At 44.2% G+C, this 1,076,358-nt stretch overlaps 2 protein-coding genes across 2 annotated transcripts; both read left to right on the forward strand.

Annotated features, from left to right (window-relative positions):
* The first annotated feature begins 114,456 nt into the window (after positions 1-114,456).
* Positions 114,457-694,066, forward strand: TMEFF1 (transmembrane protein with EGF like and two follistatin like domains 1). The gene is made up of 10 exons (XM_078687711.1): positions 114,457-115,257; positions 409,170-409,279; positions 430,897-431,026; positions 571,363-571,389; positions 636,401-636,497; positions 662,564-662,712; positions 675,526-675,591; positions 685,919-686,042; positions 691,435-691,593; positions 692,841-694,066. The coding sequence occupies exons 1-10, from the start codon at positions 114,612-114,614 to the stop codon at positions 692,923-692,925; spliced, it is 1,593 nt and encodes a 530-aa protein (XP_078543837.1). The 5' UTR covers positions 114,457-114,611; the 3' UTR covers positions 692,926-694,066.
* Positions 694,067-695,199: 1,133 nt separating this feature from the next.
* CAVIN4 (caveolae associated protein 4) lies at positions 695,200-807,284 on the forward strand. Its single transcript, XM_078687712.1, has 2 exons — positions 695,200-695,714; positions 806,542-807,284. The coding sequence occupies exons 1-2, from the start codon at positions 695,304-695,306 to the stop codon at positions 807,199-807,201; spliced, it is 1,071 nt and encodes a 356-aa protein (XP_078543838.1). The 5' UTR covers positions 695,200-695,303; the 3' UTR covers positions 807,202-807,284.
* Positions 807,285-1,076,358: the final 269,074 nt, after the last annotated feature.

Consider the following 1,076,358-nt stretch of genomic DNA (forward strand, 5'->3'; position numbering starts at 1 on the left):
AGGGGATTTATCTCCGCTTTTTTGGCTTTAAAAGCCAAGAAAGCGGAGATAAAATTATCTCCCTATTACCTAGCTGTCGCTAACACCAGTTAGCGACAGCTAGTAGGAGATAGCGACCATCTTGGGCCCCACTTTGCATGTCAGTGATATTTATCACTAATGACATGCAAAGAGGGCGTGCCAAGATGTTAGCGACTGGAAACAGTCGCTAACATCGCTATCTCCTATTACCAACTTTTGGAGATATTCGCGCTAAGCGAGAATATCTCCAAAAGCTAACACCTGCCCTGAGCAGTTCTTAGCCATGTTATCCAATGGGAGGTGGATAACATGGCTAAGAGCATTAGCTCGGTAATGCATGAATATCGCTGACTTTTCAGCGATATTCATGCATTGCGGCCGTTTTTTATCGCATTTGCGATAAACCTTGGTAATACCAAGGTTTATCTGCGATAAAAATCGCCGCAGCTCAGCGGTAAAATTTTGTCTCTAACCAAGCAATAGCGATAATTATCGCTATTGCTTGGTAATATGCCCCTGTATTTTTTAGGATTATAAGTACAGACACTAACCCACTCTATGTGGTGTCAATAGCAAAGTTCCTGCTATCCATGTGGCAAATTCGTAGAAACCTTTTAAAAATGAGATTAGATCAATAAGAATGTTACATTTTTAAGAATTGTACATATAACTTAACGTTTTAATGTATTTTTAAACTGAGAATTTTTCTTTTAAATGATTTATATATAATTGTACTGTTGCATTATGCCCAAATTTCTAATGTACGTAACTAACTCTCACTTTTATCCCACCCTGGATCTGTAATTGTTTAAATTGAATGTGCTTTTATGGTTATGAATAACCGCAATAAAGTTTTGGGGGATTTGGATAAATACACTCCGTTCAATTGCATCATAGGACACCCATTCATTTCAATGGATTTTCAAATTACCAAACCAATTGCCTAACAAGTAAACATTATTTTATTTTCAATTACTCTAAGGCGTTTATAACATCTAACCCCAAGACAAGACTTTGACAATGGCTATAGCTGGTGACTTTTGAAACTTGAAAACAACTTGAAGTTATGGCATCTTGTGAATTTGGGAAAGAGAGTTTACAGCTTTGTCCCTTTTTGAAATTCACTTTGTGTGAGCAGCATCCATAAACCAGGGCTTTTTCTTCTTGCTTCCACCATCGTCTTTGCTTCCTCGTTGTTGCTTGCACTTCTGTCATCTGGACCCCTCCATGGCCTCCGCTCCCCCTCCTTTCAAGACGAAACTCACCCCTTTTGGTAGATTTGCGTTCAGCGGTGACAGGATCTTGATGAGAGTGCCAAGGAAGTCTACTTTATACCTATATTGTGCAGCAATTCACACCTTTTTTTAACTGTTTACCAAGTCCACCCAAGCTGTTACACAGCCCTAAAAAAAGAGACGCTGCTGCAAAACTCCACAAACAGCCTGTCATTGTTTAAAAAAACACAATTTACAGCCTGCAGCAAATATTTTGATTTCTCCAGGTTTTCTGTGGTTTTTTTGTATGACGGAGGAGTAATTGTTATGCATTTATGATGAGTTTAATTCTCATGCTTGCAGTTTTGTAAAATGTACTTTGCGCTCAACCTGAGCACCAGTTAATTTCCACATTCATATTTTGTAGTTGTTTGGAGATTAAATGATTTGCCTAGGATCACAGGATGTTGAGCCAACGCCAAGGCTTGAACCGGGGCCCCCAGGTCTGAAGTCAACAGCTCTGACTGCTACAACACATCCTTTTCTCATCTCTTTAGTGCGTTTTCTGGGACAAAGCCAGGAGCACATAATTCCCTCCAGAACCTCATCTAGCACTTAGCCTCTTCACTTGTGTTGCTTGTTTGCATTTCCTAACACTCCTTACAAGTGCATATGCAGGCCGTCTCTCTTCTCCCCGTGTCTTGCAGTCTCCTTACGGTCACACCCTGGTGCTCCCCCCCTCGTTTTATTTATTTCTGTTTCCACGGATACAGCTCCCATCTTTTTAATATAATTTGCCTCCATCCAAGAAACTAATCTCTGGGTCTTTTAAATCGTTTCCCTTCAGACTACAGGGATGAACATTATGGGGCAGATTTATGAGGCACTTGCGCCACGTTTACGACGCTGTTGCGTCACGCAAGGCGGCGTAAACGTGGCGCATCCCTACGAACGATTTACAACGTGACGCATCTAGGCAGATGCGTCACGTTGTAAAGCCCTGCGCCGCTTGTGGGCGTTCCGGCGCAGGGTGGGCGTTCCGGGGCAGGTGCGCCTCGCAAAAGTGGCTGAGTGAAATCTATAAGATTTCACTCAGTCACTTTCAGGCCAATGCTGCGTCAAAAGCCTGCGCCTGCTTGAAGCAGGCGTAGGTCTTGACGCAGCATTGTTAAGATGGGGCACCCCCGAGCCTTGCTGGAGCTGCGTCGCGCTTGCGACGCAACTCCAGCAATGCGCCAACTTTACGGCACAGATGCGTCACGCATCTGTGCCGTTTTTGCCCCATGGTGCGCCGCATTATAAATGCGGCGCACCATGGGTGGCGGAGCAGTGGCGCACTGTGGCGCACATTATCTGGCGCATCCCTGGGGATGCGCCAGTTAACATAAATCTGCCCCTAAGTCCTCTGTGCAGAGGCACACATGGGACCCCCGTGGCATGACTCATCATTTATCGCTGTATGATGTCTTTCCAGTCAGAGCAAGGGGCAGTCAGTGACACATGGTTCAGTTCATCTCATCTCGGTACCTGGCCTCATCTGCATTCACACTGTTCTTATCAGGTACATGTTTTTTTTTCTTTGTCCTCCCCCATTTACCTAATCTCCCCGCTTTATAATACCACCAGTAACAGCACAATATATTGCTTTTCTCAATGTACAACTCATAACACTTTAACAGAGTTTCAGTAGCTTATATTGCACAAATTCTCATCAAGCTACAATTTACAACAAAAAACAACTTATTATTATTCACATAGGCGAAATCTATTGCATTTACCAATGAGGTTAAAATTAGGCGCACAGCTCAGTCAACAAGACAGAGCTGTCTGTCAAACGTATTTATTTTTTATTATATTTTTGATAATATAAAAAAATGCTCCCCTCACCCGGGGAGTTGTTTCCCATGGCAAGGGGGGTCATTAGACAGCTTTTACTGCCCCTTACTTTAAGGGTTTTCCTGGTGGTGACAGGCAGGGAAAACCAACCTTTATGTCGATCCATCTAAATTTAATGGGCGGACATAAAGGTCAGCCTCCAATGACCATCAGAGAGGTGTAGCCATAATGAAGACAGAGTAGTCTCTACCATGGTTACGCCTATGGCACACCCGCATCTAAATTTGGCGAATGAACCATCATTTTGGGTGTAAGGATACTCCGTCACTTTTGCCATGGAGTAGCCTTACCACCAGGTTTAAATCAGCCCCTTAGTCTTTTAAGTCTCAGTCCACTACAGGAATACACTTTTAAAGTTCCAAAGGACCCCAGGGGAGGCACTTCGAGACTCACAGGGTATCAGGCAGAGACCAACAGCAGGATCTAGTCCAGGTCCAGTTGCCACTTGTCAGCTTGGTACTTCCAGGTAAAGGTCTCTTGTAGCTTTTGTGTTCCTCTAACTTGAACAGGCAGTCGGCCCTATAACCTATGGAGTCCGCTTCTATGCCCTGGGTGCAAGAGGGAGCATGTCCAGTGCTTCATGACTCCTCTCAGGTCACAGACAGAAGGTTCAGTCCTCTTCTTATCTTCAGTAAGTCCTGGAAGTATCCAGAAATGGGTGTCTGTAGGTGCTACATTAATGCATTGTATTGCTATTGGGTGAGAATGACTCCTGCGCACACTACCAAAGGGGTAAAGGTTGCCATGGCGAAACCTACCCATTTTGGGCATTTTCAAAGTGCCAAAGTCTTGGGCCATACTAAACGTGGGCTCTGTGGGCTTTGTGTGTGTGTGGGGAGTGTACTATGGCAATTCTAGTGTCCTCCTACATCTAACACTAAAATCCAGTTTGAGGCAGCCACCGTCCCCGCAGTAACCCAGAGACAGATATCTGGTAGGACAAAAGCAGAGCCCTTTAGCAGCCAGACAATGGTTCCACAAGAACTGTGACAGCTTCCTCTTCTCTCCCCTTTCAACTGTGTCACAGGTGCTATATGTATACCCCACATACCTCTATTAGGGTTTGAGACTGTAGTGTCAAAAAGGATGCCCATAGCTTCTACCTTGTATATTCTGGGGTGTTCAGATGAATAATCTCTGGCAATTCATGTCAGCCTATTGTTTACTCCAGGGAGGTTTGTCCCACTCATAAACACCTATTCCGGGCTAAATATTGGTTGGGAGAATATAGAGAGGCAATGCAAATTAGCGTCCAAGAACTAAATTCAGGGAAAAGTCACTTTTCCCTACACTTTTAAAAAAATCTGATATTGAACAGTATTTTTAATAACTATTAAAAATAGTTGTCTCCTTATATTTCTCGCTCGTCCCATTTCACAATACAATATTAGCATCTAATATCGCTTCCCAGTGTTTGGCTATGGGCCTACCAGGCATACTACTGTTAAACGTAGCTTTTGGGTGCTAGTCACTGTAAGGACATGTTAACTTTAATTTTCTGCCTGTCCTACTTTTAAATACCATACAACCTGCCTTGTGAGTTACAAGACTTACATAAGGGTGACTTATTGATTTTTAAAAGGGAGGTTTGTCCTGTCGAGAGGGTTATTTTTGACAGGTCAGATCACAATTTTTACACTTCTACAGTGAATCTACAACGGTAGGCCTGATGCTATGTTTGCACTACCACTGTAGTTGATTGCACAATAGGTGCTAAAGTCCCCTAGTGACATTTAACTTACAGGCCCTAGGTACACCTTGTAACATGATGATACTCCGATACTAAATAAAGAAGAGGAAACACAAGTTTGGCAGACAATACTCCATATTTGGAAATGTATCCTGTCCACCTAATTCAACATAAAACCCAGTATAATTCAGAGGGTTATGGAGATGCAGCAGAAATTACCCTCAGATAATTTGCAACTCTGTCTTTTTCTCCTCTTATTCCCCTTCATGCTTGTTCACAGCTGGTTGCCAATCGCAGAGGTGGGGATTAGGATGAGAGGGTGTTGGAATCCATATTGCTCCTGGAAGGACAACATCACTAAAGCACAGCTTCCGGTCTTTACAGCTGCTTGTATTCTCATGCCAGACCAATACCATATTAAGAGCAAAAGCAATCCAATAACACCACAAGGGTTGGTTACAATAAGAATGACCATATCTAGGAGAAATCTGTGGTGATTTTTCTCTTTCTCTTTCTTCCCTTGCATTCCTTCCCCCCATTCAAATGGGCACACCTATCTCTACTTCAGGGTTCACTTATGAGAGAGGGCAGGATGGGATACACATCACTTCAACAGGACTAGATACACAAGATTAGTACAAATTCCAAAACATACTTGACATATTGTCAGGCGAAGAGTTTGTCACTACATTCATTGTCTGGAACTCGGGGCTACGTATTTCTCTAAGAAATGTCTCAATTAGCCAAATACAGGCCAGTAACTCCTTCTCTTCTCTGTTACTGTGTATCTTCTCTCAATGTCAGAGAGTGTGTGGGAAGCGAATGTAACATTCCTTATTTCATTGCCATGCCTCGGGGATAAAACCCCATCGATGCCAGAGTGGAGAAATGTTTGCCCCATCCAACATGCACATTACCTCGGTTATATTAGGCAGAAGCTGACAATCTACAACGATATTAGCATTGACTGCTCTGAGGCCCACACACAGCCTCAATGAAGTATCTGCCTTATGGATCAAAACTATCAGAGATACCCACTCAGAAGACTCAACCTCTTCTACAACACCTTCATTCACCATCTCCCTCAGCATTTTCTTCAATTCTTCCCTCACATTGATAGGTACATTTCTAAGTGTTTGCACCTCATCTGCGCTCAGATTGCTGCAGCAACGAAGAATAAACGCACACAGCATATGTTGAATAATGCAGGTTGCAACCGCAAGTCCACGCGGTAAGTTTCAAATGCTGCCCTGATTAAGCAATTGTATATTACGCCATAGCAGTTCCCAAAGAGTCGCTTTGATACATTACCAAGGTGGCGCTGGTACACCGTTCTTCAGTGGGGACACAACACAGCGTCAGTTAGGTGTTTGTTAACTTTCCGTTTTATCAGTGGTGCCATGTACTTCAAAATAGTTTTTTCCACATGGTTCAGCAACACTGGGTGCAATGCATACAACACTGTGCCATGTGCAGCTAAGTAGCTGGTTTTGCTTCAGGTAGTCACCACTTGTAATATTGAAGATTAGAGGACTTCAGAACATCAATAACAATCCAATAGCAGTGATTTAAAGGTAAACATGTCTCAGTAGCTCAAGTTCAAGTTTATTTTATTTGATTTGGTTCTCCACTGAGGACCACAAATATTTAATACACCATATTCAATTTTAAACAGCTTTGTTAAAAAGTTTTCATTCTAATATAAAGTTAAAAATAGTTTTAAAAATGTAAAAAGGTTATAACATACAAATTCATTTGGCGGAGCTTTACATAGGATGATCATTTCATGAGCTGTGTTGATTCTACATTATGCGTAAACTGGTTGTAGAAAACTTTTTCTTGCCATAACAACTGTTGCATTTGGGCAGGTGAACAATAGATGCTCTAAATCCTGCTCTCCACCGTTACACAGATTACAAATAGTGCTTTCTTTTAAGTGCCACCCATGTGTTACTGTTTTTACAGGAAGTATTCCTATTCTGAGCAGCACAATTGATCTCCTAGCCCCATGGTTAAGATTAAATTTAATATACTGTTGAGGTTTCTTGAAAACAATAGATTCAGCGACATTTTTGTAAAGAGGCAATTTAAAACAATGTCGAACGTCAAAGTCAAAGCTGAGTCTAGGGGTAAAATGTTTTAGGAAGAGTTTCAGGTGGGCAGGTGTCCAGGATAGTAGCAGTTTAGTATTAGTCTCTGAAAGTTTAAAAGCAGTTAAGACATTTCTTGTAAATACGTGCTTCGATGATTCGCGGTCAAATGTTTCTATTTTAAGCAAGGATCGTAGCGTTCCTTCGTCTGCATGTAGGAGGTTGTATGCCCACCTGATGATGTTAGCAATTCCTCTGGCACAGGCACTAGTTAATGAATACTCTAGGCGAAGGGCTTGTACTGGTACAGCCTGGGACAGTTTCGTGAGTTTCCGTAGGATCTTACCTTCTTTTAGATCTAAAAAGCCCCATTGGCTTATTGGTATGTATTCCAAAGCGTATGATAGTACTGGTGGAATCTTTACGCTATATACCTTAAGCATGGAGAAGAAGTGTCTTTGTCCAGAAGTGGCGTACAGTCTTAAAAGTGCTCCCACATGCATATCCGATTTCCTGGTCAAATTCAGAGTGTGGGGCCTGTTCTGTAAAGTCTTAGTAAAGATTCGACCTAGATAAGTGTATTCATTTACGACTTCCACTCTTTTTTCCCCTTGGGACCATTGGAATTTGATGGTCTTTTTCCTTCCTGAGAACGGGACTATTTTTGTTTTCGCGATGTTCGGGATTCGATAATTTTCCTCCGAGTATTTGTGAAGTGCCTGGAGGCTCCTTTGCAGTCCAAATGGGGTTAAATCTAGTAAAATTATATCGTCTGCATATAACATTGTATGTATTTTGTGGAAGGCAATTTTTGGTGGAAAGTTACATATCTGCTGAAAACGTTGAGGCAAATCACTAGGATACAGGGAAAACAGTAAGGGAGCAAGAAGGCATCCTTGCCTTAGGCCATTTGGAGTCGGGATAGAACTAGTGAGGCCCTTTTCCCTTCCCATTTGAACCTGGCACCAGGTTTTTGTATGCAATGATATGAGTATGTGTAATAGTTTGTCCGGGATGCCCATTTTGCTGAGTTTTCTCCAGAGTGTTCCTCTATCCACTCTATCAAATGCGGTGGAAAAGTCAATAAAAGCAGCGTATACGACCTGAGATTTAGCAGTCACGTATTTGTCTAAAATGGTTTGTAGCACCGCGATGTTATCTGTGACCGAATGCTTAGGTCTAAATCCAGCCTGATATAGTGGAATTTGTCCGGATGAAAAGGCCCAGTCTTTAAGGTGATCTAAAACTGTTGCAGTAAAGATTTTTCCTGTTGCATCCAAGAGGGCTATTTGCCTATAGTTACCAGGCTGTAGCCTTGTACCCTTTTTATGTATAGGTATTACTATACTCCCCTTCCATGATTTGGGGATTTCTCCAGTAGTGAAGATATAGTTAAAAAGGGGAGATAACATCTTGCTCCATTCTTTGGGGTTGCTCTGGAGGACCTTGATCGGTATTTGATCTGGTCCTGAGCCTCCTGTTGATCTCGCCTTTCTTATGTGTAGCTCAATTGAGAAAGGGCTAGATACTCCACTATTTAGAAGTTTTATTTCTGCATTCATAGTGAGATTATGGATCGTTTCTGGATTGGTATTTAGTTTGTATAAGTTGGCAAGGTAAAGATCCCATTCCTTTGGGGGGACCGGGATAGCTTGTAGGGCTTTTTTTGTGCCAGTTTCTTTAGCGATGTTCCAGAAGGCTCGTTGGTTATTTTGCTTTGCTGCTATCTGTAGGTCTACCCAATTTTGGTCTTGTGTCTTTTTCTTGTTTTTTTCCTTTTCTCGCCTGCGTTGATTTTTTATTTTGTTAATTTCTAGCTGTTTAGATGGAGAATATTCTAAGAACTGTTCTCTTATCAGTTTATTCAGGAGTTTTGTATTGGTCGCTAACTTTGGCCTTTTGTTTTGATTCTTTGTTGTTATTGGTTGCATCGATTTTTCCTGCAATTTTTGTGTTAGCTTTTTGATGACCATTTCAAAATTTGTTATCGGATTTGTAGAAAAGGTTACTTGCAGAAGTTGCGTTGAATCAATTATGTTGTTTATCTTGTTGAATGCAGCCGGGTTCCAATGAATACGTCTTTGGCTTGGGTTTGCCAGAACTGTGCTATGGTTGTACATAATTCGATTTGTCCAGGAAGATTGTATTCTCCACTCTGTTTTTGCTTGTAGAGTGGCATGATCGCTACCATGGCCGAAGTTAATTTTGAGTTGTACAACTGATCCATATAGGTCATAGCTACAGATCATATAGTCCAGAAGTGAGGGACTACTATTACCCTGTCTTGTATATGAGGCGGGAATGTCGCCTTCTACGTTGCCATTCAGTATTACTCCATTTAACATAGGGAGTGATGTTATTAGGATTTTTCCTCTTTTATCCGCCTTGTTTTCTTTAGGCAGTAGTGGAGTGGAGATACCCAAGGCCTCTTCTTTGTGCCAATCTGCCCATTTTTGTAATGACTCATTAGATATTTTCCCGTTTAAGTCCCCCATAATAAAGAACGCTGGATAGCCTTGGTTCTCTAATGTTTGTTCAATGTCTTATAAGAGTTCTAAAGCGAGTATGTCCATTTTTGCTCTGGGGGGATGTAGATGTTATAGATTAGTAGATCTTTTAAAGTTTCTAAAGGATTTGTCCCGTACTTGATCTTAATACATTGGTGGTTATTTGAATTAGTTGGTATTACTTCTTGGGCCCATTTATAGTCTTCATTTAATAAGATCGCTATCCCTCCTTTCGCATGTCCCCGTTCAACTTGCTCTGCTATGGTATCGTATACAAAATATTTCTCTTGGTTGAAGTTTTGTGTGGACCACGTTTCTTGGCGGGCCACTATAGCTGGGCAGTTTTTTGTTATTTCGGTCATTTTTTCTTTAGTTTTTCCCGCTATATTCCAAGAGGTGATCGTCAAGCCTGTGTTAAACAGGAAGTTTATTGACCTTGGTTTGTTTATTAGAGTTCAGGTCAATGAGTATTCCCCCTTTATTGTTTCCTCGCTGGGGGTGTCTTCACTCCAGACTTCTCTTTTACCATTCTTTATGGAGACATATAGATTTTCTGCAGTATGGTCTGGGGACTTGGTCATAGTGTTAGAAGTTTGCTTCAATCGCTGCGCTTTAAGAGGTTCTTCTGTTGTGGGTTTTTTGTGAACTTCGTGCTGTAATACTGGGGTCAGATCGTAGCCATATTTATGAAGGGTCTCGCTCTCCTTCAATATAATTCCTGGAATTACTGGAGACCAGAACTCTACAATTGCTGTCGTTGTTTTCGTTTTTTCCGGGAACGTAACTAATTTTATTTCATTTCGCGCTAGCGATTGTAACGGTTGGATCTTTTGAAGCAGACTAATAATTCGACCACGATTAAGTGGAGCATCGTCTTCCGGAAATAATTCTGTAATTTCCAGAAATTTAGGCCTAATTATCTCTGCTTGTGAATGCTTTTTCTGGATAGGGACAGTTCTTTTTGGGGTGTCTCTTGATGCAGGGCTTAACGGACCATGTCCTCTTAGAGAGACATTTTTTGCGTTTGGATTTAGATTGCTCAATTGGTTGGTGTTAACAGTTTGGGTAGATACTGGTGATTTCTGCTCCTTTATTTTCGAGATCTGGGAAGGATCTGCTCTTTCATCTTTATCTGATAATCCTATTGATGAAAGGGGATCATTCTGATATCTTATTTTACGTGCTTTCTTTTTCACTATTCTTCTTTGCACGTTTCTCCCTTTCAGCTTGGTCCTCTTTTGTTTTCTTATGCCTTTATTACTTTCTTGGCCTTGTGTATCATCGCTGGGCAGCTCAATCTCAGCAGTTGTTTTGCAATTAGGTATTTCAGGGCTATTCACAGTGGGTTTAATTTTTCTTTTTGTGAAAATTGGGTAGTACGCTTTAGGCTGGCTATGTGGCGTTGGTATGGTTTCCTCCTTAAAGAGGCTTCTGAGGGAATAAGTCTGGTTATTATCCTGATTGACCTGAGGTTTCTTAAAAGGTTTCCTTCCGGTTTGAGTTGCAATTTCTTTTTTTAAAGGGAGGAGCATTTCTGTTGAGTCAGCTTTTGGATTATAAGAGTTTTCCTCTTTGCATTTACCGCAGACTCCTGTTATTTTAGTTGATTTCACTTGCTCTTACTTCTTTTTTCCCTCTACTAGAAATTTTAATATTCCAAGTTGAGTATCGAGGGTTTGGTCAGAGTTTTCCAGAATATTCCCTAGGTGAATGAGAACCGATTGCAGAATATTTTGCAGGGTAAACAATGATTTGGAGACTGGGGTGTAATTGTTAGAAAAACCTGTATTTTTGAAGAGAGACAGGTCTGGCGATTTTTCTAGATAGCCCTCTAAGTCAGAAGGTTTTTGCGGAGTGCTATTCTGTATATTCTGAGTCTCCTTTTGGGGTCCCTTATGAAATATTAGATCCTTGATATTTATGTCTGGGCAGGTGATGTTATATTCTTGGGATTGTTGTGTTTTAGGTGAATCTGGTATTATTGCGCCTGACACATTATGGTCAGAGATTGAGTCCTCTAGGGCTATTTGAGTACTTTTTTGGGGAGCCTCAGGGGTTCTTAGACTTTGAGTGTTGGTTTTATATGATCCGTCCTTTGCTTCCTCTTTACTCCCTCTTTTTTCCTTGGTTATCTGATCTTTTGTTGGTTGCCCTTGTTCATCTGGCTTTAAATTTACAAAGTACTTTTTAATCCCAGGAGATACTGCAGTCTTTCCTGCTCTTAGCGTCTTGCTAGTACTCCTTCTGTTTGCCTCTTTCGTTCCCATCCTTTTCATAAAGATGGTTCTTGACCTTAGTTTTTTGTAAGCCATGACTGTATAGGGAGTCGCTTAGTGTTGTTTTGGTTATAATTTTAATCGTCTGAAGTATAGCGAAGAGTTGTTCCCTGGGGGTATTGACCCGCGGTGTACTCGAGATACAATCCCCTGCTGTCCCCTTCTGTTGATCCAGAATTAAAAGATGTTTTTGCCTAATTCCGAGTAGCCCAACCGGAGGGGTGGGGCTCTAAAGTGTTAGTGGACCGGTGCGCCGCTCATGCAACACTGGGACTAGCTCCCAGTTCCCGTTCCCTGTCTCCGTTTCTCGCGTGACTGTAAGTTTTCAAGCCAATCCAATCAGAATTTAGTTACTAGTCATGCTTTGCTTGGTCAAGGTAATTATAATTCTGCTAGTTATTTTCGCTGCATGTTAATCCAGTTAGTTTTAGGTCTGCTTCCCAGTGGAAGCTTTTATAGTACACCACCCGGCCGAGGGAGGTGTTTTGTAGGTACTGTGGGCCGTTTAGGATGATTGTACAAAGTCAATTAATGATTTTATGCTCCTTGCAGTTAGTTGACAGAGTCCTTGGGCAGCTGCAGTTAAAGGATAAAATGGTTGCTCTACAAGGCTAATCCTTGCCGAATTAGCCACGTACCTGGGACAGATAGTGAGTCCTGCCGCGTCCTGGATTCCTTTTCGGGCTACTGCCACACCTGGCCGAATCCGGGCGGTAGGTTGCTGCCCCCCGCGGCTACTGCTACATCCGGGGGTCCCCGGGGGACCACTCGCATCGCCTCCACTCACAGAGGGCTCAAGCTACTCCAGCCGCACTGCCCGCTTTCCTTGAGGCCATAGAAAAAAACAATGTTCGCGGTTGCTGCCGCGTCCGGGGAGATCAGGCGGCTCCAGCCGCTCCCAGAACCGGTCGCTCCCAGGACCCTCTTCGCGGCTCCTTCCGTTGGTCCTTCCGCGGCCGCGGCCTTGATACTTTAGGCTTCCTAGTTGTTCCTAGATGTGCCTCGGAAGCGGGGTGAGCTCACTGCTATCTTCGCCTTAATTCAGGAGCGCTGCAGGCTTTCCCCCGTTTTTCCGCACCGGGAGCCGAATGCTACCACCGGTGTCTTCCTCATCTCGTCACTCTCCACACTCGAGCGGAGTTTGCTCAACAGCGACCTCTACCTCGTTACCAGTCTGTTAGCCGGTTTGGGAAGCATGTCTCAGTATAATTAACACATATAAAAATGCTAATGAGATATAACAGAGTGACAGCCAGAAGCTTCATCCTAGGGCAGATCTACAACATTTTGTTCGGTGCACTAAATCAATCTTCTGGGAGGCACAAAATACAGAATACAGGTGTAGCTTGCCAAGGTCTTTGGGTATTACTGTTGCTAAATGTTTCACCACTCTCACTTGTAGCATATCCAATAAGTATTCAAGTGAAAGTAGTAGTAGAAAGACTCTTATTTCAATAATACCAGGAGATTGCAAGGGGAGAAAGGTGTAATTGGTTACTTCTAACCAGTGGTATGTAGCATAAAAAGCAAATGATATTTCTGTTCACAAGTCCTAACACCTCCCGTATTTGAGTGATTGAAGGCTGGACTCAGGGGATTTTCCTATCAATGATGGACAAGTGGTTGGGGGACCAGTTTGCATCCACAACACTTTCAGTTGGAAGCAGGACCCAGAAATGGCAGCAATGAGTAACCTCCTCTAAAAATTACCATGAGCAACTAATTATGTCTTTACTCTCTTTGCTTTGAAAACAAGACTTCAACGTATGCGAGGAGAGAAAATGCAAATTCTACTCCTGATAAGGCCTCTATGGAGGCATCCAGTTCTTCAGTAACGTTCTTGGAATTTCTTGATCCCACTTCCACATTTCAGGGGATTCTAACAAATACCCTGTGTAAGCCTCCCCATTGGATACTGGCAAGACACATCTAGTGGCATGGAGGGATACAGGTGAAAGGTGGTTTGCTCCTCATTCAAAAGGACAGGTCTTTAGGTACTACTAAAATATATAGGCCCCCTTGGAGATGGTAGGCTTGCTTGTGTGCTTCTAGAAGTCTCAGTCAAATGCAGGCAGATGTAGTAAATTACTGTATTGTTTTCAGAGTTACCAGAGGAAGGTCTGATCTAGAGGACAATTCATTTCTTTAGATCTCCCATTCCGCTGGTTGTGTCCCAGAAAATGGTATGCAAGTTCCTTAAATGGGTATGTTTGGCCAGTGCACTGTAACCCAAGCTTATTCAACTTTGGAATGTTATTTTGGTCCTGTGCTTTTTTCTTCTTTGCTCCCTTGTGAAAACCTGTCCGAAACAAAGCTTTAACCAAGATAGCTATGTTATTTGCATGATTTCCTGCAGAAGAATTTTAGATGTTCAGGCACTATATTTTCCTCAGATGGAATATTGTTTGCCATTGTCTAAAGGAATACATTTAAAAGTCAATTCATCTCCTACGCAGTATTGACTTTCCTAGTTTTTATGTGTTAAAGCATCTCAAAGCATATGAAAATGTGACAAGGGAAGTAATACCCAGAAGGTGTCAGTAATTTTGTCATTGCACCAACAAAGCTGTTCGCTCTGGATTTGGTACCCACTTTAACCTGTTGGATGAGATTCGTGATGCACGCAGGTTTCATAATTGTTGAAAGATTTGTGACACAGTCAGTGAGTTGTAGACTGGGGACAATAAGACATCAGCAGACTGTTCAATGCACTCTACTGACAAGAGGTTTTACTTCAAATCTGTGGTGGAAAGGTCCATGATTGTGATGAGCATAATTATCACATCTGGTCTCAATATAATATAACATTATTTAGCTAAAGTGTTTGAAAGAAATATATTCTATTTAGAACACCCAATATTGAGATACTTGAGATGAAACTCCAAATCTGTATTTTGTATATAAATTATGGAAATTCTTAGATGTTGTTTTTTAGGATTGGGTTTACAGCTGGGTTTTTGGACAATATTCTATGGCACTAAAAGTAAAGAGAGGAGATAGAGTACAATAAAAAAATGAATTTCTAGTATGGATGCCTTGCAGCAAAGAATAATGACAAAATGATGGATGAGGGAGCTTTTGAGGATACCATTGACAGGTGATTTGCAAAGAGATATCCACATGGTGTCATTCACATTTTCACAGCCTCTGGGGAAATATAACTTATAATGTTTTATTCTTACTGTTAATTTATCATGTGTATACTGTCACAGAGCTGACTTCTGGCGGGCAGTCTTTGGCTGCGGGTTGAACCAGATGCCCAGGTTTCACGTGTTTTGACTGCCAGTGGTAGGGGGGCTCTTCCAGTAGCCATAGTGCTCCTGGCACAGGAAGTGCCTGAGCAGGAAAGTGCAAGAAGCTTCCAAGATGACTTCAGGGCACTGTAGAAACTTCATGTCAGCAATCAAATCCAGACCAACATTAGATAATTGGAGCAAGCAAGCAACAATCAGGGAGGAGACTGTCGAATCCCAGAGGATCCTAAGGAAGGACTGGAGTGTTGGAACACAGAACAGGAGACCTGGAAGCATTGTGATACAAGGAGCGGACAGATAACCCTACTTAATTGGTTACACAACAGGAAACACCTCGCAGGAAATCAGTCCGCCGTGTTGAGTTAGGAAGCTCCTATAGAAAACAACGGAATAACTGCCATTTTGAACAGTACAGCTTATCTCAGTGATCCCTACCAGTGATCCCTACCAGAGGACTCTGAGAAGAGGAAGCCACGGTATGGAGACGTTACAACTGCCTCCAGAATTCCCCCAGGCAGAAGACTACCACAAAAGGGTAAGCCAGTGGATTGGTCGCCTTGAGGTGAGTGAGCGGAGTGACTGCCCCAGCCCGCTCGTGTCTCCATGGTTGCTCCTGTTGTCTTTATCACTCCTACGGGAGAACACATTTCACCCGCCCCTCATTCTGTCAGCTCCAGGCGTCGGACAGGACGCCACATATACTGGCTTCTGTATTTTCAGTGAAGAGTGCTAAAACATAATCTTTTCCTCCATATCCTTAGCAGAATCTAAACTTTCTTTCGCAATATGTAGGATAATTGGCATCAGGAACAAAAACTGCTGTACCATGAAATCGAAACTCTAAATCAAGGAATCAAAAGTCTACAAAGTACAAAGAACAATGCATTTATCTGAAAGTAGGGCAGCAAGCAAGGCCAGGTTTGAACAGAACCTCTACCGGTAAGAAACCAAGGAGCATCTACTTCACTGGGATAATCTAGGAGACATTTTATGAGAGAAGAACAGTTTAATGCTGAGAGCCAGGAGTGAGCAATTGTCCAGTTGCTCAGATTTACACGCCCTCTTAAAGAGTGAATGATATCTGGAAATTGAGAGTGAAAACGGCAACATAATTTAGGAGACATAAGGCAGGTGGTGGGATCGCCAGGGAGCAAACAATCTTTATTTGAACAAAGACGGAAATTAGCCAGGAAATTGGATATCTGTGTGAACCTGTAGGCCACATCGACAATATGTGAGTAAGTAAATAGATCCTGTTTTGCTTTCAAGTCCTGAAGTCAGGACCTTGAAATTAGGACAAGATAGGTCCCTGGAAAAGCCTCCCCCTGGTAGCTTGAAAGAACACTGACAACCAAGCACAACCATATGGCCAAACTACTCAATTGGTTGCCTTCCAAATCCAATACGAATGCTAACTTAAGTCTCACATACTGCAAAAATATGTTTCAACCCAAGATTAGTCTCTAGTTCTACTGCATATTCACGTTGGAAACTATCTTTTGGGAAGGACTATGTTTGGGCTTGGAATATGAATGGCAATCCATGCCTTCGTCCATTCTTTCGCAATTGAATTGTTCCATGTGGCTCGTTAGGAACACACAAAGAATGCTTTATCCGTGATATTTCACTTTGCAGGCCACCTGCAAGTAGTTCATTTGAAATAAGCTCTTGACTACATGTGACATAAAAACTACAAGGAACAACTACCATACTTTCCTTATTTTTCCAAAGCCAAATCATTCATCAGTGCCTTCACATGCCCTGTCGGTAACCTATTAAAACCTCGCCACAACCTTCTAGTTCCAACCCCTCCATTATTTTGAAGAATGCTAGACAACTGCATTTTAAATGCCACCTTTCACTGCCGGTAAAAGTGGACTGATATTACATAATGACACTGAGACAATCGTTCTGTCTCTCCATTGTTCTTGCTTAGATTTGAGGGCACTCTCCAGCCCTTGTGGTTATTTCTTTGCTATAAAAGTATATCATTTGAGTGAAAGGAAGCTAATGGCTTCCCTTTCAATGACCACTATTTTGGGATAAATTGCAGCTAAAATGTACTCCTCCACTTCCCCTTCTTCGAAAACAAATCCTGCCTTAGCTTGATAGAGCTGAATGGCACAATCATCATATTGTCTTCCGCAATTCATTGGCTATATTATACCACATAAGGGATTAATGGTAAATATAGTAGTTGCTCTTAAATAGTGTGCAAGTTTTTCTGATATATTTTATTATGTTAATTTGGACATGCTATTATATTTTGTTGTTTGGTTAAGTTGTGCTATCTTTTATTTTGTTAGCTTAACTTATGCAATCTTATATTTCTTAATGCTAGAGTAAACTATATACACTGTGTTCTGTTACCTTACACCATGCTGTTCTATGTTACCGCTTGTTATGTGCATTTCTATAGTTTATATCTGCTTTTAATATGGCCTTGTAGGGCAGTTGGGTGCCATTTTTAGGTGTGGCGTTAGCTATGACCCTTTGATTTTAATAAAGTGTGTATAATATACTTACATTCTCACATACTTCCAGTCACCTCTCTTAAATAATTGGTTGTTTCACATTTTGCTTGTGCCCACTATAGCATACATCAAGAGGCAGTGGGTCAGCCAAATTAAGTCACTGGTTAACTGCACTTTGAGTAACTGCATTTTGCCCTCTCACAAGGAGCACATCGGCATGCAAGCTAGTTCCCTTCAGTGCTAGTGTTTTTGTTTTTACTTTATAACTACTTTTGTGTTGCCTTAGTGGTTAGAGCCTGATGTGACAGCAGGAGGCTTCTGATGCACATTCCTTCTTTATCAGATCCCATTTCCTGCCAACACCGTTGTTAATTAATTTTGGAATGTTTGTGTTTTCTGACTGCTGCTATTTCACAGCACACGAGATTGTGTCCAACCCTTATGAGGCCCATGGACCAAGGAGTAGCTGTAGGAAGACCCCGTCAACCCCATCTCATCCACAGCAGCATCCTTGAGCATCTTCAGCGACCTGTATCCCTTGCATCAGGACCACTTCCATAGGAGTCTATGGCAAGGGTAGCACACAACTAGATGGGAAGCAATTCCTCTGTGAATTCCCCATTTGGAAACAGAAAATGCCTGTGCTACATACTGTGTGTGATCTGGACACACTGTGCATCTTGCTCAGCTTGCGACTGGGAATCTGCAAACGCTCAACACAAAATAGATTCCTGACTGCCAAACAGTGCCAACATGTGTCACAAGCTCCTTGAGTTAATGCACTTGCACTGAGCCTTCATACGAAGAAAGTCTTTCCATTTGAATGAAAATAGTGGTAATGGGCTGCAAATCTGTACGGTCTACTTTTAGTGAAAGAGCATGTAGTATGATACACAGCAAATGTGATAAAGAGGTAAACAACACCAGTTTCAATGAGGCGCAATAGTAGGTTTTAAACCTAGAAGTAAAAGCCAGTGTTGGTAATGAGGAACAGGTACTCCTACCCAGTCCTCGCCACTGTAAGGATCATGCCAATCCAGAAGTAAGTTGTTTTGGTTGTTTTTTAAGAGCACCTCACACCCAACTCCACTCCATCAAGATCCAGACTCAACTGCCTTAAATAGAACCCTCAAGTCACCTCCTCACTTAACTTGGAATGTGAGTAAACATTCTCTCCTACAACATTCTAGACTAAGAATACTGCAAAGGGGATACAAAGGCTTGGAACTGACTGAAGACTGCTTTTTTTTCTGGAGGCAACCGTTTCTGAGGGCCTTGCTCATCCCCCTGACTCGCTCCCTGCTAGAGTTGGTCACCTAAAATACCTCAAAATAACCCAAATTGATACATACCGAAGTTTTTTTCTAAAAAAACATTGGTGTTGAAATTGTTGAATTTACCAATGCTTGTTCACATTTAAGTAAAAGGTGCATTTTTATGTACATTGTAAAGGCTGTAACCCTGGAAACCTACAGTGGATCTTTTTCATTTTGGTGTCTTAAGATACATAACACTCTAATCTATTTTTATAAATTGGTGTCAGATTTCTTGAGTATCTCTTGGATTTTTTCTTCAATTGTTTTGGTGCTGCTTAAATGCCTTAACCTACCGGTCCTAGAGGGGTGGGTAAGAGCATAGGATGGTGAGGTTGCACAACCACACCACATAATACACCGCATTTCCATACACATACCTTCATTCTTTAGTTCTTGCCTTCTTTCTTTCTCGTTCCTTCTTTTTCTTTATTTCTTCTTTGATATTTCATTCTTGCCTTCTTTCGTTCTTGTCTTTTTTCCTTCTTTCCTTCTCTTTTTCTATTCCTTTCTTTAATTCTTTCTCTCTTTCCCACTCTCCCTCTCTTTCCTTATCTATCTATCTATCTATCTATCTATCTATCTATCTATCTATCTATCTATCTATCTATCTATCTATCTATCTATCTATCTTTCTTTCTTTCTTTCCTACTGATTGACTTTTTTTTAGTTCTCTTCGGTGCCAGAGAATACTATGGTACTATGTGTTGACCAAAAAACCTTTTGCCTGTATCAAATGATTTTTTTTTTAGATAGAGTACCCAGCATGTTCTCAAACAATAATATTTTTCAAAAACCATGACAAAACAAAACATGAATTGCCAGAAGGCTGTTGGCCAACTCCAGACCTATTGGCATAGGCAATGTTTGTTTCCGCTGTTTATGGATGAAAAGTTAAGCTGACTGAACCTGAATAACAAAAAGACACGTCATCTTATTGATAAAGAAAATGCTATTGCCTTCAATTTGCTGCTATATGAAAAATCCTTGTTACTGAATGGTGTTTTTATTTATGCAGTACATGATAAAGAAACAATATAATATTGTGAATTATAAAATGCCAATGATGTGCTTTATTTTCTCGGAAACCCAAACTAAAACCATTGAGCAATTCAGAACATACTAGAGCCATATAGCACCTAGAGACAATTTGTTCACATAATGACAGTGCACTTTATATTAGGTCTCACTGGCTCACTGCATTTTTTTAACCTAGGTGCAAGTCTATTTGGAATTGCAAAAAACAACAAGTGATGGACTGAATGTGGATCAATGTCACACACTCCCCCAGTCAAAAGATCTGGGCCCAAATCCATCGTTTTTTTGCACTCCACACCACCCTGGGTCAGATAATGGCTTTATGCAAATCAGCTCTGACCCTGTTGCCCCATGGGAACAGTCCAGTCCGAACTACAACAGCCATATCTTTCCCAGACCGGAATCAAGCATCCGAGGACCGGACCGGTTTCGAGGTAACACCTCTCTTCAGCCCGGCTAGCTTGACTCCAAGTGGTGTGGAGTGCCTGGGACCCACGTCTGGGCATCCCCAGCGCACTTAGGGCGGCAATTGCAAAAAACAACAAGTGATGGACTGAATGTGGATCAATGTCACACACTCCCCCAGTCAAAAGATCTGGGCCCAAATCCATCGTTTTTTTGCACTCCACACCACCCTGGGTCAGATAATGGCTTTATGCAAATCAGCTCTGACCCTGTTGCCCCATGGGAACAGTCCAGTCCGAACTACAACAGCCATATCTTTCCCAGACCGGAATCAAGCATCCGAGGACCGGACCGGTGTGTGACATTGATCCACATTCAGTCCATCACTTGTTGTTTAGTCTATTTGGAATGGCAATTTCCACAATAAAATATTTTAACTTATACTTAAAATAGTTTGTACAATTCCTGCCATTGTTAACTTCTGCGTGGTCTATTAAACCACCAGAGTTAGGGCCTGATTATGACTTTGACAGTGCGGCGTCAGGTCCGCACCGCCGCTGCATCGCCAAAGTCGCGGTTAGTCCGCCCTCTAGATTAGGAGTTTCCTCCTCTCTGGAGGGCTAGTTTTTGGTGTTCTTACGTTGGTTCCTCAGAAACTGGGCACCGCAATGGGTACACCACAAAACAGTCCCTGCATAACATGGACTGAAAAGTCCATGCTGTGCAGGAAGTGGGGTGCATGCGCACAGAGAGGCACAATTTCTGCCCCCCCTGTGTGTGTCCTCAGGCAGAGGAGGCACTGGGGCCCTGCAGGGCCCCCTAGGTTTCCTCTCCGCCATGGTGTTCATGGAGGAGGAATCTCCATGACACCGCCGGTGAAGAGGAAACTCGTAAAATGCTTGGCGGGACCGCGGTGGTCCCACCAAGTTTATTGCAGCCTACTGACCGCCGCAACACCGCCAGGGAATGGCGGTTCCCTGGTGGCTGCAGCCGGGCTGTGGTGGTCCGACCGCCTGGCTCCTATTTGGGTGGTCGGGAGACCACCACTGCCATGCCCCCACTAGTCCGGCAGTCCATGGATCGCCAGACTCATAATCGGGCTCTTAATGTTTTCACCTTGGGTTTTCATAGCCCTGTAGTGTCTTGTAATTGTTTGGAGACCACTAATAGCTTGCAATACCTATATTTGAAGGTATTTATATTTTTAGACACCATCCTATTACCACATAATGTTTTTATTATGTTTTCATAAAATGTTTTTCTTTCAATTATATCTTTTGCTCCACAAGCAGGTACATTTTAAACATAAAATAGCAGCTTTATCGTTACGATGTAGCTTATTTAACTGGGCCCGGTGTGCGCCTCTCTGAAGGCAGTTTGTATCATTACACCGTTAACTTGGTTGAAAAAATATTTACATTCTCAAATTAGCTGACTTGGCCTCTGTAGTAATCATAAAACAAGCACTGGCAAATCCAATAAGTTTAGCCCATTGACGAGCTATTGGTTTTACCAATCAGATGGGGGAAGAATGGGAGTGGACAACAGGAGTATGCATGAGGGTGGAGAACGGGAGGGTGGGTGTTAGTTAACAGGATGGTTGATAGTGGATGGCTCAGAAAAACAAATGAGAAAAAAGTAGACTTTCAGTTTTTGTTCAGCAGTCTGTGCTGTATTATGATTCAAATAAAGACACAATTTGAGTTCCCAGGAAAAATGCATTTAGGTATCAATTGCCAAGTAATTTGCTCAGAACACACAGTATAAACTAATATACAGTTAAATGTGCATTGTATTGACAAAACACTAATTTTAAGGATCCCCCTCTACCCCTTAAAAGCTTCCTGCTCCACCTGCTAAACATACTGAAAGCTTGTGTTTCACACCAATCTCTGTGCTATCACTGTATTATGGTGGAGTGGGTGCAGTTTTATCACAGATTCTGGCATACCACAGGCTGTATTTCACTGCCACCATTTACAGTAAGGAGATCGACCGTCCAGAACTGGTAGAGGAATGGTCACTAAGACCTTAGATGAAGGAACCCATGGACATGCACCTAAACTTCAAAAGCAGAAAACATGAGCTCCCTTTGCAGTCACCCTGCAGACATGGAGAAGTGTGGTGCAAGAACTGCTGCTTGGGTCTGGCACAGATACGAATACCGCACTCTGTTCAACAAGCAAGCTGTTTAGAGCACTTCTGAAATGGGGCAAAAAAAGTGTGAAGTATAAGTGTGTGTGTGTTAGAGAGAACTGTTACAGGTGTCTGGCATGAAAGCATGCCTCCAAGTTTCATAGCCGCTTTAGGGTAAACTTTACTGTAAAAAGGAAAAAAAGCACTATTACACGGCCAGCGATGATCATGTCATAGTGCTTTTTTTTTTTTAAGTCGGGAGCACCAGACAAAGGCAAGGCAGTGAGTGGGAGAGAGAAGAAATAGTAAATGATTCAAAAAAGAAAGCACAGAGAGGCAACCCAGAAGTAAAACAGCATAAATGCTAAAAAAGGACAAGATCTTTCGAGACTCTTCAATGACGTCACTCAAGATTTTTTAATAGTTGCTTGATTTAAAAGTAAAAAAATATATACTTTATTCGTCAGCTAAGAGTCATAAAAGCTTGATTCAAAACAACGAAGCGCCGATGCAGCCAACACCTTTCACCCTTAGGGCTTCCTTAGGGCAATAAACAACCGTACTGCGATTGAATGTGTGGTTTCTTAACTACGCAGATGGTGAAGAGACCTTTGAACCTCAAATTGATGAAGTTAAAAATACACTATAGTGTATCACTCGTCCAGTCCAAAGCGACACTAAGATGTTCACTGTGGTAAGTCGAACACTAGTAGCAATAAATAACCGCACTGCGATTGAATGTGTGGTTTCTTAACTTCGTAGATGGTGAAGAGACCCGTCGAACCTCAAATTGATTACGTTTAAAATACACTATAGTGTGTCACTCGTCCAGTCCAAAGCGACGCTAAGACGTTCACTGTGGTAAGTTGAACAATAGTAGGTTCGTATTCCAGGTAGTAGGGAATGTTCAAACACCTTGAGTGGGACGCGATCTTTCACGCTCCCACCATTGGGAAAAAAAAAGAAATAGTAAATGATTCACAGGGCAAGAAGTGGATAGACAGCAGAGGGACACTAATCAAACTAAATGAATCTGTGCTTGGTCTATGCACCATAGAAAGAAAAGGAAGTGACGTACGGCAAGCAAAGCCTAATTAGAAAACAACGAATATGACTAACAATGATGCCAACGAATGGTAAGCAATAGGCGGGTTCCAAGCCCATTATTGATTACAAAAGTCTCACTAGCCCAGTGTATTGCTACGTCTATCAGATAATACACAATCTCCCACACAGTGGCTCAAACACGGCGAAGCAAAACATAAACCACATCAATACCTATAAAAGGGTTTTACTTTACAAAATGCAAAGACTCTCTTTTTAGAACATGACTTGGGCTTTTATTTATGCAATGCTCTCTAACAGAAAGGCTTTCCCAGATGTCAAATGAACCACATTCAAATATATATATCTATAGATATATTTTCATATGCAAACAATAATAACACACTTGGTACATGCAACAGGTAAATGCATGGATAATAACATGACTAAACAAGCAGCAAATAATATAAGATAAAACTCAAGCAAATATACTGGATGTCCTGCAAGATATCAGAAAGATATATACACTGAATACATCACATGATTACTTTGGATGTGCACTCTGACCCATTTACACATCACAAAGAAAACACCTCAAATGACCACAGCCACTGGAACCAAGCATCACAATGGTACTAGTCAGAAACAAATCACCTCACCCGATCATTCACTCGACATCCTTGCCAACTCAAGCTTGGGGGCCCATTCATAGCTGGGCTTGGGCTTGGACTCTCGACTGGGACTCAGGTTCCGTTCATCTTACTGCAGTACGTCTACTCCGTAAGTGAGCTCCCACCTTGGCTGTTAATAACCCTCAGCTTTATAGTGTCAAAACACACAGTAGAAGGTTCGAGAGTCTTCTCCCCTGCGCTAAGGAAACTTACTGTAACTGGCCAGGTTCCAGGCACGCATTCCACGGCAGGAAGGAGTTTCTACGGTCCTGGTATATTCTCATATGTTCCAGCCTTTATCTTAACGAATGCCTTCCAGGGTACATTAAACAATCTCTCACAAAAACAATCCTTGAATGTGATTAACCCAAACAACTTGATGGCCTGTCTGTACGTGCAGAAAAGCTCAAGCAAGGCAAAATCAGAATTTAGGATGACATGAGGCCATGTCAAAGCCAATAGTAAGAGCTTTATAATTCTTGCCAATGTACAACGCAGTGCACATTTGTGCACCACTGCTCATAACACTGCACTTCAAAACCAAAAAGTGCATTCCACACCTTACTATCGCTCATGTTTTCAAATGTACATCCCACACGTTCTGTTCTTGGCAAGGCTGTTCTACTATGATACCTCCCACTGTAAGACTGCAAGATTACAAGAAAGAAACCTTCAAGAGAAACAAGGCATATGCAGAACGTCGTACATTCAGGCTAGGATAAAATAACACACCAAAGTCAATTAAGATGATGGTAGTCAAAGGTCATCACATGGTGTCAGTCAACAAGAATTTCTCTAGCACTACACTCAGTCTCACCCAGACTCGAACTACAAACAGCCAAAAATACATTTTGGTGATTCTGTCCTGTGACAAAATGCATCAAGGTCTAATGAGAGATCATGCCTATTTTTCTTATGGTCATTTGCAATGTATTAACATTTGCAACAACGGCAAGCCAATACTGTTCACTGAATGTGCTATAGAACCAACACTTTATCAAAGACAGACTCTGCAGTATTCAAGTTGCAGCTGGCCTGATTGTAATGGAGTTTATTGGACGTTTTCAGCGAGAGGTGAAGCAGCTTAATTTCCCTCCGCCCTTATACGCCACTTATTCACTCCGAGTTATGTAGATTACCATTTATTTAATTTGTGTGCTTTAAGTTTTCTAATAAACAAGGGGGATTTCAAATGTATTACTGAAATGCTCTATGGTAAAAATCCATAGAATCATTTAATGTGTGTATGCTAATGTTGAAGGTTTACTAGAAATGTAGTTCTTGTTTATAGAATGTTTAAAAGGACAACATGCAATTATGTGTAGTTCTGATTTATTCTACATAATGTTTCATATATGTGTTGATTATGAATGTGCTTGCACATGCATTCAATCGTTAAGTGCACTCTAACTGCCAGGCTAACTTAGCTTGATTACTCAATTTAAATGAGAGAGACCCCTTAAAACCAGGGGAATAGGGTACTTGTCAACAGTGAAGTAGAGTTATCCCTTGGCACAATTCATTCATTCAGCCCACATGTTAATTTTGAACACTTTGACATTAAACAAGATAAAACAAACAAGTAAATATATAAAAAACTTGTAACAAATTTATTATTCTGTTAAAAACAAAGGAGAATCACATATTAAAAAGTATGGTAGTACCATATTACAAGTAATATAAAAGAAAAGGGGAAAAGGGGGAAACCTTTTTCCTTAACAGTATTAGATCAAACCCGACAAAATATATCGACAAAGGATAACAGTATGAAATCCAACTGACAGTACCAAATGGCTTGGTCAGATTATACTACAACACATAAGAGAGAGACACATAAAGACAATACAGTTTTGTCATTGAAACTATAGCACACCGAGTATCTTAATCTCAGACTACCAATCTTGGGCACATATACTTTTTGCACTATACAAAATTGGCACGGTTACTCAATTGTGCAGGTTATATTGCGTCGACGCGTTTCGATGGCTTATTTCATTTTCTTGCCATCTTTTTCAAGACTGTTTTGTTAAGTCTCTCTTTATCAGCGGCACTGGATGGTTGCCTTATAATTTGGAAAGTCCTGCGAGCAAACATATTACTGTCAGTATTTATTTTCTATATTGCTGATTTAACCATTCATTAAAAAACAACCTCACAATGCAACTAATGTCTGTCCATCTGGGGTACTGTACATCTTATTTATACACATTTATTTAAGTTCTATAGTGTTGAATCCACAATCGTTATCATTGTTCTTAAATAACACATGCAACTTTATAGGGTTGACATTGGTCTCATCATTTCTAATAGTCATGGCACCTACAATTGTCCAGTATTATCATGTGTGCTTGTGAACTTAATCTTAGATATCATCCTCCCACTTGTAAGGGCCAAATCCTTCCCCATGGGCTTGAACTTGTTGGCAGATACCCGGGAGTTTAGCATATTGAGTGTTACGCTTTCAGGCTCTTTTTCATTGTTGCCTAATTTTCCTTTTCAACCAAAAGGGTGCGATATATTATTAACAGTTGTTACCTTTTATTTCATATTCAAGGAGGACTTCTCTGGTTGTCCTGCATCAGCATGTTGCAAACCGAGGCTATTCTGAAAAGCAATGAAATATTTTTTCACTATGCTTTTTAAGCAGAACAATGCCTGTTCCTTACGGCTACTGGTATTAGCCTAATTATTACCTTAGTTACTGCTGTGGGATTTCTTATTATTTTTTCTTTATTTCCAGGTGATGAGATCTTACATCCAGCGTACAAAGGGGATATCTGTAATAGGGTTTAGTGATTTTATTTTTATCATGCATCTATCTCTTCATGGCTCATATCATGTGAGCTCTTCTAACGTTTTATTTATTCTACATAGTATGTTTTACTAACTAAATACCCAGATTTACCTGTTTTTGTTGATATATTCTAGTTCGATATCTGTTTAAAATGACGCGCTGATCACGACTGCTTGGTAGAATACCCACGCTGTTTTGTATCTTAGCTTGTATCTGGAGACAAATAACAGGCATTGTATAATTGCAGAGCCTGAAGTTTCTAGACTTATTTGATCTTTTTTACCTATTGAGTCTGTTATAAAACCCACCTTTCTCCTCGAATTCCAGCGTCTCAATGGGGTGGATACTTCGCTGCGCCAAATCTTTTTTTATCATATCTGCGGGGTTAAAAGGTATGCAAGGGCTAGAGTTAGTTTGTACCCTTGCAGTCCCTCTACGTTTGTATCTTAGCTTGTATCTGGAGACAAATAACAAGCATTGTATAATTGCAGAGACTGAAATTTCTAGACTTATTTGATCTTTTTTACCTACTAGGCCACTTGGAGGGTGTAGAGTTGTGTTCAATCTATCGCAGCACTGCCGCGGGTAGCGGTTTATAATGGAGGGGGTATCTTTCAGACGGTGCCTGCGACATCAGCGTATGTGCATGATCAATGAGCAATTGCGTGCGCGAAAAATCAGCGCTACGGAGACGCTGAGACGCTGAGACGGGTAAACGAAGAACTGATCCACACCAGGAGCACTCTAACGGATGAAGCGCCCCCAACTAAGGACACGATCTGCTGTTGCAGGTGACAAACTGTGCAATACTAGGTCAGCCACCAGTGGACCTTGTTGAATTTTGAGACTCAATTGCTCATTGATCATGCACATACGCTGATGTCACAGGTGGATACCTTCACCTTTAATAGTTTGGCAAACTATAAAATTTATAACTATTAACCAGCCACCAGTGGGCCCAGTTGGACCCCCGGAGCAAGCTAGTGTGTCTCCACCGTCTGAAAGATACCCCCTCCATTATAAACCGCTACCCGCGGCAGTGCTGCGATAGATTGAACACAACTCTACACCCTCCAAGTGGCCTTGTAGACCAGTGGGATACTCTATTGGTCCTGATGAGAGTCCCCCTTCCAACTCCTGATTGGGACTCGAAACGCGTTGGCCCCTATACAGAGTGTTGCTCCCACTAAATCTAAAAGCCGAGAAAATCCGTGTTTCAATTGGTTTATACATATTGTGCTTTATCAATCAAGTTGATTGTGATTTATTTCCATGTGTATATATGTATAGTACATTGTACCCCATGCATTGATTTTTTCGAGTAACCTCTGTCATTTTCTTTATTCTTCTTCATTTCTCCTTTAATTATTTTTTCTTCCCTCACAATTTCCGTTCTGGTATTTTCACAAAAGTTTAATTTGCCAGATTTGTGTATATATGGATGTTTGCTGTTGATTGACTGTGATATGATTGACTAGTGTGAATGATTTTTGTTACATAGCTATTTGGTGTAGTACTTGTATATAGATGTGAAACTATGTCTCAAATAAAAATGTTAAACTGAATAAATAAATTGCTATTAATTGGTAACAGTGCAGGTTGAAATGAGCTTTCTTCTCTGTTGAATTAATTGTTTTCTAAATTGGGATATCAGTTCAGGCCCATTGATTATATGTATAAACATTTCGAGGGTTTGCAGGTTTGTACAAATAATGATGACCATAGTGATTATAACAGTACATTTGTTCATAATTTGATGAACCTTCTAAGTATTCATGTTTTGTAAATTTTGCTGACATTTCTAAGTCTGACATCACGTTATTAATAGTCTCAAAGTCCCAAGCATCAGAAAATGTGCAGGGTGAAACAAAGTCACTCAAGGAAACCTTGAATTGATGTGGAATCGTCAACTGCTCTGCAGGGCCAAAGATGTCATAATCAGCTCTGCCCCAAGCTATACCCCCAGGTATAGGAATGGCTCTGATGTTCACTGATGTCAAGTCTCTTTGTTCACAATGAGATGATTTGTGTGGCTTGAGGAGCAAGCTGATGTTCTTACTTGCTGTGTCTATTTTACTATATCTCCCATTAACAGCATTCCCAAAGTTAATACAAGAATTAGCCAAAGTAGGAGAAAAAGTACGCCTAGCACAATCCAAAGTTCAACCCATGGTGAAGTCAGATAAGCTTTTCCAAGTTGCTGAAAAAGTTCTGTTACTTGTTCTTTAAAAAATGTATTTGCTGCCGTTGTTTGAGGCTCACTGGGATCCTGGGAAAACGTACCAAAGTTAATGAAATAGGCAGAGGCAGTTCTGTCAATGGTAGGTATTGCACCAGGATTACTTGAAATCACTGCAGTTACCGGATCCGTTGTCATATTAGTATAGTCAGATGCTACAACATTGTAGACAGGTGTTTCTTGACGAACTGGTATTTGGCTTTTAAGAGGTACAAGTCCCATGGCTTTGTTGCATAGTCCTTCTTTTCGCACTGCTGATTCCTCAAAGGTGATGAGTCTCTCTGTTTGAACCTCTTGGATAGTAGCCAGATTTGGTTGTCCGCTACATCTTTGGAGTCCACTGGGCCTACTACTTATGATTGGCCACATGATGTGGTTTTACCAGGTCGATAGACACAAACCTATTCTCCTTTCTTCCAGAAAGGGGCAGCAGTAACACTGTTCTCGATCCGTGAATTACCTGCACAGGTACTGGTTTTCTGTAAGAAGGCCCGAATTCCTTCTTGTCCGCGATCTTTTCTCTAACTAGATCCCCAATCTTTGGAATCCAGGCAGGCCTTGCTGGGATGGGTGGTTCCCCTTCAGTGGTCGTTGGCTTCTGTACTGTGTTGCTTTGACTTCTCCTTGTTTCATTTAAGTCCTGCAAAACAGCCAAATGGTCTTTGATATCAAAGGGTTTTTGTTCTACCACTGAAGTGTGACGATCAAGGTTCTGGACAAACATTCTAGTACCAAAAAGGATTTCATATGAAGTGATTCCACCCAGAGAATTTCTTGGCAGATTATTTAGACTATGTTGGACACTTATTAAATGTTTGACCCACCCGTCACCCGAGCCTAATACCCTAGCTGTTATAGATTGCTTTATGTGCTGTTTTTTTCTTTCCACTACAAAATTTCCCTCAGGATGGAATGGACTAGAATACCGCAATGCAACGCCCAGATTGGCCATGGCCTCCTTGTAAGCTTGAGAGCTAAACGCAGAACCCTGGTCAGAATGTAGCGAGCCCACTGCGTATGTGCCGATAAATACTCAAAAATCTTTTATAACAGTTCGGGTGTCAGGCGAGCTCTGAGGCCACATCCAAATGAATCTGTCCTAATAGTTGTGGGACCGCATTTGTCCATAGGGACGTCTGCGTGTAGATAGTCTAATGCTGTCTAACAATGGTGTCTGTGCTGGGCTGGCTACCCTGTAGTCAGGTATCTGGTGGCGTTCTCTGCTGCGATCTCTGTTGCAGTTATGACAATTAATTGCAAATTTGTGAATGTGGGCATTTATCCCTGGCCACCAGTACGTCTCCTATAATTCTAGTATAGATTTAGAGATCCCTTGATGTATCAGACCCTCTCCCAAACGTGCTTCGTGTATCAAAGCTACTCTACGTCTCCTGTTTGGAATTACTCTATTCCCACCTCCAGGAATTTGAGCAAAAGGAACGGAGTTGGTGTCAATTATGTATGAATATTCGAGTGGATATTTCAGAGGTAACACTGCACTGCTGCCTTTGCTTGTGGCATTGACAGCTAGCATTATTTCGCTGTCTATTTTTGTTTTCGAATGAGTGATTGCAGCTACGAAAGCCGTTTGCACAGCTGCCTTTGCAGCTTTATCAGCCAATGAATTCCCTGCAACGTGAACGCCATCATGCTGATGACTCAGTGTATGGATCACGTGAGTCTTTTGTAGTTCTTTCTGTAAATGAACTACTTGTTCCCAAAGCAACTTGTGCTTGATTGTGCCACCTTTTGCATCTTTGAAACCATTTTGAATCCAGTTCTGCAAGTATTCATTGTAAGATTGAACGCAGTAATAGGAATCGCACATTATAAGTGTGGGGAATTCACGATCGGTATTTTCAAGTGCCATCTTGAATGCTTGTAGTTCAGCTTGCTGAGCTGTACAATCTCCAAGTGATTGAGTTTTAGTGACCATAGGTCTGAATTTACCATCGCGCCAGCGACCTTTAACAATCGCGCACAAAGCACTATAAGCTTGTTTACCCTCAATTGCAGGTTGTGCTGATCCTTCAGTATAAATTATACATTAGTATTGTTCTAGAGGCAGAATCTCAGTGTGCAGAGGACATTCTTGTACGTATTGTAGAAATTCTTGAGTTTTCAAATAGGGGTCAAAAACGTATTCAACGTCTGTTGCAGCAAGAGAATTAACCCATTGTATCCATCTCGGATGTAAAGCCTTTGCATTCGGAATGCTTGCTTTTGTCACTGCCTATAAGGCAGGTACAGGAGTAACAACCATTATGCGTTTTTTCTGTGCGAGGGCTCTTTCTTTTGCTACTGCAGTTTGAACTCCTGTCAGAATTTTTTCTGTTGAAGTGAATTTCATTTCCGCTTGTGTGTACAAGTGTGATTTATAAGCAATTGGTACTTTTTCACCTTCATTAAAGGTTAACTACGTGAATCCACATCTTCCTGGGATGATTCGGATTACAAGGTTGCGTACGTTTACGCGTGTCTGTAAATGTGTTGTTGCTAACATATCTGTTTGCACTGAACGCAAAATTTCTGTGTGTTTTTGAGTCCGATTAGTTGTTTTGAAATCAGGTTTGATTAATTCGTAGAGAGGTTTAACCCTTTCTGCGCAGTTTAGAATGTATGTTCTTCTGAAATTTAGGAAACCTAGAATTGACTGTAAGGTTTTCAGCGTTTTTGGAGGTTGGAGCAGCGCACACTTTTCTAAAAAGTTTGCTGCCAGGCTTTTTCCTTCACTTGATAACTCATATCCTAGAAAAAGGACGTTGAGGTGGGCAATTCTTGATTTCTTAAAGTTGAATTTATACCCTTCAGATGTGAAGCCAAGTATTATGGTGTTCACCCTGTTCAAGTGCCTGTCCAAGTCATCGTCTGTTAGATAGATGCCATCGACATAAGATAATGCCTCATCATCATACGTTTGTAGTAACTTCGTTACTCTGGCTGAAAATAACCCCGGACTATTCTGGAATCCCTGGGGGAGACGACAGAAGTGACGCTGTGTCCCTATAATTGAGAAAGCGGTCAGGTACCACCTTTCAAGTGCAATGTTTTGACAGAAGAAACCGTTAGAAATATCTAATGTGGTTTTATATTTTTTACGCACAATCTTACTCATTAGTGCTGCACTGTGTGCATTCTGTACTGCAAATGTTTTGCAACAAGAGTTTAAATGTCTGTAGTCCAAAACTAGACGATATGTATTGTCTGGTTTGGAGACAGGAAACAAAGGATTGTTGATTGACGAGGTGCATGTTTCAATCACCCCATGGTATTCAAGTTGATCTAATATCTCCCTGACCTGTTTTTTAGCTTCTTGCTTAACTGGATACTGCATTTGTGCAGTTGGTTGAGTTTTCAACTGGATTTTATGGTGAGGAGAATCCTCATCCCATCCTACATGATTTGTATATAATGCTGGAGCCTGGGATACAGCCCATTTTCTGGCATAGGTCTATTTTAAATTAATTGGAATATGATTGGAGAAGGCTGCCATAATGATGTCTTTGAGGAAACATCCTTTACAATGGAACCGTTACAACGCGGTACCGTTACAACGCAGGATTTACAACGAAAGTCGTTACAACGACTTTCGCTGGAGGGATCTCTAGGATAGGGGATAGTTTAATTTACTATCCAACACCTTCCCTACTATCCACGGGACTGGAGTTAAAATAGTAAATTAAACTATTCACTATCCAGCGCCCCCCAACGCAAGTCGTTGTAACGACTTGCGATGTTAAACCTGCGTCGTAAAGGTACGCGTTGTAACGGTACGCGTTGTACCGTCATACACCCATGTCTTTGCCATGTGAGCACTCCCTGAAAAATTTTGGTGGCCAGTGTTTTGTCAGCTAGAAGAATGTCATAACCCTTAGAGAGCTTCTGCCAAGAGAATGCTCTTATTTTCCTAGTTATGCCCCCCTCCGTCCGGAGCGTTACTTCATATAACTTATGGGTTACACTAACCTCGGTATCGGCAGTTTCAACTTGGATGTACTCATTCAAGTCCACTGTCTCCAGATGATCCTTCAAGATCTTGCAAGCTATGGTGACTTCTGCTGCACTGTCCAGCATTGTCTGGGCCCACTCCCCGTTCTTGAGTTGTGTCCTCAAGATCCTCGGCATGTCTGATTTTTAGACCTGCTACCTTCCTTTTGGTGAATTGGGTTTTCTTATTTTTTAGAACGTGTTGATCGTCTTTGGACTTCACGCGACTTCCTTGTGTTCTGACCGTCCTCTTCTTTCTGATTTCTGTGAGGAAGTCTGAAAGGTACGAGAGGAACGTGTATCAGTGTCTTGATATCTATCGGGTTTTTTAAAGTTATCCCTATTCCTGAGGTTATATCTCTTTTCAGAGGGTTCCTTTTGAGAAGACCTACCTCGGGACTGGGAATTCTTCTCGTTAGAAGTTTGTTTAGTATCCTCCCACTTCTTTTTAGGAGTAGTGAGAGTGTTTTTAATAAAGACCTTTTCAGGACTTTCTGTTAGTTGGGGTTTGACTGGTTTCCCACCCAAACTATCTCTAACTAGTTCTTCATAGGATTTTTCTATTATTCTGGCCAGTTCATTTGGTTGCTCAGTTACATCATTTTCTCTTATTTTTTGGCGGATCGCCACGGATGCTGCCTCACCTTTAATATTAGCTAATATTATAGCTGAGACCTGCTTGAAATCTTTCAGTAATTTCATACCCAGATTCAAAGCAGGCTCTGCCCTGTATTCATTTTGAATCTGTTTCAGGACGTCTGGTATTACCGCCATAGACGGAACACCATGTGTTTTTGTGTAGATTGCAGCAAAGACTGTACCCCAAGTGTCACAGTCCTCCAGGTGTGGTGCGATCCCCATTGGGAAGCAGATTGTTAGAATCCTGTGTTTCTCATGAGGGATAGTATCAGGAAATACTGCCTCGAATTGAGTAATTTTTGGAGCTATCCAAAATGGAATTTGTTCCCTTTTTGCGGCCAATTTACCAATGACCGATTGTATAGTCGGTGGTGTGATTTTATTTGTGTTCCCCTGGTAAGGGGTTTGTTGTGGAATCCTTATAGGAGGTTGGACTGTTAGAGTCCGCATGACATATTGAACCAATTGTCTATGGATTTTGATAATTTGTTTCAGTTGAACTAATAGTTCCACATCCGTCATTTCTTCAATGTCAGGATGTGGTGTATAGCTGGCTAGTACTGGCCATGTTGCTCCTGGTCTACCTAGTGGACTGAGCCTGGTAATGTGATTTTGATGTCATAGGGCGCCTTTAAACCAGAGCGCATGCTCTTGGTAAGTTAGTGTAATTTCAATATCCTCAAAAGGAGTGTATTCCGTTGGATGTTCCTCTACTTTGTAGAAGTGAAACACATGTGATACTGGGTTTGCTTCAGGGAAGAAAATCCATGAATAGAATACCTTTGTCTGCCGATATTCATGTGCCTCTATGACAAAAATTACCCTACCACCTCTTAGTGATAGGCCATTTGTTATAAGCTTTATAGTGATGGTTTTCCTTACGTTTTCGGGATGATTACAGCATCTGGGTCATCTTGTTGGAAACCTGTAACGTCTAAGACCGGTTGGGCTGCCGTTGCTGCAGCTCCACCAGTCGCGTTGTTGTCGCCGTTATTCGTCATTGTTTAATGAAAGTTTGCAGAGCAAGTTTCAAGGAAACGAAGATAAGGTGTACAATATTTTGGAACACTGTATTCTTCAACGTTGAACAAACTAAAAATTAATACATAGGATTTTCGCCCTACTCAGTTATGGTGGATATTTTATCCTTTTACCCACTCCAGACGGCTATTGGAGTATTTTACGGGGAAAAAGGGGTCTCTGTGAAAAGCACAACTGAGTTACTCTAGTATCTAGCGTTAAATTAGTGCCTTCCCAAATGTTTGGCGCCAGGTAATGTAGTTCCTATATTCCCAATAGGCTCTGTGCATTGGAATAATACATCCTATAGATTTGACGTAGGACGATAGGGCGACAAGGTCTCTATCGAATATATTAAACTTAATTGTGAGTGCCAGCTAGCTCAGAGGTTACTAGAAATTTTCTCGAATAAACAAGAAGGGATTCGTTTCTGACAACTGCATAACCATGACAACTTTGTTTCCCCAAGAATAAACGTATCTTCAGAGTCGTGGAAACAATGGTAGCATAGCAAGGATGGTTTCTTACACTAGTTTAACCTCCACTTTCAGCCTTCAGAGTCCATGTCCGACTTTGAAGGATGGACGAAATTCCAGCGGTCCAAAAGAGAGTGGTGGTAGGAGTGACTATTAATAGGGTTGTGCATTGCAGTGGTTTGTATGTAGCTTGTGGGTAATATAAAAAATGTGGTGTTAAGTTGAAGTTGTTATTGGCTCTGACGTGACCTAAGATCCAGGGATGATAGTAAAAGTGAAGAAGACTCTGTATTGTAATTTGCCTGCTAATGTTTTATGGGGTTTGTAATGAGATGTCGTTGATAGCTCAGTTGAGATCGAACATTATCTTTGTGTATGAAATTGAGAAATGATCAATGCCAGGAACCTTGTGCAGAGGGAAATTGTGCTGATCAGGGTGATGTCCCACAGGTCGAATTAATTTTGAACATGTGTTAGAATAGAATCATTGCTTTGGTGAAAGCATTCTGTTGATTTCTCTAGTAAAGCAGACAACTGTTGTTGATCGATTATTTGTATTGCAGCATTTGTGTGTGTGAGGGGAAGAGAGTGTGTTCATGGAAATTGTAAAGGAGTGTGAGCTGCAGCAAGGAACACGATTTGCATCATAGTGTATCGTGCTGACATTGGTGGGTTGGTGTAAAACTGCACTGTCATTGGTTGTTCATGTCATTGAATGCTGTGCTGTTCATGGTCAGTGGGCTAGTACAAGAATTTTGAAGAAAAAAGTTTTTTTGTGTTGAAAATATTTTGATCCTCATTTCTGACTAGTTTGTAGGGGAAAATGAAATGTTTTAGGATATTACTTGATTTGGTGAGAAGAGATGTGACAACACCTGTCAGAGAGGGAGAAGAGGCCCCGCCTGAAGATACAGCAGGTCATTATATGGTGGTAATGTAGGGCTTTACACATGTATTTGGCTTAGTCAATGGCACTAGATCACAGAGAAATAAGGTGCACTGGCGTTTCCACACTACGGTATGTTTAAAGTAAGAATAATTGAAAACCTAGAATAATTTTATATGAAATGAAACCGTTACCTAGACCTGCATAGTTTGAAGCACTTATTGCTTGGGAGTGAGCAGTGTATACCAGAGAAAGGGAGAAATATCAGGGCAGGGCTAGAAAGGCAGTGCGAACATATGTTGATGCTAGATGGGATGCAGAACAGAAGAGGTGGAGAATGAACATGAAAGAGGGAGCTAAGTTATACCCTGTATTGACTGGTGAAAAACGTGGGACAAGGAGGAAAAAGAAGAAGAGGCACAAGTCGAAAGGATCAGGAGAGAAGATAGTTATAATGACCTAAGTGATAGTCTTATGGATGTGTTACTGTCAGAACGTCCACCTCCGTACAATGAACCTCACATGATGAGTGGGAAAGGCAGTAACATGAGTGGGCAGACAGAAGTGGCTACCCCCCCAGTAAATGAGAGTTCCAATGCGATGAAGACTACTTCTGTGATTGTTAATCAAAATATGATGGGAGGAAGCTCAGGAATGTGTGCATCTAGCGCCTCCACAGCTCTCAGTGCTCCAGATGCTCTTACTGTTCCGATTAAAATCGGTCCAGTCGTTCCTATATACAGTCGTAATTCAGCAGGAAATGGGAGATATAATTTAGCTTGTCCAGCTAAACCACAGGGTTAAGGGAATCTTCCTACAGGTGCAGGGGCAGGTAGATTCGTTCCATTAGTTCCAATTAATGTGAGTTCTCCTTTTGGTGCAAGTGCAGACCCATTGATGAATCAAACTGGATTAAGATACTTAAGGATCCCAGGGATTACCAGAAATTGACAAGATTATATGGGAGCCACTTTAAATGAAAATAGTAGTACACCTAGAGAGGGAGGAATGCCTAAAGCTCCTGGTGGCCCGTCTAATTTGAGTGTCCAAGAATTGGACAAGTGGTTGGGAACCTTTAATGAAGCGTCAAATAGAAGAGGGAGTACAGAATTGAGTCAGGGAACAATCAGGTCAACAATTAAGGGAAAATTGGTGGATGTAGTTCAATTGAAGCTAAAGTTGGACAAAATGATAAGTGGAAGTCTTGAATTTGCCTGAATAGATGTCTTACAGCGAAATTAGCTTTTGTTTATGAGCAAGGATTTTACTAGATAAGCAAGATAAGCTCATGATAAACTTATTGATTTAGCAAAGACGTATGAGGTAGACCTGGAGCAGACCAAGGCTTTGCAAAAGTGCTGCTGGCTTTCTTTCTCAGATCAGGACATAGAGAATATGAGAGTACCAGGGTTGAAAATGCAAATTCAGGAGTTGATTCAAAGTATTCGAATTTGGAGTACATTGGATAAATGGGAGGATAAATGGCCAAGGAAGAAGGGTACCAAAAGATATATGGGGGAACTGCCTCCTGTAGGAGAAAAAAAGGAGTAAGTACCACAATTTTCCCATTACAGGAAGTACCCAGCGGAGGGTATTTTCATGTGCCATTGAGTAGAAGTGATCTTGCGTCATTCACAAATGACTTTCCTCAATTGAGAGCAAAGCCTGTGGAGTGGTACAAAAAAGTTGATCAATGTGTGATAATTTGAAAAGTGATGTGGACTGACTTGAATGCCTTGTTTGACATTGTTGCTCGAAGTGATTTGTGATCTGCATGCAAAATAGCTACCGATTGGCCTTAAAGGGAACTGGAAAGGGATGCAGTGACACATGGCCCATCAACTGTTGCAATGAAAAAGTATGATCAGGTAATCACATAATTAAATGCTAAGGTGCCGCCACAGGATTTTGATGGGGTTAAGATAGATAGGATGACCCAAGAATGAGTGAATGAGTACGCTCTTATATAGCGCATGGCTACCCTGAGGCATCCCAGCGCTGTAAGACTAGAGGACAAGGAGAAGACGATGAATGGAACAAAAATGTCTTCAATAGCTTCCTGAAAGCAAGATGATTAATTTCAAGCCTGATGTTATCTGGGAGTTTGTTCCAACCCTTGGCTGCCTGGAAGGAGAGCTGGCGTCCGCCCATACGGGCTCGCTTCACCCTAGGTACTACCAGCAAATTTCGCTGATTAGATCTCAGGGATCTGTGAGATTGATGACGGCGAAACAAGGGCTGAAGAATAGTAGGGCCGCTATTACCGATGGACTTATGCGCCATGCACAACGTCTTAAACATGATTCTTTCCTGAATCGGCAGCCAGTGGAGTGATCAAAGTGCCGATTTCGCTGAGACACGTCTAGGTGAATTCATAAGCAGCCGAGCTGCACAATTTTGCACAGATTGCAGGATTTGAATGGTACCTGCTGGAGCACCCAAATAAATAGCGTTTGCATAGTCCAGCCGCGATAGGATCAGCGACTGGACCAGCACGCATCTGGCCTCAAAAGGAAGGAGGGACAGAACTTTCTTGAGGACCCTGAGCAGTCCATAGCAGGTAGACGCAACCTTCTTAGCCTGGACCTTAAATCCCAGGGAGGTGTCCAGCCACACCCCCAGGATCTTTATTTGGGTCTTTAGGATAGGAGGGGGACCCAAACAATGTGGCCACCATGGCTCAAGATTGATGGGGGCTTTATAACCCAAGAGCATAATGTCGGTTTTGGCCCCATTTAGTTTTAGGAAGGAGGCGGTCATCCACTCCAAAACTTTGGTGAGACATGGGGTCAGATTATTGCTCCCCTGATCTACCGTGTTATCCCTTGCCAGGGAGACAACCAACTGCGTATCATCGGCGTAGGTGATAAGCTGAATTCCCCAGGGAAGCACCACCTCAGCCAGTGGTCGCATGTAGATGTTAAACATGGTAGGACTAAGTGAAGATCCCTGGGGAACGCCGTGATACAATTGCAGTTGGTCTCATGAAAAATCCTCCTCAAAAACGGAGAAACATCTCTCTGCTATTTAAGGGCCATTCCGGAGACCCCTGCCCGGCGGAGACGAAGAAGCAAAAGTGGATGATTGACAGTGTCAAAGGCTGCGCTGAGGTCCAGCAGTACCACCGCAGCGCAGTCTCCGGCATCCACAATTCTCCTGGTCGCCTCCACCACTGCCACCAGGGCAGTCTCCGTACCCTGCTTGGCTCTAAATCCCGTCTGAGAGGAATGGAGTGCACCCGAAGTCTCAACAAACGAGGAGAGGATCTGATTGACGTGTTTTTCAGCTATTTTACTAAGGGCCGGTAATAACGAAATGGGCCTGTAATTAGCTAAGTCTTCAGGGTCCAAGTTTTTTTTTTAGAAGGGCCTTCACTTTCGCCATCTTCCAGATGGGGAGGCACCACACCTGATTCCAAGGATGAATTGATTACCCGCATTATGGCCGGGCACACCGTCCTTGAGACTTGTTTAAGTGCTGCAGGCGGCGCAGCGTCCAGAGGGGAACCCGATTTAAGAGCACCAAGGAGTCTTTCCACAGTGGCCAAATCAATAGGCGGGAAGGCGACAAGTCCTTCAGAGGCGTCTAAAGCAGCCTCCTCCGGACACCCGTCCTCGCTCTCCATAGGGTCGGTGGCCTGTACTGTTGGCTCAAAGCCGGCATAGATGTTAGACACCTTGGCAGCGAAGAAAGCGGCCAGATCATTACATCGTTTCTGGGGATCGAGCGAGGCCGTAATGGCTGGGGGGTGACCAGGGCTTTGAATATTTTAAAATGTTCTCTTGGCCTATTAGCTGCTTCCTCGATTTTGTCCTGAAAATACTGTGATTGCGCAGTTTTTAGTTGTTTTTTGTATAGTCTGAACTCTGACCTATATTCATTTTTGGAGGCAGTGGCGAAATCTTTCCTCCATTTCCTCTCTGCCCTTTTGCAGCGTTGATTTAGCTCCTTGAGTTCCCCAGAATACCAAGGTTGGTTGTTTGGGCCAGTCCGATGGCTGACCACTTTTTTGGGAAGAGTGACATCTAATGTCAAGGTTAGCCACCTATTGAAGGCCTCATTGGCAATGACGGGGTTATCATGAGGAGCCGGAAGAGACCTCTTCAAGGCAGCCTCGCAGTCCTCCACAGATAGCCTCGACCAGGTTCGGCTGACTTTCTTTGAGAGGCTGGCTATATGATTTTGGTCCGATGGAGCCCAGACAAAAGAGAGCAGGGCGTGGTCTGACCACGGAAGAAAACTGGGCTTGTCGCACCTGATGTTACCATGATTGGTGAAGAGATGGTCTAGTAGATGTCCTGCTGTATGTGTAGGGTCAACCGCGATTTGTTCCAAATGAACTACTCCCAGAGTGTCCAACAGACACTGAGATGACGCGGCATCTGCCTCATCAAGGTGTATGTTGAGGTCGCCTAGGATTGAGAAATTGGGTTTACTGCTGATGGCAAACGAGATCTTATCCAATAAATTGTTACAAAAACCGTGGTGGTCATCCGGAGGTCTATAGACAAGAATGCCTGCAAAAGTGCAGGAGGGAGAGAAGGATAGCGAAAATCCTTAACTCTCACATTCCAGAAGTGGACTCTCTGAGGTTCTACAAGAAAGAGTGTTCTTAAAGATAATAGCCACTCCTCCCCCACGTCCAGTTTTGCGATCCTGCCTAATGATGGAATAGTTGGACGGTAGGGCCCGGACAACGTCCGGATCTGATGCCTCCATTCGCCACGTCTCTGTCAAAAATAGGGCATCTGGGTCACGTTCCTCCAATAGCAGACGAATTTCCACCGCATGCCTCGGGAGGGACCGGCAGTTTATTAAGGCAAAAGAATATGGTATCATTTTGCCGTTCGCTGGCCTTAACTGTTTGCAAAGCGGACACAGAGTCCCTATCTCCTCTAGAGGAATGCCAAAAGGACAGCTGACGGTTACATTACCTCTAAGTTCCATCTGCATCTCCCCACTGTAACGTAGGCGTACCGTAAGGGGAGATCCCATCTTTAGTGCCCCTGCCAGGTCCTAGCCCGGCCTGGCACGAGCGGGCACAGACGGGCTTTCCTTGGGCACTCCTTCGGCGCGAAGAGGCGCGTCTGCTGCCGCGTTCGCTGCGCGAAGGATAAACTAACTCATTAATATGCTTCAGCGCGGGACTAGCGCTTCCTGCCCCAAAGACTAAAGCGGCAACCTGCCTCCTCCCAAGATGGCCGCTGTGCCTAGCCGGCCACCTCCAAGCCCCGACCCCACTTCAGCTCCTAACCGGCTGAGATGAGGGAAATCAAGATCCTTAATGCGGCGCTAGAGAGTGTGAGCCAGATGGCTAATAATGAGGGAGTACAATAAGTTTTATTAAAAACAAAGCGGCGAGGTGAAGTGTATTAAAATAAGTGCAAATCAATCTAACTCCCGGCTTTTCGCCTCAGGAGTGGAGCAATGTTCCTAGGTCTAACCAGAAGAAACACACCAATTCAATTTATGTGCTTCAGCGCGGGACCGGCACTTCCTGCCCCAAAGACTAAAGCGGCAACCTGCCTCCTCCCAAGATGGCCGCTGTGCCTAGCCGGCCACCTCCAAGCCTCGAACCCACTTCAGCTCCTAATCGGCTGAGATGAAGGAAATCAAGATCCTTAATGCGGCGCTAGAGAGTGTGAGCCAGATGGCCAATAATGAGGGAGTGCAATAAGTTTTATTAAAAACAAAGCGGCGAGGTGAAGTGTATTAAAATAAGTGCAAATCAATCTAACTCCCGGCTTTTCGCCTCAGGAGTGGAGCAATTTCCCTAGGTCTAACCAGAACAAACACACCAATTCAATTTATGTGCTTCAGCGCGGGACCGGCGCTTCCTGCCCCAAACACTAAAGCGGCAACCTGCCTCCTCCCAAGATGGCCGCTGTGCCTATCCAGCCACCTCCAAGCCTCGAACCCACTTCAGCTCCTAATCGGCTGAGATGAGGGAAATCAAGATCCTTAATGCGGCGCTAGAGAGTGTGAGCCAGATGGCTAATAATGAGGGAGTGCAATAAGTTTTATTAAAAACAAAGCGGCGAGGTGAAGTGTATTAAAATAAATGCAAATCAATCTAACTCCCGGCTTTTCGCCTCAGGAGTGGAGCAATGTCCCTAGAACCTAAAGAGACAGTTCATGCATTCTATGAGAGGTTCTTGCAGACTTTTAAACAGAGTAGTGGAATGGACACATTGGAACCTAAGGATATGGGACAGTTTTTGTCCAGATATGTGACAGGATTGAGATCTGAAATTAGTCTGATGATTCAATAGCATTTAATATGTTGGCAGAATAAGTGCATTTATGAAATTTTGCATTATGCCAAGTACTGCCACGACGAGATTGAGATGAAACCAAAATGGCTCAAGGAAAAGTTGAAGATTGTGCAGAGAAAGGCTGCTAATAGATGTAATCAGAATCAGCCCTATCTGGGAAACATAGCCCCTATGCAGGGTGTTTCTCAGCACAGAGCTCCTATGATGCAAAGTGAAGGAGTTTTCCAGTCATAGGGCAGAGGTCAAGGTATTCCTATTGACCCACGTACTGGGATTGATGTAGCGACTTTGAAAAAAGTCTTATCCATGTCTTTACTGTAACAAATTGGGGCATTGGAAGCAAGAATGTTGTCTTAATCCAGCAAATCAAGGATAAAACGTAGGGTTTACCCAGCATCAGAATAGTAATCCCATGCAATCACAAAACGGACAGTGACCCCAAAATTTCAATGCCCCCCAAGGTCCGATGATGCAAGTCGCACAACCCCTGATGCCATAGCAGAATGCCAAAAATCCTATGTTGGACTCCAACCAGATCCCAAATTTGAATCTAATTTCCTACCAGAAACACAATATTGCTCAGCAGCTTCATGTCTTTGAGCTGATCAAAGGATATGGCTCGGACCAGTCCTTCTGATGGTGCCCGAGAGGGGAGAAAGATTGTGTGCTTGGCACAGTCTTAGAAGTAGACCAGAGTGGCCCTGTGTAGATGCTGAAGTAGATGGCCACCTTGTCATATATCTGATTGACAGTGGTGCTACGCAATCTACTGTGAGAACAATGAAGGTTCCAAACCTTCCCCTCTCAGAAAGAAGAATCCAAGTCATGGGAGTTGCAAATAAGCAAATGTTTTGTCCTTGACAGAAGAGGTCCTTGTAAAAATAGGCTCTTTGGCTGAAAATCATCAATTTGTGGCATGTGATTCTAGCCCTGTGTGATTGTTGTGCAAGCTAAACTAACTAATTTATATGCTTCAGCGCGGGACCAGCGCTTCCTGCACCAAAGACTAAAGCGGCAACCTACCTCCCAAAATGGCCGCTGTGCCTAGCCGGCCACCTCCAAGCCCCGACCCCACTTCAGCTCCTAATCGGCTGAGATGAGGGAAATCAAGATCCTTAATGCGGCGCTAGAGAGTGTGAGCCAGATGGCTAATAATGAGGGAGTACAATAAGTTTTATTAAAAACAAAGCGGCGAGGTGAAGTGTATTAAAATAAGTGCAAATCAATCTAACTCCCGGCTTTTCGCCTCAGGAGTGGAGCAATGTCCCTAGGTCTAACCAGAACAAACACACCAATTCAATTTATGTGCTTCAGCGCGGGACCGGCACTTCCTGCCCCAAAGACTAAAGCGGCAACCTGCCTCCTCCCAAGATGGCCGCTGTGCCTAGCCGGCCACCTCCAAGCCTTGAACCCACTTCAGCTCCTAATCGGCTGAGATGAAGAAAATAAAGATCCTTAATGCGGCGCTAGAGAGTGTGAGCCAGATGGCCAATAATAAGGGAGTGCAATAAGTTTTATTAAAAACAAAGCGGCGAGGTGAAGTGTATTAAAATAAGTGCAAATCAATCTAACTCCCGGCTTTTCGCCTCAGGAGTGGAGCAATGTCCCTAGGTCTAACCAGAACAAACACACCAATTCAATTGATGTGCTTCAGCGCGGGACCGGCGCTTCCTGCCCCAAAGACTAAAGCGGCAACCTGCCTCCTCCCAAGATGGCCGCTGTGCCTAGCCGGCCACCTCCAAGCCCCAACCCCACTTCAGCTCCTAATCGGCTGAGATGAGGGAAATCAAGATCCTTAATGCGGCGCTAGAGAGTGTGAGCCAGATGGCTAATAATGAGGGAGTACAATAAGTTTTATTAAAAACAAAGCGGCGAGGTGAAGTGTATTAAAATAAGTGCAAATCAATCTAACTCCCGGCGTTTCGCCTCAGGAGTGGAGCAATGTCCCTAGAACCTAAAGAGAGAGTTCATGCATTCTATGAGAGGTTCTTGCAGACTTTTAAACAGAGTAGTGGAATGGACACATTGGAACCTAAGGATATGGGACAGTTTTTGTCCAGATATATGACAGGATTGAGATCTGAAATTAGTCTGATGATTCAATAGCATTTAATATGTTGGCAGAATAAGTGCATTTATGAAATTTTGCATTATGCCAAGTACTGCCACGACGAGATTGAGATGAAACCAAAATGGCTCAAGGAAAAGTTGAAGATTGTGCAGAGAAAGGCTGCTAATAGATGTAATCAGAATCAGCCCTATCTGGGAAACATAGCCCCTATGCAGGGTGTTTCTCAGCACAGAGCTCCTATGATGCAAAGTGAAGGAGTTTTCCAGTCATAGGGCAGAGGTCCAGGTATTCCTATTGACCCACGTGCTGGGATTGATGTAGCGACTTTGAAAAAAGTCTTATCCATGTCTTTACTGTAACAAATTGGGGCATTGGAAGCAAGAATGTTGTCTTAATCCAGCAAATCAAGGATAAAACGTAGGGTTTACCCAGCATCAGAATAGTAATCCCGTGCAATCACAAAACGGACAGTGACCCCAAAATGTCAATGCCCCCCAAGGTCCGATGATGCAAGTCCCACAACCCCTGATGCCACAGCAGAATGCCAAAAATTCTATATTGGACTCCAACCAGATCCCAAATTTGAATCTAATTGCCTACCAGAAACACAATATTGCTCAGCAGCTTCATGTCTTTGAGCTGATCAAAGGATATGGCTCGGACCAGTCCTTCTGATGGTGCCCGAGAGGGGAGAAAGATTGTGTGCTTGGCACAGTCTTAGAAGTAGACCAGAGTGGCCCTGTGTAGATGCTGAAGTAGATGGCCACCTTGTCATATATCTGATTGACAGTGGTGCTACGCACTCTACTATGAGAACAATGAAGGTTCCAACCCTTCCCCTCTCAGAAAGAAGAATCCAAGTCATGGGAGTTGCAAATAAGCAAATGTTTTGTCCTTGACAGAAGAGGTCCTTGTAAAAATAGGCTCTTTGGCTGAAAATCATCAATTTGTGGCATGTGATTCTAGCCCTGTGTGTTTGTTGTGCAAGCTAAATTGCATAATTTACAGCATACCAAAGGTCATAGAACTTCAGACAAATGATGAGGATACCGCAATCAAAAACGCAAATCAGAATTTAGATGTTACCATGTTCCCAATGGTTATAGTTGATGAGATGCTTTTAGATCTTAGAGATGCTGTGAGGTTGGAAATCTAGGATTTCTCTGCGTAGGACATTGTTCTCATACAAGGAGTTGAGTCTGTCCACATGAAGGTAAAACCTAATGCTGAGTACCCGAGAACACCACAATACAATTTAACTCCAGAAACATTTCCTGGTTTCACTACGGTGACTGAGAACCTGATCCAACAAGGGATGTGTAACTCACCCATTATGCGCTTGCGGAAGCCGAGCGATAAGTACTGCATTGTGCAGGACCTGAGAAAGATAAGTAACATTGTAGTTCTTTGTTGTACTGTGGTACCAAATCCAGCTGTGATATTATTTAAAATTCCATGTGAAGCTGAATGGTTCACTGTTATTGACCTTTGTCAGGCATTTTTCTCTGTACCGCTGCCAGAGGACAGTCAGTTCCTCTTCACTTTCTGGTGCGGCAGTCGTGTTTTGGCATGGTGCCAAATTCAAGGGTACAAAGAGAGTCCTTCCATCTTTAACCAGATTTTTAAAAAGAATCTGGAGTCTTTGATCATGCATGGTATTCAGTGTTGGTCCTGTACATTGATGACCTACTGATTGCATTACACACTTGAGAAGACTGTAAGACGGATACTATAGCCTTGGGGAACCATTTTACCAATAATGGACATAGAGTCCTCAAAAGAATTGCAGTACTATTTCACAGAGGTCCTGTATTTAGGACATCGAATTGTGAGAGGTGCAAAGAAGCTGTTACAGGAAATAATCTCGGCAATCATGCAGATAAATCCACCAATGACTCAAAGGAAGTCAAGGTTTTTCTGGGAGTGGTGGACTGCTGTAGCCAGTGGATACCAAGCTTTTCTCTAGTGGCTAAGCCTTTACAGAGGCTGACACAAATATGTGTTGGATCCAGTGCCTTGGGACAATGACTGTTTGGCTGCGTTCCTGGAGTTGAGAGAAAACTTCTGTCGCACCACGGCACTAGGAATTCCTAGCTACAATAAAGTGTTTTCACTTTTCGGCAGTGCAAGGGAGGGCTGTATTCTCTCAGTGCTAACACAAAATCATGGGGGTTCTTGTAGACCAGATGCCTATTTCCTGCTTCATTAGATCCAGTAGCTGCAGTGCTGCCTGGGTTTCTCAAATCCATTGCGGCTAAAGGTGTCAATTTAGAAAGATGTGAAAGCTTTGTGATGGGCCACCTATTGAGTGTTTATGTCCCTCATTCTGTTGAAATAGTGTTAATTGGAACATGTACACAGCATCTGATGAATAGCCACCTTATTAGGTATGAGCAAGTTATTTTGGCAGCTGAGAACGTCACTTTAAAAGTTGTGCTGTTCTGAACTCTGCTACTTTGTTGCCTTTCCTGATTGTGATATTGATTCTGATAAAGTAGAACATGACTGTCCCGATGTTACTGAACTGTACACCAAACCCAGACAAGATATCCAAAATTAACCACTACCTGAATCTGACTATGTGCCGTTTGTGGATGGCTTGTGGTTACAAGACCAAGAGGGAACTCTGAGAGATGCTTATGCAGTTTGTCCTGTCTCAGTGGTGGTAGAATCTGCCTTGTTAGATGGAGTATTTTCCGCACTGGAAGCTGAAGTGATTGCCCTTACTAGAGCATGTTGTGTTTTGGATCAGCTGAAAGTGATGATTTTTACCAATAGTATGGGTTTGGTGTGGTGCATGACTTTGGACAGTTACCGTCACAGAGGGGGGTTCATGACCTCGTCAGGTTCCTCCATCTGCAATGGAGAACAAGTACTAAGCTGTTGGCGGCTTTGCAGTTGTCTGCACAAGTTGCAGCTGTGAAATGTTCCTCACATTGCAAAGGAGATGATTATTTGACCGTTGGCAATAGATATGCTTTTGAAGTTGCAAAAAAAAAATTTGCTCATAATGCTTGTAATTTTAGTGGAGAGTGTACTAATGAGGGAGCAGATAAAATTGATTACAACCTTTTGCTAACACTTGCCAATTCTTGAGAGGAAATTAAGAGGTTGCAATAAGACATGCAAGAGACAGAACAGCAGAGTTGGGTGAAGACAGGCTGTGTAAAGATAAATAATGACATTTGGGTTACAGGAGATGGAAGACCTGTGTTGCCTAGCAGTTTCTTTCCATCTATAGCCAAGCACACTTATGTACTGATGCATATAGGTAAAGATGGCATGGTTAGGTTGTTTTGGCAGATATGGTTCAATCCCTAGTTCAGATTGATGGTGGAAATATTGTATCATAGGTGTGTTTTTTGTCAGCAGATGAAAGTGGGGAAAAGGACTGCTGTTACACTAAGTCACATAGGTAGGTCCGGAGGTTCCTTTAATAGTATGCAGCTAGACTTTATTGAGATGCTTGTGTGCAATGGGCTGAGATGCGTCTTGGTGGTTTTGTGCATTTTTTCTCATTGGATTGAAGCTTACCTGACTCGAAGGTATGATAGTCCCACTGTAGCTAAGCTGTTGTTAAGGGAACTCATCTCCAGGTTTCGATTTCTAACTTGTCTGGAGTCAGACCAAAGAGCTCACTTTAATAATGAGGTCCTGAAAATGTTGCGCGTAGCATTACAAATGGACCAGAGACTACATCGCAGTTATCAGCCTGAGGCTTCTGGCATTGTAAAACAGGTTAATGGAACGCTGAAATCCAGATTCGCTAATCTGCGTGATTCAATTTTTCTGAAATGGCCTGATGCTTTGCCTCTTGTATTGACGAGTCTTTGCAGAGTTCCTGATTGGGGACAGGATCATCATCTCATGAAATAATTATGGGGAGGGCTATGCAATTGCCAGCTGTGCCTGACAATGCTCTTGTGAATATCTCCTATGATATGATCTTAGACTATTGTAAGGGGTTGGCTGACATGGTGCATTCTGTGTCTCGTATAGTAATTAACAAAAGGGGGGAGGGAGAGGGAATAGTGGATTCTGTCTCCCCTGGCAATATTCATAAACAAAATGGAATCCACCCAGTGGAGTACGGTTGTTACCACAATGGTGGGGAGCAACCAGTGTTGTTAAAATACCCCTCACACACCAACAGGCCCCTTGGTGTCATGCTTCATCATCGGGGTCTTCGCAAACAATTTGCCTTCTTGAGACCGCTGGTACAGGCCACCGATACGTATCTCAAGGATACTAAAGCCGTACTCCAATTGCTAAGAGACCACCCTTTTAATCCTGACTCTCAAATTTTACTGAGCCTCGATGTGGAGAGCCTTTACACCAGCCTCCCACACGATGAAACTCTTAACATCATTGAGGAAGTTCTATATAGCAAACAGTGGCATTACCATACCCCATGAGGCGTAGTGATGGAATGCATCTCGATGGCCCTCACTAAGAACTTCTTCGAATATGAAGGCACCCTTTACTTGCAGCGCCATGGGACCAGCATGGGGAGCACATTTGCTCCAAGCCTGGCAGGTCTCTATGTACACCATCTGGAGACTACCAAAATCCTTCATCAAGACAACCCGTTCAGGAGTAAGATCCTCTCCTGGAGACGTTATATTGATGACGTCTTGGTCATATGGGAAGGAGATAACCAATCTGTCAGGGATTTCATGCAATGGATTAACAGCCAGAATGATTTTCTGAGGTTTACCCACCAAATGTCCAATAAGTCCATGGTCTTTTTAGACCTTAACATCTATCATGAAGCAGGCCACTTGAAAACCGAGACACACTTTAAACCGACAGCTAGGAACTGCCTCCTTTGGTTCGACAGTTTTCATCCACGTCACCTAAGAGAAAACTTACCATATGGGCAGTTCCTACGCCTACGTCGTAACTGCAGTGATGTGGGGAAGTACAAAATCCAAGCACTGGATCGGAGTAAAAAACTGCAACAAAGGAAATACCCAGATAAGATCATCAACCAGGCTATGAAAAGAGCCCGGAACAACAACCGGGAAGCTCTTTTGGATGACAATTCACCAAAAGAGGAAACTGGTAGAACAGTCTGTGTCACGACATACAGCCCCGTGTCGAACCAGATGTCTAAGTTGGTGAATAAACATTGGCGTATCCTGACAAGTGGGAGTCTAGATCTGGAGAAACCCATCTTTGCTCACAGGAGAGGGAGAAACCTAAAAGATATCTTGGTCCATACAAGACCCCAAACCAATGTAATACAGCAAACAAGACTGCAAGGACTACATGGGCACTACCCATGTGGCAATTGTAACAACTGCCACCTTACTGAGAAAAGCCTGAGTCTTGAATTCAGTAACGGCGAAAAGTGGGAACAACGTGCTGTCACGAATTGCAACAGCCGCAATGTGGTGTATCTCATCACATGCCCTTGTGGAAAAGAGTACGTGGGAATGACCACACGTGCTGTAAAAACTAGAATTAATGAACACAAGAGTAATGTGAGATGCAAAAAACAGACAACAAAAATGGCATCCCATTTCCTTGAAGCGCAGCACTGTGTAAATGATATACATTGGACCATTATTGAACAATTGCCATCAGAAAGAGGCTTATTTGAGAAAGAACAGAGATGGGTGTTCCGTCTGAGCTCAGATGTAACTGGGTTGAACGACTCCATTCCATGGAGCCAACTACGTTAAAAAACCCCTTGTACCCTACTGTAAGAGCCTTTTGCCAGAAATACCCTGTCAATGCAAACGCCCTCGCTATCATTCAACAAGAAACCACCATGCAGTGATAACTACACTTGCAGTGAGAACTACACTTGCTGCTTAATGAGGTCCTTTTAATAATGATGAGATTTATGATTAATTTCATACCCTACTGTAAGAGATTTTTGCCAATATATCCTGTCAATGCAAACGTCCTCGTTATCATTCTAAAACCCTTCATGCAGTGATAACTACACTTGCAGTGATAACCACACTTGCTGCTTAAAGAGGTCCTATCAATAATGATGAGATTTATTTCCTCCCCAAATAATGAATGTAATTTTTAAAGCCTTATTTCGAGCCTTGAATATGTTTGGCAACTCGCTCGAATATACTTTCCATACCCGAGGTTCAAAACATCCTGGCCGACACACGCGCGGCACCAAAACCCCTTTCGCGCATGCGCTACGGGAAGACACTGTGCCGGCGCGTCCACCGCGATGCACATGCGCTGTTGGCTATCACCGCTCTCCCGCACATGCGCGTTGGCACGGGAACGCCCTACCCGATGCGCGCAGATGCGGAATAGAAACAAAGGGTTAGGCCCTGATATGGGCCCGTTCCGCTTTCAATTAGGGGTTAATCGGAAAAAGCTAGACTATAAAAAGGCTCACTCATGACCAAACAAATCACTCGTCGGAGCCGCGTGGAGGGGTAGGAAGCCAGACAGCCCTATAAGTAACCGTGAGTGTGTGTGAATGTGTGGAATATTGAATGGCGTGACAAACCTTTATTAAGATCGAGGAATTACAATGCTTTGATTCATTTCCTTGAATACCTCACAGGTTGCCATACTGGGTAGAACGGACCCCCTCACCACGTTTTGGCTCATGAGGCCATTTGACCTCTTCCCATAAGTAAGCAATACATCAATGTCATAAACTTCCCCTCTAAAGGGCTTTATCAGAAACTATGAAGGAATGTGTGTCCCTGTCTATATGTTGTTCGTTTTTTCTTCTTTTTAGGGTTCCTGGACCTTCATTTTTGTTCCTGGTTACCCTTCTGTGTATTTACACAGTACTAGCTTAAAACATGTATTACACGATGTTTTACCAGACCCTTTCTATTTACAGGTGTCTTTAATCGCCAATTGGGCGCAACGGACCTTATAATATTAAACACAGATAGGTACATTTTCACCTAATCTTATTTTTGTAGAGCACACTTTTATATCTACATACATGTGAGTAAGGTGGGGATAAGTAGTGCACATCCTCGTCCGGAAGAAGGAGTTTTTAACTCCGAAACATGTCGACGCACTAACATGGTTGTCTTACCCTAATCAGTAGATAACAACCACTCTAGCACTTTTTTAACGATACCAGCCGGAGACTTAATAAAAAAAATTTCAGTACTCACGTGCCAGGTATCTTTTAATTTTTTCACTTTCACCTCACCACTCACATTATTTACTCACACACACCAAACACATAGTTCACAGATAAGTGCTCCTACGTAGCCGTGAGTCGTAGCACGCCGCATCCCGTAGAGGTTTGCGAAGACCCCGATGATGAAGCATGACACCAAGGGGCCTGTTGGTGTGTGAGGGGTATTTTAACAACACTGGTTGCTCCCCACCATTGTGGTAACAACCGTACTCCACTGAGTGGATTCCATTTTGTTTATGAGCATTCTGTGTCTCATCAGGTTGAAGTGACCACAGCTCCTGCTCATCAGGAGCAGTGCCATGACCTCATTCCCGGTGATTGGGTTTTGGTGAAAAAAACATGTCCGAAAGAGTTGCCTGGAACCCAGTTGGTGGGGCCTCTCTTAGGTGATCCTTGTCACCACAACCACTGTAAAGTGCAGCAGGCTACCCAACTGGATGCATGCTGCCCTCATTTGGAGAGTTCAAGTACCCCTTGATGAAATTACAGCATCTCTCCCAGAAATACCAGTGGGGGTCAAGAGGTCACGGGAGCAGGTTTGTCAAGCTGATGGGGACCAGCCAGAGTCTGAGACAATACTTGATTGGTCTGTGGGGGTTCTTATTGAGATGACAGATGGTGTTGGTGTTAGAGGAGCCTGCCCCTTGGTGGTAAACGAGGCAGAATTAGACACTAACAAAGCACCTAGTGCTGTAGAACCACAGGTGGCAGCAAGTTAACGCTGGCCCGGAAGGCAAGAAGGAGAGAGACTCAAGTTGCCAGCTGGACATGGACTTCCAATTATTCCTAAAACATCGGTAGAATCTGATCTGCGTGGTGACGAAAGTGGGGGGACCGCTTTGAAGAAGTTAAACAGATCGAGGTTGCCTTCTTGGGGATATTCTCTTGAGTGGACATACCTGGTTGCAAAAGATCGAGAGAGAATTATGAGAATAATGGGACAATATTGGAGGTTCATCTGGTCTTACCGGACTTCCAGGAACCATCATATCTACTATTACACCTTCCTGTTCCGACAAGAGTTGGCCTTGTGAGACATGTTGTCCTGGATATGATTGATTTTACTATGTTGGATCCAAGTGACTTTCCTGTGGAATTGGATGAACTGTGTTGTTCTCTTTTGGATATCATTTTCAATAGACTGTTTGTCAACTGAACATTTGGAACTAACTGTTAGTGATAAGACACGTTTATAGATTCGCTTGGAAGAGTTCAAAAGACTATGTAGGCCCGAGTAGAAAAAGAATAAAATTAGGGTTGCTTTGAGAAGAACGTGGAGTGGGGTTAGGGCATTTTACGAACTTTGGTTTTGCTTTAGCACAAATGGTGATTGACAGAGAAGACTCTGCTGCTGCTAATCTCCCCCCACTGGTCTGACTTTAGAGAAGTTATGGAAACTAACCAATATTATCTCAGACATAGGGAGATACTAGGGACTACCTTGTTGATTATAGTCGTAGTACTAATTTTGTTGCTTGTAGGGTTTTATTCCCCTGCAGTTAATGCCATGGAGAAAAAAGCAGAAGCTAAACCGAAATTATCAAATGTCGCTGATAGAAAGATTTATTCATTAGATGGTTTAGACTTGCATACCGAGTTAGCTAAAGGGGATTACAGGGTAAACACACACACTAGATTCCTTTACGAACACCATGGATGCAAGGGATTGCTACATTTGCATGCAATTGCCTACATCAGTGTATGCAGGCATCACATACCACAATATAGCTTTAAAGTATGGTGTTTCTTGTAGTTCGATACTGAAACTTTTCTATAGGCAGAACTTTTTACAGTATTATCATTCGAATTATGATTTGGTTCTTTCAGAAGTTCCTCTGTTTAAACATTTGAATCAACATGCATATTCTCAAACAAGTGACACTGTTCGAGGATATTTTGTCCCTGTCAAACCACGAGACACAGCTTACGCCCATTTAACTTGCTTGTTGACTGATGTTGCGAAGAAATTCATAGATTTAGTAGAAGATAGATTCCAAACAGTACTAGCTAATGTCACTGGGTTGACTAAATAATCACAAGAGGAGGTAGATCATCAAATAGCAGGAAGTCCAGGAGCAAAATCTTTATGCTGGTAGCATAGAGGGAAATTATGTATACAGAATAACAAGAGTTACATACTTTATTTGTAGAAAAGAGTGAGTGTGATCATACTTTTAAAGCTAGAGCCCAATGGGAATTGTAGCTAGATGGAGACAAGCCTGAGATACCTGGAATTTACTTTATTTGTGGCAAAATGCATTTTTCATATTGCCCAGTACATGGAATGGCACATGTTATTTAGGTGTAGTTTTCCCCAAGATATATCATGTAGAGAATGTCGATCATCCTGTATGGGAACAAAAAATAGAGACCCAAAAGAGGAGCTGGTGCCTGAGAAATTGTTGGAGAAATATTTGGCACAGTTATAGGGGTGATCCTGAATGATATTACGATTAGAAAGCTGTCCACTGTAGCTGATAAGTTGTCTACTAGTATGGTAAGAGCTTTGTTCTTGTAGATACTGAAGTGGTTCCTATTAGATTGAAGGTTTTGCAGAATAGACGAGCTTTAAAAATCCTGCTTGCAAAGTAAAGGGAAGTCTTCTTAATGTTGAAAGTTCAGCAGTGTTGAACTTATATTCCTGATAATAGCATGGATCTACAGAAATATATCAAGAGTATTACTTATTTAAAGAGATATTTGAGTGGGTTGACCATGACGAGGGCATGGGAAATAATTGGAAATGGAGTGGGAAACTAATTTTAAAGGTTGAGAAGTGGAATAGTGAGTTCTATTTTTAAATCACTTGTGATTATTGCCCTTTGCGCAATAGTGCTTGTGGTGTCCTTTAAGGTGTACTAGATAGTGAAAGCAAAGAAGGGAATGAAGAGAAAGAGATCAGGAATGGAACTAGAGGAGAAGCAGAACAGTTGTTATTATGATATGAAACATTTGGAAGAACTTAGACAGAAGGCAATTAAGACCACAAGGTTTTAATTGGTTATCTGATAAGATCTAACGAATATTGGTGATGGCTTGATTCACCATCAGAGGGGGGATTGGAGCAGCTTAATTTGGCTCCACCCTTATACGCCATTTAGTCATGCTGAGTTATGTAGATTAGCATTTCTTTAATTTGTGTGTTTTCATTTTCTAATAAACAAGGGGGATTTCGAATGTACTACTGGAATGCTCCATGGTAAAACTCAATTGAATCATTTACCGTGTGTATACTAGTGTTGAAGGTTTACTAGAAATGTAGTTCTCATTTATATTTATACAAATGTTTAAAAGGGTATTAAAAGGGTAACATACAAGTACGTTTAGTTCTGGTTTATTCTACATGATGTTTTATATATGTGTTGATTATGAATGTGCGCTGACATATATTCAATCATTAAGTACACTCTAACTGCCTTGTTAGCTAAGCATAATTGCAGGCCTTAAACTTCTGAATTTTAATGCTTAACTTTCATGTGAGAATTGTTTGCTTGAATGAGGCTTCAGTAGTTAGAGCAAGGCATTGTTTGTTTGAAGAGATAGTAAGGTATGGGAGAAATTCTTCTCAGACTACTGTAATGCTTTATTGATTTCGGCTAACGATGCCTCGTTAGTCCACTTACAGGTAGTTCAAAATAAAGCGGCACGGTTGGTACTGAATGCCCCCTACAGATCATCTTCGAGTCCGCTGTTCCAGCAGGTCCACTGGCTTCCGATGCGCAAACAAATAAAATTCAAGGTTTGGTGCATCATCCACAAGGCGGTGTTTGGCAATGGTCCAACATATCTTATGGAGAAACTTAGACAATATACTCCCCTTAGAGACCTTCGATCCAGCTCTAAATCCCTTCTCAAAGTTACACAGATTAATAAATCTAGGACTGGGGGAAGGCTTTCTTATATCTTGACCCCCAGAACTGGAATTCGCTCCCTATTACATTGAGGCAGTGCCCGGACCATCTTCTTTTTAGAAAGTCCCTGAAAACATTTCTGTTCTAGACGCCTCACACAGTACCAGCACCTTCTTGTATGTCCATAAGCACAGAGATACCCCTTTGGGGTGATTCAGGCGCTATATGAATAAATAAATAAGAAGACGTGTTAATGAGGTGGAAGATGAGTTCTCTGGATGGAGAGTGGACGCTCAAGGACAATCGAATGTGCTTCATTTAAAGTGTGGGAAAAGAAATGGATGTTGCTAAATTCTACATAGGGCGATGGAACAGGAAATTAATGACACTAGCTACCTTGAATGCTTTGTATGCTAATAGATGCAGTATCATTAGTTAGAGAGCGGAGACCTTTAGAATTTCATGAGGTACAGACCTCCTATTCGATTCACAGTGTATCTTGATGCTATACTTTAAGACTTGGAGTACTTTTACGAAAGACTCCTTCATGCTGACACCTGTTCCTTGTTTCCCATAGCTTATTGGGGTTTCTTAGAAATTAATATAGGGTAGGATAACAAACTGTATTTGAAATACTAAGGCTAGGGAGAATGATTGAATTCAGCAAATAAACCTTCAGATTCTTTTTCTTATATTTTCTGAAGTTTTACCTTGGTTTTTAATAGTAGTATTATTGTGATTTTTTTCAAATAGTACTTTAAAGGAAGGTCTCTATTACAAATCTTATTATATTTTTATTACTGTATGTTTTGAACATGGGTATTGTAATTGTTTGTATGTGTACTTTTATGGTCCTAGCGGCCGAAATGAAGTTCATTGTATCGTATCGAAATTCATTAGGATATTGTGATTAATTCTTGTGATACTATATTTCTATGATATGCTCTTGAGACTCATCTATATCAGCTTGTTTCTGAGCCTGTAATAAAACCCTTTAACTTTCTTCAGTAGTATTATCCTTATTGAATGACTGATTGTTTACATTAGGATATGAAATTAAAGATCATTCCCTCTTACCTCTCATGCCAGTCAAAACCCTTTATTCGATTAATTAAAATCATAAAAGACAAGATGAAAACATGGTACATTAGAAAATCTATTAATATATAAAAATAAATATATGTACAGTTATTGCGATCAATGTATATTTGATAATACAATACAAAAAAGTTCATCATCAGATCGATAAAATTGATTTGCTAAAACGATTCATCCATGTAGAGAGCCCACAAAGAATATTATGCCCTAACAAAATGTATTATTAATCCGGGCAGCGGCCACCAGAAAACTTGCAACGCAGAAAATATCACGCGTGCTACTAAGCATTTGCAAGTAAAGCAGGGCAGGCCTCACTTGTACAAAACCTATTTCTTTTAATAACAGGGATAGAATTTTTTTTCGAATCTCAGAATAATACTCACAAAACATGACAAAGTGCATAGTGTCTTGTATGGAGAAATTATCGCAGGAGCATGGCGGAGATTTTTCTGGTGTTCCCCAAGATGGAAAAACTCCTAGGGTGAGGTGGATTAGGTTAAACCGAAATCTGACCAATAAATGGTGATGAAATGGCTTGGTTAAAATTTTTAGATATGGTTCGATAGAGGGAGAAGTTAATAGAACATAATTAGCTTTGACACACGGTTTCTTCAACTCCTGCTCCTCCCGTTCCAATTCTAACATGCTCAGAAAGTTATACTTCATCCAATCTATGTCCTCCTTTTTTATGCATTCAGGTGATGTGTACAATTCAGGTCGGCCGAGCTTGATGAACGCCGCTCTAACGTACATCAACCAGGGGACCCTATTTGCCGTGTCTAATACCACACAATCACTGAGGATCGTATGGTTCAGGGTAATTTCCTTATTCAACCATGTTTTCACCCAACAGATCAACTGTGCCATTTTTAGTTGATCTGATATATAGCCCAAACCTAGTTCTGTGTGTAGGGAATAGGTTGGGGTCGACTGGGGAACTGCCAGGAGAGATCTTAAGAACCTTTTTTCTGCTACTTGAATCTTATACTGAGATGTGTACCCCCATAGCGATGCACCATAGGAGGCGATCGCCAAACATTTAGATTTGTATATCTTCAAGATTGCCTCCATAGGTCTTGCTCCCAGCCGTTTAGAGAAACCTAGGAGAGCTGAGGTAGACCTTGCTACCGCATTACTCTTAAGCTTTTGTTGTGGGCCCCAGGTACCTTTCTCATCGAAAAGGACACCAAGGTAGGTAAAAAACGGGACCTTCGATAGTTCCGCACCATTGCAAGAAAAAGATTTTAGCTTCACCTTCCTGCATCTAGTACTGGCCACCATGACATGTGACTTTTTGATGTTAACTTTTAAGTCCAAAGAATCCATAAATCCGCCAAAATGATCCAGCAACCTCTGGAGACCCAGACCCGTACGTGCCAATAGTACTGCATCGTCCACGTATAGGAGAACCGGAATAACCGATTCCCCTATACGCGGTACATCCAGAGTAGCCCCACCCAAGGACTTCTCCAATGCATTAATATAACTGGTAAAAAGAAGGGGGGCCAGAATACAGCCTTGTCTGATGCCCCTCTTTGAACTAAAATGGTTAGTGCACCGTCCTTTCCGGGTAACCCTAACTGAAGCTGAGAGGTCATGATGCAAGTCACTTAAAAAGTTGACCAGCGGTGGGTCTATACCTATTTCTCTTAAAATTGCCCATAGTTTGGAGCGATTGACTAAATCAAACGCTGGGGAGAGATCCATAAAAGCCATATATAAAAACCCTTCCTTAGCCACTGTGTACTTGCATATAAGGAGATGAAGGTTCAGACATTGGTCCAGGGTGCTCCTATGTTCTATGAATCCATATTGGAGGTTTGAGAGGACCCCCCTGCCATCTAGCCAATCCCTGAGTTTATGTAAAATGACTCTGCCCAGGATTTTCACTGCTGAGTCTAATAGAGAGATTGGCCTATAGCAAGCGGGGTCCCCTCTGTCCCCCTTTTTGAATATAGGAACTATAATCGATTTTGCCCATGAGGACGGGAACCCTGCTATACTAGAGGCATTAAAAACATTGGTCAGGATCTTGGCCCAAAATTTAGGGTAGGTACTATATAAATCCGCAGGCACCCCCTCAGGGCCTGGTGCCTTATTTTTTGACATATCTCTAATCGCTTTTTCCACCTCACTCTCCTCAAATTTTACAGGGTTTACACCTTGAGGGGTGGAATTAGCACCTTCAAGCATTACTAAATGCTCCTTGTCATAAATTTCCCTAAAGTGTCCGAGCCAACAGTCATCAGGGATGACACAATACATGATTGAATTCTCTTGCTCAGAGAAAAACGGGTGATTTATAGTTACCCTAAACTTCCTACTATCCCGCAACACTTCAATTGAGAGGTTATCCCAAGCCTCCTCTTTAATTTCTTGTTTGCATTTTGTAATAGCTCATTTATATTTCTTGCGATAGGATACAACCAGGGCCCTGTCTCTTGGCACTAATTTCAGCGCCTTGAGAAGGGCACCATGGGCCTTAGAGCAGCTACTATCAAACCATTGTTGTGCCATCCTTGGTTTATCAGTGATTTCTACCTCTAGATTCTTCACAATCTGACCACATACGGCCACATAGGCTCCTATGATTTCAGCACTCGGGCCGAACTATCAAGACAAATTGCCAGATTTGCATCCGCCTTGATAGCTAGCTCCTCAAAAAAAGCTTCCGGGACCATCCTGTCCCATTTGAGCCTTCTCCCTTGGTCTTTTGTAGACAGGCTTCTTGCCTCCCCCCCCTGGAGCCCCTTGAGCCACTCCGCTCCCCCAAGTCGGTCTCAAGGAGCACCGGATTATGGTCACTAAATGTTAAAAGCACCACACTGTAGGAAATGGTCTTACCCAATACCGCAGACGATAAAAAAAATTAATCAATAACTGTATTGGCCCCTCCTCCTATGAAGGTGGGAACCCTCTCTCCCCCTTCATCAGAAACTGGTTCAAATAGGTTCATATTAGCTAAGAATTCCTCTAGTGCCTCTCCCTGACTAGTATGCTCAAAATGAGGAACCACTGCACTGGGTGGCCCACATGGGTCACCCAAGTAACAGTCCCATTTGCATGGATGAATATTAAAATCTCCCATAAGGATCATTTCGAAAACAGTGTTCTGATTAAGTTTATAAACTGGCAAAAATTGGTCCAAAGCACCAAGATGCTCATTATGCTGTGAGCCATCTTTAGAGTTATACAAATTAATTAATAGATACTTTTGCGAGTCTGTACCAGTCCATTCCACTATCAAAATATTGCTGGAGTCTAAATCAAGCCTTTTAAAAACACCTTTAAGATTGAGTGAAATAAGGAAGATTAAACCTCCCTTCAGCCTTCCCACAGTCCCTGCGACGGCAGGAACGACAAAACTTAAGTATCCATTTAAACTAAAACTTCTTGCAACATCCCACGTTTCCTGCAAGGCAATAACATCATACTGCATCACGAAATCCACCCATAAATCATTGGTCTTTTTATGTCTTACACCCGCCACATTCCAACTAATTACCTTACATGAAACTATCTGGTTAAACCCGCCCTCTAGTCCGGCCTGGGGTTGGTTGGAAGCGGATTGTCAATCATTAGAGTGCAATTGAGTCAAAGGAGAAAAAACGATTTGAGAGACCTATCTCCATATTTGCCTGATGCGGGGGGGAGCGAGTTGGTAATAGAGCTGAAAGAACCCTCTCTCCCCTCTGTGGTGACCCCCCTGCTGGCCTATTCCGAGTCATGTCATCTTGTGCGTGTAAATTAAGGGTTGACCCCCCTACTAGCCTATTCTGTGTCGTGACATCTCATACATATGGCATAAAAGGCAAAGAACCCCGAACAGGGAGTAACTAATGTCTAGTAGGGTTTTCTGAGAACGGCTTAGCTGGAGGATAAAAGTAGCCCAGGGGTACGGGTCTAATACCTGTGTTGTCCAACTCTGAGGCATCCCAGAATAATCTATCGGCGATTTCCCGGGAGTTAAAATTCACAACTACACAATCTCCCTTAATACGTTTAGGCCGACAACCAATCCAGTCTACTCTTCTTGCCATAATAATAGCTTTAGTAATGTCTAGACCTCCACTACTATGTTGTGCACACCAGTGGCTGGCTAACCTCAGGAGATCATGAGTTAATTCGTTCATGCCATCCCTTAATGGGGGAACCCCCGTTAAAACAGCCACCAATGGGGCAGCATCAGGCGGCAAATCTAGAAAAATGCCCTGTGGATTCTTCTGTCTAGATCTAGGGGGAGACAGTCTTTGGGTATTACTGACTCCGCTGCAGGTGTTCCCTACACCTGCCTTATTGCGAGAAGGGAATGTGTTCCCAGCTATCTGCTTCGGACTCATCCCCCCTAATTCCTGATTCCCCCTCTGCAATTTCTCAGTCCCACGATTATCTGGGTGGATTTCTTTTACCTGGGTGGGGCACCCTTGTTGGCATATATATTGTTTAATAAAAGAATCAATTTGTTCACATTTTTTTAGCAAACCCGCTACACAGGTAATAAGAGTGTCCATAATGTCTTTAGCAATGGCCACTAAAGCAGGCTCCAAACATGCTGTAAACATTTCTTCTACCATACCAACAACATATTCCCTAACGTTAGGGTCCATACATTGCACAGAAACAACCTGTTTTTGTCTCTTAGGGAGTTTCTTAATCGGCCTGTGCTTGCACCGTTGATTTTGCAAAGGCACATCGGGGCTCTCGTACCCCTGGGGCTCTGGAGCCACCGCTATATCAGTCAGACCTGGATGGGTTTGTCTGCTACAGGTGGATTTGAAATCACAATGTTCGGCTCCAGGGGTATACTAGAAGTCTGATCCAAGCCTAGGGCGCCTACCTCGGTGCCTAGAGTAGGCGGGGCCAGGCCCAGTTCTTTTTCTGCATTCGCAATTTCTTTCGAAAGGACCCCCACAGCCGATGTCAGATATGATATTATTGATTCATATTTCCTCGGGACCTTAGCTTTTTTCCCCTCATGTTCACCCTGACATTGCTGTTTTCGCTTATCCATTTGTGGTGGACAGAGGGGTGGCCCCGCCCGGCCTCTTCTGGCCCCTGACGGCCACAGACGCCCCCCCCTTTGCCCGGGCTTAGCCCGGCGCCGCCCGCGCGCGTCCCGCGGGGCGGAAAGGGATGCTGATTATATCCCGTAGGAAGGGGGCGTGGCTGGATGGCGCTGTTGGTTCCTGGGACAGCAAGTCCCTTGCGCTGCTTCTCCCGCCACCCTGCCTCGTTCGTCAGGGGTCCTGCTGCCTGAGCGTAGAACACTTCTGTAGCAATGTGTGCGGCAACAACAACCCACAGCTTGAAAACAAATCCCACCGCCAATACCTCTTACCTCTCATGCAAGTAAAAAGGCTCATCAACCAAAGAGAGAAAAATCAACAGGGCTGTAGTGTTCCCAGAAGCATATCCCACAACTGCAAGTCACGGTGCAAAGAGGGGTGCTCGCCTTTGAATAGCATGTGCAGGAGTCTACAGTGCTCTGCTTTGTGCAATCACACATTTCGCCCCCATACCGTGGCAGAAACTCTTGAAAGATGAAAACTAACTGCATGGTTTTATTGAGAGGCATTAAGTAGTTTCAAAGACGGAATTACTGGAAAAAACAAAAACATTGCGCCTTGAAAAAAGCAAGGAGACGCTTTCACGGTGTTTGTATTCACTGTATGTCAGTGTCTGGAGGTGTTTTGTTGCTCTTACTATCGCCCCTGGCAGCGCATCTTCAAGAGCCTGCATACCTATATAATACTCTGGCGCTGTGTACACAAGCTCTCCCTTTGATCTTTAGATTAAAAGGCGGCTAATTACAAATTGTGTAATAGTATGGTGTAAATGGTCCTGGAATCCCTGCTTTGGAAAGCACATGTGGTGCTGTAAGTAGCTTTGCTTTTCAATGAGTAATCTTTATTCAGGTAACACCCGACAACATCTGCTACTTTACAACTCTCAGATTTCATTGCGCTGGCGAAGGTGCTGTGGTAATCAATGAGGAAGTCAACGGGAACGACTATTCTTTGTACATCCTTTTATAATGTAAATTCAGGACCTGGACTCACATAAGGGAAAATAATCACACCTAACAAACCCAAAGGATATGCTCAATTAACCTCCACTGCGGAAAACTGACTTTTAAATGTGCCTAAACTTTCTAAAAATGAAAAAAATCTACTTTGCAACACTGGTACTTTGGGAATAATAAGAAAACATCTGGTCTTTGTTTAATGAATTTGCATGCATGATAAGAAGTGTTTTTTTAATGCTGTTGTGTGCCTAATTCTTTTTGCATTTTGTGCGCTTAATTTATTTTTTGTAGTTTTTCTCTTATTTGCTTTTCTTCTTGCACTGACTGATGACAAAAACAATCTTTTCAGACGAGAGTTATTTATCATACTTAAAACAATTATTTTTTTATACTTGCGGTGAAATCATACATTACGTTTTCAAAGAAGCGATGGAGGTGAACCTTTGTATTTTTTCCCCAGTTCCAGCTAATAAGTTAAAGAACTGTGCTGTTTTAAGTTATTGCTCTTTTCTTCTAAAAGTATTTGTTATCTCCTGTATATATTGGTAGCGTCGTAAATAAACTGATCCGGTCATAAGAGGCAGATTTCTTGGGCCAAGTCAAATGCAAAGTGCCCATGTTGGAAAGCTGGAGATTTAAAGATATAGGGTTGATCATTGGGAAAAAAAATCCCCTTTTCTAAGGTCTGTCTCCTAGGTAATTATATGGTGACAGGCACTTAAAGACAAATTCTTTGAAGTATGCATCCCATAAACACACATGCTTTCTAAAGTGAACTGATGCTGCTTTGTACTTCACAAGTCCGTTTTCACTATTCTCTTCCTGTTACTCACCTCTCTATACCACAAGTAGTTTATTCTAATGAATAAACTGCTATGTCTAACCTTGAAAACACAACTGAAAGTTTATTTGCTTCTCATTATAAGTTATTTGCAATTTATGCGTTTTGTAAATTTCCCTATTAAAAAAATATAATTGAGTTAAGTGCATGTCTCTGTTTGGACTTTAGACAAATTATTTGTATGACCTTAATGGATGGATCCACTAGTGGGCATTATCTGAAAATATGTTGTGTTGTATGTCCTTTACAAGATACTATGCTTGTTTTCAGAATGATATTCTTTTATTGTAGAGACGAAAGTCCAAGATCACCCTTTGCTGTGCACTTAGACGCAGATACTCTCCATTATTTTGCCCAAGCTTGTATCTTGTGAGGTTGGCCCCCTTGAACTCTTCACAGGCCTGAGAAAATGGTAACACTGATAGGTTTTTTGGGGGGTGAGTAGTAGCAGTATCAAGGAATGATATCCTCTGGCATCCACATATAAAATAAATTCCATACCTCACGGCAGATGGGCCCTGTTGACAGACCTATTATTTCCACTAAAACATTTACTTAGAGACCCTTTGGGTCAGACCCCTGTTCTTCTTTGATTGGCTATGCTGTCTATCTCAGTTATTAATGGCTTGTCACTCTATGTTTGTGTTTATTCTGCTCAGGAACATTTTACTCTCACAGTATTCTGATGGGATGTGGTGTACCCTTTCACTGCTAACCTGAGGTAACTCTATTGTTACCAATTCAAAAGGGACTATTTTACACCTGAAGGGTACACTCAATCAAGCCTTTATCACATAAATCCATTTTGTAAGCAAAGCCATCCTTTGTTCTTTTTTTCCTGTAGAAGACATTTTCTTCACTGTTTTATCATCGCTTGAGAGGAAACCTGAACTTAAGATGGACAAGCTATTAGTCTGTCTAGTTTCAGTTTGTCACAATCTGAAGTGGGCACTGTAATCTAGCGAGACTTTGGATCCAATGGATGTTTACCTATGTCTATTTTATTATGTCTTTATACTTTTTCCATAGAACTTATCTTTCTCCTAGCTTAGTAGATGGAGAGGGTAGGGGCCCAAAGGAGTCCAGCCAGTGGCTAGGTCCCCAGAGCGCAGGATTGTTGCCCAAGACTAGGACCTCCATTTTTTCGCTATTGAGTTTTAATGCATTTTTATTCCTCCATAAGGAAATATCCCTTAGGCCTACATGAAGCAACGAAGGGTCCTGGCGATGTGCAACTGATAAGGAAAAGATGATCAGAGTGTCATCAGCATATGAAAATAGGGTGAGCCCACACTTCTCAATAACATTGATAGAGATGTATAAAGTGTGAAGAAGTTGGCATCTGGTTCCATTATTTTGTGATGATAGTAAATATCATCAAAGAGGGGATTGATAGAGCAAGCTTCGCATCGCGACTTGCTCGAGTCATGAACCTCGCCCGTGTGTAATCAATTAATAAAATTTGTACGTCTTACTAATCTTTTATTTTATATTCGAACGAAGTAGAGGAAGCTTGCGTATGTGTATTTCTAATACAACTAATCCGTGTCTCTAAAACATGGCCGCCGCTTGGAAAATTGCTTCTGCGCATGCGTCAGTCACACTCACGTGACCTGACGTAGTTATACGTTTGGTGGGAAAGGGTGCGCATGCGTAATATACAGCTTTCGTGAATAACGTGGTGATGCTCTTGTGAGTGTGTATATGTTGCTAACATTTAAACTGCATAGTATATTTTTATAATGATAAGTTTAAAGTACACAACCCATGATGTGTTTTTCATACCGTCACTTCTATGTTTTAATTTGTTTTCGCTTACTTTTCATGTATCCTCGACTCGGAGGGGTGCTGGGCTGGGGAGTCCATCTTGGAGGGTATTTCTGCGCAGAATCACTAGAGGCTGCCACGGCATTGAACTCAGGCCAAAGAAGGTTGATGCCAGAGCCACCCTGGGAAAGGGCACCTTCACCCAGCAGAAGCATCATGATTATGTTCTATTGTATCGAAATGTATTCTTTTTCATTGTATTCTGTGCGGCTTTCTCATGGGAACCCCAATCTCGCTAGGCCGTACCCAGAGATGCAAAGTAGGCCTCTAAATAGTCTGTCCTGATTGGTGTGTTACCCAAACCCTACCTTAGGACCAATCCAAATTGAGGGATTCTGACACTTTGCAACATTGGGGGGTGGTACACCGTCCCAAAACAGTATATCTACCCTGGGTTCACCTAGGGAAATTGTCCGACTTGTCTGGTTTAGCTGACCTGTCACTGACCCAACGCACTCAATAGGTGACTTGATACAGAGGAGCTGCGGAGCTCTCTGTCCGAAATTTGACCATAGACTCTGAAGGTTTTACTGAACCTTAAGTGCTGGCGAAGCACTTTGCTGGGGAATTCGCTGACCCAACCGGGGTCCTGATCGATAGCTGCAGAGAGGGTGGAGCGCAGGCGTTGCTTCCGAACTGCGGGTGCTGGTCGTATCCTGGTGGTCCTGTCCTGATTCCTAATCTGAGGGTTTCCTGTCCTGTCCTGGGTGTCCATTCTGCACCTGCTGTCCATTGAGGGGTATCCTTCCTTGAGGGTTTCCTGTCCTTAACTGACCCGTGGCCAGGGTTTGGTTTCCACACCAGTCTAGGTAAATATTGCTCTGAATCTTCTGAATCTTGCACCTTTCTGAATTTCTGTCTTTTGCTTTAATAAAGACATACCTTTGCATATGTTAATTTTCCATGCTTTTTCCGCAACCATTGAATCATAAAGTCATTTGCTTTGGTTTCGTAACGTGTTCCTATGTTACCCTACCTGTTAGAAATTATATTTTGCATTGCAGTTTGTCATTTCCTGATATGGTCTAGAACCTCCTTACTTAAACTGTCTAAAGAACTCTTGCCTTAAAGCATAGCGTGTCTCTCTACATAGACTCTCCTATAGTTATATAAATGTCCCGAACTCCTGTCTCATATTTTTGAGATAATTCTAGAATACTAGTCCTAATCAAAGCCTATCCCATCTTTAGTGATTCATCTTAAACGTTCTAAATTCCTGATCCTTCATTTTGAAGGTGTCCTGGTTCCATTAGTTTATAAATGGTTGCATTGACTTATTTGCTATTCAGCTATGTACTTTCTGTTATTCTGATTATCGATTGCTTAATTACTGTGAATTTGATGATTTCTGAATTTTACTAAATTAGATAAAGACTTTAAACTTCCAGTTGTCCGTGGTCATTTTACAAAGAGTATTGAATGTTATTTGTGGGGTTTGTATTTTGCTGCCTTTCCTTTTACAGCTAGCTCCCTGATCCATTGTGGTCATAGGTACCCGTGTTGGTTGATGGTAAGTCGGGTACTCTGAGGAATAACGAAAGGAACTCACAAATACCTGATAGCAGACCGTGAGGTCATCCGATCAATGTATATGGTGATTTGAAATTTATGGGCCCGAAGCCGGAAGTGGCGAAATTATTGGTCGGGTGACCCGCGCGCTCTATCAGTATTTTCTGGTAGCAGAGTTATGGTTAGGGAATAGTTAAAGGTTAGGTAGGACTAGTTAAGCTAAGTCAAGTCGGTAGCTGCTAGTATATTGATGCTGCTATAAGAGCGGCCATTTCGGGGGACTTGATCACTCTCTTGAGAATGCGCTGCTTTTGAAATATATGAATTGTTTGAAAATTGTTATTCTTGTTCTTATATTGTCATATGTATTAATCCATGCGTATGTAAAACGTTTTGTTAAGTGTTGTCGGAACTCCCCGGGGAAATTGAATGGCAAGTGGTGAATAGAATCCTTTGCCCTGAGGTCGCAGGCTCAAGGAAAGTTAGGTGCAGGTTAGGTAGAACCAGAAGCACTAACTAGGGTTTTTCCTGAATACATGTGTGAATAAATGTTAGTAACGAGGTTCATTGGCAAAATTCCCATAGTGGCGTAACCTAATAAGGGTCACATCGGAAGAGTAGCAGGTTCATCGGAGCTTGGGTGAAAGCAAAGGGGTCCGCTGGGAAACCTTAGACTCGGATATATCCCGGAAAGAGTGGATGGGTCTAGGGAAGTAACAGGTTCACTGATGCTAGAGTGAAGGGTGGGCGGAAGAGATCTACCCGTAGTGTGTGAAAAGTAAATGGAAGTAGTTTACTTGCAGTAAAACAACTCTTTCCTGTCTAGACACTTGAGCACTGTGGCGAATGTGTATTCGTTGTAAAATAACCAAGCACTAGCACTTTAGAAAGAAAGAAAGTTTCCGTTACCTTGTGAAGGGAGGGAGTCAGTCGCGAAGCGTCTCTGACGTCACTCCGTGCCGCGCTGAGATTGGTAGAAACAGCGGGCGGGTAGCGGGGCTGGAATTGTGAAGGAGGGGTGAGCGCCGAAGCGTGAGAACTGTCTCACGAAAAGGCCGCGCACCCATTGGCCGAAAATATTTGAACTCGTGCACCCCATTGGTCGCACGGAATTACAAGACGCATTCTGATTGGAGGTAATTTTGTAAACAAAGTTAGGCGTAGGAATCGTATGTCGCACTCGTATACTCCAGAGACTAGACCCGATCCAAGAAACCTAGGGTTTGAAAGGGATCAGTGGAAGGCTAATAGATACGGCATTATGTACGGAAATAAGCGAAAATTGTCCCTTGTAAATAAGGTAAAGAATTACTTCAAAAAGGACAAGCCGATCAAAACTAGAGAGGGCATTGTTATTCCCCCACCAAATACTCCCGCCTCTTTCATGATGTTTGACAGAGGGTACAATACATGTGTGTGGTTAGAAAATTGGGTGAAATACACAAAAGACGACGGAATAATGGCCTTTCCGTTAGAAGGTACCTTTAATGGTAGGATCCTATTCAATTTAAGAACCCGAATGAATGAATTACATCCCAGACCGAGACTAACGCAGTATGAGGCATTAGAGGAATGGGAGATCGAGGCTTTCCAAAGAGAGAAGCCCGAATGGACAAAGGGCTGACAAAGTATTACCCAAAACTGAAACAAGAATCCCGAGACAAAAAGATGAAACAGTGGAGACAGAGCATGATTGTTGAGGGTCTGTTTCCCATGATGCCAGCAGAAGATCCTCCTGGGGGGGGGAAAAGGACAGAGAAATCCAAACACTGGGGGCCCCTAGGAGAATCAGATGACGAATTGTTAGATGACATATGCATGAGAAGTCCGCCTCCTTATAATGAAGGACACCGACCTGCGAGTGCAGGAGATATTCCCCGGAGACCTCTACAAAGGGAAGAGGTCAGGTCCGCAAGTGTAGGAGGGGATTATCTAATTCCTCCTTATACTGAGAATCTAGGACCCGTAGAAACCAGAAGTATTTACCCCAGGAGACCTGTAGGTGGGGAAATGGGATATTCACGGGAAGGAGATTTTTGCCCTCGTCCCCCCTACGGAGGTGAGGTGAGGTCCTTAGGTTCAGGAATGCCATTATTACAGCCCCGGGATGAGGAAGATCCAAGAATCCTAGGCACAGGAAGTTTGTTTCAGAAACCTAATTATGGTGGAGGACCAAGTGAGACACATCCCACTGCCCCGAGTTATGCTCCCATTCTAACCCCGCAGGTGTTACATGGAAACACTTTGGACAGGTTATTAGCAGAAAAAGAACGAGAAGCGCTAGGAAATCAGAGAGCTGAAATAATACGGAAAATGTCACAGCTAAATGCAAGTCCTGAAGCCTTGACGATCCCAGTAACTATCGGACCGGTGGTTCCATTGTACGGGGACCGTCAAGGAAGTCCGAAAACTCCAGTAATTACTCCTGTCATTGCACCGACCAGACCAGAACCCTTAATCATAGATGACCAGACAAGTGAGTGTGAGTCGGAGGTCTCGCTGCTAGATCTGCCCGTTAGAAATACAGGAAAAAAGATACAGAAAAGACATAATCCTTTTAACGCGAGGGAAATTCAGATGGAATCGACCTCAGGTACGAAGAGTGTCACATTGGTGACTCCTGAAGAAATCGAAAGATGGAGTCAAGAATTTGAAAAACAAGCGTCCCCAACGAAACCTTTAGATCTCTACAAGCTGAGAATAGAAATAGAGGAATTGATGGCAGGAAACGTAGGATTAGACAGATTAAATACCTACTCCGAAGACGAAATGCTGTTTATCTGCAAGAGTCTCACCCGAAATACCCGAGTACTTCATGAAAAACTGACAGACACTGCTGCTAGCATGGGAATAGATATTTTGAGATCGAAACCGCTGCAAAAACCATACAGGGCAGATTTCTCAGACAAAGATTTGGAAAACTTGAATATGTCGGGGAAGAAAGCACAGGTCAAAGAATTATTGACAGTATTGGAAAAATGGGGAGATGTGGAAAGGTGGAAAGCCAGATGGGCCAAGAAAAAGGATGAGGCCAGGTCTAGGCAGGCAACTCCCGAATTCTTGCTAAAAGAAGCTGAAAAACCAGAACAGTTATGCCCTATGCGCGAAGTACCAGGTGGAAAGTATGTGCACGTTCCATGGTCCAGACAGGATATTGTGTCCTTTACTAACGATTTCCCGAAATTGCGCGAAAAGCCAGTTGACTGGTATAGGCAGGTAGAAAGATTCGTGAAAGTGCAAAAATGCCTGTGGAAAGACCTGGATGGGTTTTTCGATATAGTGGTCCCGGTAGATCTATGGACCGAGTGTAAAATAGCCATAGCTTGGCCTAGTGAGGAATACCCAAGAGATGACAAAACAGGGGAACCATCGAAGGAAGTAATGAGAAAATATGAGCAGGTAATACAGCATCTGAAACTAAAAGTGCCAGCAAAGGAAACTGATTGGACCAAGATAGATAGAACCACGCAGGAAAGAGACGAGACAGTGCACTCCTTTTATGAAAGACTGTTGCAGGTGTTCAAAACATACCGTGGTATAGATAACATCGAGATGAAGGATATGACACATTTTATTTACAGGTTTGTAAATGGTTTAAGACCCGAAATTTGTCAATGGATAAAAAATAACAAGATCTGTTGGCACACAAAAAAGATGGATGAGGTCCTACGGTACGCAAAGTACTGTGAGGACGAGATGGCAGAAAAGAAAAAGGCTCTCAAGGAGAAGGTTATGTGGGCTCAAGTGAAGCTCGCAGAACAGCAGGAAAAACAATTGAATAAAATGGCCAAAACTACTCAGAATCCAAGTCCTGGGGGTGGGGGTGGAGGAAAGCCCCGGCCCAAAATGAGCAGGGAGGAGGCTAAGAAGAAATTTCCCTGCCACCAGTGCGGAGAAATTTGACACTGGCGAGACGAGTGTCCCTATTTGCAGGATGATAACTCCCAAACACCTGATTTAACTCCACAGACGCAGAATGAAAGACCAAGAAAGACCCAACAACAGGTAAAAACGATTCAGTTGCCCCGAGCACCAAAGCAAGTATTTAAGGGAAAATCCACGCAGGGTGATGACGTAGAAGTCTGGGGGAGCAATGAGAACAGAAATGCAGCAACTTCGCAGTATTTACTAAATGATACCTTCTTTTGTGATGACCAGTACTGACGGGGCCTGAGGGGGGAGGACGAGGAGTGCGTACTTGGCGCCTCCTTGCCGGTAGACCAGTCAGGACCATACATTGAAGGAAAGGTTGACGGAAATGATGTCACTTTTCTGTTGGACACTGGCGCTACCCGTTCTACTGTGAGAACAGTGGACGTTCCAAACCTACCCCTCTCGGGAGAAGCAATCCAAGTAGTGGGGGTATCTAATCAACTGATTAGTACTCCTGTTACCGAGCCCATGGAGATCTCAATTGGAAACTTTAAAGAAATGCATAGATTTGTCGTTTGTGACACCAGTCCAGTGAACTTACTGGGACGTGATTTGCTGTGCAAAATGAACTGTACCATCTTTTGCACACCAAAGGGTGTTGAAATTCAGACCCCAGATGAAGATGGCATTTATAAATTAATGTTAATAAGACCTGACTCAGAAATTAAACGAATGACTATGCAGGATTTGCCCAAAGAACTCCAAGAAACAGTGAAGCCAGAGGTATGGGACTTTACCGGGAAAGATGTAGGATTAATGAAAAACGTAGACCCCATACAGATAGCAATAAAGGACAATGCAGTATACCCTAATACTAAACCCTACAGAATGAATGCAGAAGTGAGAGCAGGTGTTGCCCTGGAAATACAGAAATTGCTAGAAGGAAACATCATACAGGAAGTAATGAGTAGCCCATGCAACTCACCGATTATGGGCATCAAAAAGCCTAGTGGCAAGTACAGAGTAGTTCAGGACCTAAGAAAGGTAAACAAAATAGTGGTTCCTTGTTGTCCTATTGTGCCGAACCCAGCAGTGATTCTGTATCAGATTCCCTGGGATGCTGAGTGGTTCACTGTGATAGACCTATGTCATGCATTCTTTTCCATTCCCTTGCATCCAGACAGCAAATTTCTTTTCTCATTTGCTTTCAACAGTCACGTGTATGTCTGGAACAGGGTCCCCCAGGGGTACACAGAGAGCCCCTCTATCTTTAATCAGATCTTGAAAAAATGGTTGGAAACTTTGGTCTTACCTGGAAATTCTGTCCTGGTGCAATACATTGACGACCTCTTGGTGGCGTCCAAAAGTCATAAGGACTGTGTGACTGACACCATTGCCCTACTGAATCACCTGAGTGAGAAGGGACATAAAGTGGCCCCTGAAAAATTACAGTTCTGTTCAAAATCAGTGAAATATCTGGGGCACCAGATAGAGGAAGGCATCAGGAAAGTAACGTCAGAAAGAGTCAGAATAATTCAAAAGATGCAGTTACCCCGTACTCAGAAAGAAATCAGAATGTTCCTTGGAGTGATAGGATACTGCAGGCAATGGATTCTGGGATTTGCAGTCCTAGCTAGGCCTTTGATAAAAATGACCAAGAGAGGAACACCGGATATTGTAGAATGGGATGATGAAAGCTTAACAGCCTTCACAAAATTGCGAGATTGTCTGTGTACAGCCCCTGCATTGGGAATGCCAGACTATTCCAAGGAATTTGCCCTGTTCTGTGACACTCGCGATAATTGTGCATTGTCAGTCCTAACCCAAGAACATGGCACAACGAGAAGGCCTGTGGCATATTTCTCTGCCACCCTGGATCCAGTGGCTGCTGGATTACCAGGATGTCTGAAAGCAGTAGCTGCTACTTGCACAAGTTTAGAGCAGAGTGAATCCATTGTCATGGGGCATCCTGTAACTGTGTATGTTCCACATGGAGTGGTAATTTTGCTAACAAGAACGAAAACTCAGTATCTTACCCCTAGTCGGCTGACTAAATACGAGAGGATTCTCGTGGGTGCTGCAAATATAACGATTGTCCGGTGCAACATTCTGAATCCCGCCACTCTGCTTCCCAACTCAATGGATATGGAAGATGGGGAGGAAGATGAGCATAACTGCATTGATTTAACAGAATTTTGCACAAAACCACGCCCAGACATTAAAGAAACACCTTTGCCTAAACATGACATGGAATTGTTTGTGGATGGTTCATGCCTAAGACATGAACAAGGAGGCCTGAGTGCTGCCTATGCGGTAGTCTCCTTAACCAAAATTGTAGAAGCAGGTTATTTATTTGAAGTAAAGTCTGCACAAGTAGCCGAATTGATCGCTATGATAAAAGCCTGCAAATTTGGGAAAAACGTACGCCTAACAGTGTATACTGACAGTCAGTACTGTTTTGGAGTTGTGCATGACTTTGGCCAATTATGGCTACAGAGGGAGTTCCTGACTTCATCAGGTACCCCTATTCGAAATGGAAAAGTTGTTCAAGACCTTTTAGAGGCAATCCAATTACCAAAGGAATTGGCAGTGGTCAAGTGTGTTGCCCATAAGAAGGACTTTGACCCTGTATCATTAGGAAATGATTTCGCTGATCGAGTGGCACAATTATGCGCCAGGGATCGATTGATCATAAATCCAAAACGGGCAGGGCCCGGAAACAGCTGCCAACTTCGAGTGTTTGAAGAAGTGCCAACATGGGATGAAGTGAGAGAATGGCAGCAGGCGGCACCCTGGCAAGAGAGAGAGTAGTGGAAGGAAGAAGGGTGTAGACCAAGACGTGAGGATGGTGTCATCTTGGGCCCAAATGGTATGCCTGTGTTACCCAGACACTTGCTTGGCACAATGGCTAGACTGATACATGAGGGATCACACATTGGTAGGGACGCCATGATTCTGGTATTCCAACAGACTTGGTACAGCAAAAAGTTCAGGAAAGTAGCAGAGTCCCTCTGCCAGAGGTGCCTGTCATGTCAACAGATGAATCCAGGCAAGAGAACAATGGTGGAACTAGGGGAAATTGGGAGGTCAGGGGGTCCCTTTGTGAGAATACAGGTTGATTTCATCACCATGCCACGTTGTGAGGGGAAGCGTTATGTCCTTGTCATTGTCTGCCTATTTTCAAAGTGGGTGGAAGCTTACCCTACTCCCCAAAGTGACGCATTGACAGTAGCAAAGTGTTTACTGAAAGAACTGATACCTAGATTCGGGGTTCCAGTCACTATTGAATCAGATAGAGGCCGACATTTTCAGAATGATGTGATCGACCAACTCTGTAAGGCATTTGGGATCTCGCAAAAACTCCACTGTGCATATCATCCAGAGGCTTCTGGAGTGGTGGAACAAATAAACGGGACTATCAAAACAAGACTAGCGAAATTGTGTGATGCATCTGGCATGACCTGGGTAAAGGCCCTGCCTCTGGTTCTGATGGGACTCCGAAGTATTCCAGACCGAAAGACAGGCCTGAGCCCCCATGAAATTCTGATGGGAAGAGTGATGAGACAAGCGTGGGTACCAGGAAGCAAACTGTTGAGTATTACTGATGATTTGGTGCTTGAATACTGCAAGAGATTAGGTGACCAAGTACGTTATATCTCTCGCCAGATCGGAGAAGACGCCGTCACCAATCCAACTACTCCTCTCCACAAACTGGTTCCAGGGGACTGGGTCAAAATAAAGAAGCATACTCGGTCGAGCTGCCTGGAACCAAGGTAGGGACAGAAGCGCCAAGTAATCCTGGTGACGACCACAGCAGTGACGTGTGCAGGTGTTCCCCATTGGATTCACGCCAGCCACACCCAGAAGGTACTACCAGACGAGGAGCCTGGAGAAGAAGGCCGTCCAGCAGAGGGGCCTGCAGAAGCAAGACCAGAAGTAACTGACGACGTACAGCCCAGTACCAGTCAAGCTGAGGGGTCCGCAGACGTTGGTCCAGGAGTAGTTGATAACGAGCTACCAAGAGTCCAGCCTGCTGAGGGGTTCCCAGAAGTTGGTCCAGAAGTAGCTGATGACGAGCTGCCGAGCATATGGCCAGATGGGTGGATACCCTTGATTGACCTCACCGAAGACCCAATCAGAACAAGAGAGCGAATTTGGGAAGGTAGAGAGTGGAATAGAGAGGAAAAGCAAGGCACAGGCGAAGAACCTCAGACTATTGAGATTCACATCAAACCTGAGGAAGGAGAAGGTCAGACAGGGACTGAGCAAGTAATTGATACACCTCCACTGACTCCTGATGTCGAAAAGGGACAGACTAGACATAGTGTAATAATTCGAGCAGAAGAAAATCAAGGGATCGAAGTGCTCGAACAGGATCAGACAGGGTTAGAAGAACGTGTTCAGGAAACAGAAACAGAGACATTTGAAAAGCAAACACAAAACTCTCCTGAACAAGGCCAGTTTAGTAACCAGGCAGAAGAAATAGATACGAGCCCTGGAACTAGTCAGGTAGGAAGGGAAGTAAAGGAAGCAGAATTGCCACCAGCAAATGAAAATAAAAGGGCAATAAAAGAAAACGAAGTCCCAGCACCAACTAAAAGACTTAAGAAAAGAAAGCACATTGAGCCTGGATTCATAAAGAAATTGAGACTAAGGATAAAAACGGTAGAAGAAAAACGTGCAGAAGAAAGGAGGAGTTCTCGCATAGCAGAACAACCAGAAGACACTTCCAAAAGAAGGAGCGATCGAATAAAAAGACAAAACAAAAAGTACAAGTCTCCTGAATGGACGCTCGTTTTGGAAGAATTTGAAGATCTTGATATAACTGACGAAAGCGACGGAGAACCAGTTGCTGAGTACTCTGCCGAAGAAGAAGACGAGCCACCGTGAATTTGCACAAAGTAAGCTACTGGTGCAAAGAGACAAAGAGGGGTCGAGAAACTTCTTCTGAGCCAAAATGTCTGATTCAAACGTGAGTGGTAGACCTAGTCGCAGTTGTTGCAAAACATGCTGCAAGGTATGTGTATGTAGTATAATTATAGTGATATTAGTTTGGATAGGACTAACAGTTTTCATTCCTTTTGCGGTGAGCAAAAATACTAATATTGACCCTACTGAGATTGTAAATACTGATATTGAAGAACTGACAACACAGAGTGTAGCAAGACATGAGAGAGCACTCAAACAAACAAAACAAGACTTAGAAGCATCAGATGAGGGAGGACTACATTATCATGAAGTTAAGAATAAGACACATTTAAATGTTTTCGCAAACTTGTTAATACACTATGTAGAGACTATGGAAATTGAAGATTGCTATGTCTGCATGAAGCTACCTACCTCTGTAGCTGAAGGCGTGACATACCATCACTTGCCCCTGACATACGGAATATCCTGTAGCATTTTAGCAAGCTTATTTTACAAAAGAGGACCGTTACAGTACTATTACTCTAACAATGACGTGATCTTTTCTGAACTTCCTATACGTGGGAACCTGAATCCTGTACATACCAAAAGTGACGTTACTCGCTATATGGGTGAATACTTTCTGACTATAGGTAATATAGACATAGGTGACGCACACAGAGATAACTTGACCTGCTCTTTGCGTGAGCAGGAAAAGATGTTCCTGAACATGGCAGAGAAGAGGAGAATAAAAATAAAAAGAAAGGCAGATGACGAAAAACAGAAAACGCCAAAATGGGCTGAGAACATGGAAGGCACCTCAAATGGCGGGGCGGGACCTGCTCTGTTGCTGGATTTCGAAAGGAAAGGAAAGCTATGTCTTCACCGCGAGAAGACTAGCTATTATAATAACATTTTCATTGGTTCCAGTGAATGTGAACATAATTACAAGGTAATTGGAGGATGGGGTTTCAAAAATGGGTCAGAGCCTGTGTTTCCTGGAATTTATTATATATGTGGAGACAAGGCTTATTTCAAATTGCCGGATCACTGGTATGGAAGCTGCTATTTTGGCATTGTCTTCCCGAAAATATACCATGTGAATGAAGTTGCTGGAAGCAGTGAAAATACTAATGGCTTAGTGCGTAGTAAAAGTGAAAGCGTAGGTGAAATAATGGGTAGTATTTTCAGTGCACTGATACCTGGAGTGGGAGTGGTTCTGAACACTCACAGAATTTGCAAATTGTCCACCATAGTGGATGTGTTGTCTACGGACACAGCTCATGGATTTCTGCTGGTCAATACCGAAATGGTTGCGATCAGATCAATGGTTTTGCAGAACAGACTTGCTCTTGACACCTTATTAGCAAAAGAGGGCGGAGTCTGCCGGATGTTGAAGGCGCAACATTGTTGCACTTATATTCCGGACAAAAGTGTGCAGCTCAAAAGATATGTGAAAAACATTACTAATTTGGAAAGAGAACTCAAACCACTCGAGGTTGACAGTGCCTGGAAGAGACTGGTAGATGGTCTCTCAAATGTAGGTCATTGGTTTGCTAGCTTAGGTAAAAGCTTATTGTTTAAGGTACTGATGCCAATTGGAATTATAGGTCTTATCCTATTTTTCATATTTGTCTGTTGCAAATGCCGTAAGCACACCGGAAAGCATCAAGTGAATGCCAGAGGAGTGAAACGAAGTGTGGATGAGCTTGAATTAGAAGAAATGAATAATCAGATATACAAAAAGGTGAAAAATTCTCACCCTACCAAAGATGAGAAAGAGAAGCTGAATCGCTTGTTGGAAGAGATAGAGATGTATAAAGTGTGAAGAAGTTGGCATCTGGTTCCATTATTTTGTGATGATAGTAAATATCATCAAAGAGGGGATTGATAGAGCAAGCTTCGCATCGCGACTTGCTCGAGTCATGAACCTCGCCCGTGTGTAATCAATTAATAAAATTTGTACGTCTTACTAATCTTTTATTTTATATTCGAACGAAGTAGAGGAAGCTTGTGTATGTGTATTTCTAATACAACTAATCCGTGTCTCTAAAACATGGCCGCCGCTTGGAAAATTGCTTCTGCGCATGCGTCAGTCACACTCACGTGACCTGACGTAGTTATAAGTTTGGTGGGAAAGGGTGCGCATGCGTAATATACAGCTTTCGTGAATAACGTGGTGATGCTCTTGTGAGTGTGTATATGTTGCTAACATTTAAACTGCATAGTATATTTTTATAATGATAAGTTTAAAGTACACAACCCATGATGTGTTTTTCATACCGTCACTTCTATGTTTTAATTTGTTTTCGCTTACTTTTCATGTATCCTCGACTCGGAGGGGTGCTGGGCTGGGGAGTCCATCTTGGAGGGTATTTCTGCGCAGAATCACTAGAGGCTGCCACGGCATTGAACTCAGGCCAAAGAAGGTTGATGCCAGAGCCACCCTGGGAAAGGGCACCTTCACCCAGCAGAAGCATCATGATTATGTTCTATTGTATCGAAATGTATTCTTTTTCATTGTATTCTGTGCGGCTTTCTCATGGGAACCCCAATCTCGCTAGGCGGTACCCAGAGATGCAAAGTAGGCCTCTAAATAGTCTGTCCTGATTGGTGTGTTACCCAAACCCTACCTTAGGACCAATCCAAATTGAGGGATTCTGACACTTTGCAACATTGGGGGGTGGTACACCGTCCCAAAACAGTATATCTACCCTGGGTTCACCTAGGGAAATTGTCCGACTTGTCTGGTTTAGCTGACCTGTCACTGACCCAACGCACTCAATAGGTGACTTGATACAGAGGAGCTGCGGAGCTCTCTGTCCGAAATTTGACCATAGACTCTGAAGGTTTTACTGAACCTTAAGTGCTGGCGAAGCACTTTGCTGGGGAATTCGCTGACCCAACCGGGGTCCTGATCGATAGCTGCAGAGAGGGTGGAGCGCCGGCGTTGCTTCCGAACTGCGGGTGCTGGTCGTATCCTGGTGGTCCTGTCCTGATTCCTAATCTGAGGGTTTCCTGTCCTGTCCTGGGTGTCCATTCTGCACCTGCTGTCCATTGAGGGGTATCCTTCCTTGAGGGTTTCCTGTCCTTAACTGACCCGTGGCCAGGGCTTGGTTTCCACACCAGTCTAGGTAAATATTGCTCTGAATCTTCTGAATCTTGCACCTTTCTGAATTTCTGTCTTTTGCTTTAATAAAGACATACCTTTGCATATGTTAATTTTCCATGCTTTTTCCGCAACCATTGAATCATAAAGTCATTTGCTTTGGTTTCGTAACGTGTTCCTATGTTACCCTACCTGTTAGAAATTATATTTTGCATTGCAGTTTGTCATTTCCTGATATGGTCTAGAACCTCCTTACTTAAACTGTCTAAAGAACTCTTGCCTTAAAGCATAGTGTGTCTCTCTACATAGACTCTCCTATAGTTATATAAATGTCCCGAACTCCTGTCTCATATTTTTGAGATAATTCTAGAATACTAGTCCTAATCAAAGCCTATCCCATCTTTAGTGATTCATCTTAAACGTTCTAAATTCCTGATCCTTCATTTTGAAGGTGTCCTGGTTCCATTAGTTTATAAATGGTTGCATTGACTTTTTTGCTATTCAGCTATGTACTTTCTGTTATTCTGATTATCGATTGCTTAATTACTGTGATTTTGATGATTTCTGAATTTTACTAAATTAGATAAAGACTTTAAACTTCCAGTTGTCCGTGGTCATTTTACAAAGAGTATTGAATGTTATTTGTGGGGTTTGTATTTTGCTGCCTTTCCTTTTACAGCTAGCTCCCTGATCCATTGTGGTCATAGGTACCCGTGTCGGTGGATGGTAAGTCGGGTACTCTGAGGAATAACGAAAGGAACTCACAAATACCTGATAGCAGACCGTGAGGTCATCCGATCAATGTATATGGTGATTTGAAATATATGGGCCCGAAGCCGGAAGTGGCGAAATTATTGGTCGGGTGACCCGCGCGCTCTATCAGTATCAACTAGAGCATGAACATAGATGTTAAAGAGCAAGGGGCTCAGAGTAGATCCATGAGGGATGCCAGAGGTCAGGGCTAGAGTCTTTGATCTTGCATTGGCTGAAGAGACTTGGAAGGTGCGATCCTTTAAAAAGGAGCTCACCCATTCCAAAGCCAGGCCTTCTATGCCCAAGGCCTCAAGTCTGCCGATTAAAATAGGGTGATTTACTGTGTCAAATGCAGCGCTCAACTCAAGCAGATGAAACTCCCTCTGCAGAACTGGCCAGCCGGGGAAGATGTTTTTCACACTTCAATGCCTGTTTCGATGCAGTTCAGTGACAGCTTTTAAAAGCTGCTTATTTGATTTTTTTGGATCTGTTTGGATCTGGTGACCGCGGGGCAGTAATTGGCAGACAAGTCAAAAGGGTGGGCAATGGACTTCAAAGCTGAGGGCCATTAGCACGGACCTCTCTTTTTCCCTATGACAGGCACACCGGTCGGTAGGGACACAGAGTTTATTTCTATACATTTTTTTAGAGTTGTTGGGATTTGGAGGTACGAGCATTGTAGAAGCAGAGTGAGAGCTTACGTCTGGGGTGTCGGGTCTTAAAATTGCAATTAATGCGCAGCTTGCTTTAGTGGAGGCAGGGTGGGCTGGCATCAATAAGCTGGGAATGTTGGACTCACCTTGGATTCTGCAGTGGTGGTGCCTGAAGAGACCTTCTGCTGGGGGAGTAGCGGTAGCTATTTTGGCCTGCTCTACACCAAAAAGAAAAGTTATGTGGGTGGCAGAGGAGGCAGGTGCGGGACTTGCGGGACTTGCAGAAGAGCTGGGCTGGCAGCTCTCCAGGGCTGAAAGTCCTTGCCGGTCATTTGTTGTTGCCATGAAGAAAAGGAAATGTAAAACAGAAGCCTTACAAGCTTGTGAGGCTTCACCACTGGTCTCTGGTGAGAGGGAGGGGAAGTGGTGGCTGGCATCTATGGGGAGTGGGGCGCAGGCAAATGGGTGGTGGGTACAAATAAAAAATAAAAAACACCTGCGACAAGTCTCACCCCTTCCTCGCTGCATGTCTTCATCCTGCAGCACGAGCCCTTGAAAAGTACCTTAACCAATCCTGGCACTGCTCTAATGCTGTGAGATGAGAGCTCTGATTGGAGGGAGTGGCCTCACTCACTGCTTCCAAGGACACTGGAGCCCTGCACTTACTCTAACCCAGCTGTCATAAGAGAGCTGGATTACAGGTTTGAAATTGTGTATATCTGGCTGGCCTTGACAAGAAGGTCTGCCAATTAGACATGCGCACTTTGAAAAGTGCAAAGGCAGCCCACCCTCCTTCCTGCTGCAGTCACTCTGCAAACCAACTTTATTATCATTTTATTTTTCAATTCTGGGGTCATTTTCACCAGTGGGGCTAGGCTCCTCCCCTCAAACGGAGGAGCCGCCCCTGGGGTGGGGGCCATGTGCTTGGTACCTAGCCAGCTGCCACTGCCCAGGGAGGATGTTCACAGGGCTAGCAATGACTCAGGGCTGCACAGAAATTAACAACACCACATGGGCAGGTCCGGTCCATTGCAATACAGAGAGGACTATGAGGGAGCCAAAGCAGGGGGTTGTGCACCGTGATAGTGCAGGCGCTGATAGATTATAAAGAGCAATGGTGGTTTGGAAACAAGCATATTGCGGTGGCCCAGAGGATTGAGGAGTGAAGGAAAGGTGCCATCTGTACAGTCTGGGCCTGCCATGCAGACAGCCCTCCTATTGGGTTTTGATGAACATATGAATGGCAGGAAGACAAACGGGGGAACTGGGATTAGGGGTGAAATACCACAGGTGGCACAAATTGGGGAAGGATCCTTGCCTGTGAACAGTGCAGGGCATATATTCAGCCAATACATCACTGGGTTTGGGTCTCTGAACACAGTTCAGGGAAAGAGGAGGCACAGATAAAGTGTTAGGAAGGGACAAACATTCCGGGTAATCTGACAAAGTGCAGGTGGTCAGCAGCAAGAGGCACAGATAAAGTGTTAGGAAGGGACAAACATTCCGGGTGATCTGACAAAGTGCAGGTGGCCAGCAGGGAGTCTAGTGAGTTTCAGTTACCCTGCACTGAAGTCTGAACTTGTGTCAGTGTGGCTGGTTGGGGAACGGTATGGAAAAACAGTCACTAGGAGTGATGAAGGTTATATGTGACCTCCTCTCGGAAGAAGGGCATGTACCAAAAATTATACGATGCTGAGGTTGGGGATGGTGGTGCATGAGAGTGGTTGCAGGGTGGATGCAGGATGTTTGTTGTGAGTGCATGTAAACACAGATGACACCATGCTGGACTATGATGAGGAAGAGTTGGAAGAGGGTGAAATTTGTGATGGGGATGACAGGGAGAAGGATTGGTGATCTGCGTTTTATGATTTGTGTCTTGAATCCAAAATGGTTAACAAAGGCAGTGAAATTTGTGTTTTGTAAAATGGAGTGCCTATGCAGGAGAAGTCGAGAGCAGTGTCTGTGCAGACGGAAATGCGATTATCGCCTGGATGGCAAGCTTTTTTGTGATCCCCAACCTTTAAGCCGGGTATGAACACGAAGGTAGTGTCAGGAAAAGTTTTTGTTCACTTGGTGGGAATATGTTCCGATGACGCTTCGGATGGTAAAGAGGTGAAATTGTTGAAGGAAGTTATCCATTGTATAGGTGTGGTCGAAGCTGGAGGAGCAAGTGAAGAAGGCTGCAGCTGCTGGGGTGAGTGAAAAGTGGACTTGATGGTGGCTGTTGGGAAGAAAGCAAAGGAGAGCTGGGAGGTTAAGAATTGCACTTTACGGCGTTGGCTAAGCAACCAATTTGGAAACATAATTTTTTTTTACTTCTACATCGGGGCATGAGGGCAAAAGAAGGGTCAAAGGCACTGGCGGCTGGTTGGGAACGAGGGGTTTAGAAAAAAAAGCCTTATTGTTGCTGGTTGCCAGACGCCACCTCTCCTCTGACGCAGGAACAGGAAGCGCCCAGGCTTCCAGACCCCCCTAGCCAATCCACCCAGGTTAAACAATACAGCCAGTGGAGAACATGCAAAGTGCGCAAGACAGTTTGGCTGGCCCAAGACGGCCGGCCAAACCGTTATGCGCACTTAAGGTGCAGCAGCAACCACTCCTCCTACCTCTCCCAGGCAGTGACAGGCCCAGTCCCGCCCTGCCCCAACCTGGATGGCTCCTTACAGAAGAAGAAAATGATAATAACATAATGCTACTAATGTTGCGTTAGTATCATCTTCTTTTTACATTTAGTGGGGCGATGCTCCTCTGCCTTTGCTGAGGAGCCGCCCTCGGACAAAGGAGGAAGAATATGAGCTTTCAGGGAGTTCCAGGGTGCTAGTTATCATAGATAACTGGATTCACTGGATCATTTCTTATTTATGCCAGCATCTATTGGATAAGATTTCATGAGCGCTGTGTGTTCCTGTTTAAGTATATTGATGTTGTGTGAAAGGCACAATTGACATTTATTGGCAGGTCATGGGAAGATATGACAAGGAGATCAGGGTCTGCTTGGCAGACGATTCAGATGGGATATGGAGACAGCTGGCCAATAAGTTGTTCTTACAGATGATGGCTCCAGCTAGCCCTGGACCAATGACATATATGGCTATTGAGTGGCCAATGATATATAAGACCTATTGGGTGGTACTACTGGACAAGGAGAGGGCGGACTGAAGGGTTTTGTTGGGCTTTTTACATAGGAATTTGTAATACAGAATTCTACTGTTTCTGGCATGAATAGTCCAAGTGCAAAGGGAAGCATAAAGACATGCAATGTGAACTGCAGGCAGGAGCTACTGGGGTGCAAGGAAGTCAAGGAGAAATTGGCAGACCACAGTACAGAGGCAAGGGTCAGGGATCCGTGACCGCCTTGGGAAAGGCCTTGTATGCCAGCTAAGTTAGGTATGCTACGTCACAGAATTTGCTATTAATTCAAAGCTTTGATTTTGGGTTAAGTATGCGTTATGAGGAGCCAAGAGATCTAAGATAGGCAGAGAATTTGTGTTCTGTGAAGGGACATGAGTCTCTGTTTTGGTCAAAGGTAATGAAGGAGATTCAAGAGGGGAGAATGGGGGGCGTGGTTTGACGCCAATGGAGTGAACAGCAATCTTTTGCGAGCTCCCGTCGGCCAGCCAGCATCTAATATCATCCTGACGCCCGAGTGGGATTGGACCCCCCTTTGCACCCCCATGGCTGTATAAGGGGAGTGGTGTGTATCACAGGTGAAGGAACCCTGGAAGAACGGCCGAATTTAGCGAAATTGACAGATCCTAGTGAGAGATGACCGAGCCGGGGAGAAAAGCTAGATGGCAGCACTGATCGGGCCGCGGCTAGTTGCTAGATAACATGGGGAATATCTTCAAGATTAAAGACAGAGAAGAGGCCCTAACAGACAAACCTATGGAGGAGAAAGGGAAGGCCCAAACACAGGCTGAAAACCCCAGAGACCATACATTGCAGGACATTCTACAGGCTATCACCTCACCCAGTGAGTGCCTGGAAACCTAAATTGATTCACTGGGCCTGGACTTGGGCCTACTTAGAGAAGATCACAAGGAGTTGGCGGACGGGGTCAAGGCAACAGAGGGCCAACTCTCAGAAATGTTGCTGGACATGTTAATCATGAAACAGCGGCTAGCAACACTCGAGACGAAAGTTTGGACATTGGTGTCCCGGGCTGAAGATGCTGAAAATAGGTCTCATAGAAGCAACCTCAGAATCATAGGCCTGCCAGAGTAAATAGAAGGCCGCAACATGTTAGCCTACCTGGAAAAATGGATATGGAAGGAGGTAGCGCCGGACGGCCTATCAAACTTCTTCGCCCTAGAGTGGGCACACCGAGTCCCGGCGAAGCCATCTATACCTGGAGTGCCACCGCGGGTGGTGATAGCAAAGTTTCTTCATTTTAAGTATAAGGACCACATCCTTACCCAGGCACGCCTCAAAGGCGATATTGAGGTGGACAACTCCGTGGTGCGAATCTTACCAGACTTTTCCAGGGAAGTCCAACGGCAAAGAGGATCCTATTGATATGTGAAGCAGAGGTTGCGGAAATTGAACTACAAATATGCAACACAATACCCAGCCACGCTACGAGTCACAACTGAGAAAGGCACAGAATTCTCAGGACCTCGCAGGAGGCAGCTGACTGGCTGGAGAAACATGAAGGGATGGCGCCACTAAGGGAACTGGAGAGGAGGAGAAGGAGAGAGAATCAGTCTAGGGTTCGGCAGACCATGAGGGAGAGCCTAGCTCCGACACAGGAAGAGGCACAGCTTGAACACCAGAACGCAATGCATGTGGTGGTGTTGATCAGCGGCAAGGGGGGAAGTCACGTACCCCCAGAGGGCAGTGAGACGGCAGTGGACTCCGGCTCGGAGCATGGATCCAGGGAGTCCGAGACATCGAGCGTGGTGCTCCCTGTTGTAACACCTCAGACGGCAGACAACATCGCCTAGATGGGAGGAGCAGAGTTCCTCCTGGAGCAGGTCTCGAGTAGAACTTGATGCATTTGACGCAGCACTGAGGTACAGGGATTATTGGAAGGGGGCACTGTAGGGGTCCCGGTGGAACAGTGGAACTGAGGGGCGGCTGCAAAGACTGGGAGAGCAGCGCATGAGCAGCCTTCCCCCCTAACAATTGAGTGATCGAACTGCAAGCAGTTACTTGCGGGCCTGTGACCTTAGTTTGGATGAGGAGTGTTTTCCTGCTTATCCTGGGGAGTGGGAGTTGGGGACAATGTTTAATGTTGCCAAGGTGGGAGGGGCACCTTGAGTTGCAGCGCATTGAAAATTGCGAGGGTTCGAGTGGGGAGAACAGCCGGAGAGCGGCACATAAGGAGGAAGGCAGACTGGGACCAATAACACCTCCCAATGGCTGATAAGTTCAAGTACAAATGCATGACTTGGAATATCAGGGGCATGCACACAATGGCGAAACACCACAAAGTCCACTCACACATACGAAGGAGGGGAGCCCAGATAGCCTTGCTACAGGAGACGCACCTCACACAGAAGGAGGGACAAGCCTTGCACAGACGGTGGAGGGGCCAACTTTTTTACACTACCTATTCAGGGTATGCACGGGGCGCTCATATGGATCCAAGCAGGGGTCCCATTCCTACTGATGGACTCCCTGGTGGACCCGGAGGGTCCGTATGTACCCATAAAGGGGCGACTAGAAGGTCGGGAGGTCAGTAGGATTAGCGTCTATGCCCCCAACACAGAGCAATCAGCCTTCTTCGCGAGACTAAGTCCCTTCCTGACGCAATATCTGATGGGCCCTACCTTGGTGGGGGGGCTTTAATAGATCACACCCGTCACTGCGCACTTTCCAAGCAGCGCGCGCCTCACAGGCATTCAATGCCTGGAGACAGATTTGGCGGCTCCTGGATGCCTGGCGGACCTTACACCCCCAAGATAGAGACTACTCCTTCTTCTCAGCGGTCCAGGAAGTACACGCACTACTGGATGCCTTCCTGTGTTCAGCAGATGCAGCAGTGCCATGTCTCAGCTGTGGAGTATCTAACGCGCGTGATTTCGGATCATAATCCGCTGGTCCTTTCCTTGGGATAGATGCATCTCGTATCAGCAATACCTATGTGGTGGCTCCGCCCGGACACGTTGGAAGACGTGGTCTTCCGTGAAGAGATCAGGGTAGAAATAGTGCACTTTTTCTAGGCCAACACGGGGACAGCCTTCTTTCCAAATGCTGAATGGGACGCCATCAAAGTGGTTCTGAGGGGCCAATGCAGAATGCGTAAAATGGGAGTTAGGTGTGTCATCTAGGGAGAAGTGTGAGGAGCGGAGACAACCCTTAAGGGGCTGGAACAACAGCGGACGGGACGCCCAGAGCTCCAGCAGACATTATTAGAGGCCAGGGAAGAAGTGGTGAAGCAGACAGAGAGGCTTAGATGCTTCGACTACAAGAAGTACCTAGAGCCCGCCCACGCTGAACAGGGCAAGTCAGGAACACTCCTGGCATGGCTAGCGAACCTGGTGAGCAGGGGCCCACCACTAGTGGAAATAGAGGATGAGATAGGGGTCAGGCACTTTGCGCAGGCAAAGATGATTGAAATATTCACCAGCTACTACACACAACTGTACAAGAGTTCGAGGGAGGGCGATCATTCAGACGCAAGGGAATACCTTGCAGACCTGCGGATGACACTACTGAACCATGAGGTGGCGGAGGAGCTAGGAGTGGATATAACGCAGCGGGAGATACGGGATGCCATCAAGGGCATGGTAAGGAACAAAACTCCGGGCACAGATGGCCACGTGGGGGAGCTGGCCCCGAGGCTGGTCACCATGTATCAGGAGGCCCAGGGAGCGGGACTTTTGCCCGAAAGTTTAAGCAAGGCCTTTATTGTCCCAGTGCCTAAGCCTGGGAAAGAACCACACGACTACACAGCCTACACAGCCTACAGGCCCCTACCCATGCTGAATATGGATTATAAAATCCTGAGCAAAATTCTAGCGACGCTCCTTCTCCCACATATGCCAGACCTGATCCATGTGGACCAAGCAGGGTTTATCCCTGGGTGTAACACAGACATAAATGTCAGGCGACTCCTGGCTGTCATGGGCTCCGCTGGGTATGACATGCATGAGGCTGCGGTGCTCGCAGTTGATATTGAGAAGGCATTTGAAAGCCTTGAGTGGCCATACCTCTATGAGCTCCTGAGCTCCTGAACAGGGTGGGACTAGGAGGGGGATTCTTGGCATGGGTACGGCGATTGTATGCATCCCCCACTTCCCAGGTGTGCACCGGATGAACCATTTCTCCCAGGCAGAAGGTGGAGAGGGGTACGAAACAGGGGTGCCCCCTATCGCCACTCCTGTCTGCATTGGACATGGAGCCACTTGCATCCAGGACATGAAGCTTGCAAGATTACAATGGTCTGAGCACAGGAGGGGTACAACACTCTATAGCGCTATATTCAGATAACGTCTTACTGTTCCTTAGCGACACAGCGGGTGAGTTGAGAAGGGCACAGAGGGATGCTGGCCCAATTTGGTGCCATGTCTGGTCTCAAAGTTAACTGGAGGAAATCCAGCCTTTACCCCATGATATCCAACGCCCTCCGGCCACCTGACCACAAACATCTGAAATGGGAGCCAAACTGCCTGCAATATCTGGGAGTCAAAATATATCATGAACCGGCAGAGCTGCTGGAGGGAAACGTGGATAGAGCAATCAGGTCAGTGAAGACTGCAATGGAATTTCGAAGTATGCTGCCGCTGTCGGTGGCAGGGCGGGTGGAAGTTCTGAAGATGGTAGCACTCCTGCGCCTCCTGTACTACTTTGGAGCCCTACCGGTGTGGATCTCAAGAGCAATGTTTAAAGATCTTGACTCACTGATCACGTCATTCATTTGGGGAACGGGACGCAGTAGAGAAGCGCTGAACTCCTTGCATCGCCCAACAGTGGAAGATGGGCTATTGGTCCCAGACTTTGAGGGTTACTATATTGCCACCCAGTTGTAATGGCTGATCTAATGGCTAGCGGCAGGACGCGACCCGGAACGGGAACAATATCCAACTGCGCCGGATGCCACAACCCTAGCAAAGATTTTCCCACTGGTCCGACGGAACGGGTCTGACGACACCTTGGAAACTAAGGTGGTGATATGATGCTGGGCTAGATACTTACGATGGGTGGGTGCCAGGACTCCCTACTCCATGGACATACCAATCACAATGCTGCGATTTCTGCCACAGGGAGGCCACTGGGCGGGTTGGAGGATTGGGTAGAGACGGGGCTGACAATGATGGGCGACCTATACTAGACCTCGACACTGCTCCCATTCATAGAGATGCAGGTGGCATTCGATTTGCCAGAAGGCCACTTCCTAAGACATGGGGCTCTCACCAGAAGAATTTGGGCAACACTGAGGTGGGGGAGGCAGGGTACCGTGGACACTGGCAGGATGTAGGTACGTTGTACTATCAGCGGGACGAATTAAGACAGTTTCTTGCCTCTACAAGGCAATGAGACAAGATATACAGAGGCCACTAGAGCGCTTGCGATTACAGTGGGAGGAGGATTTGGGTAAACAGATCCCAGAGGCAGAGTCGGCTAGGATCTAGGAGTGGACCACAAAGGTATCTAGGAAAGCGCAATTCAATATGATCAATTTTTACATATTGCACAGAGCGTACCTAACCCTGTCCCGCATTAGAAGATAGTTTGGAACAGATGCAGCAGTGTGCCCAAGGTGTGGAGAGAGAGAGGCACATATAATTCACATGTTCTGGAGTAGCCTCACTCTACAAACCTTTTGGGAGGAGATCAGGCAAGTGATAGGGGATCTCATAGACAAGGAGCTCCTGCATATCCTAGAGCATTTCCTATTTGGGTGGTTCCCTCACACAGACAAAAGCAAGACGACAGGCAAGTTTCAAGGCCTGGCCTATGTCCTGGCCAAAACAGAAATAGCCAGGAATTGGAAGGCGTCATGAGGGCCAAGGATTGTTTCCTGGAAGAATTAGCTAGAGAAATGGGCGAGGGCGGAAGGTAGACTCCTGCTCCGGGAGGCTAGTCAAGGGATAAGTAAGGTAGACAGGGTAAGAGCCTGGGAAAATCTGGTGAGCGAATTGACAGCAGATAGGCAAAACAATAGCGAAGGGGGCTCCCCCTCCCTGTGGCACCAGAACAAGAGAATGACAGGCAGGGGCACATGAGCCAGGGACGATAGACGCCTCAATCTGCTAGAAGCAATGCTCGACACACAAGAACCCAATAGAACCTGGAAACAAGATCAAGTTCACCTAAGTGCAATTCAAGGGGGGAAGGGGGATAGTTCTGTTTAGGGAATGTTAAAGGTAAATGCACCAGAGAATATTAACAATGTGTATTATGTCCTAGATACAACTCGCACAATGTCTATGATTGTACATGATGTTTTTGAAAAACAATAAAATCTGGTTGAAAAAAAAAGTACAGGGCACAGGAGAGGGCAATTCAAAGAACCAGACACTAAATCACATTAATGTCTGGATTAGGACAATAAAGGTGCGAGCCCTATCCCACAAGTTGTGAAATAACACTTTTCAACACCTGGGTTCCACTGGAGAGAAGGTCACCAAGACTTCTTGTTGCTGGGACCCGCTCTAGGGACTTATATCTGCTAGTCTCCCTGCTAGGTGAGGGGCCATCGATCAAGAAGTAAAGACCACTTCCCCTGAGCCTGGAGCACTAGCCTTCTGCCTGTCTGCCAAGACCAGTGGATCCTTTGAGGAAGAGGAGAGTACCTGCAGGACTGTCGCCTGTATGTACACTGAAGTTGGTGACCGTTGTGTGCTACCATGAAGCTAGGGCTGTCACCTGTGTGTGCCTAAAGTCAGTGACCCCTCATGTGTCAGGAAGGGGGCCACTGTGAACGTAGGGCCGTGGCTCGTGTGCAAGCTAAAGTCTGTGACCCTATTTTGATCAGGAGAGGGCCACCGTGAAGATATGGCTGAACCTGTGTGTGAGCCAAAGTTGGTGAGCCCTGTGTGCCAGGAGGGGACCACAGTGAAGTTTGGGCCCTTGACTGTGAGCATGCTGAATTTGGTATCCTCCTTGTGCCAGGATGGGACCACCGTGAAGGGCTACCTCCCCCTTGAAGAGCCTTGGACTGCTCAGCCTCCTCTAGCACTTAGAGGTAAGTGCTGAAAGGGGTAGTACTTGACTCTGTTACTCAGGGTCAAATAGTAGGTCGGGCCCCGGGCAGCAGGAGTAATAGGCCACGACCCCCAGGGTTGGGCCCAATAACCCCTGCTTGCCCTGTGGCACTCTGAAAGGGGCACTAACAATTAAATACTATATTCTAAATGACAATCAAATGTTAGGGAACATATAATTTCACAAGAAGTGCAAGTACAATGGCAGACCACAGGTTCACACAAACTCCTCTCATGAGTGATGCTTTAGTATGTGTAAACGAGACTGTCACCAATCTGCAAAGTACACAGGACAGGATGAGACTTCTTTGCATTGCAGTATGAACTGGGAGAGAGTTTTAGGAATGGGGCAGTTCATTATCCATGGAGCCAGGAATGCAGCTTCTTTGCAGGTGTGGGCCACTGTAGGGCTACAGGAAACACAGAACACCAGTGGGAGGAGGTGCAAATTGAAATTCGCAGAGGCAGGGGTTGAAGTCCTCATTAAAGAGGCCACTACATACCAGACCAAATGTCTGTATCCTCCATGCTTCCCCACACCAAGAAAGCAGTCTTGTGGAGCACCATCCTGGGCAAGATCAATGCAATAGCACACACAGAGTACAGTGAATAATCAAAAAAGGCGTGCATATGAAGAAATATTAGCAGAAACGTAAGGCAGCCATGGCAACAGGCAGTGTACCTGAGAGTCTGTAAAAACTCACGGTCTCTGAGGAACCAGTTCCCTCTGTGATTGCCTCTGAGTTGACCTGCTGACTGCAAGGCCAGGACACAGCAGACTTGGAAGAACAGTCAATTCCAGTTAAGCAACGCATCAAGGTATGCAAACACATTCCATGAGGGGCTAAAAATTATACTCTGGGATATGATGATGGGCCATATTGTTGTTACTGAAAATAAAGTAACTTTCCTGGAAAAAAACAACTATTAAAGATTGAAAGCATAACCTGTGCGTTCTATTCGGAAACATCAATCTATGTTGCATGCTGTGAGTACCATGGCCCCAAAATATTATTTTAAGGTGGGTGACTTGACCACAGACTTCTGAGGACATGTCTGAGGACTGCCCTTTGAAGAAAAATCTTGCTGATTCACTCACAAAAGTAAATGTTCTGTACCACATCACACGAATGTACATGTGCTTCGGAGATAACTGGGGGGGAGCTTAGAACCATTCTCATCTGCTTCCTATGTTGTACTGTGTGAAGGAAGATTAAATAGCGACCTAGACCTTGTTCTTCTGCCACATGGCACTCAACTAAAAGCAGTTGTCAATGCTGTTGGTAGCCAGAAAGTAGGACAAGAGAACTGGCAAATTCAGTTCTCCTCAGATGCTGTTCTCCGTCACCCAATGCGCCTATATTGTACAGTGGTCTTCAGGAGCCCAGCTGATTTCGCCCCCCCTCTCCAAGAATCATTGTTCAGCTGATCTGCATAAGAACTCTGTGCACAATACATATCAGAATAATGAAACAAATGCAAGGGGTGTGGCAGAATTATGGAAACCATTCTTCTCCTGCAGACAATGTACATGTGCTGCAGAGTGATGTTCATGAAAGTAGCTAACTATGTGTTTCTTTCAGTTTCTTTCAGTATCACTGCAGAAAGGATGGACCCAAGAGCATTGTGTACACAAAACTGTCACAAGAACCCATGGTATGTGCGACACCCTTTGGTATGTTTTTATTTAACAGTACTTTGCATGTTGGGATATTTGGATATTATACTAACAATGTTAAAAGTAAGCCTACAACTTCCAGAATGCAATATGCCACTGTCTAAATAACAGGATTGACTGATGAGGGCACACACGACATCAAGCTCATGCCAGCTTTGCTGGTGCATAAGAGAATAATAAAAACAATATTAATTGGTAAAGTGTTCAGCTAGAAAGCAATTTAAAAAGTGTTTTTTTATAAAAAATGAAGATGTGAAAAATAAATGGAACCCATTACGTCATATTCATGGGCGTGCATGGTTAGCGAATTGACATGTCTCCACCCCTCCGCTTCAACCTAAGCTCCAGTGTACTACATCATGTTAGAAGCATTTTTTCCAAACACTTGGATAAAGCTAACTTCCTGACCAAGTCCAGTTGTAAGATAAATGTCCTCCAAAAATTACACTCACTCTTATACAGGAAACACATTTCATCACAAGGGAAACCCCTGTGTCCTTTTCATATGAGGCTACCATCATGCTCTTGCTGGAGAACATTACATAGCCAACATCACAGGAAGCTGATGATGCCATTGCTGATGTGTTCTCAATGGCAACTATCAGAGCTTCATTTTTCAAGGCTCCAATATCCAAAATACCAGTAATAATAGTTCTTGAAAACAGAGTTGAGATCCTTCAATTTGTTCGGGGCATCATAGAGAGCCAAATGCATACATTAACACTAAAGGAGGATGGTCTACTTGTGGAACTCCAACAACTCATAGGCAGCATACAGTCATTAGGGGTCCTTGAAGATAATAGGTCAACTAAAGCTTATCAGAAGCCACTGGCTTTCATTTCTGCTTTGGTCTGCAACTCCATTCTATCAAGTCACTTTTAGATGACATCAGGAAATCCTTATGTCCTTTCCCTGGCTGATAAGACCAGTGCCCTTGTTTGAACCATTGGTTTAATAGTTTGCCAGAACAGATCATGTATACGACAGATGGAAAAATCTCAGGGTAATATGATTTCAGCTGTGCACAGAATTGTTGATGTGCTTGAGATGATGCAATAATTCTCACACACTGACGGTTAGGTGCAATCATCATATATGACGTTATTCGGTCATTTGAACAAAACATCATCAAAGTATACAAAGATAAAAACTTAAATAAATATGCGATTAAAAAATAGTATTAAACCATTAGAAACATAGGTACAAAGGACATCCCAAATCAAATTAAAAACAAACGCATGAAAATACATAAATTAATTCGACCTAATCAAGTTAAAAGGGACACTATGCAATGACCAGACATTTGGGGTACTATACAATATGTACCAACTTCATGTTTTGAGATACATATACAGCATGTAGAGGGAAAAAGTTAAAAAATTACTCCCTTACTATGCTAGAATTTTTTTGCAAATCAGCCAGATGGCAAATAAAAAGCGACTAAGGGCAAAAACTATTGGCCCTGAGGTATCTGCTTTTAAAATCCTAAATGCAGTCCGGTGCTGCCTAGGTGCAATCAAATGTTATGTTATCTTATGTAGATTTGTTGAGTTCACTTGTCACACATGAGGGTATCCAAGTGCTCAAGCGGGTGTTTAGGTCAAGCTAGAGTAGGTGTGGTTGAAATAAAGGAGAGTTAACTGATTCTTTTGCTATCAAGTCTGGTGTGCGACACGGTTGCGTTTTGGCACCAACCCTGTTCACTCTTTATATTAATGACTTTGTGGAAGCATTGGATTTCCTGGGAAATTATGCCCCTGAATCGTGTTCCCATAAGATTGATTTCTACCCTATTATTTGCAGACTATATCATCCTAATATCAAAATCCATTTCAGGCTTGCAAGCCATAGTGTACACGTTCTTGTGTTTTTGTAGTGAGAGGCGGCTGGAATTGAACATTAGTAAGACAAAATGTATGGTCTTTAACCCATATAGAAAGATGAGGGTGAATATTATGGTTAAAGAAGCTCCACTCAAGCAAGTTCAGGAGTTTGTCTATCTAGGGGTCTGCATAACAAATAAAGTTAGTTGAGTGGCACGGAACAATATGAGTACACTGGAGCTCCAGCAGGAGGCTGACGCAGTCCTCAAGCTGTGAAGAAGACCCATGCCGGTCCTTTAATACAAGCAATGGAGATCTATAACATAAAAGTAACGGTACTGTAATGTATGATTCAGAACTTTGGAGGCTTGCGAAAACCGGCCCTTTCGCTAAAGCTGAAAGTAAGTGTATTAGGTATCTCATAAATCTCCGCAGAGTGGCCCCCGCATTCCCCAGCGCCTTGATATGAGCATTTTTCCAGCTAGCTTCACCTTGCTATCTAGACTCCTGCTTTATTGGCTGTGGCAGGAAACTTCAAGGCAGTTGATTAAGTCGCTCCTTACCCAAAAGGGGTGGGAGAAGATATCATGGCTCACTTTTATTAGGAGAATGTTGCAGGAGCAGATCTATGGGAGAACCCAGATCTATGCAAGCAAGTCTCACTCCTACTTATAAAGGAAGGCTATAGGGACTATCTCTGGGACAGAGAGATGAGGAGCATCAAGTCTACTAACTTGACTGACACATTATTAGACTGAAAGCCGGCCCCCGCATACAAGCTATTTCTTGATGTCGTCCTGTGGGGCCATAAAACACAATGTTTTTTGAAGAGATGATATGGTGTACTACCAGTTAAAAGCTTTCCAGCAAATTGGGCGGGTGATAAAGTTTATAATGAAAGATGTCCTTGATGCAATCAGGAAAAGGAAACGTTACATCATTTAGCTATTTTTCTGCAATGCATATTTCTGTTCATGGGGGAAATGGCTTAAGCCAGTATGCAAGCTACTGGGCTTTAGACAGTATTCCACTGCCCTCAGAGCCTTGCGCAAAGATACCAGATAAGTAGTTGTGATTGCAGTATCCAAATAGCTTTGTGCAGCATGGCACGTACTGCTCCAAGGGGAACATCTAAGAGGAAAGGTTGTAGATGTAGGCATTCCCCAGTGAAGGGAGGCCCAGATGAAAATGGTTATGGTCATCAGAGTACTCTGGTACCCTACATAAGAAGATATTAACCCCTCCGCTGCGCCGCCAATTTTGCGGAAGTGCGGCACTTCCGCAAAACGGGCGGGGCCGCGTCGGCCATTGGCCGACGGCAGCACCAGCGAGGTAGTGCAGCCGTCGGCCAATGGCCGACGGCAGCATGGAAGGGGTTAATTGACCACAGCAAGCACCAGCACTGTTTGTTTTGATAAGATGTTAATGTGATATTTTAGTATATGTATTAAGTAATGCTCATGTGCTTACTTTTTCTAAATTTGTATTTTATCAGTTTTATCATGTTTGTTTTTTAATTGTGTTTTAATTCTTGTGATTATTTATTACTGAGAAGTATTGTTTCTTTATTGTGGATTGATGGGTCCTTGTGATCCAAAATAAACTAATGAATGAATGATAATAGTTCCATTAAAGCTAATCAGAAGCCACTGGCTTTCCTGTCGGGTTTGGTAGGAAACGCCATTCTGTCAAGTCACTTTTAGATGACATCAGAAAATCCCCAGGTCCATTCCCTGCATGATAAGACCAGTTCCCTTATTTGAACGATTGGTTTAATAGTTTGCCATAACAGCTCACGAGTACGACAGATGGAAAAATCTCAGCTGAATATAATTTCAGCTGCGCACAGAGTTGTTGATATACTTGAAATGATCCTACAATTCTCACACACTGACTGTTAGGTGCAATCAAATGTTATTTTATGTAGATTTGTTGAGTTCACTTGTCACATAAGAGGGTATCTAAGCTCTCACACAGGAGTGTAGGTCAAGCAAGAGTAGGTATGGGTCATCCGGAGGAGATCCACAGGGTTAATTGAAGACCCAGGTCTTCAACTTCTTGCAGAAGTTGAGTAGTGAAGAAGAGGTTCTGATGTGTTAAGGGAGGTTGTTACAGGTCCTGGTGGTACTTCTGTGGATGCGTGGGATATGTGGGAATGAGAGAGAGATGTAGATCACCGTTGTCATATGGGTTGGTAGGTGTAGGTGGTGTTTGAGGCAGGTAGGTCCAATGTAGAAGGCCTTGAACGCATGGGTGAGCAACTTGAATTGGCAGAGTTTATGGATGAGGAGCCAGTGGAGCTCTCTGAGGTGAAGCTAGGTGTGGGTGTGGTGAGGGAGGTCAAAGATGAGCCAGGGGGCTGCATTCTGATTGGTCTCTGTATCAAGCTTCAACAGAATCCTTGACTGGTGAGTGGCAGGCAACAGTGGAGGGTCAAGCTGATCCAAGTTGCAGTGTGTAGTGTAAGTGACGTCTAAAATCCTGAAAAGAAATACACTCAAGACACATAAGACGTAATATGGCTAAGTGGCCATTTCATTTGTTACTTTTTACTGTTGAGATCTGTGGATATGGGTATTTGTGTCATGAACATTGGGGCACTATGCATTCATATTCCACATTCCTTTTACCAATTACAAGTAAAGAGGTTGTACAAGATGCCCTGTCTCCACATGAGCCCATATAGTGAATCTACCATTGTTTGGTCCTGTATTAGTGGTGTCCTCATGAGACTGCACATCGCTGTCAGGATTATCCTCAAGAGTCATTCCACCTCGCTTAGCTAGTCTGTACAATGTACATCCAATACAATATTCAGGTGGTAAAGGAACCATTGCTCAGACAGGCTTAGGCATCTGAAGCTGAATTTGAACATGCAATATCAAAATATGTTATGGGTCTTCCTGTTTTTTTGTGTTGGAAGAATCCTCGGCTAGGCTCTTGGGACTGGCAAAGTCAGGCATCAACCATGGTGCAAATGTGTAACCCTAGTCACCTGCGGTAGTGGAATAAGTACAGAGTATCCGTCGTACCCTTCGCCTGTCATCTCCTTGTGTGTTTCGATTGCCATGTTTGCCTTACCCAATTGCTAGTAGCTCCTGTCTATACTAAACATCCATGTATATAGTGCCTTCATTTGTATGTCATGTGTACAGTCTACTACCTAGCAACACCATCGGTGAGGCAGTATTTGGAACAGCAGAATGCCTTTGCAGTTTTGAGCATGTGTTTGCAGTTTCTATATACGTGTGCCATATCACCAAATGGAACCCATGTAATGTACATGCAGTTGGTGGCACCCATGATGTACGGGAAGTTATCAATTACACAGAATTCTGCTTTCGCTTAGACCTGGGGAGTGATGGTTAGGACCGCCTCAAACACAAATCACAGTAATGCAGAAACAGCAGTTCTTCTCAAAGTTTTTTGCAGCATGAGCCAATTTTTAGAACAACATACTTTAGCGACCCACCTACCGATATTGGACAGGAGACGGCACTATATTTTAAGGTAACTAAAACATTGTGTGGTCATGTATTGTTATTTACAGACAGCACATTTTTCATTGAAATGGCCACTAGATTTGTACAGACATACAGTTTTACTGGTAAAACTATATAGCACACAAATGAAAATGTGTGAGAATCGAGTTTCTGTGAATAATTACCACATGTGCATCATCAAGTAAAGCTTCTTGTATTTGTTTTGATTCTATCAAAACCTCTGTTTCTAGTACACCTCAGAATTACAAAAAATGTGCTTTATGTTTTTCCTATCTGCTTAATGCACATACTTCATCTATAGGTATTTACATTTGTTGTGTGTTGCAAAAAAACGACAGTCTACAGCCTTTCCTTTCACACTCTCTGTACTCCAGCAAGATTGTCACATAATTAATTCTCAAAACTCCTCTCACTTTGCAGAGAAAGAGAAGTAAACACCAGGCTGATTTGCAACATTTTGTGACAAACCAACGACTTCGACATTCATGGTCTGGAATGATACTGTTGCCTTTAGGTGCAATACAAGAAGTCTTTTATCGTGCACTAGAGCTGCATGTGATTTACCTGTAGTAAGCTCAAAGGAGGGTGCAATTAGTTTAAGGAGGCTCAATATTGTATCGTATTTGGAAGCCACCAGGCTCCTTTCCACGTGACAATGCCGTAAACTGGCACTACTGCCCAGATCAGATGCTGCATATTCTAGGCGCTATGCTTTGATTTACTACACACTGGGGGGCGAAACATGGCACATCCCCAGTGGACTAATTTACCTCCTCCTCCAAGTAAATGCCAGTGAGCCCTTGCAATGCATACCTGCCAACTTGCAGAACAATTTCAGCGTGAGAAGGGGGCGGGGCCTCGTGCCGATAAGTACATAGGTGAGACTTTTGAACCCCACCCCACCCCCAAGCCCATCCTCCCCCTCCTGGCCCAAGTTCTGTCTTCGTGCTAAGCTTGAGCTCGGTCCTTCTTCGGCTTGCATATAAAATCCGATACAAAAGATGCCCTGTAGAATTCTGATTAGGAAAAACAACTTTCGGGACACTCCTATGACTTTTATGCCCTTTGAAAAACCCAAACAAAATGTTCCAAGATCAAACTTATGTGCATGCATAGTTTGAATGTTTATTTTGTGTTTTTTGCCGCAAAAATATAATTACGGCTGTTTCGCCGACTATGTAATAAAGAGAGCGAGGAAAGGAGGAGAATGAAGGGAAAGATGGGGAAACAGAATGCTGATTGGTGGCGCACGGCAGGGCAAGAGATAGATACACTGGAAAAGGTAGAAATATAGCAAAACTGGGGAGGCACGGGGATTAGAGACAGAGGACGGTTACATGCGAAGAGATGCAGAAGAGAGAAAACGACAACTGGCGAATTGTCATTTATACCAAAAAAACACATAACATAACCCTACTAGTCTGACTCTGTCCGATCACATCCAAGCAGAAAAGCTCTCGCTGGCAGAATTCATTACTACTGGTAACGCTGCTTTTCATAAACACGTTCCCCTCATTTTTGAAAATATAAATGGGAATTCAGTGTTCATAAAAGGACACATGCAAACTGCCTCACGTGGGACTTGTGCACGTCCAAGAGTGAGGCGTGGTTGGGCGAGGCAGTGACAGTGACTGGGGGTTGCTGTGTCTGTGAGGTGTTCCGCCCTGGGCAGCTGACCAGGCCGACAGCATCAGCACCGCCAGGCGTGTGGTCCGGATGAGTTTATTTTGCTGCTCTGCTGGAGGTGTGTTTCACGCCGGCAGCTGCTGTATAGGTCCCGGGCACCCCGAGCAACACATGTATAGAAAGGGATGGATGGAGAAAAGACCCCTCTGACCCGGAGACACACACGTGCCCCCGTGCTACTGTCGGCTCCTAGAGAAAGAGGGGGGCCGCCCTACGTCTCGGAGCGGCACATGAAGAGAAAGAGGGGGGTGTTCGTCACGTGGCCAGCCTGTCTTCCTTCAGACCCTCCTCCCGCCCCCTCCTCCTCTGGTCTTCATCCTTTCCACGCACCCTCCTCCTCCTCCACCTCTTGGGGGGCGTGGTTTGACGCCAATGGAGTGAACAGCAATCTTTTGCGAGCTCCCGTCGGCCAGCCAGCATCTAATATCATCCTGACGCCCGAGTGGGATTGGACCCCCCTTTGCACCCCCATGGCTGTATAAGGGGAGTGGTGTGTATCACAGGTGAAGGAACCCTGGAAGAACGGCCGAATTTAGCGAAATTGACAGATCCTAGTGAGAGATGACCGAGCCGGGGAGAAAAGCTAGATGGCAGCACTGATCGGGCCGCGGCTAGTTGCTAGATAACATGGGGAATATCTTCAAGATTAAAGACAGAGAAGAGGCCCTAACAGACAAACCTATGGAGGAGAAAGGGAAGGCCCAAACACAGGCTGAAAACCCCAGAGACCATACATTGCAGGACATTCTACAGGCTATCACCTCACCCAGTGAGTGCCTGGAAACCTAAATTGATTCACTGGGCCTGGACTTGGGCCTACTTAGAGAAGATCACAAGGAGTTGGCGGACGGGGTCAAGGCAACAGAGGGCCAACTCTCAGAAATGTTGCTGGACATGTTAATCATGAAACAGCGGCTAGCAACACTCGAGACGAAAGTTTGGACATTGGTGTCCCGGGCTGAAGATGCTGAAAATAGGTCTCATAGAAGCAACCTCAGAATCATAGGCCTGCCAGAGTAAATAGAAGGCCGCAACATGTTAGCCTACCTGGAAAAATGGATATGGAAGGAGGTAGCGCCGGACGGCCTATCAAACTTCTTCGCCCTAGAGTGGGCACACCGAGTCCCGGCGAAGCCATCTATACCTGGAGTGCCACCGCGGGTGGTGATAGCAAAGTTTCTTCATTTTAAGTATAAGGACCACATCCTTACCCAGGCACGCCTCAAAGGCGATATTGAGGTGGACAACTCCGTGGTGCGAATCTTACCAGACTTTTCCAGGGAAGTCCAACGGCAAAGAGGATCCTATTGATATGTGAAGCAGAGGTTGCGGAAATTGAACTACAAATATGCAACACAATACCCAGCCACGCTACGAGTCACAACTGAGAAAGGCACAGAATTCTCAGGACCTCGCAGGAGGCAGCTGACTGGCTGGAGAAACATGAAGGGATGGCGCCACTAAGGGAACTGGAGAGGAGGAGAAGGAGAGAGAATCAGTCTAGGGTTCGGCAGACCATGAGGGAGAGCCTAGCTCCGACACAGGAAGAGGCACAGCTTGAACACCAGAACGCAATGCATGTGGTGGTGTTGATCAGCGGCAAGGGGGGAAGTCACGTACCCCCAGAGGGCAGTATGACGGCAGTGGACTCCGGCTCGGAGCATGGATCCAGGGAGTCCGAGACATCGAGCGTGGTGCTCCCTGTTGTAACACCTCAGACGGCAGACAACATCGCCTAGATGGGAGGAGCAGAGTTCCTCCTGGAGCAGGTCTCGAGTAGAACTTGATGCATTTGACGCAGCACTGAGGTACAGGGATTATTGGAAGGGGGCACTGTAGGGGTCCCGGTGGAACAGTGGAACTGAGGGGCGGCTGCAAAGACTGGGAGAGCGGCGCATGAGCAGCCTTCCCCCCTAACAATTGAGTGATCGAACTGCAAGCAGTTACTTGCGGGCCTGTGACCTTAGTTTGGATGAGGAGTGTTTTCCTGCTTATCCTGGGGAGTGGGAGTTGGGGACAATGTTTAATGTTGCCAAGGTGGGAGGGGCACCTTGAGTTGCAGCGCATTGAAAATTGCGAGGGTTCGAGTGGGGAGAACAGCCGGAGAGCGGCACATAAGGAGGAAGGCAGACTGGGACCAATAACACCTCCCAATGGCTGATAAGTTCAAGTACAAATGCATGACTTGGAATATCAGGGGCATGCACACAATGGCGAAACACCACAAAGTCCACTCACACATACGAAGGAGGGGAGCCCAGATAGCCTTGCTACAGGAGACGCACCTCACACAGAAGGAGGGACAAGCCTTGCACAGACGGTGGAGGGGCCAACTTTTTTACACTACCTATTCAGGGTATGCACGGGGCGCTCATATGGATCCAAGCAGGGGTCCCATTCCTATTGATGGACTCCCTGGTGGACCCGGAGGGTCCGTATGTACCCATAAAGGGGCGACTAGAAGGTCGGGAGGTCAGTATGATTAGCGTCTATGCCCCCAACACAGAGCAATCAGCCTTCTTCGCGAGACTAAGTCCCTTCCTGACGCAATATCTGATGGGCCCTACCTTGGTGGGGGGGCTTTAATAGATCACACCCGTCACTGCGCACTTTCCAAGCAGCGCGCGCCTCACAGGCATTCAATGCCTGGAGACAGATTTGGCGGCTCCTGGATGCCTGGCGGACCTTACACCCCCAAGATAGAGACTACTCCTTCTTCTCAGCGGTCCAGGAAGTACACGCACTACTGGATGCCTTCCTGTGTTCAGCAGATGCAGCAGTGCCATGTCTCAGCTGTGGAGTATCTAACGCGCGTGATTTCGGATCATAATCCGCTGGTCCTTTCCTTGGGATAGATGCATCTCGTATCAGCAATACCTATGTGGTGGCTCCGCCCGGACACGTTGGAAGACGTGGTCTTCCGTGAAGAGATCAGGGTAGAAATAGTGCACTTTTTCTAGGCCAACACGGGGACAGCCTTCTTTCCAAATGCTGAATGGGACGCCATCAAAGTGGTTCTGAGGGGCCAATGCAGAATGCGTAAAATGGGAGTTAGGTGTGTCATCTAGGGAGAAGTGTGAGGAGCGGAGACAACCCTTAAGGGGCTGGAACAACAGCGGACGGGACGCCCAGAGCTCCAGCAGACATTATTAGAGGCCAGGGAAGAAGTGGTGAAGCAGACAGAGAGGCTTAGATGCTTCGACTACAAGAAGTACCTAGAGCCCGCCCACGCTGAACAGGGCAAGTCAGGAACACTCCTGGCATGGCTAGCGAACCTGGTGAGCAGGGGCCCACCACTAGTGGAAATAGAGGATGAGATAGGGGTCAGGCACTTTGCGCAGGCAAAGATGATTGAAATATTCACCAGCTACTACACACAACTGTACAAGAGTTCGAGGGAGGGCGATCATTCAGACGCAAGGGAATACCTTGCAGACCTGCGGATGACACTACTGAACCATGAGGTGGCGGAGGAGCTAGGAGTGGATATAACGCAGCGGGAGATACGGGATGCCATCAAGGGCATGGTAAGGAACAAAACTCCGGGCACAGATGGCCACGTGGGGGAGCTGGCCCCGAGGCTGGTCACCATGTATCAGGAGGCCCAGGGAGCGGGACTTTTGCCCGAAAGTTTAAGCAAGGCCTTTATTGTCCCAGTGCCTAAGCCTGGGAAAGAACCACACGACTACACAGCCTACACAGCCTACAGGCCCCTACCCATGCTGAATATGGATTATAAAATCCTGAGCAAAATTCTAGCGACGCTCCTTCTCCCACATATGCCAGACCTGATCCATGTGGACCAAGCAGGGTTTATCCCTGGGTGTAACACAGACATAAATGTCAGGCGACTCCTGGCTGTCATGGGCTCCGCTGGGTATGACATGCATGAGGCTGCGGTGCTCGCAGTTGATATTGAGAAGGCATTTGAAAGCCTTGAGTGGCCATACCTCTATGAGCTCCTGAGCTCCTGAACAGGGTGGGACTAGGAGGGGGATTCTTGGCATGGGTACGGCGATTGTATGCATCCCCCACTTCCCAGGTGTGCACCGGATGAACCATTTCTCCCAGGCAGAAGGTGGAGAGGGGTACGAAACAGGGGTGCCCCCTATCGCCACTCCTGTCTGCATTGGACATGGAGCCACTTGCATCCAGGACATGAAGCTTGCAAGATTACAATGGTCTGAGCACAGGAGGGGTACAACACTCTATAGCGCTATATTCAGATAACGTCTTACTGTTCCTTAGCGACACAGCGGGTGAGTTTAGAAGGGCACAGAGGGATGCTGGCCCAATTTGGTGCCATGTCTGGTCTCAAAGTTAACTGGAGGAAATCCAGCCTTTACCCCATGATATCCAACGCCCTCCGGCCACCTGACCACAAACATCTGAAATGGGAGCCAAACTGCCTGCAATATCTGGGAGTCAAAATATATCATGAACCGGCAGAGCTGCTGGAGGGAAACGTGGATAGAGCAATCAGGTCAGTGAAGACTGCAATGGAATTTCGAAGTATGCTGCCGCTGTCGGTGGCAGGGCGGGTGGAAGTTCTGAAGATGGTAGCACTCCTGCGCCTCCTGTACTACTTTGGAGCCCTACCGGTGTGGATCTCAAGAGCAATGTTTAAAGATCTTGACTCACTGATCACGTCATTCATTTGGGGAACGGGACGCAGTAGAGAAGCGCTGAACTCCTTGCATCGCCCAACAGTGGAAGATGGGCTATTGGTCCCAGACTTTGAGGGTTACTATATTGCCACCCAGTTGTAATGGCTGATCTAATGGCTAGCGGCAGGACGCGACCCGGAACGGGAACAATATCCAACTGCGCCGGATGCCACAACCCTAGCAAAGATTTTCCCACTGGTCCGACGGAACGGGTCTGACGACACCTTGGAAACTAAGGTGGTGATATGATGCTGGGCTAGATACTTACGATGGGTGGGTGCCAGGACTCCCTACTCCATGGACATACCAATCACAATGCTGCGATTTCTGCCACAGGGAGGCCACTGGGCGGGTTGGAGGATTGGGTAGAGACGGGGCTGACAATGATGGGCGACCTATACTAGACCTCGACACTGCTCCCATTCATAGAGATGCAGGTGGCATTCGATTTGCCAGAAGGCCACTTCCTAAGACATGGGGCTCTCACCAGAAGAATTTGGGCAACACTGAGGTGGGGGAGGCAGGGTACCGTGGACACTGGCAGGATGTAGGTACGTTGTACTATCAGCGGGACGAATTAAGACAGTTTCTTGCCTCTACAAGGCAATGAGACAAGATATACAGAGGCCACTAGAGCGCTTGCGATTACAGTGGGAGGAGGATTTGGGTAAACAGATCCCAGAGGCAGAGTCGGCTAGGATCTAGGAGTGGACCACAAAGGTATCTAGGAAAGCGCAATTCAATATGATCAATTTTTACATATTGCACAGAGCGTACCTAACCCTGTCCCGCATTAGAAGATAGTTTGGAACAGATGCAGCAGTGTGCCCAAGGTGTGGAGAGAGAGAGGCACATATAATTCACATGTTCTGGAGTAGCCTCACTCTACAAACCTTTTGGGAGGAGATCAGGCAAGTGATAGGGGATCTCATAGACAAGGAGCTCCTGCATATCCTAGAGCATTTCCTATTTGGGTGGTTCCCTCACACAGACAAAAGCAAGACGACAGGCAAGTTTCAAGGCCTGGCCTATGTCCTGGCCAAAACAGAAATAGCCAGGAATTGGAAGGCGTCATGAGGGCCAAGGATTGTTTCCTGGAAGAATTAGCTAGAGAAATGGGCGAGGGCGGAAGGTAGACTCCTGCTCCGGGAGGCTAGTCAAGGGATAAGTAAGGTAGACAGGGTAAGAGCCTGGGAAAATCTGGTGAGCGAATTGACAGCAGATAGGCAAAACAATAGCGAAGGGGGCTCCCCCTCCCTGTGGCACCAGAACAAGAGAATGACAGGCAGGGGCACATGAGCCAGGGACGATAGACGCCTCAATCTGCTAGAAGCAATGCTCGACACACAAGAACCCAATAGAACCTGGAAACAAGATCAAGTTCACCTAAGTGCAATTCATGGGGGGAAGGGGGATAGTTCTGTTTAGGGAATGTTAAAGGTAAATGCACCAGAGAATATTAACAATGTGTATTATGTCCTAGATACAACTCGCACAATGTCTATGATTGTACATGATGTTTTTGAAAAACAATAAAATCTGGTTGAAAAAAAAAGTACAGGGCACAGGAGAGGGCAATTCAAAGAACCAGACACTAAATCACATTAATGTCTGGATTAGGACAATAAAGGTGCGAGCCCTATCCCACAAGTTGTGAAATAACACTTTTCAACACCTGGGTTCCACTGGAGAGAAGGTCACCAAGACTTCTTGTTGCTGGGACCCGCTCTAGGGACTTATATCTGCTAGTCTCCCTGCTAGGTGAGGGGCCATCGATCAAGAAGTAAAGACCACTTCCCCTGAGCCTGGAGCACTAGCCTTCTGCCTGTCTGCCAAGACCAGTGGATCCTTTGAGGAAGAGGAGAGTACCTGCAGGACTGTCGCCTGTATGTACACTGAAGTTGGTGACCGTTGTGTGCTACCATGAAGCTAGGGCTGTCACCTGTGTGTGCCTAAAGTCAGTGACCCCTCATGTGTCAGGAAGGGGGCCACTGTGAACGTAGGGCCGTGGCTCGTGTGCAAGCTAAAGTCTGTGACCCTATTTTGATCAGGAGAGGGCCACCGTGAAGATATGGCTGAACCTGTGTGTGAGCCAAAGTTGGTGAGCCCTGTGTGCCAGGAGGGGACCACAGTGAAGTTTGGGCCCTTGACTGTGAGCATGCTGAATTTGGTATCCTCCTTGTGCCAGGATGGGACCACCGTGAAGGGCTACCTCCCCCTTGAAGAGCCTTGGACTGCTCAGCCTCCTCTAGCACTTAGAGGTAAGTGCTGAAAGGGGTAGTACTTGACTCTGTTACTCAGGGTCAAATAGTAGGTCGGGCCCCGGGCAGCAGGAGTAATAGGCCACGACCCCCAGGGTTGGGCCCAATAACCCCTGCTTGCCCTGTGGCACTCTGAAAGGGGCACTAACAATTAAATACTATATTCTAAATGACAATCAAATGTTAGGGAACATATAATTTCACAAGAAGTGCAAGTACAATGGCAGACCACAGGTTCACACAAACTCCTCTCATGAGTGATGCTTTAGTATGTGTAAACGAGACTGTCACCAATCTGCAAAGTACACAGGACAGGATGAGACTTCTTTGCATTGCAGTATGAACTGGGAGAGAGTTTTAGGAATGGGGCAGTTCATTATCCATGTAGCCAGGAATGCAGCTTCTTTGCAGGTGTGGGCCACTGTAGGGCTACAGGAAACACAGAACACCAGTGGGAGGAGGTGCAAATTGAAATTCGCAGAGGCAGGGGTTGAAGTCCTCATTAAAGAGGCCACTACATACCAGACCAAATGTCTGTATCCTCCATGCTTCCCCACACCAAGAAAGCAGTCTTGTGGAGCACCATCCTGGGCAAGATCAATGCAATAGCACACACAGAGTACAGTGAATAATCAAAAAAGGCGTGCATATGAAGAAATATTAGCAGAAACGTAAGGCAGCCATGGCAACAGGCAGTGTACCTGAGAGTCTGTAAAAACTCACGGTCTCTGAGGAACCAGTTCCCTCTGTGATTGCCTCTGAGTTGACCTGCTGACTGCAAGGCCAGGACACAGCAGACTTGGAAGAACAGTCAATTCCAGTTAAGCAACGCATCAAGGTATGCAAACACATTCCATGAGGGGCTAAAAATTATACTCTGGGATATGATGATGGGCCATATTGTTGTTACTGAAAATAAAGTAACTTTCCTGGAAAAAAACAACTATTAAAGATTGAAAGCATAACCTGTGCGTTCTATTCGGAAACATCAATCTATGTTGCATGCTGTGAGTACCATGGCCCCAAAATATTATTTTAAGGTGGGTGACTTGACCACAGACTTCTGAGGACATGTCTGAGGACTGCCCTTTGAAGAAAAATCTTGCTGATTCACTCACAAAAGTAAATGTTCTGTACCACATCACACGAATGTACATGTGCTTCGGAGATAACTGGGGGTGAGCTTAGAACCATTCTCATCTGTTTCCTATGTTGTACTGTGTGAAGGAAGATTAAATAGCGACCTAGACCTTGTTCTTCTGCCACATGGCACTCAACTAAAAGCAGTTGTCAATGCTGTTGGTAGCCAGAAAGTAGGACAAGAGAACTGGCAAATTCAGTTCTCCTCAGATGCTGTTCTCCGTCACCCAATGCGCCTATATTGTACAGTGGTCTTCAGGAGCCCAGCTGATTTCGCCCCCCCTCTCCAAGAATCATTGTTCAGCTGATCTGCATAAGAACTCTGTGCACAATACATATCAGAATAATGAAACAAATGCAAGGGGTGTGGCAGAATTATGGAAACCATTCTTCTCCTGCAGACAATGTACATGTGCTGCAGAGTGATGTTCATGAAAGTAGCTAACTATGTGTTTCTTTCAGTTTCTTTCAGTATCACTGCAGAAAGGATGGACCCAAGAGCATTGTGTACACAAAACTGTCACAAGAACCCATGGTATGTGCGACACCCTTTGGTATGTTTTTATTTAACAGTACTTTGCATGTTGGGATATTTGGATATTATACTAACAATGTTAAAAGTAAGCCTACAACTTCCAGAATGCAATATGCCACTGTCTAAATAACAGGATTGACTGATGAGGGCACACACGACATCAAGCTCATGCCAGCTTTGCTGGTGCATAAGAGAATAATAAAAACAATATTAATTGGTAAAGTGTTCAGCTAGAAAGCAATTTAAAAAGTGTTTTTTTATAAAAAATGAAGATGTGAAAAATAAATGGAACCCATTACGTCATATTCATGGGCGTGCATGGTTAGCGAATTGACATGTCTCCACCCCTCCGCTTCAACCTAAGCTCCAGTGTACTACATCATGTTAGAAGCATTTTTTCCAAACACTTGGATAAAGCTAACTTCCTGACCAAGTCCAGTTGTAAGATAAATGTCCTCCAAAAATTACACTCACTCTTATACAGGAAACACATTTCATCACAAGGGAAACCCCTGTGTCCTTTTCATATGAGGCTACCATCATGCTCTTGCTGGAGAACATTACATAGCCAACATCACAGGAAGCTGATGATGCCATTGCTGATGTGTTCTCAATGGCAACTATCAGAGCTTCATTTTTCAAGGCTCCAATATCCAAAATACCAGTAATAATAGTTCTTGAAAACAGAGTTGAGATCCTTCAATTTGTTCGGGGCATCATAGAGAGCCAAATGCATACATTAACACTAAAGGAGGATGGTCTACTTGTGGAACTCCAACAACTCATAGGCAGCATACAGTCATTAGGGGTCCTTGAAGATAATAGGTCAACTAAAGCTTATCAGAAGCCACTGGCTTTCATTTCTGCTTTGGTCTGCAACTCCATTCTATCAAGTCACTTTTAGATGACATCAGGAAATCCTTATGTCCTTTCCCTGGCTGATAAGACCAGTGCCCTTGTTTGAACCATTGGTTTAATAGTTTGCCAGAACAGATCATGTATACGACAGATGGAAAAATCTCAGGGTAATATGATTTCAGCTGTGCACAGAATTGTTGATGTGCTTGAGATGATGCAATAATTCTCACACACTGACGGTTAGGTGCAATCATCATATATGACGTTATTCGGTCATTTGAACAAAACACCATCAAAGTATACAAAGATAAAAACTCAAATAAATATGCGATTAAAAAATAGTATTAAACCATTAGAAACATAGGTACAAAGGACATCCCAAATCAAATTAAAAACAAACGCATGAAAATACATAAATTAATTCGACCTAATCAAGTTAAAAGGGACACTATGCAATGACCAGACATTTGGGGTACTATACAATATGTACCAACTTCATGTTTTGAGATACATATACAGCATGTAGAGGGAAAAAGTTAAAAAATTACTCCCTTACTATGCTAGAATTTTTTTGCAAATCAGCCAGATGGCAAATAAAAAGCGACTAAGGGCAAAAACTATTGGCCCTGAGGTATCTGCTTTTAAAATCCTAAATGCAGTCCGGTGCTGCCTAGGTGCAATCAAATGTTATGTTATCTTATGTAGATTTGTTGAGTTCACTTGTCACACATGAGGGTATCCAAGTGCTCAAGCGGGTGTTTAGGTCAAGCTAGAGTAGGTGTGGTTGAAATAAAGGAGAGTTAACTGATTCTTTTGCTATCAAGTCTGGTGTGTGACACGGTTGCGTTTTGGCACCAACCCTGTTCACTCTTTATATTAATGACTTTGTGGAAGCATTGGATTTCCTGGGAAATTATGCCCCTGAATCGTGTTCCCATAAGATTGATTTCTACCCTATTATTTGCAGACTATATCATCCTAATATCAAAATCCATTTCAGGCTTGCAAGCCATAGTGTACACGTTCTTGTGTTTTTGTAGTGAGAGGCGGCTGGAATTGAACATTAGTAAGACAAAATGTATGGTCTTTAACCCATATAGAAAGATGAGGGTGAATATTATGGTTAAAGAAGCTCCACTCAAGCAAGTTCAGGAGTTTGTCTATCTAGGGGTCTGCATAACAAATAAAGTTAGTTGAGTGGCACGGAACAATATGAGTACACTGGAGCTCCAGCAGGAGGCTGACGCAGTCCTCAAGCTGTGAAGAAGACCCATGCCGGTCCTTTAATACAAGCAATGGAGATCTATAACATAAAAGTAACGGTACTGTAATGTATGATTCAGAACTTTGGAGGCTTGCGAAAACCGGCCCTTTCGCTAAAGCTGAAAGTAAGTGTATTAGGTATCTCATAAATCTCCGCAGAGTGGCCCCCGCATTCCCCAGCGCCTTGATATGAGCATTTTTCCAGCTAGCTTCACCTTGCTATCTAGACTCCTGCTTTATTGGCTGTGGCAGGAAACTTCAAGGCAGTTGATTAAGTCGCTCCTTACCCAAAAGGGGTGGGAGAAGATATCATGGCTCACTTTTATTAGGAGAATGTTGCAGGAGCAGATCTATGGGAGAACCCAGATCTATGCAAGCAAGTCTCACTCCTACTTATAAAGGAAGGCTATAGGGACTATCTCTGGGACAGAGAGATGAGGAGCATCAAGTCTACTAACTTGACTGACACATTATTAGACTGAAAGCCGGCCCCCGCATACAAGCTATTTCTTGATGTCGTCCTGTGGGGCCATAAAACACAATGTTTTTTGAAGAGATGATATGGTGTTCTACCAGTTAAAAGCTTTCCAGCAAATTGGGCGGGTGATAAAGTTTATAATGAAAGATGTCCTTGATGCAATCAGGAAAAGGAAACGTTACATCATTTAGCTATTTTTCTGCAATGCATATTTCTGTTCATGGGGGAAATGGCTTAAGCCAGTATGCAAGCTACTGGGCTTTAGACAGTATTCCACTGCCCTCAGAGCCTTGCGCAAAGATACCAGATAAGTAGTTGTGATTGCAGTATCCAAATAGCTTTGTGCAGCATGGCACGTACTGCTCCAAGGGGAACATCTAAGAGGAAAGGTTGTAGATGTAGGCATTCCCCAGTGAAGGGAGGCCCAGATGAAAATGGTTATGGTCATCAGAGTACTCTGGTACCCTACATAAGAAGATATTAACCCCTCCGCTGCGCCGCCAATTTTGCGGAAGTGCGGCACTTCCGCAAAACGGGCGGGGCCGCGTCGGCCATTGGCCGACGGCAGCACCAGCGAGGTAGTGCAGCCGTCGGCCAATGGCCGACGGCAGCATGGAAGGGATTAATTGACCACAGCAAGCACCAGCACTGTTTGTTTTGATAAGATGTTAATGTGATATTTTAGTATATGTATTAAGTAATGCTCATGTGCTTACTTTTTCTAAATTTGTATTTTATCAGTTTTATCATGTTTGTTTTTTAATTGTGTTTTAATTCTTGTGATTATTTATTACTGAGAAGTATTGTTTCTTTATTGTGGATTGATGGGTCCTTGTGATCCAAAATAAACTAATGAATGAATGATAATAGTTCCATTAAAGCTAATCAGAAGCCACTGGCTTTCCTGTCGGGTTTGGTAGGAAACGCCATTCTGTCAAGTCACTTTTAGATGACATCAGGAAATCCCCAGGTCCATTCCCTGCATGATAAGACCAGTTCCCTTATTTGAACGATTGGTTTAATAGTTTGCCATAACAGCTCACGAGTATGACAGATGGAAAAATCTCAGCTGAATATAATTTCAGCTGCGCACAGAGTCGTTGATATACTTGAAATGATCCTACAATTCTCACACACTGACTGTTAGGTGCAATCAAATGTTATTTTATGTAGATTTGTTGAGTTCACTTGTCACATAAGAGGGTATCTAAGCTCTCACACAGGAGTGTAGGTCAAGCAAGAGTGGGTATGGGTCATCCGGAGGAGATCCACAGGGTTAATTGAAGACCCAGGTCTTCAACTTCTTGCAGAAGTTGAGTAGTGAAGAAGAGGTTCTGATGTGTTAAGGGAGGTTGTTACAGGTCCTGGTGGTACTTCTGTGGATGCGTGGGATATGTGGGAATGAGAGAGAGATGTAGATCACCGTTGTCATATGGGTTGGTAGGTGTAGGTGGTGTTTGAGGCAGGTAGGTCCAATGTAGAAGGCCTTGAACGCATGGGTGAGCAACTTGAATTGGCAGAGTTTATGGATGAGGAGCCAGTGGAGCTCTCTGAGGTGAAGCTAGGTGTGGGTGTGGTGAGGGAGGTCAAAGATGAGCCAGGGGGCTGCATTCTGATTGGTCTCTGTATCAAGCTTCAACAGAATCCTTGACTGGTGAGTGGCAGGCAACAGTGGAGGGTCAAGCTGATCCAAGTTGCAGTGTGTAGTGTAAGTGACGTCTAAAATCCTGAAAAGAAATACACTCAAGACACATAAGACGTAATATGGCTAAGTGGCCATTTCATTTGTTACTTTTTACTGTTGAGATCTGTGGATATGGGTATTTGTGTCATGAACATTGGGGCACTATGCATTCATATTCCACATTCCTTTTACCAATTACAAGTAAAGAGGTTGTACAAGATGCCCTGTCTCCACATGAGCCCATATAGTGAATCTACCATTGTTTGGTCCTGTATTAGTGGTGTCCTCATGAGACTGCACATCGCTGTCAGGATTATCCTCAAGAGTCATTCCACCTCGCTTAGCTAGTCTGTACAATGTACATCCAATACAATATTCAGGTGGTAAAGGAACCATTGCTCAGACAGGCTTAGGCATCTGAAGCTGAATTTGAACATGCAATATCAAAATATGTTATGGGTCTTCCTGTTTTTTTGTGTTGGAAGAATCCTCGGCTAGGCTCTTGGGACTGGCAAAGTCAGGCATCAACCATGGTGCAAATGTGTAACCCTAGTCACCTGCGGTAGTGGAATAAGTACAGAGTATCCGTCGTACCCTTCGCCTGTCATCTCCTTGTGTGTTTCGATTGCCATGTTTGCCTTACCCAATTGCTAGTAGCTCCTGTCTATACTAAACATCCATGTATATAGTGCCTTCATTTGTATGTCATGTGTACAGTCTACTACCTAGCAACACCATCGGTGAGGCAGTATTTGGAACAGCAGAATGCCTTTGCAGTTTTGAGCATGTGTTTGCAGTTTCTATATACGTGTGCCATATCACCAAATGGAACCCATGTAATGTACATGCAGTTGGTGGCACCCATGATGTACGGGAAGTTATCAATTACACAGAATTCTGCTTTCGCTTAGACCTGGGGAGTGATGGTTAGGACCGCCTCAAACACAAATCACAGTAATGCAGAAACAGCAGTTCTTCTCAAAGTTTTTTGTAGCATGAGCCAATTTTTAGAACAACATACTTTAGCGACCCACCTACCGATATTGGACAGGAGACGGCACTATATTTTAAGGTAACTAAAACATTGTGTGGTCATGTATTGTTATTTACAGACAGCACATTTTTCATTGAAATGGCCACTAGATTTGTACAGACATAGAGTTTTACTGGTAAAACTATATAGCACACAAATGAAAATGTGTGAGAATCGAGTTTCTGTGAATAATTACCACATGTGCATCATCAAGTAAAGCTTCTTGTATTTGTTTTGATTCTATCAAAACCTCTGTTTCTAGTACACCTCAGAATTACAAAAAATTTGCTTTATGTTTTTCCTATCTGCTTAATGCACATAATTCATCTATAGGTATTTACATTTGTTGTGTGTTGCAAAAAAACGACAGCCTACAGCCTTTCCTTTCACACTCTCTGTACTCCAGCAAGATTGTCACATAATTAATTCTCAAAACTCCTCTCACTTTGCAGAGAAAGAGAAGTAAACACCAGGCTGATTTGCAACATTTTGTGACAAACCAACGACTTCGACATTCATGGTCTGGAATGATACTGTTGCCTTTAGGTGCAATACAAGAAGTCTTTTATCGTGCACTAGAGCTGCATGTGATTTACCTGTAGTAAGCTCAAAGGAGGGTGCAATTAGTTTAAGGAGGCTCAATATTGTATCGTATTTGGAAGCCACCAGGCTCCTTTCCACGTGACAATGCCGTAAACTGGCACTACTGCCCAGATCAGATGCTGCATATTCTAGGCGCTATGCTTTGATTTACTACACACTGGGGGGCGAAACATGGCACATCCCCAGTGGACTAATTTACCTCCTCCTCCAAGTAAATGCCAGTGAGCCCTTGCAATGCATACCTGCCAACTTGCAGAACAATTTCAGCGTGAGAAGGGGGCGGGGCCTCGTGCCGATAAGTACATAGGTGAGACTTTTGAACCCCACCCCACCCCCAAGCCCATCCTCCCCCTCCTGGCCCAAGTTCTGTCTTCGTGCTAAGCTTGAGCTCGGTCCTTCTTCGGCTTGCATATAAAATCCGATACAAAAGATGCCCTGTAGAATTCTGATTAGGAAAAACAACTTTCGGGACACTCCTATGACTTTTATGCCCTTTGAAAAACCCAAACAAAATGTTCCAAGATCAAACTTATGTGCATGCATAGTTTGAATGTTTATTTCGTGTTTTTTTGCCGCAAAAATATAATTACGGCTGTTTCGCCGACTATGTAATAAAGAGAGCGAGGAAAGGAGGAGAATGAAGGGAAAGATGGGGAAACAGAATGCTGATTGGTGGCGCACGGCAGGGCAAGAGATAGATACACAGGAAAAGGTAGAAATATAGCAAAACTGGGGAGGCACGGGGATTAGAGACAGAGGACGGTTACATGCGAAGAGATGCAGAAGAGAGAAAACGACAACTGGCGAATTGTCATTTATACCAAAAAAACACATAACATAACCCTACTAGTCTGACTCTGTCCGATCACATCCAAGCAGAAAAGCTCTCGCTGGCAGAATTCATTACTACTGGTAACGCTGCTTTTCATAAACACGTTCCCCTCATTTTTGAAAATATAAATGGGAATTCAGTGTTCATAAAAGGACACATGCAAACTGCCTCACGTGGGACTTGTGCACGTCCAAGAGTGAGGCGTGGTTGGGCGAGGCAGTGACAGTGACTGGGGGTTGCTGTGTCTGTGAGGTGTTCCGCCCTGGGCAGCTGACCAGGCCGACAGCATCAGCACCGCCAGGCGTGTGGTCCGGATGAGTTTATTTTGCTGCTCTGCTGGAGGTGTGTTTCACGCCGGCAGCTGCTGTATAGGTCCCGGGCACCCCGAGCAACACATGTATAGAAAGGGATGGATGGAGAAAAGACCCCTCTGACCCGGAGACACACACGTGCCCCCGTGCTACTGTCGGCTCCTAGAGAAAGAGGGGGGCCGCCCTACGTCTCGGAGCGGCACATGAAGAGAAAGAGGGGGGTGTTCGTCACGTGGCCAGTTTGTCTTCCTTCAGACCCTCCTCCCGCCCCCTCCTCCTCTGGTCTTCATCCTTTCCACGCACCCTCCTCCTCCTCCACCTCTTCCTCGCGGCCCTCCCCCTCCCCTCCTCCGCTCCCTTTGTTGTTGCTGGAGCTGCTCATTTCCACTCTCGCTGTGACAGTATCAAAGCGGTGCCAGGACTCGGCATCCCAACCCTCCCAGACGGAGACAGGAGCCCCGCAGCATGCCCTGGAGAGGCACCGGGCGCTGAGGGCAGACCAGCGGGCCGGGAATGCTGGAGGGCCACCCCGTGCAGGAGGAGACAGGCGGTGGCGCCCTGTGCTCCCTGTGAGACCCCAGGCCCGCAGTCCCAACCCCCGGGCCGCCATGGCGGAGGCGCCGCTCTGCTCCACCTGGGTGCTCCTGCTGCTGGCCGTGTCCTGCGTGCCCGTCAGCCTGGCGTCCAACCCGCCACCCAGCAACGAGTGCCAGGGCGGCAAAGGCAAAGGGATCAACTGCTCAGGTACAGCCACCCCTGCAGAAAGCTGCATGGGCTGGGTCACGCCCAGTTCAACCACCCACCCGCCCACCCGCACATCTGCCCGACCTTTCCCTGTCTGCCGCGATGGAGAGCTGCCCATAAGCCCGTCTGTCATTCTCCACGTTTCTACCCAATGTGCATGTTGGTTCATTTCCCTTCCTCGCCTTACTACTATTCAGCTGCCGACACCCCTCCCCGGGCTGCCATCCATTGAGCCACGCGCCTCTTTCCACAGTCCCTCTGGTTCCATGTGTGCCTCTCCTGCAGCTGCGGTACTTTCTAGTTGTGCATGTTTTTCTGAAAATGTGAAATCTGCAATGTATTTCTTGTGTACCACCGGTGATTCCAGGCGTCTATGTGCTTGTTCTTTTTGAGCCCAAGACATAAATATTCATGCTGAGTCTTTGCAGGCTGACTTGGAGTTGTACAAAGGGCTGGCCTAGCAGGCGGTGTGCATGTGTGATGAGGAGAGACGCTCAGTGGAAAGAGCTCTGCTGGTGTGGTGTCCCTTGGAATGTCCACGCCTTCTATGTACAACGTGCAGGATCATGCTACAACGGGCGATCTATTACCCCAATACATGCAGGTAGTGTTTCTGCAGCTCCTGCTGTGGTTCAAGGATTGTTCTTTCTCAATATGAAGTGAGTTTACAATAATTATACCATGGGACTTACCATGGGCATCACACTATCCCCACCCGCCTACAGTAGACAAACCACTGAATCTTGTATAGAGAATTTTGAAACATGTCTCCAACTAGCCAGATGATAGGGGTTGACATGATTGTGCCTCGGTGACACTAGGGTAAGCAACACCTTACGAATGAGCTGGAGTCAAGTGATCTGTGGATTGGCCGCCAAGGGAGGGACTGGGGAACCCCTCGTTGCATTTATGTTTGGACAGCGCTTTTAGACTAGCGCTCTCACCGCTCTACAAGCCATGCAAGGTAACAAATACAAGGAAAGTGGCTGCTTTGTACCCCAAAACAATGCTGTCACCGCCCTACCCGAGCAGGCTCCAAGCCGTGATGGATTCTGGTATCGTCTAGAAGGAAAGGAGTTCCAATGGTGGTGGTGCTGAGACGAGCTGAGCTCCCATAATGCACTTATGTTTGAGCAAGGACTGCTGAAGTAGGACACAACCACAGTACAATAAAAAACACTACACCAACGCTTTATTAACTAGACTAAACGCGCAGGAATTGCAAGATCTCATACTCCAAGAAGCCACTAGCTTCGGCCCTGCCCTAGCCTCTTCTCGCCTTGAAGTGGCCTCATGTCATGTGTGACACCCTCAACAGCGTACAAGCCTTAAAAAAGAAGTGGGGAGACTAACCTAGTTATAATCAGAATGCAAGTGGCATCACAGCGTGTGACATGGTATCGCGTGACATGGTGACGCGTGACATCACAGCACAAGACATCACAGGAAGTGGTATCATAAGAAGTGGGATCAGATCTTAAGCCATCACATATATGTTTAACATGTGTGTCATGAGTACATTGGAGCATATTTCGAGTATATAGGGAAACCCTCCCGATTTAGGCAGAAGATTCACACTTTTGTAAGTTACACATAAAACAGTGTTGCCTTTTGTCAACGTAAACTCCCTCTACCCATAGTGTCAGTGCTTTAAGTGGGCCGGTACTCACCGGTACTGAGTACCGGCACTTCCGATGTCAGTACCGGCACTTCTCTGTAGCCAGGGAGAGTACCGGTACCCTGATCCATGGCACGGCAGGCTCAGGTTAGGTTCCTGCTCCAGGGCAGAGGCCGCTCTGCTTCCGAGGAGCTTGTAATTAACTCGGCTGAAGTATCCTTCCCCAGAGTTGCTGGTGAAGATTTCAGCAGCGCCCATTTGAATGTCCCCAAAATGCAGGGGTGTGAGAGGTCTTGTGTCACGCTGTGATTAACAGGACATGGTCTGTAGACAGACCCTGCACTGTCAATTGGGTGCGCAGCGACCATTCGGGTGAAAGTGCCATCATGACTTTCATTTTGTGTTATGAGTTAATCTGTGTTTTTTGACAAACACATTTCTCATGTGTTTTAATATGTGCTGCAACTGGTACAGAAGTCTCTATATATGATGATATTTTGCCCTTATCCCCGCCCCTAGCCCCACCCACTATTTTAATGAGTACCTGCACTTATTTTTCCCCATTTAAATCACTACATAGTGTTTTAAATGAAAAAATTGTGGTAATTATATTATTTCAACGCCTCCTCAGGGGTAGTAAGCACTATATAAATGACATTTATTTTGTGTAAATATAGGGAAAGAACAACACATTTGACATTATTATAGTGAATGCATATCTTGTAAACAGGGACTGATCAAAGTATAAAGCTGCCTCTCTTAAGTATGTGTGAAGTGCTAATAAGGTGTGAGCCTTTGTTTCCCATCCGCTTCATTTGCATCAGGTGTGAGGCTGCTGACTGCTCCCAGCCAGGAGACTCTAACAATAGGAGCCCTGATGACTCCTCAGATTCGGCCTTTGTTATGGGCCCAGCAGGAGTCTGAACTTAGAAAGTCCCCCCCCCCCCCCCCCCCCCGCCTGCACGTTGTTGCAGATTGAAAGCAGACAACAATGCGCAGGCGCTGCTGAATGTGTCCTGGTGTTTGCAATTCTGAATATTTTTACAATGGGGTCCAACTTCTTGGCAGGGTGGACAGCGTCAACCCTGTGAAAATAGTGGGTGGGTGCCGTCCACCTGTGAGTACCCCCGACTCGTGCCCTGGTCTTCAACCATTGCTGCACTTTTAGTTTAAAGTTCCATGCATGGTGTGGGTTTTGGGCCTATGCTTACTACTAGTCACAAGAAGCCATTTGTTGTTTAAAAAGTCAGAAATGGCTGAATGTGCATCACATGCCTTTGGACTCTTTAATAGGGGTGTCAACATTGCTGCTTTTATTTAATGACTGGGCGAGGAAAGGGCTCACATGTAGAAAGATGGGTTAAGGCACTTAGTGGTCACAGAACACCTGTCATGGGATGTGCCTATGTCTCAAAGAAGCTAATTTTCACCAGGATCATTTCCCTGAAGCAAATTATCTAGGGCTGCACAGCGGATTTTAGCAACAGTGTGGAGAGAAATGTACCAAACCAACACTCACCCTTATTTCTAAAGCAAGCGCAGCATCCTTTCCAGCAATATGGCTAGACAAAAAAATGGGTACTATGGCCTAATTTGTTTTTATAATAAAAAAAAAAAGAAATTACATGGACCAGAATATGATGAAAAGCAGGGACTGGGGAACCACTGACATCTAAAATTGAATAGACAAGCAGAGATTTTGCACACTACTCTGCTCCTGAACATTGCCACCCATCACTTTCTGTGTATGGCCAACCAGTGCAGGGGAAATATGTTTTATTTTACAGAGAAGAGTTTGAAAGAGTATTCCTGTCATGGTCCCTCCCATCCTAGAGAAAGCATGCCACTTTCAGTGATTCCTCAGCATGGTCCCACAATTAGACATGCTGGATAATCTGCCTCAAATCCCCCTGGTTTCAGACCACTGATACACAAGCTACCTCAGGTCAGGCATGGGTAGTTCATCCAATCCTGCTGCCTTCCTTTGTGGTCTCATACATGTTGTTTGATTTTTGTCAGTATAAGTTGATAAAGCCAAGCACCAGAATGGAAAGAATCAATACAGGCATTGATAAGCACCCACGTCTAACAGATGAGGTATTCCTCGACACTGGCACAAGACACATTATCTATATGCCAATAGATAATTCTACAAGTTCGGAAACAAATGCTAAGTTCAGAAGAGGAAGGCAATCCACTGAATGAATGCCGCTGGCTGAACAGTATGGTGGAGAAGATTCCGCCTTTAGATTTGCATGCAGATCTAGCTCTTCATCTAGACATTTGAAGATTTTCCATTAGCACCCAAATCTATATCAGTTATGGATGTATGTCGTTACTACGCATGCTTTTACAACGCATGCCTTTACCACGCAGGTTTTACAACGCAAGTCGTTACAACGACTTGCGTTGGGGGGCGCTGGATAGTGAATAGTTTAATTTATTATTCCAACTCCAGTCCCCGTGGATAGTAGGGAAGGTTTGGGATATTAAATTAAACTATTTCCTATCCTACAGCGCCCCCCAGCGCAAGTCGTTGTAACGACTTGCGTTGTAAAAGTTGCGTGGTAAAGGTACTACGTGGTTAAAGTTGCGTTGTAAACCCTGTTCCCCTCAGTTACAGAGTGAATAGGGCTAGTTCTATGAGAAGGCACTGTTAAGCAGTCACGCAGGGCACAAGCAGCATATGGGTGTCAGATTGCGCCTAAAAAAGCAAGCATGCATCATTGTCATGGAGAGGTGGGAGGAGGAAGGAGATTGGTAGCTTTCGTAGGTTGACAACCCCCCCACACTGGTAAGTGAGAACAAGAATCGATGAATGCAGTCATACCGAAACTCTTCAAAATAATGTCTGTGTTGGGAGTAGCCCTCACCTATAGCACCCTTGCTGCGGTTCCACATCCACTGCTCCTCTGCTACTTCTGGGAGTACCTCCCATTCCTCACAGCAACTAAACTTGCTAAGGTGCTCCCAGTTATTTATGACGTGTTAAGCAGTGCTACTCTGCCAGTTTCAACTTTTAAGTTCATAATGTAAAGTAGAAAAAAAAACTCAAGTCCAAAATGTATTGTGCATCCAGCTCAGTCAGGAATAACTTAAGCTTTAAGGTGTCGCTCATGACGCAGGGCCAATCGGGGAGGCAGCAATGTCTGCTAGCTCCGTTTGGCCCATCATATTTCTCAGAGCGGGCAGGAAGCTCAAAGTTGAGCCATCCTCCAGCTCCAGAACTCCTATTGCGTCACTTTGCACCCACTAGTTAGGTGCTGTGTGTGGTGGGTGTTTCCAGACTTTAGATTCAAAACCTTCATGTGTTGCACAGGACCAAGACATACAGGTCGCCATGATCAAGAAAAGTCCATATTGTTAAAATCAGCAGGGGGAGCAGGATAGGAAACTGTTTTTTTTGTGCCAGCAGCTCACATAATGCGTTTTCTTACTAACAACCCCTGGTGCCACGTATGGGTCCTTGTAACAAAAAGGCAACATGTGTGGTTTGAGCAACCAAATGTCTAGCTCAGAATCAGGTTGATCCATTTTACATCAGGATTAAAATGGCTGGAAGTAAGAGCCAATGGCCCTCATTAGGTATCATTCACTGTCAGTGTGGACAGATTGTAAAGTATACAGCTGGGTGGTAATGAAACCATGTAACTACTTTCCTCTACAATAGGGCAGCACTTCTGACCTGCAGACGCTTATGAAGGGTGCCAGGTGGAAATGGATTGACCTGGCGACAAAGGGCTGTATCCTGAATCCATCTATCTACCACTGGTACCTACAAAAGTGAAGAATTTTGTTCCCTCCCTGGGTACCACCCACCCATGACTGTGGCCCTTTAGAGAGTGTACAAGTGCTTCTCAAGAAACCCACTAATTTTGAGAGAAGAAAAGCCTAGTTTCATGCTTGGCAGTTTTCACCAAGCACCAACAATAATGAATTGGCAGGTGGAGCTGGGGAATCTGATGGCGGGAACATATTTGCACAGATCATAATCTCAACACTAAAGAATTCCCAATCACCCCGACAATCCAGCTGTGCCTCAGATGAAACACTGCTCAGATGAGCAGCCCATCACACAGTGTTAACTTCATAATGGGCTGTCTTCACAGGTCTCTCTTTTACACAGTGTAATTTGAATACAAAAGCTAAAGAGAAGCAGTTGTAAAGCAAATAGGGATGGCTTTAATGTGCTATCCTAAACAAATGCAGGCACGCTCAAATGCAGTTGGCATGTGCTGAGTGCACACAAGCTCTTTATGACTTTAAAGTCAGGCTGTTTTTGCCAATACTGGGAAAATAACAAACAAGGAATGCTTTTGTATAGAATGCATATAGGGGATTAGGACCCGAATGTGTCACACAATGGCACGAGTGAGTGTACTTTTCAAATGTAAAATAGTTACTGATACATTCCAATGGAAGCATTTCCTGAAAAGTGGTATGATGGAACACACAGCCAATCACTTGAGGTGAGAAAAATGCATCTCTGGGTGGACCCAGAGTCCATTAAATGTATATTTTAAAGAATTGGTAATAATAGGTATTGCAGACAGCTGCGTTGCCAAAGAAGACCTGAACAGTGGGAGGGTCTTGCCTTCTTTATTCCAAATGAGTTCTTTATCTGTGATGGGAATCTAATTTAAGTGGCTGCAGCCCAGAGATCAGGGACAGGGGGCACAAATACACTCCCACAAGGATCCCATATGAGCCAGCAGGGCCTCACACTTGGATATCACATTTCAGTCGCGTTTCTCATTCTGAAAAGTGTTATAATTTACAGTTTTAGTTCAATTGAGTGAACCAGGACTAGCACGTCCGAATGCATTAGGCCATTAAATGAATTTAGAGTTCTATAAAGTGTAGTCTCCATTACTTCATCTAATATCTTTAATGATGACGCAAACTGAAAAAGGAAAATGCATGCCTCATAAGATATTAAAAATAGCAGGATAACCTTGAACTTCTTGCTGCAAACCAAGATCCAAGGGGATATTTTTGCATGTGCAGTCTTTACTTCCAAAATGCCCCTCACCAGCAAAACAGTTTTTCTATTTTAAAGGTTTCACAATAGGATCTTAAAACGATTTTCTGCTGCATCAGAATTGTTGCAGAAAATCCCTTTAAGAGCAAAGTAGTTAGACTAAAGTGGATCTGAAATAGCCCAATCAAATTCCATCTCCCACTCCACTCTTCATTTGCGGATTTTTTTTTCTCATTAGGCAAGATATTATAAATCTTTGATCTATGAAGCAATGTTATGGATATGTCAACCCAAACTGAATGAAGGGAACATTTTGTCGGACTCTACATTCCCTGAAGCGGTTGCTTAAAGTTTTAGCAGTTTCAAAGATTCTACCTCCTAAAATGATAAAGGGTGTTATGATTCCATTGCCATTCACTACCTCTATGATAGAAACAATCTACCCGTCAATACAACTTTTCCAATACAGTATTGTCCCTTAAAGTGTTTTTGTTATGTTGCCTCAAATTAACAAGCGCATTAGAAGGTACATCACATCAACACCTTTCAAAACATTTATTGGAGAAGACCCTGCAAGATCAAACTATTTAACTAGCCAAATCCAGTTTAACATTGCTGGAAAAGTAAACATAGTAGGCTTGCTATTTATTGATACATGATAAATATCACAATTTTTGTGTATTAACTTTGGGTAGTAAAACTCTATGCCATGCTGGCCAAAACATAAAAACAAAATTATATTCTCCTAAATTTGTGAATTCAAAACCTCTATTTTTGTAATAGATCGTGCATTTGTCTACAGAAAGCAATAATTTGAGTTTAGTAACCAAGTAATATATTTAAAAAAAAAAACTCCAGCTTTAGCTGAATGGAGTTCCCACCTGTAGCACAAACGTTTTGGAAGACTTACTGGATTCTCAGAAGCGATTCATTTTGACAGGATTTATTTTTGCCCACCATCTCATACTTAAGTTTTGCCACCATTAAAAATCCAATGGCAATTCTTTACATAATTTCCCTAGTTTGTCTTCAAAATCATTCAACATTTCCTTGTCTTTTACAAGATATTGTTGCTTCTGCTCCTCTCAGAGAGTCAGTTTATTGTAGTCTTGCTTGTAAATTCTCCTTGAGATAGCCATCATCATGGACTTAGACCAACTGAGCAACCACATTTTTCATCCGATTGTTAAACTCCACAAAAAAAACTGTTGGGGACGAAAAAAATCAATAGCATCTGATCTCTAAACAATAGGCCTTTGCATTCATGCCCCCTGTTTGAATTCATCTTAAGGAATTCATTTTGTCAACTAGCAATATTTAAAAGCTCAAGTGCCAGAATGAACAGTTGTGCTGAAAGTCTAATGCTATATCTAGGATCGTTTAAACAATGCACTTCATTAGATAAAGAGACTATGAAAATGTGCTTTCACTCTCTCTGAAGGGCACCAATATCAAAAATTTCAACATTAAGGCTTATTAATATATGATGACTTAGTATATACGGTGGTTAATTTGTAAATAGATTTGTGCCGGGGCTCTCGTCAGCAGGCAGCTTGCACCAGCTCATCTCTCCTGTTAGCGCCACCTAAAACAGACCCAGCTACTAACTGTGAAAGTGGAGAGGCGATGTGGCATAACAGCCAGAGCTGCCGACTTCGGAGCTGGGGAACCATGTGCGAGTCTCAACATGGGCTCAACATCCTATGACTCTGGGCAAATCACTTAATCATCTCCCTGTGCCTAGCATAAATGAATGTGTCCTTAACTGATGCTCATGAAAAGCGCTGCTGTTGATAATTAAGTGCCGGTGCTAAGCACCAGAAACCCCCGGCTCAAATTAAGCACTGAGTCCATCTATGGTAAAACGCTTAAAACCGCGTACATGGCTGACATCATTATAATCTCTCATTTCATTTATATTTCCAGAGTGACCAGAATCAACTTCTTATTTTATCTAAAAATATGTCTAATTTAAATGGGTTAGGGAAGCAACAAAAACGATAGATTTTACTCAGTTTTATGTCTGCAAATAATGCTACTATGAAACTGGACTTCTGCCTGAAAAGCGCATAGTGAAACCTGGATCTTGGAAATCTGTAGGTTGTCTCAAATTGATAATGTTTCTTATGGACTTCAAAAACAACAGACATTTGTAACATAAGAAAAACATTTTTGATGCATGCTTTTTGTTAATTGGAGGTTTGTCATCTGAAAGTGGTGATAATTAGCTTATTTAGATTACCTTACTGGTGCATTACTGTATTATACTGCGCATATCTGTACGTCTTTTGTTTTATGGATTGTTTTTGTTATGAAGTGTGACTATACATGTTTTATGGTTTCAGAATGGTCACTTTAGGATCTGTAGTTTTCGTACCTTTGCTTGAGTATTATATGAAATTACTTTATACTAAATTACTTTATATACCTTCAGTGTCATTTATTACTTAGAAGCATATCGTTCTTCTGTATCCTGGGATATATCAGTAACAGTCATGTGCTTAAAGAAAGAAACTACTCAGGGATGAACTACAAGGATATGATTTATGTATCAGGCTGGTGCAATAGCTCAGTGCATAAATGCTCTCAGTGCCAAAGTGGACCGTGAGCCGTGACCGTGAGCTCGTGGGTTGAAGTCCTGACAGGTGGGCTTAGTCATCCTTCATGGTCTCAAAATAAATATCACTGAGTTGGGCATCGTATCACCTGTTATATGCAGCTTAAATTGACGGTTGATTTAACTCTAATATAGTTATTAATATCAATTCTATTACATTGATCACACAAGGTATTGCTAGTATTTTTGTCATTAATATTGTTAATGGTTTTAGCTTTATTATTTGTATTATTGGTATTGTTTACTTTAGTGACACAGTTTATTGAAAAGATTGCTAAACACGTGTGTTAAAAAGTCAGCCCCTATCGCACCCGATGCCCAGGCTGCTGGTGCAGGGCGACTCTTCGTTCTCACCTTGAATAATTACCAAATAAGGAGACGGGCACTGGAAGTAGGAAAACAAGAACAGAGTTTATTACTCATGAGGAGAGCATGTCCTTTGGGACACTCGCATGGTGTCTTCGGGAGGTGCTCTAACAAGTTTCTCTGAGGCTTCGTCTTTTATACACAGGTTTATGGCACACAGGCATCCTTTATTACAATCAACACATTGTATAGTATGGAGGTATTCCAACACGTGGCTACAGTAGGGCCCTTATTCTCCATGCAAATAGGAGGGGGCTATCATGCGGCTGAGTGTCCTGCTGATTCCATTGGAATGTGTGTGCCTGATCGAGTCTCAGGGGGTGGGGTGGCCATGATCAATAGTAGCTTCTTCCAAGAGAGACGAGTGCATAAAGTAGTGGGCAATAAACCGTATCCTCGGGCTAAGGGATGACCAGCGGTCCGTGCAAACATTCAGGCTCGGAGGAAGAGGTCATCAAAGGAGGGGTATTCACGGAGGGACAGGAGGTGTTGGTCAGGCGCGGGGTGCGATTCTTAGGGACAGAGTCATGCGGGAGGGGTGGGCTCATGACTCGCGCATGTGGGAGAGGGGGCAGTCAGGGTGCATGGGGGAATGCTTGCAGGGTCAGGGAAGTGCGCTGATGAGCGATCGTGAACAGGGAGACCATGGTACCTAAAATGGCTGTCATGTACATGTGTGCATGGATCTATGCTGGAGGAATAACACACTCAGTGTTTTCGCAATATCCGTTCTGCTTACAACAAGGGGTGCTATGAACACAAATGAACGCTGCTTATGTACATACACATTGCTATTTTTAACAGTCGCCGCTTTTTACATAAGCAAGTTCAATTTCTACCTAGTCGATGTGATTGGCGGAATGCAATACATGTTAATTTACACCTGTCGGGTTCTTCATACAAGCCTAGAGATCGGCATAATGTTTAGTCGGTGTAGAACCAAGAAAAATGTTCCGATACATAAAAATCAGCTTCACATTTTCTCTCTAGTGACATCAACATACAGGAAGAACGCTCTGATACCTTCCGACTTGTCAGTACTTATAGGGGATTTTGGAAAACTAACCACATGAGTGACCAACGAAACATTTCTTAAAAGGCAATACAAAATGGTTGAGGGAGGTATTCAATTTGATACAAGTAATTTAGTCAAGGGGCGAATAGAAAGTTCTGGAAAGGGGGGAGGGTCTTTGTCGCAATGTCTTTTAACATAGTCCGTCTTCTTTTGTTGGCGCTGCTGAGCACCGGCGGTGGAGCTATAGGTCCAGCTCGGAGTCGTCCTTACACGTTGCAGGGTGCGATCAGTCCTCTGCTGTTAGATCACAGTCCTGTTTCCTAACTTATTGTCTTAGGGGTGCCTTATGCTGGGCACCTGCGTGTCTTTCCTTTTCCGTGACAAAATCCCAGTCCATAGTCAAATTTTATATGAAAGAGTTTGTTGAACAATCGAGGGAGGAGAGGGCGGAGTGGGGCCAGATCTTCGAACACACCAAGGGACCAAGGGAGCAAAGGACAATGAGCAGGCAGGCCCATCAGTCGGAAAAAGGGACGGGGACTTCAGGCACGAGTGGGTCAGCAAGTCGAGGGCTTCAAGGCAGCCCCTTATTCCTTCATCAGCTGAACTTGAAAGTTGTGCCTCGTCTCGCGTCTCGTTGCTCTGCGGCTCCACCTTTGGTCGTCACACGTGCTCCATGATCTGTGGCCAGGCTGTGTGTCACGTCCAGCTCCTCTCCTTTGGCGATTGTATCTTTAAATGGGTGAAAAACAAGTTGTTAGACAAACTGGTCGGGAGAACAGATATACATCTCAATTCCTTCCCTATTCCTGAGTAGGTGGGGGATAGGTTCATCGGTCACAGTCAGAGGTCGTTATTTATGGAGTCTGTAGAAGGGCATTGCATATTGAATTCATAGACTTGTTTGGCGTTCATTCGCGATATATGATAAGAGAAATTGAACTTTTGTATACAATGTATTACGTTACAAAAAATCGAGTCCTTATGGAGAGACTCGTTCTTCCCTTTAACCCAAGTATCGACAATATCACATCTCCTTTCGGGGTCGGCTAATTCTTGCAAGCAGGGGCATTATCATAGGGTTGATCGGGGGCGAGTGGGTGCTTTTGGACAGAGAGCTAGGGTCGATCGGGGGAAGTGGGGTACTCTGGACATCCGCACTTAGGTGCAAGGGGGTGGGGCAATCGGGACATTGGGGATCGCATTTTCTAACGAACTGAGAAACAGAAGACCATTGACGTTATAGTTCCCCTATAAAAGGCCAGATTAGGGGACATCCGTCGTCTTACCCGTCCTTTCCTTCATTACCAACTCGGGTTCTATTGTTTGTAGAAGGGAGAGGTAGTAATATGGTAAGTCTCAATCGTTTTGGGTTTGGTCAATTTTGCTGAACACCTTTGCGTTCGAGGAAACCCAATTATGTTTGTGTCGGAGGGACACAATGCCATTATACAAGAAAAAGAGGAAACGGGGGGCTTCTGGAGAGAGGGAGAGAGAGAGAGAGAGAGAGAGAGAGAGAGAGAGAGAGAGAGAGAGAGAGAGAGAGAGAGAGAGGGGAGAGAGAGAGAGAGAGAGAGAGAGAGAGAGAGAGAGAGAGAGAGAGAGAGAGAGAGAGAGAGAGAGAGAGAGAGTCGTACTCTAAACGAACCATTCGGTACTCGTATGTCGTGAGGAGAGAGAGACGTGTACAATAATGGTCCATTCAGTGCGCACACAACTTAGAACGGCAGGGGTTAAGTAATACGTAAACACAAGCGGAGGGACGACGTAGATCCATACATCACGTACACACAAACTCAGACGGGGGAGACAGTACAGGTATTACATAAAAAGATCCAAGACAAAACATAAAACAGTTATTGGCCACAATTATCCTTTTCTGTGAGCTGAGCATCTTTATCATCCTAAGTTCTTTTTACCTTTTTCTTATCTTTTATTCGTTGGCTGCCTCTTGCTGGTGACTTTGATTATACACACTTACGCCTTTGGCAACTGGTCATAGACTAACCTGGTCGGGCTAATGCTCACGGAGGTTTATTCGAGTCATTTTTAGCAAGTGCGTTTCCAGGCTGAGACAACAGTTGGTGTCAAGTGGAGAGCAATGGGGCAGCTTTTAGTTATATGCCTATGAGGATGCGGAAAAGGAGGTAGTAGGTTTTCAAATATTGGCAATATCCCTAGTCCTCTCGGCGGAGGATACTTGTGTAACCCCTACCTCGTAATACCCTAAACGTTTCCCTACTTAGTCAAACGTAAGAACGCTTAATCATGTGTGTACATTATTCTTCTTTACTTTATTCGGGGTTTGTCGTGGTTAGGTACTATAATCAGACCCCTTTTCCCGTCTCTTCGTCTGTTGGATCGCCGTTTTCGTCGGCATTCCGAGGTGACCTGCAGAGAGAGAGAGAAAAGGAGGGAAGGGAGAGCAAGCTATATTGATACGCACTCGCGCGCATAAACCCAGAAAGGTTTTTACTTACTGCGTACTCGGCCTATTTCCACAGGATGCAGTCACTGCCAACTGGGGCGTTTAAGCCCAGGTGGACTGTTAGTGTGATTTTTCTTATACAGGTAGCATATAAAGTGTGGGCTAAATACCTGGATCTCCAGCGGTTGCCTTTGGCTGTATAAAAAGGAAAAATACACAACTAAAATTCGACCCTTCATATTTGTAATATTTCTACGCGTTATACCTTTTTCAGCCCTTTATCTAACCGAGCTTAGTCATTCCACCTACATTTCAGTTATATCGAAGAATAGGGATTATTCATTCAAGACTTTATCAATTTACACGGACAACTATAGTTGCTTTCTCAAAAAAATCTTTAATAAGAATGTCGATGTATAAATACGGGCCTACAACCCCGTGGACCGGCCACGGAGCAGGCTGGAGCGGAGTCGGTGGTCGTTTATTTCACAATAAAAGTGCGAAAAGCGCAATAAAATCATGTCGAGACTTCAGTGTGAGCGAGTGTCATAAGTGTTGGGCTTCCAACTTTCAATAATCATGATGTGCAAAATTTTAAACAACAATTCATTGTCCGAATGTTCAATCAATACCCATTTGATGTCAATTCGCCGTCTGAACACATAATCAGTACCCATCCAATATCACTTCATTGTCCGAACCTATAACCAGTACCCATCCCATATCAATTCATTTCCCGAACTGACAGTATACATCCTGAATCCATTAATTGTCCGAACATATAACCTGTACACATCCTATATCAATTCATGTGGTTAAAAAAACCCTTCATACATATCTCATGACACCAGGGCCGAACAATCGGGGTACAACAAGGAGTTGAAAGTTTCATTTGCATCGGCGCCATTTTTTAGTGCAGTCAGGCAGATTCAGGCATAGTCTAAATCTCTACTAAGTCATGGTTGGCCCAGAGCTTCCTTTGGCAGTCCTAAGTTCCGTTAAAGGGAAAAAGAAGGGATCGGTGGTTTGAACCATCAGTCAAAAAGAGGGGGAGGGAGGCAACAATGTTCCTACCGGGTCATACTGTGCTTCCACCGGAACTGATCCGAACTGTGGTCTATAGGACTCTAGTCATTCAAACTGAGACTGGCGCCAGCATGGGAGCGCCGACGTCCTGCGGCTACGTTTCCATCGTTCCGTGGGCAATCATGGCAGTCACTCCCCATCGGGGGTATTTGCGGGAGTCGGGGACTCCCGTGGCTCCTCTAGAATCTTTAAGGTTGTGGAGAACTATGACGGTGGAGTCAACAAGTGACCGGGCCATTCCTTCATGCTGGGCCCGCTCTTGCCAGGTCGATCGCCATTTTGAGAGTTCGGCAGCTACCGGCGATCGCGGGGTCAAATGAGCGGACGGGCTCCCACCTGCCGGGCGAGGCGTTGCAGCATTGCCACAGTGGAAGAACCCTTTTCCGGGCGCCTGGAGCGCTGAGGGTGCAGTTGGGAAGCCTCCACCTGGGGAGGCGGGAGAGGCCTGTTCGCACCGTCTCTCCCTCCCAGTGCACCCCACGGCGTCTCGTTTGACATTTGTTATGGCCGGACCAGGCGATGAGGACGGGGGGGGTCGGAGGCATGTGCAAGACATCCCCCCCCAGAGTTGTCGCAGCAATTATTGAAGAAATGTCTGGCGTGTTGTCGCTGCCATTACGAAGGAGAAAAGAAACAATGTCCCGTCCGTCTTTGGGCCGGGCCTCCGGTGGATGTCGGCCGGACGCCCCTTGCTCTGGCCCCATGAACGGGCTCCTTGGCTCATCGGCTGCAGCCGGATCTCGTCGGCCCCGGCCCCCGGTCGTTGGTGGCCGGGCCGGGAGAGAATGTGGCGGGACTACCTGCAACTCTCAAGGGCCACCGCGGCCGGACTGGGAGAGAGAGGGGAGGGTCGAGGACATAGACATTCCCCCCCCTGCAACTCTCCGGCATTGTCAAGGCAATCCCCTGACCGGATCCCGCTGGATTCGGCCTCTCCTCCGGCTACACCCTACGTTACGATCTCCTGGCCGACTGTTGGCAGCAGGACCCGCCTTATATGGGTTGCTTCCGGCTGGGCGTGGCCGCAACCCTGCTCCACTTTGGAAGTTTCTAGAGTGGGGGCGGATGTTCTGCTGACTTGCATTTTCCCCAGTTTATCGTTCTTATTGTTTTCAGGTTTCTTATTACGGGTTACTAAATAGGTTTTACCATTAAGTATTGTTATCGTTTTCCTTGTTCGTTATTTAATAAAAAGTTCGTTTTTCATCAGTGGCCTACTGAATTCGTTTTCCTATTCCCTTCTTTCCAGGTTGTTTCATGCTAAAGTTTTTCTGTTAACAGGTTACAGTGATCACTTCGTTATTATTGTATATGTCCTTTTTACTAGGGGTGTTCTCTGGTCAGGCCAGGTGACCTACCTCCAGTAAATGGTCCGGGTGAGACTGGCGTATCAGTCAGTGGGGAGTAGATAGGTATGACAGATTACAACGGGGGACAAAGGTCCGCATTACCTACCCTTCACTACTTGCAAAGACTAGAGTATGATGACTTCTGTGCTTGTTTGCAAAAATAGAGAATACCTCCAAAAAGAACCAATTCCAAACAGTCAATGTTTGGACATACAATCAATCAATGAGGAACGAAATAGGTACGACGTGTTAAAGGTTTGCGTTACCTACCCTTCACTGTCGGCAAAGGGAGAGAGAATATTCCTATTCTTCCCCGTTTGTAGGCAGAGAAGATCCTTAAGAGAACCAACTTCGAACAATTTAATGCTCGATTCAATCAATCAATCAATGGGGAGGAAAAAATAGGCACGACGTGTTAAAGTTTTGCGTTGCCTACCCTTCACTATCTGCAAAGATTAAACAGAGTATGGCGACTCTGTGTTTGTTTGCAAATAGAGAATCTCCCAGAAGCAATCAATAGGCAATACTAGTATTTTCAAACAATCAATCAATTTCGCAATTTGTCGTGTGTCACGACCTTACCCGGACCGGACCATGTGGACAGTTCTTCGCCTTCCTTTTTCCAGCGCCCGATCGTTCTCTTTCTCCATGTTTTTACCGCAGCATTCCTGTGGGATTCCAGTCAGGACAATAGGTCACTTGAGAGAGGTCCGTTCGGAATCGGTGAAGCTCATTCAATCGGCAGCCGGACGAGGGCCCTCTCAAGGCAGGTATACTCCAATCATTTAGATGTTCACCCCATCGTCTGGACCTCTCTTACCGGACCTTATGTCGCTGATGGGCCCCGCGTTTTGGGCGCCAATTGTTAAAAAGTCAGCCCCTATCGCACCCGATGCCCAGGCTGCTGGTGCAGGGCGACTCTTCGTTCTCACCTTGAATAATTACCAAATAAGGAGACGGGCACTGGAAGTAGGAAAACAAGAACAGAGTTTATTACTCATGAGGAGAGCATGTCCTTTGGGACACTCGCATGGTGTCTTCGGGAGGTGCTCTAACAAGTTTCTCTGAGGCTTCGTCTTTTATACACAGGTTTATGGCACACAGGCATCCTTTATTACAATCAACACATTGTATAGTATGGAGGTATTCCAACACGTGGCTACAGTAGGGCCCTTATTCTCCATGCAAATAGGAGGGGGCTATCATGCGGCTGAGTGTCCTGCTGATTCCATTGGAATGTGTGTGCCTGATCGAGTCTCAGGGGGTGGGGTGGCCATGATCAATAGTAGCTTCTTCCAAGAGAGACGAGTGCATAAAGTAGTGGGCAATAAACCGTATCCTCAGGCTAAGGGATGACCAGCGGTCCGTGCAAACATTCAGGCTCGGAGGAAGAGGTCATCAAAGGAGGGGTATTCACGGAGGGACAGGAGGTGTTGGTCAGGCGCGGGGTGCGATTCTTAGGGACAGAGTCATGCGGGAGGGGTGGGCTCATGACTCACGCATGTGGGAGAGGGGGCAGTCAGGGTGCATGGGGGAATGCTTGCAGGGTCAGGGAAGTGCGCTGATGAGCGATCGTGAACAGGGAGACCATGGTACCTAAAATGGCTGTCATGTACATGTGTGCATGGATCTATGCTGGAGGAATAACACACTCAGTGTTTTCGCAATATCCGTTCTGCTTACAACAAGGGGTGCTATGAACACAAATGAACGCCGCTTATGTACATACACATTGCTATTTTTAACACGTGCACTGTGAGGCTTTTTTGCATAGTTCATTGGACAATAAGATCAGGAAGGGACTTTAATCGTAGAATGCCCTGAGTATAGCACCCTTGCCGGGTTAGAGAATACACCCAGTGTAAAACCGCTTTCCTTATGCCAAAAGTGAGAGGGCAGGTGTTACACCTTATGTCAGGGGAGATACGTGTTCGGATATAACGTTAGAAAAGTTAACATAACAGTGAAAACAAATGAGCAGAAATTCAAAAAGAGAATAAAATAATTTACCACAATGAAGCAAGCCTTAGAAAGAGAAGGACACGTGCAGGATTATCAAATGACAATTATTCTTGAAAGATACACCTGCACGGATTTAGTTGTTCTCAAACTTCAAGTTCCTCTGTGGATCTCATCGAAGTGTCTTCAATTTACAGGTTACTTACTAAACCTGAAGCCAGAAAACATTCTAGCCATTAAGGCTTTTATTGAAAAACGAGAGCAGTGGATAATTGTTAAATGAGTCACTGGGAAGCCGTTAGTTAAATAATAGAGCACTCTCAGGCCAAGTGCTGATTGGCTAAACTAGTACTACGTCTGTGCACCTGATTGGCTGGCCTGCCACCTAATTGTTGACACAACCAGAGTCCACAGTGCTTATTTATTACCTTTTGAACTAGTGCCGGTGGTGTAGTAAGATGGACTGTCTCGGTCCTTGTGTCTAATACCTGTTGGCTGAAGCCCAAGAAGGCAACTCCCCAGTAGTGAGCAGGACTGTGCTTCATAGCACCATGGTCAAGCCAATTCATTGTGAAGACCCGGTAACCGAAAATAAAGAATACAGTTTGGAGAAAGTGGCTAGATTGGTGGCCTGGTGAATTTATCACACAGAATAGTTACTGTCAAAGAAAATTAACAAGTAAGATTGTAAACAAGAAAGCAATGATCCCCATAGTACTCAAGATGAAGCATGAGCATCAAAACCACTCCCAATTCCTTTCTTAAGGGTAATCATTGACTGATCTACACATAAAGAGAAATTACAGATTTGTAATGTGCTTCAGCATACTCATGGGTGCTCTTGAATCATTCAGCGACTGATGGCTAAAAACTGGGTAGCTTACGACTTTACAGTAGAAATTTTACATTTTATCTAAATGCCCTAAATGGGAGGCCCAGTAGTGACCAGGCCACATAGACGAGAAGTGAACACACCTTGGTCCAAAACTATGCAGAGAACCTGCATGTGCTATGTATATCCGAAGAAAGAGCATGCCATCAAACCTTGTGTCTGAGTATTCACAACTGAACACTTGTCCGTGGTGGAAACAGTGAAAAAGAATAACAGGTAAATGCAGAGGCAAAGGAAAATGGGGAATAAAAAAATACCCTACAGAGGAGTGGTATACATACCTACAACTGTGAGTGGGATACAGTTTATTGGGTTTACACAGTTAACTATGAAAGAAAACATGGGCACCTTGTTGCGGGCTGTTTGTTTCCGCATGTTTGTATGTTTAACCTCTTACATGTACAGTATGCACTATTTACACCTTTACTTGTTTAACTTGTCTGCTTCTCAGTACAGCGCACTGATACCCTGACGGGTCATGTTCACGCTATATAAAACTTTTCAAATAAATAGGCTTCAGATTTACATTGAAGCAAGTAAAATTTTGTTTCCAGATAATTTGTTTGCACTGTCCAAGCTCCAGGAGAGGGAATTACTTCTAGGCCAAACCATAATTTCCTGATTAAGTATTTACGTGCCGATTATCTTGTTTCTTACGAAGGCTGGGCAGTGGCTCAGTGTCAGTCAGCTGCCCTCTTGACTCCTTGGTCCTTCCAGTGTTTGTAAATCTGCTGCTGTAGACCATGGTGGTAGAATTGTTATTTACACAAATACAGTTATAGAGATACAGTGGATAGATTCTGAAAAATTGATCGAGGAATGCACTGGGACAGGCTCCATATAATTTCATATCCTGCCTATTGGCGTCTATTTTAGGCTTTGGTGCCAGCACCTTTTCCTCAAGGAGCAACACATCTGTGCCATTCAAGGTATGGAGGTCCCTCTCCGTCCAACGTTTCTTATTATTCTCTTCTCTAATGATCACTGTTACGGGCTTGAGCTTCTTTCAGTCTTCCTTCTGGGGACTTTAGAAATGTTATTTCCACGACACTCTGGGAGTGCAGAGATTTGTTAAATGTCAATACTTCCCCTTTATTATATTATATTATTATATTTGTATTAGAAGTAAGGGAGATACTGGCACACTGTTCTAGGCTCTCTAAAGTTTGTTTGTATGTCTGATACAACCACAAAGGTTTTATTGCTGGACTCCAAATGGTATAGAACCGTGCACCATACTGCACCCTATAATCTACACCATCACGTTCAGCACAACTTCCCGAGCTTATGTTGTTTCCTCTCCTTCACTCCTGCACAATGCTTACGTTCATAGTGGGACCCACAACAGGTCAAAAGGCAGTGTTTCCATGCAATCTGCTGTTAGCCCCTTTCCCAGGGTGCATGATGCTAACTCTCCCAGGCCACCCCTTAAGCACCCTATACAACCACCTACTTTACACCAACATCTATGTCCGCGGCAGTCCCACACACTACACAATAAGAAACCTACACTGCCACCCACAGCCCTTCTACATCTTTACACCACCTACAAGGCACACTCTCCACTGCCTCGTGCACCTTACAGCAAGGTCATACCAAAAGTGGAAGTTTGTGATAGAAATGTCATGTAAAAAGCATAACCTAACATTAAGGATTTAGGATATTATAGGGACTACAAATGGTCCTGAGATCTGTTTGGGCAACTTCTAACTAGAGGAGGTAGTCCTAGAGTGCAACGTTATAACTTTACTGATGAACAATAAGATCTCAAAAGGAATCAGGAAAAGTAGGATAATGAAAAAACAAACCCATGTAAGATCAGTATTTGATAAAGATACAAAAGCAATGCCATTGGATACTTCACATATAGCTTAGTCACTAACAGAAAGATAACAAGCATTGGCATAGCCAATAGGTCTCGCTTAAGTATTTAGTTATGCAGGACAATATCCTTGGTGCAACAACATCAACTGTTGCATGGCTAAACACTTATTAGGTTCAAGGTTTAGCCATGCAACAGCTGATGTTGTTGCACCAAGGATATTGTGCTGCAAAACTAAATACTTATAAGGTGCCAAAAGCTAGACCTATTGGCTATGCCAATGCTTGTTTTCCTTGCAAGAAAGTGTCACTCGAAGTCGTTGAAATGTCGCTCATAATTACATTGAAATTATGAAAATGTCACACATAGCAATCTGAAACCTTGGCAGCTATGGCTAGTAGATGAGAAGTCTTTATTAAGCATCATACATCATCATAGTTTCCAGCCTGCTGGTGTCAGCTGTAGAACCTTCGAATGACAGTGGCGAAAGAACATTGTGGGGAAGGGAAGGGTGGAGAAAGAGACGGATTAGATCAAGTATAGTAAATGAAAACACTACTCTTCTACTGAAAAATGAAAAAATTTGCCTTATGTTCAAATGAGCGGTGTTCCCCAGGCAGCAATTCAATGCAAGCTTCCCTGAAACGTGAAAGCGCGTTCTTTGTCACAACCGTTACACGATGAGCTGCAGCATTGCAAGATTTCTTATTGATGTAGAAATAAACTCTGGCTGTTCATACTCGCATGCCACCTAACAGGCTTATTATGGGCCGAAAACTTGTTTTAAGCGTTTAAAATCTAAAATGTTTGGCAATGCCAATGTTTGTTGTTTTCTCTGGTGGGCAGCACGTGCTTTCCCAGATGATCTGCACGGTTGGTTGTGTCGACAGCACATTGGCAGGATCTTCCTGCTGGGTCGTGCGCACGCTTTTCAGGAGACTAGCGGGCCATTTGGTTAAGGCATCTAGACGTTTTCATGTTTATGGTGAGCTAGTCAAACCGTGTGTGTGTGTCGAGAGGGCACGTGATTGTTGTAATGACCGCCCCTCCCTTAGCAGATGCTCCGTTGCATCGACGTTGCCCTCATCTCACGATGCCCCTTTGTGCAGTGGTTGGTTTTTTGCTACTAAGCCTTATTGTTTCTAAAGGTAAGCAAGTTCCAAAGAAGCTGGGTTAGAAAGCAGTCTGTGTGGGTACATGTAACCTTCTTGGTAGTCAGTAAGGACTGCCGCCAGCAAGCGACTGCTCTAAAGCAGCGTGCGTGCGTGTAATGGCCTCGCAATTGCACGTCTTTAGTCTGATGTCACCTTGAAACAAGCATTGGCCGCGCGGCCGTGAAAGTGATCGTGATCGCAATCAAAGACAGGTGGCGGCTGCGCGTGTGCACGCTTGCGTACACTTAAGCTTGAGGCCACCAAAAGCCTGTGGTGACACTTTCAAAAGCCGCTTACTAAATGTCTCGCAGTGCAGCGCATGCTCTGGCTCAGGTGAGACCTAAAAATGTGAGAGAAGCATAAGAAGCACAGGAACATTTATAAAGAAAGCTCACCATTTAAAGTAAATAGATAAATATAAGTCAGCAAATAAATAAAAGAGGCACTTTTGAGGCAAGAGACTTAGGGCCTCATTATAATGGTGTTCGGAACGACACCGATAGGCTGTTGGTGGTGGTTCAACCACCAACAGCCCTATGGTTTGACCACTGCATTTCGATGCTAGTGGTTGGACCATAGCAGTCGGAGTCCTGACTGCTGCCTTCGCCAGGATCTCAGATCCTGACAGAGTGGAGGTCCAAGTAGCCGCCCTGAATGGCAGTAGTGCCGAGTCAGGCATCACAGTCAGGATTTAGATATCCCTTTCTGACACCCTGTTCATGACCGGAACACTGCCATGAATAGGCTGTTGAAAAGGAAAACAACGTGGTGCATGGCACACGGCCCATTGACGTGCAGGAGGTGCTCTGTATCACGGCAGCTTCTGCTGCATTGCCTTTTCCTTGGCAGCAGCACAAGCCGCAGTGATACGGAGCACTTTTCGACCATCAGCATAGCGGTCTAATCGAAATACAACAGTCGGACTCCACTTGCTTGTCCGGCGGTGACCAATGCACTAACGGGCGGTGGTCCGACTAACCGATATCGAAATCAGGACCTTTCTGTCTGAAGATATGTCAGACACCTAAGTGCATCCTGGTTCTGCGTAGAAATCAAATTCTGAGCAAGATACATGTATTCTTGGGCCTCTGACTGCAATAAAAAATGTAAACTCTCTTTATACAAATCAGTGGTTATGTTGCACACTGAAAAGTAACACGATTAATAATAAAACATATTGAGGAAATCCGTGGTTATGTTACACACTGAAAAAATAACACTATTAATAATAAAATATATAAATTAGAGATGAAAATGTGGCACAATCATCTTCTCATTATTTTTCAAGTGCCACTCGATGATGGCATCAAGAAGAATCAAGTCTAGTTTATAACTCTATCCAGTGATGAATCATCAAACTACACGTCCAAAGATACACTATGTTTTATCACTAACAGCACAAGAAGAGCCACATATGATGAAAATTACAAAGGGACAAAGGATTATACAAATATGAGGAAAAGGCCTATAAAAGAGAATAATGGGAAATTCACTTACACCAATATCAACCACAATAGTGTTCAACATTCTTAACATTCATGTGTAAGTTGGAATGCCCTTGATTTTGAGAGACATTTATTCAACCTTGAATTAGAATTGAAAAAGTAAGGGGTTGTCATCAGGGTGACACGTTTCACCTAGTCAATGTGTAAGTTAAAACTCAGTGACTGTATACTATATTATCAATAGGCTACAGAAGGTTGAAAAAGGGAGACAGAGCAATGGACTAGTGACTCCTAGCAGATCAACGTCAAACAATTACAGGTGAAGCATTGCGATTTCCTTACAATGGCCCTTAAATTCCAATATTGGATTATTGAAAAAGCAGTAGTCTCAACATTGAGATTTAACACGTTTGAGTGTATTTATCTCACTTTAGGAGAAAAATGATCTATTAACAGATATACATTTTCAGTATCCTAATGCCCCTATTATTTGTGTCCCATGGGATCTCCGTGCAAATATCTTAACAGAAAAGGTCTTGGACAAACTTAAAATCACTTTGAGATGCCTTGAGCAATCCCATGGCAAATGTTAACAGAGGAAAAATCTGATCTTCATGGGAAACTGCTACAGTGACTGTTTTGACTAATCTGTTCACAATAATCTGTTACATTCACTTAATTTATTCATAATATATGGAAGATTACAGAGCATTCTTCAATGATAGTATGCTATCAATATTAAATAATGCTATTAATCATTCCCTGTATATTAGTCTTGTAAATAAATTAATAGTATGAGAGGTGTGTGAGAAAGATCATCATCTAGTCAGAATCGAATTAAATATGACTGGTAATCAGTGCGGTCCTGTGACCCTCTTAGGAACATTGGATAGTCATAAAGTGAGTTGTATACAAAAGACTCCATCGGCACTACTTTAGTGCTAAGATCAACGTATCGATATAAATCTTGTAATTAACTTTCTCGCTTATGTGATTGAAGTATAACATGTTTTCATAATAAGCATCAGAGTAAATATAGGGAACATTTAAAGTAAATGACTATATAAAAGGAAAGACGTGGTTTATCAAAGAAGTATGATATGCTTGGAAAAGCCTAAGTAAACGTGTCTGATGAGGTTTAGGTTAGATTTTATCATGCAGTTCATTTTTATTAGAAGACATTCAGATCATTAATAAACAGGAAATAAAACATTTCCCCCCCAAATATATGACTTAACATAAAAAAAAAGCTGAACACATTTTAGAATTCTACAGTAAAGATATTAAGGATATGTACATTTGTAAAATAAAATAGGCTACTAAGTAGCCTTGTCAGATAGACTATCTTTCTTCTTTATACAAATGTAAAACAAATGCTTGAACTGCTTTTCCAAGAGAAGAAGTGATAAAAGAACAAATATCCACCATTAAACAAATGTTGGGGCAGAGTACATTAGAGGCAGGTCATCTCCGAATTTTGTGCAAATACACTCACTGATTTTGGCAGTAAATCGTCTGTGTGCTCAAAGAATTCCCATGGTCTTTATTTCAATTAAATCCATTGCAGCATTATGTGTCATACCTTTTGAGTAAGGTGATAAGAATTGCCTTCAAATATTCAATCATACGTGAATCATGTAAAGGTAACATAATGTTTCTCAGTTATAAGAAAGGAGACTCCTACTAAACAACTATAAAATGATTGCCTCTGGGGGTATAATAGGAATCATTTGATCTGAAAGAATAGGTGAACAAAAGCAGATTGTGCTGAAAGAATAGATTTGTTTTTAGGAAGGATAATTCAATTGGAGTTTCATTTTAATCACACATAATCTAAATAACAACTATGCCTATTAGAAAACCCATCAATGTACGCAAATTTAGTGGAAAATATGACAGCTTTTGACCTGGTTAATAGCAATATCTTATAACTAAAATAGGAAAATGGAAATTCCCAAATTATTTTTTTACCTTACTTATCATACTGCACATGGATAAATGCACCTGGGTACAGACTGATTGCAATTGACCGTCTCTAAATGAACTAAAACGAGGATGTATATTTGCACCAGTCTTATTTATGTCTCAAATGCCCCAAACATCTGAAAAATGTACTGGCATTGTAACTGAAGATACATTTGGAAGAATAAGATGACGATACCACGTGTTGGATCAGATTTTGATGGGCCTACAAAAACGTTGTGAGCAAACAATTTGGAAATTACGAAAGCTAAGATTATGTTGACGCTCTTAAGGAAAAGAACAGTGAAGCAGATGATTATCTGGTGATCAGACTTCTTTTCCTTGGCGGACATCTGCTTATTCCTACTTTGCTTCTAATGTGTTACATGCAGTCTACCTTAAGTCAATTATAACTCAAGTAGAGATTGTTGCAGTGCCTTTAAAGAGGATGCAAAAAAGGCAATACCTCATTAAAAGCACGGAAACATGCATACTAACTAAGCTTTACCGTCAGTGATGTGCCACACACACTGCATTTTACATCTTCAAGCAGCTGGAATGTTCATGTGGAAATCATGCTATAAGTGAGCAAAGGTACGCCTGGGTTCCCTCAAGGATAGGTATGTTTATTATTCTTAATGGTGATTGTATGGCACTTAATATAACTTGCAAGAGAAGGTGCAATCATGTACACTTTGGGTGGCGTGGGGGTGGCCAGCGAAGAAGATGCCCACGTGGGTAGGACCTCCGACAGCAGAGATCCGCACTTACAATCGCAGCCCATACTCTGCCAGGAGTGGTGCAATGATGACCAGGGCTCCCGCGGTGCTGATAGACTGAGCAGCGCCCAACCCTGGAAGTTGTAGCAAGGAGAGCACTGAGGAAGACAAAGGTTCAGGGGACCGTAAGATGGCAGGTGCTGCGGGTGCTGCTGAGTAGTATTAGTTGCCAAAAGGCAGGGGAAGCAGCCTCTGGGGGAGACGATACTGCAGTGAAAACAAAGTGAGTGCAGCTTGGCGGCCCTCAGGAGCTGAGAGTGTTGGCAGCGGGGTCGGATCACAGACTCCTGGCATAGAAGCAGAGCTGTGAGGCCCCACAAAATGGGTGGAACATGAGCAGCACGCTGGGGACCCTTTGGGTCCCACCTCAGGAGGACACATTGCCCTGCCGGGTGGTCCAGAGTTGGGAGACAATAGAAAGGGGGCACTGTGCAGACCAGGATTGTGGCCCGAGCTTTCAGGGGCACTGACCAGCAGGCTTGGTGCCTCATAAGTCTCACTGCAGTGTGGAGTGATTGGGGTCCCCCTCCCAGGCAGATGTGGCGATCTAACCTTGTAGGCCAAACCATTGGTCGCTGCCACCCAGGAGACTGGGCGGCTCCCGTGTGCACCCCAACACCTTGAAAATGGCGCAGGACAGTAGCTCAGCACACAGAGAGAGGATTCTAGCAGCGATTTGGAATATCAAGACTGCCCTGGACCACAAAATGGAGGCAACGGTTATGAATGTGGAGCTCATAAACACACACCACAAAAATTTGGTAGACAGGGTGAAGGAGGATGAGGATATGATAATGCAGGTTGAACTTATGACTGTGGATCGAGGAGCCAATATACAGCAACTGTGAAAGGACAGTGACAATTTTATGGCAGGCTGGAGGATGTAGAGACTGGAGGACGCAGAGGTTTGCTCCCGCTGCTATAATGGGTTCCCTGAAAAAGTGGAAACATCTAGTCTCTACACTGTCGAACAAGCCCACAGAGTCCCTGGAAGGCCGCCAGTGCTGGGAGTGCCACCAAGACCAATAACTGCATGACTACTTAATTTCCATGACTGCAATTTTATACTGCAGGTGGTGCAAGCCCAAGGACCATGGGAAATTGAGGGAAGTCCAGTAAACATTTACCCAGATTACACAAATGCCTTCCAGTGAAGGGCCTGACTAGCAACCGAAACAGGCCCTGGCAAACTGATTGGCCAGCCCCCCTGGTGGCGCGGGGGAGCGGCCGAGCTGTTTGCTAGGGCGGGTTTCAGCCGATTTTGTTACAGGGATGCAATTGAAGACAACAGGGTAACCCAGTATCCCTCGGAACCTGGGTATTGACGATATGGTCTACAGTGGAGTTCCGTTGGGTAGCAAATAATTACTTTAAACATGCAATAATGATATAATCATTCAATAAAGAAAAGGAATTCTTAGAAACAAACACACTACACCAATTCTTGATAAAAAGAGTGTATTTATATTCTCTTTTTTATATACATGTCAAATCTTGCTCAGGAAGAGCGGGCTGTCATACAATACAAAAAGAAAGTGGTTGAACCAGAGCCTTCAATTATTTGTGGTTGCACTGTTATAGGACATGAGAGATTGGCACATAGACGTTTCGACCCAAATTTCTGTATTCTGAGGACATCACGTTGGGTCTTGTTCAGGACAAAAGTAGGGTATGCAAAAGCCTAGTAGTGTAGAGACACACTCCTCCAATCTTTAATGGAGTGCAAGTGGGGTGTCTTGTCAGGGCATCAACAAGAAGGAAAGAAGTGTAGGCTCTCTTCCTAAAGGGCCAAAGTCTGCAACAGGAGGTGGTTATTCGAGGAGAACACCACTTTGTGGGTATAGGGAAACCAAGACTCATCTTGTGTGCGAGCAGGTCTGGTAGCGTGTTTCCCGGACCGCAGCGTTTTTAAAAATAAAACTTTCTTAGTAAGGCCGGATGTAGTCACGCTGAAAAAAATAAAAACGGATCTTCCTCCCGGTGTTGTCTTGTCACGCGGTTGAGACGACACCGGAGTGAAGATCCTTTTAATTTTTTGCCGCTTCTTTCATTATTGTTGATGCCCTGACAAGACGCTCCACTTTTACTCTATCCAGAATTGGAGTTAATGGCCAGGAAGATTGCACAAATGTTTGCAGACTTCTAAGGGAACTGTCTGCCCCACACATCCAGTGTGAGGAAAAGGGGAATCTGGTTGCCTTTCTTAATGATCTCCTGATCCACAAATTGGGGAGGGAGACGAGAAAGCTCTTGGAGGAGGAAATCCATGAGGGCGGCATTGCGGAAGCCCTGACTCAATTGAAGAGTGGGAGGATTGCTGACCCAAATGGATTGCCTGATTAATTTTTCAAATGCTTATGAAGCAGGGTAGGGGTGGTGAAGCTGATTATCACCAAGCTTTGTTAGTCCAGAGAAACGGGAGAGCTCCCTCAAGATTTGCAGCGCGCAACCATAGTTCTTATTCACAAACAAGGGAAACCGCTGGAGGACTGCTCCTCCATAGAGACCAATATTCCTCCTCAAGATGGAAATGAAAATCTAGGTGAAGGTGCTCGCTAATCGCTTAATGCAGGTGATACATGACATTGTGTCCCCAGACCAATTGAGTTTTATGCCCTATATGTCGATGTGGCATAATCTACAGAGGGTTTTTGGATGCTTGGCAGGGAGACGAGACTGAGGAAACAAGCAACGCTGGTTTCTCTGGATGTGAAAAAAGCATTAAACTCCCAGGATTGGCCACATATGATGGCACTGCTGAGAAGGATGGGTTTTGGCCCTTTCTTGACATTGGTGTGGTTGTGCCACACCCGCCCATTTGCAAAGGTTCGGGTAAATGGTATGTTTTCAAGGGACTTCAAGTGGAGGGGGGACTAGGCAGGCGTGCCCCCTCTCCCCCGCGTGTTTGCAGTGGCGACAGGACCAGTTGGTGCGTGGATCCGCCAATGCACCCTGGTGAGGGGGCTCCAGTTGTATTATAGCTAGGAAGATATCACCTCGTTATATTCAGCTGACATCTACTGTATTTAGCTGAGCCTGAGAACTCTTATCGAAAGAATTCTTAGAATTCTTGACATATTTGGTGGGTACCCCGAAAATCGCAATAATTAGAACAAATCCTGTCTGTATCCTTTGGTGGGGTGGCAGCCCCACGAGGGAGGGTTTCACGTACTTGGGGATGTAAGTAACTCAAGATCAGAAATCATTCTACGAGCGAAATCTGGAATGGCTGTTAGTAGGCTATCGATGAGAAGTACAACATTGGCACTCACTGCTGGGCAGAGTGGCACTTTATAAAATGATTTAATTGTCTAAGTTTCTCTATGCGCCCCAGAACTTTGGATACCCTGACTGCTTCTTTGTGATGGTAAGGCCGGAACGGGGCTCCTGCAAAGAATGGGAGGGGGTGATGAGAATATCACTACCCACGTTTATGAGGAAGTTCTTTGATAGGGGCATCATCCTGCCAGACTTGCACCTCTACTACTGGGTGACACAATTGGTAGGGGTTAATTACTGTTGCTTGAAAAAAAATGTATAATTTGAAAAGTGTCTGAAAAATAAGCCTTCAGGGTCACTGGCATTGAAATCTTAGAATGTCCTTTTCTTCTTACTGCTACCAAATGAATCATGTGTTGAGATAAATCACTCTATCTTGAAGTCTATGGTAACATCTGTCTCTTCATCTGTATTGGGAACTACAAGATGTAACACTGCCTGGGTTAATGCATACAATCTTATAATTATAGTGATATTGATTTACAAGTTGATTTTATCAACTGCATGCTTATCTGAAAACATTTTGTCTAGTCAATTTTCGAGGTGGATTTAAAATTCAAGATATGGCCATTTACCAATTATGCAAGTTACTTGGATCTTGGACTAAGTGGTTGATGAAAAAGAAAGTTTGCTCTCTGTGTAGACAAGGATTGAAAATATCTTATTGCTCGTGGTGCTCTTGCTCAGTATTGTTGTATTCTGGTACTACTGATTTCAGCGTATTAAATACAGCGAAGGACGCTCTTGCATATACAATATTGCTTTTTGTTATAAAATACGTAAGCACCATAATGTTTTAAGGAACTAATGAAATGTTGCTTTTCACGTATATTGAATATGTTTGGCATATTTTAAACTTTATATGTATTTTAATGGCCAGTTGCCAGCATATAAGTTATAACTATCTTGTATGTTGGCAGAAGTAAATGGATGCAAGAATGGAGTCGTTTGGGGGTCTGCGGATGGGTGGGTTGCTTCAGAAGTCCTTGAGCACCAGTACTAATTAGAGACAAGTGAGAGATGTAGGGGGATTGCCAGATGGCTGCAGATATGTAGATACCTATATGAAATAATGAGGACTGGATGTCATTGTTAACCAGCTTTATGATTCTTATTTTATCTTCTAAAACGTTTGTTTTAACCAATGATGGGATTGAAGTTGCATCACAATATTTGCAAAATTCTCTCAAAGGGCTGCCCATTTTTAAAAGAACCACAAACGTTTTGCCTCTGTTTTTAAGGTCTGGTGCTTCCATTTTATTGTTCTTCTCCTTGATGTGCCCTAATAAAAATACTATTTTATCTGACATTCTGTTTGTTCTGCAGGGCATTTTGTTTAGAAATGGTAAACGCAGACGCCCTAAAGCGTAAATGCCCCAGGTTCTAAAACATAACCTTCGTGATAAGTATAGCAGAGTTGTGCCATATGGCATAAGAAGTCTCTATTTGTTGTTGTAAAACATATTCCCCCAGATTCATCATTGTCCTCTTTTGCGAGTCCTTAATAGCGATTATTAAGGAATCGCTATTAAAGACTCCCAAAACGGGATTCATGTAGAAATCGCAATATTATTTGCGATTTCTACAGCTTCCTTATTTGCTAATCGCAAATAAGGATGCGTTTCAAGGGTGCCAGGGGTGTCCAAAGGACACCCTGTAGCACCCCTGAAATGTAAATGTAGACTGATGTTGCGCACACACATGTCCAAAGGACATGTGTGTTTGTAACATACAACTTAGTAAAATGCACTAAATGCTTTAAGTTTTCGCTAATTACCACGAAGTCAGACTTCGCGGTAAATAGCGGCCAAAAATAGTGATTTCGCAATTCTAAAATGGTTCATGAATTGCATTTAAGGAATCTCAAATAGAGATTCCTTAAATGCAATTCCTCGCAATTTAGCGATTTCGCAATTTGCGATTTTTGCATTTGGGGTGATGAATCCCAAATGCAAAAATTGCGCTCGCAAAGGGCCAGATTCTCAGAATCTGGCCCTTTGCGAGCCGATTTTCAGTTGATGAATCTGGCTGATTATCTGTTATCAGTTTAATGCATGTGCAATACGCAAATGCCTTTCCTAAAACAAGTTGTATAGCCTTGGACTCAGTTTTGATTGTGCCGTATGTGGGTAGGCCATTTTCAGCATGCAGAATTCTACCAACCCTGCCACAAAATGTGACGTAGCATTGCAGGATAATTGCAGTGGCCCATGTCTTGATATACTGAGGTCGAGCAATGGCAAGTTTCTCAATTTGTGTCTTAAACTGATGACGGGGCAAAGTTACGCCTTTGGTGAGGGTGATTTAGCAGGTGCACCTTCGTGTAAATAAGTTCTTTAACAGCAAGTGTGTGCATGGCTTTCATTCTAACAGAATGGTCCCTGCCTCTGCTTCTTTCTACTGGTGCAATTATCACTTCTTCTGATGTCATAATTATATAATTGCCTAGCGCTTACATTATTAATATCCCATAATTGACTGTTCTTGGGTGAGTTGGCTGCTAATGGCGCTGACACATTAACCTATTAGCCTGTTTACATGACTGTAACAACGTGCACATAATTTGTGAGCCCACTCCCACACAATTGAAACCGCATCAGAGCCGCACAGTGGAGAGCTGTCTGCTCTGGATGGGCCAATGAGAAAATAAAAGAAATACTCCAATTAGGTTGCGTGCTCTTTCTGCATGAAAGGAAAAGCAGGGAGGTGCTCGGTGTTTGCACGTTAGGTTTGTGTTTAGCCGGCACTAAACAGCTTCCGGGTCAGGTCACATGTAGGTCTTGTAAAGATCACGAAGGAACTACCAAAAGAACAAAGAGGCGGCATACATTAAGTTGAGCCACACTGATAGGTGAATTAGTATGCTGAAAGCAAGTTACTTTGACTTGTGAAAGGTGATTGTATTCCCTTTGTTAAAGCAATTGTGTACATTTTATACAGATGGAATGGGCGACACTTCACAGGAGCATTGGTTTCAATATATATGTGTATATAGTAGTTCTTGATAAACTTGTGGCACAAACTTGGCTTTTGGAAAACATAATAGATGTAATTGATCCTTAAGTCGCAAAGTGATGATTCCTCCAGTTGAGTTGTGTTTTTAATGGGTTCCATGTAATGAAATGTGCAAGTAAACGCAGAGGCGTAAAAGTGGCATATATTGCTCTGCTCAATGTTACTAGGTGCAAAAGAGTAGGAGAGTCAAAAAAAGTTGGATAGGCTCTGCCAGGGAGAAGGAAAGCAATTCGAAGTGCCAGAGGAACTATGAAAAACTCATCGAGAAGAAAAAAGTGGACACTTTACTGTACTCCTTACTGATGCCTGTGACACTGTAGGCCACAGTCTACTGCTTAAACAACTGCTAAAGTGCTTGTGAGTTTACCCGCTGTCCAAGGGTGGATTAAATCATTATTTCAAAACACTGAACACATAGTTTTGGGTCCTATACATCATTAAAGACGAGTGTGTGCCCACCAGTGCCCCCTCGAATTCCCTCTTCCACCATGACATGCGTCATTCAGCCGATAAGATTGCAAGTTAAGAAATGCGGAACCAGGATGTACTGTTGGAGTCTGACTGCATCTTTGCAATCTAGTAACTTTGTAACCACAGTAACTACACAGGTAAGTCAATGATTACACAGTCTGGGAGACTGGCCACAGCCAGCAGGACACCTATTTGTGGTCCTAGGATGAAAAGACAAGTTCTCCGATGTTCCACAAGGTCTTTGATGGCATGTGCCTGATGACAAAGTGTAGAAGGTCCTCATTTTCAGTCTTGGTATGCTCCTTGTGTCTTTTGCCCATGGCCACCCATATCTTTTTAGGTCAGGCCTGGCCAGCTGGATTACAAGGTCGGTAAACATCGTTTACAACGATGTTTTCACAACGCGGTACCTTTACACCGCGGCTGTGACAACGCAAGTCGTTACCACGACTTGCGCTGGAGGGCGCTCAAGGTCTAAAAATAGTTAATTTACTATCCTAACACCTTCCCTAGGGTCCACGGGGACTGGTGTTAGAATAGTAAATTAAACTATTCGAAATCCGCGCCCCCCCAACGCAAGTCGTGGTAACGACTTGCGTTGTCACGGCCGCGTTGTAAAGGTATGCGTTGTGACGGTACGCGTTGTACCGTCATATATCCTACAAGGTCAACATTGCTCTTAAACAGCTCAGTTTCTGAAAACAACTCTATGTAGGCCTCAGACAGTTGTGTCTGGCTCCTGAGTTTGCCTGGAATGATGCATGTTCCTCTGCACAGCAGGCAGTGTGTATCGCTCTTCTTCCAAGACAAACCTTCAGAGCTTTCTTCTAGAACAGAGGACGCATTCTGACCTCGATTGAGTCCAGCCACAGTGAGAGTCCTGTCCCTGGGAAACTTAGATGCACATATTATTTCTACATCCAGGTAAAGTCCACGTTACCAGTTGTATGGGCTAGTGTTTATTCTCCTTTCGGGTGCTGATGGAAAGTGAAAGTCAGCCAACTCTCAAATATTCTTTTGAAATATAAAGTCTCCTTCGGTCTGAGAACACTGCATCTTCCATGCCTTCCTTTCCAAGCTTTAAAGGAGGGGGGAGGAAGGCAGAATCAACTGGTCAGACTGTATGGATTAGCGTTCCCTGAAGCCAGACCCTCTGCCTAGGTCTCTAGGTTGGTAGATGGCCCTCAGCAGAGCCAAAGGAGAGAGGTGAGCTCAGGTACTGTTGCTTGGCTGAGGTGAGACGGATAGAGAATGGTTGCATATTCCACCAGCCAGCCAACATGTACTGGGTGTCTGGGACTGATCTAGAGCAAAAGAAACACACAAGTTGTTCTGTCCAAACAGAAGAAAAGAACTACTAGATTAAAAGTCAGCATTTTTAAATATATTTCCCTTTTTCCTCCATAAGACATGCTCTATCAGGCAAATAGTCTCCAGAAAAAACAGCAATCCTGTCACATGTCAAAAACAGCTCCAAGCACTACACAATGTGAGGGAAAGTATGTTTTTCAGTCACGGTGGACTGCTGATCTTCTTGGTGGTAGCCTGTAGGTCTTCTCACATCAAGGGGCACAAGTTAAAAATGTGGGCTCTCCCTCGTTAGAATCAGTTGACATCAATTGTGAGCCTCCCATGATTTGCTGTGATGGGTCATTAGTCACCCTAATATTTGGTCATAGCCCATGACAAGCAGAAAACGAATCCTGCTGGTCAGCAAATTGACGGACGCCTATGATGGACTGATGGTGTGTTGAGTCCACTGATGAAAAACACAGGTCACAGCAGAAAAGGACTGAAGGGGGAGGGAACGGGGGTAATGAAGGAGCAAGTTGGGGAAGCTGGTGGGGGAGGAAGGCAAAAGAAGCATACATTGAAGCAATAAAGAGGGTGGGGGGGATATACACGAGGGAGAGAACACATGAGCGAAGGAAGAAGCAGTTGGGAGAGACAACACACAGCGTGGGGAAGAGAAGAACGTGGGCGAGAGAGAGCAACACAAAGTGCAGCAGAGAAAAGCACAAGGATAAGAGAAAGCAACACGTAATGCGGAGGGAAAGAAGCGCACAAGAGAGACAGCTGGAAAATACATGCACTCTCATGGAGTGCTTAAGCAAAAAGAAAAAAATTGTTCTCTAAAAGTGAGCAGTGGAGGGCCACAAGTATAGAAGATACTGTGCAGAGAAGGGACAAACAAGATGGACAAGGAAAGCCATTGAATAAGATGCAAGCAAATTAGTGTGACAATAAGACGAACCAGTGGTAAGCAATGGGCGGGCTTCAATCCCACTGTAAGATCGTTGTAAGCTGACAGTAGATCTTCAGGCTCAAAAGTTGACGCAAGGTCTTTTTCAACCAGACAGATTGCACAGTCTAGCAGACTCGACCTAAAAACGATGTTAACGTGGTCATAGGCGGATGTTTGGCGATAAATACAATAAACTAATAAATACAACATAAAGTTAGATATTTTGAAACATTATTGCTTGCCAATCTTTGGATTTTTTGGGTTCTAAATAGCCTGAAACTGCAGCATCAGAAGTAAGCACTGATTTGTTTATTATGTACTGTTCTTTGCTATACATTATACAACGTGTCGCCTATTTTGGCGCTCTGCTGTGCCAGAATATTATTTTTGTATGTACTAAACAGCGCGTGTTTATTATCATTAATTTGTACCAGCGTGGGATGAAGAGGAGTTACTAGGCACACATGGTAAAACTACATAACGGTCCAGCATGAACTTTTAAGGACAAGCCACAAACAGTGATGGGAAATAAACTGAAGGCAGCACAGTTAGCCCAATATCGACCTTGCACTGTGAAGCAGTAAACGTAGAGACCCAGAGTGGCCGGGGACAGGGCTAATTAAGCAAACGAGTTTTATGAAGCAACAGAGAACACCAAACGAAGCTCGAATACAAAACAGCGGCCCTTGAATAATAAACAAAAAGACATGCCTCACAGCATCAAGCCATCTTCGCACTAGCTACAGGCAAGCAATAGACAAGGATCAAACATATGCATGTGTGTATGTGTTTATGTGCGTGGTATTTGCGTAACACACCACAGATGTGCAGAACTGATGGATTTATGGGCGCGTATAATGTGAGAGTATGGTGAATATGAGCACTGTCAGCAGGGAGGAGAACAACCACCATCAACAGGGTGCGCCCCCCAGCATGAGAGTACTGCGAATGTGGGTGGTAGCTGTCAGCATAGAGGAGTACTGTCAGCATAGTGCCCCATGAGCATGAGAGTACTGTGAATGTGGAGTAGTATCTGTCAGCATGGGACGTCACAACCATGAGAGTACTGTGAATGTGGAGTAGTATCTGTCAGCATGGGACGTCACAAGCATGAGAGTACTGTGAATGTGGAGTAGTATCTGTCAGCATGGGACGTCACAACCATGAGAGTACTGTGAATGTGGAGTAGTATCTGTCAGCATGGGACGTCACAAGCATGAGAGTACTGTGAATGTGGAGTAGTATCTGTCAGCTTGGGACGTCACAAGCATGAGAGTACTGTGAATGTGGAGTAGTATCTGTCAGCATGGGACGTCACAACCATGAGAGTACTGTGAATTTTGGAGTAGTATCTGTCAGCATGGGACGTCACAAGCATGAGAGTACTGTGAATGTGGAGTAGTATCTGTCAGCATGGGACGTCACAACCATGAGAGTACTGTGAATGTGGAGTAGTATCTGTCAGCATGGGACGTCACAAGCATGAGAGTACTGTGAATGTGGAGTAGTATCTGTCAGCTTGGGACGTCACAAGCATGAGAGTACTGTGAATGTGGAGTAGTATCTGTCAGCTTGGGACGTCACAAGCATGAGAGTACTGTGAATGTGGAGTAGTATCTGTCAGCATGGGACGTCACAAGCATGAGAGTACTGTGAATGTGGAGTAGTATCTGTCAGCATGGGACGTCACAAGCATGAGAGTACTGTGAATGTGGAGTAGTATCTGTCAGCATGGGACGTCACAAGCATGAGAGTACTGTGAATGTGTAGTAGTATCTGTCAGCATGGGACGTCACAAGCATGAGAGTACTGTGAATGTGTAGTAGTATCTGTCAGCATGGGACGTCACAAGCATGAGAGTACTGTGAATGTGTAGTAGTATCTGTCAGCTTGGGACGTCACAAGCATGAGAGTACTGTGAATGTGTAGTAGTATCTGTCAGCTTGGGACGTCACAACCATGAGAGTACTGTGAATGTGGAGTAGTATCTGTCAGCATGGGTCGTCACAAGCATGAGAGTACTGTGAATGTGGAGTAGTATCTGTCAGCTTGGGACGTCACAAGCATGAGAGTACTGTGAATGTGGAGTAGTATCTGTCAGCATGGGACGTCACAAGCATGAGAGTACTGTGAATGTGGAGTAGTATCTGTCAGCATGGGACGTCACAAGCATGAGAGTACTGTGAATGTGGAGTAGTATCTGTCAGCATGGGACGTCACAAGCATGAGAGTACTGTGAATGTGTAGTAGTATCTGTCAGCATGGGTCGTCACAAGCATGAGAGTACTGTGAATGTGGAGTAGTATCTGTCAGCATGGGACGTCACAAGCATGAGAGTACTGTGAATGTGGAGTAGTACCTGTCATCACAGAGCAGCATGAGTACTGTCAGCATGTAGCATAATAAGATTGAGAGTACTGGAAATGTGGGGTTGTACCTCTCAGAATAGAGGAGCACAGTGAGCCTTGGACGTCATGAGCAATAGAGTTCTGTGAATGTGGGAGGTACCTGTCAGCTTGAAGGAGTACTGTCAGCATAGGCCCGCATGAGAGTACTGTGCATGTTTACTAGTACCTGCCAGTATGGGGTAATACGTGCATAAGAATACTGTGATAGTGTGGGAGTACCAGTCAGTAAAGAGTAGCACTGTCAGCATGAGGTGTCACGAGCATGAGAGCACTGTGAATATGGGTGGTACCTGTCAGCATGGAGTAGCACTATCAGCATGGGGCATCACGAGCATGAGACTACTGTGAATATGGGTGGTACCTGTCAGCATGGAGTAGCACTATCAGCATGGGGCATCACGAGCATGAGACTACTGTGAATATGGGTGGTACCTGTCAGCATGGAGTAGAACTGTCAGCATAGAGCCGCATGAGACTACTGTGAATGTGGGTGGTACCTGTCAGCATGGAGTAGCACTGTCAGCATAGAGCCGCATGAGACTACTGTGAATGTGGGTGGTACCTGTCAGCATTGAGTAGCACTGTCAGCATAGAGCCGCATGAGACTACTGTGAATGTGGGTGGTACCTGTCAGCATGGAGTAGCACTGTCAGCATAGAGCCGCATGAGACTACTGTGAATGTGGGTGGTACCTGTCAGCATGGAGTAGCACTGTCAGCATGGGGCATCACAAGCATGAGACTACTGTGAATATGGGTGGTACCTATCAGCATGGAGTAGCACTGTCAGCATAGAGCCGCATGAGACTACTGTGAATGTGGGTGGTACCTGTCAGCATGGAGTAGCACTATCAGCATGGGGCATCACGAGCATGAGACTACTGTGAATATGGGTGGTACCTGTCAGCATGGAGTAGAACTGTCAGCATAGAGCCGCATGAGACTACTGTGAATGTGGGTGGTACCTGTCAGCATGGAGTAGCACTGTCAGCATAGAGCCGCATGAGACTACTGTGAATGTGGGTGGTACCTGTCAGCATTGAGTAACACTGTCAGCATAGAGCCGCATGAGACTACTGTGAATGTGGGTGGTACCTGTCAGCATGGAGTAGCACTGTCAGCATAGAGCCGCATGAGACTACTGTGAATGTGGGTGGTACCTGTCAGCATGGAGTAGCACTGTCAGCATGGGGCATCACGAGCATGAGACTACTGTGAATATGGGTGGTACCTATCAGCATGGAGTAGCACTGTCAGCATAGAGCCGCATGAGACTACTGTGAATGTGGGTGGTACCTGTCAGCATGGAGTAGCACTGTCAGCATAGAGCCGCATGAGACTACTGTGAATATGGGTCGTACCTGTCAGCATGGAATAGCACTGTCAGCATAGAGCCGCATGAGACTACTGTGAATGTGGGTGGTACCTGTCTGCATGGAGTAGCACTGTCAGCATAGAGCCGCATGAGACTACTGTGAATGCAGGTGGTACCTATCAGCACGGAGTAGCACTGTCAGCATAGAGCCGCATGAGACTACTGTGAATGTGGGTGGTACCTGTCAGCATGGAGTAGCACTGTCAGCATAGAGCCGCATGAGACTACTGTGAATGTGGGTGGTACCTATCAGCATGGAGTAGCACTGTCAGCATGGGGCATCACGAGCATGAGACTACTGTGAATATGGGTGGTACCTATCAGCATGGAGTAGCACTGTCAGCATAGAGCCGCATGAGACTACTGTGAATGTGGGTGGTACCTGTCAGCATGGAGTAGCACTGTCAGCATAGAGCCGCATGAGACTACTGTGAATATGGGTCGTACCTGTCAGCATGGAATAGCACTGTCAGCATAGAGCCGCATGAGACTACTGTGAATGTGGGTGGTACCTGTCTGCATGGAGTAGCACTGTCAGCATAGAGCCGCGTGAGACTACTGTGAATGCAGGTGGTACCTATCAGCATGGAGTAGCACTGTCAGCATAGAGCCGCATGAGACTACTGTGAATGTGGGTGGTACCTGTCAGCATGGAGTAGCACTGTCAGCATGGAGCCGCATGAGACTACTGTGAATGTGGGTGGTACCTGTCAGCATGGAGTAGCACTGTCAGCATGGGGCATCACGAGCATGAGACTACTGTGAATATGGGTGGTACCTATCAGCATGGAGTAGCACTGTCAGCATAGAGCCGCATGAGACTACTGTGAATGTGGGTGGTACCTGTCAGCATGGAGTAGCACTGTCAGCATAGAGCCGCATGAGACTACTGTGAATATGGGTCGTACCTGTCAGCATGGAATAGCACTGTCAGCATAGAGCCGCATGAGACTACTGTGAATGTGGGTGGTACCTGTCTGCATGGAGTAGCACTGTCAGCATAGAGCCGCATGAGACTACTGTGAATGCAGGTGGTACCTATCAGCACGGAGTAGCACTGTCAGCATAGAGCCGCATGAGACTACTGTGAATGTGGGTGGTACTTGTCAGCATGGAGTAGCACTGTCAGCATAGAGCCGCATGAGACTACTGTGAATGTGGGTGGTACCTATCAGCATGGAGTAGCACTGTCAGCATGGGGCATCACGAGCATGAGACTACTGTGAATATGGGTGGTACCTATCAGCATGGAGTAGCACTGTCAGCATAGAGCCGCATGAGACTACTGTGAATGTGGGTGGTACCTGTCAGCATGGAGTAGCACTGTCAGCATAGAGCCGCATGAGACTACTGTGAATATGGGTCGTACCTGTCAGCATGGAATAGCACTGTCAGCATAGAGCCGCATGAGACTACTGTGAATGTGGGTGGTACCTGTCTGCATGGAGTAGCACTGTCAGCATAGAGCCGCGTGAGACTACTGTGAATGCAGGTGGTACCTATCAGCATGGAGTAGCACTGTCAGCATAGAGCCGCATGAGACTACTGTGAATGTGGGTGGAACCTATCAGCATGGAGTAGCACTGTCAGCGCTGCGAGGCCTCAGGGTAGGTTATGCGCTATACAAATGCAATTTTCATTTCATTCATTTCATTTCACTGTCAGCATAGAGCCGCATGAGAGTACTGTGAATGTGGGTGTTACCTGTCAGCATGGAGTAGTACTGTCAGCAGAGAGCCGCACGAGAGTACTGTGAATGTGGGTGGTACCTGTCAGCATAGAGTAGCACTGTCAGTATAGAGCCGCATGAGAGTACAGTGAATGTGGGTGGTACCTGTCAGCATGGAGTAGCACTGTCAGCATAGAGCCGCATGAGAGTACTGTGAATGTGGGTGGTACCTGTCAGCATGGAGTAGTACTGTCAGCATAGAGCCGCACGAGAGTACTGTGAATGTGGGTGGTACCTGTCAGCATAGAGTAGCACTGTCAGTATAGAGCCGCATGAGAGTACTGTGAATGTGGGTGGTACCTGTCAGCATGGAGTAGCACTGTCAGCATAGAGCCGCATGAGAGTACTGTGAATGTGGGTGGTACCTGTCAGCATGGAGTAGCGCTGTCAGCATGGGGTGTCACAAGCATGAGAGTACTGTGAATATGGAGAAAAACCTGTCATCACACAAGAGCATGATCACTGTCAGCCTGGGTCATCATGAGCATGAGAGTACTGTGAATACGGGGGAATTCCGGGCAGCATGCAGGAGCAATGTCAGCTTAGGGTGTCACAAGCAAGAAAGTACAGCAAATGTGGGGTAGTACCTGTCCTCATACAGGAGTACAGTCAGCATGGGGTGTTATGAGCATGAGAGTACTGGGAATTTGCTAATGTGCTTGTCAGCATAAAGTAGCACTGCCAGCATGGCACATCACAAGCATGAGAGTACTGTGAATGTGGGGTAGTACCTGTCAGCATAGAGGGGGACTATTAGCACAGAAAAGTACAGATACTGTCAGCAGGGGGTGTGACAAGCATGAGAGTATTGTGACGTACCTATCAGCATGGAGATTTTATTTATTTTATTTAATGCGATTTTATATAGCGCGAACATTATCTGGAGATGTCAGAGCGCTTTACAAAAGAACCAGTTGCGTTACATTAGGACTTTTAATTACATGAGTTACATAAGAGATATAAACAGGGAAAAAATTGCAAATGTACAAGTGGGGCGAAAGGAGGGTAAAATTGCAAATGTACAAGTTGTAAAGTCACTCAAGGAAGAGATACAAACAGACAAACTCTAAAATCACATAGGAATGGTAGTAAGTACAAAGGTCTACTACATATACTAGAGGTTAGAGTTATATATAAAAGTGGAGTGAAAGGAGTAAAAAATTGCAAATGTGCAAGTTGTAAAGTCTCTCAAGGAAGAGATACAAACAGATCATCTTTAAACTCACATAGGAATGGCAGCGAGTACAAAGGTCTACTACATATACTATAGGTTAGAGATAAATGTATATTCAAATTGCAAATTCACTCAGGATTACAATTTAACAGCGATTAGGCTTGGACATTTATATATTACATATTGCACGATCACTGTCAGGAATTGGGTGTCACGAGCCTTGAGAGTACTGTGAATGTGGGTGGTACCTGTCAGCTTATAGGAGCACTGTCAGCATGGGGCGTCATGTACATGACAGTACTGTGAATGTGGTTGGAATCTGTCAGCATAGAATAGCACTGTTAATATGGGGCATCACAAGCATAAGAGTACTGTGAATGTGGGTGCAACCTGTCTGCTTTTAGGAGTGCTTTCAGCATGGGTCCTGGGCCGGACTGGCCATAGCGGGCACCAGGCAATCCCCCGGTGCGACGCACGGGTGGGGGCTGGTTTTGGGCCCCTGGGGGCCGTTTTTGGAACAGGAACGCCCCCCACCCCTGAGTGGGGGGTGGGGGGGTGGGGCGGGGGCGAGCACTTTGCCAGGGCCAGTTGTGGTTCCCAGTCCGGCCCTGCATTGGGCGTCATGTGCATGACAGTACTGTGAATGTAGGTGGAACCTGTCAGCATAGAGGATCACTGCCGGCATGGCACATCACATGCAAGAGAGTACTGCGAAGGTGGGATAGCACCTATCACCATAGAGGTGCACTGTGAGCGTGGGGCATCATGAGCATGAGAGTATTATGATATGGGGTAGCACCTTTCAGCATAGACGAGCACTGCTTGCGTGGGGCATTACAAGCATGGCGAATGTGGGAGAAGTGGCAGCAAGTGAGAGCTTAGTCCTCATGGGGAGCACAGTCAGCACGGCCCACTGTGAATAAGGAGGTGCGATGTTAGCATGGGAGGAACCTAAATCTAGGAGGGTGGGGTTGTTGGCGGCCTTTTGGAAGGTTTGCACTATGCAAATGCCACATACATGAGTGAATAGGGTGTCACGTCGTCAGCATGGGCTCACTATTTATGTGGGGGAGTAGCGTCAGTATGGGCTATCATCAGTATTTTTCTTTTTTTTTGCTCATTTATGTATTTATTAATTTATTTACTGCAGCATGCGCTTACTGGCATTTGGTACAGAAATCACGTATATAAAGGTAGAAATAGTACACAGCCTGAACTGTAGTTACATTAGTCAACATAAACTGTAGAAGCTAGGTAATGCATTTGTGCGTAGATGGCAGGTTACCCGGTACACCCCAAAGGTGGACTTGATACATTTTAGAATTGAAGTGCATCTGTATGCACTCTCCGTCCCCAGTGTCATCGGGGGGCTCTTTAGACTGGTCTTAATATCATTAAGTGTGGGACAGGTGCGACTGTCAGGGGCAGGGCACTCCAGTGACTGGAATCAAGCAAGGTGAAGAGACTGGACTCTAGAGCAGTGGTGGCTGGCAGGGAGGGGGGATGGCGGGAGTGCAGAAAAATAAAATTACACTTACCTCCTCGCCACTTCTCTCCTCGTTGTCCCTCCGCTCCGGCCGGAACAGGAAGCACCCAGGGTCCCTTAAGTCAATCACAACGCTGCAATACAGTGTTTGATTGGCCTGAGCGCCATGATTCAGCGCTCAGATGGAGACTGGGAGCCTGGGCATGTTCTCCACCCAGCCTGGGGACTGAACATGCAAAGTGTGCATGACTAGTTGTCCTGCCCGAGACGGCCGGCCACTTACAGAGTGCCCACCACTCCTCCCCATGCTCCTCTGTCAGCAGAGCAGCCCGTCCCGCCCCGCCCGCAAAGCTGCCACAGAAGGAAAAAATAAAATAACAACATTGGGTTATTATCATTTTCTTTCTTCTTTATTTACACTGCTGAAAAGCAGTGGGATGATGCTCCTCTGAATTAGAGGAGGAGCTGCCAGTGGTCTAGAGAACGCCCCGGGGATTTAGGGGTGAGGGAGGAATATGGATATGAAGGAGCAATGTTTTCTGTGTCAGTGCGAGGCCAGGGGCGTAAAGCAGGGTCCTTCTGTGCTGCAGGGTAGGCCTCACTTTTCAGCAGGGCATATTCAGCCCAAGGTCTATGAATATTTGTGAGATATTAGAGAATGAGGGGCCACCCGCCTCATTCTGGAGGGGACCCATCATTTTGCGTATGCCACTGTGTGGGGCAAGGTGAATATGAGGAGGCTGCAGCATGGAGTGCTGTGACTGTAGGGTACACTCAATGTAGGAGATCACTGTTCACATGAGGAAAGACTGTCTCCATGGACAGCAGTGCCTGGGCGCGAGGCGCAATTAGAATGGGGATTGCAGTCCTTGTTCAGGGTGTGCCTTAGACAATGCCCACAAAGAGTGAGACACGTTATTCTGATCCCAATCACCTGAGTCCTTGTCAGGCTGCTCATCACTGCTGGTGTGCACCAGAGCTACGGTGTACCTGCATGAGTCAGGACAATAAGGGGGCCAAGTTATACGTGGTTTAGCTACGATGAGGAGGTTAGGGCCCGAGTCAGCATCAATCCAGACAAGTCTCTGGGGGACATAGACTCGGACCAGTGGTTACAATGGATGTCTTCCCCTCATCCGCCAGCGATGAAGCACACGACGAGTGGCCCATCGGTCGCTTACCAGTCTTTTCAGCAGCGTCTCTTTCAACATAGGATGGGTTATGATACAACAAGTTCAGGAGCCAATGCAGGGGCATGCTGGGACTTTAATAAAGGTTTCTGCATGAGACAAATGTTGAAATTCAAACTTGAGTGGTCAAAGTATGGGGGAGACAACCCATCATGCAATGTTTCACATTGGCAACCCCAACAGAACAGTGGCAGCCACCATAAGAGAGGAGGCAAATGTACCTGCTGGCCACAAGGGCCCCTACGCCAGTTAGAATAGAGAAGTTGGCCCCCTGGCTACAGGCCTACCTGGATAGGGAGATTGCTTTACATTTGGAATGGGGTTTCACAGAGGGTTTTCACTTGGGATACCAAGGACCACATGGACGCAGGTGGGCAGATAATTTCCAATCAGCAAAAGCTTTGCCACAGGTGGTATCTGCAAAGTTGGGAAAGGAAGTTGCAGAAAGCAAGATTGCGGTCCCTTCTACATTTGACCAATGCCGGATTTTATTGTATCTCCATTGGGTGGGATGTATGACGTTACAGCGCATGCTATTACAACGCATGCCTTTACGACGCAAGTTTTACAACGCAAGTCGTTACAACGACTTGCGTTGGGGGGCGCTGGATAGTGAATAGTTTAATTTACTATTTCAACTCCAGTCCCCGTGGATAGTAGGGAAGGTGTTGGATAGTAAATTAAAACTATTCCCTATCCTATAGCGCCCCCCAGTGCAAGTCGTTGTAATGACTTGCGTTGTAATGGTTGCGTCGTAATGGTAGTGCGTTGTAACAGTTGCTTTGTAAAGGATGTTTCCCCCATTGGGTGTGGTGCCAAAGAAAGTGGAAGGGAAATTCAGGATGATACATCACTTTTCTTGGCCAGAATGGGGGTCAGTGAATGATTTAATTTCTGCAGAAGATATGAGAATGGTGAATCCACCAGTGGATGATGCAGTGCGGTTAGTCCTCCATTGTGGGAAAGAGACAGAATTGGCCAAGTATGACACCAAATGGGCTTTTCGTCTTCTACTCATTAATCCGTCTGATTTTTCCTTGCTGGGCATGCAGTTTGAGGGGGCCATTTATGCAGATAGGGTGTTGCCCATGGGCTGCGCGATTTCCTATGCGCTCTATGAAGCATTTAGTACCTTTTTGCAGTGGGTTTTTTCCAAAAGGAGTGGTCATAGAGAGGTGACTCATTATTTAGATAACTTTTGGATTTTGGCCCGCAGAATTCAGGAGAGTGTTTCAGAGCGTTGAGACATTTTGAGGATTTGGCTGAGGAAGTCGATGTTCCCATTGGCACCAGTGAAAAATGAGGGGCCGAGCATGGTTTTGACCTTTTGAGGCATTGACTTGGATACACATGAGTTATTGGGGCAACTACCGCAGGACAAAGTCAAGGAGATTCATCAATTCATGGATGAGGTGATTGGGGTGCAGAGTTTGGTGTTGAGGTTAATACAGAAACTTTTGAGTCTCCTGAACTTTGCTTGCAGAGTAGTACGGGTGATAGGAAGTTTTGCCGCATCCCAGGCATAGCTATGTTCATCGCGAGTCTGCCCCAACACAGGGCGCAGATTTCACTGCAGTTGAGAGCGGACTTATGCATGTGAAGGACCTTTTGGGAGGATTTTGATGGTGTGTCCATGCTGTTTTTGGATAATGACATGGATTGACAGGTGCAAATCTTTTCAGATGCGGCTAGAGTGCATGGTTTTTGCCTTTTCTGGGAAGGGAGATGTTGTGCGGAGACATGGCCTGAACATTGGAGGAGACAGGGAGTCAGCAATGCCTTTTTTTGTGTTTCTTCCCTCTGGTGCTGTTGAGGGAAGGGTTGGCTAACAGAAGAGTGCTTTTCGATGTGGACAACATGACTATGGTGTACTTGGTGAACAGGCAGAAAGCTTGCAACCTCAGGTTTCTGTGCTTATTGCGACAATTTATGTTGAAATGTTTACAGTTGAATATTGTTCTCTGAGCTAAGCATGTGCCTGGGGTGAACAATGATGTAGCGGACTCCTTGTCTCGTTCACAGTGGCACAGATTTTGTCAGCTGGCCCCAGAAGCAGAGGACAGAAAGATACAGCTCCTGCATGAAATTTAGGCATTGGGGGCATGAGAGTGAGCAGTTTGGTGGGGCACGCCTTAGCAGTGATGACAACGAAAGGTTATCAGCTGGCTCGGAGGTAGTTTAGGAGTTTTGAGTGGAACTCGCAGATGGTGACAGAGCATGAGTAAGGAAGCAAGGAAAGGAGAGTAATCAGTTTTGTTTTGGATTTCATTGAGAAAGGTTTATCCCCACAATAATCTCTGGGAAATTGGCTGGAGTTTCCCTTTAAGGCAAACTATATTGGGGAGAACACCTGGCTCAAGGAGAGACAGTAGGTAGGATTATAAAAGGGTGTGATAGAGTGAGGGGCACTGTGTCTCGACCGCTGGAGGCCGTTACGTTTGAGTTGTTGCTATGCATATTGGAGGTGTTACCAGCATGTTGTTATGACCATTTTGAGATTGTGGTTTTTTAGGTTATGCATATTTTTGGGCATTCAAAGTTTCCGAGTTACTAGGCTCAGCAGAAGGCAAGAGTATTGCATGATGACATCCGACCGGAACGGAGACAGTTGAGGATATGGTTGCGGAGTTCAAAATCTGACTAGGCAGGGAAAGGTAGATGGGTGTGGCTCAGTGAAGGGGTAGACGAGATGATTGTCCGGTGCAGGAATGGCAGCTGTTTTTGTTGTGGTCCTGGCAAAGGCAGGATGAGATTTTCTGTCTTGAAGAGAGTGTGGAGGGTTACGGCTGTCCATTTTTTCTCAATGTTGCGCAGGACTTTATGGCAGGTGGGATTGGACCCGACCAGATTCGGGACTCACTCTTTCAGATAGGAGTGGTCACGGTGGTTGGCAGTTGGGGTGGGATTGAAGGAACATTCAAAGACTAGGTTGTTGGTGATCTAGGTGCTGTGAGGGCTATGTGCGTAAACGAGTGGCAACAGGGTGATGTAGGGGGCGCGTTTAGGGGTGGGAGCAGTACTAACAGCTTGTTTTTTTGCCATAGGATGTGTGAGAAGTCCATGGTCAAGTAAGTGGATTGTGGGACTTTTTTATGTAACAGGCAGCTAAATACGCAGATCTAAGATTGGAGCCTTGAACTACTTAGTGGCAGGCACAAGTTGATATGGTGGGAGAAATGTATAATGCGTTGGGTCTACCTTTAGCCTTTCTTGGCAAGCCTGGTTATGCAGTGGGAGTGCCTGGACATGTTGCTTATACACCTGGGAAAAAATTATCTGGTTAAGTTGACCGAGCTGACTCCATTGCAGCTTATGAAGGAGGATCTTCAACTGGTCAAAAGGCAATTTTAAGGGACATGTCTGTTGTGGATGGAGTTTGTTCCTAGGAGGCAATGGCAGGGGCATTGAAACATCATGCCATTTATAAAGGCAGGAGGAAGTTCAACAGAGCTATGAGGGTCTGTTGTATAGGACATTAAGTTGATATCCCATAGAGGATCAGTTTATGTTTTGCAATGATTGGGTGCATTTGTCGTATTTTGGGAATGCATATTATTTGATGGAGATGAGGGATTTGGTGGGGAAACTGTGGAATGAGACGATCTGATGCAAGGGAGTCTATGAGTAGGGAGGCAAAAGATGCTCTGGGGGGCAGGAAAATGCCCTCCAGGGTTCTACCTGTTTTTGCAGTAGTTTGGGGGTATGGTGAATCAGATGAGGGTGGAGCCACCCCGTGGGGGAGGATAGAAGCACACGGGAGGGGAAGACGGTGTGTGGGGCTTTACAACAGGACAAGGAAGTTGCATTAGAGGATGTCTGATAGGATAATTGAGAGAGAGACTGGGAACCGTAAGGAGGATGGAAGGACAAATGAAAGAACGAGGAAGAGTGTTGATACTTTGAAGAATTTAATGTTTATGTAAAGTTAAATTAAAGTTACTATAGTACTGCAAAACCTGTCCTAAAAAGTAGCATTTTACACTTCATCATGGATTGGCGTGTGGTTAGTTCCCAATACAACTGTACATGGTTAGGCCAAGCTAGCAGAAGAGGGGGCATCTGAACTGTGGTACTGAGTATGGACAGGGTGCCAGCATGACATCACAAGCTCCAGTCGGGTAATGGAAAGGACAGGTCCCCTGAGGGAACAGGCTTTCAGAGTGAACTATTGTTGGTAGCATAAATGAGTTGAGACCCCACAGTATTCCAGTTGGAGACTTTATTAATGTCTGATCCCAAGAGGAGTCTAAGACCAGGTCTTTGCACGTCCGGAGTAGCGGACAGAGTCAAGAGGAGCCCACGACCAGGTCCCTGCATGTCTGGAGCAGTGGGCAGAGTCAAGAGGAGCCCACCACCAGGTCCCTGCATGTCCGTAGCAGCGGACAGAGTCAAGAGGAGCCCGCGACCAGGTCCCTGCACGTTCGTAGCAGCGGTCAGAGTGAAGCGGAGCCCGCGACCAGGTCCCTGCACGTCTGTAGCAGCGGTCAAAGTCAAGAGGAGCCGGCACCAGGTCCCTGCACGTCCGTAGCAGCGCTCAGAGTCAAGAGGAGCCTGCGACCAGGTCCCTGCACGTCCGGAGCAGCGGTCAGAGTGAAGCGGAGCCCACGACCAGGTCCCTGCACGTCCATAGCAGCGCTCAGAGTCAAGAGGAGCCCACAACCAGGTCCCTGCATGTCTGTAGCAGCGGTCAGAGTGAAGAGGAGCCCACAACCAGGTCCCTGCACGTCCGTAGCAGCGCTCAGAGTCAATATGATCCCAAGACCAGGTCCCTGCACGTTCGTAGCAGCAGTCAGAGTGAAGCAGAGCCCGCGACCAGGTCCCTGCACGTTCGTAGCAGCGGTCAGAGTGAAGCAGAGCCCGCGACCAGGTCCCTGCACGTCCGTAGCAGCGGTCAGAGTGAAGCGGAGCCCACGACCATGTCCCTGCACGTCCGTAGCAGCGCTCAGAGTCAAGAGGAGCCCGCGACAAGGTCCCTGCACGTCCGTAGCAGCAGTCAGAGTGAAGCAGAGCCCGCAACCAGGTCCCTGCATGTTCGTAGCAGTTGTCAGAGTGAAGCAGAGCCCGCGACCAAGTCCCTGCACGTCCGGAGCAGCGGTCAGAGTCAAGAGGAGCCCGCGACCAGGTCCCTGCTTGTTCGAAGCAGCGGTCAGAGTGAAGCAGAGCCCGCTACCAGGTCCCTGCACGTCCGTAGCAGCGGTCAGAGTGAAGCGGAGCCCTCGACCAGGTCTCTGCACGTTCGTAGCAGCAGTCAGAGTCAAGAGGAGCCCGCGACCAGGTCCCTGCACGTCCGTAGCATCGCTCAGAGTCAAGAGGAGCCCGCGACCAGGTCCCTGCGGGAAACATCCTTTACGACGCAACTTTTACAACGCACTACCATTACGATGCAACTTTTACAACGCAAGTTATTACAACGAATTGCGCTGGGGGGCGCTTTAGGATAGGGAATAGTTTAATTACTATCCAACACCTTCCCTACTATCCACGGGGACTGGAGTTGGAATAGTAAATTAAACTATTCACTATCCAGCGCCCCCCAACGCAAGTCGTTGTAATGACTTGCGTTGTAAAATCTGCGTCGTAATGGCATGCGTTGTAAAAGCATGCGTTGTAGTGTCATACATCCGGTCCCTGCACGTCTGGAGCAGCAGTCAGAGTCAAGAGGAGCCCGCGACCAGGTCCCTGCACGTCCGGAGTAGCGGTCAGAGTCAAGAGGAGCCCGCGACCAGGTCCCTGCACGTCCGGAGCAGCGGTCAGAGTCAAGAGGAGCCCGCGACCAGGTCCCTGCACGTCCGGAGCAGCGGTCAGAGTCAAGAGGAGCCTGCGACCAGGTCCCTGCACGTCAGGAGGAGCGGTCAGAGTCAAGAGGAGCCTGCGACCAGGTCCCTGCACGTCAGGAGGAGCGGTCAGAGTCAAGAATCTTGCTGCAGCTCCCAACGAGCCAGAACCTGAAAATCGGCCAGAATCAAAAGGCAATAACCAGACTTACAACTACTACTGTGCATCTCGTGATGCATAGCAAACTCATATGTATAGAACAATTAATCACAGTGAAGCTTTCATGGAATTGTGACCAGTTCCTTGATGTAAGGGGGAGGGCAAAATAAAACAGGCGGTCTCCGAACTAAAGACGCACAATAATATTAAACTACAACTAATAATAATACAGCTGCTGCTTCTATTACTATTACCAATAATAAGAACAAGTAGCGCATATCGTTATCATTATTGCTGTTGTTGGTGTTATTGTTACATGTGTAAATGGTGGTCCCGAAAATGCTATCGAAGTTTTTTCTTCATGTTTTACAAGTATAAACGCCTATCTATAATGGCGAGACGGCGGGTGGTGGGTGAATAGGAGAGGGAGTGTAGATTACTGGGCTGGAGAGAGGGGGGCTTGCAGGCGCTATATGAGCAGGTGTGGGAGCTGTGCGTCTCCTGTTTTGTTGGGATACATTGAATATTGAGCGGGCGTGTGAGGGGGAGTTTTCAAGTCAGGGGTGTATTTTGAACAGATGTTTTCCTCTCCCGTTCCGTGTCCGAATCAGCTTTTGTTTCCCTGACAATTGTGAACAATGTGCTCTCGGCAGATGGGCTGCCCATTTACATGGAATTCTGCCTTTTTATCTGCCGCTGTGCGTCGACACGGAGATGTTTGTGTGTTTGTTTACAGTGCTGCGTGCGCAGGGGGGATGACTGGCATTCATATCACGCGGGAAGCTCCGAGTGACGTGAATGTGTCAAACAAACGACGTTAGGAATAAAGCGGCTTTGTGAGAGCCAGGCGGCGCGGGGCGGGCTGCTGGGGACCTCCGACTTTAAAGGGGATGTCATTCTCTTCCACACGTCCAGGGAGTGTGGACCCCCTGGAAGAGCAGACTACATTATCAATGGGGCCCTGCCCGCTTGGCCGCTTCACTTGAACACAAACAGAGCCTGGCTGGCTAGGGCAGTGTGAGGAGTTTCTAATCGGTGTCTACAGGGAGCTTCTCACAGCCAAAGAAGGAGTAAGAGCAATACGCTATAATTATTTTCCATGCTTCAAAAAAAATCTCAACATTCAGTGTACCCTTTAATAATTTCGTGTATAGCTAGGCAAGTTTAATGTTTTAAATATTACAAAAGATGTTCTGAAAAATTAGTGGTGGCAGTAGACTTAGTTGATGCATCGCTGACTGAACTTCGTTTTCAAACGTCCATTTAGTTTATTTTACATTTCCTCTACATGACGTGCGTGCTATGTGCGATCAAAAAACGTGCGCACGCAAAATATTTTGGATAAAAAACATCGGGATGGGTATTGCAACGTCTGTTTTAGAATATAGAGAGCTCGGTAAGTATGTGCGTGCGGCTTAAGGAGGGAGACGGGAGGTGGTGAGGGAACTGAAGACGCTCAAAAGATTGAGGGAATAGAAGATAAAGAAAGGAGATGCGAGCTGGGAAGACAAAGAAGGGAGAGTTGGGGAGAAAAACTGAGCGGGACATGGTGAGGTAATGGGCAAAAGGGGCGCCGGAACGGCAAAGAGGAAGGGGATTTGAAGATTCCTCCTCTTCCAATAAACACTCCACTATTCTGCTGCGCGGAGGACGTTTTACAGGGCAGCCATCTCTGTAGCAGCATGCTCACTCTGGGCACCGTTGTTTCCCAAAGCACATTTCCCCTCGTAGAAGATGAAGGGAAACTGACAGTTTGCTTAAAAAGGAGCAGAATAACTTCATTACGCGTACCGTTGTGCGCCCATGAATAGAGCCGGGGGAGGGGGGCTGGTTCTTTGTGAGGCTCACAGTCTGGAAGCATTGGGGGGGTTGGCGCGAGGGGAAGGGGAGGCGAGAGATGAGGCGAGGCTGAATGAATCTGCAGCATCAGCACCGACGGCGTGTGGCCTGCTCTCCTGCTCTAGATGTGCCATGGCGGCCACTGCTATGGAAAGCCGCAGAACCCAAAATAAACAACAGTTTAAGCAGTCAATTTCTGCATAGACCTGCCCCACAGGCCCTTCTTCTCCTCACTCATCTCTCCCTCATCCATTCCATACACCATCTCCTCCTTATGCTCCTTGCCCGATCCTCACCCCCATCCTCGGCCCTCCTCCTCCGCTCCCTTTGTTGTTGCTGGAGCTGCTCATTTCCACTCTCGCTGTGACAGTATCAAAGCGGTGCCAGGACTCGGCATCCAACCCTCCCAGACGGAGACAGGAGCCCCGCAGCCCCAGAGCGCAGCATGCCCTGGAGCAGGGCCGGACTGGGAACTCAAAGCAGCCCTGGCAAATGTCGTGAGACCAGCCCCACTACGTTCCATAGCTAGTGATGCCCACTCACTACAAGGAGGGTTTGGTGGGGTTCTCCACCCAAGAAAATGTGGGGGAAATGGCAAAAATGGTGCATTCTACAACACATTTTTAGGTCTCGCCTAGGCGGTGCTTGCGCTGTCTCTTCGAGACATGCTGTATTCAGGATATGTCCATAAAGCTCCACCCGCTTTCCGCCCATCTTTTTAATTGGCTTATGTCCATGTCCCTGTACGTTGTAAATGGCCTCCTTAGTACCGCCTTGTCTTTTCTTGTAACCGCCCATGACACACACCCTGTTACATGTGTTGTTACTCCCTAGGTTTTGATTACAGCTTCAAGGCACTATTTTCTTGAAAGGCTTCACTCAAGACACACACTTGGTCCTAAGCTAACCTGGCAGTCGTCAAGTTGCTCAATAGAACATCTCACATTCATATGAGACGTCTATAAATGTCATATCATCAGCTCCGCACAGAGTACAACCTAATCCAAAATGAATGTAATAATTCTTATGTCACATTTCAAAGCTACTAATTGTATATATCATGGGTACTCACAAACTTTCTCTCGGGGGCCAAATTTACAGTGTGGTTTGTGTCCGAGGGCCACACCGGTGGGGGCGGGGTCAGTGGGGGAGGGGGAGGGGCTAGAGCACCAAAAAAAACTGTGACCATGAGGTTGAACACAGGTCCCTGTAGCGGACGCCTTCGTCCACTGAGCCATCAGACCCGGCATACATACATCTCCCTCTCTCTCTCTCTCTCTCTCTCTCTCTCTCTCTCTCTCTCTCTCTCTCTCTCTCTCCCTCTCTCTCCTTCTCTCTCCCTCTCTCTCCTTCTCTCTCCCTCTCTCAACCTCTCTCTCCCTCTCTCCCTCCCTCCATCTCTCCCTGTTTCTCCCTCTGTCTCACCCAGACTCTCACTCCCTCTCAGTCCCTCTCTCGCCCTCTCTCTCTCCCTCCCTATGTCTCACTCACTCTCTCTCTGTCTCCCTCTCTCTCTTTGTCTCTCTCGCTGTCTCCCTCTCTCTCCTTCCCTCTCTGTCTCCCTCTCTCTCCTTCCCTCTCCCTCTCTGTCTCCCTCACTCTGTCTCCCTCCTCACTCTGTCGCCCTCCTCACTCTGTCGCCCTCCTCACTCTGTCGCCCTCCTTCCTCTATCGCCCTCCCCCTCCCTCCTCCTTCCCTCTGTCTGTTACCCTCCTCCCTCCCTCCTCCCTCCCTCTGACTGTCACCCTCCTCCCTCCCTCCTCCCTTCCTCTGTCTGTCACCCTCCTCCCTCCTCTGTCACCCTCCTCCCTCCCTCCTCCCTCTGCCTGACACCCTCCTCCCTCCCTCTGTCTGTCACCCTCTGTCTCCCTCCCTCTCCCTTTCTCTGTCTCCCTCCCTCTCCCTTTCTCTGTCTCCCTCCTTCTCCCTCTCTTTGTCTCCCTCCCTCTCCCTTTCTCTATCTCCCTCCCTCCCTCTCCCTCTCTTTGTTTCCCTCTGTCTGTCTCCCTCTGTCTCCCTCCCTCTCCCTCTCTTTGTCTCCCTCGGTCTGTCTCCCTCTCTTTGTCTCCCTTTGTCTCCCTTCCTCTGTCTCCCTCCTCCCTCTGCTTCTCTCCTCCATCTGTATGTCGCCCTCTCTCTGTCTCCATCTGTCTGCCCCCCTCCTTCTGTTGGTCTCCCTCTGCCTGTCTCCCTCCCTGTCTCCCTCCGTTACCCTCTCCCTCCCTCTGTGTGTCTCCCTTCCTCTGCCTGTCTCCCTCCCTCTGCCTGTCTCTGTCTGTCTCCCTCCCTCTGTCTTTCTCCGTCTGTCTCCCTCCCTCTGTCTGTCTCAGTCTGTCCCTCTCCCTCTGTCTCCCTCTCCCTTTCTCTGTCTCCCTTTCTCTGTCTCCCTCTCTCTGCCTCCCTTTCCCTCCCTTCCTTTCCTTCCCTCCCTCGCTTCCCTCTGTCTGCCTCCCTTTCCCCCCCTCCTTTCCCTCCCTCCCTCTCTCTTCCTCTGTCTGCCTCCCTTTCCCTCCCTGTCGCTCTCCCTCCCTCTCCCTCCCTTGCTCTCCCTCCCCCTCCCTCCCTCGCTCTCCCTCTGTCTGCCTGCCTTTCCCTCCCTCCCTCGCCCTCCCTTTCCCTCCCTCCCTCCCCCTCCCTCCCCCTCCCACCCTGTCTCCCTCCCTTTCCCTCCCACCTTTCCCTCCCTCTGTCTGCCTCCCTTTCCCTCCCTCCCTTGCTCTCCCTCTGTCTGCCTCCCTTTCCCTCACTCCCTCGCTCTCCCTCTGTCTGTGTCTGCCTCCCTTTCCCTCCCTCCCTCGCTCTCCCTCCCTTTCCCTCCCTCCCTAGCGCTCCCTCTGTCTGCCTCCTTTTCCCTCCCTCCCTCGCTCTCCCTCGTCTCCTTCCCTCGCTCTCCCTCCCTCTCCCTCCCTTTCACTCCCTCCCTCGCTCTCCCTCTGTCTCCCTCTGTCTCCCTCCCTTTCCCTCCCGCCCTCTACCTCCCTCTGTCACCCTCTTCATCTCACCCTGCCTGTGTGTGCCCGGGCTGAGACAGCTTCCGGGCACACACATACACAGCCGCACCCGAGCACTTCTCAGGTCTTCAAAAGACCATTTGTATGTTAATGAGGCTTTGGTATTTCACCTCTTAGCGCCCCTGCAGCTCCACTCTGACTATCACTGAAATTCCCCGGCCCCGACAGAGCAGTAGAGTCTCGGCGCGCAGTGTTTGCAGACACTGTTTTTTTTTTTTTTTTTTAACACGGGTAAATTGTCTGCAAGGTCCGCGGGCCGCCCAGGAAGGCTTGCCGGGCCGCTGGCAGCCCGCGGGCCGTACTATGAGTACCTGTGGTATATATGGACATAGCTATCTGAATGTACTCGTAGTACTGTCTTGCATGCAATGCATAATGGGTAGGGTGCATTTACCATATCTTCTGCAGGGTGCAGTACCATATGTGACCAAAAGTCTGCAGTGCTGGTGCTTGCTCACACTGGACCTCTAGGAGCAGCTTGTGGTACTGCACAGAGACAAGCAGTGCTGGTACCTTGCTCACTAGGGACCTCTAGGAGCTGCTTGCGGTACTACACCAATACATGCAGTGCTTGTGCCTTGCTCACTAGGGACCTCTAGAAGCAGCTTGCGGTACTGCACCAAGACATGCAGTGCCCTTGTTCACTAGGGACCTCTAGGAGCAGCTTGCAGTACTGCACCGAGACATGCAGTGCTGGTGCCTTGCTCACTAGGGACCTCTAGAAGCAGTTTGCGGTACTGCACCAAGACATGCAGTGCCCTTGCTCACTAGATACTACTAGGAGCAGCTTGCGTAACTGCACCAATACAAGCAGTGCTGGTGCCTTGCTTACTAGGGACCTCTAGGAGCAGCTTGCGGTACTACACTGAGACATACAATGCTGGTGCCTTGCGCACTAGGGACCTCTTGGAGCAGCTTTCAGTACTGCACCGAGACATGCAGTGCTGGTGCCTTGCTTACTAGGGACCTCTAGGAGCTGCTTGCAGTACTGCACCAAGACATGCAGTGCTGGTGCCTTGCTCACTAGGGACCTCTTGGAGCAGCTTGCAGTACTGCACTGAGACATGCAGTGCTGGTGCCTTGCTCACTAGGGACCTCTAGAAGCAGCTTTCGGTACTGCACAAAGACATGCAGTGCCCTTGCTCACTAGAGACCACTAGGAGCAACTTGCTTACTGCACCAATACAAGCAGTGCTGGTGCCTTGCTTACTAGGGACCTCTAGGAGCTGCTTGCAGTACTGCACCAAGACATCCAGTGCTAGTGCCTTGCTCACTAGGGACCTCTAGAAGCAGCTTGCGGTACTGCACCAAGACATGCAGTTCCCTTACTCACTAGAGACCACTAGGAGCAGCTTGCGTTACTGCACCAATACAAGCAGTGCTGGTGCCTTGCTTACTAGGGACCTCTAGGACCAGCTTGCGGTACTGCACTGAGACATACAATGCTGGTGCCTTGCGCACTAGGGACCTCTTGGAGCAGCTTGCAGTACTGCACTGAGACATGCAGTGCTGGTTCCTGGCTCACTACGGAAGCATTTGCAATGTACTATGCAGGGGCGTAACACAGGCCCCCGCAGCACACGCGGTGCGGGGGGCCCCGAAGCTCCATGGGGCCCCCTCGGCACTGCACTCTGTCCAGAGAGCTCCTAATTGAGCCTTGAGGGGGCCCCATGGAGCTTCGGGCCCCCCCGCACCGCGTGTGCTGCGGGGGCCTGTGTTACGCCCCTGCATAGTACATTGCAAATGCTTCCGTAGTGAGCCAGGAACCAGCACTGCATGTCTCACTGCAGTACTGCAAGCTGCTCCAAGCACCCCCATGTACAGCGCCCTGTCCAGGCGCTCTACGTGGGGGTAGGTGCTGACAGGTGATGTTCCCACGCTGCTCAGATACCATATCCATATGCGTGTCGAACCCACGGGAACAGTCTGCGGGGCCCTAGTAGGTTTCACTTAGGGTCAAATCCCACAGAGTAGGACCAAAGGCCTGCCCGTTTACCGACCTACCAAGGTTGTATACTTTCTATGCTTTTAATATTTTCACTTGTGTGCACTGTGTAGTACGCTACCGATAGGTCCTGAAGAATTGCCCTAGTGGCATGAAACATGTCGACCAATAAAGAGGGTAGAGTTAGTCAGCTGGACTAACTAGGCAGGTTTCAACTCCCCCTTTTCACCCTTTTACTAAGGGAGCCAGCCACGCCATTAAACTCCCCCTGTGGACTGACTCACCTTTTTTAAACACCCTTCACCACTTTTTCACGACTACACCACACGAGAACACTCACACATCCGCTCATTTTTTCGGCCGGGACAAAAGATCTCCACCAAAAGTAGTACCCTCGGGTACTCCGTCAGTCATTGCAGCGCCGGTCTGACGTAGGAGCAAAGAGCCGATGATGAAGCACGACACCTAGCCGCTGAGTGATGAAGTATGTCACTTAGCCTGCTGGATGTGTGAGGTTCTTTTGTCCCACCAAGGGAACCCCTTAGTTCCCTGCTGGTTCACTTTCCTCTTGGTCACACACTATCACAACAAACGCTGGGGAACTCTGTACTTCTAATTGTAGATTACTGTCGGGACAGGTACAGTGGACCCCATTAAATATCGTCCTATCAAGGTTCCCCCTTTTGTATTGATGGCTCCTCAAAGATTCCCTCACTATCACCCTCCAACAATGCACCTCATTTCTCCATAGCCAGTCTCTCATATGTATTTTATTTCCTTTATAGCGCCTCTCATAACAGATTGTAGTGTTGGCGCACCTAACATCAAACACACAGAGAAAATGAATACATGTGTAAGTGAGTGTATAGAAAATGTTACATAAGGCAAAGAGCAATACAAGGTTTAGGCTTTTTTTTACAAGTGCTTGGGCTAGAGATAGACAGATCAGAATTCAGAACACAACACAGTGGTTAGGGTTACGTTTTCAAATAAGAATCATTTGTTCCCAGATACAAACCTTTTTAGCAATATTAGGATAATGAAAGACTGGGAAAAAACATAATTTTCTAACTTGTGCCATGCAGTTTGCAAGCAGCTCTTTAATGGCAGTTCATAGCTCACTGTGCTAGAATACGACTGTAACCTATGAACTGCATAGTAACAAAAGGATCTCAGTGACAAAAGCAGAAACCCACAGTGCTATGCACATAAAATACACTTATATGATCTGCGTGCTACAGATTCTTTGCAGCAGGCATGTTAACCCACTGCTCTACCTTAGATGAGTCAAAACTGCCACTAGACAAAACTCCAGCTCAGCCCAGCAGGAAGATTAATCACCAGAGATATCTTGACACTTTTATTGTTTCTGAAATGTGCTCGATATACAAGGAACTCTGCAGCAGGTGCTTTTAAAACAAGGAACTCTGCAGCAGGTGCTTTTAAACCTATACCATATATCAAAACACAGGGAGGCAGGAAATGAAAGTAAGCACTGTGTGTATTATGCAGGCCTGCTAATTTTGTTACTGGGGGCTAACATTACAGCACTGCTGTAAAACCGTCACGTAACAAAGTAGGCCCCCAGGAACAAAACCGGCCCCAAACCCTTCCAGCCTCGGGTGGGGGGGGAGGGTGGAGGGGCGGGGGGGGGGGGGAAGGGGGCAGTCAGTATGGCCAGTCCAGCCTTGACCTGGTGAGGCACCGTGGGCTTAGGGCAGACCTGCGCACAGGATTTAAGCACCTCTCGGAGCGGGGTGGGCGGGGAATGCTGGAGGGCCACCTTTTGCAGGAGGAGCCTGGCGGTGCCCCAGCCTGTCCATGCTCACCAACCTCTAAGCCTATCACAATGACAGTCCTCGCCTATGCGGATAGATCCTCCCACGCCAACAGCAATCAGTCATGCCAATATCACTAAGTCATATCAAGAGCATTCCGTCAGCCAACTGCACTCGGTCAAGCCGACCACACTCAGTAATGTCAGCAGACCTTCCCTTATGGACAGTCAGTCTCCAGGTGGGGGATGCTTCCTCTTTCTGACAGTTTTACTCATTTTGATATTCTGCCTACGTGCAAGCAATTTTCTCTTCTCCGCACACCCTCTTCCATGCCAACACTTTATTATGAAGCTGATAGTCCCCAGACTTGGTATCAGTGTCGCCCCCTCCCCCATGCAGACTGAGCTGTTACTGCCACTAGTGCACCCACATGAGACACCGTGATCTTGTTGTGTTCCGCCACATGGAATGTGCCTCTGTGGGATAAAATCAGCATTGATCTTCCTCTGTTCCTTGCCTGTTACTTACAAACAAGATGAATTGAAGCTGCATTTATTTCCTTTCTCCATTCCTCAAACCATTCAAGCCAATAATGGATTCCTTCTTTTAAATCTTCAGAACCCGGAACTGCATAGTAAATCAAGGGTTCAGGGTCTACTGGCACATTATAGGAACCCCTCCAATCACAAAAGGACCAAAAGTAGGCATTATGTATCTCCTTGTTAGTCAAGAACAGACTTTGCAAGCAATCGATGCCATGATGCTTTGCAAAACAATTTTGGTAGCACAAACGCCAATTTCCCGAATTTGACCAGTGAAAATCGTTGTGGCTCAAACCCAAAGAGTATAACATCAATTCCACTTGAAACGGAGGGCCTTATTCATCAAGACTTAATCTGGTGTAAATCAAAAGAGGTCCTCTCCCATCTCTGATTTACATCAGTCATTTTAAGTAGCAAATACATATGGGGATATTGGGAGCATTTTCACGGTGCACTTGTGCACATTTGAGCATAAGCTTTTTATAGAAGCTCTGGGCATTTACAATGTGTCCCAATACAGTATTTTATGCATACAATATAAGGTGGTTGTGTGAATCTGATATGCTCAGTTGTGTCATCTAATTGTCTACAGAGCAAATCTTCGCGAATCTGTCCCTTGATGTTGAGGTGTAAAATGTAAGCATCACTCTTTTTCATCAAGACAATGCTATTTGCTTTGCTATTCTCATTCACACTGTAGTTTGTCTTGTTTCTTTCTATTCCTTCATTTGTCAATTCATCTTCTATCCTTCTTTCTGCATATTGGTGGTCCTGCTGCTCTTGGGTGACAGCTTTTTAGTGCCACCTGAATTCTAACCCACAGATCAAGCTTTACCCATGTCAGCAGACCCATGAAGGACCTATCCCTTTAACCATGAAGTGGAGACTTTGAAATCTGTGATCCTTTTTGAATTCAGGCCAAGACTTTTTGATTTTACTAAATTTATATTAATATACTTACTTGTAGGGACTTTCAGCTGGACCTCTTCTTCCATTGTCTGTTGTTGTGTCATGCACATTTTTCTTCTGCCCATTACAGCATACATCATGGGGCAGTGGGTCAGCCCACTTCAGCCATTGCCTAACTTCCCAATAGATATTGGCCCTCAGCCCTAGCCCAAGGAACACATCTGCACACAATACAGTTCTCTTCCGTGCCAGGGACTACTATGGCAATGTGTGTGCTGTTAGAAACTAAATAATAATTGTTCTTTCAACTAATATTTCTTTTATATTGTCCCCAGCATATCTATAAATATTAAAGTTTTACAAAAACCATGACAAAACATAACAGTATTGACAACAAAACATTCTGTGACAAAAGCAGAACTCTGGTTATGCGTTTTTAACGTTTTGTTTTGATAAATGTCTCTTGTGGCTTTTAGAATGCTAAAACAGATCTAGGGTAAAATGAGCTGTAACATTAGAAATTGAATTATGTGTTTGTGATCGGTTGATTTGTCATGCTCATGCTTCGGCAGGATACCTATACAAGTCACCTGGTGTTTTCAGTGGTTCACTGTCAGAAAGAAATAGTCTTCAAATAAATCATGTTAGTCATGCATTGCACGGACTGACAACGTTTAGTGTGTCTTCTATATGTCACATATTATTGTATGGTTCTGCGAGGCTGAATGTATATGTAAACACTGGCTATGAACATAAATAAAATATTTTCTTGTTCCCAATGTAGGCCCCAATAATGCTGAATGAAAAACGATAAACCAGCATACCAAAGAGAAGTTCAATAGTAAATATCAGAAGGGCACATTTGAGCACATTTTCCATTCATCCATTAATTCATGTACATAACGGGACAGTGCCTGGTGTCATGCGTAACCCTTTTAGCCAGTTATAGTTTTTTAGGCACAGGACGTGGAACTTGTAGATTTGCTTTTATCATTATACGCATAGAACTGAAAGATCCAAGCATGCCAGATGCTGCCGGTCAAAAACCTAGGATTGCATGCAATGTCGCAGGTGACATGAAGTTTCTTGGAGCCATGGGGCTGGGATTGAGTTCTGTTGTCTGTATGTGTGAAGCGATCGTCGCTGCGAGACTCTATTGCAATCATTTCTGCTTTCAAGGAGCCAAGGGAGACAGGAGACAAGTGATGTGCACGTGCGCGTAAACGGATCAGGTCGCGCGCGCTTCCTGTCTCCCATGGCTCCTTGGAAGCAGACACACGCACACACACATACAGCCCCCGCTGCCGGCGCGCATACACACACGCACGCACACACACACATAGAGAACCCCCCCTGCCGCGCATACACACACGCACGCACACACATAGAGACAACCCACCCCTTCCCGCCGTGCGCACACATACAGAGAGACACACACCACCCCCCTTCCCCCGCCGCCGCACACACACCCTTAGCGAGTGCCCACCTCGCTTCTACATTTTTATTACTTACCGAGGGTGCCCACCCCTCATTTGTCGACACGAGAACCCACCGCCACGGCAAAACCGGAAGTCCGGCCCATGCCCGCCTGACTGTGGGCGGGGCCGGGAGTGACTCACTTTCTCTTCCCCTGCCTGGGGGAAGCCATTGCCCGCTTTTCCGGTCTCCCGAATGCCGAGGGAGACCGGAGATACCCAGAGAAGCCCCGGGTCCCAGGAGGGGGCCCAGGGGAAGGGGAACGACGCCCGATGCTAGCGCCGGGCTCCTGTAAGGAGAGGGAAGCCCCGCTCCAAAAGTGTCCCTGCCGGTGTACGGGGGCTCTCCTAGTGAGGAGAGAGCCCCGTGGACCCCCGGCATCAGGGAGCAAGCCCGGGTGCCAGGAGGGGGCCTGGGTGAACACACCTGGCGGCGAGACCGCCAATTGCAGCGCGGGGCTCCCAGGAGCCCAGGGGAGCCCCGCAGGAGAAGTGCTGCCACACCACGGGAGGAGGAGCCCCCGCCCACACAACAATCCATCTCTTCAATGTTCGTGCGTTAATGTTGGAAATCTGCACCGTAATTACCCAGTAGGGTTTGTAAAACAGTGATGTAATTGTGTAAGCTGGTTAAAGTCTGATTTACGTTTTGAGTGTGATGGTAACACAGCAATACATTCATCATAAGAAAGAAATAATGAAGCCTGGGTAGTGTGGCTGCAAATATAGTGCAAAGAGCAGTAAGTGTGATAAGCATTATCTTTGAAAGCAGGCCCATTCTCCACCCTGTTACTGCGTGCGAGCCGGACTTTATCAACATCGCCAAACTGAACTAGTTTTATTAGAGAATATATAGACCCATAAGCTCCTACAGCTTTCCAGGCCGTCTCTTGATTGGGTCGGCCATGGCAGGGCACTTTGTACTAGATTCTTTTATAGGCGTGCTTACCTTTAGTACACATTGCATGTATGTCTTCAGCTGCCGCCGTACCACGCCTGTTTTAATGTGGCCTCCATCTCAGATTGCGACATGGCTCCTCTCAATAAATCACTTGAGTGTATTATGAAGCAAGGCTGAATATGCCCTTCTTTTGCTCCCCAAAACGTTAGCTTTTAGTAATGTATCTGGATTCAATATGTTTTCTTCACATTTCATCACTCGCCCTCCTGCATTTATAGGTCGAAACATACTGGAAGTCTCAGAAAGCAACTAAAAAGCATACTTCAATGACCTGCTCATGCTTCACAAGGGAAAGCTCGAACCCTCTCTGACGGCAACTCGTGCTCAGCTACTACACATGTCATGGTGTCCCTATTATCCATCACTTGCGGCCCTCTCCTGTGCTCGCCTTATGCCCCAATAATGCACAGATCTGTGCATTCCTGAACCATGTCACCGATTAGTCCCTTGATGCAAAACACATGCTGCTCACCTCATGCACAGCACCAAATCCTCCCCTGATGCACAACTCCCAGTGCTCTCATGAGGCACATGGCGAATTGTTCTCCTGAGGTGCACCACCTGGTGCTCCGCAGAGGCATAATGCCCAGAGCTGCCTTGAGCACTCAACTGGTGCTTCTATGAACACATCACCCACAGGTCTTCTCGAGGGTCTTCAGTAAAACTCTCCTGAGGTGCAGCATCTAGTGCTACATAGAGGCACACCATCCAATGCTTCCTTCAGGCATGTCACTAGTGCTTCCATGCACATATCACCCAGTGCGCTTCTCAGGTGCATCTCTAGTGTTCTACTGAGGCGCATCCCCAGTGCTCCATTGTGGCACATTGTCCAACATTTCCTTCAGGCACATCAGAAGTGTTTCCTTGAACATATCACCCTGCGCTTTTCTCAGATACATCACTAGTGGTCTATAGAGACAATCTTCCCCATGCTTCCTTCAGGCATGTCACTAGTGCTTCCGTGCACCTATCACCCAGTGCACTTCTCAGGTGCATCTCTAGTGTTCTACTGAGGCTCATCCCCAGTGCTCCATAGCGGCACATTGTCCAACGTTTCCACCGGGCACATCAGAAGTGCTTCCTTGAACATATCACCGTTCTCTTCTCAGATACATCACCAGTGGTCTATAGAGGCACACTTCCTAACGTTTCCATCTAGCACGTCACAAGTGCTTCCTTGAACATATAACCCAGTGCTCTTCCCATGTACATCACTAGTGCTCCTTAGAGCACACTGCCCAGCGTTTCCTTCAGGCAGGTCAGTAGTGCTTCCTTGAACATATCACCCAGTGATCTTCTTAAGTGGATCACTATTGCACTCCTGAGGTGGATCACTAATGTTTCAGAGGGGAACACCACCCAAAGCTCCCTTGTGGTTCATCACAAGTGTTTCCCTGAACATATCACCTGTGCTCTTCTCAGATACATCACTAGTGGTCCATAGAGGTACACTTTCCAACTTTTCTTTCAGGGTCGTCACAAGTGTTTCCCTGAACATATCACCCAATGCTCTTCTCAGGGGCATTGCTAGTGATCTCTTGAGGTGCATCGCTAGTGCTCCGTTTGTGCACCTTGCCATTTACTTGCCTGCCATGCATGACACTGTGCCCTCATGCACATTATCGTCTGTCCTTCTTTGTACATAATCCTGCACTGTTGCACCCGCCTTATGTGTCTTCTGCCAACCTGGGAACTGTAGACATGTTGATGTGTGTGCAACGTGCTTGGATATCATTAGACGTTTGTGAACTCGGGTGCCTGGAGTGGCTGGTCTGTATGAATGTGCCTGTTCGTGTCCTGGTGTTTTGCCTTTCTCTTCATGCACAATACAAAAGGCAAAACCTGTTGAGTTTGGCAGTGTTCCTTCAAATGCTGCTTCAGCAGTGATAGCTTTTTTGTGTTGTGAGAAGGGGCTGTGCAACTTGTGTGCACATTCTGTAACATTTATTCAAACAGGGTAAAGGGTTACTGTGCTTGTGGCATTAGCTGTCAACTCAACCAGACCATTTGACCAAACACTAGTAAATCACGTGTTAAGAATAGTGTAAGCATCCGGCAATTGTGTACTTATGACAACAGAAGAAGCAGGTCGATTGTAGCTAATTCACTATTCCAAATAAGGGTCAGGTGCGCCATTAAGCATAAGTCAGCTGTTGTAAGTTGCCCAATGGCACCACTGCAAGAGGACACAAGTGTACACCACAGTTCATAAAAATGACCTGGAAACGCCATCTAACTGGGCCAACTAAGCACTCGGTGCGGTTCACAGAAGTCTGGGATGGGGACGCAGAGCAACACTGACCACCCACTGCGGGATTCAGATCTTTTTAGTAACTTATGGACATCTAGAGACTTCGACAAATGGGACCTTATAGGTATATCAAAGATTGGTGACCTCTGGGTGAAGGGACGGGTTAAATCATTTCCCACCTTGCAACAGGAACGTGATCTAGCCCCCACAGAGCACTTTAGATATATGCAGGTTCGACGCACATTGCAGTTGTGCCTCCAGAAGGGAGTAACCCCCCTGATTCTTCACCTCTTGAGGATAGAAATTTGAATGGATATTTGCCAACGAAGGCCTTTTCACTCACTTGTAAAAAGCTGGTGAATAACTCCTGTGAACCCCTTAAAAAGATACGGGAAAAATGGGAAAGGGATGGCATTATACTTGATGATGAAGATTGGGTAATAGCTGTCACCTCACCACGGGAAGTGGCTGTCTCAGCCAGACTGAGGCTAGTGCAGCTTAAAATACTGCACCGTTTCTATATTACAGGGCCTTGCTTAGTGCAGATGGGGAGAGCAGAGGATGGTAAATGCAGAAGGGGCTGTGGAAGTGAGGGAACATTCCTGCATAGACTCTGAGAGTGCACACACGTACAGAGATTCTGGAAGAAAATTCACGAGGTAACGGGCGAAGTGCTTACACAAGATACCTCCTTGGAGGCCAAACACTGTCTCCTGAATGAGTGGGAGCCCACTGACCTAAACAACAAATGCATCACGTGGGTTACGCTGGGATTGATGATAGCGAAGCGTAATATGGCACAGAGGCGGGGGGCAGCAGGCACCGACCGGGTCCGCTTGGAAGAGGGACATGGATTGGTGCATGTTCAGTGAGAAGACTGTATACGTGGCCAGGGGAAGTCTGAAAAAATGGTCCCATATCTGAAATGACTGGAATATGTATAGAGGTAATATCTGAATCCCATCAGTTGTACCAGCTCAGGTTGAACACATGTTGACATGATACCAGTTACCAAATAATATGCCGTTGTACATACATACCTGGAAGTGACCGTATTGCAATGTAAAGAAGAATGTACTGAGATATGCCCTGTGATGTTGATTCTTACTGTTAATAAGAAGAAATAAAAAATAAATGGGCAGGTTACCTGGGGAGAGAGAGATAGCTAAATGGCTACGCTGTTTTCCTCTGGTTCTTAACATTCTTGCACCGGATCGGACGAAGGTCACACCTTGCTTGCTGACTAGAAAGCAACGTTTTACCTTAATATACTCCAGCTAAGTCGTTCTTTGGAGAGGAGACGGAGTCCTTTTGGGGCAATATCAGACAGGAAAATATACTGCCCATGGGTATGCTAGCAATTTCACCACCCAGAAGTATTATCACAAAATGACATTTATTGTAGCTAATTCTGTCAGAAGCTCAAAATTGCCCCATAGGGTATAAAGGGTGTTAATCACTGAGCGTTAAGTTTAGTGTGACAGTTTGATAAGGTAGGGTGACACCCAAGGAGGATCACAAGGAATTTTGGGAGTTAGTACTTGCTTTCCCACAAATATAATTGAAGGGAGCAGCAGAAAGCTATACCAAGAACACTCAGTGCAGTAGGAGTTTCTCAAAGATGAGGTTCTGAACATAAAACAGTATTGGTTGTGTGGTGTCTGGCTAATAACAAAGATGTGAAGGGAAGTGGACGCTGGAACATGCGCTTGACTCACAACATTGTACATTGGTTTTTATATTCCATATTTTTAATATTTCACCGTTGCACAAATTTGAGGGCTCTGAGAAATAATTTGCATAGAACCCCACGACGTTTGATGAAGAGACAAAGGAGGGACCCTGGTTTCTATTCTCCAAGTTATCAAATCAGACAGTAGATCACGTCACAAGTAGAGTGTGTTTAATCTCGAATATTTTAATAATATTTTACTCATATACGTCACTGTGAAGACACAGAGGGTACAACATGGGTCCTCATCCAGCGTCTGAATTGTACCTCAAAGCACTTGTCTGCCCTGTAAAGTTAGGAAGGCTTTGTGGTGTCCGGGCGGGCCTGGTGCTGAGGTAGGTGGCAGAAAGCAATGCCACTGGGTGTGTATTATTGTAAAGTAAAGTCCACATTTGTAAAGCGCACAACCACCCGTAAGGGTCTCTAGGCGCTGGGGGCCGTCGGGAAGATTAAGCGAGCTATTGCCCAGAGTCACATGGTGCTGGGCTAACCTGCCGCCGGAGCCGGGGATCGAACCGTGGTCCCCAGATTCCAGCTTCAGTCGCCCTGGCCGCGGCGCCACACCTCTTCCACTAGTCAGCCTTCACTTTTAGCAGCTGGAATTGATGAAGCTATGCCCGGCTTTCATGAAGCAGAATGAAGTATAAAAGGAATTAATAATTATGTGTGTTAATAAATATATATAGCAGAGACCACGTCATGTGGACGTTAGAGTGCTTCACAAAGGTCAATGAGCTACAAAGTGACAAGATGGTTCACTGATTTACTCCCTTCCAAGGTTCAGTAAATAATCACACCTATTATCTGCCACACTTAGATACAGCAGAAGTGCCATATAAGCAGGGGCTTCTCCTCCGTACGGAGTAGCGCCACCCCCTGCTAAAAGAGGAAAAATAAAATGACAATAAAAGCATTTATTATCATTTTATTTTTGCCTGCCCGACAGCCGACAACACGAGTCTTCAGTGGGGCAGGATCAGGCAATCCTTTCATGGCAGGGGAGGAGTGGGGGCACTTTTAAGTGTGCATGTCAGTTTGGCCAGCCATCTTAGGCCGGCCAAACAGGCATGTGCACTTAGGTTTCTCCAACCCAGCTATGTTACACAGCTGGGTTGGAGAAAAACTGCAGGATCCCAGGCACTGTCTGAGCTGCAAATCAGGTCGCTCAGACCAATCCCAGTGCTTCTCTCATGCTGGGAATAGTATTCCCAGCATGAGAGAAGCACCTGGATTGGCATCTGGGAGCCTGCGCAGTGTGCAGACGAAGTCGAGGATTGTGAGAGAGGAGAAAGGTGGTGGCCGTTCGAGCGGCAGACAAGTGCAATTTTAATTGTCTTCCATTTAGATTGTTTTCTTCCCCCGTCTCGCCAATAAGCAATGCAAACAGCCACCTTTTAAACCTAGTTATTGTAAAAAAGAGCTAAATACAAACATAACTAGCATACAACATGCTGTATGCCTCACGATGGGCTCGGAAGAAGAAGCAGGAGATTGTAACCCTACAGACAGCCACATGAGTGAGATTTGTTGGAAAAAATATCACTATGGTCTTTTGGAGGGGCAACGATTTGGAATTAGACAAACGAAATTATCCCTAATTCTTAGGGTGAAGCAGAAGCCTTCTTTCAACTTTTGATTTTCTATTACATGGAAATTCAAATGCTGGGATTTACCACAATTTTACCTTGTTGCTCTCAGCTGCTAGATTTTGAACCTGAAAGTAATCAAACCATTGAGTGAAGGGTGACCTTGACTGAAGACAGGGAGGGTTTAAGTAGAGTATCCCAGCCACATATGTGAAATGAAAACCAATAAACGACATTGGGCCTTATTATGATGTTAGTGGGACCGCCACCGATAGATTGTCTGTGGCAGTTCCACCGACATTTAGTATAGCAGTCTGACTGCCACACTAAGATGCAGTCGGTCGGATCGCAGTTTTCGGAGGGACAGAACGCCGCTTCTGATAGGCTAAAGGAGCCCGTCAGGGCAGCGGTCGGACCATAATCCCTACAATGAAGGCGGTGCCGGCGCAGGTACCGTCGTGGGGATTACTACGTCTAATTCCCACAGCCTATTCATGGTGGTCCCGCCACCATGGAAAGGCTTTTTGAAGAGGACTTTGTGAACCCCTAGCAGGGCCCCTGTCCCCCATGTGCCTCTGCTATGTGGCCAGGCACACAGTGCATGGATGTTTTCACACATGCTTTTGCTGCTGCAGCTTGTGCTGGGCCCTTTTCCCGGACGTAGCACTCCCTGCAATAGTAAAGTGTATGTTTCAGACTGCCTATACAGTGGTCGTATTATAATATGGCGGGTGGAACAACCGACTACATGTTGGGCGGTCTGCATCCTGCAATGATGGTGGTCGGGCGTGGTCATCCTAAGGCATGAGTGGATTACTTTGTCAGGGGAAAAAGCAGTGGTGATTATTTTACTCTGTGAGGGGGGAGAGAACCATGAGAGCCCATGGTGAAGCCTAAAGATGTAGCGTGCAGTAGAAAGTCGTGGTACCTAGGAGGGAATTTTTACTTTCCCAAATGTGAGAAAGGAACAAGGGAATGCAGACTAGCACTGCTCTATCCTTTCAAACGGACATGACCCACTGTGTTAACCTTTGCAGAGAGGTTTAGAAGGACGAATAGGCAGGCACTGCTAAACTTTTCACCTGGCCCATGGCATGGTCCCCGGTGGTCGCCTTATAGGTGGCTGGCGGTGTCATTACTGTGTTCAGCATCATGTGTGTTGGAATTAGGAAGCCTGAAGCCATTAAAGTGAAAAAACACGGCATATGGTTAGTTTAAGAATATTTCGGTGGCTTCAAATCTAGAAGTTGCAATTTAAACGCAATACCATATATAGTAGATTTTTGACGTTCTGGCTCATATTTTTCATTTTTTTAAAGCACTACTTGTGTTGCCTGTGTGCCCATTATGTATCTAATTTAAGATGGTTTTAATTTCGCTTTTGAAAGTATCAATATCAAGTATCAGTATTTTGCCCCTTTTGTCTAACAAAGCGCCTCTGTCGCTTGCACTTTGTGTTCATTAGTTGGTGGAGATGTATATCTTCAGCTGTGTGGCTTGACAGGAATTGTTATTGACATATAAGTGTCCTGGCGTGATATTACTATCCGTGACACTGTGCAAGGAGCTTTGAATACAGCGCTATGCTATGTAGTGTAGTGTGGTTTATTACAGGGCTACGCTAGTACGTTCTTGAACGTGGTGTTTTCTCCATAGTGATTTTGTTGACTATTTCAGTTCAGCTTCAGTTACACATCTTGCGTTGCGTGATCTGACGCTTTAGCTCCCTTTATGTACCATGAGCCTGAATACTTTTATCTGGAAAAATGTCTGCATCTGAACGCAGTGCATTATGCTAACTAAAACAATAATAGCAAATGGGCCCGAATTTGCTAGCATTGCCTTAACTTCCCTTAAGAATGTCTTATTGTTTGACCAGTGTTTCCAGCTACAATGAAAGCTTCTTGTTAAGCAAGCGCTGTCTTGGAGCGGCTATTTCTGTTCTGGCAGCTCGATAGCTCATTTGAATATTTGATTGAAAAATGCTTGGGTTGAGAGCCATTTCTTCTGTCAGTGTCAGAAAGTGTTCAGCTGCAGTCACTTACAAATGATCCCATTTCATGTAGCCTGATACTGATGGTCCATTGCCACCTTTCTAGAAGTTTGTTTTTCCTACTTATATATCTGTAACAATATTAGCAAGCTAAAAAAATCATTAGGAATAAAAGAAAAACAGTGACTATAATTTCATGCATGAAATTCGTGTTTTGAAATAGTCATAAACCATACATATGTTCCAAAGCAGGTCTTCAATTCATTTAAATGAGAGGGTGTAAGCAACGTTTGTATAAGACTCTTCTCTCTATGGATATTGCAGATCATTCTGAAAAGGTTGCAGTTTTCTCGGTTCCTCTGTTGTTATAATGGTGCTCTTACAGAAAAAAAAAACGAAAGACTAAATCCACAAGGAATATGTGCATCAAACTCTGTGGGAGAATAACCACTGCTCGGTCATAATAACAAAGCTGTCTTGTTTACAACATAAATTTCTGGCAAAGCCAGTAGGTCTGGTGTTGGCTGCCAACTTTCTAGCTGTGCCAGTGCTTGTTGTGTCATTGCTTTAGTAAACATTATTGTTAGGGATCTGCGGAGCCCTGCCAACATCAAAAATACAAAAAACATTGTCTAAAAGCAATGCATTTTTTTGATCTCCAAAATCACACACTGACAGTTGTCATAGTAGTTTGTCGGCCTCACTGATGGAAGCTACTTTGTTTGCTGATGTGCTCTATGTGAAAGAGTAGAATACTGTCACTCTTTGGGAAATTAGGTAATGGCTAAAGGGGGGTGGTCCATTGCCCATTCTGTGCACTGTAGTGGGTGGAAGAAATGTCAGACTGGCACAATAGCAGGCCAATGGATGTTAGGGTGCATTAAAAGACCCTGTATGATAGTATATATATCACTTTAGTAAAATCAAAAAGTCTCACATAACACCAAACTTAAAAAAGAACACTGAAAGAGTATGCTACCCATTTTGACACACCATTGATCGGTTTCATCATATTTGTATGAATCATAGCATTTTCCTAAACTCCCTCCTTTCATCAAGTAACCACCCTTCTAATGTCTCTAGTAAAGCGGCTTAGCTTTTATCCTTCATTTTAAGACCTGTTTGTCATCTGCAGAAGAGCTGATGCGACGTCATGAGAATAATATTAATGCAAATGGATTTAACACTTATCCTTTGCATTCGCACCATATTACAGATGTGTGCACAGTGGAGAGGGAGCGGCCAAGAGGTGCATTGTCCGTGCTCCAGATTGAAGGGATCGCCTGTTAGTTGTCAACCCCCCCCCCCTCCCCCCGAAGGATTCGTATACCGGGGTTAAAGAGGTCCCCTTGCATCCCTCTCCACGCAGGTGACGTAAGTGCTCCTTTAAATTGAAGCTGGGTCTCCGGCTGCAAGTGAAAGGCAGATCGGTGGCTTCAAACAGCTGATCTGCATTTGGCTGATTCGCTGTTCAGAGAGTGGTGTAAGATCGCGCCTGCGCTCTGAACTGTGCATTTGCTGTAACAGGCCCCCGTGTCCCCCGGTCTGTGCTCAGCGAAACCGGGTGTGCGCGCGCCACGGGCCGGACTCGGAGTGAGACAATGACATCAATTTGTAATGCTTCCCAGGGGTCACCAATTGGTATCCGGCCCGGAAATAATAAGCAAGTTGTCAAAGGTACTTTGGTCACCCATTTCCAAACAAGTCTGAAAACAATACTCTTCTCCGTGGCTTCCTTGCTTTTTAGACATGGTTGCTGCGTCCTACAAATGAATACGAATTGTCAAAGAATGTATGTTTTACACTGTCTTTCTTGATCTCCTGTGCTTGCCATGACGTGATAATCTCTGCTACCAACGCTTCCCCAGTTTTCACGAGACAGACAGTCTTCACACTCTTGAGACCCTCTCCCCTCCTGCTTCGCTCCATTTTTGTAAAGTTATCAGACACTTTCAGTACCCTGCAGGTGAAACTTCAGCGTGACTTTCTCTATCACCCTAGATGCTTTAGCAGCCAATAACCTACAATCTACAGTGAATGAGATAAGGAAGTGAGACCCAAACGTAACAGAAAGGTGTGTGTTAGTGTTGGCTCGGATATGCCCTTCAGTTTCTGTAGTGCCATGAATCGGTGATCAGATAAGATTCCTTAGAGGCATGCTCCTACATTGTCTTACCATGGCCAGTGAGAAGTACTGGAGCATTGTGCAGGGAAGGCCAGGGTTCCTCACAATTGCATGAAGGCTACTAGATGTAATTGATGGCCATCACTAGCAGTCGCTTGTCCTATTACTCTGGATAGGCTACAGAGTGGTGTTTGTCAACATCTCAGCTAAACACTTACTTTTTACTTTGCAGAATTGCTTCCGCTGAGGTTGGTGTATGTAGTTTCTGTTCAAAAGTGTCCATACATCCTCCTCCACTTGATATAGGAATTCGATTGGCCAAATCAAGCAGAAACACCCTTCCGGGGAAGGAGTAAAAAGCCTCCCGCTTTTCCAGTCATTTCATTTGTTTCATCCACATCAGGGTCCTGTTTCTTTCCCAAGTTATTCTGAGCGCATTTTTGCCACAGGAAGGTCTCTAAGGCAGTTGATTATCTTTATTATTGGGACTTGCCCTGCCCAATCTAAAAGCAAATAACCCAATGTGTGGAAGTACAATTTAGCCACAGGCGTGTGGGAGTGATAGTTACATAATCCAAATTAGTCTGGTAGAAAGAGTGCTACATCTGAGGTAAAGATCTTGTAGTTCAGACGTTGAGCTCTGTAACGACTGGTGACTCCTTAACTATTGTGGAGAATCTATAAAATAAATTATATCCTCTTATTTTACACGATTTATTATCATAGCCCAACACTTGATGAAATAACTAGGCCGTTATGGACATATTCATATCCTTGTGATATTCCCTTCCTCCTGAGTGGATCCAATTAACCCTTTCTAAAGATTGTCTGTCCTTCACAAAACTTCCAATAATTTACACAATATATGTGTTAAGGCTGAGCAATTAGTTATGTGCTGGTGAGGTGAATCACACTTGGTTCTTCTCATTATATTATATTGAAAGGATAACAGCCGAGGGGGTACAAGAGGCAATGTTCAAGGGCCCCTGGCCTTTCCAGTCTCAAGCCTATGGATAGCTGGGAAATATCGGACCCTCGACGTCACTCATAAAATTATGCAGGGGTCTCCCTTTCGTCCCAGCATGAAGGCTCTGGTTTGCTAATTTAGGGTTCTGTCATAAAAATATATTATTCTCATATTACTGGTTTTAAGATGAGGCAGCGCGCGCAATCATGGCCATCTATTTCCGTCCACTTAGCACATGCTTAATTGTGGTCTCTAGCCTTTTTCGGAATCAATAAATGTCTTCGAAAAATCCCATTCGGCAGCGTCTTTGTGTTTCCTTTAGAAATTTCTGTTTGTTTAATCATCCACCGTTAATGGCATCCATGCGTTAATGCACTCTAGAGCGCCAGGGAGCTTTCACGAGCACTCTGCTGTGACTGGAAGGCCGCGCGCCATGACGAGATGTCAGCAGAGACTCTCCCAGCTGCACTGTGTGTCTGGGTCCAGGCTCGAGCCGGCAAGTGAATGAAGGCATCTTTCAGTGGAGCAGGGACGAAAGGCCATTATCTTAAGCAAAGCGAGAGGCCACGAAGCCCCGCCCTTCAGAGCCCTCTGCACCTCTGCAGGGTCTAGCCTCCGAACTGCGCTGGTGGCATTTTGCTAACAAGCATTTGCAATGCAATAGGTCTCGCAATTGCGAGAATTTAAGCTATTGGCATTGTAAATGACAATGCCTTTTATTGATCACTTTTGCTAATTAACACATAAATAAAAGGCATTGTCATTTGCAATGCCAATAGCTCAAACTCTTGTAAATGCGAGACCTATTCAAAGAAGCGGCCGTTATTGTCCCGGGCTGCTCGGAAAGTTAAAGCAAACATGGCGCGCTGAATGTTGCAGGAAAGCATGTTGTGCCTGCAGTAGGAGAACTCATTGAAGAAAACAGTGCTAACAGACTAAACAAGCATTGGCATAGCCAATAGGTCTCGCATTTGGGCTGGATTTTGGGATCTTGGCACTGTAACTGGCGGGAGGACGCTACAGAGAATCTCGCCTTGCCCGGAGACTGTAACTCCTGGAAGCAGTGATGAAAGGTCCTTTGTCCCGCCTAGTATGAGTATCAACGAGAAGGAGGAAGTAAAGTCCTTTCTCCTGCCTATTATGAATATGTGGCGAGAAAGAGGAAGTGGGACTGTGGTTTCGTTTCAGGTTTAGGGCGCAGCACACCAGGGGTAGGCCGGGTGAAAAGTACCACTCGAGATGTTGCCGCCTTGATTTGTCAGGCACACTCTCTGTATGGCTGGTAGGCCTTGAGTAGGGCACTGTGAGTCCTGAAAGGGCTGGCACAGAGTCAGTTGCGTCGCACACTCTTGCCGTTGAGGGACCAGGGAGGCCGGGATGCTCAGCTAACAAGCATTTACAATGCAATGGTCTCTGCATTATTAAAGGTAGAGCTATTGGCATTGCTCATGACATTTTTGTTGTGTGTTTTAAAAAAAAAAATCATAAATAAATGGCATTGTCATTTACATTGCCAATAGCTTAATCATGAAATAAATGGCATTGTCATTTACAATGCCAATAGCTTAATCGCTCGCAAATGCATGACCTATTGCATTTACACCCACACAGAGCCACACACACAAAGCCACACACACACACACACATACAGAGCCACCCACACAGAGCCACCCACACAGAGTCATTCACATAGAGCCACCTACACAGAGCCACCCTCACACAGACAGAGCCACACACGCACACAGAGCCACACACAGAGCCACACATGCACACAGAGCCACACACACACACACAGAGTCACACAGAGCCACACAGCTACACAGAGCCACACACACACAGAGCCCCCCCCACACACACACAGAGCCACGCACACAAACACACAGACAGAGCCACGCACACACACACACAGACAGAGCCACGCCCACACACACACACAGACAGAGCCACGCACACACACACACAGACAGAGCCACGCACACACACACAGAGCCACGCACACACACACACACACACAGACAGAGCCACGCACACACACACACAGACAGAGCCACACACACAGACAGAGCCACACACACACACGCCGTTTCTCTGCCCATCACCAAGCCCTCTTCAGGCGGAGTAGTCGACCTAAAAAACAAGGAGAGGGTAAGGGGGGAAAGCAACACATTTTAATGTAATACAAACTATACTCAATAACTCATTAATGAAACAAGTTGTACTATAGGTAACCATATACTGGATAATGCTTTAACATTTGTGGTCCTAAGTTACAGATTCTAATTAAAATATTGGCATTCAAAGCAGGCAGGTTTTTGTCAGGATGGGAAAATTAAAGCGCTCCAATTTGGAGACGAACAGTTTTATAATCTATACAAAAAAAAGTAATAGACCAGGATCTATTAGTATTGAAATTAGATTACTGCCCACAATAAATGGTTTAGCTCAGGGACAGCAGGAAAGACCCATGTCACTTCATAAGATGTACATGTAAGAGCAAAACCCAACGACAACAATCGGTTTTATGACCTCGCATATGGACTGCGCATTGCTCACGCTCCAACGGGATCAGCACGCATTAGATCCCGCCCATTTAAGATTGGTTACAGGTTAAGTCGCTGAGGGTAATGGCAATGTGAGGTACAGTCGAGTACACAGACTTATTTATGGGAGTGCAGCGCACGACTGTCGGCAACAGAAAGGGCTAGGGCTAGTTGTAATGTTTGTAGTTTTCAGTAATCTTACGACAACTATCACCCTAAAATAATGTTTTACGTTACAAAAGCGTGTTCACGTGCGTTCCGAGTAACTTTAACGATAACGGATCTTTCTATGAGCGGTATTAATAAAAGATATTCTATCCGGCTCGTGTTCAAGGATATCTACTATGCTTGAGAAACTAGATTCATGCAACTTGATGCTATGCTAGCCTGCAACGTTTCCAGTAGTTGATAAGCCCTAAACAACGTAATTAGTAAATACTCATGTCTGTCCTCAGTGCTTTGATGTTTTTGCTACCTTTCCCAATTACTGCCCCGGCATTCTAAATGTAAATAAACAGTTCACGAGTAAAACAAAACTAGCAGAATAGGTTCAATAAAAGTACGATCAGCGGCCATTTCTATCGTTAATATACCTTGCTTTGGAGCAGAATGCGCAATTCTACCATCTCGTCTGTATTTCTGGATCTTTTGAATCTCTGTTCTTCCTCCATGTCCTCTGCTGGGTGCTTTCCTATATAATAGTGAATTTTCTCGTTAATGTCTTCTACTATTCTTTGACGGCTTCTAAACCTTCCGGGTAAGAACAGTCACTACACATGCAACCCTTTTATTACACTGTAGCATAAATCACATTACCGTTGGTTTCTGTGTTGGAGAATTCAACTTCTTGTTCAGTCTCCATTTTCTTGAGCACCTTCTGGATGTAAACTTAGCCTGTTGTAGCAAAAGTCCGGTTTAGAGGTTAAAACACAGCCTAAAGGAATCGCGCATGCTCTACAGGCGAAGTACTGCACCTCCACATGTAGAAAGGCACTTTTAAAGCACCACATCGGAACACCCAAGCAGGCATACAATGCACCGATCAGACAGCCCTCTTCATACAATGTCTTACGCCATTACACAGCGCTATTTTGTCTTCGTGCAGACGGCAATAATGGCGGCTTCAGTAAACGCGACGGTACGCTACAATGAGTGCCGCGTCCGAAGTGCTACAACCCGTAGTATTTGCTGTAACCAGTACGGATATCTTCGTTAACACCAGTAGCGAGGTCCGATGAATTACATGGGCGGTCTCGAGGCAAGGTTAGTAATGGCTGAGGGCCGCCATTACCCTGCTACAGTTTACACACTAAAGAAACATGGCCTCCAACGCCATCTTACGTTGCACGCACTGCACCAGCGCCTCACGCGATCTGCCCGGCAACACAGGCCTCGAACCGTGCGCAGAGACAACAAAAAATACTCTACCAAGGAAGCCAGAATTGTTGACTAGTGTAATTCCCTACGCTCACCAACGTCTTGAGAACAAAAAATAGTAATACGTTAAAAGCATTATATACACCCGCTGTATACCAGCGAAGCAATAGACATCAAACAGAACAAATGCGGAGCCGAATCCTTTATAAGCCTGAAATGTACTAATAACACCGTATCGTCCACCAGCATACACGCCGACTACGGCTCACTCAAACACCAGTAATGAAAGAAAAAAAGCCTTCATGGTCTTGCCAAAGTCTAAAGCATTCGGAGTAAAATAATTTAAAGTACAGCTTCTTCCTCTTTCATAGCAGCGCCAAAACATTCCCAAAAAGATGGTAGCTCCCTCTTACCTCACGCACTCGCTTAGGCCCACACACTCTCAACACGGACTGAAGTAGAGAGGAAATGCGACTGCCACTCAGGAGAGGTGCCTCCACACGTCCACGTTTCTCCAAGGCGAGGCAGAAATGCCTCGGAGAAAGCATAGTCTTTTTCAGATTTGGGGTAGTGGTTTACTTTCTCTCCTCTTCCCATTGGCTGGAAGGTAAAATTCCAGCCAATGGGAAGAGGAGAGAAAGTAAATAGAAAGAAGCTTAAAAAAACGCCCCCCGAATCCGAAAAAGACGGGGCTTGAACAGAGTGATGCCCCTCTCCTCCAATGGCTGGCCTCCGTTTAGGAAGCCAGCCAATGGAGAAGAGGGGAGGGTTCAAGCCCCCTTACTAAAAAACAATAAATCTTCGGAGCTCCGCCCACACTGCTTACAGCAGTGCGACGAGTCCTCGACCTAATAAAGGGCTGGTAGAGGTAGGGAAAGGAGCAGCTGATTCTGAAATGCCAGTAGGGGTGGGCACAGTGAGTGCCTTGCCTGAGGTAACCTACAACCAACAAAGTGAATGATCACGGGGACGCGGTCTGTGGTGGGGGAGGGGCGGAGCGAGGTGCGCCGTAAGGGTGCAGAATCCTGCCTAGTGTAAGTAACAACGAGAAGGAGGAAGCAAAGTCCTTGCTCCTGCATATTATGAATATGTGGCGAGAAGGAGGAAGTGGGACTGTGGTTTCGTTTCAGGTTTAGGGCGCAGCACACCAGGGAGAGGCCGGGTGAAAACTGCCACTCGAGATGTTGCTGCCTTTATTTGTCAAAAAAAAACCAAAACAAACACAGTTGATGGACAGAATGTAGAACAATGTCATACATTCACCCCAGTACAAGGATCTGGGCCTAAATCCATCGTTTTTTTGCACTCCACACCACCCTGGGTTAGACACTGGCTATATGCAAATCAGCTCTGACCCTGTGCCTCATGGGAACAGTCCAGTCCGAACTACCAAGCCATGTCTTTCCCAGACCGGCATCAAGCATCCAAGGACCGGTTTCTGGCTATCAGCCGTCATCAGCCTGGATAGCTTGACTCCAGTGGTGTGGAGAGCCTGGGACTCACGTCTGAGCATACCCAGCCCACTCGGGGTGAAAAATTGCAAAAAAAACCAAAAAAACCCACAGTTGATGGACAGAATGTAGAACAATGTCATACATTCACCCCAGTACAAGGATCTGGGCCTAAATCCATCGGTTTTTTGCACTCCACACCACCCTGGGTTAGACACTGGCTATATGCAAATCAGCTCTGACCCTGTGCCTCATGGGAACAGTCCAGTCCGAACTACCAAGCCATGTCTTTCCCAGACCGGCATCAAGCATCCAAGGACCGGTTTCTGGCTATCAGCCGTCATCAGCCTGGATAGCTTGACTCCAGTGGTGTGGAGAGCCTGGGACTCACGTCTGAGCATACCCAGCCCACTCGGGGTGAAAAATTGCAAAAAAAACACAGTTGATGGACAGAATGTAGAACAATGTCATACATTCACCCCAGTACAAGGATCTGGGCCTAAATCCATCGTTTTTTTGCACTCCACACCACCCTGGGTTAGACACTGGCTATATGCAAATCAGCTCTGACCCTGTGCCTCATGGGAACAGTCCAGTCCGAACTACCAAGCCATATCTTTCCAAGACCGGCATCAAGCATCCAAGGACCGGTTTCTGGCTATCAGCCGTCATCAGCCTGGATAGCTTGACTCCAGTGGTGTGGAGAGCCTGGGACTCACGTCTGAGCATACCCAGCCCACTCGGGGTGAAAAATTGCAAAAAAAACACAGTTGATGGACAGAATGTAGAACAATGTCATACATTCACCCCAGTACAAGGACCTGGGCCTAAATCCATCGTTTTTTTGCACTCCACACCACCCTGGGTTAGACACTGGCTATATGCAAATCAGCTCTGACCCTGTGCCTCATGGGAACAGTCCAGTCCTAACTACCAAACCATGTCTTTCCCAGACCGGCATCAAGCATCCAAGGACCGGTTTCTGGCTATCAGCCGTCATCAGCCTGGATAGCTTGACTCCAGTGGTGTGGAGAGCCTGGGACTCACGTCTGAGCATACCCAGCCCACTCGGGGTGAAAAATTGCAAAAAAAACACAGTTGATGGACAGAATGTAGAACAATGTCATACATTCACCCCAGTACAAGGATCTGGGCCTAAATCCATCGTTTTTTTGCACTCCACACCACCCTGGGTTAGACACTGGCTATATGCAAATCAGCTCTGACCCTGTGCCTCATGGGAACAGTCCAGTCCAAACTACCAAGCCATGTCTTTCCCAGACCGGCATCAAGCATCCAAGGACCGGTTTCTGGCTATCAGCCGTCATCAGCCTGGATAGCTTGACTCCAGTGGTGTGGAGAGCCTGGGACTCACGTCTGAGCATACCCAGCCCACTCGGGGTGAAAAATTGCAAAAAAAACACAGTTGATGGACAGAATGTAGAACAATGTCATACATTCACCCCAGTACAAGGATCTGGGCCTAAATCCATCGTTTTTTTGCACTCCACACCACCCTGGGTTAGACACTGGCTATATGCAAATCAGCTCTGACCCTGTGCCTCATGGGAACAGTCCAGTCCGAACTACCAAGCCATGTCTTTCCCAGACCGGCATCAAGCATCCAAGGACCGGTTTCTGGCTATCAGCCGTCATCAGCCTGGATAGCTTGACTCCAGTGGTGTGGAGAGCCTGGGACTCATGTCTGAGCATACCCAGCCCACTCGGGGTGAAAAATTGCAAAGAAAACACAGTTGATGGACAGAATGTAGAGCAATGTCATGCATTCACCCCAGTACAAGGATCTGGGCCTAAATCCATCGTTGTTTTGCACTCCACACCACCCTGGGTTAGACACTGGCTATATGCAAATCAGCTCTGACCCTGTGCCTCATGGGAACAGTCCAGTCCGAACTACCAAGCCATGTCTTTCCCAGACCGGCATCAAGCATCCAAGGACCGGTTTCTGGCTATCAGCCGTCATCAGCCTGGATAGCTTGACTCCAGTGGTGTGGAGAGCCTGGGACTCACGTCTGAGCATACCCAGCCCACTCGGGTGAAAAATTGCACAAAAAAAAACCACAGTTGATGGACAGAATGTAGAACAATGTCATACATTCACCCCAGTACAAGGATCTGGGCCTAAATCCATCGTTTTTTTGCACTCCACACCACCCTGGTTTAGACACTGGCTATATGCAAATCAGCTCTGACCCTGTGCCTCATGGGAACAGTCCAGTCCGAACTACCAAGCCATGTCTTTCCCAGACCGGCATCAAGCATCCAAGGACCGGTTTCTGGCTATCAGCCGTCATCAGCCTGGATAGCTTGACTCCAGTGGTGTGGAGAGCCTGGGACTCACGTCTGAGCATACCCAGCCCACTCGGGGTGAAAAATTGCAAAAAAAACACAGTTGATGGACAGAATGTAGAACAATGTCATACATTCACCCAGTACAAGGATCTGGGCCTAAATCCATCGTTTTTTTGCACTCCACACCACCCTGGGTTAGACACTGGCTATATGCAAATCAGCTCTGACCCTGTGCCTCATGGGAACAGTCCAGTCCAAACTACCAAGCCATGTCTTTCCCAGACCGGCATCAAGCATCCAAGGACCGGTTTCTGGCTATCAGCCGTCATCAGCCTGGATAGCTTGACTCCAGTGGTGTGGAGAGCCTGGGACTCACGTCTGAGCATACCCAGCCCACTCGGGGTGAAAAATTGCAAAAAAACACAGTTGATGGACAGAATGTAGTCAGGCACACTCTCTGTATGGCTGGTAGGCCTTGGGTAGGGCACTGTGGGTCCTGAAAGGGCTGGCACAGAGTCAGTTGCGTCACACACTCTTGCCGTTGAGGGATCAGGGAGGCCGGGATGCTCAGCTAATAAAGGGCTGGTAGAGGTAGGGAAAGGAGCAGCTGATTCTGAAATGCCAGTAGGGGTGGGCACAGTGAGTGCCTTTCCTGAGGTGACCTACAACCAACTAGTAAATGATCATGGGGACGCGGTCTTTGGTGGGGGAGGGGCACAGCGAGGCGCGCGGTAAGGGTGCAGAGCGCGAAAGCAAAAGTGAAAGCAGAAAGCAGGGGTGCGCACGCGCGCGACGGCAAGCACGGCAGCTGTGCACGTCGCGCAGGTGTGCATGTAATAGCAAGCTGTTGGCCGGCAAGGTAGCGCTTTTTTAAGCAGCTACTAAATGTCTCGCAAGAGTAGCGCATGCGCTGGCTCAGGCGAGACCTAAAAAAATCAACCAGTGTCTATCACTAGATAGGCCCTCTAGCTGTTTCCGTAGTCATAGAAAATACACCAAATGCTGTTCAACAAATACCCTTTTCCCCAGATGTAATCTCACAACACTATGTATAGTTTAACGCTTTCACACAAACACCTTTAAACTTAACAGGGCGGAGTATTGTTCAACTGCCCTCGGATTGCTGCTGGGCCTCTCCTGTGCCCGTCCAGGCGTGCCCATCCTCACATCCATGATAACAGATTATGAACGCATGGAAGAGGCTGCCAAGCTATAAATCAGCTGCGGAGCTTCTCTGAGTGGAACTGAAGCATTTTGTAATAACGTCACAAGCCCTCAGATTGATTTATAACTCGGCAATTCATCTTTCTCTTTCCATTAGTGCTTCTTTTCCATATTCGAAGACTTCTTTTCTTTTTATTTTTTTGTGGAAGTTTTTCTTCACGAAGTACACATTATTGTCGAACCGTTAAAAAAAAAAAAATGAAAATGGGTTACGCCAGGAGACAAAACGATTTCTGTCTGTTTGATGTTGAGTCTTTTGAAGGCAGTGATTTATGAAGCATTTGTCAGCAGGCTGCAGACAGTCGCAATACGTTAGGCGCTGGTAATGTCTACATATGCGTCCTGCGCTTTACTTCCTTGCATATATGCGTGATGGACATTAGGGGTTCAAATGGGGGGAATATCAACGTCAGTTAGGAGAATCTGATATTTTGGGGTATTATATGAACAGATGCAACATGCTTCCACAGCAAATGGGAGCAAATCTGCACCTTGGTTGGTACCGGAGAAAAAGTGCCCAAGTGACTTGACTTTTAATCCAGCATTTCTAATCGGTGCCAAGCACATTTTCTAAAGCGCTGACTTAGGGTCCATCTTGATGTTAGAACACACAATTATCTCACTCTTCCCGGACCAGTTATTGCGCAACCACGGGCGTAGTCTCATGATCTTCTCCCTACAAATGAATGATCGTTGTTTGCAGAATGAGTATCTGCTGGGGTCTACAAACAAACACGGAATTACAACTGCAGATAATCCACCAGGAAGCAGGTTTTTCTGCTGTTGGAAGTTTGGGTATGAGAAGGAAGCAAGAAGTGCCTAAGAGGGGCAGAGTGGTGGTGATTGGGAATGCTGGAAACATTTTCGAAGCCCGGACTTTGTAGCTATTGGGACACACTCCTAATGCATTTTCGCAACCTATGGACCATGATCAGAAGAAGCATGCATATGCCAGAAAATGGTTGATATTAAGGATTTTCCAAACGTGCTCTTTGGGAGTTTGTAAAGCCTACAAAATGTCAGTACATCTGTGAATTTGTGATTGTTTGTGAGGGAGTTTGCTTGATTGTTTGTACCTGTAAACTTGTTTGTTGGGAGGATCGGGGTATGTTTGGGGCTAAAAACAGGAAGGTTAGAGGGACCCTCGCCCTTGCCTAGTGAGAGCTATAGTGAGCATCTTATGAGCATTCTTCGAGATATATCTGCTTTCTATACACAGCAGAGGTCCATCACTGACATGCATGTGGGCATTCTTGGTGACACACTGGTTATCGAGGCAAAATGATGGCCCATACATGGGAGGCTTGAGCGTCGAGTTTGTACCAGGGTTGGATTGCGGTGAAGGACCGAAACGTGATGCAGTGCCTGGGGAGCAGGACACGGCAGCGACAAGAGCTGCGGCAGGGACGGACAACTAGGGAGTGGGACAGCGATGCCCACAGACCCAACATACTGAGAGGAGACATCATTGCCTTCTGCTTGAAACCCAGGTACATGTTGATGTATGACGACTGAGGTGGATGAATGTCTGATATTGGCCCTCTGACTAACGCGGGGCACACACATGTGAGGATCCATTGAGTATCTCTGGCAACATCCCAAATCAGGCGTGCATTGGCTTGAGTGTAAAACAGGAGTAGGAGAGGTAGATGGTGAAAAAAAACCACCCTGGCAAGATGTCAAATCTGAAGGGGCCAAAACCTACGCAACAAACAAAACTTGATAAATACACACAGTCCATAACAGACACTGTAATGGAAATGGGTGAGATGCATGGTCAAAAGCAGCTAATGGAGGGAGATGGCCCGACTCTGCAAGATATTATGGCAGCAATAAAAGGAGATACCCTGATGAAGATCTCAATTTCAGAGATAGAGACACGGGCCATATGTATCAACATTCCGTTTTGCGATTCCTAAATAGCGATTTTTAAGGAATCGCTATTTAGGAATCGCAAAATGGTATGTATTTAGAAAACAGCTTCTTTTTAGCGATTTCTTAAAATTCCTTAATTGCGATTAGCAAATTGCTAATCGCAATTAAGGAATAATTTCCCATTCATTTCTATGGGCCAGGAGGCCCATAGGAATGAAGGGGAAATGTGCGATTAGCAATTAGCTAATCGCAAATTGAGAATATTTTCAAGGGTGAAGGGGTGTCCAAAGGACACCCTGCTGCACCCCTGAAAATGACATGTGTGCGCATATGGCGCACATACATGCCCTAAGGGCATGTACGAGCATCACGTGGCACCTTTTGTTTTTAAATAAAATGCTTTTTAAAAAGAATTCGCAACTTACCACCAACTTGAAGTTCTGCGAATTTCGGCCTTTGCGAATGCGAATTTCAATGATACATATGGCGCACTACAGACAGCCCATTTGGCTCCTTCACTAAAGTATGATAACTGAACTATAATCTTCTTCCGGTCTTTATGGTGAAAGTTCAGAAAATGCAGCGCTCCTTCCTGGCTGACCGGTACAAAGACATAAAATATGCAATGCTATTCCCGGCCAGACTTTGAGTGGTAGCTGAGGGGAAGTCATGGTTTTTTGAATCACCAGATGAAGCCTGGGAATGGCTGGAGGGTTGGAGAACCTCCGGCATCAAAAGAGCCAACCTCCAAAGACATGTAAAGGGACAAGAGTGACGACAAGCGGATCCGAGACAAAGTGAAGGTCCAAAGCTAGAGGATGGGCAGAGAGGGCCGGAAAATATCTGCAGGATCCATAAGCAATCGGTAGAATGTAAGATACTTAAAGAGATCTGCTGCAGACTCTTTATAATATGTAAAGAACACTTTTGAGACTGCAAATCCAGCTGATATTTACTGGCGGGATCCAGCACTAGGACAATAGTTTAGATCGACTAATCTTTACATGTATATTGTTGGTTATCATGAGTTCACTATAATCAAGTATGAATCTGATAGACCTACAGTAATCGGTGTTAAGATAGCTTAATCACTACGCGCTCAGGGGAGGGAGCTTCGATTGGTGGATGGCCTGCTTGGACACGTTCCCCAAAGTTGTCTTATGTGGGGAGGGGTACACAGGCACTCTGCAACGTTGGGGGGGTGGGCAGTTCTAAGTCCACGTTGCAGGGAGGGGGTAGGGATGGGAGTTTACACTAGGTTGAGTTACAGAGTTTTTAGATGCTTAAAGTTAAGCATGAAAGATACAGTTCAAAGTACATGTCCTGAGCAAAAGATAGATGCAAGGCAAGAAACCCCACAAAAGATGACATGTTTAGTTGTTGAATCATCCTGCAACCAGTAGCTTCTGGAGGCACTGAGGAGACACCGTATACTCCCGTATCCCCAGAGCATGTTCCCTGGGATCCTGAAATGCATGGTAATCAGACAACAGCATCCCCCGTAATTTTAAAATCCTCTCTTGGAACGTCAATGGTCTGGGGAACAGAATCAAAAGAAGGGTTATATTGCAGTACCTGAAGCAACAGGCACCGGATATTGTACTTTTGCAAGAAATCCACATACAAGGGACCTCCTACTGTGCATTAAATAGATATGGCTATAAATTGGTAGCCCATGCCGGTTATACCAGAGGATCGAGGGGAGTTAGAATTCTTCTGCATCAATCCCTCCCTTTCAAAATGCAAACTGTTAAACATGACCCACTGGGACGATTTGTAACCCTGTCTGGATATTCGGAGGGCAGGCCTTTGAACATTATGTCCCTCTATGTACCTCCAAGACTACATTCTCCCACTATTGTAGACCTGGGGTCACATATAATAAACCTACCTGAGGGAGAATTACTTATAGGGGGCAACTGTAATGCGGCGCTTTACGGAGACTGTGATAGATGGTTAGTCAAACAAAGGTAAGCTCCTGGGAAATCCCTAGAAGAATTTCTGAGGGCTGTGTGCCTAGTTGATGTGTGGAGGGTGCATAATTCCACAGCCCGCCAGTATACTTTTCACTCTGGGGTCCGTGGAAGTCTATCCCATATCTATACTACTATTATAAAGAGAGAACAGAAACCTTTTGGTAAGGTAAACTCGGGAACCACAGCGCCAATCCACACACCCAATACATTGTTGTAATCCTCAGGGTGTGTAGATGGACATAGGCTGCATAAAATAAAATAAAAAACGTAAATTAAAAAATTAAACTTTAAAAACAAAGTAGTCCCCTAAAAGTAGCGCCGGCCACGACGTAGCGCTGGCCGCGACGTAGCGCTGGCCGTGACCTAGGATGTCCGCAACGTGCGTGATGACGAAAGGCGGGGAGGAGCGGTGACGAGCAGCGAGGAGTGGCGGTGAAGTCCGGAGCGCGGGGAAGAGCGGCGGCTCAGGTAAGGCAAAGGCGTGGCGGGAGGCAGGAGGCGGGAGGTGGAGGCGGGAGGCGGGAGGCGGGAGGCGGAAGGCGGGAGGCGGGAGGGAGGTGGGAAGTAGGCGGGAGGCAGGAGGCGGTCTCGGAAATGTCGTGGCGGGCGGGGGCGGGAGTGCACCCAAGCCTAAAATGTTGCCCCCAGCCCCCTTCTGCCCCGGGCAACGCTGCCGCAATCCGGAAATGCTGACCCCAGCCCCCTTCTGCCCCAGGCAACGCTGGGGCGGGCTGCTAGTAGACTATATATTTGGAATGGCAGACCAGCTTTCAAAGTCCTGGGGGGTGGCTCACCTCCCGAGGGGTATCTCGAACCACTCTCCACTTATTGAACTGTATGGGAGTGCCCCTTCCTCCAGGGGACAGGGGTACATTGAAATTACTGATTAAAAGGGAAGGCTTCGCTGAAACGACCTTTAATTATTTCAACGAAAATTAGGAGTCCGTGGAATCAGCCCAAATGATGTGGGAAGCATACAAGGCAGTAATTAGGGGACAGAGACTCTCTTTAATAGCCGATCACAAAAAAGAAAAACAGAAACAACTGGTTTCAATAGAAGAGGAGATTCGGAAATTAGAATCAGAGCTAATATTGACAGACTCTCCAGATACTAAACACAGATTACAGATTAAACAAAAAGAATATAAAGATATTGCTGAAGAAGCAGCAAGAGTACAACATCAAACCACCCAACAACAAATATACAAAGTGGGAGATAAGGCGGATAAGCTGCTAGCGTGGTTGGAGAAACGGGAAAAGGCTACCAAATGGGTGTTCGTAATTATACCAGATGGGGGACCCCGCTTAGAGATAGGCAGGATATAACGGAGGCCTTCGCAACATATTTCAGTCACCTATATATGCCATCAGAGAGTTCCACTCAGATTGGGGCCCAAGAGCTGCTGGTCGCTCTCGGTCTGCCCTCCTTAGATGATACAGATAGGGAAAGTTTGGAGTCAGAACTGACTGAAAAAGAGGTGGTACAGGCAATTGGGGCTCTGAAGGCAGAAAAAGCAATGGGATATAGCGGCCTACCAATCAAATTATTTAAACTAACAGCATCCACAGTCGCCCCTTACCTGGTGAGGATGTATAAAGAAAGCGTAACATGAGGTAGCCTCCTGGATAGTCAGAGACTCGCCAATATCGTTGTAATACACAAAAGTGGGAAGCCGCCAGAAAAATGAAAGTCATACAGACCCACATCCCTGCTGAACCCAAAAGTTAAAATTCCCGCCCAAATCCTTGCAACTCGCTTGACTCCCCTGTTGCATAAATTAGTCCACCCCGATCAATCGGGCTTCATGCCGGGTAGAAATACAGCGCTTAACCTGCGGCGCCTCCATGGAGTACTTGGGAGGGGTGGGAACATAAGGGAAGAGGACGTTATAATGATATGCCATTTGATATGAATGAATGGCCCTTTATATTTGCGGGCCTGGAGAAATTAGGATTTGAAAAAAAAAAACTTGTGGATTCGGCTCATCTACTCCGAGCCCCTAGCACAAGTCACAGTAAATGGGGTTTGATCATCGATCTTCAAATTGCCGAGGGAGACAAGGCAGGGCTGCCCACTCTCACCATTAATATTTGCTCTGGTGTTAGAGCCACTGCCAATATGGTTCAGAGGTAATCTGTTCAAAAGGGGACTTAAATAGACAAAGGATTGGGAGGGCAGAATCTCCCTGTATACACATAGAGTACTGCATATATTCACCCTGTTTCAGAAATACTCAGGATATGCCATAAACTGGGACAAGTCGCCAATATATATCCTTTCCGGCCCTGGCACCAACATCCCCAAGGTCTGCGTGGCATGAAGAGTAACTTAAGGGTTTCAATACTTGGGAATCTGTGTCACCACAAACCCGGCAGTTTTTTACGAACACAACTTAGCTCCCTCTCTACGTCGGCTACAGGAAGGCATGCAACATTGGAAGACACTTCCCCTATCGTCTCTCGGTTGTGGAAAAACAGCCCCCTTTCGAGACCCCCGATGCTGTTCGGCGTAAAGACACCTTTAATCCAATTGTAATCTATCAAAATAACGAGGCAGGCGCTGGATATTGAAAGGCAAGAAATAGGTTTATTTCTCGAGAAGAGAACCACGTCAACTGCAGGCACCGGGATGTCAGAGGGAAGTGTTCTAACAACATCTCCGTGGCCCGGACATTTATACCCATTTCGTACACTTTATTATATGTAAAAAATCCCTGGAATTCCTGCCCCGGAACATTCCCACACAAGCCCAATGATGATTGACCCGCACCCAGATGCAACAGATTGATGTTATTGCGCAGCTGGACATTCCGACGGGATCTAAGAATGTGTGGGATCAGTCAGATCTAAGGGTTCACGCCATTGATTACATCAGCCCTTTTGTTGGTAAATACAAGTCCTGCGGGTGTGGGTAATAAACCAGGCCCACAAGGGTCGATTAGTGCCTGGGGTCGGAGTGAGAGGGCAGGTGCAAGGAAGGAGGTTATCAGGAGGACTCTCTGCGCAGGGGTGGAAGAAAGGGTTGAACAAGCTTGAGGGCGGGAAGTGGCACCGGGGCATTGTCGGAAGGATAAGGTTTTATGACCCCAGTGCATCTGTTGAGGCTTGGTCGCAGTGTTGGGGTATGATTACAAGGCCAGGGTGAAACACGGGTGACCAGTGGTGTATGAAATGGCCGTGGTATCTAAAATGGTTGCCGCTTACTCGCTCGCAGAGGTCTGTGTCGAGCAAGATGGCGCCGGCAATGTTCACATTATAGATTTTATTTTCCACACGGTAAAGCCTCCCATACAAAATATCCTACAGAACACTTCATATCCCGTCCCATCAAAATATTTTCAAGCTATAGAATCGGAGATACGCACACTCCTCTGGGACAGTGGTATCCCCCGAATAGCACTGGCCAAACTGACAAAGAGCTATGATGGAGGAATCGCCCTCCCGGCAATTCAATATTACTATCGGGCAGCTCAACTTACAGTAACAAATTACTGGGTACATTTGCCACAAGCAGAACCAGCTTAGGATGGACAGACATAATATGGGACCCGGGAACCATCATAGAGCGATCTATGGTGGGAAACAGAATGCACCACAACATACACAAACGTCAACAACAATTACGCTATGGCACACTGCATCACCGGCACTTGGGTGGAAAGATAAGATAACTATGGCTACTCCACTCTGGGAGTTGGTGCACCTTGGACTGTTAGTAAAACAATCTGGGTTTGACAAATGGGACCTCATCGTTCTCTCTAAGGTGGGTAACTTATGGTCGAGAAGGACGACTATACCCTTTGGTGACCTTCAAAGGGACTATGAACTTAACTCAGGAGAAACGTTTCGATACCTCCAGGTACGAAGCGCATAGCAAAGGGCCATTCCTACCGGCAATGAGCTCCTGACCTCCTCCACCTTGGAGGATAGGCTCTTGGATGATTATATAAATGAGAAAACAATATCACTAATCTATAGATAGGTACTAAACAATTTACCTGACAACCTAGGGGCGCCTTGGGCTAAATGGATAGATGACATAGGGGACATGAGTGACGAGGAGTGGCAGGAGGCGCTGGCATCCCCTCCGGAAGTGGCTATATGCTTTCGATTTAGATTAAAACAATTAAAGATCTTACACAGAGCATACTATACGAGTATGACACTACTTAAAATGGGCACCTCCAATTCACCACTGTACCCCAGGATGTGTGGTCAGGTGAGAACTTTCACACATCAATGGTGGGACTGCCCAACAATCTGGAAATACTAGGACAAAATAATATCAAGAATGCTAACACTATGTGGGAAGGAAGTGGTGGCCAGGCCATGATGGTGCCTCCTAAATGTCTGGGGACAACAGAACTTCATGGCTAGAGAAAGAACCTGGGTCGTCCTAGGATTTATGGTTGCAAAATGCAATATTGCGAGGACATGGAAGGGGGTGACTTGGCCTAGATATCGAGACTGGGAGGCAGATATGGATTGGTGCATGCAGGCGGAAAGAGTGGTTTATTACAAGAGGCTGTCTGCAAAAATGGTCATAGATCTGGGGGGATGGAACAAAAGCAGGGGGATGATATGCATGCCGCTCAATGGATCTTCCACACAAGGGGAGTAGTAGGGGCAGAGAAGCACCAGATAAGCAATCGATAATGGTGGTGATAGTAACTTTGATGTTTGTCTTGCAATGTGTAAGAATTGAAACTGTGAACATGCACCAAATGTAAGGTTGTTTACTACATTCGCTTTGCGACCAATTTTCAATAAAAAGAATTAAAAAAGATTTGTGAATAATTCAGGTCTACATGACTTCCAGATTTTGCCTCTGATTTGTGTGCATTTACAAAATGTCAGAGATCAGAAGACCTAACAAGAGCACACAGTGAAATATGCACACCTACCTCTTCCTGTCTACCAATTTCTGCTTTCTGGAAATGCCACTTTGATATACATGAGTTTTTCTTTTTCATTGGGGAAAATGTTGTTTACCATGTAGAAGCTCCTTACTGAACACACAATGAAATTTGTGAATGTACTCATTCCTTCCCCACTCTTGAAAGTTCCTTCCTCCATTCTTTCAGAGAAGTAGTGCATTTCCAGTGTGAGAACTAACCACAAAATTTTTGTAAAAACCTCCAAAACTACAAGTACGTTTATTAGAGATTTGGTTACATTCTAGTTGAATTGTTCAAAATATATACAATTGAAAACAGCTAATTTGTGTTTGTTCGCTACATGTCTAGCTGTAAACATGGTATTGCAGCAAATCCTTGGTGCTAGTTTATTTTTCCAATCATAAGCACACTTTGCGATCAGAAATCTCGTTCTGTGAATCAGAACATGGAATTTTGTATTCCAAAGTATATTTTGGATTATGTGGAAAAACACATTTGTAAATGGGACCCATAGTCCTTTTTATTGGCTGGCTCAACAGACAATTATGTGAGAGGGGCTTAGGCTTCGTCCACATTGTAGAGCCCTCCCCAGTCTGTGTGCCCGCCAATGACTACGCCACACTTAGTATTACACATCTTTATTCGCCTGCATGTAACATTCTAAACCAGTCTTCTTTGCATTCCGCTCTAACACCTAAGTCACAGCTCTATGGATTTCATCAGGAACAAAAATAGTTCCATCCTTTCTAACTAGCAAACTATTACACCTCCCCCTCTGTTAAATATTTTTTTTTTACAATATATATATATAGCTAGAGCAATAAATATCTATATCTATATTTATATACAATTGCATTTCTTCCATCAATCTTTTTGGCACTTTAATTGTTTGACCTGATCTTGTTCATGGAAACTGGGAACTGTCATCACCAATGTTCAGGATCTGTGTCAACGGTGTAGAGGCAACAGCAGTCACTGATGTTTCAGACCCAGTCTCTTCTTCAATAGTTAGATCTGCTGAACGATAAGTTAAGTGACTAAAATGAGAAGAGTCTCTGGTAATAGACTTCCTGGGCAGTCATCATGTGTCCTTTGGTAGACACCACTTGAAAAGGTTCTGCTTCAAATGGAGCATCGGATTTTCTTCTATGCATCTGGCACACAAACACTTGATCTCCTTTCTTAAAGACGATGTTCTTCATGCATTGTCTTTGGTCTGCATATGCATTCATCTTTTGTTTGTTAACCAAGTCCTTCTCATGATTTGCTTTCTAATCTTTCTTTCTCTGATTGGTCCATTGAGGTAACTTAGTTTTCATTGCTTTCTTGAACATCAATGTTGCAGGACTTTCACCTGTGGTCGTGTGTGGTGTTGAACAATAAGCACTCAAGGTAGAATTCAACATAGTTTTCAATCGAGCTTCTCAGGAGTAGTACACGTACTGCTTTATTTAGAGTACTCATAAAACACACAACAAGACAATTGGCATGTGGCCACAAAGGTGTTTTCTTCTGATGCTTTAAATTTCAAATGCTCCAAGAAATCTCTAAATTTGCGACTGTTGAAAGGCAAGAGATTGTCAGACTGCACTATGGCTGAACACCCTATGTCGCAAAGATGCCATCTACTCTTTCAATAACTTGTTCTGGAGTAGTAGATGAAAGATATTCAATTAATGGAAATCATGAGTATTAGTCCATAATCTCCAGCAGGTGATGTCCATTGTCGAGTGGTCCTAAAAAGTCAATGGTTATTCCCTTCCATGCATGCTTTGGGAGTTCTGATACGTTCAAGGTGTGGAGAGTAGTTTTTTTTTAAAGGCAGTTGCATAGATGACAGGCCTTTAATTACTTTTCAACCCTGTCATCAAGATAAGGACACTAGACTTAGTCTTGTAGAGCTCGTTTTGTGGCAACGATTCCACAATATCCTTCATGAGCCACTTCAATTATATTCTGTAGTAGAATCTTCAGAATCAGATTTCCTGACCCTCGTAGCATAACTTCTTACTGAGTTATGGATAGTTCATCTTTGACATTTTTGTATTTTTTCAAATTCACCATCACTGGTAAGCAGTCGCGTGTGTTGGTTCCATGACTGATGTGTAATTATATCCTTCAACTTTCACATGTCACTCTCATAGCAATGATAATCTGGCTAACAAAATGCCAGCTGGTGTGTTTGATTTTACAGTGAAGTTAACAAAGGCCTCATCCGTCTTGCATGGAGTAACATGACCTTGGATAGGCACTCTGGAAAAGTAGTCAGCAGGGATTTGATCCTTCCCTGGACGGTGAACAATGGTACAATTGTATTCTTGTAACTATAGTACCCATCATTCAATGCGAGGAGGGACTTGGATTACCAAATATAGTCAGTATCGCTTGATGATCAGTTACCAGCGTAAAGCTTTTTCTATACATTAATACATTTAGATTTTCACAAATCCATACCAAAGCTAAACTTTTTTTGTGGTTGTGAGTAAGTACGCTTTCTGTGTGACACACTTCTACTTGCATATGCCACAATATGTCTTCTAGCATTTGGGTATCTGCTGTTCTGTACAAGGATAGAGCCTAACCAGACTGGGCTAGATTCAAGAACAACTTCTGTATGAAGCCTCAGCTTGAAGAATGCCATATCAGTAGGATTCTCAATGGCTTGTTTGATTCTTTTAAAGCTTTCCTCACATTCATGTAACCAATGAAGTAAAACATTCTATTTTTTCAAGTCTCTTAATAGCGCAGTCTTGTGTTTATCTGGAACAGTAACAGGCCATGCCAATAAATTAATGCACCACATAAACATCTTGCGGGAATCAGCATTTGACAGCACTTATATTTTAGCAAGATCAGGTGTCATACACCTATTAGAAAAGATATGGCCAAAGAATTTTAGCTTTGTCTTATGGAACTCACGCTTGTCTACATTCAAAGTCAAACCTGCTTCAGCAAGTACACAACATTCTTGTGTTAGAGCTTTAACGTGCTCCTTTTGTTAAGCTTTGAAAACCAATATGTCATTGCTGTAATTGAACGCATTCATGGCAGTCTGTATGATGTACCCAGTGACATCTCGAAACAAATCTGCAGAGGATGGTACACCAAACCTAAGGGGCTGATTATGACTTAGGCTTTGCGGGAGCGGGGAGGCACGCCACCGCCCTGCTCCCGCACCGCCAAAGTCGACCACGGATCGGAATATAAGTTGTAATCGGGGCGGGCTGTCCTGCGGCGGCAGGCCCACAGCGCTGTCTTCCAAAAGCTCATAAGGAAGCCTAAGAACGGCAGCGCAATGGGTCAGCCACAGCGCAATCCAGCACAGCATAGACTGTAAAGGCCATGCCGTGCTGGAACTGGGGGTGTTTAAAGACAGGGGGTGCACCATTTGCCCCCCTGCATGTACCCCCGTGTAGTGAGACACCACAGGGCCCTGTAGGGCCCCCTAAATTTCCTCACTGCCAGCAGTTTCATGGTGCACTCACCGCCATGAGACAACTGGCAGTGAGGGAACTCGTAATATGCTGTGGCCCTGCCAAGCATATAGCTGTAAAAATTGGGGGAGTTTACCTAAGCCTCTATTGTAAATTAAACAATAAATGTTTGCTGCGGATAATCAAAATTTATTAGTCTATCCTGACATTGAATTCGTCAATTTCTTTCAACTGAATCTTCACATTCTTTTATGTATAGACAAACCAAAGATCGTCATCAACTTCATGTATTGCCATATAATGACACATTGCACAAATAGAAAACAAATCATAAATATTTACAGTGAAATAAACACATTAGTGAACATATAATTCAATAAACAATTGCAGTGTGCTCACAATTTCGCTAAAACATGGAACTGTTACTCATTATTACAGTCTCAGTAATCAATACAAGACCACCGATTTGAGGAAAATCTTGGAAAATGTATCAACCCAATACAATCTCGATCCGCTTATGTGCAAGTCAGAAGGATATAAGCTAATTAATATACATGAATCGCTGGCATTGAATGTCATTGAAGGGAAAATGCCATAGCATATAGCGGCTTCACACTGCCAGGGTTCACGGATCCCTGGCGGGTGCGATGCTTCTATGGTGATTTGACCGCCGTAGTTGGAATACGGAGGTCAGATCACTGGTGCAGCGGTCCTAACCGCCACTGCACCGACCTCGCGAGTTTGGCGATTTTATGGACTGCCAAACTCATAATCAGGCCCTTAGTCTTTTGTATCAAAACAGGCCAACATTTATAGAAAAGGTTGTAATGTAAATACAATCTTTGAGTTCTAATTGATGATCAATGCAAGAAAAGACCTTTGAACCTTTGCGCCGTTCTCGTTCAATTGAGTGTTTACCTGACACATGTCAATGCATATGCTTACAGCTCCTTCAAGGTCCTTTTCAGGCACTACAATTATGGGAGAAACCCATGGTGTTGGACCAGTGGAACGCCCAATAATGTCATGGCTAAGTAATGATTCACGTTCTTTTTTAACAGCTTCTTGCAAATGAAATGCAATTTGTTTATGTCTCTGTGCAACAGAATAGATGTCTTCATTAATATGTAAGTTTCCCTTCATAGTCTTAAGCTTTCCCAAACCATTAAATAACAAAGGGAACTGACTTACTATTTTTTGGTGAACACTCTTGTTGTAATTCACTGTAAACAGTCCCATATCAGTGGCTGTGCTGAAACTGAGTAGACAGGCACTTGATGCTGTGCCTTGAAGCACATGGGTGGTGCTTGCACCTTTGTTTTCTTTTGTTTCATTGTTACCTCAAACGAACCTTGACTTTTTAAAGCTGTAGATGCAGCCCATGTATACACTTTAGTTTTGATGGCGTAAATTGCGTAATTGAGAAAACTCATTGTATTTATTCTCAGGCATAATGTTTATCTGTGCACCATGGTTGATAATGAAAGGTATTGGACAATCATTCAGTGTAATCTTCAGACAATGTTTGAATGAATTTGGTGATTTGGCATGTCGGTATTTCTTTGACTGACATTTTTCCTCACAAGTGGCCAATACAACATGGGCACGCTTTTCTGCAGTAAATCATGACATGGTGCCATTATGGTCTTCACTTACACTTGATACTGATACGAAAGAACTGTTTGACGATGATTTAGATGATGATCGACTTCGCTTAGTGTCAATTTGCCTTAACTGATGTCACCGTTTGGCCTTATGGGTGGACGTCGAACGTTGCTTCTGGTGACCATTTTATCTTCACCCCATGATGCATGTACTTTTTCTTCTGCTGTGCAAACCATCACAAAATGTTTTTTCTTTCCACAGCCTTTACATAAATGTCCAAGAGCAGGATATTTACCTTTGTGTGGAAATGAAAATCCACATATAGAGCACAACTTCTTTTTATGTGTAGACGTCACTTTGCGTCCTTCAGTCTTTTGTTTTGGCATACTTTTCACACTCATGATTAATTCTGGGCAGCTCCAGTCTCCATGTCAGCAGCTTGTCTATCAGCACGCTCTTCAGCTCTGGCAGCCATTAACACTCGCTCCAGACTAAGAGTTTCTCTAAGCATTTGTCTTCTGAATTAATCTGACTAGTATCCGTCAACAACTCTCAGATGCATAGCTTCTTTATTGTTGAATTAATTGAACTTACAATGTCTGATGAGTGTGTTGAGTATCTCTACATATTCATCAATTGTTTCAGCATCTTGCAGGTGTACTTGCTTGAAGATGTATCGTTTGTAATCAACATTTAGCATTGGATTAAACTTGAGGTTCAACACTTCTTTAATCTGACGATATGTTACTTCTTCTTTCATTCGCAGCATTTTGTTTATGACTTCTTTTACACCATTATCAGCAAGATTTTTGAAACTTGATAATGTTTTTGTTGTCAGTCTCTTCAAGTGCATAAATGAAATCATCAAATGTCTCTATCCAAGCAATCCATCTATCGCTGATATTTTGCTTTTTGGAGGTATCAAACGCTGGTGGTGGTTTCAAGAAATCGACAGTGCTGTAGTCATCTATGGGAGTGACTGACATTGAGGATGGAGCTCTTGCTTCTCCCTTTGGCTGTTCATCTTAAACCTGATCATGTGAGCCATCTCTAAGGCTTGAGATGTGCCGACCTCTGGATCATATTAGATGACTTTTGGAAAGACAGCCTCAATCTTAGCCTCCAAGAACACCCTTTACTATTCCAAAGATATCAGAGACTGTGGTGATTGTCATGCACTGGTCAAACACAACACCCATGCTTGGTCTGGGTTGCCATGCTTGGTGGTCTGGTCATACCCGCTCACTTTTTGGGGAGTAAATAATGGTTTATTCTTTGGAGGCTCTTTGCACGCTCTTGATCTTCATCACTTTCTAATTATAGCATTATCTTGTAATCTGTGAATATCAATAGCTGCTCTTTGATAACCTGGTTGTAGCTATTTTCAGCATTAATTTTCCACATTTCATCTGGTTTTATCCTGCACAGCAGCACTGTACATTTATGTACAATCTGGACCACCAGGTTCTCTGTCACTGATACATAGATTTCTTTGAAATATTTTTGTTGTTTTTAACTTCTTTACTGTGGCCGGAGCCGCGCTTTGACTCCACACGCTTTAAACGTTGGTTCCGTACTTCCACTGCAATGCACATTGCACGCACAAGCAGTTTGCTTGGACCACAGCAAACTCTCTGGGGGAGCACTGTCGATCTTCGGGTTACTTATCCCTTATCTCGTCTCCAGTTATAGTGTCCTCTCCAGCCTGGGCACTCGCCAATGACAACGCTACACACTGAGCTTAGTATCACATGTCTTTATTTTTCTGCATGTATTGGCAAACTTATCATTCTAAACCAGCCTTCATTGCATTCCGCTCTAACGCTTATATCACAGTTCTACGGAGTCTATCAGGATACAAAAGGGTTCCTTCCATAATTTCTAATTTTCAAGACACTATATGCATATTGCGAGCCAGGAGTGCATGTTTCAATTGGGCATACAATTGGGAGGTCAGTCATTAAATTACTTGGAGTTTTAGGTTTGCCTTGACAGTGCACCTGTCACCTGACCTTTTAATATACATCAATATTATTCTACAGTTATTTGCTTCCATACAAATGTATATCCATTCCCATGCTATTTAATTCTTCACATTTGTTATGTTATGTTATGTTATGTTATTATGAGCTTGTAGAGCGCGTTATCACCCAGGGGTATCTAAGTACTATCAGCGGAACACACAACACCAGCGAGGACACAGAACCACCCGATCAAAGGGGCCCCCATGCCTCCAGGAAAAGCACAGTCTTCAGATTCTTCCTAAAAGAGAGGAGATTAGTTTCTTTCCGGAGTTTAGCTGGAAGGTGGTTCCATGCCAGAGGGACAGTGCTGGAGAAAGCTCTGCCACCCTTGGATGCAAGATTGAACCTGGGCCAAACCAAGTTACATGCCTCAGCGGACCGCAGGGCCCTACTTGGCATGTAGTTAATAAGTCGGTCCTTGACATAGCTGGGGGCCGAGCCATAGATGGCCTTATGTGCGATGCAGAGGCTCTTAAATTTCGCTCTCTGGGCAATTGGCAACCAATGTAAATCCTGTATTAGGGGCGTGGCCTGGGTTCGCCTAGGTTTGTTGAAAATGAGTCTGGCAGCATAGTTCATTACAACCTGTAGCCTAGCCAGAAGGTTTTTTGGTTGGCCATAATATAAGGAATTACCATAGTCAAGACGTGCCAGAATCAAGGCAGAAACCGCCAGCCTAAGAGTAGAAAGCGACAGCAGAGAGAATAGTTTCCAGAGCTGGCGCAGCAGACTAACACATGTGCCCACCACTGCCGACACCTGCTGTGTCATGGATAGCAGGGCATCAATTCTGATGCCCAAACTTTTTACTGCCACTGCCGGTTCCGGAAAAGGCCCCAATTCTGACAGCCAGAACAGATCACTCCACGGATTTGCCACTGTAGTGACTGCCAGGACTTCGGTTTTATCCGGGTTGATTTTCAAAGAATTATCTAACATCCAGTTGATGGTAAACTTGAGGATGTCTTGCATTCTCAAGTAAGCCGTAGATGAATGATCAATCTGGATCAGAATTTGCGTATCGTCGGCATAATTATAAACCCTGCAGTCCATCAGGTTCAGTGCTGCTATCAAAGGCTGCAGATAGATGTTAAAAAGCAGGGGTGAAAGGGCTGAACCCTGGGGCACACCACGAGTCAGCTTGGCTGGTTTAGACACTAGATCCGCTAGTTGAACTCGCTGTGAGCGATCTTAGAGAAAGGAAGTCAGCCAGGCCAGGACCGTGCCCTGTATCCCTTGATCCTTAATCCGCGATAGTAATCGGCTGTGATTAACGGTGTAAAACGCCGCGGATAAGTCCAGAAGGACCAGGGCACACAGAGTTTTTTTGGCAGCCCTAAGTTTCAGGTCATCCAGCACGGAAAGCATAACCAATACCGTGCTGTGATGGGCTCTGAAACCAGCCTGATTGGGCTTGAGTAGATGATTGCATTCAAGGAGTGGGTGAGAGAGTGTAGAACATGTTGCTCTAGAATTTGGGCCAGAAAAGGCAGCTGAGAAATTGGCCTAAAGTTCTTTAGGACTTTTGAGTCAGCGCCTGGTTTCTTTAAAAGCGGAACGACCCGTGCTTCCTTAAAATTTGAAGGGACTAGTCCCATCTCCAAGGAACGGTTCAGAAGGGCGAGAAGTTTATCCTCCATCCCAAACCATCCCAGCTTGAAAATGTTAGGAGGGCAGGGGTCCGCTGGAGAACCTGATTTCACCCGGCCCATTATAGTAGACAGAGACTCCTTGGTAAGGGCGGGCAGCCTAGTCAGAAGGTTCGTTGTCTGCCTAGGTAGAATAGAGGGGGGCTAACTGATTTCTGCCATTAGGTCCTTAATCGTATCCATGAAAAAGATTTGAAAATCTTGGCAGTCCTTCTGATTAAAGGTCGGATTTGGCCCCTTAACCGTCCGCAGGTCGTTTAAGACTTTAAACACTTCTTTCTGCGGGTTAGCAGCCTTCGAAATAGTTGCCTCATAAAATTCGGCCTTTCTCTGGCGGATGGCTTTTTTATATGCCGCGAACTGCAATGTATAAGCAGCACGCGCACTGGGCATGCGGGTGAGGGATCACTGACATAATATCGACGACACAAATATCGAGATACACAAATATCGAGTCAAAAATATCGATTGACAAAATATCGACTCCCTATCTTCAAACAGGTAAGTACCAAAATATCGACTCCAAAATATCGACTTACAAAAATATAGACTGTCAAAATATCGATTTTTTTAAATGTCTTAAAATTAAGTTAAAACTAATATAGTAATAAATATATTTAATATAAACTTAGAAATAATTAATAAAAAAATGTAATTTTAATAAATAATTTATATAATTTAAAAAATTATATCACCAAAAATGACACACACACATATATATATATATATATATATATATATATATATATATATAAACATATTATTAAATAAACATATATAACATTTTAGAAAATGTTTAAAATGTATTGTTACAACTATAGTGAGTTCAACATTAGCAAAAGTGTTGGATAGCGTAGAGGTCAAATTTACTACTCCCACTCCAGTGGGTGCAACAGTAGGGAAAGCGCTGGATAGCGTAGAGGTTAAAATTACTATTCCCACTCCAGGGATGTATGACGTTACAACGCATACTTTTACAACGCCTACCATTACAACAAAACTTTTACAACGCAAAAACTTTTACAACGCATACATTTACAACGCAAGATTTTACAACGCATATACCTTTACAACGCATACCATTACAACGTAAGTATTGGTAAGTATATAATAATTTTTTGAATATAAATTAATAAAAAATATAATATAATTTAATATAATTTAATTTTATTAAATAAATTTAATTTAAATGTAATTTTACTTTATTTTTACAAAGTACCCCTGTACCCCGAAAACCCAAAACTGACCCTGAACCCTAAAAATACCCCTTTACCCATAAACTGAAAACTGACCCTGAACACTAAAAATACCCCTTTACCCGAAAACTGACCCTGAACCCTAAAAATACCCCTTTACCCCAAAAACTGAAAACTGACCCTAAACGCTAAAAATACCCCTTTACCCAAAAACTGAAAACTGACCCTGAACCCTAAAAATACCCCTTTACCCCAAAAACTGAAAACTGACCCTGAACCCTAAAAATACCCCTTTACCCCAAAAACTGAAAACTGACCCTGAACCCTAAAAATACCCCTTTACCCCAAAAACTGAAAACTGACCCTGAACCCTAAAAATACCCCTTTACCCAAAAACTGAAAACTGACCCTGAACCCTTAAAATACCCCTTTACCCCAAAAACTGAAAACTGACCCTGAACCCTAAAAATACCCCTTTACCCAAAAACTTAAAACTGACCCTGAACCCTAAAAATACCCCTTTACCCAAAAACTGAAAACTGACCCTGAACCCTAAAAATACCCCTTTACCCAAAAACTGAAAACTGACCCTGAACCCTAAAAATACCCCTTTACCTAAAAACTGAAAACTGACCCTGATCCCTAAAAATACCCCTTTACCCCAAAAACAGAAAACTGACCCTGAACCCTAAAAATACCCCTTTACCCCAAAAACTGAAAACTGACCCTGAACCCTAAAAATACCCCTTTACCCAAAAACTGAAAACTGACCCTGAACCCTAAAAATACCCCTTTACCCAAAAACTGAAAACTGACCCTGAACCCTAAAAATACCCCTTTACCCAAAATCCCAAACATATAACCTTTTAAAAATAATTATATACTTACTAATACTTACATTGTAATAGTATGCGTTGTAACAGTATCTGCGTTTTAAAAACATGCTTTGTAAATGTATGCGTTGTAAAAGTTTTTGCAATTTAAAAGTTTTGTTGTAATGGTAGTGCATAGTAAAAGTAGCGTTGTAAACGTTGCATACCCACTCCAGTGGGTGCAACAGTAGGGAAAGTGTTGGATAGCGTAGGGGTTAAAATTACTATTCCAACTTCAGAGAGTGCAATAGTAGGGAAAGTAAATACTTCACAAATATATATAAATAACATAAATATTAATACCAATTACAAATAATTAAAATATTAAAAAAGTGTATACAAATATTAAATATTTATTTATAAATACAAAATAAAATTATTTAATTATAAAAATTGCCTACTCATACTAATTAATTACCTATTAACAATAAATTAATTTACAATGTAAAAATTAATAAATTATTTTCAATTACCAATTATATTTTAATTAATTACTAATTAATAATTAATTAACAATTAATTCTAAATAAATATCAATAAATAAATTAACATATTTAATAAATTATAATTAAATTACTTCCCACCCTATTCCCCTATAAACACACAACCCGCTACAGAAAATAAATTACTAAAATTAAAATATGTATCAATTAATCAATTATAATTAATTACCAATTATATTTTAATTAATTACCAATTAATAATTAATTAACAATTAATTCTAAATAAATATCAATAAATAAATTAACATATTTAATTAATTATAATTAAATTACTTCCCACCCTATTCCCCTATAAACCCACAACCCGCTACAGAAAATAAATTACTAAAATTAAAATATATATCAATTAATCAATTATAATTAATTACCAATTATATTTTAATTAATTACCAATTAATAATTAATTAACAATAAATTCTAAATAAATATCAATACATAAATTAACATATTTAATTAATTATAATTAAATTACTTCCCACCCTATTCCCCTATAAACCCACAACCCGCTACAGAAAATAAATTACTAAAATTAAAATATTTATCAATTAATCAATTATAATTAATTACCAATTATATTTTAATTAATTACCAATTAATAATTAATTAACAATTAATTCTAAATAGATATTAATAAATAAATTAACATATTTAATTAATTAGAATTAAATTACTTCCCACCCTATTCCCCTATAAACCCACAACCCGCTACAGACTTATATTACACAAAAAATAAAAATTATTATTAACTTACCTTAAATTCGATATTTTTGTTGTCTATATTATGTCTAGTCGATATTATGTCCATTCTATATTTTTGATTCGATATTATGTCCATTCTATTCGATATTAATTTTCTCTAGTCGATATTTTTGTTGTCTATATTATGTCTAGTCGATATTATGTCCATTCTATATTTTTTACTCGATATTCTGTCCAGTCGAAATAAAAGACTCGATATTATGACTGTACACCGCGGGACTTATGCCAAGCTCTCTCGCATTGGCGGAGGACTTGTTTTTGTTCCCTAAGGGCATTATTAAACCATAGTGTTCCCTTACCCTTGTCTATCAGTCTTATTTTATGGGCTGGAGCTACTACCTCAATGGCCTCCTTAAGTATAGACAACAGGGAGACACTTTCAGTTTCCAAATTGTCCACCATAACCGGGGGGTAATCAGTCTGTGATAGAATGGCTGGCAAATCAGAAGCTTTGACCTGGTTCCAACTACGCAGCATTTTCAAATCTGGTTTGACTTTTAGTTGTCTTGTAAGGAGAGGATATTGGCCTTCAATCAAATAGTGGTCCGACCAGGAGCATGGGGAGACCACTAGCGGGGCTGTGAGCGGGCAAGATGACCAGACCAGATCCAAAGTATGGCCCCTCTCATGTGTAGGCTCCCCCACCAACTGAGTAAGTCCCAGAGATGCTAGAACCTCTTCAAAATGTTTCGACTGGCTGTCCTTCGGGGTTATTTCCCAATGAAAATTAAAATCCCCGAGCACCACCAGACCTTCGTAGCGGGTGCGGAGATCATGAACCAGTTTCAAAAAGGGTTCCATGAACCTAATTGTTGTGCTAGGTGGACGGTATACTAAAAGGATTACTATGCAGTCTGTGGGAGAGCAGAACTTCACACCCAGTACATCCGCACCTTCAATGCACTCCGAACAGAGTGTTTCAGTTTTCAGGGTGTCCTTGAAGAGGAAGGCAACGCCACCTCCCCTAATGTTATCCGATTGGTTGGCATAAATAGCGGTGAAATTAGGGGGTAAAGCGGCCACCAGATCCGGCATGGATGATTCGTTAAGCCAGCATTCAGTGATACAGAAGAGGTCCAAGTTATCATCGTGCAAAAGGGAGAATACCTCAAGGCAGTGCCTCTGTAATGAGCGGGTATTGAGTAATGAGAAACTACACCCTTGACTGCTCATCTGCTTTGGAGGAATAGCCGGTGATGGGGCCCTGGTTATGTTCTTGGGAATTGCATGAAGTCTCAGTAGCCCCTCCCGCTCGAGTTTAGATATCACTCTATTGGGTAGCGGAAGGGCTACAGATTTCCAACACGATAAAGTCTGCCTTGAGTATACCAAGGGGGGGACCAGGGGTCCTGGCCCCTGGGCCCGGCCTGGCGCGGACGGGCACAGACGGGCTCGCTTTTGGCGCGCGTCCACTGCGCGACGGCGCCGCCATTCCCTAATGTAGTAATCACACGGGAAGGCCCGCCTGCTCCGTCCCCGGAAGTGTGTCACTCCGAGGGTAGACCCGGCTATAGGTCGAGGAGCCCTCCACTCAAGGGGCACAGGCCGTGGTGGAACGGGGCTGATGACCACAGTTTAAACCAGGAGAAGTGCAGAGTGAGTATATAAGCACACACACAGTACACTTAAACAAACAGTTTTAAAAGAGTAAAACTCTGATCGATTTTAAAATGGTAACAGCGACTGTGCACAATGGCAAATAAGGTGCAGCTCTGAGCAAATAAAAGAAATTATGTCAGCAGGCTGTGCAAAATTTAGCAAGAAACAAGCAGGGCGCTCGGAGATAGAGCAACTAGCGCCTCACCAGAGAAGCGCGTCGGCTTTACATTACCATACAACATTCTTTTAAAGCCAGACCTATTGGCATTGCCAATGCTTGTACTGTCAGGCAGACTAGAAACTTCAAGCAGTTAGTTTGTCTTTTACTAAAAGTGCCACTTATTTTCAATGACCACCTCAGGCTTTATTTTTGAAAGTGTATCTACTAAGCATGTGGGGAGTTCACATTGATACTATAAAAGAAATACAATAATAATTAGCAATTTCATTCAATTCATGTGTTTAATTTCCGAGTGATTCTTTTTAGCAATCTTTAAATTAATTGTCAATGAGATTTCCCATTATCATCGGCCCCTGTTGTCAGATTGCTTACCCTGGAAGCACTGATTCAATTTATGCAGAGCACCACAAAAACAACTATTGCAAAACATTATCAAAATTAACATTGAATGAATTTTATTTCAAATAATATTGCTCAGAAAGGTGATTGCTTGCTTCACTGTGGATTAAACTTAGTCAGCCATCCTTTGAAGGTTGTTAAATTGAATGGCACTAAACAAGAGTAATGTGCTCGGATCATGGAGTCTTGCTTTGGTGGTATTATAATTTGCCAGTGATAATAACTATATCAAATTAACAGTTTTGCTGTAGCGGTAATTAAATTTGTCATTGTTAAACTTGCCTGGAGGTACTAAATATTTACTTTACAAAATGCTATTGAATGAAATGGCACTGGTAAAATATAGAATTATAGATGGGAAATTATGAATAATTTGGATGTTTTTCATCTCGGGTTTCTGAGACGCATCAGCTACACAAATAGGGCTGAGCTGGAACTTTCTATAATGTCACTTTGAGCTTTAACCAACCTGAGCTGCAAAACATCATCTTTGCTCATAGTTGCCGATCTACATTTTATATTACCCAGGGCCTCCCATTTCATCTCTCCCTGTGCTATCAGTTGTGCTGATGTGCGAGAATCATACAAAACAAGGAATCTTCTAGTTCAGCACATTGTCTTGCGTCTTGCATCCTTACTCACCCCTAACACTTACTGGCAATCAGTCTTGGCCGGCATGGCCCATGGGTGGGAGGGTTGTGCGGGGAGGGGGCTCGTGCAGGGGAGGGGGGGGGGGGTTAATTTAATAATAAAAAATAATAATAATTAAACTTACCTTTCCGCCGGCCGGGCTTATAGGGAGGCCATTTTCTCTATGCAGCCTGCATGGAGAAGGCCAGAGTGCAAATGACTGGTGTGGGCAGCCCAGGAGGCCGACCAAACAGTCTTTGCGAAATCGGGATTGGGCAGGCACACCACTCCTCCCCTGCTCGCAGAGCAGCCCTGCCCACCCACCTGCACACAACCAAACATAAAATGGTAATAACTGAAAGGTATTACCATTTATGCTTCTGTTTCTCGCTCTGCGAGAAAGGAGTAGGGCGACGCTCCTCCGCCCTAGTGGAGGAGCCACCCCTGCTTGCAATGCCCCTTCTCCCTAAACCAATTAAAAAAGAAAATACGCCAACCATCCTGCCACCCTCCCATACTACCCTCAATACTATCCACCATTCTGCCTTCCAAATATTAAAAAAGATCTTATATCCTGCTATCCACCCGCAATTCTTTGGTACCCCCCACCCAAATTAAAAAGTCTTTCAAATGTGAAATTCCAACCACACCACCACCTCTTTTCAGTAGACCTCCCTGCCGTCTATTCAAACAGAACAAAAACACCTGGACTCCTGCCAGGGCCAGACTGGCCGTAGCGGGCACCGGGCAATCACCCGGTGCGCCGCACAGGTGGGGGCCGGTTTTGGGCTCCTGGGGGCCATTTTTGTTACAGGGCCATTTTTAGGTCTCGCGACCTATCGATGCGCGCAAGCGCATCGAGCGGAGCGAGAATTCAAGTAGCCAAAATCCTCGTGAAACCAAGAGCTTCTTGCCCTGCAGTTTTCTTTAAGTTCACGTGAATCACGTGACAGCAAGCTCCTTCGTGCACAAGCTTGCCTGAGCCTTCTGCCTATCAGCCTGCCAGTTCTCCTCCCCTAATTATTCACTTCACTTGTGACTCCCCACATCAAAGCCTCAGCCTCCCTCCCTTGCCATTTGCTTCCTAACCAGCCTGCCTCGCATAATTGCATCAGACCCGACACTTCAAAGGAATGCGCCCCCGAGAGCCACTTTCACGGCCGTGCATTTCTCTTCCTTCTTTACCTCATGTGAGGAAACAGCGCCACTCGCTGGGCAGCATTGGAACATGTGCCTAGGCTGCAAAATAATGAGGTGGAAGATGTGCTTATAAGGTCCCACAAGCGAGACCTATTGGCAATGCCAATGCTTGTTGCAAAATAGCTGCGAAATCGGCCCTGTAACAAAATCGGCCAAAAACCGGCCCTGGCAAAGAGCTCGGCGCCCCCGGGGCGCCGAGCTCTTTGCCAGGGCCGGACACTATGTGCACAGACACTGTGTGCATGTTGGGGATAATTTCTCTGGATTCGTGTCTAGTAATAATTATGATTGTTTGAGTCGGCCCTGCTAACTATTATACCTGCATTTTTAGAATGAATCACTTTGTAGGAAAGAGCTATGTATGACATGGTGTATTTCACTGACTGGATCACTGTTCTGAAGGGATCCCTTGACTTTTCACTACCTTTACTTTGGCTTAACCATGTAGAAACCTTCTGATGTGGGACCAATCATAATTCGTGGACATTACAACTGATTTTAACTTATCTTTGGAATCCACATTAAACGCAATTAGGAATTCCAAGCCACAGTTTTAAACTTGACCAGATCCTTTTGCCATCTGATATCAATCTCTGGAGCTTCTTGACAAGGTCACGTTCACCCTGACCACCAATGATGAAGCATGCCATGAAATGTGGGTGTAGATTCCTGTCTATAAGAGTGATGCACTTAGGCACAAGGCAAGTAGGTGCAAATCAGTTAAATATTTAAATTGTTGGCTGTACCTCTTTGTGTAGAGTTCTGAGTTTTGGGAGGTTAGGATAGCAACATTAATGCCTGTCTCTGCCTCATAGTGAGTAAAAAAAGCATGTGCTCTCCTTTTTGGTGTATCAAAAATCAACTTTTGTTTTCCAATGTTGATATACCATGGCAGAGATTAACTGGGTTCAGGACCAGGTATTCAGCTAATGGTTTTCAAGGTGAGCCATACTTAACACATTACAGCAAATGGAGCTGGAACTAAGTACTGACACTTTACTGCTAACGATTCCATATACCACTGGCACAAACCTGTTTTTGTAAGCTGGGCCTCATTACTTACAATATTTAGAAATGGCAGAACTTCAGTATCAGAAAATCAGATCATATTTCCTTACTGTTTCATTTTGTTGCAAATACTGAAAACATCTCGAAATTGTGATGCTGACACAACAACACCCACATTAACTGTGAAAGGTATTATGATGTGAGTCGGAGGGACTTTTTGCATTTTCCTTACAGTATATAAATATTTGCCTTTGTACATTAGTGGATTAGCAAGCTCTAATTTTAAAGATAATAACCAAACCTAAACTTGGCGAACTGTTTGATGTATGCTAAAATCCGTTTCAAAACAAATGGCGAGATTATATCTGTGCACATGGTGCGAGCTGCTATTGCTCAGTTTTTAATGATGAAGATTAGGCAGAGGCAGTTTCATAAATCATTGAAAAGGGAACTCCCAATCTTTGGCAATAAAAGGGAGGCATGTTAATAAAAATGCCTATTTTGACAATTAAAATGAAGTAGCACAATTAATCTTTTAAAGCTACTTGACACACTAACTAAAATTGTTGTATGGAGGAATTATTGATCTATTTTCCATTAGTTTATGGTAATATATGCATAATCAGCTCTGATGGACAACATGTGCGGTGATGCATTCATCAAACAGGCTATTTTCAGTAAACCTATCCCTTGTTTTCTACATATGAATATTCCATGCCATTTTTACTATCACAAATATCACATCATCTGTTTCTTACCTTTACTCTTCCCACGTGCGCTCCTGGTAAATAAATCTAACAACTTTCTTTGACAACTTCTGAAATATACAATTTTAGAACGTATTTTGATCCGACCGTTATTTATTGTAACTGGAACATTAGTATTATTATTATTATTATTATTCATCTATATCAAAAACGTGTACTCGTGACATGAATACAAAAAGCTCCACCAATGTATTAGTGGTATTTAAATGTCGTAGTAATTACTTCCCCTGTCCATATGAATATCATAGTGAATACCTTAAATAAACACAACTGTTTCCCGAAGTGCTGGGGTGCCTGTATTTTTGTATTGCATTTACAGGATCAGACACTATTTTCCTGCTAGGTGTGAGCTGCCGTATAGCGTATAAATGTATAACTATATGTATATATATTGTTATATATTTGTGCTCTATACTCCAATACTGCAGCATATATATATATATATATATATATATATATATATATATATATATATATATATATATATATATGTGGATAAATGCCACCTGCGGATTTATCTGTATTCCGGCTCCCACAGGGTCTTAATGTTGCACAGATCGCCACACTCCAGCAATGGGTACATGGTGCACAAGGTATATCCACACATATAATAAAACACTGGTACAATAATAAATTAACATCACATCCCACAGCTTACTAACCAGCTACCTACCTACCTACCAACCACATATTTACTAATAACCCCACACAATATCTCTTTTCTTCAGTCCTCAGTTCTATCCTACTCCATTCTCACTACGGAATTTGACGTAATAGGTTTTCTTCTTTACTAGAATTTTATTAGTTTTACATGTTGTTCATCACCTAGAACTATATTGGTCACTAACAGATAACTCGCAGTTGCCTCTTATGTCACTACTCTCCACACTAGTTGAATATTAGAAACTAATGGACTACCCTCAGCCATCTGTGTAATAACTTGGTTCGTTCCTCTCTCCACTCAAAATGCATGCTTGTTGTGCATACTACCACCCGCAGTACACTATTGTACAAGTATTGTTCAGCCCTTGGCTTATTACTTACACACCCCAGCTGAAATCAGCCATAGACATGTAACACTTGTCTTAATACTATCACAGAGGCATAGCCTCATACTCTCTGGTAATTTGGCTGGCCCTCTTGTGTCTTCCACCACCTAACCTCAGTTAGATTCACCTAGGTACCCCCTTGGGATACCCAGATGCTTGCTTTCACACTACAGACTAACATTATACTATCTACTTCTCTCGCTCTATGCGCTCTATTGCTCCCTCCTCCTTTCTATTCTCTTCTGCTCTGCACTCTATGCTCTTTCATCTTATTTCCCATTATCCCTTCCCTCATCTCATTTACTCCTCCCCCTCCCATCCCCCATCATTCACCCCCAAACACCCGCTTCCTAACCTCCTCCCCATCCCTCCCCCCAATAGCTGCCGGCAACCCGCAAGGGATATTACCGCTTTGAGCCATAGCTCATTACAATGCACAACATAAAGATACTCTCACTTAATGTTAAGGTATCAAACAACTGTACAAAATGCCCACACATCCTGGACTATACACATAAACTTAAGGTAGACCTCATACTCTTACAAAAAATTAAAGTTGCACTGAACGAGGCCACTCTCTTAAACAAAGCATGGGTTGGAGACGTATCATGTGCCTGGGGCTGTTAACAAAAAAAAAATGGTGTATTTACCCTCATCCCCAAATCTTCTGGACTCACTATCACCTCAGAAGCAGACCCTGAAGGCAGGTGACTCTTTACTAAAATGGAAAAAGACAGTACCATCCATCAAAATGATGATCACTACCCTTACCAATTATTTAATCCGTATGCCTCCCGTCTACCTTTCAGACACCTTCTTTGTGAAAATAGATTTAATCCTCAATAAGTTACTATGGTGTTCCTAAAAAAACTCAGGCTCACACTAAAGAAACTAAGGCTACCAAGATAATTTGAGGGCCTTTAAATTACCAGACCATAGGAGATACCACCAACTTGCTTTCCTAGCGAAACAAGGAAGCCATTGGCTGGAGAACTTTCAATCTAATAAGATTACGCTTTAAATAGCGCAATGTCGATCCTGGATTTCATATATGGTCGACTGGACACCTGCAAAACTATATAAACTCAGACTTTGACCAACAATCACCTGCTGGAGCTGTGAGAAAGTAGCAGGCGACTTGAGACATATGTTATTGTACTGCACTTTTGTTGAGAAATTCTGGGTGGATATTAGTAATGACATCCTTCAAATTCCACACATTAAATGGACTCCTAACCTTCATTACATTAGCAATGTTCGTGTATAATTCAGAGCGTCGGAACGCCCAGGGAGAATACTGATCTGGGGGAAAACCTCAGCAGACACCGTGTGTTGAAGCTTTGTGGCTGAACTCTTCCCTGCTCTGTGATATGCATGCGGATCCAAGATAGCGACCACTAACTGATGGGGCTGATCCTTGCATTATCGAAGCTGAGAATCAGTCTGGGAAGCGACATCAAGTGAGCCTCGAGCTGTGAGGAGTCGGGCCGGTGGCTGTGCAGCGGGGACCCCTGGGCTGAGTCCCATGACCCAGATTTGCACTGCGAGGGACTGGGAGCCCACTTTAGTTGCCCTAAGTTGGCAGGGTATGCTCAGACGTGAGTCCCTTGCTCACTTTGCCACTGGATTCAAGATAACCTGGCTGATGAGGGTTATGAACCCGAAACCGGTCCCAGGATGCTTGTTTCCGGTCCAGGGAAGACATGGCTTGGCAGTTCGGGCTGGACTGTTCCCATGAGGCACAGGGTCAGACTGATTTGCATATGGCCATGTCTGAACTGGGGTGGCGGAGTGAGCTAAAGAATGGTGATGGATTAAACCCAGATCAGTTGACTGGGGGTGAGTGTTTGATTTGCTCAAATGCTCCGTCCATCATCCCCTTTTGTATCGCTTTAGGACCAACATCAGCAATTGCCCAGCTGAGAAGAGCTCGGCTCTTAGACGGAGCTGAGGAGTGTGATTCTGCTGGTGGGGAGCCCGACCGGAGCGTGTCGAGGACCGGTGGCTACCTGGACTCCCTGGGGGGAGTCGAATGACGTGGGGAAACGGCGCTGGCCCTCAGTGTGGGTCCCTGATCTGGGAGGGCACGCTGGGCTGTGTGAGGCGCCCTGGTTGGGCTGGATTACAGGACCCTATGGCCTTACCCATGATCTTGGCGCCTGGAACGGGACACACACAGCGGTGCTCCCTGCAGTTTCTCATTAATTAATCTCTTTTGACTGTCTGGCTCCTTTCCCCTTCTTGTTCTTCCTCCGTTGGTTTGGCTCCCTGGTTTGCTTTGCACTTGGCACTTGGCACTTTTGGACTGGAACTTGTGTGCGCCCTGCCATTTTGGGATTGTCTCCTGCTTTCACTCTCTTCCTTGGTCCGCCATCTTGCGGAACAGCAGACATTCTACTGCCCTCCCTTGGTGCTGTGACTGCATCCCCCCTCCGACCCTACTTAATGGAACTCTGCTCTCATGGTTTTTGGGCCCTGACCTGGGTGCATCTTGCCATTTTGAGATGATTTCCATCGATGCCCACGACCCGGGTCCGCCATCTCTTTGATTCTTGTGCTTTCCTTTGGTCCACTGGATTCCAATCTTCCGACCTTCAGTCATTTCTCTTTTACTGGACTGCCTTATATCTTTCTACCCCTCAGGTCCCCCTCTCTCCTATCACCAATCTCAGCCTCCAACTCTTCTCCCCCACCTACCGCTCTCGAGCCCTTTTTCTTTTTTCTTTTTATTTCTCTTTTCACTCTGTAAATATGTGATATATACTTGTCCAAGCCTAATCGTTGGTAAAATGTAATCCTGAGCAAATCTATTTGTATATATATGTATATAGAGATAACTCTAACCACTAGTATATGTAGTAGACCCTTGTATTCACTACCATTCCTATGTGATTCTTATAGTTTATCCATTTGTATCTCTTCCTTGAGTGACTTTACAACTTGTACATTTGCAATTTTTCTGTTTGTATCTTTTATGTAACTCATGTAATCCTAAGTCCTTATGTATCACAACTGGTTCTTATGTAAAGCGCTCTGACACCTTCGGGTAATGTTCGTGCTATATAAAATCGCATTAAATACAAAAAATAGTCGGCCTCAAAGTAATTCTTTCCAAATTTAAGGACTCTTCCAAACTCTCTTCCCACAGTTTGTGGGAATGGGCCATTTCACCAGAGGGGCAATAAACTCACTAAATGCATATTTAAGCTCTCCACCAATGAAAAACTGTAAAATCTGGCTCAAATTAGACAATTATATATCAAACAAGTCCCCTAACTAAATCAACACCAATGGTTGCCACTAAACTACCTCCCCTTTTTTGCTCACCTCCCTTACCCAGTCCCCTCCTCATCCATCATTCACCCACTAGCTAACTAACTGCCTTTCTGCAATGATCCCTTGATTCCAATTGCAGCCTTGGTCACCTCTTCTTCTTCTCTCTTCTTTCAGGCCTTCCTCTCTGCGCTCTCCAAAACCCATGACCCATTTCGGGTTCCCCTCAGTCGCCCTTCACTGAACAACCATACCCTGTTAATATATATACAATAGACAATTGTTCTTAATTTCCCACACTTACAGTATTACTGCCATCCTCCGAGGTTTATGAGGCTCACTCAGCGTCTAATGTACTTATGTACCCATACAATTTGTTTGGTACCCATCCATTGTTTGTCTTTTGGCCTATTCTGCATGTCTTTTCAGCTGTACTTTCTTGTTCATACAACAATCTAATAAAACATTTTTGTAAAGAAAAAGAGACTCGGGAGAGTCTACATCATGAAAGATTTTTTCACACTATCGGTGCGTCCTCACCCCTTAGCCTCACTTCTGATATATCTTTTTAAACATTAAGCGGACAGAACTGCAATGCACACTTATCAAAGCCAAATATAGCACATAATAATTAGAAGCACAACTCTCGCTGTGCCTGTTATGTCTATTGTTCATCAGTTTCCCTGGTGATTGCTAGAGGAATAGAAAATTAGACATCATGTGGTACAAGCTTTCCCGCATTAATGTACCTTTCGATGTGACATTTGGAAACTCGGACTGCATTTGTTTACCTTTTTTCTTGTTCTCTCTCTCTCATGATTCTCTCCTCTCAAGTCTTCTTCAGCAAAGGCTTCTGACTTTGCTTGCATCTGAAGCGTGGTATTGGCCAACATCCAATGTTCTTTTGTTCCCACTTTTCTCTCACCTAGCTTCTTTGTAGAAATTTTTGAGTAAGTCTGCACTTAGCACATATCTAAGAAAGTGGGTTCTAGTCAGGAAACACTTCTCGCAGCATCACCCTCTAGGGCCAGAAAAAGAAAAAGCATTAGCAACGTCAATAGGTTTGGCACTGGCTGTCAGCACTTTGGCTTTTCAATGCTTGTTTTGTTTTGTCATGGTTTTTGCAAAGGTGTATTGTTGGGAAGGCTGTTAGGTCCTCACCGATCTAATTAAAACATTGTCTGAAAGCAAAAATATTTTTGGGTCTCAAAAGCACCCATTGCCATAGTAGCTCTTGACACTTGAGGGAACTGCATTGTGTGTGGATGGGGTGGTTTAGAGAGGGCAAAACACTGTCACTCGGAGTGCTGGTAGCCAGTGACTGAAATGGACTGACCCAATACCCCATGATATATGGATGTATGCTGTGGTGGACGGAAAAAAAATGTGACTGACACAGTAACAGATGCCCCTATATGAAAGTATGTTATACATATAATTTTAATAAAAATCAAAAGGTTTTTGCAATCTCAAGACCTAAAAATGATAGCATGGTCTTGCTTCATTGTCACTTGTGCATGAAGCAAAGCCCTGAGGTGTAAGTCCATCTGATTGTCAAGGCAATATTTTGACTTTATGGCTCATTAGTATGGACAGTACACCCACATTTTTGTGGAATATATAGAAGTTACATTTTATGGTAATAGTGCATGTTTTTGAAGCTGGAGCCATATTAGGGAAAACGTGTTGCCAGCACAAATAGTAAACTTTCGGTGCATGAGATGAAAAACACTGTTCTTTACATGGTCAATTACTGTGTTATTAGGAATTTGGATGAAGTGACTTACTGTAATGCACAATTTTTCAACAGTGATCATCCATCATCATAATCACTGAGGGGTAACGCCTTATGTACATGAGGGCACAGAATGTTGACAACCCAGTGAGTACATGGTGCACCTTATGGAGCCCCTGTCACCCAGTTGTAGAATCAGAGGGTGGCAAGCAGTAGCGGCCCATGGAGGGAGCTCCGCAGGGCGGTGGGGTGGGGTGGGACGGGGCAGGGGCAAGATGGGGCGTAGTAAACTCCGGCTCATGGCCGAGTGTAGTATTGTAAAGAAATAAATTAAATAAAACAAATTTCATTGCGTGCACTGAAGCGCATTTGGCGTTTCAGTGCGCGCAATGAAATGTGTTTTATTTCTTTCTTTACAATACTCCGGTCGGCCGTGAGCCGGAGTTTACTACCCCCCACCCTGCCCCTCCCCACCGCCCCACGGAATTCCCTCCATGGGCCACTACTGGTGACAAGGAGTGTAGAAGTGAAGTATCTTATTTGTCTCACTGGTGCAGGGCCACCCTTTGTCTACGGATTCACATAATGAGGATTGACACTGGAGTGGAACAGAACACAAGTTTATTACATCTCAAGAGAGGAGTACCATCCCAAGTGAGGGGGCTTACAAGTTCAGGTTAAAACACAGTATTTATATATTTTGGCACAGTAAGACAAGCCCTAAAACCCCTTTGTCATTGTTACATAATGCTTACACAACCCCTTATACAACCCCTTTGTATAATGCTTACATGCTGAACTGTTGATCCTGGTAAACCCCTACCCACGTTATCTTTGTAAATAGGCAAGGGGGGTTACAGGCGTTGGTGGGCTTATAGATACAACTTCTTTGTGCTCTGGCCTTTTGGCAGGGCAGGGCCACTACTCTGGCAAGCAAGCATTATCAGCACAACCAGCTTTTCGGTGAACATTTAATTCCTCACTTTGCAAAAGTCCTCGCAGAAACACAAAATGGGGGCTGGTAGACAAAATGGAAGAGGAGTAGAGGCTAACTTAACAGAATACATGTTTTACTGTTCAACAGGAGGAATGCATGGATAATCTTGTGGACTTCCTATAAGGAGTGACAGGCTGGCAGAGGTGCACATAAAGGCTGCACATACCTCAGAGTTTTCCTTGGTGCATGGAAAGGGGCTGTAGCTGTGCAAACTGTTTTTATGATGGGGAACATATGACCTGGCATTTTATGATGACATTCTTTAACCCCACAGTCTCTCATGGGGAGCCCACAAGAATGCCTGTGCCAAGTGATGGGTAATTCATTGTCTCTCTGAATGTGTGCTTGCTCACATGACCTGGCCAATTATTTAGTACTGCAGCATATGAACATGAAACTCTGTCGTAAGCAGTCACGCTGCCGGTTGCAGCTCGGAACACTCGAGATTTCAATCATATATGAAGAACAGGTAGGCTTCTACATTTGGTGAAAGAATACGCCTCTGGAATACCTGACTTCTGCTGTGACCAGCTGCCTTCACCCTCGTGAGGAGGTCTGAGATCGTAAGGACTGGAACGAAATGCGTAGGCTGATGTCCGATTTTTACTATGATAAAAAATAAAGAAACTTGATAGACTTATTCATAACACTGTGACTTCGTTCCTGGTGCACCTTCCACATTTGACAAAATGAAACTCTGTCATGTGACTGCTCCTGGTGGACGACATCACTGGTGCACCCTGGCAAGTATATCCAACTGTAAGTTCTGATCAAATTCATTTTGGGAGACTCCACAACAACGTGCAATTCACCCTCTGCAGTATGAGGAACAGTGAAAGTGCTATGTGGTTCATAATTCACAGTTGAAGACAATAAACATCTAACATTACTTTGAAATATCTGAAAATTCAACTTACTCAGGATTTGATAATTTTGAAGCTTATACTTTCAATGTAGAATCTTGTTTCATTCAGCTTCCTTGATGAACATTCTGAAAACAGTTGGGTCACCTTATGTGCAGTCTGCCAGCCCTCAATGACAGTCAAAATAATGCCTGTGAGAAAGCTTGCTGATGTACAATTAGGCTACCCTGTTTTAGATTTAAACCTATAATAACTGGTAAAACCCCACTAAAAGGGTAACAGCCCTCATCAGTGAAAACATACAAACACTGATAAACACCTATATGATAACTAACTAAAATTCCATTGAAGGAAATTGAGAGAGAATGAGTCTTCTTTGTTTCTTCCTGAATTGGTCGACACAATGTAGCTTTGTTATACAAGGTAGCAGCAAGAAACACCGGTGTATGATTCTTCTTCAGTTTTCTTGTTTAGGGATTTCATAAAAATATTGCTTCTTCTTTTTGTTTCTTCCAGTTTTGTGTGCTTGGATTGAAGATAAAGGGGATAGAAGCATGTTTTAAATAGGATCTAATAATGCTATACATTGTTGAGAATTTGGCAATAAAAAAAACATATTTTATCTTTTGACAGTGTTTGATTCATGCACTGATGGTGAAATAACTGGCTCCTAAGAATCTTGGCCAAAACGTATTATCACATTTACCCCAGACACCGACTGGGTAAAATCCATTGACATATCAGCTCTCTTTTCTAACAAGTTAGTACTGATAACAGATGACCTGCCAAATACCCCAGGCTTCAAATATTCACTGCAAGGTGTACTGTCAGACACCTTTGAAAAGAGCAGTGAAAACGTGACACTAGATGTACCACATTCCAACTAAATTCATACCTGAAATGTTTCCCATTGTTATGGGTTACACTTTGAGCTAATCCTGACTTTTTACTCAACTGCACTTTACTGCTGGGGTTTTTGAGCTCATAGGTACAAGGTTAGCATCAACATTTCAAGTCCCAGAATACAATGTGATGTCTGTTAAAAGGTCAGCACTGACTTAAAGTGAGAAAGTTTCCATGGTAATATTTGGCAGCTATGAATGTTCACACAACAGTGGCACCATTTTAACAAAGTCAGGCACAGAGTACAGAAAATAAAGCATAACGTTTCAGGTGCCTTAGAATGTTTATTAAAACATTTGAATGTAGCAACCTTACTTTTTAATCCATTGATAGTCCTGTGAACCAGACAGAGTTCTTTCTGACAGAGTCAGCCTGAGTGTTAATTGGATATATGACGTTACCACGCGTTCTTTTACCACGCAGACCATTACCACGCATTTTTTACAACGCAGGACCCTTTACCACGAATACCTTTACAACGCAATACACTACAACGCAGGTACTATTACAACGCATACCATTACAACGTAAGTATAGGTAAGTAAATAATATGGTAAAATAATGTAATTATTAAAATTAATAAATTATTATTTTAACATTTAATATTTTAATTATTTATATTAATATTTATTTATTAATTTTTAAATATATATGTTAAAAATACCCCTGTACCCCAAAACCCAGCCATGAAACCTAAAAATACCCCTGAACCCCAAAACCCAAACCCAGCCCTGAAACCTAAAAATACCCCTGTACCCCAAAACCCAAACCCAACCCTGAAACCTAAAAATACCCCTGTACCCCAAAACCCAAACCCAGCCCTGAACCCTAAAAATACCCCTGTACCCCAAAAACTGAAAACTGACCCTGAACCCTAAAAATACCCCTTTACCCAAAAACTGAAAACTGACCCTGAACCCTAAAAATACCCCTTTACCCAAAACTGAAAACTGACCCTGAACCCTAAAAATACCCCTTTACCCAAAAACTGAAAACTGACCCTGAACCCTAAAAATACCCCTTTACCCAAAAACTGAAAACTGACCCTGAACCCTAAAAATACCCATTTACCCAAAAACTGAAAACTGACCCTGAACCCTAAAAATACCCCTTTACCCAAAAACTGAAAACTGACCCTGAACCCTAAAAATACCCCTTTACCCAAAATCTGAAAACTGACCCTGAACCCTAAAAATACCCATTTACCCAAAAACTGAAAACTGACCCTGAACCCTAAAAATACCCCTTTACCCAAAAACTGAAAACTGACCCTGAACCCTAAAAATACCCCTTTACCCAAAAACTGAAAACTGACCCTGAACCCTAAAAATACCCATTTACCCAAAACCCAAACCTAAAATATTTTAAATAAAATTATATACTTACCAATACTTACGTTGTAATGGTATGCGTTGTAAAGGTATCTGCGTTGTAAATACCTGCGTTGTAATGGTATGCGTGGTAAAGGGTCCTGCGTTGTAAAAGTTGCGTGGTAAAGGTAGGTCGTGGTAAAAGTTGCGTGGTAAAGGTTGTATACCGTGTTAATTAGATGTGAGTGTGAGTGAGAGTGCAATGCACAAGCTTTCTATTCTTAAAACAGTCTAACATAAATTAATTGAACACACTGCCAAAGGGAAGACACCACATTTCTTCTCCTTTAAATTAAATATGTGTTGTACAAATACTCTGGAAAAAACACCATTGTTGTTTGTTTGGGGGCTTGGGCAGCTGTATAAACATTGATTTCAAAAGGTTTAGAAAACACTGAGAAAACACCATAGTAATCCACAAAAGATAAACACTGAAAAAGGATAACCTGGCAGCCGGAATGGCTCGCGGGTGGTGGGAGGAGGTGCGGGCGAAGGGGGCAAGGGGCGCAAAGTAAATGTTTTTTTAAAAAAAACAATTACCTTGCCACCTGGTACCACATCTCTCCCTAGCCATCCTCCATTGGACTCCAGGAACAGGAAGCAAAGCCAGGCTTCCCTGCTTTGCAGCATTGTGATTGGTCTGTGCGTCCTGTTTCAAAGCTCAGCCAGGGAATGCAGGCCTGGGCATGCTCTCCATGTAGGCTGTAATGCAGCCTGCGTGGAGAGCAGGGTGAGTGCGCATAACTGTTTGGCCGGTCCCAGAGGGCTGGCCAAACAATCATGTGCACTTAGGAGTGTGCAACCCACTCATTCCCTGCCTGCTCTGAGAGCAGAGCAACCCCACCCACCCTCAAAGCAGCACGGAAACATAAAATGATAATAACTCTAAGTTATTATTATTTTATGTTTCCTTTATTTGCACCGCTTAAAGGCAGTGGGGCAACGCTCCTCCGCCATAGACAAGGAGCCGCCACTGTGTGTAATGCATTCTTCCAGGAATTAGCAAAGGCCTGAACACAGCCCCATTTTCTGTGCAGCAAAAAAACAATCAGTTATGCAGAAGTAGACCAATACTTAGGAGAGTTTATGACCATATGTTGGATTGGTGTCACTACAACGCATGCTTTTACATCGCATGCCTTTACAACGCGGTTTTTACATCGCATACCATTACAACGCATAATGCTTTTAGGCGCTGGATAGTGAATTATTTAATTTACTATTCCAACTCCAGTCCCCGTGGATAGCAGGGAAGGTGTTGGATAGTATATTAAATACATTCCCTATCCTAGAGCGCCCCCCAGCGCATTGCGTTGTAATGGTTTGCGTTGTAATGGTTGCGATGTAATGGTAGTGCGTTGTAAAAAATTCGTTGTAAGTGATGTTCCCCCCATATGTTTAAGCACCAAGGGCCCAATTCACAAAGCCCATTCTCTGAAAGTTAGAATTTAGATCCCATAGGATTGCTCGGTGCTTGTAGCAAAGATTGGACTTTTATGGGATTCAAAAGGGAATAGTAATAGTAATAATGAAGCATTAATCCACTTCTACAGACTAAATGACAGGCCACAAAAGTGCCAGGGCTCTGACCAGGAGGCCACTGCAGCTTGCACCACCCTTCGCCCCTGTCATTGCTGCGAAAACAACTACTAACCATCTCTCCCGCATGTAAATGCGACAGTTAAAATAATTCCCGGTCCCCAAAGCTAAATGAATGGTTGGGAAGGCAGGTGTAGGCAATTTTTTAATGTATATTGTTTTCCTAAACAACTGTTATGCTGCTCATCTCTAAATTACATGAGCCGCGCCACCTTGTGGCAGACTGCCTTAAGTGTAGTGTTGACAATTAGGTGCTGGTGCTGAGCACCGGAAACCAATTAAGTGCTGGCGCTCAGCACCCGCTCAAATTAAGCACTGCAGGCCACTGCAGTACCAGACGTGCAGCTCAATGCACAGACTCACTATTGACATACACAAACACAGACGATAAGTGATTCTTTGATAAGCACAAACATACACTGATCACATGCTTGGGATATGTGGAGGTTTATGAGGTACAGCCCTGATTGAGAGCAGCCCAATGGCATAGCAACAACATACATACCTACGTTAGACAGCAGGACACCAACAGGACACCAACAACCCATGCATAGCCATTACCAAACTACCCTTGCCTGGTGATTCATTGGAAGGTCGCAAATCTCTCTCTGGTGGACAAACCAACCACTTGCAGACGATAATGCAAGCAACATCTCCAACAGTAGCAAGGGGCAAAATAATTGCTAAACTTGTGCGATTTGAAACTACATAACCTAACATTACAGCTCATAAAATAATGTTCCACAACTTTACATATTCTTACATATAATACCATAGAGTAACATTATACAACAGAACAGACAATACTAATCAAACAAGTGCGTTCCTCACGCAAAAAGGAGGCAGCAGGGGGAGGGGCGAGAGGAGGGGGCGAGTGAAAGCGTTTCACTTGCGAGAACGAGCAGTGCCAGGAGCGATAATTGCTACCATATGGCGCCACGCGCTCCCGCTAGTGAATCGCCACACGTGCATGCGTTGCCATTGAAGGCAATGGAAAGCGTGCGCGTTTTTGGCTGAAAAGCCAAAGCGATTGCAAAAGGTCTTTTTGCCTAAGCAGCGCATGTGAGCTGCGTAGGCGAGACCTAATAATGGAAGATGGGAGTTGCCTTCCAATCCAGCACTGCCCAACATGTGAAGAAGGAGTTTTAGTGTTGTGACTGAGCTCCAAGACGCACTATTGGCTCTGGCCACATTGATGGAGAGTTTCATCTCAGGCTAAGGTTAGCTCTACATTTGGAGACCTAGTAGGAAGCTGGGATTTGAGGATACAATTAGTTCACCATAGAACTCTTTGAGAGTGTTGGGCCATTATACTTCACATGTTAGTTCCAAGTCCTGGCACCCTCATTCCTGGCTCTTCTTCAGCCAGAGGTGATCTCTGATGGAAGCAAGGGAGGGAACGGCAGTATTCATGTTTGCAGAAGCTTCGCCTTGAGCCTCAGCAGCTGCTGTCATGAGTCAGGGGAAGAAAAGCTCTCAGGAGACGTGGGGTATCAAAAAACATCTAAAACTAATTTTAAATGTAATGTTAATTCTGAACTAAACAGATCTCTTAAACACAAAGAGCTGATTAGACCATCTGAACTGAATAATGAAATGCTATTTAACGTTCGAACACAGTGACATAAACAAGACAATAACTGCAAACAGAAATGCTTTGCAAAACGTTTGGTGCACTGTCACACACTAACCAACTAATTGTCAGGCTCGACAAATGTTCGCGAGTGTCAGCTGAAGCACGCAAAACGGGGTTACAGTCGAGTTTTTTAAAAACAAAACAATTACAATCTATGGCGAAATATAGCTTGAGGATAAAGATTCCCTTGTCAGTTTGTGGTAAAATACTTTGCTGTTGAATACGTAGTGTCACGTGGCAGAAAAGGCGCGCAATAGATCTCCCATCCGCCTGCGTCATGTGCAGTGCAATTTGCTGATTTATAGTGTTTTTTAAACCTGTTAATGAATGTTGATAAGTATAACCCAGACAAACTGTCTGCACCATCACTAGATTTTATCAAATAATGCTTTTCTCTTTTACAAATTATTTCGGGGACGCTCAGCTGATAAATTATTCTTTCGCTCTTACCCCCCTGTCCGAATCGCATCAGTGTTCGATGAAAGCGGAGTGAAAACTAACATTGGTAAAGCCAATAGGTGTTGCCTGTGAGCGCTACTGACTTTGGCAATGTTTTAGAGCCATTCTGTATAGCAGCGTGGAGGCTTTGCAGTGTGGCTAACTAATTGAAAAAAAGTGCTATGATGCAGTAAGGGCTATTCCGCTCCTTTTTGGGTTTTTTAAGTGCATTAGCGGAGGATGCATCATAGTGCATTTTTAGTTATTATTTTAGCCATGCTGCATAGCAACCATGCTGTTATACAAAATGAATGTAAATCATTACCGTGGCTGAGCCCATGCTGTACAGCATGAACAAAAGACAATGGCACAACCAATAGTCTCAAAGGTGGGATCTATTGGCTTTGCCAATGCTTGTTAGGTCCCTGCACAAAACCCCTGTCAATCTGAGCAAATCATTTGATTTCTCCATGCATGAAAAGGGAAAAAATATGATATTTGCCAAAAAATTCCTAACAAAGAAAGCAATTGCTCTCATATCTTAGTGAAAAAGAAAAAATACAAGTAGTGCCTGAATCACAGCGCAATCAGGTGAAGGAGAGCAATCAAGCTGAAGCAATCAGTACTTGGTCCATGCTCCAGCCGATTGCAGAGGAAGTGAAGCCAAATAAAACTGACAATGAAACTAAGCCCTTTGCTGTATACAATATCACTCGAAAGCAAGAGCTCATACAGCGCATGTGCTGTTGCAGGTGAGACTAAAAAACATCTTGTCAACCCCCATTACCCTGCATTTCAAAAACGAAGTATTAAATACAACTCTTTTGAATGAGAAGGACAGGTGAGTTATTGATATGCGAGTGTGACAACTCCTTCACCTCCAGACATCCTTTCATGGTCACTCACTGGCTTTGAACTTCACAATTCCTCCGTTGGAATGCACCATCGAGAATGGAGAATGGAATAAGGAGCGTACCAAAACATATTAAATATGTTAATGACAGAAATGGCAAATTAATATATTATTTAAATATGAAGCCTGCTGAAAATATAACTCACTTCGACTGTGTGGTCGCTTACATGTGGCCAGTGGTTTAGGTAAGGTGCCATCCACTTTAATACAAACAAGAAGCATGTCTCTCAATGCCCATTAAGTAGTAAAACACAGCAATAATTTGGGTGCAATTGGCTCCTCAAACCACTGGGCCCAATGCTTAATTTTTTAGGTGGCTTTAGGTGATGGGGATGGTCAATGATTTGTGGGGCCTCCTTATAAAAACTTTTGCCCCATGCCCTTTTTATGATTTAATCACTGCCCGGGCCACTATACCACTGAATCTGCTGCACTAATGTGCGATAGGGTCCTGGCACACCCAATAGATCATATTCTAATGCACATGCTTCTTCTAGGTAGAGGCCCTCTACTCTCACCCCCCCCCCCCCCTTGAATTCTGAAAAGGCACACAAGACACTGGTCACCCACTGACACCAGAGGGTGGAAAGTCAGAGAACACTTGGAGACCAAGTCATTTGATACACACTAAAAGCATAGCTTTCATTTACTTGGACACAAATCAGCACTTGATATCAATATCAGCATCTTATAATTCAGTCATAAACAAGCTAAAATGCTGTACAGCAGTGCAGTCACCATGAAGCATAAACAGCTTATTCTTTACATCACCATTGTGGGGCAGCTGCAAAAACGTAATAACTGTTTCAGCTAGAGCCACACCATTATATATCAAACAGAGCCGTAACTCAAAATCATACATTTCATAAATAGTGTACTGCTTTTTTTAGGGACCCATTGTGATCCATAATGGCCACCCCCAATAACTGGTAAACTAGATGGCACCCAAGGGCAAGCTTAAGCAACTGGACCACCAGAAGGTAAGTCCACTCCGAACCATCATTGTACCTAGCCTCATCTAGAGGGTCTAGACCACCGGAAGGTCAGTCCCCCCAATCCAGAAAATGTCATATTTAGTCTGAGAGAATCAACATAGTAAAATAAGGGTAGCTCTTGGTTATTAAACCATAATATTTTGATTCCTCAAGCCACACCATATAGGTCAAGGCGATTTGGGTGGGTGGGTGCACCTTTCAGCATGGTGTAGAGTCGAACATAGTTCTACCAGATTGTTGAAGGGGAAAATAGGAAGAAAGCTCCCCACTGCAACATCAGGTTAACACCCAAATGGAGCTCCTCCGTGATGACTTCTGGTCAAGGCCAAGGTGGCCCCATCCCATTTCACTACCCTTGCCACCCTATTCCCCCCTTTTAGCAATGCCCGTGCATGTCAGAAAGCCAAAATTCTCAATCCCCATGCAATGAAGGAGGTGGTGCTATGCAGGTAAAACCACCTCTCAACCTTTATTGGGCAACTAATGCAATACCACCATTTCTTAGATTGTCTGTCCTATGAGCTTTATTTACACGTATTTTGATTTTAGCTGTAGTGTTATTAGGGGTTGTGCTGTAAAACTGCAACACCTGTGCCCTCCTTGTCTGCCAATGACTGTAGCAAAATGTTATGGTAATTGCGGGATGGGAAGGAAGCTATGCAGAATTATGTACTAGCGGTATTAGGAGAACTCAGAGAATATGTTCTGGTATTTACACGGTTTATTTATTTATGTATTAATTTACATATTAGGCAGTTTTTACAGCACCCTAGCACAAACACTAATATTATGCTGCTTCACATTTGAATAAAAGCAAAGTACATTCTAACCAAAACATGGAGTTGAAACTGATGAGGTAGGAAGGTAAAATCAAAGACTTCAGCGAGAACACATTTTTGAAATGTGGGTTTTCAAACACTATATGAAGATCTAGAGAGAGCATTTCGTCCTAAGGTTGAAAGACAAAGCTCCATAAAGCATAGCAGTGCCAATGCCTGTGGTGGATTGTTGTGTGCTGATCCTTGGCACGTTAATACACCATGGGTTCCTGCTTCTGGGCTTTCGTTGTGTATCCGAGATAATGAGCAGGTTTGAAAGACAGGCAGATCTATTCGGATGCATAATTTAGGAAGCCAGTTTTAAATGTGATTCTTTGCTCGATATGTAGTGAATAGAGGTTGATTATGTTGGGGGGGGGGGTGTTCTACGCTTTTATTGTTGATAATATAGGCCTGGTTGTACAGTGTAATATGGCCTGCACCTCTGCATAATATGTACCTGGCCTTTCCCTGAGGATTTCTAAGTGCCTGGAGAACTGCCCTCTTTTGAAGAAGCTATGCTTTGGTGGCAAGTCTTTTCAGTCGGTCTGCTACCTGGCAGAATGACTTTTCAGTGATATTATAGTAACAACAGATCTTACTTAAGATAATAAAAACATTAGACCCACATATTAAATAATGGGCCAATTGACCAATGGGAGCTGCAGTGCTCTAATACCTTTGGTCTAAGTCCCTTTAAAAAATCTTGAATTTTAATTTGATGTGGAAACTATTGTAGAGAGTGCTAAATGTTTGGGGACTTTGCCTAGGCACGTTTTGTGAAACCCCGTCTAAATTTCATAAAGTTTGCCAAATTTTACAACAGGAAGTGAGCGAAGAATTCTGTTAAAAGTAGACTTTTTCTGGAGAAAATCGGATCGCAGTATTTTTGCATCATGTTCCACCAATAGGCAAAGGTGTGTAAAGTTTATAAACTTTTCAACATCATTAGGCGCAAAACTGTGAATTATGCTCAACCTTGCCTTCTGAATTTGATTTCCGTGTACCTCTATTAACAAAGCAACAAAGTGGTTTCGAGATTCTTAGCATTATTATCTGAACTTGTTCACTATCATATCTATGTAGTTCCTCAAAATAGCTCACAGTGAGAAGCCTCAAGTTCTCTATTTCAAACGTATGTCTTTAGTATTTGTGAGGACCGGCGCAACTCCCGCTGATGGAACTTCACTCTAGTGGCAGAAATCGCCACGTGGAGAAAGCCTTGGCCTAGAAATGCACATGCCGGGACAGGGAGGCAGATGAGGGGAGTATTACAAACAGAGAACTTAAAGAGTGCTAGCAACAGTCCAATCAGTGGTTTTCAAACCGGGGGATCCCCCCACCTTCTGTATACATTTTTATATATCATCATTTTTGGGACGTTCAATTACTTTTTCTTAATTTCGCATACTTACTTGTTATATGGTAAGAACGAAGGAACACTTACTTCGCATCCTGAAATATGGTGAAAATGTGCTGAGAGGCACTATGTAAAAACAACGAGTGGCAATAAGTATTGCACGTCTAAAAGCGAGCACAAAGTAAAAATGCAAGTATTTAAAAATAGCATTCACGTGTTTAAAAAAGTAAGTAAAAAAAATCACATGTAAAAAATTAATTTAAAAAAAGTATCATGAAAGCAGAGATTGGCCGACCAGCCCAGGCACTGAAGTGGATCTACATTTTACGTGGATGGGTACATGTGCCAGAACCAATCCTGTACCTCACAGTGCAGACAGCCAATAACTGAAGAGGGCTGACCCATTGCCACGTGCTATAGGGCTGTGGTGGGTAAATGCAAAATGTGAATGATATTTTTAAAGACCTGTGGCTGAGGAGGTATGACTGAAAGTCCCTCTATGTACCTATATATCTATGTATGTCTTTCAGGATTATTTTAAACGTAAGGGTAACAAAGCAAATCAAGCTGTCTCTACGCCAGACCCAATAACAACTCATGATTATTCATTTTCAGGCTGTAATGTCATAGGCTTTCATCTTCTTCCGAAGTGTCCTCCGAGATCCGCTCTGGGAACCTGTGGCGTGGATATTTCACTTGCTTTAGACCAGTGGTTCCCAAACTTTTGACTCCTGCGGACCCCCATTGAGTCACCACTGGAAGCCGGGGACCCCCAAGCAATTTGTAAGATTTAAAGTTCAAACATTAGAACAGTAATTTAAAAAAATAAACACACGTGTGCACACAAAACAAATACTCGAATTAGTAAGTATTTTAGGGGCATATTTACAAGCCTCTATCACCATGAGAACGTCACTTTTTGCGACGTTCCCATGGTGATAGGGGCTTCGCTTTATTTACAAGGCAGCTGGCTTGTAAATAACACCCCATTTCACCCAATGCTCAGCGTGAAAGGGGTGGGCAGTGGGTGTTGCGGTGGGCGTTCCACTGCAACACCCATTAATTTTGACACTATTAACAAGGGCAGCATAAATGGGAGGCAGTGTCAAAATTAAGACCAGGGAAACCTTGTCTTAACTTGGCGAAACAAGTGGAAATGCTTTTATTCTCCTCGTTTTTGCAAACTCCTTTGATTGTTTATGTTCAGGAAGGTGAACCTTCTTGCACATAAACAATCTTTTAAAAAAGTTACATTTTGTAACTTCCATGTGCGCTGCATTAAGCAAAACATATAGAAGTGACCGAACGGCATTTAAAAAATGTTTATGTGCAGGAAGGGCAACATTACTGTACATAAACAATATTTCCCTGAACGCAGACTCCCTTGCACTATGGTGCAAGGGTGCCTGCATTGGTGCCACAAAGTTAAGTTTAGGACGAGCGCAGGGGAAACACAGGGCTGCATCATATTCTTGTAAATATAGGTGCAGCCCCGCGTTTCTGAAGTGGCGGAGCGTGTCGTTAAGCCAAGGAGGCTAACGAATCTCTCTGCCACTTCTGTTGTATTTTATATTGAAAGAATTTGGAAAAATGAAGAAAATTAATGGGAAGGTTGGTGCCGCATCTCAATGACTAACTTTTAAATGGTTGGTTTTATTTCGCAGTATGAGGCTCCTGCTCCTGCCAGGGCGAGACTGGAAACCCAAAGCAGCCCTGGCAAATGATTTCAGACCAGTCCCCATAGGGTGCACACCAAGTGCAGTGAGTGAGCCTGGCCACTACAAAGGGGGCTTTGGGATGCTCCCCCCAAAAACATTTAGGAAACAATGGTGCAGTCTACAACACAGTTATCATTACATATTGAATTGTATTAGCTTTGAAAGAATAGTAAATTTAGTCCTTACTATGCACCAGAATACGACAATCTTTTTTGGGGTTCTTCAATGATTCCCCCACTATCACCCTCCAACAGTACCTCTCTTCTCTCCATAGCCCCTGTTTCACATGTATTACATTTTTTTATAGCATCTCTCATACCAGAGAGAGCACTTTACATCACACACATATAGATACAGTGAATCATACATGTAAATCAGTGTATAGAAATGTCACGGAAGGCAAAGGGGCCTACAAGGTGTAGAATTCACGTCATTCATACTGGTAGGCATTTTTAAAATAGTGCTTGGTCTGGAAAAGCACACACTCAGGATTCAGAACATAACACAGTGGTTAGCATTGACTTTAACAATAAAAATGCATTTCCACCCAAATAAACCTTTTTAGCAGTATCAGGATAATGAAAGACTGGGAAAACATGTCACTAACTTGTACCTTGCAGTTTGCAAGCAGCTCTTTGATGACAGTGTATAGGTCACTGTGCTTGATTACAGTTGTCACTTATGAACTGCACAGTACCAAAATAATCTCTGTTTTTTAAAATGCGTTATACATGTTCTTTGCAATAGGCATATTAACCCTCTGTGCTAGATTAGATAATTCAAAGCTGCCACTTGACAAAACTCTCATCTCTCTACAGCAGGCACATTAATCACTGGTGTTATCTTGACACTTTTATTGTTGTTTGAAAACTGCTAATTATACAAGATACTTTCAAGTGCTTTTAAAACTGCTGCCTGCGGACCCCTTGGGAATGTGTCACGGACCCCTGGGGGTCCGCGGACCACAGTTTGGGAAACACTGCTTTAGACAAGAAGCCGTCTCCCTCACAAAGTCTTTTTCTGCAGCCCCATACAACTCAAGCACTGGGTCATGCGCGAGACCAGATTACCGCCTGTGGAAGTGATTAGCAGGTCCACTGCGAGCTTCCACTGGTGAGAACAAGAGGTCACCACGGTTCACCGCGTTGACACACTGTAATAAGATCCGTTCCCAAAGGTGGAGGACAATTTCGCAACCAAATAAAGTGAGCATGCTGTGCTTCCGTGGACGCTCGTAAACTGTACTTAAGGTTCCCTTTACATCACGATGTCTCTCTTTTCAAACGGAACGGATCATTTGGAAAACATAAAACCGTACCCCGTGAAGGCCTTCTTCTGAATATGACAGCTAGTGTTCCTGTTTTCCTTCCTTTTCCACTCGCCTAAAGCGCTCTGGAATGTATTTTTTATGTGAGCTCTATAACTAAAGTAAATGAAATGAATACTTGGATAAAACTTAAACGGATAGCTAAATAAATCCCGAGGTCAGGACAGAAGCACCAGTATGGTGGTGTCTAATTGGTTTACCCTGATCAACATTTCTACCAGTTTTTAGGTAAAAACCTACCAGATCGCTGTGCTAACCACATCGAAGGAACTTTCGGAAAAACTGGCCTGGGATTGCTCATTGATTACCATTGGCTTTGTGGTTTGTAACTCGCGTTTTCTTGCTTTCTTTTTGCTACCATTATTTGTTTTAGGCTGTCCAGCTTCAGCCTGTTCCTTTTTTGGCCCATACCTTATTTAGTGTATCCTTCAAGTGCACCCTTTCTGTAAACAGGCCTTTAAATCCTGTTCTTATCTTGTCACATTATCTTTGCCTTCAAGGACAGAGGTCAAATGTCAGGCTCTGTCTTCTGATGGAGCTTGGTTTTTACTTTTCTTTCTCTGTTTTCAAAGGGAGAGGATTTATTTGACAATCACGCTGGGTACTGGGGCAATTCTGGAAATGTGGTGTGGTGGAAACATATATTTTAAATCACTAGGTATTGACATTTCCACACATTATCATTTGTGCACTGCATACTTTTATCAGTAAAACTGTATGTCTGTGCAAATGCAATTGTCATTTCAATTGAAGATGTGTTGTCTGTAATGGCAGTGTGTTACCACGTCATTCATATTCCACTTCACTCTACTGTGCACCACTCCACTCCATGCCACTGCACTCTATTCTGCACCACTCCACACTACGCCACTCCACTCTAAACAACTCCACACTACGTTACCGCACTCTACTCTGCCCCATGCCACTCCACACCACTTTTCTCTACACCTCTCCACTCTGCATCCCTCTACTCTGTTCAAATTCACTCTACTTTGATCTACTCTACCATGTACCACTGCATTCTTCGCCACTGCACTTTACATTACTCTAGTCTCCATCACTCCACTCTATTCCGCACCACTCCAGTCTATGCCCCTTCACTTTATGCCACTCTACTCTGCACAGCTACACTCTACACCAATGCATTCTACTCTGTACCACTCGGCTCTACACCAGTTCACACTATGCCATCCACTCTTATCTATTCTGCATCACTCTACTCTACACCACTGCACTCTATGCCACTGCATTCTATCCTGCATCACTTCACTCTCCCGTGGACCACTCTACTCTAGGCCTCTGCACTCTTCTCTGAAACAATCTACTCTGCACCACTGCACTCTATGCCACTGCACTCTATCCTGCACCACTTCACTCTCCTGTGCACCACTCTACTCTATGCCACTGCACTCTTCTCTGAAACAATCTTCTCTACACCACTGCACTCTATGCCGCTGCACTCTTCTCTGAAACAATCTACTCTACACCACTGCATTCTGCGCCATACGCTCTGTACACTCCACTCTACGCTACTCCACTCTGCGCCACTCCACTCAATGCCTTTGCAATCTATGCTGTACCACTCCACTCTGCGGCATTCTACTCTATGCTGTGCACCACTGCACTCTATGCCAATGCAATCTACACCACTTTGCTCAAAACCAATGCACTCTTTGCACTACTGCACTATGCCACTATACTCTACTCTACAACACTTTATGACCTTGCACTCTATGCCACTGCACTCTACACCATTGTACTCTACGTCAATGCACATTAAGCCACTCCATTCTACTCTGCACCACTGTACTCTATGCCACTGCTCTCTACGCCATGCGACTCAGCACCACTTTATTTTCACCACTGCACTCTGCGCCACTCTACTACACACCATTCCACTCTATGATGGTGTGCTCTACAACACTGCACTCTCCGCCACTGAACTCTGCCATTCTACTCTATGCCACTTTACTCTACCCTGGTCCACTCTACTCAATCCCACTCTATGGAATGCACTCTGTGCCAATCGACTCTAAGTCACTCTAAGCCACTCTTATCTACTCTGCACCACTGCACTCTATGACACTCTACTCTGTGCCACTGCATTCTACACCACTTCACTCTATTCTGAAGTAATCTACTCTATGCCACTCAACTTTACGCAACTCTATTCCACTCTGTGCTATTCCATTCCATGCCACTCCAATCTACCCTGCATCACTCCACTCTACTTGTCAACACTCTACGCCACTGGGTTCTACATCCCCGCACTCTGTGCAAATGCATACTATGCCACTTTACTCAAATCCAATACACTTTATGCCACTATACTTTACTCTACAACACTCTACTTTATGCCGCTGTACTCTATGCCACTGCCTTCTACACTATTGCACTCTACATCACTGAACTCTACACCACTCTATTCTATTCTGCACCTCTGAACTCTTTGTCACTATCTTCTATGCCACTTTAATCTGCACTACTCTACTCCATTGCGCTCCACACTAAGGCACTCTATGCTAGCCTACTCTATACCACTGCACTCTATAACACTCTACTCTGCATCACTGCACTCTCCAACATTGAAGTCTACACTCTGTGCCACTCTATTCTGCGCCACTACACTCTATGCTACTGCACCACTCAACTCTATGCCAATGCACTCATACACCTAAGCAGTCTATGCCACTACACTCTATGCCAATGCACTCTGTGCCACTGCACTCTACGCTGATCCACTCTACACCACTCTAATTACTGTGCACCACTGCACTCTGTGAAGCTGCACTCTACACCACTTAATGCTACGCCTCTCTACTCTGCACCACTCTACATTATTCCAATGCACTCTACTCTACTATGCACACTGCACTCTTCTCCGCTCACTTTACACTATTCCAGCCTAGGCCACCCCACTCTACTCTTCCCCATTCCACTTTATGCCATTGTACTTTACGTCACTACTCTATGCCACTCCACTCTACCCTGCACCACTCTATTCTACTCTACACCACTTCCCTCTACTCTGAAACAATCTACTCTACGCCGCAGCACTCTTTTCCACTGCACTCTACACCACTCCACTCTATGCTGCACCATTCTACACCACTCTACTCTGCACCACTCAACTCTATGCCACTGCTCTCTATGCCACTGTACTCTAAACCACTGCACACTATGCCAATGTACTCTCCATAACTTTACTCAAAACCAATCCACTGTATGCCACTGCAATCTACACCAACTACTCTACAGCACGCACTGCACTCTACGATACTATAATTCAATCTGCAACACTCCACTCTACACCATTCTCCGCTACGTCACTGCACTCTCCGCCACTCTATTCTACTCAGCACCACTGAACTGTACGCCACTGCTCTCTATAGCACTCTCTTGTGCAACACTCTATGTCACTGCACTCTATGACAGTGCACTCTGTGCCTCTGAACTCTACACCACTGCACTCTACGACACTACAAGACTGCATTCTCTGCCACTGAACTCTACGCTACTCTGCTCTGTACCACTGCAGTGGCGTAACAAACCTTGAGGGGGCCCCCTGCAGGGTACGTGTAGGGGCCCCCTCCGGACTCAATCTCTAGCTCCCCAGCAGAAGTGCGGTGCCGATGGGGCCCCCTAGAGGGTGAGGGCCCCCTGCACCACGGGGGCTGCAGGGGCCTGTGTTACGCCCCTGTACCACTGCCCTCTATGCCACTGCACTCTAGTCTGTACCACTCAACTCTAGGTTACTCTACTGTACTCTAAGCCAATGCACTCCACACCACTGCATTCTATGCCACTCTCCTCTGCATCACTCCACTCTATGCCACTGCACTTTACACCATAATCTTGTCTGCACCACTGTATTCTATGCCACTCTGTGCAACTATACTCTATGCTACTCTACTCTACACTCTATCCTGCCCCACTCCACTCTATTTTGAAACAATCTACTGTACGCCACTGCACTATACGCCAGTCTACTTCACCCTGCGCGACTCCACCCTGTGCCGCTCCACTCTATTCCACTGCAATATACGCAGCACCACTCCATTCTCCTCTGCACCACCCTACTCTACCTCACTGCACTCTATGCCAATGCACTTTATACCACTTTACACCAAAACAATGCACTCTACGCCACTGCACTCTATGCCAATTTACTCAGCACCACTGTGCTTTACATCACTTCACTCCAGGCCACTTTACTCCACTCTACGATGCTCCACTCTGACACTCCACTATATGATGCTTTACTCCATTATACTCTACTCCTCTCTGACACTCTACTCCACTCTATGCCACTGTACAACACTACTCCACTCTACAGTTCTCTATGCAAATCCACTGTATGCTACGCCACTCTATGACACTACCCCACTCTACGACACTCTAACGCTCCACTTCACACCACTTCACTTCACTCCACGCTTGTCAACTCTACCCTACAGCACTCCACAACTCCTTATGCTACTCCATATGCTCAATTCTACTCCACACCACTCTACTTTACGACAGTCAACTTCACCCCACTCTCCTTTATAACACCAACTTTTAGCCATGCTGAGCAGCAGCCACGCTTGTGTACAACATGGCTGTAACATATTGGCAAAGCCAATCGTTTTTACATAGGCAAGCCCTATTGGCTTTGCCACTGCTTGTTTAAAGTCCTTTCACAATAATCGAGGTCCAAATCTGTGAAATTTAACAAGTCATCTTCCACACACCACAGATGAAAAAAGTGAGACACAGCAAATGCTAGCAATCCACCTTCCACCTTTTTTTCTGGCTTTACCTGCACAGTGAATTTCTAAAGGTGTATAGTCTAATTTCTCTCTGAATTGAGAAAAAATGCAAATTTAACTGATATTGCATTTTCACTAAAAACCCACTCACCCCTCTTTACCAAAGTTTGCTTGTTGAAAGTATTTTATTGGCAAGGATTTTGACAATGATTGCTATGTGAAACGGGAACAAATATTTCACTATAAAGTGAGATTCTTACCTCTAGTTGTGTTAAAAAAAATAAAAAGAATATGTAATTCCTCTGGAACGAATGTGCATGCAATAAAGCTCAGTATGGGTGTTGTCACATCTTGACAGTAACTTTCATCCTAATTTGTTTATCGACAATATTATTGAGTTAAACTAGATAATTATCCATATTTTCCAGACCAGATGATTATGAAAATGCAAATTTTATTAAAAACATAGGAATGTAGATTTTTTATTATCTTAGCTTTTTCTCCTGGAAAAAACGAAATCATGAATAACGTTCACACATAAAAACACGTATAATTGCATAATCCTTACAGCCTGACCCATGTCTTTAGCAAACCCTAGCCAAACAGAAAGAAACATTTGGAATACCATATGAAACTATTTCCAATATTATGTTCAAGAAGCTAAAAATTACAGCTGCAGCTTCAGCTAAGCTTTTCAGGCAAAAGCCATATTGAAGAACAGCACTAGGACCAAAATGACTTCATTCTGCGATTCGTAATGTAACAATCAGGAAGTGTAGTTCGATAAAACTGAAGCATAGAACACAACAGCCACAGAGTGCTCACCTTTCAGAATTACCATACATTTCTTAATTTGGAGATACAATGGGCCCGGTTCACAAAGAGCCTCTGTAATTGTGGTGGAGGCTCTTCAGTCGTGGCGGGGTCTCCGCACTCGTGGCAGGATGGCTGCACTGCAGTTTCTCATCGCAGAGATCGCGCCACGGGTGCAGAGATCCCACCACTAGTTTGTAGATCCTGCCCCAAGTGTGGAGCCTCCACCGTGAGTGCGGAGATCCCACCGTGAGTGCAGAGATCCCACCACGAGTACGAGGATCTCACCCCGAGTGTGGAGCCTCCACAATGAGTGCGGAGGCTCTATGTGAATTAGGCGCTTAATCTTAAATACGTTGTTAGCAGTAAGTGTGGTGAATATCTACACCTACACATGAATCCAATGCACACTGTCCTTCACTGATTGCTAACAAAACCATGAAGGCTCCAGTTTCGGAAGCTACGGTTCCGCAAGTTCAACTTGTATTTATGACCAGAGGCGTGGCGTGGGCATACGCTGCCAGTTTAAAATAGCCCTTTTTCCCTATAAAATGGCTTGGCTGCTCTGCCAACCTGTTCGTTAGTTAAAGTGACCCATGGTTGAGGTGAAAACAAGCCATCCAATCAGCGCCTTGGTTTGATTTAAAGGAAACACCTGCTCCCTTCACGATTGAGCCTACACGATTTTTATTTCCAATTTCTCCCATGCTGTTCAGGCATAGTGCCTGCTATTGACGCATTTCGATCGCGTAACCGCGATCTTAATTACATATATATATATATAGATATGTATGTGCAAGCAATAATAACACACATATAAGTAAGCAAATGCAACTGTTAAATGCATGGAATAAAATACAAGGAATAATATTGATAATACTGGATGTCCACTGCAAGAAATAGGCACTGTTAAATGCAAATAATCTGACACAAGGAATCAAAAAGAAATCATGAAAATATATAGAGATATATATACTCTAAATACATCCATATGATTATAACCACTGGAGACCCTGAATGTGTACACAGGCACACTCACACATCACAATGCCAATAATCAAAAAGAATACCTCACCGGCTGCAAACACTGCATCTTAGCTCACTCCTGATAGGAGTCAAGAGACTCAGCAAGCCGGGAACTGCTACACTGAATTAGACGCATCCATCGTTCATTCAGGTCAAAACTAAATCCCGCTTTTCAAGTCAATAAGCCCCAGTTTTATCATCTCAATGAACTAGAAGTTTCTGAGAGGACCTCCTCTGCACCAAGGAAACTTACTGGAGTTGGCCACTCTCCATGCAAGCATTCAAAAGGTAAAGGAGTTCTCACGTTATTCTGCGTTCCCACATGTTCCAGCCCCTTATCTTAGCAAAGCTTGAGAAAGTACAAAACATCTCCAAAAGTACAGAAACTATCTTGAACATAACTAGCCTAAACAACTTGAGTGATCTGGGGTCCTGCCTGTTTGCACAAAGCTCAAGCTAGACAGAGTCAGAATTCAAGATGGCATAAGGGCATGTCAAAGCCAAAAGTAAAAACGTAATATAACTTATCAATGTACATACAACACAATGCACATTTGTGCACCACTGCCTGTAGCATCACACCCTTCATTTCCCAATGTACAACATAATGCACATTTGGGCACCACCGCATATAACACTACACTCAAACAGAAGTACCTTCCACACCTTTGTCTCTCATGCTTTCAAACACACAGCCCACACGTTGTGTTCCCCGCAAAGCTGTTCTATTCTGTGAAAACACTGCCACTCTTCTGCTACAAGAACACACAAAATGAAATCTTCAAGGCAAAATACACATGCAGAAAACATGATGTCTTACATTCAGGCTAGGGTAAAGTAAAACTCCTAAAGTCAATTAAAATAATGATAGTCAAAGTTCATCACGCGGTCCCAATGTATGGGAGTGCCTCTGGCACTACAACAGCCCAGGTGTTTTCCCTCTTTCCCGCTTGATGCTCCAACCCTTTGTAACATTCTTTAACCATATGAGGGAATTATAAACTTGTAAAAGAATTAAATAAAATATCATTCAAATCCAAAACATGAGCTATTTTGTTGTTGCTGTCCAGTTTCAGTCAGACGAATTGCTTTAAGGTTATGTAGGGTACAAGCACTCAACTTGGTGTTCACGTGTACTCAAAGGGATCCGAAATTACAACTAAATACATTGGTCACAACCATGGCAACTAAAGGGCTTCAAATTCCGAGAGTCAGTCAGCATGCTACCCATTTCAGAGTTCAGCAGTGGCTGGAAGGAAGAAGGTCAAATATTTTTTCACAATGACCCAGAGTTCTCTGGGGTGTTAAAAACGAGTGGTTTAAAAAAAAAAACCAGCCAATATTTAAAGACCTAACCTGAAACTGCAAAAGTACTGAGTTGAAAGACAACCTTTGTTTCCACTTTTTCCGTTTCCTAAAACTATTTTTTGGGGACAAGTTGTGTTTGAAGAAAGAGTTTTCTGAAAACATGTTTTATAGAGGAACACATTAAACGTATAACACAGTGAGCCAGATGCATCGAGGCTTTTTTCCAAAGACAGAACATAAGGAAAAGCCTTTAAAAAAATCTGGCCCAGTTTTTCAAACACAATGCATTATTAAACATTGCATCCCAGATGGTGAGTTCAGAGGGATGTGAAAGTCATGTATTTTGGGAGAATACAAAAAGACAGACAGATGGTGTCATATCATCTGGGAAGAGAAGTAGGCAGAACTCAGATTATGATGTCTGCAAGATGGAATACCAGCAGCTGAGTGGAGTAATTGAGATATTATTCGACGTATTTACTGAGGTTAACATACAGTACATGCTGGTGACGGTGCTATGTTTTTGAGCAAACTGTACAGCAACATTTGTATTGCCTTTGGGAACCGCTCTCCCTTCCTATAAGTGTACATGATGTCTACTGTGCAGCTATTGGGGTAATTGTGCTAACACCATATTAGCAGGATAGAAAAAAAGTATTATATTCTGAGGCTATTTAAGCTGCAACTTTGCAAGCAGTGTCCACGGTTTAGACTTATATGGTATACAAATCGTAAACGGAAATGTACATTACACTGAACACTCTGATGATATGTGTGTTAAAGCCTATGAAAGGATGTGTACACCTGTATGCTTCTGTGGGTCCTGCATGCGTGTGCTGTCAGTACACATCCACGTCTTTTTCTGTTCATGCCTTTATGTTATATATTGGTATTGTGCATGTGTAATGGCCACTTCAGCCCTAATTTCTGGCCATCAACTTTTATGACCGGATTTTGAAGTACCTGCAAGCTGAACCAGGATTGTGTTAGTGAATATCAAAGCCAGAATACCAAAGGGGAAAAGAATATATTTTTGGAAAAAATATAGAGGAGATTTGCTATCCCTAACTCCACATATACGTACTTTGCTCTTTAATGAGATAGCTGATTTGCTCCTTCTAAATAGTCTAACGGAGTGAGCCTGATCGGTGAGCAAGCCAACAGAAAAATAATGTGCAATATTCACCCCAGGAATTTAAAATGACCTTTTCTGAAATAGATCGTCTCTTTTCTTAGACCTACATTTTCCCATTTTGAACAATTTTCAATCTGTTTGAGCTTGTATTTTTTCCACTTAAAAATCCATTGTACCGAACACATTTTAATTGACTGATGTAATACGAAATCTTTTAGGCCCAATCGTTCCTCTTTTTTTTAGCATTCTAATTTTAGGGGGGATTTCGTGAGAAACATTGGGGAAAATGGTTGAATTCTGTGTGGCTGAACTTCCCTCTTTGAAAAGCATCTTCTGGTAGAAAAGTTTAAAACAACAGCACCGGAAAAAAGTGGTAAACTGAGTGCTAATGAGATGCATGTGTATTCACAGATGCTGTCCTCCAAGGAAAGCGGCACCTTCGGTTTGCATACTAAGCAGTCTGGGCCCTTGATACGTGCAGGGATAGGGACAGCTAATTCGAAGCTTTTCGCACCTTTTCATGCACAGACTGTGTGTGTGTGTGCACAAATGAGGGTTAGCTTGGGAAACTACAAATTCAGAACATTACAAAGAAAGTAAACAAGCTATTATGGCACGATCTGCTTATGGAGACTGGCTCCAGAGAAAGGTTTGAAGTGCTCCGACTCTCACTCCTTCATACCGCCTAACCTTTTATGCACAAGAAGCATAGACATACCCTTGGCATTGGGGGGGACTAAGAGAGGAGCTTAGCGTGTGAGGCGTGGATAACGAGGAAAACTGACAAATGGGCTCTCGTTATGAGTGACCCATAAAAACACTGTATTTCTTCCCCCCTCTCCAGACTCCCTGGGGTTCATGAGTTTTTGCAAGATAAAATGCTGATTTACGTGTGTTTCTCCGCTGTGTACCATCGGGAGACCTCCATTTTGAAGCAGGTGAAATCAGCGAGTAGAATGTCACTGAATAAGGGTGTTCTCACTACAGTCGTACACTCACAAACTCACAAGTGGATGGTGGTAATTCCCTACTGCATGGCCTCTCAGAGTACACCACTGTCACCCATTAGAGGCATCGTACACACCACATCACCTTTCTTCCATGGCCTTAATAAATATGATCGCATCACCCTATCCCGATGAAACTCAATTGGCTCCTCTTGTTGGCCTCCATTATCTTTAAAACCAACAGCATCATTAACAAAGCCATCATGACCACCACCCTCACTTATCTTGCAGACAAGCTCACCATCTCTGGTTGTTCTTAGCATACCTGCAGAAGTGTAAAAAAGAAAAAATGGCAGCAGGCCTTTTCCATCTATGCATCCAAGACATGGAACAACGTCCCCAAATCCAGGATCACCCCAGCACTGCTCCAATGTAGGAAAGAGTTGATGACTCACTTCTTTAAAGAACATTACATCACAGTGTATTAGCCGTCCGCAACCCAGTTTTGTCTCCTATTGCTCGTTGACTTTATGATTGTCTTTGATCATGTACAGTGCTCTGCTGCCTTTTCACTAGGTTTGCACTATAGAAATACCATATGCATACACTCATATTTCCGGTGGGCCTGGTATCTCGTTTACCTGGCCCATGGGAATTAATGAGCCACTCGTAATGAGGGCATAAGACACCTCTTTTTAGGGCAGTGGGAATGGTCTTCCCACCCGTTGCTCAAGATTTGTTTTTGAAAAATGTTTTTCATGGTGTGACAATATGAAAATATTGTAGAAGATATTTCAAAAAATCACTCAAGAACATTAGAAAATGTCACCATTAAGCAGCATGACCCCCCCCCCTAATCATTACAAAGTTGTCTCACAGGCACCAGCATTGCCCCTGACTTGAGAAATATTCCATAACATGCAAAATATTGCCCATTAGGACACACAATATTTAGTATTAACTATCTCCACCATATACATTGATGAAAATGTTAGGTGTTGAGGAGGCTTGTCACAATGTAGGCCCTCCCACATACATAATCCTTGGACTCATGGGAGAATAGCAAAATGTTGAATGTGTAGGACAGAGGTACTTTTTTCCATGAAGCATGGAGGCAAAACTCCCCCCAAAGGAATGAACAAAAAGGTTCTCAAATTAACACTTTAAGTCCAGGTGACATGACATCCACATATTCCACACTAACTCTGGAATGCATAGGGCGTGACTATCACGTCCTTGCATGAGGGCCAGCTAAACCATAATGCACTTGCACCAGAAGACCTCATTTTACATACTGAGGCCTTGGACTGCTGAGGAAGGGATTCCACTGCAGCCTGAGGCTTTTTTGTTAATGATGTTCACAGTGCATGTTGTGATGACATCATCACTATTGAACTTTAAAGTTGGAGCAGTCATTCGAATTCTTCTGCTTTCACTCTGTGCAGTGCTCAATTCAAAGACTGTGTGAACACAATAGCACATTTTGAAAAATCCCTCAGACTCAACTGATATTATGGATCATCCCAAATTCGCAGTGATACGAATAATTCTACAGCATAGGGCAGCTGCTCTTCAAAAGCTACAATGTGCAACAGTTTGTAGACCTTTCTCTCCTGCGTTGGAAGCACAATCAGCTGCCCTGTACCGGCTGAGATCTGAGGATATGCAAATGTTAATATTGAATGCAGGGGAAAATGCGTTTGCCAGATCCCTCTTCAGTTTGCTGCAAAGCACTCCCTTGACTCCCTTGATCTTTTATATCGAAGACTGAGAATTGAGTACTTGGCCGCTTTCAGACCTTTCTTATTTTGAGTATGATTATGGTCAACTATGTAAATTGGCTCCTTGTAAGATTAGCCTTATCAAAATTTTTAAAACATGGTATTTCTAACACCTTATCATAGCTTTGTCATGTACAATTTTGGCTTCACGCATTAGAACTAGAAAATTGGTGATTTGACCCTACACCTTTTATATCTTCTTCTAAGGATCATTTAAACAAAGTCCTATTGGGACTTTGTGGTGGGCCAGATACAAGTGACTGCCCCGGCGGAAGCCTTACATCCAAATATTTGAAAATTAATTACGTGAACATTTACTTTACCACATTTTGGTTATTTTCAATCCCCAACCTGCACGGAAAAGAGTATTCAAATTTGAGCTAGAAATCTTTTGTGTACAAAATATGAAGGCTTAAGTTCGAACTGCGAAAATGGCAAAAGGGCTCCGAAGAGGGAATGTATGGGTCCTTGCCTTTGCGATTTATTTGAAATGTTTACAGAGCAGATCTTGTAGACCTGAAGCTTTTTTCTTTTTATAGAAAGCTCGATTTTTTTGGGAAATGTTAGAGTTTTCTGAAATAATACACATGATTTAGGTGGTTTGTGTCACCTGTTGACTGGTGTGGTGTATATCAGAGTTGACTAAAAATAACTGGAATCAATATGATCCCCAATCTATAACGTGCCCTGCAACATCGGCTTGTCCAGGGTGTTCACTGTGGTGGCATTATACACTTATAACGCCACTGATAAGTCCCAAAAACGCTTCAGGAATCTTTAATAAATAAATGTTCCCTGTCATCGGTAATCACTTGTACCTACAGGATTTGACCCTGGGTTATTGATCAAGTTTGCAAAAATCATTTATAGCCAGTAACCCTGAGGATATAGTGTTTCATAACCAAGTATGAATGTTTTTCTGAAGAAAGCTTAATGATTACAGTGAGGAAGTCAAAACGGAATATATGGCTAGAAGCAAAATCCCTTTACCTTGGGTTTTTATTTAGGCCCGCAACCCGACCTGGCTACCATAAAGTATTTGACCGTATCTATAGGATCCATTCGGTAGAGTGTGTAATATAAACACTTGTAAGTAATTTCTTGAGTTTATTTGCACTTGTTGGCCTTTTTGAATTATGATTTTGTTTTTCCAAATTGTCATTGAATTACAATTTTTATCAAGTTATTAAATAGTATGCTTGTCTGTTGCAGTATTTGGTAAATAAAATGTCAAATATTTGTTTGTAAAATAAACGTGTTTTGCCCTGATGTTGGTGTTAATAGACTCAATCTGAGTGAAAGTTGCCCTGTAATGCAATCCATAAATAACATTGTGTATATGAATAGAAGAGCTGATTTAATTCAAAAATAACTCGCGAAAACCACCACTAATGGGTTTTTTTGTGTAGCAAGTTGAGTATTAGGGAATGTTGATTCAGCAGCCTTACCAATCTTTCTGTTAGTTTTGGGATCTTCAGTGAATGCCAACATACAGTTGTGAAATTGCGTCAATACTAAAGAGCTTGTAATTTCCACATGATGCATTGCGTGGAGTAAGATGAAGAGCCTTTATTGCAGTGATAACGGCATATTGACACTTTCGACCAAGGCATAGATTTGGAATGGAATGATGTGTTTAGCTTGAAAAAATGTCCATGTCTCTTGTCCTCATGGTTGTAAGTGGTATCATTCTCATATTCTGTGCCTATTCAAAGGGGGATGATTGCTGAGCTGGTTCACCAACTACAAACAAAGTCAGTCTTACAGCCATTCAGACAAAGGAAACATTCTTGCATTAGATGGTGAACATAGTTTAGGCAAATTGTGATTTTGTTCTGGTCTTCCTTGGTTTTCTTTAGATGAAGGCATTTTTGGGGGCCACTTGAACTAATTTGAAATGTGCCCAATTTTGTCCAAGAACCTGGGCAAAGGCTGCTTTGTTTGTTCAGAAGCTCTGTTGCTGGTGGTTTTGAGTGTGTAATGTGGGGATTTTGGATCACCTTTGCGGTCATGCTCATATGTCCATTTTGGGCACAGAAGTGCAATTTGTCTCAAGTTCCCAACAGCTGTTCAACTTCTTAAATAGAGCTGGAAAGGATTTTGTTAATGTAATTTAAAAGGGTATAATTTAGCAAGCAACCGATTCTAACTAGCATACAACTTAGAAACCATCTCTGGAAGCAGAAGATATTGAGGTCAGAAATTTGAGATTTTAACTGAATAAGGAAACATTCTGAATTCCTAGGCATAAGCAATCTACTGAAATGTTAATAAGGGCAACACATCTCATATTTGGATAGTATCATTCTTTATGTCTTCTTCATTCATTATGGCTCATATTAGTAATGTTTGATCGTGTTAAGCATTTATGTGGAATTGCTGAGTTTAGGAAAGCATTATGGGCCGTTGATTATGGATTCTGCTGAGCTATGCCTGAAATCCTAATCAATTCTCTTCTTAGTTTGTAACCACAATCGTTTGTTTGTGAGGATGGCCAACTCAGAGGCTAGTATTTAAAAAAACATTGTTGTCTTTGGTCACAGGAATCAAAGTACACCAACTGCTATAGAGGTATGTACATCGCCCATATGGATGAGGTTCATAAGCTTGGCCGTGAAGCTGCGAGTAAAGTGGCACAAAAGCCAAAACATACCCTACCTCTACTGATGATCGCCTGTTGTTGCTGATGTTCCACAATGCCTGCAGCGTTAGGACCTGATTTAGATCTTGGCTGACGGGTTCCTTCGTCACAACCGTGACGGATATCCCGTCTGCCAAAATAGAAATCCCCTTATATCCTATGGGATTTATATTTTGGTGGACGGACTATCCGTCACCGTGGTGACATTGTAACACATTCACCAAGATCTAAATCAGGCCCCTAGTCTTCCAATAATATATATGACATACCTTTAGCAGATATGATTTTCCTATACCTCTGCAATGACCATGTGCATGCATTTTCATAGTCCCAATAAAACATATGCTTTCAAGGTCCTAGAGGGTATAATGCCTGTGGCATGGGTTGGTATGGCTTTACCAAAAATGTCAAATATACCTCCAGAAATACATTCATTTTAGCTTCATTCCGTAAATTGTTTTTTTTTTTTCATTCACAGTGGGCGGTACACCTAATACATAATGTATTTTCTGTTCTTAAAACATTGAAAGAAGCACTAACAAGACATATGCATCATAAATATATTATAGAAATACCTACTTCACTCTATTACCTACTTTTGTTAATTACAGTAGCTGCATTACTTCAATGCTGCAATCATATTTTTGTTTCATTGGGAATTTATTTAAAAAAGAAAGGTTAATGTGATCCCAATTGTCTTTTTAAAAATGTTGATTTGTTCACCTCCATTGTGTCTGTAACTGGCTGTGGCTTTGTTTGAGCATGCGTGTAATACGGGGCTAAACAAGCATTGACAAAGTCAATAGGTCTTGCCTATGCAAGAAGAATTGACTTTGTCAAAATGTTCCATGATGCATACCAGTGTGGCTGCTGTTCAGCATGGCTAAAAGTTAGTGGTGTGGATTGGGGTGGGGTAGATTGGATTGCATTGGGGTAGAGTGACATGGGTTAGATTGACGTAGAGAGGGGTGGGGGTAGAGTGGGGTAGAATGGAATACAGTGGATTGGGGCCGATTGGAGTGGTGTATATTGAGTTAAGGAGTGGGGTAGATTAGCGTCCTAGATTGGAGTGGGGTACATTGACTTGGGTTAGATTGGGTAAGTGGGGTAGATTGAGATGGAGTGCAATAGATTAGAGTGGAGTAGATTGAGGTAGATTAGAGTGGGACAGATTAGAGTCGGGTAGATTGGCGTAGGGTCGATTGGGGTACAATGGAGTGATAGATTAGTGTGGAGTGGGGTAGATTGGAGAAAAGTGGACAGGGGTGAATTGGGGTAGATTTGAGTGAAGTGGGGAGAACTGTAGTGGAGCCGGATAGATTGGAGTGGAGTGGGGTGAATTGATATGAGTTGGGCTAGATTAGAGTGGGGTGGAGTGGGGTAGATTGGGGTAGAGTAGAGTAGATTGGAGTGGAGTGGGATAGGTTTGGGTGGAGTGGGATAGAGTGGAGTAGGGTAGAGTGGAGTGGGGCAGACGAGTGGAATGGGGTAGATTGGAGTGGAGTGGGGGGGAATGGAATGGGATATATTGGTTAGATTGGAGTGAAGTGGGGGTATATTGTGGGAAGAGTGGAGTGCAGTAAATTGAAGTGCAGCCAGGTAGATTGGAGTGAGGTAGATTAGAGCTGAGAATATATTACCATAGTTAGAACCTTCTTGCTTACGGAACCTGAAGATTTAAAATAAATACGAAATATATTTGTAAAATCGGTATAGCCATGATCTCGGGTAAGGGTCGAGGGGATACCTCTAGTTAGGTTTTTAGTAAATGTTGTGTGCCTAAAGAGCAACCAGTTATATTTACTTTGCGTGTGTGCTGTTTCACTGCTTCCTTAACCATATAAAGGATTGTTTTATGAGATACAAAACATACAAGAAAAAGAGAAATGCCTGACATTAAAAAACACGTGAAACTGGAAGAAATGAGTTTGCCATCCAGTCCTGGCCTGGTGCCATTTTAAACATTATGCACATAACACCCCGGCTCTCCAAACAGCGCAATTTGAAAGCCCCAGTGAGTATAAGTCAGCCTGTTCCACCTAAAGTAATATATTTGTGGTGGGACCTCTGTTTCAGTCCAAATCCCACAGCTATTGCTTTTCGGCTAGATCCCCAGAGGCTGAACCTCAATTAATAGGCGTCCTTCTGACCACACACTGCTGGAAGCGCACATAGCTATTTCCTTAGGGTGGCTTTTACTTGTGGTATTTGTAATTTTAGGAATCTTGATGGTGTGTGCTTGGTTGCAGTCAGTGTTGCTCAACGTAAGGGGCAGATGAACTTCAAAGCATAGAACTGCTGTGGTTTCAATGTGACTAGCATGTATTTTTGGTTGGAAAGCTACACTTGCTGTACTGTGAACGCCCGTGCATTGATTCTTGGAAATAAAAACATTGCTTTTCTTTGAGTTGAGTTCTAAAGTATACTGCACATCAAGTTTAGAGCTGTGCAAAGAATCTTACAACTCTCCAGCTCATTGTCAGAATGAAACTTCATGATTGCCTCTTGATCCCAGAGTTTCTCAACGGAGAACCATAAGCTGCCCCCGAATCTTCTGTGCTAGTCCCGTGACGTTTCAATCAAATAATATGCCTTTTAACAAATTCCCAGAACATTTCTATAGACGCATCCATCCAGTCAAACTCATTTAGTCATTTATTTACCAATGAATCAGTAATTTTGTCTGAATATGTCGACAATTTAAAATGAAGAGACAATCTGGATGTTTAGGCCTAGACCATAATCGAAAATGCTTTTTTTCATTTTTATAATATGACGTTTTATATGCTCTGAGCCTTTTTGGAGTTAAAGACTGGTGAATCACATTTAATGTATTCTCTTTGTCTGTAATTTATTTTCACTCCCAGTCCTTAAAGTAATAATCTGAGGAGAAAAGTAATCTTTCCCGTTGCTCACACACTGCCAAGGACCTTTTGCCTCTTTGACAGAGGTCCCAGTGACACAAAGGCCAGGCGGGCTTGAGGGAGGATGGGGCTCGTGGGAATGGGACCTCTCACATCCCAGCCCTACTTGCATCTGGTATCATCCATAGAATGCATGCTAGAAATTGCACATCAGGGCACCAGGACTTCCTCCATGTTGTTAACAAGTTCACTGGGTTGCTTTTATCACTGTGGTGACTAAAATGCATAACAAGCATTGGGGTCTTGCCCATGGGTGAGCTATTGGCTCTGGCAATCAGGTGGGGTGGCTAACAGGGGTAGAGAAGAAACAGAGATGAGGTGGCTGGAATTGGGAAGAAGGGACAGGGAAAAAACATGGAGTAGGTGGGGATAAGTAACATTGAGAGTATCCCCCGGTTTTAGGGTGCCTATTTCAATGACGTACAACATTGCTCCATCAGTGAGTTGACTTCAACCTTTTTTACGAATAACGCACTACATTCCTAATGCCTTGCCACTGTATTTTTAAGCAGAATAAATGGACTCATGTGCAGCCCCTCTGCTTTTAAAGCACTAGTTGCAAAGGCAGCCTCAAATTGTGAACACCTTTCCTATAAGCTCCGGCTGTTGTACATTCGACCTTCACGCAAGTGTCCCACCATGCATTACAGGAACTGTCTGCCACACCAGCGCCTGCATGAACGTAATGAGCCACGATTAGAGAGTATGTGCAGTGTGCTGGGTATCAGCCCTGACCCTCCTGTGACAGGTACTCTCAGGCGCTCTGGTCTTGCTAGTGGATCGGACGTTATTAGGATCAAGATCAGCAAAGGAACTTCTTATATTGCATGCCAACATTTTAACAAGTCGTAACCTTTGCTTGTTTTCCTGCAGCTCTCTATTAATTGGACTTGCAGTATCTTTCTTCAAAGATGGTGGCTTCTGTGGCATTCTTTTTCATTGTTCAGAATTAAGCCAATCGAGGAGCACAAACGATTAGAGTGGGCAAAAGGGGGGTAAACATTCCCTACAATATGGGCATGTACAGCTCTTTGCATATAGCCAAGGAGCATTTTAGGAATGTAGGAGAAGCGAAAAACAACTGACACTGTGAAACTATTTATAGTTTAACTATCTATACTTTATATATTTCAGTTGTGTGTCTGTAATTTCAGCCATGCATACTAAAATGTATGACAGTTTACTTCCCAACCTAATATTAATTGTTTTCCAATCATGAACCTTATATACAGAGTTGGTCTCCACATTTGGATGTTATGGTAATCTGGCAAATGTGACGATAAACAGGTACAGATCTCAATGCAACATCTGTCACAGCAAATGTGAAGCGACTGAACACACAGATGGGCAGAAACCAATAAAAAAAATAGTGTGCGTACATGAACAGAAATAGACATACGCGAAAGGATACAAGTAATAGGCCTCTGCTCCGTGAGAGGGAGCAAGAGACGAAAAGGAGGGACAAAAAACAAAGATTACACAGACAGGAGCAAGCTTTTGGGAAGGACACGCGAAGAAGCGAATCAAAAGCCATGGGCGGGCTTTAAGCCCACAGAGTGAATACAGCATGTCTCGAAGAGACAGCACACATGCTGCCTAAACAAGACCCAAAAATATGAAGCATGTCTTGAAGAAACAGTGCATGCTCTGCCTAGACGAGACCTAAAAACATGAAGGGCTTTTGCCCCATTGCAATGGCAATAGAGCAACAGGTTCCCGAGACATCAGAATTGCTTGCTTTTGTATTTCACATGGCTTTCCTAATGAAAGTGTTTATTATTGCTTGAGCTTACCAATCAGCAGCTACTGATAAAACTTTACAATGGTGTCCATCATTTAGTTTTATGCACTATGAATAGTAGAGTTGTGCTAATTAATGATAGTGTGTCTTTCTTATGAAAAGCTAGTCATGAAATATAAATACATTCTAAAAATGAAAGAGAGGACGAAATGCTGATAAATGAAGATGCATCAGCAGCTAATGGGAGGGAAACCACGGGGACCATTAGAAAATGATTGGTAACGTTTGACTAGGAGTAAGCATAAATGACTTCTGGATGTACTGTTTGTCCAGTGGCGATCAGACTTAAACACCCAATTGACACTCTGGTAGTGCTGCAAAATACTGTATCACAGTACACGTGTGCTACCTGGTTGCTAGATTGCATATGGCATCCACCATTTAATTAGTCACTGCCTGTCTTCTCTGCATCACTGTAATCAACAACTTATTTTGTTCCTGCCTGAGGGATAAGTCCTATATGATGGACTTTTTCACGGAGATAAATAAGACCAGGGCCAGATTACAGCCAGATTACAGCCACCCCTAGCTGCTGCTGATACTTCTTTGCATCAATACAGCCCTTTCTGTAAGGGGACCCAAGTATTTAGATAATGGTATAAATACATTGTACTTTTATTGTCGCAAATCAGTAAAGTACATATCAACCAGATCATCTTTACCTTTATCGAAGCATGTGCTCTTTGTTTCCCTCAAGTTTGTGTTTGTATGTATCCTGTTGTTTTTGATTTATATTGTGCCTACTTTAATATTCTTTCTTTATTTCATTGTGTTTCAGTTCTTAATAGAGTGCCTGCCTATTGAACTGCCACCTCTTAACACTAGTAGCTTTACGACTTCTCAGATTTAGATGCAGACCCTATGTGATCCGATACCTCCTGAAGGGTGGGTGGGTTTATTCTGCGGGACCCTATCACTGACGATATAGAGTGAGAGGCTATGTGGTGGTTCTGGCGGTGCTGTGTCATATTTATTTATGCAATTCAATTGTTTAATTTTGGCTTTTTGCGCTGCCTTGTTATTAGACAGTTCGGGCATTTCGCAAAGGCCTTGGAGTCATCACTTAAATCACTTCAATTCAAACTGCTCAATTTTTCAGTAGCCTATGTCAAATAAGCTGGTCTCAGTGCAAAGCCTGACCATCCCATTTGGGAAAAGGTGGCACAATTATTGGCTGTAATCTTAGTATATAAATTAGTTAGTTAGTGAGTCTGGACTAAAAACTAACCTCGCTGTCCTAAACAGGTTTGATGCACACTGATGTTAGACTGAACTAGTTTCCTTCACTGTGGAAGACTCTGGATGACTTCTGAGGGGCTACGCAGGGAAGTGAACCTTCTGCGGTTCAGAAAACTGTTGAAAACACTGCTGTTTGGTAAAGTTCTGAGCGCAATGTAAACTGGTAGCTGTGTCTTTCTGATGTGTTGTGCCAAGTTATTGTAATAACATCGATTTCCGAGCGCTTAGAGACCTGTAGGTGATTGGGCGCGTTACAAATCCAAATTAACAATAACAATAACTTCTGCCTCTAGTTTTATCCAGGTGCTACCTTTCACAAACCAGCCCTACAGTTACACCATACACTTACACAAGCCCCTACAGGCTAAAATGTCATTGTGCAGTACCAAATAATTCTACCTTACGTAGGCTTTTCAGACCTATCTATCACAACACATTCTTCATCTACTCACTCTTCTGGAGTGGTCTTGGTTTCGAGGTGCATGGTCCAACTCTTTGTTGAAGTAGGCACCTTTAGGTCTTAAACTATATATGAAAAGATCTCTTTCATAATTTTAAACTCTTCAAGTAGGGGTGTGCTCACAAAAAGGGGTGAAAGCCATGTAATGAATTACAGGGTGTACGTGGCGAGCATTGTCAATTTAATAAAAGCAGAAAAGATTTATGAGAATATTGTAATCTGCTTCTTAGGAGGGAACCACAGTTGTTTCCTCACTGTGGCACTTTCACGTTTTTTGGTGAAAGACGTTCAAGGCGCATTTATCAGGCTACTTTAAGTGCTGGGTGATATCTTCACTCAGTGGGGTGCCTTGATCACGCAGCAATGCAGGTAGTATACTGCAGCATGGTGCACTGGAGCTTCCCAGGGGAGCACCGTTTATTTAATGAGGTGCTAGCAGGACACCATTAGAGACACCGCTCCATTTGGGCTTCACTGAACAGGCTTTCCCACCAGGTACAACATGCGTAATAAGGCCCTTGGGCCAACTATGAACTGCGCCTGTAAATAGGGCAAACTAGTCTGAACTGGTATCACCATTATCTGCAGCCCTTTCACTCTAATGACCTGGACATTTTGGGGAGTGTCTGATGGAAACATTGTTTCCAGTGATACATCTTTAAAAATGAAAATCTGATGGAAACATATCTGACCATTAATGGGAGATCATATGCATCACTGATTGTATTGCTACACCTTGTCAGTAACTGTTGGGGCTGTTTGCAATCGCCTGGTAACCCAGTTACTGTACATTCTTATGCTGTATATAACTGACCCTAGTCTCTTATGCATGGGGATCTTTCCACTGGCTCTCATTGAAGATCATATGCTATGTAAACTCACATAATCGACTCACAAATGCATACCTTAATGTACCTCTAGAAACTTACTACATAGGATAACAATTCGAATTCTACGCTTTTGTTACTCCTGGTCTCTGCTCTTGGGAATGACAGCACCGAGGTTTTCAGGCATTGGGTTTTTCAAACTTGAAACTCTTTTACCTGGACATTCAGATCATACCCACTCTGTACTCTCAGCAGGTGACGATTATCCTAATACAGAACTTAAGTTCTTTGCCACGAAAGGACAAGGGAGCCAACTAAAAGTAATGATCCCCGTAGAAGAGGAGAGCCAATCACAACTTTTCATTTGAACAGAACATGTGAGCCAATCACAACGTCTGATCTACCAGGACATGAGAGTTAATTACAAATTCTAAATTCTAAATCTCTTAGCCATTGTTTTGCTATCGGTAAAAGTTGCCATTAGTTTATTCACCATCCGACTAGTAACTGGAGATTGAACTGTCAATCGACGTGTATAAAATTGTAACTGTAAAGAACTAGATGAAAGTTTTAAAATGAATGTGAAAAAGACATATAGAAAGAACTGTGCATTGGAAAATCTCCACTTGGAAACCTTTTTATTGACTCCACATCTTGCAGCAAGTTCTAGCGTGCTCGAGGGACCTAATTCACACACCATATTTTGAATTCGTAAATATTCCTAATGAGCTTTTTCCTGAGGAAGCGTTTGAGTGATAGCTGAGTACCTCAGCCTTGCATGAGCTGGAGGCTGCACACAATGAGCAGAGCACCCCGGTACCTCATCCTTGCATGAGCTGGTGGCTGCACAAGATGAGCAGAGCATCCCGGTACCTCATCCTTGCATGAGCTGGGGGCTGAACACAATGAGTAGAGCATCCGGGTACCTCAGCCTTGCATGAGCTCGAGGCTGCACATGAGGAGCAGAGCATCCGGGTACCTCAGCCGCATTAGCTGGGGGCTGCACACAATGAGCAGAGCACCCCGGTACCTCAGCCTTGCATGAGCTGGAGCCTGAACACAATGAGCAGAGCATCTGGGTACCTCGGCCTTGCGTGAGCATGAGGCTGCACACGATGAGCAGAGCATCCGCGTACCGCAGCCGCATTAGCTGAGGGCTGCACACAATAGGCAGAGCATCCCGGTACCTCAGCCTTGCATGAGTTGGAGCCTGAACCCAATGAGCAGATCATCTGGGTACCTCAGCCTTGCATGAGCTCGAGGCTGCACACGATGAGCAGAGCACCCCGGTACCTCAGCCTTGCATGAGCTGGGGGCTGCACACAATAAGCAGAGCAGTCTAGTACCTCAACCATGCATGAGCTGGAGCCTGAACACAATGAGCAGAGCATCTGGGTACCTCGCCTTGCATGAGCTCGAGGCTGCACACGATGAGCAGAGCATCCCGGAACCTCAGCCACATTAGCTGAGGGCTGCACACAATAAGCAGAGCATCCCGGTACCTCATCCTTGCATGAGCTGGGGGCTGAACACAATGAGTAGAGCATCCGGGTACCTCAGCCTTGCATGAGCTCGAGGCTGCACATGAGGAGCAGAGCATCCGGGTACCTCAGCCGCATTAGCTGGGGGCTGCACACAATGAGCAGAGCACCCCGGTACCTCAGCCTTGCATGAGCTGGAGCCTGAACACAATGAGCAGAGCATCTGGGTACCTCGGCCTTGCGTGAGCATGAGGCTGCACACGATGAGCAGAGCATCCGCGTACCGCAGCCGAATTAGCTGAGGGCTGCACACAATAGGCAGAGCATCCCGGTACCTCAGCATTGCATGAGTTGGAGCCTGAACCCAATGAGCAGATCATCTGGGTACCTCAGCCTTGCATGAGCTCGAGGCTGCACACGATGAGCAGAGCACCCCGGTACCTCAGCCTTGCATGAGCTGGGGGCTGCACACAATAAGCAGAGCATTCTAGTACCTCAACCATGCATGAGCTGGAGCCTGAACACAATGAGCAGAGCATCTGGGTACCTCAGCCTTGCATGAGCTCGAGGCTGCACACGATGAGCAGAGCATCCCGGAACCTCAGCCACATTAGCTGAGGGCTGCACACAATAAGCAGAGCATCCCGGTACCTCAGCCTTGCATGAGTTGGAGCCTGAACCCAATGAGCAAAGCATCTGGGTCCCTCAGCCTTGCATGAGTTCGAGGCTGCACACGATGAGCAGAGCATCCCGGAACCTCAGACGCATTAGCGGAGGGCTGCACACAATAAGCAGAGCATCCTGGTACCTCAGCCTTGCATGAGTTGGAGCCTGAACCCAATGAGCAGAGCATCTGGGTACCTCGGCCTTGCATGAGCTGGAGTCTGAACACAATGAGCAGAGCATCCGCGTACCGCAGCCTTGCATGAGCTGGAGGCTGCACACAATAATCAGAGCATACCGGTACCCCATCCTTGCATAGGCTGGGGGCTGCTGGTCACAATGAGCTGAGAATCCCGGTACCTCAGCCTTGCATGAGCTGGGGGCTGCACGCGATGAGCAAAGCATCCCGGTACCCCAGCCTTGCATGAGCTGCAGCCTGAACACAATGAGCAGAGAATCCGGGTACCTCAGCCTTGCATGAGCTCGAGGCTGCACACGATGAGCAGAGCACCCGGTACCCCAGCCTTGCATGAGCTGGAAGCTGCACACAATGACGAGAAAACCAAAAACGAATGAGCAGGCTCTGCAGGCCATTCAAATGAAGAAAGACAGGCAGAGCCTGTGATTTAGGAACGAGAGGTTAGGTAATTACTTACCATTGTCTTTGTGGTTTATAACTCACATTTTCTTGCTTTCTATTTGCTGACTTTATTTGCTTTAGGCTGACCAGCTGGAGTTCTTAGTGTCACCTTTTCAATGCTCGCTTTTTGAAAGTAGGCCTTTAAACCGTGTTCTTATCTTGTCACCTTTGCTGTGCCTTTAAAGACAGAGGTCAACTGGCAGGCTCTGTCTTCTGAGGGATCTTGAAGTTTATTTTTCTTTCTCTGACTTCAGAGTGAGAGAATTTATGTGACACTCTTGATGGAAAACAAAAGGCTTTTTTCCAGCACAAAAGGTGCTCACATTTCAGAATATAGCAGAATTAGGAAGGTAAAAATGAAGTTTATTTTCTTATAATGCTGAAGTGTGGTGGAAACAAATAATTGAACACCATCAAAACACATCAATACACTAGGTGATTTCATTTCCATACATTATCACTAATGGCTGTATACTTTTATCAGTAAAAGTGTCTGTCTGTGCAAATGCAATGGTCATTTCAATTGAGGATGTGTTGTCTGTGATGGCAGTGCACAACCATACCATTTATACTGAACTTTACCCCACTCCAGTCTTCTCTGCACCACTCCACACTTTGCCAACCCACTCTTTAACAATCCACACTGTGTCACTGCACTCTACTCTGAACAATTCTACTCTATGCCATTTGACTCTACTCTTCTCTTCTTTAATTTGCATAATGCTACTCTATGCCAGTACACTCTCACCACTCTACTCTACTATGCACCACTGTCCTCTTCGCCACAGCACCCTTCACCTCTCCAGTCTACACAAATCCACTCTACGCCACACCACTCTATGGCACTCTACTCTGCAACACTTCACTTTATGCCACTGCACTCTACGCCAATGCACGTGGTCTGTACCACTCCACTCTATGTCAGTGCACTCTATGCCAACTGTAATCTACGCTGCACCACTCCATTCTGCGCCCCTCTATGCATCTCTGTTCCACTCTACTCTACACCACTGCACTCTACTCTAACCACTGCACTCTTTATCAAAGCACTCTACACCACTTTACTCAAAAACAATGCACTCCTTGCCAATGCACTCTTCGTCAATCTACTCTGCACCACTGTACTCTACTCCACTCTATGCCACTTCAATCTACTCTGAAACAATCTCCTCTAAAACACTGCACTCTATGCCACTGCACTCTAAACCACTCTACGCCACTCCACTTTATTCTGTGTCACTCTATGCCACACCACTCTACTCTACGCCATAGCACTCTACGCCACTCTACTTTAAACCACTTCATTCTACGCCTATGTACTCTACACCATTTTACTCAAAACCATTGCACTCTAGGCCACTGCACTCTACGCCAGCTATTCTGCACCACTACACTCTAGGCCACTATAATCTGTACCACTTTAAGCCACTGCACGCTATGCCACTCTACACCATTGCACTTTACATTACTGCACTGTACTGCATGCCACTGCTCTCTACAGCACTATACTCTGGAACATGCTTCAAAAGTAGTCATTTGGTTGTTGCCTCAACCTCCTCCTGAAGCTTGTGACACCTGTATTGTGCTGTGCGCCCACACTCATGCCCCCCTGCCCGCTCGCTGGAACAATGACACTTGGATCTCCCTCGAACTGCCTAGAACTGTTGCTGAAAACGCTGCCGCATAGAGACTTTGCATGTCACTGAGGCATTGGAGGAAATTGGCGGCCTTTGGAGAATTGTTTCCTCCCTTCTAGGTTGCATATTGTTGGTGGTATTAAGCCTGCTCGGCTCGTGCTATGGCCAGAGTCAAAGTCAGAGCTGGCAGGAGCTGGTAGGAGCCCAAGCCATTGCGGCAGGGTATTGCCCTACTGCCCTATAAGCTGTAGTTTGCTGACAAGGGCAGGTTATCAAAAGGCCCTGAACAGGCAGCAATCCGCAAAGAGGTCTGGGGAGAATTCCTGGGAGTTGGAGTGCTTGACTTAGTTCCCAGTACTTGGAGAGGGAATTTTTAAGGGTGCATAACCGAAGCAAAAGCAGCTAGCTAGAAATATCTTGTACATGGGGTGGCGGTGGTGCAGCAGCAAGACTCCAGTCCTTGGGCGCAGCAGGAAGAGGTAAGTGAGCTTATTTTTATTCAAAGGGTTTTACAATTGGCTGGAATCTCTTTTGCAATCTGTGATAAGGTCGGCCAGTGATACCTCCTCAAAGGAAAAAAGGTATCAAGCTACCTGTGACTGGAGAAACAAAAGAGCCGGAGGGATGGCAGTCAATAACCCCCCTGACATTCTGGGCTCTCAAGGCCATGTGGAATGCTCTGCAGCATTTGGAAATATGCATTCTTTAGCTAAAATCCTGGCAGTTTCAATCAAGGACTTCCTGGGAATGCACTTTAGATCCATTGCAATACAGGATTCTGCAAATAGAGGTCATGTAGCCTTCCCGGTATGATGTCCCTTGGAAGCATTTGATGTCCAGGAAAAGGAGGCTTTAAATTTTATTGGAAATGTTGAAGTGATACGCCTATGTCTTTCCTCCTGTCTCTGTTTGTTCTGCCCCTCTGAGTTGAGCTGTGCAACCTCTGAAGAGGGTTCTGTGAGGAGATCAGTGGAGAATAAAAGTAATAGGGAAGAACCTGTTAATGGTCTCTCTCAGTGTGTGTTGGATGCTATGCCTAGCATGGCCGGTGTGTCACTTTATGGTGGGGCCCATGGGACAATGGCCTCTTCAGAGGCAAATATTGACTCCTCATTGACTGGTAATTCACTGATGTTGGATTTTCTTTTTCTAAGGCAGAAAACATTGCAAGGTCCTTTAGAATCCTCCCTAACTACAAATGAGTCCTCTGAATCAGAAACGTGTATTCTTATGGAGATTCTGGGCTAACTAAAATCTATTCATTCCTGCATGCCTACTCTTGTAAGGCTGGTAGCCTTGCAAACACTGGAGTTCGGTGAAGAGGTACCGGTGAAAGGGGATCAGGGTAATACCACTGAGTATGTATCAAGAAGACCCATGCTATTGAGCAGATGGAATCATGGATGGGTCTGGAACTGGCGCTTAGGTTGTTAAATGTAAGGAAAGGCAGGGGAAAGGGAAAAAAAGCAAAGAAATCTTCCTCAGAAGCCTAGGTTACTGATAGACCAAGTTATGCTGTCTCAATTTGAAAAGAGTCAACGAGAGAAAAGGAGAGCATGCTTAGGGGGAAAGGGTGTGTTAAAAAGAGCCAAGGGTATAGTAAAGGAGGTCCTAGACAAATCAGCTAGGATCTAGGTCCCCAATCACAGTATTTAGCATTCAAAGCAATAAGAAGGAGGTTAAGAGCCCCAAAGGAACCGGGAATCTAGTTTGTATATACATGAGAAATCACTCCATATACACAGATAGGAGCCAGAAGACAATGAAGCGCTAAGGCTTCCCAACTACTAGACACCTAGACTTATAAGTGGCCCATAGTCAGGCCCAAATCCCTCGCAGGAAGCCAAGAGTAAAGTTTTGTATTTCGATGTGACCCTGAAAGAGAAAAAACTAAGTTAATGGAAGCTTTTAAATAGGTCAAGCTTGTTAAGAGTATTCTCAGCCTGTAAGGCATTGGAGGAGTTTACGTCAAGTGATATAAAGCAAGTAGCCGTCAGAGAGACTAATGGAGGAAGAAAAATCATCACAAAAGTTGGTTTCAGACCCTTAATCTGTTTGGGTTTGGTATTGGAGGCTAGTCAGTAGCAAATTATGCCCGCAACTGAGGTTGAAACCTCCCGACTAGAGTTGCCCCTATTGGTTAATTTCATCTCAATTCGAAGCAACTAAATATGGTAATTGGACTGGAAGTAATCCCGCCCCTCCCCCGCTTGGTGGGTTACAGTCGGGCCCCTTTGAGGTAACTGTCCCGTTCCACTAAATACAATGAATTTTAATAGTTACTGTGAAGATAATAAATTTAAGGTAAATGTGGGAAAAACTAAAATAATAGCCATTAGGAAAAACTTGGAACTGTTTTAGTGGCATCTGGGTAATGGGATGGTGGAGGTGGTATCCTTGTACAGATACTTAGGTATGATGTTCCTTAAAAAACTGAACTGAACTCTACACAAAGATCTAATGGAGACGCAGGCTGTTTCAATGATAGGAGGCCTAGTATGTTTAAAAAATACTTTTGGCAGCCCTACTTGGAACATCTTTTTAACTGCTTATAATGCAATAGTACCCGCTCAATGCCTATATGTGGTTGAGTTACTGACCCTTAGTACGGAAGCAAGCTGGGAGAAGTGCGAGGGCAAATATTTGAAGAAATTATTAGGCCTCCCAAAAAGTGCTATGGGCCCGGCAAATAGATTGGAAGTGAATTTGAAGGCCTGGATTTATTTGGCCTACAAATCAACCCTGTCGTTCTGGGACACACTTTGGCCTTCGAGGTCCACTGTGCTAGCAACATTAAATTGCAAGGAGTGAGCTCAAATGGGCAGGGCAGGTCAGAAATAGAGTAGGGAAAATCGTCACAGTCCTAAAAATTGACAAATTTAAGTTGACTGAGGGGTCTCACCTTTCGAAAGGTGAATTAACAGAGCCCTGCAGAAGATCATCTAGGTTGTGTGATTTGGAGTATGTAAGGAGGAAGCCCTCAGACAACTATATGTTGGAATCTTGGAAAATCAGAGGGTAATCCAGTACATGGCTACACTCCCAGATGCCCGGCTATGGCTATTATTATAACAATATTGGGTTGATTTGAATTTTCGATACCTAAGGCCTGGAAAGTTTGATGCACTTTTGGATGCTGAGAATAACTGCAGGTGTGGAGAAAGGTTTCAAAATGTTCATGTTAATTTATTACTAGATTATTTTTCTTTCTGCAAGATTCATCGGATTCTAAATCCACTGTTAATAAAGTACAACATGACCCATGGGAACGAAGCACTTGCACTTTTGGTGAATATGGAATTTTTAGATGTAGCATGTGCCTTAGCAACATTCTGAAAAGTAAGTTTTAACTAACATTGCAATGCAGTTTTAAGGTGTTTTAGGAGTCTCAATGTCACATCTTAGGGCTGATTGCAAGAATAGATATATAGTGATACCAGTTCTGTTACAATCAACTTTTTATTGTAGATCTTGTCGGAAACAACAATAGGTTGCGTAGACATCGAATTGATTGGGGGAGGGGTTGGGGGTCGTTTTTAATTGATAATTTTAATGTGTACTATTGTATTATTAAGACCACTGTCTAAACATTATTAAATTTTGACTTGGCTTGACTGCAGCATTCTACTCTATGCCACTGCACTGTATGCCAATGGACTCTCTTTCACTGCCCTTAATGCCACTGCACTATATGACTGCACTCCCCGCTGCTGAACTATACTCTACTCTAGTCTGCATCACTGCACTCTATGCCATTGCACTCTACTCTGTGCCACTCAACCCTATGCCACTCTACTGCACACTACGCCAATGCACTCTATACAAATACACTCTACGTAACTCTAATCTGCTCTGCATAACTGCAATCCATGCCACTGCACTCTATACCACTCTAGTCTACGCCTCTGCACTCCATACTGCACCACTCAACTCTACCCTGCACCACTTCAGTCTATGCTCATTGCACTCTATGCCACTGCACTGTGCATCAGTCTTCTCCACTCTGCGCCACTCTGCTCTATGCCATCGCACTATGACACAGCAATCTATGCTGTGCCACTCCCCTCTACTCTATGCCACTCTATTCCATGTCACTGCACTCTACACCAATTCACTCTACAACACTTTCCTCAAAACATAGGCAATTTATGCCAATCTACTCTGCACCACAGACTTTACGCCTCTTTGCTCAGGCCACTTTACCACACTCTACAACACTCAACTCTGACACTCCACTCCATGGTGCTGACACTCCACTCTATGATGCTCTACTCCAGTAAACTCCACTCCACTCTGACACTCTACTCCACTTAATGCTACTATGTGACACTACGCCATCCTAAGATGCTCTATGCAAATCCCTCTATACCACTCCATTCCACTTTATTGCACTCTATTCCTCGACATGCTACACCACTCTACTCCACTCCACTCCATGGTACTCTATGTTTCTCCCCTCTATGACACTCTACTCTATGGCACTCCTCTCTATGACACTCTACGCCACTCCACTTTACAACACTCTACTCCACTCCAAGCCATTCCACTCTACTACCCTACTCTATGTGACTGCACTCTATGACAATCTACTCAGCTCTTTGCCACTCTATTCCACAACATTCTAGTCCACTCTACACAGCACCCTTATGCCACTCCACTCTGCTCTACATCACTCCACATTTCATTCCATTCCCCTCTGCGATATTCTTCTCCACTCTAACACGTGACTCCACTCCACAACACTCAACTCTATGACTATCTACTCCACTCTAAACCTTTCCACTCTACGACACTGTACTCCCTCCACCACACCCAATGCTATTCCACTCTACACCACTTCATGACACTATACTTCACTCCATGCCACTCACCTCTACCCTAGACCACTCCATGACTCACTTCTCCACTTCATAACACACTACTGTACTCCACAACACTCTTCTTTACGACAATCCACTCCACGCCACTCTCCTTTACGCCATTAACCTTTAGCCACGATGGTGTACAACATGCCTAAAGCATATTGGCAAAGCCAATAGCTCTTGCAAAGGCACGACATATTGACTAAGGCAATGCTTGTTCCAATATGTCACTTTCACTAAATATGTTACACCGTTTTGTCTTTTTTTGGTGTCTACATTTTTTTTTTATCACTATCATCTACTTGAACAGTGCCACATGCCATACACGGTTTCCTTCTTGCCGCTCACTAAATATAATTAATTGGGAAGGACTAGTGAGCCATGCAAATGGAATCTGAGTCTTGACTTTGCCTAGTTGTTTAAATATGTCAGATGAGGCTGGCATCGGTCAAGCTATCTCTTCACTAGCATTACTGTGGTCTAAGGTGCTCTAAGGCGAGTTAATAGCCAAGGCTCCAGTAGGCTCAGACCCCAAAGACCTAATTTTATCGTCAGTAACAGTTAAAAGTTTTATGCAGGTGGCATTATTTCCATTAAAGGCAACAGAAGAAAAGATATTTTTTTTATAGGCAAGATAAATAAAAGGAAAGTAACAGCTGTAACTTTGCTCAAATAATATGTGAGTTGGTGGTAGATCATTGAGCAAAATATTAATACAGACTAGAAATGTCATTTAAGTTGTTGATAAATCGCTGTGAGCAGACTTTGGTTTGAGGTACCACCAATGTGTGGCATGTGTACAGGTTTGAGGGCATGATTCATGTACACTTCAGTAGTTGGACTTCTGCCTGGTACACCATGTTGCACCCATAGAGACTAGAGTTACAGCAACTGCAGTATACGTGCTCGGGGCAATATATTGAAGTCATTATTCAATTTCTGTGAAATGTATTCTTGGTTATTATGCTTAGGTATGATGGTTTTAAATCTGTATGACATTTTCACAAAAATGTGAACATTTTACTGTTCTGTTCGTTTCAAAGCTATTCCCGGATAATGCGCCTCGGAACACTGATGGATAATACTGCTTTGTTTAGACAAGTAAAAAAACGATTTGCGAAAATCCAGATCATAATGGTAAAATTGGACGGAAAGTCTGAGGTAAACTCCAGTCAATTCACCCTGCTCATTTGCAACCATATAGTTTGACATGTGTTTTTTTTGTTTATCTCAAAACAATGTCTGCTGTAAAAATAGCACATGACAGCAGGGATTATGTCCACTCTAAATTAGTCAAACATACATAAGATTTATATTTTTTCTGAGAAAACTAAATACAACATATATACATAACTTATTGAGCCGACACTGAAACTGGGTACCATAAAGAGCAGGAAATTATAAGAAATACAAAACCCAGGCAGTCAAATCAATATGTATCCTCCCACATGCCCGCGGTCTAAAGTGAAAGGAAGGGAAATGCTATGCTAATTAATTTCAGCACAATGCGTAGCAAACCCTGGATGACAGGAACACGCAATCAATGAATAAACCTGTCAAAGAGCAGGGAAATTGTGCAGGGTCCTTCTGGAGGTTATCAATTCAGAGTTTCAGTACAATGAATAACAATGTGCTCAAATTTGCATTTAAAGATACACTTTTTAAAGAGCAATTATCCACTGTGTAGAAACAAAGAACTATGCCCATCATGAGCAGGATTTTTGTTCCAAGTTTGTGGAGAATGTGCAACAAAACTACCATTTAAACCAGAGGCTTTTGTGGTGTATACACTGTGTAATTGTTACCCAAAGAAAAAGAATGATTAATTACATGTGTATGATCTCGTTGCATGGTATAAGTCACTACAGATGTTTGCCTCAAGCCTCACCCCAACTCAGTCGTGCTTTGTGTTTGGATTGGGCCCTGGCTTTGCCCAGTCCCAGACCTAACATGGCCGACTTTGTGAAAAGCTGCTGTGCAAAGTTCGAGCACGACCTAACGGTTAACATTTCTATAGCAAGGGGCAGAAGGTTTCATTTGCACAGACTTGTGCAAGGATCTGTCCTTTATAATGCCACGTGCATGAACCATTCACAGAGCCTAGTACTGGATACATTTGCCCTTTCTGGTGTTGAGTGCCAAGTACATACGTACTAAGTAGAGCGTTCATTCAATTCAACAAGTGTATCATTAAAGAAGCTTTGACAGAAGAAATGGTAGATCGAATGTTGCATCTTGGCTTGAGATGACCTTCCTCTTGGAATTTGCTTTAGAGCTAAACAATAATTTTGCCAAGGGATTTTTTTTGTCCTCGCTTCCATAAATGTTTACAAAATAGACGTGAAGAATGTCCTCCTGAATCTTTAAAAAAATATTATTTTTAGTCAGTCTAAAAGTATTCTCCTCCCACCACCTCGTGTCAACACTGTAGCAGAAACTTTAGTTTTCTGCACGTGGAATTTATAGCTCCAGATTTACAAATGAGGGTCTCTAGAACTATGCCCACAGAGAAATCAGATTCCGCTGGTAATGTCATTGCATGAAGTGACAGAGTAAGTGAGCTGACAACATTGTATATTGTGGGAGATTTATAGTAATTTGAAGGTGGTGCCTAAATTATAAATCTCAGTTATGTCTCTTACTGTAGATGTTCTAATGTTTGCATAGTTTAACTAGGGTTTGTTTGTTAGGAGAAAATTATGAATGTAAGTTTTAACTACAACTTTTGAATTTCTAATGTTTTTGTAGTTAAATTTGTGTTTGTATAGAAAAAAGAAATAACGTTTTCCTAGCTAAAACCTATCCTTAACCTTTGTTTTTTTTCATAGAATTTCAATTGTTTTATTTTTTATTAAAAATATTTTTCTAATCGTAAAGTGTACTGTCATCCAGTTGAATGTTGTTAAGTGAAGTGTCATATAGTCAGTAAAAGTGAATGTCGTAGAGTGTAGTATCTTAAAGTGTAGTGTCGTAGAGTGGATTAGAGTGGAGCGCAGAAGAGTGAAGTGTTGTTGTGTTGTACCAGGGGAGTTGCATGTTGTACAGTAGAGTTAAGTATTAGACAGTGGAGTGTCATTGACTGCAGTCTCGTGGAATGGAGTGTCATAGAGTAGAGTGTCGTTAGATCGAGTGTCATAGAGTGACCCAGAGTAGTATTGGGTGCTATAGAGCTGAGTGGCATACAGTGTCGTAGAGTGGACTACAGTGTTGAAGAGTGGAGTGTTTTTCAGTGCTGTCTCGTACAGTGCATTGGAGGAGAGGCACGTAAAGTGTAGTGTTGTAGAGTGTAGTGTCGTAGAGTGGAATGTCCTACAGTGGAGTGTGTCAGACTGTCAGAGCACAGTAGAGTGGAGTTGAGATGAGAATAGTGGAGGGGCATACAGTGGAGTACATTCTTCTAGACTGGAGTGGGGTAGAGTGAATTGGTGTGTCACATAGTATAGTAGAGTTTCATGGAGTGAAATGGGGTGTCTAAGTGGAATAGAGTGGTTTAGAGTGGACGGGCATCTGGGGCCAGATGTAGGTAGGAATCATTTACCGATTTTTAATTACCGAATTTTACCGATTCGGTAATTAAGAATCGGTAAATATGAAGGGTGGACATGTAGGTCCATCCAGATGGTTTTTTTACCGAATCGGTAAAAATCTGTATTTACCGATTCGGTAAATACCGACCGGTAATGGCCATTCATTCCTATGGGCTTTGAAGCCCATAGGAAAGAATGGGCATTACCGATTCGGTATTTACCGAATCGGTAAATGCCGAATTCCACAAGGGTGCAGGGGGTGTCACTTTGACACCCTCTAGCACCCCAAAAACATGTTCGGGTGCCATGTGGCAGGCATACCTGCCCTAAGGGCAGGTCTGCCTGTCATATGGCACAGGTGTGCATGCACACATGTGCATGCACACCGGAATCGGTATTTTACCATCAAATAGAATTGATGGTAAAATACCGATTCTGTAAGGCTTGTGGGACTCTGAAGAGTCCCACCTACACCTCATAATTACCGAATCAGTAAAAATACCGATTCGGTATTTTACAGATTCTGTAAATTTACCGATCGGTAAATTGACCGAATCTGTAAAATATGTGGCCCTACATACCAATTCTGATTTACCGGTCGGTAACGGCCGAAAATACCGATTTTCGGCCGTTACCGACCGACCTACATCGGGCCCCTGGTCTTTAACAGTGGAGTGGCGTACAGTGATGTGGTGTATGGTAGAGTACAGCGGAGTGTTACACAGTTTAATGGAGTGTCGCAGAATGTAGTGTTGTGCAATGTAGTGTCGTACAGAGGAGTGTTGTTTAGAGAAGTTTTTTGAGTGGAATGTTGTCGAATAGAGTGCCAAAGACTGGTTTAGAGTGCAGTACAGTGTTGTAGATTGGAGTGGTATAGACTGGAGGAGGGTGGAATAGAGAGTTGTAGAACTGAGTGTCGTTGAGGGGAGTGTTGTATAGTACAATGGAAAAGAGTGTTGTAGAGTGGAGTGCCGTGTCATATAGGGGAGTGGTCTGCCATGAAACGGCGTGGAGTGACATGTCAGACAGTGTCATACAGTGTAGTAGAATGGTGTACAGTGTATGCATATAGAATGCAGTAGTGTTTCCTATTGTGACATACAGTGTAGTAGGGTGTTGTAGACCGGAGTTGCATACAGTGGAGTCGAGTGTAGTACAATGGAGTATTGTAGAGCGGAGTATCGTACAGAGGCATACAATTGGGATAAAGTGTCGTACAGTGGAGTAGAGTGAATTGCCATAGCGTGAAGTGTAGTAAAGTGTCATAGAGTGGAGTAGCTTGTCAAAAAATAGAGTGAACTTGTGTGTCATACATTGGAGTGGCATATAGTTGGGGAGAGAGTTGTAGAGTGCAGTGGTGTACAGTGGAGTTGAGTGTTGTAGAGTATGTTAGAGTGGGGTGGCAGAGGCTGCCATAGTGTGTAATTGCATAAAGTGACACACAGTGGAGTGGCGTACAGTGGATTAGTTGATCAGAGTGGAGAATTGTGTAAGGAGTAGAGTGGAGAAAAGTGGGGGTGGAGTGCAATACAGAGAGTTACATAGAGTGTTGTTCAATGGAGTAGAGTATTGTGGAATGACAGAGTGGAGTAGAGCGTTGCACAGTGACACATAGTGGAGTAAAGTGTTGTACAGTGAAGTGTAGGGGTATAGAGTACTGTATTTTTAACGTGGACAATAGACACACATATTAACAATCAGCATTATTGATTGTGAAGTTAATACACTAAAATAAGTAGATTATTTGGAGTCTAACATGAGTCCATTCAACAATGCAACTCAAAAAGAAACACTTCAGATTTCAAACCTTAGATTGAAGGGACATTTGCATCACATCAACTGGTCTGGGAAGACTCTTTTGAATATTAGGGTCGAGACTGGGGACAGGTCTGGGTGGATTCACCTGCTAAAGTCTTCACAAACCTGTGATGCTGTTATATTCACATACCTATTGCAGGTTTTTCGCCTCTCGTGAGACATGAAGATTTCCTCCAAGCAAGGACGAGAGTTAATTTGTTTCCAGGGTTGAGTTAGGAATTGACCACAATCATTTTTTTTTTTAGAAGGAAAAAATGTATTAAATGTGCAAGTGCAGAGTTGTGCGATATTTATACGAGCGATATCGTTCACCTTATGTAATTTTGACATCCCTAAACTTTATATACGAGAGTACTTGTGGAAAACAGCTATTGAATTGCAGGGTTGTGAGCGAATTCCATGACAGTTGCAAATTTTCTTCAAATGGAGAAGTTACACTACTGAGTAGATTTACTTCTCTCAAACTTGGTCCATAATTAAGCAGGCCCTTAGGCATAATAAAAAATAAATTTGCGTTCAATATACCTCGATTAATATGATGACAGTTATGGCTAAAGCTCAGACTTTGCAAGTGACAGGCTACTAATTAAATATTTTAGAAAATATTGTGGTATGAAGACGTTAAAGAGACTGAGAAAAACAAGGGATCTTGTCCAATGCAACTGCAATTGAAGTCCATTCGATAGTACAACTTAGACAAACTTCTCAAAAATGCCATTGTGAATGTGTTTGAAAATCCACATTTCAGGAATCTCACGAAAAGTGTATAAATAGGGTTTATCCCACATCCTGATCAAGTCCCTACTTCAGAAGTGCTTATCTCCAAAACATATGCAGGACTTAATGACTTCAGAGCAATATAGCCTGAAGACTTTACTAAGGTCTCCTTATTACATTTTATAGTATTAAATTAAACTTGGGATTGTGTTTCGAGGGCACTTTCAAATATTCAAATAATTAGCAATATTAAACTTGCAGTAACATATAGATACTCCAGAAAGGCCTTCCAACTTCGAACTACATTTGTATTCAGGGAATGACATGCTGAATATACTGTGTGGCCCTGACGCCATAGTGTAGAGACTACAAGACTTATTACAATTTGTCCATTAAATTGTGATCCCTCCTCAACCCGGATGAGCATAGATCCCAATTACAAGAGATTAAATGTTTATAAAACCCAGTAATTACCTGGTTCAATAAAGATCACATCCTTTAATTTAACAGAGGGAAAATGCAGAGGGGCTGATTACAATGTAGGGAGGTTTGCCACCGCCCGCATGGCGTTGGCGATCTGCCCCCCATTTCCCTGTCACCTTGTGCATGACAATGCACACAGTGCATTCCCAGCATTGTGGTGGGCGATGCTGTGAGCACCGCCCACCACAATGCTGGGTATAGTGGATGCCACCGCCACAGTTGCAGTGGCATCCTAATTGCAGGTGCGGGACCGCCGCACCACTGGTGACCGGTCCCAGCACCGCTAGGGTGGCGGGCGGACGTAAGTCACACGCCATCCTAATTGGCCCCATAGTATTTACTGAGACATGCAGATTTTATTCAGGAAACACCAAAATGCTATTCCCCAATAACTAATAATGAGGGATAATCATTACATCCAATAAATACTGAAACCCTCGATGTCTGAAGATCCATTAGTCAAGAGCAAGACATATTTGGAAGTGTGGCTTTTTAAACATTGAATAACTAGCAACAAACCAAATCTGCCTTCCAATTCTACTGATTGTGAATTTCTTCTTAATAGTACATACAGCAATTTGACTAAATTCATAGTGCCTCCAATGCCTCACCTGACACTCATTTAGTGAACAATTCTGTTTTCAAATGTCAGATACCAGCAATGATCCCTCTAACAATCATTGCTTCAGTAATGAATCCAACACGCTAAGCAACCCTGATCAAACCAGTGTCATCAAATGTGTTCCCATCACCTCTCAGGATGTGATTCATCTCATTCACTCCATTAAATCAGGATCTCCTTATGACCCCTGTCCTCCCTTTATTATAAAACAGATTCCGGAACCCTTAGCTTTAAATTTGACCAACATTTGGAATGATATGTTTGCGACAAGAATCTTTCCCACAATTTGAAAGAAGGCCTCCATTCTTCCACTTCTTAAACTCGATTTGAACCCTGAAAATCCAGACTACCTTTCCCTGCAAAGATTGCTGAGAAAATTATTAATACATAACTGACCCAATTCATCCAGACTAACCATTTATTAGATTCCACACAGTTTGGGTTTAGACCTGGACAGAGTACAGAGACTGCACTGGTTAAATCCACTGATAAGTAAAGCACCGCTCTGGATGAGGGTAGCAATGCAGGCCTCATCCTTCTTGACCTATCAGTGGCTTTTGACATGGTGGCTTATACTATCTTGGTCCACTGTCTCAAATCACGGGGCATAAAAAGCAGAACCCTCGCACTTCTGGACTCATTTTTGAGGAATGGAGAACATACAGTGATGCTGGACAGTTTCACTTCTAAACCGTTTTGCCTTCCTTGTGGGGTCCCAAAAGGGTCCTTTCTTAGGTCCTTACTCTTCAATCTATATATCACTGAACTAGCTTCTCTTATCAGATCCTTTGGGTTTTCTCCCACTTCCTACACAGATGACACACAAATTGTGCTGTCATCCTCCGACAATGCTAACTATACAGCCTCTCAACTACAGAACTGTATGAGAGCAATTGGTGTCTGGATGGCCAAACACAACCTTAAATTAAACTCGGCTAACACCAAGGTCATCCTTTTCGGAAATAATCTACAATTCGGGATCCCTACCAGTTGGCCTTCAGAAATGGGACCACTCCCATCCCCAGTCTCAAAGGCCAAACGTCTGGAAGTTATAATTGATGACGAGCTTAACTTCAGCAAACAAATAAACTTAGTCATCTCTTCCTCCTTTAACACCCTTAGAATTATTAGAACATTCTTCCCTTCATCCCCCCCCCAACACTAAGAACACAGTAATCACCTTGCTAGTATTAACAACAATAGTTTACTGTAATGGCCTGTCCCTAAACCTTCAAGAACAATACCTGAACAAATTGCAGACCTTGCAGAATGCGGCAGCCAGACTACTCCTAGATCTACCTAAATTTCACTCAGTTTCTCAAGCCATCAAGGGACTCCACTGGCTGATGATTAGAAACGCATAAAATTCAAGGCACTTTGCATAACCTACAAGGCCCTGCATAATACTTGCTTGCCCTGAACACTTGAAACAAACTATAGCAGGTTTCGAACCCATCAGAAACCTTAGATCAAGATGAACAAAGAAGGTTATCTGTTCCAGATTTAAAAGAGTAAAATGGGGCGGTAGCAGCTTTGTCTCAGTAGCTTCTAAGCACTGGAACCTTCTACCCACCAACATCAGAGCCGCCCACTCATTGTTAGCATTTATAAATCTCCTAAAGACCTGGCTTTTTAACAATTAGTCACTACTACAGTCTCTGTTCTCGCTTATGCTGAGCCAGCTCCAAGACACCTCAGGGTATACATGCGCTTTACATGCCTATTAACAAAACATAATGTAGTGAATGTATTTTTTTCCAAATAGGCTAAATCTTTCGACCAGGTTATCAACAAATCGTAAATATTTCCCATCATTTGAACAAGCATCCACACAAGTAAATCACTGTGTTCACCGCTCTTGTCTGATGACACTGATGCCCTCCGTCATGCGAGGAGAGCTGCTTGACGATTGGCTGTTTAAATTCATTCTTCCTTCAGGAACTTCAAATGTTGTATGGGTAAAGTAACAGTTAAATGAAAGCCTTGTGATAACAACGGTCTTTTAAACGCTTATTAGTGTAATCTAGAGTCCAGAACACTGGTATTTGTCAAGGCGACATTTCCTCTAATGATTAATGGGGAAATTGCTGCTGAATGTCACTGGGACACATTCATTGTCAATACTGGCAATTCAGATTCAAATTGAATTTATGGTACTCAGTAATGTGACATCATGCCAGTATGTACATAGTATTACAGCACATTCATATTAAACTATAAGTGTAATAGTACTCACTTAACACAAATGCATGTGTAATATATTTGAAATTGTTGTAACTGTCACAGGTTTAAACGTCTTAAAAATGCCTTTGGATGTGACTGAGACGCTGGGACTTGATAATCTAGGAGAGCGGCTGGCATTTGAGCATTCTGCTCACATTTGGCATTTCCTTATTAGGGTGGGAGGCAGTAGACACTTCTGCGGCCCCTTCTGTAATACCTTGTGCTTGGGTGCAAGGCTCACACCTGTGCCAGATAAAGACAGTGTTCCCTCATTTGCATACCTTCCAAAGGCAGGCATGGCCCACCTGCTCTGAGCTGTGCCGTGGTTTGAGACACTGCTCTGTCCACCCAGTGCCCTCGCTGGGAGCATGCAGCTGATGTGTACGCGGGCACCAGATCTCTGGTGCATTTGTATCCCCACTCTCAAACAAATGGAAAGCTTAAATGTTGGTTGAAGCAAATGATGCTGTGTGAAGCGTGTTAGGCTTGTTAAGTTTTTCAATATGTTGCAGTTTTAATAGAAATGAAGAAGGCTTAGAGAAATGAGCATTGCACACCTATGAAAAGGTGCACAAACATGCATTAGAGCACGTTATAGCATAAATGTGTCCTTGAGAATGGATCTGGTCAGGCTTTGAACACTTTAAGGTTAGAACTATTAGGAGCAGAACAGCTTCAAGGGCTGCATGTATTATTTATAATCAATTTTGAGAAGGTTTGAAGAAGGGTTTGGAAGCAAGTGCCATGCTAGATTCCAGACGAGTTTCAGAATGGGGGAGAGCCAGGCAAAAGAAACTCAGACGCCGACAGTTAAGTGCTCTTCAGGAAGTCCTTGACGCGCTTCACGGAAGGACCACTCACAAACATGGCTTAAGCATCCCGTGAAAAAGGGATCATGTTCCGAGTGATTTCAGATCCATGTGGATGCATTTTTTCCAATTTTGTCTGTGAAATCACAAGTGCACGTTGAGAAGTGGTCTGATGTGATGCCAGGATCAACGTAATTGTTGAACCTTTCATGGTTAGCTCTGCACAACCCTCTGTTCATAATATTATTAAATTTGTGAACCTTCTTTGGGAAGGAAATTGGTGTACTACAGTGAGCTTTGGGCTTAAGAATGAAACGGCTGCTGTAGAAAAAGTACTTGGTTTGATATATGAAGAATAGTCTAATACTAAACGTGAAGAGGAAGGATTCATTGGATCCTTATAATATTTTCTTAACTTTTTTTAAATTTAAAAATTAAAGTAACTATAACTCATAAAAAGAATTAAATCACTTTTAATTCATTTTATACCTCACATAATCATTTTTAGTACATAGCAAAACATTTTTTTTCCTTTAGGTGGTATTTTTTTATTTTGGACTTCAGAAAAATATATTGTTTTACATTTCAAATATTCAAAATACATTTGTAATTTAAAATCAAAGTTTTTATTCTGTAGCATTTTTATGTTGTAATACATTTAAAGTAAATTTATAAAATGAATAAACATTAATATTTAACATAAAAATGCTTTTTTCTTATTTGTTTTTAAGTTTAACATTTTTTAAAACTTTTCTCTATATTTCACAGGAGGGAGCTCTCCACCCTGATTGCGAACACCTTCTCCAAGTGTATAGAATATCAAATACTTTCATAAAGTTTCTACTAGTAGTAAGATTATGGTCATATTTGAAGTCGCACTTGTTTCAGTGGGCGGCAACATGCAAGTATACACTTCTGAGTAACTTTACACTTGTAAATGATGAATGGCCAAAAGTAGTAAAGTTACTCAAAAGTGTAATAATAAATCTACTTTTAATAAATGTATACATGTAGATTTACCTTTGTGAATAGGCCCCCCTCTAGATTCATAAGCAGTGAGACAGAACAATGAAGGAATTATGTGTGAAATACATCTTTAGTGGAGAATTCAAACAAATCATATGGATGGCCATTTGGACCATGCATCTGGCCAATTATCTTATGGAGAAACAATCTGCCAAGTATGTTGGTGAATGGTGATGAAAGAAACAGAGACATCCAACTTACCTGAATACTGTCCACAAGGCTTTGAGGCTAATTAAGGGGAGGGCAGTAATGAGACATACTCCAAAAAAGAAGGATGTCCTGTCCACCCTCCTCTGAATTTCACTGCTACATTTAGAGAGAAAATCATGGCACTTGATGGTGGAGCTGCCATCAGCACTGCCATTAAGCACATCCATTTAGCAGAACTGAGGCCGGTATCGCTCTTTTGCAGGACCATCACTGAAACCATGGCAATCCTACCCACAAATCTGGTAAAATGTCCCAAACATGAAGGAAGAAAATTCCCAGTGTTTCATCAACAATTTGTATGTGGATATTGAAAATGGGTCCAAGCTAGGGGCCATTTTAATTGCCCACAATTGTTAAGGTAGTGTCTTATGCACAAATAGAAATTACTAGCACTGGCAGTCAAAGCCTAAATGTTGCCCTATATTTTGAAGTGACAGAAAATACTAATCATTACAGCAGGGGATCTGACAGCCTGCTAATTCTCACGTAGTTTATTCTGTGAAGCAGGCTATATAAGAGCACTACTTCGTTCCCTGACACACTCACTCGCCCACACAGTCAGTCGCTGCCATTTTTTCCTTTACTACACACTATCATATTTGTAGAGGGATCTGTGATATATTAATTTGTTCACTATTTATATATGGGATAAAGTATCCTCTCTCGTACATTATAAGGATATTGCAAGGGGAACATGGCTTGGCTTCTCAAGATGGCGGACCATAGCTAAAACTGCTCCGGAGTGGTGAGCAACAGAATCCGCAGTTATCCTGTGCATCCGAGGTGCCTCTCCTGTAGGCTGCAAGGGGACAGTAATGGTGAAGAGCCAGGTTGGCTGTTGGAGCAGGCAAAGACAGCACAACTCCTGAAAGAGCATCTGCCTGGTGGCCCTGGACCAGCGCTCTCCCATTGGAGCTCCCTCGTGGCCTACAAAATCAGACTATCGGCCTGGAGGAATCCATGACTGAGTGGACCCGATGCCCCAATAGAGATTATCAGGCAGCCCCCAAGACATCACTGAGGTACCCAGGAACGAACTAGACCAGCAGTAACACAGGTAAGGGACATCAATGCTGAATGCAGGTTGGTGGGCCCAGGGCAGCCAGGCCCGCAGCAGCACAGGATACCTGGCAGTGGGAAGCCCCTATAACAGATAGGACGCTGCAGAGCCGACAGGACAGAGCAGCTGTAAACTGCGTACTATAAAACATGAAGGCCCGAGGGATAGAGCTATGCCACAACACCACTCACCACAACAGAGCCCCAGGCAGGGGTAAGGGCAAAGGTGGCCCCTTGGCAGATACAGCTTGTTTAGACCTGGGGACAGACACTTCCAGGAGCAGAGGTGAGGCTGAGACCCCAAGGGCTGGGCTGCCCAAGTGCGATGCAGAGATCCCCCAGAGGACAAAAAGGACACCTCCCCAGAGGACCTGAGATGCAGTAGTCACTGGGGACAACATTCAGCTCATAGCCATGGGGGAATTGAGGAAGTCGAAGGCTGGGTGCTCTGGAGGCCAACCTTCTGCGGAGTCAATCCCACAGCCAGGGAATCCAGTGCCAGATTCCTCTGAGTAATCCGCAAAAGATGACTGCAAGAAGTGACACCTTGGCACGCCCATATGAACCTCGGTTTCCACCATCCACCTACAATAGACCAGGTACCCAAGGGCGCGGCTCAAGCTGAGAAGAAGACAGTTGAGATGTGGAGTCATGTCGGATTGTCCCATGCTGCAGTGAAACACCCTGACTGCTTGCCACAACTCACAGTACTGCACTGCCACTCCCCAACAGGAAGTCGTTGCCTTCTTCTGAGCACACAGAGCTAGCTGAGCCAAGTCACATACAATCTATGCAACCCCCAAAACCCAAATTCAAACCGGATGCCATATTACAAGGAATAAAGACGTCTAGATCCTCAGTGGAAACAAAGATTGAGGAGCTATGAGCGAAACTCGGTCTTCTCCACAACAATCAACGTAACCTGACTTCCAGAGCACTCCCTAAAGTATATTACACCTCAGCTGGAGGTCCAGGGAAAATGCACCCAAGCTGTTACTGAAAGAGTAAAACGTCTTGATAGACCGACCGGAAGGTTCAGAAGAGCAGGAACTCTGCAACAACATCCGAGTGATGGGACTCCCAGAAGGATCCGAACACTCCAACATGATGATCTCTTTCCGAGAAGGTTAAATATGAACCTTCACCCCTGCACAGGATCTGTCACCATATTTGTCCTTGGAACGAGCATATCAAGGCCTCCCTCACCTCCTGCAGCCTGCTGCCAGGCTTAATACATCACCTTGTTGTTGCCAAACTCCTCTATTACAAAGATAGGGATGCTATCCTGAGAGTGGCCTAACGGACAGGCCTACTAGAAATTGAAAATAGCAACGTCTCAGTATTTACAGATTATACAATCATGGTGCAACAGCAGTGCTCCTCTTTTCTTGGAATTAAATCCAGGATTCAAGACCTCCATCATTAATACTTGCTGCTATACTCAGCAAAGTTAAAGATCATCCAGGATAATCAAACTTTATTCTTCATGGTACCCTCCTCAGCCTAGGACTGGATTGAGCATCACACAGATGCTGGTGCACACCCTCAGAAGGCACAGACTTTGTATCAAGGAACAAACAAAGATGTGGATGCCAAGGTTGCTGACCCAATTAACTACCTGATGTTCTCAAGATGCCCGCTAAACAGGAACTACAAAAATCCTGGAGAAGCACGTTCAGTCGGTGCTCTCCAATTTTTTGGAGTCCCACGAGATCTTACATGACTCCCAGTCTGGCTTCCGTTCAAATCGTAGCACCGAGACCGCGCTCCTTGAGGTTTCTGAAACCATTAAAGGGGTGTTGGACACTGGGGGCAAAGTCATGCTGGTGTTGTTGGATTTGTCGGCGGCTTTTGACACCGTCCCCCATGATGGCCTGCTCGCAAGACTCTTTGAGATTGGTCTTCGGGGGACGGTGCTCAGATGGTTTTCGTCTTTTCTAGCCGGCCGCCGGCAAACGGTCTGGACATCACCTGACACCGCTGTGATGCCGCCTTTGGGAGTCGGGGTCCCTCAGGGCTCTATTTTGAGCCCGACCCTGTTCAACATCTTTATGACCCCTTTGGTGGCGGTGGCGGAGTCATTTGGTGCCCGGATCGTGTCGTATGCCGACGACACCCAGCTCCTCTTCTCTTGCGAGAGAGGGGCTGACTTTGACGGGGAGAGTATCCGGAATTGCCTTGGGGCGGTGTTCACATGGTTCCAACAGAACAGCCTCAAGTGCAATTCCGATAAATCTGAGGTACTCTTCTTCGGGTGCGATACGGAGCCTAGCTGGCAGGCCTGGTGGCCCATCGACATGTTCCCTCCGTCCGGCTCTTCCCCCATGGCTAAAAACTTGGGGGTTAAGATGGACAAGGGGCTGACGATGAAAGCCCAGATTCTGGGGGTGACCGGCACCTGCTTCGGCCTTTTAAAAATGTTGCGGAGGTTTTTGCCTCTCTTGTCAGAGGAGCACCGGAGGCTGACTGTACAGGCTCTGATAGGCTCCAGGTTGGATTATGCCAACATTCTTTACCTGGGCCTACCAGAGTATCTGCTGCAGCGCCTTCAAGTTGCGCAGAATGCGGCGGCCAGGGCCATTTTTGGTCTAAACAGACGCACCAGCGTCTCCGGGTTACTGGTGACGCTGCACTGGCTACCTATGCGCAAACGGATCGCCTTTAAGGCTATGACTTTGGCCTACAAGGCGCTCCACGCCGTGGGAGCAAAGCATCTCCAAAAGAGAGTGGCCTTTTACCTCCCGGCTCGTGCGCTGAGGTCGGAATCTCTACTTTTGGCGGTTGTCCCTCGTGTTAAGAGAGCCCGCCTGGGCGGCCGCTCTTTCAGTTTGTTGGCTCCACAGATGTGGAATTCGCTTCCACTCCCACTTCGGGGGGCTACTACTCTTCTTGATTTCAGAAGAGGTCTCAAAACGTGGCTGTTTACCCAGTAGGTTTCCCAGCAGTTCTCTCTTTTTTGTCTGTTTGTTTTCTACTCTTTTAACTGTGTTATGTTACTGAATTAGTTCTCCTAACCGAAAGCGCCGGGATACTCTTTTTGAGTAACCGTTGCGCTATACAAAAGAATAAATAACATAACATAACATAACAAAGGGAGCAACAATTAGCCAGACCCACGGCCTTGGAGTTCCACCAACCTGCGCCCCTGCAAATATCAGATATTAACCACCACCAGTGAGGGTAACATCAATACGAGTCCCCTCACTGTCTGGAATTTGCCACAGGCCACGGGTCACCCTGCACCCTGAGAAAGGATCTCCGCTTGATCCCTGCTACCATTTTATCTTTTCTCAACTCGCATCAGTCCTAAGCCCGCGCGTCACACAGATTTTCAATAAATCCCTTGATACTGCAGTATTCCTGGATCTATGGAAGGAACCTAGTGTATTTCCACTACTAAAAAAAGCTGGCATGGATTTCCATAACCCTGTAAATTACAGACCAATTTCCCAACTGTCATACCTGTCCAAAGTATTGGAGAAAGCGGTCAATAAACAATTGGTTAACTTTTTAGAAAACAATGATCTTTTGGATCCATCCCAGACTTGCTTTAGATCTTCTAACAGCACCGAAGCCACCTTACTTGCAGTATCAGATCCTTGGTGGATCAGGACAAAACTGCCGCCCTGATCCTCTTGGATCTGTCAGCAGCTTTTGATACTGTATCCCACGATCTTCTGCTGAGCATCCTGCATTAAAAAGGATTACACTCGAAAGTTCTTTAATGGTTTAACTCCTTTCTATGCAATACAACACAAAATAATTCAAATGGGCCCCTTCTCTTCCAGTTCCAAAAAACATCAATTATGGTGTCCCGCAAGGAGCCTCCTTAAGTCCAACCATTTTTAACAGGCCACGTTTAAGCTACTGTGTTATGCACACACAGCGCTACATAAGTGAGATCCCGAATTCTGCAGGACAAGATCGAATTCTATATTCCCACATGAAAATTGATGTCTGCCATCATGCCCTGGCCAGAATCAAACACATCAAGAAAGCTAGGGCAGTGGTTTGCTCTTATTTCCAGCCTGGCAGGGGTCCACTGAAATGAACTTCCCTTAGATCTTCACCTTACGAACGACAACTTGTCGTTCAGGAAGAAGCTGAGAACATGGCTGTTCCCCAGGATATAAGTAGTAGCATCTGCAGCCTCTTAACATAATTCCGTTTGTTTCTAGATACTTGGGCTTCCACTACCTCTTTCTCAGGAAAACGCTCCCTAAATGCCGTGATATCCCTTGGGATGAATGTTGCACTCAATAAATACAAATACAAATATACTTTGATGCATTTCTCATCCCTGCTGACTGACATCTATCACTGCTCTCCACGCAATGGGGGGCTGGACATGAGTCCATCCCCGGCCAGTGGCGGGGGACATTACAGCCTTCATGGGTACCCTTCCCCTCCAGTGCCTGACTCTGCAGGATACTAGGCTCATGCTGCATGGGCACGTGGCACACTAGCAATCAGCAGATAGCCAGACCAGTCACAAACACGAATTCCATGTTGCCTGTCTGAGGCACCATTCTCTTCCATGGTATTTCCTCCTAAGTCACCACTTGGCAAACCCCCCCCCCCCCTTCACTTACACTTACAAAGTGTTTACCTAGCCCTTGTTTAGGAGTGCAGCCGGTTTATGCAGGCCCCTCCCACTGTTCCGTTTTTGTTATTATGTGAATGCAGTTAATTCCCTCACAGCATGAGCATATTAGGATACCAACTCGACACCACATGACTGTAAGAAGCAGGAAGCAGTAGACCTGGGGAGCGTGGCAACATCCGAGCATGTAACAACATACCTCTAACACATGACACACCGACCACAGACATGATTCTTGACCCTTGGTGTAAGGGGGATGCACACAGCGAGCCACCTGTAATCAGTTTACTCCTACTTTACAAGGCAAAGCGTGCTCATATATTGCCTCGAAGAAACTCACCTCAACAGTGTAGACCTTCAGCAGCTGCATAAGTGCTAGAGATGCCATATATATAGCACCACGTACTCTGCAAATGCATGAGCAGCACTGATCTGGCTGTACCCTGGCATGCCCTTCTAGCCACTCACCACTGTAATCGATGGTGAAGGCAGGTACACCTTCGTAGAGGGCCACTTGGATGGCACCCAGGTGCTCTTAAGATATGTGTACACACCTAACTCAACGTGGATTGGCTTTTTTTGACCTTTCTGTCAAGGATTCTGGCCCAATGGTTGGACGTCCAACGGAAAATAGGTGGGGATTAAAAATACCGTCCTTGATGTCTATCTGGAGAGGTCACATCCACCTCTTCCTCAAGCACCTGCACAGCTCCACTCCATGCAATTTGCCCACTGGGTCTAACTCTGGGCATTTTAAGACACCTGGGGAGAACTCAAATCCCAACCTGAAACAATGCTTACACTACATGGCCCCTCACAAACTATACGTTCTCATTGATTGATTTCTCTATTCTGCCTCCATCCTCACAAAACTCAAACATCTCAGCACTGGAGTGTGAAAAACTCAATACCCCATCACAGTGGCAGAGGTGAAAAAAGCAATCCATGACTTAGCCAGGAATTAAACACCAGGCATGGACGGACTCCCTCTGGAGTACTAAGACCACTTTTCAGTCCATCTGGCCCCTACACTGGCATACATATATTACAAAGACCTTGATACTGGGACCTCCAACTGTCTTTATGGAGGTCCCTCATTTCCTCCCTGCTCATGCCCGCCAGGAACCTCATCCACCTGTTTTCATATCGGCCCATTGCCATTCTAGGGGCCAGTTATAAAATACTGGGTAAGATACCAGCAGATCGTTACATCAGATACTGCCCATTTTCAGACATTCAGACCAAAATGTTCACCAGACTCGGCATCAGTAGATGTTTCCTAGTATACATGAAGTTGCTATACACTGACCCAGTCTCTTGGGTGTGAGTAGTCTGCCTAATCTCTGCTCTTTTCCCAGTTGCCTGAGACACTCATCAAAGGTGCCCCCTAGCTTCTTTGCCATTGCCATGGAATCCCTAGATATCTGCCTTTGAGTGGAGGATTCCATTAGATGGGAGGACTCATGCAGTGTCGTTATACGCCGACAATATGCTGTTGTACCTTCAAAACGGCAATGTTGGTGCTGAGATGATATACGCAATCCTCCAGGTCTTTGAAGATGTGGTGGGCTTTCCAGTGAATTGGACAAAGTCATGTGCCTTTCCCCTCTGCCACAGTGAGCCACCGCAAGAACTCCAGCTATGCAGCACCCAGCTGGCCTGGAGAGGGGAAACGGTTCAATATCTCAGAATCCAGCTAAACCATTCACATTACGACCTATTTGCCAGCCCTCAAATCCCAAACCATGTTTTGGAAGTGGCTACCCCTGGCATCCCAGATAAAATTGCCCTTTCCAAAATGGTAACTCTCACCCGCCTATTGTACTACTTCATCAAAGTACCAGCCTGTCCACCCAAACGTTTCCTCAAGAGCTGGACTCCACGCCCGTGAAGCTGATCTGGAATGACAAGTGGTGCTGAACAGCTCTCAGCAAACTCCAACTACCAGTGGAACAGGTCGTATTACCTAGCTCTTCAACTCCTGTGGGTATCATCCTAGTTAACAGGAAAATACTTTTACGAAACCAGCCCCCGAGATGGGCCTTTGCCGTTGGATATCCTTCACCAACTCCTGCTGCCCGCAGTGACACTGCACCGCTAGCTGTCACTATATGTCTGGGTAGCTCATAGATGTCTAGCTCCGATTTTCGAACTGATGCACCACATCCTGCTGTATGCTCTCAAGATCCCTTTTAGAGGCCTTCCAATATTACCAGGGTCCTGCATCATAGAAGACTTAACCACCTGGCACAACAAGTCTATTGATACAATAGTAAACCTATTCCAAGACCACCACCTTTTAACATTCGACAAGCTAAGACAGGACCACGGTATCCCTCCTGGTCATTATACGGTTGATGACGAACCCCCCTCCAAGCCGTTGTACACACCCTATAAATAAGGGGCTCTGGGCAACACTTAATCACATGGTTAAACAAGGCCAATCGGGAACACATAAGGGTTTCTCCAACATCCCTCCAGCAGGTGTGAAGCATGATATAGGGCTCCCACACCAAGATTCATAATGGGCAATGGCACTTGATTTGCCACAAGGCATCTTCCGCAACCCAATATTCAAAAGCATCCAATACATGGTTCTACATAGGGCGTATCTAACACCGTCCAATCGTATCCATATTTCCAATAGCAAATCTCACACTGCCCCAGATGTCAGCCCAACACTACAAATCTCCAACAGAAGCTCTGGTTATATGCTACCCAAAAATACTATTGACATGATGTCCATGATACCCTTGCCACAATCACTGAACTCACTAACCTGAACACATGGGCGGCTTCTGCCCTGGCGGTCTATGAACGAGGGAAGAAATAGATAGTTCTGGCTCGCTTCATGAACCTAGCCCTACTACTTGCCAAACACACCCTTACGCTGCACTGGAGAGCACCCCTGCTGCTGGCACCCGTATGGTGGCACAAGGCGCTCCTCCACTGGGAAGAGGCCAAAAGCACCAATGTACACTAAGAAGAGGTGTGCCACATCCACAAAAAGCCACATTGCAGCGGCGTGGGACACCATGCTAACACAGTTTCGAGAACTAACATGTGTGGAGCTCCCCCTCCCCCCTCATAACGATCTAATGCAGGACCGCCACAGGGCCCGCCCATCGCCCACCCTGCCAGCCTGACCCTTAACCTTGGGAGTAAGCATACCCCTGGCCAATGCACACAGCTGCCTCCACAAATGGACAGTAGGTAACCCCGCTGCCGGTTATTGTCCCATCACTGGTACAACCTGCTCCCAGCACCTTTCACTATCCCCCTTCGACCACAATACACATTGCTCACACTCATGCTGATACATAGTTATCTCCTCACCCCAGAGTTTCCTTTTTTAGAGGTACACATGCGTCAAGACCTATTACTTGAGTTTCTAGTGCTGTCGACCCTAGTTATGTCTCACTCGCACAACATACCCACTGCAATATCTGATGTGGATCCACCTCAATGTTATGACACCCAGATCTGACACACTCCCCAATATACAAAGTGGTCTAGAACTCAAGGTTTACCACATTGTACTGAACTGTAATAGTTGTAATTCATGTACAAATGTAACTCTGACAAGTTGTGAAAACAAAAAACTTTATTAAAAAGAGTTAAAAAAAATAAAAAGGATATTGCAAATTACTGAGGAGTTCGATAACCGTGTAGAGAAATTAAGCCGAAGGTCACTTTGCTTTATAAAGTCATGGAATTTTGAGGTGACTTGGAATATCCTTATCATGTATGGCAAGGGGTAAATTATTCCTTATAATACATGACACAATCACGTTTCCCACAAGCCACTTAAATCCTTGGTGGGTAGGTGTTTCACATGAAAGAGAGAACATACTTGCAAACATAAAGAATAAAAATAGAATGCCTAGAGCAAAATGTAAACATCAAAAAGCTGTTAGATATTAGTTGCAAAAAAAATGAGAATCAGCTTAATACAAGCCAGGTTTTCTGTTGTTGTTTTTTTTAAAGTCGCAATAGCTCGGAATTTGTAGAAGCATTTAGAAAGTTTCTAGCTTTTCTAAAATTACCTAAGGAATGCAAAAATTAAACATGCTGCATTAAATAGCTCCATTTTGCTTGTCATTGTACAGCTAGAGAAACAGGAAATGTTTAATTTCTGTTTTGTAAACAGCTGCTTTCATTATGCTTCACAGCCTGCCACCACCTTGGTTCTGGCAGCAGGCACTGTGATGTCAGAAATGTAGTGTAAAAAGTTATTACAGTTGTTTTTTTTATATTTATTTTTTATCTTTATCATATAACAACACATGTCATTCCAAGTTAGGCATGAAAGTGCATGACGATAAACTTAGGTTGTTGCGTATATTAACTGTGAAACACTACCCCCCTCCCCTCCCCATCCTGACCACCCAACCTCCTCAACCACGCCCCCTCTAGAGTCCCCAAGATAAACAACCATCAGTGAGGTCGACCAAAGTGCTCACAAATGAGTTCAAAGTCCAAAGTTCGGCATTGTACTCGCCAAGCGAGCCGGTGTCCCAGGATCGTAGGCAGATGGTCATTTCGAGTCAGTAAGATCCCTCCAGCCTCCCCCTCCCACATGTAACTCCCATGCTCCGCAGTCAGTCACACCCCCTTTTCCCCAACGCATTCACACCCCTGATTCACTTCTCTAACACAGCCTCAGCACTGAGTCCATCATGTTCCTCCTGAGTGTCTGGGCCCAATAAATAAGATCGCAGAGGGCCCCAAATATCCCTGGGTCGAGACCTCAATATCAATTGGTCTGCATATACATGTAAATGTTCCTGCCATGTGGACATGTCATTTATCCATCCCTTAAATGTAGGTGCTCTGCCCCTGCCCCATCTGCAGCCCACTTGTCTTCGAGCCAGAAGTATGCCCATTACCAAGAATTTGTGGTGTGGCGTTTTTATATCCGCAACCAGACCCAGCAGAGCCCTGACGGGAGTCGGCTCAAATAAAAGACCCAGCATCTTGGTTAGTCCTGCAAAGACCTCCCTCCAGTAAGTGGCCACTTGGGGGCATTCCCATGCCAAATGTATGAAATCAGCTGGGCTCCGCCTACATCGGAAGCATCTATCATCGTCACGTAAATGGAGCCTGTGCAATCGCGCTGGGGTGTGATATAGCCGATGTAAAAATGTATAATGTAGCAGTCGCAGCCACTGCTGCCAGGTATCGCCTCTGTCTGAAGACATGCCATTTCCCACTGGTCATCAGTTAGGGGTTCGGTCAGGTCCGTATCCCAAAAGTTATTACAGTTGAGTGGCTTGTGACTGGGTCTGTCACACATCGCCTATTATAAAGAAATTGGAGGCAGATTTTAATATAGGTGTTGCAAAAACCCATGCATTATAAGTGGATAAACATCATGGGTAAAACAACACTAGCAGTTGATCGTTCAGTAACATCTATATGCTGTGTATGGTTGTTTATCGTATAGTTGCTTACTCACACACACCAAAAATAAAATTTGCACTCAAACAAAATTGTGAGAAAAAAAACCTCCACTTATTCCTTTTACTTTGTTTTGTTATCAGCATTTTTCACTCTCCCTGAATAATTGACAATACGTGGCATATTCATAAAATGGCTGTGATGGTACATTGTTCAGCAGTTTCTGTCACAGTATTTAATTTAAATGCTATGATACAACTAGAGGTTTATCATGGCGCAACGAAACTTGAGGGAGGCCCCCTGCAAGATGCATGGAGGGCCCCCTCCCGGCTCAATCAGGAGCTCTCCGGCCAGGCTGCTGTGCTGAGCGGGCCCCGTGCAGCTCGGGACCCCCTGCACTGTAGGGGCTGCGGAGGGGGGAGGGGGGGCTATGTTGCGCCACTGGTTCATGTTGCCTAAACCGTGTTCCAAGGTGGACACCTGAATCCAAATCTACCCATTATATGCTGCCGCAATTAATTTGTACTATCATTCTTAAATATAACATAAACTAACATAGGTATTGGTTTAGATTACATTCACCCTTTGGGGTCTTTTGGCACTGAATAACAGATGTATGTTGCTACCCAACTCAATGCTACTTATTTATGCAGATTCCTGGTCTTAGTCTACTGAGCCATTAGATTTGGCTATAGATTTGGCTAAAAATATGAGAATATAATCTCAGAAATAGATACACATTTCTTTTTAACAAGAAATCACACAGCATGCTTTGCTATTGCTGGGGGTTCTAGTAACCTAGGAGCACACAATGACAAAAAACGGGCCACCCCTGTAACATTTAACCCCTCTCTACACCCTGTGCAGAACTGTAGATTGGTGCAATCCGAACAGTATTCCTCAGTGATTTTGATTTGGCTTGCTATTATAGAACTGCGCCCCTCGGCAATATTTCTAATTTCACAATGGCATGTTCTTCAACAGAGCTGAATCAAAAAATAGCTGATACGGAAAGGGTCAAGCTTGCTGTGAGGGACAAACAGGAGGAAAGCAATGGTTCAATATTGATGTGCCTGTGTGTGATTGAGTGCCCTGTCAGACTGCTGCACGCGAACCCAGAACAGAACATGAATGACAATCCTGAAATTACACAGGACCTATATGGTCACATTTTTTTTGTTGGGTCGGACCAATAGCTTATAGCCGAGAATACAGAGAGGCATGAAGGACTCATCGGCGAACAAACCATCAGGTAAGCTGCCACGGTTTACAGTCTTGACCAGCCAGCAGATTCAGCAGTTTGTTCTGCAAAGATCTAGACTTGTCAGAACAAGAGAATAGATCTGTGATCCCAGACCACCCATTTAAACTATTCTTGAGCTGTAAAAATACTTAAACAGCACTCTAACCATGAAAGCAAAGCTTAATTTGAGCTGGTGGTTCCCACTGCTGGGCACCGGCACCTATTTGTCAACACCAGCACTTATGGACAGTCTGCCAGATTGTGGCACTGTTTGTATACTTTAGAGAATAGCAGAACAGCTGTTGTTTAAAATTCAATATACATTATAAATGACTAATACCTGCCGCACTAGCCATTCTTATAGCTTTGGGACCTGGAACAGTCTGAGTTGTCACACTTGTAAGAGTGTGAGGGTGAGTAGTTTTGTTGAAAATGTTATTTGTGACAAAGACATAACTGGATAGACAAGAGGTAGGAGAAAGATTTGGGTGTATGACATAGCTGTTTCAGGGATAACCAGACAAGTATTTTTACAGCTACATAGGTCACATTGGATTTCTGTTATATTAAGTAAAGTCAGAAATGTCATACATATGGCAAAAGAGATACATAGCGTGATATGTAGTTGTGGTAGGGTACACAAACCAGGGTAGATGATCGAAACGTTAGTACGAAGATGCTGATTTGTTAGAGACGAATAGCAAAACAAAACCCCAAAAGAGAAGCCATACTGTAGGGTTTCTTCTTGTCTGCTGCTCCGAGTGCATTTTTTATGCTGATTTGTACATAACGTGCTTATGTATTGGTGATTGAAGCCCAGTATGCTTTGACTATCATACAAAGCATCTTGCCTGTAGCACTTTGCTCCATAGGTAGGTAGCTAGTGTAGGGATTGATGTGGGATCTTTGAGCCCTGTCTTGCTTAGGCCAAGTTTCATTGTTCAGATTATACCAGCTAAACTTATTTCAAAGGCTTTTGGCGGAAATATTTCTGCATATTGTTAATGTACTACAACAGTCCAAGCATTATAGCACCAAGCTGTAAAATAGGTTATCTTTGTACCTGATGAAAAGCAAGCTGAACAAATGTAGTTAAAGACACATTTTTTCATAAGCCTTTTCAGCCATACCACAAATAGCTTGCTCAGTTTAAACCTGTTGTACATAGTTCTCATCTTTATAGTGTCTGTGCAAAAGCTCATGGTAGCCCATGCCATCTTGTGCAGCTATGAAGTCCTTTATCCCCTATCCTTTTGCTCAAAACAGATCAAATAGAAAATGTTATAACTAAATGACTCTTCACCTACTAAAATATTCACATTGCTGATACCTACCTTAACCCATTAAAAAGCAACAATGACAAAGCCATTTTGTTTTATACCTCAGATATCTTGCATGAGAAAGGTCTGTCGCTCAAAGCTATCCAACCTCTTTATTTTGAATGACCCCAAGTGGTCCTAAGCTTGAAGTCTTCCACATTGTCCATGCCTCCTTAATTACCACTAATATCCATAATAACAGAACAGTAATCCTTAAGGTGAATAACTATAGGTTTGAGTCTTTTAACTAAAATATCACCAAACTAACAGTTGTTACATGTCACAGATCCTTTCTAGTAGGTTAATCATGCCATCCATTGGCGTTTGGCTGGACTGTCACAGCAACACCCAATGCTCTCCCTCCCGCCCCACTGCGATGTTCCATCAATGCTGTCCCCCAAAGCACCTGCAATTTGATCTATACTGTCCCCTATCCCTGCCCAATATCTTGTGCTGTCCCTAAGCCCTGCCAAAGCCTTATCAGGCGCCCTCATCAATGAAAGGTTTGCAGTAAAATATGCCTTGATATTTTCAACCTCATCACGGCAAAAGGCTGACACTTTCAAGACACCTTGAAGTCTTGGTTCAATGTTTTTCTAGTGGCTGGTATCACTAATGTTCATTTCCTGGCCTAAACTTAAACACGTTGATAGAAAATAGAGTGTAGGGAAAAAGGTGGGTGGCCTGTTCTGGTTCATCATAGTGCATTCCTGCTCAAGAAGATTCAAGGGCCATCCACCAAGCTACACAGAGTTTCACGAGCGGCGGAGTGGGTTACCTCACGGACTCAGTGCGAACGGCATCTTGCACAGTGCAAGAGGGTGCTGTCTCTTTGTGCTGCTCGAGTAGAAATTCTACTTGAGCATCAGCTTCTTCAAAACGACAGAAGGTTTCTCAATGCAAGCGCCACCGACCATCCGCGATCGCCCGTTTTGAGAAATCTCGCTGGGAAATGATCTAGCATTGGATTTTCCTCGCTCCGCTTGCCAACTTACCTTTGGCGAGTGAGAGCGACAAAAAACTTTTTGGGAAACCTGCGAACTCTGCGGAGCGCGGAGTGCGAAAAACTCAACAAACTCTGCAAATGGAATGGAGTTCACCCCAAAGGCTTAATCACAAGCCAACCCCCCTCTCGTCAGTACCGTCATCTACCACCCACCCGAGAAATTACTCACTTGCGTCCATTTTGATCTCCTTGATCTTGTCCAACACATTCTAACAAATCTCTGGCGAAGCGCAAACTGCTGAATATCTGGGTTAATGATCATTCTCATGCTTATAGTCAACGCATTATTGAAGACATGGATTCCCTCAGCTTTACCAAGTTAATCAACCAACCCACTCATGAGTGAGGACATTGTTTTGATCTGCTGTTCTTTCGGAAAGGCGAGATCCTCCTCACAGGATTTAAACAACTGTTGTAGACCACTTGAGTTCTACTTTGGTAGTGAGTATCACAGCCATTTTAAGTACTCTCATGACATTGGACTTGTCATTTTTTGCGAAAGCTGAGCAAAATGCAGCCTGATGCCTTCAACAAACCAACTGCAGAAGCAGGAAACACATACAATCTCATTATAATCATCTTTGTGTGAAACTAACTGAGGCCCTGGATACTTTGGCTCCCCTGCAAGACTAATAAACTGTACACTACCTGCCTCTACCAAATGAAATGTCAAGCTTTAAGGTCTGAGGAATTCAGTTCTGCTTCTAACCAAAAATTGGCAATTTGGGTGTACTGTTTGATTGCAATCTATAAATGTAACCCCCGATTACATGTGGTCTTCCAAAAAGCATTCGACAATCCACATCTTTCAAAAGGAGGTCCTGTCATTGCTCCACTTCTCCCAGAAATTCCCCCTAATGCTGACTTTGTTCTTGTATTGCATGGATTATTGCAACAGCTTATACACAGGCCTCCTTATGCATCTCTGACAACATTTCAGAGATATGAAAATCATGCTGTCGGCCTGTTGTGTTTGAAATATGATCAATTTACCCTTTCCGGGAATCCACTACATTAACTCCCTATAAGAGAGAGAGAGCGAGCTACCATCAAAACTCTTTTCCTAGTTCAAAAGGCAAGCCACAGGTGGTCACACAATTACCTTCCAAAACTGTTTGTGTCCAAATAATCATCCAACGGGCTGAGATCTGACAGCACGGGTCTTGTGAATACTTTTTTTCCCAACATATTTTCATTGCCATTTATATTAATATCCATCCATAATCATATTTCAGCAGTTAGTAAATGATTTTAATACAGCACTTCTTTGGCATATATATACCATGTTCCTATAATACCTTTGGTTATGATTTGAAGAAGTCATAGAGAAGGTTATCCATGAAATTACTTGCACATGAATCGTAGTCCCATTCGTCAAAGTCTTATTTCGGCTGTAAGTTTTAGTAAAAGATTATTTCAGTTATGTTTACTATCACATATTATATGCCAGTCTGTAAATATCCCACAGATTACAGATTTTATCACAATAGAAAACTATACCATACTAACTATCTAATTAAATAACTGTGCAGTGGGACCAAGGGTTGTGTATTTGCTAATAAATTGAGCAGGCTGTCTGGGGCGTGTGCATGGGAGTCTGGGGGCCAAGAGAGCACCCGACCTCCAGGGAGTCATCCTCCACGCGTCAGGCCGTGGGTTCGTCACATCCCCAAGTGTTATGTGAGGGCTGGGCTATGTGTGCAGTCTCTGTCTGGCCATTGTCGTGGGGTATATCAGGGTCTGTTTGCGGTAATATTTTTATGTAGGTCAACTCAGTGTTTTTATTTAGGCATTTTCCCTTTGGTCATCTTCACTGCTCGTCTGTGTTCCATCTTCGCTCCCCCCTCTGTCACTCCTGTCTCTGTCTAGATTTTCCCATGCCACCAGTATCTCTTTCCAGAGGTCAGCAAGGGGGCGTTGCCTCAATCCTCGTGCCTCTTCCCTCATCAGTACTCTGCCTCCTGCCCTAGCCCAATGGGTTACATCTCAATTCCAGGCTTCCACAGCTGGCCTAGATACAGATTTCCAGGCCAGTGCTATTCTTCTCCTGGCTAGAGCTAAATCTAAGAACCTGTTTCCCGCTTTCCTTTTAGGAGGGTGAGGGAAGAGCCCCAATAAGCACACTCCCATTGTTGGTTCTAATATGTGCCTCACAGCTGCACCCATGAGTTGTATTGTTTCCTCCCATACTTGTAATCGCAGCTCGGATCTTGGGGTCTGTCACCAGCCCTCCCAGTATGTCAATTATTTGGTCGTCACGGATTTGGGGGCGCAGCACCTTCAGTAATTCCCTCTGTATATCAGGGGATATCGGCGGAGGGTCTTTATATAGTGATGAATAATAGTCACAAAATAAGACATTAATGGCCTCAGGGCCGTAAATTGAGTCGCCCTCAGCAGATGTAATTTGAGTCATTGGGGATCCCGCATCTCTGGTGTAATAAGCTCAACCAACAGCCTACCTGGCCTCCCCTCTTCTTCCTGCACCTTGGTGAGATAACTCCTAAAGCTGTGACACTGCAATAGGTCAAGAGCTTGATAATATGAGGTGCATGTTTGTTTGAGGGCATCTGTTGCGTCTGGTCTGGTTCCTTGTTCGTTGTCTAGTCTGTGTAGGTCGCCTTCTAAGGTTTCCAATTCCCAGTGAAGTTCTCTCTAGGCTCCCACTGTTTCCCCCATATATTTCCCCCTCAGTACTACCTTGAGGTTCTCCCACTCTATCAATGCATTGGAAGCAGTCTGTGTGTTGCTGTCGAATTATGAGTCTATGGCCGTGCCTATGGTCTCTCTGAAACAAGTATCTTCAAGAGGCAAAGTGTTCAACTGCAACATTGGGATCAGCGGGCGGTGTCCCTCCGGCTGTAGGGTTAGCAAGAGGGGGCTATGGTCAGAGAGCGAACGTCCCAAATATTCTGTGTGTATGACTAAGCGACTCAGGCCCGGTGTACCTAGGAATAAGTCCACTCTGATGTGCAAGTGATGTAAGAGCGAGTAATATGAGTAATCTCGGTCTCTGACATGTGTCCTCTAGATGTCCACCAGTCCCCATTGTCCCCTCCAATCCCGGAACCCCACAGCTGTTTTATGTATTTTGGCGCTCGGCAATGGGGGATGAGAGTGATCTAGAGCCGTATCAGCTACACAATTTAAGCCCCCTCCTAGGAGTACCCTCGGGGTTAGCACGGCAGTCAAGGAGCCTAAAAAGCCTCTGGAAGAACGGCACTTGCTCTTGATTAGGGGCCTATATACTACCCAAAGTGTGTTCCTGTCCATAAATTCTGCCCTTCAGCACTACATATCTCCCCTATCTATCTATGAGTACCTGCAAGGGCTCGAATGGTATGCCAGCTCTGATCCAAATCAGCGCCCCCCTCGCCTATGCAGAATAAGAGGTCGCAAATATCTGCCCTCTCCATCGTCTACATAGCCTCTCCCCACTGGTAAGGTGTGTTTCCTGGACGAGTGCAATCGGCACCCCTCTTCTGCGCAGATACCTATGTATATTGTGACACTTAGTGGCAGAGCCCATTCCCCTAATGTTCCATGTCAACAATATTAGCGTAAGCCATTCCATGGGCATTGTAAGAATCTAAGCATCCTTATCTGCCCCCGCACCCCCAGCCACAGAGGTATTAGGCCAGGGCCCCACTTGCACATAAGAACCCAAAACGTGGGTATGAAAACGAAAGTTCCCAGAAACCAAAAAACTCCCTTCTCCCCAGAGCAGCATGGCAACGGCCAGCCACCCAAAGTACAGGCAAATGGTCCAAGTCTTCGGAAGGCTCCTGCAAATGGTGGATGGAGCTTTCCACGGGGGCAGGCTATCGTGGTCAGACCACTGTTTATTTTACAAATTCCTGTGTCCGATGTAGCAGCGCCGGCCCATGCATTCAACGTTTCTGATGGTAGTGTCTTTTGTCATTGTGAGATGCCTCATGATGTCTTCTCCTTTTGGTCCCCTAATGTGGAGGTTCTGTTTGGCTAGAGGTCATCAGCTTTTCTAGGGGTAGCATCTGGCATTATGGCACTGTTTGTTTGTGAACTGTCCGAATCTGAGCTATCAGTTCCTTTGAGGGATCTAGATACGAGCTCTGAGTCAGTTGGTTTCATGAGGTCAGCCCCCGCTTGTACTGCTACAGCTCTCTCCTTCACAGTTTGGGATAGGCTCTTTTTTTTGGGTGGTTTCCGTTTTGATCAGGATTGTGTTTTCTTTCCTAGTTTCGCTATAGTTTGTGGGCACTCAGCATGGAATGTACCCGGGTCTTTACCCGCTTTGTAGAATTCAAACCATTCACAGGCACTTACGGGTGTTCGCAAAAGTAGGTTTCCCATTCAGTAATATGCGAAGCCGAGCCGGGTACATCAAAGAGTATTGTAAGTCTCCATCCCTAAGTGTTTTCTTTATCTCCAAGTATGAGTCTTCAATAGTATAGTCAGGAAAAATTGAGACCTTGGAGATGTCCACGGTGAATGGACCATCTGTACGTACCTTCTGCAGGAGGATATCTCTATCCTTGTAGTGGAGGAGTTTCGCTACCACTGCGCACGGTGGACGCTCCTGTGAGCCAGTTCCAATGTGTAAAAAGCAGAAAGTTCCACAGGTGCAATGGTTGTATGAAGCCACGGTTGGCCCACTATTCTTATGTTATTCCTCCTCTTACGGCCTTCCGCATCCTCAGCCCTACGTTCCAGTATGTCAACCCGCTCAGTAAGTTTGCTCACCTGGTGGGTCAGCTTTTGCTGCACCGGGTATAGTTCAGTTTCACCCTCTTCGTATGTTTGTGATGCTCGGCGTGAAGCAGGCCCAGCACAACCGACACTGTGCTGATGTCCTGGTGCAGGGTAGCTTTGGTGTCCGCTATCGCTTCCAGGATTTTAGTTAGTTGCTCTTGTACTGGGTCGGCCATTGATTGCGGGGCCTCCAAGACCTGTGCAGTGTCTGTTGTGTCTTCACCTTTATCTGAGGGGGCTCATGACGCTTTGTTCTGGGTTTCCCCATTTTAAGCTCTTGTCCTGTAGTTAGGGTGTCAGCGAGGTTTTCCTGTGCACCCAGGGGGAGAGGCTAATCCCTAGGCACCAAGGCGTGGTCGACCACTGGGGGGAATAACTCCAAACGAACAATATGTGGGCTCTGTGGAATACCCAAGGTAGGGCTAGTTCTCTTCCCTCTGAGTTCCCCCTGTTCCATGGGTTATGGGGGTCGCAATTGAGTTTGATGTTGAGTGCTGCAGGCAGCGTAGGCCTTCCCATTCAGGCCACATGTGAGGTCGGATGAGTACTCTCACACTCCAGTTCCTAGATCCAACGAGGCACACCGCTGCGGTTCCCCACCCCTGGCTAGTGGCATCCGGTGATTCATCTAGCGTGCTTGCCACGATATGCACAGTGGTCCTTTAGGTCTTGTCTCCCTCTGCATGGGCCAAATCATCCAATGGGTTTGAAGTCTTTAGTGCAGGCCATTCCAACCACCTGAATTCCTCCTTTCATTACGCGGTGGTCGGCGCAGGTCTCAACTTCTCCCTCTGTCGAGGGTCCCAGACCAGCACAGGCCTCTCCCCTCAGTCCACTCAGGCAGATCGGGCCGTCGCTGTTTTGGACAGTCGTGTGGCTCCCCCAGACGCATCACCTTTTTTCCAGCACACCGCTGTGGGCGGGGTTACAGGAGCTGGTCGGGATAGCTAGTCTCTCCTCCCTCCCGCCGCAGATCCGGGGGTACGCCCTAGAAGCAGGCTTCAGCTACCCGCTGCTCGCCTGGTTCTGGGCCAGAGTCCTGATCAGTCTCCCAGCACTCACGGCCCGATCTCTGGCAAAGCTTGTGGGTCACGGGGTCCGGGCAGTCAGTTCGGCAGTCCTTGCGGGCCCCAGCAAGACACAACCTCTCGTTACCAGCAGGGAGGGAGGGTTGTGTCTCTGCATCTGCCGATCGTGGCCGCCATTTTGCTATCAGGGACGCCGGGGCCAATGAAGCCTCGTAATGATGTCTCTCGTTCTCTCACCTCACAGCAAAGCATCTCAATCGTTGCAGCAGCCTTTCCCCTTCCTGCGCCACCGTTTCAATCTCGGGGGCGCGGGGGTCGGGCTGGATTATTGCAGGATAGTTGTTGAGCCGGCACTCAGCTACAAGCTCACATGTCTGCCATTTGTGGCTCACAAACCACGCCCCCATGGGTCTCGTGAATACTTGCCCGGCTATAGACTGTAGACTGTGCAATTCCCTGAGAGTGTAGGATAGAAATTTCTTAAAGAGTGACCTATTCTCTCTCACATCTGGATAACCCAGTCCTCTCCATATATTCATAATGACCTTATCCTTGAAGTCATGGTTGGCCAGCCTCCTAAGGCCTGCATGCTTTTCTCACCCTTTTCTTTCATGACATGAACCCTGATTTAGAAGTGGGCAGTCAGGGTACTCCACCCCAAACATGGCAGAGTACCCTGTTCAGCTAACTAACAAACTGCCTACTCTGTTTAGTGTTGAAAGGGCCATTGGGTTCCTGCCGGTGAAAGCCCTGCTGCTGTGGCGGCTGGGAATTTTAGGAGGGAGGGGGTCAGAAGGGACACACATGCATACATGCACACTCACTCACACCCATGCGCACGCGCATCCATTCACAACACTAATTTCCAAATGTTCAAACATACACGCATGCATGCACCAAATATGAATTTAAAAAATCACACTTACCTGAAGCTTTGCCTCAGAGGTCCCAAGAGGATTGGGGCTGCTGCCTTCTCTCATTGGTTGATCTTAGGTCAGCCAATGAGGGAAGGCAGCAGTCCCAAGCATCAGAGGTCCAGGGGGTTTGGGACTGCTGCCTTCCCTCATTGGCTGCCCTAACCTCCCAACCTCGTCTCAGAGAGGGATGGGGCCGGTGAGTCTGCTGACCCCTCCTCACTCTGTGAAAAAGTGTCACTGATTGACACTCAACCCTGGTCACTTCAAGGCTTAAAACTGAGGCATTCAGATCTGAGGTAATGAGTGATGCTACCCTGGGTCACTGAGGGGGAGGGCCTCAAGGCCCTCTGCTGAGCTTTCGAGGCCACGCACACAGGAGCTATGACATCCTCAGCCCAGCAAAGTTCAGCTCAGGCATTCAGGAGCCTGTACATTTAGCGCATGTCTACCTCCTGGCTGCCTGACCTGAAAATTAAGAGTGTCTGGCAGGCCGACCTTTGTTCAGCCTGACAAACACTGTTCTTGAGGGGCAAAAGGTGAGGGTGTGTGGCCCTCAGCCCCAATGGACCAGCCACGGCTGCCCTGCTGACTCTGCCAGGAGAAACCTTAAGCAACAGGCCAACAGACTTGGGACCATCGGTCTAAATGCATCAGACCACCGGGTTATTTAGAGAAGCTGGTCTAATTCATTATTTTCTTTTCAGGAGACCACTAGGAAAAGCTTTGCAGTCCCAGAAGGAAAAACAAAATTACCCCCACACCCTGGAAAAATTATCCCTACACCCTGGGAGAAAACTCCCTGGGGGTCAGGGTAATATTTTGTCTTATAAAAACAGGATCTTTCATTGGGGGTTTGTTTTTGTCAAACAAAAATATTTGCTGAGCAGTGGCATGACATATGGTGGGCCCTCAGCAAACTTTGACTGCCTTTAGAAGAGCTACCGTGATGGCAGCTAATCCAAAGACATGGAGACCTCCAACGAGCAGATGGAGATCTCTAATTATGGGAGGCGGTAATCCGCCTAGGCAGTGGAGGTCATTTCCTTCACTCTCCTGGCAGATGGCGGGACACCTGCCAAAGCCTAAATAAGGGACCCTAGGCCAGATGCACGATGTAAAATTGCTTGTGCAAACGGGTTTGCAACTCGTTTGTGCATGCAATTTTAGTCTGGGCCATGTACTTACAATATTTTGTGAGTCGCAAATAATTTGCGACTCGCAAATTAGCGTATTGCGACTCGCTATTAGGAAGGGACGTTCCCTTCCTAATAGCTACCACAGAGCCATGTAGGAATGTTATGAACGTTTTGCAACCGCAATTGCGGTTACAAAACACTCGCAAATTACCGCCCTCTTTAAGAGGGTGGTTATTAAGTCACAAATGGGACGGGGAGCCCAGGGGACCCTTTCCCCTTTGTGACTGGCTCCAGAAATATGTTTTAAGGGCAGCCTGCCATTAAAAAATTAAACAAAAACGTTTTTTGTTTTTTTCTTCAAATGCATTTCATTTCCCTTTAAGAAACACGGGCTGCATTAAAAACAAGCATTTGCAATGCAATGGGTCTCGCATTAGGAAAGTTTGAGCTATTGGTATTGTAAATGGCAAAGTTTTTATTTATGTTTTTTTTTTTTAATAGCTAAATTAATAGCTTTGTCATTTACAATGCCAATAGTTATAACTTTCGCAAATGTGATACCTATAGCATTTGTAATGCAATATGTTTTGTATTTACATAACTTACATGGCATCCCAGAAGCGCAACCGCGCTACGCCGCCGGCCTGCGACCAGGAAGTCAGGCAGGCCGGGCGGGACAACCGGAAACAGGAAGTAGGAGGGTGGGAGCCTACCCCGCCTCCCACGGAAGAGCCGCGATTGTTTGCAGCACCGGAGCAGGCAGGAGCCTACCCTGTGCCCCGGTGCCGAAGAAGGGAGGAAGAGTCCTGCTGCCGGTGAGTGGGGCTTTGTGGCTGGCCTGCGAGGGCGGGGGGGCATGTGTGTGTGCGCGCGCGCGGCGGCGGGCTGTGTATGTGTGTGAGCGTGCGTGCGTGCGTCTTGGAGTCTGTGTGTATGCGTGTGTGACTGTGGGGGAGGAGGAGGGGGTTGCCTGTCTGGGTGCCTGCGTGTCTGTGTAAGTGCGTGTGCGCGCGCGTGTGTGTGTGTGTGTCTGTCTGTGTGCATGCATGCATGCGCGTTAGGCTGGGAGTATGGGAGGGCGGCGCAGGACGGAACGTGCGCGTTCGCGCACACGAATCCAGCCTGAAAAAGCTTGTGCACCCTCTTGTCCTCCTTCCCCCCAGACTGATCGCTATAGGTCTCCAGCTGGACACATGCATCCTTGCGGATGCATTTTGCCAGCGAGACCCAAAAAACAGCTTTATTTAAAAGCAATCCCAGACATGTTGGTCTGCTGAGCCCAGCAGACCACCATCCCTTGCAGGGCCGGTCATTTCCAATGGGCTAACAAATTGCGAGATGCTCATCAATATTCATGAGCCTCGCAATTGGCAACCCCATTGGAAATCGCAAACAGTGTTAAACACTCTGTTGTACATGCAAAATAGCACCTCACAAATTAATACTTGATTTTCTCAATGCTTGTTTTATGTCAAGACAATGTGCCATGCATAGGAATTATTCAAAACTAAGGACCTAAACTACAGATTGACCGGCAGCCGTCCATCCATCTTGGTAGCGGAGGATATTATGTCTGCCCTCCTGATAGACCCCCACCCTCCATATTGAGAGATCACTTCTGACCCCGTGGGGATCTCTGCGCAAGTGAAAGCATTTAGAATTTAGTGACTGCCCCCATCTTTCAGGTGGCTGCTTACCAAGTGATTTTTTTTTCTAAATCCCAAATCATGAATCAGAAAAACAAAAAGAATGACCGTGACACCACGATAGCTTCCTTCCAGGCAGGGTGTAGAGGTAATTGATAGGTTTTTCCCGTTAAGGGACCTCCATGGTTTCCCAGACTGCCCTGAATAGAAGAAAAGAACATCAGACCACTCTAGGTAGGACAGGGGCTCCAAAGTTCTTACACTGATGGCCCCTATTCTGCTGTCGCAAACCAGATGGTGCTCCCGACTTATAATTGAGTTGGTGAACCAACACTTTGGCGAAAGGTGTACTCTCCCTCACTTTGATAGAGTACCCTGTCTGCCAAACTCTAATTGGGGCTCGAAGTTGCCAAAGGTCTACCAATAACAGCTAGTCTGTTAAACATGCAGGATTTGCGTGGACAGCGTTTAATCTCAAAGTTCAGACATTTACATGTAGAAGTACCTGTAGATAATTTTACAGCTGAATTCAACAGGAGTTGTACAAATGTATAAAATTATTGAAGCCTTTAAAAACCCTTGTCAATTATCTACTAGTTTTTTTATTTTTCCTATGGTTTGTCTGGTCTATGTTACTAGTTTTATGCTATAGTCTTTGGACCAGCACGTTTCTACCCTGAAAACAGTCTTTGATACTTAAAGTTAAGAAACTTTGCTAGTTTTTGCTCTACACCTCTAACTTTTGGATATGAGCAGGGCCGGTCCTAGGGTTTTTGGGGTTCTGAAAAAGAACATGTGAGGCCCCTCTAATTGGCATGTGACATCACAAGAAGTGATATCACAGGAAGTGATATCACAGAAATTGATGACACAGGACTATTAATCTACTTTGGCGTTGCTGAAGTGAGCTAATGTGGCTATTAGTAACAGGGGTAACAAAAATAAATACCTAAATAAAATAAGTCTACCTATTTTAAAACTGTATTAAGTGGATTATAGTAACATTGAATGGAAAAGCTAGGCACAGATCTCACAAAGATGGATTTCCTTGCTCAATGTTAACTGATTGTTTCCAGATTAGTGCATGATGAACATTCGAGAGCATTGTGGAAAATTATTCGAATGGCATCACTATAGTAAAACTTATGCAACAGGGTATAGTTAAATAAAATTGAGTTCAAATATATGTGCGTTTCCATTTTTATTTGAAAGTTTATAAAACAAAGGTCAGAACTAAAAGGTGCGGCAGAGTTCTGTAGGAACAAAGCAAACCATGCATTATAGAAAAGCACAATTCCTACATGTGAGGCTGCACCAAAGAAGGGTGAGAATCACCCCTGTACTGAAAAGGCTGTTTAAATTATGAGTTTGTAGAGTCCTCAAACTTATATATAGTTTGATTTATTCATTTAATTTGGATCTTGTACTGAGGCATTTATGATGACAAGATGAAAAGGCAAGTTCCAGAATGCAAAGACATAGCAGGATGAGCTACTCACATGTGAAATAAAAAAGCAATTTGAGGCCTTCTCTGGTTGAAGTTTGTGCAAGTGAAAGTTACAGTTTTCTTAAAAATCCCTTTTACTGTGACTGGAAAAGACATTTTGATGATGCACGTATTTGGGAACCATTAGTGAAGCCAGTTGTGAAGATAAGGCAGTGGACAACTTTGGTGAGAGTGTGGTCACGCGTGTGTTTGTTGCAGCAGTATACCAGTGCTGTTTATATCTGCTGCTGCAATGAAAGTTTAGGCAATTTTATCATCTGGACAAAGAAACAATATCAGTAATTAGGTTCTGCTTTGAGAATACTGCAGAACAGCCCAGTCTCTTAGCTGGAAACTGCCCTCTTACTCATCCCCCGGAGGATTGGTCTTATACTCTTGGAGTCATTAAGAAGTTCCCACATCACATTGTGGTGGGGATGTTACTAAAGACCTCTCGCTTTAATTGTGGACTAAGGATGTATTGCTGTGATGGATCCACTACAGGGAATACATTATGAGAGTGCTTAAGTGGGACTTAAACTAGGGAGTCAGGCGTTTGTTTACTGGGGCTTTGCAGAGAGCTCCACCGACTGACAGAGGTCATAAAGGTGCTTTTCCCTGCAGCTCTCTTGAAGAAAGCACCGAAGATGCACTATTACACAGGTTAGTTTGGACACTTTGCCTATTACTACAAAGACAATTTACATCTCAAGCACAGAGCATGGCAATATAAGGCTCTCTCTGGCACATAAAAACTTTAAAAAACACATGCTACAGTTTACAATTATTAGTGTAACATTCAAGTAGCATTTGGCTGTCACTCAAAATGTCATATTTATGATGTAGAGATGCCACACATAGTCACACTGCAAATATAGAAATGTCACAAATAGGCAAGGGAGTACCTAGAAAATAAATTAAACCCACCTTTCAATCAAAGCTCTTATGGCACAATGCAGGTGAAGCAAGTCATCGCTACCCTACCCAGAAGAGCTCTCTTATCTCTTCCATTCAAGCATCTATCCAGTCATCCTTTTCATCATTCAAGCCACCTACTGATATTCATTTCTCCTTTATTCTGTCATCCATTCATTCTACCAGTCCATCCATCTGTGTGCCCATCCATATCCAAACCTATCCATCCATCTATCCTTTCACCCATCCATCATCCTATCCTCTCCCGTATCCATCCATTCACACTTTCACTACATCCCTTCCCTAACCCCTCCATCCATTTACCATTCCACCCATCCACCCATCATTTCACTTACTCAGCCACCCATTCACTTATCCATTCATCCTTTCACTCATCCATTCCTCCACCTCCCTTTCACTCATCTATCCATTCTTTCACTCACCCACCCTTACATCCATTCTTTTTATTCATCCATCCACCATTTCACTCCATCCTTCCACCATTTCACTCCATCCATTCATCTTTTCACTCTTCCATCCACCCTTTCACTCGGCCTTCCATCCTTTTACTAATTCATCCACCCTTCCAGCCATTCATTCATTCATTCATCCACTCACCCATCCATTTCCCCTTTCACTCATCCATCCTTTCATTCACTTGTCTATCCATCCATCCTCTCATCGTCCATCCATCCACACTTTCACTCATCAAACCATCCGTTTGCCCTTTCACTTATCCATCCATCGAGCCTTTTACTCATTCATCCATCCACCCTTTCACCCAACCATCCCTCTTTTCACGTATCCAGCCACCCTCCACCAGTCCGTTCATCAAGGGGTTTTCGAGTCATGCATGATGCACAGTGCCAGGACGTACATAAGGTGACTGTGGCATGGCATTGTGGTTCCTGTTTTGCTGTTTTTATAGATAAAAACTTGGGCCAAGGTCTTTGGAGCACTTTACATGAGTACCAATAACATTTCAAAAGGTCAGTTTTTGGGGGGGGGTGTGAAGAGATTTAATGATTTTCCCAGCATTGCTGAATTTAGAGCTGAAGCCAGGACTTGTACCTGGTTCCCTCTTCCATTAAACGAATCTATGTGCTACGAGGCCCAGGGGAGGGAGTTTCATCCCCTGGGCTTCACAGCAATAGTCTGCTTATCCCTTCCCCAACACACTGCTCCTTAGCTGATAATGTCCGGCTTGTCCTTGGAAGAAAGGGGACCTTCTATTGCCTGGCAACACAAAACAGAAAGGGCAGGCAAGGCTTCAGGGCAGGTGTATAAGAGAGGTGCTGCGCCACCCTTGACATTGTGAGTCAACACAATTGTTGGCTTTGGTGATGTCCACTTCCCCACCCACCGTTTCCCTTCCCCCACCCCTGCACCCTCAGGATTTCCACCACACCCTTGGAACAGGGCGGTCAACACACCTCCCTTAAAGAATTTTGATGTGATCGGATAGGGGGGGGGGCGGCACTGGAGGACAAACAAGGTGGGCTGACCAATAGTATGGCATTAAATACAGAGGTTTGGCCCTATGTTTTCGCACGCGGGGCTCTGGACCCACACTGCCCATACCCTGCACCGGCCTTGGTTGTAAGAGATGGGGAGGAAACTATATTCTCTCTCTTTGTAGCCCGTGAATAGAAGGCGGAAGCCATCACATTACACGTTTATGTGTTCAATGCATTCTGCCAATTAATTTACAGCTGATTTACTAGCAGAATTCCCTAATACCTTTCTTCAGTCGTTAAGCAACAGGCAATTACTGAGATGTATTTCGACACCGTTTTTAGTCTTCTCTTGTTAACGGTGATACGTCTCCTTTGCAGTGCTATGACAGTGCCAATAACTGCACTCTGCTGATGCAACCTTTGGTGCATTGTTGCGATTTACAGTCTCTGTGATTATTCACCGGTGTGGCTTCAATCTTGTCTATACTGCAGAGCGGTGCTAGAGCAAAACAACAAACCGCCTTCAGCACCACAGCAAGTTTTCACCAGATCATGCACAGAAACATAGAATGTGGTTCCATTACGGGGGAGTATGGCAAGCTGATACTTCACTAGGGTACCGATCAGCTTTACACTGGCCCTGCTCAGCTAGGCAATTGAACAGTGCACACATGGACCCGGCTTTTTAAAGATTTGTGTCATATGCTCACAATGTCTGCTGGAACCTGAGGGAGGTAAGTGAGCACTGTTTGATCCTCCGTGTCCAATGTCACCACCGCCTGACCTAACCACTAATCACCAACATGACCACTAATAGACGCTAAATGTAAATACTACCAGTTTGGACATACCTAGTTAGAAAATCTAACCACAATACTAGCACCCCTTCTAGACCTTACCAACAATAACTATATTGACAAAAATTATATTGCACTAAAATTGTAGCTGATGACCTTCAGGTGACAGGTATATCTATACATTAGGTTTCTTAAACCACTTATGCGCCAAACACATTTTTTAAATGTAACATGTAGACCCTTTGAATAGTATTCCAGAAAATTTAGAACATGTATTAAAATATGTATTTTGCCTGCCGGGTCCCCCAAGTATCTTTTGCTAACTACTTGAGCCTCTGTGCAATAAAGAAAGGCTTTTGACTATATAAACACCAAACAATTGTTTTTGAATGCTTTGTCTTTGTGGTCATTCTTTTATATATGGAGGAATTTTTCTCTCCTAAGGCATTTTTTACAAAATGTGGAGATAACTCCCATATTCCACTACCTATACCATATATATATCACCTAAGTTTGGGGGGATCCGTGCAGTGGGGTCGAGAAATGGGGGCACGAAAAAAGGGCGCGTTTGTAATTTTAATTCTCATAGGAATGCATTGTTGAACCTAAAGCACGAACCACTGGACGGAATTACACCAAATTTGGCAGAAATGTAGATGTTGTCACACAGACTGTGCTTTTTGTTATTTGGTGCAACTCTGTCCAGTAGTTTTTGAGAAATGTAAGTAAAAAATTATACATATATCTCTGGCCCCGGATATTTTGCGGTGGCTTCGCGATTAATCGCGGATGCTTGCGCCATCTGGAATGATGCGATTGACTGGATGCAACCTGAACAGAAAGTTCAGCTGCCATTTTATCACTTGGGAACGGTTCCTGGAGCTGAAAATGTGTGTGAAAGCTAACATAAGGGGTCAGGGTGGAGATAATCTGACCCCATGTTTGAGAAATGGTGAAGATAATCTGACCCCATGTTTGAGAAATGGGTATGTTAGTGACACAAGTTATGTCACCAAAATGGATTTTTTAATTGCGCATGATATTCGTGATGACGCCGCGAGTGCCAGTGCGGCCCCCATGTACCATCGTGGGGATGTCGCGACTTTCGTGACGTCTTTGCAGATATTGGTGGAGATATAAAAAATATATTTATGTTTGTACACACTCGTCGGTCACTGTCACAGACTCATGTACGCACTCACAAACTCACTCGGACACTTATACACCCATACACATACCCACTGACACACTTATACATCCAGTCACATACCCACTCAGATACTTATGTACTCACTCTCATACCCATTGAGGTACTTATGGACCCACTTGCAGACTCATTTGGAGAGTGAGCAACCATGTACAGACTCACTCATCCACTCAAGGCTCATTCACCCATTCACAGACCCATCCAGACACTTGCCCTCCCAGTCACAGACCCACTCAGACACTCATGAATGCACCCATTCACTCAGCCTCTCAGCGATTTATGCTCTGACAGACCCATTGAGACACTCCTACACTCACTCACAGACCACTCAGACACTCATACATCCACTCACGGACCGACTCAGACACTCACACACCCATACATTCTCAGTCACAGCTACAGATAAGACTGTATGCAGAGTTTCAGGTTGCTTAGAAACACCCTGTTCCCTTCATCTGTAAAGTGAACTCCATCACTTCTATATATTCAATGCATGTTAAAATTCAGATTGTTGTTATAGATATAGCCCATTTTATGGTCTCTGAGGAAAGCAGAAACAGTTTTATTAACATGTTTCCTGGCTTTGTTAATCTGTGGTTAGAATTGATTTGACCAGGCAGGCATGGGGTCGGCTATGGAGATTCCCGCCTCTCCATTGCTCAAGTGTGCGAGACTCCACCCCCAGAGGGAAAGACCGCTGTGGAGATAAAGCGGTAATGGCGGAGAGCAGGTTACGCAGAGAACGCGAGCCGCACAGGGGGTAATGGATTTGTGAGCCAGTCTTTGGGAGGCCAAGTCAGCTTCTTGCGCTCGCTGTCAGGTGTGATCGTGAGCGCGACCGAGGGAAGCAAAGAGTGCCCGGCTTAAGGAGAAAACCGGCAAGGATATCACGCTGCTTTCGACCGGTAGGAGAGGTCAGAGCTGACTGAAAACATATGCATCTCCGAGCGATAATAGTAGGGTGGTGTTTCGAACTTTCCTTGGACATTTCCTTGGGACATTTGATGTTGCCAGTGGTCTACGGGTGAGCAGCTGGGGAAAAGTTAAAAGAGCCCAAAGCAGGATGGGTAGACATTTAAGACAAGTGAATGTGGTGGCAGCTGCGACAGGATTGAAGGCGAAAAAACGCAAAACACTGCCTAAAGGGATATTAGCCCTGGCGAAAGCTCGGGGCGCCTTAAATCGCTCCGGATCAATCTCAAGCTCGGAGAGCTCTACAGAAGAGCTGACGGAGCCACAAGGATTACAAGAGGAGAGGGATCTGAGCCTAGGAACCAATGGAGTACACAATGGAGTACAAGAGGGACCTAATGAATCTCTCATACCAGCTAGCAACAAGGCTGAGTCAAAAAATAGTAAAGATTTTCCATTATTCGCTAAAAAGAGCTCTCAGCTTATAAAGTCCCCGCAATTCCATCTCCTTTGCAGTGTTGCAAAGGGCTGTTATAGACTGCTCTCCAGCACTCACTATAACACCACAATCCATGCAGAATGATGCCATTCGAGAAAACTGTGGAGACAAATCTTTAAGTTGAGATTGGACTTCTGAAGGGACTCTCTGCACTGGTGTTGTTGCAGCTGCTATTGGAGTTGAGGGTCTTTCAGCCTTGAGCTGCCGTCTTGCTCCTTTTACACTAATGGTATGGCATGTTTTTAGATGGTAAAGCATGGACGTAGTCTCTCAATAATATTTTTCATTTGTACTCCTTGACAACGTCTTGTGACATATTGCGTTATGTGCAAATCTACTCACTATGAACTCCTCTTAAAGTATGTTTAAGATAGATAAACAGGCGTGTTCTTATTATTCTTTTAGTTGAAAAGTGTATTGTTCAATGATATTCCTTCATTTCCTTGTGACATGATTTTCTGTTTTGTTTTTGATTTTTTTTGTGGTTTGTAAAGTTTAAAAAAAATGTGTTCTCTTTTTATGGTAACAAAAATGGCAACTGGGACGGGAGGAATTTGAAAAATGTGCAATGAGAAATGTGCAAAGAATATAAAAGGGCAATAAATTAGCATGTATGATTTTTGCAGCATTGTAATAGCTGTAACACACTGCTCACCAGCACTTATAACAACACTACAGTCCATGCTATATGTAGCTATTCTTGAAAAATCTGGAGCCATATCTGTTGTAGTAATCTGCACCTGTGAAGGGATTTTCTGGCCGGGAATTGTTGGTGCTGCCACTGATGTAGGGGGTTCTTCAGCTTCCCTCTGCTTGATCACCAGTTGGAGATGTTTTCTATGATAGGTTTTAAGATGATATGACATGGACGTCGTCTCACATGAATAGTTTTTGTTCATCCCTCTAAAGAGGGTCTGTCACAGATTCTGCATTGCACTAGTTTTCCAGCAGTATTTGCTTCCTCATGAATGTGGGTAACAATGGGTAGTTTGATGGGTGTTTGGTAGTAATGTTCAATTCGTGAGTTCAGATGTTGAAAGTTATTTTTTAAACTGTTGTTTTTTACAAATTTGTTGTTAAAATAAAGTTAAACCATTATGTTATTAAACAGCGGAACTCAAAACTTTGTGTAAAATATGTCTATATATCTGTTTTACACTTTGTCATTTGTATTCGTGACTACTGATGTCATTGTGACCTCCGGTGTTGCTGTGAAGAAGGAAAATGCATTTTTGTTGTAGTTATTTTGACAAATGAATACAAGGGGAAAGTTAAATTAGTGTCTGACTAAATAGCTACACTGAAACTTTATGTAAAAGAAGTCTATATATCTGTTTTGGACTTTGTAAAAAAAGTTTCTGCAGTGTGTCCTTGTCAATTGCATTCATAGAATCACACAGGCATCACCTATGCAATCATACAATCACCTTGGGAACTACAGATTCGCTTATGTAATTACCCAGACATTACACACTCACTCACAGACCCATACAGCCACTCACACACCCAGCCACCAACCTATACAGGGACTCACACACCCACTCTCAAAGTTTACAGGTTGCAGTTAGGAAATAAAATTAAAAATGCCTTTGAAATTCACAGAAAAAAACATAGGTAACAGGGACGTTAAAGTTAGGAATTCGTATTTAAAAAACCTTAGAAATTCTGTGAAAAAAATAAAGGTTACAGGGCCATTACAGTTAGGAAATAGAATTTAAAAAACTTTAGGAATTCACTGAAAAAGGTTACAGAGACATTATAGTTAGGCAGACATGTCACTCGTACAAAACCAGAGAAATTCAGCAGTTATATTTGGCTGAGCTAAGTATAACTCGTGCCCCCGCAATGCACTTCTTATGACGTCACATATTGCATCACTCACGACATGGTCAGTGACGTCACTAATGACATCACTGATGGCATCATCCAGTGACTGTGTTTTTAAAATGAGTGTTAAATATACATATACATATATATATATATATAGCATGCGGCCTCTGATGAAAGAGTCTATCTCTGAAACGCGTCAGGCGAGGCATGCAGGAAGATTTTATTTGTCTTTCATCTATGAGTGTCCCTGCGCTTTCAAAACTCCGTCTGGAGAGTGCATTCCGAGAAAGGCAACTTGTGAAACGTAATATATATATATATATATATATATATAATATACATATACCAAGGTGTATTGATGAATCAGTGGGTGTATGAGTGCCTGTATAGATGATTCAATAGATGTGTGACTGACTGTAAGTGAGTGATTAGGTGTCTCAGTAAATGTATGGATAACTAACTAGGTTGTCTAATTGTCTGTATCAGTCTGTCAGATGGTGTCTAAGTGTCTCTATGGGTCGGTGAGTGAGTACATGAGTGGGTGTCTGGGTGATTGGTTGTCTGACTACCTGTATGGTTGTATGAGTGTCTGTGTGGGTTGATGAGAGAATATGTGAGTGCTTGTGTGGGTGAGTCAGTGGGTGTATGGTTAGTAAGTGTGTAAGAGAAGGGCTGGATAAGTGACTAGGTGTGTGTATGGCTGTGTCAATGAGTGAATGGATTTGTCAGTGGTATATGGGTAAGTGAATATGTGAAAAGCAGAACAGGGGAGTGTTGTATGAGTGACTGTATGTGCAATTGAGGGATTGTGATAGTGGCTGTATGGGTTAGTGAGTGTGTGTGCGAGGGGCTGTATGGGTGAGTGAGTATGTGCTAGAATATGTATGAATAAGTGAGTGGGTGTGTGTATAACTGTATAGGTGAGTAAATGGATATCTGATTGACTCTTTTTGCACATATTTATGTACAACCGATTTGCAATTTCTATGCTGAAATTTTGCACATATGGGCATTCGCGTGATTTAGGTATTTCAACATGATATTTTGTTGTTGGGCACTGAAATATGATTATGTACAAGCACTTTATATTTATGTCATATATTTTACAAGCGTCTGCATCACCGACTCTATTAATTAGAATTTTATATTAGCAAGTTGGCTATGATTTTAATAGTTAACTTTCACTTATTTGCACTTTAGATTTAGTATGCACTTTAGTCCGATATCAGGACATAGTAGTTTGCACTATGCACTTTTTGATAGACAATTGGGATTTTTTAATGGTTTATGAGTTGGCAACCTTTTGTTGCCAAACATTATTTGGGCACTTGCCCTTTATTGCTGATATGTACTATAAGCATACAATGTGATGTAATTGAGAAGTGTCCTATAAAGTGACAATTAGACATATATAAAAAACGATTACCCTGTGGGAAATGTTTTTTCTTATCAATAGATGCTGTATTTATATATAGGATCATCATCAGCCATTGTTAAAAATCTGAAGTCTGCTGTTTAGCTCCATGAACTAGAAAGGGTGGAGATTATATCTGTGCAAGTGCATTTAAGTCACGATTGGTCTCGACATGTCATGTGATCAAGACTGGGGAAACCCGATAGAAACGCGTCATGTTGCAGTTTGGGAAATAAAGTACTGAAGAAAAACTTTCCTGCGTGGTGGTCCGTTCCTGCATGTTTGCCGGAGTAATTGCATGCAGTCAGGTCTGTGTGTTATATATATATATATATATACATATATATATATATATATATAGTATACACACATCCGCTCAGTATGACGGGTGCAAACTGCATGCAGCAACTGATTTCTGCGACTACAAGTATTTGTTTCATGTGACAAATGCCAGTCACAACTAGTTTCAGGAGCTTTCTAAATTCACATTTTAAGTCACCAAGACTGATTGACATTGTTTTCTCCCTGCTGCACAGCCGAGAGACCGATTTTATAGGCAAAGACAGCAGAATAAACATATGTTTGAGATATAGAGCTGTTGCGGACAATGATGTAGAAGTCGAGATTGTAGCTTCGTGTCACTCTCCCTCAAAAAAAATTTCATTTTAGTTTTTTTTCACTTCTGTCCCATTTGCCTCCATGCTCTTCTCCCTGAGCTTTTTATAGCTCAGTAGATAAAAGTCAATTGCATTTTTCCAAACAAAGTCCTAATTAATTTTCAAGAAAAACTCTGACAATCAGAACCTTGATCAATATATGCTTTTATTATTTAGTGATCTTTCAATTGTGAAGCCCTGACAGGTTAGCGAATAATTGGCAATAATGGGGCCATATCTGCCCGCTCCTGTGCTTCCATTGAGAAAAGTAGACAGCTTGGTTAGGGTGCCACCAAATGGTGTATTCAAATTTGTACCAAAGGTCTGAAAATTAATTTTTTTTCTCGATCTCCTGCTAGCTCCAAAAAGCCTTCAGTCAGTTTTGATATGTTAACTATCATGATGAGCCGTGTGCAACTTTGGCACCAATTCTTACTCAAGTCCCTCCCTTTCAAAAATACAATCCGACTTCTAGTTCACTGTGAGCAACAGATCTGCACCTCAAACATATGTTTATCCTGCTGCCTTTGAATATAAAATCAGTTTCTCTCTGCTGTGCAGCAGGGAATAAACAATGTCAATCAGTCTTGGTGATTTAAAATGTGAATTTAGAAAGCTCTGGAAACTAGTTGTGCCTGGCATTTGTGATATCAATCAAATCCTTGCAGTGGCAGAAATCAATTGCTGCATGCGGTTTACACCCTCCATACTGAGAAGATTTGTGTACTACTGTCAAACAATATTCCTTGCAGCCTTTATGATGTTGCCATTCTTCGGTGAGTGCAGCTTTCTTTCATAGCATCTTCCCTGTACCAGTAGCTCACTGGGTGTGAAGTCCTCTTTCTGACAAATGCCAGTTTTCAAAAACACAGAAAGGCAGGTTTATAGTATACAAGTAAAGTACAAGCTTAAACCTCGACCCCAAACGTGTAAACAGGAGGCATTGCTTTTAAGAGTCTTATAACAACAATGCACTTTCCAGACAAATAAGCAGAAATCATGTACTTTTTCCATGTGCAATTATCTAAATCGATTTTTTGTGTTTTAAAAGATAAAATGAATAGTTGTTTTATACATTTTAGTTGATCTTAAAGTTGATGTGGGTTGACCATATGAATTTAACTGCTTTTATACAATTGTGAGTTATTAAGGATATTGTATCCGAAATAAACTATTCGAATCTAAATAATGTACTGCTCTCTCTGCTTGACCATGGCGGACCATGTGTTTTGAAAGAGATACATTTTTGTATGTTTTATGGCAGACATTTTGCAGGGTACTGGCTAGCCATAACGTTTAGGCAAACCAACACAGTCATGGAGAAGGCAAAGTTTAGGACCATAAACCAGAAGGTCCTTTTACCTATTTAGTGACTAGAACCATATTTAAGTTTGTTGGAATTTCAGAAACACAACAGAGAGAACAACGAGATATGCTTGATTATAATTGCGAACAAAGAAAGAAAAATGCACACACTCTGTACTGCCAATTACACTGTATGAGGAAGGGAAATAGTAGTAGATATCACAACACATTAGAGAAGATATTTTGCACATGTTGAATGAATGAATAAATGTTATTGTATTTAAATAAATCACTTGCAAGCAATAATACTGTTGAAACAATAAAACGTATGATTATCAATTCCGCAAATCAAAAACAATTGATCTTTAAATCACTGAAATTTTAAGTGGGGTTCCGGCAATCTTTTAACAATTTACAAGCAAGATCCCACAAAAAAATAAGCTTGGTAATACAAGAGTCAGTTTGCTGCATTTCATTGCTTCTTAAGTTGACCTTACATTGGCTTCTTTGAATTTGCTGCTTAGATAGTTTCTCCGTATATGTAATAATTTATGACATAGATAGACAATGTGCTACAAGGTCTCTACCTTGTAACCAAATAGCCTGCAGCCTGACAGCTCAATACTCAATTATTTCCATGAACCCTCAAGCTGTAGTAACAGGAAATAGATCGAATCTTAAGTATTTCCTTTTTGTTGAAATTCAGATTTATATATACTTGATATTCTCATAACTAAGAATCTAGTATTAGTATTTTGATAAAGATAATATATTATTAGCTTGTTTGTAATTCCTGAAGGTATTCCTTATTACCTCTTCACATTTGGGGAAGCTCACAGTTAGTAGCAAATTCAGTGGAGGCTGGTCATATTCCTGAAAGAATTTTCTAGTGCTGATTACATTTAATTCTGTGTTGTCTTTTTGGTAAATGTGTAATAATAGAGCAAATATGAATCCTTTTAAGATGTCTGTGGTAGCACTCATGCAAGCACAGACATAGATATTTTCTGTGGAAATATGACTTGCGAGCAATACGTAAGATTAAATTCCAATATAATTTTGCCCTGTAGTGTTGAGGGCTGGAAATTATACAAGTATCTGATATTTTGAATTTAAATCTTATTTAGCTTTGTTATTCTTTTTTAGTTAAGTGCCGGGGATACATTTTGAAATGCTGGTATAGGTTTGTAAATTCAAGGCTGCAATTGACAAACCAAAGGCTCTTCCACCATAAATCTTCGCAAATCTTATGATATATTTGGTTATAATGTATGATTTTTGTTTCATACGCTCTTTCCTTGTTAACTTGTCATCAATAATTTAATTTGCAATCGTCTTTCACTTTATAAACCAGCAATAAGAGGTAACAACAAGTAGTTGATAATTATTTGATAATTTGTTCCATAGTTCGCCCAATCTACTTTGTCAAAGTCCTCACTATAGTCTCTGTTGCATTTTGTTAACTGTGTTATTTGCTAACAATGGAAGGGCTTATAAATTGTTGGTTATAGAACATTCCTTCTGAGAACCAGTTTGGATTAACTGTAAAAGATTTTGTTCTGTTGTCCTGATTGATATTTATGCAGGAAAAAGTTTGCAATATTTTTTACCTTCTGCTTCAACAAGTGCTAAGAGAAGTCAGTTTTTGGCTTCATGTTTAGGTCTCTTTTTGTGAATTGGATAGATAAGTGAACATTTCCACGATCGTAGAATCTGCCCAGTATATAAGACTCTTGAGAATAGTTTAAGTAATAATGTACTTCTGAGCACAGGATTTAAATACTGGTATTGGTATATCGCTCTGGCCAGCCGCTCGCGTTGACAACACTTTTTAATCAAATTGCAACTTTCATTTCATCAAATGGTAGGGTTTTATTGCTATATGCTGGTCCAATCAACCTGTTACACAACACAACATCACCATGGAAGCAGCTATTATCATGACTCCTTCTATTTTCATTAAATTGAATACCTTCACGTCCAATAGTACTGCCGTTTGATACATATGCTCGAATGAATGAATGAATAAATGAACAAATGTTCATTTATATAGTGCACAGACGCCAACAGTCTTCGAAGCGCTAAAATAGGAACATGGTAATTGCCTTATTTAATGCTGTTTCCTAAAGGTACCTATTTTCTGGCGTATAAGGCGACTGGGCGTATAAGACAACCCCCTACTTTTCCTTTAAATTATAGGGTTTGGGCTATATTCGCTTGCTCATAAAATGACCCCGGCGTATAAGACGACCCCCGACTTTTGAAAAGATTTTCAAGGGTTAAAAAGTCGTCTTATACGCCAGAAAATACGGTAAGCTAAAATTGTGTCTGTTGTGGGTGAGCGTGTCAGATTTAAGACGATGGGATCTGTTGCCATGGTCTCACGATTTCCAACACAAGTATGGCCAGAAAGAGTAATGCAGTTCCAGAAGATGAAAACTTGTCGGGTGCAACAGATTAGACGTGAAATATGCCTGGCCAAATTTTTGTGAACTATTTGTAGCTAGGATTACGGAAGGCCGCAATGCAATTAATTCTCGTAGTCCAGGTATGATGAGGTGATTGGCTTCATGCTGTCTTACTAGCATTCAAAGAGAAAGGGTTAACAATCTTCAGAAGAACACCTCAAAAGAAAAGCTCAAGTTTTTTTTGATATGGGAATCATGCAAACGAGGGGGACAAAAAGTACAACCAAATTCTGCATTTTCAGGCGTCAGCGGTTCAGCATTATCAAATGGTCACCAACTAAACTGGGCAGCCATGTGGAAGGTACACTCCATTCTCATCGCAAATTTCTCGAAGTATTGATCTATACCTAGTAAATGTTGCTTTCAGCTTTGCAGGTGTGAGCACCTTGACTTAAACACCGCAGTGAAGCAATTATCTTATCACTCGTTTTCCAGCCACCCCCACAACCTCCATCATCAATACTAGTGGAAACACAGCCCGCCTTTGCACATACCTAGTGTTATGTCTTTAAATGAGGCCCGACAGGCGCTTCTGAACAATACTTGGTGCCATGCTCAGGTGTCCCGCTCCTTCGGAAATGCCCTCCAAGACCATATCCAGCACAGAATAGAGGCAGCCCCATCTGAAATTAGGAAAATCATGCTGATGTTCATAAGCCACTTACTGGCCAATTTCATAGCTATGACAAGGCTAAACTCTAACTTGGTTAATCGAATATAGCCATGCGTAAAGTGCTGAAAATCAAAAGAACTTAAGGATGCTTTGCAAACAACAGGAGCGTTCCTATAATTCCATGTTTATGGGATTCAGAGGAGGTCCAACACCGTCAGTCCGCCCCGCCTCTGACGGCCATGACACATTAAATGAAACCAGCGTGGTAATAAAAGCAGAATTTTAACCTTAAATTAATAATCATAGCTTCGTATGATGGTGTGTAATCTCGTGATTGCCTCGGTAAAACCACTTGCAAACACATAAATAAAACCAAATACATATTTTTATATATATATCCTGTGATCAAGCTCCGCCTGCGGAGCGAAACGCGTCAGGGAGGGCACTCGCTCTTGCACTTTAACGAAAATAAATATGGATTGCTGGCACTGGAATTCGTGATGTGGCTTCATTGGTGTTTGTTACTCGACTAAACACCTGGTACCGGAGTGGAGGTCTACGCCTGGTGTAACCGCTACCTTTGGCGGTCAGGTTTCTGCGTTTAATATATATATATATATATCTATATATATATATATATATATATATATATATATATATATGTATATATATCAATATCAATCTCTCACAAAAGCACAAAAGAGACATCCTGGAGCAAAATACAAACACCCCAGAGACAATGTCAAGCATGTAGAACTAGGAACAAAAGTTACACACACAAAGAGATTCACAAATCAGTCTTTTCTCACTGTCTACATGCAGGAAATATATGCATAACAGGATAATAGCTCTGTTTCAACACATGAATACCACGTGCCATGCACCCTCAATGCCTGTCCAGCTGACAATCAGTGGTCAGTAATTTTCCCCTTTGCAATGAATGACCCACTAGTGGCCTCTAGAATCCACTCATGAGTCTGTCTCATGCTTTGAAAGCAAAGCTTCGGGCTCGTGCTTATCATGAAGAGAGGACCGCGCCAGGGTCTGGGAAGAGGGCCTGGAGCCCCTTCACGTCTCTACAGTAGACTCTCACCCTGGAAGGACTCCTCCTGGAACCTATGGGACGCATTGGACAGCAGCTTGGCCACATATGATCCACCATGATACCCTAATAACTGGACGACCTATGGTCCTATGACTTATATGTCACGTCCATTATGTTTGCTAATACTGTCGGATTTGCTCCTGTAATATGCTCCTCTCTATACTCTATAGTTATTCACACTTTTCTCTCCTCTCACGCTATCCTCATCCTACCACAAATGTATAATCAATAAAGGGGTGCCACCCGAGATATTTACCATGTACCTCTTACCTTGTACCACACAGGATGGTTACCCATATGAAGACATCCCTCTGTACTATATGTATATGTACAAATACCAAAAATAAATATTTTTTCAAAAATTAAAAAAAGAACTGCACATAAACCTACCTGCCTCCTGTTTTCTTATTCATAACAGACTCCCACCCTGTTCAAGCAGCCACCACATTAGACGCCTTCACCAAGACTATTAATCAAGAACCCATATCAAAAACTAAAATCAAGTCCATCTTGTAATCTAATATATGCTCTGACACTTGAAACCCACACAATTACACTTACCACATTTGCTTACATACTACATAGATGTAGTGGAAGAGGTGTGGCGCCGCGGCCAGGGCGACTGACGCTGGAATCTGGGGACCACGGTTCGATCCCCGGCTCCGGCGGCAGGTCAGCCCAGCACCATGTGACTCTGGGCAATAGCTCGCTTAATCTTCCCGACGGCCCCCCAGCGCCTAGAGACCCTTACGGGTGATTGTGCGCTTTACAAATGTGGACTTTACTTTTTACTTTTTACGTATGTATATACAAAAAAAACCCAAAGGTTAGCGTGACGTTAAAGTTGGGTGAAAATTTGAGTGACAACGTAATGTTTTAAACAAACAAAATATTGATATTCACCACGTATAATTATCTTTGGTTGTGCTCTCAAGTAACTATAGCTCGCACTCCCGACCTGCACAGAGTTGTTATGTTATGAAGATTTGTATAGCGTACTTATCAGAGAGGGGCTAGCCAGCCACTAGAGCAAATGTGTAGGCTGATCGAAGCACCTAGTTGAACAGCCAGGTCTTCAGCATCTTGTGGACTTTGAGTAGAGATGAAGAGGAGCTGGTGTGATGGGGAAGGTTGTTTCAGGTTTTGGCGGCAATGTAGGAAGAAGAGCGTCCTCCTGTTTTACCTCTGCTGATACGTGGTATCGGTACGAGGCAGAGTATGGCTGAGCACAGTTGCCTAGTTTGATGGTGGAAGTTAAGGTGCTGTTTGAGCTAGGCAGGTCCGGCTTTGTGAACGGGTTTATAGGCATATATGAGCAGCTTGATTAGGCAATACTTCTGGATGGGTAGTCAGTGTGGATCTCTGAAATGGGGTGGTGTGTGTGTGCTGCAGCAGACATTAAGGATAAGTCAGGTGGTGGCATTCTGGGTATTCCAGAGTCTTTGTATCAATCAATCAATCAATCAATTGGTATTTGTAGAGGCTACAGTGTTGCCCCTAAGGGCATCTGGGCATTGAGGGGCATTTTCTCCATTGAAAAGCTAAGGTCTTGAGTTTCTTTCTGAACCCTGCCAGGGAGAGAACTGTACGGAGGTGAAGGGGTAGGGCGTTCCAGGTCTTGATGGCATTGTAGGAGAACGAGCAGCCCCTGCTGCGGCTGCAATAGATGTGCGGGATGAATGCGAGGGTGAGTGAAATGGAGTGTAGGTGTCTTGCGGGCAGGGGGAAGTTCAATCGATGGTTGATGTAAGCTGGTTCTTGATTGTGTAGAACTTTGTTGGTGTGTGTGATGATCTTGAACTGAACTGACATCTTTTCTGAATGAGTAGCCAGTGGAGGTCTCTGAGGTGAGAGGAGATGTGGGTCCATTTGGAAAGGCCGAGGATGAGTCTGGCTGTGGTGTTCTGTATGGTCTGGAGTCTTTCGAGTAGTTGGGTGGAGATTCAGGTGTAGAAAGTGTTGACATAGTCTAGTCCGCTGGTGACGAGGGCCTGTGTGACGGTCTTTCTGGTGTTGATAGGTATCCACATGAAGATTCTGCGGAGCATGCAGAGGGTATGAAAGCATTGGGAGGCGACTGCATTAAGTTTTCGTTTCATTGTCAATTGGCTGTTAACATAGTGTGCATGTCTGTCGGTGTGGGCTTTGGTCCAAGTTCTACTGGCCACCAGCTGTGGTCCATGCGGAGGTGTTCTTCCTGAAGATCACTGCTTCTGTTTTGTTGGAGCTGAGCTTGAGGCAGCTGTCTCTCATCCATTTTGTTACGTTTGTCAGGTCGCTACGAAAGTTGGTTTTGTGGTTGTTAGGGTTCTCAGTGAGAAGGAGGATAAGTTGAGTGTCGTCCGCATAGGAGATTATGTTGAGGTCATGGGATCTGACAATGTCTGCGAGGGGGTAATGTAAATGTTGAATAAGGTGGGGCTGAGGGATCATCTGTGAAGTACGCTGCACGTGAGGTCCTTGGGTGTGGAAGAGAAGGGAGGCAGTCGGGTGCCCTGTGTGCGTCCTGAGAGGAAAGAAGTTATTCATTTGAGAATGCTTTGCTGTGTATTGGCAGTGTGGGGTTTGTCGATAGGGGTGATGGAAGACGGTGTCAAACGCAGCAGAGAGGTCACGGAGGATCAGGGCAGCAGTTTCTCCACGTTCGAGGAGAGGTCTGATGTTGTCTGTGGCGCCGATCAGCGCGGTCTCAGTGCAGTGGTTCACATGGAGTCGAGATTGTGAGGCATTAAGTAGTTAGTTGAGTTCCAGGTATTGGGTGAGCTATTGGTTGATGGCTTTCTCAAGAACATTCGATGGGAAGGGGAGAAGGGAGGTCGCTCTATAGTTATTGAGGTCCTTGAGGGCCAAAGTTTTTCTTCAGTAGGCATTTGACCTCTGCGTGTTTCCATCTATCTGGAAAGGTTGGTGTGGAGATGGAGGTGTTTAGCATGCTGGTGAGCTCTGTGTTGTTAGGGTGGGGGTAGGGGTCGGTGGGCACCCTGGAGTGGATGGATAACATGATGGTAGAGTAACCAGGTGGTTAGCTTTCAGCTGGTAAATGCTGATTGCCTAAGGTTGTCGAGGCTGGGGGTGGTGGGTTGGGGGTTGAAGTTGTTGTAGATTGTTGCTATCTTGCTGTGGAAGTAGTCTTGAGAGGGATTCGCAGAGTTCTTGGGAGGGGTGGATGGTGTTCTCTGTAGCTGAATTCCTTGACAATTTTGAATAGTTCCTTTGTGTGGTTTGTCATGGTGTTGATGCGGTCGGTGAAGGCTACACTCATGGCGTCCTTGATTAACTCGAGGAAGTCGCTGAGGGCTGCTTTGTTGACAGCTCTGTCGGAGGAGTCCTTGGATGCTCCCCATCGCTTCTCAAGTCGGTAGCAGTTGCGCTTGGTGGTTCTGAACTCTGTGGTATACCAGATGGCTTGTTTTGCGGCTTTGTTGGTTTGGACTGGTTTCAGCAGTGATTTTATCTGCACAATTGGCGATCCAGGTGGCGACGTTCTGGATGGCCTGATTGAGATCTGCTGAGGTTTTCAGGTTGTGGGTGCTGAGGGATTGGGTCTATTGCGCCTTAATAAAATAATGTTTCCCCAACTGCGGTGGGTGGCACTGTGGTGCTTGGTAGTTGTATGTTGAGCTTTGCCAGAGATGGTAAAGTGTACAATGGCATGGCTGGTTCAGGTGAGCTCTGAGGCATGGGTGAATTTGAGTCTGTCGCTGGAGGTGACAATGGCATCAAGTGTGTGTCTGGCTTTGCACATGGGTTCGGTGAATAGTTGGCTGAGTCCAATGTTGTAAAGGTTCTCTAGGAGAGAGACAGTGTTGGTGTTATTGGTGTTAATCAAATTAAGATGGCCAAGCAGGACGTAGTGGTTGGAGTCAATGGCCAGGTGGGCAATGAGGTTGGAAATGGCATTGCAGAAGGTCATGAGTTGATTCAAGATGCCAGTGTAGAGTGCATTGCCATAGTTCAGTCTGCTAGTGATGAGGGCCTGGTTGACCGTGAGTCTGGTCTTTGTGGGGAGCCATTAGAATATTTTGTCAGAGCATACGTAGGATTAGGAAGCATGAGAGTTTACTGCATTCACCTGTTTGGTCATCGTGAGTTTGTCGTCCAAGACAATTCTGAGGTTTCTGATGTGGTCTGTGGGGATGGGCATTGCTCACAGTTCGGTTGGCAACCAGGAGGAGTTACATAGAGAGCTCTTTTTCCCAAAAAGCAGGACTTCCATTTTGTTGGTGTTCAGTTTTAGGCAGTTCTGTTTCATTCAGTTTGCCATGCTTGACATGCAGGTTATAAAGTTGGTCCTTATGGTGTGGTTGTTGTCTGTGAGGGAGAGGAGGAGTTGAGTGTCCTCTGCATAGGAGAAAATTTAGAATTTGTGGCAATTTTATAATTTCAAATGCAGTGATGTTATCAATGATGTTATAGAATAGGAACCCCGAGTGCTTTTACAGCCTTGGAGTGGGCCACACTCCCACTCCCCTTTACTTTTGAGTTACAGTCCAGGTGATGGGACCTCTGGTACCTTTACAGGCTTGGGGAGAGTTTGTGAGACCCCTCCCCTTTTTAACAACAGTGGACCCAGTGTATCCATGCCCTGCCCCTTATATCTATTTTAGAAAGCATTTCAGGGCAGGGGATTAAGCCTCCGGTGTCCTGTAATGGCTGCTGAAAATTTTCTTTCATGTTGTGGCCAGCCAATCAGAGCGCTCTCTTCTGTGGAACTCTCACTCCCATGGGAATGAGGAGGCACAAAGGAAAAAAAGACCACTAGGCCAGAACGCTCTATTTTTAAAATGTTTTGCGAAGATTCGTCAATTGGTGCCAAAGTTATTAGTAAACCAAAGAAGGCATTTCCTATGGAAATACAGATCTAACTATAACTACCCAGTGGCAAATGCCACTTAATAATATTTATATATGCGTGTGCATGTGTGTATACAATTATATATATCTATATATATATATATATATATATATATATATATATATATATATATATATATATATATATATATATATATACAAAATAGATTTTTTTTTACTGGGAAAAAAAAATCATATGTTAAAGTGATATTTTTCATGGCATCTGCTTAATGAATGAAAGCAAAACTTTCTAGGAAGAAGCTGAGGTAGCCGAGCATTTTATTTTATAGTTGGGTGCGGATTTGTGACACAGCACCCAAGTTATTCAAAGCACAAAAAATGTTCTTCTTAGGAAACCATAAAAATATTTTACACATCTAACAGTTTTCTGTAAAATATGGGCTCCCATACTTAGAGAACTGTGAAATATTGTTTTACATTTCAGAGTTCACCACGAATGACACTTCGTTTACACGACTTATTTGGGAATAATATCCCCATGAGTTAAACGGTTCTTCATAAAATCTAATCAAAATTGATTGTTTCCTGTTTTTACCATATGTCTTTTAGATCAATTTTTATTCACTAAACACGTATCAATGTTATAAGGATGGTTTTGATAGCAAACAAAAAAAATAATTTATTTTTTACACCCTGATTACTGCTGGAGATATGTTGTTTGAAAATCATGTAAATAACGGACTTCTCTTGCCTCAATGAATGCAACTCAATTTAATCAGCTCAGAAAGATGCAAAACTAGGTCGTTCCTACTGGGAATAATATAACTGGTGACCACTGGTTGAAGCTACGTTATCTGTGTATGCTTACAACACTGACTGCTGGCTCAGAGGAAGCTACAATATTTTTTGGCAACGCACCAAAATAAATTGTAGGAGAAACACAGCACAACAAATTGTCACATCACATTAATTATATGCTCTGGAACTTAATTATTGATCCAGTTGACGCTGCAAAAGATGGATTGACCCGGTTTTAATGCCAAGGTCGTTTGCTTTTGATCTTTACGCTCCCAACACTAAGAACGGCTGCTAGACTGGATTAAAGCGCATTGACTGATACTGTGGCTACCGAGCTAATTCTCTTGTCTGCAGACTGATCTTTCCATAGCGGCTAAAACGTGAATTCTGCTTTGAAAATAGGCAGATTAGTGCTATAAGACGGCCATTTTGCATTAGTGTTATATATGCGGCCTCCTGGTAGAAGCGCAGCCGTAGATTTGCAGAGTTAACGGGGATCTGTCCCTCTTAATTACTCGGACGGCCAGGACCATGCATGCCGATAAGCAACCTGCGGCTGGAAGGAGGGATGCGACGTGCATGCACGCGAGCGCGTGACAGGAGGATGCCCTATTATCGTACAGTGGGTTGCATAACATTGTCAGGAAGGTCAGGTCACCGAAGCAATTGGCTAATGTTTGAGAGACCGAAAAGCGTCTCCCTGGAGAACAGGCTGCTTATGAAAGCACTCACCAGGCCTCCATGGGAAAGACACAGAAACAGCCCAGCAGCTGACAAAGTAACACCAGCTCAGACTGCTGCAAAAAACCTTTCACAGCCATGAAATGTGCCACGTATTGAAAAGGTTTGAAGAGAAAGTGATTAATTGAGCACGGTCACCTGCAGAGCTCGCGCTGTTCTGAACTGCATGCGTGAGTAGTTCATGCAATCCAGGTGTTTTTTTGGTTGCATTATGGTACTTGTAGTACGGAATTTATAATCTTGCATGAGAATCAGAGGTCTCCACTCGTAGCGGTTCCTACCTACGTGTTCTTTGTTCCATTGCCTAGCCTCTTCTAGATATAGATTACAGTCTTCCTCTTTTGCAGGATGTGAAAAAATGGGCATAAAATAATTAAAAAAAAATTGGAACCAGCCTGTGACAATTGGACTTTTACTTCACTGTAATTAAACTTAATAAAAAGAAAGCAAAGTCTCACAAAGACATTTCGGATGTTCCTTATTTACACGTGTGCAGCTGTAGGTGTACTCAGTGCTCACAGCAAAGTACAAAACCCTAGCGGTATGTTTTAAAATGCAACTTAAATGCCTGAGCTGATGAGTTGTCATATATTACCAGTGATTCCTGTCACTTGGCGCTTGAATGTCGTGCCTGTTTGTGAAGTTAACAATACTATTGCAATATTTAAAACATGTTTAAGACATTCTCAACTCGTCCATTAATCCTGAGTTAACATAAAACAATTAATATGGAAAGGCACTTGCTATGCAGTCATCAAGTCTTAAAGTCACCAGTTCTCTATCGCGTTATAAATCGCATAAAATGTTTCCCCTTAAACAATTAATGTATTTAACACAAAAGTAGGGAACCAAAAAGAAGGATGTGTGCTCCAAAAGAGAAAAATGTAATTCTTCGAAACTGTAACTTTTGAAGTACATAAAACAGGGAATTGTAATCGTGGTATACACCAACAAATAACTTTTGTGATTTCTAAAAAACTCAACCTTAAGGCTTGCAGTAGAAGGTAAAACCATGATTTGCCTTTCCACATCACTTAGTGTGACGCCATCATGGTCGAAAGTCATGTGACAAGACTTCCTGTTATATCAGAAGGGTTCATAACCAATGTAATGTCCCATACTGTTTATGGCATAAATGGAACTGAAGGAAAAGAGCACCCGTTCCCATTTGTAATACTCGTGGAATTGTGGTAAATTGGTGTCTATACTTATTAGTAGCACAAGACAATTAAAAATCTGAGGTGAGTAAACTGCTCAGCCACAGAATTAAAAATTTGCTAACATTCGTGCCAAGAATTTTCAATTCTATTTAGGACAGGAGGCGAGGATTATGCTTTCTCTATTTCTTTACTGAAATAAACAGCAGCCAATCAGCACACAGTAAATAAAAAACTAACTACAATACCCATGAACCTGGGTAACCATAGAGTACATAACAGTATATAAAGGGTCATAGAGGTCACAACTCCCTCTTTCTTTGTCCAGAACCATCACTACAGTAAAAGTTCAAAATGGCAAACTCAAACAATCCACTAAGGACGTCCCGCGGAGAGGTCATCATCAGGTTGGAGTGAGGAGGAAACATCTGAGATCCACAGGAACAGCAAAAGACCAACCAACAGGAGAAAATCGAACCACACTACATTTAAGGTCGGAGCCTGGAAGAAGTAAAACAGAGCCGTAAAAGCCATCCCAAAAAGGAATAAACACAAAATCCAGGACAGGGCGGGAAACATTTCAGAGAACAATCAACATTATGGCACAGCAGAAATGCGTAAAACAATACAATCAATCATAAAGCATGAAATAAGGGTGGGATAATCCTCGCCTCCTGTCCTTAATAGAATTGAAAATTCTTGGCACGAATGTTAGCAAATTTTTAATTCTATGTCAGGACGGAGGCTCCGATTATGCTTGTTCAAAGCTCATCCACCACCACTGAAGCAACACTTACAATAGGTTTAAAATAGAATTGTTTAAATACAGAGTCAGAAGACCAATCAGCGGCCTTCATGATGTCATGAAGACTGACACCCATGGAAAAAACCTTGGAGGCCATAGCTCCCCGTGTCGAATGGGCACCAAAGAGGGAAACATCAATGCCTGCTTCCAGCATGAGCCATCTTAACCACCGTGCCAGTGTAGCAGGAGTAACGGGCTTAAAAGGTTTCTGCAAAGCAATCAGTAATTGACCTTGTAAATCAGAACGAAAAGGTGCAGTGCTTACCTCGTAATCTTTGATACATTGGACCACACACAGCTGAGGATTGTAAGGAAAAAAAGGATACGTAACTGAAGACGTATTACATTTAGTCCGTCTCGATAGAGCAAAAGTAACACCCTCCGGGGAGAAGGTGCGACCTGCCAGGTCCAAAGCCCGAACATCCGAAACTCGCTTGCAGGAAATCAAACACAACAACACAGTCAACTTAGCTGAGAGTTGTTTACGGGTCAATAAAGAATTAGAAGGCCAAGACTCTAAGAAACGCAAAACAATGGACACATCCCACAAGGCAACATATTTAGGGCAAGGAGGTTTTACCATCCGGATGCCTCTAAGTAATTTAGATATCAAGGGATGTTCCCCAGCGGGTTTACCATCAATAGATACGTGACCCGCAGAAATCGCAGAACGAAAATTGTTAACCGTTCTATAAGCCAACCCAGAAGAAGCGATGGAGGCCAGAAAATTGATAATCAAAGCGAGATCTTCTGTAGCGGGATCCACCGACCGTTGTGAGCACCAATCACACCAGCGTTTCCAACTTGATGCATAACGCTTGCGTGTGCTGGGGGCCCAAGCTTCACTGATAAATCGGGTAGCGTCCCCAGATAACCCCGGGACCTTCCAGCGTCCCCCGAAATCCTCCATGCTACCAGATGGAGTTGACCCGACAGAACCAGAGGGTGCGGTTTGTGAAGAGGGTCCAGCAACAGATTCCATTTGAGAGGAAGAAGGAGCGGCGTCGAGCAGCTCATCTCCAGAAGAACCGTAAACCAAGCCTGAGCCCTCCAAAGAGGAGTGATGAAAATGAGCTCCGATTTGAACTGTCTCGCATGGGCCAGAACCCGTGGAATCATCACGAACGGTGGAAAAGCATAGCACAGGAGAGGAGGCCAAGATTGGAGAAATGCATCCGTGGCCAGGACTACGGGATCCGGACGCCAACTGTAGAACCGGGGAACCTGAGCGTTGAGGCGAGAGGCAAACAAGTCGAGGTGACAACGTCCCCAAATCTTGGACAACATGCGAAAGATGCGAGGATGAAGCTTCCAGTCGCTGTAATCTCTCAGATGACGAGAGTTCCAGTCCGCAATCCGATTGTCGCGGCACGGTAAGTATTCTGCAATAACTATGATCTGACGTTGCAGACAAAGATGCCAGAAGTCTTTCGCAATCTCCGCCAGAAGTCTGGACTTGATACCCCCCAGTTTGTTGATATAACGCACCGCCGAGATATTGACCATTCTGAGAAGAATGCAACAATTCGTCTTGTGAGGAGAGAGACACCGAATCGCGAAAGAGCCTGCCAGAAGCTCCAGGCAATTGATGTGAAATGACAACTCTTCCTGGGACCATCGACCTCCCGTCGCAACCGGACCGCACCGGGCTCCCCAACCCCAAAGGCTGGCATCGGATTCGATCACTACATCCGGGGTCTTCCCGAACAACGCCCGGCCGTTCCAAGAATCCATGTGGTCCAACCACCACAACATCTCTGCTCGGGCATCCTCTGAAAGAGGAATGTGATCCGAATACCGAAGACCCTTCTGCAGATGTCTGATCTTGAGACGCTGCAAAGCGCGGTAATGCAACGGACCCGGAAAAATCGCTTGAATCGAAGAGGACAGAAGGCCTACTATTCGAGCCACCGATCGTAAGGAGACAGTCTGCCGAGCTAGGAGCAATCTCAAGTCCCTCTTGATGGACCTGATCTTCTGACCTGGTAAGAGAAGCTGACATGAGACTGAATCTATTCGAAAGCCAAGGAAATCCATCAATTGAGACGGAACAAAGTCGGATTTCTGTGGATTTACTAGAAAACCTAGAGATTGTAATAGATCTATGGACCACTGCAAGTGAGACTGTAGAAGAAGTGGGCACTGTGCCAAGATGAGTACATCGTCCAGGTAAACTATTAAGCGAACCTCGCGCGACCGCAAAGACTCCATCACTGGACGAAGAAGCTTCGTGAAGCACCACGGAGCTGATGAAAGGCCGAATGGAAGGACCTTGTACTCGCACCAGGTCCCGAGCCACTGAAACTGCAGTTAACGACGATGAGGCGCGTAAATCGGGACCGAAAGATAAGCATCCTTCAGATCCAGGCGAACCATCCAGTCGCCCTCCTGAAGCAGGTCCCGCTGAAGATGGATACCTTCCATTTTGAAATGACGGTACACCACCCCGCCGTTGAACTCTTTTAAGTTGAGGCCCAAACGTGATCCTCCTCCCTTTTTCTCCACGAGAAACACATTGCTGACGAAGCCCTGCGGGTGAGGCGTCGTGGAGACGATGGCCCCTTTGGCCAGAAGAGAAACGATCTCTGCGGAGATGAAGTCCCGATCTTGTTGGGAAAAAACAAGAGGCTGTAGCTGATGACGTTGGTGAGGGTGCGTGTAAAATTCTATTTTGTAACCCTGCACCGTCTCCAACACCCAGGCATCGCTCGGAATTAACTGCCAATTTGGGAGAAAAAATTGCAGTCTGCCCCCCAAAACCACATCTGAAGCTAGAATCCAGCTCACCTGAGGTTGAGGAATCCTGTCGTCCGCCCTGGTTACCTTTGTAGCCTCCTTTCCTGTATTGTCCTCTGCCTTTCCGGGAGGGATAGAAATTGGACTTTCTGGAGGAGAACTCCTGGCCACCTCTCTGGGACTTGAACCCTCTCTGAGTGGTTTGATCAGAGCCACGGCCGAACAAGCGTCCCCTTCGTCCGGCCCTGCCGAAAACCGGGCGAAAAGCCAGACGCAAGTTGGTTTGGGCTTTATCCAAACAACTAAAAGTGGCCACAAACTTAGTGAGCTCTTTAAGAAACGGGGAACCGAACAACAAACCTTGGGCTTGAGGCCCCGACTCGGAAGAAGCCAAGTCCATGAGTTTGGGATCCAATTTCATCAGGATTGAGCGGCGACGCTCAGATGACAAAGCACAGTTGGCATTCCCCAGGATGCAAATCGCACGCTGCGACCATTGCACCAATTCGTCCGGATCAAGCAGTGCACCTGATTCTTTGGCCCGAAAGTTAAAATCAAAAATTTTGGTAAGGGGACCCAGCAGATCCAGTAACTTGTCCTGGCAGGACCGCCAGGATTGGTCTATACCTTTCTTTGGGTCCTTGGAATACTTTTTCATATATGTGACCATTGTAGGGTACTCTTCAGGTGTGTCAGCAAGCTTATCTGCGAGGTCCGGGCGCGGACACTCCGAGCGCAAACGCGCACGCACATCCTTCTCAAAAGGTCGGCGTATATGGCTTTGCATATAGTCTGCCACTTCAGGGGAGGGCAACCAGGACGAAGAATTGGGGTGAATAATATCGGAAGGATCAAATGTAAGCACCTGGGGCATTGAGGGGGCATCCACAAAATGCTCTTTACGAGACTTCTTCGAAGGTGGCGGCTTCGTAGGCTCAGAGGAGGAAGAGGATGATGAGGAGCCATCATCTGAATCAGTAACTGGGGTGGAAAGGCCAGACGCAGCTGACTTTTTGGATGGACGTGCGGAAGACAGAGTCTTGGCTAATTTTGCAAAGTCCGAATGGTGAGGGTTCTTGGGAGATTTTTTAGCGCGTTTAGAAGGAGGAGGCAACCAACTCTGTTGAGCGACGTAATCCGACAAATGTCTTTTCAAAGGGGCAATTGCCTGAAAGAGAGCTTGCCCCATATAGTCATCTACAGAACCAGAGGCCTCGTCCTCGTCATAATAGTAACCCTCTTCCTCATAAAAGTCTCCCATGGCGACAAAGTCTGCCTTTCAAGTGCCCACAATGAGGAAGACAGGTGTTCTTTAAATAGCCACGGTCAATTCAGGGGGAGTGGGACCCCAAATGCAAGCCAGTCAAATTAGCAGGTCAAGAAGCCTGACTAAATAAAGATAATATATATATATAGTGGAGGGAGGGCTTGCAAAGAGCAACCCACTCTAGGCAGTGCCTATGCACATAATAACAACCCCACTATTCTCCTAAAATGGGGCGTAGGTGAAGGCAAACTGGCGACAGGCTGTGGGCAAAAGCTGTGAGGCAGACGCAGCTGTATTATCTGTGCTCCGTGACAGGAACGGCAGCAAATGTCAACAAAGCTGTCGCGTATGCGCGCTGACAGCTGCCTGCTCAGAAGAGAGATGCGTGAACGAAGCGTGCGGTCTCCCCGCCTTCCGTCTCCCGCTCCACTGAAAGGAAAAAGCGGCGCAGCAACAGTGCGCCGACAACCGGGAGGTGACCACATGCTCCCCAACGGAAACGGCACCGGAGCAATCCGCAGAGCGGCCGAAGCCGAAACGGAAAAAAAGCCGGTAAATTACAGCGCAAAGCGCGGGCAGAAGCAACAAAGGCTATGCAATATTAAACAAATGCAAACAACGTTTCAAAGCAGAAGAAAGAAACATGCACTTAACTGGCTGCGGCAGCAGCAAAGAAAGAGGACCTCTATTACCCTTTATATACTGTTATGTACTCTAAGTTTACCCAGGTTCATGGGTATTGTAGTTCGTTTTTTATTTACTGTGTGCTGATTGGCTGCTGTTTATTTCAGTAAAGAAATAGAGAAAGCATAATCGGAGCCTCCGTCCTGACATAGAATTGGGAATCTGGATAGCTTTGGCACTTGACGTGTGTAACATGTTTTGATTGTTTTAGCTTGTTTTCCTGTGTTTGTGAGGATGAGTTGACATGCTCCTCCTATAGGCTTGCTACTGAGTTCGCAGGCTGTGCACACATAGTCATTAGCAATAGATGCACTGTGTCATTCAGAAGCACCTGTTTGTAAAAACAACTACGTTATATCAGCAGGAGTGATTAGTAACCTTTTAACGTAAATCAGTGGACAAGCCACCATCAATATGACTCCTTCACAAGCACAGTTGGTCAGTTGCTAACTTTTTCAGTTTTATAACACAATCCCACTTCTGGTCTTGCCATGAGTAAAGCAGCTATGCTCCCAAAGAATCAGTGGCCCCAAAACACGGAAACAGAGAGATTACGGAGACCAATACAAACAAGCACTGGAAAAGCCAATAGTTCTGGTGTTGACTGTCAGTTTTTATAGCTTTGTCAATGTTTGTTTTGTCATGTTTTTGTAAAATGTTATTGTTTGGGAAGTTGGTGGGATCTCACCAAAAACAAAAAATGGCCTAAAAGCTTAAACATTTTTTGGTCTCAAACAGCAAAATCGCCACAATAGTCCCAGGCACTGAAAGGAAATACTTGGTGTGCTGAAGTTCTCCATATGAAAGAACAGAATGCTGTCACTTACAGCCATAACATCCAATGAATGAAGTGGGCTGACCCATCCTTCCAAGCTGTAAGCTGTAGTGGGTGTGATAAAATTATGAATGACACAACAAAATGAATGAACAAACAAATTAAAAAAGAAAGGATCTTGTATAGGGCACAGCTAATCCAGGAGTGTCCCAGCGCTTAGGCAATCAAGACTGAAGTGGATGCAGAGAACAGTGGGAGTCCTACTCTCCATATGGTTTGAGTAAATATTTTTTCAGCTCCGTCCTAAATTTTGTTTCCTCCATAATAAATCTCAGGTGCCCAGGCATCTGGTTCCACAAGCTGGCCACCTTGACCTGAAAGGAGGAGGCTCTTCTTCGCTGCTTTTTAGGTCTCGCCTAGCTATCGCGTAAGCGATCGCTATGCAAGAGATTTAGTAAGGGGCACCAAAAAATGCTCCCAAAGACCTTTGGAATGCGGTTTATGGCCAGTGCATGTGAGGCATTCAAGCGCGAAGCTGGCATCTGGCATCGGACTTGAAAGCAGCAGACTGCTTTCGCCAGCGCGCGCTCGGCCTCACTTCCTGCTCTCCCTCTTACAACAATTAACTTTTGTTATCGCTCACACCCCATATGCTCGTTCCCTCCCACCCTTCCTTTGATGTCCACTTTTCTTGTTGTTTACAAACCATTGCGTTGGTTTAGTCGCTCACAATTTCCGAGTAGAAAACACGCACATCCCGCATGACTGCCCTTCTTCCTGTTTTCATCATTCATTCATACTGTTCTGTGACTAAGAACCCGAAACGCACTCACCCTGAGAATGGAACGCGCACACTGTCGCAGCAGAGCGTGCGCGCACTGGTATGAGAGCATGCATACTCTAGTATCAAAGCACTTACACTGTTGCACGCCTCACACTGCTGCACGCCTCACACTGCTGCACGCCTCACACTGCTGCACGCCTCACACTGCTGCACACTGCTGCATTACTCACACTGCTGCATGCTGCACACTGCTGTATGCCTCACACTGCTGCATGCCTCACACTGCTGCATGCTGCACACTGCTGCATGACACACTGCTGCATGCCACACACTGCTGCACGCCACACACTGCTGCACGCCTCACACTGCTGCATACCTCACACTGCTGCACGCCTCACACTGCTGCATGCCTCACACTGCTGCATGCTGCACACTGTTGCACGCCACACAATGCTTCACGCCACACACTGCTGCACGCCACACACTACTGCACGCCACACACTGCTGCACGCCACACACTGCCGCATGCCTCACACTGCTGCATTACTCACACTGCTGCATGCTGCACACTGCTGCATGCCCCACACTGCTGCACGCCACACACTGCTGCACGCCACACACTGCTGCACGCCTCACACTGCTGCATGCCTCACACTGCTGCACACCTCACACTGCTGCATGCCTCACACTGCTGCATGCTGCACACGGCTGCACGCCACACTGCTGCACGCCACACACCACACACTGCTGCACGCCACACACTGCTGTACAACTCACACTGCTGCACACTGCTGCATGCCACACACTGCTGCAGGCATCACACTGCTGCATGCCACACTGCTGCACGCCTCACACTGCTGCACACTGCTGCATTACTCACACTGCTGCATGCTGCACACTGCCACATGCCTCACACTGCTGCACGCCTCACACTGCTGCATGCTGCACACTGCTGCACGACACACTGCTGCACGCCTCACACTGCTGCACGCCTCACACTGCTGCATGCTGCACATGCTGCAGGCCACACTGCTGCATGCCACACACTGCCACACGCCTCACACTGCTGCATTACTCACACTGCTGCATGCTGCACACTGCTGCACTGATACGAGAGCATGCATACTCTAGTATCAAAGCACTTACACTGCTGCACGCCTCACACTGCTGCACGCCTCATACTGCTGCACACTGCTGTAGTACTCACACTGCTGCATGCCTCACACTGCTGCATGCTGCACACTGCTGCACGACACACTGCTGCACACCACACACTGCTGCACACCACATAGTGCTGCATGCCACACACAACTGCACCCCACACACTGCTGCACACCACACACTGCCGCACGCCTCACACTGCTGCATTACTCACACTGCTGCATGCTGCACACTGCTGCACGCCACACTGCTGCATGCCTCACACTGCTGCACGCCTCACACTGTTGCATGCCTCATACTGCTTTGCGAGTGGGGTACTTGTGGATTTTGGATTCTGGTGTTTTGAGCAAGTGTGACTCCATTATAAGGAGCTGTAGGAGCGTCATTTCACCGCCCTGCTTTCTTTTGCCTCGCTACGATTTCCACGTATTTGTCCCTCCATTTGTTTGGAATACTGGACACTACATGCTTGTGACTCCCCTGAAGAACCCCGGGCATTAGTTTGAGAGGATTTCTGCCTCTTTGCCCTCCCCTTGTGGGAGTGGCGTATTTATCGTTAGTTGGCCTGCAAGTACCCATGTCCTGATGAAGCCATAAAGAGATCACTGGCAGAAACGCGACCGCGACTGCGTCGACACTTCTGTGTTGAAGGAGTCCCTCTATCTTTATGTTGATTTTGTTCCATCTTCCTGCGCCCTACATTAAGTTAGTTTTGTGAGAGAATTTTCTTCTCAGGCGTTAATAGGATTCCCTTTCTGATCTATATCACTCATAAGTGGGAGTGTATACATTTTGAGAAAGGTTTCAAATGCCTTTCTTAGGGTACGCTGTTGTTTGTATATTGTATATGTTGTATATAGATGTTGTATATGTGTATAATTTGTGATGTGCTTTCCCTTAGATTAATTCTCTGTGCCACTTTTTCTTGTGATACGTTTGTATGTCCATATCAAATTATGTTTAATTATATGTGTTTATATTAAGCTGTAAAGAACAAGATAATTTAATTTTTCTTGGTTCTAAATATTAAATGTGAAATTTATCCCTGAATACCGTTTTTTCTACTTTCCTCATCTTTTTGATGACCCCTGCTCCGGTATAGGAGGGTGATGTGGGCAGAACCCCTTTAGTATTTCCCAGTCATACTGCTGCGCGCCTCACACTGCTGCATGCCTCACACTGCTGCATGCTGCTCACTGCTGCATGCCACACTGCTGCATGCCACACACCACACACTGCTGCACGCCACACACTGCTGCACGCCACACACTGCTGCAAGCCTCACACTGCTGCACGACTCACACTGCTGCACGCTGCACACTGCTGCATGCCACACACTGCTGCACGCCTCACACTGCTGCACGCCTCACACTGCTGCACGCCTCACACTGCTGCACGCCACACTGCTGCACGCCTCACACTGCTGCACGCTGCACACCGCTGCATTTACTCACACAGCTGCATGCTGCATACTGCAGCACGCCTCACACTGCTGCACGCCTCACACTGCTGCACGCCTCACACTGCTGCACACCTCACACTGCTGCACACTGCACACTGCTGCATTACTCACACTGCTGCACGCCACACACTGCTGCATGCCACACACTGCTGCACGCCACACACTGCTGCATGCCTCACACTGCTGCACGCCTCACACTGCTGAACGCCACACAACAGCACCACATCACTCAGGGACACCACCATATCACTCTAGGACACTACCACATCACTCTAGAACTCCACCACATCACTCAGGAACACCACCACATCACTCAGGGACACCACCACATCACTCAGGGACACCACTACATTACTCGGGGACACCACTACATTACTCGGGGGCACCACTCAGGGGCACCCCCACATCACTCAGGGGCACCACCACATCACTCAGGGGCACCACCACATCACTCAGGGACACCACCACATCACTCAGGGGCACCACCACATCACTCTGGGACACCACCACATCACTCTGGGACGCCACCACATCACTCAGCCCAAGCACATCATCACTCAGCACCACAACAGCATCACTCAGCACCACAACAGCACTGTCCTTGCTTGCTACCAACAAGCATTGTCATAGCCAATAGGACTCGCATTAGGAAAGTGTATGCTATTGGCTTTGTGAATAACAATGCTATTAATTTATATATTTTCAAAGCCACACATATTTAAAAAAATTGTCAATTACAATACCAATAGCTCACACTTTCCTTTTTTTTTATTTTTTTTTAACGTTTTTTTGAGGCAGCAAGCAGGAAAATAATATACAAGTTACAATTCCAAAATCATACATTTTGCGTCATGTTCCATTACTGTCCTATCCAATTTGTTATAGGGAGCCAAATATTCCTTCCGAAAGTTTTTTTCCTTATACCCTTCAGCTTATTCAGAGCAGTTTCTAAGTGAAACATATACAAAAGCTTTGTTTGCCACATTATAAAGCTAGGTGGTTCCTCATCAAGCCAATGCGATGTAATACATGCACGATATGCAGACATGCAAATAAATATAAAACGTTCCTCGGAGTCAAAAACTTGTTGAGTCGTGCTCTCTTCACATCCAAAAATAATCAGTGGCGTTGTTAACTTAATCACAATACCCAGATTTCCTGAGATAAAGCGCTCTATATCAGCTATCAGTTGGCCCAATTTTGGACATAAAACAAACATATGTGCCGCGTCCGCTGCATAAAGGTTACAACGATTACACTTTGTCCCCCTCCCGGAATTCCATTTGGCTAATTTGCCCGGTGTACGGTATAGCCCAAAAATTGACATGTAATGCTGACTTATTAGTGAACCATTCAGTAATACCTTGCCGGCAATCGCCAAGCTTCTTTCTAAATTAACGCACTCAACTCCCAGTTTAGTTTGCCACATGATGTCTTTTAATTCTAAATCATCCTCTGCTTTCTCCATAAATAGTTGGTATAAGTGCCCAATTTTCTGCCCATCCTTGATTGCTTCAAGCAAAATAATTTTTTCCAATACCAATGTCGAATTAGATATTTTCTGAGCACAGAAACTTCGTATCTGTTGGTATTTAAAAAAATCGGCTCTCGGTACCTGATATTCATTCCTTAAATACTCAAAAGATACGAACTCGCTTCCCTGGAACAGGTCCCCCAGATTCTTAATCCCCAGATTATACCACCTAGAAATAACTCCATCATGAAAAATTTTAGGTAAAATAAAACACACTTTCCTAATGCGAGACCTATTGCATTGCAAATGCTTGTTAAAACCAGGGACTGAGAGGAGACTGGCATTACTAGAGAGCTGGGGTCAATAGGCCAATGGATAAATAGGGCTGCCTGCAAGCCTGTATAAATATAATACATCATATATAATTTTGTTAAAATAATAAGATCTTGGTTAGTGCCGGACATAAACATCAAAATATACCTTATTTTTCTCTTATTTATTAGGTACACTATTCAAAGGGCAAAAACCATGGAACTGGCTACAAAGAGAAATCAGAACCCCTTCACCATCACCCAGTTTTGTTCCTCCTCTCCCTTTCATAGGCTCACAAGACAGGGGGTAGCATGGGTCCTACTAATGGCCAGATGTGTGAACACCAGCATTTAGATAATTTTATGATTTTTTTGTTTCGGGTGGCTGGTGACAGCAGTTGGAAAAATGAGTACCTTGCGGACTCTGTAATCTGTATGAAATGTGCAAAACTGCCAGACAGTATGAAATGTGTGTTTGACAAGCTCGAACACATTTGTGGAATTAGTGGAACTTGAATATTGCAGTACCATGTGGTGTAGCTGTGCAGTGCACACATTAAATACTTAGGAGCTTGAACTACAAATTGTGTTAATGTTAGTAGAGTACCACCCACAGTTGCTTAATCTTTTTCCAGGGGGACACAGTGCTGCAATTTGATAGTGGAAATGAATCATCTAGCACAGTGGTTCTTAACTGTGGTCCATGGACCCTGTAGAAGTGAGATATCTTATCTGTCTCACTGGTGCAGGGGCACCCTTTGTCTACGGGTTCACTAAATGAGGATCAACACTGGAGTGGAACAAAACACATGTTTATTACATCTCATGAGATGAGTCTCATTACTCAGACACTGCAAGTGCCGGAGGAAGGGGGCTAACAAGTACAAGTTCAAACATGGCATTTATACGTTTCGGTGCCTCTTGAAACACATTGAAACCACTTTGTCATGGTTACATAATGCTTACACAACCCCTTTGTATAATGCTTACATGCTGAATTGTTGAATCCTGATAAACCCCTACCCACGTCATCTTTATAGATAGGCAAGGGAGGTTACAGGCGTTGGTGGGCAAACAGATTAGACATCTGTGCACGTAGGCCCTTCAGCAGGGCAAGGCTGCATACTTTGACACACAAACTTCTGACTTTATGAAAGTCATCGCAGAAACACAAAAATGGGGGCTGGTAGACAAAATGGAAGAGGAGTAGAGGCTAACTTAACAGAATACATTTTTACCGTTCAACAGTCCCTCCTTTTAGACCATACTAAACACATTTTGTCAAATTAAATAATAAAAAATATATATTCCAGATACATAAAACTTAATGAGTACAGAAAGCATAAAAGAGAACATATTAACACACTTAGTGATATAATCACCATGACCACCATATTCCTCCACTTCTAAATCTGATCCTTTTGCCTGTGGGTTACCATCACCATCTGGATACCATGCTATATCAGCTCTTTATTAAGACCTCCTATATCTAAGGTAAAAATCTTATTAGCATGTACTGTCCACAGGACTCAAAACCAAGCCGTGCAAGAGCCATTGTGGGAGAATGAGAGTGGTATGAGAGGCATTCCCCCTTTTTCCTGGTGTGCAGGCAACAATCCACAAACCCAACAATCAAAAATATTAGCAATACTATGTGTATAATGCAACATTTGAATAAATTAATTGTTCGGGTAAGAAAACCTATGTTTCTCATCTAACAGTGAAAGAGTAAAATAATAATGTTCAGGTGTAAGTGTTGGGCACACAGGTGTATGCATAGGAAACTTCACTTGTAGGAACCAAGCTATTACACAAATACTCATAACACTAGATAAACCTGCTGCCAAATAAATTAATGTCCATTTATGTTTAGTCTCTCTCTACGTAGGGTGTTGAATATCTGGGTGTTCTTCCTTCATGTTTGGCATCTGAAAATCAACAATGTCTTTAACTGTATTGTCTCTTAAAAACGCTGCACAAAAATGTCTATAGTTTATGTACAATGCAAATATCCATCAATGGGGAATTTCAGAAAGAAAGCAAACATTTGAAACCATCAAACAGCATTTTCACCTCAATCAAAGTCCAAGGTAAAAAAAACAAAAATCGTTGAAGACTTGCAGTTCAATAAAACCTTAGTAATGAAAAAGAAAGTCAATATAGCAAGTATTCAAAAAAGATCACCCACAAGTTCATCCCCTACAGCCTGAAGGATCGTAAAATAGATTGCTTTTTTTCCTAAAAATATTTCTGGGCCAACTGGTGGAAAGTTTAGATTCTATTTTCAACCCTGGGCAGAGCAAAGTAATGTACACAAGGATAGTATCAGCAGTTTTCTGCACCACAAAACTTCTTCTTTCCACTCAAAGATTCTTTTCTCTTCAGCTCTTGACAGTTCTCAGTTATTTATTTCAGCATTTCTTGACTCTTTGTTATCAGCTTGCCACCAGGGTGGCTCATACAGTTCAAAATTTGCATTACACAATTCATTCAATGTGGCATTCTGTATTTTCTTCCATGCAATTTGACCAGTCAGGTGCTGGGAAACTATTACAGAGCACCATCAATCCTTTGCACGTTTTCAATCCAACCTTTTCACTTTGATCAGTTTCAGACGTTTCAGCTATGGGTGCAAATGATTTTTCAAGGGACCACTGCAGACATTTTGGATACACTTTCAGTCAGCTTTTTTTCTTCCTCCACTGGTAGGCCCACAGCACACATTTTTCCTTCAGAGGCTGCACCTGACTCATTCACCTCTTTGATACCGCTTTCATCTGAGTCAGTTTTCACCTTTTGCTTTTCCGGTGCAGTTTGCTTTAGTGCTGCTTCAGACTGTGTGTGTTCCCTTACAGCTTGACTGACCCTCTTCTGTTGGCTTTTGAGCACTGCTGGCATGTTTTCTTGAAGAGGAGTTGTTTTATCAGGGGGACACAGGACCATAGTGTGTGAGAGTCATACACCCAATTTGGAAGGCCACCACATTTCACAACAATCTTTGCCAGGATCATTTGGAACAGGCCTTTTCATTTCACAACATATCTCAGGTCAAAGATTTGGCACCAACCATTATGCAAATCTTGTGTAGCCGCTGCAATCTTGTGAGGAACTGCACGCTCCACAACAGCCAGACCTTCTCAGCAATGGCTAGTCTTTTCATCAGTGTTTTTCACAAGTGCATTTGCATGTACATATTCAAGCCACTTCAGTGATGCTGTACCACAGTCTTTTGCAATGTGTAACTTTGTGCTGTCTTTATGTTACTTTGTTGTGCTTGAAACTTCAGGCAGATAGCTACAATCCAATCTTTGTCCAATCTGTGGTTCTGCACACATCATCTTTGAGACCTCATTATGATCTGATTTTAGAGAAACTGGCAATCTATACCTGGGCATCAGTTTTTCCAATAACACATTTGCTACTATTCAGTTGTGATTTTTCTCATATTCTGTTCTGATACAATCTTGTTGTTCTGCTTCTAAAACATTTCTTATACCTCTTTTAGTTCTTTAAGTCATTAACATCAGCATTAAATAAACAGTATCCTTTTCATATTCACCTGTGAAAATTCCATTGAATATATATGCTAACAAGACACAATATTGTACAACTGAATTAGCATTTGTCTCTCCCATGACAATAATGACTCCCATTTGAACAGTTATACTGCATGTTAAGGTAAGGGCAATCAATTTCGAATTTTGGACTGATGTAACTACTGAAAGCCATGAAGCTTTGACAACATAATATATAGAGAGCACAGTGTGTGCTGCTCATAATCTGTCATTGTTACCTTTCAAACCTGAGCAATCTACAAAATGGACATTGTTGGGCTCAATCAAACATTCATTCTTCACACATAGATTCATGACACCTAGACATTCAGATTCAGATTCAGTTTCATTACAAACAATTTGATGTGTTGGCTGTAAGCTCAATACATTTGAATTCAGACATTTCTTAGTCATAGTATTATCCCAAAACAACTTTACCACCAGAAGGCATTATTTTCTCACTCTTTTTTTGACTGACATTTACCATAGCTACTAAATTAAGGCAGCTGGGCATTTCTGTGATGTTAAGGGTCATTGGGAAATATGTCACAGACCTTTGAACACATTCATGTTTCTGAACAGGCACTGAGAGAGCGCAGCCCTCCTTCTCACTGCAAATTGGCGTATTTTCTTTTAAATAAACTTGCACTCCTAGTGGGGGCACGCACTTTTTCTCTTTCAACTCTAGGAATGCTTTTGTGCAATTGTTGTCCAATGGAAGTGGATCAGACACATTTTTGTGTGTCAGCCTCAGTAAAGGCCTAGCCACTAGGGAAAGGTTTGGTAACCACTCACTACAGCAGCCAAACATTTCCCAAAAACATCCTGACTTCTTTCTGAATTTGAGGTGGATTCATCTGGTGAATTATTTCCACTCTCTCTGGTGACACCTTTCTAGCTCCTTTTCTAATTATGTGTCCCAGACTTTCATCTTCTTTTTGACAGTATTCCTGACTATTCTCATGCAATAGCACTGTGACATGAACTTGACAAAAATCAGTAACAGTAAGCCATTGTTCAGCTAATGGAATGTGAAAAAATATATTGGCAGGATTCAGTACCATAGGACAATCTAGAAAAGTTATACTTCTTCACTCCAGCATTATTCTGTTCTTTTCATTTAGTTTCTGTGAACCTGTGATCAGAAAGTTACATACATTTCCAATCACTTCCATTAAAAACCGTTTACTGAGTCTATCTCCAATTATTAGTAAAATTGCTGCAACAGATGGTGTTCTTGAACACGTAATCTAGTTCTAATTTGAATACGACATAATCTGCATGTTTTATTCATCTGACATCTTTCTCTGTGAACTCCCTTACCTCTGTGGTTATGATTTCTTTCAAATCATAATGTAATTTTTCAACTGTCATTTCTGCTATAGCTGTCTCTTGTTGGGTCATTTTAAAATGTACATCCTCATCAGGAATCTAAAAAGTAACATCATCTACTACTTTCTGGTGCGCACTACACTAGACAATAGCCACTGGCTTTGGTAGTGTTAATGCAGTCAGCAAATCTTGAACTAACTCTCCATGCTGTCTCCACAATTGTATGCAGTGTTGTAATAGCATAAGCTGCAGTCGTGGTGCCATTGGGTAACTTAAAACAAGACCATCTACATACAATTCACCCTGCGCATCAGGCAGGGGCATGTCAGTCAGGTCCACTCAACCCTTTATTTGTTCATCAGTGATAAAAATACAGTTATGTATATCACTAGGCTGTTCAGAGGGAAATGGCAACAAAGTAGCTGGATTCAAGGTCAGGCAGCATTTTAGTGTAATGTGTGGGGCCAACAAAGTGAGTTTGTACCCGGTAAGATGAGCGCTCATCAAATGTTGTGTCTTAGTTTGATTCAATAATACATCAACTGAATGGGGAACAAAAACCGTCAATTTATGATTCAGAACAAGTCCTGCAGATTGTCTGATTGAAATGGCAGTTGTTGCCACGGACTTCACGCAACCAGGGAGTGCCCTGGTCACATATACTGTTTGCATTTAAAGTCTAACCCATCTCTCATCACTTTCTACACTCTCTTCTTGTGCTGTTAATTGTAATTCTTTAATTTTATGTACAATAGTCTGTTCTTCAAATTTCTTCCTATCCTTTTCTTCTTTAATCTGTTTCTGTTTAATTTATTTCCCCATAATCCTACAGCATCAAACACATTCTGCCTACTTTTTCTCTTAAAGAACTGCTCTTCTACATATTTTAGTTTATTTAAATCAAAGGTATCACTTAAGTGGCCACTGTAAACTGGCATCTGCTTTCATATATGTGTTCCACAATGTACTAAACAGTATTTTATTTTATTATTTCATAATTCAGAGTGCTTTCTAGAGGCAGTGGCTGTCTTTCTTCCAAAAAAACCCATTTGTGTTACAACAGCAACATAATGCATGAAGTTTGCTCAAAACAGGCATGTTTACCAAATAGTTCTTAACAATAGCATTAAGAGACTCTTATACCAAAAGCAAAAGATGAGAAAGAATTCTCACATTACCTGTCAAAGACATTTGCAAATGATTTTTTACTAACAAAAGACCCAAAAAAAGACAACTAATTTGATCCTATCTGATCGCAGTACTCCAATTCCCACCTAGCGGATCCTCTGATCAATAGATCACCTCCAAAATGCCAGTGAAGAGCCCCAGTTGAGATACACAGCCACCATGAAGGTCAGGCCAATAAGCTGAAAACCACCTTGGCCACTAGAGCAAGTCTCCGTCTGCGGGGCGCCCCTTAGTGATTCTGTTGCATCGAAAGGACCTCCTTCTAGTCCAGTTGTGTCCTTCAATGGGGCCCCAAATTGCAGGCGCCAATTGTAGAAGTGAAATATCTTATCTGTCTTACTGGTGCAGGGACACCCTTTGTCTACGGGTTCACTAAATGAGGATCAACACTGGAGTGGAACAAAACACAGGTTTATTACATCTCATGAGATTCGTCTCATCATTCAGTCACTGCAAGTGCCGGAGGGAGGGGGCTAACAAGTACAAGTTCAAACATGGCATTTATACTTTTCGGTGCCTCTTGAAACACATTTAAACTACTTCATCTTTGTTACATAATGCTTACACAATACCTTACGCAACCCCTTTGTTTAATGTTTAAATGCTGAACTGATGAATCCTGATAAACCCCTACCCACGACATCTTTGTAGATAGGCAAGGGAGGTTACATCCTTGGTGGGCAAACATATTAGACATCTGTGCACGTAGGCCCTTCCGCAGGGCAGACCTGCTTACTCTGACATGCGAGCATTATCATTACAACAAGCTTGCAGTGAACACGTAACTTCTAACTTTAAGAAAGTCCTAGCAGGAACACAAAAATGGGGGCTGGTAGACAAAATGGAAGAGGAGTAGAGGCTAACTTAACAGAATACACTTTTTACCGTTTAACACCCCTGGGGGTCTGTGGCTCCGGTGCTGGATTTGTGGGAGTAGGCCAAGAATAGTAAACAGAATATAGTATGGATGATGAATGGCCTCAATTGAAGAGAGAACAAAAAGTGAGGACACCTTATGAGTAAACAAGCATTGGAAATGCAATAGGTCTCGCATTAGGAAAGTTTGACTTTTTTTATTTATGTGTTGGTTTTGAAAAATAGCAAAATTAATAGCTTTGTCAGTTACAATGTCAATAGTTTTAACTTTCGCAAATGTGACACCTATAGCATTTGTAATGCAATGTGTGTTGGATTGACGTGACTTAGATGTATTGATATTACAAATAACAATGGCTTTTAATTTTGTGAATAATTATTACTTAAATAAAATGTATTGTAATTTATAATGGCAATAGCTTAAACGTTTGTAAATATCTTTTGTGAAGATTATGTTCAGTGTATTTTATTGTGACGAAAATCCAAGAACCTTGCATTTGCACCTCCACACACACAGAGCGACATACACACACACACACACACACACACACATATAGATGTGGTGGTGGTGGATCTGGGGGATATGGTGGTGGTGGATGTGGTGGTGGTGGTGATGGTGGATGTGGTGGTGATGGGGGTGGATGCGGTGGTGTTGGTGGTGGATGTGGGGGTGGATGTGGTGGTGGTGGATGTGGTGGTGGTGGATGTGGTGGTGGTGGATGTGGTGGATGTGGTGGATGTGGTGATGGTGGATGTGGTGATGGTGGATGTGGTGGATGTGGTGGTGGAAATGATGGTGGTGGGTGTGGTGGATGTGGTGGTGGTGGATGCGGTGGTGGATGAGGTGGTGGATGTGGTGGATGGGGTGGTGGTGGATGCGGTGGTGGTGGATGTGGTGGTGGTGGATGTGGTGGATGTGGTGGTGGAGGTGGTGGTGGATGCGGTGGTGGATGTGGTGGTGGATGCGGTGGATGTGGTGGTGGACGTGGTGGTGGGTGTGGTGGTGGGTGTGGTGGTGGATGTGGTAGGTGTGGTGGATGTGGTGGTGGATGCAGTGGTGGTGCATGTGGTGGATGCGGCGGTGGTGCATGTGGTGGATGTGGCGGTGGATGTCATGGTGGATGTCGAGGTGATAGTGGATGTGGTGGTGGATGTGGTGGTGGATGTGGTGTGGATGCGGTGGTGGATGTGGTGGATGTGGTGGATGCGGTGGTGGTGGTGGATGCGGTGGTGGTGAAAGTGGTGGTGGATGTGTTGGAGGATGTGGTGGAGGATGTGGTGGATGATGTGGTGGATGATGTGGTGGTGGTGGATGTGGTGGTGGTGGATGTGGTGGTGGTGGATGTGGTGGTGGTGGATGTGGTGGTGGTGGATGTGGTGGTGGTGGATGCGGTGGTGGATGCGGTGGTGGATGCGGTGGTGGATGCGGTGGTGCATGTGGTGGTGCATGTGGTGGTGGTGCATGTGGTGGTGGTGGATGTGGTGGTGCATGTGGTGGTGGTGGATGTGGTGGTGGATGCGGTGGTGCATGTGGTGGATGTGGTGGTGGTGGATGCGGTGGTGCATGTGGTGGATGTGGTGGTGGTGGATGTGGTGGTGGATGTGGCGGTGGATGTCATGGTGGATGTGGAGGTGATGGTGGATGTGGAGGTGGATGTGGAGGTGGATGTGGTGGTGATGGTGGATGCGGTGGATGCGGTGTTGGTGGATGCGGTGGTGGTGGTGGATGCGGTGGTGGTGGTGGATGGGGTGGTGGTGGTGGATGGGGTGGTGGTGGATGTGGTGGTGGATGTGGTGGTGGTGGTGGATGGGGATGTGGTGGTGGATGTGGTGGTGGATGTGGTGGTGGATGTGGTGGTGGGTGTGGTGGTGGATGTGGTGGTGGATGTGGTGGTGGATGTGGTGGTGGATGTGGTGGTGGATGCGGTGGTGGTGGATGTGGTGGTGGATGCGGTGGATGTGGTGGTGGACGTGGTGGTGGGTGTGGTGGTGGATGTGGTAGGTGTGGTGGATGTGGTGGTGGATGCAGTGGTGGTGCATGTGGTGGATGCGGTGGTGGTGCATGTGGTGGATGTGGCGGTGGATGTCATGGTGGATGTCGAGGTGATAGTGGATGTGGTGGTGGATGTGGTGGTGGATGTGGTGGTGGATGTGGTGGTGGTGGATGTGGTGGTGGTGGATGCGGTGGTGGTGGATGCGGTGGTGGTGGATGCGGTGGTGGATGCGGTGGTGGATGCGGTGGTGGATGCAGTGGTGGATGCGGTGGTGGATGTGGTGGTGGTGGATGCGGTGGTGCATGTGGTGGATGTGGTGGTGGTGGATGTGGTGGTGGATGCGGTGGTGCATGTGGTGGATGTGGTGGTGGTGGATGTGGTGGTGGATGTGGCGTTGGATGTCATGGTGGATGTGGAGGTGATGGTGGATGTGGAGGTGGATGTGGAGGTGGATGTGTTGGTAATGGTGGATGTGGTGGTGGTGGATGCGGTGGATGTGGTGGTGGTGGATGCGGTGGATGTGGTGTGGTGGATGCGGTGGTGGTGGTGGATGCGGTGGTGGTGGTGGATGGGGTGGTGGTGGCGGATGGGGTAGTGGTGGTGGATGTAGTGGTGGTGGGTGTAGTGGATGTGGTGGTGGTGGGTGTGGTGGATGTGGTGGTGGATGTGGCGGTGGATGTGGCGGTGGATGTGGTGGTGGTGGATGTGGTGGTGGTGGATGTGGTGGTGGTGGATGTGGCGGTGGTGGATGTGGTGGTGGTGGATGTGGTGGTGGATGTGGTGGTGATGGTGGATGTGGTGGTGGATGTGGTGGTGGATGCGGTGGTGGTGGATGCGGTGGTGGTGGATGCGGTGGTGGTGGTGGATGGGGTGGTGGTGGTGGTGGATGTAGTGGTGGTGGGTGTGGTGGTGGGTGTGGTGGATGTGGTGGTGGATGTGGTGGTGGATGTGGTGGTGGATGCGGTGGTAACCACCGGCTCAAACTATGCCCCTCTCCAGGTGCCTGCGTTACGCCCCTGGGTTAACAGAACCCCAAAAGCCTGGAGTGTAGACACAAAAAACACTCAAATAAGTTGTAAAAGAAGAGACACACGGTAAACAGCGTAAATTCGTAAAGGCGAGGACGGGGCAGTAAAGGCAGCGTAGGCAGAAAAAAAGAGAGAGATGGGGGGGGGCAGAGTGTGAAGGGAGCATGGGGCCGAGAGAAGGAGTGGGTAAGGGAGGAGAAGGTGTTGGAAGGGAAGAAGTAACAGGGAGAGAAGAGCCGATGAAGAGGGGAGAGCATGTGTGTTAGGGGGAGTGTAAGAGGTAAAGCATGTGGGAGATACCTTGGAGGGTAGGACATTGTTAAAGGGTGAGGAAGGTGGGAGGAAGCAAGCGAGTACGATGGATGGAAGGCTTGGGCTGTGTTTGAGGGGGTCGTCGAATGACAAGTCAGGGAGATGAGGCAGAGGGAGGAGATGGGAAGGGAAAGCCGGAAAGATGGGACTAAACAGGTATAAATGTGAGAGGACGAAGAGGAGTCCGACAGGTGAAGGAGCAGGGAAAGCGAGTGAAAGTGTGGAGAGCCTGCGTGAGAGGGTGTAGTGTTAGAGAGTAGGGAAGAGTAGAAGTGCAGACGTGGAGAGTTGAGGCGTGGGGGGTAGCAGTTTGTGGTACAGAGCAATTTGCGCAGTTAGTTAAGAATTAACAAGCTCTTGGCACTGCTGTGAGGGGCATGGCGGGAGCGCATTGCTCCAAATGGTGGGTTGTGACGTGGCTGTTGTTGTGCTGAAACAGTTTCACCGACCAGAGACTTGGAGACCAGAGTTCGAGCCTAGGCGTTGGCTCAACGTTAATCTCCTAAACTACTAATTTAAATACACAAATCACGGGAATCGACTAATTAAATAAAAATAAAAAAATAACAGCGATCTCGAAGTGTTGGGGTTAGGGGGAGACGAAGTAAACAAGCATTGGCCGTGAAAGAGACAGGCCTTGAAAGTGCGGCCTTGAGACTTGGTAAAAGCTTGCGAGAATGAGAACAAAACAAGGAGAGCGAGGGATAGAGAGGAGGCGGGGCGGGGAGCAGAGCCGGGGAAGTACATGCGAGTCATGGCCTGCGGCCGTGAATAAGTGACGGCTCAGGATCGGGGCCGGAGTGGTGCCGAAGGGTGTGAAGGAGGGGGGTGGGCGGGGAGCGTAGGGATGGCTCAGGCTTGGGCCGAAGTAATGACAAAGGGTGTGAAGGATGGGGGTGGGTGGGGAGCGTAGGGACGGCTCAGAGGCCTGAGGCAGAGCGCACCATATGGAGAGGGAGGGGGGTGGCAGTGGGATGGTGATTGATGGGTGGGGCAGTGCTGGGGAAGCCTTTGATGTGGCCTGGCGGCCGTGGAGAAAGTGCCCTGAAGAAATGCGACACGGCAGACAGGGGAGGGGGCGGAGCGGGGGTGTGGGAGGAGTGCGGCTGAGGGAAAAGACATGCAAGGCAGGCGGCTGGGGGCATGTGCACGCGCTGTTGAATTTCATGGGCACTGCAAGGAATCGCCACGATTCCTTGCAAGTTGGTTAAAGACTGTTTAAGCCCCAATAGTCTCGCAAGCTCGATGCGCATGCGCATCGACAGGCGAGACCTAAAAAACTGTGATATGCTAGAATCTCATCATTTAAAGTTAAAGATTGAATTTAGGAAAGCTTCTACCATCCTATTAAAATTAAAACATTGATTTTTCTTTATTTGTCAATTACATTTCAACATTTCATCATTTTTAAAGTGTTTGATCTATACTTCTTGCTGTATTTGTGTGTATTGATTTTAAGTTCAAATCATAGAAATTGCTCCAGTATAGACTCAATGATGATCCTCTGATTATTGTAATGATTCAGTGGGGATCCCTGGATTTCAGTAGTGGCTGAGTGAGGGCCCACAGAAGTCTAAAGCTAAGAACTGCTAAAAAAGTATACTCAGTGGATTACCTCAAAAATTTAGATTAGTGTCCATCAGAATGCTTTTATCATTGAAACTGTATATTTGTCAATCTGCCAGTTTCTATTAGGCTTAACAGTGTATCTATGTTGATGTTGCAGCAGGTGAGTGATAACACAGTAGCTGCAGCATTACAGGCCAGAATAGGGCCTTCTTTTTGCAAGGAAACCAGATGACATGGACAGTTAGACCTTAATTCTGGGGAACCTGAAAAGAAGCAGCCTGTTAGAGGATGTTATATTCAAGGATCTGATTTAAATGAAGCCCTTCAGCACAGCAGACTAGCCTTTGATGAACCAGTTCCACAAAGGGTTGGACAGGGACAGAAAATTGGCCCTGGCACCAATTTGAAAGTTGCCCCCTTTAATGAAATAGCTGGCTTAAAATGTGTACATGTTTGCAATTTGGGGCAGTTTTGAACTTGTAAGGAGATGCTGTATGCATGTTTTTTCATAATATGGAATAGTGCATGAATTTGAGCTTTTTTTGTTTTAATATCAGAGAAATCAACAGTCAAAAGAGGCCAGACAGACCATAAAACAGGCCACCAAATAGCCAGCAAACCAGCACACACTGACCAGTCAGACCAACCCATCGGGGACTGCGGGATTGGCCTATGACCCAGTCCGACCCTGGCGCTTCCACAGGAAGCCGCACGCAAATTCATACAGCCTACTTTGCAAAAAATGTTTCCGCGGCGCACTTTCCTGCCTAGGCTTGCAAAGATGGAAATAAACGACTTGAGAAATCCTTCAGGACTCCCCTTTTCTTCTAAAACGTCGCAGATCGGAAATCAGCTCAATTGCTAATACCAATAATAACTTCATAAGTGGCGGTGCTGGGACTTTAAGGCGGGCTTTGCAATTTATGTTCCATATTTAAATAGCTGGTAATCACCGCTCAGAACGCAACTGCTGCAGCTGTGAGAGATCATAACGTGAAAACAAAAGTGACAGTTTACATACTCATTGTGGATTACTGTTTTATTTTGCAATATGCACAGTTAACAAGTACCTGGAAAAAGCACCTGGGAAAAGCTGGAGGAGTGCATTGCACAGTGTGCCTGCCTTGATTCACATACTAGGGTTTTGTCTTTAAATCAATGTCAGGAACAAAGATTTCTGCAAAGTCGCAACAGGTGAATTGCTGAGGACAATCTTAACAATTTGCGTTTTATGCTTTTTTAAATGCTCCTAGGGAAATATCTCAAATTGGCTGCCTAACAGTTGACAATCTAGCCAATGTCATATCCCTCTGTTTTGTACATGAGAGAGTGCAGGATCCGTGGTTATTTTCTTAGGAGCCGGATGCCAGCGGTGCTGAATGCCTGGTTTGCCAAATACCAAATGTTGCCTATTCTTGATTCCACCTTTTTCTTCCTTTTTTTCCACCATGCCAAAACCCCTGTCTCTTTATCTTAATATTGCAAGTTCTTTTTCATCATTTTCCCTCTCTCTCTCACTCTTTTCTTTTCTTTCATTCCTAAATCTTTCTACCTTTGCTATGATTCATACTAGTGCTATATGTCAAAGTCTGATGATGTAAAATAAATACATCTTGACCCTCAAAAATGAGTGCTGGTGCTCCCACCCGCAACCACCACCACATATTATGCATTGTTCCTATAAAAAAGCCATTAATGATGTAAGCTGAGCACCAGGGTCGGAAACTAGTGGGTTGTTTAAACCAGAAGGTGTATAGGACACAATGGACGAATCTACTTGGCACACATTGGAGATATCGAGTAAGAAGTGCAATTTCGCTGCACAGCATAGCATATCATTGATGACCACACAGAGCCAATCAGCTTTATTCAGACTGGAAGCAAAGCTCACATGCCCTCCATCGCTTGCTGTAACAACACATTATTGTTTGTCTATCGCTGCATGGAACCGGTGACATCTTCTACAGTTCTTCTCAAAATGAAGGCTTATCCTTAGCTCATACTTTAAAGATATTAGAAAAAATGCTGACATGCTCAGCTTCGTAAAAACATCTTGCGGAGTGATTTTCGAAGCCTGCAAGGCAGAATCCTTCTCATCTCTGGAGAGATGCCAGCAATCGCCATTACTCTGATTTCTGTCTTCTTCGACTCATCACTTACAGTATGAGTTATGCCACTTCTTTCCAGACTCCAATTTGTTCTACAAAAGCACAATGATCCTGCTCCTCATCTAACCTTTGCTCAAGCAGACCACTCACCCACTGAGGAAGGTGCCACAAAGGGCGGTGCACCCTCTTATTCGCCTGAGCACTATACCTCTGCCAAGAGAATAGGTAGAAGCATAGGGGCTTATTTATGAGCCTGTGCGTCACTTTTGCCCCGCTGGTGTGTCACTTTTTGTGGCGCACCAGCAGGGTAAAAAATGCGCCATGTTGCGTCATATTTACAAAGTGACGCATCTAGGTAGATGCGTCACTTTGTAAACCCCTGCGCCACATTATACCTGCGCCAGGTATAATGTATGCAGGGTGGGTGTTTTGACGCAAGTAAGCCTCCTAGAAATGACGCAGTGAAATCTATGAGATTTCACTGCGTCACTTCTAGGACACAAATGCGTCAATTTCTTACGCCTGCCTCACAGCAGGCGTAAGACTGACGCAGGTCCTTTCACATGGGGCTTGCCCCATGTGAAAGGACACATTGCTGGAGTTGCGTCACTTTTGGGACACACTCCAGCAATGCGTCACTTTTGCGCCATACAGATACGTCAGAAATACTGACGTATCTGTAACTCCTTGCGCCATGATGCGTCATACTGTAAATATGACGCATCATTGGTGTCGCAAGGAGTGATCAGCGAAAAGTGACGCATCGCTGTTCACGCAGCGATGCGTCACTTTTCATAAATGAGGCCCATAGGATGTAAGTAATAAGACAAAGCATAACAGGACCCAGAATAATGAAGAATGCTAATAAATATTCGAAGCAAAACCTCCTAAACCACCCTAGTAGTATAGGGTGCATACGATCCATCACCATTCATTTTTTGACAGGTGGGAACGCCCCCTGGAAGTGACGTAGAAGCCGGAAGTCCCGCCCCGGAAGTCCCGCCCCGGAAGTCCCTCCCCGGAAGTCCCTCCCCGGAAGTCTGGGGCCGGAAGTCCCGGGCCGGAAGTGTAGGGCCGGAAGTGTAGGGCCGGAAGTGTAGGGCTGGAAGTCCAGGGTCTGAGGGTGTCCCCAGAGGGGCATTGGTGAAAGTGGGGCAGGTGTAGGGTGCGAGTGCCCTTCACACAGGAATTAATGGCTGTGTGTCAAGGGCTGTAGAGGGCTGGTGTGAGGTGGCTAGGGTTAGCGGCAAGGCATCCAGTAGGGCCTATGGGGGTGTTTAGTGTTGTGGGATGGATGAGCAGAGACTTACCTGTGTGCGCCATGTTTGTAGGGTCAGCAGGGACATGCCTGGGCATGCATGGACATGTCCGGGCATGTCCATCGGGTAGGTGCGGTTGCAGGCGGGTGTTGCTTGAGCAGCGTCGTGGTCCATCTGTGGAATGGGAGCCCTAGAGTGTTGCAGGGTCTTTTTGGGGCGATAGGCCAGCCCCCAGGAGGTGTGGCTGTGGCCTTTGGAGTTGCTGAGTGGTGGTCTGATGCGTGGTGGTGTGCCATAGACATCAGGGCCTAATTTTTAAAAAAAGTCTCAGGTCGAAAATTGACAGCATTTATGAAAATAAAAACAAGTGTTATGCATTTGTCATTTCTTTTACATATATGGTAATGTATTTGTGGTGATAAACATGGTCAGCTTGTAAAGCAGCAGCAGGGGATTGACAATATGTCCAGGCAGTGCTCTGTAACACTCAGTCCTGTGTAACATAATGCGCAGCCAAAAGTTGAAATGCACAATGTGAGTGACAATTACTAAAAGAAAATAATAAAAGAAACGTTTTTAAAATCACTGATGTAGAATGATAAGGCAAAATAAAATACATTGGGATGACAATTTTGTGTATTGTCTTTTCTTTCTAAGGGTGAGTAATGTGTTGGATTTTATTAATATGGTCTGTATGTAAGGGATGGCTGGGGGGCTGTGAAACAGGGTAATGCCTGTTTCTTTTAATTTTGCCGCCTAATTTAAAAAAAGTCTCAGGTCGAAAATGACAGCCTTTATGAAAATAAAAACAAGTGTTATGCATTTGTCATTTCTTTTACATATATGGTAATGTATTTGGGGTGATAAACATGGTCAGCTTGTAAAGCAGCAGCAGGGGGTTGACAAGATGTCCAGGCAGTGCTCTGTAACACTCAGTCCTGTGTAACATAATGAGCAGCCAAAAGTTGAAATGCACAATGTGAGTGACAATTACTAAAAGAAAATAATAAAAGAAACGTTTTTAAAATCACTGATGTAGAATGATAAGGCAAAATAAAATACATAGGGATGACAATTTTGTGTATTGTGTTTTCTTTCTAAGGGTGCGTAATGTGTTGGAGTATATTAATATGGGTCAGTATGTAAGGGATGGCTGGGGGCTGTGAAACAGGGTAATGCCTGTTTCTTTTAACAGTGTAATGTGCGGTCACAAACCTAGACTGGCAGGTCCCTGGTGCAACATAATGCACCGCCTATATGAAGGTCCTTGAAACACAGGACGCAAATGACTAAAAATAAAACTAAAAGCTGGTGTTATGCAGCGGAGGCCCTGCTCCACCTATGAGTATGTGTGTGGCCGGCCTGATAAATATGGTATTCTTGTACAACAGGCACATTCTTCAACAATATGGCTAGGTATATTTTTTATAACAGTAACACAGGCTGATCCCCAAACCAGAAAGGCGGCAAAACGATGGAAAATGTAAGTTTTTTTTTCGCGCTTAAAGACACGGAGAGACTTCTGCGTTGGGCGGCAGCTGGCATGGCCTGATAAGCAAAGTTCAACAGTGAATGTGTGGCGCGAAATATTCACATGGGCCTCATAGAAGCCCGGTTAGTGAAAGCATGACATTTTAAAAACGCTTACTATTACATTTGAATGGGGGCAGAGAAAAAATTGAAGGGTATTACCTAAACTATCTCTCAGCCATTTTTAGACACTTAAAATAGGGCCTATTCATCAGAGTGCAACAGATACTAGGGTACAGCTTTTCAAAGGCTACTATACATGCAAACTTTCTGCTACATGTTCCCGCCAGTACGGAGGACGACCCGCCTGGGCTTTTATCAGATCCTAGCAGGTATAAAAATGAGGACCCAACTTAAGACGCACACTGGCACCCTGACAAGTCTTTTGGACCACCTACCAGCATTTGGCGAGTGAACCGGCAGCGACAGAAGATCCCGAGGAGAACATGGCACACCCTGGCAGAAGTTCTGCTGATAATACCAGCTCTATACTGAATGTAAGTAGTTATGTATATTTATTACAGTGTATAAACTATCTTAATGCATTACTTAACTCTAGACCAGGAATAAAATGTGAAAAAACTATACACAGATGGCATCATATTACTATGTCAGAGAGGCTTAGCAGTTTAAGGCGGGAAAACATTTTTAAAAACAGTGACTGTTACACTTACCTTAAAAACAGTGACTGTTACACTTACCTTAAATGTAGACTGTCTTCAGGATCTGTACTCTTGTACTTGATGCGTGGCCTGGTAAAAGGGATCCTTAAGGCTTGTGTTAGTAGAGGTAATTTGAGGCAAGACTACGGATGGCGTAGAGTAGGGATGTGTTGTTATTAAAAAATATAAGCCTTTAGGGTGGGGCCCGGATACCGAGGCTGCTCCTGACCCCTCAGGAGCACCTCAAGTGCTCAGGGTCTATGCGCTGTGTAGCAGCCCCCCAGGGTGGGGAATCGTCGCCCCGATGGGGTCCTTTACAATACTCTGGGGCTATGGGGTGGCGGATCCTAGCCACGTGGGGCAGCGACATACCCTATTTTTTTATTTTTAAATCGGCGGCATGTCAGAGGGGCTGGGACCATCCGCGTCTACCATGTGGCCTCAGTCCAGCCCCGCGACATCTGCTATGCTATGGGGTCAGCTGGAAATGAGCGCGGAGCTCAGAGCTTCTTCAATCTGCTCTGCAGCCCCGCGAACCGCCTCCACATGGCCAGCCATGCTGCTGGACAGACGGGGGCCTTTTCTTTTGAAAAATAAATTTTACCGTGACAGGGGGTGGCGGAGGCTGCCCCTTAAGGACTCCTCCACCGCTCGTACCTCCTGTGCTCTGTGGCTGGCGCTGGCGCCCGACCCCTCTGACAGGGAGAGCTCGGCGGATGGCGGCTGTCCACAGCGGGCCACAACGGTGGAAATGAGCGCGAGGCTCAGAGCGTCTTCAAATCGCTCTGAGCCCCGCCCGCTGGCCCCGACGTCATGATGGGGGCCGAAGTGCTTTAAGTGCTGCCTCCGCCCCTATCATGGCAGCGCTGTATGCGCAGAGGGCACCCTTTTTTTATTTTTTATTATTTATGCATTTTATATAGCGCTGACTTTACCCGAAGGCGTCAGAGCGCTTCACATTAGGAACAGAAAAGAAACATAATGAGAAACATTACAAAAGAGCAGATTACAAAAGCATACGTTACTTACATGAGGAAAGTGACAATTGTGAGCAAACAAAATACTTGAGGTACTAAAAATTGTGAGCAACCAAAAATACATGATCCTATAAGCCCCAGCCAAAAATACCCTGAGCCTATAAGCCCCAACAACATACGTTATTAAACGGAGGGGGGTCCGCTCAAAGAGCGAAGCGGTCCCCCAGCATTTAATAACATTTTTGCTGGTGTGAATGCTGCAGCAAGCCCATTAGTTTTTGTAAAAGGTATATCAGGATATATTTTAACATGTACCTTTATTAGTATTTTAATATTGTATTATTTATTTTTATTTATGTATACATATATATATATATATTTTTTTTTTACCCCCCTTGCGCAGGATTTTCAAGAGCTCACCCTGGCTGATGAGGAAAATGCTGCTTTTGCCCAAGGTGCGTGTATAGAGCCAGTCTTTTCTAGAAATAGTAGTAAAACACTCTTCTTGCATTTTTATAAATGTCTTTTCTATATGTTTTTTCTTTTGCAGACGAGGACATGGATATGCTACTATCCTTTGACATAATTCAGCAACAACTGGATGCTGAGGAGCGGGAGAAGCAACAAGCTTATAATACGCCTATTGTCGGTAAGTACATGAGTACAGGATGTGTGTGTGTGTGTGTGTGTGTGTGTGTGTGTGTGTGTGTGTGTGTGTGTGTGTGTGTGTGTGTGTGTGTGTGTGTGTGTGTGTGTGTGTGTGTGTGTGTGTGTGTGTGTGTGTGTGTGTGTGTGTGTGTGTGTGTGTGTGTGTGTGTGTGTGTGTGTGTGTGTGTGTGTGTGTGTGTGTGTGTGTGTGTGTGTGTGTGTGTGTGTGTGTGTGTGTGTGTGTGTCGTGTTATATATATATATATATATATATATATATTTACATATATATATATATATTTTTTTTCTTTTTAGGGGCTGTGTCCTATGCTGTGAATCAGTGTACCCCGGAAATCCCTGTGAAAGGAAGAGCCTTGAAAAGGTCAGCAACAGTTGTTAAAAAGGGACCTCCTCCTGAGAAGAGAGTTCGACAAACAGCACCGGTCATTAAAGGCGGCTCATCTACGGGGGGAAAAAAAGATCGGCAACCAACACCTATGCTTAAAATCGTGTCGCCTATGAAGAATCGGCCTCCACAAAAACGACAAGCAGGTGAGCTTTTAACAGTAGTGACTTCGTTTTTAAAAGCATGTTTTACTCTGATATAGTGTAAAGTAGAATAGTCCATCACAGGTGTATGTAAGAAACTCCACTGTAATTATTGTTACATTTATAGTTTTTAATATATATATATATTATAGTTTTTGATATATATTATTGTTTACCCCTGTAGAAGCAGTGAACCTTTTTGCGGAAAGAAGAGATCCAGTCAATGGTGGTCATTTATCAATACAGCTAGAGGACATCACAAATGTGGGGCAAAATAAAGCAAAGGAAACAGCTGTTGAGGCCGCTGAGGCCCAGAGGGACAACATATACCAAGGTATACATTTATCCAAACGTAGTTGGCATCAAATTTCTGGTAAACCTGTTGGAGAGACTGTTGAAGATGTTAAAAGATCTAAAGTAAAGCCTTCATGTGCGAAAAAGTTAAAGTTGGATCTACCATTTACTCCGGTTATTCAAAATGACCCCAGAGGTTTAACTATAAGAAAATCATCTACACAGTTGTCTAGGACTGCCTCTTTCTCACAGATTCCTAGTGTTCTAGCGGAGGGGCAGGGACACGTAGACATTCCTGCCACAGAAAGATCCATACAGCCTGTGTCCGGTCATAAACAGAGAGTTAAAGGAGTGAGGTCTAGACAGGGCAAAAAGGCCGAAACAAACAGAGTCTCTGATAATCTACAGACTGATCTTGAGAGTAATAGGGCCCCTATAGCAAATAATGACACTGTTATCAGCGTGGAGGATGCTGAAAGTAATGACCCAGAACAGGCTTTGCAAGCCTGTCTTATAAAGATTCTTCAGGATATGTCTAGATTAACAGAGAGTTCTGAATTAGCACCCACAGAAGCGTCCGAACTGCTCTCAAAAGGGAGTTATGAGGAATATAGAGTCCCACCACCCAGCCCCGCCTCACCGCAGACCACTAAACCCCAATATCATCATGATGAAATTTTAAATTTCTTTGAGCCATGGTCGCCGACGACCCCCATTGCGACATTTGAGCCCACTAGCCCTCCCTCTAGCGTAATAATATTGTCCTCGCCCAGTTCAGACCATAGTATAGCTTTGGAGGGGGTTGAAAAGTTGTATTATAAATCAGCATTTAGCCCTAAGGACTCCGCTCCTGGCTGTTCGCATTGGGATACTGCTTCTTTAGAGCCCAGCAGCAATAATCTTGATAATCCACCAAGTACCATGAGTCACTTAACAGGTGTTAATGCCCCGGGGTGTCTGCAGATGGCCCCAATTTTAACAGATATCAGCGCAGGTATCAATAATAAAGCTGCTAATAGTGATGAGGGAACGATCCAAATGAGGTCCTGTAGTAATGTAAGCCCCACATTAATAGATACACTCGCCTACAGCGACAATTCGGCAATAGTTTATAAAACTATTTTACTAACCAATATCAAAGAAATGCAAAAGGCTGTCAAGCAGGTAAAAGCTAGGGTAAGCTCTATAATCTCAAAACATGGGAAAGCAAAAAACAAGAGCCGGCCTATAAGCGAAGTGTTGGAGGAGATGAATAAAGCTGTGAATATATGTGCAAGCTGTGTTGTGACAGCCTGTGAATCATCAGCTAACCACCTGGCGCTCATACCATTATGACTAGACTCTGAGATAGCCCAAAGCATTTCTAATGAGGTGTTTAAGCCTAAAGCTGCATATGTATCAAAATATAAAAAAGCGATCTGCAAGATACTTAATAACACACAACTAATCTTACTCGCAGTGAAGAAGACAAAACAGGCGGAAAAGAACACCGGCTGTTTAATGCCCTCACAGGTACAAATAAGGAAGTGTAAAAAGGATCCTATCGAGCCCAAATTTACAAATTTTCTTGTTCAATCAGGATGTGGGAGGATACCCCAAGACACAAGGGTTAAGAACAAACAGAAATGGTTTAATAGAACCATGATCCGTCGACGCTTAACAAGTAGCCTCAAGAAAGCGCGAGCACATGTCAGAAGAAGAATTAAAAAACTAGCAGCTCAGGCGTCCAGACAGACCCCCCAAGAGCCCCTTCCTGTAATATCGCCATGGAGCAACAGCCCTCAGCCTGAAGACTTAGAGCCTGTGTATTTAGAGAGCGTCAGAAGGTACAACCGTCATGCCAGGAAATTTAATGCTACAGAACACTATGAGGAGTTTAGGTTTGTCAATCTTGAACGTATAGCCTCATTAGAACAAGGCATTCTAGCTATTCATCAAGCTATACAAACACTCATAGAGCGTATGTTACAGGATACAGGCCCTAATGATTTTTTTCAACTGAGGTTTCAGGGACAAGATCTCAATAGTCCTTTATTCACAACTAGAGCAGCCCGGGATGTCTTTGATGCTGTAGATTTTTTAGAGAACCTCACTAATCTTTTGCAAAGCAAAAGCGAGATAATAGCTCATGGAACCTTTAGAATCATAGCTCTAGTTGTCCGATTTCGTGCCGGTGGTGCTTCCAGACCATTAAAGACTATTCTGTTCAGTAAAATCATAGGTATGAAACAAAGATGGCTTATTGATTTTATCAACCCTGAAACTAATACATGTCTGGCTGCCAGCATAGCAGGACTTTTGGCTAACCGTGAGACTAGTGATGCTGTTATCTTGTCTAGAGCGAATGCAGCCCACACAGCTCTTAAAGTACCTACAAATCAACCGGTTGGCTTTGGATGCCTAGGGCTTTTTGAGAACTATTTTAAAGTAACAGTAAAAATTCTGTACAACAGCGGAGGCACATGGCGATACTTCACATCCGGGCAGCCTCTGAAAAACAAGACCATTTATGTTCTTCATCACGAAAACCATTTTTATGGTATCCTGAATTTAAAAGGATTTCTAGGTGCTAAGTATCTGTGTGCCCACTGTGATCACATTTACACCAAACATCTAGCTCATGACTGTGAAATGCATTGTAAAATGTGTCAGACAGATGGATGCAAAGTTATAGCTGAGCAGCGGGTACGTTGTGGCATCTGTAATCTATTCTGTCGCTCACAAAAATGTCTGACCATGCATAACACGTTTGTCAGGTGCAAACCTAAAAAAGATTGTGCGCAATGTGGGCATTATGTCGCAGAAGGCCACAATTGCCCTGGGATGCAATGTCCCCGCTGTAAAGAGTCTTTTCAGGCTGGTGCAGAACACCTGTGCTACATGCGCAAGGCTCGTCAACCCCCTAAAACAGAAGATTACATCATTTTTGATATAGAGTGCACCCAAGAAACATCCGTCCATGAGCCCAATTATATCTACGCTCATCATCTAACTTCAGATGAGAACTGGGAGTTTGAAGGACGATCATGCGTGAGTGATTTCCTAGTCACATTCATGCAGCCCAGATATAAGGGGTATACCATGATGGCTCATAACTCAAAGGGGTATGACTCCTTTTTTATTTTACAGAAGTTGATTAGTGAAAAGATGCCTGTAAAGCTCATCACCCAGGGCTCTAAGTTAATGTCTGTAACGGTTGTAACCTTACAAATACGTTTTATAGACACCTTGAATTTTCTTCCCATGAAGTTAAGTAAGTTGCCAAAAGCTTTTGGCTTTCCTGGATGTAAAGGTTATTTTCCCCATTTTTTTAACACATGGGCTAATCAAAATTACGAGGGTCCTATGCCACCTACACACAGCTACGGAGTTGAGTACATGATGCCAGATGAGAAAATTAACTTTTTACAATGGTATAGTGAAAACAATGACAAACCCTTTAATTTCCAGAGCGAGTTAAAAGCGTACTGTAAGGCGGATGTTATGATCCTACGCCAGGCTTGTAACCTTTTCAGAGATACAGTTGTAGACATGACTAAACAGGTGGAGGTGACCAACCCCAACACACCTAGGGAGAGCGAATCTATTGAGTACATTGATCCCTTTCAAAGTATCACGCTCGCTTCTATGTGCATGTCCATCTATAAGCACATGTTTTTACAGCCTCAAAGCATAGCCTTAATACCACCCGATCTCTATAATGGTAAACAAAAGCGTTACTCCACACCATCAATACAATGGCTCATGTACATCTCCAACAAAGAAAACATCTACATTCAGCACGCCTTACAGGGCGGTGAATATCGCCTGGGCTCCTACTACTTGGATGGGTACGCAGTAATCAATGGTAGACCAACAGCTTTTGAATACAATGGTTGTTTTTATCATGGATGCCCCAGATGTTACAAGCCCCATGCGTTTAATAAACTGTTGGGCACAACGTTTGAGCACCTTTATAGGCGCACCCTGATGAAAGCTCAATATATTGAAAACCAGGGGTTCATTATGAGAACCCTTTGGGAACACGAGTGGATTGACATGTTGGCATCGGACGCAGAGCTAGATCCTTTTCTCAAGAGGGAGCAGTTACCTGAACCTCTGGATCCCCGACAGGCCTTATTCGGGGGTCGTACAAATGCGATACAATTGTACAGAGCTGTGGGTCCGGGGGAGAAAATACACTACTATGATTTCACAAGCTTGTATCCATTTGTCAACAAACTGAAGTTATACCCCGAAGGACACCCCACTATTATATACCGCGACTTTAAATCTTTGGACACATACTTTGGCCTAGTTAAGTGTGAAATATATCCACCCAGAGGTCTTTACTTTCCAGTGTTACCCTACAGAGTGGATAGTAAGCTCATGTTCCCCCTGTGCCGAACATGCGCTGAAAGTAAAGTGCCCGACTTATGCCCCCACACTGAAGCACAGAGGATGCTGACAGGTACCTGGTGTAGCATAGAGGTTCAAGAGGCCCTAAAGAAAGGATATAGGCTAGGTAAAATATTTGAAATTTGGCACTTTGAAAGGACTACAACACAGCTTTTTTCTGAGTATATTAATTTATTTCTCAGAGACAAGCAGGAGGCCTCTGGGTATCCAGAATGGTGCACTGATGCTGCCTCCAAGCAACAGTACATCTCTGAATACTATGCTCATGAAGGCATAAACCTGAGACCCGATTTTATCCAAGTCAACCCCGCCAAGCGTCAGCTGGCAAAGTTATGCCTCAATTCTTTATGGGGTAAATTTGCACAACGGACCAACCTCCCAAACACAACCATCATCACCGATCCTGACGAGTTGTTTAACTATCTTTTTGCCCCCTGTTATGACATATCCACCTGTGAGTTTATTAACGATGATACAGCCATGCTGGGTTGGAAACATGCTAAAGAGTACCCCACAACCAGTAACAATATAAACATCTTTATAGCCTGTTTTACAACAGCGCACGCTCGTTTGGAGCTTTACAAGTTGCTAGATAAACTACAGGAGAGGTGTTTGTATCATGACACAGACTCTGTTATTTTTGTGAGCAAAGCTGGGGACGAAGACCCACCTCTGGGAGACTATCTAGGAGATTTAACTAGTGAACTAGATAAGGATGAATTCATAGTTCAGTTCACTTCAGCTGGACCCAAATCTTACAGCTACAATACCTCTAACAATAAAGTCTGTATGAAAGTCAAAGGTATAACATTAAATGTTCAGAATACCATAAAAATAAATTTCGACAGTCTAAAGAATCTAGTGCATGAGTATGCCCAAAAGACCAACCACCCCTGTGACAAAACCATTGTTGTAAGTCAGCCTTCTATAGTGAGGAACAAAAAGAGATGGGAAATCACAACCCAGCTTTTGCATAAAACATTGCGGGTGGTGTTCGATAAATGGGTCTTAAGGTCAGACTACAAAACTGTCCCTTACGGGTACTAAAGATACATTACTGCTGAGAACCTCTACAAGTATGGATACCAGGTTGCAACACCCCTTTTCGTGTGTTATAGCGGGCCCATCAAATTGCGGCAAAAGCTATTTCATAAAAAAACTATTAGAAAATGGTCGGAGTGTTTTATCCCATACGCCTGATAATATTGTCTGGCTTTATTCCTGCTGGCAAGATTTTTATAGGGAGCTCGCCCACCAGTTTCCTTACATTAGATTTATGGAAGGGATACCTACTAGTCTTAACGACGATGACTTGTTACCCAAAGGTCGTGTGAATATGGTAATTGTAGACGATCTTATGCTAGAAGGCGGGGACCATCCTGAAATAGAGCGAGCTTTTACTCAATATTCCCACCACCGTAATCTGAGTATATTTTATATTGTTCAGAACTTGTTTTACAAGGGTAAGAGCAGCCGGTCTATAGCCCTCAACGCTTCCTACCTAGTTTTATTTAAAAACCCCAGGGATAAACAACAAATAACAGTTATAGCTAAACAAATGTATCCGGGGAACACCCAGTTTTTTATGGAATCCTTTAATGATGCAACCACTAAACCCCACGGCTACTTATTGGTGGACTTAAAACCCAGGACTCTAGAAGACTACAGACTGAGGGCTGATATCTTCCCGCCTGAGCTACCGGTCGCCTACATCCCAAAACCTAGACCCAAAGGTTATAAAAAGATGCACTAAAATGCCTAGATCCCATTTATCCACAAAGCGCTCCACCATAAGGTGTTAAAAAATGTCTGCCCGACTACGCCGTAATATGGCCCTCCTAAAAATGCTTGTTACAGCCAGCCCCCCTCAGAGAAAAGCCATACTATGTGCTGCTTCGGACGACTTAGTTGGTGCCATTTCAGAAATTGCTCTAAACACCCTAAAAGGTAATGTACCTATTTCAACTAGCCAGTACAAGGTGTTGAAGAAGAGGCGGCAGCTCATCAAGAAGCTTAGTAATAAAAGGGTCTCCCTTACGTCAAAGAAGAAACTAGTAAAGCAGTCAGGGGGCTTTATAGGGGCTCTGTTGGGTATAGCTATACCTCTAATTACAAGCCTACTGACCCGAACCTGATGGAATACACTCAGAAAATGTATCTAGTGCCACAACAGCAGCTTGAGCAGTTGGCACCCTCTACAAATGATACATGGGACATAAGGAGATCTGAAACGCTCCGCCTGGATGCTGAAATTAAAGATATTTTGGCCCGCACAGACTTAAAGCCTGAAGCTAAAGCGGGGCTCTATTCCCGAGCTCTCCAGAATTTCTTGCAATATTACAAGCAGCTGCAGACTGAAAAAAACAAACTGACTTTATATACTGCTGATGACGAGCAACCCCAGGTATCCGCCCCAACCCAGCCATCACCATCACCAATAGCGCAGCCACAGGGCTCCACTGACTCTATGGTTGAGAGCTTGCTACAGAACGTGAGTCAAAGGTACAGAGGAGCTGCGCAGATGCTGTTAAGTAAAATGGCTGATTCTAAAGACCTAACATCCTGGAATGACCGCGGGGAGTTCATCTACAAGGGGCAGTCAGTTGCTGGGTCACATATGTATGATCTGATCAAAAGTTTCACGCATCCTAAAGCCCTCTCACGACAGACAGCCCCAAGAGGATGGGAGCAGTTTCTAAGAGCTGCTGCAGAGCTCAACATTCCATCATCGCTCGTGGGTAACCCCGGGCATCGCCGCCAACTTGAACTTATGAAACAACCTATGAGCTCCGGTGCTGCATCCCCTCCGCTATCATCGACCTTTCACACCCCTTCAAATTCACCCACGTCCCCATTCTTACCACAACTAATCCCTGCAGATAACCCTGGAGATGTGCCTCTGGAGGCTAAAAAGTCACTATTTAAAACAAAGCGATGGGTCCCATATTAAGTAATTGCTTATGTCCTGTTACGGCATGATTGTATATTTTGTATATAAAGAGGTTGTACCCAAAGGTGCGTCCTTGAGCTTGTTTACTGTGTGGTTTTCTATTTATAGCTGTACCAACTTTTACATGTGTGATTCCTGAATATTTCAAAATGCTTGTAATAAACATTTATAACTTTTCAACACTCTACTGTCTTTGTTTTTTTTTCTTATTGCTGAGTAAAAACACTGAGTCCGAGTAGTTTCTTAAATACAAACTTTTATTATTTTATTTATTTTTTATTTTGAACATGAGCATTACACAAACATGCATTATAAAACTTTACACTTTTGGCAAATAGCGTATTCACTTGTAACAATGCTAGGAATAGGTTTCAAGCCTTCTTTCATATAGCGGGTAACAAGCCTATCATTGTTGACTTTATCACTCGAATATAAATTTAAAACATTTCTAAAAGTTAGACCCTCTGACATTTTACAGATAAAATATATACAATGCTCCCCACATGTGATAGATAGAGAATCCTGTACCGGCAACTTGTTATATTCTACTCTAAAAGCCACTTTTTTTAAATACTTGAATATAGGTTTTGTATAGATGCTGTGCTCCGGAAACTCGGCAAGACTATCAAACACAGTTACCCTGTCAGTGTCCAAAAACATAGCTGCCCAGTGAGTTCCTGGTTCATGATGAGGATCTGTGTTAAAGACCAGAGATCGGGGTCTTTCATAACTTGTTTCCTTCGGCAGCCCGTCGCTTGGGTAAACACCCAGAAAGTATTTCTTAGCGGCTTTATGGCGACTTAAGAAGTCTCTTATCTGAACAGTGTCCATTTTATATTATTTTCAAAGATAGTCAAACAGAATCTGCCTAGCGTGATTAACCTGTATGACACTATCAAATACCGCAAAAACCACCATGTTCACATTTGTAGTCAGGGCAGCGCTAAACTGGAATTCAGCTTTTAGATTTCCATTTTTAACCAGGCTGTAATGGTCTCCATCTTCCATGTCAGGGGTCAGATCAAAGGCAAATAGCGTGTAGCCAGCGCCATATCCTTCACGTGATACGACAACCCCTGAATCACGCAGGTGCTTTCCAGTTATCGACACTAATCCAAGATATTCTCTAATAAAATTTCCAGTTCCAAAATTAGGCGTGTATGGCTTTGCAGGTATGACAGCTCCCTCGTGAACTAGGGCAGCGTAGTTAATGCCGTAGGCCTTGAAATTAAAAGGGTTGGAGTTATATGCACCACTAAAAGCTGTATTGTCAACAAAACCAATAATGACAAGTTTTGGTAGCTGCCCCAGAAACAAATTTTGCTGCTGTGTTAATCTGGTTCCAGCTGGAATGCTGTAGACTTTCATAGAGACTCTTTCAATGGCATATTTAGCATTAGATAGTTGTAGAGCCTCAGCGTGAGCCAATCTGACGGTTGGTGATACATTCACTCTCTTTACATACAGGCTTGCAGATTGTATGAGCAGTTTATAGTGTTCGGCATCCCCACTAATGAGGCAAAAGGCATCTTTGTTACGGTTGAGTTTGATCTTGAGATCTATGCCATTAACGATTAGTTTATCTTGGAAGAAGAGGTCTGAATGTATTCGCCCCAGGAGGTCAAACTCTTTACTCTCTGCAGCAAACCCTGCTCTTTTTACAAATCCGGTGTTGGGGCCATCCAGAGCCGTGTTTTCAAACTTAGCGTAAGTATCTTTGTAGAAAAGACCTGCTGAAAGTTGTGTGTCCAAGGCATCGCTGCTGTAGCTCAGGATACTCTCCATGTAAGCCCTGTAGGCGTACATATTGTCATTTTGCGTGATGAGTCTGTCACCCAAGGTAATATCCACCTGATTAAACATGGTCGCTATGGGGTAAGCAATGGTAGCCACTTTAGCGGTTGCAGCAATATCTGATCCATCTGCTTTTACAATTTTACACACCACATGTAGCAGAGTATTATTGAGATCTAGATACATATCAGTGGACCCCGATACGTAAAACTCTATAGGGGCCAGTGGCGTCAGGGCCGCTAGTGGCGATACCTCCATGAAAAAACTGTTTTCAATACTGGTCTGTGTTGGTTTTAGAGAGAACAGATCTAACTCTGACTTGGCGCATTCGCCCGAAGCGCAGTGTACAAAAGCCATGTTTTAGCGTGTCACTCCTTTTAGAAAATGTTGAGGTTAGAGGCTGCTCTCTTCTTCGTAGCTCTCTTCCGCCTTGGGGATCTTCTTTTGTGAGCTCTTTTTGAAGAGCGTTTCCTTTTTTTATAGGGCACCGGGGGCCCTTGACGCTTGGATGACCTCCTCTTCCTTTTAATACTGAGGCGGGGCTTGTACAGTAGTCCTGACCCTTCTTGAGGTTGTCTGTTCATACGCTCAACTACAGCAGACTTCACAGACCCAACCACATCTTGGGCTATATTCTGGGCAGCTGTCTTGACATGCGGCTTTGCAATTTCATACCCTTTTCTCAAAAAAGGCATAGCCCTTCGGAACAAACTACGGAAAAAACCTCCTAGGCCCGCCCCGTACATAACAGGAGCTCCTTGAAAGTAGGGGGGCCCTCCATACCCCGCCTGGTGTTTGTAATACTCTCTATACATAGAAGGGTTGCCGTATGCTTTCATAGCCACCATGATGAGCTCTTAATAGTCACCACCGCGGCGTGGTCTGAAATGAAGCTTAACAATAACTTTCCCGTATTTAAAGGACACCGGCTGAGACTGATCATCAAAGATCATAATTGTTATAGTGTCAAAATGACTTTTAGAAATTGCTACATAGTCAGGTTTAATATATTGAATATTAGCTATTGTGTTGTTTTCACCCCTCACCTGAACCCATCTCAGTAGTGGCGCATAACTATCTCCAACTCTCTGCGGTTCTATTATATCTGTATAAACATAGAGTGTGTAAAAACCCCCATCAATATCTGGACATGACGGATCTGGATCCTGTTTGCTTTTTATATGTTGGACAGTTCCTAAAACTCTGCTCAACTTTCCACTGGTGGTAAACACCACATCCTGGCTGGGTGCTTTAATAAAAACCTTCCTTCTGCCGCTGTCTAACACCAGTTGAACATCGGAAAGCCCCGTAGTACCCGATAGTGTCTTGTTAATGGCATCCACCACAGCATTAACAGTAGGGTAGTACCCGAAAGGAAAATTTATGATGTAAACAGGCTCAGATGCTGCCTTCTCTATAGTGAATCTAGATTCAGACCTCTTGAAAGTATTCCAGGTACGCGGGTATTGAATTTCTGTTAGGGCAACTTCCCATTCCCCTTTCAAATCCACCGGCTTAGCCAATTTGACGGTGTAATTTGATATTTTATTATCGGGGAACATGGCTACCGATGCATTAGAGGGCAATGTAATATAAAAGGAGGATGTCTCCATTTTGCTTCCTCCTTCTTTTTGAGCTATAGGTGTTCACACGTCCTGCAGAGAGCTGGCCGACACCCAACTGTTAAATTTCTCAGGCCAACCTCGCCATTTAACAAAGGCCTGTTTTTTTGCACCCCTCCCTTTCCACTCTAGAATCTTTTCAACCCTGTAAATCCTATTTACATCATCTGGGATCTTTTGTAACTCTTCACTGTAAAAAACACCTGTCACTGGTTCACTGTCGTAGTCCTTCAACCTGTAAATGTACATGCCTTCTTTAAGCTCAACACTATCAACTATGAATATCTCATCGCTGAATGTCTGTTGATAACCTTTAGTAAAGAGCCCTTTCAATTTTGAAACCCTGACGTGATCCCCTTTTTTAAAAACAGGCTTCTTTACTTCGGCGTTGAAGTAACGGCCGTATACCCTTCTCCACACATCCAGAGAATTGTCGGCTGTTACCTCTACAGGAGCCATTCTGATAGTTCTGTGATAGCTGGCATTATAAACAGCTAAAAAATCCTGTAAAACAGGTAAATATCGATATGTGTTGTATGCCGTGAAGTATCTCTACAGTTTAGATTTTAAGGTTCTGTTAAAGCGCTCTATAACAGCCGCTTTTACCTCCGTGTTGGTTACAAAATGATGTACCCCGTGCTGCTTTAATAATTTCTGGAAGGGCCTGTTTAAAAATTCTTTTCCGGCATCTGTTTGTAGTTTTTGAGGCGTCCGACCTTTCTTGAAGATTACTTTAAAGGCCCCTGTGACGCTTGCTCCACTTTTATCCTTTAGAGCTTCTGCATAGGCGTATTTAGACAATACATCTATAACTGTTAAGATGTAACTGGATCCTTTATTATGTTTTGCCAGATCTTGTAGACTTATTATGTCGGCCTGCCATTGATAGTCTAATTGAGCATTAACAATAGTGGGTCTCCTCTTAAAACGTCTCCTCGCAGGCTTATGTAGTGAATAGGCTTCTTCACCGGATAGCCACTCCTGCACTTGAGCTCTGCTGATGGGTTCCTTTTCAGCTTTAGCCCTTTTAAACAATGCCTCACCACTGCCAAAGCTCGAGACATCCTTTGTATCATAATAAAACTTCTTTAACACACCCCTCGACATGTTAACACTTCTGAACCACAAAATGAAAGACACTTGTTTTGTGTATAGACAGTTTATTATAAGTAAATAAGATAACAAGATATCATCATTCCAGAGTTTACAAGCTTACATTGTCTATGGTCCCAACATTAAAAAGGAGTATAGCCTTGTGGCGCTTGTCTCCGCTGTCGCCGTAGAGTCACATATCTTGATATTTTTAAAGATATATAGTCCATAGCACTGTATAGGTTAACCCTATCACCCCTCCAATAACTCTGCACTGAAAGGATACTAGCTGCTGTCAATAGTTCATACAATTCTCTCTCGCACAGCAGCAAACCTTTGCTTTTAAAATAATCATCAGTTAGGAGCTCAAAGGCCAAATTTAAGCTGGACCTCCGGGGTAGGATTAAGCCTCTCATATAGTATATATAGTTGCTCCAAAATACATCCTTCAAAGGCGCCCACATACTTGCACCGCATCCGCATACGCATCTGGGGCTACCATGGCTGTGGGCCTCTAGCAATCGGACCATTTTTGAAAAGCCTAAGCTTGATGGATGTAATTCAACGATTCTTTCTTTAAGCAAATCATATAACACCTTGGCGATACATAGGTATTCCGGCGATGCCTTATAAGAATCCTGGATAGCCACATCCACTTCCATATCCTGAAAATAAGTATTAAACAGTCAAACAGTAGCTTATAACATCAGCCTTTTTCAACACATCTTACATTTAAGCAATAATGCTATAGTTCTTTGTACAACACCGCAATATAGGTTATCTCTTTATTTAAATTTTAAAAAAGAACTTTTTGGACCTGCATACACCCCATCTGCTTTCTATTTTTATAATAAACATCTACAGCGTGTTTTTCTATAGATCGCTCCACCCTCTTTCTAATAATAGATCTGCAAAGACTCCTCATGTTAGAAAGTTTTGCTCGAATATGATATGCATTTTGGATTTCTCTGATGGCCTGCGACAAGATCCTAATGAGAGCCTGTCTGCCGCTTTTTGGGGTTGCAGTCCTGTACACAGACTTTAACAGTTTATATAACTTACAGGGGTCTATCAAATGACATATATAGCGGGCTGTTTCAGCCGTGTAAGATGGATACAGGCAGTCATGAGCAGTCTGTTGCGGATCCTTAATTTTATGCCCATAACATCTAGAATAAAAGTCTCTCTTGAGACAGGCATACACAACACTGGCTGCAAAGGCCTTCACATGTTCTCTATCCAGACAGGTTACACATATGGTCTCTTTTTCAAGATCTATGAAGTCCAATGCTTTTTTATAGTCCTTACACAGTTCATTGTTTTGGCTGGTGGAACTTTCGATCTGTTTTGAACAGCACAAGCAGTTCATAATGAAGGTCTTAGCAGCCCCTGAAGTCTCCTCAACCTCAGTGCAATTTTCTCCTGCATTCTGCTGTTCAAAAAAGAAAGAAAAGGGATTAGTTAACAAGAAATAAAAAATAAATGAGGCGTCACAAATGTTTTAAACTAACTATATTAAGATAATACTAACCTCCAGCTCTGAAGTGGCTTCGGCTGCCGCTCTGAAATCTTGGGAGATGTCAATGTCCATCGGCTCCTGATCGTCGCTGATTTCAGCACCGTGCTGACCGCCGGCGACACTTGCCCTTGATTCCTCCTCCAGAGACCTCATATCTTCATACACCTGGTACTGGGGTGAGATTATCGTTTCTTCGGAAACTTCCATTTCTGTGACACTATTTTCAAAGCTTTCCTCTTGACTTGAGGCTTGGCTGGCATTTAATGGCACATTAATAGGTGATATTAGCTGCGGTCGATCCTCAAGGCTCAGTGAGGCCATCCGCCGACACAGGTCCTCATGATAACCTGAAACTTGGACGCTCTCCTCTTTAGGGGCCTCTGTCAGCGTCTGCTCATCTATTACCAGAGGGCTCAAGTGCCGAAAATATCTGTCAGTAGGGTTCACCCCTTGTTGCCGGGGATCCCTCGAGGCTATGTAGTTGTACCGCTTCATGATACTCAGGGTCTGGCTTGCCGAATGGTATAACCCTGTACGTTAAGGTCCTCCTTATATACAATGGCAGCTCATAAAAGGGTGTGTCCTTCTACGTCACCCTAATGGACTTTGCATTTAATTTTCATTTTTATTTTCATAAATGCTGTCAATTTTCGACCTGAGACTTTTTAAAAAAATTAGGCGGCAAAATTACCACCCTCCTCTTTTAGGACACAGGGCTTTCCGGGCCCTGATGTCTATGGCACACCACCACGCATCAGACCACCACTCAGCAACTCCAAAGGCCACAGCCACACCTCCTGGGGGCTGGCCTATCGCCCCAAAAAGACCCTGCAACACTCTAGGGCTCCCATTCCACAGATGGACCACGACGCTGCTCAAGCAACACCCGCCTGCAACCGCACCTACCCGATGGACATGCCCGGACATGTCCATGCATGCCCAGGCATGTCCCTGCTGACCCTACAAACATGGCGCACACAGGTAAGTCTCTGCTCATCCATCCCACAACACTAAACACCCCCATAGGCCCTACTGGATGCCTTGCCGCTAACCCTAGCCACCTCACACCAGCCCTCTACAGCCCTTGACACACAGCCATTAATTCCTGTGTGAAGGGCACTCGCACCCTACACCTGCCCCACTTTCACCAATGCCCCTCTGGGGACACCCTCAGACCCTGGACTTCCAGCCCTACACTTCCGGCCCTACACTTCCGGCCCTACACTTCCGGCCCGGGACTTCCGGCCCCAGACTTCCGGGGAGGGACTTCCGGGGAGGGACTTCCGGGGCGGGACTTCCGGGGCGGGACTTCCGGCTTCTACGTCACTTCCAGGGGGCGTTCCCACCTGTCAAAAAATGAATGGTGATGGATCGTATGCACCCTATACTACTCACCCTTCCTTATCCAATTGCTTCCAGCATGAGGATGCGTATGAGCGATATTTATTCGACCAGATCCTCCAGAATGAATACCAAAAGGCCAACTCTAACAGTGCTAACACTCAAGAACACTGCCAACAAAACATTAGTTCCAAAGACCACAGCCCCCCTTTTCCTTTTTTCAACCTCCTAAAACAATAAAAGGTCTCACCGGAACACCCAGTGTCTTTTCAAACAATTATAGTGCATGAGCTCCCTATGTAATGCCTCCCTCGGAGGGGGCGAAGGATAGAAGGTAAAGTTACAGGTGAGAAGTAAAGTCACTTTGTATCAGTGAAACCAAAAGAGTGTCTTTAATCAGATGACACACTGATTTTGCAAAGAACAGGGTGAGGGTGATGGCGTGAGGAGGTAACACTACGCTTCCATCCTCGAAAAAATGATAATGTGTCCTTTGAAGGATGAGATGGTTGCTTGAAGTTCTGGCATTATCTGTTTGAGAACTACTATAGCCGCCTGCTCTGTATTCATTTAGAGGCACAGTCAGATACTGCGCGAGCTTTCAAACTGGGGCTGTTGTCAGTGAATGGTCTGACCAAGGAGGGTCAATAATATGTTAGGTCTGGGATCTCCCAAAGAGAAATGTTTTGTATTTCAGAGCAGAAACACAAAAGTTATTCAAGCCGATCGTGCAGGAAGCACATATTTTCAAACTAAATGCATGTACTAACAGTGCAGCTGAAATCACAGCAGTAGCCTTACCACACATCGATTACTGCCATCTTTGAGGGGTTGCTTCCAAAGTGATAAGCACACTACAAAGATCACAAGATTTTGTTACCCCCTCATATCTTTTTTGCCCTGGCCACATCTCCCCGGCATTGAGAACATTCCTTATGTTTCCAATTTCAACAAAGAATCAAATTCAAGACACTCCCAATGGGGTACATCTCACTGCATTTACTATGTCAGCATTGAGGTGGGCTATCATTCTGTTATATGCTTTTGTATTTGCTATTTCTTTTACCTGAAAAGATCTATCTGGGCCTTTTGGTGCCGTCTTCATCCAGTTGCTTGGTGCAGATCAGGGTCAATTCTAGGTCATCGGCTATTATTCAGAGATGTCTGAGTTGCTGCTATGATTGGGTTTCCTCAGTGTTAGCACTCTTTTGATTTGACTGGCTCTCGTGAGTACCATTGACGGTACATGACTGGCCGCATTACTATGAGATTGTGAGATGTTGTCATATCATGGCCATGTCCCAAAGCATTATTCGGGAGTCCTCATCAGGTTCTTAAATGAGATGCCTTCTTCCCTGCTGCAGTAATAGATGCTGCTCTGGGTGCTTCTTGTTTGCCAGCCCCGTATTTTCCTGGAGGTCTATGCTCTTGTCTGTTTTACACTCTGACAAGGTGGCTGTGCGGTGATGATTGTTGGCTTCAGTGTTTAAATTGGGAAAAATAAGTATAGCTGCCCATCATTTTTCTTATGAGCCTGTTGCTGACTTCGCAAAAAAGCAGGGTTGCCAAATATCAAAACTGCAGATTTTTTATTTAATCTCATGCCTCTTACTTTTACCTTTCTACACTTCCTTTCCCTTTATCTAGGTCGTGCAGGCTCTTTTTCAGTCCTGTTTTTCCCCCGTCCTGATGTTTTTTTTTGTCTTCCTCCCTGTCTCCTCTCTCTAATTTCTGTCTTTCTCTTTTTCTCTGGGACGAAGCTTGTTGATAAAAATAAGTCGTGTTCCCCAAAAATGAGTACCAGTACCACTACCTGCAACCAACTTCAACAATTAAGCACTATTTGGCTTGGACCAGGGGTTACAGTTCTTCGCTGAGAGCTGACTTAAAGAACATTTGCATTGTGTGCCTTATCCTGCTGAAATACCAGTTTTTGTGTGACGTGGTTAATAATGGGGTGTTCTGCTCAATTTGTTGCTCGGTTTTATTGTCTCCCATATTATTGTGGGTTCATTTTTAACTGTGTATAGCTCTCTATGAATCTCTTCTGATTTTGTTGCTTGCTTTTATGTTTATTGTGAAGTCTTTGTATATGTTTATTATTTATAAATCAATGCTGGGTTTCTTTCCTGCTTTATCTAGCTTCCATCCCTCCAATACCCTTTTCCTGTCCTTTTAACGTGGGGAGCTGTTAAAATATATTGAGCCACATCTCCATGTGAAATGGATAGAATAACAAGTCAATGGGTATATTTTCCCGCTTAAGGCAATAATGGTATGAGTTAGCTAGGGTTTTTTTTGCTTGGTCATATGAATACCTGTTGAAACTCTTTCTGGGTAAGTAATTGTAAGACTTTAAAATGTACTTCATATGCAGGGGAGAGTGTGGTGTGTGTGCGTGTGTATGAGGATTTCTTTTTCTCCCTCTCTTCATCATTCCCTCTTTGTTGGGAGGGTTGTTCTTGTTAAGGTTACACTCCATTTAATGTTCTGGTTGCCTGATGGTCCGGTGCACGTGTGTGTGTGTTGCCTGCCTAGGTTTGTCCTAGATATTCTCTGTCTCTATTATCCGCGTTAACTTACATTCCCTGCAGCATGCTGTTTTTCTCCCTTCTCCTCCCGCCCCACTCAATTTTCTGCCACTTCCTCTTTATTTTCTCATTTACCACAGTGTCTTTCTCTGTGCTATTTTTGCTCTTTCTCTCCAAGAAACCTTAATTTGAATTGAAGTGTCAACATCTGGTTTAACAGTGCTTTACTACCTTTGGGTATGAGAGGATTATCACCTCTATTTTTGGGAAATTCTTTTTTCTGGCCGATTCTGTCTGATGCTTCAATATGTAGATGTAATGTAGCATCTTTCATTAAGCTAGTGCATTTTTAGCATGTAAAAACATAAGAAGTGGCTTCCATGGCCATCCTTTCTGTTTTGGGCTGCATCTTTTACAGTTCCTTTAATTTTCTTTGACCAGTGGGTTAAGCGTACCTTGTCAGTACTTGTATCCTTGCCAGAAAGCCAAATTGCTTCTCCGAAAGGTACATTCTCAGTATTTATGTTTGTTTTAACCTTTATGGCATGCAATTCTATCTGTAGAATCATATATGTGCCTGCTCTTTGCTTTTGAAGCGAACCATTAACTTGGAGGTCTTAGGCAATATTTCTCTCCACTCCACGGTTGTGTTTTTTTCCTACTTTTGACTCTCACTAGGGCAAAAGAGTCATAGAAGAACACGTGTTCTCCATTTTGGGTTCAAAATCGCTCAAACATCTGGAGTGCTGATTATGTTAATCAGATGCTTCGCCTCACAATAGTTTCTTTTCTTTTTTTGTAAATGTGGATTTACCTGCCACAAAGGGAAATTCTCCCTTTGCCTACACTTGACATGTCATTATGAAACTTCCTTTCCTCCACGGTTGTACACTTTTTTTTTTTGCAGAGTTTTATATAGCGCGAACTAGACCCGAACTGAATCAGGTATCAGAGCGCAGTTACGTTACATGAGGATACGCATTCATTTTAGGTACGGGGAGATTAAGTGATTTGCCCAGAATCACAGGAGGTTTTTGGCGTTGTTACCGAGACTCGAACCCAGATCCCCAGGTCCGAGATCGAGCGCCCTAGCCGTTAGGCCAACTCCTCTCTCCACTTGTGTTGTTAAGTGCCAGGGTTACGTTTGCGTTTTTCACTTACCAGTGTAAGGGGGAACGGGAAATATGCTCTCTTTTTAGATTCACGTGAACATAATGCATGGCTAAATCAGAAGTACTATACTTTGTGAAGTCTTGCGCAGATAGAATGCAATTTCGTACAATTAGGCCCCTTTTTAGGTCTTGCCTGAGCCAGCGCATGCGTTGCTCGGCGAGACACTTAGTAACTGGGCTTTTAAAAGTGCATAGAACGCGCCTTCTTTCTCTATGTATCTCCAGTGCTTATCTGTAGTCCATTTTAGACGCCCTGCTAGCTCTGCAGTGTACTCGCTAGGGAGATGATTTTTGCTTCCCCTGTGTTCTCAGATGTATATCGCCAGTGTACTAGGTCCTTGTTGCTTTTACTCGGCATTATAGTCTATGTCGGCCTGACTAGCTTCTATATTTTTTCAGAATCACACTGTGAGGAGCCCTCTAGATTCCCGACATTGCGAACCTGTTTACTCCGCCCTGCAGCCGTCTCACGCTGTACCGTTCGGCTTTGAGGTTTAGTTTAAACCTTGTAAGCATGGAAGCCCGCATCAGGACTCTGTTGTTCTTACTTGGTATTACAGCCTATGTCGGCCTCACTGGCATCTAATCTTTTTAGAATCACGCTGCGAGGAGTCCACCATAACCCCAACTCTGCAAACCTGTTTATTCTGCCCTCCGGGTGTCACGCGTTGTACCGTTCGGCTTTGAAGGTGCATTACCTACAATCCTGGTAAGTATGGATGGCTGCACTCCTGTGTAGTGTGCTTTATCGCCTTTAGACACCATCGCAGTCTCTAACCATCTTGGGCCATTTGTTATCTGTCCTTTTAGCACCTCCGCTTTTAAGTGCTGACCTGGGAAGGTATTTTTCAACTTACGGCCATTAGTGGACCATCTGGATCGTCATCTTAGCCCGCGCTTTACTTTAACCATGTTAAAAGTAAAGCACGGTGCCCCGATTGTAGCAAAAGTAAAGAAATAGATTTTTTCTATTTCTTTACTTTTCTGCAATACATCTACCAACCTCACGACCAGTCTAATTTTTGAAAATTAAAAATTCTTCATAATCTGTGAGAGCACACTGCCATACTCCATAACTTGGATACCTCTAACCCACAAAAGTGTGAATACTAAAAATCTCCTTATAATCAAGCTCTCATCCAAATTCTGTCCCAGAAAATCTCACCCAGACACCAAGCTTTGCTGTGTGCTTCACAAAGCCAAATCAGAACAAGCATTGGCATAGCCTATAGGTCTCGCCTTTGGGACCTTATACGTGTTTAGCTATGCAACAGTTGATTTTGCACCAAGAATATTGTGCTGCATAACTAAATACTTATAAAGTCCCAAAAGCGAGACCTATTGGCTATGCCAATGTTTGTTAAGTATTTTTTTAAATGACATCATACTTATGTCACTGAAGAAAGGAGGGTTTTAGGTTATGGAATCAGGTATTAAGATTTCGTGGTGGGTCAAGGTAAAGGCGTAAGGGTTTTTAGCGTTCAGGAAAGAGTAGAGGTAAGGGGGCAAATCGTTTTTTGGGTTCAGGGGTGGGTTGAGGCATAGGAAAGTAAAGGTTTTTAGTGTTCAGGGGTAGGTAGAGTTAAATGTTGTAAGGGGGTTTTAGAGTTTAGGAATATGCAGAGGTAAATTAGATAAGGCATTTTTAGGGTTCAGGGGTCAGTATAGGTAATGTGAGGCAAGAGTTTGTTCAGTGCCAGGTAGAGGTAAAGGGTGGTAATACATTTTTAGGGTTCAGTGGCGAGTAAAGGTAAAGGGAAGTAAGTGTTTTTAAGTGTTATGGGGTAGCTAGAGGTGAAGGGAGGGAAGATGTTCTTTAGGGTTCAGTGGTGTTCAGAAGTAAAGGGAAGTAACGTTTTGTTTTTAGTATTTAGCCATGTGTGGGGGTAAAGTCTTCTGGGGTTTAGGGACAGTTTAGGTAAAAGTGGGTAGGGTTTTTTAGGGATCAGGGTGTGGTAGAGATAAAGGAATGTTAATGTCATGCATTGTAACAACTGATGATCCTCTCCATATCTCTACTCAGTCTCAGAGTGCCATTGGCCGATGGTACACACCACTGTGTAATTACAATCGGCAAAGGGTTAGATGCACCTTTTCTTTTTTTTAAGTTCAAGAAAAGCTTTATTAATCATAAAATGAGGTATCAATACACAATAAGGCAAAGGGATTGAGGGAAAGAAAAGGGGGGGAAGGGAAACAAAGAGAAATAATCAGGATGTGCTTACAAGGAATCAAATAACAAAATATGTATCATGGGCAATAAGAATAAAAATAAGGGGTAAAATAGATATACATCAAAAACAGGTGCAAATGAGGACGAAGCAGATAATAATGCGGAGAAAGTACAGGAATGAAAAGGGTATCAGGGAGGTTTGGAAACCTCCTGCTGAGCAGGTCGTGGGCAAAAAGAACGAGTCACACAATTATCCAAATACATTGTAACAGGAAACCATAAGTCTGCATGCTTGGTTGCCAATTGGGCAGGAAAAACAAACGCAGTATCAAGCCTATGAAGATGCACCTTTTCTAATGTGGCATGTAGTGCACACAGATGCAGGATTACTTTTTATTTTTACCTTATGCTACTTTCATTAGTGTCTAGTTTTTTCTGTAATCTAATTTTTCATAGTGCCCATGTGGTCCTAGAAGGTGCATGCCAGAATTCTAAAGCCATTTCAAACTTTTAAAAAAAAATCACTTTTTCTTTTATAATGTTAATGTGCTTTTTACAAAAACATCAGCCATTTCCTAAAAGTGTTTGAGATTCTTTATAAACTAGCTGCAAAAGCTTTTGATCTGAAGGTCTTTTCACTGCGTTTAACTCTGTCATGCTTACATCCAAAGTCGACCAAAATACCTGATAAAATGCACACAATGCCACACTTTGAAAGCCTTAATGAAGATCTCTGCACAGATTAGCAATTCTGTTAGGTATCATGCAGAGCTTCATAGGTACCTACATAACTGACTGCGCAGCACTGCATAACACAGGAATCCGCTCCTTGAAATGTGAAAATGGCGACTTTAACAACACATCAATAAGCCACAGAGGCAGGAGTACAGGATTTTTAAGAGAACCTGCTACTTAGAAATAAGACTGGGTCCATATCCACTCATTAGGTTTCAACATCTCCAGTACCTAATTTATAAAGAAATAAGACTCAGAACCCAACCATTTTCTTAGGAGTTCACTGCAACTGCAGGTGCCACCCATATTGTTCCATTTCGCTCAGTGACATTGTTCTCTGTATCATGCAACACCATTCTCCAACTGGGTGTGCACAGCATTGTGGAAATGTTCAGTGTTTATATTGCATTGAGCTTTTTTCTTCAAATAGCAACTTTCCAACGTCCTGCAGAAATGGACTGATCCTGAGTTATTCCATGTCTCGTTTAATAAGCTTGTCCAGTTTCTCAATTACATTTTTTTTAATTTTTTATTATTGACTACACACTACAAATCATTTCTTGATATGTTGCATCTCTGCCAGGGATAAGCTTGAGAGGTTGAATATGTTTTTTGCTGGAATGTGTAATCTAAGTGCAAGTAAAGCAACACCAATGAAAGACCAACTAGCCGGTTTCACATTGCTAAATGATTAATTGTGAGGTGACAGGAAGGGGAGCATTAGTGTGGACCACCCTTAAAGAAATCACACAAGCCCTATTGTATGGGTGTCTCGCACCATTAGCAATTTTCTTGCAGAAGCAGTGACTCTTTCAGTCAAAATGCACAGATATCTAGCCACTGGAGAGTTGGTATAATCACGAACGTAAGCTCCTCAATTAAGTTTATTGCTCTAGAATACATTCCTGTGCCGAGCATTGGTAAACACCTGCTCAAATTAAGCACTGGCCTGTTCAAAGCACTTGTGAATACTGCCCCAGTAATCACCCCTAGGCCTTTGATGCGGCTTTCAGAGAATGAATAAAGGGGGTAAGAAACTGGGAATGTACTTGAAAAAACTATGATTTAGAAGTGACATTGGAAATCGAGAAATCTACCTAATGATACATTCATTTCTAGGCTACAACCACCTAGATGCTGAGAGGCCAGGTGACAGCACTGTACCCTGCAATAACGAGCAGAGCCCAAATCAGTTAAATATAACGACTCCTCATGCATCCTTTCTAAAATATAATAGCCTCCCTTCTATTGCCTTTAAGGACATCCCTCCCTGTAAAAATTGTGATCTATTTTGCAGTAACCGTGATTGTCAGGGTGTTTATGGGTCTAGCCTAGAGACTAATATCTCTGGGAATGTGGCTCATAACTCTACTGGTTATTGAATCAGAAACGATATTGATAATAATAATAAGATCTGTATGAAATCATCAGGGAATATCCTTACAGTATTAAGCTGGAATGTCGCGGGGCTCCGCAGTAAACATAGTATTCCAGAATGGCTGGAATTTATGACTGGATTTGTGATCATGATGGTGCAAGAAACCTGGGCCAACGACCCTATACATCTTAATGGTTTCAAGACCTTCCATCACCGAGCTATTCCAGCCAGTCATGGTAGAGCTAAGGGTGGCGTCTGTGTCTATGTATCTAACAAATTGGCCAGCAACAGTGTAACAGTAAATTTACCCAATCCATTTTATCAAATTGTCCAGGTTGATTCTACGACCTCTATTTCATTGATCTTGGTCAATTTTTAGAACAATGCTTGTAACTCGGGCATAAAGGATATTCTTTGTCAACTTGATGAGGAACTGGAAACTATCCACTTATATTAAAATCACCCCCCCTTTGGGATGATTTTAATATCCAACCCTGCCAATTGCTGGCTAATAATGTCTGTGGCATGATTTCTCCATTGGGTGACCATGTCTCCCACTTTGTTCATTCAGGGTACGGGGAGAAACTTAATGAGCTGCTCTTCAAATATGACTTAGGTTTTACTAACAAACTTGAGGCTGCCCGGTTGCACTACCCTGTACATTTGATGGCAGCAGGGGTAAGAGTGTCATTGATTTCCTTTTAATTCCCAAACATTATTCTGCACTTGTTCTTAACTTTTCATTACACTATATCGGAATGAGCAATCACTTTCCTCAGAGCTTTGAACTGGACATTAGTCTTCAGAGCAAGTCTGGTCAAGGGCATTCCACTCTTGCCGCGGAGAACATAGTAGTGCCCCATTCAATCGGCTTACCCTGCGTTGGTCCATGGTTGACCCATCTCGATTTTTACAGCAAGTCATTATAAAACAGAGTAGGGTTTTTGAGGTCGGTTTGGATGAGACTGCTGACGCTAGTACGGTCGTGGAGGCTTTTGGACACATTAGTGAGGAGATTAGTGTCGGGTTGATTACCAAACAGATCAGAGGGGCAACAAAAAAGCTAAGATGGTTTGACCACGCTTGCACTTCTACACACAATAAGTTAAAGAAGGCCTTGAAGGAGTTGCCTAGGAATAACACAGAAGTACAAAACTGTAGACGGGCCTACAAGCTAACACTAAAACATCGCACAAAGGTTCTTAAAGAGGAGGCTTGGGACCGTCTGCAGGAAGCAAGCTACAATAAAGATTCTAAGTCATTCTGGCGTATTGTATTCTCTCCCTTCTGCTGTGACGATGATGAACCCAGAGTAGAGGCAGCAATTACAGAACAAGAATGGGTGGCCCATTTTGCGAAATTATATATGGGTTCAGCTGAAAAGGACCAAGAGAACTCCGTGGCCGGCATGAGAGATATCTCCCCTGGGCCCAGTCAAGTGCGGAAGAATTTTGATTTTAGCTTCACACTGGAGGAGGTGATCCGGGCAATTGAAGCTAGCAAGGGAGGGAAGGCTCCTGGCCCCGACGGGATCCGGATTGACCGTTTTAAAGACAACATTGATCTCTGGGGGCCTCTTTTGACCCTCGTCCTGAAGTCTTTTCGGGAAGTTGGTTTTCCAGCATCTCGGTCGAAATCACATATCGTGCCTATATTTAAAAAGGGAGACCGCAACTGTCCTACACACTATAGACCCATCTCCTTGCTGGACTCGTTGGTTAAGGTGGTGGGTCGTATTGTGCTGGACAGATTGCAGGAGAGGGCAGGCTGTAACAATATTCAGTCCAACTTCCAATATGGCTTTCGCCAGGGTGTTGGGACCACAGAGCAGGCTATCAACTTGAACTTGCTAGTGAGCAAGTACACACAAATAAAAGGGCGCGACTTGTTCCTGGCATTTGTGGATTTGACCTCCGCATTCAACTGTGTCGCCCATGATAAACTTTGATCTATTATGGCCTCAATGGGCGTTGACTGTGCTTTCGTCAACTTCCTCAGATACTTGTATTCAATGAGTTCTGCCAAGATCCGATATGGTATGAATGGTGAATGCTCAAGCCCTGTTGACATTAAGAAGGGGGTCAGACAGGGGTGTGTGCTCGCGCCGTTCTTATTTAACTTATATATCAATGGTTTGGGCAGCACCCTTGTGGACTCCTGTACCGATCTGCCCCAAATCGGCCGACCCACGCCAACGCGGAGATGCCGGTGGAATCGTGAACGCGGCTAAGCCCAAGGAAGATGCAGCAAATGAAAAGGCTGACAACACACAAGAGGGAATATTCCAATATAAAGAGTAAATAGAAGATACTCACCTTGGTGATAAAAGTACATTGTTATATTAAAAAAGAGAATATACCACCGTGTCCAAAGAAAAGGAACCAATATAAAGAGACATCTTAATGCTGACCATCTGTTAAAGAATAGTTGGTTTTAATGCGTGGATTATACAAAGAACCCGACGTCCCCCGGTCTTTGAGTGGTTAATCGAACTAGTTTCACTCCCTAACAGAGTTTTCTGAGGATATTACACCGTGCAGTGGTTTTGTCTATGAATATTTGTCTATTCTGCCAGAAGGTCCTGAGGAAGGTGGTTTCACACCGCCGAAACGCGTCGACCTTGCGTAGTTACATCGCGTCTCAAATCTGCGATCCCTCAGACGCAGAATAAGGAGCGAATGGAGTATGAATGAGAGAGTTTGAATGTGGTGAAATTGTTGATATCGTTTATGTTTATATGTTTTTCTGCACGGACTGCTACAATAATTTTTAATGTTGTAAATAGATCACTTTGTGTTTCATTGAAATGAATTATTGAAAATGTATTTGATAAAAAAGAAAAAAATGATGTGACTTTGCACTTAGATAATCTAAAATAAAAAACACGAATGAAAATGAGTTGTTGCCACCCTGTGTGAAATAATAATTGTAGAAAGATAGAAGTAGTTATCACTTCTAACTATAGAGGTCGCGAGGGAATCTGTATATATTTTTTTGCCAAATCGGCAATAGGCCAGTACCAATATTATTGTATGCGGATGAGGCGGTACTTATGGCCCGCACCCCCAATGCCCTTCAGCATCTTTTAGATAATTTGTAAATTTTATGAAGAACCTAGGTCTTTAATCAATATAGGTAAAACGTACGTTATGAAAGCTGGTCGAAAGCTAGCCAAGGGACGCAAGACTTTAATAGGAAATGAGATTTTACCACAAACATCAATTTTTTGATATTTGGGAACCCAGTTCGATAGTAATGGTAACTGGAAAAGTGCAGTGAAATCGAGAAGAATGCAGCTCCTCAGATCAATTGCGGGTCTGAAGAATTTTTCCAGGAAAATGGGACATAAATCTCCCAGGGCTATCATGAGCATTTATAACACCAAATGCCGATCAGTAGCGATGTACGGCTCTGAGTTGTGGGGACACGTAGATGTCGATTCCATACAGCTGGTAGAAAATGGGTTTCTTAAAAATCTTTTGGGGCTCCCCACCAGTTGATCAAACTTTGTGTGTCATGCAGAGTTGGGCGCAACTTATCTAGGAGATTTAATAAGGGTGCAGCCAGTGCTCCTATGGCACAAGCTTTGGACATCGGACCACACAGGCTTTAACAGAACCATCGTACAGGACTGTTGTGGTGTCGACCATGCATTGAAAATTCCATGGCTGAAGTACATAAAGAATTTTATGCAGGATATTGGTCATTCTGAATACTACGATAATCCTGAATCTTTGTTGCACTTATCAAGAGCATCCTTAAAGAAAATATGCCTGAACAACTTAGAGGAAAAGAGATTAACAACGGAACTTGTGAAACCCACCGTACAATATAACCAAATGGTACTTACCTGTTATACGATGCAGCCATATTTAATTGATGTTTTAAATGCTCAACGTAGATTTGTATTGACATGTTTTAGGCTAGATATTTTTCATCGTTTGACAACCTTTCCCACTACAAACAATTGGTCTTGTCAATTAATATGCTGTCCTTGCGATCAGATCTCTAAACAATCAACTATTCATGTACTGTTTTTCTGCAAATTTTATACAGCCCTAAGGACTATTTTTATAAAGTCTCCAATGAAATTGTTACATTTTAGACAATGCAGACCAGACTACTAATACATACAATTGCTTCCAGACTTGTTTACATATGTGGTAGTCGCAAGATTCTTGAGGTCTGTCATCACTAAAAGGAAGTTTTTAACTGCTGTATTTTAAATTGGCAAACGCTTTTACTGTACCTGTTTTTTAATGAATTGATTAACTCTTCTCATTTTTAAACCTGTACTGAACTGTAAGCCTTTATGATTCTTTGTTTGAATCGAATAAAGTTGATTTGATTTTGACTACAACGTTGCTATGTGCACAACTAATTAAATCTGTAGCACTGTCTTTTTACTTTATTCTTTGTTAATATTCAAGAGGTAATACAATCAGGATGCTTTCTTTTGTAATGAACCCATTTACCTTATGATAAGGTAGCATATCATTGGATTCTGTAATTGTCACACAATACTTCAAATAATATTCGAAGAAGCCATTGAAAAAATGCATTTGCATCTCAGCACTGCATCACACAATTCAATATAGCTTCCCTGGATAACTACATCAAAGGAGAATTGCGCAATATGGTGTTGATATTTGACGTTTTTCAAGCCTGAAATGAATGAAGAGCCCAGGAGACATTGTTTGATCTATTCACCCACAGATTCTAGATTTATACGTTATGCACGCAGATTTCTGATAGATAACTTATGTACGAGTTCTATCAGACCCCACTGTGCACAACCTATTAATATTTTCAATCTTTATTCAAAATGTTAGGACAAACACGCTGTCATCAAGAAGAAATCAGCAATAATAACATTGTTAAAATAAGCAAATCAAATTAGGTGGACCTTGCTAGTAGACCACTCTGAGTAAATGCAGGGTTGTTCGAGTTATATTCAGCAGTCTTATATACAAGATATATTATTGTATGAAATAAATTGCAGGACCAACCTGTGGTAAGTGTTTCCATGACCTGTCTTATATAATCCAACTAGAAGTCAGTATTGAGTACTTTGATCATTATAGCAGGACATACAAATGTGCACTCCTACTTCACACTGCAACACAGCCCTATCAATGTAAAATCTATAATAAGCAGTTAATCAAAACCCAACATATACATATTTACTCCCAAGTATGATACGTGTTATGTTGTTGGTCCTTTATTTCACACAATGCCTTGCTACACTTATATATGGTGCCATATATTAAAAGGATATTGCAAATCAGTGAGGAGTTTAAGGTTATGGGACTTTGAAGTGACCTGCAGTATCTTTATCATGTACAGCGGGTGTACTTTATTCCTTATAATACATGGTCGCACCACCACCTTTTCCACCATCCACTTAAATCCTTGGTGCATAGCTCTTTCATATAAAAGAGAAAGCATGTTTACAAATATAAAATATAAAAATCATCATTTTCCATAGTGTAGAGCCCTCACAAGTTGGACTAATGACAGATCTGGCCCCATTTGATCTAGTTTTAGCCACAGCTTCGAGGAAGTAAACAAAACATAATGAGGTCCTGTTGCTCATCTTATTACAATTTTTAGCAAATTACATACATTTTTTACAGCATCTGTTAGACCTGTCAGCCTTAAGGTGGACTTCCCCAAAACTTTTTGCCTTCCTCCTCTATTTTGCTGATCATGTTTTTGCTTTCCTTGCGACTCTATGCACTTTATTACTGCAAACCAGTGGTAAAGTGCATGTACTCACTTTTTAAAACATGGTAATATTGGCTGCTCCCAATTGCCATATTTAATTTATCTGTACGTCCCTAGTAAAGTTGCACTACATGTGCCCAGGGCCTGTAAATTAAATGTGACTAGTGGGCCTGCAGCACTAATTGTGCCACCCACTAAAGTAGCACTTAAAAAATGGCTCAGGCCGGCCATTGCAGAGTCTGTGTGTGCAGTTTTAAACTGCCATTGCGACCTGGCAAAATAACCCTTTTGCCAGACCCACCTTTTTAATACACATGTCGCTCCTAGGGTAGGCCCTGGGCAGCCCAGAGGGCAGGGTGTAGTGTATTTAAAAAGTGGGACAGTAGATTTGAGTTTTACATGTCCTGGTAGGAAAAAACTCTTACATTCGGATTCACTACTGCAAGACCTACGTCTCACAGTGGATGACACTGATGTTACCCTATTACCTTTTATAAGTGTAATTTCCAAATGGGAATAGGTATTCTGTTCATGGTTGGTGTCTCTGGAATCCTAATTTAAAACTGCTAATTTATGGTGAAGTCGGAATTTATATTACAGTTTTGAAATGCCACTTTTAGAAAGTTGCCTTTTTTTTGCCTTAGAAAGTTAGCGCCAATATCCTGTTTCTGGGCAACTGGCTGGGTGTAGCTGTTAGTTGGGCTATGGGTATTCCTCCTAAACAGCCACACACAATAGGGAGCTTATGTGTGCTTGGATCGGCCATCACTGGCCGAATGGGAGGGAGGAGCTGGGCACAGCCCCACTGGCACCTGAATAAGCTGTGTCCTGCAGCCACACAAAGGGCTGCATACCCGCTGTATTTAGTCTGAAGCCAGGACAGGGAAGGCAGAATGCCTGGGGACTTTAAAGGGAAACCTCAAGAAACCTATCCCCCACCTCAAAGGCACAGCTAGGTATAAATACTGGACCTCAGACATTACCACTCCCAAACACTTCTGGACCTGTGGGCTTCTGAGGTGCTGAAGGACTGCCACTCTTCCAGACTGCTTCCCTGTTAAACTACTGCCTTGCTGTGCTGCTGCCTTGGTGTGCTGACACTGCCTTCTTGTTTGAGTGGGAAGGACTGGACCTGTATCTCTTGAACACATATTCCAGAGTGACTCCAAGGGCTAGTTGGCTGACCTCCTGATCTGAAGCCACAGGGACATTACAGGCTTCCAACAACCATGTACCTGCACCTGGACTCTGCCATCTATGAGTCTGCCCTTCCAAGTGGTGCCACCCCAGTCATGAACCCTTGGTAATAGGGCTAAGGTGCTCTGCCAGCCCATGTAGATCCAGCGGAACCAACATATCTCCTCTACTCGGCGCCTCAACCCGGTGGAGAACCGACGCCTCACTGCTACTAGCCGATATGCTGGTGGTAATACTGTCGTACATGTGTTGGGATGGCTGTACTCTCCCAAGCCTCATAATCAGACTGATACGATTCACGTTAATCTTTATTCTCTACTTACGGATGATACGGAAACATGCAGTAAATACTGCACTTACTTATCCCTTTTTTGGAGAGAAACACAGCACGTTGAGTGAGGGGAGCCCGTTCACTTTGCAGGCAGCACTTTAGTCCTGAGCCTCGGGAGAGACTACAAGACCAAGACCCCAACATGTCCGGCGCTCCACCACCGACAACGTTACTTCGCGGCCGGAGACACACTTAAACATCTACGGGCCTCCCGCAGCACGGGACACGCGCGGGCGTGCCCGGCCATGCCTGGGTGAAGCCCGAGCCAAGGGCCGGCCCGTCTGCTCTGTCAGAGCCAGGAGGAGCCAGGGCTGGGCCCCCCTCTTGGTCCTGTGCCCCGGGAAGGTGTTATCATCGGACAGGTACTGTAATCCTCTCACTTACTAGTTGTCTCTGTTTACACCTACACTCCCACAACCTTTTGGCTATTACGATCTATCTTGGTCTTATATAGAGACATAAATATAACCTGCAATGGGGAAAAGAAAATATCTGAGCTCAGCACTTACAAAGTCACCATCCAATTCAAGGCAGTCTATTATGAACTACATAACTGGGGCAATGAGAGCGATAGAAAAGCAAATCCTGAGTTTAGAAGAAACTTTAACCAGCTGCTCTGAGAATGTCCCCGAGCTGGCAACTCCATGTTTAATTACCACTAACACAGCTCAAATGATTGAACCTCTGCCTGAGTATCCTCGTTCTTTAGCCAGAGACAGCAATGAGCTTGCACATAATTTATCTTCACTGGGTACTTTGAACCTTTCAAACAGTCATCCCCCTTCTAAACATCAAAAGTCCTCAAGGACCTGTTCCACGGACCCCATAGTGGTCTTATCCAGTAGATCAACTAAAGCTAAGCAGAGACTTCCAGTGCAGAAGACGGTAGATATCTTAAAACCAGAGAGAGCCATCAAAAAACAAATATCTACTGCACCGCAGGACTGCCCTTCATTGGTGTCATCCGTACAAGCTCTGACTGACATTATTAAAACCGCAGTTTGTAGTCTTACTAACAGATTGAAAGCTGTCGAATATGCTATGCTATCTTGCATTGAGTGACTAGGTGTAGTAAATTCCCATAGTGGGCCAAACAGTTCTGCCAGGGTTAACACCACTGGCAGTACCTCCAATTCCCACATACCTCTCCTGCCACAACAATCTGCTAGAGAGAATTCTGAGCCTTCTATCAACAAATGTTAAATATCCCTCGACAGCCCCATATAGCTAAAAGGAATGCTGTAGATAATCGCATTAACAAAGAGTCTCTAGTAGTTCCCATGCCCAATATCCCCTTGATGGGATCTTCCACCCTACTCATAATAACAATCCCTTATTTGCAAATGATCGTTTAGACCTTCCCCCGCTGCTACCCCATACGTAATTATACTTGCCAATGTCCCAATCATAGGCACTCCCACTCTAGAAAAGTGGGACTTGCTGAGAAAAAAGTCTCTTAACTGGCTAAATTCCAGGGTCGGGATGGGGGGAGCTCTTTTGAGAAGGTGAGATGGGTACAGTAGGTTGGCAGGGGCCCTAAGATGTTCCATGGTGATTGCGTGGTGCTCTCTTTTAAATCCCCAGCACTAGTCAGAGTGCTATTGGAAAATATAAACTCAAAGCTGACACCTCCAAATCAGATCCTAGTATTACCACTTGGGTTCTTGTATAGGCCATTGTTCCTATTGTCAAATCAGTTGTCTTTTGAGACGCAACAATCCTCTTTACGACAACCAGACCTTTCACTGCTGGGTTCGAACTCAAATAATCCATCTCATGTGATATACTCCATTCTAACATCCACTAGATATGATTGTCTTTCTAGTCTTACTGGGGTAGATTGACTACAGATGGACGTCGTAATAGGTGAACCTGCAGTTAAGGATTTCCCAACCTCCCTATTGCCTGCTAATGGCTTTCCGACAGAGGGGGAAGCACTGGAGGTTTTACAATCTGAGGCACAGCCTATGCAGAGGGATGAGAGCAATTTGGACTGTATAATCCCGGTCTCAAATATGATTAGTGTCTTAAGTTGGAATGTTGCGGGGCTTCGCAGTAAGACCAACCTACCTGATGGCTAGAATTTATAACTGATTTTAATATCTTTTGCCTCCAGGAAACTTGGGTCGTGGAACCAATCCATATCAATGGATACAAAGCGTTTAATTTATCAACAGTTCCATCGAGACATGGTAGAGCTAAGGGGGGTACATGCATATATGTGTCAAATGATTTTACCTCCTCTACCATAATCACAAAATATCCATACAATTTCTATCAAATTGTCCTTGTCGAACACTCAGGCTCTATTCTTCTGATTTTAATTAACTTTTACAATAATGCCTGTGACTCCAACATATTGTATATTCCCTATCAATTTAATGCTGACCTTGAAGCCATATTCAACAAGGGGAATGGGGGCAAAATGTTGGTGTGGCTGGGGAATTTGAATATCAAATTGTGGAAATTATTATTGAGCAAAGTCTGTGGCCTTACCTCTCCAACAAACGATGATCTTACGCATTTCTCATTCTCAGATTACGGTGAAAAACTTAACAAACTCATTTTTAAATACGATCTGGGGTTTAGTAACAAATTCGGGACAAGAACAACTATGGTATCATGTACCTACGATGGAGGTATGGGTAAAAGTGTTATTGATTTTATTTTGTTCCCCTACCGCTATTTGGGTTTAGTAACTGATTTTAAAATTCATGACTCCTCAATGAGTGACCATTTCCCTCAGAGTTTGATGTTGAACTCTGGTAGCCCAATAACACAAGGGGCTCCTCATTATGTCTGTAGAGAAAATAGAACTATCACGTACAAATGGTTATACATTAAGGTGGTCCATGGTCGAACCCAATAGTTTTCTAAAGAAACTAATTTACCAACAAAAAAAGGTCTTTGATGTGTAGTAGTCAATAAACTTTATTTGACCTTGCATAAAAAGATCATAAAAGTACAATAATTCATGCAAAACATATTTTGTGATATTATACATTTGAATACATTTCAATCGTTAACCAAATATATATATATATATATATTTTTTAAACATTCACAATTTAAGCTAATTCAAGGCCTCTTCTTCTTCTCGATAATACAGCCTTAAGAAACCTTACTAATGCCACACATGTAGACAAGTTGGGAAGCAATTGCAAATATAAAAATGGCGGTCTGCATTGCTTAAAATGTATGGATTTCAATATAGGAACAATTAAACATCTCCTCAGATCAATGTATAGTTTACAGAAAAACAAAATGTGAATCGTTGATTGTTTGGAAATGTTATCACAAGAACATAACATTAAGTGCTTTGACCAGTAATTAACACTTGGGAATTTCGTCATGCGATAGTAAATATCGAATCTAAAACACGTTAGAACAAATCTGTCTTGTGCATTTAAAACGTTAAAAAGATACGGTTGTATTGAGCTAATGGTTGAAATTATTTGGTTATGGTGGACTGAAGGTTTAATTAATTCCACTGATGGTCTCAGTTCTTCAAGGTGGTTTAGACACTCTGATTTAATTGCTTTCCTTGTAATGTTATTCAAAGAGTCCGGTGACGACACAACAGTACCCCACCTCTGCAGCCTTGCCGCATCTCAGAACTGACGCATCACTTCCGCAACACGATGCATCGTCGTGCGGATACTTGCAACATTCTGCAAACCAGGATTGAAATTACTTTGTTCAGCTGGCCTAACTGGGTCCCTGTATCTGGCCCACTCCATCACAGGCGGCCTGAACTTGTAACTTTGTCCCTGTCTGGTATGACCAGCTACCCACAGTTGGCACTTTAAGCCTTTTGGCTCTATTTGTACCAAAATCTTTCAAATTGAATATTCTCGGTTCTATTCATTGGATTTGGACTTGATTAATTTATAAAAAAATTACTCTATTTTTCTAATTCTGCTGTGGGCTCCTTTTGTGTTGTTGTTTCCATTGTGTTACAGTTTGAAGTATTGCACAAATACTTTACACATTACCTCTGAGTTAAGCCTGACTGTTCTGTGCCAAGTTATCTGAGGTATGAGCACTGGTTAATTTGCGGTTTGCTTGTGACTTCACCCTGAGAGGAATTGTGGTTGCTGCTGGAGAAGGGTTTCACCCCACCTCAACCAGTAACTCCATTTCTTACAGCATCCTTTCTAAATCATAGCTCAACGTGGTGCAGAATATTATTTGTTCTAGCCCATTCGTATTTGTGGTTCAACATCATCCCTGCAAATAGTTTCCCTCTGAATTAAGGTGCTCCAAAATCCTCTAGTTTTGGGGTCTCTCTTTGGGCTTTTCTATGCAGTAATACTTTGATACTTCCTCACTAAAAAGGGGGTATGAGTCATCTCTTATTTACTTGTTTTTGTATAATGGTTGTATTATTATCTATAATTCTGGATTTAACTCAATCCCGCCCATTTGGGCCTGCTGCATGAGAAATATTTTTGGAGATGTATTACTGAAAGTACAGCTTTCGTATTAATATCCATTACAAATCTTAAAAATAAGATGTTAGGAGAGCAAGTAGTGTCAGATAATGCCTTACATAGTTGACTGAAATGCTTTGTCCACACAGTCAGATCAATATTCAAGTTTAGAATGTTTTGTTCGGGCGTCCATCCCTTTATTGATTATTTGTAGTATTTATATTGTTTACCTGACTCTTGGGCCGCGGAGCAGTTTGCTTATAACATATATTTCATATAATATACATATATTAGCACGTTACATAAACACAGTACAATTTAACAGATATCTCCCATATTTCTACAATGTGTTGCTGCAAACATTATATTTCTGGTGGTGGAAAAGGGCTACTTCCTCTGCTGTGAAATGTTGATGTATGGTTCTTGTACAGGGCCCTCCCTGACATATGGCCTTAACTGTAATGAGTGCATATAAAACTAGCCCCACCGCTCACCTTCACAAACATCCTACACAAATATCTTCCTCCTATCCTGCGCCAGGTGCATGCCTGTGGAATACAAACATACCTTTAACCTCAGCAGTGATTTTGTGAGGAAAATAATTCTCCAAATTGCTTTGCACAGCTCACTGAGGTCCTGCTGAGAAGAAAAGTAGACAGCAAAACTGAATTATAATTATGACACATTTTATTTTCCGCCTTTTTCTCATTTATGGCAGAACGTTTCCTTCATTATTTGCTCAATTTACCAGATACTGATAAATTATACATTAGCTCATCCGTTACAGTTATGGCCTTCAGGCCATCAGCCTGCTGCACAATTGGGACTATGATAATTAGCTACGTGACTGCGATTTTCTAGTATGGTCAGGCACTCCGCTTTTTATTTTATGAGAGTGAATCCCTCCCTCCCTTCACCTAAAAATAGTAATAACTTCAATACAAATGTATTGCAGGATGGCTTAGTGACTTAAATGGCTTACCACAAACGTATGGTTACCGCTAAGATATGCATTGACCTGCAAATCACAAGTTTCAGTCCTGACAAGGCTGACTCAGCCTTCCATCATTCACCAGTTGTAAACTGAGGAACATTAAATTAGGTAATAGAAACACCTTGTCAGAACACTATTCAGAGGGCCCATGGGTAAGCAGGAACTACTGGGCCCAACCGTAGGGGCTGAGGCCTTATACTCCTGAAGTCCCAGGGCCCGGCCTTCTATAGATCCTGAGCGATACATATATAGGCCAAAGCGTAAGTTAAGCACACAGCCGCAGAACTTTCAATGAGTAAGCTTGTAGGCCTCATTCCAGTGATGCAGGTTAAAGAGGTCCTGTGCACTCCCACTAGTCATTACATGGCATGCTTCCGCCACCAAACTCATTCTGCTCAACTCCAGGTAAAGGCAGTAGCCTTTCTCCACTATAGGTGTAGCACTTTAAGCATTCCTGCCAGTCAAACAAGACTGCAATCCATGAGACAGGAGTATGTCATGGTACATACACATGATCTATGTTTGCCTATTACAACAACAATCATCATTAGTGATCCAGACGTTAGTACAGTTCGGACCCTCAAGGCAGGGGTGGAGATCTGTTACCATGCAGAGGACCCTCAGATGTCCCACCAAGACTAGAACACCCCAAACCAACTCCTAACCTTGAGATGTAGGGTGGGCAGATCGGTAAAACCAGCAGGAAAGTCCATCAGCATTCCTGTTTCTCATTCTGGCTCTGTGCTCCACTACAAAGTCTAACCCTTGCAAGGAAATACACCATCTCAGCAACTTTGGATTCTCTCCCTTTGTAGCCATCAATCATTTCAATGGTTTATGATCCACAAACTTAGTGCCAAACAAATAAAGATAGAACCTACATGGGGCCCACACTATGGCAAAGCATTCCTTTTCATTAGCCACCCAGGTCTGTTCTCTGGGCAATACTGTCCTACGAGTAAAGGCTATTGGATGATCTCTACCTTTGTGAACCAGTTGAGCTGACACCACTCCAACTCCTTTTTAGAGGCATCCATTTGTACAATGAAAGGCTGACTGCAGTTAGGTGCTTACAGTACATGTGCAGTACATAGAGCTGTCTTCAGTTCCTCCAATGCTTTCTGACACTCCTCAGTACATATCACTTTCTTGGGCTGGTCCTTAGAGGTCAAAGCAGTCAATAGGACAACTATACTTCCATAGTTCACCATAAAGCTTCTGTGAGTCCTAAAAAGACCCTCATTTCAGCGACAGCAGCTGGTTCAGGTGAGATCTCTGCACCCCACCCAGGCAGGCTGCACTCAAGTAAATCAGAGCTCCTCACATATGGTCGCCCACGCCCAGCGACCTAAGGCTCCTTGCCGCTGCTCCTTTCAGGGTAAGTCTATGGTCTGACCCACAGTGGGGGGAAGGTTATGCGAAATTCCCCATGTTGATCCCTCGACCCGGTGTAGATGCTTACGTTTTCCGTTGATGGGATTACTTCTCCAGAGACGCTCCTGGTTGGGTCACACTTCTTGCTAGTTCTGGTGACCTCTCTGGCAAACGGGATCACTGTATCGCTACTGCATTTAGCCACTGACCCCATCCACGCAGCAGATGTCTGCATGGCAGCCGCACTTTGCATACAAGGTCACAGACTCTTCATGGTGCAAGGCTACAGCCCACTCTGCACAGCAATCTGTTCACAGTAGCCCCTCCTGGCATATGGGGTCACAGATCCCTTACTGCACAGGCTCAGGCCCAATTGACACAACAATATCCATGGCTCTCTTCACAGTGGCCCTCCTCTGGCACATGGGGATCACTGGCTTTGTCCTGCACATGAGCCACAACCTGATCAATGCAGCTCCTGTTTCTTCATATCTCACTCAGAGAGTACACTCAACAGGATTCCTCACTGGACCTCACTCCCTTCAACGCTCTCCTTTTCCTCACAGAGCACACTGGTTTTGCCAAGCAGGTAGGTGCCGGTGCTCCAGGCTCCAAGGCAGGTGATTTTGGATTTCGTTGGTGATAGCCTCTCACCCAGCAAGGAGACTAGGAGGCCTTGGCTCCCAGTTTGGTTGCAGGCAGAAGTCTTGCAGATCTTCTCTTTCTTGCACACCCAACTGGCTGCTTGACAGTTAACAATTTTTGGGGTCTCAATTGCCCCTTCTTTGTGTCCACATCTAGACCCCACTTGTGATTTAGGAGCTGAGTCTTTGGAGTTAATGTTGGGGGTCTACTTCCTTTTGAAGTGCCCACTCTGCTGCCCTCTCTTCCTCTTGAAAGCCATCTGTCAAAGCAGGAGCAACTGCAAATCTTATAGCTCCATAACACATGCCCATGGTACTGACTAGAGTTCACACCTGGATGTTAGCCAAACGGATATGTGTATCAAATAGTTAGCCCAGTGCCCCAGCATACTCTTTATGATTCTCTTGATCATATCCTTCCTGAGTTGTGTGCATCCTCTTTTCCTTGTGACGTCTCTCTGAATCAAAGAGCACCCTTTGAATTGTATAGAGGAAGCCTGGCTATTCCATTTCCAGTGTGTCCCACCCAGCTTTCATGAATGCAGTAATATACAAATCTGTCTGGGAGGTATTCTCTACCTCCTCTCCTCGTGTTTCACCATGCAGCCCTGGGTCTCCGAAAATGGAACCCTTAGTCTGCCTTGTGTTGTACCATTCACAGGCACAAAAGCACCCAGCACATGCATTTCACATACATGCACTGTATAGCACTGTATCCTTCACATACTGTACCACTCACATGCACACATACACCCATCACATGCATTTAACATGTACACACTGCATATCACTACATCCTTTATGTACTGTATCAATCACAGGCCTGCATACACCCAGCACATTGTATTCAACATACACGCACTGCACAGTACTGCATTATCCCTGTATTGTACCCTTCCCAGGCACACATATACCCAGCACAGATACACTCAACATCAAATTAATATAGGCCAAGAGATGAGTTAAGTACACAGGAGCAGAACTTTGAATGTGTGAGCCTGTAGGCCTCACTACAGTGACACAGGTTAAATAGACATGTTCACTCCTACTGATCACTACTCGGTATGCTGCCATCACTGTGCTTGTTCTGCCTAACTCCTAGTAAACGCAGAAGCCTTTCACCACTATGAAAGTGGTCCAATAAGACCACAATCCATGAGGCAGGCCTATGCCATGAGGCGCTCGCATGGTCAGTGCTGGTCTATGCCAACAAAAATCAGCATAGGGATACAGACATATCTACAGTTGGGGCACTCAGGGAAGGGGTGCACGTCCGTTACCATGCGGAGGACTTTTCTGTCCCAATACACCTGTTATTTACAGTGCATGGAAATTGCATAAGTGCTGTGTGAGAGCGTTGTGTAAAAGACATGCCTTTAAGATTACTTTATGGGACGCTCCTGTTCAGTTGGGATAAGATCTCGTATCCTTCCTGGCACAGATCTGTGTAATACCTTTAATCAGTTGCCTCGAAAACAGAGAAGATTTGGTCTTTCATATGATACATCCCAATGTTGCGTGCAACAACTGTTCAAAAGCCGTCTTGTCTCGGTCTGCCAAAATATGCAGTGATCTACTAATTTATCAAAAAATAGTTGCTGCGCTTTCAATTTTATTGAAATTTTGGGGATTTTTGAGAAGTTTGTAAAGGTCCGCTGTAGAACAATGGCGGCTGGCATTGACTGACAACAAAAACTAAATAAAAAATAAAATAAGTTTGCCTTTCTTTATTCGCAGCGGTACGTCCTCCTCCCTCGTGTGTTTTCAGGAAGCTCCTGATGCAGGAAACTGCACTACCCAATCCTTGGGCTGCTTTCACAGCATGAAAGCAGCACCAGAACTGGATAGAGCAGGCTCTTCCAGCGCTCCCTAAGAGCTCTGGAGGCCTGCGCTTTCTCTAACCTAGCTGTCTCAGCTAGTTTAGAGAACTTTAAAATGTGCATGTCTGGCTGTCCGTCCCAAGACGGCTGGCCAAATGGACATCCACATTTTAAAGCGCACTTCTCCCTGCTGCTGCCACTCGGCAGCTCTGGCCCTGCCCCATCCTGACACTTAGTTTAGGACGAGTTGCTGGAAAATAAAACTGTAATAAATAAACTTTATTACCGTTTTATTTTTCAGCTCTGGGGCTTGTGGGGCGAAGTTCCTCAGCTCAAATGGAGGAGCCGCCCCTGCTGTAGAATGGATGCACTTTGCACAAAATATGTTTTTAGGTGGTTATGACTTACTGTGATTGCAGGGATGCAGAGAATGAGATGGTCAATGGACCAAACAGTGTAAGAAAAGAAATGGGAGAAGGGCAACAGATGTTCAACTGAGCACAATGGGTGATACTCTTTTAATGAAGGATTGGACGCAAAGGACATTAAGTTATTGAAGTGCTATTAGTGTCTGTGTTGTTGATGGAGGAGGGCTGAATCATCCTTGGGGATGGTCATTTAGGAGGTCACCTCTGAGGTTAAACAGATGAATGATAATCTTATGTCAAGAACAATAGCATTCTAGAGGAAAGGAACTGGGAGCACAAAGGCACACAATCTGCAAGGGGCATGGGATGGTTTTATTGCAGTGTGGTAGCACAGAGATTGGGAAGGAGGTGATGATTGGTGGTCATGATCATGTCACTTGTTCTAAATAAAAGGACATGGTTGCTTGCTGGTTTGAGAACCAGGATGTGGAAATTGAACATAGGCTCTGTTGTGCTATGGACCCACCCATGGAGGTGCTGAAGTCGAGGACTTTTCCCTGGTGTCATTCTTAGAGGTTTGGGTAACGGATTAGGAAAAGTCGATAGTAGTGCACCTTGCTGAGGACAGGGACATTGAGTGTTTTTGCGTAATAAAATCAGAGTGAAAACAGGTTTGTCATATGCTGAACAGTTGCAAATGTTTTACTGTGGCTGTTGAAGTAACGAAGATGAATAGATCCTGTTGATATCAAAGGGGTCCTGCCTTAGGACAGCTATTGAATGTTGGGCATCAGAAGATGTGCCTTAATTACCAAAAAAAGGGGTATTTTGTGGGTGAATCGTTAACTAAGCTTCCGTCATTATTGTGTCACGTTTTGAAGGTCCCAGATTGCAAACATAAAGACGGCGTGACATCGACTAAACTACATGTAAAATAGGTGCTCAGATATCTTCTACAATAATTATAATAATATATATTTTCATGATTGAAATTAGCAGGATGTGTGCTGTGAAGGAAACTGCATAATCATTGCCGTTCACACATAGATTTCCGAGGACCATGAGATTTACCAGTAATAATATCCATATTTGGCACATTGCCAGATACATTCCAGATCCCTCACATCCAGTGTCCTCTGATGCCTTCATGCATACCTTTTGCAATCCGGGACTTCACATTCAATTGTGTTCATATTGCTCCTACCCCAAGGCACTATTTCCACACTCCAGCATCTTTAGAGGATGATCTCAGTATGGTTTTCGGATCTCTCCTTTAGGCAGTACCCTCCCATGTTGGATTTTGGCTGTCTCGACTAATCCACACTTGGACTTCTTCTTATTTCCTGGTAAGAGATAAAATATGGAGCCCTTAGTCTCTTGACCATTTCCAAGCTCATATTTCCCGGGAAAGTGATAAAATATAGGAGTCTAGGGGCCCGATGTAGGTAATCCCAGATTACCGATTCTTAAATACCGAATCATACCGATTCGGTATTTAAGAACTGGCAAATGGGATGTAGGTAATTTTTCTTTAAAAATTACCGAATCTGTAAGTTTCGGTAATTACCGAATCGGTAAATACCGATTCAGTAATTGCCATTCATTCCTATGGGCCTGGAGGCCCATAGGAATGAATGTCAATTACCGAATCGGTAAATACCGATTCGGTAATTGGGGGAAACATTGAAGGGTGGCAGGGTGTCACTTTGACACTCTGTTGCACCCCTCAATTGTGTATGGGTGCACATGTTGCAGACATACATGCCCTAAGGGCATGTATGTCTGCAACATGGCACTGTTGGAAAAGCAAAAAAATAACTTTTTTAAAGGTTTTCATTATTTACCACCAACTTGTAGTTGGTGGTAAATAACGAATCCTAAAATGGGAAAATCACTCATTTGAGTGCTCCCTACATATCAGGATTCAGTAATTTACAGAATCGGTATTTAAGAATTCGGTAATTTACCGATTCCTTAAATGACCGATTCGGTAAAAAAGCGAATCCTTAAAAAGTGCCACCTACATCTCAAAAACCCAATACTGGTCGGTAAGGGCCGAAATTACCGACTTTCGGCCGTTACCGACTGGTATTTGGCTACCTACATCGGGCCCTAGGTCCCTTGAATGACACCAAGCTCACTTATCCTAGGAAAGGAATCAAATCTGGGGTGTTAGGTCCCTTAACCAACCTCAATTTCACTACAGAAAGTAGAGGTTATGGATTAGTTTGGTGAATTGGAACCAGGTGGAATTCCATCATTTACACACCACCAGAAACTGTTGGAATCCGATGTTCTCAAACAGAATATGCATGGGCTGAAAGAAGCACAATTTGTCATTCTAAATTGTTTGAGAAATCCTGGTTCTTAGTACATCAACCTAAGCACTGAAGATAGTGGAGAGCATGTTTTTTTTATTCTGATATCATCTGCCAGTATTTTCCTCTTTGTGTGTTTTGGTTATTTTTTTTAGTTCTTAATTAAGACAACTCAAACATATTACCTTCTGTATATAGTTAATTCATTATTTTGTTCTTTGAATGCTCTTTGCAGCATTGTTTGTGATAAAGCTGTAAAATGACTCTTAAAATAGCAGGCTTCTCTACGAAGCACCTAATAAACCCATTTTATGAGTTGCCTTCAACTCTTTTTCCAACTTCTCTGTTACAGTACTGATTACACCACGCGAATTGTAGATATCTGTACTCATTACACTTGTGTGTGCGTTTATTATTTACGAGAGATATGTTGTTTTCTGAACATCTAAGTGGAAATTTTTCATTACAGAACTTCGTTAGGAATGCAAAAGTCATTAAAGGTGTTTATTTTCCAAGCATAAAAGTTGTAATCCTTTTAGTGCATCGGAGAAGTCTGACAGCAGTGTATTTTTTTTATTATATGTTAAAAGATTAGCCTGATGTTAAAACTGTTGTTACTGAATCGTTTTCGTCTAAAATATTTTATACTCTTTTATCGCAGAGCTAAATGTGAAAGAATCCGAAGTGCGGGGATGTGATGAAACATCTTGTAGATACGGTGGAGTGTGTAAAGAGGAGACAGACGGTGTCAAGTGTGCATGCCAGTTTCAGGTAAGGATTTTTTAAAATAAATTTATATTTTTATGACGCAAATGGCATACTAGCTGCAGTTGTTGTACTTGGAAGCAAAACATTTTTGACTCAAAAGTCAAGCAGAGGTCAGAGCTTTTGTTTAAGATACAAGTGTTAAAGAACATCAATATTTCTCTTTCTGGAACATGTCCTCATTACTGTGTTCCTTATATCATGCTATCCTCCGCTAAGCGATGGGAATATATTATTATCGTATCTCTCTGACACTATAGCAGGAAAGCTTTGTGCTGCACAAAATTGTGCTCTAGTCAACTATGTTCATTACAATTCTGCTACATCACCTCAACTACTGACATATAACTAGTTCCATCTCCTTAAGGCCTTCAAACCTGTGTACCCGTATTTCCTAGCATGCATACAGTGATCAATTCACAATGGCCATGCCATATATTTGGAAAACAACTTTGAGCTGCAGCATTCAATTAAGACCTTTAAATCAATAAATTAGGGACTTCTGAGTCAACCCAGATTCACCAGTACTTCGTAGGACATAAGCTAATTTCTATCCGTGGGCTTTGAGACAGAGTCAGTCTTGGAGCTTGGTTACGTCTTTGGCGGTCCTACAGCGGATAGTGCAACGTGCCGCTCGCTGTAGGACCGCCAAAGCTGCGGCGGTGTAGCCCTCCAGACTAGGAGTTAAATCCTGGTCTGGTGGTCTGGTGGGTGGTGTGGCGGCAGTCTGATAGTGGCGGTCTGCCAGGCTCATAGAAGAGCCTAACATGCAGACCGCCATGCACCTTCTTGCATAGGGTGGCATACTTGTCACACTGTGGAGGAACTGGGGTTGTAAATCCAGGGGGGCACTACATGTGCCCCCACATGCACCCCCCCTGGACCCAGAAACAGCAGGGGGCTCAAATAAGGCCCCCTTAGTTGACTCTCCACCACCCTTTTAACTGGTCGTCTCACCGTCATTGGAAAAGGGTGGTGGTTGGGCAACTCGGAATATGCTTGGCATTGAAGTTGCAGGACCGCCAGCATTTTCCTGCCTCCGATCGGCACCGCCAGGCTACAGAATCCTGTATCCCGGCAGAGGAGATGGTCCTGTGATGGTCCGACTGCTACACTCAGAATGCAGCCCACTGTTCGGCAGTGTTTTGGTGGAAGGACCGCCACCACGACGTAATAAGGCCCTCAGTGAAAAGCTGCTTGTTTGGCAATAGCCTGCAGTCTACTGAAGTAGGCAACTTTCTTTGATATTTACCTTAGCTCAATTTTGGTAGTTTGAACCAAATAGTAAAAACAACATACAGAATGCATGGGTGTGTGGGGTTACAGTGGTTAATAATCCCATAATCTAATAGAAAGTGCTGTAAAAATCAAGATCTTCATTGCTTTTGATTTCAGTGGATTGGTTAGTCCGTCACAACTGTGATGGATATCCCTTCAGCTGAAATCTAAATCCCAAATGAAATAATGGCATTCAGATTTCGGCAGACGAAGTAACACGTCCGCCAAAATCTGAATCAGGCCCATATTCAAGGATCAAGAGAAAAGTTGATAAACTTAAATGTAATTATGAAGGCTGTTCGGAAAATGTCATCTGTGGGAAGCAAGCACATCCGAAAATAAATCCGAAAAGAATAGTATAGCAATAGTATAAGCAACACTCAGAAAACAGAATAGGGAAAAATAACAATAATTTACATGAATAAATTAAATAAAAAAATAGCAACTTCAAATAAATAGCGAGCATACTAATTAAACGTTTCCTCAATGAAAAATGTTAGTGAAAACAGTATTTGCAGTCCACAATAACACATAAGCATATGTTATGGGACCTCTAGATTTGTCATGTTTCTCTGGATCAGCTCATACTCAAATACCAGGTCTTTGTCCCCCACCCCACTGGGCCAAGTTATTCACTTTGCTCCCCAGCAGATGAATCAAAGGCCTCCCCACACAAAGGGGCAATTAACCATACCTGATTCAGTTCCTGGGAAAGGAAACGTGTGGGGATGCAATCTGCACCTGCTTATTAGCTTCTAACACTTCTCTTGGGCAGGGACAGCCTAGGCCCACTGAAACAAAGGAGGAAGCTCAGACCCCTTGAGCCAACGTAGGAGAGTGTCACCTTTGACATTTTTGGTGGGAAAGGATCAAGCAGCTGTATCGTGTAGGTGCAGAGCAGAGGTTCTCAAGGGAGTTTTTACTTGAGAAAACTTGAAGTCACCATTTTGGATTGTCCCGGAGTGATGTACAGGATGGTCAGGACAGGGATGAAAGCATGATGTGGCATTGTAGGATTGTCCAGGAGTGCCTGGCTCCATAAAGTTTCAACTCCCACATAAAAGCCCGTGCACAAGGGAGAGACAGTTGAGAAGACCCTGGGAGCAATGCCCAGATTGAAGGAGAAACAGCCTGATGACAAGCAAAGATGGACTAAGGACTTAGACTTTAGCTAATGCCCATAGCAAGGTTAGGTCTCTCTTGGGCCAGTGGAGGTGGTCCCCTTATGCCCCCTGATGACCACATTGAAGGAAAGGACTTGGACACCACTGCCCCCTAGGTGCCCTCCAATAAGCCAGAAGCCTCTGGTGCCTGGAGCGGGTGTCAAGGATGGTGTTCTGCTGGCTGTTTGTAGATGAGTTGTGCAAGATCCTACTCCAGCACGAGAGGAGCACCACAAGCCAGGAAGAGACTAGGCTGGTGCCGGGAGGCAGACAACCCAATTTCCACAGAATACAACCCTTTTGAGGACTTTCTTTGTTAAAAGAAAGGACAAGAGAAACTTAGCGTGTGGTGTTCTGCTGGGATTTCTTTGATTTCCCATGGGGAGGGCAACGTTACTAGCGCTTCCCACATTCTCTTTTTAAATTGCACCTAGGGGGGAGGTGTGCATGGGACCCCCTCCCATGCTTATTCAACTGCGTCGGGGTTCTTATCTCCCTGGGGTCAGAGCAAAGAAACAGAGGAACAAGCACTGCAGTGCTAGCAAGCTTTTATGATGCCCAGGGACCAATGATAACTAAGAGCTGGGAGGTACCCGACACAGCCCAAGGCCAGGAGAACAGAAAGCAGGCAGGTAGGGGAGAGCCACAGGCAGCGCTGCTCCCACTGTGGAATCAGAAAAGGATGTTGTCCCACCACAACGAAAGCCCAAAGGAAGATGCAGCTCATGGGGGGGGGGGGGGGGGGGCACAAGAGCTGCCTGAAGTGAGCCGGAAGGACAACCACCAATGAAATGAAGAAAAAGCTGAACTAACGCAGCAAGGTGGCTGTAAAGAAAGAGCAGACCACTCATTGATTATTCATTGAGACTGCACCACTAGAGCCCCCTGTAATTTCATACGAGGGCTAATAATGTACATGTTTTCCTTTCCTTGTGGTGTCCCCAAAATGGGCAGGGCACTACAAATGCTTACAGTGGATGGTTGTTGGAGTTGCACGTGTGCAACACCCCCTCCCCCTTTATGTTTTTAACAAAGTTACCCTACCTCTCCCAGGGCATTAAATCCTCAGCCCTGGGAGAGGCTTGCCTTAACATCAGGCACTCCCAGAACTAAAGCTTTTGCTATTATGTTGTGGGGTGCAGTGACCACCAGGTGGTTGATCTTTTCACTACATTTTGTGGCCAGTTGATAGCAAAGAAAGAATCTAACAGAAATGTTAATTGTTGCTTTGAATTGAAATGCTTTATTGTAAGTATTGGTGATAAACAGTGCTACATTTACAAGATTGATTTATCGATTGCACTTGTGCAAAATATAACATGTGGCTGTTTAGGTTTTGCCGGCAGAGCACTTGCTCTGTGCTTGTGTAATCTTTTGTAATTAGAAAAAAAATCTTAAAAGTTGTTTACAGCCCACCCATTACTTACCATTCGTAGGCTGAGCCGGCCACTCTCATTTTCTTGCTTCTCATTGGTCAGCAGCAGCTTATAATGTCATCAAGTTGCACTTCCTCTCTCTTCCCTGACTTCCGCTGTTCCCCGGAGCTTGGACCAAGAACTCTTTCCATTTGGCAGTCAGTGACTGGAGGCCAGTGCCCTTCCACTGGCCACGCACTTCAGAGGTTTTTATTAAAAAAATGTCATCCCTGTACTCCATACGAGTGCATGTGTTCCGTCTTTTCACTGCCCATTGTTTGTGCTCCCTAACACCTTCCTCACCGCTGTTGTTTTATACACACCCTTGGGTTTGTTTACCACCTCACTCCCATTGTTCATTCTTTTTTTTTTTATTTGGCAATTTTACGTAGCATATACCCGACCCAAAGGTATTGGAGTGCTTTACTCAAGCACCAGTTGTATTACAGACAGACACATTCACAAGTATACAGAGATTAAGTGATTTGCCCAGAATCACAGGATGTTGAGCCTCCCGCGGAGACTGGAACCAGTTCCCCAACTTTAAGGTCAGCTACTCTAGCCCTTAGTCCGCGTTCTCTACCCTTGAGGTCAGCATATAAAATGGCTAGCACTCCTTCGGCATGCATAATTAAAGTGCATTCCTATTATGAGTTCCAAAGCAGCACCGGCCATCTTGTATTTATATTACACTTGTTTGCGTACCTGCACGTCACAGTTTGATGAATGCCACTGTAGTTCTGTGATTAACCATATTGTAGAAAACCATCTCACATTGGCTAAAATGCCACCTTTCCCATTTCTATGGCGACAGCAGATGCCTCAAATGCAATGCATGGTGGGTTTATTATGGTGATGGTCATGCGCTTTGCGTTTATTGCCCATCTTGGTCCGAAACTGGGAGAAGATGAAGGCATGCTCTTGAATAGACCTGGTGCATGGTGTTTAAAGGATGGGAACATTTTACAGCAGCAAGTTTACATCACTTACTTGTGTGACATACCAGTTGCAACCTGGGCAAATTTGGATCAGACCATAACCAGTCCGTGTATGGTTCACATCTGAGAACACATACTAGATTTCCCACAGGAAATAAGCTACTGGGTTTTAGTTAGGTCATTAAGATTAATGGGGTAACCCAGTATCCTGCAGAACCTCGGAAATCTAGTGTTATGTAACAACATTCTGGATCCTGGAGATTATTGGCTATTTCACCATACTCCCATGGGAGTCAAATCGTTGGCTCTGCCACCTCACATAATCCCTGAGGAAGATTCTCTATGGGCTTAAGGTCCTCACTCCCAAAACTAAAGGGCCTTTAATTGGTTGATACTGCATTTATTGTTGGATCAGGATGCCTACTATTGATGCTACTTCACCATAACTACAGGCTGTTTTTTGTTTCCCAGTCCTGATGAAGGCCCGCTGTGATGCTTGATATAAACACTTAACCTAAATCGGTCGAAATGTTCGACGATAACTAGAGGGGCTCCTTACATCTGTCAGGCTTATTACACATCCGAGCTAAAGAGGATATTCACTTGAACAGTCATTTATTTTCTTCGAACATCATAATGAGTCATTCATGTTAATCTGTGTAATGGTTTTTTAATTTAATATGTTTCAGTCTTGACACCTGTTATATATTTTTTTTTATTTCTTATTTTGTTATTGTATATGTTACATAACAGTCCTGTGTGTTCCTGTGATATGTTATTGTTTGCATGACTTCACGATATATGATTGACAATATACTGTGCTAAATTTCTTTGTAGGTGTCAGTTTATTTTCTAATTGCTGATGGGTTGTTTTACACAATTTACTTGTCCATCGCTAGTGATATAGGAGGCTAGATAATGTTTGTAAAAGAAATAGCGCTTCCCCCACAGTACGGGTTTTTAGTGAGGAGCCTGGTCTTACCACCCTTGTTAAGTACATCTGTGATTGGTTATTGATGGTATTGGCGATCGATACTGCTGCACTTTTACAGCCTGATTCATGTACGGGCCGTTTTGCGTGTCCCTAATAGCGATCAATAGCGACTCGCTATTGAGGAAACGCAAAACGGCATTCATGTACCTATCTGAGAAAAAATAGCGACTCGCATGCGGGCGCTAAAGCCGTTAGCGACCCACCAAAAACGCAGATTAATCGCTATTTCCGGCTACCTGCGAGCGGGAATTGCGACTCGCAATCCCGATCGCACGAGATTGCGCTCGCAATCCCGATTGCACGGGATTGCGAGTCGCATTCTCGCGGGATCAGGAAAACGGGAAGACGCATTCCGAGCACCGTGATGACATCACAACCAGGAAGCAGCCAAATCCCACCCCCAAACACCACAGTGACGCCAACTGTCGACTGTCCACGACGGAAAGCTGCCACCAACTCGCCGTTTGCGCATCCCGACCCCGCCGAAATAGCGACCGCTATGGCAGAGGACCAGCAGGCAGGACCCAGCAACAGCGCTGGCCGAAAGCGCAAATTGAAATTTTCGGAACAGGAGCTGGAGAACCTCATAGAGGGTGTGGTGGCCAACCACGACCAGCTGTTTGGTGCAAACTCCCGGAGGGTCCCGGAGCAGGAGAAGAGGAGAATCTGGGTGGGGATTGCGGCAAGTGTGAACTCTGTGGGAGTTGCGGACAGGTCCCTTGAGGAATTAAAGAAGCGGTGGTACGACCTCCGAGGGCGTGCCAAGGAGAGGGTTGCGGAGCGCCTTGGTGAGGCATCAGGCACCGGAGGAGGTGGCCCGACTGTCCCACCCAACACCCCCCTGGAGGACCGGGTAGAGGACACGTTGGAGAGGGAGGCGTGTGTTGGCGTCACCCCTCTGGACTCCTCCCGCCCCACCCAAGACACCCAAGGTAAGTGGCATGCGACTGCGACCCTGTCCCTATGACCGCCCATGACCAAATAGGCTCACTCATTGGCCCTTAGTCATGCCGTGCATCAGGAAATGCCCTGAAGCATTGTGGGAGACGTAGTATGTCCACAATGTAGTACTACCACAATGCGGCCCGAAAGGTTCCAAAGTGCGCAAATACACAGCCACCCAGGGAATGACACCCAGCATGCATGTAACATCTGCACGTCTGTCAGTCACATGCACCTAATGAGTATCCACTTACCCTCACAGGTGCAGGAGATAGCAGCGACAGTGAGAGGCTGCTGATCGACGAGGAGGCCCAGGAGGAGGAATCCCTACCTGCCACCCAGCCACCAGCCCCTGCGCCAGCGCCATCACCAGCAGCCAGGCCACCCACCACACCTGCCGCATCCGCCTCAGGCCCACCGGCTGCCAAGTCTAGGCCACCCACCTTGCCTGCAGCATCCGCCTCAGGCCCACCGGCTGCCAAGTCTAGGCCACCCACCTTGCCTGCAGCATCCGCCTCAGGCCCACCGGCTGCCAAGGCCAGGCCACCCACCACACCTGCCGCATCCGCCTCAGGCCCACCGGCTGCCAAGGCCAGGCCACCCACCACACCTGCCGCACCTGCAACACCAGCTGCTGCAAGACCTGCAGCTCGTCCACCACCATCTGGGCCAGCCACATCGGCTACACAGCGGCCGACCACCAGGAGGGGCAATGGCCACTTCCACGCATGCATGAGTGTGGAGCGGCGCATGCTGCGTTTACACCAGCGCCAGTCGCAGCAGCAGGGAGCCATCCAGCTCCAGCTGCAGAAGATCGGCCGCAATGTTGCGGGAGTGGGCGACAGGGTGGACCGCATGACGGCGGCCATTGACCGCATGACGACGGCAATGGAAGACAACACCGCTGCGCTGGTGAAGCACCGAAGTGTTGCTGGCAGGCGCCACCACCAGTTGCTGAGCCGGCTGACCACCAACAGCCGCTCCAATTATTCCTCGGCAAATGCCACCGCCCTGCTTGCGCGCCGCTCCTTAACCCAGCAGCACCAACTCGTCCAGTGCTGCGAAGATATCACCCGGGTGCTGGAGCACTTGACAACCGCGGTCACCGCACTGCACGCACCTGTGATTCCGGCAATTGTGGGGGGTGATGATGCTAGTGAGGGTACCTCTAGTGTCAGCAGCCACTCTGCCGCGCAGGCCCCCCCACCTAGGCGCAGCGCAAGGGCTGCCCCACCTCCAGCTGCCCAGGAAGAGGAAGAGGCTCCCAGGCGCCAGCAACTTGTGCGCCGGAGACGGCAATGACATTGTGACAGGGACACAGACGCAGGCTGAACTTAAGCCTGCAATGGAGCGTCCCATGCAGTATGCATGAATACTGCTTTTTGTATATAGTTATTACGAACACCCATTTATATTTTTTGTGATTCAAACAAATACATTTATTTTGGTGCACACATACGCCTTGTGTAATCATTACAGTTTGCATGCAATTGTGATATGTGGGGTGGGGGAAGGGGGTGGGCTAGAAATTGTTAGCTGTGATATGGTTGCGACGTCTGTGGCCTTCAGCTGGGTTCTCCCCGCGTGCATGGTGCGCATGTGCTGGTGGCCGGTCGTCCCCCTCAGATTCACTGCCTGAGATGTCAACAGGTATCCGGCGCTTGGTTGCAATGTTATGAAGCATTGCACAGACAGCCACAATACGGCAGCACGCTGCAGGACTGTAATACATGGCCCCACCTGTCTTGTGCAGTATACGGAACCTGCTCTTGAGCAGGCCAAATGTCCTTTCAATACAGTTCCTTGTCCGGATGTGCGCAACATTGTAGCGGCGTTGCTGAGGTGTGGCAGGGTTGAGGTAAGGGGTCAGGAGGTATTCCCGTAGGGCGTAGCCACTGTCACCTGAATGAGAGGAGCAGATGTTGATTGCCTGTGCAGCGCAGTTACTTCATAGCAATGTGACATTGTCGACAAAGTGTACTTACCAAGTAGGTGTCCTTCCCCAAACTCTCCCCTGAGCAGTCGTGTGTGGAGTCCGCTGTGCCTGAAGATAAAGGAGTCATGGGTACTCCCTGGGTACTGGGCCACAATGTCAGTGATGATGGTCTTGGCATTGCAGACCATCTGTATGTTGAGGGAGTGGTAGGACTTCCTGTTGCGGTACATATACTCCGTGCCAGCTGGTGGGCAGATGGCGACGTGGGTACAGTCTATGCAGCCAAGGACATGGGGAAAATGGGCAACATTATAAAATTGTAGTTTTGTGAGGTCCAAATCCTGTTGGCTGGTGGGAAATGTGATGTGCTGGTGGAGCTGGGTGAGCATGGCGTCAACAAAAGTGTGGAGGCAGCGTGACATGGTGGGCTGGGAAATCCCCCCAGCAGCGGCTACTATGCCCTGGAAACTGCCGGATGCCAGGAGGTGCAGGCTGCACAATACCTGCACATGTGTGGGCACAGAATTGTTTCGCCTTGTTGGGTGCTGCATGATGGGGTCGAGTTCTTGTATCAGCCAGGTGATCATTTCCCCATTCAGCCTGTATTTGGCATAAATCTGTTCTCTGGTTTGCCCCAGCAAGGTGACCCGCTGCCGGTAAATCCGTGCCTGCCTCATGCGTCTCCTCCGTGCTGCTCGCTGTAGCCTTCGCCGCCTCACCACCATGTACATCCCAGGCATTGTGGAACGCCTATTGCTGCTGCTGAATGTCCTTATGTGTGATTGGTCAGGCCTGGACCTGTTGGTGATTGGCTAACAGTTTTTCAAAATTTGGTTAATCATGGCTTTTATGGTTACCACCTGCTTTGAGTTGTCCTTAAATTGCGCCGCGCTAATGTGCGATTTAGCGATTTTTCGCTAATGTATTTCTTTCATGAATGCCGATTGAGACAGTATTGCGTTTCGCTATTCAAATCGCAGATTCCGTGGTTGGTCGCTATTTCATTTTCGCTAATGCTCGACTTCCCGGAGTCTGCGACTTTTACAGCGTAATCGCTATTCCGCTCGCTATTATTTTTTAGCGATTTCGCTATTTCGTACATGAATGCCGATTCCATGTTTTGCACCCGCAATTGCGTTTTCGCTGCCATTGCGGGCGCTATTTCGCTTCATGAATCAGGCTGTTAGTGTTGTCAAAAGCCATCTTAGACAGGCTCAGCTCGCTATCCCTGTTTACAGGTATAGCTGCATCCTGATACTTATTCTGGCAAATACATTTTCTATTAAGTATACAACGCTCATCTAGGACACTTTGGAAATAAAGATGCTTCGATGTTCAGAAACGAGTGGGAGCAGAGTAAATCGGCGAAAGGCGTGTTACCAAAACGGCACTAGAGCACCGCTACTAGGCAGCCATGGACAGTTCTCATAACGTAATGTGATCCATTCTCCTTCATTCAAGACACGCCCCAAACCTTTACCTGCATTCTTTTGTGACTTTTCTCATTTCAAGCAGCTTCTCAACATGTCTCAGCTCTGGCCATACACATTGCTTCTGAGATGATCAAACCGAATTTGCTTCAGTCAGCAATCACTTTTTGCAGACGTTATTACTGGCTTCGATCAAATATACGACAAAACACAGATCAACACGAACTGTACCAACTCATTAAATGAAAGTTGACAGAAGGACGTGATATTTGCCATTCTTAGAAACAGTAGTGCGGTATAAAAGCTCTTTAAAAATAGGATCTATGACCAGAGAAGGCTTTTACTCAGAAAGCACCCGTGGCAAATCCAAATGAAACAACCCTCCTATTCGTCTTGTTTTAACCCTCTGTGTGTTGGTGAAAATGGGGAGTTAGGGGAAAGTTGAGGAGTGGCAAGAGAAAGAAGAGACATAACAAGAAAAGCAGACATGCACACCATCAGCATTCAGACGTATTGTTGAATCCATCTTTCTTTGGAGCCATGTCAGAAAACAGACAGACTGCTGTAGGCAGCTCCTGTGCTCCTCGAAAGGCATGCACCCTAGCGTGGGCCCAGCGTGTAGTCTAAGCCCTCTGGCTTTTCTCTAAAAGACCAGGCTGAAAAGCAACAAGAAATTCCACTTTTTAGGTTGAGCTTGGCAGCGCATGCGTTTCTCTGCGAGGTATGCTGTATTGAAGTATGGACTTGAAACCCCGCCCAGTCTCCGGCCATATTTGTCATTGGCTTGTGTCATTGTCCTTCATAAATGCTTGCTTCTGATTTGTTAATAGGCTTGTTAGTCTCTCCTTGGTACCGCCTTGTCTTCATTTGTAACCTCCCATGAGGACTGGCCCTTTATACTATGGTTGTTACACTGTACTTTCTTGCAACATTCAGCGAGCCATGCGCACTTTCACAGGGCGCTTTTACAAAACTTGTCAAACAAATACTTTTGGGGGTAAAAGATCCCCATATTGAGCTTTCACTTTAATAGCAGCTGCAGACATTTCTTTAGACACAGCTAGTGTCAAGAAAGGGGCGTGGCCTCTATTAACATGAAAGCACAGCATGGGGATCATGTTTATCCTTGGTTTAAAGTACAGCGTGACCGAAGAGCTCTCTAAAGTAAGAAAACGTTTGTGTGTTTATTTATATTACGTCACGCGCTTGAGTATAACCTTGCATCTGCCAGAAAATGGAGGGACTTTCTTTGAAAAAGGTCAACGTGAGTTTGATTTTGCCAAGACAATCCAGTTTTTAAATTCTTTTTTATATCTGTTCCTAGTCACAATTAGAATGTTGCAAATGCTCAGTTGCACTGCCCCCGAAATGTCTATTTTACAGTCACTTCCTTTACTTAAGACCTTTGAAAACACAAGAGCGGCGCCGCACTTGCATCATGCCTGCAGCGCAAAGGGTCAACAGAATCCTTAGCCTGGATCCTTATGTCCCTTTCACCAAATCTCTTGCAGTTCGCAGTTGCAGCCGTTCACCTTCGTTTGGCTGGTACAGGATAACATCTTGCTTGTATAATAGATATGTGTCTAGTATGGACCCAGCACTGCGTTTTTAATTTACACAAAGAGAACAGTTAAACCTTTACTTTTTGGATTCCAAAATATGTTTGTACTGTGTATTCAGGTGCTCGTTATTTCTGTTTTCTTCACTTTCTTTGCTTCTGACAGATTCTTTTAACACCCTGTTTTTAGGTCTCGCCTAGGAAGCGCTTGTGCTCTCTTCGAGACATGTTGTTTTCAGGATATGTGCATAAAGCCCCGCCTACTTCTAGCCCTTCTTTTTAATTGGCTCCTGTCCCTGTCCTTTATAAATGGTGGCTTTTTATTGGTCATTAGGCTTTGTGCTACCCCCTTAGTACCTCCCTGTGTCTTTTTGTAACCTCTCATGATGACACCCCCTATTACATGTGTTGTTACGCCCTAGGTTTTAATTACAGCCTAAAGGCACTATTTTCTTAAAGGCCTTCAGACAAGACACTCACTTGGTCCTCAACAAGGTTGGCAGTGGTTACTCACTAGCACATTTCACATTTATATTAGACCTTCTATAAATTTCCCTTCATCAGCTCCACCTAATTCGGAATGAATGTAATAATTCTTTTGTCACCTTTCAAAGCTACTAATTGTATATATTGAATGTACTGTGGTACTGTCTTGCATGCAATGCGTTAAGGGTAGGTTTGATTTACCATATCTTCAAAGTTTATGATGCACACTAGGGACCTCTAGACATAGCTTGCAGTACTGCACCTATACATCTCACATTTGTATTAGACCTTCTATAAATTTCCCTTCATCAACTCCACATAGAGTACAACCTAATCAGAATTAATATAATAATTGTTTTATCACATTTTAAAGCTACTAATTGTATATATGGACATAGTTATTTGAATATACTTGTGGTACTGTCTTGCATGCAATGCATTATGGGAGTACCATATGTGACCAAAAGTTTGAGGCTCACTAGGGACCTCTAGGAGCAGCCTGCGGTACAGGCAGTGCTGGCGCCTTGCTTACTAGGGACCTATAGGAGCAGCTTACGGTATTAGCAGTGCTGGTGCCTTGCTCACTAGGGACCTCTAGGAGCAGCTTGCGGTACTGCACCTACCACATCTCACATTTATATTAGACCTTCAATAAATGACCCTTCATCAGCTCCACAAAGAGTACAACCAAACCTAATCTGGAATTAATATAATTATTTTGTCACATTTCTATGCTACTAACTGTATATATGGACATATCTATTTGAATGTACTCGTGGTACTGTCTTGCATGCAATGCATTATGGGTAGGGTGGATTTACCATATCTTCAAAGTTTATGATGCTCACTAGGGACCTCTAGGAGCAACTTCCAGTGCTTCACCTAGACAAGCAGTGCTGGTGCCTTGCTCACTAGGAACCACTAGGAACAGCTTGCGGTACTGCACTTAGACATGCAGTGCTGGTACCTTGGTCACTATGCAATCATTTGCAATGCACTAGTTCTCGCATTACTGAAAGTATGAGGTATTGGCGTTGCATTTTTATTTGCAACACCAATACCTCAAACTATCAGTAATGCGAGACCTATTGCATTGCAAATGCTTGTTTATTTGGTGCATGCATGTTTGATTGTCTTGCTCCGCTTCCCACTTTTCCTAGGTCCCTCGTTAATGCCCCTGCTCTCGTAGTTTGCCTCTTTGGGAAAAACCTTAACCTTCACAGATTTTACAAACTCATGCGCTGTTCACAAGCCTTGCTCCCTTTACCATGCTAAGTTAATATTGGGGTGTACTCACCAGTGCAAGCAACACAAAGATTGACCATGACACCCAGGATATTTTTTTTAACGGGTTTCTTTAAAGAGGACAGCAGTTCAGACTAACTGGGATATTAAACTTCAAGCAGACTGCTATTGTCCTATTTTCATTTGATATATTCATAAGTTAATAATTTTTAAATAAATTAGTCACCAAATGACTAATAGAGCACATCAAGTAAGTCATCTCCCACTGCAAAGACCAGAGGAGCACCGTTGCCAAGAAATGTTTTGTCCAATTGTCTCAAGCATTTTGCACCACAGTTTACCATATATGAGAACTGAAAAGAACTAACCTTTTAGAGGGCTTTCTGCTGCAGTACCATGCTAATGGCATTTGTTCCATTCACAATCAAGTTGTAATTGCCAATAAAAATAATTTTTGAATAGTTAGAAACAGATTTCAGTCTAATAGACATGCATGTCCCTGGTGTAACAATGGGTGAATGTGATGCGGGAAACCTTTCTGTAGTTACTTCTATGGGTCCATCAGTCAAGAGTAAGGTGAGTCTTTCTTTAACCCCTTCGTGCTCGTGACAGAACCACTCCGTCATGAGCCACGGACGCGCTGTGCTAATGACGAGTAGTTCCGTCACGGCGCGTCCGCCCCGTCTACGCGGCTTCAATTCTGCGCCTGCGCGGCGGTTTAATTGAGCGGACGGGGCCGTGACGGAACAACTCCGTCATTAGCACAGCGTGCCCGTGGCGGAGTGGTTCCGTCACGAGCATGGCGGCGCTGCGCAGCCCCCCTCCCCCTTAGCGCCGCGGCAGAATTACCGCCGCGGCCAAGGGGTTAAAGATCGAACATTCCCTAAAGCTGGTATGGTTTTCAGGTATTGTCACATATGCTCCTCCCAGCACGTGCATACTAAGGGAGGAAGGCTTGGGTGCTAATACTACACCACAAGTGGTGTTTCTTCTATGCTGCTGATTTTTCAGCTTCTTGACATCCTCTACATTTGTAAGGTAATTGGATACAGAGGCAAAGACACATTTTTGGGTAGAATTTTGGATTTTTCTTTTAGCCCTCAACCATTATTCATTAAATGGATGCTGTTTTTTGCTTCCCGTTCTTTAAAGATTTCTCTGTTGAAAAAATTGCTGCATAGGACTCTCCAGCTTTCATTTCACTTTGTATAGTTCTCTCTTTTATTACCTGCTCACTCTCTTTCATTCTTTGATACTGGTAAAGATTGTTTAAGAGCTTCAGCCCTTTAGTCGAAGATCTATGCTACCTTAACCATGATTCTGATGTTTTAGGAGTTAGTGGGATTAACAAAAAACACTTTGGTAGAAGCTGTTTAATCAGGCTTAAATGAATGCACTTCCATTTAAGGAAGGCCAGACATAATGACTTTGTCAATGCTTGTTTCCTATGTTGAATGTCCTGCCCAATAGCCATACTTTTGCGAGGAGCGTTTTGCTTTTGAAAAGGAACGGGAGGCCGCTACATTGGCCCACTGTGTTCCCAATTCTATTTGGGGGTAACTTTTCCCCTCACGATTAAACCTCCACGGAGGACAAGAGGCCGTAATATTGGCCCAGCCACTCCCAAGTATAGGTTGGGGTGACTTGAGTGAACCTCTATTTTTGGATGGAGGAGTGTGAGCTGATATTATATGCCATTTGATTTTTTCCGTTCATGCGGGGATTTGCTGCATGACTCTGCTTCTCCGCCGTAAGAAAGCCCTGACGAAGTTCCAATAGAACGAAACGCGTTGGTTGAATTTTTCAAATAACTTATAGAATAAAGGACATTTTGGATAAACTTGGAGCTTTTTTTGACTTCGTTTCTGGTGCACCGTCCTCACCCTCACAAATTTTTCTGATCCTCAGTAGAGTGAAAGTGCGGCAAGCTCCGGACAGGTGTGCACAGACAAAAGAATTCCTTTTACTTTTAAATAGAAGTGCTGAACCTTAGTCAGCCGCATTAATTCTTGTAACAATTTGCTGTTTAAAGATGGCTTGATAACCATCTACTACTCACATTAGTCCTCTTATCCCATTCCAGCTTCAGCATCCTAATGCAAAGTACTCCATCGGCAGTTGGCCGGATAGATCCACCGGAATTAATCAACAAATGATTTATCCACTTTTTTTAATATTAAAAGCCCTGGTACACTTGAGGACACGCTTGTACTGGAGATGTCTCTCGCTAAAAGCATGCAGAAGCTACTTAACTATCCTGCGTTCTGCCTACAAGCAAATAAACACAACCCTTGAGCCACACTGAGAGGTGCATTTTTACACAAAAACTCACTTTTCGAAAGACTGTAGTAAACACTGCCAGCAAACAAAAATGTAGAAGTTAACTTTTAATATTTATTGGGACAGCATGGTAATCATATTTGCTCCTGTCAGCTTCATTGTGTAGGATAGGCTTTTAGTTATAAACTACATTCGACTCCCTGATCAACACGCTTCCTAGCTCCCTATTTCCCTTCTGAACATTAAAGCCAAAATTCTGGCCAAGGCGCTTGCCAATCGTCTGCGGTCCCATATTACTACTTTAGTGCACCCAGATCAGGCAGGGTTTATGCCCCAGAGGGCGACCTAACACAATATTCGACGGGCTCATATTGCGGTCGCAACCTTTCAAGGATTGGGTGAACGGGCGGTGCTATTGCTGGCGGATATGGACGGGGTATTTGATTCCCTTAGTTGGGTGCATTTATTTGCGTTACTAAATCATCTGAATTTCAGGCAACATTCTTTGTCCTCCCTGACTTTGCTCTAAACTGATCTCACCGCACGTTTCCGGCTCTATCTCCTCCACCTTTTCCATTGGACGGGGCACCCGGCAGGGCTCCTCTCTGTCTCCATACTTGTTCGTATTGGCTATGGAACCCCTGAACGCTAGGGTGCGTATTGATGCGCAGGTGTCTGGATTTGAATGGGCGCACGGGCTATCGGATCGTATAGCATTATATGCTCATGACGTTTTGTTTTTCCTTACCGATGTGGATAAGATGGGGCCAAGATTACTTCGCATCATGCAGATTTTTGGGGAATCTTTGGGTCTCTACATGAACCCCTGCAAGTCCACCTAGTGGGCTCTTGGGGATGCGTCAGGACTCAGCTCCTGGGCTCTGTCAGTTTGAGTGGTCACAGGAGGCATGAATATTTGGGAGTGTTCCTGTTGGACTCACCTACTGTGTCTTGGGAAAGGAACCTGGCTCCGGTTTGGGAACGCGTGCAGGAGGATCTTAAGACATGGTCCCATATGCCACTGTCAATTTATGGTAGATCGGCCATATTCAAGATGGTCTCGCTCCCCCGTCTATTATATCAACTGCAGGATCACCCCTATCCGATTTCCCCTAGATGGTTCCGACAAGTTAATGCCACCCTGGGTCAGTTTCTATGGGCGGGAGGAGCGGTGCGAGTTGCCCTACGGACGTGTTTCCTCTCTACGTACTGTGGAGGGCTGGTGACTTCCAATATTCTTTCCTACTATATGGCCTTGCACCTCCTAGTCCTAAATGAGTGGTGATATGGGGATAGGGACAACCCGGACTATGCTGTTAAGCGGCACAGTATGGGGGCTCTCCCACTGAACACACTACTATACTCGGCAAAGTTAAGAAATTTGTTGCCGTCGGAGACAAATGTCTTTTTTCCTACGGAGGATGGGGTGGTGGAATAAACTAACACGGGAGACCCCACTGTGGAACAACGGGAGCCTGCCACAATTAGCCACTCTGTCAGTGTTCCGTGGCTGGGATAGCATTGGTATCTCTACCCTGGGGGATGTTATGCGGGGGCCGGGCCTTAAGTCCTTTCATGATCTACAGAAGGACTTCCACATGCTGAAAACCCAATTCTATAAATACCTCCAGTTTCAGGATGCCCTTTCCCCTAGCCTGGAGGGTCTGGAGTCACTGGCGGAGTTTAGCCCGATAGAAGCGAAGGTGTTTATGGGGGATCTTCAGGATCGCAAGATCTCTAAGATTTACCAATCTCTGGTTACTCACTGCTCTCCCACACTGCAGAAGCTTAGAGGGGTCTGGGAGGGAGCATCGGCCCCCTTGTTGAGGAAGAGTGGACGGAGACCTTAGCTTCCCCGCGAGAGGGCGGCTATAGCGATACAACTGCGCCTGGTCCAATTTAAATATCTACATTGGGTATATTTCACAAGGTCTCGGTTGTGGGCAGCGGAACTAATAGCCTCCCAGGTGTGTCTCAGGTGTGAACGGGAGGAGGGTACCCTGATGCATGCAATTTGGCACTGTTCGTCCTTGACACAATTCTAGAAGGAAGTGATGGCCTGCCTCTCTGAAGTATTGGGTTGGGACCTTCCCCACTCGCCGAAGCTGGTGCTCCTACATGGTTTGGATGGGATTGAGGGCAACATCTACAAACGCTATCTCATGTTGCTTGGGTTTGTTCTGGCAAAGAGAGACATCGCTAGGGCCTGGAAGGCTCCGGTGATACCTCCATTGTCCGCATGGAAGAATGGCCTAGACATTTGCATGGGCTTGGAGCTTCCCATTTTCACTGCAAGAGGGTGCCCACATAAACATTTAAAAATTTGGAAGTGATGGGCGGACTATCGAGACTTGGTGCTGAAGCCGGTGTCCGCAACTGGACCCCTCAATCCAGTTTAGGTTCCCTTTGTTGGTGCAAACGGTGGATTGTTGTGTTTTCGTGTGCTGAAATCACTCACTGTGAGGAATGTTTTATTGCTGTGCTGCTCCTGGGAGGCTGTTAGTGCTATGTGGGGGGAGAGGGAGGGGGTTGTTGAGAGGGTTTTTTATATAGTTTTTTCCTTTTTCACCTGCACTGCTCTTCATTTTTCCTTGATTTTTTTATGAAAATGTCAAAATCATAATACATTCCGTTTATTATACAGAAGTCTCTGGGTTACAGAGCTCTGACACAAATGTGCTATTTGACAAATAAAATCTGTTAAAAAAAATCTACATTAGATGGTATGTTTAAGATTTCTTTTTTTTTATTATTTGGTTCCACCTGTAAACACCTCTTAACATATATTTGAGGAATAATTGTAGCTATTGGCATTGTAAATGACAATGCCTTTTATTTATGTGTTAATTCTCAAAACAGATAAATAAAAGGCATTGTCATTTACAATGCCAATAGCAAATACGAGACCTACTTCACTGCAAATGCTTGTCAATTTAGGTTTCACCTGTAAAGCTCTGTGCTGTGGGCGCAAAATAGGACCCACTAGAGCAGGAATGTGATATGCAGATGTCACCAATGTATAGTATTTTATTGCGCGAGTAATACATGTCCTGTTTCGTTTCAAAATAAAAAGCACTGATTGGACAATGACTTATTGAGTTTTGTTGTTGTAGTGTGCCAACAAATTTGGATTGCTAGCCCATACCACCTTCCATGAGTAGGCCTTGGATTGCTCTGCTTTACTACTCTGAAAGAGTCAAGTGCTACAGCAGGGTCGTGCCTGTTGTATTCCCACTTACAAGAACATTTTGGACTTATTAAATGTGAAGGACTCCTATCCTTCACAATTACTAACTCCATTTCTTACTGCTATTGTGACCTGTGAAACCCCTATGAAACCTCGTTAGGATGATGGTTTGGTGAGCTAGCACCTTAACTCCTTATTGCCGTAACCGCTATTTGGGAGTATCAGATAGGAGCAGACATGAACGAATCCCATTTGAAACCTCTATATTTAATACGTTAATTTCTCTGATAACTTGTAAAATCTTTACTTATTCAATTTAGTTCTTCGTCCAATACCAACAAAATATAATTTTTCGTATACAGTTTTAAAATTAGAATCTTTGAATACACATGCTCTAGTATGGCATTTCAGAGTTAATAAAGTTCTTAAATGTTCTGTGTCAAAGTTCTTATAAGAGCAAAATGTGTCTCTTCAAAAGCTTCAGTGGCTACAGGTAAACCAAAAGTGCTGACACAGAGTACTGAAAGTTAATCTCAAATCCCCTTTTCAACAAAATAAAGTTCCTTACAGATCGCATGAGGTCCAATGGCTTTACCCTTTGAGTTTCTTCTGATCCAGATCTAAAGGCTCTATTTGCAGGTTTTGGAAAGGAAAAATGTGATCTTCATATGCATCATGTTTTCAGAATCTACAGCACAGCTCTACAATGGACATCTCTACTTGTACAATATGTTGGAGGGATGAGGCACACAGCTTCAGGATGACGAACCTAGAAACGGAGTCCATCTGAATACTGTTTACCTCTGAAAGCTGGTAACAGTCCACTTCAAGATTCCAGTTAACTTGATAGGTAGACAGAATAGTTAAAACACTTCCTTGGGACACACAGAACGTTTCCCAGACACAGCTTACAGGAACAGAAAAGGGCTCAAAAAACAAAAATAACTACCCTAGTGGACCCTTGATAGGTCAGTGGACAGTCAGTAAACAGCTCTCATTCAGCCATCATTCAAGACTTACAAAAGTTCAAGTATTTCATTCACTGGCTTCCAGCGAATATTATTCCTATCCCTCCTCTTTTAACAAGTATCGAATAGCTATGGGATGATCCTTCTATGTCAATGGACAAACCATAACTAGCCTTCAGGAAAATAATTCTCTCTTAGGACACATCAATCTTGGCAGTGAAATTATGTTGTATTAGTATTGAGGTGTTTGGTTGTAGGCTGGCACAAATTCCACTGAGTACATGTGCGCAAAAGCCATATTGTGGGAGGCTTCCTAAAGATGCAAAAAGTCTTACCAAAGTAAAAATGAAATCTCAACAGAATCGATAGTTTCCCATTGCAAAAAGGAAGAAAGATATTCCAAGTGTGAATTAAGCTAGCCAGCCTCCCTGTCATTCCTTGGAGGTAAGATGGTCCAGACATGGCCCTTCAATGAAAATAAAATCACAGTGATTAGCAACATCTCTTAGAGACATCTTAATGACTCTCTCCCTTGCTCCTGTTTTTCCTCAAGTGAAGACTTTGAACGTCAACTTCTGGCAAGTTTAGCCAACACAAATGAACCTAATTTCTGATAATGTTTCATCAAAAAGTACAAATAAAAATGTGTTTGCAGAATTTTATGTTTGACCACAAACTGTATCTAATATGTATTTTTTTTAATCTCATTGGCCACTAGCAGCCATGACTTAATTAAACTCTCATTTAATAATTTAAGAAAAACGTTGGCACTTTAAAGTGCCTATTAGCCTACTTTGGTTATCTATGTTGGGGATACATATTTCATGGTCTATGGGAATATCACAGTTTGTGTCATAATTCGCTAAATGGCATATGCATAGTTGTGTATGCCTAAGACACTTTGCATCTATTATTATTATTTTTCCTATGCTTTTAGTATCGAGGGCTTTTGTGCACAACTTTCAGTTCCTACCAAATCACCTGGTTTAGGTCATGCGAATTCCACAATATAGTGTTGCAATGAAGATGCAGAGGCAATTCATGCAAACAGACCACACACTGACTGCGTCTGTTTTTCAGGTCACAGTCTACTGCAGAGATCCAAAACCTTGTGGTCCAAAAAGCAATCACAAATAGGAATATTTACCAGAGTAAATGGGGGTTCTCACATTCTCTCTATTAATAGTTTCCACATTAACACAACCATCTAATTTTGTCTTTCTCCTAAATTATCTATTTTGAATTGCAATAAATAATGTATGTGTGCTAATATTCTATTACTCTCTTAAAATATCCATTAATTCACAATAGATCACCATTCCTTTGAACACATGAGCAAAATTTATGGAAAATGGTTTGTGCAATCAGCAGGCATGACAGAATTCTACAGTTCTGGTACATCAGAACTGTCTCCCATATAGTGTTTCGTGCCTTACAAACTTTAAAATATAATTAGGAAAAGAAACTCTATTGATGAATTGTGCAAATCAATGAGAGGTACATATTGAGTCCTGACAAATGCAAAATAAATGGGAATATTAAAGCTTATTATGATATGTGCTGCCTTGTGATCATTTGTCCTCATCTGATTTAACTGTGTGACATACCAAGGGAATTGTGCTTAGAAATATCAAGTACATTTGAGCCAAAGTATAATTAAGCTGTCTTTAGAAATGCAAATTCAATCTCCAAATGTTTGCAAGCAAGCCTGGTTTCTCTTGCTAGACTGTGCTTTTGTACAATGACCATATTACAGTCCACTGATGACACAAGAAAACTAACTGCTGTGTCTCCTTGTTTCAGTGTCACACCAATTACATTCCCGTTTGTGGATCAAATGGAGACACTTACCAAAATGAATGCTACCTCCGAAGAGCTGCCTGTAAACAGCAGAGAGATATTACAATGTTGACACGTGGACCCTGTTATTCTGGTAAGCAATGTTATACTACATAGTTACTTAAATGTTCTAGTATTCAAGAACACATTGAACACGAAACTATCAAAGCACTTGCATTCATCAGAAATATCTTTCCATTTTTTATTTTTTGTACTGTTCCAAAGAGGTATACAAGGAAATTAGGAACATCTCTAACTGCCCATATATTTTTTATCTTTGCAATGTCTGAATTTTCTGATATTGTTTCAAGGCTGTATGTGATCAGACTGTTGACGCGTCTAAAACCATAGTCACCCAACATTTGAATTAAAATCCAATTAACATCAAAATAATTTACATACATGCAATGTCTGACAACTCAGGAAGATATGGAGCAGACATTTCTTGAGTAATGTTTTTGAAATTGTAAATTAAAGATGAGTTACGTATACTGAATCAAAATAACTTGCCAACCTACCAGAATGTAGAAGTAATGTTTCAAAATGGACTAGAGTTTGATCACTCTTTCTTTTTGGGATTAATCTTTCTCTGATGCACAGAGCCATAGGTAGACCTGATTGTTTTGCTTCTCGTGCCACCAATAGGGGTCCTATTTGGCTTTTGTAGGCTGAGGAGAATTAATCTCACACTGTCGTCTGGCTACATAATCTCCTTTTAACAATGACCGCTGGGTTGTAGAATGCGTTGTCCAATCCACTGAGAAAGGTCTATAATTATAGAGCTTTTCAGAAAGTTCTGAAGAATGACCACTTCTGGCGGAAAGGAACAAATAATGCAGTTTATTCAGGCTAAATAAGCCTCACAGTTAAGTCTCTGCTACATACCATGCCATAAAAAATGCAACTAAGCAACAGAGCATGTTTGTTAAAAACTGATCAGCAGACGTAAAGCATATGTTGTGTGTGTACCTGTTGTTAACCTATTGCCACACGCTTGATGAAAGGCAAGAGGTACTTCTTCTTCCAATGGAACGCAGATGTGCCATTTACAGATATTAGGGATTCTTGATGTTACACTTGGTTATAGTTGATGCACACAATGTGGAATAGTGGGGCATGGGGACTACCTCCTTTTGGTCTTGCCTCCTCTGTAAAGCGGTTAGTTGGCAGTCATTTTTCTGTGTACATGAGGTGCAATGCCCCACACCAGTTAAATGACATACAAAATGACATAGTGCATTGATAATGGTGATGTGGAGGGGAGAATATGGCTAGTTCCATCAAACATACAGCCCATCATACAGTACCCATGTAGACTATATATTGTTGATCATGAGCAACTATCAAACTCTAGGATTTTCTCTACACAACAGAACAGCCTCCCCGGTACAGATTTAGAGAAAAAGAAAAAAAAATACAGAGAATATTTTCATTGTTTAAAGAATAGGAATAGGTTTATTGAGCCAACAAACAGTAGAATCCTATCAGGGTTTCAGTATATTCAGAATTAATATGTGCTTGGCCAATTTGCATATTAATTAATTTAAATAGAGAACATTTGCATGTTTGTAGGTCATTCAGAAAATCTCAATGAATTTTCCTATTCATTAGCACAACGAGCCCAGCCCTAATCAGAAGCATCTCAGACATGAAATACTGTGCACAGAACAGTATTGAATGTCGGGACTAGTTTAGTCAGAATTACAGAAACCAGGATTTGATGAGAATAGAGGCACTTAATTGGGAGAGAAATAGACACCACATTGTGAGATTCATTTGGTACATGTTCACTTTTCACTTAATAATGCATTTTAGAAATACACAATAAAAATCTGTTAAATTACATTATTTACAATTTCCGTCAAAGGAAGAATGATTTATTTGCCCGGGCTCACAACGCCCTTGGCTGAATGTCAAGGGCATAGTTTGAATCCTGGACTTTGTTTTTTGCGGGCTCATTGAGCCAACAAATAGTAAAATATAGTTGGGTTTTCAGAATGACTGACAGATACCCTCCACTGAAATCCATTGTATATACACATTGACCTCTTGCATATTCTTTTTAGATATCCAGAATACCTGACTGGATTTTTCTGTACAATGACTCGACTGGTTTATAAAAAAATCAATAGAGTATACTGTTTCAATATTGGTTCAAGGCAATATATTAAATACCAAGAACCCAATCAGTCACTAGGAGCATCTGCTCATAGGAGCACAAGCCTATCCTCACCTGAATGTGCCATGCTTCATCACTGGGCCTTGCTTCTCATTGGGCTGCTGGGGAAAAGCCCAACGGGCCCCTTGAGGGGCCAGTTTGCCGAAGATCTTAATATTCGCCAAGAGGTCTGGGTGCATTGGTGAGCACAAGTAACTAAATTTGAAAATGTGGATGTTAGGGTGGATTAAAATTGGCTATAGATGCTTCCCTGTCTTTTTAATTGGGGATAGAAGAACTATGTCAAGGTTAAAAAGCATAAAGTGAGAAACCTCAGGAAATAATGTTGCTAGTCTCTTCTGATAACTAGCCATTCTATGGTACAAGATACATGTAGAGTTAACATAAATGGGATTCCTGGTCAACATTTTTTATGCCTCTTCTGTCCCTATGGATCAATTGCATTTCATCAGGACCTATAGAATCTCTAGGGATTGAGATCCTACCGTAATGGTGTGAAGACTGGGATCCCCACCTCTGTGAAGAACAACAAAAGAGTTTTGTTTTGTTTGCAAACTTACAATCTCTATGCGTAGGTTGTAGTTCAAGTACTAGTGACCGGGTCGCAAACGGCAAACATAACAGTTAATAAAATTTCTGTCAAGCACTTGAAGTGGTAATTCAGAATGCATTGAGAAACATGCTTGATCTGTGCCGGGTGACAACACAATTCTGTAATGGAGAAATATGAATGACACACATGCATTAAACATGCTCTAAGAAATCATGGAAGCAAACATGCCAGTGCGGTAAGGAACAATGCCTAAACCTTACCCTCCTCTATTAAGGACTACTTGTGACAGGTGGACACGGAGGTTCTTGTAATCAGACAAAAATGATCTCAAAGTGAGCAAGGCTTTCTCCCTTGTCACTGCAAAACACAAATGTTAAATCAGACTTGGTTGAGGTTTAAGGACAGAGTAATGTTCAAGCCAGGTTTTCTGTTTAAATCTCTTATTCTTGTACTGTACAAAACCTGGACAACATGTGTTTCACGACATCATGGTCGCTTCATCAGGGCCAATATGTTAATTAAGGCTCTAATAGTTAAACAGTTTCAGAATTAATGACACTTCGTTTACTTTGTTTTTGCTCAGTAAGAGAATAAAAATTTGAACAGAAAACCTGTCTTGAACCTTTACTCTGTCCTTAGACCTCAAATCATGTTTGACCTCCTCTATTAAAGAATCAGGCCCTTGGAGTACATGGATAAACGATTCTCTGGATTTCAGGGCAATCGTTAATAAAAATTGTTAATAAAAATGCTCCTGCCAGTTTCAGGATTTCTGACAATGAGAGCAATTGTTAATAGAAGATGATCTCGCCTGCATGTGTATAGTCAACATGACTACCAGTAAAGGGCACTTACTCTCTGAAGTTGGGGTGTCAGCTGATTCACCTACCCCTCGTCCACGACCCCAGAAGTACATAGCAGGGCGGGGGACCCCTCAATTATACCCATCATCCAAAGGTCAAAGGTAGGGTCAGGCATATGTCGCTCATATGCTAGGCAACACTGGCATGAGATGGAAATTTTTCCCACAAGTAGACTAAGGAGGAAAGATACACTTGTAATACTGAAAAATGCTCAAAGGACGTGTATTGAGATTGCAACCACATCTGGCACTATCTTCAAAAGGATACTATTATTATGGATCCAGATGAACCACATTTTTGAAAATATGTAGAAATGTAAGAGATGGTTGTGTGATTAACCCAAAATTGTAATAAATGTATGTGTAGTCCGTCAAGATGTATAAAATTATTTTTATTCAGCTGAGAGAAACTGTCAGCAGAGAATTGTAAAATAACAAAAAAGACAGAAAAAAACAAAAAATGCAGAAGAGCATTACCTAACTACTTGATGGGCAATGCTCTTTCAAAGTATGCCTGCGGGAATGGTGAGAGTTCTCATGCCTAGGTGGTCCCCTCCAATTGTAATTTCTACTTCATCCTTCTGAACCAGAACTTTCATCTGAGGATCTAGATTGCGCATCCTTTTGATAGTGTTCTTTAGTGTAGGAAAATACTTTTTCTCTACTAAATCTTTTAATGTCTTTCTGTAATTTCATGATTTTTTGCTCTGTCAGAAACTCCTTACTTTCACGAATCTCCACATTTACCTCTGCCAATTGTGTTTTGTACAAGGTTCTATGTACTGATTTGGGGTGCACTCTCTACCATGGTAATCTTGATTGATATGGTGTCTGCTAGTCTTTTAAATGTATTAATGATTAAGAGCAGTCAGTCTCTGGAGCAATTCCACGCTATCTGTGAACATTCTTTTCTGAACATTAAGTCAACCCAAAATATGCTTGGTTCATCGGTTACCAATAGACCATTCGGGCCACATTAGCTCATAGATATTCAACTGGTTTAAACCGTGTCCTCAAGATCCACTTTAAGAAGACATTTCATTCCACAAACCACTGACAGATTCAACTTTTGCCTTGGACCTGGGCACTTAAGAATTAAGCACTGAAGTGCCCAGGGCCAGTGTCAATCAATGACACCTCGTCACAGAGTAGGTTGGCATCAGCAAGGCTCACTTAACCTATCCCACTCTGTGAAGTATGAGGGGCTGTTGCCTCCCCTCATTGGCTTACCTAAGGTCAGCCAATTAGAGAAGGCAGCTGAGGCTTTCCTCTCGGGGAACAAAATATTTTATAGGCATGAAGCTTTGTCATTCGCCCCTTGTAAGTTGTCTTAGTGCGACAGAGTCTTACCAGGTTTTTGGCTATGGTATTTAATACTTTCCTCTGCAATCAATCAATCAATCAATCAATATTTGCTGTATTTGATTCAAGTATTAAATCATAAAAGCACAAGAAATATCATTCAACATTTAAAAATAAGCATTCATAATTAAAAATGTTATCAAGCTAAAAACTGATTAAAGTCCATTACAATTACCGTAGATATGAAATAACAGACAGATTTCAAAGTGTTAGCCGCATGCTCAGGTAGTAACAAAATCATCATGTGAATCAGTTAGTTTCAACAAGAGTTGGACCTTGCATCAATGACCTTGTTCTGACCACCCCTTTCAGATATTTTACAATGTGACTAGTGACATTTTTATCCGCTAGAGTTTGAAGCCTTATAAATGCGGGTCGACATTGCCTCAAGCCTAGCATCTTCAAATAAGGCTCAATCCATCTTCTCCTAAGTACAGTATAAATTTTACAAAAAAACATAATGTGGATTGTCGACTGTTTAGATACATTGTCACAAGGACAGGGGCAGGGAGAACGTGACCAGTCGTTTAATTGGGGAAATGTAACCAGGTTGTGAAAGTTGACTAAACGTAGCTGCATCAGTAAGAACCTATCATAATTACTTAGGGTACACAATAAATACAGTTGTATCCCTGTTTGATTCAAAAGTAATTGATTGGCTCTGACTGTCTGTTTCATAATGTTAGAAGACAGCCTGATTGACTCCAAATGATTTAAACATAATGTTTTTAAGTCATTCCTCGAGATATGAAGCATGGAGTCAGGATTGTCAAACAACTAAATGTGGTCAAGGTCACCAAAAAATGTTTTAATATATGCGAGCCAGGGGATGTAATTTACCTGCTGCAGTTTCAAACAATCTAAAATCACTTCTCGATTTAGGCCTGTAGACACACCTGTCCCGACCTTATGCCATAATAAAATCGGCTGGATTTTAATAAGGTCAGACAGGTATGGCAAGCTCAATTCGGCACAGATGTAAGTAGCTGTGCTATCAGGAACAGCCAGGAGGTATCTCAGAAAACTATTTTCAACTTGTTGGAGTGGCTCCACATCTACATGGCTCCAAATGCCAGCCCCATACAAGGCAACAGAGATACATTTGGCTTTATATATTACCAGGAGGTCATCAATAGGGCGCTTGCCCAACCTACTTGCAACATTAATAAGAGCACCTGTAGCTTTAGCAAAAAGTAATTTTCTGCAATTGACAGCTTTTGCCCACAAACCCCTATTGTCAAAAACAACCCCCAGAGAAGAAAAATGAAGTACAAAATCAAGTTTCCCGCTATGTATGAAAATATTGCAGCACTTTACACTGGGCTTACTACATTTCATGACAAAGGTTTTTGAGATGTTAACTTTAAGGTCCAGGCTTGACATATTAGATACGAAACTCATCACTATTTTTTGCAGGCCGTTCGGGGTTCAGGCTAACAGGACTGCATCATCGGCCTATAATAATACGCCAATTGTCCTGATACCTTGACATTCCTGTGCTAAAAAGTCTCCAAAGCTGTTTATATAGAGGGTAAAAAGGAATGATGCGAGCTCACACCCTTGCCTTACCCCCTTTCCAATGGGAAAACTATAACTAAGCTCTTCTGTTCTGCCGTAACGAACCCTAGCCAAGGCCTCTAGATAGGATTGTTTTAAGAAATTAACTAATTGACCTTCCACCCCCATTTCCTCTAGAATTTTCCAAAGCTTTGGGTGATTGAAACAATCAAACGCTGAGCTCAAGTCAGCAAAACTCATATACGGACTTCCTTTTTTTGCTTGGACATATTTTCCTATAATGATGCTCAGATTCTGGCTTTGTTCTATTGTGTCCAGACCAGTGCGAAATCCGTACCTGTATCCTCAGCCCACGTCTGCAATCTATTTAAGACCACACGCCCGGCAACCTTTACTAGGGAGACCAACAATGAAATGGGGTGGTAGCAAGCTGGGTCATTGCGATCACCTTTCTTAAAGATGGGAACAAGGGTGGACTCTGTCCAGGTCGAAGTAAAACCTTGAACACTGCATGCCCTTAGGACCAATGTTAAAAATGGACCCCACAACTTAGGGCATGGTTTGAAAAGGTCCATGGGTACACAATCTGGGCCCGGAGCTTTGTTACCAGCACTAGCATTTATAGCCTCAATCACCTCATCCACCTCAAAATCGAGGCGGATGGGGAGATGGCTACAAGGGCCCAAACCAGGGCCCACACCAATGGCGGGAACAGAGCCACTGCCATATAGTTTAGAAAAATGGGACACTCATTGATCCCCCTCAATTGTATTTTCAAAAGTAGGGGAGGGTTTGGGGGCCAAGAACAGTGCATTCACGGCCTTCCAAAAGCCTTTCATGTCCTTTAAGACGTAGGCTTGCCGAAGTGCCTGCCACAATTCAGTTTGAATGGCCTCTTTACGTACTTTAAGGGATGTTTTATATGCCAGCCTTGCCCATTTTATTTCATCCCGATCTCTAGTCGGCTTATGCAAGGCCGATATCAGGGCAGCGTGCGACTTACTACACTGAGTGTCAAACCAAAGCGACCTTCTATTGGAGGTGCTTTTTGATTTTGTCATTAGGTTTGTTTCAATAGTCTTTGGGATGTTTTAAAAGGAATTACGGATATCTACATCCGCTGCCCTCTCATCTAGGCAGGTCTGAAACTCTAGATCATAATTGGCTAGAAGTGTTTTGGTTAATTGGAAGGTATCCACTCCCTCCCATCTAATGGAGTATCCGTTAGTCCTATTTATAGCAATGTCTATTCGTGGCTCTGTAGGTAAGTGTTCAAGGGATACCGCCTTAGTCGGCAAGTCTAACGTAAAACTGATCAGAAAATGATCACTAAAAGCTACTGAGTGGGTTTTAAAGTTAGAAATTCTATCCGCATATCTATTTGGAATTAGAAAAAAGTCTATAGTTGAGGACAACCCACGACCATTAAATGTACTACTAAAGAGTCGGCTTATGCAAGGCCGATATCAGGGCAGCGTGAGGCGGTGAGCACAAATCATTAACAAAGCCTAAATCCAAGGAATATTTAACCGTATTTAGCATTTCTCCAGTAAGTGAATGTGAGAAATGGGAGATGTCTATATCATCATCATGTGAGAGTCCACAATGTCCACCATACGCTTGACTACAAGGATTCACATTAAAGTCACCTCCCCAAATTACACAAAGTTCTTTAGATATATTCCTTTGGATGGCCGACAAGTCCACCAGAAACTGCCTGATAACTTTGTTCATTTCTGTAACAGGAATATTGTTATAAAAATTAATAAGAACAATACAATATTGTTAATCGATGTACAATTTTAAAATTTGATAGAAAATATTGGATGCCACAATAGCCACCTCTCTGCAATCATTCAAACAGAGCCTGAGAAATATTGCCTTATATTTTTCACCTACATTTTTGTTCATAGGTCATATATTCTGCTTGTTTGTTCATAAGGAGGATACGGGTTGTGCACATAGTCACTACTGTAGAGGTTATTTCTGAACTCTCTTACCATTTGCTTTCAGGATTTGTGTCCAGTACTTCCTTTTTCCATTTAAAGGCAGGAGAGTTAAGAGAAGAAAAATAATGTGACATTCAATATTCTTAGTGCTTTTAAAAAAATAGTTTTCAAACTTTCAGTTAGGTTCCCCAAAGTTCCCACCTGTCTGGAAGAAGAAAGAGGGGTTGCCAAGGGTATGTTATGTTCTCCTTGCTGTTCTCCATTGAATGTTACTTAAAACAATATTGTCGTTGTCCTATTGCTTTTTTTGGGAACCTGCCCAAGATTGGCCTTCAGAGGAAATGTTCCTCCATTAGTTGATCCGGGGGCATCCTATATCCAGGAGGCCACTCCTCCTTTACATAGAGAACCGGCCCCTTCATCTTGGCATGTTGTTTTACCTGACATGGTGTCCATGATGTAGATATGCTGCAGGCCCGACCCATATCCTTTGATTTCCTGAAGGAAGTATCATGTGTTTCCTTGTCCTATTATCTACTAATAAATAACTATCTACAGAAACTGACATGAATCCATGTTGGTGTACCAGTAATATCTCAGCCTTGCAGAGTACTCCGCTGGTTCGGGGGACTGCAATGTCCAGATATGTGTCTGTCCGCCAGCAGGGCTGATTTGTGGATGCTGGTTGCCTAATTATGTGTGCATCGAAATTCAGAATTGTTGACCCCCGTCCCTTCCTCTCAGAGTTACCCTATTGCCCGTGAGAGTCAACCTAAGGGAAAGGTATGAGGGGGAATTTAGGACCATGGGTGGCTCAGATTCCCATTCTGCCGTGGGAAAGCAGATTGCACTGCAAAGCAGCATAGCTTTCTGTTTAAACCTACTTATATTTTTATGTGTGCTTGAGACATGACGTGGTTGTATATTTAGTGTGGCTGCACTACATTTTTTAGATTTGCTCATCAGTTGGAATTTGTTTCAACACATTGTATTGAGGATATTTAGCACATGGAAACATTTATAATTATGGGGAATTTGTAATTACAGTGTGTTTGATGGAAGTGGAAATGAAACATTTGAGTATTTAGCTCATCATTTTCTAAGGACTCAATTATGCTGCATCATACATCACTTGAATTATTGCTGTTTTTACTCGAATCAGAATTTTTGGTAGTGTTTCTGCATTGGTTTATGAGAGAAGATCAATGTGTTTGTCTTTATTTGATGTTCTTCTGTCGTGGTGAGGGTGGAAAGTATAAAATGAATAGGAGCTTATTTTCTGACCCTTTAAACACATTTATATTTCAGAAGGATCCACAATTGGAAGGTTATGAGGTAGAAACTCTAACACAATGAGATGAAGAGGTTACTGAGATGTGTTTCCTAACTAGGCATTGCATTTTATTGATTTTCCATTTATTTACGTAGGTTTGTGCAGCACACTTAACTTATCAGCTCCTCATCTTTCACCCACTACATCAGGCTGGTTGGTAGGTGGGTGGTAGTACCACAGAACCGTAGGACCCATAGGAAGGTACCTGGTGAGAGTTGGAAAACAACAGGTGTTCCTGCATCCCTCTTTCAACCTTTAGAAGCTCTACTTCAAATCTTAGTTGGATTGGGAGGGAGCTCCAGAGTACAGATAATCTCTAGGTTGAGGGATGTGAACCATAGGTATTTTCTGATCTGGTAGTCTTGGAAAATCTTGTCAAGATAGTGCAAAGTACGTTCATGCTGTGATTTGAGTAATGTGGTGAAAATATGGTAGCACGTGATAACATACTTTTCTAAAACATCTTTTGCAAAAATACTTTACAAACATAATTTTTACAATACCATAATTTTCACAGTGACTAGCTTTTTCTTTCATTGTTCTTTTCTTTTTAGGTTGCTTATCCCCAAATGTTTTTGTTTAATTAGCCCTAATGAATTAACCCATAGGTGTTGAAACGTCGATTTAGTGCCTTAATATGGACTGCATCATGTATTTCAATACCCATCACATATATTTGGAAATATTTTCCAGTTAAGAAATGATTTCATGATTGGTGCTCCCGTAACTATTATTTAATATCCTACCAACTGACGATAGAAGTCCCGAGAATAGAATTGTTATTATTCTACCTTTCCGCAAGTTGGGTAATCCACTCTTTTATGATCACTTAATGATGGTCTTAAATTCATAGTCCTGCTATGTTGATAACGACAAAAATTTGTTTACCCATTGTCTGAGGAATTTTGGTTCAATCACTTTACTTCCACCCTATTGTAAAAACCTAATGTGTAGAAGTAAAATCTAGCAGAGCGTAAGCCTAAATTGAGGACTATGTTATTTCCTTCATGATAAGATCTGGTCATCTTTTAGGAATGTTTTATAACTAATGTATGTATTTATTTATTTATTATATTCACTATGCACTTTCCATTTATGGATTCTTGTTTACTGTCCAGTCCATTGCCCTTATCATATGAATAGTCGTCCCTTACTTCAGGCTTGTGAATTTCTGTATTTTTATTCTTTTTTTAACTTGTACTCATTGATGTACTATTATTTAAAATATGTAACTTTACCATGAGATCATTTTATATTTTTAATTATCTTGTATGTATTTTGATTGCACTTTTGAGGTCACATTGACCGAAATAAAGTTGTTGATGATGATGATGATTTCATGATTTGTTTCTTAATTCTTCCTATTCCTTTTTGTTTCATGCCTTTTTAATAACTGAGTTTCACCAATTTTGCACTGCGCCTTCACACGTTTTGTACTCTGGTATTATAATTCACTGTTATTTGATTTATAAATTGATATGTATTTATTTAACCTTTGATGTGTGCATTTATTTGTATTGGTCACCCCCTGGCTTACATTTCTCTTTCCTTCGTCCAGAGTGAACCAACTGAAAATTTGTAGCTACCAAGGTTCTTAGGGTTATTGGGTTGACCCCATTGATTGCAACAGAGATGGCGTTGAGGTTTGGTTGATTCGTTTTTCTAACACCTTGGCTAGGTGTGATAGGAAGGAGATCTGTAGTTGGATAGAGTGGATGACTTTTTAAGCAGGGATGTGATGGTGGTTTGTTTCCAGGTGTCCGGGAATGTGGCTGAGCTGACGGAGGTGTCCAGGATGGGTGTTAGTGTTTTGCTGATTAGTAGGAGTCCTTTGGTGAATGTGTGGTATGGAGAAGGATTAGATAGTGTCCCCGAGTGGATGATCTTCATGGTAGCAGTGGTTTTGATGACCACATGGTCAGGATTACCTCTTTGGCCATGAATGAAAGTTGAGTTGGGACAGTGACAGGGTCTGGTTGAAGGTCGAAGTAGCTGTATATAGAGGAGATTTTGTTACAGAAGTATTCCGAGAGCTTGTTGCAAAGGTTTTGCACAGGGGTGCTGTTGCTGAAGCCAGAAGGGGAAGCGGTGAAAACTTTGATGATAGGAAAGATTTCCTTGCTGCTGTTTGTGCCGGTGGTGAAGAGAACTGCAAGAGCTGTGCATTTGTTGTTCAGTATCTGTTTGTGGTAGCATCATATGGTGGTATTGAAGATGTGTTTATCAGTGGTGTCTTAACTTGTTCTCCGTTTGAGCTCCAGTTGCTTGCAGTTGCTGCTCCTCTGTGTACCTTGCTGCTGTTTGCGCTGGCATCAATACAGTCTGCAGGAGCTGTGCTCTTGCTGTTAAGTTATATGTTGGTGGTAGCATCTTAGGGCAGATTTGAAGATGTCTTTATCTGTAGTAGCTTGACTTGTTCTCCATTTATGCTCCAATTGCTTGCAGTGGCATTGTTAGCCTGAGTCCCTCTGTGTACCAGCTAGCCTGTGGGTGGTCCGATTCTTGCCACTGGGTTGAGCTTGTGGGGAGCTTGATGTAAGCACTGATCCAGCTTTGGAGGTTCTTGATAGCTTTCGGCAAGCTGCTGGTGTGCTCGGGCCGGTGTGTGAAGAGGGCAGAAGCCTAGTCTTTTCTATGAGGCTTTACCAGCTGTGACAGATGGGACTGGTGGTGGTAGGTCTGTAGTGGTGTGAGATGTATGATGAAACAGATGAGGGTGTGGTCTGACCATGTCCTTTTACTGGCTTGACGACTTTAATATTGTTGATTGAGGAGAAAATTGGGTCCAACAGATGTCCAGTGATGTGGGTGGGTACAGTAATGTGCTGGGTGACTCAGATTTCTGAGGTTTTCTAGGAGGTCTGTAGATGTCTTGCTGACACATACACAATCCTAATATCCAATTTCAAATCATTCACTCTCCTTTCTTACAACATGTAACTAACAAATGACCACAGTAGTGAAACCAGTGTCATGGCAAGAATCCAAACTAATGATGAAAGAATGGTTCTCCCACCCAGTTCAGGGTTCTTTTGTTCAAGTCAAGGTATTCAAATATGATGGTGTAATAACCAGTAGGAATAGTACCAACAGTAACCATTTTTATGAGCTTCACATGTTATACGCATTGACCTTATCTAAATATTTGTAAGACATTTTGTGCTATACTATATTTGCAGTGTTCTTTTTCATGGTGCCTATCCTCCAATAGTTCACCCAGATTGGTCAGTATACATTCTAGCAGGTTCATGATCCAACAATGTAGATCTCTGTAAGAAGCTGACTTGTAGCTTCAAAAGGAAATGATAGTGTTCCTCTATATTGATTAAACGTCTTGTGACTTGACACACAATACATGATGAAAGAATGCACTGTTGCTACAATACTGACCCAATAACAGGCATCAACTGCAATCTTTCCCTTCTTCAAAATCAACTCCTTTGAACTTTCTATTTGAGTAGCCTTTTCAGAGGAAGGAAGCCCCTGCAGCTGTTGTTCACCTCGCCTTTCAAACCTACGCAGGACAGGAGGCAGCATCCTTTGAATTTCTCCTTGATTCTTTTCGATCTTTCTTTCCCATAGTTTAGAATTAACTTGCATCAGCAATTTTGCGAATCCAGTCAGCATATTAGAGCAATTCTTCTGTACCAGCTTATCCTTTATCTCTTTGCAAAGCATCTTTGAAAAGAAGGCTAATCTGTGTTCTATTGGTGGAAAAAGTCATTTTACCTAATTGCTTAAAGTGCATGATATCTGGTGGACAGAAGTTCACTCAGAGTGTGGTCAGTAGTAGTCTTCACAGGTGGTTCAAACATATTTCTAAACTGGGCCAAAGGGATAGTAGCATAATTATTCAGACGGTGGTCATTAGCAGTGAACATAATGGAGGCCATAGCAAGGCTGCTCTTATTAAGCTAATTATCACATAAGCTACCTTGTATGATCCATATAAAACAGAACTGGACAGAACCAGGAGGGCACTGAGAAACTTCTTTACTTTTAATGCATACCCATTGGATTTAGAGCCCATCAGGCCCTGCCAATGGGGAGAACAAATAAGTTCAAGTTCAGGCATTTATAAAGCGCACTACTCACCCAGAGGGTCTCAAGGCGCTAGAGGGAGGGGTTCACTGTTTATCGAATAGCCAAGTTTTCAGTTCTTTTCTGAAGGAGATGTGATTCTGAGTAAGGCGGAGGTGGGTGGGGAGTGAGTTCCAGGTCTTGGCAGCCAGGAAGGAGAAGGATCTGCCACCCATGGTGGTTTTTCGGATGCACGGGACTGCGGCGAGGGCTTGATTGGATGATCTTAGTTGGCGGGTAGGATAGTAAAAGGACAGTCGGGTGTTGAGGCATTCGGGTCCTAGATTATAAAGGGCCTTGTGTGCGTGGGTAAGAAGGCGGAAAGTAATTCTTTTGATGACGGGAAGCCAGTGGAGGTTTTTTAAGTGACCGGTGATGTGCTTTTGGCGCGGGATGTCTAATATGAGTCTCGCTGATGCGTTTTGGATGCGCTGGAGCTTTTTCTGCAATTTTGTTGTAATTCCGGCGTAGAGAGTGTTGCCATAGTCCAGTCGACTCGTGACCAGTGCATGGGTGACAGTCTTTCTTGTTTCGAGGGGGATCCAGCGGAAGATCTTTTTGAGAATGCGAAGGACGTTGAAGCAGGAGGACGATACGGCGTCGACTTGTCTGGACATTGAGAGAGAGGAGTCTAGAATGAAGCCAAGGTTATGTGCATGGTCCGTGGGTGTGGGCGCTGATCCCAAAGCGGAAGGCCACCAGGAGTCGTCCCAAGCTGAGGGGGAGGACCCAAGGATGAGCACCTCCGTTTTGTCTGAGTTGAGTTTTAAGCGGCTCTGTTTCATCCATTCGGCTACTTCTTTCATACCTTCGTGAAGGTTGTTTTTGGCGGTGTTGGGGTCTTTGGTGAGGGAAAGGATTAGCTGGGTGTCGTCGGCGTAGGAGATGATGTTGAGGTTGTGTTGACGTGCGATGGAGGCGAGGGGACTCATGTAGACGTTGAAGAGGGTGGGACTGAGTGAGGAGCCTTGAGGTACGCCGCAGATGACTTCGGTGGGCTCTGAGTAGAAAGGGGGGAGTCGGACTCTCTGTGTTCTCCCGGCTAGGAACGAGATGATCCAGTCCAAGGCTTTTCCTTGTATGCCGATGTTGTTGAGGCGTTGTATGAGGGTGTTGTGACAGACAGTGTCGAAGGCGGCGGAGAGGTCGAGTAGAATGAGGGCCACTGTTTCACCGTTGTCCAGGAGTGCTCGGATGTCGTCAGTCGCCGCAATGAGGGCGGTCTCGGTGCTGTGTTTAGCTCGAAAGCCGTTCTGTGAAGGATCCAGGGAGTTGTTGGATTCAAGGAAGGCTGCGAGTTGGCTGTTGACGGCTTTCTCGATGACTTTGGCCGGGAAAGGGAGGAGGGAAATGGGTCGGTAGTTTTTCAGTTCTGAGGGGTCTGCTGTCGGTTTTTTCAGAAGGGCGCTGAGTTCGGCGTGTTTCCATATTTCTGGAAAGGTGGCGGAGTTGAAGGAGCAGTTGATGACATCGCGGAGTTGGGGAGCGATGATGGAGTCAGCTTTGTTGAAGATGTAGTGGGGACAGGGGTCGGAAGGTGATCCAGAGTGGATTGAGTTCATGAGGCGAATGGTATCTTCAATGGTGATTGTGTTCCAGGAGTTGAGGTAGTTAGTTGGAGGGGTGGGATCAGAAGGGGGTGGGGTGAGTTGGTCATTGGGAGTATTCTTGAAGCTGTTGTGGATGTCGGCAATTTTGTTGTAGAAGAAGGAGGATAGCGCATTGCAGAGGTCTTGGGAGTTAGTGATGTCGTTGGATGCTGCGGGAGGGTTGGTGAATTCTTTGACGATATTGAAGAGTTCCTTGCTGTTATGAGAATTGTTGTCGAGACGGTCCTTAAATGCTGATTTCTTGGCGGATCGAATCAGTTGGTGGTGTTTGCGGGTGGCTGTCTTGAGGGAGGCCATGTTGTCTGGGGTTGGTTCTTTTCTCCAATTCTTCTCCAGGGTGCGGCATGTCTTCTTGGATTTTTTAAGGTCATCATTGAACCAGGGAGCCTTTTTGCTGAATGATTTCAACTGGTTTTCAATAGATGCTGTCTATGTGCAGCCTTCTAATCCTGCAACTAGTATTCCAAATGTATTGTTGTTTTATAATGCCCAAAGGACCAGACACTTTTTAATACTGGTATGCGGAAGTAGGAGTGTGGACTCAGTTAAACGTTTTCTCTTCATCCAGTACAACACCCATAACAAATTCTACCTAACAAATTTTACGGAGTTTTATATAGCGTGAACTTGACAATAAGGTATTGGGTATCAGAGCGATTTACATAGCACCAGTTGCGTTACATGAGGACACATTCATTTTTTGTTAGGCACGGGGAGATTACGTGATTTGACCAGAATCACAGGATGTTCGGCGTCGTTGTCGAGACTCAAACCCAGTTCCCCAGATTTGAGTACAACCGCCCTAGACGTTAGGCCAACTCCTCTCCCCATATGTTTGTTAGATTGCGTGTTTTGATTGCATAATGCAAATTACCTTATTGCAGCCAAATGAATCATCAATTGAGAACATAGTAACGTTTTTTGACAGTCATTGCTTTTTTGTCTTGGTTGAACAGAAAAGTCAGACAGATGTTCTAGTCATGCTAGCACTATTCAATAGTTTTACTGTCAACCTTTGGTACCTCCTAGATTATTCTTTCGGTAATAGACAAGCCAACTTATGTTTTACTCTTGTAGGTAGGTATCCTTAGAGCTTTCTCAAGGTTGTATGGTGTTTAGAAAATCAGGAAAGGAACTCTTTATCAGCATCAGTAAAACCACCAGTTCACAAAAGAAGGACAATGATGCATTTTATGGATCCCACCTAGAGGACATTGAGGATAAATATCAGAGATCAGCAAATGAACTTCTGTTTTTTTTGCTTATGTTGCGTGAATATGGCGTTAGCCTAAGATAATATTGCCTAATATTATTTACTGCATAAGAACCAAGAAATATATCAGCTGGCCAGATAGCTTTCCACCAGTTAGTTTAACCTGCGTTTATTGTTCACTTAAGATGTGTGCATGTTTTTGTGCAATTACCTGACCATGAAAAAAGTAAAGCAATATTTACTGAATATTTTCCTCTGTTTAGCCACATCTTTGACTTCACCACCCCACTCGCTGTTCCCAGGGCATTTAGGATTAAAGTTCTACAATTTTTATCAGTCACACAAAACACCTTGGGTCTGAACAAATAGAGTAGGCGTGAGTGGTGAAATAGAATGAAAGTATGTCAACAGGTATAGGTAGCAGCCACCTCAGTTAGAGAGGAGAAAGTCTCTTGTCAGTACCCATCATTCACAAATTGTGAGATTTCATCATTTGGGACTGGCCTCCTCTCGCTCAGACATCCAGTCTTGGTGATTGACTGAGATATCTTAAGCTCGTTGAAAGACTAGAGGATGGCTGTTGACTCAACAAAGTCTACCAAAAAGCCCATAGGCACAAATTCATGCTATGTGAAGAGGGTCAGAAAGATGTGCAGCGCTAAATTATACGAAAAGGAGTGTGTTAAAAATAACTAGGGGAACTCAATTCACATTTTATTCTTAGAGATCCCTTGTCATACTTAAAAAGCAGTCTATTAACATTCAAAATGATCAAATGTTAGACAATGATATAGGTCGACATGTTTCTGCCCTCCCAGGGATCTAGACGTATCGGGGCATTCCTCAGGACCAAAGAAGCAAAAAAAATTATTTTAGAGCTGCTGCCAGTAAAGACCTGCGGTCTTTACTCAACGTCCGCCCGGGGTACCAACGGACAGAGCGGGGCCCCCTTCCCTGAGTAATCACCAGGTTGAGGTGAGGGTGATACCCAATCCCTATGGGTAACCGATAGTTTCCTCTACTACTACTGGACATTACCGGTGGAGTATAAGAATTGTTATTTTTGACAAGTTTCACTGTATTATAATTTTTCACTATTTTTGTTATTGGCAGCAGCTCTAAAAATATGTTTTTGCTTCTTTGGTCCTGAGGAATGCCCTGATACGTCTACATCCCTGGGAGGGCAGAAACATGTCGACCTATATCATTGTCTAACATTTGATCATTTTGAATGTTAGTATACTGCTTTTTAAGTATGACAAGGGATCTCTAAGAATAAAATGTGAATTGAGTTCCCCTAGTTATTTTTAACACACTCCTTTTCGTATAATTTAGCGCTGCACATCTTTTTGACCCTCTTCACATAGCATGAATTTGTGCCTATGGGCTTTTTGGTAGACTTTGTTGAGTCAACAGCCATCCTCTAGTCTTTCAACAAGCTTAAGATATCTCAGTCAATCACCAAGACTGGATGTCTGAGCGAGAGGAGGCCAGTCCCAAATGATGAAATCTCACAATTTGTGAATGATGGGTACTGACAAGAGACTTTCTCCTCTCTAACTGAGGTGGCTGCTACCTATACCTGTTGACATACTTTCATTCTATTTCACCACTCACGCCTACTCTATTTGTTCAGACCCAAGGTGTTTTGTGTGACTTGTATTTCTGATAGGGGATGTACACCTTGCAGGTCTTTAAATAACTCCCTGAGACCTCCCATAATGTTTTGTTTTTTGTTTTTACAATTTTTATCCACTTCACTTGTTTCATATAAATGTAGAAAGCCTGGAAACATGCCTAACAAACAAGGTTGTACTTCCAGGCCATCTTCATTTACAAGTCCTTGCAGAAGCTTTTACGGCCCTCAGGGAGTGCAATCATGGACCACCAAGGGAACGTGCCCCACAGTTTGAAGGCGTGTGATTTAGAGTGTGAATGAAGAGCCTAACAGTCCACCAACATCCCTCTTAGATAAGGTTGTCTGTTAAATATTAACTACAGAACATCGTGCTACCAACATATTGTTGCCAAAATATCAAGAAGGTAAGTGCCTACAGGTGAACATAGATTTACTGTTTTAAACTCCACATCTACGTACCTTGATAATCTATATTATCTATACATGTGGAGTTAAGAAAAGCAAACCAAAACTTATCTGTTACTGCTTACCTGGTTGATATTTTGGCCCTCGATATTCTGAGGTTGGTATTTAGGTACAATACCCGTAGATATTACCATGATGGTTCTGAAGTTATCCAGAACGCAACAATCCAGATCAATCTAAGGAAATGAAACATATTTATACTGAATATCTTTATGCTTAAGAAGTTTCCTGGGTACATTAAAAACATTAACCCGAGCTAAACTCTGCAAATTAGGCCTTATTAACTCAGATAAATGTTGGAATTGCTGCTCAGAAGTTAGCGATCTGGAACACATGATCTTTTACTGTCCCTTGATTTGATCATACTGGGAAGACATTAACAAAACTATTAATAACACCTTCCACTGCAGGGTGTCTCTGGATCCAGTTTTAATCTCCTAAGGCCCCTGAGCCCTCTCCAATCCCCCACCACTCAACACAATGGAACTACTATTATTGGACTTGTTGCTCACACTGGGTGTCAAAACAATTCTTTGCGACTGAAAAGATTTCAAATCCGTATCTTACCTCACTTGATGGGCCTGAGTTTGCTTCCTGAGGAGTGCAGACACCATCTTCAACCAAAATTTTGATCATAAGTCAAGACTACTTTGGTCACCAATAAACTCCCTCATCTGAACAATCCCCACCTAACTAAACACCTTGTCCGAGTTCTAGGATATCCCCTCCCCCTCTCCTCTCCTCCCCCTCCAATCCTCTATCCAGATCCACTGACATCCCCCCTCGTTCCACCCTATCTTGGCCCCCTCTTTTCTGTCCACTCTGAACTCTTCTTTCCCTTTCTCAATGAGAAGTAAGTCTCCTCCTGTCCACCGAAATACTAAAGGCAATACTCCAAATTGCCCATTCAGGCAATTATACCTCTCTGACCCACACTAAACTATGACTCCTACCCCCTGAATGGTTGGAAAACACCTCTCCCATAACGGACGGAAACACAATAACTGAACTTACTGTGATGTCCTTTACTTCTCGCCTTACCTATATATTTGCTTTCTGTATGTCTGTTTTATTTTATTGAAATGCCTAATAACATGTTTAAACAAAAAAAGCAAAACAAAACATTAAGGCTTGGTTTCTCCACTATAGCAACTATCCAATCCATGTTTATGCAGCCCACTCTACCCAGGTCCAGCCGAGGCCGGTGTCGATTTAGACAGACAACCATGAGGGAATATTAAATAAATAATTAATGTTCCCTCGTCATCGTCTGTTGACCCCCCAGCCCCCCTCCCCCGCGCCACTGCCACACCGCGCTTACCTGGAGGGGCCGAGGCTTCTGGCCTGGTCTTTTTGTCCTGGCAGATGAGCTATGCCCGCCTCCATACAAGCAATTACTGCAGCATGAATTACACCCATGCTCGTTGTGCAGTCAGTCCCCTGTCCCTGCAGGCGGAACAGACTATAATTAACTGCTGAAACCTATAGCCCGCGCGCGGGCGTTTTTTGTACCAGCGAGGACGGTTGTTTGTTAAGTTTATCTGTGCTTTGTACAATGACCTCCACACGCGCAGAGAGCAAGCCTCGGAGGTGTCAACTGACACGAGCGCATGCGTGCTCCTTCCGCTTGGAGTAGGCCTGGTTTTATGAGGACTATCGCGCTCTTGTGTCTTTAGTACAATAGACCACGCAGATAAACTCTGAACCGAGAAATCTGATTCCTCCTGTAACGTGTTTATTTGGAGAGCAGGAGTCGACTTCTTGTTACTGATATGACATGTGAAATCAATTCAAGCGGATGAAAAAAGGAGGACTCCCGTCTGGGGACAGGTACTTTCAGCAGACTACGTCTGAGTAATCAGTCCTAGCGATGCGAAGGTTGCCCTTTCGTTTATCTACATTGGCGGACTGCTAGAGATTAGTTTATTTACAGCTCTGCTCCGCTGCAAAGGAGAAGGAATTGCTGCCTTGACATTAAGAAAATGGATCTCCAGAGCAGAAAGGAAAATGATAAAAGGGGAACCTGTTACAATGCTAAATTGAAAAGTAATTTTGCGAGCGTATGAATTAGCTTTGGTGGCTCCAGCGGTGGTTAGTGAAAAATAATTGCGGTTTGGCTTCTGCTCTCAGGGGCCCTTTTAAATACACGATTGTGTTGAGTGGAATATGGGTAGGTTATTTTTTTAAATTAACCAGTTGTTATCTTATAGTTCATTCCTCCAAAGACAATGAAGATGATAGAATTGATCGTACTGGATCTTTCAAATATATGCATTGTATGGCGGCACTGACCTACGTGTCACTACTTCCACGCTTTTCGGTATTGGTCACTTAGCAGCATTTCACTTGTGTGTTGCCATCTAGTAAAGCTGGAGTTGGTGACTGGATCTCCGTGTACTCAAGGTTGCTGATGTTGGTGGGGCTGTGCATCATCTGTGCAGTAGAAGAAAAAAGAGCCCGTACACATAATTTTGATGTGGGGTATCTGGGATAAAGGTGTGGAAGTTGATTCATCAGCCCTACTACATCCCCAGACTCTTATGAAATTCTAAGAGTATGTAAAGTGGTCAATAATCTTTAAGAATAGGGAGACAACATTTCAGTCATCCGCAATAGGATTTCATGCATGTTCCGCAAAACGAACAAATCTCGCTCTGTAGCTCAGGCAACCTCTTGGCGGTGCTGGTGACAAGAGCCACACCCAACAGCTCATTGGTGATTTATTTGATCTCTGCTACCAGTAGTCAGTCACCCATGGTTGGTGATATGGTGCATGGATCATATACAGTCAGCAGGATGGTTATTTAGATGCCAGACTTACGTACCAGACCTGATCATTTTAAAGCCAATTGAGGATTAAATAAATGAATGTGTTCCATGTAAGGGGTCTCTTTTGCAGATGCTACAAGCCACACCTAGCAGTGCAACAATGACTGAAGTTGGTCTCTGAATTTATCATCTCTCTGCCACCCATGGAAAGCCACAATTGGTGAGCAAGCAGATCTGTAAAACAACCCTACCAAGATTTCCTCCAAGTCCAGAGAGACATGCTTGTGTCTAGCATCTACTCATACCCACTTCCCATACTTGATGTACATGGCTATTATTTATACAACTGCAGCGGCAACTGGTTGGCAAGATATGGCGTACATGTAACAGTTGTGTGCTTCTTTTGATGACTATTTTCAATATTCCTGGGAATGGATCCTGGCTATTCTGATACTGTGTCTTGTGTTATATATGCGATTTAATTGGGCATACCCCCATTATGTATTCAGTAGGGATGTATGACATTACAACGCATGCTTTTATATCGCATGCCTTTACAACGCGGTATTTACAACGAATACCTTTACAACGCATAGTGCTTTGGGGCACTGAATAGTGAATAGTTTAATTTACTATTCCAACTCCAGTCCCCGTGGACAGTAGGGAAGGTGTTGGATAGTAAATTAAATCTATTCCCTATCCTAGAGCGCCCGCCAGCGCAATGCGTTGTAATGGTTTGCGTTGTAAAAGTTGCGTCGTAAAGGCACTGCGTGGTAAAAGTTGCGTTGTAAAGGATGTCTCCCACTCAGTAGTGGCTTTTAAGGGATAATTTTCCTCCATTGAGACCTTCCCAATCCTCTCAGCTTGTAGATGAAGCACCACCATCATACCAGCAGCTGATATTTGTTGGTGGGAGTTTGGATGGGTGATGACACTTCTTCTTGGAAGTTATGGTTATGGTAAATAGAGGCAGTGGCGATGGGGTGTGAGATTTCTTCTATGAAGTTCATGTTAGGATCAGGGTGATCATATGGTAGGAGGAAGGGTGTTATACTGAGAGATGGAAGTGGCAGATTAGGCGCTTCAATGACCTGCGTTTTGGTGGGTCAATGGGGGTGTAATGCCAGAAAAACACTTGGAAGGCTCCAGGTCCCCTTTTTGTCTTGGCTTATGTGTTGGTCCGTGTGTTGACTGCTGTAGGTTACAAGGATGCCAACGTTTAGGATGTCTTTCAAGGTGGGTGTGAAGCATTTTTCTGTGTTGAACAGTGGGTCTAGGTTACGTGGTGGAACGATGTCAGGTAGGGCAGGAGTGGGGGTGACTGCAGGGTGTACGATGATGAGCAAGAGCTTGAGTCTTTGTGATTTGGGGGGGTATGTGCTAGTGACTAGTATGTGGTGGGCCGTTCCTCCCTGAAAAGCCCCAATTACATGATCCCTGTCTTTGTGCCTGCTCTTTGCTCGGGATGCTCAGGTGGTGGAACACCCTGAGGACGATTATGAAGAAGTTGACATCTAAGCAGTAATTTCCTGAGCTGGTACTGACATATCAGCAGAAGCAGATCACCCAAGCTAATCTTCATGGCCATGTGATGCATTCTTACAACGTAGTCTTCCATTAAACTCATGCAAAGGTGATCAGATGGTCTTGTGGTTCATCTATGATGTGCATGTCAGGGGCTGCTTGTGCAGACTGTTGTCTGTTAGTTGTATATTTTCCAAATTTCTGGGTAAATGTAAGTGTCACATCTTGAGATGTCCCACAAATCATGTATGGGTATTTTCATTGGCAATTCTACTTCTGTGATAGTGTGCATATCAGTGTCACCCTGTCCCATAGCCCCATGCCTTCCTGATACAGTAAGTGTGTCTCTTTGTTGCAGTGCCTCTCAATACCGCTCCTAGTGGCATTGTCTCCCTGGCCCAGTCCAAGTTTCATAGCATTTTAGAATCAGTGTTCAAGTTTTCCTGTCCTACGACAGTGCATTCCCTGTCCTTATGTCTCCATCAGTGATTCGCTGCCCCATATTGTTCTATCTAGAGATTATAGGTAGATGTTCCTAATGAAGGAGCATGGCACTCTGCCATAACATTCTGCCTAGTAAATTGGCGACATTTTTGCAACCATGTTTCCTGTGGTATCACAGTGCTATGACTCTCCCTGTTGTCATGGCCCTGGATTACCTGTTTGGAAGGAGGGATGAAAGTGACAGCTTTTGAAGTTGATCGTCCAAAAACCAAGGAAGCTCTGCCATGTCGTTTCTACCAATAAAGGTCATTGCAAACAATATTAACTGACCAGAGTGAGAAGAGGTTGCTTATTGAGGAGCGAAATGAAAGGATAATACACCAAAAGGCAGGCAGAAGATTGTGTTATGGCATCAACTGCGTGCTGTACACATGCAAACTAACTAACAATGCAGAGCAACTTGTGTGCGCCTCCACTGGACTGGAGTTCTTAAAGGCTGAGCACGAAAGAGTTTCTGTTGAGCACAGAGGACAAAAGAACAGTTTTTAGGATTGAGAACAATGCGATGGTTGCTGTCCTTTCGAGTCAGGCCCAGTTGCTAACATGGCACCGAGTACAGCTCTTTCTTTGATAACCAGGACAAAGAAGCCTGCACTGCATGGAATGCGGATGTTGTCATGCCTACCAGGCAGTGCACCTCAGGATGCAGGGACGCCATTGAAAAGAGCCCACTAATAATCTGCATCTCATTCTGCCACCTACAGTGGGGATTGCGTTTGATTTCAGTCATCCTCGGTTTTACTTTCTCTCCTGTCGTCTACTTCGCGGGACATAAAGGAGCGTCTCCCAGTAAGTACTCCCCAAGACTGCCTTTTTATTAAATGTTGTACTGTTTCCTCACAATTGTTCTGACGCTTTTTTATTGCATATTCTTACAACAGGACAGCTTGAAGGGCGACAGGTTCCAGGCAGCACATTAGATCTCTCGTTCCAGTGTTCATATCTGAAGCCCCCTGCTGTGAATTTTAATGAAGGGGAGCTCTTTTAAGCCTTCACGGCAGCACAGAAACGCGTCCAGGGTGCGCGCAGACTCATGAAAAGGAGGCATGAGGCCAGTGAGGTTCACGACGCAGACCGGCGCATCTAAATGTCAACTGGGCAGTCCTTTATTGCTTGTGTTGCTAAATGTTTGGGAAATCAATTCCGGCTACCATGTGCCATTTAGTGACCAGTTATAGTAAAATAAGCATTGGCAAAGCTAATATGTCGTGCCTATCCGAGATCTGTTGGCTTTGTCAGTGATGTTTTAGCCATGTACCGGAGCGTGACTGCTGTGCAGCATGGTTGAACGTGAATTAAAAAACAAAAACTCTCTGACACTTTCAACGCTGGCCGCATCCTAGCACTTTTTCCTTTTAACTTTCAACCATGCTGCTGTACAACATGGCTAGAAAAAAACACTGACAAAATCAATAGATCGCGACTTTGCTAAGACCAATTGGCGCTGCCAATGTCTGTTTTAAGTGGCAACCAAAAGAGGTGATTTAACTTTCTTGCATATAGAATGTATTGGTCCGTACTTTTTCAGTCTCTGCATGAGACTTCCAGATACAGGCACTGAGAGACACTGCGAATGACATTAGGGTTCCGAAGGAGGACATGAGGCAGTGAAAGTAATGCAAATTTTGTTGAACCTCATCTCGTTTGAGTTTTAGAATCAGGTTCAATGCCAGCCGAGACGGTGTTGCCTGATACCTTGTAAACCCAAAGAGACCTGATTAATTATGAACAGTTGTCTTTTTTGGAAAACGGGGGGAGTTTAGAACATTAACCCATTGTATGCGGGGCGGATTCCCCCGCTGTGCTGGGGGGCGGGGGAGGGGGAGCTGAGCTCGTCATGACCACACCCGTTTGTGTAGAACGTTCACACAGCAGGGGAATTTCCCCAGCGTACGAGCGTTCTAACGGTCATGATGAGCTGAGCTCGTCATGAGCACACGAGGCACCGTGGCTCATGACGAGCTGAGCTCGTCATAAGCGTTCAAGGGGTTAAACTTCACTCACGGGACGGACTCATTGCCATTCATCTCCTGGTCCAATTGTTCTATTCCCAAAGTTCGTCAATATACCACATTACATTTCATCTTGTAAGTGTCAAGAGAAGAAATTAAAAAATACATGAAAAAATAAATAGACGAGAGGTCAGAAAGTACCTGACGTAAGCATCACCAGGGGAAATGCCGAATGGGAACAGTCCAGCCCGAACTGCCAGGCCAGGACTTCCCTGGACTGGAAACAAGCATCCTAAGACCGGTTTCGGGCTGTCAGCCCTCATCAGCCAGGATAGCTTGACTCCAGTGGCATGGAGAGCATGGGACCCACATCTGGGCATACCCGTCCCACTCGGGGTGACAAATGCAAAAAGAACAATTGATGGACAGAATGCTGAACAATGTCATACATTCACCCCAGTACAGAGATCTGGGCCTAAATCCATCGTTTTTTTGCTCACCATGCCATTCCAGTTTGGACCCAGCCATATGCAAATCAATCTTGACCCTGCGCCCAATGGGAACCGGTCCCAGGATGCTTGGTTCCAGTCCAGGGAGGACCTGGCTTGGCAGTTCGGTTTGGACTGTTCCCATGAGGCACAGGGTCAAAACTGATCTGCATATGGCTGGGTCTAAACTGGGGTGGCATTTTGAGCAAAAGTACGATGGATTTAACCCAGATCTCTTCACTGGGGGGGAATTTATGATTTATTCAGCAGTCCATCCATCATTTGTTTGCGTAGCACTTTTCACCCTAAGTGAGATGGGTGTGCCCAGATGTGGGTTCCTTGCTCACTGTGCCACTGGATTCAGGCTGATGAAGGGTAATACCCAGAAACCGGTCCCAGGATGCTTGTTTCCGATCCAGGGAGGACCTGATTCGGAAGTTCGGTTTGGACTGTTCCCCTATGGACCAGGGTCAAAACTGATTTGCATATGGCTGGGTCTAAACTGGGGTGGCTTGGTGAGCAAAAGAGCGATGGATTTAACCCAGATCTCTTGACTGGGGTGAATGTATGATTTATTCAGCATTTCGTTCATCATTTGTTTGCGTAGCACCATATTTGTTCTGAGCATAAAAGTAATCAGAGATTGTGTATTCATTGTGTCACAGATGATGTCATGCATAGTCCTTACCTACAGTGTGGGCAGAATGTGGATCATGTAATTAGAAACTCAAGGAAATGCACAATTCGTAGAATATGTTGGCTGCAGATGCACATGCTATGCATACTCATGCCATCTAATGTTGGGCCCAGACTCTGCTAGTTTCTTTTCCTCCAGGAAGTTTTATGATTGGTGTTGTGTGTCGTCTCTCCTTCTCCTTGAGGCATTGCGCACGTCAAACGCTTTCTTTGTTAGAAAGTTTTTGACGCCATTGGGATCGGACGGACTGCATCAGAGCTCTGCAGCATTCAGTGCCAAACGACCTATGGAAATGAAAACGAAGGCCAGACGATTGACTCCACACCGGGAGAGACTTAGCATTCCAAGTAACAAACACCCATCAAGAATGACCGTCTGTGGGTGATGGAGACAAAAGAACGAACTATTCCGGTGGTGCGCTCGGAGCACAGCCGAGTACGCCCACTCCGACACATACAACGTGTGCAATTTGTGACTGTCTCCAGAGCACAAAGAAGAACAGTTTGCCACCTGCACATTGTTCAGGAACAAGCAAACTCTTTGAACACGACGGGATCACTGCCTTGCACACACCATGGAATATTGTTTTTCATTAATTTTGAATTTGTCATCTCTCTGAAAACATTGCAAATAGAAAGGACTTCATGGCAAACTAGCTGCCATTGAGCAACGTATTCACTTTTACATGTGTGGCCAACAATTCCCTTGGAGTTTTTCTATGATCTCTGAATCATTTGTTCCAGTTTCTATCTGGAGCCACAGCATTGAACCTTTCCTTTCTGTCTTTCGCAACAAAATGTCTTTGGATGAATTTTCTGTAGAGGTATGTTTTTTCCACCTTTAGGTTCTTCAATCCTTCCAATTACCAGAACCCATATCTCAAGTAGTTTATGCAATCAAATTTGTGAAATACATTTATCAGTGACTCCTCAGTCTTCACATGCAGCTCACAATCTCCTTCCAGATCGGCATGTACCAAGTTTTTATCTAGAGCTATTATGTGTAATACTTTTGCCCAGTACTTACAACGTTCTGATTTTTCTTCACATTCTTTGACAAACTCTAAAAACTTGGTTTTCCGGTTTTCTGATTTTGAACTGAGTGTATTTAGTTTTGCCTGGCTTTGCATTATGCCTTCTGAATGAAGTGCGCCCTGTTCCTTGTTCACTTCTGAGATAAGATATGCGTAACCAAATTTGTCATTCTTGTTCCAGAAAGCATTTCAAACGCAATGTTTCTATAGCCTGGGATTTATGAGCATACCTTGTAATAAATTAACATATTGAGTTCTACTCAATATTGTCTGAACAGTTTTGCTTCAAAATATTTCAGCCTCAATAAGTGCACCGCCTATGCCACATCCACTGAGATAACTTTATGCACACTGCAACCCAACTTTTGTCATGTGGAAAATGCCCACCATTGGATAAAGATCATCATATCCTACTGGATTGCTCATAAAAATGTCAGCTACAATATTGGAAACACATTCATCACAGAAAGTTCGCAGGATAGGCTGGTCTTCAAGCTGAGCCCGCACATTTTGGAATTCTTTAAAGCTGTGTATCCTGTTGTGTAGTTTGTGACCGGAGATGGTATTACTGGTAAAAGCCCAACCTTCTTCAGTGGGATGGTATTCTGGGAGATCAGAGCATGAATTCCAGCTCACAGAGGAACTGCCTTTTTTCACCCTTCAGTCTGCAATGAACAAGCGATATGGATAAATTCAATTAAATCAGCTTTGCAGACCGCAGCATCAGGTAGAAGAAGAAGTCACTTTGAAACTTTCTGCTAGATTGGCACGTGTTGATGACTTGTAGTGATTTTGCACATGTTGGCAAGGCCATTGGGTTATAAGTTTGCAGCTTCATTTGTTTAGGCCTACAGCTGTCACAGCTTGGTTTCCAGTAGCTACTTCATTGGTGTAGTCCTGAAAAGCACCATGGCAGTATCATGTGTGCTGGATATTCGAGACAGAAAAGAACTGTCTTCAAAATCAAAATGATCAAGAACAGCATTTGTAAATCCTTTCCTGGTAAAGTGACTTGAAGGTGCTGTGCTGTCGGATTCACAAGATTTTACAGCATGAGCTGCTAACAAGTTCCTGCTCCGTACTATGTCATTATAACTTGTTGTACACCAATCCTATTCATTGAAGTGATTAGCTCTCTACTTTTGCACTTGTCAAAGATTGCGTGGGCAGTCATCATGTGTAGCGTAGTTTTCTTTTTGCCATGATGTAAGCCATAAAACATGATTTGGGAAAAGACAATGCAATTGCACAGCATAAACTTGATTGTCGGTTCATGAGATTGTCTACCACTTCTTCGCTTATATCATCAATGTTCTAGGCTTCTGTACCGTACCCAAAAACATAAGTTGGTAACAGTTTCATATTGCTGATATTAAACAATGTATGTATGTATGTATGTATTGCGACTAATGATGTAAGAAATGTAAAGACAACATCAGGCATTCTTGTTGACTCTCATAATTTGCATAGCTCGAAGGCATCACACAATTTGTCATTAAATTCAAAATCAACCTCTTTCAGGATGTTTCTTAAAATGGTTCCTGCTGGTTTTACTTCATTCTGTGATCTTAATTTGGCACCAAGAACTTCAGGAGTCAAGTCCTGAGGATAAGTGGCTCATTCTTTTTGTTAGACTGACCAACAACAAATTCTGTCATTGTTCATTCTCAACCGAAAAATCTTAATTTCATTATTATGGTTCAATACAATTTCATCAATGTTGACCATATTTCTCTTACTTAACTGAGTGTGAACTCCTATCCAGCATTCAAGTGTGGCTTTAAAACTTAATTTGCTTTTTCAAAGAGTGTAAACTTAACTGAAGGCTAGTGGTTATGTTGCTGTTCGGAGCTCATTGTACATTCATATTTTCAAATGCATGCACGCATGCAGTTTGGATCGGCATACAAATCCTCTGCAACTGTATTCACCTCTCCATGTAGATCAGATACTCACCAGAAAACTTCATCTTGGAAGAAACTAGCTGCAGATAAAAATGTTTGCCCTTTGAGACTCACATACTCTGTACTTTGTTCTTTCGTTAATTGCTTTAGCCTGTGTTCTGGCTAAACCACAGATAACACATTGAAGATCCTCTGCTTTCTGATCAGTTGGTGGAGGTGGACGAGGGGTCGTCATCTTCTAAGTGGATGGGCATTGGATTTGGTTGTTGTCGCTTTCTCAGAAGACTCAGATTCTTGTTGTGATTCATTGGTTTCTGCCAGTTTTTGAGAAATTATTTCCAGGCTTTTTTGCAATGTATACGACTTGTTGCACTTATTTTTACAATGATAAAATATTTGATCCTCTTCCCCCATCAGTTTCAATCTTTTGTGAACTTAATCTTGCCGTATTTCTGCAGCATCTCAAACTCTCTTCTGTCCAGCTGCAGTAGATATTAGTTTTTCTTTTGGATTAGTTTGGTATATGAAACAGTTTTCTTTGTTCAAGGAATACTCAGATTTTGGAGTTAGCAACACTCCGTCAGGTGGTAAAGATCCTCTGCTACTACCGGCTTCGCTCTTGTTTATGAATTTGAATCAACGGAAATCCTTAAACAAAAATTTTATTGAAATAAGTTACCAATATGATGGCTAAAACACATCATTAGAGATTTGCCATTTTGGAAATTGACGGAAGGGTTGCTCTGAGGAGTAATTTTCTGTTTCTATAAGACTACTTGGTCCCCAAAACCTATGTTTTGACACCAAATTGAAGTATATAGGTATCACAGTTCATGAAATGTTACATCATCACTGCAACACATTCGCCATTTTAAAAAATGTTGCCCCAAAAAATTGGGCCCAGATTAGCAATGTCTACCCAAGGTAAATTATTTCTCTAATGATATAAAAACACAAATCAAAAATGAAAATATCTGGACAACAATTGTTTTACGGAGGTATATCAAGGGGCTAGGACTACAAAGTGCTTTACAAAGTGCTTAGCAGAAGTAGCAGCAAAACTAAGAAACGAAAATATTCATGTCTTTCCCTTCCTCGATGATTGGCTGACCTAGAGTCCAAACAAAAACCAATGTTGATCAGACATCCAAAAGATTATAAATCTATTACATCAATTGGGTTTCTAGATCAGTGCTACAAAATCACATCTCCAACCATCACAAATCCAAACTTATCTGGGTCAATACTCAATACAATTTTGGGGACAATTCACCCCTATTCCCAAATGGTTCTCATTCTCCAGTACCAACTGAATCTTTTTCAGTCACATCATCACCTTCCAGTCAAAACAGTAATTAGCATACTAGGAAAGATGGCATCTTGCATAGCAATAGTACCCCATGCTTGCCTACAGATTAGACCCCTTTAGGAGTGTTTAGCATCTCAATGATCACAAGTGGGCGGGAACATGGAAGATCTAGTGTTGGTTTCACTCAAGGTTCATCAGGCTCTATTGTGATGGAACACTCCAAACATATTCACAGCGAGAGCCTTCAAAGAGCCAATCCTGCAGTTAACAATTACAACCGATGCATCACATCTGGGAAGAGGAGCTCATATGAAGGACATTGTAGTTCAGGGAGACTAGACAGCAAAACAACAGGCTCTACACATCAACATGTTAGAACTACTAGCCATGGCAACGGCTCTCAAAGCAGTTGTCATCAGCATAGGGGGGACGACTGTCCTCCTATGCACAGACAATATGACTGCAATGTATTGCATTCAGAAAAGGGGGAACCCACTCCATACAATTAAACCAAATGGCACAAAAAATATGTAAGTGGGCTAACAGTCACATACATTGGGAGGATAGCTCAATTGCGGTCCTCAGCAGAACAGGTTCACAAGTGTAAATTACACAGTACATTATTACAATGATACTTCGAACGGTAGGGAACCCCCACAATGGACCTGTTCGCAACCATTGAAAACAAAATATGCCAAAGCTTCACATCCAGACATCCACACCCACAATCCATGGGCGATGCTCAATGAATGAACTGATCAGAGATATTTGCGTACGCTTTTCTTCCTCTCCCTCGCATACCTTCCATGGTCCGGAACTCAGACAGACTTCAATGACCATAATTCTGGTCGCACCCACCTGGGCTCCCCAACCATGGTACACAAAACTACTGGAGCTCTCCCTACTACCTCACAAGAAATTACTCAATTATCCAAATCTTCTCTAACCCAGCGAGGGCAGGGTGAGTCATTCCAAATCTTCAACAGCTCAATTTTGCTCGTGAGGTCATAGGATTTGGATACCTCAATCTACCTGATAAATTTATGACTATTTGCAGAGAGGCAAGAAGACCTCCCATTAGGGATAACTATCAGCAAAATGGTGCTTTAACCCATCTTCCCCAACAGAACAACTAATATGTTACCTGCTACATGTGCAAAAGTCACAGTTAGCATACACTTCAATAAGCCTACATTTAGTTGCTATTGCAGTATATTTACAAAACAGAACACCAGTCACTATTCCGCATTCCAGTAATCAAAGCCTTCATGGAAGGATCAAAAAGAGTAATCCCATCACATACACCTCCAATGCCTGTGTCAAATCTAAACATTGTCTCATCATGTCTTACAGGGCTACCATTTGGCCCACTACATAATTGCCATCTACAATTTCTAACAAGAAAATAAGATTCCCTTACAAAGAATCAGTAAACTAGATGCACTCACAATCGAAAAACCTTACTTCCAAGTGTTCTCAGACAAAGTACATCTATGCACTAAACCAAACTTTTACCCAAGGTCATATCTCCCTTTCATTTATATCAAATCTTGGAGTTACCGGTTTTTGTTCCAAAACCAGAAACTGTTGCAGAACATGCTTTACATACACTCGTCGTTAAAAGGACACTTATGTACTATGTAGAATGTACTAAACCCTTTTACTAATCCAACAAAAGGAAACACTATCCCCAAAGCATGTATAGCAAGACAGATACATTCAAATCTGTTATGCAAAAGCAAAAAGGACATTAACAACTGTGGCAAGAGAACATTCAACAAGGAAAAAATGAGCAACCATGGCCTTTTCAAGAAATATCCGTCTTAATCCCATTTTTAAAGATGCTACATGGATAAACCCACACACTTTTACAAACAAAGCATTATTGTGTGGATGTTCAATCAAGACAACAAGATCTAGTTGGACAAACAGTCCTTTAAAATTTATTCAAAACAATAGCACCATCTCATGCCTAAAGTCACTTTGTGGGGGTGTACTTGTTAACAATCTATGCTTAGCATGTGTATCTTCAGCCAACACATGTTACAAATGGATCATGTTACTTACCTTGTAAGCATCTATTTGTAGCACAAAGTGCTGCAGATTCACATAAACCCTCCCCCAACAGGTATTATATGGTGACTAAATACCTACAAACACAGCATGTTCATCAGCGAACGCTCACTAAGCAAACTATATAAGTGAATGGATATATATATATATCTATCTTTTTTTAATTGTGTATATATATATATATATATATATATGTCCAGATTATCTCGCCTTCACTCCACTCAGAGACGGAAAAAACGAGCGTGGACCCAAAATTCGTGCAAACTCTTTAATCAGCCATTGCCGCCATTACGCGTTTCGGGACATCCCTCCCTTGATCACATGACAGCCTAAAGGCTTTACCCATCGCAATTTAAAGTGCATGTGCATAAGCAGCCCCTTAATAGACATAGAATACATACTTTCGTTTTGGTACATAATGCATGTAAGAAAACACATATGTATATATATATATATACATACATATACTTATATATATATATATATTCTATACATACATATATTTATATTTATATATATATATATATATTCACTGAAAAAACCATAGGTTATAGACCATATATAGTTAGGAATTAGCATTTACAAAACCTTGAAAATTCACTGAAAAAACCATAGGTTATAGACCATATATAGTTAGGAATTAGCATTTAAAAAACCTTATTTTACTCACACAAAACCATTGAAATTCCATATATAGTTAGTTGCACTAACTATATATTGCGCACCCGCAATCCACTGCTGATGATGTCACATATTACATCATTCATGACATGGTCAGTGACATCACTGATGACATCACTGATGACATCTCAAATGACATCACTGATGACATCACTGATGACATCATCCAGTGACTGTGTGTTTCTGTAAAGTTTAAATATGTTTTAGATATTGAAGAATGAGTAGATGTATAACTGTCTGGACGAAGGATTTAGTAGGTGCATGACTGAATGTATGAGTGAGTGATTAAATGTGTCTCACTGAGTGCATGGGTTAGTGACTAAACTGTCTTAATTTGTGCATCATTATGTCTGTTGTTCTGTAAACTACTGCATGTGTTGATCAGTAGCTATATGATTAACTATATGGGTTATTGATTGATTGTCCAAGTATTTGTATGGGAGACTGAGTGTGTGTGTGGCTGGCTGGGAGGTGTGTGACTCTGTGCAGATCAGTATCAATGATTGTATAAGAAAGTAAGTATGTGTTACTATATGTTTGAAAATGTAAGGTGCTCTATGTTTAACTGTATAGACAAGAAAATGGAAGTGTGATTGATTCTTTACAGGACTGACTAGGTGTGTGAGTAACTCCATGGATGAGTGGCAGAGTGTGAGTGTCTGTATAGGTTTATGAGTGCATATGATAGTGTTGTAAAGATGAGTGATTGTATGTATGAATGATTGTATGGGTGAATGAGTGAATGTGTGTGTAGACGTAGGAATCAGTGAGTACGTATGTAGTAACTAGTATTGGTGTGTCAATGGTTTCAAAAATTATACTCTGTTTTTAACACTGGGTGAAACAGAGGTTATATTAAAATGTGAGGAGATGCATTGTATTGTCACATGAATGATATCATCAGTGATGTGGTCATTGATGTCAAATGAGATGTCATCAGTGATGTCATCAGTGATGTCATTTGAGATGTCATCAGTGATGTCATCAGTGATGTCACTGACCATGTCATGAATGATGTAATATGTGACATCATCAGCAGTGGATTGCGGGTGCGCAATATATAGTTAGTGCAACTAACTATATATGGAATTTCAATGGTTTTGTGTGAGTAAAATAAGGTTTTTTAAATGCTAATTCCTAACTATATATGGTCTATAACCTATGGTTTTTTCAGTGAATTTTCAAGGTTTTGTAAATGCTAATTCCTAACTATATATGGTCTATAACCTATGGTTTTTTCAGTGAATTTCAATGGTTTTTTAATAGCAAATATCATAAGCTGTCGAATGTCAAGTACGTGGTAAGAAATTTTTTTCTTCGTGTTTATGCACACTGATCTGCTTTGATTGCTGCCCCCCACCCCTCATTTCTATTAGGAGTACTCTCTCTTTGCAGATAGTGAAGGGTAGTTAACGCAGCCCTTTCCCCCTTTGTAATCCGTCGTGCCTGCTTCTCTCTCCATTTGATTGATTGTTCTCTTTGGTTCATTCTCTATTTACAAACAAGCACAGAGTCGCAATACTCTGTTTAGTCTTTGCAGATAGCGAAAAATCGTGTAAAAAAACAAAAGGAATCGAGCAAAATCAGTAGGCCACTAATGGGATCTCTTTTGACCTCGCTAAAATAGAAACATTAGGAACAACCTGTTGAAAATAGCAATGCGTATGTATATAAGCGGCGTTCATTTGTGTTCACAGTACCCCTTGTTGATTGTTTCAATCGAGCATTGAATTGTTCGAAGTTAATTCTCTTAACGATCTTCTCTACCTGCAAACGAGGAAGAATAGGAATATTCTATCTCCCTTTGCAGATAGTGAAGGGTAGGTAACGCAAGCCTTTAACACGTCGTACCTATTTCATTCCTCATTGATTGATTGATTGTCCGAACATTGACTGTTTGGGAATTAGTTCTTTTTGGAGGTATTCCCTGTTTGCAAATAAACGTAGGAAAATCTTTGCAAGTAGTGAAAGGGTACGTAATGCGGACCTTTCTCCCCCGTTGTAATCTGTCATGCCTATCTACTCCCCACTGATTGATGCACCTTTTTCACCCGGACCATTTACTAGAGATACGTCATCTGGCCCGACCAGAGAGCACCCCTAGTGAAAAGGACATATGCAATAATAACGAAGTGATCACTGTATCCTGTTAACAGAAACTTTACCATGAAACAACCTGGAAAGAAAAAAATAGGAAAACGAAAATCAGTAGGCCACTGATGAACATGAACTTTTATTAAACAACAAACAAAGAAACGATAACATAACGTAATGATAAAACCTATTAATGTCCTAGAAACAAGAAAACGTTAAAGTATGCCAGTGGTGAGAGACCAGAAAAACAGTCCGAGAAACCAAATCACCCCTCGCTGTCCCAACTCATGCACTCTGAAAGTTCAAAGTTTTGAGGAGTGCTTGTAACATTGTCTGAAGCCTATTTGCAATTGCTTCATCTTCACTATTCTTAAAGTAAGTGGGGGCTGTTGTGATGCGGTGCCACCCTGAACCGCTTGACGGAGGCCCCCGAGGGACGGTGTCATGTCGCGGACTCGGAGGGGGCGCTTGGCTCCGGCCCCCTCCCCAAGTCGTGTTGCCCTGGTTTTGCCTGAGATCGCCCCCGACATAGGTGGCCGGCTCCCGGGGTCAAGCGGAACTTTTTTCCTTTTGGTGACTCTTCCATTCTTCACCTTGTCCCACAATCCGTTTCACCTAAAGACACGCTGTAGTGGGGCACCCCTTTTCCGTTTCATTTGCCATTCAGCCCGCTTTTGCTACACTGTGCCTCTTCCGCTATTCAGCTGTTTACCGCCCGCTCTTTCGACTACAGCGTCTCGCTCACCATGTACTTGAGTTGCTCCCGCTCTTGCGGTGCAGCGATAGGCGGCTGCCACAGGACTCTCAAAATGGCGGCCATCTCTTCAGATTTGGGCGTGGTCCACTAAATGGGCCTGCGACACCTTGGAACTCGGACGCTTGTCTGCTAGAGCTTGGGCTCCATTCTCGAAAGCGTCCCCTCATCCTTGAAGATTCTACAAAAGTCTTGGGGGCCCCCGACTCCCGCAGGCTTCTGGTGGGGAGCGCCTAGCATGATTGCTCGTGGAATGGCCACGACGGAGCTACGAAATGGTGGTGCTCTCATGCTAACGCCAGCTTCAGTCTGAAACATCCAGAAACACTGTAGACTACCAATTCGATCAGTTCCGGTAGCGCTCCAACGTCACCCGGTAGAGAAGAACTTGCCCTCCCCTCTTTGACTGATGGTTCTTGTTGCCTGTCCCTTCTGTTGTCATTTAACAGAACTATTTAGCCTGCTGAAAGGGGTTGTGTGCCGTCCGCTGGTTGGTGGAGACATTTTGACTATATTCTGGACCTGCGTTGTCGCGTAATGCGTCATATGACGCGCCGCGTTAGAAAGTTTAATAAATTATGAAACACAATAAACAATCCTTAAAAAATAAAAAAAATAAAAAAATAATCAACAAAAGCAACAGCTAGGTAATACACATATAATTTTATCTCCGCGAAGCGGAGCGCTGTTACAGATATATATCTTGTTTCTGAACGTTAATTTCTCAAAATGCACTGAAGCACATATATTGAGACCTAGCAAAGGCACATCGGGCTACCAGTCCCTACAATTTTTCCAAGTTTCGTGCAAATCCATTCAGCTGTTCGATCCTACCGAGAGACAAGATGGCGGCCGCTACGGACTGTTTGGAATGTTTACAGACACCGGAGAGCCAATCAGCTTCGCTTCGCAAAGCTCCGTAACGCGAAAAGTACGCGAAGCGGTGCGCTGTTACAGATATATACTTTTTTTTTAACGTTAATTTCTCAAAATCCACTGGAGCACATATATTGAGACCTAGCAAAGGCACATCGGGCTACCAGTCCCTACAATTTTGCCAAGTTTCGTGCAAATCCATTCAGCCGTTCGATTATTATTATTATTATTTTTTTTTGCCCCGCGGGGCCCTTTTAAAACCTCCACATCAAACCTAGGGGGTCAGCGAGGATCTACTATGCCCCCTTATAGTTATTTCCCCCTTTGTTTTGACCTCCTCTTGTCTCTCGATCCTACCGAGAGACAAGATGGCGGCCGCTACGGACTGTTTGGAATGTTGACAGACGCCGGAGAACCAATCAGCTTCGCTTCACAAAGCTCCGTTGCGCGAAAAGTCCGCGAACCAGTGCGCTGCCTGGTCCGCGCTTACAGATATATATCTTTTTTTAAACGTTAATTTCTCAAAATCCACTGGAGCACATATATTGAGACCTACAAAAGGCACATCGGGCTACCAGTCCCTACAATTTTGCCAAGTTTCGTGCAAATCCATTCAGCCGTTCGGGCTAAAAGTGAGGCCAACCGCCCTATGGAAATTAACATGGGAAAAACGCGTTTTGGGACCCCCCTTTTTTCTCGGCCCCCCCTTGACGAACCCCCCCCAAATTTTCAAAGGCTGCTCAGAAACAAAATGTGCCATTTTCCTGAAAATTTCAGCCAATTCCGTCCACAAACGGCAAAGTTATTAGACATAGAATTTTCAAAAAACCCATAGAGAAAAAATCCTAACTATATATACCTACTGGCGACCGCCAGTAGGTAATATATATATATATATATATATATATATATATATATTCTATAGCATGCCAAAGCACCAAATACATTCAAAAAGACTACTCTGAAAGTAAATGGTTGTTTGATATCTTTCATTATCGACAGTGGCGCATCGATAAACATTATTCCTGAGGAGAATTACAATGAATTATCTCCATTGTCGCAACCTATGCCATTGAAAACCAAAGTGTATACATGAGCTACATCAACACCCTTAAAAAGTCAAGGGTCATTTGTAGCGATAGTGAAACACAAGAACACAAAGGTGCCAGCACCCATCCATGTGCTTCAAGGCACAGCGTCAAGTGCATGTCTACTCAGTTTCAGCACAGCCACTGATATGGGATTATTTCTGTTAATTGCAACATAAATGCTCACCATGTAATAATAAGTCAGCTCTCTTCATTATTGCATGGTTTGGGAAAGCTTAAGACTATGAAAGTAAAGTCGCATATTAATGAGGACGTCCGTCATGTTGATCAAAGACATAGACAAATTGCTTTTCATTTGGAAAAAAGCTGTTGAAAAAGAACTTGAATTGTTACTTTAGCATGATATTATTGAGCATTCCACTGTTCCAACGCCATGGGTTTCTCCCATAGTAGTAGTGCCTAAATGACAGTGGAGGAGTTGTATGCATATGCGTTGATATGTGCCGGGCAAACAAGGTTATTGGACTAGAATGGCATTCAGGTCCACACATTGCTGACATTACAGCGCAATTATATGTTGCAAAGGTCTTCTCTCACCTTGATTTAAATAAAGGTTATCATCAGCTAGAACTCAAGGAAGATTGCAGGTACACTACAACCTTTTCTACACAAGTTGGTCTGTTTTGATACAAATGACTAAGACCCTGATAACTTGATGGGTGTGCGGTGGCGGTCAGACCACCACGGGACTGCTGCAACCGCCAGAAATTCGCAATCGCAGGCAATTGCGTAGGGGTCAGGGAAAGCAGTATGCTTGGCAGTGCCGGCCATGAAAAGTGTGATGGTGGGCCCCCTGTTGCCCCTGTACATGGGAATGCATGCAAAGAGGCACATGTGTGTCCCTCTGGATGCATGCACCCCCAGTACATGCACGGCATGGATTGCACAGTCCATACCATGCAGGTACGGGCTGTAGTGCTCCCATTACGGTGCCTTTTGAAAGGCACTGCCATGGAACTGACGTGCCAACCACCCATCAGACTGCAAAACAACTCACAATCTGGGGGGCGGTGGCAGTTTGGGAGTGGGACGCTGGCATGGCGGCCCGATCCCAGAACACCAAAGACGTAATCAGGCCCTAATTTTTCTGCAGAACTGTTTCAAGACGTTATTTGATGCATCATATAGCCTGTCATGAACGCGTTCAATTACAGTGATGACATATTGGTTTTCAGAGCTCCACAAAAGGAGCATTTTAAAGCTCTTACACAAGTATGTTGCTAACTTGCTGAAGCAGGTTTGACTTTGAATGCAGAGAAGTGTGATTTCCATAAGACAAAGGTAACATTCTTTGACCTTATCCTTTCTGATGGGGTATGACGCCAGATCCTGCTAAAGTACAAGCGCTGTCAAATGCTGATCCCCCAGAAGATGTTTCTATGTTGCGTTCATTTTTTGGCATGGCCACTTACTGTTTCAGATAAATACAAGACTTTGCACTGTAAGTGCTCAGTTGAGAAACTTGAAAGAATTTTTTTTCCATTTAATTGGTCATATGTGAGAAAAGCTTTAAAAGAATCAAACAAGCCATTGCAAATGCTACGGAAATGGCATACTTCCATCCAAAGCTTTATGCAGAAGATGTTGCTAATACTAGCCCAGTCGGTTAGGTGCTTTCCTTGCACAGTACAACAGACACCCAAATGCTAGAAGGCATATTATGGTATATGCAAGTAGACGTTTATCCCAAACATAGCACGCTGGCTTACAAGCAGAAAAAGAAAGCTTAGCCGTGGTATGGGCTTGTGAGCATTTTCATGTATTTCTGTATCGAAAATGTTTTACAATGGTAACTTGTCATTAAGTGTTACTAACTATATTTGGTAATCCAAATACCAAAATGCCTCCTCCCATTGAATGATGAACAGTGAAACAATTAAACATCATCCAGGGAAGGATCAGAACCCTGCTGACTACTTTTCCAGAGTACCTATACAAGGTCATAGTACTCCATCAAAGACAGCTGAGGCCTATATTAATTTTGTTGTAAAATCAAGCACACCCACAGCTATTTCCTTAGTCCATATTATCACTGCCAAGAGCCATGATAGTGAGATGTTAAAATTGAAGGATTCAATTACCCATCAGGCATGGAACTTACACCCTCTACCGCTCACCAGCGATGGTGAATATCAAAAATACAAAAAAGTCATGGATGCACTTTCCATAAGTCAGGAAGAAGTTATACTACGAGAGTCAAGAATCCTGATTCCGGTGAGTCTGCGATAGAAAATAATAAGTGGCCCATGAAGAACATCGTAGAATTGTTGCCACAAAATAAGCTCTCCAAGACCAAGTCTGGTTTCCTTGTCTTGATGACAGGGTTGAAAAGTAATTGAAGGCCTGTCATCTATGCAACTGCGTTTCTACAAAAACTACTTACCACACCTTCAACATGTCAGAAACCTCAAAGCATGTATGGGAGAGAGTAGCTATGAACTTTTTCAGTCCACTCGACAATCAACATCACCTAATGGTGATTGTAGATGATTACTCGTGATTTCCATTAATTGAAGATCTTTCATCTACCACTTGAGAATGAGTCATTGAAAAACATATTTGTGAGATGGTGTGGTTCCAGCCATGGCCCAACTTTCAATAGTCGAGAGTTTAAAGATTTCTTGGAACATTTGAATATAAAGCATCGGAATAGCATACCTCTGTGGCCACATTCCAATGGACTTGTTAAGCATTTTATGAGTATGCTAAAGAAAACAGTGCAGTGTGCTACTCTTGAGAAGCTCAATTTGAAAATTGTGTTGAATTCTACCTTGAGAACTTATGTTTAAACACCCCACTCTACCATAGGTGACAGTTCTGTGACATTGATGTTCAGGCGAGCAATGAACACCAAGTTACCTTAACAGACCAATCAGAGAAAGAAAGATGAGAAATCAACTCATGAGAACTTGGTTAACAAATAAAAGATGAAAGCATATGCTGGATAAAGACAATTTGAAAAGAACACCATTTTCAAGAAAGAAGATTGAGTGCTCGTTGATTCAGAATATTTTCAAGTAGTCTCTACCAATGGCAGTGGCGTAACAATAATTGAGGGGGGCCCCCCTGCCAGGTACGTGGAGGGGCCCCCTCCGGACTCTATTAGGAGCTCTCAGGCCGAGGTGCAGCGCTGAGGGGGCCCCCTTGAGCTTGAGGGCCCCCCCGCACTGCAGGGGATGCGTGGGCCTGTGTTACGCCCCTGACCAATGGACACATGATAACTGCCCAGCGCCCTGGGAAGTTTATTACCAGAGACTCTTTTCTTTTTAGGCACTTAACTAATTGTTCATTGAATCTAACTGTTGAAGGAGAGCCTGGGTCTGAAACCTCAGTAAATGCTGTTGCCTCTACACTAATGATGCAGATCCTGGACAGTGGTGGTGCCAGTTCCAAGTTTTCCAAGAACAAGATCAGGTGGAACAATGAAAGCACCAAAAAGATTAATTGAAGGGATTTAATTATATATATACATATACATATACATATATATATATATATATATATATATATATATATATATATATATATATATATATATGCACAAGTCCTCTACCTCCGTTTCACCGGGACCTTTTTACTGCGGTGCAAGCCAGGGGCGGAGGTCGCCCTGTAATCAATTTCTCTCACCAAACACAGCGGCCGCTGTGTCGATGCACTCCGAGCCAGCTCCTCTCAGACAAATTAACAACGAGATAGCGTGAATATTCAGACGTGGTTTATTCCTTCATTTTAGGTCCAGCATGGAAACATAGAACAAAAAACCCAACGCGTTTCGGCGATTTAGTCTCGCCTTGCTCACGGGTAACTGGTAAACAAAAATTGAAGCTTTTAAATAAAGTTGTAAAGTGCACATGTGATAGGTGAAATAAAATAGACAAAGGACTGGTGGCTTGTGAACGTGGCGGCCATCTTAGGCTAGTCTTTGCACTATTGGTAGTAAGGGTGAATAGGTAAACGTTCTCATTACATAAGAGTATGTGATATATATATACAATCAGGTTGTTAATAATTCCACTCCCAATTCACCATATAATTCTCAAAGTCAAGTTTGGTTGACACATTTGGACCACGTGGCCCCCACATATCGTATTCCATACATATCGATACAAGGAATTTCTCTACACTACCATGTTTCTTTTCTTATTTTTCCTGCTACTATACAGGTTAAGAAGATATGCCACCTGAAGAGAGAATTAGAGAAATTCCTTGTATCGATATGTATGTAATACGATATGTGGGGCCCAAAAATAGCCATCATGACAATTGGATATATGGACTAGTCACTGGACGAATTACAAAATTGCATGTGATAAAAATTAAGTTTAAATGTGAAATGTTGATATGCAATGAAATGTGGGGGCCACGTGGTCCAAATGTGTCAACCAAACAGGGCTATTAGACGCCATGTAGTTATATGGACCGCCCATGATGATTGAATATGACAATAATATTCAGACAGGATATGTCAGATATGTACCATAATTGGTAGGATTCGAACATGCCAGAACTATGGAGTCTTTGCTGCAAGTCACTTGACTTTGAGAATTATATGGTGAATTGGGAGTGGAATTATTAACAACCTGATTGTATATATATATCACATACTCTTATGTAATGAGAACGTTTACCTATTCACCCTTACTACCAATAGTGCAAAGACTAGCCTAAGATGGCCGCCACGTTCACAAGCCACCAGTCCTTTGTCTATTTTATTTCACCTATCACATGTGCACTTTACAACTTTATTTAAAAGCTTCAATTTTTGTTTACCAGTTACCCGTGAGCAAGGCGAGACTAAATCGCCGAAACGCGTTGGGTTTTTTGTTCTATGTTTCCATGCTGGACCTAAAATGAAGGAATAAACCACGTCTGAATATTCACGCTATCTCGTTGTTAATTTGTCTGAGAGGAGCTGGCTCGGAGTGCAGTGTTTGGTGAGAGAAATATATATATATATATATATATATATATATATACATACAAGGAGCAAGCACACTCAAGTACCATTTATTTTCAAATCTTTATGTTCAAATTTTATAAAGAACTTTTTAGACTAAAATGAAGGTAAGAGGGAGGGAAGAGCTAGATATGATTGAAAAAAAAGAAAAATATATTAATAAATTAAGAAACGTTGTAGACATAACACTTTTTTAGGAGGTTGAAGCGGTGGAAAACCTTTTTAGCAAATATTTGTGAAAAGTGTATGTTGTGAGGTATATGAAGATATTTATTGTGGTTTTATACATAAATGATGTACGGAAGGCACTTGCACTTGATCATCTAGTACTGTAGAAAAGTATACGGTTACTAATTGTGAGTAAATTGTAACCGGTACATTTAAGCACTAGCATTTTTTACTAAGAGAATACTGTATCGATAAGAGCATGAGCACTTTTAGGTTGTGTCTTCTTTTTTTATATATATATAATATTTTGTTTAAAGTGAATGTCCAAATGAAGCACTAGGACTTTAAAAAAAATCATGAATTGTGAAGAACAGTGTCACAAGCGGAACGAGTAATAACAACCACTGGGCATGCTGAAATGCAATAATGAGTTGCACAGTGTATTTTGTAAAGAAATGCAAGTAATTCATTTTTCTGCTATTAGGAATTATAAAATATCGAGATTGAATTTATATATGAAATAATTCATACAAAAAATGAAATAATCATGTAAATTGTTTTAATCGGCCCTGATGTGGTATGCAGAACTGGAAAGAGGAAGATTACTATATATATCATTGGTAGCCTCACAAGTTCTAAGATGGCATCCGCAGTGACATACAATTTCCCCCCCCTTGAACAAACTGTTTCCTTCATTGATGTCGATGTCTGTTATGAGTATTTTAATGGTGAAAAAATGGTGCTTCTACATCGTGAACAAGGTGGCAGCAAACCACCAAAATGCGTAGATGTTGTCGTTCGAGGAAAAATAAAACAGAGTGATTATAACCCCCCCTGGAGTGCTGGATGGTCCTTTGTAATAAGCGGCGATCTCATGCAAGATATATATATATATATATATATAACGCTCGATCTCCTCTCGCTAAAAGCAGGAAATATATATATATATATTCACTGAAAAAACCATAGGTTATAGACCATATATAGTTAGGAATTAGCATTTAAAAAACCTTATTTTACTCACACAAAACCATTCAAATTCCATATATAGTTAGTTGCACTAACTATATATCGCGCACCCGCAATCCACTGCTGATCATGTCACATATTACATCATTCATGACATGGTCAGTGACATCACTGATGACATCACTGATGACATCTCAAATGACATCACTGATGAGATCACTGATGACATCATCCAGTGACTGTGTGTTTCTGTAAAGTTTAAATATGTTTTACATATTGAAGAATGAGTAGATGTATAAGTGTCTGGACAAAGGATTTAGTAGGTGCATGACTGAATGTATGAGTGAGTGATTAAATGTGTCTCACTGAGTGCATGGGTTAGTGACTAAACTGTCTTAATTTGTGCATCATTATGTCTGTTGTTCTGTAAACTGCTGCATGTGTTGATCAGTAGCTATATGATTAACTATATGGGTTATTGATTGATTGTCCAAGTATTTGTATGGGAGACTGAGTGTGTGTGTGGCTTGCTGGGAGGTGTGTGACTCTGTGCAGATCAATGTGTACTTGTATCAATGATTGTATAAGAAAGTAAGTATGTGTTAGTATATGTTTGAAAATGTAAGGTGCTCTATGTTTAACTGTATAGACAAGAAAATGGAAGTGTGATTGATTCTTTACAGGACTGACTAGGTGTGTGAGTAACTCCATGGATGAGTGGCAGAGTGTGAGTGTCTATATAGGTGTATGAGTGCATATGATAGTGTTGTAAAGATGAGTGATTGTATGTATGAATGATTGTATGGGTGAATGAGTGAATGTGTGTGTAGACGTAGGAATCAGTGAGTACGTATGTAGCAACTAGTATTGGTGTGTCAATGGTTTCAAAAATTATACTCTGTATTTAACACTGGGTGAAACAGAGGTTATATTAAAATGTGAGGAGATGCATTGTATTGTCACATGAATGATATCATCAGTGATGTGGTCATTGATGTCAAATGAGATGTCATCAGTGATCTCATCAGTGATGTCATTTGAGATGTCATCAGTGATGTCATCAGTGATGTCACTGACCATGTCATGAATGATGTAATATGTGACATGATCAGCAGTGGATTGCGGGTGCGCGATATATAGTTAGTGCAACTAACTATATATGGAATTTCAATGGTTTTGTGTGAGTAAAATAAGGTTTTTTAAATGCTAATTCCTAACTATATATGGTCTATAACCTATGGTTTTTTCAGTGAATTTTCAAGGTTTTGTAAATGCTAATTCCTAACTATATATGGTCTATAACCTATGGTTTTTTCAGTGAATTTCAATGGTTTTTTAATAGCAAATATCATAAGCTGTCGAATGTCAAGTACGTGGTAAGTGAAAACATTTTCGTGTTTATGCACACTGATCTGCTTTGAATGGTGCCCCCCCCCCCTCATTTCTATTAGGAGTACTCTCTCTTTGCACATAGTGAAGGGTAGTTAACGCAGGCCTTTGCCCCCGTTGTAATACGTCGTGCCTGCTTCTCTCTCCATTTGATTGATTGTTATCCAAGTATTTACTGTTTTAGAATTGGTTCTCTTTGGTTCATTCTCTATTTACAAACAAACACAGAGTCGCAATACTCTGTTTAGTCTTCGCAGATAACGAAAAATCGTGTAAAAAAAAAAAGAAAAGGAATCGAGCAAAATCAGTAGGCCACTAATGGGATCTCTTTTTGACCTCGCTAAAATAGAAACATTAGGAACAACCCCTCATGACAAATACAAAACTAGTGAGATGAACTGAACTCCACACAATGATGGCTGCAAAACAGCTTGGCTCCGCCACCCACCCCGCCCAAAATAACGATAAAGAGCGGCTGCCATGATTGGTTGCGGAATGGCCACGACGGAGCTACGAAATGGTGCTGCTCTCATGCTAACCCCAGCTTCAGTCTGAAACATCCAGAAACACTGTAGACTACCAATTCGATCAGTTCCGGTAGCGCCCCAATGTAACCCGGTAGAGAAGAACTAGCCCTCCCCTCTTTGACTGATGGTTCTTGTTGCCTGTCCCTTCTGTTGTCATTTAACAGAACTATTTAGCCTGCTGAAAGGGGTTGTGTTCCGACCGCTGGTTGGTGGAGACATTTTGACTATATTCTGGACCTGCGTTGTCGCGTAATGCGTCATATGACGCGCCGCGTTAGCGCATCCGGAAGTCCTCCGGGGCGCGCAGCGCGTAACGTAAGCATAACAAGTCATGTGACTTGTTAATAAAACTTTTCATTGGTTCATTTTACTTTTCTTATTCTAATGATGAAAGGCTTGGTCATATGACCTAAAATTACGCTTTTTATTACTTCCGAACATTATTTTTTCTTAAATATATGTTATAATGTTCCAGGCTAATGTACTTTCCCGGAAAATTTACAACTGTCCTGCAAGTAAAATATATTCTTTTTTCGAGAAAAAGAGCGTTTCTTCGTCCCATGACGGAGCCGTTGAGCAAAAGAGGGTCGACCTGCTGTCTTAGTCGCCGATACGCCTGAATATGAGATTCTTATCGATCACTTTATGTTGCAGGAGTAGAAAACACAACAGCCCTTGACCATTTATCTTTACTGCGTTCCTTCGAATTATACCTTTTACCCCTCATGTAATTGGTCTGCTTTATTTCACTTGCCTTTTACTGATTCTAAAACAGTGACTATTATTAAAAACTTTACCAATGTATATACTACTACCATGTTTTCTTTTAAAAACCTTTATTGTGAAAATTTCATTATACAAATACGAGCCTATAACCACGTGGGCCGGCCACGGAGCAAACTCTAATCGTATATGATGAGTAGACATTTAAACTGTAGAGGAACGTAACGGGCGGGCCATTAGGTTGCAAGAACTAAGGTGTCTAACAGTTACGGAATCGGTGGACGTACATTTTATAATTAAAATACGACAGGGCCAGTTACAATAAAATTATCTAGATATACATTTGCGGGCAAGTACCATGGGTGACGATAATTCGAACTTTCAATAGTACAGTAATCAATAACACATCAGAACTTAATATCAATAGGGATGTCGAAATATTCAATCAATTCTCGTCCCCGCCCGCCATGTGCTTCAAAACTGCATACGTATCTCGTGATTTCAAGGTTCTGCAACCAGTACACAACAAGGAGTTACGAGTCCCATTTATTCCGGCGCCATTTTGGGCGAGGACGGGCAGGTCCAGGATATAGTCAAAATGTCTCTACCAACCATCGACTATGATGATGTTCATATGCTGTATTTATTAGAGTAACACTCATCTGTCCACATGAAATTAATTTGCCACAATCTAAACATGTCATTTTAATCTTTCCAAAGTTCTTCTAAATATTTGGGACCGTTTCCCTTGCCTCTGATGCTGTCAGTGCCACTTCTTTGATGAATGTACTAGCAGGTCAGGGGTTCTCCTCCAAATCTCTCTTTTATGCAGCACTATAATTAATTGGTGCCACCTCTCCATATGACGATGCATGGTATAGTTACCATAACTATATTTTTTTTCGGTTCCTCTGGAGAGTTCATCGTGGCAGATGAAGCGTGTAACGTACCGGGCATTTACCTTTTTTTGCATGTACAGGAAAGGAAAAAAAATCGAGCGTCCGAGTTCTAAGGTGTCCCAGGGCCATTTTAGTGGACCAGGCCCAAATCCAAAGAACAGGCAGCCATTTTGAGAGTCCTGTTGCAGCCGCCTGTCGCTGTAGCATCAAGAGCAGCCGAAACTCAGCTGAATGGCAACTGAAACGGTAAAGGGGCGCCCCACTACAGCAGACGAGCCTCCACCTAGGAAGGCCCGTTCACGCCGCCTCCCCCCCCCCTTCGGGCACCCCACGCCGTTATTCGGAGCAGTATTGTAGGATGGCCACACCAGTGCGGCAACTTGCTAAACATCACCTCGGTGGTAACCGAATCTCAGCCCCTTGTGGTGTCTCCTCTTCAGAAAATATTCTTGCGCTACCTTTGCCCCATTCACACATCAGTCCGCTACTGACGCCATCTCACAGGCTAATGGGGCGCCCCACGCCGAGTTTCAGCATTGTAGGATGACCACACCAGTACAGCAACTTGCTAGACATCACCTCGGTGCCATCCGGATCTCGGCGCCCCACTGCAGATGAAGTACCTCTCAACTATGAAACCACCACGGTGACATCCGGATCTTGGCGCCTTGTGCTGGTTCCGGCCTATTCACACATCGGTCCGCTACTGACGCCATCTCACAGGCTAATGGGGCGCCCCACGCCGAGTTTCAGCATTGTAGGATGACCACACCAGTACAGCAACTTGCTAGACATCACCTCGGTGCCATCCGGATCTTGGCATCTCAACGCCTAGTGGTATCTTCCATACAGAAAATATTGTTGCGCTGCCTTTGGCCCCATTCGCACATCGGTCCGCAACTGACACCATCTCACAGGCCAACAGGGCGCCCCACGCCGACTTTTACCATTGTAGGATGGCCACACCAGTACAGCAACTTGCTAGACATCACCTCGGTGCCATCCGGATCTTGGCATCTCAGCGCCTTGTGGTGTCAGTCAGAAAATATTGTTGCGCTGCCTTTGGCCCCATTCGCACATCGGTCCGCTACTGACACCATCTCACAGGCCAACAGGGCGCCCCACGCCGACTTTTACCATTGTAGGATGGCCACACCAGTGCCACAACTTGCTAGACACCACCTCGGTGCCATCCGAATCTTGGCATCTCAGCGCCTTGTGGTGTCTTCCAGTCAGAAAATATTGTTGCACTGCCTTTGGCCCCATTCGCACATCGGTCCGCTACTGACGCCATCTCACAGGCCAACGGGGCGCCCCACGCCGACTTTGAACATTGTACGATGGCCACACCAGTGCGGCAACTTACTAGACACCACCTCGGTGCCATCCGGATCTTGGCGCGTTGTGCTGCCTTCGGCCTATTCGCACATCGGTCCGCTACTGACGCAAACTCACAGGCCAACGGGGCGCCCCACGCCGACTTTCAGCATTGTAGGATGGCCACACCAGTGCTGCAACTTGCTGGACACCACCTCGGTGCCATCCGGATCTTGGCGCGTTGTGTTGCCTTCGGCCTATTCGCACATCGGTCTGCTACTGACGCCGCCTCACGTGCCAACGTATTTTCTCCGCATTTTATACCCTATGCCGCATAACAGGTCATGTGACTTGTTTATAAAACTTTTCATTGGTTCATTTTACTTTTGGTTTCCTAATGATGGAAGGCTTGATCATATGACCTAAAAACAACACTTTTCATTGGATGAAAACTTTTTTTTTTCCCAAACGATGAAAGCCCCACCTTGTTTCTGGATGTTTCAGACTGAAGCTGGCGTCAGCATGAGAGCACCACCATCTCGTAGCTCCGTCGTGGTCATTCCGCGAGCAATCATGGCAGCCGCTCCCCACCAGAAGCCTACAGGAGTCGGGGGCCCCCAAAACTTTGATGAATCCTCAAGGCGGAGGGGACGCTTTCGAGAATGGGGTCCAAGACCTAGCAGACAAGCGTCCGATTTCCAAGGTGTCCCAGGGCCATTTCAGTGGACCAGGCCCAAAAAGGAAACAGCCTGCCGCCATTTTGAGAGTCCTGTGACAGCCGCCTATCGCTGCACCGCAAGAGTGGGCGCAACTCAGCTGAATTGCGGCTTTTGACACAGTGGACCAAAATCGGACGGAATGGCAACTGAAACGGTAAAGGGGCGCCCCACTACAACAGACGAGACTCCACCTGGAGAGGCCCTTTCACGCCGCCTCCCCCGGGGCGCCCCACGCCGTTATTCGGAGCAGCATTGTAGGATACCAAAACCAGTGCGGCAACTTACTGGACATCACCTTGGTGCAATCGTTCTGCTGCCTTGGAACTATTCGCACAACAGTTTGCTACTGATGACCCACCCCCCGCGACGCCCCACGCCAGAAATCTGGACGTTGTGCTGCGTTGGGACTATTCGCACAGCCGACCGCTACTTCGTTGTTTTTCCCTAAAAATGTTTATATGTTATTACTGTTTTTGTTTTCTTGTATATATTTATAAGTTATTAAAGTTTTATAATCTTACTACTTTGTTGGAGTGCTATATATTTTTAATGTGACACATAATTGTAAAAACTTTGATGTACAAAGAGTCATCCCTGGAATCTTCCGCTTCAGGCTCGGTCCCCTCCCCAATCACAATACAGGATGGTTTTCAGATAATAGGAACGCGTCTGCTGTGACGGATCTCATCGAGTGTGGGCCTTGATCTACTATAACTCCTTTGAAGAGGGGTGATTCTTTACAGCTGGGGCCATAAACTACATCTGCAGGGCTAGCTGATACCCTAGGACCGGCCTGGACAATCGGACACAGAGGAAAAGGAGTGTCAGAGGGTGCGGTAGTGAATAGGGCGAAAGGGAGGTGTCGGGCGGGCACAGGGTGTGATTCTCAGGGAAGAGCAGCGCAGATGGGGGGTGGTTTATTACCCATGCATAAGACAGAGAGCGGGGGTGACCACTGCCTGGGGGAGATGCTTGCGAGGGTGGGGAGCCATGCTAAGGATCGACAGCGTGCACAGAGTGGGTCTGGTCAAGGCATCTAAAATGACTGCCGTGCACGACAAGAGTGTGGCATTTGAAAAAAGGCAAGATGGCGCAGACAATGTTTTTCAACACTTCCTGATTTCCTTCGAATCGAACGTTAACAGACGTTGGGGCATATTACCAAAGTTAAGCGATATTTATCCCTAACGATGCTTAGCAACGATTTTTTTACCGCTAAGCATCGTCAGAAATTATCGCAGATAAACCTTGCTATTATCAAGGTTTATCGCAAATACGATAAAAAACGACCGCAATGCATTAATATCGCTGAAAACTCAGCGATATTCATGCATTACCGAGCTAATGCTCTTAGCCATGTTATCCACCTCCCATTGGATAACATGGCTAAGAACTGCTCAGGGCAGGTGCTAGCTTTTGGAGATATTCGCGCTTATCGCGAATATTTCTAAAAGTTGATAATAGGAGATAGCGATGTTAGCGACTGTTTCCAGTCGCTAACATCTTGGCATGCCCACTTTGCATGTCATTAGTGATAAATATCACTCACATGCAAAGTGGGGCCCAAGATGGTCGCTATCTCCTACTAGCCGTCGCTAACTGGTGTTAGCAACAGCTAGGTAATACAGATATAATTTTATCTCCGCGAAGCGGAGCGCTGTTACAGATATATATCTTGTTTTTGAACGTTAATTTCTCAAAATCCACTGAAGCACATATATTGAGACCTAGCAAAGGCACATCGAGCTACCAGTCCCTACAATTTTGCAAGTTTCGTGCAAATCCATTCAGCCGTTCGATTATTATTATTATTTTTTTTTTTGCCCCGCGGGGCCCCTTTAAAAACCCCACATCAAACCTAAGAGGTCAAGGAGGATCTACTATGCCCCCTTATGGTCATTTGCCCCTTCGCTTTGGCCTCCTCTTGTCTCTCGATCCTACCGAGAGACAAGATGGCGGCCGCTACGGACTGTTTGCAATGTTTACAGACGCCGGAGAACCAATCAGCTTCGCAAACCTCCGTTACGCGAAGCGGAGCGCTGTTACAGATATATATCTTTTTTTGAACGTTAATTTCTCAAAATCCACTTGAGCACATATATTGAGACCTAGCAAAGGCACATCGGGCTACCAGTCCCTAATATTTTACCAAGTTTCGTGCAAATCCATTCAGCCGTTCGATTATTATTATTATATTTTTTTTTTGCCCCGCGGGGCCCTTTTGAAACCTCCACATCAAACCTAGGGGGTCAGCGAGGATCTACTATGCCCCCTTATGGTCATTTGCCCCTTCGCTTTGGCCTCCTCTTGTCTCTCGATCCTACCGAGAGACAAGATGGCGGCCGCTACGGACTGTTTGGAATGTTCACAGACGCCGGAGAACCAATCAGCTTCGCTTCACAAAGCTCCGTACCGCGAAAGGTCCGCGAACCGGAGCGCTGCCCGGTCCGCTGTTACAGATATATATCTTTTTTTGAACGTTAATTTCTCAAAATCCACTGGAGCACATATATTGAGACCTAGCAAAGGCACATCGGGCTACCAGTCCCTACAATTTTGCCAAGTTTCGTGCAAATCCATTCAGCCGTTCGGGCTAAAAGTGAGGCCAACCGCCCTATGGAAAACTCAATGTTAGAAACACGTTTTGGGACCCCCCTTTTTTCTCGGCCCCCCCCTTGACGAACCCCCCCCCAAATTTTCAAGGGCTGCTCAGAAACAAAATGTGCCATTTTCCTGAAAATTTCAGCCAATTCCGTCCACAAACGCCAAAGTTATTAGACATAGAATTTTCAAAAATCCCATAGAGAAAAAATCCTAACTATATATACCTACTGGCGACCGCCAGTAGGTAATATATATATATGTAAACAATTTAAAAAAATTATTTAACAGAGGGGGAGATTTAGTGTCTCGCGAGTTAGAAATGAGGGAACCCTTTTGGCTCTTGTTGGACTCCATAGAACTGTGACGTAAGTGTTTGAGCGGAAGGCAATGAAGGCTGGTTAAGAATGCTGAGTTTGCAGTTACACGCAGACGAATAAAGACGTGTAATACTAATCTCCATCCATGTGTGGCACAGTCCCTGGGTGGTACCCAGGCTGGGGAGGTCTCTACAGAGTCCATCTTTTACAGGATTTACATAGAAACTATCGTAAAAGACAGATGGTGAAAGATTCTCAAAAAGTCAACTCTGATATCACTCTACGAGGTGGATTCTCATTTTGTAGCTTAGTTCTGTTCATGAACCATGTGGCGCTTTTTATGTCTAGGTTAGAACGTCAGTAATCCGGGATCCATGAAATAAATGGCACCAAAAGAAGAACTGCAGTGCAGATCCAATGCCGCAAATATCTGCTGCTGCCCCGCAATCACGAGTGACAGCCACAGGCTGACCCCACCCCCATTCCCAGAGTACGTTGCACTATTACATTAGTGAAACTTGTAAGGGAAATACAAATATTAGCCTACTACTCCATCCCTGGCATTATGGGACACGTCCAGTCTGCAACCCCATTTCGGATCCTCTTGCAGGAGAAGTGTGGCTCAATGGTTAGAGCGGCAGACCCTGATGCAGAGGTCTAGCCCGGGACCAGGGTTCAATTCTCTGCCTCGGCGGGTCTTGGGCTCAAAATTCCACGGACCTGATAATTCTCGCCTCGGTGCCTATTCCAATCATGGAGTCCCACTCTGGGCAATAGCTTGCTTAAGCTCCACAACGGCCCCCACAACGCTAAGGATGCCTGGCCTCCAACTTGGGGGTGCCCAGGAGTGGACACCTCACAGAGCAAGCCAGGATGGGTTCCACAGCGGTATTCGTACAAACGCCTTGAGACCCTTGCGGGTGAGTAGTGCGCTGTACAAGTATCAATTTACATTTTTTTTTTACATTTTTGCATGGTCGTGCAATCATTTCTTGCTCCTCAGTACCCTGTAAGAGACAGCTTGATTCATGCTGCAGCCTAAATGTGACAACAGATTTCAAGGTTCGATAAAAACACAGCATCTGCTGCTCTGGCAGAATGTGCTGATGCACTTCTTTCAGTTAGCTTCATTTTTATTCCTTATAAAATGTATAAATGCACAGATGGAGTCTTAGAAGTTAAATATGTAATCATTTTTCTTAGTTAGGAGGACAGGGAACTGAAATAAATTTCCTTTTTTAAGCCCGGAATAGAGGCTGTGCTGTAAAAACTTCCATTCTGGTTTATCAGCGTGATTTACAACAGTAACATACAAAATGATGATTAATTGAAATTGTCATTATCGGAAATGATCAGGAATTCCACTGTAAAATTCAATTAAATCAGCGGCCAGAAAGCAATTAAGGAAGCAGTGAGAAATATGTGCACAGTGACAAAAGACAGCAAAGTAGAATAGGTCAAAATAATTCGTTTTTGCATATTTTGTATTACTTAATGAGTTTATAAGTGCATGAAAAATATTTTTGGTTTAATATTTGAATTTAACTCTCATATAGTTATCTGAAGTTGTTAAAGTTGAGTTCTCTGTGCGTAGACATCCTCCCATGAACTACCATGCTCCGTTGATGGTGGGATATAATACTGGCAGGGTTACCCCTTCATTCCCCGTATTCCCCTCTCTAGGCTGCACCTGGAAACCTTGGACTACCCCGCCTTCCGGTCGATCTGCATGGTGTTATTGCCACATATTTTGAGCAAAAGTGGACCTCAGCGGTTCCTAGTGGGAATCAGTAGGAGATGCTCAAAGTGGTGCTTAGGGGTGAATGCTTAAGGAAAGCACATGGCACCAGCACACAGTTGCGCGCCAGCTATTGGACAGTGAGAATATGTTGGCGAGATTACAAAGGCTGCCTCTTCGTGGCCTTACTGGTGATGGTGGGTTTTTGGCTTCTAGACATAGATTGGGTGAGATCTGGGATAGGATGGGCCAGTCCACCAGACAGGAATATAGGCACAGGTTACATAGGAAGAGTGATAAAACTTGGCAACTACCAGACTGGCTCTAGAAGATGGTCCGGGAACTGGAGCTGAGTTTACAGAGTGAGGAACTTATGGAAACCAGAAAAACTATGCCTCAAAGTAAGTTCTTAGGTGGAATTCTGTCTGAGTTCAAATAAACCTTTGCAGCACAGTTCTCTGAGAGGTTGGTCGTCGTCCTTAATGAAGCAAGAGATATTGGTTTGCTCTCGCTTACTATGGAGGCCCCAATTTATTTTTAGAAAATAGTGTTCCTTTCCTGCAGCCTTTATATTCTTCAGAATCCCATGTGCCTGATCCCAGGGTTGGCCTTTCCAGAACTGAACAGCCTTCTGGTTCTACTGGTGTGAGGAGAGTTAGCCTGGACACACTGAAATTGGACTGCGATGAATGAGGACTGAGGCTACAGGACCTACAATTATGTTAAATTGCGGAGCTGCTGTAGTATGCCGCAATGTGTTGTGAGGTGGCACAATCCTGGGGAAAGAGATCACTGGATGGCACAGTAGAGGAATGCCCTTTAGTGGTTGATCAAGTTTCTGCTGCCTGGGAGCTGCTGATTCAAAGGGTCTTGAAACATTTGCATTATGCCAGACAGCTGAACATTTGGTGGCTGCAGCCATTTCGGAAGATACTACAGGTCATGTGCGTGTAGCAGTGGCAAAAGAGGGGATGTTGGTTGGCAGGTGACCTATATCTAGATGAGGAATTCTACCTATTTGAAGAGGCACAGCAGACCTTTTTTAGCTGGGAGCAGTCCAACTCCATTGGTTTCCAAAATATCGAGAACTGAATGGGAGAGCGGGACTGACTTTTCAGCAGTGCCGGATATATCGCAGACACTGGAGTTACTATTGGACACTGAGCTGAATAAAGCATGGTCTTGTGCTTTTATGTCATGCTAAAGAACAGACAAAAGAAGCTGTTGAAAGTAAAAGGGCTATGGAAGGGCGACCATCAGGAGCCCCTGACTGATGGTGACTTGAACACAATATTTACTCTGGTGCAGACTGTGTCTAGCTATGCCAGCTGTAAGTTATCGCGTTTCCGTTACTTACACCATACCAACTTTACACCCCAGCGACTTAATAGAATATTCCTAAAATGACCAGCGGCATGCCCAAGCTGCGGTGAGAGTGTAGCATCATTTATGCATATGATTTGGGAACATAAGGAGGTGAGTCGATGGGTAGGTGATAGTTGCCACCTTCTCTCGGTTCACCACCTTAAAACTGTGTGCCATAGTAAATCAATGTCTGTTGAGTGTAATACTCCGCACTAAGAACGGCTGTAGGATTTGGATACGTGTACGGCACTGGGTTTGCATTTGGCAAAAAGGCATATGACCATACACTGGCTCTCAGTGCCTGCACCTAAATTCCCAAAAAATGATTATAAATTTGACTGAATGGGTTGTTGCCAAGAAACGCCAGTTGCAAGAAGTACAGAGGGGTGAGAATATTTGAAAATGTGGAGATTAATTTGGAAACCTGGGGGGAAGGATCACTCTCCTGACCGCAAACCCTGAAAGCCTTTACAAACAATTAAGAGACTCCATCTAGGGTTCCTCAGAAGAGAAGGATCTGGGTAATGAGGAAATAGTCAAAGGTTACCAGGACTGCAGAGAGATCCAGAGAGTGGAAAATAATTTGATTGGAAGATTGCTGTCAATTGCCCAGTTGGTAGTTACATTAATAGCACGTTAAGAACTGGGGCTGGTAGCTACATTTGTAGCACATGAAGAACTGGGGCTGGAATATATCTTCGACAGGTTGACCTTCTCACCTTTAGTTAGATGGTTTAAAATCTGGTCAAGCACGGAGCTAGATTTGAATGAGGCAATGACTGGAGACTATCTTTGGATAAAGGCCATATTATTCCATGGCTACATCATATTAAAGGCTAATTAGTAAAATAAGGGTGCCCGGCACTATATGGAGCCCCAGAGAAGATGACTAAGAAAGATCAGCTCTGGTTTAAAAAAACAACATATGTTAAGTGCTAAAGCCGACAGAGAAGCTAGAGAACATTTAGAAACCTCTGTCAGGGCATCAGGGCCAGACTGCCTACCGGGCAGTTGTGTGTGCTGCCGAGCAGGGGGATGATTTCTCCGTGGTGTGGGCGTATTTCGTTGATGGGGACCTGCGTGCGGTTTGAAAAAAAAAAAGAAAAACGAATTTCGTTTAGCACACACAGGTCCCCATCAACGAAAGCATCCCCCTGCTCGGCAGCACACACAACTGCCCGGTAGCCAGTCCGGCCCTGCAGTGCATTCATTCTCAGGCTCAGCTCTGGAGCCTTATCTGAATATGGTTACAATATCCCATCATCACTTTCTATTAGCGTGTTTTAGACCGTCGCGGCTCGTAGTTGGAGTGCTGCCGGGTGGTGACGCGGGGGAGGGTGGGTGTTAGTAAATTCCGGCATATGACCGACCGGAGTTAAGTACATGAATAAATAAATAAACCGAATTACATTGAACGTGCTGCAACGCCATTTGGGCTGCAGCACGTGCAATGTAATTTGTTTCATTTATTTATTTATGTACTTAAATCCGGTCAGCCATATGCGGGAGTTTACTAGCCCCTCCCCTGCCTCTCCCCCGCTCCGCCTTACCGCCCCGCAGCACTCCCACTATGAGCTGCGACTTGTTTTAGACTGAATCTCTTGCACTGGCTCTTAGCGGAGCCACTGGGTAAACATGTTTATGTGATAATTTTTCGCACCAAGATACAATGCACTTTATGATGTTTTGCTATCACTGTAGGGCCGTGCGACATCGCTACATTTTACCATTGCTCAAAGGATACAGATTTTGGCAAGTCAGATGGGCCCTGATTAATCTCCAAATGCTGGCGAGTCCTCTAGTTTCTTTTAACGCTGGTAGCTTTTTGTCATTCGTCTTTAGAGGCAGAAAAAAAAGGTTTGAAATGTTAAAGTAATTTGTGAATCTTTTAACTTTTCTCCGTACTATTAATATTGAGGAAATGTTTTCTATGGTAATTTGATATTTTACCTTATTTATTGTTTTTTGTGTATGTGATATGCTGTTATGCTTTTTTACTAACCGAATAAAGTATTTTGAAGAACCAAAGAATACACAAGGCTTTAAGTCTGATGGACTGCAATTAATTGGGATACATCTGGTATCAATAAAATGTTGTAATATAATGCTGTGTTTCACATATTAGTATTATATTATAATAGCGGAAAAATAAAAAATAACGATGTTAAAAAAAGTTAGGGGACCACCTGCAAATGAATTAACTTGATATTTTGTAGCATGTAAAACAACTAAATAAACAGATACTTGCCCATTATAGACAATCGTTGGCTCATGTTGGATTTTCTGCATTAACATTTTTTAAAAGGTATGTTTTCTTTTTATAAATAATTGACATTTTACATGCATTAAACAGCAAGGACCTTGCCATTTGGGCAGCGTAGCAAACTCAGAGTAACAAAGAACTCCTTACAAGATAATGGATACTCTCATCTACCCTGCAGGGTGCTGAGGTAATGAAGAGGGAGGGGGTGATATTGTACACGTCAGGTGAGTCTGAAAAAAGTGAATTCTTTGCACCTCATGAAATTATAAAAGGAACGAAGAAAGAAGAATCTCTATTACTACCTTATTTTGAATCATTAGAGAAATATCAGGAGCGTTTGTAGGTTGTCTACTGGACAACGCATGCGTTGTCTGTTGTTTGACATACTGTAGGCTCACCAAGAACATAAAGGGGCTTTGAGCCACCCATTGCTTACCATTGGTTGCCTTTCCTGTCACTCGTGCTTGCTTGCTCCCTATTTGAGGTCTTGCCTTGCCCATCTTGGGTCTGACTCGTCCCTGGACCATTGCCCCTTTACTTGTGTCTTTTTCACTGCTGAGATTTTGACTTTAGCACTCCACAAGAGAGAATGTGTTTTCCAGCTGTGTTCCTCATGTTCTTCTCTTGGCCATGTTGCACTCTCTTGCCTTGGGCTTCTCCCCATTCACGTATATGATGTGCTCATCATCGTATGCACCTACCCCCATGTTGGTTTCTTGCCCGTATGCCTGCCTACCATCTGTTCCATATTTCTCTCTCTCTCTCTGCCCATTTGCTCCCAACCACACTCCATGTTGTTCTCTCTTATCTGTTGCTTTTCGTCTCCACTTCACCCTCCATGTTGGTTCAACCCCCTACATTGTTTCCTCCCACCTCCGCCATTTGATTTGTTTCTCTCCACCCTCACTCTCCTTCTCTCCCACCCATTCCTTCCATCGCTCTTCCCCCATCATGTTGCTTCTGCCCCACTCTGGACCTCTGTGTTACACACTTCCCTGCGAGTGCTTCAATAAAATAATAAACCACTTGCTTTACTTTGTAAGTGCATGCATGTATGGTGTACGTATCTAAAAAAATTATGAAACTGCTGCATCATTGTGCCTTTTTAGGGTTGAGACTGTGAAAGCATGCGCCTGCGCAATGATCTTGATTGTGAGACACTGTTGTTCGCAAAAAGGGATGGGAGCCTGAGCGGTTGCTTACCCATTTCTTGGTTTGCATGGCATCTTTTTTACAGCCTCGTAATTCATCACTTCAGGCCTAACATAATTTCCGTTCCTCCATGTGTAGCAGGAACCAATCACTGATTGATTCAACTTAATCAGTTCCTGTCCACTGCTCCCTAGATGACTGTGGTACTATTTTGTTCTTTTTAACTCGTAGTGCCATGCAAACAGAAAGCATGTGACTGGCACAAACATGCCCAGCAAAACAAACAAGATTGCAAAGGTTTATTTTCTATAGTTACTTTCTTATATTTTGCCAAGTCACCTTTTCTCACTTTCCTCTTTTTTTTCTGCTCGTGGGCACTGTTCTCAAAAGATGAGGATTTAATTATCTTGTTTTAAATATTGCAAAGTGACATTGTTTCTTTTCTTGCATGTAATTTCTGTAATGATGGCTCTGAGGCATTAATCAGAAATCAATGCATGTGTCTATGTCATGCACTGTGGAGTAGTGAGTGAACCCCGACACTGCAGGAAACATATATCCCCAGGCATCCAGCAAGTCGCACTGTTCCATGATCTCACTGAGGGCACAATATGCAATGGAGCGATCCTGGTTTGGGTACAATACGCAATTGAAGTCTCCATCCCAGAGGTGGGGCAGATCCCCCCACCCTTTCAGCTGGAGGCACAGCGTGTGGTAAAACTGCGGCTCATATTTGGACATATACTTCCACCAAGAGCCCGCTAAATTGTCTTTAGAACAGCACGCCACGATATATCTGCCACCAGGATCCAAGCGCACCTCCTGAATTTGAATGCCTGAGCCCCTTTGAGTGCATATCAGCACACCCCTGGCATGTGCAGTTTATCCGGCCACGGAGGTTATTCCCTGCACACGGCTTTCTGTTAGAGTGCCACTTCCCTGTACAAAATATGTTTCCCTGTAGCATAGCTACATCAGCACAACTGCTCTGTAAATATGCAACCATCTTGCATATTTTATTATAATAATTCAGGCCCTTAACATTCCAGGATAGAAACTTCAGCATCGAAGGGTACGCAGTGCCTAATACATTACCTTGCGCGCCATCCTCTTCATGCATCACAAGTCAAACCATCAGATTCAACACTCTCGGTCTGCGACCTATGCCAATGCACATTGAATGGTTGTAATAAATAAATCCTATCCCCCTCCCACACTGTGAACCCCATCAACAGATACAGTGTTACATATCCCCAGTCTTATCCACCCAATAATCATGCAGTAAACCCAATCCACCTCACTCAATCTTACCCACTCCAATCTGCCTCACTGGAATCCAAAACATTCTGCCCACTCTAATCTAACACAATCTGCCCACTCCAATCTGCCCCACTCCATTCCAAAACAATCTGCCTCACTCCAATCTCCCCCACTTCAATCTGCCTACTTCAATCTAAAATAATCTGCCCCACTTACATCTCCACCACTCCAAATCCAAAATAATCGGCTCCACCCCAATCCATCCCACTCCAATCCAAAAGAATTTGTCCCATTCCAATCAACCCCACTCCAATCTGCTCCACTCAAATCCAATCCAGCTCAACCCAATCCACCCACTCCTTCCCTATTCACCCCACTATAACCCACCACAATCCACCCACTCCAATCCAATCCATCCCACACTAATCCAATCCACCCCACCCAAGCCAAATCCAATCTACCCTACTCTAACCCACCCCACCCCAACCCCATTTCACCCCACCACAATCCAATCCACCTCAGTCCAGTCCACCCCACCCCAATTCAATTCACCCAGCTCAATTCACCCTAACCCACCCGTCCATTCCACCTCATTCCAGTCCACCCCAAACCAATCCACCCCACTCAGCCCAATCCACTTCACTCCAATCCAATCTACCCCACTATAATCCAATCTAGTCCACGCCAATCCACCCACCCCACTCAATCCCCCCAGTCCATTCCACCCCACATCATTCCACCCCACACCAGTCTACCCCACTCAAATCCAATCCACACCACTCAATCCATTTCACCCAACTCCAGTCCACCCCACTCAAATCCAAACCATCCCACTTCAATCCAATCTGCCCCTCCAGTCCAATCCACCTCATTCCAATCCCATCTAATCCACCCCACTCCACTCTAATTCATACCACTCCAAACCACCCTACTTTATTCCAATCCATCCCATCCCAGTCGTATCACACCAATCCAGTCCATCCACCCCTGACCTAGCAAATCCACTCCACTCCAATCCAATCCACCCAATCCAGTTTACTCGCTCCAATCCACCCCAGTGCACTCAATAAACCCACTCTACCCGAATCCATTCCACCCACACTAATCCAATCCCATCCACTCCCTTCTGCAATCCACTCCACCCTATTCCACTCCAGTCCAATCTTTGCCACTCCACTCTATGCCTTTGCACTCTATGACACTGCAATGGATGATACTGCACTCTACGACACACTCTGCCACTAAACCAGTGAACTCTACCCCCCTACTCAACTCAATGAGACTCTACTCCCCCCACTCGACTCTAGGACACTCCACGCCACTAACTTTTAGCCATGCTGAACAGCAGCCACACTGGTGAACAACGTGGCAAAAACTCATTGCAGAAGCCAAAAGCTCTTGTATAAGTGAGACATATTAGATTTGCCAATGCCTGTTTACGTTTATTGCCTTTAATCATGTTGCACAACATCAGGGATGCATGGCTAAAAATCATTGGTAAAGCCAGTAGATCCCAAAGACCATACCTATTGGCTTAGCTAATGCTGTTTTAGTATTTTTGGTCTCAGTGAGCGTAGCCACTGGAGAGGTGCATGTGTTGTGATAGATGTTCAAAGAAGCGAACAAAGGAGGCGTGGAAGCAAGAATGTGACATCTTACCCATCCTCAACCTTTTCTGGCTTTTTGCAATAGATCTCTTCCATTGTGGTGCACGGGTAAAAAATGTTGGAGTGTTCCTCTGTGGGAAAAGGAATCATACTTGTAAGCCTTGCCCAGCCTTAAAATCTCACATCCTAACTCCTACTCCAGGTCATGAAATGCCGATAACTGCTTAGCAGCTCTTTAACGGAAACTGCTCTGGTGTAACACTGTTGTTCTCTTAAAGCTGCTAGTGGTGTAATGCAATTCTGTGCTTGAAGCTCCCCTTGGTGTTACAGGGCATTCTATTAAAAATGCTGTTGTCGTATCACAGAATTTCCCTTAAAATTCCTGTTGATGTAACATAGCTCTTTCCTAAAATCGCTGTTATTGTAACACAGATCTTGCCTTAAAACTGCTGTTGGTGTTACACTGTTCTTGTCTTAAAATTGCTGCTTGAAAATCCACTGAAGATCTGCGAATGCTGTTGAAACTGAGCTTGTTTACATATATGCTTCTCCATGACGCTCTGCTATGGGAAACACAAGCAGCATGGGAGATACAGTATTATTTTATCTATATAATCACCATGATGAAAGCACTAGTAGCAGCTGCTACCGGATGGGGGTGGTGGGGTGGGGGACAGGGGTTAATTAACAAAACAAAAAAAACACCTTAGGCTTGGCTGGCCGCAATCTTCCCTGCTTTCTCTTCCTTTCTGCAGTCTGGCCGACAGCAGGAAGGACTCAGCAAGCAGGCTCCCCTGAGCAAATTACAATGCTGCAAAGCAGTGTTGTGATTGGTCTGAGTGCCGTGGATCGGCACTCAGACTGTAACAGGGAGCCTGTGTATGTTCCTCACCTGGCTATGTAATGCAGCCTGGAGGGGAACATACAAAGTGCACATGAACTGTTTGGTTGGCCCAACAGTTCATGCACCCTTTGGGAGTCTGAACCACTCCTCCCCAGCTCTGGCCAGCCCCGCCCCACACTGCTCACAGGCCAATGACTGCACGCAATAGGAAAACAAATGATAATAATGAGATGTTATAGTCATTTTATTCTTCCTTTCTGCGCAGTGGGGCAAGGCTCCTCCGCCTTAGTGGAGAAGCCGCCACTGGCAAGCACATGCACTCTTCGCCACGTCACAACATTCAGGAACCTCCAGATGCCCCCAGTGGAATATCATAGAGCTTAGTGGCTTACAGTGGAGTGGCATAGAGTGGAGTAGCATATAGTAGCGTGTTTAGATTTGACTGGCATAGAGTGGGGTGAGGGACACTGCAGTGGACTAGAGTGGAATAGCATATAGGGGAGTGGCGTAAAGTGGCGTGGCATACACTGGAGTGGCATACAGTGGAATAGTGTAGACAGGAGGCAGTTAGATTGGAGTAGAGTGTTGCAGAGTGGAATACCGTATTGTGGTGCAGAGCACAGTGTACAGGGGTAGACTGTATTAGCATACAGTGAAGTAGCATGCAGTGAAGTGGTGTAGAGTGGAAAAACTTTGAATTTTACTGGCTTACAGTGTAGTGAGGTAGAGTGGAGTGGCATATAGTAGAATAGTGTACAGTAGAGTTGGGTAAAATGGAGTGTCATACAGTGGAATAGGGTAGAGTGTAGTAGGGTAGAGTGGATTGGTGTAGGGTGGAGTGGCCTATATTAGATTGGCATATATCGAAAAGATTACAGTGTAATAGCACACTGTAAATTGTCGTACGGTGGAGTGGCGCACATTGGAATAGCATATATTAGAGTGGCGTACAGCAGAGTGGCAGAGATTGGAATAGCATAGAGTGGATTGTTGTACAATGGAGTTGTGTAATAGTGTAGAGTGTATTAGTGTATAGTGCAGTAGCATACAGGGGATAGGCATAGACTGGAGTGTCGTACAATGGAGCTGCATACAGTGAAATGCCATAAAATGGGGTGATGTACAGTGCAGTGGCTTACACTGCAGGCCTCGAGAAATATACCCCCATTTAAATATCTATTAAGTGAACTGTACAAACATTTCACATTATTTTTCATTAGCACATTTTTTGTAACTCTCTGTGATAAAAAACAAGATTTTAAAAGGATGATAACAAATCATAACACTTTACTTGGTGATGTGCAATTTATATTAATTTGGCTGAGACCCAATTTCAAAACATAATTGTTTATACACTATATAGTTTTATCAGTACAACTGCATGTTAGTGCGAAAGTGTGTAGCCATTTGAATGGAAAATGTGCCGTCTGTAAATGACAGTGCACTACCACATCATGTTTTTGTAATACATTTATTAAAAGTGAGTTTTTACTCATGAACTGCGAAACATTCTTGCCCCGCCCTGATGACAATGCTATTAATGAACGAAGAAGCAAGTCATGGGTACTGTTAGACCTGTCTGGCTTTTTGCGTAGTCCCTCCAATTTATTATTTATTCTGTCCCCTTTTTGCCCCTCATTCCCTTATTAATTTTTGTGTCCACTAGCTTTTTCTAGGTGTTGGTCAAGGGGATAGGTGTTCTTTCCCCCTTCATAGTTTTTCACCTCAGGCCTAGAGGCCTTTTCTGACAGGGAAATAGCTGGAGTCACAAAATGGTGGCTACCAACTGTCCTAACTGCCAACCCTGGAACCTGTCCCATAGAGTAGAATAGGGCGTTCCAGAACCTTCTGGTCCCTTCTGGACCCCTGAGGGTCACCCTATAAAAGGCGGAATGCTGGACAGCCATTTTGTCTGTCAGTGAGGAGCAGCTAGAGTGAAGGCTGAGGACTGGTAGCAGTAGGATCCTGAAGGGTGGATTGCTCTACAAGGGTAGCCCTCTGTCAAGGCTTTTCCACCTCCCATTCCTGTTGTCCTAGCCAAGTTAGTTCATCCTGCTGACCCTGGACAGTTAGGTGAGGGGGTTAATTCCAGTAGTCTGTGGAGCTGAGAAGGACCCTGCACTGGGAACTGAATTAAGAGGTCCCCTGTGCCCCTATGTTTGTCCAGTAAGGAGGGTTGGTGGTCTAGTGCTAGAAAAGTGCTCTGTGGCTTATCGTGTAGGAGCCCACTTTGGACCCCCCTCCCTTTCTAGGGTAAGAAGTAAGCTCCTGGCCTGGGTAGCGCTGGGCTTCTCTTACCGGTGTCTGGACTCATAGTGGACAGTCAATCTCCTGACTGACGAGGTGGTGGAGTGTGGAGACAGGATCCATTGAGCCTGAGAAGTCTTGAGAGGTTACCACCGTGAGCGGGACCCCGGGGGCGCCTCCCGCGCTCTGTGACAGCGCTCCGATAGGACCGAGAGAGATAGGGCGAAGTGTCCATGTCCGGCGCCACCGCGCTTATTCCCCACTGAACCGGGTTCTGCCTTACAGGAGGGGCCTAGGACCGAGCAGGCCCGTTGCGGAGACACTGATCAGCGTCAGGGCGTCTGAGCAGCTGCTGGGGCCGAGACGCTGAACCCCCGCGCATGCGCGGAAGTATCCTTGTGTAGAGATCATCGTCTCCCACTGCTGAGGAGAACCGAGAGGAAGAGGCGGCTCCGCCGTGTGGCTGGTGGTCGATTGAAGCGCCGAGGGACAGATCCTGGGGGGGGGGAAAGCAGCTCCATCGAGCGGCTGGTTCCCCGTAACAGCGCCTCAGTTCCCATCTGATAGGGCCTCTGCTCCTCTGTGAGGGGGCGGGGAGGCCGATCCTCGAGGAAGAGCGTCTCACAAGTAAAGAGGGTGAGCGGAAGAACCACCTGCTGGCCCACCCTTCCAAGTAAGCAGGGAAGAGTAAGGGGTGGCGAGGGAGAGCTGGTTAGGCCTCCTGATCGTCTGTCTTTTTTCCCACGCTGGTGCAGCACTGATTGAGAGAAAGAGGTGGAGGGGCTGAAAACGAGTGGGACAACCTCAAACCTGACAGATTCAAGAAGCCTATGATATCCCCGAGGGGTGAAAGGAGACTGAGGATCTAATTAATCCTCTGGTACTTGACAATTCATGACAGCTTGACCTCTGGAGGAGTAGAGTTGCTGAGGAGGCCAATAACCTGGGCTGGGGAGTACAGATCTGCAACTAATAATTTAGCCACTGGGGGAAGTGGTGGAAATCTGAGAACTCCTTGAGTTCAGGGAGGAGTTAAGCAGAGTACAGTGTATGCTCATCTGAACTGTAAAAGTATAAGTGCTACCTGCCAGATATGGTTAAAATTCCTGACTAAATGCAATGTACTGTTAATGCTGGACGATAATATGCTTTAGCAGCTTAAAAGTATAATTATTATTTTCAAGACAAACTGAAATGTCCTAAATTGTGATTTCTGAAAACAAAAGAGCAGAGATATTATTTTTATAAACCAGCTCATATTTTTCCAACATTGGTGTAGTGTCCTTTTTGTGTGTTATTGCGTGGATTTACTGCTGGGTGGTTTGCAACCTTCACACATGTGCCTTTGTTGATATTGCCTTACCCTAGGCCAGGCTACCTTAGGTGACCTGACATCTCAGGTTCCAACAAGTTGGTGTCTAGCGGTGGGATCTTGACTGTGGTTGCAGCTACTCAGTAGTAATTAAACGTAATACACTAGCCTACACCAGGAGTTTTCTCCTAGCGGCCCTCCTAATTTGTCTTTTTGTTTTTCCAAATTTGTTCCTGGTGGTGGGGTGGAGGTAGCTTCAGGTTGTCCTTGCAACTCAAATTTCCTTCTGTGTATAACTTGGTATTGCCTATTGTAAAATGGAGTTTGCATTAGAAAACCTAGACACCTATTCTGTGGCTCAGCTGAAAAATTTCTGCCAGAAAATGGGGGTATTTTTTAAGCATGGTGCCAAGAAGGGGGAACTCCAGACCAGTCTAAGGGCTTGGGTGGAGGCACACAAAGAAGGGAAGGAGGAGGATGAAGGGACAGACCGGGACACGGTTGTGGAGATAGAGGGATTATTCCACTCTGAGGGGTAAAACCTACTCCCAGGACCAGTGTCCTACTCCAGGAAGGGCAGTAGCGCCTCTGGGGGAAGCTTAACTGAAGCAGAGCTCGCTGACAGGAGGGAAAAGAGGCAATTAAAATGGGAGTTGGCTAAGCTGGAGCAGGAGAAGGAAGAGAAGAGGATGGTTCATGAGTTCAGGTTGAAAGAGTTGGAACTCCAGGCCCTGCAACGGGGGCCCTCTCCTGTAATAAATGGTGGCAGCGAATCCAAAGAGACAGCCAGGGAGTCCAGACCCTATTTGCCAAAAGACCTTATTGCTAGCTTTAGTCAGGGAGATGACATAGCCAAATGGTTGGCTGCCTATGAGGTCTCCTTAAGAGCCCATGGGGTGCAGGAGAAGCACTGGGGGGGGGGGGGTGGTTTGTATAAGTACATGCCTCCTACTGGTCGGGACACCTTGCTGGCCCTGGAACCAGAGGAGCAAACCAACTACCCCACCATGAAACTAGCATTGGTAAGGAAGTTTGGGCTTACCCCTGAGAGGTACCGTCAGAAGTTCAGGGGGAGCCACAAGTTAAGCACCCAGAACTGGGTGGACTTCCTTGATTATGCAAGAAAGGCATTAGAGGGCTGGGTCAAGGGCAGTGAGGTGAAGGATTATGAGGGGTTGTATGATCTATTTTTGAAAGAGCACCTCCTCGAGAAATGCTTTCCCGAGCTGCGCCAACACCTGGTGGACAGCAAGCTGACCAATCCCGGAAGCTTGCAGAGGAGGCGGACATCTGGGCAAGTACCCGGGTGTCCTCAAAGGGGACTGGAGGGGATTCCCAAAAGGCCGGACAGGGCGCCCCCCAGAAGAAGGAGGGGGGAGATAAAAAGAGGGAGTTCTCTAAAGGTCCCCAAAATAATTTCCAAGGGAAGGGAACAGGTTCCACCCCTAAGGCAAACCCGCCCAGAAACCCTAATCCTGGCCAAAGCCAGCAGCCAAGGGTTCTCCACTGCTTTGAGTGTGGTGATGTTGGACATTATAAGGGAGATGTCAGATGCCCAAAGAGACCACCCCCTCCCACCGGAGGAAAACCACCGGGAGTAGCTAGTGTAGCGCTCGGGGAGGAGGTGCCCTTAGATAAGGGGGGTGAGTGGGCGGGTGTCACCTTAGTGTCCCTGGGAGAACGGGAGATGGTCCCAAAGATCCAGGTGCCCCCAAATACTGTTAAGTATGGGCAATGGGTCACCATCAATGGCCAGAGAGGGGAGGCTCTGAGAGATACAGGAGCCAGTATGACTATGGTGAGAAGTCAACTGGTGTCTCCTGAGCAGGTGATTCCTAATGTACTCCACCCCGCCGCGATGGCTGACGGCAGAATGGGCCACTATCCCGTGGCTGAGGTTCCCTTTGAGTGGGAAGGGGTTGCAGGTTCACTTCGAGTTGCCGTAAGCCCTGCCGTGCCAGTTGATTGTCTGCTGGGAAATGATATGGAGCACAACACTTGGAGAGAGGTGGAATACCGGACGCACACTGCGATGCTGGGTACACCTGACTGGGCCTGTGTGAGCACAAGGTCTGCGACTACCCGGAGAGGGAGTTTGCCTGGGTTGGAGCCTGGAACAATGGCCCAACCCGCTGCCAAAAAGGGACAGACCCGAAGACAGGAAAGAGCCTGCTTCGGCTTCCGCACCCCATGTGACGGATCGGCCACCTGCAGTGGTGAACCAGGAGTCCGTGGAGGGGGAAGTAGACTCTCTGGAGGATTTACCCATCCCTGCTGAGTGGCATGTGGAGGGAGGACCTACCAGAGAGGAATTCTGTAAGGGGTAGAGGGAGTGCCCCACCCTTGAGGGACTGAGGCGACAGGCTGAAGCCCAGGCAGCAGGTGATGTTACGGGACACTACCATATTTACTGGGAGGATGGACTCCTCTACAGTGAACCCAAGGTACCCTTACCTGGTTCGTCAAGGGCCTTGGTAGTCCCGCAACAATACAGAGCCTTTCTACTGGAATTGGCTCATGCTATACCCTTGGCAGGACACTTAGGTCAGGACAAGACCTTTGCTCGGCTTGTCCTCCACTTTTACTGGCCTCAAATGAAAGTGGCGTCCAACACTTACTGTCGGACATGTGTATCCTGCCAGGCCAGTGGGAAAACAGGGGTGAAGCTGAAGGCTCCCCTGGAACCACTTCCAGTCGTTAGCACCCCCTTTGAAAGGGTGGGCATCGACATTGTAGGGCCATTGGATCCACCAACAACAGCTGGTCACAGGTTTATCCTGGTTCTGGTGGATCATGCCACACGGTATCCAGAGGCCATTGCTCTGAGGACTGTCACTGCACCTGTGGTGGCTAGGGCCCTGATGGGGATCTTTACCCGAGTGGGATTCCCCAAGGAAGTTGTGTCCGACAGGGGGACCAACTTTATGTCAGCGTACATGCGGGCAATGTGGAAGGAGTGTGGAGTGACCTACCGGTTCACCACTCCATACCACCCCCAGTCCAATGGATTGGTAGAGAGGTTCAATAAGACCCTGAAGGGCATGATAAGAAGTCTGCCTGAGAGCCTACGGAGGAAATGGGACGTCCTCCTGCCCTGTTTGCTGTTCTCCTACCGAGAAGTGCCGCAGAAGGGAGTGGGCTTCAGCCCTTTTGAACTGTTGTACGGGCACCTTGTGCGTGGACCTCTCAGCCTGGTGAAGGATGGATGGGAAAAGTCTCCCAGAAAGCCTCCTCAGGATGTGGTGAGCTACATGCTGGCCTTCCGGAGCCAAATGGCAAAGTTGTGGAAGCAAGCTTCTGACAACTTGGAGGCCAGCCAGGCAGTAATGAAGGAATGGTACGACCACAATGCTCACCCGGTGGAGTTGGAGCCTGGCCAGAAAGTGTGGGTGATGGAACCTGGAGAGCTAAGTGCCCTTCAAGATCGTTGGACAGGCCCATTTGAAGTATTGGAAAAGAAGGGTAAGGCCACTTACTTGGTGGATCTTAAGACCCCTTGACAGCCCCTATGGGTGCTGCATGCCAATCGCCTCAAACCCCACCATGAGAGGCCAGAGGTCATCCTGATGATGGTGACTGATGGTGCCGAGGAAGCAGAAAGCGAGCCTCTCCCTGATCTCTTCTCGTCTCAAGAGAAGGATGGGTCGGTGGAGGGAGTGATTCTCTCCCCATCCCTAACTCCTGAGCAGCGAGAGGATTGCCGCCAGGTATTGGAGCAGTACTCTTCGTTGTTCTCCCTTGTCCCGGGAAGAACCCACCTGTGTACCCATGATGTGGACACAGGAGACAGCCACCAGTGAAGTCAAAGACCTACCGGCTGTCAGACAAGGTGAAGGCTAGCATCCATGGAGAGATTGCCAAGATGCTAGAGCTACGAGTGATAGAACCTTCCAACAGCCCTTGGTCCAGTCCGGTGGTGCTAGTGCCAAAAGCCGCTCCACCGGGCACCACGCCAGAACTGAGGTTCTGTGTGGATTACCGGGGACTGAACTCAGTTACAAAGACTGATGCTCATCCGATCCCTAGGGCGGATGAATTAATTGACCGGCTAGGAGCTGCCCAATATCTAAGTACCTTTGACCTCACTTCAGGGTACTGGCAGATCTCCTTGACAGATGGAGCAAAGGAAAGGTCAGCCTTCTCCACGCCTGAGGGACACTTCCAATTTTGTGTGATGCCCTTTGGGCTCAAAAATGCCCCCGCCACATTTCAGCGGCTGGTGAATCAGGTCCTCTCTGGAATGGAGAGTTTCTCTGCTGCTTACCTGGATGACATTGCTGTCTTCAGTAGCAGTTGGAAGGACCATTTGCAACATTTGCAAGCAGTTCTCCAGGCCCTGAAACAAGCTGGATTGACAATCAAGGCCAGCAAATGCCAGATTGGGCAGGGGTCGGTTGTGTACCTTGGACACTTGGTGGGTAGTGGGACAGTGCAGCCCCTGCAGGCAAATATTGAGGCAATCATGGCCTGGGAACCCCCCAAGACACAGACTGAGGTCCGAGCTTTCCTGGGCCTCACAGGCTACTACCGTCACTATTGTAGCGCCCCTCACAGAGCTCACCTCTAAGAAACAACCTCGACGGGTAGTTTGGACGAACGCTTGTCAGCAAGCTTTTGAGAAACTGAAGCAGGCAATGTGTGCAGCACCGGTCCTGAGAGCCCCAGACTTCTCCAAGGAGTTCATTGTCCAGACAGATGCATCAGAACATGGCATTGGGGCAGTGTTATCGCAACTAAATGAAGAGGGCCTGGATCAGCCTGTAGTCTTCTTATCCAGGAGACTGCTTCCCCGGGAACTGAAGTGGAGTGCAATTGAGAGGGAAGCTTTTGCGGTGGTGTGGGCTCTGAAGAAGCTGCGGCCATACCTCTTTGGCTCGCACTTCCTGGTTCAGACTGACCACCGACCCCTTCGTTGGCTGATGCAAATGAAGGGGGAGAATCCTAAGCTGTTGAGGTGGTCCATCTCCCTACAGGGAATGGACTTCCGGGTGGAACATCGGCCTGGAATGGACCACGCCAATGCAGACGGTCTCTCCAGGTATTTCCGCCTTAGTGATGAGGACTCCCAAGGGGTTGGGTAGTTCTCCCCACTTTCAACTGGGGGGGACACGTGTTAGACCTGTCTGGCTTTTTGCGTAGTCCCTCCAATTTATTATTTATTTTGTCCCCTTTTTGCCCCTCATTCCCTTATTAATTTTTGTGTCCACTAGCTTTTTCTAGGTGTTGGTCAAGGGGATAGGTGTTCTTCCCCCTTCATAGTTTTTCACCTTAGGCCTAGAGGCCTTTTCTGACAGGGAAATAGCTGGAGTCACAAAATGGTGGCTACCAACTGTCCTAACTGCCAACCCTGGAACCTGTCCCATAGAGTAGAATAGGGCGTTCCAGAACCTTCTGGTCCCTTCTGGACCCCTGAGGGTCAGCCTATAAAAGGCGGAATGCTGGACAGCCATTTTGTCTGTCAGTGAGGAGCAGCTAGAGTGAAGGCTGAGGACTGGTAGCGGTAGGATCCTGAAGGGTGGATTGCTCTACAAGGGTAGCCCTCTGTCAAGGCTTTTCCACCTCCCATTCCTGTTGTCCTAGCCAAGTTAGTTCATCCTTCTGACCCTGGACAGTTAGGTGAGGGGGTTAATTCCAGTAGTCTGTGGAGCTGAGAAGGACCCTGCACTGGGAACTGAATTAAGAGGTCCCCCGTGCCCCTATGTCTGTCCAGTAAGGAGGGTTGGTGGTCTAGTGCTAGAAAAGTGCTCTGTGGCTTATCGTGTAGGAGCCCACTTTGGACCCCCCTCCCTTTCTAGGGTAAGAAGTAAGCTCCTGGCCTGGGTAGCGCTGGGCTTCTCTTACCGGTGTCTGGACTCATAGTGGACAGTCAATCTCCTGACTGACGAGGTGGTGGAGTGTGGAGACAGGATCCATTGAGCCTGAGAAGTCTTGAGAGGTTACCACCGTGAGCGGGACCCCGGGGGCGCCTCCCGCGCTCTGTGACAGCGCTCCGATAGGACCGAGAGAGATAGGGCGAAGTGTCCATGTCCGGCGCCACCACGCTTATTCCCCACTGAACCGGGTTCTGCCTTACAGGAGGGGCCTAGGACCGAGCAGGCCCGTTGCGGAGACACTGATCAGCGTCAGGGCGTCTGAGCAGCTGCTGGGGCCGAGACGCTGAACCCCCGCGCATGCGCGGAAGTATCCTTGTGTAGAGATCATCGTCTCCCACTGCTGAGGAGAACCGAGAGGAAGAGGCGGCTCCGCCGTGTGGCTGGTGGTCGATTGAAGCGCCGAGGGACAGATCCTGGGGGGGAGAAAGCAGCTCCGTCGAGCGGCTGGTTCCCCGTAACAGCGCCTCAGTTCCCACCTGATAGGGCCTCCGCTCCTCTGTGAGGGGGCGGGGAGGCCGATCCTCGACGAAGAGCGTCTCACAAGTAAAGAGGGTGAGCGGAAGAACCGCCTGCTGGCCCACCCTTCCAAGTAAGCAGGGAAGAGTAAGGGGTGGCGAGGGAGAGCTGGTTAGGCCTCCTGATCGTCTGTCTTTTTTCCCACGCTGGTGCAGCACTGATTGAGAGAAAGGGGTGGAGGGGCTGAAAACGAGTGGCACAACCTCAAACCTGTCAGATTCAAGAAGCCTATGATATCCCCGAGGGGTGAAAGGAGACTGAGGATCTAATTAATCCTCTGGTACTTGACAATTCATGACAGCTTGACCTCTGGAGGAGTAGAGTTGCTGAGGAGGCCAATAACCTGGGCTGGGGAGTACAGATCTGCAACTAATAATTTAGCCACAGGGGGAAGTGGTGGAAATCTGAGAACTCCTTGGGTTCAGGGAGGAGTTAAGCAGAGTACAGTGTATGCTCATCTGAACTGTAAAAGTATAAGTGCTACCTGCCAGATATGGTTAAAATTCCTGACTAAATGCAATGTACTGTTAATGCTGGACGATAATATGCTTTAGCAGCTTAAAAGTATAATTATTATTTTCAAGACAAACTGAAATGTCCTAAATTGTGATTTCTGAAAACAAAAGAGCAGAGATATTATTTTTATAAACCAGCTCATATTTTTCCAACATTGGTGTGGTGTCCTTTTTGTGTGTTATTGCGTGGATTTACTGCTGGGTGGTTTGCAACCTTCACACATGTGCCTTTGTTGATATTGCCTTACCCTAGGCCAGGCTACCTTAGGTGACCTGACATCTCAGGTTCCAACAGGTACCCTATGTGTGAGCTAGTTTTTTTATTAGGTTTCGACCTGGCGAGAGCTCGCAGAGCTCCGCCCAGGCCGAAAACTTTTGTGAACAGTATGGATGTTCGGACCGCCTCCGTTTCCCATTGGCTAGCTCCATAAATGGACGCTAGCCATTGGCAAACAGAGGCGTCCGTCATCCTGCGAGGCGACTCTTTGGCGTTTCTGTCGAATTTTTCTCATCCCGCCCCTTTGTGACGTCATCCAGGCGGTGGGCGTTTGTTTTTTTTTTTTTATCGGCATGTTGGTTTCATTTCCAACGTGTGCCTTGCAGGGGTGGGCTGCGCGATTAGAGTTGCTGGCAGGTATCCTCCCCGCCCCCCCTCCCGCTGTCCGTGTGCCGTCCCCGCCCGCCCCCCTCCCGCTGTCCGTGTGCCGTCCCTGCCCGTCCCCTCCCGCTGTCCGTGTGCCGTCCCCGCCCGCCCCCCTCCCGCTGTCCGTGTACCGTCCCCGCCCGCCCCCCTCCCGCTGTCCGTGAGGGGCCAAAATCCAGTTTGTTCACTCAATTTCTCCCAAATACCAGCGGGTTAACGAGTGACAGCTCCCTGGTCTACGGTCCCGGGCACCCTTCCAGCAGCAGTCTGTCTTCTGTGCCCCGGCATGGCGGTGTCTATTAACGGACAGCCAATGGAGGCCTCCGGCACACAGACGCTGGCTGACCCAGAGACACCCCCCGGCAGCAGCCTCAGCCCTGCAGGGGCCGAGTGACCGCCAGCAGCCAAGGTGCTTCCAGCGCCGGCGCAGGTTTATTCCTGGCCGGCCCTGGCACCGCGGGCGGTATTTACCGCCTCACTGTAAGAGGATAGGGCCGGGCAGGGCTCAGCCGGGTGCAGGCCGTGCCGTCAGTAGGTGGTAGAGCCCTGTGAGTCCGGTCCAAATACTCCCTCCACCTGCAGCCCCTATGTGTATCCTTCCACCACAGAAGTTTTGGAAGGTCCGAAGAGGCTTTCGTCACAACAGAAGGCGGCAGACTGTCTCTTTCTTAAGTGAGGGTCTCTGTGCAGGTTGAGGGAAGCCCCAATGCATTATCTATAGACAGGGAAAGCATGTGTGACCCTAATAGCTTATCCTAAAGTGCGATGTACTCCAGGCTCCTTGTCAGACACTGCTTGCTATTTTATAGCGCCCACTGCAAGCAGTACTGAGTGGTACATGAGCGCTGCATGCTGATCATGCCTCTCTGCATGGTGACGTGCATGGTGCGTATTACCAAGGCACCCGATAATATCACAATGCCACCTGCGTTACCGGTCCACCGACTCTGAACAAGAGACCTTCTGGAAGGCAGAGGACCAAAATTCGGAAAAATGCAGCAAATGGCCTCGCAGTGCCACAGCCCTCCCGTTATTCCCCATTCCAAATCTCTTACTCGTAAATACCGGTATATGGGTCAGAATACCATATAATAACGGTCACACAGAGCTCAGCATTACCGCTCCATTTAACAGGCCATCTAGTAACAGGCCCCATAGAAGACGGCATGTGTAGGCCCATGCAGGGTACCATCTTTGCATTTCCTGTTCAGGTTCTCCCGAACAATCTGGAACATTTTGTAATTTTGATATAGGGGGTCCCCGTGGTTCAGTTTTGAGGGGCTCCAATCACTCAATCTCCCACTTTGAAAAACCGACAGCATCAAAGGCCGGATCTGGCACAGGCCCAGCTTGTTAAAGGGGCCGCCCGTTGAGTGATGTCACGATAGGTCTCAAACCCACACAGACATAATCAAAGGGACATTATAGAGTACCTGTGCTTGGTGATTATGAGCGACGCAGGAAGAGTAAAAAGCACTAAGCCGGGCTGCCCCCATCCCCCCTCCTCCAGCCCGCCTGCACCTGCAGCGCACAGGCATCACCGACAGGGTGGGGGTAGCAGGCAGGGAGGGAGGACAGTAAGCAGGGAGGACAGTAGAATGGGCCTCTGCCGAGGGTCTAAAGGCCCTGGGGACGGGGGCAGGGCGAGGACCGGGCAGCATCCATCCGAGGCAGCGCTGCACGCACCCCAGCAGGGCCCGGGGGTCACTGAGCAGCCCCCACCCGAAGAGATCTAGGACCCCCCCCCAAACACCTGCAGAGGGGACGCGGCATCATGAAGAGGACTCCTGTCACAGAAAGGAGCGATTTTAATGATTTCTATAGCGCCCACAACAAGCGGAACTGTGCATTGGCGCTTTAAAAAGCACCTGTTCTCTCTGAGAAGAAGCTCTCGGGTGCAGGAGCTCCCTCTGAATGGATCGCCAAGCCCAGCCTAAGAGGAGGGAGCCCCCTCCACACACCCGCCCGCCCGCCCATCATCCATCACTGCCAGGGAGGGAGGCTGCCGGTGATTAATGGCGGCGCTGCCACCCTGACGAGCGAGCAGAGCCTGGCATCAGCCCCCCCAGGAGCCATCAAGGCACCCGCTGCCCCAGCAGCAGCCCGTCCCGCTGCAGCAAAGCACCCCCTGCTGCCCCAGCCCCCACCCCTTCCTAGCCCCCCCGCATCCGAAACCACCATCCGCTATCACCCAAGCACCCACCCAGCCACTGGGGCACCCGCTGCCCCTTTATCTGTCCTCGCTGGCCCCCAGTACCGCAGCCCTGACACCCCACAATCACCCCTCCCGCCCCAGCATCCACCATTCCCAATAGCACAACACCCACCTGTTGCCTCAGCAACCCCCCTGCCGCCGCTGCATAGAGCCGTCCCCTGACCTCTGTGACCCACCCCCTTGTCGCACCTCCCCCCCCCACAATACCACCCCACCCGCCTCGACAGAGTAAGAGCCCGGGAACGCACTCCCACCAGTGACCTGCAGGGGACCCCCAGATGTGCACTGCAGGCCCTGCGCTCATTCAGCTGTTTTACTGGGATTCGAACCTGGGACCGGCATATTACACATGCACAGATCTCCGCAGTCCGTGCATCAACCCGCTCAGCTATCTGAATTGGAATTTTTTACAAGTAGTTAGCGGACAGAGGTCCGCATAAGGTGCACAACCCACTTGGCTATCTTACCAGGACTGGAATGGTTTTACACGTGGCATTCAGACCTCTGCGGTGATCAGTTGTGCGGTCTGAATGTAGTGGAAACCTGGGAGCTGATACTGCAAGCTACAAACCTGCCGAACTACCTTGCTAGCACTGGGCCTGCAAATGGTGCACGCATTTCTGCAGCTGGCACTCTTGATTTGCACCGACGCAGTTGAACCCCCTCAGGACACTCAAAGCTAAGACCTGCACGTTGCACTCGGACCTCCCAGTGGCAGGGGCCCACCAGCCTGTTATACCAGTGTCATCTACCACGACCCCCTAAGCCCCTTTCACCCAGCCCTTCACTCTTGTGTCGGCTCTATACTTGCCAAACCTTCATTCCAAGACGCCTTCCAGTTACCCCAATCTCTCAGTCCACCTCCCCTTCATTTCCTCCTCCCTGCCTGTCTCTCCTGAGTCCGTCTTCTCCTCTGGTGCCCCTTCTTCCCACCATCAGTTCACGACCCTTCGCCTCACCTACCCCTCCATCACTCCACACAGACCCCCGCTGCATCCCGTCTGTTATTCAGCTCCAGCCCCTGCCGAGCCTCAGCCAGGCTCCCTTCCAACCCTCTCATCCTATCCTTCTCACATCTCCTTCACTTCGTCCCTCCTTCTCTCCACTACCCGCTTTCACTCAGCCATTCTTCCCTCTGCAGCCAGCTTGTCCGGCCCCCTTCCTTCAGCTCTCCTGATGTTTCTTCTCTTCATCTCCTCCCTCGTCTCCCCCCTTCCATTCCGGCCCCTTCCCTTCGTACCCACTTCCTAGGACCCTCCCTATCCCTACACCCAATAACTCTATCCCTCCCTCGTCCTTGTATACCACGTCCACCATCCGTCCTTGGCGCCCCACCCCCCTCCCTACGACCCCCCCGTCCCTCCTTCACCCCATCTCTTTTTGCCCACCATCCCCCATTCACAGCATAATCTGAAAAAGTGTGGGCAGAAAGTGAGGTGGGGAGCAAGAAGGGGGAAGGAAGCGAGAGAAAAGGGTGCTAGAAAAGTTTACACTATATAAAACTGCATTTATTTATTTATTATTTATTTATGGGTTTTATAGAGCGCACGGCTACCCCCGAGGGGGTGTCCCGGCGCTAACAACTAACGAGCCCAAAGAGAAGAATAAGAAAACAGAAATTTAAGAGGAGAACAGCCAAGTCTTAAGTTTACGGCGAAAGATGGGTTCAGTGGGGACAAATCTAAGATCCAGGGGGAGATTGTTCCACAGTCTGGCGGCTGATACTCCAAATGCTCTACCACCCACTCTGGAGAGACGGAAACGTGGAACAACCAAAAGGCGTAGACTGTTGGATCGTAAGGACCTAACGGATTGTGATACCACCACCCGTTTTTTCAAATAGCCTGGGCCGAGGTTGTTCATGGCACGAAAAGCAAGTATCAGAATCTTAAAATGGATACGTCGTGCAATAGGAAGCCAGTGCAATTTTTTGCGATAGGATGCTACAGATTGTCGATATGGAATATTGCCAATCAGTCTTGCCGCGGCATTCTGCACAATTTGCAGACGCTCAATCTGATACAAAGGGGCACCAGCGTAGAGACTGTTGGCATAGTCTAAGTGAGACGTGATTAATGACTGTACCACAGTTCTGCGAGCATTTAATGGAAGGTAGGGAAGTATCTTTTTAATCATGCACAACTTTGCAAAGCATGCAGAGGTTGTTTTGTTAATGTGTGGAGCGCAAGAGAGGGTGTTATCAAACTGAAAACCCAAATTACGAACTGTGAGAGCTGGAACAGGGGGGGGGGTCAAGAGCCGTTGGCCACCACAGGCTAGAGGGAATAGACGTTTTCTGGTTAAAAAACATTACCTCCGTTTTATCAGTGTTAAGCCTGAGATGGTTGGTGGTCATCCAATTGCATATATTATTCAGACACTGACGGAAGTTGGCAAAGGAGGTGTCAGAGTGATCCCTAAAAGAAAACACCAGCTGAGTATCATCAGCATAGGAGATCACTCTGACTCCCCAAGATTCAACCACCTTGGCCAGTGGGGCAAGGTACACATTAAATAACAGAGGGCTCAGGGCCGAGCCCTGGGGGACACCACAAAGAAGGGGTTTACCTGCAGATTTAAAAGGCCTTAAAAAAAACCTCTGAGAACGATCTTTCAAAAAAGAGCTGATCCAGGTCAGCACTGTACCCCCTATGCCCACCTGGTTCAGGCGATCCAATAAAATCATATGGGAGACCGTATCAAAGGCGGCGGATAGGTCGAGGAGGACCAACATGGCCTCCTCGCCCCTATCCACACACTCTCTGATAGTCTCGGAGGCCTCCAGGAGAGCCGTCTCCGTACTGAAACCAGCTCTAAATCCCGACTGAGAATCATGTAGGAGCATATTAGTCTCCAAAAATGCAGCCAATTGCAGTTGAACTGCTTTCTCCAAGATCTTAGCTGAGTGAGGGAGAAGGGAGATGGGGCGATAGTTAGAAAATTGGCCCGGGTCTGAATTTGCCTTTTTCAAAATAGGGACTAGCATAGCCTCCTTCCAGATAGAGGGGAACTGGCCTAAACCAAGAGAACAGTTCCAAATGGCAAGGAGAGGTTCAATCAATATAGGGGCTAAATTACCCATCATTTTAGCCGGAATCAGGTCGAGAGGGGAGCCAGATTTGCATTGGGTGATTAATCTCTGAGCGGACTCCGTAGTCATCTCTTTAAAGGACTCAAGGGAAGGAAGGAAGTAAAATAAATACTTGCACCCATTCACAGCATTATCTGAAAAAGTGTGGGCAGAAGGTGAGGTGGGGAGCTAGAAGGGGGAAGGAAGGGAGAGAATCGAGTGCTAGAAAAACTCGAGGAAGATTACTTCATATCATTTTTTACACCTCGGTTTATTTTATTTTAATTGTAATGGATCTTTGTGTAGAGTGCAGAGTAGTGAGTGTGCAGAGTAGTGAGTGTGCAGAGTAGTGAGTGTGCAGAGTAGTGAGTGCAGGAGAGTGCAGAGTGACTAGGGAGTGCTAGAGAGTGCAGAGTGACTAGGGAGTGCTAGAGAGTGCAGAGTGACTAGGGAGTGCTAGGGAGTGCAGAGTGACTAGGGAGTGCTAGGGAGTGCAGAGTGACTAGGGAGTGCTAGGGAGTGCAGAGTGACTAGGGAGTGCTAGGGAGTGCAGAGTGACTAGGGAGTGCAGCGTGACTAGGGAGTGCTAGAGAGTGCAGAGTGACTAGGGAGTGCTAGAGAGTGCAGAGTGACTAGGGAGTGCTAGGGAGTGCAGAGTGACTAGGGAGTGCTAGGGAGTGCAGAGTGACTAGGGAGTGCTAGGGAGTGCAGAGTGACTAGGGAGTGCTAGGGAGTGCAGAGTTACTAGGGAGTGCAGAGTGACTAGGGAGTGCTAGAGAGTGCAGAGTGACTAGGGAGTGCTAGGGAGTGCAGAGTGACTAGGGGGTGCTAGGGAGTGCAGAGTGACTAGGGAGTGCAGAGTGACTAGGGAGTGCTAGGGAGTGCAGAGTGACTAGGGAGTGCTAGGGAGTGCAGAGTGACTAGGGAGTGCTAGGGAGTGCAGAGTGACTAGGGAGTGCTAGGGACTGAAGAGTGACTAGGGAGTGCCAGGGAGTGCAGAGAGACTAGGGAGTGCTAGGGAGTGCAGAGTGACTGCAGAGTGACTTCTAGGGAGTGCAGAGTGACTGCAGAATGCTAGGGAGTGCAGAGTGACTAGGGAGTGCAGATTGACTAGGGAGTGCTAGGGAGTGCAGAGTGACTAGGGAGTGCTAGGGAGTTCAGAGTGACTAGGGAGTTCTAGGGACTGCAGAGAGACTAGGGAGTGCTAGGGAGTGCAGAGTGACTGCAGAGTGACTGCTAGGGAGTGCAGAGTGACTGCAGAATGCTAGGGAGTGCAGAGTGACTGCCGAGATTAAGCTAATGGCAATGTAAATGACAATGCCATTTATTTATCTGTTTTCAAAACCAACACATAAATACAAATTTTGTCATTTACAATGCCAATAGCTCTAACTTTTCCAAAGGCGAAACCATTGCATTGTAAATGCTTGTTATATATGGCGCCAACATTTAGTCTATTAAGTCAAACAAAACAGTTTTTTTTGTTCAGCCAAAATGCTGAACTCACATATTTGAAGGTGCTCTTGTGATAATTTAGAAAAAGGCAGCTCTGTAACATAAAATATTTGCCTAGGTTCACACAATTTGAGATGAGTTTATGGGTCAAGCACTTTACAGTTAGGTCGAGTAAATTATTCAAGTTACTAGACCTGCAGATCTAGTAACATTTTTATGATTTTTCGAGGCCTGCACTGGAGTGTGTGAAGAGTCAAGTGGCATACCGTGGAATAGCATAGAGTAGAGTGGCGTACAGTGGAGTGTTGTAGAGTGGACTGGTTTAGAGTGAAGTGGTACAGTGTACTAGTGTGCATTGGAATAGGGTAGTTGCTTAGAGTAGAGTGGCATATACTGGACTGGAATGCAGTGGAATAGGGTACACTGGAGCAGGGTACAGCTAAGTGGTGTAGAATAGACAGGCGTAGAGTGGAATGTGGAGAGTGGCATAGAGTGAAGTGTACAGTGTAGTTTGTCCAGTGGAAAAGCATAGACTGCAGTGGCGTAGAGTGGGGTTGCATACAGTCTTGTAAAATAGAGTTGCATACCATAGAGTGGATTGTTGTAGAACGGAGGAGGGTACAGTATAGTGTGACAGGAAGTAGTGGTCTACAGTGTAATAGCATATTTTGGAGTGCTATAGAGTGGAGTGTTGCAGAGTGCAGTGGCGTACAGTGAAGTACCATAGAGTGTAGTAGCGTAGAGTGGAGTGGCTTAGAGTGGAGTAACCTAGTATACAATAGAGTAGTGTAGAGTGGATTAACTTTGAGTGTAACTGGCCTACAATGTAGTGAGGTAGAGTGGAGTGGCATGTAGTGTAGGGTAGAGTTGCGTAGCCGGGAATAGCATAGACTGTTGCATGGCAGTGTGAATTGGCGTACAGTAGAGAAGCATAGAATGCAGTGCCGTTGAATGGAATGGTGTACAGTGTAATAGTGCACAGTGTATTGCAGTAGAGTGGAGAGGAGCAGTGTATGGCTGGGTGGCGTATAGTGGAGTGGCATGCAGTGCAGTAGCATACAGAGGAATATCATACAGTGCAATGCTGTACACTGACGTGTCATGCAGTGGGGGTGGCATGGAGTGGAATAGCATGCACTGTAGTGTCGTAGAGTGGAGTTGCGTACAGTGGAATAGCATAGTGGAGTAGCATAAAGTGGAATAATGTACATCGTACACTGGAGTGTCATAAACTGGACTGTCTTAGAGTCAAATAGCATAGTAATGTGGAGTGGAGTGCTGTAGAGTAGAGTGGGGTTGAGTAGAGTGGAACAAAGTTTAGTGTGGTAACGGATGTAGATGTAATATGACAGGGCATGATATTATCTGGTGGTAATGGTAATTTTGGGTAGTATGTGTGAACAGTGTAAGTAGTTTTAAGGTTATATTTTTCAAAATACTTAGTTATATATAGTTCTGCAGTATACTGCGGTACGTTTGTGGTATACCAAAGCACATACCCATGATAAGGCAGTATGTGATTGGCTAATGGCTGTGTTTACCAAAGGTAAAAGGCATCCATGTAATTTTCAGCACATTTTGTCTGCGTTCTGCGTTGCAATGCATTCTAGTGTTAGATGTAGGTAAGAAGTCGGTTTTTATTATTTTTTCCCATCCATTAGGAATGTATTGAAGTGTTAATAAGTAGACAAATGTATCTGCACTTACCTATTTATTTTTTACAGCACTTTAGGAAGAACAGCACCCTTTTAAAAATATGTTTTAGGTGGCACTGTAATTTGTAGATATTACAGCACTAATCTGTTGACATGTTACTGAAGATTTAAATCTGTTACAAAAGGAAAATGCTGTGTAGTACACTATATTTGTAAAATACAGGGTACTACAGTGCATTTTTAATTTGTTATCATATTTCTTTTTTTCATATTTTTTGGTACTGCAGTACTCTTAAGGCAGTGATGCATTACTTCAAAGTCAGTATTGCAGTATTTTTTAAAATATATGGAAAGTTATAAATATTTTTCCGTACCTATCACCACTTTAATTAAGTGGTAATAGATAGGGGAAAACATCAAACCTAATACTGAATTACATCTAGGGGCCTGTTTATGATGTTGGGCAGAAAGCCATCTGACAGCTCGTCTTCCATGCGACCGCTGTATTACGATACTGGTGGTTGCAGGGCAACCCACAGGGGAATACTGCTCCACTTCCTATGGGCTCACAGAGCCCGTAATGGCAGCGGGCGGAGTAGCAATCCCAAATTGACCGCGGAGTAAGCCTTGGCTCCGCTGCCAGGATTATGATGTCAGTTTCTCATAGCCTTACCAAATCAGCCTTTCCAACCTGGAAAGGCTGTCAGAAAGTGACTTTGAGCAACCCCCCCCCCCCCCCCGGCCCTCTGCTATGGGGTTTGGAGGCCACCTATGGTGCCCCCTAAACATTGCATATGGCCATGTCTGAACTGGGGTGGCGGAGTGGGCTAAAGAACGGTGATGGATTAAACCCAGATCTCTTGACTGGGTGTGAGTCTTTGATTGGTTCAGATGCTCCATCCATCACCACCCCCTTTTGTAACGCTTTGTTCACCATAAGTTGGCAGGGTATGCTTAGATGTGAGTCCCTTGCTCACTTTGCCTCTGGATTCAAGCAAGCCTGGCTGAAGACGGCTGTAATGCCAGAAACCGGTCCTAGGAAGCTTGTTTCTGGTCCAGGGAAGGCATGGCTTGGCAGTTCGGGCTGGACTGTTCCCATCAGGCACAGGGTCAGACTGATTTGCATATGGCCATGTCTGAACTGGGGTGTCAGAGTGGGATAAATAACGGTGATGTATTAAACCCAGATCTCTTGACTGGGTGTCAGTCCTTGATTGGTTCAGATGCTCCGTCCATCACCACCCCCTTTTGTAACGCAGTGTGAAATGAAGAGCACAGGCAAACTGTACCTAAACATAACATTTTTGCCTTTACCTTTTGCAAAAGCAGTCATTAGCAAATCATTTTGGGGCATATGTAGGTAGCCGTTTGCGATTCAAAATCGCCGAAATTCGGCGAATTTCGGCGTTTGCAAATCGTAAACGGCGTTTTGATATGTAGGTGCCACTTAGCAAAATAAGGAATCGCAAAAATTGCGATTCCTTATTTTGCTTATAGCATTTAAGGAATCACAATTTTGCGATTCCTTAAATGCTATGTAGAGGTGCTTTAAAAATTGCGATTTTTGCATAAGGAATCTCAAAATACCACCTGCTTCAAATAGATGGTATTGTGGGATTTCCTTCAAAAATGCATTTTTTAAAAAAATTCAAAGAGCCATGTGGTGCACAGACATGCCCTTAGGGCATGTATGTGCGCCACATGTACTGACAGGCACATTCCAGGGGTGCAACAGGTGTCCTTTGGACACCCTGGCACCCTTGGAATGCGATTCTCAAATTGCGATTTTCACACAGAAAATCGCAATTTGAGAATGTATCCCCATTCATTCCTATGGGCCTTTTGGCCCATAGGAATGAAAGGGACACTCATTCCTTAATTGCGATTCGCAATTTGCTAATCGCAAATAAGGAATGTTAGAGGTTCGCAAGAAATTGCACATTTTTACCTACATTCCATTTTGCTATTCTCAAATAGCGATTCCTTAAAAATCGCTATTTGGGAATCGCAAAATGGAAATTACCTACATATGCCCCATAATGACTTGCATCTCCGTATACTGCTTTAGAAACGTGGTACTACCGCAGTACTACTGTATCAACAGATATCACTATGTTTTTTGCCCTTATAGCTTCATAACCACTTCATTAGATCCCTTGCAATATCAACAAGCATTTACAATGCAATGGTCTCGGCAGCATTAAAGGTAGAGCTATTGGCATTGCTCATGATTTTTTTTTTTTAAATCATAAATAAATGGCATTGTCATTTACATTGCCAATAGCTTAATCGCTTGCATATGCGAGACATATTGCATTAGCACCCACACACAGAGTAAGTAGTAGAGTAGTAGAGTGTTCTTTCTGTAAATTATGGTGTATATGCCTGGGGCTGATGCAGGGTTTCTGATTGAAATCATGGGGGCAAAGAATCCCCCACACAAATACGAGCTATGCAATGACCTCAACAAGTATCAACGGTGCTCATTAGAGTGAACTTCAGGCGTTCGTGCCTGTTCAAAATCCCTGTGGGCTCTGCAGGCCCTGCACCTTTGCTGGGGAGGGGGGCGAGTTAGGGGGCACGTGACAATCAGATGTTAACAGTGCAACTAGTAACGAGTGCAGTTACTACAAACTTACAGGCTACAAATGTTGAGGGACCAGTAGAGTACTGCGTGAAACTTACAGCAACAGAACACTTCCTAAAACTTGCAAGTGCACGGGCAACAAAACACTCCTTGGAGCTAAACACACAGTAGGCAAAATACTTCATGAAACAACGAAAAAACCACATACAGTCACCCAAGCGGTGCATGAATTCTAAATGTAGAATATCTGCAGACACCAAAACACGGCACTTGTCTTACAGTTCACAGAATACAGCAGCCAGCAAAAGAGTTTAAAACGCTGCATGTAACTTTTAGTCCGCCTTTCACTGCGCCAAGCTCGAGGTTGTACGCGCCGGCAAAGTGTAAACAAAACTCGGAGTGACGCCCCAAGATGCAATCACAACAGCACACTCTGAACTTACCCAGGGGATGAGACTTCTATGTCGCGTTCACCGCTGCGCCTCCGGGCTCGGACCCTGACCCGGGGCAGGCCAGGTCAGACCCTACCCTGGCTCGGGGGCTTCTCTTGCATCCTGGGGCTGCGGTGTGTGCTCATTGGCGTCGCGACTGCTGGACAAGGAGCAAGAATGCTGCAAGGCGTCTCCTGGTAGAAAGGAGGGAGTGTCCTTCAGAGGTGTGGGTGTCTGCTCAAAACACAGGGTAAAGGGCTGGAGGTCGGAGGCAACGGAGCAGGGGCGTCGCCGCCTGTTGAATGAGGAAAGGGGTCATTGGGTGAGGGGAGGGGTTGGGGGCTGGGGGCGTTCGTCGTCGTCGTACCCCCCCCCACCCCCCAACTAACAACCTGCAGAGTTCTGGAATGCAGCTGCTCAGCTGAGTGTATAGGAATGCAGCCCCTCCCCTCCAGCCACTGCAGAGCACACTCAACGCGCCACCCCACCACGCGATTATACCAAGAGACAGCCATGCCACCTTTGACCGTGTGGGCTACCACCCGCAGACTAAACTCTCAGGGAAACCATCCTTTAACATACTAGAGCTGACAGACGCATCCCAGCAGCTCATACCTACGGCGGTTCGACTCCCGTCCATCAGAACTCGGGCACACACACACACACACACACACTTGGGCACACACACACACTCGGGCACACACACACAGACACACTCGGGCACACACACACACACACACACTCGGACACACACACACACACAAACACACCAGTCCTGCCAGAGACAAATGCACAACATTTGGAGGCTGAGAAACAAAACGTACCTGCTCCTTAATCTGACGGGCAGGTCAGTTCCACAGTTCTGGGCAACAGACAAGCTTTCACCGAATCAGAAGCCGGAACAGAGTGTGAGGTACACCTTATTTCTCTGTTCCGATTTCTGATAGGATAAGAGGGCACATGAATTGGCAAGCCCTGAATCTCCATTATTTATCAGGCACGCTGCACTGCCTTAACCAGTGCAAGCATGCCAGATATGTATTTTGCCAGTGTAAGGCTGGGCTGTATCAGCCCCAGCCTGACACATGCGCAATCCATTCATTGGAGCCCTCACCTGCTGCTGGCAATGGGATAAGTCCGCTTTTACATGCAATTAAACGACCCATGAGAACATTTGTTTTCATGTAAAAGCTGTACATTTTGGTCTCCTGCTGCTCGCACACTAGCTAAATACAATAAACAATGACCCATTTTAACGCTACTCAATATATTGACCTTGGCAGGATAAAAGACTGAGGTGACCCTACCGGGATTCAAACTCTAAATGTGCAGGTCACAATTGTGCATAGTGCTCAGCTCACTAAGCTATCTTGCCGACATACGCTAGACAGCGATATATTTCTTATAATTTTATTACAGGCGGAGTTGTTCATTGGGCTTAGATGCGCTGCTGGTCCTGGGTGTGACCCCAGGCCTGCCCTTACTCAGCACTTTGACTAACAGACGCTTCTATCCTGTCTCCGACATTGTGTATGTAAGCCCGTGTAAGTCAGCAGCGCTGCCACCGTCTCGGCGCTGCCTCCAACATTATCCGTGACCGGAGGCGAAGCACTTTAGCTCCCGCTTCTGTTCAGTCGACTGTAATGAGGTCACATGGCAAACTGAACACCGCAAGTTCTGTCAGGAGAGCTAAGTAGACGAGAGAGATGGCAGCTCCGTGGAGAGAGAGTGGGGGAGGTGAGCAGCAGAAACGAGAAAAGGGCACGCGGAGAAGGCGTGAGGCGACAAGGAGGAGACAGACGGAAAGAGATTGGAACCTGGGAGGAAAACGTAAAAGAGAAAGAAGTAAAGAAGAGAACAGGGTGAAAATGAAAGGGTGAAGAGGGCGGTGATAAAGTGGAGGAAAACAGCAACGGGGGGAGGGTGTTAACAAAACAAGTATTTAAAAAAAGAAATGGCTGCAAGCAGGGAACACGGGCGGAGACACCAAGAAAGGCACAGTGAGGTAACGAGACGGCAGGGAAGGAAAAGCCCCGTTTGCCATCCAGCTGGCTTGCCGCCAAGCAGCACGACCATCTTTCTCCGAGGCTTGGCAGAAATGCCTCGGAGAAACACACGTAATTTTCGGATTCGGGGGCGTGTTTTTAGATTTGAGTGACGGATGACATCACAGGTAGAAAGAAGCTAAAAAACACGCCCGAATCCGAAAAAGATGGGGCTTAAGGGGAGTGATGCCCCTCTCCTCCAATGGCTGGCCAGCATTTACTAGGCCAGCCAATGGAGAAGAGGGGCGGGTTCAAGCCCCCTTACTAAAAAACATTAAATCTTCGGAGCTCCGCCCCCACTGCTTACAGCAGTGCGACGGAGTCCTCGACCTAAAGAATCATCTAGGCACTATAATCCATACGCATGGCAAATGTATCAATATCCATTCAGCTGTATTTGTGCTACATTGAATAAAAATGTCTGTGGAAAATATATTGTGGGAAAATCTGTTATCATATATATATTTATATGTATATATAGAGAGAGAGAGGCAGATAAGCAAGAAAGACAGAGAAGTAAGAAAGAGAGTGTGCGTTTGTTTTTAGTCAGTCTGGATTTGACAAGCTGGTGTATTTCATGTTGGAAGGGAGTGAATACTGAGCTATACATCCACTGGCAGATATGTGTGTCAACTTCATGTAGTGGCTCTCTACCACCAATTCCTTTAGAGTGTCATTCACAAATGCATCAAACAAGGGACTGGTCTTTTGGCAAACTGCTTGCACTTCCATTATTCAGAATGGATTACACGTACTAACACTCTTTGAGCCAATTTCCACAGGTGGCGCTGCATTTTACCAATGTTTTTCCCAAATAGTAAGTGCGCAAAAGTTGCCTGTGCATATTAGCACAAAGCACTTAAGCACATATAAATATACAGCACAAACCAGGGACATCTTAAGGATTTTGGGTCCCCTGGACCGAACGTATTTTGGGAGCCCCTGTTTGGAACTGCTTAGAATTTATGATCCAATTTCAGCTCCTTCATGCCCTATCTGTCCAGGTCACTGACACTGCACAGACACACTCTCCAAATTGGAACGGTGTTTACATTTAAAAATCGGGGGTAATGACGTGCGTTTTCAATATTCTAACACAGCGACACCAATATTACTGCAAATAATCTATGTTACACCCTCCCATTTCTCATATGTGATGTCCTGTTTTGATCTAAAATAACTTTTTTTATTGAGGTAGCATGAAACATAAACACAACATTTCTCTGCAAAATGTCTGTGATAGACTCTCACACATTACTGACATTAAATAAATCTAAGGAAAACAATATTTAAAGCAATGTGTTTAAACATTATTCAAGATCATCAGGGCATACTCTGCAGAACAGAACTGGCTCTATCAGGAAAGACTGGGGCCTAAAGCCAGAGGCCACTTTTTCCATGCCTTAAAACGACTTTGCCTCAAACATATACAGCTTGTACTGTAAATACGTCAGCACACAGCTGGAATCATAATTTTTAGCATGCACCTAGCAGGATATCAAAACGCTCATTCTCTATCTACTTTTAACACATTTATTGCTCAACATGAATCTTTTCCTCGATCAACCAAGCAAAGATTCCAATTAGGTTTATCTGGCGTAATTTTGCTGTTCTTGGACAACGCTTCCATGGATCATCTGACCCACTCATTTCAGAGTTTCGGTATTTTCCATTTATTGCATTAAATGCCCATTTCTGGCGTCAGTCATGAGCATGTTGTTGTCACTGAGAGCCGCCATTGTACGCATCCTTGTTTGTGGAAATGCCTATTTCGCACAGTCACTCCTGGTAAAAGGGGTCTTGTTGTTCTATCTGTTTTAATGTAGACGCTTTCATTATGCGACAATCCAGGAAAGAGACTTCATGCTCATGGTTTCCCAATCACTTTCAAACAATGGATAAGAGTTGATTGTGCTGAAAAGAGATCATGGTATTTCCAATAATGAATGACCTGAATTCAGGTTCTGCTTGCAATTTATGGAAGAGCTACACTGAGGGAAAGCTAATAGCCTGGTGGGAAATTGTTATATTCTCAGGACAAAGCTTTGCTAGAAATGAATACTTCTTACGGTTTAATGAAAGCAGCCGTGGCACGTACCGCAGCACTGAATATTCAAAAGATGTAACTCAAGGTGAACTACCTCAGACGATGAGCAGTGATCTTTTCCCAAGGCTTTTATTCAGGATTGTTGTATCTTTTCTTTCAAGTTCGAGACATTATCGTTCTTGTTCAAGATCAGCCACCATTCAGAGTTCCAGGGCTTTAAAAAAAGTCCGATTTCTAACTGGAAGGGAGTTTGGTCTAGCGACAGGTCACTGACACAATACTGTGGTAAACCATATAGGACCAGATGTAGGTAACTTCAATTTAGCGAGTCCTTAATACCGATTTTTACCGAATCGCTATTAAGGACCCGCTAATTTGAATGTAGGTTGGAATCGCTAAACTATTAGTGACTCCTTAATATTCCTTAATAACGAATCGGTAATTGAGATTCGTTATTAAGGAATACCTAGCCATTCATTCCTATGGGCTAGGAGGCCCATAGGAATTAATTGGGAAGATATCCACTATTAGCAATTCGGTATTACAGAATCGCAAATAGCGGGAGCTATTTCAAAGGTGCCAGGGTTTCCAAAGGACACCCTGTTGCACCCCTGAAATGTGCATTGGGGCACATGTGGCGCACATGCATGCCCTAAGGGCATGGATGTGTGCCACATGGCACATTTAAAAAAAGCAAAAAAGTGCTTTTCTAAAGGAAATCGCTACTTACCACCAACTTGAAGTTGGTGGTAATTAGCGACTCCTTAAGGCTGAAGTGCACTTTCTTTAGTGCTACGTACATTGCATTTAAGGAAACGGTATTTCCGATTCCTTAAATGCAAGAGCAAAATAAGGAATTGCTATTTTGCAATTCCTTATTTTGCAAATAGGTTTCAACTCACCTACATTTCACTCAGCCAAATACTGGTCGGCAACGCTGCGTTACTGCTCGGTATTTATCCACCTACATCTGGCCCATAGTTCACAAAAATATTGTGTCAAAAATATTGCTTCCCTAGTGGACCTAGTGGTGTCTTGGAATTTTAGTATCCTTCCTCTTCCAACCCCGACTTAACCTTATTTTATATTTTTATTAGGCTTTGGATTTATTCATTTATTCATACATTTGTTTTGCGTTCTCTGCTGACTAAACATAGACTACAGGCAATTTTAGGAGTTTGTTGTTATTTCATTTGTATTTCTATCTGTATCTGTATTATATTATATTTTTGTAAAATGTAATTGCTAATCTCCTTGACGTGCTTGTCAATAAAAAAATAAAAAATGTATATATATTGCTTCCCACAATAGCGTACTACCATACTTAAAATGTTTTTTGTTTTTTTAGTATGTTTTTATTGGCATTTTGAATAAGTAATAACATTGTATACATTTCACTTTTAATGGGGAGAGGTGTGGCGCTGCGGCCAGGGCGACTGATGCTGGAATCTGGGGATCACGGTTCGATCCCCGGCTCCGGCGGCAGATTAGCCCAGCACCATGTGACTCTGGGCAATAGTTTGCTTAATCCTCCCGACAGCCCCCAGTGCCTGGAGACCCTTACAGGTGATTGTTCGCGCTTTACAAATATAGGTTATTATTATTATTAACACCAAATCATTATCTCACCCATTTATTTGTATACATAATTTATCAACATCCCACCACCCTTCCCTATGCTTAAAATGTTATGTGCAAAAATATCAGAAATAAAATATTGCTGACACTACCATTGTCCAACAATAGACAAAAGTATTGATTTTTTTTAATGCAAACAGAGTTTAAAGTCGTAAATGTTCAATGGCATGTGCAAAAATATGAGATATAAAATTAAGAAAACTATAACTGGTGGGTGTTGTGGTTTTGTTAACTTAAAACGGTATGTTTCAGCTGACAGTTCCTCCTAACTATAGCATCCTTTTAACCTTTGTGTTTTATCAGTGAATTTAGATTAATGTGTGTCAATCTGTAAATAGAAACACATACAGATCAATGGCTTCAGTTGACAAGGTGGAAGGATTGGGAGACACTTGTAGTGAGGTCTGGATTTCCCATGCAAGAACTAAACCTCTCTTACAATACAAACAACCCAGCATCATACATGGGTGATAAAGTTGTAAACAAAGGATATAAATGACTGATCTGCAATACCGCATATAAAAATATCTGTTTTTATCTATTTGAGTTCTTCTGGGCCAGAAACTGTGAGACGACAAAGGCCATATATTTGTGAGTTCATTAAAACAATAAGCCTCGGGGATACTGTAATGCAGTGTGCTTTCTCCTGAAGATCATTTTCACTAATGAGTCATCATTACCAGAACATATTGTAAGTAATGCTGGCCTTAACGAGGAAGCGCTTTGCAAATGAGGATCAGAGAAGGTTAAACTATCAGCCTTAATAGGGTCTCGTGAACTCCTTTCAAGACAGCGAACAACAGCTTTCATATTTAGGTCAAAACCCAGAAACTCTTTGATACAATACATAACGATCTATTGAACTGAAGGTCAATGCGTCAATTTGTTCTTCCCTGCTCCCTAGAACCTTGCTAGTGCCAGTGGAAACTTCAATAATTGCTGTGGCAGTTTCAGTCTGAACCGAAATCATCACTCATTATAAAGGCCCTTGTAGCCGTGGAACGCCCAGGGTGGGATGTAAATAAAGAGTGGCGGTGGGATATAAATAAAGAAGAAAGTTATTACCAGGAAGCACACAGCTGGAAGAATATAGGCTCAGGAGTGTTTAAGCTGATGATATGAACCCGCCGCCTATTCGTTCATTGGTGTTACCGTGTATAGAAATATTGCTTCATTGTAATTAATCGTAGAAAATCTACACCCAATGGGATGATATTTTTGTAAATTACATTTAGAACACCACACCTAGTTATATGAGGCACGATTTTGACTGCTGTATTCTGACATACACCCCATTCTGTCAAGCTGTACTGACTTGTCATATGTCCACCTACAAGCATGGTAAAAAACATGCTTTACACACCAAAGGATATGTTTGTATCGCTCATCAGTGTTCAACTGGCCTTTAGGGCAGTCTGGCACTGCCAGGTGGGCTATCAATTCAATTCAAATTCAAAACAAATTACATTGCGCGTGCTGCACCGACAAATCGGCGATGCAGCGTGCAATGTCATTTGTTTTATCTATTTATTTATTTACTTAACTCCGTTGGGCCATATTCTGGAGTTTACTACCCCCCACCCTGCCCCTCCCTCGCCCCGCCCTACCGCCCTGCAGCACTCCCTCGAGGAGCCACCACGGACCAGAGGTCATATTCACTCTTAAGAACAAGCTGTCACGACTGGCCAGTTGCTGACATTGGGTGTCTGAGCGTTTTGTAGAGTGCTTAAAAGACAGTTTAGAGAGTTAACAGGTCGGAAGAGACACACTGGTAAGGAGATCTTTCTAGATTTCAGTCTGCCCTTAACTTGTCCCCACTATGGTGGTTTTGATGTGATATGCAGCCTTTTACAACGCTGCCTTTACCAGTCATGACCTTTACAACACAGTCTTTACCACACATGTAAGTACCACGCAGGTAACTGCATAATATAGGTTTTTACCTTTACCACTCATCCTTTACAAAGCTGTACTTTACCACGTAGTTAAGTATGTTTTTTTTTAAATAACATAGTTTGTTATGTTCGATTGTTTTTTTATAGTTCAGGGGTTGGTAGAGGTAAAGGGAGATAAGATTGAATGTATGGTTTGAGGGTGAGTAGAGGTAAAGGAAGGGCTGATTTTAGGGGCTAGGAGTAGGTATAAGTAACAGGAGGTAATTGTGATTTTGAGGATTATGGGTATGCGTTGGGTGGAGGTAAAGGGAGGTTAAGAGTAAACAAATTAGTGGGTTCAAAGAAACATGAATTGGCAAAGATAGTAAGTCTTGCCTTTGTGGCCCGTTGACTGTGCACCATGGCTATAGCTTGAAAAAAGCCTTTAATGCGAATCCCTGTATCATTTTGTAGGCATGCACACACGTGCACCTACAAAATGATGGGGTGCCTTTTTAGGTCTCGCACCTGGCGCCGCCGCGCAAAGCGCTGTCGTTAGCGAGACCTATTGTCGTCGACTAGGCTTTCAAGGGCTCTCAAGGGAGACAGGAGATGGGCACGCACACGTTGCAGGCCAGACTGGAAATGTGGAGGTGCGCGTGAACACGCGCTAGCATCCCCTTACGTTCAGTGTCGGTGTAGCTGGAGGGCAGGATTATGTAGCGCAGTCCCCAATTCAGCCAAGGTGTTGCATTGAAGGTGTTACATTATTTATCAGGCCGCAGCGCACTTAGGGCTCCCAGGCCATGACACTGGTCTGCCCAGCTCACGCAAGCCGTCTCGCGTACCCAACCGTCTCTCAGCAGCAGGGTGATCGTCCCAGCACACATCGCAGCCTCCATCGCGTGCACGGGCATATCTGCCCCAGGCGCCGGCCCCAGTCAGCCCGCGTCCAGGGCCAGCTTTCTTTTCGCAGGATGTCTCCCCATAGCAGGTAGGCGTTACGTTTTTTCCTTTTTTATCCTTTAGGCCGTAGCAAACTCTTTCCGTCTTCCAGGCAGCAGGATGTACATTTTAGGATCCTGATGCTGGTCACTGGTCGCTCCTGGCGCGGCTCTACCTCCGGCGCCGTGTGGCATGAGCTATGCACCAGTATGGAGGCCCATTGGGCCGCCTGGTCTCCAACGCTCACAGAGGCCGCCCTGCCCCAAGCGCTGGACTCGGGCAGTATCGCTGTGTAGTCTCCGGATGCCTCGCACTAAGGGCCACCACGCGATGTGCCCGTGCATGGCGTCTCCTTTGCTTCACACGCTTCCACTGCGCGCATCACGCACTTTCACTTTTCGCCCCCCATTGGCACAATGGCAGAATGAAAAGCAAGAGAAAAGTAGCAGGAGAAGTGCATTTTAGAGAGCTCCAGTTCAATCGCCTTTGGAAGTGACAGAGAATCATCAGGAAATTACATTTAAAATGCTGAGTGTGCACGGCTTTGATTGAGCCCTGCGGTCACAAGGGGTGCGTGTATCTGGCTGCATCAAACTTCACTCTGTCGCCGTAAGGGTCAGTGCTTAACTTGTAAACAAATGAGTGTTGATGCCCAGGTCTCTGCTCAGAGCCCCCCGGTGGGTGCCATTTAATCTCAGTCTTCAATCCCCCTCATGCCTCTTCAATACATTATCATGCACCCCCTTCCCCTTACTTTCTTCCTTTGTGACTTGTTTCTGTCATTCTCTACACCCTCATACCACCTTGTGCTTGGAACACGTCCTCCACTAAAGGATGGAACGATTCCTTCTCATGGACAGACCCAACACTGAGACGATAGTGAGAGAAATGGACCCCCAGCACCTCCCTCCCACCCCCGTCGTTGTCTGTGTGCCCCACACCCTCTCCCTTCAACCCTCTACTTGCACCTGCCGTCCCTCTATTGCCTGTGTTGCCCCCACTCACCCTCCCTATGTTGTCTGTGTTGCCTCCACCTGCCCTGCCTCTGTTCTTTTTGCCACACGCACTTTGTCTTTGTCCGTGTTGCCCCCCACAGCCCTCACTCCGTTGTTTTCTGCTCTGCCTCCAGCAATTTTAAAAAAAACGCCATAACGTGGCCAGAGTTGGCCGTGTCATCAGAATTTTCATTTTTTTTACTTTCAGCCATGCTGCACATACAACATTTTTTAAAAACATCGATAACTCCAATAACTCTCGGAGGTGCGGCCTATTAGCTTTCACATTGCTTACTGACAAAATGTCGCTTGATTTATGTTTACAAAATCCAAGAAGAGCGACCAATTACAAAGTAGTGGTGCAAGTTGTAATGATTTGCAAAGGAGGAGTACAAGGACACAGGCTCCCAGCGCTGCTGAAAACATCATCAAATAGTTGCCATCCAGCTGTGTAGGTAACTTGAGGCGGAGGTCCCCATCTGGGGTCAAAGGGCAAAGGTCTGGATGTTGAAAGTCCACTTGTGGGCAGAACCATACTAGAAAAGCTGGCTTAGTTATCAGCCTCAGGTAGGACATTTCCGTCTTCCACAGAAACTGTTTGATCCTATGCAAACCATGTTATCACCGTGTGCCCTTGTTCCCTTGCTTGTACAAAAATGGGGGTGTCTAGAAACAGGCTAAGCCAGCTACAGAATTATACAAAAAAATCGAAACTGCAGACAGGGGTCTGATATCTGGAAATGGGTTCACAGAAGGCAGATTTTCCAGCTGTACTTTTAGGATAGAGTCCCACAAGGAGATGGGGAGGATGGAGGGTGACGTAAATAGTCTCCTATAGCGATTCTTGGTTTTTTTTATCAGGAAGGTAAAATATCTCAATCGAGTATGGATTGTTTTGGGATTGTTGCTTGGTGTTTTCAAATTTGCTTATCCATAAATTGCACATGCAGGGCTGCATGATTTCTGCAGTCTGAGCATTCCCGTCTTTTTTTCAGCTCGGCAGCTTTGATTTCCTCACATTTTTCGTGGTACAGTTTATTAAATGTTATTAAATCTTCTCTTCTTCAGTGCAATCGGTGTACCTTCTGTATTATTGGTGCAACATACCGGAAAATGTCTTTCTATTTTTAGGTCTTGCTTGCAGGCATCATTTAGGTGAAAACCTCTTGTGGATCATACCTAAAACATACAGTAGGCTTAGAGCCCACCTATTGCTTACCACTGTTTGGCTTTATCACCACCACCTTCGTGTGCTTACTTCTTATTCTTTGACTTGCTTTCCTCTTCTTATGAAGAGGCATGGAACATAGTCTCTTTTCAATCCTTTTGATAGTCTGACTTCTGTCCTTCCACTGTTAAGGAACTACTTTTCATTCTTCACTCCATGAGAGTACATGCATTGTAATGCTCTCTCCCTCGTATGATGTGTCCTCACCTCAAATATCTGTTCCTGCGCTCTGTATTGGTCCCGACCCCTCCCTGATAGTCTGTTAAAGCCCAGCAGCAGGTATACTTTTCCAGGGTTTGATTAAAGATCAGACTTTTAAGGCTTGTTTTTAGGTTGAACCTCAGCAGTGCATGCGCTGCTCTGTGAGGCATGCTGTATTCGAGATTTGGACTTGAAGCTCCGCCCACTCTCCACCCATACCTTTAGTACCTCCTTGTCTTCATTTTGTAACCTCTCATGAGGACTGGCCCTTTTACTTTTGTCATTTCACTGTATGTCTTATTTAGTCTGTAAGCACTATTTTCTTTAATGAGTTTCTCCTACTGCAGGCACGACATGCTTTCCTGCAACATTCAGAGCGCCATGTGCGCTTTCAGTTTCCAAGAAGCCTGGTACAATGGCGGCCGCTTTTTTGAAATTAAATAGGTCTTGCATTTACAAGAGTTTTAGCTATTGGCATTGTAAATGAAATTGCCTTTTATTTATGTGTTCGTTATCGAAATAGATAACTAAAAGGCATTGTCATTTACAATGCCAATAGCTTAAACTCTTGCAAATGCGAGACCTATTGCATTGCAAATGCTTGTTTTCTTTTTAGTTGGATTGGTAACTAAAAAGAAAACAAAACGTGCAAAAGCACTTTAACCCCTTTACTGCGGCGGCTATTCCGCCGCAGTGCTAAGGGGGCGGGCCGGCCGCGCGGCGGCCGCATGCTGGTGACGGAACCGCTCCGTCACCAGCGTCGGTTGAGCTGTGCTCGTGACGGAGCGGTTCCGTCACGGCCCGCCCCGCTCAATAGAACGCTCAGCGCAGGCGCGGAATTCGTGCCGCGCATGAGCGTTCTATCGAGCTGGGCGGGCCGTGACGGAACCGCTCCGTCATCAGCACAGCGCACCCGTAGCTGATGACGGAGCGGTTCCGTCATCAGCATGGAACGGGTTAAAACAAAAAAGTCAGGCCTGGGGAATTGAAGCATGGAGAGGCAGGAATATGCAATATGGGGAAGGTGGGAGGGATGGGGAAGCAAAACGAGAAATGAGTGTAAGCAACATTGAGGACGCAGGTGGGGGAAGAACAATGGGGAGAGAGTAGGAGGGTGCGGGTGGGTGCAGAAACATGGGGAGAATCCCATGATGCAATCGCAGCAGGGAGGTGTATGGGAAGAAGCACTTGGACAACAGAGAACGACACAAGATCAGGGGAGAGGGGTACAATGGGGAGACAACTCGAAAATACATGTAATGTCATTGCGTGCTTAACACAAAACATAAATCTAATGTTTGAAAAGCAAGCAGTGGAAGCAGATTTGCCAGCCAATCAAAGAGATGGTAAATAAGCAGTGATCTATGGGATGGGCAACCACAAGATTGACAAGCTAGGGCACTTATAAGAAACAGTCAAATGAGAGTGAAGCCTACCAACGTTAAGCAATGGACAGGCTCCAAGACTCTTTGTGTCCTTGGAACAGACAGCATATGCACTGTCTAGTAGGCTCGACCTACAAATAGGCAATCCTTGAATAAATGAACCCTCAAACAGTAAACAGCTGTTGTGATATATGTACTAAGTAAACCACAACAGCACTGTTTCTAGTTTACTGACTTCATGCCTGCTAGGCACGTATCATACGCCAGAAATTGGACAATACACCTCATGTGTGTTGCAGTGCAACATTGCTCCTCTCAGCAAGTTGAAAATAGAACTTTAACTAGTTTCTTCCAATGTTTAATTCTGCTCCTAGACATTTCTAGATTTTGCAGAGAGGAGAAATGAGATACAATCTTCAACTGATTGGTGACTGGACTGAGACACCGTTTCCACTCCCTCACCCTGGACCAAACGAATCGGAGAATACTGCGCTGCCCAACTATATTTTTCGCCTTTTTGGTGAGAGTTAGTGCTCAGAAGGGATATTTTGCGTGGTGAGAGCCATGTCTATCTGCAAAACATCTTAAATAAATGTGTACATTTTGTAGGGACTACAGAGAGAATGATTGAGGTAAGTAACGGTCTTCAATCATTGAATAAAAGGTGTCCTTCAAATAATGCATAAAATGATCTATAAAATATTCAATAACATGATGGCTATTATTGATACTGCTAATCTGCCTTAAAAATGGTTTACGGAAAATAATCTCTGTAGTTCATTCTCATAACCCACAATCCATACCGTCAGTATCCTGCACACTATCCATAGGTTGGATTGACATTTAGGGGAAAACTTTCACGACTTTGTGATCGCATACCTGCTTTCCAGAATCCGGTATGCCCACAAACACTAATACTGGCTTTGGACCTGACCAGATATTGGGTAAATTACTTTTTGTTACTGTGTCTCAAACTGCCCATATGTTTACAATGTTTAACGCCTCCGCTGCTGGCCCGATTCCCCTGCTGTGCTGGGGGAGGGGGGCGCGGTTCTCGTTCTCGTGTTCGCCACGGTTCTCGTGTGCGCCACGGTTCTCGTGTGCTCATGATGAGCTGAGCTCCTCATGAGCCACGGTTCTCGTGTGCTCATGACGAGCGGAGCTCCTCATGGCCACGCCCGTTTCGATAGAATGCTCAGCACAGCAGGGGAATTATCCCTGCGTGTGAGCGTTCTAACGGCCGTGACAAGCTCAGCTCGTCATGAGCACACGAGAACCGTGGCTCATGATGAGCTGAGCTCGTCATGAGCATGGGAGGGGTTAAAGAACAACTATACAGTATGTTGCCTAGTACTGTCCTAATAATATAAACCCACCACCTCCACCACCCCTCACATTTAACATTCTGGTTCATGTAAGTGGGGCCACACTCTGGACTGCACACCATACAGGTCTATGTAGGTATCAGCTCCCGTTTGAGCGATTCTTTGGCCCATGAGAGTTTTCTTTGCCAGAGCTCCTTGGGGCGAGACCCTCATGTAATATCAAATACCTTAAGTAAAGCAAGAAGTAAATACATACTTTTTCTCAGGGTTTTGTGGGAAGACATCCTGGTTATTCTTGCACTCTATATTCCCCACAACTGTAACCTTGGTAACTGTTATTGGCTCTGAAGGTTTCTAAGACAGCAAGAGTAAGGACAGCCTTGATTCACAAAATTCTGAAGAAGTACACGTCGGATGTATTTGGGGCCATATGTATGAAGCAAATTCGCTTTCGCAAACGCCGAAATTCGCGTTTGCGAATGCGAATTTGCAAAATAGTATGTATAAAGGAAAATCTGGTGCAAAATAAGGAATCGCAATTGCATTTAAGGAATCGCAAATTTTTGCAATTCCTTAAATGCAATGTATGAAGCAAAAAAAAATTTCAAATTGTCCCTAAGGAATAGCAAATTACCACCAACTTCAAGTTGGTGGTAATTTGCGAATTCCTTGAAAAATGCCCATGTTTGCATTTTTCAAAGTGCCATGTGTCGCACATACATGCCCTTAGGGCATGTATGTGCACCACATGTGCACCCATGCTTATTTCAGGGGTGCAACAGGGTGTCCTTTGGACACCCCTGCACCCGTTGAAATTATTCTCAATTTGCGATTTTCAAATTGCGAATCGCAAAATTGAGAATACCTTCCCATTAATTTCTATGGGCCTCCTTAATTGCGATTCGCAATTTGCGAATCGCATTTAAGGAATACTAAGAATTCGCAAAAAAAATGCGAATTTGTACATACATACCAATTTGCGATTCTGAAATAGCGATTTCTTAAAAATCGCTATTTCAGAATCGCAAATGGTTACCTTGATACATATGACCCCTAGTGTTCAAAACCAATTTACACAAAGGCACCCGTAAACAGAACACACCACAATCATGCAAGTGTTAAATGGATTAATTAGAAATCAGAATGAAAAGTAATAGCGCCCAGAAATGTTTTGTTCTCACTTCTGTGAGCTTTGCAAATCATATCCTAATTGGATCAGTATATTCAATCTATATGGTGCGCCTCCATTTTGGCAGAAGGCCAGATGGGTAAATCGATGTACTTGTTTTTAGGTCTCTTGCAGTAAATGTGCTCTCAATAATTTAAAGCTGCAGTGGGTTCTTTAAGATAGTGGTTGCATAATCTGCCTTTTTGTTTATTTAGGTATTTCCCTCGCTCGAGTTAGTTGGAACAAATGGAAAGACTAGTATTTGCTTCCTGTAGCGCACCAACCTTTGCACACTTGAAGCCGAAACGTACAACTGCCATGCTTTTCATCACACATTTGAGAATATCTTTGTGTTTAACATTTTTCATGACAGCCATTAAGATTTTAGGCTCCTCGGCAATTGGCAATTTGTGGCCTCGCTTGACCCTAAGCATTTCTGCTGAATTGCTCTTTCTGTATCCATAGAAAAGCATTACTGCAATCAATATATTGACAGAGTCAGCCTGATGGCTTGCCCAGAATCCCCACGTACCTTCTGATAAATAATGTATGTGCGTCTTCTTACCACGTTTAACTATTTCGTTGCTCTTGTTTTTCATTACAAGGAGTGCTTTGAAATAGAAACTTTGCCTTATATGGGCTTCTTAACACGAGTACACAAAACAAGGCACAACTCGAAGACAAAGTAATATAAACTGGCAGTATAGGTTCCAGCTACCTGAAGCAATAAAATCATATTAAAATCACCTCATCTTAAATTACATGGCTGCTCTGGATCAGGTGATGTGCATTTCCGGAAATATAACAAATTAAATGTAGAGTCAGAAGGATTACGAACAGCCTCACTAGTTCTGCGCAGAGTTCGCAACCTAAAATTTTAGAAAGCAAAAACCTGCTGTGTGGATTGGTTGAATTAATCTCACCCACTGGTAGTTCATTTGGGCCACAGTCCGGTCCATCACTTTTTTTGCCCCCATGTTGCCTCTGAACGTCTTGTAGGCAATTCAGCTTTGGCCATGGTCAAATTGGAATGGTCCAACCTGAACTACTAGGCCATGTCTCCTTTGAATGGGTGCACAAACACTCCCAGACTGGTTTCGTCATATGTATGCCCCATCAGTAGGGTGCGGTTTGACTCTTCTGGCCCAGTGAACATGTCAGACATACCAGTTGCACTTAGGACAACGCACTGTTAAAGCAAAAAAGTGATGGGTGGGTGGTTTGAATTCATCTCTGCCACTTGTATTACTCTGGGCTGCATGCAACCTCAGACAGGAAATGGCCATATACAAACCAGTCTTGGTCCTGCTCCAGTCAAGGAGTTGCATTGAGATAACCCTTGCATATGGCTGGTTCCTGTCCAGTCAACTTTATTTTCCCCTTTGATGTTGCATTGCATTATTGAGGGAATGAATTTAGTTGTTTTTTTCGGCTCCGAGGACTTGGGTTGAATTTGTTTCGATGCCCAAGAGTATGTTACTTTTGGTTTCAATTTAGGTGCCGAAGATTCTGGAGTCGACGGGATCTTGGTTTTGTGTTTTGTCGGTGTCGAAGATGGTTTTTCAGCACCGTGGAGTGGCTAGCTTGATTCTGAGCGGCCTGAAGGCTTTGTGGGCTTCGCAGCCGGGCCCGGAAGCGGGGCTTCTGAAGACTTGTCTCGGTGTCGACCCAGACCCGAAGGTGAAGGTGTTACCAGAGCCTTTTGTGTTTTCGGGGCCGGGGTGTAGACGTCAGTACTCACCTGGGATAATCGTCTGGTCTTCTGAGTCTGAATCGTCGACTTCAGAGACGCTGGCCTGTTCATCTCCCGTCTCCTCTTCCAGATCTTTTGTGCCTGCCTCGAAGATGTCTTCCGGTGCCGAAACTGCTGATCTGGACATTTCGTAATGTCGAGCCTGGCGATCACGTATGGTCTTCTTAGACCTGAAAGAGTCACAGGCCTGGCAGTGTCGACTCTCGTGTTCTGGTGAGAGACAAAAGGTTGCAGACCCCATGGAGATCTGTGTGTGGGAATTTAGTCCCACATTTGCATTTTTTAAACGGAGTCCTTTCTATATGCTGGTTGATGGCACTGATCGGCACAACAGCCCACGTCGACGACGGGACTCGAAAAGTTCTTCGGAACTGGATACGCGTCGAGAGAGATCGCGATCAAAACAATACTGTCGATCGGAGAGAGTTTTGCGTATCGAAGGGGAATCGAAACAACGTCGACCCAGATGCAGCAAGTTACATCCAAACCCAATGGCGGAAAGAACAATCTAAGGATGGAGTCGATGCCCCTGCGCACTAATAACCAGGTCACCTATCTCGTGACTACAAAGACTTCTACAATAACAAAGTGCAAACATCCGAGCCCACCACCAGATGGCGATCTATGCAAAAGTATGCAGATCTACAGCTCTACATTTCAAGAACTGATGCATACTGGTAAGTAGCATTTTCCTTCCATTCACAATGCCCAATGAGAGTGAGGTAGTGTGGCCACGAACACGGACAAAAGGTTACCGGGACATGTCACCTTAGTGCTGCGGAACTGTGTGTCGAATCATCACAGCAAGAATCCAGCAACAAGGCGTGGAACCTGGCAGTGAGCTGAGGGTCCGACGGGGGATCCCTAACTTACCAGCTGCAGGAGGCAACCAGTGAGGGAATCCCCCCCAAGGGCAGCGCGAGCAGCAGTCACATGCACAGAGAGAGAGGACTCTTCCGCATGATTAAAAGACAGTGGGGAAAGCGTGTAGCAGAGCAGAGCGAAAGAGCTGGCCCGTAGGATACATGTTTACCTGGTCATCAGCTATGGGGCTGTGGGGCGCTCTTTGTCGGCACTGAGCTCTAGACCTTTGCGGGAGACCGGTGGTTGTACTGGGGCAACAAAACGAAGAGTTTTCTGGGTCAGAGGCCCAGTACAAACACGAAGAGCAGACTCTTTTCTTAAAGGCGCAGAGGCAATTTGGAATACCTAATTGAAAGGAGTGGAGTACCCAAAAAGCAGGTGGCAGCGGTGAAGCAAACTCTTTTCTTAGAGGTGTATGGGCCATTTGTACACTTGATTTATAGAAGCAGAGTACCCAAAAGCGGGTGGCATCATCAAAGCAAGCACCCCACACCCTATTGTAATTGATTGACAGACTCTTAGGGATGAGGAGCATTTATGCAACACAGGACTGAAAGGAACAGAGCACTGTGGCAAGCAGAGACGAATGGGGAATTGTTTATCAACTGGCAGTTTACAGTAGCAGCTGCTTCATTAGGCAATTTATGAAAGCAACTGCATCAAAGTGCATTTCTGGTAGCTGAGTAGCAAAACAGAAAGGGCAGGGCAGTGAGGGGCCACAGCAGCCAGAAAACCAAGGGCGGAACCAGGCTACCACCAGCAGCACCAAGAGACCAACGAAAGGGATCATGGAGCACATCAAGTGGCACAGAGGGAGAAGGAGGGGACCGGCACAGAGGGAGAAGGAGGGGACCAACACAGCAGGGCAACTAAATCCAGGAAACCCACAAGGTTCCTGGAAGGGGCCAGAGATTCAGCACAGGAAGCAGCGATTAAGACAAAGAGGGAGGAAAAACGTTTCAAATTTGCGCTGCATCCCATTGGAATAAACTCCCGCAGTCCATTCGCTCAATTCAGGAAGAACTCCCCTTTCGTAAGGCTTTGAAAACACACCTTTTTTGCTAAAACCTTTTGGAGAAAGAGTTATTTCACCCGCTGGAGCGCCGGGACACCCCGTTGGGGTAGCTGTGCGCTATATATGAGACACTAAATTAAAAAAAAATAAAGAAGTCAGCTCTCCCTACCTTCCCCATTCAGCGAAGATAAAGCGCTAATGGCCCAGGAAGTGCCTAAAAACCCAGGCAACTTCTGAGGCAAATGATGCAGGCGGCTGAACTGCATAGGAGCGAATGGCTGTTGGAGCAGTAGATACTGGTCCCACGTGACAAGCCAGGGCAAGGGAGGGGGAAGTCACCTTGGGGCAGGAGGGGCAGCAGTGACAGCAGACAAGAGGGGAGCGACAGAGCGTCACAGGAGGGAGTCCAGCTGCAGCAGGAGTTCAAAGAAGCAGTGGACATAGGGAGAAGCGGCAGTTGAGAGGCCACAGGAAGGGTCTCTGGGGAAGCAAAAGCAGCAGTGTCAAGGGGGCATGCAGCCACATCTGTGGCCCCAAGCAGGCGGAGGTATCTTCTGTCGCTGTCAGACAGTGCGGATGGGCACAGCAGCGAGAGGGACCCGGCTCCAGGGAGCAACCAACAGGCACTTGCAGCTTCCACCGCGGTGCCCGATAAGGACGAAGGGTGCATCAGGCTAGACCCTCTGCAGCTTATGGTGAGACATGCTCAGCTAGCGCAGAGCGTGCTGTACATTCTGATGGAGGGTGCAAAGCAGGAGGATGCAAAGGCAAGAACCATGCTAGGGTTGGCAGACCAGCAGGTCGCAGCTCATGGAATAGCCAACTATGGGACGTAAGTTGGGGTAGTTAACGTGGCTTCCACATCACCAGGGTGACCTGCAGGTCATGTGCAATATTTGCACCCTTTAATTGTCCCCCCTGCATGGTGACCATGCCAAGGGACAGGTGGTCTAGGAACATCCCCTCCACCACCATTCTCATGGTCCGGCCATTACTATTGGCCAGGGCAGGCTCAGGTCTTAGGACAAGGCAGTAAAGTGCCCCAACCACAGAGAAAGGCACCGGGATCCGTGCACCAGGGCAGCGAGAGCAGGTGCAGCCTGTGAGCAACACAGACCAGCAGGGTACCCAAGTGACCATGGTGCAGTTAGGGAAACAAAAGAACCGATCCAACTGTAGATACAACATAGGCATGGGGAGGCAACACCCCACTGGGTGGGGCAAATGGCAAGCCGGCCAGTGAATATATTAGGCCCTCCTCTGGTGACCCATTGATGCTAACGAGCAAGACTGGTTTGGCAAGCCTAGTTTTCTTGGCTCTTAAGGAGCCTATATGATGCAAGGAGTTGATAGACATATTTTTGCCGCTGGAGGCCAAACAGGCAGGGCTAGAATTGTGCTGCAGGACAAGAAGGATGAGGACAAGCAATAAAGGCGCAAGCCCCGGATAGAGAGGTCAATTGGGAACTGGTTGCATGCATTTCGCACTTTGGCTTGCATGTTTGTTAAAACATTTCTGGGTGCCGCAGCAGCATTGTTGTTGTATGAGCAGAAAGTGCACACAGCACAGGGAAAGTACCAAGGCGAGGCTTGGTTCAGGTATGATGAGGGCTTTTGGGCAAAAATGCAGACATGGCCCATCATAGACTGGGACCATCAGCATGTAGCAGAGTTCACAACACATGGCGGCTGCGCGAGATGGAGAGGTAACACACAAGCAGTACTTTAATTTATACAGGGGAAAGTGGAAGACGGAATGGTATCATCAGGGCAATGGAGGGAAACTACACTGCAAGCAGGACCAGCCACAGCCAGTGGCATGTTGGAAGTTTGAGAAGGGCAAGTGCAAATGTGGTGCGGCATGCAAATTCAGGCACGCTTGCAGCAATTGTGGGTGTAGCCACCCAGACAGTGAATGCAGAGAGGAGAACACTGAGGTGTATTGGGACTGGCATCCACCCCGATTAAGTATCAATATCTTATCAAATTACTCGACCATTACCTTACAAAGAGTATGCACACTTGCTAGAGGAAGGTTTCAGGAACAGCTTTAATATACCTTTTTTTTAAAAAACATATTTTATTGGCATTTGGCTTATATGCATTTTCACTATTACAATGTTAGGATTTTTACATAAATATAGAGGTTACGCTACTGTTCTCTTTCTCTAACTGTAATAACTTGTATAAACAATTCAGAAGGCCAAAGCTCAACTCCCATTTTCCCCTCCCCTTAATGAGTCGCTTACTTGTAGCTTATTGTTTTCAGCATCTTTCGCATTATGCTTTATTCTTATCTGGGGTCTGTGTGGGGCAGGGAAGGTCCAGTATCTGCTTTTTTTGATCTTATTCTCTTGGGAATCCCATCTCATGATCCCTTTCCAGTGTTGGCGGGTTTGATTGGGCTTCTGCTGTCTCATCAAGGTCTGGTACCCGCATGTCGTCTAGCAGCCTCCCCCATACTCTCGCAGTGTCTAGGTTCCCTGTGCCTCGCCTTGCCTCTCTCAGCAAGAATCTATTTTCTGTGTCTGCCCACTTCTCTAATTCTTTTTTCCAGATCTCTAATCTTGGCCCCCTTGTAGCTTTCCAATTCTTCACGATTTCTCGCTAACAGCTTTAATATACCTTACAGGGGCCAGTGAAAGGAAGGCCCTGCAACAACTTTAAAGTGGTCACAGACAAAACCAAAGTGGCTAGAAGGAAGCTAGTCAAGGTGCTAGAGCTGGGCCACGTGGCTGGACCATTTTAGAAACCCACGCTGAAGGACTTTATAGTATCTCCACTGGGATTAGTCCCCAAAAAGAAGCCAAACAAATTCCGCCTCATCCACCACTTGTCAGGGATGGCCTGCAAATGATGGGTTAGATCAGGATTAGTGGTCATCTTCATACGTCACACTGGACGGGGCAACTGAACTGCTAAGAGCGACGTGTAGAGGATCCCTGATGGCAAAGGCAGATATAGAGTCCGCCTTCCGCCTCCTCCGGGTGCATCCAGATAGTAATCATTTCCTAGGCTTTCAATTGGATGGAGCCTTTCACTAAGACAGATTCATTGTCCAGGGGCTGTTCAATCTCATGTGTGTACTTTGAGGCTTTTAGCACATTCTTGGAATGGGTCCTAGGTGAAAGATACCCAAAGGGGGGGAAGCTGCATTATCTTGACAACACTGATCAATGCAAGGTAATGGTGGAGCAAAACACAGTATTGACGGAATAACTCTGGGTCACGCTAGCCCAGAATAAGACGTAAGGCCCCGCTACATGACTGGCATTTCTAGGCGTGGAGCTGGATTCAAGAGAGGAGGTAAGCAGGCTCCCAGACCACAAAATATCAGACCTAAAGCAGGATATTGAGGGGCTAATGGCCAAGAATAGCAGGACTAAAGGAGCTACAGCGGCTGCTAGAGAACCTCAACTTTGCAGCCAGGGTTATCCTGGCAGGGTGCACATTCGCGAGGCATTTGACCTGGCTGATGAAGGGCATCACACGGAAGCATCACAGGGTCACGATAATCATGGGAGTCAGGAGGGAATTACAGCAATGGCAGAACTTCTTAAGCAAGTTCAATGGGACCATGGTATGGCAGGAGCCCTGGGTGATGGCTGAGCAGCTGAGCCTGTACATGAATGTGGCAGGTTAGCAAAGGTTTCAGGGCCTTTCTAGGTGAAGCATAATGCACTGCCAGATTGCCCAAGGGTTGTCATGAGACAGGCTTGACAAAAAATGTGGTGCTGCTTGAGCTATTCCCAATAGTGGTGGCGTTTACACTGTGGTGATAGCGCCTGGCAAATAAGCAGGTAACATTGTGGTCAGACTACCACGCGGTGGTTCAAGCGATAAACCTAGGGGTGGCATGCTGCCAAGAGTGTTTGGACTGCTCCAGTGCCTGTTTAGCTGCCAGCTGGAGAGCAGCATAGCAATAAAGGCTAGGCACATGTCGGGATGTGACTTCCCAATTGCTGATGCTCTCTCTCACTTTCAGTGGGAGAAATTCTGCCAAGTGGCACCATGCCAGATGACAACATTACCAGCAAACATATCGGGTGAGGTGGAGCTGACCGAGTGGTACTTGTGGACAGAAACCTGGTCCCAAAAAATGTGACCACCTATCATAAGTGTTTGGAATGTTTCAGGCGGGCGACGGGGGATGCAATAACCTGCACCAGCTACTAAGTGAAGCAATTCATACAATGGGTCTTTGAGCAGGGCAAGTCCAGAACTTGGCCCAGTCAAATCTGAGTGCCATAGCATGCAACTCAAAACTGCACAGGGGGGTTGACCCAACAAGCACATTTTATTGCACGTGGCAATGTAGGGCTGGGGCCGCATGCATCCAAGAAACCATGACACCAGATTGCCAGATGACTTTGAAAGACTGGAGGTGATCTTACCGGCCCTTCTGGGCATACGTAGATCCAAAAGGGAGACGCACCTGTTCAGGGCAGCATGCACCCTGGCTTTCTTTGGGGCATTCAAAGTGATCGAGCTGGTGGTGCCGTCGGGGGCATATCCAGGCTCGGCTTGCCTCTTGGTGGAGGACCTACACATAGGGGACGCACATTTGCTTAACCAGTGGCAACATGCAGGTCAGGGCAGTAGCCAGCCCCCCATTCATACATGAGGACAGTAGACATCTCAGCAGGTTTCACTTTACTGCAGTCTTACGCCAAGTATTGGCAAAGGCAAGCCTCACACTTTGGGCCACGCTTGTTCCGCATTGGGGCAGCCAGGACACCAGCAGGACAAGGTATGGCAGACACAGTGATCAGGCACACATGGAGGTGGAAATCCTTAGTGTTTAAATCATACAACAGACTTTCATTGTACTAACACAGGGCTACTCTCTCACTGCTGGGGAAGGAGCTAAAAAATGAACAGTATGGATAGTAGGGCATTCTTTCATCATGAGGGCACTGATGTGGGCTGGCACCAGGAAGCTGTATGCCGGCATATGGCTGCACAATACCGGGGTGATATGGATGGGCAAACCAGGCATGAAGTGGAGCCAGCTCGTCTCTGCTGTATGGGACATGGAATGGGCACACAGGAACCCCGCTGCAGTGGCAATTCATCTTGGGAGCAACGACCTTGCAGCAAGTGGCATAAAGCCCTTTTGGAAGCTATCCGGGTGGACCTGACAGCCATATCACCACTGATGTTCCCAGATGACATACTTTGATCAAAAATCATAACGCAAAACAAGTGGAGGGGGTCCTTGAGTCAGGATGCAGTAGAAAGGTCTAGGTGGAAGTTGAACATAACAATGAGCAAGTTCCACAAAGGCATTGGTAGGGAACTTGTGAGGCATGGGCTCATCAACCTGAGGATGCCTGGCTATCACGCAGACAACAGAGTTTGCCTGTCTAGTGTAGGGATTAACATGTTCCAACTAAACATCATGGGGGTGTTGGGGCTTTTGGGTTTCTCATAGTCTTGGGGGGGAGTGGATGGAGGTTGGTAAACCACCACCAGCATGGAGGGGAGTTACATGGTTTAACAATAGATATCTGCACACAAGGGCATAAAGGACAATTGCCCAAACAAAGTCCTTGGGATGTCTCATGGCAAGGGGCACTTGAGGGGAAACAAAGGGGTAAGAAATGCTCGGCTCTGCGGTAACACAGCCCTTGCAGCACAGGCATGGCCACAGGGCATGAATGCCAGACATTTGACATTTTGTAACAAGGGAAGCCCGAAGCTGCGACCCGCTGTACCAAGTAATCGACAGAGGAATGCTGTCACGTTAGTGACAAACAACAATGTATGACAACCTGTTAAAGATGTTACGATTTTAAAGATGATGCATTACAGATTATGTGAGTTATGGTCAGGCCCGGACTGGCCGTTGCGGGCACCGGGCAATTCCCCGGTCGGCCGCAAGGGTGGGGAGCGTTTTTGGGCCCCTGGGGGCCGTTTTTGCAGCAAAGCTGCAAAATCTGCCCTGTAACAAATTCGGCGGAAAAGCGGCCCTGGTAAAGAGCTTGGTGGCATCCCCTCCCTCCCCCAGGGGGGAGGAGGGGGGCCGGCCGAGCACTTTGCATGGGCCGGTTTTCTTTCCCAGTCCGGCCCTGGTTATGGTTATTAATAGGCAACAAAGATAAGATTAAACTGTACGAACAGTTATGTACTGTATGCTTTACATTGAAATTTTAAGATAAGCAAGAGCTGAGCATGTTAATGGCTGATGCCATCCTGATAACTTATGTACCAGCTTATAATGTCAATAAACTGCGGCCGTTCTAACACCACGAAGGTCTTGGTGCCTAGGATTGATGGGGAAAGGGGAGCAGTGCGAGGGCCTGTGGGATGCATGCACACCCAGGGGGAAGGGAGGGGGGGTTGCGGTGGTGGGGGGCTTCAATGTTTTATTAGTTAAGATAAAAGAACTTCTGACAAGTGTGAATAAAAACTGAGGTTATGATATGAATGGCAATGTTTGGAAAGAAGATTGGGCTAAAACTTCAAAATCTGCTGTCTTTGGTTCAGGATTTCTATAAAGCAAGCAGAACTCTGTCAATGTAATTGCTCACAGCAATTTAACAGTTCTTAAATGACAATTGTTCATTTGCCTCACTCCATTGGAAGTAATTCAGCTTTATTTTCACACATTATTAATCCAAGATTAATACCAAACATCTTCTATCATGACTCAGGCCTGCAGCAAGCGTATTTGTAAATATACACAGCCACAAACCACCATATCATAACATAAATGAATCCTTAGCAGCTCACTTTGCACAATTTCCTACTTCCGCTTACCCCACCTACATGTCTCCCTGCAGAAGAGTACCTTCCAAGGCATAGAGCTACTCCCTCTCTTGCAGCATTCAAGGTCTCTACCTTTTAGTGCTTTCAGTGGCCACAATCACTCATTTTTGGGGACTGGCACCTATTTGTTTTGCTCTTAGGACAGTACCCGAGAGCAAGAGTGAGAAAAACACACAAAGGAGGAAGAGAAAGGCTGAAAAGTCATCATATATGGAGAAAGCCTAACCTGCAAGAATGAGTTAAAGGTACAGGGAGTGTCTGTCTGTGGAATAAGGAGGCCTTGGGATTCAAGACTACGCAGGCTTGGAATTCAGCGCACTGACATTTAATAGCGCCGACCATGGGCTTCTGAGCAGAGCTTTGGACCCCGGTACTCATTCTTTAACAATTTAGCCTCTGGTCACTTTCAAGTATTTTCTCTGTGAATAAGAGATTCACATAATGTGACCTCCTATGCACCCTACTAATAAAACATGTCACATAAAGCTATGATGTTCACAGTGCACCATACAATGAACTCACATGGCCCTCTTACTTCCTTAAACAGCGAAAGAGACTTTGATGTCAGTGACAATATACACATTACTGCTCTATATCTTAAAGATAGCATCCCATATCTAATCTGACATTTCTCATCACTTCAATTACTTTTCCATGTAACAACATAGACTACAAATATGCTCTATGTACCTAGTCTTATTACTATGTAAACATATGTTACGAGCATAAGTATTTAAAGAATTACATTATGTACAGTCTTCTGTATTGTAATCAGTTTGAACAATTAAAATAAGTTTAAATACTTTCATCAATTTGTAGAGCTCTTTACAAGTAGCAAGCAGGCACAGAACAGTTGCTTAGCAGGCTGTCATTGCTACATCAATACTTAGTGCAATTGAAATACACAATGTGTCGATAAAAAGGAATACGCAGTTTCTGGTATGCAGTGTTACACTGCCCTTTTTGTTATGTTATGTTATGTTATGTTATGTTATGTAACATTTTTAATGCGCACAGATGCTCCAGCAAAGGAGCGTCCTGGCGCAAGGGAAAGGCAGACACAACACAACACTAAAACCAGCACCAAAAACAGAGCACTTAAAACAGGGGGAGTTTAAAACAGAAAAGTTTTCAAGGCCCTACGGAAAGATATTAGATCATCCAGAAGACGGATTTCCAGGGGGAGCGCATTCCAGAGAACTGCAGCTTTCACTCGGAAGGAGCGTCCTCCCATCCGGCTGAGTCTGAACCGAGGCACAACCACCAAGGATTGTCCAAGGGAGCGAAGTGAGCGAGTTGGCACATAAGGAGAAATCAAATTATTAAGTAGCAAAGGTGCCGACTCACGAAGAATTTTAAAAACCATGCTGAGGGCTTTAAATTGGATTCGCTTATTCATCGGGAGCCAATGTAGGGACCGCAGAGTGTTGGAGGTAGGGCAAGCCCGAGGCAAGCCGACCACCGCCCTAGCCGCAGCATTCTGGACTCGCTGTAAACGGAGAATCTCAGCTTGGTTCACTCCTAAAAGGAGTGAACTAGCATAGTCCAGGCGAGAAATAATCATCGCTTGAATGACCAGCTGTCTTGTAGGAGCATCGAAGAATTTGAGCAGGGGTCTTAGCCCGCGTAATACTCCAAAACAGCAGGCCGCCACTCTCTTCGTGTGAGTCACAAAGCTTAACGTATGGTCAAGCCATACTCCCAAATTCCTGAGTTCCAGGACAGGGGCTGGCGCTGTTCCCAGCTCAGAAGGCCACCATCCATCTCCCCAGAGGTCCGCATCCCTTCCAACGATCATCACCTCCGTTTTTGATGCGTTCAGCTGGAGACAGTTGTTATTCATCCAGCTGGCCACCTCTCTCAGTCCACTGCGGAACCTGAGGGCATCCTTCTTGGCATCCCCGCTGATCGTAACCGCCAGCTGAGTATCGTCGGCATAGGAGACCATGGTTAGGCCCCATTGCCTGGCGACTTCAGCCAGCGGCTGCACGTACAGATTAAAAAGCGTGGGACTCAGCGAGGAGCCTTGAGGCACCCCCAGGTCCAACGGATGGAATTTGGACTGAAAGGGAGGGGTGGCAACGCAGAAGGAGCGATCACTAAGGAAGGAGCGGAACCACTGCAGAGCTGAACCACCAAGGCCAATGTCCTGCAAGCGGTGTAGAAGGATGCGATGGGAAACAGTGTCAAAGGCAGCGCTCAGGTCTAATAAAATAAGCGCTGCCGTTTGACCTGCATCCAATACAATCCGCAAGTGCTCAACCATTGCCAGAAGGGCCGTCTCGGTGCTGTGACCAGCACGGAACCCATTCTGCACGGGATCCAGGACATTAACTTGGGTCATATGCTCTGTGAGGGCCAGATTTACATGGGCCTCCATGACCTTGGCCGGCCAAGGGAGCAAAGATATCGGGCGGTAGTTTTCAGGTTTCGACGGATCCAAAGATGGTTTTTTCAGGATCGGGGAAACTACCGCTTGCTTCCACTTGGCAGGAACAAGGCCAGAAGTCAGGGAGAGGTTGATCAGAGAACACACTATTGTGCGTCCCTGGAAGGCAGCATCCCTGAAAAGGGCCGACCTTACCGGATCTGCAGGCGAGCCAGATTTGACTCGCAAGGCCCATTTCGCAAACTCCTCGTTAGAAAGAGTTGGAAGGGAATGCAGCGATGGACAATTTCTAGAGCCACTCCAAGGAATCACAGGTGGTAGTGGACTCGGAAACGCCTGGTAGATTTTTTTTTAACTTTGTCCAGAAAAAAAGTGGCTAATGCTTCACAGTGGGAGGTAGAGCTGTCCAACTGCGGAGGAACCCTCTTTGCCATCAGATCTTTTATGGTTTTAAAGATGGTTTTTGTGGGGTTGAGGCTGTTACAAAATTCTGCTGCGTAAAACGCCGCCCGGGCCCTACATATGGCTCGATGGTAGAGCTTAACTAGGGCCTGGTAGGCGGATTTCCTATCGGCGTCATACGTCCTGCGCCACTCCCTTTCTGCCCGTCTACAAGAGGACTTCATGGCACGCAACGCACTGTCATACCAGGGGCTGGCCTGCCGAGGTCTGGACTTACTGGAGATGATAGGTACCAGGGCATCAAGCGCCCTGGTAATCCAGTTACAGAATCGATCATAGCCCGAGGTGACGTTCAGCAATGGACCCAGAGGCTCAGCACCCATGATGCAGTGAAGATCCTCCAGCCTAAGTTTATTCCAGTGGCGCCGAGGTATCCGCAGAGGAGGTGGAATAATAGGGTTGGCAGGAAGAGGAAGCCAAGCAGACACCAAGTAGTGGTCAGACCAAACCACAGGATCAACCGCCACGATCTGGACATCCAAGAGGGTCGTAAAAAACGGGTCGAGGATGTGACCAGCCACGTGTGTAGGCTGGGTGACAAGCTGGATCAGCTGCAGAGCCTCTAAGTCGGCCAAAAAACCACTGATGGCCAGAGACTCCAACCTATCGAAGTGGAGGTTGAGGTCGCCTAAGATCGAAAAATTGGCGCAGCCACTAGCCAATAGGCTCACGGCCTCCGGAAAGGCACCTCTAAAAGCTACATCGCTGCCTGGGGGGCGATAGACAACCATTCCCGACAGCGAGAACTGGGGGCTGATGGTAACTTTGAACAGCGCACTCTCGCAACCAGCAATCTGCAAGACCGTCCAGGTGCAAGTATAATCAGATTTAATGAATAAGGCAATACCTCCACCTCTCGAATGGCGATTAGATCTAAAACATAGGTAACCCAGGGGACAAGCAAGGTTGACTATGGCGTCATCAGTGTCTTGAAGCCAGGTTTCAGTTAAAGCCAGCAAATCTGGTTTCTCATCCAGGATAAGGTCCGCCACAGATAGATGGTGCTTTACTAGAGATCTGGTATTAAGATTTAAAAATCGTAGACCAGATCCCAGGCGACCAGATGCAGGAGAGACACCGGGACGAACTCGTGGAGCAGGGGAGGAGGCAAGCTCGCGAATACCTCCAGGCCGATCAAGCGACCACCCATTACAAACACATTGACACGGGCCACATAGCGGGTGGGATAGTGCGGCCGAGCAACGTGGGAGAGAATCCCTAATGGCTCGAAGCGAGGCACTGCAATAGACAATCATCCTGACAAATCAAGGATGAAAGCGTACAGCGATTCCACAAAGTAAAACCCCCAGCGTCCCGCGCGTCCTTAGCGCGGACGGGCGCAGACGGGCAGACTCTGGCTCGACTCCGGCGCGAGTCAGGCGCGATAGTTAATATCAATGGAAATGTGTGCAAGTGTTGTTTGCATGATGATACAATGTTTCAGCCCTCAACTTCAGGCTGCTGCGTTCTTCATCAGGATATGGTATATTTATCGAGGTAGGTTAGTAATACCCACAATCAAGAACACTTTCTTGTGATATCAAAGCTAGGGTAGGGACTTCAGTTAACTAATTCTTAATGAATATTAATGAGTTTGGTAACAAAATAAAAGGTATGGAACTACAAGAAAGCTACACATCTAACATACATGCCAATATTTCAGAAATAGAAAGAGGGAGATTTTGAAAAAATATTCATGTATCGTCCACATTGATTTCTATTGAAGCGGAGGCAATTTCATGCGGGAGACAGCAAAAAATAAGCCATTTAGCTTTAAATGTGTGCCTCACCTACCTGAATTGGTGTTTTTTGACATATGTGAGGCATCAACATTTTATTTTTGGCAGTTTTAATTAAGAAAAACTGAGTTTTGAACTCTGCTTGATACATGTTTTTCTACCAGGGAATTTGCTGGGATTCACTGATTGTTTTAGAGCTAAGGTCTTCGATTCACACCTGCATCCCCACTGGCACAGCAGAGGGACCCCCCCTTGCAAGTGTGCTGCTGCAAGATTGATGTCAGATCAATGGCAAAATATACTTTCTTTCCCATTACCTGAGAATGTGACAAAAGGGTTGTGCAAGAGCTCAAGCTATTTCGCCTGTCATCAGCGGATTTCTGCATGCAGGAATCAAGAGGCGGGAGATTAGCTTTGACATTGGTAGTCTCCTGTCTGATTTGGAGGGTTGGCATGTCTGATCTAGGAAGTATTACACATTTGCATGCAAAAAGTGCAGACATCGAGAGTTGGTGAGAGTAAAGGACCAATGTAACCAGGTTCACAGCATACACATACTTTACCATTTATTCCATAGGTGCTTACAGGAATAAATGGTCATCATATTCTTTTCATTTTTTTTGCTAATCTCCTGTCAGTAGTTAAAAATAAATAAATAATAAATTCAATTTCCTTCCAAAGGAGACACATAATTCATGTCAATATGTGAATTCAGACAGACACAAGTGACTTCATGAAAGTTCATGAAAAAAACATTTCAAACATGGAATCTATTGCTTTTTCATGAGAGTGTCCCTTGTTAGTGCTGGGCAGCTGGGAGATGGGTGATACAGGCCAGTTTCATAATGGTTGCAGAGTATATATCAGCACTACTGAACAGTCACGTTAACCTCTAAAGAAGTCACCTCTTTGTTAGAAGTTCACCTTCAGTAAACTCTGATGATGTTTGTTGGTTTGTTTCAGATATTGGATAATTAGATAATGCTGTGATAAGCACAAGATTATCACTGTTATGAAGAGTAAAAATAACTGGTACAACAGCATGAATCAAGGGAAATTGTTAACTATGAAAATAAAGCTGTTGTTGTAAAGTAATGTTAGTTCACTTGACTATGGACCTAAATGTGTGCATCTCAGTTATAACTTGTTCCCTTGTAATTACTATAACGCAGTTAAACACAGCAACAACAATGTTTGAATTCAGTAGCGGCTCGTGGAGGGAGTGCCGCGGGCTGTGGGTGGGGATGGGCAGGGTGGGGGGTAGTAAGCTCCGGCTCACGGCCGACCGGAGTAATGTAAATAAATAAATAAAAATTCATTGCGAGCGCTGAAACCCATTTGGCGTTTCAGCGCACAATGAAATTTGTTTTTAGTTATTTATTTATTGATTTACATTACTCCGGTCGGCCGTGAGCCGGAGTTTACTACCAACCACTCTGCCCCTCCCATGCCCCACCTCACTACCCCGCGGCACTCCCTCCATGAGCCGCTACTGTTCAAATTCCTTTCACCTGTCAGTTTAGATCGGCCCTTTACACACTCAGCCAGAGAGGGTAAGTCCGTCTCCCAGCGGGGTAGAAAGAGTGTCATTGGCCCTCATGCAAGTAAAATGGCCCACCCCCCTCTGCTCGGCATTAAAAGACTGGGGGGTGGGGCCCTCATACCTTTGGGAACCCACACTTTTACATCTGTTTTACTAATGAAATCTACACTCATCCTTAAGGGTCTCTGAGTTCCAAAACTGTCTTTCCACTCTTTACAGTATCTCTAAACCTCTTTCCACTCATTTCCTTCCTCACTTTCACTCTCTCATCCATATACCTGCATACTCTGCCTGTGTTGTCCCATTTCTCACTGGATTTTACCTTCCTCCTTCCGTTCTCTTCTACCCTCTTTGCTCCCCTACTTTTTCTTTCTATGTTTGCTCTCTACCGGATGTCCCAATCATTCTCTCTCCTTGCTCTTCTACGTCCTCTACTTTTTCGCCACAACCCCCGTTAATCTCCCTGCCCTTGATCCCCTTCCTCGTGCTTTGTTTCAAATGTATTTTGTCTTTTCCTCCCTCTCTCATTTTTACTTCTTCCCATTCTTTTTCCTTCTGATCTACTGCCCCTTTCTCTCACTTTTTCTTCTCCTTGCTAACATTCACCCTTCTTATTTTGTGTCTCCCTTTCAGTTCCCTTCACCATTGTTCTCTTATCCCACCCTTGCTTTTTTCATCTCACTTCATCATCACCTCTTCAGCTTGTCTTATCACCCTCACAACTTCTGCCGCCCCTTTCTGTCTCTACAATGATTCTCCCTAGTCCACGTATTTCCCGTTCATATCTTCTTACTCCCTGTTGGAAAGTGGATTATTGGTAGGGGCAAATGTAGGTCTGCCACTGGCAATAATGCCACTAACACATGATAGGACTCAGCATATATCTTAGAAAATTATTCCTATGCTCAACCCTTGGTAGCTTGGCTGCGAGCAGGCAGGCTTCACTTCAAAGACAGGTATGTAAAGCATTTAAAAACACCAATTCAGTACATAATTAAGACATAACACATAATAAAAATCCAACACCAATTTATAAAAATAGAAAATATGTGTAGCTTTAACATGACACCAAAATGACAAAAATCCAATGCAGGGAACCGGAGAGATGAATTTTCAAAGATTTAGCATTATATAGCACTTAGAAACATATAGAGCCTTATTGGGATATCTGGTCACGATAGACTAGCTTAAAGTAAAAGTTTCAGGCCGACCGCGATGGAGCCCTAAGCGGCTACCTCTCGTGGTAGGTCCCGGTCACAGTTTTTACCTTCAGACTTAGAAACTTTTCTGGAGCTTTTCTTCCCGGGGTCCCTTGAAGCTCTCAGCCAGTCCAGATTCCGTGAGCGTTCGCCGGATAGCCTTGCAATGAGCTCCCAGTCAAACTTATGGAAGTCTGACCTCCGGAGCGTTCCAGCGGCGCAAACCCAGGAACCAGGCCGACACACGGTTGAATGCAGGCGGCTCGGCTTACGCGGTTACTCCCCGTCACCTTTTCTTTGTTCAGACTTAGAAACTATTACGGAGCTTTTTCTCTCGGTGTTCCTCGATGCTCTTCACCAGGCCGGATTCGGTGAGGGTTCACCGGCCTTGGATTTCTTCTACTTCCGGTAAAACGCTGGAAGTTGGACCTACAGAGCTTTTAGCTGCACGAACCTGGATGGCTTGGCCGACTCGCGGTTGAAGGCAGGCGGCTTGGCTGACTAGGTTGAGTCAGTCCCTTTATGGAGCTTTTTTTCAAAGTTGCTCCAAAGTTCTCCAAAGTTCTTGAACTTTTTCCTGAAGTTCCTTAAGGGTTCCCAAAGTGTTTCAAACTCACTCCAAGGGTCTGGAAGCTCCAAGATGGTCCTTGAAAGTTGAGGACGTCCGTTCCCACACTCTACTTGGACAAAATCCTTACAAATCCACTGGTGTTCTCCAGGATGAGGATCCTTGGTGGTGATGATCCAGGTGAGCTCTGTTAACCTGTAGCTTGCAGGTAGTCCACTCTTTAGTTCTTTTGCAGCAAGGTAATCCACATGACTGTAGTTTCAGCTGGTGCAGTCTTCAGAGGATAGGCCTCAGAACTTTGCACACCAACTTCACTACATGGCAACATCTTGCTTCCTTAAGTTTCAAGCAGCAGATATGAGAGGCTCTGCCCCTCATAGATACAGTTCTCTAGGTCAAGCAGGAGGTCACTGCTGACCAATGGGAGCAGGGCAACTCCCCAAGAACATGACCACATCCTGTTGAGTGTGGCATTATATTGCCCCAGAGTGCATCAAATCCTTCAAATTCATAATTGCTGATTTTCCAGCAGGGAGGTGAGAGCTGGCTAAAAACAACCTTAAGATGGCTACTTTTCATAAACACTCCCCCTTGCATCTGTGTATTGCTTCCATAAGCCTAGCTCTGGCTGAGGTGAACAGTTTAGAGTTGTAAATGAAACTAAGGCCTCCTCTTCTCTTTGAAGACCATGGTTTACGACTCCTCCTCTTGTTCTGGCATACCTGTGTAGCAGCACACGGCCCTCCCAGCAGACCACTGGAAGGCTGAATCTGGACTTACAAGCAAGAAAGTCTTATAACTTCTTGCATGTACACTTTGGGAGAAATTCAACCATATCATACTCTTGAGTTTATTAATACTATTCAGGGAAGTCTTTGAATGGTACTTTTAGCCCTCTCCTATCAAGAGTTATTAGTTACTAACTTCTTGCTATGTTTACCTATGTGACAGAGGATTTGCAATTGGAAATATGACTTGGGCCATTTTTCCAGCACCAGGACGTACAAAACATATTTTATAAGTACTTTGCTTATATAACCAGGCCCCTCACCCCATTGGACAACTGGGGGAGACTTTAGGGGTTCTGAATCTGTAGAAATATTGCAGATCCTTCCTCCACAGTGCTTCTAGCATCAAAGTCGAAGTTTGGCAGCACTTTATCACAATGTGGGGAGTGAAATGTGAACTTTCACTTAACCCAGGGCATATAAAACTCATTTTATAAGGGTCTACCATATAAATACCTGACCCCCACCCCCAGGACACCTAGGGAGACATTGGGGGTTCCTAATATGCCAAAACATTGTAGGTTATCCATTTTGAAGTGCCACAAACCCCAAAGTCGAGTTTGAGCACAATTTACTGTTTAAAAGCAGTCCTGCTACCCAGGGCTGCTTTTAAACTGACCTCAGGTTTCAGCAGTGCACACATGTAAGTGCAGAAAAGCTGCTGGCCTCCAAACTGCCATGCCCTATTTAAACTAGGACTGCTAGGTAGTTTCAATCCCCCTTCCCTAATATGCACTAGGGCCCCATGGGGGTAGATCATGCCAATCACAGGGGTACCCCATACCATAGTGTACCCTAGTGTAAGTAGGTGTTTTCACTGTATTCTAAATGTGTCTCTTTCAGCATTCCACTGGCCCTGGGCCTGGTTAGGCAGAGCCAAGGGTCAGTCAGAGTCAGTTTCCACCAGTACCATTCAGCAAAAAGTTGAGGGATGCCCAAGGCACAGGATGACTTTGCAACACTCCCTCTTTTGCTCCCCTCTAATCTTTCTTTCAATTATTTCTGTTCTTCTTATATTTTCTACCCTCCTTTCCATTGCCATTCATGCTTCCTGTTTCTGGCTCTTCAATCAGTCTCTCTCCTTTGTACACCCATCATCCATTTTCCTACTATTCCTTTTTTCTTTCTCTGGTTTATATCCCACTTGTTTTCTCTATTGCTGCCCTAGGAAATATCCTCTTTTTCTCTTATGCTGACTCTCTCCTTTCTTCTTTGTTGCGTTCCTTTCTTCTTCTTCTTCTCCCTTTTTTCACATGCATTGACTTCTTCTAGTTCCGATCTCCTCTATCTCGTCTCTTCCTCTATATCATCTCTTTCCTTTCTCGACTTTCTCCTTCTTTACCTTCTATTTGCTCCTATTTGCACTCCCCCTCCTCTCCCATTTGTCATTCTGTCTTTTCTTTGTCCTTCTTAATAGCCCACTTAGCATGTTTCCAGTATCTCCCCCTCTTCACCCTAAGCTGTTTCTCTCAATCTTCCCCTCTCTCTCTGTCTCTTCCTTTCTTATATTTTCTGAAAGGAGTAAACACAATACAGATGGCAGACATTTTTCAGTAGAAGAGTTTTCCAAGGACTAGGTTGCACATGTTATGACTACAGTGCCGAGGGGCTAAGAGTAACATTAGAAACTGGCTTTTCTTTGGAAGGTGAATTCATGAAAAGTTTGATCAGTAGGAGTGGAGATAAAAACAGGGAAAGAATACTTGAAGGCCTGAGACGGAAACAAGAGCATATTAAAAGATGGGCCGTGTCTTCCAGAAAACGACTGGAAGGCACAGCGGCAGACTAGATGGCCCTGAGGATTGATATTTTACACCTTGTGTTTCTGTGCAACAGTAGTCCAGTAAAAGAGTACCCATTTTGAGGATTGCTCTACTGAATATCAGCACCAACAATATTGTGGCATACTAATGTTGAGGGCAGTAAATCAAGAGACAAAATATCTAAAGGTAAGCGCATATAGGGAAGTGTAGATTTACTATTTCCAACTCCAAATCTAAAAACCTTGGAGATATATGTACTAAGTAGGTACATATATGTGGGGATAGGTATAGTAAATCTAGACTACCCTACCTGTCGATATTTTATTTTCGCTATTCCGTCCTCGATATTCTGTCCAAATGGTATTATTGATCCAGTATTCGGGGGCACACCCATTTTGAGAAAGCTGTCATGATTATTAAATAAGAAGTTAAGAAGTATATTTTACTAACCAACCTAGAAGCCATTCACTTCTTAACATTGTCTATTCAAGATACTCTTGACCCTACTTGGTCTCGAGCTTTTTGATTTTGATTTTTGATTTTTGATATTTTTAATTGCGCGACAAATACCCGAAGGTGTCTCGGCGCATGTGTGAACTAGCAGGACCACAGTGATAGGATTCACTGGTCAAACAACCATGTCTTTACGAGCCTGCGGAAACTCATCAAGTTGGGTGCATTTTTGATATTTAGTGGAAGAAGGTTCCAAAGTTTTGGTACAGCCACTAAAAAGCGACGGTCTCCCCAAGTTGCCGTTCTGGTACGAGGTACAGGTAGTAGGCAAGTGTTGGCAGATCTCAACAGTCTTTTGGGGGTGTAGACCTGGAGTGCCTCAGACAAGAATTTAGGTCCTAAGCCATGCACTGCCTTATAGGCAATGCAGAGGGCCTTGAACTTGATGCGGCTCTCTACTCTAAGCCAATGGAGCTGGCGGATAGCAAGAGTGGTAGGTTGGCGGCGAGGGATGTTTAGAAGAATTCTGGCAGCCGCGTTCTGTACTGACTGTAACTTCAACAGCACCTGTTTCTGGGTGTTAAGGAAGAGGGCATTTCCATAATCAATTTTGGAAAATACCAGAGTGGTAACTAAGATCTTCCCAGCAGAGGTGGGGAGATAAGGCAGCAGTTTCTTTATTTTCTTTAAAATAAAGAAAGCAGAGGAGACAACCTTGTTGACATGAAGGTTGAATGTTAATTTGCTGTCAAAGATGACTCCCAAATTTCTCGCTTTTACCACAGGGACGGGTGGAGAGCCCAGTTGATTAGGCCACCAAATGGGGGACCATTCTGGAGCGAGGTTGCCAAAGGTCATAACCTCGGTTTTGTCCGAGTTAAGCCTTAGGCAGTTGGAGGACATCCATGTACTAACAGCGAGCATGGCCTCCTGGAAGTTAGCTGCCACTGCTGTGCCGTTCTTGTGGATCGCCAGCACCAGTTGGGTATCGTCTGCATAGGAGGTTAATCGCTTGACGCTTACTTTCTCAGTAAGGTGTGTATGAACCCGGACTCGTGCACCCGGCACTAGCTCAGTCAGTACTACAGCAGAGTAAAGTAAATAGATACAGTCTGCTGGCAGATACTGGGGAGAGGGGCATAAATAGCAACTGAGACCGGAGATCCAATCCCAACCTCCCGATTGGGAATGCTTACAAACATGCTATTGTACAGAATTAGGTGCTATTTAAAAACTGGAAATTTACATCTGCAAATGTTACTTTCTCTGTGAAATATATTAAAAAATGTAAGTGTGACTCAAATGCTGAATGTAACTTTTTCAAGGTGCTTCACGTCACCATAAAAGTTTGGGATGATATTCTTATTTTCTATTTTGGTTGACGTATTATTATTCCTGGAAAGCTTCCAGCTGATTGAATTAGTTTTTTCCTGAAGTCATTCATTTTGTGAGATGTATTTTGAATATTGTTAGCAATACTACACTAAATAAATCTCTTTTTTTGCAAATGTTATTCTGTACGGGATTTCATTTGCCTGGATTTTTAAATATGTGCGCACCTTTTTCCCTTCTACTCTTCTTTTTATGAACTGTCGGCATTCCAGAGGAATGTGTTGAAGGCGGGCGCATTCTTTGGTGCCCCTGAATTGGGTTTTTGTGAAGGACTGGCAGTCCCTTGAACTCGCACAGCCAGCAGTGTTCTGTCTCAGTGCTTCTGCGCTGGTGTGGGCTAAAACTGAGCTGCTTTATAATTAGTTAACAGTCTCTCAGTCACCCAGTTTTAAAGTAGCGCAGCTCATAAGATGCATCGCCCTGTGCCTGTTCCCTAGGTGCTCGCGCTGGCTCCACACACTACCGGGACACGCTGCAGAGGCACTGTGCACCACCTCCGTCTCCACGAGTCCCTCTGCCGGCTTCTCACAATCCTGGAGGGGCGGCGGCAGGCTCTTGCGTCGGCCTCCGCACGCGCGCGCCCAGCTTAAAGCGCCCCGCCCCCTACCTGACGAGCCTCTCCTCAGCGGTGGTGTCTAGTCCATACATGCCACCACCGCCGCAGACACACCAGCTGAGGCCGCCCTCGGCGCTCGCGTGAGCCCCACACACGCCTCAGTGAGGACACCGGGCCGGAGGAGATCCAACTGCATTATGCTCATAGCAAACTCCAAGTCTGAATATATGTTTTATCCTGTTAACCTTACCTCCATTTTCTGCACTGAAATATTAAACATGAAAGCCTGAATTATCCTCAGAATGAACTAACCAGATCTACCTAATACAAATATATGATAGTTGTCTAACATTTATCATACATTATGGTCGTTCATACAGCAAGAAGGCATGCTATGCTCTCTGAGATAACACTCACACCCATAGCTGCCAAGGTTTCAGATTGCCATGTGTGACATTTTTATAATTTGAGTGAAATTATGAGTGACATTTCAAGGACTAGGAGTGACACTTTCTCGCGAGCAAAAATCATGCAATTAAGACGAGAGAAACTTCTAAATATCAGAAATTACAGCCATTTGAGCAAGAAGAAACTCCTAGAACTTCTTGAAACTGCTGCAGAGCACCAGAAATGGAAGGACACTAACCCTAGTGCTCTGTCCTGTAACCTGACTGTACTGTCAACGAATGCATAACCATGATATTAAACAAGTTTTTCAGTAGCAGTACTTCATTAAACTTCTGTGTACATGCTGGCACTTGCACATTAAATACAAAAATACTTACTGGATGCAACAGATCGAGCACCGAGAGCCCTAGTGGCAAAACATGCACCGGCACCCTGTAGTCTGACGAGAATACCCTCAATTGATAAGTACTGGCACCCAAGAAGGATGACAAGGCAGAGCAGTCCTGCGGCCAGTGCTGATATTATTACTGTGAGACTGTCTGAATTTGAAATCTCAGATCTTGCAGATCACATAAACCTCAAGGATGATGAGAGAGACCAGCCCTGCGCCTGCAGATTTTACTGTGTGTCAATTAACAAATCTCATCCATCTGCAATGCGTGGTGGGCTCCGTGCTGGGAAGTAAATGATAACTGTGATCATCATGAGAACGACAGGGGGCCTCTGAGGAATGATGCTGCAGCGCTGACAGACACAAGGACAATTAACTAAGTGTGTATAGTACATTAAGTCATTCACGGCTCTGCCTGGCACGCAGTCGTTGGCCAAAGTAAGTACTGTAACAACACTTACTTAATGACCTAGACGAGTTGAGAGTGCTGTCTGTGGTCGTTGTCCCAGTCCGGTCGGGGCCGCACAGCAGTTACATCGCTGCGTGATGATGCACTCTGCAGCAGTCTTCTGCTCCAAGACACTGAACTGAGTGCAGACTCACTGACTAGTTACTTTGCGCCCGAGATCATCTGCATCAGCGAACATGCCTGTGCTGCGCTGCGCGGGCGGCCCTCAGTGTCCACAGTCCTGTTGGTAGACAACCATTTGTAATGCTGCCAACATTATGCAAGAAGAACCTGGCTGTGCCTGGAAACATGCGAGATCAAGAACATTGCTGCTGCCACGCGTGACATAGCGAAACCACTGTAACAAAGGAGAGTCTACATCATGTTGTGTGAGATATAACAGTGACTTTACTGGCCACTCAATCACAGAAATAAAAGGGCAGCTTCTGTGTTGGAATTAATAACCCCAGTTTGATAAAACGTCACTTTTCACGGGCACTGCCTCGAAAGCGGACTTTGAATTTCGGAATGCATTTCTATTTCCGGACAACACCCAGCGGCATATTAAAGGTGTTAGATTTCTGTCTTTCAAGAAAAAAAGATTTGTGAGATATTTGCCTCATGTAATAAATTAACGTTTGCTTTTGTGTAATATTTGTTGTATTGTAATTTTCTCCTCATGTCTCAGTACTGTCTGTTCCTATGTGAAGCGCTCTGACGCCCCAGGGTAAAGTCCGCGCTAAATGCATAACAAACTAATAAATAAATAAAATCATTACCACACCGGCGGCGTCGCGTGCGCAGCGCTGCGTGAACACTAGTGAAACTTACACTTACTTGGTAGTGACACGCTGCTGCCCCTCGGCCACGGCACCCACCCAGGTCGATGGTCGTCCACTACTCTGTCCCGCGCGACCGGCCGACGGACACTCACTTGGCTCGCCTAGGACTAGGCTGGGCTCTGCTGCCGCCGTGGGGCGGCGGCGCCGGCCCCCCGGGCCCGGCGCGGCCGCGCTTGCAGTTTTCCTGGTGGTGAGGTGGCCAGAGCTGTCGCCGGCTCAGCTGAGCTGCCACAGTGGGGGTCAAGGTGCACTGCAGCATGCAGCTATGTTTAACGTCGGGGCCGCGGCGAGTGACCATGATGCGAGACAGCTCGTGCGCCGCAGCCTGCACTCTCCCGCCGCTTCTGCACTTCCTGCTTCCTCCGGACGTGACGGCCCTATCCCAGGCCGGCACATCCGGATTAATCCTGGCCTCTGTGGTGCGCCACCGACGTGATTGACAGCTCTGAGGCTGAATCGACATAGCCGGCAGCCCGGGCCGTCGGACTGGCAGAGCAGAGAGATACATTTGTAGCGCGGCGCCGCTCACGAGCTCAGAGAGCTCAGCTGCAGTCTAAGTTAACTGTTTAGGCATTCGGGCTGAGAGCAGCACTCTCAGAGAGCCTGGGCACAGGAGCTGCTGGCGCGCTGGCACAGGTGGCAAAAATGCGTGACAAATGCATTCAGTGCGGTGATGCGGATCACTGCACTGAAATGCGTGAGTGTCACACCAATTGCGTGACGCTTGGCAGGACTGCACACCATTACGGCATGCTATGGCCTACTGGTTTAATTTTTTTCTAATGCAGGTCTCGGGAGAGTCTGGTCTCGGCCAGTTCATCACTGGTCCCATATCAGTATGCCATTGATCCCTACTACTCACATTGGGTCGAATTTCATCATCCTTACAAAAATATTAAACTGTCCGTGATCCAACACATTTTAAATGAAGATATATTGGACAGCACCTATACTGCCGGCACTTGGGATGATCTTTACCTCAGAGTAGTCCCTTCAGACCCCCAGACTGATTACCCATTTTTACCCCCTTCTGGTTTGCCGATTTGGAATTAGTTCTAGCTTCTCCACTTGCTCTCAATGGCATTATAAGACTTCTTGTACCTGGGAAGTAAAAACAAAGGAATTAACAAAAGTTATCACCTTCTCCTTAAAGCATTAACCTCTGTTATCGCTGAAGTCATTGGACAATTCATTAGCACCCTGTATGTAATAGTGCGATTGGCTCACCCTGGCAGAATTTAGACTTTTTGCATCAAGTACTATTGCTTTCCTTGCGTTCTACATGTAGTGAGAATGTGAAAAGGGGAAACATAGTGAGACAGAAACAACGGACCAGTGATTCTACCTTTGCCGTGAAGCAGGAGGCTGGTAGTAAAATCCCTAATAACCCACACACTGTCAGGCATTTAATGTTGTTAATTGCCCTTCTTTCTCGTCATTACACTACCATCTCCTTAAATAATAGGGGTTAATGTCCTGTGAGAGGGCCTTACCCACTGATAACACTCTGAGAGGTGGGCATTAATGCTGAATTTCTGGAGATTTATCAAGGCATTTCATGCTAGTTTTGGGGATATGTTGTGATTTTGCGGATATCTAATATTGATATTGGCCATATTTGATATATGTCTATGAACATTTATTGAGATTTCGGAGACCTTTTCCTAGCAACATTTAAATCCTGATCAAGAGGGTATTTCCGAAAGGTTTTGAATTGGAAGGGTATGGTTAAACTGTGGCATTTTTCATAGAGTTTTGCTTACATTTTATGTGGGATACATGGAGGTTCCATTTAAACCTGATGCCACTTCTGTCTCTTGATAAATAAGCATTTTCTTCTGGTTTTGTTCATCGTGATTTTAGAGGCTCTGTTGTAGTGAATATTAAATTATATAGTCGTGATTTGGAATAGCTCGCACTTCACATAAAAACTACGGACTCAGGACTGAAATCGTGGAGTTCCCACCAAGAACTTGGCCCCACACCACATGGTTCGCATCTCTCAAGACTTGCCGCACTTTTGTCCACAAAGTGAGAAATGTGCGATTTATTTGGAAGTCTAGCTTCAGTGTCCTCCTGATAGCCTTTGTCCACCTTACAGTGCTGACGATGGTTCTGTCTCTCTGGTCCTTCGCACACAGGCTCCAAGATGTATCCACAGATGTGCTCTCCAGAGCGACTTACAGCAACAATACCTATGTAAAGCGATCACACGTCTTTTATACTGATTCCAGAGATTACAAAATGAGGCTGCCATAAAGCTACTCTTGCTAAAGAAGCAGGACCATGTATTCATGGCTTCCTGTCCCTCAGCTGCCTCCCCACTCAGGAAAGCACGAGATTCAAAGCCCTCAGTACCACAACACTAGGTAGTAGTACCAAAATACAGAGACCTGCACTTTCACTGTTAATAGCAATAGTTCTATTAAAATGCAAACTCTGGACAATTCAACTTTTCTGACAATTAGTTACCTAGCATTCAGAAATCCATTACAATAAATAACATCTGTGACCATGCATACCAAAACTACGCATAGCTTAACAATGCAGTCAATACCACGACTCTGTCATTTCCCCGAGTTCCATTACAAAGCAAGTCACTGCAATGTCTTGCTTTGGGGAAGCATTGGACTTTAAAATAGTTTCAATTACTATTCAAACCCCAGTTGGTTTATCAGTAGGGAAGGTGTTGGACTTGAAATCCAACACAGCATTCCCTAAAGCAAGTCGTTGTAATGACTTGCATTGTAATAGAACTTGTGGTAACATCACAGTCGTGGTACTGACTGAATTGTAAAGGTACTACGATGTAAGGCCTGCATTCTAATGGATGTTTCCCCATTACAATAAATCTTTTCACTAAAAAAGTGCAAATTCCACCATAATATTGAGTACCTCCAAGATCTGTGAAGGTCCAAGAACCTAGCCATGTCTGCAGAACCAAAACACAACAGTGCATGCAATTTAAGGGCTGCTTTTGGCTTTTTCGTTTTTTTTTCAGATTCATTATAATATTGTTTCACTATGGTGATGTGATATGGTGATATTTTAGTAATATTTTTACTGATTCATTAGATTTCAGCTCCACTTAGCAATATAGGTAATTTTATCTCTCTCTGGAAGAACAATTTTATCCTTTTGCAACATTTCATAAGCTATTTCAAAACGTTTATTTCACGTAGGTATCTGCTCGTCAAGAAGTGCTTTCCATTTTCATCATTTTGATTTTTTTCCTTCAAAATTTACATAGATCTAAGGAGGGCCATTCCTTTTGTGTATCTGATTACTGCTACAGGAAGGCTGAATGATGCAGATGCAGTATCTCAAACATCATTGTGCCTATGTGTGGGTGCTTCAGACTGGAAATAGCCCAGTGTTACCTGGCCTGAGAAGCATTACTTGTACAAAAAATCACAAAATCAGACTGTTATCCTTCATCCCACCCTGATCATTAGATTGAAAGGGGAAGAGCATCTCAAGCAGAAACATTTGAAGTACAACATTCCTGTTTTGTGGGTTCCTTCCATAGGTTTTATGGGAAAATTAAACCATATTTATTTAACTTTATTTACCAGGTGGCTGATGGTGGTGTGTGTGGACACTGGGATTCTCATGGCATACTGTGGTATTGTAACACATCCAAATAATGCTGTTTCTTTTTACAGGTTTTGCATCCTATGTCAGAAAGCTTTCACAATATTCATAAAAACCCTGCATGAAAAAACAAACTTTAATTAAAACTTCCACTTGTTGACTCTCCTTTTTCCCTCAAATGACCCTCTTCTTCCTTTCCATCTTCTTCATGCCTACTCTCTCTGAGCACAACCTACTGTAAATCACTTGCATGTTTGCCTTAATCCTTATTATTGTACCTCTGCATATTTCCCACAGCTTATTTATTTCAAAGATCAGAACCTCTCCTTTTAAAGCCATACAGATGCACCCTAACAATACCTAATCTCCTGTAGCTCATCTATTAATATCACCAATCCGTGCATGAAATTGCCGTACCCCCCCTCCAAATATCACACGTAATTTCCTACTAATGTAATATACCACATAGAAACTGAAGTAAAGACATGGAATATCTCCACTAGAGCACAAAAATAATCTCAATAACCAATAGAAACTACACAATACTAACCCTGGGACCTGGAATGGCATGCTGTCCAATGTAATGCACAACAAGGCCTCTTCATAGGGTAGTAAGTGCTGTATAATACAATCACAATATGACATATAACCCACATCAAAGCTAATATCATAACATCCAGCAGTCAGACAGACAGTTGTAGTTCATGTAACTTGCCTAATCATTTCCTTTACTGGTTAACTCTCTTACATTCACAAAAGGCAAAACTGCAAAGAGTCATATTCATCACCCAGTAGTGTACTAGTCCACAGCAATAAACCACCCGTTGCCATCTAAACAGGCATGGAATAACTGAAGAGATCTGCCACATATCGCTGGCCAAAGGAGGACTATAATTTAGTCTACAAGTGCAGGCCCCAACTAGCAACATACCAGTTCTTGGCATCTCATAATGACAGTTGGATTGGGATGGTATTAACAAAGTCCATCCTAACAGATCTCTCCACTACATTTCCCTCTAACCTATGCCTGCTCTGGACCATAATCTTTAAACAAAGTATCTCAGACTGGACAACTTAATGCAGTTACCAGCTAGGTGGACTACGACATAAGAAATGCCAAAAAGGGACCTACAGAGCTGATCAAAGCTGCCAGTTTTCTAAAAGCCATAAACTGCATGCCTATCCCTCACACCTCTTCATCCATCACACTACTAAGCACTGCGTTGCTTGACACAATAACCACATGTCAGTGGTCCTCATGCACAGCATGGATACATATCCCACATAAGATCAAAACGTAGACAACATCCTTCTAACCACATGTACTACACAGTGTTGCATGCTACCCACGAAGACAAATGTTTCAGCACCCCGCATAGGGTTACTAAGTGCTATATAAATGTTGCAATACAATACAGTACAATAGAAAAGAATTGCATGAGTTCTGTAGTAAAGTGTGTTTATTTTAATTTGGGGCAGTATTCCTGCCCCCTATTTATAAAAACATGTTAAATCTTGTTGAAGCCAATAATGGGAGTTTATTTTCACCGCGTGGGATAGCATGGTCTTTTTATTACCGAGAGTTAGGGGCAGATTTATTAAGGATTTGTAAGGGTGCAAAGTCACAAAATGAATGCAAACCCTAGCAAAGCCTCAATAAACTATTTACTTTCCACAGCAAAACTGCAAAGCACATATCAAATGTGTGAAAAGTTTAAAAGTTAATCTATGCATAGGATTTTGTACTGGAAGTGTACCCCTACAGTACAAAACCTATACTAGACAAAACACGGACATCCTTGCAGTATTGTGCAAGACTGTGTGCATGCCCCAAGGTAGGATCAAAGGGAGCCAGTATGTGGAAGGAGGGCAACAACATATTTACAAACATATGGTGCTATTTCAGCAACAATTAGCCTCAAATGTAGGTGTTGTATTGCTTTACATGACATATTTATAAATCAGCCCCACAGAGTTCAAGAATTAGTTGTACACATTTTCTTTCCCATCACCAATTTTATTAAATTGTCCTTATCACATACTCTTCCCACATTGAACCATAATCCTATTCTGATCAACTTCTGAAGTTGCTCCAGTTTTTGTCTTTGGATACAAATCATCCAATCTTCTGCTTTAGCAGCTTTTTCTACTATTCAGCCCTCGTCTGCTTGCTGTCATATTGGACCCTCTCAAGATATCTTTTAGTAAGTTTCTTCTCAAACCTATTTCCCGAGGCACAAGGGTTCAATTTGCATCAAGCGTAATTGCCTATTCTCAGCTGTACCTGTCCCATGGCTTTGCTGCCACTCTATTGCAGTCCAGAGTATGCTTCTCCAGTATTCAATATCAAGTATGTTCATGTTCCCCAAGTTGACACGACCAGCTCTTCTCCTGGGAACGTCAACATCTCACCACAGCATCAATCCGGAACACTTCTTTAAGATGCCTTATTCACCTGTAGAAACTCTTCATGTCCACATATCCCACAATTTAAGAGTAGGATAGCTGTGGAGAGATTGGAGTGTTACTATATCATATGGGATATATTTCATGGCAATAATAATCTACTCACTATATCACCACCTCTACATTGTAAGGTAAGTATATAACTACTCTTCTTAACTCCACGTTTCCTTGCCTCCCAAGGTAAGCATGGGTGGAGTTAAGCATAGTATATATTTCACCTGATAACATAGTGGTATGTTCGATGTAGTAGATGAAATATTGTTATAGGTTGATACAAGCAACTTTGATATAGTGTTATGCAATAGAGGAGAGGGACTGGGTTCTTCCAGTCTGCAGAGGAAATGGGTGCTTTCTGTCAACACAGAAATTCTGCAATAAGTCACTTAGGTGATAACCCTGCCCCCGGTTATCAGTCCCATGTTAGACACATCTCCTTTCCTTCTAACCTTGTACGTTGTATAAATGTACATTACGTTACAGTTGTGTGCTCTGCAGATAGGCTAACCCACTAACAGGCACTGTGCTTTGCCTTCAGCCTCAGCGCCAGAGAGCTCAATCAAAGACCCTCATGACATGACATGACTGAAAGTATGCACTCTGGAGGTGTAATGAGATGCTGAAAAAAATACCAAAAACACAACACGATGAAATAGCTAGCACTCTTTGGTAATACAAGATTAAGTAAAACATGGGAAATAAAAGAGGAACTAAATCGCAGCCATGCTTTACCTTAACGTTCTTAACACTCATTGTTCGTAAATCAATCCAAGTTTTTGGCATAAATGTTACGGGCATGAATATAGGGCCAGTTTTAACCCCATACAGCATGTAACTATCTTTACTATAAGCACATTTTTCTTTCTTTGCTCTTGACTCAGATATTTGGATCAACTTTGCAATGGAACAGAAACCCTGCTTCTCATTTCGATCAATAAAGTGGGGGAACAAATACAGCAGCTCCACTTCTAAAGGGGCCAGTGACCTCAAGCCAGGGCCTGGGGTGTCAGATTTGGGAAGGTTAGTGTGACTAGGGTCTCAGCACAATATACATAACGCAACATTAGCATTATAACACTTACCATTACCGTGGACAAGGTGCCAAATCACACATGTTTGTATCCAGTCTTACCCTGTGACGAATAGGAAAGGGTGGGATATATGCTTGTGAATGACGGATATCTGGCTTCACGCGGTGATGCAAACTTTGACACCCGAAATCACGACACTGACAGCCAGTCAAACAAGCTTTATTCGATGATTGTCATAAAAGCGTAACAGTAAAATACATTGATTGTTTAAAAATAAAATACATAAAATTCATGGGAATAAAATTATGAGATTAAAATTCATGGCTGTTAAAATATTTACAATACATATACACTTATTTACAACGGGTGGTCAAAAATAGACATTCAATGGCTTATCCCTTGATCCTTTTGCTTCTAATAATCCATGACCAGCCTAGAAATTTAGCCACAGCTGTGTACACTACAGAACTATCACTCGTGCAAATAGTTCTAATGGCCATTACTCCACTCCATGTGCCCAGCAGTTTACACATTGGTCGTAACCAAACTCTGCGTGGAGCGGAATATGCAGGGCACCCAAAGAGTAGATGGCCAATTGATTCCAGGGGGTCTGGACAACATGGGCATAAGGTGTTGCCTCCACTTGTCCACCTGGATGTGAACGATCTGACAGGGAGGCTGCCAATTCTCAATTGAAAATAAAGCTTCCTATCCAGTGGCTTTGTTATGTCGTCCCAGAATGGCTCGAATTGAGTCTCATCCTTGAACTCCATAAACGCCCCCGTGAGAGAAAGTGGGGCAGTGGTCCTAAAGGCTCTAGAGGATATAATTCCCCAGTATAAACCCTTAATTACCTTTTTTGACGGGAATGTAGCATTAATCGTATCCTCCCATATCTCCAGCAAGCCCAGTTCTCTGAGAATCGCTCTAATTCCAGAGAGCGATTTGACCAGATGGAAGACATCACTTTTAATTATGTCCAAGAGCCCCATGGCGAATATTTTTAGTTCTGGGGTTAGCCATAAATGCCTGCAGTATAGTACTGGACGGAGGTTTGCAATGATTTCAATTGGTCTCATACCCAGATCTTGGAAAACGACACTGACAGCATCACTGGCCTAGAGTAGATACCACCATAGACTACATAGCCAATGAAGGACTTTAGAAAGGTTAGCCCTACGTTGTGTGTCACAGTGCAGGAAGTTGATTTACTCCCTTGCTTCTGCCTCCTGCTTCAGAGTGAGGTGGGGTAGGCAGCCTTGGAAATCCAGCCCAGCCTTAAATATATTGATTTGTTTCGTGATATGATTGTAAAAGCATTCAGGAATTTCAGAGGGGTGCATTCCCAGATTACGGAGAAACAACCCCTGTGTCACTGAAATAATGCATAAAGACAGGATAAAATTTTGGTTTGGCTGGCAAAACTAGACTGCATCTGATAAAAAAGGCTATTAATGGTGCATATTATGTGATGAAAAACAATGTATGTGGCACAAGTTGTGGTATTATAATTTATCTAATATTTAATTGTATTGCACCTAGCTGTTCAGACGAAACATATTCTAATACTTTGGAAAACACATGATTTATTTAGGAGAAATAACTAAATAAATATGTCTGCTTTATGCAATATTTTATTTGTGTGTTTTGAGTATTAACTCCTCTGCAAACCTGCCTCCAAAAAACAACAGAACACATTACACAAAACTTTTTTATTGTGCAGGAGCATCTCAAATAGGAAGTTTGGTACATAGAACAGTATAGGTAAATTATTGTTAGCTTAAAACCTAATTAAAAAGAAGCATTGGCGAGCCAATAGGTCTCACTGATGCAAAGGCTATTGGTTTGCCAATGTCTTTTAGCCATGTACATCAGCGTTGCTGTGCAGCATGACTAAAATTTATGTTAGAAAAAGGCAAAGGTAGCTATGGCCGGGTCATACACTTTTTTTTCATATGACAGATGGAGATGAGCAGCATAGACACCGGGAGTAGGGCAACAGACAACAAGAGGGACGGCGGGAACTCTAAATAAAAGCACTGATGCTGCCAGCTGTGGCAACGTCATAGTGCTTTTTAGTCTCATGGCAGGTGGGCGGGGCAACACAGACACCCAGAGAGAGGAAGTTGGGAGGGAAGAAGCAACACGGATAGCGAGAGGGTGTGGTTGCGGGTAAACAAGCAACATGGACATGGGTGGTGGGTGGGAAGATAAGAAACAACATAGACGAGGGTGTGGTGAGAGGGCAATAAGCAGTACAGACAAGAGTATGAGGTGTGGGAAGAAACAACATAAACAACAGTTGGGGTGGCAGGGGAAGAAGTAATGGGGTGGGAGGGGAAGAAGAAACACGAACAGGAAGCATAAAGAAAAAAATAGTTCCTGAATTATAGCAAACAGTGGAAGGATAGTGGAAGGACACTAATCAAGGTAAATCAGTCAGTACTTAGTCCATGCTCCAAACCAAAGAACAGGAAATGCAATGGGCAGGATCCAAGCCCTGTATAACATACAATCCGTCTCACAGCAATAGTGCATCATGCACTGTCTGCAGGCAAGAACTACTCTGGATTTGATGGTGGAATATAATATCTATAATATACTGTTTGTTTGGAGCATCGCTCGATTCGGAATATTAATTGTGAATGTGTCTCTTACAGTATACATCCGAAGTTCTTGATTTACTACTGGATATGCAGACGGAAAGAGGGTCAGGCAGCCATGATGCTTTGCTCACAGTTTCAGTCCAACCTTTTCTATGATGCATTAGCTCCCCTGGGTCATATGAATATGAAAATTTCATTCATGTAATTTTTTTTTCTCATTTACCCATGTCTGAATAGCTATGGATGTTTTTATATCAGAGCTGGGTAACAGAAGGCTGTCGTTGACCTTTTTGCTGCACCTCGACAAAGGAAATGAGAATTAGGTACGCTTTTCTAAAAGCAGAAATTTAACATTTTAATAATTAACTTTAGTTCGTGTAACAATGTATCTTATTTAAATATGCTTTATCTTTTTTAACCTGTCATATAATTTTTCAATAATATGAAAGTGAAAGAGCCTGTCGTCTGGCAACCATTATTATACTGTAGAGCAGAGGTCTTCAAACTTTTGAAGGTTGAGCCCCCCCAGCTGAATTTTTTTAAATGTCGGGCCCCCCCCACCACCTGACAGAAATTTCTGGAATCTGGTACACTACATAATCGACCGCCACCCCCATATCCCGGGCCATATCTGGCAAATAATGTCCAAAACAATGAGTGTTTCCTCCTTCTCCATGAATTCCCTCACTACCACTCACCAACAATGCACCTCATCTCGCTACAGCACTTTTCCCGTTCGTGTGGGGGAAGCTTGCACTGCTAACCAATGCTCCATGATGTACATATGTTTCGGGAGAGCTTGTAATGTTCTCTGAGTTTGAAGGAAGCTTGACCTGCTGCAGTCTGTTTCATATCTGCGCTGCATGCATGAAGGATACTAGTACTGCTGTTGCCACACCCCTGGAATCCCAGCTCTGTTCATATGGGGGAAGCTTGCACTGCTGCCCCTATGTTCCATGATGTATATGTATTTGAGGAGAGTTTGTACTGTTCTCTGAGTGTGAAGGAAGTTTGTCCTGCCGCAGGCTGTATCATATCTGTGCTGGATGCAAGAGGAATAAATGTACTGTTGTCGCAACACTAAGGAATCCCTTCTCTGTTTGTGTGGGGGAAGCTTGCAGTGCTGATGCATGTTCTTTGCCTTTTCTCGGTTCGTGAGGCTATAGTGCACGGCTCCCTTTCTGTTCTTGCTCTGTACTTGTGAGCACGTTTACACTGCTCCTGTCCCTGTGTGTGAGGAAAGTCTGTCACAGTTTCCAGTATAAGGAAAGCGGTGTTGCTGTATCTGGTGTGGGTCTGTGCAGCAAGCTTCCACTGCTGGAGACTGTCACACCAGTGCACCGTGTGATTGAAGGACGCTTGTCCTGCTGTCAGCGGTGCCACTCATGATTCACATCTGTGTGTGAGGGGAGCCCGTGCCGTTGCTCCTTAGACTGAACTTGCTGGAACCACTAATGCATGCAGTGGTTTGTGCAAAATCCACAGATTTAACTGAGCACAAAATGTGGTTTAATTGTAGGTTTCCGTTGCTGAAGACCTCTAAGCCTGCAATTTAACAGAGACACCTTTTCCATGTGTTGAGTTGTGTTTGCGCCTCACCGAGTCCGCCTCCCGTGGGGCTCAGGCACCAGATGTGAGACAAAGACAGGTGCAGTGTGAGTGCTTTCACTTTGGTATCTCCCCACTATCCCTTGAGAGGCCCCCTCGCCTCTCTCCTCTCTCCATACCTATAGATGCTGCTGTGAAATATACTCCTGTTGTTGAAATCCCGGCATTACGTGTTAATCACAGCTCAGAATCACGGCAGGGCCAACTCAGCCTATTATCCTTTTCAACAAAGGTAGCACTGTAGAACTTGAGATGTACACATCTGTAAGTTAAGGTGCTTAGAAGGCTCAGTGCTGCGTCAGCATGCTGTAGTCCTCTGGTACATGCCTGCCTTGTGCAACAGTACTAGTGGAAACAGAGCAGTGGGGTCATGTGTGCGGTAACATGTGACGTGTATGTTACTGCCTGTACATATCTGACTCATTCAAATCCGGGTGAGAATCCGAGGTGCGGGTGTGTCATGTGGCGCACGGGGAAGAACGCTAACCTATGTGTGCAGGCTTCCCTCTGACATGGAAAGTAATTCTGGGCCGCGGATAGTGCAGTGTTCAGGGTGTACTGCGCATGCGCACTGTCCTGCCTGAGTGACTGATCCTGTTGACATTACCCCCTTTTGTTTGCTCGTTACTGTTCTGCTACTGTTACGGGGCAATGTGTTTCGACAGTTGTATTTCTTTTGTGTGTTTGCTCTTGTGTGCTGTTTTATACGTCTAAGTGTCCAGGGTAGTAATTTGCGCACTGTGTGTATCTCCTAGAGTTGGGAGCATGAGGTGGGCAGAGTGCTAAGAACTTCCAAGAATCCAGAGTTTCCGAGGGTGGCTGAGAGAAGGGTTTCCAGATGCCCAAGGCTTCGAGGGTTAAAGGGTGTCCTTTCGCTGCTGAGGTTATGTGAAGGTTGAGCATGTCTGAGATATAAGTTTGCTGTGATTCGCGCTGTGCCGTTATCCATACATAGCATTTCAGCTGTAGGAATTAACCTGGTTTGCTTGGGTGAAATTGCAACAGCCCCTCCCCCCACCCCCTGTGTGTCAGCCCGGGCTGAGACAGTTTCCCCGCACAGCTGCACCAGAGTACTTCACAGGTCTTTAAAATACCTTTTACATGTTAATGAGGCTTTGATGGTTTTCATCCTTTCTTAGGGCCCCTGAAGCCCAACTCTGCAGTTTGAATGAAGAATTTAAAAAAAACGCCCCCCCCCTCCCGAAATTTGACTTTAGGTGCGCCTCAGCCTGCTGGTGAGACAAAGGTGAGATCTATGGGTGGAGTGCGCGCGCCCCCATGAGACGGTGTCGCGCCCCCCTGGGGGGCGCGCCCCACAGATTGAAGAACTCTGCTGTAGAGGTATGTGAAATGGAAACATTCTCGCAATATAGCTAGGGTATACCAATTAATTTCTAGCATTTGTGGTATGTGAAATTACTTTAGTACAACCCAGTGCACAGTGCCCTTTGGGGTTGCTGCCAAGCATCTTTATTTCGCTACACGTTTTTGTTTCACCAGAAATAAATACATGCACAAGTGAATACATGTTCCCACTTGAATTGAAGGAAAGGAATTTGAGATGTACATTTGGCACTACCAGTGATGGTGGAAAATTGGAAAAAAAAGGCTTTTTGCACAAATGCCTACGGAAACTTCAACTTAAACCGAGCTCACATTGGTAGTGTTTCCACTGCCACTCATGGATACTGTTTACTGGGTATTGATATTACTGAGGCATGTCACCTTAATCCACCAACCAGGTGAGTTTTTGAAGACCTTGTCACAAGCCTGGTCCAATTTGGTTCGCCCGGTTAAAATACATAATGGATTCTGATTCTTCTGGATCCCAATACTTTTACAGCATGGCTTGTCTTCCAAAGTTCTTAAGTCATGCGATCTAAAGTATTTAGATGTTACCTGCATTCACTTGTGAACTATAGTTATCGTGATCAATCAGCCATTCCTGTCATCTATGGGGTGAAACATTTTCGAACAGTTATTGTCGTCTGTGGAATCAGCAAAAAGTTCATTCAAACTTCCTCCTGTGATAATCTGGATTTTTTGTTTTACAGGAATCAGGCGCTGTATGTGAGTTAAATATTGGTGAACTTTAATATTCGGTTTTTTCATGTGAATGTACACTTTATACTTTGTTGCTGATGAACATCGTGAAATTTGTTTGTCAGCTCATTGCTTAAGGATTTATTTGTGATACTCGTATAAATTATTTATTGATTGATTAATTGATTGGTTGATTTCCTTTTACCGGTTCTCCCTCCTTAAGGCGGCATTGACGCTCAAGAAGCAGCCAGCATTGTAGGACATGACCTCAACCATTGAACATTTGTGATAAATCCTCCTGTCCCTACAGATTAGGCTGATGACATTTCAGATTTCAGTTTCTGACTGTAACAGTCCAGCAAAGCAAGTTTTTAAAAAAATGTCCACAATCTTTTTTAGGTGCTTTTTCACCCCATTTGAAAATACTTGCAATGAGGACTAATCCCGCACAAGCAGTGCTTAATTTGTAGGGGGGAAGTACGTGCAGGGTCCCCAAAATTTCCTGAGAAGCCCTTTGCCTAATTCCGTGGATCATTGATTGATTTTCATTTCAACTCCTCTTTATTCCTTCTCTGTGCACTTCTGCCCCTTTATCTTCCTCTTGGAGGTTGGTGTTCATCCTTGCCTATGCCTCTGCTTTCCTTTCTCGTCTTTCTTGTTTTTTTTTCCTTTTCTGCCTTTTTGTCTTTTGCCCTGGGCCAAAGCCTGATGATGAAAAATTCTCGTCACCAAAACTGAGTACAGGGGCCTGCAAGCAGCTGAGCAGGTCACTGTGTGAAGGTGGAGAGTGGAGATTCACCAGCCTGGGGTCGTCAGGCTTGAGTCCTGCATTTTATAAATTCGTTGTTATGATGTTGATCCGTAAAAGTCAATTTGAAGGTTTTGGTGATTTGTAATAGATATCAATGAGATACTTTGTAACGGTGACAATTACTGAATTTGCGGCTTTAATATTTATTACTGCCTTCAAAAGCATAATTACATCAACAACACATTTTATAACCAGGTTTTCTGTCTTTTCAGATAACGGCTCAGGGTCTGGAGAAGGAGGTAAGAAGCGCGATATTATTTTTTACATATCTTTGCCCATTAATTTGGAGCCTTACTGATAAAAGAATATCCTATGACAAATGCATTCTTTCAAAAACAATACTTTATCATTGCTTCATTAAGATATGTGTTTGCGGTTGAATTGTACATATTGCCTTATTTCTCATGTGAAATTAATAACACAGAGAGTCTGCTGCTGTTTACAGAACTGAATGTGTTTCACGTTTCTGCTGTGATCACTTTCCTCATAGAAGGTGCAGACTGCCAGGACCTATAGGGGCCGTACCGGAAGCAGACAGGGCCTTTGCTTTTGTTTTTCACAAAATGTCACTGTCTGCAGCATGTACAGTAGCTTGGAAAATCTCGATGTAGTCTAGCAGTAAGCCTTGCTCGGAAACATTAAGAGGGCAGTACTGCTCTGTGTTTCCGAGCTGTGATGTCTGCAATCCTTGCACTGACTCAGAGACTTTCCGAGGTGCTGTTGACAGGCCAGTTTTGAATAAAACAAGCACATAAACACTATGGGCTCGAGCACAGTATATTTTGGGCTGTGACCCTTGGTGGTAACTAAGACACAACGAGAGGATGCAGAGAATGCTTGAAACCATCTCACTAGGAGTACTTGCAGGGCCGGACTGGGAACAGAAACTGGCCCGGGCAAACTGCTCAGCTGCCCCCCCCAAACCCCCCCCCAGGTGAGGGGGAGCGCAGCTGAGCAGTTTGCGACGGCCGGTTTCGACCGATTTTGTTACTGGGTCCGATATTGCCGACCCCCGGTAACAGAAAATGCCCCCCAGGGGCCCAAAACCGGCCCCCACCCTAGCGGCCTAAAGGGGAAACGCCCGGTGCCCGCTATGGCCAGTCCTGCCATGGGTACTTGGGTCGCTAGGGGCCTCATTCCAGACTATGGGGCATATGTATCAAAAAAGAGTTTTGCGATTCTCAAATTCCGATTTTTAGAGAATCGCAATTAAATAATCACAAAATGCAATGTATGTTGGATTTGCAAAAATGTTTACGAATCCTACATATTCCATATTTTCGAATCGCAAATTGAGATTTGCAAATAAGGAATACCTTCCCATTCATTCCTATGGGCTAGGAGGCCCATAGGAATGAATGGGAAGACAATCTCAATTTGTGATGACCAATTAGAGAATCGCAAATTGAGAATGCAATTTCAAGGGTGCAAGGTTGTCATAAGGACACCTTGTTGCACGCAGGAAATGAGCAAGTGTGCACATGTGGCACCTATACATACCCTGCGCGCCACATGGCACTTTGAAAAATGCCAGAAAGTGCACTTTTCTAAGAAATCACTAATTACTATCAACTTGAAGTTGGTGGTAATTTGTGATTTCTTAAGGCGAAATCACACAACTTGGGTGCTTTCTACATCGCATTTAAGGAATCGCAATTTGCGATGAGCAAAAGTTGAGACAATTATGATGTTTTTAAAAACAAAACTAACAGTTCAACAAATGTCACATTCAGTTTGTTCTACTGGCCAGCGGGCCAGCGAAAGGGAGACCTGTATTGCTCTAATAGATTCCTTAGGTTGTAAAGACTTAGAAAGTATATAGTTTTTATACATTCTATACAGTACTACATTTGATATCTGTCATCAAATAATGACCAGGGCACCATAAACAGTGATTTAGCCAATATTTTGTGATCAGGGATAATGTAGCATGATTGATTGTGCACACTACATTTCCTTGGAGAACCAACACATATTTTGTATTGTCAGACTCCAGACATTCAGAACAACATTTACTTGGTTAGTGTTACGGGATTTAAACTTGTACATTTGGGAAATGCAACAAAATATTGAGCTAAGAAATGCACAGAACATTGAGCTAAAAAATGAAAATATCTCCTCATTTCCCTTTATATCTTGAAGATGCAATGAGATGGGTTTACAGAAGTACACTGCCCTGAATGTGCCAAACAATATAGTTTTCGGTGCACAAAGAGACCAAAAAGGCACATGTGCATAAGCAGTTAATGCACATTTTTTTAAATAAAGGGTTTGGGACACAGGTGCGCAAACAGCCCAGCATTGAAAGAGAAAAGTTAGCGCTTCTAGAGCTCAGTTACCGTAATACACCCTCATATGCTTATGCACTCCGCACTGAATGGTATCATTGTATGGCTGCATGGTATGTGGCCTCCTTGTTGAACCTGTAAGACCCTCAGCTTGTAGATTTGAATCCTTCCCATATTGTACCAGGATTGTAACCATTAGGACAGGAAACAGAGATCCATTCATCTTCATAATCAAAATGAGGAATTTGTTGTCAATCTCACGAGATTACCTATTTAATATTAAAAGTATTTTATAGGTATGTCATTATAATGATAAATGGCCACGCTGGTAATTGTATGCTGAGATTCTGTAACAGGGCACAATAAGCTGAATTTGTAATAATATGGATGAAATTGATGATGCAAATTACAATGATAAAATTAGGCCTCATTAGTCCTACATTGGAAAAAAGAAAACTGTTTTATAGTGTAGCACCCTGGCAATTGTTTAGCATTCAATTGTTTAGAAAATGAAACAAAAGCGTGCTAAATCGGCTCAGTTCGGAAACGTTCGCATTAACGCTGCCTGTATCTGTCACAGTGCATGACATAAAACATTTGCATATTCATATATTATAATTTTTGATCAGCCTCATCAGAATAAAACACTCGACCATATACCTAAAAGCGAGCACTATACTCTCTGGGCTATGCCACCAGTAACCACATATGTTACAGTACCAACAGGGGGTTTCAGGGTGCTCCCCTTGTGTTTTCTGCGTCCCCTTGCTGCCCCGGACCCAGAGAGGACTTCTTATTTTACAACTAGCAGCACCCGCTTCGCGGGCGCTGCGTCGCACTTTGGGGCATAAAAGCGGCTGTTTGGAGCTCTGAGGGAGGTGGAAGCTCACAGCCTTGCCGTGAATCATCCTGCGGGGGCTTTGCATAAACTCGAGGCGGCTGGAGTGACCGGGGCTGTAGCAGGGACTCGCTCTCCCAGGAGTCCCTGCCTGCACAGCACACCTGGTCCGCGCTGCCTCCCAGCCCCGCCCACAGGACGCTAGACGCCCTATTTAATCAAGGAAACATACCGCTGCGCGGGAGCGCCAGGCGAAGCCCGGGCAAAGGGCGGGCCCTCTGTGGCCTCAGAGGCCGGAGGAGGTCGGGACGGGCGCACCCCCCTAACATTTCCATCTTAAGGTACCGGACTGTATTTCTGACTATGTGCCTGGGGAGATGCCCTGAGGACTACTGACACTATTTCACCATATTTGTGCAGGGAACATTAAGCTATTGACATCTAGCTAACTGTCTTGCCGTGTTCGGCAACTTGTGTGGATATTTATATCCTTTCTTATATATTTGCTCACTGAACTGCCTAATATATTTTGTTGCTTCATCCCAACTTGTGACTGGTGTAGTGTACTATTATCGTTATTACTTGCTACTTTGATATGTCTCCAAGGGGTAGTCGCAGCAGAACAGCTGCTGTTGGTGGTGGTTCAGTAATTGGTCCTATCGACAATTTTATATTTAAGGCCAACAATGCTATAAACCAGGGTATTTCTCTCTTAGAACGGAGGGTCTCCCTAGATCTGGCCCACGCCAAACGTTCATCCCTTGGTCTTATTGCTTCTGCCACTACACCCAACCAGGTTTTGCCTAACAATATTAGACCTTTGGTGGATGTACGCGCTGATATTCACACCATCCCTAGTGAGGTGAATCTATCTGCCTCAATTCCTTTGATAGACTCTGAGACAGATATTAGTATGGATTTAGAGAAGACCCCAGACCTGCACATCAATCCCACTCCTGAAGTAACATCAGCAGATAATACGAGGCATTTAAGAGGTAGACGCGAGGGTGCCATTCAAAAACACAAACAACACGCACCGAAGCATCGGTCTCCAAAGGTTAGAAAACACGCTCTGCCCAAAAGAAAAACTAGGAAAGGCACTAACTCCAACTCTCATCTAAATATGAGCAAGACAAAGGAGACCATTGAGGAGGATGAAAGAAAGGACGAGCAGCAGGGTGGGATACCTGATAAGGATGGTAAAATTAATGACAATACCGAGATCATAAATGATCGTATGCTAGAAAGGTTGGGTGAGTTACTTAGTATTTATCTGTCTCCTATTGAAAGTAGGCTCACTCGGATTGAAAAGCAAATAGCCGAATTGAGCATTCCTATCAAGAGTCTATCTAAAGAAGGCGCTGTAAATGGTGCAATCAAATCTACCTCCACCAAAATAGTAGGCACCAAACCTAACATCTTACAAACAACGACTACAAATATAAATACTGCTGCTAAACCGTCATTGGTTCCATCTAAAGGGACCAATGCTAGCCAATCAACAGCTAACCCCAGTACCAATAATGTAGCCCCAGACACAAGGAAGGACCAAAACACTAAACAATCTAATGGGACTACTGTGAGCCAATCTCTGATTCCCGCAAGTAGTTCCCCTATGGTTCAACCTCTACAAAAAATAACGAGGCAAGTCCCCTCCCGTATTAACCTTCCACCGGAATGTGGGGCATATGTGCTGGTTCTAGTTAATGTCTCTAAACTAAGGAAGGACCAAGACGAAACTCCCTTATCTTTTAAAAACAAAACCTTACACTGGTTAATTGCAAATTGCAATTTCCCTATAGAAGGTGCAAGGGAGATTATTAACACCCAGAGAGTGGGCTGGATAGGCCCACTTAGGAAAAAGTTTGAGGGTGATTGTGTTACAATAATTTTTAAAAATGCCCAATGGGCAGAGAAAACATTGGCAAGTGCCCCATTACCCTCACCACGGGAATTTAATACCACACTCCTTCCATTAGGTTATTTTTATAGATACTTGATACCACCTAAACAAGCCATGGCGAATCACCCCATAATCCTTAATCAAGATTTGAATTTTGGAGCAAGGATTAAATCACCTCTCTTTGCTCAAAATCAAGATTTTACTCTTAATCACATGAATGGCCGCAATTGGCTGAACCAGGCTCCTATGTCAATACCTTTTTCCCATCCTCTGTACTATCCGCAACTCTCAACCATGCACCAATATAACTATAGAGATAGGTCCTATCCTGCCCCTGACTTCCACCAGTTTACCCCGATAACTGAAGTCAGACCAATATTTAACATCCCTACCCACAACCGGTTGGACTATTTTTCCAACTTGGATGAGCAGGACTGACTGGACACAATGGCTAAAAGTAATATTATCACTAAAGCCACAGTCAGTAAACCAGAGGGATATTCAGCACCAGTTGTAGATTGTCAGGACCCAAAAGGCCCTGTGAAAACAACGTTTACTAACAGTACTTTGCCTGTCGTTGCTAATATAATTAATGACGAAACAGGGAGTACTGGGGGTAGGCCTGGTAAACGTTGTACTACCAATGGTCTATCTATTCTAAGCTGGAATGTTGCCGGATTGGAATCCAAGTTATTGGACCCCGCATGGATTGAGATAATTAATGATGCGGATATTCTCTTGTTCCAAGAAACATGGGCTGCTGGGAATCTGTATATAGAGGGCTATCACTGTTTTAGTCTAACATCATCTAAACCCAGTTTTGGCCGAGTAGTGGGTGGCCTATTCATTGGGATTAAGATCCTGGCACGAGGTACAATTAGAGACCTGCAGAGTGTTAACCCTGATAATCCCAATATTCAAATTCTTGAATATAAGTTAAAGTCAAAGACCACGGTTTATTTAATTAATTTTTATAACAATGATTTTTATTGTGTACCAAACAAGAACTTTCTGACATTATCAAAGGTTTTAAGTAAATTGGAATGTCTCTTATCAGCTGATACTGAGTCAGGCATCCTAATAGGGGGTGATTTTAATGCGAAATTCACAGAATGCTATGGGCCTGGAAATCAGACCTATCTAGATTCAGCGGAACGCAGAGGTTTGGAATTGTCTAAAATATTAACTGACTTTGACCTTGCTGACGCTATGAAAGTAGGGTATAACCCTAACTCCCCCTATGTACCTACATTTATTAGCAGGGATAGCAGCTCTATTATTGATTATGTATTCACTTCACCACTGTTAACAGATTGTATAGTCAATACTTCTGTGGTACAAACATCTTTCAGTGATCATAATCCATTGGTTGTAATTTTAAATCTTGCACCAAGCCCGATCTTTATGAATCTAAATGGTGCTAGGGACATCACACCGTCAATTGACGGCCTCCGCCTGAAATGGAGGGGAGTCGACTGTGGGGCCATTTTAGACAGTGTACAAAAGTCACACTCACACTTGATTGATTCTTGTTTGTCCCCAAGTGGTAATTATGATAAATTAATTGCTGATTTTCAAGTATTGTGTTTAACCATTAAAACCCTTTTGTCAGTCCCATTACCCAAGGAAGGCAAAGAGCCAAAGTGGTTTGATTCATCTTGCTCCTTGGCAAATAGAGAGCTAAGAAAGGCACTTTCTGACAAACCTAGGTGTAAAGTTACTGTCCAATCTGCCAGGAAAAACTACAAAGTTACAATATCTGAAAGGGAGGCTAATCTACTCTCCGAACAGTGGGACTCTTTGGTGATCAGCGCAAATCTGGGTGGCAGCGGCCCATTCTGGTCTGCTGTTAGAAAAACGAGGGAAATGGGAAAAAAGCTCACCCAAATTAGCTGTAATATAACAAGTGTAGTATGGGAGACCCATTTTTCTAGAATCTATGCAGCCCCTCCTGAGGAGCATTTTTCTTTGTCCAACCTAGGACAATCAGGTGGCCTACAGATTCGGGACTATGAAGTAAAAATAGCTATAAAAGAGAGTCTGGGTAATAAGGCGCCCGGACCTGATGGCCTTCCCATAGACATCATCAAACATAATGTTGATTTATGGACACCAATACTTCTTAATATTTTTAACTGTCTTCCAAAAGCAGCCATGCCGGCCACATGGGCAACCAGTATTATCGTCCCAATTTATAAAAAGGGAGACAGGTCAGATCCTGCGAACTATCGCCCCATCTCCCTTTTGGATAACACCTTAAAAGTTTTGGGACGTATAATCTATAATAGAGTATTGGATTGGGCCATTGATACAGATTTTTTAGACCCTTGTCAGATGGGGTTCCGGAGTGGGGTGGGAACAGTGGAGCAATGTCTAAATCTGAAATTAATAATTGACAAATATAGTGTTGCCCGCTCATCTCCTACCTACCTTGCTTTTATGGATCTTTCATCCGCTTTCGATCTTGTGAATAGATCCAAACTCTGGTCAATCCTTTTACTCAATGGCCCTGATGACACTCTTGTAAATTTTTTATCCTACCTCCATACTGACCTGAAAGCACGGGTACGCATTGGGATGGGGGGAGAGGTTTCAGGAGCCATTGATATAGGGAGGGGGGTGAGACAGGGGTGCGTTTTAGCACCTCTGTTGTTCATCATCTATATCAATGGTTTATCTAACTGTCTGAAAAAAACCACCACAGATGTTCCAACAATTTTAGGGAAACCACTACCAGTGCTTTTATACGCAGACGATGCGGTGCTTATGGCCCGCACTCCGAATGCTCTTCGTCTGCTTGTACATAGCTTTGTTAATTTTATGGAGGGTCTGGATTTGAGGGTAAATTTAAAAAAATCTTTTATTATGTCCTGTGGCCCTGGCAAAAGGAAACTCAATACTATACAGATAGGTACAGATAAACTAGAATCTGTCCCCAAATTCCCTTATTTAGGGTTGATTTTTGCTGCGAACGGCTCGTGGAGTGGGCATTTGGCCCACGCCACGAGCAAGTTCTCGAAAGCCAACAACTCTGTTTTGAGTCTCCCTCGCCCAAAGAAAGTTGGTGCCACAAAGGCTATTTTAAAGATTTTTAAATTGCAGTGCTCACCTGTTGCCTCGTACGGAGCTGAGGTATGGGGGTCGGGAAGCAGCCTTTGTATTCAAAGGGAAGAAAACCGCTTTTGTAGAAAAGTGTTGGGCGCACCTATCTCCTCATCTGATTTTATTTGTCATAGTGAATTAAACCTTCCTTATTTAAGTGATTTTATCAGAGCTAGACCAGCACTCTTCTGGATTAGAATCTGGAGGAATGATGCTGCTGTCCTTACACAAAACATTATAAAGGACTGTTTAAATTGTGATCATGGAATGGAAATCCCATGGCTCTCAGAAGTTTGTAAATCACTTAATGAAGTTGATAAAGGTACTCTGTTTACTAATCCTATGACTATTGAAACAAAGGATAAAATCGAGGTCAAAAATGCACTGTATGCACTTTACAATAATGAACGGATAGGAAGTGAATCAAAGAAATCAAGTGTTATGAAATACATAGGAAATGAATTATGTAGACAAACTTTGCCGCCTTATCTTTCCCTTCCCATGACCAGTTGGGAGCGATCACTATTGTTTCGCTTAAGGGCGGGTACCGTAAAATTTTTGTTGTCTTTTCCTTTGGGATATCGTCATAGTGCTGATTTCACTCCATGCCCTTGTGATGGTGTGAGTACACAGGACGATTTGCACTTCCTATTTTTCTGTAAATTTTATTTTAGATTCATTAAATGGTTTTTAACTCCTTATTTCAAAAAGCATAGACCACTCACACTCAAAGAATCATACATCATGTTGGTTAATTTGGATAACGATGAATTGACTTTTCGCACCAGCACTTTCCTAAGATCGGCCATACGAGCCCGTAAAACGATGGAAAATCCCTGAATATAATTAGTTTTAATGCTGCTACAATGTAAATAATATAATGAAATGAAGTGCACTGCACTGTTACCGTATGGAATTGTACAATATGAAATTATGTAATACTGCCGTATAATACAAAATCATGTAATGCTGCTCTGTATAACATTGTTTTATTTGTTTGTATATTTATCTAATGAATTGTTGTTGTTATTGGTACTTTTATGAATTTTATGAAATTCGAATAAAGGTCTTTTGAACTTGAACTTGAGGGTGCTCCCTTCCAGAAAATAATTTGAGGCAGTAATTAGAAAACTCTGTAGGTCTAGATTCCATGTGCTAACATGGTGTTGGCACATTTATACTAGACACACGCGGACTTGAGCCAGGGTGTAGTTAAAGTGAGGCAAGCCAGTAAACGGGCAAAGAACCCTTAATGCATTTAGGAGATGGAATTAATTTCTCCACAAACGTCAACTCCGAAGTTCCTGAAAACGCACGTTTCTGTATGGAAACAACTTTTTTTTGTCTTGGATTAACCCAGTTTCCCAAACGAAAGCTTGCCAATGTTGCAAAAAAAAACTATTTTGACCTACAATACCATTTTTTTTTATTTTTAGTAATTCTTTGTCAGATCCCCGAATGGTAGTTGTGGCAAATAAGGGCTATCTTCAGTCCGTTTACCCTCTGTCCTGATTAATTATGCGGCATACCTCCCTTCTGGCTATTGATTCAGGAAGTGTTCACTTCTAACCAATCACTCACTGTAAAGTAAATCCTTAGGTCCACACGTGAACAGGAACTTCCTGTTAAAATATAGAAACGTTATATGTTTTAAAAAAACATCAAAGTTACTGAAATGTTCCAGAAACTTGCACATGTGGACTCTATACACACGTAAAATTTGGCGACCTCTTATTTACTTGTTTTTGCACTAACTATTCTCCCCAAAAAATAGCATGGAGGTTTTAGATGCACTTTTCTCTTTGGAATTCTCCTATAACGTTTGACTCTGTTCACCAATCCGTGCAGAAAAATTTCTGAGACTGGAACAAAATTGAAATCGTTTTTTTCAAATATTTTATTAATTTCATACCAGACATTGAACACATTGAATGCATCAGCCGTTTTGTATATCTTTACCTTATGCACATACCTTCACATGTATTCTGCACCATACTTCATGATCGTTTCTCAATTGCCTATTAACGCCTGTGTAGTGTCTTCTTTTAGTACCCTATCCATATCCCCTTTTCCTCTCCCAGACCTAATCTTGATTGAAGCCAAGTATTATGTAGCCACTTTCCCTCACTTCATAGACACATCTTCAATAACTCTCATCCCGCATCTCCGCTCAACCTCCCCATATTTTCTCCAATTTGTGGGGGCATCCTGTGTATCTATAAATCCATTGCTCCACATGCAGATATCCAACCCTTCTATATCAGTTCCAGAGGTGGGATGTTCTGCATAGCCCCATTTTTGTGCAATATCTCGCTTCCCCGCTGCCTATCCCAAGTTGATCAGTATTCGTTTGTAACTTGTGGCATCAATGGGTCCCCATATTCCCAGTAACATCAACGGGGCCTCTACCTCTGGAGGGACCTCTGTTATTTCCATCATTTGACTCTCTATTTCCCTCAAATATTCATGGATTTTGGGACAGTTCCAAATAATGATAGAAAGTCCCTGTAGGAAGGTGGAGTATTATGTAGGGATGGTATTAGGCTTCACCATTTAATACTCTCACAATACCCCAAAGATGGTCCTGGGATTCACAATAATAAATCCCTAGCTCAGTCCTGGTAGAATGGCAAAAAGCAGTCAGGCTTTACTAGCGGAACATGGGTTAAGCATTTCAGAGTACCAACATGATCGATAAGTAATTGATACAACTCAAAAGAAATCTGACACCAAATTATAAAAATAAGGTAGATGTTTATATAATTTTAGACATCAAAACTAAGTGAATCAGATAGTATAACCAGAGTTATAGATTTTAGAAGGAATATTAAATCAGTGCAAAAGGTACTGCAAAACTTTATCATTGTGGTCAATAGGAAAAAGCACTAGTGACAATCAGTCATTTGCAGGTCGGGTTGCATGGAACCCAAGGAGGGTAAAGATGATGAGGGTCCCAGGACCAAGCCACAACAGTCAGTTCGATTTTACCTTGCTCGAGAAAAATGTGTGCAGAGTTGTCCTGGCTGTTCTTGGTGCTGATGCAGAAGCTGTGGGTGAGCTGGTTTAACCCTTATACAGTTCTGGTGGGGAGCTGGGTGCAAAAACTTGACAACAAAGCCACTGCTGATGTTGGATGAAGGTTTTATGGAGTTCCCTTGAAGTGCAGTGTTGAGTAAAGGGGGTAGTTGCTGGACTGGTGACCCTCAGGCCTAGGCAGCGGTAGGCACAGCAGAAAGTTAATTTGATGGCCGGTGGTACAGGGGAACATGGTAGCTGCCTGAACCTTCATGGAGGTCAGGACTACATCTCCCACAAAGTACTGGACCATCTACTTTTGGGAAATCCCTCAGAGTGCCTGATGGCCAGTGATTCTTTAGTTCTGGTCCATGGTTTTTACCTGCAGGTGCAGGGGACTAGTGCAACTAGTCCAGGGGAGTCTGGTGATGTCTTTAGCTCTCAAAGGGGTCCCTCTGTCTGGGGATATCGAGTTTTGTTCCAGGACAAGTCGCAGTCGTGCAGTTCTTCGAAGGTTGCCGCAGGTGCAGAGTATCACACCTTTGGTTTGTGCAGCTCCGGATGTCGCAGGCTTGGGTCTCTTCTTGTGTCCTTTGTTGCAAGTCAGATCAGAACTGAGGTTCTGATGTCAACGGTAGCCCTTAAATTCGAGATTTAGGGGCATTAAGGATGTGGTTGCACGTGGCTATTGGGCTACAAACCCCAATCAGAATCTGCCCCTGAGGAGACCACATCCAGGGATGCAGGTAACCTTTTCTAACAAACACCCTCTAGTCTATCACTTTTAAAAATAACAGAAGTCTTCTTTAGCTAAAGGTGCGCCTAGCCTTCTAGGGGTGTACACCTTCTGAATACCTAGTTTTCCCACCTGCCTGAGATTCGATGTGTCTGGTGGGCAGTGGAAGGGCTGTTTCTTCCTTTGAGAGACAGACTAGTTGCATATCACAGGCGGTGCCGCAATTGAAGCTCACCCCCTTGACGTGCCACTTTACTAGGTATCCTGTCAGGGAGGGAAGTGTGACCTCCTTCCCATCCAGGCCATTGTTTCTGACTCCTGGGAGAGTCCACACCTTTTGATAGGGGTTCAGATTCCTGTCTCAGGGCAGGAGCCACAGGCTGGCAGCCAGAGCACAGGAAAGGATGGGGCAAGTAGCTGGGCAACCTCGAAGTTAGCCACCTGGGTGGATGGCACATCGCCCTTGACACGAGATTCGTGTCAGGTGTGATGAGGCACATTGTTTGTTACCAAACATGACATTATTAGGCGGTACCATAATGGAGCTGCCAACTTCGTGTTTGCCTGGGTGCCAGCCCATGTTATCCGATGGACCATCTATCACTTATAGTATTTTTTAATGGGAAAGGCCACAATAGGGACTTATAGGCTTTCACTTACCTGTCCATGCCTTTAATATAATGCACCCTGCCTCCTGAGCTCAGGAGCCCTTCCTTAGGAGTGACTGGCATATATTAACAAGCATTGGCATAGCCAATAGGTCTCACCTTTGGGACCTTATAAGTGTTTACTTATACAGCACAATATCGTTGATGCAACAACATTAAGTGTTGCATTGATAAACACTTATAAGGTCCCAAAAGCGAGACCTATTGGCTATGCCAGTGCTTGTTTATTGTTGATTACAAGGTACTGCCTTGCTTACATCTATACATATTCAATGGTGAAATTCCAAATGAAAGTAGTAGTAGTAGCGGAACTGCGACCAACGTGTTGCATGGTCACTTGTCATCTATTACGCCATCAAATTTGACATTTCGTTTGCACTTTGCATTCTAGAACCTGTAACTTCACTTTTAATTCTGTAGGTATGGACTCAAAAAGTCCAGCATGCACAGCGCTTGTACATAAAAATTCATGCCTGGATGATGATAAGTGGCTGCAAAGGGAATGATGTGGGACAGATGATTTAAACGTCAAAATCTTTGGTGGCTGATGTCATCAAGAGAACATTATCCAAATGTATAGGTTGGGTGAGGAGGGGAGCTGGTTTTCCTCAGCAGAAGGGGTAGGATAAGAGAAATGGATCGTAAAAGGATAAAGAAAATGTCAACATAATGTGTGCAAAATACGACTCACTGGGAGAGGCCAAGCCCTGTGTGGCTCTGCAACCACACACTCCTTTTTCGTGGTATGTGTAAATAAATCCATACTATTAGGGTAGTACTAAATAGCCCCTCTTCATTCCAGTAAGAATAATTAATGTTCCTTTATCTTTTAAGTCATGGCTTGTGCTCTCTTACCTTATGTTACTTTGTATGAACGTGGCAGAGTGCAAATGTTCAGTCCCAAAGGGGTTTCTTGGTCTCTTTTTAATTACCATAATTACAGGTCATAAACGGCTCTTTAAAAAATTAAAGGCTGCTTCTAAAGGGATTGCTTTCTTGCAAGTCAGAAGTGTCTCTGAAATGTCTATCCTCTGCTGTTAATTCAGAGTCAGGGTGTTACTCATTAAAGAATGTGACTCTTGGGTGACGGGTGGGCGCGGGGCTGACTCTGGGACCGTTTTCTGCAAGCTGCCAACCAGAGACCAGCCCACGACACGTTTTATGAATTGACAACTGTGCTGAATCTTAGTTATCTATCACTGAGATTGTAAATATACATGGTAAACAAACACATCTGAAGTATATAAGCAAACGGGGGCTCTGACAAGCTTTTAAAACGAGTAGCCTTGCCTTTCTAATTGTTAGTTGCCAGCGCTAATTGCTCGGGGCTGTGCACTCAAGTGGTCGTCAGCTGTGCTGGTTTCCACTGAAGGAATTGTTCTAAGGAGACACTTCTGCGTGTTTCGTTTAAGAGCGTCTCATCGTAAAGTACTTCTCGGCATAGTTCAGCTTTTCACACAAAGGGAATATTCTTCAACCGTCCAGCCTTTGTGTACTCTTTAGAATTAAGGCATTGCCTTGCATGGCCGACGGCCAAGCTTGTTTTCAAAACCTGTAGAAGGCGGAGTGACGCGATCTGTGGTGGGGAAGGGGGAGGGAATTGAAGCACGGAGAGAGGCACGCAAGGCTAAATGGACCTTGACATTAACTCACATGGCGGCTGCGCACGTGCACACGCACATGCACGCAAGCTTGAGGCCAGGAAAAGCCTCTGGGTGCACTTTTAAAAGCCAGTTTACTACATTTCAGCACATGAGCTGGCTCAACAAGACCTAAAAATAGTGCATGGACTTTGCCACACATGGTGAGGGAAAAGTTGAATTCGAGCAATTTGCACTGCTCCTGCAGTCTGCAATGGCAGGCTTGCTGCCAGTGGTTTACTTGGGTCACTCAGGGAGGCACAAGCAGTGCTTCAGGTCCTGGTGACCCCTTTAACACCCATGCGCTGGATTCCACTTGTACCTTATACTAGGGATTTATACAAGAGTTAAAGTAACTGCAAATGGGGGTTACCAATTCACACATATCCGTTTTAGGGAGAGAGCACTGGCACTGAGGCCTGGGCAGTAGTCTCCAGTGCACTTTCGGACTCCTAACCATCAGTATCGGAGCAAAAAGTTGGGGGGTGACCATACAAACAGCGCACTTTCCTACAGTGCCCTTTAATCCACATTGTCTAAGATATCTGTCATCTTGGGTCTGCCCCACTTATGCATGAGTGTTCTGGTCTAGTATATTCTGTGCAGTATGTTTAATTCTATATAACTAAAACAAGTCCTGATCCCTTTGTATCTGGGGAATCTAAATGCTTCACCCCACATGTTGTTGTCTAGGTCTCTGAAATCGTTCTCCGATCATGCCTTTGGCTCTAGTAGGTCATTCTGTGAGTTTAGTACAAGAGTATTATAGATGTATGAAATTGCTTTTGCTTTCATTCTTCCATCTAGAAGATGTTTCTCAAGGGAAGAGTCCTGCATGGTTTCTTCATCTTTTAATACCTGGGATTGTAGTGTGTTTTTAAGTTGTAGGTATTGTACCTTTGTGATGGGTGCATCATATATTTTACCTTCAAGAATGTGGATGGTACTATTCTTTCGGATCCCACCCATCTCACAGTGTGGAGATACAAAGTATCATCCCATCTTTTCAATTCTGATCTCAGGGTCGCAGTTGCAAATTGAGTGCCCATCCACAGGGGTTTTATGGCATTCATTTATTTAAGGACATTGTGCCATGTGTTGAATCACTGTTGTGGTGGCCGGGGAGCTTATCAACCCTTTTCCTTCCATACAACAAATGCAGATACTCCTTGGTTCCTATCCGTCCATCCATTTTAATTGCTGGGCCCTCTAAGGGTGCAAATACCCATTCAATTATTGTACAGAGTTTGGAATTCCCATAATACTTCTGGACACATGGGAGTGTAATCCCTTCTTCATAGGTTGACCTCTGCAAGGTTTTGAGTGCTATTTGTCGTGGACTGTCTGCACATAGCAGTGTTTGAACAATCTGGTCCATCTTTTTTTAAAATGTTTTTCGGGATCCTGTATGGGCTACTTTGTCGGGTATATACGAAGTGACGCAGAGTAATGATTTTATACATGGCAGCTCTTTCTATTAGTGAGATCGGGAGCTTACGGCAGTGTTGTGTGTCCTCTTTTAACCTTCATAGTAAAGGGGCTAGGTTGTCGTCGTATTTCTCAAAATCCAAAGTTCTAAGTATTTGAAATAATGAGATTCAACTCTCACCAGCAGTGGCAATGTTCCCTGGTGGGGGTCCATCCTCCTAGAGTATAGATCAGGGGTTTTCCCCAGCTAATACTCAGTCCGGTATACTCCTAGTATAGTCCACATATCTGATCCAGCCTCTTTAGGGAAGCATAAAGGTCTGCAATATATAACAGAATACCATCTGAACAGGGGGAGATAAAGTGAAATTGCTTTTCCGAAGTATCAGGCAGAATCGAAATAGACTGAAAATTTCATTAGCAAAACTAAAATGTTTTATGAACTAACCAATCTACCCTTGACTCTAAAGGTGACTGAAACACCTCTGTAATTATGGTTAGATAGGTTACTTCATAAATATCGACATCCATTAACATCACACAATGAATCATAAGATAACAATTCAATGTTTTAAGTAAATGTACTTTGTCTCTCTGAATGCAGGTGACTGAGATGCAGCGAGGCCTCACTTCCCTTACTTTTAGTCGCTGGAGCAAGAATGTTAACTTGGGTTTCGTTACGTCACACTAGAATGGTTCAGTTTTGTACTTAAATGTGCACTTATCCTCAAATAGTGATGGTCTCGAGGTGCAAGCACTCCACCGCCAATGCTGGTTCCTTGAAGAAGAGAAAAGAAATGCCAGGAGCTAGAAGCACCCTAGAATTTGTTCCTGATGTTTTATCGCTGGAATGAATCCGATCAATAAAGATTAGCACAGTCATAGGAATCTTTTGAAATAGAAGTTTGAGTGTGCACTAAGGTGAGTATTTGATTAAACAATGTACCGACTGCGAGATATACATTCGGTATGCATGCTCCAGTAATACATGCATGCACAAAGCCTAAAGGCAGTGGCAACTCCTCCTCAATAGCGGGGGAGCGTCGCCCCACTGCCTGGCCCAGAGCCAGAAAATGTAAATTAAAACGATATTCTTGCATCATTGTAGTTTACATTTACAGGCTCTTAACCAGCGCTGTTGGGGGGGCGGGGCCAATGTATCGGAGTGGGAGGAGGAGTGCTCCCTAAGTGCGTATATGTGTTTTTTGCCGGCCATCGCAGGCTGTCTAAAACGCACTTAGGCTTTCTCCAGCCCAGCTGCAGGCAGCAGCCGAGCTGGAGAAACCCGAAGACTCCCTGGTCTGAGCAGGGCATCTTTTCTGTCAGCTCAGACCAATCCCTGTGCTGATTGGACAGGGAGTCTGTCCCAGGGGCTGCTGGGACCAGCAGGCAGGAAGAGGAGATGCGGAGTGAGGAGACGCGACGCTGGATTGGCAGGCGACGTAACGTACGTTTTTTTTTTACATTTTTATATTCAATTCCTCGCACGACCCCGCCACACCCGCATGACCCCCGCCCCACCACCCTTTGTTTATGGTGGCCGCCGCTGCCTGAAGGATTCTCTGGCCTTCATTTAGACACACCTTCATGTAAACAAGGGAAGGACACATTTGATGATGTGCCTTCAATAAACATTGGTGGTTATGCATTCAGTATTACAGTAGGAGCCTTACACTGCTGCAGTACCACACTGCATCCCTGCACTGCGAACGTCCTGGAAGGCCATTAGTGCAGGGTATTTCTTTTGGTTTAAAGGATTCAGGAGTTTCTAGTGACGTCTGAGAATGATATACCCTGAGCAAGTACTTATTACATTTGTTCATCATATGGAAGGTGCCATTCAAAAAAACGTTGATCTTGCCCAATGGTGCAACAAAACTTGAAGGCCCCCCCTGCAAAGTACATGGAGGCCCCCTCCCCTCGCCTTCTATGCATAGTGCCAGAGGGGGCCCCCTGAAGCTCGCGGGCTGCGGGGGCCCATGTTACGCCACTGATCTTGCCCTTTTCAACATTAGTCGGACTTCTTTACAGACGTTGGCATTTTCCAACTGTAGGTGTAGAAGACATGGTTGTCTCAACCACACATGTCTAATTAGCAATGAAATGTTTCCTGTTTACATGTTACACAGCACAATGAAGTGATGGACCAAGGCATTCACACAAATTTGCTAGCACCTTCCAAAGTAACTATAACATATGTTATATAATAGAAGTCATTGCAGGATAAAAATGTGTTATTGCTTCTCTATTAAACAAGGTACTAGTCCTCTCTGGCCATTTGCCAAAATGTCTGTCCCTGTGTACAAATGATGAAATGTGTCTAAGAAAAACAGAAACCTACTTGTGTGGACTTTCCATTTAAAATTAATCGTGTTGTATTTTACATTTCAGCCCAAAGTTTGAGACTTTTGAATATATTTCTGATTTTACTGACACTCTCCCTAAAACATCATTTTTTAATGCCCATGATACATCATTCACAGCTATGTGCTCTAGACACTGAGAAAATGTTCTATAGACTTTGCTGGCAATGGCACTTTTGTGGGCTAATCTTTTTTATGACACCACAAGCCTCTTTTGTGGCTCAATCATCTGACTATTTGCGTCTGAAGGCATTACACATATTACCAAGCTTCTGTTTGATGTTTCTAAGCAGCTTTTCTGTCTATTATCTCACCATTGGTGACTTATTTCACAAGGTACTCTCAACATGAGGGCTTTAAAAGTAGCTGCCAGAAAACCATGCTTGAGATTTCCAACACAATTGCTCTTCAGCGATCAGAGTACTAAAGCTCTGATGCCCTGGTTGTGCAGCAGACTGTTTTGACTAGTGCTGACTAGCCGAAAACGGTCTGAAATAGGCTTATGAAAATTCGGTAGGCCTGAAAACACACATCAATGTGAATCTCCTGGAGATGGTCTCCTGAGCTGAGAAGCATGGGTGTATGCAGTGGCTACGTTTTTTGACTGAGAGTTGCAAACATTGTGCTAAGCAGACAGGCTCCAGCAGTCCAGAGGACCTCTGACTGCTCCCCATATCTATGTACCCTTGCATCATATCAAATTTATTTCTCAAACGCAACCCTTGTCCCCTTATGGGTCAGCAGCTGCAATGTTGGCATTATGGAAATTCGAATGTGGGAATGGAGGTCTTCTGTCCCTCACAGGCCACTATCCTTACATTTGCAGACATTCACAAAGATTCACAGAGGAAATCTTACCTTATTAAATTTAAAGTGGCACATATTCTGTGAATTCTTTTGCATTACATTTTGCCTTGAGATATCACAGTGCAAAAATATATTTGGGTCACACCACATAGGATGCACAAAAAAAAATCTTCTATGTGATCTAATCTGACAATAGTACACCAGACAGTAGTTGAGGTGATGCATTAGAACAGAGGCCTAAGCACCAGGAGATATTTTCAACACTACAGAAAGTGGCCTTGTGGCATGGCCTTTTTCCTTTACACATTTCTGCATTATTTGTAGTTCTCACAGTGCTTGCGTGACTGGCTTCCTGGAAAACCCATAGGGCATGGGAGCGCTGTTCCAAGTACTGAACCTGTACTAAGGTAACTGCATGGCTTTCAGCTATGCCATGTCACTTAACCATGCATGCAGTTGTCACAGGACATGGTTTTTGGGGCACCCGTCTGCGTGCTCTCGACATGATGTTCAGCCTAGACCTGTGCTTAGCACCCTTACCTCATAATATCATCTTTTGCCATGTTTTGTGTACTTCACATCAAACCTATGCTCAGTTGATGCCTGTTAGCATTTTTTTAACTCTTAGATTTGAAATAACTTTAGCTGTCTTGCTAGACCATTGTTTTGCAAAAACAAAATCATCCACAAGATACATAGAGGGGCTTCTGATCAGTGGCCTTGGTCATTGGTCTGCTCAGTTGTCACTCACATTTTGCTTCTCACGACCATATCATACTGCATAGTACAATAGATCAGCCCACTGTACCAATTGCTGTCTTCACTTTGAGTGGCTGCACAATGTCTGTGTGCAACATTGAGCTTCGTTTAACAATAGTTATTTGCTCTTCCTGTTACAAATCAGGTTCAAAGGTTGTATTATTATTTTATGTGCTTTTTATATTAACTTCAAATACCAGCTATGTATTTTGCATGCACATTGGCTGCCTGATTAGTTGGTGATTTATTGTCCATCTCCTTTTTAAGGGTGCGGTCATAAGGTGTTTAAATGCCATTATAACTCTGTAGCTGTCTGCAGTGTAAGTGCTTGTTTAGGGTTTGTAGTATGGAGTATCAAGTATGAAATGTTGATTTACAAGAATATCTATCTTCCTTTTCGATATTTAAGCATTTTATATCTTGACTACCATATTGTGGCAAGCCAATATTTCCTACTCTAGATTTTGTATCTCCACATTTGGTTTGGTGGTGATTTATTCTAGTTTCATTCTCCAATAATAATAATAATAAAATGCATGAAACAACTGAAAGACTTCATCACTAGTAAAACAGCCCCATCAGTGAATTCTTTTTAGTTTAAAATGTTTATTGAAAGTATATGGCAGCCATGTTTAGTTACTGTCTTTTTTTTCATTTAGTGGTGTGTGCTTGCAATAATAAAAAAAATGTAACTTTTGCCCTAGCTTGTAACAGCCAGACCTATGGGCTTGGCAGCGCTTGCTCAGAGTAACCTTATGTATGAAAGGCCGGCCAAAATGTGCACATTCGGATCACTAATATGATGCAAGGGCCCACACCACGAGCTTGTCAACAAACCTCACACCAAAATCAAATAAATTTTTGAGGGCCGATTATGCCTGTTTGCTTTCGTCCTCCCCATTCTGAGTTGTGCCGATCCTGCCATCGCGTGACTCATGAAAATACAATGTGTGGTGTCAATCAGTGCTTAATTTGAGCCGGTGGTTTCTTGTGCTCGACACCAGCACTTATTTGTCAACACCGCTGATTGCGACAGTCTGCCACATGGTGGCACAGTCGGTCTAATTTAGAGATGAACCCAACACCAGTTGTTTATTAGTTCAATGTAGATTGAAAAAAGACTATTACCTTCTGCCTAAGCTATACTTTTTTTTAAATTCTTTTCATTAAAACGTGCTCAGTAAACTGTACCCTCAGGAGATAGTTACATCAGATTACCATATCTTCTTTTCTGCATTTTCTATGGTGCATAGATCATTACAGTAGACGCTCATTACATGTCATGACAATCCCTACCCTATTCCCTTTATAAATCGCTATAGGTCTGCCAGGCTCCCCATATTGTCTTCCATTTCCTCGTGCTTCCCTGCTCTTGTATATCGTTTTTTTCTGTTTGCCAGCACCAATACAAATCAGATTTCCACTCCCCTATTGTTGGGATGTCGGTTCCCCCCATTTCCTTGCAACATTTCACTTTGCAACTCCCAGTGCCATTGCCAGTCATTATGTTCTGTGTCTGTGCCAGTCTTCCTCCCAGTGATCATGAGTATAAACCATATCGGTGCCAGTGGCACCTCTACCCCCGTAACTTCGGCTAGTATTTCTCCCACTCTTTACCAGCATTCTTGCAACTTTGGACAGTCCCATTACAAATGATAGAAAGTTCCCTCCTAACCACATTCTCTCTAACACTGTGTATCTTCACTCCACCCCGTTAGTTGTAGCACGGCTTCGGGATAGAATACCAGGTAAAGGACTTTTAACTGAATCAACAGAAATCTTACCCTATTGCCTCTTTTCTTGGGCCCGGCAATGATTCCGTCCACTCCTCGTCTTCCAATGAGCCAATACCACCCTCCCAGGTTGCTCTCAGCGGAACTAATCTTTCAGGGGTGGTAATAATTATTTTTTTATATAGCAAGGAGATGGCTTTTTTGTGTAGTGGCTCAGTCAGTATTCTGTATTCCAAAGGTGAGGCCTCTTCCAGTGTCTCCCCTCCAGTGAGATCATTTCTTATGGCATGACCCAGTTGCAAGTACTGCCACGATACCCCTTTTCCCACCTCAAACTCAGCTTGCAGGGTCACAAATGTGATGTAGGCCTGACCCCTCCATATATCTCCCAGGGTCTAGAGGCCCGACAATTCCCATTAAGTGAACCCCGTAGTTTGCTCACCTTTTTCAACCTAGTACTGTCCCAGAGTGAAGCTTTCCTTCCCAACCCAGATCATTTGTGGCAGCATGCCTGGCCAGCACCACTGTCTGGGTGTGCTGTGGTAAGTTTCTCGTCAGTTGCTTAGTGTATGGTATTGATCGGGGACATTGCTTGCTCATGATTGGTCTGTCTACCATATATGCTGGGTCAGACTGCTCCTCGAATTTCCACCCATTTACTGTTACTAATTGAGCCACCCAATAGTAGTCTCAGATGTCTGGTATTGCTAATTAATCCTCCTTCATAGACCCCCTTCAGCAGTTTGCGCAGTGCTATCCTTGGCGCACCGCTGCCCCACAGCGTGCCTAAGCCATTCTTATTGCTTTGGGGGACTTGAATGGTCTGAAGTGTCACACTTATAGGAGTGTCATGGTTAGTAGTTGTGTTGGTACCATTATTGGCAGTGCTGGCAGGGGCAATGTGTAGTGCAAGTGGCAGTGGTTTTCTGATGAAGGCCATGGCACTTATTTTTTTTAGGAATTACGCACTGGAATGTGTGTAGTGTTTTCGTGTGCTGCCTAACGAGAATTAAAATGAAAATTGCAACCTCTGCTCTGGAACCCCCTTATTACCAATATATGAGTTGTTAGATTTTTCAGGTGTTCCATTTTTATAGGTGTTTGGCCATCACATGGTTATTAAGTGTATTTCGAGTTCTCATGTTTATGTTGTGATATCTCAGGGGCGGCTGCTCCCTTTGGGTTAGGGGCTGCGCCCCAACCCCCTAATTTTCCTGCTTAATGTGCCATCCAGCATCCACATTTCTAAAATAATAATCCCATTACACGCTGTGTATTGTGATTATTTAATAATTAGTGTGGATGCTACATTAATAGGAAAACTTTCCCTGCACACACCTGATGCCGATATCATATTGCCAGTGACTGCTGCTGAGTGCTCACAGTACTGGCATCATAACGTTGGGGTCAGGCTGACACTAGTGAGCTTGTGCCAGCCTTCTTGGAGGTCCAAGGACTTAAGTCATTATAGCCCTGGCCTGCCATTATCTGGGGCCTTTAGTTTCCTCCCACTGGCGTAACGAAAATTGAGGGGGCCTCCCTGCAAGGTATGTAGAGGGGCCCCCTCCGGGCTCAATTAGGAGCTCTCCGGACAGAGTGCAGTGCCGAGGGGGCCCCCTGGAGCTTCGGCCCCCCCGCACCGGATGTATGACGTTACCACGCATGCTTTTACCACGCATGCTGTTACAACGCAAGTATTACAACCCAAACCTTTACAACGCATAGCGCTTTGGGGTGCTGGATAGTGAATAGTTTTATTTACTATTCCAACTCCAGTCCCCATGGACACTAGGGAAGGTGTTGGATAGTAAATTAAAACTATTCCCTATCCTAGAGCGCCCCCCAGTGTAATGCGTTGTAAAGGTTTTCGTTGTAATACTTGCGTTGTAACAGCACTGCGTGGTAAAAGTTTTGTTGTAAAGGATGTTTCTCCCCCGCACCTCGTGGGCTGCGGGGGCCTGTGTTACACCGCTGTTTCCTCCCCTAGATGACGTGCAGTAGCGTCACTTTTAGCAGCAGCCCCTGGCAGCAAGAGCATGAACCCAGGTTGTGGCTGCATGTCAATCATTATTGCCTCCCCCCCACCCTTTCCAATTTCGTCATAAGGAGGGGGTGGGGTCCATAAGCATCACGGACTCCACTCTGTGACGCTGTGGGAAACAGTTGGGTTGACTTGTCTTCCGAACCTGCACGAGTTGTTGCAGCCAGCTACTCCAAAATCTGGAACTTTCTGAAGCCCAATTCCCTTTCACCATCATCAACCAAAGCCGCTGGGCTCATTTCATATTCTGTCTATCGGAGGTGTCTTGACCTGTCGCCTGGAGCGCACTCTGTGTCCCAAATAATGTCCTTGATAGGACATCGGATCGGAGTTAAAACTTTGATGAAATGCTGGTGAGTGATTTGTGGTTAGAGATGGGGGAAGGGCTTGTTAAAAATAAAGGGCACTTTCAGAAAAATATTCCGCGGTCACAACAAGTGTTCATTTTCCTTCTTGTAAGTAGAGTAACCACATTGAGGCCTCCCTGTTTTGAATATAAAGGTACATGAGGGCTCCCTTATCTTTCAGGAATAATCACAGAAGGCAAAGATTAACTTGTAAAGTGCAATTTTACGCATGGTGCAATATTTAATGACATCAGCTTCACTGTTTTCACACACAACTATTTTAGAATGTGGAGGATGGAGACGGGGCGGATTAGTGGAATTGAGTTTTTCTTTGGAAAGTGTTGTCTTTACTTCCTCAGAGAAGCATGGAGTGGAAAGCAAGCAAAATATAAAAGTGTCTCGTCTGTCTTACAGAGTGCTGCTGTCATTATTTTAAGTCTGAAAATGAGACATTGTTCCCTCATCAGTGACCCTTTCAGCCCGTCCTGCCTTTACAGCTAGTTAAACAAGTTACGTTCTGGGACCTATACTTTTGTTTCTAATGTTGTAGATATGGACTCCAGATTTAGAGCCAGCGGGCAAGTGACTGTTAACTAAAAAAGAGGGGGTTTATCTGAAGACGTCGAGCATGAGGGCAAGTGGGGCAACTTTCCAGCTAATATTATATTTTACCGAACTATAGTTTGCTGTATTTTTAAACTTTGCACATCTTGCCATCGTTTTTTATTTGCTCTATAAACTGCATCAGCTATTCTACTCTGCCTGTGTTGCATTTGCTCATTGTGGGTTAAGCCAACTCGCTCTACTGGTTCCCCAGCAGCATCTGTTCTTTGTATGAGACAGAAGTTTGCACCACTTCTGTGTCAACCCAGCTGCGTGTATGTTTGAGGAGCTAGTTAGATTGCAGCTTGTTATGAGGAAAGCATACACCTATGCATCCAGTACTGCATTTCTTCTGTCGTTATTAGGGAACCTTTCCACTGCTGCTTGAACACTACCTTTCTCTTTGCAAGACTAGTTAAGAGTACTCTGCTTTTGCGAAACATTCCGTATTAGTGAGAGGAGCTTGCTATAGAATGTCAGGGAAGCTTGCACTGCTGCTGCTTGTGTGAACTTTGTTCTGTGTATAAGGGGAGCTTGAAGTGTTGCTGCTTTTGCCTACACACTGTGTATGTGAAAGATACTGGATTTATAGCTGTACCTGTGAGTTGAGTAAAGCTTGCATCACTGCTGTCGGAAAATGAGCAACTAAACTAGCGTTTTATCTTTTGTATTAGAGAAATTGTGCCGTTTCCATCCATTGTTTTCATGTTTTTGGTGGGTGTGGGAAATCACCACAAGCATTTCTGGGAACATAATATGTTGTACTGGAATAGTCTAAGGGTGCCATTTCAAATTGCTTGTACGACAGCTATTTGGTCAGTCAGTTTCCAAAGTACCATACAATGCCCTGCATGTCCCTGGGGTTCCCATTAAAAAAATGTCACAGAGTTGCGGAAGCCACTCTATGGGCCAGACACTCACTCAATGCCCTCTCCCAACTGCATTGCTTGCTGGACTTATTTGTGTTAGAAATGTGGGAAGTGATTTACGTCCCACCACCAGAGATGTCCTGTCTCACCACTTTCAAAACTCAGCAGTCACCACTGTTATTATTTGGGTTTGTGAAGGGAGCCTTCACTGGCAAGATGGCCTAGAGCTGATGTCGGAAAGTTAAAATGCAATCCTGACAGGGCCCGGTCAGTATTCCTTCCTTCTCACAGCGTCAACACGCGTATCATTAAATTAGGCTAACCCCCACGCTGTCACCTGTTGTTTAGAGTGCTCGGAAAAGGCAGAAGTTCTATATTAAAACTAAACAGCAGCGCTGGTGGAAATTGTCTGTAACACGGTGGAAACATGCTCCTCATCACCGCAGAAACTAATAACCGTCTAAAGGGACAATTAAGGAAAAGATTCCGCGTTTTCTCCTGCTGGGGTAAACGTGCCCGGAAGCAAGACGTGTACTCCACACGGAGCGCGGTAAATAAAAGAATGTTTCCGTGGTGCAAAAGCCGCGCTTAGATTCCTGCATTTAATTTATGTCTCTTTAGCAAACGAAATCTATTGATCGGCTTGAAACACAGGGGGCATCGGATAGCACAACTGATAAGTGCTTTTCTACGCGAAAGCTGCCGCGTGACGAGTGATTAGACTCATTACACGTGCCAGCCTCTATCAGATTAGATGAACGGGCGATATGACGAGAGGCTTCAGTCAGGACACGAGAACTGGCGGCGTGGAGCTTATATTACTTTAGGGAAATTATATCTGTTCTTTGCCCATTCCGCAAAGCGAGCAGTTGTGATTGGAGGATATCTTAAGTGCGATGAAACCCTAAAAAGGGTCGAGGGTCAAGTGAAACTACAAGTCACTTCTAGCGTCATCTCCCTTTACAATTCATTAAAAATCCCATATGTGAGGCCAATTCTACTCAGCAATGCCTGAAAGTGTGCTGAGTGCCTCGGCCCATTGTCTGAAAAGAGAAAGCTCTGGACCAATGCGCGCTGCAGCATTTGCTTTCAACTGCTACCAGGGCCCCACAATCAGTCAATCAATCAATCAATCAATCAATCAGAGTACTTGTAAAGCGCGCTACTTACCCGTGAGGGTCTCAAGGCGCTGAGGGGAGGGGGGGGGGGTGCTGCTACCAGGGCACGAGTCCTAAAAAGAGAAGTGGGGGGACGCTGTCACCGGAAGTGATGTCACGGCCGGAAGTGACGTTACGAAAGGTGCGCTCCGATCTCATCCCAGAGAGGCCAAAGAGTGAAGTCCAGCTGTTTGGCAGGGGGGATGGCGTCCACCCGGTAAAATAAGTGGGGGGACGCCGTCCACCCGCGTGGTACCCCGACTCGAGCCCTGGATGCTACTGTTTGAAGAGCCAGGTCTTAAGGAGTCTTCTGAAGGCGAGTAGGTCTTGGGTCTGCCGTAAGTGGGTAGGAAGGGTGTTCCATGTCTTGGCGGCGAAGTAGGAGAAGGATCTGCCGCCGTATGTCATACGTTGGATGCGGGGGACAGCGGCGAGAGTGAGGCTGGCGGAGTGGAGCTGGCGGGTGGGGGTGTGGAAGCTGAGTCTGCTGTTCAGGTAGGCTGGTCGGGCGTTGTGGAGAGCTTTGTGTGCGTGGGTGAGGAGCTTGAAGGTGATCTTCTTGTCCACTGGGAGCCAGTGTAGGTATCTCAAGTGGGGGGTAATGTGGCTGCGGCGCGTGACGATGACGATCAGTCGGGCGGAGGCGTTTTGGATCCGTTGTAGTCGTCGTAGGTGTTTGGCTGGGATTCCTGCGTAGAGTGCGTTGCCGTAGTCCAATCTGCTGCTGACGAGGGCCTGTGTCACCGTTCTTCTTGTTTCGGTTGGGATCCACTTGTAGATCCTGCGGAGCATGCGGAGGGTGCGGTAGCAGGAGGAGGAGACCGCGTTGACCTGTTTGGACATGGAGAGGGAGGAGTCGAGGATGAATCCTAGGTTGCGTGCATGGTCGGTGTGTGTTGGTGCTGTTCCCAGTGTGGTCGGCCACCAGGAGTCATCCCAGGCTGAGGGGGTGGGTCCGAGGATGAGGACCTCCATCTTGTCCGAGTTCAGCTTCAGACGGCTGCTCCTCATCCAGTCAGCGACGGCCTTCATTCCCTCGTAGAGGTTGGTTTTGGCGGTGTGTTGGTCCTTGGTGAAGGAGAGGATGAGCTGGGTGTCGTCGGCATAGGAGATGATGTTGAGGATGTGGTGGCAGGCCACTTATGCGAGGGGGGCCATGTAGATGTTGAACAGCGTCGGGCTGAGGGATGAGCCCTGGGGGACACCGCAGATGATGTTGGTGGCTTCAGATCGGAAGGGTGGGAGGCAGACGCTCTGGGTTCTGCCGGAGAGGAAGGACGTGGTCCAGTCAAGGGCCTTCCTTCTCTTGGATTCCGGCTTCTAGGAGGCGTGTCTTTAGAGTGCGATGGCAGACTGTGTCAAAGGAGGCCGACAGGTCCAGGAGGATGAGGGCTGATGTTTCGCCGTTGTCTAGTTATGTTATGTTATGTTAACTCCATTTTTTAAGCGCACAGCTGCCCCAGCTAAGGGGCGTCCCGGCGCTGCGCCTGGAAAGGAACACAACACAATCAGAACAAAGAAGGAATCAATCAAAAAATGAAGAGAAGTTAACAGCTGTTTGGGAAGATATACGTTTTTACAGCTTTCCTAAATGTCAGGAGGTCATCAAGGGCACGAACATGGGGAGGAAGAGAGTTCCAAAGTTTAGGGGCAAGCACTCTAAAAGAGCGACCGCCGGACCTACTTCTCAGAAAGCGGGGGACTATAGCTAAATTTTGTCCACAGGATCTCAGCTGACGGGAAGGAATGTAAGGGAGAATAAGATGCTCTAATATCTGAGGAGAGGCAAATTTTAGTATTTTAAAAGAAAGACATAAAGTCTTAAATTCTATCCTCTGAAGCACAGGCAGCCAGTGAAGCTTGACAATAGTTTTTCTAGCAGAGCAAAATCTGGGGAGACCAACTAAAGCCCTAGTTGCAGCGTTCTGAACACGCTGCAATCTCGTAATTTCGGCCTGATTGGCTCCAAGCAACAGCGAGCTCGCAGAGTCAAGCCTAGACAATATAACTGCCTGGATGATCAATTGTAGAGTCGGAGCGTCAAAGAATTTCAACACCGGCCTAAGTCCACGTAAGATGCCAAAGCAGGTCGCGGCTACTTTTTTGGTGTGGCAGGAAAAACTAAGCGTGGAGTCCAGCCAGACGCCCACATTTTTCACCTCAGCAACCGGAGTAGGGGTAGGGCCAAGATCAGCTGGCCACCACTTATCACCCCAAAGATTACTCCGTTTGCCGACAATCAATACCTCGGTTTTTTTCGCATTGAGCTGCAGGCAATTAGCCGTCATCCATCCAGCCACCGCACTAAGACCCTCACGAAAATTGGAGGCCTCAGGATCAGAGTCTCCACTGAGTGCAACCGCAAGCTGCGTGTCGTCAGCGTAGGACACCATTGTAAGGTCCCAACGCTTGGCGACAGCAGCCAACGGCTGCACATAAAGATTGAAAAGCGTGGGGCTCAACGCTGATCCCTGCGGAACTCCCTGTTCGAAGATGTGGGATTTAGACTCGAAAGGGGGTGTAGAGACCCGAAAGGTACGATCAGAGAGAAACGATCAAAACCATTCCAGCGCCAAACCCTTGACACCCGCCTCTCCCAGCCGCTGCAGAAGTATTGCATGGGAAACAGTGTCAAAAGCGGCGCCTGATGTCGTCTGTGGCGGCGATGAGGGCTGTCTCGGTGCTGTGGTTGCGTCTTAATCCGGACTGGGAAGGGTCCAAGATGTTGTTGTCTTCCAGGTGGCGGGCCAATTGCACGCTGACGATTTTCTCAATGACCTTTGCTGGGAATGGGAGCAGGGAGATGGGCCGGAAGATCTTGAGGTCCTTGGGGTCCGCCTTGGGCTTCTTGAGGAGGGCGTTGATTTCGGAGTGCTTCCAGCTTTCCGGGAATGTAGCTGTTTCGAAGGAGATGTTGATGACCTTCCGTAGTTGGGGTGCGATGGCTGCGTCTGCTTTGTTGAAAATGTGGTGTGGGCAGGGGTCTGACGGAGATCCTGAGTGGATGCAGTTCATGACCTTGCGAGTCTCGTCGTCGTTGACGTTGGACCAGGTGGTCAGGCAGTTGGCGCTGGTGGTGTTGACATGGGAGGTGGAGTTTGGCATGGTTGGGGCGGTCGTGGTGTTGAAGCTGTCGTGAATGTCAGCGATCTTGCGGTGAAAGAAGATGGCTAGAGCAAAGATATGCTTTGTAGGGCACCGATTGGGGTACTGAATCCAAACACTTCATCTAGGCTGCAAATGGTTTTCATGAATCCAAATTTTTGTGTATGCTCATTTGGACATTGGAGCTATGGGAAAATCAAGGGCTCTTCCATATCTATCCCTATCCCTTGATATGGGAGGGTTAGCTATCCCGAATATCACGCTTTATTTGTGGGCAGCCCTTCTTCAACAAATGGCACCTTTATTTATTCCTAAAGTAGCGTTAGAATTAATGCCAGCTCAGAAAATACCATCAATTTATGAACTGGCAATTGGCAATAAAGCCAGAGGATTATTGCTTAGGCAGTTAGAGCTATCTTACTTCAAAAAAACTAAATTCAAGATTATATATAGTGCATGGAATATTTGGAAAAGAGTTTCTAAATTTTTATTGTTACCAAAATATACAAAGTATACTCCCTTGTGGCAGAGTTCAATCTTACCACGTCAATGTAATGATGGGCTTGCTAGAAAATGGGAGAGTCTGGGAATTAACACAGTGGGGGACGTTCTTTGCCATGATACTAATGTGGGATTTCAAAATCTGCAATTAAAATTTGCTGTCCCTAGAAATTATTTTCTTAAATATATCCAAGTATTTACTGCCCTCAATCAAAAATCCCCCAAAATTATGATGGATAATGTTCCCTTGCTAGATATGATAGGGAAACGAACTACTAGGATAGGAACTATCTACGAACTGTTGATTCAGAATCAAAAAGATGATATGGAATGTATCGAGAGAGGCTGGTCCAATAAATTAGGAAATCCAAATGTTGATATTGATCTGTCTTTGTCATTTTCGGCTACATTATTTTTAGCATCTAACCTTAAGGCCCAACTTTATAAAACCATTTATAACTTATATTTTACACCTGCAAAATTATTTGCGTGGGGCAAGAGAACAAACAGTAATTGTCCGAGATGTGGGCAGGGACCGGCAGATCTAATTCATATGTTTGCGGAATGCCCTAAACTAGACCTATGCAAAAAAATGATTTCCAACTATTGGGAAGAGGTCTTTGGGCATAAAGTGAAAACATCAACTACACTCTACTTATTCGGCCATGATAGCACTCTCGGGCATTGTAAAGAGGAGGAATCATCTTTATTCTTGGGGATAGCGGTATTTAGAATCATCTTGGCAGCACGGTGGAAAGAAGTTGAGCCCCCAACTTTCCAAATGTGGTTATCTCGTTTTCTTGGAGTTTATAAGCAAGAGGTAGCAATATATGAAACACGGGGTAAAAAGGCTAGAATACGAGGGGCTCAAATATGGTCTCCAATTACCGCCTGGTATTACGATATAAGAAACATGTAAACCCCGATTGTGCTGTCTTTATATGTTAGTTATTTATGGAAGAATTTTTGTAACTTCTTGTTTTCCTTTTTTCTTTGTTTGTTAGTATCATATAAGTTGCTAATTGGAATCTCGGCTTTTAAGCACACAATTGTATGTCATGACTATGAATTTTGTTTCATCTGGTGTTCGCTCTAAATAAAAAAAAAAGTAAAAAAAAGAAAAAAAGGAAGAAGATGGCTAGAGCACAGATATGCTTTGTAGGGCACCGATTGGGGTACTGAATCCAAACACTTCATCTAGGCTGCAAATGGTTTTCATGAATCCAAATTTTTGTGTATGCTCATTTAGACATTTAGATACCGTCCTTACTAACATGAAAGTATCATGACCTCCTCATGCACAAATTGCACGCACCCAATAAATATTGATTGCAATTTTCTACTCGTTATGTATCCACGTTGGAATATTGCATACGCAATTCTCCATTCTGAGGCTTGAAATCCTGGCACGTGCACCATTTACCTGCCTGATTTGCACTAGGTGTGACCTGGCAAAAATCTGATGGCTGTAATACTGAAAAGTTTGCAAACTCATGTTTCCACTGACGATGTATCTGCAAGCAATTTTGGATTGTGGCCTTATGTGCTGGCATGCGAACTGGTCACAATTGTGTTTAGTTTCTAATGATTTTTTCTTTATCCTCTGAAGGTGTAAAACTCAACGTCCAAAAATCTGTATGCAGCAGCTGGATGTATATAAAAATTGTAACAGCTTCGCTGGAATGCTCACCAAATTCAAACATCCTATTGCTCTACATGCTGCACCTAAACATATTTGTTTTGACTTCGATAGTATCAGTGTATATTATGAATCTAGCTAGGCAGAAATTAGAAGTTCAAGTTCAAGTTCGGGCATTTATATAGCGCACTACTCACCCAGAGGGTCTCAAGGCGCTAGAGGGGGGGTTCACTATTTGTCGAATAGCCAGGTTTTCAGTTCTTTTCTGAAGGAGATGTGGTTCTGAGTAAGGCGAAGGTGGGTGGGGAGTGAGTTCCAGGTTTTGGCAGCCAGGAAGGAGAAAGATCTGCCACCCATGGTGGTTTTTCGGATGCGCTGGACTGCGGCGAGGGCTTGATTGGATGATCTTAGTTGGCGGGTGGGAATGTAGAAGGACAGCCGGGTGTTGAGGCATTCGGGTCCCAGATTATAAAGGGCCTTGTGTGCGTGGGTAAGAAGGCGGAAAGTAATTCTTTTGTTGACGGGAAGCCAGTGGAGGTTTTTTAGGTGTCCGGTGATGTGCTCTTGGCGCGGGATGTCTAAAATGAGTCTCGCTGACGCGTTTTGGATACGCTGGAGCTTTTTCTGCAATTTTTTTGTAGTTCCGGCGTAGAGTGTGTTGCCATAGTCTAGTCGACTTGTGATCAGTGCATGGGTGACAGTCTTTCTTGTCTCGAGGGGGATCCAGCGGAAGATCTTTTTGAGAATGCGAAGGACGTTGAAGCAGGAGGATGATACGGCGTTGACTTGTCTGGACATTGAGAGAGAGGAGTCTAGAATGAAGCCAAGGTTACGTGCATGGTCTGTGGGTGTGGGTGCTGATCCCAAGGCGGAAGGCCACCATGAGTCGTCCCAAGCTGAGGGGGAGGATCCTAGGATGAGCACCTCCGTTTTGTCTGAGTTGAGTTTTAGGCGACTCTGTTTCATCCATTCGGCAACTTCCTTCATGCCTTCGTGAAGGTTGGATTTGGCGGTGTTGGGGTCTTTGGTGAGTGAAAGGATTAGCTGGGTGTCGTCGGCGTAGGAGATGATGTTGAGGTTGTGTTGACGTGCGATGGAGGCGAGAGGACTCATGTAGACGTTGAAGAGGGTGGGACTGAGTGAGGAACCTTGAGGAACGCCGCAGATGACTTCGGTGGGCTCTGAGTAGAATGGGGGGAGTCGGACTCTCTGGGTTCTTCCAGCTAGGAAAGAGATGATCCAGTCCAGGGCTTTTCCTTGTATGCCGATGTTGTTGAGGCGTTGTATGAGGGTGCTGTGACAGACAGTGTCGAAGGCGGCGGAGAGGTCGAGTAGAATGAGGGCCACTGTTTCTCCGTTGTCTAGGAGTGCACGGATGTCGTCGGTCGCCGCAATGAGGGCTGTTTCGGTGCTGTGTTTGGCTCGAAAGCCGTTCTGTGAGGGATCCAGGGAGTTGTTGGATTCAAGGAAGGCGGCGAGTTGGCTGTTGACGGCTTTCTCGATTACTTTGGCCGGGAAAGGGAGGAGGGATATGGGTCGGTAGTTTTTCAGTTCTGAGGGGTCAGCTGTGGGTTTTTTCAGCAGGGCGCTGAGTTCGGCGTGTTTCCAGGTTTCTGGACAGGTGGCAGAGTTGAAAGAGCAGTTGATGACATCGCGGAGTTGGGGAGCGATGATGGAGTCAGCTTTGTTGAAGATGTAGTGGGGACAGGGGTCAGAAGGCGAGCCAGAGTGTATTGAGTTCATGAGGCGAATGGTGTCTTCAATGGTGATTGGGTTCCAGGAGCTGAGGTTGTTAGTTGGGGGGATGGGATCTGAAGGGGGTGGGGCGGGTTGGTCACTGGGAGTATTCTTGAAGCTGTTGTGGATGTCGGCAATTTTGTTGTAGAAGAAGGAGGATAGCGCATCGCAGAGGTCTTGGGAGTTAGTGATATCGTTGGAAGCTGCGGAAGGGCTGGTGAATTCCTTGACGATATTGAAGAGTTCCTTGCTGTTATGAGAATTGTTGTCGAGACGGTCCTTGAATGCTGATTTCTTGGTGGATCGAATCAGTTGGTGGTGTTTGCGGGTGGCTGTCTTGAGGGAGGTCATGTTGTCTGGGGTTGGTTCTTTTCTCCAATTTTTCTCCAGGGTGCGGCATGTCTTTTTGGATTTTTTAAGGTCATCATTGAACCAGGGAGCCTTTTTGCTGGATGATGTCAACTGGTGTTTTTTCAGGGGTGCTAGTTCGTCCGCACTGTGGGTAATCCATTTCCTGAAGTTGGTGGCCGCTTGGTCTGGGTCCGTTGCTAGGGTGGGAGGGTTTTGGTTGAGTGATGTGAGGAGTTGGTCGGTGGTGATTTTATTCCATTTTCTCCGGGGAATGGGTTGTGGACGGTTGTGGGATAGGGTGGTTTTGTAGCTGAAGTGAACACAGCTGTGATCCGTCCAGTGGAGAGTTGTAGTGCGATCGAAGGTGATGTGCTTGCTGGATGTGAAGATAGGGTCGAGCGTGTGTCCGGCTGTGTGAGTGGGAGTGTCAACAAGTTGTTTGAGTCCGAGATTGGACAGGTTGTCCAGAAGGGTGGTGGTGTTGTTGTCGAGCATGTTTTCAAGGTGGTAGTTGAGGTCTCCTAGAAGAATGTAGTTCTCGGAGGCGAGGGCGTGCGGGCTTACGAAGTCTGTGATGTCGTCGCTGAATTGAGATCGGGTGCCTGGAGGCCTGTAAATGAGGGTGCCTCTAAGGGTGGTCCTGGGGTCGGTGTGGATCTGAAAGTGGAGATGTTCGGCGGTTGCAAGATCGTCGTCAGAGCTGGTTGTGATTTTGATGGTGTGTCTATGGACGATGGCGATGCCTCCTCCAGTTTTTTTATTGGTGCGGTCTTTCCGAATGATCTTGTAAGTGTCCGGTATGGCTATGGCGATGTCGGGGGCAGAAGATGCATTCATCCATGTTTCAGTAATGAAGGCGACGTCAGGTGACGCGGTGTCGATTAGGTCCCAGAGTTCTGTTGCATGTCTGTGGACTGAGCGGGTGTTCAGTAGGATGCATTTCAGGCTGTTGAGTTCGGAGCTGTGTGCGGAGGAAGTGGGTTTTGTGAGGGTCCTGAAGCAGTTGAACTTGCAGGAGAGGCAGGCGAATGGGCCGTGGGTGCGTCCTGGGGAAGCTTCGCAGCATGGTGGGGTGCGTCCGGGGTTGAGGGCGAGAAGAGTAGCGGCATCATATGTGACTCTAGGGGGTTGGTAGCGGCGGGGACCAGGGGGTCTGGCGCTGGGCGCGGTCCAGGCGCGGACGGGCGTAGACGGGCTTACCTTTGGCGCACCTTCGGCGCGGCCGTAGCGCGTGGACGCTGCGCGTGGGATCATCAGACATAAATGGACAGTGGAGGGGGCGGAGTGTGGGAGGGGCAGCAGGGAGGCGGTAGTGTGGCTGAGGGGCGGGCCTGGGGAGAACAACAACAACAAAATGGAGGGTCCGAGGGAAAGGCAGACAGGGGTAGTAAATACAGAAATACAGCGAGTGAGCAGTAAGCACAATCTGAACCAAAGCGCTGATAAAATTAAACACCACTACAAGCTATCGAGTGAGCAGCAATCCAGACATCACATGCGCAGACAAGCCAATAGTGATCCCAATAGCGCTGAAAGAGGCAGATAATCAACAGAGGCGCTACGCGTGTGAGGCGCCAAAATACAAAGGCAGCAGCAGTTCAGTGTTCAGCGCGCTACAACGATACCAGGGAGCGTCACAGCTGAAGCACAGGAGGAGCGTGGTGGAGCGACCGTACTGAAGCTGGTCCAGGTGGTCACCTGGACCAGAAGAGGTGAGAAAGATGATAAAAAGAAGACATGTAATGAATCTCTCTACTCCGCAGGCAATTCAGGGTTTTTTTCAAGATATGGGTTTAAAGTTTCATGAAGGGCCCCTCAAAGCAGAAGATCCTATTTCTAAGTTAGAAAATATATCCTCAAAGAGAAAAAAACACTCTGCTGCTCCAACATCAGGTGCCACCTGGATGTATAGCAATGTTAGCTGTCTCTTAATTTTTTATTTTATTTTATTACTTTATAACAAATGGAATGATAAGGAGGCATTCAAATCAAAACAGAAGAAAAGACAAAAGAACACAATAGTATGTCGTACATCATCATACAAGGAAGCAGTGGTGGAGAATGGCTCCTGTGGTAACCGGACTGTAAGGACCGGCCTATCATCATCCATTGACATGCATAGTTGGATACATCCTCCACAAAATAAAAGATAATGGAGCCATCACGTCGACAGCATGCTAGACTTCAAGGGACATGGCCACTCAGCTATCTGTGGAACATTCTGGCAAGTTGGAGACTCCATGATTGCCCAGGAGGGTACGTTTAGCAGCCTGTTCACCGATAGAATATTGACCCCCAAAATATCCCCTTACACAAATATCGAGTTATAAATATTGATGTCAAAAATATAGTTATACAAAATATCAATTTTAATATATGTATAAAAAATAATATTTAATATATTAAATACAAAATTAACTTTAAAAAATAAATTGGATTTCATGTACATTTAAAAAAAATATAACAATAAAATGTAAACATATATATATAAAATGTAATATATATATTTACATTAAAACAATTAATTATTAACTGTAATTTATTGTATAATTCTATATATGAAAATTTACAAATCAATATATACGTATATATACATACACCAATAACATAAAATCTAATAAAAAATAATTATATTATAAATTAAAACATTAAACTATTTAAAAGTCTTTGAACTTACATTTTCCACTTCATTGAGTGCAACAGTAGGTGAAGTGTTGGATAGCGGAGGTGTAAAAAATACTATTCCCACTCCAGTGAGTGCTACAGTAGGGAAAGTGTTGGATAGCGGCGAGGTAAAAATTACTATTCCCACTCCAGTGAGTGCAACAGTGCAATAGTAGGGAAAGTGTTGGATAGCAGAGGGGTAGAAATTACTATTCACACTCCAGTGAGTGCAACAGTGGGGAAAGTGTTGGATAGCGGACGAGTAAAAATTACTATTCCTAGCCCAGTTAGTGCAACAGTAGGGAAAGTTAAAACAGATACATATTAATTTACTCTCCAGACGTTACCCCTATAAAAACCAAAACTCACAATAAACAATTACCCATATTAATTATCAATTGATGAATTATTATTAATGATCAACTAATTATTAAATAATTACACATAAATTACTTTCCACCCTCCACCCCTATAAACCTCATAGCCCTCACCTAAAAGTCATTACACAATTGTCATAATTTAATTTAAATAATAACGTAATATCAATTAACAACTACTTAATAATTAATTAAAAATAAATTACTTCCCACCCTTCTAACATTACTTACAATTGCCATATTTAAATTTTAATTAATTAGCATTCATTAACAAATTATTATTAATGAATTAAAAATAAACTACTTCTCACCCTTTACCCCTATAAACCTCACAACCCACTCCTAGAACACGACTCAATTACCATAATTAATTACCAATTAATTAATAATTAACAACCTATTAATAACTGCTTAGTAATAAATTGCTTCCTACAATTAGCACTATAAAATCTAAATTAAACAAATATGAATACATTTAAGAAAAATCATAAATTTTTTATAGTTAAATTACTTCACACCCTTTATTTACCCCTATAAACCCCACAACCCGCTCCTAAAAAAATAACACGAGTACCATCATTAATTACCAATTAATTAATATTACCAACCAATTAATAATAAATTACTTCCCACAATTCACACTATAAAATAAAAATAAAATAAAATTGAAAAAATAAAAAAGAATTATTAATTTATTATAATTAAATTACTTCCCACCCTATTCCCATATAAACCCGCAAACATCTACGGAACTAAAAAAGCCAACATTTTATTAAAATTAAATTGATAACTACTAAAAATGTAACACATGTATTAAAAAACAAAAACAATACTTATACATAAAAAAATCACATTAACTTAAAATACATAATAAAATACATAACACTAATTAGAAAATCGATATTCTAAACAGCTATATTTTTACAAATGATATTAATGACTTTGATATTTAAAAAAATTATATTTCTTACCTTAAAGTCGATATTATGGACCACAATATTCTTTCTGTCGATATTTCTGTGTCACAATATTTCCAACTCGATATTTGTGTAAGTCGACATTTCCATCTCGATATTCTGTCTGCATACCTCAGCAGCCTTGGATACGAGCAAGTATAGTCAAGTTCAGCTCACGTTGGTACCCCTGTATCCGACTCATCATTGCTGTCTTCTTGCATGGTTGCTAAATACGTTCTGAGGGGTTCCCATATCTCTTTGAGTTTTGATGTGGGGGCTGCATCAGGGCTTAAGTGACAGGTTAAGTAGCCACTCCATGATAGTCGGTACCCTAGTCTTCCCCCAGCTCGTGGCCACTCCACTTCACCAGCAGCATGGATGGTGCAGTGAGGTGGCTCACAGACTTTGTAATCTTTTTAACATATCCCAAAAGGGTAATGCATGGCTCTGCTTCTATTGAATATGCCGCCATCTCACCAGGTATCCATAATGCCTCTGTCCAATAGTGAAATAGGAGTGGACAGTCCCAGGCTAAGTGCAAGAAACAAGCACAGTCGCCTCTGCACTCGGTGCAGCAGTGTGTGTGCAGGGTCTATCATGTGCTGCCAGGCTGCTGTCAAATTAAACTAGCCGCTTTGTTACCTTCCTCGTCTTCAGGTTCTACTCTAGTTCAGCGCCAAGACATCTCAGGGTATACGCGCGCTTTATACGTCTCATTAACATTAACATTAACATTAACATAACAAATATTCCCTATGCAAAAATGTAAAATGGAGAAGTTTGTGTCTGTAGTTCATAGAAATTACCTCAGTTTAAGCACAGCAAATGGTCCAATAGGCATCTAGCAAAGCCCCACAGAGATTGGATCCCAGGCAAGCCTGACCTTCACGGAGCTGGTGAGGTCGTACTGTGCTATACTAGCATACAATCTAGAGACCCATCCTCAGGGAACTCTGGTTTCTTGTGTTTAACTCATTTGTGCAGTAGCATGTGCATAAAATTATCTAGACCTAAGGTGTCCCCTCTTGAACAAAAATCTTATAGGGGGAGACATTTCCCGTCTATAAATAAATGGGCAAAGTCTTAAAAAGCTATTTTGAAGAGGGCCTTTTGAACAGTGTGCTCTATCGTTAGGGGATCAATAGATTTTGTGCTGGTTTAAGAGCTGGCGAATATAAAAACCTTCCACTGAGCTTTTGGTGCAAATCCTCTATGCTCAGTGAATTGTGGCTACAGTTTTCACTTACCTCTGCGGCCTCACCATGCCCAGCACTAACAAATTAAATTACTCAGATGGACTCAAAAAGAAGAGAAAACATGGGTACCCAGAGGATTGGTGATGTTCATAAAGAGGTATGGAAACTTAGGGAGGAATTCCATTTTTATCAGAGCCATCCATCCAGCTAGGGACAGAGCAAGTTTCAACCATGCATCAATTTGATACGCTGGTTAATCTTTGACTAGACCGTACTTAGCACAAATCACACGTTTAGACTCGCGGTGCCGAATAAATCCTAGCTATTTTACAATAAATCCTAGCTATTTTACAGAGTACGCCGCCCACACTGTAGGGTAGTCCAATGCACAGGGAACTGTGCTATAAGTGAGGAGGAATAATCCCAATTTGGCCCAATTTATGGGTACCCCAGGGAGGCCCTCCAAAGTTTATAATCTCCTGAATTATTGGATTTACATATACGTTAGGGTTTTTAATAAAAAGCAGGATGTCATCAGTGTACATCCACAGCTGAAGGATAGTCCTCTGGGGCAAGTCTCTCCTGCAGCAGCCTGGGCAATGGGTCCATAGCTAATATGAAAAGCAGGTGTGGGAGAGGGCGACCCTGCTTCACCCCCCTAGGCACAGGGAATAGGTGCAAGGTCAGGCCATTAACACAATCCCTAGCCTCAGGGCTGACATACCACAAGTGGAGTATGGCTATTATACTGTATGATAATCTATAGTACTTTAAAATTTACCAGAGGAAGGACCATTTGCGGGAATCAAATGCCTTTTTGGCATCATGTAGAGCAGCTGTCACTTTCACTTTGGCATTGATTTGGGACAGCACTGCAAAGATCGCACATAAATTCAGTGCAGAAGATCTATGTGGCACAAGTCTAGATTGGCTGAGAGAGACAAAGGCCCCCAAGAGCATGGAGAGTAGAGTAACTACAATTCTGGCACAAATCCCGATTGGGCGGGAGAGAGCAAGCCCTCCAACAGCAGGGAGGGTCAGGTGGCAACAATTTTGAAGAGCATTTTAGTATCACAATTAAGGAGTGAAAGCGTGCGGTAGAATGTGCACTTATTGGGATCTTTGCCGGACTTAGGAAGAATAGATGTGATTGCTCAACTCATAGTAGGTGGAAGCACTCTATCTTGCAGGGCTTCAGAGTAAGATGTGGGGCTTGCAGGTGTTTGGAAGCTTTATAAAAGTCTGTGGTAAACCTATCAGAAACCTGGGGCTTTCCCATTAGCCAAAGCGTCAATTGTAGCGAGGACCTCATCCCTTTCAATTGGGTGTTGGAGAAATTCCCTATGGTTGTTTATGAGCAAGACCAATACAACCTCATCTAGATAAGTATTGATATCAGTCCTAGTAAGCGCCACTCTAGAGTTATACAAATGCTTATAATACTGTATCAATTTTGTAAGTATATCTTCACCACCAAGGAGAATTCCACCCACTTCACTGACGATACTGTCCATGCTCGATCCTTGCCTCTTTGTATCCAGAGGAGATAGGCTAGTATCCTGCCTGGTCTCTCCCACTCTCCTTTTTGCTAAGCTACTGTATATTTGCCTAAATGTAGAACTTCCCTGTTGGATAGTTCCCTGTATTGTTGAAGAAGTGTGGTGTGTGCAAGTAAATGGTTGAGAGTGGGTTGGGAGGTAATTTCGTTGTCTAGGTCTGCAAGATCACTCTCTGTTTGTGCTAATTATCTGCAGGTGTCCTTCAAGACACCATGCTTAGCTATGATCTCCCCCTAATGATTGACTTAAAAGCGTTCCATAACACTGTCTGCTTACTCACTGAATCCATGTTAAATTGAAAGAACTCAGTGAGAAAGGTCCAGAGACTCTCCCTGAAAACTGGTTCTTCAGGAATTTCCAATATGGGACGTGGAACTTGGAGTGTCAGGGCCATGGCTAGCTGAACAGGTGAGTGGTCTGAAAGTGTAGTGGTAAATGTATGACATCTGTGACAAAATGGGTAGATTGGCGTTGGTCAGTCAGTAATCTAGCTGAGAAGAAGTCTTGTGAAGAGTGAAATAAAATGTGTATTCCCTGTCATTGGAGTGGCGGGTGCGCCAAACGTCCTGCAATCCACAGAGATCAAGTAAATCATTTAAAATTTTTGCAGTACAAGTATTATGGGGGTGATGTGATGCGGAGTGATCTTTCTGAGTGCTGAGTACAAGATTTAGAACTCTGATATGATTGTATCCATGTTCATGTATATAAGTTTGGCAAATATATCTAGGAAGAATCCAGGATCGTCTACATAGGTATTGATGAGTACCATCTTAATTGAGTACATGGTGCCGAAAAGGATGAGGCATACTAGTTAATACTGAGGGACACCTATCTTACCACTCTGCTTTTTGTAGGTGGTTTTGGCCATATTAAGATAATATTTTAGCATTATATTTTGGAATCATGATAGGCTATTTTAAGAAGTAGTACATTTGTACATTTGTGCATTTGTTTTCATGCTGTATTAAATTAAGCAGGGTATTTACCACTATTATAGGAGTTAAAAGTACTGTTGAACTATAGAAAAGTCCATGAATAAATCAGTGCTTAATTTGTGAAAGAGTAAGTACTGGTGCCCAAGGCTCTGCTGAGAAGTCCGTGCCAAGCCCTATTAAATGTAGGCGCATTGAATATCGAATAGTCTTTAATCCTCTCACTCTTTATTTCACCCTTTCAGGTTATTTTTCCGCACTTCTTTCTTTGTCACTGTATTTCTGTCTTTCTATTCCTTCTTCTTTTCCACTTTTGTGTGTTCTCTCTTTTTGCTCTATTTCAAAGTTTGATGGGGAAAAATAAGTGCTGAGCCCCAAACATCCATCTGCAACCACCAGCTCAAATTTAAACTGAATGTGACGATTACTAATAATTTAAAATACATTTGAGCAGCTATATTGAAAATATTATGAAAAAGGTGAAAGGTAATTGTGATATATCGTCTCTGCTGAATGTTACTTTATGAATCGTTTTCTTTTTCTATGAAAGTGAACGCTTGAAAACCTCCTGCAGAGGTTTATGCTATGTTTGTGGGACCAGGGTGTGTAATCAACATTTTTCTGAAACACACTTTTGTTTCAGAAATGTTGTTTTGAGATTTGATAGTTTATAGAAGAGCTAACATAGCTCTGCAGTTCTCTGGTTGGCTGAGTGGTGACCACACTAAAATGCAAAGAATGGAAATGTAGTCTAGATCGTTAGAACCCCTACTTATTAAATTACTTTTTGAATTTTGAAAGACAGAAATAGGGAACACACATATATTCATAAATACTATCTTCTGGAATGGGAAGACTTTGTCAATCTGATAGCTTTGTACTATTTGTTGAATTTTGAAATGACTTTATGAATGAACCCACATTGAAACAGTGGCCATATGCCCATCTGTTGATAGTCAAGAGATTGCTGCTGGTATCAATATTCTGTCACAAATGTGGGAAAGCAGCTGCATGGTCAATATTGAGTGTTTGAAATTCAAATATAAAGTTTGATAAAAGAAGAGATAAGCATTGTTGAAAAGAATGACTGCAAACTTATATTTAAAATGAATTACTAAAGCAGGAGGGGCTAGTTAACTCATTCCTGCCAACCACATAGGATATATTTTTCAAACATTTATTGGATGAGCTCTGTAAAATTCTATCATACCTTAATACTCTGCATCAAAGGTATAGTCATTCCAGGGGACTTTAGTATAGGGATCGTTACTTTGAGGTACCTTAGTACCAGTCAAGTCCTTTCCTGTTCCTACATTCTGTATGTCTAACTGATAGTGGGCCAGTTTCTGAGAAAAAGAAAAGATAGTCATCAGAAAATCATCAGCTTGTCATGTTGCTCCCTCACTTGTCTGCCTGCATCACCCATTTCTCCCAGAATTATACATTGCCCTTAGAAAGCCAAATGTCTGAGAAAGATAAATGTAGCTGCCAAAAAGCCACCCATCCGTCCCTCATCTTCCCTCTGACTACCCATGTCCCACTTGCTCCTCCCTCATTGAGCCACTCCCCTCACAAATAATTTTCTACTGTAATGGTGAATTAATGACTTTGTGTCTCATACTATTTTTGTTGGAGAATTTACCTGACCCTTCCTCCGTTGGCCACACCACCTATAGGAGAAAGATCTCCCCTTCTTTCCCTCAAGTTATCTGCCAAGGCAGGGGCTCTGCGTGACATCCTGACATTTACTAAGGGGTTCCCTTTCGCAACCCTATCCCTGGAGTCATGATCCACCCTCTGTATCTGAATAACGTATTGTTTCGTCATGTAGCTGCCAAGCCTTTCTAAATCACAGGCGCAACAACCATGGGAGCCAACAAAGTCTGTACACAAATGAAAAATTCTGCAGGCAGGACACTTATATGGTGGTGTGAAAGAAGACGCCACAGAGCCCTTACAGTACCATTTTTGGCTTGGTTGGTGTTCTAAAGACGTTCAGTATCAGATATGTATAAATAGGTGTTAAAAATTAACAATCACAAAAGATAGTTAAATACTCCTGCAAATGGCTTGGTTGACCGATCTAAATGTATCTTTAGAAGAAAGTTTCTGAGATGAGATTTTGGCTGGAAAATTCTCCACCACAACTAATCAGCATGTTTTATAAATTGAATGATGTATGGTAAGCAGGAATAACGAGTGTCTGATGAAGATATTCGGACTAGGCTGAATGGCATTGGCATCTGCTGTCTAATCCGCTGTATTCAATACACTTGCCTTCATTATGAGATTTCGGAGCACTATCTTTAAATGGTTCATATCCTAACTGCAGAACAGAGCCCAGCTCATCAAATGACCTCCAAACCCATTGCCGCAGCCCTTGAAATTGCACATGGCGTTAGTGCGTCAGCAGTGATCTGCAGTCTGTATATTGTATATTGAGCGCCTCATGGTCCTGCTGGCCATCAAGGATGTTAATATCCTTCAGTAAATGAATGACACCCAGCTGCATCGGGCAGTCTCCTCTGTTACGACTTTGACTGTCTAATGGGTTGTCTCCTCACAATTCAAGAACAGATTGTGCTGCTAATTTTGCCATGGGTACTCATTTGATTGCAGTGATATCAAGGAACAGCAAGGGCAAGAGAGTGGCTCTCACCAATAAACATTGATAGTTTCACTTGTCAATTCACTGGCAGCTCTAGGTTTATGAGTTTCCACATAAACACCAATAACAGCGTCAACTACCAACTTTAAAGCTCTCCAATCTCAATGGTGACAACATCATGCTAGGTAGCTTTCGAGAGTCACACCTGACCCCATGAGAGAGTACGGTGTTCTGAGACGCATCTAATCAAAGGTTTTTAGGAGTGATGCTGAATCAGACCATACATGGCTTCGTCTACCTATCCGCCTCACATTCAAGACTTGCTACATCACGTCTAAACATAAGCTCCTCGACATAAAAGGCAACCTAGATTAAAGTGTCTAGCGTCTCAATGCCACACCTGCAGAAGCACTATCCACAAACTTCAAATTAGTACGTGTATGAAAGAGAAGTTGAGATGGCAGGCCATCTTCTGTTATGCAGGAAGAATCCAGAACTCCATCTCAGCCCAGATCGGATTTCTTCATTTCCAAAAGGGTTGAAGACCCACTCTTTATCTGACACTTCATTTCCTTGTGATCATCCATATACTGTACCTCACTTGGATGAAACTAAGCCTCCTACTTGCCCACCATTCAGGTGTATACTCCACTCTTTCCTTTCTTTCCATTTGCCGCCCACCTCACTACTTCCGTAGTGCTTTTCGTCAGCCTTATTCCAAATTTGGCCGACAGGATCTTCCATCACAAACATGGAGGAGGCTCTGTTCACCGAATTACAGTTTGTGGCATTGTAATATGATAGATGGAATTTTTGTCATGTTTGTAACGAAGTTTCTTGTCCACTTAACTCTAAATAAAGTCATACGTCTCTTCTCAACCTCCATGCAACACGCACTTGTTGCATGGAGGTTTTGTAGCATGTTTTGTCCTTAGAAATCTCACACACATACATTTTTTTCCCCAGAGTGTTATATAGCGCAAACTTGAACCCGAAGGTATCGGGTATCAGAGCGCTTTACATGACACCAGTTGCGTTACACAAGGAGACAGTCAATTTTTTTTGTTAGGCACGGGAGGTTAAGTGATTTGCCCAGAATCACAGGATATTGTGCATCGTTGCAGAGCCTCGAACCCGGCTGCCCAGATTTGAGGGTGACAGCCGTAGCCATTAGACCACATCCTCTCACCTAATTGCTTGCAAAGTAGATGACAGTTGTTGGGGTAGCAAAGTCAGTGAAGAACATCTGACTTATGGTGTGGTCAGGCAACAAGAAAGTCGTTTTTTGGAAATCTGTATGGGAGTTATGGTACCAGACTATAGTCCTAGATATCATTTATAAAAAATATCGCCCATTTGAGGTAATAATAGAAATATATACCCAGTGGTACGAAATATTTGAAAACAATATTTAGGTCAAGATATTTATAGCAGGCAATTGTTTTGGTGTACCACATTGACATACAAGTGCTCTGGGCGGTCTTAAATGTCAAAAGCATAACTAGCTGTGGCTAGATGAAGTGTCTGCTTGGTAAAGAAGTGTGTCTCAATGGTTAGACCCTGATGCAGAGGTCTAGCCTGGGACCAGGGTTCAATTCCCGCCTCGGCGGGTCTTGGGCTCAATTTCCTCGGACCTGATAATTCTCGCCTCAGTGCCTATTCTAATCATGGGTCCCTCTCTGCAACTCTGGGCAATAGCTTGCTTAATCTCCACAACGGCCCCAACAACTCTAGCTAGGATGCCTGGCTTCACCTTGGGGTGCCCAGGAGTGGGCACTTCACAGGGAAAAGCCAGGAAGGGTTCCACAGCGGTATGCGTACAAGCGCTGAGATACCCTCATGGGTGATTCGTGCGCTATACAAGTACTACTACATTTACATGTTGTCACCAGACAGTTATAAAGTGACATCATTTATTTATACTACATACGCACTATGCCTGCTGATGCAATTCACACATTGTTACTCATCATCACTGTTGTGTATATACATCTTGTGTAGTTTCTTTGCTATTGGTGGCACATGCCACAAGCAGAAGCATCACAGAGTTAGTGTTAACAGATAATTACAATATTCCTCAGATTACCACATTATTTTTAACTGCATTTTTGACAACTTGCCACGTGCTGAGTGGTATTTTCAGGTTAATAACTGTATATTTTTAGCAGTATGTCTATTGTAATGAGGTCTAACAGTATGGAGTGGTGAATCAAAATGTTTCCTCTTTTATTGCTTCACATCTAGTGACTACTTTTTAACCCTGAGAAGGCCTTCATTCCCAAGAGATAGGATGGGTACTTTTTTTCTAGTTAAATCGACATCATTGTGGCATAGCTCTCCTTCCTTCGACTCTTAGAGAGATGATATGGCTATGTCACAGCCTTTCTTCAGATGCACTGTTTAGCAAATATACTTTCTTCTTCCAGCATTCAGATTTGCGTCACTTTTGTTTATTTCTGTACATCCGATGGAAAGAAATCCTGCAAGAACAGGTTTCTGATTGATGCTATGTTACTGTTAAGCGTGGGAAGAAAGTAAACCTGTCAACGTTCTGCCTTGATCTGCTGTTTGATGCACAGCTAAATTCAAAATATATTATTTACAAACACTAATATGCAATTCAAATTTCCATTTAAAATTCATATCCGAGTAGATGTAGTGTTACAGTTTAATTTAAGCTTACAAGTTTCTTTCTTCAGCTAGAAGTCGAAGCCGCTAATGTAAATCTCTTCTGGGATTGTTTTAGCATCAATTAAGCAAGTTTTCTTTTCAATTGTAAAGCATAGCCAGCATTATATGATACGTTTATATACAGCTTTTATTATAGTATTTACGTTTCTTTAATTAGATAATTTAAGTCTCACCGCGTAATTGTATGTTAGCATTGGTTTTAAAGTATGCCTCTGTAAATGTAGCTATTTGAATTTGCTCATTCCAATTTGCCAGTATCTATGGGGAACAACACCCCAGTTCACACATTGTTGTCTCAAACGCCTTCTCTTTACATCGCGGTCATCTAGCAGTAATATTAGTATTCTTCCCGATTTGGCCTGTTGGCTGTATAGGCTCTATGCCGCTTAAAAGCTGATTATTTCTTGCACAACATATAAACTGATCCTGAGAACTAAGGGCCAGATGCATCAAAGGGTTTTGCCCATTCTGTGTCTATGGGATAATGTGTTCATGCATATGGCCCTAAAACACATAAAGATGAATGTGCACCTTGCACACGTTTTAGAGAATGAGAATGAATCTGAGAAAAATATAGGTCTATCACTTTAAAAGAGTGCTTAGATGTGTAGAAATAGAATAGTTTCATATATGGTGTGGCTAATCTGTCTAACAGTTGATTTCATATAAGACTTAACGATAAAATGAAAACTCGCATAATGTATTCTCTGCAATTTATGCAATTAATAAGAAATTAAACTGTCAACTAAATGTTCTTTGTACAAAGACTGTGCATAGGTTATTTGGGTTTCTAACGTGTAGCAGGGATAGTCAGAGATTATTTACAGAACATCAGATTTTGCTTTTATTGATCTTTATCGGAACAGCTGAGTTATTGATCTGTGTGATTTGGACTTCCAGTTACTATCCTATACCTTTACAGCTTCGTATTGAGGGCGGTGTATTTAAACTTGATTACTAATTTGTAAGTTGTTTACCAATTCCTGGTCCTCATTGGGGAGCCAACAGTTGACACCCTAGTCTCCTCACCCCTCAATGCAATAAGCGAGGTTCAAGGGGATATATTTAAGACATTGGAGAGTGCAGAGGTCCCCCCTTTTGGGTTTAGGCTGAGGTTGAAAAAAGGTATGAGTTCTGAGGGGGAGCAACACAAAAGAAAAAGCTGGCCACCAAGGTACTTGTGGAGGTAGAGTACATGGAGAAAGTAAAAGAAGGGCAGAGGTAGAATTGAAGACAAATGTTTACCTCAAAACCTTCTCCGATAATTCCCATTGAAGAAGGATGTTCCTTGCATGCTGACCTTATTGAGCTTTGCAAAGTTGTCCAATATGTTTGAGCATATTATTGTCAGGCCAATCGACAGAAACCAGTCACTATTAAAGAACTATGTTCATATTTTTAATGTGCATTCCAATATTGTTTGGCCCAGATGACAAATGCTTTGTGACTTTGCAAAATGTTGGTTCCATATGGTTATTTTCTTTGATTTAGATGCAATAATTTGTGTGGGAGTATTGGCTAACTAAAGCAATATTTTGTTTGAAATTGTTGAAACATATAATGAGTTTACCCTGTCACTTTATATACCACATGACAAGAAGACAAACGTTTATCCCAATGCTTCTTAGAGAGTGGCCAGTCTGACATTAGCAACTTAAGATTTGACACATATGCTAAAGCTAAATAATGTAAGGTTTAAAGAGAATGGTGATTTCTGTAACCTATAGAAATTGACATGTTACATGGCTAAACAGGTTACAATGATATACTACTACTACGATACTACTACGACTACCACCAATTGTAGTAATAATCATAATAAGAAGAATGTGATTAAATACTGAAAAAGCTCCCTGAACCCAAACACTTTCGTTGCCGCAACGTCAATGGAGAATTTTTCCACGTGGTATGGGACTACCCAGTTGTAACAAGGTATTGGTAAAGCATATTTACCATGCTCTCTAGGGTCCTTGGGCGATTGATAGGCCCTCACCATGATTCCCACTCACAGGCATTCTCAAAGATGTAGGGGCAACCGCAGAGACCACCCTTTGGTGGGGTTTGGAACAATGATTGCCAAAAGAGACATTGCCAAGTACTGGAACTCTGAAGGCCCACCTCCCTATTTGAATGGTGCTCTGGCATAGACTGGTGCGTGCAGGGCCGTTTCTAGGTGTTTGTCTCCCTAGGCGAGAATTAAAAATGCCGCCCCCTCCCTTTTACTATCATCACTCTCTCCCCCTGTCATCCAAGCTAGAGAGGCCCACCCTCTACTGCCGAACCCTTCTATGTTACTCTCATTTACTATTAGGAAACACAATCACAGCAGTCAGTCCTGCAAACGATCTCAGCCAAAAGGCCCAGGCCAGACCGTTACGGTAGCCATACGCTCACAGAACTATGTCCAAGGATGCCCATTAGAGCCTTGTGTTTAAATACCACCGAGGCGTCAGTGCACCTCATTTTCAAAACCAGAAACAACACAAATAGTAACTTGCACCATCTTCCAAGGCCAGACCTAGTCGTTTTGCCAACACTTGTTTTTTTAATTGAGGCACCTGAAATAGTTATCATCTCCATTGTATCCAATTAATAGAGACTGATCACAACAATTAAAAAATGGCCACGTCAGGGAGATTATAGTTCATGATGCTCAAAATCTGCGTTAATCAGAGACAATGGCAAGACGTTAATAAAGTTTGGCGTACAACACAGAGTTAACTACTTCTTGGCACTGTGAATAGAAGTTTTTGACAAGCATGTGCATCTTACCGCTACGAGAGTAATCCTTACCAGAATTTGGGCTGGTGCAAGGCAGAATGCACACTTCACCATAGTTGACAAGTGGTTCCATGTTGTGGAACACCTTCAACCAATCCTTGGTTTGGGGCCACCTGCGTGTTGCATTCTGGGATTTGTAGTCTTTTTTTACCAGGGTAAGCAAAAAATCCCAGCGTGGACATTGACGTTGGCCTAAATAGTCACTACCAGATGACGGTATCTGGCATGGCACTAGGCTAGTGGTCAGTTTTTGTTTTTTTGACTGAGTTATATATAGAGCGATCTTGACCCGAAAGTATGGGGTATCAGAGCACTTTACACGAGCACAAGTTGTGTTACATCATGAGGACACATTAATTTTTGTTAGGCACGATCAGCCTATTATTATGAGAACGGGTGCAAAGTTCACTGAGCTGCCAATATTTCATCCCAGAATTCCGAAAGAAAACAATAACCATTTGTAATAGTTTGAGGCATGTTGAAGATGAAGCCAACTTAAGTGCAAATCTTTAATCATTCAGTTGTTAAGCCATTACCCAGTTACCAGTAATGAAATGTGTAAAGGTTATATGTGATACTTATAGGAAAAGAGGCAATCTCCACGCAGTTACTCTGCTAAACCTTCCAACAATGTCTTCAAAAAGGTACTGAGCGGTTAAAAAAGAAATTACTTTTTTTATGATGGTCAAATGAGACAAAATTTACTTTTTTATTGAAAAACATGAGCGACATTGTCTGTTGACATCCGTTCTCGTTGTGCGTCGCATGTGCTGTGTTGACAAATGCCAGGGAGTGAGCACCAACACTGCTATTGCAGCCTTGGGCAATTTTGCGCCTTCGGTGTGCATTATGCAAACAGGAATCATATGAAGGGTATTTGATTCTGTGAGGAGAAATGAGTAAACACGGTCTGCAGGGTCTGTGCAGCTCTGTGCATGGTATGCAGACTGCGCGCAGGTGGTCTGTGGCTGGTGCTGAAGATGCACAGCCCCGGAGTGGGGGTGCATTAAAGTAACAGAGGATGGTCCCCTTTCAAGTAGAGGGCTATCAGCTTCCATCCTGCGTTATGTTGCATGTTATTTGTACAGCGCCTGTGAGGTTATAAGGACGCCTCAAAGCACTGAAATCAGTTCTCACTGCACCCCTCTCTGAGCTCTCAGTGTTTAGGAAAGCCATGGCGAGCGGTTCAAAACAATCTACATTCCCTGCACTGCCAGCCCCTTCTCTTGTACCGGCCGAGACGCTGCTTGTTTGGGATTCCAGCTCTTTTCGCATGCATTAGAAAGAGACGAGGGGCCCGGGGTGGGGATTTGGCGCACGTCGCCCTCTCGGCCGGATCCGGATAGAGACAGTCTGCACCCCCTGAAGGGTCCTCAGAAGCAGGGCCGTTTCTACCATTAGGCAAGACTAGGCGGCCACCTAACTTTACATTCGTAGATCACATTTTTTTTTTTAAATCCCCCTTTTGCCGCCCTAGCCCTTTTGCCGCACTAGGCAGCCGCCTAGTCTTGCCTAATGGTAGAAACGGCCCTGGGTGCGTGAAGCATGAGGAACCGATCTATGTGACAAAGGGATGCCTTCGGAAACATGCCAGAATATGGGGGAAATTATGTGCATACTACGGCCTGTGTTAAGTTGTCTTGCTTCCTAATGATGTGTGGAATATGGAAGCACAACGTACTTTGCTGTGACGGTGCTATGTGCATTGTTTTGTCCTCGTTTGCAAAAACAACATTTTATATAAACATTTTTTAAAACAGCAAAAATGTAAAATACTCCGAGCCCAATATTGTGAGGCAGTGAGTTTTAAAAAGATAAAAGAACTACTGAGTACTTTACTTTAAATTGTGTTCCTGGATCCAGAAATAGCAGTACTCACCACATAGTCTTGACTTCTGATCAGAATCGTCCTTTTGTATGCAAACAGGGGCAGTATCAATTGCCTCAGGTCCATGTAGGGCCCTTATTGAACCCTCTTGTTCAGTGTCAAGGAAACTCCATGGAGTTTTGAAAAGGGGTTTTTTCTGCAAACTTGAGTTTACGGCTAGAAATTCCTTTTTACCACCCCTCCATTAATTAAAATAAGTACCAGTGAGTTAAAAACAGTAAGGCTTTGTTTACAGGTCTAAGAAATTGCAAATCTTCTGCAGCAGGAGCACATATGAAGGAAAAACTAGGTGCTAGATGTGCTCCATTCCCTGACCCACACACCACTGAATTGTGTGCTTGTGTTAATGTTTGCCTATTAGCATGTGTAAGTGTACTTTTGTGTCTCTCTTGTATGCATCCTATGGAGAACATATCAGGGCTTTCTATAATGACTGCACACTGTGGATTGCACATACGTTGCTCCTGGGTGTGCCCATTAGGGCACACGACCTGGCTGTTTTTGACCAGTTCATGCATGGGCTGCTCTTCAGTCACGTCTGGGTGAATGCTAACAAGCAAAGTCTGAAATCAATCTGAAACTGCTAATGCTTGATGACATAGGGGTGCATATAATTTGCACGAGTTATACAATAAGTTGTAGCCTGATAATGTTTGACTCATCAAACTTTAAGTGTCTCTCTTGTATAGAGTCTTTGTTTGTGGGCCTGTATGCCCAATTATGAGCTTGATGCCCGCGAATGTGTGCTAATTACCAAGATATAGCTCATGAGTATTCTTGCAAGAGCTCTCGCTATAGTTTAGTTTCTCCTGTGCATGCCAATAGGTTACTCCTTAATGCCACTAGGCAGACTCCTAACATACTTTACAATGGCTGCCTGTATCCAAGGCATGTCCATTGGTTGCTCGGCTTTTACTCTAGGTGGACTCTATGGACCTTTTACCTGGGTACCCAAGGACTTCTGTGGGTCGCACCTGGAAATTCCCTCAAAGGCATTCAATATGGCAAAGTGCAGGTCTGTCAGTTACTGCTCCTCGCTCCTCAATAGACGTCAATTGATACTGTGACTGGCTGTATACAGTGCATGACCTGTGGCTCCAGACAGGTACTATATAAAGGATATGCCATGTCTGCCTGTATCCCATAGGCTGTTTCTTTGTCTCTCCTGAGTGAATTCTGCAGAGACCTGCTCAATAGGGCACAACATTAAATCAGATTACCTTGATTTTTATTGAAGTTTTATATAGCGTGAACTCAGCTTAAGGGCTTCACACAAGCGGCAGTTACACAACACAAGGCCAGGCTCATTTTTATAGCTACATGGAGATTAAGTCATTTGCCCAGAATCAACGGATGTTGAGCAGACACCAGAACTTGAACAAGGTTCCCCAGTTCCAAGGTCAACCCGCTCATGCCATAACACCACATCCTGTCCCGAATTGTATATCTCACTTCTTTTCCTTCCATTACATGCCTAGGAACAATGACCGAAGTCAGGCTAAAAGCAGAACTCTGGCCACTCATGCACTGCATCAAAACACTTCCCACTCATGCACCTGCAATTCAACACTCTTGCAACCAAGCAATACCCCCACGGTGCAGCTTGCTACCCATCCACTAATGTGCTTCAACATGACAATGCAACAAAATATGTGGGACTGCATTTGTGCGCTAGTGTCAGAGATGAGTGGAAAAGAGATGTCTAACACAGAAATAAACCTCAGCCATGTTAGTCTGAGATTTTGTGATGTGTGATCCCAGCTTGAAGAGCATGGGAAGGATTCCTCAATATGCCCTTGTGTGTAACAGTACGATGTGCTGTAAGCCAATAGAAACCAAGCACCGATTTTCTTCTGTAATTCCATGCCTAAAAAAGTTCAGTCCAAGCCTATGCTGCAGTGGATGGAGAGTTCATGCAGGGAATAAAGAAAGAGCAACATGAAAACTATTAGAAAAGGCTGCACACTTATCCTCCCACTAACATATAGCTAGTAACCAGTCATTGGGATAAATGTGAAGCTGGGTTTGCCATCAGGAATTCAGCATTAGAGTCTAGAGCACAGTATGAAAATCAAGCAGATTGACCGTACTAAAAGCCGGAGCATTACACAGACTTACATGGGATATATTTAAAATGAATTTCCAATCCAAAGAACAAAACTAGTTCTATGCGTTGAAAGGAGAAAAGCTCCTGATGTTGGTGTACTTATTTTCCTGAAATTAAATTCCACAAAAGGTTAATTTGTTGGTTGTTTCTTCCACAGCTTCTCTTTTTGGAGAATATGTGTTGTACATGAAAATAACTTTTTCACTGAACTTGTGATCTTTGTAGAAGTGAAGATAGACAGTTTTCCAAATTTCTAAGTGATTACACGTGGGGGGCTCAGGGGAGCAGGCTGTATTTTTCCCACGTAAATCTTTTCTGGATTCACATGCTGTGAATTATTCTGCCATCTAGTGGTTGGGTCTGGAATTATCCACTATTTTGTAATCCTTCTTCTATGTTTTGTTTTTGTGTTGTTGGACATCGACAGACACCCCATTTGGTGCATCCTATGGTGTTGTTCTCCCTCCTCCGGAAGCTCCCACCTTTGGTCGCCATCTTCAGATTCTTTCTGCTGTTGGGTCTGAATGCTTGGCTGAAGGCTCTCCAATACGAGGAAGAAAAGTAACAGACGTTTGAGAGAAGTTTGCCGAAAGTTGCATCAAAATTGGAGAAGAACACCGACAAAGAGTTAATGGAGGAGAAGTTGAGAGGGAAAGAGACGATTTTTTCCTTAACATTTTTGAGAAATGCCTGAACATGGGGCTGCCTGTGTGGCCTAATAGAGAATATTCCTTTCCAGTTCTGCTTAAATTGCCACCACAGAGTCTTGTAGAAGGAGCAACACCGGGTCTGCAACATCTGCCTGCCAATGGAACATCGAAGCAAAGACTGCAACACCTGTGCCGCGTTCACATCGAAGAGACTGAGGGTGAGAGAGAGGCAGAGACAAGCGCATCATACCATGCATGGGCAAGGAACAGCTGCGTCACTGAGAGATCTGGATCTGCCGAGCTATGAGGAGGAAAATATCGCTGCAGGTGCCAAGAGAGAAACAACGAACACTGACTTGAGGATCATCGACTTTGAACCTCATGCAACCAAGAAGACACAGGAGGTATGAGAGATGCAGAAAAAAGGGCAAGTGTCCCAAAATTCGGGCTCAAGGGCAGGGCCAGACTGGGAACCACAACCGGCCCTGGCAAAGTGCTCGGCGCCCCCCCCCCCCCACTCAGGGGGGGGTGGTTGGAGGGGCCGCCAAGCTCTTTGCAGGGGCTGGTTTTCAGCCGATTTTGGTACAGGGCCGATTTTGCAGCTATGCTGCAAAAATGGCCCTGTAACAAAAATGGCCCCAAGGGGCCCAAAAATGACCCCACCCGTGCGGCGCACCGGGGGATTGCCCAGTGCCCGCTATGGCCAGTCCGGCCCTGCTCAAGGGCGTTGAAAGGAGCCTCATCGTCAATACACTTGCCATACCGAAGGCAAACCCTGAGAGAGGGAACCCCTCAGATCCCTCAAACGGGACACCGCAGCAGGAAGATCTTTAAAAAATCCCAATTCATTGAAGGACAGTCAAGGGAAAGATGCTTTGACGTCGAAAAAGGAGAGCTCTTGAGAAGAACTTAGAAGCTCGACGACAGATACATCATTGAAGGATTCTTCAACATCGAAGGGAAATTTGATGTCCAGCCTCAATGCCAAAGAAAAGTAGGTGGGAATTGAAATGAAAAAAGGCGCCTCAATGCCAAAATGGCCTCATTACTTCAAAAAAGAAAATAATTTCATAAATCAGTATAGGGGTTTTGACTACTACCAAACACTTTGATGCCGAAATATCAGGGTGAGAAAGTTGTCGAGGGGATCAAACCTACTTTAACACCAGAGCCTCAGGAGGAAGAAGAGAAACTTCTTTATAAAGAGGTAAAGGAATAACTAGAATGCATGTATCAGGGCTCAGGTAAATCATATACACCAAGTCTCAGTGGCAAGACCTGGAGACAAACTCCTCAGAGGAAAGGGTAGACTCCTATCCGTCGAGGCCTTCACCTTTGAATGATATTGGCATGTACAACCAAGTTATCAAAAAGGCTATAGATAAATATGGAGTGTAGCTGGAGGAACAAAAACTGCAGTCTTGTTTCCTACTGTAGGCCCTCTTATCATCACAAGCCTGGGACCAATTCCTGACAATGCTTCCAAGCTTGCTAGACCAAAGAATGGAGGCTTTCAAAGAACCCGCAACTTGTAGATTGTGATTCCAAGGGCAGAAACTAAATACAACTATTCACCCAAGGACCTAGTATGCATCAAGGGTACAATGCCGGCTGATTCAATCATCTCCTCAACAGCACAGAAGAGGGCCAACATCCTCTCAATATCAGGACTGCCTACTGTAAAGGAGAGCAAGAGGATGGACCTCATGGGTCAAAAATGTGAGCGTAGTGCAGCAAACCAGTGGCACATCGCAAATTCGAATGCTCTCCTGAACAGACACACCTACCAGCACTGGGAGGATATGGAGGAGCTTATGAAGCACCTGTCAGATCAGTACAAAAAGAGAGCTGCACATCTGGCAGAAGATGGCAAAACAATCTTCAACAAATGCCTTAACTCGGCATTGGACATAACAGGGACCTCAAATTACCAGATGATGATGGGGATCAACTTACGCCATCACTCATGGCAGCGAATTTCAGGATTCAAGTCGGAGATACAGCCAATGGGGAGCGGTTGTTTGTGAGCATGGTGGATGACACCATGAACCAGCTCAAGAAGGACAACGAAACAGCAAAGTTCATGGGGGTATTACAGTTTAGAGGAGGTTATCAAAGATGGGGCACTGACATCACTTAGACCTTCAGGAAGAGGCAGCTTCCATGCAGGACCATTACACCAGGCTTTCCGGGAAAGCAGTCAAACACCAGCACTCCAACAGCACTGGCAATACCAGCAACAAGGACGACAGTCCTTTCGTGGAAGAACACGAGGAAGGGGACAGCCTCACAGGGAAGGCACAACCCCCACCAACAAGTGACATCCTGAAAAATCACAGCCTTTCACAAACATTTACCAGTGAGAGGCAAAATGAGTGATCACAGCCACTCACATAAAACACCAGTGGGAGGCAGAATAAAAAACCTCCTCCAGTAGTGGAGGAAGATAACATCAGACAAATGGATCCGAAACGTAATTCAGCATGGATATTGCATAGAAATGGACACGATTCTTCCAAGAAGGGGATCAAAAAGGAAGGTCCATTCAAAGGAAGAAACATCTCTCCTACCCAAGGAGGTTGAGGAATTGCTGGAAAAGAGAGCATTAGAAAAAGTACCAAGAGAGGAGATCAATAAGGAAATTACCTAACATATTTTCTCATCGCAAAGGTGGCCGGTTCGCCAGGGCTAATTTTAGACCTCAGATTTATAAACAAATTTGTAAAGACACAAAGATAAAAAAGAACAAACTTTCAGGAAGTCATCCCAAAATTGCGAAAGGAGATTACATGGCAGCTATAGACCTAAAGGATTTCTACTTGTGCATCCCAATGAATACAAAACACAAAAATGCAGCTCTGGTTTGTGGTAGAAAAAAACTAAGTAGAAGTTCAGAGTACTATCTTTTGGGATAAAATCAGTGCCAAGAGTTTTTAGAAAGTGTCTAGTTGCAGTGACAGCTCACTTAAGAAGACAAAGCATACATGTCTATCTGTACCTGAACGACTGATTAGTAAGAGCAAACCCACAGAATAAGTGCATACCAGCAGATCATCTTCCAGGTAAGGACAATATAGTAGCAGACAAGCTTCATGCTCCGACAAATGGGAACTAAATGAAATAGTACTCAAGAAGATCTTTTGGAGTTGGGGAACACCAAGAGTAGATCTAGTCACAGCACCACTGAATGCAAAATGCCAAAGTTTTGCCTCCAGACAACCATACCACCAATCCATGGAGAATGCACTGTTACTAGACTGGTCATTGATATTTGTGTATGTTTTTCCCTCAGTACTGCTATTACACAAAGTGATCAGCAAATGCAAGAGAAGCATTATGACACTAATACTAATTGCCCTACAAAGGGCGAGGCAGACATAGTTTTCAGAGATAATGTATTTAGCTCAAGTGAACATTCTGAAATTACCAACACAACAAGATTTATCGTCATTAGAAGAAGGAAGGGTACCACACCCAGAACCAGAGTCTTTGAGCCTTCCAAGCTGGCTCCTGAAGACTTAGAATTCAGCCATTCAAAGCTACCAGAAAACATATTTGCTTTTCTAAGAGAAGCAAGGAAGCCAACAATAAGAAAGTGCTACATTGCAAAATGGAAGTGATACTCTGCTAGGCATCCTAAAAAAGAACTATTAAAGGAAAATACAACAGACTTTACAGTCTTAAGATAACCAGCACAACTGATTGATTGCAACTTAACATATGCCTCTCTAAAGGTTTATTTAGCGGCAATCGCGGATTACACAAGAGTTTACTTAGGAAGATGCTTCTTCACAGCTCCAGTAATAAAACAATTTCTGGAAGGGGCAAAAAGAATTGCACCACCTAGGAAAGTACCTGCACCCACACGGAGTCTAAATGTGGCACTCACACAATTAATGCACCATTTGCACCAATGCACAGGGCCTCATTAAAGATATTCACCCTAAAGACAGCATTTCTGGTGGCCATCACATCTCTGCTTCGGGTAAGTGAGAAACAAATACTCACAGTTCAAGAGCCATATAGTTTTCAGTCCCAGCCTCCCTAGTTGGCTAAATTATGTGGTCTTGAGAAATCAACTTTTGCATTTATTCCTCTGTCCCTATTGTTTCTCTAAGATTTTGTGCATTTAGAATAAATTTAGCTGTTAGCAAATTTGTGGTGAAAAAAAGTAATCTGAATTAGAAATTACGTCGGGGGAGGGAAGGCAGACAGGGCTTCTGTCCCCTTATCTGACTGTATGTGTGCACCTTGAAAGAGACATACAGGAATAAATAAACATAAAGGGTATATTCCCAGGATTGCCCTGAGCATGGTTTTCGTTAACCCATTTAGGGAATGTTGACAGCTGTAGGTAAGCAACCTTATTGGTATCTCTAAAGATGACGTGCCATTAAAGCTGCATTGTGGGACTCCTCTTCTGCTGCCCCCCTCACCCCCACCCCTCCTCCCCACGCCAGCCACAGATCGGCACCTATTTCACCCTTCATAGATGCTGACATAGTGGGATACAGACCCCCTGCCCGGTGGCTTGAGGTTTCTTTAGGCAGATAGCTGCGACCAGCAAAAAGCGTGACATTTGGGGTCCTTCGCCAGCTGAGCGTGGACGACGGAACAGACCACCCACATGGATGGACAAGAAATAGGGAACGGTTCGCCACCCCAGCGGTTCCTGCCAGCCCATGACACAGGTTAATCCTGTAAGGTTAGAGAGCCCTGCTTACACTGTATTTTAAGTGCAGACTTCCTATCACTGAATTCCTTTTTTTTTTGTAAAGATAAATGCCCGTATAATACCTGTGTGTTTATGTAGCTCGAAGAGAAACTGGAATGCGTTCAAAGAACGAATCCTGCGTTGGATCAGGTCATATTTCTGCGCTCATAATAACATTTTGTCAAACAAAACGAAATGAATATTTCATTCCCCCAAAGCTCGGGCTCCCCGCGTGCGCAGGCTTCTTGGAGGTCCATGTGGTGACGAGGCCTCAGTCATTAGTGCCGTGCCCCGTGTGATGCGGTCTTATCAGGGCACCACCTGTTGTTTGCCCTCACCGCATGTCGAGGTTACCCGCGGGTGTCAGCTGTGGCCTCCTGTCAGGCTTGCATGAGCATTAACATTTTAAATCCTTGACATTTACCCTCATCTAAAAATACCTGTTTTGCGCGTTGGAGGTACCTGGCAGCGGCAGTCTGCCTATTCTCGGTCCTCTCTTGTGTTTTTAAACGCGAGGGATGCCAGCCTTCATTTCTGTTTTTCGTTTCTCTCACGTTTTCCTTTCTACGATGAAGCTCGGATCTGGCTGCTTTTTTTGAGCTAACCTTTTGTTGCGGACTGGTGCAAAGCTCGCGCTCTCTATAAGTAGCTCTGATTCTGTTGCTGTGATGTACCAGGACGAGCTTTGCACCCAATAGGTTTCTTGTGTGTAAGGCATAGCTAATGTTATGGGGGGGGGGGGGGGGGGGGGGGAAGCGTCTGCCTTGATGGCGGAAGTGTCGGGGCCTGATTCAGGGGAGGCTACTGTAATCGAACGTCTGCCAAACAAATGGTGGAAATTCCGAAGTATCCTTACTGTTCTGCCCAACTATTCCGAGGTAGCCATTCTGATAAAAGCATGTCTACCAGATTCACTTTGTGAATATCAGTTGAGTGGTGTACACCCTAACAAAATAGTGCTGTTCAGGTCACCAGATTTTGAACTGCCAATCTACATCATTTTGGAGGTTCCTACTCCATTTAACACTGAAATGTAAGCCATGTCGGTCTTTAAAACAATGTCCATTCATTACCTCTAACCTTTGAGCATGTATTTCACTGTGTCATATTATTCAAGCTGCAAGTCAATGATTTAAAAAAAAAAGTTTTAATACTATTTTTAGGAATAGTAAGAACAGAGCAGTAAGTGCAGAATATTGCAGATCTCACGTCAGACGTCATGGTACTTGACATTCTGGGCTGTGTTCATGAACATAAACCCATTCCCTCCCTTGGTTCAGATGCTCTGTCCATCACCACCCCCTTTTGTACCGCTTTGTTCGCCCTAAGTTGGCAGGGTATGCCCAGACGTGGGTCCCTTGCTCACTTTGCCACTGGATTCAAGCTAGCCCGGCTGATGACGGCTGATTAGCCAGAAACCGGTCCCAGGATGCTTGTTTCCGGTACAGGTAAGACATGGCTTGGCAGTTCGGGCTGGAATGTTCCCATGAGGCACAGGGTCAGACCGATTTGCATGGCCATGTCTGAACTGGGGTGGCGGAGTGAGCTAAAGAATGATGATGGATTAAACCCAGATCACTTGACTGGGGGTGAGTGCTTGCAATGTTCAACACTCCGTCCATCATCCCCTTTGGTTTTGCATCAACACGATCTTAGTTGGTGCCATTCCGGTATAGCACCGCTACAGCCCTTAAGGAGTCTCACTCTTAGCAATTGGTTGGATCCCAGCACAGCTGCAATAAGGGTAATCACTGTCAGGGCCTTATGCAGTCAGTGAACGAATATCGTTGAGGGGGCACTCCTTTCTACTATTCGAGTTAGTCTGCCATTGTTGCTGCTGCCTGCTTTAAATCTGTTGACCACTTCGTCCCAGCGATTTGATATAGGCTTTTTACAAAGGCCCCTCCATTCTTCTCTCCAGAGAACCCTAACCTCTAGATGCAGCACTCGTTCCTCCAGGCGTCTACTGCGGGAGGTGTGTGTGCCTTCCACCTCCTAGTGTTGGGCCAAGCTACATGTCACTGGTGAAGCTGAACGCTGAAACCAGTCTAGGGTGGCTTGTGTTCCAGTCTAGAAGGGAGCTGGCCTGGCAGTTCATTCTCAGGTGTTTCTATTGAAGCAGGACCAGGTCTGACTTGTATGTAGCTGATCCCTATTTGGAAATTACAGTGAGCATTGGGCTAGAATGTAGACCCCATAACTACTCATGGTTGAAATTAATCCAAGTATACCAGAAATCATTTTTTTATTCCTTATATTATGGCATCATTTGCTTGGCGCCAAACCACACTTACTCTTATTGCAGTCATTTCTTGACTTATGAAGGCATTTCTTATATACATCAATAACATCATTATCTATATGCAACACTTTTGTCTTAGGCGTGGCGTCTGGTGTGACATGGATATCAATGCAAAATCTGTGTGAATATGTATGTTCTGTGTACCCTGAGCACTTGCTTTGCTGGCTATTCCTATTAAATATGTCTAGTGTGAGGGAAAGATCTTCTGTCTCTAGCCTGAAATTGAAACACCAGAGCAACGTTTCATGTTCCCATCCAGCTCCTTCCCTCATTGAGGCTGTTTTCAAAAGACTCCTACAGCACTGTCTGTAAACACGGTGTCATATTAGCCAGTTGCTTTGAAAATTGTTCTCTAAAATGCAACATTTGGCTCCTACGTTTCTAATTGTTCCTTGGAGCAGTCGCAGCCAGCATGGCTCGCGGGTGAGGGGGCGGGCACGAGCAGATTCACGGGGCGGGGGGGTTGTGCGTTTTTTTTTTTAAATTAATGAAAAAAAAATCTTACCTAGAGCCGGGTCCTGCGTCTTCTCTGCTCTTGCTCTCCTGTCTTGTTCAGGAACAGGAAGCAGGCAGCAAGGTTCCATCACCTGACCAATACCAATGCTGCAATGCAGAATTGTGATTGGTCTAAGTGCTGTAACACGGGGCTCAGCCAGGGGCTGGAGGGGTGGACATGTCCTCCAAGCAGGCTACAATGCAGCCTGCATGGAGAAGGGGAAAGTGTGCATGACAAACAGTCTTTGCGCAGTCAGGAGTGGGCAAACAACTCCTCCCCTCCCCTGCCCTGCTCAGAGAGCAGAGCAGCCCCGGCCACCTGACCGCCGCAAGGCAGCAGGACACAAAACATAAAATGACAATAACTCTAATTTATTGTCACTTTATGTTTCTCACTGCTTAAAAGCAGTGGGGCGACGCTCCTCCGCCACAGCAGAGGAGCTGCCCCTGCCTTGGAGTAGAACCTTCCCAAGCTATCCAGGGCGAGAAGGGAAGGAAAGCTTGCTTCCCTCACTGGCTCGGTCAGTTTAGGGAAGGGGTCTATGCTGCATCAGTCTGAAAGGTCACCAGCTGTCACTGTCTGCATTTCGATCTAATTGCAAGAAATGCTGCTTAGCATGTAAGAATTTTCAGCGCTGCAAACCAAACAGAATTTCGCCAGATGCAGTGCTTTCCAAGCAGACTAAATACCAAAGTGTACACCTACAGTCTCAAACATGTGTGTGTGTGAGTGAAATATGCAGAATTGCCCTGTCTCTCCCGAAAATTAACAACAAGTGATAATCACTGGGGAAGACATCCCTTAAGGATAAGAACCCTCACTCACCCGAAGGTGACATGCTTCATCATATGGGTCCTCCTTACCAGTGTGGAAAGCCTAGTCAACACTGGGAGCTGCTACTTCGGGATTTAAGGAAGGAGCTCAGAGATGTTTTGTTTGGTAAGGAGCATTATCCTATATGTGAGATGATGGGTGTAGTAAGGTTTGCAGCGCTGTGTGAAAGAATAGGATTGTGAGTTAAAACTGCCTAGATAGAATCACTAATTAACTTTATTGATGTGTACTACCTGACGGGATTAAAATGAAACAGCACAGTGGTATGGATATAGAACCACTGTCACTTAATGGTCAACATGTTTCAGCCTGTTGATCAATACTCATGTATCAGCGGCTTTCTTCAGGACCAGTTTTTAAACGTGCTATTGCTGCTGCAACTGTGTGGGAAGTAATAAAGTTTTATACAACACCGGTATTCCTGCTTTTCTTTCGTTTGTCAGGTCATACCCAGGTATCTATGGATAAAACAGAAGTAACAGGAAAAGGGGGTAGTTGTGTGAGAGAGAGGAACAATCATGATAAATCATAAATCACATGAAAACTTGAGCATTGTGCATTGTCACTATGTCACAAGCATACTTATGCTTGTGGCTAGTCATAAGCAGAAGGGACTTACCCTCAACTGTAGGATCGCCCTGCCTCACCTCTGCCTGGCAGGCTGCTTGGAAGGAGGCCCCGCGCTGCGGGAAGGAACATGAAAGGGTGCTTAAATTAGTAAAATTTCTACACCATTTATTCTTCTAAACCCTATTTACTCTGTAGGACAGGAGGCCAAGATGCACCACTAAGTGTAGTCAGGTACTGGAGCCTCTAGTGTGAGTAAAGCAGATATAGTATTCTATCTTACTGTTAACTTAAAACAGAAAGTCTACTATCAGAAATCAAAGACTTGTTAGAGGTAAAAGGTTTTCCCTAGCTTGTCTCTTACCTTTCCGTCGGTACCTCGAATCAAACGAGAGCTCGCCCCGGGAGGTACCGAACGGTAGGCAGGCTCGTGTTTAAATGCTGGCCGCTTGATTGTCTGCAGCTGTGTGCGAGAAGGGGTCCTTCTATTTTTGGCGGTCTCAACAAACGCCCGTATTTTGATTGCGCATGCGTCTCTGATCGTATGTTGTACTCTGCGCATGCGCTTTTTGTGATTTTTAGTAGGAGACACTGCTTCATGCACATGCGCGCTAGGTCAGTGTCGGTACTTCGCTACTCCCCGTTGGAGAAAGCGAGAGCGCTCTACCCGTGTATAGAAGGGCAAGTATTGCGAGAAGAAATGTACTACGGACCTTTTCTATACATTTGAACCCGATGAAAGTCGGCACGTGGTATAGGCACATCCAATGGTGATCTCTTAATGTTGTACAGAGGCTTAAATTCTTATAAGAATGTATGAAGTCTTCTAAATTAACATAGATAACTCGAAAACCGCATCGGTTTTGAGATATATAATGCGTGTCATCTAGAGCAAATGATATTAAATTTGTGTTTGTGTTACAAATGTATATGAACATAGATAGCTCACAGGCCGCATCAAAATTAAGATTTATAATGCGTGTCATATGGAGAGATATTTAATTTATGTTCGTGTTTCAAAACGAAGTGCACGTTGGTAGTGATGCGTCACTAAACCTCATGTCTACATGGTTTCAATATCTCTTCTAAATTTGTGAAGAGGTAGTGGGTACAGACCTTCTTCTCATTCTGCACCCCAATAAAACTACCATATGGACAACCATATCATTTCACAGCCCAGGTGTCTTGTTATGTTGTAGACTTCAGAGGTAGCGTATTAGATAGAGACCCAAGGTATTTCAGCGTTTAGGCCCATTGTGTCTGTTCTAAGTTTATAGACCCACTGTTGTTCCTTGCAGAATAGAAATCTAGTGGGATCTGTCAGATGTGGTGGAATCCAAGGTTTTTCTAAAACCACCCAGTGAAGATCGGTATCTGCATAGCCTTGGTTAAGAAAGTGGTTGGTCAACTTGGTTGATCGTTTTCCACATCTAATCGTGCTCTTATATTCTTTGATACGGATTTTAATTTTTCTGGTGGTCATTCCCACATAGCGAAGATGACGGGGGCACCATATCAAGTAAATCAGTCGCTCGCTGTTACAGTTAGTATGTTTCTCAATCTTCCATGGGCGAGGGGTGCCTATGTCAATTTCTAAAGTTTTCTCAGTTTGGGGACAGACTGTGCAGGTCCCGCATGGGAAATGACCTACCACAGGAGGCATATTCCATAATGTGGTCTGGGACCCAATGTTCTTGATGCCGTGTGGTCGTGTATGAGGGAACGTACGCCCACAGGTCTATAAACTTTCCCTTCTGACCCCCAATCTACGGTAGTGTTATATTGCGCTTTCCAAGCAACCAAAGAGGCAATTTCCGAGCCCTTTTCAATAATTTGTCATCCTCACTAGTTGATGCTTTAAGAGGGCTCTGCTGTACCTTGCCTTATGAACACATAATCTGTCAGAACAGAAGAGAGATCTGCAGATAATATAATAGTATATTAAGAGATGGCTCCAGAAAGACGTTCTAAAAGAGCATTGTCGAAAAAAGCAGGAGATAGAACCGACAAATCGTCACAAAGTAGAAGGTAAAGGGATGGTAAAAACTACGTGAGGAATGGACTGAAATGCATTGTCAGAGAAAAGGCATGATATCAGAAAACAAATTATGTTTGCTGATTTCAAAAGATGTTGTTTTTTGCTTTTTCTCTCATAAATTGTCCCCAATGTTCCAATGATTGGAATGTTACATTTTTCCTAACAGTTTTATTCTCTACCCGAAGTTGTTTCAATCTGTTTATGGTACTTCTTTGAAGAAAAATCTTTGATTGGCAATGCTGATTTCTTTCATATAGAATATGAAGGCTCGGGGACAGAAGTTCATCGAAAACCTTCGAAATGTGGTGTCTGCAAATATGGACGTGAGTGTGATGAGGATGCAGAAGATATTGGGTAAGTTCAAGGAATCATCGGAGATTTCACTTATTCATTTGAGAGTTCAGAGTGAAAATTAATATTTTGAAATTAAAGTGCTTTATCAGTCATCTTATATGGTGGGCCTTTTTCTCTAGATATAGTGAATGAACCTCTGCCAGGTGATAAAGTCATTGGCCTCTGCTACCACAGCAGGGTGGTGGAACTCTCACCCCATTCAGAAATGAGCCCAAAAGCCCTTATTTTTGCCACCCATAGATGTTTTCAAACTTTTTGAATCCATCCCCATCTCAGTCTTTGCATCATCGTGTCATCTAGCGCACAATATATAATCAACGCGGTTTAAGTTCCTGATTGTCAGTTTCAAATCTAGCCTGGACCTCACAGAAACCATCTCCTTCAGCTATATTTGCCAAGTGTTTTACTCTCAAGTCCTCTCTACTTTATCATTTCAAATCTTCACCCTGCTGCTACTGCAATTTCGTTTTGTTCACCTCCTTTCATTCCACTGCAAAGCTATACTAGTGAACTAAAATGCAAATCACTAATGAATGCCATTTAAATAGTGCTCTAATCTATCTCCTTGAGACAAAAAGAGTCATTGATCATCGCCAACCCAGGCCTTAGAAAACAGTACCATTATGTAACTCCACTATTTACTGAAGTTTTGCTCTTTTTCTACCCTTCTTACGGCCTTTCTCCTGTTACAGCTTGAAACTACTTCTATTACGTTCTAACGGTGTGTTCTACGGATTATGTACATAACTTGTGTTGGAAACCTACATTTTCTATTACATATTGACATAAATACAAAATAGGTAGTATATACCTCCGTAAAAAAAATTTGGGGGACGACTTTTTTAAAAATAGCAGATGTGTTGCAGTAATGATTTAATGATTCAGGAACCAAGAGACGTACATGCTTCGTTTTGGGGATCAAGTAGTCTTATAGAAACAGAAAATAACTCCTCAGAGCAACCCTACCTTCATTTTCCAAAATGGCTGCTCTATAATAATGTGTTTTAGCCATCATATTGGTAATGTGTTTTAATATTGTTTTTGTTTCAGGGTTTCCATTGATTCAAATTTGTTAACATTAGCAAAGCAGGTGGTAGCAGAGGATCTTTACCTCCTGACAGAGTGTTGCTAACTACAAAGTCTGAGGACTCCTTCAACTAAGAAGAATGTGTCATATGCCAAACTATTAAGACAGAAAAGCTAACATCCACTGAGGCTGGACAGGAGAGAGTTTGAGATGCTGCAGAAATACGACAAGACAAAGTTCACAAAGATTGAAACTGATGGGTGAAGATGATCAAATATTGTTTTCATTGTGACAACAAGTGCTACAATTCGTATGCAATGGAAAAAAGCCTGAAAAAAATCGTAAAAAAATAGCATTAACCTGTGAATCACAACAAGAATCCATATCTTCTGAGAAAGTGATGACAAACAAATGCCCATCTACTTAGAAGATCGATGGCTACCCCTCGTCCACCTCCAACAACTGATCAAAAAGCAGAGGATCTTCAATGTGTTATCTTTAGTTTTGCCAGGACAAGGGCCAAAGGGACTGACAAAAGAACAATGTACAGAGTATGTGATTCTCAAAGAGCAAACATGCTTTTATCTGCAGCTAGTTTCTTCCAAGATGAAGTTTGTTTTCAGCCGAGTAGCTAAACTATACAGCGAGGTGAATGTATGCCCACCTGAACTGCATGTCTTTATGCCTTCCAAAATATGAATGTACAGGTAAATTTGCACTCTTTGAAAAAGCAATTGAAGTTTTAAAGCCACTCTTGAGTGCTGGCTATGGGTTTACACTCAGTGAGATCAGAGAAATAATGGTCAACATTGATGAAACTGTATTTACCCATAATAATCAAATTAAGGTTTTTCTGGGTAGAACATTCAATGACAGAATTAGTTTTTGTTTGTCTAACAAAAAGAATGAGCTACTTATGGTGTTCTCATCTGATTTGGCTCCTAAAGTTCTTGCTACCAAAATATGATCACAGGATGCAGTAAAATCAGCAGGTACCATTTTAAGAAATGTCCTGAAAGATTTAGATGTTGGACTTGATGACAAATGTTGTGATGCCTCAGAGCTCCGCAAATCATGGAAGTCAACAAGAATACCTGATGTTGTCAATAATTTTTTTACATCATTGCTTAAGATGAACAAAGCAAAACTGTTACAAACTAAAGTTTCTGAATTTGTAACAGAAACTGACAACATTTATGAAGGCTTTGAAGCCATTAAGTGAAGTCAAAGACAATCCCATGAATCATCAGGCGTATACGGTGCAAATATACTGTCTTTTTGTCAAATCATGTTTTATGAATTACATTACGGCAAAAGAAAACTCCACTGCACATGATGACTACCCACGCAATCTCTGACAGGTGCAAAAGTAGAGAGCTAATCACTTCAATTAATAGAATTGGCGTATCAACAAGTTATAATGACATAGTAAGGAACAGGAATTTGTTATTAGCTCATGCTGTAAAATCTTGTGAATCCGACAGCGCATCACTTCCAAGTCACTTTACCAGGAACGGATTTACAATTGCTGATCTTGATGATCTTGATTTTGAAGACAGCTCTTCTTTGTCTGAAATATCCAGCACCCATGATACTGCCATGGTGCTTTTTTAAAACTGTACCAAAGAAGTAGCTATTGGAAAATAAGCTGTGTCAGCTGTAGGCATAAACAAACAAAACTCCAAACTTATAACACAGTTGCCTTGCCAACGTGTGCAAAATCCCTTCAAGCTATCAACACTTCCCAGTCTACCAGAAAGTTTCAAAGAGGCTGAGGACATTGATCTTCCTCTACCTGATGCTGTGGCCCACAAAGCTGATTTAACTGAATTTATCATACTGCTTATTCGGTGCGGACTGAAGGATGAAAAAAAATCCAGTTACTCTGTCGGCTGGTATTCATGTTCTGATCGTCCAGAATACTGTCACACTGGAGAAGGTTGGGTTTTACCACTAATACCATCTCTAGTCACAAACTGTGCAACAGTATATACAGCTCTAAAAAAGCGAATTCCAAAATGTGCATGCTCAGCTGGAAGACAAGCCTGTCCTGCAAATGTTCTGTGGTAATGGTGTTTTATGTATTGTAGCTGATATTTTTATGAGCAAGCCAGTAGAATTGTTGTGTTGTGCAAAACGTTATCTCAGTGGATGTGGAATAGACAATGCACTTATTGAGTCTGAAATCTTTGGAAGCAAAACTGACCAGTCAGTATTGTGCAGAACTTGTTATGTTAGTTTGTTACAAGGTATGCTCATCATATTTGAGGCTATAGAATCATTACGTTGGAATGCTTTTTGGAGCAAGAATGACAAATTAGGTTTTGCATATATTATCTCAGAAGTGAACAAGGCACAGGGTGCACTTCATTCAAAAGACATTAATACAAAGCTAGGCAATGTTCAATACACTCAGTTCAAAATCAGTAAACCTGAAAACCAAATTTGTAGAGTTTGTCAAAGAATGTGAAGAAAAAACAGAACTTTGCAAGCACTGGGGAAATGTTTTTTACATATGATAGCTCTAGTGAAAAACTTGGTACCGCTGAGCAGGATGGTGATTGGGAGCTGCACGTGAAGACTGTGGAGTCACTTATTACTGTGTTTCGCAAACTCAATTGCATAAACAACCTGTGATATGGGTTCTGGTATTTGGAAAGAGTGAAGAAGCTGAAGGTGTCAAAACCATACCACTACAGAAAATTCATCAAAAGACATTTTGTGGTGAAACACAGAGAGGGAAAAATTAATGTTGTGACTCCAGATATGAAACTGAAACAGACGATCCAGAGATCAAAGAAAAGCTCAGAAGGAATTGTTGGTCAGACATGTAAAAGTGAATATGTTGCACAATGGTAGCTTATTTGCCATGAAGTCCAAACTATTTGTAATATTGAGATATGACAAATTCATAATTAATAGGCCATTGTGAAACTGTTCCTCACCACAAATTTGTGGAAAAGGAGAGGGAATCATTTTAATACACATGTTGACAGCCTTCTTCATTTCATGCAGCAGCAAGGAAACCCCTTTGAAATGACTGAGACCGTGCAACTACACAACTTTGTGACCAAACAATATGTGGATAACGATATAAAGACACATCTACTGGATGTTCTGGAACATGGAACAAAAGTATACGCAGAACTGAAGCAGGTGGAGATTTGTATCGAAAGAGAAAAATCTATTTGACATATTACCTAAAGCTAAACTTCCATGCTTTAATTGCCATCATTAGAGTTTCGTCCAAACAGCCACTACAAACCAGGTTACACAAAAACAACAGCTAGAGCGATGGCTGTAGCAAAAGAAAGGGGTGAATTTATCAAGGACATTCTGTCGCATGATCTTCTTCCAACAAACACATTATTTGATGTAGATCTGCAACCAAAGCAGTGAAGCACAAACTCGTACAAGAGCTCGAAAAAAACCTTTCACCTGAAGAATTTGAAATCGAGAAGGTGTTCTAATTGAAAACTGCGAATGTTGTGGACTGTATGTCACAATGGCGAATGGTCAAGATTTCATTCATGCAACACTTTGGAGAGGTTGTTCAGACTGTTCTACAGATATCAAAGTCAGTGTGTACCTTGAAAGATCTGTACATTGCCTATGACAGTTCTCATGAACTATCTTTCAAAGAAAGTCAGCGAATCAGACAAATATCTACAAGTGGTACAATTGACCTTGCCTGCATCGAACATTCAACATCTATACGTGTGCAACTTGATAAATTCTGGTTATCATATTTATTGAACAAGATGAACTTGAATAATTTAACATCCCAAAACATTGCTGATGCTTCACTGACCCCAGAATTTCCAATTATTGCATGTGGAATGATTGTCAATGAGGAGTTGGTGCTTGCAGAGATATATTCAAAAGTTACGGGCCATATTGTTCAAGAACTTAACAGCAAATTGGATGAAATTGGCCATCGTGTTGTGCCACTTGTTGAGTGGACTGTTCAAAATGGTTCCACTCGAGTCATTGTACTGTCAGATGACAGATGTTATTATTGTGCTACTTACATTTGTAGCAATGTTCATAAGTCAAGGACTGTCAGAGTTATGAATGCGTTATGGAACAGGTGAGAAAAGACACTACATCCTTCTTCATATTCTGTGGAAGAAACTTGACCCATAGATGCCCAGTGTTATTATTAAGGCACATATTCTTACGGGTGATGACACTATGTGCAAATGTGGACCAAAGCTTGGAGCTTTAACTGCTGAACCTGTGAAATAAAAAAAACCTGCTGAGACAGAAGAAGAATGTGACTTTAAAGACGTAGAAAAATACCTTGTGCGTGTGTAAAAAAATTGTTCGGACTGTCACACATTTGACGATCTTCGGTATAGCGAGTTCAAGGGATCAGTACCGCTACCTGACCTTCCACTAACATCATATTCTGTGTATGGACACATTAAAAGAGAGTTCTACTTGATCAGAAGATGTGTAAGTGTTTTGGATCATGCATATGAAGAGAATGTTCTGTGTGAATTTGGTTGGGAAGATATTGATGGGGTGCTAAAACCTACAAAATTTCTAAAGCATCTACCCACAGAACTTACACGTACATGTACTTGCAAAACCTGTGCTACATTAAGATGTCCCTGTCAATATGCTCTCTCCATGTTCAGCAAATGTACCAGGAGCAATTGCCAAAACAAATAAATAAAGTGAACTATTAAAATGTGTCTAAATGTTTTGTATTCAGATCATGAACATTATTTGGTGCATACAAAAAAGGTTTAACACCATTATTATTTGTATTAGTTCTATAGATGTCTCTTCTTCCTCTATTACAGCCACCATATTGGAAAATGGCGGAAGGGTTGCTCTGAGGAGTTATTGTCTCTCTCTGTAAGACTACTTGACCCCCAAAACCTATTTTGGGATCCCAAAATGAAGTATATAGGTCGACCTAGAAAGAGTAAGGTTTAACAGTTAGCAATATCCTCATTCTAAGGACCCAGACCCCCAACATTTTAAAATAAGGCAAACTGATAGGACTCCTGTCAAGACCAGCTTCAGTGCTTAGTTCCTTCTATTTACAGGACTCATAAGTACTAAAAAGGCTGTAGAGACAGAGCATGAATGAGTGTGAAAACATGCACTCAGTCAAAAGGGGCCCAGGCAGGGATGCAATGTTATGTTGAGGGTTCAACAAAAAAATAGAAAGAAATGCTAAATTGAGGCCTTCACATGAAATGCCCTGCAGTAGCCAGTTACAAAAGAGGGAGAGAAGTGACTAGTATGGCAAGGAAGAGCCATGTACCACTGAATGGCAAAGTAGCCAAGTAGGGTATGGTGTCTAGTAGCAGTTATTTGGTTTAGAAGAACCTTGCAAGAGAAAATATTAAGTCTGAATCTATGTCAACAAGACAGAGGTCACTGACTTTGACTCAGTATTCGAACTTGCTACTTTTGGCCTGAATTCTTCAGGCATCGTCCACTCCCAGTGGATTATGTCCATTCATTCATTGAGACTATAGTCATTCATACATGCACACTCTCATTTAAATTCATTAAAGCAATGACCAGGCCAGACGTTCTGGGCCCACCATCCATTGCCCACAGCTTTCCCATGAGCGTGCTCAATCCTGCCACCTTATTTGCTATCTGTTGTATGAAAAATATTTCAAATCCAGCTCTGTTATAGTCTGTCCAAAAGAGCTTAGTCTATTTTTACTACCAAAGTATTTCATACTTGGCTGTACATGCTGATGCAGTGGAAGAACGTTATACATTTTTCATACACACAACCTCGGCTACCACAACTCAAAATACCACAGAGGTTGACCCATGTAAACTCTTCATAACTAATATCAATCCAACTTCACTTTACTACAAGGGTCCTCTGATGGATCTTTTGATCAAGCTAATAGGGACTTGGATAATCAGAGACGAATGGACACTCATTCATGAGGACCTGGAATAAAGAAGCACCTTTCTAACAAGCCATATATACGTAAATATCAAATGACTCAACACTAATAAATGACACACATGAATAGTCATAACAAGCACAATCTTTATCTAGTCTTCTGGTTGAATGGTCATGACACATAAATGCATTAGATTCATTTAATATTGGTTATCATTTGATTACAGGTAAATCACAATTCATCACAGTTCAGAGCACAATACATCTTCAATATAATGCCTGACGAGAGAGAGAGAGTGAGAGAGAGCATAATGCAATAATAGAATGCAATCAAGAATCATACAAACCAAATAATCGGTTGCAGATTCATCAGGACTTGACAAGAGCCCAGTAGGACGCTAAAGCACAGTGTGCAAAAGCTGGAATCTTTCAACCTTTCAACAGAATGGTTTAGTCTGTTCAAATTCACCAGCTGGCAAAGTGGGGGAGGGGGGTGGGGAGAGTTCAGTTCAAGGAAGTCAGAGTTCAGACCGACAGCATGTCAGGCCTATAGGAATTTTTTCAAAAATAGCTGCACCAAACCTTTTCCCACGGGGTAGTTATATTTCCAATCGTTCATAGTTCCATCCCTCAAAGTAGCTTTTGCCCAGTTTGCATGATTCCCATTGGTCAAAGTCTATGGTCTGTCCATGGGCCGATGGTTACCTTACAAAAATGATCTGGAAGTTATACGTAATTCCATTGTCCAATGTTCATTATTTTACTAAAAGTTTAATTGTATCCCTCCTCGGAACTAGGTAGTTCATTTGTATCTTATCATGTCCATTACCAAGCGTGCTCTTCTGAGCTTGCAACAAAGTCAACACAATTTTGAACTAACAGTGAGGGTATCCTTTTCGAAAACAAGAGAAAGAAACTTTAGCAAACGTTTTCACAATGGGCAATAAAGTCAGGTCCACATTTCTAGTCTTACTCAAAGGAAATGATGAAAAAAATGCATTTTAAGGAGTACGTGCAGACATGCTAAATCATTATTATTTACTGAAAGATATCAAGCATTTAATTGTATAAAGATGACAAATTGGGGGTGCGCAGCTTCAAGCCGTCCACTGACTCAATGAGAGTAGGAAAATAACTTCTTTATTCAAAAAATGTTTTTCTCATAAAAGGTCCATTAGTTTTTACACAATCCAGCCAACGTGTTTCATCCCCATAGCGGGAACTTCTTCAGGACAAGCAAAAAGTGTCCCACATCTGAGTACACTTATAGTGCCACTTATAGTGTGGAAGAGGTGTGGCGCCGCGGCCAGGGCGACTGACTCCGGAATCTGGGGATCACGGTTCGATCACCGGCGGCAGATTAGCCCAGCACCATGTGACTCTGGGCAATAGCTTGCTTAATCTTCCCGACGGCCCCCAGCACCTAGAGACCCTAACGGGTGATTGTGCGCTTTACAAATGTGGATATTATAGAGAAAAATAATTTTTGAATAAAGAAGTTATTTTCCTACTCTCATTGAGTCAGTGGACTTCTTGAAGCTCCGCACCCCCAATTTGTTATGGGACTATTTGATCTGGAGCACAGTGACGCCACTAAACGGCTGGCGTAGGGGTAGTTTGGACAGCGACTACACATTTTAGGAATTGGCAAAGAGGTGCGGCATAGAGGGTCCGCCGTTGTTGCTTCTAAATTGTATAAAAATGATTCTATTTCTCTTACTATATACCGTTTCTTTGAAATTAACATGCAAACACCATTTTGTCTTCAATTAAGCATTAACTGATTTGAAAATCATTTATCAATGATCAAGTACATTTCTCTCGACATTTCAAAATTGCAGGTTGTTCAAACAGTAGTACGGCTACATGAGCAGAAATCCTTTTATTCATTTTTGAGTTCAGGTAATCCATTTTATTAATAAATAAGCAAGTTTTTTAGCATTTTCATAGTCATTTTTGTTAAAGGCTACATCATTACGTCACACATTAAGACATTTATGGGTTTCCATAGCACATTATTGATCGTGAATTCATTAACATTATTAGTTTCCCTCTCTCTCATGAATAATTTTCTTCTTAATCCAGTTTGCAACCATTCCGCATGCTTTTACGATGCAGATTGAACTCTCACGAGGTTTACTAGTCACATTGTTAGTCATGTTTCTTAAGTATGTATCAGTATCACACTATCCAATGAGCAGGAATTGATTGAGGCAAATCATACTAAGATAAATACACACCATCAGCGCCATGGCTTGGCAACAACTAGTGGTACTCGCCAATATGGCCGCGGTCGCTCTGAGCCCTGGAGGAGCCCAGTGGAGAGCGGCAATGCCTCATCATAAAAATTCCTGCATTTCTGACCTGCCACGCATTATAAATGTTTCTCCTTTCTCTTCCAGCGTCCGCTTTCACCTACTGCTATATGTTATGTTAATGAGAAAGGCAGATTACAGCCTTGGCTGCATAAATTATCTCAAGAGAACAATCATCCCTTCTCCCTGCAGCTTTGTTCGCATTGTATTAACTTATGTGAACAAGAGAGGTTTGCCAGCGATGCGCCGGTGTCTATTTACCTGCCCCAGGATCTGCGTCGTGCACAATTCTCATTTGCGTTTATCACATTGCTAAAGAAGTGTGTGCATGCAGTGCGCAGTAATCAGACTGGAATTTTATGATATATGCGCATAGATCACTAGGTGGCTGTCGGCATCTTTTCCTCTGGTTATTAATGGGGTTAGAAACTGCTGTGTCAGCGTCTAAAAGCCAGTTTCATATGTCGTGGCCTCTTCCTGGCTTTGGTGACACTAAGGAGGCAAAAACGATTGTGCATGGATTAGCAGGGAGGAATTTGGTGTGATGCAATTGCCTGCATTACTGGTGATCTTCGTTGCTGTGAGTGATCTCTTCCGTGTCCTAGTCCTTTTCTAATGAGATAGGTTCATCAGGAGACCCACTGTGCAACTATTGTTTACAAAGCGCTTTCTTGAGGGCAGTGAACTGCCTCAAGGAATGAAATGACATACATGAGGTCAGGGACTAGAATGCAGTTGAATGAGGCCGGCCCAGATACTGGGAAGCTAATGCACACATGACTGGACAGACACTTGGGACAATTTTATGTACATGCCATAATGCATGGCACACTGTGGCACACCCTTAACTAGATGCGCCGTGTTCAGATCAGATCAGTACACCCTAATACAATTAGTGCGCTGCCAATGTGCATTCATGCCTGTCCTGGAGGCAGCGCATAAGTGAAAGGCAGACTAGATGTTTGAAGAAGTCGTGCACCTTTCATTGTAAAGGCAGCAGGGTGCCCTGCTTTTGAAATGCAGCAGAGATATCCCTGCAAGGGGTGCAGTGAGTGACAGCAGCAAGATCCCTGCAAGGGGGTAAAGTGAGTGACAGCAACGTTATCCCTGCAAGGGAGTGCAGTGAGTGACTGCAGAGGAATCCCTACAAGGGGGTGCAGTGAGTGACAGCAGCGAGATCCCTGCAAGGGGGTGAAGTGAGTGACAGCAACGTTATCCCTGCAAGGAGGTGCAGTGAGTGACTGCACCCATCTATAGGGAAATGCCTGGAGACTCCCTGGTACCCTTTTCTACCCCTTTCAAGGGGTGACATCAGGAGCTGCAAAGACTGTGCACATCTTTTTGAGGCACCCAGCGATTGCGTCTCCTGACAGCTTCTTTGCCTCTATATCTATGGCTGTGTAACACAACCCCTAGGGTGTTTTCTGGCTGCGGGTGGCAGCTGTAGATTATTACAGAGAAGCAGGAGCAGAGTAGGCAGGGCAAATCTGCATGTCAATTCACGATCTGTCAACCTGGGGAACTATGTGAAGATTGTTTACTTACAGAGAAAGAGAAGGAGTGAAGATTCACACTTGCTGAACCCAATGCCACCTAAAAAAGTACCAAGAGGAAAGCAGATTTGTTTAAGGTAAGGTTGTCAAGCCCGGGTTGACAAGGTCCTTTACCCCCAGTGGTAGAGTAGAGGAGCTCATGAATGAAGCTGGTGCCATTCATCATGGCAACTGTGTGAGGACTGCAAAAGGGAATACAATATCTACCTTGGAAGTGTCTCGGACACACGTATGGTTATCACAGAAAATACGTTTTGGGGTATGGAATACCTCAATTGGGCCATGGAGAAGGCTATTGAGGACAAGGAAGAAACTTTACAATGGCACCTGAAGTTTCGAGAAGTGCACACAGCCCTCCTGTGTGCACTTTCAGAGTAAACGGCAAAATCTTGAAATGAAGACTATACTAACATCTGGATCTTGGGAGCAGTTACTCTGCCTGAGGCTTGAGGCTGGTGACTTGAAAAGCAAGGTGCAACACTTTCTTCTTGCTGTACATTTTTATAGCAACAAGGATGTATTCATGAAAAAGAGGAAAGCAATGCATTGCCACTCTTAGGTGCCCTAGGTGGTGAGGCACGTCTGGTGACCGTGCTGGCCGAAAAGTGAGATGCTAGCCAGAATTGTTAAAGACCCACAGATGATGGACAGAATGCAGAGCAAATCAAACATTCACCCCCAGTCAATAGATCTGGGTTAAATCCATTGTTCTTTTGCTCATCATACCACCTCACTTTAGACCCAGCCATATGCAAATCAGTTTTGACCCTGTCCCCCATGGGAATAGTCCAGCCAGAACTGCCAAGCCAAGTCCTCCCTGGTCCGAAAAAGAGCATCCTGGGATCAATGAGGGGTATCACCCCTCATCAGCCAGGCTAGCTTGAATCCAGTGGCACAGTGTGCCTGGGACCCACATCTGGGTATACCCAGCACACTTAGGGCGAGATAAAAAAAGACAAAAAAATGATGGAGGGAATGCAGAACAAATCAAACATTCTCCCCAGTCAATGGATCTGGGCATACATTCATAGCTCTTTTGCTCATCATGCCACCCCAGTTTAGACCCAGCCATATACAAATCAGTCTTGACCCTGTTCCTCATGGCAATAGTCCAGTCTGAACTGCCAAGCCAGGTCCTCCCTGGACTGATAACTAGTATCCTGGGAACTATATTGTTAGGCACTGTGGACAACTGCTCAGATTAAATACCTCAAGGTGAATGGTTTGAGAGTGTATATCTACCAGGACCTCAGCCTGGGAAGACAGAGAGGGATGCAGGACTTTCAGCAAATGCAGAAGGAACTGATTGCATTGCACTTGGGGGGTCGCCATATTTTATCCAGCTAGGCTCAGGGTTAGAGGTGAGGTGAAGTTTTGTGTTTATACAACCGGAGGCGACTAGTGAATTCTTGGGGACTAAAATGACATCTTCGATGTGTGTATTTGGGGTTAGCACTGCCAAACACATCCTTCCTTAGATGGAGTGGGCTAATTTGATAGCTCTAACCGTTTACCCTTATGTAAGTCAAGGAAGCCCTCGAGAATCTGCTCTTTATTGAATATCGTTCAAAGATATTTGCTTTCCATTTCATTTGAGAAGCTAGAGTGTAATGCACTGGAGTTGAATATGACTTCTCTACTTGTGTTTCCCTTGGTGGGGAACAGCTGGAATATTACAATACATGCATGTGTGATGTTGATTTCAAGAGAGTTTTTATTAAACGTTCCTTTAAAGTAGCTGTGGTACACTTGAATTCTAGCTAGATACAACAGTTGTTTGTTGTGTGAAATTTGAGTGAAAAGATTCAAGCCTCAAACTTTTTTGCTGCCTTCAAAACTCTGAGGCAACAGAGTATAAAGGGTAACAGAAAGACGAGGACCAGGGCAAGGAAGAAATTACAACATTTAATGACGATATGTACACTACCATAGCCATATAGTTTCTCTTTCTTGTCCATCACCTAACAAAGCAGTAAGCACATGCTTTGACTGGCAATGCTAACATGCTAGTGATAGAGCTGAAGTCAAATAAATTATTTAGTTCAACTCTTGACTTACAAGAGATGAACTCCGGCTCCACGCTATGTTCTTATTCAGGCGGTTGAATCTTTGCCATCATTTTAGAATGGAGCATTATTCAAAAGAATCTTGATAAATATCATCATTACACACAATTTGGTTCAGTCAATGATGAGAGCTTTGGATAAGTTTAAAAACCTTTATTTTCTCATTAAGAGATTGGTAAATTCTTCATTTGCTTTATTCAATTTAGTAAGTCAGATAAATCCAATTACAGAAATAGCAAAAAAAATTGTGGTTAGAGAAAACCATAAAATTAAAGCAAACAGATCTTGAAAAGAGCGAGATCTGTGGAACATTTAAGAAGTCAAATTCTCCATAAAGGGCAGTTCAAGAAACTCAGCCGGGTTTCTCTATGACAAATCAACAGGTGCTGCGGTAGTTATACACCCTTTAGGCATAAGAATAAAAGTCACCACCAAAGGAGCAGAAAGTAAAGAGTTGTCAGTCATAAATAAATAACTTTCAGCTGAAGTCTGCAAAAGAGGTCATCAGAGAGAGTCAGGAATATAACTCCTCATGAAGAGTAGCTCTTAAAGATGTGCCTTATTCTAGCTAGGAAATATGCACTTATATTAAACACAAACACATGCACCAATGTTTTCCGGTGTTGGGTCATCTTCAGCCAATGAAAGTTACTCATCCGAGGGCCTGCAGCTTCTTCCTTTGTTCCCAAGGTAAACACACAATGTAGAAAGATACTAAAAGTATCAGTTAGTTGCAAAACATTCACAAACTTGTAATTATTTTACTTCGTTTCTCGTGGGAACCTCAAAGTGTCTAGGTTATCAGCTTCTATATTTCTCACTGCATAAGCATCAACTATTCTAAAGCCAGAAACCTTTTAATTAGGCATCCAGGTTCAATCATGAGATTCATTCTATTTACTTTAATATACTGTTCACTATTCATCATTGTGTGCTAGAAACCATCCTAAATAAAATGAGAGCATGCATTTTGGAAAGATGAAATACATTTTAATAATATCAGCACATTCAACAGCAATGACAAGTTTTAGCAAGTCAAAATTAGGCCATCAAAGGAAGACATTAATGCATGGTTCAACATTTCTAAAATATGTATTTACTTAAAAGGAAAAAAAAAGAAAAATAGAGAAAGAGGAGGCCTAATCTAGTTCTTTTCTTATGAAAGTACATTAGAAATGGAAGCTTAGTGAAAGTAAATTAACAACACACTCATTTAGCATGACCTTTTAAAAAGGCACATTTTCTGTGGTTTCAGTTCTGCAAAGTGGTTTCACATTAATGTCTAGCTAATCCTTTGGCTGTAACTTTAGATTTATTTGTGCTAAATTATCCTGCTCTGTCATTATCATTTCTCCTAAAAGATCACATGTTAGTATGAAAGCTAAATACAACATACATCCTCACGGTGCTGATGTCAAGATGACCTCACAGATGCTTGTGTTGGGGACATCACCCAGTGGTAATATGTAGTGCACATTGCTTGCAATGGAAAATAGACCTACTTGCTTCTGAGAAGTCCAGGTACTCTCCGATTAATAGTATTTCCCATTTGCTGAGAAGTGCAGATACTCTCCATATCAAAAAAAGAGAAATGCAGGTACTCAGTCCCTGACAGTACTGGGCCACTTAAAGCACTGGTGGTGCATCACTAAAGTGCGAGGGGTCGACTATGTTGCCTCTACAAATATCACAAAGGGATACACCATTGAAATTAGGCCATGACCTCTATTCTATCTGTCAATTCCTCCTGAATTATCTGTGGCTGGGGACCCAGTTTTGACAATTATGCCTGGACAATAGTTTGGTTGACCCACTCACTTGAGGTCACAGTAAAAGACTTAGCACCTAGTTCGAAATGCACCGTCCAAACCTTGGTACTCTAGCAACCTTAGAGCATTAAAATACTCCTGCAAAAAATTAGAACGCTGTTGGAGGTCAAATTATTGCCCATTGGCGAAAGCTGCTCTCAGAAAGGCCCAGAGGGAGTATTACGGAGCTAAAAGGGAGGCCAAGAGCCTTTTCTTCGCTGAGCGCATTGCCGGCTCCAGAAACAACTCAAAGGAAATATTTTCCATCGTACAGAGCTTCCTCAATCCTAGTGCGGAGCGGATGGACCTGCCTGTTTTGGCAGAATGGTGTGAGAAACTGTCAGATTTTTTTATCGACAAAATCCAAGCTATACAGGATTCTCTAGGGTCAGACTGCATTGGCCAGGCCGACGCCCACACCCTAAGTCTACCAGTTCCCCCTCTGCCCGCTCCCTCATTAACGGCTTTTCTGCCGATTACTCTGAAGGACTCTTTATCTATCCTCTCATCTCTCAAATCCGGATCTCCCTCTGATCCGTGTTTTGCTAGGCTTCTTGCCGAGGTTGCTGAGGTAGTTAATCCGGAGGTCAATACTATTATAAATCTATCACTTCAGACTGGCATTGTTCCCAAGGTTTGGAAGGAGGCTAAACTTATACCACTTCTGAAAAAGCCTTCCTTAGATCCAAATATACCTGCCAGCTATCGCCCTATCTCTCTTCTTACGGCGGTGGCCAAGATATGTGAGAAAGCAGTTTTTAGGCAGCTATCCACTTTTGTTGAGTCATCAGGTGCTCTTCATCCTGCTCAATCCGGATTTAGAGCCTCCTATAGCACCGAGACCGCTCTTGTGGAAATATCAGAAGCCATAAGCGAGTGTCTCTGCCGCCTTCGATACGGTCCCTCACCAACTACTCCTTTCTAGGCTCTCTCACATTGGCGTGTCTGGGCAGGCCTGGAAGTGGCTAGAATCCTTCCTGGTAGACTGCACCCAGCAGGTCTGGATGCCTCCTTTTTCTTTCCCCCCCGGATAGTGGCTACCGGAGTTCCACAGGGCTCGACTTTGAGCCCCATGCTTTTTAACGTTTATGTTACCCCCCTTATCTTCCTTGCAGAGGAGCTGGGTGCAAAAGTCATCGCATATGCGGATGACACTCAGCTCCTCTTTACCTGGAAGGAAGGTGAAATATCTCCTTCAGCAGCCCAGTGCTGCCTTGCAGCGGTCTTTGGTTGGCTGGCCCGGGCACAGCTGAAGTGCAATGAGGGTAAATCAGAGGTTCTCCTCTACGGCCCTTTTCCTGCGTTCTTTAAAGAGACCCTGTGGCCCCCAGAGTACCCCCAGCCTTTGTCATCTGGCAATCCTGCTAAAAATCTGGGGATCTGGTTTGAGGATGATCTTAGATTACTTAAATAAAGTGACTGGCAGGGGTATGCTTCGGTATCCTAAAATCTCTCAGGAAATTCTTCCCTCTGCTACCCCGATCTGCCAGGGAAATGGTCACTCTGGCACTTATCTTGTCCCGTATTGACTACGCCAATGGCTTGTACATTGGACTCCCGGGATACCAGTCAAAGAAACCGCAAGTAATTCAGAATGCGGCGGCCAGGGTTCTGCTGCAAATCCCTGGGCGCGCTAGCATGAAGCAGCACTTAGGAGACCAGCACTGGCTGCCTGTTGTCCACCGGATCCAGTTTGAAGGCCCTTACGCTGGCTCACAAAGCTTTGCATGGTCTCGGCCCGGTTTACCTCCAGAGGCGCTTTTCCTTCTACATGCCTTGTAGAAACCTCCGCTCTACCACTCTGCGCCTGACCACCGTTCCCCGCTTTCCCAGGGTTCGGCTAGGGGGTAGCTCCCTCTCTGTTAAGGCTGCGGAGGCCTGGAATTCTCTCCCTCTGGAGCTGCGCAACATCCAAGACACCACGCTATTTAAGAAACAGCTGAAGACCTTCCTTTTTAACCAACCCATCTAAATCTGCTGCTCGCTGTTATGGTTCACCTCCGCGCCGGGACACTCTTGAGTATCCGTGTGCGATATAAATATCTAATAACATAACATAACCTATAGGCCCTCACCGTACGCCATAAGCACTGCCTCGCAGCACCTAAACATTGCCATCCATTAAAAAAAGAGTGTAGTGATCTCATAAAACATGACAGTTACCGGAAGTCTCCTAAACCCCATGCAGAAGTGAGAATTGGGATGAATACTTCCTGAGGACAGGGTTTTTGTGTTAGGAAACGGTATGTACTCAACGCACTCACCTGATTAGAAAAGGGCGTGGAAAGTGGAATGAAGTGGAAAGGACTTTCTTCCCAGCGCCATGATGCTTGATGTCACCAGAGTACTGTCTTTGTTGCCAGATGAAGGGTTGTGTGTGTTCTTAAAAAAAAAAAAACTTTTGAAAGCCTATTCTGGAGACACTTTCTCCACATGCTCAGTTGCTTAATTTTTTTCGGTAGAAATAAGGTTTCCATGTTTTCAAACCAATTGATGATTGTATCTTAAATATATCCCTGCTATTTTCCCACTGCAATGTATAAATCCTTTTTTTGTTGCCTTGTGGGAAGAAACGTATCTTTATAATCCCCGGCCTCTCTCGAAACCCTGGATTGCTGGGTTTGGTGTTCTATCTCTCCATTCATCTTGCTACAGTGCTCAGCCTTTAACCCCCTCCTTCATCCTTCACCATCTCCTTTTAGCTTTCTCATGACTACAAATAGTCTTGTGTCACTTGCAGCCCACCCCCACCATCGTTCATGCCTCTTTCCGCCTTATATGTTTTCTTTAATGCCATTTTCCTGTCCCTCTCTTCATTGTCCAGTAATCCCTTTGCTTCCTATACAGGTTAACAGAGATATAAAAACAGAAGGCCACAACCCGTCTTTTTTTAAACCATTTAAACTGTACTTCAACTTCACTACCATTTTCAAATTGTTTTTCATATTTACCCTACTGATATCATGCTGAATTGAATTTTATTCACATTGGAAGTTCACAACATTTTTAAAACGTTCTGCATCCAAGTATTAATTTTTTCCGTCAATTTTACAGATTCTTTTTCCAGAACAGTCATTGACTAAAAAAAGAGTTTCAGTACTTACTTTCTAAAAAAAACAATATTTCTTGTTTTGCACTTCTATGAAAAAGATATAGGGTGGGCTATTCACAAACGTAAACGTACACAGGAGTGAACCTACTCATGTAGGTTTAATCTTACACTTTTGAGTAACTTTACTGCTTTAGTCCATTTATCAAAAGTGAAGGCTTACATGTCCTCACACCCTGAATTTATGGCGTAGAGCCTAATTTAAGAGTGTAAAGCTAATACTTGTAACTTGTCACATGTAGGTGGAGGTCCCCATATGGTAAAGTACAGAGAAAAGTTGTACGGTTTATTAAATATAAAAATGAATTAGTAGTGTTTAGTTGAAACAGTGACACAATGTTTCAAGTATCGGAATGTTGTCACAATGCTTTTGGTACAACATTCACATCAGAGGAATCACCCATCAAATAAAAAAGACAACTCTACTGTAGGCGTTTTAAGTTTTGAACAAATAGGACAAAATAGGTGCAAAATGTAAATTAGACAAGTGATAGTCTGACTCAGGCTACAGGGATTATTTTTCATACAAAGCATTGAAATGTGTTGGTCAGATTAATTTGTTACATACTGCATTAGTGCTCTCGATGCAAAATCTCCTTACATCAATAGCTCTCTTGTTATGTATTTTGGAATAGTTACCGTAGTACGCACTAATGCCAGTGATGTGTATTAACCCCATAACTGCTGGGCCTCCGGGCCTCCACATCTCCCCCCCCCTCCAACGCAGGGCCCCTTTTTGAGCTATTGGGGTAGTTTGCGCTTAGGGCTGCAACCCTTTTTTCCATATCAGGTATCCACACCAAATTTGCATCCTTTTTTCCAACAAACCTGGGGTTTCTAAAGGTACCCAGCATTTGTTGAGTCCCCTAAAGGGGACTGAGAAAATAGGCAAAATATAGCTACATTTTGAGTTTTAGGGGAAAAAATAGGAAAAAAGTGCTCCTGATTGAAGTGTTGTTTTTCCCCTAAAAATGGCATCAATGGGCACTTTGCTATGCTAAAGTCACCGTTTTCACAGCTTTGAGTAACATACAGAGCTGAATATAAAAAATAAATATTTTTCAACAGTTTGGGCATTTTTCAAAGAGGTAGCTTATTTTTGATATTTGCTGTGTTCTCAGCCTACTTTGTTAGGGGTAGAAACCAGTGTGAAACACATGGGTGATCCAATAAAGCTATAGACTTCCAAAAGTCTGAATTCAACAAGGGCCATATGTGTAGATCCCTCAAGGTTTTCACAAAGAAACTAACTATTGAAATAAAGAAATATTGAAAATGAGTTGGAAAAAACGGCCATTTGTGACAACTTTTTCATCTGTACCTTTTTTTCACAATGGCCGATTTGCAAAAATTATATAGCGCTACGTCCGTTAGAACCTTCTGGTTGTGGGGATATGTAGGATTTGTAGGTTCTTCAAAAACTGGAGGTACCCGGAGCCAACAACTTAGCTTTAACGTACAATGGTTTTTCATTGTGTACCCTACCGAGTGCAGACCGATTCATATGGTGAAATATGTAGAGTGAAAAATGGGTATCAAGGAAACCTATGTAAATGGGCAGAAGATATGGAGTTTAGGGGCAGTGGTTATTTCTACACCTCTGATTTTGTTGGTACCTATACTAGCATATGATTTAGAAGGGATTTTTCAAAATGTCTTCTTTCTTGCACTCTGGCTTACATTTGGAAGGCCCACATGCAGCAAAATCCAGTTGGTAATTACAAGTGGTGTACTATTCTATGCTCCCAGATGACTTCCGATGAAAATGGTACCTTGCAAGGAGACTCCCATTTACTTCACTTTGATCCATTCTTGTCACAGGCGCTAGGCCCAGCACACAAGTGGCATGCATTTTTATTTGCTCAAGTGCGTCAATTCTGGGTGGTAGGAATTACGTAGATTCCAATGGATTCCAGAAGTTTCCATCATAGACATGTAAGAAAAGTACATGATTTCAGGAATAGTTTTAGATTCGTAGGGCATTGTGGGTAATAGGACCTTGTGGGATTCATGGAAGGCACACCACCTTGGAATCCCCTGGTTGTCTAGTTTAAAAAAATGTCTGTGGTTGGTAGACTTCCTTAGATGGCAGCTAAGGACAGCCCCACATCCTGCAGCTACCTCTATTGCTGATCTCTCCACTTAGCACTTTAGGGCCTTGTGTGTCAAGGTTTATTGTCCACCCACACATGCGAGGTACCATTTTCATTGACAGACTTGGGGGAATGCTGTGTGGGAGGAAATTTTCGGCTCTCCATAGATTCCAGATGTTTTCGTCACAGAAATGTGTTGAAATGTGTATTTTTAGTCAAAGTTTGAGGTTTGTGGGACAATGTGGGTAAGGAAATGGTGTGGGATGCATGTGAAGCACATCACCCTGGACTCCTTTGGATGTCTAGTTTTCAGAACTGTCTGGGTCTGGTAGGTTTTTCCAGGTGGAAGCCTACCCAAGCCTAAAAAGTGCAGCCGTTCACCATTGCAAGTTGGACAATGTTGGGAGTTAGCCATACTCCCCTAGCCCATATGTTAAAATACCACACAACATTGGGATGGGGTGATTTAGCCCGCAGGGGAGCAGAAAGACTGTTGAGATTTTAGGGATGAGAGTGGTTGTAGGAAAGTGCCTCTTTTGACACGGTTAGCACCCACTTTTTGCTTGGTGTATTATGTAATTTTGAATTGGAAGTGCATGCGGTCCCTGCTAGCTAGGTTTAGAGTGCCAGATCTCTTTCCCAAAACTGTACCATCATTGGCACAACTTTAGCCACCCATGTAAGTCTCTAGTAAATGGTACCCCTGGGGTACTCAATGATGGCTTCACTGGACCCTAAGATTGTTGGTACCAAACATCTCATCTTAATAATTCCTCAATGATGCCAGTGTTGGATTTATTAATGAATGCACCCAGGAGACCCATTAGAGGGTCCACTGAAAACCTACCAAGCACTTCTGTGGTCTCTTACTAGTCTTAGCCAGCCTGCCATCACCAGACATGTTTCTGACCTCATGGGGTTAGGCCAGTGCTCTTAGAGGCCAGGAACAAAACTTGCTCTTGGTGGAGGGGCTTCAACACCTCTCCCAGGCCAGGATGGCCTTCCAAGGCAGGAAGCTTCAAAGGTGATGCTGCCTTTGAAATGCAACCCAGGTATCTCCAGATAGTGGAGGATGCCAACCCCTTTTTCCTGCTCCACATTTGGCTGGAGGACAGGCGGGAAAATTAGGTAAATTAGGTCCACATTGAGCCAGCACCACCCCTAAGGTAGGGCAAGTGATGTGGAGCTCACTTTTCATTTCACCCCATCTTGGATTCAGGGGGAATTAGCCAATTAGGGTCAGGGTAGTTCCCCTTCCCACAGGAAGTGGTCAATTAAAGGTAGTTAGCCCATGGTCTACCACCTATCACCCCCTTTAATGCCCTAAATGTTATATTTAGGTAGCATACCAGAACCTTTGCAACTTAAATTCGATGGACACGGAGAAGATAAGGACAAAGTAGAGCTGCTGACCCGAGGACTGAAGCCTTACTGCAGGTAATTGGTGCCAAACCTTGCCTGCTGCCTTAAGGACTCTACATTTGTGGTGTGCTGTCTTGTCCTGCAACTGTGAGGCCTCCAAGAATGCCGCAGTACCTCCAGTCTTTTACAAATCAGCAAAGTACTTCCTTGGAGTAGTGGTACTACTCCCCTGCAATCCGCAGGCACTGAACCTGCTGAATCTGGTTTCCCAACTTGCCACTCCGCAGTGACTCTGACACAGCACTCAAACCAAAAGTCGCACAGAAGCTCTGGAGGGCCATATCTGTCTCCCCACCAAGTTTGGGGACACCATGACCTACCAGAGCTATGCCGCACCAATACCCATGGTACCAGACCATCTGGTGTGGGTACCAATGAACCAGCAGGGCTCCCATGATCTTGAGGCCCTTGCAACCTGCTACCTTGAGTTGGTCCCTTCGGACCAACCTTTAAGTCCCCTTGTGCAGTGTGTTTTTCGTCGACCCCCTTATTCGTAGTACACCAGCTGCCAACGACCTCAGCACCCTGCTCCCATTCAAACCCAGGATGCTCTTGAGAATCCGCTGGAGAACCATTGCGCCTGGCCTGTCTACTTGCCTAAATCTTGAAGGTGAACCTCGAAATTCAACTGTATGATGTTATATGCATTTTTCTATTTTCTCCTATTGACATCAATGGGGCATAATTGAGCACAAAAGTGATTTATTGTGCGAATTTCACAAATTCATATCTCGAAAAGTACTTGCTGTAGAACAAAGTTCTTGGTTAGAAAAATACATAAAAATCGGTGTTAGTTTCAGAAATTCGTCTTGGATTTATTCTTGATCGTGTGTCTCATTTATTGCCTCTGTGAGTACAGCACATGCTTAGCACTACCTTCTGATAAGCCTAACTTCTCACCCACACTGCCACAAATAGATCATTAGTTCTATCTACTTTTGCTTTTGTATACCAATCTGGGTCTCACTGGACACTCCCCACAGTGTCCTTCATTTAAGTGCACTATATAGAGAGCCAGGTTGCTACAGTGGGGCCTGATGTTAGGATGAGCAAGACCCACCCCATTATTTTCTTTAAAAAATATATATTCGCCTACCCCACCCAGAGGCAAATTGGAGGCATGCAGTCTGTCTGCCCCTGGGGGTGAAAAAAGACCAGTTTTTCCCTATTTAGGTGGGGTGAGGCCAATGCAAAAGTGCAACACCAGCAGCACTTTCTTTTGAACCAAAGCAATATCCATGATTTTTGGTGGCTTTTCTACCACCTGGGGTCAAGTTTAAGAAAACCCCCCTAATTGGAACAAGCCTCCTATCTTGACCCGTGGGTGGCAGGAAGACACTATTGACCCCACTGAGTCAGGGGTATTGATCGATGCCAGGGCAAGCCATCCCATCCTTTCCCTTGTTTTAGTGCCATTATGAAATCCCTGGTGTCTAATGGGGCTCCTTCTGCCCCCTGTGAGAGGGGTGACAGGTTGGGGGCTGAATACCCTATCCACCCCTCAGGATGAGCAGAAAGCGTATTTGGCCCAGAGGTGGGGGTGGAGCACTGGCCCATGCCTGTGGAGGGCGCTGCCCCCCAAAGAATACATTGCATTAATTCAGTCCCCAGTGTCTAGTGGGCTTCCAGCCCTGGGGGGAGCTGAGAGGGGGTAATTCCCCTCATCTGCCCCCAGGTGGGAGCAGAAAGATTGTTGCTTCATTTAGTTGGTTTGGGAGCACAACCATGCCCATAGTGGGAGCCCCCACCTCTATATTAAAAAAAACATTTCCCAGGCATCTGGTAGACTTTCTGCCCCCGAGGGCCAGATGGGGGTGAATACCCCCATCTGCCCACCCAGTGAGGTCAGAAAGACTGTTGCCCTATTTACTTGTGGAGAGGGCATGACCATGCTGAACCTCCCCACCCCTATATTAAAAAAAATAAAAAACATACCCAGGGGTCTAGTGGGCTTTCTGCCCTCCCAGAGGAGCAGATAATTACCCCTTCTGCTCCCCTGAGGAGGACAGAAAGACTGTAACCATATTTATTTGGGTAGAGGGCATGGCCATGCCCTGGTGGGGATTCCCCATCCATAAATGTTTATAAAAAAATGTAATCCCTAGTGTCTAGTGGTCTTTCTGCCTCTTTCTCCCCACCTTCCCCCCAGGAGGGGCACAGAAAACTGGGGGGGGGGGGGAGGTGGGGACAAATTTTGTGTGGGTGTTCAGGGGGCACAAGCCCTTGCCTATGGTAAAGAGGACCATGTTTGGACCACCTTACTGTATTAAATGTCCCGGCAGTTGGAATCCATCAGGAATTCTTTCCACTTAGGTGTCAGGGAGCAAGGCTGTTATATTTATATGTTATCTGGTTCATCTCTCTATCATTACTCACTTGTTTCACTCATTAGAATGTTGCATCCTTATGATGCCTTAGATGGTTCTAAGATGATGTCATGCCATGCCTGTGGCATCACTGAGCAGTTGGTCCAGCTATGTCTGGCATGAATATATTCAGGTCTTCCTTTGAAGAATAAACCTACTTGGAAATACTACCATATTTACTTGGTTCATTTATCATAACAAATTTGGCGACGTCTTCTACTTGGAAATACTACCAGATTTACTTGGTTCATTTATCATAACAAAGGCAGACAGAGCTTTTCAGCAGTTGTAAGCCAATCATAAATGTCAACTAATCTGCTGTTGTCTACGTAACCATTCCAACTTTTATATTCTCGATAAGTGAAAAAGAAATACTTATACAGAATGCAAGCAAATACAATGATGCTCATATTTTCAAATCCCTGTTTGCGTGATTTTAACCATGTTTGCCCTCTCCCATCGTAGAAGCAGCTTACAGATACTGCAGTTAGGACATGCTTAGCTTTTTGGGATTGATCAATATCGGGGCTATCTTTTATAACATTGGTCTATTAAATGTTATTCTCTACAGTATGGAGCACCACCTACTATGTAGAGAGGTCTGCAGCTGTATTACGCTAACCCAATGAACAGGCCATGTCTCTGTTGGGTACAACTTCATTGGATGTGCCCAGCACTTACAAGGACTGGGTGCTGGTTTGCAGAGAAAAAGAGCTCCTCCCAGTGCAAGGACAAACGCCTGAGCTGATACTTGTCTTGGGGAGAGCACAGCATTGATAGGTGGAGCTGCATTTTGAAAACACTGCTTTGCTTCTCACTGCACTGCCAGTGGCCAGTCTGACAGAGGAGAGAAAGGATCCCATCTCCAGGCTAGAGCTCTGTGAGACTGCACCTGCCTGCAGGGGATGCCTCGAGGGGTTCCCCTTTCCTCCTCCCCAATAGCAGCCTCAGGAATGCAGTAAATGTGCACCACTTCAAAGATGGCACCCAGACAAGAGGGCCCAAGAGCCTGTTTGGTGATGCCACACATGTGAAAAAGATGTTCCCCCATTTCTTTGGGGCCACATCTCCACCCAAATGAGGGCCACACTCCCATCCAAATGAGGGACCACACCCTTGAGATTGTGCAGGTTCAAATTGTGCAACCAGCATTACAAAAAGGGCAGCAAAAGTGTCTTTGGACCCTTCTGTGGTATGGACATGCTGTGGGGTACACAAAATGCGTACAAGCACCTGCGGGGCCGTATCATAGAGAGGGTGCACTGCCTCTGTTGGTGCTGCTGTGCACCTTTGACAGGGTGCGCTTGGTGCGCTTGGTGCAAACATGGACAGTGTTAGCTAGGCAGCACTCTTTCACAGTGTATGTGACACCCAGCCTGCACTTTAAAGGGGAACAGAGATCCCCCTGTAGGTGGGTTCAGAGAGTGATTGCACCCATTAGCTGGGGAATTTCTGTCAGGTCCATGGGACTTTCTTGCATGGGTTGCCCTTCAGGAGATGCTCTGATTTTGCAACCTCTTTCTGGCACAATCAGTGCATTTCGATACAGCCTCTTTGCCTCCTCACCCGTGTCCATGATATGGCACAGGCGCAGAGGCAACGTCCTTTTCTCAATTGCATAGTGATATATCAACATGCAAATGGAAGAATGTCCTTTTAGGATAATGTTAGTGCTACCTGTGCATTGGTAGAAACTGTATTACAGAATGGGCCGCATAAGGATCTGCGACCCCTTCTGTAAAACAAAAGATCTCCTGGGTCTCAGAAAGTAAGCACACACCCTTGTTGTGCCCACAATGCACTTCATGTAATAAGGAACCTGGGGCCATATTATCAAGGAAGCTGCGGTAGTTTATTGCCGCTTTACCGGCAGGAAACTGGCGTTAAAGCGGCGATAATGGAATTGATAATATGCGATTCGAATTTCAATCGTAGCCCAGGTTAGATGTGTGAACATCTAACCTGGGCTTCGATTGAAATTCGAATAGCATATTATCAAGCCCATTATCGCTGCTTTATCGGCAGTTTCCTGCCGGTAAAGCGGCGATAAACTACCGCAGCTTCCTTGATAATATTGCCCACGGTGTTCAGTCTCCTGGCACAAGCTGCGCTGCCTGGTCTCTTTAAATAAAACTCTGGTATGAATTTCAGTAAATCACAGAACTTGTTTTTGGCACAAGTTCTAACTTACATTGGCTTTCAGTCTTTTGACGATGTAAAGAAATCATCCTGGGTATCAAAGTAAATAATTGGCAAAATTCAGAAAATGAGAAAAAATATTTACTTCAGTTTTTCATATGGACTTTCACAATTGTAAGAACATCTCTGTGGCCTTTTGTTCATTTTTCATGCAAAAAATAGAAATCTCCATTTCTCATGTTTACAAAGTGCCAATAAACCTATCTTTCCATTGCCAGATGTGTGTGCAACATAGACTGCAGTGGACACAACTTAAACCCAGTCTGTGCTTCGGATGGGAGTTCTTACAACAATCCATGCCTTGTGCGAGAAGCATCATGCTTGAGACAAGAACATATTGAAGTGAAACATCTCGGGAAATGCACAGGTAAAGTATCATGTATATATCTCAGAAGCACTGGCATAGCCAATAGTTCATTGCCAATAGGCCTGTTACATTAACACTTTAGTAAACAACACACTGGTCCATAGTAACAATACTTGAAATGCGAAAAAACAAATGGCAAATAAAATGTATTCAAAGGAGTTTATGAAACACAATTTCAAGACACATAGCGGCGCAGTCAATGTTGGTGCAAAATAAATGTGCTTGGTGATCTCTGTAGAGGTGATACACTCAAGTGATGAATCATGATTAACAAGTGTATCAACATACACAAGAACTGCATGGCCCTTTACAACAAATTCTCATCAATCAAATAGGGTCCGTGTTTTTAAAACTGATGGTGTTTAGATCCCAATAAATCAATGACAATGATTTCTCAAAGTAGTTCCTTTGAGAACTCGTTGTCCTGAAAGGACTCCCTGCTGCCAGTCAGTGCTACTAGTGAATCTCCATTTTTGGACTGATTCAACCAAGTGAAGGAATCTGGCACGCAACCGTGAGACCCCGACCACATGCTGTTTGGAGCCCCCTGTGGGTAGTCAGCATATTTCCAGCTCAGACTATTCCTGGCCTCACTGCTCCTGAAGCTTGTCACCAGGGACCCCCTCCTTTAGGAACTGCATTACCTTTCATAATCTCTCTCTCAGGCTCACTGTATCCCCCTGAGTCCTAATGATAATCCCACAATTTTTTATTGGACTCAAAATGCCATAGACTTTAAAAACAATGGTGCAATTAGTCCTCAAACCGCCACATACCAAGGCCGGTAGTCTTTAATCCGGTTGTATGATGTTACAACGCGATCAAAATGATCGCGGTACCTCACAACGCATCTTTTACAACGCAAGTCGTTACCACGACTTGCGCTGTAGGGTGCTGAATTTAGGAATAGTAAGATTTACTATTCCAACTCCAGCCTACGTACAGTAGGGAAGGTGTTGGAATAGTAAATCTACTATTCCTTATTCTAGAGCGCCCTCCAGTGCAAGTCGTGGTAACGACTTACGTTGTAAAAGATGCGTCGTAATAGCACCGCGGTGTTTTGACCGCGTTGTGATGGATGTTTACCCTTTAATCCACTGCCCGACACTCCTTGCTCCTTTTTCTCACTCTTGCAAGGTCCTGATTTCTCTCTACATTACGGTTTTGCCATCTTTATCTTTTTCTGTATTTCCTATCAGTGTGTTTTTCCTCCCTATCTGATGCAGAAAAATATGTGCCGGTCCCCAAGAATAAGTGCCATTGCCCCCTAACGGCAACCACTGGCTCAAATTAAGCATTGCGAGCACCCACTGTTGACTTTTATTTTCAACTGAATAATGATAATCTGGAAAAGCTTTGAGAATGCTTGTCTTGCCTATGTCCTGGTTGTCTCCTGCGCAATATTGGTCGGGCAGTCACCCACTTTCACCAGGTTGAGAGGGGTTTTTCTCCCAGGAGACGCAATGGATTTTAATGCCAAAGGTTTGCTTAACAGTAAAAGGAAAAAAATCCCACACTGCTGGTGAACCACAGTTGGGGTCAAACTTGCAAGATTTGTAAGTACTTCTCTGTCAGGGAACACCTAGCAGCCTTGATGGTTAATAGAAAAACATCAACAACCGAAACCTTATGAAAAACCCCAGTAATCCATTTATGTCATCAAGGTATAAAGACTGAATCTATTTCGTTCAAATAGCCACTTACATGTTTAGCGCGGAGTGCTATTCTCGCCACACTAATAACACCATCAGTTGCGGTGGCGGTAGTGGGGAGACCAGAGCGTTACCCCATTGATTCAGCTGTAAGCTGAATAAAAAAAATAAAATGATGATAACGTTCATTATTATTATCATTTTGTTTTTTGTATTCAGCTTGCATCTGAAGCCAGGGGGGGCGGGGCTGGGCTCCTTACGTCAAAGGGGGAGGAGCGATGGCAGCACCTAAAGTGCTTATGACGCTTTGGCCGGCCAACTTGGGCTGGCCAAAGCGCCATGCGCACTCTGCATGTTCTCCACGCTGGCTGTATTACAGCCTCGTGTAGAACATGCACAGCCTGCCAGCCCCTGTCTGAGCGCTGAACCACGGCACTCAGACCAATCACAACACTGATAAGGCAGCATTGTGATTCATCAGGGGATTTTGGGAGGCTGTGTGCTTCCTGCCAAGAGAAGGATGGAGAAAGAAGAGGCGGCAAAAAAAAAAAATATATATATATATATATTCCCCCTCCCCCTCTCCCTTGTTCCACCTTCCCCAGCCCCGCCCCACCACCCGTGGTCGGTAGCGGCTGCTACTGAACACCACCAATCATGCACAATGAATGAGTGCAGTTTGACACATCTTAAGTGGAAAGTGCTTTCATCGTCCTTGGCACACCAACTAATAGAGCCAATCCACTGCGGATACTGTAACTCACTAACGAAAAGAGATTCTCAGAACACTCTTTCTTTCAACCTAAGATCATGTAAAAATTCTACAGTTGCCAAGTCAGTTGGCGACTCTGGGAATGTCCTGTTTCAGTACATCTCCCGAGAATGTCGTCCTCGCCACCTCCTTTCTTGAGCAGTGATCATTATAAGTGCCTGCCAGCTGGTTTCTAGATAGACTTTAGGGTGAGTTTTATTTGTTTCACAATAATTGCTTAAGGACGTTTGTGTAACAAGATTGTCAGTTAAATACGATGGGTTGGTGATGTGTTTACAACGCTCAGACGTTACTTGTTTGTTGTTCGAGCTTTCCATTTCCCCTGGGGACTATAACAGTTTAGCAGCAGAAATGTTTTTCTTGCAGATGTATTGTATGTCTGTCAGAGTAAAAGAGGATTTAAAATAAAAGTAAAAATTAATGGAGCTTTATATAGCGCCAACTTGACCCGAAGGTATCGGGCATCAGTGCGCTTTACATGAGCACCTGTTACGTCACATGAGGCCACATTTTGTTAGGCACGGGGATATTAAGGGATTTGCCCAGAATCACAGGATATTGTGCATCCTTGCCGAGACTCGAACCCAGTTCCCCAGATTTGAGGTCGACCGCCCTAGCTGTTAGGCCAACTCCTGATTTGAAGTGGAGTTAAATGTTAGTGCTGTTCTGTTCTTCAACAGGTGTGCATTAGTAGTGAGATCATGAGTGGGCCATGTACTCATGAAATGGACCTAACAAAACATGGAATTGTTAGTTGTCACAGCTGTTATCAAACATTTTATGAAAGTTTGTTGCGGTCAGTATTTTCCTCTTCCTAACTGTTGTCTATCATGGCAGGCAGTCAGATCAGTTGACTATTATACCGTTGCTTTTCTGAAGAGAATGTCAATGCCATGTTGGTCAGATTTTGCAGATTTTGCATTATCAGTCGTGATTTTGCATTATCAGTCGTGATTTTGCATTACAAGTCGGGATTTTGCATTACCAGTTGTGTGGTTAACCATTCACTATTTCAACCTATATTCCTAAAGCAATCCTATTCAATTTCAGATATGTAAACATTTGGAGCAGGTTCTATTTCACACCAGTGAGAATTTCAGTTATTGTGAAAATGAGAGCAGTGGAGCTTTATTACTGCCATCTGAATTTTTATTTTTCGCTTTGAATCCACCAATTTCTTATTCCTGTCCCTAGAAAGATTTTGACATCGACACATAGAAATTCATGGTCAACCCAGAAATCCTTCAGGTGTGAAGGGAAGTCCAAGAATCAACACAAGCTTAACTGAGAGGACTGTTCTCAGGAAGGTCAATGGATGAGCTATTCGTACATCTCCCTGGGATTCTGTGCACTAAATGTATAGTTATGTTTGCACTTCCACTCCCAATATAAACGTGCATCTTTTCCCCAATTTCTGATCTACCACAATCCTTCGCCTCACTCCTTTGGAGGAAAGGCTACTTCTTACCATACTCTTTAACCCCTTCAGCGCGGGTGACAAAGCCAGCTCGTCATGGGCGTTACCTGCGCTGCGCGCATGACGAGCTGGCTTTGTCACAATCAAGCCATTTTTCAAATTTCAGCGCACGGCGGGAATTCGCGGTAGCGCGGAAGCGGTTAATTGAGCGGGGTACCCCGCAAGTAATCACTCACAGGCTCACATTCTTTTACTGCTAGAGGTTTCAGACTTTGATTCACAGACTCCTTTCAGATATACACTTTGAACATGCCTAGACTCCTATCACGACAGGGTCATAGGGGCACCACAATAAGATCTTACATTCCTATATGTTCAGAAAAAGAATCCCACCTTAACTTCTTGTTTCACACTCATTTCAGTTTGATTTTCCACTGATTTCCAGGGCAACAGACAATCAAGTCAAAAGCAGTGTCTAGAGCATTAAAAAATATCTGGAGGGCAACAGTTCAAAATCCTCTCATGAAGCTCTTAGCCCTGTAGAAACGAGTGGAAAGGAACTGATGGAGATTGTAGATTTTTTACGGACGCCATACCACATGCAGTTTTTGGAGGCGTGGCCCGAAAAGACTATAATTCCCAGCAGACCTTTCCGACCAAGGAGTTTGGATGGGTGATTTGAGTCAGGCACGAAGGGGGTGTTTGGCGGGCGGTTGTTTAACAAGCATTTGCAATGCAATAGAACTCGCATTTACACAAGACCTATTGCATTGCAAACGGGAGTGCAGGTGGGCGAGAAGGCACGAACAATGGGGGGCGTGGGGAGTAAAGGGGCCAGTAGCCATGGAAGGACACAAATGACTACATGGGCGTCATAAGGAGGGACAAACAAGCTTAAACCATTCGGAAGCAGCATTTAAGACACAAGCCAATGAAAAGATGGGCAGAGAGTTGGTGGAGCTTCCACGGAGCTTCCACACCATACTGAATACTGCATGCTTCGCATGTGTGCTGCCGCTATAGGCTCGACCTAAAAATGTACATAAATCAATGCATGTATATTTACTGTGTTCACTAAAAATCGAGAGTGGGACCTAGTTAGAAATCAGGGCACATCATAACCAGGGTCTGCATGATGGCATAAAACAATGGTGGAGATCTCAGCGAATAATATTTGTAAAAAAGCAGCTCAAATAGGACTACAAATAAGATCGCCTCTTTATTCATAATGAGATTTGTGAATATTTTAAACAGAAACTGATTAGGTATAGTTGTATAATTGGAATTGCAACTACTTAACAATTGGTAGAAAGTGATCACTTTGTAGAAGCTACATCATGGGGTCCTTTTATTCAAAGATTAAAGATTTCACTAAAGGGCCCACCCCTGCAAATTACAAACAGGCATTGGTAATGTATCGGTTTCACCTATTTAATTAATAAAGAACTTTTTTCATCATCGGAAGAGGAAAAGCGCTCCCTGACAGATAACATGGGAGCTGAGAGACATATGGCACAGCGGCCAGAGCTGCTGACTCGAAAGGTGGGGATCCCCGTTTGAGTCTCGGCAGCGCCACGGCACATCCTGTGATTCTATGCAAACTACTTAATCTGTCTGGGTGATACATTGTTATATAAATATGCTGTAATAGTAAAAGGCAAAACTTTATCAAAAAATTGTTCTACCAAAGCGGATGTTAACAGTATTTCCGAGGCGGGAAACTGATAAGAGAAGCCGACGAGGAACAAACATTGGTAAATGCAGGAAAATATGCTACAGCCAATAGAAATGGATGAAAGGTAAGTGGCACGCACAGGAACCAATGAGAAGCCAGGAAAGAAAGGAGGTGGGATATAAGGCCCTTTTAAGATTATATTAAAAACAATATATTTCTCCAGCACAGCGCAACCTAATGAGATTTGAAAAGTTTGTTTCCTAGTCCAGTAGGGCAGGGCATAGACAAAGTAAATGTGAGAAGAAAACATAAACAAGACCCCAGGAGTCACAAAAACATTTCGCCTTTAAGTAATCAAACAAGGGGAAGTCAACACCAAAACATAATTTTACTTATTTTTACTGTGTTCAGTGCAGTGGTTTCAATAAACTTGAACTTAAAAAAAGACAGTTTAAAATCAAAGCACTCCATAAACCGGATCTGCTTGACAGCCTAGAACACTGATGGACATCTGAGTGGATAATATTTCTAAAGAAGAAACTCTGAAGACCACAACTTTGATCACCATGTTATTTACAATGTCATTCCTGCAGATTTAAAATGGAAGGCAGTGGAGTTCGTAGATGATCATTACTTTTTCTCTGTCATCTACAGTTCTTAAACTACAACGTAATCTCTAAAGAAAAAAAAAGGAAGGTGGCTTGGTATGTAGGCGCACACAACTCACTCAGTACAGGTAGTATGTATGTAGTATGCACAAAAAGACAAACGACAGACCAAGGTCCAGCTCAACCAGTCCACATGTGCAATCAATAATGAGGTGGTGCAACACACTTCCTGCACCCGTCGTCCAAAGGTGCAAATCACAGACACAGTTTTTCAGGAGAAGGTGGAAGGTGCACTCGTTGCAAAGTTAGACACGTAAGTAGTAGTTCCCAAAGGTACTTCTTTTATTAAATCAATCCTTAAAAACCGGCACACAGCCAACGCATTTCGTTCCCAGTAGTGCCAAAAGGGAACTTCATCAGGGCTCTTAAGTATCCAACCAATCAGCAATGATAAGCTATATGCTTGAAGAAGTGGAGTCCCAAAGGGCACAATTCGCCTGGGACAGAGCAGATGAAGATGTCTTAAGTATCCAACCAATCGGCAATTGAGAACGAGCCCTGAGGAAGTCTGCTGTTACGATTGCAGCGATAGAAACACATTTTGGCAAGTGGAAGTCTTATTGTAGGGATTTAAAGTAGACAAGACTAATAAAAGAAATTTTAACACAACAACCTCAACATGTTATCAATTCTTTGAATGCTCAGAGAACCCTCTTTAATACACCTTAAGCTCTTATGAAATTACATTTAGTTCACTCTAAACCTGGGCTTCAATTTAACCCCATCTTTGACAATGTGGACCTGTGGCAGTTGGTCGAAATGTAGGAGATCCTGTCACACCCCTGTTTGCTTTACTATCCTATTGTTTGGCTGATCCAAAGCCTAGTGGTCTTCCTGGCTACACATTTTATGCAGCTTTGTTTACGGTCTATACTGGCCTAAACTCCAGTTGCCTTGATTATTATGACAACATTGCAATTTGTAAAAGTTGGATGTCCGATATATGCAGATTATTGCACTGTTAGCATATGTTTTCTTGATTATCTTCAATAAAAAGACTTTCAAATAAAATGTCCTCTGGCAAGTTCCCACACAATGTTGTCACTGACTTCGAAAGTGAAAGGGCACCCAAGGGGGGTCAATCAAAAAATTCAGTGTACACCCTGAAATTATATGCACATCCATTGACACTTTCCCACAGCATATACATCTTGATACCATAATGTGCTCTGTAGCTGGTAAAGTATTGGCTGAAAACCAAACAGCTCTTGAACAGGACAAGAGACTAATCCACAGATATCTTTTCTGGGAACATAAATATGTTCTGCTCGGTGTTCAGGGACAGGCTGAATCTTAAATAGGGCTCCCAGTTTTATGGTATTTATTTTTTCAACATTTTCGCCTGTATTTATCCATATTTATTTTTTGCTAATTTTTCTGTATTTATCCATTTTTATTTTGCGTTTTCTGTATAAATAAAGCTGCAATGGGTATTTTTCCACATTTATTTAACCGATAAATGTATACTCACATTTTAATGTCCAAAGGCGTTCAGCAGTATACAGAATTGTAGAATAGCATAAATAACTGTAAATCTGCACTTAGTTAAGCTTAATTTGGGAATCTATTGTCTTTTTTCATCTCTCCTACCTCTCAATCTGTGCACCTACTGACCTGGCACTCATGACTGACAGTAGACATCATTCACAGAAGGCCTATATTCTGTATTAAAAAAAAATACAGACAGGAAAATGAATAGTTTTCTGTCTGTATGTATCTGTAAAATTCGGTACAAACAGAAAACTGGGAGCCCTAATCTTAAAGAGACAGTCACAATTAGGGTGATCTCATGGCAATGCTCTAGCATAATCAACACAATCCGGCATCCATTGCAGAAACAAATACCAATCTCAACTCATTGTTGCTCAAAAAATAGCAGTTGCTATCAGGGACCAGTAAACTAGCATAAAGACATTTCCTGGCTTCTTTACCAATCCCATCAACAAAGTTAAACCTCAGAAGTGCTTAATCTCATGAAGATTTGTGCGAGATCACAGGGTAGATCTAGAGTAGAACTTAATTGTGGCACTGTTGTCCCTCAAAATCTGTTCTGCATACAAATTAGTCTGCTCAACAATATCATTCAAAACACATTCAATAAACAGTTTGAAGGAATTGAAAGTCAAAAAGTTATTTGTATTGATTCTGCACTATTCAACACCACAAAAAGGCTGTCAAAACAGGCTACATAATGCTTGGGGCAACTCAGGGTTCAGCACATCCAATGGGAAGCCTTCCAGCCCCGCTCTGCACTCCAGCTTGCTCTTGCTGCACTACGTAGATATCAGTGTCCTCCTCTAAAAGCGACAGTTCATCAGCACTAATAGTGTATTCATCATCAGACGATTATTCTCTTACAGAACATTTACTGCCAGAATCTTCAACTTGGTCCTCTGCCTCAGATGCAGATATAGGACCTCATTCCGAGTCTGACAGTCCACTGACCGTCAGACTCGCATGGCTGCGGCAGGGTGGTATTCTGACTGCCCTATTCTGATCAGGGTGGTCAGGCTGCCCTGGGACCGCCTCAACCACCAGGGATCAGAGATCCCTGGTGGTGGTGAGGGGGTTTTGAGGTTGCAATATGCTTGGCGGGACAGTCGCTGTCCCATCGAGCATAACACAAGTTTCCTTTCCTTCACGGTTTTCATGGCGGTGAGCCCGTCTTGAAAAATGTGGTGGAAAGAAAGCAAAGAGGGCCCTACAGGGCCCACTTGTGCCTCAAGACCATGGGGTGCATGCACAGGAGCACATGTTGTACCCCCTTTGTGCATGCACCCCAGAACCTGCACGGCATGGACTGCAGCAGTCTATACCATGCAGGTACTGATATTGATGTTCCCATTGTGTGCCTTTTTTATAGGCACCACAGCGGGAATGCCAAAGAACCGCCCACCAGGCAGAAGAAAACTCCTACTCTGGTGGGCAGTTCAACCATGAGTTTGGCGGTACAGGATTGGGGCAGTCCCGCTACTGCACCAGCAAACTCGTAATGAGGCCCTTAGTCTGAGAGCCATGTTCAGAGGTGGATTCAAAAAGCAAACCAACAACTGCATGGGTGGTCAGACTGTGTGCAGCCATATTGCTTACTAATGAAACTAACACAACAAACAAGAGAACAATAAAAACACTGTGCCAAATTAGAGCTCAACAAACTGTGGCTCTATCAAAACTGTAAATATCATTACTGACATATAATGATCTGGAAAAAATGATCAATACAAACCACACAATGAACTTTATGGTTACCCCACAATGATATATCTTACTTGCCACAAACAGTTAGACTTAAAAAATGGCCGATCTGTCCCCAGAAGTGGACGTGGTGGAGGGGTGGAAAACAGAGGAGAACCCTTTTGAAAATGGTAAGCAACCCTTGTCCAAAGGGCTGCCCCCCAACATTGATAAGCAATATACTCCCTGGTGTCTAGAGCTTTTACCCCCACCCCCCCTTTCCAGGGGCTGATCGGCTTAAAACTTGGCCGATCAACCCCCCTCCCCTGGAGGGGGCAGAAAACAGCCAAACATGTCCCCAAAAATGGGAAGCGATCGTTGCTCAAGGGGCCACTCCTCAACATTCATAAACAGTTCACTCCCTCGTGTCTTGTGGTTTTCCACCCCCTTGAGTGCAGATCTGCCTAGAAAATGGCTCGTCAGCCCAAGGGGGGCCACATTCCTTAACGTGCTGGAAGCTAATGGCTAATGATGTTGGCGCACCATGTGCACGCTCATGTCATCAGATCGCCCGGGGATGGGTCAGAGAAGCTACCGCTGCCATCCTTGGTGGGGCATGTGGTGAGGTGGGCCCATGGGGGAGTACCAGTGCTTTCCCATGGGTGGGTGATAGGAGATGCTAAAGGCATCCACAGCACCCAAGCCCTGCAGCGGTGGACAGCTCCAGCTCTGTCTGGTTTACGAGGCTAATAATAGATTTAAAAAGGAGTCTTCTATTCAACTGTTTTTTTTTTTTTTTTTAAATCTTGGATACAAATACCTACTCCTTACTGAATACAATAAGGAGTAGGTGAGCCAACCTTGCCAACAGCATAGCACCTTGTGAAAGCTTTAAAGTTTTGAATTACCCCAGATTAATTAGTAGCCCTGCATTCTAAGGTACCTGAAATTTGATGTGGTAGGCATGCTTGCCACTGCTTTTCTACACTCTTTGCCAGACTACATAAAGGTGGTACTGCTGTTGTGTGGACTTTCATAGCTGCAAAGTGTCCCCATGGCAAATGTCTCACTTCAAGTCAGCCCTGCCCTTTTAACAGACAACACATTGTATTCTGGGACTTGAAATTGTGCTGCTAACACTGTAACTATGGGCTCAAAACACTGGCAGAAAAGTGCAGTTGGGTAGAAATCCAGGATGACGGTATAACACATTACAATGATACCTAACAGCAATGAATTTTGTTGCCATGGGGAAAGTGTTGTGTCATGTTTTCACCTGTATCCCTAGTGCATGGTCATAGCACTCTTTTCTCAGATTCCTGTCACCACACCGTGCATTTAATGTTTAAGGTCTTGGGTATTTGGCAGTTGACCTGCTATCAATACTGGCTTGTTAGTAAAGTGGACCGATGTACCAAATAGTTTTACCCATTCTTACTATGAGGGAAAATGTGATAGTACATATTGGCCAGCCATTTCACCAATTAGTGAAAGAATTAAACATTGCCAAAACATCAAATATGATTTTAATATTCCTAGATTCTCTATAGTATTCAAAAGAAATAATGAGTCCCAAAACATGCTTCTGATCCCTCCACCTTTGATTCAAGAGCAAAAAACTGAAAGAAGGAAGAGGAAGCAATATTTTAGTGACACCTTAAACTGCAAAACTCAGGCAGAATAATCTTGGACTTATATTTCTTGCTCCCACTTTTTATGACAAAAGTTACATTGTATTAGCGCCATTGACAAAGAAATAAAAAGTGACTCATTCTCTCTCATTTTCTTTTCTTTCAATTGGATTTTAGATTGTGGTTGTGCAAGCATTTACCAGAGTTTGTATGTTTACACTGATGAGGGCTGTTCCCCTAGGTGAGGATTTATCAGTCATTATAGGTTTAAACTTAAAACAGGACAGCCTACTTATTGAACCTGCCAACAAATACATAACAATATACAGATGCTCTGAAGAAGTTAGCCAGTACAGCTTGTTAAACCTTTCTCTAGTCAAGTATTTACAGCATCTTTTATTCCATTTTCGTTTCACAAATATGTATTGTTCTTTGAACTATTGGATAGTCACTGCAATGTAAATAGGGTTTTCACATGACAAACATGTAATAAAGAAGTGGTGCTTAACACAAAAAGTGAGCCAGTTATCTCAAAATACTTACGTGAGAATAGAATGAAAGTCTTTGTGCTCAAACGAAATGTACTCTGCCTTCCATATTATGGCTCATAAAATGTCATTCTAAAACATTGAGGTATCTTGGTAGCTCATTGCACCATCTGCATAGATCTATATGTGACCTGCAACCTTTAGATTTAGATAATTTATCTACGGTTGGCATAGAATAACAGAGCATTATTAAATTTGTGTTAGTACACTTGCCATTTATAGTGAGTTTATGAATAATAAGAACAAACTAATTATAAATGAATTAATTATAGAAATGTATAGTGCAACACTGTAAACTATCTCTCCTCCACGTGTTTCTTGATTAGAAATAATTTGATAATTGGGGAATCACAAATGCTGAGTTTCGAGGGAAACAACTGTTACAACACGTGCATTACAATACATGCTTTCACCCCGCATGCCATTACTACAAAATGGCTTGATGTAGGGGGGTATAAGGTGTTGGATTTAACTCCAACACCTTACCTACTGTTGCACAGACCGGAATTGTAAAAGTAAATTATACTGTTCCAAACTCCAGCACACCCTGACAGCAAGTCGTTGTAACAACTTGCGTTGTAATGGCTTGCGGGATAAAAGCATGTGTTGTAACGTCAAACAACTGAGTTTCAAGTTTTCTGGTTTCATATTGAAGGTGAGGTCGTTTGCTTTGTAGTAGATGGCCTTGGGAGCGTGTTTCATAGCTCTGGACCTTGAAGTGTGATGTAACTTCCTCCTACACAGCTGCAGGGTGCTCAAATGCAGTTTGTTGGATGAATGTAGTGAAACAAAACCACAAAGTGACATTAGCTTGAACTGGCACATTACACAAGCAAACTATTATATTTCTTCTGAATCAAGCTTCAGGACTGAGGTTGAATACCCTGGCATCGAAGTTGAAGACCGTGTGGGGAAAGCCAGTGAATTTGAGTGGGCAGTTGCTTTTTAGGAGTTAATCTTGCCATCAGGTTCTACCATGTCCAGATACATTACAATTCACCGTGGCACCTCCATTCTCAACATATTCTTGTATTTGATTATAAAGGACTTTGTATTTAATTGTTAATTGCTTCATGCCTCAAAAACTGTTGATTGAGCAGTTATATTAAAAGAGAACTAAAACAATGTTTGATATGATTCCTTGTAACTAAATATTATATTTGCCAAATAAATGGTAAGGTGCATGTTACAATATTTTACAATGATTTTATGTAGACTGCCATGCTTTCAATATGAAAACATAATAAATTTAGCCTTGAAACATTTTCTTGTTTAGGAATGGAGGACAGCATTTCAGTGGGAAAGAAAGATGATGGATTGCATAATCGCCCTGAAGTCAAAGGTATAAATAAATGTGATATGTCAACTGAATCTCAATAGGAAAAGAGTATCGTTGGTTTGGATGTATGACGGTACAACGCGGGTTTTACACCGCAGAACCATTACAAAGAGGGTTTTACAACGCAAGTCGTTACCACGACTTGCGCTGTAGGGTGCTGGATTTAGGAATAGTAAGATTTACTATTCCAACACCAGCCTACGTACAGTAGAGAAGGTGTTGGAATAGTAAAGCTACTATTCCTTATTCTAGAGCGCCCTCCAGCACAAGTCGTGGTAACGACTTGCGTTGTAAAACCCTTGTTGTAATGGCACTGCGGTGTAAAACCCGCGTTGTAATGGATGTTCCCCGTTGGTTTTGTTTGTAACCTGTTTCATTTTGTTATGTGTCTCCCTGGGACGATCCCTTGTACCACAGGAAATGAAAGTGCAGCTTCTTCCATTATCAGCGCATGGTTATTCTGTCCTTTGGGTCAGGCATCTGCCATCATCTTTTAATCATTCAAGTTGAGAACGAAGTTTTATGGGACTCCTTTTTCATCGTTGGAAAATACTGCTCTAAAGCTACATCTTCATATTTGAATTTCGTCTCCTGCTGTCTAAAGGGGGTACTAATGTCTAAATGGCTCTGAGACAGCATTCTCAGACTGAGTATGCTTCTGACAACACCCTGCCATTCGCATGGTTGACTGAAGTAGGAACCATCACACCTACTACAAGTGCCTAATTTGTAAAACAATAGGTGTCAGGACTCTCCTCAGGAGGCCACTGCAGCCTGCACCACCCATTGCCCCCACCTGTGCAGCCAGTGGCAGTAATAATACAACTATTAACTACCACACTCCTTCAGATGTGACAGGTCCGACTATTCCAGGCCCTCAAAGCTATAAGAATGGCTTGGGAGGCAGGTATTAGTTGTTTATAATGTATATTGAAATAATAAACAACTGTTCTCATCTTTAAATTACACAAACCTCATCACCATATGGCAGGCTGTCATAAGTGCCGCTCTTGACAATTAAGTGCTGGTGCTGAGCACCAGAATTCACTGGCTCAAATTAAGCACTGCCTACAACCCATTAATGTTGCAGTTCAACAATATTCTTTCATTTACACACCAAATCAATAGAGTGGCTAAAGGACCACCTTCTTTTCCAGGCTACTACGAATGGTCCTGCCACTCTACCAGTTGCCATACCACATTGAACTAACTAGGACCCTGCTGCTCACGATCTGTGACTGATGTAACATTACCTATGGCAGAGTTCCAAAGAAAGAGGCCACACAGATACACAGCCTGCAAAATCAAGCACCTAAGCTCTGCCTTATTTGAAGAAACCACATTTCTCCATGCTCAAAGAACTTAATCTCTGTTTTCTCAGAAAGTCAAACTCAAAAACCTTTTGTACTGTCTTCAAAGTACAGTAGGCCTGATACCACAACGCATTGTTGTTTTGTGTCAAAGTGGGGAACAGAGCCGATATTGTGTAGTGGCTGAATGGCAGACTATGAATGACCAAACTCCAGGACCCCATGCTGCTTTCTATCCATAATTTTATGACACTGCTAAGTTGACGATCACCTGGCAGTAATGTCTCCTTACTCCTATAAGGTTTAAAATTACATAATGCCATGCCATACATAACAGCATCATTGTTCATGTGTATACTATGCATCACAAACTGAATTATCATTGTCATTTGTCTCACTCTTGGAAATGCCATTGTGCTACTTCCCTGTGAGAGGGATTTTTTATTCAATGTTTGTAAGTGAATGTATATTGTCAATTTTAATAAATACCACTCATTTTGGCCCGCATTTTAGACCAGTGGTTCAGCTCTGGCTTGCCTTGCCTTCAAGATGTGCTGACATGCCCCACCTAATAGACACATTGATAACAATAGCATGTGTGCATCCCTCTTTGTATCACTAACCAGCCTATGTACTGTAGCCCTGCACAGACCTGATGGTTGTATTTTACACAGATGACAGATGAAGGTGATATGAAGGTCTGTGGGGTTCAAACTAGGCCTGGGCGTAGTTTGCGTAGCAGCACTACATGTAGCTTCATGTAGTATACTTTGAACTTCACGTAGTACGCGTAGCGTAGCTGATGACACTGTGTACTTGTCTGCACTGTGAAAAATGTGCAAAGTAATTGCAAATGGCATCCTGCACAGTGCCAGTTATGATAAAATAAGTATCTCTATCTTTATATATTAAAGTGCATATAGTACTTTCACAAAAGTGAAACTGAAAAATTAGCAAGCAGTGAGAGAGGTGATGATTTTGGTATCCTCCCTAACCTAGGGGGAGTACCAAACAGATGCCTTGAAAACAAAAAAGCACATCTTATTGAACGATTTGGTGGTCCCATCCTCTTAGGACCACCCCAAACACAGTTCAATAATGCTTTGTTGGGCCTTTGGTTGGGATTGTTTTTTTGCCAATGACTGTGCTTGGGATGGTCCTAAGAGGATGGGACCACCACTGAAATTCAACAAAATGTGCTTTTTGTTTATGCTCTTTGTGTTCAAGGCATCTGCTTGATCCTCCCCCTAGGTTAGGGGAGACCCCAAAAGCATCAGCTCTCTTATTGCCTAATGGTTTCATTGAACAAGTTCACTTTTGTGAATTGGTTATATTCTTTTAAGCATGTAAAATTGCTTTTTTCAAAGCATCTGAGGATGTTGTTTATTTAGCTGCTGCGCTACGTGATTAAGCACAATTTTGGTACTTTACTACGTGCAATTTGCAAAGTGCGAATTAGTACAAACTTTGCGTGCTCCGTTAGCGTAGCGTAGTATTAAGCCCAGGGTTAGTTCAAACCAAGGAATGACACCCAATGAACCTGGTGTACCTTAGCTCATGGTAGCTGATGGCACCTACTGCCCACCCGGCACCACTGCTGGGGCAGGCCAAATGAGAGAAGAAATCAAAATGAAGAAGGCGGAGGAGTGATTCAAGAATAACTTTTTTTGCAGATCAACTGACACGAGAAATAAAATATTGTGGAGGATGTTTCGGCTGGCTGACAACAGCTCTTTACTGATAAATGTTCAATAATAAACTGATGCTGTATTTATACTGTGGAAATTACAGTTAGGAAATCAGGAAGATTCAAGGCACCAGGAGGTATTCAGCCTGTCCCATCAGTAAACAAGTCGCTGTAAATGCATCTATAAATGCTCATGCTGCTCTAATTCAGTTGATTTCATACAGGAACAGCAGCAGGTGGAGCTTTCTTTTCTTAAACTCAAGGCAAAACGTTAATGACTGCTTTTTTCTGAAAACCTACAGAAAAGAAATACTTAAACGCTTCTATGCACTTTTTATTTTCAGTAAACCTTTGTGAAATGTATTTTGCTTTTATGTATAAAAAGCTTCCAAAAGATATTTCGATATTATCTACCTTTTCTCCATACAAAATGTAATGAACATTAATATATAACACAGATAGACTATAACATGATCCTATTTTTTTTTTTTACTTACTAAAAGTTTATTTCTTAGTAGTGTCTGCTTAGAAATATTATTATACAGTCTGAGTGGACCTGCACCTTTTCGGCATTACATTAGTCTTTTTGCCTGACTTAACATCGCCCCTCAGTTAGAATGAAGAAAGTATACCCTTTAATTGAGGATTTGTTAATCAAGATAACTATAAACAGAAGGGTGCACAAAAGCCAGTGCTGATTTACAAAAATCAAAGACGTCAAGGGGATGGGCAGGATAGCCTGATGATGGGCTGATCGATACATATATAGACAGTACAGAAATAATTATCATTTCTACACAGCTCCCTTCAGTTTTCATGCACCTCATATACATATTCCGTTAGTCATCTATTGAATTCAGAAATGTGGACATAAAACTACCACTACTTACCTGTAGACACCAGCCGAAGACTCTACCTGATCTATCTCCATTCAGGACACTGAACTCCAACCAAAATTAGAACTAAGGGACGCTACATCCACTCTAATCATGCCTTCGGTTTCTCTCTTCACTGGTTGGCTACTCCTAATCTAGTCTCTTCTATCTGCACGGAATGGTCACTCTTCTCTAGCCTTTCCTCTTAAAGCCCGTCACCTATCGCCAGAAACCTTTTTTGCTTAACACAGTCTGGCCACACTTCAGCAGCGTCCACAAAGAATTCTCGTTCTTCCCCAGACTTTTCTTTGCTGAAGGCCATGGACAGAACCTCGGGGCATATTATCAAGACAGGAGATAAAATTATCGCCGCTTTATCGGCAGAAAACTGCCGATAAAGCGGCGATAATAGGCTTGATAATATGCTCCATGGAATTCCAATCGAAGCCCATGTGCTTCGATTGAAATTGCATAGAGCATATTATCAAGCCCATTATCGCCGCTTTATCGGCAGTTTTCTGCCGATAAAGCGGCGATAATTGTATCTCCTGTCTTGATAATATGCTCCCTCATTCTCACTGACACCGTCGCCTTTGCAACTTAATAATAACATCGTGTCAACCTCACCTATGGTCTAGTCTAGTCCAGTCCAGTCTAATACAGCAGCGGCCGTCAGTGGGTTTACCTGCAGGGCGGTGACGTGGGGAGGGAGAGGGGCAGGGTGGAGGGTAGTAATGCATGGATTACGGAGTTTTACAGGTAAGTAAACATTTTAATAAATAAAACAAATTTTGTTGCGCGCACTGCATCGCATTTGGGGATGCAGTGCACTCAACAAAATTCTTTCTTTTCGGATGCACACATATGCATGATATATGTGGGAAAATACCATATACCCATTACCAGGGTTCAGCCCATATGTAGGCAGTCCTGGCAATAGGAATATGGTTAAAAAAGGACTCATCTGAAGATTGCCGCAAACAGGGTTGCAATCCTCGGGTAGAAGATCCTGCTGTTAAGAGGAGACTTTGAGATAGGGATCCACACCGGGATATGCCTGGAAGAAGAAAGGGGTGAGTACGCACACCAAATCCTTTGTCACTACCAACTTGAAGCAGACGGTCAGACCACTATGGTCCACTCGTGGAACATGCAACTCGTAATACGCATGGCAATGCAGTTCCCCTGTACCACCCTATGGCAGCTGCCTTTCCCCGACCGCGAACCCAGCGGTCTGCTGGTGGTCTCGGTGTTCCAGCCGCAGTCTTCGATAAGCCGATCCGCCCAACTCTTAATATGGCGGTCGGACCACTGAGCTCACCGTGTCCAGACCGACCCCGTTCGATATGGCAGCCTACATGACGTCCAAACTCGTAATAAGGCACTTGGGGCCAGATGTAGGTAATTCTATTTTACCGATTCATAAATACCGAATTTTACCGATTCGGTATTTATGAATCGGTAAAATAGAAGGTGGGAGATGTAGGTACAAATTAATTTTTAATGACCGAATCGGTAACATTGGGTATTTACCGATTCAAAGTGACACCCCCTGCACCCTTGCAGGATTCGGTATTTACCGATTCGGTAAATACTGAATCGGTATTGCCCATTGATTCCTATGGGCCTTGAAGCCCATAGGAATCAATGGGCAATACCGATTTGGTATTTACCGAATCGGTAAATACCGAATCCTGCAAGGGTGCAGGGGGTGTCACTTTGACACCATCTAGCACCCCAATTACAGGCATGTGTGCCATGTGGCACACAGACATGCCCTAAGGGCATGTCTGTGTGTCACATGGCACAGGTGTGCATGCACAGATGTGCATGCACACCTGCATTCGGTATTTTACCACCCAATAGGATTGGGTGGTAAAATTCAGACTCTAAAGGGCATGTGGCACTCTCAGGAGTGTCACCTACATGTGGAATTACCGAATCGGTAAAATTACCGATTCGGTATTTTACAGAATCGGTAAATTTACCGAATCGGTAAATTTATCGATTCTGTAAAATGCTGGCCCCTACATGCCGATACCTAAATACCGGTCGGTAACGGCCAAACTCGGCCGTTAACGACCGGTATTTCCACTCCTACATCTGGCCCTTAGTCTATTTTAAAATATACCAATGAAATGAACAGTTGCTGTTTCTTATCCTATAATCTGTAGTGATGACACAAAGAACATGGTTTGGTGACCATCCCAGACAGAGTGCTACGGGGGAAGTGAACTGAGGGAGCACACTAAAAAGATAAGAAGAAGTGGAGTTTTTAGAAGTTTTGATGTAGCACTTACCTAGCACCATGGTGCTAAAAAGTGCTTTACAGAGAACCACCTTCCGGTACCAAAACCACTTACATTAAAACAAAATAGAACATGATGTTGTGGGTTCAGGCAAAACAAGGATGTGATGGGTTGGTAGCAGGCAAGGATCTGAGACAGGTTTAGACATTACACTGTTGAGTTAGTAGTTTTTGTATTATACAAATTTACATTAGATTGCACATGTTTAAAAAAAGAAAAAAAGAGGCAATATAATAAGAATCACAAGATGTTTAAAATTACAAAGGATCCACAATATCAAGGAACTCCATAATCCATCTTTAATATTTCAGACTAAAGACAGCAATTCTGTTTTTTTGGTTAAGGATTCTGTGCATGTTACCACAGCTAACCAGTGGTAACATGCTTTTGTTCACTCCTTTAAACATGGTAAAATTAGGTTACATTCAATTGGCCTCTTTAATTTACTATTAAGTCCCTAGTAAAGTTATAGTACTTGTACCCAGGACCCGTAAATTGAATGCTACTAGTGGGCCTGCAGCACTTCTTTTACCACCCACTTAAGTAGCCCTTTTAAAATATCTCAGCCCTGCACTTGTAGCTCGTGTCCAGTTTTAAACCGCCATTTTGAAGTGGCAAAATAAACATTTGCCAGACCTAAAGCTTCAATTTTAATGCATCTAAGTCACTCTTAGAGTAGGTCTTAAACAGCCCATCTGGCGAGGTGCACTGAATTTAAAAAATTGGACATGTACTTTTAATTTTTACATGTCCTGGTAGCAAGAAAGTCATAAAATCATTTTATACTACAGCAAAGCCTACCTCTCCTATGGGATAACATTGGGTTGCTATATTACACTTAATAAGTGATAACTTTTGCCAATGTAGAGAAACACATAATTACTGCACATCCAGAAGGGACTCGTGAGGATTTCTTTCCCCCAACACCCTATGGGCTATAGACTTAGGTGCCGTAAAATATAAGTTGATACAAAAAATAACATACATTGGACACTTTTCAATGTTTTTATTTCTGTGTGCTATATCCAATGTAAACAACGGACACTTTTAAATGTATTTGTACTTGTTTTTGTGACATCCTTGTTAATATTGGCTCAATGTTTTTTTATTTCAGTCATTATATGATATTTGTGGTGCGAGTATTGTCTAAAGTTGTATGTTCCACAGCATAAAGATGGTACATAAAAAGAATAGAGTGAGCCTACTTGTAATCCAGTGTTTGTATGATTTCAAGATTTTCTTTAAACTTAGAGAAGTTAAATCTCAGAAAGTTCTCTCGGATTCATAGGGGAGATTAAGTAATGTGAAGTCATATTGAGTAAACGGTTTGCATATACTCCAGAATAAGTATGAGGCATACTGTAAGATTGTTCTGAATCTATGGTTGTTGCGAGAATCTTTAATGTTTGTCTATACATAGGTTCCTGACACTTTATTCCTGATCTGGATCAAACCCCATTTTAAAAATGTATTTTAGCAAGTTGCCATTTTCTTGTCCTAACCATATGGTGCCTGCGATATGCCCTGGGTCACATGACTAAGTGCATTTGGCCTTTGTATATTCCTGCCAGACAGTGTCACAAAGGGGGACTGGGTGTTATCAGGATGGGCCATCCTTAAAGGATGGGTGAGTGTCGGAGCTGTCAGCTACAACACTTATACTTCAATAGGGGCTGCCTCCTGCACTCGCATAGGGCTTCACACTAGCCTTTTATTACACCAGAAATCTTGGGGCCTGGGCAGGGGAAGAGAGGAAATTCCAGAACCAGAGGTTGGGGAAAGTCCAGAAGTTTCCCCACTTCAAAGCTGGTATCATGTATACATATTGGACCCTGAGACCCACTATCATGATCACGCCTGGACATGCAGACTTTACTAGAAGAAGGACTGTCCAGCTACTTGAAGACTGCCCTGCTACCTGAGGACTACCACGCTGTGTTATACAGCCCTGAGTCCTGAAGCCTGCCTTGCTGCTTGAATCTATTACTACCAGAATGTCTCCAAGGGTCAGTCTACTTGTCTCCTGTTCTGAGCTACAGAGATATAACAGGGTTGTGACTGGCGAAATCATAGGAACCAACACAGCATTACACTCCCAATGCAAGTCCTCGCATCGAGAGCTCCCAGCCGGAGGCTTCCTTGGAACGGACACAGCATGCCGTACCTCGACGCCAGACCTTGCAACACAGCTCCTGATCAGTGGCTGCACCTACCCAGTGTGATGCATCTTGATGCAAGCCTCCGCAACACAGCTTCATGACACTGATGCCACGCAACTCATCTTGACAGCAGCACTACAACTCCTCTTCCACAGCACTGACCCTGCGCAATGTATTGGATGCAGGATCACACATTGCAGATCCTACTTGATGACTCAATTCACGCAGTGCAGCGCAGGCCAACGTGGACTCTGCATCTTGATTCTAAAGGACGGAAGGTACTATTTCAAACATTATCCTGTGGCCGGCCTGTGCTTCATTGTGGTCGGCCTGAATTTGTGACTTGGCCCCTGTCCAGCTCAACCAGATATCCATTCTTGGCTATATTTGCTTGTTAGTGTTAGTTTTCTCTAAAACCTTTGAAACTGCATACCACTGGTCCTGCTGATTGGATTTTTGGTCTCAGTTTATTTATTAAAAATGTGTCTATTTTTAAAATGGATTGGGATTTTGCTTGTGTTGTGCTTTCAGATTTTTTACTTTTGAGTGCTGCATAAATATTTTACGGAGTGACTCTTTAGGCCTGACTGCTTTTGTGCCAAACTACCAAAGGGTTAAGCACAGATTAATTTAGTGACTTTTGTGGATCACTTGCATGAGAAGGGTTTTCACCTGCTGCAATCAAAAACCCAATTTATTAAAAACAGATCTCCATGTTTTAAGGTCAAAAACATAGATATTCTACCACACCTCCTGCTTGCTCTGCTGCCAATTTGTAATTCAGCTGTATGAATACACGGTTGTAATCCATTTGTATTTATATATACTTACCTATCTATAGTTTGGTTTTCAATAATTTGGTCTCTATATTGTGGCTATCCAATATTCTATACACTCTCTTTGCTTACCCGTATTGTCTCTGAACACTGAGGAGCATATTAACAAGCTGAAGTATCGCCGCTTTCTCGGCACAATTCGCCGAGAAAGCAGCGATACTTCCAGCGACCCTATTCACAAGGGCATTGCAACGCCTGCCTCAAGCCCACTTTGCATGTCAGCGAGAAGCATCGCTAATGACATGCAAAGTGGGCGTTCCCACGTCCAACCGCATGTAAAATGTGGTTGGAGGTGGGAACACCCTATCACCAAGGCAGGCGTTGGGAGGAAAAGACCTGCGATAAACTCGTTTATCGCAGGTCTCCCAACGCCTGCTCTGATCAGGTGTTAGGCATTGATAACATGGGGGTGTGGATCATAAAGCTGAATCCACCTCCCATATTATCAAGGCACACATTAGCGCGTGAAAACAACGCTTGTTTTCACACGCTAATGTTCACTATCGCAGGATTTACTATCGCCTACGTGTTGCGCGTTGATAATAACGTGCTAACACGGCGAAAAAATCCGGCGATAGCCGGTGATACTGAAATGTGCGATGTGCGTTTTTTAACGCACATCTTGTTAATATGCCCCTGAGATTTTTTTACTGGGCCAGTTACGAGGGTATGGGGAGGCGATAGTTTGTTACAATGATTATGAAATACTATGATTATTTTGTATAAATTGATATGCATGCTTGCAGCCATTTTTTTGCATGCAGAACATATGTGTTGAGCACATTTATGCATTTGAATTCCCACAACAAAATACATTTTGAGAAACAGAGCAAGTAATAGAGAACAGCAGGTTTTCAATAAAAAAAAATAGAAAAGAGCTAAGAATGAAATACTACTTCTACCAAGCCAGCAAACAAACATATCTTATTATCAACAAGTACTAGAGGGATTTATCTTCTTAAAGCATGTGCCTTAGCTTTGGAATACATTTGTAGTCTGCTCGGCTCAATCATCTCCCTAACCAGGCTGACTCTGACAGCAGCATCCAAGGTCTTACTAATGAACCTCAGAAAACCGATTCTTGCCTGAAGGTTGCACCGTGTTCCAGATTTTTTTTTTATATTGAGAACATTTATTTCTGTGTTTTTTTCCAGATGCCGGTGATCAAAGGGAGGAAATTTATGCTGGAAACTCCATCCCATGCTCAGAAAAGGCCAACAGCCACTGTGTGCACGGGAAATGTGAATTAACATATTCCACTCAGAAGGCGTCCTGTCGGTAAGTCAGTCAGGGAGCGAGCACCAGGAAACATGAGAAAATAAGAAAGGTGGATTATATTATGCTTTGCAAAGGAGCTTGTGAGCTGTATCATGAAAAAATGGTTTCAGTCAGATGTGTCTTTTGATCAATAGGTTAATGTGCTCATGCTGGAGCACCGTACATCATCGGTGACAGGTGTGCCGTATAGCTTTATGCCTTTGTTAAATATGTGGCCGAGACACGACACCGGTGATTTCCAGAGCCCGAGGCAAAATGAAAGTTATGTTTTGTCATTTGGGTGCTCCAGTTCCACTAAAAGCACGAGTTTTCTGGGCCATTTGTTATGATCTGGCGCCGCCTGGTGGGTATTTAGGGAGGCTCCGGAAGCTAGCTCCCTATAACGGTCTACTGGGCATTTCGATATAACTATATACAAGCTGCAACCATAAACCATCATTTACGTGTCAAGGATTTGCACTTTGAATAAGCAGGGGGGGGGGGCTTTGACATAAGCTGCAGATCCGATCTGAAGTGTTAGCTGCAATGCTTTGGGACAGTTATACGTTATGGGGGAGATGGGAGGTCACAACGAAATAGTCCTCCGCGTGAAGTGGCCATTTCAATGCTATTCCATATGATCCAATTTAAATACCTTCACAGGGTGTACTGTACAAGACAAAAACTCTATAGCACGTTGGCCACTACCGCTCTCTGAATTTGCCTCCACGTTGAAATCGAGGAGTGCCTAGTTTCTACACATGTGCAGGGTATGCCCTTGACTCTAGGGGTATATTATCAACAACTAGCGATAATTTTTGTCTCTAACTTGTTTAGAGACAAAAATTATCGCCGCACATCGGCGATTTTTATCGCAGATAAACCTTGCTATTAGCAAGGTTTATCGCAAATGCGATAAAAAACGCCCGCAATGCATGAATATCGCTGAAAAGTCAGCGATATTCATGCATTATCGAGCAAATGCTCTTAGCCATGTTATCCACCTCCCATTGGATAACATGGCTAAGAACTGCTCAGGGCAGGTGTTAGCTTTTGGAGATATTCGCCCATAGCGCAAATATCTCCAAAAGTTGGTAATAGGAGATAGCGATGTTAGCGACTGTTTCCAGTCGCTAACATCTTGGCACGCCCACTTTGCATATCATTAGTGATAAATATCACTGACATGCAAAGTGGGGCCCATGATGGTCGCTATCTCCTATTAGCTGTCGCTAACTGGTGTTAGCGACAGCTTGGTAATAGGGAGATAATTTTATCTCCGCTTTCTTGGCTTTTAAAGCCAAAAAAGCGGAGATAAAACCCCTTGATAATATACCCCTTGATCTTTTGAGGGAAATTGATTCAAGCCAAGAAAAGGTATAGAAGTCACCCCAAAGCTGGCTCACAAATAGGTCTTGTCATAGCAAAATGAAACATAGCATCACAGTGGTGGTGACAGTTGACCTGCAAGTCTTGGCTGGCAGGGCAAGGAGGGTGGACCATTGCGCGGCATTTGAAATGCCAATTTATAAATCTAGCGGGTGCCCTTGATGCGGTGACATTGAGGTCTTGCAGCAAGAGGAGGATGGGTATGAAGACAGAAGTGTGATATTTGATAGAGGCGAGAAGTCTTAAGACGACTTTATGAATTTCTATCTACCAATGATCATGTAAAAGTATGCTGTTGGAGACAAAGCACTCTTGCGTATATTTTGACTCTATAACCATGTGTGGTGAAGACTAACGTTTTGATACAAGAAATGGCAATAATCTTTTTTTATTAAGAAACAAAATGCAGGTATTCCTCTGAAACTTCACACCATTGCATAACTCTCTCGTAAACCTTCACCACAATGTGTACATTTAAGCTGTTATTACATTCCAAAAGTAAAAAAAAACTTAAAACATATACTATCTGCACAAAATACGAAATTAACAGAAGGCAGTTTTGTTATTTACCATTTTATTTACCACTCAGCGCACCCCACCAGCTCCACTAATATATATCGTCCATGCTGCTGCAAGATTACTAATAAACACTAAAGAAATGAACATTTCCTACTTGAATTACGAGCTGTTGCTGCTAAAGGCACTATTTGAGTTGCCTGCCTCACAAGCTTTACTCCCCCACACGGTGGTCCTCATTGCGCTGCCGGTCAGACGAGCGTCCGACCGACATCGTTTTGGGATCGAGACTGCCCAGAAGTAGGCGAGGGTCCCGACCTCCAAATTATGAACCGACGGCCGTGTCGGTAGTCAGAAACATGACTATTTGCATTGAGGCTTGTGCTGCGGTCCACAAAAGGCCGCAGCACGAGCCTCCAAGTGCCTGGCACAGGCTGCAGGGATGTTTCGGGGGCACCACGGTAACACTACCTCGGTTTAATATGTTTAGTGCATGTTTGCAGTTTTAATCATGCACGGTACACAGCATTACAACAATCAGAGCAGAACTGAAATTAAGAATAATTAAGAGGTGGCAAAGTAAAATAACTATCAGGTAGATGCATCAAGCATTTTTGCGAGCGCAAACGGTGCGAATCGCAAAATTCGGCCGTTTGTACCCGCAAAAATGGCATTTGAGATGCATCAAGGGTTCATGCACTCGCAATTTAAGAATTCGCAAATAATTGCGAGTTCTCAAATAGCGATTGCATTTAAGGAATCGCAATTTGCGATTCCTTAAAGGCAATGCATGAACCATTCCAAAATTGCGAATTCGCAATCTGGGCTCGCTATTTACCGCAAATTCAAACTACCTGGTAAATAGCAAAAACTTAGAAATATGCACTTTAGTGCATTTTTCTAAGTTGTATATTAATAATAATAATAATAATAATCCACATTTGTAAAGCGCACAATCACCCGTAAGGGTCTCTAGGCGCAGGGGGCCGTCGGGAAGATTAAGCGAGCTATTGCCCAGAGTCACATGGTGCTGGGCTAACCTGCCGCCGAAGCCGGGGATCGAACCCTGATTCCCAGATTCCAGCGTCAGTCGCCCTGGCCGCGGCGCCACACCTCTACACCTCTACTATTACACACACACACATGTCCTTGGGACATGTGTGTGCGCAACACCAGTGAACATTACCATTTCAGGGGTGCAACAGGGTGTCCTTTGGACACCCTGGCATCCTTGAAATTGCGGCACATTTGCGATTCGCTAATTGCTAATCGCAAATAAGGAATGACTCCCCATTCATTCCTATGGGCCTTTAGGCCCATAGGAATGAATCGGAAAGCCATTCCTTATTTGCGATTAGCAATTAGCGAATCGCAAATAAGTAATCGGTAGGAATCGCAAATAACATTGCGATTCCTACATGCATCCCGTTTTGCGAGTCTTAAATAGCGAATCCTTACAATTCGCTATTAAGGACTCGCAAAACATAACTTTGATGCATCTGGGGGTATGTGCGGAGCCTGAAATAAATATCTGAGGAAATAGGAAAAAGGTGGAAGTAGTGTAGCAGCAAATCTGAATCCCAGCAACCTAGGCAATTCTGACATGGCAGATGTCTGAATACTCTCTAACCTACCATTCAATAATATAAAAAAAGCAGTTGCCACCCAACTGAAAAAAGAGATTGATGCATTGTGTCTCCTGCATGAATATCAATTGAGTTTCAGGACATGCTGCTGTCCATGTTTTCTCTTTGTGTATGAAAAGGAAGTCTCTGTATCCTCCTGCCTTCTCCACTGATTTTGCATCATCCTCATTGCATCTTCATTGAATCACACACAAAGCAGGGACAGATCCCAAGCCTTATTGGCGTGATATTGAACACCTCAACGCCACACAAGGAGCCAGCCCATTGCAGACCGGAAGTCAAGAAATGCATAAAATCAGAAACCATCCTTCTCCAAAGTGTGTGCCCAGAATTGAACCACCATCCTTCAACATCAAGGGGTTTATTTACCACTGGTGCGTCACTTTTAATATGGGAAAAAGTGGCATTACCGGCAGCGCAAGGGGCTTGTAAATAAGCCCTCAAGTCTATTGCATTACTTCTACGCTTTAGAATAGAGCTGAAAGCATTTCTCTTCAAGGAGCAACACATCTGCCCCGTCAACTCAGTCCCAACATGGAAAAGGCTCTGCCTTCCCATGTGTTTCATGAACTCCAATCTACTTCCTGAGCTGCTTGAAGGACATTGTGTACATACATCAAAAGGAAGTTTCCACGCAGAGGCTGTAGTTTTGGGAAACTGATTTGATGAATGACCTAGGTGGGGAGGTTGACGTTAGGTGATCATTTCTACCCGATAACCAAGAAATCTGTGAACTTGAAAAAATATCCATGTAAACTATATCCAAAATTTGTTTTGGGCGGTTAGGGATCAGGAATTTCCCTGATGAGACCTACACCAATATGTGCGTGTTACAGTGAGCGGGGCATTGAGGAGGGAGGTCCCCTAAATAAAAGGACAAATGGCGGCAAATTTAACAAACATGTGTTAATAATTTCTTGGTGATGGGGCTGGAATGCATTTCTATAACTTAGGAAAGATCCAGCAAGGGTCTTTATCTAATTGACATTTAGTGTTTTTCCCATAGGTTATCTGAACAAAGATGAAATTCAACTCGAATGAAAGTGCTCCATCTTTCTTAGCATTTACATACAACAACTTGACATTTGGGGAGTGGTGTTATTTACTAGTAGGTTGGCACAGCATCTGCTAGCTCGGAGACCGTGCTTGTAGCCCATGTGGACTTCTTAGCAACCCCTCTGATTTAGTCAACAAAATTACTGATCCTTTAAAAGTAGGTATAATTTTAGGTCATTTTGGTAGGTGGATATTTGTGGCTTTTATCAATTATATTTTATTAGTATGCTGCAATCTTGAGTTTTCACAATTGGTTGTTTTATGAAGTTGTTTATTGAAAGGTATACTCTTCAGCTACTGAGAAAAAACGTTGTGTGGTCACTTTGGGGTTCATACAGTGCATGATGCTACTTCTACTACCTCTAAAATTACATCAAATTATGCTGCTGTTGCTGCAGTTAAATGTAACTCAGTAGAAAATGGGATAAAGTTAAGGGATCGGTTCATCCCTTTTAGGGGATGTGATGTTACTGTATCCATTTTAGAATTATAAGAAGTGGAAATAGTTACATGCATTGATTTCAGGGAGTCACTATTTGGACCAGGGAGATGACATATGTATGAGATATGAATGAGTGAGGTACCAGAGATTTCAGGGTCCAAATATGCTCACGCCACAGGTGAAAGTGCATCTTAAATGTAATTTCCACCAAACAATTCTATTATCAGACACTTAGGGGAGGACGTATTATTTGTAGTAGTGAGCGCACACAGTCAAAGATGTTTTTCTCAATAAATACTATGTCTTGAAAGCATAACCATAAATTTGTTGTTAATTTTTCTTATTTTCTGGTTGTTTGTTGTAGGTGTGACTCTGGATACACCGGTCAATATTGTGAAAAAACAGACTTTAATATTCTTTACGTTGTTCCGAGCAGACAAAAGCTTACTCATGTCCTCATTGCAGCAATAATCGGAGCGGTACAGATAGCCATTATAGTTGCAATCGTCATGTGCATAACAAGGTATGTAGTTAAAAAAATATACACCCAATTAGTACATTTACCTTGGTTAAGATCTGTCAATTCACCTGGTAAGATTGTTGTTTCCTCCATGAGATTGTGCATGCTGTCCACTCACATTGTTCATTTGGTTCAATTGTCTTCATTTTCTCATTTGCATGATTCCCTGTTGCTTGCAGTTCCTGCATCTAGCCAGTGTCCATCCACGTTTAGCCATTTGGGTCATTAGATGTGCCTCACTGTCCTTAACGACAAGTCCAGAGATGACTCTTGCAACCTTATACGGAATTTGAAGGAAGTTATACAATGCATTAGGGTCTTTGGCCAACTTTCCCCGGGAGGTGTTGTACTTCTGGAACCACCATTAAAATCTTGTATGAAATGTAGTAGGCTTTGGGAGTGTGTCACGGTTGATGCATATAATGTCAACGTAATAACACTTCTTGTTCATTAAAAGTAGTAAAATTTTGACTACATTTCAAGAGTGGGACAAACTTTGATTTTACTTTTATGTCTAATGGATTGACATTCTGGCCACCTAATTTCTCCAAGACAGTTTTAGGGCTTCTGGGATTGTAAACATTTTGGCTTGGACAGCTGCTATGGAAGATATTGAAAGGGGGGTCTTTGCTGGTTATGGACAAGTTCAGCGAGTCATAGTTTCAGGACAAAGGGCGTGCCCCAAGCCTGTAGCTTCATGGGTGTTATTCTAGTTTCATCCAATGCCAAGAAACATTTTGACAACTCCTCCAGAGAGGATGTTTGGATTATCACATTTAGAAGTACCATGAGACTAGAAGAGGGACAACAAAGACAACATACTGACTCCAAGAGCCCCTGGGAGTAGATCATGGGATGACTTGACGGGCATGTATGTTTTCATGCCATCACCTTTGTATGTTCTGAAGTCTATAATAAAACCTGCAGAGTGGTGGAAGAGGGTGTCTTTTGTGAGGATAATCCGGAGTTCCTTATGAAAAGTGAAAACTAGTTATGGTATTATTATTTTCTTTCAGGGGTTACTGTTGTATAAAAAAAGCTTGCCCATAAATTGTAACTATGTTAATTGGTCCAGAACTTCACAAGGATCCTGGACAGTCCACTGTAAATACTTAAAAGAATATTCTGAAATGTCACCTGAACCAATTGAATGAATCGGGTGCTATAAAACAGACGCATAGGGAGTAGAAGAAAGCAGCCATATTTTGATAAAAACTAACCACTCTTTATTGTTGACTTCTGTATTGCAGAAAATGCCCCAAGAACAACAGAGGACGTCGGCAGAAGCAAAACCTTGGCCACTTCACATCAGATGCGTCCTCCAGGATGGTTTAGCTCGATGATTTTTATACTTGCATTGGCCATGTGATGTACATTTTTATTATATCTTTTTTTAAAACGGAAATATTTATTTCAGAGGCCTTATTTTTGGACATTTTTGTAGTGTAGCTCTGTCAATCTGTTGTATTCCAGTGAGCATCAGCCCTGACCCCAGTGGGCTGGCTTCCGCGCTTCTCCTTTTCTGTTCTTTTGAATAAGATGGCTGTTTTTTCTGTATCTGTATCACATGGTTGTATAATAGACTCGTGCTTTACTCATGGAATGTAATATTTTTGGGAACACAGACTTAACGTTGCCAATGGTTATAGATAAAATTCAATGGAAAAAAAAACACAAAAAGCGACAGAACAAATAATGTTACCGAACAAACTGGGCATGAGCTAAAAGGTAACAATGTTTACAGTTTCATTTTTTTTCTTACCAGACACTAGGAGACACTGTGTTATAGATATCTCAATGTTTTTGAAAGTTAGTAAACAATTTTTTAGACACTGCCAATTTGCATGAACTGTGAAGCTGTGTACTGTGTGTAGTTGTGACATATTTAAAATCGTGAATGGGAACACTTGGAGTACTCTGTCGCCCTCACATTCCTAACACTTTCATTTTAGTGGCAACATAATTTAATAATGAAAAACAAAACGACTGGAACTTATAACAGCTTATTTTGGATGATTAAAATGAAGCCGATTTTTGAAAGATGACTTTAGAACTCACCTTGCATCTCACCTCGTTGGAAGAAGACTTAACACCAATTAAAGATGTTTTAATTCTGATGAAAGCGTATTCATGTTTCAATGCCAAGAGTTAGCCAACTGCATATTAGGTGTGTTTGCAAGTCAGGACGCCAATGACTTAAAACTTTTGAGGATTTGATTTTCCGAGAAAGATATGCAAAGAAAAGGTTTTCTGAAAATGATCTACCCGGGTTAATTTTTATCGCAAACGAGGCGATAGTCTTGATACGAAACTGTTGAAATATGATGCGAATATGTGATCAGCTGTTTAACACTTAGTTTTTCTGCTGTCAGAATTCTGCATGTAGGATTTATTAATTTGTTTAAATGAATAAACTGCAAAACGCTTTCAACGTTTTAACTAGAAGGGCATGTCACGATATAAACTTTTGACTACATTCTCATGTTTGGGTGTGCCTATTTTTTTTAATATTTTCTGCATGAAACGTAAAAGTGGAAAAATGAACGGACATCTCTCTCACTCTGCTGTGTGTTCCGTTGTTATCTCCTGGGAATAATCAACTGTAGAAGGACTTGTAAGATGGTAATCCCACTCATTCGGGAGGTTTACCCCTACCATAACAATGCGAAGCCATAATAAAAGCATATATATATATATATAGAAAGTCCCCGACACCTTTTTGTTCAGCACCGGGTGCCATCTTTGTGCTTCTATGTTACGGTTCCCAACATTGCATGTGAACTGAACAATCAACACCTGCAGGAATTTGGCATCCTAGAGCAATTATGTTTTTGGGCAGGTTTTGCAGTTTTCCCCTTTTTGATGATCTTATGTTTCAGATTGTATAGAATTGTCATGCTTGTTGGAAAACAAAGGAAATGCACGTGAAGAAAGCGTCCTCATTCACTGTAGAAAGAAACGTCCTCGCATGGCCTCTGCTGCTACCGGACCGAGCTGCACGTGCTACGTCAAGGCGTCAAAGTGCGCACGAGCAGCTGACGTCTGCCCACGACTGCACCCGCCGCACTTTACCTACCTTTTCAAATGTACAGTGAACACCGTAGCCACAGCCTGGGACCTTTTCTATGACTTGTGTAAAATACCTTAACGCCGGTTGTAAACGGAGAACTGGAAGACAGGTGTGCCGTTGTGACTGGGACTCCTGCCATATGTTTCCGAGTTATTTAAATAAAAAAATGTGCAACGGTTGCTTTGGAACTGGGTGGCAGGGTGTTTGACAACTGATCACAGGGGCTGTCTTGAAAGGGGGCAGGCATTCCGGGAGCCATTTCTTTTTAATGTAATAAAGCTACTTTTGATGTCTTTCAAACGGAGTCATTTACTTGAATTTTCTTTTCTTCATTTTGACAATATTTTGCATAGACTGGCGCATTCTGTTTCTCGTGCTGCGAGTAGCAGGCACTGCTTCCTAATTTAGAGGGTTTCATGCTGCCAGAGGCATGTGGACAATCTTCTTGAAATATGTCGTATTTATAAATGTTTGACCTGCCTCCAGGGGTGGAGCTTCTGCGCCCTGTTCCTCACATCCAAGAGCTCAGCTGTCACACTCCTTCATTTGCACACATGCCAAAACTCCAGCCCTGAGCAGACACGGTCACAGTGAGGAACAGTCACTCTTCAACCACCTCAGAGCCGGCAGCCCACCAACAAGAATGGATCTCCATGAAGCCACCCTTGAGGCTGACAAAATCCATCTGAATCGATTGTCAGTGGTCAGCGAAGACGAAGGCGAGCAAGATGCAGCTTTGACAATTGTGACGGTCCTGGATAAGGTGGCGAACATTGTGGAGAACGTGCAGGCCAGTCAGAAGAGGATCGAAGAGCGGCACAGAGAGATGGAGGACGCCATTAAGTCTATCCAGATCGACATTTTAAAGCTGGCACAGGCTCATGCCAACACGGGTTACACCGTCAACAAGCTCTTGGACAAAACCCGCAAAGTTAGCTCCAACGTTAAAGATGTGAAAGCACGTGTGGATAAGCAAAGTGGTCACGTCCAGAAGGTGGAATCAAAGCAAGAGGAGCTCCTGAGGAAAAACAAGTTCCGTGTGGTCATTTTCCAGGTATGCTGTAACTTTCTCTGCTCCTCTCCTCATGCATTTTCATTGTGATCTTTCCATGGAGAGGTTTTTCCAGCAAGGAACTGTAGTGAAAAGTATGCAGAATTGATTATGTAGGGCTCTAGGCATGTGCAAATCATGTAATATACACGCTGCTATTGACATGAAAACCTATGATTGCGAATTTGGTCTAAATAACTTATCAATGCAAGTCCTTGCTTCCTATCCAAACTTGGCCTGTGTCCCTAATTCCTGCTTTGTCGCCATATCCTGACACTTGATGTCATTGCAGACACTGATAAAGCACTGGCCATGTTAAACAGGTATGTCTATGTCTGTAGATGTATATCACCAGAAATGTCAATGTTGCACTTGCGTGACTGTGTCTCTAGGTTTCAATATACATTTTTTGTCATTCTAAAATTATCTATGGATCAATAAATCTATCTATCTATATATCTATCTATCTATCTATCTATCTATCTATCTATCTATCTATCTATCTATCTATCTATCTATCTATCTATCTATCTATCTGTCTGTCTGTCTGTCTGTCTGTCTGTCTGTCTGCCTGTCTGGTAGTTTTCTATTTGATTTCCTCACGATGACCTTTGGTGCACAATTATTATATTTTCATTTATACAGTAGCCAATCTTGCGCTTAAGGAGTGTAACATTTGTCTGCAGAAAATCCGAGGATGGAGTATTACACCGCATCTCGGAAAACCGATTCCTCGGGGTGAACTCCATTTGAGAGATTCTCAGTATGAGGGCTTTGGAATAGCAGCACGCCTGTAGGTCGGAATTACCAGAGGTTTACAAATGAGATTAAATGTGTCAATTGTCTGATATTGCTTCATAAACAGAGAGCTAACAACTGGTGTCACGAAAGGTTGTGTTTTAAACCGTGCTCTGAAAATGAGATTCAGTTCAGTTTGTGTTGCTAAATGTCCTCGAACAGCGAGATTCTCGCTCCAGAAGTGCTTGGGCACTCACCTCTCCTCAAAAAAGCCAGACGACAAATGGAAAAAAAGTGTGTTTAATGTCTTCTTTGTTAAATATAGTCTATTTTTTAAGTATTTCTGCCTGTTTTAGTAACCGTGACTGCCACGTCGTGTGCGCATATGTCCGTTGACTTGAATGTACGGTATGTACAGGATCATAAATCAACATGTGTTCATAATCGCTTATTACATTTGAATAACATATTGGTTTTTACATTTTTGGTTACAAAGCATCTCATGGCGAATCTATCCTTTACAAGCTAAACATTCACAGTTAGTGGTGTTGGTATATTCTTTTAGGACGTGCCCCCTGGGGATCTGTTTTCATAGCAACCCTGCTCCAAATATAAAGTGAGAGCCTTCACGCTGCTGTAAAATGCAGCAGCTGTGGCGTGTTCGCGTGCTCACAATCCGGGAGTGGCATGCAGAAATGCACCCGAGGAGGGGTCGGCGGCATCTGTTGCTTCAGTCCACTAGCACCCTCCATAGCACGCGAGACCCCTTGGAGCCGGCCCTGATGCAAGAAAAGTCATTCAAAGGAAGCCGGGCCTATGCCAAACGTAGGCCATGCATCAAACTGAGGGGCATATTATCAAGGGGGTTTATATCCGCTTTTTTGGCTTTAAAAGCCAAGAAATCAGAGATAAAATTATCTCCCTATTACCTAGCTGTTGCTAACACCAGTTAGCGACAGCGAGTAGGAGATAGCGACCATCTTGGGCCCCACTTTGCATGTCAGTGATATTTATCACTAATGACATGCAAAGTGGGCGTGCCAAGATGTTAGCGACTGGAAACAGTCGCTAACATCGCTATCTCCTATTACCAACTTTTGGAGATATTCGCGCTAAGCGCGAATAACTCCAAAAGCTAACACCTGCCCTGAGCAGTTCTTAGCAATGTTATCCAATGGGAGGTGGATAACATGGCTAAGAGCATTAGCTCGGTAATGCATGAATATCGCTGACTTTTCAGCGATATTCATGCATTGCGGCCGTTTTTTATCGCATTTGCGATAAACCTTGGTAATACCAAGGTTTATCTGCGATAAAAATCGCCGCAGCTCAGCGGTAAAATGTTGTCTCTAACCAAGCAATAGCGATAATTATCGCTATTGCTTGTTAATATGCCCCTTAGTTTGATCAAGGGATAAAACAATGGGAATTCTTTGCCACTTGCAGTTGATGTCATCAACCTGCACGTCATGGCAGTCATTTATGCAAACGTGGACCGGGGTTCCAAAGACAGGTTTGGAGAATGTCTGATTGTATTTTTAGCCACTTTGCAGGAGAATATGTTCACTTTATTTTGCCACCGTACACCATGCTTGTATTCATGGACCAGCGCTCCAATGACAAGTATGAGAATGTTTGATTACAGGTTCTACTTTGACTGGCTAATCACTCATGCACTTTCAGTTTGATTTCTTCCCCTGGGGCATGTGTATAATTGTGCATGTGGATTGTGGCACCTATCATAAGGCTCTTACCACTGTATAACAGCATAACAATTATCACACAAACCTCACCTCCTGCTTTAGGTGAACAAATTCTCTGTAGGAGCTACACTTTCATCTCCATTTGTGCTGCTAAAAGAGTATGCAACTTATCCCCTCAAAATTCTCCTTGTAATAGTGTGTGAAATATTAAATTAATCAAACCTAGAATTTTAGGAGACCAAACCATGCTATTACTCGGATTGACAAGACTGAAAATGACAGTAGCTGTTAACGCTTTGCGTCATTATTAGCATCCATTTGCAGGTAGGTCACGAGGCTACCCTCAGCGTCGCATTGGTAACAAGGGCACTCGGGCAATGTCCGAGGGGCCGGTATCCGAATTCCAGCTGTGGGCTGCTTTTTTGAGCAGCCTGGGTGGTCGTTTTGCCAGTCTCCGCGTTGTTTGATGCCGCCAGCAGCCCAGTGGTTGCCTGAGTTGCCTTTCTGGAGGTAGATGGGCGTCCATTACCTCCCTTTTATCAATGGCAGAGGTGTCACTCCTTTTCTCTCGCTGGGCCAGCCCATTAATATATTCATAATGAGCGGAGGCAGGGGGCCTGAGCAAAAGTGGCCTCACTTGTTCACTATGTCATGATAGTCGAGAGCTGTAGTTTATCTAAATTGCTCTATTTGCATTACCCCATTATCTTGCACATCTACAGTGAGAACCTCTGATGTGCTCTTCCCTGGAGGTAGAGAGATTCTGCAGAATATTCACACTACTAACCAACAGTGGCAGCTTTGACCAACAAAAATCAAATGAAAATTATTAACAGAACAGCACATCTAGGAGAGGGCTAGAGATAAAAAGTAGCGAGATGAGATTCATGGGGCATCTTAGAAGGATTTCTGCCGGGATTTCAGCATGGAATTTAAAACGTTGGTCTGCCAACAAGAATATTGGGCCACCAGCAGAGGCCTGCAGGAGATTCATGCCTCACATGAATGGCTACTAAGAGAACATTTTGAATGACACCGATGGCAAAAACCTCTACACTTAACGTACTGACAAAATTTAGAACAGCGACCATCACATGCCCCATCATCGGAGTGTGGTTGTATGACAGAGCAATGCATGCATTAACAAGGCATGCCTAAACAACGTGGTCTCAACCACGACTGCATCTTTACCACGCATGCCTTTACAACCAATTTTGTTGGGAGGGCATAGTTGGTAAAGGCATATATGTAGGAAGTTCACACCCCAGCCCCCACCCTGAGTCCTAAAACCCATCACCAGCCCTGCAATCCACCCCGCCCCAGCCCTAGAAGCTAACCCGACCCCCCACCCTGGGCCCTACAACCCAGCCCCCAGGTCAAAAAACTACCCTGACCCCAGCAACCTCGCCCTGAGCCCTAAAACTGGCCCCCAGCCCTTAAAACCTCCTCTTCTCTCCCACCCTGAGCCCTAAATCCAGCCCACAGCCCTAACAACTAGCCAGCCCTCCGCCTTGAGCCCTAAAACTGGACCCAGCCCTAAAAACTACCCCAACCACCCCTGGCCTGAGCCCTAAAATCCAACCCTAGCTCTATTTACCAAGCCCTGTCCTAGTTCTTCCTGTCCTGATTCTTCCTGTTCCTCTCCCCACCCATCCGCTGTGCAACTAGAGCGCTGACTACCTTATCCACTTATATGCGTGGTTAAGGCATATGCGTGGTTAAGACCATCGCTGTTCTGCTTGCGTTGTATGGCACACATGGTTTAGCCTGCGTTGGTAATGCCGTATCCCTTGGAGTGTAGATTTCACCACCACATGTCAAAAGCATTTACTGTCCATTCTGTTTGGAACCCTGCAAACCTCATTTGTAAGAATGGAAGGCATACTCTTGGAATGTTCAGAATTGCAAAGCAAAATACATTTAAATAGTTATTTGAGAAGAATAGCACTTGTGCAACTGCCTCTACCTTTGCACCGAAATCAGACAGAAGACAGACAGAGGTGCATAGAAAGAAGTGTACAGGCGGAGACACCCTTAGCCAGACAGCCACACATAGACACATGAGGAGAGAGAATGACTAATGCCAGGTTAACCATCTGGCCAGGCTTAGTGTGGCCCAAATGTCACGTTCGGATATTTCAATTTTTTAGGTTCCTGTTTCTCAGACATTCTGCATTCTATAGTACCTGCCATTGCAGCGATGGCCCTGCAGGTAGTTAAGTATGAAAAAGCTGACGTTCTATCATTTTGTTGGCCATTTTTAATCTGGCATTATGCATGAAGCCCTCCAGCCTTTACCATGTTAAGCTTCACTTCAAAAGTAACACTCGGAGACCTTACCAGGTGGGGCAATAGAACTCTACCTATCCTTCTCGTAAACACTAATAGCCTTAATACGAGTATGGCGGCCCCGGTGTGGCACCAGCCTGGAATAGTGGGCTGTCCTCTGTAAATATCTTTTGAGCTTTATTTGAACAAAATCTGGGCCTTTGTCATTGGTGACCTAAAACTGATATGCAGGGTCTTAAAAGTTGAATGTCTGGCAATGGGTAGGCAATGAAGTGCTTTTCGAGCCGTGAGATATGGTCATGTAGATATAAATCTAGGGCCTCCTTTACTATATTTTGACACATGGCTGCGCAGCAAGCCTTCACGCTGCGCTACTGTGCGTCAAAATAATAGGGCAGGAATGTGCCGTATCTACAAACAACGGTGTATTCCTGTCCTTCTCCCCAACACCGGCGCACAAACAGCAGCCCTGCGCCAACGCAGACACCCTTCTGTCATGTTGCTAGGAAGCCTGCATTACGGGGATGATTGTTTTTGTGCAGGAAGGGACACTTCTTGCACAAAAAGAATAATTGTTAAAAAGGTTACTCTTTCTATGCATGCTGAAGAATGGAGCACGCATAGAAAGAGGAAAAAATGAGGAAAAATTAAAGTATTTCTCCTCGTTGCTCCACTTCTATGCCTCCCCTGGGGAGGCATCGATTCTGACGCATTTTCAGCTTTATCAAACGTTGTAAATCTGGGAATGTGTCAGGTTCCATGGATGTTTCATGGGAATGCCCACAGCAACACCCATGGAATTCCCTTTCACGCAGAGTAATATGTGAAAGGGACCCATATTTACAAGGTCAGGAAAAGTCACCCAGGTTGACTTTATGTGGCCCTGTAACTTTGGGCAAGCCCATTGCACTGCAGATGCATCATAAAAGTGACGCACAGGCTGCGCAATGGGTTTGTAGATACAGCGCACTCTTGCCCTTTTATTTTATCGCATGGCAGTGCAGCAGGAAGGCTTGCTGCAGTGCATCAACAAATTTCAAGTGAAGCCCCTAGTATTTGTGTTCCCAGGGCATTCTGCATTCTTTTTAGTCCTTTAAGTAATGAGAATGAGGCTATGGTTCAAGCCTGTTTGCATGTTCCTTACCTGGCATGACATGGGAGATGGTTGCCTGGAGCTGTTACTTCCCATGGTTTGGGTCACTTGTGGCACCAGTCATCAGCTGAAAGCCATGATCACACCCAGATTTTAAACTTCTGCCAATGTGGGTGTTGGTGCTGCTGGTTCTTGTAGGCCAACATAAAGTGTGATGATACTTATTCTAGTCTCCTCATGTCAAGTGCTCTCTTTATGATGAGTTCACTTTTAAAGCAGTTAGTCCACATCAATTGATCAATCTTTCATATATATCGGTCATGTCCTGATCTTCACATGTCCCTTTTGTTTCACAGTTAGCTTTAGAATGACCAGAGTGTCATTGGTGTAGCTGTAGCATGTTAGATTAAAGGACTTGGTTAGTTTAGATTAAAGATCGTGGGGATAGGTTGATACTGAAAAACAGTGGGGCCATAAATCATCCTTGAGGTATCTTAGTATTGATATAAAAGAGGAGTTATGTTAATGGGGGACGTTAGGTGATGCCTGATCTGTCAAGAGGTAGGCATTCTAGTCGAAGTGTAATTCTTTTTATGCTGAGCTCTTGTAATCATTCTAGAAGGAGGTGCTGGCCACCTGTCGGATGCAGTGAACAGGTTCAGTAGGACTGAAGTAATGTAATTTCTACCATTGATTCTCTTCATGTTCTGTCCAGTGCTTCATTTGAGTTAGTGGTTTCCAGTGCTCAGCACCAGCACTTAATTGTCAGCACTGGCTCTAGTCAGTGACAGCCCCGGCCACTGTATGTTAAATTTTTAGATGAGGACAACACCTATTTACTACATCAAATTGCACTGAAAATAAATAATACCACTCCCACAAGCCAATATTTTAGCTTGTGTGGCCTCCGATAGTCTTAATGGTCACATTTGCTGGAGTGCGTTGGTTAGGTGTTATGTTGGTACTGTCATTGGCAGCGCTGGTAGAGGCAATGCGTGGAGAAGGCTGCAGTGGCTTTCTAAGAAGGGCCCTGGCACTTAATATTTTACAAATTAAGGACTGATTGTCTCAGGGATTAGAGTGGTTTCTCTGCCTCTTCCAGGGCAGAGACTGGTTTGATTTGGCAGCAAGTTTTTTTTTCTTTATTGAATCACCATGTTCAAGTAGTAGCAATTATTACAATCATCTTAAAGCAGCAATTTCAAAATCCCATAATATACAATAGTGTTTTTGTTTTATATAACTTCAACCCTCTTCCCCCCTCCCTTTCCCAACACCCCCATGGTAGGACTGGTGTGGTAGTGAACCAACATATAAAAAACATTGCAGCCACCACCCTCTGCGTCCGCCATGCCACCCCTCACACCCACAACCCTCCCAGCCACTTCAGCACCCCAACTTGCTAAACATAACCCAATCTAGTAGTAATGGACCCCTAAATTCCCATACAACCCAAAAAAACTGTTGGGGTACACCCATTAGGGGACACAAGAGTGCAACATCCTCCCGATGTGAGGGGGAGGTGGTGCGTATGTCCATAGTTCCACGAGGCAGCGTCTACCAACCATCAAATAGCGTAGGGCAGCACCAATTTACAGTTTCGCATTGCATACCCATGCTGCAGGGAGATTACAATGCCCGGTGCAGTTGTTCTAAACGTGTTATTCAAACATCAATTAACGTCACCATACTTTGGGGGGGCAGTGAGTCCAACTCCCACATCACCCACCAGAGCGGTCTCATAGCCACTGTCCATCCCCAGTGGTGCACTTACATCTGGTGTTTACTGTCCAGTTCTCACTGTTCCTCCTCGTCTGGTTCGGTAGTGCTTTCACGTCTGCGCTTTTTGTTGTGTTTCGCATGTTCCAAGGCGGCGCTTGGATTGGTGAAGATCTTGGAAGTGCCGGATCCGATCTTCAAGCGCGCTAGGTAAAGCATGGCATATGGGATATCCTCCTCCTGCAGTAGCTTTGTTGTAGGGATGAACTCTCTCCTGGCAGCCTGAACCGCGGTGGTGAAATCCGGAAAGAAGGCCAATGCATTCTCCTGATGGGTGATCTGTCCTTTCTCCCGGGCCGGACAGAGGATCGTGTCCCGGCCGTGGTAATTTAGTAGCCGCGCAGTTAAGGTTCGCGGCGGGGAACCCGGGCTTGGGGGCGCTGCCAGAGAACGGTGGGCTCGCTCCACAATTAAAATAGGAGATAGATTATCAGCTCCGAATATCTGTTTAAGCAACCCCTCCATAAATAGTTCCGGTTTACCGACAGTAGTTGACTCTGGCAGCCTCGTTATCCGTAGGTTGTTCCTCTTGGACCTCGCTTCAAGGTCCTCATTCTTGGCTTGGATCACTGCAAGCACCTTCTCCATGTTTAGAGTTTTGTATGACACAATGTGCACATCATTCTCCATGGTAGATACTTGTTGCTCAACCTCACCCAGCCTTGTACCTTGCTTGTCAAGCTTTGCCGCCATATGATCCAAGCGTAGTTTAGCATGCCTATCTTGCCATCAATTGACTGCAGGCTGTGTTGCATCATGAGGAACATGGATTCCAGAGTTGGGGCTGTTTCCAAAGGTGCATATGCTTGCGAGTTTTGAGGTCGGTTTATGCTGTGATCTGCCAGTTTTGCGCATGTCAAATGTGAGGCACGGCTGTGTCTTGTCCAGCTTGCCCATGTTGAACTGTCATGATACAGCACACAAGGGGTCTATATGTTGCTGTCTCTGCTGCACAGAGCTGCCCGGGACCTCAATACCCTATGCACCCAGCACGTGCACCCCGCTTTGCAATTGGACTCTCAAAAGGGTCAGTGAAAGCAAGAGGTAATTCCCTGTGTAGGCAGACTGCAGCCATCTGCCTAAATTACCATATAGCAAGCACCAGACGCTGCACCTTTACACTCCAGGATTGTTATTTTTTGTCTGCCACAGCTCACATGTCCTTACTCCCAATAGTCCACTACGGGGCACCCCAATTTCAAGGCAGTGGCGCACTGTCACAATTCAATAGTTGGGGCTGCAGTGCTGTTATCCAAATTATCGATGCTCCCAGTACACTCCTATGGCCAGACGCCGGCATCACAGTTCACCCCCAAGTACCAGGAAGGACTCAACAGGCACCTCGCTGCCCACGTGTACTGGCTGCCGAGACTGTAGGCCGTACCCGTAGACAGCGATGCTCAACAGCACCCACCGCAACCAGTGCTTTGCGCCAGCAGCACTTCCAAGCCAGATCCAGGTCTATCACCACTCACCGGTATTTCAAGTGTGAGGCGTCTGCAGCGTTTTGAAGCCCACTCCAGGCCTGTCTCCACTCACTGGCCTTTCATGTAGGGGTTCAGCAGCCCGTCATCGCCCCCTCTGCTGCCGCATGTCTCTTGATCAATCGGTGAGGCGCCCCAGCTGCTACAGCGCAATCGCAGACCGCCTGTCCGCAGAGGCCTCGCCGCTGCTGTTCCTCGACTGAGATTTTTTTAATTGTTTACCCAACAGGGCACCTAACAACTCCAATTGGTACTGGGGCATCCACCAGCACCATATTACTGCAGATGTGTCATGGGTGGCAGAGCTGCACTAATGTACAGCCATCTTGCCGTGAACCCTCTAGCGACCCCACCGAAGTTTCAAATCTGAGCGACAGTGCTCTTTCAATACGTTTTGCAAGAAATAGTCCATTAGACATTGGTCTGTAGCTGGCCAAATCTGCTGGGTTTAGATTTTTCCTCTCCTGAAATGGTCATATGTTGGATATCTTGAACTCTGCTGGGAGGTTGCAAGGAGATAAGAAGTTGCTGAGGCTGCTAATTGATAGGGTTGCAACAGTGTAGGTGGTAGGATTGCGCAGGGCATGAGTCTGAAGTAAATTACAGATGTTTGAGATGGAGTCATCTTTGCAGCTGTGCACTCTCGGTTAATGAAATTTGTGAAGATCCTTTTGCATACCCTAGTGGTGGGTTTTGCATTGGGAGTCCTGGGTAAGTATTGTAACCTTTTTGCTTTCTTGATGGACGCCTTGTAGATGTTGTGCTTCTAGCCGAAATCGTTTACATCTGTCTATGATAGTTCTAAATAAGGGATTATTAGCCTGAAAAGTTAATTGGCTTATGGTCCAAGAATGCGTGATGTCGTTTCTTCTCTGGTCTTCAGAGGTACAGAATTACACAATATCATCATATGTATTACACCTCATTCTACAACATATGATTAACATAGTATGCAATGGGACTTTACTGAATGAAAAGAGAGGGACAGAGAGGCAATGTCAAAGAAATGACATTGTTGTACATAAATGGTAAATGGAAAAATATGAGCAGATTTCATAATATTTTTATAAACTGTTTAAGAAGGCCATCCCACATATTATATACAAGAATCATTAATATAAGCAAAATGGAACCGTATTCTTGCACAAATACATGAATAAGAGAAACAGCAAAACATTGTTTCCCAGGGTCGTTGAAGGTATTGTGCGCTTCTGAATGCAATTGTTTATAAAAGTTGCAGTGATTGTACATCAAGTGATTCACTTAGTAAAATGTAACATTTCTGATTGGCTCATTCGGCCTACACTTCTGAGACACAGTCCTGGTGCAAGCTACTGTGGTCCCAGAGCGGCACAAAATGGTGGTGCTCTTTTTAGGTCTAAGCCTCCTAGACAGCACAGCTTTCTCCTTTGCTAAAGACATCTAGCGGACATTCAGAAAGCTTCCCTGAATGCATTCCACCCTTGCTTACCACTGGCCTTGCAGTTTGTTGCTCACATTTGCGTGCTTTCTATTTGCTCGCATTATTTGTTTTGCCCCCCTCTGAGCATTGCCTAACTACTGTAGTCTTCCAAGTGCTCCCTTTCTGTAAATGGACCTTTACATCTTGTTCTTATTCTGTCACGTTTGTTGTGTATTCAAAGACAGGTCAAATGTTAGGTTCTGTTTTCTGAGGGAGATGGGTGTTTAATTTTCTTTCTCCGAGTTCATATTGAGAGGATTTATGTGACAACCTTGCTGTGAAATAAAAGTTTTATTTCTAGCATGCAACAACATTTAAATTTCTATAAAATAACTGTGCAGATATTTTAGAATATTTCAGAATGAGGAAAGCACAAATGAAGCACATTTTGTTAGTTTGAAGTGTGGTGGAAAAAATATTTGAATATGATCAAACAAAGCAATACACTAGGTGATGACATTTCCACACATTATCGTTTGTGCACTGTATGCTTTTATCAGTAAAACTGTATATCTGTGCAAATGTAATGGTCATTTCAATTGAAAGTTTGTTGCCTATAATGACAGCAGACTACTACACCATGCATACTCCAGTTTATAGCACTCCACTCTGCTCTGCACCACTCCACTCCACATCACTGCACTCTACGCCACGCCACTGTACGCCTGTCTACTCTAGTGTGCACCACTCTATGCCAATGCACTCTACTCCACTCTGTCCTACTCTGCACCACTGCACTCTCCATCACTGCTCTCTACATCACTGTAGTCAAGGCCACTCCACTCTACTCTGCACCACTCCACTCAAAGCCACTCTACTCTGCACCACTCTACGCCACTCCATGTCACTCTATTCTGCAACACTGCACTCTATGCCACTGCACTCTAAGCCAATACACTCTACACCAATTCACTCCCCGGAAATGCACTCTACTCTGTACCACTTCCCTTTACATCACTGAACTCTAAGCCAATCCACTCAAAGCCAATCCAATCTACAGTTCCCCACTGCACTCTATACCACTCTACTCTACTCTACTCTATGCCACTGCATTTTACACTACTCTACTCTACGCCACTGCACGCTGCCCTGCACAACTCCACTCTACCATGCACCACACCACTCTACACCACTTCCCTCTACTCTGACACACTACCCTCTATGCCATTGCACTCTATGCCACTGCACTCTATGCCACTCCACTACACTCTGTGCCACTGCACTCTATGCTGCACCACTCCATTCTATGCCACTGCACTCTGCATCCCTCTACTCTACTCTGCACCACTCTATTCTACACCACTCCATTCTATGACACTCTACTCTAAACCACTGCATTCTAAGCAACTGCACTCTACGCCAATGAACTCTATATCAACGCAATCTACACCACTCTACTTACAATCAATGCAGTCTATGCCACTGCACTCTATGCCAATCTACTCTGCACAACTGTGCTCCATGCCACTACTGAAACACCCTACTCTATGTCACTGTGCTCTAATTTGTACTACTCCACTCTACTCCACTCTGTCAATTCGCTCCATGCCACTGTAATCTACTCTGTACTGCTGCACTCTATGACACTCTACACTACTCTATGCCACTGCGCTCTATGCTAATCTACTTTATGCCACTGCACTCAGCTCTGCACTACTCCACTCTGTCCTTCACCACTCCACTGTACACCACTTCACTCTACTCTGCAACAATTCACTGTATGCCATTGCATGCTACACCACTGAAGTCTGTGCCATTCTAGTCCACTCTGCTCCACACTAGTCTATGCTGTGCCACTGCACTCTATGCCACTGCACTCTACACCACTCTACTCTACTGTGCACCACTGTACACCACTACTTTTTATGCCACTCTCCTCTAAATCACTGCACTATCTGCAACTGCACTCTAGGCCAATGCACTTTACTCCAATGCACTCTACACTACTCTATGCCACTGCGCTCTATGCCAATCTACTTTATGCCACTGCACTCTGCTCTGCACTACTCCACTCTGTCCTTCACCACTCCACTGTACACCACTTCACTCTACTCTGCAACAATTCACTGTAGGTTTTATTTGGCTTTTTATCATGTAAAGAACAAAAATGAAATGAAATGTTTACCTTTCTCTTGTAATGAAATGTTCATATGAAACGCTTTTATGTTTTTTTTCTGCCAAAAACCGAATAAAGATATAAACAAACAAACACTGTATGCCATTGCATGCGACGCCACTGAAGTCTTTGCCATTCTCGTCCACTCTGCTCCACACTAGTCTATGCTGTGCCACTGCACTCTATGCCACTGCACTCCACACCACCCTACTCTACTGTGCACCACTCTACACCACTACTTTTTATGCCACTCTCTTCTAAATCACTGCACTATCCGCAACTGCACTCTAGGCCAATGCACTGTACTCCAATGCACTCTACACTTCTCTGCTCAAAACCAATGCAGCCTATGCCACTGCACTCTATGCCAATCTACTCTGCACTACTGCACTCTATGCCAATGTACTGCATTCTATGATGTTGCAACATTCCACTCTAAGACACACTACTGTATTACAAGTGAATCCATGCTACTCTATGTTACTTTACGCTACTCCTCACTACTCCACTCTATGCCACTCCATGTCACTCTCTTCTATATCACACACTTTTAGCCATGCTGGACAGCAGCCATGCTGGCAAAGTCAATAGCTCTTGCATAGGCGGGACCTATTGGCTTGGCCAATGCTTGTTGTGTCCCAAGGTTTCTAAATGAAAGCATGTGTCTGCACAGTCTGTTCTTGGAGAAGTTTGGCTCCTCCGACTCAGAGACACATTTATTGCCCATCTGCAAGGTCAATTTCTCACCTCTGTGAACAGCAATTCGAGGCCCTCCACATTGTCTAAGGAGGCCTAAGTGACAGCGCTCTCTTTGAGCTAGGCCTCCTTCTCTGTATCTGCTGTGTACTCAATCATGTTGCCTGCTTTAAAAAATATATATATGATTAGCCAGATATTCTGAATTACAACAATATTACATCTGATATTAAAGTACTTTTATACTATTCATTGCAACATGTGTAATGTTAATTTCAAGGTATGTGTTATTTTCACTGAACAATATATTCTTTTCAGTATATAATATATTCACTGCTGTAGCTGATATTCAAAGAGAACTGATGCCCTGAGCACATACAACATTTAAGTCCAGAAAATGAAGTGATCCAGTCATTTTCCACTTTTCATCAAATCTTCCTTTTAATCGGGTTTATACTTCAACCTCACAAGCTTCACATCAGCCAAGACGTATTTTTTCTTCAGGTATAGTCACCCTACGACTTATTCAGGGCTTTTGTATCTGGACGTTTGCTAAGGTGGTACACTGTTGTATCCACAATATCCAAATCTTATGATCAGATTTGATAAGAAATAAAGTCAATAGAGTTTGCAGGATCCCGTTATCCAAAATCAGAGTACCACCTCCAGAGTACGGTCAGGCAGATACTACAGCCCTGAAGAAGTCATAGGGTGACTATACCTGAAGACGAAACGTGTTGGCTGGTGTGAAGCTTGTGAGGCTGAAGTATACACCCAATTAAAAGTAAGATTTGATGAAAAGTGGAAGATTACTGGATTACTTTATTTTTTGGACTTTAACATTGTGTGTGCTAAGGGCATCAGTTCTCTTTGAATATCAGTTACAGCAGTGAATGTATTATATACTGAAAAGAATATATTGTACAGTGAAAATAATATCACATACCTTGAATTGAACATTACACATGTTGCAATGACTATGAATTACATTGAAATGAACATTACAGAGATTGGAATGAATATGAGATATACGAAAATGAATATGTGATTACTTAAAATGAATATGACATGTTGAAATTAATATAAGCCATGTTGAAATGAATTTCACATGCCTTAAAATGAATATGAACAACACTAACATTCTCATGACATTTGTCAAAATGAATATGGAATGCATTGAAATTAAAATGATACATGCTGAAATGGATATGACATAGGTTAAAATGGTATGACACATGGTAAAATTAATATGACAAGTGTTAATATGTTTATGACATCTGTTAAAACAAATATAACATCAATTAAAAGGTATATGATACATGTTAAAATGAATATGACATGTACTAATATTAATATGAGGTTCACTCAAATTTTTGATTTGCATTTAAACTGAATATGAGTAATATTGAAATGAACATGATATTTATCATAATGAATACTCATTGCATTGAAGTTCGTATGACGCACATTGGAATTTATATTTTATGTGTTAAAATGGATGTGAGTTTTGTTAAAATGAATATGAACAGTGTTTATATGAAAGCAACACCCATTGAAAGAAATATGACACATGCTAAGATGAATATGAAATGCGTTGAAATGAATATGAGCCCCAGTAAAATGTAATTCAAAATGCGTTAAAATGCACATGACAATGCTAAAATTACAATGACACTCTTACAAATTAATATTTCATTCTCTGCAGTTAATATGATGCACATCCAAATGAATACAACATATATTGAAATAATTATAATATATTTTGATATGTATATGACCCACATTAAAATTAATATGTCAAGTGTTAATGTGAATATGACATCCATTGAAACAAATATGACATTCATTGAAAGGAATATGACACATGCTAAAATTAATATAAACCATTTTAAATGAGGATGCAACCTGTTAAAATGAACATGACCTTAATCAATATTAATATGCCATTAATTAAAATGAATGACACTTTTTGAAATGAATATGAAACTATGTGAGATAAATATGGCTTGTAGTGCAATGATTAAAGCACATATTTAAATGAACACAAGCCACGTTTAAATTAATATGACTCATGTTTAAATGAAAATGGCATGCATTGAAGTAATGTCGATTTGATTTAAAATTAATAATAGATACTGAAATTCATATCGCATATTCTAAAAGTATATGATATGAATGAAAATAAATTAATTAAAATTAATATAACAAATTTTGAACTTAATATAAAAGAAGGAAACATCCTTCACTATGTATTCATTACCACACATGTGTTTACCACTCAGGCTAAGTATCACACAGGAAAGTAGTATAGAGGGGAGTGGTGTAGAGTGGAATAGCGTATAGTGAACTGGAGTACAGTGGACTGGCATGTAGTGGAGTGCCACACGGTGGAGTGGTGAAGTGTAAAATGGTGTACACTGGAGTGGCGTACTGTGGAATACCGCAAAGTGGAGTGGTATATAGTGGTGTGGCATACAGTGGAATAGAGTAGAGTGGCATATGGATGTAGTTGAAATATAGCAGGAATGTAGATTATGGTGTGCAGCTCAATGCAAAACAGCACATTTACAGATTTACCAAGCAATGCAGGGTCACGCATGGTGGCATTGCATTGCTTTGTGCATCTGAATTAAGCAGGGTCACGCATGGTGGCAATGCATTGCTTTGTGCATCTGAATTAAGTATTGCGTTGCCCATGCGACACCATGCGTGCCGCATGGGCAATGCATTACAATACTACAGGTAGGCTATAATAATATATTGTGCCCTGGTATACCACTGTAACTTCGCTGTATAGCGTGCTACATGGCAATGACAAAGCAATAAATGATTGTCTAATGGCTCTCTGTGCAAAATTAAAAAGCAGAACTCAAGTGATAGCTTGTGCACAACCTGTTTATTGATCCTAGATTCTTTTTCAATATCGTATTTTATTTCTTAGGGTGCTCCAGGGGTGACGTGTCCATCCTCAAGATACGTCTATTATAATACTTTGAATAGTGCTTCCAATGTCTCTTGGTTGCATCCCCCTATGGGCACTCTCCTTTAAACCTCCTATGAGGCTATACAATGATCACAATGATTTTATAATTATTTTTGCTTCACTTATTTTGATGGAAACTTTGCTTGGGCTTCATTTTTATTTCAATTCTCATTTCTTTAATCATTATACATTTCCATAGTACTCTATGCTCCAATGCATCATGTTTAAACTCATGAGAAAGTTACGCTTAAGGAATTTTTTCGATAACATCATACATGATCAAAAATTGAAATAACCAGATGAACTATGTGGTTTAAAATCAAAAAGTACTTATATGGCCCCCATTAGCCATAAAACGTTGGATCTCTTTGAAACTCTCGTAAAGCAGGAATTATCACAAATAAATTGCAACAAAAAATCTACCAACATTATCACACAGAAAGATTGTGATACATTGAAGAAATTAGCTAATAATTCAAACATAGTGTGCCAGAAAGCTGATAAATGTGGGGCCCTAGTAATCATCAATAGTGTGAAAAACATATCGCTGATACCTCAACCTACATGAAATTGGAGAGAAATCCAACAAGAGAGTTCGCAAATCTATTGAAAGATCTAGTAAGCAAAGCACATGAGTCGGGAGCAATAAAAGAAAAAACAAAGCCTTTCCTGATTAAACAAAACCCAAGGAGTCCGACACTATACATGGTTCCAAAAATCCATAAGAACGAAAAGGATCCACAGTTTAGACCAATAGTATCTACCTGCGGCAGTGTACACGAGCCAGTAGGTCAATTCATTGACAAATATCTTCAGCCTAGTGTTAAGAAAATGGTGTCCTAAATAAAGGACACCACAGATTTTCTACTCACGCTAAAAAATATCTCATTGGATACACCTGAACAAGTACTACTATGTGCAGCAGACGTAAACTCCCTATATACGTCGATACCACACTCAATGGGATTAGGAGCAATGGAACATGCATTAACAGGAGCAAACCTTGAAAACCTCAATGCAAGTTTTTCTGATGGAATTAATACATTATACCTTATATCAAAGTTACTTTCAGTGGCAAAATTAATGGTACCTTCAGCTCACGGGTTCATCCTTGGGCAATTATACAGCGCCGGCGTACCCAAATCTGGTAATGCAACAATTTGAAGAGGAACACATTTTATCGAACCCACTATGGAGAACTCTTATAAAAGCTTATTTTCGATACATTAACGATATATTCATGTTATAGAAAGGCACGCAAGAAAAAGGAGAAATGGCTTTAACAGCATGGAACATGATAGATGGACGAATACAGTTCACAAGCAAAATATCGGAGAGCCAAATAACCTTTTTGGATGTTTTTATTACTAGAACAGACAATGGTTTAGAAACGGACATTTATCACAAAATAATAGACAGAAATAGTACCCTGCATTTTAATAGTCATCGCCAAACATCATTGAAAATCCATCTGCCAACATCACAGATGATGAGAGTCAAGAGGATTGTATCAAGTCCGACAAAATCTTTACAAAGATTAACATAAATGGAAGAGAGATTTAAGCAAAGAGGGTACCCTCTGGCAGTTTTGGAGAAGACCAAAAGGAAAAGCCAATCTATGACTCAAGATGAACTATTGATAACCAAAGACAAACCAGAAAACACCAGAATGGTGATAGTCTCAAGATTCTCCGCATCAAGCAAAAGGATCAATAAAATTATCAACAAACATTGGCCAATGTTAACCATGGAGTCAGATTTTAAGAATTCATTCACACTAAGCATGAGCGTAAAATCCGTTCCGCTCGCGGATTTTGCGGATTTTCGGCAAATTCGCAATCCGCGAACTCTCGCGAACTTGCCAAAAATTCGTAAAATCCGTGCGAAGCGGATTTTTTGCTTGGTCGCACTTGCCAACTAGAATACTATACAATAGAATACTATACAATTTCGCGGGAGTAAACACTTGCGAACACGTAGATGCGGCGGGCAGCGACAATCTCGCAATTGCGAGATTGCAAAATTTGCAATTTCGCACAAGAAATCCACCAGCAGGCAGCATAAACCTTGAAAATTATGATTTTTATCAGAATAACTCCTCAGGTTGACATTTGCCTGCACTTTTTCTTTGCAAGGAGTCCATTTTTGGTTGGGGGGTGGGAGGAAGGAAGTGCCCCACAGTCTCCAACTTCCTGTTCCTGTCCAGCAGGCTCCTCCCAGTGCTTTCTTCATGTGCTGGTCACTTTGATTTGGATCTTGACCTGGAAGGATTACTTTTTGTGGATGATGCTGGATATTTGGATTTTTGCAAAACTGAAAGCACTCAGCAGGTGCAAAAGTTCAATCTTATCATTAGTAACCATTCCCTGTAGTGCTTCCTGAGGGGCCCCTTCAGAGTTCATTTGCCTACTTGCAACTATTCTATGACCCTGCTCTGACCCTCACAGCAGGCTCAGAGAATAGCTACAAGTATACAACAAAGGTCCTGTTAAAATAATTACACTGCAACAGAAAGCAATTACAGACAAAACTGAAAGCCCTCAGCAGGTGCAAAAGTTCAATCTTATCATTAGTAATCATTCCCTGTAGTGCTTCCTGAGGGGCCCCTTCAGAGTTCAGTTGCCTACTTGCAACTATTCTATGACCCTGCTCTGACCCTCACAGCAGGCTCAGAGAATAGCTACAAGTAGGCCACAAAGGTCCTGTGAAAAAAAATTGCACTGCAACAGAAAGCAAATTACAGATAAGGAAGCAGGTGCCAGCCAGACTGGAAGTTTAAATTCAGTGACACATTAATCAACCCCAAATTAATTCATGTCAGTTGAAGCAGGGCAGGTGTGCTTGCTTTTTTTCACCCCCATAATCTACAGTGATAAACCAACCAGAGGGTGGCAGTGATGTACCAGAGGGTGGCATGGGTGTACCAGAGGGTGTCAGTGGTGAAACAGAGGGTGCTGTGAGCCTGTGATGATGAACCAGACGTAGAAACAACATAGTCGCGGCCGTTGCGAGCCGACAAGTAAGTTCGCAATTGCGAACTGGTACACAACCCTCGCGAACTGGCAGAAACCCTTGCGAACATAAAAAAAAAATCTGCAAATTCGCGAGAGTTCGCGGATTTTGCGGATTGCGAATCCGTAAATACGCAAGTTCACGGATTGCCAATTCGCAAAATCCGCCCATGCTTAATTCACACAGTTGCCGATCTTCGCCTATACCAGAAATAAAAACATAGGTGAAATACTTAAACAGAAACCAAGAGAAGTAAAGAATACCAAAGGAACATTACCGTGCATGAACTGCAATAATTGCAATGGAATCAGACGAGGGACAAAAATTACTCATCCAATGAAAGGAAATGACATCAAACTTCATGTGACAGCCACATATGATACAGAAAACATAATTTACCTATTAAAATGTTCATGTGGCAAAGTATACATGGGAAAGACTGAAAGAAAGTTCAAAATAAGAATCAATGAACATAAATCAAATATCAGAACTAAAAATACAAAGTCCACCGTTGCGAACCAACTTCATGGAGGAAAGACACAACACATCCCAATTAAGATTTCTCGTTCTAGAAGTAATTGAAAAGATCGAGGGAAGAGACAATAATAAACACCTTCTAAGAAGGGAAAACTTTTGGATGGTGAGATTACGATCGTGTAGACCGAACGGTCTCAACGAACGCATAGAATACGCATGTTACTTATAAGTAACAATGGGATTGTTCTGTTCCAAAGAAAATGTATAGTTGCCAAAGAGATTTTTGTTCAGTTACAATATATTAGCACATCATTTATATGTCTACACCATTTGTTTACCTACATGCAACATACTAATTTCCATCCACTTACATTTCACTCATATTTCACTTATATTTTGTTTATATTCATTTACATTCCTATTTGTGCACAATGTTATTCAATTCATAACATTCGGTATGAGTGGATACATCTAATATGGCCACCGTGTATCGCGTAGCTATAGTCCTTCTTTCAATCTTATTGCTTAAACCGGAAGTATGCCATAGCTTCCTAACACGAGAGCAGAAGCTTGCGTCGTGACACTGCTGAGGAATATTGAACAAGGAACACTGAAGATGTAAACTTAAGTAAGTGTGTCCAAGCGCCAGGAGTGCGGGGGTTAGAACATGTTCTTACAACTAACGCGCACTGAGCCCGCGGTTGTTAAACATCGCCTTCTCCCATTACCTTCGCAGTACCTTTACGCGGTTGAAATAGACAAGGTCAACAGACTCGTAAGTAAAAAGCTGTTCACATGTCGATATAAATTAACCGACGCTACGTTTCTCAAACCACCTAACACACAATTCACACTACCGGGTCGCATTAGGAGGTTCAATCACAAGGATCATTTAAAATCACAAAAAGCACAAATGTAAGCTGCATGTATTAATGCATACTAAAGAGTAACAATGAATAAATAAATAGTTTATTGACATATGTATGTGTATATAAACAGTGTGTAATGATTCTATTTGTAGACTGGCTCCCTGATGAAGAGCGAGGTTGCCTCGAAATGCATTGGAGCATAGAGTACTATGGAAATGAATAATGATTAAAGAAATGAGAATTGAAATAAACACGAAGTCCAAGCAAAGATCCCATCAAAATTAATGAAGCAAAAATAACTATAAAATCATTGTGATCATTGTATAGCCTCATAGGAGGTTTTAAGGAGAGTGCCCATAGCGGGATGCAACCAAGAGACATTGGAAGCACTATTCAAAATTAAAAGGCATACATATTGCTTTTCCTACACTACGCTGTGTTCTAGGTAAAGGCTCTAGATATAGGTAACTCCTAGGTTTTAGTCTTGTTCGCTACCTACTAGCACTTTATTAAAAAGAAAATAGGTAGGGACATATTTTAAAATATATTTTTTAGATATTTTTAAAACAAGTTTAGGGAGTATCATGCTTGTACCTAGCAAGCATGTTTTAAAAAGAAATGTTTTTTTTTTACATTTCTAAGTAGCAGAGTCATTTGTAGGTATCACTGCAGTACCTCATAGACTTTTTAAAGAATTAAGGGGCATATTATCAAGGGGGTTTATCTCCGCTTTTTTGGCTTTAAAAGCGAAGAAAGCGGAGATAAAATTATCTCCCTATTACCAAGCTGTCGCTAACACCAGTTAGCGACAGCTAATAGGAGATAGCGGCCATCTTGGGCCCCGCTTTGCATGTCAGTGATATTTATCACTAATGACATGCAAAGTGGGCGTGCCAAGATGTTAGCGACTGGAAACAGTCGCTAACATCGCTATCTCCTATTACCAACTTTTGGAGATATTCGCGCTAAGCGCGAATATCTCCAAAAGCTAACACCTGCCCTGAGCAGTTCTTAGCCATGTTAACCAATGGGAGGTGGATAACATGGCTAAGAGCATTTGCTCGATAATGCATGAATATCGCTGACTTTTCAGCGATATTCATGCATTGCGGCCGTTTTTTATCGCATTTGCGATAAACCTTGCTAATAGCAAGGTTTATCTGCGATAAAAATCGCCGATGTGCGGCGATAATTTTTGTCTCTAAACAAGTTAGAGACAAAAATTATCTCTATTGGTTGGTAATATGCCCCTAAATATCTTGAAGTTTGTCAATAGACCATAGTACATTATTTTGGTGAAATGTAGTGTATTACAAAAAAAATTCCAACTTTTTGAAGGGAGGTGAGAGTTAAGGAGGCAGGTGTGTTGAATGAGGGGTGATGAGTAAGTCATGAGGACAATGGAAATTGGAGTTAGGGATGAGTGATAAGGAATGAAGAATGATAACATAGGCATGAGGCATAAGGGACTAGGTTGCCCTCAAATAGACGGGGTGCTGTACATTTTAGGGTGTCATTGTCAATTTCAGTCATCACACAAAGTGAAAAAAGGTGAACTGTAAGATATAGAATTAGCAATTAGGTGTAAGAGGTGAGAAAGAATGAAGGGTGTGTGAGGGAAGAAGAAAGAGTGATGAAGTGCAGGAGATAAGGAGTGACTACTGAGGATTGAGGATTGGGGATGAGACATGGAATATTGGTAATAAGGAATGGGAGTGGCAGATGAGGAGTGAGAAGTGATGTATTGCAGATAATGTTTAAGGAATGAGTGCTGAAGAATGAAGGGTGACGACTGAGGGTTGTGGAGTGAGCAATGCGGATGTCTTAACAGGGATTAGATGGACTCTCGGGTGACTAGGCTGATGTTTTGTTTTGGGTTGGATAGGTAGAGCGTGATATCATCAGCATAGACGCTATCAGATTTTGTGTTGAAATTTCAGCTTTTTTTTATGGTGTACCCACACCATGATTATTAAAGGGTATGTTTGAGGCATATGAGCTGTAGATCATCTGCTTTAGCATAGATCGCCATTTGGTGTTGGGTCCGGATGTTTTCACTTTGTTTTTGTTTGAAGAAGTCTTTGCAGTCACAAGGCAGATGACTCCTCCTTTTGGTGATAGTGCACATGGGCATCGACTCCATCCCCAGATTGTTTTTTTCTGCCATTGGGTTCGGATGTGTATTGCTGCGCTCTGTTTCGGTATCGTTCTTGAACCTCTTTGACACGCAATCTACCCTTGATGGTATTGCCTTTCGATCACGGTTTCCCATTTGAAGCATATCGTGTACACTGTGAAAACCTTCAATCGGGAACTTCGAGGTGGGCCGTAGGGCCTACCAGTGCCGACCACACCAGCAGTCGATGGAATGGACGCTGTTCAAGCTATGTCACGGGTATCGTGCTAAGTTTCCACGCATCGACTTGCACAAGGTCTGCAACCTGAGCTTATCCCCGGAACATGACACAAAATCCTGCAAGGCGTGTCAATCCTTCCAATCGAAGAAGACCATACGTGATCGTCCGGCTCGATGCCACGAGATGCAACAAGCCAGCGGCTGCATACCGGACATCTTCAGCTAAGAACAAGAACACCGTCCTGCCGAGAAGCTAAAGAAGAGGAAGAAGAACTGGTCTCCATGTCCGAAGCAGACTCTGACATGGAGGAAGACCTGAACGCCACTCCGGGTCAAGGTACCATGAGTACTGATCCCCATGTGCCACTCAAACAAAAGATAAGACTCCAGTGTCACCCTCACCCTCGAGCTCCAGTCTCAGATACCCCCGCTCCAGCCCGGATATGAAACATAAACACAAGCCTTCTGGTCAGGCCCGGACTGGCCTTTGCGGGCACCGGGCAATCCCCCGGTGCGCCGCATGGGTGGGGGCCGTTTTTATTACAGGGCTGTTTTTGCAGCATAGCAGCAAAATCGGCCCTGTAACAAAATCGGCCAAAAACCGGGTCTGGCAATGAGCTCAGCCGCAACTCCGGACCCGACCCCCCCGGAGGGGGAAGGGGGGCCGGCAGAGCACTATGCCAGGGCCGGTTTTGGTTCCCAGTCTGGCCCTGCTTCTGGTTCAGGCTCAAGCCAGCCCCATTCCTGTGCCGAACCAACACCTTTGGCATCGAAGCTTACGGAGAAACATGTGCCACTTCCCACACCATCGGCACCAAAGACAACTTCGACACCGAAGACAACTTTGACACCGAAAACCTCGGAGCCGAAACCCTCCACAACAAAAGACTTGGGACCAGAATCGTCCAAGTCTAAATCCTCGAGCGGAAAAGCTCCAAACCTAAAAGCTCAGAGTCAACACCCTCTGCGCCGAAAAGTTTGGAGCCGAAACATACCACTCCAAAGACTCCACAGCCTAAACCGGCTAAAACTAAGCATTCGGATTCCAAACACTCGGCACCCAAAGACACTGAGCCCAAATCTTCGATGCCGAAATCCCCTCCTAAAGGAACAGATACTCCTTCCAAAGAACTTCCATCTGATGACACACCTCTGGATACAAAACAAAAAAGACTTAGTATTGATCCAAAACCTGGACACATTCTGGCTACTCTTCCCAAAAAATGTAAGTTAGACCACCCACAAGATGCCCCTATACCTCTGAAGAAGAAAACAGATATGGGTACTAACCCTTCTCCCCCTTATATATATCCCTTTCCTCCTCCTATTCCCAATTTACACATTACACCATCAAATTCACCACCTCCAATGTTACCTGACTCACAAGATGACGATTTTGGGGGATGGGAATCGGAATGGGGATGATGATCATCATACCCCACAAGATCTGGACATACCACATGACACTGATCCCTGGGATGATTATGATAAGGATCCAGATCAACCTAATGACCCTGACCTGTATCCCTCCAGACCTTCCCCACCTGATGACAACATTGGCTTTACACAACTTATCAACAGGGCTGCCAAATATCACCGGGTAGAACTACATACAGACCCTCTAGAGGAGGATTTCCTTGTATAAACATTGACACACTCACAGAGGTCTCCTAACACGTTACTGATGCTGAAGGGCATGTTATAACATACTGACGAGGTATTCAAAGACCCAGTTAGAGCCAGGATAATGACACCTAGGGTGGATAAAAAAATACAAGCCCGCTCCTAGAGACCCTGTATACATAAAAGGTCAGTTACCGTTAGACTCTCTTGTTGTATCTAATGCCTGCAAGAGAGCTAACTCTCAAACTACAGGCAACGCCCCTCCTCCTGATAAGGAGTCTAAACTTATTGATGCCGCTGGCAAGAGAGGAACTGCACAGGCTGCCAATTATTGGTGTATTGCCAATCCTCAGGCTCTTTTAGCATGCTACGACAGGACCCAATATGATGAGTTCGAAAAACTCATGCAACATTTGCCTGAGGAGTATAAAACTAAAACTAACGACCTCATTCAGGAAGGGAATCTCATCACCAACACTTCCATAAAATGCGCCCTAGATGCAGCGGACACAGCTTCCCGTGCTATTAACACAAGCATACTGTTGCAGAGACACGCTTGGCTTCGAATCTCTGGATTCAAGCAGGAGGTACAGTTCTCCATACGTAATCAGTCCTTTGATAAGGATCATCTTTTTGGGCCAACAGTAGATATTTCCTTGGAAAAAATGAAGAAAGACACCGAAACTGCAAAATCTATGGGAGCCCTACAATTACCTTCTAGCAGGGGTTCCTTTCGTCGCTCCTTTTGCAGGGGTGGCTCAAAAACATTGTCATCAGAAAATCTCTCCTCCTCTTTCAAAGAGAACAACCAATCTATCTCTTCCAGAGGCTATTTTCGAGGAGGTTACAGAGGAAATAATAACAGGGGAAGAGGCAGAGGTAATTCCACCCGCACTTCCCCTGCCAATAAACAGTGATTTCCCTCCACTACCCCCGATCACTCCACTCCTGTCGGGGACGTCTCTCACAGTTCCTACCTGTCTGGCATTCAATCACCACAGAAAAGTGGATAATACAAATGATTCAACATGGTTACTGCCTGGAAGTTACCAGCACTCCACCAACAATCCTTTCGAGACGGCGTGCAATGTCACCAGAACATCTCACCATGTTAAAATAAGAGGTCCTCTCTCCGTTAGACAAACATGCACTAGAACAGTCCCATTATGTCATCAAGGGATAGGAGTGTACTCCCTATACTTTTTGATTCCAAAAAAAGACTGCTCCCTCAGGCCCATACTGGACCTCAGACAACTAAACCTCTACATTCAATCAGACCACTTCCACATGATCACCCTTCAACAGGTGCTCCCATTGCTTCAGCAAGGCAACTTTCTTTCCACTCTAGATTTACAGGACGCCTACTTCTATATTCCCATTCACCCAGCCCACAGGAAATATCTCAGGTTCGTAGTAGACGGACAACATTACCAATTCAAAGTCTTCACATTTGGGGTAACTACAGCACCAAGAGTCTTCACCAAGTGTCTAGCAGTAGTCTCAGCTCATTTAAGAAGACAAAACATTCACTTTTTCCCTTACTTAGACAACTGACTAATAAAAGCAATGTTGCAACACAGCTGCATACACCACAGTCACAAAACCGTTCAGCTGCTTCATGACTTGGGATTCACTGTCAACCTCACCAAGTCTCATCTTCAACCCTCCAACAGGCAAGTGTACCTAGTAGCCACAATAGACACTTGCAAAGCTCTAGCCTACCCCATCCCAGCGAGAATATGCAACATGCAAACACTAATATCACAATTTCAACCGCAGCACTCACTATTAGCCCGAGTATTTATGCAGTTGATCGGAATGATGGCATCTTGCATTCTAATTGTTTCCTACGCAAGACTCCAAATGCTTACCCTACAGGAATGCTTAGCATGTCAGTGGAACCAGGCTCAAGGTCAGTTAACCAATCTGGTGTTGGTGGACGGCCGCACTCATTGCTTTCTGCAGTGGTGGAATACACAAAACCTTTCCAAGGGGCGGCCATTCGTCAACCCGGTTCCACAGGTAGTGCTCACAGCAGACACATCCCTCATTGGTTGGGGAGCTCATCTTCAAAAACATACCATTCAGGGCATGTGGACTCTACAACAAAAACAACTCCACATAAACCATCATAGCAATTTTTCTAGCATTAAAAGCTTTTCAGATACATCTAGTAGGCAAACCTGTGTTCATATAGACAACATGACAGCAATGTACTACATGCAAAAACAGGTGGACACACTCTCTACAGCTTTCACACCTAGCTGAAAGCATATGGAGATGGGCATTGCTCAAAAAATATATCTCCTTGCAGAACACCTCCCAGGAGTAAACAATCAAATTGCAGATCTGGTCAGTCGTCAAAGACAACAGATCCATGAATGAGAACTACACCCTCAACTTCTCCTATTTTTTCAAACGTGGGGCTACACAGAGATAGATGTGTTCGCCACACGCGTCAACGCAAAATGCCCAAACTACACGTCCAGGTATCCACACCCATTGTCCAAAGGCAATGCGCTATGGATCAATTGGTTAGGGATATTTGCTTATGCTTTTCCACCTCTCCCGCTAATTCCATTAGTGGTTCGGAAGCTCAAGCAACGTTCCCTCACAATGATCCTAGTTGCTCCCACATGGGCTTGACAACCCTGGTTCACAACCCTGTTGGAACTATCAGTAGTTCCTCATCTACAACTATGCCTTTCCCCCAAGCTTCTCAATTAGAACCGTGGAGAGATAAGGCATCCAGATCCCAGTCATCTCAACCTTGTGATCTGGCACCTGAAATCGTAGAGTTTGGCTACCTTAATCTCCCACCAGACTGCATGAATGTCATTAAAGAGGCTAGACGCCCTACTACAAGAGCATGCTATGTAGCAAAATGGAAACGATTTGTAATTTATTGTAATACCAATCAAATCAATCCGCTTGATGCTTCAATTCAAAACATCATTTGCTACTTATTGCACTTACAGTGGGCTAACTTAGCATATACATCAATAAGACTGCATCTTGCTGCAATAGCAGCTTACCTACAAAGCTGACTACACCTGTCTTTGTTTCATGTACCCGCTTTCAAGGCCTTTATGGAAGGGCTCAAGAGAATCATTCCCCCTAGACTTCCCTCTTCTCCTGTGTGGAATTTTCATATAGTCCTTACAAGACTCATGGGCCCACCATTTGACCATTGCACAAATGTGAACTTCAATTTCTAACTTGGAAGGTAGCCTTCCTCATAGCCATCACACATTTTTGGATAGTTGGTGAGCTCCAGGCACTAACCATTCAAGAACCTTTTTTTACAAATTCACCAAAAATAAAGTGGTTCTTAGGATTAACCCCAAATGTTTACCCAAAGTCGTTTCTGCCTTTCATTATAACCTGTCTGTTGAGTTACCCGTGTTTTTTCCTCAACCAGACTCCGTGGCAGAACGTGCTCTTCACACTTTAGATGTTAAGAGAGCATTACTTTATTACATTGAAAGAACTAAATCTTTTAGGAAAACCAAACAACTTTTTGTTGCTTTTTCACCCCCGCATAAAGGCAATCCTAAATCAAAAGCAGGTATTGTACAGTGGATAGTTAAGTACATACAAATATGCTACATTAAAGCTAAACGCACATTAACAATTCCCCTAGAGCACACTCTACATGCAAATTAGGGGCTTCCATGGCATTCTTAGAGAACATACCCGTAGATGATATTTGCAAAGCTGCAACATGGTCTACACCACACACATTGACAAAACACTATTGTGTGGATGTGTTAGCAAGACAACAAGCTAGTGTGGGCAAGCCTGTTTTAAGAACACTATTTCAGACCACTGCAACAGATACAGGTTAGCCACCGCTTGGGAGTAACTGCTGTATAGTCTATGCTAAAGCATATGATATATAGCTCATATGCCTCAAACGGAAAATGCTACTTACCCAGTATGCATCTGTTCTTGGCATATAGAGCTGTAGAGTCATATGCGCTCATCCGCTTCCATGGGTACCTTTATCTGCTGCAGTATTATCTTACTTAGATACACTATACATAGACGTCTCTTTTTACTTTTACTAACTCCATCATCACCCTTACGGCAAAAAAAATTCTGGGGATGGAGTTGATGCCCATGCGCACTGTCGCTGAAAGGAGGAGTCATCTACTTCGTGACTGCAAAGACTTCTTCGAACAAAACCAAGTGCAAACATCCGGACCCAACACCAGATGGCGATCTATGCTAAAACATATGCCTCTACAGCTCTACATGCCAAGCACAGATGCATACTAGGTAATTAGCATTTTCCTTCCACTACATCCATGCGCCACTCAACTCTATGCCACTGCATGCCACTCCATTAAACACCACTCTACTTTACGATTTTCCACTGTACGTCAATCCAGTGTACACCATTCCACACTATGCCACGCTACTGTATGGTACCCCACTCCACGCCATTCCACTGTACACCACTCCACTATATGCTAGTTTTATGCATGGTTTATATTCTATGGTCTAAATAAACATTGTTTTATCATCATCATCAACTATATGCTATTCCACTCTACACCATTTCACTGTATGCCACTCCACTCTACGCAACTCCACTTTACACTTTTAGACTGTACGTAACTCCAAGTTGATAACACTACACTTCATGGTATTCCACTCTACTCCACTGTATGTTACTTGACTATACACTATTCCACTCTATGCCACTCCACTTGATGCTGTTCTATTGTATGCCACTCCATTGTATGACATTCCACTTTATCCCACTCCACTGTATGGTATTCCACTCTACGCCACTCTACTGTACACCTTTGCAATACTCTAAATCCTACATGTACCCTTATCTCCCTTTACCTCTACCCACTGTTAAACCCTAAAGTCACCCATACCTCTACCTGTACTTAAAAAATGTATGCTAGTTGGAAAGATACTATACCTGTATAGTAAAGTACTGTGTGCTTAAAGTAGAAATACTTACCTGTGTGGTACTTACCTGCATGATAATGGATACATGGTAAAGGTTGTATACTTTTTGTGTGTTCGGTTAAATATGTGTTATATTCATTAATTTCTTTTAGTTCATATCATATACTTACAGAATATGTGATATTAATTTAAATATCTAATATTAATTTTAAAGCAGATGAGCATAACTTCAATGCCAACCATTTTCATTTAAACATGAGTCATATTTATTTAAACATGGCTCGTGTCCGTTTCAATATGTGCTTTATTCATTGGAGTGCATGACATATGTATCTCACATAGATTCATAATCGTTTCAAAAAGTGTCACATTCATTTTAATGAATGTCATATTAATTTAGATGTGGGCCATATTAATTTCAGTAGGTTTCACACTCACTTAAAAGTGGTTTATATTCATTTTAACTTGTGTCATATTAATTTCAATTAATGTCATATACATGTCAATGGATGTTTCATTCATATTAACACTTGACATAATAATTTTAAAGTGGGTCATATACATTTCAACATATGTTATAATAATTTCAAGGCATGTCATATTCATTGCAATGTGTATCATATTAATTTCAAAGCATTCCTAACTCATTTTAATGAGTCTCATTGAAATTTTAGCACATGTTGAATTAATTTCAATGGGGCTCATATTCATTTCAATGCATTTCATATATTCATGTTAGCATGTATCGTTTTCATTTCAATAGATGTTGCATTCACATTAAAACTTATATTCATTTTAACAAAAGCCAAATCGACTTCAGCACCTATAATATTCATTCTAATGCGTATCATACAACTTTCAATGCAAGGCGTATTCATTTTGGTAAATTTCATGCTCATTTGAAAGTTATGCATTCATTTTGAATTCAAATCAAATTCATGTCAATGAACTCCTATTCATATTACTGCAGATCATATTAATTTTAGCATGTGTCATATTCCTTCCATCCAATGTTATATTTGTTTCAATGTATGCCATAATCATATTAACACTAGCCTTATTAATTTTACCATGCGTCATATTCATTTTAGCCTATGTCATATCTATTTCAATGTGTATCATATTAATTTCACTGCATGTAAAATTCATTTTGACAAATGTCATGAAAATTCAGTGTTGGTAATATTCATTTCAAGGCATGCCAATTTAATTTCAATGGGGCATATACTAATTTTAACTCAAGTCATATACATTTTATATAATCTCATATTCATTTATGTATATCTCATATTCATTTCAATCTCAGTAATGTTTATTTCAACGCAATTCATAGACACTGCAACATGTGTATTATTAATTTCTAGGTAAGTGATATTATTTTCACTGTACAATATATTCTTTACAGAATATAATATATCCACTGAGGTAACTGATACTCATTTCAAGCTGTCACATTAATTTCAACGTATGTCATAATCCTCTTGCCATTTGCCAGTCATTTCAAGATGTCCCATTCTTTTTGATGAGTATTGTATTCATTTCAGTGCTTGCTATATTGTTTACAGTAAGGACCATATTCATTTCAGTATTACTGATATATATTTCAGTATATCTCTTATTGAATTCAGAGTGTGTGTTACTGATATTACTCAATTTGTAGCATATTCACTCTGCCATGTTTTTATATGTGCTCTGGTATGAGTCACATTCCTTCTGTCATATTTATTTTGACACATAATACATTCATTCTTATGTGTGCAATATTCATATTGGAGCATGCTATGAATTTCAGGGGGTGTCCTATATGGAGATCTGTAATGTTTACGTGAATGTCTTTCCATAAGTTCTCCTAAGCAGAGTGAGTCAGAGGGAGCAGAACAGAAAGGCCATATGACCGGGCTCAGGCTTCAAGATCCATTTTCGGAACCTTTGTAAATGAAGATTTTAAAGCTGAGAGTTAGTAAAGTGGTGAGGAGAAAACTGGGGGAGGTAGCAGTCTTTTGGATGAGAGGTGTGGTTGCCAAAGCGCACAGTACTGCATCTATTATTTCAGTGGAGTCGTCGCACTTAATGGTATTTTTTGTTGCAATTTGTCAATTGTTTAAGATAAATCATTGCCATCCACTGTTGCAGCTGTGGATTAATTTGTCCCAGAATTAAAGTAAAATAGGGATCAGTATGGTGAAGCGCTGATAACTTAAATAGTACTATGCTTTAGTCTATGGGGTGCTAGCATAATGCTCAAAGGTGGGGAATAGAAGATAAGAGCAGGGGAATAATGAGGTGCTTAAGGACCAAATGGTTGAAGGAGTTAAGCTCTTACTGTTTACATGTTGGTGTCACCAATATGTTATGGGTTTAGTCCCACTTGAATCAATTCAGACTTTCAGCCTACCAAAGACGATAAACTGCAATAAAGTAATGTGAGTACAGTGCATTGAAATTCCAAAGACTGCAGCATTTAGCAACTTCTAAAATAGAAATTATTATTCAGGGACATTGCCATTGTTAGATGAAAATGTGTTTTGCTGCTATACGACAAAAAAAACTACGATCCTCAACGAGTGAGTGTAAGTGCACTTATATTGTTCCAGACCATCTAAATTGTAATGCCATTTTACTTTCTGTCTGCTAGCTTCAAAGAAGTATGACATTTCCATATTGAAATTCTTCACCTCAGATCATAAACTCCCTCTGAGCTAATCTTTCTTTTCGCTGAAAAACATCCTTTTCATTTCTGTACTGAAAACATCCTTCATGCATGTCAATTCTTCCACCACTTGCCACTGTTAAAAATTGATTTACATAATATACAATGAACAAAAACATAAATGCTGCAAGTTATGTAACTGCCAGCTACATAACCAAAATCATTAAAAGCTCACTGGGGTAAGATTATCACATTGATGTTCAAATTGTGGTCCTCCAGGCACAACATGTATAGAAGGATCATTGGGAGAACAGGACATTGAATTAGCTTAGTGCAGGACACCTGTGTTGCTTCAGCTCCTCCCCCAGCCATTGTGTAAACCACTGTTGGCTGCTGAAAATAACGTCTGCAAAAATCATGACGTTCACATCACATGGGGCGGAAAGGTGACAGAAGGACACCCTGCCAGGATGCTCAACGAATCGCCCCGGCCACTCCATAAATCATATCCTCCAGCTCCTATGCCCTTCTGGGCTCTATCATCTCTGATTGGCAAAGATTGTGACATTAGGGGCCAGATGTAGGTGGACATTTACCGGCCGGTAACGGCCGATTTCGGCCGTTACCGACCGGTAAATGGGTTATTGGGATGTAGGGGGCCAATTTTACTGAATCGGTAATTTTACCGAATCGGTATTTTTACCGATTCGGTAACTTCTAGATGTAGGTGTGACTCTTCTGAGTCCCAAAGGCCTTTCAGATTCGGTATTTTACCACCCAATCCAATTGGGTGGTAAAATACCGAATCCAGGTGTGCATGCACATGTGTGCATGCACACCTATGCCATGTGACAGACAGACATGCCCTTAGGGCATGTCTGTGTGCCACATGGCACACATGCCTGTATTTGGGGTGCTAGAGGGTGTCAAAGTGACACCCCCTGCACCCTTGCTGGAATCGGTATTTACCGTATCGGTAAATACCGATTCGGTAATGCCCATTGATTCCTATGGGCTTCAATGCCCATAGGAATCAATGGGCATTACCGAATCGGAATTTACAGAATCGGTAAATACCGAATCTTAACGATTCGGTATTTACCGAATCTGTAATACCTACATCCCCCCCCCTCTATTTTACCACTTCTTAAATACCGAATCGGTAAAATTCGGTATTTAAGAAGTGGTAAAATGAAATTACCTACATCTAGGCCTTGGTGTCTTACATCAGAGGGCTTTGAGAAATGGGATAAGCAGCCCCAAGTCAGCACAGTCTCATAGTAAACGGGACAATTGGCCACCTTGTACTGAATTAGGCAGCATAGCAGGATGAAATTAAGCAGCAAGATTAGGCACATTTTGTGACGTAATGTGGCACATTTTGTGATAATACCACTTCAATATATTGTCATTTGTACACATGGTAATACTGTCTGGAAAAAGATTTCACTTTATTAATACGACTGCAACACCCAACAACAGCAGTGAGCAACTGAAAGATGACCAGCCAATCTTTGTGATAGAGCTTTCACTACAGAAGAGCATGTGTTTGATTTTTTTTTAGCAATGTTTGAGCTAGAAACTATTTTTTTGTTAAAATCTGTAGATTATGCAGCAGATTTTGGATTGTGTTGCAATGCAGCAAATGCATAAATATGCTGAAAACACTGTGTCCGCAGAATCGGATAATTCCAGTGGCCTTGCCTATGCTCCAGATTTATTACACTGGATTGTGTTGCAAACAAACACTTCCAGATGATTTAAACATGTCTGTTTCAAAGTGGAATATTCCGATAAAAGAGTTTCTTTTGATTTATGGCTGAAAATGAATGATTAAGAGTAAGATAAATTGTCGTAATAATTCCACAAAATGTCCATTGTTGTGCCACAAAATTTCCATTTTAATGCACAAAATGTGGTAATCTAGGCCACAATATCCTAGGGGGTCTGAATGTTTTCAAGTATCAGTTAATTATGACATTAGTGATTATGTTTAACTGGTAGTTTGACAGACACCAATCCTAGGGCCATAGGAAAATTAGGAAAACCATATATCTAGTAATCCGTTCTTCCCATATAAATCTTTTGTTGGACAGTAGACCTCATTAACAATGATGAGCTGAGTGTGTGGAAACTGTTTTCTTTGTTCTCTTTTCAAGAAATTGCAAACAATGTGAATATGTCCATACAACTCCCTTTTGCAGAAAAATTTCACGGTGGAGGATGTTTGCATTTATTGATTTCTGTGAATCTCCTTATTTTTAGAATGACAGACATGGAAATTATTTCAGTATTCTAAGGTGCTGTCATGTGATAAACTGTGCATAGTAAAGGCATCCGACTTTAATAGGAAATCCAGCAACAATACTGTTCAGGGATTCTGCTTTGGGTAAAAGATATCAAGCACCGGGAAATATATAAAACCTGTAAGTCTTCCAACTTTACACTCTTCAAGCAGTAGATGGGTGGGTGGCAGCTACTCATGCTTTATATTGCTGGCTAGAAGACCGCATAAAGATGCCAATTCTTAGTTTTTTTTGGTGACATTTCCTAAAAGATTCCCTTTAGCCTGCTGCAGACAGGATCATATCGGGAGGGAAAAGTCAACCTCCACATGTGTCACTGTTTCTCTTTGGTGATGGGTTGCAGACGTGTAGGTTTATAGTATGTAACGACTCCCAGCAGGCGCTAAACTGTAGGCATTGCAGTCTGACACCTTCAGAAAGAGGTCATGCATAAATGGCTACATTATTTACAGTTAATCCTTCATAGTCTTTTCCTCCCCTGTCCCAGTCTTCACATTCTGAGGCTTCCATCATGCTTAATAAAACCATAAAAGAAATGTTGTAATCTCAAGAAAGGTACCCCATAGCTCTTTCTTTCTTTCTATTTGCATGTATTTATTAGGTCTTGCCTTCAGACAGCTTTGGCGTTTGACTCAGCACATTGCTTACAAATGTTTCACTGTCCTATCAATTTAATGATTTTACTTCTTATAAATGGCTTTTTTCCTCTTCTTCTGTTTGTCACTCTTTGACACGTCTTTACATCCTTTTGAATGGTTGACTTGTATCCTTCTATGGATCACATCAGGGATCTACTTTTAAGAACAAAGCCTACCAGACACCACAGCTGTCTGGCTCCAAAAACATATTGGGGACATACTAAAAGCTTCTCTAGGAACGCATCCCACCCATTTGCTTACCATTGGATTTGTGCTATGTAACTCACATTTGTTGCTTTCTAATTGCTGGCTTTGTTTTAGGCTGTCCAGCATGTCTTCATCCCTCCTGTGAAGCATGACCTGTTTACCACCTCTCTGACTGGCTCCTTGTATTCTTCCACATGTGCTTGCTTTCTGGAAACTTTTTCTTTCTTTTTTGTTGGCACTCCATGAGAGTACATGTGTTTCCAATTGTCTCCCTTGTATGCTAGTTCACAGCAGTAAACGTGCTATATTTATTTGTAAAGGTGGGACCGCCATGACAAGGCATGTGGAAAGGGACATCCTAATCCTTACGGCGGTGCCTGCACAGGCACCACCTCCTTTGTAGGGATCGGATTCTGACTGCCACCCCAACGGGATCTTGGATCCTGTCGGAGGCGGCAGTCTTGCCCCCCGACCTCCGCAGTCTAACCAGCTGCATAAAAATGGAGTGGTTGGACCAGTGCCCTGGAGGTCAGGCAGACTGTCACCGACAGCCTGTTGGTGGTGGTCACCCCGACATCGTATTTAGGGCCATTGTTTGTATGGCTACCACAACATGCTTACTCCACTCTGCGCCACTCCACTCAAATCCACTCTATGTCACTTACCTCTATGACACTCTACTCAACCTTGTGTCACTCCAATCTACAGTACTTTTCTCCACGCTATGCTACTCTAAGCCTCTCCTCTCTACGACACTCTATCCCACTCCACTCTCCGTCACTTCACTCCATGCCACTCCACTCTACGCAACTCCACTTTATGCCACTCTATTCCACTCCACTCTATGCTACAACACTCTAAGATGCTCTACTCCACTCCTTGTCACTCTACTCAACTATACGCCACTCCACTCTATGCCACTTCCTTCCACGAAACTCCACTCTTTGACACTCTATGCCACACCACTCTACCCCATTCGACTCTATGACACTCTACTCCACTCTACTCCACTCTATGCCACTCTACAACACTCCACTCTATGACACTCTACTCCACTCTGTGCCACTCCACTTGATGACACTCCACTCTACAGCACACTACTCCACTCTAGTGCATGGCACTCTACTCCACTATACGCCACTCTACTCTGCAACACTCTGTCACTCCATTCTACAATACTCCACACATCTTTATCCCAGTCTACACTGCTCCACTCTTTTGACACTCAACGCCACTTCTCTCTAATCCACTTGATGCAACTCTACACCACTCTACTCCATGACACTCTACTCCACTCTACTCCACTCCACTCTACTCCACTCCACTCTACAACACTCCACTCTACTCCACTCCGTGACACTTCACTCTCAGCCACTCCACTCTATGCCACTATATGCTACTCCATTCTATGCCACACCAATCTACACACTCCACTCTGCTCCACTGTACTGCACTCCACCCTACAACATTTTACTCCAGCCTACATCACTCCACTTTATTGTACTCCACTCTATGTCACTCCACTCAATGACATTCCACTCTACAACACTCCACTCAATACCACTCCATGGAACTCTGCTCCACTATATGTCACACTGCTACACTCCACTCTGTGATACTCTCCTCCACTTTATGCAACTGCACTCTACGGCCCTCTACTTCACTCTGTGCTACTCGACTCTATGCAACTATAGTCTAAGCTACTCCACTGTATGACACTGTACTCTATGCCACTCCATGCCACTTTACTCCACTTTATGCCACTCCACTTTACTCCACTGCATGCTACTCCACTCTACACCACTGTACTCTATGCCACTTCACTCTATGGTACTCCCCTCCACTCTACACCACTCCACTCTAAGCCACACCATTCTATACCACTCTATGGCTGTTCACTCTACCCCACTCTATGCTACTTCACTCTACAACATTCTTCTACACTCTTCTCCACTCTACACCACTGCACCCTACAATACTCCACTCTACGACACCCTACTCCCCTCCACTCTATGACATTCTCTTTGCCTCTCCACAACACTCTACTCCCCGACACTCTTCCCCATTCTAAGACACTCCACTTCATGCCGCTCCACTCTACGCCACTAACCTTTAGACATGCTGAACAGCAGCCACTCTGGTGTACAACATGGCTAAAACACAATGGCAAAGCCAATAGCTCTTTCGTAGGCGCGACCTGTTGGTGTTGCCAATGCTTGTTTATTTTCCTGTGAGCACTACATGGGAGTGTCAGTCAGTCAATAAATGGGAGTGCATTTTTTTCTCTCTTCTTCATGTGCTGCCTTTCCTCCCCACATACCTCCCTCACTCTCAGCATTGCTGCTCACTCTTCCCAGCTCTTCTGTAAAAGCACAGAAACGAGTACCTTGTTGCTGGGATTTGGCAAGTGGAGGCCGACGCCACAGGCTGGCAAGCCCCCAAGACAAATTAAAGCCAGATTCAGACGGTCCAACCAGTGGTGGCCAAAACTTTGCATTTTTGCGGGCTCATACTGCACTGCATTGGCTGCCTTGGGCTGGCAGTACGTCACCTGGTCGTCCTGCAGGGGTACTTAAATACGAGGTCAACTTTACCTGTTGTTACCTCACTCCCTGGACGAGCCTGACAGACGCCGAAACACTTGCCTTGCCAGCAGCAGCCAGGTCACCCTACTTCCTTCCCACCCACCATCCCCATATTTACCATGGGCGGGGGGGGGGGGTCGAGGATGGAAAAAGAGTTGGTTTTGTCAATAAAACTGGCGGACAACCTTGGTATCAGTTAAATGTGCAGGCAAATCCAGGAGAGAATTCGCCTTAAGCTGATGTCCCAAATTGGGGCACAGATGTACAATCTTTAGAGAAGGGCTAGTGGCGTCTGCTACAGTAAGTGTCCACAGCCTTACCTTACGCTGCCCGACAGGTGTTTCAGGGAATGGGAGATCCAGGTGTGGCCCAGGCCATCCTCAAATGGTGGCTAGGGGGATACCTTCATAGGTGGCCCTGACATGGTGAAATATGCTGCTGCTTCAATGTGTTGGTTCCTTGCAATGTTGTTGCAGTGTAAATAATGCAAATATACTCCCTTCATTGCCCTTTAATGCTATGATGATACGTTCTATGTTGTGTTTATGATGCATAATAAATAAGGTCTAAGAATATGATTTTGTTAACGCAACAATGGCATAGTGTACTTAGGGGTATATTACCAACAACTAGCGATACTTTTTGTCTCTAACTTGTTTAGAGACAAAAATTATCGCCGCACATCGGCGATTTTTATCGCAGATAAACCTTGCTATTAGCAAGGTTTATCGCAAATGCGATAAAAAACGGCCGCAATGCATGAATATCGCTGAAAAGTCAGCGATATTCATGCATTATCGAGCAAATGCTCTTAGCCATGTTATCCACCTCCCATTGGATAACATGGTGAAGAACTGCTCAGGGCAGGTGTTAGCTTTTGGAGATATTCGCGCTTAGCGCGAATATCTCCAAAAGTTGATAATAGGAGATAGCGATGTTAGCGACTGTTTCCAGTCGCTAACATCTTGGCACGCCCACTTTGCATGTCATTAGTGATAAATATCACTGACATGCAAAGCGGGGCCCAAGATGGTCGCTATCTCCTATTAGCTGTCACTAACTGGTGTTAGCGACAGCTTGGTAATAGGGAGATAATTTTATCTCCGCTTTCTTGGCTTTTAAAGCCAAAAAAGCGGAGATAAACCCCTTGATAATATACCCCTTAGTTTTATTTTCAGAGATGGAATGTGCAATGCTTCGGTTGACTTTGATGACAGGTGGAGGGATGTGTAAAGATGACTGGTCTACATGCGGTCCCTCACCTGTTGACTATAGAGCATACGTTATTGGCTTGCCTTTGTTTTACTTCCTGCATTTCACATGTTGCATAAACTTCCAATCCCTGTCATTTAAAGGCAGTATTTATGGTGCTTGGGTGGGCTGCTGCTATCTGTTTCCTGTAGAATAACAAATGGCCAGAGTGTTTATTTCAGTTCCAAGTCCTGTTGAAACTAGATTACGCCTTTGCAAGCATGTTCTGAAATTTCTGACTGGAAGGCATCTTTTCCTGCAAAAAAAGCAATACAGCCCGTAATGCAGGAAGACTTGCACTATGGTGCAAGAGTGCTTCCATTGGCACTGAGCTTCACATACTGTTCCAGTGCAAGAAGAGAGTAGAAATGCACCATATCTTTGCAAATGAGTCGCATTTCTTCCCTCTTCCTTTCACTCAACACTGCACAGCAAGTTTCCTTGCTACACGGCATTGCGTGAAATAATAGTAAATGGGCCCCCCCTACGTGTCAAAGCTCCGTCCACACTGCTAGGTTGAGAGAGCTATAAAGATTGTGATGAGGATGAGATGCTTGTGACAGTACTAAAAATACTTACAGCATGTATAATGCAGCGCAAGGGAATGTACTGCTTTGCAGAAAGGTTTATGCCATGCCAGTGAAATTAATTTGGCTCAATAAACATGTTATATGCATCATGTGCGGCAATACATGCATATTTAAAACGTGTAATACTACCGTGCAAAGTTCTAACACCTTGGGATTACCATAGTAGAGTTGACATGAGTTTAGACGATGATACTCTGGATCTTCACTGCTGAAGCTGTAGGATATGGAATGAGAAGGTTTTCTGTGTCTTCCTAAAATATTTATGTTAATAACAAATGCACATTAAAGAACAAAATGGCATAAAGTATATATGTAGATGGTTCAGAGAGTAAATTGCTATTAATAACCATTGTTGAGGCAGTGGAGAGGCATCATGACCCACCAAGGGTTCACTTCTCGTGTCATGGCTGCCCCCACACTCAACAATGGCACTAAATAGTATATTACACTCTACTCATCTGTGTGTGTATATATATATATATATATGCTAAATATACTTTACATGTACACAGAATAAAGAAAAGAAATAACTGCCCTGGCTGCCATGAATTCCTTAGCATTCAGCCAATAATCATTTGCAACAAGGAGCACTAGTCACTGCTTAACAAATGTCTAGCAATAGCACACGTCACTTCTGCTGCCCAAGAGGAGACCATTTACGTCATTGAATGGCCCTGCACAGTAGGAGGTAAGTCCATGAGCTCCTTTTCTTCAGTATTCAAATCTACAGAGAGGGTGGAACAGATTTAACCCTTCCTGTAGACACCAAAATTAACTTACAAAAACTGTAAAACCCGAAATCCAGATGTATGAATCACGTATATGCGGGTACCGCCTTTCTCAGGTTTGACTCCTTTAATTCCAGCACATATGCATGTACTGTTTACTCATCCAGCACATCCTGAATTACACGAGAAGCACTGGAAGATTGTTTTATAACAAGAAGAAGAACATGGTTTTAAAACAAAATCTCTAGGAGCTATCCTATAGTCGGGTTCAGTAAAAATAAAATATGGCCTAAGGCACATCAAATGCCTCTTAAACATCCTACCAAGAACTCAACTAATTAAGCAAACAATTCCAGCAAACAGTTTTCTGGTGCTCAGATGGTGACTCCTGAAATGCCATTTAATAAAGTGTCAAAAGCCAGGGTGGAAGAATACATTTTGGTGAACAATTGAATAAAATCCCTTGAACATTTAGACACAAAATGCTATACATAGCAACAGTATCATAGTCATGAGACATTAATAGTTTTTTGTGGATATGTAGAAAGGGTGATGATGGGATAATTGGTATTGATGATGGATGGACGATGAACAATAGCATAACAATATTTACATTATTTAAATTAAATACACGACAATACATATATCCTTACTCACATTACACATACAATATATGCTATATATAATATGTGCATTATATACGAGTATATATATGTATTTATAGCCCAGTGGCGGGCACTACTGTGTAGATATAGCTAGGATCTACTTACCATAGGAAATGGGCTTTGGGTTAGCTAATAACATTGGTACCATTTGACAAACCTGCACAAACCTTTCGAAAAGAGAGATCATTCCACCTCAGCTCTTTCCTGGAAAGCTTTGACGTGATTAGTCTAGCTGGGGCTGAGAAAAAGGAGGATGCAAATTCCCCATGCAATTTCCGTAGTGAATTTTAGACACCACTACAGCCAAAACGGCAGAACAGTAGTAGCAGTTGTAGTAGTAGCAGTAGTAGTAGTAGTAGTAGTAGTAGTAGTAGTAGTAGTAGTAGTAGTGGACTTTATTGTTTAGTTAATAAAACCCATAACAACAAGGTATAACAACAAGTAAAAACTGTTTAATATTGAAAGGACAATGTGCAATATACCAATATGAGGATATGTAGGAAAAAATCAGTGCATTATTAAAATGATTAAAAGGCAAAACAAAAATGTCAGCCCAGCTGCTAAAACGGCAAAACAGAATTACACCAAATTTGACAGAAATGTGAATCTTTACCCAGAAAGTGTGTTTTTTTAAGGTTAAAAATGTGTGAATATCTGGACCTTTTTCCTGGAAGCTAAAAATTAAATTGGCTGAGGGAGTCTCTTTCAGAGCCATCACTCTGATTGGCTGGCTATAAAATTAAACAAAATGTTGCAGCGGCCATTACAGGACTCGTAAACCAACCTTGTTTTTCAAAAAGGAGATAAAGGCACAGGGTATGGAATCTGGATACTCTGACTCCCAATGCCTTGTGGGGATATTTTTTTTTAATCGGAAAGCCGCATTTAGTTTTTAAGAACCCCTGGTGCGGGTTGGGGTAGAGTCTGCACATTAAATTATTTTAAAAAATGGTGATAGGCATGCGTGGGCCCCTCCTCCCCAAGCTGACTTTCAGTCCAGAAGACCCCCATCCTGTGGTCCAATGCATTGCTGTCCTGGAGACCCCGTTCCCCAGGATAGAGTCTGTATTTCTTTCCCTGCCTGCATAGCGGGCAGCAGAGGAAACAGTGCTTTGCTACAGCCAGTTGTCGCCAAAAGAAAAAGGTTGCTTCAGGAAACACAGAGACTGGTGCCTGCTCCTACGCTGCCCCTTAACTCAAGGGCTGTATGTGGGAAGCAACATGGCTGCAGGAGCCTTGGAGATTCTCCCACAGCCCCACACATTTTAAGACACAGTGGGAGTCCCGGGTGGGACTGGGCACCTAAAAATTGAAAGACTAGAAAAATATTAATTAATAAGTGGCCAGAGCTGCTCACTCATTATTCCCTGCTCCCTGCCAGGAGTGCCCCAAGATGCTCTTCATGAGTTAATTTGCATACTAATTTGTGCTTTGTGGTGACCCAATCTGGCGAGGGTACCGCCAGCATGTTAAAACGGTGTGGGAGGGGCTGCAAATAGTGCAGCAGCCTCCTAGAAAACATTTTTTAAAAGTAACCCTATGTTTCCTGGGGTCAATAGAAGATGAGCCCAGAAAAAGTAAATTGTTTTCAAATGTAGCTCATGCTGGAGCTTTTGTTTTTTTTTAGCTGAAAATTGTTGAAATTCTGTGTGGTTGCTTTTAGGTTGCATTATGGCCTGAGTAGTGTCAAAGAAAGACTCTGTTAGTGTTTACCGTTGTCGACAAAGTAAATAGGCTTGAATTTAAATATTGTTGTGGCGAACATTTGACAAAGCCAGTAGGCTTGCCTTGTGTAGTTAGGTGGTCACTCTTTGACAAAGCCAATAGGCTTGTCTCTATATAATGATGACATAACACCTTGTCAAAGTTACTATGCTTGTCATGTACATTGATGGTGTGAACCCTTGACATAGTGTGGTATTCTGCTTTTATGTCTCTCCTTTCAGTGCTGTGTATCGCGCAATCTCCTTTTCTGAGGTTGCTAGGTTGTGTTCCATTGTGGAACTCTCCCCCTTGAGAGAGAATGTCATTATTGGAAAGCTTTTGTCAGTTGACTTGGACTGTTGGTGGCTGAGGTCCCTTGCTTGAGATGTACAATAAGCGTATGCTGTTTCTTCAACTACTTTGGGTCTCCTGCATGCTATTTATCCTGAGGAGAACACCTCACATAGCCAATAAACTTGTCTTGTATATGACCCCTTAACAAAGCCAATAGGCTTGTCTTGTATATTGATATGGTCACCTCTTGACAAAGCCAATAGGATGACTTTGAGAAAAGTAGACTTGCATTTTTTAAAATGACACTCCTTTATAATGTGATGAGTGCCTTTGTTGTCTGATTGTGAAGGGGATTGCCTCCCCGTGGTGAGTGAGCACAGGGGTTGGCTGGCTGTGGGGTGGTGGATGCGTGGCTTGGCCAGAGACCAGTCCCTGTGGCCAAACCACCATGCACAGCGGGGGTTGGCAAACTTAATTATAAATGATTTAAAATCATTAAAAATATATATCAAAATAATTTAATGTTTTGTTTTTAAAAAGATTTTTATTGTTTTTTCATGTGCATTAAAATAATCATTACATGACCTTAAGATCACATCAATGCTCTATCCATGGTTCTCAGTTACAAGTCCCCAGTGCACCAGTAGGTGCAAATATTGCATCTGACAGTGCTAGAGCATCACAGAAATGTCAATTATGAATTCACACAATGCAGGTAAGGAAATTCAAAAAAGAATAACAAAACATAACAAGAATCTGTTCATTTTATACAGGAGTTACATGCATTGCGTGCTGTCGATGGAATAAGCAGAACTTAAAAGTGAATCAGAGAGAGACTGCCATAGCAGACCTATAATGCTCTTTACACTTGCCAAGTGCAATAGCACAGTTGAAACAATACCTGAAAGAACAGTCAAAATGTAAAAAGAAAAAAGAAAATGACAAAATATCTTTGTGTTTATAGCCATATCTGTGATAGAGCACCCGTGTTCTGGGACAAAAGGTGAACTGAGATCACGAAATGTGCACCAGAGAGAAAAGGGAGTGTGACTCAAACAGAATAGAATATCCTCTAATGCATACTAAATCAACCAGTGGAGAGTAGAAAAGGTGTATTTATTACCTAAGATTATTATGGTTTGAAATGACAAGTGGTTCACAAAATTTTAGAACACGATTCGGTCCAAAAGAATTCAGCTGAGTTGTGTGCTGATACTAAAAATGATAATGAATAAGAGATTCCTTATTTGGAAATCCTCGCTAAGGACACAGGGGCATATTACCAAGGGCCTTATCGCCGCTTTAGCGGGAATTTTTCCCGCTAAAGCGGCGATAATTTAATCGCCCTAATACCTAGCTGTCGCTAACACCAGTTAGCGACAGCTAATAGGCGATAGCGGGCATTTAGGGGCCCACTTTGCATGTCAGTGATAATTATCGCTAATGACATGCAAAGTGGGCGTGCCAAGATGTTAGCGACTGGAAACAGTCGCTAACATTGCTATCCCCTATTACCAACTTTTGGAAATAATCGCGCTAAGCGCGATTATCTCCAAAAGCTAACGCCTGCCCAGAGCAGTTCTTAGCCATGTTATCCAATGGTAGGTGGATAACATGGCTAAGAGCATTTGCTCGGTAATGCATGAATATCGCTGACTTTTCAGCGATATTCATGCATTTCGGCCGATTTTTATCGCTTAGGAGATAAACCTTGATAATATCAAGGCTCCTAAGCGATGAAAATAGGCGAAGCTCGGCGATATAATTTTGCCCGCTAACCAAGCTTAGCGATAATTATCCCTATAGCTTGGTAATATGCCCCACAGTGTGTGACTAGAAATTGCTTTTCGTATTCCGCTAACAATAACACATGAAGTAAGGGAATATCGGTGCTAGAGCACGAGTTTCTTAAGGGTGATCTGTATTGAAAAGGAAGGGGGGTCCTAAATAATTCATGTCCAACTATTTATTGGTTTATGGATATAAAGGGTAATAAGAGGCCTACTTCTCCTATGTCCAATTCGACTTATTCCTACTAACAAATGTTGTTGTCCTCATCTGTTTATCATCAATATTTTCAGGAAATAACCAAAATGAGGAGAGTTAAATGTATTATCAATTAAATCCCACCAAAATTCCAGGTAAAATGCTATATGAAAACTCATCTCTCAATGAAGTGGTGAAGCTATTCAGTCATGGGCAACACCGGCATAGGCAGCCCTATAAGCTGTAAAATAAATTAGTCATCATGACATTGTTGATGTAAGACTTGTTGTTGAAATGAGTAAGGGAGAGCTCTCAGTACATTCACCTGGCACCGAAATTAGTCAGATGAGTTGAGGTCATATGTATCACTCCTGTCTTATTTCTTGTCCATTTAAAACCAAGCCACATTGGTATTACATTTCTTTGAAAACTCGAAATTAGAAATTAAAAAAATACAAGTGAGTGATTTCTAAGCCCATCTAGTTCCAGACTTGCATTTTGTTATACAATCCATGTGCATTTATTTACACTGCCCACCAACTCCTTTATTTAAGTCCGTCCCAACAACAGTGAGAAAATTATTAAAAGTCACAGAGCTACTATGTTTGTTTGTGCTCCCACCTTTAATAGAGTTTAAATAAAAGAAGGATTCTCCCAAACATTAAATAAAACCTTACTTGTGAGAGTAAGCTGAAGATATTGAAAGTCACAAGGCTTTGCTTGCTAATGCCCCCACAGTCAACATAGTTTAAATAAGTGAAAATATTCTCCAAACTTTCCCCTGTCCTGTCCTTTGCAAAATGAAATGTGGGCCAAATGGACCTTAGCATTTTCGATTCTTAAGAACCATTGTCTCTGATAGTTTGGGCCCTACTATGCATTATGTTAGGATTCTTATTAAGGACTTTCATGAGTGTATTTACATTTAAGAGTGTAGCATTTACATTTAAGAAATGCCCGCGTTTAAAATAAAACCTGTATAGTTTATGGCTTTGGCTGCTGTAAGGAATAATGAAATAGATATTCTTATCATCATGCTTTTTATTCAAATGTGTGGAATTCGTTTTTAACAGGTTCTATCTTCTTTTTCACCTCTGCTTTCTTCCATTGTTACTGTTTTACTATATTTCTGGTCCTTCTTCTTGCACCCATTTCAAACTTTTTCTCTCTTGCTCTGGGTCAAAATTTGATCATGTAAAATAAGTCTCGACCCCAAAAATGAGCGTCGGTGACCACCAACTGCAACCATTGGCACAAATTAAGCACCGGTTTGAGGCGCTTGTAGATAAGACAATAAATTCTGAGCTAGAGCATGGCACAATTCAGTGGTCCAGGCCAGAGGTATTATTGCTTGGGTTGCTGCTTACACCGAGCTATGCTGTTAGTATCAGGAGCTGTATACAACAATGTAGAGCACACCCTATTGAATGCACTGTTATCCAAAGGTGCAGCTGTAGTGATTGACACTTCAGTCAAGAGATGGCTGTGAATTGAGTAAGACGATACCTGCAATACTTGCCAAGGGCTCTTCCTGCCATATCTTGGCCAAGAACCAAAATTACTACAAATGTTATTTTTGGACGTTGGAAGGATAATCAAGAAAGGGCCAGGTCATTTTTGAACTCAACCAATGCCATATTGATCTAAATTAAATGACTAAGCCATATCTTCCGAAGGAACCTTGCAGACAGAAATTAGGTGCCAAAACATGATAGTGATATTACCAGGTTTTATACATCACTAACATGAGATTTCCTGTCTTTCTACAAAGGCCCTGATTTACAGTTTGTCAGATGGGTGCTGTGTCACAAATACGATTGATTTCCTGTACGCTATATTTCAAGTACATTAGGGAATAAAGCGATTGTGATAAGGTGGAAGGCATATCTGTCACTTTTGTGATGGAGTACCCATCCACCAAAGTCTAAATCAGGTGCAAAGTTTACCTCAAAAAGTAAAATCTTGCACAATGTTTAGTGGAAACTATTGTCTGCGTTGCGTTCAATCTTCGGATCCATTGTTTCATGGAACTCGAAAATAGATGCTCACGTGTAGCAGCACAGTTTTAATTACTTGGTGGATGGTGATCTAAGATGTGGTTAACTATTGCCAAAATTGCACATCTCATTCCATACCCACCAATGCATTTATGTTTGCACTAACATATTCACAATTCCATATGATAATAGACATAGTTACTCTTGGCAAGTGCCTTAACAAGGTGTATTGTTACATGACGTTTGTTAAGCTTGTCTTTGAGTGTCTGATAAATATTCAATCAGTATTGTGCGATGGACATAATATGTTTGTGAGGCTGTTCAAAAAGTTGTAGAAACCTTGCAGGATAGCCCTTTAACAAATAAAGTGCATTCAAATAGTTAACATTGTTTTGCAAATGTAGGTAGAATTACTATGCAACCACGTTTGAAAAGCGTTATAGGAGTACAGCAGTTACAAAGATATCACACTGGGAGGAGCCTCGGTGTCCGTCTCGGGGAACATCCTTTACAACGCAACTTTTTCAACGAAGTACCTCTACGACGCAACCATTACAACGCAACTTTTACAACGTCTAGCGCTGGGGGCGCCCTAGAATAGGGAATAGTTTCCAACACCTTCCCTACTATCCACGGGGACTGGAGTTGGAATAGTGAATTAAACTATTCCCTATCCAGCGCCCCCCAACGCAAGTCGTTGTAACGACTTGCGTTGTAAAACTTGCTTCGTAAAGGCATGCATTGTAATAGCATACGTTGTAATGTCATACATCCGTCCGTCTCGTCTTTCTCTTCTACAAACACCTTTGTGTATCCGTATATCTGTCACAGGGTGCTTCTGTCGCAAATCCAGCGTGCAGTACCTCCTGAGATGATGACAAGGCAGCCAACATGTTGTGGTATTACTCTACATATAGAAGATTATCATTTAGAGGCTCTAGAAAAGAATTCCTCATGATTAAAAATCCCATATCAGATTCGTAATGGGTCGATGCAATGCACAATTTAATGTTGCCATCTTATTTCAAGATACTGTGAACATATTAAGGAATGAAGGAAAACAGAAACAACGAAACAAACTAGACTGTGCAGGCGGAGATATACATTACACAAATACATTCTGTATGTCACATAGGTGTCAATACCCCATTGGGCTCTTTAGCTCTTCCAGCTTTCATTTCACACTTAGATGGTATTATTCTGCAAAGAGCGACAATCGTAGCAACCCCCTGTCTTCTTCTTTAGTAATGCTTTTATATAAAAGGTATGAAGCACGATCTTAAAAAATACTACAGCTTAAAGAACGTGAGTCTTAAAACAGAACGAAAGCAAAATGTATGAAATGACAATAAATCACACATTCTCCATTTTACCCAATTCTCTCGAGAAATTATGAGCACTGCTGAGATGGTGATATTCTTTGCTGGCGTTATGCTATTTATTGGGGCCCATCGGGAGACGGGGAGGGGAAGAACCGACCGGACACAGGTATATAGTGTGTTAAAGGCCGCTTTTATTGGAAACAGGTGCATCCTGAACATACCCCAAACCTTGGCCTTTGCCGCACAAAACTAGGCCTAACTAAATAAACACATATCTGCCAATCCCCCCACCCCCACCCCTAAACATTTCCCCAAACAACCTCATAAACCTCTTTATTATGTACACAAACGCCTGGCTCAATGTTTTATAACCTCTGCCCTATGTACACTCCCTCCCTTCTAACCAGTAAAGTTCCTTCCTCCTATCCTACCCCCCCCATTATAACTAGAGAAAGCGCCAACCTCGAGAACACAACCCCAGCACCTGCTCCTAGCGACACACTCTTTACCCTACCACAGAACACACCTGTAACCAACAAAAACCCTTTACTATCCACCCCTTAATCCTATCCCTTCACCACAGGGAGGGTGGGAGGGACAACAAACTCCTAACCTAGACCGGCTGCTGTGTCACTGTCCCAACTAATGGTGACAAGTGACCTAAAATGGCCGCTTATGTATCCCCCTAGCCCAAAAGGAGCCCAACAGACTGCCACCCAGCCCAACCAGCCCAAAAAGCCCTTCCTGTGTCCTGCCTCCTTGTACCCCTCCCCTTCCTCCCGGAGCCCCAAAATCCCCGGGGGGGCGAGCCTCCCTCCGGTCGGCCACCCCCCGCAAAGCCCCATTGGGGCCCATCGGGAGACGGGGAGGGGAAGAACCGACCGGACACAGGTATATAGTGTGTTAAAGGCCGCTTTTATTGGAAACAGGTGCATCCTGAACATACCCCAAACCTTGGCCTTTGCCGCACAAAACTAGGCCTAACTAAATAAACACATATCTGCCAATCCCCCCACCCCCACCCCTAAACATTTCCCCAAACAACCTCATAAACCTCTTTATTATGTACACAAACGCCTGGCTCAATGTTTTATAACCTCTGCCCTATGTACACTCCCTCCCTTCTAACCAGTAAAGTTCCTTCCTCCTATCCTACCCCCCCCATTATAACTAGAGAAAGCGCCACTCGAAAGCCTTTACTACTTTCGACCCCCCCCCCTAGGACCTCTGCACCTTCGGATACCGTCTGACCCCTATCGCCCTGTCTACCGCCTCCTTCAACTGTACTACATAAAGTTCCATCCCGTACCTGGACAAATGTACCCCATCCTCTAAGAAGAAATATATGGCCCCATACTTTAACTCCGGATGTTCCATTCTGCCCAATCCCTCCTTCTCGCAAAAGGTCCTCATCTCTCTGTTGATCTTCCTCCTAGTTCTATCAATCGCCCCAGGTCTCACAGCCCCCCTCCAGCATCTCCTCGGAATGAACTCTGACCAGATAATGTGACACCCTGCCCACTGTCTCTTGATCTCCAACAGATCCCTCTGCATCTGCTTCACCAAAGCCAAACCCTTACATTGCACCAGGTCGTTCTCACCCAGATGTACCACTAAAACATCCGGGCACACCCCACTCCGAACAATGTTATTTAACACCGGCACCAACTCGTGCCAACGCATACCCCCTTTTCCTCTCCAATGGCACCTAAACAACTGTTCGTCTAGTTCCAGGTTCAGATTCTTGCATTTCTCCCATTCGGCCTTTTCCGCTCTTTTAACAAAAGAATGTCCCACCACATAAATGGACACTGCCGCCACCGTAGGCCCCGCCACTGCACCTGAAAAGAGACACATGTAAGTACCAAGTCCGCACCCCTTCTCATTCCACCGCCACCCCTCGCAACCGGACGTACGTCTTAAAACAATCCGATTTCCAGCGCCCCAACCGCTTAATGTCCTCCTTCCCCCAACCCCGGCGCGCCGCCTCCGTCGCCGCCCCGATGCGGAAGGAATGTGTCCCGAAGTCTTTTGGATCCTCACCCATGGACCGCAGGGCGTGCCGCAGGACCCATAACAACTGCGCGGCCGTCACACGTCCCGCCTCACCCCTGTCAAAAACCTCCGTACCCGCCTCTGTTCCCCCGGCCGCTAACCGCCGTCCCCACTCCACTGGACACACCGCCTCTTTGTCCCCTGGCCCCAGTACCACCCACGTGCCCCTCTCCCTTTGATCGGTTTTGGAACGTCGCAGCCGCACGGCAACCTCCCTGCCCCTGAACTCCACGTCCCCCCACCTGACGCCCGCCTGCCCCTTCAAACCCACCAGCTCTGATACCCTAAAGGCCCCGAAGTACAACCACGACATCAATGTGGAAAACCGCACCGCCTCTTCCTGATCTCTACATACCACCGGCATTCGATTCAACAATCCCTCCAGCATCGCCTCCGTAATAGGCCGTCTCTGCCGCACCCGGGCCCCTTTCTCTCTCTCCCAACCTTCCAAAAGACGCCCTCCCAATTCCCCCGCCGAGGGAGCATAGCCCCACCAAAGTTTACCCATAAACGCCACTCCCGCCAGTTTGCCCGCAATAGTCACTCTCGCCAAACCTCTGTCCATCAATCCCAACATGAATTGCACCACCTGTTCCTCCCGACGCCACTTGTCCCGCTGCCTTACCGCTCCAAAACGCAGAAACTCCAACCAGGCCTGTTCATAACTCTTCCACGTAGACACCGCCACAGATGACCTCACCAATCGAACGACCCGCGCTCTCCCACTAACCACATCTCCTCCGGCACCTTCGTCTTGACCGCCTCCGCCTCCGTGGCTAGCCCATGGAATCTCCGCCACTGTTGACGAGACAAAGCATCAGCAATGTCATTGTCCACTCCTGGCACATGTTGTGCTCGAAACAAGATATTGTTCTCCAGGCACCTCAACACAAACACGCGCATCAACTTCAGCACCTGAGGTTCTCTCGCAGACTGCCGGTTCACTACCTGCACCACCGACATATTGTCCACCTTGAACAACACGCGCCTATGCGCCAACTCGCGCGCCCACACAGTCACAGCCACCACCAGCGGGAACAACTCCAAAAAAGCAATGCTTCTCCCCCCCGCTTGCCATCGCTCCGGCCACTGTTCCGCGCACCACCGACCCGCCCAGTAGAGTCCAAAACCGCCGACTCCCGCCGCGTCCGACGACATTGTCACGTCCCACTCCCACTCCTCCGGCGGCGCCATGGGAACACCGCTGAACCTCTCCAAGAAAGCCAACCACATGCACAGATCCTCTCGCGCGCCCGCCGGCAACCGTACGTGGTGATGAGGCATCGACAGCCCAGACAACGCCAATCCCAACCGTCGACAAAAAGTCCGCCCCGCCCGCACCACTCGGCACGCGAAATTCAGGTGCCCCAGCAAAACCTGTACCTCTCGCACCAACACCTTCCTTTTTGCCAACATGTCCCTCACCAGAACTACCATTGCCGACCTCTTGTCCTCCGGCAGGCGTGCTTCCATGGCCGCTGAGTCGAGCTCTATCCCGAGGAACGACAGCACCGTGCTGGGCCCTTGAGTCTTCTCTGGCGCCAAAGGCACCCCCAAGTACTTCATTAAGTCCATAAAACTACACAGCTGCTGCTGGCAGTCCGTTGAACCAGGGGTACCCACCAGGAAGAAATCGTCCAGATAATGCGTAATCGCCTCAGAGCCTGTGCGCCAGGAAAAAGCCCACTGCAAGAAGGAACTGAATCGCTCGAACAAGGCACATGACACAGAGCACCCCATCGGAAGCGCTCTATCCACGAAAATCAACCCGTCCAGCTGTATTCCCAGCAACTGATGATCCTCCGGGTGAACCGGCAGCAACCTGAACGCCGATTTCACATCGCATTTTGCCATGAGCGCCCCTCGTCCCGCCGTCGTCACCAGTTTTCTCGCAACGTCCACGGACGAGTAGGACACCGACGCCAAGTCTGCCGATATAAAATCGTTCACCGACGCGCCCTCCGGCCACGAGAGATGTTGAATCAAGCGGAATTGACCCCGCTCTTTCTTCAGGACCACACCAATGGGCGAAATGATCAGATCCTCCAAAGGTGCCACCACAAAAGGTCCCGCCATCCTCCCCTCTCTCACCTCTTTAAAAAGCTTCTCCCGGACGATGCCCTTGTGCGCGTTCACAGACTTCAGGTTCTCCGCCCAACGAGCAATCCGCGGACCCTCGTACCCCAACCGGAAACCCTCCCTGAAACCTCGACGCAGCACCGACGCATCATCCGCCCGCGGATACACCTCCAAGAGTGGTTCCAACCGATCCAGCCTAACCGGAGTACGAGCCTTTTCCCAAGGTACTCGCCCCCCCTCTACCCCCCCCCTCTCCCCCTGCCGGGTCCGGGAGCCGGGAATTGACCCTGTGAGGGGCCTCCCCAAAGCCCCCAGCAGCGCGATTCGGGATGTCTTTTACCACACGAGGAGCACTCGTGCCTAAACTTGCACGTCTGCCGGAGACAGGAACCCCTGTTAAAGTCCCAACAGGGCCCCCCGCTCTGGAAGCTCCCGGCTCCCCCCGGCCCCACCCCCCCACGGGTGGGGCGAGCCGAAAAGGGCGTGGAAGTCAGTGGCAAACCACTGGCCGTGTAAATCGTGCGGCCAAATTTCGCCCCACTCATTGTCTGCTGGTAAAGGTCCGCATCCAACTCCCCCCACTTCGCCTCCGGGTCCGACGCCATACGCGCCCGAAACTCTTCATCGTAATGCGACCACGCATTGCCACCGTAAGTCACTTGCGCCCTCCGTACCACGTCCATGTACTTGAAAAGCGCCACCGCCCGGTCAGGATACTTCTCGCAATAAACGCTCGCATAGATTAAGAATGCCGCTGACCAGTTCTCAATAGTGACCGGCACCCTCGGCCGCCGTGCCAATTCCTGTTCCTCCTCCTTCGACCCTTCTTTTGCCATCAACTCCCTGTGTAGTAACCTAAATATCTCAACATACTCCCCCTTCCAAATCTTTTCCCTGGTCGCCAAAGACAAATGCGCCCCCAACGGCTTCGCCACTCCCATGTACGGCAATTTCTTCACCAGAACGTCGCAGCTCTCTTTCCCCCCGACACTCGACGCAGCCGCTCCACCTGACCCCCCGGCCGTCCCCGCGATCCCCGCCGCCGCGCCCGCAACCGGGCCCTCGCCGCTCCCCGTCGCTCCACCACTCGCCGCCACTAACGCACCGGAGGACTCGCCCGACCCCGCCGAGCCGCAACTCGCTTCAGTACACACGCCGGCATCCATCACATACCTACCCTTCACCAGTCTCACCGTATCCCCACCCTCCGCATCCGTTCCCACTGACACGTGGTGTCCTCCAACACCACTACCCCCCGCCTTGCCTCCTTGAGGCGTGCCCAAGCCACTCCCCGACCCCGTACTGGTCTTACCTGGCGTCAAGGCTGGCGTCCTCACCGGATCCCGCCGCCTAACCAGATCCACAGGGGGGGCCGTCACTTGCGGCACCACTTGCCGGGGGCATTCCTGCAAAACACCCCGCCCGGGCCACCCCACTGTCCTCCCCCCACATCCCCCCACCCACCCCACCCACGCAAATCCCCCCTGCTGCTCCCTCCCGCACCCTCAAAACTATACGCACCCCCGCTACGTCCCCCAAAAAACCTCTCCCCACCCCCTTCCTCCCCCACCCCCCGGCGCATCCCCCAACCCCCCACCTGCACCCTCCTACCCCCTTGCGCACCCCCTCCCCCCAGCACCCCCCGACCCCCACCCAGGGATACCAATCCACCACCTATCGGGTTGTCCTGCTCCTCCTCATCGTCCACCACCTCCTGTCCACTCTCACCCCCCACCCCCTCCTCCTCCTCCCCCTCTGTCTCCTCAATGAGCAGCGGTGAAACCCCCCCAACCCCCTCCAAAACACCATGCCCCGCCTCCCCTGTACCCCCCTGCCCCCCCTCCAACGGCCCCTCGCCCCCTTCCCCCTCCAAACCCCCCCGTCTTCTACCACCAGTATCCCCAGGCCCCCGGCCCCTCCCCCCTCGCGTCCCTCGCCCACCCCCTCCCTCGCGTCACTAGCAGGCCCTACACCCCCGACTACCTCCGCTCCCGCTCCTTCAGGGCCCTCCCCCCCTGCCCCCCCGTCATGTCCGCCCTCCCACAACCCTACCGCATCTCCCACAAAGACCAGCGGTGCCTTCCTGCACGGACCGCGCTTCTTCCCCGGAGCCTTCTTGCGCTTCGGCGCCCCAGCCGCCATGAGTCCGCCACCTCGCGCCGCCCTCTTCGCGGCTCCCGCCCCCTCCCCCTTCTGCACACGTGACCGCGGTGGGTCACAGGCCGCCACAGCTGCCGCGGCGCCATCAGCAGCGCGCCGCGGTGGCCTTACCCGCACTCCGGTGCGCAACAGATCGGTCCTCCCGGCCTCTCCCAGCAAGCGAAGAGCCTCCCGCACCCTCGGATCAGACATATCCTCCGCCGCCATTTCGCCTGCTCTCCGCGTCACCGACCGCCGCCAACACAAACAGCCACGAAACCAAGTGAGTCGAAAGCGCTCTTCCTCCAACTACACACAGCACCTAAACGACTGCCACACTAACAGAAAACCCTAACTCCACAACAACAAACTCCTAACCTAGACCGGCTGCTGTGTCACTGTCCCAACTAATGGTGACAAGTGACCTAAAATGGCCGCTTATGTATCCCCCTAGCCCAAAAGGAGCCCAACAGACTGCCACCCAGCCCAACCAGCCCAAAAAGCCCTTCCTGTGTCCTGCCTCCTTGTACCCCTCCCCTTCCTCCCAGAGCCCCAAAATCCCCGGGGGGGCGAGCCTCCCTCCGGTCGGCCACCCCCCGCAAAGCCCCATTATCCCTACACACACCAGCATGAAAAGGGGTGATTCCTGCAGAAAATAATGTCAGAGAAAGTTGAACACTTTCGATGGTTTTTCAAATTCGCCTTTTCTTGGGAAGGCTTGAAGAGGGGTGGATTTATTTATCATTCCAAGTGACTGGAGTTGCTTTTTGCTAAATATGTGGTCCGAATGGATTCTCTTGGAAATTTCAGCTTTCCTTAAAAGATCAGATGGCACACCAAATACCAGAAAACATGGAGTCGAATGAATACATCAAAGATTTTTTATACCAAATTTCATTTTAGAAAATGCCAATGAAAACTCAGTATGGTGCCTTTCCAGAACAAACTCACATACAACCTGACACTTGTAAACCAAGGTACCATCAAATGAGTGAAGCTTGGAGCCAGAGCCTTCGGGGTTCAAGACCCTAAATTTTAAAATGTTTGGAATCCTTACCAGACAGCCAAAGACAACTGCATGCATTTCAGAAAATGACTTTGAAAACAGATGTGTTCAAACTTGCCTACTACTGACCGCATACACCAAAGGGCCTACGATGAAGATATCGGGCAAGGGCCTATCTTCTGATTAGACTCTAACACTCTTCACATTATGGATCCGATTTGTAACTAAGATCCTGGGTGCTCTGGATTAACAGCAAAGAAACATGCAGCATGAGGTTAAAAACATTCTTCTAAATAAATAGGAATTTTTAAAAATGAGCTTCTGGTAGCATAATACACAGGAACTCCCTTACTGCCTTTGTCACCTCTATCAATGTTTTACTGTGCCCCAAACAGCGATCAGAAAGTGTTGTCCTGTTTACCCAAACAAATAATTATTGAAGAACATACATGGGAATTTTCTGCAGTGTGCAGAGGGTTGAAGCAGCCACATTTGAAGGAGTCGGTCTGGGTTTAGAGAAGATGGTCCTCATGTTGTCTTGGGCAATGAAATGCCAATTAGGACAGAAGCCTTTTTCTACTTTTCTCTAGTCAAATGTATTTTGCTGTGGATGGAAGGAGAGTTAAAAGAGGAGCTGGAGGAGGGTGAAAGAGACTTAAGTAAATATTCAACATGTAATAGGAAGACAGACTTACTGCAAAAGTATTAATGAGAATTAAGAGCTTGTGGGTGTGGATCAGCACCTTGAATTGGAATCTCTTCTGAAAGGGGAGCCAGTGGAGCTTCTTGAGGTGTAGGGTGATGTGGGTCCATTTGCGAAGGCCAAGGATGAGTTTGGCTGCTGAGTTCTGTGTGATCTGCAGTCTCTTCAGGAGGTGTGTGGGGATTCCTGTGTAGAATGTATTGTCGTAGTCCAGCCGGCTGTTGACTAGGGCTTGGGTGGCGGTTTGTCTGGTGTTGACTGGGAGCCATTTGAAGATTTTACAGAGCATGCGTAGAGTGAGGAAGCAGGCAGAAGATACTGCGTTGATCTGACTTTTCATGGTGAGCTTGCTGTCCAGCATAATGCCAAGGTTGCAGGCTTGGGCTGTCGGAGTGGGTGAGGGTCCAAGTTTAGAAGTCCACCAAGAGTCGTTCCTTGGTTAGGTGTTATTCCTGAAGATCAGCACTTCCATTTTGCCCGTGTTGAGCTTCAAGAAGAAAAGTTTCATCCGGTCAGCGAAGCTAGTCCTGCACCTGTGGCAGTTGGACCTCATGGTGAAGGGGTCTTCTGAAAGTGAAAGATTGAGCTGGGTGTTGTCTACATGGGATATGATGTTAAGTCCATAGGTTCTGACAATGTGGGCTATGGGAATCAGGTAGGTGTTGGAACTGTGTAAGGCAGAGGGATGAGCTTTGAGGGATGCTGCAGATGATGCTTTTGAGTTCCAAGGTGAAAGATGGTAGGCTGATTCTCTGAGTTCTTCTGGTGAGGAAGGAAACAATTGATCTTAGAGCATCTCCTTGGATTCCAATGTGCTGAAGCCTCTTGATAAAGGTGTGGTGGGCTACTGTGTCGAATGCTGCTGAGAGGTCAAGGAATATCAAGGCCGCTGTTTGTCCTCAGTCTAGGAGGGCTCTGATATCATCATGGCAGCAATCAGGGTTTTTTTGGTGCTATGGTTGGTGCTGAATACAGATTTGAAGGTGTCCAGAAGATTGTTGTTCTCCAGGTATTCCAAAAGTTGGCGATTGGTGGCCTTGTCGAGGACTTTGGCAGGAAAGGGGAGACGAGAGATGGGATGGTAGCTCTTGAGTTCGCTGGGGTCGGCGGACAGTTTCTTGAGAAGGGGTTTGACTTCTGCGTGTTTCCATTCTTCGGGGAAGGTGGCAGTGGTGATGGTTGTGTTGAAAATGGTGGGGAGCTTGTTGTTTATCTTCTTGCTTCCAAGGTTGAAGATGTGGTGGGGACAGGGGTGTGTGGGTGCTCCTGAGTGGACAGAGTTCATGATGGCTGGGGTGTTCTGTGTGGTAAACTGGTCCCAAGTGGTGAGCAGGTGGTCAGGTTTAGCCTCTGTGGGATTGAAGAGGCTGAGGATGTCAAAGGCAGTGGTTTGTGGTTCAAAGGTTTTGTAGATGTTGGAGACCTTGTCATGTGAGATGTTTGCTAGGGTGTTGCAGAGTTCTTGAGAAAGGGTGATAATATATTTGGTGGTAGAGAAGTTGAATAACTCTCTGATGAGGTTGAAGAGTTTCGTGCTGTGGTTAGAACTTGATTCAATATTGGTCGGCTTGGGCTTTCCTTTTTGTTTCTTTCAGAAGCTGGTGGTATTGGTTGAGGGAAGTCTTGAAGGTAGTCTGGTCTGTGGACTCCTTGCTGGTGCACCATTTCCCTTTCTAGTCGCTTGCAGTTGCATTTTGTGTTTCTTAGTTCTTTGGTGTACTAACTGGTCTGTTTGGTGGATCTCTTGGGTTTGGTGGGCTCGTTGGGAGTGACTCTGTCAAAGCAATCGGTGATCCAGGAGCAGAAGCTCTTGACAACGGTACTAGGTGTATTTTACTCGGTGCAGACACTCCATCTGGTGTGCGGTGTTGAGAGCATGGGTTCACTGACTCTCAGATACTTTGCTCCAGCTGTGGTTTGAGGTCCTGAGTGACTTGGTGGTGGTGAAGTGGGATGCTGTGATAGTGAAGTGGACGATGGCGTGGTATGTCCTGGTGAGCTTGATGAAAGGGCTGTACTTGACTCTCTTGATAGCAGTGAATATGGGGTCTAGCGTGTGTCCTGCAATTTGGGTGGGTTTGGTGACTAGTCATTTGAGATGTCATGAGTGATGTCACTAACCATGTCATGAGTTATATACTATGTGAGGTCATAAGCAGTGCATTTCGAGGGTGTAAGTTATAGTTAGCTTAGGTAACTATAACTGCTGAATTTCCATGGTTTTGTGTATGTAAAATTTGAACCTAGCAATAATATCTCTTTAACCTTTGTTTTTTTTCAGTGAACTTCTATTTTTTATGTTATTTTCTAACTATAAAGTCCCTGTAACCTTTGGGGATTTTTTGTGATTTTCTAAGGTTTTTTAAATTTTGTTTCCTAAATGTAACGTGTAATCTTTGAGAGTGGGTGTGTGAGTGATTGTATGGGTCAGTGAGTGGGTGTGTGAGCAGCTGTATGAGTCTGTGAGTGGGTGTGTGAGTGCCTGTATAGGTCAGTGAGTGGGGAAATCAGAGTCTTTTAATCCACTGCTGCATTTTCTGTATTCCTTATTAAACAAGGGAGTTCAGAGTGTCTCAGTTATTTCTGTACTTCTATATATACCTCATTTGGGCAGAAAATTAGTGGTCTGAGGTCAAAGTATCCTGCAGCTACCTCTATATACATCTAAATTCTGCCCAACATGGTGTTCTGAGTAGTACACAATAACCAGTGCATATCTTTGTACCAATATGGAACTTTCATAAAGAGTGTGGACTGGAATTCTGAGCTACCGGCCCATCTCTCTCCTTCCCTTCGCAGCCAAAGTCACCGAAAAATTCATCAATGCCCACCTGACCACCTTCATCGAAGAGAATGCCATCCTCGACTCCTCCCAGTCTGGATTCCGCAGTAACCACAACACCGAGACTGTCCTCCTCGCCGCCACCGACGACATCTGCGTCCTACTCGACCAGAACCACACCACAGCACTCATCCTGCTAGACCTCTCAGCAGCCTTTAACACCATCTCCTACTGCACTCTTTCAGCCAGACCCCAGAACGCTGGCATACAGGGAACCGCGCATGACTGGATCCGCTCCTTTCTCATCGGCAGAACCCAAAGGATCAGACTCCCACCCTTCCTCTCAGAACCCACAGAGATAAATTGCGGAATACCCCAAGGATCATCACTCAGCCCTATGCTCTTCAACATCTACATGGCCCCACACGTCGCCATCATCAGAGAGCATGGGCTCAGTATAATATCCTATACGAACAACACCCAGCTCATCCTCTCTCTCATTAAGAACCCCGAAGACACCAAACTCCACTTCCAGGAAGAAATGAAAGATGAGCAACAGCTGCCTAAAGCTCAACTTGAGAAGAAAGAGGTCCTCGTCCTTGGACCCTCCCCCACTGCCTGGAACAACATCTGGTGGCCCAACGCCTTTGGAAACCGACCCACCCCTATGAACCATGCCTGGAACCTCTGGGTCATTCTAGACTCCTCCCTCACCTTGAGCCGCCAAATCGTAGCCTCCACCTGCTTCAATTCCTTCTGCATCCTCCGCAATATCTTCAAGTGGACCCCTGAAGCCAGACCTCCACTGGCTCCCCGTCGAAACGAGAGGAACCTTCAAGCTACTCACCCACACCTACAAATCCCTCCACAACATCAGACCCAATTACCTCAAACAAAGAGTCTCTTTCCAGGTACCCAAAAGAAACCTCCGCTCCGCTGACCTCACCCTAGCAGAGACCCGCACATCTGCAGATCAAGAGCAGGTGGAACAGCCTTCTCCGTTGTGGCCAAGGCCTGGAACGAGCTCCCAGTCAACATCAGACGCTCCTCTGCCCTGCACACCTTCAGGAAGAGCCTCAAGACCTGGCTTTTCAGCTGACCCAGAGTTGCACCCTCCCCCCTGCGCCTTGAAACCCTCATGAGTGAGTAGCATGCTTTAAAAGCCCCCTGATTGATTGAGCTACACCTGTTATTCATTGTGTTCATCAACTTAGTGAAAATCTCATAGGATGCTAATTGTAACTAACTCTTCTTGATGGACCTTATACAGGGTGGTGTATGAATAATGGCCATGTCTGAACTGGGGTGGCGGAGTGAACTAAAGAACAGTGATGGATTAAACCCAGATCAGTTGACTGGGGGTGAGTGTTTGTATTGTCAACGCTCCGTCCATCACCACCTTTGGTTTTTCTTTGTTCGCCCTAAGTTGGCAGGGTATGCTCAGACGTGAGTCCCTTGCTCACTTTGCCACTGGAGTCAAGCAAGCCCGGCTGAAGACGGCTATAATGCCAGAAACCGGTCCTGGGAAGCTTGATTCCGGTCCAGGCAAGACATGGCTTGGCAGTTCGGGCTGGACTGTTCCCATGAGGCACAGGGTCAGACTGATTTGTATATGGCCATGTCTGAACTGGGGTGGCGGAGTGAGCTAAAGAACGGTGATGGATTAAACCCAGATCAGTTGACTGGGGGCTAGTGTTTGTATTGTCAACGCTCCGTCCATCACCACCTTTGATTTTTCTTTGAATAATCCTTCTGCCAGACTTCTTCACTCCCTTCAGTTACCCAGGCAGGAGGAGACAGGGGTCTCAAGCCACCCCACATCTGTATAAGGATCTACTCACTGTGTACATGCAAAAATTGTGCTTGATTATTATTATTCATGACTACCACAAACCGAAGGCCAAGTTGTTTGCCCTCTTTTTACTGAAGCGAGAAGCAGGTAAACTTCTTAGCCAGGGTCAGTGCTTGTTTGATATTCTAAAAATTCTGTAGGCCTGGAAACTGAAATCCAACCCTGTTCTGACCTCTTATGGGTGTGTCTGTTTTCCAAGTGTAAGCGAGGAACTGAATCTGGCCATGGATGAAAGGTTGCCATTTCTGTATAAATTAATCCGTGCATTAGCTTAGGCAGTACATGTCTTGATAACAAGACATTATGACATCCTCTTCCTAATCTGCCTCTCTGTCAAATCGTCTAAGTGACCCTGTGCCAAGTACAATACACGCAGTCAGACGTGTTGATTTTAGGCAATAGCACTCCTTATGATAATATTTTCGAGCCGCTCTTATAATACATAAGGCAAAACTATAATGTCCCAGAAGTCAGCTTGCTGCTACCCAACAAGCCCAGACCAGCTGAAGGTGGCAGATACAACTTGGGATAACAGCACTGTAGTCACGTTCCAGGATCATCTCAGCGAGACATGCAGACTTGGAACAAATTCATTCTATCAGCATCCTTAGCCGTGAAATGTAAGCAACGCCAAGGAATACTTAAGCACATGCCAGATTACCTTTACCTCAAAATCCACACTACCACTGAATTGCATGGTAAAAAGTAAGCAGTAATTTTAACAAATTTTAAAACTGCAGCTAATATAAGCATTTTCCCCCAGTTTAAGACAACATGGTTGACCCCCTCTGACAAGCTGTATTGCTTTGCCATCCAGCACTTACATGTGTGTGTAACTGGGGCGCCTGCCACAATCTGACAACCATTTTAGATGAGTGAAACACCCTTATCTACCTGTTTGCACTGAACTTGCTGCGTCACGACGGATATCAAAATAAAGCCACTCAGCTTTGGGCCAACCATACTGTTCATTGAAAATTTTTGTTTCAGCACATTTTGTGGGTTTTACAAAGTACACTTTAAGAACTGCATGGAACTCAGCCACACAGCGCCCAGTAACCACACCACAAGTACTCAATTTTTGTCGATGGAGTGAATGAACCAAGACAAGATTAACAAAATAAGTTCATGAACCATACACATTAAACACAGCAATGTCATGTCTTTTACTGTCTCCAGCCAAGCAACTAAAAGGGTGATGCTGAAGAACCCAGCCAAAAATCTTAAGATTAGTACTGCTGCCCTCAGGGTTGGAGTGCCTCTTCAATGTCCCTGAAATCTACCTACATTTTCCAATATTCTGGTACTCCCATTACCATTGTCTTGTTCCTTCCCTCTACCTTAGAATTTTTTCAGGTATTTGCATGCTCCAAAATTTTACTAACATAACAATCGGCCCTCATAGCCTTGGCACATATGCAATAAAAAATTCTCAATCTGCCTCTGCTTACTTCACATACCACTACTCCCCAGTGTAACCTTATTTATGAATTCAGACCACATCTTCCCCTTCGGATGGCCCTCTCCAGAACCAGTGTGCTGGTGCTCACTGTGCCTCGTGTTGTGCCTAGAAACTGTGGGTCTTTCGTACCCCTTTGCCTGACCCCTGCAGCAGTGCAGCTGTCCAGGGAGCAAAGATTTTAGCGCAAAAGGTCCGGCTACCCCAGTGTCACCACGGCTCATCACCTGCCATGTTGTGTGAGAGGCGGTTGAGGAATCCAACATGGCTGCCTCGGATATCAATGGGAAACAAGGGACAGCTCTCTTGGATTAGTCCAAAGATGCACGCTGGTCCAGCACCTTAGTATTAGAAGCTTCTGCTGACGCGGCACTGGAGACAGGTGGTTTAGTTTGTGTACACTTTCCAATCAGGCAGTGATGAAGAGAGAGCGATTTAGTCTGCAGGGATATTGGGACTGGCACACAACTTCACATGAATAACACTCTCTTTATGTTTTCGGCTGAGTCCGAGTCCCAGGATGTCTGCCCACATTTCCTATTTGAAGTGTTGGCAGCCCATCATATCTCACCGTGATATCTGTGCTTCGCTATACATCTTTTTCTTTAACAACTCAAAAACTACTGAATGGATTTGCACTAAATTACAGAAAGCAATCTTTCTGGACCAAGATCTAGCTTTCTGCCAAATTTGGTGTCATTCCGTTCAGCGGTTTGGGCTGTAGTCATGTCTAAAATTTTCCAAACAACAGCTGAAGTGAGTAACTACCTACTGGTGACATATATATATATATATATATATTACTTACTGGCGGTCATCAGTAGGTAGTGATAGTTAGGACCTAGTTTCCATAGAAAAAGCGTTTTTATTTTGCTAATAACTTTGGCATTATTTGATGAATCGGGTTAAAAATGTAGGTATATCTAGACTGTTGGTCCCACGGAGTCCTGAAGTACTAAAAGTTTGAAAAATAGGGCCTTCTGATTGACTGAAGGAACTTTTTTCATTCACTGCCCATTTTGGTTTCACAGCACCAATCACAGTCCTGAGGAACTGAGAATTCAAGCTTCACCCTACATGGTGCTCCTCCGAGTGAGCTTGCATGATCCTACAGTACCATGAGGTGGAAGCTAGCATGGCAATTACCGCTGGAGGGTTGGACACATGTGCTTGTGTGTTTCTAACCTTTTCGATGTATCAGACGGATGTCACGGTGGGCGCGTGTGTCGGACGGCCGGGGCCCGTCCGAATTGAGCACGCTAATTTTTTTCCGCACTGCGGCGGAATGTCCGCTGCGGGGAGGCGGATAAAGAGTGTACTATACTGTTTATTACCACTGTTAAGTGTGGGGAGGGTCCTTGGCTCCCGATGGCAGAAGTCTTGAGTGAGTCATGATACCCATCCCCTCCTAACACACTATATACTCTGGGTCAAGCCATGGCATATTTTCATGCGTTTTTTAACCAGAATCAGAGCTTAAGGGTTAAATGTATATTGAAGGTAAAATCATACTGAAGAGAAATGCTACTTTTAAGAGAGTTTTTTCCTTCTGTTAACCCCTCCCATGCTCGTGATGGAACCGCTCCGTCACGAGCCTCGGGTGGGCTGTGCTGGTGACGGAGCGGTTCCGTCACGGCCCGCTCGGCGCGCCTGCGCGGCGCGTTCTATTGAGCGGGCGGGGCCGTGACGGAACCGATCCATCACAAGCACAGCCCACCCGAGGCTCGTGACGGAGCGGTTCCGTCATGAGCATGTGAGCGACGCGCGGCCGCCCTCCCCCCTAGCGCTGCGGCGGAATTGCCGCCGCAGTGAAGGGGTTAATTATTGCATGTAATCTGAGATGCAGGAAAAAAAGTGATTTCCTCTTAAGTGACTTTTCATGCACTGTTGAACTGAACTTTGTACTAAGAACATACATCTGTAAATACAGCACTGTTACCATTGTACCTTTTAAAATGGTAAAACACCGTACAACCTCATCGCCGTCAGATAAAGGTCATGTTTCAAAGGTAATGCACATTAATTGCAATGCCTGGTATTTAATGTGGGTGGCGTTGCATTCTATTATTGTGCCAGCCATTAGTATCTAACTTTTTTTTTCTTTGAGACATAGTTAATAAGACAAGGCAACAAAATACCCAATGAGCATGAAGGTCTATGTGGCTTCTTAGTCACAAGTGTTTCCAGTATGGTCGCGTAGTGAGAGTCAAAGGAAGCATGTATTATTTATTCCTCTAGTTGCATATTACTGTCATTCCTAAGGTGTGTGTGCTTCACATCGCCACAGCGAAAGCATGTGATAATTTTTTGAGAGGAAAACTGGAGTATTTATATTGATAAATCATAATTTGTTGAAAAAACAGTCACTCTGTCATCATCACTTCCGAATAAAAATGCCACAAATTCAATATATGAAAAAATCATCACTAAAATTCCAAAATTCCCTAGAATGTGGTATTATATTACAGAGAGAGTTAATCTCGATTTCTGAATATAACGTAGTGTAAACTACTGGCTTTATATTATTATGGTATGTTGTGCACACCTCACGCTAAATGCCCGCCTAACCTCAGCACAGACACCGTCGTGGAAACTTCTTTCACGACACGAAAATTATAATACTAACATAGGAAGGTTGAAAGACATGCTTTACTCGAAATAAACAACCAGAGGTAATCTATTAGGGGTCCTTGACGAAAACAAATATATGTTCCCCAAAAAAGTCCATACATTTTGTAGTCGTCATTTAGCATAAGAGCTCTAGTTAGAAACTGAACACATTAGAGTTATCACCGAACACTAATGTGGCCTAGTAAATCAAAATGTGAAATACGAAATCCAGATTGCTACAGTACACAACAGTGAACGATTGACATAAAAACGGTAAGTTATGTATGCAACCTAAGTCAGCTTAATGCATAACATTTCACAAAGCCGTATTCGTGACTGGGTGGAAATTTGGGTTTATGATTTTTCACTCCTGCAAATTATTAAGAACGTTTTCGACGCTTCCCGCTTCCATTATGCAAAGAGCTTGCATTATTCAAAGAAATGGAACCTCTTTCACTTACTGAGATCTAAATCGCCTAACGCGTTCACTTTGACAATAAACTTGAGTAAATCGTCTTTGGAGTATTCTCGCTGACGCTTTTACTGTAAAAGAAGAATACGTAAAAGTGCACAAGTACACTTTCCAATGAGTTAGACGGGCCTTGGGTTGTTCCTTAATATTTTAGGAACAATAATGATCCAAAATAATGTAGCCTCGCACTTGCACTTGAGCAAAATCTTTACATGATATGGCTAATTACTGAGACATACCTTTTTTCTTGTCTATCAATAGCTGCACGTCGGTCTTTGAACGCCTGACACTCGGAATTGCAATAGAACAGCCGTGCTGAAAAAGAGCGCCAATTGGGATGTGGAAAAGTCATTATTGTTAATAGGAGTCCAGTGGTGTCTGAGCCATGAATTCTAACCATTATTCCACTTTCTCCTCCGCAAAATATCTTGAGATCAAGTAAAATGCAATGGTTCTTAACATTTTGATTTTTGTTGATTGCCATGTAATCATTACTGGAATTCTGGTGGTATCCCCACCGAATCATTATTGGAATCCAGGTACCCCTCACTGAGTCATAACTGAAAATCAGGGACCCCGCTTTAAGCAAGGTCGATGATTTGAATTTCAAAATAATACACAAAAATGAATTCATCACACAAACACAAACATATACAGATGATAAAATATTTTATTTACTTTGACAAAAAAGTATTTAAAAATCAAAATGCCCAATTCAATGGGAAAGATGGGGCTTTTATAAATTCAACTGAGGCCACCCATCGTCAATAATACATTTTGTTTAATGCATTTGCACTGATTCAGTCTGAGGATACCAACTTCATTTTTAGCCTCCAATTGGAAATTCCTTGATGTTCACTCGATGTTTTAAAATTTACAATTTTACATTTAGCTTTTTAAATTTATGTACACTGTTTTAATGTGCTAATTCTATTACATTTTTTGAGCAGTCGCTGACCCCCTGAGTAGGCTTTGCAGATGCCCAGATGTCTCCGGACCACAGGTTAAGAACCACTGGGCTAATCTGAATAGCTAAGTGTCATCTGAAAAAAACAAGTATGGGGTAGGGTGATCATGCCCCAAGAGATGCTAGAAACCGCACCTGTAATAAGGGTGGCATGGATCCCAGGTCCTACAGTGAGTGCTATCTGCTCATCAAGTGAGCACTGTACTCGGCATCCGGGAGGTGAGTGCAGGTTCCAGGGTTATTGCTGAAGGAGAGGATGGCTGCAAAGGAGGAACCAGGTGGGAGTGAAGGCTGGCAGCCCTCATGAAGCTCACCTGTCTTAAACTGCCTTATGCAGGCACGAAAGGCTTTAGTTCACCCTGCCATATGAAATTAGTAATGCATTGTGTCAGCTGTGTCCTAGCAGGATGTAAATGTTGGATGTCAACATTGAATGCAGTTGGACATACCTGAGAGTGCATGAAGCTGGGGATTCATTACTAATAATGACTGCTGATATAGCTATAGGAGACATCTCATAGGAATTAGGCAGTCATCAGGTGCACGTGCATACATTTTACAGAGGCCTGCAATAGCAATGCTGGCAACTTAGAAGGGTGTATTTTAAAAAGGGATGGGTGTGCATTAATGAAATCTTCAAAATGTTAACTACATTCATGGCTGCCAATTACACCCATGTCATGTGTGACAACTTTAGCCAGCCCTTGCTTTGTATGTAACAATCCGTTCATGTTTAACATGCAGTTTCACTTTTAACTTACACAATACACATTCTTCCTCCAGATTGCACCCAACAGAGAACCAAAATATTAATGCAGAAATTCAATCATTTCAGTTGGGACAATAGGCCATTAGTGTGGCTCATTTGTCCACAGCATTACCCAATTCCAATGTCCTAGTGCATCTTTAACAATAGTATGTACCACTATGTAATTTGTCTATTATTAGATTCCTGCTAATGAGACAAAAATACGAGTGTTTTTTGTTAATTAATCTTTTTATTAGCATTTCGCAAAAGAAAAAACCAACCATCACAGCCATTGGCAGTAATTAGTGACAGCAGTTATACAAACAGTTTTCATAAATACATAGGCAGGTATCTGGTGCTGAGGTGTATTCCTTGTAGATGACAATAGCTCAGATCCACAAAGCAGCGTGTCAAAAGGCCCTTCCATTCAAAGAAGCTGACAACTACACTCCCGTCTAGGGCCCCTACCGTCCTTCCCACCATGAACAAGCCATCCGTCCAGTCTACAGTGCGTTAGTGGAGATTAGTCCTCAAGATGGTGCCTTGTCCCCAGTCAAGTCTCCTCCTCTAGGCTGTTCATGTACGTCCTCATCCTCTGCAGTATCCTGTACCTGTCTCCTCTCTAAAAATCTGGACCAAATGTTTTTGGACCTATTACGAGGGGGTAGTAGGTCGCTGTAGAGTTCCGTTTGTGTACAACAGTATGTCATCTCCCAGGACCATTGCGCCAACGTCTGGATTGGGCCTCTCATCCATGTGAGAGCTACACACCTTTTAGCCAGAAGAAAGGCCATGTCGACCACCCTCCGGTGTGCCTGTCGTAGGGGCTTACAATAACCTAGTATGGCTAATAAAGGGTCAGGTGTCAGTGTTAGTTGGGTAGTCTCGTTAACCTCATTATACACGGCGCGCCAAAATGTCAAGATTTCCGGGCAGGACCACGCTACATGCAAGAAATTAGCAATTTGAGCTCCACACCTCTCGCAATTAGGGCTATCACACAGTCTATATCTATGTAATCTTTCAGCGGTGTAGTAAGTCCTGTTCAGGTACTTAAAGTGGAGTAACCTATGACGGCCAATGAGAGATATTCATCTAGTGCTTGTGCAGCAGTACTGCCATATCTCCTCGTGTAGTTCCATTTGTAGGTAGGTTTGCCATGTTAGTCTCGGCTTGGCGTAATCCGCCGTCCTCTCCAAGAGGGCTATGCGGTACAAATTGGTTATTAATTTAGCAAGGGACTTAGCATTAACCACATAATCGAAAGCTGTGACCATCTGGGGTTCCTCCATATCCTCCCCTAAAAGGTCTCTTAGAGCGTGTCTCACCCAATGGAACTGGAAACGCAACAGTGGGCAGGAGGTATCATCTGTTTCGATCTCTCCCCAGGTGCGGGCAGTGCCCTCTGCAAACAGATCTCCCATGTTGTGGATATTTAATGCGCTCAGTGCCGTTAACACCCCTTTATCCATGCAAGGGGTCAGCCAGGCGCACCACTCGATAGCAGCTTTCGGGGCGTATAGTAGGCTACACGCCTGGACATCTATCATGTGATGCCAAGAATGTGTGACCATATTCAAGGAATCAAGGAAGCCCGTCCGTCGGTCTCAGGGTTTTGCAAGCAACGCTGGCAAGGGCGTCGGATCTGCTACAATCAATTCAATGTCTATGTGTGGAATCTCCATCGGGCCATGTATCCAGTGATAGGCTTGTGCACACTGCGCCGCACGATAGTAGAGTTCCAAATCAGGGGCATTCAGGCCTCCCGCCGCATACGGGCGAGTAAGTATGTTCCACGCCACTCTTGGTTGTTTCCCAGCCCATGCCAGACGGACCATTAACCCTCGTAATTGCCGGAAGAAATGGGTCGATAAAACTATAGGAATGTTGCTGAACAGGAACAAAAAACATGGCAGCACAATCATTTTCATGAGTGCGACTCGTCCCAGCAACGATAGTGGCAGGGTGATCCATTTGTCAAAATCTTCCTCCAATTTGGAGACCGCCACCCCATAGTTCTCTCGTAGGACTACCTCCAAAGCCGTGTGGAGTCGGATCCCCAGATCCCATACCGCATCCGTAGTCCATTGGATGGGATATTCCGGGTCGAATTTCCTCGTGGATGGAGTAAGTGGAAAAAAAATACGAGTGTTTGTGCTAAAATCCAAACTACTTCTCCATGAACGTCTTGGCCTTCCCTATATATTTGTAAATAATTTCCCTATAACCTTTACTAAATATATCTCTTTCAACCATTCATGTAAGGCGAGTGCCCTTTCAGATTTCCAGGAGAAAGTGAGTAGCCGCCAATGTATCAAATACAAAAAGATAAGCATCCTGTTAGAGGGAAAAAGCATGGGAGCATAGGGTGGCTTCTGTGCAACCAAGTAGCATTATTTTATGTCCGCTTTCAAGAAAAATGTCCACAAACCTTCTCTGAGTCCTGAAAATACTAATCTTTTGCCTTTGGATTTTTGAATTTCTCAAGATATGTGACTCCATGAAATGGGAAATTGTTTACACCAGGAACAAAAAAAAGCTATATCAGGGCAGACATCAATCAGTCTAACAGGAGTCCATTGCAAAAAATATATATCACAGTGTTGCTTCTGATGCAAGTTAGTACCAATCGAGACAGGCCATAGGTGTCGGCTGAAGATATATAACAAAATGTTACAATTTTTCTCCGGCACACAACGTTTACCATTTTCTATGAGGCAACATCTAAAATAATAAAAAGCCCTCTGTTCAAAGAAATGAATCTCCTGTAAATATCTAAAAATATATTCTTATATTTCAAGCCATATATTTGTCTAGTATCATTCTTTCTCTTTGGAGAAACCCGTTGGATCATGGGTGAGTCATAGCGACCTCATTGGCATCTTAAGGATGTTGCATTATGGATTCTCTAGGATGATTTAATCTCTGGAGTAGAGCAGGGGGAGCCTTGAACCGTGACTTGTTACTCTTCCACCACCTGCAGTAATGCCCCAGTTACTTACCAGTAATCTTCATTACTCCGAGTATAGTCTTCCGTGCCATATGAATAACGAAGTCAGCATCAGCTCCACACCAGAACCCTCCAAAGCAAAAGTTAGCCTCCCATGCCTCCCATCCCTTCCCAACATGGCCAACCCCTATCACCTCTGACCTCTATAGGAGGAGGGCTAGCCCAGACCTCAGCCTGAGAACTACCAACCAGAAACATGAAGCCAACAGCAACCCAGGGAGGGAGGAAGACTATAATTGGAGTAATGAAGATTACCGGTCAGTGACCTGGGCATTACCTCCTCGTAAGGCTTCCTCGCCACATGAATAACGAAAAGAGCACATACCAAAGCCAAGCGGCTTAATGGAAACTCACAAGAAACCAACGGACCAGAAGGGGATGCCAAAGAAGCATGGCAAACCCAACTACCACAGACGAGTGGAAGAAACCAGCCTAAAAAAAAGCAACCGCAAGCAGGAAGAACCAGCCGGGGACAGAGAGACCCCGGGAGGGCCAAAAACCCTGACCCCCGAGCCCCATAGGGCCGCCAGAAATCCGCCTGAACCAACAAACAAACTGACACCACAACAGGAAAAGGCAGGATGGCCCAAACACACCAAGACTGCCCGATGGACAGCCAAAAGGGAGAGGGAAGCAGAAGCCCCAGATTCCGGAACCAAAGGAAAAGAGGGCAACAAGATGCCACAGCAGCTAAAAGATGCAGTCCGATGCAAATACAGCAACACTGCACGTCGGACCACCAACACAAAGAGAACAGAAACCACCCCAAATCCAATGACTGGAGGGACAACCGAAGGAACCGAGGGCAGAATCCGAGGAACCAGACACAACCAAAGTGGACCGGCAGGAGCCGCAAGAATGGAGGAGAGCGCAGAAAGTAACCCAGCACCCTATCCGACCTGCTGAAATGAAGGCCACAAAACACCACCAACACAGTGAAAAACAGGCAGGCCATGGACCCCAGCGGGCCAAAGGACCCCCTGGAAGGGAGCAAAAGAATTCAGGAAAGCACAAGAAACCAGACCCCGGAAGCCACGGGAACAACCCCGAAGCAACCCGGCCACCAAAGCGGCAAACAGCGGCAAACCCGCAAGGCCGCCCAAGGAGCCCGAAAATTAGAAGGGACGAGGCCCAAGGCTAAGAGACCAGAAAGGAAAGCGAAGGCCTAACACCGGGCTACCATTGCACAAGGAAGCAGAAAGCACCCGGCAGCAAGTAGAATGCTGCACGAAAGAGAGCAACATGCCCACACTGGGGCTAAGCAAACTGTCCCTGTACGATCCACGTGTAGTACATGAGCCACCGAAGCGAGCACCCAGGTGGCCACCCATCCAGCCACCAACCAGGCCCGACCCCGCAGAACAACGGAGAGCCGACAAGAAAAGGAGCATACAGGGAGGCAAGGCCACAGGCAGAAACACACCAATGGGGAAAGGATAGAATAGCTGGGTGAAACGAGCCCGAAGCCATGCCAACATTTTCTGGGAGCAACCCAGAGCCAGCAGGCAACAGTACCCCAGAGGCAGGAATAAAGAAGAACAGGACGCAAAATGCTCACAGGAAGTGGAGGGCCCCACTAAGGGGAGCAAGATCCAGGAAAACCCAGCCCCCAGGACAACCAACACCCACCAAGGGAGAGGAACCCAGGCGAGCACCCACAACAGGCCAAATGCCCCGTCCAGGCTAAACAAACCCAGGGCCCGCATAAGCAAAGAGAACAGAGGAAAGTGCCAAGCCAGGAGCCAGGATGAGGAAGCACAAGAGCCACCACCGGGGACCCAACCCAAGCCCGTAACAAAGGAACCTGGCTGCCCATAGCAAGACAGAAGCGACAGGAGGAAAAAACCTGCACCAGAGAAACAACAGTCAGAACACCCCCGGGAGAGAAAATGTCCAGAGTGACAACTCCCGGACCCCACCCAAGGACAGAACAAACAAGCCAAAAAATGAAAGGGAGCAAACCCAGCAATCCCCCAGGCTAAAGAGGCAGGAGAAAAACTGCTCAGACCACAAACCAGAAGCTCCTGCAAAGCTGGGGCACACCCCAGACAAGCCAAAGGAAAGGCCAACAGGTGCCAGACAAGAAAACCGCCAGCAGGGGGACCAACCGACCCTGCACTGACCGGTAACCCAAGCACGCGCCCAGCCCCACAAGCCGGAAAAGACCGAAATCACACGGGAAGGGAACACCAGAAAAAGAAGACAGCAGGCTGCACCTGCAGACAGGGCGGAAAGGGAGCAGTGTGCCTGAGCCGGGACCAAGGGAAAAGGGAAGAGAATGGACAACAGCAACCCAGTCCGGACCGAACTCGTGGAGCACAACCACTGGCACAACGGAACCGTGGGTGGAACAAGAGAAAGTACACCATGGGAACACGTGAAGACGAGTATGCACCAGAACCCAGGACCGCCTAGCAGCACTGAGACCCACCGGGTGGGACGAGCCCCACAAGAAGGACAATGCAAAACACTGCCCACCAACAAGGCACAAGAAGATCTGACACACATCCTGTGGGGGTCCCCAACCAAGGACGAACACCCCAACATGAAAACCAGGGGGCAGAGGAAAAACCAAGGGGGACCGCCAGGAATTGGAAGAGCACCAAGACCCCAACAGGAAACAGGAAGCAGACGAACAGGCCCCGCTGGAGAAGAACCGGGAAACCGCCAAGAGCGACAACGGGGCAGCGCAGCAGAAAGCAGGACCCACGGAATCACAACAGAGGCCACCCAGGAAGTAAGGAGAGGCAACAGACAGCCCCCAACAGAGCCCCAATGGCCAGGAGCCGAGGAGAAGCATGACACGGACAGGAGGCGTAGCAGCTGCCCGACGAGCCAGGAAGCAAGATGAGAAAGGAGCGCCACGGACGTGGCCCCGGACAGGAAAAGGCAAGTCCCCCAGGAGCAGAAGCAGAAGCAGAAGCAAAAGCCTTCATGGAGATCACAGAAGCAGCCCAGAGAAGGACAGACAGGCGCCAACAGCAGCCCGCCCCAACAGACACACAGCAGCCAACAGCCCCTGGAATCCCCAGGAGGATGTCCAACCAGGCCAGACCCCGTACAACAATGGCGAGCATGCGGGAACAGGAGCATACAGGATAGAAGGACTGCAGGCCCAAAGCCCGGAGGGGAAGAAAGAGCCAGGGACAAACACAGCAAACAAAATGAAGCCATTGCCCATTGATATACCCCAAACGCCAGTAAAAAACAAGGACACGAACACGCAAACCATAGGGCAAATGGCCGAAATCTCTGGTCCCATCAGTATGCACATTGACGGCAAAATATACAGCGCTGTCAGACAGTGCATATCACACCCTATGGAACCCTTCTTGGCAACCCTAGAATAAAGAAAACATGAGGAAACACCTGGAAGGGTCCAATGCTGTGTCATGCAGAGTATTTGACAGAGTACGCACAGCACCCAAACATTGCACCAAAAATCACTAATCCGCATTAAACAATAGTCAGAAATGACCAGCAAGCAATAAATACAAAGATATATGCAACAAATGTAGTACGTAGCGGACCACCTCACATAAAGCACAAATTCATAATTTAGCAATGATTTACCCAGAATCACAGGATGTCGAGCGTCCTTGCCTAAGCACGAATCAGGATTCCCAGCCTCCAGAGCGACCGCTCTAGCCTCAAGGCCACATCCTCTCCACTCCCCATTTACACACTGCCCTCAAAAGCAAGTCTGTCAACACAAGTCATTATGGGGGAAACCAATGCACCCAGTTAAGAAAAGGTATCACAATCAACAAAGGAAAGCTGGTAGGCAAACACAGACCTACTGTGCAACTGGTGTCTGAAACCCCACTAGGAGTATTAAAAGACATATACACATAAATATCACACTCACCCAGAGTACAATGATCCCGTATAACAGCACTGGGCCGCCACAACACCAAAAAATATCGGGTTGTCAGAGTCTGAAACCTGATACCAGCAGAAGAGCCAAGCGAGAGCTCCTACCATTATTTGCTCACTTTTCCTGCCAACTGAAACCCAGGACTTCCGTTTTGCTGAGTGAGAAAAACGTAGAGCGCATTCGTGTGCCAGACACCTCAAACAACCTACACACAATGGAAGCTATGTGCAGTAAGGTGAGAGAAACACAACACACTATGTATTGAAAAGAACCAGAAAGAATCCCACTAAGGACTGGTGCCACAGAAAGGACATCATCAAAGTACAAGCCGCACGCCCTGGGCCTGAGGAACGTGGCCTCATACGGGACAGGGAACGTCTTCCTTTCTTTCATTATTTTTCTTTCTGTAAACTCGCACGCCCACTCCGGAGGAAGCTGCCAGCAAGCAGACAATTACGGCAAGGCCCCTTGAGACCAGACCCAAATAGGAGCTGTAAATGCAATACAGGCCAAACTGCCCAACTGAGGCCGCACGAAGTAGCGAAGCCCTGCAGCAGCCTGCGCTCCGCCAGCCCCTCAGAACAGAAACAGCATAGATTTCAGCGAGGCCCCCTGGGGGACCCGAAAAACCAAACAACCACGAGGCAGAGGGGCGCCTGGGGACAGTAGAATGGACCACCAGGCGCCCCCACCCCCACCTCACATACAGGCCGCCCCAGCAATGAGAGACACAGGGACGTCAGGAGCCTCACCAACAGAAAGAGCACCACCAGGGGGTACGGGGTGCTGGGCACAAGTATAATCAAAACACTCGGCCCACACGGACAAGGAGAGAGGAAAAAGGCTGCCAGGAAGAGCCCAGACCTCCTCGTCCATCCCCCTGTAAACCCTTGGCTTGCTAAAGCAGAGCATACCTGGCCCAGACCTGACACCGGGGGAAGGAAGGAGGAAGGCCCCAGAGTCCTAGGGCTCGCTAGAGCAGGTCCACCAACCAGGGACCCCAGTTCCAGCTACAACAGGAACCACTTACCTGAAACACGCACTGGAGAATCAGCAGCAAAGGACCAAAAAAACAGGCTGAGGGTTGGGCCGGCCCTCCTCTTATAGAGGTCATGGGTGATAGGAGTCGGCCATGTTGGGAAGGGATGGGAGGCATGGGAGGCTAACATTTGCTTTGGAGGGTTCTGGTGTGGAGCTGAAGCTCACTTCCTTATTCATGTGGTGAGGAAGAAATACCAGGAGGTCATTTACAAATACACACAAAAATCCGAAGGGTCTGTGATGAATTCAAGTTTATTCATGAAATGTTGGCTGTGAAACAAAGTTGGAGGATTTAAATAATTCCCATTGAACAGACAACGAGATAAAAACATGACTTTGTGTGTACTTGAGCGATTCTCTTTTGTTCAATTTAGGCATCCACCTTCCTTTGTTCCATGCTTCTGATAATATGGTATTTTCTGTACTAATATAGGTTGTTATGTGGGAATCTAGGGCCCTAGTGTAATTTTCCCGATGTATGCCCATATATAGGTATAAATCACCCAGTCCCTATACAGGCATAGGAATCACTGCCTTATTTAGTCTTAGCCTGTGCAGCCCAAATACGGCATGGCTACTTCCACTAAACTCCGAGAATCCACAACGATTGCTTGGAAAAACCAGCCTTCAGCAGTCAGGGACTTCCCCCTGCTTGAATACTAATTTATCCAAGAACTCCTGGAGTTTTCAAGGAACTGAGGCACTAGTGACGATATTATGTTCAATCTTACGTCAAACTCAGCACCTTCAAAGTATAAATATGCCCAGTCAAACACACGGTGGTTTAGGAGCAGATCGACTAACTACTTGCCCGACGCCCTGCTGCTGCAAGTGCCGAAGGAAGCCGACCCTCCAACTGACGCACTGAGAAGACGCTGTCTTTTCTCTTGCCGAGAAATCCAGCTCCGGTGTTTCCAGGCTACCCTTGCGGGTTGCTGGGAGATCGAGTCCTGAGGGAGAGATACAAGACCTCTATCATTCTAAAACCAAGGTACGGAGCTGATTAGACCCTTAGAGAATTCTTGGTACAGATTCTTGACATCAATCTATAGGGGTTAAGGGGGAAGGTAATAGGTAAGGCTGCCCCCCACTCAAACAACAATTAATCAACCAAAGCCTCACCTAATCGGGGACGCATCCACATATACGACCAGAAACCGGGGTACGATATCTTATTATCAATATGAATCCCCTGGATGTGTCAAATAACACTAGTCCTATGGTCACGATGCGTAATTGTTCACTGTAAAAACACACAGGTCCACACTCACTACATCCAGAAAAGGTGTAGAAAATAGAGAGAGTGCCTCACAGTAGTCACACCCGAGGGGGTTCCCGGCTAGCAATTACCGGTATACCCACTTCTCATCACTGGTCACTCTCTCTATGTGAAAAGACAGAAGTGCACAAAAACATATAGTCGTGCACACGTGAGAATAGTGGTGAAAAGAGACCAGTGAAAAACATATAAACACTGATGTGAAATATTGTGTACATAAATAAACCCCTAACCGGACCAACTGGTAAAACAAGGCAAGGTTTTGCTGGCTATTCGTTTTTATTCTGTTGCGGCAAGACCTGCCATTAAAAAATGGTTAATTATATACCATAATTATTTTATCCTCAAGCCGACATGTTTCATCGCTCCAACTTTCAGCGATTTCATCAGGGCATTCGAGGGGTTCTCTATCCTCAGTCTTCTCAATAGAACAAGGACCTGTGTGAATAAAAACCCAGAGCACTGTAGAGGTTGTACTGCACCCCTTCGAATGAAGGGTATCTCAAGGACGTAACCCGTATACCACACATTTCAAAATGCCAATAGGTCGTATTTACCTTAAGGGTGCCAAGTCTGCACGTACCGGCACCCCTCTGTTCGGCCCCGTGTCGCATGATCACGTGTCCGGTAATGGCTGGAAGTTGTCTCAGCCACCTACATGCACATATTGGTAAAAGTAGGACAGGAAATCAAATGGTCAGGTCGATTTCAAAGTGTACCATGGCTCACACTCATTCTTAAACACCTGTGGCCCCCTGCGCCAGCCGGCGAGTCAGGCCACCACAATGCTACCTCTCACCCATTCCATTAACTGCAAATTACAGAATGCAGTCATGGTTGCTCTCAACAAGTTTCGAGTGCTTGCTCTCACTCACCGGGCCACAAGCGTCAGCAAGTGTAATACTGCCTGTGACCAGCTCCATCAGCCAAAGTAAAGTAAATGTGGAGCTAGTTGTTGTCAGCTGTTTCTGTAAAAGACCGCGTGAACCGCGGTTCAGCATACACCCATGTCGCTTATAAAAAGTATCTCCGCCCACTTCCAACTCGGACACCATTCATTCTTATATAAGCTAGTAGAAGAGGGTCCCTCATTCACTCTATCACTCGGTCCCACACACTCTCTTACTGCTGCCGAGTCTCTCCGGCGCTTTCGACGGTCCTCAGCCAGCATAACGCAGAGGAACTGGAAGTAGCCGGGGTGGCGTGACTCCGCCTCCCACGTAACGCGGCACGGCCATCTTAGAATGGGCTCAGATGGTACGTGCCGTTTTCACTGTTGCTTCACAACTAGGCCCCTCACAGTATGTAATGATACTAAGTCCGGTGAGCACCGACTACAATGTAATTTAACACCTCGGCCTGTCAGTGCCAAATATTTCTATGTTGCAATTTTCAAAACTGGGAGAAAAGCAATACAGAACTGGCAAGGAGGGAATTTTTTATATATTAGAAAAAAGATCATTATAATTTCTAGCAGTTGGACAGTCAAGCAGTGCCCCAAAACAGATTCTTGGCAGAAAATTACTAGACTTAAGCTACACCACACTTACTCCTCCCTCGTACTAGACTTAGGTTAGGTACACCGGGGTAGGCGTATTTTAGAAGCACCAGTTGAGTACTTTTAGCCACTATCTTATCACTGTATGTATTCTATGCATTTTATGTATTCTATGTTTATGGCTTAGAAACCATATCATGCTTTTACAGTACTATTTTATAATACTATTCGTATTATATGCATTGTACTTTTTAACTAGCATTTTAATTGTAGCAGTGCATTTCTTATGCTTAAGAAATAAGACTGTTCAATAAATACTTTTATTGAAAATGCCCGTCTCTCTATTTCTAAGCAACTCTGGTGAAACGAAGCATGCACATCTGACTAAGTGAAATAGCCGTCTATTGTTTCCGTGACTCTAGAGATACGGAGATACGTTTCATTCTGGGGAAACAAAGTTGTCATGTTATATGGTTGTCAGAGACTAATCCCTTGTTTATTCGAGAAAGTTTCTAGTGACCTCTGAGCTAGCTGGCACTCACAATTAAGTCTAATATATTCGGCAGAGACCTAGTTGACTTAAGTCCTACGTCTAAGCTGCAGGATATATTATTCCAATGCGCAGAGCCTATTGGAAATATAGGAACTACACTACAAGGTTTTGTTTATCCCTACCAAGAGTCAAAAGACCCCAGCCCTAGCACACTCACAGGTTGGGGGACAAACAGTTAGCGTGTGATTTTTCTTCAGAGACTGGCTCTGAAGACTTTACAGGGATGAGAAGAGAACATGGTTTACGGAAATTACTGTGGTGTTCTTCACTTCACCTTCCTCCACGAAAACCTCAGCATGAGAATCTGCTGTTATGTCCGCATGGTGTCCTTTGGGTCTTGGGTGGCAACTTCTTAATCCTTTCATACATGAGGTCTCAAAGCACTGTTGCTGACTAAAATAACCCACAATAGTGCAACATGCCTCATCTTCCCACAGAGGTATGCAACCTGTAACAATGGAGGATAAGTAGGAGGGGGGTTTAACTCTTCGTAGTCTTTCTTTTCCCTCTATCTTTCACGCCCATTGACACCAGCACGTGCAGAATGGTCCCTTTCTGTAAGCCTCCTGTCAGCCACCCTCATTCGGTGATTGAACCATGCGGTGCCGACTTCTTCTACTAGGGGCTTACAGTGCTATGGAAATCCTACTAGAACATTTTGAAAATATTGACTCATGATACTCCAGTTTAAAGTTCTTTCTGGCTTAGAGATGACAACTGACAAAATTAGGTTAATTTTCCCCTTTCTCTGTAGCATTAGATGTCCTTCTCTTATCCATTTTAAAGATGAACCGTAGGTGTTAAACGTCATTTCCAAGCTTGAATTTAATTTGCATTTCTATGCAGCTGGCACTTCACTGGAATATCACCATTGAAGCAACCGTAGAAATGCTTTCCTACTATGATAATGTGCATGAAGTTCAATATTCGCCAGCGAAAGACACAAGATGTTTTTTTATTGGCTCGGCTTAATGTCTAAGACAAGCAGAAACTCCAAGCACTCCTTCCTGATGGCTTTAACTCTTCCCTACCACTTTTCACAGCTGAGCGTAATCCCCAAATCAACATAGTAATTTATTCCGCTGACATTTAATTCCCAAAATCTCCTCCTCATCCTTTGTTTCTTCTTGAAGATAAGCATTTGATTATTAAGGCTTTGGCTAATCGTTGCCTTGACATAAGCTGGCATCCTCCCTGAGTACTCCTTCAAGTCCCAAAAGGATCAAACCCATCAAACTCTTGATCAGCTTTAGTGAGTGACTGAACTTGCAAGAGCTGTTAACAGATGAGATTTGATGCAGCTTCACCATTATCCTTTAATGTCTCCATTATTCTGACCCTTCTTATGCCTGTGAACTCCAAAGCCCCATTCGAGCAGTGGATTCCTTTTCGGGTAGCAACCGAATTTTTATAACCATCCCACAGACCTTAAGAAACAAGACTCTTTTTGCTCCTCTAAACGCACAACAATAATGCAACATTGGCTAAATGAACTCATATTTCCTGTACATCATAGTCTCTAACCATGCTTTAATTGTACATCTCCAAGAGACATGTTGACTTTACATTGTTATTTTTCTCACTGTATTTACCCAGTACAAAACACCGCACGAGGATTATTTGAAGAATTCAGTGCGAAATAAAAGCAAAAAAATACAAAAGAACCCGCAAAACAACAAACAAAAGTACATTTTTCCATTGGAGCTTGCTGATGACACTGCAGTATACCAAGGCTGCCCACTCTTTTTTTGCACCGCATCCCTCTGTCTTCCACCACCCTACATTTCCTTTCTCTCATCTCAATCTTTCAAGCTCTTTTTCTTTCCAGCTTTCTCTGTTTCCCCTGTTCTCCTGTCTTCTCTGCCTTCAACGTCCTGCCTTTTCTTCCTTTCTCTTCCTGTGAATGAAAGCCTGACGATGAAACATTAGACCCTATTCCCAAAAATAAATGCTGGTGAGTAACATATTTATCCATTTGCACAAATTAAACATCTAAAATTATTACTGCATGGAACAGTCTATTACCAGATGATGTTCAGGTGAAACGGATTTTCAATTGAAGATAACCTGATGAAGTCTTGAATTTATGGATTCCATGGACGAAGCGTGTATGCTGCGCACCTGACACGAACTGGAAATCACTCTTGCTAGTATTTAAATAAAAAAGGAAGTATTTTAGAATATCTGCGGAATGAGCATGAAGAGAATTCAGTATTTTACATACTCAGACATGCCGAATGGGAGAGTACGGTCACTAAAGGCATGAGTGGCGTAAAGGGCCGGCTTTAGCGCTGGTGGAGCCCGGTGCAACAATCATTTTGGTGCGCCCCCACATCCCATGACGCCTCCCCGGATTCTCTCACTACCACTGGGCAAAAGTGCCCCTCATCTCCCCAAACATAAGTTATTGCTAAACACAGAGTCCACCCTGAGGTCAGCGCACCCTCCACAGGTCCGCGCCCAGTGCGGCAGCATCGGTCACTCTGTTGTAAAGCCAGCCCTGGTGGCGTATTTAAACTAGTTTCACCATGCAGTCCAAGAAACAGTGTACTCCATTCTGATTATAGAGAAATATTTTCTCAATTTCTGTGCGATGCAGACCTATAATTCTATAGGATCTTATCTGCTCATAAAAAAACATCCTTGTTGTTTAGGAGACTATGGGCCATATGTATGAAACTACCGAATTGCGATTCTGATTTTGCGATTTTTACCGAATCGCACATTCAGAATCGCAAATCGGTATGTATGAAAGAAATCGCAAATAATCAGTGATTCCTTAAAAATCGCTATTTATTTGCGATTTCTCCAAATGCGATTCCTTAACCTGTAGGAATTGCTTAAGTTGCGAAATCGCAAAAAAATCGCTCTTTTTGTAAAAAATCGCGATATTTGCGAAAAATCGCAATTTCGCAATTAAGCCAATCAGGAACTCTGGTGCAGCATGATGACATCACAACCAGGAAGTGATTGACTACCCATGCTGCACCTGAGTTCCTGATTCAGAGGCAGAGTGAAGGTGTGTTTGGGACAGTGCAGTGTGTACCTAGAGAAACATGGCTGAGAGTGGAGCCACGCCCAGGCAGGAATCTCAGCAGCAGGAGAGTGAAAGCTCAAGGAAAAGAAAACAAAGTTTTCTGAGGCTGAACTGGAGGCTCTGATTCATGAAATGGTGTCAAACCATAAATTACTTTTTGGAAGGAAATCCAGGGAGGTGCCAGAGAGCCGCAAAAGGAGGACCTGGGAGGAAATCCAGCACAAGGTTAATGCTGTGGGTGTGACACCCCGGAGTGTGGAGGACCTCAGAAAGCGCTGGTACGACCTGTGCCTGCGCTCCAAGGAAAAACTAGCTGCCAGGCTGGAGCAGTCCAGGATAACAGGTGGTGGGACCTCATCTGTTTCTGATTTCACACCCCTGGAGGAACTGGTTGAGGGGACCCTGCAACCAGAGAGTGTGGGAGGAGTGGCTGATCTCGACAGCTCTGACCAGCCAGCATCTGGAAAAGGTAAGAACCATGCCCTCACACCCCTTACACCCCCCAACGCCCCCCAGCAGTGAGCAGGGGTCATGAAACAAGATAGGTAGTCCAGAGCAGGCACACAGCCAGACATAGCAATGCATCATGGGAGATGTAGTCACATGTAAATCAAAATGTTAAAATTACTGCTAAAATAGTCAAACATATATCCTGCAGGTCATGACAGTGAAACAAGAGACCAATGTAAATCAAATAGGTGTGAAAAATGTATTAATACAGTGCAAGTTAGTAAAGTCAATGAATGTGTGCTGTTCTCTCCACAGCACCATCTTTAACACAGCCCTCAGGCAGTGGGCCAGTCGTTGAGAGTATTGAGTCAGGAAATGCCAACCAAGATGTGAACACGGATGGGGAGGACAGCCCCGTGACCACACACAGACAAAGAAGGAGACACAGTGTCAGACCACTTGCGCCAATTCAGGATGACGCAGATGCAAGTGGTGAAAATGTAACCAATGTGGACACACAGCCACAGCAAGAGGGACCTGCAACAGACCAGAATGTCCCACGAAGTGCGGCCAGGCGCAGACGACACACGGCCAACAATGGTGAAGGGCGAGGAGAGGATTCAGTTTTTGCAGGACTGGAACTCAACATGTTGCAGGTGCAGCGCCTGCAGGCAAAAAACATTAAACTTTTACAAAGGGAGGTGAGGGAGGGCTTCCGTGGACTTAGGAATGACCTGAAGGATGGCCTACAGGCGGTATGCGACCAAATACGTACAGAGGGTACTGCTAGGCGCAGAGGTTGGCAACGCCAAGATAGGTACACCCGGGCCATCAACCGCTTGGCGGCTACATCAAGCATCCAGGCCAGGCGCAGCATTGAGATGCAGCGGCAATTCACACATGCTGCACAAGACATAGCAAATGCGCTTTTGCAAGTGACCACTGCTGTGGATGAGTTGCGCCAAGTACGCACAACAGGGCCGGGAGTCCTGACTCCAAGTGAAGAAGATATGCAGTCAGGTCGGAGCAGCACCACCCCACCGCCCACCTTAGAGAGACGCTGTAGTGGCAGGATCAATAGGGCTACACCTGCAAATGAACATTAGGCTGCGCAGCATTAAACTTGTGAGTCACTACTTCACTTTTCTGAGCACTGTGAATGAAACATGTGCCAAATATATTGTGTATGACTACTGTACGTTTTCAGTTAATTCATATCCTGCTATTACGGATTAAAAACAACATTCACACTTACATTCATTGGCATTGTGTCGTTTTTCCTTACCTAAAAATAGTTGTGCGTAATCTCATCACGCCTCTGGCGCCCAGCCGCTGCAACAGTTCTACCAGCTGCCATACGTCCTGGTCCAAGCCCCTCTACGTCAGAGGATCCTGAGTCACTCAGCTCCACTGGTGTCCCTTTTCGTGTGGCAATGTTATGGAGCATGGCACAAGCCACCACTATTTTACAACACGTATTGGGGCTGTATTGGAGTGCACCTCCACTTTTATGGAGGCACCGGAATCTGCTTTTCAGGATCTCAAATGTCCGTTCGATGGTGCCTCTGGTTGCAATGTGTGCCCTGTTGTACCTGCGTTCACTAGCATTGTTGGGATTGAGGTAGGGAGTCAAGATGAAATCCCGTACTGCATAAGCACTGTCACCTGTGGGTAGAAAAAAATATGTTAGTCTGAGACATGCACATGGTAGTTGGTACTAATCACCCCTATGTCTGAAGGTATTTACCGAGTAGGTATCCCTTGCCAAGCTCTCCTCTTGAGAGTCTACGATATATCCCACTGTGTCGGAAGATGAATGCATCATGTGTGCTGCCAGGGTACTTTGCTACAATGTCAGTAATGATGTGTTTGGCATCACACACCACCTGAATGTTCAGTGAGTGGTAGCATTTCCGGTTTCTAAAGATGTATTCATTGCTTGAAAGGGGGGATATAGCAACATGTGTGCCATCAATACATCCTATCACGTGTGGGAAATGCGCAATTTGATAAAAGTCCTGCTTTGTCTGTGCTATTGCCTGAGGTGTGCTGGGGAAGTAAATGTGATGTTGCATCCTCTGAACCATGGCATCTAGGAAGGCATGGAAGAATCGCGAAAGGGCACTTTGTGACACCCCTCCTGCTGAAGCAATCACCCACTGAAAACTTCCAGAGGCCAGCAGGTGTAATCAACACAGGACCTGTATTTCTGTGGAGATGGCATTTGTCCTGCGTGTGGGGTGTTCAAGGTAGGGTCTGAGTTCTAAAAATAAATCATTAATGCTGTCTTCCTCAAGCCGGTAATGGGTGTAGAGCTCCTCCTCAAGGCGCTGGGAGATGCTGACGCGCAAACGGAATATCCTCTCCTGGCGTAGCCTCCTCTGTGCAGCAGCTCTCAAACGCATCCTCCTAGCTATGATGTAAAGCCCCGCCATTGTGGTAAGCAGATTTTTGATTTCAGTTGCTGCTTAGATAGTTTGGACCTGGTTACCACCTTCTCCTACTTGGTGGTAATTGCAATTCTGTATTTTGCGATTTTCCAAAATTCGCAAATTGCGAAATTTTCATACATATCATTGCGATTCTTTATTTGGCGAGTTTTGCAATTCTGCGATTTTTAAGCGATTTCCTACATTTGCGATTTTCATTTTGCGATTTTCGCAACCTTGAAACTCGCAAATGTACAATATTGCAGAGTTTTCGCAGATTGGCAATTTTCACTAAATGAGGAATCGCTTTTTTTGCGATTCCTTTGATTGAATAGATTTTGCATTCATACATGCTGTTGAGCAAATTCGCATTCGCTAAGGCTGAAATTCTGCGAATTTCGGCCTTTGCGAATGCGAATTTGCTTGATACATATGGCCCCAAATTTTAACAAAAAAGAGATATGGATTATTTCTGAATTTGAATTTGATTTAGTGCACCTCTTTCTCTCGGTCCCCTATGTCAGTAAATCGTGCTCATCACAAATGTAAGGACACTGCATAATTAGGAAACTCTATGCCTAATGCAGTCTACACGACAGAGGAAGCACATGTTGCAAAGCACACCAACCTTGAATATGACAAATAAAGTGTCTCATGATAGAGCATTATAGCAGAACCCCTTATAAAGCTAAAGACTAATGTTTCATAACAGCAAACACAATGCGTTATACCTTTAAATATAATCCACAGCACCAAAGCACCAAAGCAACATACATTACAGAACCACCGGGTACCCACAGGAGCTGTGTAGACAATCTCTTGCTATTTATTTCTCAGAGGTTTCACTTCAACAATTCCATTCCTCAAAAATCTAATAATAATTGAAATACCCACATTTTAATGAGGAACAACCAGCACTTCAGCACTTTATTACTTGTACAGTCCCATCTCCAGCAGTGGCAGCCGCCACTAACAAAGGTGGTGCGAGAGCAGGGGTGTGGGAGAGCGAGCACGGTGGGGGGGCATGGGAAGGATTCATAATCATTTTAAAACCTTACCTGAAGCCGCCGGCTGCCTCCCGCATCGAGTCACTCCTGCTGGCTTCTTTCTGGGTCCCAGCAGCCGATATTTGCCAATGGTATTATGATAGCAAGACATTCTGGAAAAGATATTATGGAATACAGCCATGCTTTTTGAGCTATGCCTGTGTCTATTGGTGTTCTAATGCATACAGAACAAGAGGTTTTTAGTTCTCCTTTGTAAAGACGATCGAGCAAGCATTAGCATAGCCAATAGTTCTCCCCTTCGGGACCTTATAAGTGTTTAGCCATGCAGGACATTATCCTGGGTGCTGTGCTGGCAGGGAAGAGCTATACAATTACTACACACAGGGTCATGCAGTCTGATTCAGAAATACATGCTTGCCTCAGGAAACATTTATGGACACATTCCAAGGCTATTTAACACACAGATTGAAAGACAAATGGTTTCACGCAAGTCAACAGCACTATCACGTTTTGCGCGTGGCCATCTTGAAGCTGTTTCCTTGATAAATGTTACAAACAAGTATTTGCAATGCGATAGATCTCGCATTTACGCAAGTTTGAGCTATTGGCATTGTAAATGACAATGCCTTCTATTTATGTTTTGGTTTTTAAAACATAAGTAAAATCTTTCATCATTTACAATGCCAATAGCTTAAACTTGCATAAATGCGAGAATTATTGCATTGCAAATGCCTGTTTTAAGGAGGCAATAAAAAGAGAAACTGAGCGTGGTGTCCCTGAAGCGGACGCCACGCTCCGTAATAAAGTTTTACAAAATAAAAAATAAACAGAGCGCGGTGGCCCTGAAGCGGGCGACGCGCTCATCAAAGTTTTTTTTAATGTAAAGTGAGCGCGGTGGCTCAGAGAGGAGGAAAGGCTCACACTCGGCTCCAACCCACTACGGACAGAGTGTGGGATTGATCGAGTGACCCACAAGGAGGCCTAGAACCTTCTATCACTGCTCACAATAAAGTGTTTTTATTCTTCTTTGTATTTAAACTGCCTGGGAGAGGTGACCTCTGACCCCAGTCTGATCCCGGGCTCATCCTAGACACATAGTGTGATCCTGAGCACATTTTCCATAGGAGGCACTCAAGCCTTTTGCCATCCACTTCCACCAGAATCGTGACATTCATGGCATTTTATGCTCAAACCTCGACCTTCACGTGGGACAGGAGATGCCTGGAGTCTCAGCTACTTCCTGATGCCCAGTGTGATGCTCACAGGAGGCAGTACAGCCTCTCACCAGAGACTGACTCTGAGGTATTTATATTACTTCTGTCTACTTTTACCTCCCAGAGGAGGGGCTGGGGGGGTACCACATCCTGCTCTGGAAATGTGCAGCAAAGGGGCAGATGTGGCAATATCCCGGTGCAAGCAAGGAATGAACTTCTGACTGCTGTCTGGGTACTAAAATGCAGCAAGTTGGACTTTTGCTTCTCCCGTTCCTAGCTCTGTGTTTTGTTTTGTTTTTGTGGTGGGTCGTGCGCTCTAGCCTTCTGTATATTATATGCTTTTAGTAAGCAGCACGGCACAGGCGGCATGCTGCGCTGCGTACTACAAGCACATAATATTGAAAAAATAGAGTTAGGCAAGCTGCACCAGAGGAAAGAGAAGTGCAGCTCGCTAAAGTCTATGCTTTCAATATTGTACGTTTTTCGTAAGCAGCACGCCGCTCGTGCCGCGCTGCTAGCTAAAAGCACATAATATTGAAAAAGTAGAGTTTGGCAAGCTTCACCAGAGAATGAAAGGCGCAGCAGCCATTCTTGAAGAAGGGGCGGCATATAATAAAAGGAGAAGGGGGGAGCAAGCGTGTTAAACTAGAGCACGTGCATATGTTTTGATTTGCGTACAACGGAACAGAGCCATATGAGTGCACATCTCGTGTCACCCGTATGCGCACTTCTGCTGTGTCTTCAGCTAAACTGTTAGACAGATGTACGCGTGCACATATCCTGTCTTTAAAGCGTGCACATGTACTGTCCCCCGTCGCCCACCAAACCGACAACAATAGGTCTTGGCAAGGCGAGCAGCGCATGCGCTGCGTCACTAGGCGAGACCTACAAATGGAGCATGCACTAATAGTGCGTAGCAAAAAGCAACAAGAGGAACCAGACGCTAAGAGTGCTTTAAACTGGAAGAATGCATGACTGAGGAGTGAAGACGTTAGACAGTGTCCAAATTAACAACGCTGTACTTTTTCCTTTCAAAGATTCCCAAATTAGTCGCTACATGGAATCTTTCTAAATATGAAAATGCACGAGAGCCACTTGCGAATAGGTACCAATACGGAGGAAGCTTGTGTTTTTGGAAAAGGACAACACTGACGTTCCATGAGGCATTACACCACAATGCCAGCCAGGCCTGTTGTTCAGCTTTGGGGCCCTCAAGCAGCCTTCTCCCACACTATATTGTCTCAACTGGCCTACACTGTTACCAGGGAAACCAGGATTCAGTCATGGAAAAAATGAGGGATGAAAATGAAGAACAAACTATCCATGTGTATCTCAAATAAGTATCTGCATTTGAGACAAACTAATGTCATAAACATACATGGCGTGGCCAATCGCAGAGTGACACTGACTTCCATAGGCCAATACTGAGGAGTGTAGAATTGGCGCCAAGATTGACTGCTACCCAGTGAATTACTTGAGCATTTGTTGTGAGATTATGATGATGACTCTTAAAATGCTGGTCCTGTGACTTCCCGTCTCAGTAAAAAACATGGCGACCCCTAAAGCTGCCAATAATTGTTCAATTCTGGTGTGGAGACAAAAGGAGCCTCACTTGGTTTCACATGATGTTTGAAACTGGGAATCATCAGTGCAGCTGGATAGCTGTGTAAAAGAAGGATTAAAATTAGGATTACTGCTGAAATGAACAAGCATTGCTGAAGCCAACAGGTCTGGCGTTAATGTTCTATATGAGGCAAGCTGAATTTAAGTTTGGCTGTATTTTCATGTCATGGCACATTAAAAACAGATTTGTTAGCTCTACCAATGCTTGCCAATATATGTAAAGTTTAAAAATGCCACTGTATCTTCCCTCCTCTTTTATAGTTCCCAGTAGCAATCTTGGGGGTAATGTGGTTGCTGCACAAAAACAATATATTTAAATCTGATGGTAAAACATGAAAGTAAATATATACATACACTCATAAAATACAAGCTTAACATTCTGCTATACGAGTAATCATTTGACATTCGCTGCACATGTCCACAAAGAGTGGCCCTGAAAGTCACAATTATTGCAACACAGGGACTTGATGAGAATGGCGTATGTGCAGAGTTTACATTCAAAGAAACAAATAATTTGGTTGGTACTAATCTCAAATGAGGGAATTAGTAAGCAAAGAAAGTGAACCATTATTTTCATAAAGATTTTAGAGATGGATACATTGACACTTAACAGCAGTAGCCCCATGAATAATCATCCTTAGTGAATGCAACCACTGAAAGCATCTTTCACCCTGTCATCACCGCCTTACCCCCCCAAAGACAAACGGGGCCTGTGATGCCCACATTCCAGTGATGAAAAGTGCCATGAATAATTTTATGATCCAAAAAGCATCACACTGACACGTTTACATAATTTTTAGCTCCGGTTTATAAGCACTGTGTGTTCAACATGCATTTATGTATAATAAATGAAATGCAAATCATTTGCAAAGTGGTTGTCCAGAAATTCTGGTGTGAATCCAGTCCTTTTGAACCTGTGTTGCACATCCATCATCCATATGTCTAACATAATAAGAAACGTTGAGAACAGCTACAAATCAAATGTGCAATTTTACACCAATGGACTGTACACCTAAAAAGTTTGTTTTGCAGACTGTATTTAAAAGAAACTTCATGTACCCTTGCACTTTATGTAGAAGTTACATTTAGGCAAGATATTTGGCAGTCCAATGCTGTTGAGCACTTTATGTAACACCAAGAAAACTCATCAAAAATGGAACAGCAGTTATGTATTTGCAAAACATGTAGTGTGCGAGGTCCCTAAGCTAAAATATCTGTGTCGATCCCAGGTGGCTAACCATAATCAAATTGTGTTCTTTCCTGTGGAACCTCCAAATAGACAATGAAGACAACAGTAATCACTAAATCCAGAGATACCAATTTGTAATCCATCAAAACAAAGGAACAAAGCTCCTCAATAGCAAGAACGTACAAAAAATCAGCACAAAAGGTTACCTTGACCTTGCACTTTCATGGAAGGCGAAAGTACTGTTTCTAAACCTACGCTTTTTGATGCGAGAGAAGGAACATGAAATGTAAGAGGGTAAAAACAGCCTGTCGCTTTTGTTCCTAACGCAGACAGGCATTGGTCACATTCTCTGCGTCTGACCGGCGTGAAAGAAAGCATGTTTGTCATGACAGAAGAAAAATAATAAGGAAAAACAGGTGACAAATCTCCCATATCCATATCCAATAGCAAATGCATGCCAAAGTCCCAGTGGAGTGCAAACGGAGTATGTTGGTACTGGATGATATTCAGATTTCAAAGTAAATACTTGGCACAGATGAAGGGTGCAAACCACAGAACCTTCATTGCTAAGCCGTTAGAAATAGTAGGTGAAGCCGAACGATAAGATCATTAGAGTAGTTTAACTGTGTCCTGACGCAGCTACCTGCTCTTTGCACAAGCCACAGCACCACTTGCACTAGTGTACGACATGGAGGTTGCCAGGGAAATAGATACTCTTAGGAGGAAGGCGGTCCATGCGGGACTCACCAGTCATGTCCAGCTGAAGGAATTTCACAGCCAACAGAAGGTGAAGAAGGAAGGGGCAGGATACTTAGCCTGAAAATTGAAAGCATGCAGCTATAAACATGGAAATACATTCAAACTGAGGGCGGCCATAGTGAAGGATGTTAGTTCAAATTGTATTCAGATGAATGTTTCCAAATACAGTTTGCATGCAGACACTATTTTTCATTGTTAATTGAGCAAAGTTTCATGTAGAGAGGATGCGGCGTATATGTAGAGCTGGCGGTGATGGTGTTGGGGAACCAGGTTTGAGCATTGGCTTCAATGTCACGTTATCTCGCTGTGTGTAAAAAAACAAGCGGGCACGTGCAGGAAATACGATGTGCGACATCATGAAACTGCCACCATACTTAGCAAGGGGGAGCGGGAGGTTCTGAAATGCCTCATGCACTTGGAAACCACATGGGAGGAGGTGGGAGCGATAAATGCTGCATTAAAATGGAGTCAGCTAAAAGGGAGAAGCTGAATACAGGCAAACAGTAACAAGAGCAAGATATAAAGAAAAACGTGTCCAAAAAATGAACAGATAAACAACCAAAGGGCAAAGACACAGTATTTGGTCCCTGTGTGAGAGGAAAAAAAAGGCAACAAGGAGGGAAGATTACCCAATAGCAAGCAAGCCATTTTTTAGAATAACCTAAGTAATGAATACAAATCCAATGGTGTAAGCCCACAGAGTGAATACAACATGTCTCAAAGATACAGCGCACGTTCTGCCTAGTTTCGACCTAAAAATGGATTGTCCAACTAATGCAACAATAGATTCTGTAGCCTTGTTAGTTCTGGGGGGCTGGGAGTATTTTTTGATGTATAAAACTTTAGTTTTCATTCTATAAAACTCAGAAGTTCCAAGGGCCTCATTTACAATAAAAAATGACTCAGCGCGGCACTGCAAGCCATTTTGCTGCACCGAGCTGCGTCTTCTTAAAAGCACAGGGATGCATTGTATTAACAACAATTGAATAATCAGAATACCTAAATATTTTAATCAGGGTGGATTCCAGCAAAAGGGAAATCCATCGATTGAAGCTTTTGTGGTACCCGATGAGAGAGGAAGAGCTTTGCTTTTGTCCCAAATCACTTTATACCCAGAGATGGCTGAGAACTCATTAATAATCTCAAGTAGGGTTGGTAAAGAATGAGAGAGATCATTAAGGGTAAGAAGAACATCATCAGCCTATAAGTATAGTTTAAACACTCCTCCCATTACAGGTATGCCCTGAATCTGCGATGATTGGTGAATAAGTGAAGCGAGAGGCTCCATCGCTAATAGGAATCAGAGGGGGGAGAGGCGACATCCTTGTCGAGTACCTCTCGGAATTGGGAAGGGGTCAGAAAGAAAACCTCCACAATTGACCTGGGCTATGGGATTGTCATATAATAAGCGTACCTTGGAAATAAACTGGCCAATTTAGCAAAAACGTCTCATGGCAGCAAAAAGATAGACCCAATCAATACGGCCAAATGCCTTCTCTGCGTCTAAAGAGAGAGCAACCGCATCCTCAGTCAATCCCTTAGCAGACCATAGAGTATGGTCTAGTGTTTGGAGATGATATCTAGAGGAGGGACCTGGGACAAAGCTAACCTGTGAATGATGTTTAAGAGAAGGGATGACTTTTCAGAGTTGTGATGCTAGAATTCTGGCCAGAATTTTAATATTGCAGTTTATTATGGAAATGGAGCAATAGCTACTGCAAGTGAGTTGGACTTTGCCTGGTTTAGATATAACTGCAATTAATGCTCTGTTAGAATTATAGGTCCAAGAGAGGATGTCTGAACAGCTTCATTAAAAGCAGAATGAAGAGTGTCAATCATTTCATTTCCAGACCACTTGTAATATTCCGCAGGGAATCTATCCTCACCTGGGGATTTATGGTAGGGTAATTTGGAGATGGCTGCAGCAACCTCTTCTTTGGTAATGCCACTGTCTAGTAAATGTCTACCCTAATCTGTAAGACAAGGAAGATCAATTTTTCCGAAATATGTAGTCATTTGGTCTTCAGCTCCTGGATTTTCAGGAGTGTAGCATTCTTTATAAAAGAATGCAAAAGTATTTACTATATATTGAGGTTTAGTAGGAATTTCACCTGATTGTGTTTGAATTGCGGATATTGCCATGGAGGATTCTTGTTGTTTCAGCTGTGCTGCAATTATGTGGCCTGCTTTCTCTCCTTGTTCATAGTGCCTACCTTTTAGATGTTGAAGAGCATACTTTGCTTTGAAAGTATGCAAGTTATTAAGTGCCATTTTAGCTCATTCTAGACTTTTGCCATTAGTTATAGTAGGACAAAAAGTAGATGAATGAGTAAAAGAATTCATTTGAGTCTCAAGTTCAGTACTACGCAAAGATGCTGCCTTATTAGCCGAGGCTGCATCCCTCATTGTTGTCCACGGATAGTTGCTTTCAGAGCATCCCAGATCGTTCTAGAAAAAGTAACTGATGATTTGTTATTAATTAAGTATTCAGAGAAATGAGAACGTAATTGGATTTTACTCTAAGGGGAACAATATCTTTGTATATTGATACGCCACAATTTTCTACCTGCGGAGGTTTAACCTACTTCTAGAGTGAGTAAAACCAGAGAATGGTCAGAAATGGTGGCTTCTAAGATACAGGATTCATTAGTAATGGAAGCTACTGAACGGGAAATAAGAAAATAATCCATTCTAGATTGTGTACCATGAACAGAGGAAAGAAATGTATATTCTTGATCTGATGGATGACAGAGATGCCAATGATGAACCAAACCATGGTCCGATGTTCTATCACCAATAGAGCTCTGTCACAAACATCGCATCTGTATAATGGGCCTGTTCTAACTAAGATCGCATTCCAGGTCAAGTTCCAGTCACCACCAATTATGTAATTGGATGCTTCAATCCCAACAAGAAGGCGATTTAAATTGAGAAAATAGGAGTGTTTGGCACCTGTTGGGGCATATATTGAACCAATGCAAAAGATAATTTCAACTATTTTTAACTTAGCAAAGGCATATCTACCGTCTGAATCAATCCAGGAGCCACTGCCAGAAGAGCTTGTGCTCCCAGTGAACGGATGGGTTGAGCCAGATCTCGTCCTCTACTATTGGAACAACTTGAATTGTGCCGAGTGTCATCAGAAGATATTGTAGATTATATTGGTAGAAGTTAAGGTCGGACTTCTGGCAAAAATTCTGTACATTCCATGTTTTGAGGGGGGAGATTATCCAGAAAATGACAAAGGTTGTCTGGATCAAAGAAATCTTTGGAAATCCCATCCTTAGTGATTCGTAAGCATGCAGGCTCGAAAAGACCATATTTGACACCAAGCTGACAAAGACGGGGTCTAAGAGAGAGAAAAGCTTTGCAGCGGTCATTAGTTTCTTTTGAAAAATCTGCAACCATTCTAATTTTATGACCTTGGAATATATACGGACCTTGAGCACGAGTCGCTATGATCAGTTGACAGGCTTGGCCAAGAGGCAGGAAGCAGGCGATTAGCGTGCAAGGTCTTGTGTTTTTTGCCCATATTGGGTTGTCCAAGATGATGTGCTCTTTGTATTTCTAAAGGTGGTTCGAAAGTGAGACCTGTGAGTCTTGGTGGGGCTTCTCTGAGAAAGGATTTGGCATCCAACCCTTCTATTTTTTCCGGGAAGCCAAGAAATCAGACGTTTTCACAATGGTTCTTGTCTTCTAAGTCAACTATTTTACTACTGAGAGAGAAGTTCTTGGTCACGGTCTGGAATAGCATCAAGACGATTCTCCACTGAGTTCGTTCATATATACCATCTATCCGATTTTGGAATCCAGCAAAATCCATGTGGATAGATTTGGTTTCATTAATAAGAGTAGATATGGAAGTTTCCATACCCTCTAATTGCCGGCTCACTACAGAAATTTCTTGGAGGATCCGTTCCATAGTTAAGTCTGAAGATAATGGTGTTGTCGCAGGTTTAGGACTATTTGATGTCAAGAAAGCAGTACTCCTTACATCTGATGTGGAACTGCCTTGGCTTAAAGCTTCTGAGAAGAGGGATTGTTTTGCAGGTTTCCCATTTGTATTACCAGAAGGCATCTTCAGCTTCTTGGCATCAGTCCCATGATATAAAACTGTGAGGGCTCCCCCCACCTATTCGAGAATATTTCACTCAAACTGATGAATTAGGTCTTATTTCGATAAGGATTATTGAAGAACAGCAGACAATAATTTATATTATGATTTAGAAAGTTAATTCAAGGTTGTACTTCTTTATCAACTTTATATATTAAGGATTTCTTTTGAAAGTTTCTCATTCATCTTACACACTTATCATTTATGGTCAATCAAAACCTGAAAGCATTAGCTGAATGGAGAAGTGGAGAATAAAAGTAGTATGTAAGCTGTTAGTATATGAATCAGACTATCCCAGTCAAGAACACAGCAGAGTTCATTTATTAGAAGTCCTAGTTGGTAATAAGTTGTATATATAGGAGTTAACTAGTAGTTATTGAACTCAATAATTATCTTGAGTCAGGATCAGAGCAATGCAAAGCCAAGTTTTTATCTGCGGTAGAATAGGATTAGTCACTGAAGAGCAGGCAATTTCTTTTCAGTGTTTGCATTTACTAATATAAGGATACTGCTGTATATGGTATTAAATTGCTACACAATAGTTAAGTAAAGTATCCATTAAATCAATACATAATTTTGGCAGGTCTCTTCCTGTTTCCCAGACCAGCAAAGCAATAGTTGCAATATAGTAGAATTGTTCAGAGATATACTAGCATCCTTTAGGTTCAGCACGCCTTGTCAAGTTAAAGTGCAGGTCTCAGCATACCATTATACTGTTAAAGTAGCAAAGGAACAGGTGGGGACACCATTCCCTTGTAGACTGCACTATCTGTAACAATGCAGCTGGCAGTGCATTCAATCTCTTCAGAGCTGATAGGAATAAAAAGTAAAACAAACCTGTTTAAAGTAAAGAATGTGACAGCACTGCAGTTCGTTATTGATATATAAAAGAATTCGACTTAAGGTTGCTAGAGTATTTAGCTTGACCGGCGCCAGACGTAGTTTTGAGGCACTTCAACAGCGACGGCCCGCACTTCGCGGGGCTGCTCTCTTTGTGTCATATGATCTCCTTTTACGTATGAGGAGAGCTCTCGACAGGCTTTGCTTTCCGCAACAGGAGACATCGCATTTCGACCCCTGGGCTCTCGGCAATAAATATAGATGGTTTTCAGCTATCGATGAGCCCGAGAAAAGCAGTCGCTGCCGACCGGGGCTCCTCACAGCACGGAGCTCCGGTTTCAAGCGGCCATCTTGTCGTGCGGCCAGACCTCCCCCTCTAAGTTTACCTTCTTGAACTGCATCAACACAGCACTAATAACCACATTACTCGCATCAGTGACTATAATTGAATTGAAATTGGTGTCAAATGTTGCCAATGCGAGTGTGGAAGATAATTCTTTTTTTAGGTTAACAAATTCAGTAGCGCATTCTTTGCTCCAGATATATTGTTGATTTTTTTTCATTAGACTTTTCATGTTATTGGTCTTATCAGCAAACAAAGGAATACATTTGGCATAATATTCTGCCAACCCAAGGAAAGACCTAAGTTAGTCTTTATTTTGGGGTTCTGGAACCTCCTCTATTGCTTTTACTAACTTCTGTTTGGGTGATACGCCATGTTTGCTACTGTTGTGTCCCAAATAGTCCACAAATTCAACTTCTAACTTGCATTTTTAATTGGTCAATGTTATACCATAACTCTGTAAAATACTCAGAACCTTACTCTGCATGTTCCTGGCTCATTGTTACCAAAAACCAGTATGTCGTCTTGAAAATACAAAGCATTTTTTACATCCTTAAACAACTTATGCATGACCCTTTGAAATACTGCAGAAGCTGAAATTAAGCCAAAGGGCATCCTTTTGTACCTGAAAGTACCTTCCGGAGTTATAAAGTGTAAGACTTACTATCTTCATGCAAGGCAATTTGATGATAAGCAATGAATAGGTCCCATCCTCATGGCCAGTATCACATGCTTTCCTCAAGGATAACATCCACGCATAGAGGTGTGATAAAAGTTAAGTTTATTGGAGAGTAATAAAGAACGACTCTTCATGAAGTCTTCGGCCCTGAATATGTTAATCCATAAGGGGGGCACCCACCCGAGCCGCCCCCGCATTTTGTTTTGCTGTTCTCGTGGGCCCCGCCTACCTCCCGTGCATCAAAGAGCTGAATGGGTGGTCCCCAAGCGCGAGGCCCCGTTCAAGACCTAGGAGTCCCTGCCATAAGTTTAGTGCGGTGGTATGCTCCCAAAAGGCAAAATGCTTACAACTGAAACAAGCTGTATTTAGTAGAATAGGACCATATTTGTGGATACTTAAGGATTCTCCAGTGTTACAATACTTGAAAATTTGTGGGAATTCAAACAAGCGGCGTCTGGTTTTTATTTTCTCATAGTGCATAAACTGTACTCGTGCCCATTACTAGCACAACGCCACGTCAAATGGCAAGGGTTACTTACTATAGCTTATTCGGATGAAGAGTGGGTGGATGTTATTATGAAAATGGATAAGGAATCAGAGAGTTCAGAATGTAATTTACTTTTTTCCAAATTCTTCATAACTGGTACTGATCACCACAAAAGAAATCACGACAGAAGATTTACTACCCGATTCTGCCTGAGGGAGATGCCCACAGGAGGACTGCAATATACTATACATTTTATTCCGATATCCAGTTTTTATAAATACTAGTCTTCCATAACTGCCTCTCTACACTGAGCTACACATTGGGGGCTTTGGCCTTCTGGTTAGAGTCACAGAAACTCGCTTGAGGGAATAGTGGAGACACCCTGACTCCCTACTGTTAATAGAAAAAAAAAAAAGAATAAAGCGCTGTTGATGGAGAAGTGAGCCACTTCTTATGTCTGACATTAAGAAGGCCGCGATAGACTGCAGGTATTGCAAGGCCCTATTGATCTGCCCTCCATACAATAGCCGGACAGTAAAACAGATCTCCTTCCCACAAAGAGGCTACATACTGAAGGGGGAGTAACCCGCTCTAGTGGGGAGGGCTGTTTGAGCTGCCCATATGCCACCATAAAAAGCAGAAAATAAGGTCTCCACATATTTTGCTGTAACAGAGTAGAGGCAAGTACAGGATGAAAGTGGACAGACAAGCGAACAAGACGCTCACTAGAGAGGATCTGATAGCCTCCCTCAGAGATTTCAAGTCCGAATTATGCGCAGAAATCAAGCAGGATCTGCAGTCCTCAATGAAGCAATTGAAGACGGACCTCTCCGAACGCTTGTAAACTCTCCAGCAAGACATGGACGCTGTGGGGGCCCAAGTCCTTGAAATGGAGGAACACTTGCAAGACCTGGACAATCGCACTAGCAGGATACAGGGAAAGTAACAAGAGCTCCAGATGCAGCTTCAACAGGCCCTCCTGAAGGCGGAAGACCTAGAACACAGGTCTCGGAGGGAGAACATTCATATAAGAGGCCTGGAACAGAGCGGGGAGGGACCGGACTTGGAGGCATTTCTGGAGGGGCTCTTTGTGCGAGATGCTGAGTTTGTGCCAGTTGAAGATTAAAATAGATAGGGTACATCGCATTGGAAACCAGCAGACCGGCGACCGGCGTAGCACAAGCGATGTCCTCATCAAGCTACATTCTTTTAAAACAAAAGAAGCAATACTGCAAGCTGCAAATAAAAAGGTGGAGACCTCGTTCCAGGGGTACACATGTCTGCTGTTTTCAAGACCTGGCGCCCTCCACACTGAAACGTAGGCAACAACTAAGGCTGATCACAACCAAACTCAGAGAGGACAAAATACACTACAGATCGACATTCTCATTTGGCCTTGCCTTTGAACTCAACAACAAACCTCATTGTGTCTCAGGTTTAGAAGAGGGCCTCCCTGTCCCTGAAGATGAAAACCGCCAAGGCCCTTTGAAAAGGCTCGGATGTGACGACACGGCCAAGACAACAATGTCGCACCATCACAAAAGGCAATCCAAGCGTAAAATGAGGACATAGAACATTCACACAACTGTCAGGATGTCCTGCTCTAGGGGACAGATCTACACTGAGAAGAAAAGTGGAAGCAGGCTTACTACTGACGAACAGAACTTTTGCACCTCCATCATGGATGACTGATTGTAACGGACCATAATACCAAAGGGTTCTTTACAAATGGAATTCTATACAGGAATCATCCGGCGGTCGGGGCTCTGGGCCCTGCCTGTGTCTCCTGTTACCATACCATTCCTACCAATACTGAACTGTCTGGAAGCCCATTGGCTGTCCAGCGTAGGGTTTGTGGGGAGCTTTTCTTTTCTTTTTCTAAATGGGGGGGGGAGTACCTGGTGGTGGGACTGAAGGACAGTCGGCAATCTCTAAAGGTGGGGAGTGCAGGATCGCTCTTCACTGTTGGAAGGGGTGAATGTAGACCACAGTCTGATAAGGACAAAGGGAGAACGGGGGTCTGCAGGGGAGGACATGGGAGGGACAGTGTACGGAGGTTTATAATATGGTCTCAATAGCCTTATGAAATGAAAAGGCTTGAACTCGCCCCTTAAAAGGCAAAAAATCTGGAAATACCTAACGGACCACCTGTTCGAAGTGGTCGCGCTGCTGGAAACGCACCTTAAAAAAAATGAAGAGATGAGACTCTACCATAAAAAATAACTCTTAATCTATAGATCGACTGCTGATTCCAAACAAAAGGAGTCGTCCTGCTGTTTCACAACTCAGCGAAATTTCAAACTGAGGCTATTAAGACAGATTGGGAGGGCAGAATAGGCATGGTAAAGGGGACATTGAGAGGCAGGCTTTGTCCCCAATACACGGCAAACTGTGTTTTTGGATAAACAAAAGAAGAGTGTCCCTCAGAGAAGCGTTGTAGCACGTAAGATTCGAGGCCAGTTGTAAGTGGTCAGATACACAGACCAATTTCACGAAAAAATACAAGATTTTTTCAAGAAACCCTCACTCACCCTAGTGGTGACATGCTTCATCATCGGGTCCACCGGGAGAGATCGAATACCTCCCCGGTGTGCTGCGACGCCAGGAGACTGCGGAGCAGGTTCTTGTGAGGGTAAAGTGTGAAAAAAGTTAAGTGAATTTAAAAATGTCCAGGGTTGTACCAAAAAATCATTTATTGGCTGGTCAACCTGACATATTAAAAATTAACTATGTGTAGGGAGAACTAACCAAATAGAATATACTTGTGTTTCCCTATTAAAGAGAGGTCAACATGTTTCTGCCCGTGGTATGTGTGACTTTACAGGGCTTTCTTCAGGACCAGTTTGTGAGTGTCACCTTAACAGGTGTGGGCGCGCTAAGGCCCACCCTGCCAAAGGCGGTGAAAGTTAAAAATAGCACTATGTATAAAAAGGTGCATTAAAAGAAACAAACTAATAAGTCTGGGGAATTACCTCTGTTACGAGGAACCTAGAAGTCTGTGGACAGATGGTGAGACAAACAGACAAATAAACAAACAAATAACATATAATCAATCAATATTGATCATTTTGCATGGCAATTGATGCAACTTGGTGGCGTGATACGTGCTGGCATACCTATCAAAGGCCGTGGCCGAGATGCATGGGAAGTAAAGAAAAAGTTGTGCCACAAGCCGGGGTGGTGGGCCTCAACTAGCGCTGAGAAGTGTAGTCCAGCGCGATATGTTGCACGTATAATAGGGCAACAGGATAGTAAGTGGAGACTTACAGTGTTAAGTCCATCCGTGCGGGAAACCGGAAGTGGCTGCCCGTTATTACTTCGCTACCTAAAATAGGGCGGCGGGGAAGTAATCCCCGAAGTGTTACGCGGTAAAACAGAGCAGCATTGTGAATAGCGTTTTGCTCTGCTGGCCGTGACTAGTAGTATTGACCAGGCACACACATAAATGAGCGTAATAGATAAACACTTCTCACTTGTACAAGAAGTGAACCACGCCCCATAGAACTCAGGAGGGGGGTGGGAGCGACAATGGCACACCCTATTCGGGGAGAAAACAACAAACACAAACAGAGAATTTAGAGATCTGGCAGAATCTTGAGTACAGGACTTATCTGATTAGAAGTGTCCAAGGGAAGGTTCTTACGCCCGCAACGCTCTGCACCCTCTCGGTACCTAGCTGTTCCCTCGCTGGATCTCGTGGATCCTGAGCGAAGGGCAAGCCCGGTATTATGAGGGAGGAGGCAGAGCACGGGCCAATGGGAGCTTGCTATCCAAAGCGAGGCTTGGAATACAAGTCCCGTGATCCCGCGGGAGGTGGTGTCAAAGCGGGATTTCTTTACGAAAATGAAACCGAGGCTTGGAAAGCAAGCCCTTGGTAACTCGGCAATGAGGATTTTCAAGGCAAGTTTCAGAAATAATGACTATCACTGCCAAAGTAGCCTGACCAAAGGATTAGTGTATGATCATGACTTTTTCAAAACATGGTTAGCTGATACAAAAAATTAATTATTGTATTGGAATACATACTGAAGTGTTGGCATACAGTATGATGTTTTTTTTTTAAAGATTATTAGATGCTGCAGCTATAGCTACAATACAATGGGGTAGTCAGTTGCATGTTACAGAATTAGTTATGGCAGAGTCAATCAGGATTATGATTTGTTCATATTACTACAGAGTGCTCGCTAAGTGTGTCCAGAGTCTCAGACTACATGATTCAAGAAGTATGAATCTCATTGTTTTAGAGTTCAGTCAAGACTCGGGATGTTAACAAGAGTCAGACAAACAGAACCTAGATAGAAAATGACAGGCAGCAGACATTGTTAATGAACAACCTAATGTTTTAGGACACTAGTCCATGGTATTTGGTCATTCAGCCCTTGGATGTGGGTACTGAGTCTATATACCCAGCGCTGTTCTTTCTCAAACAGAACGCTGTCTCTGTTCCTGGGGTTGTTGACCTGCTCAATAATTGTCTAGATCATATCGTTTGGGGTGTGATGTGCCTGCAAAAAATTTTCACTAAGTTTCGTTGTGACCTTTTTGCATCGAATGTTGCTGCGATGTTCCCCAATGCGAGTTTTTACTTTACGTGTTGTCATTCCAACATAACGTTTCGCACAAGGGCAAGTGATCAAGTAGACAACGTTGGCAGAATTGCAATTGGTATGAGATTTTTGAATCCATATTTTTCCGGGTTCCAAGTTGAGTTGTTTAGTGTGGGTGGTGAGATGACAAACACTGCAATCAGTACATGGGAAGTGACCAGTAATGGGAGGCAGGTGCCAGGGTTCTGTGACAGACCTAATAAGTGCGAATGACGTGCCTGGTAAGGGTCTGGTATGTACCAAGGCATCTTTTAGGCTCCTGCCCTTTTTGAAGGAGAACAGGGGCTTCTCCCAATCACTCATGTTGCTTGTGATTATTTTCCAGTTTTTATTAATGGATTTCTTTACGTTGTCTGACAAGGTGCTGTAGGTGGTTACACACGTAAGTGGCGCCTCTGTGTTTGTCTTCACATTCTCCTCAAGGAGGGCATCGCTGGGTTGATTGCGTGCCCGGGTCTGACCTTTGTTGAGGATTCCCTGCGGATATCCTCTTTGTTTTAATTTTTCTGTCAATTCTGTGGCCTGGATTTTGTAGTCAGTAGTGTTACTGCAATTCCTTCTCAAGCGAAGGAATTGTCCATAGGGCAGGTTCTCTCATAGGGGTCTTGGGTGGAAGCTATTAAACTCCAAGAGATTATTTTGACCTGGCACCTGCCTCCAATTACTGGTCACTTCCCATGTACTGATTGCAGTGTTTGTCATCTCACCACCCACACTAAACAACTCAACTTGGAACCCGGAAAAATATGGATTCAAAAATCTCATACCAATTGCAATTCTGCCAACGTTGTCTACTTGATCACTTGCCCTTGTGCGAAACGTTATGTTGGAATGACAACACGTAAAGTAAAAACTCGCATTGGGGAACATCGCAGCAACATTCGATGCAAAAAGGTCACAACGAAACTTAGTGAACATTTTTTGCAGGCACATCACACCCCAAACGATATGATCTGGACAATTATTGAGCAGGTCAACAACCCCAGGAACAGATACAGCATTCTGTTTGAGAAAGAACAGCGCTGGGTATATAGACTCAGTACCCACATCCATGGGCTGAATGACCAAATACCATGGACTAGTGTCCTAAAACATTAGGTTGTTCATTAACAATGTCTGCTGCCTGTCATTTTCTATCTAGGTTCTGTTTGTCTGACTCTTGTTAACATCCTGAGTCTTGACTGAACTCTAAAACAATGAGATTCATACTTCTTGAATCATGTAGTCTGAGACTCTGGACACACTTAGCGAGCACTCTGTAGTAATATGAACAAATCATAATCCTGATTGACTCTGCCATAACTAATTCTGTAACATGCAACTGACTACCCCATTGTATTGTAGCTATAGCTGCAGCATCTAATAATCTTTAAAAAAAAAACATCATACTGTATGCCAACACTTCAGTATGTATTCCAATACAATAATTAATTTATTGTATCAGCTAACAATGTTTTGAAAAAGTCATGATCATACACTAATCCTTTGGTCAGGCTACTTTGGCAGTGATACTCATTATTTCTGAAACTTGCCTTGAAAATCCTCATTGCCGAGTTACCAAGGGCTTGCTTTCCAAGCCTCGGTTTCATTTTCGTAAAGAAATCCCGCTTTGACACCACCTCCCGCGGGATCACGGGACTTGTATTCCAAGCCTCGCTTTGGATAGCAAGCTCCCATTGGCCCGTGCTCTGCCTCCTCCCTCATAATACCGGGCTTGCCCTTCGCTCAGGATCCACGAGATCCAGCGAGGGAACAGCTAGGTACCGAGAGGGTGCAGAGCGTTGCGGGCGTAAGAACCTTCCCTTGGACACTTCTAATCAGATAAGTCCTGTACTCGAGATTCTGCCAGATCTCTAAATTCTCTGTTTGTGTTTGTTGTTTTCTCCCCGAATAGGGTGTGCCATTGTCGCTCCCACCCCCCTCCTGAGTTCTATGGGGCGTGGTTCACTTCTTGTACAAGTGAGAAGTGTTTATCTATTACGCTCATTTATGTGTGTGCCTGGTCAATACTACTAGTCACGGCCAGCAGAGCAAAACGCTATTCACAATGCTGCTCTGTTTTACCGCGTAACACTTCGGGGATTACTTCCCCGCCGCCCTATTTTAGGTAGCGAAGTAATAACGGGCAGCCACTTCCGGTTTCCCGCACGGATGGACTTAACACTGTAAGTCTCCACTTACTATCCTGTTGCCCTATTATACGTGCAACATATCGCGCTGGACTACACTTCTCAGCGCTAGTTGAGGCCCACCACCCCGGCTTGTGGCACAACTTTTTCTTTACTTCCCATGCATCTCGGCCACGGCCTTTGATAGGTATGCCAGCACGTATCACGCCACCAAGTTGCATCAATTGCCATGCAAAATGATCAATATTGATTGATTATATGTTATTTGTTTGTTTATTTGTCTGTTTGTCTCACCATCTGTCCACAGACTTCTAGGTTCCTCGTAACAGAGGTAATTCCCCAGACTTATTAGTTTGTTTCTTTTAATGCACCTTTTTATACATAGTGCTATTTTTAACTTTCACCGCCTTTGGCAGGGTGGGCCTTAGCGCGCCCACACCTGTTAAGGTGACACTCACAAACTGGTCCTGAAGAAAGCCCTGTAAAGTCACACATACCACGGGCAGAAACATGTTGACCTCTCTTTAATAGGGAAACACAAGTATTTTCTATTTGGTTAGTTCTCCCTACACATAGTTAATTTTTAATATGTCAGGTTGACCAGCCAATAAATGATTTTTTGGTACAACCCTGGACATTTTTAAATTCACTTAACTTTTTTCACACTTTACCCTCACAAGAACCTGCTCCGCAGTCTCCTGGCGTCGCAGCACACCGGGGAGGTATTCGATCTCTCCCTGTGGACCCGATGATGAAGCATGTCACCACTAGGGTGAGTGAGGGTTTCTTGAAAAAATCTTGTATTTTTTCGTGAAATTGGTCTGTGTATCTGACCACTTACAACTGGCCTCGAATCTTACGTGCTACAACGCTTCTCTGAGGGACACTCTTCTTTTGTTTATCTGATAACTGACTGGGGTCTAAGAGTGCCCTATAACCCTATCTCTCCCTTTGTTGATTGGAAACTGTGTTTTTGGTCTCTGTTCTATATTAGATAGGCGAGTTTGCAGAGGGTTCAACGATACTCATGGGTGACTTTAACCTGACATGGCAGGCTGAGATGGATAGCACACACCCTCAGAGGGCGGTCATAGGCATAGGCATCCTGTCTAAGGGAACCGAGCAATAAATACAAGCTATGGGTTTACAGGACGCATTGCAAATGCTCTAAATCAGCCCCATGCCACTTCAGCCCAGAATAACTGGGATCCATTCAAGGCTGCCTTTAGAGGTAAATGCACAGACTTGAACTCTATTCTAAACAAGCGGCAGCCTAAGGAACTAATAGTGCTGGAGGAAGAATTGGAGAAAGTAGAAAGGTACCATACGAAAACACCATCACAGATACTGAAGCGACAACTCACAGCACTGAAGGAGAAAATCAAAGCGATTTTCACAAATAGGGCGGAATACACGCTATTAAGGCTCCGGCAAAGATCCTATGCGCAGAGAGGCAAAGTAGCAAGACTATTACACGAGAAAAGGACGCGTGAATACATAGGGGCATATGCGATAGGGACGGCACTCTGGCCCATAAAGACGACATCAAAGCACACATTTTCAGAGAGTATAGGGATCTCTACACAGGTACACCTCCTGATGCTGTCTTGCAGCAGCAATACTTAGATTTACTAGAGCTCCCCCAGATACCGCCAGCAGAGAATGATCGGTTAAATGGACCTATAACTGAGGAAGAAGTGAGGAAGGCAATTTCAAAACTCAAACTACACAAATCACCAGGCCTGATAGGCTGACGGCTCCATTTTATAAAATATTCGTGTCGGAACTTACACCACACCGCACCTTGTTATTTAATGCAATAGTGGAAGACTCAACAGTCTCACAATCCATGGCTGAGACAGTGATCACTGTGATTCCCAAGCCAGTAAAATACCCACATAACTGTGCCTCTTATCTGCCCATTGCACTGTTAAACTCTTCTCTGCCATATTAGCCGCGAGACTAGATACCTTAATGCCCTCACTAATCCGCCCTGAACAATCAGGCTTCATAAAAGCTGGACAAACACACAATAACATTCGAAGGACTATTCATTTGATCGAAAAGTCGCTAAATAAAACATTCCAGCGCTATTAGTGGGCCTAGATGCTGAGAAGGACTTTGACAGGCTGGATTGGTCTTTCCTATTTTTTTACCATGAAAAATTTGGATTCGGACAAAGCTTCATCAACATGGTCCGAGGTCACTATAAGCATCCACAATCGAGAGTACAGGTTAATGGGTCTCAGTCGCCCCCATTCACCCTGAGCAGGGGAACAAGGCAGGGATGCCCGCTGTCCCCTCTGCTGTTTGCTCTTAGCATTGAGCCCCTGGCAGTTCAGTGCAGAGCAAACCCAGAGATCAGAGGTATACAATTCAGGGTACGGAATACAAGGCCTTGCTCTTTGCTGATGGCATTTTATTGACGCTTACAGACCCGGGCCCCTCATTACAAGCACTGCAGACAGCACTAGATATATTTGAAGCAGTAGCGGGCTTTAAAGTCAATACATCGAAATCCTTCATACTAAACCTTACGATTCCAGAGGGAGAAGCCCTGTATCTTCGGGCTAGTCCACCTTTCAGTGGGCCAAACACTCCATTCAGTACTTCGTTATTCAACTCACTCCGAGGGTAGAAGATCTCTACAAGGCCAACTATCCTTCAATGCTGACCCAAATGCAACAAAATCTCAAACGTTGGAAGCCATAATGCATCTCCTGGTTAGGACGGATAAATGCAGTTAAAATTACATTGCTCCCAAAACTATTCTATTTGTTCCAGGCACTCCCGTTTGACTTAGACCAGGATCTTTTACCCAAGCTACGTTCTCCTATTACCAAATTCATATGGCAAGTGGTAAGCGCTCAACTACTGTTCCATGTTTTAGGACGCCCAAAGAAGGGGGGGGGAGTGGCGTTACCAGATTTCTCAATATACTTCAAGGCAGCCCAATTTAGGGTGTTGGTGGAGTGGTCCATGAGAGAATCCGATAAGCACTGGTTACACATGGATAGAGCGATAATGGGTGGGTCGATTTGGGAAGTTCCTTGGAGATCGAAAAAAGAGAGGCCAGCCAATGCATACATTAGCACCCCGAAAAGCACCATGCTCAGGGTCTGGGATGAAGTCACGAGGGAGGGGGCTTGACATCCGAGAAGGCAAATTTGATATATGGAGGGAGGGGGGTTGTCGGATGGTTTCAGATTTGTCCACAACTTCCGACGGGCTCACATTCGAAAATTGTCAAACAGAATTCCAGGTCCCAAGCAGTGAGCATTTTCACTACCTCCAACTCAAACATTGGGTATCCCAACCCCAGCTGAGGGAAGCTACCACCAGAGAATGCACCCCGATAGAACGATGGGTTCAGAAGGCGAGCACCATGAAGGTAGCTCTCTCCTTTCTCTATGGTCTGTTGCTGTTGGCAGCACACTCCCCATGGGCTCGCTACATGTCTTTCTGGGAACAAATAATTAGGAGCCACATCTCAGACGAGGAATGGAAGCATTTGTGGTCAGATATAACCAAGAGAAATCACTCAGTTTGTCTGAGGGAGGCTCACTACAAGAGCCTTTATGATTGGTACCTCTATCCCACTAAACTCAAAAAGATTTTTCCCAGCTTTTCCGATCTCTGCTGCCATGGATGCGGCCTTCTTGGGGACTTTCGCCATATATGGTGGGACTGCGCGACTATTCGCCCTTTCTGGGAGGAGATTCTCACTCACATCAAAGAAATGCTGGGTTATCCCATACCGACCTCTATAGAGGAAGTTCTTTTAGGCATCAGGGACCCGGGGTTAGAGCATCAAACAAAAACAGACAGATCAATATTGTGGGCCTGTCTAGGGGCGGCCAAAACAACGATAGCTGCAGCTTGGAAAAAGAGGGAGGCTCCAGCCTTGCCACTATAGCACTCACAGTTCTGGAGAATACTCACAATGGAAAGACTAGCAGACATTTTTAGAGATGATTATAAATATTTTGAGTATCGGTGGGACCCGCTGGTTTCCTTTCTCTCTAGCGGCCTCCCATCTGCGGTATGCCCACCTTCTGTAAGAGCCTTTTCCAGCTGTACGGTGGTTTCTCACCCTTGACCGATCACTTCCAGACACACGTGTTGTCCCTATTGGTCCTGCAAAACTAAAGTAGATCACTGCCCTATTCTCTGATGCAATTCTGACTACCCAATGGCATTTAGCAAGATGATTCACCACAGGAAAGGGGAGGGAGGGGGGTCAGGGGAGTCTTGTTTATACAATGTTGGGGTGGTTTTCTTTCTCTTCTGTTTATGGTTGCTTTGTTAAAATGGCCATGACTCGAAACAAGAGAGGAAGACATACAGGCTTTGTATAAAGAGAAAATGAACATTGGCTAGATGTAGTTGAGTGAACGATGTCCTGTATTTGCTTCATGCTCTCATCAAAATGTAATATGTTGATTACAAGTCATGCTGAATAAATAAAGCTTTGAGGAAAAAAATTGAGGTAAGAGGCAAAAATACTGGGAAAACCACACCAAAATATGCAAGGTCTAAAAGTATTTCACTGAGTAGCCATAATTTGATATATTGATTGTCTTTTTTGATGTATTGTTTATATATTGACATGTACTTCTCATAAAAAATATACAACAACAAAAAAAAGTTGGTGGTTGCCCATTCATAAATGGAAAGGGGTACCCTTGGGATACCTTCCTCTTTTAGAATGTTTGGAAAAATGCTTTTTTAAGAGCAGGCAGTGGTCCCAGAGACCACTGCCTGCTCTTAACAAAAAATAAACGTCTAATTTTTCTTTTGAAATGCATCTTGTTTTCCTTTAAGGAAAACGCACTGCGTTTGACAAAAAAAGATTGCTTTATTTAACAGCAATTACAGACTTGGTGGTCTGAAATTCCGGCAGGCCACCATCCCTGTGATGGTACCCTGCCTAAAAACTCATATTTCCCATTTTTTCCCTCTCTCTTAAATGACTATGAGTCACGGTAATGGTAAACTCGGAGAAGAGAAATAATGTAGATTTCTACAAGACAATCGTAAGGAGGGCCATAGTCTTGTGAATAAATCACGAGAACCACTTGAAATATTTTCGAATTTACTTCATAAGCAATTTTCTTCTGACCAGTATTGTAGTGTAGTTCGTATATTCCTAATAGGCTCTGCGCATTGGAATAATATATCCTATAGATTTGACATAGGACTTATGTCGACTAGGTTTCTATCAAATATATTAAACTTAATTGTGAGTGCCAGCTAGCTCAGAGGTCACTAGAAACTTTCTCGAGTTCACAAGAAGGGATTAGTTTCTGACAACCGCATAAACATGACAACTTTGTTTCCCCAAGAATAAACTGATCTTCAGAGTCGTGGAAACAATAGATAGATATTTTACTCAGTCAATCGTGCATGCTTCGTTTCACCAGAGGTGCAGAGAAATAGATAGACGGGCGTTTTCAATAAAAGGATTTATTGAACAGTCTTCTTTCTCAAGCATAAGAAATGAACTGCTACAATCGTAAGACTGGTTGCAAAATATAATGCATACAGTAAAAAGAATACAATACAATAATACTGTAAGAGCATTGTATGGTTCCTAAACCATAGATAAATACACACATAAATAACAGAGGCTAAAAGTACTCAACTGGTGCTTTTAAAATACGCCTACCCCGATGTACCTAACCTAAGCTTAGTACAAGGGAAGAAATAAGTGAGGTGTAGCATAAATGTAGTATTCTTTTGCCAAGAATCTGTCCAAGATTTCTCTTAGGGTCTAATCAGCTCCGTACCTTGATTTGGAATGAAGAAGGTCAGGACGAGGACTCGATTTCCCAACAACCTGCAAGGGTAGCTTGGAAACACTGGAGCTTGATTTCTCGGCAGGAGAAAAGACAGCGTCTCTCTCAGTGCGTCTGCTGGAGGGTCGGCTTCCTTCGGCACTTGCAGCAGCAGGGCACGTCGGGCAAGTAGATAGTCGAACTGCTCCAAACCACCGTGTGTTTGCTATGGCAAGTGTGGGCATATTTATACCTTGAAAGTGCCAAGATTGACGTAAAGGTGGACATAATAACGTCATCAAAGAGTCTCAGTTCTTTGAAAACTCCATGAGTTCTTGGACAAGTCAGTATTCAAGCAAGGGGAAGTCCCTAGCTGCTGAAGCCGAGTTTTCCACGAAATCGTTGTAGATTTTCGGTATTAGCGGAAGTAGCCCTGTCGTATTTGGACTGCATGAGCTATTTCTAAATATGGTAATGATTCTTATGCCTATATAAGGATGTGGTGATTTATATCTATATAAGGGCATGAATCGGGAAAATTACAATAGGGTCCTAAAATGTTACACAACAGTATCACTTCTCATGCTTTTTAACAGCAGAATTAATTTATAGACTATAGCCTCTTCAGAGCACTCATCGTATCTATGTTCAAGCATGCAAGTAAAATTTCCCAGTATACAAAGTTATCATGAATACTTTTTTCACTTGTCTTCTAGTCACTAATGTTATCAACAGTGATAATGACTCACAGGACCATAGAAAGTAATGTTTCTATACATGGAATCTCTAGAGACAATAAAGCTTTTATCAGTCTATCCTTCCAGCTGTCAATCACCACTGTTTCTATATGTGTGCTTGTCTGTGTGAAGTCTGGCGGTAATTATGTTTGCTTGTTTCTTGTCTGTGCATGTCACCATATTCGTGTTCGTTATTTGTACAAGCGTTCATACATATTGTTTGTTTTGTGTGGGTGAATGGGTTTCTCAGTACACATTGGTACTGGTAGCTACATGTACACAAATATCTGATTGTCTGGTGGATGTGTGCATAAAAGTCTGCATCTCTGGCGATGTGTGCATAGGTGCCTAAAGGTCTAGTGGTATGTGCACTTGATAGGCTATCGGTGTTTTGGCCTGTCTGCATATGTGCACGAATATTACATGCCTACGCGTGAATGCGCAATATGAATGTCAGACCTACTGGCTTTATCAACACTTCATTATTTACAGCTCTTCTACTATGACTGAACCTGAAAGTAACTGTGGACTGGCTCACTACTTAAGTGTTTTTATCTATGGAGACTTTTCAACCTAGATTGAGTGAAGTATGGGAAAAGCCTCACACAGAACCAACAAGGTCATCAAAAAAAATGTCTTCTGTATGGTTGTCTCTTGTGTCTGCATATGCGTTGTGCACTGCTTACATCATGCAACAGAAGAGTTATGGTCCTCATAATTGACACAAACTCTGTTTTTTACTTGCAGGAGGATACTCCATGCCCCACTAAACTCACTGTTACTAAAGAAAGCACATTGGATGGGGAAGTGAGTGAGGAATTCTGTGCCCCTGATGATCTTTCCTCCGATGAGGAGTATACCGTGGCTGAAACCAGAACCACGCGACTGAAGAAGTCCGGCATGCAGCGCATCGACAACATCAAGAAGGCCTTCTCCAAGGAAAAAATGCAGAAGACCAAACAGAATTTTGGCAAGAAGGTGAGCAGTATTCGCACTCGGATCGTGACCCCAGAGAGAAGAGAGAGAATAAGGCAGTCTGGGGAGAGATTGAAGCAGTCCGGCGAACGGTTCAAGCAATCAATCGCTAAAGCGGCACCTAAAAAAGAGAACTTTAAGATCAAGATCAGCAAAAAGGAGAAGGAGCGCACGCTGGCCGAAGGCCAGGAGGGCAGCAAGGAGGGAGGCGTGGACGCCGCCCTGGACAGCGGCAATGCTCAAATCATCAGCGAAGAGGTCACCTACACCGAGGTGGTGACCGTGAAGAAGAAGGAGGCCAGCACCAACACAGGGCCCTACTATCCCTTTGAAGAGAAACCTTCCCCCACCATTGAGAAAATCACCTTGAAACAGGAAGATGAGCACAGAATGGACGACGAAGCCCCGCTGCTGGACATAAAGCAATCATAAGCATGAATTACTGTTGTGGTTATGCAAGAAAAAGTTCTTTAACAATCAGTATCCAATCATGGAAAAGATATCTGTTTAACATATATGTTCTTCTGTGTGTGTGTGTTATGGTAGACCTGTTCACACATTCGTTAGTGTCATTGCCTACCTGTGTTTATTCTCAATGTATAGCAGTCAGGGATCATGTAAAAAGCATTCACGCGTTGCCTTTCTTTTCTCTTGTGGGGTACCAGTCCCCTTAATGTCCATGGGCCTTATTTAGACTTTTCTGTCACAAACATAGTGGATGTCCCACCCACCGAATTACCCTATCAGGGATGTTGGCCATGCTGTGAGAGAGTGTCCCATTTGGCAATCTCTAAAGAGGCCATTATTTAGAATTATCTATGTCTGTGAGGGGTAGCCAGATAATGTCAAAGACAAGGTGGAATAAGGAGCATACTGGGACAGAAGCTATTCATTATCTATATGTTGATCAAACCTCTCATGCAGTGTATATACATTTAGCAATATTTGACAGATCGAGCTAATGGACTCCATTTTTGCAGGAGTTACATCTTTGTAAATGCATTTGGAAAATAATTATTTGCGTGAAGTTTGACAAAGAGCATTTTATTGTGGCATTGGCCCTTTCTGCATTCCTCATACGCTTTCTCTACAGACGATTTCGGTTTTCATTTGACGGCATGCTCTTCTCCCCTGGGTATATGGCATCGTACTCTGTTGCCATGGCAAGGAATCCAATGACATAAATGTGTAATCGAGCCGCTGAAAATCTAGAACATCAAGAAAAAGACACTGTTTGGGTAAGATATATCCACACACGTCTTGAGAAAGAGCAAAATGTAGTTAGATTGTTTTAATGGCTATTAGTGAAATTATGCCTCCGTGGTTTAAGTTCTGCAAGACATATCTAAAAATATTTCTCTTTTTTCTAGGAAGATTTCCAGAATAAAGCCGTTTGATAATCTGGTAGCCAAAACACACCGTCAAAAACATGAATAGGTATTGTTAGTTATTTGATCTAATTATGGTCTAGAACAGTGGAAAAGAGCCATGATTCATCAATAATTTCACAAGTATTTATATTCCATTTTAATATTACAATACAACATAGTGCTGGGAAGTGATACTGCTTTCCATTTCGTTTTGATCACCTCTATTCAGATCAGTAATAACACAAGCTCGGCATTACTCAAAACTATGCCAAATCTTTGACACATTTGTGTTTTTTTAGTCATTACGTGGCATTCAGGCCTTGCCGAGCAGGGCACTCAATGTAGAAATATTAAATTTGACGGTCTCATCAGGCATTCATATTCATTAACAGGAGCTGTTTTAAGAGGTTGTTCTCCTTCCCAAATATTTTTAGAAGGATTTTTATGGATTTCCTTTTAGCTGAAGAACTCCCCATGTAGTCATCTTTTTTTAGAAGGCCTGGTACACTGGTATACCTCAGAAGGTTGCTTGTGTCATATGGTTACAGCCTTCCTAGCATACAACTAGTTTTGGTAAACTGCTATTGTTTTGAACTGCTGAACTTAGGTTCGATTTTCTTAGCTGTAAAGTCATAAACTTGGATCCAAATTCTGAGCAAGACCATGCACCCTTATTAGAGGTTAATGCTTAACCATTTCAAAATGGCCACCGTGCATCTACTGAAAGGATTCCTGACACAGTGCAGTCTTTGGAGCAATGGCTGTGTATTTCCTCAGTGTACTTTTGTGGTGAGCCACTCTCTCTCTCATTCAAGCATTGACTTCGCATGTACTGGCTATTAATAAACCAGTATGTGACTCTATGTAGTTGGTTCTTCAATCATGTATAGTCCAGAGTGATTTATTCTACATTAGAAGGTCCATACACCAGTGATGTGTTTTCAAGTGACAACTCAGAAAATAAATCTACGTTAAAGAAAGGCAACACTGCTCACAGTTATGAAAACATTGAAAAGCACAGGTTGGTTCGTCCTTTACCTAGGCCTCGATTAGAAGTGAGCGGATACATTCCAACCCCTGTGCACATCTGTTTGCACAAGGATTGGAATTTCAAGGTTTGCAGTAAACGCCTCGCAAATTTTCTTTGGTGAATTTCGGCAGGTGAAATCTGCTGAAACTTAACCAGTGGAAAAGTGTAGTAAATGCCATATATCTAGAACTTGTACGCATCAAATGTGTTTGATATATTTACCGTTCCCCTCTGCATCTGTATTGGCCAGATCCAGGCCACATGGATTCAGGCCCATTGTTACAACATCTCACCGTTCTTTCTACAAAGAGCGTGATTTGTTTACTTATAATTTCAAAGAATATAACTTTTCTCCGAAGAAAGAAGGTGCATTAAGAGAAAAATAGATGCACAGCATATCTTCACGACTGTGTGGGTCAAATGCAACTTCAGTGAGCAGTAGGAAAAGCACGGTAAACCGTATGTGGGAAGGTTAGATAAGTAGGGTTGCTAAACAGCGAGTGGATGGCAAGGTCAGAAAGTAAGGGAAATCTGGAGAGGGATTTGTTCCAGGGTTGAGCATTCAGGTGGCTTCAAATTGTGGACTTAGGTAACAGTGGTCTAAAGGGCAGATAAAAAAGTATTTTGTTCGCACAAGTATATATAGTACAGACTTTACATGTATTCTCTTTTTTGGATCTGTGTTTTGTAAGTGTTTGCAAGTCAGACTATTTTAAATACCTCATTTCGGCACAAGTTAAATACAGACTCCTGCTAACAATTATGTGTCCTCTTTGATGGGAAAAAAAGATTTTAAACTTTAGATAACGTTTATGAGTAGATATATGCCACTGAATTCTTCACAATGGTGTGATGTTTGACAAGCTTCTCAGTTCAAATGAGACGGATTATATTCTATTACGTGGCTTATCTCCACTGCAGTATCCTCACATCAGTCTGAAATGAAAGTGATCGCATTGCCTTGGAGGAAAATCTCCCTCACTGCCAGAATTGGGCAGAAGTTGCAAAGATTGCTCTATATTCCAGCAGTGGGAGAGACCCAGGTGACATGTTTGTACTTTAATGGACTGGGCTTCTATCTCACCTCAGGCGTACAATTACTAGGACCAGCTCTTGCTGCCATATTGAGAAGAGAGTGGTGCCCACAGCAGCACAAGTGCATAAGTGCCACTGGCAGAGGTCATGTTTGGTGGCAGGTGCAGGACTAGTGCTTTGATTTTCAATGCTTTATGCAAAGTACATATTCCCTAGGTGGAACATTCCCCCACACTTAAAAAAGGAAACATGAGACCATTTTTTTGTTGTAATTTGGTACTACCAGTAGGTGGTGCCATATAGCTGCTTTTAAACTGCCATATGGAAGTAACATACCTTGACTAGAACAGTAGGTAGATGATGCCATCAGGCAAAACTTTGTCCTTTTTTCCTCCTGTAAAGCTTCACGGTTGATTATCAACAGTACATTGACCCAATACTCTGTGGATGAGAGCCAAAAGGTGCCGCAGCAAGCTTAGGGAGGTAAGAATGAGGAAGTACAGATGAAATCATTAAAGTTGGGTTAAATTGGAACCTAGTTTATCTTTTTGGGACCACCAGCGAAACCTTAGCGGTCAGCGCCAAGCGACAGTTGAGTCTTTACTGTAGTATAGAAATGTTAAGACTTCCTCACTAAGATAGCCAGACACTATTGAAGATCCCTAGTAAAAGACACTAGTAGCCTAAATGTTTCCTCGGTATATAGTGGCCTTTTTATATTGGAGAGCAGGAATCTGATGCTGGAGAACTGGGCTTCTTCTATGGTCTTTTTTGGTGCCTTAAATGCCACACAAATACAACACAACTACCATTTCAAAGGACACAAGATTTAATTTCGACTACTACGCTTGCTACAATTCTTAATGTTTCAGTTGCACATTAGAAATGTCTGGTTTTGGTTCACATTAAAAACAGCTGAGGCTAAAGACCACTATTGTGAATGTTGCTGTGTTTTAACTTACCACACATTTACGGATTTAAAGTAAACATGATTGACAGCGCCACATACACATACATATATATTTTCATTTTTATACCAATATCATGACCCAAATACCTGTGCGAAGATACTTCCTTGTGAGCTTTTTACAGTTTGGAATTGCATCATTTCAGTATCATAATTTATTTTTACAGTTTTTGTTCTCGGATTGCACTGAGAAGGAGCTATTGTTTTTATTTATGAGGTACATATGCTTTATGCTTTTCTTCAAGGTGAGATGTTATTGCATAAGCCAATGATGCAGACACCCGGCACTGACATACAATTCTGATGGAAAACTACTCAGTTGCCAGTCATAAGAATAATAAAATAAAATAAAAATACTAAAATTGGAAGATTGAGTTCTCTCCTTTGTGAGTGTTAATTTTCTGTGTGACTGCCGTGCTTCAAATTCATGACAGCCCCTGCAACCGTCGTGATCACTTTCAGTCGTGTCTCCTTCATACAGCAAGTGCTTCCCTGCTAGACAGTCCAAGGAATAGAAACAAGTGCTTGCGCCAGATTGGCGGAAAAGTCAAAAAATGTATCCAATGAATTTTGTTTAGAGTAAATACCAATTTTTTTTGTTAATATTCTATATTGTTCCTGAAGTACATCATTGAGGGTACGACACGAGGAAGTTCTCAGAAGTACTCCTGGAAAACTTTAGTCAATTTCCAAATGTAACGGCATGCGCTTATGTGCCAATGACATAGAATATATCTGCAAAAGAGAAGATGCCTTGTAGGAAATGTAATTGCAATCTGTAGCTTATTTTACCCATTAAAATAATTCACCCTCCTACTCCGCCCTCCCTTGTGGACACTACATAAACTACACATTAACCAATTTTGCCTTCCCATTGCCAACCCATAAACTCTTTTACTCCCGCCATTGAAAGGAGTACATTTCTGACTGATTACAGAGTGGGAATGGTTGTGAAGAAAAGTGTGAACACCAGTAAATTAAGAGCGTGATTCACATAGGTAACTTTAACTTTTGAGTAATTTACACTTTTGAGTAAACTTACTACTTTGTGTCTATTAACAAAATTTGAGTGTAAGTTTACTCCAAAAGTGTAACTTACATAGCTCCACCGAATTGAAGGGCCTGGGGGCTATGAAATTCTGACTAATTTACACTTTTAAATAAGCTTATTATTGTCACGCCGGAGGCAAGATGGCGTCTGGCTAGTCGCATCGGGAGAACGCTCCCGAAGTCACCGGTCAAAAAAAACATAGAAAATGCGATGCGAAAGCTGCACCTGACGAGAGGAGTTCATGGAACTGAGGGGGGAAACTGACGAGCAGATCACGATAGATCAGCTCATTATAGAGGTCCTAATATCGGCCCTGGAAGCAAGAGAGGTGTGGGGGAGAGCTTTCCACTACCACCGGAGCTGCAGAGGGAGGCGAGCTTGGAGGCGGAGTCTGCAGAGGCTGCGGAATCAGCGGAGCTGACAGAATCGGAGGAGACGGCGGAGACGACAAAATTGGCAATTCAAACGGGTCAGCAGGCTCGCTTTGCCGAGAAGAGAAACAAAGGAAGACAGTGCGCGAGGAATCATTAGCTCCAGCAACAGCCGGATCTCGTAACATGGGAGACGTGAGAGCCACTGGTAAACTGCAAGGTCCAGCAGGCTGTTCTACGGATTGTCCCTGGGATTGCTTCCGCGAGAGCTTGGTCAAAGAGAGAGACGAGGCTTTGAGCGGAACGAGCGATACGGTAACAATCGCACATTTGAAGGACATCAAAGGGTACAAGAGAGTATCACTGATTAAGGCATTTAAAGCGCTCAAAGCATTGTTGCAGAATCTGTCTGTAAACATGGCGCCAAAAACCACGAGAGGAGGCAAAGGCAAAGCTTTGGAGGAACAGCAAACACCTGCACACGTACAGGACCAGGAGAGAGATGGGGATAAGGAGCCCAGAAAAGAAATGGAGGAGAAAACCCAAGGTGAGGAGAGCGGGGTAAAAAAAAGACTAATGTTAGTACTGTACACAATACAAGGGGGAAGAAAATGCGGTAACAAACTCTGGGACACATACCAACAGCATAACGGGGTTCTTCTCTCCAGTAACTCAGACTGAAGCTGCTAAGAAAACTACAGCTATGGGTGACCCCCCGGGAAGTAGGAATCCAATTCTCGGAGATGTGGGCTCAGAGCAGTCAAAAGGCCCAGCAATAACTTTGTCCAAAAAGAATGATATAGCAGGGGGCACTACAGGAGGGCCTACTCAGTGGAGTGAGATGGTAGAGATAGATATGGGGACCGTATCAGAAAGTATGAATATTGAAGCCCTAGTTCAAAACTCTGGTAGGCCCCCTATTACTGAAGTAATGATAGAGCCTCCAGGAAAAGGATCGGAGAGGCAAAAAGAAAAACAAAAAAATGATATAACAACAACGGAATCGTTAATTCAAGAAATTACTGTAAGTAGCGGCTCCAGCGCCCCCGTTGTTCCTAGTGGTCCCGAAGAAGCTACTGAAAACTTCTACTCGGTCACTGATGGCTCAGAGGAATCAGAAGGTACTCCATCGGAGAAAGAGGAGCTAGAGGAGAGTGAAAATAGAGATACACCAGATTTAAGCTTTATCTCTAGCTCAGAGGCAAGGAGAGGATCTTCACGAGAAAGAGAGACTGTCATAAGAAAGAAGAGACTATCACGTAGACAGAGGGACACGCATTCCCGAGAAAAATCCGGGACTAGTCAAAAGTCACCAAGCGGGCTGAACTCTGAACCAGCGCTAAGATGGGATTACTCAGCCACTCAAAATGTCTGTTCAGAACAAGCTTCACAGGAGAGGGGCCCTAGAGATCCTAGGGAGACCTCCTCACTACAGCTTATTCTTGGGTCAATTAAGCAGGTGCAGGAGGAAATTAAGGCAGAGGGGAAGAAGAATGGATTGGCAAATAAAAACTTACAGGGAGCGATTCGGAAAGTGGCCAAAATACGCACGGATACTAATGCCAGAGTGGCCCAACTCGAGGAAAGGGTTAACACACTTGAAGATAATCGAGATAAAGATTCTACATCTAAGAGTGGCAGTGAAAAATTGATGACCGACATACAATGGAAGCTAGAAGAGCTGGAGGACCGGCAACGTCTCAATAATCTTCGGGTCCTGGGCATTGAGGAAAAAGTGGAAGGAGATGATATGAAGGCCTTTATACTGAAATTGATTAAATGAGCTTTTCCAGAACTCAGCCATTGGGACTGGGAGAAAGAAATCCAAAGGGTACATAGATTCCCAATCATGGCAAAAAAGAATCATCAAACCTCACAAGATGGGAGCCCCAGACCCGAGCAATTTTAATTTACTTTGGGAATTTTCTTCCGAGAGGAGAGGTATATTCTAAGGCACGGCCTTACTCTAAACGATCATTTGAGACCCACTCTTTCTTTACTACTCCGGACTTTTGTCACTCTACAGTCGAAAGGCGGTGGAGATTACGTGAATTGATTGAGCCGTGTCATCAAATGGGACTTCAGGCTTACTTAATGAACCCCGCTAGACTCAAAATCATAAATAAGAACACTACCAGGGTTTTCACCTCAGAAATCCAAGCGAGAGAGTACATGGACTCACTAAAATCAGATACTGGAGCAAAAATCGGATGATCAACCAATTAGAAGTATTTCATTTCTTTGCTACCACTAGCTTCTAACAAAGGACCTAAAGGGAAATAGCAGATTAGAACTTGATGTGGACTTTGATTTTGATTAACAATTGCGTTAGTAATTTAATTTAAATCCACAGTCTAACTGATAGAATGTCACTGGGTAGGGTAGAGGTAGTAAAATTAGTAGTAGTAATGTCAGGTTGGTTGATGTAAATGTATAGATAAACACTAGGTGATTTTTTTGGTGATGGAGGGAACGCGACTGCCAGACACTATCACAGAGGCCATAAGCCTACTTGCCTTGTTGGGTGGAGAGAGGGGTGGGGGGAGGGCCGAGAGGGGAGGGGGGGTAGGGGGTGGTACAGGGGGGAAAAACGGGGAAAAACTCATCATCAGAATAAAAATGAAATCAGATATGGTTATAATGGGAAGGAAAAGCAGATGCCAATGGGAAAGGGGAGGTGGTACAGTGAACAGAATAGAGACAAAAAAACCTAACTTTTATGCGTATAGTTACAATTAATGTTTGTGGTTTAAATGATGCAAGAAAAAGAAGGGATCTGAGAGAATATTTTAAAACATTGCAAGCTGATTTAATTTGTCTTCAGGAGACGCACATCGAGATATCGCAGAATCTTCTTTTGGAACAACTGGCTATAATTTAATGGCCTGTACGAACCAGGGCACAAGGACACGTGGGGTAGCGATACTGACACGAGGAAATACTGTTAGGCTGAAAAAAAAAACAGGTAGATAAATATGGCCGATGGATCTTGGCTGAATGTCAAATGCAAAATTTTAATTTCACATTATGCTCTATTTACGCAACTATAGTTGATGACCCGGAGGCCCTAATTCATATAAATACACAATTGACCAATTGGCCGCTCCCGATCATAATGTGCGGTGATTTTAATATTAATGGCCTTGACGGGCTGTGGCAGAATGATCCGAGCAGGTTCAAAGGCAGAAAGAAAAAAAGCCATAGAGCTTTGGTCAATCTTATGATGGATAATGGATTAGTCGATACTTGGGAGCAGTTAATGGGAGGGGGAGGCAGCACATACTACTCGGCACCCCATAAAAGTCTAGCACGGCTAGATTACTTTTTGATCTCTCCCTCGTTGGTGCCAATAGTAAAAATCAAAAAGCTACCGAGATTGATGTCAGATCATAATCCACTTTCTTTGGAAGTCTCTCTACTAAATCTACGTAAAAGTATAACCTCATGGACATTTGAGAGAGCATTACTCCAGGATGTAGAATATATTGCCCACATGGAAACTTGGCTAAAAGAGTTTTTGGGACATAATAGAGGCTCGGCACCACCTTCAATAGTCTGGGACCCAATGAAGGCTGGTATAAGGGGAGGAACTTTAAGCTATTCTCCCAGATGTAGCAAACTGCAAAAAGAAGCAATAGAGAAGAAGATAAAGGTGGTAGTGAGCTTAGAGGAAGAACTGGTAAAGGATATAAGGGCCAAAGGAGATGTGACAGGGGTGATACAAAATCTAGTCCAGGCTAAAGCAGCAGTTGGTGAAGTTTATGCGGCAAAAGCAGCGGGAAAGTATTTAGCAAGGAGGGAAGAGCAATCTGAATACAGCGAACAAGTTGGAAGGATTTTAGCGATAAGAACTCGACAGGCAGCTACTAGGGGGCAGATAACAGAAATGATTACAGAGGTAGGGGCAGTAGTTAAAAGCCCAAAAGAAATATGTTCAGTATTCCAAAACTTTTACAAAAAATTATATAGCCAGGAGGGAGAAGAACCAGAAGGGGGGGAAATGGAGAGCTATCTTGAGGCGGCTTCACTAGATAAAATCACGGAGGAAGACAAGAACATGTTGGAGGTAAATTTTACCCGAGAAGAAATATTAATGGCCTTTAAGGGTTTTCCGTCAGGGAAGGCCGTAGGACCTGATTTAATACCACTAGAATTCTATAAGAAATTCTTCTTAATCTTAGAAGGTGATATTAATATGTTCATGGTCTCAATTCAGAATGGAGCTGAGCCACCGGGGTCCTGGGGAGAAGCGTCAATGGTGTTTTTTTTAAAGAAGATTAAAATTTCTACTGAACCATGGTCATACAGACCGATCAGCTTGATGAATGGTGACATTAAGGCTTATTCTAAAGTAATGGCTAATAGGCTGAGCTTGGTAATAGGCAAGGTGGTGTCCCATCGTCAGCACGGGTTCATCCCAGGTAGGGGGACAGCTGATCATATTAGAAGGGTTTTTACTCTGTTTGATGGAACGGCAGCCTCCCGAGACCCTATGTCCATAATATTATTGGACGCTGAAAAAGCATTCAATAGGGTCTCGTGGGGTTTCCTGTGGGCAACAATGAGTAAACTCAACTTCGGGAAGAGGTGCTTAAGCGGGTTAAAAGCTTTATATAGATGTTCGACTATAAGGGTAAGAGTAGCGGGGGAACAGAGCGAAATCATAAAAATCGAGCGGGGAACCAGACAGGGGTGTCCCTGTTCCCCGCTGCTCTTTGCTTTTTATATAGATTCTTTTATAAGACATATAGAAAAAAAAACATGGATGTCTGCCCAATTGTTCTGAATGGTTATGAGACCAAAATTCTGGGATATGCAGATGATTTGGCAATCACATCATCAGCTCCAGTAACAGCGTTAGAGGAAATAGAGAAAGAGGCAAAAAGATATGGGCTCCTGTCAGGATATAAACTAAATCAGGCAAAAACACAGATAGTTGTAAATCAATTTGTTACGATAAATGACGAGAGAGCAATAGAATCGGCTGTCTTTCTGGGTATCACGATAACTTCTAACCTATCCAAGGTGGTTGAGGAAAATCTGGTCCCGGTGATCAGAAAGGCTAAATTAGATTTGGATAGGATGGACAACCTACATTTAACAATAATTGGACGTAGCAATGTCATCAAGATGTTATTCCTCCCCAAAATCTCATACTTCTTCCGAACAATCCCTTTAATATTTAATAACAAGTGGTTTAAGGAAATTGATGGGATCTGCAACCGATTCATATGGGCAAAGGGCAGAACCCGGAGGGCCATAAAATTTATGGCGCTCCCTAAGGAACGGGGAGGTTTGGCCGGGCCAGACTTTAAGGGTTACTATCTGGCAGCAGCTCTGCATTATCTCAGAGGACTCTTAGGGGGAAGTACGAAGGATATCTGGAGAGATGGGGGTGCTAGCCCGGACATATATGACTTATTGGTTCGGGACTCTAACAAGGGATTGCTCACATTTTAGGAGCTAAACTATTATAAGAGAACAAAGTTTAAGGTCTTCGGTGCTGCCATATCAGTTTGGTCTACGGTTCGGAAGAAGATTAAGCTAGGACGAATGAATTTCTACACCCCTTTATATAAAAATGAACTCCTCCCGGAGGTTTTCCATGATCAAGTGATGAAGCGTTGGGATAAATCTGGGGTGGGCACAATAGGAGATATCATGGATGATTCAGGTCTAATTTCTTTTGAAAGGGCAAGTCAATTATACAAGTTAGACCGTAGAGATTTTTTTAAATACTTGCAGATAAGGTCAGTAATACAAAGGAAATTGGTAGAGAATTGTAATTTCAAAAGAAACGATTTGATGGAATTCATTCAAAATGAGAAGGGATGCTCAATCTCACAATTATATGGGGCATTGTGTCAATATAACGATGTTGATAGGATAAAATCTTTTGGTAAATGGAGAACAAAACTAAATTTAGTCGGAAATGAGGGGGAAAAATCATTAACATTTACAAATTCTATTGTTAAAGTGGCAAACCTACAGGTACAATGCTATAAAACGTTTTATGAATTGTATTATACACCGCACAGAATAGCACGTTGGGGGGGAACTAATGGGATATCCTGCCCGAGATGCCAAAGCCTGCAGGCTGATACAATTCACATGTTTGCATCATGTCCTAATTTAGATCCTCTTAAACATGCGATTGTAACATTCCTTAATGATGAATTGAGGATGTCTGTTAGGCTAACAAATGTGGTTATGATTTTGGGGGTAGGAAATGATGGACAGGACATACCGCATCAAGAATTTATATTTATCTCAATGGCCTTAGTTAAACTTTGCATAGCTACTTTATGGAAGGATCCTAATCCTCCGTCATTTCACCAATGGCTTTCAAGAATGCTAGCTATGTACACTCTGGAAAAAGCTCTATACGAAAAAAAAGGGCGGAAAGCGATGCAGATTGGTAAACGGATCTGGGCACCGGTAGAGCAATGGAAACTGAAATTAGAGGGGTAATAGATAAAAATATATTTTCATAAAGATAGGAAAACAGCCTGTATTGCTTAAACTGGATATGAATTCAATAATATTATAAACTGGCTTTTTCTGTTGCTTGCCCTTCTAACTCCATCCTTTTCTTTTTCTTTGGAAAAACTTTTCTGCTAATATTTTGCATTGTATTATGTGTTTGGAGAAATGTAAATGTTTATGATGAGCATTGGCTGTATGTTATAAATATATGGAACGGAATAATCGTTACAATTGTATTATCTGATGATGAATAAGAAATAATAATAATAAATAAATAAATAAGCTTATTACTTTTTGGCTATGAACAAAATCGGAGTGTAAGTTACACTTTATGAGTACATTTTCACTCGAATTTGTAAATAGCAAAATAGTACTAAACTTACTCAAAAGTGTAAATTACTCAAAAGTGGAAGTTACCTTTGTTAATCAGTTCCTGTGTTTGTAAGTTTCCGCCAGCTTTCCAGGGCATCCCCACTGTACAATGCCCATAAGAGAACATTTACTCACATGAAATTGTAATTGTATTCAGCAGTGTAAAGCCATATTTTGTGAATTACACATTTTAAATTCCTTAAAATAAATATGTCATTTGCATGTGTAAGTGGAACTCACACAGGCAACTAGCTTTGTGCATCAGTTTGTTTTACAATAACATATCAAAACCATTGAACAGAGTGGGAGAACTTTGCAACAATTTCATAACTGTAGTTTCGTTCAATCAATATCCATCCATCAATAAACTTTTTTCGATCTATCGAGATAGACCATAAAAGTACGAGAAATAAAAATAGAAAGGTTACAATACAATACAAGATGAAGGGGTGATTTCCAATATATTATAAAGATGGTTAAAATGTATACATTTACTGTTAAAATCCGAGAAAATGGGAGAAAGGCAAAAACCTCTGTTAGCAGTCTATTATACATTTCGGACTACCCGTTTCTCTAAAATCACCAATCGTCTTTTAAAACTATGTACAGTGGGAACAACAATAAAAAAACAAGTATAGTTGATTAAAAACCACATAATGTACCATTAACAATACTGTTCCGAGACAGCAGCCAGCCCGCTAAGTTACAAAAAGGAAATACAGTCTATGGCCTAAACCGGGGCAATCATGTAAAGACAGTAACAAGTTATCTTAAAGGACACTGGCAAATAGGTTAATTGCAGCCTGACTGCAGACCTGAAGAAACTTAGGACGTGTAAAACAGATTCACTAGTAAGCATTTGCACACAAAAAAACGCTGGCCTAACCTGTCTAAAATTGCACTTCTTTAAAATAGGAATGAGAGAAAATAAATTTTCTGGGAACCACATAAAAACTGCAGAACATTAAAAAGTGCATCATGTCCTGTGGAGACTCCCATCACAGCCACAGCCAGGGAGACTTTGGGCCCTATGTGCCCCACCCAGGTGGGCCAAGAGATAATGGAAAAGGTCCAGGTGGAACCTAGTCAGTAAAAATCAGTCATGGGAACTTTTAAGCCATAGGAGATAGGGATCGGTTGATGGTGCGGTTGTCAGTGGAAAATACCCACGCACACTAGGCTTCTTCAGCTCCTCCTCTTCCCTGTCCATCTGCTGTTTTTTAAAGAAGTTCTCCTTCACCCTACACTAGTCTCTTCTACACATGTTCTCTGGGTTGGTGAATAGGCTAAACAAACAGTACCGGGGAGCGCAACAGTGCATTTGTTGAGTACCAGGTGCAGGTTTAAGCTGTGGCCCACTGTGGATCAACCCAAGCATAAACCACATTGGGCATCAGGCAAAATGTTATTGTCTTCTGCCCACATAGAAAGCCTATTGAGAAAAATGTGGCCTACCACATTTACCATTGAGCCGAGTAGTGGGATAGGCGTCTAACAATGGGTACTGTCCCTATCTCCCTTTTTGAAGACTGATACAATTGTAGATAGAGCCCAAGAGGCCGGACAGTCAGACACGGCTGCAGCATTAATGACCGCAGTAAGGGTCGGTACCCAGATGTCCATATTTGTGATGTAAAGGTCCAGAGGTATCCTATCAGGGCCCGGGCCTTCTTCTTTGTTAACCCTGCTGTACCTTGTCTAACTTCCTCCGGTGTGAAAACCATGTGGAGAGAGCCCCTCGTCAAGGCATAGGGCTACCTTCATGGCAGAGGAGGACAAAAACATGTCCTCAAAATGCCTTACCCGTTCTGGCTTGTTTATCCGTGATATCATGGAATGTAGCGGGCCTGAAAACCAAGATTATATCCCCAGATTGGCAGTCGTTTGTTGCACAACATGATGTCTGCCTTTTTCAGGAAACCTGGTTGACTGATCCAACTTACTGTATAGGCTAGCTAAATGTTCATGTCCCTGCAATTGCTGGTGGCAAAGGCCGACCCTCAGGGGGGGTAACTATTTGGGTTCGCCAAGAAATTGGCTTTGTAGTGCAGGTTCTTGAGTCCCATAATAAGGATATTTTAGCGCTGAGGCTGAGGTGGGGAGTGGGTGAAAAGATTGATGTTTATAACATCTATGCAAGTGGGACTAAGGGTAGGAAATCCGAGGTGTTAGCAGCTTTGGAAACACTGCTTGACCAACATTCCAGGGGTGCAGATGTAATAATAGGGGGTGATTTTAATATGACTTTTGAACCCCTTTTAAATGGCAACTCTAATTTTACAGATGAGGAAGATGATCTTTGGAGAATACCCAAATTAGATCTAAACCCAGTACAAAAAAATGGACCGATGTGGTAGTCCAGATTAACTCCCTCTGTATGGAGAAAGGACTAAGGGCTGTAAATGGTAGAACACATTCAGATAGAGATGGTGTATGTACTTTTAACAAGGGCTCTAGCCATAGCCGTATTGACTATTTACTGATAAATTGACAGTTTTGTCTTGTCCTACAGGACATGAAGATAATCGAGCGGATAGAGAGTGACCATAATCCATTATCTGCAGTTTTTGGGTTAGTGGTAGAAAAAGATGCCATTCATTCTAACAGGGAATTGATAACTCTAGATCCAGTTCCTACAAACGACATGAGGCATTTGAAATAGGTAAATTTAATAGCGAAGCCTAAAGTTCTAGATAGGTTTGCACTAGATGCAGACAACGCAATAATAGAACTGGAAGATCTTTTGGCTAACTTGGCATCACCTGATATGGTTATCGGATTTCATGATGAGTTTTTCAACCAGCTGCGCACTTATATTTGTAAAAACAGTAAAAATAAAGGTACCCAACATAAAAAAGAAAGTAAATGGTTCAATAAGGACTGTAAGGAGGCTCGTAGGGGTATATTATCAAGGGGTTTATCTCCGCTTTTTTGGCTTTAAAAGCCAAGAAAGCGGAGATAAAATTATCTCCCTATTACCAAGCTGTCGCTAACACCAGTTAGTGACAGCTAATAGGAGATAGCGACCATCTTGGGCCCCGCTTTGCATGTCAGTGATATTTATCACTAATGACATGCAAAGTGGGCGTGCCAAGATGTTAGCGACTGGAAACAGTCGCTAACATCGCTATCTCCTATTACCAACTTTTGGAGATATTCGCGCTAAGCGCGAATATCTCCAAAAGCTAACACCTGCCCTGAGCAGTTCTTCACCATGTTATCCAATGGGAGGTGGATAACATGGCTAAGATCATTTGCTCGATAATGCATGAATATCGCTGACTTTTCAGCGATATTCATGCATTGCGGCCGTTTTTTATCGCATTTGCGATAAACCTTGCTAATAGCAAGGTTTATCTGCGATAAAAATCGCCGATGTGCGGCGATAATTTTTGTCTCTAAACAAGTTAGAGACAAAAATTATCGCTAGTTGTTGGTAATATGCCCCGTAGTTCCCTGGGGAAAGCAATTATGGAAGGTGATATGATCAAGATTCGATCTGCCAGGCAGAAATACAAGAAAACCCTGGAGACAGCTAAGAAATTGTGGGACAATAATAGATGGCAGGAACTCAAATTTGCATGTGAAAATAAAAACCATAAACAATTCTGGGATGTAGTAAAATGGGGCAGAGACAGACGACTTCTAGAGCCAACAAATCATGTAAGCCAAGATCAATGGGTAACCAATTTTCAATCCCAATATGCCTGCAGTACAGACGATAGGGATATGTCTGAGCTCTCACATACTTACTATGATGGCCCGGCTTTTAATTAAGTTGATGTTGATATTGTTCTGGGCACTGTGCTGGGAGGTAAAGCTCCAGGCCCAGATGGAATCCCAGCTGATATATTCCTCTCCAATAAATCTAAATGGAACCGATATCTTCTGATTTTAATGAATGAAACCGCTAAAGGTAAGCCGGTTCCCCATTCATGGAAAGGAGCAGAGATAATCCCAATATTTAAGAAGGGAGATAAGTCTTTGCCTGGAAACTACAGACCCATAAGCTTAATTAACTCATTACAAAAGATTATGGGACACCTCGTGCTAAACAAAATTCAGGGATGGATTAGTGAACAGGGCATATTATCACCTTTCCAGGCAGGTTTCTGGTTATGTATAAGTACTATTGACCACACCTTTCGCTTCACCCTACTCTATTGGTAAACTGTGGTTTTGGAAAAAGGCAGCTTGTATGCTGCCTTTGTAGATTTAAAGTCAGCTTTTGACCTGGTTTGTTGTAATAGGCTGTGGAGAGTATTGCAAGACCTTAAAATGCCCCAAGAATTACTAACTTTCATATTGAGATTCCATGAGGACAATCATGCAAAAATTAGGTGGGGTAGCCAGGGTCAGGTCACCCCCCCTTTCAGAGTGGAAAGGGGGCTGAGACAAGGTTGTCTGATGGCCCCAACTTTGTTTTCCATTTTTATTAATGGGATTGTAAAATTCTTGGAAGCTAATCCCACGGACGCTCCTATACAGGCGGGTGTAAAAATTCCTGTTCTTATGTTCGATATGCTGTTAATTGCAAAAACACCTAGCGGCTTACAGCGACCCCCTAATGCTCTTCGAGGAATTTTGCCATCTGCGGGTCTTGGAGATAAATGTAACCAAAACAAAATTCATGACATTTAACCCGCATAGATCCTTCAGAGGAGCGATGGTGCTGAATGAGCGCCCTCTGGAACAGGTAAAAGATTTTACATATCTTGGGGTCCTCATGCAGGGCGACATGAGGTGAGGTAAGCAACTAGATATGGCCACTTTGAAACATCACCAGTTGACAGGTACCTTACTGGCTGAGTTTAATGCATCATTCACAAAACCAGTTAGCCCTGTTTTGACCATTTATAATATGAAAGTAGTTAGTGCAGTATTATACGGGGCAGAGCTCTGGGGATTTAAAAATCTTTCTAAACTGACTGCAGTTGAAAATACTTTCCTTCGAAATATTACTTGCCTTCCCCAAAGCACTCCAGCGTGGCCATTACTTTATGATCTAGGCAGGAAGGCACTGGGTGACAGTGCCAGATTACGCCCCTTGCTGTACTGGTGGAGAATTTGGTCAACTCCTGAACGGACACCCTATGTTGCGGGCCTAAAAGATCTAATAAGGGCAGATCGTTATGAGAAAATTCAATGGTTACAGAACGTTAGGTCTACACTAATGAACATTGGTATGGCTGCCCTTTGGGAAAATCCCGAAAACACTCCATTTCCCTCCAAATCACAACTGAAGGAACGATACTGGGGATGGGTGGACACCAGCCTTTTCAGGATTAGTGATCCCTCAACATTAACAGGCCAATTCTTAGTGGCTAAACCAACACAAAAGCTAAAATCTTACTGGGACATCATTACGAAGCCTCACAATAGAAAGCTCTTTTTCCAGATGAGAGTGGGCACGCTACCTGTCAAGGCTTTCACTGCAAGTTGGGGCATAGCAGATGACACTTCCTGCCCTATTTGTAAAGCAAACTTTGAGTCTCTTGCACATCTGCTATTTGTGTGTCCTGCTTATACAGCTCCACGCCGTACTTGGCTGGCCCCAATCTCTAGAGATCTGGGTACCCGGAAAAGTGAGGTAGCTCTTAGACTACTCTGTACCGAAACATGGCCACCACTTGTTTTAGCCTTAGCTAAATTTCTAGGATGGGCATGGATTATTAGATCTAAAGCGATTGTGGCTTTATAATTAATGTATATTGCATGCTGTATTCTCTATTTTCTCTCTATTTTCTTGGCTGATAAAATAAGGTCAGGGTTGTTGTTTTCCTTATATTTTAATATTTTAAACGTTTTAAACGTAAAAAGTCTCCCTTGTATCAATGTATATATTCTTGAGAGGATCATATTGTTGTTTTATTCATTTTTATGTTGTGAAATTTCCCTTTTACCAGCCTTTGTATACTTTGGTTCCTGGAGGCTCGTGAGCATTCAGAGTCAAACTAGCTCAGGACTGCAGAAGGTTGCTGCACCGTCAGGGGCTTTAGTAAGCTAGTAATTGCGCATGAGATAGCATTAAAGGTCCCTAAAATGTCCGGTGGCTCGGCCCGACTATCCATACAGGTTGCACACTCTTTGTAACACTGGGTGAGCAGGGATTTGTAAAATGTATTTGGGGAAATCTGTACCCACTTCAATCTCCTCCCACCAAACGTTGCTAACAGCGACCCCCTATTGATGTGAGCTGTGCACGGCCAACATGTAGACATACACAAAGGATTATGATCACTATGCTCTCTCTCCTGAAAGGAAAAGTCCAAAATGGGTGCCAAAAAAGGAGTAGAATGAACAGTGAAATCGATAAATGAATCACACCCTCTACCAGTGGGATTGTTATCATTAATCTCCAGTATTTATGGATAACGTTAAATCGTACTCATTTACAATGGCATTAAGTAAGTCGCCCTGTAGCGTGTGCTCCATATTCAAGCCTGACAGGCGTGCACAGCCCATGTGTTTGATCTCTCCTCACCTCAAGTCCCCACAAAATGAATGTTAAAATAGTCGAAACCTATCCATAAATAATACAAAATCTTACGTTATGCCGGTGGGGAAAGGAGTAAAAAAACAGTACCCCTTTATGGTAAATGGAACCAGGGTGCCTTTGTGTACCTCTTTCTCTTATCTTGGTGTCCACCTGGATCATCAACTGAACTGGGCCTCTCTCCTAAATAAAAAAGGGGGGAGGTTACAAGGGCAAACGTAGTGCTCTTTGACTTCGCTGCGAGAATGGGCATAAGACCAGTGGGGGCGATGTTGAAGGTTTATCGCGCAAAGAGTGTTTCGATAGCCAGCTATGGAAGTGAACTATGGGGCTACTGTAATCTAGAGGGCCTCCAGGTGGTTGAAAATAAATTCCTAAAACAGCTCCTATGTGTCCCACAGGGGACACCGAATATGTCCGTGCATGAAGAGACTGGTATGCCTTTTATCAGTGACACCCTGTCCATGCGCCCTCTTATCTTCTGGCTACAATGTTGGCTCAACAACCAGCTTGGTCTAACCCATAGTCTCTTAAAAGAGACACTGAGCCTTGATTGTATGAGCAAGATTCCCTGGATGAAATGCCTTAAAACTAGTTTTGGGAAGGAAGGGCGCCTGGACCTGTTTTTAAATCCGGAAGGAACTAACAGGAACGATGTAGCATACATAAAACAGTCCTTCATTACACTAAAATTAATGGACAGGCAGGAAAAGGACCTGTTGAAGCCCAATGTGCGCCTCCATATGATGCTTAAAACCTCACCAGCTGAGGAACCTTATTTACTCTGGCCACTAACAGCACATGAGCGCTTTTTATTAATTAGGTTTAGGTTTAACTTGCTTCATCTTTTAATCGCAGTCCCGAAGGGGTGCCACAGAGGGACAGTGTTAGCACCCTGTGGCTGCGACAATTTGTCTCCACAGGATGTGCTACACTTCATGTTTTTCTGTAAATATTATGAATTCCCTAGGGCTTTTTATCTTAAACCTATTTTAAAAAGATTGCAATTTGCACAAGCCCGCCCTGCCCTATTATACTTACAGCTGTTAAAATCGGAATGTATACCCCATGTGATCGGTTTTTTAAAAAGTTCAATGAAGTACAGAAAATGTTTGGATACCTAGAGTTATATAAGTAAACCTCCGAAAGACATTCCTTTTTAATATGTGACAGATGGACTTTAAAGCTATGAAATATTTGTCTCATCCATTGTAATTTAACATGTTTTCTCTTTCTTTTAACCTAATGCTTGGAATACATTTTGTTTTATGCACTTTTATGGTTTTTGTATGAAAAAAAAACGAATAAAGTACTTTTGAAAAAAAAAAAAAGAATGTTAAAACCTCCTGCGATCACAAGGGTAGTATGGCTCTGATTTTTCAAATGTAGTTTCTCAGAAAGGAGCCCAACTGGGAGATGTTACAGCCTTCAGCAAGAGAGGGTACGGCATTGTAAATGTTCATAACCAGCAACTCATTGGACCCCCTGGAAAATTTCAGGGCCTGCAGGGTGGAAAAGATGTGCGCACTGCTACAAAACTACTATAAATGGCCAAGAAGACGAAACGGACCAAGACCCCTTTGGCTCTATCCCCACTGGTAGGGGGAAGCTGGTACAAAGAATGTTATAAAGCCCTCCAAACAGAAGTTGTTGGTGGTGGCCCATGTTTCCTGCAGGCATATTATGTCGTGGCGTTTTATGAAAAGTAACCAGCTTTGATCGTGAAACTTGCTTGCCAACCCTGCGATGTTCCAGGGGATACATTTGCATTCAGAAGAGGCCTGAGTGGCCTGCCCCCAGGGCCTGGTTGTCAGCTGGATCCGAAGCGTCTTAGGATCAGGTGGTTCTCTAGAGTTCAGTCAGTCACAACAGTCAAGTGATCCAAATGGCGCAAACCTATTGTATGTATCAATGCCAGGGGCAACCCCCTGCCGTATACCCCAATCCAAGGCATTGGCGCCACACAGGATCCTTGCGCCGAGGAAGGGCTGTTAGATCAGGGGTCTATAAAAATAACCCAAGGGGAGAGCCATGAAGATCGAAGTAGGTCCAGTTCTGGAGGGCTGCAAGGTCGAGGTGAGTATTCTGTCCGCAACGTGGTGGTTATTAAAGGTAATGGCGATACAGTCACCATTCCACACCTTAATGGCCCTTCCCACCCAGCTTAATCTCCACAGCATGATGATTTAACTTTTCACCCTCGGTCCAGGGGCAGTGTTTGAGTTCAGCCAATGCCCCACCTTGTTCTTGAGTTGGGCCAATTCTTCTTTTGCTCCCACCAGGAGTGCTGGGACGTTTGCAAGGACTAATACGTAGAGGGTAGATTCTGGTGGTAGATGAAGAGTACTCAAACACTGGGGGGTTGTTGGATGCCTCGTGACCAAAGTTATTTGCCTCTCCGCATGGCATCGCAGCTGAAACACTCACAGCTTCTCCAAAAATACCCTTAGAATAAGAAGAGACCACCTCTTTCAATGCTTTGGACAGTGGTGGTGGGTAGTTGGAGGGTAAGGATAAGTGTGGGCAGTCGGAGGTGCTGTCTGGTTCTAACTCCAGTGGGGTTTGGCACTGAGTCGGTTGACTTATGGCGTCATGCACCTGTACACTATGACTCACAGGGATTGATGGAGCAGTTGGGGCAAGGGGCCTTGCACCTACCGCCCCAGAGTCTACTTAAGAAGACAAGGTCATAGTAGAAAGGCACCTTTCTAGACCTGATAAGCATTTGACAATGGGATCTAGTTTAAGGTCCAGGACAGCTGTGATAGATGCCACAAAGGGCTCCAACATGGCAGTCAAGTCTGAAATGGATATAACCAGGGTGTCACAAGGACAGGGATTCACCCCATTGCCCTTACGTTGTTTGGTAGTACTCCAGATAGAGGTGCACTTAATTTTAGATCTCACTCACTTTCCTATCTCAGGGTCCTGTGGGAGGAGAGTGGGTATTGCTGTAGGAATTGATGCGGCTGCCCCCCTGTCCGATGATTGTGATGTGCCTTGAATCAATTGTAAGATAGTCCCACTACCTCGGCCAAGTCAATGTGTGGTAGTTCGTGAACTATGGTGGGATCCTGATGAACTAGGATTACGAGGGGAGAGGCGGTCAAAGGGCCATTGAGCACCCAGTTTGCTGGAGAACGGAAGAAACGTCGGGCAGCTAGCTCAATCTACTTGGCCAAAACGCCGACCGCTCTTTGTAAAAAGGCATCCATGGTTGATGCTATGTTTGTGGGCATTTTTGCCGATCCTCCTATTTGCCTACACTTCACCATGTCGACGTGCCCAACCTATCTAGAAGGATTCGGTCTGTATACTATAAACCATTTAATGCCACTACTTGCGATCCCTATAAGACTGGTTAATCTGGTTGTAGCTTGAATTTAGAGGGATCACACCAAAAGTCAGGAGGCTGGAAAAGTCAGGACATAGTCATAGTATAGCATGGGCAATGGCAGGGCATGTGGAGAGGGCCTGTTGGTTAGAAGGCCCCTAATCAGCGGAGGCAAACGGTGCTTATGCTTGAGCATACACCGCAGTGGGATGGCTTTAGAATTTGCCTAGAGTAAAAAAAAATAGAACGTCGAATCCCTACCTGCCTCCACTTTGGATCCCAGAAGCCCAAATTTCCTCTTCAAGGTCTTAAAGCCTCCTGAGGACGATGAGATATTGCCAAGACAAAAAACCCAGGGCGGTGGTCTGGCCCAGCCTCCTCCGGGCTCTGACGGGCACGGACGGGCCCGCCCTTGGCCTGCATGCGTGCTGTGCCACTGGGCCGCAGTAATGGATTTATGCGCCTCTGGGCATAAAGCTGACCTCACTGGGGCGACCAGGGAGTCTGGGAGACAAAGTCCTCCCCTGGCTTGGTCCTGGTCTCGAGTGGTGAGTTGTGGAGAGTATTGCTGCTTGGCTGAGTTTTGCCGATGGCTTTCGCCCCACTGTGGGGCAGCAGTAATGAATTTATGAGCCACAAAGCTGACATCACTGGGGGACTGGGGAGTCTGGGAGCTAAATTCCCCCCTGGCCCAGTCCTGGTCTCGAATGGTGAGTTGCAGCGAGTATTGCTGCTTGGCTGAGTTTAGTCGATGGCTTTCTCCCCACTGTGGGGCAGCAGTAATGAATTTATGTGCCACAAAGCTGACATCACTGGGGGCTGGGGAGTCTGGGAGCTAAAGTCCTCGCCTGGTCCAGTCCTGGTCTCGAGTGGTGAGTTGCAGCGAGTATTGCTGCTTGGCTGAGTTTTGGCGATGCAGTTGATAGAATTGTGTTTTGTTCATCCTTCACAATTTGACCCCTCAGTTATGGTCTTCATATGGAGTATTCAGCAACATCTCTGCTCAGCATGACGGTCTAAAGTAATACCATGTCAGTGTGTGTCAAAGTGGAACAAGTTGATGTGAGTGTATGAATGCTCTGCTCAATTCTACCATGGAGGGACTGTACAAGGCATCCATCTTGTGGTAAGGCCTCCTGATCAGTAAACGGAGCTTGCAATTGGGGAACCATAGTAATGTCAAGCTCCCACAAAAGTACTGACCCGATGTAAAATATTATGTTACTCCTGGCAGTGCAAGTACTAGTGGAGTGATGTAACAAACAGTCCATAGCATAAGGTGAGAGAGTACTGCTTCTATGGTCAGCATTGGAAGACCTCTGTATGTACATCTGGAAGAATTAGCAACAAAAGGTTTTGAAAGCTAAAGTTGTTTGTAGGAGAATCTCAAAATAACTATAGAAGAAGGTACTCATGCCCTTACATGAAAGAAATATCACATGCTGTCTCTTTGCATCACAGTTAACATGTTCCTGTGAGGCTAGTTGGAATCAAGCACTTTATTTAGAACAGGCATTGGCAGAGCCATTAGATCTCGCCTTTGGGACCTATTGGCTTGCCAATGGTTCTAGACATGCTTGACAGCATCCTCGATGCTGTGCAGCACAGCTTTTCAAAAGAAAAGAAAGCCTTTGAAGGAACCAGATAGGTCATTCTGTAGACGCATGCACTAGGCATGCCTTCCCCTGCAAAATGATGTGAGCACTTTTGTCTTTTTTTCTTTGCAAATCCGGTTGGATCAGTAAACAAAAAGGAAATAAAGCACCAAGGGGCATGGGAGCAATAAAGAAGGTGGGGAGCAGAATAACAGAGGCCTGGAAAAGCAACTAAGAGGGTGCGCATGGGGGACACACAGAGGATGCAGAAGTGGGTGAGGAAACATGGAGGAAGAGGAACAAGTAGGGTAAGCAAATGGAGAGAAAGGAATGTGGTGGGAGCAGATGGATGTGAGAAAGCGAAATGTAGAGCTGGGCGAGAAGCACATGGGTGACCAAGCAATGTGGAAGGGATAAGCACATAAGGTAGAGGTGAGCGAGACACTGAAAGCTCAAGTAAGGCTCGTATTTCTACCCCCTTACTATCCTGATGGGGTAGGAAATTCAACCCCTTCCCATTTAGCGCCTTCTCAAAGAATTGGGAACTCTCCATTTAAACCTACCTCAAAATCAAGCACCTCAATTATTGGCCCACAAGAGAATCAAGAAATTAATAAATTCTAAAACAAATTCCAAGTGTGTCATAGATGTAATGGCCCACTGTTCAAACGTATATTGCAGTGGTTTGTGTCATCTCTCAGTGGTCTTGTCTCCACTTCCAACACAGAAACTCTCTTATTCAGGCAGCCATGTCCCCTTCATTCTTACACTCCTTAACCATCTCTTTCTTCTAAGACAACCCAATAATAATCCACTTTTGTAAAGCGCAAACCATCACCCGGTTAGGGTCTATGCGCTGGGAGCCGTTGGGAAGATTAAGCAAGCTATTGCCCTGAGTCACATGGTGCTGGGCTAATCTGCCACCGGCCCCGGGGATCGAACTGTGATCCCCAGATTTCGGCATCAGTCACCCTGACCGCGGCGCCACACCTCTCCCCAAGTTACAACTCATTGAGTGAATTGCTGAAGGTCTTGACGTACTGCCATAATCATGGTTTCTTTCTTGGAACAAAGCATCACCCTCACAATCGGGCTCTTGGATTGCCTCCTCTTCCATTCTCCTTGACATACCAGCTTTTGGTATAAAAAGGTTTCTTTTTCTTCAGTGTCTGTCTATTGATTTTCTTTAATACGCATGACTGCAGTCCATATCGAGGAACCGCTTGCATATGCATCGGAGGTCAGTGTGCAAAAAGCAGTGGGGTGAAAACCACGATGGGAGCACACTGCTAGCCTCTCCTCCGGATCGCCCCTCTGCATTGTGGTATATGCAGTGCGTATAACTTGAAGAGTTTCGGAAAAAGTTTGTGTGTGATTCACCAAAGTTGGTGCAAGTAAGTACTCCATATTTCCAGCATCTCTAGACACGAGACATGGCTCGTGTTTCGGGATAGTATCCCTCATCAGTAGAGAAAAGTTCTGGGGTGGTTGAGAAGGCCGCCAAACAACCGTCACAGGCCTCGATGCTTCTTAGGCGCGCAGGTGCATCTCCAAATGCTCGTCAGCTTAGGGGCTCACAGGAGCCCTTTAACAGGAAAACCACGATGGGAGCACACTGCTAGCCTCTCCTCCGGATCGCCCCTCTGCATTGTGGTATATGCAGTGCGTATAACTTAAGAGTTTCGGAAAAAGTTTGTGTGTGATTCACCAAAGTTGGTGCAAGTAAGTACTCAATATTTCCAGCATCTCTAGACAAGAGACATGGCTTGTGTTTCGGGATAGTATCCCTCATCAGTAGAGAAAAGTTCTGGGGTGGTTGAGAAGGCCGCCAAACAACCGTCACAGGCCTCGATGCTTCTTAGGCGCGCAGGTGCATCTCCAAAAGCTCGTCAGCTTAGGGGCCCACGGGAGCCCTTTAACAGGAAAACCACGATGGGAGCACACTGCTAGCCTCTCCTCCAGATCGCCCCTCTGCATTGTGGTATATGCAGTGCGTATAACTTGAAGAGTTTCGGAAAAAGTTTGTGTGTGATTCACCAAAGTTGGTGCAAGTAAGTACTCAATATTTCCAGCATCTCTAGACACGAGACATGGCTCGTGTTTTGGGATAGTATCCCTCATCAGTAGAAGAATGTTCTGGGGTGGTTGAGAAGGCCGTCAAACAACCGTCACAGGCCTCGATGCCTCTTAGGCGTGCAGGTGCATCTCCAAAAGCTCGTCAGCTTAGGGGCTCACGGGAGCCCTTTAAAAGGAAAACCACGATGGGAGCACACTGCTAGCCTCTCCTCCGGATCGCCCCTCTGCATTGTGGTATATGCAGTGCGTATAACTTGAAGAGTGCAAAAAGCAGTGGGGTGGCTGGATTCACCTTTGCTCCTGCTCAGTCCACGATCACACAGTGATGGTTTCCATTACCACACTGTGGGTGTCACCTATCTGCTCCTGCTTATCAGAACTATTCTGGACTATGCATTGCCACCACACCACTGAGGAGTCTATCTCAATGTCAGTACTCCAGAGAGCTCAGAGGAACTTCTATGAGGCTGTTCCAGCACGGCATCTTATGCAGATCTTCACATCTCAGTGGCCGTCATCATATCTTGCTCAGTCGGCCTTGAAGGACAAGAATAACTCTGCATTTACGGGTTCAGTGCGAGTCCCCAAACCCCGGAAAAGAACCATTGGTTGGGCCATGTTTTCCATTACTCGGACTGCACCAACAATTTTCCCTCTCCAGTCCATAGAACACTGGTGGTGCCCCATAAAAGGAACTTTGTAGCGTTATTCCAATCGTGGGTAACGTCCCCAAATGCACACAAAAGGAAAAAGTTCCAGAGATTTGTTGCTTGTTTGTTCAATAAAGTTTTATTTGAATGTTCCTTGAATTTATTCAGTGTGACTTCACGTTACTTTCACATCAATGATTCATTTTAAACATCAATTTTCTTGGCCCAATGCATTTCGGGCACTTGGCCCTTCATCAGGGGCTTTATGTACTGTCAGAAAGGAATATGCACAACTATTAATCCATGTGTATATAACCAAAACATGATTCCTAATTCAAAATGAGTAACCATAGTGTAAAATACCCATCATTCAAGTGGTTTAAACCTTATATCCCTCACTGTTTGTACCAAAAGCGTAAAGCAAACAATTCTGTGTACAGGGGTGTAAGAGGGGTGAAAAACCGGGTCATGACCTGTGGTGCAAACTTAAACCACGTGTTGAATAGTGTATGATCGTTCTGGTTAATACGTGTTCGTAAAAAATGTCTCAGGCGGGGTGAAACGTATTTCACAATCGATCTTTGAAGAGTGGATGTAATGGAAAGTGGTACTAAGCGTCATTAAATCCTACCTGAACCTGATACGAACGGTATATTCATTGCATTCACAAACTTATTAATGTTCTCGGGTACAGAATGTCGTAAAAGACATGCTTCTGAAAAAATAGTGCTAGCGAGCGGATGTGAGAACCATTTAAATAAGCGACTTGCGCTTCAACGATATCATACGAATTGTGTAAAATGAAATTCGATACCTTATCAAGGGGTCCGATCACGGTAGTCCACGGTATTGGAGTCCGAACATCTGCGGATAAGAGCCATAACGTTAATTACACCGGTCAGAAATCAGTTGAGCGCTCTCACGAAGTAAAGGAGTGTCCAAGGGCAAATGCGTCTTACCAAAGGTAGATGAGGGGACTGCCGATGGGTTTCCAATTCTTCCGTAAAAATCACGGAAGTAAACGCGCTGTATTAAAGAAGTTACGGAACGTACCACGTGATAAGTGAAAATGAACGACATACTACTCGGTCAAAACAATGTCAGAAAGAAGACAGATTTCGTCAATATTTGGCGTCTCTGGGAGAATCAGAGTTGGAATTTAAACGGTGTGACAGTGTCAAAGTAAAACAGTGTTGGAATATAGTCGAATACTCGGGGTGGTAAATGCACTCTGAATTAAAAGGGTATTAACGGAGAGACTAAACAATCTGAATGCATGTCAAAGGTATATAAACAGTCTTAACAATCCAGATGGATTGAAGTGGATATAATTAACATGGTTACTTCTAAATAATTGTATCCTGACTCATGGTTATCAAGAAACTAATAAGATCTATTTACATGAATGTAATGCGCAATGGTGTAAGAAGTCATCACATCAAAAACATTTTTGAGATACATTATAAGAAACAGTTAAGATCAAACCGGTCATTGAGTCCCTTCGGGTAAATGGTGTTGAGGAAGTTGATCCAAAAGATCTCCCATCTCAGGAGATGTTGACTATTGTCTCCCCATGAAAGGAGCCACCCTGGCACTACCAAAAAATTAGACATTCTTGATGTACGACTTGCTCCACCTAAAGCTAATCATTCACGTCTTGTTGCAGAGGTTCACTTGGATGAATCACACCTCACTAGAGCAAACATACTGTCTACAAGTCAGTGTTATTAGCTCAGTTATTTTCCCTTACTTATTTTATTTTTTTTTTTTTTCTTTTTTGGTCCTCATCTCACCTGACAAGCCTCTGCGGGTCTTATGAAGCCGCCTTCGTTACTGGTCGCCCCTACGGCTTACCGCACTCGCTTGGGTCATCCGACCAGTCCCATTGTTTTGTATGGGACCCTGGTGTAATCATAAGACCAATGATGTTACAATAATCTTAAGTCCTTGCCCCAGCTCACCAAGGGGTGCCAGATATTCAAGATTTTATCTTCCGCTCCATCGTACTCTAGTCGCGCCATAGCAAATGCAGCTTTGAGCCATTCCTCCCTTTGCGGGGGTAGGGCATCCTTCCACCTCTTACACACTTCCCTTCTTGCCAGCAGTATCAAATTCAGTAATAGGCCCCTATCTTTCTGCGAAAGGTTCTGGCTGAGTTGACCATCGTCTCCAAAAAATACCAGTTGTATATTGATCTCAATGTTGGTATTAAATATGCCCAGTAAGTTGTCCCCTACCTCAGCCCAGTATCTTGTGAGTGCTGGGCACTCATAGAAAATATGTAAGTCATTTGCTAAGGGTTCTGCGCATCTAGGGCATTTAGGAACGGGAAAAGGAGCAAACTTTGCAATTTTTGCCGGGGTGTAGTAGAGTCTATTAATAACAAAAAAGTGATTTTTCTTTAGGCAGGCAGGTTTAACTGATCTGTACAGGGTCTTCAGTGAGGGTTCATACAAAAGGTCTGCTGATGGTCCAAGTGGGGATCCTATCCACACTGCTACAGAAGCGGGGGTCTTATGGTCTTCGTCATCTAGCAGACTGTTATACCAAATAGATATTTCCTTATTCAGTGGGCTTGTCTCTTGCAACAAGTCTTCAATCTCCCAGTTTCCGCTTATCTCCCGCTTTTCCGCCTCATACCATGATGTTAACTGTATGTATTTAAATCTTGAGAGCCCGGTGCCAATCTTAGCTCTCAGATAATCCCAGGGGAGTATCCCCCCACTGTCCAACAACTCAGACCAGATTTTGACACTGGCCCTCTTTATCGGCAGTGCCAAGCCATCCTGCAAGCAGCCCGGGGTCCCTGGGCCGTCCCATATAGGGGCATAATCAGAATAGTATCCAATGCCCCATCCGTGCCTGAGCCTACACCAAGTCTCCAAAGCTGCCCTTAGAACCTTCAGACGTACCCTCTTGAAGAACCTAGGGGATCCAAATTTATACAGAAATGCTTCTCCGTTACCTCCCCCTTCTACCCGCACCATTTCACCTAATAGCCTCCCCCAAGCTGATTCCCCTGGCTTAACTAACAGCATTCGTATGCTTTTAAACTGGAACGCATCTGCATATAGTCTTACGTCTGGAAGCGCCAGCCCTCCTTTTTTTAATCTACGTCTAAGTTTTTTCCACGCTAGTCGAACCCCTTTATTGCCCCAAATGAAACCGTTGATCTTACTCTGTACTTTACTCAGGCTTTTACTTGAAAATGTCAAAGGAATTGAAGAAAAGAGGTATGACAGTTTAGGAAGGATGACCATCTTTACTAAGTTGGTTTTTCCATATATAGTCAGAGGTAGATTTTTCCATCTGCTGAATAAGCTGTCAATTTCCTTTACCACCCTTTTTAAATTTAACTCAGGGATCTTTTCAATTTCCTTCACTACATAGATCCCCAAGTATCTCATCTCTTCACTTTCTGTCCCTGTCCACTCCAAGTTCCAACACATCACCTCCGTCTTGGTTTTATTTACAAGAAACCCAGAAATTGCTCCAAACTCGCGCATACGCTCTTCCACCCTTATAATAGCTGTATCCGGGTCGCTTGTATACAGAACCAAATCGTCAGCGTACAGAGCTATTTTTGAGCTATAATGTTCTGATCTGAATGGATAGATTGACTCATCCAATCTAATCGTCTGTGCCAACGGCTCCATATATAAATTAAACAAAAGGGGTGAAATCGGACACCCTTGCCTCGTTCCTCTCTGAATTTTAAAACTCGCGGTGAGGAACCCGTTCAAGAGTATTCGGGCAGAAGCACCCTGATAACAATTCTGCAGGGTCTGAATAAAAATAGGCCTCGTTTCCTACCCATGAGTGTTGACCCTTTTTTTGAGGCTAGACTTAACACATTACTTAAAAGGTTTAGATGAGGTTGATTTTTTTTTCCATTTTTTCCCTCTGCTCCCCCACCACGTGCACCCTCCCTACCAACCCCCCCCTCCCCTAACCCCGTGACCTCTCTACCCTCTCTGCCCATGAGGAACCCTCCCTGCTAATAGGCGAAGGCCTATTTAGCCATCTTCCCCCTCCATGAAGCAACTATAAGATCACAATTATTGTTTATAAAAAAAATCTCTACCTATTACACATTATTTTAGTAAAAGACCCAATTAATCTATCTAAGTCTTTATCGCTCCCTACCCCTATTTTTGGTCTCTAATCTTAGCTATGAGGGCATCCGCTTCTTCCCCAGACTTAATCAGGTGCATATGGTTATTCCACATAACTCTCAACTGTGCCGGAAACTTCAGCTGTGCCTTGGCTCCTAAACTGTTTAACACCTCTAGTCTTTTCCCCAACTCCCATTGCCTTGCAGCAGTGATATGTGAAATATCAGATCTTATATGAAATGTAAAGGGGTTAGAGCTATTGAAGTGGATGGAACCTACTTTCAATGCATTGGAGAGAATCTGTTCTTTTATAGAGTATGTCAAAAAGTTAACCAAGATTTTTCTGGGTTTCTGCTTTGTAGGATTTCTCTTGTAGGGGTCACGGTGAACTCTCTGTATATCCCGCAACAAGTCCACCTCTGCCATATCTTTCAACACTGTTGAAAGATATGGCAGAGGTGGACTTGTTGCGGGATATACTTATTTTTGCCTTTTTATTCTCCTTTCATCTTTCTCTCGTCTACTTTCATACCTAAACCTTTTCACTTTTTTCTTACCAATGCCAAACATTTATAAAGGTTTTTTTCTGTTACTAACTTAAAAAAGTTTCCTTATTATTTAAGTGCATGCTGTGTTCCTGTGCGTAGCTCACTCCATTCGCATTCGTGTTTATCTTGGCTTCCTTCAATCATTAGTGGAAAAAAGCATTTTGTAATGATCATTTCTCAAATCTATCACAGTCTTTGTAGCTATCTACAATTGTATTTGCCGTATTCTTTTTTTGTTCTTGTTCATTTTCTGTTCCACCACCATTTTCTCACATATTTTCGAACTTCTTTCACCATACCCCTTCTTTACTCAACTTTTCTCCATTCTTTTTACAGCTCATATTTTACTTACTGGCAAAACTGTATCTATTTATTTGTCATCTGTGGCCTCTTACATGATTTTAGATCCGTAACTTAGAGTGAAGAGAGGAGCAGTAGGGCCAGATTTATCAAGTTTTTGAGTCGCCCTTGTGTTGGACACAAAACCTAATTGAGATTTATCAAGCCATGCATGACCCTGCACGGCTTGGTAAATCTAGAGTAAGGCAAGGCAGTGAAGCACTACTCTGCCCCAAGGAGGCATTTCATGGGTGGAGCATGGGTATTCTCTTGCACCCACCCATGAATGTTTGCACATTTACCATCAGTGGTAGGCCTGGGAATATGCCAAAAAGCTATGCCTCCCCAGGTGAGGCGTAACAAGGAGAAATATCTTTCTTTTTCCTCGTTTATCCTCTTTCTATTTGTGCTGTATTCTGCAGCACACACAGAAAAAAGAAAATGCTTCTCAGGATTGCTTTTGTGCAGGAAGGTGTCTCTTCCTGTACAAAAACAATCCTGCCTAAAACATAGGCACCCTTGCACCATGACCCAGGGTTGTCTGCGTTGGCACTAGGCAGCCAAACGTGTGCCAGCCCTAGGAAAGGACAGGAATAAGCAGTATAGTGTTACATACAGCACATTCCTGCCCTTTTCTTTTCACGCAGTGCAGCTCAGCGCAATGCAGCAAGGTGGCTTGCTGTACTTCGCTGCATGAAAGATTGATAAATATGACCCTGTCTGAAGGAGATGTTTACCTAGTGAGCGAGGATAATGTTCGCTGATGCACCAATTGTCTTTTTTCCCGGGCTGCAAACTCTCCTCACTCAACATTTTCTAAGGTTCCTATCTCGTTCAGGCGCTGTTTTTTTGCAGAGCGTTGACTCGTCTTCCTTGCTAGGGCAGATATTCATCCATACATGGCCCAATTGGTTCATGGCGGGGTCAGATGTCTGTCTGAGAGGTGCATGAAAGCTGCATAGGGATCAGGAGCACTACATGGAGGCACTGGGAAACATTACGGAAGAGTGACTTCCAATCGACAATTACTGTATCTGTTCAATCCAGAGCTACTTTCTATTTGGGGAAATAACTTCGGAAGTTCAATTTAGAACGAACTGATTCTGGCCGTACTATGAAAGGAGTCCGTGATCCTCCCTCAATGTGTCACAATAATGTCTGTTATTGTTTATCAGCTTTCATCCATCAGTCTTATACTCATCATCTTGAATAGGCCTGTTGTAGATTTTGTAGAGGTTCTTCTAATTATCATTTTAGGAGAACTTGTTATACCAGTCTAGTTATCCGCCATCCTTTGTTCCTGATCACACAATTCCGGAGTCTCAGAGGAAAGAAGGAAGCAACAGGCCCAATATGATATGTAAGCCTAGAAACAGCTGCATCACCCTGAAGAACTGCCCTTGACAAATTTGTCAGTAGGTCAAAGAAGCTTTATTCGACTATGCAAGTCTTAAAAGCATTACAGATAAAAAGTTAAAAACAATAAAAAAAGTTAAATTCTAGGTTAAGATGTTTGTGCACAAAATTGCAAAATAAGTGATAAGAGCTATCACTATATGATACATTACATGACATGACAAGATTAAAAGCATACCGCACAGACAGTATCAGAAGGCTTTACAATTGTGTTGGGCCCCATAAGTCACATTATGCCCACATGCACCTACATGATGTTAAAAGATTTTTCCATTTTCATCTTCCAGCCTTAGTTTGCTTGGACGAATGTGCCACATCCACCTAAAAAATGTTGCCTCCGGGATTGTGTACCTAGGTGATGGATCAGAACAAAGAATTTGCAGGGCTATGCTATGTGATCTTGCACCCATGTTCTTACAGAGCTGTGCCAGCCAAACTTTGCGTGGGCCGGCGTAGGCAGGGCAGGCAGAGCACATGCAAATATTATTCTACATATTTGGTACATATGTAGCAATTGTTGTTCCCGGTGGAAGACCATTTGGATGTAAAGCACTTCAGGGGCAAAGATCCTGATCTTAATCGGAAATAATGTTTTCAGTCCAAAGGCCTTTTAATGATATCCCAATAGGGCTCCAGGCTCGGGCTAAGTTTTATCTGTGGAAAAAGCCCCAAGAGTGAGGTGGGGTCATGGCGCCTAAGCTCTTCATGTGCAACCATTTCCCAATAGGGTTCTTTGATGCTGATTTTTACGGGAAAGTTTAAGTTTTAGTAAGCAGACTTCTCAATTCTCGCAGCCAACTGATTTTATGGAAATATTCCAAATTGATAATATCCCTTAAGGCCTCTGTATATAATGCCAGTTCCGGCGTACACCATTATCTATGCCAGTATAGAATTGGCCCTAGCCTGGCTAGATCCATCAGGGATTTCCTGCTTAGATCACTCTTTAAGGGAGGGGTGGGAGTATTCTATGGAAGAGTGGTAATCGCATGCAGAAACGTGTTCTCATTGATTGTTAGCTGGAGCAAGTTCTCTAGGCCCCACCGCTCAGCCCTATAAAGGACTGAGCTCACCACTTTGCTGTTATAAATTTGAAGTGCCAGGCTAAGGGGCTTTGTAAGAGAGATTTTAAGTTCCTTTCTAAGGGTGCCAGCCAACTGTCGATGCTTTAATGCCAAGACTTCGATGTGTGGCTTCCAACTCATGTTCTTCTGCCGTTTGATGCCCAGATTGACAAAAGCATCAACCTACTCCAGAGGAAGTCCATCCATCATTGTTTTCCCCTTAAAGGATCTATGCTGGTTGAAGGCCATGAACTTTGTCTTGGCGGCAATCATTTTAGGACCTCGCAGTAGACTAAACTCTTCATAACGATGGAGTGCATGCTGCAATCCACGCTGAGTTTTGCAGATTATCAGCATGTCATCCGCAAACATTAAAATGGGTATTTTTCTTCCAGCTAAAACAGGATCATCAGTGTGGGTGGCATCAAGAAAGTTTGTGACTCCATTTATGAAGAGGAAGAACAATGTGGGAGCCAGCACACATCCTTGACGGACACCCTTTCACACAGGGAAGGGATCTGTCTTCTTTCCTACAGCCCCCCACCGTATTTTTGCATAGTTTTTCTCATGGAGGCGGGCAATCAAGGAAAGTAGGTTGAATGGCATTCCCATCTCCTTCAAAACCTCCCACAATTTGATCTGTGAGACAAGGTCGAAGGTGGATTTGAAATCGACAAAGGCAGCACACATGCTGCCCTTGCCAAGACTGATTATCCGCCAGTGTATAAGAACAAAGTGAAAGACCTGGTCAATTGTGTTAATATGAGTCCTGAAGCCTGCCAGGAGAGGGTGAGAATGGCATTAGTATCAATTCATGCATGGACCTTAGCCAAAACAAGCCTGGCCACCACTTTCCGTATCGAGTCTATAAGGCTTATTGGTCTACAGTAACCAGGCATGAATTTGTCTCCTTTTTTACATATAGGAATTATCTCCGGCCCACCAAGTGGCCGGGATAGATGCTCCTTGGCCTATGGCATTAGCGAGTAATAGTATATAGTTGGTCCATTTCGGTCTGTCATGAAGAAAAATATCAGCAGGGACACAGTCTATCCCCGGGGCTCTACCTCCTATTAGTGCACTGAGTGCACCACTGACATCTGCTTCATCAAATACCCTGCCAGCAGGGTAGGGGTAGATCGGAAATGGTAAACTATCTTCTGCTTCGTCAACAGCATATTGAGTGGCAAAGTGGCTAACCCACACATCAGGGTCAATGTGAATTTCCGGGGACTGTGCTACTCCTCCCCTTCCCCATTTAACCACATTCCAGAACCACTTAGCGTTGTTACTGTCACAAGCACCTTTTAATTCCTGCCATCGTTCCTCATCCCAAGCTTTTTTGGCATGGTGGATAACATTCTTCTAGGTTGACCTGGCAATACGCACTCTAGCCACATCACCCTACTTAATTGCTTCACCAAGGGCTTTGCGGGCACATCTACATTCATGATTGTACCAGTGATGCTTTGGCATGATATCTTTCGCCCTAGCCATTACTTGTTTTTTGGAAGTACCTACGCAGTGAGTTGTGCAACTGTGTAAATTCTTTGACCGATTTATGGTTGAGGAGACATGTCTCCATCACTTAACTGTACTTTCCAACTTGGTGCTTATGGTACCGGACATGCTATGATCATGGGCCATTTAACTCAGTGCATATTGTTTGAGACCAAAAGATCACTAGTAATAGGTAAAGTGTCAGGTTGTGGAAGTGCACTTAGCCCCTGAATATGAACCTTGAACAGAGTGGGTCATGAGCACTCTCCATGCATGCCTGTACAGCCATATCCTCAAGGGTATGCCATAGGTTCAAGCTTACTTGGAGGTAATCAATACGGCTAATATGGTAACCTTTATTGAAAATGTTTGACCCTTGTCTGTTGGATGTGGATCGGCCGTTGGCCATGCTCCAAACAAAGAGTTTTTAATTGAATGCCAGCCTCGGTCCAACGTTTGATTGGGTACAATTCCAGAAGTGGGACACCGTAGTACTCATCCTCCTCCCTCACTAGGTCATTATCCTCACTATCAAGAGGTTCGAATGTAGTGTTTAGATTCCCAACTAAAACAGCTCTGGCTTCCCCTGGGAGGGTGTTGAAAAGCCTGCCTAGGATACAAATAATTTCGGATCACTGCACCCCACTCAGGCCTCTAGCATATACATTTAGGATGACACTAGTTCCATATGCCCCTAGCGCCACCCTAATTGCAAGGATGTCACTGCACTCTGAGAGTAGTGCCCAGATCTTGAGACATCTTGAGACATATGTCCTTTCTTACCCAGATTGTGAGGCCCCCCAGCGGGTGGATCCTAGCACCCTGAGTTGCTGGGATGTAGTAGTTTTAGGTAACCAGGGTGGAAAATCAGCTCTATGGACTGGGTTTCCTGGAAGGCACATATATAAAAATTTTCGATAAAGTTATTCCAGTCAGGAACATCGCCCCTATTCCTCAGCCCTGTAATATTCCAGGATAGTATTGAAATGGTGAGTGAAGTTTGACATATGTTGGTTCGGCGTAACACTGGGGGATGTAGGTCCTGATGCTTGATCTGGTTGACAAATTTGCTTGCTTCATGTTTTGCCCCCAGCAGTGTATTTTTTCCAAAGTCACAGATGTCGCAAAATTAACATCACAAACTATTTGACACCTGACATGACAAAGTAACATCACCCACTCGTAAATCATGATGACAGGCTATTACACAGCCTTTTTAAAAGTAATCTATAAATTTGTAGAACAGTAAAATAGTGTTTCATTACAGGTACTAATATCCGTCATTTATAATTGGCAAAAGTTGAAGACTTACAATAGTCCAATTGATTAATTAAACCAAAGGTATCGCAAAACCCTGTGAATGAGCTGGAAGCTTATTCACATGGAGAGTAAATGCAACCCCTAACTGTTCTAAATGTTGATTGTGGTTGGGTCGCAGGATTGTACGATCAAAGTGTAAAAGTCATATGGGTCTTAATGAACACATTCCTAATTAAATTACTTGGGCTTGGGGAGACAATCCCAGAAATCTATGTTAAGTGAGGGAGTTTCTACAATCAGATCATCGAAATGATAGAGGAAGTGAATATTCTCACTTTTAAGGTGTCTACTGTTAGTTTATTGAAAATAATTTGATCTGCCAAGCCTAATATATCAATTTTGTTTCCTACCAAGTGATAGATAACGCTATCACTAGTATGCAAGTCTAATTGACCAACTTAATGTTGGACTTAACCCCTTAACTGCCCGGCCTTTGCCAGTGCTGAGCCTTATTTTTTACTATATTTGTTATAGTTTGTGCTTAGGCCTACATAACATTTTGTCCACATCAGGTATTCACGCCAAATGTATGCCCATTTTTCCCATCCTCTTGGGGATCTTAAAGGTATTTAGGGGTTGTGGATTCGCTTAGAGAGGATCAGGAAAATAGCCAAAATATGGCTAAAGTTTGAGTTTTTGGGAAAAAATAGGAAAAAAGTGCTCTGGATAAAAGTGTCTTTGCGGTGCTAAAGTCATCATCTTCACAACATTCAGGAACTTGCAAAGCTGAATAAAAAATAAAAAAAATGGTACCACAGTTTTGGCATTTTTCAAAGATGTGTCCTTTTTTCCTTTCTTTTGTGCTTTTAACTTACTTCAAGTTTTTGGTGGAAACCAGTGTACAATCCACAAGAAGCTTTATATTTCTGAAAAGTAGACAACATTCCAAAGTCAGCAAGGGGTCATATGTGTAGATCACTGAAGGTTTTCCCAACAAAAGTAACTGTTGAAATAAAGAAATATTGAAAATAGGAAAAACAACCATTTGTGATAATGTTTTCATCTGTAACTTTTTGTCACGATGGCCAATATTTTGCCACCATTATGTTACTACTGTGTTTGCCAAACCCTTTTGGTTCCAGGGCTTTCTAGGGTTTTTAGGTTCTTTAAGAACCCGATGTATCCACAGCCAACAACTGAGATGCACTGTACAATGGCATTACATTGTGTACGGAGTATACACCAATGTGAAATTTGCAGAGTGAAAAATGGGTATCAAGGAAACCTATGTATTTCTGATATGGCCACAAGATATGGAGTTGAGCAGCAGTGCTTATTTGTAGATCTCTGAATTTCTGGGTACTCATACGAGCATATGATTTAGAGGGCATATTTCTAAATGTCTTCTTTCTTACACACTGGTTTACATTTGGAAGGCACAAATGCCTTGCAATCCAATTGATAATAGCAAATAGTCTACTATTCTATGTTTTCACGTGTCTTCTGATAAAAATGGTACCTCACTTATGCTGGTAGATCTAGTGCCTTCATCAGGAAACGGACCACAACACAGCATGGAAGCATCACATTTTTATATTGAAATGTGACTCTTTTTTTGCAAAGTGAGTAGCTGTGGATTTTGGGCCCTGGCTCAGCCGGCATCTAGTGAAAACTAGCAAACTGGTACATTTTTCATAACTAGACACCTAGTCAGTCATTCAGTCAAACAATCTTTATTCAGCTGTATACCAGCCATAAAAGAGTGCATCATAAAAACATTTCAGAAAAAATGACAGTAAAATGAATCAAATACATGCTGTGAGAAGTTAACCTGGCATATGATGTCCACTAGTTCTAGTGGGCACCTTGCACCAGTCTAATCAACCCTTATTGATGGTGGTTGTAAAGTCAACCTTAAAGAAAGCTATCCTAGGGGTAGCAATGGTGAGCAGTCTTCAGGCTAAGACTTCAGAGAGCAAATTAAGCTAGATGTTTTACCAATTATAATCCGCAGAGTACCAAATGAAAGCACACCTCACAAGGTATATATCAAATATATATGTATTTATTCTAAACAAAACCCCTCTGCACTCTTTATGAGGTCAGAGGTAAAAGTACAATACACGTTACCTAATTAGCATACGATAAGTTGCACAGTATACGTTTTGCCCTAGGGGCCTCACAAACCATATACTAAAATAGTAGTATAAGAACCACGTGAGTATTAGAAAGCAGGCCTGGGGCCTGTGGAATCGCTGGGGCTACTCTAGACAACCAAAGGTTAGGATGTAGGAGGCCCACGGGAGACGCGTTCAGTGTCTAAACACAGCCGTGGGTTACCATTGACTATCTATGGGAAACAAACAAGTTACAAATTTACAATTTAAGGACACTTCTAAATGAACTACGATGGAACCCATTTAGACTTAGAGACTAGGAGGGCCAATACCCTCGAGACTACCCGAGTACTCGTGGTACCTCACCCATGGAAGCCGGGTGCATAGGTCTCTTTTGGTGTCGGATTTTGTCGTCAATTTCAATGTAGATCTGCAAAGAAGTGCTGCAGGCGACCAGAGGAAAAGTGTCCGGGTGAATCCAAGGGTGGGTCGAAGATCTGAAGAACCTGAAAGCAGAGGAGATAGAGTCTGGGCCACTTGCCAGTGACCAGGGCGGCGATAGAAAGATGCCACCAGATGTCGGGTGATATCAGGTGAAAAGGTGAAGTTTGTCTCTTCAGCCACGAGGACCAGGAGGCGTCGATGACAACCAGGAGCTGGATTCGAGCTGTCCCAGAAAGGATCTAGTTGACTGCAATGTCGGTATACGGATTGGACCCAACAAGCCTTGGCAAACGCAACCCATGCAGGTTAACAAGATGGGCTTCGGTGCAGACCAGCAAGGTCTGTGGAATTTCTCCTTTGAAGGGAAGTTGGAACAGGCCTGGAACAATCAGGAAAGCAAGTTGAAATAAAGGATTGTCTTCTTGGGGGCTCACTAGCCAGCGGACTAGGAACCGCAAAGACGCATTGAGTGGAAATGCACAAAGCAAGCCCACGGGCCACTTGTGGAGTGTGGAGCTCTGAGCTTCGGTGCAGAGAGTGTTCGGGTTTGGGGCTTCAAGCACCCCAATGCACAACTTTGGGATACCTCGGGAAGTTGATTCAGGTAGCAAAATGCAGGATGTCCAGGAGTTCCGGTCCCACATCTCTCTTGTCTGCCATGGGTCTCAGCTTTGCTGTGAGCGAAGGTCGGGGTCAGAAATGTCTGGAAGTTTATGTCCTGTGTCGCAGATTCTTCGGGATCCAGTGGGAGCCTCAAAAATGCAAACCGGCAAAGATGCTGTTGGTACCTGTTTGATTTTGGAAAAGGTGATGGACAGAGTTTCTGAATGATGCAGAATACTCTTACCAAGTCAATAGATCATGGTTTTAATCCATCACCGTTTTTTAGCTCACTGCACCATCCCAGCTCAGAACCTGGCTATATGCAAATTAGTCTGTTCCTGTCCCAGTGCATGATGGGAACAGGACAAACCAAACTACCAAGCCAATTCTTATACTGGGAAGGAAACAAGCTTCCGGGGACCGGTTTCTGGCATCACAGCCTTCTTTGGCCCGGCTTGCTTGAATCCTGATGGTGCAATGAGCAAGGGACTCACGTCTGAGTATACCCTCCCACACATAGTGTGGATAAAATCGATTTTGGAAAAGGTGATGGACAGAGTTTCTGAATGATGCAGAATACTCTTACCAAGTCAATAGATCATGGTTTTAATCCATCACCGTTTTTTAGCTCACTGCACCATCCCAGCTCAGAACCTGGCTATATGCAAATTAGTCTGTTCCTGTCCCAGTGCATGATGGGAACAGGACAAACCAAACTACCAGGCCAATTCTTATACTGGGAAGGAAACAAGCTTCCGGGGACCGGTTTCTGGCATCACAGCCTTCTTCGGCCCGGCTTGCTTGAATCCTGATGGTGCAATGAGCAAGGGACTCACGTCTGAGTATACCCTCCCACACATAGTGTGGATAAAATCGATTTTGGAAAAGGTGATGGACAGAGTTTCTGAATGATGCAGAATACTCTTACCAAGTCAATAGATCATGGTTTTAATCCATCACCGTTTTTTAGCTCACTGCACCATCCCAGCTCAGAACCTGGCTATATGCAAATTAGTCTGTTCCTGTCCCAGTGCATGATGGGAACAGGACAAACCAAACTACCAAGCCAATTCTTATACTGGGAAGGAAACAAGCTTCCGGGGACCGGTTTCTGGCATCACAGCCTTCTTCGGCCCGGCTTGCTTGAATCCTGATGGTGCAATGAGCAAGGGACTCACGTCTGAGTATACCCTCCCACACATAGTGTGGATAAAATCGATTTTGGAAAAGGTGATGGACAGAGTTTCTGAATGATGCAGAATACTCTTACCAAGTCAATAGATCATGGTTTTAATCCATCACTGTTTTTTAGCTCACTGCACCATCCCAGCTCAGAACCTGGCTATATGCAAATTAGTCTGTTCCTGTCCCAGTGCATGATGGGAACAGGACAAACCAAACTACCAAGCCAATTCTTATACTGGGAAGGAAACAAGCTTCCGGGGACCGGTTTCTGGCATCACAGCCTTCTTCGGCCCGGCTTGCTTGAATCCTGATGGTGCAATGAGCAAGGGACTCACGTCTGAGTATACCCTCCCACACATAGTGTGGATAAAATCGATTTTGGAAAAGGTGATGGACAGAGTTTCTGAATGATGCAGAATACTCTTACCAAGTCAATAGATCATGGTTTTAATCCATCACCGTTTTTTAGCTCACTGCACCATCCCAGCTCAGAACCTGGCTATATGCAAATTAGTCTGTTCCTGTCCCAGTGCATGATGGGAACAGGACAAACCAAACTACCAAGCCAATTCTTATACTGGGAAGGAAACAAGCTTCCGGGGACCGGTTTCTGGCATCACAGCCTTCTTCGGCCCGGCTTGCTTGAATCCTGATGGTGCAATGAGCAAGGGACTCACGTCTGAGTATGTCGTGTATTTCTATAGGTTCTGAATCGATCCCCCTATTCCTGACCCTATTCTGGTTAAACTACCTAGCTAGTCAACTAACAGTCAGCCCATGAGGCAAGAAATCCCCCATGATGCAGATACCGTTATCTGACGCAGTCACACTACGGCACAGGAACGTGTTATCTGATTAGGTCATAACGCTTGAGATCTAATTAGACAAGCGACATTCCTCCAGCCCCTGATAAGGCATACGACGTTCTCATAACAAATCAAACCTATGACAACCTGGATAATCCTTGCGGCCATTGTTTTGATTTCACAGAGAACTTTAGTAAAGAATGTGCTAACGAGCAAGTCGTATGACATCTTTATTGACGTACCTATGTCCATCCTTACGTCAATCTCGGCACCTTTAAGGTATAAATATTGCCGACCTTGCCCTATGCAAAGACACGCGTGGTGACAAGACGGAGCAGCCATACTTGCCGAAGCAGAGAGCAGAAGCAGACCCCGCAGGCAGCAGCCCCGCCTTCCTGACGCGCTGAGAGACGCGCTGCTATCTCAAGCCGAGAGACCCAGCACCGGCGCTTCCGGGTAGCCCTCGCAGGCAGCCTGGAATATCGAGAGCAGAGAAAGAGATACCATTCCTCATTCATCCTAAATTCCAGGTACAGAACTGAATAACCCCTCACAGAGAATTCTTTAGTTATTCACTTGGCAAAAACAAACTTAACTTAAACTGTAACTTTCTATTCCCGCCCACGCATTAGACTTAGGTCAGGTACACGGGGTAGGCGTATTTAGAAACACCAGTTGAGCACGTTTAGTCAAATGTATATGTGTATGTAAATATATTTTAATCATTTTAAAACATCATATGGCTCAGAAACCATATCAATGTTTTTACAGTATTATTTTATACTATTGCTTTTAATGTATGCACTTTACTTAACTATAAGTATTGCAATAATTTCGATCCATTTCTCTTGTACGAGAAAAGAGACTGATCAATAAATAACACCTTTTATTGAACACGCCCGTCTCTTCCTTTTCTCTACATTCTGATGAGACTAAGAATGCACGTACTGACTGAGTAAAATAATTGCCTTGTGCTCACACGACTCTTGAGATTGACTCTTGATTAGGGGAGAGCAAAGTTGTCATGTTCTATGGTTGTCAGAAACTAAATCCCTTCTTGTCTAATCAGGGGAGTTAATTCCTTCCTTGAACATTCGAGAAAGTTTCTAGCGAACTCTGAGCTTAGCTGGCAAACCCAAAAATTAAGTCTAGTATCGACAGTAGTAGACCTAGTTAACGTCTGGTCTAGGCCTTTACTGCTGTAGGTACTATTCCAATGCGCAGAGCCTATTGGGAAAATAGGAGCTACACTACATGGCGCCCAACGCGTTTGGAAAGGGCGATAAAACTAACGTAAGACATTTAGAGTAACTCAGTCGTGCTTTCTCACTCAGACCCCTTTTCCCAAATACTCCAAAGACGTCTGGAGTGGGTGAAAGGTTATAATATCCTCCAAAACCTCGCAGGAGGGAACTCCTATGTATGGTTCTTGGTCTAGTCAACGTTGAAGGATAAAACAGTTCCAAAATATTGTGCATCTAATCTCTGTTTCCATAAAGAAACCTGATCTGCAAATAAACATAATACCATCCTGTCAGCAAAATGGACAGCGATGAAGAACGAGAGGTTACTAGATTAGCTACTGAAATAGCAGATGCTGATGCTACCATGCAAGCAGCAGACGCGGATATAATACTCATTCCGGTCGCCAAAAGGAGATCTATAACCTTAAAACTTATAGAAAATGGACTGACACCTAGAGGTGGCACAGTCATATTCGTAATCGAGGCACACGAATATCGGCAGACAGAGGTATACTATACATGGATACATTTTCCAGCAGCTAATACTATAACAAAGTACTTCCACTATTACAAAGTAGAGGAACCTCCTAATGAGTACACTCCTTTCGAGGAAGTGGAAGTACCACTCAAATTCCAAGAGCATTTGCTCTTATTTGATGGCGCCCTAAAACATAATAATCACATTACAAGGCTCGGTCCTTTAGGAAGACCAGGAGCAACGTGGCCGGTCCTAGCCGGATACACACCATATCCAGACATCGAAAGAATGCCTGCAGCAGAGCTGTTAATACAGCTAAAACAACTACTAAAAATTCACAGACAATTAGTTCAGTATGTAATGCGGACTTCAACAATTCAGCCAGCGATTAAACTTCCACAGCTGACCCCTCACCAGGGGAACACAAATAAAATTACACCACAGAACATCCAATCCTGCCTAGGTAAAGTTCCAGCTAAACGGGAACAGATACCATTCTGGTTGGCACAGAAAATTACCCAAATAGAGGCGGTGTTTCCTGACACCACCCCATTAGAAAAACACAGAATTCTGACTATATGTCTCCCAATGGGAATCGCACCACACATTGAGGACTGTGACACTTGGGGTACAGTCTTTGCTTCTATCTACACAAAAACGCACGGTGTTCCATCCATTTCGGTAATACCAGATGTGCTAAAACAAATTCAAGATGAATACGGTCCAGAACCTGCTTTAACTCTTGGTATGAAATTACTAAAAGACTTCAAGCAGGTCTCGGCTATATTACTAGCGAACATAAAGGGTGAAGCAGCAAACGTGGCGATCCGCCAGAGGTTAAAAGAAACAGATATAGCAGACCAACCAGCTGAAATTGCCAGAATCATAGAAAAATCCTATGAAGAACTAGGCAGAGATAGTCTAGGTGGAATACCAGTAAAACCGCAACTGACTACAAGTCCAGAAAAAATATTTTTTAATAATAATAATTCACCAAAAAAGAACTGGGATGGAAACAAACAATCCAATCCTAAAGAAAAGAAATTCCAGTCCAGAGGAAGGTCTCCTAGGCGAAGAGAGAAATCTCCAAACCCGAGACAAAGGTCACCTCAGAGTGAACCCTCTGGGAATAGATATAACCTTAGAAATAGGGATAATATTAAAAAACCTGATAGATATCAAGACATTGATACACGTCCCTCTCAATCTTTTCAGACTTCCTCGCAGAAATCGGAAAGAAGAGGACGATCAGAAGAGCACGCCAAGTCCAAAGACAAGGAACCTGCTCAACTGAAAAAGAAATTACAATTTCCCAAAAAGAAGGTAGCCAGTATCAAGGTAGTTAACAATGCAGAGAATACTGAGGACACAACTGAAAAACGGAGAATGGGCTCAGACAATGCTAGACAGCGCAGCAGAGGTGAGCATAGCTCGCAAAGTCCTGATGAATCATCTGGAGACAGTGGACACGAATGAATATCTTCAAGTGGAAACTGCAGATACCAGAGTTAGCAAGCCCCACAAAATATACGAGATAACATTACGTATAGAGGGAGATAAGACTAGGAAAATAAGGGGACTATTTTGGGATAACCTCTCAAAGGGTTATGACATACTTCTAGCTGAAAAAGACTGGCCACCAGAGTTTGTCAGGGAGTGCCCTCATGGCGAAGAAGTAATTATGCCTGCCTTCTCGAATCAAATACCGATTCATAAAAAATATACACTTGCTAGAAAGTGGGCAGTGGCCTTAGCACCTGCTTTATATAAAAATCATGTAGGATGGGATGAGGATTCTCCTCCTCACAAAATCCAGTTAAAATCACAACCTACTGCACAAAGGCAGTACCCAATTAAGCAAGAAGCTAAAAAACAAGTAAATGAAATACTAGATCAGCTAGAATACCAGGGGGTGATTGAAACTTGCACCTCACAAATGAACAATCCTTTGTTTCCGGTCTCCAAACCAGACAATTCGTACCGTCTAGTTTTGGATTACCGACACCTTAACACATGTTGCAAAACTTTTGCAGTGCAAAACTCACACAGTGCTGCACTAATGAATAACATAGTGCGCAAAAAATACAAAACAACCTTGGACATCTCCAACGGATTCTTTTGTCAAAACATAGCACCAGAGAGCAGATATTTAACTGCATTCTCAGTAAATGGCACTCAAAAACAATTCTGTCGGTTAGCCCAGGGGTACAAGAACAGCCCGGGGGTATTCTCAGCAAGAGTAACAGAATTACTACAACTATATGATGATGAAGCATTATCTTATGTCGATGACATTTACTTAACAGATGATGACTTGGAGACTCACTTGAAAAGAGTGAACACCATAATACTTGGTTTCGCTGCAGAGGGTTACAAATTCAACTTCAAAAAATCCAGAATTGCCCATCTGAAAATCCAGTACGGAGGATATGAATTATCAAGTATTGCCTGGTTGACAGTCTTTTAAGAACTAGAAGAATTGGAAAATCTAAAATATGAAAAGACGTATCCTCTGCCAATCGACATTCTGCCTCTACGACATTACGCCTGTGTAATATATACAGACGGACATGCTCAACCCTCAGTTTGGGGAGAACATGCATACAATCCCACATGTGAGATTACAAAAGAAGTGTGGCACGGAGGTAAACTAAGACCTCTATTAACAAAATCACACTCAGTAGAAACTAATTCAGAACTACAAACTGAAATATTAGCTTTGAAAATGGCGCTAGATAATGCGGATCGCGAATTCCCGACACTTATAGTGTCAGATTCATATTTCTGCGTCAAAGCATATAACAAGGATTTGCAGACATGGATTCAGAACGGTTACAAAGATGACACAGATGCACCAATAAAGCAGAGACTGCTCTGGGAACAGGTAGCTCTTTTGAAAAAAGAACTACCAAAGACTCACGTGACACACTCACTGAGTCACCAGCGTGATGGCGTTCACGTTGTAGGGAATTCATTGGCTGAAACAGCCGCAGCGGCAGCCAGTAAACCGGCTCCCGTAGATCGGAAAAAGCGTACATTAAAATACATTGACGGCGAAACATTGCTGGCGGTGAAAACGTCATCAAAAGGCGACTGCTCAGCGTTACCGATCAACTATCCACTCAATTACACATACATCATAGATGCAAACTCCATTCCTTTTGCTCGAATCCCTGGAGTGGGGGATAGAGTGATTCCAAACATGGACAGGAGAAACTTGTTAATCGCAGACGCACACATGGGCGAGGGTCTCAGACACCATAAATTAAAAGATTCTCTGGAAGAATTACAATCACGGTACTGGTGGCCAGGCATGAGCCTGCACTACACCATGTTTGTAAAAAACTGCCCAAACTGCAACAGAGATCGCAGAGGGGAGAGAAGCAGTTTAATACCTCGTCGAATCACGGCAGATAACATCACCACTAAAAAGAATGGCTTGCGATTAACATATACAGGCTAGTTCCCACTTATAATGTAGATCCACAGCACTCGGCTGACGTCCGGACTGTTATACAAGATTTGCGAGTCTAAATGGCATATACGCTAAGAGCATGCTACGTTCGACCATTTTTTTCTTTTTCTCAGGCAATCCAGCCTGGGGGGGGAAAGAATGGCCAAATGAGCACAGCCCAGCGGGAATCTTCTCACTTCCTTCCTGAGGGTATGGGATGGTGTAAAGAAAAAACCAAGACAGAAAGCAATCTATAATAGAAAGGATATTAGGTTCGGGAGCTGGGTGGGTCAAACATCTAATAAGTGTCCAACGTAGTCTAAATAACTTGCCAAGAAATTCTCTGAAGGGATTCAGTCCGTACGAATTATTATTCGGAACTAGGATGTTGATCTCTGACCTTGATAGTCAGACTTCAGTAGTAATAGAAAAAAGCTTTGATGTCAAAGACCGTTTGGCTATTTTGCAGGACTTAAACAAAACAAGAAAAGACCTGAGCAACATACAGTTGAAACAACAGCCAACAACCACTGAAGAATCACCACCTGTCCCAGCAAGACCTGTCTGGATTCCAAAAGTCGGGGATCTAGTCAGGGAGAAGATCGCGGTAAAGAAGGAATTTGGGCCTTCTTACAGAAAAGCAGTTCCTGTATTGTCTGTCAACGGGACAAGATCAGTTGTACTACCGCCACTTGCTGGTAAAAAGGAGAACCGAGTTGTATCCATCGACCTGGTAAAACCACAATCATGTGGCCGATAACAAATAGTAGGCCAAGTGGACTCCCAATAAGTAGCAGAACACCAAGGTTTGCTACCAGTACAGAGGTCCTATCAAAGAGGCTCATCACATTCGAAACGCCTACAGAAGAACAACAAGGACTATGCAACAATGCAATAGAACTAAGACCTCTGAAAACCCAAATAAAGACATTTAGCAGAGACACACCAATCTATACAGAAGTACCAAGTGAAAATGCAAGAAACAAAAATCCTGAACCAATTGGAACAATTGATAGAACTGCATCTGGTTACTTCATCAACTTCGATGATTCCTCTGACGGCTTCAGTGAACAAAAGACACAGCCATCACCAAAATCCTTTAAAGACAAAGCAAAGGAACTTTTGAAACAACTAAAAGAAACATATCTGATTTCTCCATGGATTGAATTTTGGATGGGTTTTGAGGCATTTATCCTCATACTTTGGCTCATCATGGTATTTACCTTGGGACGCTTCATTGAGGGAAAATATGCTAAAATGGACACAGCAAGTCGGAACATCAACTTGGTCCTCAAACCACACACATCTTCACACGTCGAGAAACGAGAACTTTCTTCAGAACTTTCTTCAGCCAACTTCACAGCAATTCCAATACCTGGTGGGGTAGCCTGGGACAACACTGACTATGAAATTTATGGTCCGGTCGAGATCCTGAAATATCCACACCAAATCAAGATCTCCTTGAGTGACTTTGCAAAACCAAACTCATTTGCTGATGATTGGGACTTTGAAAGTATTAACAATATGATGTCTGACTTAGTAATGTCTGCTAAATTTACAAAACATGATTATTTGCAGGGTTCTACAAATTATGACAGCATGTACTGCTATAACCATTATGGTAACCATTTCTTGCATAAATCTGCACAACCTAGAAATGTTTTAAATTTTAATCAATGGGAACATTGTGCTACACCTCCAAAAGGGAGCTCAAGAACCGTGTATGGCAAATATTCATATTTTTCAGGTTTTAACACTAGTAATGCTGAAACATTTTATTACAAATTGTCAAACAAGACAGGGACCAAAACCATGATAACCAACACAAAATTGATTTATTCTGATTCATTCTTTGAAAAAATGAATACTTTTGGATTCGATTATTGGGACAAAAATGTTGATTTGAAAAGTGTTTGGGGTACAAAAGAATGGCAAGTACAGGGTATAGAAGCTTTGTTTAGAGCCTGCATGATCCCAGAACAAATGATATTTTTAAATGACACTGTTCAACAAACCACCTGTCTTGGCTTAGCCAAAATCAAAGATTTAAATAACCTGTCTATTCCAAAGCCAACAATGTTTAGCAATAACTCTGATACAGATGAAGAAATAGACATAAACCATATACTTAACCAAAACAGAACACATCCTGATTGGAAACAATGGTTGATCTGGCCCACAGATACAAATAACTGTCAAGATAGATTCCTGAATAAAACACAGGGTTTCAAAATGACCAGGCCAGACCCAAGATATCCCCAAAGACATCACCCAGGGATAATAACAACCTACAGTGTGGGCAAATTATGCCTTCAATGGCTACAAACTTCCACACTGCCTGAAATTAAGCAACACCTAACTTTACTTACTGATGGTGCTGACTTGCGTGATTTCATAATGGGACCACGCAAACAGCGTCAAAAGCGTTTCATAGCAGCCTCTGTATATGCAGCATACAATGAGGCCTGGAAGGTTACTCAAATTGAGACAGCAGAAAGAATACGGGAAATTGACCGTATTAATTTGGAAAAATCACTTTCTGTAGTGGACAATGGGTTAATGACTCTGTCCTCCAGAATTTTTTCATTGGACAGCATTGTGTCTTCAGCAATCGATATATTATCGCAAGACTTACTGTTATTACAACATGGTCAGTCACAATTGCGTTCCATTGTACAGCTTGGCTGGACGTTACAAAATCTGCGTTCAGGCTACGTGCCTTGGCGTTTAATCAACACAACGTCACTATTCCAAATCTTTAACCTTACTGATAGACAAATCGGTATGGCGCAGAAGGGTGCTGATTATACAATCTTGAGCATTGAAAAACTAGAAAGATTACCAATGACAATGTCAGAACGACCTGTCAGTGAATGGATAATCCACGGAATCATAAATATTCCAATCTCAACCTTCAGGTTTCAATACTGCCAAAAATATATACAGGCTGGCATGTACGAGAAATTGGGAAAGGGGTACCTTAAAACAACATGGAACCTGCCCTATTCACATGCATGTGTCAGTAATAAAGGACAGAAAGTGTTTCTTAGTAGCGACAATTGTGCTATGTCACTAAGCGGCACGCTTCTATGTAACGGTATTAGTTTGCACGGAGCCTGTGAAGGGAATTCATACAACCTTTCATGTCACCAGCAAGGCGCACCTGCAACTGAAATAGAACCATTCTTTCAAAGACTCTATAATGGGAGTTACATTCTTATTGTAGACCGCAGATGTTGCAGTCTTATGCCCGGGACTCCTTATCTAGTAACTACAACAGCGAAGGTCAAGTGCTGTGGACGTTCTTTGTTCCCCAGCTCCTTTCCAGACAGGGAGGCGAGGGCATGGCCCAGTTTGAAAATTACTTCTATTCGAATAGACACTTTAAGCAGAATGAAAACAGTGCTTCTTCAGACGCCTACAAGGCTCACGTCATCAAAAGAAACGTATGATCTACAAGTCGCAAGGACGACTGCAGAGATACATACATTATTATCAACTAATTCCCCCGTACATTTCGCGGAAATCCTGAGCGAAATCTTAAATATTTCTGATACCACTGGGGTCTCAAAGGTATTTAAGACAGTATTTTCGATGGCATTAACACCATTCAAAGCCATACTGGGTATTTTTCCAGATTTCGTCCATTCTATTTTTAGCGGACTTCCCCTGATCCTGGGACTAATTGCAGGAATCCTATTCCTAGTCCTTATTTTTCGTTATGCAACCCATGTCACAGACCAAACTCTGACGACAATGGAAGAAACGATCCTAGCCATTGGATACCGGGACCGGATATCAAAAATCCTGGGACTCTCCCGGCTTAGAGACCTGAACATGACTTGGTTTCTATCATTTTGACCAATGTGGCAAAGGTGTGTTTTACCTGTACTAAGGTGTCTGCTATGCGGAGAAGAATGCGTGTTAGACACTTGTCTGACGCTACAATCGGATGCGCCGGTGGATGCAGATACACTGCTGGTTCCTACCAAGGTTCACGCACTGTGCTGTCCTCAAAGGCTGCCAATTCTGATGACGGCATTCCTGGAATCTTCACCACTGCGATTGAAGAGTAGTGAAGTTCAAGATGAAAGCAGCATCGAACAGGTACGACCTTCTGTCAGCAATGCAAATCAGAATGTCAATGGAGACAATCATGCGCACGAATGCATGGTTACCCCTATTTCCGACTTAGAGGAACTTTCCCATGAAGCTGTTGACAGTTTTTTCGAAAGCCTGAATGATATGATGTTCTCTCCGGAACAGAAATAGAGACTTTTGAGTAAACTCGCACACGGCGTTCCCTGAATTCGGCCTTCAACTTTAACAATAAAGTCACATGAACAATTACAATCCAGTTCACGGACAGCAACTTTTTTCAGCAAGCCCCTAAAATATTTTTCTATATATTTTTTCCCGGGACACTGATCTTCTGCTTAAAGTAAGAAACTATTCCTAGAGAACTAAGATTTCTATTTTTTTAGATACTTTATAGACTTTATATAGACTTTAGCTGCCCGCTGGTATGTTCACGATATATTTTATGTGATGAAATGGTTTCGACTTTTTTTCTGTATAGCCATATTAAGAGCCATTTCATGTGTATTTCTCATATACCAACAAGCAATAATGCATAACAATGCGTGTTTACTTTTGCATTTAATTCATAGCTTAAGTGCATACAATATATATGACTGCAATTTTTCAGTATATTTGAAAATTTCAAAATGCATTTATGTATTTTGGGGTGGTAAGGTATACACTATACTCTATAGTATGTTGTACTATGTTATACTATGCATAGATTAGTAGATATGACCATAGTTAGCGTGGAGTGGGTGTCGTGTATTTCTATAGGTTCTGAATCGATCCCCCTATTCCTGACCCTATTCTGGTTAAACTACCTAGCTAGTCAACTAACAGTCAGCCCATGAGGCAAGAAATCCCCCATGATGCAGATACCGTTATCTGACGCAGTCACACTACGGCACAGGAACGTGTTATCTGATTAGGTCATAACGCTTGAGATCTAATTAGACAAGCGACATTCCTCCAGCCCCTGATAAGGCATACGACGTTCTCATAACAAATCAAACCTATGACAACCTGGATAATCCGTGCAGCCATTGTTTTGATTTCACAGAGAACTTTAGTAAAGAATGTGCTAACGAGCAAGTCGTATGACATCTTTATTGACGTACCTATGTCCATCCTTACGTCAATCTCGGCACCTTTAAGGTATAAATATTGCCGACCTTGCCCTATGCAAAGACACGCGTGGTGACAAGACGGAGCAGCCATACTTGCCGAAGCAGAGAGCAGAAGCAGACCCCGCAGGCAGCAGCCCCGCCTTCCTGACGCGCTGAGAGACGCGCTGCTATCTCAAGCCGAGAGACCCAGCACTGGCGCTTCCGGGTAGCCCTCGCAGGCAGCCTGGAATATCGAGAGCAGAGAAAGAGATACCATTCCTCATTCATCCTAAATTCCAGGTACAGAACTGAATAACCCCTCACAGAGAATTCTTTAGTTATTCACTTGGCAAAAACAAACTTAACTTAAACTGTAACTTTCTATTCCCGCCCACGCATTAGACTTAGGTCAGGTACACGGGGTAGGCGTATTTAGAAACACCAGTTGAGCACGTTTAGTCAAATGTATATGTGTATGTAAATATATTTTAATCATTTTAAAACATCATATGGCTCAGAAACCATATCAATGTTTTTACAGTATTATTTTATACTATTGCTTTTAATGTATGCACTTTACTTAACTATAAGTATTGCAATAATATCGATCCATTTCTCTTGTACGAGAAAAGAGACTGATCAATAAATAACACCTTTTATTGAACACGCCCGTCTCTTCCTTTTCTCTACATTCTGATGAGACTAAGAATGCACGTACTGACTGAGTAAAATAATTGCCTTGTGCTCACACGACTCTTGAGATTGACTCTTGATTAGGGGAGAGCAAAGTTGTCATGTTCTATGGTTGTCAGAAACTAAATCCCTTCTTGTCTAATCAGGGGAGTTAATTCCTTCCTTGAACATTCGAGAAAGTTTCTAGCGAACTCTGAGCTTAGCTGGCAAACCCAAAAATTAAGTCTAGTATCGACAGTAGTAGACCTAGTTAACGTCTGGTCTAGGCCTTTACTGCTGTAGGTACTATTCCAATGCGCAGAGCCTATTGGGAAAATAGGAGCTACACTACAAGTATACCCTCCCACACATAGTGTGGATAAAATCGATTTTGGAAAAGGTGATGGACAGAGTTTCTGAATGATGCAGAATACTCTTACCAAGTCAAGAGATCATGGTTTTAATCCATCACCGTTTTTTAGCTCAATGCACCATCCCAGCTCAGAACCTGGCTATATGCAAATTAGTCTGTTCCTGTCCCAGTGCATGATGGGAACAGGGCAAACCAAACTACCAAGCCAATTCTTATACTGGTAAGGAAACAAGCTTCCGGGGACCGGTTTCTGGCATCACAGCCTTCTTCGGCCCGGCTTGCTTGAATCCTGATGGTGCAATGAGCAAGGGACTCACGTCTGAGCATATCCTCCCACACATAGTGTGGATAAACCGATTTTGGAAAAGGGGGGTGGTGATGGACAGAGTTTCTGAATGATGCAGAATACTCTTACCAAGTCAAGAGATCATGGTTTTAATCCATCACCGTTTTTTAGCTCAATGCACCATCCCAGCTCAGAACCTGGCTATATGCAAATTAGTCTGTTCCTGTCCCAGTGCATGATGGGAACAGGGCAAACGAAACAACTACCAAGCCAATTCTTATACTGGTAAGGAAACAAGCTTCCGGGGACCGAAGAAGGCTGTGATGCCAGAAACCGGTCCCCGGAAGCTTGTTTCCTTCCCAGTATAAGAATTGGCTTGGTAGTTTGGTTTGTCCTGTTCCCATCATGCACTGGGACAGGAACAGACTAATTTGCATATAGCCAGGTTCTGAGCTGGGATGGTGCAGTGAGCTAAAAAACGGTGATGGATTAAAACCATGATCTCTTGACTTGGTAAGAGTATTCTGCATCATTCAGAAACTCTGTCCATCACCACCCCCCTTTTCCAAAATCGGTTTATCCACACTATGTGTGGGAGGATATGCTCAGACGTGAGTCCCTTGCTCATTGCACCATCAGGATTCAAGCAAGCCGGGCCGAAGAAGGCTGTGATGCCAGAAACCGGTCCCCGGAAGCTTGTTTCCTTACCAGTATAAGAATTGGCTTGGTAGTTTGATTTGCCCTGTTCCCATCATGCACTGGGACAGAAACAGACTAATTTGCATATAGCCAGGTTCTGAGCTGGGATGGTGCATTGAGCTAAAAAACGGTGATGGATTAAAACCATGATCTCTTGACTTGGTAAGAGTATTCTGCATCATTCAGAAACTCTGTCCATCACCACCCCCCTTTTCCAAAATCGGTTTATCCACACTATGTGTGGGAGGATATGCTCAGACGTGAGTCCCTTGCTCATTGCACCATCAGGATTCAAGCAAGCCGGGCCGAAGAAGGCTGTGATGCCAGAAACCGGTCCCTGGAAGCTTGTTTCCTTACCAGTATAAGAATTGGCTTGGTAGTTTGGTTTGCCCTGTTCCCATCATGCACTGGGACAGGAACAGACTAATTTGCATATAGCCAGGTTCTGAGCTGGGATGGTGCATTGAGCTAAAAAACGGTGATGGATTAAAACCATGATCTCTTGACTTGGTAAGAGTATTCTGCATCATTCAGAAACTCTGTCCATCACCACCCCCCTTTTCCAAAGTTGGTACCTGTTTGAACAGGGTGTTCACTCCTTGGCCACAAGGGATATGTCTTCCATCTTCCAGTCGAAATGGAATGTCGATGGTCCAGGATATATGTTTCAGAGTTTTGTCCAGGGTAATCTAAAGTCCTATGGACTGGGATCCTATACTTGTACTAAGTTTAGGGGTTGGAATAACTTTAAGGTCCCTCCTATGGGTGGACTTGGGGTGGGGTGGTCACACCCCTTCCCCTTTGTCCAGTTACACACCAGAGCTGGGGCTGAGTGCCCCAGCAACCGGTTTGAACTGGGAAATGCATGGAGCACCTAGTGTGCCGAAGGCAGTGTCTGGAAAGCATTCACTGAATGCAGCCCTCCCTGCCTCAATACACAAAGAGCCTGGCTGGGGAGGTGCCAGCACCTCACTGGGCAGGAAAACTATTGTCCAGGCCTCCCCTGCCAGAGTTTCGTCCAGCAGCAGGAGGGCAGACTCGTGTCTGTGGCAGCAGCATCCATTTTGTGATGCTGAGGCTCTGTTTAACTTTAACTGGGTAAACCAGTAACTACATGTTTTCTCCCTCTAGAAGGGTGGAATGCTACCCCCGCCGCCAGAACTGGCGGGGGGGGTGGTAGTATGCCAAAGTGTGTGACACCTCACACAACATGTTTTGATAAAGCCAAACCAAAGTTAGCATTAACCGCGAGGATTATATTGCACTTAAGAGTATATGGTATGGTTATATCATAGAACAGCTATAAGGAGATGGTTTCGAAAGCTGCAGAGGGGCCCAGCTCATGCTAGGGTACCCTCTCACATAAAACCAAGCACTCTGCCTCCAGGATTGTTAAGGCCTGCCATAGGAGTGACATATAGGTGTAAATGTGTCTACATGTATATATAGATATAGGTATACTATATCTAAGTAAGGGGTGATCACACCACCTTACCCAGGCTGTGTGAACAGCCATGTGGTGTCAATTTGGAAGGCAAACCAGGGTTGGCACAATACATGCTGCAGCCCCTGGTAGGCCTAGGGTGCACCTATGCCATGGGTACCTATGGTACACTATACAGGGGCTCACAACGGTGACCCAGTAACCAATCTGGTATGTACCTAAAGTACATGGTATTAATTTAGAGAGAGAACAGCTGGGCTGTGGGCCTGATTAGCAGGTCCACAGCCACACTAATGTCGAAAAACCAGAGAATCACAGCAAAAAGTGGGGTTAACCATAGGAAGCAGACCCAACTCTCCTACACATACAATGAATAATAATTGCATAGCGATGACAATTGCAAATATCCGGGTGTCAGTCTCTTGAGGCGATTTGTCCACAGACAACGAATCATGATGGCTAGGCACAGCAATATGTCAGTCAAAATAATAGATGGATAAGGAAGGGGAACATCTATATACAAATTCCTTATAAGTGTCAATTTTAGTTATCAAAATTGATCATTGTGATAAATTAGTTCCACATAAGGAGATCTTAAAGTCCAAAGCTCAAAAATATAATAAACAAACATAAAGTCATATTCTGGAGCCGAACAGACGAGGAGATATACTTGTAGACCATTAGGCAAATTAATTCATCTTTTAAAAACAGAAGATAATGTAACGCAGCCCGTCACTTGCTTATGTTAAGTATTCTTAGGAGAGGCTTTAAAAAAGCGCATCTTGGGTTAATATAAAGTTTACAAAAAAAACATAAAATGCAAGGTTCTCTAAACTGACTCTGAATCACATGGACATAATCTGGCATCGCATTACGCATCACATGGATATGAAATCAGTAAGTGGGAGATACCCATCCTGAACCTTATGAGATAAAACATTTTAAAATGGCAAAAATAAAAAGAGAGTTAGCACTCAGTACCTGGAGAGCAAACTAGCAATGAGTGGTCAATTACCCTTTTTTTGCCATCTCCAGGTTATCAAAAAGAGTTAAAAAATCTCTTTTCAGCTTTGCTCTTGATATTTTAGCAAAATTTCCGGGGCTGTCGAGGCAATCTTACAATCCCAGTTTCTACAACTGATCATTAATATAAGTAATCCAAGGGATTTATTTTTTACACAATCCAATTTTAAACAATCTAAAATCACAGCGCGATTCAGAACTGCTTCTTCTTTTACCCATATATTGTGCCATAGCAATAAAAGAGCTAGTTGTGTACGAAAGGACAGCGGAGTCACTCAAAGTTCGCCATGACAGATGGTGGCAGCAGTCCTTTTCGGGACTGTCAACAATTGTTTCATGAACATATTCTCAGCTCTCTGTAGGCCCTTGATATTATGAAAACCCCACTCCAGCAACGTGCAAAGTAACAGCACACGTACGGGCTTTATAGTTACCTATGATGTCTTTAATGGTCCGGGAGCCTAAAATTTTGGTAAATCAGAAAATAGCCTCCACATTTTGGTTAAAACCCCTGATCCTTGCCTCTACTAAATGAGACCAAGAACTTTTTCGGGCAAAGAGAATTCCTAAATAAGAGGAAAAGGGGACATAAGACAATTTTTCATTATTTACAAAACATGTCTGTAAAATCGTGGGAGTTTACCCACCACCATAATGTAAGATTTCGCTACATTAGTTTTTAAGCCAAGATCATTCATAAAGTTGTTGAAACTAGTTAAAAGCCTTTGCAGCCCCACCCCAGTTCTGGACATTAAGACACAATCGTCTGCATATAGTAAAGCTGGTAGGGACCTACGGCATATCAGGGGAGCATCCACATTCCCATTATTAACATGACTTTCTAAATCATTTATGTATAAACAAAATAGAAAAGGGGCAAGAGCGCAGGCCTGACGGACCCCGCGATCAATCTTTATTGGGGAAGTGAGTTCACCACTGGCTCCGTATCAAACTCTCCCCGTCACTTCCTGATGCATTGCTGCTAAAAAGTGCGCAATAGGCGGTTCAAGGCCCCTAGTCAACATCTTCTCCCAGAGCCTAGCTCTCTGCAGCCAGTCAAAAGTGGATGTCAAGTCCATAAACCCAAGATTGAGGGATCCAGGCTTGGCTAGAGTGTATTTACCTATGACTATGTGCAGATTGAGGTACAGTTCAACCGTGCCCAGTCCTCTTCCGAAGCTGTATTGGAAATCTGAAAACTTCCCATTTTCTGTTACCGAGGCCTCCAACCTCTCTAATATCACTCGGCCCATGATCTTACAAGAGCAGTCAATTAAAGATATGGGCCGGTAACATTTGGAGTCCGACCTGCCTCCCTTTTTAAAAATGGGGACTGTTGTCACCGATCTCCAGGAATCAGGGGGACCCTTAACCAAGTAGCATGTAAAAATATTTGTTAGCAGTGGGACCCACAGGGGAATATTAGCTAAAAACAAAGCCAGCGGGAATACGGTCGGGCCGGAGGCCTTGTTCTTCATAGTCTGGGATAAAGCCCTGTCCACCTCGTCTAATGTCGGGGATGCCAAAGTTTATGTCCCATATTGTAGATTAGTGCTGGAATGTGGATCACTACCAATTTTATAAAGGCCAGAAAAGTGATCTACCCAAGTCTCGGTCATAATTGTCACATCGATGTTACCATTATTAGTGTAGTTGAAATACTTCTGATTGACAGTTTGGCAGAAAAGTATAGAGTCTTCACTCTGGCAGGCTACATGAAGTTGTTCCCAGGCATCTTGCCTAATTTCTAGCTTGCGTTTCTCTAACGCCTGCTTATATTCAAAGCGTGACTGTTTTACCTAAGGTATATTACGGGGTTTAACTGTTAATGTCTTAATTAGTTTATTGTGGAAGTGTGTGCCTGGCCTATTAAAACCACCTTTCATTACTCCGTGGTGTGACGATTTGTTTCTTAGTTACTACCACATTTATTGTCTCAGTTATTGCCTCGAAAGATGATATCTTAACTTGAGGGTTTATACTGTCTTCCAGGCAGTCCGTAAATTGGCTTAAATTAGTTTTTATAATCTGATGTAAAACAAAATCAGGATTTAGAGTAGACCACTTCCGTAATAGCCCCTTATTTTTAACATAAATTAATGGGGATGAACTGACAGATGCAGTTAGATCATCAGGTTGACTCTCCAACTCCAGAGATAAGGGGTAGTGATCACTAAAACAAATTTTGTGTATAGTGAAAGTCACAGAATGTGAATTAAAATGGTCAGACAAAGCAATGAAATCAATTAAGGTGCCTTGGCCTCTCACCGCATATGTTACTAAATCGAGGCCTTCCGTTTCAATAAGATCAACAGTTAAAAAAAGAGAAAATTTTGACAGTAGAGAGTTAAAAAATTTCCCGCAAGGGTTATGATAAAAATGACGACCGCCATCAGTGTCCCCAGCTACTAAGTGACATGCAGACTGTTTTGAAAGGGGGCATAATTTACAATTAAGGTCACCCCCCAGAGCACTACAAAATCCATATTTGTCTCCTTTATGTGTCTTGATAGTGCAGTTTCCTGTTCTTGAGCAATACTAATGTTTGTGGCATTAAAATTATCATGCTAAAAATTTACAAGAACCAGAGTTACATTTTTCCTAAATAAGATAACAATAATCTAGAAATGTTGTGAATCAAGCTGTGTTTCTCCTAATCTACCATTCAATGTCGTTGAAACGAGAGTTAATAATCCTCCTTTGTCATGTCCACCTAGAGAGACTTTGGGTGGCGTATGGATAGAGTAAAAAACATTTATATGTGCAGTGTCTCACACAAATTTTCTGTAAGCATACTAAGCTGTATTTTTCAATAAAGGCAACCCATTCTTTAGATTCGAATTTATTCAGCAATCCAGCAGTATTCCAAAAAAGACTGCCATGAGCAGACATATTATTATGGCTAATATGCCTTCTCTCTCTATACAATAGGAGCTAAAGCACAGCCATCTTTAGGCACCATATAAGTTAATGCTGCAAGGGAATCCAGCTCACCAGGCAGTGATACATTAGATGATGCTGAAAAAGTCTCTGATAGAACAGAAAGAGTGGGTCTAACTGTCTTAAGCATAGTAGGAGAGATTAAAGTATCCAAACCACACACATGGAAGGGAGGTAGCTCTCCTTAGACACCTAGACAAATCCAAGATGCAGTGATTTCCATGGCTCGCACCAGGTTGGTTTATCCAGAATCCCTTGCAAACGTCAAACTTTGACTAAATACCACATTTTCCTCATATTTCTGTGACAACAAGTTCTGGAATCTGGAGAGTGCCACAAACTTCTTTCCATCCAGCATTCCCCTAAGTCTTCTGCTAAAATGGTATCTCACTTGTGTGGGTAGGCCTAGTGCCCACAACAGGAAACCGCCAAAATGCAACATGGATACATTACATTTTTCCACTTCAAACTGGCCTGTGTTTGGCAGAGTGGGTAGCTGTGGACTTTGGACCTTAACTCGTGCAGATTTGCTAGGTTTTTCTTAGGTGCTGCCTATCTTTTAAAACTAGATATCTGGGGGAATTTAAGGTGGGTTGACTTATGTAGTTCTCACCAGGTTGTTTTACCCAGAATTCCTTGCAAACCTCAAATTTTGACCAAAAAAAACATATTTTCTCACATTTCTGTGCTGCAAAGTTCTGGAATCTGTAGAGAGCCACAAACATCCTTGCACCCAGCATCCCCCACGTCGTCTGATAGCAATACTGCCTCACTTGTGTGGGTAGGCCTAGTGCCCGTGATAGGAAACTCCCAGAACACAACAAGGGTACATCACATTTTTTCACTCAAAAGTGACTCTTTTTATGCAACATGGGTAGATGTGGATTTTGGGCCCTACCTGAGCCGGCAACTAGGGAAACCTAGGGACCTTACAAATTTTTGAAAACTAGCCATCTGGCGAAATCCAGGGTGGGGTGACTTGTGTGGCACTCACCATGTTTTGTTACCCCAAATTCCTTGCAAATCTCACATTTCAACTAAAAAAACACTTTTTCCAAACATTACTGTGATATGAAGCTCTGGAGTCTGTGGGGAGCCACAAACGTCCTTCCACCCTGCATTCCCCTAAGTCGCTTAATAAAAATGGTACCTCACTTCTGTGGGTAGGCCTGGTGCCCGCAACAGGAAACAGCCTAAAACGTAATATGGATTTTGAACAACAATGGTCCGAGACCTCTATATTTCCAAACAAATTGAATTGATCAATCAAGATTCACAAATAAGGAGCATGTACTTATTGATCAGCTCCACTCAATTAATGATAAACACATAAATAAGGCAACAACATCCATTTCCAAAAACAGTACAATATTTTAATCTATTGTATCAATTTCAACCAAGAATACGAAATTCAAAGCTTCAATTTGCAAATCAATACAAAAATATATACATTGCCCCGTATAGAGCGTGCAGCACAGCAAAGGGTGCCAAGAAATAAAAAAGAAAAGAAGAAATCAAAAAAGGGTGAAATACAATTCCAATAATTTTTAACGAACAGTATCAGGCCTATAAATCCCGGACCTGCACAACCTAGCCACTTAAATTAATTAGTCCGCACTCTCTCTATTCTTGACTTAAGACAGAATTATATGTCATTAATATCTGCACATAATCGTGGAGAGAGAAAATAGTGGTCCAGGTTTTAGTAAAGTGTCGACGTTTCGACTCGTCGTGAGGCCTTGCGGTTAATTATGCCTGGGCCATGCGAGTCTTCTTCAGGACATACTGTACGGGGCAAACAGGGATCTTTATGATGACCCTGTAAGGAAGATAGATGACCGTGAATTGGAGCCATTGCCGGGCATATAGATCACAGATATATGCCCAAGAATTTACTTGCTTACCCTTCTCGAAGTCAAGGTGGTTTTAATTCCCACACTGAAAGGATCAATCAATTTAGTCCTAAAAGATTCCTGTTGTATGTACTGGTATGATGGTTAAAACAGGATTCTGTAAAAACAATAAGGAGCCTATATAAGACTCTACAAACCTAGACCATTTTAGCTCAAGCCAACCAAGAATGAATAAACAACAGTTACCTCTTCAATGGTCTAGAATTTTCGTGTCTTGGTTTTCAACCATAATAAGATGTACACCTTAGTATTTCCTTTCGTGTCCCCAGGAAGCTGTCTCGGGGAGAGGTGTGGCGCCGGGGCCAGGGCGACTGATGCTGGAATCTGGGGATCACGGTTCGATTCCCGGCTCCGGCGGCAGATTAGCCCAGCACCATGTGACTCTGGGCAATAGCTCGCTTAATCTTCCCGACGGCCCCCAGCGCCTAGAGACCCTTACGGGTGATTGTGCGCTTTACAAATGTGGACTTTTAATATTATAGACAGCAGATGTAATAACCAACCGGCCACATCAACGGTAATTCAAAAATGCCTGCATGCATTAAGGGCTCACCGTGTAGTAATTCAACACCTCAATCTTGGGTTAATGCGTCTACCACGAGACCTCTGTCGAGTACATTTTTACGAGAAAGTCATCACGCTGTAAGGAATAAAACAGCCTATGTGAGAATTCCCAACAATGGAATATTCCATATCAAGAAACAAAAACTCATTTAAAACCCCCATTACCTAATTTGTTATGCAGTTCTTCTTCCTCTACTGTTCTTCTTTTGCAATTTTATCCACAATAGCGCTGGTGCCCAACACAACAGTTTTTTCAAGTCCCCAGGAGGCTGTAATAATGTAACAGCAGATATAATCCCCATGTAGCCATTCATGAAATTCTAACCGAGAAACGAGGCGCCTACATCAAGAGGACGCTTACCGTATAAAAAGTCAAGACTGAATCTCAGGTGAACAGCGTCTGACAAGCCATCCGACTCGTGTTAATCCGGTCGCTTATCTTCGCCGTCACTCGCGATAGTGAACAGCGATGTAGGACTGTGCATATACTCTTGGCAGCGTCTTATGGAATAATAAAGCGCAAGTTTACAAACTTAATCACAGTCACTGAGGCCAGTCTAAGCAACTCACTGTGTTAATGTCCGGGTTATAAGATCTTATTGCCGATGATTAAATATTAATAAAGCCGTCGGCCGTCTTATCTTCGTATCCCGTAATAGGCATATGTACAATCTACCATTCAATGTCGTTGAAACGAGAGTTAATAGTCCTCCTTTGTCATGTCCACCTAGAGAGACTTTGGGTGGCGTATGGATAGAGTAAAAAACATTTATATGTGCAGTGTCTCACATCCAAGTTTTCTGTAAGCATACTAAGCTGTATTTTTCAATAAAGGCAACCCATTCTTTAGATTCGAATTTATTCAGCAATCCAGCAATATTCCAAAAAAGACTGCCATGAGCAGACATATTATTATGGCTAATATGCCTTCTCTCTCTATACAATAGGAGCTAAAGCACAGCCATCTTTAGGCACCATATAAGTTAATGCTGCAAGGGAATCCAGCTCACCAGGCAGTGATACATTAGATGATGCTGAAAAAGTCTCTAATAGAACAGAAAGAGTGGGTCTAACTGTCTTAAGCATAGTAGGAGAGATTAAAGTATCCAAACCACACACATGGAAGGGAGGTAGCTCTCCTTAGACACCTAGACAAATCCAAGATGCAGTGATTTCCATGGCTCGCACCAGGTTGGTTTATCCAGAATCCCTTGCAAACGTCAAACTTTGACTAAATACCACATTTTCCTCATATTTCTGTGACAACAAGTTCTGGAATCTGGAGAGTGTCACAAACTTCTTTCCATCCAGCATTCCCCTAAGTCTTCTGCTAAAATGGTATCTCACTTATGTGGGTAGGCCAAGTGCCCACAACAGGAAACCGCCAAAATGCAACATGGATACATTACATTTTTCCCACTTCAAACTGGCCTGTGTTTGGCAGAGTGGGTAGCTGTGGACTTTGGCCTTAACTCGTGCAGATTTGCTAGGTTTTTCTTAGGTGCTGCCTATCTTTTAAAACTAGATATCTGGGGGAATTTAAGGTGGGTTGACTTATGTAGTTCTCACCAGGTTGTTTTACCCAGAATTCCTTGCAAACCTCAAATTTTGACCCAAAAAAACATATTTTCTCACATTTCTGTGCTGCAAAGTTCTGGAATCTGTAGAGAGCCACAAACATCCTTGCACCCAGCATCCCCCACGTCCTCTGATAGCAATACTGCCTCACTTGTGTGGGTAGGCCTAGTGCCCGTGATAGGAAACTCCCAGAACACAACAAGGGTACATCACATTTTTTCACGCAAAATTGACTCTTTTTATGCAACATGGGTAGATGTGGATTTTGGGCCCTACCTGAGCCGGCAACTAGGGAAACCTAGGGACCTTACAAATTTTTGAAAACTAGCCATCTGGCGAAATCCAGGGTAGGGTGACTTGTGTGGCACTCACCATGTTTTGTTACCCCAAATTCCTTGCAAATCTCACATTTCAACTAAAAAAACACTTTTTCCACACATTACTGTGATATGAAGCTCTGGAGTCTGTGGGGAGCCACAAACTTCCTTCCACCCTGCATTCCCCTAAGTCGCTTAATAAAGATGGTACCTCACTTCTGTGGGTAGGCCTGGTGCCCACAACAGGAACAGCCTAAAACGTAATATGGATTTTGAACAACAATGGTCCGAGACCTCTATATTTCCAAACAAATTGAATTGATCAATCAAGATTCACAAATAAGGAGCATGTACTTATTGATCAGCTCCACTCAATTAATGATAAACACATGAATAAGGCAACAGCATCCATTTCCAAAAACAGTACAATATTTTAATCTATTGTATCAATTTCAACCAAGAATACGAAATTCAAAGCTTCAATTTGCAAATCAATACAAAAATATATACATTGCCCCATATAGAGCGTGCAGCACAGCCGAGGGTGCCAAGAAATTAAAAAGAAAAGAAGAAATCAAAAAAGGGTGAAATACAATTCCAATAATTTTTAACGAACAGTATCAGGCCTATAAATCCCGGACCTGCACAACCTAGCCACTTAAATTAATTAGTCCGCACTCTCTCTATTCTTGACTTAAGACAGAATTATATGTCATTAATATCTGCACATAATCGTGGAGAGAGAAAATAGTGGTCCAGGTTTTAGTAAAGTGTCGACGTTTCGACTCGTCTTGCGGCCTTGCGGTTAATTATGCCTGGGCCATGCGAGTCTTCTTCAGGACATACTGTACGGGGCAAACAGGGATCTTTATGATGACCCTGTAAGGAAGATAGATGACCATGAATTGGAGCCATTGCCGGGCATATAGATCACAGATATATGCCCAAGAATTTACTTGCTTACCCTTCTCGAAGTCAAGGTGGTTATAATTCCCACACTGAAAGGATCAATCAATTTAGTCCTAAAAGATTCCTGTTGTATGTACTGGTATGATGGTTAAACCAGGATTCTGTAAAAACAATAAGGAGCCTATATAAGACTCTACAAACCTAGACCATTTTAGCTCAAGCCAACCAAGAATGAATAAACAACAGTTACCTCTTCAATGGTCTAGAATTTTCGTGTCTTGGTTTTCAACCATAATAAGATGTACACCTTAGTATTTCCTTTCGTGTCCCCAGGAAGCTGTCTCGGGGAGAGGTGTGGCGCCGGGGCCAGGGCGACTGACACTGGAATCTGGGGATCACGGTTCGATTCCCGGCTCCGGCGGCAGATTAGCCCAGCACCATGTGACTCTGGGCAATAGCTCGCTTAATCTTCCCGACGGCCCCCAGCGCCTAGAGACCCTTACGGGTGATTGTGCGCTTTACAAATGTGGACTTTTAATATTATAGACAGCAGATGTAATAACCAACCGGCCACATCAACGGTAATTCAAAAATGCCTGCATGCATTAAGAGCTCACCGTGTAGTAATCCAACACCTCAATCTTGGGTTAATGCGTCTACCACGAGACCTCTGTCGAGTACATTTTTACGAGAAAGTCATCACGCTGTAAGGAATAAAACAGCCTATGTGAGAATTCCCAACAATGGAATATTCCATATCAAGAAACAAAAACTCATTTAAAACCCCCATTACCTAATTTGTTATGCAGTTCTTCTTCCTCTACTGTTCTTCTTTTGCAATTTTATCCACAATAGCGCTGGTGCCCAACACAACAGTTTTTTCAAGTCCCCAGGAGGCTGTAATAATGTAACAGCAGATATAATCCCCATGTAGCCATTCATGAAATTCTAACCGAGAAACGAGGCGCCTACATCAAGAGGACGCTTACCGTATAAAAAGTCAAGACTGAATCTCAGGTGAACAGCGTCTGACAAGCCATCCGACTCGTGTTAATCCGGTCGCTTATCTTCGCCGTCACTCGCGATAGTGAACAGCGATGTAGGACTGTGCATATACTCTTGGCAGCGTCTTATGGAATAATAAAGCGCAAGTTTACAAACTTAATCACAGTCACTGAGGCCAGTCTAAGCAACTCACTGTGTTAATGTACGGATTATAAGATCTTATTGCCGATGATTAAATATTAATAAAGCCGTCGGCCGTCTTATCTTCGTATCCCGTAATAGGCATATGTACATAGTTAAATGTCAAAAAACCACAAATTACTATTAATTATCTGTGTCTGGAGCGTAAAATTTGAGATAATTAATACTGTTACATATACCGAAAAGCCGGTAGAGAGATGCGTCGGCCATATTGGTTTGGGACGATGTTCTGTGTATTGCCATTTATGAACCAGATTGGTATCGAATTCCAGGGTAGCGCTAGGTGTACACAATTAAAATTTTTACAACAGTTTAGCATCCATTATTTACGTATATACATTTCACATACAAATATTCCACATATTCTACAAATATACATATCTACATCACATGTTGATGTTTACCAAAGTATTTCATCATACAGTACCATCACAGAGCTAGACATCGGTTAATTCAAAGAATTGCCACTTGTCTATTTATTTCCTCTAACTCATTGAGTCCCTTGCTAGCTGTATCAAGAAGGTATATCCAACGACATTCCCTTCTACTCAAAATGCTCTGGAGGTCCCCTCCTCTCTGATTCACTACCACCTTTTCAATTATCCACCACTTAAGACTTTCAGGCTCATGGGCAAAGGTGGTGAAGTGTTGCACTAAAGGTGCTCCCACAGTTTTACAGCGTATACGGCTGACATGCTGAAGGATTCGACATTTTATTTTTTGGATGGTCTGTCCAATGTACATGAACCCACAGGGGCATAGGATAGCATAAATTACCCCTGTGGTATTGCAATTGCTATGTACCTTAAGTGTGTGTACCTGGTTGTTATGTGCAAAGGTGGTACATTCTACAGTGAGTGGGCAGGCCTTACAGGACCCGCATTTAGTATGGCCCATTACTGGGGGCAAGCCCCATAGTGTAGCCTGAGTGGCCCTTGTCATCGTTGGAAGGAGCGATTTAATCAAGTAGTCCCTAATGTTTCTACCTTTTCGGAATGCATGTAAGGGTGCCTGTAATCCACCACATTACAATTTTATAACTGGAAATTGACCCATTTCCTCTAATGTGGACGGGTGTGGTCTTTAGGCCCTAGCTCAGGTGGCACCTAGAGAAACCTAGCAAGCCTGCACATTTTTGAAAATTAGACAACTAGTGGAGTCAAGGGTGGTATGTCCTGTGTGTATCCCATGAGCTTTTCTTACTCAAAATAACCTGCAACGCTCAAACTTTGCCTGAAATCATGCAGTTCCCTTATATTTCTGTGAAGAAACCTCCCGGAAGCTGCAGAAATCCAGCATTATCACCCAGCGTTACCCCACTTGTGCCTGATAAAAACACAGTGCCACTTGTGTGGCTGGGCCTAGTGCCCACCATGGGAACAGATCAAACCAAGGTCAATGAGAGCCCTTGCACGGGGCCTCTAATTGACCTCGGTTAGTTCTGTTCCTGTTTCGGCCACTAGGCCCAACCACACAAGTGGTGCAGTATTTATATTAGTATACGTGGGCAATTCTGGTTGGTAGGAATGTTGTAGATTCCAGCGTATTCCCAAGGTTTCCATCACATGAATGTAAGGAAAATGCCTGTTTTCAGGCAATGTTTGAAGGTTTCCAGGGCAGTATGAGTACGAAAACCTCATAGGATTTGTGCAAGGCACACCACCCTGCAATACCCTGGTTGTTTAGTTTTCAAAAATATCCATGGTTGGTAGATTTCCAAGGGTGGTGGCAAAGCACGAGTCAAAATTCTGCAGCTACCCCTTTTGCTGATTTCTGCACGTAACACTTTAGGGCCTTTTGTGTCAAGGTCTCCTGGCCCACTGACACAAGTGAGGTAACATTTTAACGGGAGACTTGGGGGAATGCTGTTTGGTAGGACATTTGTGGCCCGTGCAGATTCCAGAGAAGTGAACATCCCACAAATATGAGGAAAATGCAGTAGTTTGGACTTTGCAGAATGGTAGCAGTGCACATGGCCTGCTTACGGTCATCAAATGCCTTTTGACAGCTTACTGTCCACTGAACTTTCTTGGGCATTCTTTTAGAGGTTAAGTCATTCAGGGATGTCACAATGGACCCATACCCCTTGACAAATCTCCAGTAGTACGCAGTCAGGCCGAAGAAAGCTCTGACCTGAGTTTGGGTGGTTGGAGCAACCCAGTCCATTATGGTCTGGATTTTGCTCTGTAATGGTTGAACCTGGCTTCCACCTACAAGGTGGCCCAGGTACACAACCTTACTCTGCCCTATCTGGCACTTGGTAGCCTTGATAGTTAGGCCTGCCTTTTGCAGGGCCTCCCAAAAAAAATTCAGGTGGATCAGGTGATCTTCCCAGGTAAATGTAAGATTTGTACTTGTAAAGCGCACTAATACCCATGGGTGTCCTGGCGCTGTACCGCATACCGCTGTGGAACCCTTCCTGGCTTTTCCCTGTGAAATGTCCACTCCTGGGCACCCCCAAGGTGAAGCCAGGCATCCCAGCGCTGTTGGGGCCGTTGTGGAGATTAAGCAAGCTATTGCCCAGAGTTGCCGAGTGGGAACCATGATTAGAATAGGCACGAGGCGAGAATTATCAGGTCCGTGGAAATTGAGCCCAAGACCCGCCGAGGCGGGAATTGAACCCTGGTCCCAGGCCAGACCTCTGCATCAGGGTCTGCCGCTCTAAAGACAGCAATATCATCCAGATTAGCTGCACAGTAGTCATCCAGACCTGAGAGGACTTTGCTCACCAACCTTTGAAATGTGGCAGGTGCATGTTTCAGACCAAAGAGCCTCACCACAAATTGATAATGCCCACTAGGGGTTGAAAATTATGTCTTTGGCTTGGCCTCATCAGCTAACCTGATTTGCCAGTAACCAGCTGTCAGATCAAATGGGCTCAGATATTTGGCTGAGGCCAACTTATCTATGAGCTCATCTGCTCTAGGTATTGGATGGGCATCTGTCTTAGTGACAGCATTGAAACCACTGTAGTCTACACAAAACCTCATCTCTCTCTTATCACCCTGGGTGTGAGGTTTTGGCACTAGGACTACTGGACTAGCCCAAGAGCTATCTGAAGGTTCAATCACTCCCAATTCCAACATTTTCTGTACTTCTGTCCTGATAGAGTCCCTGACATGATCAGGTTGCTTGTAAATCTTATTTTTAACAGGCAGACTGCCCCCAGTGTCCACTTCATGAGGACACCATGTAGTCTGACTTGGAGCCAGTGAAAACATATGTCTGTATGCCTGCAGAACTTGTCTGCAGTCACTCTGCTGCTGGTCAGTGAGGCTGCCTGCCAAGGCTACACCATCAACTGAACCATCATCAGGGTTCTGAGAGAGCAGGTCTGGGAGAGGGTCACTCTCTTCCTCCTGTCCTTCATCAGTAGCCATAAGCAAGCCCATGTCTGCCCTGTCAACATATGGTTTCAGTCTGTTGACATGAAGAACCCTGTGGGGGCTCCAGGGAGTTCCAAGATCAACCAAATAGGTTACCTCTCCCTTCTGTTTAACAATAGTGTGGGGTCCACTCCATTTGTCTTGGAGAGCTGCTGGGGCCACAGGCTCCAATACCCACACTTTCTGTCCTGACTGGTAAACAGTCAGTACAGCCTTTTGGTCATGCCAGGCCTTTTGCAATTCCTGACTTGCCTCAAGGTTTTTGGAAGCCTTTTTCATATACTCAGCCATCCGAGAGCGGAGACCAAGTACATAGTCCACAATGTCTTGCTTGGGAAGTTTGAGCGGTAACTCCCATCCTTCCTTCACCAGACAAAGGGGTCCTCGTACAGGATGCCTAAACAAAAGTTCTAAAGGGCTGTAGCCAACCCCCTTCTGTGGGACCTCTCTATAAGCAAACAAAAGGCAGGGTAGCAGGATATCCCATCTCTGCCTGAGCTTTTCTGGGAGACCCTTAATCATACCCTTTAAGGTCTTGTTGAACCTTTCAACTAGACCATTGCACTGTGGGTGATAGGGTGTGGTGAACTTATAGTTCACGTCACACTCCTTCCACCTTGTAGTTAGGTAACTAGACATTACGTTTGCACCTCTGTCTGATACAACCTCCTTAGGGAAACCCACCCTTAAGAAAACTCCCAAAAGGGCTCTTGCCAAAACAGGTGCTGTATTTGTCCTAAGTGGAATAGCTTCTGGGTATCTGGTGGCATGATCCACTACCACCAGAATAAACCTGTGCCTAGAGGCTGTTTGGGGATCCATTGGTCCAACAATGTCTATCCCAACTCTTTCAAAGGGAACCCCCACCACAGGTAGTGGTATAAGGGGGGCCTTTGTAGTGCCAACTGCTTTGCCACTGGCTTGGCAGGTTACACAGGAGTGACAACACTCCTTGGTGTCTTCTGACATGTGGGGCCAGTGACAATGTGGAACAAGCCTGTCCCAAGTTTTGTTCTGGCCAAGATGTCCTTCAAGGGGAATATCATGGGCTAGTGTCAAAAGGAAGCCCCTGAATGGCAAAGGTATAACCAACCTCCTGGAAGCACCAGGCTTGGGGTCTCTACCCTCTGAATATAGGAGCCCTTCAACCCAGTAAACCTTATGGGTTCCACTAGCATTCCATGCAGCCTCAGCAGCAGCTTGCTGTCTGAGGGGTTCAAGAGAAGGGCAGCCCAACTTCGCCTACCTCAGATCTGCCCTAGAAGGTCCCCCTGTCCCAAGAAACTCAACCTGATCAGGCTCAAGCTCTTCTAGGACAGTTCCTTCTTGGGGCTCACAATCAGCTTCCTCAGAAGGCTGATCTTCATCCTGAGGCAGGGGGGAAGGCACAGCCTTAACCCTACTGCTCCTTTTCCTGGAAGGCAACTGGTCCATTATTCCAGAATCCAGTGCCTGTTCAGTGTTGCAATTTTTGACCTGTGACCTGGTCACTGCAAGAACATGTGCTGATATGCCCAACATTTCTGCATGTGTCCTAAACTCCACTTCAGACCAAGCTGAAGTCTCTAGGTCATTGCCAAGCAAACATTCTATAGGGAAGTCTGAATTAACAACAACCTTCTTAAGGCCAGTTACCCCTCCCCATGAAATTCACAACTGCCATACTGTGTGCAGTAGTGACATTGCTAGCATTGGTCACTAGGTAAGTTTCACCTAGTATGATCTGTCCAGGGTCCACAAAGTCAGGTATCACCATTGTGGCACTAGCCCCTGTGTCCCTGTAGGCCTGAGCCTCTTTTTCATTAACTAAAGGAGTGTGTCTGTACTTGCCCAAGATATTGGGACTCTTAGAGAAGGACATATCCATGCCTCCATCACAGATCAAAACAGCTTGAGTTGGTACTCTGACTAGGCCAGAGTCCATCTCAGTTCCCAGGGTTATCCCTACTACACCCTTCTGTTGAGAACCACCATTTGTAGCTGAACTAGGGGGATCAGTTGCCTTAGGGGCAATGGTGGCTGGAGCTGTCTCCTTTTTGGTGCAATCACTGTTCCAGTGAGTATTACTTTTACAAACTTTGCACCAGGGTGTCTTTTGGCCTTCTTTCTTTTTGGATTTTTGGGAACCCCCACCATTAGAAGCTTTTTTGGGACCTTGAGAAGACTTCTGGCCTTTTGCTTTCTCCCCACCCTTTTGGTCTTGCTTCTTCTGGTCACGACCTTGGTGCTGTACCTTCTGCTTCACCCTGGTTCTGACCCATTTGTCTGCCCTCTTACCCAATTCTTGTGGAGAGGTCAAATCAAAGTCAACCAGGTGTTGATGCAATAACTGGTTCTGACAATTATTAAGAATCTTTCCTCTCATTATAAGGTTATACAATCCTGTATAGTCACTTACTTTACTGCCCAGTAACCAACTTTCCAGAGCCTTAGTAGCACAATCTACAAAATCTGTCCAGTCCTGGGTCTGTGTTTTTCGGGTATCTCTGAACAGCAACCTATACTGCTCAGTGGTTAGGCCAAACCCATCTATTGGAGCACTCTTCAGGACAGTATAGTTGTCAGCATCGTCTTCTCTAACCGTGAGGAGCTTGTCTCTTCCTTTGTCTGCAAAGGAGAGCCACAAGATTGCTGCCCACTGACTCTGGGGTACCTGCTGTACTTTGCAGGCCCTCTCCAAAGCAGTTATTCACTTGTGGATGTCATCCCCAACCTGATAGGGCGGGACAATCTTGTTTAGGTTTCTATGGTCATAACACGTATCCCTACCACTAGGGATTATGCTGCCACCAGTGGGCTCTAGCCCACACAATTTTCTCTCTCTTTCAAGAGCTAGGGTCTCTTTCTCCAGGGCAACTTGTTGCCTCTGGATCCTAAGCTTGACTTCTTTCATTCTAGCTTCATGCTATCTTCTCTGAGGGGATGTTCTCCCCTTGTGAGAAGAGGCAGAGGACCCCATTGGTGAACCAGAATGCTGAGATTCACCTGAGTTGGATCTCTGTCTTCTAGGTACACCAGTAGGCCTACCTGGGGGATTGAAGGAGTGACCCTCATGGCCATCTCCATCTCCAGTTAGTCCTGTCTCTCCCAGGTCTGGTTCTTCAACCAGTTCCTGGTCTGCATCCTCATCCTCTTCAGAGTCCTGGTGAGGATCCCCACTAGGACCCTCTTCTGATGATGGATGGCCCCCCTCCTCACTACCTAGGGTATCTGGATCTGATGCTTTTGCTAAGCCATCTGCCACCAGGATATCTACGAGGTGTTGGGTGGTTGGACTCTGTCCTTGTCTTAATTTTTTTGTGACACATAATCCCCTTAAGTCTTGGAATGTGTCATATTTAGATGTCTGCACTTGGCTGACATTTGGCAGAGAGGCACTAGCTCCTGCCCTTAAGGCTATTACTAGTGAGGTGTGGTGTGTGCACTACCTACACTACTTGTTTTCCTACTAGAACCTCTCTAGAAGTTGTAGTCAGGGTATGCTAAGCTCTTACTACCTACAACTGCTAAGTTCAGTAGAACTTATGTATTATAAGACTTGATTCATATGTACCTACAGGTGCCTTGATGTGATTTTTCAAATGATATTCACAAGATTATTTGGTAAAACAATGCAAGCTCATATCCCATCCGCTGCACACCAATGTGAGAAGTTAGCCTGGCATATGAGGTCCACTAGTTCTAGTGGGCACCTTGCACCAGTCTAATCGACACTTATTGATGGTGGTTGTAAAGCCAACCTTATAGAAAGCTATCCATGGGGTAGCAATGGTGAGCAGTCTTCAGGCTAAGACTTCAGAGAGCAAATTAAGCTAGATGTTTTACCAATTATAATCCCCAGAGTACCAAATGAAAGCACACCACACAAGGTATATATCAAATATATATGTATTTATTCTAAACAAAACCCCTCTGCACTCTTTATGAGTTCAGAGGTAAAAGAACAATACATGTTACTTAATTAGCATACGATAAGTTGCACAGTATACGTTTTGCCCTAGGGGCCTCACAAACCATATACTAAAATAGTAGTGTAAGAACCACATGAGAATTAGAAAGCAGGCCTGGGGCCTGTGGAATCGCTGGGGCTACTCTAAACAACCAAAGGTTAGGATGTAGGAGGCCAACGGGAGACGCATGCAGTGTCTAAACACAGCCGCGGGTTACCATTGACTTTCTACGGGAAACAAACAAGTTACAAATTTACAATTTAAGGACACTTCTAAATGAACTACGATGGAACCCTTTTAGACTTAGAGACTAGGAGGGCCAATACCCTCGAGACTACCAGAGTACTCGTGGTACCTCACCCACGGAAGCCGGGTGCATAGGTCTCTTTTGGTGTCGGATTTCGTCGTCAATTTCAATGTAGATCTGCAAAGAAGTGCTGCAGACGACCAGAGGAAAAGTGTCCGGGTGAATCCAAGGGTGGGTCGAAGATCTGAAGAACCTGAAAGCAGAGGAGACAGAGTCTGGGCCACTTGCCACTGACCAGGGCGGCAATAGAAAAATGCCACCAGATGTCGGGTGATTTCAGGTAAAAAGGTGAAGTTTGTCTCTTCAGCCACGAGGACCAGGAGGCGTCGACGACAACCATGAGCTGGATACGAGCTGTGCTAGAAAGGATCTAGTTGACTGCAATGTCAGTGTCCGGATTGGGCCCAACACAACAAGCCTTGGCAATTGCAACCCATGCAGGATGTCAAGATGGGCTTCGGTGCAGACCAGCAAGGTCTGTGGAACTTCTCCTTTGAAGGGAAGTTGGAGCAAGCCTGGAATGATCAGGAAAGCAAGGGTCGTCTTCTTGGGGGCTTACTAGCCAACGGACTAGGAACCGCAAAGTCGCATTGAGCGGAAATGCACAAAGGAAGCCCACAGCCCAATCGTGGAGTGTGGAGCTCTGAGCTTCGGTGCAGAAAGTGCTCGGGTTGAGGGCTTCAAGCACCCCAATGCACAACTTTGGGATACCTCAGGAAGTTGATGCAGGTAGCAAAATGCAGGATGTCCAGGAGTTCCGGCCCCACATCTCACTTGTCCGCCATGGGTCTCAGCTTTGCTGTGAGCGAAGGTCGGGGTCAGAAATGTCTGGAAGTTTATGTCCTGTGTCGCAGATTCTTTGGGATCCAGTGGGAGCCTCAAAAATGCAGACTAGCAAAGATGCTGTTGGTGCTTGTTTGAACAGGGTGTTCACTCCTTGGCCACAAGGGAGATGTCTTCCATCTTCCAGTCGAAATGGAATGTCGATGGTCCAGGATATATGTTTCAGAGTTTCGTCCAGGGTAATCTAAAGTCCTAGGGACTGGGATCCTATACTTGTACTAAGGTTAGAGGTTGGACTAACTTTAAGGTCCCTCCTATGGGTGGACCTGGGGTGGGGGTGGTCACACCCCTTCCCCTTTGTCCAGTTTCACACCAGAGCTGGGGCTGAGTGCCCCAGCAACCGGTTTGAACTGGGAAATGCATGGAGCACCTAGTGTGCCCAAGTCAGTGTCCGGAAAGCATTCACTGAATGCAGCCATCCCTGCCCAAATACACAAAGGGCCTGTCTGGAGAGGTGCCAGCACCTCCCTGGGCAGGAAACCTATTGTCCAGGCCTCCCCTGCCAGAGTTTCATCCAGCAGCAGGAGGGCAGACTCGTGTCTGTGGCAGCAGCATCCATTTTGTGATGCTGAGGCTCTGTTTAACTTTAACTGGGTAAACCAGTAACTACATGTCTTCTCCCTCTAGAAGGGTGGACTGCTACCCCCGCCAGAACTGGCGGGGGGGAGTATTCCAAAGTGTGTGACACCTCACACAACATGTTTTGATAAAGCCAAACCAAAGTTAGCATTAACCGCGAGGATTATAATGCACCTAAGAGTATATGGTATGGCTATATCATAGAACAGCTAAAAGGAGATGGTTTCGAAAGCTGCAGAGGGGCCCAGCTCATGCTAGTGTACCCTCTCACATAAAACCAAGCACTCTGCCTCCAGGATTGTTAAGGCCTGCCATAGGAGTGACTTATAGGTGTATATGTGTCTATATGTATATATAGATATAGGTATACTCTGGAGGGTGCTTCAGGGACTGGGGCTGCCCCCCTACATTCTATCCCTACTCATTAAACTCCACACCAGCAATTATGCCCAGGTTCGATGGGGGAAAAATGGGGAAACAACGGACAGGATATCGGTCTGTAGGGGAGTCAGACAGGGTTGCGTGTTAGCTCCCACACTCTTTTCGTTGTACGTAAACGGTGTGGTCGAGCGTCTCCAGCAAGAACCAGCGGACGCACCCTGTCTGGGGGGAGTAAGGATCTCTACTCTGCTTTTTGCAGATGACACTCTGCTTATTTCAAAAACTCCCCAGGGCCTACAGAAGCTATTGACCCGTTTCCAGGATTTCTGTGCATCTAGGGGTTTGGTCATAAACGTGGCAAAGACTAAATATTTGATTTTGCACCCCCCAAGGAAATTAGGAAATCCGCCTGTCTTGAACACCGCCCCCTTGGAGAAAGTCTCCGAATTCGACTACCTAGGGCTTCGTATAACTGACAATATGAACTGGTCCGCCCACATTGATAAGATGGTTCTTAACCATAAAAAGCTAGGAGGTGCTCTGCTTAGGGAATTTCGAGCATCTCCGAGGCAAGCGGTGAGCCCTGCAATTGAGATCTACAAGGCAAGAGCCGTAACATCAGCTTTGTATGGGGCAGAATTATGGGGTAATTGTAACATGGACTCTCTCACTAAGGCCGAGAACAAACTTTTGAAGGATCTCCTAGCCCTCCCTTCAAGTACCCCGACAGTCCCGGTGCTCCTGGACGTCAGCTGCAAGAGTATTAAAGATCAGGCTCGCCTCCGACCACTGCTTCTTTGGTCCCGCATTTGGAGGGTCCCGGAGCTAAAGTCCTATGCCGACGGCCTGGCAGAGATAATGAACATGGGAGGCTGGGCCAAGATCAAGTGGCTGAGGGACATCAAAAGTCTTTTGGGGGAGTTGGGCTTGGGGGACTGTTGGATCTCAAAATCTGCTCCACCAAAGGCTGACCTTAAAAAGTTATATTGGGAGTGGGTCTCTGGCAATCTTATCAGGAACCAACACCATTGCAATCTGACTGCATCTTTTTTGGAACTAAAGGATGTGGCTGTTTTTGAACCCTTTCTGGACCTAATCTCCCTGCCAGCTGATAGGTCCTTGTACTATAAATTCAGGGTAGGCACCCTTCCGATTGGGGCCTTTGTATCAAAAGTGGAATGGTGCACATCGAACGTCCTTCTGTGCTTCTTGCCCATCTAGGCCAGAATCTGTAGCACATATATTTTTTGAGTGCCCAGACTATATTAAACCTAGGAGACATTGGCTCAAACCTCTTTTTAAACGCCTGGGAACACGTAGGCATTTGGTCACATTACGGATTCTAATGACTGATCCCGCCCCTCTAATAGTTTGTGGTGTCTCTAAGTTTTTAAAACATTCATGGTTGATTCGTTGCAAGAGACTCTCAGTTTCAATTTAATTCATTTTTAGCTAATTTATCTTGGGTTATTCCCACTTTTACCTGTCTTAACATTTAAATGTCTAAACGTACATTGCATTGTTTTACAAATATGTTTTATCTGTATGTATGCTTTCAAGATATCTTGCTTATCGAATAAAAGCTTTCCAACCAACCATATAGGTATACTATATCTAAGTAAGGGGTGATTACACCCCCTTACCCAGGCTATGTGAACAGACCTGTGGTGTCAGTTTGGAAGGCAAACCAGGGGTGGCACAATACATGCTGCAGCCCCTGGTAGGCCTAGGGTGCACCTATGCCATGGGTACCTATGGTACACTATACAGGGGCTCACAAGGGTGACCCAGTAACCAATCTGGTATGTATCTAAAGTACATGGTATTAATTTAGAGCGAGAACAGTTGGGCTGTGGGCCTGATTAGCAGGTCCACAGCCACACAAAAGTCGAAAAACCAGAGAATCACAGCAACAAGTGGGGGTAACCATAGGAAGCAGACCCAACTCTCCTACACATACAATGAATAATAATTCCATAGCGATGACAATTGCAAATATCCGGATGTCAGTCTCTTGAGGCAATTTGTCCACAGACAAAGAACCATGATGCCTAGGCACAGCAATATGTCAGTCAAAATAATAGATGGATAAGGAAGGGGAACATCTATATACAAATTCCTTATAAGTGTCAATTTCAGTTATCAAAATTGATCATTGTGATAAATTAGTTGCACATAAGGAGGTCTTAAAGTCCAAAGCACAAAAATATAATAAACACACATAAAGTCATTTTCCGACAATATTCCGGAGCCGAACAGACGAGGAGATATACGTGTAGACCATTGGGCAAATTAATTCATCTTTTAAAAACAGAAGATAATGTAACGCAGCCCGTCACTTTCTTATGTTTAGAATTCTTAAGAGTGGCTTTAAAAAAGCACATCTTGGGTTAATATAAAGTTTACAAAAAAAACATAAAATGCAAGGTGCTCTGAACTGACTGAATCACATGGACATAATCTGGCATCGCAATACGCATCACGTGGACATGAAATCAGTAAGTGGGAGATGCCCATCCTGAACCTTATGAGATAAAACATTTTAAAATGGCAAAAATAAAAAGAGAGTTAGCGCTCAGTACCTAGAGAGCAAACTAGCAATGAGTGGTCAATTACCCTTTTTTTGCCATCTCCAGGTTATCAAAAAGGAGTGAGTTAAAAAATCTCTTTTCAGCTTTGCTCTTGATATTTTAGCTATATTTCCGGGGCTGTCGAGGCAATTTTACAATCCCAGTTTCTCCAACTGATCATTAATATAAGTAATGCAAGGGATTTTTTTTTACACAATCCAATTTTAAACAATCTAAAATCACAGCGCGATTCAGAACTGCTTCTTCTTTTACCCATATATTGTGTCATAGCAATAAAGGAGCTAGTTGTGCACGAAAGGCCAGCAGAGTCATTCAAAGTTCGCCATGACAGATAGTGGCAGGAGTCCTTTTCAGGACTGTCAACACTTGTTTCATGAACATATTCTCAGCTCTCAGTAGGCCCTTGATATTATGAAAACCCCACTCCAGCAACATGCAAAGTAACATCACACGTACGGGCTTTATAGTTACCTATGATGTCTTTAATGGTCCGGGAGCCTAAAGTTTTGGTAAATCGGAAAATAGCCTCAACATTTTGGTTGAAACCCCTGATCCTTGCCTCTACTAAATGAGACCAAGAACTTTTTCGGTCAAAGAGAATTCCTAAATAGGAAGAAGTGGGCAAGTAAGACAATTTTTCATTATTTACAAAACATGTCTGTAAAATCGTGGGGGGTTTACCCACCACCATAATGTAAGATTTCGCTACTAGTTAAAAGCCTTTGCAGCCCCACGCCAGTTCTGAACATTAAGATACAATCGTCTGCATATAGTAAAGCTGGTAGGGACCTACGGCATATCAGGGGAGCATCCACATTCCCATTAATATGACTTTCTAAATCATTTATGTATAAACAAAATAGAAAAGGGGCAAGAGCGCAGCCCTGGCGGACCCCGCGATCAATCTTTATTGGGGAAGTGAGTTCACCACCGGCTCCGTACCAAACTCTCCCCGTCACTTCCTGATTCATTGCTGCTAAAAAGTGCGCAATAGGCGGTTCAAGGCCCCTAGTCAACATCTTCTCCCAGAGCCTCCCTCTCTGCAGCCAGTCAAAAGTGGATGTCAAGTCCATGAACCCAAGACTGAGGGATCCAGGCTTGGCTAGGGTGTATTTACCTATGACCAGGTGCAGATTGAGGCACTGTTCAACCGTGCCCAGGCCTCTTCCGAAGCTGTATTGGAAATCTGAAAACTTCCCATTTTCTGTGACCGAGGCCTCCAACCACTCTAATATCACTTGCCCCATGATCTTAGAAGAGCAGTCAATTAAAGATATGGGCCGGTAACATTTGGAGTCCGACCTGCCTCCCTTTTTAAAAATGGGGACTGTTGTCACCGATCTCCAGGAATCAGGGGGACCCTTAACCACGTAGCATGTACAAATATTTGTTAGCAGTGGGAGCCACAGGGGAATATTAGCTAAAAACAAAGCCAGCGGGAATACCGTCGGGCCGGAGGCCTTGTTCTTCATAATCTGGGATAAAGCCCTGTCCACCTCGTCTAATGTCGGGGATGCCAACGTTTATGTCCCATATTGTAGATTAGTGCTGGAATGTGGATCACTACCAATTTTATAAAGGCCAGAAAAGTGATCTACCCAAGTCTCGGGCATTATTGTCACATCGATGTTACCATTATTAGTGTAGTTGAAATACTTCTGATTGACAGTTTGGAAGAAAAGTATAGAGTCTTTACTCTAGCAGGCTACATTAAGTTGTTCCCAGGCATCTTGCCTAATTTCTAGCTTGCGTTTCTCTAACGCCTGCTTATAGTCAAAGCGTGACTGTTTTTCCTAAGGTATATTACGGGGTTTAACTGTTAATGTCTTAATTAGTTTATTGTGGAAGTGTGTGCATTGCCTATTAAACCACCTTTCATTACTCTGTGGTGTGACGATTTGTTTCTTAGTTACTACCACCTTTATTGTCTCAGTTATTACCTCGAAAGATGTTATCTTAACTTGAGGGTTTATACTGTCTTCCAGGCAGTCCGGAAATTGGCTTAAATTAGTTTTTATAATCTGATGTAAAACAAAATCAGGATTTAGAGTAGACCACTTCTGTAATAGCCCCTTATGTTTAACATATGTTAATGGGGATGAACTGACAGATGCAGTTAGATCATCATGTTGACTCTCCAACTCCAGAGATAAGGGGTAGTGATCACTAAAATAAATTCTGTGTATAGTGAAAGTCACAGAATGTGAATTAAAATGGTCAGACAAAGCAATGAAATCAATTAAGGTGCCTTGGCCTCTCCAAGCATATGTTACTAAATCAAGGCCTTCCCTTTCAATATGATCAACAGTTAAAAAAAGAGAAAATTTTGACAGTAGAGAGTTAAAAATGTTCCCGCAAGGGTTATGATAAAAATGATGACCGCCATCAGTGTCCCCAGCTACTAAATGGGGCATAATTTACAATTAAAGTCACCTCCCCAGAGCACTACAAAATCCATATTTATCTCCTTTATGTGTCTTGATAGTGCAGTTTCCTGTTCTTGAGCAAGACTAATGTTTGTGGCATTAAAAGTATCATGGTAAAATTTACAAGAACCAGAGACAAATTTTTCCTAAATAAGATATTAATAATCTGGAAATGTCGTGAATCAAGCTTGGTTTTTCCTAATCTACCATTCAATGTCGTTGAAACCAGAGTTAATAATCCTCCTTTGTCATGTCCACCTAGAGAGACTTTAGCTGGCATATGGATAGAGTAAAAACCATTTTTATGTGCAGTGTCTCGCATCCAAGTTTTCTGTAAGCACACTATGCTGTATTTTTCAATAAAGGCAACCCATTCTTTAGATTCTAACTTATTCAGCAATCCAGCAATATTCCAAAAAAGACTGCCATGAGCAGACATATTATTATGGCTAATATGCCTTCTCTCTCTATACAATGAAGAGCTAAAGCACAGCCATCTTTAGGCACCATATCAGTTAATGCTGCAAGGGAATCCAGATCACCAGGCAGTGAGGTACTGGGTTTTTCAAAACCGGTACTGAACCGGTAACCCAGCGGTGTCAGGGAACACACCCAAAGACCTCGAGTCCTTTCCTGATTAAGACCACAGAAACTCAGAGTCTTCTAGGTGAAGTCAAGGATCGATTTTATTGGCTGCAACCAAGTAACAGGTCCTAGAAGTACAACACACGGGAAGTATATTCTCAGGAGACTGCTCAAATTCACAAAGTCAGGCTTCTCTTTTTATACGAAATATTGTGCTTTAGGCAAACATTCTTCGAATTTACAGTATACCATTGACATATTTTCAATACAAAGGAAAAGCAGAGTCATGATGACAGCCCACATTTCTGTTTGTCCAGCCCATAACAAATTACCCAGCAAGGCCCAACATTTCCATCAGATACCGGTGGACCCCCAATAAAACGGGCACCTCCCCATCATAAAGCAAGCGAGAGAGAAAAGAGCAGGAACAGGTGTGAGCAAGATTCGGCAGGGTGTGTGCGCAATGAAAAGGGGTTTATATCCTGTTGAGCCTTGATGCTATCTCATTCGGCCACTGGGAGAGGAACTGACCAAACAGGTTTGGCCTGGGGCAATGGTTTCAGCTTGCCCAGCTTGCCCAGGTCAGAGAAAATGATTCAGAAAAGGGGGTGGTGATGAACAGAGTGCCTGAATTAAGCAGACCACTCTTACCCAGTCCAAAGATCAGGGCTTGATCCATCACCGTTTTTTAGCTCACTGCACCATCCCAGCTCAGAACTTGGCTATATGCAAATTAGTCTGTTCCTGTCCCAGTGCATGATGGGAACAGGGCAAACCAAACTACCAAGCCAATTCTTGTACTGGGAAGGAAACAAGCTTCCGGGGACCGGTTTCTGCCATTTCAGGCGTCGTCGGCCCGGCTTGCTTGAATCCTGATGGTGCAATGAGCAAGGGACTCACATCTGAGTATACCCTTCCACGCTTGTGGTGGACAAAATGATTCAGAAAAGGGGGTGGTGATGAACAGAGTGCCTGAATTAAGCAGACCACTCTTACCCAGTCCAAAGATCAGGGCTTGATCCATCACCGTTTTTTAGCTCACTGCACCATACCAGCTCAGAACTTGGCTATATGCAAATTAGTCTGTTCCTGTCCCAGTGCATGATGGGAACAGGGCAAACCAAACTACCAAGCCAATTCTTGTACTGGGAAGGAAACAAGCTTCCGGGGACCGGTTTCTGCCATTTCAGGCGTCGTCGGCCCGGCTTGCTTGAATCCTGATGGTGCAATGAGCAAGGGACTCACATCTGAGTATACCCTTCCACGCTTATGGTGGACAAAATGATTCAGAAAAGGGGGTGGTGATGAACAGAGTGCCTGAATTAAGCAGACCACTCTTACCCAGTCCAAAGATCGGGGCTTGATCCATCACCGTTTTTTAGCTCACTGCACCATCCCAGCTCAGAACTTGGCTATATGCAAATTAGTCTGTTCCTGCCCCAGTGCATGATGGGAACAGGGCAAACCAAACTACCAAGCCAATTCTTGTACTGGGAAGGAAACAAGCTTCCGGGGACCGGTTTCTGCCATTTCAGGCGTCGTCGGCCCGGCTTGCTTGAATCCTGATGGTGCAATGAGCAAGGGACTCACATCTGAGTATACCCTTCCACGCTTATGGTGGACAAAATGATTCAGAAAAGGGGGTGGTGATGAACAGAGTGCCTGAATTAAGCAGACCACTCTTACCCAGTCCAAAGATCAGGGCTTGATCCATCACCGTTTTTTAGCTCACTGCACCATCCCAGCTCAGAACTTGGCTATATGCAAATTAGTCTGTTCCTGTCCCAGTGCATGATGGGAACAGGGCAAACCAAACTACCAAGCCAATTCTTGTACTGGGAAGGAAACAAGCTTCCGGGGACCGGTTTCTGCCATTTCAGGCGTCGTCGGCCCGGCTTGCTTGAATCCTGATGGTGCAATGAGCAAGGGACTCACATCTGAGTATACCCTTCCACGCTTATGGTGGACAAAATGATTCAGAAAAGGGGGTGGTGATGAACAGAGTGCCTGAATTAAGCAGACCACTCTTACCCAGTCCAAAGATCAGGGCTTGATCCATCACCGTTTTTTAGCTCACTGCACCATCCCAGCTCAGAACTTGGCTATATGCAAATTAGTCTGTTCCTGTCCCAGTGCATGATGGGAACAGGGCAAACCAAACTACCAAGCCAATTCTTGTACTGGGAAGGAAACAAGCTTCCGGGGACCGGTTTCTGCCATTTCAGGCGTCGTCGGCCCGGCTTGCTTGAATCCTGATGGTGCAATGAGCAAGGGACTCACATCTGAGTATACCCTTCCACGCTTATGGTGGACAAAATGATTCAGAAAAGGGGGTGGTGATGAACAGAGTGCCTGAATTAAGCAGACCACTCTTACCCAGTCCAAAGATCAGGGCTTGATCCATCACCGTTCCCCGGAAGCTTGTTTCCTTCCCAGTGTAAGAATTGGCTTTTGTAGTCTGGTCTGCCCTGTTCCCATGATGCACTTGGCCAGGGACAGACTAATTTGCATACAGCCAGGTTCTGAAACTGGGATGGTGCAATGAGCTAAAAAACGGTGTTGGATCTAGCCCTGATCTCTTGACTGGGTGAGAGTATTCTGCTTAATTCAGAGACTCTGTCCCTCACCACCCCTTGTTGTAAATACAGGTCAGAGAAAAGTCAATTAAGGTGTACGTGTCTTTTGGAATCGAATTTAGCTGTATTATAAGCCTATGTAAAGGGCAACTCACAAAATGGCTGCCATACACAAAATGGAAGCCAAGGGTTCAGAACGAAAATGACGATTTCGAGGTGAAATCGTCACTCGAATACGACGAAAATGCTTGTACATAGTGTACTAGCCATTCTCGGTCTTTTGATATAAAAATCGTCATGCTACGGTGAAGTTTAATTCTCGAGTCCAAATTTATTTCATGAGTCCAGAATTTTCAGAACTACAAACCCTCCTTTTGCCCTTACATAGGCAATTTAACCTAATCTCATGCTAATCTGAGTCCAGGTCTATATTCCTAAAGTCATTGAGATGTTGCTGTAACATCATTCTAGTACTTAGTTCGTCTCTTGATACAGGCTTCCTTACACATGATGTAACACAGAGGCCACATATTGCAGGAGCACACTGCACGCCCAGACAGAACAGGAAAAGAATGGCTAAGACCATCCCAATGACCATCAGAATTTTCCTTCCCCAGCCGGATATCAGTTCCGGGAACCACCCCATTAATGACCAATCTCCTTTATCTACATGAATAGATTCGGAAATCTTATGCAGTTTAGAGATGGCCTGGTACACTGTTGGAGCGTTATCTGGAATGAAAACACAGCAACTCGATTGGATCAATCTACATATCCCACCTCGGTCTGGAAGTATGACATCTAAAGCGACCCTGTTCTGAAGGGTCATAAGACGATCCGACTGGAGCTCAGCAGTCAAGTTACTAAGGGCACCAGCAGTTTCAATTACGGTGGATTCAACTACCCTTGTCAATTGCCTTATGTTCCTGCTGTTAGCCATGGGTCCCCAGATCGGCAGAAAACCCTTTGTGAAGTCCCCAAATTCTTGTCCTGCAGTGTCTTCTTTACTCAAGACACCTCTAACTAGCCTTGTCTTGTGGTAATCTGCCGCTGCTGTGTAGGTGGGAGGCAACAGGAACAAAACAAAACATGAGCCCGAAAAGTCAGGGGGCAACCATGTATAGGCTCTATCATGGCAGATGAAATAGGTACCCTTAGCTGCTAAAAACGCAGGGGAAGTCTGAGACCCAAAAACATATGTTTCAGTACAGACACTCTTCCCTAACTGTGCTCTGGGATTCTTGCCAGTACCTTGCAGACACAGGTGACCCTGATGGGGTACAATCCAAATCGGGGAAGATCTCTTAGCTTGCTGTTTCTCACTCAGAGTAGCTCCATATTCGGTCACGTTCCATCCTATATAGGCAAGTGTCTCATCTTCGGGGGTAGTTACATAAGAAAAATCTTCCTTAATCATGTCGACTATACCCTGAACTAGAGCACTATTCTTAGGATTGTCTTTTACAGAACGTTGGGGGTGGACTTCACAAGCATATATGAACATTGTTCTGTATGCCCACACAGAACCATTGTGGCTTTATGGCAGGACCAGATAAGGGATACCTTTATCCGTTGTGTGAGGCATAAGACCGCACACCCAACAGTTAGTCGTGTTCATTACCAGTTGGTGTTGGTGCAAGAGCTGAACAAAGGAGTTATTGATAAACTCTAATCTCCTAGCTGATTCGTGTTCAGGAAGGGGTTGAAAAGAATGGGAGGAAACAGTAGAAGGGGGAGGTATGGGCGATGTAGTGGGTGCAAATGTTACTCGAAAAGAGAACAAAACATAACTTATTAAAAATATCATCACACTGAATAACATAAGAATGCACAATATCAAAAAATCTTTCCTTGTCATTATTTTACAGATCCTGGTTTTAAAGTTCACTCTTTTGGCAGGTCTCTCCATCTCGGAAAACTCCATCCTCTCTAAAGTGCTGCCCGCGATGGGAGGTTGATTCTGCTAAGGAATGCTTCTGTCAGTCCAGGGCAACTCCCTTAGACCAACCAGAACTGCCGACCTAACGTCGTCAGCTGCACCCCAAAGACTTTGGGCAATCGCGGCCCTAGCAGCGGAACCCGGATGGCGGTTCGAAAAACAAAAATAAGCAAGTTTCTCAGATGGGAGAGCTGCACTTTAAAAAATAGCAGGATAAACATTTTTTTTATTTGTCCATAGGTCTCGGTCTCAAATTATAGCGCTTTTTCCCAGGTATTGTTTGGTCTTTGAAAAGGAGTTCATGTTCTGTAGTGTCCAATGGAATTGAGGGTGATACAACTGGTTGCAAAATGTTATCGCTCTCTTGTTCAGTGAGTGTTCCTGTTACTCGTGCATCACTGAAAGGCAGAAAGCGTGGTACAGTTTCAGTTTCTGAGTCGGCGACACCCTTCTGGACCCACTGGTCATACGGCAGAGGCAGAGGGATCCGTTTGCAATGGATCCCGTGGATCCAGTTTGCCTTCCCCTCCACTCGAACAGCTGATCTTGTGGAGAGAAGGACGAGGTGCGGTGCGGTCCGGTCCACCTGGGCTGGTCGTTCTTGGTTCGCTGGAAGTTCTTGACCAGCACACAGTATCTAGGGTCGATCTGATGTCCTGGAGCTTCAGAGACCGGAGGCAGGGTGTCGTGAACCTGTTGATGCAAAACACGCAATTTAGCCGTCAATTCGTACAGATAATCAAGCAAAACAGGGTGTTCGAGTTCGCGGAACTTAGTGGGCCTTGGCACTCCCCATATGTTGGCCGGGCGGCCGAAAACAATCTCATAGGGACTAAGTTTCACTCGTGAATGCACAGTCATTCTGGTTGATAGGAGTGCTAAGGGTAGAGCATCAGGCCATTTAAGACCTGTGCTCGCTTGAATTTTGGCCAGTTTTAACTTAAGCGTGCCATTGTAACATTCTACTAATCCAGCTGATTGGGGGTGATTTGCAGCGTGGAACTTTTGCTGAATGCCTAGCCCTTCACATACTCTCTTCATCACTCGACCCACAAATTCACTCCCATTATCACTCCAGACCATTCTAGGCATTCCGAACCTGGGGAAGAACTCTTTCACAAGGGCTTTAGCTGTGGATAAGGCAGTGTTGTCTTTTAGGGGATAGGCTTCCACCCATCTTGAAAAGGCACAAACAACAACGAGTACGTATTTTAAGTTATTGCACCTCTCCATGTGATGAAATCTAGCTGCAAAACCTCGAACGGATACGTAGGAGGTGCAAAATGACCAGCTGGAGTTGGGGTTCCCCTACCAGAATTGTGTTTCAGACACACCATGCAATTCTTGACGACATTCTCTGCACACTTGGGAATTCCTGAATTTTGCCATACTGGAGCCAGCAACTTGCAAATCCCTTTCACGCTGATATGAGCCATTCCATGAGCCATTGTTACCACTGCAAGCACACATGCATCGGGTAACAACCACCTCTGATGCTCTGACAATTCAACCCAACAACCATTTGCATCCATTCTACCCATACTTTCTTTCCACACACTCAACTCTTTCTCTGTAGCCTCAGCTTGAATAGACTTCACACTCTCTATCGTGTCTTCACACATTCCAACATCGCCAACCCATCTTGCAGGGCCTGCAACATACATTCGGCTCATCACATTCCTTGCAGTTTCTTTCGCGATTTCGTCAGCAAATGCATTTCCACGACCAACATCATCAGTCACCTTCTTGTGAGCACTACATTTCACAATCGCCACTTGCAGAGGCAAGGTCAGTGATTCAAGAAGCTCATTCACCAACTGACCATGCTGAATCTTAGCTCCATGCGAAGTCAGGAACCCACGTTCTTTCCACAGTCGTCCAAAACTATGAGCCACACCAAATGCACACTGACTGTCGGTATAGACAGTCACTTTCATTCCTTTTGACAACACACATGCTCTTGTAAGTGCAATCAACTCTGCTGCTTGAGCTGAATTATGTGGAATACGTGCAGCTTCAACAATTGTATGCAAAGTCGTGACAGCATATGCTGCAGTCGTGTCACCATTCGGGAGCTTGAAGCATGAACCATCCACCCACAATGTACCATCACATTCAGCAAGAGGAGTGTCGTAGAGATCTACTCTCCCTTTCGTTTCTTCTTCTGTTCTAAGAAAACAATCATGCTGTTCTGAAGCATCTAATTCCTCTACTATTGGTAATAACGTAGCTGGGTTTAACGTGCTACATCTTTTTATGTGCACATGACTCGCTAACAATGTCAATACGTAACCTGACAATCGAGCAATAGTTAAGTGCTGTGTCCTGGTTCTATTTAACAACATGTCTACTGCATGTGGGACCATTACGACTAGCATGTTATTCATCACTAGACCAGCAGACTGTCGAATAGAAACAGCTGCTGCTGCTGTAGCTCTTAAACAACTTGGCAAAGCTTTAGCTACCAGATCAAAAGTCGACGAAAAATATGCACATGGACGTTGCCTGCCTCCAAGCAACTGAGTCAACACTGACAATGCACAACCTTCTTTCTCGTGGACATACAATGTGAAGGGCTTACTGTAGTTGGGGGTACCTAACACAGGAGCCGAACATAATGCTGTGCGCAATTCAGAAAAACTTTTCTGACACTCTTCAGACCAAGGAACGGGATTTGGTGTATCTTTACACGTTAATGCCAGCAAAGGTTTGGCTAATAACGAAAAATTTGGTATCCATTGCCTGCAATATGATGTAATGCCCAAGAAAGCACGCACTTCTCTCTGTGTTTTTGGCACACTCAATTTCGCTATTGCCTGAATTCTTTCTGGGGTCAGTTTCCTTCCCTCCTTCGATAAGAGGTGACCTAAGTAGGTCACTTCTTGTCGACAATATTGCAATTTGGAAAGTGACACTTTGTGATGCAAATCACACAGATGACGCAACAATGACAACGTGGCTTTCTTACATATTTCCTCAGTATCTGCAGCAACAAGCAAATCATCAACGTACTGTACAAGAGTAGCACCTTCAGGTAAAACAATCGTATCAAGCTGTGTTTTTAGAGCTTGACTATATATTGATGGACTTTCACAGTAGCCCTGGGGAGCGCGTTTAAAGCGGAAGCTGCGTCCTCCTAAACTGAAGCCAAAAATATCCCTGCTCTCCTCAGCAATCGGGATGCTGAAGAAAGCATTCTTCAAGTCAATCACCGAAAACCATGTTGCAGAAGCTGGAATCATAGTCAATAATGCAGTAATGTCGGGGACAACTGGAAATTGTGGCACAACTATTTTATTCACCTCTCTAAGATCAATCACAAATCTGTACACAGGTGGCTGAGAGGGATCAGTTCGTTTTAAAACAGGCAGAACAGGGCTATTGCAAACGTTGCCTCTTGTCTCTTCAATTACATCTTTTTCAATCAGTTCGTAAACGATCGCTAGCAAAGCTTTTGCACCTTCACTAGAGATTTTGTATTGGGGAATGCGTGGCATTTTAACATTGACTTTCAATGTTACCACATATGGTGGTATTTCTAAAAGGCCCACATCATTAGGACCAGCAGCCCAAAGAATATCAGGCAGAAGCGACAATTCAGTTGGAAGTTTATCCCTTGACAAATACATTGGAGAAACCACTTTCTTACCTAAAGTAAGTTGTACTCCTGAAGGAGAACAGTACAATGTCGCATACAATCTTTTCAACAAATCCAATCCTAACAAATTTTCACCACAACCTGTTGTCAGAATAAGGGGTGCTTCTAATTCACAAGGACCAACAGAAAGAGACAAAGGGTCAGAAATCGGATTTCTAACTGGGGCGCCAGAAAAACCCACAGAAACATTCATTTCGCCAGACAAAGGTGCGCCAGGGAGTTTGGAGTGCATAATAGAACTCTTTGTAGCACCAGTATCCAACAGAAAAGGTTCTGACACACCCGATGTACTCACCTTAACGTAAGGCCCACTCTGATCTACTGGAACTGAAACAACTCCCTCTCTTTGTCTATGGCTGTCCTAGCAATCATTACCTTCCCAATGCTCATCTTCTGTATAGTAATCATCAGCATAGTACTGAGCTGTCCTACCAGATGCGTTATTCTGCTGATCGAACCTATTCATAGAATTTTGAGGTGGAAGGGGACGTGCGTTCTGGGGGACGTTTCCACGTCCTCTACCTCTAGGCGCTTGCTGAACACCTCTACCTCTTGTGTTTGAAAGACCATTCGCGCGTTGTAACAGAATAGGGCAGCTATACTTAAAATGACCCTCTTCCTTGCAATACGAACACTGGTTTGGGCCTACAGGAACACGTGGCTGAGTATACTCGATTCTTTGCGAGTTCCTCTGATACTGTTGAGGCTGCTGATAATTACTCTGATAGTTATTCAGACCACCATTATTCTGGCCACCACCACCACGTGGCGGATATGCTTGCTGTAACAAAACCTTAGTTTTCAGCTCCTTAGTTTTCTTTTCTGCTTTATCTTTCTCGTCTTTGTCTCCATTTTCGTAATATTGTGCAGTAGCCAATATCTGTGCTGTAGAGGAAACTGCCCAAGAACTCTCTGAGTCTTTTAACTTTTTACACAACTCTGGAAGCAGATTGTGCACAAATGTATCGCCGAACAAACGCTGACCACCCTCTGTGCTCATATCTTGACCACTGTGGTCGACAAAAGTTTCTTCAAACCTGGTGAAGAAATTTGACACCGTTTCATCTTTCTTCTGCTTACACGCTGACAATTTATCCCAATTTACTCGTATGGCAGGCATTATAGTTTTCATGTAATTAATAATCCTGCCAGGGAGGTCTGCTACTAAAGGCTCAGGTTTGGCACCACCAATTTGTAGGGCATCTGCAGCAGCAATATTAGCCCATGTGTCACCTAACTCCTGATCATGATCTACATGACGAATCTTTCCCCACAAAGGCTGTGGAACAACGTTCCCAAACAACATATCTATGTCTGCTAAATTCATGATACATGAATTTAGCAGCAGTCTGTGACAACTCTTTGTAATACCCCGCGGGATTTTTACGGGGATCAGGCAATGTCTGTTTAAGGGCCAAAACTTCAGCTCGCTTCCATGGCACATGTACCCACACACGCTGAAAGTGTGGCAGAATAGGTGGGTTAGCATTTGCGTCACCCTCTCTCCATTGTGGGGGAACTTCTCTCATGGGGTATTGTCGCGCCTTTTTCCTACTGGATGCGTCACGCTCAAATAGTGATCGAGAAGTGGTCCCCTTACTCCGATATGACAACAATATCTCAACCGCTCTCTCGACATCGGGACCTACAATCATGCCCTCTGCGAAATCGAACCGCACACGACACAACTCGGGCGGGTTGTATTCCAGATCATTGTCTTCTAAATCTTCACAGAGAAAAACACACATTTGTTCAAAAACGTATCTCTGCTTCGGTGCTTCCCATTGACGGAAGACTTCCATGACAGACTCTACATCATACCTTACAGTGTCGATAACCCATTTATGAGCTAAACGATTCAGTAAATCTCTCTCTCGATAGTCAGGCAGTTGACTCCGCAACTGTTTTCGTTCCGTGTTAGGGGTCGTAATAGACGACCCGAAGAGAGGTGAGAAAAGATTAGTAACAGTGTTGTCCATTCTCTGTCGAACGGAAGGAGAAACTGACGGAAGAACGGGCAAAAAAACAGGGTGAGATAAGGCAGGAGCAGAGGCAATAGCAGAGGGAGCATCAGGAGAAATAGAAGGTGCACTAGGCAAAGTCGTAGAAAGCATAGGTGAAGCAGATGTGATCGGTGGGCCTTGAGGAGGCTGCACCGAAGGAGCAGGAGCCAGCTGAAGAACAGCTGGTGGGTGCTGTGGAGGAGCAGGAGGCAATGCAATCACAGGTTGCGCAACTAAAGGTTGCGGAGGTGCCGTGGCATTTTGCGCATAGGGGGGTGGCGAACTTAACAAATGCGTCATTAATGGATCTTTTCCAAGCTCTTTTGCTGCATCTTGCTGAAGATGCTGCGGCAAAACTGGATAGCATTTATCCATTACCATTTTACGTTGCCTGTGCAACTGCTCACTCATCTGTTGTTCTTCGTTGTCTTTATACTGCATAGCAGCTTGTATTACCGAAATACCCCCTTCTCTCTTATTTTTCTTCGCTAATTTAATTTCCTTCTGTTAGGCTTCCTTACGCCATAGGCGGAAAGAGTCAAACATCGCCGGCCGGGCTTTCTTTTTGAAAAGTTTAACTTCGAGATTGTCTAAGATTTCCGTGTCAAAGCTACCATATTGGGGCCATTTTAAAACACCATCTTTTCTGGTGTATTTGATCCACACTTCATTATAGGTGATGGGACCTACGCCATGTTTTACATATAATTCATAAGTTGGAGTTCCAACCGGAGGAACCGGACATGAGTCCTCCAATCGGGAATCCCTATTATTACAACCAAGACAAAACAAATTTCCAAGTCTAAGACCAGGCATCTTCGCTCTCTAGTCTAGCTCCAAACTTCAAAGGATTATCGATTACGATATTTCTCGTGAATACACGAGTCCTTCGGCTTTGGCACTTGCAAGTTCCAAATTAAAGATCCCAAAGGAATACCCAAGACTGATGAACCAACTAAGGACTGGGAGACGCTCCACTTATACTTACCTGAGATATCGATGACGTCACCAGAAGACTCGTCTTAGCGTTTCGCTCTACCAAACTTCAAGGGTCCAAATCAGGGTGATAGCCAGGGCAGCAGTCCTTTGTAGCCGTCGGGAAGCGGGGAACCTCGCAGCAAAGACTTTCGGACCACGTCGACATGCAGGGGTCGATGAAGTGGATGGCCTTCCTCCAGAATTTTCACCCGAAGCTCCTCATGAACCTCTGGCTGGACCGGTACCGCTGGTATCGCCCCAAACGTTGGGCGCCAACTGAGGTACTGGGTTTTTCAAAACCGGTACTGAACCGGTAACCCAGCGGTGTCAGGGAACACACCCAAAGACCTCGAGTCCTTTCCTGATTTAGACCACAGAAACTCAGAGTGTTCTAGGTGAAGTCAAGGATCGATTTTATTGGCTGCAACTAAGTAACAGGTCCTAGAAGTACAACACACGGAAAGTATATTCTCAGGAGACTGCTCAAATTCACAAAGTCAGGCTTCTCTTTTTATACGAAATATTGTGCTTTAGGCAAACATTCTTCGAATTTACAGTATACCATTGACATATTTTCAATACAAAGGAAAAGCAGAGTCATGATGACAGCCCACATTTCTGTTTGTCCAGCCCATAACAAATTACCCAGCAAGGCCCAACATTTCCATCAGATACCGGTGGACCCCCAATAAAACGGGCACCTCCCCATCATAAAGCAAGTGAGAGAGAAAAGAGCAGGGACAGGTGTGAGCAAGATTCGGCAGGGAGTGCGCGCGATGAAAAGGTGTTTATGGCCTGTTGAGCCTTGATGCTATCTCATTCGGCCACTGGGAGAGGAACTGACCAAACAGGTTCGGCCTGGGGCAATGGTTTCAGCTTGCCCAGCTTGCCCAGGTCAGAGAAAAGTCAATTAAGGTGTACGTGTCCTTTGGAATCGAATTTAGCTGTATTATAAGCCTATGTAAAGGGCAACTCACAAAATGGCTGCCATACACAAAATGGAAGCCAAGGGTTCAGAACGAAAATGACGATTTCGAGGTGAAATCGTCACTCGAATACGACGAAAATGCTTGTACATAGTGTACTAGCCATTCTCGGTCTTTTGATGTAAAAATCGTCATGCTACGGCGAAGTTTAATTCTCGAGTCCAAAATTATTTCATGAGTCCAGAATTTTCAGAACTACAAACCCTCCTTTTGCCCTTACATAGGCAATTTAACCTAATCTCATGCTAATCTGAGTCCAGGTCTATATTCCTAAAGTCATTGAGATGTTGCTGTAACATCATTCTAGTACTTAGTTCGTCTCTTGATACAGGCTTCCTTACACACGATGTAACACAGAGGCCACATATTGCAGGAGCACACTGCACGCACAGACAGAACAGGAAAAGAATGGCTAAGACCATCCCAATGACCATCAGAATTTTCCATCCCCAGCCGGATATCAGTTCCCGGAACAACCCCATTAATGACCAATCTCCTTTATCTACATGAATAGATTCGGAAATCTTATGCAGTTTAGAGATGGCCTGGTACACTGTTGGAGCATTATCTGGAATGAAAACACAGCAACTCGATTGGATCAATCTACATACCCCACCTCGGTCTGCAAGTATGACATCTAAAGCGACCCTGTTCTGAAGGGTCATAAGACGATCCGACTGGAGCTCAGCAGTCAAGTTACTAAGGGCACCAGCAGTTTCAATTACGGTGGATTCAACTACCCTTGTCAATTGCCTTATGTTCCTGCTGTTAGCCATGGGTCCCCAGAACGGCAGAAAACCCTTTGTGAAGTCCCCAAATTCTTGTCCTGCAGTGTCTTCTTTACTCAAGACACCTCTAACTAGCCTTGTCTTGTGGTAATCTGCCGCTGCTGTGTAGGTGGGAGGCAACAGGAACGAATCAAAACATGAGCCCGAAAAGTCAGAGGCAACCATGTATAGGCTCTATCATGGCAGATGAAATAGGTACCCTTAGCTGCTAAAAACGCAGGGGAAGTCTGAGACCCAAAAACATATGTTTCAGTACAGACACTCTTCCCTAACTGAGCTCTGGGATTCTTGCCAGTACCTTGCAGACACAGGTGACCCTGATGGGGTACAATCCAAATCGGGGAAGATCTCTTAGCTTGCTGTTTCTCACTCAGAGTAGCTCCATATCCGGTCACGTTCCATCCTATATAGGCAAGTGTCTCATCTTCGGGGGTAGTTACATAAGAAATATCTTCCTTAATCATGTCGACTATACCCTGAACTAGAGCACTATTCTTAGGATTGTCTTTTACAGAACGTAGGGGGTGGACTTCACGAGCATATATGAACATTGTTCTGTATGCCCACACAGAACCATTGTGGCTTTATGGCAGGACCAGATAAGGGATACCTTTATCCGTTGTGTGAGGCATAAGACCGCACACCCAACAGTTAGTCGTGTTCATTACCAGTTGGTGTTGGTGCAAGAGCTGAACAAAGGAGTTATTGATAAACTCTAATCTCCTAGCTGATTCGTGTTCAGGAAGGGGTTGAAAAGAATGGGAGGAAACAGTAGAAGGGGGAGGTATGGGCGATGTAGTGGGTGCAAATGTTACTCGAAAAGAGAACAAAACATAACTTATTAAAAATATCATCACACTGAATAACATAAGAATGCACAATATCAAAAAACCTTTCCTTGTCATTATTTTACAGATCCTGGTTTTAAAGTTTACTCTTTTGGCAGGTCTCTCCATCTCGGAAAACTCCATCCTCTCTAAAGTGCTGCCCGCGATGGGAGGTTGATTCTGCTAAGGAATGCTTCTGTCAGTCCAGGGCAACTCCCTTAGACCAACCAGAACTGCCGACCTAACATCGTCAGCTGCACCCCAAAGACTTTGGGCAATCGCGGCCCTAGCAGCGGAACCCGGATGGCGGTTCGAAAAACAAAAATAAGCAAGTTTCTCAGATGGGAGAGCTGCACTTTCAAAAATAGCAGGATAAAAATTTTTATTTGTCGATAGGTCTCGGTCTCAAATTATAGCACTTTTTCCCAGGTATTGTTTGGTCTTTGAAAAGGAGTTCATGTTCTGTAGTGTCCAATGGAATTGACGGTGATATAACTGGTTGCAAAATGTTATCGCTCTCTTGTTCAGTGAGTGTTACTGTTACTCGTGCATCACTGAAAGGCAGAAAGCGTGGTACAGTTTCAGTTTCTGAGTCGGCGACACCCTTCTGGACCCACTGGTCATACGGCAGAGGCAGAGGGATCCGTTTGCAATGGATCCCGTGAATCCAGTTTGCCTTCCCCTCCACTCGAACAGCTGATCTTGTGGAGAGAAGGACGAGGTGCGGTCCGGTCCACCTGGGCTGGTCGTTCTTGGTTCGCTGGAAGTTCTTGACCAGCACCCAGGATCCAGGGTCGATCTGATGTCCTGGAGCTTCAGAGACCGGAGGCAGGGTGTCGTGAACCTGTTGATGCAAAACACGCAATTTAGCCGTCAATTCGTACAGATAATCAAGCAAAACAGGGTGTTCGAGTTCGCTGAACTTAGTGGGCCTTGGCACTCCCCATATGTTGGCCGGGCGGCCGAAAACAATCTCATAGGGACTAAGTTTCACTCGTGAATGCATAGTCATTCTGGTTGATAGGAGTGCTAAGGGTAGAGCATCAGGCCATTTAAGACCTGTGCTTGCTTGAATTTTGGCCAGTTTTAACTTAAGCGTGCCATTGTAACATTCTACTAATCCAGCTGATTGGGGGTGATTTGCGGCGTGGAACTTTTGCTGAATGCCTAGCCCTTCACATACTCTCTTCATCACTCGACCCACAAATTCACTCCCATTATCACTCCAGACCATTCTAGGCATTCCGAACCTGGGGAAGAACTCTTTCACAAGGGCTTTAGCTGTGGATAAGGCAGTGTTGTCTTTTAGGGGATAGGCTTCCACCCATCTTGAAAAGGCACAAACAACAACGAGTACGTATTTTAAGTTATTGCACCTCTCCATGTGGATGAAATCTAGCTGCAAAACCTCGAACGGATACGTAGGAGGTGCAAAATGACCAGCTGGAGTTGGGGTTCCCCTACCAGGATTGTGTTTCAGACACACCATGCAATTCTTGACGACATTCTCTGCACACTTGGGAATTCCTGAATTTTGCCATACTGGAGCCAGCAACGTGCAAATCCCTTTCACGCTGATATGAGCCATTCCATGAGCCATTGTTACCACTGCAAGCACTTATGCATCGGGTAACAACCACCTCTGATGCTCTGACAATTCAACCCAACAACCATTTGCATCCATTCTACCCGTACTTTCTTTCCACACACTCAACTCTTTCTCTGTAGCCTCAGCTTGAATAGACTTCACACTCTCTATCGTGTCTTCACACATTCCAACATCACCAACCCATCTTGCAGGGCCTGCAACATACATTCGGCTCATCACATTCCTTGCAGTTTCTTTCGCGATTTCGTCAGCAAATGCATTTCCACGACCAACATCATCAGTCACCTTCTTGTGAGCACTACATTTCACAATCGCCACTTGCAGAGGCAAGGTCAGTGATTCAAGAAGCTCATTCACCAACTGACCATGCTGAATCTTAGCTCCATGCGAAGTCAGGAACCCACGTTCTTTCCACAGTCGTCCAAAACTATGAGCCACACCAAATGCATACTGACTGTCGGTATAGACAGTCACTTTCATTCCTTTTGACAACACACATGCTCTTGTAAGTGCAATCAACTCTGCTGCTTGAGCTGAATTATGTGGAATACGTGCAGCTTCAACAATTGTATGCAAAGTCGTGACAGCATATGCTGCAGTCGTATCACCATTCGGGAGCTTGAAGCATGAACCATCCACCCACAATGTACCATCACATTCAGCAAGAAGAGTGTCGTAGAGATCTACTCTCCCTTTCGTTTCTTCTTCTGTTCTAAGAAAACAATCATGCTGTTCTGAAGCATCTAATTCCTCTACTATTGGTAATAACGTAGCTGGGTTTAACGTGCTACATCTTTTTATGTGCACATGACTCGCTAACAATGTCAATACGTAACCTGACAATCGAGCACTAGTTAAGTGCTGTGTTCTGGTACTATTTAACAACATGTCTACTGCATGTGGGACCATTACGACTAGCATGTTATTCATCACTAGACCAGCAGACTGTTGAATAGAAACAGCTGCTGCTGCTGTAGCTCTTAAACAACTTGGCAATGCTTTAGCTACCGGATCCAAAGTCGACAAAAAATATGCACATGGACGTTGCCTGCATCCAAGCAACTGAGTCAACACTGACAATGCACAACCTTCTTTCTCATGGACATACAATGTGAAGGGCTTACTGTAGTTGGGGGTACCTAACACAGGAGCCGAACATAATGCTGTGCGCAATTCAGAAAAACTTTTCTGACACTCTTCAGACCAAGGAACGGGATTGGGTGTATCTTTACACGTTAATGCCACCAAAGGTTTGGCTAATAACGAAAAATTTGGTATCCATTGCCAGCAATATGATGTAATGCCCAAGAAAGCACGCACTTCTCTCTGTGTTTTTGGCACACTCAATTTCGCTATTGCCTGAATTCTTTCTGGGGTCAGTTTCCTTCCCTCCTTCGATAAGAGGTGATCTAAGTAGGTCACTTCTTGTCGACAATATTGCAATTTGGAAAGTGACACTTTGTGATGCAAATCACACAGATGACGCAACAATGACAACGTGGCTTTCTTACATATTTCCTCAGTATCTGCAGCAACAAGCAAATCATCAACGTACTGTACAAGAGTAGCACCTTCAGGTAAAACAATCGTATCAAGCTGTGTTTTTAGAGCTTGACTATATATTGATGGACTTTCACAGTAGCCCTGGGGAGCGCGTTTAAAGCGGAAGCTGCGTCCTCCTAAACTGAAGCCAAAAATATCCCTGCTCTCCTCAGCAATCGGGATGCTGAAGAAAGCATTCTTCAAGTCAATCACCGAAAACCATGTTGCAGAAGCTGGAATCATAGTCAATAATGCAGTAATGTCGGGGACAACTGGAAATTGTGGCACAACTATTTTATTCACCTCTCTAAGATCAATCACAAATCTGTACACAGGTGGCTGAGAGGGATCAGTTCGTTTTAAAACAGGCAGAACAGGGCTATTGCAAACGTTGCCTCTTGTCTCTTCAATTACATCTTTTTCAATCAGTTTGTAAACGATCGCTAGCAAAGCTTTTTCACCTTCACTAGAGATTTTGTATTGGGGAATGCGTGGCATTTTACCATTGACTTTCAATGTTACCACATATGGTGGTATTTCTAAAAGGCCCACATCATTAGGACCAGTAGCCCAAAGAATATCAGGCAGAAGCGACAATTCCGTTGGAAGTTTATCCCTTGACAAATACATTGGAGAAACCACTTTCTTACCTAAAGTAAGTTGTACTCCTGAAGGAGAACAGTACAATGTCACATACAATCTTTTCAACAAATCCAATCCTAACAAATTTTCACCACAACCTGTTGTCAGAATAAGGGGTGCTTCTAATTCACAAGGACCAACAGAAAGAGACAAAGGGTCAGAAATCGGATTTCTAACTGGGGCGCCAGAAAAACCTACAGAAACATTCATTTCGCCAGACAAAGGTGCGCCAGGGAGTTTGGAGTGCATAATATAACTCTTTGTAGCACCAGTATCCAACAGAAAAGGTTCTGACACACCCGATGTACTCACCTTAACGTAAGGCCCACTCTGATCTACTGGAACTGAAACAACTCCCTCTCTTTGTCTATGGCTGTCCTAGCAATCATTACCTTCCCAATGCTCATCTTCTGTATAGTAATCATCAGCATAGTACTGAGCTGTCCTACCAGATGCGTTATTCTGCTGATCGAACCTATTCATAGAATTTTGAGGTGGAAGGGGACATGCGTTCTGGGGGACGTTTCCACGTCCTCTACCTCTAGGCGCTTGCTGAACACCTCTACCTCTTGTGTTTGAAAGACCATTCGCGCGCTGTAACAGAATAGGGCAGCTATACTTAAAATGTCCCTCTTCCTTGCAATACGAACACTGGTTGGGGCCTACAGGAACACGTGGCTGAGTATACTCAATTCTTTGCGAGTTCCTCTGATACTGTTGAGGCTGCTGATAATTACTCTGATAGTTATTCAGACCACCATTATTCTGGCCACCACCAAGTGGCGGATATGCTTGCTGTAACAAAACCTTAGTTTTCAGCTCCTTAGTTTTCTTTTCTGCTTTATCTTTCTCGTCTTTGTCTCTATTTTCGTAATATTGTGCAGTAGCCAATATCTGTGCTGTAGAGGAAACTGCCCAAGAGTCTTTTAACTTTTTACACAACTCTGGAAGCAGATTGTGCACAAATTTATCGACGAACAAACGCTGACCACCCTCTGTGCTCATATCTTGACCACTGTGGTCGACAAAAGTTTCTTCAAACCTGGTGAAGAAATCTGACACCGTTTCATCTTTCTTCTGCTTACACGCTGACAATTTATCCCAATTTACTCGTATGGCAGGCATTATAGTTTTCATGTAATTAATAATCCTGCCAGGGAGGTCTGCTACTAAAGGCTCAGGTTTGGCACCACCAATTTGTAGGGCATCTGCAGCAGCAATATTAGCCCATGTGTCACCTAACTCCTGATCATGATCTACATGACGAATCTTTCACCACAAAGGCTGTGGAACAACGTTCCCAAACAACATATCTATGTCTGCTAAATTCATGATACATGATCCAGCAGTCTGTGACAACTCTTTGTAATACCCCGCGGGATTTTTACGGGGATCAGGCAATGTCTGTTTAAGGGCCAAAACTTCATCTCGCTTCCATGGCACATGTACCCACACACGCTGAAAGTGTGGCAGAATAGGTAGGTTAGCATTTGCGTCACCCTCTCTCCATTGTGGGGGAACTTCTCTCATGGGGTATTGTCGCGCCTTTTTCCTACTGGATGCGTCACGCTCAAATAGTGATCGAGAAGTGGTCCCCTTACTCCGATATGACAACAATATCTCAACCGCTCTCTCGACATCGGGACCTACAATCATGCCCTCTGCGAAATCGAACCGCACACGACACAACTCGGGCGGGTTGTATTCCAGATCATTGTCTTCTAAATCTTCACAGAGAAAAACACACATTTGTTCAAAAACGTATCTCTGCTTCGGTGCTTCCCATTGACGGAATACTTCCATGACAGACTCTACATCATACCTTACAGTGTCGATAACCCATTTATGAGCTAAACGATTCAGTAAATCTCTCTCTCGATAGTCAGGCAGTTGACTCCGCAACTGTCTTCGTTCCGTGTTAGGGGTCGTAATAGACGACCCGAAGAGAGGTGATAAAAGATTAGTAACAGTGTTGGCCATTCTCTGTCGAACGGAAGGAGAAACTGACGGAAGAACGGGCAAAAAACAGGGTGAGATAAGGCAGGAGCAGAGGCAATAGCAGAGGGAGCATCAGGAGAAATAGAAGGTGCACTAGGCAAAGTCGTAGAAAGCACAGGTGAAGCAGATGTGATCGGTGGGCCTTGAGGAGGCTGCACCGAAGGAGCAGGAGCCAGCTGAAGAACAGCTGGTGGGTGCTGTGAAGGAGCAGGAGGCAATGCAATCACAGGTTGCGCAACTAAAGGTTGCGGAGGTGCCGTGGCATTTTGCACATAGGGGGGTGGCGAACTTAACAAATGCGTCATTAATGGATCTTTTCCAAGCTCTTTTGCTGCATCTTGCTGAAGATGCTGCGGCAAAACTGGATAGCATTTATCTATTACCATTTTACGTTGCCTGTGCAACTGCTCACTCATCTGTTGTTCTTCGTTGTCTTTATACTGCATAGCAGCTTGTATTACCGAAATACCCCCTTCTCTCTTATTTTTCTTCGCTAATTTAATTTCCTTCTGTTAGGCTTCCTTACGCCATAGGCGGAAAGAGTCAAACATCGCCAGCCGGGCTTTCTTTTTAAGTCCTTGTGAACTGGATATAGCTAACAGCCAATTTACAGTTGGTCACAAGGAACTCATTTAGATCAAAAAATTATTTATGTCTTAACAAGGTATTACTGTCTTGTATTGATTTAAGCAAAATTAGCATACAATATAGTCAATATGCATTACATTTATTTTTATTTTAAGTTATACTCAAAGAACACATATGATTAGCGAAAAACAGCCCCACAAAGCAGTTCTTATGCAATACTCACTTCAGTTGAAGTAAGTTCTTTTTATTTTCAATTGTAGAAATTAGAAAAATATTGTACATGTATACTGTGTATTGACACTATATACACATACGTAATGAAAATGTGTGACTTATGTGACCCCAGTGGAGCGACCATAACCAAAACAGTGAATATAGCTACAGTGACAATTCTTAAAAGGGGGAGTTGCTTATTGGAGTAGAAAGGATGTCCATAAAGGTTTCAGAGTAATAGGTACTGGAGTATGTTCTAGTGTTTCTTAGACTGTCCTCTACCACAGTATACATTTATGATATTTTTCTAATTTCTTAAACTACAATTGAAAATAAAAAGCACTTACTTTGGCTGAAGTTAGTGTTGAATAAGAACTGCTTTGTGGGGCTGTTTTTGCTAGTCATATAAGTTGTTTTAAGTCAATTAGTGAGTATAATTTAAAAGAAAAATAAATGTAATGCATATTTACTATACTGTATGCTAATTTTGCGTAAATCAATGCAAGAGACATAAATTATTTTTTGATCTAAATGAGTTCCTTGTGAACAACTGTTAATTGGCTGTGACATACACATATGCACATATATATGCTACACCTACATATCTAGGCTAGGTACATTTAGTCACGCATTATAGGAATGTGCAAATGCCACTGGTTTTATCTGAACTGTGTATGTTCATCTTCTTAGCACTATGGTAGCAATGAATCTACTGTTTACCATATTAGCAATTGCAATTTCTTCTATATGCGCCTATCTCCTGATTGTCGCTTTACACAAGACTGTCCCTGGACCAATAAATACTTATTGGAAACGTCCCAATCGCCATCTTGTGTATTTCCTGAGAATAAGCAATCATGAGTGACTGAGCGAAAAGTACTGTACTGTTTTCCACGATCCCTGAGGAATCAGGGTTGTCATGTTCAGTGGTTGCCAGAAACGACCTACACTACTGTAGAATACAGGGAGGGTGGTAATGTCACTGTAGAGCTAGCTGGTCTAATGGATGACATTTCCAGTGGGGGTGTCTAGAGCCGGTATGGACACCAAGGCCTCAGTTTAGGTCATACAAAAAGTGCAGGTCCTGGGGGATTTCAGGGAACTAAATGACATGGCACCCAACGTTGGTTTGGTTCTTACTTTAACAGTGAAATTCTGAGAAGTTCAGTCGTGCTTTCTCAGAAAGCACCACTCACACTTTATCAGTGACATCTGAAGTGGGAACGGAAATCTGCATCAGATGAGCAGATATATCCTGTGTATTGGCTGAAGGTTTAAACAAGCTTGTAAGGATAAAAAAGTTCCCACATCGTGCAAAACATAGCTCTTAAATTATTATTATTCTCTTTTCAAAATGCCTGACAATTCAAGTAGTTCAGGTGAAGACGAATTGGCTAACGCTCTCAACATTGCAGAGAACTGCAGACATGCAGTAACTATAAAATTGTTAGAATACGGCGTACCCTCAACAGGTGGCTGTGTTACCTTGGTGATTGAGGCACATAAGATGTTCGGATCAGAGGTATTCTATTCTTCGGTTCAGTTCCCGCCTGCAAATCCGGTGACCTATATGGGTCTGGAGGAAAAACATGGAATGCTAACCATTTGCTTGCTAATGGGATGGTTCCCTCAATTGGAGATTGTACCACTTGGGTCACAATTTTTGCTACCGTCTATATAAGGCTACACGGTACCCCTTCCATAACTGTCATTGAGAAGTATTGAAACAGATACAGAATGAGTACAGGGCCGGACCTGCCCTGGACTTGGGGAAGAAACTGATGGGTAATTTTGCCCAAGTATCGGCAATCAAGCTGAGCAACATAAAAGGGGAGGCAGCAGCAGTGGCAATACACCACAGCTTAAGGGAAATAGCTTGTGTAAATAAGGAGCAAGAGTTACCAAACATTATCGATGAAATCTATGCAGCATTAGGTAGGGATAGTTGGGAGCTTGACCAGGGAAGCCACAAATGGTGGGTAGTCCTGACAAGGACAACTAAAAGCAAGCACACGCTTCTTATAAAAAGAAATGGGAAAATAAAAACTCAAAAAATAACAATTCAGAAATTAATTCACAATCAGGGGGGTTGGTCTCCCCGTTGGGAGTCCTCTGAAAAGAAGTATTACCTTAGGAATAGTGATAACATTAGGAAACCTGACAGGTATCAGGACACTGATACACGTTCCTTTCGTTCCTTTCAGGGTTAGTTTGGAGAGGGACGGGAGATAAGGAAAAAAGCAAGAAGATCGGCCAAAAACAAAAAGGGAAACACATTGAAATTCAGATCATATTATCAAACAGAAAGCGCAACCTTAAGCAAAACCTCAATTCAAAAAGAAGAAAGTAGCTGGCTTGAAAATTAGAGATGCCTATGTTACTATGTTTGTTTATTTGATTCATACTGGGGTATAAGAGTGTCCCACTACTCTCCCTGCCTCTCTTCTTGTTGTGACACACTATGTTACTGAGAACTCAGCTTCTGAGAGGGGAATGGACTTTGACAATGCAAGACAGGCGGCATAAGTAGCAATAGCTCACTAGAACCTAAAGGATTTTCTGGTGACAGCAGTATTGAATGAACATATCACGGTGGAAATACCTGATACCAGAGTGAGTGTCCCACATAGACTATATGAAATACCACTTTAAATAGAGGGAGCCATCTCAAGACAAGGCAAGGGTCTCTTTTGGGAGAATTTAACATTTGGATATGACATACTGCTAGCTGAAAAAAAAGTGTCCGTCTTAGTTTGTGATGGATTGCCCAAGAGGGGAAAGCATCATTTTACCTGCTTTCTTCGACCTTGTTGCAGAATCTTTAAAACTGCATACGCGCAGGAGTGGATTCTATCGATAGCTCTGGCATTATAGCGCAACCATGTAGGGTGGGACGTGGAGTCTACTCACCATGACATCCCATTAAAAACTACTCCAAATCCACAGAGACAGTATCCTATAAAAAACAATGCAAAAAGACAGGTCAAAGAAATCTTAGACTAACTTGAATACCAAGGTGTGATTGAAAGTTGCACCTCCCCATGAACAATCCTTTGTTTCCCGTAATGAAACCTGACAATACATATTGTCTAGTTTTAGATTACCGTCATTTGAACACATGCACGGAAACATTTGCAGTTCAATATGCACATAGTGCCGCATTAATGAATAACATTATGTGGAAGAAATACGAAGTAACATTAGATATTTGGAATGGATTCTTTTGCCAAAATATACCTCCAGAAAGCAGATATTTGAGAGCATTTTCTGCCCTCTGCACTCAGCGTCACTTCTGTCATTTGGTTTAAGGGTATAAGAACAGCCCAGGGCTATTGTCAACAATAGTTTCAGAATTATTACAAACATGCGCCAAGGAGGCAGTGTCCTAAGTAGCTGATATCTACCTGACGGACGACAAATTACTTCAACACTTAAGCAGGGTAAAAAACATAATTGTGGGATTCGCCAACTTGGGCTGTAAATTTTATTTCAAGAAATCAAAGATTGCCCATCTCAATGTCCTGTTTTTGGGATATGAGCTATCAAGGGAAGGCTAGAGCCTGGCAGCCAACGTTTTAGAAAAGTGCGTGCTGCTTCAACCGCCAAAGACTCTGAATGTATTGCAATCCATTTTAGGGTTCCTAAATTTTTGCAGAACAAACATTCTAGATTTCGCAGAAAGAGTAAAACCTTTATACGACTTAGGGGCCGATTCCGATGTTGGACGGACTCAGGTCCGTCCGACATCGGTCAGGAGCTGTAACCGACCGACCTGCTGTGGTCGGTTACGGCCCTGTAAGTACGCACACATATTCTTCACAATGGGAGCATGCATTCCAAGCGGAATGCATGCCTCCTTTGTGAAATGCAGGGGTACAGTTCATCCCTGCAACCCTAAGGCCGGCACCCCAAGGTGCCTGCCACCAAGTGCAGGGATCAATGGAGGGGCACCATAGGTGCCACCCAGGCCGCCATTCGGCGGCCTCACACCCATTGGGGCGCTGCTGGGGGCCCCCAGAGACAGTTTCCGACTGCCTTTTTTGTGTCGGAAACACAGGCACGAAAAGGCAGTGAAAAACTGCCAACGTACTCCCTCGGTCATAAAGAGGCAACCGGGGGAGTACTGAAGGCTTTCTGAATGGCAGACGGGCTCTCCGAACCCGTCGTAAGCCATCCGGAAATCTGAGTCGGATTTCATTCCGGCCGAGCCCATCGGAATGGCTCCGTTGGAAAGGAATCCAGCTGACACGTTCCGATTCGGTCGGAAGGGCTCCGAACATGGTTCAGAGCCCTTCCGACCGGAATCAGAATCGGCCCCTTAATCAGACCTGATTTCACACCACATCAGTGGACACAGCAACACACAGATACTCTCCATTCAGTTCAGGCTAACATGATAGCTTTAAATCGTTTGCACATACGTGTATACACTACTAACTTGGTGATTCGGGTAGTCCTGGGTTTATCAGGATATACATACATCACTTTCAATGAAGTTGATACAGTCCCAATTGCATACAAATCATTATATACAAATGCTGAGATACGATTTGCAGTGACAGAAGAAACACTGACAGCAGAGAGAAAGAACACTTGCCCAGGGGAAACGCATTATTGTTGTAACTCTTGTACCAACTTTAGAAGTGGTTACCAAAGTGAGCATTCCAAATGCAAAAGCACTGTATCCACGATGGATCCAATGGGCTACTTCTCTCACTGCAACAGATGTAGATTACAAATACGATTCTACATTAAAGACATAAGCATTTTTACAGTACGAACAAGAATACCCTCTCCCGAATGAAATCCAGCCTCATGAAAAATATGAATATATTATCTATACTGATGGTTCTGCTCAGCCTGCCATTCGAAGTAAACAACAGTATAGCGCAGCATGTGCTATAGTGAAAGGACGTATGTGGGATGGTAAGTTCCATCCCAGCAATACGACCACACAATCTCTAGGAGACTGTCACGATTCGCTCCCTGTGTTCTCGTGTCCACCACCAGGGGGCCACATAGTGGGACTTTCCAGTCTTCTAATAAGCTTCCAAATCATCCCCTGCATGCATATCCTGACTTCCAGCCATTTGGACACTTATCGGGAACTGACATCCATTCCCAATCCATGCCGGGTTTTGTGAAAGCCAGTCTGCTTATACTTAAAGCCAGCCTACTCATGCCTGAAACTCCATTACCCAGAATTCCCTGCTCACTGCTTTGTCTCCTCCCCTGCAGGCCAAGGATGGCTGGAGGAATTCAGCTCACCTGTGACTGGCTGCTGCTAGCCTGCTCACACCTGCTGCAAGTGATTAATGTGAGCTCTTATAAGCCCCAGTTCCCTTCAGGCCCAGGTTGGTCATTGTAGCTGTTTACCCGTGAGACCGATCCTTGTTTCCAGTGCTCCCTGAGCTTTTGCTATTCTTGTTTCCAGACTTTCTTGAGCTTTAGTTATGCCTTGTTCTTGACCTGCTGCTGTTTTCCTTGTTCCTGAATTACCTTGTTTCCTGAGTTCCTGAGCTATAGCTATTCCTTGTACCCGAATTAGCACTGCCTGCAGTGCTTTGGTTTCCTGAGTTCCTGAGCTATAGCTATTCCTTGTACCTGAATTAGCACTGCCTGCAGTGCTCTGGTTTCCTGAGTTCCTGAGCTATAGTTATTCTGTGTTCCTGTTCCTGGGATTCAGCTATTTTCTTGTTCCTGGTTTGCACTGCTTGCAGTGCTCTCTTGACTCCTTGTTTCCAGAGCTATAGCTATGTCCTGTTTCCTGAACTAGCCCTGCCTGCAGTGCTACCTTGACTCCTAAGCTTTAGTAATTCCCTGTTCCTGAAACTAGCCCTGTCTGCAGTGCTACCTAGACACCTGAGCGTTAGCTCAATTCTTGTTCCTGCCCCAGCACTGCCTTCTATGCTACTTTTTGTCTTGAATCCTTAACCTGCACTATTCTAGTATACCTTTGTAGCCTCTCCTTCTGTACACCCCTTTCCAGTCCCTGCCTTTCTTCCCATTTCCTTGGTTCCAGTTCTAGTTTGCGGTTTTTCTATTCTGCTGTCTTGTTTCTGTTATCTTGTATGTTTGTTACCTACTTTCTGCCAAATGTGCCCTGTGGTTTCCTTCCTTTCCTGTTAAGCACTCCTCCTTGCTAGCTCCTTGTCTATTGTGCTTGTGTTTAGTTCTACCCCCTTGCTGTTACTGCCTTGCGTGTTCCTGTTTGATCACCAGGATCCGTGGGCACAGCTGACTACCTTGGTGGTGTTTCTTGTTCACTGTGAGTATTGTCTATGAGTTGCATTTATAACATCACCATAGGTATAAGCTCCACAGACCCTGCCTTTGCATGCATATCCTACATGTGGGTATTTGCAGTCAGTATCTGTAACAGCAATTGTGGGTAAGAAACTTACTGAGCTTCAGTCTTACCATGTGGAGCTCCTGAGTGCTTTACCCCACACCCCACCTTTATTGTTAATGTTGTATTATATATATGTCTTGCACGTCTGTCCTGGGTGTAGTTAGTCTGAATACTAAATTGCCTTGTGAGTGCCCTTCCTTTCTGAGTCTTACCCATCTTGTTCACTTGTACAGGCTTCCCCTTTGGATCCCTATTTCTCCTCTGACTCCCTGTATGATCCTGGGCAGCACTGTACTCCTCCTTTCTGTGTAAGTCTTCTACCCAGTTTCCAGTCCTTGTCCAAGTCCCTGACTGTGTTCCCCACATAGTCCCTGACAGTCCCTGACAGAGACTGTACAGCACAGCTGGCAGAGCTGAAAGCCCTGGGACTAGCACTACAATACATGGGTCGGGAATCCCCCACAATGATAGTGTGCGATTCATTTGACTGTGTGCAGTCTTATAATGAATATCTTTATTACTGGGGCCAGAATGGGTTTAGAGATTCCAAGGGTTGCACAATTAAATATAAATTGTTATGGGAACAAGTGGCAAAGCTGAAAGCATACCTGCCACGGGCTCAAGGTATTCACACCTTGAGTCATCAGCGCGTTGGCGTACACGTTGAAAGAAATTCACCTGCTGATGAAGCAGCAAATGCGTCAGTGTGAACTGCTTTCATTGCTGCAATCGCTTGTTCTACCACGAGGACAGACAGACATACTGAGAGCTATCAACGCCTCGAGAAACGGCTTTGCCGTGCCGAAGGGCTTTCCACTTAAATACTCTTATAAATTACATGCGCAAAATACACTGTGCGCTCAAATTCCAGGAGTGGGCGATAGAGTCATACCAAACATGGATCGCAGATTAGGTTTAATTCTAGCTGCACACGAGGGTCTGGGCTTAGCACACGTAGAAGTCACTGCAACAGTTCCATTGTTGAAGCAACAATATTGGTGGTCAGGTTTGTCTAGACAGACCAAGGTTTATGTCTAAAAGTGCGACATCTGCCAGCAGAGGAAAGGTTCCACCGTAGCACGGCCACCACAAACACCATTATTCATTTCAGACAGACCTCTCACATGTGTCTATTTGGATCACTGCGGCCCCTTAAATTCAGACGGGCTTACAAGTACATCTTGGTGGCAGTGGATTCATGCTCTAGATTTCTGTGGGTTTGGCCTCAGAGCTCGGCTGATGCTTGTACTGTTATAAAGGATTTGTGAGTCTTTATTGGAACATACGGAATTGGCATGTTACATTCCGAACGTAGCCCTGAGTTTAGCTCACTGATTACAAGGAAGCCATGGAAAGTATGCGCGTTGCCTTGCGGTACTCACCCTACCATCCCAAGGGAAGTTCGGTGGTGGATAGGAAAATCCGGGACCTAAAGCAATACCTAACAGCAAGGGTATTAGGTGCGGGTGGTAGTTGGGTCGATCCCCTATATGGGGTTCAGAGGGAACTAAACAACATGCCAAGAAAATCCTTGGGAGGATGTACCTCCTATGAGATCCTGTTTGGGACAAGAATATGGGTACCTCGCCTCGATTGTACCAGCACAGTGGTGGATGTAAAACCATTTGAATTGAATGATAGTTTGGATGTTTTATGGGAACACAATGAATTCCGGGCATTACAAAGCAACGTCCAAATAAAACGCACCACCACTGGGAAAGTGAAACTGGATCAGGCAAGACCTGATTGGGTCCCGAAGATTGGGGACCTGGTCAGAGAAAAGATCATGGACAAGAATGAGTTTGGGCCATCTTACAGAACACATGTACCTGTCCTGGTGGTTCAAGGTACAAGAACAGTACTTCTTCTACCTCTTGCCGGCAAAAAAAGAAAAAATATTTGCCTCCATTGATCTAATCAATCACACTATGTGGCCGATTCTCAACAGTAGGCCATGTGGAGTCCTGAGTAGCCGCAAATCTCATCTTGCTACTATACATTAAGTTCAGATGGAAAGAATAATAACGTTTCAAGACTCCTCTGTGCAAGTTACCGGAGTAGCAAATAATGGAGTCCGAATCACACCAGTTGAAACTGAACAACATCCAAATGCATCTGAAATGTAAATTGCAATTCAGCCCAATAATGAAATCTACATCAACGTGCCTTTACAAGAAGCAACTGCCCTTTCTACAAACCCTGCTGAGCTACCAAAGATAGATCGAACTGCGTCTGGCTACTTCATCAACTTCAATGACTTCTCTTCGGATTCCAGTGAACCTCAGCAAACGCCACCCATTTAAAAAAATACAAAATTTCAACAATTCTATCTCTGGCTGAAAAAGACTTATTTTGGGTCCCCTTGGTTACATCTTTGGTTTGCCTTAGGAATCCTGTACCCATTAGTTTGAATTGGGATAGTGACTGTCTTTTTCCTGCTACTGAATGGACATCACCTCCCACAATGCTCTTCAGTACAACCTGTGACCTTGGTCTTGAAACCACATACATTATCACACCGTGAATAAAGCGACCTGTTACTAGTGAACATTACAGCAGTTCCAGTACAGGATGGTCTGGGATAGGATTTCATATGGTGTATTTGGCCCTACTGACCATTTAAAAATACGTATTTAAAATTTCATTGAATGATTTCATTACCCCGAGTACAACCTCTGATGATTGGGACATTGAGACTGTAAATACTATGCTCTCAGATTTAGAACAATCTGCTACATTTTCTTACAGGGAATTGTACGAAGATACACCTGACTTCGACAGTATGTATTGTTACCAGCACTATGGCCATCCCTTTTTGCAGAGCTCGTGTTTCACGCACTGTAAACACTTACCACCCATGGGAACATTACCCAACACCACCGAAAGGTAGTTTTGCCACATTTGCACAGAAATGTGCATACTTTTCAGGGTTCAATACATCGGACTCAATGTCATATTACAATAAGTTAGTATAGAAGAATGCAACTGCAAAGAAAATTATGCTGACAAACACCAAGCTTATGTATTCAGCACCTTTATCTCCCAACTGCCTACACAAGGTTTTGACTATTGGAGGGACACAATACACAAAATCCATCTGGGGGATGAAAGATTGGCAGGTTCAGGGTAGTGAGGCTTTATTTAGAGCTTGCCTCATACAATTACAGATAAGTTTCCTGAACAAACAGTGCAATAGACTACCTGCTACAGGTTTGCAAAAATGAAAGACTTGAAAACACCACTCATCCCCTCGCCCATATCTATTGAAGGTATATCAAATAATACACTGATTAGTGAGATGGTACTGGGTACAATGATACAGAATGGTACATCCAGTTCGTCAGCTCCCACTTGGAAGGGTTGGTTGGTTTGGTCTATCGACACAAATATGTGTCAATTAAGAGTCAAGGGTACCACCAGAGGGTTTAGTATCCATAGCCCTGATCCGCGCTATGTGCACACAGACAATCCAGGGGTAGCGACGTTTTATATTGTTGAAAAGTTGTGCCTAGAATGGCTAAAAACCTCAATGCTACAACAAGTGAAAAAACACTTGTCCCTTTTAGCAGAAAACATGGGATTTCTTGCTGGGTCCCAAGAGACTACGTAAAAACGCTTCTTAAATGCCATCTACAATGAACTGTGGAAAGTTTCCCAACAAGATGCTGCTGAGAGATTGCGTGAAATTGATAAAATTAACCTAGAAAAGGCCCTGGCTGTGGTAGACAACGGTATGACCACACTTTCTTCACGTATTTATTCACTGGACAATATTGTGTTTACATAATGGAGTAGGATTTGTCTATTCTACAACATGGGAAACCTCAATTGCGCTCCATTTTGCTATTGAGCTGGATGCTTTAATCATTGCGTTCTGGCCATGTTACATGGCGGTACATTAACAGCTCCAATCTGTTTTCGGCTTATAATCTGACCGACAGACAGTTGACCATGGCACGCAGAGATGCAAAGTACACCATGCTGCTCATTGAAAAATTAGAGAAGTTACCTTTTACAGTAGCAGAGCCACCGTCTATGGAATCATTGATTCATGGCTAGATCACACTGCCAAACACAACATTCCAGTTCCAATACTGCCTTAGATACATGAAGCACTGAATATAGGGTACGCATCGCAGGAGGCGCGAGTCTACCGGGGCATACTGAGGACTTCTGAATCCAGCAGACACCGGGCCAAGTCTGCAGAGGCGCACCAGCCCCTCCCTCAGCCACTACATAGCGCCTCGCGGCACCCGCTTACCGGGCGCCGCATCGCAGGAGGCGCGAGTCTACCGGGGTATACTGAGGACTTCTGAATCCAGCAGACACTGGGCCACACCAGCCGAGGCGCACCAGCCCCTCCCTAAGCCACTACATAGTGCCTCGCGGCACTCGCTGCGTGAGCGCCGCATCGCAGGAGGCGCGAGTCTACCGGGGCATACTGAGGACTTCTGAATCCAGCAGACACCGGGCCACGCCAGCCGAGGCGCTCCAGCCCCTCCCCCAGCCACTACATAGCGCCTCGCTGCGCGAGCGCCGCATCGCAGGAGGCGCGAGTCTACCGGGGCATACTGAGGACTTCTGAATCCAGCAGACACTGGGCCACACCAGCCGAGGCGCACCAGCCCCTCCCCCAGCCACTACATAGCGCCTCGAGGCACCCGCTGCGCGAGCGCCGCATCGCAGGAGGTGCGAGTCTACCGGGGCATACTGAGGACTTCTGAATCCAGCAGACACCGGGCCACGCCAGCCAAGGCGCACCAGCCCCTCCCCCAGCTACTACATAGCGCCTTGCGGCACCCACTGCGCGGGCGCCGGATCGCAGGAGGCGCGAGTCTACTGGGGCATACTGAGGACATCTGAATCCAGCAGACACCGGGCCACGCCAGCCGAGGCACACCAGCGCCTCCCCCAGCCACTACATTGCACCTCGCGGCACCCGCTGCGCAGGACGCACACGGGCGTGTGCCGGGCGAAGCCCGGGCCAAGGACGGGCCTTTTTGAGCCCGTCCGAGTACGGAAGGGGGCAGGCCGGGCCCCCCCTCTAACCGGTTATATCTAAAAAGGTTACTTTATACTTTCTACTTTGTTAATCAAAGGCATTAGCCTAGCTCTTGTCTTTAAAAATGAGCTTTTGTCTCTATACACTTTCCTGGCACATCATTGTGGTAGCGAAATCCCCACGATGGCTTTTGCCGGTGGAAAGGGGAAGCATCCCACCTATGAGCGGCTCTGTCGCCGGCACCTTAGACCAGTTTATAATAAGGGCAACTTCTGTACTGGCTCATGAAATCGCAATGACTGAGCGGAGACTATCTTTGGAGTCAGTACAGCCCAAACGCTCATCCTTGGGAGGGATGATGCATGCAAGGTCCCCAGAGAGACTCGTGGATGGGACTTTTGAAATTCCAGCACTGGGAGGAACTATTGATCAGCCTCTGGACGTCACATCAATTATAGCTGATATCACCCCGACACTGGAACCCCCAGCTAACCCTAAACCTGTGGCCCCAGGACAATCAGTCTCTGATGGTTTCCCATTGCAACGAGTATCAACAAGGTCGATATGTAGCGCCAAACCCCTAGCCACGGCTCATGTACCTGAATCTGTCGCAAAGAGAAAATGGGGCGGGGGTCCCCAGAGAAAGAAAAATGCGATAACACACAAACCTAACACGACAGGCACTTGTCAGACTCCCACATTGTTGGCCTCTCCTGAAAGGAGGTCACTCTCCACTTCCTTGGGCTCACCTTCAACTGACTCGGTCGGGGCCTTACCTTTCCAAGCTAATGAGGCTTTCTGGAACAAGCTGGGTGTGTTACTCACCTCCTCATTGACCCCTATCATTGAGAGACTATCGCATACTGAGGACAAATTGCTGCACCTCGACTCACTTCTTTTATTAAATCATCCCAATGGGGATAAACCCCTGGGCTCCCATCGGGGGCCACCAGATTCATTGGAGAGTACCTCTTCTAATCCTCGGAGCACCACACAGCAGCCATGTTTGCAACCCAGTTTGCCATCTACTTCTGTTATTGGGACTGTTGTGGGTGGTACAACCTCGAACACTGCAATTATGCAATTTGGGGGGACCCCATTGAATAAGCCTTTGTGTCCAGGGCCTCATCTTTGGGGGGGAGATCATGTATCTAATCCCTCGCCTAATGTTAAAGGCTATGACGATCGACCGTCCCACTTTACTCCCTGTGTAGTGACCCCTCGCTTACCATGCATTGATTTACCCCCTGCCTCGACCCCATATGTGGTTAATTTGCTAAAAGTACCAGTGTTGGAACAGGGTGGTGTGGAGACATATACCGAGCTAAAAAATAAGTGCACTCACTGGTTAAACACGAACAAACCATTACCACCACATGTGCACAGTGAAATTTCAGAGACAGGAGGGTGGTTGACTATATAGGTAACTGGCACCCGGGGAGGGGGTCACTGGGATTGAGTCATTTCGCCTTACCTTTTCCTATCCTCACCAACAATCGTACCCTCAACCACAGAGGAGAGCTAGACCATGGGAAAAAGGGGACACTTCTGCTCAGGTGGCTAGTGTAAATTCTTGGAATCATACTTCTAATAGTTTGCCATCAGCCCCTCTCCCTCTAAGCAATAGGTTCAGTGTTTTGGACCAGCTGGATTGACTGATCCCTGGTTATAACCTCAGTGTGAGGCCCCATCCACTAGGACCTTGGTTCGGTCATCAGGGTCCCTACCCCTGTGGTGGTATAGCGCCTCCCGCAAGGAGGAGGGGTATGGGGAAGCCCCAAGGGTGGTCGCCGGGGATGTACAGGTCGCTAGCACTCTCATGCCAGGCTGGGAGGGGGCCAGAACCCTCACTATCACTTAAGCATCCATTGCCAGTCCTCGACAGGCCAATGATTTGCAGAGCCTACAGGGTGGTGAACTCTGCGATCAGCAATCGACGATGTCTGTTTCCCCTCAAGACACAGTGAATGTTGTAGGGAACGTATTCTGTAACTCTACTGGCAATGAGGAACTATCTGGTGCGGGCGAGGCAGTGAATTCATCCGGGGTCTTCGACTTAGGTTCCGCTAGTGCAGCTACGCAGAGACATAAGATAGCAGTGGACCAGAGTTTAAATATGCTGTCCTGGAATGTGGCTGGCCTAATAGCTAAGATGGACCAACCAGATTGGGGTGAATTCATCGATACCCAGGACATCTGTCCATTCCAGGAGACGTGGTCCCTGAACCCCACACATAGAGTAGGGTTCGCAACCTTTTCTAAACCAGCCACACAGGGACCTAGGGGAAGACCGTCGGGAGGTTTGTGTATATGGGTTGCTACCCAATTTGAATGTGAAGTAAAGTTGATAGAAACCCACTCCCCGGACATCTTGTGTTTTATGGTCTCCCCTAATTGGCGGCCTTCCTTACCACGTTGCCCGAGCAAGTCTCCCTTATCATTGGGAGGATTTTAATTCCCATTTTGAACCCTTAATTGGGTTACCCCACCCCATTACGAGTGAAGAGGACTCATCCTGGGGAATCCCAACTTGTAACCACTACCCAATCAAGGCTTGGACACCCCTAGTTCTGCAGATGACTGCTCTCACTCTTAACCATTCTTTAAGGGCCTGTAATGGTCGCTTGCCAGGCTACAACCCTGGCAAGTTTACCTTCGGGAGGATGGGTCAGAATTCAACTATAGATTATGCCCTGGTAAATGTGGACTTTTGGCATAGGATCTTAGATGTTCAAGTGCACTCTCGCACAGAAAGTGACCATAAGCCTCTGGTTATATCTTTGGACTGGCCCATCACTGGAATCATTCCATGCTGACAATAGATTACCCTCCCCGGATTTGCTATTAACAGACGGGGTAGAAGGATTCGATGGGCCACTTTCACACAAACCCCGGAGGCAATGGCATCCTTGTACGAATCTATTATTCCCTTCTTAGAAAGGGCACGACTTATTACTGAAAGCGTTGATGCCAGTGCTCACCTTGAGGAGTTGGGGAATAATCATTTGGATTTGATAGGTAACCTGGCAGGATTCTTTTTTAACAAATCAATCCCCAAAAGGAAAAAAGTTAGATGTAATAACGCCTGGTACAATGGGGCTTGCAAAGACGCTAAAAACTCCCTCTTGGAAAAACTTCGTGAGGGGGGCAACAAGAGTATTAAGGCAGCAAGGCTACATTTAAAAAATACTATTTTAACTGCAAAACGTGAATGGGAAATTGATAGGTGGCAGGCAATAAAGACTGATTTAATTGATAAAGACCCAAGAGGTTTCTGGAACCTGGTGAAAACAGGTAATTCCGAGTGCAGGTCTGCCATCGAACCGAACCTCGGCGAAGAGGTCTGGCATTCCCTTTTTAAACTTTTATATTCGCAGAATCGATTGGAAAATTTTGAGACGGGCTCCCCAGTCAAAGATCTAACGGAGGTTATCCCAGATGATATACCACCTTGCACGCTGGTGGAGGTAACAGCAGAGCTTTGGCCAAAGTTCTGCCGAATAAGGCCCCAGGCCTGGACCGGGTCCCAGGAGACTTGTTTAGATCTGAACCGACCATCTGGACCCCGTACCTGCAGTCCCTCTTTGACGCAGTGCTGTGGGGTATGAATCACCCCCCAACTTGGGCGGGGGCGGAGATCATCCCCATATTCAAAAAGGGGTATATGCTATTATGAATCTGACAATTAAATTGCTGCTAATGATGCCCGAAAGCATAATACTAATGCATGAACAAAGGCTCTATGCTCTTTTTTTTGCCCGGGTGTTTGTTCATGCTCCAATGTTTTGGAGCAGGGATAGTACTTAATAATCGAAATTTTAATATTCCCTAGTGTTCTTACTATGTTTTTCTGATTTCTCAAGTTTTGTAACTCCTTAATTGTCATTTTTAAGATGAAGTGTTGTATTAATACTATATTGTATCATGTACTTTTATGGCTGTAATCTGCCGAAATAAAGTGGTACTGAGTGACTGACTGACATATAGGAAACCTGGGAGTTACCGCACAGATATAGGTGTAGAAATAAGGATGCTGAAGTTTTCTGAAGTGGAACAGACTGCGAGAGGGCTATCAGACTGTTGGGGAGTAAGGGCTTTGGATAGAGGAGTAGGCCTAATGACTAGGGCGGTCGACCTTGACTCTAGGGAACCGGGTTTCAATCTCTGCAATGATACTGAACATCCTGTGATTCTGGGCAAATGACTTAGGGCCAGATGTAGGAAGCCTAATTCCGGTCGGTAACGGTCGAAATTACCGAATTTTGGCCGTTACCGACCGGATTTAGGCTCTTCATAAGTAGGGCCCTAAATTAAGGATTCGGTAATTTACAGAATCGGTAATTTAAGGAATCGGTAAATTACCGAATTCTTAAATACCGATTCAGTAAATTACCGAATCCTGATATGTAGGGAGCACTCAAATGAGTGATTTTCCATTTTAGGATTTGTTGTAGTTGGTGGTAAATTTCGAAAACCCTAAAAAATTCAAATTTATGCAAATAATAACAGTGCCATGTTGCAGAAAAACATATATGTGTGCCACATGTGCACCCATACACAATTCAGGGGTGCAACCGGGTGTCAAAGTGACACCCTGCCACCCTTCAATGTTTCCCCCCTTTTACAGAATCGGTATTTAACTCCCATTCATTCCTGTGGGCCTTATGAATGGGGAATACCGAATCGGCAAAATACCGATTCGGTATTTACAGAATTTTACAGATTCGGTAAAATTTACCGATTGGATACCTACTTAGCATTTACCGATTCGAAAATACCAAATCGGTATAATTCGGTATTTTAGAATCGGTAAATGCTGATTATCTACATCTGGCCCTTAATCTCCCCGTGCCTAACAAAAATGAATGTGTCATCATGTAATGCAACTGGTGCTATGTAAAGCGCTCTGATATCCGATACCTTCGGGTCAAGTTTGCCCTATATAAAACTTCATTTTTTTTAAAAGTGGATCTTTAGTGTGTAAGGAAGTCTCGCTTTATGGAGCGTGTGATGCTTCACAATCGAACTTATCATCATGCTACTTGAAAGGCTCCCCAGCTTCTGTGATTCATCCAGTTTTTGACTTGCTTTCTAATGAGAGTTATTTGATGCTGAGTGATCAAGGCTGTTGCGGGATTGCGCCAGGCATCGCAAATTGAGTCACAGTAAACCTCAGGGTTGTTTGCTATAAGCAAGTATTGTTTCAAAAAGGTTCGCACAGTTAGGAAGACGCCACTGTGGCCTTCCTTTAATGTTTCCAGTATAAGGTTTGGTTCAATGAGCAGACTAAAAGCCATTTTGTTTCAACAAAATGTGGCCTTAACTTCAGCCTAAGAGACTTTTGATCTCCAGGTTGCAAGGTCTTCAGCAGAGATACAAGCTCTGGTCTGCACAAACTTCCCGATCCATTTCAAAAAAATGGTTCATCGTATCTTTAACATGTCTGATACGAGTGGGATTGAACACTCATTTAAGTGACTTGGATGCGGTCTCTTAACCACCTTTCAGTAATCTTCGGAGTAATTCAAGCTTTCATACACTCCGTACTTGGAAGCATTTTTGGAGGGCTTCCTTTGATCCTGCTATCGGTAGCAAGCATCCTGATTTTAATCCTACTGCAACAGACATCTCAATCCCTCAAGACATGGAGAGAACACTGCTGGAATGACATTTTCATGAGCGTATAGTGTTCTCACTGGGTACGTCTCGGCTTTGGGAGCTGAGTGAGCATTGGTTCCTGTTTTTCAGACCAGTCTAGCTGGACTGTGTCCTACCTGTGTTCCGCTGCATTTTCTGCGGATCAGAGTGCATGTTGGATCTGTGTCTGACACTTCCATCAACTGCGCCACCGGACATAGACGTGCTCCTGGAGCCCTTGCAGGCCCACGTGTCCAGTTGTCCACAGCGTATTCCTATGTTGATGACGCCATTCTTAGAGCCTCCAAGGGATACTTCAGCTCCTATTGGAAGGGAACTTGGCTCTGCTTCTGATGTACAGGTATCTATTCTAGGAGTGCAGTCATCTAAATCTTCCACAGGGGCTACTGTGATGACCAGAGATGACCATCTTTGCACACTCAACATCATATTTTAAGTGCTGGAGGGATTGCCACCTGTGGATGCAATGTTCAGCGATGTAGAAGCTTCAGCAAAGGATTCATAAATAATTTGGCCTTTCTTGGGTACTATTTGGCATTTTGTAAACATTTTCCAAATTGAAGGTCGAACACTGACTTTGGTTTTTTTTCCTTCTCTGATCTGACTGAGCATAGTGGCTTTCAAAGTGCTCAGAGTAATAAAATGCTCATAAACCAGTTTAAGGGACCTTCTGAATGCTTTTTAGGATAGAGGACTACTTCACCTTTGGCATTTTTGTATCATTTATGGACATTTTTAGTAGGTTGTAAAGTGCTTTCAGTATTTTTAATATAGCTGATTTTTATGCTTTTTAATGGCCTTTGCTTCATCTATACCTAGCTGACCCTGTTGACCTTTAGATGAAGAGTGGGTTTCATGTTCATTAAGCTAGTTCTATCTTATAGATACCTTTTACATACATTGTATCTCCCACATGACAAATAGGCTTCTGAAAGGTGACCTTCTTACCGAGTAGTTAGCCCTATCTCTTCATAAACAGGCTCTTAGTATATCATCATAACAATGCTGTACCTGACGTACATAAACATGTCCCCAGGCACTGCTTTCTTATTCTGTAAAAGTTTCACCACTTTTTTAATCCTTGGCCAACAGCCCACTGTACATGATCACATTTGTTTGGAAAAACATTTATGATTGTTTTAAACCCTGGAGTGTCCACTCTAGTAAATAAGACCCTCATTCCTCCATACAAATTAGAGGAGAATTCCTTCCAAGCTGACACGGGGTTCCGCATGCTGTATCTTTGACACGCAGTCGTCCTACATCCCTTGCGGGGTGTCATCCTCAAAGCAGAGACAGGGTCCTTCATTCTCTACCATCAAGTGAGGGAGATGGTTCTTCCCTAGGGAATTATTGGCTACATACACATAGGCACATATACATGCTACACCTACATATCTAGGCTAGGTACAATTAGGTAAATTATGTAGGGTGAGCATTATAGGAGTAGCACATGCTACTGTTTTTATCTGAACTGTATATGTCCATCTTCTTAGCACTATGGTAGAAATGTATCTACCATATTAGCACTTGCAATTTCTTTCATATGCTTCTGTCTCCTGATTGTCGCAGCACATATGTTTTACACAAGACTGTCGCTGGACCAATAAATACTTATTGAAAACATTCCAATCACTATCTTGTGTATTTCCTGAGAATAACCAAGCATCAGTGACTGAACGAAAAGTACTGTACTGTTTTCCACGATCCCTGAGGAATCGGGGTTGTCATGTTCAGTGGTTGCCAGAAACTAAGCAAACACAAGGAGATGATGGACCGAGCGCTGAAGCTTTTCAGACACTCACCCCCAGTCACAGATCTGGGTTTAATCCATCATTGTTTAGCTCACTTCACCACCTCCAGAAACTACCTACACCACTGGAGAATACAGGGGGGTGGTAGTTGCACTGTAGAGCTAGCTGGTCTAATGGCTGACATATCCTGTGGTGGTGTCCGGAGTCGGTTTGGACACCAAGTCCTCAGTTTAGGTCATCCAAAACGCACAGGTCCTGGGGATTCCTAGGAACTACACAACAGCATTTTCAGGGCCCAAGATCTAATTCCAGTCTTCAGTCATTCACTTAAAACATGTATCAACATCTTCAGCATTTACAATTTAAATTATTGGCAGTGTCACAGTAGTTGACAATCCACCCACATAAAGGGATAACAACTAGATTATATTTACAATGTAAATGTCAAACTGTAGAAAAAAAGGAGTCATCCAATTTCCAGCCACTATCTTGAAAAAATAGCAAACTTCTTGAATATTCCCACTGATGCTGCTAGTTCTGTCATTGTGAGTGATCTCACCTCGCTCATACAAAGGTGTCGGCATTTTGTTTTATTTTTTTTAATAAAAACTTTTAATGAAAGTTCTTTTAACATAACTGATTAATTGGTGGGGATGTTTTTAAGTGTTTTATAACATTTTGGTACAGTATGATTTTATGTCTGCTTTTATGGTTTTAATTAACTGAATAAAGTATTTCTGACCGGCTGACTGTTAACATATGGAATATTTACTGCTGATACTGAAGGTTCGGTCGTAAAGTGGCATCAAGCTTCATTCTCATGCTCCCACATGATCATTTTGTTTTGATGCCTAGAACATGTACCACGGAGCAGGTTAAGTTTCCAGTTTTACTCTCTCATAAATGGTGTTGATGTCAAACATATATTTAAGCGGAAATTGGAGGAGCTCTTGTGGACTGGGTAAACATTGTAAAAGTTCTCATAAATGGTGTTTATGTCTACAATATATTTACAACTTGAAAGACATGTTGTGTGACCGAAAGGAAAAAGACAGATATGTCTACCCCAAATATATTTGGATAAAACCCTTATATCTATTTTCATCTATGATTGAACTCTTTGTTTTTGTATCATTTGCGAATTTTGGTTGTTTTTAGTCAAGGATAATGGCTAGTTCCTTGATATTATAGAAACAGTAAAGTAATGAGGCCTTCACCACACACTATAAAATTTGAACCTTATTGATACATTTGCATATAGTTGAGGTGGTAGTGTTGGCATATACAACTATTCAGTTAGGCCAAGCTCACCAATTATTTTATTAAAATATCTCTCATACAAGATATTGACTTCTAGAATATGTTTGCAGTACTAATGATAAGATCGTTCATGAAGCACATTGAGTCTTGAAATTTAGCACTCATCTTGTTTTGTCCTAAAATATATATACAATACACAGCACAGACGATGGCAGGTGGTGGTGCTGACTTGTTGGACGGTGTGTTCAGAATCTTTTCTTTTATTGGTACTTCGTATAAAAACAAATGCAAACAATGAAAACATAATTTTTTAACTTTGAAGATGGCTGCTGCATTGTGTGATACAACATAGGTAATGTCATCATGTTGAATCATGCAAAGAATCAGCCACTTTGAAAGCAAATAAACCAAGGTTTTTTAGACTCTCAAGATGGTGAAACATTGTGCAAAATGATGACGCAATGCAACAGCCATCTTTACTGTACAGATGCATTGCTTGATGCAACGTGAAGCTCTCTGTGTCTCACGAATTACAGCAGTCAAGTTTAAAGTATACAATCAGGATGTGTTCCATAGTTTTAACATGACCAATCATTGCTAATGGCTTTGTCAATGTCGTCCAAATTAGAAGCATCAAACATTGGCAAAATCAATTGCATATACCACCATGGAGAAGCAGAATGGCACAGGAAAGTGAAGGTGATAATGTCATATAAACAAAAAATTGTATAATTGTCTTGTAGAGACACACAAGTTCTGAATATCAGAGCTAAGGCATATCTTTGGATTAAAATTGTCCATGTAATGGGACTGGAACTCCTCTTAATTGACTTAACTGAAGTGATGTTTCACATCTTTAAAAAAAGAAAAAAGAGGTCTTGCAATTTAATCAAAAAGAGGTCACTATATATATTAAAGTGGACTTGAAGCAAGATATTATTTAAAGCTGGCATCTGTCTGTTGGATAGTACTGCTTGTGCTGTTTATAAAACACAGTATTTGAAAAAAGTGGATACTGCAGTTAAAGAAAGTTGCATAACATGTATATTCAGACAAGATGTCACCTAGGGCTCATATATACTCAATAATGCAGAATGCTGTATACAATTTCCATGTAGTTAAAGAGGTGCATGACAAATATATTTTGGTTAGACGTCACGCTTGGGCTCAAGTGCGGTCAATATCAATATGCATCCAAACAGCAGAGTGCTTTTATGTGAATCGCATAAACTTGAAGTTGAATATATTAACAAGGTCAGACAAAGGAGGTAATATGGGCTAATTGTTATCTGCTTTTGTTTAAAGCGGGAGAAGAATCAAAAGCAGGCTCACTATTTCAGTATTTGGACAAAATATTGAGTAACAAATATTGAGATGCAGACATATGAAGTTTTTAATATCGTGATCCACAAATATCAAGCAAGAATATCATTGACAAGAATATTTATTTTCTAAGGTAAGTAATATCAATTAAAAAAATATCTATTTTGTTGATATCATTTACAAAAATATAATTGTTGATAATATGATTTTAAAATTATTTTTATGCATTTCATTGTATGTTTCATCTGTATATGTTTCCTAATATTGTACGTACATTTTTAGTTATTTTTAAATGTAGTTACATTTCTTATTGTAATTCTTTTGTCGTAGTGGGTTGCGGGGCTTGTAGGGCCACAGGGTGGTAAGTAAATTAATTATAATTAATTGATTATGTAATTGATAATTAGTTATCTAAATTCTGTAATTAATTTATTTTTTTAATGAAGTTTTATTTGCCGAATGATGGGTTTGTAGGGGTACAGGGTTGGGAAGTAAATCAATTACAATTAATGAATAGACCCAGAGGATGGTTACAGACGACTGTCTCGCACTCAATTAATACATATATTTTGTGCGGACAGACTTAATGCTGCACTATGTAACCCCCAAATTGGTTCAATTACTGCTTCCTTCTTGCAAGTTAAAGACTCTTACTTATTTGAGCAGTTCCTCGATGACATATACCCTGTGTTAGCAAAATAATTATATGTTCAGTGGAGGCATGGTGTACTTCCGCTGCGAGCTCTTACTAGCAGGTGGTCATCTTCTGCTCCGAAAAATTGTCCTGCTTGCGAATGTGACACTGAAAGTGAATTACACGTGCTGTTTTTTGCACAGGGTATTCGGAGGCTAGGAATTACTGGCTTGTTCCGCTATGTAAAAACCTAGCCTTTAAACAATGTATGCATGCATTTAGAATACTTAAAACCGACACAACTGGTCCGACCGTATGTGCTGTTTCAAAATGTTTGGCTGCCATGTGGCATAAGCGCAGGCTCCTAATTGCCTGTACTTAAGCAGGGTTTGCACACGGTTACATATTGTCTTTTTATGTTGTTTTTTAACTTAAATATGAAATTTCTTTTTTTTAACTACTGTACGTTTTTTCTGTGTCGTGTTTGTATGAACTGATTCAATTTGCCTGATGATCAATTTGCTGCTATTAATTGTACTATTTTTTATTGTTATATATTTGCACTGTTTTTAGGTAGTACTGCTGTTTTCTTTTATGGCATTCTGCCGAAATAAAGATTCTTTGATTGATTGATTGAAATTAATGAATAATTACTTTGTAATTATTATTAATTATGTATATTGTTTAATTCATTAAATATTTTATTGATATTTTTGGTCTGTGTTGTGGGGCTTGTAGGGGTAAAGGATGGGAAGGTCAATAATTATAATTATTTAATCATGAATGTTAATTGCTTGATAATTTATTATGTATATTTTTTAATTAAGATATCATATATCAGGTGCTGATTGTTGGGTTTGTAGGGGAAAAAGGGTAGGAAGCTAATTTAAAAAAAGTTATTTATCAGTTAATTAATATCAATTGTTTAATTGATATTAATTATATAAATTGTGTAATTATGATATTTTGTAAGTTATATATCAGTTGCAGGTTGTTGGGTTTGTATGTGTAAAGGGTAGGAAGTTAAAGATAATTAAGTTATTATTAGGTAATTATTGTTAATTGTTTTATTGTATCTAATAATGTAAATTGTGTAAATATGATAATTTTTAAGATATATTTTAGGTGTGGGTTATTGGGATTTTAGGGATGCAGGGTGGGAAGTTAATTAGGAAATAATGTATTGATAATTAATTATTAATTTGTTATTCATTATTTAATTGATTATTATGTAAATTGTGAAATTATCATATTTGCTAAGTTATATTTTAGGTGTGTATTGTTTAGCTTGTTAATACACAGGGTGGAAAGTTTTTTTAAGAAATAATACATTTAAAATGAATTATTATTTACTAAAAATTGTGTTATTTATTACATTATATGTTAATTGCATTATGCTTTTTAATTTCAATTGCATTTTATTTGTTTGTTGTTTTGAGTCTGAGACTATAGTGTGGTATTTTAATTACATTAATATTATTTGTTTTAATTGATAATAATTATTAAACATTGTAATAATTATGTAATTTCTTAAATTTTTGTGAAAGTAATTTTTACCAATCCTGAGTGCAATACTTCCCTTTCTGTTGTACAGACTGGAGTGAGAATAGTAAATGTTAACCCTCCTCAGTCCAATGCTTCCCTTACTGTTGCACAGACTGCAGTGAGAAGATATATTTTAGGCATGGGTTGTTGGGATTTTAGGGGTACAGGGTGAGAAGTTAAGTAGGAAATGGTATTTTAATTACATTAATAATATGTGTTTAATTGATAATAATTATTAAACATTGTAATATTAATGTAATTTCTTACATTTTTGTTAAAGTTTTGACATATCATTTCTTAATTTAAATATGTATATATTTTTTTATTTAATAGAGTTGTTAAAATAATGTATTAGCATGAAGTGAACTACTCTCTCTACTGTCGCACCAACTGGAGTGGGAATAGTTAATTTTACCCCTCCTGAGTCCAATGTTTTCCCTACTGATGCACCAACTGGAGAGGGAATAGTAATTTGTACTGCTCCTGAGTTCAATGCTTTCTCTACTGTTGCACTGACTGGAGTGGGAATAGAAAATTATACCCCTCCTGAGTCCAATGCTTTCCCTACTGTTGCACAGACTGGAGTGGAATAATACATTTGATACCACCACAATCCAATGCTTTCCCCGCTGTTTCACCGACTGGCATGGGAATAGTAATTTTTACCCCTCCTGAGTGCAATACTTTGCCTTCTGTTGTACAGACTGGAGTGAGAATAGTAAATGTTACCCCTCCTCAGTCCAATGCTTCCCCTACTGTTGTACAGACTGGAGTGAGAAGATATATTTTAGGCGTGGGTTGTTGGGATTTTAGGGGTACAGGGTGAGAAGTTATGTAGGAAATATTTTATTGATTATTTATTGTTAATGATTCACTATTTAATTGAAAATTAGGTAAATTGTGAAATTGTCATATATGTTAAATTATATTTTAGGTGTGTATTGTTTAGTTTGTAGATGAATTGGGTGGGACATTATTTAAGTAATAATATAGTTACAATTATGTATTTTTTATTTAAAATGGTGGTATTACATTACATGTTGATTGTGTTATGCTTTTTAATTTCAATTACATTTTATTTTTGGGGTGTTATGATTGTGAGAATATAGTGTAGTATTTTAATTACATTAATATTATTTGTTTTAATTGATAATAATTATTAAACATGATAATAATTATGTAATTTCTTTAGTTTTTGTTAAAGTTTACAGATATAATTTGTTTATTTAAATATTTTTATTTTTTGTTATTTAATAGAGGTCTTAACACATGTTATTTTTTTAAGTGAACTACTCTCTCTACTGGAGTGGGAATAGTCAATGTTACCCCTTCCAAGTCCAATGCTTTCTCTACTGTTGCACAGACTGGAGTTGGAATAGTACATTTATGCTTTCCCTACTGTTGCACCGACTGGAGGGGGAATAGTAATGTTGACCCTTTCGGAGTCCAGAGCTTTCCCTACTGTTGCACAGACTGGAGTGGGAATAGTAAATTTCACACCACCTGAGTTTACCGCTTTCTCTACTGTTGTATACATTATGGTGGGAATAGTATATTTATTATTTATAGAGTTTACATTTTTTTAACACTGGTTAAATATATATTATTAATATGTGTTTGTGTATGTAATTTTCTACTGTTTAAATATTTATAAATGTATACACATTGTAATATATTTTTAGTAACACATATTTTTACATATTGTTTACTTGTTATGTACAATTAAATTAGAAATATTTTTGATTTATTTGCAGTTTATTTTTTATTTTTATATGTATGTATTTATATATATATATGTATATATATATATATATATATATATATATATATATATATATATATATATATATATATATATATATATATATATATGTCAAATAAATACCCTTTCAGGCATAGAGTGACGAATAAATTATGCAAAAAAGAAGCAGAGAACTCTGGGTAGTTCTCAGGTTTAGGTGGAAAGCAGCTCCTGTATAGAGCACTCTCAACACCAGCAACACTCTAGATCTGCTCACCTCAAATGTCTGCTTTTCTATCAAAGTTTTTAAGCATAGGATTAGCACAGTGCTATCCATGCCAAGATAGAAATAGACTAAGGGGGTCTTTAGGATAGTGTGCAGAAAACCACCCCGACCGCCATGGATGCGGAAACCAACCTGCACCGCGGATACACCGGCGGCCACATTAGGATCAACTTCCACTAAAGACCGACCGCGGCGGTACCGGGAGATGCAAAGCCATCCGACGCGGGCGGTGATGGCCAAAAATCGACCGCGGCTGTTGGAAAAGCTGCGTAAAAGCAACAACCCGCCACAAGGACAGCGGACATACCGCACGGGAAATTAGGATATACCCGAGGGTGTCGCGGCCGGAACCGCTGTCACCGACCGCCGCAGTCGCACACAGGAGTGAATGGGAAAAATAGCGGAAGAGCTGCAGCATAGACACCGCAGCGGATGGTACATGAAATTCATGCCGAACGATGCCAAAACACCGCAGTGATGCCAAACAGTGCACAAATAAAATCAGCCATGTCCCCAAAATAAATAACACACATAAAAATATAAAAAATAAAGAAAAAATATACGAAAATACCCTGGAAAAATCCCACAACACACCTGACACCCAAAATCCACTTGGACACACCCACACAGCTGAGTATAAAGCCACCCCCTTCACTAACCACAATCCTTTGCAACACTCCAGATTAGAAGGCCATACCCCACAACTAACAGGAGAGGCAAAAGAGCACAGCACACACACACATCCACCACCACCACCATCACCACCACCTGTACACCAGCACAAATAATCCCCCAGCACACAACACATCTCACACCTCAACACCATTCCTGTGCACCCACACCCCTGCACACACAAACACCTCCACCACCACACACAATGACAACTCAAAAAATGCCCAAATTCACCGACAGTGAGTTGACAGTTATGGTCAATGAGATTGTGAGAGTAGAGCCACAACTGTTTGGTAGCCTGGTCCAACAGACACCATTAGCCACAAGGACACAAATGTGGGAAAGGATAGTCCAAAGGGTGAATGCAGTAGGGACCACCCCAAGATCCAGGAAGGAGATCATGAAGCGGTGGCATGATCTCAAGAGGGTTGTCAAGGAGAGGAGGAGTAAGAACTGGACGTTGGCGAATGTGACTGGCAGTGGCCCTCCCATCCCACCGAAAACATTCACACCATGGGAGGAGAAGGTGTTTGCCATACTGCTGCCTGAGAGTCTCACAGGAGTAGCCGGGGGAGCGGAGGCTGGTAAGTACAAACAAATGCCAAATAACATACTGACAAGTACTTCCTTGCAATACCTTAACACCATTACACTGTCCACCCTCACCCAACAGGTAGCTAGCCTTCTTGCTCAGGAGGCCTGTATGGGGGAGGGAGGGAGGCCAGCACTACCACTCCCACCATGCCCCCTGGCCCACACTTCCGCAGCATGGAGGCCTCCCCCACCCAGGAGCAAGTGTCAGCCATTGCACTGTTAACAAACAAACTTACAGGTAGGTAGCCATCTGTACTTGGAGGGTGTTTGGGGGAGGGAGGCCTGTATCACTACTCCCAGCATGCCCCCTGGCCCACACTCCCGCAGCATGGAGGGCTCCCCCGCCCAGGAGCAAGTGTCAGCCATTGCACTGTTAACAAACAAACTTACAGGTAGGTAGCCATCTGCACTTGGAGGGTGTTTGGGGGAGGGAGGCCTGTATCACTACTCCCAGCATGCCCCCTGGCCCACACTCCCGCAGCATGGAGGCCTCCCCCACCCAGGAGCAAGTGTCAGCCATTGCACTCCTCACCCTCACTTAACAGGTAGGTAGCTATCTTAACTCTTCCTGATGTGTGTGTGGGAGACCTGTATCCCGAAACGCAGCAACAATTGCATGCAATGCATTGACTTCCAACATGTATCAGTAAATGATGTTCCTCTGCAACATGAAATTACACACACTGTTGCCATGAATTGTACTACTGCAGAATTCATATTTGTGTAGTGTACAGACAGTCCACTACACCCAGCTGAGACAATACTTGCACAGTGCCCAACACTGACCATTCCCCATCTACTCCACAGGTGATGAAGAACTCACTGCTGAGGACCACACAAACCAGCAGAGCCAGTCTCCACCCCCGGCACATGGACTCTCAGATGCGGAGACCCAGGACAGTTTGGACGACGAGCTCCAGCCCGGCCCATCTGGTGTGCCACAGACCCAGAGGTTCCAGGCCCCCATCCTCCCCACCACCATGTCTGCTGCAACAACAGCGCAGCAGACCCCTGCTGTCACGGCCTCTGCCTCCACCGCAGCCACCACCACAGCCACCGTCACTACCACTAGTACCACCAGTACCACCTGCAGCACCCTCCCTGTCCCAGGGGATGACCAGCCCACAGCAACAACTGTGGAGGGCAGGGAGAGAGTGCGTGGACCCACAGTGGCAAGGCAAGAGGTCCGTGGCAGCAGAGCAGGTGGGAGGGCCAGGGTCACCAACAGACCTCGGGAGGAGTGGACACCATCCCTGGACCACTTAGCCAGAGTAGTGGAGGCATACCAAGAGGGACAAAGTGGCCGGTCGGATGAACTATTAAGGGAGCTCATCCTGCTGATGAGGTCCATTGACAACCGCCTTGGACAGATGGTGGACCTCATGGGCCACCAAGTGGCGTTGCAGAGGGACAGGCCTGTGTCCCAACCACCTGAGTCCCCTCCTGTTGTGCCGCAGGATGACAGTGCACCATCCTCCCCTGCGCCAACAGAGAGGGACGAGTCCCTGCACGCTGCTGGCCATTCAGCAGGGCCCCCACCGCCAAAAAGATCTAGGGGCGTCCAAAGAAGAGCTTGGGAGTCTCCGGAGGCAAAGCACCTGCCACACGCCAGTCACGGAGCCAACCCTGATGGCAACCCTCTTCCCCACTGCATTGACTGTTTGGACTGTCTTTACCCACATTTCCTTGGCAATGGCACCTGTCTGTTGGACTGTGTCACCACATCCATGTGAACTCTACTCTTGCATCTCATTGAACAGGACTGTCAACACGTATGGAACATCAATGTCACTTTTACCACACACAGGTGACAGAACGTGTGCCTGTCTGTTACATCCGTGCATAGCCCTTCACAACAACAGCAACCACACCAGACAATGTACACGTTGTACCTCGTCACCCACCTTCAAGTGAAGTAGCGGTCGATGAGCTTCTGGTGCAGGTCTACTCCTTCATCCTCTTCACTGTCCTCATCACTGGACTCAGGTCCATGAGCGGGTGGTGGCCTTGGTTCCTCACCATCGTCCAGGAGTAGGGGGACCCTCTTGTGGGTGGCCAGGTTGTGCAGCATACAGCATGCCACAACGATCTTGCACACCTTCCCAGGTGAGTATGCCAGTGCACCTCCGGTCCTGTCAAGGCAGCGGAACCTTGACTTCAGCAGGCCAAAAGTGCGTTCGATTACCCGTCTGGTCCTGCCATGGGTGTCATTGTAGCGGATGTCAGCCGGGCTCCTGGGATTCCTGAGGAGGCTCAACAGCCATGGCCGACTGGGATATGCAGAGTCACCTGTGAATGACAAACACCCATTGCAATGTTGCACAGCCAGAGTGCATCAGGTAACACACAGCACGCCATATCAGTAGGCATACTCACCCACAATCCAAGCACGCTCGGGATGCAGATTCTCCATCATGCGTGCCACCATGCTGTTCCTCATGATGAACGAATCATGCGCAGAGCCAGGATATTTTGCACACACATGAGAAATGGTCATGTCTGCAAGGCCCACCACCTGCACATTGATGGAATGATAATGTTTGTGGTTCCTATATATGTGCTCCGTCGCCTGTGGTGCCACCAGACCTACATGGGTGCAATCGATGGCACCAACAACATGTGGGATGCGCCCAAGGGGATAGAAGTCCCCCTTCATGGCAGCCAATTCTCCTCCCCGAGGGAAATGGATGTAGCGATTCCGATAGAGCCTCATGGCTGCAAGAACATCCCTCAGCACCATGCTGAACATGGGCTGTGACATCCCTCCAGCGTTAGCCACTGTCTCCTGGAAGGAACCTGTTGCAAAAAAGTGGAGTGCTGCCATCACCTTGTATGTGGGTGTGAATGCCGTTGGATAGTGACGGCGAGGCTGCAGGTGAGGCTCCAATAGATCACACACGATCTTCAGTGTTGGTCTATCCAGGCGGAATTTCCGTATTAATGCCTCATTCTCCATGTCCTCCAGCACTGTCAGGTGACGTAGGAGATTTGGCCTCCTCCTAGTACAGAAGTAAAATATAAAATGTCAGTGACAACCATCATGAGATGGCCACAGCACATACCATCAATGATGTAATGGGAAAAAAACGACAGCTTGAGAGATGCATGGCACACCAGGTGACATGGCTGGCCTTGTGATACACACAGAGGGCACACCTCTCCACTGTCAATACACAAGTGACACAAACTCATCGGAGAATGTCAATGCACACATACTGGAGAACACAATTCACATGTGCAGGCAAGGTGCAGCAACATCCGCCAATGTTTTAGAAATGACCATGTCTGTATCATACCCATCTGCTGTACCTGTCACACCTCAATGCATCATGTAAACTCTGCACACATCCATCAACACAATGATCACAGTATCAGGAAAACGTTCAGTTGTGTGAATGAGCTGTTGTGAATGCACCAGTCTGATACGATCCAATGCTGTGACACAAGCCTTGTGAAGGTCATCACTGACCCACAACTAATGGATTTGTACCACTTCATGAACACAAGCTCAAGAGTGTCAAGCATCATCAGCCATTAAGTGCATAAGTAACATGGCAGGGAGCACAGACCAAAGTGTGTCACACATAACGTGCGTACGACTGTGGATGACATGGTAGTATGGCATTGTGTGTACAATGATGTGCCCTTTACCATGTTGCTGCTGTGTACTGATACACTCTTCAGGATTGACATAGCCATTAGTGGTAATGGAAATCGCGGTACCTACCGCCTGTCCCCGGCGGCACCACCCCCATCACAAGTGCGGAAGCCATTGGCATATGGACAGTTGTACATGACGGTTGGCAAGCTCCGCCGCATGAATCGCGGTACCTAACGCCTGTCCCCGGCGGTGTGACACCAGCACCACCCCCTTCACAAGTACGGAAGCCATTGGCATATGGACAGTTGTACATGGCGGTGGGCAAGCTCCGCCGCATGAATCGCGGTACCTACCGCCTGTCCCCGGCGGTGTGACACCAGCACCACCCCCTTCACAAGTGCGGAAGCCATAGGCATCAGTTGTACATGGCGGTGGGCAAGCTCTGCCGCATGAATCGCGGTACCTACCGCCTGTCCCCGGCGGTGTGACACCAGCACCACCCCCTTCACAAGTGCGGAAGCCATTGGCATATGGAGAGTTGTACATGGCGGTTGGCATGCTCCGCCAGTGCGTAGGCGGTCATTGGATGATTTTGAATGATGCACCACCGCGGTAGCGCACCCCGGGCACCCGCGGACCATCACCACCATGGAGCATTGCCTACAGCCAATGGGAGCGATGATCGCGGTGGCATGATGCACATTTGAAAGTCGCGGAAGGTGTGCTCCGCCAGCGCGTAGGCGGTCATTGGATGATTTTGAATGATGAACCACCGCGGTAGCGCACCCCGGGCACCCGTGGACCATCACCGCCATGGAGCATTGCCTACAGCCAATGGGAGCGATGATCGCGGTGGCATGATGCACATTTGAAAGTCGCGGAAGGTATGCTCCGCCAGCGCGTAGGCAGTCATTGGATGATTTTGAAAGAGGCAGACCTGGACAAGCAATTGGTGCTGCTTTGCAGCTTACAGACGACCCCAGGGGGCTATATGTTTGTGGGAGTGAGCCTCACATTTCCACAGCTCACAGAGCCTGCTGCCTGGGACCCTCACCTGCTGCTGCCTCCGGAGCCTGCTGCCTGGAACCCTCTCCTGCTGCTGCCTGAAGAGCCTGCTGCCTGGGACCCTCTCCTGCTGCTGCCTCCTGATCCTGCTGCCTGGGACCCTCTCCTGCTGCTGCCTGAAGAGCCTGTTGCCTGGGACCCTCTCCTGCTGCTGCCTCCTGAGCCTGCTGCCTGGGACCCTCTCCTGCTGCTGCCTGAAGAGCCTGCTGCCAGGGACCCTCTCCTGCTGCTGCCTCCTGAGCCTGCTGCCTGGGACCCTCTCCTGCTGCTGCCTCCCGAGCCTGCTGCCTGGGACCCGCTCCTGCTGCTGCCTGAAGAGCCTGCTGCCTGGGACCCTCTACTGCTGCTGCCTTCTGAGCCTGCTGCTTGGGACCCTCTCCTGCTGCTGCCTCCTGAGCCTGCTGCCTGGGACCCTCTCCTGCTGCTGCTTCCTGAGCCTGCTGCCTGGGACCCTCTCCTGCTGCTGCCTCCTGAGCCTGCTGCCTAGGACCCTCTCCTGCTGCTGCCTGAAGAGCCTGCTGCCTGGGACCCTCTCCTGCTGCTGCCTCCTGTGCCTGCTGCCTGGGAGCCCTCACCACTCAATTCCACCACAGGAGTTCCATGTGCACAGGGATGGCAAGGACAGAGAAGATCCGTGCCAGTCCATTCACCAGCGAGGAGCTAGAGGTCCTTGTGGACGAGGTGCTGGCACAGTACCCAAGGCTGTTTGGTGGCCCCAATGTCGTGGTAAGTCACCATGAAGGTGGCTGTCGGGCAGGGGGGGTGTCAGACGTGTAGTTGTGCTGCTGCAGTATATGCCTGAGGGTGTGGGGTTGTGTCAAACACTGACAGACAAGCTGTCTCCAGGGCGAGGGAGTGTGTGTGTCACAATGTCAGTCTTCTCCATGCCTGTACCTGTATGTGTGAGTGGGGAGTGTTACATTGTCAGCCATACAGAGCCAACAAATGTTTGCCATGTAGGTGCCAGGACATTACTTGATTGTGTGAGTATTTCTGTGTGCCCCTGTTGTCTGACTCAGTGTGACCCAGGGAGTCGGAGCAGTGGCTGCCCAAACAAACGATAAACACCACCAGACTCACATGTTCCTTGCACCACTTCCTTCACAATGATTAATACAAATGCCACATCTGTGCCCTGTGTAATTGCAGACTTACACACTTCTGTTGATGCATAAAATGTTGAGGCATCTTGCATTTGTGAGATTATCCTGTACCCTATACGCCCCAATGTGTGCATGCAATCACATCTGTGTGGGCCATGCAAACTGCCCTTGTGAGGGGTCCCCCAGTTTTGGAGGGAGGGAGGTTACAATAGGTCCTGAGTCTGGGTCTTGCTACTGTACTGATAGATGTTGGTACGTGACAATGTGGAACTGGTCATTAACCCTTCTTTCCTCTCATACATGCAGCTCAAGGTGAACCAGCGTAAGGCCATGTGGAGGGCCATTGCGGCAAAGGTGCGAGCCCTGGGGGTATCCAACCGCCGACGCACACACTGCCACAAGAGGTGGATGACATCAGTCGGCTTGCAAAAACCGTGGCTGAGATGACATTGGGGATGCTACCACGCACAGGGCGTTTGGCACGGCGCAGCATGACTCCAGTGAAGGCCTGCATCTTGGCAGTGACTCATCCAGACCTGGATGCACTTCTGAAGGAGCATGGCAAGCAGGCCAGGGCTGGTGAGTTTCTGGGGATCGTGATTTTTGCTTGGAGTGGATGCATGTGTACAGGGCCTGTGGCAGCGGTGAGCCATGTGATGTGCGTGTGTTGCTGTGCTGTGCTGTGTCATGTGAGTGGCTGCTGTGATGTGTGCTTGTATCGGGTATTGTGCCACCCTGGCCTTACTGAGCGATACAAAAGGGGATGATGGACAGAGCGTTCAGGCAAATCAAACACTCACCCCCAGTCAACCGATCTGGGTTTAATCCATCACCATTCTATAGCTCACTCAGCCACCCCAGTTCAGACATGGCCATATGCAAATCAGTCTGACCCTGTGCCTCATGGGAACGTCCAGCCCGAACTGCCAAGCCATGTATTCCCTGGACCGGAAACAAGCATCCTGGGACCGGTTTCGGATTCATAATCCTCTTCAGTCAGGCTATCTTGAATCCAGTGGCCAAGTGAGCAAGGGATTCACGTCTGAGCATACCCTGCCATACTTAGGGCGAACAAAGCGATACAAAAGGGGATGATGGACGGAGCGTTTGGGCAAATCAAACACTCACCCCCAGTCAACCGATCTGGGTTTAATCCATCACCATTCTTTAGCTCACTCAGCCACCCCAGTTCAGACATGGCCATATGCAAATCAGTCTGACCCTGTGCCTCATGGGAACGTCCAGCCCGAACTGCCAAGCCATGTCTTCCCTGGACCGGAAACAAGCATCCTGGGACCGGTTTCGGATTCATAATCCTCATCAGCCAGGCTATCTTGAATCCAGTGGCCAAGTGAGCAAGGGACTCACGTCTGAGCATACCCTGCCACACTTAGGGCGAACAAAGCGATACAAAAGGGGATGATGGACGGAGCGTTCGGGCAAATCAAACACTCACCCCCAGTCAACCGATCTGGGTTTAATCCATCACCATTCTTTAGCTCACTCAGCCACCCCAGTTCAGACATGGCCATATGCAAATCAGTCTGACCCTGTGCCTCATGGGAACGTCCAGCCCGAACTGCCAAGCCATGTCTTCCCTGGACCGGACCGGAAACAAGCATCCTGGGACCGGTTTCGGATTCATAATCCTCATCAGCCAGGCTACCTTGAATCCAGTGGCCAAGTGAGCAAGGGACTCACGTCTGAGCATACCCTGCCACATTTAGGGCGAACAAAGCGATGCAAAAGGGGAAGATGGACGGAGCGTTCGGGCAAATCAAACACTCACCCCCAGTCAACCGATCTGGGTTTAATCCATCACCATTCTTTAGCTCACTCAACCACCCCAGTTCAGACATGGCCATATGCAAATCAGTCTGACCCTGTGCCTCATGGGAACGTCCAGCCCGAACTGCCAAGCCATGTCTTCCCTAGACCGGAAACAAGCATCCTGGGACCAGTTTCGGATTCATAATCCTCATCAGCCAGGCTATCTTGAATCCAGTGGCCAAGTGAGCAAGGGACTCACGTCTGAGCATACCCTGCCACACTTAGGGCGAACAAAGCGATACAAAAGGGGATGAGGGATGGAGCGTTCGGGAAAATCAAACACTCACCCCCAGTCAACCGATCTGGGTTTAATCCATCACCATTCTTTAGCTCACTCAGCCACCCCAGTTCAGACATGGCCATATGCAAATCAGTCTGACCCTGTGCCTCATGGGAACGTCCAGCCCGAACTGCCAAGCCATGTCTTCCCTGGACTGGAAAGAAGCATCCTGGGACCGGTTTCGGATTCATAATCCTCATCAGCCAGGCTATCTCGAATCCAGTGGCCTTACTGGGCGGATACTCCCTGCTGTACTTTCCCATTGCCTGATGTGTTGGGCTCCACATGGTCATTCAGCGTTGGGATGGTGTGGGTGATATACTATGGGGTGAACAGCAGTGTCCACTTGCTGAGTGTGAATTCATGCATGCCGACTTTGCCTGCACCAAGATCGTTGGTGCCCCAACATCTGCAAATAATGTGCCCCAGATTAACACATGGTGCTTGCTATGGTCTACGTGGCATTGTGGACTGTGATGTCCTAATAGGTGTGTGTGTTTTCCCCTCCTGTTCCCTGAAGGTCAGTAAGTGGTAACAAGTGTTGTACCCTCATCATGTCCCAAGGTGTGGGCAGGCCAAGTTGTGTGTGGGGCACACTTCATGTAGGGGCAGGGTGTAGTGCTGTGTGGCATCAACATGCCTCACTCATGGCAGATTTTCAGCGTTGCAGGCAGTGGTGTGGTCTATGTTGTGAGAAGCTGCACAGTGATTGCAGGGTGTGGTGCTTACCATGTACATTTGGACCTCTCCTGTACTGCATTGCTTTGAATTTGTGTGACCAGATGATGACACTAACACAACCCTGTTTCTCTCTCTCATGCAAATTCACAAGAGACCATGGAGGGAAATGAGACAGAAACCAGTGGTGGTGAGAGTAGCACTACAGCTGCAGCGGAGGCCAGTGACACAGAGCCCACCAGCGCATCTGAGGGGGACAGAAGTATGCAGGAGGAATCCGTGGCTGAGACACAGAGTAGCACATCATCTGATGCCAGCGGGGATGCATCCATGTTGGCAGGCACAGGGGATGGGGAGTCTGCATCATCATCTACAACCCAGCGGCCATGTCCCACCCTCTCATCCACCTCCTCAGGAGCTGCCCGTATCCGTGTCACTAAGAGGGGACGAGTGACATTCACACCTGGCACCGCTGCCCCTGCACCTTTCCCCCCAGCTGCCCTCAGTGCAGAGTGTATAGAGCTCCTGCGCCAGCTCTGTGTGGGCCAGACCGCCCTGCTCAATGCCTTCAGTGACCATGACAAGAAATTAGGCCAGGTGGTTGCATACATGGAGGGCATACACTCTGACGTGGGTGGGCTACACCGTACAGTCCAGGCGTTGTCATCCACAGTGACGTCAGCCATTCAACAGGCACATGCTCCTATTGCAGCTCAGGTGCCTTTGTCCACCCCCCAGTCAGTGGCCACATCAGGTGACAGTGACCACAGTTCGCCTGCGTCACCAAAAAGATACAGCACAAGGAGAACACAACAGACACAATCCAGGCACTCCCGCCCACAGACACCATCCCCACTGAAGAGCAGGGCCACCCTACAATGCACAGACAAGAGCCAGTCAGGAAAGACCAAGGCCAGGGGATCAATGAGGCTGACATCAGGCTCACATGCCGCAGAGGCATCACCAGCAAATGACTCTCCTGTCACTGCAACTTCACACAGACCTACCCATGCAGTGTCTGTGTCCACTGAGGAGGTGTTGCATATCAGGGGTACACCTAGGAAGAGCACAGGGACACATCCACCCACCACATCTACCCCAATTCCGAGTCCATTGAAGCAGGTGGAAGAGGGCACTGTAGACACCACCCCTGTGAAAAAGTAAAAGCAGGGCACTGTAGACACCACTCCTGGCACAAAGGCAAAGGAGGGCACTGTAGACACCACTTCTGGCACAAAGGCAAAGCAGCGCACTGTAGACACCACTCCTGGCACAAAGGCAAAGCAGGGCACTGTAGACACCACCCCTGTGAAAAAGGCAAAGCAGGGCACTGTAGACACCACCCCTGTGAAAAAGGCAAAGCAGGGCACTGTAGACACCACTCCTGGCACAAAGGCAAAGCAGGGCACTGTAGACACCACTCCTGGCACAAAGGCAAAGAAGGGCACTGTAGACACCACCCCTGTGAAAAAGGCAAAGCAGGGCACTGTAGGGGGTACACCAGTGTAGGGATCGAATTTGCAATAAACATATTATTGGCCTAATATATCCAATATATTCCTTGTAAACATATATTCGATTGATTAGAATAAAGTGCATTCATTTAGTTACCTGCATTCACTCTTTCTCTGTGATAGTACTATTGGCACGGCTGGAGCCATTTTGTTTCGTTTCTCAGTGTGCAAATGTGGTTTCCCTGAAATCACGTGACTATGCCTTTCTTTCTTATCCATGGCGTCAGCCAAACCATGGTCGATGTCTGCTAACTGGTAGCTCAAGGGAAACTCAAGGTCGCACCTGCCTTCTTGGTGGGATGCGTACATTCTCACAAAACCCGTTCTTGTCCTCCCCGGCTTTAGATAGACCGGGAGGCAACTGGTTGACCTGCCCCCGGAATAGCTGAAGCCTAGGATAGTAGCAATCAATTGTGCCTTATATGGGTATTCCTTTTTGGCCTGCTGACAAACTGTGTTTTTCCTTGTAGGGTGTCATTCTCGATGTGTGAAACGTATATATGCTTTGTGCTTTGAATATGTAAGCAGTCTCCTCTGCGCACCTTAGTGGTTGTGTAGACCGGGGCTCCCCTGTCAGGGTTTGTCTTTGATGAATAAACGATTGAACCTTCTCCATTGCCGACTGAATTATTGGTTATCCTCTAATGATATATGTGTTATTGGTAAGTGTGACCCGTTAGAATTAATTTGATCCCTTCAGTTGGCGACTCCGCCGGGACTCCGCGATAGGGTCGTCCCCTCCTGTAAGCAGGAGTAGCGGGACAAGGAGGAGTTCTGGCCGAGTGGGTGGACAGAAAGAGGATCCTGATTTAAGACACCCGTTTGTGGTAAGAAAGCAAGCCGTTCCCCCCTCGAGTCCAGTACCCCTCCCAGCGGTTGAAGACCCTACGCCGGAGTCCTACGGGCTTAACCCGAGAGAAGAACAGACTGTGTCAGTCTGTTTAGATATCGGCAGTGGAGAACCTGCAATTGACCTGAGTGCACCAGGTGAGTGATCTTTGAAATTGAATTGGATACGACTCACTTCGAGGAAGTGTTTCTTTTTGGATATACAGTTAACTGTTTTTATTTGAAAGTGGCCGGGGAAGCCGGACCACGAGGGAATCAGGGGGATCTATCGGTGTGGCAAAGGGGCTGCACGAGTAGAGACCTCGCTGACTTGTTTTATGATTAATTGAGACTACCTCTGATGCCTTGGCAGAGTACGGTGTTGCTCGCTTGGCCGAATTCTCTCTGGAACAGCTCTGGGAGCGACTGGGTAAGCTAGGGGTCTGGGGACGTGTCCAGATACCCGGCCCAACCAGAACGGGACCGTGGGGTACCCTGTGAGAGAATTCGAGGTTTACCTATCTGAGGGTCTCGGAGCACTCTAACGATTTCCTCTTTTTGTGAATCTGTTGGTCTAGAATTCTTTTGAATCGATTCCCCGAACAGGAGTCGACGGGCTCTGTTCGTATTTGAAGACGTCATTTGCATTTGAATAGGTTTTGAGAACTAATTGCCTTGCACTGCTTTGCAGCACTTTATTGTAATGAATGTATGAATGAAGTACTATGAGAGGACGCGTCCAATTGAGTATGTATGATTATATGTGAAAGGAACGAGTAGAATAAAAGAGCAATGCCGTGTTTCAGTTAAATATGTTCTGGGTGCTGTTGTCGGAGAGGTACGCGGCTCGAAGAAAGACAGCCTGCCCCTCCCGAAGGCAGCCCCAGTTTCGACATGTACACCAAACATGGATTACAGCCACTTTTGTTTAACACTCTGTGGAATAAGTATACTAAGGATAATTTGGATTTACAGTGGCCTCTTACGGGGTCTTTTGATGAGAAAAAGATAAATTATATACAGAATAAATTATTTATGAAAAAGAGTCGTCAGTCAATGTTTGATTCTTTGAACTTATGGTTGAAGGAAGCAAAAAGACGACAAATTAGGGAAGAGAAGCTGGGGAAGATGAAGTCGGGTCAGACGGTTACACAGAAAGCTATGGCATATGATAAAGACAAAGTAGAGAAGAATATCAAACAGATGGATAGGCAGTTTCGGTTGGAGACCGATAAAAGCTATGTAGCTAGACCAGAGACAGGGGATGAATTGGAAGAATTGTTGGAAACTCGACCACCTCCCCCTTATGCCCCACAAGGCCTGTATCCCGCCGTACCTGTGGTGCGTCCGGATCGGGCGGGTGCTGTTGCAGCCACCCGACCATGGTCGGGAATGATTGCTACGGCCCCCTTTGGCGGAACAGGACCTGGTGTTCCGATTTCCCTTCCTTCTCTTCGATTAACTACCTCACCCTTATTATCTCTTCGGCCGGATGCGGCTGTCCCTTCTCCCTTGCACCCAGTATTTCTCTCTCCTCCAACACAGACCTCTTTAGATCTTCGAAATATGGTTGGCCCTGGGGCCACACCCAAGCGACCGATGTCTGACCCGAGTGATCAATGAGCTTTCACTCGGTCGCTGTTAGGGCAGGAGGAGAGAAGAGCTATTATAAGTCAGGCATCCCAGTGGATGCGGAATCCCATTTATACCTTAGAGGATATCTGGAGCACTATGAAGGATTTTGAACCCGTTGCACAACAATTAGCTCTAGAGAGCATGGCGATCCGACTGATCTCACTATGGGAACAATGTTTTGAGGAGGGATTACCTCCTCAGATTTTGCGTGACATCAGGGATCATGCTCACAAATTTCATCTCCAAGTTGAAGAAGTATATCAGAATGTTAACGTCCTTTTGAGTTATAGGGAAAGGATGCACCGGAAGAGCGCTGAATGGGGAGCGCAGCATCCCATGCGAGAGGTGCATCCCCTCTTTTTCCCTGAAATACCAGAATTAAAAGATGCCAATAATGTGGTAACTAGGGCCAGGGTGGATGCCAGGCTCCAGGAACAATGGGTTTATACCCCTTGGAAACGAAGTGAAGTGCTTACATTAAAGGCCCAGTTACCAGATCCTCGTAAAACTCCAACAGCTTTTTACAAAGAATTGACCGAAGCTGCCAATTCTGCTATCATGACTATAGCTGATCTCGAGCTATTTTTTGGTCTCCAGATCCCGGTTGATATCTGGAGGCAGGTTCATGATACTGACCATATCCCCGAGTTAAGAGGAACATGGAACCAATTAAAAGATTGGGACAAGGAACGAAAACCCAGAGAGAAGCCCCGGGATGAAATATTAGCTGTGTCTGAAAAGATTGTTACATTCATGAAAACCCTTTTACCCCCGAGAAAAGTAGATTGGGACAAATTAACAGCATGTAGACAGAAGAAGGATGAAAGTGTGTCCGACTTCTTTACTCGGTTGGAGAAGGTGTTTATAGATTTCAGTGGACAGGACCTCTCTACAGAAGGGGGAATTCGATTATTCGTAAATAGGTTTGTTACAAATCTACTCCCGGAGGTTATGTCTCGCCTTCAGTCGTCTGAAAGTACGTGGACTACAGCTGCACCGTCCGTCATTCTTAGTATGGCCCAATATTACGAGCATCACGAGAATGAGAGCAAGGACAGATTGGAGAAGAAAACTAAGGATTTGAAAACAAGGGTGTTATTGCAACAAGTTAGCAGAGGTCAAATGACAGGACGGGGAGTGCGGGGCTCGTATCAAAGGGGCCAGCCAGCGGGGAGAGGCAGAGGGGGCCCGCCGAATATCGGGATAAACCAATGTTCCTATTGTAAAGAGGAGGGACATTGGAGAATAGATTGCCCTCTGCTACAAGGTCGAAACGGACCCAGTAGGGGTCGAGGAAGAGGTCAGGGAAATATAGATCGAAATAGCATGAGGAGAGAGGAAGCGCAGCACGAGGGTTCTCGTAAGAATCATTTTGACGACCCCCAGAATAGACAATATTACAATGAAACTTATCAAAATGAAAGATACGAGGACCAGGAGTACGCATGAGACAGCCAAGGACAGAGCGGGGGCCGTATTACAGTACCAGTGGACCAAGAGGGACCTTATGTAGAAGGAGAACTATTGGGTACATCCGGGAAATTTCTAGTGGATTCTGGGGCGATGAGTAGTTCAGTCGCCCAGGCTCTGGTCCCAGGGGCAGCTCTGTCTGGCCAAAATAATGTATTAGTCGGATTCTCCGGAATACCGGTAGTCAGCCCCGTTTCAAAACCTCTGCCTTTTACGATTGGTCCTATTTCTGTGCATACCCCTTTTCTCCTTACTTCTAATTGTGGAGAGAATTTGTTAGGTTTGGATATTTTAAAGAAACTTCATGCACGAATCTATTGCTCACCCGATGGTGTTTTTCTAACCATGCAGAAACCACCTATAGAGATGGCTCAGTATTTTACTAAGAACGAACCCTTGCCTCCTGAATTTGTTACCATCCCTCCGACCTTGTGGGCGAAAGGGGATACCGACGTGGGTCTGTGAAGAATAGACCCTGTGTCAATCACCATAAAACCAAATGCAAAGATGCCCCGCATTCCACAGTATAAAATATCGCCAGAGGATGAACAAGCATTGCTCCATATCATTCGCGATTTAGTTGGAAAAGGGGTGGTGGAAGAAACAGCGGCAAATATCTGTAACAGTCCCATTTTGCCGATTTTGAAAAAGACTCCGATTGATGGCACCCCGGATTATAAATCTGCATATAGTTTTGTGATAGACCTTAGAGCAGTCAATAAAATAGTGGTCCCAAAATACCCAGTGGTACCAGATATCACTACGATTCTTACCATGATTCCCCCTACTGCTCGATATTTTTTTGTTATCGATTTAAAGAATACCTTCTTTAGAATTCCGATTCATCCTGATAGCAGACATATCTTCGGATTCTCATTAGGAGGACGAAGTTTTAGATTTACGCGCGCATCTCAAGGCTATACAGAAAGTCCTAGTATATATAGCCAGGCCTTGAAAGCAGTATTGGATGAACTAGTTATACCCACCGGCAATACAATCATTCAATATGTCGACGACATTTTGGTGGCCTCTGATACGGAGGATGGGTGCAGAGATGCTACTGTAAAGTTGTTACATCATTTGGCTAAAAACGGAAATATGGTCTCCCTTTCCAAATTTCAATATTGTCGACAGGAAGTGACCTACCTTGGACACTTACTGTCGAAAGCGGGGAGACTACTAACACCAGAACGAATATCTGTAATTACTAACATGTCTGTACCTCGTACTCAACGTGATGTTCGTGCTTTTCTTGGCATAACCTCTTACTGTCGCCAATGGATTCTTAACTATTCCCTCATCTCTAAACCCTTGTTGTACTTGACTACCAAAGATGTGCATGAACCCCTACCCTGGACGGATGAATGTCAAGAAGCCTTTGACTCTTTGAAATCTGCTTTGTGTTCTGCACCTGTCTTGGGTACCCCGGATTACCGGAAGCCTTTTTCACTTTATGTGCACGAGGTGGACGGTTGTTCCCTTTCAGTGTTAACTCAGGATTTTGGGGGAAAACAGAGACCCTGTGCCTTCTTTTCATCAGTGCTGGACATAGTAGCACAAGCCCTTCCCAGTTGTCTGAGGGCCACTGCGGCGGTAGCGGTGGCCATCCGACAGTCAGAGGGGATAGTGTTGAACACTGACCTCACAGTAATGGTACCACATGCTGTGGATATTTTGTTAAATAAAACCAAAACCCAGCACCTTACGAGTGCCCGCTTGACAGGATACGAACTGACATTGTTTGCACCCCACATTACTATTAAGAGATGTGCCACATTGAATCCAGCAACACTATTACCTCTCCCTTCTAGTGATACGAAGGACGATATCCATGATTGTGTCTTTAAAACTGAGGAAGAGACAAAGGGCCGTGTAGATCTCACAGACATTCCTTTACCAGAACCCCAAGGAGAATTGTATGTTGATGGTTCCTGTTTTAAGTTACCAGATGGAACTGCAACAGCTGCATATGCTATTACGACTTTGAAGACAGTAGTGGAAACTGCTAGGATCTCACACCACTCAGCCCAGGCAGCTGAACTAATAGCTTTGTTACGTGCGTGCGAAATTAGCAAAGGATTGAGAGTAAACATTTACATGGACAGCCAGTACGCCTTTGGCGTTGCCCATAGTTTTGGGAGGTTATGGAGGGAGAGGGGTTTCTTTACCACACATGGCCAAAAGATTCAACATGGTCCTTTAATTGATCGTCTGTTGTTAGCTCTGACTCTACCAGATAAAGTGGCCATTATCAAATATAGCGCCCATCAGAAAATAGTCGATTCTACAGGAAAGGGAAATGCCTATGCTGACTCAGTGGCGAAGGAAACAGCTCAGACTAAAGCAACTCCCATGTTTCCCAGTACTTCAGCTCAATGGGTGGCGGAAACTTCTGTGTTTGACAATACCATAGAGAGTGTAAGGGAATTACAGAAAGAAGCCACCATAGATGAAACACAGAAATGGGAGCAGGAAGTAGGGAAACTGGACAAGAATGAATGTTGGATAGATCGAACTGTAGTGTAGTTCCTATATTCCCAATAGACTCTGCGCATTGGAATAATATCTTCAGTAGTGTAGACGTAGGACTGAGGTTAACTAGGTCTCTACTGACGATATTAGACTTAAGTTTTTGCCAGCTAGCTCAGAGTTCACTAGAAACTTTCTCAAATAAGCGAGGAGGAGTTTAACCTCCCTGGATAGACAAGAAGGGATTTAGTTTCTGACAACCATAGAACATGACAACTTTGCTCTCCCTGATTAAGAGTGAATCTCTAGAGTCGTGTGTAAACAAAAGACAACTATTTTACTCAGTCAATATGTGCGTACTTAGTTTCACCAGATTTGCAGAGAAAAAGAGAGACGGGCGTTTTCAATAAAAGGTGTTATTTATTGAGCAGTCTCTTTCCTCATACAAGAGAAATGAATTGCTACAATTGCAATACTTTTAGTTAAGTAAAGTGCATACAGTAAAAGCAGGATTATGAAATAATACTGTAAAAGCATTGATATGGTTTCTTAGCCATATGATACTTTAAAATGTATAAAATAGGTACATACATATATACATTGACTAATCGAACTCAACTGGTGCTTCTAACTACGCCTACCCCGGTGTACCTGACCTAAGCCTAATACATGGGAAGGAGTAAGTAAGTAGCAGTTTAAGTTAAGTTTGGTTTGCCAAGAATCTGACTCAAGAATTCTCTGTAAGGGGTTAGTCAGTTCAGTACCTGGGTATTAGAAGGCAGGAGGGCTGGTATCTTTTTCTCAGGACTCGGTATCCCAGTCACCCGCAAAGGTAAGCTGGAAACGCCGGAGGCTGTATTTCTCGGCAAGAGAAAAGACAGCGTCTTTCTCAGCGCGTCAAAAGGGAGGGGCAGCGTCCGTGGGCTCTCGCATCAGCTGGGCTCTCGGGCAAGTAGTCGCTGCTCCAGATTCACCACCACCGTGTCTTTGCTTAAGGCAGCGTTGGTATATTTATACCTGAAAGGTGCCGGGTTTGACGTAAGGATGGACATAAGACGTCAATAAAGATGTTATTAAAAACTTGTCGTTCTTACAGTTTTACAGGAGTTCTCGGACAAAATCAAAACAATAGCAGGCGGGGATTTCCCAGGTTTGCTGAAGGCTTGGATTTGTTTAAGAACTCGGTGTGCTTTCTAGGGGGCTGGAGGAATAGGCTTGCTTAATGTGACAGCATGCGCTATGACCGAATTATGAAAAGGGTTTCTGTGCCGTTGCAGGGATATTATTGCTTTATAACCGGACAAGGGCAAAGAATAGGATATTGATTCAGGTACCTAGATAAAACACACTACACCCACTCCACGAATTCATGTCCATAATTACTAAACTAAGCAATAGTAAACATATTTAACGGTGCATGTGTATACCGATCCACCCCACAATATATTATTTTGCATCTGAAATGGTATATGCGAAATACACGAAAATGAGTATAGGTACTGTATGCTTTCAAGCAGTGTAATCATTCAAAAAATGCACATATATATCAGCATGAATGATTTGCGAAAAATACACATGAAATGGCTCTTAATACAGAAAAAAAAGTGCGAGACCATTCCATCACATATAAATACAGTTTCTTGTAAATATGCTAGAGGTTGAGTTTAATATATTGTCTCTAGAGTTCCTAACAATAGAAGCTCTGTTCTCTAAGAATAGTTTTACTTTAAGCAGAGGATGAGTGCCAAAAAAAAAGTAAATATTTTGGAATCGGGGGAAAATAGTTTCGTTTTCAAGGGAAGAAGTCAAACTAGTTCCAAATTATTCTGAAGCTTTTGTTTTTAAAAGCTGAAGGCCAAATTCAGAGTTCATCGAACGCTGAGTGCTCATTTGCTTAAAAGTTTATTCTTTCTGTTCGGGCGAGAACATCATTTCAGACAGACTTTCAAAAAAGCAGTTTACCGCCTCAGGTGAAAGTTCGACCAAGTTGGAAAATGTCGCTACCATGCAGTCTTGAGCATGAATGCTTTCAACGATGTTTTGATCAGCATTGCTTACAGAAGGTCGTACCTGGTTGATGCTGCTCTCATCTTGTACTTCACTACCCTTTAATCGCAGTGGTGAAGTCTCAACGAATGCCGTCATCAGGATGGGTAACCGCTGGGGACAACACGATGCATGAGCCTTTACTGGACTGAGCAAAGTATCTGTATCCAATGGTACTTCTGATTGTAGTGTAAGATAGATGTCTAACACGCATTCTTCTCCGCATAGCAAACATCTTAACACAGGTAAGATACAATTCTGCCAGATGGGTCTGAATGAAAGAAACCAGGTCATATTCAGATTTCTTAGCCAGGCTAATCCAAGGACTTTAGTTATGCGGTCCCGATAGCGTATAGTTAGGATCGTTTCTTCCATTGTTGCTGGAGTCTTGTCCGCATTTTGGCTTGCCATAACGAAGCAGGAGAAGCAAAAATAAAATGCCTGCTACAAGTCCCAACAGGAGTGGAAGTCCGCCAAAGACAGAATGGACAAAATTAGGAAAAATACCCAGGACTGCTTTGAAAGGTGTCAACAGTCCCGAAAAAATTGTCTTAAATACACTCGCGATACCATTCGTATCAGAAATGTTTAAGATTTCGTTTAGCATTTCTGCGAAGTGTAGGGGGCAATTTGTTGATAATAATGCATGCATCTCTGTCGTTGTCCTTGCAACTTGGAGATCATACGTTTCTTTTGATGACGTCAAGTGAACCGGCGTCTGTAGAAGCACAGTCTTCATTCTGCTTAAAGTATCAATTCGAATAGAAGAGATATTCAAACTGGGCCAAATATTTCCCTCCCTGTCTGGAGTGTCGTTTGGAAACAATACTCGCTCACAGCAAGTGACCATGGAACTTACAGTAACTAGATAAGCTTTTCCTGGCACTAGGCCACAACATCTGTGGTCCACAATTAGAACATAGCTCCCGTTAGAAAGCCGTCTAAAGAATGGCTCTATTCGAGTTGCAGGTGTGCCAAGCTGGTGACATGAAAGGTTATTTGAAGTCCCCTCACAGGCCCCATGCAAATTTATGCCCTGACACAGAAGTATACCACTTGGTGATTTTTCACAATTATTACCACTAAGAAAAATATTCTGCCCTTTTTCACTATAACATGTGTGTGTGTAAGGTAATTCCCATGTTGACTTGATGTATCCTTTACCCAACCTTTCATACTGGCCTGCCTGTATATACTGTTGGCAGTATCGAAATTGGAAAGTCGTTATCGGAATAGTTATTATCCCATGTATTATCCATTCAATGACAGGTTGTTCTGACATTGTCAATGGTAATCTCTCAAGTTTTTCAATACTCAGAATTGTATATTCTGCTCCCTTTTGTGCCAGGCTGATTTGTATATCAGTAAGGTTAGAGATAGAGATTAATGACGTTGTGTTGATTAAACGCCAAGGCACGTAGCCTGAACGCAGATTTTGTAACGTCCAGCCAAGCTGTACAATAGAACGCAATTGGGACTGACCATGTTGTAACATTAGCATGTCCTGTTCTATTATATCGATTGCAGATGATACAATCCTGTCTAGTGAATATATTCTGGAAGACAGAGTCATTAACCCATTGTCCACAACAGAAAGTGATTTTTCCAAATTAATACGGTCAATTTCCCATATTTTCTCTGCTGTTTTAATTTGAGTTACTTTCCAAGCTTCGTTGTAAACTGCATATATAGAGGCCGCTATGAAACGTTTTTGACGCTGTTTGCGAGGTCCCATAATGAAATCACGCAAGTCAGCACCTTCTTTAAGTAAAGTCAAGTGTTGCTTAATTTCTGCCAGTGTGGATGTATGTAGCCATTCGAGGCAGAGTTTTCCTACACTGTATGTTGTTACAATCCCTGGATGTTGTCGCTGGGAGTATCTAGGGTCTGGCCTGGTCAATTTGAACCCCTGTATTTTGTTCAGGAATCTATCTTGACAATTATTTGTGTCTGTGGGCCAGATCAACCATTTCTTCCAATCAGTATGTGTTTTGTTTTGGTTAAAAATATGGGTTACGTCTATCTCAACATCTGTAGTGCTATTACTATCAGGTGTTGGCTTTGGAATAGACGGTTTGTTTAAGTCTTTAATTTTGGCTAGGCCAAGACAGGTTGTTTGTTGAATTGTATCATTCAAGAATATAACTTGTTATGGGATCATGCAGGCTCTGAATAATGATTCTATACCTCGGACTTGCCAGTCTTTAGTACCCCAGATGGTTTTTGTTTCAATGTTTTTGTTCCAAAAATCAAAACCAAATGTATTCATTTTTTCATAAAACGATTCTGAATAGATAATTTTGTATTTGTTAGCATGGTTTTCATTCCTGTCTTATTTAACAGTTTGAAATAAAATGTTTCTGCGTCACTTGTGTTAAACCCTGAGAAGTATGGAAATTTCTCATAGAATGTTTTCGAACTTCCTTTTGGTGGAGTTGCACAATGTTCCCATTGATTATAATTTAAAACATTTCTAGTCTGAGCAGATTTATGCAAATAATGGTTACCATAGTGGTTGTAACAGTACATCTGATCATAATTTGATGAACCCTGTAAATAATCATGTTCTGTTAATTTTGCTGACATAACTAAGTCTGACATCATATCATTAATACTTTCAAAGTCCCAATCATCAGAGAATGTGCTTGGTTTTACAAAGTCACTTAAAGAAATCTTAAATTGATGTGGATACTTCAAGAGTTCGACCGGGCCATAGATTTCGTAATCAGTTTTGTCCCATGCTACCCCACCGGGTAATGGATTGGCTGTGAAGTTCACTGAAGAAAGTTCTCTCTTCTCGATGTGTGAAGACTTGTGTGGCTTCAGGACCAAGTTGATATTCTGGCATGCTGTGTCCATTGTAACATATTTTCCCTCAATGAAATGTCCCAAGCATAGTACCATGATGAGCCAAAGCAGGAGGAAAAGTACACCCAGTACCACCCAAAATTCAATCCATGGGGAAATCAGATAGGTCTCTTTTAGTTGATGACAGAGTTCTTTAGCCTTGTCTTTAAAAGTTGTTGTTGATGTTGGCTGTTCCACAGGTTCGCTTGGATCCTCAGAAAAGTCATCGATATTGATGAAGTAGCCTGATGCAGTTCTGTCAATTGTTGGAATTGCTCCTGGATTTTTCATTGCTTTTGGAATTTTCTTTGATTCATCAGCATTGTCTGTGGCTACATCGTTGTAGACAGGTGTTTTTTGATGCATTATTGCGATTTGGGTTTCAAGAGGTTTAAGTTCCATGGCTTTGTTACATAGTCCTTGTTGATTCACTGTAGTTTTATCAAATGTGATTAGTCTTTCAGTTTGAACCTCTTGGTTTGTAGCAAACTTTGGTGTTCTGCTACTTCTTGGGAGTCCACTTGGCCTACTACTTATTATTGACCACATGATTGTGGTTTAACCAGGTCGATGGATACAACTCGGTTCTCCTTTTTACCAGCAAGTGGCGGTAGTACAACTGATCTTGTTCCGTTGACAGCTAAGACAGGTACTGCTTTTCTGTAAAAAGGCCCAAATTCCTTCTTCACCGCGATTTTCTCTCTGACCAGATCCCCAATCTTTGGAATCCAGACAGGCCTTGCTGGGACAGGTGGTTTCTCTTCAGTGGCTGTTGGCTGTTGTTTTAACTTTATGTTGCTCAGGTCTTTTCTTGTTTCATTTAAGTCCTGTAAAATAGCCAAACGATCTTTGATATCAAAGCATTTTTCTTTCACCACTGAAGTTTGACTATCAAGGTCCTGGATTAGCATTCTAGTCCCGAACAATAGTTTGTACGGACTGAAACCTCTTAGAGAATTTCTTGGCAGATTATTAAAACTATGTTGGACACTTATTAAATGTTTGACCCACCCAACACCCGAACCTAATACCTTTGCCGTTATAGATTGCTTTATGTCTCGTTTTTTTCTTTCCACAAGCCCGTTTCCCTCAGGATGGAAGGGACAAGAATACCGCAATGCAATGCCCATGCTGGTCATGGCCTCCTTATAAGCTCGAGAGCTAAAAGCAGGACCCTGGTCAGAATGTAGCATGCAAATCGCGTATGTGCCGATAAAGACTCACAAATCTTTTATAACAGTTCTGGCGTCAGCCGAGCGCTGGGGCCACATCCAAATGAATCTCGTGCAGGAATCCACTGCGACCATGATATATTTATAGTTGCCATCCCTTTGTAAGGGACCGCAGTGGTCCAGGTAAACACAAGCTAATGGTTTATCTGAGATTAGAAGGGGCGTCTGTGCTGGTCGTTTCACTGTTGATACCTTTATTCTTTGGCAGATTTCACATTCTAGAACATAGTTCCTAGTTTGTCTTCTCATATGTGGCCACCAGTATCTCTGTTTTAATAATGATACTGTGGCGGAAACACCAGCATGTGCAGAAGCGAGCCCTTCGTGTGCCGCTATAATTAGTCTTAACCTATGTTCCATGTTTGGAATTGCCCTATCCCCCACTCCAGGGATTCGAGCAAATGGAACGTTATTCGCATCAGTTATGTATGAGTACTTTACTGGAAAGCCTTTCGGGAGTGATTTTATCCCAGTTTTTACTGTAGCGCTGACAGCTTGCAATATATCGCTCGCTGTCTATTTTTGTTTTTGACCGGGTGATGGCAGCTACGGAAGCCGTTTGCACAGCTGCCTTTGCGGCCTCATCAGCCAATGAATTCCCTGTATCACGTGAGTCTTTTGTAGTTCCTTTTGTAAAAGAACTACTTGTTCCCAAAGTGTTTTATGCTTGATCGTGCCACCCTTTGCATCTTTGAAACCATTTAGAACCCAGTTCTGCAAATATTCATTATAAGACTGAACGCAATAATATGAATCGCACACTATGAGTGTGGGGAATTCGCGATCGGTATTTTCAAGCGCCATCTTAAATGCTAGTAGTTCAGCTCGCTGAGCTGTACAATCTCCTAGAGATTGTGTTTTAGTGACCAGTGGTCTAAATTTTCCTTCGTGCCAACGACCTTTAACAATCGCACACGCAGCACTGTAAGCTTGTTTACCCCCAACTGCGGGTTCTGCATAACTGTTTGTGTATATTACGCAGGCGTAAAGTTGTATGGGCAGAATGTCGCTAGGCAGAGGATATTCTCTTTCATATTCTAGATTTTTTAATTTTTTCATTTCCGGGTCAAAATAGTATTTCACTTTGTCTGTAGCAAGAGAATTTTCCCATTGTATCCATTTTGGATTTAATGCCACAGTAGGTAAATTACATGGGCATGTCAATGCCTCAAAGGCTGATTCTGCTGTTCTAACAGTAATCTGTCTGCCATCAGCGTGGTCTCTTTCTTTTGCTACAGCTGTTTGAACCGCATGAACAATGTTTTCCTTAATGCTGAATGTTTTTTCAGCTTCTGTGTACAAATGTGATTTGTATGCTATTGGTACCTTTTCTCCCTCATTAGAGGTCAGGTATGTGAATCCGCATCTTCCTGGGATGACCCGGATCACAAGGTTGCGTGTGTTATCGCGTGTTTGCAATTTTGTTTTAGCTAACATGTCTGTTTGCAATGATCTCAAAATTTCTGTGTGTTTTTGAGTCCAATTGATTGTTTTAAAATCTGGTTTGATTAGTTCATAGAGAGGTTTAACCCTCTCTGCATAATTTAAAATGTAAGTTCTTCCGAAATTCAGGAAACCTAGAATTGATTGTAAGTTTTTCAGCGTTCTTGGTGCTTGGATTACAGCACATATCTCTAAGAAATTGTCTGCCAGGCTTTTGCCTTCACTTGCTAATTCATATCCTAAAAACAGGACAGTTAGATGGGCAATTCTTGACTTTTTGAAGTTGAATTTGTAACCCTCTGCTGCGAACCCAAGTATTATGGTGTTCACTCTTTTCAAGTGAGTATCCAAGTCATCATCTGTGAGATAGATGTCATCGACATAAGATAATGCCTCATCATCATACGTTTGTAGTAACTCTGTTACTCTCGCTGAGAATAATCCTGGGCTGTTCTTGAACCCCTGTGGCAAACGACAGAAATTTTTTCTGCGAGCCATTTATTGAGAAAGCGGTCAAATATCTGCTTTCAGGTTCTATATTTTGACAAAAGAATCCATTAGAGATGTCTAATGTTGTTTTGTATTTTTTGCGCACTATGTTATTCATTAGTGCTGCACTGTGTGAGTTTTGTACTGCAAAGGTTTTGCAACATGAGTTAAGGTGTCTGTAGTCCAAAACTAGACGATATGAATCGTCTGGCTTGGAGACAGGAAACAAAGGGTTATTCATTTGTGAGGTGCATGTTTCAATCACCCCCTGGTATTCAAGTTGATCTAAGATCTCCCGGACCTGTTTTTTAGCTTCTTGCCTAATTGGGTACTGCCTCTGTGCAGTTGGTTGTGATTTTAACTGGATTTTGTGAGGAGGAGAGTCCTCATCCCATCCAACATGATTTGTATATAATGCAGGAGCTTGGGCTACTGCCCACTTTCTTGTAAGTGTATATTTTTTATGAATTGGAATGTGATTTGAGAAGGCAGGCATAATCATTTCTTCGCCATGAGGGCACTCCCTGACAAACTCCGGTGGCCAGTCTTTCTCAGCTAAAAGGATGTCATAGCCTTTGGAGAGGTTATCCCAAAATAGACCCCTTATTTTCCTAGCCTTATCTCCCTCTATACGCAACGTTATTTTGTATATTTAATGAGGTTTGCTAATTCTGGTATCTGCAGTTTCCACCTGAATGTATTCATTCGTGTCCACTGTCTCCAGATGATTCATCAGGATCTTGCGAGCTATGCTCACTTCTGCTGCGCTGTCTAGCATTGTCTGAGCCCATTCTCAGTTTTTCAGCTGTGTCCTCAGGATCCTCGGCATGTTTAACTATTTTAATGCTTGCTACCTTCTTTTTTGGAAATTGTTTTTTACTTTAGCAGGTTCCTTGTCTTTGGACTTGACGTGCTCTTCCCTGTGTTCTGACCGTCCTCTTCTTTCCGATTTCTGCGAGGAAGTCTGAAAAGATCGAGAGGGACGTGTATCAATATCTTGATATCTATCAGGTTTCTTCAAATTATCCCTATTTCTAAGGTTGTATCTTTTCTCAGAGGGCTCCCTCTGGGGAGACTTGTGTCCTTGGTCCGGAGATCTTTCCCTCCGCCGAGGAGACCTTCCTCTGGACTGGAATCTTTTTTCTTTGGGAGTGGATTGTTTATTTCCATCCCAGCTCTTTTTTGGAGTGTTTAAATTATTTTTAATAAATATTTTTTCTGGATTCTCAGTTAGTTGGGGTTTTACTGGTTTCCCACCCAAACTATCTCTTCCTAGTTCTTCATAGGATTTTTCTATGATTCTGGCAAGTTCAAATGGTTGTTCTGCTATATCTGTTTCTTTCAATTTCTGTCGGATCGCCACAGATGCTGCATCTCCTTTTATGTTAGATAATAATAAAGCTGAGACCTGCTTGAAATCTTTCAGTAATTTCATACCCAGAGTTAAAGCAGGTTCTGGACCGTATTCATTTTGAATCTGTCTTAGCACATCTGGTATTACCGCCATGGACGGAACACCATGTGTTTTTGTGTAAATGGAAGCAAAGACTGTGCCCCAAGTGTCACAGTCCTCCACATGTGGTGCGATCCTCATTGGAAGACAGATAGTCAGAATTCTGTGTTTCTCAGTAGGGGTAGTATCCGGAAATACTGCCTCTATTTGAGTGATTTTTTGTGCTAACCAGAATGGAATTTGTTCCCGTTTTGCGGGTACTTTACCCAGACACGACTGTATTTTCTGTGGTGTAATTTTGTTTATGTTCCCCTGATGAGGGGTCAGCTGTGGAATGTTAATAGCTGGTTGGACTGTTGAAGTCCGCATTACATATTGGACTAATTGTCTATGTATTTTAATCAGTTGTTTTAGCTGTGCTAAAAGTTCTGGTATTGACATTTCTTCAATGTCTGGATGTGGTGTGTAGCTGGCTAGAACCGGCCATGTTGCTCCTGGTCTACCTAGTGGACCGAGCCTGGTGATGTGATTATTATGTTTTAGGGCGCCTTTAAACCAGAGCAGGTGCTCTTGGTATTTTAATGGGATTTCCACCTTCTCGAAAGGAGTGTAGATATCCGGTGGTTCCTCTACTTTGTAATAGTGGAATTCATGTGTGACAGCATTTGCTGCTGGAAAATTTATCCATGAATAGAATACCTCTGTCTGCTGATATTCATGTGCCTCAATTACGAATATGACTGTACCACCTCTCGATGTTAGTCCATTTTCTATTAGTTTAAGAGTTATAGTTTTTCTTATGCTGACCGGGATGAGTATTGCATCCGGGTCATTCTGTAGCAGAGTTGTGTCATCCGCTAGGAGTTGAGCTGCTATTCTAGCTGCCTCCCTTTCTTCTTCATTGTCTGACATTTTACTGACAAGAAGGTTTTTGTTGCAGATTAAGTTTTCAAGGAAACAAAGATTAGGTGCACAATATTTTGGAACACTGTATCCTTCAACGTTGAATAAACCAAAAACTATACATAGAAATCTCTTTCTACTAAGTTCCGGCGGATTTTAACCTTTGACCCACTCCAGACGTCTTTGGAGTATTTATGGGAGAAAGGGTCTGTTTGAAAAAGCACGACTGAGTTACTCTAATGTCTTGCGTTAGATTTATCGCCTTACCAAACCGTTGGGCGCCATGTAGTGTAGTTCCTATATTCCCAATAGGCTCTGCGCATTGGAATAATATCTTCAGTAGTGTAGACGTAGGACTGAGGTTAACTAGGTCTCTACTGACGATATTAGACTTACGTTTTTGCCAGCTAGCTCAGAGTTCACTAGAAACTTTCTCGAATAAGCGAGGAGGAGTTTAACCTCCCTGGATAGACAAGAAGGGATTTAGTTTCTGACAACCATAAAACATGACAACTTTGCTCTCCCTGATTAAGATTGTATCTCTAGAGTTGTGTGAAAACAAAAGACAACTATTTTACTCAGTCAATATGTGCGTACTTAGTTTCACCAGATTTGCAGAGAAAAAGACAGACGGGCGTTTTCAATAAAAGGTGTTATTTATTGAGCAGTCTCTTTCCTCATACAAGAGAAATGAATTGCTACAATTGCAATACTTATAGTTAAGTAAAGTGCATACAGTAAAAGCAGGATTATGAAACAATACTGTAAAAGCATTGATATGGTTTCTTAGCCATATGATACTTTAAAATGTATAAAATAGATACATACATATATACATTGACTAATCGTACTCAACTGGTGCTTCTAACTACGCCTACCCCGGTGTACCTGACCTAAGCCTAATACATGGGAGGGAGTAAGTAAGTAGCAGTCTAAGTTAAGTTTGGTTTGCAAAGAATCTGACTCAAGAATTCTCTGTAAGGGGTTAGTCAGTTCAGTACCTGGGTATTAGAAGGCAGGAGGGCTGGTATCTCTTTCTCAGGACTCGGTATCCCAGTCACCCGCAAAGGTAAGCTGGAAACGCCGGAGGCTGGATTTCTCGGCAAGAGAAAAGACAGCGTCTTTCTCAGCGCGTCAAAAGGGAGGGGCAGCGTCCGTGGGCTCTCGCATCAGCTGGGCTCTCGGGCAAGTAGTCGCTGCTCCAGATTCACCACCACCGTGTCTTTGCTTAAGGCAGCGTTGGTATATTTATACCTGAAAGGTGCCGGGTTTGACGTAAGGATGGACATAAGACGTCAATAAAGATGTCATTAAGAACTGGTCGTTCTTACAGTTTTACAGGAGTTCTCGGACGAAATCAAAACAATAGCAGGCGGTGATTTCCCAGGTTTGCTGAAGGCTTGGATTTGTTTAAGAACTCGGTGTGCTTTCTAGGGGGCTGGGGGAATAGGCTTGCTTAATGTGACAGCATGCGCTATGACCGAATTATGAATAGGGTTTCTGTGCCGTTGCAGGGATATTATTGATTTATAACCGGACAAGGGCAAAGAATAGGATATTGATTCAGATACCTAGATAAAACACACTACAGAACTGAGAAACAGCGTTGGTTACTCCCTAATGCATTAGTATATGCAGTAGTGACCATGGCCCAAGGCCCGGCACACATAGGAGCAAAAGGTATTTGTGCTGTATTAGACCCCGTCTGGAACAACCCTAACATTCCCAAAACAGCTGCACATGTGGTCAAATACTGTCCTGTGTGCTTACGCTATAATTCGGGGGGCAGAGAGTCCGTTCTTAGTGGAAATTTTGCACCACCATCCTTGCCTTTAGAAGTTATTCAGATTGATTACATCCAAATGGAGAGGGTTAATAACTTGAAATATGTGCTGGTGGTGGTTTGTGCTTTCAGTAAATGGTTTGAAGCCTACCCCACCAAAGAAGCCACAGCGGTGGCAACTGCTAAAGCTTTAATTAAAGAATATTTCCCCAGATACTGCTTGCCCCGAATTATATGGTCGGACAATGGAACACATTTTAATTCGGCATAAGTTCAAAGCGTATGTGATGGTTTACAGATTCGCCAAAAGTTCCATGCAGCCAGACACCCCCAGTCGGCAGGACTAGTTGAAAAATACAATGGCATATTAAAGTTGAAAATGGCCAAGAATTGCGCAAGCACTGGAGTAAAGTGGCCTGATGCACTCCCTTTGGCATTACTATCCTTAAGAACGACTCCACACACGAGAACCGGGTTGTCTCCATATGAGGTCATTTTTGGCAGACCTGCCAACGTGTGGGGAGTCCCTAGACCTAGGTCCTTTAGAGACATTGATTATCCTTTGATGACAGATTATTTGTATGCCTTAACTAAAGATCTGCGCTCTATTCATCAACAGGTATCCGAGACATTGCGGCCGCTACCAGAGGGTCCTGGACATTGATTGGAGCCCGGTCAGTGGGTTCTAGTACGGAATTACTAGAGGAAATCGAGGTTGGAGCCGAAATGGTCTGAGCCCTATCAGATCATCCTCGTTACCATGTCAGCTGTGAAAGTGCACGGGCGGAAACACTGGATACATGGGAGCCATTTGAAAAGACTCCCTCTACCTTTGCCCTTTGATTTGCAAAAACGCGAAGGAATTCCAAGCCAAGAAGGAAAATCACCCAGGAGCTTTGTCCCTTTTTCAGAAGCTCGAGATAGGGGGCAGCCAAGTGAAACTGAGCCCCCAGTCGACAAAGTGGTGGCCCAATCAGCAGAGACCAGTATTGAGGGTCCATCACAAGATTCGGATGTATCTAATGCCCGTGCTCCTCAGTTGTTTTCTGATCAGGAACGACCTGGTCACTGCAAATACGACCTGCGGCCCCGAAAACAGCGCGGTACTCCAGCCCCTTCTGATAGGAGATAGGGAAAGACTTGAGTTCAGAAACCTTGGATAGATTTGCTGGAGTACTGAGCGAGACACTGGACTGAACACGTTGAGAGCTAGGAACATTGTGCTGAATAGCTCTGTTCAGAAAGAAAGACTGAGCTAGGGGCTGCGGTCGTTCTACAAAACAAAGGAAATTGTATGCTGTTTTGTCCCATGGATGTGAAAGACGAGAGTCTACCTGTGAGAATCTGAACGGACACAGGGAAAAGAACCCCTCTGGTGGCGTGCGTGCTTTGTGGATACAGATAGCTTTTGGACTTATAGAGAGGGACCGGGTTATATCTGAACTTTTAGCAAGCATGTTCCCTTTTGCCCGATTTGCAATGGAAGATGAGAGACCTCTAGCCCCTCGGCGATATATGGATAATATGCATTTGTTTTCCGGATGGTCCACCAGAGTGAAGGTGGCATTCGTTGTTTTTATCATTATTATTACGATTATTATGATGAGTGTGTTTGTATACCTAGAATTTCAGCATCCGGTACAAAAATTACGAGGCACCACTGTTGCCCCAGAAGAACACCTCTTTTACTCTTTACCCCCTCACAAAGCTAGACATAGAGAGACGTATATGAAAAATGCCTTTATAGAAATGTTGCATCAAACCCATTCCACTACAAATAAGACAAACTGTTGGGTATGTGGACTACTCCCTTCAGTTATGCACCAACATGAATTGTTTATTTCCCTACCAATGTCCTATTTAGCCAGTTGTGAAGCATGGTTCCAATTGTTATCGTTGATGTATGCGCATTATGTAACCGAACCAAAAATGTATACTGAAAAGGATTATGAGGCCATTTTAAAATACATAGAGAAACATCAGGGATTTGATGCAGCGGGAAATGAAGGGGAGGGCTCATTAGACCCTAATGCCTGCATGAATCTATATACTGATTATAAGAATGTTACCTGGCTAATGGAAGAAATGCAGGATTTTGAGCTCTTCAATGATACGATGTACTTTCAGCATTTTAAGGACCGAAATGTTACACATGACAAGGCCTTACCAATCCCTATCATTAATACTACCTATCCGTTCTGCATACAGGGTACAGACCATGTTAAAGTAGGTAGGAGTAGATGTAATTACACCTACACCCTACAAGTATACAGTACCCCACCTATGATTACCCCGCCAGATGTTTCTTTTGTGTGTGGTGAGAATGCCTACACATGGCTTCCCCGGGGTTGGGCAGGAAGTTGTTATCTTTCGTTTCTTTATCCCCCTGTGTATATTGCCCCTCCTGACTATCATAAAACTCGTCAGCTGATACAGAAAGAGGAAGTGATGAGCCGGAACATTAGGAGTTATGATCTTGATGCCACTGATCAAACAGATACTTCCTTACAGCAATTTGAAGACTTTGCAAAGGGACTTACCCAGTGGCGTCACTAGGGTTGGTGTCACCCGGTGCTGGTAACTCATGGTGTCACCCCCTCACGACTTACCGCATGGACCTCCTCCGCTCCAAGTCCGCCAAGAAGGTAGGCCGACACAGTCATGCGTCAGATCTTCCAAATACACAGTGCTGCCTTGGGCCCACCATCTTTTTTTCATTCTATATCTGATTTATCAGAGGGGATTCCCTAAGCAGAAGAAACCCTGGAGCACATACGATAATAGATTAGATACAAAGCTAGGTGCTGCACCCGACACAGATGTTTCATATAGCGATAGCGAACACCAGGCAGCTCTGAAAATAAATGGCTCCTTGACACGTCTTTAAAGCTTCCTTCCTTTTTTATAGCACTGTGACTGTCTTGGGCCGGCCTTGGGGACTGGGAGTCTAATGCGATTGCGATGCGATCTGATTGTGTTTGTGTGCCACATTCAGTACTGCCAAGTGTCACACATCTGGCGTCACACTAACGCATTTTAAGTCACAATACCGCATAACGGCATGTAAACATATTGTCATGCAAATCCGTGAACTAAAAGACTAGGGGCCCGATGTAGGTAAAAGTCATTTACCGATTTTAAAATACCGATTTTTACCGAATCGGTATTCTGAAATCGGAAAATGAGATGTAGAGAAAAAAAATCAGTAAAATACCGATTCGGTAACATTCGGTATCGTGTTTCGACACTTACCGAATCGGTATTGACCGAATAGGTAGATACCGATTCGGTAATGGCAATACAACCGTATGGCCCAAAAGGTCCATAGGAATGCATTGGCAAAACCGAATCGGTATTTACCGATTCGGTATTTCCCGAATCGGTATAAATACCGATTCGGTAAATACCGAATCGGTAAACACGGAATCGGCAAGCAAGTAAAAGTGAAACTAATGAAAGCAGCCAATGAGGTGGAAGCACCCTCCCCCACCCTAGCAGGGAGTGGCAACCCAGGCAGGTGCAACTCATCAGAACATTCTGGAGAGGCAGCCAGAGCTGAGCAGTGAGAGTGAGCAGCAGAGAGAGTGTTTGGAGATCTGTGAACACAGTGGAAATGGCAAGCAGCTCTGAGAGCCAGAAGGCTGAGAGAAAGCGCAAGGTGAAGTTCAGCAGCATGGAGCTGCAAGTATTGGTGGAGGAGGTGGTGAGGGTCCACAGGCAGCTGTATGGGAGGCTGTCCCTCACAGTACCTGAGTCTACAAAGAGGAAACTGTGGAGTGCCATCAGTGAGAGGGTCAATGCTGTTGGTGTGACCCCCAGGAGCATGGATGACCTCAAGAAGAGGTTTTATGATATCCGGAGCCTCACCAAGAGGAAATTGGCGGAGCTCCACAAGCAGGCAGGACTGACCGGTGGAGGGAGGAACCCCGCGCCCCCCCTCACTGAACTGGAGGAACTGGTGTCCACAACGATTGAGACGGAGAGTGTGGTTGGAGTTGGGGACATGGACAGCTCAGCCAGAGCTAAAGGTAAGAAGCATGCACAGCATGACACACCCTACCAGACACCTCCCCATTGGCCCCAATGTACAGCCAAACCCCAGTCCAGTACTGCTAGCAAAATACATGAGCAATGCATGATGGGAAATGTAGACAGCTAATGTAGGAACAATTTACAGTGCACATTAAACTGCAATGCACTTTAAGAAAGAATCAGAGTAATGAAAATGACATGTGCAATGCATTTATTGTAGTGACAGTAAGACATTTCCGCTCAGTTGACAAATGCTACTTTATTCCTAGGGGCGCCATCAGGTAGTGGAGCAGCAGCTGCACAAGTGTCAGCTCCAGCAACAGCGGACAGTGCGGTGGCAGGGCCAAGCAGCATGGATGACTCGCAGGAGGTGGAGGACAGCAGTGCCATGGCCAATGAGGATGACTCAGGACATGCCCTCTTAATTTCCCACTCCCCCCAATTGTCACAATCCCCACCATTGCAGTTCTCACCAGAGAACTCACCCACACGGTCCCAGCCAGCACCTGCCACAGCTCCAGCCAGGAGGAGTATTGTGGCTCCATTGACCATCATGGAGGGAGCTGCGGGTCAGGCACCAGCACCCACACCTGTGACACCTGTGGCACAGCAGGCCACCCAGCAGACCAGCACCAATCGCCGACGCCCACGCACTTCCAGCAGTGCAATTCCATCACGAGAGGGCACCGTCTTCCAAGGGCTTGAGGGGAGCATTGTGCGAATCCAGCGGATGCAGGCCAAGTCCATCCTCGCTTGCCACCGGCAATTGCGTGAACATAACCTGCAGATGGTGGAAATGACAAAGGGATTTGCTGAGTTTGTGGCAAGTAACCGGGAAATTGCAACAGGAATGGGTCGCATTACAACTGCCATAACACAGCTGTGTGCCAAGATGGAACTGAATGAGCACACAAGGCGCAGGGATGCCCGTGTACAAAACCGGGCAATTAACCGGCTTGCCGCAGCAACAGCCCTGCTATGCCGCCGAGGGGCTAATATGGAACAGTGCCTCACTCAAAACACTGCGGAGGTGACCAGGGGCATGGCCTGCATCACCAGTGCCATGGAGACACTCATTATATCCAACGCAGTGGTGAATCCTGCCCTGGACGTGGCCGAGGCTGGGGACAGCAGCAGCCGCAGCAGTCCGGCCAGCGCAGTGTCCGAGCCGTGCCAGAGCTCCAGGCGCTCCGCAGAGGCAGCCGGACATACAGAAGGGGGGGAGCCGCATCCCAGTGGGTCTGCAAAGCGCAGCAGGAAATGACACTGCCAGTGTGGGTGAGGCAACCCGGCCCATTTCCTGTCCCCACATTGTATTTAATCATTTCATTTGTTGCACATCAGTGCTGTAACTTTGTACCAACATTTTAAAAGTTTCATTTCTTCACATCCATTACGTGTCTGTGCATCTGTACTCACTCAGAAATAGTTGTCTGTTATCTCCTCACGTCTGAACCTGCCATCACTTGGTGTAGACACTCCAGCAGGTTGTATTGGTGGCACAGCAATGTCATCGTCAGGGTCCTCGTAGTCAGACAACTCTACCTCTGTGCCCTTCTTGACCGCAAGGTTGTGCAACATTGCACACACAGCAATAATCTTGCAGCAGGTGATGGGGGTATATTGCCTTGCACCTCCGCTCTTGTGCAGACATCTGAACCTGCTTTTCCAGATGCCGAAGGTCCGTTCTACTACATTCCTTGTGCTTTTGTGCGCACGGTTATACCTCCTTTGGCTGGGTGTTGAGGGGTTGAGGTAGGGGGTGAGAATGAATGAGCGGAGGGCATATGCACTGTCGCCTAGAAGGAAAAGGGGTAACATTACTCACATGCATACATGCACTTCACACTGCTATTTTTGTTATGGGGGTCTGTCAATGTGTCTCACCTAGGAGGTATCCTTCACCAAATTCCCCTGCCGTCAGCCGTGCATGGATGCCACTGCTTTGGAAGACGTAGGAGTCGTGGGTACTCCCTGGGAATTTTGCAACAAGGTCTGTGATGACGCACTTAGCATTACAAATCACCTGCACATTTATGGTGTGCCGTGACTTCCGATTGCGGTATACGTATTCCGTGTCAGCAGGGGGCAAATCGGAATGTGTGTGCCATCTATGCAGCCAATGATGTGGGGGAATCTTGCCATCTGGTAGAAGTCTGCTTTTGTCTGTACCAGTTCTGCATGGGTTGCAGGGAAGGAAATGTATTGGTCCATCCTTTGTATCATGGCGTCAAGGAACTTGTGGAAGAACCTTGACAGGCAGCTCTGGGTCACCCCTCCTGCCACAGCAACTACACTTTGATAGCTGCCAGACGCAAGCAGGTGTAGGCTGCATAGCACCTGCACGTGCACTGGGATTGCGTGTGCCCTTGGGGTGGTGTGCTGCAACAGGGGTTTGAGGTCCCTAATGAGCTCTAAGATGGTCTCTGGGTCCAGCCTGTACCTCTGTAGGATCTCTGCATCTGTCAGCATGAACAGGGTGATCCGCTGTCTATACACCTGCTCCTGTCTCAGCCATTCCCTCTCTCCTTCCTGCTGTAGCCGTAGCCGTCTTGCAATGACATAAAATGCCGCCATGGTGCAAGAAGAATTGCATTTTGGGTCCATTTTTATAGGTTGCACCTGGTTACCACCTGATTCCAATCTATGGTAACTACAGACTCTTAAATACCGAATTTGAAGCTAATTCGGTATTTCAGAGCTTTCCTACATCTCAATCTTCAGTTTTTCACACAGAATCGGATTTACACCGAATCGGTAATTTTACCGAATCGCTGACTTTACCGATTCGGTATTTTTAACGATTCGGTTTGTTGACGAATCGGTATTTTTTTCCGATTCTGTGTTTTTTCCGATTCGGTATTCTACCGAATCGGTGATTTTTCCGAATCCCTATTTTTACCGATTCGGTTTGTTAACGAATCGGTATATTTACCGATTCTGTGTATTTTCCTGAATCGGTATTCTAAAGATTCGATAACTTTTCCGATTCGGTATTATCACCGATTTGGGCGGTTTTCGGACTGCTACATCCCGATGGCTCGATACCGATCGGTAACGGCCGAAAATACCGATTTTCGGCCGTTACCGACCGACCTACATCGGGCCCTGAGTGTATTACCTGAATTCTTGCTTTGTTGAGTAGAATATTTTGTGAGGTTCCAGGTGGCACACAGCAGCCAATGTGAGTTCTGTTATTTTTTGTGGGACCGGGCTTTTTCACCCGGATTGGACAGTTTTGTTTGCGTAACGTATCGCAAGCTGAGCTGGCTACCTCCCCCGGCACTAATTGGTCAATAGCTGTGCGCACGTGCGTTCAGCTCTAGGCCTGCCTACACAACGATGTTTACTACTGACAGGCAGTGTTAATGCTGCTAAAGGAAGAAGTTCAGCGGTGCCTCGTGCATAGCTGCCAAGGTTTCAGGTGGCCCATGTGTGACATTTTCATAATTTCAGTGAAATTATGAGTGACATTTAAGGACTATGAGTGACACTTTCTCACAAGCAAAATCGAGAAATGAAGACGAGGGAAAAACATAAGAAATTGCACCCATATTAGCAGTAGATTATGAATTTGTAACTAGCTATGAAGGAACAGCATGCTTTTTTTCAAAGCAGGGACAAAGGATTTTCTATATCTGTTTCAATGTCTAGTGCATTCACGCTGGTTAAGCATTACTCTGCTTGTTTGGACCTGAAGAAATAGGGAGAATGGTACACTGCCCCATTTATGCTGTTTCTTTACTGTTCAACACAGCGCGCGCGGGCTGTCCCAGGGCCGTCATTGGTAGCGCTCAAGATTGACGGCCCTGGGACCCACAAACTGGGTACGCCGCCGCGCATTGCACCATCATCACATCACCACTATAGTCAGTCAGTGGTGCGTGCGTGGCGATGTGCACTGCGCTGACTGCAGCAGCAGTATTTTAATTTCAGTGGCGGCTGGTGACATTTCAAAGCAGAGAGGCGTAAAAGTTGTGACTGAGTTTTAAGTAGTGGGCAGCAAAGCAAGAAAACACAACTGACATTTTGAAAAAAAGCAAAGGGGTATATTCGAGCTAATTTCAATAAAGAATTTTGTGGAAAGCTAGATTTATAAATCAATTCTGAATATGTGGTCTTGATATTTTTAAAATGATTAAAGAATGACCCATATTTTACTATATTAATTATGTTCAACAGTTCCTGCCTCAAAATGTCTAACTGGGTGAGTTTAGGTTGTCGGGGTGTTTGTGACAGGGCGTTTTGAGAACTCTGGAGCAGAGTGCCTGTCAGTGCATTATAGAAGTGTTCACACGACAGTCACATTCAATTCTTGGTGTCTCTGATGAGCTTTTTCAAAATGTTAACATGTACCCCTTTTGTGAAAGCAAATGAAGGATTTCACCCTTGTTAACATATGTACAGCAACAAAGGAAAAGAAAATGCTGTGTTCACAAGTGAGTAGAGTTGGTATGCTGTGTGTGCAGGGGAAAAAGGAGAGTGAAATCAGTGCTGAAGAGATATGAAGATCCAACATTGAGAGTACAGAGGAAAATGGTGTGAAAGGGAGCGACTGAGACAGTCTAAAGACCATCAATTTCACTGAGCTTAGTAATACTTAATTCGCAGTGCCTTGCTCCTTGGATAACCCCCTTTCATTCCACTTAAAGCTCTGTGCAAACCAGATACCATTTTTCCCCCGTTCTGCATTTCACTTGCTTTTTGTTTAACATTAAGTACGTTGACAAGAAAGTATAGCGCTAATTTTGTGTTTTCATAATTACGGAGCCAGGAACTGCTGTGGAATGCATGTAACATTTGGTAAATCTAATAAAAATGTGCTCCTTTACTAATTTTCTTAGTAAATAGTAATACAAAATGGGCATAAATACTGTGTTACAAACAAGTTTAAAATCCGTCACCCATCTTCTAAGGATCCTTAAAGGCCCATAGAGAAAATTATCCTGTCTTTGAAACATACAAAAAAGGAACTACTGCTAAATGCTGACCCGCCAAAATTCCCCAAAGTTATTAACTCTCTGACCCTCCTGCAGAGCTCATGTTCGTGTAACAGCAACAGTGCCTTTCCTGTGCATGTGAACTGAAAAAAGAGAAGGGACGAGCAAGAGGGGGGTCACTCCAGACACGCCGGAAAACGAAAGCAACAGGAAATGTAACATTCTATGATAGGGCACACAAGCACGGAGTGTCACCATCACACACAAGCAGACTCATTGTGAGTTTTTGTAATCCAAAAATATAAAGTAATAACAAGTACCCGTTGTTAACTAAAGTTACAATTAGCAAACCTAGAGAGACTGGCTGCAGGAGGCAATGTAAGGTACTGGGAGCCTGACTTGCTTTTGATTGGTTTTGAAGGGAAAATACACAGTCAGTCTTCCTCTCCGATGTCTGGGTCGTGGCTTCTGTCTTCCGACTGTCTGAGAGAGCCAGCAAGGGAAAGTGAATGAGAGTGCTGATTTAAACAGAGTCGGTGCAAGCACACCGAAGCATGTAAAGAGTATGCTTACTAAATGTGACTCGACCTCACAGAGTCACCGAGCTGATGACGCCGGGTCACATGCTTACTGGCACGCCCCCTACATAGGGAACTGTGAGGAGAACTCTTCAATTGGTTGCAAGCCCCAGGCAGCTTCGGGCTGAAGGCTAAAGCTCCCCTGGCCAATCTAAATTGACGGCTGACCTGTGTCATCTAGGGGAAGTGCACAAAGTCCCTGAACAATGGCAGGCGAGGTCTAGAACACGTTAAGCATGTGTCCGTGAAAAAACAGCCTGGCTGCCTGACGCTCGTCGCTCGCTAAAGCTCGAGTAAAAGTGGCGGCCAGAAAAGCTTCACTAATTTCCTAATTACTATTATATTATAATAGTATTTACAACATTGATATGTTTATGCTGCAGGAAATAGGGGGGCGCAGCCCCAAAGCCCTAAGCAACCAGCCGCCATAAGCAGGTGCGCACCGGTGACCGTGCTCTTGCACTATAATAAACTTTAAAGCAAAGCAGCAGAGGCGAGCAGAGGCGAGGCTGCACTGTCTGTCTGCACTGCAGTGCAGAGCTGTAGCTGTGTTTGTGTTACACAGCGAGCCAGCGTAACCAAATTGGTGTCACCCCATGATGGGGTGACACCTGGTGCGGTCCGCACCACCCGCATCCCCCTAGTGATGCCACTGGACTTACCCCCTTCTGGGGGCCCATATTCAATAGTCGTAGTATAAGACGCTTGTCAAGGATAGTTGAGAATGTGGTTCAGACCACCACTGGAATACTCACTAATATCACAGTAGAGCTTGCTGCGACAAGGCTTGTTTCGCTCCAGAACCGGATGGTTCTTGACGTCATCCTCGCAGATAGGGGAGGAGCCTGTCGTGTGATCGGCAGCTCTTGCTGCGTGTTTTTTCCAGATTCAGCACCCACTATCCATTTGGCTATACAAAAGCTACATCGATTGGCTAGTGAGGCCCATGTTGACAATGGCACCTGGTCCCTTGGCAGTTGGTTTTGGGGTCTTTTAGCCACCTGGGGTGGAAGATATTTGTGATATTGGCAGGGGCATTTGGAGTAATCTTTACATGCTGCTTGTGTCTCCAATGCAGCCCTGCCTGTTGCTCGTTTTGTGCCACCAGGATCACGTCAGCATTGCAATTCTCCTGACAGATAAAGGTAGAAAAACAAATGATCCAAAAGGAAGTAAATGACCTTATGCAAATAGATGAGGGGGTATTCGTAGAATAGAAGTCTGTGTATTGGCCATATTAGGCCAAAAGGGCCGTCTGTAGGAATCGAATTTGCAATAAACATATTATTGGCCTAATATATCCAATATATTCCTTGTAAACATATATTCGATTGATTTGAATAAAGTGCATTCATTTAGTTACCTGCATTCACTCTTTCTCTGTGATAGTACTGTTGGCAAGGCTGGAGCCATTTTGTTTCGTTTCTCAGTGTGCAAATGTGGTTTCCCTGAAATCACGTGACTATGCCTTTCTTTCTTATCCATGGCGTCAGCCAAACCATGGTCGATGTCTGCTAACTGGTAGCTCAAGGGAAACTCAAGGTCACACCTGCCTTCTTGGTGGGATGCGTACATTCTCACAAAACCCGTTCTTGTCCTCCCCGGCTTTAGATAGACCGGGAGGCAACTGGTTGACCTGCTCCCGGAATAGCTGAAGTCTAGGATAGTAGCAATCAATTGTGCCTTATATGGGTATTCCTTTTTGGCCTGCTGACAAACTGTGTTTTTCCTTGTAGGGTGTCATTCTCGATGTGTGAAACGTATATATGCTTTGTGCTTTGAATATGTAAGCAGTCTCCTCTGCGCACCTTAGTGGTTGTGTAGACCGGGGCTCCCCTGTCAGGGTTTGTCTTTGATGAATAAACGATTGAACCTTCTCCATTGCCGACTGAATTATTGGTTATCCTCTAATGATATATGGGTTATTGGTAAGTGTGACCCGTTAGAATTAATTTGATCCCTTCACCAGGAAAAGAGGGGCAGGAGGACCTGAGGCGTAGCCAGACAAAGTGTTCCGCAGGATCCAGCACATCACCAGATGTAGTGCCAGTGTCTGCACCTGATGTGGGACAGTTGGGGTGTGTGCCTGTTGGGTCATCAACACTTCCCATCAACCCCAAGACAGGGCAGCCAATTCATATTCCCAAAAAGTGGAAGGGCACCCCTCCAACCTCTCCCACCCACACTGTGTCAGAAGTCTGCATGACTCTACCTCCACGTGCCACTATGCCACCTGGTCCACTCAGCCCTCTAGCTTGCCAAGCCACTGTTAGCCCCACAGCACCTGGGGCTCTGTCACCCCAGTTAAGTGGGCCTGCTGTTACCGACACACAGCCAGGTCCAAGTCTGCATGACTTCCAGGAGTGAGTAGACATCCCCCTCATGCGCCTGTGCCTCATGCAGGTGTGCTAGTCCTGATCATTGTTTACAACCATGGACACTGGGCCTGTTGCTCTGCTGTACTCTCCCCTGCCTTGGACACTGGGCCTGTTGCTCTGCTGTGTTTGCCTCTCGCCTGCCTTGGACACTGGACCTGTTGCTCTGCTGTGTTGGCCTCTCCCCTGCCTTGGACACTGGGCCTGTTGCTCTGCTGTGTTGGCCTCTCCCCTGCCTTGGACACTGGGCCTGTTGCTCTGCTGTACTCTCCCCTGCCTTGGACACTGGCCTTCCTGTTTGTTTTTCACCTGTGCATGGTATATAGCATTTTTGCATCATTTTGAGCCTTGCTGTTGTCTACTATTGTTGTACCGCTGCATCTGTGCAATATGTGAATAAATAGTTACTTCTGGTGTGTGTTTTGTCGGTGTCCTTGCTGATGAAAGTTCTGTGTTCGCATTTGATTGCCTATGCACCATGCTCCATGTTTCACTTCAACATTGCAAGGCTCTATGCAGCCATCATAATTTTGGGCAGGGGTGACACGGTCCTAAGTCCATTCTGAGCATGCAAATTGTGTGATCTGTGATGGCTATTTTACCTGGCATGCAGTAATCTTGTTAGTGATTTGCTGGTGTTGCCTACAATGTTCACATGTGTGGTTGGGGGACACTGCCAGCACAGGGTGTGATGCTGTGCAGATCTTTCGAAGCTGGCTGGGATATGTAATGTAATATGTGTGTGGATTGCTTTCTGTGTACCCAGCCTTGTATGTGTATGGTCATCTTGTGTTGGGCCTTGGTCCTGGTGCCATGGCCTACATGAGATGCGTGGTGTTGGGTGTAGCAGAGGTGTGCAGTGTGAAGGGTGTCAGTTTGTAGTGGATGTGTGTGTGGCCCTGTATTGTGTGAGACACACATGTGTCACCCAGGAGTTGTATGCCTGTTGTTTGTTTTGTCTTGCCCTGGGTACAGGATTGTATGCCCTTGTGTGAGCTGTTTGTAGTGCACTGTGCTGTGTGTAGGTGTATCCATGGTGTTGTGTGAGACTCCTCCTTGTTGTGTCTGTCACTTTGGAGTGTACAAAGTGTGTGAGTTGCACGTCAGTGTTGTGTTTGATTGGTCCTCAATGTGTCTTGGGTGTTCTTGTGTGAACTGTGTGGCCCTGCTGCTCGAAACTGGCATTGTGTTTGTGTTTGTCATGTATTGCAGGCATATGTTGGTTTTTCAACTCCTGTATGGCATGGTGTGAGTGGTTTTAGGCCATCCCCTATGTGTGCCACTTGTACTTGGCCATTGTGGGCGTTCCGTACCTCTATTTGTGTGTGGTACACCCCTTACATGTCTGCTACTGACATGCAAGCTGTTTAACTTAGATTTCAGCTTTCCCCTTGGTTTCTATGTGTGTGTCCTCCCCATCACTTCATATGTGGGCTTGTGCTTTGTGGTGCTGTTCTTGGGCCATATGTGTTGTTCCACTTTGGACATTGCCCCAAAGGTTTATGTGTGCTGTCCTTGTGCTAATGGTAATTCTGTAGTGGTCATGTGCACTTCAGCTGTGTGTGCTGGCCAGTGCTGTGGTGGAGGTGGCTTTGCGCTTGTATCCCAGAGTGGTGCATGTGTAGTTGTTGTGTTGGATGTGTGGATGTAGGGTGTGGTACAATCCGCTTCCTTTTCCTCACGCGAAGAGAGCCCTTACCTGCATTCTGCAACCTGTGCATCGGAGCCCTTCCCTCACCGCCGGCAGTGCAGCTCACCCCCCGCCGCCGCGCAAAACACTCTACAGCGGCCGCAGAGTGGGGGCGAGCATCAGGAGGCTGCAACTACATCTCCCAGCAACCTCCTTGGCCGGAAGTACCTCACCCGGGAAGCGCGCCAGGAGGCGCTTAAGACCAAGCGTCACTCCCGGGTGAGTGGGACAATCCGCTTCCTTTTCCTCACGCGAAGAGAGCCCTTACCTGCATTCTGCAACCTGTGCATCGGAGCCCTTCCCTCGCCGCCGGCAGTGCAGCTCACCCCCCGCCGCCGCGCACAACACTCTACAGCGGCCGCAGAGTGGGGGCGAGCATCAGGAGGCTGCAACTACATCTCCCAGCAACCTCCTTGGCCGGAAGTACCTCACACGGGAAGCGTGCCAGGAGGCGCTTAAGACCAAGCGTCACTCCCGGTGAGTGGGACAATCCGCTTCCTTTTCCTCACGCGAAGAGAGCCCTTACCTGCATTCTGCAACCTGTGCATCGGAGCCCTTCCCTCGCCGCCGGCAGTGCAGCTCGCCCCCCGCCGCCGCGCACAACACTCTACCGCGGCCGCAGAGTGGGGGCGAGCATCAGGAGGCTGCAACTACATCTCCCAGCAACCTCCTTGGCCGGAAGTACCTCACCTGGGAAGCGCGCCAGGAGGCGCTGAAGACCAAGCGTCACTCCCCGCTTCGCGGGACGCGCGCGGGTGGCGCCGGGCTAAGCCCGGGCAAAGGGCGGGCCCTCTGTGGCCCTCAGAGGCCTGAGGAGCCTGGGCTGGGCCACTCACCCTGCTTCAATCGTATCAACTTACCCACACATGGACATCTGAACTGTAAGCACGGGCGCTATAATTCGAACTCCTTCTCACTTAGATACAAAGGGAGTGTGTATACCTGCTTAGTATTTGTTTTTGTTGCTGGGATAATACTGTAACTTAAGCATTAAGTGGAGTTGATATGGAGTGCCGAGAGACCAGAAGTATGACTGCAGGGGTTAAAAAGTTGACTGGCACCCTAGATGATTTTATAGTTCGTACCAACTCACTAATTGATGAGGGGATAGTCTTAATGGGCAGAAGGGTGTCACAAGATTTGGCATTGGCCAAAAGATCTTCATTAGGCCATATTGCCCAGACACGAACACCTGACACCTCAGTATGCATTACCATGCCAGCTAGGTCCAGTCCCCAACAATGCCCTGGTGTACCCCCTGACGCTAATTCTTTGTTAGAGGGCACACATTGGGAAACGATTCTGTAGCTTTGCATGTGAACATCCAATCCATGACCACTGATATTGACCAGAGGGGGCAGATAGAGGGGGCGATCCCTAAAATTAGGCCTACCAAGTCGATTGTCAATAAAACCAGGAAAGTAGAAACCATCTCTAACCAGATGACAGCTGGCAAAGAGACTGTAGCTGTTAGTGGGGATTCGGCCGTAAGAGTCGAAGATCCAGGGGACGTCCGGATGGTAGCTGGTGGCCTATCATTGAGTTTACCTGATGATACGCTCGCAGATGACAGTTTGGATGATATCCTGGAAGCAAGTGGGGAAGATGACAACCCGGGGGATACTCGTAGGGAAGAAAGAGAGGCAAACCTGATGAGCAACAATGTCATTGAAATCTTGAAAACCCTACTTGCACCCCTGGAGGCAAGGCTTCGGGGCATTGAACTTGTGTTGAAAAATATCCATATGGATATAAGTGCCCCTAGCCCCGCTAAGAATAACATGGCCCCCAGTGCGACAACTAACGCTCGTAAACAACCTCTGGCTAATAACAATGCAGCCACGGGTAAAAAAATTATGCCAAAGAACCCGACCAGGACCTCAAACTTGGCAGGATCAAATGTTAAGACCCCCGAATTAAATAAAACTCCTATTCCTGTTAAGGCCAAGCCTACCACCCAGGTTAAATTTAAAGACCAGGTACCACAGACCCCTCTGACCCCAAATTTGGACTCAGCCCCACTAGAAAAGGCTGAGCCCAGAAGAAATATTCACCTTCCTCCAGATGCTGGCCCCTATGTTGTGGTTCTGACTGGGGTAACAGAACTAACACCACCCTACGTGGAACCCTTCCAAGCACTAAAGAATAAGGTATGCCACTGGCTATCAAATAATCATCCCCTACCAGTGAATACCCCCAGTAACATTTTAATGGTGGAAAGAACCCCTTGGGTGGGTGGAAACAAGAAAAGATTACAAGGGGATTGCATAGTGGTAACCTTTGAAAACCCGCAGGTGGTGCAACATATCTGCAGTAGGACCCCTCGCTATCAAGCCAGTACAGTCACTGCTAGGCCACTCTCTTTTTTCTATCTGCCAACTGAGCAGACGGACAAAAGATGGAGTTGGTTGGGAGCTGCAAATGACCAAAAGGGAAGGAGGAGGTCTAACTTCCCATGGAATGCTAATGCCCATAGATGGGGTGGTGGAGGTGATGAAAGCTGGAGCATGGTTTATGGAAGAGGTGGTAGTTCCACACATGGGGGATTCGGGGCAGGGTCTTTTAATGGCCATTTTAACAGTTATCCCCAGTCTGTTAACTGGCAAGAACAATACTTTAATATCCCCATGGCTAATCGTTACGACTGCTTGTCTAACCTAGGCTGGGTAGATTGACAAACACAGGGCCTATTGGTAGGTGAGATGGAAAACACCCCCCAAACCCCACCACAGCAGGTAAAAATTACACAGACTTTTCAGGAGTTGAATACAGACAGGAGCCTACCAGCCTTAGTTACCGACCCATGTAATGGCGGTGGCGAACAAGAACCCGTTATTGAAAACAAAATAGTAAGACGGAAGGGGGAGTTATCCGTGGCCACATGGAATATTGCCGGTCTTAGGAACAAAGTTGATGACCCCATTTGGAGGGATTTCCTAAGTACTATGGACATTATTGGCATGCAGGAAACCTGGGACACACAAAACGTCTTGACAGTAGATGGTTTCACCACTTTCTATCTCCCAGCTGTCTCCTCTACTCGGGGACAGGCGCGGGGTGGTTTGGTGACGCTGATCTCTGCCAAAATCCCTGGTATGTACAAAGAAATAGCCACTGGCTGCCCCTATTGTCTGGCAGTACAAATAACACGTAAGGGTTACCACAATGTTCTTGTGGTAAACTTTTATAATTCCTTTGACAGGGCTCAACCTACGAGCAACTTAATGATGCTAAACTCTTTCTTCTTAAGATTTAAAGAGTCACTTGAGGTTGAATGCACTATTTTATTGTTGGGGGACTTTAATATCCATGAGTGTCCGGACAAATGCCCACCAAACGTTTTTTTGGGTCCCCCGGATCAAGTTGACATTCACTTCGAGCATACAGACCAGGGTGTTTTACTGGAAACCATGTTGGCTGAAAATGGGCTGATGTTACCAAGCAGGGGAGGTGAAGACATTCCCACATTTAAAGGACAAGGCAGCGGGTCAACAATAGATTTTATTTTTTTAAGTGGTACCTGTGGCAGTCATATCATCAGTTATTCCGCAGTGAGGTCTCATTTCAGTGACCACAATCCAGTCCTGTTAAGGATAAGAGATGTCATCATAATAACTGAGAGTAGGCCGAATATGGTGAACAAATGCGATATTAAGTCAACTGACCAAGCCCGTAGAATTAAGTGGTGCAAGATAGTCCCAAAGGAGTTTTTCTCAAATCTCTGTAATGGTAGCCGGGAGGAACTGGACCTCTGTATGAATGCAGATGCTGGGGACAAAGAAGTAGTGGAGGCGTATCAAAAAGTCTGTCATGAAATTGCCTCCAACCTGACACGACATGGCAAAGGTAAAACCAATGGGAGGGCAGGCTGGTTTGATAAAAATTGTTCAATGGCCAATAAAAAATTAAAATCGGCCCTTAAAAGCAAACCAGTGGACAGACTGCTTGTAGCCACCCTCAGGAAAGATTATAAGGTAGCCGTTGAAAGGAGGCGACGTGAGATTAGAGAGGATGCCTGGGCAGAGTTAACGTCAATTGACGTGTTGAAAAATAGCGCCAAGTTCTGGGCAGTGGTAAACCAATCTTATTTTGCTGACTCTTGTAACAATGAACTGGACTGTGGAATACAAGAAGATAAATGGCTGCTGTACTTTAAGTCAGTTTATGAGGATGAGAATTTTGGTGCTGAGGCGTCGACCACCTTCATTAGGCTCCCTTATACCTTAGTAGTAAACGAAGGGGAGGTGGCCGACGCAATTTGCAAAATGACTAGTAATAAGGCTCCAGGGCCGGATGGTGTCCCCTCCGACCTTTTTAAAGCTAACATAGCATTTTGGTCCAAAATCTTAACAAATGTTTTTAATAGAATTTCTAGTATAGGCATTCCGGAGACATGGTCCCAGTCGGTGATTGTCCCTATTTATAAAAAAGGTGATAGAGGTGACCCGGGTAATTACCGCCCAATTTCTCTCATTGATTCAGCGGTAAAGGTCCTAGGGAGAGTGGTCTTATGTAAACTAACTGATTGGCTTGAAGAAACTGATACTCTTTCCGCCCTACAGTATGGTTTTAGAAAAGGGCGAAGCACAATAGACCAAAGCCTCAATTTGCAACTGCTCATAGGGAAGTACACAATAGCGAAGCAAGGAAACCTGTGCATTGCATTTATGGACCTATCCTCGGCGTTTGATCGAGTAAATAGGTCCAAGTTATGGGGTTTGCTTTTAAGGATTGGCATTGACCCCGATATTGTGTACTTCCTGGCAGACCTCCATAGGGACCTTACAGCCTCTGTGCGGTATGATCGAAAAGGTAACAGCACGGGGAAGATTAGCATCTCCAATGGTGTAAGGCAAGGATGCATTTTAGCTCCTTTGCTTTTTACACTATATATTAACGATCTGGGAAGTGTTTTAGAACTATCATGTAAAGATATACCTAGGGCTGGGAAGTTTCTATTACCGGCATTATTATATGCGGATGATGCCGCCCTCTTAGCCCGCACTGCAGTGGGTCTCCAATGCCTACTAAATTCTTTTTATGTTTTTATGTCATCTCTTGATCTAAGTGTCAATTATGGTAAATCTCATGTAATGGTTGTTGGGCAGAAAGGTACGGCCCAGAAAAATGTTAAGGCGTTGCATTGCAATGGGCATAAATTGACAAGAGTGTCGAGATTTCCCTATTTGGGGGTTGTTTTTGATGACTGTTCAACTTGGCATCCCCAACTGTTGGAGAAAAAGAATGCCTATGTTCGTTGTATCTCGGCAGTTCTGGGTTTTTCCCGCAAATTAGGGGTGAAACCTTTGGAGGCGGTACTGAAGGTTTATACTGCAAAATGCATTGCTATTGCGATGTATGGTGCAGACCTGTGGGGCTTCAGATCCGTTAAGATGCTTCAGGTAGCGGAGGACAATTTTCTCAAAACAATTCTTTCCTTACCAAGATCTACGGCCGATTTTATTGTACATCAGGAATGTGGCATAGATTACTTGGAGGATCGAATCGCTATGGCCCCACTACTGAAGTGGATTTCAGTCTGGCTGAACCCGGAATTGAAGGTGAACCACGAAGTTTTAAATGATTGCCTCGCACTTGATCATTGGGACTATATTCCGTGGTTGAAATATGTCCAACAATTATCCATAAAGCTGGGACGGCCAGAACTGTTTAAAAAGCCATCTCACTTGGTCAAGGGCGACCTAAAGTGGGTGAAATACACCTTTATGTTAATTAGAGGGTCGGACAGAGAAGGCCTGGAACTGGCAAAGCCTACTGTGAGAACGCATCAATTGATTGTATCCTCTGGGTGCGAACTGAAACTGTATCTAAAGGTCGTCAACATCTCAAACCATAGATATCTTTTAACTAAGTTTCGGTTAAATAAAATCCACTTGTTGATTTCTGGCCACCCCTGTTGGACTAAATCCCTTGATCTGGATTTGTGCAAATGCGATGGTTTTTCCCTTATGGATACTGCCCATTTTTTGTTTTTCTGTGGTTACTTCACTCATATAAGGAAAAAGCTTATCATACCCTTACTAAAGGGGAAAGGTTTTAGCCAAGTGAAGCCCGCTTTACTGTACCTTCAATTACTGTCAAACATATGGGAAATCTGCAATGGCGCCAAATTTTTAACCATAGCAATGAGACTTAGTAAAAAGATCAATTGGACTTAGATGAATTATAATATATCCTATTATTTTTTAACATAAGTGTATAATGTTTTTATTCCTTTTTTTTAACTATGGATTGCTGTTCATAACTCTTTTCTAAACTGGACACCATGTACTTGTACTTTTATGCATTTTCAATTTTGGACCTCTTTGCATGTTTCTTGTATACTTTTGTGGTTTTTGTAATGAACCGAATAAAGTATTTCTGACTGACTGTAGGGTGTGGTATAGCTTCAGTTCCTGGGTGTGGTGCTGTATTTGTGCAGTGCTGATTTGTGGTGTGTGATGCGGTTGGGTCAATCATGCCTGTTATGCAGACAATGCTTGTCGTGCAGGCGGTGCTGTGTGTATGTGGCCTTGGCATTGCCTGATGTACATCCCCTGTTGTCTTGTGGTGTTTGTTGATTGAGGTTTCATGTGCATCTGTGATGAGTTTGATGTGGCTGTGTGTGTTGGTCCAGATGCACTTCTAGTGTGTTTACTGTTATGGTGTGTGTGTTTATTTCCTGTGTGATGTTGTTGTGTACTCCTGTTGTGTATGTGCTCCCATTGATTTTCCCCAGTTTGGATGACAGGGTATGTGTGTTTGTGTTTGAGTTCAGTATGTGTTCCGGTGTTGTTTGTGTGTTGTTCTTGTGCAGGCATCGGTTGAGGCATCCCTGTTTGTGTGTGGTGTTTGTGGCTACACCCAGGGTGTGTGCTTGTGTGTGTGTGTGCTGGCAAGTATTGTGAGCCTTGAGTGTGTGTGGCAGTGGTGTTGTGTGTTCCTTGTCAGCCACTCCTGCAGTGGCTGTCTCCCTGGTTGCGTGTTGTGTGGTGCAGGGTGTGTATTGTGCTTATTGTTGCAGTGCTTGTTGGTGTGCATGGGGGTGCACGGGATGGGCACCTGGCCTGTGGGTTGGTGGGGTGTGTTGCTGTGTGGTTGGGGGCTGTGTGTCCCTGTGGTGTTTGTGGCCTGCCCATGCCTTGGAGTGGCCCTGCCTTCTGCATAGTGCGCATGTGTTGACCGCGGCGGTGACGTGACCGGGACCGGGACGTTGCTGCTGGTTGGTGGTCGCTGTGTGTCCCGGATGCTGAGGGGTGCCTTGTTGTGAGGTGGGTGATGTGTGGGTGCCCGTGTGGATGTGTTGTGTCCCCCAGCAGGGTGTCTGTGTGGTGATTGGACCCTGTGTCGGCCTGTGTGTTGTGTGTTGTGTGTTGCATTTGTGTATTTGCATACCTGCCGGGGCGTCCGCGGCGGCCCATCTGACGATAATGTTGTAGGAGGAACATCACCGGATGCATATGGAGGGCTGGGTTCATGGCGGTCAGGACCGGGTCTCGCCTATCCTGCTCCGCTGTCGAGTTTCCGCCTGCTCAGGCTGGGCGGTGTCTCCGCTGCGGTGCATCAGCTTGTTTGGGCCATCCTAATTTGTCGAACGGGGCGGATGTCATTCGGCACGGCGGAGAGTCTCGATTGGCTCTCGCCGCCGCAGTGGCGGGCGCACTTTGATGGCGGTGCGCGTCGCTCCGCGGCGGACGGGAAATGTCCTATGTTTACCTATCCTAATGTGGCGGACGTGAGTTCCGCTGTTCGCGAGCGGAAAAAGCTGTTTTCCCGCCCCGCCACCACCGCGGTGGTGCCACCGCCCGACATCCTAATGGACCCCTAAGTCTTTTGCCATTTCTACAGCAAAGTTTTTAAGCATAGAACTAGCACAGTGTTGTACTTGCCGAGCTGCAAAATTACAAAAGCCATTTACCACTCCAGGCACAGTATTACAGCTTTGAATTGGTAAAATACTAACCAAGCCAACCTGAAATGAGTAAAAGCAACCCCTGACACAGTGTTTCACTCTGATTAGAGCTCTTCAGAGAGCTATAGCTTTGTCCAGACACAAGGGAGCACCCAGAACCATCTATTGTATTGCCAGGAACAGACAACCATATATGCAGAATTTCTTCCTGGGGCGTCCAGACCTAGAGACATCTGGGGACCCCTGCAAAGCTATCTTATCTAGTGCGAGGTAGAAGAGGTGGACACTGATCAAGCCAATGGCACTTGATGGGTATACGAGGCTCCTGGTTGCTTCGGATGGCCTGGGAGACAGGTGCTCAATGCTGGCAGGATTGAGAACTGTAAGATGTGGGATCTAGAGATTCCTTGCTTAGGATTTTGGGGGAGAAGATAGAGCTAACTACTTGATGTTCTGCAATTCCTTTGTGAATATTATGCATGTAACGGGGATTTGTCATCAAAATGTGTGCCATCAGCTTGATATGCTTAATGCCTTATACTTATGGAACTGTTGGAATGTGCTTACTAATGAGAATGTAAGACGTTGTATGGCTGTTGAAATGTACTGTTAAGTTGTACAATAAAATAGAAAATAAAATAAAAAATAAAAAAGTTCCTTCCAAATGTGAGGCAACATGAGCACCACCCCCCTCAGTGTAGACTGAAAAAACACAATGAAACAAAAGGTGAAATTTCGTTAGGTGTAAATAAGCCCATGGAATCAAAGCCATCATGGCTGACATGAACCCTTAAACAAAGGACAAGTTTCTGCTGGAGCCCAATCCTCGGCCAACAATTCCAGTGTATGATGCTGATAAGTAACCATCAGGTAGAGAGGGAGAAAAACTCTTCCCATATTTGTTTCTCGGCCCCTTCTTCTTTCATACTGGTAGACAGAGTTTGTGCTTTCATCTGGCACAGTTCTGGGACTGCTTCAAGGTGGTTCAGCCACTTTGTGTGTCACTCTCCAGACACGCCAGCCAGAGTCTTTCTTTTCAGGAGACATCAGGAGGGAAAATGGAGCTGGGAACCGTGTACTCAGTGAGGCCTAAACATGGAGACAGATTGCAGAAACATCTTACACTCATTAGCCTTTTTAGGAGTAGCATCTCCAGGGGGAACAAAAGGAAAAGGCATGATCAAATACTAACTCTTACTTCTGTTGAGGCCTCTGTCTCTTGGCTTCCATACCACCGATCAACCTGATGAAGGTAACACCTGAAGGACACAAAACAGAGCAGGACTTGATAGAAGGGTATCCTTCAACTCCTATAGAGATCACTGCCTCCAGTCATCCCAAACCTTTAAGTCTAGGGACTCCTTCAAGCTTCAGGAATACAAGAAATGTGGAGTAGTGTGGCTCACTGGTTAGAGGCGGCAGACCCGGGAGCAGAAGTCGGCCCGGGACCAGGGTTCAATTCCCGACGCGGCAGGGCCGTGGACTTGGGTCAGCGGACTCGATAATTCTCGCTTCGGTGCTTACTCTAATCAGGGGTTCCACTCGACAACTCTGGGCATTAGCTTGCCTAATCTCCACAACGGCCCCATCAATTCCGGGGATGCCTGGCTCCACCTTGGGGACTCCCAGCAGGGACCATCCCACAGGGAAAGCCAGGACGGGTTCCCCAGAGTTATACAGCGCCAGGAAACCTACGGACGAGTAGCAGTGCGCTTTACAAGCTCAAATACATACACATACAACACAAGAAATAAATATTGCTAGACTTGAAGTCTCCTTCCAACTTTGATTTAGTGCACCATGCTTACAGTGAAAATCCAGAAGGAATTCCACTCATCCATAAAACACACTCACTCTTGGCTCATCTTACTACACAGGTGTGTGCCTAACTGTCTTCACTGAATAAAGCAAGTGAGACCAGTGTGCCAACTGTATTTAGATAGGAGCCTTTAAAAAAGGTCTGTTCTGGGACTATAAAATAACACGCTGACACTCTTTCCATCTAGGCAAATCTGTTTGACAGTAGTCAGGCTCACTATAGAAGTCAGCAATAGATCCTAAATACAAGGAATCACTCTGGATCTCAATCCACAGCTCAAAGAACCTCAGCATGCACAGGAGGCTGTTATGTGCACTAAGATCAAAAGGGGAAAAATTTTAAAAACAGATATTTATTTCCAATGTCTGTCAGAGCAGGCGTGCATGCTTGGAAAGTCATGCAGGATACTATTTACATCAAAGTAGGTCACATTTTCTAAATCCTTGTAAGAGCTTAACGTCAGGCATATAATCACATAAAGGAGTTTCCCCAAGTCAGGACATTATTCTACCCCAGGTTTTTGGTGTCACTGAACCCCAAATGCATAGTGAACACTTCTAAACTAGGGTCCATGAGATCAATCCATTAAAAACCAGGATGCCCAGAAATACTAAAGCATGTTTGGAAAAGCTATATCACCAGCATACATTCTTCAAACAAGCACTGCTAATGATTTCCTTGGTTGGCTACATCCTACAGTAGGGTGCATGGTATTATGTCTAGCCTGAAAAGGCACTGGCCCAGAATCCAGAATGGCATTTTCTGAAGTATACACCAGAACCAGGGGAGAGTGATCATTTTATTCAAAAGAGCTGCAGATAGCTGCAGATAGATCTGGAGCTTTTTCCAGTGCATTGCATCATCATTAAACTGTGATAGGACCTTCTTTAAGTTTCCCTCAAAAAGTCATCCTTGTTTTTAATTATCTGCCTTGCATAGAATCTTAAACCAGGTACTGCTATTCAAAATGGCAGTTGAAATTGGCAGAGCAGCAACAATCAGCAAGGTGAAAAAGACCAGATCTTGTCTCCGTAATACTAAAGTCAGAGTGAGTTGCATCATAAAGACAGAAAGAAGTCAATTTATGGAAAGGTATTGATCAGTTGTCATACAAAAGCGCATAGTTAGGGTAAAGCGAAAATCTGTCATCCCAGTCATTTGTCTATCTGAGGTCCCTACCAAATATTTTCCCTCTTGTCAAGTTAGCCAGATAATGTAGAGTTACAACAATAAGTGTCTTGTATCGCTCCCAAAACTTATGGGTTACAAAAGAACTCTGTTCACTTTCAATCTAGTCTTGGTATCTGTATGAAGCAGTTCAACCGGAGGCTAGAACGGATGAATCTGTCCCCATTTTCTCCAGGTCTGCAAACATATAAGGTAATTCAATGGAGCTGAGTGACTTACATGCGTCCAACAACAGTGTCACTGCCATTATGTTGTAAACTATTCTTTTTTTTTTGTGTTGAAATTTTTTATTAAGAACATTTTAGATAAAGCACAAATGCAGATACATATGCAGAGGATAAAGTGAAACAAAGTATAATTTGAGGAAATAAGTTATAAAATATAACAAAGGAGGTAAAAAACAACAAATCCTCTAGAATTCATAGGGCAAGAGTAAGGATAAAAGAAAAGGATAGAAAGAAAGAAAAAAAAAGAGAAAAGAAAAAGGAACTAAGAACTAAAGAAAAAGATAGATTAGAAGAAAGAGAGAGAAAAAAGAAGAAAGGCCCCAGAGTAACAAAACTAATTGAGAAGTGAAATGGAAGGAAGAAAAATAAGAATAAGCGTAGGAAGGAAAAATAAAAAAGAGTGAACATGGTGCGAAGAAGGTGGACTTAAGAAGGAAGAGCAGCCGTAGAAGAAGAAGGAGTAGAGACAGAGTCATCATCCACTGTGGTTTCTAGGAATGGGGACCAAACTTGAAAAAAAATGGAAGCTTGATCCTGCAAATTATAAATTATACGTTCGTAAGAAGCTGTTTGGACCATTGCCACCAACCACTCCTCCTGAGAAGGAGATAATGAAGACTTCCAATGACGCAATATATAAATTTTTGCCGTGGCTAGAGCAGTATGGAGGAGACGAGTCTGTGGTTTAGTAAACTTTGGAAGGCCACGAAAGTCATGTAAAATTATATTAGCCGAGGTAAAGGGTAAGGGCAATGACATAGAATGAGCCAAAGTCGTTCGTATAAAAAGCCAAAATGAACGAGTACGAGGACACTCACAGATAATATGCGTGATATCACAACCGGAAGCAGAACATCTCCAACACAAAGAATGCGAAAGTAGCTTAGCATGATGTAATTTGACCGGGGACCAGTGCCATTCATGGAGAATTTTAAAAATACAGAATTTGAGGCGAGCTTCTCGAACACCCTTATGTAAACCTTCCAAAATGAGATCCCACTGAGTGTCTGAGTATAGCACAGATAGGCGTGATTGCCATTTTAGTTGAAGAGCTTTTGAAAGGGGTTGCGAAAAAAGAGGATGTAAGAAAGTCTTGTAAAGACCAGAAGTGACACCCTTAAAATTCCCCCATAAATTCAGATAGGATAAAATAGGAGAAGCGGACAACAGCTCAGGTGGGGAACCTAGATGTTTTGTGATAGCTTGTTGAAGATGTGAATAGTTAGAGGATTGTGTGGGTGGTAGATGGAATTCCTCACTGAATTGGGGAAAGGATTTAAAATTGTCACCAAGGAACAGTTGTTCCAAGGAGTGAATACCTGCTTCCTGCCACAGAGGCCAGGACACAGTGCGACCTCGAACCCCAATAGCCGAGTTAGACCATATAGGAGCGTTAAAATGAAGCCGCGAGTTAGATTTAAGGAGACGATGACTTCTTTGCCAAGACTTATACATAGCAGATAATATTGGATTTTTGGGGTCAAGAGAACTGGAACCCTTGCCATAAAGAAGGGACAAACCAGGGCCAGAAGCCAATAAATGGCGTTCCAGTGGAACCCATTGAGGGATGTCTTTAGACTTAGGTAAAAAGAAAGAAAGATGGGAAAGATGAAGGGCAAGGGAATAATGCTCGATAGAGGGAAGACCCAAACCACCCTGCAATTGGTGGGATTTTAATTTGGCTAAGGTGAGACGCGGTTTAGCTGTATCCCATATAATTTTTTTTATTTTTGAATCAATGGACCGAAGAGTAGCCAAAGGGATAGTCAAAGGGAGCATACCCAGAACATAAAGAAAACGTGGTAGGATGACCATCTTAATCGCCTGAACCCGTCCCCAAAGGGATAAACCCAATGCCTTCCATTTATCGAAATCTCTTTGCATTTGCACAATTAAAGGAGTTAAATTATCCGTGACTATGTTATCCAATCCCCTATTGAGGAGTATCCCTAAGTATTTAAGCCGAGAAGGTTGCCAATGAAATGGAAAACCAGAGATTGCATCCTTTGTAGTACCAATGGACATAGGTAAGGCTTCGCTCTTATCCCAGTTTATTTTATAGCCAGAGAAAGAAGAAAAATCATCAATGACACGGAGGAGAGCAGGAAGAGAACGTGGAAGATCAGTGAGGGTGAGAAGAATATCATCCGCATATAAATAAATTTTTGAGTGACCAATTGGAAGAGGAACGCCCACCACAGCAACCGATTGACGAATTGCAGCTGCCAGAGGCTCCATAGCCAAAAGGAAAAGAAGAGGGGAGAGTGGACAGCCTTGACGCGTGCCCCTCCGGATAGGAAATGAAGTAGAGAGAAAACCTCCACAGTTAACTTGAGCAGATGGGCCATCATAAAGTAGTCGCACTTTAGCGATGAACTGATCTCCTAATCCAAATCTTTGCATTATGGTAAAAAGGTATTCCCATTCAATGCGGTCAAATGCTTTTTCAGCATCCAAAGAAAGAAGTAGGGCATCATCAGCAAGATGCTTAGCTGACCATAGGGCATGGGAAAGAGTGCGTAAGTGGTTTCGAGAGGAACGACCAGGAACAAAACCTACTTGGGAATTATGGATTAAAGAAGGTAATACCTTGCGGAGTCGTTATGCGAGAATGGTAGCAAGAATCTTAACATCAGAATTTAAGAGATATAGGACGATAACTACCACACAATAGAGGAACCTTGCCGGGTTTTGGCAAGACCGTTATGATGGCTTTGTTAGAAATAGAACCAAGAGAAGACTCCTCCTCGGCTTCCCCAAAGGCAGCATGAAGAGTATCAATCATATTCTGACCAGTCCATTTAAAAAACTCAGGAGGAAAACCATCATCTCCTGGAGCTTTATGATACGGTAAGACAGATACAGCTGAGGAAATTTCCTCCTTCGTAATAGTTCCCTCAAGTAGAGCCCTACCCTCATCGGAGAGCCGCGGAAGATGTACGTCATCTAGAAATTTAGACATCGCTAGTGTGTCTACCTGAGTGTTTGGGGAGTAGAGAGATCTATAAAATGAGGCAAACTCCTCAACTATCTCTTGTGGTCGAGTAAGGATAGCACCACCACCCGATTTGATTGCTGGGATCGCCATAGCAGCTTCTCTTTGTCGCAGCTGCGCAGCCAATAACCGACCAGCTTTTTCCCCATGTTCGTAGTGACGACCTTTCATCTTTTGTAAGGCATATTCCGCTTTAGAAGTAAAAAGGGTATTGAGGGACATGCGCGCCTGTTCCAATAACTTTCGGTTTTGGAGAGTTGGTTTTGAGATATATAATTGAGAGAGACGGCGAATATCCGTTTCCAGATCAAGTTGCTTGGCAGCGTTCTTTTTATTATAAAGAGCAGCGTCCCGCATAAGTTGACCTCTGATGGTTGCCTTAGCAGCTGCCCAGATCATTCTTTTAGAGGAAACAGAATCTTCATTATTGAGAAGATAATCACTTAAGTGGGACTGCAAGAGAAGTTTACCCGTTGGCGTTTTATATTTGTTGACATTCAAACGCCACGATTTGCGCCCCGGACTCATAAGACCCAAATCTAGAGATAGAAGAACAGGGGAGTGATCGGATATAGCTGCTTCTAAAATCTTGGAATCAGTAACCAATCGAACTGAATGTTGCAAAAGAAGAAAGTAGTCAAGGCGCGAAAACGTACCGTGGGTAGAAGAAAAAAACGTGTATTCTTTATCCTGCGGGTGACTTAGTCTCCAGTGGTCAACAAGACCTGTGTCAGCAAGAATGTCACAGAGGATGGCTCTATCCGAAGCGTTGACAGTGTCAATGCAACCTGTTCTGTCAAGAGCAGGATCCGGTGCCAAATTCCAATCACCGCCAATGAGAAATTGAGAAGCATTCATTTCCGTAAGAAGACGATTAAGACGAAGGAAGAATTGTTTTTTGGGACCCAGTGGAGCGTAAACAGAACCAAGACAAATAAAAGAATTCCCAATTTTCAATTTGACAAATACATATCGGCCATCTGGATCAGTCCATGTCTTAATAATTGTAAACGGAAGTGATTTCCGAAACAGGATGGCCACCCCACACTTACGAACAGGGTTAGGATTGGTGGGATCCGGCTTGGAAACACTGCTATGAATGACTTTACCAACCCAATCCCTGTTAAGCTTACTAGATTCAACATCGTCCAAATGAGTTTCCTGTAGTAAGGCGATATCTACATGTTTAGAATGCAAGTAGGAAAGAACTTTCTTGCGCTTGATATAGTGGGTGAGCCCATGAACATTCCAGGAAATCAACGACAGTGGATGAATAGAAGACATGACAATAGGATTAAACAAGAAGATAATAAGAAAAAGAACAAAAGAAAATAAAGAAAGAAAAGGAATAGAATAAAGTTGTTACTCTGGATGGAAAAGGAAAGGAGAAGAGAAAAACAAAAAGAAAAAGAAAGGAAAGGAAAAAAGGATTAAAAAGGCAGAGTGAAAACTGGAACAAGCAAAGCGAATAGAAAAAGAAAGAAGAAGTATTAAAACTAGAGAGAAGAGAAAAAGAGAAAGAAAGAAAAAGAAATCTAAACTGTTAACTACGGGTCTGGGTGCACCTACAGCAACACGCCAAGGGAGGTCAGACCCCCTTCAAGCAAAGAAGAATAGGGGTATGGGGGAGTAACTGTTAATACGAAATATTATAAAATGTTTTTAGAACAAATTTGCAACAACTAAAGTTGGAAAACATACAATACTTTCATGGAACATAGTCAATATTGCATAAAAATTATTAGAACATGCTAAGAGAATCATATAATAAGAGAAGAATATGAGGAGAAAGAAAACAAGGAAAGTGAAATAGGAAATATAGGAAGTGTGAGAAGTGAAGTAAAAGAAATATGAAAGTTAAATAAGATGAAGAAAGAGGTCCGGTGCCATGAGAAGGAGGGGAAAAAATGCATATGAATAGAAGCATGAAGAACAGCAGAACGCATTAGCATTCAAAGCAGGATGAAGGAAATAAATAATGTCAAATTTAACAGCAAGTATAGCGTCAAAGGGAAAGGAATGCATCGGAAAAGGATTGCCATGTATAAGATAACAGCTGTGAAGGAAAGCTGTGATCAGGTATAGATTCTAAGGAGGCTAAATGGCTAACGGAAAAATATAAAAGAGCAAGAAAGCATAAGCCACAATACGAAAACTGTGAACAAAAGTGACCATACTACAAAAAAGGGGAACACGACGTTAATATAAAACCCGGGCGAGAACAATAGGATGAGAAGAAGAGAAGACATAGTTAATAAAAGGAACCAAACATGGAAAGGTAACAGATCAACAATGTCATAGAAAAGGAGGGAAAGAAGGGAGGAAAAGCCACAAAATCATACAACAGAAGAGAAACAAAAGAAAATGGTCAAAGACGATTTAAACATAGAAAACAATGAAACAAAGTGACATCATATATAAAACCAGAGTAAGTAAAAGATGAAACATTTAGCAATAAGCGCAACAACAAGAACATAGCTAGGGGAATGAACTTGGGAAAAATAAAGGTCTCCTGTTAAATGGGAACAGCCTTATAACGTATAATAAGCAAAGCCGAAAAATGATTAAATAACCACAAAACTGAAAATCACATAGTAGCAGTAAATATATAGAAGAGCAACAGGTCATAGAACACTACATAAAACATTAATGAAAAATTAACCTTATTATACCATGCAATAAAATCTCAATGTATTAAGCGAGCAACAAAAGCATTGTGGACAGTAAACTCTGTTATAGGCTTATACAAGGAGAAAATTAATAAAGCATTAAAAGAATTCAGTCAGCATCGGATGGTGTCTTAAGAGGCGATCTAGACTTGTCTCTTTGCTGCGTGTTAGTGTGAGAAGAGACAGAGCGTAGAGCCGAGTCCCTGTCATCTTGAGAGCGAGGCAGGCGAGTAAGATCTCTGCCACGTTGTCTAGAGTCAGGAGATGTATATGAATGGGACGTTGATGGGTTCGTAGATGAATGTTTGGATTGAGAAGATTGGGCATTGGAAGAGGACTGAGTTTCCATATCATCGGACCTGATACTATCCAGAAACTGCTGTAGAAGCACAGGGTCATAAAAGTCTTTGGACTCACCATTCCTAGTAATACGAAAACGTGCAGGTTCAAATAATCCATATTTGATGTCCATTTGACGCAACTGGGGTCGCATGGAAAGAAACGCCTTCCTTCGGTCATTTGTTTCTTTAGAGAAGTCTGCAGCCATATGAATGGTATGACCTTGAAACATAAAAGAGCCATGTGTACGGGCCATTGATAGGATCTGTCTGGTTTGCGCATGTCAACGGAAACAAGCAATGATTGGTCTAGGCCTTGCAGAAGATCCAGAACGTGGTGGGCCCAGTCTATGAGCGCGTTGGAGCTCAAGAGGGGGATTAAAAGAAATGCCAGTCAGAGTGGGAAGGGCATCACAAAGAAAGGACTTCATGTCTTGTTTTTCAATATTTTCTGGAAAACCAAAAAAAACGGATATTGTCTCTACGACTGCGATCTTCCAAATCGATGAGCTTACTGTGGAGGAAGAGTAGGTCTTGATCCGAACCCTGAACAGAATCCAGTCGACCCTCTATGTCCAATATTTTAGAGTCAATTACGTCAATCCTGGTGTGAAAAGTAGTAAGTTCTGCCCTGATAAACTTAGTTTCTGCAGTTAATGAAGTCATAGCAATATCTAGGCCCTCTAACCGTCGATTGACCCCAGAAAGTTCTTGTAAAATGCGTTGCATCGTGTCAGAAAGAGACTTATCACTCTGAGGTAATGCAGCTTGCGACGAAGGAGGTGACGTAGAACCATTTCCTTTAGCTGTCAAGGAAGAGGATTGTTTTACCACTTCATTGAAAAGTGGTTGTTTAGGCCCGCGGTTACCATTCCTACTGTTGCAAACTATTCTTAAGGTATAAAAGCATCTAAATTAAAACTTGTGGACATATTGGATATAAACCAAGATTGGCAAAGGCACATCCACATTTGGGTCCTTTCCAATTTGGAGATACGAACAGCTGCAGTTGCTTCTTCTGGCATGAGTTCCAGGTCTAATGCCATCCTGCCCATAGAATTCAAGATGAGGATAATACAGACAGCCAACAGGTTCTTTCAGTTACCTCTTTGAAACGTTGAACTTGGATGTATCCAAGGACTTAGAGTACATAGCAAATGTTTGAGCTATTGCCATACCCTACAAACCATATACTAATTTGTATTTAAGATTTTTCTTCCTTACTTGTCACTCTCATATCAATCTACTAAGTGTTCCAATAGGCATTCCTAATTTATTCCTCTCATAATTTATGCCCTTTTGGGTACCTAAATAGAGGGCCCTATCATCACCCTCAACAAATGCTCAATAGACTTTTTTTTTTGCCTTAAGGTGAAACTCCTTCTCTATCTTGACCTTCCTTTTACTGGACACTGTTTACTTTGCCAGCCCCCTCTGCACCACTTTACTTTTCAATAGTATTTATTAATGCTATTAATGAAACCAAGAAATAATCGAACCAATCTGAGTGTGAATAGTAATCAATGCTCAACTCCCTACCACCTTCCCATATTCCCAACCCTCGCACTGGGCCGTACATGAAATAGATGGTAGAATTCATTATTCGTCAATGTCCAGACCTCTGGTGGTTCCAAATAGGACGATTAAGGATGATTCAACCAAACCCAGCATGTAAGGTTTTTGAATACATTCTGCCTCCATATTCATTGCTTGGAAATGATAACACAGGATTCTATACCTCAGTGGGAACCTAGGATTTGTCCATGAGTTCCTATGCTAGTTTCTAATGTCCTAATAAGTGTTGAGTTTGTGCAGTCCTAGCTCATAAATTGGTCTTATAATCATCCCCTAAAGACAGAGAATGGCATGTTTGATAGCGAGGAGAAGGTGAGAGATCAATTTACCTGAAATTGAGAAGAGGGGGCACAGACTTAAAGATGGTCTGACAAATAGGGCCTACTAAGGCAGTTTAATAATTTCCATACCAGGATTTGTGAGAGAGCAGAAAATATTCTGTCCTCGAAATCACCCAGGCGATAGCAGTTCCATAAGATGTGCAGTGCAAGAGCGCTCTTCCTCGCAGCCACAAAAATAAGCATTGGGGTATGCAGGGTTGATGATATGGAGGCAGGTTGGGGTGAGGTGCCAATGGAGCAATATTTTGTAATGGATCTCTCACCTTGGCATGGCAGGTGAAGTTATTGGTATGAAGGAATATCTCATGCCACTGTTTGGATTAGAGGGATTTGTTGATGTATTTCTTTCACTGTAGTTGGAAGGTAGATTAGCAGGTGGAGGTTGGGGTGTTAAGTGATCAATATATTCTGGAAACCAATTATTTAGGAGAGGTGAGATATTGGTGGAACGGCTCAAAAAGTGTAAGTGCCCTAGTGGAACCAGCTCTATTGCAACTCTAATGACCCAGTGGTGGATTTGGAGGCAGAGGAAGCATTCAGTTTCTGGGATCCCATACTCAAATTTAATATCTTCAAATGCCTTGAGAGTCCCATTGATATAAATGTCACAAAGCCAAAAGCAATCCTTTGACCTCCAAATTTAAAAGTCACAGGGTGTCAGACCTGATGTGAAATCTGTGTTGTTGATGATAAGTGTGGGACACAAGGAAAATGAGGTGAATTTTCCACAACGAACTATGGAGCTCCAAACAGCAAGTGTTGCCCTGGCGATAGGCATAAATGTACATGAATCGGCCCTTCATACTATTCGGAATCACTGGAACTTCATTCAGGGATATGGTTGATAGGGTTTGTCAATGTAGGACCACTGTTTATGCATTCTGCCTCAAAGCTATTCTATCATGTAACATAATGGAGAGGCAATTGTAGGATCCCCAGCCCACCTTCGCCGGGTTATCTCGTGGAGACTTTGGTGGCAAGTCTCAAGCGTGGCCCCCCAGATGGAGTCCATGAAAACTGTCTGAAGGCATGTTATAGCTTCCTTGTTAATGGGAAGGGGCAAAGCCTGGAATTTATAAAAGGAATGTGGTAACATAGACCTTTTGAGGGCCAAGATGCATCCCACTGAGAAAAGGGAGTGTTTTTCCACTCCACCAGGGTAGACTTAGCTTTACAAAGGAGGTGTTTGAAATGTGTCCTGGCCCATAGAAAGAAATTGGGCATCAGTTGGATTCCCAGATATATGATGGAGTTTGTCGTCCAAAAAAATTGAGTTATGCTGGTCAATGTTTCCACCAAGGACTCTCCACCCATGAAAAGAAGACCTCCAACGTTGGTCATATTTATTTGCATCTCTGTGTCAGTTTGCACCTCCAAGAGTGGGACAAAGGCCCGAATGGGAGTTTAGTCTCCATGAGCATGAGCAGTATGTTATCTGAGAAGGCAGATACTTTGAAGATATGGTGACAGAATGAGATGCCATGGATTTGAAGGCAGTTCCCAATGTTCGAAAGAGAAGGTTCCAAGAAAATGTCAAAATGTAGTGAATGCAGGGGGGATTCCTGACGGTTACCTCTGTGGATGAATATGAGAGCAGATGTCTTACCATTCACCTTTATCCTTGCTTTGGGGTTCTTTTAGAGGGATGTAACCCAGCCTGGGATCTGGTTGCGCAGGCTGCATTTCCACAGGCCATCGAAAACCATACCCCAGTCCACCCTGTCAAACGCTTTTGCTGCATCGAGGGACAATAGTAATACTGCCTTTCCCAATTTCCTGCCAGTGTCAATAAGGGGTTGTAGGGCTAGTATGGTTTTATCACTTGAGGATCGATTAAGCACAAAGCATCTCTAGTCTGAGTGGATCAAGTCGGATACATGATTTGTCCAGACGGTTGGCTTGGACCTTGCTAGGAGTTTAAGGTCCGGGTTGAAGAGGGTAATGGGTTTGCAAGACAACCAGAGGGTCAAGTATTTACTAGTTTTGGGGATCAGCGCTATGGAAGCATCTTTCATACTTTGTGTGGCTCCATTAGTTGCAGTAAGAGTGTTAAATAGAGTGGGTAAAATAGAGAGTTGCTGGATGATCCAATCTCTTCTAAAGGAGGGCTGTAACCTATCTGGGCCTGGTACTTTAGAGGTTTTGAGTTCTCATCTCCACTTTAAATACTATGCAGAGTATGACTTTAGAATGAACATTGCTAGAGATATCAGAAAATAATGGCATACGATTCCCTATAATTAATCTACTATTGTCCTGTCCTATACTCCCTTGTGACATGACTTCCTTTCTTCTGATGCACCAAGATTTCTGAGTGATCATAAGGGGAGGTGATTTGAAATACCACTGACCTGATATATAGTATCCTAAAAATGATAAAGTATCACACAAGGTCATAAAAAAATCTAATTATGCGAACAAATTCTGTGTACCTTTTTAAAAAATGATTCAGAAAAGGGGGTGGTGATGAACAGAGTGTCTGAATCAAGCAGACCACTCTTACCCAGTCCAAAGATCAGGGCTTGATCATCACCGTTTTTTAGCTCACTGCACCATCCCAGCTCAGAACCTGGCTACATGCAAATTAGTCTGTTCCTGTCCCAGTGCATGATGGGAACAGGGCAAACCAAACTACCAAGCCAATTCTTATACTGGGAAGGAAACAAGCTAAAAAATTAGCATAGTCTCCCTCCTTCTGCCTCAGACCTCCACACATCTACCAACCTCATTCCATTAGTAAATCCTTTTTTTTTCAATTGGTCAGAGGTGACAGAAGTGGAGTCAGGTCAACTTGCCCTTTCCTTAATGAACAAATTAAATTCCCCACCCAAAAGGAGTGTCACACTCGAATGCTACTATAGTAGAATGTTTGATGTGTTCGTAGAATGTGTACCAAATTGTAGTTTTAAGGGGACATACAATGATGAAATTGCTATAGCTTTCATTTGCCGCAATTTAGAGACAGCTACCTAACAACCCTCTGGGTTCATTCAGTTCTTATTCAAGACAGAGAGAGTCCACCTACTAATCAAAAAACATGTTCCTCAAACCAGAGGTAAACTCAGTGTGCAATAGCAGTTAATACTATTTGCCTGTCAACAGACCTGCATCTATTGTCAACTAGATGTGACACCAGTAATACTGCTATATCTGTCCTAAAACAGATGGATCAGTACATCTCTTTTAATCATGTTCTCAATCCATTCACATTCCATGATACAGTCCTTCAAGCTCATTTGTTTAGCGTCATTTATGACACAGGCCCCAACTGGACATACCGCAGTCCCCTTTAACGCTAAGGACCCGTCTGCCGAACTCTAAATCGCATCGGATATAATGGTATTTCTGTCACTTTTGTGATATAGTAACCCGAACACTGAGATTGAAATTAGGCTCGAAATATTCTTCTGAAAAAGCTTCATCAGGACAAATAAGATAAACCAGATCGCCCTAACCAAATCATACCCTGCATATTCCTGCAATGGGTCTAGGCCTAGGAAGTTTCTCAAAATTCCAAGAAAATGCTTCAAAATTATCCTTTTCCAGTAAAATGCAGCTTGTCTGTATGTTTTGTCACTTTCTTTTTTTATCAAAATGCACTCCGCACATAAACATTTTTGTGAGATACTGGTAAGAGACTGCTTCGAACAGAAAAGTCTCCCACTGGAAACTCATATGACTTATATTTCACACAAGGTGCACGCTTGATTAAAAAAGTTACTCAAAATTGCAAAATGTGAAATTTCAAGAAATTTCTAACATTTTGCGAGAGTCAGAGCTATTGGCGTCGTAAATGACAATGTCTTTTGCCCATGGGTTTTGGTTTGAAGTGGACTGGATGTTTGGAATTTGGAGTGGAATTATGTGGGTTGAATTGGGATTGTTATTTGTGGAATTAAGTTGGGTAGAAAAGGGTGGTGTGTAGAATAATTATGTGGCATGGTGAATAGATAGGGGTGAGAGCGGCACAGAATAGATAGAAAGGAAGATAGAGAGGGAAAATTAATTTGTGCATGAAGGGGTGAATGAATTCCAGACAGAGGAGCAGAAAGAGTGTGTGAGAAAGAGAGAAAGAAGGTGAAAGCAAGCCACAGACACATAAAGAGGTTGTGCCTCTATACACACAAGGCACCCAAAGAAGAGGAGGAGAGCGTAGGTTAGAGGGATGGAAATCTTTAAAAGGCACAGGAAAGAAGCTGTGCTCGAAGACCCGAAGTCAACAAATATGAGAAACGTGGGAAAAGTGCATGAGAGAGCGAGAGAGAGGTGTGAGAAAGTGTGTGAGAGAGAGAGTGGGACGAGTGACAGGGGCACCCAGAGGGGGAGGCGAGAGGTGGGCCAGTGCACATCAAGAGGAGGTACAGAAAGGTAGCATGTGTGAATGGGCAGCATAGAGAGAGGATAGGGAGTGTGATGGTGGGATGAGAGGGGGTGGAATTGTGAGAAGAGAGGGGTAGAGGGAGTGTGAGGGAAAGATGAGAGGGGCAGTGCGTGTGTTGAGGAGAGATGGCAGGGTTGGTGAAAGTGCAATGAAGAGATGGGTTGTATTGGAGTTGTTTGTTGTGGAATTGTGTGGTGTGGGATTATGTGGTGTGGTGTTGAGTTGTGTAGTGGAAATGTAGCATGGTGTGCTGTGGAATTATGTGGATAGTAATTCAATGGTATTAAGTGTAAGTGGAGGACTTCATTTCACAATGACACTACTTTCCTGTCCTGGACTTTTCCTTCTAAAGATGATTTGTTCAGGCATGCTGGTCCAATTAATTGAATTCAGCTGAACGAAGACTTCAACACGTGGATCTAGAACCAAGCGGAGGAGGAAAATTGCTAAAACTACAAAGCAGAGAATTTCTGCAAAATTAGCAATCACCTTTAGCAAAACAAAGCCGTAGATGGTATCCTATTGGGGGGATGGTGGAGCCCAATGAGAATTCATGGGGTGCTCTGAACAAATGTCTAAGTGAGCTTTTGGATTCCATGGTACGTCCCATTCTTGATCAGCTGGATATATTTGAATCCAATATAGCAAAGTTAACTGATCCTCGGTCCTCAAACTCTATTTGCACCCAGTATTCGGCCAGTGATTTCACCTCTATCTCCATTGAGCAAGCCAAGGATGGCTCCCAGCCCGTAAAAATTGTGCAACAACCCTACCTGCTATTTGCCCGGCAGCTTGCCCCATAGACACAACCATTCTTCCTGTGATAGACCTTCCTCCAGCATCAGCTTCATACATTGTAGTACTGACTAATGTGCCTAGGCTCACAGAAACTAATGCGGAATCTACAAGAGGCCTAATGAATAAATCTATTCATTGGCTGAACAACAACATTACTGGTAGTTGGGACATTTCAAGTGACATTTTAATGGCCAGACAAGCGAGTGATATTGGGGGCAGGGGCTTGTGGAAAAAAGGAGATGTTATTGTAGTAAACTTCCGTTCACCAAAGGTAGTCCAGGAAATACTGTATAAAGCCAGAATGGAAATGGTCAAGATTAATTTTATCGATATAGTCCCACTTGGCTTCTTTTATCAGCATTTGGGGAATCAATCGGGTACCTCGGGTAGTTTCCATACCAAAACCCAGTATTGTTTGAACCTCCCGCTTCACTATCACTTCACCTGTCCAGTAGATTTGCCCCTCTGACTGGCTTGGAAGAAATAGATTGACGGTATGGGGAGGAGTCCGCCTACCTTGTTTCTCAGGAGGCAGACAGATTACTTGCTAGTCCAGTGTTTGCTACACAAATACCATCCCCCTCACCGAGCTAATCCGGCACATTCGGTGCCAGGCCTAGAGGTGGTGGGTAGGGTTTTTTGTAATTGTAGACCTAGTGTACGGAGGAACAACATCTTACTGCTTGACTATCGTTGAGTAGGAACTTGTACTGGGACTAGCCTGGAGGATTCCGCATATTTTACCTCTGTTTCCCATTTGCCCTCCAGCTCCTTACTGTTTCCTCCCCCTGTCTGGGTATGTGTGAGCACTATCAATGTTAAAGGCCATATAGCTAATGCTTGTTTGCAAATTCTAAATTGGAATATAGCAGGTATAGCCTCAAAGATTGTATTTGAGGGATGGCGATCTTTTATTATGACCTATGATATAGTTTTTATGCAAGAAACGTGGGAGAGTAAGGATATTGTTTTTGACGGATTTATGTGTTTTAACTTGCCCACAGTTCCTTCTACATCTGGCAGCGCTAAGGGGGGGGACATGTCGGCCTGGTTTAAAGTGGAACTTTCTGGCATGATTATTCAGCTATTCTAGGAGCAGGGGGAGGAGCAGGTTTTTTGTTTTGCCTGGAAAGATACTTTTAAGATGTGCCTGGTAAATTTTTATAATAATAACTTTACATCCAAAGGCAATTTTCAAGGGCTTTTTATGCTGATTGACAAGCTTGTGGAGCGAGAGGCTCGAGTAGATCGTCCTTTTAAGTTGTTGGTGGCCGGGGATTTGAATGCAAAATTGGGACTTCCATTACCGCTTTCTCAGTCCACCTTTGATCCATCGCCTCTGAGCTGGACCAAAATGTAATGGACGCCAGGGACTAGTTCTATTCAGTCACCTGATAGAAAGAGGTATGGTTAATATGGCGCCCAATTTGACTGACCGCTATATTCCCACCTTTACTGGACGAGGTATAAGAAGTACTATTGATTACGTATTTGTCTCTTGGGCATGTTTCCCTTTATCAAGGATTGCGAGGTCCTTAGCGAGCCTTACAGCAACCACAATCCTATTTCTGCTAAGTTAGTGGTACCTTTCAGGGGACTGAAGTCTAAGCCTTTAACCATTCAGCCATTATCCACTAAGGATGCTGGGGGCAGGGTGGTCTGGTGTTCAGCAAACATGAATAGCATTATATTGCAGGTAATTTCTTTTAGTTCTTCCCTGGTGTCTAGCTGCAATTGTATACCACGTGAGCCAGCTCGCATCTTACAAGGTTTTGCAACCCTGTTAGACAGAGTCAAATATCTACTTTCTAAACCTACGTCCCAGTCCTGTAATCAGGCTCATTCCTGGTTCGACAAGGCTTGTAGAGAGGCTAATAATATGTACGCAGGGCTTTAAAACAAAACGCTAGAGGCTCAATAGTGATAAGGGAAAGTAGGAAGTTGTATAAGCTTGCCATTAAGAAAAGAAAGGCAACATTGAAGGACAAAAAGTGGGATCTAGTGGTGAGCTCGTGCCTTTCAAGAGACCCTCAGGCCTTCTGGAAGGCCGTACAGTGTGTTCTATCTCCCACAATACCAGCAGACAAACTATCTGTCCATATCCCCCTGAGACTTGGGTGACCCACTATGCTGGCCTTTATTCGGCTGAATTTGCTGCAGAGAATGCCCCACTACAGCTGAATCTAACTTGTCAAAACCTTGTTTTTAATGGGGACGTCCGGAAAGCAATTGCTAACAGTACAGGTAAGAAGGCACCGGGCCTTGATGGAATTCTTCTGGATTTATTTAAGGAAGACCCAGCATTCTGATCCCCGGTACTTACCGCTGTATTAAATTCAGTTTGCTGTGAGGGAGTCCCAAATTCCTGGCATACTTCTGTGATAGTGACTGTTTTTTAAAAGGAAGATGTGCATGATCATAAATGCAATCATTAAATATCTCTTTTGTCTGCATCAGAATGCCTCCAGGACTGGTTTAATGCAAACCATATTTTGGCTTCAACCCAGTGTGGGTTTAGGAAAGGTCTAGGCACGATCGAACAGTGTCTTAATCTCCACCTTATTCTGTCCAAATACAAAAATAGTGACACAAATAACATTGGCAAAGTGTGACAATGTAGCCCGTGGCACTCCGTTGCGGGACAAGTTGTCTCCAAAAACAGTTAACCTGTGTCTTCTCAATAAATCAATATGATCCACAATAATTTCCAAGTTTTTAATCTTTTTTTATAGATTCAATGTACATTTCCCCTGATGAAGTGCGTTAGCACGAAATGCATAGGGCCTGTGTCCTTGGAGGTTGCTGCACCATTGGACGATACTGCTGGGCTGCTCTTCGTGGTACCAGCCTACTGCTCGCGGAACCCGCTTCGCGGGTCCCGCTTCGTGGAGGAGGTCCACGAAGGAACTTGTTGCTGTCACTGGGGAGCTCAGGGGCAGGGCAGGGCTGCGAGCGATAGTGCAGGGACTCCATATCCCAGGAGTCCCTGCTTGGCCAATCTGAAACACCTGGCCCGCTCTCCCTGCTAGCCCCGCCCCCTGCACACAGGACCCTGAAAAACTCTTCCTCATTGTTGACTGATGGGATTCTCTGCTCCGCGCCTGTGTCCTAGGAGGTTGCTGCACCGTTGGACGATCCTGCTGGGCTGCTCTTCGTCGTACTAGCCTACTGCTCGCGGAACCCGCTTCGCGGGTCCCGCTTCGTGGAGGAGGTCCACGAGGGAACTTGTTGCTGTCACTGGGGAGCTCAGGGGCAGGGCAGGGCTGCGAGCGATAGTGCAGGGACTCCATATCCCAGGAGTCCCTGCTTGGCCAATCTGAAACACCTGGCCCGCTCTCCCTGCTAGCCCCGCCCCCTGCACACAGGACCTTGAAAAACTCTTCCTCATTGTTGACTGATGGGATTCTCTGCTTCGCGCCTGTGTCCTAGGAGGTTGCTGCACCGTTGGACGATCCTGCTGGGCTGCTCTTCGTGGTACTAGCCTACTGCTCGCGGAGGTCCACGAGGGAACTTGTTGCTGTCACTGGGGAGCTCAGGGGCAGGGCAGGGCTGCGAGCGATAGTGCAGGGACTCCATATCCCAGGAGTCCCTGCTTGGCCAATCTGAAACACCTGGCCCGCTCTCCCTGCTAGCCCCGCCCCCTGCACACAGGACCTTGAAAAACTCTTCCTCATTGTTGACTGACGGGATTCTCTGCTTCGCGCCTGTGTCCTAGGAGGTTGCTGCACCGTTGGACGATCCTGCTGGGCTGCTCTTCGTGGTACTAGCCTACTGCTCGCAGAACCCGCTTTGCGGGTCCCGCTTCGTGGAGGATGTCCACGAGGGAACTTGTTGCTGTCACTGGGGAGCTCAGGGGCAGGGCAGGGCTGCGAGCGATAGTGCAGGGACTCCATATCCCAGGAGTCCCTGCTTGGCCAATCTGAAACACCTGGCCCGCTCTCACTGCTAGGCCCGCCCCCTGTACGGCTCAAACCCAATAAGTACAAGACTTACTCCCGCCACGCGGGAGCGTGCGGGAGCGTCCCGGGAGAAGCCCGGGACAAGGGCGGGACCGTCTGTGGCCGTCAGGGGCTGCAGGAGGCTGGGCTGGGCCCACTCCATAACATTTATTCTTTGGTGCTATCTTTTATTTTATCTTCTACTGTTGCTTAAAGATTGTTTTAATTCGGGGTGCCTCGAGTGCATAGGATGCCTACAGACATGTCTAACTCTTTACCTTCTACTGTTGGGGTCTCTATACTTGGTCCCTTAGACAAATATTTTGCAAGGGCAACCAAAGAAATAGATAAAGAACTTTTGTTAGCAGAGAAACGTGCGGAGCGCCGCCTCTCCATAGAACTACTTAAAAATAATAATAAAAAAAGAGACCATTGATTACTCCCCAAAAGTCACCCATTACTCTAGACTCTGGTAACACATGTAGGTTGGAAACAGATGCTGAGTTATTTAGCACCGACCATATTCCTCTTATTTTTCAAGATCACAGCATAACCCCTGCACAAATTGATATCACCAATGATGGCAATTTAAATTGCCCTCCTATTAATTCCAACTGTCTTATAGATTTAAACTCTCCCGTTGCCTTAGATCTTGCCTCCCAACTTCAGTCAACTTTTTCCATTCAACCAATTGACATTGACGTACCCACAGAGACACCTCCATCAGCTACTGTTAGTAAGACCACAGACAACTCTAAGAAACCCCGGAGGGCATATTACTCTCCACCAAAGAAAAGAAGGAGAAAAGGCGGGGAAAAAAAAGGGGGAAATTCCTCGAGTGTAACCCCTTCTCTGGTAGTCCCCAAAGATAAACCATCTGGCCTTCCAGAGAGGGATGTCTTAATAGGTACCCATTCACCATCTATTCCAGGAGAACCAACACCGTCTACTAAAGAGTTAATGGAGATGTTTGAACGGCTCCTAAAATCTTATATGCTCCCACTTATAGAGAGAGTCAGAAGTTTAGGGGAAAAATGGAATGCTTTCTGGCAGCTTTTTGCCCTAGTGCAAATTCTGACCTTGTGAAACCCAAGGATCCGCCCCAGTTAAAATGCCAGCCAAGTTCCAAAATACCGAAAATAAGTAGATCACAGAAAGAGAAAGAAAATCCAATATCCAATAGTAAAACTGCTCCCCCAATCACTACCAAGCCGACGGCTGTACTTGACCCACATAAAGAGATGCACAGGCCACCCCCTAAAAAAACGCCTCTATCCACTAATGTTCCAACTATGATCCCGGGGACAGTCAAAACCCAAAGAGTAAATTCACATCGTAGGAATATAGTGGAATTACCCCCAGAGTCAGCTAATTACGTGATCCTTCTAACAGGTGTCCCAACTATTTCTAATGGAAATACTGAACATAATGATAATCTTAAAAACAAAGTTATCTTCTGGTTGCGAAACAACAGACCCCTCCCTCCTCATCTAAACGGAGATATAATCTCCGTTAGACGATGCAAATGGGTGGGTCCTAGACCCAAAGATATTGAGGGGGATGTTGTGATCGTAAACTTTAAGGACCATAGAGTGGTCACACATATTAGTGACTGGTTTCCAGGAAGAAGTGAGGGGGGAGTTTCAACTCGTAATCTGAGTTATTTTTATCCCGAGGCTTTGTTTATACCTCCTAATCATTCACAACCTGTAGAAACGTTAATCCTTTGAATTTAGCCTATCGTGCACCACATTTTTCTTGTCCTGCCAAAAACTTAAATAATTTTTTCCCTTTTCCTTTACGTCAACGCCCCCCTAGATACTTTCCTCCATCTAATAACTTTTCCCAACCTACTAATTCTAACGAGTATTGGAACATTCCGTTGTATAATTTATATGAACCTCTCTCTGGGCTGGATTCAAACGAATGACTCGACCTGCCACTTTCTGATACGGAGGTCACTCAAGATTGTTTGGGTGTCTTTCCTACATTAGATAAAGTACCAACTAATGATGAGGTACAGAAAGTAATGGCATGTCAGGTAGGGAATGTGAAGCCTGATTTATATAGAGGGAACCAAGGTGCAAGCTTGGAAGTAGATAAGGCTGAGGTCCAGGTTGTAACGGCATCTCAGGTTGGAAAAGAGGAGATTGATATATATAGAGGGAATCAAGGCAGAAGTCTGGAATTTGAGAAGGCTGTTTGTGGAGATGGTGAAACCAACAACATCTGTCCCCACTTTAGGAGGGACGATGTACCAATAGAGGTTATTTTAAGTCAGAGGGAGGGTGACCCTTTACCATCTAGCATGAATGTCTCCGCACGGGTGGAATTGGCAAATGTTCCAACACCATTGAAACTTATTTTGTGGAATCTAGCTGGTCTACGTAGTAAGCTTCAAATTGAGGAGTGGGTGGAGCTGGTGAATAATCAGGATATCTTAATTTTTCAAGAGACCTGGGCGACTGACCCTATTTACCACCATGGGTATCTTAATTTTCACAAACCAGCTTGTAGGACAGGAGTGGGCAGACCGTCAGGGGGTCTATGTGTTTGGCTAAGACAGTCACTTGATTATTATATCACATCGGTGCCCACCACAAATCTTGATATCCTTGTGATCAAGCTTTCAAGACCTGGCTCCCAGGCAATACTTATTATAAATGTTTATGTACGGGGAATTCCGGGTGGACGTAGTCCAACTGGTATGTTTAATGACTTAGAGCTTATCCTTAACCAAGTTGGAAGGGAATCCTTTATTATTCTGGCAGGCGAGTTAAATTGCACCTTTGAGCCATACTTTGGAAGTGAGATGGACTTCCTGGTAGAAGAGGACAAACTCTGGAAGATTCCATCCCTAGAACTAGTATCTATAAAGAAAGGGACGGAAGCAGCTTTCCACTGGATGGCGTTCTGCCTAGAATGGGGTCTGAGAGCCGTGAACGGGCGTACCCCTTCAGACAAACATGGGAATAATACATTTGACATTGGCCATAGGACGAGCAGGATTGATTACATCCTTATTAGGGCTGAGTGCTGGTCCTCTCTGGTTGACATGATAGTGGTGGATCGCCCTGAGAGTGATCATAATCCACTGGCACTCAGCCTAGCTCTTGATAGTAACCACCGGAAGGGAGCCTCGCATAATTGTGCCACGGCAGATGTGTTCTTGGAGAACGATAGAAGAAGGGTACAGTGGTGTAGGGTTGTGGAGGAGCCCGCCAACCTAAAAATAATTTCAGGGAAAGTCGTGGAGGTAACGCTCGCTATGGAGAATACGACTGACCCTGTTGATATTTGTGGGTTACATAACAATCTTTTTTACTTTTTGAAATCCCTCTTTTTTACTTCTAAAAAAAACGGGAAAAAACCCAAATACCACTGGGTGGGGGTAAGTGGTATAATCGATTGTGTCGTCAAGCCCATATTGATCTACTAGCAGCACTCAAGTCACGTGATAGTGCAGCAATACGGAAGGGTAGGCAGGAATATAAAAAGTGCCAGAAGGAGGCTAAATCAGCCTGGGATGACAAACACTGGCAGGATCTTTATGAGGCCAGTTTATCCTCCAACCAATCGAGGTTCTGGCATGTTCTTAAGTGGGGGAATTCCTATGAGTCTCAACTCCCCTCCAACCATGTAGCAGAAGAAGGATGGGTTGCACACTTTGGGGCACAGTTTAGCAACCTTGGTCCCTTAGTAGCCCCTGGAGCAAGTGTGCGTGTGGCCCCGCTAAGAACTCCGGGCTTAGTCCCCCTCTTTGATCGTATAGATGTAGAGCTGGCCTTAAGCCTGACCAAAGGGGGGAAAGCTCCTGGCTTAGATTGTATTCCCTCAGATCTTTTCAAATTTGATCAAGCAGCTTGGGTCCCCTATATATTGAAAGTTGCTAATGCTGTGGCAGATGGAGCCCCGATACCCGACTCTTGGCAGGGGGCGGAAATCCTTCCAATCTTTAAAAAGGGGGATCGCTCCCTGCCAGCAAACTATCGTCCGATTAGCCTTATTGACGCCATCCAAAAGATCATCTCTCGGATGGTGCTGTTTAAGATCTCAGCATGGATGGACGAAATGTCAATACTGTCACCCATGCAGGCTGGCTTCAGGCCCTGCGTAAGCACAATAGATCAGATTTTAAGATTTATTATTATATATTGGAAGGTGGTGGTCTTAAGTGGAGGTGTGATCTATGCGGCCTTCGTGGACCTAAAGTCCGCTTTCGATTTGGTTCCAAGAGTCAAATTGTGGGAAGCTCTGATACAAATGGGACTGCCGAAGGACCTGTTGGACATAATTACAAGACTTCATGAGAAGAATTATGCCCAGGTTCGATGGGGTATGCAGGGCCAAGTCACCAAAAAGTTTCCGGTGACACGTGGAGTCCGTCAAGGATGTGTCCTTGCTCCAACCTTTTTTCTTTTATTCATTAATAGAGTTGTTGCTTATTTTTCGGACACTCCCACTGATGCACCTAGTTTGGGTGGTATGAAGTTTCCCCTTCTCATCTTTGCGGATGATACGCTCATACTCTCAAAAACACAAAAGGGGCTACAACTGGCACTCAGCAAATTTGTAGAATTCTGTGATGCTAATGACCTGCAGGTCAACACAAGTAAAACCAAGTTTATGGTTTTTACTAAAAATAGACCAAGATTAGGCCAAGTAAGTCTTAATGGCATAAAATTGGAACAGGTAAATGAGATGACTTACCTGGGGGTGGTATTAGATTATAGATTAAGATGGACTGCCCAGATGGATGTATTGTCATTAAAATTCTCTCAGTTGAGTGGGACACTGGTTAAGGAGCAGAGATCCTCCCTAACCAAGAGAATAAGCCCAGCACTCAAAATATATAACATCAAGATTAGATCGGCCATTGTATACGGAGCAGATCTCTGGGGTTATGTTGATTTGTCCCAACTTGAGAAAATCCAAAATAAGTTTTTAAAAACTTGGTGGGTCTTCCACAATCGACCCCTATGCTCCCATTATTGTTGGACCTGGGCTGTAATCCAATAGAGGAATTGGCAAAACTGAGAATCATCTTACTTTGGAGGAGAATCTGGGTAACCCCTGAATTGGCTACATTTGCTGCGGGAATAGAAGATCTCAGACATATAGTGGGCTGTGGCAATCTCCCTTGGTTCAAAGCTGTAAAATCTATCTTGTTAGATATGGGCCTTATTCAGCTATGGTCCGACCCCAGGACCAGTGTCTTCCCATCAAAAAAGGATCTCAAGGACCAGTTTTGGGCTGTATATAGAAATAAGTTGATTATGGAACACAGCTCGTTAACCCTTTCTGGTAGGTTTTTGAGTCACAAGGTGGACCCAGTTCTGGAAAGTTACTGGGACGCCATAACAATGACTATTGATAGAAAACTTTTTCACCAATTTAGAATAGGAACGCTACCTTTGAGATCGTTCACACATAAATGGAAGGGTGGGTCTGGGAATTCGTGTCCATGGTGCAAAGAACAGGAGGAAACTGTGGCTCACTTCTTTTTTGTTTGTCCTGCATATGTCGCCCCACGGAAAAAATGGCTGAAACCAATCTGTCGAAACCTTAACATTAGAGGGGGCAATGAGGCCTTAAGGTTGCTAGGGACGGTAACATCACTCCCAGTGGCCATTGCAGTAGCTAATTTTTAGGCTGGTCTTGGATCATTAGAGTTAGATATCCACAGCGATAGTTAATTCTTGAATAACTTATGAGTGAGGTCATATGTACGTCTTTTTGACAAAATGTAATTAGAATTTTTAAGATGTACTTTGTATTATGTAAATTATGTATTATGTTGTTTTTTTAATGTTTTAATTGTATTTTTTGTGGTGTCTTTTATGGTTAATTTTACCGAAATAAAGACGTATGAAAACTGAAACTGGTATTGATGAAATGACATAGAAAATTTCTGGATTGTATACATACTGACAGGAATTTTGATACTGGAATTTTGACTGTGATGGAACAGTTCAAAAAATAAATCTACAATGAATGAAGATTAAAAACTTGGAAATTATTGTGCATCATATTGATTTATTGAGAAGACACAGGTTAACTGTTTTTGGAGACAACTTGTCCCACAACGGAGTGCGACGGGCTACATTGTCACACTTTGCCAATGTTATTTGTGTCACAATTCGAGTACCACTCCCCAAGGTCAGAGGTAGCAACCCGCCAGCACCCAAATTGAATCTAAATTCGAGAGAAAAAACAGTGAAGAACACACACAACCCGAGTGCCACACACACCCCTTGATCCTTGTATGACAAATACAAATATACAAAGGGCACCTCTACTCACTTAGCATTCATGGATTTGACCAGCGCGTTGGACTATGTCTCTGGCTCTAAGTTGTGGGACATTTTTAGTAAATATGGGTGTCGACGTGGGTCTGGTTTCCTTTTTGAGGCTCCTCCCCCACGATCTTTCTGCCTCAGTGAGGTATGGTAATGCTGTTGAATGCTCAGAACAGTTTAGGGCCAGATGTAGGTAATTTCTATTTACCGATTCCTAAATACCGAATTTTACCGATTCGGTATTTAAGCATCGGTAAATAGAATGTAGGTAACAAATCTGTAAATTTTACCGATTCAGTAATATTCGTTATTACTGATTCGGTATTTACCGAATCAGTAATAAGGAATACCTTCCCATTCATTCCTATGGGCCTGGAGGCCCATAGGAATGAATTGGAAGCCATTCACTATTCACTATTCACATTCATTATTACCGATTCGGTAAATACTGAATAGGTAATAGGGGGAGCATATTCAAGGGTGGCAGGGTGTCACATTGACACCCTGTTGCACCCCTGAATAGTACATGTGTGCACATGTGGCGCACATACATGCCCTAAAGGCATGCATGTCTGCCACATGGCACTTTAAAAAAAGCACAAAATTGCATTTTGAAAGGTATTTGGTATTTACCACCAACTTGTAGTTGGTGGTAAATAACAAATCCTGTAAGCAAAAATACACTCACTTGAGTGCCTCCTACATAGCTTTTAAGGATTCGGTAATTTACCGATTCCTTAAAATAAGGATTCAGGGCCATATGTAGGCAATTTTAATTTACCACCTCTTAAATACCGAATCATACCGAATCGGTATTTAAGAGGTGGTAAATATGAAGGGGGGAGATGTAGGACAATCCAGATGTTTTTTTTCCGAATCGGTAAAATGCGGTATTTACCGATTCGGTAAATACCGACCGGTAATGCCCATTCATTTCTATGGGCTTTGAAGCCCATAGGATTGAATGGGCATTACCGATTCGGTATTTACCGAATCGGTAAATACCGAATTTCACAAGGGTGCAGGGGGTGTCACTTTGACACCCTCTGGCCCCCCCAAAACAGGCTTGGGTGCCATGTGGCAGGCATACATGCCCCAAGGGCAGGTCTGCCTGTCACATGGCAGAGGTGTGCATGCACACATGTGCATGCACACCGGAATCGGCATTTTACCATCAAATTGGATTTGATGGTAAAATACCGATTCGGTAAGGCTTGTGGGACTCAGAAGAGTCCCACCTACATCTCAAATTTACCGAATCGGTAAAAATACCGATTCGGTAATTTACAGAATCGGTAAATTTACCGATCGGTAAATTTACCGATTCTGTAAGAATATGCCCCCTACATCTCAAAATCCATTTACCGGTCGGTAACGGCCGAAATCGGCCGTTACCGACCGGTAAAAGCCTACCTACATCTGGCCCTTAGTATTTTACCAAATCCTTAAAACCTGCCTCCTACATTAAAAAAGGCTAAATACCGGTTGGTAACGGGATAATTACAGATTTTCCGCCGTTACCGACTGGTATTTAGCTACCTACATCTAGCCCTAAGTATTAAGCGAGGGGTGCGCCAAGGATGCGTCCTCACCTCAATCTTATTTCTCCTTTATAAAAACAACCTAGAGAAAACATTAGTTACATTTGGAGCTGATGTGTCGCAGGTGGAGAATAAGGCTGTGCCAGCACTCCTTTACGCTGGACGACGCAGTCCTTGCCATAAGGATCGGTCTAAAAAAACTAATTTCCAGCTATGTTAACTTTATGAAGGATTTGGGGTTGGAGCCAAACTATAAGACATCTTTTGTTCTGATTTGTGGATCCCAAAACACTAAGGGGCATATTATCAAGACAGGCGATAATGGGCTTGATAATATGCTCTATGGAATTCCAATTGAAGCCCATGTTAGATGTCCTTCACATCTAACATGGGCTCAAATTGGAATTCCATAGAGCATATTATCAAGCTCATTATCGCCATTTTAGCGGCAGTTTTCCGCCGCTAAAACGGCGAAAATTTTATCGCCTGTCTTGATAATATGCCCCCAAGCCTTGTAGCCTGAATATAGAGGGTAAAAAGCTGAAAAGGGTTAGCTCCTTTCCGTATCTATGTTTTGACTTTGATGAAGATTGTACGTGGCATACCTGCATAAAATATAGAATGACAAGATTTACACGTGCAGTTGGTACCAATGTCCATAGGTAAAAAGCCCATAGCCCCTATTTTAGAGATCTATAACTGTTAATGTATTGCGATTTTAACATATGGTATGGGGATCTGGGGATGAAGGGACATACATGCTATGCACTTGGAGGAGAACAGATTTTGCCGTAGAGTTTTAGAAGTGCCCCCTTCTTGGACGCACTTTCCCCTCCATTTGGAGTTAGGCCTTGAGTATGTCCAAGATACTATAAATGTGGCACCTCTAGCTACCTGGTGTTCCATCTGGACAAATGAAGAAGCTGATTTTAATCGGGCAATTATTAGTGATTGTCTAAACTGCACCCGAAGCCTTTATTTCCCCTGGCTCCAATACATTAAAACCTGCTTTACGGAACTTGGTTATTCCTCCTTGTTTGAGCACCCAGATCAGATTGTTAAAGGGGATCGACAGCCGGTTTTGGTGAGCTTCCAAAAATACAAAGAATTGTCCAGGGAATTGTCTGATGTAGCCAAACCTACGGTCAGGGACTATTGCCTTATACAGGTTCCGCCCTACATTGCCCCGTATCTAACATATGTAAACAATGTGCATGAAAGGAATCTGTTGTCTAGATTCAGGCTGGGATCTTTTCGTTGGTTGATATGCTTCCCCCTGGGTCAGTATTCTTCAGAACCTATTACGGTTTGCCCCTGTGATGAACATTCGAGTCAAACCATTTTACATTTTGTATTTTTTTGTCAATTTTATCTTCCATTTACCAGGAAATGTTTATTACCTCTCTTGTGCAGACACAAATTTTCTAAGTGCAGAGCGGCTTTGTACTTTTTGCAGCAACTTAATGATCTTGATGTTTGTTTTGCTGTTGGCAGCCTTTTGAAGTGTATTCTAGCAAAGAGAATGAGTATGCTGTTTTAATTTTAATGTATTTTATCACTTTCTGTATGTAATGCATTAGTATTGTTGATAAAATGTTTACCCATTTCTATCTTCTTTATAGGCCTGATTTTATTATTCATGGTTTTTTTGCATAATAATTGCTGCTATTAATGGCTGCACTTGTTTTTCTTTGTTGCACTATTGATAATATTTGCTGCTACTTACGAACCCAAGCATTTTGCACTGTCACTTTAGTTCCTATTAGATAATATCTGCTACTACTTACGAACCCATGCGTTTGCACTGCCACTTTAGTTCCGAGAAAAAGTACTGTATTTGTGAGCTGTTGTATCCTTTTTAAATGGGAAATTAGTTTGTGTTTACTGTGACAAGATTGATCTTATATGATGTTTTTTATTTATGTGTATCTTTTATGTCCTATCTTTGGAAGGACGAATAAAGAAAGAATTGAATTAAATTGACTACAACTCCCAGAATTCACTGATTTATGACCTGAATGTATAGATGATACCAGGAGAAAACACAGTGACATAAAGACATGTTAATCCTGCTCTTGGCAGAATAAAGCATGTAACGCCGAGATAAACTATATCCCTGAACAGGGGATAAAATAGATTATTCAATTGCTTCGTAATGCACATGCTGATAACAGCATCCTGAAATTTCTCTAGATGCTTGATAGGTGGTATTATTTCACCTTTAATGGTTCATCTTCCTCCAAACTGCCAACCAACATTATACACACAACTCTTTGCAGTATGTGCATTGAGATACTGAACAGTGTTACTAGCGACGGGTTTTCAAGTCTGCACGTTTAGGAAACGGATACAAATAGGGTTCTGTGACCTAGCAAAGCCCTCCAGCAAAAAACAGCAGAGGCTCGTTTAATTTTGCTCTTGTCCCATTGAGGAGGGAAGGCCGTCTGAGACACAAGCCTGGGCATGTCACCCTGCGCCCCCGCTTGTCAGCAGTAATGATGCATGTGAGCATATGTCAGGTCTCACGGAAGCAGCTGACTTCCCCAGGCAGTCAGCTCACCCACCTCTAGGTGAGTCTGGCAGCATATAACCACAAACTAGTTCCCCTGAGACTTTGCCAATTCTAATTGTATGTAAAGTATTTCCGAGACCAGTATATGACAAGGAGTGGGTAAGGAACAGCAGTAGACAGCATTGCTATATTAGATCCCATATATTTACAATTCGTAACACAGACAGAATGATCCGTTTAATGGTCAATTGCTGACGCTGGGATTAAAACATAAATCCTCGCAGCACAAGATGAAACCCTAGGCCACCCTGTGTCTGCAACTGAGAAGGGATGTGGCACTACGGTGGGAGTTGCCGACTTTCTAACTAAGGAGCCTGTGATTTTGAGCAAATCACTGAATCTTCCTGTGCCAAAAAGTGTGACCTTGTGTATTGTTACTGGTGCTCATGTAAAGCTTTCCAATTCCTGGAGGTCGAGTTCGGTTTATACAACGGCAAAAAAATCTAGAATGGTTTTCTGAGCTGAACGTGTTTTGTTTGCAAAGTTCTATGAGCCGTGTCAAACAAAAACATAATCAACTCTAATCCCTCAGACTGCACAATATCCCAGGATTACTTGTGCCCATGTGGAACTGAGAGCTGACCCTGTGCAGCATAAAGAAAACCCTCATCACTAAATAAATTAATCTTGCATTTTTACAGCATGCACCTGACAAAGGACATCCTGGCGCTTAAGTCTCACTAAAGAAGGAACAATATGCACAGCGAGGCAGTCACTGAGGCTGTGCGTCGCTCACCGGTCAAAATGAGCTGAAAGTGTTAAAGAAGTTTACGGTCTTGCGAAGTAAGAAACCTGCCCACACTAAGGGCCCGATTATGACATTTGGCGCAGCGGGAGCGTGTGGTAAGTCACCGCCATGCTCCCACTATGCTAAAGCCATGGTAGTGCTGCCCACCAGATTACGTATTTCCTCCTGTCTGGAGGGCTTTTTCTGGCTATCCCACTGTGGTGCCTCTAAAAATAAGCACGGCAATGGAAATGTTAGAGCTATGCTACGCAGGAACTTGTATGCATCCTGATGACGTGAGGCACCTGGGTACCCTGTATGGCCCCCTATGTTTCTTCTCTGCCATGGTTTTCATGACAGTGGGATTGCACTGAAAATCATGGCAGAGAGGAAACTTGTAATATGCTTGGTGGGGCCACGACGCTCCTACCAAGCATATTGCAGCCTCCAGACCGCCACGCCACTGCCAGGGAGCGGCGGTTCCCTGGCAGCATCGGCAGTCCCATGGCGGTCTGACCGGCCAAATCTTAATGGGGTAGTCGAACTGCTGGTGCAGCGGTGTCTGAGCCGCCACCACCACAAGTCTGGCAGTCCTCAAACCACCAGAATAATAATCTGGCCCTTAGTATACACTATGATTTCCGAAAGCTCTTGCTGTTAGAAAGTCCAGAGCGTGGGTCTTCCTCTCCTATGGTGTCTTGAATGGACATAGCTAAAGAGATCGGGTGTTCGCTATCCAGAGTGGCTGCGGCTTACACATGTAACAAATGGGAAATGCCACACATAATCGACCTTAACAGCTGTGGGATTAAGTAGAAGGATTACTAGATTTATGAAGCTGTGGGAAAGGAGTGTTAAAAGTCTGAATAATTAATATTGAGTAAGTGCCCGCATTCAGAAAAGTTGGTGTTACAAAAATGAAGCAAATGATTGTACACTATGCAAATTCCAGAGTAACCCATTATACATAATATTACGCCAACAAAGAGGTACCGTCTCACCCCTTTGGTGCCTCACAAACGATTCTCACCTGGTGACATGAATTTGGTTTCAGTATTCAGTAAACCCATCCAAAACACCCTGTTGCTGTATGTCACATCCTGCCATGCACATAGGAAAGCCAAAATGGTGACTCCTGCAAATACTTAAAGTTTGCCCTTGTTGCATGAAATACAGGTTGTCAGTACTCTTCTTGCTTTGGAGATATGAAATAGCATAAAGTGGTATTACAACTCCAGCACCCACCTCCTAACACCACATTTCTCTGTAATCAAGGAATGCCTTTCCCATGAGCTCACAAGAGGCTCTTAGGGAAACAAAAAGGAGGAAGGTGTTAAGGGTGGTTGCATGGCAGGGGAATAACTCAGTGAGGAGAACAAGACAAATCCCTAAACAATGCTGATTGTTTTGGAGACAGAGGATTTGGAATAAAAGTCAGAGCTGCCGACTTTGGAACTTGGAGAACAGGGTTCAAGTCTCTGCATTGTCTTTACCAGTGCCTTCCAAATATATAATGCTAGGACAGTGATGAAAGCCAACAAAATGCTGCCATTTGTTGGGGTCTTTGTGTTATTTTAAAGGGGATCTTGATGGAAAAAATAAGCATTTTTGTCATCACTCCTTAAGGCACATCACATAGTTGGGCCAGGTGAGCACTTTTCACTGCTGCTGTCTTGCGAATGAAGGGGAGAACAGCAAGCATCTGTAAAAGATAAAGGGCAGCATCCATGAAGCAGGTGCTTGCTGAGCCAGGAAACATATGCACTCTGCAACAAAACAAAAAGAGTGTGCAAACACAACAGAGGAGCAAGCCGGCACACAAAGTAATCAAAACACAAACGCTTAACACGAGCAAAGCCAGGCTAATAAAAAAAAAGAATGCTCTCAAAGTATCCTAAATAACCTGAAGAGTAAGAGCACATGTAAGAGGGGTAGTCCCCATGGATTTATACAAAACTCCAAAAGGAGGAACTACTAAGCATATTCACCAAACAAAAGCTGCCATTTGCAAAGGACAGTAAGAGGAACCAATGAAAAAGATGGGCAGTGCTTGAAGCTCATATTGTAAACACAGCTTTTATTGAAGAGACAGCATGCATGCGCTGCCTAGGCGTGACCTAGAAAAGCTGACTTACACATCGGTAATTCTGTGAACACCCTTAACACAAAGATGTCCATGCTCTGTGCCTCAGATCGTCTGGCACCTAAATTATATAAACTTTGTTATGCCTAGGGTGGCCTTGTGCATCCTCCACACAGGATGACAGTTGCAAAGATTTAGCCTGGAGTCTTGACACTCTAGCTTTCAATGTTTTCACTTCAATTCTTGCTGGGAGGAAAGTAAACTACCCTCCATCGTCACCCATATTCTGCACTCTCTGGCCACCTGGTGGGACCTGGTGTGATTGATCTACAATTTGGGAATCACTAAAGGGAAACATTACAAACATGTACGATTATATAAATTAATAGGATCCTTACAATCAGATCAAAAGATAGTTGATGCAATATTTACAATAATGCTTGATAAAATTAGGCACAGCTGCTCATGTACACTGATTTCCCTGCAATAGGCGGATAAATGCCTTTTACATTAGGCCGTGTCTATTTTCATATATAGAAGCCAATGGACTTGTATTCCATTTTTGGTTTAATCACCAGATAAATGTTTTACCCTATTTATCATTTCCAATAAGACCAGCTTGCTCTTCATATCACTGTTACTGGTTTCAACTACATTGTGTTTTCTGTCTATGGCATATTATTATTTATGCTTAGACAGTTTTTCTTTTCGGTGAAAGTTAGTTATATTTAGCTGCATCCGTTTCAATGGAAAATGATTACGGTTTCACTTCTGTGCAATCTAACCTAAAGCTTCTTTTAATAATTTGTCTTCACAATTGAGGCACTTCCTTAATTAAGAGCCTTAACATGTTTTGATCGTCTTGAAAATCTTACATCAATGCCCTGGGCTTTGATGGCTAAAGAAAAAGAAGAAAATCGAAGGCTCCAAGTGTTTGTGCTCTAAGGAAGTAGAATAGATGAATAGAGCACCTTGTTTGTGAAGATATACTGCTCCAATGCCAGGCAAGAACTGAAGCGTACACATCTCGATGTGATTTATAGTCACTGCACGTGAGACCAACAGTGAGCTTTTATATTAGATTCAACTACGATCATAGTTATGCTGAAGACATTTAACAGAAACTTGCAAGTATATAGGAAGGAAACAGTCTCACTAAATAATCAAGCTAATACTAAACCAACACAAAACATTGGAAAGCATTACAGACTTTAATTTGAAATTAGAGGTTGGAACAGTAGTGGAATGTAATGTGCAGCAGAGGCAGGGTGACAAAGCACACACACACACTCTTTTCCAAGGACATACACTTAGATAAAGCAAATACAGATGTGTCCACACAAAAACACATTTACAAATTCACATATGCTTCCACCCAACAAAAATGGTATGCAGTGGTGGTCTCAGGTGGCAGAAGGGAAGCATTGGGGAAAAGATAAAGTAGCAGGAGCAGGGTAGGGTACCCTAATCCTCTGGCCCCCGTGGGGGGACACGGAAGCACCACCCCTGGGGTAAAATAGAAATGTCTTTTTTTTAGGCCATCGGTCCTGCTGTACTCCCATTAGAAATGTTGACAGGGCCCCTGTATGGTTCTGCTGGACTCCTTTGAAAGCCAGTGTAACCAATTGTAGGAGAGTAGTGTCTGCTATCCTATGGTCACCCCAATTTCTGCTTTTTGCTTCACTGGTTTTCGACTTAATATGGCTGCGGGCCTGCTAATCGTACCCACAGCCTGCTGTTCTCTCTCTAAATTCACAGACATGTACTATAGGTACATCACCAATTTGGTACTGGACACCTTTTCAGCCCCTATCCAGTGCACAATAGGTGCCAAGGGCATAGGTGCATCCAAGGCCTACCAGGGGCTGCAGCATAACTTTTGCCACCCCTGGCTGGTTCTTAAATTGACACAACTGGCTGAGCACTCAGCTGGGGCAAGGTGGTGTCATCACCCCTTGCTTAGATATAGTATAACTGTATCTAAACCTATCTGGACACATATATACCTATAAGTCACTCCTATGGCAGGCCTTTACAATCCTGGAGGCAGAGTGCTTGGTTTTATGTGAGATGGTGCTCTAGCATGAGCTGAGCCTGTCTGCAGTGTTCGGAACCATTTCCTTACTGCTGTTCCAGTGATACTGCCATACCATATACTCTCAAATGCATTATAATCCTCGCGGTTATTGCTAACTTTGGTTTGGCTTTATCAAAAAATGTCGTGTTTGGTGTCATACACTTTGGAATACTACCCCCTCACCAGTTCTGGTGACGGGGGTAGCATTCCACCCTCCTAGAGGGAGAAGACATATTACTTTACTTAAAACGCGGTTAATCCTAACCAGAGCCTCAGCATCACAAAATGGATGCTGCTGCCCCGACACAAGTCTGACCTCCTGCTGCTGACCGAAACTTGGCAGGAGAGGCCTGGACAAAGGGTTTCCTGTCACAGGGAGGTGCTACACCACCCCAGACAGGAGATAGTGGATTGGAGCAGGGAGGGTTGAAAGAAACGAGACACTGCATGGGGCGCACAAGGTGTCCCAGGCAAAATCCAGTCAAACCGGTTCTGGGGCACTCCAGCCCCAGTCCTGTCGCGAAACTGGACAAAGGGAAAGGGGTGTAACCACCGCCTTCCCAGGTCCCACCCATAGGAGGGACCTAGCAGGTAATCCAGCCCCTTGATTTGGAATAAAGGTAGTAGCTGTGCCAGTGCACATCAGATTATCCTGACTGAAACTTATGAAACAAAACTCTGGACCCTTCGACATCCCACTCGACGTGGAAGACTGAAGAATCTCCTTTGTGGTCAAGGAGTGCCCACCCTGTGCAAACAGGCACCATCCAGCACCTCGACGTTTGCTTTGTTGCAGTTCCCGCTAGAACTCGAGCAACAGAGATCAACAAGACCCAGTGTGCCTGCCTTCTAACAGATCAATCCACAGTCCCTGCAGAGCTGAGACCCGTGGAGGCGACCTGAAGCGTGGGGCCGGCCATCTTGGAAAAACTAAGAAGCGTTGACCGTGCAGTATCCAAGGCTCCCTTGAAGCTGTGCATTGGAGTTTGAGAAGCTCCAGCGCCGAGCAGTTTTTGTTTCGAAGCTCACCCCTCCACACTCATCGAGTGCTGCGTGGGGCCCTTTTGCATTTTTCTGCTTGACGCGTTGGTCCGGTCACTTTCCTGTTGGCTAGTGGCCCCAGAACCGATGAACCTTTAAATTTGCTCTGCTAGTCTGGTTGCTCCATACTGGCCCTCACTTCCCTGAAAAGGAGCACCCGCCCAGATCTTGCTGGTCCGAGTAAGAAGCCATCTTTGAATCCTGCCTGGGTTGCATTTGCCAAGGCCTGTTGACTCCAATCCAGAAGCCGACAATGCTGACAGCGAGAGCCTTTGCGGGACAGCTTGTGATTCACTCCAGGACATCCTCGGTGCCCCAGAGTCTACGTGGCAGCGGAGACAAGCTTCACAACAACCACCTGATTGCGCCCAACATTGCCTGGTTCCATCCTGGTTCCTTCCTGGTCACTGGCTAGTGACCCAGACTCTGTCCCCTCTGCTTTCAGGTACTCTACATCTTCGATCCACCCTTGGATCACACCGAACACTTCTCTTCTGGACGCCTGCAGCATCTTCATCTCTAGGCACCATAGATCTTTGTGACGAAACCCGACACATCTTTGCACCTGTGCACCCGCTTCCTGTGGGTGAGGTAACTCTTGAACGCCGGTGCTCCTGTAGTGGTTTACACCTCTAGTGTCTAAGTTTAAAGTTTTGTCCTTCTAGTCCAGTCGGAAGACTCTTAAAACTGTAACTAGATAACTTTTACGCACCATTGACTTTGCATTGGTGCATGCGTGTGCTTTAGGCACTGCACTCGAATCCCGCGGGCTACTCCCGTCCTAACTGCTGTTAGTCCAGTGTAGTCCCAGCGATTCCCAAGGCCCTAGGCCTTACCACTGATCGATTAGTGATACTTATACCACTTTTTTGATATATGGTTTGAGTGGCCACCGGCCTCATCCATAATTGTGCAACTTGTATATGTTATATTGTGCTTTTGTTTAAACGCTTGTGCTTCATTACTCATAAAGAGTACTGGGGATTATTCTAAGAATACATACATATATTTTTATAATATATAACTTGTGTGGTGTCCTTTCATTTGATATTACAGGATTGCATATGGTAAAACAGCTGGCTTCACACGTCCTCTGAAGTTAAGCCTTTAGGCTGCTTAGTCCATGCTACCTCTAGGATAGCTTGTCTATAAGGTTGACTTACAACCACCACCATAAGGGATTGTTTGGACTGATATAAGGTGCCCCCAGAATTGGAGACATCATACATCAGGCCAACTTCTCACATTGGTGAGCAGCGTTTGGATTTGAGCTTTGCTGTTGTTTTACCCTTACAATCTTTTTATCAAATTGAAAGATCACATTAAGTACCATAGGTACATATAAACAAAGCTTAGCATTTTTAAGTTCTACTGAACTTAGTAGTTGTAGGTAGAAGGGCTTAGCACACCCTGACTACAACTCACTAGCAAGGTACAGTAGGAAAACACTTGGGGCCTGATGTAGGTGGCCATTACCGGTCGGTAACGGCCGAATTCGGCCGTTACCAACCGGTAAATGGGTCATTGAGATGTAGGGGACCTTTTTTACAGAATTGGTAAATTTACCGAATCGGTAAATTTACCGATTCTGTAAAATACCGAATCGGTAATTGTACCGATTCGGTAAATCTCACATGTAGGTGGCACTGTAAACAGTGCCACAGGCCTTTAGGAGTCAGTATTTTACCACCCAATCCAATTGGGTGGTCAAATACCGAATCCATGTGTGCATGCACATCTGTGATTGCACACCTGTGCCATGTGACACACAGACATGCCCTTAGGGCATGTATGTGTGCCACATGGCACACATGCCTGTAATTGGGGTGCCAGAGGGTGTCAAAGTGACACCCCCTGCACCCTTGCAAAATTCGATATTTACCGATTTGGTAAATACCGATTCGGTAATGCCCATTTATTCCTATGGGCTTCAATGCCCATAGGAATCAATGGACATTACCGATTCGGTATTTACCGAATCGGTAAATACCGATTCGGTATTTACCGAATCGGTAAATACCGATTCCTTCCGATTCGGTAATTATTAAAATAAAAGTACCTACATCTGCCCTCCTCTTTTTTACCACTTCCTAAATACCGATTCGGTATGAATCGGTATTTAAGAAGTGGTAAAAAAGATTTACCTACATCGGGCCCTTAGTGTAGGTAAGTGCATCACTTACACCTCACTAGAGTCATGTCTGGCACAGGTGAAGCTGCAAGCTCTCTACCTGTGGTGGTTGACCCTCCACAGGCAACCTCCAGCTATGACAAATTCAGCCACAGAGACTTGAGTGCCTTGTGCACTGCAAGGAAGCTGAGAAAGGGTCACAACCCTACCATTCCTATCATGATAGCCATCCCGGAGAAGGATGATCTTGAGAAAACTAGAATAGTTCCCTCAGGGTCAGGAGAAGGAGTGAATCCCCCAGATACTGAGACCACCGCCCCAGAACAGGAAGAGGAGGACCCAGAGTCTGGTGAAGATGTAGAAAATCATCAAGGGGATACCCAGGTACCAATTGGACGGCTTAGCCAAGCCAACTTGGTCCTACATGGGAATGGAGAAGGGACTCACTTCTCCAGACCCAACAGCAGAATTCTCCCAGGCAATAGAAGAGAGAGAACTCCTTCCAGGGATTCTCACATTTCTAGTGCCTCAAGAGAATCTCAGAGGGGAATGACTTCTCCTCAGAAGAAAGAGCACAAGGCCAGGATGAGAGCTGTTAGACTCCAAATAGACAGGGAGGAAGTAGCCCTGGCCCAAGCTAGACTTGCTTTGGCAAGAGAACAGAGATTGAGTGGGGAGACTCCCACTGGTCGCAGCATTATCCCTAAGGATAAAGACAGATCCTATGAGCATAGAAACCTGAGTACGATTGTGTCCCCCTACAGAGATGGGGATGACATCCACAAATGGATAACTGCTCTGGAGAGGGCCTGCATGGTACAGCAGGTCCCTCAAGATCAGTGGGCAGCAATCTTGTGGCTCTCCTTTTCCGAGAAAGGGAGAGATAAGCTCCTCAGTGTTAGACCTGAGGATGCTAAAAACTACTTTGTCTTGAAGAGTGCTCTTATTGAGGGGTTTGGCCTAACCACTGAGCAATACAGGTTGTTGTTCAGAGACACCCCAAAAGCACAGACTCAAGACTGGACGGATTTTGTTGATTGTGCCACTAAAGCTCTGGAGGGTTGGTTGCAGGGAAGTAAAGTCTCAGACTATACAGGATTGTACAATCTTATAATGAGAGAGCAGATCCTTAATAACTGTCAGAACCAGCAATTGCATCAACACCTTATTGACTCAGATCTGACCTCTCCCCAAGAATTGGGTAAGAAGGCAGACAAATGGGTCAGAACAAGGGTTACGCAGAAACCCCAGAACCAAGGAGGTGATCAGAAGAAAGCAGGCCAGAAGGGTGGAGAAAAGAAAGAAAAAGACCAGAAGTCTTCAACAGGCCCCCAAAATTCTAATAAGGAGGGTGCAGTCCTGCCAAGTATCACGCATCTGGTGTGACACTAACGCATATCAGTGTGGTGCTCCGCCTCACCGCACTGAAATGCGTTGTCACGCATAATGCGGTAGTCACAGCTGTCACAGAACGCACATTACAAACAGTAGTAGTAGCTGCACTCCCAGTGCCTGCGCTGGCTGCTCCCACAGTCCTCGGGCAGTTCCAGCAGCTGAGCAGGCTATCTTAGCCTCACCGCGGCAGTCAGTCAGTGCAGCTACAAATGTATCTATTTGATTTGCGCTGGCGCCACCGGGCTGAGCAACAGTCTCAGACTGGCCGTAGCGCCGCAAGGATGTGACATCACACGTCGTGCGAAGTTCTGTTTGATGAGGCCTCTGCTGCTAACTTGCTCGTCGTCATCTTGCACAGCCTGACTGTTTTGCGGGCCTGGCCGCGCTGGCTCACACCACACAGTGCTGTTCGCACCTCTGCCCTGCCCTCCTGCAGTCAGGCCCCCACGCTGGGACTACAGGACAGGAACTAATAATGGCAATCATGCCACCCGCCGACGATTGTATTTCAGAGCAAGCGGGCCGACGTCCGACGAACTCGAGGGCACTGGGTGAGGGACAGGGCCCTCCTGCAATGCATGCAGTCAGAATACCGAGGTCCGGTCACGGTGAGAGGGCTGGTCCTCACCAGTATAGAGAGTCACGCCGGGCCAGCCCAGTAAGCATGAAGACAGAGGAAGAACAGAAGTTAGAGAATTCCGAATTATCTGTTGGCAGGTTGCCGCTGATGAGCTTGCGCATCCCACACGGCCCGCGTAGTGATCTACACCGAACCAACAACCTAGACGGACCCATCGCCAATTCGCGGCTGACAGACTCAATGAACAATGCGGCCATCGGACTCTCACTACGGCGGCCTGGTAGTTAATTTGAGGCCTCAGAGGGAGAACCATGAACCCTGACTGCAGCAGAGCCGGCCCCGCCACCCGAGCACGCATGGTGTGGGTGGCCGGCTGGCACAGAGAGAAGCAAACCAGGTATCCGGCACGTATAAGGAAATCAGGAGCTGTTCTTGCTGGCCGCAGGCGGGCCATCTCTGCAACTAAATTCAAGTAAGTGTGAGCCTGGCTCTGAAGTCACGGGCATAAATTAAAATCGGGAATAAAATTCAAAATGTGCTTTGGCTTGCCTGGCTTCCTTCAAATTCCACGCACACACATTACGACCCCCATCATCCCTACTACCTCCCAGCCAGACTTCACTTCAGACTAACACACACACACACCGGCAGATTGCAAGGAAAGTCAAAGGTCATTGAAATAATTATTCAGCGTGGGCAAAAGATAACGTCCACAGCTGAATTCAGAAAAAAATGCACAACAGATAGAGCTCGGCCGAGACAGGCGTGTTTCAATATCTTTATGAATGGTTACACACCGATTTTGGAGTAATGTATTGCCTGCATAGATAGAACGCACTCTACGTCTTAGTAATGCAGAGCACCTGATGCGCTATGTTTGTTGCATAAATATCCTAAGTATCTCTGAAAGCCTTCACTTTTGCGCTCTTTGTTTTTGCGCCTTGATGTGGTATGTGTCGCTGAACACGTGACAAACTAGAAGGAAATGTGTTGTGTGAACACTGCACTGAACGGTGTCTTGCATGCCGAGCGTGGAGTGTGCAAAAGAGTGAGAGCTCAAGTCGAAGCCCTTACCAAAATGCCATAGGTCTCTGCAGGTAAACACTGCCTTGAATTACAGCAGTGCATTTGAATTGAGCCTTTGTGTGCTTGACATGAGCACAAGTTACATTACACAAGGTCAAATTAACTTTTTAAGTATTTTACCCATATTTCGGTCTCTAGTTTCTTTAAGTTTCAGTTTCTGTCTTTCTGCTCTGTGTTTATAATTGTAAGTGCCAATTCACCTTTATGCCCCATTTCGGTGTCTCTACATTTTAGTGTGGGTTCCCGGTGCCTTTCTACCGTTTGTCTGCATTGAGTTGTAGTAGAGATTCTCCATGCACAAATGGTTGTAATTTGTGATATATATATGTTTCTCTTGTCTTCATTGCCTCATTTTGCTCTCTAGAAAGTGTCACTCATGCTCATTGAAATGTTACTCACAATGGCACTTAAAATATTAAAATGTCACACATGGCAATCTGAAACCTTGGCAGCTATGAGGGTGGTTCCCAAAATGGAAACAACAAAAAGAAGGTTGAAGGCCCAAAGAAACCTTGGTGCAATACTTGTAAGTCCAAGTCTCATTGGGGAAGTGAGTGCACTAAGAGAAACCCAGTTCCTACCACTGCAGCCCCTAAGGCAACTGCACCCCCTAATACAGTCAGCAGTGGTAGTGCACAACCCAAGGGGATAGTAGGGTTAACCCTGGGATCTGAGATGGAGTCTGGCTTAGTCAGAATCCCTACTCAGGCAATTCTGATCTGTGATGGGGACATAGCTATGTCCACTACAATAAGTCCTAATACTTTGGGCAAGTGCAGGCAGACGCCTTTAATCAATGAGAAACTGGCTCAGGCCTACAGGGACACTTGTGCCAGTGTCACTATGGTGACACCTAACTTTGTGGACCCTGATCAGATGATACTAGGTGAGAATTACCTAGTGACCAATGCTAGCAATGCGACTACTACACATAGTGTGGCTGTTGTTAATTTCTCCTGGGGAGGGGTAACTGGCCTCAAGAAAGTTGTTGTGAGTGCAGACCTCCCAGTTGACTGTTTGTTGGGCAATGATCTTGAGGAATCCTTATTGTCCGAAGTGGAGTACAGGACTCATGCAGAAATGCTAGGGATTTCAGCACATGTCCTTGCTGTAACCAGGTCCCAGGCCAAGAAGTGCCTACCTGAACCTGTGGTGGATCTTGAAACAATAGACCATCCACAAACCAAGAGAAAGAGCAAGAGGGTCAAGGCAGTGCCTTCCCACTTGCCACAGGTTGAGGATCAGACCTCACATGAGGCTGGTTCTGAGATCCAAGAGGAGACTGTCCCAGAAGAGCTTGAACCTGATCAGGTTGAGTTTCTTGGGACAGGGGGACCCTCAAGGGCAGATCTGGGGCAGGCTCAATTAACTTGCCCTTCTCTTGAACCCCTCAGACAGCAAGCTGCTGCTGAGGCTGCTGGGAATGCTCAAGGTGCCCATAGAGTGTATTGGGATGATGGGCTCCTTTATTCAGAGGCTAGAGACCCCAGGTCTGGTGCAACCAGGAGGTTGGTTATACCTCTGCAATTTAGGGGCTTCCTTCTAACCTTGGCCCATGATATTCCCCTTGCAGGACACTTAGGCCAGAACAAGACTTGGGACAGGCTTGTCCCTCACTTTCACTGGCCTCACATGTCAGAAGATACCAAGGAGTTTCGTCGCTCCTGTGTCACCTGCCAAGTCAGTGGCAAATCAGGTGACACCACAAAGGCCCCCTTATACCTCTACCTGTGGTGGGGGTACCCTTTGAGAGAGTTGGGATTGACATTGTTGGACCAATGGATTCCCAACCAGCATCTGGGCACAGATTTATCCTGGTGGTAGTGGATCATGCCACCAGGTACCCAGAGCGGTTACTGCAAAAACAACAATGATGGACAGAATGTGGATCAATGTCACACATTCACCCCAGTCAAAAGATCTGGGCCCAAATCCATTGTTTTTCCACTCCACACCACCCTGGGTTAGACAATGGCGATATGCAAATCAGCGCTGACTCTGTGCCCCATGGGAACAGTCCAGTCCGAACTACAAAAGCCATGTCCTTCCCAGAACGGAAACAAGCATCCGAGGACCGGCCCGGTTTCGAGGTAACACCTCTCATCAGCCCGGCTAGCTTGCTTCCAGTGGTGTGGAGTGCCTGGGACTCACGTCTGAGCATCCCCAGTACACTTAGAGCGGTTACTGCAAAAACAACAATGATGGACAGAATGTGGATCAATGTCACACATTCACCCCAGTCAAAAGATCTGGGCCCAAATCCATTGTTTTTCCACTCCACACCACCCTGGGTTAGACAATGGCGATATGCAAATCAGCGCTGACCATGTGCCCCATGGGAACAGTCCAGTCCGAACTACAAAAGCCATGTCCTTCCCAGAACGGAAACAAGCATCCGAGGACCGGCCCGGTTTCGAGGTAACACCTCTCATCAGCCCGGCTAGCTTGCTTCCAGTGGTGTGGAGTGCCTGGGACTCACGTCTGAGCATCCCCAGTACACTTAGAGCGGTTACTGCAAAAATAACAATGATGGACAGAATGTGGATCAATGTCACACATTCACCCCAGTCAAAAGATCTGGGCCCAAATCCATCGTTTTTCCACTCCACACCACCCTGGGTTAGACAATGGCGATATGCAAATCAGCGCTGACCCTGTGCCCCATGGGAACAGTCCAGTCCGAACTACAAAAGCCATGTCCTTCCCAGAACGGAAACAAGCATCCGAGGACCGGCCCGGTTTCGAGGTAACACCTCTCATCAGCCCGGCTAGCTTGCTTCCAGTGGTGTGGAGTGCCTGGGACTCACGTCTGAGCATCCCCAGTACACTTAGAGCGGTTACTGCAAAAACAACAATGATGGACAGAATGTGGATCAATGTCACACATTCACCCCAGTCAAAAGATCTGGGCCCAAATCCATCGTTTTTCCACTCCACACCACCCTGGGTTAGACAATGGCGATATGCAAATCAGCGCTGACCCTGTGCCCCATGGGAACAGTCCAGTCCGAACTACAAAAGCCATGTCCTTCCCAGAACGGAAACAAGCATCCGAGGACCGGCCCGGTTTCGAGGTAACACCTCTCATCAGCCCGGCTAGCTTGCTTCCAGTGGTGTGGAGTGCCTGGGACTCATGTCTGAGCATCCCCAGTACACTTAGAGCGGTTACTGCAAAAACAACAATGATGGACAGAATGTGGATCAATGTCACACATTCACCCCAGTCAAAAGATCTGGGCCCAAATCCATCGTTTTTCCACTCCACACCACCCTGGGTTAGACAATGGCGATATGCAAATCAGCGCTGACCCTGTGCCCCATGGGAACAGTCCAGTCCGAACTACAAAAGCCATGTCCTTCCCAGAACGGAAACAAGCATCCGAGGACCGGCCCGGTTTCGAGGTAACACCTCTCATCAGCCCGGCTAGCTTGCTTCCAGTGGTGTGGAGTGCCTGGGACTCACGTCTGAGCATCCCCAGTACACTTAGAGCGGTTACTGCAAAAACAACAATGATGGACAGAATGTGGATCAATGTCACACATTCACCCCAGTCAAAAGATCTGGGCCCAAATCCATCGTTTTTCCACTCCACACCACCCTGGGTTAGACATTGGCGATATGCAAATCAGCGCTGACCCTGTGCCCCATGGGAACAGTCCAGTCCGAACTACAAAAGCCATGTCCTTCCCAGAACGGAAACAAGCATCCGAGGACCGGCCCGGTTTCGAGGTAACACCTCTCATCAGCCCGGCTAGCTTGCTTCCAGTGGTGTGGAGTGCCTGGGACTCACGTCTGAGCATACCCAGTACACTTAGAGCGGTTACTGCAAAAACAACAATGATGGACAGAATGTGGATCAATGTCACACATTCACCCCAGTCAAAAGATCTGGGCCCAAATCCATCGTTTTTCCACTCCACACCACCCTGGGTTAGACAATGGCGATATGCAAATCAGCGCTGACCCTGTGCCCCATGGGAACAGTCCAGTCCGAACTACAAAAGCCATGTCCTTCCCAGAACGGAAACAAGCATCCGAGGACCGGCCCGGTTTCGAGGTAACACCTCATCAGCCCGGCTAGCTTGCTTCCAGTGGTGTGGAGTGCCTGGGACTCACGTCTGAGCATCCCCAGTACACTTAGAGCGGTTACTGCAAAAACAACAATGATGGACAGAATGTGGATCAATGTCACACATTCACCCCAGTCAAAAGATCTGGGCCCAAATCCATCGTTTTTCCACTCCACACCACCCTGGGTTAGACAATGGCGATATGCAAATCAGCGCTGACCCTGTGCCCCATGGGAACAGTCCAGTCCGAACTACAAAAGCCATGTCCTTCCCAGAACGGAAACAAGCATCCGAGGACCGGCCCGGTTTCGAGGTAACACCTCTCATCAGCCCGGCTAGCTTGCTTCCAGTGGTGTGGAGTGCCTGGGACTCACGTCTGAGCATCCCCAGTACACTTAGAGCGGTTACTGCAAAAACAACAATGATGGACAGAATGTGGATCAATGTCACACATTCACCCCAGTCAAAAGATCTGGGCCCAAATCCATCGTTTTTCCACTCCACACCACCCTGGGTTAGACAATGGCGATATGCAAATCAGCGCTGACCCTGTGCCCCATGGGAACAGTCCAGTCCGAACTACAAAAGCCATGTCCTTCCCAGAACGGAAACAAGCATCCGAGGACCGGCCCGGTTTCGAGGTAACACCTCTCATCAGCCCGGCTAGCTTGCTTCCAGTGGTGTGGAGTGCCTGGGACTCACGTCTGAGCATCCCCAGTTCACTTAGAGCGGTTACTGCAAAAACAACAATGATGGACAGAATGTGGATCAATGTCACACATTCACCCCAGTCAAAAGATCTGGGCCCAAATCCATTGTTTTTCCACTCCACACCACCCTGGGTTAGACAATGGCGATATGCAAATCAGCGCTTGATCCACATTCTGTCCATCATTGTTGGTTTGATCCACATTCTGTCCATCATTGTTGTGTTTGCAGTAACCGCTCTAAGTGTACTGGGGATGCTCAGACGTGAGTCCCAGGCACTCCACACCACTGGAAGCAAGCTAGCCGGGCTGATGAGAGGTGTTACCTCGAAACCGGGCCGGTCCTCGGATGCTTGTTTCCGTTCTGGGAAGGACATGGCTTTTGTAGTTCGGACTGGACTGTTCCCATGGGGCACAGGGTCAGCGCTGATTTGCATATCGCCATTGTCTAACCCAAGGTGGTGTGGAGTGGAAAAACGATGGATTTGGGCCCAGATCTTTTGACTGGAGTGAATGTGTGACATTGATCCACATTCTGTCCATCATTGTTGTGTTTGCAGTAACCGCTCTAAGTGTACTGGGGATGCTCAGACGTGAGTCCCAGGCACTCCACACCACTGGAAGCAAGCTAGCCGGGCTGATGAGAGGTGTTACCTCGAAACCGGGCCGGTCCTCGGATGCTTGTTTCCGTTCTGGGAAGGACATGGCTTTTGTAGTTCGGACTGGACTGTTCCCATGGGGCACAGGGTCAGCGCTGATTTGCATATCGCCATTGTCTAACCCAGGGTGGTGTGGAGTGGAAAAACGATGGATTTGGGCCCAGATCTTTTGACTGGGGTGAATGTGTGACATTGATCCACATTCTGTCCATCATTGTTGTGTTTGCAGTAACCGCTCTAAGTGTACTGGGGATGCTCAGACGTGAGTCCCAGGCACTCCACACCACTGGAATCAAGCTAGCCGGGCTGATGAGAGGTGTTACCTCGAAACCGGGCCGGTCCTCGGATGCTTGTTTCCGTTCTGGGAAGGACATGGCTTTTGTAGTTCGGACTGGACTGTTCCCATGGGGCACAGGGTCAGTGCTGATTTGCATATCGCCATTGTCTAACCCAGGGTGGTGTGGAGTGGAAAAACGATGGATTTGGGCCCAGATCTTTTGACTGGGGTGAATGTGTGACATTGATCCACATTCTGTCTATCATTGTTGTGTTTGCAGTAACCGCTCTAAGTGTACTGGGGATGCTCAGACGTGAGTCCCAGGCACTCCACACCACTGGAAGCAAGCTAGCCGGGCTGATGAGAGGTGTTACCTCGAAACCGGGCCGGTCCTCGGATGCTTGTTTCCGTTCTGGGAAGGACATGGCTTTTGTAGTTCGGACTGGACTGTTCCCATGGGGCACAGGGTCAGCGCTGATTTGCATATCGCCATTGTCTAACCCAGGGTGGTGTGGAGTGGAAAAACGATGGATTTGGGCCCAGATCTTTTGACTGGGGTGAATGTGTGACATTGATCCACATTCTGTCCATCATTGTTGTGTTTGCAGTAACCGCTCTAAGTGTACTGGGAATGCTCAGACGTGAGTCCCAGGCACTCCACACCACTGGAAGCAAGCTAGCCGGGCTGATGAGAGGTGTTACCTCGAAACCGGGCCGGTCCTCGGATGCTTGTTTCCGTTCTGGGAAGGACATGGCTTTTGTAGTTCGGACTGGACTGTTCCCATGGGGCACAGGGTCAGCGCTGATTTGCATATCGCCATTGTCTAACCCAGGGTGGTGTGGAGTGGAAAAACGATGGATTTGGGCCCAGATCTTTTGACTGGGTTGAATGTGTGACATTGATCCACATTCTGTCCATCATTGTTGTGTTTGCAGTAACCGCTCTAAGTGTACTGGGGATGCTCAGACGTGAGTCCCAGGCACTCCACACCACTGGAAGCAAGCTAGCCGGGCTGATGAGAGGTGTTACCTCGAAACCGGGCCGGTCCTCGGATGCTTGTTTCCGTTCTGGGAAGGACATGGCTTTTGTAGTTCGGACTGGACTGTTCCCATGGGGCACAGGGTCAGCGCTGATTTGCATATCGCCATTGTCTAACCCAGGGTGGTGTGGAGTGGAAAAACGATGGATTTGGGCCCAGATCTTTTGACTGGGGTGAATGTGTGACATTGATCCACATTCTGTCCATCATTGTTGTGTTTGCAGTAACCGCTCTAAAGGTAATGGGGATGCTCAGACGTGAGTCCCAGGCACTCCACACCACTGGAAGCAAGCTAGCCGGGCTGATGAGAGGTGTTACCTCGAAACCGGGCCGGTCCTCGGATGCTTGTTTCCGTTCTGGGAAGGACATGGCTTTTGTAGTTCGGACTGGACTGTTCCCATGGGGCACAGGGTCAGCGCTGATTTGCATATCGCCATTGTCTAACCCAGGGTGGTGTGGAGTGGAAAAACGATGGATTTGGGCCCAGATCTTTTGACTGGGGTGAATGTGTGACATTGATCCACATTCTGTCCATCATTGTTGTGTTTGCAGTAACCGCTCTAAGTGTACTGGGGATGCTCAGACGTGAGTCCCAGGCACTCCACACCACTGGAAGCAAGCTAGCCGGGCTGATGAGAGGTGTTACCTCGAAACCGGGCCGGTCCTCGGATGCTTGTTTCCGTTCTGGGAAGGACATGGCTTTTGTATTTCGGACTGGACTGTTCCCATGGGGCACAGGGTCAGCGCTGATTTGCATATCGCCATTGTCTAACCCAGGGTGGTGTGGAGTGGAAAAACGATGGATTTGGGCCCAGATCTTTTGACTGGGGTGAATGTGTGACATTGATCCACATTCTGTCCATCATTGTTGTGTTTGCAGTAACCAGGTACCCAGAGGCAATTCCCCTGAGGACTACAACAGCTCCTGTTGTGGCAAGGGCCCTACTTGGAGTTTTCTCCAGAGTGGGCTTTCCAAAGGAGGTACTTTCAGACAGAGGTACCAACTTCATGTCTGGATACTTAAAAGCAACGTGGAAAGAGTGTGGAGTGAACTATAAGTTCACCACACCCTATCATCCTCAGTGCAATAGGTTTGTGGAGAGATTCAACAAGACCCTAAAGGGAATGATAAAAGGATTACCTGAAAAGCTCAGGCGTAGAAGGGATATCCTTTTATCCTGCTTACAGAGAGATCCCACAGAAGGGGGTTGGCTACAGCCCTTTTGAACTTTTGTTTGGCCACCCTGTGAGGGGTCCATTGTGTCTGGTGAAGGAAGGATGGGAGTTACCTCTCAAAAAGCCTAAACTTGATATTGATATTGTGGACTATGTACTTGGTCTCCGCTCCAGGATGGCTGAGTACATGGAGAAAGCATCAAAAAACCTGGAGGCCAGCCAAGAATTACAGAAAACTTGGCAGGACCAAAATGATGTTCTGACTGAGTACCAGCCAAGGCAGAGAGTGTGGGTGTTGGAGCCAGTGGCCCCAGCAGCTCTCCAGGACAAATGGTCTGGACCCTACACCATACTTGAAAAGAAGGGAGAGGTCACCAACTTGGTGGACCTTGAGACCCCTAGGAGCCCTCACAGGGTGCTCCATGTAAACAGGTTGAAAGCATTTGTTGACAGGGAAGAAATGGGTTTACTCATGACTACAGATGGGGATCAGGAGGAAGAGAGTGACCCTCTCCCAGACCTGCTTTCCCAAAACCCTGATGATGGCTCAGTGGAAGGAGTAGCCTTGGCAGGCAGCCTCACTGACCAGCAACAGATGGACTGCAGACAAGTGTTGCAGGCCCATAGACACATGTTTTCACTTACACCCAGTCAAACTAACTGGTGCACCCATGAGGTGGACACTGGTGACAGTCTGCCTGTGAAGAATAAAATCTACAGGCAACCCAACCATGTCAGGGATTGTATAAAGGTGAAGTGCAGAAAATGTTAGAACTTGGAGTGATTGAGCCATCAGAGAGCTCCTGGGTCAGCCCAGTAGTCCTTGTGCCGAAACCTCATACCAAAGATGGAAAGAGAGAAATGAGATTTTGTGTGGACTATAGAGGTCTCAATGCTGTCACTAGGACAGATGCTCATCCCATTCCAAGGGCAGATGAGCTCATTGATAAGTTGGCTTCTGCCAAATTTCTGAGCGCATTTGATTTGACAGCTGGCTATTGGCAAATCAGGTTAGCTAAGGATTCTAAAGCCAAAACAGCATTTTCAACCCCCAGTGGACATTATCAGTTTGTGGTGATGCCCTTTGGTTTGAAGAATGCACCTTCCACCTTCCAAAGGTTGGTGAATCAAGTCCTTTCTGGGTTGGATGACTTTTGTGCAGCATATCTAGATGATATTGCTGTCTTTAGCTCTACCTGGAAGGATCACCTGATCCACCTGAAGAAGGTTCTGGAGGCCCTGCAAAACGCAGGCCTGACTATCAAGGCTACCAAGTGCCAGATAGGGCAGAGCAATGTTGTGTACTTGGGCCACCTAGTAGGTGGAGGCCAAGTTCAAAAAGGTTCAGTGGACAGTTAGCTGTCAAAGGGCATTTGATGACCTGAAGAAGGCCATGTGCTCTGCACCAATCCTTAAGAGTCCTGACTACTCCAAACAGTTCATTGTTCAAACAGATGCTTCTGAGTTGGGGGTGGGAGCTGTGCTTTCACAACTTAATGTAGATGGTCAAGACCAGCCCATTGCTTTCATTAGCAGAAGGCTGACCCCCAGAGAGAAACGTTGGTCAGCCATTGAGAGGGAGGCCTTTGCTGTGGTTTGGGCCCTGAAGAAGTTGAGGCCATACTTGTTTGGTACTCACTTCCTAATTCAGACAGACCATAAGCCCCTCTTGTGGCTTAATCAGATGAAGGGTGAAAACCCCAAACTACTCAGGTGGTCCATTTTCCTACAGGGGATGGACTTTACAGTGGCGCACCGCCCAGGGACTGACCATAGTAATGCAGATGGTCTCTCTAGGTACTTCCACTTAGAACATGAAGACTTATCTGGTCACGGTTAAGTTTAATGTCCCTGCGTTTGGGGGGGGTTGTGTAGGAGAGTAGGGTCTGCTATCCTATGGTCACCCCAATTTTTGCTTTTTGCTTCACTGGTTTTCGACTTAATGTGGCTGTGGGCCTGCTAATCAGACCCACAGCCTGCTGTTCTCTCTCTAAATTCACAGACATGTACTATAGGTACATCACCAATTTGGTACTGGACACCTTGTCAGCCCCTATCCAGTGCACAATAGGTGCCAAGGGCATAGGTGCATCCAAGGCCTACCAGGGGCTGCAGCATATTTTTGCCACCCCTGGCTGGTTCTTAAATTGACACAACTGGCTGATCACTCAGCTGGGGCAAGGTGGTGTAATCACCCCTTGCTTAGATACAGTATAACTGTATCTAAACCTATCTGGACACATATATAAGTCACTCCTATGGCAGGCCTTTACAATCCTGGAGACAGAGTGCTTGGTTTTATGTGAGATGGTGCTCTAGCATGAGCTGAGCCTGTCTGCAGTGTTCGGAACCATTTCCTTACTGCTGTTCCAGTGATACTGCCATACCATATACTCTTAAGTGCATTATAATCCTCGCGGTTAATGCTAACTTTGGTTTGGCTTTATCAAAACATGTCGTGTTTGGTGTCATACACTTTGGAATACTACCCCCTCGCCAGTTCTGGTGACGGGGGTAGCATTCCACCCTCCTAGAGGGAGAAGACATGTTACTTTACTTAAAACACGGTTAATCCTAACCAGAGACTCAGCATCACAAAATGGATGCTGCTGCCCCGACACAAGTCTGACCTCCTGCTGCTGACCGAAACTTGGCAGGGGAGGCCTGGACAAAGGTTTTCTTGTCACAGGGAGGTGCTACACCACCCCAGACAGGAGATAGTGGATTGGAGCAGGGAGGGTTGAAAGAAACTAGACACTGTCTGGGGCGCACAAGGTGTCCCAGGCAAAATCCAGTCAAACCGGTTCTGGGGCACTCCAGCCCCAGTCCTGGCGCGAAACTGGACAAAGGGCAAGGGGTGTAACCACCCCTTACCAGGTCCCACCCATAGGAGGGACCTAGCAGATAATCCAGCCCCTTGATTTGGAATAAAGGTAGGAGCTGTGCCAGTGCACATCAGATTATCCTGACTGAAACTTATGAAACAAAACTCTGGACCCTTCGACATCCCACTCGATGTGGAAGACTGAAGAATCTCCCTTGTGGTCAAGGAGTGACCACCCTGTGCAAACAGGCACCATCCAACACCTCAATGTTTGCTTTGTTGCAGTTCCCGCCAGAACTCGAGCAACAGAGATCAACAAGACCCAGCGTGCCTGCCTTCTAACAGCTTGATCCACAGTCCCTGCAGAGCTGAGACCAGTGGATGTGACCTGAAGCATGGGGCCGGCCATCTGGGACAAACTAAGAAGCGCTGACCGTGCAGCATCCGAGGCTCCCTCGAAGCTGTGCATTGGAGTTTGAGAAGCTCCAGCCCCGAGCAGCTTTTGCACCGAAGCTCACCCCTCCACACTCATCGAGTGTTGCGTGGGGCCCTTTTGCATTGTTCTGCTTGACGCATTGGTCTGTTTGCTTGCCCGTTGGCTAGTGGCCCCAGTACCGATGAACCTTTAAATTTGCTCTGCTAGTCTGGTTGCTCCAGACTGGCCCTCACTACCCTGAAAAGGAGCACCCGCTCAGACCTTGCTCGTCCGAGTAAAAAGCCATCTTTGAATCCTGCGTGGGTTGCATTTGCCAAGGCCTGTTGACTCCGATCTTGAAGCCGACACCACTGACAACGAGAGCCTTTGTGGGACAGCTCGTGATTCACTCCAGGACATCCTCGGTGCCCCAGAGTCCACGTGGCAGCAGAGACAAGCTTCACAACAACCACCTGATTGCGCCCAACATTGCCTGGTTCCTTCCTGGTTCCTTCCTGGTCACTGGCTAGTGACCCAGACTCTGTCCCCTCTGCTTTCAGGTACTCTACATCTTCGATCCACCCTTGGATCACACCGGACACTTCTCTTCTGGACGCCTGCAGCATCTTCATCTCCAGGCACCATAGATCTTCGTGACGAAACCCAACACATCTTTGCACCTGTGCACCCGCTTCCTGTGGGTGAGGTAACTCTTGAACGCCGGTGCTCCTGTAGTGGTTTTCACCTCTAGTGTCTAAGTCTAAAGTTTTGTCCTTCTAGTCCAGTCAGAAGACTCTTAAAACTGTAACTCGATAACTTTTACGCACCATTGACTTTGCATTGGTGCATGCGTGTGCTTTAGGCACTGCACCCGAATCCCGCGAGCTACTCCCGTCCTAAATGCTGTTAGTCCAGTGTAGTCCCAGCGATTCCCAAGGCCCTAGGCCTTACCACTGATCGATTAGTGATACTTATACCACTTTTTGGATATATGGTTTGAGTGGCCACCGGCCTCATCCATGACTGTGCAACTTGTATATGTTATATTGTGCTTTTGTTTAAACGCTTGTGCTTCATTACTCATAAAGAGTACTGGGGATTATTCTAAGAATAAATACATATGTTTTTATAATATATAACTTGTGTGGTGTCCTTTCATTTGATATTACAGGATTGCATATGGTAAAACGGCTGGCTTCACACGTCCTCTGAAGTTAAGCCTTTAGGCTGCTTAGTCCATGCTACCTCTAGGATAGCTTGTCTATAAGGTTGACTTACAACCACCACCATAAGGGATTGTTTGGACTGATATAAGGTGCCCCCAGAATTGGAGACATCATACATCAGGCCAACTTCTCACACCAATGTATCACCAGAGGTGTCCCGCTGGATTAACAGATCTCTTTTTTTTAAGGTTGAATGATGAGAGAGAGTTCGTGAGATGTTGGCTGCTCACAGGGGTGGGATTTTGCCTGCTGTCGTTGGGTGCAGGGCTTAGCTGTGGACCAATCACTCAGACAACCCACACTGCTAATAGCCAAAGACTGTGTGTGTTGGGGGCTGGTCTGCCCACAGGGAGTTGGCCACAGAGCCTGGCCACAGGCAATGCCCTCTAGCCAACCCAACACCGTGCACAGTCAAAGGCCTTCTGTGGTGGGTTGGTAATAATATCTAACTTTACTTCTTTTTTAAAAAAAACCTAGAAATTCACTGAATAAAAACAAAGGTTACAGTTATGTTGTAGTTTGGTGAAAAAGTCACCCATACATCACATTTTAAACACAAAAAACACTGAAATTAACCAGTTATAGTTTACTGAGTTAACTATAATGTCATATAGCTTATAGTTTCCCAAGTAAAATTGTGCATTTGTTGGACAACATAACTGCCAGAACTGTGCGAGACTGATTCCACGCTCACCATCCAGATATGTAAGCCTAAGTCCTGCTAGCTCACAGTACATTATCTGTACCCCTAACCTGACAAGGTAACAAATGGATTGTGCAACCGCAGAATATGACAATCCTGAATCCCCAAGAAAATCATGTAACAGATCTAAAACTTTTTCATTTGGTTCCTTGTGCATACCCAAAGAGATACACAAGAAACAGACAATATGCAGTTTCAATATTTATTGAAGCATTGTGATGCTTGAGTAAAATATGTGCGCTGCAATAATAAATAGAAGGAAACTGAATAACGTCATTAGCATTATGAGAATGGTGAAAAAGATAAACAGTTCAATAATTTTGCGGGTTCAGAATATATGAGTGCATATGAACACTGTAATATATTGTACTCCTATCAAGCGCTACATAACCTAGTGTGCCTAGGTTGGATGAATCTGCTAAATCCCTGTAGGGTGATCTAACTCCCCTGTTACCTGTGGGTAAATGTCATCAAGCTTCCCATCTAGGAGGATAGTTGGGCAGCACCCCTCTAAGAGGTAGACAGCAATCAGCGGGGCTGGAATTCTGGAATGTGGAGACCTCCTAGTGCCAGCGAAATGCTCCTTTAACTAAAAAAGGATGTAATGCCGTTTATATGATAAACATCACCCATGTTGCCATGCTGAAGTCCCAGTCAGTCCGCAATTGTTGATTCTATTGTGATAGCTCTGTCGCTGAACAGACGATAATAACATTTTGAATAGTAAACTTAGCCCTTGCACAGGATGTTCAAGGTATTCTGATAATATGCCTATGAATTAGAAATGTAAGCAATGCTGTTTCAGAGGATATTATCCTGCACAGGCACGCAATAAAATGTGTGTCAAAAGTTATTGTGGTTAAAAAAAAGAAGGCAGCTTAAAAACATGAGCATGTACCATGGTGGTGTTCCTACTCAGGCCTAATGTAACCCCATGACAATAACGTGCTCCTCTGCCATGCCCTGCTCATGACCTCACATATCACATCACCCATGACAAGTTCAATGGCATAATTGATGACATCAGTGCTGAGATTTCAAATGACATCATTATCATTGATGATATAACAGCTGATATCACTGTTAATTTAATCGAACCCACTGTTGTTCAAATTTCTCTGTAAATTAGTACAGGATTTCAGATATTAAATTAAGTACCAAATGACAAAGAATCATGTGAACAATAAATTACCACTCACACGCAAAAGCACCTATAGGTGATCCAAGGGCATCCTACGCACAGGCTTTGCCCTATACCGAACACTTTGTGCATAGCCAATTCATGTGGGCAATCAACCAGAAACAAGTGTGCAAGGCTGTGCTGCAGCACAGAATCCTTCGGTGGCCCTCTCATGGTCAATCAATAACACATGAGTGGGAAAGTGCCTATAGTGGACAGTTTTCACCCTGTGCAGAACTACTCCCCAGAGGGCCCACTTCTACATACCCAATGCCCCTTAGCTGCTAAAGACCCTACAAAGGCACAGCCTTCACCCTGTACAGAACAGTTTGCATGTAGCCAACCTCTTTTGGGCAATCAAGCCCAAAGGTGGTGGGCAATTACGTGGTGTGTACATTTTAACTTCTGTGCACACCTTTCCATGCAGAGAAAACCACCTCGAGACACTCAAGGCCATTAGGAAAGTAAGCACCTACTATGAACAACTTTCCCCCTTTAGCAAAGCTTTACAGTATGACAACCTTTTGTGAGCAATCAATGAGGCGCAAGTTGGCAAGTCATCAATGATGTCAACAATCATGTTGATGGAGTGCAATCCTTCATTTTGCAAAGCAGCGCAGTCATTAAAAAAGTGCGATTTACAATGTTAAATAACATGTGCACATTTACCATATAATTTGTTGTAGGTAACTACACTTAGCTATTATTGGTAAATACTAGAGTTAGCATGTCGTGATGAATAAAGTTAGTTTAATATTGTCATTTTGAATGTATACCTTACATGTTTAAGATAAGGAAAAACAGTGGTTCCTGACGGAAAGATACTTAATTATAGTTTCAAAGAAAGGCGAAAAATTGCATATATATTCAGGGACTATGGTGAGATGTCAAATAGAAAAAGACTGACACACTGATTGAGTTCTTCAATAATTATAAAAATAATCCGTTAACATTTGTGCATGCAATTCCATTCTGACATGTTTTTTCTTAATTTTTCTACTTTTTCCAGCAACTGTTGCCTAGGGCTTGTACTGTTATTTGGTAGATTAGTGAATAATGATGGACCGCTGGTAATCTTAGCAATGTAATCCTCACTGTATAATGGTGCTTCTCTATTTGACATCTCAATCCCTGTAGAACGAAGTAACCCTATATGTCCTATAGGGTGTGCGGAATCCATCCAGGTATGGATGAATCCCTTGCGATGTAGCCACCGCACAAAAAGTCGAAAAGCAAAGACAAGGGGACCCTACTCACGACGGAAGCAGGGTGATTAAGTATTATAAGGAAAAACAGTGGCTCCTGTGGGAAAGATGCTTAATTATAGTTTCAAAGAAAGGCGAAAAATCGCACATATATTCAGGGATTACGGTGAGATGTCAAATAGAAAAAGACTCTGACACACTGATAAGTTCTTCAATAATTATATTGGAATTTAAATTCACAGTGAAATAGTCTTACATGACATTGCAGAATTTATTTACAGTTGTGTAGTGTGTCCCAAGTGAAATTATGAACCAAAACATATGAATAACATTTGTGAAACAATATGTGCCAGGTTTCAATTATACTTTGTTGTTTACAAAGAAGCGACCATTCTCTTTTTTTTAAAATACATAACATCTATATGATGATAGAGTGCCAGTTATAATGGTTCGCTTTTCACAGTTGTCAATGGCGTTTCGACCCTAATATGGACGTAGGGTCTCTTCAGGACCTACAATGTTGGGGACATCTGGGGAAATAGAGATATATGTTTTAGAATTGAGGGTCAGTTTAGAGTATAGGGTACTGTGTTTAAGGAATGAAGGGCTGGAAAAATTACCTGAATTTGGAATTGCTAGAATATTGGTGGTGTGCGTGAAAAAAACGTGTATAGGTGAATTTAAAATACTCACTAGGAAACCCAGCCGGGTTCTGTTAAAGAAGACAAAATAATACAGTTTAAGTAAGATAAAGGGCAAAATGAAAGGAGATTAAAAGGGCAAGGATACATTGGTATTATCTGGTTGGACATAGGATCCTAGGTCACTTACCCCTAATGAGCGTGTGAGATGTAGCAATTCTGGGGTGCACAATGGCTGTCCTCTTGTTTTTTCAGGCTTGGTTTTGGATGATTCCTTGGCTGGATATAGCTGCCTTTATTCAACGCGGGCGCTTAATAGTATTCTCCGCGGATGGTGTTGATTTCTGCGATAGGAAACCAATCAACCATTTAACGCGGTCTATTTGCAAAATAATTACCATTTATGTGGCAAACTACATATATGTTTGATAATTATATCAATGGTTGGAAACATAATTGCTGTCTCTTATTTATGTGAATAATGAAGCCCTGGACGGTGCTGGTTTCCGTTTAGTGAAACCGATTAAGCATTAGTACATGCCTGTGTCATAACTATTGGCCATATAACAGCTGAGTTATCCAAGTACTGGATATCTGTATCCAAAGTAGGAGATTCGATTCACTATTTTATAATTAATAATGCCAGTGTGACGGTTAATTAAATGCTTTCCTCCAGTTGTAAAGTAACATCTATGCACTAGTGTACAGAGTACGGGCGCATATTACGTACCTTCCTTTGATTAGTGCAACAGCAAGAGAACCGCTTCTGTCAGTCCTCGAGAGGTGCAATGACGCCAGCCGAGCGCGTTCAGTTTCTATTTAAAGCCTTGTCAATTTCCAGTTGACTCCGGCTTCTGTAGCAGCGTGCACGACGGCCGCCGCGTACGCGCGCTGCTACCGGCACATATGACGTGACCCGCGGCCCGTATTACTGGATTTGCATCACCGATTATAGTATATATTTACATATAGCTTAATCCAGTGGCGGATAGTAATTGTGAATATGTGCAAGTGGTGGCAAATGTGAAGTATAGGATAATGAAATTAATAGAGTAAAAACAACCAAAATGAAGAAAGGAGGAAATGTGTAATATAAAGAGATGGAAAACAGACTAAGGAGTTCCAATGACTGAGCATTATGTACCTGTCATGATCATGTGTCCTGAACGTTTCTTTGGGGGGCATGTAGGTAGCTGCCGCAAGGTCATCCGATGTAGCCCACATTTTACTGTTCGGTCCACGTGTGTAAACTTTCACAGATAGGGGATTGTGAGTGATGTCAGCAGAGGGGTTAGGATGGTAAAAGGCACTTGGAAGAATGTGGAGGGTAATGATAGTACTTGTGGCATGAGTCTTTCTGGGGGACAATAAGGATTTGTGTTGTGTCGCTGTAATGTAACGCTGCCACAAAAAAGTGGTCCATGTACTCATGCCAGGCAAAATACGGAGTACCTCTTCATTTTCGTGTGGGTCCTTCGGCAATAGTGTGAGGTAGCAGGTTATGATATGGTACACATATTGCATTAGATGTTGCAGGACCAACATTAATCCCCCTATATTACATAGTATTTTCATAGTTGTCATCAAAACATTATTTATACAATGAGGGGAAAAATGATAATTACATTAATTATACATTGGATCAATTCATCATGTGTATAACAGAGTAGCTCAATTTAGCTAAATTTCAGAAGAATTATATAGACGAGTTGCCGCAATTTTCCAGATTTTTAGACCAAAGTTGCCACTAACCCGCGCCATTCCTCCACAGTATTCAGGCCCTGATTGATAGAGTTAATTCTATCTATCCAGTGACACTCTCATGTTTGTAAGATTTGGGAGATGTCTCCCCTCTACCCGGGACATGTCCAATGTAATTTACTTGCCATCTGATATCCTCTGCTGAATGATTTTTATCTTTGTAGTGAGAGACCAGGGGGGCATTCTCCACCGAACGTCGTATGCGACTCCGATGTTGTCCAATGCGTGCTTTGATTGGTTGTTGGGTCTGTCCAATATATGGTAAATCACACGGATACCATATACAGTAGATCACATTTCAAGTATTGCAGTTAGAGAAAAAGTTAAGTGTGTGTTTCCATGACCCATGCTCGAAGGTCTGTGTGTTGGAGGTAGGGGGACATACCACACAGTTGCCACATTTGTGGTGGCCTTTAATCTCTGTTAAACCCCACGAGGATTCCAGTGTGTTTGTCTTTGGTCTGGTGATTTCAGTGGAGGATCTGACCAAATGGTCTTTTATATTTTTACCTCTTTTGTATGCCAAAAGTGGGATTGCCATCTCTAGGTCATAGTTCTTAATTATTCCCCAGTTCTTTGTGATCAGTTTCCTTACTTTGTTTGTATGTATTCAAAAAGGGGTCACACATACGATTTTATCTTGTGGTTTCTTTTCTTTGAGTCTCAAAAGTTCCTCCCGGGGACAGTACCACGCCCCCTCCAATGATTTTTTAACCACTCTCCTAGGATAGCCTCTAGATTGTAGTTTGATTCCCAGGATTTCTGCTTCTCGCATATAGTCCTCTTTTAGGGAACAATTTCTACGGATGCGCAGAAATTGCCCGAGGGGTAAGCCATCCCTGAGTGCCCTATGGTGTTGGCTCTTGTAGGACAACAGTGTGTTACGTTACGTTGGTTTCCTATGTAGAGTAGTGTAGATTTTGCCTTCCTTATGTCTGAAAAAACCATAGGGTCAAATCTAGGAAGGCTATGTTTGACCTATGTGAGGTGGATGTAAAGGTCAAATGTGGTTGTATTGTGTTCAGGTATTGTACGAAACCATACAATTCTTTTTCAGTGCCTACTCAGATCAGAAAAATATCATCCAGGTATCTATGCTAGCATTTAATATTAGTTTGTAGAGGGTTGGCAACACTCAGGACATAGGTTTGCTCTATGTGATCCATATATATGTTCGCCAGATTTGGAACAAAAATGGCTCCCATACTTGTACCAGAGCATTGTTTATAATAAGCTCCTCCTGATACAAAGTAATTTGACTGTAAAGCGATGCGCAGTAGTGAGATAACAAAAGAGGTGGGTACTTGTTGAGGTCTAGGTCTTAAGTCCAAAAGTCTCTCTATTGTCACAATGCTGTCATTTTGAGGAATATTCGTGTAAAGTGAAGTAATGTCAAGTGTTGCTAGCCAGTCTGTGGAGGCATCCAAATGCTTACCTACCACCAGGTTTATCATGTGCATGGTATATTTTACATGACTTTCCTGAATGGGTACAAAGTCTTTTATAAAAAAGTCAATGTACTGTCCAATAGGTTCCAAAACGGAACCACATCCTGACAAGATGGGTGTGCCTGGAGGATTGGTGGGGTCCTTGTGGATCTTTGGCAATGTATACAATACCGGTGTCCTAGGATTATCTGTATTCAGAAATTCAAATTCTTTTTTATCAATGTAACCCTCTTTCAACCCTTTCATGGTTACTTGTAATATCTCCTTTTTGATTTCAGGCAAGGGATTACCCTGCAGTTTCCTATAGTGTTTCACTTCTCCGATCTGTTTGGTTATCTCATTGTCATAATCTTTACGATCCTGAATGACAATTCCCCCTCCCTTATTTGCAAGTTTCAGTATTATGCTTTTGTCATTTTTTAGGGAGTTTAAAGCATATCTTTCTTGTAGTGTAATGTTGTATGGTCTAAACTTTTTTTGTGTTCTTAAGTGTGTCTATACCTGTCATGATCAATTTTTCAAAAGTTTACATTTCGTGAGGCATCATACCGTTAGTCGGGTAAAATGTAGAAGGTGGCCTGAGACCTGTTACAGAGCCCTGTACGAGGTTCTCCTTATCCTTGAAGAATATTTCTTGGCGCATTTTCCTAAAAAATTGGAATAGTTCTGCTTTGAGGGCAAAGAAGTCCGTTTTTTCAGTAACCACAGAGGAAAGACCTTTTGTGAAAAGAGATTTCTCAGAAGATGATAAAGTATGCTGTGAGAGGTTACAAATTGGGATAGTTTCCATGGTGTCAATATTTTGTCCTAGTAAGGTGGTGGGCCCCACTGGTAGTACTTGTTACTCGTTTGCCTCTCCCCAGGGGGTTAATACCATGTTTTTCTCTTTGCCTTTCCACCTCAGTCTAAAAAAGGTTGTCCTGGATGGTTTTCTATGCGACTTGGGCCTGGTTGTGCGTCTGAGTCACTAGAACCCCCAGACGATTCAGGGAAAGTGGTTGGTTTATTGTTCTGTTACCTACCCCAGGTGTTTTGCCTATTTTGGTTGCCCAATGTGCTACGATAGTCCTCTCTGAGGTATGGATATGCTTTTTCTTTAGAGAAATTCTTAATGTCCTTTGTGACTTTGTCCGCCTTCTTTTTTTAATTCAAAGGCATTAAAGTCTTTGATGGTTTTGTTCAATTTCTCTAGCAGTTTCTTAGCTTCTTCTACTCCATCACCTCTAAGCATGGGCGGATTTTGCGGATTGGCAATCCGCGAACTTGCGTATTTACGGATTCGCAATCCGCGAAGATCCGCGAACTCTAGCGGACTTGCGGATTTTTCCGTTTTTTGTGTTGGCGCGTGTTCGCGCCGATTTTGGGACAAGTTCGCAATTGCGAACTTACTTTTCGGCTTGCAACGGCCGCGACTATGTTGTTTCTACGTCTGGTTTATCATCACAGGTTCACAGCACCCTCTGTTTCACCACTGCCACCCTCTGGGACACCCATGCCACCCTCTAGTACATCCTCACAGGCACCTATTAGGTTTATTTATTACTGTAGATTATGGTGGTTGAAAAAAGCTAGCACACCTGCCCTTCTTCAACTGCCATCAATTAATTTGTGTTTCATTAATGTGTCAGTAATTTTGAAAGTTCCAGTCTGGCTGGCACCTGCTTCCTTCCTTATCTGTAATTTGCTTTTTGTTGCAGTGAAATTTTTTTTTTACAGGACCTTTATGGTGCTATTCTATGAGCCTGCTGTTTGGGTCATAGCAGGGTCATAGAATTGTTGCAAACTCTGGAGGGGCCCATCAGGAAGCACTACCTTGAATGTTACTAATGTTAAGTTTGAACTTTTGCACCTGCTCATTGCTTTCATTTTAGCTAAAATCGTTTTTTTTGCAATTTCGCGCGTTATTTGGGGCGCGAATCCGTGCGAGATCGATTTCGGAAGCCGCGAATACGTGCGAATACAAAATTGTTTTTGTTGCGACGTGTATGCTCGCGTGATCTTGCGCGTGTTCGCGAGGCGCTTCTAGCTATTCGTTTGCCAAGTTACCCTATCGGTCGTACACGGGCGCGGCCATCTTGTTGGCGTGACGTAATTCCGTTTCCGCCCGCTATGTGTAATCTCGCAAAGTGTGCTGCTCGCGAGTACAATTTCGCGCGTACTCGCAAGGAAAATCTCGCGCGAACTTACCCACGCGGTCGTGAACTGGCGCGGCCATCTTGTTTCTCATTCATTGCTATGGTTCTGGGCATGCTTTCTGTATTCTCTCTCAATCTCTGCCATCCTTTGCTTGTTTGAAGTTTTTTTGATCTAATTTTACTTATTATCTAACCCTCTATTTTTCTAGCTCTATATTTTTGTGTTTTCTGCAGCTTTTATTTACTTTTAAACTACTTTTTTAAACTCTTTTCTTTTCTTCTTCACTATTCTATTTCTTCTTTATCATTTAAGTTTATTTCTGCCCAGACCATGGTAAAGGGAGCCGGGAAGCACCCTGAGAAGGGGAAGGGTCCCGCACCCCGTGCCCGGCTCCCGTGCGGGCGTTTAAGGGGGGAGCAAGTGGTCCCGAGGGAGATCTTCAGCGCGGAGGAAGTGGCGGCACTGATCTTCCATGTCCAGCGCCGCCTCCCCAAGACGATCCTGGGAGGCGGCAAGATCGCGACCGGCTATGGCATCCGGGAGCGCCGCCAGCGGTGGGAGAAGGTGTGCCGGGCCATGTACAAGATCTCTGGGGTCCGGCGCACATATAACCAGGCCACCCACCGCTGGACCGATGTCATGGACCGGGAGCGGGACTTGCTGGACGCGCTCGGCGTAGAGGTCCCCGGGCTTGGTGAGTAGTTGTAGTAGTACATTTACTACTCTGTTTTATCCTGCTCTGTTATTTGCAAATCTTTGTTCTTTACCAAGAGCAATAATGCTGCCGATTACATTGAGGTAAATTATATTTCAAAATCTTCTATGCATTTCATTTTCAGGTGCACTGCTCTCCTTCTCAGTAGCCTTGCTTGCTACTATGCTTCTTTGTTTTGTATGTTGTGTTCAGAAGCATTTCATTGGCCTGAGAAATTATGTATCAGTGTACTGTAAAGAAAAGAACTGCGTAATGCTAGACAGTAAGGGTCATATTTTCAATTACCGGCGCAGATTCCCTGCAAAGTAGCAGGGATGCGGCAGTAATTGTGTGCCATGCCACCACCACCCATTGGCCCAAAACGTCACAGAAGCCTTACGCATCTGTGCCGTAAAGGCAGCGCATTGCTGGAGTTGCGTGCCAACGATGGCGCAGCTCCAGCAATGCTCTGGGGTACCCTATCTCCCCAATGCTGCATCAAGCCGTACGTCGGCTTCAAGCGCGCAGGGTTTGAGTCATGCATCATTGTCCTAAAAATGACTGATTGACATCTTGTAGATTTCCCTCAGCCACTTTTAGGATTCGTTCCTGCGCAGGTACGCCCTCCCTTGCGCCGGAACGCCCCCTGATGGCGCAGGGCTTTACAACGTGATGCATCGCCCATATGCCCATATGTGTTTTTTTTTTTAATATATACGCCGCACCAACACCATGGCGAGTCTTTTGTTCTGCCGCTGCGTCAGAAAAGGCACGCAACAATGGAGGAAAATCAGCCGCAACTTCCGCAAGGGACTTATAAATCAGCCCCAACAGACTGAAGTCCAGTGTCCTTCCTTTAGACAGTCACATGGCTATCAGAAGAAATAGTGGCGGTGGTGGCGGGTGGATTGATAGTTTGAGTATTCACTGATCTGCAAGCAGGATGGACTTTGTCTGTCACGTGTTGCGCACTACTGCCTGCAGTGCCAGGCCTAGGCAAACCTCTTTAGTAGTCTGTTTATTGAGTTACATAGGAACTTTCTAAGTCAACGTTCCGCAAATCAGGCAATACGAATAACGTAGTATACCACATGAGATAGATCCCGTGGAATAGTTGTCTATCTATTTGCTATTTTTCCAAAATATGTTGTTATTGTTCTTTTGAAATGTTTGATTTGGTTGAAAAATCTCATCCATGTTTTATGGTTTTTCTTTCTTTCATGTTGTACATCAGCTCCCCCCAAGGGCAAGAGGACACAGGAGGAGGGTGCTGAGGATGCAGGCCAGGATCGGGCAGGCGAGGGCTCCTTTGCTGGCCCCAGTAAGTTTACATTTTACTAAACAGTACCTATTTTTTCCTAGCGTTCCTCATTCGATTTTTTCTAAATCGTCTTTGATCTTCTTGTAGACTGGATATAAATTCTTATCCTGCCTCGAATATGACTCCCTGTGGTATTACTAGACTATTCTTATTAGTCTGTCTGTGTAGCTAACTAAGATTGGACATTTGGCAATTCCATTGGACTCCCATTATATTCAGCAATACCTCTATGCACTGTCTCCTTACTGACTAGATAGTGTGGCAGAGTCATTCAGCTCCCGAAGTCACCGATTATAGATCCCCAATGATCTCTAGATTATCGTACGCAGGACAAGAGAGTAGTACGGAGTCACAGCACAGTCAAGAAGTGTCAGAGGCACTCATGCTTGCAAAAATTCCAAAACCTTTAGCTCATCCACTCTAGTCTAGAGGAACAAAAACCACAGAGTCTATTTAAGTGTAAAAGCTTTATTAAAAGTAAACACATTTATTAAAATCTACTTTGTCATAAAACTATTTAACTGTAAACGGAAAAGTGGTTAGTGCTGACGATTAATTGGACACATTTCTTGTGGTCGAGCCGAACTCTCACCTACTTTGAACTTGATCCTGGTCGTGTTCTTAGGACTCAGGAGTCAAGCTTCTGTCTGTTAGGAGAAAAAGTGGTGCGTGTTAAAAATCAAAAGCAAGCATTCATCAGTTGTGCATAAAAGTGCAGCAAGACAACAGCCTTCCCTGGAAAATGGGACATTTTTACTATGGAGTAGACAGTCACAAATTATTACATTGTATTCTGTTTTTTTAACATTTCTCCTAGACCAAATATTATATAGTAGTGAGTGGTGTATTCTAACTTTCTTAAATGTACTTTGTAGGTGTAACATCTGGTGACGGGGCCAGCGCGGAGGTGGCTGTGTTGGACTTGGACTCGGAGGCCTCTGGGGAGGATGCGGCGTTAGAAGAGCTGGTGGCCGTTCCTGTGGGGGATCAAACGGTGGTGGCGGAAACAGGTAAGCTATATATTCCTTACTTATTGAGATTGAAGACTGCATAGTGTGCTTTCTGCACGGGTGTATTACAATTACAAATCAACCAGGTAGTAGCCTCCTCGAAATGTACTTCGACTTAGCTGTGAAGTTTTTGGTGAGAAGAATCCCAATAAGTTCTTAGACGAACGTGATGGTGGGATGAACGAAAAGCGAAAGAAGGGTGTAAGTAAGTGGGACGCGAACTTGTATGATGGCTGGCAAAGAAGAACGATATGTGTTTGCTTGGACCCAGAGGTGGCTGGGAAGGAAAGAATATGGTATGGTGCATGGCTGGGTCAATGATGAAGCAAGGATGGGTGGAAGGACAGCAGCCTGGGTGGGTGAAACAGAAACTCTATGTGTGCGTATACTTTGAATGAATGGATGCCTGGAGCATGGTATTCTCTGACTCTTACATAGCAAATGTGTATCTAGAGAGAGTAGATGGTCGCCAGGTGAAGTAAGTGTTACCTTGAAGAGCATGTACCACCGCACCCGCACGTCCGTCCCAGTGCAGGGAAGGCAAGGAAAAGAAATTGTAAATGTGTCCAATACTACCATGAATAGTAGCAGTACTTTGTATTGCGTTTGCATTCACAGCATATATCTGGTTATTACGGTGGACACTCCGTACCTCTCTTAATAACTTTAGTTTACTTGTAGTACGTCATTCATGTGTGGGTGTATCACTGTGTTCACTCAATATTAAGCAAAGCACCTAAAGTCATCTCATCTGTCATTAAATACGTCCCATGTGAAGTGATAGATAATCAAATTAGTTAGCTTCTTCAGTTTCCTTTTCTAGTACTCATTTGCACTGTAGGGTGAAAGGTAAATTAATTAAGCAGTAGCCCTTGTAACAGAGTATTCTCAGTGCCACCCGTAATAGAAAAGTAATAGCTTCACCACCTGCATGTACTGGACCGGTACAGTAACGCAAGTCTGTCTCCATCATCATGGTGTGCAACTTTTTTTCTCGGGTGCAACTTCACTGTGCTGTGTCCATGTCATTCTGCCGGCTTGCATAAGATAACGTACCCATTTCCCTAAACAAGAGAGAAGAAGAAGAATAAGACTGGTGTACTGTCATAGTCGACTGTAATGGAAGTCCATAGTGGTCGTAGAATTAGTTCATTAAACTACCACTACTGTTAGAGCAAGGATGCAGAAGTGGGAGGTTACATAGATACTGTCCTCAATAGTTATGTACTGTGCTTTCAATTTGCTACTTGTACTCTGTGACCCAACTTTCGGCTCAATCACTTTGTGTTATTAATAAGGAGCATTGGTTACAGACTATGTCTTTCTTTCTTCATATAGTTGCTCCTTCCAAATCAACAACAAGGAGGGAGCAGGCTAGATTGGCCCGGCAACGGAGGCTGGAGGCCACAGTCGCCAAGTATCGGCGGCTGGTGGCCCTGGAGGAGGAGGAGGACACGCAGTCGAGCGGGGCAACATCTTCGACTGTGACCACTGCATCCTCCTCCGTGACTAAACCAGCGGGACCGAGCCGGGCTAAGAAAGCCGACCGCCACCGCCAAGCACCCGAAATACCAGCTGCCCCCCACAGGAGCTGCAAGGAACGCCAACGCCGCCTACGAGTCCGCATGTCCAACCTGGAGCAGGAGGTCCTGAGGTATAAGACCTTGGTTAAGGGCCTCCGCTCCGAGCTTGCCACCCTCCGCAAGGAGTATGATGCCCATGCCGCATCATGCACCAGCACCAGCACCCTCCAGTAGTGGAGTGTCCCTTGCCCTTTTTTTATAGACTTTTGGGGGGTGGGATTTGGGAGTTGGGATCGTTTTGGGACGTTTCAGAGACAATCGTTGGGGTTAGGGTGGGTGAGGGAGATTATTTTGTTAGGGATAAATAAATATATTTTTCAACTTTATCTGACCATACCTGTTTTTTACTGCTTTTCAGTCTGGTGGGTGGGGGGCGGGAGTGTAACAGTAACTTTGTTTTCCTGAACAGTCGTAGGACTTTAGTAGTACAACCGTCAATCTCTTGTCTACTCCGAAATAATACTCCATTATACTACCTCCCACCAAACGCTTATCTTACCTGTAATTTGTGTTAGAAATTAGGGCTAGGCCCAGGGCTGGCTCCAGGTGAAATGGGGATTAACGTTGTCATTCCTGGGCGGGTGACATTTCCTCATTGCGGTGTTACTAGTGGTGTGACACAGTGGCAGTTGCATGCCTATGGAAAAAAAGAAAACGAAACCTTGTTTGTACTCCTTACTGTAGCATTACAACGGTTACGGTACGATCGAGAAAATAGCAGGTGACAGTACACTAGAACAGTGCCATAATGTAGCCTAACAAATGGTAAAGTATTGCAAGTATAACTAGTACTTGCGTTGAATTTATTTGACATTGGCTACTACTACTAGAAGATATAGTACTGAAGCTGAGTAAGTCTAGAAGATATCCTCGTATTCCTTCACCAGCCTGTTGCTGCTATCACCTTATCCTCCCCAGCAAGTGTGTGGAATTATTGATGTCATTTTAGTCAGACATCAAGCAAAACAACACAGCCCGGGGGAAGAGGGTTAGGGTTTGTAAAATGGATGGGAATGGGGGTTTCTTTTTGGGTAGGTTTTGTTGAGAGAAGAAAAAAAAAGCAGAGCATGGACAAACAATAATTGAAGATACAGAGTTTACAGACAATCTTTGGTTACAAAGTAAAGGTAAGCACATGCAGTCACACTCATAGAATAAAAGACAACAATGGATACTGTATCTGTATTGCGTATGTTGTTGGAGTTGTCCTGTTGAAATTGGTAAGTAAGTTGCATGCAGCAAACAATTCCTCTTATTGGCGGCACTCCTCCATTCCAGCTGACGCTTCGTCCATCAATGTGGTGGTGACCACTGACAGAAGAGACACCCTGTCCACTGCCTGCCTGGCGGATGTTGACTGAAACCCGGCCTGTAATTATTGAACGGAAAACAGGAAGTGCTATTACAATACCACTGATAAATAAATAAAAGGTATGTACGCTGTGTGGTTCAAAAAGTGACACTTTGATTTCCCTAATAGACAGTACAATATTTTTGAAATTGCGTGCTCTGTCTGAGTCACCTTTTTAAGGATCAATAAGTATGGCCAAAATATTATAGCGGATCTTTCCCCTCAAGGTGGGTGTACTACTGTGTTTTAGAACAAAATTTGACCTTCCCAGCAATGCTCCCACCAAGACCCTTACTAAAGCCAGTCGCAAAAATGTAGAAGAACCCAATCATATCTCCAAAAACGATGCCTAGCAGAAAAATGGTTACAAAACGTACTTTGAAAGTAACAGTAGACCCAAATACAGACCGTGAATTGTATTCAAACCACTTGCCTGCAAGCAAAAGTATCCATAGCCAGCATCGCTCCAACAGTGCTCTACAACAACAGAACCGCGTTGCAATAGAACCCCCCTAAACACATGCAATCCTGCTGCTAGGGCTAACCCTAACGAACCCTAACTTACAAAAAGTGCAAAAACTGGTGTTTCCTTATGGATTTTGTCCAACAAACTTCTAGCCGGTATTAGACCTTCCCAGGAATGCCCCAGGCAAGACCCGCCAACCCACCCGCAAAAAAACACGCGACACAACACCACCAAACAGCGAAAAAGCTAAATCTCATACTTACAATGTCTCTCGGCCTTCGGTCCAAACGCGGCGCTGTGCAGCTAGGTCGTCATCATCATCAATCATCATAACTCCTGTTTTCCACCACGGATTTCCTGAAAAGCAAATGCAATCAAGATTAGACTGTCGCAGCAGTGCTTCGACAGAGACCCCGGCCGCAACCCACCCACGAACAGCAGGAAGCCCCCCAAAACGCTACATTGAGCAAGATGTCTGAAGAAATGGCAAAAAAAAGGCTTTTCCTTAAGGATTTTGTCCAAAACACTTCTATCCGGCATTAGACCTTCCCAGGAATGCCCCAGCCAAGACCCGCCAACCCACCCGCAAAAAAACACGCGACAACACCCCCAAACAGCGAAAAAGCTAAATCTCATACTTACAATATCTCTCGGCCTTCGGTCCAAAGTAACGCGCTGTGCAGCTAGGTCATCATCAATCATCATAACTCCTGTTTTCCACCACGGATTTCCTGAAAAGCAAATGCAATCAAGATTAGACTGTCGCAGCAGTGCTTCGACAGAGACCCCGGCCGCAACCCACCCACGAACAGCAGGAAGCCCCCCAAAACGCTACATTGAGCAAGATGTCTGAAGAAATGGCAAAAAAAAGGCTGTTCCTTATGGATTTTGTCCAAAACACTTGTATCCGGTATTAGACCTTCCCAGGAATGCCCCAGGCAAGACCCGCCGGCGCCAACCCACCCGCAAAAAAACACCCGACAACACCCCCAAACAGCGAAAAAGCTAAATCTCATACTTACAATATCTCTCGGCCTTCGTTCCAAATGCCGCGCTGTTCAGCTAGGTCATCATCATCAATCATCATAACTCCTGTTTTCCACCACGGATTTCCTGAAAAGCAAATGCAATCAAGATTAGACTGTCGCAGCAGTGCTTCGACAGACACCAAAAATTACACACAAACCCCCGGAACCCCGCCAAAGAGCACCTCAAAGGCAAGCAAGTCAGCAAAAACGGCAAGAAATTTCCACCTCATATTTGGTCCAAAACACTTTTGTCCATTATTAGAGCTTCACAGCAATGGGCCCAAAACCGTCAACTCACCCGCAAAGAAGTACAACACCCCCACAAGTGCTGAGTCTTTCTTCATTGTGCGTAATCCAGCACTCTGCTTGGAGGGAAATCGCAGTCTGGAGGAGGAGGATAGAGGAGCATGTTCTTCAGAACTTGTGAACCTGAGGAATGTAGACTGCGGCACCTTCAAATCAATAAGCAAACAAGTGAAGACAGTTCTGATGATGGTCTTGTTTTTGGGATTAGGTGATTAAAGTTTGAATTAAATTAACTGTGCAAAACAAAGAAAGAGAGACACAAAGCACACAGGAATAAAAGTGAATAAGGACGAAAAAGAAAGTTCTTGATTGATTGTCTCATTTTCAGGGCTCGGTGTCAGGGAATAAGAACAAGATTTCGTCATCATACTCTGCGAATTCAGGCTGGATGAGGTCAGTGGCACCGAACAGAGAAAAAATCCCCTCATCTACGTTGCTGTCCTCATCGTCTTCATGTGGCGTGCTTTCTCGCACTTTGTAATCTGGTGGTATGAGGTGCTGATTCATCTTGATCATTGTCAGCCGCTCCACATTTTTGGGCGATAGGCGGCTCCGTTTGGCAGTTACAATGCCACCAGCAGCACTGAAAACACGTTCAGAAGACACACTTGCGAGTGGGCAAGACAAATAGTTTATAGCCAGGTTGTAGAGCTGTGGCCACAATTGTTTTTTGCCATGCCAATACTGCAATGGCTCCTCATTAAGAAAGACCACTGTTGAGTCATTCAGATAGTCCTGCACCATCGACTCAAGGTCATCAACTGTTCCTCCACTTTGCTTACTTTTAGCTGTGCCTGTGACATTTTTTCGAGAACCATACCCCATCAAACTTAGCCAATCCTCCTCCCCAGCCACTGTTAGTGTTGTCATTGTGTGTGGTGCAGATGATCCAGTTGCCGGTGTCTTTAACGGCTGAGAGGTCACTTGTGCCCCAGCCACAGGTGCAGAAGTGGATTCTTGTGACTGCGGATGGCCTGCTGATGCTGATGCTGATGTACTGGCTTCTCCTTCAATAACCTGCCGTTCTTTTTCAAACCTCTTGGCTGACCAGGCTAACCAATGTTTGTACTTTTGAACATCTGCATCAGCGAAAGGAAAGAATGCGTTGTCTGCCAGCGCCTTTTTGTAGCGTGGATCCAGAATAGTAGCACAAATGTAATGCTGATCTGAGTTGATGTTTTTAAGACGTTCATCACCACGTAGGCGATGTAATAATTTCTCTGACAAAATGAAATGGTTTTTTTTTTTTTCATCTTTTTCAAACTCAGAAGAAACCGCCATCAGTTGGTGCTCCAGTATGCACAACAATGGGATAGCTTTTCCCAAATTACAGTCCTCCTGGCTGACTGCACGCGTGAAGAACTCAAAAGGACGAAGCATGTCTGTCAGGCTTTTAACTATGGCCCATTGCGCCTTACTCATCCGCAGGTCCTCCTTCTGAGATGTAGCCTCTGTCAAGAAATAGTGATCGAGTACCGTATACTGCTCATGCAGACGCTCAAGCATGTAGAAGGTTGAGTTCCAACGTGTTGCCACCTCCTGGATGAGTGCTTTCACTGGCATTCCACGTTGAAGTAGCAGTCTCCGCAGATGCTTCCGGGCCTTAAAAGAATGGCTGAAATGGTTGCACATTTTGCGGCAGGTGGCCATTACCTCGAACGCTGGACTCTCTTTATCACTCAAGAATTTTTGAACTACCAGGTTGATACAGTGCGCCAAACACGGCACTCTAACATGGTCACCCATGAACATGGCCTTAACTACATTGGCGCCATTATCCGTGGAAACATAACCAATCTTGCGTTTTAGGGGGGATAGCATTGTCAAGACCTTTTTGTTAAACTCTTCCAAAAGGTTTTCTGCTGTGTGACTTTTCTCCAAGGCAAACATGGCTAGTGTTGCATGTTTCCGAGCAGCTTTGAAAACTTGGTCCGGGTCAACACCTGCGTTTAGCTTTGCTATAACACCTGAAAAAGAGACCCAGTGTGCAGTGATGCACATGTAATCATCGCCTGGGCCACTGGTCCACATGTCTGTTGTCAGATGTATTGTGTGAACAGCACTCTTCTGCAAAGCTGCCCCAATCGCCTGCAGCACATCTTCATGTAGTGCTGGAACCGCAACTCTGGCAAAATAGAACCGGCTCGGAACCTTCCATTTAGGGCAGAGCGTTGCAACTAATTCAAGAAAACCTACCGCTTCTACAAAAGAAAAAGGTAGAAGGTCCACAGCTAGCATTTTAGCCAGCTTAGTGTTATACAGACGCGTCAGTGGGTGGTTGCGTTCATATGGCACGTCTGAAGTAAGCATTGTTCTAATGTTGGCCTGGACCAAGCATTTACGGGCTGATAATGACTTCGTTGACCCAATTTTGCTCGCTGGTGAACTTTTGTGCGTTGGTGTCTCACTCGCTCCAACACTCTTAGTGTGCCTCACATTGGGTGTGCTGCTGACAGGGGTACTGGGTGTAAGGGAAGTGTTTGACACGTCTTCTTCCTGCTCGTCAACATCAGATGAAACATCAACGTTTCCTTGATTTTGGCCTTTCTTGATCGCAGCTAGGTGCGCAAACCATTGGACAGCGTGCTTTCTCTCAAGATGACCACTCTGGCCGCCGGTACCATAGTTGGTACCTGACTTACCACGACTAACTGCAAGCTTACAAAGGGTACAAATGGCAAACTTTGGATTTTTGGGACAAACAGTAAAGAAGTCCCAAACTGGGGACTTGAAGTGTCTGTGGGACCTGGAGGAGGCGGCGATACTGGTGGTGGTGGTCATGAAGCTAATGCCAGATGAAGTGGAGGATCTGGATTGCCCAACTTTTGTACGTTTTCCACTTTCACCGCCACTAATTAAGGTCGAGGTTGACGCAGGTCTCTTCTTGCCAGAAAGAAATATGGAAGCGGGACGAGTTGGTGTACTACTTAACTCCAATGATTGTGGTGTTTCCACTGCCTCCTCATCGACAACATCATCATCATCATCATCATCACGCGCAGCAGCTCTTCGGGCTAGGGTCAAAATGTCTGTTTGCTGCATGCCCGCTGGGGCTGCAGTGACCTTTATGATGACTGGGTCGTCGTTGGCAGAGTCTTCATCAGCAGCAGTATCCGCCACTTCTTGTTGAGCCTCATCACACTCCATAAGTCTGAGACTTTGGACGAGCTTCCTTTTACGCTTAAGTACCTTTGTTGGATCATGGTGTGCCTCACTCTCAGACGGCTGTGGTGCTGGTTCCCAAGTTTGATCCGTATCATCAGAAGGAGGTGTGCTTGAAGAGGATGTAGACACCACCCTTGATCTCTTCCTTGCTAGGGTTGTGGAAGACAATGAAGGATCAGCAGGAGGAGTGGCTTCCTCAAATGATACCTCGCCTTGATTGTCGATTTCCTGATGTGCCCCTACTTCGGGAGGAACAACTATTGTGGGCACTTGTGACCCTCCATGCACCTCTGCTTGCGCATCTCCTTGCGCTGCCTCTCCTTCCACATGTACTTGGGCTTGTACTTGCACATGTGATTGTTGTTGCGGCTGTGGTTGTTCAACACTCGTCAGATGAGCTACAACAACCTGTGTTGATTGAGGGACATTGCTGCTGCTTTCTTGCGATGAGCCAACATCACTGGTCGATGGTGATTGAACAACTATACTGGCTGCCTCTGCAGCACTCAAGGGCTTGGACTTAAGTTGGCGTGGTGGTGGTGGTGGCACTGAGCCCAATGGAGCGGGGGTGCTGCTGCCAGCTTGGTCCCCAGCAGATCCCGCTGCTGCTGCTGCAGGCATACTTTTTTTTTTACTCCCAAAAAAAGGGGCGGGCGGCACACCAGTCTCCTTGGTAACTTGCTTCTTCTGCTCCTTACTGGCACCTTTCTTGCTAGAGGAGCTACGGGTTACTTTTTTTGGGGCCATCCTCTTCAGAGCAGGTCAGCAGGCAGCAGTTGCACGAGTTGCAGAGGGTTCTGTGTCCAGACGTGACGTCGCGTGACGTTATGCTGCACACACCGCTGCAGGACTTCTTCCTGGCACTGGTGGTTCTCTTGAGTCTTCTTGTGCACCTAAAAGCAATGGAAGACAGAGGAACATCAGTTCAGTTATACACCCCAAAAAATCGACAAAACACAGAAAAATGAGCACAATCCCATGCCCTCCTTGATGTTTACATTGAAGACACCCCACAGAAAGACTACGGACATGCAAGTATGCAACACTCACTACCCCTGGGCATAATGGATGAAAAGTAGGCAAAATAAGTGCAGGCCTCAGACACTGCCTCTCCTCAAAATGGCCCACTTACACCCCAAGCACATGTTGCCTGTACCAGCCAGCACTCAAGATGGCCACCACCACCACCCACATGGCCAGTCCACATCAACAGTACACCCCCAAAAAACAGAAAAACAGCCAGAAATCACCACAATCCAATGCCATCCATGATGTTTACATCAAAGAGAGTGAGACCACACCACAGGCACACTCAGTCCATGCACCACCACCACCCCTGGGCAAGCAAAAGGCCACACCAGCAGCCCCCCAAAAACGACAAAAAACAATAAAATAAGCACAATCCCAGCCCATCCATGGCCTCAATTATGTTTAAATTCAAGAAGACACCACACAGAAAGACTAGGCCCATGCAACTCTCACCACCACCCCTGGGCAAAGGGCCACACCAGCAGGCCCAAAAAAACGACAAAAAACAATAAAATCTGCACAATCCCAGCCCATCCATGGCCTCAATAGAGTTTAAATTCAAGAAGACACCCCTCAGAAACACTAGGCCCATGCAACACTCACTACCCCTGGGCATAAGGGATGAAAAATAGGCAAAATAAGTGCAGGCCTCAGACACTGCCTCTCCTCAAAATGGCCCCCTTACACCCCAAGCACATGTTGCCTGTACCAGCCAGCACTCAAGATGGCCACCACCACCACCCACATGGCCAGTCCACATCAACAGTACACCCCCAAAAAACAGAAAAACAGCCAGAAATCACCACAATCCAATGCCATCCATGATGTTTACATCAAAGAGAGTGAGACCACACCACAGGCACACTCAGTCCATGCACCACCACCACCCCTGGGCAAGCAAAAGGCCACACCAGCAGCCCCCCAAAAACGACAAAAAACAATAAAATAAGCACAATCCCAGCCCATCCATGGCCTCAATTATGTTTAAATTCAAGAAGACACCCCACAGAAAGACGAGGCCCATGCAACACTCACCACCCCTGGGCAAAGGGCCACACCAGCAGGCCCAAAAAAACGATAAAAAACAATAAAATCTGCACAATCCCAGCCCATCCATGGCCTCAATAGAGTTTAAATTCAAGAAGACACCCCTCAGAAACACTAGGCCCATGCAACACTCACTACCCCTGGGCATAAGGGATGAAAAGTAGGCAAAATAAGTGCAGGCCTCAGACACTGCCTCTCCTCAAAATGGCCCCCTTACACCCCAAGCACATGTTGCCTGTACCAGCCAGCACTCAAGATGGCCACCACCACCACCCACATGGCCAGTCCACATCAACAGTACACCCCCAAAAAACAGAAAAACAGCCAGAAATCACCACAATCCAATGCCATCCATGATGTTTACATCAAAGAGAGTGAGACCACACCACAGGCACACTCAGTCCATGCACCACCACCACCCCTGGGCAAGCAAAAGGCCACACCAGCAGCCCCCCAAAAACGACAAAAAACAATAAAATAAGCACAATCCCAGCCCATCCATGGCCTCAATTATGTTTAAATTCAAGAAGACACCCCACAGAAAGACTAGGCCCATGCAACACTCACCACCCCTGGGCAAAGGGCCACACCAGCAGGCCCAAAAAAACGATAAAAAACAATAAAATCTGCACAATCCCAGCCCATCCATGGCCTCAATAGAGTTTAAATTCAAGAAGACACCCCTCAGAAACACTAGGCCCATGCAACACTCACTACCCCTGGGCATAAGGGATGAAAAGTAGGCAAAATAAGTGCAGGCCTCAGACACTGCCTCTCCTCAAAATGGCCCCCTTACACCCCAAGCACATGTTGCCTGTACCAGCCAGCACTCAAGATGGCCACCACCACCACCCACATGGCCAGTCCACATCAACAGTACACCCCCAAAAAACAGAAAAACAGCCAGAAATCACCACAATCCAATGCCATCCATGATGTTTACATCAAAGAGAGTGAGACCACACCACAGGCACACTCAGTCCATGCACCACCACCACCCCTGGGCAAGCAAAAGGCCACACCAGCAGCCCCCCAAAAACGACAAAAAACAATAAAATAAGCACAATCCCAGCCCATCCATGGCCTCAATTATGTTTAAATTCAAGAAGACACCCCACAGAAAGACTAGGCCCATGCAACACTCACCACCCCTGGGCAAAGGGCCACACCAGCAGGCCCAAAAAAACGACAAAAAACAATAAAATCTGCACAATCCCAGCCCATCCATGGCCTCAATGGTGTTTAAATTCAAGAAGACACCCCTCAGAAACACTAGGCCCATGCAACACTCACTACCCCTGGGCATAAGGGATGAAAAGTAGGCAAAATAAGTGCAGGCCTCAGACACTGCCTCTCCTCAAAATGGCCCCCTTACACCCCAAGCACATGTTGCCTGTACCAGCCAGCACTCAAGATGGCCACCACCACCACCCACATGGCCAGTCCACATCAACAGTACACCCCCAAAAAACAGAAAAACAGCCAGAAATCACCACAATCCAATGCCATCCATGATGTTTACATCAAAGAGAGTGAGACCACACCACAGGCACACTCAGTCCATGCACCACCACCACCCCTGGGCAAGCAAAAGGCCACACCAGCAGCCCCCCAAAAACGACAAAAAACAATAAAATAAGCACAATCCCAGCCCATCCATGGCCTCAATTATGTTTAAATTCAAGAAGACACCCCACAGAAAGACTAGGCCCATGCAACACTCACCACCCCTGGGCAAAGGGCCACACCAGCAGGCCCAAAAAAACGACAAAAAACAATAAAATCTGCACAATCCCAGCCCATCCATGGCCTCAATGGTGTTTAAATTCAACAAAACAGTTGTATCATGCACCCATAACCAACCCTGGTCCTACTGGATACTGTGGCTACCCACAATATAATTTATTTAATTTTCTGAAAAAGTTCAAAAATTGTACTTGCAGCAACTGTAATGCCCCAAACAAACTTACTTGTGAAAGTTGATTTCTAATCCAAAAGTGATCCAAAGACAGTCAAAAAGGCCTCAAATCCAAATATCCAGCAGCACCCACAAAAAGTAATCCTTCCAGCTCCAGATCCAAATGAAAGTGACCAGGAGATGGACAAAGCACTGGGAGGAGCCTGCTGGACAGGAACAGGAAGTTGGAGACTGTGGGGCACTTCCTTACTCCCCCCCCCCCCAAAATGGACTCCTTGCAAAAAAAAAGGCCATGCAAATGTCAACCTGAGGAGTGATTCTGATAAAAATCATAATTTTCTGAAGGTTTATCCTGTTTGCTGGTGATTTTCTTGTGCGAAATTGCAAAATCTCTATTTCGCAAGTGCGAGATTGTTCCTTTCCGCCGCAACTACGTGTTCGCAATTGCGAACTCTCGCGAGGTGTGCTGTGCAAGGTGGCAAGCCGCGAGTACGTATTCGCGGGCGACAAACTCCCGCGGGAACACGCAGCAAGATCTAAAATGGCGCGTCACTCGCAAAGAAAAACAACTCGGCAAACGCTAATATGACGGAAAGTGAACGCCGTGCACCACGCCGCGCGCCGCAACCAAGCAAAAAATCCGCCGCGAGCGGATTCACGGATTTTCGACAAATTCGCGAGCGTTCGCGGATTGCGGATTTGCCGAAAATCCGAAAAATCCGCGAGCGGAGCGGATTTTACGCCCATGCTTAATCACCTCCCAGTAATTCCTTCTCTATTTCTTCAATTTCTTTTAGTTCTGCCTTTGCATGTTCCAGGGCTGTTTCCACCCTTAGCACCATCCAATGGCGCGAGCACGTCGTAGAGATGCTACTAAAACCCCCTTTGAATTTAGGGGCCTCACAGAAAATGCCTGGTACATTCCTAACTTGAAGTCCTTGCGGAATTATGCCTGCCCTTAAATAATCCGTTAACATTTGTGCATGCAATTCCATTCTGACATGTTTTTTCTTAATTTTTTCTACTTTTTCCAGCAACTGTTGCCTAGGGCTTGTACTGTTATTTGGTAGATTAGTGAATAATGATGGACCGCTGGTAATCTTAGCAATGTAATCCTCACTGTATAATGGTGCTTCTCTATTTAACATCTCAATCCCTGTAGAACGAAGTAACCCTATATGTCCTATAGGGTGTGTGGAATCGATCCAGGTATGGATGAATCCCTTGCGGTGTAGCCACCGCACAAAAAGTCGAAAAGGAAAGACAAGGGGACCCTACTCACGACGGAAGCAGGGTGATTAAGTATTATAAGGAAAAACAGTGGCTCCTGTGGGAAAGATGAACAAGTTACTTACCTTCGGTAACGATATATCTGTAAGAAACAGTAGTTAGTATTAGATTCCTTACCTTAGAATATCCCCAGGCGTCAGTCTGGATCCGGAAACTTTTGCGTAGCAGTACCCCTGCACGTCGGTAGGCGTCGTCTGCAGGCGTCCCCTGCGGCTCCGCATCGTCGGCGTCGTGCGCCGTGATGACGTCGCTGGAGTATATAGACGCCGCCTCCGCGCGCTGACGTCAGTTCTTTGCACACAGCTTTTCCGCGCCAGAACACGCGGGCCATGTGAGAACCAACACTGGTGCCATGTGAAACTAGGGCCCTGAAAGGGACGTCCTTAACCCTAGGTATCAGTTCGCAGAACGGGGAGGATGGGTGGGGCGGTAAGGAATCTAATACTAACAACTGTTTCTTACAGATATATCGTTACCGAAGGTAAGTAACTTGTTCATCTGAAAGAAACAGGTTAGTATTAGATTCCTTACCTTAGAATAGATACCCCAGCAATACCAACCCCGGTGGTGGGTCTGCGAACCAATACAATCCTACACCAGAAAGTCCTGGAGGACCGAACGGCCAAAGAAGCCATCCCTCCGGACTTGACTGTCCAGGCAGTAGTGCCTCGCAAAGGTGTGCAGCGAGGCCCACGTAGCCGCCTGGCAAATGTCCTGCAAAGGGACTCCCCGGCCCAGGGCAGTAGTAGCCGCCGTCGCCCGAGTGGAATGGGCCCTCAGCCCAACAGGAGGCTCCTTCCGAGCCAAAGAGTAGCATGCTTTGATGCACAGGACGACCCATCGAGAAATGGTTCGTTTCTGTACCGCCCTTCCCTTCTTCTCACCCACGTAGCCAACAAACAGTTGGTCATCCACCCGGAACTGGCGTGTGCGATCCATATAAAATGAATATTTACAACAAGGGGTGGTGAGGGACAGAGTCTCTGAATTAAGCAGAATACTCTCACCCAGTCAAGAGATCAGGGCTAGATCCAACACCGTTTTTTAGCTCATTGCACCATCCCAGTTTCAGAACCTGGCTGTATGCAGCTTGTTTCCTTCCCAGTGTAAGAATTGGCTTTTGTAGTCTGGTCTGCCCTGTTCCCATGATGCACTGGGCCAGGGACAGACTAATTTGCATACAGCCAGGTTCTGAAACTGGGATGGTGCCCTGGCGTTCAGAGAACCTGCCAGGTGTTGAACCGTCAGAGTCACGCCCTGACGTTCCAGCCATTGCCAGAGACGCAGGGCCTCCTGGCACAGGGTCCACGACCCCACTCCGCCCTGTTTGTTGCAGTACCACATGGCGGTGGTGTTGTCCGTGAACACCTGCACTACACTCCCGTTGACAAAGGGGAGGAATGCCTTCAGTGCTAGGCGAATCGCCCGCAGCTCCAACATGTTGATATGGAGCCGGGACTCCGCCGGAGACCAGATGCCTCTGATCTCCGCCTCTCCCAAGTGGCCTCCCCAGCCCTGGAGGGACGCGTCCGTCACAACTACGTGCTCCGGTTGGGGAAGGGAGAGGGAGAGGGATCTGCCCCTGACCCAATCGCGGTCCGTAAGCCACCACTGCAACTGTCTCGCAGTGCCCTCCGAGATCAGGACGTGGTCGGATAGGTTGCCCTGATGCTGGGCCCACTGAAACTTCAGGTCCCACTGCAGAGCCCGCATCCGCCACCTGGCGTGATGCACCAGAAGGATGCAGGAGGCCATCAGCCCCAGAAGCCGCAGCGTCAACCTGACCGAGACCCGGGATAACGGCTGAAAGATGGGAATCAAAGCCTGAATATCCCGGACCCGCCGTTCCGGAGGATAAACCCGAAACTGCGCCGAGTCGAGAACCGCTCCGATGAAAAGGAGCTGTTGAGAGGGGCACAGGTGTGATTTCGGCACGTTGATGGAAAACCCCAGCTCGTGCAGGAGGTCTGCCGTCATCTGGAGGTGGAGGACGACTGTCTGGGGCGAGCCCGCCTTCAACAACCAGTCGTCGAGGTAGGGGAAGACTGAAACCCCTAACCGGCGCAGATGAGCTGCGACCACCGCCATCACTTTCGTGAACACCCGTGGGGCGCTGGTAAGGCCGAATGGGAGCACGATAAACTGAAAGTGCTCGCGGCCTACCGTGAACCGCAGGTAACGCCGGTGGGCCGGCAGGACGGGGATGTGAAAATACGCATCCTGCAAGTCCAACGCTACCATCCAGTCTTGCGGGTCTAGAGCAGCCAAGACCTGAGCCAAAGTCAACATCTTGAACTTCTCCTTCCGGAGGAAGCCGTTGACGTTCCGTAGATCCAAGATAGGACGCAGGCCCCCCTTGTCCTTCTTGGGCACCAGAAAGTAGTGGGAGTAGCAACCACACCCTACTTCTGGCCCAGGAACGCGCTCGATGGCCCCCTTGGCCAAGAGGGCCGTAACTTCCTCCTGCAGAAGTGTCAAGTGGTCCCCCGACACACGGTGGTTCTGCGGTGGCATGGCTGGAGGAGTGGTCTCGAAGGGGAGGGAGTAGCCCCTTCGGACGAGCTGCAGCACCCACCTGTCCGAGGTGATAGTGCGCCAGCGGGAGTGGTGATGGCGAACCCTGCCACCCACTGGCGTCACATGGGCCCGAAAGCCCGGACTAGGAGGATTTGGAGGCTGCTGCGGGAGGAGGTGTGGCCTGACCTCGCCGCTGTCCCCGACCGCCACCACGGCGGAATCCACGGCCGCCACCGCGTTGAGAAGTGTTCTGCGGTGCGTGGCTGGCAGCACGTGTGGGACCGCCCCTTCCGTGGCCACGAAAGGAGCGAAACGAACCCGTTTGCTGGCGCTGGGTCGAGAGACCCAAGGACTTGGCCGTGACCCTGGAGTCCTTGAAGCGCTCAAGCCCGTTGTCCGCTTTGTCGCCAAACAGGCGACTGCCATCGAACGGCATGTCCATCAGGGCATTCTGGACATCCGGCGAAAAATTGGCGGATCTCAGCCAGGCGTGGCGACGAATCGCCACCGTCGTGGACATCGCTCTGCCCAGCGAGTCGGTCGTATCAAGACCACACCTGATCGAATACCTCGCCGCATCCCGGCCTTCAACCATAGTCTGGCCGAGCTTGTCCCGTACCTCCTGCGGACATTGCGGCAGACACTCCGCGACCGTATCCCACAGAGAGTGGGTGTAGCGGCCCAAGAGGCATGCGGTATTCCAAGACCGCAGTCCCGCACTCAGGGACGAGAAGACCTTCTTGCCAAACTGGTCATACCTCTTTGACTCCCGGTCGGGCGGGGCCGACGGGAATGCGGATTGGGATGTGGAGGCCTGGATCACCAGACTCTCAGGGGTGGGATGGGTGGACAGAAACTTAGGGTCGTCCGAACACGGACGGTGGCGCCTGGCAACGTTCCTGTCAACAGGCGAACCTGAAGCGGGCCTGGACCATGTGCCCAACAGAACGTCCGTCAAGGCTTCATTAAATGGCAGCAGAGGCTCCTGTGGGCATGACTGCGGTTTGAATACCTCGGTGAGGATGTTAGGCTTCACCTTTGCGACGGGGAGCTCAAGGTGCAAGGCCTTGGCAGCCCTCATCAGCACCACAGAGTAGGCAGCCCCAGCCTCCGACGCCACAGTGGGAGGCGAGACAAAACCAGGGTTAGGCGATTCGTCTAGACCACTGGCATCACCCAAGTCACCTGCCCAGTCCACGTCGTACTGACAGTCGCGTGTCAGAGGGTCCTCAGACCCCTCCCAACCCTCTCCATAATCTCCATCATCTCCGTACTCGGATTCGACGATGTAGACCGGCTCCTAGGGGGTCAATGGGCCCCATCGGCGCCGGACTCGGCGTCGGGCGACGCCGGTCCGACTCCGCGTCCGGAACTGGAGAGGAAATGGGGGTGGCGCCGCCTGGAGCCGGCGCCGGAGCCCCGACGCCGGCCGGAACCGGCGTCGGAGTCACGGCGCCGCGCGGAGGCGGCACCACGGGTTGCCCCGATGGAATCGACGCCGGAGAGGCCGGGTGACCAGCCGGCGACGACCCTGAAGGGCCCAGCGGCGCCGGGGCCGGAGCCGCAGGCGGCGTCGGGGCCGGAGCACCCGACGGCGTCGGTGCAGGAGCACCCGAACCGCTCGGGCCCCCGGACGGGACCACCGGGCCCGCAGGCGCCGTAGGCCCCGTCGGAGGAGAAAGCGCCCTCATGGCCATGAGGAACTCCTCTATCTCCTCGCGCAACGCGCCTTGCCCAGGGACCGACGGGTATGGAGCAGGCAGCGTCGGCGACCCATGCGGAGTCGCGGGGGTGGGGCCACCCGAACCCCCGGCCGCATCGCGCGAGCGTTGGGGGGAGTCGGGGGTGCGATGACGACGCCCCGACTTCTTGTGTCGCTTACCTGAGGAACCGGAGGAGTGGTGACGACTTCCGGAGCGCTCGTGGCGGCTCCGCGACCGTTCTCTCGACCGCTCCCTCGACCTCCGGCCGGACCGGGACCGCTCTCGACGCGGGGCCGACATCCGGAACTCGAGCAGCTTGCGGGACCGCTCCCGCCTAGCCTTGCTCGTAAAGGCCCGGCAGTCGACGCAGGACTCGACGTCGTGGTCCGCGCTCAGGCACCGGAGGCAGAGTCGATGGTGGTCGGTGACCGACATCAGGCGGTCGCACCCGTCACAGTTTTTAAACCCGGGCATCCTACCGGCACCAAAAAAGTTAGAGTTAGAGTTATCAAAAAACTAGGTCAAAAGACCGGAGTACTGCTCTTCGGATCTGCGCTAACTGGCGCGGAAAAAAGAAGAACTGACGTCAGCGCGCGGAGGCGGCGTCTATATACTCCAGCGACGTCATCACGGCGCACGACGCCGACGACGCGGAGCCGCAGGGGACGCCTGCAGACGACGCCTACCGACGCGCAGGGGTACTGCTAAGCAAAAGTTTCCGGATCCAGACTGACGCCTGGGGATATTCTAAGGTAAGGAATCTAATACTAACCTGTTTCTTTCAGATACTTAATTATAGTTTCAAAGAAAGGCGAAAAATCGCATATATATTCAGGGATTACGGTGAGATGTCAAATAGAAAAAGACTCTGACACACTGATAAGTTCTTCAATAATTATATTGGAATTTAAATTCACAGTGAAATAGTCTTACAAGAATTTATTTACAGTTGTGTAGTGTGTCCCAAGTGAAATTATGAACCAAAACATATGAATAACATTTGTGAAACAATATGTGCCAGGTTTCAATTCTACTTTGTTGTTTACAAAAAAGCGACCATTCTCTTTTTTTAAAATACATAACATCTATATGATGATAGAGTGCCAGTTATAATGGTTCGCTTTTAACAGTTGTCGACGGCGTTTCGACTCTAATATGGATGTAGGGTCTCTTCAGGAACTACAATGTTGGGTACATCTGGGGAAATAGAGATATATGTTTTAGAATTGAAGTTCAGTTTAGAGTATAGGGTACTGTGTTTAAGGAATGAAGGGCTGGAAAAGTTACCTGAATTCAGAATTGCTAGAATATTGGTGGTGGGCGTGAAAAAACCCCGTGTATAGGTGAACTTAAAATACTCACTAGGAAACCCAGACGGGTTCTCTTAAAGAAGACAAAATCATACAGTTTAAGTAAAATAAAGGGCAAAATGAAAGGAAAATAAAAGGGGAAGGATAAGTTGGCATTATCTGGTTGGACATAGGATCCTAGGTCACTTACCTCTAATGAGCATGTGAGATGTAGCAGTTCTGAGATGCGCAATGGCTGTCCTCTTGTTTTTTCAGGCTTGGTTTTGAATGATTCCTTGGCTGGATATAGCTGTCTTTATTCAACGTGGGCGCTTAATGGTATTCCCCGTGGATGGTGTAATATGTGTACCATATCATAACCTGCTACCTCACACTATTGCCGAAGGACCCACACGAAAAGGAAGAGGTACTCTGTATTTTGTCTGACATGAGTACATGGACCACTTGTTTGTAGCAGTGTTACATTACAGCAACACAACACAAATCCTTATTGTCCCCCAGAAAGACTCATGCCACAAGTACTATCATTACCCTCCACATTCTTCCAAGTGCCTTTTACCATCCTAACCCCTCCGCTGACATCACTCACAATCCCCTACCTGTGACAGTTTACACACGCGGACCGAACAGTAAAATGTGGGCTACATTGGATGACCTTGCGGCAGCTACCTACATACTCCCCAAAAAATCGGTCAGGACACATGATCATGACAGGTACATAATGCTCACTCATTGGAACTCCTTACTCTGTTTTCCATCTCTTTATATTACACATGTCCTCCTTTCTTCGTTTTGGTTGTTTTTACTCTATTAATTTCATTATCCCATACTTCACATTTGCCACCACTTGCACATATTCACAATTACTATCCGCCACGGGATTAAGCTATATGTAAATATATACTATAATCGGTGATGCAAATCCAGTAATACGGGCCCCAGGTCACGTCATACGTGCCCGGTAGCAGTGCGTGTACGCGGCGGCCACCGTGCACGCTGCTACAGAAGCCGGAGTCAACTGGAAATTGTGCAGTTAGTACAACTAACTATAACGGAGGAATTTCAATGGTTTTGTATGAGTGAAATGTCCAGCTAACTATAACACCCCTGAACCCTATGGTTTTTTCAGTGAATTTCTAAGGTTTTTTTAAATGATAATTCCTAGCTATAACATACCTGAAACCTATGGTTTTTTCAGTGAATTTCAAAGTTTTTTTAAAATGATAATTCCTAACTATAACATACCTGAAATCTATGGTGTTTTCAGTGAATTTCAAAGGTTTTTTAAATGCTAATTTCTAATTATAATGTTCATTAAGCACATCTGTTTTTTTCTTTCTTTTTTAATTATCATCGCAATCTCAACCTAGTAAAAACTGCAAATATCACCACTCTTTAATTGATTCCTTCTGCCAACAAAATCGCCACAAACCACTAGAAAACAGGCGATAGCTCCACTTACCAGTAACAAATTAACTTAAACATTTAACTGGTGTAAGGAGGTCGACTATCTACTGCGTGAATTACACCCAACTCACACCCATATTTAACACCTTGGCTGCTAAGGCTTTTCCCCTCCTGTGCTGATTTATTGAAAACTCCATTGTTCATGACAAGGTCAGCTTATCATAAGCACAGCTCCAGTGCACTGCATGACGAGCTGACCTTGTCATTAGCATGGAAGGGGTTAAAGACGAATATGTGATAGAGGTACTAATTATGCACCTCCGACACCCAACAAAATCACAACACCCAGCGCCATCACCACCACAACCACCACCCCCCCGGACCCTACCCCCCTACTACATCAGAGGCAGCGCAAAACAGGACAATGGACCTTCCCAAAATACCATATCCTCTCAACCGCACAATAGCTGAATGTTCAGAGATGTGGCAACCGACTATGTATAAGGGAGGGAATTCGCACATCAACAATAATTTTCAGAATCCCAAGTGTACTGGTGATATGCTATACACAACTCACTAAAGAAACAAAAAACGTTTCCATGTGGAGATATAGTATTGATACATGTAGTGTACTGCACAGTGGACACAACCATATTATCTCAGACACTGGGGAATATCTCAGTCATGTAGCTGTGTTGTCCCCCCTTGAAGCAGAAGCGGAGTGGGCTGATCCAACGTACACAACTCCAGCATAAGAGTATAAATAATTAGGCTACGCCTTGGGCGTGGTTCACTTGTGCAAAGATAAAATACTCTGGCACAGCGAAGGTTCTAACCCTGCCATGTGACTGCCGCCATGAGCACGTGCCTCCTTGATAAAGGCCCATTCCGAACTCAGCGCCACAGCACCACAGACTTATGTCTGTATCGACTACTGCCTTCGATCTACACTGTGGACAGCAGGGTTCACAACTTGAATTCAGCTTTGCATCTACACTACGGACAGTAGGGAATTCAGCCTTGATTTATTTAATGCAGAGACAATTGTACTCTATGTCTTCAGATTTTGTTAAAACAAGTGACAAAAAGAATTCGTCTATAACTGTGCTGACTACTGCCTTCGATCTACACTACGGACAGCAGGGTTCACAACTTGAATTCAGCTTTGGATCTACACTCTGGACAGCATTGAATCAAGCCTTGCTTTATTTAAGGCAGAGACAATTGTACTCTATGTGTTCAGGTTTTGTTAAAGTATCTTACAAAAAGCATTCCTCAATGTCTGTGCGGACTACTGTCTTCAATCTACACTGCGGACAGCAGGGTTCACAACTTGAATTCAGCTTTGGATCTACACTATAAACAGCATGAAATGTAGCTTTGCTTTCTTTAAGGCAGAGAGAATTGTACTCTACGTTCTCAGATTTTGTTAAAGGATTTTACAAAAAACATCCATCAATGTCTGTACTGACTACTGCCTTCGATTTACATTGTGAGGGCTCACGATTCTGGTTGAATGGCAATTGCACATGACACATTCCAGTAAGCAAGAGACATTGTACCAGTGCGACCCGCCCGAACCACGAATCATCGCAGGGTACGCACACGCTGAGTTCTTCAGGTACCACTAACTCACTGCACCACAAGTCATCTACACGGGCCTAATTAAAGCAGAATTCTCAAGGCAAAAAACATTGCTACCAGTGCGGCCTGCCTGGACCACGCATCATCGCAGGCTCCACAGAACCTTGCTTCAAGTACCACAAATTCAGTGTTATCATTGCTGGCTGCACACACACTAAATTACCAATACTCTGCACCTCTCCTCAACACCACGTGGTCATGGGCCCTTGCTATCCGCTGCCTCCTGCCTACACTGCGGTCATCAGAGCTCACAATTAAATAGACTCTTCATTCATTATTTGCAGAGTGCAGTAGCAAACAAAGTATAACGTCCCTCAAACCTACAAAAGATCCCTTTAGTAGCCTTCCTTCAAAAACTTGTATATCAGTTCTACGTTTAGTTGAATAACAAAATTCACCCTGCAAGTGCAAAGGAACAGTGAAGGGCAATGTACACTGTGGATTGCACAGGTCACAATTTGAACTTTAATGTCCCTGAAACCTACATATTTCGACAACCTATTCCATATATGCTTCGTCTTTTATTTGAATCATGATTACAGATGATGCAGTCCAGTAGGCAACAGACAATGCTTCCAGTGCAGCCCGTTCGGACTACGCATCATCGCAGGGTGAGCAGACTCTGAGCACCAGACGTACCACTAACTCAGTACACCATAAATAATCGCCACATGGCTTTATTAAGGCAAAATTCAGCAGTCAAAAGACATTGTTACCAGTGAGGTCTGCCTGGACCACGCATCATCGCAGGCTCCACACAAACTGCCCCTACCTCAGTGCACCACAACTTATGAACCTTTTACGATAGAATCTTCTGTGTATTATTTCACATGTAGTGCTACTTCCTTTGTACAGCAGAAGTCATAAACCATTTCTAATGGAATATTTGTGTATGATATGATGAGTACTATTGTACTTGTTACCAACAGCAATGTAATAAAATGGAGTCGAGCGCATATGCCCGTCCCCACTTCAACTATCTATCTGTGTCGGGGTATTCATTATGTTTGTAAACTGTTGCCCCTGGGCCCTAACACATTATATTGTGCTGTAAACAGCATCTGCAACCATCTTACCTCTGGCAGTAACAAAACCTTCGGTTATATAACTTTCTCTCGCACATTCTACAAATACGAACGTAGAAATTGGATCATAACAATACTGCAAGAAAGTGTATAGTAAATTTATAAGTGTATGCTATTGCTCGAGTTTTTTTTTTGTAGAATATTTATATAGGGGAAAGTCGACCCAAAACTATATCAGCGATTTACATGAGCACCTTATTTACAGTACATTTTCAGGCACACGTACATTATGTGATTTGTATACAATAACAGGGTGTGGACGAGACTCCGAAGCTCGAACACAGATTTCCAGCACCAAGTTCTACAGTATACCCAAATGACCGCAAACATATATATATTAGCTGCCCTTCATGTGCCAAAAACTGCAACCTAAAGCTTTCATAGCCCTGTATTACTACTGCTACAACACTCCACTGAATGTACAACAAACATTCATATTTGCAGAAATGCGTCATGTCCACCATCTTTTATGTGTGGAACTATGGATAAATGTAGGATCAGTCATTCCCTGTACCTTCCATGTTGTGAGGCTTCACAGACATAATGACACAGTTGCGTTTAAGACCAGGGTGATGGCAGCACTACAACACAGACACCCAAATCAGTTGATTTCTCATATAGTTCACGACGCAGCCCCGTCTATAGCTCAGGAGTCATTGTTCTCAGCCTCGCGCAGCACTGGCATACGTCAGGCCAGCCGACTCCACTTACGCTTCCAGGAAAACACAACAACGCTACATAGCCCAGATTTACATTGTGGTGATTTCTTAGTTCAAGGCCTAGTTGTCAGAATGGCACACACACACTCCCTCATGGCTGGTATACACCCACACCATACCCATCCAGCACAGGCGTCACAACACACGTGACCCTACCAATAAAAAAGACCGGGTGCAAGTGCTCTATGCCATTTTAGAGTTGCTCCCATCGCAAGCGCTGTGATGGCCCAACCTGGTGGTTCGGACGCCTCATGTAGGCTTGAACTACCGAACAGGGGGGCCCACCACCACGTGCGTGGCCTCTTTGGTCACTGATTTAGTGGTACCGCAAGGACTGAGCGGGTGAAGAACCTGCGATGATGATGGGTGCACGAGTATGTCCTTTGCCATAGCAATATCAAGACTCAGCAACAAATGTGAGACTTCTTGGTGGCAGAGTGGGACTGCATGATTTAGAAGGTGCTCTGTCCGCAAAAAGGTGAGCAGTGAGGCCTGGGTGCTCACCTGAGAGAGTAGATGCAATACAGCAGACTGGATACAAAAAAGCGACGCAGCGATTTAGGCGTACCCGGTCCTACATACCCTATCTTATTGGATTTGTATTTTTTTCCTTTTTCCTATAGCAGGAACGTTTTCATAGTCGATCAAATGTCTGTCGCTCCTACATGCGTAGTGAAGTAGATGAGTATTTATTTTTTTATACTATGTACAAAGAAATATATGATCTTATTTGACAACCTTTCTTTTCTCAATTCATGTAGCACTCACGCCGTCGTTGCTGTGCGCAGTACAGCG

Source organism: Lissotriton helveticus, chromosome 4_1 (assembly GCF_964261635.1).
Source record: "Lissotriton helveticus chromosome 4_1, aLisHel1.1, whole genome shotgun sequence".
Classification (NCBI taxonomy): domain Eukaryota; kingdom Metazoa; phylum Chordata; class Amphibia; order Caudata; family Salamandridae; genus Lissotriton; species Lissotriton helveticus.

Bases quoted from the DNA above. Each gene is read 5' to 3' on its own strand.
- CAVIN4 (XM_078687712.1), top strand. From the start codon at position 695,304: ATGGATCTCCATGAAGCCACCCTTGAGGCTGACAAAATCCATCTGAAT. The intron at 695,715-806,541 runs GTATGCTGTAAC...TTTTACTTGCAG, and splicing joins TCCGTGTGGTCATTTTCCAG to GAGGATACTCCATGCCCCAC.
- TMEFF1 (XM_078687711.1), top strand. From the start codon at position 114,612: ATGGATGGAGAAAAGACCCCTCTGACCCGGAGACACACACGTGCCCCC. The intron at 662,713-675,525 runs GTAAAGTATCAT...TTTCTTGTTTAG, and splicing joins ACATCTCGGGAAATGCACAG to GAATGGAGGACAGCATTTCA. The intron at 691,594-692,840 runs GTATGTAGTTAA...TCTGTATTGCAG, and splicing joins ATCGTCATGTGCATAACAAG to AAAATGCCCCAAGAACAACA.